The sequence below is a fragment of the Eretmochelys imbricata genome, chromosome 7, assembly GCF_965152235.1.
Source record: "Eretmochelys imbricata isolate rEreImb1 chromosome 7, rEreImb1.hap1, whole genome shotgun sequence".
In the NCBI taxonomy this organism is placed as follows: Eukaryota; Metazoa; Chordata; order Testudines; family Cheloniidae; genus Eretmochelys; species Eretmochelys imbricata.
The window spans coordinates 79,984,071-80,979,359 of record NC_135578.1 but is presented as its reverse complement, the minus strand read 5'-3'; the positions used below and the strand labels follow the sequence as shown (position 1 = coordinate 80,979,359).

At 40.5% G+C, this 995,289-nt stretch overlaps 2 protein-coding genes across 2 annotated transcripts; one reads left to right on the top strand and one right to left on the bottom strand.

Annotated features, from left to right (window-relative positions):
• Positions 1–34,655: 34,655 nt before the first annotated feature.
• Positions 34,656–943,832, top strand: CTNNA3 (catenin alpha 3). Its single transcript, XM_077821324.1, has 18 exons — positions 34,656–34,680; positions 43,080–43,186; positions 54,212–54,404; positions 85,429–85,595; positions 100,880–100,999; positions 234,517–234,780; positions 251,621–251,824; positions 524,543–524,623; positions 530,807–530,959; positions 621,154–621,246; positions 700,036–700,192; positions 742,984–743,184; positions 782,785–782,936; positions 850,273–850,365; positions 868,695–868,876; positions 917,111–917,216; positions 925,798–925,932; positions 943,545–943,832. Exons 1-18 carry the CDS (start codon positions 34,656–34,658, stop codon positions 943,830–943,832), a joined length of 2,721 nt encoding a protein of 906 aa, XP_077677450.1.
• Positions 296,591–455,845, bottom strand: LRRTM3 (leucine rich repeat transmembrane neuronal 3). The gene is made up of 3 exons (XM_077821364.1): positions 455,755–455,845; positions 415,801–417,332; positions 296,591–296,800 (listed from the first exon to the last, which is right to left on the bottom strand). Exons 1-3 carry the CDS (start codon positions 455,843–455,845, stop codon positions 296,591–296,593), a joined length of 1,833 nt encoding a protein of 610 aa, XP_077677490.1.
• Positions 943,833–995,289: the final 51,457 nt, after the last annotated feature.

Sequence of the window (995,289 nt, the reverse complement as noted above, 5' to 3'; positions counted from 1 at the left end):
AGCCACACCCCACAGCCCCTCTCCTTTAGCCCATCTACAGCCCCCAGACTACACCTGTCACAGCCCCTTTGCCTCAGCATAGCCACACCCCACAGCCCCTCTCCCTTAGCCCATCTACAGCCCCCAGCACTACACCTGTCACAGCCCCTTTGCCTCAGGGCAGCCACACCCCACAGCCCCTCTCCCTTAGCCCATCTACAGCCCCCAGCACTACACCTGTCACAGCCCCTTTGCCTCAGGGCAGCCACACCCCACAGCCCCTCTCCCTTAGCCCATCTACAGCCCCCAGCACTACACCTGTCACAGCTCCTCTCCCTCAACACTAACCCCACACACTGCTACACCCTTACAGTTCCTTTGCCTCAGCACAACTACACCCCACAACACTACATCTATCACAGACCATGTTCCCCAACATAACTACACCCCCATAGCCTCTCTCCCACAGCATAGCTCACCCCCACAGCTTCTAGCACTGCTACACCTATCACAGCTCCCTCTCCCACCAACACAACTACACCCATCATAGCCTCTTGTCCCCTAGGAACACTTAACAACCTTCATACAACTACATCCCCCACACGGTCTTGACACCCCCCATCAACTTCTTCACGCTACCCTTTCCGACTACAAAATTACTGCTCCCCAGAGCCACCATTCTCACAACTCCCAACCCCCATACAACCACAACTGCCTCCCACAACCATAGGCCCACACACAGGACCAGGGCAGCACATCCTCCTCACATATACATTTGCTCCCTAATACAGAACCACAACAGTCCCTTACCCAGACCTTTCTCCTTCCCTGACACCTTTCTCACACCACAGCTATATACTGCTGCACTTCTCTACCATACAGATCCCCATCTTTACTAGGTAAATCCCCTTACTACTACACCTTCTGCTGTCATGACAACTACAACACTCACAGCATCCCCTCCCACAACTATACTTTCCTCACCACAACCACCTGCAACCTAAATATACTGACCTTCGGAAATTGCTTTGAGTTGTACTGATGAAAGGCCCTTTATAAGAGGTAGCTAGGTATTATGATTATTATTTATTATTATTTTATTTTATTTTATTATTGCAGCATTCCTAAGACTACATCACAGTTACTAAACTGCACTCCTTGCTACAATGAACATCGTGCGTCACAAAACCCCTGCCATAACTATAGTACACCATCACAGATAACAATTTGCGCCCACCCACCACAATTGTTGTTTAACTACCCACCCACAATCACACAACATCTTACATAGGTGACAGCCAAAATGAAGTTTATTTCTCATTTTCTTTTTGACCATGTAGTAATTGTAAATCAGGATGTGTCTAATGGGTTTTGTGAAAATATTTTTTTTGTTTTGTTTTTATTTTCATTAAAATGTTCAATTAGCACAAGAATCATTCCCAGTACTGTCTGTCAATAGACATCCAGGCAACAAAGTAAAGAATCTTGTGATTTAAATACTTATTTCACTACATGTAAAACAGGATTTGTATTTTATGCTATGGTATTCTGTGTTTATAGGTCTACATGTTTTAACTATTGAAAATATAAATGGCACAGGTAACGCTGTTCCCTTGCATAGTAACCCAAGTAAATTTTGTCTGAATATTAGAGTTTTAGCCAATTTAAGAATAATAAGCGCTTATTTCTAAGTGGATTTATCAAGGTTAAGACATGGCAAGTAATAGATCCAAATATATAAGCTACACGTCTGTTTGGAGATGTACTCATTTTTGCAATGGCTCTGCCTTAATTATTTTCTGATTCTTAATTTTTTTCTAGCAATAAAATCATCTCAGCTATTACATGACTACTAAATGTGAATTAACACACTCTTGACATTTTTAGATCCATGAATATTGATTTAATCCCTTTTATAATACAGTTGATATGATAAATTTACTTGGCCTTGTACATACCTTGCAGTGGGTAATAAATTTTTTTTTGCTTTCACCTTGTCTGGCATGTTTGTATTTACTATGAGATATATACTATGAGATGGTGGAATTTAATCTTATCTTCCTTCCCAGTTGTTCCTATACATTTTTCCTGCTTCTTCAACTGCCACTAAAGTAGTGCTGTTAAGTTATCTTTTTTTCTCATTCCTAAGAACTATCTGTCAAGAAGTCTTTTGAATGATCTCACACTCTCCTCAGCAACAAAAATATTAGTGGATTAATAAAGCCATTAAAGTATCCTAATAAACATAGTCTTTAAGAAGGTTCTCTGGAACCTTGAATGGAGGGAAAAAATGAACTAAAAAGGAAGAGAGACATTAAAATGCACATATCCTTTTAATATAATTTAAACTATTACAATTAAAATTCATTTTAAGGTATTTCAGAAATGAAATATTTATTAAGCTTTTGTTTTTGACATTTTTTATTTTAAATTGTCAAATAACATGTTTAGAGTAATTATTCTGATGTCCCTCAATCATTAGTGTGAGTAAGGCAGTTGGAGTATGTTTTTGAATCTATGTTATGCCCTTAGAATCCAATCCTGCATTATTGAAGTAAATGTGAGTTTTGTCATTTATTTAAGTGGGAGCAGGATTGGGCCCTAAATGGGTCACTAAGGGCTTGTCTACACTTACTGCACGATTAAGACATGGCGATGGATGCATTGGCAGTCTATTTAGCAGGTCTAGCGAACACCTGCTAAATCGACCACAGATCTCTCTCCCGTTGACTCCTGTACTCCACCTGAACGAGAAGCACAAGGGGAGTCAATGCGAGAGTGCCTCCAGTCGACATAGCATAGTGTGGACCCTGTGGTAAGTAGATTTAAGTACATCGACTTCAGCTACGTTATTCACGTAGTTGAAGTTGTGTAACTTAGATTGCTCTCCCCCAATAGTGTAGACAAGGCCTAACTTTTTGAAAAATGGCTATGGACTCTTAATTGCATGGGACATCATGTGGCAGATAAAACTTCAGTTATCTCCTTAGAGCAGTGATATGAGGGACTGGGAATGATGTGGACAATTATTGTATGTGTCTGGTTATTTTTCCCCAGATGTATTAGCAATTTATGGGGTTGGATCTCATTTTTCCTTCTGCCCATGTTTCTTCTCTCTCTACAGTATGTCCTTTCGTCTTATTTTGTTGTCTTCATTGGTATTCACAATTTCTTCCAATTTAGTATTTTTTGAAGAATTCATTACTGTGCTGTTTACTCTCAGTTGTGGATAATTAATGAAGATATTTCATAAGAATGGACTTAATAGAGGTCTTTGGCAGTACTCCGCTAGGAATTTCATCCAGCTTGATACTTTGCCATTTATCATAGTCTTTGTTTAGTTCTTCAGCCAGTTTTTCCTTCCATGTGCACATGCTCATATCCAAGGTGCTTGAGATTACCTTTACTAAAATCCATATTTACTACAGCTTCTGCTTTCTGGGTATCTTTGTAAGTCTGTCATAATAATGTGTCTGGCAGGATTCTTTATAAATCCACATTATTCATTGCTAATTGTTTTACATATATTAGAAAAAGGGAAAAATTATTATTATATCAAATTCTTATGTGAGGGTTTGTATCTACAACATGCTCAACCTGGCAAAGACGGAGCAGAAACCCTGCATGAGGAACAAGTTAGAGAACCAGCCCCATCCTGAAAAAAACTGCCTGGAGTTACCAAGGCCATCCAGATGGAGCTTGTTAAGGAAGAGGGATACACACAGTTAGACCACATCTGCTAATGAGAAAATAAATAACTTCTCAGCTATGAACAGGAAAAGGACTTGGTTTCTACAGCTAGGATCCAAGAAGAACTATTTACTCTCTGAAGTAAGGAACCAACTTTGTTTAATTTTTCTAAGAACATGGAGCTAAGCTGTTTGCTTCCTCATGTAAGGGATCTGCTTTTAAGTTTATTTTCTCTGAAGAGAAGAAACTTATTGTTTAAAACCCACAGGCATAAAAGACTTTCTATTAGATACCTTAAAACAAAGCGCTGATTTTATTATTCAAAGCAAGAAGAACCTGTGTTGTGTGGCTAGGAATTAAAGCTCTGGCCCATGTAATAACATCCTAAACCCAAAAGGCAATGGAGGGTCTGCTGATAAAGCAAACTCTCTTGGCAATTGAGATTACTTAATGACTTGTAGGTTTGTGCAACACAGAGTTATCCAAATTATGTGGCCATCTGATGATTCTTGCATGTTATTTGTAAGAATTCATTTTAATTGAAAAATATAACTGATAAGATTAAAAAAACTTCGTATTTTGCCAACTATAGAAGATTGTGTGCGAAGAAAAGTCCTTTTTCATCCACATGAAGTATATAAAGTTTGCTTTCCCTTTCATCAATATGGTCTACACTGTTCTCTTGATTCCATGCTCTTGTTCCCATTGAAAAAAAAAGGCAGAACTCCCATTTACTTCACTGGGATTCAGATTGTGTCTTCAGCGTAATTAGATGTTTCATGTATCCATACCTTTTAAAATCCTACTAAATTATTTCATTTAATAGTTTAAATCAAATGGTCGTATTTTTTGGATGTGAAAACAAATATTTTTGTGCATTTTTACTATGATTAAAGAAGCACTCAAATACTACAAAGCTAGACATGGTGGAGAAATCTAGATAGAATTTTCTTACAATATTTTATGACAGGAAAGATCATATTTTAATATAGGTTTGTCTTGGTGTACAAAGTGCTTTTTAGAATGCTTGTCTAAGGCATGGTCATTTCCCTAGTAATGAGATGTACAGTAGCTTACCTCAAGTTTAATATCTAAGCTGTCTAAAGATATTAAAAGTGATTAACCATTCTGTAGATTGCTACATTTTATTCTTCTAATGCGAGAGCTTTTTTAAAAAAAGCTGTATAAGGAACAAATGCAAGAAATTATCAGAAACCACTACATTTTCTTACTATTTTTACTTGGCTTTCATTACAAATGAAAATTATTCTGATTATATAATTCGACAGTAGAACCTCAGAGTTATGAACACCAGCGTTATGAACTGACCAGTCAACCACACATCTCATTTGGAATCAGAAGTTCGCAATCAGGCAGCAGCAGAGACCAAATTAAAAAAAAAAAAAAAGGGGGCACTTAGAGTACGGTGTTAAACATAAACTACTAAAAAAATTAAGGGAAAGTTTAAAAAACAAGATTTGACAAGATAAGGAAACTGTTTCTGTGCTTGTTTCATTTAAATTAAGATGGTTAAAAGCAGCATTTTTCTTCTGTGTAGTAAAGTTTCAAAGCTGTATTAAGTCAATGTTCAGTTGTCAACTTTTGAAAGAACAACCATAACATCTTGTTCAGAGTTATGAACATTTTAGAGTTATGAACAGCCTCCATTCCCGAGGTGTTCATAACTCTGAGCTTCTACTGTAGTTCCGAATAGACAAATACCCAGATCACCAAAGCACTGCACGCTATTTGGTCTCTGCTCTAGGGAGAGCCCACATTGGAATAGCAGGGTTCATGCAGTTCAAGAATGAAGTTAATTGCCATCATTACCACATTATAAAACCATGTTTTGGGTCTTATATTTTATATTTGATCTCTGTGCCAAGACACATGTTTCAAATCTTTTGAACATTTATATTACAAAAAAGTCACATTCAGGAACCATTGGAAGTGTAGACAACATCAAACAACATTCAGAACAAGATAGTTACAATATGGTCTCAATCAGAAATTATTTTCATTTATGTGGACGGAAGAGAGGGTTGAGAATGAGATGTCACAGACCTGGCTGAGACCCGTGGTGGATAGTCACCAGCTTGTGTTAATCAGACCCAACTTTTTGATCCCATGTGGTTCCAAGCCAGCTGGGTCTGGGCAGAGTTCAGACATTGTCTAGCTCTGGGCCCCTAAGGCACATTCTTGTGGTGCAGACTCTCAGTCTGAAACCAGTCCTTGGAACATGGGACCCTGAAGTCCAACTTTCCTAGACCCCAAGGAAAGTGCAGAGACTTCCCAAGACTCTCCAGTTGCTTTTCGCATTCCCTTGCAGTTTAACTCCTCAGGAACCATGTGAACATAGGCTTTTCGAACAAACTTCTTATGCACACACATGCTTTATTCTTAGACAATACAGAAGAGTTACAGACCTATGCAAAACAATAAATGCATGAATGATCCCCACCTCAGAATCCTCACCACTGCTGAGAGTCCCTGGGTTTTGGTCAGTATCGTTGTGGGAAGACAAAGCCCCGTTTGCCCTCACTCCTCCAGCAGTATCTTCTATATATGGTGATGGCTGGCACACTTGTTTAGAGAGCATATCACTTTTAAAAGCAGGTTCTGACACCTTTTCCGTTCCTCTTCTTCTTGTAGGGATTTTTCATGCTCCAATCTCCCTGCTGGTTGCTGGGCAGAGAGTCATTATGAATCAATGGTTCTTGTAAGAGCAACTCCATTGTCTCACCAGTGTTGATGGCCTCTTGATGGCCATGTTTCAGCCACCCAGAGATAGGCTGTTTCTGCTACAAAAGGGAAGTTCTAATCCTCATTGAAGGTTACAATCATAAATGCTATTCATAAAACAAAAAGAAATTCATAAGTTGACACAGACGTTCCCCAAACTGTCACAAAAGTCAACTTGATTGAGGGGGAAAATAAAGTAAGTTGTGGGGGCTATCTGTTCCTTCTGGCATTCCCTGCCTGTAAAAACTCTGCCTGAAGTGGTTACTGTGGCCTACTACTTCTATTTGTATTCAACAAAACTGGTTTATTTTCAACCAGAGCAGGGCTGCACATACACACTAATTACCATAAACCTTCGGAACAGGAAGACAAGTAACATGTGGTATTGAGTTGGATGTTTCCAGGTAGATCAATTGACTAAACTACAAAAATGAAGCAAATCCTGAGGTACAACATATATGCACTAACCATGATTGGTCATTCTTTCCTCTTTTGTGGCAGTACTAAAACCCAAGGAGTGCAAAAGTATTATATTTCATTCTGCATATCAGATAAAATTAATATCCAAGAACCTAAACTTGAGTCTAGAAGCGTGGATGGTAATTCAGTACACAGCAGACATGATAGTAGGGCAGCCCAGGAAGATCTAAATTATATGGTTGAAATATTAAATAAATAATATTGAATATATTTTTAATTAAATATTTAAGTTGGTGCTTGTCTTGCCCATGAGTAGCTGGAAACTAGAAGAGTCTCAATGTTACATAATTTTGACAATGTATAAAGATTCACCTTTAGATTTGAATTTAGGGAACTTTCATTCTTTAGCAGGATTCCTTACAAACTATAGCAGAGAAAAGTAACATCCAGATTAACATTTTATACTCTGGGAGGCTTTTAAATGTGCTGAAACAGATGTTTCAGAAGAGCAAACAAAACTTGATAAAAAAAACCCCACCTATTTCAAGTCCAGTTAACAAATAAGCTGCTTTTATGTCAATAGCATTTTTATACCACATCATGTTCCAGTTTGCAGTATTGGATGACAATAACCCCAATGGATGACATCAGATCGTACATGTAATGAGAACCTGGCCTAAGATATGTGAGAAACTCAGTCAAATTACAAAGGATGAATATAAACAAACAACACAGTATGTAGGGACAAAATTAGAAAAGCCAAGGCCAAAACAAGATCAAACTAGCTAGGGACATAAAAGGAAACAAGAAAACATTCTACAAATACATTAGAAGCAAGAGGAAGAACAAGGACAGAGTAGGACTGTTAATGAGTGGGGAAAGACAATATCAGAAAATGTGGAAATGATAGAGGTGCTTAATGACTTCTTTGTTTCGGTTTTCACCAAGAAGGTTGGTGGCGATTGGATGTCTAACATAGTGAATGCCAATGAAAATGAGGTAGGATCAGAGTCTAAAATAGAGAAAGAACAAGTCAAAAATTACTTAGGGTACATGTTCACTACCCGCTGGATCGGCGGGCAGCGATCAATCCAGGGGGACAGTCGACGGGGGAGCTGCAGCAGTCAACTCACTGCAGTGAAGACACCACTGTAAGTCAATCTAAGTACGTCGACTTCAGCTACATTATTCACGTAGCTGAAGTTGCGTAACTTAGATCGATCCCCTCCACAGTGTAGACCAGGCCTTAGACAAATTAGATGTCTTCAAATCACCAGGGCCGGATGAAATGCATCCTGGAATACTCAAGGAGCTGACTAAGGAGATATCTGAGCAATCAGCGATTATCTTTGAAAAGTCATGGAAGACAGGAGAGATTCCAGAAAACTGGAAAAGAGCAAATATAGTGCCCATCTATAAAAAGGGAAATAAGGACAACCTGGGGAATTACAGACCAGTCAGCTTAACTTCTGTACCCGGAAAGATAATGAAGCAAATAATTAAGCAATCAATTTGCAAACACCTAGACGATAATAAGTAAGGCTTTTGATACTGTCTCGCATGAACTTCTCATAAACAAACTATGGAAATACAACCTAGATGGAGCTATTATAAGGTGGCTGCATAACTAGTTGGAAAAATCATTCCCAGAGAGTAGTTATCAGTGGTTCACAGTCATGCTAGAAGGACATAACATGTGGGGTCCCGCAGAGATCGGTTCTGGGTCCAGTTCTGTTCAATATCTTCATCAATGATCTAGATAATGGCATAGAGAGTACAATTATAAAGTTTGCAGACAATACCAAGCTGGGAGGGGTTGCAAGTGCTTTGGAGGATAGGATTAAAATTCAAAAAGATTGTGGACAAACTGGAGAAATGGTCTGAAGTAAATAGGATGAAATTCAATAAGGACAAATGAAAAGTACTCCATTTAGGAAGGCACAATCAGTTGCACACACACAAAATGGGAAATGACTGCCTAGGAAGGTGTACTGTGGAAAGGGATCTGGGGGTCATAGTGGATCACATGCTAAATATGAGTCAACAGTGTAACGCTATTGCAAAAAAAGCAAACATCATTCTGGGATGTATTAGCAGGAGTATTGTAAGCAAGATGTCAAGGTTCCTCCCCCACTCTGAACTCTAGGGTACAGATGTGGGGACCTGCATGAAAACCTCCTAAGCTTTCTTTTACCAGCTTAGGTTAAAACTTCCCCAAGGTACAAATTAATTTTATCCTTTGTCCTTGGAATGACCACTGCCACCACCAAACTCTAACTGGGTTTATTGGGAAATGTAGTTTGAACACGTCTTTCCACCCAAAATCCTCCCAACCCTTGCACCCCACTTCCTGGGAAAGGTTTGGTAAAAATCCTCACCAATTTGCATAGGTGACCACAGACCCAAACCCTTGGATCTGAGAACAATGAAAAAGCATTCAGTTTTCTTACAAGAAGACTTTTAATAGAAATAGAAGTAAATAGGAGTAAAGGAATCACCCCTGTAAAATCAGGATGGTAGGTATCTTACAGGGTAATTAGATTCAAAACATAGAGAATCCCTCTAGGCAAAACCTTAAGTTACAAAAAAGACACACAGACAGAAATAGTCATTCTATTCAGCACAATTCTTTTTTCAGCCATTTAAACAAATCATAATCTAACACATACCTAGCTAGATTACTTACTAAAAGTTCTAAGACTCCATTACTGTTCTATCCCTAGCAAAGCAGCATACCAACAGGCACACAGACCCCTTATTTCTCTCCCTCCTCCCAGTTTTTGAAAGTATCTTGTCTCCTCATTGGTCATTTTGGTCAGGTGCCAGCGAGGTTACCTTTAGCTTCTTAACCCTTTACAGGTGAGAGGATTTTTCCTCTGGCCAGGAGGGATTTTAAAGGGGTTTACCCTTTCCTTTATATTTATGACACAAGACATGAGAAGTAATTCTTCCGCTCTACTCCGCACTTATTAGGCCTCAACTGGAGTATTGAGTCTGGTTCTGGGTGCCACATTTTTCAAGAAAGATGTGGACAAATTGGAGAAAGTCCAGAGAAGAGCAACAAAAATGATTAAAGGTCTAGAAAACATGACCTATGGAGGAAGATCAAAAAATTGGGTTTGTTTAGTCTGGAGAAGAGAAGACTGAGAGGGGACATGATAACAGTTTCCAAGTACATAAAAGGTTATTTCAAGGAAGAGGGAGAAAAAGTGTTCTTCTGAACCTCTGAGGTTAGGACAAGAAGAAATGGGCTTAAATTGCAGCAAGGGTGGTTGTAGCGGGGCAGTTGCCTAGCTCCTGAAAAAGGTGGGCTGATTGGGTGTCACTGCAGCTGTGGCCGCGTTGCCAATTAGGCCACAGTGGGCCCTGATAAAAGGGCTGAGGGCGGAGCTGGGTCAGAGTCTCTCTCTCTCTCTCTCTCTCTCTCTCTCTCTCTCTCTCTCTCTCTGAAAATTCCCTAGCTGCCTGAAGGAGCAAGGGTACCTAAGACTGAGCAGTGCTCGGGAAGGGCAATGGAGCTGCAGCCTGGCAACTTCCCAGGTTAAGGCCTAAGAAGGTACTGGGGCTGCAGAGGGGCAGCCTGGGGATAGGTAGAGGCAGCTGGTCCAACCCTCTTGCCAACGATGAGTGGCCATTATGGACTGAAGTTTGCCCCTGTGAGAGGGGACTAGATGATGACTGGCAGCAGCCACTGAGGCATGGTGGGGATAGAGGATTGGGGGTTCCCCTGGAGGGGAGACCCAGCGTGTGGGAGTCCTGCAGGGGGCAGAACCCTAGGGTAAGGGGCACATGAGTGACATGGGGGCCCGGAGGGTACAGGAGGGACACGGGGACCCTAAGGCAGGTAAGACAGCAGCCAGCAGAGGGCGCTCTGGGCTGCACAGGAGCTAATTCCCAAAATGACCAGCAGGAGGTGCCGTGCCATTGAGTCTTGACTCCGCTACAGTAGTTTAGGTTGGACATTAGGAAAAACTTCCTAACTGTCAGAGTGGTTAAGCACTGAAATAAATTGCCTAGGGAGGTTGTGGAATCTCCATCATTGGGGATTTTTAAGAGCAGGTAGGACAAACACCTGTCAGGGATAGTCTAGATAATACTGAGTGCAGGGGACTGGACTAGATGACCTCTCGAGGTCCCTTCCAGTTCTATGATTCTAAAACAGAATGATGATTCTAAGACAGAAACACCAACCAACCTTTTGAATCTTTTTTTGGAAATGAGACCCAGGGAGTTCATAACACAGATTCCAAAGAAGTACATTACTATTTTTTTGTAAAAATAAATGTTTACAAAATGTAAAACCAATACAATAGAAAGATTTCTATAATATTTTTAATTTCAATGGAACCCATGCCTTTAAAACAAAACTTTTCATCCAGTGTTTGCAACCCAAATATTGCTACCTAACTATTGTTCCACTGGAAACGTGAAAGTGAAATGGGCTATAAACAAAAGTGAAACTGATTTAACTGATTGTTCAAGCTGTGAGAAATGCAACAAATAAATACTACATAGTGAAGAGCATATTGGAGTTTTAAAAGTGCTCAGATTAGCCAAACTAGTATTAGTAGCAAAAGTAATAAAACTTGTTTATAATATGCAGTTCTTATAGGTGACAGTGTCCATCTGTATCTTACCCCCCCGTCTACAAAAGTCATTGTTGGAATGAGTCTCCTGTAAAGAGCAGAGTAAGCAGTATTAACAACCCCAAGCATTCAAAAATCATGAGTCAGATGTCCACAAATTGTTTTAAAAATGAAATCAAAACCCCAACCCCAACATTTTGGGTTCTTTTTAATTATATTCTGGTTTTTGATCCTTTAGGGAGCACTTGATTTATGTTTTCAAGGTTATCTACACAACACAGAGAGCTAGAAATTTTCTTTTTTTTAAATGAAAGCTGAAATTATCATGAATTCACATGAATCCAGGAGCTGGGGCTTTAAGACACACACCAAATATTGTTAAATCTTGTGGCAAAAATCATGGGAATTGGCAACACTGTCACAAACTGTCTCATTTCACCAGTAATAAACAAGTTATGTGTAGTAGGATTGCCTGCATTGCCAGGGAACAGAAAGCCCTGGCCTAAGGAGAGGTCCAGCAGGCACATGCTGGGAGTCAGCTGATCTAGCTAAGCAGCAGCTAATGACTGGCTCTGTTTCCCTGCTGGAAGATGTAAAGGAGCTCCCAGGCATATGGGCGGGGGAGAGGAGAGAGAAAGGAAGGATCTCTCACAGAGCAGGTAGGTCTTGTGATACTACTGAGGTAGTGGGAAGGCTGTGACCCTACTGGGGGATAGAGGACCCTATGGTATCAGTCCAATTTAGGACTATAACTTTTTTTGTCACTTTTCCATTTTATTTTTTTGCCCATTTTTGTGGGAGAACAATATAAGAACCAGTGTAGAAGAGTAAATCAGAGTTGGGCATGGCTGGCTGTTTTTTCCCCAAGTTGGTAAACAGGGCTACCAGACCACATTATGTTTTTAAAATCAGCCTAGGATATGTAGCTCAAACAAATTCAATTATTTGTACAATGCTTGAGAGCCCTCTAGTGTGTCTTCATAAAATTGTAGATAAAACATGGCATGGGAGGAAGTATTACATTGCAAAAAGTACAGTACTAAGCCCTTATTTCACACAGTGATCTTTGTGGATATGGAGCCAGCATTCTGGGATAGTAAGAGGAGTAGGGAGGAGTAATATTATCTACAGAATACTATTGAAGTCTAGTATGTGGCTGTGCTGCTCCTACATTGCTAAGAAAAAAACCTGCTACCTAACTGCGGCATAACATTCAATTAAAACCTTCTAATAAAAGTCTCAGCTAAAAATGTGCAGTGATGTCACATTCTGCTGTTGAGTAGTTGCCTTGCTAGCAGCTAAGGAACTCTTCAATGACCTCTAAAAATCATTTAACGCCTCTAATACTAGCCTTAATTAAAACTCTGCTGGCGCATACACAGCTTAAAACCTATTAGTGTATTTCTGATGACTATCAGAGAGTGAGTTTTACAGGTGAGGGCCCTTGAATGAATATATCCTTCCATCTGCCCTAGAATTTACTTGTGCTGTAAAATCTTAAAGTTAATCTAGCTAATCTTTGGTGTCGAGATGATGCATGGGGGAGGGAGGTTGCAAAAAATCTGGTCCAAGGCAGTTTGGGATTTTTAGAGGCTAACTAGTAGTCTGAATTTCACTAGTGTTACATATTCACTTCAGTATGATGACAGTATTTGTTGGTCAGTTTATTAACAGCACTTAATGCACTTAACACAGCACCATGAAAATTGTCTGTAATTTTAATATCCTTTATCTTGTTTTTGCCACTACAACATCTGGGTTTTGGTTGTCTTTTTAACTGGGAATAAAGATGACAGCTGGCAGCCTTTAGGTAGGATCATGAGACACTTAAAAAGTTTCAGATGCTGAAGTCAAGAGCTGCAAATGCTTTTTTAATATATTTGTTTTAGAAATGTAATAGTTTTTTCAGGGTAGCACAAATGAGGAAGAGAAGTTTGGAGTAGTTCAATGGATTATAACTAGAATCAACAGGATGAAAATGAGCAAAGGACAATTTAGGCTGAATATGGGGAATAATTTTCCAATGGGTAAGTCTACCTGAATTTCGAATAGTCTCCCAAGGAAAATGCTAATGTTCTATTCCTTGATTTATTTATAACCAAACAGAACTGGGCACTGGACTAATATTGGAGAGAGAAATCCTGTGTAAGCAGGAGAGTTGAATAAATAATGGCTAGCTAATAGATTTTTTTCCATTTCCATTTATTATTTCCTAACTTATGCAAGTAAGGAGAAAATGTAATTTCAATGTCCTTGCTGGAATGCCTCTGTGAGATGATTAATTATAGCCAACCATTATGAAAGATACATTTTCATTCTAATTATTATGTTTGTGTATGCTTTAGCACTAATGATACAATTCTCAGGGCCTAAGATTGTGCAGGCAAAATTTCCTTAGACTTCAGTAAGAATTTTGCCCGATTGAGAAACACAGAATTGGGCCCTATTGTGATAACACTTCCTATTGTCTTGTGTCTCATCTTTGGATTTGAAGCTAAAGATTAATTTGCTATGCCTATCCCACCCAGCTCACAAGTACACACCATGCCCTTTATTGCAATTCAGACATCTCTGACCATTTTAATAATGAAATAGTTGCAGCCTTATTCCTCTCTGAATGTTTGGTTTTCATAAAGACACCATTATTAACAACAGTTATTAATACATCAAACCTTTATAATATTTGCAATAAACAATTTTGTCTGCTAAATTAACAAGTATTTACAGTGATGCTGGTGGAACAAATAATGCTGCACTGATATGGAACTTTGAGTATTCAGTACTAAATTCCACATCTCCCTTGAAGAGTGTAAGGGCTGAATGAGGAATTAATGAACCTCACACACATTGCAATGGACTATTGCTGTACCATGCTAGACCTTGATTTACAGTTTATTGGTGGAAAGATAATGTATAAAATCATTGAATGCTTTAAATGTTTCTGTAAGAACATTCCACCTGCCATTTCTGTGGCTCATGTAGTGGTGTTTTTTGTTTTGCTTTGGCCAACACTTTCAAACGGGGGTGCTTAAAATAGGGCACCTAAATTCAGACTTTAGGGACTTTGAAATAAAAGTGGCTTGATTTCAGCAGTGCTGTATGATTACGGAGTAACCTGCCCATATGGGAAGCTTCTTCATAATCTCCATCTGTTAGTAGTTTGTACCTTGCTGAGCAAGCCTGAAAATTAGGCCATGTTTATTTAAGTGTGTAAATATGGAGTTAGTTGTCAGCAATATGCATCCATATTTGAAAATGTTGGCTTCAATGTATTCTAAATACAGTATAGGGAGTTACCACACAGAGATATCTGAGATACCACAAGTAACTATTGGCAAATGGAAAGGAGTACTTGTGGCACCTTAGAGACTAACCAATTTACCTAACAGACCATTTGTTGCTTTCATCAATCATGGCACTTGAGATTTGAGGAGGTGTAACTATTCAGTGACCCTTATAACCTTGATAGGATGGCAGGCAGATCTCTGCTGAAGGCCTGCAGTTTTTCCTCCTTCTCAAAAGAGAAGAGTTTTCATCTGTCACATTCTGAGGAAGACTAAAGATATATTCATTTCATTTTTATTTTGTCTAGAGGTGATGGGGATTATTTATGGCTAAGGGTGCTGGGTTAGAAGTGCCTTGCTTTGGGGTGCAATGTTTTTGTTTGCTACATTGTATACTTTTCTCTTTCAAGGGTTTATCTTTCAATAATCTTTATTTTTAGGGGTTTTTTATTAAGGCATTTAGGGGCCATGAGTTATGATTGCCTAATAAAATGAAAGGCTATTATTCTTCATTTATAATCTTCTTGGCATATGTGCAATGTGCCTCAGGTGGCAAATGACCAGGATTCATCACTGAACTTGGTCCGCTGTTTGGATCGTTAGCTTCCCTGGCTTGGGCCAGGTACTGAGGGGGAGTGCGACGTGAACGCTTGTTGACTGTGGAAGTTACTAATTTAGCATGAAAAACTCCATGAGAATGCTTCATGATTAAGTAGCCAACAGAAATACAAATGTTTTGTATTTCATCATACTGTACTTTGGAATGGTCCAAAATTTCTTTTTTTAAAAAATGTTCTATATATTCTTTAAAAAAAAAAAATTTCTCCACTCCGCTGCAGTGTTTCCTTGCACTGTTCACCAGTAGGCATGTTCTGGCACTTCCCGTAATTTAACTTGTTGTGTTTTGTGGCTCCTATCTAGTCCTTTGCTAAACAGGATACCATGCTGCCCTAATTCCCTTTGCCCTTGCTAAAAAGCACTCATACTAAAATTCCAGATCAAGGGTTTCCAAAGGTGAGGAATGTTTTTATTTGTTCAGATTTATTTACTGGACTCTGCATTTAGAACATCAAGTGCTATTACTAAAAATGTGCCTGTAATGGTATTTGTAGTAGATAAAACCCCAGAGAATGTTTTTGGATCAATTTAATCAACCAAAGCACTTAAAACATGACATGAATTGATCTAATTGTGCAGTGATACTAGAAATGTTAAAGTGGAATCTCAATATATTAGACCAAAAAGCCATTTAATGAATTTTTATAGATGTTTTATAGGGGCAAAGGAAGAGAGATTGATTTTTTTGGGGGGGTGGGGGAGAGGCAGGGGATAACACTTCTAGATATTTTAATGTCTTTATTACTCAATCTCAGGTCTCTGCTCTGGCATCTTCCTCCCTCCCTCCCTCTGCCTCTCTCTCTCTTCCTCTCCCCACCCCCATTCAGAAATGAAGAGAGAATACCAATAGGTTCTCAAAGCTACATTTCTAATTAAACCTGTTCATCCTTGACATAATATCTCTTGGGATGTAAACTTTTTGTGATGTTCTTTCTCTAAGGTGGATAGCTGCAATTTTTGTGAATATTTTATGTTTATCCTGGGCATCAACCAAAACCATACGATGCCAAGAAGTGTAGGATAAGGTGGCTCAGGGATTTCAGTGACATATGGAGCCTTTCACAAGTTTAAATTATTGCATTTGGATGGTTGCTGGGCAGCTTCTGTGAAATGAGTTGGTGCCTCAGTTCAGTTTCTAGTAAACAGGGATTCACCATTTAAAAAGACCTCATCATCATGAATGCCAACTGAACTTTTGCAAGAAGTCTCGAGAAAAGCCAAAAACTGAGAGAGCGTGTAGACTAAATTACTCTTTACCTCGAGAGTTGGTCCCTGGTGTTCAAAGATTTGGTTTCTTGGTAGGCTAGTGTGTATAAAGCTTCTGATGCTATGGACTGACTGTCGTATGTATTCTTCGACTGCACTGGAGGCTGAAGCCATCTGTATATGCAATCTGGCACTGTTAACAAACACTAAATTAACATAGTTAAGTCTTAGGGCAAAATTTTAAAACAAGGACGCCTGACTTTTGTGGACAAAAATGTACGAGTAGCTGGGTACCAGTTGTTTTGTGCTGCTAAATGACTGTTTAGGTGCTGAAATATCCATTTGTGCATGCAGTCATGGGACCTGCACACACAAACAGAGGGATGCGTTGTATATTGTATTGTGATTTGCTATTTGAAAATATGGCCCATAATGTGTTAATAAAGGACCTTTCTTTAAAACATGTATGTATTTCTATTTGGAAAAGTTAATTTCAAAGCACACATTCTTTGAGGGGAAAAAACAGACTTTAGTTCTATTATCAGTTTCTTGGAACCAGCATATTAAAGTGTATTCCTGAATTAATATAGGCATAATATAGGATAGTTTTATCCACTACAATCCATAAAAAAACACTTAACACATGCTTAACTTTAAGCAAATGAATAGACCCACTAAATTTTAGTTATGTTTAAGTGCTTTGCTGGATTAAGGCCTTGCCTCCTAAATAATGGGTGTTTGTTCAATTTTACCAGTTTCTGCCAACTTCTCAAAAAGTGGCCTCTAAATTTACACTTGTAGCTGTTTATACACATACTTACTGAAATTTTTATGCCTTCATGGGAATTTAAAAGCACAAATTAGGTAACTGATTATGCAAATACCTATGTTGTATGCTAGTAGATGGGCATGCAAAATCTAAAACTTGAGTGTGTGAATTAGAGGCCAAATGAAAATGGAAGTGCCAGAGAAATAGCTCATGCTAGGGACATCAGTTAGACCTAGGTTCCACTGTATATCTGCTGCACTGAAATATAGATTAAGGCATAATACTTACCATATAGAAGAAAATAAAATATATGCCCAAGAAGCATATACATTGAATTTCTGATTTTGTTATTGTCCCCATCCTGTAAAAGGATCTTTGTGGGCCAATACTTCCATGTATGCAGAGTCCCTTTGGTTTTTCTTTATTTGGGGTGGGGTGTCAGAGCCTTTTGTGTCCTTAAAATGCCAACCATAAAATTGCATTGATCCTGTTCTTTTTTTCTTAGGAAAAGACACAGAACCAGAATTTTCAGAAAATCTGGCAGCCACACATAATACAATACTGCAAACATTTGCATTTGAGATTTCTTCAGCATCACACTTCTCCATTCTGATAGAAATTTGCTAGAGTTTGTGGAATAATGCAGAACCTATTACCTACTTAACAGTTTAATAACTTGCATTTCACCAAATGGATGCTTTTGTTGGCTACAGTATTCTTGTCAGCAAGTTAAGGAAGTATGGGCTGGATGAATGCACTATAGGGTGGGTAGAAAGCTGGCTAGATTGTCGGGCTCAACGGGTAGTGATCAATGGCTCCATGTCTAGTTGGCAGCCGGTGTCAAGTGGAGTGCCCCAGGGGTCGGTCCTGGGGCCGGTTTTGTTCAATATCTTCATAAATGATCTGGAGGATGGTGTGGATTGCACTCTCAGCAAATTTGCGGACGATACTAAACTGGGAGGAGTGGTAGATACGCTGGAGGGGAGGGATAGGATACAGAAGGACCTAGACAAATTGGAGGATTGGGCCAAAAGAAATCTGATGAGGTTCAATAAGGATAAGTGCAGGGTCCTGCACTTAGGACGGAAGAATCCAATGCACCGCTACAGACTAGGGACCGAATGGCTAGGCAGCAGTTCTGCGGAAAAGGACCTAGGGGTGACAGTGGACGAGAAGCTGGATATGAGTCAGCAGTGTGCCCTTGTTGCCAAGAAGGCCAAGGGCATTTTGGGATGTATAAGTAGGGGCATAGCGAGCAGATCGAGGGATGTGATCGTCCCCCTCTATTCGACATTGGTGAGGCCTCATCTGGAGTACTGTGTCCAGTTTTGGGCCCCACACTACAAGAAGGATATGGATAAATTGGAGAGAGTCCAGCGAAGGGCAACAAAAATGATTAGGGGTCTGGAACACATGACTTATGAGGAGAGGCTGAGGGAGCTGGGATTGTTTAGCCTGCAGAAGAGAAGAATGAGGGGGGATTTGATAGCTGCTTTCAACTACCTGAAAGGGGGTTGCAAAGAGGATGGCTCTAGACTGTTCTCAATGGTAGCAGATGACAGAACGAGGAGTAATGGTCTCAAGTTGCAGTGGGGGAGGTTTAGGTTGGATATTAGGAAAAACTTTTTCACTAAGAGGGTGGTGAAACACTGGAATGCGTTGCCTAGGGAGGTGGTGGAATCTCCTTCCTTGGAAGTTTTTAAGGTCAGGCTTGACAAAGCCCTGGCTGGGATGATTTAACTGGGAATTGGTCCTGCTTCGAGCAGGGGGTTGGACTAGATGACCTTCAGGGGTCCCTTCCAACCCTGATATTCTATGATTCTATGATTCTATTTTGACAACTACTATCAACACAGGAACATCGGAATTGTTACACTGGATCAGACGAGTGGTCCATCTAGTCCGTGGAAGACGGGTCCAGCAAAGAAGCCTGGCCCATGGGAAGAATGGGGTCATGAGACACCCAAACTGTAATTTCTATGAGATACCACAGCATCATAGGCAAGTAAAGAAATAAATAATGCCACCTAGCTCCTACATTGAGATCTACAATAGGTCTCTCTGGGCCAAATTTCACTTAGTCTCGAACCCAGCTTTTGTACCCACAAAACTTGTCTACACACAAATTGTGCAAAGTTTGTGTGTGCGCAAATCAGGCAACTGGGCATTTACTGCTGCCAGTGTGCGGATTTTTATTTTGTGCTATTTTTTTGTAGTTTTTGTGTTTGCTAATTGATGCAGACAATTAGAGGCCATAGCTAATGAAACAAGGTGATCTACCCCTTTAAGGGCCAGACCCTGAGGCTAGCCAGCCTTGGTCAGTTATCAGACCCAGCTGGGAAGGGAGAAGTAGTTATAAAAGCCAGTATGTGGCACAATTGAGGGGGCTGGGGAGAACTGCAGGGAGAAGCTTAGGAAGGGATAGTTTTCTGCAGTAGTCTCTAAGTAAGACATCCTCTATCCCTGCATGTAGGAAGACCTGAAAAATAGTGGCTGGAAGTTTTGGTTTGTTTTTGTGAATGTGTGGTCATTTGGACAGTAAATGGGGATCAGAACCAAGGGCTAATGACTAATTTGATGTGGTTGATAATTCCCTGGGCTGCTGAGGAACCCAGCATCCCATGTATGGGGAAGAGGAGGATGCAGGCTCCAGTACAACAGGAGAGATTGGTCAGTTGTTGTCTTAAAAGGGGAAACTGAGACATGATGCAGCACAACCTTCCTAGGCTATGAAAGGGCAAGGGACAACTATTCCTATGCTATGAGCTAGGGGTGTGATTCTTAGTTTGCGTATACATACTTGCACTAGCTTGATGAGTGCTAACAAGTACAAATAGTATAATTGTGATAGTAAGGGCAGCAGCAGCATAGCTTAGCCATTTGAGTACAAACATGCACGAACCCCATGGATATGCTGCCTGTGTTACGATGGCTACGCTATTATTTATACTTGTGCTAGCTTTCAAAAGCTGCCATAAGCATACGTACGTAAACTGGGAATCACACCTGTGGCTCATAATCTAGGCCTAGCCACAGTTATGCTAAATGTTTGTATTTACAAGGCTACATTGCTGATGTTTGACTTTTCACTTTGGATTAGATATATATAGCAGATTTGGAGGAATATGGTAGTGCAGGAATGGATCTTTCTTTGAATACTTTGTTCCTCTTGGAGGCAGGGAAATCTTCATGAATTTTTACATCTCTGCTCTGAGAGATCATGGGTCATGTCTAGCTATAAATTCCACTTTCTTTTAAAGAAAAATATTCTAGATGAAAATTCTAAAGAGTGCAATGTCTTGGACCTGAACAATCCAGCCTGAGTTCCAGAGAGGGAAAGATGTCCGCTCTTGAAGTTTGTGTCTTCTCTTTGCTTGGAGCCATGTGTAGTTGACTTTCTGTAAGACAAGCTCATTTTGGGGGGAAAAAAGCGGCTCAGAAATTGCAATTCTTGGCACTATGTTTATAAGATTAGACAATTCCTTTCAGATTTCAAAGCATCTGTGCTTCTGCTTTGTTATTAGTCTCGTTAGATGTTCGGCTGAGTGTATGTGTGCTCTCTGTGCTGTCCCAGCCCTGTGAAGACAGTTGGCACAGCAGACCTCAAGTAAACTGCCCAATGACCTCAAAATCTGTTAAGGTATGAAGGCACCCAGCCAGGTTTATTGTCAACAAAGCACGGTAATAGCACCTGGCTGACTCTATGAGGATACTAAGACATGTATGCCCCTGACAGTGGATGCAGCTCAGTCAGTGGCAACTGCCCCCTAAGCTGGCCAAAGACCCTCCCTCTGAGACTCCATTTTATACATCAAGTTACATATTATACAACAAGTTACATATTGCTTCTCTGACCTGGTTAGTTGACACCCTTTGACGTAGCTGGTTACCACCCATCACCTTCTACATTTCTATTCATCACACTGTCATCCTGACCTTAGCCTTAGGAGGGGTCAGTGTGTGTTCCTGTTATCTTTGGGGAATGTTTTTGTACCATCCTTGATATAAGGATGTTCTAGTACCACTCTTCTGGAATGTGTTTGTGTGAGTACTCTGTGCCTAGCACTTAGTAATGTGTGTTTTTTGCAATATCAGCCCTGTTCTTGCCAGATGCTGTGAATTTGCAAGCAGGCAGAGCCTGATGTTTGCTCACAGCCTGGCTCTTGCTAACTTTGCTTTATATCTGCAAAGCCTGCCCACTACTTTAGCTCAGGCTTCATATCAGGCCTCTGATACAAGGGCTTATATGTTAGAATCTCTTTCTACTACAATCCCCCACTTATTGTCTTTTTATGGCAAGGATGTTTACCATCGTCCCGGAAAAGCATAATGCATGGACTGGAGAGGACCCAGTGGGCTAAACGCTGTTATTTGGCCACCTCACTTTTCCATGCATACATTCACGCCCCATCTGTCCCTTAGTCTGCACATTCCCTCGTATGACTGATGGACAGACTTTATTTTCCAATTGTCGTTATTCCCTTATGGTGGGCTTGGGAACGTTAGGCCTGGGACTTTGAGGAATGTAGTTTTATGATTGAGCCTTGGGGGCATTCCCAGATAATCCATACATATGAATATGAGATATATATTCTACACTACACTATATATATTTGTAGTGTAAATGGTTATATCTGTATGTACATACAACACCACCTTATATTCAAGTGTAATAATCCTTTTCCAGTTTGGTGTTATAGTTTGGCCCTTTTACTTTAGTGTTGCAGATAGCGACACATTCCTATTAGGACAATTACAGTTGCCACCTGTATTATTATCGGTAGAAGGCTGAGAGTTTTGAAATACTGGGATAGGCATTATTATAAGTGCCTCCCACAGTGCTAGGTATACGAGAAGTAAAACAGAAATTTGGAGTATTGACATTAGAAATGAGGCCTTTATATATAAATGTTTTGTAATTAGTTATTACCCAATATTATCCATCCATATGATAGGTTACCCTTAATGCTGGTTGTCACCCTCTGGTAAGCTTTGCTGGATAGGAAAAAGGAATGGCTAGCTTCTCTCTTCCATTGGTTGCATTGCTCTGTGATACACCAGTAGTTGACATAGATTCATTGTTTCTGATGGATGAGGTCTTCCAGATAACTTACTGAATGGACAGTAACCAATTTATTAAATATTGTTGTGTTAGCATTTAGTGTTGGTACTTAGACACTGGACAAGATTGTTTTAAATAACACGTGCCTCACTTAGCATACAGTGTCCCTGACTCAAAGTCTTGAAGTCTTTAAACCACGATTTGAGGACTTCAATAGCTCAGACATAGGTGAGAGGTTTTTCGCAGGAGTGGGTGGGTGAGATTCTGTGGCCTGCATTGTGCAGGAGGTCAGACTAGATGATCATAATGGTCCCTTCTGACCTTAATATCTATGAATCTATGAAATTATGACTGATGCTAACAGGGAATTTGTTTACCCAATCTGTAACTACTGTGTAACAATTTTTTCCCCTACTTTCCCTTGCCTTCATGTTGTTTGCTACCATTCATTTGTTGGTGTGGTTGTGGTGGTTTTTTTTTTTTTAACATCTGTTGGTTAAACCATTTAGCAATGTTACGCACATTGTAAATGAGGTACAGCAATCATACAACAGTACAGCAATGATACAGTTGCTTTTAAATAGTAGCTAAGTTTAAATTAACTGATAGTAGTTTTTAGCTGATTGCCAGGTTAATTGTCCGTATATAGTAGGTTTGAGATGTATTTGACCATTCCCTTATGAATAAAGGACTTCATTTTTGTCTGTTTTATTGATGCATGTGGGTTCCTTCACTGTATACTGATGTTTTAGTGGTGTGATATTTTCTGGTGTATTTGGTCCGTAGGATGCAACCTTAAACAGCTAGTTAGTTAACATAATAAAGTTTTTTTACATTTCTTTTTGCTTTCAGTAACCCTGATTTAATACATAGATTAAATTAATGTGTTTACAATGTAATAGGGACCAAGTCTTTTATAACACAAGCTATACTTTTGCTATTGTTATATAGACATTTATTTTTATTGAGGTGCATTACTAATATTTTATATTAAATATAATGTTTACCTGCTAAAATAGATTATGATAATCTTCTATGAGAAGGTGTATTGCTTTCCCTTGCTGAACCCTGTTTTAGCAAAAAGAGTAACATCATCATTACAAAGCTTTGTAGAGTTAATTTGCTTGTGATACCAATTCCACTTAACTGTTTAGAAGCTGAGATATTAACAACCACTGCTTCCCTTCAATATAACATAAATGTATAAAATTAAACCAAATAAATTTTAAATGCAAGTCCATGCAAACACTTTGAGTCTATTAAATTTTTATGACACTTTGTTGTGTTTAGGAGCCAACGGTGGAAATCTGCTGAAATTGTTTGGTTAGCTTTATGCACACATGGTTGGTTTTCAACATTGGACTTTAAAAGCCACCATAAATAAATAAATTTTAACCTACTTCCGTACTAAATATGGGAGGTGGGTGGGGAAATAACCCAAAATGAATGGCTAGAGAACTGATAAGATAACTAAAAATATCCTGCAACTGTTACAGACAAGGAGCAGAGTATTCAAGAATCAGTTTTGGAACCAGTATGTGTTTCACTGCACATGAAGACTTTAAAAGAGAGTCTAAAGATAGTAGTACTTCTGCACGCAACTCTTTGGCAGGATAGTATCCAGGGTTTCTAAGGGTCCTATCCTGCCAGTAGCTTGTGTGCAGAAGTGTCTCTAAAGTCAATGAGAATTATCCCAAAAGCTGATGGAAGAAAATGCCAGTATGGCCAGCCCCAAATTTTCAAAAAAATTTGAGTTAAGCCCCAACTCCCCATATCATGCTACTGGTTAAAACTCATGAGATTAAGTGTGTGTGTATGTATATGTGTGTATATATATATATTCACTTCTTTCTATCTTCCCATTGGAGCTTTTTGGTCTTATATTTTCAAGCTTTTCTTCACAACTATGAGTGCTAGAAGAAACTTACAATTTTTAAAAAGAAAGTTGAAATTTTCACATAATTCCAGGAGCTGTCAGAAAAATACCAACTATTGTAAGTCAATAAATTTGCAAGGATTGTCAATGCTGAAATTTGGATTTCTTTTGGATAGCACCAAATTGGATTGACCAGTAAATAATGTAGCGAAAACACTCAAATCCATCCAGAGAGATGTACAAGAGAGAGGTTTGGAGCATGAGTCATGAGTTTAAATTTAGAGAAGTTTAAAGTCATGAGATAAGGGGTTAAAAATAGTGAATAGAGAATATACATTAAGTAGGATTGGCCAAGGTGACAGGAAGGCTGTCATGAAAATTTGGAAGGTTGTCACGGTGAAAAAGTACAATAGTTCACATTAGTCCATAGAGTTTTAAAAAGCTTTTAGGACATTAATTGTACAGCATGTTTTCATGATAACTGAGAGAACTGACAAATTTCTGAGTTTGTGTTGCTATCTTGTAATTACCCGTGAAACTTTGGATGTTCATATCATCTGTCAACCAGCCACTTTAGGGGAAGATCTTCTTATTAAATACTTCATGGTTTGAATTACTAAGATATTTTTTTTTCATTCCCCGGATTAGACTATTCAGACAACAGAAAAAAGCATACAAAAAGGCGTGCGTTCTCCCTCCTGTGTCGTCCCCCTCCCCCCTCAAATGCTGTGTGCACATTAAAGTCATGGGGTCATCTTGTAAGCTGTAGTAATTTTTTTCAAAAATAGCTATGAAACAACTTTAAAGATTTGTAGTTTTTATTTCTTTAGTTTTAAAGAAAGGAGTGCTTAGACAGGGGCTGCGGAGCACCATTTCAAGTGTGTGGAAGCATATTTTTGCCATACATCCCTGCCTAACATGCCTCTTCTCCTCTCAGGCACTCTTCCCTTCCTCAGCAGCCTGACCACTCCCTCTCCCCTGCCTATAAATTCTACACCAGCCCACCCCCCCCAATTTTGAATGAGTAATCAGTTTGGTATGCAGGGTCATAGCGCCACTTAGGTTTGGCCCTGCCATAAAGAGATCAGGCCATGGCTCCCCTGGCTCAGTGGCCTGTGGATTCAGGGACGTTGTGCGTGCCAGCCTTGAAGATTTAGTGTGCAGGAAAACAGACTGCATTTTCTTTGCTTCTTACTTAAAAACTGTCTTTGAAGTCATTAATAAAACTGCGCATTGAAAGTAAGACACTTAAACAATTAACAAATTAACAGAATTTAGTATGAAATCACACAGCAAGGAACTAATATAGTACTACGCTAACAAAACGTTTCAAGGCCCAGAAATTTTCTGCATGGAGAAGCATCATTTGTGCCATTTCCTCAAGAGCTAGACGAGAGTGAAAAACAAACATTATTTATCTCTCAGCCCTGAGCCTCACCAATTCTGAGAGGAATGAGTTATGAATAAAATCATAATCTAATGAATCATCAGCTTTGCTTTCTCTCAGTAAATTAGTTCATCCACAAAAATATGATAAGTTCCTATAAATACTACTTGAAGTTTTTCGGGAGAAATCACTGCAGATATCCTTTCAATATGCAAAGTCATTTTTTGGCTCTCAAATCTTTTCCTCATGTGGTGCATCAAACAAACTAAGGCCCTGATCTTGCAATGAACTCCAGGAAGATAGATCCCTGGTGGTCACATAGGTCCACCCTTGTTGAGTTCATTGAGTTCATTCACCAGTAAGTAAGATTTCATATGTAAATAGTTCAATTTCTGATCACAAAAAACCCCCAACTCCTTCACTCTCCATCATGGAATAAAATTACAAGTGTTTTATCATGAAAACAAATTCCCATTGGTTGATTGTTTCCTGAGGGAATGACACTAAGGCTAGCTCTAGCCTTATATCACTAAGAGTTGATTTGTATATGTAAGACTCATTAAGGGATAAATGTTGAGCATATCAGCAAAACATAAGGCCTGCTCCATTGAAATCAATGGGAACTTAACTAATTAGAATTCTGCTGAATTTCAGATTCTTTGCAATTAGGCTCAGTGTCCTACAATTACAACTATCATGCAATGCCATAAATGGGAAATGTTTTGAATTGCATTACAAAGATACCTCTCTCATGCTGTGTGAGTGCTCATCTGTGACTGGATCAGAACTCAGTAAAAGGTTTTATCTATGTGCTTACACTGAACAAACCATTCCTCCATGGCCAGAGAATCTCCAAGACTGGCCTAGAATTAAACATTCTTCTTGAATGACAACAGTTCCTATCTAATTTGAAGATGGAGATTTCCGAAGTCCCAACTCTAATGTGCCAGTAACCCAGGGAGCTGCAGTATGGGCTTAACAACGCAACTTCAGAATTGTCTTAATCAGAAGTGCATTTTAAGTGGATCAGACTGTGCCTTACCTATAATAGAATAGCTGTTAAATAATCACACTGCATCCAAATGTACTTACCATTAAAGCACATGAAGTGGGAAGGCTAATATTGAAAAAGTAGGATCTTTGACTCCTGGAGTGACTACGTGCTGCTGTTTCATATTCTCAAGGGGATAGATAGATAAATGGGGTGGAAAGAAAGAGGAAGGAATCCAGCAAGAAAGAGAATAGGACCAAGAAGGTGAAGAAGTTGCAGGAGGGAACAGAAAGGTGGATTACAAGAGGAAGGCACAGAATCAGAGGGGCAAAACAGGGAAAACAAAAAAAATTAATAAACTGAAATTTGGTTGTATAAACAAAATTTAATAAAGCAAATTAAACTTTTATAATTTAATTCCTAACAGCCCTTCTGTGTACATCTCCCACTTTGGAGTGTGTCATCGTATGTAGGTATTATTGGAGTTGTCTGGCATGTGGACGATATATATTACAGGGCCTGAGCTGGATGAAATTTTAGTCTGCACATTGCTGCAATATGTGACATGAGTTTCAATTACAATGTCTGTTATGGGTCTCCTACCTATCACTTTTGCTCTTTTTCTTTGATCTCTCATGCTATGTGGTTCCTGTGACTTTAATTTGTGTATTTATGTGCAGATCAGCTGTTTGAAAATAGAAGAGGGAAAACTGATTCTAAGGATCTTCCTTAAAGCCCCAATCCAAACCCCACTAACATCAATGGGAGTTTTTCCATTGACTTCAGTGGGCTTTGAATGAGACTGTAAAAGCACTGTATTTTCCACTGCATGCATCCGATGAAGTGAGCTGTAGCTCACGAAAGCTTATGCTCAAATAAATTTGTTAGTTTCTAAGGTGCCACAAGTACTCCTTTTCTTTTTGCGGATACAGACTAACACGGCCACTACTCTAAAAGCTTATCGACAGTGTTCGCAGGTTTTACAGGAACTAGCCTGGGCTTTTTCAAAGAGGTATTTTCAGTAACAAGTTGTCAGTGAAGTCAGTAACTCTCAGTACAGAAGGCGGTACCAGATGGATACGACCCTCCCCTTTCCTATATTTTTCCATTGTTCTCCCCTTCTATTTCCTTTCCTAATCTTTGTGATTGACAGGCAACCAAAGAAGCTAGTCCTTTTCAGTGGATCTGGAATCAGAACTCTGCAAGAAGACTTTGTCAGAGAGTAGTTTCCTGGAACTCTTAGTCATCTTGTTAGAGTTGGCTTCTTGATTTGAAAGGTAAGACTGAAGTAGAGTGAAGGGAATTTTGTTTATACTGAAAGTATATTGAGTTGTGAATTGAATTACAGGTGCTTAATTGAATAGTCTCCCCTCAAATGTCAGTGGAAAAATAAGATGAATTTTTTTCAAACTTCCTAAAAAGTATGTTTCTTACTTGTAAACATGCATTTTCATGCTGGTTCCATAGATACAAGAAATCACCATAATCTTGTCACTTGAAGCCATTAGCCAGGGTTGTGCAATGCAGTCATATATTTTCCAGCTATAAAAAGCATATCACAATATTGTACAAGGGAAGATAAGATATTGTATGAATGCTGTTCTTTAGTAAGGCTGCCCTTATTGATACTTTGCTGGAAGTTGCTTCCAGCACAGAGGAGGCTTATGTAAATGTAAATTAGTGAGTTTAAAATAGGATTTAAAATATTGAATCATTGCACAAGGTAGTTTTTATAAGATAATTTATACTTTAGATATTTAAATATAGAAGGCGCTGTTTCCAAAATAGTAATAAGAGCAGACTATTAAAAGCCAATCTGCACACTTCAGAAAACACCTGCATTATTTGTACACATTAAGAAAGTTCTCTAGAATGGATTCTAGTTCAAGTGTTGTGTGCACTGGAATATTTTTCTTATTCTATTTTGGGTATTTTTTAAAAGATTGGAGTGCCAAATTCGCCCTTGGTGTAAGCCACAAACTCTTACAACAGTGAAGAATTGTGCCTGTAGATGCCCCTTTAGGGAAGGAAAAATCTCTGAAGGGATTGGGCACTTTGGATATTCTTAATTTATTTAGATTTTTAGAGGAAGAAGTGTGAAATGGCAGATCTGAATGCTCCTTTTGTCACCCAATTAATTAGTGAGGGCCCAATCCAACTCCTATGGAAAGCAACAATGATCAGCAATCATTTATTTAAATATATGTGGCAGGATTTGGAAGTGGTGATTTACGTTGACTGCATACAAACAGAAGCTAGATAAAAACATAAAATACTCTTTCTGTAAGGTAATGCTCTTTTATTTCTTAGACTCCAGGACCAAAAAGATAGAGAGACAAAGCAGAGAGTTCCCTAAAGCAGTTAGGCAACTCAATCCACCCTTACTTCAGACTGGGTCTTTGCGGACTGACTGCTGAAGACCCAGATCACACACTCCCTGCAGAACCCACTAGCCTGCAAGCAGGACCAGAAAAACACTTATAATGTAAAGTGATAGCTTGTTATTTTGATAACATTTTCAATATAGCACAGTGATCATGTTAATTCAACAAAGAGAAGAAACAAGAAGTGCTATTGTATCTAAAGAAAACACAACGTGGCTCAAAACAGGAAGGCTTTTTGAAGCCATTGCCTGGGTTGAAAGAGGAGCTGAAGGGCCATGCTGCACTAGGAGCCCTAGGGAGAATTCTGCCAGACCCAGCCAGAACTTGTCTTGGAGGATCCTGAAATCACAAGCGCACTGCCACCCTTTCCAGGGGTTCAGCATGCACCCTTCCCATTTCACCCAATTAGTTGTGCTGATTGGTTATTGTGGATTATGGCTCAGCTTTTACTCTGCCCCTCCCCTTCTCATTTTAGGTAGCTATCACCCTGGGAGCACTTGCCAGGGGAAGTGCCCATGTCTTTTAAGAGAACCGTGCCCAATTTCTGTGAAGGGTGCAAATGGGTGAGGTGTATTGAAACCACTTCCTCCTCCTCCTCCTCCTCCTGTACAGCCCAGTCAAAAATTTAAAATTAACAAGTGCTCACCTAGAACTCCTTGGTTTTGGTTTAGTGTGTGTGCAGTGGGAATGTTTAATAGTTAAATTACTTGGAACTCTGGTAAATGCAGTGGTCAAAGTGTAAACCTTTAAAGACTAGATCAATCTGATGCTAGATCATGCAAAACTGGCACTTGACAAAGAAATAGCCTACTGTAGCCCATGAATGTGAAACACAAGGAAATCTATTGTGAAGAATAGCAGCTGTACAAGGAGAATGAAAAACGTGATTTTTAAATTCATTACAATGTATTACGATGAAGATATGTTTACTAAACTGGGAATAACATCACAGTGTAAAAACTAGCAACCATAATAAAAAGATGTGTGGTGATAATTTCATAAAAAGAATGTTTAAAGACTCCTTCCTCCTCTGAGTTTCAAGTTAATGTTACATCGTATGTTACTGTAGCAAACACATGTCATGTGATTTTTGTTGAGGTAAAGAATAAGCTATGTTTAGTACAAGGTCAACTTGAACTTCCTTTAAGCATTCTCTCTAGTCCTTGTTAAAGATCAGAACACTTATCTTTAAAAAATAAAAATAAAAAGGGAGGCTTGGATGCAAACATCCTCTGCCTACTGTTACCAGCACAGTGCAACCAGCCATCCAAAAACCACCTAGCACCCAAGAAAGTGTGGAGCATTTGATCAGTACCCAAACCTAATACATGTAGTGAAAAATAACAGGCCGGTTCATTTCAATGAGAGTCTTTGAAAGTGAAAGACTTCATGAGTACAAAAGGAGCCAATGCATACCGCTTCTTGAATGCGTATTGTCCCCATGTCACACCATACTTCTTTCTTTGAGGCAAATGTTACTTAAACAGCTCAAATATTGCTACTGAAAAGTAGAGCTGGGTGAACTTATTTTAGACAAATATCTTATTTGCCAAAAATTACAATTTTGGACTGACAATTTGAAATAGTTTTGGCTTTAAAAAAGAAAAAACAAAATTTTAAAATTGAACCATTTTGTTTTGATGTTTAATTTCAAAATGTTTCATTTCAAAGTTTAGTTAGATTTATTTAAAAAAACAATCAAAGGATTTGAAAAAAAATCCAGGAATAAAACCATCAACTTTTTTTTTTTCGATTAAGCAATGTTTTGTTTGACTCAAAATAATTTTGTTTTGTTTGAGGGGGAAAAACTGAAATTTTGGTTTTGGATTGACACAAAACACATTTTTTGGGGATTTTTTTTTTTTTTTTTTGGTTTGGCCACTGAATTGAAAAATCAGTTATTTGCTCAGTTCTGGTTTAAAAAGTTCCTAGACCGTAATCTGTGTGTCTGGGGAAAACATTATGAACACAACTATTAAAGCATCTCTTAGATACATTGGTATGTATCCAGCATAACTCTATTGACTTCAATGCAGTTATACTTGTAATATCAGTGTAACTGTGGCAGAACCAAGACCACAGATTCTTATGGTTATACTTCAGGGGAAGGCTTGCCTGAGTAAGGATTCCAGCATCAGGATCATAATGTACTCTTTGGGCTCATTGGGAATGCTCTTGGTTGCTGCTCAGAAACTGATAGACAAGCTCAAAGCCAAAAACTCTGTAACTGGGTAGACTGTAGGATTATCATCGTGTAGTAATAAATACAACACAGACTGGATTTCACAACTCAGTGTTAATTCCTGCATCTTGACATGCAATGTATTGACACAGTGTACCTAAGGGAGAAGGTGACATTAGCTTACTTTATTAGAAATGATGTAATAGAGAAGCTTTGAAATAGGTATAGGAGTATGTGAAAGTTAAACCCGAAGTTGAACATACTACTTGGATGCTTGCAGAAGAATGTATATTGAAATGAAAGGTGGGGCTTCATTCTCCTTGAAATGCTTATTACCATCAGAAGTCAGCAATACTTGGCTAAAGGTCAGAAATGAGAATACATTGATGTCCACAACATGAAAACTTAAAAATAGGTAATATATTTTTGTGGCTTGCAGACTCACCCTTCACCATAATTCCCAACTGAGGGAGCTGCTACTAGGCTACAAGACTGTAACTCAATGAAATTTGATAGCTCAATAAACCAAGGAATATGATGATTTCAAATTGAGTTCTTGTGAACATTTCTCTTTGATCAACTCAGTAAAATTTGGGACATTACAGGCTGAGTAAGGAAGATTCCATAGAACTATATAACAAATAGAAGAAAGGGGAAGTTGATAGTAATTTAATATTAAATCAGAAATTATGATTTATAGAAAATTGATAAGGGAAGCAAAGGGACACAAGGTGAAATCTGTGGCCAACAGTGATAAGGACCATAAGGAGTTTTAAAATGTATTAGGAACCAGAAGAATCCTGACAATGATATCGATCCACTACTAGATGGAAATGGTAGAATTATCAATAATGCAGAAAAGGCAGAAGTGTTCAATAAATATTTGGTTTTTTTGGAGGGGGGGAAATAATTATATAGTCTCATCTCATTATGGTAGTAACACTCTTTCCATTCTGCTAGTGTCTCTGAAGGATGTTAAACAACAGCTACTAAAGTTAGACATTTTAAAATTAGCAGGTTGACAACTTGCATCCAAGAGTTCTAAAAGAGCTGGCTGAGGAACTTGCTTGACTATTAATGTTTGTTTTTTTTCCCCCTCCAGTAAGTTTTGCAGTAGAGGGGAAGTTCCAGAAGACTGGAAGAAAACTAATATGCCAATTTTTAGAAATGGTAAACAGGATGAACCAGGTAATTATAGGCTTGATATCTATCCTGGGCAAGATAATGGAGAGGCTGATATGGGACTCAATTAATGAAGAATTAGAAGATAATATAATTAGTACAAATCAATATGGGCTTATGGAAAACTGATCCTGTTTAACTTATAGTTTTCTGAGTTTATAAATTTGGTTGATGAATGTAATAGTACTGACATAATAAATTTAGACTTTTTTCTAGAATGATATAAAATTAACATGGCACACATTAAATGGATTAAAAACAGGCTCACTGATAGGTCTCAAATATAATTGTAAACAGGGAATTTTTACCGAGTAGATGTGTTTCCAGCGGAATCCTTCAGGGATCAGTTTTGTGCCCTAGATTATTTAACATTTTTATCAGTGACCTGAAAGAAAACATAACATCATCACGGATGACCCCAAAATTGGGGGAGTGTTGAATAATGAAGAGGACAGGTCACTGATACAGAGTGAGCTGATAAGCTTGGTAAATTGAGTGCAAGGAACGAATATGACTTTCAATGTGGGTAAATGTCCACCTCTGGGAACAAAGAATGTAGCCCATATTTGCAGAGTGGGGGATCCTATCCTGGGAAGTGGGCAGTCTGAAAAAGATTTGGGGATCATGGTGAATAATCAGATGAAAATAAACTCCCAAATTTATGCTGTGGCCAAAAGAGCTAATCTATTCCTGCATACATAAATAGGCAAATTTTGAGTAGGAATAGAGAGGTTATTTTACTTCTGTATTTTGCACTGGTTCAACCACTGCTGGAATACTGTCTGCCAACAATTCAAGAAGGATGTTGATAAATTAGAGAGTTTTTAGAGAAGAGTCACAAGAATTATTAAAGGATTAGAAAACATACCTTATAGTGATAGTTTAAGCCAAATATCCTCAAGGAGCTTAACAATGAGAAAGTTAAGGGATGACTTGATTAGTCTAAGTGCCTATGCGGGGAACAAATATTTAATAATGGGCTTTTCAATGTAGCAGAGAAAGGTCTAACACCATCCAATGGCTAGAAGTTGAAGATAGAGAAATGCAGACTGGAAAAAAGGCATAATTTTTTTGCCAGTGAGGGCAATTTACTAAGATGGATTCTTCATCACTAACCATTTTAAAATCATGATTGTTTTTTTCTAAAAGATATGCTTGAGGAATTATTTTGGGGGGTTCTCTGGCATGTGTTATACAGGAGGACAGCCTAGACTATCATAATTGTCTCTTCAGGCCTTGGAATCTATGAATAGTTAAGGCAGTTGAATTAAATTCTCCGGGGTAGCATTCTATTCCTGTCTCTGTCCCAGAGTTCCTGTATGATGCATCTAAACCCCATTTTTCATAGCTGGCCACTAATTATGTGATTCTCATTTTCTGGGTACCCGTATAAGACATCTAGGACTACATTTGCAGGGGTGCTGAGTACTCACAACTGCAACTGAAGTCAGCTGGAGCTGTTCTTTGAACATGTAAAATGCTAGTAAGCAAAAATTTCACTGACTGACTTCAGTGGAGCCAGGATTTCACCCTTTGTGTAGATACCTTATTTCGCCCCGCCCCTTAGTTTTGTTAGGTTTTTTACTTTTTTTGGTATGCGATTTGTATCTTGTTATGGTGCAATGTACAGTAACCGTGGGTGCATCACTGCAAGCTTGTTGGTAGGGTTGGTGGAACTTTTAAAATACTATCATTCCATTAACGGTGTGATTATACACTATTAGATTTTGACATAAGACAATATTTTTTTTATTAACTGGTATCTGCATTGAGACCTTCCTCAAGCCTCTGACACACATTTTGTTGTGCTCTCTTTGAGATAGCCCATCTGACTAGAAGGCAACTCTTGCTAATGACAAGGAGTAACCAAATGTAATGCTTTTTGGATGTAATACTTTTTATGTATGGCATTGAATAATTGAATAAGTTTGAAAGTCTGAGTCATGGCATTGAGACAGAGGTGGTCATATAACCAGACTGTATGGAAAAAGAAAGAATAGTGATTCAGGATATACACCAGAAGTCATGGCAAAAATATATTCCATATCCTTTCATTGTTCAAAATAAATTAGAAAGGCACTGTTCTGTTTTTAATTATATCTGACATATTTCTACATTAGTATGTAGCTTTAAGGATGCCCTACCCCCACCAGCAGCCACTGTGCCCTGTCAGTCATCCTGAAATACACTAGAGCACTTGTCAGGCCATCAGCTTGCAGATGCACGATGAGCCATGATAGTTGTACTGAAGTTCTAAGCAATTTTTCTGGTGTTTAGACAGTTGCTTTAGTGCCTGAATGTGGACTGTTTGTTTTGGAATAGGTGAGTTATGTTATTGTCTTGTAAGTACAATTAGTGATTTTAGCAGTAAACAAAATTCTAATGATTATATATTAGAAAGGTTAGCTGTATTTTTGGAGCCACTTTCTGTCATTATTTTATTTAATTTAGAGTACCCATTGTACTTAGAGCTTGTTTAACAATTATAATTTTTATAGTTGAATTTTACTTCAGGCTGCAGAAAACTTTCTTACTTTTCTTTATTTACAACCCCCCCCCATTCTTTTATTCACTGAAATGCTGAACGTTGTCAGTTTAGACATAGTTCGTAATAAAAAGACACAACAAAAATTAGCACTTAGCTTAAAGTATACCGTTGTGTATGAGTGCAGGTTATTGTTTTTTGTTCCATTGAGGCTGAAATACTCTATCTCCATGACACCTGAAAGTCCTGTCTAGTGTTCTAAGATATTGCAATACACTGGTGAAATTGACTTCTGTATAGATTAATATATCTAAGTTCCAAACTATAGCAGCCTTGCATCAAAGTATCTTATAACCTAGAGCCTTACTGTGTCCAAAGGGCATGCTATACTAGAGTAGATATTTTGTTTTTATTAAACAATGGGCTGTGATCCCAGTGTTTCTCAAGAAATTCACACCTGGGAAAGTTGTTTGATTAGCAAAGAGGCAATATAGCTCCAGCTACAAGCACAGACGGTTCTCCTGAAGTTACAAATATCAGAAATATCTTAAGTATTTTCCCTGATTGCTTCTATACTTTCCTCTTTATTGCCTTGATATGTTTCTAATCCACAAGAATACTGATAATTAATAACATAAAAATGATAGCGAAAACATAGAATGTTATGAATGCTTCTGTGGGTCACCCCAGCTGAGGATTCAAAATAGCTTGTAAGTAATACTGTGAAAACTGTACTAACTAGGGTTGCCAAGCCTCCAGGATTGCCCTGGAGTCTCCAGGAATTAAAAATTAATTTTTTATTAAAGATTGTCATGTGATGAAACCTCCAGGAACATGTCCAGCCTAAATTGGCAACCCTAGTTCTAACTTGTTAAGATTTTGCAGTTATCGAAGTCACCTTTAGGGGAATTCCTTCTTGTAAGAAAGAGGCATGCTACAAAATACTACTTTCCAGAAATGTCAAAGTGTTCAGTTGTTTTATTGTAGTTTAGAATATATGATTGAGATTTTCAGAGCAGTGCTGGGGATTTTGCCACACATTTCCCACTAATTTTAACAATATAAAGTCCAGACCTAGAGCTTGCTGAAGGCAGTGGGAGAACTACTATTGCCTTAATAGGGATTTGATCTGACTCTAAGCAGTCAATAAGTATGTCTGTTTATTAGACAAACTGGTAGTAGCAAGGGGTTGCAACAACAAATAGAGATGGTTCTCAGCTTCAAAACTTGAGTCTGGTTTGTAACATACCCTAAGAAGACTGTTCAGAACCAAGGTTTTGGATCAAACTGATCTTCAAGAAGATGAGAACAAGTGGTGGGATAATAAAATTAGGATGTTTACAACAGTCTCCAACCTGTCAAGGAATATGCAAAATATGAAGAAGTCATCTTTCACTTTGGGTATTTGTTATAGGAGAGTAAATGTGAAGGGGGCTGCAGCATGCTGTCAAACAGGCAAGGAGTGAGTGCTTTTTATTTTTGTATTTTTTGAGTTAAGGAGTGTTGTCACATTTTGACTGAGTTAAGGTGACTCCACTAGGAACAACTTAAATCATGAGTATGTCTAAAGAGAAAAGAAACCAAAAAATCTTCCAGTGATTTCTTCAAACTGACAATAGAAGCATGAGGTGCTTCCCCTTGCAACTGATATGCAGACTTCCAAATGGACAGTGTTAATTTTATTCTGAATTCTTTCTTGGCAACAGCTGTGGTGGTCTTCAAGTTGGACTTCCAATTTTGGGAAAGTAACCTTGGAACTAAATTCAAAGCTGCAAAGCAAAACCCAGGGGCATTGTGCATAATAAGTGGACTGGGTCATTTAATTTAAAATGAAAATGCAGTTGACATTTTGGCTAGATACTTCAGAAAGCCAGGTCAATGACGTACCCCCTGCCATCCCCCCTAAAAAAATAAAAAGGTGAATTTCAGTAGGTTGAAGAAAACAGGCCTTTTAAGGGTGTGAAATTGTTACTATTCTGTGATGCTAAAACAGCAGAAGAATCTGGTTTTCTCAGACAGTGGAAAGAACCCATTGACTTCAATGGTCAGGCTGGACCAAGGGCTCCACTTCTATACAAAGCCAATCTTGTTTGTTTATCATGGAGTGGCAGCTTAAGAAGCATTAAACAGGTATCAAAAGTAGGTTCAGATGTGGAATCTAATTCAGAAGTGGACATGCATGGCTGGCTAGCTGATAATACGTTTCTGGAAACCATAAACTCATTGATATTAGAATTAGCTTTCATACCAATATGTCAAAAAGGACCTTGCATTAATATTTAGAGCTTGCATGAGATGTCCTAATGCAAAATGGATGTGTGACTGTCTGAATGGAAATATATTTTTCCAGGTTACTGTTAGATTTCTTGCAAATGTTGACAGAAATAACCCTAATTTAGCAGCAGTGTGTAACTTACATGCATGCTAGGCAAGTTTTGAAGTTTTGTATTTCTTATTTATATTGTGATGGGGGAACCTTTTCTGAGCATTAGTGCCCCAAAATAAAGTGACAGGTTGACAGCCAGCACCTTTGTGGATGCCTGTTGTATCTGTACTTCCTTCCACCTTGGCTTGTGATAGCCCCATCTTTAACATTGGACATCCACTCTGGGGTCAGAGCATTATGCACTTGGGTTTTTTTTTTTTCAATACATGAAGAGCATACAGATTTTTGCAGTCAGTGGGACCTCTTATTATAGATTTAACAGCAGCAGAACAAGAAAGAACAAAAGTGAAGTCAGTGAGGGTGTACATAGTAGGTATCTCCTCTGGTAGTCTAAACTGAACTCTGAAAAGTCTCTCTGATGTCTGTACAGAGAGAGTGCTTAAAAATATAAAGGTTCACTACAAAATTGAAAGGCATCTTGATTTCATAGCTACATAACTGCAGGTATATCAGTCCCTCCCAGACTATGGAAGTCTATTTGGGGATGTGCCACCAGAACAGGAATCATGCTATTTCAAGCATTCATGACTTAGGTTCAGCACCATTGTACTAAACCATCATGTTCCCTTGCTACCTCCATTGGACAGAAGATGCAGAGAGTCTACTTTGTCACAGTGAAGACTAGAAAATGCCTAGAATATGAGAATAGGGGAGAAGCTTATAGATAACTTCTTTCCTGCTGAATTGTTCTTGGTTTAGAAGAAAAAATAGTTTTTTCAATATTTTCTCAGTGTTAAGTTAACTGACAGTGAAGAACTATGCAAAAAAATGAGGATCATCTAAATGACCTTGTTTTTCAGCATATACAGTATAGCCAATTTCAGGTTTATGGAGATGGAAAAAACTGAGATGAAAATGGGATAAGAAAACTTTACAAAAGCTGGGAGGATGGATGAAATAAATTGTTTGCTCTTTGTGCAGCTTTTGTAGTCTTTGAAAGTTGTCATTCATTCTCATAAATTTTCAAATAGCAGATATGAACCAAAAATTTGGGGGGCCAATGTAACTTTAATGGAACAACAAGAGTTGCACCAGAACAGAAGAATATCCTGATTCTACTACAAATTATTTTAACAAAGGGCCTCCAGCAATGGTTGTTGCCTATTGTTCTGTATTGAATTGATCCATCTTTTCAATGGCATAAATTTTGATAATGATAAGGATGCAAATAAAGAAATAGATTTAATAGTTTTTTTTAACACAGACACTGGGTAAAGTGGTGTCCTCGGGACAATGTTAATGTGAAATCCTGGCTTTTGCGATTCTTACGGCTGTCATGCCGAAGCCAGTTTTGTTTCTAATTTAAAGTCCAGGGCTGAAATCCTGGCCCCATTTGACTCTGTGGTAAAACTTTCATTTATATCCAGGACCTATTTAAAGTCAATCTAGATGTAGATTCACATGAGCTTTTGTTGAGTTAATAAAGATGAAAGATGAGTGTTTTATTCTGTCCTACTGGAGAGCAATACCTTTTTAGATGTGGCTGGTTTTGATATTTGTTCCCTATAGGGTTGCCAGAAGATTTTAGGTAGCACAATCTTTCATGCTTCGATTATATGCTGTATGGAGTGGGGACAATATTTTTTTGTTCCATGTTTGTACAGCGCCTAGCACTCTAGGGTCATGGTCCAAGACTAGTGGTCCCAATTGCTATGTGAATATAAATAATAAAATAATATGGGAATGGGGAAGGGAGACAGCTGATGTTTTAATGCTCATGATCATGTCAACAGATGTCTTGACAGGTATTAACTCCCACAAGAAGTAGCCTTCTCCATTTTATAGTGGGGACTAATGTCCTCCCCAGTTTCTCTTAGAGGCAACTTTAACCTATATAACATGGGCTTTGGCACAGTTATTACCTCCTGTTTTAGGATACTCAGGGAGGGCACTTAAAGATGTATTTGGTTTTAAGCATGTGCTTAAGTCTCACTAAAATCAATGGGATTTAAACATATGCTTAAAGTTAAGCATGTGCTCAAATGGTTTCCTGAACTGGGGCCTGACAGCAGACCTTAAGTGTGGTGGTAATCCTATACGATGCATACTGTGTTGTATCTTTACATATAATGGGGTTGCAACATTCAAATCAAATAACCCAATTTTCTTGTTTTAAGGCTGCCTCAGGATTTTTTGGGCAATACCAAAATACTTAAATTTATTTCATAGTCTATAATTCTTGCTATAAGTGCTAGACAAAAAAGTAGGAAGTTTTCTTTAGTCAGGAATAGTATTGTAAAGACTTCTACTCCTATACAATTGAATATACTAGAACCCACGACTAGCTGCAAATGTGATAGACTAGTAATTAAGCAGTAAACTTGCTACTTATGTAACCTTTACTGAGAATGGTGCAACCATAAAGTGCCTCTAACCTTAACTCTTCAATCATCATTATCAACACAACTTAAGATAATATTTTCTTCATTACACGGGGAGGGAAATATGAGCAACTAACATGTTATAGGCAACTTAAACACATTTTTTCACTAGAAACCCTGAGTCTACTGTCTTACATTAAATCAGTGCTAGGTTCACCACAAGGAGATGCATTGTCACCCTAGACTGCATAACCACAGTATTTTACTATTGAAATATACAGCAGTTATAATAAGTCCTGTTTATAAAAGATCATCATCGGTTATTTCTGTATTAGAAGTCTTTACTGGTTAAATATACCTTGCAAAGGTGTGTTTAATGTATCTTCTAGGTCAGTGGTTCCCAAACTTTAACAACCTGTGAACCCCTTTCACTAAATTGTGAAATCTCATGAACCCCCTTGTAAAAATGAGTATTTCCAGGGATTTAAGTTTAAATTTCCTCAGTGCGATGGATGTGCTTGCTTTGCTCTGCATAGCACTTAGAAGTCCAGAACCACTGGAGAAAGATAAAGTCTAAGGTTTGGTTCGGCATCAAGTCTGTTTCTGTATTTGGTTTTCAGGTATGCATACGAGGAAAATGCTTTCTTGCATAAGTATGTTGTTGAAAATAGGAACAAAGCTGTAGTAGCTTTTTCTGCCAGAAGGGGGTACTCGTTTCTTAAACTCAGCCAAAAGTTGATTAATGACAGATTTCTGAAACTCCTTTTCAGTTTGTAATCACAGGAGCTCTCAATCAATTTCTCTTTTTCCTCAGTGTTCAATATCTGTGTTGAGAAAGTGGTATTATCAAAAGGGTTGCGAATCCAGTCATTATTGCCTGACATAGCTGGAAAGTATTCCCTGAAGTTGTGCAAAGTCCTTTTAGGTGTGCAATTATATTAGTTTTAGTGCACTGATCCAACTGAAGTTTGTGTTCTTCATGACTTTCTGGCAGATTACTGAAACACTCAGTTTGACTATTTTCCAAACAACTTTCCCAGAACTTCAACTTCTTTATCATGGATTCAGCTTGCTCTTGCACATTGAAAACTGTTATATTGAGACCTTGAAGAGCTTAATGTAGGTCATTAATTCTTGAGAAAATATCTGCTAAATAAGCTAGGCTCTGGAGCCAGACATTATTTTCTATACAGCTGGCAAGGTGGAAAGAGTGGCTGTTGGGGGAAAAAAACCCCTAGGATTTCCATTCTAAGCTCAATCAAGCGCACAGGGATTTTGCCCCATGAAAGCCATCTAACTTTGGTATGGGTCAACAGACAATTGTGTATACTACCCATTTCTTCACAAAGTACGTGAAATATTCTGGAATTTGTTTGCTGTGATTTTATGAAATTTACCATTTTCACTGCATTGTCCAGCACTTCCTTAAGTCCCTCAGGCATGCGTTTTGTTGCGAGGGCTTGTCTATGGATACTGCAATGAGTCCAAGAGACTTTTGATGGAACCTTTTTTGTTTGCGCTACAAATCCAGTATGCTTCCCTGTCATTGATATGGCCCCATCAGTGCAAATGCCTAGGCAACGAGACCAATCTATTTCCTTTACTTGAAAATATGCATTAGTCAGATTGAAGATATCTTTTCCAGTTGTACGTTCTTCCAGTGGTTGGCAAAACATGTCGTTTTTGACCATACCTTCATTCACATAATGTACAAACAGTAGCAAAACAGCTAGATTAGCTACATCAGTTGATTCATCCAACTGTATAGCATAATATGGACTATTTTTCACTGTGTACAATTGTAGTCTCTACATTATTTGACATGTCATTAATTCTTCGTGACAAGGTATTATTGGACAAAGGTATCATGTCAATCCTTTTTGCAGCCTTTTCTCCAAGTATGCAATGAACTACGTCTTTTTTTTTTTTTTTAATACATGGACCAATCAAGCTCTCTGCTATGGTACGGGCTTTTGATGCTTTCTCACGTGGTATGATGCTTCAAATGCATTTTCATTATCAGTACTTGCTTTGGATATAAAACTGGTAATGTCACTTTTCCTCTCAGCTAATTTTCTCTTGAAAAAATCAACAGGCTAGTTGAGTTGTGCAGGATGCCTAATTTCTAAATGGCGCTGAAGTAGAGAAGGTTTGGGGATGCTGTTTGCTAGAACATCACCACAAATTATGCATGGTGATTTTGGATGTTCTTGATCACCAATGCATGTAAAGCCATATTTTATATAATCATTGTCATATTTTCTTTTCTTTGTAAGTGATTTCACAGGACCATCATGATCATTAGACTAAGATTTTCCACAGTGTGGACTTGAGGAAACACTAGCTGATTCTTGCATCTTTACACTTTCCTTTTTCAGCCACTTATCCTTTTGAAGTTGTGTACAAAAATTGTAATAAAAATAACCCAGAGAATGCTAACAACCAACAAATTAGAAAATGAGAAGATTCACTCACGTCTCACTGAAGCAAAACAGCACTCCAGAGAGAATGACTTAGTATCGAATTACTGAGGCACCTTAACACTGCTACATTGGCTACAATGTCGTTCCAGCTGGTTTGGCGTGCAAACGCCTTTTCTTCCGCCACCAGAGCCGTCCCAAGGGGGGTGCCCCACGATTTTTAGCCTGGACCACCCCCCTATGTACAGCATGGCCCCTGCTCAATCTGCCCTTCATGCCGCCAAACTTTCCCTCTCTGCCAAGGACAGGGGTCCAAGCTGCCACCTGCATGCCTGGGGTCCTAGCTGTAGCCTTGCCCACCACAGAGTTCAGGCTGCTGGCCCGCACCGGGGTCTGGGCTTCCGGCTCTGCACTCTGCAGGGCTCGGGCTGCTGGACCCCGTTGACTGTGGCTCGGGCTGCCCGCTCAGCGCTCCACTGAGCTCGGGCTGCCGGTCCCCGCTGACTGCCAGGGCTTGGGCTCCAGCCCCAACTGCCCAGCTCCGTGGGGCCTGGGCTGCCAACCCGATGCTGACCACTAGGGCTCAGGCTACTGGCCCCTCACTGACAGGGGCAGGGCTCGGGCTGCCTGCCCCCAACTGCCGCGGGCTCAGGCTGCCTGCCCCAACTGCTGCGGGTTTGGGCTGCCGGCCCCCTCACTGACTGGGGCTTGGCTGCCTGCTCAGTGCTCCTGGGTTTGGGCTGTCTGCCCTGCAACTGGGTCCCACCTGCTGCCTCCCATGCCCAGGTTCCTCTGGCTGCCATTAGGGAAATTTTTCTGGCAACTCCCCTGTAACATTGTGCAAACCCCACTTTGGGAACCACTTTTCTAGGTGCTAAACAGTTAACATTCTTTCTACAATTTGTTAAGAATTTTATGTTGACACACGTGTCGTAGTAGCCTAGGCCCTGATCCTCATTCCACATATCCAAGTACCTCGGTCCATACCAGCATGAGTCTTGCTGTCCCAATTATTGTTATTTACTGTTGTATCTTTGTTTTGTATACAGGTGACATGTCAGCAGCAGTGCCAAGTGTTACATTGAAAATTGATCCTCAGGATCTTCAGATCCAGACATTTACAGTGGAGAAGCTGTTGGAACCATTGATAATTCAGGTATTTTAGCACTGCAAAAATATCATGGACGTTCATAAGAGGAGAGAAACAAGGGAAGGATTCATTTTACTCCTACCTTATGGTGGGAAAACTGTATTTCAGTCTTCTGTACCTGTGTATATGCAATACTGGCTCAGGAATAGTCCAATTCACTTAGCCTCCTCTATTCTCACAAATGCAGGACACTTTATTGTACCTAATATAATCTGTTCCACTGAAACCCTTATTCAGCATTACCCAATGAATGTGTAAATATAGAAGGGAGAGAGTGATCACAAGTAGAGCTCCAGTGTATAAAATGTCACATGGAAGGAAGGAATTGAGCCTGTTGCAGTTGATGGACAGAGGAGAAAGGAAGGATCTTGAGATCTGTAGATAAGTCTAGTTATCTGAACCTAAAAGATTTTACATTCTGTGCCACGTTCTGTTTGTTTGACCGTCCCTAATATCCCTGCCATTTCATTATTGTATATTGTACAATCATTATTTTAAATTGATAGGGTTTTTTTTTTTTGACAACAGAAACATAGACCCAATGGTTAAACAAAACTCCAGCAAATCTATAAATTGAGCCTGTTAAGTATAAGCAGAGTCACACTCTAAAATCTAGGGTTATTCCAAAAGTGTTCACCACTTAAAGAGAAAATCTTTATCACATACAGCTGAGTTTACACGTAAACAAGAAACTTCTTTTTCTATTTTACACCTATGCGATAGAAAACACCTTGTTGAAAAAAACCTAGACAGAATTCCAATAGAATGATTTTGTATGTGACTACTTTTTTTTTTTTTAAAGGCACTTGTACTATCTTTATAAGGCTAGGAATAGGAAATACATCCTCTTTCCTTTTTTCTTGATGCACAGCTGTAGCGGCACTTGCTTTTTGTAACAAGGTAGCTTGCCCCTTTGAGGGCTAAGGCCAGCCAACCCTAGTTACTAAGGGGACATACCTGAGCAGGGATCAGCTGATTCCCTTATGAAGAGCAGCAGTCAGGTACATAGAGGGGGGATTCCTAGGGAGATTACAATGAGTACAGAGGTTGCTGGGAGTGAGTAGGCTCCAGAAGAGGAAACCTGGGACTTGAGGAGTGAGACTATAGGCAGGAAAGGCCTCAGAGTGACCTGATGATGAGGTAGATGGATGGATTTGACATCTTGAATGTTTAATTTAATAAACCAGAACCTGAAAAGGGGTGTGAAAGGACAACAGGGTTGAGAGTTATCGAAGAAACGCCGTGAAGGGGGAAACTGAGGCAGGGCTGCCCTGAGGGGGTGTGCAAGAGGCGGTTACCTGATGATACATCTAGTCAGTTATATGTAGCACAGCCATATTTGTCACTTTCAAAAATTGTCACTACTGCAGAGCAAACTTCTTGTCACAGCGCTATACTGTTCACTTGTTGTTCTGCTCCTGCTGACTGTTAGAACATGATCCTTCCTTAGGGCCTGATCTATAGCCTGTTGAATTCAATAAAAGACCCTCCCCTCCCCCATTGACTTCAACAGGCAGAGATGACCTGTGCCTGTCGATAGTGAGGGCAGCAGCATCAGCAGATGTTACTGAGCATGCTCAGTAAAAGCCAAGCAGTGAATCTGAGGGGTGGGGACAGGACGGACACACGTGACCCGGTGTGCTCCTCCATGTGTGGCCTCTGTGAACAGGCTTTGGATCAGGCCCTCAGACTCTCGTCAAATAGAATTATTTTCAGGGGTTGGCACCACCATGTTCTGTGACGGATACTTGACAAAGTTACCATACTTAGTGATGGACATTGTGTGTGTGGGGGGTTATGTCATTCAATGTTTCTTGAAAAATTACCACGGACCTCAACATTTTTACCATGGACACATTGCTGACCCCTGATTATTTTACACTGGTACTTAAAAATGTTTGTGTTACAGCCCTTTGAGGAGTCACTTGTCTTCAAAGGCAGTTGAGGTTGCTCAGTCTCTTGGAGGATCCAAACCTTTGTCCCTGGAAGTAAAAATGCTCTAGTGTTGATTGAAATAGAAACAACCTGTTGAATTTCTTTGTGCAGATCTTATGTAGTGACTTCACTTGTGGTGGATGTGTGTATCTGAATAAAGGTAAAGGTTATGAGGGAGGTAGAAGGTGGGTCCTGAGCAGAACAGAAACATATTTTTTTTTCTCGATGACTCTACAATAGTTTCCTTTGGCAGTTCCTCTAAAAGTAGTTTCTGAGGGCAATGCAGAGTATGACCACAAGGTGACCAGGCTTATTCAAAACAATGCTAATTTATTCTTGGTCACCAATAACGAATAAATAAAATAAACATTCTAAGGCTTTGATTCTGTCTGAAGTTAGTATCTTCCATTACAGATTACAGATCAACATCAATCTTAAAAGGAAGTTATGAACAATCATCATTATTTCACTATAGCGAATATTTGTTAATCTCTCTGAATTTATTCCTTAGTATAGCTTCCATTGTGTTGTTATATTCCTTCAAGTGTTGAGTGCAGAATGTTCCAGGTTACTTATTGCCTTTACATATAATAGGTGCACTAACAGACAGCGACATAAGTCACTATCAGACTTCCAGATTCATTTGTTCATAAATCTTTAGCCTGTTCTTTTAATAGTTTCCTTATTCTTCACTTTAAGCCTTGATTTCTCTTTAATCTAAAACTTTTCCCCCAGCATGTAGGTAAATCAGGAGGTAATTGTGCATGGATGCCAAGTCTGATACATTTTAGTCATCCAATTCCATTTACTGTGTGTGATAGATGCAACTGTGAAAGTTATCTGCAATAAATTCCTCCAAAGGATTAGACAATCTTTTCCCCAGCAATTACATTTGTATTATTGTAACTATATGCATGTGCACTTAATCACTTTAAAAAGTCCGCACTGGGCACAAGAGGTGATACATGGGTGGTGGGGGGAAATGCAGGGTCATGCTCCTCCCAGATTTGCTGCTTGGATTGTACTGAGCATGTACAGTAATATTGATGAAGCTGGCTGTCCTCACTTCCCCTGCCCCCATCTCTGCTTGGCAATGTTACGGGTGAGTGGGGGGGGAGGGAATGACACTTAGTTTTATGCAGAGTTGCATTTTTTTTTTTACTTCTCTTTATTGCGTAATCTGTAAAAGATGGGCCACAATGCTAGATGCAGTCTGTGAAAGTGGTCCAATCTAGATCATATCTGCACCTTTGTGTCTTTTTATAGGTAAAAGCTCAGTTGATGAGTGTTGCATTTTTTGCCTAATTCACAAGCACTGTACTGTCAGATTGAATAGGCTGATGGCCTACAAGAAATATTTTTTGTAGGCTTTTTAGGTTATAAAGATTACTGAATCATAAAGCTGGGATGCACTCTGTGACATGCCATTTGTGAACTACCCAAGTAGGCTTCATAATAAACTTTGTTGAATAATATATGTAGCACCAAAGGCAACATTGATTTCAGGTAGTTGCTGACCTAAATGGTCAGCAATCAGACTGAACCAGTATTGTACTCTTATTATTTTGCTTATAGGCATGTGAGGATTGAGAGTGTACAATCCACTTAAAATACTGGGCTCTGGGGGTTTGGAGGGGATGTTTGCCAAATTCATCTATTTTTTTTCTTTTACTGTAGCCTTTCTTTAAAGAGATCCCATCAACATGTAAACTGTCTTCATCTGAAAGTGTTGTACCTATTATTGTTTCAAGATTTGTTGTATTTAAGATTACTGTGACTGCAGGAGTTTAATGGAAAAAATCTCTTCTTTCAGTTTGTTCTTTTGACAACATTAGGTGCATAACCAGTTTTGTTGTTTTGTTGAAGCTCAGTTGAGTTTTCTCTCTTGTGCATTTATCTAAAGGCATCTCTCCAGCTGGGCCCAGGAAAGAGCTTGCCCATGGCACCCCCACAGGAGAGTGCTCAACAGACAGAGAACAGCAGTCTCACTACAACTAAAGAGGCAGCAGATTGGGGATGTGCATGGAGGGAAAAAGAATAGGTGGGTAGGGCACAGGGAAGGGTCAAGTATATTTGGTGTTGTGGTTCTCAGGCCTGCTTATTCTTTTCCTGAAAGACACTTGGACCGTTCTCCTCTGGTATGTCAACTCTGAAGGCATGAAACCAGCACCACCGTTATCAGCTCCCTTTGGCACACATGCTCTGCACTGTTTGCACACCAGACATCTGCTTGGGATAAAAATAAAGTGTACTTACCATTTTATCTTTGTTTTGTTTTTTTTAATTAAGGGGAAGCACAAGTTGCACAGAAAATAAATATAAAGATGCAACATCAGGCTTAAGTTTTCATATTTCTAATAAGTCACTTACTGTCTTTCCTAGCATACCCCCCAGCTATAGGAGGCATTCAGCATTCACAGACAGCCTGCCATTTTGAGACTGTCCCCTAAGTTCTGGCTAAACTTCAGTTCCAAGCCTGCTTTTAAAAGACTTATTTTTTTTTTCTTTGTCCCTGGTGACTTGTGGTTAGTCAAAGTGGGAAATTCCCCCCAACTTGGAAGCTGGGATCTTCTTTTCAATGTCAAATTATCTCAGTGTCTTTCCATTAATGTCTCTTCCTGGGCTGGACAATGGGGATAGTTACCTGAAGCCAGTTGGATGTGAACAGCTGGCTTGGTAGGTGCCCCTTCCTGCTTGACTGCTCACCACCCTGCTGTGAGGTGTAGCTGAAGTTGTAGCACAGCTTGAGCAGTTTTCTAAATACACAAAATGTAAAATGACAATCTGTATACATATGTCATAATGGTCAAGTTCAGAGCATTACAAGCTTGCACAAAAGACCTCACTTGATATATTTGTTAGTACAATAACATTGTATGCAGTCAGTTGGTTTAACTGCTTTTTTTTGGGGGGGTTAAACCTTCTGTTCTCCCCTTGGGGTGTCTGGCCTCTGATTGTCACAACACATTTGTAGCTTAGGGTCCCTCCTTTTGGATGGAAGGGCCAATGGAAGTCTATTAGTAATAGGGGAGTTGTCTTTAGTTCTGTGTAGAATAAGTGCACTCTAAGGGCAGGTCTACACTTAAACGGCATTGGCACAGTTCGCACTGATGCGGCTATAGTGCTTTAATGGAGATGTTCTATGCTGACAGGAGTGCTCTCCCGTTGGAGTTAATCCACCTCCACAAGAGGCAGTAGATATGTCAGTGAGAGTAACTCTCCTGCTGACATAATGCTGCCTACACCAGTGCTTACATCAGTATAACTACATTGCTCGGGGTATGGATTTTTCATATCCCTGAGCAACATGGTTATACCGAAGTAATTCTGTAGTGCAGACCTGTCCTAAGAGAGGCACAACACTATTAACCACTACTTATATGGGCAATACTTCTTTGTTTTTTCCAGACATCTGAATTACAGAAAGGACTGTTAATGTTTGAAAGAATAGGCAAGCTGTATGACCCTTTCCGCTAGGCAGCTCAAAACAAATGCTTTATTCTTTTGAACACTAACAGGCTCCCCAGTTCCTACTGGCCCACTCTGCAGATGCAGTTTGATATGTTGATTTGGCTTCTGAGGTCCGTATTAACTCATTCAGAGCCCATGCTGGGCACACACAGACCCTTAAATCAAGAAAGGCCAGCCTCTGGCCTAACCCAGAATCTTTTAGATTAAATCTGGAAATGAAAAGCAAAGACCACTTGCTTGACATTTGTAGCCTGGAGGTACATAGCATGAGAATCTCAGGAATGAAGTTTGAATCTGTAGTATAATTCTGGTTTCAGAGTAGCAGCCGTGTTAGTCTGTATTCGCAAAAAGAAAAGGAGTACTTGTGGCACCTTAGAGACTAACCAATTTATTTGAGCATAAGCTTTCGTGAGCTACAGCTAGTATATAGCTAGATGCAAGTATAATTCTGTTTCTCTAGATATACTGAATGCCTTTTGAAAACCAGGGTTTTCACTAAGTGTTGGAAAACATGCTTGGTGTGCATTGCCACTGGGGTGCAGGAGGATGTGACTTTGTTTAATTAACTGGGAGTTTTGATTAAGCATGAACTGGGTAAATGGGATCATACTTTTATCTGATAGCAAGTGCTATTACGCTAGCATTTTGTCTGGGTACTGTACCTTTCCACTGACAGCTGTATTAATGTTGTAGCAAAAGGGGCAAACCTAGTATGATGTCACTTCACAGTTCAGTTATCCCTGTGCAAGTTGCACCCTCATTCAGCATCTTCATTACACCTCTTTCAATATTATTTTTGTATTTCCTAACCTATGTGAGCCAAGAGCTTTTTTTCAAATTGTGATGGGTATTTTAGGTCAGAGTCTGCCTCAATGAAATAATATTGAGCCCATTTCTATGGAAATGAATGCATTATGTTTTAGCTTCTGATGTTCCTAGCAGAGATCCTGAAGATGCAGGGTCCTGCAGGTATAAGCTTCCTTCTACTGGAATGACTATTGAATTTGTATTATTTCTGTTTGACTTTTTTTAATTGTACAAAACACATTATAAACAACTATCACGTGTGTAAAGGTTTATTACACACATCTGAATGCAGTGAAAATTAAAATAAACAATGTACTAGTAATAAATTTCTGAGAATGGCAAGTAACCATATTTCTTTAATTCCATCCTGCTTTTCATAACATTCAAGGATTTCTAAAGTAAGTTATTTATACTGTTACTTTCAATGCATATTCCACCAGCTGGCTGGTTTACATGAAGTAAATTGGTTTCTTTCTATTGCAGTTTGAACTGAGGCTGTGCTCATAAGTCAAAAGAAAACTCTTTTTAATAATCTAGGCTTGAGGTATTTGCATGACATGTCTCCTGCATGACTTTCCAAAACAGCTGAGGTCAGGTGGCGGCTTGTCTTTGTTCTCTGTCCCAAAATTCCATGTGAATGAGGCAGGGGGCCAAGACTTCCTTGTTTCAAGGACTGGCTATGGAAATGCTTTCCTGAGGATCTGTTAAAGTCCCTCTGTTAGGCACTTATCCAGCAGGGCACGAAACCATGTGAACTTCTGTATAAAAGCTTGTATACCACCAGATGAGGGTCTTCATCAGGATATGCAGTTGAAGGGAAACAAATTCATTCCTATGTCTATGTGGCAGGTTGGAATTTTGTTAGCTTAACTATGGGAAGGAGATACCTCTGCCCTGCCTCCCCCAACTCTCTCATACTAGGCATTTGAGTGGATCAGTAAAGTGGGTTCACAGAATCATAGAACATCAGGGTTGGAAGGGACCTTAGGAGGTCATCTAGTCCAACCCCCTGCTCAAAGCAGGACCAATCCCTAACTAAATTATTCCAGCCAGGCAGGGCCGTCCCTAGCAATTCTGGGCCCCCCTCCGGGTGTGTGTGGGGCCCCAGGCCTCCGTGGGGCGGGGGGAGGGGGGCTGGGGCTGGCTTGGGGGCAGGAGGAAACCACCCCCCAGCACTCACCGGCGGCATGGCTGAGGCCGGGTCCCTGCACTCCCACAACTGGTGAGTGCAGGCCCAGCCCAGCTGCAGGGCTCAGGGGAGTGGGGGCGGGGCTGGGCCTGCACTCATTGGCAGTGGGAGTGCAGCAACCCGGCTTCAGCCATGCCGCTGGTGAGTCCTGGGGGAGGCGGGTGGGCAGAGCAGGGGCAGGGCTGGAGCCACTAGTTCCTGGTGCCCTACGCAGCTGCATGCTTTGCGTATGGGTAAGGACAGCCCTGCAACCAGGGCTTTATATTGAAGACTCCTACCATATAACCCATAACTGTGAGTAGACCCTCCCTGGCCTACCTCTAGAATTCAGTTCATTCTTCTGAATAGTTTCATTCTCCTTCCTGCATGGGGAACAAAGGGTACCAGAGCTCTGTGAAGATGTCAGGACTCCCTTCCTCCCATAGGCATAAGGCCCACTAGTGAAATACCAGGTCTCTCTTTACCTCTGGGCATGACCTTTATCCACACTGAACACTGGCCTCAAGCTATGACAAGTTTCAGAGTAGCAGCCGTGTTAGTCTGTATTCGCAAAAAGAAAAGGAGTACTTGTGGCACCTTAGAAACTAACAAATAAATTGGTTAGTCTCTAAGCTATGACAAGCTAAACAATCCCACGAGTTACTAATGGTATTTTAAAGTCTTATTCCTCATCGTGGAGCTGTGCCTCATAGATGCTGCCAGGAAGGTGACAAAACACAGTAGGCCTCTGCAAGTTTGGCCCTAATGGGAAAAAGTCCTTCCTGACCCCAAATAAGCAATCAGTCAGACACACAGCATCCTGAAAACACAGCTCCTATACTGCAAAGGGAGGGGGGGCATCAGCAATGGAAGTTCCATGGGTGCTGGAACAATTTGTATTGTGGAGGTGTGGAAAGCAACTGAACCAAACTGTAACCCCTGTATATAATGGAAACCACTTCAAGCCAGGGGGTGCAGCAGCACCTTCAGCACTCCTAGTTTCAGCACTTATGAATGGAACAAGAGGCTCCAAAGACCTGGGAAATTGTTTAAATTACTGAAGGGGGAGGCAGGGCTGGGTCTAGGATTTTTGCTGTCCCAAGCAAAAAACATTTTTTGGCTGCCCCTGCTTTTTTTCATGCCCCCTGCCCCTGGCTCCGCCCCAACTCCGCCCGTTCCCCAAATCCCTGGCCCTGCCTCCTCCCCCCTGCAACATTGCCGCATTTCCCCCCAGTGCCGCATTTCCCCCCATTGCTTCCTGTGGCTCCTCCCCCCTGCAACCTCCTGCCCTAGCTCACCTCTGCTCCCCTGAACATGCTGCCGCTCCGCTTCTCCCCCCTCCCTCTCGGGGAGGGGGGAGAGGCAGCGCGTTCAGGGGAGCAGGCTGAGCGAGGGTGGGGGTGGAGCGTAGGAAGTAACGGGGGGGTAGAGGAACCGCTCCCTGCCCCAGCTCACCTCCGCTCCACCACCGCTGCTCAGCTTCTCCTCCCTCCCTCCCAGGCTTGCCCCGCAAAACAGCTGTTTCATGCGTGGCAAACCTGGGAGGGAGTGGGGAGAAGCAGAGTGGGGGCGGCGCGCTCCGGGGAGCAGGCGGAGGCGGAGCGGAGGTGAGCTGGGGCGGCGGGGGCACATTTCTAGGGGCAGCATGGCCGGCACCATGGCCGGCGCCGGAATGCCGCCTCTAGAAATGTGCTGCCCCAAGCACCTGCTTGTTTTGCTGGTGCCTAGAGCCGGCCCTGGGGGGAGGAGCTAAGGGCCAATCAGCTTCCATCTCCCCTTGCCTGCCTAGTCGGAGGCACAGAACCTATGCAGAAGGAGGGGCCAGTACCTACTTCCTGGGGATGTACTCTCCCCACCCTGCATCCGCCTTCCATACAGCTGTCCAATCAAGTTTCCTGTCCAGTGAGGCGGCTGGGTGGTGTTATCTTTATTATGCACCCTTTGACATATTTCATCATATCAAACAACAAGCACTATAGCGGCCTGAATTCCATGGCAAATGAGGAGTACTTGTGGCACCTTAGAAACTAACAAATTTATTTGGGCATAAGCTTTCGTGCCCACTTCATCAGATGCTAAAGCCCACTTCATCAGATGCATGAAGTGGAAAATACAGTAGGCAGATATATATCCACTGCATGCATCTGATGAAGTGGGCTTTAGCCCACGAAAGCTTATGCTCAAATAAATTTGTTAGTCTCTAAGGTGCCACAAGTACTCGTTCTTTTTGCTGATACAGACTAACACGGCTACCACTCTAAAACCTGAATTCCATGAGTTTGCCTGTTGGAATAGGATATGTGTATGCTCCTTTTGCTCTACTTGTGCAATCATGTTGCCAATTCCCCAATGCACAAAGAAACAAGGTGACTGCAGGTGACTGGAATGCCATTTATTAAACATGAAGTAATTCTATACATATAAAATGTACTCCTTTAACTCAGAGATTAGAGTTGAACTTGAATTTTAAACTATACTAAAGACCTGCTGGCACAGCATAACAAACTAGAAGAATAATAAAGAATTCAAAACATCATTAATGAAAATTTCTTTTGATATTTGTTAAATCGACAATGCTTCCCAGGGCCGGCTCCAGGCACCAGCGTTCCAAGCAGGCGTTTGGGGCGGCAATCTGCAAGGGGCAGAGTCCGTGCGCCGTTAGGGCGTTTCCGCAGCAGCGGCAATTCTGCGGCAGCCTCTCCCTTCAGCTGCCTTAGGCAGCAAATCGGCGACAGCTTCTACCTCTTCCGCCGCTCAGGCAGTGGCGGCAATTCGGCGTGCTGCTTGGGGGGTGGGCAAAAAGGGTAGAGCTGGCCCTGATACTTCCCCTTTAAAAAAAAAATCTCTTTAAAATGCACTATTAATGTGACAGCCTTTGCAATGCATCAGGAAATACTTTGTTAGAAAAATGTATGATGGAGTGTGGAGGTTGTGTTCAATAGATGAGGAATGTAGAGTGGGAAGCTACATAAAAATAGCTTGCTTATGCTCGTTAAAATGCATGATTTGAAAACAGTTTGGATGATTATGCTTTAACCTAGATTCCAAACAAACATTCTGCACATCTTAAATGATTTGCAAAAACATTGAATTCTTCTGCGCTAAATTTTGTCCCCTGATTCTGCCCCACATTAGGGGAAGAATTTGGAGAGATGGGTCTGCACCCATTGCATACTGGGGACACTCCTTCTGTCCCTGCTTGTGAGATGGTAGGGGGAGTAGCCAAAAGGGATTGTGGGAGCAATGGAAGTGAAACTGAGAGTTATGCTGTTACTGAGGATTTTGTAAATACACTTTTTAAATGTTTGTCATTATGACATTTTATAGGAAACAGCGTAAGAATTTTAGAGCAATGGTAATATGATGGGTGAGAGTGGCAACAATGGGATTCTACCTGCTTTGTTTTCAACCCTATGAAATGAAGGTAATATATCTGGGAGAATTTCAAAAGTCAGACACTGAGATGATAAAAAATTGTCCAGTCTGACAATATCTCGTTGGGTGTGGCTCTGTTTTTGAAGTACCTGCAATTTTATTGCTCACTCCTAGGGGTGTCCATTATTTTATTGTTAATTTTAAATAACTAAAAGCAATATTAGTCTATTGGCTGCAGAATTTAAGACACTCATTTATTTATTTTTAAATTTTAGGTTACCACATTAGTGAATTGTCCACAAACCCCTTCTAATAAGAAAAAAGGATGTTCCAAAAGAGCCCGTGTCCTCCTAGCTTCTGTGGAAAAAGCCACTTGGAATCTACTGGAGAAAGGGGAGAAAATTGCAAAGGAAGCCATTGTATTTAAAGAGGAACTTAATGCAGCACTTAATGATGTTCGTAAAGAGAGTAAGTACAGTACCCACTGTGAATAAACCAGGTGCCTTAAGGAATTCATTTATACATATAATTTTTGTTAGTGTGTCTATCTCTAAAATACATTCACTGAAGTTTATTTAAAATACAAAGTATATCATTGTGGTGAAATAATGTCCTTGCTTCTTTGGTTTTGTCGTTCTGAGATGAGTTTAGCACTCACCAGATTGAAGATTATCCAGTAGATGCTGTTTGTAGATACTGCAGAATTGAAGACGTCAATTTAAAAAAAAATCTAATCTTGTATAAAAGGATGAACGATTTCTACAAATTCTGTACTCAAAAACATGTTATATAGTTTAATAGAGATTCTGTAGTCTTAATGTGATGCCATTAGTCTTTAATACACTTAAGGTGAGAAGGGACCATTGTGATCCTCTAGTCTGACCTCCTGCACGTTGCAGGCTACAGAATCTCACCCACTCCTGAAATAGATTCCTTACTTCTGGCTGAGTCACTGAAGACCTCAAATAATGATTTAGAGGTTTCAAGTTACAGAGAATTCACCATTCATACTAATTTAAACCTGCAAGTGACTTGTGCCCTATACTGCGAACCATGAGAAGCTTACCATGAGGCGAACTGAGGTGGCCACCTCAGGTGCCAGATTGTAGGGGGGGCGCCATTAGGACCCAAAGTGTAGAAAATTGTGTCTGCTACTGGTGCATATGTATTCTCTCTGCTCTAGATGCACAGAGATGGTGGAGTGCTGTGCTGGAGGAAGGAGGGCACAAGAGACATAGCAGGTAGGCAGGAGAAAAGGTGAGAGAGAATAATAAGAGAAAGCCGCAGGAGCTGCAGGGAGAGAGAGGAGGAAGAGCCTCTTGTGTACCTCTCTAGCACCCTTAGGAGCCTGGACTGATTAATACCAGCTTCTCAGGGAGCTTCCTGTTTCTTGTTGCTTCCCGTAACCCACTTGAGGAGAACAGGCAGTCAACTGAAGTAGTAGTAGCCAGTTAGGCAGTTAAGAGGCTGATATCTTCCCTCACTCAGGCCCTGCTACCAGCCTGCTTATTTGTCCCCTTCAATTGAGTGTTGAGAGCCCCTATAGCTGGCACAGAACAGCAGTCACGAGTGAAAGAAGAAAACGCCCCTCTGGGGCAGCATTCAGAAAAAGAAAGAAAGTAAAGGAAGCTTTTCTATCTAAGCAGGATGGAGCTCTCCTGAGATACATAGACACAAATGTTCAGGGTGAGCTTTCCGGCCCCCGTGAGGATGTGAGTGGTGAGGAGATGGCTGATCTTCCAGTTCGTCAGAGTGCAGGTGACCTTGCAGCTACTGCAGCATCCATATCTCCATCTCAAATGGATGTAACCATGCACATTCCTGAAGAAAAGTGTAGATCAGAGAAGAGTGTGGTGGAAGAGCAAGAAACAGCTGCTGCTGAATTTAGTTCTTTAAGCCTAGATGATCTAGGTCTGTAGACCCACTTGAGCAGTAGCCTGAGGGACTTCCTTGTATTGAATGGGCCACAGCAAGTGAAAAACTTCATGTTCCCCCAAGACAATGCAAATAGAAGTTTCCATCCAGCACATTACTGGCGTGAAATCCCCAGTGGTGACAAAGTGGAGAGGCCATGGCTTATGTACTAAAAAACCCCAGAATGCTGCACACTGTTTTTGTTGCAAACTTTTCCAGTGTAAAGTTCCAGCTACATTGGGTTCTTCAGGAACAAAGGACTGGAAAAATGTGGCTAGAAATCTGGCATGCCATGAGAAGGCAGCAAATCACCAGAGAGCATTCCATAGGTGGAAAGAACTTGAGATGACACTAAGGTTAAAGGCCATCATAGATGATCAGCATCAAGAGAAGATTGCATTAGAGTCTCTTTACTGGTAAAACGTTCTGAAAAGGCTCACTGCCATTGTGAGAATGCTTGCTACCCAAAACCTAGCACTGTGTGGCACTTCAGGTCAGCTGTATGTGCCAAACAATGGGAACTTCCTTAAAATTGTGGTGGTGATGGCTGAGTTTGATGCTGTACTCCAGGATCATCTAAGAAGAGTCACCACCCAAGAAGCGTACACACACCACTACCTTGGAAAAACAATTCAAAATGAGATAATACAGTTACTGGCAACAAAATTCAAACAGAAGATTGTGGCAGATCTGAAGTCAGAAAGATATTACTCTATTATTCTGGACTGCACGCCTGACATCAGCTGTATGGAACAAATGACTTTAAATGGTGCATTTTGTAACAACAACAGAGCTTAATGAAAATGTCCCTGCAATAATGACTGTCAGAGCATTTTCTAGGATTTATTGACATTGATGATACTACAGGAGCTGGCATGACAAATGTGCTTCTTAAAAAGCTGGAAGATATGGGAATTGCGATAGCTGATATGAGAGGTCAATAATGGTGCCAACATGAGAGGAAAGAACAGAGGAGTGCAGACACTGATGCGAGAGTTAAACCCTCGAGCTTTTTTTTGTCCCAGGCAGTTCTCATTCATTGAACTTGGTGGTCAGTGATGCAGCATCAGCTTCTAGTGAGGCTGCTGAATTTTTTAATATAATTCAAAGCATCTATGTATTTTTCTTTGCATCAACTCATCGATGGCAAATTTTGAAGCAACATCAGGGAACATCCTCTCTGGCACTGAAACCACTGAGTGCCACATGGTGGGAAAGTCGAGTGGAGGCAATAAACCCTATCAAACACCAAATTGGGAAGATAGATGATGCCATAGTTGCCATTATGGAGGATAATGCTATGACAGGAACTGTTCATGGGAGAACAGTGGCAAAGGAAAATGGAATCACCAGAAACATACATAACTTCAAATTTCTGTGTGGCTTATGTTGTGGCATGACATGCTGTTTGAAATAAATGTTGTACGCAAGAGTCTCCAAGGTGTTGACCTTGATCTATCTGGAGCAATGGAACAACTAGACAAAGCTATTTTCCCACCCGTTCAAGAATACAAGAGTCACCGAAGAAGAAGACATTTTGATTACGAGGCACGGGATAATCCCATAAGAGACCCCAAACAACAATTCAAAGTTGAATTCTTTAACCCGGTGCTAGATTGTGCAATACAGTCAGTTGAAGAATGTTTCATGCAGCTCAAGGAACACAGAAGTATATTTGGGATGTTGTATGATGTTCCAAAACTCCTCACTATACCTGAAGAAGACCTACACCAGCAATGCAGGGCACTAGAGACAGTGTTGAGACATGATGACATGCGCAATATTGATGCGAATGATTTAGGTGATGAACTGAAAGCCCTTTCAAGATACATTTCAGCAGGATCAACTCCAAAGGCTGTTCTGGAATATATGTGCACAAATAAGATGACCACCCTCTTTCCAAATGCTTTTGTTGCTTTGCGCATACTTCTAACACTTCCTGTAACAACTTCAGCTTGGAGAAGCTGCGTTCTCCACTGGCAACTAATAAAAACACATCTATGCTCCACAATGACACAGGAGAGGCTGGTTGGCCTTGCAACCATCTCACTAGAGCAGGATCTGGCCCAGACTGTGGACCTTCAGGAAGCAGTTCAAACTTTTGCAACCAAGAAGGCATGGAAAACACCACTTTGATTATTCAAACAGATAAAAATGCCAGTGTGTACTGTGCAGACAAGAAAAGTTACATTTGCTGTTCAGGTATTTGAAAGTTAAGTGTTACTTAAAATTTTTGAACAAGGCATTTTAAGTTATTAGTTCTCCTTTATTGGGGTAGGTAGCAGAGCAGTACCATGAGAGGAGTAGAACAGGAAGAAGGCAGAATTGAGACCTTTCAAAGTTTTGGCCCAAGCGATGGGGCATAGGGGCGTCATTTGAGCTCCCCGCCTCAGGTGCCAAAATGTTGTGGGCTGGTCCTGCTGCAGAGGAAGGCAAAACTCACCCATGGTCTCTGCCAATGTGACCCAGGGGAAAATTCCTTCCCAACCCCAAATATGGCAATCCGTTAGACCCTGCTGTTAGACCCATGTGGGCAAGACCCACCAGGCAGATACTACAGAGAATTCTTTTCCAGGTAGCTTGGAGCCCTCTCCATCTAGTGTCCCGTCTCTGGCCATTGGTGATTTTTGCTACTGGCAGTCACCGATGGGCCACATGCCATTGTAGGCAATTTCATCCATAACTTATCAAGCTGAGTCTTTAAGCCAGGTTTTTTTTTTTTGGCCCCCCACTGCTCCCCTTGGAAGGCTGTTCCAGAATTTCACTCCTCTGATGGTTAGAAACCTTCACCTAGTTTCGAGCTTAACTTAAATTTTATTTGCTCAAAACCAGTAATGTTGCCCCTTTTATTGACCACAGTCAGTTTGGGGCCTTAGGTGTATTCCAGATGGGAGCAGAAATTGGTGATAGCCAGGTATTTCTTTGATGCAGTTTTGTTTATTTACAAAGAATGTATGAAGTTCTGTGTCTCTGAATTAAAAGGGATCAAATAGCAAGTAACAGATTCTTTTGCTTGCAGCATCAAGGGCATATTTTTCAGCCTACACCTCTGACTCTAAAACCTCTCCACAGGTTTCTTCCAGGGTGAACACCATGCATTCAGCTGCTCCTTCCAGCTGTCTAGGTGTAGACTAGGCCAGAAGCACAGACAGACTATTCGGTTGGTATTCATGCCCCTGAGCAATGCAGTTAAATCAACATAATCCCGGATGTAGACAGTGCTATGTCGACGGGAGAATTCTCCATTGGCGTAGGTAGTGTCTTCATTGAAGGGCTACAGAGGCACAGCTGCGCTGTTTTAGTGGTTTTATGTGTAGACGTACCCTCAGTTTCTTCCAGATTTTTGTCTGTTCTGCATTCCTAGGCACCTGTATCTACACCCACCCACAACAATACTCAGCAAAAGCTTCAGGGCAGATTCTCATACTCCTTTTTGTTTCAGATAGGGGCTTATCCTTATAGTTACATTAACTGAAGAGTGAGTTCGCACCTATATTAACTCAACCCATAACAAGGTTTTACCCAACTGACACCATTCATTCATTCATTTTGTTGGTTGGGATTTTCAAAGGCACAGAGGGAATTGTGTGCCTAACAGCCATTTGTGCCTTGGAAAATCTCCTCTGCTATTTTTGTCACTAAGTGTTATACAACAAAACAATACTTGTTTAACTTGTGTCGCCTCTGTGAAAGTCATGCATATTCCACCTGTGGAGAATCCATCTATATAAATCTCTCAGGAACCAGTTGCACCTTTTTGTTTCGAAGGATCTGTTTCCTGTATTTGCTGTGCTGTCAGTCGTCTCTCCTCTCATTACCTTTCTTGGTTCTGTAATTAATTGAAATGAACATGTGATCTTACAGCTTGCTTAAAATAATGTAAGAGATGGTCATGCTTTGATCAGACTGAATCTGGTTAAATTAACAGAGATGAATGTAAGGAACCAATTTCTCATTATCTTATTTGGAAGAAAATAATTATATGGCTCACTCTGATGTTTGTGTATTCTTTTCTCTTGCTGCTAAAGAATGAGGATGTTTGCTTGGTGGGTTTGGGGTGGAAGGACTTCCCAGTCCCTTTCATGAGCCAGTATAGAAAAGCCTGACCAGTCAAACATTCCCTGAAAAGTTCAGGACTGGAAAGGGGGCTCTCGCTGCAGTCTTCTTCCCATTGGCTCTTCTGAGGTTTAGGATTCTGGTTTTTTTCTCTCTCTACCTGCTGAGGCTAGGGGAAGAGGTGTTAAGGGAAAATTATAGATTTAAGTGGATCCCATACAAAAATTGTCGGGTTTGCATAGTTTCTGACATAAAACCAAGTAAATCTTGACTGTTTCAGCTGGGGTGTTTTTAGTTTTTGCATTCATGTGCACTGAACCTCATGTCAATGCACTGTTGAGTTTAGCACCTCTCTAGTCACATACATCTGATTTTGTGTAATATTTAGGGTTGCTCACATTTAATTGGAAAATGGGTTATTTTTATGGTAAATAGATGAACAGAGTTCACTGAGGTCTGCGTACTCAGATATTAGTTTTAGGTTGCATTGTGGAGTGAGACCAAGAAGAGTGATACAGAGCAGTCAGGAGCTCAACCATAACACTGAACATGTACATAAGACCAGACTGATAGACTCTCAGTGCAGTAGAGTTTTAACTCCCTAAAGGGTCATGTAGGTCCCACTAATGTGAAAAAAGATGGGCCAAATTCTATTCACTTGCAGAGGGGCAACTTAGTGATGTTATGTGTAAATAAAAGTAGTATTTGGCACATTTTTAAAAAGTAATTTGGAAGTCAGACAGTAACTTAGCATTGACCTCTTTAGAGAGAAAAATAAAAAGTTGTCATACAAGCTAATATTCTATCCTTTGCTACATACTGAATAAAATTCTTCTGTGGGTTATCTCTCAGATAACCCCCACTAAATTCTATAAGGTTGCATAGAGTATAAGTCATGGCAGAATTAGGTACATTATTGATTGCAGCAATTCTCTAGCTCTACAGCATGTTTGGTTTTTTTTTTGTTTTAGTGTGCATGAATTTCTTAAAAGCCACTTTGATACCAGTTTTCAGAGTAACAGCCGTGTTAGTCTGTATTCGCAAAAAGAAAAGGAGTACTTGTGGCACCTTACACCTCACGAAAGCTCATGCTCAAATAAATTGGTTAGTCTCTAAGGTGCCACAAGTACTCCTTTTCTTTTTGATACCAGTGTCTCTCCATTCCAGTTAGCTGTTCTGCTAATTTGCGTATTTAATTTTTAGAGAGAACATTTCACAAGCTATTCTATTCCACTTTACATATTTTTCAAATATATGTTAAAGGTAATTTATATAGCCATTGAACTTATGATCTAAACAGTCCTGTAGACAGACATAATTACCAAACGTATCAGTGGCACACCACGCTTATTGCAATAGCCATACAGCTGGCAATATACAAACAAGCTATATAAAAGCAGAAAGAAATAGGTCTAGTTAAAACAGTCTTAACATACCCTAAGACATTCCCCTCCAGGATATGTCTACACTGCAGTCCAACGTGTGACTGTAGCATCAGTAGATGTACCTATCTTAGCTTCACCCAATGCTATCATGGCTAAAAATAGCAGTGTAGAAGTGGTGGCATGAGCTTCGGAACAGGCTGTGCAGATATTCTGAGAACGCTAAGTACACATGCACCTTGGTGGCCCATGCCAAAACCTCGGCTGCTGCATCTACACTGCTAGTTTTAGTCATGCTAGCATGGGTGAAGCTAGAGTAGGCATGTCTACCTGTGCTGCAATCACTCCTCGGACTGCAGTGTGGACATACCCTGAATGTGCTAAGCTTCAAGCTTTGGGATACTTTACCTCTGGAATAACAATTTTTTATTCCCAAAAAGTCATCTTTGACCTTTTCTGAGGAGCCATGGGCTCCAATTCAGAAAAGCTCATAAACACCCTAGGTGAAATCCTGACTTGTTGAAATTAAGGGGAGTTTTGCCATTGATTTCAACAAAGCCCGGGTTTCACCCATTGAGTTCAGTGGGACTTAAGTGTATGCTGAACTATAAGCATGTGCTTAAGTGTTTGCCCTTGAATAGGAATGCTTTCCTGAATCAGGGCCTAAGTCTTTTAGATGAAAATTTAAAAATCAGTCTTATCTGCTCTTTGTGGACATGAAAGACTAGGAATAGGGGATTTGCCTTGTTATGCTTGGCCAATACTTTCCAAGCCTCCACTATGCAGAGTAGCGGTCACTGGTTACTTGCCTCCTTCTACTCGAGGAATGGCTGCATTTCAGAACTTGTGAGGAATGTTTATGAACTTTTGGCATGAAAGGATGAATGTCAGATATTATTAACTGTCACACATACTCAGCTGAGGCCCCTCCCCCTTTTTAAATCACTCATTATGGAGCACTCTTAAAATTTTAGTCCATCAAGTCCAGTCATGTGACACAAGATAAGAAAACATAGTTTTATTGACTTTTATACAAAGATAATATAGAAATATTTCAGACTTTGAATTTATTTATTGACTCTGAGCCAAGACCAGAGATGACTACAAGATAAATACATAAAGTAGATTACCTCATACATTTTAAAAGAAAGTTAATTCAATGTTATCGTCTATCATTATACAATGGCAAATTAAGTGCTCACAGGCAATTTTCCTCCATGGATTTGTTGAACTGTTCAAGTTAATATTAAGGAGCCGAACTACAGTACAATATGTGCCAGTTTGTTAACATTGCAAACATTTTTAGTTCTTTGCAGCTGTATATTGGGTTTAACTTGTAGTATGCCACTTAGATCATAACTTCATTGCCTATTATTCATGTCACATTCTGCTGCTGTTAGATGTCTTATGTTATTTACTTTAGTGACTTTGGAAGATGTACATCATAAATCCTGATAAGCTGTGTAGGTGGGGGCACATCATGTATGTCACAGCATACAGTTTTTAATTTTCTCTGGGCATCATTTTTTTATGGTAACAGCCAAGTAATTTATTTGTGTGCCTTTTCATAAATTATAAGGTGTCTGCAACTAGCTTCAGTTTCTATTTGGTGATCGTACTGGAATTTTAAAATTATCTGGATAACTTGGATTTGGACTGAGCTAATTTATCTGTCCCTTGTTTGTAGACCAACAGCAAGAAGGTACAAATACAGTCTCTCATCTGCTTGCATTTCAGCTGATGTCACTCAATAAGGTTCTGTAAGTGCTGAGGAATTTGTGAATTGTGACACATGAGTCTGATCCTGGTTTCTTTTGACTGACGAAGACCAGCATAGAGGTGCTGGACTCACCTTTGGAGTTCATTAATGCTTCAAGGGTCATTCTTAGAGAAGTGATAGGCTTATTCTCAAGATGATGCTTGCTCCTGTTACTGCCCTGTCTCTAGTCTTCCTTTCTTGGGGAGTGAGAAGATTTGGAAGGTTGTATTTCTATTTTACCTGATTCATCTGGTGCTACTCAATGACTAACCTAGTATCTATAGAGGCTGAGGCGCGATGTGTTCTTGCTGATTGGTCCCATTGAAATGATGATCAATTGCATTTTGCCATTTATTTCAAGGGAGCAAGGGTATTACTTTTTATTTTTGGAGTGGAAGAAACCATCAGAAGAAAGGGCACAGATTATAAAATCTCTTTATTGAGGGACTATCTCTGCAATTTGTTACTCACCTTCTTTGGCTACCTGGACAGTAGAAACAGATAATGGCTACTGCTTTTGGCCACAATGAAACTGCATGAATAGGTTTAAGATTAAGCTTGAGATTTATGGACCTGTAGTTGATCACTTCACCAAGACATTCTCCAACTTTCATGAGTAAACTGCTTTTTGAGAGAGTTGCTTCTAAAGAACAACATTTTCCCCAAAATACCCCACATTTCCTACTTTTGGATTTCAAATGTTTTGTTTTATGAATCACAAGAAATGGTTTAGTAGGCTAGTAGTGGTCTATGGACTGGTCTGAGTTCCCCCTGGTTTAACAGCTGCCATAAAGAACTGCAGTGTTGTTATTTTTTGGAGGAAGTCTGTTAAAAGACACTCCTGTAAAATACATTTTAAAATAATGTGTATCTCCTATAGCCAAATGCAAACACTTTAAACATGAGCCTCATCACAAGATTTCAAATATTCCACATTACAAACAGCATCTTCTGACTCATACAGGATTTTGTGAGTCTATTATTGTTCAAGAAAAAAACTGACTTGCATACGTTGAACTACTCCTTTTTTTTCTTTAACAATTTAGATTGTAAGTATCAAACTACAGTTTGCATTTAAACTTGGTTTGAGCTGATATTTAATTATTTTTAAAATAGAATTATCACTAGGATAATGACTCTTGTGGATATGTGATAATTTTTTTCCGAACAGAGCTGTTCAGCCTTAGCTAAAATGTTTGGTATTTCTTGCTATTACTTACAGACTATATATGGTCTGAAAGACAACAGCTGTTGCCTACGTTATTTCCATCTATTGCCATGTTGATGACGCATGCGTTTAGCTGCTATCATGTCACAAGTGGGTTCTTAGATAAGCTTTGTCATAAATAACATAATCGCTTAGAAATAACTATAGCATACTTCTGTTACTGTTTGAAAAGAAATGAGAAAATCTGGATCTGACATTTTGAATTTTCCTACACAATGTGTCTTATCAAAGAAAATACACAAGGAAACAATTTCACTGTACTTAAAAAGAAAAGGAGTACTTGTTGCACCTTAGAGACTAACAAATTTATTTGAGCATAAGCTTTCGTGAGCTACAGCTCACTTGAGCTGTAGCTCACGAAAGCTTATGCTCAAATAAATTTGTTAGTCTCTAAGGTGCAACAAGTACTTCTTTTCTTTTTGCGAATACAGACTAACATGGCTGCTACTCTGAAACCTGTCATTATGCAAGGCACTGAATTTAGCCGTATGGAGTGGAAAGTCCACTGAATGCATCCGATGAAGTGAGCTGTAACTCACAAAAGCATATGCTCAAATAAATTTGTTAGTCTCTAAGGTGCCACAAGTACTCCTTTTCTTTTTGCGAATACAGACTAACACGGCTGCTACTCTGAAGGCATTTCAAAGAAATTACTCATTGTTATAGGAAATACTGGAGATGGTATCATAAAGAAATTTGCTTAAAGGAATGGGACAGTGGCTTATGATTTATACTATACTCTTATTCCCCCCAAACCCTCCAAAATAAGACAGAGCTTAGGCCCCCTGCTCCTGCAATGGGATCTGCACTAGTGGACCCTGAACTCATATGAAGCCCCACTCAGGTCAGAATTCACAGGGCATAAATGTAGCTTAAAGCCACCTCTGTTCTTCCCTCCTTTCATACAGCCAAGGTCTGATCCAAAGTCCATAGGAGTCAATGGAAAAAAAGATGCCAGTGACTCTAGTGGACATTGGATCAGGTAAGTAATGAAGAACTTGGCTCAGGAGGTGTCAATAGGGTATAAGTGACTGTTCTGATTACACATTAGGCAACCAGCAGTTTGCAGAGTGGAGGTGGAGATTTCTAGTGTGAAGGATTTAAATAATTGCCATGCAACAGAACAAGCAGGTGTCTGAACAGGGCTGGAAAGCATGAGTGGCAGCAGACATTTGGTGTATACATCCTTTTAACCTCTACATGTAGCTGCTGTGGGAAACTAAGACACCATGGTATCAAATGCCAGTAATATGCAGAGGAGCCCCATCTTTTTCCCTTTGCACCATTTTCTAACTGGCTGAACCTGAAATGTGGGCAAGTAGAACATGTTTGTGGGAAGAGAAAACACTTTGTAGATCTAGCAACTAGTATCTCACCCTCCATCAAAGGCCTTAGATTGTCACACTGGAGTGGAGCATAGGTGTATTGTTAGACACCTTGCTGCTGTTGGACACACAGAATGAGAATAGCGAACTTGCTTCCCTCCATCCAAAATTAGCCAGAAGACTATATCAGATATGGAACTGCCCACAGTGATGCCTTTGTAATCTCTAGGTTGGACTACCACACTTCACTATGCCTACAGATGTAAAAATATAAAATAAAATAGCTTCATTTAGTACAGATGGCAGCAATCCGCCTACCTGAAAGACCAGCTGTAAAAAGCCCATCAGCCAGATGCTTTGCTCATTACACTGTCTTCTCAGGGAATACCAGGACAAATTCAAGATCTTGGTGCTAATCTTCAAAGACTTCCATGTAACTGGCCCCGCTTACCTCAGCGGGCAACTCTCTCATTGAGATGATGAGGTCCTTTGACAACTATGTTCCCCAAGAACTATAAAGCTGTCAACATCAAGTACGAAATTCATGAGTGGGTGACAGTACTTCCTTGGCAACCGGACCAAAGGTTTGGAACTCCTTGTGGGTGGAGAGAAGAATAACTACAGATTCACTGCCTTCAACTTCGCTTCCCCACAACTGCACCTAAAAATAGGATGTGACCCAAAGAAAAGAGAAAGCAAAAGGGGTGTGTTATGGGGTGACTGGCCCTTAAGTGAGAGTTGATGCCATTACACCTGACCTTAATTACCTGTTTGATTAAAAGGAGGGCACTGGAGCTTGATCAGGGGCTGAAGGCCTTCTAGAAAGCTGCGTAGCTCCTAAAAGAAGCAGTTTAGTAAACCTTCAAGGAGCCAGCCTGAAAGTTAGGGAGGAAAAGGGTTCTGAGTATCCTTTTGGCTCTAAAGGGACGATGGATGAGGCTTATGTTTTGGTTCTGGACAATTTAAGATACCAGAGGGAAGAGGGACTGTGGTTGCCTGGAGAGAGACTGTGTCTGTCCCACTGGGAAGATGGGAACAGACAGTTTTATAATTACTATGTGCTAATAAACTAGTCCTGAGAAGGGGTTTATTATGTGACTCTGTCCCTGGTTGTATGTTAAAATGCCTGGGGAGAAAGGAAACAGAGGATAGGTGCTGCTGAGCTAACAAGGACCGGTTGGGGGTGCTGCAGAGCAGACCTATACATCTACAGGAAGAGAGAGGAGAGAAATAGTAGGAACAGATGGAGGAGAAAGAGAAGGAAATAGGTTAAAACAACTAAGAAAACCCCCTCTAGTCTTGACTGACTTGCCTGAAGCAGGAAGGAGTATTAGATCACTACCCTAATGTGATCTCTTGGGAAGCAGTCAGACATTGTTGTGCACTGTTATAGGAAGACAGACAGACAGAGTGCTGCTTGCCATTGGCTAACAGCCAGCCCGTGGCAAGCGGATCTGTCAGTTATCTGTGAATTGCAAAATGTGGTAGACTCATGTTGCTTTGTTTCCTGGGGCATTCCATGTTGCTCTTCTGATATCCTTACTCGAGGGTAGGGACTAGTAAGGGTGCTGCTACTACTACTTGTGAATGGACTGTGTTTTTACCACTAGTTGTTCTGTTACTGACCCATGTAATGTAAGTTCACACATACGTGTACACGCAGCTTGGTATTGTCATCCTTCTCTCTGTGCTGGCAACCATTCCACTGTTTCTCATTGTTGGTGACAATTGGAAGCAGTGAGAAATGACAGCTGCTCCATCTTTATGGCATATTATGGTGAAGCAGGAGGGAGGTGATATTGTGTGGTGCTGTTGGCTGCTTGTTGCATTTTAGGACAGTTTTTAACACCGTGTGTGTGTGTGTGTGTGTGTGGTGTTCTTCCTACCACTTGTATTACTTGCTCATATCTCCCTTCTTTGCCTCACATACCTTCTTTTTCTGGCTCCTTTTCCATTCTATACCCATTCCTCTTGGCCCTCCCAATCTAGTTCTAGTAACTCTCCCTTTGAACTATTCCTGGATGCCTCTAGGATGCTGGTTACACCACTTAAGCTATTGTAACATATTTTAGGTGCGTTTGAACTTGCCTGCACTCATACATTCACTGTCAAGTCAGTGGTTTGATTCAATATGAATAAAAGTCCATGTGGCTTGTGATGCTGGCAGACCAGGTGCCAGTTCTTGCCCAGGCTGTAAGCATCAGCTGAGCACTGACAAATTCATAGCTGGAAACCAAACCAGTTCACCTGTGTTAGTATTGTTCAAGATAGGTGTTAGATTCGCACAGATGTGTTAAAGTGATTAGTCTCTATAAAATGCTTGTCAGTTGCTGCATGCATTAATCTTATTTGTAACGGCTGTATCCTTGCTATAAGGTAATATGTAAGGTTTACTTTATAACTGTAAAAATGCCTGTTCTGAAACTGTCAGCCCTGGCTGAAAGAATGCTTCCCCCATCCATCAAGAAAGATTATCAAAATTAAGTGGGCCATCATGAAACAATATGATACAAAGATAGGGTAACCAGATGAAACCAACAAAATATTGGGACACATGGGGGAAGCAAAAAAAAAAAAAAAGAAGTGGCCGGAGCCAAGTTGCTGGAGCAAAAACAAAACCAAACCTTCTCGAGTGGCCAAAGCCACAATATTGGGACAAATGGCGTCCCAACTGTGCATTGGTCGGGACGTGGGACAAAGAACTAAAAATCGGGACCGTCCCCATTTTGTCGGGACGTCTGGTCATCCTATACAAAGATTGTGTTGATGGTCCTCTTACACCAGGGGCGGGCAAACTTTTTGGCCTGAGGGCCACATCAGGTTTTGTAAATTTGTATGGAGGGCCGGTTAGGGGAGGCTGTGCCTACCCAAACAGCCAGGCGTGGCCTGGTCCTCACCCCCATCCCCCGCTTCTCGCCCCCTGAGGCCCTCCCTGGGACTCCTGCCCCATCCAACCCCTCCCACTCCCTGTCCCCTGACTGCCCCAGAACCCCTGCCCCTGACTTCCCCCTGCTGCCCCATCCAACCCTTCCTCTCATTCCTGACTCCCACCCCTCCCTCCCGCCCCCCACCGGGAGCCCTGCCACATCCAACCACCCCTTCTCCCTATGTCAGCTCATTCAGACACTGACAACTCCATAACTCATTCCCTGACCCACTCAGTCACCACTTACCGCCACTCAGTCATTAATCCACTGACTCACCATTCCTCCTTGGCTAATCATACATCCGCTTCCACCAAACACAATTATTTCCCCCGTTCCAACCAATTATTTTCTCTCTCTCTCCCACTTTCTTCCCTACATCAATTTTTTTCTCTCCCCTTTATCTTTTCCCTAAATTCTGTTGTGCTCCACCAAACCTATTAGCTCTCAATAACAGCTTTTCAAAGAGGTGTGGGAGACGCATGTCACTGCCTGGTGTGGGAGGTGTAAGTCACTGCAAAACCAGACCCAATGTACTGACTTCCCTCTCCTTTATATCAGTGTAATATTTAACAGAGCATTTATACATTACTTAAATATAATGGGCCAGATTCACAGCTACTCTTCGGCTGCTTTGGTAACATAAAGCAGCTGTAAACCTAATTTAACCCACGAGTTAAGCTGAGTTTATGGCTGCTTTGTCTTGCTAGAGTGGCACAAAGCATATCGGTGAATCTGGTCCATTGCCATCCTCACAACTAAATGTATAACAAGTAATTATACAGCATACTATTTTTCCCCATGACATAAACACTTCAAACATTTTTTTTTAAAGTCCCTGAATGTATGTTCATTTCTGTTAGTAGTTTGCACCCACACTTGGGGATGAATCCTTGGAGACCCAGGTGGGTAGCTGTTTAAAATTCAAACTTTATATTTTAATTGGACCATAAATCTGTATTGTTATACTTTACAATTGTATTAAAATGCTGCATGTACTAGTTTCCTGCATTTGTGCAAATGTGTTAAACTATGACTGTTGTAATGGCATGAATTAACATAGTGTACACATTATGAACACATAAAGGTGTAATGTTAACTTGTATTTTACCTCCTGAAAGAGATAATGTCAAACTTAATATATTCAACATCAGTAATTGGCAAGGTGAATGGGCAGCAGTTAAATCGAATGAAAATAAAATGGAGACAGTATGTCAGATTATTCATTTAAACTATTCATTCTCAGAATTTCAAAAGGTTTTTTCTATCTGAAATCATAAGAGAAATGAAATGAGAAGGGTTTAGTTTACAGTGCACTTGGATTTTAATGCATAGTATTTCCTTATGAATTCACCTTGAGTTTCTAGAGTTATTGTACTAAAACATCATAAAAAAACTAATTAGGGTTTAACTATTATCATCCACATTTTGCAGCAATCAGTTCTAATGAATGTATCTATAAATGTGTATGTGAACAGGTTTTCTGCCTCTTCCTTTTTTCTGATCATTGGTTAAGATCTGATGCTTGGAAACAATTACCAGTCCAGAAAGCATTACTACTGGTCTGGAGAGGTGTTTCTATCGCTTACAGATTATGAGAAGCAGACATTTAAAAATCAGTCAGTCATTCTGACTTTTATTCCCACGTGATTTTCTGACTTGATTTGCACAGCTGTGATACAGTATTTCACCAACTGGTAGAAGTACAGATTTACAGTAGAACCTTAGTTGCGAACACCTTGGGAAAGGAGGTTGTTCATAACTCTGAACAAAACATTATGGTTGTTCTTTCAAAAGTTTACACTGAACATTGACTTGATACAGCTTTGAAGTATATGTATATTGTATCACATTTAAAATAGGCAGAGTTAACACAGAAACCACTGACATGTGATACACACATTCAGAGAAGAGAAAAACAGTGTTTGTGAATCAGGTTTTGGTATATTTACTGGTATTTTTACTAATGCAGAAGAAAAATGCTGCTTTCCCTTTATATATTTTTTTCATAGTTTAGGTTTAACACAGTACTGTACTGTATTTGCTCTTTTTTTGTTTGTTTCTGCTGCTGCCTGATTGCATACTTCCAGTTCCAAATGAGGTGTGTGGTTAACTGGTTAGTTCATAACTCTGATGTTTGTAACTCTGAGGCTCTACTGTAATTCTTTATACCATCTGAAAATACGGTACCCCTGGATGTTTTGCTCTAGTAATTCTTGAGGTTGCAGATACCAAAACCACATCAGAAATTAGTGTGATTTTTTAAAAAATTTGAATAAGTATGTTAAATATGTAACTGGAGAACAGTGAGAACACATTTTTAAAATGAGACAAATTTCTATACAGATAGAAAGATTTTAGTTCAGTACATAGGGCTGAATTTCATGCTGAACTGAATTTCACGCTAGAATTAAAATTTCACTAAACTGAATTAACTGTAAATAGGGCCCTATCAAATTCACAGCCATGAAAAATGCATCACAGACTGTGGAAATCGGGTCTCCAACCATGAAATCTGGTCTTGTGTGCTTTTCATAGACTGTTAGGGTTGGAAGAGACCTCAGGAGGTCATCTTGTCCAATCCCCTACTCAAAGCAGGACCAACACCCACTAAGCCATCCTACACTACACTGATTTCATGGGGGAGACTAGTGTTTCTCAAATTCGGGGTCCTGACCCAAAAGGGAATTACAGGGGGGTTGCAAGGTTATTTTAGGGGGCTCATGGTATTGCCACCCTTACTTCTGCTCTGCCTTCAGAGCTGGGTGGCTGGAGAGTGGTGGTGGTTGGCTGAGCGCCCAGCTCTGAAGGGAATACCCCACCAGCAGGCTGGCAATACCATCCTTTCTTCTGCACTGCTGCTGGTGGTGGCTCTACCTTTAGAGCTGGGCTCCCGGCCTGCAGCCACTGCTGACCAGCTACCCAGCTCTAAAGGCAGCCTCCTCCTGCAGCAGTGCCAGGGCCAGACATTGGGGGGGGCGGGGGAAGCCCTAGGACCCAGAGTGTAGAAAATTGTGTCTGCTGCTGGTGCATATGTATTCTCTCTGCTCTAGATGCACAGAGATGGTGGAGTGCTGTGCTGGAGGAAGGAGGGCACAAGAGACATAGCAGGCAGGCAGGAGAAAAGGTGAGAGAGAATAAGAGAAAGCCGCAGGAGCTGCAGGGAGAGAGAGGAGGAAGAGCCTCTTGTGTACCTCTCTAGCACCCTTAGGAGCCTGGACTGATTAATACCAGCTTCTCAGGGAGCTTCCTGTTTCCTGCTGCTTCCCTGAACCCACTTGAGGAGAACAGGCAGTCAACTGAAGTAGCAGTAGCCAGTTAGGCCCTTAAGAGGCTGATATCTTCCCTCACTCAGGCCCTGCTACCAGCCTGCTTATTTGTCCCCTTCAATTGAGTGTTGAGAGCCCCTATAGCTGGCACAGAACAGCAGTCACGAGTGAAAGAAGAAAACGCCCCTCTGGGGCAGCATTCAGAAAAAGAAAGAAAGTAAAGGAAGCTTTTCTATCTAAGCAGGATGGAGCTCTCCTGAGATACATAGACACAAATGTTCAGGGTGAGCTTTCCGGCCCCCGTGAGGATGTGAGTGGTGAGGAGATGGCTGATCTTCCAGTTCGTCAGAGTGCAGGTGACCTTGCAGCTACTGCAGCATCCATATCTCCATCTCAAATGAATGTAACCATGCACATTCCTGAAGAAAAGTGTAGATCAGAGAAGAGTGTGGTGGAAGAGCAAGAAACAGCTGCTGCTGAATTTAGTTCCTAAAGCCTAGATGATCCAGGTCTGTGGACCCACTTGAGCAGTAGCCTGAGGGACTTCCTTGTATTGCATGGGCCACAGCAAGTGAAAAACTTCATGTTCCCCCAAGACACTGCAAATAGAAGTTTCCATCCAGCACATTACTGGCGTGAAATCCCCAGTGGTGACAAAGTGGAGAGGCCATGGCTTACGTACTAAAAAACCCCAGAATGCTGCACACTGTTTTTGTTGCAAACTTTTCCAGTGTAATGTTCCAGCTACATTGGGTTCTACAGGAACAAAGGACTGGAAAAATGTGGCTAGAAATCTGGCATGCCTTGAGAAGGCAGCAAATCACCAGAGAGCATTCCATAGGTGGAAAGAACTTGAGATGACACTAAGGTTAAAGGCCACCATAGATGATCAGCATCAAGAGAAGATTGCATCAGAGTCTCTTTACTGGTAAAACGTTCTGAAAAGGCTCATTGCCATGGTGAGAATGCTTGCTACCCAAAACCTAGCACTGTGTGGCCCTTAGATCAGCTGTATGTGCCAAACAATGGGAACTTCCTTAAAATTGTGGTGGTGATGGCTGAGTTTGATGCTGTACTCCAGGATCATCTAAGAAGAGTCACCACCCAAGAAATGTACATACACCACTACCTTGGAAAAACAATTCAAAATGAGATAATACAGTTACTGACATGAGCCATATGGAATAAATGACTTTAATGGTGCATTTTGTAACAACAACAGAACCTAGTGAAAATGTCCCTTCAGTGGTGACTGTCAGAGAGCATTCTCTAGAATTTATTGACATTGATGATACCTCAGGAGCTGGTATGACAAATGTGCTTCTTAAAAAGCTGGAAGATACGGGAATTGCGATAGCTGACATGAGAGGTCAGGGCTACAATAATGGTGCCAACATGAGAGGAAAGAACAGAGGAGTGCAGACACGGATCTGAGAGTTAAACCCTCAATATTTTTTTGTCCCAGGTAGTTCTCATTCATTGAACTTGGTGGTCAGTGATGCAGCATCTGCTTTTAGTGAGGCTGCTGAACTTTTAAACGTAATTCAAAGCATCTGTGTATTTTTTCTCTGCATCAACTCATCGATGGCAAATTTTGAAGCAACATCTGGGAACACCCTCTCTGACACTGAAACCACTGAGTGCCACACTGTGGAAAAGTCGAGTGGAGGTGATAAAGCCTATCAAACACGAAATTGGGAAGATAGATGATGCCATAGTTGCCATTATGGAGGATAATGCTATGACAGGAACTGTTCGTCGGAGAACAGTGACAGAGGGAAATGGAATCACCAGAAACATGCATAACTTCAAATTTCTGTGTGGCTAATGTTGTGGCATGACATGCTGTTTGAAATAAATGTTGTAATGAAGAGACTTCAAGGTGTTGACCTTGATATATCTGGAGGAATGGAACAATGGGAGAAAGCAAAGTCATACCTGCAGTCTTACTGGTCAGATGAGGGATTTCAAAATGTTCTGAAGAGTGCACAGAAATTGGCAGGGGAACTTCACACTGAAGCTATTTTCCCACCCATTCAAGAATACAAGAGTCACTGAAGAAGAAGACATTTTGATTATGAGGCATGGGGTAATCCCATAAGAGACCCCAAACAACAATTCAAAGTTGAATTCTTTAACCCGGTGCTAGATTGTGCAATACAGTCAGTTGAAGAATGTTTCATACAGCTCAAGGAACACAGCAGTATATTTGGGATGTTGTATGATATTCCAAAACTGCTCACTATACCTGAAGAAGACCTACACCAGCAATGCAGGGCACTAGAGACAGTGTTGAGACATGATGACATGCTAAATATTGATGCGAGTGATTTAGGTGATGAACTGAAAGCCCTTTCAAGATACATTTCAGCAGGATCAACTCCAAAGGCTGTTCTGGAATATATGTGCACAAATAAGATGACCACCCTCTTTCCAAATGCTTTTGTTGCTCTGCGCATACTTCTAACACTTCCTGTAACAACTTCAGCTTGGAGAAGCTGCGTTCTCCACTGGCAACTAATAAAAACACATCTATGCTCCACAATGACACAGGAGAGGCTGGTTGGCCTTGCAACCATCTCACTAGAGCAGGAGCTGGTCCAGACTGTGGACCTTCAGGAAGCAGTTCAAACTTTTGCAACCAAGAAGGCATGGAAAACACCACTTTGATTATTCAAACAGATAAAAATGCCAGTGTGTACTGTGCAGACAAGAAAAGTTACATTTGCTGTTCAGGTATTTGAAAGTTAAGTGTTACTTAAAATTTTTGAATAAGGCATTTTAAGTTATTAGTTCTCCTTTATTGGGGTAGGTAGCAGAGCAGTACCATGAGAGGAGTAGAACAGGAAGAAGGCAGAATTGAGACCTTTCAACGTTTTGGCCCAAGCAAAGGGGCATGGGAATGTAATTTGAGCTCCCCACCTGAGGTGCCAAAATGTTGTGGGCTGGCCCTGAGCAGCACAAAAGTAAGAGTAGCAGTACTGCAACCCCTCCTACAATAACCTTGTGGACCCCCCCCCCCCCAACTCCAGGACCCCTACAATCACAAGACTGGGAAATTTCAGATTTAAAAAGCTGAATTCATGAAATATATGATTTTTAAAATCCTGTGATTGTGAAATTGACCAAACTGGAGCCTGAATTTGGTAGGGCCCTAACTGTAAGCAGGCTTCACTTTCTGTTTATAGTATACAACTTTAATGAACACTTGTTCTCTACAGAACTGGTGCGTAAGTGAAGAATTTTTTTGCCTATTTTTAAATGCTAAAGGGTTTCATTTTAATGATAGTAGTTAAAGAAGAGATGGCAAATTCTGTGTAATGTCATATGTATTATTTTCAAGGTATTTCTAACTGGAAAAGATATTTTGAAGCTAAGATTATTATTGAATAATATATTGAAATATGAATTGTCTTAAAATATCAGCTTATAAAGTACAGAAATAAAGGGAGAGAAATGATTCCTAGTGACTTTTCTCTTTACATATACGCCAAGGAAATTCTGACCCTTTAATCCAAGAGCAAAATAGTATAATTCAAGAGCACAGTATAGTGTGTGATTTTCAAAGATGCTGAGTACCTACCTATACCTCCTATTGGCTAGATGCTGAACACTTCTGAAAATCAGTCCAGTACCTTTTTAAGTGCTGGCATGGAGCATGTTAGCACATATTTGATTCATTTCTGTAGCTCTTGCTCAGGCCCTACCCAGGTGAAACTTCTAGTGAAGTCAACAGCAGTTTTGTCCTCTTGTAGAATTGCATCCCATATGGACTTAGTCCTGTAAATCCTCACTCACATAAGTAGTGCTTACTCAAACCATTAATTCTGATGATAGGAGAAAGGACTATTCATTTATGTAAGAGATTGGAGGAACACAGCCTGTATTTCTATAAATATGCTGTAGTTCTTTATTATATGCACTCATGAGCCCCCATTGCATGTGTCATGTTTTGGGGTGTGCTCCAGACCAGTTGTTACTGGCTGCCCTGTAACTCTGAGTGCCTCAAAATACTCTGCTGCAGCTCTTGTGTCGGGACTATACAAGCATGTACTGCGTGCCTGTGTATTAAGCAACTCTGACTCAGCAATCCTGATTCCAACAGCCTGCTTGTTACACTATTGCCACACTCTGGCCCCTTAGTTACACCTGGCAAGATGACCCCAACATACCCCAGTCCTGAATTTTCCCAAAACCATGTGTTCTGCAATGTTCAGCCCTCTCCTGGACTTATCAGAGAGATATTAAGGTTCATTTGTTCTGTTAAAGGTACATTACTCAGCAGCTTGCCACATTGACTGAGTTAACATTTACTTTAAATCAAACACAGCACTGGATTGGTTTAGATCAAAAGTAAAACAAGTTTACTGACTAAAGGAGATAAGCTCTGAAGTGAGTTTTAGTATAGCAGATAGAGTTAGAAATGGTTACAAGCACATAAAGTGAAAAACGCTTTCTAGAGACTAAGGCCTGGTCTACAGTACGTGGTTATTTCAGAATTAGCTGAGTTAATTCAAAATAAAACTGATTCTGTCCACACGACCAAACTGGTTTTTTCGATTTAAAGGGTTCTTTAATCCTATTTCTGTACTCCACCTCGGCAAGTGGAGTAGCACTAAAATCGAGATCGCAGTTCCAGGTTACAGATACTGTGGACGCAATTCAACGTTATTGGCCTCCGGGAGCTATCCCAGAATGCTCCCTTGTAACCGCTCTGAACAACACTCTCAACTCTGCTGCACTAGCCAGGTAGGCAGTAAAAGCCCCAGGAACTTTTGAATTTCATTTCCTGTTTGGTCACCATAAGCACAGGTGACCATCAGCACAGTCTACCATCACAGGTGACCATCAGCACAGTCTACCATCACAAGAGACCACGCAGTCCCGGATTCATAGACGAGCTCCAGCATGGTCTGAACAGGAGGTACTGGATCTCATCGCATGTTGGGGAGATGAATCTGTTATGGCAGAACTATGTTCCAAAAAAAGAAACGCAAATACATATGCTAAAGTCTCCAGGGCCATGATGGAAAGAGGCTACTCCAGGGGCACAGAGCAGTGTTGTACAAAAATCAAGGAGCTCAGGCAAGCATACCAAAAAGCCAGGGAGCCGAATGGGCACTCTGGGTCACAGCGCCATACATGCTGCTTCTACCGTGAGCTGCATGCAATTATGGGGGGTGACGCCACCACTACTCCACCACTGTCCGTAGACACCTGCAAGGGGGGAGTTGCACAGAGTGAGGAGGATGAGGAAGAGGAGGAGGAGGAGGACAGTGCACAGGCGGCAAGTGGGGAATCCATTTCCACCCCTAGCCAGGAACTAGTCTTAACGCTGGAGGCAACAGCCTCCCCCCACTCCCAAGGTGGGCTCCCGGACCATGACACTGGAGAAGGCACTGCTGGTGAGTGAGAGCCTGATCGGAGCCATGTGGTGGGGTGTGGGAGGAAACCCAGCTGCGCTGGGCTGTTCGTGTTTAGTTTAAAGGGCTCATCCCTGCTCAGAGACTCATCGGACCCATGTGGTGGGTGTGGGGTGGGGTGGGGGGGCGGTGTTGTATGAAGCGATCATCCCAGAGAGCCTGCAGGCCCTCCTTTTATATGGCAAACCCCCAGGCATTGCTTGCTATGGGAAAGGGGGCCCTGCAGTTTGAAAGCATTGAAATGAATATGGAAGAAGCAGAACCCCGCATGCCCCTAGGGTTTACCATGGCTGCCTGCAAGCTGAATTCTGTTGCCCGGCTGCATGTGATGGCTTACTCACACCAAAGTGGAAGGCACTTCAGTATAAGAGGCAAAATGCAACCTTGTACAGAAAGAACATGTGCGGTGTACTATGAATTGCCTGTTTCACTGAGAAAGAGTGTCCCCTTTGTTCTCTAAAATGTATCTTTAAAAATACTACCCTCCATTTTTTCTCCTCCTGCAGGTGCAAATGTTTCAACGTGGCCCCTATCTACTCCGTCCCAGAGGCTGGTCCAGATTAGAAGGTGGAAAAAACGAACTCGCGACGACATGTTCGCCGAGCTAATACAGTCCTTCCACACTGATAGGGCCAGCTGAATGTGTGGAGGCAAACAATTGCGGAGTCCCATAAAGCATTAAATGAACACAAAGAGAGGAGGGACACACGCAATGAGAGCATGCAGGATGCTATGGTCAAGCTCATGGGGAAGCAAACTGACATGCTCCGCTGTATGGTGGATCTATGCAGGAAAGGCAGCAAGACCACAGACTGCTTCTGCAGCCCCTATATAATTGCCCTCCCTCCTCCCCAAGTTCCATAGCCTCCTCACCCAGAGGCCCAAGAACATGGGGGGGGGGAGAGGGTGGGTCGCTACGGGGACCCACACACTAAACCCCAGAGGACTGCACAAGCAGAAGAAAGCTGGCATATCTGAAATTTTGATTTGGTTTCTGGACTTCTTCTTCCCTCCTCCTCCAGCCCCCTAACCCAATTACCCCCCCGCCCCGGTCTACCTTCTGATTTCTCTCAATGTGTTGTGCAACAAATAATAAAGAACAGTTTTTAAACAATTGTGACTTTATTTCCTTTCATATACATAGGGGGTGGGTAACTTCAAGAGAAACAAACACAACTGTCACACCGTACCCTGGCCAGTCATGCAACTGGCTTTCAAGGCTTCTATGATGCGCAGCACGCCCTCTTCTAATAGCACTCTTCTAATAGCCCTGTTGTCTGGCTGTGCGAAATTGGCTGCCAGGCGAGTTGCCTCAACCTCCCACCCCACCATAAACGTCTCCCCCTTACTCTCGCAGATATTGTGGAGCACACAACAAGCAGCAGTTACAATTGGAATATTGGTTGTGCTGAAATCTAACCGAGCCAGTAAACTGCACCACCACACTTTCAGACATCTAAAAGCACATCCTACCACTATTCTGCACTTGCTCAGCCTATAGTTGAACTGTTCCTTACTACTGTCCAGGGTGTCTGTGTACGGCTTCATGAGCTATGGTGTTAATGGGTAGGCTGGGTTCCTGAGGATAACTATAGTCATTTTAACATCCCCAACAGTAATTTTCTGGTCTTGAAAGTAAGTCCCTTCCTGCAGCTGTTCAAACAGACCAGAGTTCCTGAAGATGCGAGTGTCATGCACCTTTCCCGTCCATCCCACATTGATGTCGGTGAAACATCCCTTGTGATCCACCAGTGCTTGCAGCACCATGGGAAAGTACCCCTTGTGGTTTACGTACTGGCTGCCCTGATGTTCCAGGGCCAAGATAGGGATGTGTTCTGTCTATCGCCTCGCTGCAGTTAGGGAACCCCAGCACATTAAAGCCATCCACAATGGTCTGCATATTTCCCAAAGTCACTACCCTTGATAGCAGCTGGTCAATGATTGCGTTGGCTACTTGCAGCACAGCAGCCCCCACAGTAGATTTGCCCACTCCAAACTGATTCGCGACTGACTGGTAGCTGTCGGGCATTGCAAGCTTCCACAGGGCTATGGCCACTTGCTTCTCAACTGTGAGGGCTGCTCTCATTTTGATGTCTTTGCGCTTCAGGGCAGGGGACAGCAAGTCACAAAGTTCCATGAAAGTGGCCCTACGCATACGAAAGTTTCGTAGCCACTGGGGAATCATCCCATACCCGCAACACTATGCGGTCCCACCAGTCTGTGCTTGTTTCCCGGGCCCAGAATCGGTGTTCCACGGCATGAACCTGGCCCAACGCCATCATGATCTCCCAATTGCCACATGCCGCGCTTCTAGGAACGTCTGTGTCCATGTCCTCTTCAGTATAGTAATCGCGCTATCGTCACTTCCTTGCCCAGTTTTGCAGGTCCTGCACATACCACTGGATAATGCGTGAGGTATTTACAATGGTCAAAACTGCAGCGGAGCTCTGAGCGGGCTCCATGCTTTCCGCGCTATGGCGCCTGCACGGGTAATCCTGGAAAAAGGGCACGAAATGTAGGAGAGCAGAGTGGCAGGGGAAGAGGTGCTGTTCGGTTCACGATAGCCGAAAAAAGGTAGGAAATGGTTGTCTTCTGTAGCTTTCAAGGTGGCAGGAGCCCAGGACAGACAACATGAAGAAGCTTGGTAGCATGGCAAGAGCGGGAGAGCAGAGTTGGTGGCGGAAGCTGTGCTGCTTGGTTCACAATGGCCGAGCAGAGTTGGCAGCAGAAGCAGTCGATGAGGAAGAGAAAGAGTAGATACGTATAGAGATTACATAGAAAGATGAGAGGAAATGTGAGGTGGATTCATAGTACCCGGAGAGAAGCGGTGCACCATACTGCACTGTCTGCTGAAAGCAGTATGGCGTCTGCACGCCAAAAAGGCGGAAACGATTGTCTGCCGTAGTTTTAACAGAGGGAGGAGTGACTGATGACACACACCCAGAAATACCCGCTAGAATGTTTTTGCCCCATCATGCACTGGGAGCTTAACCCAGAATTCGAATGGGCGGCGGGGACTGCGGGAACTGTGGGATAGCTGCCCACAGTGCATCACTCCGACATTCGATGCTAGCCTTGGTACTGTGGACACACTCCGCTGAATTCACGTGCTTTAGTGGGGGCACACAAGACCGAATGTATAAAATTGCTTCCAAAAATTCGAATAGAATAATTTTGAAATAATTTTGTACTGTAGATGTACCCTAAGACTTAACAAAACTACACTCTTGGTTCAAGGTAAGATTCTCATCATGCTACCTTCTGGCAAGAACGCTGACCAACCCCTCTGGTCAGGATCTCCATAAACTGTTTGGTTCCTTTGTCTTCTGAGGTGAAAGATAACTGGGGGTCTTCATCCTTTCTTTTATAGTCCACTGAATCTTTCAAATGGATTCTTTTGAAGATTACCCCTTCCCCCGAGTAAATTTCATTCAAGTGTGGGGAAAGCGACATAGTCTACTGGTTTCTTTGCCTGCTGGTGTTTGCTAAAATGCATATTCATCTGTTTCCTGCAATTTCCTCCCTTTGCTGGGATGCTGAGTGGTTATTTCCTCCCCTTGTTGACTTGATGGTCTTGTTTACTTTCTCTGTAAATTGTATTCCTATTATCTCAATGTATCTTGGAAATACCTTCCATGTGGCAGAACCAAATTCCTTGTCTAGGATGGGGTAACTTTAGCCCTGACTGGAATATGCACTTTGATCATTTCCAATAGGTTTATAATTTTGAATTTGTCCTCTGTATTTACACCACACAATAACAATGATGTCTGTTTATTGGTTTTCTGTTAATTTACATAACACCTTTTTAGATACAGGTAATGACATTAGTGAGTTGGGATACACTGAACTAGTAGACCAGCTGAATCTTCCTACCAGATATCAGTGAGCCTCTTGCATAAGGAAAGAAGGCAGTACATAACTCTAAACACTAGGAATCTCAAAAATTCTCCTCTACCTAGGATTCCAAATGGCAGTAGGGAACAGACACTGATTCTTGTATTCTCATTGTTAAACGAATATTATTAGCACTCTTGGCATATTATAGAACAAGATCATAGATATTTAAAGTTAACAGCTTGTTTACACTTAAGACTAGCCAGTATTTCTAAAGGCATCTTTAAAAAAACAGTCATTTGACACATCAAGAATTTCCTTCAAGTATTTGTAGTCTCTGAATAGGCTACACTTATCTTTAATGGTATCATTTGATTTTTAGCTAGCAAAACTATTAATTCTGGGTTTCAGATCTGGCTTTAGCATCTGCTGACGTAGAGCATTTTAGTGGGCAGAATGTTGTAACCCTTTGACCTTGCACAGCAAGGATTTTCCAGTTCAGCTACAGTGTGTGAGATTAGATGTTTCTATGTTGGTATTTTTCTTAAATTCTCCAAGAGCTGCACTACTACTAAAATAACTTGTGATAGCAAAGGTGGAAGCGCTAGTGTAAACTGATGGATGGAACTTTTGCCACTATGCTATCAAATCTGCTCAGAATGGGTATGGATGACAGTGATAAAGCTGTATCGGACTTATTTTTTAGTGCTTTTATTGTTGCTCCCACTGGTGGAGCTACATTAATGGCAGTGGAAATTGGGAGAAATTTAAGAAAAATGCCATTGTAGATGAGATCATAGTGTCTGAGTCTGAAAGGCTGGAGAGCATAAGCACTATGCTTTCCTATGTTCTTGCAATGCTAGCCTTCCTCAAGGGAACAGGGAGTGAGGGTAAGGCCATGAACCCATCCACTAGCTATGATTAGGGATGGTGGGAGACATATGCTTTACCCTGCAAAGAGGTGGCAAACGCTCTCTGCAATATGCCAAGTTGCCTGAAATTTATGCTGGGACTCTCACAGCAACTTGGTCCCTGCCTCATCATCCTATCACAGGGTTGTGCATTAAATGCACAAGGTAGCTCCTACTGCCTTAATATTGAGCAGAGGAAGCATTAAACTTCCATTGTCTGATGTAATAACACACTCCAGTCCGATATTTTCCTGTATCCTGGGATTTTATTCCTTGAAGCTGCACTGTTCAGTTTGTATGCACAGTAGCTCATAAGTGTGTTGTTTTAGTAGTATAGTAAAACCCCAATTTCTTTTTTTTCTTGAAAGGTTTCATATATGTCCAAAAGCTTAAGCAAAACAAGTTTTTACATGAGCAGGATGTCCTAGCATTCTGCCCCAGAATAAGCCCCATGTGCACAGAAGCAATTCCCAGGACTGTGTTCCCTTGTGACTGGATGTGGACCTGCTGGATCTTTCCCTTGGTCACCTCCTTCTATTGGTCACCTCCATCTGGGTCTTCTGGAGGGCCAGGCCACATAAAAGTTCAGTCCCCTCCCAGGGTACACAACGTCCCAAAATAAACACCACCTTCAACAATAGTTCCAAGTTCATTCTTATAGAATCACCAGAAGGTCCCTGAGAGGTCATTTGGTCCAGCCCCCTTCAGTGTTGCAGGACTAAGTATATCTAGACCATCCCTAACAGGTGTCTGTCCAACCTATTCTTAAAAAACTCCAATGAGGGGGATTCCACAACTTTACTTGGAAGAGTATTCCAGAGCTTTATTATCTTTATAGGTAGATATTAGGAAAAACTCTAACTTAAATCTCCCTTGCTGTATATTAAGCCCATTACTTCTCATCCTATCTTCAGTGGACATGGAGAACTATTGATCACGTCCTCTTTATAACAGTCCTTAACGTTTTTGAAGACTGTTATTAGGTCCTCCCTCAGTTTTCTTTTCTCAATACTAAAACATGCCCAGGTTTTTAACCTTTTTTTTCATAGGTCAGGTTTTCTAAACCGTTTATCACTTTTGTTGCTCTTCTCTGGACTCTGTCTCCAATTTGTTCATGTCTTTCCTAAAGCATGGTGCCAAAAAACTGGACCAAAGACCCCAGGTGAGGACTCACCAGTGTTGAGTAGAGTGGAAAAATTACGTCTCATGTCTTACTTACAACACTCCTGCTAATACATCCCATAATGATGTTTAGGGTTTTTTTTTTGCAACAATATTATATTGCTGACCCTCATTTAGTTTGGAGCAGTTTTGGGAGCAGGGATTGAGTGGTGTCTGCTACCGGAAGTAACCAGCAGCCAGCCTCCTCCCTGTGAAGGAGCAGTTTCCTCCTCCCCTGGTGGAACTACTGTAGTCCTTTCCAGATGGATTTCTTCCTCAACCTTGGAGATCTCCATATGCATATTTTCAGTTAATTCCTCATGTGCATGGATGCTCCTCACCCTAGCCACCTCTTCCTGTAGCTCTCTCACCTGCTTCCTGAGTGATTCTACCAGACGGAACCTTTCCCACTGGATGCAACAGGGAAATGAAGGCCACAGTCTCTGCAAATCCACAGCAGGGCCTGGGAAAAGGCATCCATGGTTGGGTTCCCTGTCTGGACATAGGCACAGGAAGTGGAGCAAGGAGCAGTGTTGTCACTGGCTATGTGGCCTTTTTGAACCATGCTGAGTTTTATACTTTCTCTCTCCTAAAGCCTCCCTCTCAAACTCTTGTTTGCTAGCTCCCCTTGGTTGCTTAGTGCCTGTGTATTAAGCCCTTCTTTCTTGGGTCAGCCCTGCCCCCTCGTTAACACACAGGGGAAGGGTGATCAAAGTGCAGGAGGCTAAAGCCTTGTTAGTGCCCATTCAGCTGCCAGCTAGGAGGCCTCTGGATCCCATTTCCACACAGTCGCCAAACACACACAACCATACTCTAAATTTTAAGTAAGCTAAAAGAAAAACCACACAGAAACAAGCGTGCCCGCTCACCCTAAGAATTAATGCTCGCTTCTTCTTTCCTCTGACTTCCCTGTGTGCTATCCCCCTGTTCATCCTCCACCTCCTCCTGATTTGGTGGTCTATAGTAGACCCCTACTGTGATATCATCTTTGTCCCCTCCCTGTACCACACACCTCCTACTTTCACCCATAGACTGGCATCTGGTTTGCCTTTTTTTTCTGGACCTCAGAACAAGTGTATATATTCTTGATGTACAATGCAACATCAACTTCCTTTCCCCACTTCCTGTTCTTCCTGAACTAAACAAGCTATTCCTTCTATACCAATATTCCAACCAGGAGACTTATCTCACCAAGTCTCAGTGATGCCATTTAAGTAATAATTTAGGTTGTATACTAATACTTCCAGTTCTTGCTTTTATACCTCATACTCCTTGGATATGTGTATAGACATCTAAAAGGTTGAACAGATTCTCCTCACTCTTAACGGGGGGGGGGTTATGACTGGCATTAGGTTAGATGATAGTTTTCGTTATCTAGATGATATAGTTTGTAGTTTGCACACATTTGATTTGATTGATGCATGTGTCAATTTAAAATAACAGTTGTTTAAGAAGAAAACTAGAAAAACAAAAATTCCACCATTTGCAAACATAAAAGATGTGTTTGATAGTGGGATTTTAAGTCTGGATCTTCAAATTCTCTGCACAGATCTTTCCCACTTAAACTAAAGGTGTCTCATCCTCTGTGGACCAGCTCCTAGAGGAGAATGTGACCCACACTTTACCCGTGGATTATACAATAACTTTCTATAGAGCAGAAAAATGTTGGCCTTCCAGATTCCTGCATTCTGTTCCTGCTATTTGGAGGGGAGTGTGGTCTAATGGCAAAAGCAGTGGTTACAATAAATAGATCTGGCACATTCTGTCTGAGAGGAGTGTATGAAAATTCAGTCTGTCATAATTAAGACGTGGGTTCGATTTCTAGATCTGTTAGAATCTTTCCATTAATTTATGGGTGATATGATACTTTCTTCCCCCCGATGATCAGGGTATGAGCCATTGATCAGCAGTAAGGATTTCAAAGTACACAAATGTGAACAGCAGTGAGTAGAAGAGATGAACTTAGAACTCATGGCCTTCTGGTTTCCAGTGCTCTTTCCCTTAGATTACAATGGTGTTCTGTGAGGGATCCTCATTTCATACATATATAAAATATCTCCATGGAACATCTCTTCCACAGCACTGCAAAGCCAGGTAAGTGTCACCCATCATACAGAACACCTGTCCATGATCTGGGTTAGCTGAGAGAATGGTCTATGGTCCTCTTTGTAAGGCATTAATAACATGCCAGTTCAACTGACAACATTTTCAATATGCCAAAGAATTGATGCAGTTAAATTATGTTGCTTAACATTTGTAGCTTTGGAATGTACCCTAAGAGAATTTGTGGATTTATTTTGCAGGTGAAGCTTTAAGAGTATCAGCAAGGGAATTTACCAGTGATCCCTGTTATCTGCCTAAAAGGAAATCTGTTGTTCAAGCAGCACGCTTCCTTCTGGCTGCTGTCACTAGACTTCTGATTCTGGCAGACATGATTGACGTGGCATACTTATTGCAACATTTAACAGTGGTAAGTAGAATCTGCACTAATTCAGTATGAGTGGTCAGAGAAGTGACTGCAAATGGCACCTTCTGATGCAACACACTTTTTCATGTGTGTATCAGGTCAATTATGTTTAATTTCTTCACAAAAAAGTTTGTAATCACTTTTTACTCCTCCTACCATTGAGAGCCAATACAATGACTGGTGTGGGAGAGTGATCTGGCTTCTCCTCTTAATCATACATCACCAACGGAATTTGCAACCCAATTACAATGGAAAAGTCTCTTATTGGTAAAAGTACATGAGACCAAACACAATGCAGATAGTAGGTGAAGTTGGCAGTTAGGAAAAAAAACATCCTGTAAACTGAACAAATCTGATATGGAGCCACTGAGAGGAAATAAATATAGACCCCCCCTCTGGTGACATTTTAAATTGAATTATTTTATATTCCCTAGTTGATTATGTGAAACGTTATAAGTTACTATAAAACTGCCATTGCTTCCAGTATATTGATTACTGCTAAATAGGAAAAAATTCTTCTTCTAGAATATCTTGAGATTATTTCCCTGAATTTATTTGTTGAAATGTATTCAATTAATACGTTACTGGTGTTCTTTTTGAACCATAGGTTGGTGGTATACATTTGAAATCAGAGCTGTTTTGATAATTATGATGGTCAGATAGGAACAAAAATATGTAACTTATCTGGATGAGTCCAGGTGCAATTTAAACATGCATTTTTCAGGTAGCAAGGAATGAGGTTGGGCAAAGGTGCCCACTTATACACACACGCCCTATTATGGGGTTGTTTGGCTGTGTCACAAGTTAGAGATGCCTCAGGGCTGCTCTAATGATCACCCAGCTTAAACAGCTCCCAAGGGACCATTCCAGCAGCCAGATATTACCAGAATGCACTTGTGCTCTGACCGTACCTCCTCTACTGCAGCCGTGCACTTTGCCAAGGCCAGAAGAGATTAGTAGTACAGAGCTGGCTTTATAGCATTCGTAGCTTCCTCTACAGTGGGGAATCCCCAGCTGGCTGGATAAGCCACCTTTTCCCTTTTCTTTCACTGTTGGTACCAGGCCTTGCCTTCAGTTCTTGTGACTAGTCACACATGTGACTTTGAAATTCACTTTCCTTGATATTTGTGGCAGTAAAACTGAACACCTTGTTTGCTGAGTTAGCATGTGCCAATATGTTAGCTAACTCAAGCTGACTGGCAATCAAGTAACTCAAGATTTAAAAAAAAAACCACCTCTACAATTTAGACCATCCTTCAAGGCTGAACAGTGGAAAAAGTGCTTAATAACTTTCCTTTTTAAACAAGTGAATAAGGTACTTCAGTAATACTCATCATCAGATGATGAGTTTTGGAGGGGGCCTCTTGTATCATCATTTTTTGCCCCCTGCATCAAGGTTAAAGAAACTTATTCTGTTTTCTTATGTTTAACATCTGCTTAAAGATGCTTAGTAATGTGCTATTATTGCCTCATTAGGCAAATTGTTCCACACTTTTGTTGATCTTAATGTCAAGATGCTGTCCTATTAGTTAAGCTAGATTCATTCTTTCAATTAATTCCATTACTACCTGTTTTAATACTAGTATCTTGTGTAAAGAGCTTTTCTCCCAGTTTTTGCATTGTGACTTCCAATACTTAAACAGTTACCAATATCATGTTGCTTAAATATATTTTGTAGGCTAATTACATATAGTTCTTTCAGATTCTTTTCCTGGAGCTTTTTTTTTTTTTTCTTTCTTCCCCCTGGCTCAGTGCGTGTCTTTTGGTAGCTCACGTTTAGGACTCCGTGTCTATCATGGAGGTCGCAGAAGTCATGGGTTCAATAACTTTCCACGACCTCAGTGACTTCTGCAGCGGTGGGTGTGACTGACCTCAAGGCCACCCATACAGTGTCACACCTTACTCCACAGGTAGACCCATTGACTTCAGTGGGACTACATGTGGAGTAAGGTACTACTCAGTGGGAGCAAGAGAATCAGAATCTGGCCTCAAATGAGACCAGGAAGGAATGTCTCTCCAGACTATAGTATTTCACTGTGAAAGGCATCATGGAGATTTTAATGTTTCCTTTGAAGCATCCAGCATTGGCAGTTGTTGGAGACATTCTAGCTGGACCATTGGCTTGATCTGGTATAGAAAAGTCAATGATCCTACAGCATATAGTATATGTGTGTGAAGTTTGCCAGTTTAGAGTGTTGAAAGTGGTCTTAATAATACTATTTTTTAAAATTTTTCTTGTCTTGATACTTTTCATCAATAGTCTTTGTACCCAGGTGCCATCCCAGGTGCAGCCTTGTGACCTAAGGTGGCACTGTTTCAGTTTCCCTTTGAGGTTCCAAAAATAACTTATACACACCTGAATCTTTTTTTGGGGTCTTATGTATTTAATACCACCTGGCTCTCCAAAGATCCTCTTTTGGCTTCCCCCCCTACTAATGTTAGGGTTTCTCAGCACTCCTTCTAGGACCTGTGCTTCAAATCCTGGTCTTCTTGGCCTGTAAAGTCTCCTGTCAGGTTTAGGGGTTTCAAAGCCCTCCTTGCTGAGTTTTTCCTCCTACACATCTCCTCCTTGAACTGGGCTTGGAGTCTCCTTTTGAGTCCCCTACCTAGTTCCTAATAGTCTCTTGATCTTCTCCAGGTGGATCTAATAATCCCAAGCACTTGTCTGCACTATCTGGGAGAGAGGGGAGCCTTGCCCCACCCACTCAGCAAAGCTCCTGGGGTCTTTAAAGTATATGGTATGGTATGGCCATGTACATTCCCTCTCCCACACACTGATTGCTCCCAGGGACCATCTTCCTCTCATCCAATTATTGTCTTTGTTTGCCTCCCTGGACATGTGGAATGGGATAAATGGCCTCTCTGACGAACCCCTCTGGTCTTAGAGGGCCAGTATCCTGCTGCTCCCCTAAACTTTTATGTAAGAAAATGTTTTCATAATCTTAAAGGCACCCTTCCTAAACACTTTTAGTGCTCTTAAGACAAGTAATAACTAAAATCTGGTGGTATTCTTGGGTATAGATTTTTTTTTTAAACAACTCTGAGTCACGATATGATTTTCACTGGGGAGAAAAAACTAACAATGACTGAAAAATCATAAAATGACTCAAAGAATTTTTTGGAAAAACTGAATCTGTACAAAAAAGTAAATTGTCATCTTTTCCCCTTATTTAAATGTAGTTTTCATGAAAGCTGCCAAATTGATAGAGGAATTCAGTTTTCAGCATTATTAACTCACAGAACAAAGTAAATTGCAATCCAAATTTCCCACAATGCCTAACTAATATTCCTTGGCTTTGTCCTGGGAGATAGTATATTGTCTGTCTGCTGAGTCAGCCAACAAGGGTACCAGTTATAATGGTATCTTTTTGTATTGACACTTATTCATTAGGAAATGGGCTAAGACTACCAAGAAGTATGCCATTGATTAGCCATCAAGTGACAACAGCTTTTGGTTGTCACCAACCTGGAACAGGTTCATATACAATAATAATAATAAAAAAACATTAATGAGTCCTGACTTTGAAAAAAAAAGTATTTAATTATTATATGTTAGAACTGCTTTAGAAAAGTCAAATTTTATTCAGTGTGGACCTGGTCCAGCAAAACACATTTAGTTTCCACAAGGTTTCTGCAGCATGCAAAGCAAACTTTGTCTTTGCTGGATCATCTTAAATATTCCAAGTGCATATCTCTTAGAAATACAATAATTTTTAAATATGCCTTGAGAAGTTTTTCTTTGAACCTGTTCTAAAACAGATAGCTCTAACACACTGTCCTATTTCTTCATGAGGGTCGGAGCTGTATAACTGTCATTAATCATTTGAGAGGAGATGAAAAAGTTCTTTGCCTTTCATTTCCATGGCTCTGAGCTTTTTAATTTTACGTAGAATAAAATCAAGGAGTTTGATCACTGAACCAAAATTAATTTTAAAGGTTATATCATTCAGTACAGAATGAACGAAATGAAAATGCTGACCCAGGAAAAGATTTGTTGTATGTATAAAAATGAAAGAAAATAGGCCAGCATCATCAAAGGGAGTTGGCATAGTATTTATCTGTTCCCAGTTACATATTTATTGTATTATATGAATTATGCTGCATGGAATCCATATATTCTTATGGATTATTTGTAAAATGCCTACATTGAAGAGATGTTGAAAGTTAATTGTATCGCTCACTCAGTAGAACTCCACACTATTTGATGGAACATTTCAATGCCAGTTTCTCTCTGCTAAAAGTGGGATGCTGCAAGCAGTGTCTTTCCACTCATTGTACGACAGAAAAGCAATCTAGATTGTTAAAATTCAATTTTATTAGAAAATTATGGCACACAAAAGAGAAAAACAATAGCAATATGATTCATTGCCAGAGAAATCCTCTCATAGTCTCACATGTCATTCAGAGCTTAGCTGGAATAAGCAATACATGTGTACTGCATAACAAGGTATCGAGTTTGCAGTATAGTATTATGAGTAAGCAGGCGACAAAAGAATAATAGATTTTAGTGAGATCAGCTTTATTGGAACTGCATATGTAAAATGCAAGGGAAGGAAATTTCATTTCTCTTCTCTGGTTGCATAGAAAACTCCATCCAAGAAAGCTCTCAACACTACAACATCAGCACAAACTCTGTGACTGATTGTATTCTGATGGCATGATACTACTTTCAGCTGATTGTGGAAGCGGCAGCCTTATGACATTCAGTGATGCCACATACGCTGTCTAGACCAAATTCATTACCCAAAACAAAGTGATAGGAGAAAGAAAAGTACATCACATTTATGTCTCCATAAACAGCACAGTCCGGACTTGATTCTCCCCCCTCCTTAAGGCAGGGGAGAGAGCAGGTTGAGCGATGTTGACATATTCTCTGCCTCTAAGACCCTCCACTGTATTGACCTGTCCCTTGTATCTGAGTGTTAGATATGGCTGTGTCAAGAGCCACAATCTGTTCTTTTAGGGACTGATCCAACTCAACTTGAAGTCAAAGGAACGATTCAGTGAGATTTGAATTGGAGCCCTTGGGTTTTAGGAGAGTCACTGAAAATGTTGCTTACTCTACTAGTCCACAGATACCATGCAATAATCTTTATGGAAGCAGCTGGTTTAAAAATCAAGTACTATTTTCATTGACCAAGTGAGCAAATAAAGTAGATATCAAATCTATAAATACAAACAAAAAATCAGAGCAAAAATTTTGCAATTATCAAAATGCATGCTAGGTTTCATCACACTCTCTCTTTGTTTTTTGTAGTATCTCTGCATCCCTTCCCTTTCCCCTTGTCGTTGGTATCTGTTTATCTTGCAAGCTTTTGGAGGCTAGCACCATGGAGCAGTGTAAACAATAAGGATACACATGCAAAAGAAATGGAGCATTCTTGAAGCTGGAGGGATTGTTTATATTGGTTTCACATAAAAGCCATCCATTAAAGTTACTCAGTATGATAATGAATGACTACAAAATCAGATATTGAAACACAAGAAAGATTACTTCATTGGCTGAGCAGTGATGAGGGAAGGACTGTATTATTTACCAACTTTAGAGAACTGTTTCTCTAAAGTAAACCTTCTATGGGTGTCTCACACAGAGCAAATGAAACATGAATAAGCTTTACCAGTGAAGCAATTGGTGATATTTTTTCACTTTAGTTTCTTCATTTATTTAATTGATCAACAATAGTAAGGGAATCCATGTTTACCAAAATGTCTCTTTTCTGACCTACCACCCAAACATTATTTCCCTTATTTCAGCATTCAAAATCTCCTACCCTTCTATATAACTTCTTAATTATTGTGAACAATATGGTCAGACTAAAGTCAATCCCATGCATCTAGTCCTTTGATTCAACAGTCCATTTTCAGCCTCATTCACTTTAGAAGTGATGCTCAATATGTTTAATTAAGTGAATGAATAGACTGGTGGAATGACTTTGAACTTATTGATCAGAGGAGAAAAGCAAGAAGGTAAGAAAACTTTTATTCAAAGAGCCCACCAGCATATCTTTCCTCTAATATATTTCAGATCCTGCTGATCCAACATATTTTCTTTCTTCTCCTTGACCTGTTTGTTTGTAGATTTACTATTTAAATTTACATATCTTTCACACATTCCTCAGTAGACTCAGTAATATATAAAGCACTGACTTAGAGTGATTTAAAACTATACGAGAAAAAGGAAGAAAAGTGGTAGGAAATGAGAAGCTACATGCGAAGCTAGGCTTCTTTGGGAAGATCATTATCTGCTGCTCCTCCTCCCTGCAAAGCCTCCTTAAAAGTGTTCTGAGCAGTGTAAAAATGATTTGGTTACCCAAGGGAGAATATTTGAGTAACCTCAGCTGACTTGTGCTTCATGCTTTTTGGTATTAATTTTTTTTATTTGCGCCAGTCCTGATCGGAGTAGAATGTGATGGTATGCTTCAACAGGCACTTAGTCATCCCATTCTATTCTGGTGTATTGTCCTAGTGATGTGTGCTTACAGTTTTGATGCCCTGTTATGATGCAATGTAACATAAAAAATTAAATGTGAATGTAGGTAAGCATAGTCTTGATCCAAATCACATCAAACACTATTGTAGACTTTCCACTGAGTTCCACAAGTTTTGGGTCAAGCCCATAATGAGGGATGGCTCTTAAAAAATTGTGGGTCGTTTTAGAGAGATGCACAGGAGTAGCTGAGAGAGGCTTTAGTTCCTTGGTTGCTTTACTGTAGTCGATCTGGACTTGCATATCTTTATTTACAGATCAGCCAACAGAAAAAATTCTTGCTACTACTTCTGAAGTTTGTGCATGCCACAGAGGGGACAGATATGGGTTATTTGTATTTCTAGCATCAGTATTTATAGGTCTATGTATTTTTCCACTCTACAATTTGTGGCAGAATTACTGCAACATAAATGACACACATAATGCACATACTAAACAACTACTTAGGAATAGGGCTTTGTGAAACAACCACCTTTTATTGCAGCAAAATAATGGATACACTACTACTCCTTCAGTGTCACCTAGAGACAATGAGAGATGCCCCAACCCCCAGCAAGGTGACTTTACAAACCATGGGGATTCCCGAGGAAGTGTGAAATGATTTAATGATTCTTTTATTCTAATAAGCTATTGCTAGGGAACAAGTTTCCCTTAGTACCACAATAGGGATTATGAAGTATCTCTGTCCCAGCCCATAATATGAGAGTCACTAAAGAAAGAGCATCTTACTACTTCTGTTTCCCAGTGTTCCATTCCCAGCTCTGATGCTGCAGAGCCTTTACCGCATGTCCCCCTTCTGAGCTCTGACACTACAGAGCCTTTATCCAATGTCCCTGGTTCCCCATTCCCACCTCCCATTCCTCCTCCTTAGCAGGCCCAAATATACCTTCAGTACACTCCCCTAGTTGCACCACTTACAACTTTGGTCATGTTCTGTTTGGTAGGGTTGTGAGTTGGGTTCTTCATCCCACCTTTTTTGTATCCCATGGGAGGGGCAAGGAGTGAGGTTGTACTCCAGTCAGGGGCAGGTATTTCTCTGGTCTTTTAGTGTTTTACCTCCCCTCCCCCTCACAATCCTCTCTCGCCCCTCCCAACTGGTTGCTTGACCTTGCCTTGAGATAAGGAATTGAGGCAGTCTTCAAGTGTGTGCTTATACATTCCCACCATGCCCAGTTACACTTTAGCTGTATCCCTTATTTTTTCCCATTGTACTAAAAGCCCAGTCTGGTTGTGGGAAATGCAACACACAGTCTCTTTGTTCATTGTTTTTTACATATATTAGTATAAGATATAAGAGTATTAAAATGTCAAACCCAAAATTCTATCTCAGGCTGGCAAACAAGCCTATATACTAATAAAAACCTTTATGAGAAGTGGAGGAAGCAGCATAATAGGCTGCACTCAAGAAGACCCTGCTGGGAGGGTGCACCCCATTAACTCCTTATGGGGAAGGAGGAGGGGAGGCCTGGGCCAAGGAGCCCAGTGGAAGGGGGTGCACTGGTTTCGTTCGTGTGTGTGTGTGTGTGTGTGTGTGTGAGAGAGTGAGAGAGAGAGAGAGAAAATGAACCACATCCATCTCAGATTCGTATGTGTGAAGTTCTATGCAAGCTGTTTACACAGCCCAGATATATACAAAAGGGGTGAAGGAACTGGTCTTACTCTAAATAGGAAAGAAGAGATTTTGGAAGTGACTTAACAAAACTTTAAATTAAAGATTTATAAAACTAATGGAAGTATATTTGTCTTAATGGTAAAGGATTAAAAAATGAGAATTTCTGAACTAAAAAAAGATAATGAGGAGCTTAGAGAGAACTATTTGATGCAAAGGGTAATAGGTATATGGAATAAGTTGCTGTTTAATATATTAGAAGTAAAGAGTATAATTGAGTTGGAGAAACTAGTGTTATTTCTAAAGATGGAGGGGATAGAAAGGAACTTGAGAAACCTGAAGATGGGATTAAGGTAAATAAAAATGGGCAGGTATTTTCACCAAATTATTATTTATTTATTATTGTTGAAGTGCCTAGCAGCCCCAGTCAGGTACTGGGACTCCATTGTGTCAGACTGCACAAACACAGCACAAAACGTGTTCCTAAATGCCTTGTTGTTAAATGATTTAACCACTGTTAAATGGTCATTACTGTGTTTCTACAACCTTTTAATTCACCGCTACAGCAACATTCAAACTGAAGTAAATCTAAAGCATCATATTCAGGGGATAAATGACAATAACGTGAAAGTCATTCTCTGTGGAATATTTTCTGAATTCTAATCTCAGGTGGCAAATTTTAGTTTGGTAAAATGGCCTTGGAAATTCATTTTGTTCTAGTAGATTATTAGTTGCTAGTATAACAATGAAGTCAGTATTATTTCATCTGCTCAACAGTTATTTGTAACTCAGGCATGCACAGATCATTCTGATCCAGACAAATTTCATTTAATAACTCACCTTTGCTTTGGGAAGCAGAAATGAATAAATGCTCACAAAACATATTGCGTACTCTTTATAATCAAATGCATGTCTTCAATCCATTGAGCGCAAGATCATCTGATGTTTCCTGGATTGAGGGTACTATGTGACCTATTCTCCATAAAAGTCTATAGAGGCAGGTCCAAGTCCATTCCATTACAGCAAAATATCATGAGAGCAATAGTTTTTTCATAAGTGTGTATTCAGTAATTGGAATTTGAGAGTGCTTTTTAATGGTTCTCCCAAACCTGTCCCATAGTGATTTAAAATAGTACATTTAGTATAATTTAGTCTTTTAAAGCAGCAGTGCATATTAAAACATTAAGGCACTTTTGAATGAATTGCCTTCTTTTTTCAAAATGGAGATTAAATTTGCTTCTTTTCCTTAATTCAACTCATATTCAGCCATATATTTTGAAAAGTATTTAACAAGGTAAAATAAAATAGATCAGTGCTGTATTTTCTGCCTTGCATAATGAAGGGTGATAATATTGATATTCAGAACAGGCTCTCAGGTTTTTTCCTTCCTTAGACAAACTGGAAAAGAACCATTACTCCATATTCTGCAGTGGCAGACTATTTGTTCTACTTCTGTTGTAGAGTTGGCCCTGAATCTGAATGAGGAATGTAAAATTACAACAGATTAAGGGCCTCTTATAGCCTAATTGAAAGTGTCACTGTTATGACTCAGCTTGATTTTCAGACATATGCCAGAAAAACTCTGACTAGTCAAATATCATTCACAAATTGAAATAGAAATGCTTGCTGTCATCTGGGGAAGTCTGCACTTCCATTTCTACCTGTATGGACATCAGCATACTGTTACCAATTATAAGACTTTGCAATACATGTTAAATGATGCTTTCTTCCATCTACCTAGTCCAGTTTGTGTTGAAGATGTTGAAACTATGAATTTGACACTGCATTGATATGTAGTCCTGGAAAACTTAATACTGCAGATTACTTCTCAGACATCTTCCTTTTAATAGAGAGCAGGTTTAAAAAAACAAAAGGAAGTATTTCTTCACACAACACACAGTCAACCTGTGGAACTCTTTGCCAGAGGATGTTGTGAAGACCAAGACTATAACAGGGTTAAAAAAAGAACTAGATAAATTCATGGAGGATAGGTCCATCAATGACTATTAGCCAGGTTGGGGAGGGATGGTGTCCCTAGCCTCAGTTTGCCAGAAGCTGGGAATGGGCAACAGGGGATGGATCACTTGATTATCTATTCTGTTCATTCCCTCTGGAGCACCTGGCATAGGCCAGTGTCGGAAGACATGATACTGGGCTAGATGGACCTTTGGTCTGACCCAGTATGGCCGTTGTTATGTTCATACAGTCTGCATGTGCTACCTATACAACAACTGAAGGTGCTGAAGCAAATGTGCATTTCATTCTCTCTTGGGACATTGGGATTTATAAAGACAAATCAGCTACTTCAGTAAAAATTGTGATTCCCAGCCAAAGCTATCATAATAGTCTGGAATACTGCATCAAATCATGTCTGTTCTAGATGCAGCATTGGAAAACACTGTGCCCCTTTGTTTAAACTGTCTGATCTATCTTTGTTAGAAGTCTTCTTGGATTTTGGTGACCTCCTGCTGCTGCTGATTCTGATTTCTCATACTGTGATTGCCATCTTTGCTAAGGGAGTCCTGCTAAATCTGGACAGAGAATTGTGTATGATATTCATAAAACTCCATTCTTCAGCAATATGGACTGTGCCAAGGTTTATGCCAGAATACCTCAGGTTCACATTAGAGATGGGCATTAACCAAAACCTGAGATTTGAACAACCTTGAACTTCACCAGAGGTAAAATAGACTGTTTTATGAGGATTCTGGAAAAGTTGCTATTGATGGTAGCTGGAACAAAACATTACATAAAAGAAGAATTAAACTGTTTCTTAAGAAACTACAGAGAAACTCCCCATTGTATGACTGATATTCTGCCAGTGCCAATATTATGAATTAATTTTCTTGCAACAGCCAAACCAAGCTCCCATGATAGTCAACGAAACAGAGACTTTAACAGAAAATGCAGAGGCAAGCTGAAATACATAGAGGCTTTTGACCGTCATTATTAAAGGCTGGGGGTAAAGAACTTGAACCACAGAATAAATTCTCCATTCCCTAACTTTAAATCAAGTTTTCAGATAAATGGAACCATAATCACAGTCCAAGATCACTTAGAAATATCTTCCATTTTCAGATAATGCCCACACTATGCTAGATTTCCAACGTCCTGCATATGAAGAGACAGTATTGATAACACTGTCCTACTAATTAGCTCACCACCTAGACCATCATCTGTTCCAGAATCACATTTGATGTTCCAATTGCTTAATGTTATCCAAAATGGGATTCTGAAAATTGTCCCGTTCATTCTAAGGCCCATGTTACAAGTTCATCCACCTTGTTTCCTACTTGGGAGACATTCAGTGTTCATTTGTTACTATCTTGACAATGGATGCTTGGTTCTTAGATGATGTGATACCCACTTTTTGTGTGTTATTACCAAAACAGTTGTTTCCTCTTACTCTGGCTCAAGTTTTATGAACGTTGATTTTGGTTTTTATTACAAAAGGAGTGTAGTACTGTTCATGGACCCAATCAGAAGGGAAGCCTGTGTATTTTGAAAAGTGCTATACAGTTATTTATGGTAACCTGATAGACAGTAAAACCTGATAGGCAGTAAGACCCTCATTGTCATGATACCCTCCCAATCCAGCTTGCTTCATAAGAAGTGTCATCAAACCAGACAATGGTTCAGGAGTGTTACAGGTGCCACATGGACCCAGGGGAGTTTCTTCCTCAGCTCAGGGAAACAGAGAATGCTCAGCTGGATGCTATTGAACCTAACTCCTTTAAGACAGCTGCATCTTGTATGTAATCAAGAGGCTTAAAAAGAAATAGCAAGTTTCCTTTCAGAGAGAAAAGAGACAGGGAAGTCTTTAGGTAAAGGAAACTATGAAGGTACTTCTCCTGAACTTCTAGGGACTGGGATGTGTCTATCTTGGTGAAGTAATGAGGAAAGTGAGCATCTAAAAACTGTTTTATTTCTGCTTACCTCTGATGATTTAAATAGTTAACAGAAAGTGTGGGGAGTGGGGGCTGGACTCTTTTCCCCTCCCCCATCTCAGAACAATACATGTGAAAGTTTCTTGGAAGAAGAAAGACTGGGGCCAGACCATGATAGCTTGAGAGATGTAGGCAGATTGTATGTGCCTTGTAGATTTAAAAATTATTATGATAACCTTTGTCACAGCCAGTTCACTGCATCCTTCTGAGAACAGGACAGACTTATGTTAATTTGCTTATAGTTAGCTTATTTGTATATTTTTATTCTGAGGGAAAACACTGTTTTTTCTTCCACTCTCCTCTTGAGAAAGATGTCTCTTCCACTTTCGTGGAATATCGCTGCCAACTTTATAGCCTCTTGGGGCTATTTCTTGGATATTTAGCCTCCTGAGGAGAGCTATCAGTTATACATGTGGTTTTTCCTCCACTAGCAGTGATTCACTGATCCCTGCAGTCTCATTACCAGACACAGGAGGCTCCTAATATGATGATCTGGAGTGAGAGGTTTTTGGCTTTTAGCATTATTAATCTGTGGGGCCACTGCATGATGTAAGATATAGTGCACGGGCTTGCAGGGATAGTGGTATGACAGGAGACCTCCCCATTTAGGGTGACCAGATGTCCTGATTTTATAGGGACAGTTCAGATATTCAGGGTTTTTGTATTATATAGGCGCCTATTGTCCCACATTCTGTTGTTGCATGAAATGATTTGTTGCTTTGCTTGTATTTTTGTGGTCTAGTGCCTTGACACCATTTTAGATAACTGTTTCTTTGCTCCATACGAAGACTACACCTTATGGTCATTTCATTAGTGTATTCCAGACTCTTGAAAGACCTCTCCCCATACTATTCAGCTTTGCTACTGTCAGTGGAAGCTTTTGGGAAACGTCCATATGTGGAGCACTATGTTGTGGTTTGGTGTTCAGGTACCTGTTGAACTGGTGCAGCTGCAATACTCATGGCTTCTTAGCTGTACATAGGAAAAATCATTGTAGATAGTCTTGTTCAGCCTGACCTGAGCTAAAGTTCTGCTCTAATGCTTATAGTCTGAATTAATGAATGCAAAGTGTTGCAAGTTCAAGGAATTCTAGGCCAGAGGTGAGGCACCCAATTGCAGTTTTTACAATGGATGTGAGATAGAAAAGTATCAAGGGAACAGGGTACATCTCACTCCCTGTCTTCTCTCAATCATATACAGATACCCTGAGGTACCTGTTGTGAGTGTTGTCACAGAGATCAAGCCAGTAGAGGGAACTTCTCCCTAAACACTATTTAACAAAACAATAAAAAACAAACTCCTCTCGCCCCCAAAAAACCAACCTGCAAGTGGCAATTTCTTACTTTGAGCTATTTAAATACAGTGCTTCATTCTCCAGTGCTGCAGATTGTGTAGATGTTACAAGCACTGTATTCACTTACATACAAGAAATGAAACAAATAAAACTTGTAGCATGCAATGAATCTTTAAGGCTGCTTGCTGCAGAATACAGAGCTGCTTTGGGTTTATTAAAGGGGTGTACATTTGATCACTGATACTGCTACTCCTTTGATACAAACTAGTAACTATTTATAGGCTCTCCTGTGGTGTTCATCACCATAATAACGGAATGTTTCAGTATATTTACAGATGGTGAACTGCCGAAGAAAGAGGTGAAGTGACTTGCGGAAAATTACAAGAAGGCTGTGGCAGAGCCAGGAATCTAACACACGTCTTGTAGTCTACAGTCCGCTGCCTTAATGGCAAGACTGTCCATCCTCAAATCTTGTGTACATCCTAGAGCAAATTTCAGCTCCAGGGTTGTGAGGGGAATATTTTCCCCTATGTACAACATTAAATAACTGGTGCAGTGGGCTATGAAAGGTTTTTACTTTCCTCTGAGGTATCAGCCATTGTTGGGACTGGATATGGGTCTTGATAGGCTACTTATCTACAATGTATGATCTACAAGATGGACCAATGAGCTTCCCTGATCTTGTAGGCTATGTAACCATTTGCTCCTCAAAACCCACCCCTACTGTGACAGAAAAATCTAAATACTTCCTGTGTAGGCTTGGTCAAGTCACTTCACCTCTCTGTCCCTCAGTTCTCCCACCTGAAGCAAAGGGAATGACACTTTGTGCTTAGAAATCAATAAATGAAAAATGCTATGTGTAATTTCAGAATTTTAAATAATGAATAAAAAAAATGTATACTAGAATGTGTCCCCTCCATCTTCTACACCCTTAGCCAAAAAGTTTATCTAAAACTGTAAGCTGTTCATAGACAGACCATGTCTTTCTTTGTTTGTACAGCGGCTAGCACACAGGGTTCTGCTCCCAATTAGGGTCTGTGGTTACTGCTTTACTATACACATTAATAAATTGTACAGGAAAACTTATTTTAAAGTTGGAAGTAATACAGTGTACACCAAATTGAGCAAGGAGACTTATTTTTTGTGTGAAGTCCCCACACCCCCATGTTCTCCTCTTAGTCATACCAGGTATGTCTCTCTAGTATTTTGTAAGCTCTGGAGTCAGAGTCTGTATCTTTAGTCTCTGTGACAGGTCATACATGTCTACTGTGATATACAATCGTTAATCATCTGCATAGGAAAGAAGTGGTCAGTATACTTACACAGTAAATCAAGAACTAGGTTCAATCCCGAACTCCTGTAGTTTTCCCATAGTATGTGACCTTATGCAAGTGGCTTAAACTTCAGTCCTGCAAACTGCACCACGTGAGTGGATTCAATCAGCACCATCTTACAAGATAATAAGAGGTGTTTTTTCATCCTTACCACACTACTATGTGTTAGAGATGAGTATTCTCCAAGAGTCTTCTGGGAGAGTGCTGAGGAAGAAACTGCTTATATTTGGTGGGTTGGGGGAATTCATGATCTATGAGGAAACACGTATGTGCTCTTTTTATTTAAAAAGGAGAAAAAAATTCCAACCCTGGATCTGAACACCACCCAGTTTTTGGGGGTAGTTTAGGTGAGGATCAGAACTTTAGGACTGGGGACAATGTCTAATTGTGTCTTAAGAAATTCCAAACTATAAACTTCAAATCCAGGACTCTACATATTTCCCTATATCCAAGTGCTCAAAGCATAGACTTTTTAAGAGTGTGGCAATGTATTCTTACATATCTGAGAGTATAACAGAGCCCGTAAAGTTAGTATGTTTTTTAAAAAAACCTAACTAATGGAGCTATATAGACAGTATTTATCTGAATGATGACATTGTTTCTTGTACCATCACAGTTTCAAAGAACATATGAGTCTCTACGAAACGTGTCTAGTAAATCTGAACTACAGAAAACCTACCAGAAGCTTGGGAAAGATCTCGAAAATCTAGATTATTTGGCCTACAGACGTCAACAGGTAAGAATATGGAAACTTAGTGGTAGGGCACAGAATCTCTGGGTAGAATGGGTAGCAGATCACGTGCGCCATCATTCAGGGAGACAAATTGATATGTTCTCTGTTTTATATTAAATACGAGTGACCTTGCATTAGGTGGCTTTGGATTTCGATTTAGCAGGGGCATCAAGCATCCAAAGGGTGCAAGGTGCCACTATAACACAGTAAGTATTGCATATAGATTAATGGGTCATAAGGGTAGTTTGGTAAAGTCACTGTGACTACTCATGAAAACAAGGTTCTGACAGGGAAGCTACGGAAAACTCCAGGGTTCCACGGAACACCTCAGAGCCTTCTGCAGTTATTCCATCACAAAGTCATCTTATATACCACCTGCCATACAAAAGAAACAATTGTTTGCTAAGACAGAACAATAATTTGTTATCATATGGAAAACATGAATGCTGTATACTGGATAGTAAAGTTTGTGTTTGATAATAAAGTGATTTAAGTTCTGACCTGCACCCGTAGAAGTTAATGGTGTCAAATCTTTATGTACATGACTGCTCCACATAAACAGTTAATGTATTTTAAATTCAAAATCCCAAATTAATTTAAAAAAGTAATTTTCAAGATTAGATCCCGTATGACGTAAATTGGACTACTCACATGCTTTATATCAATCATGCGCAAGTGATTGCAGGATCAAGGTCAAAGACAATTGTTAAAATGTTTATAGAGCTATTTTCACCCTTTGCATGACTGATTTAGAAACTTTAGTTTTCATATTAGCTTCTGTAGTTTTGTTCATATTTTTGCAGCCTTTTAAAATCTTTATTTTTCTGATCTTTGTATATTTGGTAATATATTGAGGGAGCGGGATCATGGTTTTATTTTAGTTCTGATCTTTTAATGTTACCATTAGGTGTCAGTGTTGTCAAATTTACTTCCTGACTTGTCTCAGGGAAAATCAGTTACAGCAGGCGTTTAAATAAGAAAATTGATTGATTAGATTGTTTGTTTAAATTTAGGAAAAGGTTCAGAGGCTATTGTTTCTGAAAACATGAATAACTTGTTCTTGTGTTAAGCAAGGCAAGGAACAAGTTGCCTGGGTGTGTTTCACTATGATGATAGATGGTGTTTTCCTGATTTGACAAAACAGAAATTTTCACAAAATTGTATTGATTTTGATAATTTTCCATGAAAGAGACATTTCAAAACAAACTGTGTGTTGGGAAAAATTTGCCTTTGGAATTCTGAAATTTTGTTTCAAATTTAAGTTTTTTCATTTTTATATTTGACATTTTATGACATGGCAGTAGTAGTATTGTCGAACTGTTCCATTTCACAACAAACAGAACACACTTGATCTAGAAAAGATGTTCATTCAGTACCTGCCACCTTTAATGAATTTAAAAATAAAAATAAATAGAAATATTTCAGCTACTACTGACATGTCATAATGACATAAAATAGTAGTAGTGCATAAAATGCACAACTGACAAGTCATGAAATAATGTAAAAATATAAAAAGTGAGAACACAATCCACAACACAATTTGTCCAAAATAAAATTTTGATTTTTTTTTCTAATTGAGAATGAAAACAAAACTTTAAAATGTCAGAATCTCACATGAGATGGAAACCCTGAGTTTTGACCAGCTCTAGTGAGATGGGACACAGATTTTGTGCCCTTTGATATAAAGCCACTCAATAGCTAGAAGGTGCTGTTTCTAGTAATGAATAATGTCTTTTTCTGCTTCTAATGGGTTTCTTATCTGATCTCATAATTTACGTTGAGCATAATAAATGTCATCTGTAAGGGCTCAGGGAGCATATCTGAGTGAGATGGTGCTAATTCTATAGTCACTCTTCAGAGTAGAACTGCACTTTAATCGCAATTATCTCTTTACTCTGAATTCTCACTCTTTGCCTTGCAAAGTTCCATTTAATGTCACATAATAAATCCCTCATTCCCTAGCAGACTCTTTAGTTGCACATTTCATTTCTTCTTGGGTTGGCATTTGGTTTCTCTGCTTCTCTCCTATTCACAGACCCTGGTTTACTCTTGCATTTCCTGGAACCTACCCCCCACCCCCGTCTCTGGTCTCACTAGTCTGTATTTCCAAAACATTTTGAGACTATCTTGTTACGCTTGCCTCCCTGTCTGGGTCACAAACATCTCCTCAATATCCTTTCCTGCTATCTTTCATCTCTACATTAAATTGCCTTCTCCAAAACCACTTCTCTTATTAAAGATATTAGTCATAAAATGTGTTCTTCCTTTCAATCGAAGAAGACATTGCATAAAGGGTGAGGATGTACATTGCTTCCCTTTACCCAGCACATCAAAGATTTTGTCCATATTTGTACATTTGAGTTCTGTTTTTTGCTTGTGCTACTGCTGAACCTGTTTCTATCAGCCAATATAACATAATTCTTGGTAGGATTTACAGGAGAACCTGCAGGGTGAGAGCTGTCTAATCTCCTACCCACAGGATACACTTTGATTGCTTTTTGCCTGGAAAATAGAATAGTGTATTTGGGAAGAGGCTGCCATTAGAAATCAGACCAAACCCCACAAGTTCAGACCTGATCAGAATCTGAACTTCTTCACATTTAAGTGATATTTGAATCTGGTTTTCCAGTTCAGGCCCACTTCTAATAGCTAACAGTTTATATATCACTCTCAGTGCTGTAAAACAACCAGTCCTGTTGGTAAGATACTGATTCACTGCCATCTATTGGGGGAACGAACCAGAAGTTCTCTACAATATGGAAATTAATCTGCATGAGGTACAATAACACAGAAGAACTTTCATAGTCAGAGTGATGAATCTTTCTTTTAAATTTGCTATTTTTTTTGTCTGCTTCTGTCCTTATTTCTTAGGAGTGAGAAAACTAGAGAAGACCTGAAATTGCAGTACAGAAATGGAAACAATGATTTTGAAGTTTTTAGGACAGATACTAAAAAAACAACTTGTTTTAAGAGCACATTTGTAATGTCATTATGACTTTTTTTTTTTAAACTGCTGTTGACCAAACTACTAATGGTCACAAGGGTAGATAAAGATCAGGCTGGTAAGGTCACTAAGTGACATTTTCTTCAGAATCAGTCAGAATGTCTTCCACTTCAGGGTAGCCCTCTCTAAAGAGTCCTTGATTACCTCTGTCAGCAGTAGACCTGGGAATTCCTCTTTGTCTTTCAATAACTAAGACAGACAAAACTTTTGGCATGTGCTAGCTCAGCCTTCCCTCAGTGCTTTCAGAATCTCCAATTTTGCAGTCAGGGCTGAGCTTTGTCAAGGGAGCTGGTATGTGTGTAATTTTCTTCTCTGACACGATAGTGGCCAGATAATCTACCTTCTTTGATCATTTCAGTGAAGGAGGATGAGGTTGCTTTTTGCAGCAGAGACATTTGGGTTTGAGACTGCAGGAAGGCAGTTCAGGTTCATTAGCTGCCTTCCTACAGTGTAGCCTGACGAGAAGGAATGGTCTCCCAAATGCTGTGTTAAATGTGGAATAAGCGTGAATGTCTCAGGAAAATTTTTGTAAGCATTCACCCTTTCTCTTTTATGGGACCCTGTTCCTACCAATGGTGCACTGGCCAATAATAGTGCAAGATCATTTTGTCACATGCGAATACAAATGAATATTATGTATTAAATTCAGTGGTACCTAGTATTTGTCAGATTGAAATATTATTGCTGCAGTTGATGTTCTTAAAATTAGTAATGCCTTTACCATGCCTGTAGCACTGTTGGCTCAAATTCAAAGGAAGTTTTGTTTCTGATCTTACATCTTCAGTAATACTGTAACATAACAGCTGACAACAGAATTTTAAAACATGTTTTTAAAAAAATAAAATAAAATCACACCACTCTGATATAGTTGTTAAGTTACTTGTTGGATTTTTCATTGTATGCCCTCAGGCTAATATGCCAGGAAAGAGCTTTTAATTTATATGTAGTGAAAGATTTAATTTATGATGAATTATTTAAATATGCAATTTTTATTCTTCATATCATGTGCTGACTATTCATATGCAAAGAAAGGTTTAAAAAAAGTTTCAGATAAAACTTGAAGCATTAATTATTACAGGAGATAATTTATAGCACACAGTAAATTACTTTGTGGGAAATAATACTTCCAGAAAATGGAGCAACGCTGTCAAATTGTTCTTCATTTTTGTCCTGGTTCCAGAGAAGTGCATGTTGTGCAGCGCTATATATGATTTTATGTGCAAACAGGTGAATTTACTTTTTAAAATACTTAATTTTAGACTGAAGGTATGATGCAAAACTCAAACAATAGGAACAGTTTACCTTAGTCTTGAGATCCAGTATTTATTTGTTTAAAGGGAATAAACAGACATTTTTCACTCTGCTTTTTCCAGATGCATTCAGGTGAGGGGCAGATATCAAAAGATTCTTCACCTAGAACTGGGACCAAATTTTCAAAAGAACTCAGCCCCCAACTGCTTTATATATGGCTTTGGTGATAGTATTATTGTGCATTTCTGGGGTCAACACTCTAAAGAGGATATTGAAAAATTGGAGATGATTCAAAGCAGAGATACAAAAATAATTTGTCACCAGGAAAACAGGCATTACAATAAGATTTAAGGAGATCAATCTCTTCAGCTTCTTGAAAGAAGGTTAAGACTTAAACGTATCTATTAAGGGAAGTACATACCTGATATTAAGGGACTCTTTAATCTAGCAGACAAAGGCATAACAAGATCAAATGGTTAGGAGTTGGAAGTCCAAAAAGTTCAAACTGGAAATTGTAGTAAGTAGTACCTTAAATCAAGACTGGATGTCTTTCTAAAAGTTATGTACTAATACAAACACAAGTTAATTGGCTAGATGCTGGAATCACTGTATGAAATTCTGTGGCCAATGTATTCAAGAACCTGAAATGGAGTCCCGCCACTGCATAATTGTGGTGCCCTAAACACACTCTTGGGGAGCAGACCTTCTATCTGGCACCGCCTACTGTGGCCTGGAACCTGCTGACCAGCTGTCTAGTTCCTGGGGGTGCAATGTCAAGCCTTCAGACACCCCTGAACTTAAACATACCCTCTCCCCAATCTCTGACAGGTGTGAAGCTTTCAGCTCTCTCCAGCGGCATGCAGTATTTGTGAAGTATATAACACACAGACACTATGCACAAATCTAACACACTGTTGCTCTTTTAATCATAGAAAATATAAAACAGCAAACCCTATATGTGTTCACCTTCCCTTGGGAGTCCTGGGGGGGGTGGGGGTGGGACATCTGAGTCTAGGCAGACAGGCAGGGTGTCCTTTATCTCACACAGGCAGTTACATGCTGGATGCCTTCTGTCATTGAGTCGCCCAGCTTCTGTGACCTCTCTCTCGCTCTCTCTCTCATCTGATTCCCCTGTTCCTGTGTGTTGCTTTATTAAAACACCTCCTGATCACCTGGCTGTATTTGTTCTGTCCCTGGGAAATTTACACTGCTCTTACCTTCTCCCCTCCTTCCAGAGGCTAAGATGAAACTGTGTTTCCAAAGATGCAGCTGCTTTTTAGCACGCTATTGTGATCAAAGGACCATCGTTAATCTGAGGTACATTCTCTTTGTCCTGTTCTAGGACATGACACCAGCCTGCTGACCCGTGATGGATACACAGACAAGCATTGCTGATACAGCAGTTTTTCAGAGTAATATTTTACAGTAACTCCATTATATCAACCAATATTCATAAATTGTACAGACAGATTTCCAAATTGTCACACCTGGTACCTGACTCCCTTTTACTCCTTTGAAAATCCCAGTCTTTGTTTCTGTCTAATATTTCTGGCATATAGAACCTAGCTTATATAAAGAAAACATAGCCTGAGTTATAAAAATTTTGTATTTCCATGGATCTAACTTCTCATGATCCCTTCTTGGTATAGTATTAGCTCTCCATAGTTCATATATAATGTTCCATCTGCAATAAGTTTTTTAAAAAAGTCCAAGTTTGAAAGTCAATGGCAGTCAGGCACCTCACTGCCCTTTATGCCTTTGAAAATCTCCACTAAGCAAGTGATAATTTTGTATCTGAGAAATTGAGCAAAATTCTGCCCTCCCTTTGAGCCACCAGCATGACTAAAGAAGGAGGTTTTAAGAAATAAAGATCACATTTTTTCATATAGTTGTACCTAAGGAACATAAATGTTAGTACAAGCTTTCAAGAAAGGACAGAAATGAGTCATTGTTAGAAGAAATCATGGAAAAAATATTTTTTTTGCCTCAGATTTGCAAAAGAAATATGGAGAAGAAATGTGAAACGGGTTATTTGCTGGGTTGGAGAGAAGCTGTAGTGCTGAAATTGGGGTTGAGAGAGAGACACACACAGTTACACTAAACCCCTTCTCACAGCTGCTATTTGATAGAAGGAAAATGACTTGGGAGGGAGTTGCGGGGTACGACAATGAACTGAGAGAAAGGATTTTGGTGTAGTTTTGCAAAAGCTCAATTGGGGTTTGTTTCTGAACCATTGACATTTATGGGGTTTATAAATGGTTCCAGTTTAGGCCCATTTCTAAACAGCTACATTTAAAATCGCTGGAAGGTAGGGATGGATAATACATTTAAAGAAAGTATTTAGGAAAGCTAAATGAAACTAAACTTGATTAAAACAGCAGAAAGGAAATGAGATCCTCAGTTAGGCATTCAACAACAACAACGGATGAACAAGTAATATTAAAATGGCATGATTTACAAAAGTGGAAAACCTCTTCAAGTATCATAGGACAGACTGATGAATGCTACTTTTTCTGATATTGTGCTGCATATATATCTTATTTCAATTTTTAAAACATAATGTTTACCTGTATTGCAATAATGCCTAAAAAGGCCAGAAAAAAATTTGTTTTGTGAAATTAAGATTTCAAAATCTGTTTTAGTTTTGATGTGGACTGAAAAAGATGTTTTGAGATATATTTAAAAAAGCCAATAGCTTGGTGGTTAGGCAGTCACCTGCGATGTGAGATGCAAGTTTAATTCCCTGCTCTGATTTGAAGTAGGCAGTTGATGCTGGTTCTCCCAGTTTCCAAGAGAGCTATTTTGGGGTGAGCATCTCACCCTCAAAATTCCATGATGAACCTGAGGCGAAACCCTCCTAGCTCGGAAGTTTGTCAAAACCTATATATTTCTGTGGAATGCTCCAGTTTTGACAAAACAGTATTTTTCAATGGGAAAAAAGCATAAAGTCAATTTTTTTCAACTAGTGCTACACACTATGCCTGGGACTGTACAAATGTGTAGTAAAACAGTCATCCTTGCACACAGAATTTACAACCTTGGTTAATGACAAAGCAGAGCAAATGGATGAAACAAACAGGTGAGGAGAAGGGATGAGCATGTTTTTGCACAGACAAACTGTGTATACAGTATAGTTCATTTCCTGCCTAGCTGTCAACAAAAGGCAGTGTTTCTTAGGCAGAGGTAATTTTTTAAGGAAAGATTTGAAAGAGGATAAATAATATTGATTTATGGATTTTTTTTGAGGGGGAAAAAGGGCAGTTTGTTCCACACACAAGTGGCAGAAAGCACACCAGTGTTTTAATGCCTAGTGAGAGCTGGCATCATTGGCAGAACTGAGGTTGATAACAGGCTAACATGAAATAGAGATTACTAGCTACACGCTGGACTTTCCTTCCAATATCTAAAACACAATCAGCAATTACACTGAACTACTAAAATTCAATATGCCACCCACACCATCATAACTCATTCCCATCCCATAACTCCATTATATTGCAGTTAACAAATCCCCCTCATCCTGTCTCCTTCCCCTATGCTTGCAGATAAAGACTAGTGGGGATGTATGTGGCAGTGTTGAGGCCTCATGGAGAATGCTGTAATGAGGAAGCTCCGGTTCAGTTGCTTCCACTGATTGCAACTGTGGCAGCATGGAACAAGGAAAGAGGCAGTCTCTCGCTGCCCAAACCAGTCTAGGCTTTTAAGTTTATATGTAAAAACCTACATCTTGAATTCCAACGTGAATCCCAGAGGCCCCAGGGCATCCTGTGCCCAGTCAAAAAGGTGGAGCTTCACAGATGGGCTGCCACATTTTGGACATTCAGCTTTTTGAATAACACCCAAGATGTAACCCCTGGTAGAGAGCACCACCGTTTTCTAATTCTGTGCCTTTGTCTGCACAGAAAAGCATAGAAAGAACCCCATTTGAAACCAGATGTTGCAATTCCAGTACCAGTTGCAGATGGAAAATACCCTCTTCACCACATTTTGCTGTCCTTGCGTCCAACAGCAGCCCACGATATGGAAAATTGATGAAGTCAGTGAGTACCCTGTGGGGTTGAGTTGCACATGGGGTAAAGAGGTATCTTGGTAACTGAAAGTAGAGAGCAGTTGCAGCAGTAAAAGATGGACAGATGTGACTAGTAGAGAGCCAGTTCCACAATGATCAGTATTAGAATTAATTTGTTTTCTTGACATGAAACAAAGGGAGACGTGGTGCAATTTTTTCAGATGATACGAACATTGAAAGAAGGAAATATTCAGTACAAAGGAGGGAGGCAATAGAATTTAGAATGCCTTTGGTAAAGCAGGACTCTCATGTCCATTCCTGCAGCTGTGCTAAGGGAAAATTGTTGTTGACTTCAAAAGGCTATTGAGTTTTCCAGAGTAGGAACAATGAGATCAGGCTCTCTGTCAGAGGGATTAGGGGACCTAAACAAAAGTATTGTGATTTGTGAGATTCTGGAGATGTTGTAATGAGGCCAGCTAGACTTAATCATAAGTAATGAGACCCCAAGCTTAGATTGGTTTGGCAAAGTGACTACTTGATCTTCTTACTATTTTAATTTTCCAGCCATAACTGTCTGCAAAAGTATGGAACCAAGTGCATGGTAAATCTTAAGTGAACTTAGTATATAGGAATAATGGGGTGCTGGTGGTGGTGAGACATGTAAATGCTTGGAAGTGGATTATGTGATTTTAATTTACAGAAAGGTGAAATAATGAGTCTTGAATGGAAAAAAAATGCAGAATAAACTGGTACTGCCCTACAATGCTTAGCATGTCTAAAACAGTGGTTGTTAAAAGGTCTGCTTTTGGTACAGCTACAGAAAGGAAAAGTCAAGCTGAGATGCCAGACTAGTGGCATTATTGCATTATGACTAATCCCCAAATAGTGATTATTCTATTTCATGAAAACTTTTATTTATCTGAAAAATAATTAAAAAGATGCACAGAGGCCACTCAATCTGCCACCCTAGGCAAAACTTCAGTGTACTTTCCCTGTCCTAGAACAGAGGTGCTTAACTGGGAGGGGAGGGGTGGGTGGGGCGGGGTATGGTGAGCCTTCATATATTTTGGTCATTATGGTAGAAGTTGGGGGGCCCAAATGTAAGGTGGCAGCATAGCTTGCTCAGGTTTGGCCCAGCTGCCCCTCCATCATTCCAGGATGAGCAGGGGATGGGTAGGAATAGGGTGGCTGGGCCAAATTTGCATCTGCCTAGTTTGCTTATAGTTGTAACCCTTCTACCTGTCTGAGTTGGCAGCAACAAGGGCCGGGTTCAATATCTAGGGGATCCATTCCAATAACACAATGCAAACCGGCTCGAGCCCCCACCCAGTGACCTGGGACAAATATATACCACCCCCGCTGGGCGCCTCCAAGAGGCAATACTTCCCCTCTCGCAAGCACATAGTCTGAGTGTAGCAAAAGCCTTTTAATAACAGAGAGAAACAATGTGGCATTATGTTGGGGAAACACCACCAACAGGATTCATAACACAACCCATGAGCAAAAAAACCCACCCCAAGCAAATTGGGGCATGCCCTTTTCCCTTTGGTTCTTAAGTCCAGCAACCCCAAATCACCCAAAGTCCCAAAAGTCCAATGCCCCAAAAGTCTCTGTCCCTGGTCAGGGCAGCCCCAGAGTTCGAAAGTTTATCTGCGGAGCTTTACCTCCCAACCTGGGTGGAAATGGGACAGGGGTAAGAGGCACCTTACATGATCTGAAGCTGACCGCCCCATAGCTCCATAGCAGTGCTCCGCTCCGCCAGCCACCCCACGAACTCCTTCTCTCAGCTGTGCTTCGCTCTGCCAGCCGCCCCACGAACTCCTTCGCTCAGCTGCGCTCCGCTCTGCCAGCCGCCCCACAAACTCCTTCGCTCAGCTCCACGGCCCACAAGCAGCTCCTGCCATCCACAAACTTCTCCACGTTGAACTGCTTCACCAGCCGGTCCGCAAGGCACTCCAGCCATCCCGCAAACTGCTCCACAATATATCTTCAGGCTCCCCCACTACTTAACACAACACTCAGTGATTTCAGCTCTTAGGTGAATTCAGCTTGTAGTAGGGGAGCCCCAGTGCTGGTGCACTGTCAGCCCAAAATGAGCTCAGCAGCCTATAACTAGACTTCTAATGAAATCAAAATTAGCTCTGATATTCCACAGTGGAGAGAGGAGGAAGTGCAATTAGCATGTAAGGCCCTCACCAAGGGGCCCATACCACCAAGTATTAATACTTGTCCCCAGCCTCTCTCCAGTCACACAGTTTTGGAACCCATGACTCTTGCCTAGCGAGTGCTACTTAGTTGATGGTGAATCCCTCCATCATAACAAAAGGCCACGTACAGTTCCAAGCACAGTTTTCATAATCAGGGTAATAACAATTTATTCTTCCCGCCCCAATAACAGAGACACTGGGGATCCCACAGCAGCCAAAGTGACCATTTGGGCAGCTATGGTCTCATTCTAGGCGTGGTGGGTGTGCCTATGCAAATGAGATCGGCCCCTGAAGTTCTTTTCCACAACTTGCCACACCTCACCACCAGATGTCAGGGTGGAGCTCATCCTGACACTGCTTACATAGTTAAGCAGCCCCTGAAGAGTCTATCCAATGCTTTAGGCACTCTACACCATTAGGAGTAATGTAAAGTAAAAAACCATTTAATGAGCTTAACTTCTAAGCATATGAAGTATTCCACTGTTCATTAAGTGTTCATAGGAACAGGGTGCAGCAGAATTGACTCACCAGTCACTGCTCCCTTGTGGCCAGGCCTGGCATCACAGTTCTCTTGCTGGTCTAGTGGACCCTGCCAACAGTTGCTCTGGCACTGTGGCAGTTTCTCTGCCTGGTAATCCAGCCCCTCAGTTGGGTCACCATCTTTAGTTCACCCCAAACTAAAAGTCCAAAAATGTCTTTAACAGAAACAAAAATCTTTCCACCTTCTTGAGGGCTCTTCCTCAGCCAGTCTTTATCTCATCCTGCTGCCCCCATTCTGGGCTTGACAACCTTTACCGTGGGCTTATATGCCCTCTTTCTTGGGGCTGGTATGGCAACCCACTCCTACCCTTGACTCTGAGTTCCAGCCCAGAGACCTGTATTGAACAGCTAGGGTCTGCTCTTTTACCTTTGCTGTGGTTTTCCCTGGGTCACTTCCTACTGTTTTTTTCAAGTTCCCTTCTGGGTCTCCCAGTCACTTCCTGGTTAGTCAGGGTCTCTCCTAGGCCACCCTGTCTGGAGCACTTTTTGCTCTTCCCCTGTTTAAGTCAGGGTCCCTATGGGTATGTATGGGACACTGGCTTGTGGACTCGGTCTCTCTAAGCCCCAGCTTGATCATTCACATTGAATTGTGAAGCTTGCTTACAGTTGCTGGACCCAGGTTTCACAGCCATGCTAACAGTCCATACTGCACTATGCAAACCTTCTGACTCTGGTCTGCAACTTGAGCTGCAGCCATGCTGCAAAATGCCAGGGGTGAGATCAGAGTCTCTGATCCAGCTCCCTAGCAGGGTCCTCAAGCCAGGGTCATGAGTGCTTGCCGACCCAAGTCAGACTGAATTGTGTGTGGACAGAAGTGGGGCTTGGTCTCAAATCTGAGTCAGAATCCAGGCTTAATGTGCAGTCCCAGACCTCCCTGCCTGGAGAGCTTTCTTTAGTCTCTCCTGCATGGCACTCCCACTGCAACTTCTCTGAGCATCCTGCCTAACTCTCCCCTTTACTGTAGCCACCTTCAGTTCTTTACTGTGAATTTCCTTATTCATCTCAGATGTGTAGCTCATAGGGCTAGCTTGCCTTTATCGTGTTCAGCTGTAACAAAAGGAATCTACAGGCCAGTATCCTGTAACACATTAGCTTACATAAATTAGCATAAGTGTAGTTAAGTATCGTAGGCCTGTGACCTTTGGCACAGATAGATGGCCTAACGGTTACCTTTAGATTTTTCAGAACGTGGACTAGCTTGCTGAATGGCAGGAGTTGGAACTTAATGGTAAGTGGCAAATGCAGGAATATGGAAGTGATAACCATAAACTGGCTTAAACAAGAAGTGATGGGTATGATAGTGAGTTAAAATGGCATTAATATGTTAACATATAGAATAAGTACACCTCAATATTATGTGGGTGAGGAAGTTAGATTTGATCATGGAAGGCTGAGCATTAGCATGAATATTCATAATTGTGCTCAGGCCCTATAATAAGGCAAACCATTGTGAAGAGGGAGATTTTGGCTTTTCTGTTATTAGCTTTCCACCATTTTGACCCTTCAGCTCTATTGTTGGGCAGTGAGGAACCTGGACCATCAGACTCATTTGGCATGCCAGAGGCAGGGCTGGTCCTTTGTCTCTTACCACCAGGTCCTCAGGGAGGCATGTGAGTATGCAAATCTAAGAGCTTATGCAAAGAATACCACAGATATTGCCAATACTGTATTATTCCTAGCTCTTTGTGGCTTGGAGCATTTCTGGCTTTATTCCTTATTTTAATAAAGATCTCTAAGGCTTTACTTTGTTCTCAGTGTGAGTGTCCTTGCCATAGGTCCCGAGGGTCCCTGCAAGATATTGAACTTACTGGGTTTAGTTCTGTGCAGCTTGATTCTGGGACAAGAACCTTCTGATCAATTGGCAATTAATACAAATACTATTAACCTTTTAAAAGAGATCAGGCGACAGATGGGGCTTATTCTGAATCAGGTTGGCTTAGCCCCAGGCTCTCCAGCTCCTGGGGAAAACCACCCTGTTACACCTGGCTTTAGACTGAAAGCTCACTTGAGTAGGAACTGCATCTTTCTAGGCCTTCTGTGAAATGCCTAGCCCACTTCCGGGTTCTATTAATTATATAAAAGTTTAACAAGACACTCTTGAGACAAAACAATGCGTTCAAAAACTTCATGTATGGCTTACTTCTAGTAATACCAAAATGTTATTAAAAATGAGAGTTTTAAATATATTACCCAAATTGAATGAAATTGAAAAGTAAACTAGATGGTTAGTTTCACTTTTATTAACAGCCACATTTGCTTTTTGTTGTTTGGGCTCACAGCATCGCATATGGCTGTTTAAACTCATCCTATTTCCATTGAATTTATTGTAAAAATTTCCATTTATATTGGCTTTTTAACCCATTGCCACTTTTGTTCTTAAACCTAAATTCTGGTCTTAAACTGAGTTGATAGTAGTTGTTTAAAGAAAGAAGATTTATAAAGAAAAGACATTTCATTCAAGCAGGCGAAATGTCGATTGGAATAGAAAAGATAGCCTTGCAGTTACTTGTTTTCTTCATGAGAAGAGGGAACATTCTGAGCTAAGAAAGAGCCAGGTGCTAAAGGCATTGTACTCAGAAAAAGAGTAGCTAATGCAGAGAATGTTACCAAAGAGAACAATGGGAGCAGCTGGTATAACTAGCTTAAAAAAAGAGTTGGATGTTGTACTCTGCATTATTTCCATCTATTGTGTAGATCTATACAGGAGTGGATTGAGATGCTCTTCTTGGCTTATTTTCCTAATAGGGTCTTGGTTTCCCATCTCTACCAAATGGGTACACAGGCACTGTTGCAAAATGATGGGTGCTCAGCTTTTTGTAGCCAGAGGTAGAAGGCGCTCTTCTAACTTGAAACAACTCCTTTGGCTTCAGCTTCTTATCTCTCTCACTTTGATTGGAAACAGTTAAGTGAAGCTGAAAATGTCTGTTTCCAAGCAGAGATTAACACCTGCCCATGGTAGGGAACAAAGTTTAATAAAACAAATAAGAAACCAACTTCATAATAAAAGCTGACAGCAACCACTCCATTCATTTCTGCCCCTCACACTCACAAAAGTATATTTTTATAGGAAGAGTTCATAGGTCAGTGGCAATTTGCGTGCACTTACCCCACTACTCTTGAAGAAGCAGCTCCTCTATTCATTCATCTATGGAAGAAGTGTAGTTCAAGGTGATATATAATCAGGCCTGCCGTTGCCCTGCCTGATGGCAGTGGAAAGTGGCCACTTGTAGTAAAACAAAGATACAGAGAATGGAGGTTGTTCATAACTCTGAAATGTTAATCAATCTGAACAAAAAGTTATGATTGTTCTTTCAAAAAATTTACAACTGAACATTGACTTCATACAGTTTTGGAACTTAACTATGCAGAAGAAAAATGCTGCTTTTAACCATCTTAATTTAAATGAAACAAACATAGAAATGGTTTCCTTACCTTGTGAAATCTTTTTAAAACTTTCCCTTTATATTTTTAGTAGTTTGTTTAACACAGTACTATATTTGCACTTTTTTTTGTTTCTGCAGCTGTCTGATTGCATACTTGCGGTTCCAAATTAGATGTATGGTTAACCAGTCAGTTTGTAACTCTGGTGTTTATAACTCTGAGATTCTATTGTACATATTTTTGTTTGGCAGCCTTTCCACCAAAGAAACCCATGTTCCTGAAGGAAAAAATGTACTATAATAGCTAAGTCTCCCAAGGCCACCTAGACCCTTAACTTTAAGTTCTTGGCCTTTTGCAGTTGAGAAACAAATTCTGTACTGAACTAAAATGGGAAAAATTGCTGCGCAAACAAATTAAAAGTGAACAAGAAATTAGTAACTGTGTAGCTCAGTTATGAATGTTTTTCTAGTTACCTTCAGTGCCATCTTCTAGATCCTCTAGTATTTGCTGATATAGAAACTGGACTTTGGCCACCTCATTCTCAAATGGCCTATCAGCTCTTCACCTAGGATACCTTGCACTGTTCCATAAAGTTTGGTGAGGGCTGTGTTGCACAGGACTTATTCCAGTATCGTGCACAGCTTTTTCTCCTGTTGATGGTGCTGCACCATGTGTGATGGGTCTTATGTCCCTCAGGTCTGATCAGTTTCCTGATCAAAGCTGAAGGATGCCTGGAACTATGCTATGGGTGCAGTTGTCCAAAGGCATTATCACTACATTTTGATGCTTGACTATTTTTTATAGTATTTAGCACTTAACGCTTATGGAAGAAAAGAGAAAATAGTCTTGGGTTTAAAACCCTTATCCTTCCCCACAAACCCTCAACGATAAAAAAAAATGCAAATAGGCAAAGATATTTAAGAAAACAAAATGCTTAGACGAGAATTTTCAAACTTGAGTATCTAAAAGCTCCTAAATCCCTATGATAACAGGGTACACTCACGTCTCATGAGTGTCCCCTAGGCACTCTCTCTCACTCACTCATTCTCATATTGTCCTTGCTCTGGGATAGAGCAGAGCCCCAGGGCTCCCTCCCTGGAGACAATGTCTTTGCCCTCTTGGGCTTCTCAGCGACAGCCCTACGGTTAAGTTGTCCCTCTGGGGTGCCTCAGTGCCCAGGGCACTTCCCCTATTGGCTTGGATGACCCTCTCCACTGCCTTTTTGGGGTGTGGGGTGTGGCAGGGCCATGAGGCCTCCAACAGGAGCCTCTCAGGGATTGGTATACCCCATCACAGATGGATTTAAACACAAAAAAGTCATGATTTTCAAGGTGCTGAGCATCTGTAGCTCCCAGCCTATAGGTAGAATTCTAAATAGAAATAACCTTGTAGAATAACAGGTGCTCCTGCTCCCACTTCTGCTGCTGGATTGCAGTGTGGTGAAGGAATTTCTGTGGCTGGGAGAAAGGACTATATTCAATGAGACTTCAAACTCTGACTGCTGTTGTATTTTTATGTAGGGACCTCCAGTCCTGTCCATTTCTCTTACTGACATGGTTCCATGCCTCTGTTCCCCAGCTGACCTCTGAGTGGAGCTGACAGGTAGAGAGAATGCAGTAAGACTGTGATGCAGCTTCGGGACTTTTATTCTGCTTATGAAATCACACAAATCCGATCTAGTGGGAATTAATAAACTTTTTTTTAAACCACCCTGTACAGAATCCAGATGATTGTTCAGACCTGTTTTTTTAATTGTTAAACTATGTATTTACGCTATGGATTAGAATTATTTTGAAGAGCCTGTAGTTATCTGAGTAAATATGTATTTATTAGAGAGGGGTCATTCTGATCTCCAAGGTATGTGATAAGTTCTTTAAGGGAGATATTTAAGTATGCTTCAGGAAAAGGTGAAGAACAAGAGGTTTGAAAACTTGGAAGGTAAACCTAAAAATGTAGGCCTGTTTGATCAGATGATCCTTTCAGATTTGAAAAATATCTTCTGTTCTTACAGCCTTCTGTAAATTATGTTTTTAATTTCGTATTTTTATTGATTTTGCAAAAGCAAAACATGTTCTACTAAAAGTAATGATACACAAGGGTACATAAAAATAAAATAAGAAACACAAAGGACTAAAATTAGGAATAAAACATAATTATAATGAACAGTCCTAGACAGTATGAAAATAAGTGTCCCATAAGTTGAGGATAATGAACCAGACCATGGGTCTAGTTCATGAACAATTAAAGTAGGAATTACCATAGAATTTGGTGTGCTGAATATATTTGAGATTCCTGAGATCTAGGATTGGGTGCAAATCCCCTTTCTTCTTCAGTATGAGTAAATAAGGAGAATAGAAACCTTTCCTGATAAACCTCTGAGGTAATAACATAGGCACCAACTTCCTGAGTTCCTCTGAGTTGCTTTACCCCTGCTCCACCCCAAGGCCTGCCCCAACTCCACTTCCTTCTCCCACCCCATGCCGCCTCTTTCCACCCTTGCCCTGCCTCTTTCAGCTCCCACTCCGTCTGTACCCTGCCTCTTTCTGTCCTGTTCTGCCCCCTCCCCCACCTCTTCCTATCCCTGCTCCTCCCCCTCTTCTTCAGTGCCTCCTGCACGCCGCTGAACAGCTGATTGCATCAGCTGGGAGGTGCTGGGGAGGAGGGAGAGGAGCTGATCGGTGGGATTGCCAGTAGGAGGTGCTGGAGGGGGAGGGGGAGGAGCTGATCTGCTGATCTGGTGGGTGCTGAGCAATCACTACTTTTTTTTTCTCTGCATGCTCCAACCCCGGAGCATCCATAGAATCGGCGCCTATGGGTAGTAACTCTGTTGCTTCCAACTTGTTTAAGTTATTTATCTGCTGAGAATGGTCCCCGAAGAAGAAGTGGGAAGATGGGAAGGGTGGGAGTCAGGGATTGAAATCAAATGGCATAACTGTCCCTGGTGACCTGAGAGACCCATCGTTCTGTATAGACTGCCACCCAAACCTCCTGGAAATAAGGGAAGAATCATAGAATCATAGAATATCAGGGTTGGAAGGGACCTCAGGAGGTCATCTAGTCCAACCCCCTGCTCAAAGCAGGATCAATCTCCAACTAAATCATCCCAGCCAGGGCTTTGTCAAGCCTGACCTTGAAAATATCTAAGGAAGGAGATTCCACCACCTCCCTAGGTAACACATTCCAGTGTTTCACCACCCCCCTAGTGAAAAAGTTTTTCCTAATATCCAACCTAAACCTCCCCCACTGCAACTTGAGACCATTACTCCTTGTTCTGTCATCAGCTACCACTGAGAATAGTCTAGATCCATCCTCTTTGGAACCCCCTTTCAGGTAGTTGAAAGCAGCTATCAACCCCTCCCACCCCCCATCATTCTTCTCTTCTGCAAACTAAACAATCCCAGTTCCCTCAGCCTCTCCTCATAAGTCATATGTTCCAGTCCCCTAATCATTTTGGTTGCCCTCCGCTGGACTCTTTCCAGTTTTTCCACATCCTTCTTGTAGTGTGGGGCCCAAAACTGGACACAGTACTCCAGATGAGGCCTCACCAATGTCGAATAGAGGGGAACGATCACGTCCCTCGATCTGCTGGCAATGTCCCTACTTATACATCCCAAAATGCCATTGGCCTTCTTGGCAACAAGGGCACACTGTTGACTCATATCCAGCTTCTCGTCCACTATAACCCCTAGGTCCTTTTCTGCACAACTGCTGCCGAGCCGTTCGGTCCCTAGTCTGTAGCGGTGCGTTGGATTCTTCCGTCCTAAGTTCAGGACTCTGCACTTGTCCTTGTTGAACCTCATCAGATTTCTTTTGGCCCAGTCCTCTAATTTGTCTAGGTCTCTCTGTATCCTCTCCCTACCCTCCAGCGTATCTACCTCTCCTCCCAGTATAGTGTCATCTGCAAACTTGCTGAGGGTGCAATCCACACCATCCTCCAGATCATTAATGAAGATATTGAACAAAACCAGCCCCAGGACTGACCCTTGGGGCACTCCACTTGATACCAGCTGCCAGCTAGACATGGAGCCATTGATCACTACCCGTTGAGCCCGACAATCTAGCCAACTATCTATCCACCTTATAGTCCATTCATCCAGCCCATACGTCTTTAATTTGCTGGCAAGAATACTGTGGGAGACCGTGTCAAAAGCTTTACTAAAATAAAGGAACAACACATCCACCGCTTTCCCCTCATCCACAGAGCCAGTTATCTCGTCGTAGAAGGCATTTAGATTAGTCAGGTATGACTTGCCCTTGGTGAATCCATGCTGACTTTTCCCGATCACTTTCCTCTCCTCTAAGTGCTTCAGAATTGATTCTTTGAGGACCTGTTCCATGATTTTTCCAGGGACTGAGGTGAGGCTGACTGGCCTGTAGTTCCCAGGATCCTCCTTCTTCCCTTTTTTAAAGATGGGCACTACATTAGCCTTTTTCCAGTCTTCCGGGACTTCCCCGGATCGCCATGAGTTTTCAAAGATAATGGCCAATGGCTCTGCAATCACATCCGCCAGTTCCTGTAGCACTCTCGGATGCAGCGGATGCAGCGCATGGACTTGTGCTTGTTCAGCTTTTCTAAATAGTCCCGAACCACTTCTTTCTCCACAGAGGGCTGGTCACCTCCTCCCCATGCTGTGCTGCCCACTGCAGTAGTCTGGGAGCTGACCTTGTTCATGAAGACAGAGGCAAAAAAAGCATTGAGTACATTAGCTTTTTCCACATCCTCTGTCACAAGGTTGCCTCCCTCCTTCAGTAAGGGGCCCACACTTTCCTTGACTTTCTTCTTGTTGCTAACATACCTGAAGAAACCCTTCTTGTTACTCTTAACATCTCTTGCTAACTGCAACTCCAGGTGTGATTTGGCCTTCCTGATTTCACTCCTGCATCCCCGAGCAATATTTTTATACTCTTCCCTGGTCATTTGTCCAGTCTTCCACTTCTTGTAAGCTTCTTTTTTGTGTTCAAGATCAGGAAGGATTTCACTGTTAAGCCAAGCTGGTCGCCTGCCATATTTACTATTCTTTCTACACATCGGGATGGTTTGTCCCTGTAACCTCAATAAGGATTCTTTAAAATACAGCCAGCTCTCCTGGACTCCTTTCCCCCTCATGTTATTCTCCCAGGGGATCCTGCCCATCAGTTCCCTGAGGTTGTCAAAGTCTGCTTTTCTGAAGTCCAGGGTCCGTATTCTGCTGTTCTCCTTTCTTCCCTGTGTCAGGATCCTCGACCGTCTCATGTGTGAACTCGACCATCTCATGGTCACTGCCTCCCAGGTTCCCATCCACTTTAGCTACCCCTACTAATTCTTCCCGTGAGCAGCAGGTCAGGAAGAGCTCTGCCCCTAGTTGGTTCCTCCAGCACTTTCACCAGGAAATTGTCCCCTACCCTTTCCAAAAACTTCCTGGATTTTGCACCGCTGTATTGCTCTCCCAGCAGATATCAGGGTGATTGAAGTCTCCCATGAGAACCAGGGCCTGCGATCTAGTAACTTCCGTGAGTTGCCGGAAGAAAGCCTCATCCACCTTATCCCTCTGGTCCGGTGGTCTATAGCAGACTCCCACCACGACATCACCCTTGTTGCTCACACTTCTAAACTTAATCCAGAGACACTCAGGTTTTTCTGCAGTTTCATACTTGAGCTCTGACCAGTCATACTGCTCCCTTAAATACAGTGCAACTCCCCCACCTTTTCTGCCCTGCCTGTCCTTCCTGAACAGTTTATATCCATCCATGACAGTACTCCAGTCATGTGAGTTATCCCACCAAGTCTCTGTTATTCCAATCACATCATAATTCCTTGACTGTGCCAGAACTTCCAGTTCTCCCTGCTTGTTTCCAGGCTTCTTGCATTTGTGTATAGGCACTTGAGATAACTCGCTGATAGTCCCTCTTTCTCAGTATGAGGCAGGAGTCCTGCCCTCTCTCATGCTCCTGCTCGTGCTTCCTCCCGGTATCCTACTTCCCCACTTACCTCAGGGCTTTGGTCTCCTTCCCCCAGTGAACCTAGTTTAAATCCCTCCTCACTAGGTTAGCCAGCCTGCTTGCGAAGATGCTCTTCCCTCTCTTCGTTAGGTGGCGCCTGTCTCTGCCTAGCACTCCTCCTTCTTGGAACACCATCCCATGGTCAAAGAATCCAAAGCCTTCTCTCCGACACCACCTGCATAGCCATTTGTTGACTTCCATGATTCAACGGTCTCTACCCAGGCCTTTTCCTTCTATGGGGAGGATGGACAAGAAGACCACTTCCGCCTCAAACTCCTTTATCCTTCTTCCCAGAGCCACGTAGTCCTCAGTGATCCACTCAAGGTCATTCTTGGCAGTATCATTGGTGCCCACATAGAGAAGCAGGAAGGGGTAGCGATCCGAGGGCTTGATGAGTCTCAGCAGTCTCTCCGTCACTTCGTGAATCCTAGCTCCTGGCAAGCAGCAGACTTCTTGGTTTTCCCGGTCGGGGCGGCAGATAGATGACTCAGTCCCCCTGAGGAGGGAGTCCCCGACCACCACCACCCACCTCCTTCTCGTGGGAGCGGTGGTCATGGAACCCTCAACCCTAGGACAGACCCTCTCATGCCTTCCAATCAGTGGAGTCTCCTTCTGTGCCCTTCCCTCAGATGTATCATCTAGTCCACTCTCCACATTAGTACCTGTGGAGAGAACATGAAAACGGTTGCTTACCTTTATCTGCGTTGCTGGTACATGGACGCTCCCCTTTCTTCTTCTGGAGGTCACGTGCTGCCAAATTTCTTCACCGTCCTCCTGTCCCCGCTGCGCAGCCTGCTCTGAATCTTCAGAACATTGTGCCTGTAGAAGCATATCCTGATGTCTGTCCAGGAAATCTTCAGTTTCTCTTATGCAACGCAGGGTTGATACCTGTTGCTCCAGACCTTGAACCTTCTCTTCCAATATGGAGACCAGCTTGCACTTTGTACAAACAAAGTCGCTTCTATCCTGTGGAAGAAATACAAACATGGCACATCCAGTGCAGGTCACAACAGCTGAACAGCCCCCATCTATATTACCTTCCTTCTATGAGTTCACTCAGGAGTTGTAGTAACTACTCAGAGAAGCCGGCAAGATGTAAGCCTCAGCAGGCTCTCCCCAGGTAAATCTATACCTATTTACTCTATCCTGTAGATTAATCCAAGATCCTCAACCATCCTGCCAAATTTGATGTCTCTGAGTCTGACCCGACTATGTAGTTACAGAAGAGGGCAGGGAACTGACTTATTTTTCTTATATCTAGATTTCTGAATTGCTCAGAAGGTCTCTGGTGATGAGAGGATGAAGAAGAGGAAGATTGATCTATATCTAGAGAATAAAGATTGAGGACAAAATTTGTGTCTTCCTGATTGTAGGAGTACATAAACCCAACGATCTGAGCACGGATCTCTAACCTTTCAGTGAATGTAGAGACTCATAAGTCTTAGTACTAAAATTTTGATTGTCAAATAAGCCTTCAGCGGTTGTCCATCTTTCTCTCTCTAAATCTGATGCTGATAACAATGATGAGTATCTCCTTAATACCTGTAGCCATTGAATGAAAATCTGAATCAGCAGCATCTAATGCAGTTTGAAGTGAGGTTTTAGCAGTTGGTTGTCCTTTCCGCCTTCTTCACAGATTTATTTAGACTTATCTCTAAACTCTGAGGGTAACTTGTTCTTAAAAATCTGACAGTCTAGCCCATTGCTGTAATTATATGTAGACAGCATGGCCTGATAATTCACTATCCTGACCTATAAAGGGACTGATGATTAGATGTGCTTCTCAAAAAGATAGTCATTTGGGTTCTTCCTCTTTGGGAGTTGATTTCCCTGAGTGTTTAGATTTTTTGCTATATTATATTATTAAAGTGCTGCAGCGGTGCAGCTACACCGATGCAGTGTTTTAAGTGTAGACCTGCCCTCTGAGTTAGTTTCCCAGATCTGAAGAAGAGCTCTGTGTGAGCTCTAAAGCTCGTCTCTCTCAACAACAGAAATTGGTCCAATAAAAGATATTACCTCACCCACCTTATCTCTCTAGATTTCTCACCGGCAGCAGTAAGAACCAACAAAGGTGGAGCTGGGTAAATATAAAAATACTCAAAACCTTTGGAGGGTAGTTGGTATTTATGATCAGCGCATTTTGAAGTAAGTAAAATTGAGGGAAGGGTAGTCCCTTTTAGCTGGATACCATATCCCTTCATTAATAGGAAGTGCAACTCTGCTTTAGGATGTTGGCTGCAGAATATCAAACAGCTTATACACTTTTTTTCCTGGCCTGTCTCCCATTGATTTTTCCAGTGGTTTTTCTTTTTTTGCCATGTGCTTCAATAATTCTGAAAGGTTATTAAATCATCAGCTGATGTCACTGTAACATGTGAACTAATTTTGTCAGTCAAGGAAGAACAAAGTGGAGGATCAGAAGGATTCTCCTGATGAACAGGTATTTCTCCATCTCTTGAGATTTATTTTTCCTCTCACTCTTGAACTTGATGAGGAGAATGATAAGATCAATGAGAATTTGTAACAGGTGATTTGCAAATAGATCCTCCATATTGTGGGAGAACTTGTCCTTGATTTCATGGGTATTGTGACCATGAGGAACAATGTGACCATGGTTGCAGACTATATGGAAAGGAGACATTTGAGGTACTTTCCCATATCCCTCCCTAGTCATGTTTTATTTCCAAGATACAATTTTCTTTCTGGTAAAGGACTTGTCAGATTCTGAAGAAGAATCTGAGTCTTTGGATGAGAAAACCTCCCATGAGGGAACCATAATAACAGATTGAAGGATTTGAGTGGGACTCACTGACTCAGAGAAATTTTCATCTCAGGAACCCTTCCTTCTTCCTGTGGAGGAGATCTAGATGGCACCAAAATTGGAGAAACTTGCCGAATTGGTGAGTTGGGTTCTGGAGTGACCCTGAGGACTGGTGAGGATGCAAAAAAACCTCTTGGTGCTGAAAAATTATTATGAAGAGAGATCTGTGCTGAGGATGCTGCAGGTGTCTCCCTGTGCATTTGAAGATTCCTCAGAGGCTGAAAATGCCAGGGAAGAGCACGGTTTTATTAATGTTGACTGTACCTACAAAGAGGTGCTGGAGTAGACCATCCTGAGTACTCTGTTGCTGAGGTGGAATGAGAGAGATGCTCCTTTGAGCCTTAGGTCCTTGAGCTCTTCTTGGTGAAGAAAATGATCTCTATACCCCTTCTTGCTATGGTGTTGCACTGAGAATTACAGTACCACTTTTTCCTCCATTGGCTCCTTTGATGGACTCCTCCTCATGCCCAGCTTGGAGACAGGGCTCAGTGCCATGGAACTGAATTAGAGTGAGGGTCTCTGTCCTCAGACAGCAGGGGTCCCTGACTGCTCTGATAGATATACATTTATTTTCGTATATCTCGGTTTAATTACATTTGATCTTGATGTCCTGTCTCTGGTGACAGGAGTGCTTGAAGGATGAATAAGGAATGAAGAAGTCTCTGTACCAGCTCTGTGGTTAAGAGGCCAACATGTCCCCCCTGGGTTTATTTTCCCCTGAGTAAAAGCTTCAGTCTGGTCTCTTGTCTTTTTGTATGCACTTCAAAGACTTGCAAATAGGACTCAGATGATTATGCTCTTCAGCCCAACAGTAAAGGCATCTGTTGTGGATGTCAGTGAGAGGAATACCTCCCACCACCAAACAGGAGGGGCATGACTTGAAGCTAGGTAGGAGATCTAGGCTGGTCTACACTTAAAATGCTGCATTGGCATAGCTGCATCAGTTTGTAGCAAATGTGGAGGAGGGAGGAAGAGGGCATGGCTGGATTGTGCTGTGCTGAGTATTTATAGATGTCCATGACCTCTGGGGACCATAGGTAACCTAAGCATAAATCAGAGCAGTGATGGGGCTTCTCAAATATACCAGGGACCAGATAGACTCCCTAGTTACTGCAAGGATACAGGGAGAGTATAGGTTTCAGAGTGGTAGCCATGTTAGTCTGTATCAGGAAAAAAAATGAGGAGTACTTGTGGCACCTTAGAGACGAACAAATTTATTTGGGCATAAGCTTTCGTGGGCTAAAACCCACTTCATTGGAGGCATGCAGTGGAAAATACAGTAGGAAGATGTATATACACAGAGAACATGAAAAAATGGGTGTTGCCATACCAACTGTAACGAGACCAATTAATTAAGGTGGGCTACTATCAGCAGGAGAGAGAAAAAACAAAAACAAACCTTTTGTAGTGATATTCAGGAGGGCCCATTTCAAACAGTTGACAAGAAGGTGTGAGTAACAGTAGTGGGGAAAAAATTAGCATGGGGAAATAGTTTGTACTTTGTGTAATGACCCAGTCTGGGAGTTGACCTGATGTGTCCTTGTGTGTACAAAAGCAGCCTGAAACAATAGTTCTGAAAAAGGGAAAACAGCCATATTTGTCTCTATATAGTGCTTATTTTGAAGCTTAACAGCGATACTATAAATGACAACATTGTTATTTATTTCACTGCCCATCATTTTGATTGATTGATCTGGGATTGTGGGTGGAGTATGGGGTTGTGAATGGCGCCTGAGTACTGCTTATTCTATGCTCACTCCATTGCATAAGAGAAAAATGAACAGATAAAATTGCCTTTTGTTTCTTCAAGCTTTTAATTGAAATTATTAAAATAGATGCCTCTGTAGTTTCTGAACCATGGAAATGTCCTGGATTCCTTAAAATAGGAGGCTGAGAAAGGAGACTCTTCTCTCTCTGTTGGCCTCAGAATGAATCCTCTGCTGTCCTCTACCCAAGGGTAAAATCTAACTTCAAATAGTCAGGCTCTTGAGAACTGCTTTGCAGAGCTGTACTCACCATCACCAGTACGGATAGAGGATCATGTTCTCACCAATGTAGAAACATTCACATACAGTACTTCGGCAGCATCATCAGCCAGGATGGTGGAACAAGCCAGGATACCTGGAACAGAATCAGTAAAGCCAAGAACACCTTCAGGAGCTTAAATACAGTCTGGAAATCATCAAAATACAGCACCAAAACCAAACTCAAGATTTATCAGAGCTGTGTACTTTCAACACTACTTATTAGTGCAAAATGCTGGGCAATAAGAAAGTATGACATGTCCAAACTGTCTTCATTCCGTACAACTTGCCTCAGAAAAATCTACCGTATCTTTTGGCCCAATCTCAAAGCAAGACCTATTCACACAGTGCAGCCAGAAAGATATGAGCACCATCATTACCAGGAGGCACTGGAGATGGATCGGTCATGTCCTTTGGATGGAAACTGATTCCATCACCAGAATAACATTGAGATGGACACTTGAAGGCAAGTGAAAATGAGGCGGCCCAAAACCAACATGGCAAAGAGCTGTGGAAGCCGAGCTGAAAAACCTGGGGCACAGATGGGGAACCATTGAAAGACTTGCCAGAAACAGACAGGAGTGGAGGAGGCGTAATGGGAAAATGATGATGGTGATGACTGATCAGAACAAGTCCCTTGAGATTGTAATGTTGATGAGGGCAGTTATTTCCTAGCTGCTAAATTTTTATTCAGGTAGGAGAGAAATAAAATAAAATGAAAAAAATGGCTGTAGCGCAAATATAATATTTTTCCTAGCAGTGAGCTCCATTCTGGATGTTGGCCATGGAGAGCTGTGGAAGGAGGGATCCAATACAGTATAACCAATTTATCCTATTTCAATTGCTTTACCACTTGTCTATTGTACTGTTTGCCATTTTACAATGTCATCATTTGGCCAACAGTTACTTGAAGAAGATAAAAGAAAAGGAGTACTTGTGGCACCTTAGAGACTAACCAATTTATTTGAGCATGAGCTTTCGTGAGCTACAGCTCACTTCATCAGATGCATACCGTGGAAACTGCAGCAGACTTTATATATACACAGAGAATATGAAACAATACCTCCTCCCACCCCACTGTCCTGCTGGTAATAGCTTATCTAAAGTAATCATCAGGTTAGGCCATTTCCAGCACAAATCCAGGTTTTCTCACCCTCCACCCCCCCCACACAAATTCACTCTCCTGCTGGTGATAGCCCATCCAAAGTGACAACTCTTTACACAATGTGCATGATAATCAAGTTAGGCCATTTCCTGCACAAATCCAGGTTCTCTCACTCCCTCACCCCCCTCCAAAAACCCACCCCCATACACACACAAACTCACTCTCCTGCTGGGGGTGGGTTTTTGGAGGGGGGTGAGGGAGTGAGAGAACCTGGATTTGTGCAGGAAATGGCCTAACTTGATTATCATGCACATTGTGTAAAGAGTTGTCACTTTGGATGGGCTATCACCAGCAGGAGAGTGAATTTGTGTGGGGGGGGTGGAGGGTGAGAAAACCTGGATTTGTGCTGGAAATGGCCTAACCTGATGATTACTTTAGATAAGCTATTACCAGCAGGACAGTGGGGTGGGAGGAGGTATTGTTTCATATTCTCTGTGTATATATAAAGTCTGCTGCAGTTTCCACGGTATGCATCTGATGAAGTGAGCTGTAGCTCACGAAAGCTCATGCTCAAATAAATTGGTTAGTCGCTAAGGTGCCACAAGTACTCCTTTTCTTTTTGCGAATACAGACTAACACGGCTGTTACTCTGAAACTTGAAGAAGATAACGTTTCTCCCCTGTGTTTAGAGTTAATGGCTGCAATTTAGCTTTGAATGTTGACTTCATAATGACAGGTTTCAGAGTAACAGCCGTGTTAGTCTGTATTCGCAAAAAGAAAAGGAGGACTTGTGGCACCTTAGAGACTAACCAATTTATTTGAGCATGAGCTTTCGTGAGCTACAGCTCACTTCATCAGATGCATACCGTGGAAACTGCAGCAGACTTTATATATACACAGAGAATATGAAACAATACCTCCTCCCACCCCACTGTCCTGCTGGTAATAGCTTATCTAAAGTAATCTTCAGGTTAGGCCATTTCCAGCACAAATCCAGGTTTTCTCACCCTCCACCCCCCAACACAAATTCACTCTCCTGCTGGTGATAGCCCATCCAAAGTGACAACTCTTTACACAATGTGCATGATAATGAAGTTAGGCCATTTCCTGCACAAATCCAGGTTCTCTCACTCCCTCACCCCCCTCCAAAAGCCCACCCCCATACACACACAGACTCACTCTCCTGCTGGTAATAGCTCATCCAAACTGACCACTCTCCAAGTTTAAAACCAAGTTAAACCAGAACATCTGGGGGGGTGGGGGTAGGAAAAAACAAGAGGAAATAGGCTACCTTGCATAATGACTTAGCCACTCCCAGTCTCTATTTAAGCCTAAATTAATAGTATCCAATTTGCAAATGAATTCCAATTCAGCAGTTTCTCGCTGGAGTCTGGATTTGAAGTTTCTTTGTTTTAAGATAGCGACCTTCATGTCTGTGATTGCGTGACCAGAGAGATTGAAGTGTTCTCCGACTGGTTTATGAATGTTATAATTCTTGACATCTGATTTGTGTCCATTTATTCTTTTACGTAGAGACTTCATAATGGTAAGTGATTTTTTAAAAAAATGTAATATACTTTTTTTAGTTTCTTTAAAACCATGGTTATATCTTTTTCTAACTTTAGTTGCCATAGAACATAGTTGCATCTACACTCAGGAGAAAAGCAAACAGTTTTTAAAAGGAAACTAGATACTGCTTTCCCCTCTATGGTATAATTGAGAAAAATGGCACCGTGTACATGAGCTGAGTAAATGCATGTTGGCAAAAACAAATGACAGTGCATTTTTAGTATGTATTTAATTATGAAGATGAGTGTAATTAAGTCAATTCTCTTTTAAATGCAGTTTTAAAATACTTTATACAAGCCCACAGATTAGGAGGTACAAAGGAATATGATGAGTGGATAACTAGGCAATGAAATTCAAGACAGATCAAGAGTCCAGAAGTGCAAATAACAAATTGGACACAGTCTGTTTGGCGGTAGATGGAATGTTGTCTGACAGCTTTTTTTTTTATGTAACAGAAATAAAGTGTAGCTACACAGATGGTTATTTTAGTATTTGAGACAGATTTTTAAAGTAGCGAGAATATCTAGTAAAGTAAAGATGAATGCACGGGTTCAGAAGTCTGTGGTGGTAAATTTCAATGCAGGATTGTAGATGTAGTTTTATCTTTAAGCAGTAGCCCCCACTTTTGGATACCTACTTGTAAGATACTTCATATTGCAGTTAGGTACGTTGTAATGTCATAAATTGTAGGCAACATCACATAATGGCTTCAAGACTAATTATTCCATGATCAGTTCATGCAATGAAAGTCATTTGCTCCAGAATATGCTGTTTTCCTTTGGTTTTAGCATTTTAACAATGTGCTGTTCAGATATCAGAAGTAGATGACCCCAAATCTAGCTTCCTTTCCTGTCTGCTTGCTTTCTGAGGAAAGGGCTCTGGAGCATTTGCTCCCATTTGTTTGGGAAGATTTCTGGGCTGTGTTACTGCATGTTTAAGGCAGTCAGTGTTGCACTGACTCATTCATCATCTAGGCTAAGCAGCAGCAAGATTGTTAAGACCATTTTTTTTGTTAATATCACCCATGTAGAGGGGTTGTAAACAAAAGAAAACTTGGGCAGCTGTAGAGCAAAGGGCTGGCCTATTTCTGATGCCTCCACAGATGCCTGTCTTTCCTGTCCCTGTGCTGAGTTGGATTTGAAGTTTGGGTTGGATTTGATGGACTCTAATGTGATTGGTACAGGTGGATTTGGATTTCTACTTGAACCATTTGTCCAGCCCTATTTAATAGCAATGAGTTAATGGGCTGTAATATTGGAAATGAAAAGTTTTAAAAATACAACCCACTCCCACTCTGCTGAATTTGTTGGACGCTCCATCATGCTCCTAATGTTTCTTAGAGGGCACTGACTAGTTTAAATTTAAAATGTAAATCTGTCCTCTGCTCTAAATACATAGGATAAGAAGGGTTTGTTTTTTAAAGTTGTTTTCTTTTTCTGCCACTGAGCCAGATCAATTTCAAAGATGTCTACGCTCAGATTGGTAGCAGCAGATTTACTTGGAGATTTAAATTCAGACAGCAGGATTTTAGGAAACACTGTTTCAAGGGGCTGCAGCAGCAAGAGAAAGCAGGATTGGGTGGGGATGGACAAACTCAGACACCATAGTGATGGGGATGGTCTAAGAACCTAGAAAGGACAGACAACAGAAATGGTCTGGACTCCTAGCTGAAAGCAGCATCTTAACTTTAGAAAAACCCAGAGAACCAAATAGCTTTTTGTCATTTAGTAGTAGTCACAGAGTAAACAAATCTGCCATCTCAAATTGGTTTTTATATTCAAATACAAAAAATTAACCTGTTCAAAAAGGCTAATAAAATAGGGTAAGTTTCAGGGCTAATGTTTTTATATAATGGCTGAAGGGCCATGAAAAACCTTGCTTAGTTAAAGCTAAATACATCAATGAAACAATATTTTCTGTCATCAAAAGGTCAGTCTCCTCCCTTCCCGCCCAATCAATAGGGTTTACTGCATTTTTGTGGCTTCTGGCATACATATCTGTGAAGTGAAAAGTATAATGCACATTTGCTTTTCACTTGTGTCAGCCTACTCTAGGTTGAGCCTTGTTACCATAATTGGTTTATAGTATGACATGGCCCAGGTGACATGTCAAACCTACAAAGTAAGTTTGATGTTCTCTTCACTTCACTGGCATGCAAGCCACAAAATGTTACAACCTTTTTTCACATTTTGGACAAGTCATTCAGATTCTGTTACGCATACTGTGATCAAATAGTTAAAGGAAAACTGTACCCATTTTTTTCACCCCCAAAATACAAGGTTTCAAAACATGACACCAAAGTGATATAAATATTATGTAGAAAAACCATGTTGAGAGCATTCAGACTGCTGGTTAAGTACTCAGGCAAAGAAATGCCAGAATTGAGATTATCTGTATTGCAGGTATGTCTTCTAATCCATTTGGTTTATCAGAATTTTCCTGTTATGTTTTCTGTCTTAAATTGTAAGCTCCTTGGGGCACAAACTGTTTTGTACAGAATCTGACGCATGTACTTCAGTAATTTTTGTATGTAATTTACTACAGTAAAAAGAAAATTACTTAGGCTGCAAAGTCAAGCACTCAAATATTGAGGAATCTAGATCTATGGTTATCATTGTTGCTTAATTCTGCTCTTTTGTGAATCTAGTGTATTCACTGAATGAGGTAGAGGTCCTGTGTTTTGTGTGTTGGTTTTTCTTCTTCTCTATCTTAGAGCCTGTTCCTACACCACTGAGATTAATGGGAGTTTGTCAATGACTTCAGTGGGGGGAAGGATCAGGTCCTTAGGTCATAAGCCCTTCAGCACAGGGAACAGGTCTTACCCTTTCTTGTAAAGTGCTGTGTGACTTTATTGTACTATATGTGGATAAAACCTCCATTACCTAAATGGCTTAGTGGAGAGTTATAACATTTTGAAAACTGGTATTTCAGAAGATTAGAATTGTGATTTTAGTGAGACACTTCTTAATTTAAGTAATCTGTATTCTGGATAAGCAAGGCTTGCCTGTATGTGACTCTTAGTAACAGAGTATTGCAGGTGGAGAACACAGTGTTTTAAGAAAACAATCAAGGATAACAGATGCAGCACTGATTCTCCAGCTGTTCACGTTTGGGCCACTTTGTAAGAGACTGTCATGTGTACCATTTTCTTTTTCATTGGATGTTCCTGTAAATCCACCTCAAGAGATCTGTAGACCGCTGGTGGTCCATGGGAGTATAGTTATGAGAATTGCTATGATAAGGAGAACTCATTTCACCTTCTTTTTGATTTTGCTGACTGAATAGCTGGATGCTCTGCACCAGATGCTGATCTCACTTATGCTGGTGTAAATCTGGAGCAGTTTCAGTGAAGTTAATGTTATGATTTTATACCAGTGTAACTAAAGGGATAAATTCTGACCATCTATTGAATCATAAATGAGCCATTTCAGTGAATGAAATGTTTAAAAACTAAATTGCTTACATCTTACTTTTAGTGCTGGTTTTGTTCACCACCAGCACACAGTTATATGAAGTGTCATTAAAATGACAGGATTATTACTTTTGAATAATTTACAATGGGGCTATAGGAAACTTTTGAATTGTCTTCCCTTGGTTGTATTAGTAGACTTCTAGCACAGTTATCTTCTGTTGTAAGAACAGTCAGGTTTCCTTTGGTTTGCTTTAATATCTTTAGCTGTAACTGCACTTTACCCCCTGAACAGTATTCTGCTCTGGTGAAATAGAAAACCGTCTATCTTTGAGGAAAGTCTAAAAGAATAACTCAGCCAAGAAGGTTCCAAAGCAATTCCTCCTCCCTCAGTGTCCCCAGTAACAATAAAAATTCTTTAAAACTCTCAACCACCCTGGAAAGAAAAACAATAAAAACGTAATATAAAGCCATCTTCTTTATTTATGCTGTTTTCCTATTGCAGAAATAATCTATATCTCTTGAAACCCTCTGTAGTAATTTTCATTAATTGCAGTTAGTCCTATTGCTGAGGAATAATTTATTAGCGACAGGCTTCTCTTGGTCTATATTTAACCAATAGACTGCCATGGGCACCTGACATCTTCTCACTTTGCAGATCAATGGGAACTTATCAAATGTGCCCTTGTCTTTTGATGTAAATGACAACCTTTTTGAGTCCAGACTAAAATGATTATTCTGTGTTCAGGAGTGCTTGAGAATGATCTTAGTTCTCAGAAATAAATCAGCTGAAAGGAGATGAGTCTAAGCCATTGTATCTGTCCTGTTTGCCATTTTTTTCCTTCTTGACAAACACTCAGAACAAAAGAATATATGGAACTACATATTTATAAATGCCTTTCCATTCTAAATTAGGTCAACAGAACAAATTCTTGTAGTGTATGGGGATGGGGGAAGAAACAAAGAACACCTGTTGAACTGGCATGGACTGTTGGGGGAAAGCAGGGTATTGAAGAAGAGATTCAGTGAGTGAGGAGAGGGGTGAGAGTCATGAAGGAAATAGTAAACAGAGAGCAAGAAACAGCACAGAGGAGAAGACAAAAGCAGCAGGGTTGGATTATCTCCTACTGAACCTGGATGAGGCGTCTTATTCACACACGCTCCTTTCTCATAATACTGCTCCTTCTGCCCCTGCAAGAAAGGGATGGTTAGAATGTATCCCATGCCACATTATCGTGCTTCAGTCTTATAGGAGTAGGTGGCCCTGATCATTAGACATTAGGGCTCAGGCTGGAGTCTGGGCTCTGGGACCTTGCAAGGGGAGACAGTCTCAGGATTTTTCAGTTCTCCGGCAATTCTAAAAAATTGAAAAAAAAACATTTTGGGCTGAACCTAAACAGAAGTTTTCTGATTAATTAAAAAAAAATTAGAGTTGGGTTGAAACAAAAAATGCTTTGTTTCAACCTGACCCCAGTTTTTCCATTTTGATTTTGGGCATTTTTGACAAAAGTGAAGGTGAAATAGATTCACAAAATGCTAGGGGTGGAAAGGAAGATAACAAGGATGATGGCTTCCCTTATAATCTTTAGTCCAGTGGTTAAGGTCCTCTCCTGGGATGTGGAAGACCCAGATTAGACTTGAAGTTCCTGAAACCCCACAATCGGAGAGAGAGCCCACAAATGTGGGTGGCTGTGACTGAAGTTGGGAGGGTAGACAGTCTCGTTTTTCCTTCCCTTTCAGTTTGTTTTTATAATGATGTACACATTTTGCAAATGCCATTTCCCATTTTTATTAAAGCAACGAAAGCTTACACTAATGTTCACTGTATCTTTGAATATTTTCTCTTCCTTGCTAAACTGTAGCATTCCATGATAGCATAATATATTTTCTGAGTTTTCTTTTTAGGGAATATATAGCTTCTAGTTGTGAATTGAGTGCTGTCTGACTGTCTTCTGGAACTAGCGGAGCAAGGTCAAAACCCTCTGTGTTTAGTAGCCATCAATAGGGTTAATCATAAACAAGGGTTTTTGCAACTCCAACTAAATCTTGGGAACCAGTTGATGTCTCTTAAAATGAAAGGAGAGGTCATTGGGGAGCGTTTAAAAGAGTATAGCTTGGGGAGGCAGGTCATCTTTTATGACACTGATTCTACCTGATAAAGAAACAAAGTATTCCAGCAATGGAAATTTTATATGATATATGTAACAACCAAAGGGTATTCTGTTTTAAATAGTCAGCGTGTGTTGGAGAAAATGTTTATTGTCCGTGTCAAGATATCTCTAACCTATCCCAGGGCAATCTTAAATTTTAAATGAGATTGAAAATAATAGGGTGTTCATTCCAGTTCAGATAAGTATTATTTTTAAAGAAAGAAAGGTACAGAAATTAAAGCAACAAAGTATGTTGAAATACTCTGATTTAAATTAACAGAAACACTACACAACTCTGTATTACGAGTAAGATAAGCTTGTTGTAAAAGGTATGGTGTGTTTATCACAATACTGTCTCAATATCTTTCAGATTATTTTTTCCTCTCTTCAGTTTGCTTCGTCTATCATATATGAGATTTCAGCTTTCAGAGACAAACCAGTTGCAATCATTAATGGGATTCTGCTGTAACTGACTTCTTCTCTGGGCTTTTATCCCCCTCCAAAATAGAAGTAGTTCAGGATTTGTCAAATTCTGAATGTTGGGAATAGATAAGAAATTACATAGGGGCTATTGCCAACAAATAATAGCGCAAAGCTCATCTCCATAGACTTAGGCCTTTTGTATTTGTGCCAGACATCTTTGGATATGTCTACACAGCATTTTGGAGTGACCTTTCCAGCCTGGGGTTGACAGACGTGGTCTAGCAGGACTCTCACTAGCACTCTCAAATAGCTGTGTAGACAGTGCTTTGAAGTTGAAGCTCAGGCTGGACCCTGGGCTCTGAAGCCTGCCCTGATCCGTAAACTTCAGATCCCAAGCTCCAGCCCAAGCCACAAATTCGAAGTGCTGTCTATACAGCTATTTGAGAGTGCTAGTGTGAGCCCTGCTATCCTGAGCCTATTGACCCGGATGGGAGGCTTGCTTCACAGGCCTGTATAGACATACCATTTGAGGCTGGATTCCTGCCAGCAGACAGGCTCCCTGCAGTCAGTGGCTTTCTGTCTTCCTTTTAGATAAGATCCTCTGGGCAGGCACCAGGACTGATTTTGTGCTATACACAATGCCAAAAGCACCTAAAATAATCTAATTTTTCAACATATGTAACACTTAGCACATTGGTCGGAGTCACCTTCTGCAGGGCCTCTGAGTTTGATGTCACCAGGCCTCACACCTGTCAGTTGTTTGGGCTGTCCCAAACCCACCCTGACTTCAGTTAGTTTTTTCACAGCACCTTTGAGGGATGGGACTTGCAGCTCCCTTGTCTTTGATTGTCCCAGCTGAAATATTCCCTCACACTTGTTTCTGCCTCCCTTAAAATCAGCAATCTGCATCCTTCAGGCACCCAGTAGTGATTGTGCCCTTACTGATAATCTATACCACCATCCCAGGTACCTTCAATATAAGTTTGTTATAAGGTAGAAAATTAATATTCGTTTTGTTTGGGATGTAAATGTAGCTAGACTTGAAACTTAGTAGCAGATTTCACTGATTAAGCAAGAGGAAGAGCTGAAAAATGTGTTGTCTTGGTCAGCTGCTGCCAACTTGTTTTATGGTGTAACCTCTGGCCAAGCTGTGTCTCTTTGCTCTTATGTCCTTGAGGGTCAGAGTTACAAAAAGTGTCTGTTTTTTCTATGTTAGTTTGTGTGAGGGTTGGGTCACTCAGGAGTCCACTAGAATGCTGGCATTCACTAACCCAGTCCAAACCATTGAATCCTAAACTCATTTGAATCCAGCTGGTGTGGTTTTCTCCCCAAGACATTCAGAGAAACAATACAGTGTACTAAGTCAGTGGTTCTCAACCAGGGATGTGTGTACTCCTTAGGGTACACAAAGTTCTTCCAGTGGGTACATCAGCTCATCTAGATATTTGCCTAGTTTTACAAAGGGCTATGTAAAAACCACTAGCGAAGTCAGTACGAACTAACATTTCATACAGACAATAGTTTGTTTATACTGCTCTATATACTATACATTGAAATGTAAGTACAATATTTTTATTCCAATTGATTTATTTTATAACTATATGGTAAAATGAGAAAGTAAGTAATTTTTGAGTAATAACATGCTGAGACACTTCTGTATTTTTAGGTCTGATTGTGTAAGCAAGTAGTTTTTAAGTGAAGTGAAACTTGGGGTACACAAGACAAATCAGACTTCTGAAAGGGGTACAGTAGTATGGAAAGATTGAGAGCCACTGTACTAAGTGATATTCCCTTAAGTTTTCACTTGCAGTCCTGCATATCTTATTATGATTCTCATTTGAGATGGGCCTTTATTTCCTGTAGCTATTCCAAATTTCCACTGGTAGAGGTACATATTTAGGCATGTTCACTAGATCACTGTTAGGTACTGTTGGCCCAAGTACAGAAATACCATTTACTCATAAAAATAACTGAAGCCTCAGGAGTTAATACACAACAATAAATCAGATATTTGGCAATAACTACCCATCACAATAAGAACAGCTGGAGTAGCTGTAGGTGTGTGTTTTTAAAGTATTTTTCCATTCTTCTCTGATAAATTCAGGTGGCAGTAGTGGAACTAAAATACAAAATACTCATGAGTTGTGATATCTTGCTTGAGAACAGTTAGTTAGGCAAAGGTACTGATAAACAGATGAGCAAAGTTAATTGAGAGCTATAACGTTAAACAATGGGCTACATGGGAAGCTGAGAGGGAGCAGGGTATCAGTACTGAGGCAAATGACTCCATCACTTATAAAAGACAGTTTAAAAAAATCCTTTGTTGAGCTTGGCAGGGTTTGCAAAGATCAATTCTGGCAGGTCAATTCATAGGTTCAAAATGATTCACTGTTACGAGAGTACATGTACTTTCACCATCTGTGATGAAAATGGAAAACAAAAGGTGACGTTACACACAGAACACTGCCTGTTACTGCTGATTTTTTAATTTTATTTTATCTTATCATGACTTTTGCTCTGATCACTCTAACTAGTCTAAAAAATATTGCAGCAAAATCAGATCTATTCATGAGCACAGGTTCCCGGCTTTCAGAGACCAAACACAGAAAGACTGTTGCCTGTGGTAGAATTTCACTGTCAGTCTGTGATTGCCAAAGCTTCAGGGCCACAACAGAGAAAATTGCAAAAACAAAAGAAGTCACTAAGCTGCAAGTCTTTCTACCCTTGTCCTGGTTCCCAGCTATTACAGATTGCTTTTTCAAGTCTCCTAACACGTCCTCCTCAAAAAATGCTGTGGAATCTAAATTGCATAATTAATAGTTTCAAAGTGCTGTATTCAAATTCGGATTAGAATTTCTCCAAATCTGAGTATTCAGACATTCAAGATAGAAGGAAGCTGAATTATGACAATGCACTAATGGAGTACTGGGGGATGGGTGGAAGGGTCAGCAACTGTAGTACTCAACACATGGTAGAGGAAACCATAGGGCTAAATTCTGTCGCTGTCTTTGGTCACTTTATTTACTGGTGGTGTAAATGAAATGGAAACAGCCACCAGAAGATATCCGCAGCACAAGAGGCTCAGTGATGCCCCCCTGCACAAAACCTGGTATAGGACTGTAAGGGATATGGTGGGGATATAAAGAGAATGGCCAGAGTGCTCTGTGCGCCTGCTGTGAGTTGTGGAGTAGACTATTAGAGGATATGGATGAGCTGCTGTAATTTTCATTGGAGGACTATGCCGGTAATCTGGGATGCATATGTGCTTTAAAACTACCTTTGCATCCTTCTCTTCTGCACTACTCCGTCCGTGCTGTGCTTCCTGTGCGCTCAGCAGTGACAATAGCTATCGTTGAAGAGAATGTTTCATGAATTTCCCCCAGTACCATGCTCCAGTACTAGCTGTTGGGCAACAGAGCATGGTAGGCCCCTGCACATGCCCTTTATTCAACCAGGCGTGCTCTTTTGGGGCTTTGCAGTGCTATTGGGAGCTCTAGCAGACCCCGCATGTTTGCCCTATGGAGTGAAAATTGGTGTATTAAGGCTGCCTGCTGCATGGATGTGCTTGTGGGGAAAAGGAACGCTCTGTGTGCTCACTTCCTCTTTCGCCTCATGCTGGTGAGCACCTTAATGGAATGGGGCATACAAGTTGTTCTCCTTTCAAACTAGAAAACAAATACAAATCTTCATGAACTTAAACCAAACAAACTATTCAAATAGATTGGAAATCAAGAGATTTAAGTTTTCCCAGCAGCAATGTTCTGAGCTGCCAGTCTTTCAATGGGAAAGCTCACCACACGGAGATTAAATTAAAAATATCAAGTCTTGGAGATTTCATATTTTAGTCTCTTGTTTTCAACTGAATTTAACAGAAATGCATGTTACTGGCAGGTGGTGGTAGGAGAGGGAGTGCACTGCAGGGTGTAGGAATGAGGTTGCAGGAATAGATTAGTACAGAATGCAGACAGGTTGTTTTTGATTTTTTTCCACAGTGGTTAGCCTAAGAGAGAGATACAGTAACAGGGAATAAAACAGTAATAGCACCTCCTGCAGGATGATTCATTTTGGGGAGGTATTGTGAGATAACACCTGGTGGAAAACAGCTGCTATGTTGGAAGCTTAGAGGACTGCAGACTAGCCAAAGGTAGAAATAATAAGAATTAATAAAAGAGCAGTGTTGCCAGGTTCTTGAAGAGAGTTACTGTACACAATTGTCCAGTGTATATTCTCTCTACTGGAGTGCTGAACCCTTACATCCTAAACCATTTAATTCATTTAGATTTATGACACATCTCATAGAATCATAGAATAACAGAGTTGGAAGGGACCTCTGGAGGCCATCTAGTCTAACCCCCTGCCCAGAGCAGGACCAATCCCAACTAAATCATCCCAGCCAGGGCTTTGTAAAGCCTGACCTTAAAAACTTCTAAGGAAGGAGATTCCACCACCTCCCTAGGTAACGCATTCCAGTGTTTCACCACCCTCCTAGTGAAAAAAAGTTTTTCCTAATATCCAACCTAAACCTCCCCCACTGCAACTTGAGACCATTACTCCTTGTCCTGTCATCTCCTATCACTGAGAATAGTCTAGATCCATCCTCTTTGGATCCACCTTTCAGGTAGTTAAAAGCAGCTATCAAATCCCCCCTCATTCTTCTCTTCCGTAGACTAAACAATCCCAGTTCCCTCAGCCTCTCCTCATAACTCATGTGTTCCAGTCCCCTAATCATTTTCGTTGCCCTTCGCTGGACTCTCTCCAATTTCTCCACATCCTTCTTGTAGTGTGGGGCCCAAAACTGGACACTCCAGATGAGGCCTCACCAATGTCGAATAGAGGGGAACGATCACGTCCCTCGATCTGCTGGCAATGCCCCTACTTATACATCCCAAAATGCCATTGGCTTTCTTGGCAACAAGGGCACACTGTTGACTCTTATCCAGCTTCTCGTCCACTGTCACCCCTAGGTCCTTTTCTGCAGAACTGCTGCCTAGCCATTCGGTCCCTAATTTGTAGCGGTGCATTGGATTCTTCTGTCCTAAGTGCAGGACTCTGCACTTGTCCTTGTTGAACCTCATCAGATTTCTTTTGGCTCAATCCTCCAATTTGTCTAGGTCCCTCTGTATCCTATCCCTACCCGCCAGCATATCTACCACTTCTTCCAGTTTATGTCATCCACAAACTTGCTGAGGGTGCAATCCACACCATCCTCCAGATCATTAATGAAGATATTGAACAAAACCGGCCCCAGGACCGACCCTAGGGGCACTCCGCTAGATACCGGCTGCCAACTAGACATGGAGCCATTGATCACTACCCGTTGAGCCCAACAATCTAGCCAACTTTCTACCCACCTTGTAGTGCATCCATCCAGCCCATACTTCTTTAACTTGCTGACAAGAATATTGTGGGAGACTGTGTCAAAAGCTTTGCTAAAGTCGAGGAATAACACGTCCACTGCTTTCCCTTCATCCACAGAACCAGTTATCTCATCATAGAAGGCAATTAGATTACTCAGGCATGACTTTCCCTTGATGAATCCATGCTGACTGTTCCCGATCACTTTCCTCTCGTCTAAGTGCTTCAGAATTGATTCCTTGAGGACATGCTCCATGATTTTTCTGGGGACTGAGGTGAGGCTGACCAGCCTGTAGTTCCCAGGATCATCCTTCTTCCCTTTTTTAAAGATGGGCACTACATTAGCCTTTTTCCAATCTTCCGGGACTTCCCCCGATCGCCATGAGTTTTCAAAGATAATGGCCAATGGCTCTGCAATCACATCTGCCAATTCCTTTAGCACTCTCGGATGCAACGCATCCGGCCCCATGGACTTGTGCACGTCCAGTTTTTCTAAATAGTCCCAAACCACTTCTTCCTTCACAGAGGGGTGGTCACCTCCTCCCCATGCTGTGCTGCCCCGTGCAGTAGTCTGGGAGCTGACCTTGTTCGTGAAGACAGAGGCAAAAAAAGCATTGAGTACATTAGCTTTTTCCACATCCTCTGTCACTAGGTTGCCTCCCTCATTTAGTAAGGGGCCCACACTTTCCTTGGCTTTCTTCTTATTGCCAACATACCTGAAGAAACCCTTCTTGTTACTCTTAACATCCCTCGCTAGCTGTTACTCCAGGTATGATTTAGCCTTCCTGATTCCATTCCTACATGCCCGAGCAATATTTATATACTCATCCCTGGTCATTTGTCCAATCTTCCACTTCTTGTAAGCCTCTTTTTTGTGTTTAACATCAGGAAGGATTTCACTGTTAAGCCAAGCTGGTCGCCTGCCATAATTACTATTCTTTCTACACATCAGGATGGTTTGTCCCTGTAACCCCAATAAGGATTCTTTAAAATACAGCCAGCTCTCCTGGACTCCCTTCCCCCTCATGTTATTCTCCCAGGGGATCTTGCCCATCAGTTCCCTGAGGGAGTCAAAGTCTGCTTTTCTGAAGTCCAGGGTCTGTATTCTGCTGCTTTCCTTTCTTCCTTGTGTCAGGATCCCGAACTCGACCATCTCATGGTCACTGCCTCCCAGGCTCCCATCCACTTTTGCTTCCCCTACTAATTCTTCCCAGTTTGTGAGCAGCAGGTCAAGAAGAGCTCCGCCCCTAGTTGGTTCCTCCAGCACTTTCACCAGGAAATTGTCCCCTACAGTTTCCAAAAACTTCCTGGATTGTCTGTGCACCGCTGTGTTGCTCTCCCAGCAGATATCAGGATGATTGAAGTCGCCCATGAGAACCAGGGCGTGTGATCTAGGAGCTCTTTATGAACATCTCTGTATGTTCTCATCCTGTGCTCTAGGCTCCCTCCAATAATTACACAAAAGGAAAAGCGTGGCACGTGTATAAAAATATCCACCAAACCCCTTTAATCCTCATCCCATTCTCTCTCCGAAAGGCTGGAAAAGAGCATGCTCTTTGCAGTATGCTCTCAATGCTAGCAAATCTGAGCTCTGGCAGAACATCGGGGAGTGAGTCCCAATGTCAAGCATCGCTCATGGAAAAAGCTCTGCTTGCAGCACACTCTAATATAAATGAGGAGACTCCAGCTTGAACACCTCTACTGGTCTTGACTGTGTCAGAAGGATATAGGAAGAGGTGACCTGTCAGGTAGCCAGGTCCCAAACCATTTAGCACTCCTGAATTCGCCCTGGAAGCGAAATCCTTATAGTTTTACTGCGTGATGGCAGAGGAGCCCACTTGTATGTGGAGCTTCTCTCTCAACCTTATTCTCTGCTCTTCGTCAGTTGCTGTTGGCTTAGCTTCTCAGGTAGCTTTTCTTTCCCAACATCAGCTCTGCTAATCACAGCAACTGCTTCTCACTCTCCCCTTTGGCATCTCCCAAGCTAGCTACCTTGTCATGGCTGTCTTCTCATTTGGCTTCAGCCTTTCTCTGTTGGGCCAGCTCATGTCCACTCCCGTGAGCCCTACGGGGCTGCTCCTGATGATCCTAACTCTCCCAGACTCTTACAAACACACATCATGCCATTTTGCCCATCATGTCCTGCATATGGCTTCTATCTGATCACACATGGTCCTTGTTCTGACAAGCCTTGTGATTCCCAGTATTCTCTGGTTGTGTCACTTCCTTTCCATTATCAGTAGAGGTTATCACATTAAGTCCTTTACTGGCTAGGTGCTGCTCTTCATAAGAAGACCCATAGCCCAGCCCTTTCTCTTCAGGCCATGCTGGAGAGGGCAACCCAATAATGGGATAGCGAGTTCACAACAGCATCACTGTCCTGCATATTTAGCATGCACCAGCAGATTCACTGAGTGGTCCAATGAGTGGCTTTGTGCTGACCATCTTTGAGGGTTTTGGCTCATGTGTACATGTGTGTAACCTTTCCCAAGAACTGCTGTTCAAGGTTTTGGTGTGTGGCATATGTAAGGAGAGCAATATCTATATATGGCCAAGGTAATTTGCCTTCTGTACCATTTGTGCTACCGATGAGAATTTTGGCTGAAGGCTTAAGCAATAAGCTTTATAATGGTACTGATACATGGAATCAAACTCATCCCTGATTTACACCATCATTCAATATGGCCCATGATCTACACCTCACCCATGTATGAATAACTGAAACAGCTCCTTGCGGTAAGAACTGTAATGGTATAGCAAAACCACATTGCTTTACAACACTTAACATGCTGCATTTGATATACTACAGTAACATGCCTGAGCATTTGTAAATGCTGGTATTTAACAACATTGAACTTGCTTTTCTCAGTTTCCTCTATGCTAAGATGTTGGTTTATAACCAAGTAATTATGTGGATAAAGCTACATCTCTGACAGCATAACAATTTCCGAAATTCAGTACTTGACAATCTTTTAAACATCTTTTCACTATCTGGGGCAATTTGTTTCAGCAACTTATAGTTTATTACATTAGCAAATGAATGGATGTTTTTCTTGGAGCTCTGACAACTCCTCCAACTCCTTTTGTCCAACAGAAGTGAATACAGAACCTGTAGGGTTTGCCTTCTTCAACGCTACCCCAACCAACATCATTTTAATCATAGTCCATCCTATTTCATGTGCACCATCCATTACTTTCTGTTTGTTCTTTGTTGGTGTTTGGATTCATTCAGCCACAATAGCAGTACCAGTGGCAGCATATTCCTTTCATAATGCCTCATTTTCAGGGTCATGGCGTTTTTTTCTGAACTGGGTGGCACAGGACTGTTACTTCTGCTTGGAGCAGAAGTACTATCTTTTCCAGAATATGAATGCTGCGCATCATGATGAAGACTGGAGTGTGATAAACTTAAAATTATCCTGGTCTTTTCTAAATGTCAGACATGGTGTAGAGAATGTGAGCTTTCCTCGCCAATATGTTCTGGCTGACTTCACATCTTATTTCATTCTATTTTTGTTCATGTGGAATGTGAATGTTTAGTAGCACACGTGTTTAAAAAAAACACAAATTGCCCTGTGTACTGGACCAGGGCATGCTGAGTTGGACCTGATATGCACGAAACCCTGAAATATAGACACCTTCTGTGTTGGAGAAAGGCAGACAACTGGAACATTACACCCTTCCCAAAAGTTCTGGAGGGGAAATTTGCCTCTGTTGTTGGCCAAAGTCAAACCTTGCTTTGAAAAATGGCGTGGGATCTGTATTGTCCATGTTGAACAAGATCAGTTTTTCAGGTCTCAGCAGAAAGATTCCCATGCAATAAAGTACATTGCATGATTTCAAATATGTTGAAAGGATTTTTCATGAAATCGCGAAAACCACTGGGGACCACTTGAGATCACCTCATGTCTTTGGACTTGGCCAGGGGATGGCAAAATTTATGGACCTCCTGCACTGCTCCAAACAAGCACCTTATCACTGACCCAACAAGCTGCCCTCCTGGTTTTGACTTGCCATGCAGACTTTGGACCACGCTGAACCCCATTTGAAAAAAACATGGAAGATGTGGCTACTTGCTGCACAAGTGGAAAATCAAAGACTTCTCTTTGTGTGACTGCGGTGGGAACATCTGAACATTTATAATACAGTGCCCCACATATGAATTCAAAGGTGAAATGTACGATAGCTACAACATCACAGAGGAGGCCTTGAAATGGCTTATTGACCTACAGTTGCAGCTAAAGAATATTGCTCTGCAAGAGAGAGGGAGAGAGAGGATGGAAAGTTGTCAGCGTTGCAGGGATTTAAACTTGTGGTTCTAGAAAGGACAGGTATTTCAAAGTCACTGCTCTAATGCACTCTAAACCATTCTCTCCATTCAGATTTTATGTAAAACTGACTACTTATAATTATTGAAGAACCCATGGCCCTCTTTGCACAAAATGAGGTGTTAACTTTGGTATCCTTGCCAGAATCAAATTTGGGTTCTGCCTTAAACTGTCACATAGAACTGTATCCTACTGCCAAGTGCTACATTCCAATGAAAAGTTCTTGTGTGCATTGTTATTTATAAAGTACTTTTCAATTCTTCTGAACAAACGTTACTATTTAAATTTGAATCATTTCATGATGAGTGAATGGGCACATGCCTTTTGACTTGTGTGGATGAATTAATTAGTGAGGAAGAAAGCTCGTGCTTGTGTGTTTTTAGACTATGCTAACTACCAAAGGAAGGTGGCAAAACAGGATTAATTTTTTTTCACAATACATAATAATGTAATGGAGAAAGAAGTCCAGTTAAATATCAAAACATTAACATAAAACTTTTACTGCAGCCATCCACTTAAAGGATAAGTTCTGGAACAAATGCACGTTTTTTCAGTTTTACAAGAATTTGGAGAACTCCACTGATTTTTTTTTTCTTGATGAAACTAACTTTAGTAGTTAGATGAACATCTGAAGATATGAAACTACTTGTAACAAATAGCGTAATCTTCATATTTACCTTACCAGCAGTTAAAATGGCAATATGCCTGGGCCCTGGGAATAGATGACTGAAAAGTTTCAGAAGTAGTCTGAATGTTCATAAATGGAATCCTGAAATCTATTCACTTGATGTTTTGCTTATGTGCATTTTCTGTATTTGTTAATGATGTCATTGTGACAGGCCTACTCAGTGAGGGGGGAAAAACAATAACAGGAAATATGGAAATGGCAGAGGTGCTTAATGACTTTGTTTTGATTTTCACCAAGAGATTGGTGATGATTGGATGTCTAACATAGTGAATGCCAGTGAAAATGAGGTAGGATCAGAGGCTAAAATAGGGAAACAAGTCAAAATTACTTAGACAAATTAGATGTCTTCAAGTCACTAGGGCCTGATGAAATGCATCCTAGACTACTCAAGGAGCGAACTGAGGAGATATCTGAGCCATGAGCGATTATCTTTGAAAAGCCATGGAAAACGGGAGAGATTCCAGAAGACTGGACATAAGGACAACCTGGGGAATTACAGACCAGTCAGCTTAATTTCTGTACCCCGAAAGATAATGAAGCAAATAATTAAGCAGTCAATAATTGATAATAAGAAGATAATAAGGTGATAATGTAACAGTCAGCATGGATTTGTCAAGAACAAATTGTATCAAACCAACCTGATAGATTTCTTTGACAGGGTAACAAGCCTTGTGGATAGGGAGGAAGTAGTAGACATGGCATATCTTGACTTTTCTAAAGCTTTTGATACTGTCTCTCATGACATTCTCATAAACACACTAGGAAAATGCACCCTAGATGAAGTTACTATAAGGTGGGTGCAAAACTGGTTGGAAGTCCATTCCCAGAGAGTAGTCATCAGTGGGCCCCAGTCATGCTGGAAGGGCATAACGAGTGGGGTCCTGCAAGGATTAGGTTTGGTCTGGTTCTGTTCAATATCTTCATCAATGATTTAGTTTATGGCATAGAGAGTACACTGATAAAGTTTGCAGACGATATCAAGCTGGGAGAGTTGCAACTGCTGTGGAGGATAGGATTAAAATTCAAAATGATCTGGACAAATTGGAGAAATGGTCTGAAGAAAATAGGAGGAAATTCAATAAGGACAAGTGCAAAGTGCTCCATTTAGGAAGGAACAATCACTTGCACACATACAAAATGGGAAATGACTGCTTAGGAAGGAGTACTGTGGAAAGAGATCTGGGGATCATAGTGGACCACAAGCTAAATATGAATTAACAGTGTAACACTGTTGCAAAAAAAAGTGAACATCATTCTGGGAGGTATTAGCAGGAGTGTTGTAAGCAAGACATGAGAAGTAATTCATCCGCTCTACTCTGTGCTGATTAGGCCTCAATTGAAGTATTGTGTCCAGTTCTGGTGCCACATTTCAGGAAAGATGTGGACAAATTGGAGAAAGTCCAGAGAAGAGCAACAAAAATGATTAAAGGTCTAGAAAACATGACCTATGAGGGAAGATTGAAAAAAAAATTGTGTTTGTTTAGTCTGGAAAAGAGAAGACTGAGAGGGGACATAAGTTTTCAAGTACATAAAAGGTTGACACAAGGAGGTGGGAGAAGAATTGTTCTTAACCTCTGAGGATAGGACAAGAAGCAATGGGCTTAAATTGCAGCAAGGGGGGTTTAGGAAAAACTTCCTAACTGTCAGGGTGGTTAAACACTGGAATAAATTGCCTAGGGGGGTTGTGGAATTTCCATCATTGGAGATTTTTAAGAGGAGGTTAGACAAACACCTGTCTGGAATGGTCTAGATAATCTTAGCCCTGCCATGAGTGCAGGGGACTGGACTAGATGACCTCTCGAGGTCCCTTTCAGTCCAATGATTCTATGATTTATAGATTCTAAGGCCATAATGGACCATTGTGATAATCTACTCTGACCTCCTTTATAACACTGACTATAGGACTTATCTGAACTATTTCCTGTTAGAACTAGAGCATATCTCTAATAAAATATACCATCTTAGTTTAAAAATTGCCAGTGGTTGAGAGTTCTCCACAACCCTTTGTAAATTGTAGCAGAAATTAATTACCCTTATAGTTAAAATTTTGCACCTTGTTTCTAGTCTGAATTTGTCTAGCTTTCAGCTTCCAGCCAGTGGATCTTGTTATACCTTTGTTCACTAGACTGAAGAGCCCATTATCAAAGTTTTGTTCTTCATGTAGATTGTCTCTCTTTCAAGCTAAATAGATTGAGCTTCTGGCACCTTTCACTCATGTAGGCATGTTTTCCTATTCTGTATTCATTCTCATGGCTCTTCTCTGAACCCTCTTCAATTTATCAACATCCTTATTAATTGTGGATACATAATTACAAATTGCACATTATTAAAATATAACAAAGCTTTTAATTTTACCATTTCACAGTCCTTCATTTTATGTTTCAATGTTATAAGTCATTATATGTGTGTTATCCTGTGCTACCCTTTTAATCTATTAGAGATTATAGAAAACATGATGATTCTTTAATGTCAGTATTTCTTTAAACATGGGTTTTTCATTCACAATCTAGCTTTGTTTGTAAATAATTACAAAGAAATTTCATTAGAAGTTTTCCTGCAAATACATTTTGAGGAGGTGTCTCAATTTTAGGGCCTTCATATTCAGTTGCTTTTGCTGGTACTCCAACACATTAAAGTAGGCTTTGGTTTTATTTCGGCAGCAGGAATGTTTGTGTTTCTGAAACAAAATATTCTAAATTTCACTTCCACGATTTTTTTTGGAGATTCTGGCTTTTTGTCCTGATTAGGGATGATTTTTCCCCCCTAAACAGGAAAACTTTTGCAGAAATGAAATTAACTTTGCTGGCCAGCTCCAATCCCATGCCACTTTTTTGGGGGGTGGGGGAGAAAGGGATAATGCTGGTCTCTCTGGTAATATACAGTCTCTTATTGTGAGAGAATGAAACATCCAAGGCTATAAGACAGCTGTTGAAAATGTGTGCTACTTAGTTTCCTTTGCAAAGTGCTTTGCTGTCTGTGGATGAAAAACATTATATAAGAAGTAAGCATTATAGGAGTTGCATATGCCTGCAGATTCACTGCACTACTAGTAGACAGAAAAGTGCTGTGAGAGATACCTTAAGTATGAAAAATACTATATAAAACCAAAATGGATTGTCTTCTTAACAGGTTTAAATAATAAGTTGGGTGAGCTAGAGTGCCTCATATTAAATGATGTTGAAATAACTTGGTGGAATGAGGATAATCAATGGGACACAGTAATATCAGGGTACAAAATATATCGAAGGATAGAACAGGTTGTGCTGGTGGGGTTCAAAAAAGCAAACAATGTTGGGAATCATTAAGAAAGGGGTAGATAGTAAGACAGAAAAGATCATATTGCCTCTATATAAATCCATGATACGCCCACATCTTCAATATTGCATGCAGATGTGGTCACCCCATCTCAAAAATATATATATTGGAATTGGAAAAGGATCAGTAAAGGGCAACAAAAATGATTAAGGGTATGGAATGGTGGCCATATGAGGAGAGATTAATAAGACTGGGACTTTTCAGCTTGGAAAAGAGATGACTAAGGGGAGATATGATAAAGATCTATAAAATCATGACTGGTGTGGAGAAAGTAAATAAGGCAGTGTTACTTACTCCTTCTCATAACACAGGAAGTAGGGGGTCACCAAATAAAATTAATAGGCAGTAGGGTTAAAACAAACAAAAGGAAGTGTTTTTTACACATAAGGCACAGTCAACTTGTGGAACTCCTTGCTAGAGGATGTTGTGAAGGCCAAGGCTATAACAGGGTTCAAAAAAGAACTCGATAAGTTCATGGAGGATAGGTCCATCAATGGCTATTAGCTAGGATGGGCAGCGATGGTGTCCCTAGCCTCTCTTTGCCAGAAGCTGGGAATGGGTGACAGTGGATGGATCACTTGCTGATTACCTCTTCTGTTCATTCCCTTTGGGGAACCTGGCATTGGCCAGTGTCAGAAGACAGGATATGGGGCTAGATGGACCTTTGGTTTGACCCAGTATGGCTGTTCTTAGGTGTTCCCTAATGATAGTGCAGTTTGATATACTCATATGTCAGGATTCCAGTAAATTTATGGAAAATATTACAAACTTCCCTAAAATTATATGTTCCTGATAATAGTTTTTGACATAGTTTCTATTGTTGTCAGACTCCATTGGTGTGGTGCTCTGCTCTGTTCACTGTTGATAACAGTTGGCTGCAAGCGCGTGTTCCCTCTGTATGCTGTCCCGGCTCTGCAGATTGCTGGCACAGCAGACTCCGAGAGAACCCCCAATGACCACAGGCTTTGATAAGGTACGAAGGCACCCAGACAGATATATTGTCAAATGAAACACAGTCTCTAGCTCCCCAGATCAGATGTCTGCAGTTTTGCTAGTACATATGTGCTCCCTCATAATGGACCGGCTCAGTCAGTGGCGGGATTTGCTACTGCCCCCTAGGCCAGACAAAGACATCCACTCAGGGATGCATTCTTATACACAGGTACAAACAGGTTACGCATCACTCCTGATGCATTGAGGTACAGCCCCTCTACGCATTAGGGTGCTGCCTCTCCCCTGGTACAGGTTGGTTCAAACAAACAAGTCTATCCATCATATTTCCTTTTGACCCTGTCTTTAGAATGGGTCTGTTTGTTCCTTGTTATCTCTGTGGGATGTGTTTGTACCGGGATGTTCTGGTGCCATCCTGGCACACATTCATCTTATTAGTGCTTATATGTGTATACGTGCTTTTAGCAGCCTTCTTCTTGCCAACTTCTGTGAGCAGGGCCTGCCTCTGGCTCACAGCATAACTTTTGCTTTATGTTAGCAAGGTCTTGACCATTACTTTAGTTCAGGGCGCAGGCCTCATACTGGGCCTCTGATACAAGGGTTTATGTTTCAGGGACTCATCTTACTACATTCCCCCACTTTTTGTCTTTTTATGGGGAGGATGTTTACCCATCGTCCTGGAAAAGCATAATGCATGGACGGAAGATAACCCAGTGGGCTGGTCACCTCACTTTACCATCCACACACTCAAGCCCCATCTGTCCTTAGTCTGCACATTCCCTCATACAACTGGTAGACAGATTTTATTATCTAATTCTTTTAAGTCCCTTATAGTGGGCTGGGAATGTTAGGCCCGGGAACGTAACTAGAGGTGCGGGGTCTGTGCGAGTATTCTGTTGACTTTACTGAATGATATGAGACGGCCTGTCTGATATTTTACACTGAGGGCTTTGTTAGGGTGAAACAGATGTCCAAAGTATATAGATATTTGAATATATCGATATAAGTAAATGAATATATGCATGTGTATATATGTATGTATATCTAGGTATGTTTGTTGATAAATGAATATATATGATGGTTATTAAGGGATGAATATATGTTGTACATACTGACAAATACATGCCTCAACGCCTTACTCCTTAAAATGATTATTGGGTTGTACTACAGCAGTGTTGATCACCATTTCCATCCCCTTCTTTACTCGATACTGTAGCTTATCTTTCTTAGTTTGATGTACCAAGTAATAATAGCACATTCCCATGAGAACAACAACTGTTAGGGCCTGGATTCCCATTAGGATTATGCTCAGGGTTCGGACCACTGGATGTAAAGTCACATCCTCTAGAATTGCCCACCAGGGTGTTTCCACCTCTCTTTGTACATTGTCTATTTCATTCATTTGCTGCTGGATCAATTGAGTTATTGGTATTAGGGATTCTTTAGTTCTTGCCACCAACTCATCTATATCCAACTGCAAGAGTTTTACTGGGGGGAACAAGTCAATTAGTAAATCTTGTAAGCGTTCATGTGGAATGATTGTTTCCATGATAGAATTACCTGTGCTTGTTGGCCAGAAGGCACGGGCTCCTATCTGAATGATGCTCGTAACAGGCACACAGAACCCAGCATCACTTGTGGGGCAAATATTGCCATTTATAGAAAAATTATGATAACCTATAGCATAGGCTGTGTCCTGAATTCGTACTACCTCATTAACCGATTCCTTTTGTACCAGTCGAGCCCAGCCTTTCCTTGTGGCATTAATGTCAATTGTGGCATAGCACTTAAACAGCCACCATCCATTAAGTATTGCACAACAGGCTTGATTAATTTCCGAGCCAGTTTCAGTTACTAGGCGCACAGTCGGGTAATGTTGTACATATGTCTTGTTTACAAGCGTCCCCACACTATTTGCGTAATGTACCTTAACTGGCTCTTGCACCCATCTAGAGACCACCATCATGAGGTACATGCTTTTACCGTCCTCTTGGTCCAGTCTTGGAACCCTATCAAATTAGCAAATTGTAAAAAGATAGGCACCATATGGTTTATGCCCTGTTGTTGTATTTGGTTTAAGATGGCTGTGGAGTCTAATATCCGTGGCCAATTCTGAAGTTGCAACTGCAGCAAACTTTGCTGTACTATCTCAATTATTCTACTGCTATAGGCCGTCCCAATGAAACATCATTATTTTGTATGCTGTTGATGAGGGACAGAATGGTAGCATTCAGGTGACTAAACCCTTGAGCACTCAAATGCATATTATCAATAGTGATCGCATGCTGGTCCAGTAATAGACTGTTAATATCTCCTCCTGTTTTAACTGCTTTGCCTATTCCACTCACCCTGGTGTTTATTTTTAAGTTAAGATTTTCAATGTCTGCAGAGTTCCATATGGACATGCCAAGGCTGGAGCCTCCCAATGCTGTTACCACTAAGTCCCCTGTCCTCTTATAGGCTTTTATTTTAACCATCCGAATCCTCTGACACCGCCCTGCCAATAGAAAAGGAGTACTTGTGGCACTTTAGAGACTAACCAATTTATTTGAGCATGAGCTTTCGTGAGCTACAGCTCACTTCATTGGATGCATACCGTGGAAACTGCAGCAGACTTTATATACACACAGAGATCATGAAACAATACCTCCTCCCACCCCACTGTCCTGCTGGTAATAGCTTATCTAAAGTGATCATCAAGTTGGGCCATTTCCAGCACAAATCCAGGTTTTCTCACCCTCCACCCCCCCCACACAAACTCACTCTCCTGCTGGTAATAGCCCATCCAAAGTGACAACTCTCTACACAATGTGCATGATAATCAAGGTGGGCCATTTCCTGCACAAATCCAGGTTCTCTCACCCCCTCACCCCCCTCCAAAAACCACACACACAAACTCACTATCCTGCTGGTAATAGCTCATCCAAAGTGACCACTCTCCCTACAATGTGCATGATAATCAAGGTGGGCCATTTCCAGCACAAATCCAGGTTTTCTCACCCCCCCACCCCCATACACACAATTGCTCTATTTGCTACCATAAGGTCTTGTGTTTAATTTCGGATCCGTCAGTTCCTGTACAGCCTACACTATTCCACCATGGTAGGTAGATGGTGGTTCCTTTGTAAACATAAGCTGAATCTGTTCCTATTATTAGGTCAGTTTGCTTGTCCTTCATTCTAGCTAAAACTTGTAAGACCGCTGACACTTCTGCAGACTGCGTTTCTCCTTTGCTCAATTTGTACTGGAAGAAATTAACTCTTCGGAGGTTTTCAGTTAAACAGACTCCTGCGAAGCCAGTGACTCATTTTCCTTCGGTGTAATACCAACTACCGTCTACAAACCAAATGTTTTTTCCAATCATCTGTTCAATTGGGGTTGCTTTAAAAACAGGGTGTGCTCTAGATTCCTGTTGGGGTTCTCAAACATGTTCTCGACCATTTATAGTCAGTCTCTGTACGGATATTTCAGGTTCTTTTAGTGGGACTAATTGAACATTCTCAGACATGAGAGCAAAGACCCATTGAATGGTTTTATCTACTCTCACATGTGCTTTGGACAGATTTTCCTGACTTAGTAATTTTCCCAGCGCATGGTGACTCTTTACAATCACCTTGCTTGCTCTGATAATTGCCTAAGCTTTTTGGAGTGTCCAGTAGGCTGCAAGAGCAGTTTGCTCACAAATTCCCATTTTGCTTTCTGGACCTGTTAATGCTCTGCTATAATAAGCAACGAGTCTCTCCCCAGCACCAGTATCCTGTGTAAGCATGCTAACAATACAGAAATTCTTAACACTGGGGTACAATATGAAGGGGAATTCGTTGTTAGGGGTGGCCAAGGTAGGTGCCTCCATTAACCCTTTTTTCAGGCTTTCCCATGCACTAGTTGCCTCCTTTGTCCAGGTCCACTGTGGTCTTTTAAGTACCTCATACAGGGGACCTGCCTTCTCTGCATAGCCAACCATAAATTCTCTGCAGAAGTTTGTGAGCCCCAAAGAAGACTGCAAAGTTTAGTATCTACTGACATAAGGAGGTTAAAGATACATTTCACCCTTTCCTTATCCACAGACCTTTCCCCTGTACTGAGCTGAATTCCAAGATATTGCACTTCTCTCTGTTTAATCTGGGATTTAGAGGGATTAAGTTTCAAGAGGTATGCTTAGCAGCTAATCAGAAACTGCCGCATTAACACTTCGTGTTCCTTCTCTGTCTCACTGACTATTAAAATGTCATCAACATATTGGACTATTCTTCCTGTTTGTAACAGCCCCTCCTTCTCTAACATATTTCTCACTACAGTATGAAATATTGTGGGTGCATCACAGTACCCCATAGGCAAAACATTCCAGCAGTATTGCATACCCTGGAATACAAAGGATGTTCTGAATTGAGACTCTGGGTTCAACGGTAAACTCCAAAAGCCATTTGCCACATCGAGGACCGAGAACCACTTCATGTCAGGGGTTACTACCTCCAACAATTCTGGGTAAGTAGCCACTACTGGTGCTCCCCGTTTGGCAGTTCTGTTTAACCCCTGATAGTCTACAGTTAATCTCCATGTTCCATCAGATTTTTGACTGGCCAGATTGATGCCGCATTAGGTGCTGAACACCTCATTAATTTATTGGTTGATGCCAACAGCTAGTTGAGTGGGGAATGACAGTTTATCACAGCAGAATGAAACACACAATTCCCTAAAATTTTTAGATTTATTTTAGGAAACGAACTTAAATAATAAAATGCATCTTACATAGTTTAGGAAATAAAACCTGATTTACACGGATGCATACAAAGCATACTAAAGGGGGCAGAAAGCGAGGGATGAGGCGGGGGGGGGTAGGAGGGAAATGGGGAGAGTAGAGAGTAAAGCATTGGGGCTGCCATGCGCTCAGGCTAGCACTGTCTAGCACAGCGTGTGATAGTGGGAGTTAAGGGCCAGGGCACAGGTGGATAACAAGCTCAGTCCGGTCCAGGCCACATCTGCTCACGGAGTTAACCCAGTGGGACCCGGAATCCCAGGGAAGTTTCTCTTGTTTGCTCCTGTTAGCAGACCTTCAATTTCAGCCCCTGCCCAGAGACACCCCTCCTCCCTTGAGGGCTGTAAATAGCAAATGCCTCCACCGGGTGTGTGCCCCAGCCACCTCTCTGTCCTGCATGATCATGTTTGTCTCTGCCCTCCTGCTCTTTTGCCCCTGCCCTGCCAGTTCTCTGCATCAGTTTGTCCCACTCTCTACCTGGTCTGTCCTTCGGTCTCAGCTGGTACTTGGATTGTCCCTTTCTCCATCCCTCTCCCCCTTACTTGTTCCTTAAGACAAAGGGAGCTAAGGGGGATGGGGACTCAATTGGGGAATGAGAGGGCTGGGGGCTCAGCATGGGGGCTAGGGAGATTCAAATGGCTTCAGATGGGGGCTCAGTCACCAACATAAACAGCTTGCACTGGAGCTGCCCTGTTGCCACTTGGATGCACACTACAGCCATCACGTCCAGGGTCCCTGCCTAGGGGGACGTCTCTGGACTCCCTGCTGGCAGGGGGCTGCAGCTGGTGCTGGGGAGAATCCCCACATGTCAGCAATGGCTCTAGGGCCCAGAGCAGCCCAGCCAGAATGGCTGCTCCTTCATCCCTGTCTCCACAGCTGGAGCCAGGTCCACCACCAAGTTTTCCATCCATAGACTTCAAGTACCAGCACCAAAGACTCTGTTGCCGCTTCTCCTCAGGGCTCCTGGATGCAGCAGCCTCTCCCCACTGGGAGTATGTGAACTGCCCCACATGCGCTGCTGCTTTAACTAAAATAGGATGAAGCAGCCAGGAGACTGCAGGCAGCACAAACTCCAGGGCAGGCACTGAGCAACTGCAGTGTGCAGGCACATCCCGTGTGCACCAGTTGCTGACAGGCGGCGGAAACAGCAAGAGGAGCAGTAGCGGAGGGCACAACCGGGAGGGAAGCAGCGGCCTGAGCATGGCTGCTGCAGTAGTATCCAAAAGGCATTCCAGCATATTGTGGCTCCCTTCGGGGGAGGGATAGCTCAGTGGTTTGAGCATTGGCCTGCTAAACCCAGGGTTGTGAGTTCAACCCTGGAGGGGGCCATTTGGGATCTGGGGCAAAAACTGGGGATTGGTCCTGCCTTGAGCAGGGGGTTGGACTAGATGACCTCCTGAGGTCCCTTCCAACCCTGATATTCTATGATTTCTATGACTCCACTACTGAGGTAGAGCCTTCCCAGTCTACCCCATGGACTCAGCTCAGATATAAAACCTCTGCCTCCTCACCTCAGGGCAGGAGGTGGAATGACAAGGCTGGGGAGGAGCCTCAGTTCACTAAGACTTTAGCTCTTACCCCGATGAGTGCAAGGCCTACAGGCACAAGCCTGGGTTTAGTTTAAATAGGCAAGTGGGGGGGAAACCCGGCAGCCAGTCAAATGGCCCTTTGCCCAGCTGATAGCTAAGCACAGAACCAAAGCGTGGGCAGCCCCCCATCCCCGTCACACACACATTTGGGCTTTTCTCATTCCCTGCATTCCCTCTAAAGGCGGTAAGACAGTATTGGGCCAAATCTTACAGTCCTTACTCAGCAGAAATCCCCTTTAAAGTCTGTGGGAGTTTAAACCCATCCCATCTGTCTGCCATTCACCTGCTTTCTCTGATCAATAGGATTTAATGACTGATCTAAATTGGCATTGTTATCAGAACAATAGGCCATTTCTTATTTGTAGTTCTTTTTCCAGTCAAAGGTTACATATACAACAATGGTGAAATTCATTTTACTTTTTACTCATGTTTAACTCTGTAGGGTGTGAGGGGGTGTTCACCTCATACTTGCTTGGAAAGAGTTAATGCAGAGTGAGGGGGGCTAATTAACCCAGCAAGGCACAGCTGAAGGGAATCAGGTGGCCACCTAATCCCTGATTGAATGAGAGAGCCCACCTGAGGAGGAAGGGACTGGGAGTATAAAGACAGGAAATTGGAAGCAGAAGGGGGTAGCTGGGAAAGTCTGCAGCTGGTCCCTGGGATGAGTGCTTGGAGGTGACAGTTATTCTCTGGGAGGGGGGGTAGCAAGGAGGGAAGCAAGCCCTAGAGAGGGAGGAGTGCTAGATGGTAGGAGAAGGCTCAGGGAAAGGCAGTAAGGTCTAAAAGGGGACAGACTTTGACTGCTGGCTAGAGGGTTCCTGAGCCAAAATCCAAAGTAGAAGGCGAGCCTGGGTTCCCCTGCTAGCCACTGAGGGAGAGTGGCACTAGAAGGCGGTGAATGGGAAGACTGCCAGGATTGTTGAAGGAGACTTTGGTATGCTGGAAAGTGAAAATATGTACAGTGAAGTGGCTGGAGGGCTGGGTCATGAAGAGGAGGTAGCAGCTGCTTGTGAAGTGATAGAGGGGCTGCAGATGGAGAGTGGCAAAGGATAGCATGCAACTGTGGGAAGGGGGGATATTGACCTTGTGAGTTATTCCCCAGAATGACCAAGAGGAGGTGCTATTCTAGCAGTGAGTGGAACACCCTATTGCCTAGGGTTATAATCAGAGAATGCTGGGAATGACTTGGTGTTAGACAGGGACTACCTGTGAGTGAGTGATTTATCAGAGGGACTGAGCTGCTGTGTGCTGAATGAGTATTTTATGCAGTTGTGCTTGGTTTAGTTAAAAACCATGAAAGCTGAAAGAAAGAGAAATAAACATTTCAGTTGATAATTTTACAAGGTTAAAGCATCCACACACAAAAAATTCAGCAAGAGATGGACTTGAGTATAGAAAGTGTGGCTGCAGAACCACAAGATCACAATATAAAAGTGGGTAACCTTTAAGGAAAGGAAACCATTCCACTGAAGTATCAGAGGGGTACCTGTGTTAGTCTGGATCCATAAAAGCAGCAAAGAGTCCTGTGGCACCTTATAGACTAATAGACATATTGGAGCATAAACTTTTGTGGGTGAATACATGCATCTGACGAAGTGGGTATTCACCCACGAAAGCTTATGCTCCAATACGTCTGTTAGTCTATAAAGTGCCAGAGGACTCTTTGCCGCCGTTCCACTGAAAGCACTTTTAAGCGTAGTCTCCTTGTCGTTTTGGAGGCTTGAGATGCACAGCTCCCAGTAATTCAGGCAGACAGAGCAGCCCAGAAGCAAAGGGTGGGGAACTGAACTGGTCTACCTAGCTTGCACATGAGACTCAGCCTAGCACTGACTAGTGGGAAAGAGAATTGTTGTGGGGCCAAAAGGCATGATTGATATGCCAGGTAACCAACTACAGGTAGGAAGGAGTGTTGGAACAATTTGTATAGTGGGGGTGCTGAGAGCCCCTGAACCAAACTATAAACCCTGTAGATGATGGAAACCACATCAAGCCAGGGGGTGCAGCAGCCCCTCACCCCTATCCCACACTCCTAGCTCCAGCACCTATGACTGCAGGTCCTGATAGCATATGCCTTGAACACGGACAGACAGTACCCCGTAGAAGAGAGTTGGCTGCCAGATGTAGGCTTCTAAAAGCAGAAGGAGATGCAGCTTCTACATTGCTCCCTTCTGAGTAGAAAACTCCTGTTTTTCCTCTCTTAGTCCGAGGAGCCCAGCTGACCAGAAGCATTGAGCTCCACAGAGGGTGTTCCCCTTAGCCAGCTTTCCCTGAAACAGTTTGGCTAGTGAAAGCATCAGCCAAGAGAGGAGCCAGTCCCTCCCCTTAAGCAGTCACTTGCCACAAGCTAGACCCAAAGGATGAGCTGGAGCTCCCGGTTTCCATATGCAGAGGGAGAGGGCCATCTGTTGCCATGCCTATTGTGTTCTTTGCTCTGGAAGCTAAGGGAAGTCAGGTGGGGTTAACCATGGAAGAGTGGAATCTCCAATTATAAACCCGCAATGAGTGTTCTGGAAGAAGTAAGCCACTTTCTTAGAAACCCCTTTCTGAGGTTAGCAGTAAGGAGAATAGATATTCTGGACTTCTAGTAGTCACTGGCCCCTAGTAGTCATAGGAGTCCAGTTTGATGAAAGCAGGCAGTGAATAAACCCAGGATTTCAGAAGCCCAGGACTTTGCATTTAAAAAATAATCCTGAAGGGGATCATTTCAGAAGAATTAGGTTGCTTATTTGGCTGTGAATTACCATGATAGAAAATGGAGTCAGTTAAGTGACAGTAGGGATTGCTGTATCTTTAAATATCTCTGTTTCCCCTTGTTTTAGGCATCTGTTTAATCCTGATGTGTATGTGTGCCATAAATAATGTCAAGTAGCAGCTCAAAGCCAGAGGCAGATCATTTTTCTTATGCTGCATGATCCAAATGTTATTGCTGTCTATCAGGGTCAGATACATTTTGTACACTGGTATGTTTCAGAGCCATCTACTCCCGAGTGATGGTGATATGCAGGTTGTGTGGATTTTATGCTTTAGCTGTTTACCTTTCATTTGCTGCAATATTTATTTACACTGTGGTTAGAAATACCTATGCAGCTGGGGAGGGAGGGTATACTACTGGTTTGAAGGCAAAGGAAGAGAATGAAATAATTACTGTAGCCTCAGATTGTAACTATACAAATGGGTGCTGTATTTTACATATTAGTGTTGCCTGATGTAAAATATATGCTTTACTGGCTATCAGGAATTTAGAAACAGTACGAATGCTACAAAACATTATCGAACATTATACAATTCACCTTTTATCCCTTTACTGTCAATGTTCTGTGGGTCACATTTTTCTCATTATTGATTGGTTTGTTTCCTCTACGTAAAGAGATGAAGAGGGTGCACAGCTGATGTACAGTACTTATGGTTTCAGAGTAGCAGCCGTGTTAGTCTGTATCCGCAAAAAGAAAAGGAGGACTTGTGGCACCTTAGAGACTAACAAATTTATTTGAGCATAAGCTTTTGTGAGCTTTCGTGTTCCTGCTTGTTATTTCATGCCTGACACATTACAGGTAAACACTGTAGTTTGCTATATATACCTGCTGCAGCTATACTAGCAAAATCTGAAAAATTCCTGTTTCAATATGTAAATAGAACAGTCTACATGTAACATCTCCTCTAGCTTCCTAAGTGATCATCTGTTTATAGACAGAAATAACATGTGCTAGCAGTGAACTACTTGCCATCTGTCTCTTGCCAAGGGAACTGGCAAAAAATGTATTTTCCCCAGTTTGATTGACCAGAACATTTTATAGCAGCATTTTTGCAAGACAAGGGCCTGAACCCAAAATTCTTAATTCAAAATCCCTGGAACTTCACAATTATATCTGACCCCAGATCGGAAATTTGGGGCCGAGACCCATATCTCCATTTTAAATTATGTACGTGAAATATATTAGGTGACAGTATTTTCACTTTGCATTCCTTCATCACTTTTTCATTTCACTTTTTACAGTAATTAATATTTCATTTAACTATCACTTATGCTTACAAATTTATTCTGTATTCTCCACTACTTATATTAATAATAGAAAGCTAGGCACAGTCTGAGGGCCTGATGCAACTGCCACTGAAGTCAGTGGAAAGACTGTTTAGAACAGAAGTGGACTACACTTCATCTTATGAGAGACTGAGAAATTGAACTACACTGTCATGGTATTTATCATGGATGTTGAGAGGAGAACGATTAGAACAAGTTAAAGAACAAGGCTAGGATTGGGACGTTGATAGCGTAAGAGTGAACACTACTAGCCTGAAAAGCTTAGAGTATGTGAAACTTACGTTAGCTATATTGACAGCAAGAACCAAATTTCCTTCAGAGCAAGTGCCTTGTTAGCAGTAGTTAGGCAGTATGAGATCCCAAGGATGTAATTGAAACCAAACAAAAGAAAATGTCTGATACAGATTCAAGACAGCAAACAAGAAATTCCAATCATGGAAGATAACAATTATGAACTTTAAAAACACATTCATGCAAAATCTAATATGAGACAATAATCTCCGGAGTCTGTGAAATTTCATCTTCAGTCTGACACTGATTCTGTGGCCTTAGGACAAGTCAGTTAACCTATTTGAGCCAGCCATGCAAGTGAATGAGGACAGACGCAGGGTTGGACTTTTGCAACTTTTTATTAAAATTTGACATTGGAGAGGGGCACGCTTCTGGCTCACTCAGCTGCGGTCCCTGGCAGCCAAGCCTGGGCAGGGAGCGGAAGCCAGGTTCTCTTAGGCAGCTGCCGGTCTGCAGAGCAGCAAGTGGCAAGGGGCAGCATTAGAAGCAGCTCCCTCCCACCAGGGAGAGCAGCTGAACATGCCAACAGGGCCAGATGCAGTGGGAGGACAGAGTGCTCCCCTGCAGGTAATGTGCGGTGGGGAAAGTGCTGTGGCCTGGACTGGGCACAGAGGGTTGGCGGGGGAACAACATGTGACCAGTCATGTGATCTCCCCTTTAGATCGTGCCTCCCCCTTTATGGGGAGGCACCAGTGGTCTATGGTGGGGCACACTTGGGGAAGGGGGTAGAATGGGGGGAGGGGAAGAGGCAGGGCAGGGATGAGGCCTTGGGAAGGGGTGGGGCCGGGACCTGGGACAGAGTGGGGGTGGAGCTCCCCCCAGGAAATCAGAAAGTCGGTGCCTATGGCATCAGTAGACAGGCATTCAGTTAGCCCGAGAAGACTTTTGTAGGGGATGGAATTAGAAAGCACATCTTTCTTTTGGACAACCCTTTACTGTGAGACAGGCAAAGAAGCCTGACACAGGCAAAGGTCCTTTGGGATGAAACAACATTCCTACCTTGGTTCCTTCTTCCAGTGGTGCAAGTAGAAATAATTTCTTGCTGGTACTGCACTCATGGGATGGACACAAGGGGGGCACACAAGACTTCCCCACATGACCCTCCATGTGACTCCTCCCAGCCCAGGGTCCGCCACGCTCTCCCTGTCCCCTCCGACGCCCAGCTTAACTGTCTTAAAATTTTACAACTGCATCTGTTGAACAGATGCATTTGTAAAATGATGCTTTGGGCCCCTGGTGCCACCTGTACTTCCAGGTGTCATTGAGGATCCAGCAACACCCAAAATTGAAAACTTCTTAAATAAAAGGATAGGAAGCACAGTCACCCCACTTTCCCTTAACACACTATCAGTGCCTCCCTTATGTCCAAACTAAGCTTCTGCCAGCTTGCCTTTATCTAAGTCTTGCTCTCCACCAGGCACTAGGAAAGCAAAGTTGCTGCGCCATCTGGGTTTGAAGGAAAAGAGGCACAGAACTGTGGGTGCCATGTACATCTTGACAGAACTACAGCCCAAACTGTTTTATTATTTTCCTCAACATGACATACAGGGGGCAATCAAAACCAACCTGGCAGAACATGCATGAGAACTGTCTCTGGACAGTTAAGCAATTGATCAAAATCACAATCTCTGATCTCATGGGGCCAAATCCTGTTCCCATTGAAATCAAAAGGAGTTTTGCTATTGAGTTCAATGGCAACAGGCTTTGATATTTGCAGAGGAAAGAACAAAACCACTCAAGCAAGGGCTATGTTGCTTATACCACAGGTGTCAAAGGCTGCTGATTCATGTGAGAAAGTCAGCAGACATCTGATCTTTGTCCATTGCAAGGGAGAAATCAGCAATCAATGAGGCTAGAATAGTCTCTGTACCATATCCAACTCATAAGTCCATCTGCAAATAATCAAGGAAATATGAAGGTTCCAGATTACCTTAAAGTCCTCAGTCCCTTGGTTAGAATGCTCCCATTTGTATATGTTCATAGTCCAGAGGCTGGAGCAGGAAAGAGGCAAAATGGAGATGTTTCCGGGCCAGGGCCTTTTAGTTTCTGCCAAGTGCCAAGTAAAGGGAAATCTGTTCTCACTGTGAAAGATGGTGTTTGGAGTCCTATGAGCAAGTTACATGTCCATCACCCCCACCCATATTCTAGTTAGAACGTTCACAAAAAGTCCATTAAGTGTAGACAGGCATTTCCCAGGGTCCATTGTGAGCTAAATGTTCCTTAATGGGCTATCTTGACTTGTCCCTTCGTGTGCTGGCTAAATACCTTGTGGGCATTACCACAGGAGCAAACATGTAGTAAACATAGCTAATATTCATAACTTCAGATACCAAGATGAATATACATGCATAGAAATAGCATAATTATAAGTACCAGCTATTTCATGTACATGCCTATTCCCAAAAGAGATTCTGAAAAATCACACCACATACCTGAGACCCTATCTGCCAGCACCATGCCCCACTGGAGTTTTGTTATCTGTTATGTACAACAGAGATGGAGCCAGTGACATGACTCCATTTAGCCTAAAAGGGCAAGGTTAATTTTTAGATATTCAGGTGTGACTGCACCTTGAGGACATACTGGCTGGGAAACATTCAGGTTAATGGGTTTCAGTGTTCCTTTGCAGTTAACTTTTTAATGTTCATAAACCTGGTATGGAGGTGGTTTAAAGCATAACACAGGTTTTTAGGCTTTCAAATCTGTGAACCTCTGCCTCTTTGAGATTTTATTATTATTATTTATTTTTTTTTGCTGGTCATAATGTGGGAGGGTATCCTCTCCACCCCCTGCTAATGAGGTAATGTATGTGTCTTGTAACACTCTTTTGAACACCAGTTGGAAGGATTTTTTTTTCAGTAAGTGTGGACTGATTCTTTTCTCTTAGAAGGCATGTAATTTTTTCAGGTACACACTGATTAACACAGAAAATAATTGGGGCTGTTAAACTTTCTTCAAATTCCATAGAAAATTAAGTTCAGCCATATTTTCCAGTACAGTGATGAAATGGATGTTTGTATACATAAACATCAAAATGCTTAACTACTCACTTTCCCCCCAAATATGTAGTATTTCAGTCTGTTTATATGGAATATGAGAGTTGGGTGAGGAGCCATTTCAGCATGTGTATGACTTATTGAAAGACAAATTTTAAGTAGAACTGTATCCCAAACTGCACTATGGTGTTGTGTCCAAACATTACATTTCATGGGAGATTCAGCTTCCTTTATAGGAACAGAACAGACTCCTGAAACTCTTACCACAAAAGTGGTCCATAGTCATGCAAATAGTCCCATTGTCTTCAATGGGATTGATCAAATGATTAAGGGATTACAGGATTAGGCTCCAAGTTTGTAAATTGTTCTGGATGAAACTGACAGTGCCTGAGCCATCAGATCAGAAGGAGCTTCATTCGAATAAAGGTGGGCAGATGTGTGATAAGTCTTAGCTCTGTTGCTAAGGTGGGGAACATATTTTCAGCAAAGTTCTTGGCAGACTCCTGAGGCAGCTGGCTTAAGGCCGTCAGTGTCCAGCATTATAATCTTCATTTATAGTTCTCTCACCCACAAAGCTGGAAAATGAGGCATTTGTTTTCTTTGTTTTGCTGCTCCAGTTCCAGTTAACTAAATGTCCGTTAGACTAGTTTGGCTGCAAAGAAGAAGTCTATGTTTAATTACAGTGGGGACAATGCCTGACTCCTGTCAGCCCAGTTCTGCAGCCTGACATCAGAATCCAAATATCCTCTGGTCAGTACAAACAGAGGCATTCCCCTAATGATTTGGACTTGATGTGATGCAGTATGAATGCCATGGATAATTCAGACAATGGGGAGAAACAGAATCAAAAACACTGTTTAAACACCTTCCGTCCCTCCCACCTCTCTCCTCTTGAGGACTCCTGAACAAAGGCTCTGTTTAAGTTTGTTAGCATATGTATTGTGCTGTTAAAGCCATATAAAGAATGAATGCCCTCCCTAGCTGGGTTCTTCGCCTTTAAAAATCTCTTGCTGGTACTGTGTATTACAGGGTACCGCCCTACTTGCACTCCTGCCTTCTTCCCCCAAATAGGAAACAGGAGTTGTGGGGAGGGATTTTATATGATGACCCTAGGTCCCTTCATTCCTAAGTTAAATTTGAGGGTTGTGGGGTGGTGTTTTTTTTTTAATTCAGGGAATTGGATTTGCCAAGCAGTCCCGATTTCTGGAAAATACAGCCACCCCTTACAGGCTGTACTGTTCATGAAGCCTGTAATGGGTGGCTATATTTTGTGGGGGGGAATAGCTCAGTGGTTTGAGCATTGGCCTGCTAAACCCAGGGTTGTGAACTCAATCCTTGAGGGGGCCATTTAGGGATCTGGGGCAAAAATTGGGGATTGGTCCTGCTTTGAGCAGGGGGTTGGACTAGATGACCTCCTGAGGTCCCTTCCAACCCTGATATTCTGTGAAAAGTAAGCTTGTTTGAGCCCCAGAGACAAATAAAACAAAGGATACTCAAGTAAATAAAAATGGCCTTGTCTTCACAAATAAAAATCATTTTGGTTAATAAAACACAAAGTCCACGTCCACAAAGCAACTTCTAATCATATTGGGACCCACTTTTTACTGCCATGTTTGGCTCTAAACATACTTTGTGTCTATAAGGCACATGGCAGCTGGAAGTGTTTTGCCCCTGCCTGGGCTGTTACAGTTATCTTGTAATCAGTGCTGTACGTCTTTTGCAGTGTAAAAAGGCTCCTCCAGTGAGGGTTGTGGAAATCGTCCTCCTTTCAAGGTCTCTGTGCAGTTCAGTGTCTCAGTTTGCATTGCCCCGTGTGCTGCTGCTGATATAGCTTTGTGTGCATGTCCTTTGGGCACTCTATCTTTTGCTGAGGCGCCATAGGAGAAAGGCCCAGATTTTTCCAAAGTGCACTAATACAAAGAGTGGATTATACTAGCAGAAAACCATGTTACTTGTAACCAGGTATGGTACCTTTAAGGCCCCTCTGGTACTAGGGAATTTTACAAACATTGTCTACTAGTGCTAACTGCTGATGATCACCCTAGGGTAGATGAAAGGCTCCAGAAGCTTACATTCCTTTTGCTGAAAGGTGCTTAAATGAAGTAGTGGGGAAAAATAGATCTGGCCACAGAAACCTTATATGTGCTAGATGTTGTGTCCTAACTGGTTAGGAGCTTCTGGAATGAATCACGTAGATGCTATATATAGCTTTAAAGTCAGATTCCACAGGCCACTTGTTCAACCTTGCAACTCACAGGACACAGCACCCTGCTTCTCCATAGCTAAACAGCACTCTCTCTAGTCAAAACCCAAACCTGGAATGGATTAATGTGACCTGGCTGCTGTACTTGTACTCTAAAAGACTAGCATGGATCATAGAATGGATTCTCCCCAAGCACTACACTAGGGCTTCCACTGTTGCTGCCGATATGGGTTCAGCTGAGCCAGTGGTAGCATTAATGGGAAGGATTTTTGTAAAGTTTCCTAGCATAGACAAGGTTTATGTGCTTTGAATTTCTAAGTTAAAAGCCCTGATGTCCACAGGGCCCATGGCAGGCTTACCCTTCAATGTGAGATGTGCTTAATTATGATCCCTAGTCCTACCTAAATTCTTTTTTTAAAAAGTAGCATATGCCATTAGCTAGTAATAAAATACAACCAGTTAAAGTTTAAAAAAAACAGATGCTCTAAATTATAAACTTTTTACCAAGTTTATAAACTTATAATTTGTATACATTCTAAAGATATAAAGTCTGAACAATAGTTTGGGGTGCATAATTTCCAAACTTTAAAACACACCGCAACCTTGCTTAAATACATGGCAACTATTTTGCTGGAAAATGCTTTTAAACATCATAACAAAAATAAAACTTTTTCAGCTTTCAAAATCTCCATTTTCTACAAGTGCTCTTAAATTTCTTTTTCAAAAATCACCTTGCCTCTGGTCCTACAAACACTAACTTCAATGTGATAACTCACATGCATGAAGTTAAGCATGTATGTTTTTGCAGATTTGGATCTTTTACTTTATTTTTTCACATACATTGTACAGAGACTATCATTTCCCCCTAAAAAGAGAAAGACATTAAAGGAGAATATAAAACTATTGCATAATTACTTTACTGGTAAAGGGAGCCAAATACTTGGATAGAATATGTCTTGTTTATGATAGTTTCAAGTGATCTGGAGGAGGGAAATGAAAAATATAGTAAGAGCTTTCTTACGTATGAAAAAACTTCCCCTTGAGCCTTGTACATTCATTCCTTTTATATTGTGCAACACCAGCAGATCAAATGCTTTAAAATTCAATAGCTTGGTAGAATCAGTGATCAGTTAGACATATTGTTATCTTGTGTGGAAGCAGCTTTAATCTTATTTAACAGTTGTTTTGCAGTTGTCCAAGAAGATGAATACTTTTCCAATATGTCTAACACAGAGTTTTGCTGAGTATGGGAGAGTTGTTTCCGTACCAAACTCTGCAAAAGCTTGTTTGATTGGAAAGAAATATTTTCTCCTGGCCTGAGTTTTGGGCTTTCTGAAAGGAAGAAATAACTAGGAAGCTTACCCTTCATTGGGGAGTGCTTTGAGAGCCATGCATGAAAACTGTTATATAAGAGCATATTATATTATATAATAAACATTTGTTTTCTATTTATTTGTCATAGAAGGTATTCTGATACCATGGTGTCAAGGTTCCTCCCCCACTCTGAACTCTAGGGTACAGATGTGGGGACCTGCATGAAAAACCTCCTAAGCTTATCTTTACCAGCTTAGGTCAAAACTTCCCCAAGGTACAAAGTATTCCACCCGTGGTCCTTGGAATGGCCGCTACCACCACCAAACTAATACTGGTTACTGGGGAAGAGCTGTTTGGACGCGTCTTTCCCCCCAAAATACTTCCCAAAACCCTGCACCCCACTTCCTGGACAAGGTTTGGTAAAAAGCCTCACCAATTTGCCTAGGTGACTACAGACCCAGACCCTTGGATCTTAAGAACAATGAACAATCCTCCCAACACTTGCACCCCCCCCTTTCCTGGGAAATGTTGGATAAAAAGCCTCACCAATTTGCATAGGTGACCACAGACCCAAACCCTTGGATCTGAGAACAATGAAAAAACATTCAGTTTTTTACAAGAAGACTTTTAATAGAAAATAGAAGTAAATAGAAATGAAGAAATCCCCCCTGTAAAATCAGGATGGTAGATATCTTACAGGGTAATTAGATTAAAAAACATAGAGAACCCCTCTAGGCAAAACCTTAAGTTACAAAAAAGATACACAGACAGAAATAGTTATTCTATTCAGCACAATTCTTTTCTCAGCCATTTAAAGAAATCATAATCTAACACATACCTAGCTAGATTACTTACTAAAAGTTCTAAGACTCCATTCCTGGTCTATCCCTGGCCAAGCACAGCATACAGACAGACACAGACCCTTTGTTTCTCTCCCTCCTCCCAGCTTTTGAAAGTATCTTGTCCCCTCATTGGTCATTTTGGTCAGGTGCCAGTGAGGTTACCTTTAGCTTCTTAACCCTTTACAGGTGAGAGGAGCTTTCCCCTGGCCAGGAGGGATTTCAAAGGGGTTTACCCTTCCCTTTATATTTATGACACATGGTGAATGGCATTCTTATGAAAAGTTAGAGTTTTGGCTACTACTAAAATTCCGTGTCTGCCCCTCAATCCAGAGGTGAAGAGTTACAGTTCTTGCATTTGCATCAGTAAAAGTCTTACTAAACTTTGTAGTAGGAATTCTGTAGTCTCTTTCAATGTAAATCTGATCCTCCTAGTTGTTCAGCTGGAAGAACCTGAGAATCTACACCTGTGCACTGAAATGGGCTCGGGGAGGACAGACTCTTGTTCCCTCCAGAAACCCAGTGAGCCATACATTAGCAACAAATTGCTAGTTTTCTACCATTGCCAAGCAGAATAGCATGTTGTGGCATTGTTTATTTTTACTACTGGAAGTTTTAAACTTAAAATCTAGCTGAGACTCTGCATCTCTACGTTACTCTCTCTGATGCTCATCATTTTTCTCAATCTGACCTGAGCAGTTAGTATAACCTGGCATTCATTGTTGCCATTGAAGTATGGATGCTAGTTTTTTCAGAAATTGTTCTGAACGAGTAGGATGGTATCTGGACAGCAAGCCCAATGGCCTACATTTGGAGACCTAGAAAATACGGTCCTACAACTGAGTTTTTCCAGCTGGGATCTAACCATGAAAAGTCTAGCTGATTGCTTATTTGTTTGCTGTTGATGTGTCCATCTAAGGGACTAGATACCTACTTAATGTCAACTTTACTTTAAAAAGTCATAATTTTACATTGTCTAATTCAAGTCCTGCTCACTTCAGTCTGCAACTGATGGAAAACTGTGATCTGATTTATGCTTTCATGACCGTGATTATTGCAACTCATCATGGGAAAAAGTTCCTACTGGTACAATACAGATTATATCACCCCTGTGGCTGTCTAGTTGCACTGTTTCCTTTGTTCAGTTAGACATATTGTTATCTTGTGTGAAGCAGCTTTAATCTTATTTAACAGTTGTTTTGCTGTTGTCCAAGAAGATGAATACTTTTCCAAAATGTCTAACCTACAGTTTTGCTGAGTATGGGAGAGTTGTTTCCACACCAAAGTTGGCAGAAGCTTGTCATCTTTGTTGAATTCAGAGTATAATTCAAGATCCCTGTCCTGATAGTCAAAGCCCTACATGCGATTGGCCATAACTACCTGGGAGATCACTTTTCCATGTGACCATGAGCTCCAATGACAGCTGTTGATCAGTGTAGTAAAGCTTGTGAGGGCAAGAAACTCAGAACATTCACCGGAGTTGGACCTAGACTATGTAACTTACTCCCACAATGGATAAGAATGACCAGAGAACTAGCAACTTTCAGACCTAAATGTAGAACTAATTTCTTTGACTGAACATTTGCCTAATAATTACTACACACGACAGGCTCACACAAGTCAATAAAAAACATACCAATCAAGGTATTTCTCCTATTGGCTAGAAAGGAAAAGAAATAGACTCTTGTATATTTACTTGAGAGCTATCTAGATAGTTATTAATATCTATTAAATGTACTATAATTTATCTTACAAAAGTAATGCAGTTTTCATGATTCATCAGAGAGACTTTATATTTAATAATATATCTTCTCTAAGAGGTGGGGAGAGACTTTGAAATGTTTGGTTTCAGAGGAGCAGCCGTGTTAGTCTGTATCTGCAAAAAGAAAAGGAGGACTTGTGGCACCTTAGAGACTAACAAATTTATTTGAGCATAAGCTTTCGTGAGCTACAGCTCACTTCATCGGATGCATTCAGTGGAAAATACAGTGGGGAGATTTATATACACAGAGAACATGAAACAATGGGTGTTACCATACACACTGTAATGAGAGTGATCAGGTAAGATGAGCTATTACCAGCAGGAGAGCGGGGGGGGGGGGAGGTGGGGGGAGGAGAAGGGGAACCTTTTGTGGTGATAATCAAGGTGAGCCATTTCCAGCAGTTGACAAGAACATCTGAGGAACAGTGTGTGTGTGGGGGGGGGAATAAACATGGGGAAATAGTTTTATTTCATGCAATGACCCATCCGCTCCCAGTCTCTATTCAAGCCTTAGTTAATTGTATCCAGTTTGCAAATTAATTCCAATTCAGCAGTCTCTCGTTGCAGGCTGTTTTTGAAGTTTTTTTGTTGAAGAATTGCCACTTTTAGATCATTACACAAAGTAAAACTATTTCCCCATGTTTATTCCCCCCTCCCCACTCCACTGTTCCTCAGACGTTCTTGTCAACTGCTGGAAATGGCCCACCTTGATTATCACTACAAAAGGTTTCCCCCGTCCCCGCTATCCTGCTGGTAATAGCTCATCTTACCTGATCACTCTCCTTACAGCGTGTATGGTAACACCCATCGTTTCATGTTCTCTGTGTATATAAATCTTCCCCACTGTATTTTCCACTGAATGCATCCGATGAAGTGAGCTGTAGCTCACGAAAGCTTATGTTCAAATAAATTTGTTAGTCTCTAAGGTGCCACAAGTCCTCCTTTTCTTTTTGAAATGTTTGTGAATGAACACAAACACAGGGTTCTATGCTACGGAGTAATTGATTATGACATAGCTGACAATTTTTCCATGCTGTGGAGAAAACCTTAATTTCCTAATTTAAAACATAAAAAATAGTTTCGTAGCATGCTCATTCTGCGTAATCCTGTTATAAGGTGAGAAAATGAGTGCTGCTACCGCATTAGTAACAGAAAAATGAATCATGAAGGCATCCCATCATCTGCTTTGGGGAATCATTTACAGTAAGGGTTTTATATAGTTTCCACAAGCAAGGAGATGGAATAGGAATCTTGGGCTAAACAGGTTTTTCAGCAAAATTTTAAATCTAGCAAATTGTGGAAATGATGTTGCAGCTTATTTTAAGGCCTGGTCTAAGCTTACATTTTACTGGCATAGCTGTGTCAGTTATGTCACAATTACGGGGCGAGCTGCATTTTAGGCTCCTTTTAGTCTTCCTTGTGTGCACCCCTAAGATGACAGGCCTGGCTTCCTGCATCTCTCTGTGGGTGGAACCCTGCCGTCCAGCCACTCTAAAATGGGATCTCTAGGTTGCAGCCCTCCCCCTCCCCTACCCTTCCCAACTGTGTTACCCTGACAGGCCCAACTGAGGTTGGCATCTGTAAGCTTCTTCTTCCAGGAGCCTGTGACAGTAATGGATTAAAGCGACTCAAAAACAGCTTCTTGAAAACAAAGTGTCACAGTTCTGGGATTAACTGCACCTCTGACCTCTTCATGGCCCTTCTTAGGTCTGTACCCATTGTCTCTCCATGAGTGGGAATCTATAGTCCCTCCCTCTGGACTGAGGATTTAGGCTGCAATTCTTTTTTAATTCACTGTTCCTATCCCAGCAGGGCTGACTTTAGTTCAGCACTTGCAGTCGTGCTATCTCCCAGGGGCTATGACCGCTTTTGCCAGTGAGCAGCCAGCTTTCACAAAGCACAGTACATTTATTTAGAATAAAACATTACAGAGAAAGCATATAATAAGCAGGCTATACATATATTAAGCTTTTTAGATTTCTCCTGTCTTCCATGTGGCAACCGTGGTAAGTTACCCAGTCCTTCAAACTCTGCCAGCAGAGTTCTGCCCTCTTGATTAAAGTCTTATGCCAGTTCAAGGACTGAGTGAGTGTCTCTCTGAGTCAGTTAAGGCTGATTCTTTATACTATTCTTGCTAAATTGGTTGCTGGGCCTCTTGAACCCAGTTAGAACTAGTATATGTAACTTACCGGGGGGTGGGGTGGGGTGGGTATTATCCAGAGCTGTTTAGCTGCCCAGGGACTTGCAATAATTTCCTCCCCAAGGATTTTATTTCTGGCAGGAAGCTTTGTAACCCTCTCTCATGGAGCCAGAATACAATCCCTAGCTTGCAGATACATTTAAAATGTGTACAGTTGATACCAATAATCACAAAGATATTGCATATGTCTGTAATGTGGCATAACTCGATATTGTAATTTTGTTTGAAGTGTTCATGCTTCAGAGGTTTCACATCTGTTGCACAAAGCATTATTTATTCCTTCACATAAAGGTATATATAGTGTGCAGAGCAAACAATAAAAATAATAAAAGCTTAATACATATTTCCCCTTACATATACTTTAATCTTTCCTTGCCAGCTTTAGTATGTTCCATTCAGCCTAATTACCTCCATCTCTGGGTTGGAAGAAGCAGACTGCAGTACTACAGCATGCAGTGTGTGCATGTCTCTGTTAGAGACTCATTTCCAGCCACTTCTGACAGCTGGCCCAACCTCCACTCCCATTCCTGCAGAGGCTAGACTTTTTAAGGTTTTAACATACCTTTTGTTTCTAGGTTCAGCCTGGGAACAATAAACTCTGCCAGCCAATAAATATGAGATGTAACTCAGTTTACCTGTGTGACATTATCCTGCCTGATGTATAGAGTTAAATCAAAGGAGGCCGTAAAGGGGAATTGGACAGGAAATAAAACAGTGGCAGAGAAAGCCCAGGGTCCTTGGGGAGTCAAGTGGGGAGCTATTAAGTGGGAAATACCCATGGACCCTTGGCTTTCTCTGCCATTGTTTTATTTCCTGTCCAATTCCCCTTTACGGCCTCCTTTGATTTAACTCTATACGTCAGGCAGGTCACACAGGTAAACTGAGTTGCATCTCATATTTATTGAACTAATATCAATATTTATCTCATTCTCCACAGGATAGGAGTGTGAAGAAAATCACAACCTTAACTGACATAGCTATGCCAGCAAAAGCCGTACTGTAGATGCAGTTGTCCTGGCAAAAAAGTCCTTTTGCCAGTATAGCTTATTTTGTTTGGGGAACTAATATAAACTATATTGGCAAAAGAACTCCTTTGCCAGTATAAGGCCTGGTCTACAATTAAAAGTTTTACCACCAATAGCTACGTAGCTTAGGTGTGTGAATTAAAAACAAAACAAAAAACTAATATAGCTAGGCCCTGTAAAAGCCCTAGTGTAGATATACCATTATAAGTGTGCTTATTCTGGTGTATCTTCTTCCAGTTGGAGGGAACCTGCATAAGCTGTACTGGTACAAGCATATTTATACTTTAACAGGAGCTGAAAGTCCATGCTGTCACACAGGTGCAATTTGTAAACTCATGGAAAAGCCAAAAATGGCTGAGAACTTAAAAATTGGATGGTAACACACTGCAAATGCTAGTAGTGATTTAACATGGTGATATTCTAAAGAAAAAAACCCATGCTTGTAGATATTTCTATTGCTTCACATGGACTGAAGAAGACATTTTAGGCTTCAGAGTGATATTTGGGGATGTATTATGATCTTTCTGTGTAGGTGGTCATGTTGATTTGTAAATGGGTTGTGCTGTGCCGGGAGAGTTGTATGGATTTGTGTGGGTGGCAAATGAGAGGTGTGCAGTGAGGAGCTATGTGTATTTTGGCTTTATTGTGTATACTGATTGCATTGATTTGTGTCTGGGAGGGAATTGTACTGGGAGATTTGTGTTGATTTTTGCAGGTAGAAGTTTGAGTACGTGGTTATGGCAGTTTAGTCCAAGTAATCCATCATCTGAGCAGTCTTCCACATACAGCCAATGAAATTGCATTCAAACCAGCTGTAGGAAAAGGGCCTGATCCTTTTCTATCTTGAGCTTATGTTGTCAGTTATTCTAGTGTTGAATGAATATAAAACACTACCATGATTTAGTGGCATATTATACCCTGGCTCTGGGCGGGGCCAGGGATGAGGGGTTTGGGGAGCAGGAGGGGCCTTCGGGCTGGGAGGTGGGGGTGAGGGGTTCAGAGTGTGGGAAGGGGCTCTGGGCTGAGGCAGGGGTTGGGGTGTGGGAGGGGGTATGGGCTTGGGGTGCGGGCTCTGGGGTGGGGCTGGGGATGAGGGGTTTAGGGTGCAGGAGGAGGCTTGTGGCTGGGGCCAAGGGGTTTGGTGTGTGGGAGGGGGCTCTGGACTGAGGCAGGGGGTTGGGGTGTGAGAGGGGGTACTGGCTCCCGGCTGTGGATACAGGCTCTGGGGTGGGGTCAGAAATGAGGGGTTCAGGGTGCAGGAGGGAGATCCATACTATGTAAGATGAAAAGAAAAGGAGTACTTGTGGCACCTTAGAGACTAACCAATTTATTTGAGCATAAGCTTTCATGAGCTACAGCTCACTTCATATCCGATGAAGTGAGCTGTAGCTCATGAAAGCTTATGCTCAAATAAATTGGTTAGTCTCTAAGGTGCCACAAGTACTCCTTTTCTTTTTGTGAATACAGACTAACACGGCTGTTACTCTGAAAACTATGTAAGGTGTAAACTATGTAAGATCAAAGTAGTGGAGAATCAAGCACTTTACTTAATGACTTGACTTTGAATGTCCAGTTAAGCTAATTTAAGGAATGACTTTTTAGGTGATAAGATCAGCATGAAGATGTAATTCCTTCTTTGCCATTCAGTGTACTGGCATCAAGAATCATATTGGAACATCTTTGGATGCTACCATAATATAAACGTTTATTATTACTAAATTTAATATTCTCCATTATCTGTAGATTTACTTACTTAATTATGGATCAGTTTTACTCTCTGATATGAAAGTTATTAGTTGTGAATTAATCAGTTCATACTGAAATATTTACTAATGCAAGATTACTATAGCTTTTATTATTGCCTCTTCCCCTATGAAATGCTTTATATACATTTAAATCTGAGTCCTCAGATTTAAACCTTGGGGGAACAGGAATATGCCTATAAATATGTCATCCTTTGTTGCATGCCTGATGCTCACTACTTCATGCAATGCCTATTAAATTTGATTCTTGTACAATTCTTTGAGTTACTGCATCTAATCAAACTCTCTTGTTTCTTCCCTAATTCTTTTCTGTTTCTCCTTGGTGTAATCTTGAAAGACCTGCTATTTCAAATGATTTACTTTGGAAGACTTTAACTTCATCCTATGAATCATAGGCTGTGATTATAGGCTTAGATCTTTGTATTCCCCTCCGAAGACCTATTTTCTTATAGTGGATAACCCCTTATCTAACTGAAACCTGTCTTCGAGGTTATCTGGCTTTTTCCAAGACTGTTTGTCTTCTCTTCCTGATTAGAGTCCACACCCTCTTGATTCACAAGAAAAAGCCACCAATTAAAACATAATTTCCCAAAACTTTAATGCCAATTCACTACCGTGCCTAAAATCCAGTTTATATATTAAAAAGTTGTAGCCTCTCTTTTCAGAAACAGTGAATAAGGGAGGATGTACATCAAATCATGGAACTTGATGTGCTTGGGCATATAGATCAAAATATTACAGAATGATTTGATTTATATTATGATAGTTTTTCAGTTGATCGGCTCTTTTCTGCCTATTATATTCCTTTTAAAGAACGAAAGAGACTTCCAGATATGCAATAATAATAAAAGCCACTTACAACAAACTTTTGTCAGGTACACTTTCATTCTTTTTGTGGGAATAAGACTCTACTAGAAGTATAACAGTACAGCACACACACTTATTTTCTAGCATGAGCTTGTATATGTAGATTTAGTAGTATACTGTAGGATCTTTTAAGAAAAATAATGATCCTATAAAAATAATGAGATAGTAGAAACAAGTGTTTTCTTAGCACAAAAGTAATATCACTTTAAAATAAAACAAAAGTACTCTTTTATAAAAGGAAAATACCTTTCCGTTCTTCCTATGCCCACTCCAACCTTAATTTCTAAATTAGGACTCAAGCAAGTATGAGTCAGAGTGGCAAAAAGTTCTAAGGGTCACAGGCTGACATAGGTTCATTTCTCCTGTGCAACAGGCAAATGCACAGGACACACAGATCAGACAACTGACAGGAGGCTGCCAACTGGCGCTATTTTGACACTCCCTGTTTTTAAACCACAATTATCATTCTCATATGTGCTTCTTGGGTGTTCAGCCCTGCTACAACTATTCATGTTAGTTAGTCCCATTGATTTAATTAGGGCTACTCATGTTAATAAGGATTTTTGGGATGGGGAATGTTATTTGCGCAATGTCAGCTGCTTCTAATTAAAACAGTAAAGTGTACCCAGATACCATGGTGACCAGCACTCAATAATAAACTATAATAATGAAAAGCTAGGCTTGCAAATACTTACAGGTAAGTAGTCTCACTGACTTTAATGGTACTACTTACCAGGGTTTGCAGATCAGGCCTGAAGACACTTTCTATCAATGGACTGTCTTTTCAGGGTAGCCTAATGTACTTTGCAAGTCTAAGCTAATGACACTATGTTGCTGTAGGGAACACCTCCTTTTCTTACTTTGCATTCAGCCAGGCCTACCACAGTATCCTCAATGTACTGAGCAAGAATTGGATGCAAGGTAGGAATGGTGAAAAGTTTTACATTTTCTGGAGAGCCTAGGCCACATTTGATTTTTCCACACTTGCTTGAGGGTGTGTAGATATGCTTGCATTTGGCTAATATTTGTGTTAGGATCTAAAAATTAGTCGAAACATCTGACTACAGTATGTATTCTTAGGTACATAGTCCCTTTGTTATTTTGACCTTGCCTACTATAGCTATGGGACACTTGTGGAAATTACAAGGTCTCTCCTGTTGGGGGAGAGAGAGTATCCATTGTGCTGCATGTTCTCTCTCTAAAGACATGTTAGCAATAATATTTGTATAAGTTTGGTATTTAGTTCACTTATTGCCACATTCTGTACATGTTGGCTATTGGATTTAATGTAACGTATATCACTATGCTGCTAAAATGTTTGAAATAAATACATTTGGTTCCTTGAGTTTCTATTACAAACCTTTGATTGTTAAATTAGATATTTTAGCTTTTTGGTTCTATTGCTTTTTCTTAAGATCATCTTCTCTTTTTTTCCATGATGAATTCTGGAAAAACGTTTTATCTTAATAAGGGCTTTGGAGCGGAGCCTGGAGCTGGAGCGCGGAGCAGCTCTGGAGCAGTGGAGCTGCAGGTTTTTGTGTGGAGCTGGAGCGGAGCCGGAGCACAGCTCCAAAGCCCTGATCTTAACAGCTATCCACTGAAAAATACTTCAGCTTTAACCTGTGTTTTAAGGCAGCTTTCAGTTATTGAAGCTTTTCCATATGGGACACTCACGGTTTTTATCTGGAATAGCATGAACAAGGAAGTCTCTGGTCAAGTGACTTTGTGTCTAGGGTTTCTAACTTTCTAATTTCACAAAACCAAACATCCTTCCCCTGCCCGCTTCCCTACCCCTTCTCTGAGGCTCCACCCTTGCTCACTCCACCCTCCTGTCACTTGCTTTCCCCCACACTCACTCACTTGCTCATTTGCAGGGGGTTGGGGTGTGGGTGTTTGAGGGTGTTGGCTGGGGGATGCGGGCTCTTGGGTGGGGCCAGGGATGAGGGGTTTGGGGAGCAAGAGGGGGCTTCGGGCTGGGAGGTGGGGGTGAGGGGTTCAGAGTGTGGGAAGGGACTTTGGGCTGAGGAGGGGGTTGGGGTATGGGGGGTATGGCTCTGGGCTTGGAGTGCAGGCTTTGGGGTGGGGCTGGGGATGAGGGGTTTAGGGTGCAGGAGGAAGCTCGTGGCTGGGGCTGAGGGGTTTGGTGTGTGGGAGGGGGCTCTGGACTGAGGCAGGGGGTTGGGGTGCGTCAGAGGTACTGGCTCTGGGCTGTGGATGCAGGCTCTGGGATGGGGTCAGAAATGAGGGGTTCAGGGTGCAGGAGGGAGATCGGGGTTGGGGTGCGGGGGGTGAGGGAACTGGCTGGGGGTGTGGGCTCTGGGTGGGGCTTGGAAGTTTGAGGTACAGGAGGGGCTCTGGGCTGTGGCTGAGGGGTTCAGAGCGTAGGAGGAGGTTTCCAGCTGGGGCAGGGGGTTGGCACGCAGGAGGGTGTTCAGGGTGCAGGCTCCAGGAGGGAGTTTGGATGCAGGAGGGGGCTAAAGGGTGGGGGTTGGGGTGTGGGAGGGGGTTTGGGGTGTTGGCTCTGGGAGGGAGTTTTTGTGTGGGGAAGCTTGGGGTTGGGATGCGGGGGGGGTGGGTCCAGGTACAGGAGGGAGTTTTGGTGTGGGAGAAGGCTCAGGACTGGGGTAGGGGGTTGGGGTGTGGGAAGGGTTTTGGGTGCGGGCCCTGGGTGGCGCTTACCTTGGGCATCTCCCCACAAGTGGTGACATGTCCCTCGGCTCTTAGGCGGAGACATGGCCAGGTGGCTCCACGCGCTGCCTCCACCTGCAGGTGTCTACCCAGCAGCTCCCATTGGCCGTGGTTCCTGGCCAATGGGAGCTGCAGAGCCGGCACTTGGGGTGGGGCCAGGGCAGTAGACAGAGCTCCCTGGGAGCTGAAGGACATGTTGCCACTTCTGTGGAGCTGCCTGGAGCCAGGTAGGGAGCCTGCCAGCCCCACGCCAACCAGACTTTTAACGGTCCAGTCAGCAGTGCTGACCGAAGCCGCTAGGGTCCCATTTTGACTAGGCATTCCAGTTGAAAAATGGACACCTGGTAACCCTATTTGTGTTCCATTTTATTTATTATAATTCTGGTAATGTCCAACAGAGTTTGGTTTGAATATTAAGCAGGTAATAAACATCCTGTAAGCAATTTTTAAAAAAACTTTTAGAGGATATTTTTCAAGTTTCAGTGGATATAATACGGTGAATTGGCATCACAATTGTTATTTCAGGAAACCTCCATGGAAAGGGACACAAAACTCCATAGCATTTATTCTTTTCATTTGCGCAGTAAGTTGTTTCAATGAAACCCTAATTCCCCAAAGTCCTGTGCTGATCACTGAGAAGAGCAGGCGGTCTTGGGGACAAACTGAGAACGCTTTTGAGTCACCATAAACCTTAAAATAAACATACAATCACTTTTCTATGCCCGCTACTTTTTCATTAGCTGGCATTGTAAATATTTTTAAAGGAATCATGGGGGAAATCAAAATGTGAAGGAATATTGCATTTTGAAGGCAAATTATAAGTAGGTGCTCTGGGCAGCAGGAGTTGAGCATAAGGCACTCAGCAGGTGTACAGAGCAGCAGGAAGGTTGTGCAAATCAATATTTGTCTTCATTCTGCAAAATTCATTAGTAAAACTGAAAGAAATGTATTATTCTTTTATAATAGGGATCTTGTTAATACTGAATTACAATGCATCGGGGAGATGTGTATAAGAGTAAATCAGATTTGTCAAGTTGAACAATTTACAGAAATTTAAATGATATACATTTATATATAATAGAAATCACAGAATAATTTAACAAAATAGGAAGGACTTTCTTTTCTCCTAAATTTGTGGAATGCTACAGGTTGTTACTGGTTTGTTCATGCAGCCATTGCTCACATAAGTAATCAACTGGGGCTCTGTTTTAGCCAGCTTAGTATTACAAAAAGACCCACTTCAACCTTGTTTTCCTTCAGTTGTAAAGTTACCTTAGCATTCTCTGAAATCCTTCCATCTGCAGGGTCAATTAGACAGGCAGGACTGCAGGGTCTCCATGTGTGGATGAGACAATGGTGCTTGGAGGAGGGATTTAGGTTTATTAGGAACTGAGGAACCTTGAGAAAGGAGGTGCCTATACAGGAAAGATGGGCTCCACCTAAACCAAAATGGAACCAGATTGCCGGCATGTAAAATTGAAAAGGTCATAGAGGAGTTTTTTAGATAAAGGGCTGGGGGAAAGCCGACAGGTATGGAGGAGCACAGGGTTCAGACAGAGATACCCTTTAAGGAGGGATTTATTAAAGGGATACTCCATATCCTAGTAAAGAGGAGAGGATAAGTTGATAAAGTACAGGTGGGAACTGAAGAGAAACAGCCAAACAAAAAAGAGTCCCATACAATTTACATCATTTTATAAGTGTTTGTGTACAAATACTAGATGTCTAAATATAAATACTAAGATGGGTGAACTTTAGTGACTGGTATTAAATGAGGAGATTGATATAACAGGAAGATCACAGGAACTTGGTGCAACAATGATAATCCAATGGACCATTGTCATTCCTATATATTTTGTACCCTGGTATCCATAAAGATTCTATGGTATAGTTTGATTCAAGATTTTTACTATATTTGACTCTGTGCTTTCACATATAGTACCACTCCCCCATTTGGTTATGCTGGCTGGTGGGGGAGTGGCACTATATGTGAAAGCATAGAGTCAAATATAGTAAAAATCTTGAATCAAACTGTACCATAGAATCTTTATGGATAGAAATTCCATGCTTGAATAACAAAAGTATAGCAGTAGGAATATACTGCTGACCAAGATGGTGATGGTGATTGTGAAATGCTCAAGGAGATAGGAGAGGCTACAAAAACAGAAAACCAAAAAATGGGGATTTCAGCTCTCCCCATATTGACTGGGTTTGTGTCACCTCAGGATGGAATGCAGAGAAAATATCTAGACAACATTAATGACTATTTTGTTGAGTAGCTAGACCTGGAATCCACAAGGGGAGAGGCAATTCTTGGTTTAGTCCTAAGTGGCGCACAGAATCTTGTCTAAGAGATAAATATAGCTGAACTGCTCAGTAATAGCAACCATAATGTAATTAAATATAACATCCTTGTAAGGGGCAAAATGCCAAAGAAACCCACCACAGTAGCTTTAAACTTCAGAAAAGGGAACTATATAAAAATGAGGAAGCTAGTTAAATGAAGATTAAAAAGAACAGTCTCAAGAATGAAATGCCTGCAAGCTGCATGGAAATTTTTAAAAAACACCACACTAGAGGCTCAAGCTAAATATATAGCCCAAATAATAAAAAAAAAAAAACCAGCAAGAAAACCAAAAATGACACCATGAATGAACAACAGAGTAAAAGAGCAAAAAACAACGAGGAGTCCTTGTGGCACCTTAGAGACTAACACATTTATTTGGTCATAAGCTTTTGTGGGCTAAAACCCACTTCATCAGATGCATGGAGTGCAAAATACAGTAAGCAGTATATATAATACAGCACATGAAAAGATCGGAGTTGCCTTACCAAGTGGGGGGTCAGTGCTAACGAGGCAAATTCAATCAAGGTGGACATCTCCCATTTCCAACAGTTGACAAGGTGCGAGTATCAGCAGAGGGAAAATTACTTTTTGTAGTGACCCATCCACTCCCAGTCTTTATTCAGGCTTAATTTGATGGTGTGCAGTTTGCAAATTAATTCCAGTTCTGCAGTTTCTCGTTGGAGTCTGTTTTTGAAGATTTTTTTGTTGAAGAATTGCCACTTTATTCTGTTATTGAGTGTCCAGGGAGATTGAAGTGCTCTCCTACTGGTTTCTGAATGTTACAATTCTTGATGTCTGATTTGTGTCCATTTATTCTTTTGCGTAGAGACTGTCTGGTTTAGCCCATGTACGTGGCAGAAGGACATTGCTGGCACATGATGGCATATATCACATTAGTAGATGTGCAGGTGAACGAGCCCCTGATGGTGTGGCTGGTGTGGTTAGGACAGAGTTGGCAACAGGGTTTGTTGCAGGGATTGGTTCCTTGGTTAGTGTTTTTGTTGTGTGGTTGCTGGTGAGTATTTGCTTCAGGTTGGGGGGCTGTCTGTAAGCGAGGACTGGCCTGTCTCCCAAGGTCTGTGAGAGTGAGGGATCACCCTTCAGAGGTCATTAGGGACAAAAAGGCATCCTTCAAAAATAGAAAGAAGTGTATCTCTGATAAGTCAAATGTAAAAGTTTAATTAGGCAGGCCAAAAAAGAATTTGACGAGCAACTAGCAAAAGACATAGAAACTAACATCGGAACATGTTTTTAAGTACATCAGAAGCAGGAAGCCTGTCAAACAATCAGTGGGGCCACTGGATGATCCAAGTGCTAAAGGAGCATTCAAGGAAGAAAAGACCATTGTAAAGAAGCAAAAAATTCATTTAGCATCAGTTTTCAATGCAGAGGATGTGAGGGAGATTCCTACACCAGAGCCATTCTTTTTAGGTGTCAGATCTGAGGAACTGTCCCAGACTGAGGAGTCAATAGGGGAGATTTTGGAACAAATTGATAAATTAAACAGTAATAAGTGACCAGAATCAAATTATATTCAGCCAAGAGTTCTGAAGGAACTCCAAAATGAAATTGGAGAACTGCTACCTGTGGAATGTAACCTATTCCTTAAATCAGCTTCTGTACCATATGATTGGAGGATAACTAATATTATGCTGATTTAAAAAAAAAAAGCTCTAGCGCTTGGTAAGCCTGACTTCAGTACTAGGCAAATTTATAGAAACTATAGTAAAAAACCAGAATTATTGGACACACAGATGAGCACAATATGTTGAGGAAGAGTCAGACAGAGATAGACAGCAATCTGTGAGATTTCCTTGAGGGTGTCAACAAGGACAAGGGTGACAGTGGACATAGTCTCCTTGGACTTTCAGAAAGACTTTGACAAGGACCCTTATCAAAAGCTCGTGAGCAATCACGGGATAAGAGAGAAGGTTCTCACCTGAATCAGTAACTGGTTAAAGCATAGGAAACGGTAGGAATAAATGGTCAGTTTTCACAGTGGAGAGCGGTAAATAGAAGGGTCCCCCAGTGCTTTGTACTGTTTAACATATTCATAAATGATCTGGAAAAAGGGGTAAACAATGAGGTGGCAAAGTTAGCAGATGATACAAAATTATTCATGATAATTAAGTCAAAAGCTGACTGTGAAGGGATACAAAAGGATCTCCTAAAATTGGGTGACTGGGCAACAAAATCATAGGACTGGAAGGGACCTCAATAGATCATCTGATCCAATCCCCTGTGCTCATGGCAGGACTAAGTATTATGTAGACCATTCCTGACAGGTGTTTGTCTAACCTCCTCTTTAAAAATCTCCAGTGATGGAGATTACACCACCTCCCGAAGCAATTTATTTCAGTGCTTAACCACCCTGACAGTTAGGAAGTTTTTCCTAATGTCCAACCTAAACATCCCTTGCTGCAATTTAAGCCTATTGCTTCTTGTCCTATCTTCAGAGGTTAAGAAGAACAATTGTTCTCCCTCCTCCTTGTAACAACCTTTTGTGTACTTGAAAACTGTTATCATATCCCCTCTCAGTCTTTTCTTTTCCAGGCTAAACAAACCCAGTTCTTTCAATCTTCCCTAATAGGTGATGTTTTCTAGATCTTTAATCGTTTTGGTGGTTCTTCTCTGGACTTTCTCTAATTTGTCCACATTGTTCCTGAAATGTGGCACCCAGAACTGGACACAGTACTCCAGCTGAGGCCTAATCAGCATGGAGTAGAGTGGAAGAATTACTTCTTGTGTCTTGCTTACAACATTTGTGCTAATACATCCCAGAATGATGTTTGCTTTTTTTGCAAGAGTGTTACACTGTTGACTCATATTTTGCTTATGGTCCACTGACCCCCAGATCTCTTTCTGCAGTACTCCTTCCTAGGCAGTCATTTCCCATATTGTATGTGTGCAACTGATTGTTCCTTCCTAAATGGAATATTTTGTATTTGTTCTTATTGAATTTCATTCCATTTACTTCAGACCATTTCTCCAGTTTGTCCAGATCATTTTGAATTTTAATCCTATCCTACAAAGCACTTGCAAATGGCAGAGGAGTTGAGAAGTAGAGAAGTGCAAAGTAATGCACATTAGAAAACATAATCCCAACTATACATACAAAATGATGGAGTCTAAATTAGCTGTTACCACTGAAGAAAGAGTCATTGTGGGTAATTTTCTGAAAATATCTGCTCAAAGTACAGCAGGAGTCAAAAGAGCTAACAATATTAGGAGCCATTAGGAAAGGGATAGGTAATAGGACAGAATTTCATAATGCCACTATATCAATCCATGGTATACCCACACCGTGCATAGTGTGTACAGCTTTGGTCATGCCATCTCAGAAAAGCTGTATTAGAGTGGCAAAAAATACAGAGAAGAGCAACCAAAATGATGGGGTTATGGAACAGCTTCTGTGTGAGGAAAGATTAAAAAGACGGGAACTGCTGAGATTAGAAAAAAGATGACTGGATGGGGGTGGGGATATGATCGAGGTCTTTAAAATCATGAATGGTGGGGAGAAAGTGAACAAAGAAGTGTTATTTACTCCTTCACATGACACAAGAACCAGGGGTCACTAAATAGAATTAATGGGCAGCAGGTTTAAAACAAACATAAGGAATTACTGCTTCTACAATGTACAGTCAACCTGTGGAACTTATTGCCAGGAGATGTTGTGAAGGCCAAAAGTATAACTAGGTTCAAAAAAGAATTAGATAATATCATGGAGAATAGGTCCATCAGTGGCTATTAGCCAAGATGGTTAGAGAGACAACCCCATGCTCTGGGTGTCCCTAAGCCTCTGACTGCCAGAAGCTGTGACTGGATGACAGGGGGATGGATCACTCAATAATTCAACCGTTCTTTTCATTTCCTCTGAAGTATCTGGCACCGGCCACTGTTGGAAGACAGAATACTGCGCTAGAAGGACCATTTGTCTGAATCAGTATGTCCATTCTTATGTTCTTACTTTGGGGTTCTGCAGGTATGTTGTCTCAAAGGTTTATGTATCAGATGTTCTTTGAGTACAAGTAAAAAAGAGTTTTCCCCATCACCACCAACATGCCTCCAGACTCCTACTGATCTCAGTGAAACTTGGTTCTTTCCCCTTTTATGCATCACCAATAATGAAAAATGATCTGCCACACTGTGGCAGAACTTTTATCTGTGCATATTTGATACCAAGTAGAATTAATGTTAAGGAATGATAAAATCTGTCTTTAAAAACAAACTTGTTTCAATTTGACACCTTCAATTAAGACCATTAACTTGCATAAAATGGTGGTATTTAGGATGGGACAAAGGGCAGAAAACCTTTGGAAGGGGTGCCTACATGTAAATAAAAATTGGAATTATTCAGGGAGTCAATATTTTGTGTATATGCCTCTCAAGTTGTATAGGGAAACCATTGTTTATGAAAAGCAGTGAGTACAACCCTGAAGGGATTTTGGGGACACATTTGGCATTTCACAAGAAACTGTCATCTCTTCCTCAGAGGATACATATAGGTCACAGGGGGTGGATCAAAGTAACTCTGGAAGGTATAAGTGAGGGACAATGACTCCAGACACTGGAACCTAAAGCCGATCACTGACAGGATGGCCTATTAGAAGGTTAGAGGAGAGAACAAAGATGTCTTCTAGAAATGTAAATTTTTTTAAATTCATTGAGTGTCCCTTGACTGCTGACTTCCAAAGGAGATCAACAGTGAATAGGGTAGCTCGGTGCACACCTTCTTTGTTGGTAATTTCAGGTTTGGGCGAGTGTGGAGGTTGTGGTGGAGAGGCTGTCTGCATATGATGAATGCTCTGCAAACTATCTTAAGCTTTTCCCTTTCATCGCTTTACTCTTTGGAGCAGATATGAACCCAGAACACATTGGAGGTTCTGGGTGTACACATGCATTACTATTTGTATTGTTCATGTGCTGACAGTTAAAAGGCAAATAACTTTTTGTTGGCTGTCTTTGTTTTTGGTATCTTTGGGACTAAAGATCAGAAATTCTAGGCAGATTAGGGGAATGTGCCAGGGAAGAAACTGCATTTTTTGGTGCTCAGATGGTAATGAGAGTATTTGTTTTTATCTTAGTGAAAGTTCAGGAATCTTAAATTTACGCCATTAATAGTGCGATTCCGCACAGTTCTGAAGAGAATATTGCTTTTAGTGTATTTGTACTGAACAACATTTTTAAAGCTCGACATTCTGCGAAGGTCCCTTATCTACCAGGGCAATAACATTATCAAAGAACTCTAGCAGATTAACCATGACCTCCTCTTCCTGAATCCATGCTAGCTGTACTTAATGAAACACTTTTCCAGGTGTGTCCTCTAGATATCCTAGAATGGATTCTTCCCCAAAACTGATGTTAAGTCAGTGAGTGTATAGTATCTATAGTATAGTAAGTCTTCTTTGTTTCTTGATAATTTCCTAAACATGGTTGTGTTTGCTGCTTTCCAATCTTCAGCGCAGTCTCCTTAATCTTACTGGTGACAAAAGGCTAGTAAGTGCATACAGGTAAATAGTGGGGTGGGTTAAGAAAAAAAACCCTATTCTAAACTTGTTGAATACAGACGGGCATAATATTATGAGGTCTAGTAGCAGGAAGAGTTGCTTATCAAGTACAAGTAAGTGAAGCATTAGTGAAGGAACCTCTTTAACACAACAAAAACCACAAACTACAGTATATTTTGAGGGATAAATGTAATAGCTGTGCAAATCTATTTAAAATTCATCATTTTTATGAACATGTTCTTTTTGTTCCATAAGATGTATTTGACAAATACATTCTATCCTCACAATTATCTTTCTTTTTACACAACTTTATTGCAAAGCTGCTCTAGCAGTTGTATTTCAGATATACTGATTGTTATTATAAATCAAGACAAACTGATTTTTTTTGTCTGTGGTCCTATACTAGGTATCAATGGTAATACCTACCCCCCCGCCCCAAATCATTATTGCAGCTTTCTGCCCTCTCTTCCCCCATACCCTCAAATCCAGTCTCTTCCTGCTGTGGATTCCTAACAGAGCGCTTACTACATTGTCAGACAGTACAAAGGGCTTCTCATAGGCAGTCAATACTGCTACTCAGGAATATCTTAAAGAATAATACAATAGCACCTTTCAGCATATATAGTAAGCTAAATAACTGGGGTGAAATCTGAGCCCCAATGAAGTCAGTGGGAAAACTCCTGTTGACTCCAGTGGAGGCAGGATTTCACCCCTGGTCTCTGACAACTGACAGGATCCAGAATTGCTCCTAAAGATAGGTTATTCCCATATTTGGGTTTCTCCTCTCTTGGATGACACTCCTGCTGATTTCAGTGGGATTTGTGCCCAGTAAGGAGTGTTTGATAGTTCAGTACAATGCTCAACACTAAAGGCTCTACTCATCTGCTAGCAAGACATTTGTGTAATATTGAGAGTGTGGTTCTCAAAGTGGATGAGGTAACAGTGGAATCTGTCTTTTTTGGTTGGTCAGTTGACGTAACTATACAAACTTGGCCAAATACTTATAACAGAGGTCTTATTTGATGTCATTATCTTACATATGACTAACGCTTGGTCCAATTTTTTTGTGCTGTATTAGATGCCTTGACTGAAGGCAACAGACTTAAAGAAAAGTTTCCCATATCAGAACTTAATTTGCCTTTTTCATCAAAGAGGTAATTTTGTCTAATTCTTGGTTATGTAACATTTTATAAACATCAGAGATTCTTCATAATAATTTGAAAGATTCCTTTTAACACGATGGAACTCCATTAATCTGGTCTCTTTATAACTTTACAGTACCTCTTTGAAAGCTGGTATTGGAATGATGGAGAGCGTGTACTTATTTCTAATGTAATTTTGTATGAGTTTCTTCTGATTCCTGTTAATATGCATGCCACTGCTTGTATTCAGTTCCATCTTCCAGATCCAATGCTGTAATGCTTCATAAGCAGCACTTACTTGTTGAATTTTAATTAGATTGTAGAGTAAATCCATGAGATATTGCTATAGAGGGGTTTCTTCATTCCAGAGCTTGTATGTCTGCAGCAAATAAAGAGTTCTAGTGTCACTTCTACTTTGGCAAAAATAAATGTGTGCTATTTCTAGTGGTGCTCCATTTTGTATTAAATTAGAAATAAGTTAATTCAGGTCGCAAAATACACAGCTCAAAAGTCAAGTTGGATATTTGCAAAGATGTTGGAGATACAATAATATATAAAAATACAAGGCAACTTTGGTTTTACAGTCATGCAGAGAAAATGTACTGGACTTCAGCCAAAAATATCAGCATCTCCCATTGACTTCCAGTGGAGCCGTGCTTACTAAGTAGCTCTGACGATCAGTCTACTTTTATTTAGATGTCTAAATAGGTACCTAGCATCAGTCACCTAAATACCTCTGTTTTGAAGCTTTGGGCCTTACTGTGTATGAATCTAGGAAAAGCATAAACCTCTATATAACTCAGAATCAATTCTGTTTATTTAAAAGTCACGATGAACAATTCTATATAGAGCCTGTGTCGAACATTTATAAATTTCTTTATACATTTTTTCTTTGCAAAATACTTCAAATGCCATGGTTAGAACTATTCAGAGGAGACAAGAAAAAAAATCCAGACTAGTTAGTTGTGCTTCTAATAACCATGTTTAAGGGTTACTACACAATCAGTTTAGAGGCTCTCTGTGTTTAATGCTGACTTCAGTGAGATTTATATCCTGGAGTTAAAACCAGTTATTAACCCTTGTATCCTATCTGGAGAGCTAGGCGGCAGCCTTGCAAAGCCTAGCAGTACAGCTGCTTCATCACAAACACACTGTATTTCAGAGACGTTAACATTCAGTAACTGGATTTCTTGTTGTGTGTACTGCTGCTGTTAATTATAGCACTTACCGCACTTGAAGAGCATCTGTTATATAAATCTGTTAAAAACTAGACCTATTAAAGTCTTAGGGTATGTCATAAATATAAAGGGAAGGGTAAACCCCTTTAAAATCCCTCCTGGCCAGAGGAAAAATCCTTTCACCTGTAAAGGGTTAAGAAGCTAAAGGTAACCTCGCTGGCACCTGACCAAAATGACCAATGAGGAGACAAGATACTTTCAAAAGCTGGGAGGAGGGAGAGAAACAAAGGGTCTGTGTCTGTCTATATGCTGCTTTTGCCGGGGATAGACCAGGAATGGAGTCTTAGAACTTTAGTAAGTAATCTAGCTAGGTATGTGTTAGATTATGATTTCTTTAAATGGCTGAGAAAAGAATTGTGCTGAATAGAATGACTATTTCTGTCTGTGTGTCTTTTTTGTAACTTAAGGTTTTGCCTAGAGGGATTCTCTATGTTTTGAATCTAATTACCCTGTAAGGTATCTACCATCCTGATTTTACAGAGGTGATTCCTTTACCTCTATTTACTTCTATTTCTATTAAAAGTCTTCTTGTAAGAAAACTGAATGCTTTTTCATTGTTCTCAGATCCAAGGGTTTGGGTCTGTGGTCACCTATGCAAATTGGTGAGGATTCTTACCAAACCTTTCCCAGGAAGAGGGGTGCAAGGTTTGGGAGGATTTTGGGGGGAAAGACGTGTCCATACTATGTTTCCCAGTAAACCCAGTTAGAGTTTGGTGGTGGCAGTGGATATTCCAAGGACAAAGGATAAAATTAATTTGTACCTTGGGGAAGTTTTAACCTAAGCTGGTAAAAGTAAGCTTAGGAGGTTTTCATGCAGGTCCCCACATCTGTACCTAGAGTTCAGAGTGGGGGAGGAACCTTGACAGGGTATGTCTACACTGCAGCTGGGAGTGAGCCTTCCAGCCCTTGTACACAGACTCAAGCTAGTGTGCTAAAAATAGCAGCATGGACATTATGGCTCAAGCTCTTAAGCCCACCCAACCGTCTAGGCTTGAGAAAAGAAACTAAAAAGGAAAAGGAGCTGCTCTTTATTTCTATAAATTTTAGTTTCAGCTTCTCTGTCCTACCCAGATTCTCTAGCCATCTGTCCTATTACTCTGTGTTCACGGTCACCTAAGGTAGCTTGGCTCTCTGTCATGCTCCTCTCTGGGAGATGAGGAAGAGAGGTCTGTCCTCCTCTCCAGGCTGGGGCCTTCTGAACAGAGTCCCCTTTTATTTTATTTTTAGGGCTCCTCCAAGGCATGGCTTGCAGATGTGGTGGGGAAGGACTTCCTGAGCCCAAGCCTGCTCTTTTTAACCCCTTTTTTGCTGCGGGGTTTGCAGAGTCTGCCATAGAGACCTTGCAGGAAAACTAGGGTGCTGCAAGAGGTGATGAGTCAGTAGATAGTTTTCTTACCTTTATGTGCAGGGATTGTTCCAGGATGGTGCTGAGCAGCTTAGTGGTCAGAACTGCGCTCAACTTAATAATTCTGGATGGTCCTGTTAAACATCATCTTTAGTTTTTCTGCTTTCACTCCCCCAGAAAGGTAACTGAATTCCGTCCTCCATGGCCACTATGTACACGACTGAGCTTAGGAGTTCTGGCAGGTTAGAGGGAATCTTAGCAGGACCCATATATTAAACTGACTACATTTATATGAAAGAGATGACAATATCTATGGCAGGCACAATGCCTTCAAGAACACTGGGGACACTGGCCCTGCACTACCTTATAATTGGATGCAGCATGCACTTCCCTTTCCCTCTACAGCATGGGGCCACAGCTGGTTTGCTTCCATTCCCCTTCTTGCCAAGTTTGGGGAGTGTAGAGTTGCTGGTGGTACCAAGCTTGTGCAGTCATTGTGTCCTATCTTTGCTGAGGAACACAAAGTTATAAAAATACACATTAGATTTAACTTTGACCTTTGATCTGTTGAAAACTATACCCTGTATTTGAGAGAGAGACACACTCAGACCAGAAAGCATATTTTTGTAAACTGATAACCTTCGGGGAGTAGGAACAAATGAAGTACTGAATTTGTTTGCTTAGCAGTATTTCCCCTAACTGCAGCACAGATGTCAGAATTTAGAGTACTCATACAATTATGATGGCTGCATTTGTGAAGTAACCTAAAGCAATCAATCAAGGTGAATTAATAAACACTTTATTCCTAATATTAAATATATATTTAAGAATAAAAATAAGATACTGAATTCAACAATGAATACACAAATATACTAAACTTCAGATATACGTTTCCCAAGGTGAACAAAGAAAACATGTTTTTTTTTTTCTCCATGTCCACACAGGCAGTTAAAGTCATATTCAGAATGAACTGTTGTTTATTAAAATTCTCCTAAGCAATACAGACTAAAAGCATGCCCAGCATGTTGTGACAGCATGAATCCTGCTCTAGTGAATGCTTGCAAATTGTCATATCTGATGTTCTGTAATGTTTCAGTGATAAATTGTTTTGATTGTTGTTTGAGCTCCTACAAACTGTAGTAACTTCCTCTTCTTAACTGGAATCTTTGATCAGTAACTTTAAATTATTGGTAGACAGACTGAGTCTGAGCACAGGGACTAGGAACTCCTGAATTTTAGTTCAGCTCTCATGGCCTTTGGTAAGTCACTTTACATCTCAGTGTCTATTTTTTCCTGTTTGTTAAATGGGAATAAAAATATTACTTGCCTACTTCATGTGGATATTGTGAAGATGCTGTGAGTTAATGTAAAGTGCTTTATTGTCAAAAGCAGGCCTGGATTAGGGTATAGGTACTGTAGGCCTCTGCCTTGTTCCCCAGCTCTTGGAGTCATGTGATTGTCAGACTAGTGGTTATTTAAAAAAAATCTCTAGCTCTCATGGATGCAATAGAAAAGCTTGAAAATGTAAATCAAGCATTACAGATGTAATGATGTCTTAAAGAATAGCTTTGGAGTGATCTGCCTCATTCATCTCAGTGAGGTGTTGCTGACTCTAAGGGCATGTCTACACTGCAGAGTGCACATGAATGTGCACACATGCTTGCCAAATGCACCTTTGAGCATCCATGCTGCAGAGCTGCACACACTTCAGACCTGTATACCTATGGGTGCTGTAGTTACATGTGTTTGGCACTAAGATATCTGGGGACATATCCCAGAGTTCTTAGCATCTTGCTAACTTGAGCCACACTAGGAATTTGTTAATGATATATTGTGGGAGAAGATGTCTGTTGTTTCTGGGCCCTTGTGCAGAAATGTCTTAGCCAGACAATACATTTAGTTGAAGCACATCTCACTCTGCAAGCTGCACATTCCTGTCTGATCCAGCTGCTGCCAGTCAGTGGATCCAGTACGGCTGGATCAGCTGTTCTTGCTTGTGACTGAACTGTTTATTGCAGCAGGATACTGAGAGAAGGTTGTGGGTGGCATTTAAGCAGCAGTTTCTGACCGGAAGGTGGCAATGGGGCCTTGGATGGGAATTAATCGATGGTAGCCTGGAGACAACTCTTGCATACTATGTTCCCTGTGGATTTGCCACATGTAGGCTGGTGCTTCTTATGCAAGACAACTTGGACAGATGGTGGAATCACATTGTCATGCAGACTTAGGGTGACCAGCAATGCCTCCAGAACTTCCATGGAGCACACCTTCATGGAACTATATCAAGAGCTTGCCCTAACCCTTCAGCTCCAGGACACTCAAATGAGGGAGGCCACGCCAGTCCAGAAACAGCGTCCTATTGCTATCTGGAAGTTTTCTACCCCAGGCTGCCGTAGGACTGTGGCTAAATGGTTTGTTGTTGGCAAGCCAACTGTCAATGCTGTGGAGGATGTGAGGCAAATAATACTGTGATTTACATAAGAGCTGTGAGGATGTGAGGCAAATAATACTGTGGACATAAGAGCTGACTTTGAGAGAATGGGATTCCCAGATTTTGCTGGGGCCATTGACAGTGCTCATGTGCATTCTTGTAGTTTTCTGGCTGAAGGAGCACATGAATATACCAACTGGAAAGGATACTTGATTGTCCTGAAGACTCTGGTTGACCACAAAGGCAGATTCATGAACACCAACATAGGCTGTATCAACAAGGTACATGATGACAGGGTGCTGAGGAGATCTGATCAGTTTGGATGAGCAGGGAACTTATTCCCTCCAGATTACATGGTTATCAATAGGGTATCCCTGCCCACTGCTACTTTAAGGGATCACGCTATTCTCTTCTGCAGTGGATCTTATTGTATTCTGACCACAGAGCACCTGGCAGAAGGTTTAATTAAACATTTTAGCAGTTGCAGGATGCTGGTGGAGTATGAATTTGACAGGCTGAAGACCTGTAAGGATAAGGGTGAGCATTTTGCTTAGAGTGGGCTGAAGACAGGGCTGCCAAAAAAAACCCCCAACAACGTAGAAAGTGCACCTATCATCACTGGGTCTGGGTCTGAATCCAGGAGAGCAAGGAAAATAAAGAATGCCTTGTGTGGTGGACAAGGAAATGTAAAGCTATGATGGGGGATTGTACAGTTGGCTTTTTGTTGACATTTTGTTTATTTGCTGATGGTTTCATCTGAATATAAAAGTTTGATTCTTTACTGAAAACTTTGGATATAACTTCCTGACTCTGTTTTCCCCAAGCATTCACATGCCAAAGTATTGTACAATCAAACCAATTTATTAACAAGTATTAAAATAACAAAATATTTTCCTAGGTGCCTGTCTACAAATAACTGTTTATAAAGGTGAACAGTGAAATATAGTGCAAACTGATAATCAGGTGCCAAGAGGGGTTTTCCAGTCACTAGGTGTTAGATCCATCAAAAAAATTTAGGCCATGGAGGTGTGCACCTACATTTTATGTATTTTAAATCTGAACTCACTGTTATACCTTTCACAACTTATTAATACATTCATAGATTTTATATTGTGACTGGACATCAGTCTATCTTGGTCTTTCAGGTTGAATGCCCTCTAAAATACTCACTACAGGTGACCGAATGATTCCAGGGCTAGATGCCTCATTAGGAAGGCAGTGTAATTCATAAGTGCCATCATCTATTAGACTTAAGGCCAGAAGGGACTATCATGATCATCCAGTCTGACCTCCTGCACATTGCAGGCCACAGAATCTCTCCCACCCAGTCCAGTAATAGACCCATAACTCTGGCTGAGCTACTGATGTCCTCAAATCATGATTTAAAGACTTCAAGTTACAGAGAATCCACTATTTACTCAAGTTTAAACCTGCAAGTGGCCTATGCCCTATGCTGCAAAGGAAGGTGAAAACCCCCTGGGGTCTCTGCCAGTCCTCTGCCAGCTGAAAATTCATTCCTGATCCCAAATATGCAGAACACACAATCATCACTCTGAGAGCTGGAACCATGCTGGAGAGGACCCTGAAGGATGCCATCTGCTGCCAGTACATGGAAAATCTGAAACAGAAGCCGGACCAGGCCAAGACGTTTGAGTGACATGCAAATGGGATGGCAGAAATCACTTCCTCCCTGCGGGGGAAGCTTCACCCGATTTGCCAGCTGGAGGTTCATCCACAGGGCCTGGCTCAACTGCAATCGGGACAAATGATGCAGGGAGTGCAGCTATGCCAATGAGACACTACCCCATGTCCTGTGTAGCTGCAAGCCCCATTCCAGAGCCTGGCATCTGCGACACAACGCGATCCAAAAGCATTAGCCAGGTCGAACCATGCTATGGCACATTGCTTCCATGCCCTGAGCATTTGGCAAGACTCAACAGCCAGACACTGGGAAAGAATTCTCTGTAGTAATTCAGAACCCTCCCCATCTAATATCCCATCACCAACTCTTGGGGATATTTGCTACTAAGAGTTGCAGATTGGTTACATGCTGTTGTAGCCAGTCTCACCATACCACCCCTCAATAAACTTATCAAGCTCAGTCTTAAAGCCAGTTAGGTTTTTGCCCCCGCTGTTCCCCTTGGAAGGCATTTCCAGAACTTCACTCCTCTGATAGTTAGAAACCTTTGTCTAATTTCAAGCCTAAACTTGTTGATGGCCAGTTTGTATCCATTTGTTCTTGTGTCCACGTTGATGCTTAACTTAAATAACTCCTCCCCCTCTCTGGTGTTTGTCCCTCTTATATATTTATAGAGAGCAATCATATCTCCCCTTGGCCTTTGTTAGCTTAGGCTAAATAAGCCAAGCTCCTTCAGTCTCCACTTGTAAGGTAGATTTACCATTCCTCTCATCATCCTAATAGTCCTTCTCTGCATCTGTTCCAGTTTGAATTAATCTTTCTTTAAACATGAGAGACCAGAATTGTACACAGTATTCCTTCCAGTGCCTTGTATAATGGTACTACCTATCTCTGCTGGAAATACCTCGCCTGATGTATCCTAAGATTGCATTAGCCTTTTTCACAGTCACATCACATTGGTAGCTCATAGTAACCCAGTGACCAATATGCCCAGGACTTTCTACTCCTCTGTCGCTTTCAACTGATAAGCCCCAGTTTATAGCAAAAATTCTTGTTGTTAGTCTCTAAGTGCATGGTCTTGCAGTTTGCACTATTAAATTTCATTCCATTTTATTACTCCAGTTTTCAAGGTCATCCAGATCTTCTTGTATGATATTCTGGTCTTCCTAGATATTGACAATACCTCCCAACTTCATGTCATACACAGATTTTATTAGCACACACTCTCTTTTTTGCCAAAGTCATTAATTTTAAATATGATTGCTCCCAAGACTGATCCCTGAAGAACTCCACTACTAATCTCCCTTCAGTGACTGTTCACCTTTCAGTATGACCCTTGTAGTATGACCCCTGTAACCACTTCCTTTTCATACTCATATTAATCTCCATCTTCTCCAACAAGACTAATAATTTCCCATGTGGGACTGTAGCAAATACCTTACTGGAATCCCAGATAGATCAGATCTACTGCATTTCCTATGTCTAACAAATCAGTTATCTTCTCAAAGAAAAGATCAGGTTGGTCTTCTTTTTGTAAAACAATGTTTTATTTTATCCCAGTTGCTGTTTGCCTCTATGTCCTTAACTACTTTCGCTTTCAAAATTTGTTCCAAGACTTTGCATACAATTCAGGACAAACAAACTGCAGGTTCCCAGATCACTTTTTCTCCTTTCTTAAAAATAGATACTATATTAGCAATTCTCCGGTCACAGAGTATGACCCCCTGAGTTTAGAGATTCATTTAAAATCCTTGTTTTGGGCTTGCAATTTCATGTGCCAGTTTCTTTAATATTCTTGGATGGAGATCATCTCAACACCCTGATTTGATCCCATTAATCTGTTTGAGTTTGACTTCCATATTGGATGTGGTAATTTCTGCTTCTGTATCCTCACTTCCACTAGCTACCCTGTCACTACCCCAAGCTCCTTGTTACACTTATTTAAAAATGAACACAAAGTATTTGGTCTTGGGCCATGCCTAGATAATCTTTAATCTCCACCCCATCCTTAGTGCATAGTGATCCCACTTCTTCTTTCCTTCTTTTCTTTTTATTTATATGGCTATAGAACCTTTTTACTACTGATTTTAACTTCCTTTGCAAGGTCCAACTCTGCTTCGCTTTTGGCAGTTCTCACTTTTCCCATACACTGTCTGACCTCCAAGGTTAGCTTTCCTTGCGGATCAATCCCATCTTCCATTCCTTTTGGGCTTTCTGCTCTCTCTTAACCACCTGATTCAGATACTTACTCATCCAGCTTGGTCTGCAGTCCTTCCCTATGAATTTTCCCCCTTGCTTGCGATGCTTAGACTATTTTGACTTAAAGTAATTCCAAGCTTCCTCTGCATTCAGATCCCTGAGTTCTTTAGTTCAGTCCACTTCCCTAATTCCCTTAATTTTTTTAAGTTTTGCCCTTTTGAAATCAGTTTTTGTATTCTCTTCCATTTAGTTTAAACTGAATTAGCTCATGATGACTCGAATCAAGGTTGTCCCCTATAGCCAGTTTTTCTATAAGGTCCTCACTACTCACCAATACCAAATCTAAAATGGCATTTCACCTTGTTGGTTCAGTGACTATTGGTGAAGAAATCTATCAGCTATCACATCCAGGAAAATCTGGGCTCTACGTTATTAGTAACACTTGCACTCCAATCTATATCTGCAAAGTTAAAGTCTCCCATAATTACACAATTCCCAGTAATATTTATTTCATTAAGACATTAGAGGTCTCTATGCATATCCAAAGAGGATCATCGGGGTCTGTAGCATATCCCAAACACTGTCCTAGGGGAGCCTCTGGCAGCTTTCTTCCCCAAAGTGATTTAGATCCAGCCAGACTGTTTTATCCACTCCATCACTTCTAGTTTCTTTCCTCCTTATTAAAATACAATGTTACTTCATTACCTTTACCTTTATTTCTGTCTTTCCTGAACTGCACATACCCTTCAGTTCCTGTATTTCAGTCATGACTACTAGCCCTTTATGGTAAATCATAATATAAATTTTCAGCACTCCAATTTCTTAAAGTTCCTGAATATATATATTGAATATTTTTCCTTTCTTCAGTGGATTTTTTTATATTATTCTCTTAGTTTATAAAACTATCTGAATTGATAAATACGTTTGCTGAATAATTTACTCCATGAACTTCATGATTTTTTCCAAATAAAATATTTGAATATTTTTTCCTATTTACTGACTTCTATTTAATATATATTGGGAAGATAACATTGTCAAAAAGGAGAAGATATTTTAAGTACACTCCAACAATTCTGACGTATAGTAAACTTTTTCAGCTTTCTTTAGTGAGTCTCTTGAGAGGCCAGACAGTATGCCCAAAGTGAGTGTTTCTCTGAGGACTTCACATTCCCAGCACACGTTAGGTCAGATGCTTGACTATTTGTCACTCTTTGTATGTTTTAGTTAAGTTACTGACATGCTGGTCAATATATAGGAACAGTCCCCTATATATATTTCAGCGATTATGTTTTGACAAAAGCCATGCAGGTGATCATTGTTTCACTCTTCCTAAAAGCTGCAAGAATTACTACCTTCCTTCCTTGAATGTGGAGGGATAGCTCATACATGGTAAATTCTTTTCTACAACCTAGGCGGAATAAAAATAATCTTTGTCTTTTTTTCAAGTAAGAAATCCTGGAGACCACAAGGCATTTTGTCTTTATAATTCTCTTCTGTCAGCTAGAACAGAGAATGAAATCCTGGCTTCATTGAAGTCAATGACAAAACTCCAATTGGCTTCAGTGGGGCCAGATTTTCACCCAGAGTCTCTTAATGTTGTTTCTACAACACTTTTTGGTCCAATATTTTGGAATTGCATTAATTATAACTGACCAATTCTGCTCAGCAGCAGCTAGTGTTTAGGGGACATATGGAGATGCAGTCAGGAGCTTTATTCTTTTTAACTGTGTAAATCATGAAAATAGTGTTTCTGGAGTAATACTCTTCACCCTTCAGTTTTGCTTGGCTGGTTTTTTGGTTTCAAGATTTTTCACTGGTTTTTGATTAGTAAGGATAGTGGATAGAGCAGAATGCAAGTAAGGTGAAAGTGTTAAAACACTACAACCAAAGCCCTTCTCTTCATTTAAAAATAGCAACTTTCAGCAACTGACAGGCTTTGACTTGAACAGACTACTCTGTGATGTTGATCACCTGGATCTGTCTGAGTCAACATAGCACAGAGTGATTTGCATCAACAATAAATATTGTATGAAAAGGAGGGCTGAAGTACAAAACGGTTGTTTTAATCAAGGCTAGATTTGTTGGTTTCGGTTGCCTCAGAATGTGCTTTCATATACACAAACTTCTTGTCATGTTTTTGCATGTCCTGAAAGTGGAGCAGATAGAGTTGAAAATTTATGATGAAACCTGAGCAGGGACTGTCCATGCCTATTCAAAAAAAATTATGTGTTGGCCCCGGTTTTGACAGACTATGAAGACAGCCTTCAGACTAATGAATACTGACCGTGATATGAGACCTTGAGGTTGGAAGATTCGTACAAAGTAACTGACATGTACCTGAGGGTGGGAGTTTGTTTTATCTGTATGTTTTTCTTTTGGACACAAGACAAGTTTGATATTTAGCACAGAATTCATAAATAGTTCTGATTCATAATACATACAAGAAAAGCATTTAATTCTTAGCTAGTTATTTGTGTAGAAGGCTTTACTTCTTCACTGAGCAGAATTCTGGATAAATCCTTAATCTAAAAATATATCCCCAGCTTCCAATAAACAGACATTGTGAAGGATAATACATTAGCTAATAAATATAAAGGTCTGCACACAAATAAACCAACACAAACACTGCATTACTCCTCTGTACATACCTCCTTTTGGAAAGTCAGTTACTTTTATATTGTCACTAGGACTTGTTGAAACTTTTAGAAGACAAATATATTGGTTAAATGTTTTCACTTCACTACCCTTATTTCCTTCCTCATATCACAGCAGTCATGTGAAGTTCTGAGATAGACAGAAGGCGTGTTAGGATATAGATATTCAGGCCTGTCTGTAAAGGCCTATTCTCTAAGAATTTAGGTATATTCTTATTACTTGGCTAGTTTTAGAGGTATAAAAGAAAGAATCAAAATCACTTTCTGCCGGTGTAAGAGCCTTCTCTTACTGTGAGAGTCTGAGGCCCTGTTCTTAGGCTAAGACCTTTGGCTAAGCAACAGAGGCAGCCATAAACTGGGAAGGGAACGGTCACATCCTCACATTCCAAACTAGTCACATTGAAATAAGGTGTTATTGGGCTGTTAGGAATACAATCCTGTCCTGATAATGCCTATTGCCTCCAGAGAAAGGGAAGTGCCTAGAAAATGTAAAAGGAAACTTAGTTTGATTGCATCCTGTCTGGCAAGAACTCACTTATCAATAGCTGGGATGTGAAATCCTCACTTCTGTATTGTTTTGTCATTATAGTTCCCACTTTGCTATTGTTTGTCTGTATAATCTCTGTCTGGTTCTGTGATTGTTCCTGTCTGCTGTATAATTAATTTTGCTGGGTGTAAACTAGTTAAGGTGGTGGGATATAACTGGTTACATAATCATGTTACTATATGTTAGGATAGGTTAGTTAAATTTCAGGGAGATGATTGGTTAAGGTATAGCTAAGCAGAACTCAAGTTTTACTATATAGTTTGCAGTCAATCAGGAAGTGGGTGGGTGGGGAAAATGGGAATGGGGGTGGGGAAATTGGAATCATGTTTGGCTAAGGGCAGGAATGGGAACAGAGACACAGGTGTAAGGCTCTGTGGTGTCAGAGCTGGGAAAGGGGACACTAAGGAAGGAAACTGGAATCATGCTTGCTGGAAGTTCATCCCAATAAACATTGAATTGTTTGCACCTTTGGACTTCGGGTATTGTTGCTCTCTGTTCATGTGAGAGGGACCAGGGAAATAAGTGGGTGAAGGAATAAGCCCTCTAACAAGGTGCAATACAACTTTGTGGTAGATATGAGACTCAGGAAGCATAACATTCTTTCAGGATAAATAGACAGAAATCAGACGTCAAGACTTGTAACATTCAAAAACCAGTCAGAGAACACTTCAGTCTCTCTGGTCCCTCGATTACAGACCTAAAAGTGGCAATACTTCAACAAAAACACTTCAAAAACAGACTCCAACGAGAGACTGCTAAATTGGAATTAATTTGCAAACTGGACACCATTAAATCAGGCTTGAATAAAGACTGGGAGTGGATGTGTCATTACACAAAGTAAAACTATTTCCCAATGTTTATTCCCCCCCTCACCCCCACTGTTCCTCACACATTCTTGTCAACTGCTGGAAATGGCCCACCTTGATTATCACTACAAAAGGTTTTTTTTTCTTTCTTTTTCTTTTTCTCCCTCTCCTGCTGGTAATAGCTCACCTTACCTGATCACTCTCATTACAGTGTGTATGGTAACACCCATTATTTCATGTTCTCTGTGTATAGAAAATCTCCCTACTCTATTTTCCACTGCATGCATCTGATGAAGTGAGCTGTAGCTCACGAAAGCTTATGCTCAAATACATTGTTAGTCTCTAAGGTGCCACAAGTCCTCCTGTTCTTTTTGCGGATATAGACTAACACGGCTGCTACTCTGAAACCTTTCAGCATGATGTACCCTTTAAAGTGTCACATGCTATGTCTGAAGAATACACACAACTTTCCTATTGGACCTAAGATAGACACAGTTAAATTACTTAAAGTAGAGAGCCTAGTGCTAGAGCATCCCCATGCATTAGAACATGAGTGGGAGGAGCTGAACCAGTGGATTCCTCTTGCGGGAGGGGAGGGAAAACAAAAGAGAGAGTTGTAGTTCCATTTCAAAACTTCCATGCTGAAGTTCCATGGTAATCTTCCTTCCACATGGTCTGGGCACCACGAAAGGGAGGACCTTGAGACCAGTCTCTCTTCAAGATATTGCTCCTGGTGGACTCTGCTGATATGGTGTTTGAGGGGTCTGCAGTATCAGCATAGAATTTCCTAGTGCATCAACTCTTAGTCTATGGATATTTCTGCAGGAGGGGCAATCTAGATTTAGAGTACTTGTACTGACTGGCTAAATTTTAAGCCATTTAATGTGATTTAAATGTCCAGTGCAGAGAGAGATTTCCAAGCAATTACTGGCTTGGCCTATTTAAAAAGAAAAAGACCTACGAAACCAATAACAGCTGTATGTAAATGGTAATTGTTACATGCTTGCAAGAAGAGAATAACAAGGCTTTGAAAACATGACATTTAGGAAAAATTGAAGTGTTCTTTTAATAATTGCCAGCTCCCTCACAAGGAGAAGCAAGCAACCAGATAAAGAGCTCTTAAATGAGGAAATTAAAATGGAGGAAGACAAGATGGAGGGAAAGGCAAAATCTTATTTTAATCAGGGAAAACTACTGTTAGATGGGATTCCTGTTGAGTTCTATAAAACCTTTAAGATTTATTAATTAATGTTTATGTTGATGAATGAATGTAAATCCTTGCATATGGTTAGTCATTGCCAGGAAGTGGTTCTCTACCACTTTCACTCAGGGTAGCATTAATTTCAGAGTTCTTGCAATTTATAAGGATCCTATAGATAGTACAGACTCTGACAGAATATGGATATGAATTTTCTCTCTAAAACTCTAGTTGAAGATACATAACTATAAAACTAATACTCAATGACCTGTCAGGATTCATGAGTGGCTGTACACTAGTCTAATGGGCTAATGTGGAATATTATCAATTTAATTTTCTTATTTTATAGTGTATAATACAAACCCTCAACAACACTTTTATCTTATATTTAACCAGGCAAAAGGTGTAGCACCTTTTGATTACATCAGCTCTATGAGCTAAGTGAGATCAGGCTAGGTCTGTATGTAGCTAGAACTGGAGACCACCAAGGAAGATCTAGTGTTTGACATGCTTCTTCCTGGATCTGTATTGAATTGATGTCCTAGCAACGTGTTAGGGGACACTATGTTGCTAAAAGGGCATCTTTTGGATAAGATGTAGGACTGAGGTCCCAGCTACTTGTGGTTATGAATGATCCTGTAGGACTTTTTCAGGGTGGGTAACTGTGGTGACCCCATACATTTTAAATTGTCATTATATTGTGACAAAATATCCCCTGTAGTTTTATTTGCATAAGTCAGTCATCACTTGCTGGCCTAAACTGCTCTATATTGTTACACTGTGTTAAACAGAAGCTGCATTGGATACATCTCTGTGATGGATGGATTGCTTCTTGTGTATAGTTGGTAAAATACTTGAGGTTCTGTCTGGCTGAAAGATGCTTTGCAAATGTAAGATTTTAATATTTTATTGTTTATTATAATTTATTTAGTTTAATACAATTATTAGTTGACTTGCTTTTAGTACATATCTACCTTTGAGTCCTTTCTTGTGCATTAGCGTCACCATTCACTATGACAATGCTCAGTTCATTCAGTATATCATCATCATCATCACCACCCATAGGGAACTACATTCATATATAGACATGGTAGGGAACTATGTAATGATGCTTTGTGTTTGTCTAAGTGGTGTGATAAAACTTAAGACTCTGAGTTTTGTGAGTGCATTGAGCATCTCTCTGAAGTCAATTTAAAGATTAACAAGTGAGCTGCAGAGGCGAATACTGCTGAACTCTACTGGGTTACATAGAAGAAATTCTAAGACCAAAAAGGAATTAAAACCCACGCTAGACTTTCATAGTACATTCGAAGCCTACTTACCCCTTGGCAATAAGAAGTTGAGAATCTGTGTTATGTTATATGACACTTTTTTCTTTTTAGAGTCCTACATTCAATAACAAAAACTAGACAAGCCATTTACAACACACACTTTGCTTCTCTACAAAAGAAAAAGGACACTAAACTATCTAAACTACTACATGCCACAAGGGGCCACAACAGTGGTTCCCTTAACCCACCCAGCAATATTGTTCATCTATCCAACTATACACTTAGCCCAGCAGAAAAATCTGTCCTATCTCGGGGCCTCTCCTTCTGCCCCACCACCCACACGAACATGATACAGTACTGTGATGACCTAGAATCCTATTTTCGATGTCTCCGACTCAAGGAATATTTCCAACACACCTCTGAACAACTTACTAACCCACAGAGACCTTCCTACCAACACTACAAAAAGAAGGATTCTGGGTGGACTCCTCTTGAAGGTCGAAACAACAGACTGGACTTCTACATAGAGTGCTTCCGCTGACATGCATGGGTTGAAATTGTGAAAAAGCAGCACCACTTGCCCCATAACCTCAGCCGTGCAGAACACAATGCCATCCACGTCTCAGAAATAACTCTGACATCATAATCAAAAAGGTTGACAAAGGAGGTGCTGTCGTCACCATGAATAGGTCGGAATATGAACAAGAGGCTGCTAGGCAGCTCTCCAACACCACTTTCTACAAGCCATTACCTTCTGATCCCACTGAGGGTTACCAAAAGAAACTACACCATTTGCTCAAGAAACTCCCTGAAAAAGCACAATAACAAATCTGCACAGACACACCCCTGGAATCCCGACCAGGGGTATTCTATCTGCTATCCAAGATCCATAAACCTGGAAATCCTGGACACCCCATCATCTCAGGCATTGGCACCCTGACAGCAGGGTTGTCTGGCCATGTAGATTCCCTCCTCAGGCCCTACACTCCCAGCACTCCCAGCTATCTTCGAGACACCACTGACTTCCTGAGGAAACTACAATCCATCGGTGATCTTTCTGAAAACACCATCCTGGCCACTATGGATGTAGAAGCCCTCTACCCCAACATTCCACACAAAGATGGACTACAAGCCATCAGGAACAGTATCCCCGATGATGTCACGGCAAACCTGGTGGCTGAACTTTGTGACTTTGTCCTCACCCATAACTATTTCACATTTGGGGATAATGTATACCTTCAAATCAGCGGCACTGCTATGGGTACCCGCATGGCCCCACAGTATGCCAACATTTTTATGGCTGACTTAGAACAACACTTCCTCAGCTCTCGTTCCCTAATGCCCCTACTCTATTTGCGCTACATTGATGACATCTTCATCATCTGGATCCATGGAAAAGAAGCCCTTGAAGAATTCCACTATGATTTCAAACAATTTCCACCCCACCATCAACCTCAGCCTGGACCAGTCCACACAAGAGATCCACTTGCTGGACACTATGGTGCTAATAAGCGATGGTCGCATAAACACCAACCTATACCGGAAACCTACTGACTGCTATTGCTACCTACATGCCTCCAGCTTTCATCCAGACCACACCACACGATCCATTGTCTACAGCCAAGCTCTACAATACAACCGCATTTGCTCCAACCCCTCAGACAGAGACAAACACCTACAAGATCTCTATCAAGCGTTCTTACAACTACATTACCCCCTGCTGAAGTGAAGAAACAAATTGAAAGAGCCAGAAGAGTACCCAGAAGTTACCTACTACAGGACAGGCCCAACAAAGAAAATAACAGAACGCCACTAGCCATCACCTTCAGCCCCCAACTAAAACCTCTCCAAAGCATCATCAAGGATCTACAACCTATCCTGAAGGACAACCCATCGCCCTCACAGATCTTGGGAGACAGGCCAGTCCTTGCTTACAGATAGCTTCCCCCAACCTGAAGCAAATACTCACCAGCAACCACACAACAGAACCACTAACCCAGGAACCTGTCCTTGCAACAAAGCCCATTGCCAACTGTGTCCACACATCTATGCAGGGGACACCATCATAGGGCCTAATCACATCAGCCACACTATCAGAGGCTCGTTCACCTGCACATCTACCAATGTGATATATGCCATCATGTGCCAGCAGTGCCCCTCTGCCATGTACATTGGCCAAACTGGACAGTCTCTACGTAAAAGAATCAATGGACACAAATCAGACGTCAAGAATTATAACATTCAAAAACCAGCTGGAGAACACTTCAGTCTCTTTGGTCACTCGATTACAGACCTAAAAGTGGCAATTCTTCAACAAAAAAACTTCAAAAACAGACTCCAACGAGAGACTGCTGAATTGAAATTAATTTGCAAACTGGATACAATTAACTTAGACTTGAATAGAGATTGGGAGTGGATGGATCATTACACAAAGTAAAACTATTTCCCCATGTTTATTCCCCCCCTCCCAACTTTTCCTCAGATGTTCTTGTCAACTGCTGGAAATGGCCCACCTTGATTATCACCTCAAAAGGTTCCCCCCCCCCCTCCTGCTGGTAATAGCTCACCTTACCTGATCACTCTCGTTACAGTGTGTATGGTAACACGCATTATTTCATGTTCTCTGTGTATATAAATTTCCCCACCGTATTTTCCAGTGAATGCATCTGATGAAGTAAGCTGTAGCTCACAAAAGCTTATGCTCAAATAAATTTGTTAGTCTCTAAGGTGCCACAAGTCCTCCTTTTCTTTTTGCGGATACAGTCTAACACGGCTGTTACTCTGAAACCTACATTCAATATGTAACCCACCATCTAGCTGTCAAACAAATTTTGCATTATTATTGAATTTATTTTCTTTCTAACATTTAATTAGTTACTTATGAAAGGTGCTGGCTGGAAATTCCTTGAACTTAAATCTGTTTAGTTACAGGGTAGGAGCAGCATAAAAATTGGCAGTGCCATTATGCCTGTACTTTTATGTCAATCACCATACTGCCCGGAGTCTATATTTGACATGAAATCTTTGTCCATTTAGGCTAGTGGAGCCATATTGTGGTCCATCTTGCAGGCTCATTCGGTGTAGTAAGGAATCTATGCTACCTCTCCTGTGCAGGTGGCTGAGGAGTTGCTCAGATGGAGTTAGAGGGTAAAATTTACAAATTATCTAACTGAGTTATGTTCAATGGGACTTTGGTACTTCTAAGAATTTTATTTGATGTATTCGCTATGCCTCTCCAAGAGCAGTGGGGAAACAAGGAGCCAGATTGTGACTTTGGGTCATAATTTGCTTCCCAGCTGCTCCTGGGCTAGCACAACAATGCACTGTCCCATACATAGGGCTTGTGGCAAAGCTATAATTTAGTCCTTTATTCGTATAACTAAAGTGTGGATGTATTCATTTTCAAAGATAACCTATTCTTTTAAAAAAATATGCCTCCTGATTCTACTTACGCCTTTGAGATGAGGTGATCCGGTGAGGGAAAATTTATCTCTAGCACCAAAAGTTCAAATTCCACTCCATCATATAAAGATTCTTTACATTTCAGTCACCAACAATTATTTTTCATGAAGCACCTCATTGCACAGACACGTTACGTAGAAGAGGCACTCCTCTCCTCAAATATGTCTACCCTGTCTCCGTTTCAGTCTGATAGTCTGATTAAAGCTCCAGAGCAATAATTTTTGTAGAAACAATTTGGCAAATTTTGATTATTCAATCTGAATATTGTGATCTGATCATGCAGTTCATGAATTAAAGAGGCAAAATTTGTTTGTATAAATTTTGTTCTGAGTTAGTTCTCCAGGTCTAGTTTTTAACATCACCTCTATAGAAGTACCTCTGGACGCTGGATTTCTTTGCTTGAAATTTAAAACTGCTCAGTAGGGCATTATGAATTGATGGTGCATAGAATTTCATAAAAATACACTGGAATGATGTGAGTAGCAATAGCATATTTATTTTTTCAGCAATGATCTTTAAAATAATTAAAGAGCAAATGAAGAACAGCAGCACTCTTTGAACCACAGCCACAGGATTTAGAGAATTGGAGATGGTGTATACACAAACTAGTGCTCTCCATAGTAGTTTCACTAATCAGTACCCCCAAAACAAATTCTCAATTTCATCCACTAGTGGGTAAGGTGGGGGAAAGTTTTATGTAGTTTTATTAACTTGAAATATTAGAGAGTTAGTTGTAGTCATTAGACTGTGTGCATATAGAGCCATGCAAATGTGCAGATACCCACTTTATATCCACGGATCATTTTTGCGGATCAGATGCAGATACAAATTTTGTATCTGCGCAGGGCTCCAGCTATATATTGTGTTGTGAGTCTAAGGCTGTTTTTGACATTCTAGCAATTAGAGTCTGGATCCGGTAAGGTGCCGAGCATCTTCTCTAAGATATTGAATAGAGCTGTGTGAATAATGGGATTTTTGCTTTGCTGTCAATTCTGAAAAGTCCAAAAAACTTAGTTTTGGATAGAACAAAATGTGTTGGTTTGATTTTAAGCTTTTAAACTATTTTAAATCCTTTAAAAATAAGGGTAATTTTGAAACAAAAAGTTGTTTTGAACTGTAAAATTGGAATGTCTGATTTCCAAAACATTAAAATGAAACATTTTTAATTCTGGGGGGGATTTTTAAGTGTACCAAAACAATTTGGCAAAAATGACACAAATTCCCAACGCATTTTGATGTCACCCAATCTGCTTTTTTGCTGAAAAAGGTTTTCACTAAATTTTCACCCAGCTCTAGTGCTGAGTGTCCTCAGCTCCCATTGATTTCAGTGAGAATTTAGGATCCTGAGCACCTCGCTAGACTGAGCACTAGAAAGGCAAGGCATTAAATTGTTACCTGTGCTCACAGGAGATATTCTGGCGAGTGGTGCTGTGCAGTTTTTGCATCTGAAAGCTCCAGTATCAGATTAAAAGCTAAATTTTAAATAGGTTCTAAAGTAAGTTTAATATTAACCTAGCAAATTTTGCTAACTGTACTCATTTTAAGTGGTGGAATTAATTCATTACTGAACAGGAAGACTTGCTAGGACCTAAGATTTTTAAGATATACTATTTGAGATACTATATGACTTGGGGAAGTTATAAGAGTGTATAGAGCCTTCATTTCAAGACTGCAGGCTAAAATTTGAAACACATTGTTAATGATCAGAGTTATTAACATCTGACAGCTCCTAACTGTCCAATGGGAAATAATATGTCTGTTTCTTAATGGACAAGAGTCCATACCACAATTTTTACTAATTGACATTATCAGCATTGAGGGTAAGTATTAAAATCTTGGGCTTGTGATTAGTCCCATTGAAGTCAATGGCATTACTCATGCGTAAAGTTAGATATATGCTTAAGTACTTTGTTGAATCAGGGCCTGGGTGCGATGCTGACTTCCATGGAGGTTGTATACGCAGCACCTCACAGGTTGGGTCCCTATATTGTCATGGAAACTTGGCTACCTTATCACTAGAGCAATTACATGTAGAAGGAGTCATATTAATGGCTCAGGGTAACAATAGTTTTCCCAATAGTTATGCCATTCGTGTGGATAGAGGACTTGTGTTTCTCAGGTTAGTTATCTAGTTCCATTCACAAAACAATCACATAAAAAGTTGTTATAAGAATTAACTAGTTTCCCAGTAAGTGAAAGATAAAGCTTACTAAAACTGGAAACAATATAAATTGTCTCTGCATGTCTAAAAAAAATACTTGGTGGGCATCATTAGAATTTTACAGTGGATTTTCAGTTTAACATGGAATGTGAATAAGCTTCTTTCATAAGTGGCTAATTCAGTACTGATACAAGGGACTTGGATTTTAAAATTTACTTTTCTCTAATATGTTCAGTAATGCTGAACTGTCAGAGTAGAAGCTGATCAAACAATATCTTTTGGAGAGTGGCATTAGAATTGTCTTTAAAGTAATTTTCCTGCATCTCTTGGTTGATATGTAAGTTAGTGGTGCCATGGACTTTTCAAAAGAGAGAAATATGAAAAAAGGTGGGTAGGTGGTGGTGAGGGAAAACCCTACAGAATGCTATTGTTGGCATTTTCCTTATTCAGTTACTTTTAATGATAATTTAATTACCAATTGCTGTACTTCCTTGTAGGTGTTTTAAAATTGACTGTATCAGAGTTGTACATGAAGTTGTAACTAAATATTTTATGGCTGTATATAATGTAAATAAAGGTTGAACAACATTGTTATCTTTCAGGATATATGGATCTCAACTTTTTTTTTTTTTTTTTAACTAATGCAAAAGATTCTGACTCTGTGGCATATGCACTAAAAATGTCAGGAGATACCTTAAATAAAAAAATTTACCATCCTATAATTTTGCTAGAGTGGTTTGCTTTTGCTGTGATTTGTGAGGCTTTAGTTCAATATTTTTGAATCATGTTATCAAGCAGCCATGTTTGCTTGGTTGTTTATAGAAGCTATGAAGTTAATAATGAGGAAAATGGATTGGATATCTTAGCGAGGCTTTCTGTACTGCAGGCAGGGGAAGGAGCAAACACTCAGGAAATATCTTTCATCCTAAGAATTCAATTTCTTTAATCCTTGTTAGCTAGGTGTTATAATCCATGTATGAGAATTTCTACACATTCATACAGAAGAGTGGTCATTTTTAAGTTCTACCAGTTGGAAAGATTCCGTCAGTTCTTTCCTTCATTTAAAATGTGGAATTCGAAGACAGCTGGATTTATAGAGGACCCTGTGTAAATGGTGGTTTACATCTATTTGCTCATGTAACTGGATTATCCTATAAATAGATTATTTTGACACACAGCTGTCTGGATACAGTCTGTCATCAGCAGTACTGATTTTTAGGAATTTTTAAGGCACACATCACCATAGTACTGGGCGTATACTGCATATGGCACATTAAATACTTGCTTAACAATGGGACAAATCCAAGTGGTGGTCATCCAGAATATTGAGATTCTCTTTGGAGAAGGGCTGAAAAAAAGAGGATTGTTCAACATATCCTATAAATGGTAACATTTGTGTTCAGTTTTTCAGAAGGAACATGTTTCTCACATAGGTTGCATCTTGCGGGCTAAAAGAGGAAGCATCTTCTCCAGTTTCCCCAGGATTGGTTGATAAAAGAATAAATGGACACAAATCAGACGTCAAGAATTATAACTTCAAAAACCAGTCAGAGAACACTTCAATCTCTTTGGTCAATCGATTACAGACCTAAAAGTGGCAATACTTCAACAAAAAAACTTCAGAAACAGACTCCAATGAGAGACTGCTGAATTGGAATTAAATTGCAAACTGGATACAATTAATTTAGGCTTGAATAAAGACTGGGAGTGGATGGGTCATTACACAAAGTAAAACTATTTCCCCATGTTTATTCCCCCCACCCCACCCCACTGTTCCTCAGACGTGCTTGTCAACTGCTGGAAATGGTTCACCTTGATTATCACCTCAAAAGGTCCCGCCCCGCCCCCTCGGCTCTCCTGCTGGTAATAGCTCACCTTACCTGATCATCATCGTTACAGTGTGTATGGTAACACCCAATGTTTCATGTTCTCTGTGTATATAAATCTCCCCACTGTATTTTCCACTGAATGCATCTGATGAAGTGAGCTGTAGCTCATGAAAGCTTATGCTCAAATAAATTTGTTAGTCTCTAAGGTGCCACAAGTACTCCATCTCCTTGGTGTATACAAGCCTGAATGTAAGGAATCTTGTATACTGGAGAAAGTCAGGTTAGTCCATCATTGCTTTCTTGATTCATTCTCTCTCTCTCTCTTTCAGGAAGTAATAGTCTGTTTATCAAGATTGTTATTGAATAGCTTTCCTTCAGTAAGGGTTAGACCATTGTGTCTTTAGGATTTTTGGAAGTTTCTTTTTCTCACTTTTGGCATTAAAAATCTGCAGCAGCAGTGAACTCAGGCACTATTTAATGACTTTCACCACTCAGTCTGAATCTTTTGTGTGAGTTTAACAAAATTTCAAAACTTTTGAGTTTCAGACACTATTCTGTGCTCAGATAATTCATCAGTGACTCTGTTTTAAAACACAGAACTTGGCATCCCATTAATCCTTAGTGAGGACAAATTGCTTTGTCTACGTCAGACAGTTTATAAAGGATGAAAAAGCTGGTGATAGTGATCAACCAGAAGATGCCACATGTCTGTCAGGGGTTTGAATAATTGCACAGAATGAGGGATATCTGCATGATACTGAAAATCATTAAAATAAATCTTTTGATGTGCATACAGCTGCAAAATGAGGACAGACACATATGTGGAATTAAGTGGCAGGCCCCAACTTTCATTAAACTTTTAACCCAAGTAAGGAGCACTACCTGCCCATCACTCACTCTCCAATACTAGGCATTTAATTGATTCCAGTGTAGGGGTTACAGGCTCCTTACCATATAACCCATAACTTGGGGTAGGCTCTCCTCAGCCTGCACACCAGAACATAGCTATCTCTGAGTCCTACCACCCTTCTAACACAAGGGGGACAGAGGGTACAACAGGATGGGGACCTCAGCCTGCCAGGTCCAGAAGGTCTGACCTAGGCCCACAAAGGCCACAAGATCTCACCCTATCATATGAGCTCAAGGCCCATCACCAAAATCCCAGGTCTTTTACCTCTGGGAACAGTTCATTTTATTCTCTTAACCGCACTGGAAACCAGCTGCATGTTAAAACACATAAACACTATGCCACTATCTCAGTTAGGTACCATGTGCATTCCTACTTAACCCACTGTGGCTTTCAGGTGCTGTGAGGAAGGCAAAAAAAGCTCCCTCCAGGGCCCATGGGAGAAAAAATTCCTTCCTGACCCCCTAAAAAGGAAGTTGCCTAGACCTACCGCATCTGTCAGGCCAGGTTCCCATTTCTAGTTCAGGTGGGTAGGGTAGGCTGTGGGAACAGAGCTGAAAGAGGCTCCATGTGGCCCCCAGTGCTGGGCTAAATCCTGGAAGCTGGGGAATCCTGGCCAATTGGTACCAGAGACTCGGGGAGGAGCTACCTATTGTCCCAAGGTGAGTGTCTCCCCCCTTGCCACTGGGACTGTTCCCCTTTCACTGCCAGCCCATCAATTTCCCTCACCCACTGAGGGAATGGCTTCACTGACATTCCATGGCCACCAGTGCAGCAGGTGGGCTGAAAAATCCCATGTGACTTCTGTGCCTTCCCACTCTTTCTCCAAGGGTAATGACTGGTTAGTTGGATCCACTAATGCCCCTGCTGCTCTTCTGGCTTAACGCCCCAAAGATGTGTGCTGGGGTGTGCCCCTTTGAGCTGTTCTCCATAGCAAGTAAGTCCAGTCTTCCTCCTCCGTCCACTACCAGTGGTACCATTGCACTTTTTATGAAGACCCTCTTTTCCTAGGGAAGGAGGAAAAATGTAATGGGACAGGATTTGCTTTTTAGATTAGTTGATGCTGAATGTTTCCTTTAATTTACCAGTGGCAAGTATAATTTCCATGTGCTACTCTCCTCACTTACAAATAGCCTTTAAAATTGCTTTTTTTATTGTATAACACTAAATTAGTGTCATTAGGTTAATATCTTACACATCTCAAGATCTCACACAAAATATCAAAAGTATTTGCTATTTTATCTTGCAGAAATGAACACCTCCTGCTTCCTTCTTCCCTCTTCTTTTCCTTCTCTTTCTAGCTAGTTAATTCCCTTTAAGCGTGTCCATAGTGAAATGATTTTAAAGAACAAAACAAAAGCAAAAAAAGGTTGTGGAACTAACATGATATTTAGAGTCATTGCATTGTTCACTTTGCTGTTATATCACTTTCTCCTACCATTGCCTCCTTGTCTAGATTGTAAACTTTCTGGAGGGGGGATTCTCTCTCTGATGTTTGTACAGCACAATGCAGCTCTGTTCTTAGTTGGCCCTTAGGCATACCTGTAATAAAATAATAAGATTTCAACATCAGGAAAAGAATGAAGTACTGTTGTTGCTATTCTTAAGACAAAATTAATATTGCATGTGGATAGTTTGCACATGACAATTGAAAGAAAACCAAGTTTTGAACAATTTGAATACTGTCCCTTGCAAATTGCAAGCATATCCCATGTTTGTTTGACAAGAAATAGATGTTTATGTTAGAAACTGCAAGTGGTTTCTTTTTTCTGATCAGGAACACCTTTTTTTCACACGGTTTAAAATTCTGCTGGTTCAACAAAGCACAAAAGATTTGTTCCTCTTTCAAAAAACTGTTTATGCCTTTTAGCTTTGAAGATGAGGTCTCTGAAGGATTACAATTTTGAAAAATTTGGTTCATTTTGCAAAAGTGATATTCAAATGTTAAACTAAGAAGTAAATTGATTAGATAGTCATCCAGTGTGATTTATCATTTTAATAGTGAGGTATTATCCCATGACAAAAACTTTTGTGTTATATCAGATATATGACAGGAGCAATCCAGAAGACATGAAAGATTATTTTCATGCAGATAAACTTTTCCAATGCAAAAAATCTTCTCTTCTCCATCTTTTGGAAATGTTATTTAAAAGCCTGCAAATTATAAAGCATGCTGATGGCGGGGCAGCTTAGTCTGAACAAAGAATACAATTTACAGTATTTTTTTGACTTCTTCTAGTCTCAGCAAGCAGGCAAACTACATTACTCACTCAGAAGTGTAAATAAAAAGCCCTCATACTTTGATATCATCGAGTTGGTGAATATGCTTCAAAAGGAAATTGAAGGACTTGCATAGGTGCTGGAAGTGGTGAAGCTTGGGGTGCTGCCGCAACCACTGGCTTGAAGTGGTTTCCATTATATACAAGGTTTACAGTTTGCTACATTTAAATGACTTAGACAATACATAACCCACCAATGAGAGAAATGCCAAAATAGATATTTGCTTAAAAATAAGGTTAAATACTGGAATGTAAAAGAAGGCTGTTTTTAATGTTAAGCTGATCACAATATTTGGCATATAGGGCCTGATCCAGAGACCTACCTCTATGGGAGTCTTTCCCTTAACTTCAGTGGCCTGTGGATCAAACCCTTATTTAGTGTTCATGATTACTAACTGAAACTATGACCATGTGCTTTCATTGATGTGTTCAAGCCTGCAGGCTTGTGTGGAAAATGGAAGTGAAAAATACACAGAGAGGAAAGGGATAATGCTGTACTTTACTAAGCACCTGTAAAGAGAAGCTTCTGCATAATAAGAGTAATTGTGGATTTTTATATACACATGCCACATACATGGAGTTGACATTTATTTGATAAATTGCAGGGTCATGTGATAAACACATTTCATGCTCCTTTTGACCGATTCATGTGTCCTCCTCCTACTAATCCCTCTGCCTGGGACTAAATCTAAAATACAGTTTGACTCATGGTTACTAATGCATATGGATTTACACATGGAAGAATATGAAAAATAGTCTGATGAACATTTTAAACACTCTAAAACTTTCCTAAAATACCTGTCTCAAAAACTGATGGACTTTAAGGTCAAAAGGGACCATTATGATTGTCTAGTCTGACCTCCTGCAGAATGCAGGCCACAGAATCTCACCCACCCATTCTGTAATAAACCCCTAACCTATGCCTGAGCTATTCAAGTCCTCAAATCATGGTTAAAGACTTCAGGGTGCAGCGAATCCTCCAGCAAGTGACCCGTGCCCCACACTGCAGAGGAAGATGAAAAACCCCCAGTGCCTCTGCCAATCTGCCCTGGAGGAAAATTCCTTCCTGACCCCACATATGGCGATGAGTTAAACCCTGAGCATGTGGGCAAGACTCACCAGCCAGACACCCAGGAAAGAATTCTCTGTAGTAACTCAGATCCCACCCCATCTAACATCCCATCATAGGGATGGGACATATTTACTGCTAATAGTCAAAGATCAATTAATTGCCAAAAGAAAAGGAGTACTTGTGGCACCTTAAAGACTAACCAATTTATTTGAGCATGAGCTTTTGTGAGCTACAGCTCACTTCATCGGATGCATACCGTGGAAACTGCAGTAGACATTATATACACACAGAGACCATAATTGGTTAGTCTCTAAGGTGCCACAAGTACTCCTTTTCTTTTTGCAAAGACAGACTAACACGGCTGTTACTCTGAAACTTAATTGCCAAAATTAGGCTATCCCATCATACCATCCCCTCCATAAATTATCAAGCTTAGTCTTGAAGCCAGATATGTCTTTTTCCCCCACTGCTCCCCTTGGAAGGCTGTTGCAGAACTTCACTCCTTTGATGGTTAGAAACCTTCGTCTAATTTCAAGTCTAAACTTCCTGATGGCCAGTTTATATCCATGTGTTCTTGTGTCCACATTGGTACTGAGCTTAAATAATTCCTCTTCCTTCCTAGTATTTATCCCTCTGATATATTTATAGAGAGCAATCATATCTCCCCTCAGCCTTCTTTTGGTTAGCTACAACAAACCAAGCTCTTTTGAGTCTCCTTTCACAAGACAGGTTTCAGAGTAACAGCCGTGTTAGTCTGTATTCGCAAAAAGAAAAGGAGTACTTGTGGCACCTTGGAGACTAACCAATTTATCTGAGCATGAGCTTTCGTGAGCTACAGCTCACTTCATCGGATGTCACAAGACAGGTTTTCCATTCCTCGGCTCATCCTAGTAGCCCTTCCCTGTACCTGTTCCAGTTTGAATTCATTCTTCTTAAACATGGGAAACCAGAACTGCAGACAGTATTCCCGATGAGGTCTCACCAGTGCCTTGTATAATGGGTCTAACACCTCCTTATCTCTACTGGAAATACCTTGCCTGATGCATCCCAAGACCGCATTAGCTTTTTTTCATGGGCATATCACATTGGCGTTTCATAGTCATTCTGTGATCAACCAATACTCCGAGGTCCTTCTCCTCCTGTGTTACTTCCAACTGATGAGTCACCATCTTATAACAAAAATTCTTGTCATTAATCCCTAAATGCATGACCTTGCAGTTTTCACTATTAAATTTCATCCTATTACTATTACTCCAGTTTACAAGGTTATCCAGATCTTCCTGTATGATATCCTGGTACTTCTCTGTATTGGCAATACCTTCTAGCTTCGTGTCATCTGCAAACCTTATTAACACACTCCCACTTTTTGTGCCAAGGTGAATAATAAAAAGATTAAATAAGACTGGTCCCAAACCCGATCCCTGAGGAACTCCACTAGTAACCTCTCTCCAGCCTGACAGTTCACCTTTAAGTATGACCCGTTGTAGTCTCCCCTTTAACTAGTTCCTTATCCACCTTTCAATTTTCATATTGATCTCCATCTTTTCCAATTTAACTAATAATTCCCCATGTGGAACTGTATCAAATGCCTTACTGAAATGGAGGTAAATTAGATCCACTGCGTTTCCTTTGTCTAAAAAATCCGTTACCTTCTGAAAGAAGGAGATCAGGTTGGTTTGGCATGATATACCTTTTGTAAAACCATATTGTATTTTGTCCCAATTACCACTGACCTCAACGTCCTTACTACTTTCTCCTTCAAAATTTTTTCCAAGACCTTGCACACTACAGATGTCAAACTAACAGGCCTGTAGTTACCTGGATCACTTTTTTCCCCTTTCTTAAAAATAGGAACTATGTTAACAATTCTCCAGTCATACGGTACAATCCCTGAGTTTACAGATTCATTAAAAATTCTTGCTAATGGGCTTGCAATTTCATGTGCCAGTTCCTTTAATATTCTTGGATGAAGATTATCTGGGTTCCCCGATTTAGTCCCATATCTTGTAATGTGATACACAGGACTCAATCCCACAATGTATTGAGCCAAGGAGTTTTAAGTTTCAGAGTAGCAGCCGTGTTAGTTTGTATCCGCAAAAAGAAAAGGAGTACTTGTGGCACCTTAGAGACTAACAAATTTATTTGAGCATCAGCTTTTGATGCTCAGATAAATTTGTTAGTCTCTAAGGTGCCACATATACTCCTTTTCTTTTTAAGGAGTTTTAAGTGACTTGTCCAGCATCTCTTATGATCTTTGTGTGAGATGCAGAAATAGAATCTAATTGTATGAGATTGCATTCAGCTGCCTTAACCACCAAACCTTCCTTTCTCTTCCTCTAATTGACTGCCTCATTCACTGTACACCTTCCAACTTCTGCAACAAAGTACAGACTCATTCACTACAGAACATTGATTCATTCCCTGAGTGCTGTCTATTCTGTGCAGTGAAAAAGGAAGGAGTCCTGTGGAAACAGTGGCCTGGTCATGGGATGGGGAGCTTGAAGAACACATGAGAGAGTTACCCTGCTCTCCATTCTGGTGCCTGATGTCATAGTTTTCCCTGGTACTGGAAACATTAGTTGCAGGAAAAGTCCTATTAAGTTCCTGCAGCCCTGGGGTGGGGCATGTTCCATCTGATCAACCTATAGGAGCTATGTGGGTGCAGTGCTGATGGAATTTTCAGAGAATACTACTACTAGCCTCTAACAGGTCTTTATGGGGCATATATAAATTGCAGTTTTCAGCAGCTTGATAACTTGGCTAAATTAGGGTGAATTTTCACGAGGATGGCAAAAGGCACATTTCCGACACTGCTAAATGTTACACCCCTGTCCAAAGTATGGAAGTGCTAGAACTTCACAATGAAATAGCTGTAAGAAATATTTAACATATTTCTCCCTTGTCTTGTTCTTGGAAATGGCTGAACTATTTTTGCTGAAATTTTAAAAATAAATTAGCCTGAAGCAGATACCTGGGAGGGAAAAATTTCAGCCTGAACAGTTAGGTTGTCAAAGTTTTATAAGCAACTGAAAACAACACTAACAGTGGAAAATGTTAGGCAACCTAACAACCTGTTAGTATACAATATTATGGTCACACAGTGGCAAGGCCATAGTTAAGGTTGTGTCAGAATTTTCTGTTTTATAGAGGAGGCTTGAGCAAAAAAAAGCCACTAAAAGTGGCAAGCAACTAGAACTCAGGTAGCATTCTGGATCTTTCCTGAGGCAGTGAGCAAATTGTAGGTAGCAAAAAGATAATCCAGAGGTGTTTGATTCTTGCTAAGACTGTGACTAGCCCAAAGCTAATAATATCTTAATGGACTGAGACTGGGAGGAGTAAAGGGTAAAACCTTCATGGATTCAGTTGTGTCCCGGTGGCTTTACAAACTGTTAGACTGGCTTCCATGACTGAGTTAATAAAGAATCACATTTGTGTAATGGATAGCATTTTTACTGAGCACAGCTATCCTTGAGGGGTTGCCTGCCGTATCCCCTGACGTAAGATTTAGGATTATATTAAATCCAGTGAATCATAGCAGCTACTGCAATATGAGGCAGTGATGGTGACAGTCTCACTTTTTGGTGTTACAGAATGATATGGACAACTCGCATAAACACTATTTGATAATGGAATAAAGCTAAATTCTAGAGGTTGTTGGGAATTTTCATTGGAATTATTTTCTGACGTAATGTGTGGCTTCTGGAAAAATTACATGTTCTGTGGGAAATCTCAATTTCCCCACAACATTTTTGATTTTCAGTCAGAAAAATTGAAATGAAATATTTTGTTTTAAGTTGGCTTGACCTGAAGTGAAATTTTTCATTTCATTGAAATAACCTGAAACATTGCATTTCTTATCCATTAAACCCCAAAACACTAAACCAGAGGTGGGCAAACTACGGCCCGCTGGCCACATCCTGCCCATGGGACTGTCCTGTCCAGCCCCTGAGCTCCTGGCCAGGGAGGCTAGCCCCCAGCCCCTTCCCCACTATCTGCCTCCCCCACAGCCACGCCAGAAGCGCGGCTTGCGCCTGCCCACCTCCCAGGTTTTCCAACAGGCCTGTCCAGCCGCTCTGAGTGGCATGGTAAGGGGGTCGGGAGAGAGGGGGCAGGAAGTCCTGGGCGGCAGTCAGGGGACGGGGGTGGTCGGATGGGTGGAGGTTTGGGAGGGGTGCGATCAGGAGACAGGGAGCAGGGGGGGTTGGAGAGGGGGTGGGGTCCTGGGGGGGCAGTTAGGGACAGGGGTCCCAAGAGGGTACGGTCAGGGGACAAGAAGAGGGGGTGTGTGGATGGGTCAGGGGTCCCGGGGGGCCTGTCAGGGGGTAGGGGTGTGGATAGGGGTCGGGGTGGTCAGGGGAGAAGGAGCAGGGGTGTTGGATGGGTGGGGAATTCTGAGGGGGGCAGTCAGAGGGTGGGAAGTGGGAGGGGGCGGATAGAGGGCAGGGGCCAGGCTGTTTGGGGAGGCACAGCCTTCCCTACCCGGCCCTCCATACCGTTTCACAACCCCGATGTGGCTCTCGGGCCAAAAAGTTTGCCCACCCCTGCACTAAACGGCATTCCCCTAGTGCATTGACCTGTGGGAGTAATAATTTGTGCCCCCATTGTCTCCTATGAGGACTACATACTACAGTCCTGGAGGACTACATCTCCCACAATGCAATGTGGACCCAGCTGCAAATGCAGTTTAATGTTTAACAAAACAAAATTAAACATTCTGGTATGTCAGAATGTTTCATTTTGATCAAAAATGTTGAAACTAGAGGTTTTGATTTTTCTGAATAGAGATGGGGTTTTAGAATTTCAGTTCTGCAATAAAATTGGAAAATTTCAACTTTTTGTCCAATTTCAGGCCAAAACCAAATATTGAAATATTAGCATTTCCTATGGGATGGAAATTCCAAATTTTGTTCACCTCTGCTAAGTTCCATTGACTGAGGTTTACACAAGGAAGTCATATTGAACGATTGAATGGACATCTAGCTTTAGAACCCTCACCTTCATTTATTAGAAGCTACCTCACTCATGTAAAATTAATGAAATTCCTTCACTTCTTTTGTGTATTGGTGCACAGATGTAGCCCATTCTTAATTATTGGCAACATTATAGATTTCTGCAGTCTATTGGCTCAAACTTTCATGCTGCTCGTATTATCTATGTATTCTTTAGAGCCAGAATCCTCTCAAACTTTAAGCAATGTCAGATCTGGGTAAAAAATGTGTGCCTTGTGCCTGTCTCTTGTACTAATGGGTGGGGAAGAGTTTTGAGAGAAATCCAAAGTTCCAAACCTCTGCCTTCCTGTTACCTTAAATATCTCCTTTCTGTATGCATCTCTGTGTTATGCAAGTCATTTGATCAGAGTGCTTTGTTTTTCAGACGTTATTAGAGCATATCCATGGTAATGCATAATAAATCAGAATTAATTAACTTTAAACATTTTTTCATTTGTTTATTAAAACAATCTTGCTATTTATGCTTTTTGGATTTCACTTGAAATGATAAAAATTAAAGAGGCTGATACATTTTAAGTGGCAATCTGCAAGATGAATAAATGTGCTTATCTAATAGGTTCTTTGCAAGGATAATATCTAATTTTTGCAGGAATGTGTAGTCTAAAAACCAAGAAATCAACTCCTTTATTTGCAGTTTTTCTTGAGAAATACTAATGCTGTAAATTATACAGCTGTTCTTCCCCTGTATGGATTTTGTAGTACTCAGAGCGATTTATAGGTCCAGAGTGCAGCTGCTCAAAGTCATTTATTCTCAGTTCTGTATTAAATCTATCATATACAAATCCATTAACATTCAGTACAGAGCTCAAGGGCTTAAGACCTTTTTTTCCCCCTGAGTTGCTATCCTGAAAATGTTCGCAAGGTTTTCAGAAAACATTTTTAAAAAGATTAAACTGATATATTAAAAAAGGGAGCCATTCTTAGTGTTTCTCTTTGGTGAATATTTGAAACCAGCTCATTTTGCAATATGGGCTGAACAGCCAAGACAAAAATCTTCTGTGAACATTAACAAATTGGGAATGCTAGTAAGCTTGTTTTGATGAATTACAATTTCAGTTTAGTTTGCTTGTGTGCCACCTTTAAGGTATGTCATCTGTGTACATATGTTCATGTTTCATAAATTTAATATCTCCTGTAACTTTTTTAGGATCATGTGTCTATCCTTGAAAGAGAGAGTGCAGCTTTGATTCAGTTTATTTAACCATACTGAAGTTTTTAATATAAAAATGGGACCTATGCTTATACGAAATATTTGGGAAGTATAAAAAATGTGTATGTCAAGTTACATACATTGTAGTTATAATAGTAATTATGATGTGACAAGAAAACCAGAGGCAAGGGGGCACAGCTATTTCTCAGATCAGGGGTGTCCCTCGGAGGGCGCGGGGCCTGGGACAAATCAGCCTCCCCGCTAGTGTCCTTGCCGTCCGCCCAGTACACCCGCCCACCTGGCCTCCGCTTGCTGCCTCCTCCCCTGCTCGCTTCCCTCCCGCCTGCCTGCCCACCATTCTCCTCCTCACCGTCTGCCCGCCCACCTGCCTCCACCCGCCTCTCGAATGCCTGCCTGCCGCTCACCTCCCCGTTCACCTCCTCATCCCGCTCGCCTACCCACCTTCTGCCTCACCTCCCTGCCCTCCTCCTCACCTGAATATCGGAACAAATGGCATCCCAATTGTACATCGGTTGGGATGTGGGACAAAGAGCTAAATATTGGGACAGACCCGATATTATTGAAGCGCGGGGCCCCCACAAAGCATGGGGCCCATGGCAGTCACTCCAGTTTGCCCTACCCAAGGGATGGCTCTGTCTCAAATATGTATTTTCTAACAGAATAGCTCTTGAAATGGCTGCCTGATACCTATGTAGCTCTTTATCCTTGATGATTTCACATTGTTGAAGCCAAGCTATCTAAAAAACTTGAATGGATCTGTGTCCAGGACCATGAGAAACTGATAGCTGGGTGAGTCTGACCCGATTTATTATAGAAAGAAGATGCTAAGCTCTTGTTGTAGATCGGATATAACACAAAGTGTATGCAATGAAAAGAAAGATAAGATGCAACTGTGCTAAAACAAAAGGCCGATCAGAGTGGCATCTGACAACTTGGAAATTAATGGAAACCATTGAGGATCTCTCATATCATCGTGTATCGGTATTCATGACTATATATTTCAGGTGTTTCTAATGGCTTATCACCATGGGTATGAAATAGTTTTCCCATTCAGTGAGAATTTTTGAGATCTCTAAAATTTTCCTATCTTGAATTGGGACAAAAAGGTGAATCTTAAATTTTTGTGAACTGAAAATCTGGGGAGAAAAATATCAGCTGAAGTGAGTTGAAATGTTTTTGTTTTGATGTTGACTTTTTTTTATTTTTTAGGCTTTTTAATTGTAAATTAATTAAAACTTCTAAATAAAGTCATTTTGACCTGAAAAACTGAATGTTTTTGTTTAGACAATGTGTAACCTGGACATTTTGACAATTTAAAAACTGTTTTCAATTTTTTCCCAACCACAAATGTGTCTAAACCAACGCTTTCTCATAAATTATTTTGGTTTTGATGAATCAGCATTTTCTGATAAGTTTTGTTGAAAAATTCCCAAACAGCTATAATCACTGGTATCCAAGTGCCCACTTATATCATATTTACTGATGGTATTTTGTGCTTTTCATACCTATGACATACCTAAAAATGAAAGGCACTGTATAAAATCCAATTCTAAATATTATAGTTTTGTGTTTTTATAAGACTTTGACATACAGAATTTTCCCAATCCTACATTCCTTTCAGACCTCAAATTCCCATTTGAATCAACAGAAGTTGGTCCTACTTTATCATATCTTCCTCTCGCCTTTCTTGGCTCTGCCACAGAGTTGGAGTATAAACCTAGGTATGCTATTTAAACTGTCTGTGCCTCAGTTTCCCCATTTGTATAATCTCAGAAGTGCTATGAAGTTTTGAGATCTTTATCATAGAAATATAGGGCTGGAAGGGACCTCAAAGTCATCAAATCCAGCCCTCTGTGCTGTGGCAGGACCAGGTAAATCTAGAGCAGCCCTGTCAGGTGTTTGTCCAACCTGAGTTTAAAAACTTCCAGTGATGGGGATTCCACAACCTCCCTTAGAACCTTATTCCAGATCTTAATTACCCTTATAGTTAGAAAGCTTTTTCTAATATCTGACTTTAAATCTCTCCTGCTGCAGATTAAGTCCATTACTACTTGTCTTACCTTCAGTGGCCATGAAGAACAATTGATCACAGTCCTGTTTATAATAGCCCTTAATATATGTGAAAACTATTTTCTTTTCTCCAGACTAAACATGCCCAGTTTTTGTAACTTTCCTCTTTGGTTGGATTTTCTAAAGCTTGTATAATTTTTGTTGCTCTCCTCTGGACTCTCTCCAATTTGTCCACATCTTTCCTATAGTGTGGTGCCCAGACCTGGACACACTACCCCAGTTGCGGCCTCACCAGTGCTGAATAGAGTGGGACAGTTACCTCCAATCTCTTACATACAACGCTCATGTTAATACAGCCCATAATGATATTGGCCTTTTTCGCAGCTGCATCACTTTGTTGACTCATATTCAGTTTGTGATCCACTATAACCTCAGATCCTTTTCAGCAGTTCTACCATCAGTTATTCCCCATTTTATAGTTTTGCATTTGATTTTTTTTCCTTCATAAGTGAAGTACTCTTCCCTGGACTTTATTGAATTTCATCTTATCTAATTCAGACTAATTCTCTAGTTTGTCAAGGTCATTTGGAATTCTAATGCTGTTATCCAAAGTGCTAGCAACCCCTCCCCTCTTGGTGTCATCTGAAAATTTTGTAAGCATACTCTCCACTCCATTATCCAAGTCATTAATGAAAATATGAATAGTATCGGATCCAGGACTGACCCTTGCAGGACCCCAATAAATATGTCCTACCAGTTTAACAGCAAACAATTGAGTACGGAGTTTCAATCAGTTGTGCACGCACCCACCTTATAGTAACTCCATCTGGACTACATTTCCCTAGTTTGCTTATGAGAATGTCATGTGGGACAGCATGAAAAGCCTTACTAATCTCAATAGATTTCACATCTATTGCTCCCCTCACCCCCATCCACGAGGCCAGTAACCCTGTCAAAGAAGGAAATTAGATTGGTTTGCCATGACAAATCCATGCTGGCTATTCCTTATAACCCTGTTACCCTCCAGGTGCTTATAAATTGTTTAATAATTTGTTTCAGTATCTTTCCAGGTATTGAAGTTAGGCTGACTGGTCTATAATTCTCTGTCTCCTCTTTGTTCCACTTTTTAAAGATAGGTACTATGTTTGCCTGTCTGCAGTCATGTGGGACTTCACCCACCCTCCATGAGTTCTTGAAGATAATTGCTAATGGTTCCTAGATTTCCTCAGCTAGTTCCTTAAGTATCCAAGGATGAATTTCATCAGGCCCTGACAACTTGAATACATCTAGTTTATCTAAATATTCCTTTGCCTGTTCTTTCCCTAATTTGGCTTTCATTCCTTCCCCTTTTTGTTAATATTAATTGAGTTGAGTATCTGTTCTTCATTAACCTTTTTAGTGAAGACTAAAGCAAAATAGCCTTTAAACGCGACAGCTTTCTATGATGCTAGCCAAGTATAGAGTGCCATTACTGTTGTTAAATTTGTTCTTAGAGATGCTTTGTTGTCCTGCGTGGCCCTTACCTTTCCCTTTGTCCATCCACTTTTTTCCCCTCTCCATTTGTTTGTTTTAATGTTTTGCTCGGTTGGCTTATTCTCTTGCATACCATACCATACCAGCTGTGCAAATAACTGATTTTTTTGATTCATTAGACATTTGGAAAAATATTAAGTGTTTTGGGTTGATTCAAAGAGGAAATTTTTGAAGACTTTTGGTGAATCAAAAAGTTAGAAAAATTAATTTGGGGTGAACAATATGAGTAAATATTAAATATTAAAAATAAAGTGGAAGGAAAAATTGAAACAAAGTTGTTTTGAATTAAGAAAAGTCAAAACAAAACATTTCATTTTTGGGGGGATTTTTTTAACCCCTCCCTTTTTTTTAATGGAAAAAATTGGTGAAATTGATATGAATTTGCAAAATGTTTTGATCCAGCTGAATGTGCATTTCTTATCAAAATAGGGTTTTGGTTGAAAAATTTCACCAAGTCTAATGTACAGTTAATCTCCAGGTTGTCTTGATATGGAACAGAAAAATTATTCTTTACATGCCTGTATGTATGTGTTCTAAACAGTTCCTGTTCTAGCCAATTGTTCTTCTGTTTTATATTTATTTGGAAATAGCACCAGATTTCAGAAGCCTCAGACTTTGTCTTTGTATTTTTCAAGGTCCAGGGTGTTAGATCACTACTTTGTGAGGCTGCTAGTGGCAGCTATTATTTTACCCAATGTAGAAAACGCTCCTCACTCATAACTTTCAGCAGTTGAATTATGAATCATTCTAACTGACTACGAAAATGCTTTTTAATGGTTGTGGTAGTGACTCATTAAAATGTTAGAAAAAAATAATACTGGTACAGCTATTTCTACAGGACGGATCTTGTTGGCTGATATGGGCTATTGCTCTGACATCAAGCACTGAAAATAAGGCCCTGTACAGGCAAAGACTTGTATACTAGGAGTAGGCCATTGACTACAATGGTACTACTCACAGGATGAAATTTTGGTCATATTACAGTCAATAGATGTGTCACCATTGATTTCAATGGGACAAGATTGGATCCAGGCCTTTATTCGTGATAACACTGAATTTGGAAAATCATGATAATACTTGAGATATGCAATTTATACATTTGTCTTCAAAATGTAACAAACTGACAACAGAAGGCTACCAGTAAATCTAATCTTTTTGAAATTGTGCATACACTTACATTTTTGTATAAGCTAGCAAACAGGCTGCTTGAATTTTAGAGTTCCAATCACTTTTTAATCATTATCATGTGTCTTAAGTTTATATGTTTCTATTATACCGCATTCCTGGAGCAGTATGGGAACTTTCCAGGAGCCAAAATAATTGAAATATTTTGATGATTAAGATAAGATAAGTCAGTTTTTGAAATGGACTCAGTGAGAAAAGATATGGTGTAAATTAGAGATGAAATCTTTTGACTCAGGATCCTGATTTAGAACACTTTAAACTTTGGGATTGTTTGGATCTGTGGTCTGGTTTTGGCTTCATATAATTATGGGGGTCACTTGCAATGTTTGGATCCAAATATACGTACACACAAGCCCAAAGTTCAGAGGAGCTTGGATGTTATTTTTATTTTGGTCCATTTCAATCAAAAATACAATCACAACAGAAGGTTAATGCAATAACTTAGAAATAGAAAACAAATCTATCCACGAGATTAAAGTCCACAGGAAATTTATTGGTAGTGTTTGGCCACTGAAGAGACTGGGTCCTTGAAGTTGCTGTAGATGCACCAAAAATAGAGCTTTCCCCCACTCCTCTGCAAAGTCCACAAGCTCCTGTCCAGTGGAACAGTTGCATTAGTTGACAATTTGATAAATCCAGCTCAGAAACAAAGGCAGACATTTCTTGTTGTGGGTTATTTTATTCATTTCATGGATGAAATGAACTGGATTTGAACCAGGTTTCCTGTGTCTGTGGTGGTGGGTCTGTGCCTAGAGGGGACAAATGTAAAGACTACTGTCTCTGGATTTAGATCAATATAATTTACAGAAGTTCTAGAGGTGTCAGGGGAAGTTTGGCTTCTGATCTGTGGAAAAATTCTCTTGATCTCTTTGAGATCCTTCATATCCAACAGAGATCCATTCCTCACAATCTTTCTATATCTCATCCCTTGAGATTTTCCCGTTCCCCCACCTGTTCTTTCTATTCCCTATCTCCTCACAGAGATTATCCACTTTGTCATCTTTCTTCCCCTCCTTTAAAAATGAATTGTGTGATACAGTTCTTAAGTTTTTGTATCTTAAAATGTGCTGTTGAACGTTTATTTAAGTGAATCCTTTCATTCTGGATTAACATATTAGCTGGTTGCTTCTGCTGAAGTGATACCAGTGAAACAGTTAAAAAAGTTAACATTTAAACTGCCATCATTGGAATTTCTTCCAGATTCTTCCCTCAGGAGGTGTCAGGGTGAAGTTTTCCCTCCTGCTATGGAGGCCAAACCTCCTACTTCCACCAAAGAGGCTACAAAGTGCCTTATTACAGGCCATCTTCATGGAGTCCTCAGGTCTGATCTGTACCGTCTTTGGTCCCCTGCTATTCTTCTGTGACTGACTCTGCTCTTTAAAGAGGGGCTCTCTTGGTGAAGTGGGGCTACAGGGAAGCCTCAAGCTGTACAAACTTTTGCAAGTATTCACTGGGAGCTAAAGGAAGAAGGAGGGAACAGTGTGCACCGAGACCCTGTACCTGGTAAATCCCTTCTCAGCCAGCCCTGTTGTTGTTTGGTGTGCCTAGGAATACCTTCTACAAGATGCTATGAGGGGGACAGTGACATAGAGGCCTGTAAAGGACCCTCTGTATGGATCTCAGAAGGATGATTAGATCATAGAGAAATAATAAATTGTTGTAAAAGCATTAAAATAACAGTTGGTGTTAAAAACTTCCTCGTCTGGCACCTACACTGCTGGTGTTTCTGTATGAGTGTAGCCATTTGTCATTCATTTTTTCAAGGACCAATCGTATACTTCCACGTTCTGCTGTGACTGATGCAGCTTTGCTTTCCATCACTCTGTGAGGTGTACACACAAGTGTTCCCGTTTCTGTCAAACTGTTGCCATGATTGGTTGTTTTCATATTTAGTCTTACAATGGATTCTAAACAGTCTTGGTCACCACACAATTATGTCAAGTTCAGACCTCTTTACTTTCAATGGTGGACATTAACTTGACAGTTCTGACATATCAATGATTAATATATGAGTGATTTCTGACAATGAAGACTGGATTCTCTTTTTTACTGAAACAAATGCTATATTTGGCTTAAAAGATAACATGGTGTTTAAATTACACATGTCAACTTGTATACAGTGTTGTAGCTGTATTGGTCCCAGGATATTAGAGAGACAAGGTGGGTGAGGTAACATCTTTTATTGGCCCAACTTCTGTTGGAGAGAGACATGGACTGAATAGAGACACTGGATTTATTTATTACAACAATTTATAACCCACGAAACCCCACTATTCTAGCTTTTTCCCCCTTTACCCCCGATGAATGGAGAGGCATTCATGGGCCACTTTACCTTGAATGGTCCCTTGAAATATGTGTTAACTACTTGTGCTAAACAATCTGCTCCACCTTGTATTTAGCTGTGACACTCTGGGTACATTTGCCAGACCTGAAGAAGAGTTCTGTGTAAACTTGCCAGCTTCTCTCTCTCATCAACAGAAGTTGGTGCAATAAAATATTATTACCTACGAGTCTCTCTAGTACAGTGGTTCTCAAACTATTGTACTGGTGACCCCTTTCACATAGCAAGCCTTTGAGCGTGACCCCCCTTATAAATGAAAAACACTTGTTTATATATTTAACACCATTATAAATGCTGGAGGCAAAGCGGGGCTTGGGGTGGAGGTTGACAGCTCGCGACACCCCATGTAATAACCTCGCGACCCCCTGAGGGGTCCCGACCCCCAGTTTGAGAACCCCTGCTCGAGTATGTAAACTTAACACTGAAAGGTCCAAATGCAGAGCTGACTACAGATTCTGAGCAACTCGTTACTAATTCCAGCCCTTCAGTGTCCCAGAAATCCAAACCGAGTTAAGATTTAAACACTGAAATGTTGACAAAAGTAGATAGGGCTAACAATATAATGTCACAAAATGCCCGGCCTTTTATAAAACTTAGAAATGTCTTAGTGCAACAATGTGGAAATTTGGGCAGTAGGTTCTGCATTGATTGTGCCAAGATGTTAAAAAGGAAGCCCTGGGCAGTGCATTAGTTAGGGAAGGGTAGAAAGGGTTTGGAGGCGCTAGGACCCTGGATAAGGATGCAGATCATCCTGATATCAGGAGCTGCATGTGGGTGCACATTAATAATGAATTATTGATGAGTCTTAAAAGCAGACAGAGTCAGTTAGTTGCAGTCAGAATATAAAAGGAGTGGGAGCCTTGTTTAATATCTCTTTTTATTTCTAAGGCTCCTAACACTTGTATTTGAGTATCATTATTTTTATTATTCATTCCTCTTGTTCTTGCCATTTTTCTCTTGAAGTTTCACACCATCTTAAAAGAGAAAATTGTATTAATTTGAATACCTAGCCTTTATACAGCACGTTTTATCAGTAGATTTGAAAGCACTTTCATCCACATTTTTCAGATGGGAACATGAGTTACAGAGAGGTGAAGTGACTTACCCAAGATCACCTATCAAGCTGTTGAACTCTAGGGTACAGATGTGGGGACCTGCATGAAAACCGCCTAAGCTTATTTTTACCAGCTTAGGTTAAAACTTCCCCAAGGTACAAACTATTTTACCTTTTGCCCTTGGACTTTATTGCTGCCACCACCAAGCGTCTAACAGATATATAACTGGGAAACAGCCCACGTGGAAAATATCTTGTCTCCTCATTGGTCATTTTGGTCAGGTGCCAGCGAGGTTATCCTAGCTTCTTAACCCTTTACAGGTGAAAGGGTTTTTCCTCTGGCCAGGAAGGATTTTAAAGGTGTTTCCCCTTCCCTTTATATTTATGACATCACCAACAAGTAATAGCAGAACTGAGACTAAAGCCCATGTCTCTTTAGTCCAAGTCCAGTGCGCTGTCTACCAGATCTCACTGCCTCACCCTTTATTCTGCTTTTCTTCCTTTTGATGAATTCATCTAGTTTGTCTGTGTATCTCAGTCTACCCCCTTCCCTCCCTCCCACATTGCTTCAGCGCTCTTTCCTTTGCTCCTGATCTTCAACCAATGACAATTTCTTCTGCAGCTGCTCAAGGTCACAATGGGTTTTTGAGTTTAAGGACCTTCCTTCTGCTGGGTGAAGCAGGGGTTTTGTGATTCCTTGTGATACACCTGCTCCCTCTGTAACTGTGTTGGTATATGACAGTATGTCTACAGTAGGAAAAAAGGTTGTGTTTTTAACATGTTAGGTAGCATGTTAACTAGTGTGTGTTCAAATTCTAGGGTACAAAATGCAAGTTGTAGTTTTAACACATATAAGCTGGTTAACATAAACCCTCATTTCACCCTGGCTAATGTGTGTTAAAACTACACTTGCCTTTTAATACATTTTAGTTAACATAAATTAGCTGACTAAACACATTTAAAATACTTTCCCCCCTTCTCCTAGTGAAGACAAGCCTTGAGAGGGTGCCTAAGGTGTGGAATTTTGCTGCAAGCTGGCTCAGTTTGAGCACCAGTGATGTTATGCTGCTTTGATGCATTTGCTATGGATAAAAATCCAGATGTGGCATCTAATTTCCTTTTATATCCTAATCTGATAATTGACTGAATTAAACTTCCAGAATATTTAATATTCTGCATTTTTCTATTTTAGTGGGAGATAAATTAAATGAAAACACTTGGAGGTTTGCCAAAGTAATCTTTAAGATACCTGATTACTAACTTTCAACTACGTTTATAAACTGCTTTAAGATCTGAAAAGATACAGAGAGACTTCTGTGAGCTAACTATTTCATTCCCACTTAGTCAGATGTGGGGAAAGCAGGAGCGCCCCTCCTTGTTGCTTTAAATTTTAAAATTCTAGCTTCCTGCCATACGGCACTATCGGAGAAGACAGCTAGTCTCTATGATAAAAGTGTTGGCTTCACGTCACAGGAAATGCCCTTCTGCTGTCATTCAGTGACAATGAAGTCCAGAGGCTCTCTTCTCCTGTCAAAAAAGAGAGGAAAATAATTAAGTGAGAAAATCCTGTTTGATCTCCTAAATATTTTTGCTCTTCATTTTGTAAAGGCTTCAAACAGTATTTTTAACTGTTTTTAAACCAAGGGAATCTCTCTCACTTCCTTTACCCAACCCCATGTTGCCCTGTCCACACTAGGAGCAGGAATGGTGTGTTGCCAAGCAGGGCTCACCCAAAAACTACGATGTAAAGTTTCCTAATGCAATTCTGCTTAGCATGAGTTTAACCCTGTTTCACTGACCAGTGTGGACAGGAAGGCTTTTGAAAAAACAGCCACACGGAAACAGTATTGAGAAAGTAGGGATAGGGATGGATTTTTTTAAAGATGATTTAGGTACCTAAAGAGGCATGTAAGTGCTTATTGAGATTATTAAAAGTGTATCAGCAGGGGAAAACAATGGGATTTAGATGTCTAACCTGTGTCTGAAAGTCTTTGAAGATTTGGTCTTACCTCTAGTTTCTGAATATAGTTGGGTTATTGGTTCTGTTACTGCAAACAGATCTGCTAAAATTTTGTTTGACTTCATTGGGATTCTTCATAGTAGTAAAGATTTACTTAAGTGGGTTTGTTTTCAGTATCAGGGTTATAGTCCATTTGTAAAAGCAAACAATGTCATAGCCATATCTTTGTTTGAACATTGTTTCTCGCACTTTTACAACTGCTTGTGTGGATGTGGCCTCTCTATATTGGATGGGTTTAAATGTGTGGTTGGTACTTGGGTATAATATCTGCACCTTATTCTAGAAGTCAATGAAGAACTTGTGAGAGAGGAGAGATTCTTCATAGTAGGTAGGTTAAGTCTTAAGTATGCAAAATCATCAGGAAAAACATTGTGTTCCAAAAGTAGAGCAGCAAATGTCCCCTGAAACCTGAAAAAATTTAAGGAGTGGGATGCTGACAAGGAACAGGTAGGTTTTGTAATGGTTTGTATTTTAATTGAAAGGCTCTATCTTCCAGACTCTAAAGGTCATGTTGTAATCTGGTCTTGCCTAGTTCAGAGAGATGTGAGTATTCAGTGATTCTTTAAAGATAGCTGCAGGTGACTTTGGAATAAGCTATTAAAAATGTTGACTTTTAAAACAGTATCCAAATTCATTTGCAAATATTACTACTTTATTTATATGATGATTTTACAAGTTACACATCTCTTTCCATGTCACTAAAATCCAACCCATCAGTTTGGCCCAGTTCCCTAACTCCTTGTTCTGTTCATACTAGCATTCCATGAAGGTACTTCCCTAGGTTGTACTAAGACACGGAATGAAAGTGTCTTGATTTTGACAAGTTTCCTGTCTGCTTGTGCCAAATGCTTACTTCCATAAATGTAAGGTGTCATGGGTTACTTAACATAAGTGAACAGGATTATGGTAATAGGCCAGTTTAGGCTATATCATTGTTACCATATTTGTGCTTAATGTTATTGATGCTTAATGAGTGTGTGTGTGTGTGTGTGTGTGTGCACGCACGCACTTGCTAACCAGCATATATTAGTCAACAAAAGAAAACCAACTATGTGCCTATGTACCATTTTGGGGGCACCTAAGACCTGTGTTTAGGTATCACTGTGATCCATAAAACTCTCGCTCATCTGCGTCCTAACCTGTAGGTGCCTAAACTCTGTCAGCTTCTGGCCATGTGGGTGCCCAGGGACATATCTCCTTCCTGAGCATGTGCACTATTGCTCATGATTGGTGTCTTGATGCCTAAGCCTCAGAGCAATTCACGTTTGGCGGCCTAAGTCATGTGTGTATGGGGTTGATTCCAGTATGTGGCCCCTGAGCATGCCTACTGAATTGAACTGCTCAGGCAAGTTCACACAAAATCATCAGAGGGAGAAGGACCTCTCTTATAACCTTTATGCTCAGTCAGGATGTGGGAGACCCCTATTTCAAGTCCCCCTCTCATCCAGGGGAGAAGGGATTTGAATGGGGATCTGCAACCTCTCAGGTGAGTGCCATGGCTACTAGGCTATGGAATATTCTGACATGGGGCTCTTTCAATCTCCTCTATTGAAGTTTTTCCACTTTAATTAAACAATGAGATACTTACATATTAATTGGGCCAGAGAAAGAGAATGATTCAATAGTCTAATGTTTAGGGCACTCACCTGACATGTAGCAGATCCCTCTTCAGATCTTTTGGGGGGACTTGAATTGGGGTCTTCCACATTCTGGGTGAGTACCTTATCTAATACGCTAAAGGTTTAAGGAAGGTCCCACAGTTGGTTTGTTTCAGATCTTGCATGCAACTTAGGCAGCTGAGCACTGATCTTCCCCCAGTTTGTGGATCACTAGCAGAGCAAGGTGCTTTCATGTAGCCCAGACTTAGGTATCTATATCTGAGAGAGGAATAGAGTTTACAGTACACTCATTCTGGTCAGTGTCTCCTATTGGCTAGCTTAGGCTTCCACTCCTAGTCTGTGGCTTTGTGGACTGTATTCGTATGCATCTGTCTCTCCCCTTTCATTGCATCAGGAGACTACAAACCTAACTCAGGCTTTGTGGATCAGTGTTTTCCTGAGATTTTCTAGGTGCCACAAAACTGAGCATTGCAATGCCCAGGTCCCTGCATGCATCCCACCTATGGAGAGTGGATGTTGAGAAGACATTTTTAGTTCAGAGAATAATTGGGATATGGAACAGGCTGATAGAGGCTATAACTGAAGATCAAATAATTTAATTGTGGAATGGATGAATATCTAGAAACTTGGAGCATTTCTGAATAAACCTGCATATAGGTTGCTGTGATAACACAGCTCATTAGAAACCCTAAAAATATCTGTACTATCCACAGAGCTTCATGTTCTTGGATGTTTAGTTTCAAAAGGTGGAGCTTCCTCAGAGAGCTGGTGTACTGCCCCTGAGTCAAATATAAGGTGCCTGCTTACTGAGTTTGACATGAAAAGTAGAGGGGCTATATGTATTTATATAACATGCCAAGTGTTGAGCTTATTGTTAAGCATGATTGCCTTTTTATGGTTTTTGATTTCACTTGTCATACCTACTTAAATCCTGGAGTCCTTACGAGGCACAAATCTTGAATTTTGCCATGAGAAGGACTTAAGGATTTGGCTTGATACAAGGGCATGATTCAATTCACCCAAAGTGAGAAATACTTAGGAGTAGTAAAAATCCAGCTAACTGGAGTGTTGGATTGACTTAACATTGACTCCAGGCTCTCTGACCCTCTATAGCATAAATCAAGAGAATTCTGTAATGACATACAATTTTGGGCATGTGGTTATAGGGAAACATAAAATCATGAACTATTTGAACTTAGACCTTGTCTACACCACAGGGGAAATTTGATCTAAGCTATGCAATTTGAGTTATGTGAATAGCGTAACTCAAATTGACGTAGCTTAGACCTACTTACCACGGGGTCCACACTACACGATGTTGACAGGAGATGCTCTCCCGTCAACTCCCCCTACTCTTCTTGATCAGGTGGGAGAGCGATTCCACGGTCGATTTAGCAGGTCTTCGCTAGACCTGCTAAATTGAACGCCGATGCATCAATCACCTCTCATCGATCCCCCAGTAAGTGTAGACAAGCCATTAGTAACTTTATTGGATACCTACAGAGTCAGAGCCTTTGCTTTCCAATCCTTTTCATAATGATTGTTTTATTTATTTGTATATAAAAAAATTAAATAACATTCTTGGCTGCATAGTCACTAGACACCTTGCTAAGACCACAACAAGGTGCAGCGCAATGTGAGGGTGGGATTATGTTGTATGAAAGAACCCAGCTCTGTAATGTGGGATTTCATTTATACAACAGCTTATTGATGATTAAAAAGACATATTACGCAATAGTTCAATTTATCCTAAGCAAATGATCAATGAGGGAAGCAGTGATCTGCTTCTGTTTAAGGCTCCCTCTGTGTTGCTTTGCCCCGAGTCTTCCAAATTATCCTGAGGAAGCAAGATCTGGTTTGCTGGTCCCCCAGTCCTCCACAAAAATATGGGCTGGAAGAAGGGCCCTGTTTATTCAGTATTGAAAGTGCCATTTTCCAGCCATCAGCTGATGGCGAAAGAAGTGGCTACTGCATTTTTTTTATAATGTGTTTAGATTCAATGCCAATGGAAGGGCTTCTCCTCAGCTTGCCAAGGACTCACTGCTGCCCCCACAGTCTTTTGTAAGCAGTTTTATTGTCCAAACTTAAACAGTTCCTCAGCTCTCGTTTTACATCTCAGGCTTTTGCTGCCTCCCCTCCCAGAGGAGTCTGAGGGTCCTGCTTTTTTTGTGTTCTGTGGGTTTGTCTCTCACTCGGTCTCTCTTTGACCCTTTATAGCTCCAGGTGCAGCCCCGTCCCCTAAATTAGCCCAACTGGGAGCACTTGTTCTGGCACAGGGACACTGGACCTCCTTCAGTTATGGGGCCAGCCACCCTGTGACAGGTCCTTATTGACTTCAATTGACTTTCAGGCTGTCAGCAACTCCCTTCTCATTTTCACACTCATTCTTGTGCCTTTCACTTCACTCTTCTGCCCACAGTTTGAAGGAACCGAGGCTGGAAGCAGGGGCTTCAACTATTCTAAAAATCCCATTCTCCCCCCCCGCCCCGTTCCTCTTCCTTTCCCTCAATTTAATTTCTGCTTTCATCTAAGTTATTTTAAAAATAAGTAATAAAGTGCTGCAAAAGAAAGCTATAGTAAATCAATCTTTGTTGAAATTTAAGTCACTGTTTCCTTTAGCAAATATAGTGCAGAATGGAATAATTTGGTTCTACATTACTTGTCAATTTTAGTGTGCTTTAAAAACTGTTCTTTTGCTGGCAGGATTTGAAATCTAGCAATCAACGAGATGAAATTGCAGCAGCACGTGCTTCTCTGAAGGAAAATTCGTCTCTTCTACATTCAATTTGTTCAGCTTGTTTGGAACATTCAGATGTTGCATCCCTTATAGCCAGCAAGGACTCAATTTGCGATGAAATACAGAGCGCTCTCAATGTCATTTCTAATGCTTCTCAAGGAATTAGAAATCAAAAGGTTCATCCTACGACTCATTCAGCTATGCTAGGAAGTGCACTTGATGAGCTTGAGGTAGGTAAATATGTAAACATGTACCAATGCAATGTACACATTTATTTTAAATGAAGGTAGTGATTGCTAAAGTGACACTGAAAGCTTTAGAAACTGAAGTTCAGTTTATTCAGTGTGGACAGTATTAATACAAGCTTTCTCATAAGGTGCATCAACCCTGACCTTGGTGGGACCTCTTCCTCCAGATGAGGTGGTGGTTAGGTCTCCAAGCCTGTTCAGTTTTTGGATTCTCTAATATTGCCAAAAAGGGTGCTAATTAGTTCTTATTGAGTTGCTGATGGAAGGGGTGCACACATAGGACAGAAACTGGAATAAGCCTGTCAGGGTTCCCTCCTGACTCTGAACTCTGGGGTACAGATGTGAGGACCTGCATGAAAGACCTCCTAAGCTTATTTCTACCAGCTTAGGTTAAAAAATTCCCCAAGGCACAAATCCTTCCCTTGTCCTTGGACGGTATTGGTGCCACCACCAAGTGAGTTAGACAAAGATTCAGGAAAAGGACCACTTGGAGTTCTTATTTCCCCAAAATATCTCCCCAAGTCCCTTCACCACCTGGGGAGGCTTGAGAATAATATACCAACCAATAGGTTAACAAGGTGAGCGCAGACCAGACCCTTGGGTTTTGGACACTAAAAACCAATCAGGTTCGTAAAAGAAGAACTTTATTATAAAAAAAAAAGTAAAAGAAGCACCTCTGTAAAATCAGGATGGAAGGTAATTTTACAGGGTAATAAAAAGATTTAAAACACAGAGGATCCACCTCTAGGCTCAACTTCAAAGTTACAAAAACATGAATAAACCTCCCTCTTGGCATAGGGAAAATTCACAAGCTAAAACAAAAGATAATCAAATGCATTTCCTTGCTATTACTTACAATTTCTGTAATTTTAGATGTATCATTTCAGTAGGAGCTGGATTACCTGCTTGGTCTCTCTCTTTGTCTCTTGGTCTCTCTCAAATCCCCCCAGATTTGAAAGTATCTCCTTTCCCCATTGGTCCTTCTGGTCAGGGGCCAACTAGGTTAATTGATCTGATTAACCCCTTACAGGTAAGTGATTCTGTACCTCTGGCCAAGAGGGATTTTATATTACTACATACTACATACATAAAGGTTGTTACCCTTCCCTTTATATTTATGACAAAGCCCATTTTATAAATGCCACTAACCATTTATCAGGTGAAAACAATTTTGGTGATCACTGGCCTGGGCTGGATTTCAGTTGGTGTGTTGGAATAAAAGATTCTGCCCTAATGCTGTCATATATGAGTCACATAATTGAAGTTTAGAATTTGAATTATGCTCTTTTTCTGTCATTTTCATTTAATGAACAAAGTGGTTAAATTAATATCTTTTAACTTCTGTTGGTGAAAGAGACATGCTTTTGAGCTACACAGAGCTCTTCTTCAGATCATCCTGGGACCAACACAGCTACAACAACACTGCAAACTGTTTAATGAACAGACATAATGTGACTCATATGATCAGACAAAAAATGTGTTTCTGTTTTCAGCAGTTAAGAATATGTTTGAGGAAAGTCACGTCTTTCTCTTCTCCCAAACAAGTCTTAATCATCAGAGTGAGGTTTTCCCTTTGCACGTCTGTCTCTGACCTGATCTATTTGACGCCTTAGGTGACCAGAGTTCTAGTTCCAGCTCGGCCACTGGTCTGCTGCTTGACACTGGACAAGTCACTTCTCCTCTTTGTGCCTCAGTATACCCAAATTGGGCATGATGATACTGACCTCCTTTGTAAAGTGCTTTGAGATCTACGGATGAAAATGCTATATAAGAGCTAGTTATAATAGTAATAATGTTGTTAGTATTCCTTCTGGTGCTTGAATTTACTCTCTGCACACGCTTTCCCTCTAGTAAAGAGTCACTAGTTCTGCATTATGGGCCTGATCCTGCAAGGTGCCCTCAATTCCAATAATGTTAGCAGGAGTGCTCCACCTTGCACAGTTTGGCTCTAACTCTGCTGCCAGAATGACAAGAACACTGTTCTGTGTTATTTTGTTATCAGGAGATAGGTATGACTGCTGAATGGGTGACAGACCCTTCCTGTCTAACACTGAAGTATCCCAGCACCACTGTACGTCTGAGTTCTGCTGGTCTGGTGAGCACACATTAGACAGATGCTGCATAATATAAGAGAATGGCTTTAACAGTAGGGGCAATAGAATGATCTGGCTAATGATGTCACTGGGTGCCATTGAACTATGCAGTATGTCTTGGAACTAATTGCTCTCCCTTTAGCCTTTTTTATACTGGGGAAATTTAAAAAAATATTCCCACCAGTATTACTATTAAGCTACATCTATACTATGAGCTAGTGATGTGATTCCCCTGCTCGTATACACATACTTGGGGGAGTTCTCATTGAGCTAACACGAGTATACATATATGAGCAATGGAATCACACCCCTAGCTCATCATGTAGATGTAATCTTAGGTGAGCTGCTAATACTAGTGAAAGTCCTAATGTAGATGAGGTTTATTTGGCTGGACCATGCTAAATTAATCTGTTCTTCATTAGGTATAACTGATTTAGTGCTAAAAATACTCGAAATTACCAGTTGTTTGCCTACACTGGGCATCCATTGTTGCTAACACTGATTCAGGAAGACCAGTGTTATATCGTTGATGGTAATGTTTTTCCCCCCTAAAATTCTCTAGTGAAGACAGGCTATACATGCAAATATGAGAGAAATCTGTTGAAGTCCATGGATGCAACTACTAGTGTAGAAATTTACTAACCATTAACAGAAACATCAAATACACCTTCATTGAATTTTTAATTATGTTTTAGCACGTTAACTAATAGATAGAAATTTGCAAGAGGGATGATTTTTTCTGACCTCACACAATCTATATGGACTATGTGAAATCTATATCATTTTTGTCTTTTTCAGTTTTACTGTTACTACATTTGTTGCTTTTTAAAACATAGAGAACAATGGTAATTATTATAAGATCAGAAATCCTCCTTTTTATTGAATTTATTTTTAGTTAGAAATATAAGAACATAGAAGCTCAAACTACTGTTAAATATATTTTTTTCATTTATTTGTATATTTTTTTACTGATCACAAATGGGAGCTGAGGCTGTATGAGCTAGATAAAGCAAAATCTATCGAGAATTTACCATTTTTAAGGATTTTACAAATTTTAGGGTTGAGTATGGCAAGGACCCAAAGTAACCTGTGCTCTGTCTTGCTCTTGCGAATACAGTGCTGTGAAATAAATTGATGTAGTAAATAATCTGTTGAAAGCAAATCTCATTAAATCTTTATCATGTGGAAAAGTATCAAGGAGTTTACTCAACAAGTACTATCCAGGAGTTTTGCAATATCTTTCACCATTACATGCAACTGGCAATCTGAAAGTAAACAGAGATTTAGTTGAGCAAAACACAGGTAGAATTAGAACATTTTACCTCCTAAATCCTTGTGCATCAAGAATTCCACAATAAACTCCATAGAACTCCTATGACATTCATAATTAAACATAGACTAGTAATGTTTGGTTCTTATAATTACTAGGGCTGTCAAGCAATTAAATTCATCGATCAAAAAATGAATCGTGATTAATCACGTGATTAATTATGCTGTTAAACAACAATAGAATACTATTTATTTTAAATATTTTTGGATGTTTACTACATTTTCAAATATATTTATTTCAATTACAACACAGAATACAAAATGTACAATGCTCACTTTATATTTATTTTGATTATAAATATTTGCACTGTAAAAAAACCAAAAAAAGTATTTTTCAGTTCAACTCATACAAGTACTGTAGTGCAATCTCTTTATCATGAAAATTGAACTTCCAAATGTAGAATTATGTACAAAAAGCCCTGCATTTAAAAATAAAACAATGTAAAATTTTAGAGCCTACAAGTCCACTCAGTCCTACATCTTGGTCAGCCAAAAACTCCGACAAACAAGGTTGGTTACAATTTGCAGGAGATAATGCTGCCTGTTTCTTGTTTATAATGTCACCTGAAAGTGAGAATAAGCGTTTGCATGGCACTGTTGTGGCTGGCGTTGCAAGATATTTGCATGCCAGATGCGCTAAAAATTCATATGTCCCTTCATGCTTCAACAACCATTCCAGAGGACATGCGTCCATGCTGATGACAGGTTCTACTTGATAACGATCCAAAGCAGTGCGGACCAACGCATGTTCATTTTCATTATCTGAGTCAGATGCTACCAGCAGATGATTGATTTTCTTTTTTGGTGGTTCAGGTTCTGTAGTTTCTGCATCAGAGTGTTGCTCTTTTAAGACATCTAAAAGCATGCACCACACCTCGTCCATCTCAGATTTTCGACCACACTTCAGATTCTTAAACCTTGGGTTAAGTGCTATAGCTATTTTTAGAAATCTCACTTTGGTACCTTTGCGTTTTGTCAAATCTGCTGTGAAAGTGTTCTTAAAACGAACATGTGCTGGGTCATCATCTGAGACTGCTATAACATGAAATATATGCAGAATGTGGGTAAAACAGAGCAGGAGACATACACCCCCCCCACAAGGAGTTCAGTCACAAATTTAATTGACACATTCTTTTTTTAATGACCATCATCAGTATGGAAGCATGTCCTCTGGAATTGTGGCTGAAGCATGAAGGGGCATACAAATGTTTAGCATATCTGGCATGTAAATACCTTGCAAAACCGGCTGCAAGAGTGCCATGCGAACACCTATTCTCACTTTCAGGTGACATTGTAAGTAAGAAGCAGTATCTCCTGTCAATGTAAACAATCTTGTATGTCTTAGTGATTGGCAGAATACGAAGTAGGACTGAGTGGACTTGTAGGCTCTAAAGTTTTACATTGTTTTGTTTTTGAGTGCAGTTATGTAACCAAAAAAAAATCTGCATTTGTAAGTTACACTTTCACGATGAAGAGATTGCACTTCAGTACTTGTATGAAGTGAACTGAAAAATACTATTACTTTTGTTTATCATTTTTACAGTGCATATATTTGTAATAAAAATAATATAAAGTGAGCACTGTACATTTTGTATTCTGTGTTGTAATTGATATCAATATTGAAAATGTAGAAGAACATCCAAAAATATTTAATAAATTTAAATTGGTATTCTATTGCTGTAAGTGCAATTAATCGCAATTAATTTTTCTGAGTTAATCGTGAGAGATAACTGTGATTAATTGACATTCCTAATAATTACATGTTGAAAACTGTATTAAAATAACATGCAGGGCCAGATTCTTCGATGCATTCTCAGGGCCTTTGCATCACCAGAGTGTAGGGGAGCTCACAGCTGTTGCAGAGCCACTATGTCTGTTTCCTGAGCCAGCCTTGTCAGCCCCCACTTGGCCTCAGCATGTAGGGTGTGGCCAGAGTGCAGTGCAACTGGCATGAGACCACACCCAGATGGCAAAAATTAGAGAAGCCCAAAGGCAGCTTGAATGTACACCAGGGCTCAGGATGGCACAAATCTGCTCAGAACCTCAGGATGCTGTAGCCAGCTTTCACATTGTGCCAATCTTTCTTTTGCATGGAGCAGAAGCTCAATGAAGCAGGGAATTTGGGCCTAGCCATCCAATTTAAATACTCATTTTCTTTTGAAACTTGTTTTGCTTACTGCTCACTGCATTAATTCAGTAGCAGAAAAAGACATTCAGGCGAGACACATTAGCAAATCTGTACTGTAGCTGCTCAATCTGTCTACTTTTGTAGGTTCTGGTTCATTTATGTTGACTCTTCTACCTTTCACTACCTCTGAATTGATTAAGGAAAAAACAGTCCATTATGTATCCTTTGTCTTACACCTGACTGGGAATATTTCCTGTTCTTTTGAGCCCCTCTACGCTGTTGAAGAGAGCATATATATCTGATTAAATTATTGGAAGAATTAAAACCACAACCAGAATCCCTTTGAGTGAGTCACTTCTTTTGTTTGTTATTGCCCAATGTATAAATTCTTGATTTATAAGTGAATGTTGTAGCCATTCATTCATGTATGATACGGATCATCAGGTCGTTTAGATATCGTTACATAACCGGAACTTAATAGGTCTTCTATGAGAAGGAATCCCTTCTGTTTCCCACATACTTTCAAGTTGCTTCTCTATGAGCATTTGGCCCGATTGGTTTACTCTCTGAGCACGTTGCCAGGCCATTCTGCAGCTTAGCCTCTGTCAGTGCACTGGAGAAAGTAGCAATGGCAGCAGTAGCAATGTTTTCTCTGTGTCAAGCCATCCCAGGTCTGAAGCCCATTTAGGTATCATGATGTTGTAGGAGTTGAGATATTGCAGTTGGCAGGCAAACACCTGGAACCAGTATCTGCACACCACTCCATGGGGTGGTACCGCTCTGGAGCTGTTTAGTTTCAGTGATTGACTTTAATCACCTCCCAGCATGTTTAAGTCCTGTGGGAGCTGTGGTAACCCCTCCTGCATGGAGTAGAACACAATCATACATAAATCATTCACAAGCGTAATACAATATGGTCCCTAAATACATTGTGTGCGATTGTATGATCTGTCACAGTGGGTAACCAACATTCCTTAAAGACAATAGGAGATGTGGGTGCTTATTACTCCTGAAAATCAGGTCACTTTTATTTAAGTGCTTTGTTTTAGGCACTGAAGTTTGAAAAATATTTACAACATTACTTATTATAATTAAGAAAATGATCAAATAGCATTGAGGCAGTATTGTCAGAAGTTCCATGTCATAAACTCTTTATGCAAAGAATTAACTAGACCTCCCTTGACTATATCACACTACCTTTTTTCATAAATACAAAAGTACTTCTCCAGTTTAAACACCTTTGCCTGCTTGAGGCCTATGTGGAATTGTACATTTACATGCACAAACAATATAAGGAAACTGCAGCACTCAATGAGATTAGTTTCTATTTTTGACTTTTTGTCATCTTTTGGCTATTGTGGTGCTGACTGTTATCCATGCTTAGAAGAGCCATAGAAGATTTGCACTTAGCTGAATAAACGCTTTGAATACTTAGGATACTCTACAGCTTCTTTGTTTTGACCACATTTCTGGATTCTGTATTTAAAGGTTAATTTTATACAGTACTTCTTTACAGCTCTTTTGGTAAGCAGTAACTTTTATCAAAAGTTAGTTTAGACTTATTAACTTTCAGGGAAATATGTTTTTGTAAATGTAGAGATTGACATATTAAGTAGACCAATATGCTATAGTATCTCTGAACTGTTATTTCGGTGCTTACTGCACCCAGCTGTGCTACTTTAAAATTACTATATCAAGTTATAGTGATAATATAGTATTTACCTCTCAATAGAGCCAAAGAGCAAAAGGACAGAAACAAAAGAAGAGAACATGAAAAAAGATTTTGGAGAAATTCCTCACCAGCAAGTACTTTCGCCTGCATCCTTCTCCAAATGTATCATAATCTAGTGAACTGGCATATGCTAGTTTTGCAGATAGATCATCATCAACAATTGATTGTGGCTGTATTTATGAGCCAGCACCTGTACATTGGTGGGGATCACAGCAGTTTCATTTCACAGAGAGAAAGTAACAGACTGAAAACTCAGACCAGAACTAGTAAATTATTACTGATTACTCTTATTGACAAGAATAACTCCATCTGACTGGCAAATTGTTAATAGGATTGTGAAGTTTTCTCATCAAAAATAGTACTAGCTAATGTGGGGCAGTCTCCTCTGGCTTCTGAAAAGTAATCATCCTCTGCCCCACATATCCACATATCATATACACTTTTTTAGCCATTTTGACAAAGTTCCTCGTCTGCCTTGGTGGGTCCTGTGCTTATTGGCGAATTTTAATGCCTCAGAGGTTCACGGCAGCCCTCAGTTTGGCCACTTTCGTGGCTCAAATCTGCCGTTCACTCAGTTAGCCTCATCACTGGCCAGCATGGGGAAAGGAAGAAGAACAATCCCCGCAGTCTCTGCTGATCCACCTAGTGGATCGGGGAACAGGCCAGAGACCTTCCCCTCTGTGGAACTCACAGTCCAGGTCAACTCCTCCGGTATCAAGTAGGGAGGTGGGGGATGGAGGGATGGGGGAACCCAGGCCTGCCCTCTACTCCGGGTTCCAGCCCAGGGCCCTGTGGATTGCAGCTGTCTACAGTGGCTCCTGTAACAGCTGTGTGACAGCTACAACTCCTGGGCTACTTTCCCAGGGCCTCCTCCCAATACCTTCTTTATTCTCTCCACAGGACCTTCCTCCTGATGTCTGATAATGCTTGTACTTCTCAGTCTTCCACTAGTACGCCTTCTCACTCTCAGCTGCTTGCTCCCAGCTCCTTGCACACACCACAAACTGAAGTGAGCTCCTTTTTAAAACCCAGGTGTCCTGATTAGCCTGCCTTAATTGATTCTAGCAGCTTCTTGATTGGCTGCAGGTGTTCTAATCAGGCTGTCTGCCTTAATTGTTTCCAGAAAGTTCTTGATTGTTCTGGAACCTTCCCTGTTACCTTACCCAGGGAAAAGGGACCTACTTAACCTGGGGCTAATATATCTGCCTTCTGTCACTCTCCTGTAGCCATCTGGCCTGATCACACCACGTACATGAACATACAGCTTTTGCTAGTTGCAATATATACTATTTTCCATTTGACATGTGACATAATCAACCCCCCAGATTTGACCCAGTTCATGATGGTTAGCAAGAAGTAGAAAGGTTTATGAGTTTCCACTTGCTTAAAGTTCTTTAGTGTTTTCATGGCAAGTAAGGTAGCTATCTGTTCAGAGGACTTAATGATTTATTACAAAATTTGGAACAGTTCGACTGTTCAACATTTAGTTGGAGAGTTCTTGATTTAGTTCTGTTGCAAAATTTTCTAGACAATATCGGAGGCCGTGACTGAAGTCTCAGGGTGAAATTCTGGCTCAATGAAGTCAATGGAAGTTTTTCCATTGATTTTAGTCGAGTCACGATTTCAGCCCCATGTGCTCATTCCATTGTAAAGGTATCGTGGGAAAGAGCAGATGCAGTTTTGAGGAATCTGGGGCATCCACTGAGAATAGTCCAGGAGACTTGACACTATTGTGGAAAAGAAAAATAAAGTGCCAGTGCAATTATTCATATTAGAGAGAATCTAAAATAACAAAAAGGCAGATTAAGTTCACCCTCCAAAAAAGCAATACAGTACATAATACAAACAGAGCTTCACCCATCAAATAACTAGCTTAATAGTTTGCAGGCCAGAAGTCTTCCTATTTGCTTTCTGTATCTGTATGGGAAGAGGGGAAAGCTTTGTTATTTAAAGGCACCCCATTGTCCCAGCCATGCAGTAAGAAAGACAAGACAGAGGGATATGGTTTAATTAGGCTGCAGCTTTATTAACTCAGCTGGGTAATACTAGGTAACAAGTTGTACAGTGCAGGTCTAGGTGTTCCTCAGTTGTTTCCACCTATTTCGGAAGGCTGCCTTCAGCCCTCCCCTTCCAGTTCCAGCCAGTTGCTGGGGTCCCACTGCCCTCCCCTTGTTTGAGGGATAAGGGGAGCTGGGATGGGGGAACTTATCTCCCTGACATAGGGAGCCACAATCATGCTTCCTTAGGGGTTGCAATTCTGGTTTATCAGGGAACCGAATCTTCTGTGGAATGAGTACCTGCACTGGACATCTACCAAAAGAAGGTCCCAACAAGTAGTTTGGCTGACTTGAAGGAGCCACTAAACCTTTTCTTCCCACTGTCCACACAAAGTCCCCTGCATTCAAGGTTGCTTACTCTCCCCCTTACTGTAGATCACTTAATCAATAGTTTGCAGGCCAGAGGTCTTCCTATTTGCTAGCTATACCACCATGGGAAGGGAGAATAGCTTTGTTATTTAAAGGCACCAGACCTTTTTCTCACTTTCACTGTAGGTCACTGTGTTCCAGGGCTAGTCAGTCTTCCTGACTTCTCTAATACTTAACTCACTTAGAAAATAAGAGAGGAGTGTTGGATTCCACAAATCTGCCAAACCCTTGTAGAGGGGAGGTATAGGCTTCTCCTAGTCTCACTTCCTAAGAGGGGCAAAAGCAGTGTTTCCCAACCTGGAAGGAAGGTTCCCAGACTAATGAAGGTAGGGTTCTCTGAATTATTCAAATGGTAGTGCAAATGTTGCCCTAGCAAAATTGTATTTCACAATTGAATGTTTCAGTATATATTAGTTGGAAATCAACTATTTGTTATAAGTGAATTACCTCTATATGTTAATAAATCAGTAAATACTTGAACATTATTTACTAATTGTGTATGCAATTTGCAAAACCCTTATTAGTCTGCTAGTTATTAAAGTATATGTTTTTTCTTTTCTCTCTCATGCTGTGGTAGGCAATGCCTACATAAGCAATCAGAGTAAGATAAGGCAGTGATTAAACATCTGTGATGCAGAAAAACACAGATCTCACTTCTGCTTTTTAAATTTTTCATTCACACGGTCTGTAGTGTAACTGCTGAAAGGTTAGTTTCCTCTGCATTCTAGGGTCCCTCATGACACTTCTTACCATATAAATTCAATTAGTTATAGTACATTTCCTCGATTTTCTCAAAAGTAGAATGATACTTAACTGTTGTCACTGCATTAAATATAGCTGATTTTGGTGAATCATAGAATCATAGGACTGGAAGGGACCTTGAGAGGTCTTCTATTCCAGTCCTCTGCCCTCAAGGCAGGACTAAGCATTATCTAGACCATCCCTGTCAGGTGTTTGTCTAACCTGCTCTTAAAAATCTCCAATAATGGAGATTCCACAACTTCCCTAGGCAATTTATGCCAGTGCTTAACCACCCTGACAGTACGTTTTTCCTGATGTCCAACCTTAACAGCCCTTGCTGCAATTTAAGCCCATTGCTTCTTGTCCTATCCCCAGAGATTAAGGATAACAATTGTTCTCCCTCTTCCTTGTAACAACCTTTTATGTACTTGAAAATTGTTATTATGTCCACCCTCAGTCTTCTCTTCTCCTGACTAAACAAACATATTCTTTTCGAACTTCCCTCACAGGTCATGTTTTCTAGACCTTGAATAATTTTTGTTGTTCTCCTCTGGACTTTCTCCAATTTGTCCACAACTTTCCTGAAATATGGTGCCCAGAACTGGACATGGTACTCCAGTTGAGGCCTAATCAGTGCGGAGTAGAGTGGAAGAATTACTTCTCGTGTCTTGCGTATGCCACTCCTGCTAATACATCCAAGAATTATGTTTCCTTTTTTTTTTTTGCCACAGTGTTACATTGCTGAGTCATATTTTGCTTGTTTTCATCCCCTGTGATCTCCAGATCCCTTTCTGCAGTACTCCTTCCTAAACAGTCATTTCCCATTTTGTATGTATGCTCTTGTTCATGCTATAATTTCTTTCTAAAGCTGAAGGAATTTCCCTTCATAGAATAATGCTGACAACATTAATATTTTATACATATTCCAAACTGTAAACCTCCACTACTACATTGGAGTTGGGAGAGCTTGGCACAAGAGCAAGCAGCAAATTGTTAAAAGCCTAGTGGGAGAAAATGCAGAGAGTAGATCAGAGGTACTGGGCATTCCCATGGATGCGTCAAGCCTCTGCATGTTCCCCAAGATGTATGTTCTTGTGAAATTTTTTTGCAGGGCTCTGTACTTTTCCATAGTTGAAATTTTTGCGACCAAAGCTGGGATTTAAAGAGGTTATTTTCAAGATCAGAATCCTCATGGGTTTTAGCATTCCACTTTGCTGTCTTGGTCTACTGCCAATGTGTTGTGCTGCATTCCCACTTTGGATTGCAGCAAAGATGCTGACTGGCAATTCAGACTGTGTGCTAGAGTGGTCTGGGGCTTTTGTGAAGTTAGGGGAGGTTTTTTGCTCTTGAAGAAGTTTCTGTAGGTTATAAAACTCTTGTGTTCATGCAGGTATGACTGAGTGAGTAAATGGATACAAATGTAGTACTTTGTTCTCTTCCCCCACCTTTGTCTGGTTATGTTGTAGCATTTTCCTGATCTAGTTCCTTTTCACTTTCTTTGGGAATTAAATGAGTTCCAGAGGTGTGGAGTACTGATACCGGGTCATTAGTTGAAATTGCCATAACAATTAGCCAGGATAAGTAGAAACTAATTGTCTTGATTTAACTCTGAAAAACCAGGTGAGGCTTGGTGAGGAAAGTAGAGTCTGGTCCAGTCAGGACAGTGGAAAGGCCATATAAAAACAAAAAGAAAAGGAGGACTTGTGGCACCTTAGAGACTAACCAATTTATTTGAGCATAAGCTTTCGTGAGCATAAGCTTTTCGAAAGCTCATGCTCAAATAAATTGGTTAGTCTCTAAGGTGCCACAAGTCCTCCTTTTCTTTTTGCGAATACAGACTAACACGGCTGTTACTCTGAAACCTATAAAAACAGCTTTCCTGAGTTTGTTAAATCAGGTGGTTCTGAAAGAGTGGGAGCCTTATGTGCTAATAAGGCTGAAGTCTGTGAATTAGAACTGTTAATTTATCAGCTCAAACCAAGATGGTCAGACGGTGAAGTTGAGAACAGCGTGCTAGAATTGTTATCCAGACCATTTAAATGCTGAAAGCTACAGGCACGCTCCATGTGACGCTGGATGAATTAAACCTCGTGTGCTGAGACTGAACCAGGCCAGATACTGAAACTCTCGGTGTGAAACCTGATTTTTTTTAAGGCTTTGGGAATAGCCTTTCCTAGTTCAGGGAAGGATGAATACATTTTTTAAAAATGTAGCCCTCAAGAAAGAAAGCACCTTTAGTTCTGTTTTCTCTTTTAATTAGGAAATAATTAAGGGCTGCAGTGAGGATTAAAATATGAGAAGAAAATTAGCTCATTAGGAATATTTTTGGCCATTGGATACACAACATTGGTTTTCCCTCATCATAGAATATTGCGTCTTATTCCTTACCACATATGTGTATGCGCGTTTCTGACCATATTATGTATGTATGTTTAAACAGAAGGACACTGATTTTAAAAACCAACTAAAGTTACATAGTTGGCACTTTCCAAGTTAACTGAACAGCCTCTATTGGATGCATATAAAACCTACTAAAATCATACCATTCATCATTGTATCCTGTCTCCTACTGAAACAAATTGTTAAATCTAACTTCAGACGTTGTAACTTTCTAGGCCCTATTCTCAGAAACTATACAATATCAGTAACCACTTTTTTGACAGTTTTGAATATGTGGTCTTCACCTTGACTGTTGCAAATATTGATAGTGTAATATTGATAGTCTTTCCAAAAATTAAAATTAACATTCAGAATTTCGATCTCTGTGTGTGTATCTGTGTTTGGGGGATAATGGTTCTCTGAAATTTTTGAAGCTTCTGTGATGATATCATGGGAGGGAGAGGTGAGGAAAAGAGCTCCTCTGTTGCTCAAATATACAAGAGTGCCAGTTAGCTTTGATCTGCCTCTGTGTACACACCCTACTCTGGTCCTGATCTGTGCTACCTAGCACCCTTGAAATGAACAGGACACCAATGAGGATTTGAGGACTTGGGGTGATGTGCTCTCATTTCCAGGTGGCGAGCAGAACATAAACTACATACCACGGCCCTGAAAAGTGCAGCCTGTAGGACTTGCAGAAAGCACTACCTGTTTTATACAAGTTGTTTTATGTATTGAGGTTATAGAGGGGTCATGCTCGGTAAATTTCATATCTGCTAATGAATAGTAAGGATAAAGCTGAATTGGCACAAGTCCATGAGAGTTCTCGAGCAACTTGAGCGTACTAGAGCATGATATTTGAGCTTGAGCTTTAGTGCTTTAAGCATATTTGGAATATTACACTATTTCTGTGCTGTGGGAAATGTCAGGTCCATTGTCACTTTAGTGCAGTGAGAAGCGGAAGACCTAGACTGGTCAGAATTCCAGTTTAGATGAAAAATACATTTGTATTTAAGGAGATCTGCAAAACAGTTTTTAAAAATATTATACTGGTACTCTTTTAAAAGTTGCATAAAGAGGACCTAATGTTGTTTTCTTGCTCTCCTCCCCGCTTATAAATATTTAGAAAATTAAGTCTAGTTTTCCCTGGTTTTGCTAGAGGATCTCCTAGCTTTCTAAAAGTAACTCAGCATTCCTATGTTTTCAATGAATAAGAGAATCGGTATCAGACTTTCTTTCTCTAAATCATTCATTAGTTATTGAAGTTAGGTGTTAATGAGTTTTAAAATGACTGACTAAACACCTGTCTCGTCTCAGTAGTTTACACTTATATCTTCTGATGCCACCGTGTCACTATTTCTCCACTCTTAGAATTCTCCAGTCAAGACAGGACATGAATTTCTAATGTAAAACATAAGCAGAAAAAATGACAATCTTCCATGACTTTGTTAAATACCAAAAGAAGCCCAATTATCTTTCCCTTTTTATAGGCCACCTTTAAAAGTCTGTAAAAAGTGGACTACTCATGTTGGATAAGTACAGGTAATGACTTCCCCTTTCAAACACCAAATTTGATTAAGGAGCTCAAGCTCTTAGTAGGGGTCTGGACTTAATTTCCTTGATTTGGGAGGGAGACCAATTTTACTTACTTTGGCTTCAGCTTCTACTGTACTCTTTTTAGTTTTTTTTATAGTAGTTCTTTTGTTTTAAACATGGTACTCAGTTTAGCCTTAGATGGTAAGAGGCTACCAGCATCCCCAAAAGACTAATGTTGAACAAAAATAAGGAATAATAATACAGGCTAATATTTTGCAGCTTGCCCATTCAGCCTCTTGAAGTGGCAATGCTGCTTTTTTGGCCCCACAGAATCACAGAAATGTAGGGCTGGAATGGACCTTGAGAGGTCCTCTAGTTGACCCCTAGCACCGAGGCAGAACAAGTCTACTAGGCTATCCCTGACAGGTGTTTGTCTAACCTGTTCTTAAAAATATCAAATGAAGGGGATTCTGCGATCAATCTTGGAAGCCCGTTCCAGTGCTTAACTATCTTTATAGTTAGAAAGCTTTTCATAATATCAAACCTAAATCTGCCTTGCCCGTTACTTCTTGTCTTACCTTCATTGGACATGGAGAACAATTGATCACAGTCTTCTTTATAACAGCCCTTAACATATTTGAAGACTTATCTTTTCTCCAGGCTAAACGTGCCAGGTTTTTTAACCTTTCCTCATAAATCAGGTTTTTCTAAATCTGTTATGTATTTCTGTTGCTCTCCTCTGGCCTCTCTCTCCAATTTCTCCACATCTTTCCTAAAGTGTGGTGTCCAGAACTGGACATAGTACTCCAGCCAATGCCTCACCAGGGCTGAGTGGAGCAGGACTACCTCCTGTGTCTTGCATTCAATGTTCCTATTAATATGCCTCAGAGTGATATTACCTTTTTTTGCAACTGCATCATATTTTTTGATTCTCATTCAATTTCTGATCCACTAAAACCCCAAGATCCTTTTCAGCAATACTACTGCCTAGCCGTTTATTCCACATTTTGTAGTTGTGCATTTGACTTTTTTTCCTTCCTAAAAATAGTAGTTTGCTCTTGTCTTTATTGGATTTCATCTTGGTGATTTCAGATCAAATATCCAGTTTGTCAAAGTCATTTTGAATTCTAATACTGTCTTCCAAAGTGCTAGCAAACCCTCCCTGCTTGGTATTATCTGCACATTTTATGAGCATACTCTCTACTCAATTTTCCAAGTCATTAATGAAAATATTGAATAGTATTGAACCCAGACTAACCCCTCAGGACCCCCCAGGCACTCTTCTCCCCTCCCCCCCCCCCTTTGACAGCAAACCATTGGTAACTACTCTTTAAATATGGTCTTTCAACAAGTTGTGAATCCAGCTTATCTAGAACACATTTTCCACTTTGCTTATGTCAAAAGCATTACTAAAATCCAGATACATTACGTCAGTAGTTAGTATTGTGTTCTAATATCAGCAGAACCCATTCACATGATCCAAGATGGCATCTTTCAGCTGTGGGCAAGCTCTGCTGGCTTCTTTTTTATATTCAGAGGAGACCCAGATCTCTGAGAGCTCAGTCGTGGGAGGTTTTGAATAACCCCAGGCTTTGAAATGGAAAAAAAAAATCCACTAATATAAAATCTTGTGCCCAGGCAAAACATATTGTAGAAGGATACTAAGTATTAAATAATAGCATTGTTTTATAGTACTATAAATGTACACAGGCAATTTCTAGCTTTTGAGAGTTTACAATCTAAAGTAGACAAGACAAACACATCATGTGGAGGAACAGTTCAGGAAAGGGGAGGGGAAGGAAGTGGAAGACTTATGGCCCTACTGAAAGGTGTTTCAGGGAAGGAATTGAAGGGAGAGAGGAGTTAGGTAGACAAAGGGTGAAATCCTGCTCCATTTAAGTCAGTGGCAAAACTCCCAGAGGAAGGATGATCTAGTGATTAGGGCTTGGCATGAGACTCAAGAGGCTGGATTCACTACCCTGCTCCACTACAGACTTCTGATGTGGCCTTGGGCAAGTCACTTAGTCTCTCTGTGCCTCAGCTTCCCGTTTGTAAAATGGGGATTTTAGCACTTCCTTACCTCACAGAGGTTTGGATAAAAACGTTAAGTATTGTGTGTGATGTGCTCAAACATCACAGGGATTGGGGTCATATAAGTACCTAGAATAGGGTGAAATGCTATTTGAGGGGAGGAAACAATAGCAGTAATGTAGGAGTGGGAGTGATTTTATGATCCAAAAGGTGAGGATGAAGATCTTGAATTTTGATGTCAATGAAAATATTGAGGGCAAGGTAGGTATAGTTAGAGTGGTGGAAAGGGAAGATGCCTTGAGCATATTATTTTGGATATACTTGAACGGCAAAGAAGTGGTAAGAGGGAAGACTGGAAAATAGAATATTACACTTAGCCAGGCAAGAGAAGACCAAATCATGGACATTTTTTCTAATTTTTTTCTAGAGTTTAATCATATTGGATCCACTTACAATGAATGAAGAAAAAATAAGGCCATCACTAGAGAAACGTTTGGAAGGGATTATCAGTGGGGCAGCACTGTTAGCTGACTCTTCCTGCACGCGTGACTTTCATCGAGAACAAATAATCACAGAGTGCAACGCCATCCGCCAAGCTCTCCAAGATCTTCTGTCTGAATACATGAATAATGTAAGTGACCAGTTCTTTCCTTTTGTTTTTTTGTGTGTGCTTCAAAGCACATTTTCTACATTGCCATGCATTATGTATAACTAGCCTGGTAATCACCGGTGCCTTTTGACCTTTTACTGTAGTTTCAATAATTCAGGCTACTTGTGTATTTATTAAAGTGCCAAAAGTAGTAGTTATCATACACGTACGTGGTACACAAAGCTGGATACATTTTTTTGGATGAATAGTTTATTCATCAAAAAATGCAGTTTCGGGTAGACTGAAACTACTCGTGAAATAGGGTTAGTTCCGTGACTAGTTGGCCTGCACTTCCTCCCCCTTCCCAAATGGATGTTTTCCAAACACAATGTTTGACTTTCCATTTTGAAATGACATTTTGTATAGAAGTTTACCCCTATGCATTTAAAACAAAGGAGAGAGAGAGAGAGTAAAAAAACACTTGACAATGAAACAAAATGAATAAAATAAAACAAAAAAAAATCCTGTTTCGGGTTGTCCTGAAACAATTTTTCCCCCCTGAGATTTTTTTGGTTTAGCCACTGAAATGAAAAATCAGTGTAGCTCAGCTCCATCGGTACGCTAAGGGAAAGCCAACTATTCATCTTCAAAATGAGCAAGATTTATCCTGTCCTAGGCAAACTGTGAAATATCCTATATCACAAACTGAGGGATATGTAAGTTACTTTATCTGTGCGGTAGGTGTCTCAGAGATACTAAGTTTCTTTGAATGCTGGGGACTTTCTTTATAATTTTACTTCCTGATTGTCTCTTAGAATTTGAGGACTGGGATTCTGGGATTTTATACTTATTTCTACAATAAGCAGCAAATTTTATGAAGTCTTGTTTTATATTGTGTTAAAATCTGAGTAATCCATTTCCATGTATTCTTAACATAAACATTCAGGCAGTCATAACTGATCAGTATAAGAACAACAAACTGTACAAGGTGAGATCCTCTAAATGCAAAATTGTAGGGCATGGAATGTTGAGTAAATCCAGAAATCTGATTGCCTGGCATGCTTTATAATGTGTCTGTGATAAATCTTTGAAAAAGTGATAGTTTTTATAACTTTTTTTTAAAAAATGATTTTTAGATCTAAGTAACTAGTTTGACACATAGCTAAGTGCACTGCCAGACACAAAAAATAAAGTTGGTAGGACAGATATCATTAATATGGGGACAGTGTATTAACATCATGGGTTTCTTCTGGAAACATAATCATCATTTTCAGTAGACACACTGATCTTATCTAAGATGATAAGAGATGCATTTGAGGTGATGCATCTGACACAGTCCATTGAGGGGATAATTGTGTAATACAGCTATTTGTTTCTCCTTATGGGAGCTGAAATTCTTTTCTTTTTTGTAGGTACTGCTAGTCGACATATCCAAGGCCATTCTGTAGTGTGTATGTGTGTGTGTTTAAGCTCAGGATAATAAAGTAGAGAACTTTAAGAAAATCTTTGTATTCCCAGGTGTGTATTAGTCTCACAGAGATTATACCTGCTGATCTCTTCCTCTAGTCATTTATTATAGTTAGAGAAAATCTACAGCAATCTTAAATTAATGTCTGTGAACTCAACTTGGTATTTCAGGCTTGAAATCTATAAAGATACTTTTAGTTCTGATTCTTTTCACCGTCAGCATTAATTTGTCTGAATCTACAGTGAATTGTAAGCCTCTCTGGCAATACTTTCTGAACATGAGTAAGAAATAAAATATTTGTTACTTAAGCTCAATTTGAACTGTAATCATTGTTACATGCACAAAAGATTTAAAGTAATCTTAAAACATTTGTGATCCCTCTTAAAACAGCTTAGAGTGCATTTGTGATTTATTGTAGATAATTCTTCAGTGAGTTGTTTAAATATAAAAATATAAGAAAAATTCTGTCAGTGTTTTATTATTCTTTTCAACATTATTGCAGAAATTATGTTGAGACCTGTTGTTGTTACTGGATGTGATGATAGAAGAAGCCTCTTATTCAAATTATTATGGTCCCTTTTGTCTGTTCTCACATAGTAAAATGCAAGTGTGGCAAGGAGCTCTTGGTGAAGAGACTTGTGTGCCTGTGCAGAGCCCCACTGATTCCTGATACTTTGATTTCAGTAGGGTTTTATGGCAGAAGGATCTGTCACTGCAGATATCATTGCTGGATAGGGGCTTATTTCTGTAAAGTTTGCTGCAGAATTGTATTGTAAAAACGACATCTTGTTTAGCATTGTAATCCTACAGAAGTAATGCCTATATTTTTCCACAAGAAGGGAATAATTTTGTACAGTTTAATCACAACTTCAAAAAAAAAAAAAAAGGCAGAGGCAGTTCTGCTGCAGGTGGGGAAATTAATTAACTGATTAGAATGAAAGACACACATCTTTCAATCTATTGTACTTACCTTTATTTCCCAATATTCAAATTGAAATCCCTTTACTTTCTTGCAAGATGTTGTCTTTTTATTTTGATTGCAGAATTTGGAAAGCTGCCTTCATTCGTCTTGTTCTGATGCCATTATATTCCATTTCTTAGAACTAATCCATACTTTGCATCTATCATTGACGCTATTTCACCTTAATTGACTCAGGAATAAAGATGATGCTGTTTAAATTTAGAAATTGAGCCAGCAGCTATCATGGAAATATAGTAAAAAGAGATATTAATTTGTGCCTATATTCTGCTTGGCTGGTGAAGTCCAGAGAGGAAATATTGGTTCCATTTTTGGAGGACTTTTGGGGTAAGGAAAGGGGCAGGTTTCTCCTAAGGAAATGTAAGTCGCTCATTGTGGCACTCTGTCTCCCTCTTGTCATGGCTTGGCCAGAGATAGAGGTTGATAAGTCTGCTGCAGTGGGGTCTGTTAGCCATAGCTATAGCAGGGCCACCACGAAATGGGGACTGAGGGTATGTCTACACAGCTGTTAAACACCCACCACTGCCCTGTGTCAGCTAACTTGGACTTCTGGGGCTTGGGCTGTGGGTCTGTAAAATTGTGGTGTAGACATTTTGGGTCGGGCTGCAGCCTGAACTTTGGGACCCTGGACTCTTGGATCCTCCCAGCCCTGCAACCTGAACCAGATTCAGCTGACCCAGGTAAGCGCTGGGTGTTTAATTGCTGTGTAGACATATCCTGAGTGTCATATGACATCAGTGTGGTTACATAAGCAATTGTTAAGCCTACTTTAAGACTCAATCACTTAATTTATGTTAATGTCAAACTATCAGCCTGTCTCTAATCTCTTTTTGCAATGGAAAGTTATTGACACAACTGTATCAAGAAGCCTAAGATTTCCTTGATCTGTCAGTCTTGTTTTAGCCCCAGTTATGGTACAGAGACAGCACTTGTGCTTTTGGTCAATAGTGATAATAGTGGTGAATGAAGATCAAGCATCCGTGTTGGTTTTAGTGGAGCATTGTGGGTTACACTGTCTTCATTATGAAGGTGACACCCAGGTTTGTGTGTCTCTTCATTAAACTGGGATGGTGCATTTAAGTAATTTTCCCTCAGCCTACCTGAGACAGGCGTTTTGGCTAATACTTTACCTAGGCATGAAGGAAATAATGTTGTGTACAGTAGATTGGAATAAACCACTAGAGGTATAATATCTGATGTCTTGATTAGGGGAGTACACCTAGTTTGCCAAGTTTTGGGTCTTGTTAGCTTCTCAACTCCTTATGCCTGTTGGATTATTGGGCATCTGTTCTTGGTCAGAATATTGTGTGTCTGTCCCTTTGTAATTTTTATTGACTTTTGGAGCATCTTAAAAGGCCTCTCTTTCTTCACAGGTTTTTTCTTGATGTTGAATGCCTGGGTAATTGTGATGGGGAGGTATTGGGTTGCTAGGTAGAGTGATGGGAGCCACTGAGTTGATGGGAAATATCTATATATTTAAAATGATTTCTAAATTTGGAGAGGATTTTTTCCCAAAGCCTAAGTTAATCTGAGGTTTAAATTGCCAATACCAGGACAACCCTTAGGATCATGGGAACATGCAGAGGATCTGAAGCCACCCCAATGTTGCTAACACTTGAGGCGGTGGTGTATCGCAATTCTGGGGGATGCTGTGATCTCTCAAACTGTAGGCAACACAATAAGTTTTGAGTGAGTAGCCTACAGTTCCCCCTCAGCCATTAGAGGTTGGTGTACTGCTTGTGCCATAGGTCTCAGCAGTAGCCGAGTATTCCTGTGCACGCTGAGCAGGGCAGAGCCCTGGAGCAGGCAAGAATAGCAGGGCCAGCCCATCCTGAGCTTGGTGGTAGTAGCCTCATCCCTCCATCACCATCTAGCAAGGAGAGTGTTTAACAGCCCATACAAACAATCTTGCCTGCTCTTTGGAAGCTGGACTCAGTTTCAGGGTTTTAGAAGAGGAGAGTGTGGCTGTTGGTTCCGGCTAGGGGTGGAATAGGGTGTGGGGAGTAGAGGAAGGGGAGTCAAGGAGCAGGCATGCAGTGGAGGGTCTGCAGTGATATGGAGGGCCAGGGTGTGAGAGAATTAGAGTGCGGGTGTGCAGGGGAGTTGGGGCCTGCGTATTTGTGTGCTGGTCTTGTATGTATGTAGGGTTCTGTTTTCAATGTGGGATTGTTGGATACAAACCAGGGCTGGGGAGGTGGAGTTCTAAAACAAAACAGACACGATTTATTTTAAAAGAAAAGTCATGATTTTTAGGCTGATCATGCTTTTGTTGTGTTCTGACTTGTGAATTGGAAGACTCTCCTGAGCTGTGTGGAGCATTCCTCAGCCTTAGCTCAGGAAGTGGCCCTCTATCTCTGCACAGAGGCTACTTTTTGTATTTATATCCATACTTCCAGTGATTGATAACATTTTGTGAGGTATTTTATTGCCACTCTTACCATTAGAGCTGAGGAACATATAGACACTTCAGGTTTCATAATATCTGTGCTTTATGATTTCTTGCTGAAGGAAGTTTTACCACTTCCCTGGGTAGAGAGGAGAGACCATTTTGGATTGTAATCATAGTGGTGCAATGAATCTAATATTTGAGCTTATCTACTATATACACTTGCATCTTTTGGGGGTATTATCCTTTATTAATTCATATGTTATACTTGCTATAGAAATGGGCTGGCTTTACCTTTAAGATAGCTTGAATGTGAAAATGATTGGAACTCTATAAACTCAAAATAAGGAAAAAAAAATTAATCTCTTATGACAGATGTAGTATTGCATGAATCAAATATTAAGCAAACTTAATTAATAATTGTACTAGATATGAAAAAGATCTGTAGCTGTTTTATATCTAGTATAATTCTTCACAATAATGTTTACATCCTGCATCTCTCTAAAGACTCCTTTAATCTTCTTCTGTTTTATGGTTTTACAGCCATATTCTAGAGCACTTTTCCTGGGAGAGGCAGTAACATTAAAATGTGATCAGACAGACTGGTTGGATTCATTAGAATCAAGACTGGCAAGCTCTGGATATTATAGTTTCTCTTCACAACTGTCCGTATTCTGATATCAGGACTTTTCCCCCCTGTAAATTAAAACAGGAAGTATCTGTTTGTGTTATCTTTCCTCCCCACCACACTGGGAGGATTTTAAGACTCAGATGTTATGGAGCAATGCAGTCCAGTATATATTGCTTTGGACTGACACCTGCTAGAATATATGTTCAGCAATTTTCTGAATCGTTTTATTATTCCCCATGTGTACAGCACTAGAATCAGACAGGCTGCTTTTTCCTGCTGTACTGGCTTAAAAGCACACTGAGCAAACACATCAACCCATTCATAGGCTCACACAGAATTTGGGCTATTCAGGAGACGGAACGTTCACCATTCCTTATGCTGCATTGGTTTTGTGGGGGGGGAGGGAGGGTGATTGGTGGTGGTAGGGGAAACAAATGTTCTTGTGTATAAACACTGGTCTTTAATCTGCTCAAATATATTTGGGGTTTATTTTTCCTCAGTGGACAAGTTTTCCTGGGTATTTAACAAACACCCTTTTTATTTCACTGCCTGTACGCAAGTAGTATGCGTTTGTTTTCTCCTCTATGCAAAGCTGCAATGGTGACGTGCATAAAATGTTACCCTTGCAGGAGCTCACTGTCACCACCAACTGGCATCTGAGATATCACAGATGCTCCATTGTTCAAATTTTACTATTGTCTCAGATACAAACGTGTCTTATTGCTGGCAGAGGTTGGTAAATACCACTCACCTGCCTCAACTGGTGGGGGGAACTTGATGGGGCCAGTGGTGAAAAGGGACAGTCCCAGCAGCAAGGGAGGGAGACACTCACTAAGGCAGTACACATACCCCTGGGGGTATGCAGATGTCTTTCAGAAGGTACATCAACTCATCTAGATATTTTACTAGTTTTACAACAGGCTACATAAAAAGAACTAGCAAAGTCAGTACAAACTAAAATTTCATACAGGCAATGACTTGTTTATACTGCTCTATATGCTATACACTGAAATGTAAGTACAATATTTGTATTCCGTTTGATTTATTTTAAAATTATATGGTAAAAATGAGAAAGTAAGCAATTTTTCAGTAATAGTGTGCTGTGACACTTGTATTTTTATGTCAGATTTTGTAAGGAATTAGTTTTTAAATAAAGTGAAACTTGGGGGTACACAAAACAAATCAGACTCCTGAAAGTGGTACAGTAGTTTGGAAGGGTTGAAAGCCACTGTGCTAAGGGACACTAGACAGCTTCTCCCTCCCCCTCCCCCCCCCGGGAGTCTCTGGCACCCATTGACCGGCTGGAGAAGAGGGGTACTGATTCCCCAACTCCCAGGATTTAACCCAGTGCAGGGGCCATGTGGAGCCTAGTTTGGTTCACTTCCAGCAGCCTATGCTACCCCTCCAAACTAGGAATAGGAATCTGGCCTGACAGATGCTGCGGGTCTAGCCAGTTGCCTATTTGGGGGATGGAAAGGAATCTTTTCTCCCATGGGCCAACTGGCAGATGGCCAGAGAGCTTTTCACCTTCCTTGCAACACCTTCAAGCCACAATGGGTTAAGTAGGAATGTGTTTAGTACTTAACTGAGGTACCTGTTTGAGGAGTTTATTTGTCTCAACTTGCAGCCAGTTTCCAATGGGTTAAGAGAATAAAACTAACTGTCCCCAAAGGTAAGAGGCCTGGGATTTTTGTGATGGGCCTTGGGCTCGTGGGTTAGGCTGAGACCCTGTGGCCTTCGTGGACCGTATACGTAGGGGCATAGCGAGCAGATCGAGGGACGTGATCGTCCCCCTCTATTCGACATTGGTGAGGCCTCATCTGGAGTACTGTGTCCAGTTTTGGGCCCCACACTACAAGAAGGATGTGGATAAATTGGAGAGAGTCCAGCGAAGGGCAACAAAAATGATTAGGGGTCTAGAACACATGACTTATGAGGAGAGGCTGAGGGAGCTGGGATTGTTTAGCCTGCAGAAGAGAAGAATGAGGGGGGATTTGATAGCTGCTTTCAACTACCTGAAAGGGGGTTCCAAAGAGGATGGCTCTAGACTGTTCTCAATGGTAGCAGATGACAGAACGAGGAGTAATGGCTTCAAGTTGCAGTGGGGGAGGTTTAGATTGGATATTAGGAAAAACTTTTTCACTAAGAGGGTGGTGAAACACTGGAATGCGTTGCCTAGGGAGGTGGTGGAATCTCCTTCCTTGGAAGTTTTTAAGGTCAGGCTTGACAAAGCCCTGGCTGGGATGATTTAACTGGGAATTGGTCCTGCTTCGAGCAGGGGGTTGGACTAGATGACCTTCAGGGGTCCCTTCCAACCCTGATATTCTATGATTCTATGATTCTATGATTCTATGACCGAGGTCAGACCTTGTGGCATCCCCTATCCTTCTGCTCTCTCTGAGGAGAGCCTACCCTGAGTTACAGGTTATATGGTAAGGAGCCCTGCAACTTCCCCACTGGAACCAATTAAATGTCTGGAATAAGAGAATATGGGTGGTGGGCATGTAGCACACCTCCCCTTAGTTAAAGTTTAATAAAAATTGTGGCCTGCCATTTAATTCCATACATATGTGTGTCCTCATTTCACTGCTGTCTACATTAATTGCTGTTTGTAATATGTGAAGCCCGTGTATCCCTTGCCCATTTTTTTTTCGATCCTGAAACTATTTGCTTAGGGAGCCCAGATCTATTGGTTTTTCTCCAAAATCATGTTTGATTATGACTTCTACTGAAATTATCTATGTAATTGAATGACTCCCAGTCTCTGCATAACTGGTAATTCAGCTGATCAATTAGAGACTCTGAGTGTATTGACAGAGATCTGCACTTTTGTGAATGTCTTTGTGTTGCTGTGTTTAGCATGCTATCAGTGTGGCTTTATTCTAGGGTAAAAAGAAATCTGTATCAGTCACTTACGGTACAATCAAAGATCATTGCAGCTGTATGAAGTTATATATTATGGTGTCCAACTATTTAACTGCTACATTGAGCTATTATATGATATGTATCTCATTGTCAAGTGCGTACGCCAGTGATTACTCCAGTATGAAATAACTAAAAGGTCACAACCTTATTGAATTATAACCAAAGAAAACCAAGATCCAAAAGTCCTAATGACTGTGAAAAGAAGACTGTTTGATTTGTCCTTACTGGCTGCTCCCACTTTCTTTTAAAAATAAATTTGTTGAGGAGATCTGCCTAATTTCCCCAGAGTCAAAGACCATCTGGGCAACGAGCCTAAGCCAAGTATTTCTGGACCGATTCTGGCTCCCAGCATCGCTAATGCAACTTACCCTCATTCGGTGGGACTGGACATCCTGTGGAATCTGATCCTAATTGAAAATTTGGTTGATGCCTATTTCACATAAAGGAACATGTTGTCTTTCTCTCAAGTGCTGCATGTTTGAGAGAATACTCCCACACTCCACCTTTGAATTGTCCTATATGTTAGCTATTTGGAGCCCTACTTCCAGGAGCCACTTGTCTGCTGGTAAATGGCCTGTGGTTAAAATCATGTGAGAAGAAATAAGTTAAGAAATCCACACTGCCATATCAGAAATGGAGAATGAAATATCAAAATCTCTGCCAAAAAGGAAAAGATGATTCCAATAATAAAGAGAAATCACATTGAACCAAATTCGCATTTGTTTTATAAATCAAAGCTTATTGTAGAACAAACCTTCCAGTCATTTTGTTCTAATAATATATGAAATCAACAACTTGCATTTCTGTTATATTTTACAGCCAGCAGTTGAGGATGGTATCCAAAAAGGGAGCAATGCATTTGGCCAGTGCCATTTTTTGTGGGTGTTCGGAAGGGGGGAGAAACATTCTTCCATATTGTCCTAGCTACAGCTGTAGAGCTGTGAACCATTTGTTGATCTTCTAAAATAAGTAAAATGGATTTAAAAAAATTTCAGTTAGGTGATCCTTCAAGCACAATGGCATTATTATGAGATGGTTGACTCAGTAGTAGTGCTTGCACCTTTGACTCTCAGAATTTCTTTATAGTGAAGGATTTATGACTTATATAGTGCAATAGGTATGCATGGCATTTCATAATTTGAATGTAACTTTGTTCCAGCTTTGTCCTTCTCAAAGTTACCCATTTGACGTGAAACCTTTTGGAATATTAAACATTTCAAGCTACTGGTTACAACTCGGGACTTAAACTACTGAGCGACTTCTCTTACTGAATTTAATCCAAGATGATAAAGATTTCTATGTTAGTGTTGTGACAGTCTCATTAGAGGAGAGTCTGCAAACAAAGATTGCAATTGTGGTTTGTGTTCTCATGCTCTAGAAACAGACATGTTATAGTGTAGAAAAGTCAAATTATCTCTTTTGATTTGTGTTCCCTCAACACTGTCTCTCCTCCAAACAAAAGTGTTGTTCCTAGACTCATTCAAGGGTCAGATAAATGGAAGTGTAAGCTATACGACTGTAAGTGTGTGGTGGATGGTGAGAATTAGCTCATGTTTTTATTTATGTTTTTTTGCTTTGTTGCCATGGTATCATAGGTAACTGTCCCCAAAAAACTAGCATCGCTAGATAGCATTTTGTATTAGCATTTATACAGAAGTTGTGTGGTTTTACAGTGGTGTCAGATATTGGTGCAGCGCTATTTGGTTTGACTTTAAATAATCTTGCAGTGGATTGTCTTACATTTCATATACAAAATTAGTGGAACTGAGAATTATTATTGCATTGTCATTTTTATCAGAGATTTAGCTTTAATGTGTATTTTTGTTATGAAATGTTCAGGAAAATAATTTATTTAGTATGTTAAGACAGAAGTTGAACCCTGAAATTCATTAGTAGATTTAGAGTTGAAAAACAAGCTGCAGCTAAATTTACTTGGTTTATTTAGCTTTATAGACTTGCAATAATCTGGGAGCTAAGCACATGAGCTGGAGAAAGATAATTAAAGATTTTCTCTTCTTAAGCCCTGTTCTTCATTTATTAGTTCTGAGCCAACTCACTTCAGCATTAATCGGATGCTTACTTGAGGATCACATTGAAATAATGTAGGGTGATGGGCAGCTCATGGATTTAGAGAAGCTGATTCAGTACAATAGTCAATAATTTGTATCTGGTATACCTAACAGTGCTTGAAATGTATTAGGCAGCTAAACACTATTTTTTTCCAGTAACCCTTCAATGAAGTGGCGTTTTCTGTCTCTGCAAGGTAGAATAAATTCTATGACAACCAAATGTCACAAATAAATATTAGAAGTGTTCCTTGACTAAACATCTAGTTTGCTTTTTAATCCACAAGGATTTTTTCCACGGTTCATACAAAATTAATGTCAATAAATGACATTTAAAAAAAATCTGGAATGTAATGTCAATAGTGCATTCATTTTAATTGATTTTTTCCTATTTCTGTTTTTAAGGACTTCATAGATTGTAGCCAGTTTTCTCATATTAATTTGCCATTTCTAATAACTGCTTGTAAGCTTAACACTGGAGCTTGTATCCTTTTGGGGTTTTTTTTCTTGTCTCCATACCATAGACATACCTTCTGTTTGTGGCTGTCCATCTGTCTGTCTATCTGTCTCTCTCTCTAAATTTCCCTTTCTGTTTCAGGTTAGATAAGATATTTACTGTGTTTAATACTTTTTCACATTTATATATAAAAGTAGAAAGAACACTTATCCCAGGCTTTGGGGACTATTGACAGAAAATTACAACAACTAAAAGCAAACTAAGACCTAAACAACAGTAGAAAATCAACAACTTTTCCCCACACAAAAGAATGAAATGTACAAAACCAAAATATCCCCACATCTGCTCCTGAAAAACCTTAATCCCCAAATAAATATCCATAGCCGCTCTTCACCCTCCTCTCCCACTGCCACCACCTACTTTCCCCAAATACATGCTCAAATAGGTGAGCATTGTAACATCCCTAAAGGTCAACAAAACTGGACGGTTTCAGATCAAGAGTGAGTATGAATTCCACAGCCTAAGGTACCTCATCAAGAATGCCCTACCAGCAGTAGCTCTCTCTTATGTGATGATAAACACATCACTTAGCACGCTACTAGAAACCACTACTGAAAGCCATTTAGGGCATTATTCAATGTAGCAGGTCAGAAACAATATTTGAAACACCTGAAAACGAACAAGTAGCCAATGCAGATTCTGGAGCACTGATGTCAGACTTGTACAGAATCACCATTTTACAAATGGATGCTGCCTTCTGTACCATGTTGAGTGTCTGGATTGTCCTTAAGGTAAAACTGTCAGTTTCAGGGGTAACTGCATCTGTGTTCTCCCTCCAGGGTCCTTGGACACTTAAGATTTCAGACTCCCAGCCAAGGTCTCTTGGGCGGAGACCTGTGTCTCTCCCTCTCCTGACCAGGGTTTTTAAGGCTACAGAGTTCCCTGTCATTAGGGTTGCCAAATTTCTAATAGCACAAAACCAACCATCCTAGCCCCGCCCCTTCTGCGAGGCCCTGCCCCTGCTCACTACATCCCCCCTCCCTTGGTGGCTCGCTCTCCCCCGCCCTCACTCACTTTCACTGGACTGGGGCAGGAGGTTGGGGTGTGGGAGGGGGTGAGGGCTGCAACTAGGGGTGCGGGCTCTGGGGTGGGGCCAGAAATGAGGGGCTCAGGGTATAGGAAGGAGCTCCGGGCTCGGGCATGGAGTTGGGGTGTGGGAAGGTGTGAGGGCTCTGGGGTGGGGGCTGGAGATGAGGGGTTTGGGGTGCAGGAGGGGGCTCCTGCTGGGGTGTGTGGCCAAGGGATTTGGAGTGTGGGAGGGGGTTGTGTATTGAAGCAGGGGTTGGGGTGAAGGAGGGGGTGCGGGGTCTGGGCTGGGGCAGGGGATTGAGGTGTGGGGGGCTGAGGGCTCCAGCTGGGGGTGCACTCTCTGGGGTGGGGCTAGGGATGAGGTTTTGAGGTGCAGGAGGGGGCACCTGAGGTGCAGGTTTGGGGGTGGGGCTCAAGGCTGGGGCAGGAGTTGGGGCATGGGCTTACCTTGGGTGGCTCCTGGTCAGCAGCTAGTCCCTACCTCTCCTGACTCCACACTGCATTCCGGAAGCGGCCAGCAGGTTTGGCTCCTAGGCGGGCTGTGGTTGCTGGCCAATGGGAGTGCGGAGCCGGTGCTTGGGACGTGGGCAATGCGCGGAGCCCCATGGCCTCCCCGCCTAGGAGCTGGACCTTCTGGCCGCTTCCGGGGCACAGCGTGGTGCCAGGACAGGTCGGGACTAGCTTGCCTTAGCCCTGCAGCACTGCTGACCTGACTTTTAATGGCCAGGTTGGCAGTGCTGACCAGAACTGCCAGGGTCCCTTTTCAACGATACACCTGGCAACCCTACCTATCATACACTGATATCCCCAGCAAGCTAATCTGCCTAGAGGACAGCCTCTTCATTGTTTTTTCTCCTGGGACAATAACAGTGTTTTTACAGTGACTACACAGCTCTTCCAAAGCAAAGTATATTATTCTTAGGAAAAAAACATTAAAGAGAAAAAATAAAAATGGGTTTAAATTCACACTATAAATAACAGGTTTAAATTCACATATACTTGAAATTGCCCATCAGTCTTTATGGAGACCAAAGTCTTTCCAGTCTTCCCCCAAGGGTTGGGGTTCCCTTAGGGCCCAAGGTCCTGCTCATTTGTTGAATCAAAAGGAAGACCCTGAATCAGTTCATGCTCTTCTTCTTATACCAAAAGCTCCTTTTTTGTTTCCTGGGTACTTCACTGGAGCTGTTAGAATCTCAAGAACTAAATCACCACCCACTATGTTTAGTTCATGAATGAGCTGTGGTAACCTTCCCACTGGACTTGCATAAATCTTTGGCCTATAATGACACATACAGTATGGTGCCCAGAGATACCGAAGGCAGTTGCAGTAACTGTCATAATATTCTAATATCTGTCATATTGCAATAGTCTGATCTTGCAGTGATAAAGGTAAAGAAAACAGAAGAAAGGTATGCATCCAAGAAACATGCTTTTAGTCTCCTTACCACACTCAGGTAGAAGAAAACAGTATCATAGTCCCTGCTGTCTAATAGCAGTTGGGAATTTCTCATGACTGTAGGTGGGCAAATAACAGGGTTTTTTTTTGTTTTGCTGATTATTTTGAAAAATGCAAAAAAAAAAAAAAGTTTTTTGGAACGAACCAAAACCAGAATTTTTCAAAATTCTGGTGAATTGTGAAGTGTCTTCTTCTTCTTTTTTTTTTTTAATCATTTTGGGTCAAATAAAATGTTTTGGTTTTATTTTGATAATTTTAAAATGTTTTGTTTTCAATACAATTAAAGACAATTTTGAAGGTAATTTTTGAACAAAAAATGAACTTTTTTCTTTCAAATATATTGAAACAAAACATTTCAATATATTGAAACAAAACAACACTTTTTTTTTTAGGTTTTATTTTTCAACTAAATCAATTTTAAATTCAACACAGATCAATAAATGATTTGGTGTGCCAAATCTGCATTTTTCACTGAAAAAAGTTTTGAGCGAAATTTTTTTGCCCAGCTTGAATTATGACAGAAAAACACCTTTTGGGGGGTAGAAATAACCTGTAGCCTCTGACTATATGTCTCAATTTCCCAACTATTCAGTCTTCTCTGAATTGATCCTCAGGCAGCTCACTTATATCCATTTTCCAATCATTGCCATACACTTAAAAAATACTCAGCTGCATCCTCTGGAGATGAAGAAAACTGAATGTAGTCACGATATTGAAAACTCTTCAATGTAGATCTCATCAGGCTACCCCTACCCACATGACGCGGAAGGGGGTGATGGGGTCGAAATATTGAGGAACACTCATGAGTGAGCCGCTGGAGCAGAAAAGCTGTTGCCCAAAACTACCTTCTGGGATTTCTGTGAGATAAGTTTGAAGCCACTTCAAGGCCACACTATTATGTTTGTATTGCAGGTGAGTGAACAGCCCTTTGTTGTAGATGGTATGGGAGGCAGCTAATAGGTCTAAGAGTAACAGCCGTGTTAGTCTGTATTCGCAAAAAGAAAAGGAGTACTTGTGGCACCTTAGAGACTAACCAATTTATTTGAGCATGAGCTTTCGTGAGCTACAGCTCTGATGAAGTGAGCTGTAGCTCACGAAAGCTCATGCTCAAATAAATTGGTTAGTCTCTAAGGTGCCACAAGTACTCCTTTTCTTTTTGCTAATAGGTCTAGTAACATTAGCATGGAAACTTGGAGGCAGATCCTCTGAGGTCAATGTACTATGCCAATTTACACCACCGGAGGATCTACCACCTCATTTTTATCAATGGTCAAGAAGAGATCTACAACCATGCTGGTCTTTGCTATCCTGAAGCTTTTGCACTGCAAGATGCTTGCAAAGAGTGAGAATACTTAATCTGATAGACCAATGGTTAGAAGTGATGTGGTGGAACTCCTACATTTTTCGGTACCATCTTCAAGGAGAAGAACAGTTAGATTATTTAAAAAGAAAAGCAGATACATAAAAATTGATATTTGAGTACTAATTTGATCTCAACATCTTTACAGCAATACCTAACAGCAACAAAAACAGTTTCAGCAACCCATTCAAATACATTGAAGCTGTACTAACTTATATTATTAACTATTAATATTATATTAATAATAACTGTATTAATAGTTATTATAAATGGCCTCTCAAAATGTCATTTTCTGACTATACCAGTTAATGCTGTAAGACGATGGCTTACACTAACAATTATTTGTTCCATTTTACAAATGGTTGGTAAGGTGATCTCTGTGGAGTCGGTCAGTCTGTATGTATGTCTAGAGTTAACGTATGGGTGTCAGAGCTAATTCTTTATCTTGCAAGTACCCATGTTTGAAATAAAAAGGATTCCTGATGAGTAACCAGACAGATTTGCTGTCATAAGTTGAGAAGGCTGAATATGATTGTTCTTGACACATGCTGTCCAATAATTTTAGCTGATAAAGGCCAGTTGGAAACTCTGATACTATCTCCCACTTTCAGCAATAAACAAACATCAGAGTTCTATGTGAAATAGCTTTTGTGGTCATTTCTGATGGATTTTCCACTAGCAAATAGCTATAAGTCATTGTGTGTGTGTTTATACATACTATAGTTTCAGGCTGATTAGTTTTGATGCTTCAGGAATTTTTTTTTTAAATGATGAATTTGTTAGCTACTTGTCTGAGCTGTTTTTTAAGGCTGTGAGGTTGACTTTGAATGTGTTTTATTGGCATCTTCTCTTTTAAAATGTAACTTCATATGGCTCATTAAAATATTTCTATTAACTTACAGAGATAACTTACAAATGAATCACATGATTAAATTAGTTGTGTATTTGAAATATGTTCTGATTAGTGAAATGTGGATAGTAAATTTTCTATTAATTTAGCTAATGAATAATACATGTTCCCAAGAATATATCCTATGCCAAATTATAATATTACAAACAAATAGGTAAAATCTTCTGTTTTTAGAAGCTTTTATGTTTGGTATTCATTTTGTGATTACTTGGGATTTTCTTTGGAAGCTTCCCCTCACTCAAACATATAACTGTATATTTTCTCCAGTCCACAAAATTCTAAAGCTGGGCGTGAACTAAAAACTTGGAGTTCCTATGCCCCAACTGCTGGAGAAACAGTTCCTGATGTGAATTCCAAAGCTCATGGACACTTCTAAGAGCCTTGAAGGACAGAGTGTCTGGATGCATTTCTGGATCATATGCATTTCTGTCATATGTCTCTTTAAAAGAAAACAAACAAACAAACAAAAAAGAATAGCGTAATGAACAAAAACACAGGAGCGTCTCTATCTGTAAACAACATTTGCTGGTTCTCTTTTCTTTCAGCCCTTGCTCCTGTGGTATAATTTCATGTAGTTGTTCCCTGCCTGAAGTGCCAGTCTACTTCCGTTTAACTGTTGTTGACCATTTGGTTCAATCATATAAAATATTATTTTAACCAATGTAGAATTACCAGAGGCAGAAAAACAGGTTTCAGAGCAGCAGCCATGTCAGTCTGTATTCGCAAAAAGAAAAGGAGTACTTGTGGCACCTTAGAGACTAACCAATTTATTTGAGCATAAGCTTTCGTGAGCTATAGCTCACTTCATTTTGTAGCTGATACTGATTTAACAAAACACATAGCAAGAAGATGAGGCTATTCATTCTCAACAATTACTTCCTGTGGTTGTTTCTAACCCTGTGGTGCCAACTGGCACATTTTCTTGCTATGTGTGTGTGAAACAGGGAGTGGGAGAAAACAATGTTTTAACTGACAGCTGGAGACCTTAATGGACTACATTAATTTAAGTAAATCTTTCTAACTATGGATTTACTGAAACAATTCTTGATATTGTAGATTATTCTAATCTTTTTAGCACTCTTGTTTCATTACCAGTAATAAAAAATTAATGCAAATTTATACAAAGATGGAATGAAAGGAGAACCCAGCTACCTAACTATAGGCTGTACCCACTAATACATAATTATATTTTCTGTTATTTAGCAGCTATCTAATTTTTAAAACATAGCTGTTCTGTAAGAATAATTAGCAATTGCATAATGAAGGATATCTGGCAAAGGAACATTTTTTCCATTCTTAGTTCAAAGAAAAGATAAAATTGTGGATTTATAGTATTCAGAGACTTGCATTATTAACAATGCTCAACAGGAAATCTTCAGGTTAACATCCTATTATAGTCAACAAGAGATATACCTGTCATAAATATAAAGGGAAGGGTAAATACCTTTAAAATTCCTCCTGGCCAGAGGAAAAACCCTTTCACCTGTAAGGGGTTAAGAAGCTAGGATAACCTCACTGGCACCTGACCAAAATGACCAATGAGTAGACAAGATATTTTCAAAGCTGGAGGGGGGGAGAAACAAAGGCTCTCTCTGTCTGTGTGATGCCTTTGCTGGGAACAGAACAGGAATGGAGTCTTAGAACTTAGTAAGTAATCTAGCTAGATATGCGTTAGATTCTGTTTTGTTTAAATGGCTGATAAAATAGCTGTGCGGAATGGAATGTATATTCCTGTTTTGGTGTCTTTTTACAACTTATGGTTTTGCCTAGAGGGATTCTCTATGTTTTGAATCTGATTACCCTGTAAGGTATTTACCATCCTGATTTTACAGAGGTGATTCTTTTAGTTTTTTTCTTCAATTAAAATTCTTCTTTTAAGAACCTGATTGCTTTTTCATTGTTCTTAAGATCCAAGGGTTTGGGTCTATGTTCACCTATGCAAATCGGTGAGGATTTTTATCAAGCTTTCCCCAGGAAAGAGAGTGTAGGGTTTGAGAGGATTTTGGGGGGAAAGACATTTCCAAGCGGGCTCTTTCCCTGTTATATATTTGTTAGACGTTTGGTGGTGGCAGCAATAAAGTCCAAGGGCAAAAGGTAAAATAGTTTGTACCTTGGGGAAGTTTTAACCTAAGCTGGTAAAAATAAGGTTTTTCATGCAGGTCCCCACATCTGTACCCTAGAGTTCAGAGTGGGGAAGGAACCTTGACAATACCTAACAGAACATAGTTAGTTTTCACTGATATACTTTATTTCTATAAATATAATTGTTAAGGTTAAGGCTTCCATGTTTTATGTATGATTAATATATTTAATCATAAGTGTAGTGTAGAGTTACCATAAAGTCAAGGTTGCCTCGCACTTTCCATTATAATTCCCTGTTTCCAGTTGCTTATAACTTTGTTAAACCTTAAACATTTGAGATGCAATTTCCCTGACTCAGTCTTTGCTTCAGAAAGAGGTGTGCATGTGTGTGCATGTACGCATGCATGTGTATACACCTGATTGCACCATTTTTGCCCTTTTAAAATATATATAAACAAACTTTTTAAAAAGAGCAAAAATGTTGCAGTCATTTCCAAGAATGGGGTTAATGAAAAAATAGATGTTTTTGCCAGCATTAAAATATTTTGATAACCTTTCATTTTAATAGCTTTATCATAGAATCATAGGAGTGGAAGGGACCTCGAGAGGTCATCTAGTCCAGTCCCCTGCACTCATGGCGGGACTAAGTATTAGCTAGACCATTCCTGCTCTTAAAAATCTCCGATGATGGAGATTCCACAACCTCCCTAGGCAATTTGTTCCAGTGCTTAACCAACCTGACAGGAAGTTTTTCCTTATGTCCGATCTAAACCTCCCTTGCTGCAATTTAAGCCCATTGTTTCTCATCCTATCCTCAGAGGTTAAGAAGAACAATTTTTCTCCCTCCTCCTTGTAACAACCTTTTATGTACTTGAAAACTGTTATCATGTCCCCTTTCAGTCTTCTCTTTTCCAGACTAAACAAACCCATTTTTTTCCATCTTCCTTCATAGGTCATGTTTTCTAGACCTTTTATCATTTTTGTTGCTCTTCTCTGGACTTTCTCCAATTTTTGTCCACATCTTCCCTGAAATGTGGCACCCAGAACTGGACACAATACTCCAGTTGAGGCCTAATCAGCGCAGAATAGAGCAGAATAATTATGTCTTGTGTCTTGCTTACAACACTTTAGAAAATTGTCACGTGCACATGCTTCTGTAGAACTTGTGCTTGCTGCGTCTGGGCCTGACCCTGACCCAAAGCCCATTGATATTCTCATTGGCTTCAATGGACTTTGGATCAGGTTCAATTTTTTAAGGATTCCAGCTGCACTGCATGTGTTTCTAGGAGTTGCTGAGCCTCCTACATTGTATCATATGTCTATGATATGCGCAGAGTTACTGAATGGTTTCTTTGATCCTAACTATCTGGATAAACTTAAAGCTTCAAATGCCAGCCTTTTATACCACTTTATAATTATGAAGTTTTGTGATTTTCTCTTTTTTATTCTTGTGCTTTATACCTGGTACACTTGTAGAGATTTGGGAGCATCATTGGTGTGTGTGTGAGTGTGTGTGTGTATTTTTTTTGAGGGGGGAGATTTGGGACCCTCTAATGGCAGGGATACTCTTAGTACTTGTACAGGTCATTGCAAATGTTTATAAACCAGCCTCACTACCCATTCACTGTACTGACATATCTCTCATTTCTAGATGTATTATTTTTTGCTAAATGACTTTCAGTTCTAGAAATGATATTTTGATGTGGTCTTTGTTACCTAGACAATACAAGAGGTACTCTTGAGTATTGCATCACATGTACATCTCAGCATGAGAACATAAGAAAAAGAAAAGCAGAAGGCAGCGAAAAGAGTTCTTGTGTTTAACATAAGAAGTATACTTGACTGAAAGTCCTTATCAAAGAAATATTCTTGCAGGATAAGTCTCCGTATTTTTGGAAAACCATATTTCCTATCTTTTGGTTGCCCTTCCCTTACCCTTTAGTGTTAAAGTGTATGGTGCCTCATACATTAAATCTAGCTAGCACAAGTAGGTTTTTGTCTTGAAGAATAAAAGGTATTGTGTTGTGGTCAACTATTTATTTTCTGGTGGACATTCTGGAATAAACATTACATAGCTAATATTGATTTTCACCTGACTTAATACCACCACTTTGCCACAATCATAGCAAAGCAGAAATTGGAAAAGTAAACCTTTTATTATTTTTAAATGTTGTTATGGGGCAAGGTTGGTGTGGAGAAAGGAAAGCATGAGTATTTGCCTGAATGCTTCAGTGAACTCTTGAAAAATGTTTGAATTCACGTAAGAACGGTCTGACCCAGTATGGCCAATGGTTCATCTAGCTTAGTATTCTGTCTTCCAACAGTGGCCTGCACCAGATGCTTCAGAGGGAATAAACAGAACAGAATTATCAAGTGATCCATCCCTTGTTGTCCAGTCCGAGCATCTGGCAGTCAGAGGTGTAGGGATACACAGAGCATGGCGTTGTATCCCTGACCATCTTGGCTCATTGCCACTAATGGACCTATTATCCACGAACTTATCTAATTCTTTTTAAAATTTAGTTATACTTTTTTCACAAACAGACAAGGCGTGTTGCGTATGTTTGACTTTTTAAAATCCTGTGCGGAAATCAGAAACAGGATAAAAACTATGGCCACTTGACATAGGACACCATCATTCTTTACTTGATGATGGTTTTATAAATGCTTGATTCTGAAAGGAGCGGAGCGCACCTGTGTTGTGCTGAATGCCCTCTGTTCCCTTTGAAGTCCGTGAGAATTGAGGGTGCTCAGCATCTCACAGAACTGGGTCCAAATTGTGCATGCTTGTTTTCTACAACAAACAATTTCCTGGCAGATAGTATCTAATAGAAATGTAACATCACTTCATCTTGAGTAAAATGTCACACCATAGGCTGTGTGTGCTTTGTCAGCCACTTGAATTTGTCTTAACATTTGCACACAAGGTCAGTTTTTAAAACTATCTTTAGTTGGCTCTTACCAAGCTATGGACTTGGAGATGCATTTTTAAAATTTTGGAACCATGGACCCCTCCTATAGCAAAAATGCTGCCATCAGGTCAGGCTTTTTTATTGTGAGATATTTTTCACAAAAGATCATGGAGTGTCACTTTAACTTGGTTCATCAGGATGCAGAGTGATCATCCATAGACCTACAAAAGTACATCTTCATTAACTATAGTCTACATTGTGTGACACTCAAGCCGTGTCTCTCCAAATTATACATAGTCATCTGGATTGGGGGCTAGACTACACGTGCTCATGATACTTTGGCTGCCTTTTCTGTCTCTGAAAAAAAAAATCTATTGATGTCAAAAGTGTACACTTATATGGCACTAATTTTAGATCTATACAATTTCAATGCATGAAGTTAGGATATTATACATACAACACATTGCAGATAACTTCATTAGGCCAGTGTTCCAATTATATTGTTCTTGTCCTTTCTTATCACCACAATTATTTTTTATAATAGTGCAGAATTAAAAGATTTAAGTTAAGGTTTCATTCATTCAGCAATCACAATGCCCATCACTTGAATTTTGGTGTTACATAACAGTGTAGGCCCATGCATTTTGTTGAAATAAGTTACATACAGATAACTTTTTCTGCACTTTATAAAATGTTGTATATCTCAAGGATTTTGTCAAATATCTGTGGAAGGCCCCATTCAGGAAAAAAGGCAGAGATTCACACAACCTGCTATTTGAATATAATGCTGCAATGTGAGCAAATATAAAAACATAATCCACCAGATTTGTAGCAATCCAGAAGTCTAAATTCCTTCTGTGCATACTGCCCACATGAAACAGCTATCCTTAACAATGATCCAACTATCATATCAGTAGAACATTTTTGGCCAATGGAATGTATAACTTGGTTAGAAAGGTTTATCTGAATGTGTCATTCTTTTAAAATCCAAGTAGGAATATTACATTTTATAATCTCAGGTTTTTAAATTTGGGAAACATGACAACTGAATTTTGCTTGTACAAGGCTATAACTATACTATAATGGCCAATAATTGAATTTGTACAGTACTATAAATATATCTGCTACTATTAGGAGATGCATTTCCCAACCTGCTCTGAAACCAAGTTCACACAATGTGAAGAAATGAACAATATCATAAAGTTCAGTATGACTTAACTGCTACTAGGATTTCTTCACGAGGAATGCTCAGCCCCCGCCCTCCCCGTTCTTTTTTCTCTAGAGAGAACACAACTTCAGATGACTTTATATTTGACGGGAGCAACTAGGGACCTAACCCTTTTAAAGCAGGATGAAACATCTACTAAAAGAGTAGGGTGTTTGAGGCAAACTCTGCCAGCCTATTCCGCCATGTCATTTTTTAAACGTGGTATACAAAATAAGCAGATATATAGGTATGAATGACCACTTAAGGCAGTTTGTGTAACTACTTAGAATTATGTACTCTCTGTGCACTAAATAAGTTTGTCATTCAACAATCTTGTAAGTAGTCGTGTATGAAAGCATACCAAAACAGCCCCAGGTAGGCAGTGTATTTTGGTTGTTGGCTGGGATTGCTAGTGATTGGGGATAATACGTTATGGACTTGGGTGCTGACACTTTAGGAGTGTCACACCGGCAGTGTGGTGTGACTGTGATGCAACCCCTTCAGAAGCTACTCTGCCCTAGACCACATTTGTAATGCATTAGCACAAAGAAACTTCCAGAAGGTCTTATACGATATTGCTCTTTAGATGTCAAAAGTGCAGAATATCAGGCAGATGACACATATTTCAAGCTTTTACAGCACAAGTATGGCCAAATTAGAGACATGTATAAAGCCAGAAGGTCAAAGTATGTTCCTGCACAGCATATATCAATAGAAGATGGTCATAGGTGAGTTTTGACGACTTCCCATACCATTGATGAGATCATCCCACATTGTCCTGTTCTCTGGTTTATAAACCCTGTACATAATAGTTCAAGTAAGCAGAAAAATCTCTTTATATTGGTTGGTTGACCTTTGAGATAATGTATGGAACCCCCCCCCCCCCCGATGTGTATAGTCATTATGGGACTGATTTCCAGCAAAAAGTAAACCATTACAACTCTGTGGCAGCCCCCTCAAAAATATTTTCTGCAGCCTTATTCAAGAATCAGATATTTTTCTCCTGAATCAGGTTGCAGTTTGTTTTCCTTTATTCTGGTTAAATAAGTTTAGTAAAGTTATAATTTTTATATATTTAGTTATTGTTAAAGAGAAATTGCATTATACATCACAAATATTTTTTGATGAACTAGTGAAGCTAAAAAGCCATACTATTAATCAGAATTTTATTATTGAAGAATACAATAAAATATTCTATGGAATGAAGATGATGTATTTCACAGCTTTAAACATGATTTTTTCTAGAGATAAAATTAAAATTGCTTATGCTGCTAAGGAAATAAAAGCGATTGATGGACTGTTTACACTTGACCAGCTGGTAATGGATTCTCATTCAATACATGTTTGCTTTTGCTAAAATGACAGATAAGGCAAGCTAGAAAATAACCTGAAGCTGGTAAAAGTACTGGAAGGAAAAATTTAACTTACTGTGACATGTTTGATTATCAACTGTTCTGTGAACTGTGAATTTTATTTTTCTGGGAAAGATTCAAAAAAATCTTCTCAGAATGAATCATCAAAAAATGAGTTCTGAGGACACTATCAGAACATAAAACTGTACCAGAGCAGTATAATGGTACATCCAGTCTGTCTCTTGACATTGGTCAATTGGTTCCTTCTACATCAGAAGGAAACACTTTCCATCTTGCCAAACAGTATTTGTTATAGGGAATATCTCAGAATATTTCAAATGAATACTTCATTATTTAATTAGCTCAGGTATTTGGAAGTTACGGTAGTGGCCATTGTGCTATCTCTTTCATATTACTGCATAACATACACTTTTTTTACAATGTTGCTGCCTGATCTTGCCATTTTTACTCGGGTCAAATTCCCATTGACTTGAACACTAAAGGTGAAATCATGGCTTCATTGAAGTCAGTGACAAAACTCCCATTGACTTCAGCGTGGTCAGGTTTTCACCTTAAGTTTATTTAAGAAAATGCAGGCTCTGATTCTTAGATACAGTATATGTATGTAGCATCTTGTAAACTTTTGTCAATCTCGTATTATTAATTTCATTGTCATAATGGACAAATATATACCTATTGATTTAAACATTTGTTTCGTAAGATTTGTCCTAAGGTATTGTGTTGGGATTATTTTGTCAGCACCCTTGTAATTTACATTGAACAGGATTTTATTCCCCTCTTGGACACTGATGACACTCAAGAGTAATATATTATTGGAGGTTTCAGAGTAGCAGCCGTGTTAGTCTGTATTCGCAAAAAGAAAAGGAGTACTTGTGGCACCTTAGAGACTAACCAATTTATTTGAGCATAAGCTTTCGTGAGCTACAGCTCACTTCATATCTCACAAACTGTTTCTCTGAGAGATACACTTCAAGATTTGTATAAAGTGTAAAATATAATTTTGATTTCTTGTTTCACTGCTTCTTCTATGTAGAAAGTGTAGCAAAGTTGTATTCTTGATATTCCCCATCTTCAGACTGTCTTCATATAGCTCAGTTATTATTTTCTCCGTGTATTGGAACTCACCATGCAGGACAGAAAATTCTCACTCAAGACAAAAGAAACTTAAACCCATGTTCCAACACCATATAGAAGGAGAAACAGGAATTCTGGTCTGGCCTTCCCTGTTAAAGCCAGTTGGTCCACAAAATCTACTTCATCATCGTTAAATCAGGCATGTCATATACCACAGCTATTGTTTTTATAAGAACTTCAGGAGGAAACTAGTGCATGTTTCCTTTTGGTGCTTTTAGGTGAAGGATGTATCTTTTGGCTTGTTTAGGTTTAAGAGTATTGCCATGAAGTAAAAGACTTTTTTGTCACATCAACAGTATTGTGCCAATTTTGAGATGACCAAAACTGAATGCAAGATGCGGAGGTACCATTAATTCAGATAGTGGTATAATATATTTTGTATTATTACACTACCAATCTGATGTAGTGGAACATCTTATTCACCTCTGCTCACCACTGCAGATGAGCCAGACAGCTCATTAAGCTGTTCACAATGACATCTAGAGCTTTTTCCTGAAGATTACAACTAATTTGGAACCCATCAGCGTGTACGAGTAGCTTAAGTTGTTCCTTCCAGTTTTCATTACTTTCCACTTGTCTGTGTTCAGTTTAATCTGCCATCATAGTGACCAATTATCTAGTTGTGTTAGGTACTTTGGAGTTCTTCACAATCCTTCCTCTTCTTGGCAAATTTAAGTAATTTAATTTTGCTACCCTCTGTCCAGTTGTTTCATTGAACAACACAGGTAGTACTGATCCCTGGGGCATTCCACTATTAACCTGTTTCCACAGCTTCAGAATATTTCTGTTAACTTTTATTTTAGTGCCGTTCTTTGTTTCCTAGCTGTTAACAAGCTTTTAATCCATGATAAAATAGAAAATTCTGCTTCTTAGTTAACAAGTTTCCTTAATAGCCTCATGTGAGGATTTTTTTGAAAGGCTAAATTCACTGGTTTACCATTATACACTGTCTTGTCCATTAACTCTTTGAAATAACTGGTAGGAGAAATTAGCTAAATTTTATTGGGAGTGTACAGACATTCTCTGTTAACAAAAAGGAAATGTCCACAAGAATTCCTGCAACTTAAACTTCAACTTCAATGATTGCAAAAGAGTTGAAAATAAAACTAGGATCAAGTTACGGATCAAGTGATTTTATATTAGAATGTTCCAGGACGTATGCAGACATCCTTTAGCTGTCACCCTTCGTTGCCAACACTCCTGTTAGCAGTCTCAGAAAAGGATCAACCTTTAATTCTCTCTAACCAAAGAAGGACTTAATTCAGCCTATGCTGGGCCAATACCTGTCATGTTCCTGTACCAGATATGGATTGGTTGCAGAGCTTGTTCATACACACCAGATTTGGTCATTTAAGATTCTTTAATGCTCTGCCAGGTGTGGCTGAGGTTTGTTTAAATAAGGTATTTTTACACACATCGCCATCTACTGGCAAAATGGTATAATATAGTTTAGCATTCTATTACAATCCCTATCTTCTTAAGCATTTCCTCGGTTCCTTTTTACAGTCTTAGTCCATCTCTGGATGTAATTCCTACAGCCCCAGGCTCTGTAAGCATTATACTCTGTGTTTTGTATAGATGCCAAGTTCTGTGTGACTCCTCAAGTCTCACTCTGAGCGGAGGCGAGTCAGTGAAGTGCACAAGCTTTTTCTGGTTCTGCCTGACTCTCCATATTCATATCGATCTGTTTATTTCTCTCCTCATTTCTTTTCCCTCTGTCCGACTTGTCTCCTAACTCTTGTTCCCAACTATTATCTCTTGCTCACTTTCTTCCTATTCTTTGCTGCTGTTCCTCTCTGTCCCAATCTTTGCTGTATCCTGGCCCTCTCTCCTCACAGACATGCTGTTACTTTCTGGTCTTGCCTCACCATCCTCATGTTCCTTTCTGTGTCTATCCTTTTTTGTTCCTCTGATTTCCCCCTCATGAGTACATGAGAACAAGATCTCGCTCCTCATGGTTGCTTTGAGAGCAGTGAGGCAGTCGGTTATATTGAAGCTGTGACTATTCAAAATGGAAGACAGGTGAGTAGGCATTCTGCACCTCCTTCCCACTTTCTCTGCGTCTCCTCCTGACTGCATTAGTTTTTGTCCTGGAAGGAGAATTGTAGCAGGAGTAAGGGGCTCAGAAAGAGGAGATAGATAATACTTAAAACAGAGAGTTCCAAGAACTTCCCTTAGCAAGCAGGATTATGATTGGAGGCTAATAACATCTGAAAACAATTAGGCAAAATTGACTCATAAAAGTATGGATACTTGTATTCTTAGTCAGAATATAGGACTGAGAAAAGGACAATACTGTATCAGACGCAAAAAAGCATAGGCAAAAGCCTATGCTGTGCTAACTTGAAGAACTACTGCTGGAATGAATGCTCTCTCCCTGAAGCCTTGCTGATTTTTTAGTATAGCTGAGTTGACTGCAAGGAAAAATGAATTTTATGCCAAAAGAGTGACACTTGGCAAGAGGTGTACACACACAAAATATAATCTGTTTTTTCTGACTGGCTGATGAATAGTCCTTTTACAAGTTCTCTTTCCTAGTTCCTCCAGTATTTGTCTCCTCCAGATGGCACAGAAATGCTGTCTTATTCAGTAATGTTTCAGTAATTTCAAGTAAACTTTTAGACAGAGGGAAAAAAAGCCAATTTAAGGTAACATAACTATATAAAGATGATATTGAAAATATAATCCTCAAACCTGAACCTAGTTAAGAACACTGAGTAACATAATATTTCTCAGATCTTCCACTCCCTCATGGGCTTCACTCTTTCAATCAACATCAGCTTTATAAAATACTTAATATTGATACTAGACCAGAGAAAGAAAAGCTACTGTCCAATGATTAGGGTGCTCATCTGGGAGATGGGGGGTCCTGGGTTCAAGTTCCTGCTCCACATCAGAGTGGGGATTTAAACCAGGGTCTCCCTAATCGTGGGTGAGTGCTCTACCTACTGGCTTATAGGACAGAAGAGACTATCACCACTACCTCTTCCATGAATCCAGTGTGGATGTAGCCCAAAAAAATCAGTGTTTTTGATATTGTTGAAATGGTTCACCTAAACATTTCCAAATCTTTTTTTGCTTCAGCTGAAATATTTCACTGAAGTCAACACAAATTAGCAAAATATTTTGATGGAGCTGAATCTGCATTTTTAGTGGAAAAAAGCATCTGAAAAATTTTACCAGCTCTAGTCCTGACCTAGTTGCCCTCTAGGTACTCCCACAATATGCATCTTAAAAACACTGCATTGGTTATGCTCATTTTCTGTTTTCAAGGTTACCTTCACAACCAGGAGAGAGAGAAACTTTATTTTTAATGCAAGCTTAGATTCTGTAAAATCTGAATGTGCCACGTGGGCCACAAAAATGCAGGAGAGCTGGGTATTTGACAGCTCATGGTTAGTGGCATTGTGTTCCCTCACTGCCTGCAGGGGTGCCGGAACAATTTCTATAGCGTGGTGCTGAGGGCCATTGAACCAAACTATAAACCCTGTATATAATGAAAACCACTTCAAGCCATGGGCTATATTCTTATTTATATTATAACAATCTAGATGCTTTATAGTTCTATAGTGAATGACTTTTCACTTGTGTTTGTCCTGGAGTCTTCGCTCATTCACCTAGAATTCCCAGAACCACTCTTAGCATCTTGAATAGGTATAATATCAGTCACCTTTCAGTCCTCAGTAATAACAACTGTTTTTAATGGTAAGTTACATCATTTGGTTAGTAGCTCAGCTACTTTGGCCTCTCAGAAATCTCTGCAGTCAATTATTAGGACTGTTTAATTTCTACATGTAATGTCAGTTGTTCTATCACTTTTTAAAAAACCTTTATCTCTGATAGTGTGTCATCTTCATTGCTAAATATACATAAGACTGTCTAGACTAGGCAGTACTAGAGACAATGGAATAAACAAGTTTTAAAATCTGAAATAAAATACAGTTATACTCAAAAGAAATGTATATTTAAATATAGAAATTGTATACCAGGAGAAGCCTTTTCTTATGCTTAGATGTTGTTTGCTGTTAAGTCTTTTCCCACCCTAGACTTAAAGATCTTTAATCCTTCTTGTGCCCTATTTCAGTTGGTCTTCTTTCCTTACAGGTCTTCCTGATATATAACCTTAAATGTCTTCTCTTTTAGCTTCAAACCATGGCTTAGAATATAACTTGTCCTTGCAGTTTCAACTGCTTCCATACTGGATGCTAATATGTCCCTCAGGTAGTTGTATAGTATGATTAAATTACTTCTGTCATCTTTTCTTATTCATCAGAGCATTTAAGCCCATGAAGCTTTTGCTTGGAAGATGAATCCTGTATTCACATAATTATGCTTGTTGCACTTCTCTGGATTCTTTCCAGTACTTGGATATTATTTAACAGCTAGCCTACCAGTACTAGTTGTATAGTATCAAAATATATTTATAAATTATATATAATTCTTGGGTTTTTTTATATTCAATTAATGCACATTGAAAGTCATTGCATATATTGCGCCCTGTAATATTGTGCACAGTTTTCAATAATCTTTTAGGCTTTAATGAGCACACATTAATGCAACAAGAGTTGGATATTAATTCAGGATGGGTTTACTATAAATTTGGTGTACATAGCTGGACAAACTGTTAACAGCATCCTTTCCGGTTCTCACTTGTATTCAAGTCAGCGAGGAATTGAAAGCTCATTTATTTAATTTCTTCAGATATGCTTTCCACATCCCATCCTGTCTCTCCAAGGGGCATTAGGATACTTTTACTAAAGTTTGAATTTGCATTCTAAGAGAGAATTCAGATCGTAAATCTGTCTGCACTGTAAGGCTCATAAATTTAACAATTGTTTATATTCTAACACAGAGAGAAACTGTGCGTGAATATTGATTTTATAGTTCTATGAATAAAACAGATTTGTATTAACATGAGAATGGCCATACTGGGTCAGACCAAAGGTCCATCTAGCCCAGTATCCTGTCTTCTGCCAGTGGCCAGTGCCAGGTGCCCTAGAGGAAATGAACAGGATATCATCAAGTGATCCATCCCCTGTCATCCATTTCCAGCTTCTGGCAAACAGAGGCTAGGGATACCATCCCTATCCATCTTGGCTAATAGCCATTGATGGACCTATCCTCCAAGAACTTATCTAGTTCTTATTCTGTTTCAATACAGTTTTTTATGACCCAGGGCTAATCTCTCTAAAAGTTACTTACACCTAAATTTGTAAAACTATCTTTGGAAAAATAATTCAAATACCAATGAATATGGAAATCATTTCAGAATTTTTCCATTAACCTTTTATTAAAATAAGTCTTCAATAAGTTTCAGAGTAGCAGCAGTGTTAGTCTGTATCCACAAAAAGAACAGGAGTACTTGTGGCACCTTAGAGACTAAGTAATTTATTTGGGCATAAACTGTAGCTCCCGAAAGCTTATGCTCAAATAAATTTGATAGTCTCTAAGGTGCCACAAGTACTCCTGTTCTTTCTTTAATAAGTGCAGAGGCAAATTATGAAGGAGACTGAGAAGAAAAGAGAGAACACTAATACAATTGGCCAACATTTGAGGATATGTTTGAGGAATGGAAATCACACCTGACAATCTGTGGGATGTGAAATGTTTTATGTCTAGGTTGCCAGTTTGAATCTAATCCATGGCATGATCCTGGAGTGGGATGCACAGTTAGATCCTTATGCTTGTATAGCAGTCCACTGACTTTAACTGGACTCCGCATGGATGTAAGCATTCAGACATAAATATCTCATTGCAGAGTGTCCAGCTTGAAGTCATGACCACCGGTTTGCGTTTTAATGACCCATGTATAATATGCCAATAGATTAAATTCAGCTTCTAAAAGGAGAACTGTCCACACCACCAAAACACCAGGATATTTGACATTAGTTCAGTTAGTATTTTTACTAGCAGTTCCAGCATGGTCTCCAAAGAAATAATGTGCTAAGTGTCAGAACTGCTTTCCCTCTTACACGTGACCCTTCCAGGCCAAGGTTAAGGCACACCCTTAGACAAATACAGAGACGCTTGTATTGTCACTGCCCATGTTTTTTCCTACTCTTTGGGTAAACAGAGGAACTCACTCTCCAGGGCTGTCAATCTGGCACCTATCACAGATACTAATTCTGGTATTTGCCAAAGTTCAGGTGGGCACAGGGGTCCTGATGCACACTCTCACTGGGCCTCAGCTCAGATTTACAGTTCAGCTTGTTAATCCTCTGAGTCACATTGAGGGCACAGCGAAAACAGCAGGTGAAGCCACTCAGGCACCATTCACTCATTGCTCTATCCACTACACACGCACATGCACGCACGTATGTACATGGCGGGAGAGAGCAAGTGAAAGCAGTCCTGAGATGCAAAGAGACCAAGCAGTTGTTTACAGCCAGAGGAGGGGCAGGTGACTTGCTGGAAGCATAATGGAAGGGAGTGAATCTTGAGTTTTGCGTTTCTAAATACGTGCACGTGGGGGAGGCTGCACCAGTTACTGCAGCCCACCATGAAATGTGTTAGGATAGTATGTCTCAACTTTGCAGAGTGCAGCAGTCTAGTAATAGAAGCCAACCCAATAAGCCATCATACTTTTCTCTGACGAGCAGAGGGTTGACAAGGAGAGAGTGACACACAGGCACTCTCCCAGTCTATGTCAGGGTCACTGCCTAGGCTTACTTCCCACAGGGCTCCTCTAGATCAGTGCTTCTCAAGCTATCTGATGCGGGGGACCGGCAATTTTTTTTTCCAACGTGCGCGCAGACCGGGAGCCGATGGCTTGCGGACCGACACCGGTCCGGCGACCACCACTTTGAGTAGCACTGCTCTAGAGGACTATAGAGACACTCCTTGCATAAGGCAGTTAGAAGACTTTCTAAATGCCATGGTGAAGAGGGCAACTGATTACATAACCTTCCTCATGGGCAGAAGTACAACTGTGGATAACTGGGAAATATTAGTATTTTTAGAAATACTCTATACCCTGAGTGCATCTGGTGATATTATCCTACCTGACTGCATTGTTCAAAACAAGTTGTTAAAGAAACTAGGCAGGACAGGTAAAACAATTGGGCTATATAACGTATGTCCCCTCAAACGTAATAGCAAGGTTTATATCTGTGAAGAGGTATTTCTCAGCTGTCACCTTGGTGACAGGGCTGTTCTCCAAGGCAGAGAATCTGGAGATCAAAGGGCCCTGATCTGTTAAAGGATCTGCTCGACAGAGAGGATGGGGGAAAGTGGTCAGTGTACTGGGAGGCTGACTGAGAATTGGGGGTCTGCAGCAAGCAAACGGTAACTTGGTACCAGGGAGAATGGTGAGGCACCAGGACTATGTCAGGTCTACCAGGAGGCTTGAGGTGAATGATCTGTCTGTGTAAGACAATATGTGTGTAGGTTACTTTAAATGTACTTCTCTAAGTACTGTGTGTCTTCTGGCAAAATAAATCCAACTTTATTTTGGAGAAGCTACTTCTGTGTCACTGCTCATTATTACAGTTCACGAGCCCCCAGAGGAAAACTCTTGCAGGTGCCAAGCCTGTTGGGATCCCACCCCGAAGGAAAATGGAGGCACAGGCCTGCCACTTGAAAAAGGGTGCACTAAGGGGACTGGAAAAGGGTTTCAGGAGGGGCAGCCTACTCAAAGCTGTGACACACACAACTGGAGATAATGCAGGAATTCTGAAATTGCCACTTTCTCTCAGTGCTAGGCATACTAGAAGGCGCTCACATACTCCTACAAACTTCCAGTGCTGCCTGTGGAAACGGGAAGTGACCACACTCAGTGAGCATGGTGAATATGTGTGACCATCTATTGACATATTCCTGGATTTTTCTACAGCTGCAGTGTGTTGCGTCTTTGCTTGTGCTGTCTAAAAGGGGAGTCAAAGTCCAAAGCATTCATGGAGTAGGGAAATCTACTTAACTGAGTCAGCCAGGAGTATTCACATTCATTCCTTTCGCTAGATCTACTCATATCCATCCAAGCAATACTGGCACGTCTTCTGTTTTGTGTGTTCCTTAGGTCTGAATGGATTATTTCTACTGTCCATTGGTAACCAGATCAGAGCTTGAGGCCCAGAGCAATTGAGGAACAGTTTGGCGCAAGTGTGCACAGGAGAAGCTGGATAAAATTTATGACTGTAATAGATGCATTTTTGAAACTCCCAGGGATTGAGCACTCAGCTAAAGTTAGAATCTGAAAGCTGGATGGAATTTTCAGAACTTCTGCAGAGCCCTCTTCACCTTTGAAAAAATTCTCTGATTTCCAAAGTCAGAACTGAGCAACTGGATTTTCTGCTGCATATCCTTATGCTATCCTCTCTTTGATATTTCCCCAGCACATTCATGAAAAGCAACACCACAAATAAAAACACCTTCCACAATTAGCTGTATACTAGGGCTGTCAATTAATTGCAGTTAACTCACACAATAAACTAAAAATAATTAATTGTGATTAAAAACATTAATAGCGATTAATCACAGTTTTAATCGCACTGTTAAACAATAGCATACCAATTGAAATTTACTAAAAATTTTGGATGTTTTTCTACATTTTCATGTATATTGTATTCTGTGTTGTAACTGAAATCAAAAAGTGTACAAAAACAAAACAATGTAAAACTTCAGAGCCTACAAGTCCACTCAGTTGTCCTACTTGTTCAGCCAATTGCTAAGACAAACAAGTTTGTTTACATTTACAGGAGATAATGCTGCCCTCTTCTTAGAATCGTAGAAGATTAGGTTTGGAAGAGACCTCAGGCGGTCATCTAGTTCAATCCCCTGCTCAAAACAGGACCAACCCCAACTAAATCATCCCAGCCAGGGCTTTGTCAAGCTGGGCCTTAAAAACCTCTAAGGATGGAGATTCCACCACCTCCCTAAGTAACCCACTCCAGTGCTTCACCACCCTCCTAGTGAAATAGTTTTTCCTAATATCCAACCCAGACCTCCCCTACTGCAATTTGAGACCATTGCTCCTTGTTCTGTCATCTGCCACTACTGAGAACAGCCTAGCTCCATCCTCTTTGGAGCCCCCCTTCAGGTATTTGAAGGCTGCTATCAAATCCCCCCTCACTCTTCTCTTCTGCAGACTAAATAAGCCCAGTTCCCTCAGCCTCTCCACGTAAGTAATGTGCCCCAAGCCCCCTAATAATTTTCATTGCCCTCTGCTGGACTCTGTCCAATTTGTCCATATCCTTTCTGTAGTGGGGGGCCCAAAACTGGACACAAGACTCCATATGTGGCCTCACCAGTGCCAAATAGAGGGGAATAACCACTTCTCTCGATCTGCTGGCAATGCTTCTAATTTTGTAGCCTGCGTTACAAGGTATTTACGTGCCAGATATGCTAAACATTTGTTTGCCCCTTTGTGCTTCGGCCACCATTCCAGAGGACATGCTTCCATGCTGATGACTCTCACTAAAAAAACGTGTTAATTAAATTTGTGACTGAACTCCTTGGGGGAGAATTGTGTGTCCCCTGCTCTGTTTTGCCCACATTCTGCCATATATTTCATGTTATAGCAGTCTCAGATGATGACCCAGCACATGTGGTTCATTTTAAGAACACTTTCACAGCAGATTTGACAAAACACAAAGAAGGGACCAATGTGAGATTTCTAAAGATAACTACAGCTTTCAACCCAAGATTTAAGAATCTGAAGTGCCTTCCAAAATCTGATCGGGACGGGGTGTAGAGCATGCTTTCAGAAGTCTTAAAAGAGCAACACTGCGATGCAGAGACTACAGAACCTGAACCACTAAAAAAGAAAATCAACCTTCTGCTGGTGGCATCTGTCTCGGATAGCGAAAATGAACATGCATCGGTCAACACTGCTTTGGATTGTTATCGAGTAGAACCCGTTATCAGCATGGGTGCATGTGCCCTGGAATGGTGGTTGAAGCATGAAGGGACATATGAATCTTTAGCACATCTGGCACGTAAATATCTTGCAATGCCGGCTACGACCGTGCCATGAGAACACCTGTTCTCACTTTCAGGTGACATTGTAAACAAGAAGCGGGTAGCATTATCTCCTGCACAAGTAAACAAACTTGTTTGTCAGAGCGATTGGCTGAACACGAGTAGGACTGAGGGGACTTGCAGGCTCTAAAGCTTTACATTGTTTTACTTTTGAATGCAGTTTGTACATAATGCTACATATTTAAGATCAACTTTCATCATAAAGAGATTGCAGTACAGTACTTGTGTTAGGTGAATTGCAAAATACTATTTTTTTTACAGTGCAAGTATTAGTAATCAAAAATAAATATTAAGTGAGCACTGTACACTTTGTATTCTGTGTTGTAATTAAAATCAATATATTTGAAAATGTAGAAAACATCCAAAAATATTTAAATAAATGGTATTCTATTATTGTTTAACAGTGCGATTAATCTTTTGTAATTAAATTTTTTAATCGCACGATTAATCACAATTAATTTTTTTAAATTGCTTGACAGCCCTAAAATATACACATAGGGCAGTGTCAGAAAAACTGATGTGAAAGTTGCTCCCATTCCAGTCATTCTTAGCAGACAGAACTTTCAGAAGCTTCTTTTGAATAAAAGGTACCATTAAACACTGTTATATCAAAAATGTAAAGCCTCACTAGGTTTCACTCACTATATGCTACATTACTTTTTAAACATACAATTTTTAAAGGATTTAAAGGACTTGCAAAGTACTGAATTCGACATCTACGCCAACCTATGAAGAGACCTATCCCACACCTTGCAAAATATCAATATTTCTTGCCTTCCACTCCAAACATCATAAAAGGTTTCCAGTCAATAATTATCTATAACACTTTTGTTAGGCTAGATGTCACATATTGATAAATGTATTTGGCCAGATCCTCAGCTGATGTAAATTCTCCTAGCACTATTTGCTGCAAAGGGGGCCAAGACAATTAGCACCAGCTGGGAATCACCCCGTAGTATTAAAGGCTTTGTGAATAGAAGCGAACAAGGTGTGCGTTACTGTTTGTAGTAGCAGAAAACCAGAAAACTTTGCTTTTTGGTGGTTTTAGAATCATTAAAATGTAAGGCTGGAAGGGACCTTGACTAGTCATCTAGTCCATTTCCTCACTCTGAGGCAGGATTTAAGTATATCTAGACAATCCCTGACAGGTGTTTGTCTCACCTGTTCTTAAAAACCTCAAGTGATAGGGATTCCACAACCTCCCTACGTAGCATCTTCTAGTGCTTAGCTATCCTTTATAGTTAGAAAGTTTATCCTAATATCTAATCTAAATCTCCCTGGCTGCAAACCAACCCAATCACTTCTTGTCCTGTTCTCGGTGGACATGGAGAACAATCAATCAACAATCTCTTTATAACAGCCTTTTACAGATTTTCAGACTTCATCATGTTCCCCTCTCAGCCTTCTCTTCCCTGGACTAAATAAGCACAGTTCTTTCAACCTTTTCTCATACATCATGTTTTCTACCATATCATTTTCTTTCTTATCATTTGTGGTGCTCTTCTCTGGACTTTCTCCAATTTGTTCACTTTCTTCCTGAAAGTGGGGTGCCCCAAAACTGGACCCCTATATATCAGCTGAGGACGCCGCAGTGCTAAGTAGAGCAGGGCAATTACCTCCTGCGTCTTACCTATTATATATTATATGCCTTTTAATACATTCCAGAATTACATTTGCCTTTTTTACAACAGCATCATCTTGTTGACTCACATTCAATTTGTGATCCACTATCACCCCACATTCTTTTCTGCAGTACTACCTGCAGCCTTGCTTGTTAAAAAAAAAAGTACAAAAATTAATAATTTTACTGTTTGTTGTTGTCGGTTGTTTTTTTTTTTTTGTAGATCTCGCAAAGAAATTGTAATCTGGGTCAGATAAACTATAGTGTGCTCACTTGGGAACAAAACTTTTCTGCTTTGGAAATGGACAATTGAAAATCAATTGATATATTTTTCTGGCTGTGTTAACCCAGAGTGAATGTCTCCTCTCCAGCATTCTTAGTTGACAGTGAGACCTGGGAGAAAGAGGCAAGTTTTTTGAAAGTAAAATGAGGAGAAATATAAACCATCTTGATAAAATTAAAGTGATAGACCAGAAAAAAAATCCCGGTATTTTATTTGCACATTTAAAAATGGTTTTTGTTGTATCTGAAAATAACAGCTGTATTTTTGCTTTTCCTGGAAAGAGGAACTGTTTTTAGGGACGCTGCGAATAAGGTTTGTTCTAACTGTGGGAGTTTAAAGACAGGGAGCTTAAATATTTAAAGGAATCAATGTGTTGTTGCACTCACTGTTGCAATGCCTAACTCAGGAGCAGAAGTCTCATTTTCAAAAGGGATTTAGGCACTCAGGGATTTAGGGTCCTAAGTGACTAAATCCCTTTTGAAAATGAGACATCTGTTCCAAAAGGCAGGTATACACTTAAAACAGTGTATCGGTGCAGCTGCACTGCTGTACTGCTTTAATTAAGATGCTTTAAGATGATACCCCTGAACGATGTTGTCATACTAAAGTAATTCTGTAGTGAAGATCGGGGTAAGTCAGTTAAACATTGCAACGGTGAGTGCAGCAATGCATAAATACCTTTAAAAATCTGAGCCTGGTTCTATAAAAATAAAACTATCAATAACAAAATGCAATAGGGCAAAAAGGGGGTTATATTATCATCATTACTAAGGAAATAACTCAGATCATTATCTCTATTGAAAGAACAAGATGGCAACAAAATCTATTCATTGTGAAAGATTCAGTTAATAGCTTTTCATGCCTCATTTATGACATACTTTGGTATAAATCTACTGAAATGACTGAAGTATACAGTGCTGGAGTGACACTTAATTTGTTATTAATGAATATTCTTTCTAATTGAAGAGTTTTTCCTTCTCAAAGGAGCACAGCATCAGTATATCCAAAGTCTTAAACTATTTGACTTTGAAATATATTTCCTTGGTGCAATCATCTTGTGATTAGACTGTAGATTGAGTAGTTGTTGAATTCTATCAACCATAAAGAATTTATTTCTTTTGGAATAAAAAGTGTTTAACTGTTATTAGGTGGATACTGTATAGCTGAAGCTTGGAAAAATCACTTGCATAGGATAACTCAACATCCTGAATTCCTTTGCTGTTTATTGCTGTAATGTAAGTCATACTGAGGTTATTTGACATTAGTAAGGATGTAATGTGTATCCACAGAAATTCCATGGTAATGTAATATTAATTAATTTTCACTTGTAAATTATTACCCTTACATATGTAATATCTAAATTGGTGACACTTGAAAGTGTCCATTATTATGAATGTATTAGGTCTTTAATGTAATAGGACTAGTTATAATTAATTCAATGTTGCAGGCTCATTTACTGGCACACAGCCTGTGCTCCATGGTAGCTAACATCTAAAGAGACAGGTTTTAGAAGTGATTTATTTATCTACAAAATTGATGTTGAGGAAGTAGACTATAAGCACCATTGCATATGGGATTTTGACAGTTGTACTCACTGCGCTTCAGCTTATGTAAAAATTCACAGCAACATTCGAGTAGCAAAACATTAAAGTACAGTAATTCCTTTGGCATTCATTAAAATAACATTAATCATGAACTCTGTTGGTGTTAATGTTGATTTATTCTGAAACTTTAAAATCAATAAGAGTCCATAATTAACCAGAGCAGGAAAAAAGACTTTGACGGAGTTACTTTATATTAACTCTGTCAGTTCAGTTTAGTGTTAGAAACATTTTGAGGCATTTTAACAAGAATCTTCCTTAAATATGGATCAAACAGTCAAGCCTGTAGAGAGAGAGAGAGGAGGTTCTTGCACATTCTGGCATTGGCTAGTATTAAAAATTCCTTTAAAAATGTATGTTAAAAAATATATGGCGGCACTTGATGACAAATGGGATTATTTTCATGTTAATTGGTGCAGTGGGGTTGACAAAACTGATAAGTAAATGCTTTGGTTTTGTGGAGCACTAAAATTTATAAACATCCCAGAAGGGAATTCTCATAGTGTAGTGGTTCAGAGTTTGGATTCAGTTTGGATGAAATCTAAAATTTTGGACTGTGATCCATACCTTATTCAAATTTTCTGAATTTATCAGTCTTCCATGCCCGCAAACGTGGTCTCTTGGTATCAAATATAACAATTAAAAGTAACTTAAATATTGTTCTGCTATAAAATCTGTTCATTTATTTTAAATAAAACACTTTTTCTGAACTAGAATTAGGGACGGAGCCAGCACCACTTAACAAACAAATTTATAGTAAGTGCACTTGCTGGAGATGTACTTTGTTCCTGAAAAATACACAGAGTTTATTGAAAATATATCAGAAATGTTCAGCTTGTGTTGGGAGAAGCATACGTGTGTTTTGAAAGAGAGAAGTCCTTGTAGAGGGGTTCAGGAATATCCTAACCTAGGTACACTTAAAAAATACTTTGCACTTGGGCAATTTGGTGTATGCCAAAGAGAGAACATTTACAAGTCTTTTCAAGACTCCAGAGGCCATTCATATCTGACAAAGATGATTTAGCAAATCTCAGGGAAGAAGTGAACTATATCAATGGCAGAAAGAAAAGCAGTACTTGTGGCACCTTAGAGACTAACCAATTTATTTGAGCATAAGCTTTTGTGAGAAGTGAGCTGTAGCTCACGAAAGCTTATGCTCAAATAAATTGGTTAGTCTCTAAGGTGCCACAACTACTCCTTTTCTTTTTGCGAATACAGACTAACACGGCTGTTACTCTGAAACCTATCAATGGCAGAGAAATCCTTCCTACCTTCACTTAGATTTTGTAACAAAATAATAACAAGGAGCTCTGGAGAACCCCTGAGAGCCACCTTTAGTACATCACTACCTCTAGATTCTTCTGCATATTTATTATCAGTGGCAGAGAAACCTAGAGTCTGGATAGTAGTGTTCTTAGCTGCTAACTCCTTTGGACTGTTTTACATTAATAAGATGTGTACAGTTAGTATGTTGGAATAAATAACACGTACATTGTTCTGTTTATTTAAATATGGTGCATTAAATTAATTTAAGTAACACAAATGAACAGCTAGTAGTTCTTTTGGGGTCAGCCACAGAAAGTCGTATGATGACTGCAATTGTAATGAACATTCAACTCAGTAAAACTTCAGAAATCCAGGACCCCACTCCAGTATTTAAAGGAGCACTAAATTCTACAGTGCTATGGCTTGAGCTGAAGAACTGTTAATTTATAAAATCTATTTTCTCTCGGCAGTCATTATCATGTGCCTGTGCAACATGTGCCAATGCATGAGAGATGCCCCCCTCAAGTTGGTAATTCTTGAGATAACTACATTTTCTTAGGTTACTTTGCCAATGAACTGGCATGACCTGGGTATTTCTTATGTGCCTTGGAAAAGTAAAAATGGCTCTGATAATTGACGTTATTGTCCAAAGGCAGCATTTCCTCTCTCTGGTGAACAGAAGATCTAGTGAGAATTGTTGGGATGGAATTATTGCAGTGAGACCTGGCACACAACAGCGAAACATGCCAAATAAGGGTTTCCTCCCTCCCAGCCTACTGTACCGGGAAGTATGGGAAGATTGTTGGTAAGTATGTAATAATACATTTAGCCATCTAAAGTGCTGTACAGTCAATTTTATATGAAGTGTTACATTTGTTGTACACTGCTGAAACGTGTGGTTAAATGTAGTGAAATACATATTGTACACATACATAAAGTAGGAAGTTTTAAGAACTGGGAAAGCTGTCCAGTCTCACACTTGTGTCTTTAAAGTGTACCATAATGTGACCATCCTGGTTTTTCGTTAGCCTTACCAGTCCCCTTCTCAAACAGCCTAGATATTTTTTCGACTCCTTTTCTCTGAGTCAGTCGCTTTCCTTGTTAATGTATTCAATATGTTTATCACCCTTTGAATGCAGTAGTAGTTCCTGAATTCCTTACTGATTCCTGGATTACTATATTACTACTTTATATACTATAAAGGCCCCTAGCTTTGAATGTCTTACTGGTTTTAAAAAATGTACATTGAGCTTTGTAACAGGGTAGCAGATTTTAGGAATACTGGGGCTGCTCTTCTGAGTTACATTAATACCATATGCTAGAACCCTGCACAGAGGTGCAAAATTATTTTTGTTGATTTACTTTGTCAGATCAGCTGAGAGTCCAATTAGCTTTTACCCAGGAAGAATAAAAGGTTTCAGCCTCTCTCAGGCAGACAGGACCAGGGGTCAAGACAAGAGAGGTCCTTTAGGAAACAAATGTCAGAACAGTTAAGCTCAACAGAATTCTTAGGCTGAGGTTTGTTTTGTTGTTGGTATAGCTAATAATTAAAGTAAACACCAAGAACAGCGTAAGATTGTATGAGATTGCATGTGCTAGGATATAGATATTCAGGCCTGTCTGTAAAGGCCTATACTCTAAGAATTTAGGTGTATTCTTATCACTTGGCTAGTTGTAGAGGTATAAAAGAAAGAATCAAAATAACTGTCTGCCGGTGTAAGAGCCTTCTCTTACTGTGAGAGTCTGAGGCCCTGTTCTTAGGCTAAGGTCTTTGGCTAAGCAACAGAGCTGGGAAGCGAACGGTCACATCCTCACATTCCAAACTAGTCACATTGAAATAAGGTGTTATTGGGCTGTTAGGAATACAATCCTGTCCTGATAATGCCTATTGCCTCCAGAGAAAGGGAAGTGCCTAGAAAATGTAAAAGGAAACTTAGTTTGATAGCATCCTGTCTGGCAAGAACTCACTTATCAATAGCTGGGATGTGAAATCCTCACTTCTGTATTGTTTTGTCATTATAGTTCCCACTTTGCTATTGTTTGTCTGTATAATCTCTGTCTGGTTCTGTGATTGTTCCTGTCTGCTGTATAATTAATTTTGCTGGGTGTAAACTAATTAAGGTGGTGGGATATAATTGGTTACATAATCATGTTACAATATGTTGGGATTAGTTTGTTAAATTTCAGGGAAATGATTGGTTAAGGTATAGCTAAGCAGAACTCAAGTTTTACTATATAGTCTGCAGTCAGTCAGGAAGTGGCTGGGTGTGTGGGGTGAGTGGGGGAAATGGGAACAGGGAATGGGGGTGGGGAAATTGGAATCATGTTTGGCTAAGGGCAGGAATGGGAATAGGGACACAGGTGTAAGGCTCTGTGGTGTCAGAGCTGGGAAGGGGGACACTAAGGAAGGAAACTGGAATCATGCTTGCTGGAAGTTCACCCCAATAAATATCGAATTGTTTGCACCTTTGGACTTTCGGGTATTGTTGCTCTCTGTTCATGCAAGAAGGACCAGGGAAGTAAGTGGGTGAAGGAATAAGCCCCCTAACAGCATGTGTATTAGGAAAAGGGTAGAAATGTCACCATTTACCAACTTCTAAATCCCTTTCAGTAGGGATTTTCAGGTTCCTTCAGTGTTTTTTTTTCTTTAAGTTTAAATCTTTTATCAGGTTTTTGTGTCTTTTCCCCTCATAGTTGGGTTTACTTTAATAACTTTATCTTGTTACTTGCATTTTTAAGAACTGGCATAATCTGTTGAACTGCAGAAATAGTGGGTCATGATTCCATTCCTGAGGGCAGAAGATAAAAGGGCCCAAAATATTTTCTGATCTTAGCTTGTTCCATTCATATGATTTCCCCATTCTTGACATTTGTCCCATTCCTTATTGCTACGATACCATCTGGGCGTAAAAGCATATCAAAGTGCATTAACTAACTGTGAATGTGCATCAACAAGGTCCACATAGACAATTAGAGTTCAGTAGACTAGTTCTGGGTAGATTCACACCCCAATTTGCTATGAACTAAATTTTCACGTATACACACCCTAAATGTGTGATAGGCTCTTCCATGTTTTCTTTTCATATTGTCTCATACTTTGAGAGTCAGAAGCACATCACATCTCTGAACATACAGCAATTTCAAAATGGCATAAGCAAGTCTGAGCCCCACATTTGTTCCATAAAAGTTCAAGGGGAAATGGGCCAGAGGTGGTCACAATGCTCATGGAAGGTAGCAGTAAGGGTAAGAGGGGTTTAGTAACTGAACATCCATTCCCCTCAAAAGATCAGTTCTTATTTTACCCCAACCAGTTAAACCATCCATATTCATCAGAACAAAGCTGGATGTGAAACCTAAAACCACAATGCTGAAGTAATGGGAAGTAATTTGTTTCCACACAAATATAATTTTAATATTTCAGGCCTGCAGCTAAGTTTTTTGTTCCCTTTTATAATTAGCTGAATATATATTTTTCAAACTCTGCATAGTAAAATTCCAAAAATAGAGAATGATGATCAGAAATCCAGGAACTCACCAGGTCAATGCAGTAAAGAAATTAGAAACTGAAAACATATGAAGGTTAAGATGAGTCTTAAACATGACAAATAAAATGTTTTGAATACCAAATAATTTATGCAAAATGTTACAAAATCTGAAGTGCTAAATAAATTGTTGATACAATGTACTCTATTTTGACATTTTGTTTACACTTAAAAGATAGTGAATGTAGAGTCCGTTGTATACAATATTTTAAAGGTATTTTTCCTGTAATAGTTGCTTTATTCTTTTGTACAAACAATTTGAAATGTAATTTTAAATTTAAATCTTATTTTGTGAAGGCACACTAAAATATGTTGGGCGAAACATCCAAAAATAGACTTGTGGTTATGTAATTTCTCTTTATTTTTTAAAAAGTTGCTACTACTGTACAAAATACTTTTTTGTTTTAACCCTTTGAAGGCTCTTGGGTTCCTTTTCTATTTTTCACTGTCAGCATGGCATATTATTTTTCTAAACTATGTAATCTTTCATGATTACCACATGAGTGTATTGTAAGAAATGTTGTCTCAGGATGGTGTTTACAGAAGCCTTGAAGCTTTAAAACAGAAGAATGAGACTGAAGAATTCTTCAATCCATAGATTAAATGGTAGACATATTATGGGCTCATAGAATTATTATAATTTGATTTATCTTTTTGTATTTCAAGTTTTTTTTTCATAACTTGATCTATCAGAACATTGAAGGGCTATTTATCTTTACCTTTTGTTCTAAATTATTTTATCTTTTTAACAAAGTGGATGTTTTCTGCTTTTGAGTTTTTATAATTTTAACCATTAGAAAATGCTAAGAGTAGTATAGCTCTGCACAGAAAGGAAAAATAATGGTGGGCCTGATCCCACTGAGGTCAATGGTAATTGACTTCAATAGCAGTAGGTTTTGGCCCTAATAAACTGGCTTGTCAACTTCTGACTGTGTTTTCAAAATACTATGTGGGAGGCAAGAGGAAAAGTTCTGATTTTTGTGTGTGCGCTCGTCTGCATGGCTCATCCTCAAGACAGTTTTGAAAATGAATCCTAATATGTGGAATGAAACCTTAAAATAAAAATCAGATGCATCTGAGGTGATGGATGATTTCTTTCAGTGCAAATCTTGTAAAGAGACAGCTGACTGTTATGGCTACCCACCCATTTTATCCTGCAGTACAATAAAACTTAACAAAACTGTATCCTTGTCAGTTAACCACGGCATCTTGTAAGTGTATGAAACCTTGTTGCTGTGGTTACTGCCTTTGTCTCCAGTGGTTTTTTTATCCATGGTTCATTTTTTCTTTAATACAGTACTATACAAAGGAATAAAATAATGAGTCATTCAGAAATGTGTTGTTAAAATATCCCTCTTTATCGTTACATTTCACTGCTTTAGAATTAACTTTCACAGGCTGTTAATTCAAGGCAACAGTTAAGTCTGAGAAGAACTGTTAAAAATTCTGTGATTTTTGTTTTCGTTTATAAGAAAAACTTGTCTATGTAATTGAAGAACTTCTTACAAGTTTGAACAATTAAACCCTTCTTTTAGTGAATGTATTATTTCTGGTACAAGTAGATAAAATTCTACACAGTAAGCATGGTAAAAATTGTGCATGTTCTGCACAGCACAGAATCTTAGAGTAAAGTTTTCTGGGCACAAAAGCAGTAACAAAACTGTCCCTACAAAACTGAGTAGCTGAATAACACAAGAAATAATTTTTGTTAATTTAAAACTTTAGAAACTGAAATTTGTAAAGTGAGATGTAATTCAGTTCTGGTACTGTACATACCAGCTGTTCTCAGTAATTGAAACTTTACAGTATGAAAAAATACATTAGATCTGTACAGTTTTTACAGGTAGGTAGGATGAGTTTTGAAAAAAGATTTGCTTTAAGGGTCATACTCTGCTTTATGTCAAAAATACTGCACAACTTAGCTAATTACAAATTGTAGACTTGAAACAATTCATGTCTTCATGTATAACTCTTGGTTCTCTTTTAATTAAACAGGGGTTTCAGAAACCATTTTAGAACATCTTCCTTGTTTTGTCCTTCAAGTTACATAGGTTGGTTGCAGCCCTCTGTTACAAATGAAGTCAGTTAAGCTAGCTGCTGACTGTGTTCACTGATTCTTGCGGCTGTTGTTATTGTGCTGAGATCCAGATCAGTCTCTAGGTGTGTTTCCATTGTTTCTTCCTGTGCATTACATTCATAGGGCTTATGAGCAAGGAGTTCATGATGCACACCACAGTAACTTATTGTGGGTTGGTCATAGGCGAGAAATGTTGACACATTCATAGATAAAGGTATCTGGGGAAAAACGGATATGAAAAATAGGCAGTTAGCAAAAGACATAATTAACTTTTGTGATGTGAATTTGATGGTGATGAAAGTGAATATCTAAAAACATTGGCTAGTGCCAAGAATAGTGCTTCCCATGAGAACTTCCCCTCACACCTTTGCCAATGCTCTTCAAACCTTACTGGTATCATCTTTGATGCCTGGTGCTGGGCCTAGGGATTTGTTTGTGAAATTTTGTGTATGGCAGAGGAGCCACAGAAGTGTCTTAAAGATGCAAATCAAGGCAAATAAACTTTCATAATATATTTAGCAAATGCAAAATGTAAACCACCAAAAATGTATAGGGGACGGGGAAGAGACGTTACCAAATTGGTAAGACATGGAATATTTTAAGTGGGATTTACTTGGCTGCCCAACTGCAAATAAGTGACTGGTGGACATTTCCAGACTGTATCAGATTTTGTAGCAACTTTACAACGTGGATAAATATCTACTACAGGTTACCACTTTATTACTATTTATGACTTAAGGATAGATTTGAATCTAGCAGGTTTCCATAGGTGAAAGGCCTGTTTGAAGAAATAGCTGCATTTCATTATTTTTACCCCTACAGTTGGAGCCTCCCCTCACTTTATTTCATATAAATTAGGATGTCATTTAAATTTTTTTGTGACTATTTTCATGAGGATTTCAAAGAATGTCATATATAGTTATCACAAATATATTTCAGAACCAGAGATGAAGAGAATATAGACCTTAATTATAAACATTTCTACTAGCAATTCTTTCTTGCTAATAATATAAATCTGAAGGATGAAAAATACAAAAAATGATTATAGTAAAACGGTTGATATGAGTAATGCATGTATAGTATTTTTTTTAAAAAGATTTAGTCAGCTATCAACTTGCATTTTATGTATGCTACAGAGAACAGCTTGTAGATTTGTCACTTTTATTGTTCTGTTTCTGCTCCAAAATAAACCTGTTTTGAAGCTTGACTGGAACTTTATAGAACTAAATATAAAGACAATTCCAACACAGAGACTTATATTTAATGATGACTGCTATTGACTGAGTGTGATATTTTTAAATTTTTTTAATTCTAAAAGCATTCCAAATATTAAATGGTTGAAATAATAAAAAGCATGAATGTTTCTCCCTTGCAGTAACAACTTGATGTACTGGGGATGCTGTATTTTAGAATAATTTCAACAAGAGGACAGGGTTCAGAACATGTTAATGTGTCAGAGCAGTAAAATTGACCACTTAAAAATGATTTTTTTTACCAAATTCAAAGAATCAAAATAAAAAGTCTCTTTTTAAGCATAGTTTTAAATCTTATGCAACTCATCTATTATGGCCTGTGGTACATGATTTTTGTCTATCGCTCAAAAGTTTTGGTTGATCCCATACATATTTTTTTTAAGTAGGGCTAAAATAAAATCCTGCAGTCATTAGGCTTTTTATAAGGAGGACCATGAGTCAAAACTTGGCGCTGACTGCAGAATGCAAGCCCCGATTCAGTAAAGTATTTTAAAATATACTTAAGTGCCACTGATTTAGGGTCTAATTCAGCTCCTAGTCTTTTTATTAACTTCCACTTTGGGAATAATGAATTGAGAATGGTCCTTAAATGATTCCTCAACATTTAGATGACATTAGGAAAACATGTAAAATTAGACTAATTTATCAATTTACAGTATTTATTCTCCAGTCAGATGTAATGCTTACTATTGAGGAGAGTGATTTTTCCCTTTTTTTTTATACTCTGTCACTGTCCCGTGCTTGTACTCCTTATGTAGACAAAACTTAATTAATTCAAGCAATTCTGCATATGCTCTGTTCCCTAAAGGACAGGTAACTTAAAGTGCAAAACATAAATATGGAATTGAATCCTAATAGAAATGTCTTCATGGTCTCTTAGATTTTAATGAAAAACATATCCTTCCTGTGTCACTCTTTTTGGTTTTTATTACTAGTGCAGTGCTGTGATACTAATTATCCTATATACCTGTGGATGCCTTCACTGTCGTATATATGTCTAGTCCTTTTTTGTGAACATTGTTAAACTCTTAGCTTAATTGATCCCCTTCCTGTTCTTTAAGGAATGATCAGACTTCTCTGGTTCAGTTAGGTGGAACCCAGCTAAGGGAATTACCTCTATTGCATCTTTGTTTCCTCCCATCACGAGACTACCTCCCTTAACTGGAGGTTCAGAATCACCAATTCTGAGGTGGGCCTTCTCTATAGTATCCCTATATCTGCCACACTAAATAATCTCATCTCTCTCTCTCTGCTGCACTATTTCAGCAACTCTGGTTTTAAGCATCTATGCTTGGGCCCTGGGAGCCACAAACTGCTTCTACCAAGTGTGTACATGTACCATTTGGCCATAAAGTAAATAGCAGTACTTTTTTGCATTGTGCACGGGCTAGTCCTCCCTACCTGATTAATTTGCTATTGGTGTTCTAGTCTAGGTCCATACATAATGTGGGCTTTGTACTCTGCGGTTATGTACTAAGTTTTAGCTTCTAGTTCTTTGAGTGATGGTCCCTATGTGTATACCACTTTGGGGGTGCACATGCACCTAAGACCAGAACATTTTTATTTTCAGTTTTGATGCTGCCTCATGCTCTGAACTAAGGGCATAAAGGAAGGCACAGACCACCTCTCTAAGTCCTTTCTACCACTCGTGGTCTGATACAGAGCCCCTCAGTGTTCACAGCTTCACTAGCATTCCTTAGTGGCCTTCCTGAGTGCTATCACCTCTTTCGGAAGAGTGGGTGAGCCCAAGGCCCGAATGATGGACCCTCCCTTCATGGCCTTTCATAAGGATAAGGTTTCTTTGAGGTTACACCCCAAGTTCATTCAGAAGGTTCCCTCCCAATTCCACATAGTTCATGTCAAACACCTGCCTGTTTTCGAGCCTAACCTCACATTACCATTCTCTGTTGAATCTTAGCTTTCTACCTGCAAAGGACGTGACCCTTCAGTCTCCAAGACTTTGTTTCTATCACTGAATGGATGAGGGGGAAGCAATCTCCTCACAAAGACATTCTAAATGAATTTCAGATTGTGTCTTCCTTCTCTATAAACTCGTGCAGACTCCTTCACCTCAAAGTGTCAGGGTCCACTTGGCCAGACTTTTCTTCAGGGTTTTCCTCGCCTGGAGATCTGTGGAGCAGCACAGTGGGTTCTGTGCATACGTTTGCTAGACTTTACACCTTTGCTAGACTTTACATAGGGGCCTCTTCTGTGGACATAGCCTTCTACAGCAGTCCTGCAGTCTGTGGGGTAGCATTGTTCCTCGCACACTCCACTTGGATGAATACTGTTTGGGTGCAGTGGACCATTGCTCAAAGAAAAATGAAAGGTTACTTCCCTTCAGTAAATGGAGTTCTTTGAGATGTGTGATTCCATAACCCACCCTCCTTTGCTTTGCTTCAGATCTTTTCCTAAGGTGATTTGTGCTAGAGAAGGAACTAGAGGTCTGTGCCTCTCTTTATGCTCTCAGTTTGGCATCAAGGAGGCTCAGGACACAAGCATGGGCCAACAGGTGCTGCTAGTAAAAAAAATATCCAGTGTTAGGTGTATGGAGTGCATGTACACTCCCGCAGTGGAATGCAGGTGGGGAACCACACGTCTTGAAGAACTCCAGTTACTGTAAGGTAAGTAACCTTTCTTTACGTGTTCATTACATTTAATCCAATGAACTTTCTCTACTCCACTAAGAATTTATTAAGCTGTCTACCTGAAGGGCTGAATTGCAACTCAGTCCTAACTCCCCTGTCTTTTCTCTGTGCCTTGCGGTATCAAGGGTGCCCCAGCTAAAGACTATATGCTCACTAATTAAATTTGTGTCTATATCTAACCAGTTCAAAGCATGAGGACTTTACACCCACATGAAAAGAAATCTTTAAAAAAAATTATATGTGTGTAAGCTTTAACATGACATCATTCTTTTAAGGTTCATTTTATTTGTGAAGCTTGGGGCACCCAAGGGACAGCCAAGTGAAGTTACCATGTGAGGACTAGAATAAATCTGTAATGAATCCACAGTGTAAACTCCCACATATCGTAATCTTGAGAGTCAAGTAATCCTTGATGTGGAGAGATCACCCTTTTGGAAAAGTGAGATGTAATTCAATCAAACACTAATTGTGTCAGCAGAGGGTAAATATTTGTTGAATTATTTTGCACTGTAGAAAATTACATTGTCCTGGACCCATGGGCAGGAAGACAAGATGCAAGGCATGTGATTTAATTAGGCCACATCTTGAGTAACTTAATTCATCTGGGAATCATCCAGCAATAACTTGTATAGTGCAAGTCATGATTCCTTCCTTCATCATTTCCACCTGGTAGAGGATTGTTATCGCTCCACTTCCCCAACAGCTGGTCTCCAGCCCGTTGTTGAGATTCCACTGCCCTCACTCATATAAGGGCTAGAGAAAGGGAGTTGTATCTTTCTGACTCCTAATGACTGGAACAGCAATCCCATTCCCCAGCTTCTTTAGAGGATATGTTCCCTTAAACTAGAAGTGGAAATAAACTTATCAGGAAACCGAATGCTCTATGGAATGAATACCTGCATTGGACACCAGTCATAAGGAGGCATCACCAAATATCTTGGCTGCCTCCTCCCAGCCTAGTTCCCAGATAATTAACAATTCCCTCTTTAACATCAGCCAAAAATATATCTGCTTCCTGGTCAGAGAGGTGTACCCCAACATCCCTCAATAACTCAGATACTAAATATAGTTTTGGTAGGGTAATTACTGATCCTCCCCATTCCCAATGATTCACTCATCTGGCCTTGTCAACCTGTGGTGGCCTGGTGGATCCCACCGTTCCCTTTAAAGCAGAATTTCAGATTAGTTTACAGCAATGTCTGGGAAAAGGTCCTGGATCTGCCCTAAATCTTTTGGTTCCCTGATGATTAAGTCATCCCCCTTACAAAATTCACCTTGTCATCAAGGCTCAGCTGTGAACATCCAGGGAAACTGACTGCCCACCTTTTGGCTCAATATTCACAAATCCAAACATCAGTTCTCATGACCTGTTACCCTGTAGTGTGCCCCTCCGTTCATGCCAGTGCAGAGCTATCTCATCAATGATGCCCAGCAGTGAGTTTCCAAGAGGAATTGGCCACTTCCTCTGGACCAAATGCACAATATTATGCTCGCCCATCCAGTCACCATATCTTTTTTACCTGTTCGCTTGATCCCGAAGAAAGGGATAAATAGGAAGAGTTTAACAGATAACCCACTGAATTATCCTCCCCAACAGTGGTCTCTATACCCTTCTATGCATTTGGATGCTATAACTGATAGACAAAATCTGTTGGGCTCCTATTTCAGACAAAGTTGTGGATGTAACCAATCCAGTTCTGAATAAATGGGATCCCATTTCACCAGAGGAACCTCAACAATACATGCTCTTTGACATTGCCATGAACTGACATGTCCTTTTCTGAGGTAACTCCCTTTCCGTATGAAGAAAGAGTGGCCTGGCACCAGTAGCCTTGACACTAGCCCATTCTGTACTGCTTTGACTGGGCATCTCAGACTTCCCACATTTTTGTAGTAGTATGAGTCACCTTGCCTCCCTTTTTGTTTTTTGACAGTCTGAGAGTCAGGAGGTCAAATCTCTGCCCCACATTGCAGATCCCTAAATTTCAACGCCCAGCCTGAATCCTTCGTTGCTTAAAAAGAACAGGAGTACTTGTGCACCTTAGAGACTAACAAATTTATTAGAGCATACGCTTTCGTCAGCTACAGCTCACTTCATCGGATGCACCTTCTTAAATTCCTTATTAGCCCCTTCAATAGCCATGACACCACAGATTATAGCGTCAGATTCTGAAAGGGTTTATCCCCTGCCCTCAACTGGAGTTCAGTACATTCTTTCACACCCCAAATATATACTTGAACGATCAAGGTGCCTAGTTGCTTTGCACTAAGACAAAATTGGTCAAGAACCAAGATTCTATAGCTCTAGAGATATCTGAATGGGCTCCTCTCCGGAGAAGTGCATGTTTTATCCACTAGAAATGGAAAATATCACAGCAGATTTGTTTACTGCTACATAATTGAATGCATTTATTTTGCATATTTTAAACAATAGATTATTGATTTACCTCACAGTTCATGAAGGTTCATCTAGAATAATCTGCTACTGGTTCCATGTGGATGGAGCCCCTCAGTATGGGCAGAGATGCATCCCTCCACCCCACAGATCCAGTTGCAAGATTAAGATCTAGAATTTAGTATAAGGACTTTTTTGTTTTGTTTTATTATTCTACAGTTCTTTTTATAACTCTAAATGTGATTAATATATCCCACTCTGAAGGAAGAAATTTACTGAAATTCAGATCTTTCCAATATCCATCATAATCTGGCAGAATATTTAATTACTGTGTTTGACCTTTTAAATGAATTGCATTTTATCTTTAAAAATCTTAATTTTTCTCTTGATGACACATTAAGATTAGAAAACATTTTCATTTTATAAATTCTCTAACACGTGTTTAAATTTAATCAAGAATTTAATTATTTCCATGTGTTATATGACAGAAGTGAGTTATTCCTTCTGTCATGTAAAATATCAGATAGGCACTAAGTGAATGATTTTAGAAGTGGACCATAATTGTTCAACCATTCCTAATAATACTTTTCAGTATTAAGTGGCATAATGATTAGATTTAGAAAAAAAGTTGTAACTACTTCATGGTTAAAAGGAAGCTGAACATCCCACATACAGATTTTTTTGGAACAAACATATTGGGATTAGGATTAGCAATCAACATTAACAGGAAAACAAGAATGTAAATCATATATGCCTTGTTTGTTCTGTATAGCATAAGCACACCCAAATATTTAGGATACCATTTCTTCTAGAAGATGGGTATATTCAGGAGAAAATGTGATCACACTCTACCAGCTTGAAGGCTAACAGTAAAGCCCGTTACAAAGTTGTATTTTTGTAGATGTATCTTTTTATTTTCTCACTGATTAATTTGAAATACATATTAAGGATGAAGACACCATAGTATATAGTATATGGTTGGTTATTCAGATCTTTTACTCGTAAAAATGCATGAATCACCTCTACTTTCAAACAGCCATCTCCACCTTTTTATTCTTGGTGGAACATTCTATAAAGCTTTTTGTGCTTTTCTTAAAATAATAGAACTGAATTTACCTTGAGAGGCACTGGGGAATTTTGAAGCAAATGCGATGAGCGAAGAAGAGACCCTTGAGTAGCATTTTATAGCCTCTCCATCAAAATTTAGTGTTTGTTCTCAAATTAAAATATTGAGCATTCTCTTTCAAAATTCAAAATCTATTTCCTATAATATTTTCATAGTATCTGGTTTGCAATGTCTAGCCTATCTAACTGAAATTTTCAAGTGTTCATTTCACTTGAACAGTAAACAACCTATTTCTTCTTTTAATCATAAATACTCTAAGGATGGATTATGCCCCATTTTATGTGCCGCTGCAGGGCGAAGGAGGGACAAATGACGCCCCAACACCTCCTTGTGTAGCTTGCTTAAGGACAGCTACAATCACATTCCTCAGAGCAATGGAATAGGGAGTAGGCAAAGTAATGGTTCTTGCCATGGTCTGCTGACCAGCTGTGTGTTCATGGGAGAAGTGTGTTATGCCTCTTTAATAAGTGTAATTTCTCTCCCATCTCAAACAGTGAGCCTGAGAGGTACTGTGCTTACTTTTAAAATACTGTGACCAAAATGTTAATATCCATCAACATTCATCGTCTTCCTCACCAAGTGATTCACTTGGCAAATTGCAGCACTTAGGTCAAGATAACTAGAGCTGTTAATGGGTCCTGGAAGTGGTGAAAATAGCATGGAATTATCAGGGCATTTACAATCCTTAATGAAAGGACTAAACATCAAATCCTGACCACATTCTCCAGAGGTTGGGAACAGTTTCTCAGCACAGCAGAAGAGCTGTGGTTCTGCTGGAAACAGGTAAGGTGCTAGAGGCCGCTGCAGGTTGTGAGGAATATCCATGTGCCATGGATTATAGCTCTACAGGGGCTCCTGGTACAGCATTAAGTAGGGACAGGGCTGGAGGATCTGCCACTTTGTGAAGGGCAGCAGGGGCATAAGGGCTGAGGAAGCCAAATCTCTTTGATGCAGCTGTGGATTGGCTTACTGACAGCCCATGGTTTCAGGGAGAGGATCCCCCCTCACTGTCTGCCCCTGCAGGATCTCTGATTGACTTACTCAGGGCTTGTCTACATAAAAAAATAGCCACCAAGAATAATTATTCCACACTAGCTCGTGATGTGGACACTCTTATTCTGCAGTCAGGGTATGTCTACACAGCAAAAGCTGTACATGGGCTTGAGCTTGAATCCAGCTAGCATAGGTAACAATAGCAGTGAAGACAACACAGTACAGGCTTCAGAGCGGGCCAGCAAGCTGAGTAAGTACCCAGGGTCCATGCTGGGCTTGTACTATCTGCGCTCACTGTTGTTAGCTGGATTCAAGCTAGCATGGGTAGTCCAGCCCATGCACAGCGTTTGCTATGTAGACATACTTTGTGTGCCTTTGTGCTATTTAGCTTTAAGCCACTTTTGGAAATGGATTGTTAAATTACAAAAAAAAACCAAACCCCAACCCCAAAAACACAACCCTCAAAAAAACCACACAAGACAACCCACTCAGTGCAAAATAAATGTCCACAGGGGAGTGTGGAAGATCTATTGTGCTTTAAATTCATGCACCCTAGCTTATTTTGCAGTAGTGGGGGAAAGTTTTGCCCCTAAATTGGCTTCATGTAAACAGAGGCCCAATGGAGTTAACCAATTTATACCATCTGACCCAGACTCTCCCACAGTTTCAGGTAAATGTCAGGGTGCTGAACGGAGAAGACAAGTTGAAAAATAAGTGCTCGGGGGACTACCTATCTTAACATTAACAGGGCCTGTAGGAATTTGTTGAAAATCCCTGTAAGGTTAAACAGGGATGATGCAGAAAAAAGCAGACATCTCAGCCCCACTGCCTCCAGCTGCAGCCTGCTCCCTCCTAACATGCACAGCCCACTCAACAAGGAAAATTAATGGAAAGGCTTCTTTGGGGCCAGGAGGAGGGAGAACCATGTGGCTGTGCTGACGCTCCCTTGTTCTCTGCCCTTTGGGCCTATTTAGTCAGATTTCAGTTGCCTCTTTCTCACAGAAGCAGAAGGTAGCATATGGCCCTCAATTCCTTATGCCTAGCCACACTCCTACCTCCATTTGGAACCCAGACAAAATATTATACAATCTGGCTTCCAATGCAAGATGCACTATTACCCATATTTCAGTTGGAATTGTTAATGCAGAGAAATTTAACAACACATCTGTCAAGACAGATGAAAACTGTGCAGGATAATGCAGTTTATATAATTAAAATCTGTGCCTATATGTTAGAAATAATACTTGAGGCCCAGTGTACATTTTTGAACAGTTTTTTTGCAGTTGGCAAGTGGTACCCTTAACCTGAATAAAGCTGTATATCTTACCCACAGCTGTGAATCTGAATATCTGGCCTGATGCATATTCTGTACTGTTGTTTTATGAAATTTGTCTGATGTATTTAATCAGTTTTATTAAATTGTTTTATTCAATTTTATTTTATTGGTACTAGCAACGTTAGAATGAAAGTGAACACAAAAAGGGGAGAAGAAACATTTTAATTTTCTTTGCCCTGTAATCAGAGGACATGCTGTTTACAATAATGGTGTCACCATCCTTTCCCCACTTATGTCTTCTGAGTGGGGCCCTGGTGGCTTTTATCCCCCTCTCGCAGGTCTTTGTGGGTGGATAGCTGGTCCGATAGCACTGCTCCCCCCTTCCCTGTCTAATGAAAATCTCAGGGTAAGGAGACTTCCAGATCTCTCCATCTCACCCCACAACTCATTTGTACCGGGTCAGGAGAGACCACCATTACTGCTGCTAACTCTGCTTTGTTTGGTAACCTTGGGCTTTTGCAATTTACAGTCCTGGTGCAGAGATGTCAGCTCACACTCCTTGGTTATTAGACACAAGAAATATCTGTCATGATAGCTTTACATATTTTCTTTCCCGTGATTGTTACTTTTTCTAATTCTGTTATGTGTCTAAATATTCTGTTCTCTAAACAACCGGTTTCTTCTACGATATTAATTCAAATAAGAAATACTGCAGCCTTTGTGATGATATATTTCATCCCTTGACAGCAATTCTGAAGTAAAATCCACTGGATTGTTTCATTACTAGTGAAGTGTGAACTTCAAACTCTTTGGAGTTTAGATTCAGATCAAGTAACCATCCAAATGGCAGAGGCTTATCTTAAATTTACAGGACATTTAATTTAAAGAAAAAAGAAAAAAAAATGGGCCATCTTGATTATCACTTCAAAAGTTTTTTTCCCCCCTGCTGATAATAGCTCCTCTTAATTAATTATCCTCTTACAGTTGGTATGGGTACTTCCACCTTTTCATGTTCTCTGTATGTATAAATATCTTCTTACTATATGTTCCATTCTATGCATCCGATGAAGTGGGCTAAAACCCACAAAAGCTTATCCTCAAATAAATTTGTTAGTCTTTAAGGTGCCACAAGTACTCCTGTTCTTTTTGCTTAAATTTACAGTTCTGAAGCCTTAACATTACAATTACAATTTAGGGGAGCTCCTGTCCTGCAGGCTGCATTTCATTGAATAACACTGAGTTCCTGTAAAACAAAACAAAAATATTCTCTTTTCCTGTAAGGAATGTTAAGACCCAGCACTGATCTGAGCTAGAGAATCAGTACATTTTATATTTCCAAGACTAAGATGCAAAATAGACATTCTTTTGAAAATTCAAAACTACTTTGTTCAGTCTTGATCAGAAATATTGTCCAAAGAGCTGTCATTGCAATATTTCTGCACTCAGAGTTTGGATTTCAATGGAGCCTGAAAATACAAAGTTGCCTAAAAATTAAAAACAAAATTACACGTCTGGTCCCTTAATACACCTTAGACCATGCATGAGGAATTATGACCAGAAATCTTTTCTGCTGCTCCTGGCCTAATCCAGATTTTGGGAGTCCATATGCATCCGCAACATGACTAGCTTTCACGGCTATTCACACTGCTTCACAGCTGTTCACCTCACTATACATTTGCTTAGTTAGTACTACGACATAAATTACCCTGTTCTTTCAGCCTACCTATAGAGGAGAGGTAAAAGTAAGAGTGGCTTAAAGGAGGGCAGAAGAGAAACAGAGGTCTCTTCAAAGAGGAGAGGGAAAGAACATACAAGTAACACACACAGGCCCCATAAAGGCCTATGTTGGTGTCTCTCTCTCTTGTGAATGAATATAAATTGTGGTGAGGGCTGAATACAAAGTGTGTGAGAATAGACTAGGGTGAGTGAGTGTGTGTATGCGTACATATGTGTATATGTATTTGGGGAATGAGTATGTTGAAGAAATTATGAGGAGTGGAAAATAAGAACATGGGGTTTGGGAGAGAATGTAATATGTGGAAACAAAGATGACAGGGAAAAAGGTAGAGAGAAGACTTTGAAGTCTTAGAGGAAAAGGTATGTCAAGATATACAATGAAAAAAGAGAGGAAGTGGAGTGAAGGAAGGAAAAGGGAAAGAGAAGAGAGATCAAAAGCAACAGAACCACAACAGTAAAGTGATGAAAATGTAAAAATGCAGGATGAAGGTTTCTAACCATCAGAAGAGGGAAGTTCTGGAACTGCCTTCCAAGGGAGAAGTGGGGGCAAAAAACCCAAATGGCTTCAAGACTGAGCTTTATAAGTTTAAGGAGTTGACGGTATGATAAGATTGCCTACAATGGTATGTAACTGATCTGCGACTGCTAGTAGCAGCAGATATTGGCAGTAGCAAATATCTCCAATGGCCAGTGATGGGACACTAGATCAGGAGGGCTTTGGATTACTACAGAGAATTTTTTCCGTTGTCTGGCTGGTGGGTCTTGCCCACATGCTCAGGTTCTAACTAATTACCATATTTGTGGTCGGGAACAGAGGTGCTGACTCCGTGGGTGCTCTGGGGCTGGAGCACCCGTGGGGAAAAATTAGTGGGTGCTCTGCTCCCACCGGCAGCCAAGCTCCCTTCCCCCCCCCCACCTCCTCCCTCCCTGAGTGTGGTACGTCCCTGCTCCTCCGCCTACCTCCCAGCACTTCCCGCTGCCAAACAGCTGTTTGGCGGCACTTAGGACTTTCCAGGAGGGAGGGGGGAAGAGTGGGGACGTGGCATGCTCAGGGGAGGAGATGGAGAAGAGGCTGGGCAGGGGCGGGGACTTGGGGGAAGGGGGTGGAATGTGGGTGGGAAGGGGGCGGGGACTTTAGGGAAGGGGTAGAATGGGGGCAAGGTGAGGGTGGTACAGGGGCAGGGGTGGGGTCAAGCACCCACTGGGAACAGTGGAAGTCGGCGCCTATGGTTGGGAAGGAATTTTCCCCTTTGTCAGGTTTGCAGCGCCCCTGGGTTTTTTTCACTTTCTTATGCAGCGTGGGGCACGGGTCACTTGCAGGTTTAAACTAATTTAAATAGTGGATTCTCTGTAACTTGAAGTCTTTAAAGCATGATTTGAGGACTTCAGTATCTCAGCCAGAGGTTATGGCTCTACTGCAAGGGTGGGTGGAAGAGGTTCTGTGGCCTGCAATATCCCAGAGGTCAGACTGGATGATAACGATGGTCTCTTCTGGCCTTAAAGACTGCGTCTATGTGACTATTATATAAACAAAAATATAGTGCTCAATCTTCCTTGTATTGAAATCAATAGGAGTTTTGCTATTGACTTCAGTGGGAGAAGGATCAATCCATGAATTGAAATTAAGTGCATTTTTCATGACACTTGTGAGGAATGTTTGTCCCAAGTGAACACCATTAAAGTCTTTATGCTATGCCACCAGCTTTTTAGTTTATGCCATATATTTAACATATTTTAAAAAGGTGCTAGAGAGGTTTTTTTTTAAAAAAATAAGTGGTTTTTTTTCATCTCCTGTCTGTAAAACCAGTCTGCTTTGGTTATCATGACTAAATTGGAACAGGCTTTGGAGAAATAAAGACCTAGGTACCAAACTGATGGGTTTATTAAAAAGGTAAATACTAGATTAGAAAAAGAAGTATAATGAATCCATTTTAGAAACCTCTACAAACCATTTACATTAATGTTTTTCCCATAACATCCTGACTTCAGTCTGTGACCTACTATGTGAAAGACAAATTTTGACTTCCAATGGGAAACCTCTCAAATCCTATCTTTCACTGCTCATTTTTTATCTCCAAGAAACTTCACTCACCTTTCTCCCTTTCACCCTTCACCACCAAAAGCCCTGCCCCTCACAGCAAAGCAACAATCTCGCCAACCACAGTCACCCTCACGTGATTTCTGAATTCTTTGCTTCCTCCCCAATTCCCCTGCTCAACCACACCTTCTATCACCTCTCACATTCCCAGATCTTTAGAGCACTGCAAATCCACAAATATCCACTTTATTCCCACAGATATCCACATCTGCGGATCGTGGATGGCTGCAGATCCAAATTTTATATCTAAAGCCCTGCAAAACTCCACTAGATATTCGCATCGGTGGATGCAGATATCTGTGGACCATTTTTGCGGATCATGGGTGGATGCGAATCCAAATTTTATATCTAAAGCTCTGCATTATATCCACAGATATCAGCATCTGTGGATATAGATATTGGCGAATCATTTCTGCAGATCTTTCCTATTCTTACCACACACTGACCACTCCTACCTATTTCTGTCACTAGTTACCTGTTTTTTCAGCCCTCCCATTCCCCACTAACCTCCCTGTCTGACTCACTCATTCACTCAGCACCTCATATACCCATGTCTCCACCTACATGGACCTTCGTTTTACACCTCTCTCCACCCACTTCATGATCTGTGTCTCTCACTCTCACCTTCCCCCACACACTCTCTCCATCTGCCTCTCAGGGTCCTGCTGGAAACTGTCTGCCCATCTACATCTTGCCACACATTGCCCTCTCTCTCTACTCTTTTCCTCCCCACAACCCACCATCACTGGGTCATAAACTCCTGCCCTGTCCGCTGTATACTGTAGTTACTTCTCACCCCTCATTGTGAACTGTCTTTCCCCAGTCCCCTCCCACTGCACTCTGCCCTTCTGGCCAGGCTTTCTTGCTTAGAATTGTCTCCCAGACCACCCTCTGCCCCCCTAAAGCCTCCTTGCTGTGAAGTACCTCCTCAGACTTCTCCAGTGCTCAGTCCCCCCACTTCACATCTGTAAACAACTGTCCCAACAGCGCCCCCCCATCTTACATCTATCACCCTTCATTGCCTCTTGCTGAGAACTAGCCTCTTCAGATGCCCCACATGCTCTTTGCCCATCCCATTACTGGCATCTGTAACTCTCAGTTTCCACCTTTACTAACCTCTGTCAAGTTTAGACCCCACCCTACCCTCACTGGGATTTGTGCCACTCTGCTGTTCCCTCTTCACTGTCTTCCATAGGTCCATTCTGAGGGGGAATTAGTGTGTGTGTACACAATGCGGCAGCCAGTAGTTTCAGCAGGAAAGGAAGTAGATGATGTTGGTGAGGAGGTCAGTGTGAGAAGGCTTTGTGAACGATGGTTTTTAAGGAAGCATTTAGAGGAAGAGAATAGTTGGCACACAAGGAGGAGGAGGCTGTTCTAAGTGTCAGAGAAGAGGACACAAGCCAAGTGAGAAGGATATTAAGAGACAAGGTAGGAGTGGGATTAGGCTGGAGTGCAACAAGTATCAGAGCTCATGGTGTTTTGAGTGTATGTGATATATACCAGCTTCTTGACCTTCCTGCTATTGACTGCTGTTCAAGTATTCACACATACTATGTTAAATTATACACAAAAAAAGCCCTAAGAGTCAGCACCTTTCTCAAATACAACTACAGTAAAAAGGGCAGTTTTTTGAACGTCAGACTTTTGGAGCTGTCATAAGGCACACAATATTGGGACTGATTTTCAGTTTTCTCAAGTACTTACCTAATGAATAAAACGTGTAATAAAACTTGACTCTAGTTCTGACATTCTACAATGAAATATTTTAAATTTAAATGGTATATTTCTATAATATGTTTATTAAAATTATCTTCAATGAACATTCTCTCTGCCTTCCACAATTTTCCTTGCCATACCTCAATGAGCTTGTTTCAAATTCAAACAGTAGAATTCTAATGAAAAGGAGAAACTAACTTGCTGATATTTTTTCACATTGCTATAAGATAAAAAGAAAACATGTAATAAGAACCTACTCCAGCAGAAAATGAGACTCCTGTGCTGCTGGACTATAAATATTTAGTAAATTCCTGGATTCACTAGTTAGTGGCTACTTTTGTGTCCTGAGGGGGAGAGTTCCTTTTAATAAATACTCCAGTAAAAATCCAAAAGCATTACCTCTTACTGTTTTACTGTGGTTAATTTGGCCTGTAGTATGCTGTTCGGTATGTATACGAAATAACCCTTCTTTTGCAGAACTTTGGATCCAGAATAGGTTAACCTATTGAGGGACTTGATCCTGCATCTGTGTGGGTGCCGGACTTTGCATATGTGGAACTCCTTATAGGGTTAAAGCCTTAATTACAGTTGTAAAGTTCTGCACACATGTAAAATATTAAGACCAGCCAGTGACAGAAGCGGAAATAAAACTCAGACCCTCCTAGCTCCTATGCCTGTCTTGAAACAAAGTTACTTTTGAGCATCTCAGTTTATGGCTATGCAGTATTATACACTGTAAAGGGGTCTGACTTTCAGAGGGTAGGTGGCTCAGCATAAAATCAGGCCCTTGTAATGTGTTAATAATTGAGGTACCCAGAAATCACTGGTCAACTTTGAAAATCTTGGCCTGCGGCTTTTGGAGAATGAACATTGTTTCATGTTACTTTTTAACTACATCTCTATATTTACAACTTTTTAAAGTCAAAATTCCAAAAGGTGGAATAAGTCAAATTACACTGAATCAATTGGAGAACAATTCTGCATCATTGTTAAAAAATGTTTTCATGAATTTCACCCAGCTTTAGTTGTACCTTTAAAAAGAAAAGAGAGGCTGTCATTTATTTTCAGTTTTACAGTGAATTATTTCCAACTGGTTCAAGCAGTTACTAATATCTTTTCAAGAACTTACAAGGTGGGTGAGGTAGTACCTTTAATTGGGCCAACTTCTGTTGGTGACAGAGACAACTTTTGAGCTGTACAGAGATCTTTCTTAGCTTGGTGTAGCTGGAAAGCTTGTCTCTCTTGCCAACAGAAGTTGGTCCAATAAAAGATTTTACTCTGCCCATCTTGTCTCTCTAATATGCTGCAGCTGACATGGCTACAACAACACTAAATTGTCAAGGACTGTAAGTAGCTTCCATCCAATAACAAGAATGATCCTTTAATACACTGTAATTATAGTGCTTGCTGTGAAGAAGAATTGTTATTGTTTTCCGTGCAGAAGGCAAACTTTTCCAATTTGATCTATGGGATTTTGTGTGCACAAACTAGATTGTCACTCAGCTTGGCTTGAGTAAAGGAGTAAAGAGTTTTGAATAGTCTTTTGTGAATGTGTGCTTGTATACTATTTGTTCCCATCATTTTTCTCTTTTATTGGATATATCTATTTATTGCATCCAATTCCAAAGTCTCTCTCTCCCACTGCTCCAAAGACTTTAACGTTGCTCTAATTTTTCTCCCATGCAGTTAACCAGGGCTTTAAAATAGTGTCACTGGGTTGCACATCCTCTGCTAGGGTTTAGTAATTTTTCAACTCCAGCTTATTAGTCTTTGGTTACTGTGCTCTTCTGTCTTAGAATAAGAACAGCATTTGCAGGTACAGTGGCAGATAAGGAAGTAGAAATCAAGCACTCATTTATACTGAGTATATATGGCCCAACTCTCTGCAGTCATGTAAGGCCCATGGGCACTGTAACTGGGGTGGTCCCACTCCACAAGGGCAAGAGAGAGGGCAAATCTAGTAGAGGATAGGTCCTTGTGCCACCTGAGTGCTAAACTGTGCTCCATCTGTGTAAGTGCAAAATGAGATTTTGGGGATATGGCCAGTGACTTTGCAATCACAGTGCAAATCTTCAGGCTGTGGGAGAATTCTTGAACCCCCACAGAATTCCCCTATGCAGAGCTGGGAATATGTGTAGGGACAAGAATTTGTCTCTACGGCAACAGAAATGGCGATATGAGAAGCAGATGAATTTTAAGCTCATACTGAGGGAACTTAATTTCCAATGTCATGCTTTGCGTGCTCTTTCAGTGCCTACTTCTGTCTTCGTGCTTATAGTGATACTGCATAAATTCAGCTTTAGATCTTGCTTGATTAGTTTATAAAGTAGTAACACACAGTATTTTCTCTGCCAGGTCACTGCTTAACATAAATGTTTTGTCTCTTTGTAATGCAGAGAATGTAGTTACCACTGTGTAAGCCTGAAATATAGCTTTTGTATCAACACATGTGGCAGTGTACTCTGATTCTGAGCAATGTATGGTGGGAGATGTTTTCTTTAGAAAGAAGTGTATGCAATTACATTCAAAATTAAAAGTCAACATTTTTGAAATTCAGTGTCTACATTAAGGTATCTAAATCCATATTCAGCCTCCTACATAAGTGCCCTGAATTTTCATAGGTGCTGGATACCTGCAACCACCTTTGACTTCAATGAGCATTGTGACTACCTAGTACTTCGGAAAAAGAGGCCATTTTTCATTGAGGAACTTTTCCCTAATTTTAGGACAATAGGAATTTTCATACTGGTTGAGGCCAATGATCCATCTAATCTAGTATACTCAGTCTTTGACAGTGGTCAGTACCAAATGCAAGAAACCCTGAAGTGGGCAATTATGAAATATAGAGCCCATAGGGGAAGCTTCTTCTGAACCCTCTCAGCTAGAGATTGGCTTGTGCTTTTCAAACTTTTAGGTTCATTTTTAGGCATCCAAGACTGAAAATATTGGTTAATGACTGTTTATCCCAGTATTCATTGGAGAGAATTTTTTAAAAAGACAGCCTATTTCTCATATTGTGAAAATGAAGTGTAAACATTTTAATTACATCATTTTTAGTATAATGGGGCTTTAATGTGATAGTCTGTCTATGGTGAATGTGACTTTCTGTTTTCTTTTTTAAAAAAAGGAAAATTCATTTTCTTTGTGATTCAGTTCAGTGAGAAGTTTATTTTCATAATCACTAAGAAATAATGTTAGCTCTACATTATAGTTCAGGAAATTAAGTATAGCTATCTGCATTAAAACACAACCCCCCAAATTTGAGTCCAGTTATGGTTTTTTTAGAGTCCCTATTCAGTCTTTTTATATCTGAAAAGGTAGCAAATCTGTATGCTGATGACCTTGAATTATGCTTTCAACTATGTAAATTCTTTGCTATCTCAGTGACTCCATCACAGTGTACCTCAGAGAGTTCTACAAGTGTAGCTGGATGTATTGTGCTAAAGTCTGAGAGGTGCTGAGCACCTGAAATTTGAATTTAGGAGAACAGGAGTTGCAGATTCTTGTTACCTCTCAGGATTTGGTGCATGGCTGCTAGACTTTCAATCTTGCATGTTTGCTCCCTTCTCAAAATGTGGAGAGAGGTGGGATTTCCCTAAGATCTTCTGTTTCTCCCATACAGAATTTGGCATTCTTGGGACAGGAACAACTGTTGTCTTTATTTGCCTTGTTTGGATATTTGTCTTTAATTGCTGTCCAGTTTGAAAATGAGTTCATTTTTGTTTTATTTACTATTAATTTCTACCAATGAATAGAGTACTAATCAGTTCTAAAAATATGAGTCAGCCCTGGAGAACTGAGTATTTTCTATGCCTTTTTGAGAATTAGGAGAACCCAAGTTTAATCTCTTCTGTAGATTTTATAAAAGAATTGTTGTGACCTTCTTTCAAAATTGCAATATTTAGGAATAATGTGGAGGAACATACGCAAAATGTCTAAGATATTGTCATGTCAAACACAGTTATACACTAAATAAAGCAATAGTGCTTGTGGCATGCATGTCTAGACACTGAGCTTCTCTTTATTTTTCACTTTGTCAACCTTCAACCTTGAATTTTTAAGATGCCAGCAGCTTTGCTGCAATTTTAACATTAAAACTGCCAACTAGTCACATGAAGTACCAAAACCCCAAAAGAAGCAAGATCAGTTATATGTTTGCTGGTTTACTATATGTACCTAAAAGGAAAAAGCCAAGCATGAATAGAATAAAATAATTTAAAAAGAGTATTCATTAGCTGACAGCACTTTCTCAAACAGGTTATCAGCCATGGGGTGGCAATCCAAAGGCACATCACAGTTGTTTTTGGGACGTGTGAAACTTTTATTAAAAAAGACCCCAACCCTCTAAGCTCACACTAAAAAAATGTTCCTAACCCTTCTGGTTGTGAAGACAACCATCTGAATGCAAATAGCCCCAATCATTAGGTTTACTGAATATATGCTATAGCACTAGGGAATTTATAAGTCATTAAGGGTGAAATTGACCCTAAATGTCAGAAGGCCTGTGCACCACATAAACTCTATTTTGAGGGCTTAATAGGGACTTAAGTGGTGTATAGACCTTGGACTGTCTCTGCATAAGCAATCCAAATGTGTAAATTACACTTTAGTATATTCTTAAAATGTAAAATTGTCAAATTTATATGTATTGGGCCAAATTCTGATATCATTTACTTCTTCTGGGGGAATTCTGCATCACTGCGCAATGCAGAATTTTGCAGAAATTAATGTGCCTGCAGAATTTCCTCCCCCTGCTCCCCCGAAATGGGCTGCAATGCTTCTCACCGCCACTAGGGGCTGCTGGACCCAGCAGAGCCGAGCTCACATATAGAAGACACTGATGGGGGAGGGGGAGGGAGCTAGAGGGTTCCTTACAGCAGTAGTTCCCAGCCCTGGGGGAAGGAGAGGGCAGTGTTCAGAAAACTCTGTACAAGCCTGAGACCAAGCATCAGGCTGTTTCTCTCTCTGGATCCCTGGGCTCGGGGGGGGGGGGGGGAAGAGGAGGGAGGGTGTCTGGGCTGAAGGGAGTCATGGCTGGGCTCTGGGGAGGATGGGGAATGGATATCTGGGCAATGGGGGGCCCACAGATGGGTTCTGGGGGGACAGGATGTGGGTATCTGGGCAAGCGGGGGCTGTGGCTGGGCTCTGGGGGGGGTGCGGATGTATTGGCTGGAGGAGGGCCATGGCTGGGCCCTTGTGGGAGGGGCTGTGGATGTCTGGCCCCTGGTTGGGCTCGGGCGGGCGGGGGAGGCAGAGAAACAGGAACTGGTTTGTCATAGGAGTTTCTTTAAAACTCTACTCTTGGGAGAATTTTTTTGTCTGTATCGTTACAGACATACTTGTTGACAGGTACTTTGAAATAAATTACCACAGTAATTGAAACTGACATGATTATGTAGTTTTATTTTGACAAATAAAATTTGCAGAATTTTGCAGAATTGTAAAATATTTTGCGCAGAATTTTTTGGTGCAGAATTTTAAATTTTTTCGTGCAGAATGCCCACAGGAGTAATTTACATTGGAATAACTCAGCTGACTCAGTTGTGCTATTGTAACTGAGTGGAGGCCTTTGCCCTTTATTTTGGCAAAATAGACTTAGGCTCCACACTTGCACAACTTGCACACATGCAACTTTACTCATCTAAGACATTCCTTTGAAGCCAATGGGTTTAGTCATGTGAGTAAAGTTATGCACATGTATAAGTATTTGCAGCATTCGGATATTGAGCATTTTACAAATGATTGTTTTGCAGATGATAGAATTTTTGTTCTTTTTTAGCTGAAATGGCAGGATTCTTAGAAACAGGGTGATAAGAGGAAGTAGTGAAGGTTTGGAGGTCATGGCTGAAGAAAAAAGGTGTTTCAGGGCCAAGAGGTGAGAAAAAGTTAAAACCCCCTTGTGGCAGAATATTGATTTAAAATATTTCTGTACAAGGAACTATTCTGGTGAGGGGATGAACCTAGTAGATATTTTCTCTCCCTGTCAACTGTGTTTCTCTGAAAACATTAAATAGTGGATTCACATACACAGCTTATTGTATCTGTCCTCATCCTCTTTATAAGGACAGGTTGTGGCTGGACAGGCACAGATGTGCCAAGGAAAGGAGAATGCCTTTCTTCTTGGAGCATAAAGACTGGGAGAGTCCAGTGGTGATCTGATGTGGAGAATGAGTGTGGTGGTGGTGATCTGCATTATTTTTTATGCACTTCAATTCATATGCTTGATATTATCCTGCCTGAGTGCAAGGAATTAAAGGAGGCTATTAGTGGGAAACAAATAGGAAATGAAACAATGGCAGAGATAAGGTACCATCAGAGAAAGTATCAAGACTACTTGAGGAAAGACTGGGGAAGCTATTAATTGGGGAATACTCACCTGCTTGATAACAAGACTAGCAAGGTTTATTTTTCCCAGGCCCGAATCTTGGATCAAAGGGCATACTAAACAATTGAAGTCTCTGGTCTTGGGGGAATGGGGTTGAGAGTCATCTCTAGCTGCTGCTCAGAGACAGAATGCTGCAGGGACTGTGTCACTCCCAGTGCAGGAATGGGGATGTCTGGGCTCAATGGAACATACCCAACACTTCCAAGGAAAGAATAAAGTATACATAAGAACCAGACCAATAGGCCTTTATGCGTTTATCCCTTTTCCCTACTTGCGTCTTTGGGTGAATAAATAATACATTTGTTTTAATGGAACTGTTTTCAGTCTCTTCAGTGAGCTGCTAGTCACACACTCCCAAATAAAAGTTTTCTTGCAGGTGCCATGTACAATTGGGGTGTCATAGTAGGGGAACTGCAACACAGCGATCCAGGCCAAAAATTGGATCGTGGCATTCCATCGCTGAGAGAGGATAAGGAAGCTAAGTCTGTCACCTGAAAAGTGCACTCAAGAGAGAGAAAAAGGGATCTAAAGTGCAACTTGCTCTGTGACTGTGACACTGCCTTCTCAAAGAGAGGTGGGAAGGGGTGAAAGTCAAGCCATGGCCCAGGGGACTGGAGCTTTTGAGGAAGGAAATACGTTTGAACCCCCTCAATGTATGCAATACCCATTGTCTCTAGAGGAATTGTGGCTGAATCTGCCAGAATACCTGAAGATACGCAGACGCTCTATCTGTTCTGGCCGATCTGATGTTAATAAATTTCAATCATCATGATGAAGGGCAGCGTGTTATCTCTGTAGCATGGAGGAAGTAGCAATCTAGATTAAATTTGGGAGTACTCTGATTAGTATAGGGTATGTATGGTTTTTGCTAACAAATTACTCTTAATTTTTTGAATATGTAGTTGAAAATGTAGTAACCAATTAAACAATTTTCCTAAATTATCAAAATTACATCCATATCTCACACGAAATAACTTTTTTAGCCATTTCATTTTTTAGTCATTTGTATACCAGACTCTGACATCTGTTGAAAGCAAATTATGGAAATATGGTTTTAACAAGATAATCATGAACTTTATAGGATTAGAAAAAAATAATCAAACAGAACTAAAACTTTTATGTGATGAATAAATATTAGATTCAGATCAAAGTAACCCTATTCATGACTGGGGCTCCTAAGTGCTGCTGCAATACAAATAATAACGGTGATAATAACAATATATTTACAGTAGTTTTTGTTTAGCCCAATGAGATCTTTTTTGGGCATAGTTCTTCCTCCACCACTGCAATTTTGGGACTCTTAAAACTAAGGCTCATTTTACATTTAAAATAAAAGGCCACCAGCCACCTCTAGCATCCTTTGTTCAGTTGTAGATTGTGCTGGGGTCTGAATATAATTGCTGTTACTTATCATTTTTGCAGGGGACAGTTCTTCAAATGAAAGTCCCTATCCACTGGGAGCTCTTGTGCATATTCTAAGAAATTTCAGGTTATTGTCTATCTTTTTCTCCAATTATTTTCATGTAAAAAACAAAATAGCCTGCAATGTTAATATCACAAGTGCTATAAAGAGCCCTCTCATGGCTTTTTCTTGTACATAGATAGATATGAGATGTCATCTGAGAAATAAAATAGGAGCATAAAAATTCAATAACATTGACTAAACTAAAAGCTTCAGAACTGCCAACCCTAAGCACTCAGAAATCATGAGTCAGGCCCTTGAAAATCAGGAGACTGGCTTCAAAATAGGAGACTTTTAAAATATCACATTTGGGTTTTTTTTCCCCCTTCACTTTCTGGTTTCTGAGCTTTTAAGTTACACTCATCAGATTTTTCAAGCTTTTCTTTGCAACTGTGAGGGCTAGAAACTTACTCTTTTTAAAATGAAAGCTGAGTTTCTTAGGGTTCCAAGAGCTGGCGTTTTAAGGAAAAACACCAAATATCATGAGACTCATGATTAAAATCACGAGAGTTGGCAACACAATTATAAGTATCTTCTCTTGCTTCCACTCCCTTTCAATTTATCCCTTTTTCTTTGTCTCCCAACTATTCTCTTTTTTATTTTGTTTTGTTGTCTTTCCTCTTCCTTTCTTTCAGAAGCCTCTATCATTCTTATTATTTGTCTTATTTTTCCCTGTTTTCTGGCCAGTCTGACTCTTTTCTCTCCCATAATTGTCTGTTCCTCTCCCATAACTGTCCCATAATTCTTGTCTCTCTGTCCCTTTAGCTCTCCCTTACATTCCATTATCTCTCTTCTGTCCGCTTCTCTGCAAGTGACCGCCTGAGGTGCCTCCATGGTCCTATCACTGAAGTTTAACTCGCCCTATCATCTTGGGATGCTTTTGTTGTTGAGCTGGTGCATAAGTTGTGTGTTCCCTTCTTTTATCCCCGATGTTCCCTCCTTTCACCTTTCCTCTGTGTAGTCAGTGTTCTATGGTTAGAGGCATCTGGATTCCCCCATTGGTTCATCCCCCTACCCACTTTGTGTCCCTGAACTATGTTGGTGTTTAGGGTAACTGAGGAGTGGGTCCCCTCTTCCTTTACCATCTTTGTGCTGGATGCCTGTAGCTGACTCATCTCCTCCACTGTCTTTTCTCTTTGTGGCTACACTAAATGGTTTGCAAAGAAACCATATAAAAATCCATCTCCCCAGTCCTAAATTGGTCTGTATTCATCTCCCTGTAGATACCAAAACAAAAGGGATTGACCAAAGCTTGTTTTCTAGGTACCAAAGATTAGCTTCAGGCATCAGTGTCTGAGACCATGGGAACCCCCCCCCCCTTTTCTTTGGTGGTGGGAATTCCTGAGAAAATTTCAGCCATAGTAACCTGTTTTATATTTTGAGAATTAACTTTTAGCATTGATATTTAAAAATGCCAACGGTTGGGTAGATTGTAGATGTTGGCTTCATATCCCAAGGCTGGCTCTGTTAACTGTTTGACACAACCTTGATTATATTGATGGAATGAGGGTGGGAGCAGGGGAATATAACATTAATTTGGTTAATATAGAGTTTGTATAAATGGGAGTGTTTTGGGAGTCTGGGGGCCTTCAGATTTTTAGCTCTTGAGGAGAATAGCTGTGTATGTGTGAGAAAATGTATTACACAGTACTTTCTTAACTCCTGAAAGTTTAAGGATTCCAGTATATAAAGTAAAGGAGTACTTGTGGCACCTTAGAGACTAACCAATTTATTTGAGCATGAGCTTTCGTGAGCTCAAGCTGTAACTCACGAAAGCTCATGCTCAAATAAATTGGTTAGTCTCTAAGGTGCCACAAGTACTCCTTTTCTTTTTGCGAATACAGACTAACATGGCTGTTACTCTGAAACCTGTCAGTATATAAAGTAGTCAGTATAGCAAACTATGAGATCAAGTCAAGCTTTAAAGGTGTCATAAATATAAAGGGAAGGGTAAACCTCTTTAAAATCCCTCCTGGCCAGAGGAAAAATCCTCTTACCTGTAAAGGGTTAAGAAGCTAAAGGTAACCTCGCTGGCACCTGACCAAAATGACCAATGAGGAGACAAGATACTTTCAAAAGCTGGGAGGAGGGAGAAAAACAAAGGGTCTGTGTCTGTCTGTGTGATGCTTTTGCCAGGGACAGAACAGGAATGGAGTCTTAGAACTTAGTAAGTAATCTAGCTAGGTAGGTGTTAGATTATGATTTCTTTAAATGGTTGAGAAAATAGCTGTGCTGAATAGAATGACTATTTCTGTCTGTGTGTCTTTTTTGTAACTTAAGGTTTTGCCTAGAGGGGTTCTCTATGTTTTGAATCTAATTACCCTGTAAGGTATTTACCATCCTGATTTTACAGAGATGATTCTTTTTTACTTCTATTAAAAGTCTTCTTGTAAGGAAACTAAATGCTTTTTCATTGTTCTAAGATCCAAGGGTTTGGGTCTGTGGTCACCTGTGCAAATTGCTGAGGATTTTTACCAAACCTTCCCCAGGAAGTGGGGTGTAAGGGTTGGGAGCATTTTGGGGGGAAAGACGTGTCCAAACTACGTTTTCTAAGGAACCCAGATAAAGTTTGGTGGTGGCAGTGGAAGTCCAGAGGCAAAGGGTAAAATAGTTTGTACCTTGGGGAAGTTTTAACCTAAGCTGGTAAAAGTAAGCTTAGGAGGTTTTCATGCAGGTCCCCACATCTGTACCCTAGAGTTCAGAGTGGGGAAGGAACCTTGACAAAAGGTCTTATTTGATCTTCATATAACTCAGAGTTTGAATTAAATGTGAGCTAAGAAAAATTGAGGCTACACTATAGTTGTCTCCCTTATTTTTTAACTATGTGCTGCTTCCTAGGTGTCCAATCAAAAACAGGCTTCTCAGACATTTCTTAGCTGACATAACAGAACTGAGTGGTTAAGCCAGGTATGATTATAGATTATCAATTCATACCTCGAACCTATTTATCTGGAGCCTCAGATATGTAAGTAAAATTAGGGAATGTCTAAAAAGATGTGATTAAGGTTATTTCTTTTATTTCTTATTGGCTTGTGGATGCCTATATGCTAACCCCAGATGCTTTTGTTTGCTTGTAACCTTTAAGCTGAACCCCCAAGAAAGCTATTTTGGGTGCTTGATTTTTGGAATTGCTCTTTTAAAATCTAGCAAAAACCTAAGTTCCAGATGTATTTATTTTCTTTTTGTTTTTAATAAAATTTACCTTTTTTAAGAACAGGGTTGGATTTTTGGTGTCCTAAGAGATTTGTGAATATGCTGTTTGATTAGCTGGTGGCAACAGCCAATTTCCTTTGTTTTTTTTCTCAGCACTTCCCCGGGCGGTGTGTGTGTGTGAAAGGGCTTAAGGGAGGAATTCCACAGGAAGGAATTCCAAAGTGCTCCTTCTTGGGTCCAAGGGGGTGGCAGTGGGTTTTTTTTGCATTTGGCTGATGGCAGCCTTTACCAAGCCAAGGTCAGAGAAAAGCTGTAACCTTGGGAGTTTAATACAAACCTGGAGTGGCAAGTATTCATTTTTAGAATCCTTGCAGGCCCCACTTTCTGCACTCAGAGTGACAGAGTAGGGATTCAGCCCTGACAATTACTAATTATAATTGGTTTTGTAAGGTGTGTAGTAAATACTTTAAAGAACAGAAATGTTATAATGTGTATAATAAACCAGCCACTGGGGGAGTGGGCAGATAGTCAAACAAGGAATTCCCCTTTCACATTTTGTATAATCTATGTCCATTGAATGTATTCTCTGGTACACAGTGTACTGAAAAAACATGATACTTTTTTTAAGAGTTCCAAGTGACTTTCAAACTTGTATCAGTTTACGGTATCAGTAATATTATTTTAATAACTAATCCAGATATATCTGTCAGATGAAAAACCTACACTGAGATCAGTGTAATCCATTTGCTGGTTTATGGTCCCAAAGTCCCTCAAAATGTACATCTCAAATCCAAACGATGTCCCCAAGTCCTGGGCTTTGCATCTGGATCTTTGAATTAGCTGGAAGATGTGTAAAGTCATATGTAGGCAGACAGTTCCTGGGGGTCTGAACATTTGACAAAGCTCAAGTGGATTGTTTATTCCAGCAAGCCCTGTACTTATACACACTGTATACTACATTGCACACATGCAATGTTCTCCTGGTATGCTAGTTTGAGATATTAGTATCTGTTGCATAGGATTCCACGCACTCCTCCTTGCTTTTAGTCACATTATCACCACTTTCCAGGCTCTTTGAACAAAATTAAAGATCTTAGCAGGAATTGCTGACAGTTTTATAAGGACTGGACAATTTAAACAAAATAAAATAGCTGGTAATGGCTGATTATTTAAATACTATGAAACTTAAACATTAAGGAGATTCACATAAAATACTTGATATGACAGACTTAGTTCTTGGAATTTACCACATAAGCAACATTTTTTATTCATACCTAATGGTATAATTTCATAAAATTCTCCAGAGTTAAGTAATTACAATTACATTAGCACTTGCAGTGAATAAGCTCTACATAATTATTTGTAGTCTTAAAAGGAAAAATCACTGCAGAAAAAAGGAATGGAACCTTAACAGAATACTAATATCCTATGCAGTTTTGAAAGCAAGACATGGGCATCAGAGTTGTGGTATGTAACAGCTTGTAATCATAATAAAATAGTGTTTACACATTTCAAAGCAGAAAGTGATATAGTAGTAAGAGGAGGCACTAATTAAATAGCTTGGTAAGCAGTGCTGTGCTAAGCATATCAGTTTTGACATGCAGGGGTTCAAGCAAATATTTTCCTCCCCTGGTTTATACAGGTTTGCATCATTTTAGTTTTGCTTTGAATTTGTCGCGGATTAGCCAAAAACTTAAAACAAAATGCATAGCCAAATCCACCAAAACTTGCCAGCTTTGTCTTGCTTCCAAAATGAAAACTACAAATCAGACTACTCAGGTTCACTCAGAACTCAGACCACATTTGTCAAAACGCTTATGAAACTCAACCTAGTAGCATTGCTTCTAGGGTGGAAATTAATTAGGAGAATTTTTCTGGTTTGAGTTTAGAGTTCAGATGTCATGAGAAAGATAAGTGAATTTTGAATAGAGACTTAGAGGTTCTGACAAAAGTGTTTCTCACAAGAAGTGAATTCCTAGCATTTAGTGGCTCTATGTAGGATACATATAGCCTGTTTTTGAAAAAAGCAAATCTATCCCTCTTACATCTTTGGGTGCTGCTGGCTCTAATGTAGTTAGAGCTCTGAGACTTTCCATCCCCGTGCATAATTCACTGTATATTGTGAGAGTTCTGCTGAGCAAGCCTTGATCAAGCAGCATTGCACATGTTAATGTAAGCCACTTGTGGTAGGATGCCTTCCTATGTGTTAGAGCAAAATTATGTCCAGAAATTGTTTATGGGAGAAACTTGTACTCAACTGTGCGTGCATGGGAAAATTTCTTTCCTCTTTTTTATTCATCAAAGCAGTTCTTTTGCATCCTTTTAAAAAAAATGTTGTCTTCCCTCCCCTCTTCCGACTCCTTTTCCTTTTAGCCTTGGTTTTTTTTTTAAAGTTGTCAAGGTTCCTCCCCCACTCTGAACTCTAGGGTACAGATGTGGGGACCTGCATGAAAAACCTCCTAAGCTTATTTTTACCAGCTTAGGTCAAAACTTCCCCAAGGTACAAAGTATTTCACCCGTGATCCTTGGAATGGCCGCTACCACCACCAAACTAATACTGGTTACTGGGGAAGAGCTGTTTGGACGCGTCTTTCCCCCCAAAATACTTCCCAAAACCCTGCACCCCACTTCCTGGACAAGGTTTGGTAAAAAGCCTCACCAATTTGCCTAGGTGACTACAGACCCAGACCCTTGGATCTTAAGAACAATGAACAATCCTCCCAACACTTGCACCCCCCCTTTCCTGGGAAATGTTGGATAAAAAGCCTCACCAATTTGCATAGGTGACCACAGACCCAAACCCTTGGATCTGAGAACAATGAAAAAGCATTCAGTCTTTTACAAGAAGACTTTTAATAGAAAATAGAAGTAAATAGAAATGAAGAAATCCCCCCTGTAAAATCAGGATGGTAGATATCTTACAGGGTAATTAGATTAGAAAACATAGAGAACCCCTCTAGGCAAAACCTTAAGTTACAAAAAAGATACACAGACAGAAATAGTTATTCTATTCAGCACAATTCTTTTCTCAGCCATTTAAAGAAATCATAATCTAACACATACCTAGCTAGATTACTTACTAAAAGTTCTAAGACTCCATTCCTGTTCTGTCCCTGGCAAAAGCAGCATACAGACAGACACAGACTCTTTGTTTCTCTCCCTCCTCCCAGCTTTTGAAAGTATCTTGTCTCCTCATTGGTCATTTTGGTCAGGTGCCAGCGAGGTTACCTTTAGCTTCTTAACCCTTTACAGGTGAGAGGAGCTTTCCCCTGGCCAGGAGGGATTTCAAAGGGGTTTACCCTTCCCTTTATATTTATGACAAAAGTAATAGGTCTGCAATACAGCAGCCTCAGTGAAAATGTTTTAGCTAGTTTGAGTGCATGTCTTCCAAAAAGGCAGTGGTTTTTATTAATACCCTTTTATCAAAAAATCAGTTGATGATTCAGTGAGTTTAGGACAACTTGGGAATTATTTATTATATAGTGATTCTAGCATCATAACTACTCAGTCTGTCCATCACATGCTTATCTCCCACAATTCCTGTGCTTCTGATCAAATGGTGCCTGATAAATTCTGACGATCTATAAATTTCAGATTGTCTCTTTAATCAGCAGCACAGGAACCTGTGGAGTGTAACGGAACCAAAACAAAAAGGCACATTTAGAGATGATAAAAATCCTGAAATGCTCATCCGGTCTGATAAATCTGAACTGAGAAAAACAAATACCAGCTCAACCTTTATTCCTCAGAATATTACTAAAGCACAGAGTTACCAAACAAACAAAATAAAGACCAGTTCAACCAATCAAGAACCACATATTGCTAAAAGATATCAAGCACCATGAGGTTGAGGCTATTATTAATGTTGCCCTACACTTCCATTTTAGGACCCTATATTCAGTTGCTCATAACTTTTTAAAGCTTTAACCATTTGAGCTGATATTTTCCATGCTAGGTGTTTACTTCAGTCTGATTATTTTTGGGGAAATTTCAGCCAAAATGGCTCAGCCATTTCCTAAAACAATACTAGGGAACAAATCTTTATATTTCAATGTTAAAAAAAATTCTGCTGACCTTTTCTTTGGAAAAAGAGTCACTAGAGTCGCTATACTTTGGAAGAGAGACTTGAAATTTGGCAGGGGGTGGAATTTGTGTCAGATATTTGCATTTCATCGTCTCTGTGAAAATATGCCCAAATTTGGCTACGTTACAACCCTTTGAAAATTCACAGCTGGCATGTGCTCACTCAGTGAGACTTCTTAGTGCTTAACAGCTAAAATCTCCAAAGATTTCATCCTCACTGAGCATGCTCGAGCCTCTCACAGCTCACCGTGCTGATTAGACTATCCAGGAACCATTCTCACAAAGCAAGTGAGCATACTCCTTCCAGCCCAGGGCTAAAGCTGGACTTTCCTGGTAATGGCTGTCCTGCTGGTAACCAGGCAGCCTGGAGGAGAAAGCTGTTTGATTCAAATGCAGGAGGGTGAAGAATCAAAGAAGGGGTGGGGGAATAGTTTGGGAGCTCAGAACAGGAGCTGGTGAAGGAGTTTGGCACTGGCTGGGCAAGGAGTCTGGGCCTTGAAACCACTGGGATGGGGGAAGGACGTGGAAGGGTGGGAGACATGTCTAACAAGGAGGTAGGGGACAGAGGAAGAACTGGGACTGACTGGGCAAAGAAAGTGGGACAAAGAGGCAGTGGAAGTGAGGCTACAAAGACTGCATAAGGAACCTGTGGTGGGGTAGAGACAGGATTGTGACAGGGACAGGTGGGAGGGGACGTGGAAGAAGGGATCAAGCTTGGAGGGAAAACGCAAAACAGTACATGCTTACTACAAGCACGCTCCCTTCCAAAGCCTGTAATGGAACCCAAGATCCCTTCATTTCTGAATCTCCCCATTTCTCTGCTTTCAGCAAATATCTGTGAAATCCCCTAGTAAAATGTACCATCCCATTCTTGGTGCTAGTCCACATAGCAGAAGTAGGTTGTTATTCTTGATCAGTTATTCAATTAGCTCAAGTGGCAGAGATCTTTGTGGTAGATTGACAGGTTCCAACCTGATGAACCACGTGGGTGTCAATATAATTCTCCATGATGGAATTTGGTTTTCCAGTTTGCTTTTTTTTAAAATGTAGGAAATTACAAACAAAACTTTGTTAAAATAGCATTATCAAGGTCACAAAGTTAAAGTATACAAAAGTTAGGAAATGCCAGAACGAAGGTTGGCTCTGCTAACTTAATTTACCACCCTTGTATCTATGCAATATGATGCAGTCTTGAATTACATGGTCACAGACTTGCATGCTATTTTTTTTTCTACAGAACCCATGCCTTATTCAGTGCACAGGGTGAATGGCGCTCGCTTACTGAGCAGCTAGTCAGTATTTTTCCTTATTGTTTTATTTGTGGCCCATACCTTATTTACTCTATATTACATTACTCTGAAGACCGAACTATTAATTTCCTCATGGGCTTTTCTCTGGTGCTCTTCAGTACAGTTTGACCATGTGTCACAAACTTTAATTAATTTATTTTAACTCTGAGATGAATGGAGTTTTAATATCCCCATGTCACAGATGCCAAACTGAGGCTGCAAGAGATAATGTCAAAAGTATCCACTAATTTTGGGTGCCCAGTTTGGGACACCTAGGATTTTTCAGAGTATGTGATGTTACACTCCATATTCTTCATGGAAATATGGCTATGATATGGATATGACATAACTGAGATGTACTTTATGCAAGATGGCTCATGTAAGATATCATTGGAAAGGTTATGATTTACTGAATGTGATTATCCAATTTGAATGCATGTATTATTTCTGTATCTAAAGTTAGGAATATGGACTATGCAACAATTACAACTGGATGGGTGTTAGGAAGACAGCCACCAGACAATAGGCCATTTGATTTGATGGGCCATTAGGAAGGAACAAGAAGACTGGGAAGATATTAATCTCTCTTTCTCCTGGGATGTAACGGGGACACTACTAAGCCAGGTGGTCTTGTCACCAGATACTAAACATTATCTTGGGCTTCTTATAACTTTCCATTAAAAGGGGAGGGGCATTCAAGTTTGGAAAACAAAGGATTCCCGCCTCATGTAAACCTTATTTAAGGAGGGGGAGGAAGGCAAATGGGACTCTACTCCATGGCCTGTCTGCCCAAGAAGAAAGACTGTAAAAGACACCTGAAGACAGGCAAGGGGAGAGTCCAGGATGAGATGGATCCAGACTGAGAAGAAATATAACTGGAACTCTAAGCTATAGAAACTTTGCAACCTGCCTAAAATAACATTTAGGTTAAGAAATTACATTTTGTAACCTGTTTCTTAAGTATATTGAGCTTAGCTTATGTATTTTGTTTTATTTGCTCAGTATCTGCTTTGTTCTATTTGTAATCTCTTACATTCACTTAACATTCAACTTTTGTAATTAATAAACTTATTTCTTGTTTATAACATAGCCAAGTTTGTGCAATTCATAACTGGGGGTGGGGGGGAGGATTAAGAGGCTGTGCATACCTTCCTCCACATTGAACGAGGAGGCAGATTTCATAATATACCTTTGGGTCTGCACTCCAAGGGAGGTGGACACTTGAGTGCTGGGGCAAGTCCCTTAAGCTGAGTCTTTCCAGAGCTGATCTCAGTATCTGTGTTGTTCTCCAGTTGGGTGTGGCCCTGCCGGTGTGTGTGCTGTAGGAGGCTTAATAGCCTGGCTCAGCAAGACAGGTAAAAAGGGTGCCCAGGCTGGCGGGACAGGCAGGCTCAGTGGTATCTCAGCACATCAGGGGGGGTAGCCTGTCACATATATGGCCTTATATTGCACATTAGATGTTCAAAGCACACCTTCTATTGTCTTCAGTTGCAGTTGTGAGTGCTCAGCACTTCTGAAAATCAGATCCTAGGGCCTCACATTGGGCATCCAGAACTAAGGAATGCACAATTAGTGACCACCTGTGAAATATTTGGTTTCAGTGACTTGCCTATCATCAGACAAATGCGTTTTCAATTATTTTAAATGAAATTTTGTCAAAATAGATTTCCATGGAAAGTTTTGATATGTATTAACTGGCATTTTCAGATGGAAGTGTTCTGTTGAAAAGTTGTTGACTAGCTCTGACTGAGTGCCATGAGAACAGTATTAAGGGGCAGTGTTCAGATTAGGGACAGAATCCTGTGATGTTGATGAGGGCTCTCAAAAAATACTGTCCCACTTTGTTTGAGGAATCCAAGTCAGAAGCAATCCAGCAACAGCAGACTGAGTTACTAGTAGCACTAATGCAGTGCTTAGTGACTGTGCCTAATTAAGGAGTTAAGTAAGTTGTTAGGGAAGAATAAAGATAATCACTTTGTCAGTTCTTCCTTTTTTGTATCCAGCCATATGAGCAAACCAGTACTCAATACACATTCCATTCAAGATCATCACACAGCACTACCTTTTCTACCTACAAATTTTGTAGCCATGTCCGCTTCCCTTTCTTGGGCAATATAGACTGTAATAATAATGGATTTTGAAATGTGCCTCACACAAAGGGCTCAGGTGCCCCTGATTCTTGTGGGGGTGTTTTTTGGATACAGAGTCGGGGTTGACCAACACATTTTTAATTTATGTTGGTTCATATTATTCCAGAGTTATTTTTCATCTAGTTTGAGTAGTTGTTAATAACAAATTTACATAATTCTGGTAAAGTTCCAGTTATAGTATATAGCTACGAATTACCCATAAACATAAAAAGTCAGTTAGTAAATAAATGACATTTATTTGAATTTTAGCTCTTTTTGCATGGAATAATTGAGAGAAGGGTGCTAATCCATTTCTACAAACACACATACGCATACACAAACACTTTATTTTGGGTTCACATTTTCTTACTTTGCTTCTTGCCACTGGAAGGATAGATTTTTCCTCTACTTGATTAGTCACTGTGAATCACTCTTCTGTTTACTATAGTACCTACAGTATGATAGACATTGAATGCCCATATTGCTTCCCTTGATACCTTGGATCCCCTCGGAAAAGTTGCTTTTGGTTTAAAAAACTGTTTATTCGAACTATTCCTTGTGGAGCTTCTAAATGCTCAAAGTAAGATTTATGATTGAGGTTTTCAAAGCAGTCTAAAGGATTTAGAGACACTTTTAGTGTTCCTTTGAAAACATCAACCTATATTCCCAACAGGAACATTTTATCCTATATTGACAGAAATATCATTCACTTTTAATATTTATTTTTACAAATAATGCTGCTAAATATTTTTTGAAAAATTTAACAAATGAGCTGAGAACTTGACAAACACTCACTGGAAATTGTAAGTGTCAGTTTTATAAAAGCAAAGTAAATATGTAGGGTGAACTTAAGAAAATGTTGCTAATTTTATTGAAAAATTGGGATCAAAATGAGATGTTTTATATTACTTTACTACATGGTAGACTTGTGTCCCCCCCACCCCCCGGTCTTCTTTGAGAACTGTTTATTTTTTATTCTTCTACTCAGTTCAATAGTGTGTTCCATACATTAAAGATAAATGAAAAGAGAACCACCCAGCTGAGCTAACCAGAAGCTCATCTGGCTAATATTGAAATCAGTCAGGCTCTCAAAGCCATATGATAGAGTTCCTTTTGAATGACTTTTTGCCATGAAGGTAGAGAAATTGATTGGATAATAGGTTTCTACTTGGGAACTAAACATTTGCTCAGATGTAATTCCTCTAACCTTGTGAATGGTAACGGGACATTTATAAACTCAGTTTTTCCATGAAAAAGTTTCTAAATGTGGCATCCAACAAGCAGTCACTTGTAAAATTCCTCTGTGAATATGTGGCTCAAAATCCACCTGAGGGTGTCAGAGCACTCCCTTCACAAACACTCCTCCTTATGGGAGGCTTTTCCAATTGTGAAATAGCAAAGTCCATCACTAGTAGAGATGTTGAAGAAGCCCAAGACTTATACAGTACTCATGCTGTATGTGCCACTATGACTTTTGGGTCTCTTGGTTTCAAAGGAATCATAGTAATTAGGTTATCTGATACAGATGTTTTGGTCCTTGCTGTTAATTTCTTTCCCAAAACGGAACACAAAGATAACATGTGGATTGAAACTGCCATCATTACTAGCACAACTGACAAGTGTTGCTTCATACCTGGGCATGCAATCTGTGACACACTCCTGATTTCCGCACCATATTTCCTGCAGTACATTCATTAAGAGTATGTGAGTCTGTGTCAACCCTGTTGGTATTGGGGGAAAAAAATCTGTCAAAGCAAAGGGACCTTATGACTTCAGAGATCTTGCCAATTTGGGAGAGAGTGGTGGAAAAGCTGCAATTTCTGCAGCAAGGAAATTAGTGGCAGGGCTGTATGACCATAACAAAAAAAGAAAAGGATACCCACAGAAACCTGAATTATTTGTGTCTCAATCTAGCTATCAAAAGGACAAGTCACTGGCCAAACTCCCACCATGCAAAGACAATTGTTGAAGAGCATGTCAAAAGAGCATCTTACCAAACAAAAGATTTGGATGTCTTCACATATAGGCAAACTAGGTATTGGAGCATCTTACCAAACAAAAGATTTAGATGCCTTCACATATAGGCAAACTAGGTATTAGTGGTGGGCATCTGTCCTCTTTATTCTTCCCTGCCCCTGGAACGATACATGCCACAGCTTTACATCATCTCTTCATTTCCCAGCAGTGAGTATGTAGTCTCGGGACTATAATATTTTTAGTGCACAGAGGAAAAGACTCTGGATTGCTATTTCTGCTGCATTTACTGTACTTCCTTCACTGATACCTTTCAGCAGCTCCCAGGCTCACAACTTAGAAATAAAGTCAAGTTTGGCCATGAAGAAACTTCATGACTGCAAAAAGATCATTAACTCTTGTAGCTTGTTAGGAGAAGTAAATGAAAGTGAGGAAACAGCAGGTTAGCTAAGACAAGTGAAGCGTGCAATGCTGCTAGAACAGGATCATGACTGAAACACACAAAAGTGAATCAGACAGACCTAGGGGGAAAAAGCTAAGTTTGTTCTGCCACCGCTCATCGAGCTGTGAAAAACACAAATTGTTGAGAGGAATACAAATTGTGAGCCTCAGCTTTGGGTTTTCTGACTTTTACAAGTCTTTATCACTACTATAATATGCTAGATTCTAAACTTTGCCTTTTTGTTAATGTCTTCATTGGAAAATGTCCCATTTAGAGAGTCATATATATATATTATCAATCAACAGTTTTTCATAAGTGCTATGTTTTTGAAAAGCTTATTGCAATATATTGATACACCAGTCTTAACACTATTCTCTTTGGTCAAGATGCCCTTCACTTTCCCGCTTTCATATTATACTGGGTTCTGTGCAGCATCCTTTTAGATTTTCAAATAGATGCCTTTTAATTTGCTTGGTAAGGAATCTCTCAGCAGGCCCAAATTCCTCTATATACTTGTGACTCAGCTACAGATGCTGTCAGGCAAGTGCATCTCTTGCTTATAAGATCTCCATTACTTGGATGAAGTTCCATAGAGAGTGCCAGAGCTTTGTCATTATATTTCCTGGGCAGGATTACACCAGTTCTGTGTTGACTACTTACAGCAGTTAAAATACATTCAGTAAAGGTTTCCTCTCCCCAAGTGCCCCCTACCTCTCACTAGCGTATTTGGGAGGAATAGGGTAGAATTTTGTCTCCCATTTTATGCACAATTTTATTCTTGGAACATTAGTAATTTTCATTTTCTTAAATGTTTTCCCTCAATCAGGGCCAACTAAACCTAATGGAACAGTTGGTTGCTTAAAAAGCAAATTGCCTGGTAACAAAACAGTGAGGATACAGCTCCTTATATTAAAAGGCTTTCTTACTGCTCCTGACAGTCCATCTTTTTCATTGCTCTTTGTCCTGCCATTTCAGACAGAATGTGTATTAACGGAAAACAACAACAACCACCTTCCAGTGTTAACCCTATTTCATCCAAATCACCGAAGGTTCTCTTTTTAAGTATGGTGCTAATGTTAGGACTACACTGAACTGAGTAATAATCAACTTCATGTGTTTCAGGGGAAAGCTGTTTTTGTGGCTACTTTTTACCCAAAGAGAACAGAGCATTTCTATTTGCATCTCAAGAGAGGTGTGAGGGTGGGGTAGAGAAAGACACTTAGCAGAACCTGTTCTCCCTTGCAGTGGTAATGCAATGTACTGCTGTAAAGGGAGCCACATTTAGACCCAGAGGTGAGCCCCAGAATAACCGGCTAAATGTGCCTCTAAAAAGTAGCCCCTGAAGGCCCTGGGAGGGGAGGTAGTTCTGGAGGCAGGCAAGCGGGGCTGGCTGTGTGGTGTGTCTTGTTTTTGGCTGGAGGTGTGGGAGTGGGGACATCAAAAATGTTTTGCACTTTGGTTGGCAAAATGGCAAAGGCCACTTCTGGTGCCACTGCCCTCTAGTCAATGTCCTGGCTGTCTCAAAGACTGATACTGTTGGCCTCTGGCCTCCTTTTTTCTTAGACCGGAGCCTGGGTTGAAGAGGAAGGAAAAATAGACTACCAATGGAGCTGAGAGAGAATAAAGCTAATGTTACACAATTTCTTTACGTTTTGCTAATATTACTTTGTCATCTGTTGTTTGAAGATATGTTCAAAACAGCTAGGATACTTACCCTTGACAATTAACTGCCAAAGTGAAACAGTAGCTACTTTTTAGAAGACTTTTAATATAAACCACTATTAACTTTCTGAATGTAGGAGTCAGTGTTACAGAAACTTATGAGGCAAGCAAATGGGCTCCTCTCTCATACAAACAATAATAATACCATCATCATCATTTCATAGCATTTTGATTTCAACTCACATAAACAAGTAAATGTGGCTCACACAGGGTTTAACTCTGCTCCTTTGTGCTTAGACATTGCATAATCTATGCTTATAACTAGTAGTTTAGAAATAATGATTATAAATCTAATGTGCAGCCATACTAAGATACATCATGACCCAAATCAGACAATAGCCAACTGTGATGCCCGGTTTTCAGTATATCATTACCATGTAATGTAAGCCTGAGTTTTGATGGAGGTGTGTTCAAGTTAGAAAAGGAGCACTATCACCTTTGACAGAATATCTGTACAGTAATCCCAATATGATGGGGCGGGGGCAGAGGAGGGGAGCTTGATGCCTTATCATAAAACATTAGATCTCCATTTTCTGGGCTTGGGTGTTTTTGGATTCACCCAGTTATTAACACTATATATAGTCTTTTAGTAGATGCTTGAGAAGGATCCAGTGGTGAGTCTTTGGTAACAACTCTTGTCTTGGTCGCAGGGTTTGAATCAGGCCCCTACACACACACACACAGACACACACACACATGCACCTGTTTTAATTCACACCTTTTGTTTTGGTGCATGTGTGTGTACATTTTTAAATAAATATCCTATTTTGATTTTGTCTGAGTCAGTGAAAAATGAACAGGGGGTTGCAATTTCTTTCCAGGAAACAGGGCGTTAACACCCTTCTTAGACTTCACTTTGAAAACAAGGATTTAACTTTTTTTTTGTTAAGCAGCAAGCCCTAATATTGAATTTTTATTAACAGTGATCTTGTTTGCATTGTGGAATGTAGTTTGTTTGAACTTGATAGTCTTTAGTTAATTTTTACATGTCCTTGTAACTGTCAATGTCTTGTAGTAATTGGAGAAAACTGAGAATACTCTAGCTGCTAAAGTAGTAGCTCTAAATTCACTTGAATGTTTAAGTAGAGACTGTAGCTTAGTGGTGGGCAACCTGCGGCCCATAAGGGTAATCCACTGGCAGGCTGCCAGACAATTTGTTTACATTTGCACGGCTGGCCGCAGCTCCCACTGGCTGCGGTTTGCTGTTCCTGGCCAATGGGAGCTGTGGGAAGAGGTGTGGGCCGCAGGGACGTGCTGGCCACCGCTGCTTCCTGCAGCTCCCATTGGCTGGGAATGGCAAACCGCGGCCACTGGAAGCTGCAGGCGGCTGTGCAAATGTAAACAAACTGTTTGGTGGCCTGCCAGCGGATTACCCTTACGGGCTGCATGCGGCCCATGGGCCGCAGGTTGCCCACGACTGCTGTAGATTAATGCAGTGGCTCTGAAACTAGGCATCATATCTCATCCATGGCAGGACTGACCTTTTAAATACTTGGATTTCTATAGGTGTAGTGATTTGTGTCAGATAATCCTTTAAATGATGAGCATTATGCATCAATCTTGAGCACCAGTGTGTGATACTCTTATGCTGAGTAGTACCTTGCTCCTTGAATAATCCAGTGGATTTCAACTTGGCATCACAATCTGGCTCTATGTAAACACAGGCTAAGTCATTTCTTAGAAATCAAAACTTACTCAAGTGTCACAGCATACTGTACTATATCCAAACTGCATATCTGAAAATTGGAATGGCCTTGCTGAAATCTGCCACTTCTGTATTGTAGCAATGCTTAATATACGGAAAAGGGAAATACGTTATCATATTAAAACAGTGTATGCATAAGACTGAGCGTCTCTTTGCTATAATGGAAAAAATTAGGTACATAATCAGAATTTACATGAACCTGATTTCTAATATGTGGTACTCTGCTATACAGCTTCTGTCTATGCTTGTAATTTTCAACTGGTTATATTTCACTTGGTTGCAGTGTAGGTATAATATTAAATCCACTAACCCTACAGTTTAGGGGTTCATAACAATCTGACTATGAAGCATCTGTTAACTAGTTCCTATCATATGTTAGAATTGTAAGCACCATTTAAAATGATAAAAAGAATATCTGATGTAATAAGATAATAAAAAGAACATCTGATGTTGCTACTTTTCAGGAAGATCACTGAGTAAAGGAGAACAGGGCATTACCTGCCTAGCCAGCTGGTAATAGCAGTTCTTTATCATTTAGAAATGCTAGTCCTGGGCACTAGGAAAGTCTGGTGATAGGATGGTTTGAGTTGTCAACATTCAGGACTTAAGTATGCTGGAAAAGGTGAGAGGTGTCTTCAGAAAAAAGAAACTTTTATAAAGACTTATAGGGTTTTTGTAGCTTGTCAGATGTTCATATTTTTTCATAATTAACTGTGAATTAAGTGCAAGGAAGTACATTAGTGTAACATTATGGCTGATACATTGAACTGAAAGGTCAAATAATTCAAAATTGTGATTCTGTGACAGCAGCTTACCTGAGACACCATCAGGAGCAGCCTCAGACTCAATTTTCCCTCCTTCCTTGTATGTTAATTTGTTTTGGCACTTTGGTCAAATCAACAAAAGGTCATCTGCTGACTTATTCATTGTCCCAATGGAAGCCAAAGGCTTCAAACCACACCTTGTTTCTTATCTTGGGTTACAGAACTCTCTGGAAGGATCTCCAATCTGCATCCTTCTCCAGCTTAAACGAGAATCCATCTGAACAGAAGTCCAAAAGCCACTGGGACAGGTCTAATCCCTCCTGGTCCAGGGCTTCCAAGAAATCTTACCAAGTAAAACTTGTCCCTCTCTAGGGACTTTCTGCTCTCTGCCTCCTGGTCTCCTCGATGGCTCTTCCCAGGCTTCTTTCCATGAAAACACCTCCGTCTCTTTGCCTGGCTAGTCCTAATAGACTTTGCTATTGCTCTCATGTCTCTCCCTGTTCTGGGACAAGACAGCTGCTTACACCATGGCAACTTGTCCACACACTCCTTGCTGTTCCAGCAGCCAATTCTCAGGGATCCCTCTTCGACTGCAAAGAGAAAAATCTAGCACTTGGAACAGGAATGTGCTGGACCAGGCCCTTAAAGAGCAGGTACACTCTGTTACAGTTTCCCACATAATTGTAATTCTGCCCCTTTGTACATGTTCAGCATTTTATGTTACTGTGTATGGTGTCATCTTTCAGACCATAATATAGATGTGCAATATGATAGTTAGTTGTTTTGGGAACCATAATTTCCACTTTTCTGATCTATGTATTTAAGAATCTCAACCAGAATGTTGTATTAACATATATAATTTTTTCATTTATTTTTGAAAAGGATGCATTTCAGGCTCTAGCCTACAGCTACAGCTGGATGAATGTTTCTCTCTGGCACTACAGATGTATACACTTTAAATAAATTTGCTTTGACCATACTCAGTACCCTTTTTGGTTTGGTTTCCACATACACTTGAATTCTCAAGCTTTACTGGCATGGAAGTTGGTGAAACGCAATTTCAAAGCTTCATGCACCAATATTCACAGAAACTGAACTTACTGTTTGTAGAGATGAGCATTCATGTTTGAAATTTGTTTTATATTCATCCTATCAGGGCTCAGAAACAGCACCACCAATGAGACTAATCAATTTAGCTCAAGTAGAGTGCAATACACATCTCTGGAGGGGGCCTGCACAAGGCATATGCACCACTTAAGTGCCACTTAAGCACTACTTAGAGGGCTCTGTTTGCATGTCCCCTATGTTCCTCCCTCCCACTGGTCCTTCTCTCTTTCACACTGTGTGTGTGTGTGTGTGTGTGTGTCTCACACACATACACTGAGTCACACCACATACTTATGAACTGTTCTAAATTAATCTCCGTTTGGATAAAAGTAATGCTTAGAATCTTGTTGTCACCTTTGCTGTATTCGGTGGGATGGGTTTTAATTTATTATAAAGAGCATAAAGAACCATAATTTGGGATAATATTGCTCTCTGCTTTGGTTCGTTATATTTATAACACAGTCTCAGAACATAATTTTATTTTATCTTGTATCAGTAAATATTTAGGAATTAAGATTTAAAGTTTTGTACACTAAAAACCACAAAACTCTGATCCTGAAATTCTTGTTCATTCTGAACTACTGTCAACGTGAAATATTTTGTCATGAATACTATACTTTAGTGTGTTTTCAAAGTAACATTCCATATAATTAGTTATGTTGCAAAGTGATTTATATGACATAAAATTACTGTAAAATAAGTGTGGAAAAAAACTGATGAACAACAGAGGGCACTCTAAATAGGTTAAAGGAGCACAAGAAATCAACAGCAGTGGAAATAATTAAAATTCTACAATGTGTAAAAATAAAATAGCAATAGGAAATGTCGGAATCAGCACACAGTGTTTAGTCACTCTGCTAGGTTAGAAATCTGAAATGGGTGGCTGAAGGCCAATTTTGTCTGAGTATAGTCTATTAGTATATGCTAACAGCTAACTGGACAAGAAATGTGTAGGAAAAGATTGAATATGAAAAAGAACATGTTAGGAAATATAAAATCAAAGCATTTAACATCTGTACTGCAGATGATGGAATATGATGAAAGTTCAAACATTAGCTGTACATACCTGTTTTATATATTTTTAGTTAGAATGGTTTAATATGGTGTGGTGTTTGGCTAGTTCTCACAGAACCTCTTCAAGAATAGCCTTTGCCTCTGAAGCAAAAAAGATCCCGTTTCCACATTTTGAAAATCCTGCCAATGCCATGTGCTCGAGTGTGTGTATCTATGTATGGGAGGGGTGTGGGGGGGAGACCTGTTTCCCTTACAGAACAATCAGGCTGAAACACAGTGATTAGAAATGTGTACTGTGTTTCGTTTCTGGGAAACTTTCTTTACACCTGAAAAACTTAGATTTGGGTCGACTGAATTCATCAAATTCATTTCAATTTCAGTGAATTGTTTCAATTGAAATGAGAATTTTTTTCCAGAAATGTCAAAACAAAACTGCTTTGACATAATGAAATGTCTTGTTTCACATTTTTGGGTTAGATTCATATATCAAAACTGGAGGAATAGGTGGTAGTCCACCCCCAAATTACTTTTAGTCCAGTAGTTAGGGTACTCACCTGAGATATAGGAGACCCATGTTTGAATCCCTGCTCTGGAACAGGGACTTGAATTCAGGTTTCCCCCATTCAAGGTCTTTGTCTCTCCTGTTGAACCTGTTCTACTTTGTTTACATACAGGAATAGTCATTTGGCCAGCAACAGAGTGTGAGAGAATGACTCTATAGCCCAGTGGTTAGGGCACTCCAGGGCGGGGTGGCCAACTGGGGTTCCAGTCCCTGTTAAATAGTTATACAAAGTAGAACTCCAAAAAGGAGAGAATCATAGAATATCAGGGTTGGAAGGGACCTCAGGAGGTCATCTAGTTCAAATCCCTGCTCAAAGCAGGACCAATCCCCAATTTTTGCCCCAGATCCCTAAATAGCCCCCTCAAGGATTGAACTCACAACCCTGGGTTTAACAGGCCAATGCTCAAACCACTGAGCTATCCCTCCCCCCGAGAGACTGATACCCACCTCAGAATACCCAAACAGCCTGGTGGTAGAGCACTCACCTGAGAGAGAGAAGTGTTCAAGTCCCTACTCTGAAGCATGGATTTGATCTTGAGTCTACAATGATAATCACAAATGAGTGTCCTATCCATTAGGCTAAAGGTCATATGGGGGCTATTGCCACCTCAACCACCTCCTCTATGAATGTAACCCTTCATTTTCTTTGTTTTTATTAAAACCTGAAATAACAAAAAATGTTTCATTTTACCTATGACAACTCTTTCTGATTATTTCAGTTCAAACATTCTGAAGAGTGTCGGTTTACTTCAGATTGAATCGAATTTTTTTTTGGGGGGGGGGAACTGCCAATGAACTGAAAAATTAGTTATTGGCTCAGCTTTACCTAATCTTTTGTTCTCGTTGATCACAGGATGACTATGAGCCATCAATGTGATGTGGCTGTGAAAAAGGCTGATGCCGTCCTAGGATGCATCAGGCGAGGTATTTACTGCAGAGACAGGGAAGTGTTAGCACGATTATACAAGGCACTGGTGAGACCTCATCTGGAATACTGTGTGCAGTTCTGGTCTCCATGTTTAAGAGATGAATTCAAACTGGAACTGGTGTAGAGAAGGGTTACTTGGATGATCTGAGGAATGGAAAATCTACCTTATGAGAGGAGATTCAAAGAACTTGGCTTGTTTAGCCTAACCAAATGAAGGCTGAGTGGAGATGTGATTGCTCTCTATAAATACATCAGAAGGATAAATATCATGGAGGGAGAGGAGTTATTTAAGTTAGTTAAGCTCCAATGTGTACACAAGAACAAATGGATATAAACTGACCATCAACAAGTTAAGGCTTGGAATTAGACAAAGGTTCATAACCATCAGGAGGTGCAAAGTTCTGGAATAGCCTTCCAAGGGGAAAGGTGGGGGCAAAATAACCTAACTGGCTTAAAGACTGAGCTTGATAAACTTATTTAGTTTATATGATGAGACTGCCTATAATGGCATGTAATCGCTCCGTGATTGCTAGCTGCAAATATCTCCAATGGCCAGTGATGGGACATTAGATGGGAAGGACTCTGTTTTATTGCAGAGAATTCTTTCCCAGCTATCTGACTGCTAGATCTTCACCACATGCTCAGGGTCTAACACCATATTTGGGTTTGGGAAGGAATTTTCCCCTGGGTCAAGTTGGCAGAGACCCTGGGGTTTTTTTTGCCTTCCTCTGCAGCATGAGGCCTGGGTCATTTTCAGATTTAGTGTAAATGGTGGATTCTCTGTAACTTGAAGTCTTTAAATCATGATTTGAGGACTTCAGTATCTCAGCCAGAGGTTAGGGCTCTCTTCCAGGAGTTGGTGGGTGAGGTTCTGTGGCCAGCAATGTGCAGGAGGTCGGATTAGATTATCATAATGGTCCCTTCTGAACTTAAAGTCTATGATATATCTCAGGGTACTTCACAAATGCACCCTATCAGCCAGAATATTCATATAAGTTGTAGAAATATGCATGTACATACTGTAATACAGAGGGTATTTTCCAATACTTCCAGAGAATTAAGCAGCTATTTAGGTGGTGCTCCTCTATTGAGAAACATTTACTTTGGTTGTGTTCTGTGAGGATTGTGGTGTTGGTTGACCTATGGCAATGAGTTACATTTGCATCTTAATTCTAAGGAATGGTAAGAGGAAAAACAGCAGAATAAAGACAATGGACTTCAAGAAGGCAGGCTTCAGTGAATTCAGAATTTTTAGGTAAGATCCAGTGGAAAACAAGTATAAGGGGAAAAAGAGTTCTTGAGAGATGGCAGTTTTTTAAAGAGACATCATTAATGGCACAAGAGCGAACTATCCCGATACATGGGAAAGATAGAAAGTATGATAAAAAATTCACCCTGGATTAACAACAGGATCTTAAACAACCTGAAACTTAAAAAAAGGTAATATACAAATTGGAAACCAGGTCAAATAACGACAGATGAACATAAAAACCCCCATAAGCATGTAGGGACAAAATTAGAAAGGCCAAGACACAAGATACAACTAGCTAGAAACATAAATAGTAACAAGAAATTTTTTTATAAACATGTTTACAAGTAAGATGACAACACAGGCCCATTACACAATGAGGAGGGAAAGACAATAACTGAAAATGCAGCAATGGCTTTGATGTTAAATGCTTTTTTGTTTCAGTTTTCATCAAAAAGATTAGCAGTGATCAGATGACTAACAATAAACATTAATGTAAATGAGGGTAGGATCTGAGGTAATACAGAAAAAGAACAAGATAAGAATTATGGAGACAAGTTAGTTGTCTTTAAGTCTGCAGGGCCTGATGAAATACATCCTGGAATACTTAAGGAACTGGATGAAGAGATCTGAGCCATTAGCAATTATCTCTGAGAACTGAGGAGGATGGGAGATATCCCAGAGGACTGGAATAGGGCAAATGTAGTACCTAGCTATAAAAAGGTAATAAAGACAACCCAGGGAATTATAGACCTGTCATCTTAACGTCAGTACCTGGAGAGATAACGGAGCAAATAATCAAATTGTAAGCACTTAGAAACTAATAAGGTGATAAATAGCAATTAACATGTATTTGTGAAGAATCAAATCATGTCAAACGAACCTAATATCCTTTGTTGACAGGGTAACAAGCCTTGAAGATGTGTGTGTGTGTGGGGGCGAAAAATCAGTAGATGTGATATATCTTAACTTTAGTAAGGCTTTTGATACTGTCTCACATGACCTTCTTTAGTTAATTTATGAGAAATGTAGCCTAGATGAACCTGCAATAAGAGAGTTTGAAAACCACAGTCAGAGAGAAGTCCTCAATGGTGATGGTCCAGCTGGAAGGGCATATCGAGTGGATCCTGCAGAGATCTGTCCTGGGATCAGTTTTATTCTATATCTTCATAAATGATTTGGATAATGGCACAGAGTACACTTATGAAGTTTGTGGATGATAGCAAGCTGGGAGGGGTTGCAAACATTTTTTAGGACAGGAGTAGAATTTGAAATGGTCTGAAAAAAATAGGATGAAAATTGATAAGAACAAATGCAAAGTATTACACTGAGGAAGGAATAATCAATGGCCCAGATACAAAAGGTGAAATGATTGCCTAGGAAGGAGTACTGCAGAAAAGGATCTGGGCGTTATAGTGGATTACAAACTAAATATGAGTCACCAATGTAAAAGTGTTGGGGGAAAAAAGGGAACATCATTCCAGGATATGTTAGCAGAAGTGTTGTAAGCAAGCCACAAAGTAATTCTTCCATTCTACTCAGCACTGATAAAGCCTCAACTTGCAGTATTGTGTTCAGTTCTGGGCACCACACTTCAGGAAAGATCTGGACAACTTGGAGAAAGTCCAGAGGAGAGCATGTAAAACGATTAAAAATCTAGATAATGTAACTTAAAGCAGGATTGAAAAAAAATTGAGCTTGTTTAGTCTTGAGAAGTGAACACTGAGGGGTGGATATAAGTATGTAAAAGGTTGTTATAAAGAGGAGGGTGATAAATTGTTCTCCTTATCCACTGAGGACAGGACAACAAATAATTGTCTTAAATTGCAGCAAGGAAGATTAAATTAGACATTAAAAAAGAAAAACTTTCTAACTGTAAGGGAGTTAACCCCTGGAACAAATTACTTATGGAGGTTGTGGAATCGCAGTCATTGGCGGTTTTTAAGAACAAGTAGACAAACTCCTGTCTAGAATGGTCTAGATAATACTTAGTCCTGCCTCAGTGATGGGGACTGGATTAGATTTATTTACTGAGGTCTCTTCCAGTCCTACATTTCTGATTCTATGCTTCCAGTACTGGGGTAGAGCTAGTATAGGAACATTATGGAACAGATGAGGCAGCTCACATATAGTACAAGATCTGAATGGTTTGAAGTGATTTTACCCGTGGATTTTAGATGTTAGAAGATTAGACCCTGGCTCAGACCAGTGAGTGGAAAATGCTTTGGCTGTTCTCAGGCCCCCACCCCCAAGCTACATATGTTGTATGTAAGTGCTTTCCTTCCATGTGGTTTTAGTCAAAAGGAGGAATTTCTGTTGGTGTGCAGATTTGTTTTCATTTTTCCAAATCAGTTTGTCCTGTGTTTTTGAAAACACAGTTTGCTAAAATCATAAGTAAGAGGGAAGGCTTTTTTTTTATCTTGGACAACTGGTAATTCAAAAACATTAAATAAGGTAGAATTACAATGTTAGCATCACTGTTACGGCTACATAACACACTAGTGGAAAGCACAGACACATAGTGGTTCTGAATTGCCAGTGGGCACACGGATGTGTGCAATTTCCACCCATGTGTCTGCGGGACATCTGCACCTAAGTAGGAATTGCCCTCATGAGGACAGGTGATAGCGCTACTCTCACCTTCTGCAGGGGAAAGCCAGCTTTAAACTGCTTCAGACGCTACCTAAGGGATTTGCTGAATCAGCAAATCCTGTGGTGCCTCACACACAACTCCTCCCCAGTAGGCTATGTCCAGTTTGTGGGCCTCACCAGTCAATACCTTTCCTACATCAGAGAGGGTAATTTTTATTTGGTTGGGCCACTGCTTCCACTCACTAGGCATCTCCATCCACTAACTTACTTTTGTTTTTGACAGTGGAGTTGGGAATGTGTCAAAAGACCATATACCAAAATGCATTTTTTTGCATCATATCACATTACAGCAGCTATTTTCCTCCCTGCTGTAGTTCTGCATGTTATGTTATCTATGCTGCATCAGGATCAATGTAACCTGCTTTATGATTCTATCCAGAGTTTCTACTAGGATATTAAACACCGGTACTGAATCTTTTAGTTGAAACTGAACTGTTAAAGTCTGTCTCTTGTTTCAGACAGTTTGCTCCAAGGATTGATTGGCTACCCACACATCTCTAGCACGTAACACATTCTAATAGGGCAATTTATAGATAAGTAGTGTGATTTTCTCTAAAATACCTCTATAGGGATTATGCTGACTATAATAGAAAACTTGTGATTCATTTCCAGATTTTCATATAAAATTATCATTATAGTGATGAATTCTTTTTAACTTGGAAGCAATCTTCATTGGAGAGCAGGCTACAGAAAACTTTGTGATTCGTTACATTGTTAACTCCAAACTACTTTAACAGTCTCACAACTTCCCTAAAATAGTTGATCACATTTGACCAGGGGAATAGAAGTTCCACAGGAGGTTATCTGAAGTAATGAAAGGATATTCATATATTAATGGAAATGTATTTTTGGAGGGGTGGGGAGCAGAACTCCACTATTACTGAGTTATAGATAAAATTGAGTTTAAAGGGTCCAATAAGCTAGTTTGAAGTTCAAAGAAACTTGTGCTTCAATTTTGCCTGCCTGGAGTTATTGCATATTAACACCTATAACTGGATCAAAAGAAAAGTAGAAATAGAGTAGTTTCAGAACCCCAGACTAATTAAATCAATCTTTCTTGCTCCACGATGGAATTTAAAAAAAACTGTATGGTCTTCTTGAAAATATTATCCTTCTGAATCAAAGAATGTATCCTCTAGCCATTCCAAAGTAAGTTTTTTACACACACACACACACACACACACACACACACGCACGCCACCAATCCTGGAGTAAAAGAAAGATTGTCTTCCCTGTCACTTAGCTGTTCCAAGAGATGCTGTCTGGAGATGTGTTAGAAATGTTTCTGTTCCCCTTCTTCATCTATAATGTCAATTTCTTTATAAGAAAAAGCTTTGAAATATAAATAAGTATATGTACTGTTTTTTATATCTATTGTGTATTTCTCCAATTTGATTTAACATTGTAAAATACAAACTCTGATATATTGCTGAATAGGTTCTGTTACATGTTTTTAAAAGAAAGGTGGGCTAAGAGCAGAACGGAACAACTACAAGGTATGGCCATGAATACTTATAGCTGACTTTCTACATTTGAATTAATGCTTTTAATGCTTGTCAACTAACTTGATTGAAAATTTGGGGATAGAAAAGTGTAGGTCATGGTTACTTCTAAATGCCATTTTCAGAACTTCTAGCTTCTGAAGGTCTGAATTTGAGGAAACATTAAATTGTGGCAGATATTTAAAAGTATAAACCAGAGGTGAAGATGGATAATGGATATATGAAAAAGGAGAAAAGGAAGGTAATGAGAACTGATCTTTTACAATACAGAGATTATTCACTACAAAAAAAAATTCTCCAGCAATTTTTAACACTAACAAATACGGTATGAAGGAAATTATGCAGTTCAATGCATGGACGATGTACAAAAAAACAAAACAAAAAATCACAGACAAACAGAACCCAGCCTACTGTATGTAGGTCCACATTAAGGAATTGATTATGAAATTAACTTGTGTAGGTAGAACCCTGAGCCTGCATGGAACTCCATTGACTAAAACAGGGCTCTGAACAAGTCCGGGAATCTGCTACTGTGGAGCTCATTGCACTATTGTGGGCCTGAAACACTAAATATAGAAAAGGAGTACTTGTGGCACCTTAGAGACTAACAAATTTATCTGAGCATAAGCTTTCGTGAGCTACAGCTCACTTCATCGAGAGCTGTAGCTCACGAAAGCTTATGCTCAGATAATTTGGTTAGTCTCTAAGGTGCCACAAGTACTCCTTTTCTTTTTGCGAATACAGACTAACACAGCTACCACTCTGAAACTAAATATAGAAATAATTGAAAAACCAGTACCTTCTTCTGCAATGATATTCCTTTCAAAACCTCATAAATACTATTTAATAGTAATTAGCAAAATAATAATGATGATACCCCTTTGAGTAAACCTATTCCAGGCGTGTAATAAGAATATCTTTTTCCCTCCCGTCAAATGTTACTTCAATCCTAGCACTCAATAACAGTTACCAAGGAATTGACTTTTTTTATGGACGGAGGGGAAAAAAGCATTGTAGCTCTTCTTAAGAATGCCTCTAATATTACTACATGTTCAGTAAGATACTAAACTTTCTTAAAAGTTTGCATCTATTTGAGGTGGTATAATTCTTTAATTCCATTAGACTATACAAAATAAGATAAATATGTTCTGTCCCCACTTTTGACAGCTTTTTTAAATTGTCTGGTGGTTTGGGTTTAAAAGATTTGTGGGGAAAGGTGACTTTGATGCAGTCTTAAATGTAGTACTTCTTGACACAGTGGAGTAGAGCAGCAGTATTAGTATTAACACAATTATGTTGTTAAATGCACCAGAGATGAATTACTTAACACAAATTAAACAAGTTACATTCTTATGTCATAAACTGCATTTATTCTCATGCCTGACTGTCTCTATGATAGAGTTACAGCAATATAGGAAAATAAATATGAATGGAAGAGTACCCAAAACCTTCATAAACAAATGTTTTGTGTTCGAACTAAAATTGAGAAAGCTATACTTTAAAAGTCATTCAGGGCAAACAGGTGAGATCCCATATAATTGCTGAGTAAAGTAAATTTATATTTTAATGGTTATTTATTTTGCGGTAGTGCTTCAAAGCCCCAACTGAGATCTAGGCTTCACAGTGCAAGGCACTGTACAGACTCATAGTAAAAGGCAGTCCTTTTCAAAATGTCCATAGTTCAAGTAGGCAAGGTAGAAGAAGGATGAGAGAAACTAGTATTATTACTGTTTTACAGACAACCAATTGTGGCATAGAGAGATCAAGTGTCTTGTTCAAGGTCACACAGGAAGTCTGTGTACAGCTGGGAACTGAGCCCAGAACTCCTAAATCCCAGTCCAGTGCCTTAGATCATTGTTCTATTTTTATGTAAAAAATGGTGGCCAAATAATTTCCAAGTATGAAAACTTATGTAAAGTTAAATGTAAGCAGGTGTGGCCATCCCCCAGTGTCTGCCTCTGAAGGAGGCCACATCTCTTCTCAGTCTGGTCTGCTAGAGTACACTCAAAACAAAGAAAGGGGGAATTAGCGGTACTCAGCGGGCCCCAGCCTTCAAGCAAGGAGGGACTGCAAACAGTCTGAGCTCTGGCCAGCGGTCAAGACAGAGCGGTACTAAGTTATAAGCTCAGCCCTCAATCAGGGCAGGGCAGTAAACGGTCAGGGCTTTGGCCTGCAGTCAGGCAGAGCTGTAGCCCCAAACACCATCTTTGGGGTTCTGGCATGGGTGACTGAGGAGCACAGACCTCCTGAGGACCTAAGGAGGGGGAGTTCTTCCACCCCATGGGTGGAGTGGCAGGGGTAGAGGGTTGCAGACCCAGCCAACTCCACCACATGCGAGCCCAGGGCCCTAACAGTGGCAGAGTGGTGTGCCACGGGTCAGCAGGGAATTCACCCACAACATGCTGACCATGTTTCTGGTGGCACCACAGCCAGACAGTAGTTTGGCTCTCCTGGGCTGCTTCCTATTATCCCCCTCAGGTGTACCCGCATCCAGGGGTCATCCTCTATCTCCCTGAGATATACCACCAAGGGTAGTGGTAGCAGCTTCTCAGCATCAGGAGTGGTAGGGCACTCCGGAAGCTTGGGTTGGTCCTTGAGGCAGCAGCGGTTCTCCTTGGCATCCCGCTCCAGCAGTGGGGAAGAACAGTCTGTCTCCCTCAACAGCTCCCTCCTAACTCGGGTGACCAGATTACAACAACAAAATACCACAGACTCACCCCTCCACCAGGGCCGGCTCTAGGTTTTTTGCCACCCCAAGCAAAAAAACAAACAAAAAAAAAGCTGGAGAGCCGCCGAAGAAAAATATCAGGACAAATGGTGTCCCGACTGTACATCGGTTGGGACGCAGGACAAACAACTAAATATTGGGACAGTTCCGATTTTATCAGGACATCTGGTCACCCTACTCCTAATTGAGCTGCTGGGCTGGCCTTTTATACTTCCTTTTCCTGTCCGGGCCCTCTGCCTCCGGCATGTGATGCATGACCCTCCTGGTTCTGTCCACCAGGTGGCTTGCGGTGTTCTTTCCATGTCTGCCCCTGAGGGAGACCATGCCTCCTCGCTACACAAATCACTGGTTGACTTCAGTGGGAAAAGTATATCATCCAAGTTTTCTACAGATCATCCTTTTCAGAGGAGGGGGTTGCCACCTTCCTGAGGAGAGCAGGTTCCCTGGGATTTCTCTGAGAGAACAATCTATCCATAATTAGCTGATAAAACTAAATGAATTGCAGAGAGATGTACTGTGAAACTATTACTAAGAGGTCCATGAACATTCAGAAATATTATAAATATATTGATCCTGTTTTAAAAATGCCCTTGCCCTTTTCCATATGTGCTGAAATATGAGGCAACCAGGAACATTCAAAGGAAGGGGTTACCAGTTGTCTGATTATTCCTTGTGAAGGAACTCAACAGCAATACTGTAAATTGTCTAGAGCTGCTGGTAGATGCATCCGATGAAGTGAGCTGTAGCTCACAAAAGCTTATGCTTAAATAAATTGGTTAGTCACAAGTACCAAGTACAAGTTAGGTGCCACAAGTACTCCTTTTCTTTTTGCAAATACAGACTAACACGGCTGCTACTCTGAAACCTGGTAGATAACTGTTACATGTGTCATGCAATGAGTAGACAAACATAATTAGCTGAAAATATATGCAGGAAGTGACAATCAATGCACATATCCTTCCAGGGCTTGCACACTTTATTTGAAAACCTACCAGAAAAAAATTTTAAAAATGAAAGCAGTAAGTATACACAGCATTGTAGTGTCTTTATAACATGCTACCTTTTATAAAACTGAACCAAAAAAGGAAATGACAGGCCCAATCCAGCTAAGAAAAGGGTTTTTTTAATGAAAATAAATGATTAAAAATAGATAAATTACTCTTTAATTGTTAAGACAGGACATGAGACCAGGTTAATTGTATAACTATTGATGTTAAAGGTGGAAAAGAGATCCATCATGTTACCCAGGCAATTGCCCTGCCGTTGTAGGAGTATTCCCTATACATACAGGATTATTTGCCAAAAATATTACTAGATGTTTTATTGTATGTGTGTAAATTGCGCTTTTATGTATTTGCCTCTGAATGTTAATATTTCTAATGATAATTAATTAGCTATGGAAAGCAGGTGCTTACTGTAGATAGTAGCACAATATGTTATTTATGGAGCGCTGGCTTCTTATTCATATAAAAATTTGACAATTACCAGAGCTATCTACTAGGAGCCAAATATTAGTAAATTTCCCCCCAACTCCCACCCCTTGTGTGTATGCGCACACGCCCTTATAGCTTGACTCGGAATGGCAAAATAGGGGTTCTGCAGGCATGGAAGGAAAAGAAACTCTTCCCTTTTAATCTCAAGGCTGCAGAGCAGGAGCTTAGTTGCTCTGCAGCCAGTGCTATGACCCTGCTCGTTGTGGGCAATGGTTAGTCTAGCCCAGCTTTACCGTACCTCAACTCCCTTGCACAATGGGGTAGAGGAGCATCTGGGGAATAGATGACTGTCGCTACACAATCCCCTACACAGGGTCTCCAAACTCTGCACAGCAAAACCATTGCTGGTTTCATAGCATTTGGTGCCCTCTGATGACAGGCAGGATTTGGACCGAACATTCTTAAGTGAATTACATAGTAGAACAAATATTTGATTAAAAAATGAAAAAATAAAACAAATACACTGTCCCTTTTGCTTCTAGCCTAGGTCTCTAACTGTCTCCTAGTAAACTTGGCACAGGGCATCTTTTCAGATATAATAGGGAATGGGCCTGATCCCAAGAGGTGGTGCATGTGCAATTCTCATCTCAGTGGGAACTGGAGTACTTAGCATCTCCAAGGTTCTCTGTTTTAGGGCTGTTCTCTACTAGAAAAATTATAACTGTGTCTGTTAGGGGTGCAATTTTTTTCAGGTGTAGTTATATCAGCATAAGCCCTAGTATGGATGGACTTATTATTCAGTTTATTCTACTTCCTGAACTGTACAAACATTTTTATACTGGTATAACTGCATCAACGTGTTGGGGGCAGGGGGAGGAGTTTGCCCTTTTAACTATTCTGGTATAGTTAAAGTGGCAAAGTTTTCTAGTGTAGACTAGCCTTCCCCCCTTCCAAAATTGTGCGGGAGATTACAATTAATTGTAACTGAGATTCCTGAACTTCACAAGAGTGCATGTTAAAGTTCAGTCCAGGGTTAGAAGTATCCCAAAAATTCCAAGGGATGAAATTTTGTTAAAGGAAATGACCACCAAAAAAGGACAGATATGAGATGGACATGGCTCAGTAACTAATATGACCTTAATTTCACTCAAGTTCAGTTGTAGACAGTTCTGATATGTACAGCACTTAAAGCCATCTTGCTCAAAGAACATTTATATCCTTTGTGCAAGATGACAAAGGAGAAATTACTTTTTAGTCTTTTAGTTTTGAAAAAGGTAGAAGTGTTAATTTCTCTTGGCCCGGTCATCTCTCCAACTGTACCAATGGAGCAGACCACAAGCAAGTGCACAGGCAACCTTAATTCTAGCATTTCCTAACTTTTGAAGTTGACTTTCCAACATTAATAATGTTCTTGTAATGTAGTTCTTTTTGTGGGTAATAATACATAGAAAATGCCCCATTTTTATCCATTAAGACAGATCTAAATCCAATACTAATTTTTTTTTTGGCAGCAGATGCAGGATGTAGGCATGGAGGCAAACAGATAGATGGTGTTTTATACATAATTAATTTTCGTCATCTGCTCTGATTCAGTGTTGCTTGAATTTATTTAATGTAATATGTAGATATATTGAAAAGAAAAAGATGTGAAGTGAAAAACTGCTGGAGGCCATAATAATAAATTCTTAAAAGTTTAACTTTATTGCAAATAACTGAAAACAAAATTTTCTCCTCATAGAAACTGGGGAGTTGGGGCTAGGTGTTAAACAAAAGACACAAGACAGTGCATGGGAGATTTTAGTGGCTGTGTGAATGTCTGGTTGTACTTAGTGGGAAATACACGTTCAAGACAACATAGAATACGTCTTTTCAAAAAGACCAATTAATTCAAAATTATTTTTTATAATTAAATTGAGGATTCAGATATAGCTACAGAATATAGAGATACTTTTTATTATAAACCAAAAAAGTCACATTGCGAAAAATTTAGACTCAGTCGCAAAAACAATTCCAGCTTTCAGAACTCCAATTTCAGGTCTTCATTTTGTCAGTAATCACCTTAGGCCAGATTGTGCCCCCATTGATTTGTGCTTGGAGGGCTCTTCCATGGACCCATTGCCATTTAGAAAGAGAATTCAGGAGCCTCCATGGGACTATCCTGTCCAACCTTCCTGACTGGGATGGTGTTTTGTGTGGAGATGGAGCAGGGCTAGGGTAAAACATCATTTGAAAAAGTTAACCCTGCCCTAGTAACTTTTCCACAGATCCCCTGTGTTCTAAAAGAACATGAGGACTGTCGTGGTCAGGGGGTAGAATGGTTCCAATTGCTCCATGTGGGATTAGGGCCCAATCAGTGCATTTTAGTTGATGGTTTAAATCCACCTAACGGCGGACATATTAGGCAGACTCCACAAATACAAGGAAGCCATGAATGCTGGCTCCTGATAGAATCATAGGACTAGAAGGAACCTGAAGAGGTCATCTAGTCCAGTCCCCTGCTCTCATGGCAGGACAAGTATTATCTAGACCATCCCTGACAGGTGTTTGTCTAACCTGCTCTTAAAAATCTCGAATGGTGGAGATTCCACAACCTCCCTAGGCAATTTGTTCCAGTGCTTAGCTACCCTAGTAAGTAGGGTATGTTGGGGAGGTTCAGATATGCATTGCCAAATATAAATTTAAGGTTGGGACTTACAAAGTAGCCTAAGGGAATTAGATTGCCAACTGCCAGTTAGGCGCTCAACTTCCTTAGTCTCTCTTAAAAATTCCTGTCTACATTTTCAGTCTTTGCTTGTACACTTACAAATTGTGTTCTGTCTGTACAGCTTTGTGTGTAGAATGGGATGTATTATTTAAAAATCTTGAATAAAACTTAATTAAAAAGTAGCATAAGAACCTGATTTTATTTTTCAGGCTTCCGCTAGTCCACAGCTGCTAGAATGTGAATTCATTATGACATTAGTAATCCTGTAGCTGAACTGTGCTGGTTTAAATATTGTGAAACCACTGTATGCACATTCACATATGGTATAATTACTAATGCTACAGTACAGTGAATGATTGCATTTTATTCAGCAGTGACAGCTCTTGTTAAGGCATTTAAGGCAAAGAAAAGGTAACCTTTTAATATTTAGAAAAACAATAGCCTCACGTTAGGGGATTTGCCTTTTTTCATTTTTTAAGCTTATTTTAAAAATGCTGTCATTAAGGAGCAAGGAAAACCTTTTTCAGTAAAAAGTCACGCACCATTGACACTGGGATTTTACATATTTTACCTAGAAATTATGTAGGCAATATGTTTGATTAATAAACCTTTTGTCTTTCAGCTGGTGAGTTAGGGCAGTGTAATGCAATTTGCTGAAACAGAATGAGGCAAAAAGTAGGCATGATAAGATAAATTGTCAAAACATTGAGCGAGGATATAGAATTTCACATTAGCTTCACTATTTAGCTTTATTTTTATATAGCACATACTGTGACAAAGTCAGGGCGGGCGGCTGCAGGAGGGTCTGGGAAAATAGGTAGGTTAGCCCTAGAATTCTAAAGGACAACAAGTGGGGAAGGGGTTACTTCAGGTCAATTAGGGACACCTGAGTCCAATTAAGGGCTGCCTGAAACCTGTTAAAATACCTCTCCTGGTGGGGAAGGGAAGACAAACTGCTGCAACGCTGGAGGCAACAGGGAGATCAGCTTCTCCGGTGTGAGAGACTGAGCTCCTCTCCATATGTAAGGGGACTGTTGCCCCCTTACTAACATTCAGTGGGGGTGTTTTCGTTGCTAGTTCCCAGTACTAAAAAGGGGGAAGGATCAATGGGGAATCAGGACCCTTAGACTGATAGTCCCCAGGAACAATGGGGAGAGGCCAATGCTCCAGATCAGTCTGAATGACAGGGTGGGCAGGCTAATCAGGGAGTCAGGAGGCCAGGGAGGTCCCGTCCTCCGTGTGAGCTGGAATTGCCTGGGTCAGACAGAGCGGGGCCGAGCTAAGGAGACAGCAAGGGCCCGAGCTGAGCTGGGGAGCAGAGTCGTGCTAGATCCAGAGAGAGCAGACCCTGTCCTGGGAGTAGCGCTGCAGCCCCAAAGCCAGAGGCACAGCCCAGAGAAAGCAGACTTGCCCTGGGAAGAGAGCTGCAGCAACCAGAGCCAGAGGGGTCAGAAAAGCAGCCCAGGAAGCAGGTCAGTGCTGGGAGCAGTCACAGAAGCTGCCTGCAGAGCAGACCTGTCCTGGGAGCAGAGCTATAGCAACCAGAGGCAGAGGGGCCAAAGAAGCAGCCCAGGGAGCTGGAGGCAGAGCAGCAGCAGCAGTGCTGAGGCAGAGTGGTGCAGCTGGGGCTGGAGCAGTCCGGAGCTGGGTGTGGTGAGCAGCTGGGGAGACCGAAGGGGACCCTGGGCAGCGGGCCCAGCACAGGGAGATGCCTCAGCCAAGAGACTCTGCAGGCCAGGTTTGGATCGTAACCCCGACAGGGCGGGGGCGACACTGGGAAGAAGGGTCCTACCACTTAGAGCCTGAGAGCGTCTGGTCACCACCAGAGCAAGTGTCCAACCCACAGCATCCCTGCATCACAGCCAGGGCCTGAGAAGAAGGCCTGGGACTTACAAGGAACAGACTGTGAACTGCCCTGACGTTCCAGAGACGCTGTTTGTGATGTTCCCTGCCACAGAGCGGGTTGATGTGTTTCCTTTAATCTTTCCCATTTTTCCTTATTCTTTTTAAAATTAATTGTTGATTAAATAACTTGCATTTGCTTTAACTTGTATGTAATGGTCAGTAGGTCAGAGAAGTGCCCAGGGCAGAGAGAGTACCCCAGAGCGGGGACACCCTAGCCCCTATCCTAGGTGACCGCAGCAGGGTTGGGGGTCGAGCCCCCCAGGAATCCTGGGCCCAGCTTTGTTGGGGTTACGAGGACTCTGCCAGACAGGAGAGTGGAAGGGGAGTCCTCAAGGACAGGGAGGCCACTGGGTAAAGGAAGTGGGAGCGAGGACTCAGATCCTTTCACTAGCCCATTTCACTGGGGTAGTGCAGAAGCCAGGAAAGTTCCCCACAGTAGCGGGACTATTCCCCACTTACACATAGGGGAGACACCCAAAACCCAGTGCCTGTTTAGAGGAAGGACTGACACCCTGGGGCCAGCGATAGGACAACACCTGTCCCAGTGAGGGGGCCAGGGAAAGGTATTCCCCTTTTGTTTTGGTACAGTATAGACTTTTTCCCTTTGTTTGGCAGAGGAGCACTCCTCAGGCCTGCCCCGAGGCCTACCGGGAAGGCTCTGAGAAACAAATTCCGCAGAGGGAAGACAGACATGCTCCAGAGTGGGGGGCTGATTTACCCTAGTCCTTGTCCCTGCCAGAGGAGGAAGCAGTGCTAAGTTCAGCGAGGCAGAAGGTATGCCTTGCCACAGTACATTTTCAGACTTCTCCCATCACCACATAAACACATACTCTTTGTACCTATAAATTGTGTAATAGACTTCAGTTGGTTAGGAGAACTTCATGTAAATGAAAAGTGGATTATGATTGTTGCAATTAGATGAGAGAGATTGCATGAATAAAAATGGAGAGGTCCCAGCAAAGCTTAACTTGGCTTCCGCTGCAGCAAAATGGACATAATTAAACATTGTTTCATACTTAGGAGACAATTCTGTCTCTGCCTCTGGCTGTAAAAGCTCCTTAAGCAGCAGATCCTGAGTGGGCACACCCTCTGCACTGCATGAAACTGGGCTCTCCAGGGTACTGAAACACTGGAGATCACCCTATCTTCCCCTTGAGAGGGAGGGAGGTGTAGGGAATCCATATAAGGTCTCTACAGCCTGAGGATGGACTGGAGGGATTCCTTCCTCTATCTCCCCTGTGCAGCTGCCCAATGCCCAGATAAAAGTTTTGTTCCATAAGACATTATTTGCTGTATATTGATTTGTTCTTTTGTTCCATTTAAGATCATCAGACCCACTAAGGGGAATTTCTGTTTTCCCATTTTAGCTTATATTTTGAGTTAAAAATCAGGGAACTTAAACAAAACCCATAAATGTGAGCTATGGCAGATATTTGCACCTAGAAAACCATTTCCCTCAACCCCCCATGATATAGAGCCATAGGTGTATTTTTGACTGTCTCAGATCTAGGTACAAATAGAACTACAGCTATGGTGTATTATGTATATTTAAATAATTGCTTTTGAAGCAAAAATTTTTCATATTGCAGAAGACTTCCCCTTTCTAACTACAAACATCTGTCCCCTGCCATCTAATAAAGCCTTATTTTTTGTTATATATTCCACATGACAGCTATATAGTATTTGGTATTCATTTATGTAATTTGCTGTACAGACATACATCATCACATAGCATTACAGCAGTTACATTTCTCTGTTTCTGAATCACGCAAAATCAAGTGTCTAAAGTCTAATCCAAAATAAATAAATAACCAATGCTGAAGTCTTAAAAAAATCACTTAGAAAATAGGAATTGTCTACAAGTAACTATCAAAGGAGTTTGGGGTTTGTCTCTTGAGGGGGAAGTGAGTGCCAACAGTGTCATTTATCACATATTTCTGGGTAATGTGTCTCTCCAAATTCCCATTTATCCTGTGCATTGCTGTAGGCTATTAATCTGAAATGATACTGTCAAACATAATGAAAAAGGTGAAATGGCAAAATAGAAAGTTTGTCCATATCCACTACTATGGGATATACATCGCAGGCTTGACAGGCTCTGAAAGATCAGCGGAACCTAAGCGATTATCTATTGTTATGTTGAGTGTAACTGGGGTGCTATTCAACAAAACACTTGTGAAAGATCAGTCTGATATCATAGGTTTCAGAGTTGCAGCCGTGTTAGTCTGTATCCGCAAAAAGAAAAGGAGTACTTGTGGCACCTTAGAGACTAACAAATTTATTTGAGCATAAGCTTTCGTGAGCTACACCTCACTTCATCGGATATCATAGTTTTCCAACCTGATTTTCTTATCCTGGCAATGAGCAGAGAGTTTACTTCATTTTTTTCATATACCACAAAACAGATTTGGCAAATAAGACTTATAACATAAATAAGAATTAAGTAAAACCTGGCTACTGATGTTTTGTACAAGGCAGTAAGCATTATGATGGATAACTATATCGATATCCTGCAAAAATAATCTTCCAGCTGGCTGGAAAAAGGCAGATTGCTAATAGTCCTGCAGAATCATAGCAGAATCAGGACATCTTGCTCATGTTCAAATTTTGTGAAGAATGATTAGAGAAACCTCTCTCCAAAAAATGCGGTTTTCGTGTACATGACTGTTGATTTATTTAAGATTAGAGATAGGCTTGAACTACAAAATTTAGATCCATATCAGATTTTCGGAGCCCTCAAAGTTGTGGATGAGGGGATGGATTTGTTTCAGAACATTTAAAGTCAGTCACTAAGCTCTGGATGAATTCAGATGAGTTCAGATTTTGAATACCCACAATATTGATTTGGTTTGGTCCAGGCGAATCTCTAATTTTGACGGGTGCAGAGTGAGGGAACTCTTCCATAGCAATAGCATATCAAATTAACTCATTTCTTCTTGCTGCTCTTCTTACCTAGTTAGTATTCTTTGAAAGTTATTTTTTAAATGTTAAGGTGGTAGTGAATGATCAAGGCCTCTGAGTCTGTGCTTGATCAGTTAGCAGCCAATCATGCATGAGTAATTGACTTAGGTGCCAAACAAATCCAATTAAATTTTCACAGTACTATAGCCTTAATAGAACAGCGATGAAATTCTGTTGCTGTTGTCTTGCTGCCATCCCCCAAAACTCAGATTCCCATTGACTGTTATAATGCTATCTACATAGATTAGCTCTGACATCATTCTACCATAGTAAAGTAGTCTCTGTTGTCTTTCATTGCCATTTGTATCACTTTTTCTTAATTTTGTAACAGCACAACCACTGACTTACATTTATATCTGCATTAAACCTTTTTTGATGGGAAAAATTGATTAAATAAAATTAGGATTGTAAAAAAGCATTTTCTATCATGGATATATGGAAAAGTTTTCTGTTGCTGCAGTGGCAATGTGTTGAAAAGAAGATTATTGCAGAAAAGTAACTTCTCTTGTGGCAACATGAAAAATGACCTCCTGTATTTTCTATGTACCTATGTTATCTGGCAAGTATACGTTAATTTAATTACAAAAGGTCTAGAGTGATTTAATCTGTTAAAAAATAGAACAATGTCCCTTCATTCAAATACACCCCGTAAGTGAAGATTTGGAAACCCATGATTAGGTTAAGAATCTTTTATATGATGTAAAGCACAAATATTTTTAAATGTTACTGATGTGGTGTCAAATTTTACTGAAGATACTTACGAAGTGCTGTTTCACAATGTATCTTATTTTTTGCTCTTTATATTTAAAAGAAAATAAAAAATACTGAAATGTTTATACTGCTTAAATACAGTTCACCATAGATGAAATTAATGGCAGGTTAAAATATTTAGGTTCCTTACATTTTGAACGGTGTTACCCACACAGGAGTATTTATATCTCTGGTAATGTGTCATATTACTAAACTAATATTGCCTATGTGCTATGTATATGAGATGGTGCCAAGGTTCAAATTTCTCTCCAGCATATAAAAGCTTTACCTTCCAATGCCAGATTATTTAGTTTCACTTGACACTCATCAATGTGTGGCTGAATGGAAGGTGTGACCTCCTGACTGTTTTCCTAGTGGTTTTACCCAGTTTTCAGAGACTGTGGAAGAGATGGTAGAAATTTTGCCTTATGGGACTTACTTACATACAATCATGACTTGGTTGCAGAACACTGATATACCTATTTAGCTATGGAAGACTTTGGGGAGACTATTGAGGGTAGATTTGTGTTCAAATCTCCCCTGTCTAGTCAAATGTGGGTGTCCTATGTGCTAAAATTATTTGATTCCAATCAGATGTCAGGAGTCCACATTTCACAATTAAATGTGGACAGCGATGTATCTTCCTCTTGGTAAGAGTTGACTGTAGCTCCAGATCCATAAATATTAGAAGTGATACAAAATAGAAACATTCCAGGATAGTGGATAACCTCCATATTCATAGTCCTCAAGTGTTACTATTCTATTCCAAATTGTAAGTATCCTGAACTTTTAAATGTAGTGCTCACCTTTCCCCATGGACTGTCTGAAAGACTTAAAAGGGATTAAAGAAAAACAATTGGCCTAAGCAAAGCCTGCCTGGCAGTCACATACTTTCAAGCTTCTAAAAATTTCTAAGATTCCCCTGGAATGTGTAGTACCACTGGAGAGTAATGGTATTTAGCATCTGCATTGCCTCAAGAGTATTTTTCATTATTAAGAACAGTCATTCTTTCTTAAGATCCCTGACAATAACAAAGATTTTCTACTTAGTTTCTGAAACAATGCAGTCAGAAGAACTCCTGGTGCTCCATATTTCACCTGCAGTACATTTGTTAAGGGCTTTGGGGGTTTGGTAAATGTTTACAATGGATTTTTCTACCCTCTGTCAGTTTAGATTGTCTGGAATTCTCTACAGAAACCAAAACTCTGACCTTAAGCATTCCTGCTCCAAGAGGGAATCCATAACAAATATGTATCAAGAGGTAATGTCTGTACAGCCTGTCATTAGATGAATATAGCGAGACTGCTGGGTTTTCTAGGAGCTCTGCTTGTTCTATAAGCAAGATACTTATTATCTATCACAGGGGCTTCTAGTAGATGCAAGAAAAGGTGTAACTGATTAGAAAGCAGGTGTTTATTTAGCACTGGTTATATGACTAGACTTCATGGTGGTGAAGGAACACACTCTTGAAATCCTGGGACAGATGCCTTAAAGACAGTATGGGGAGTCTCCTTTGTCCACAAAACTAAATGGGTTATAGCATGTGTCAGAAGCTGGAGGTTTCTGATAAACAAGGGCACATACATAGAGGTGCTGCCTCATAATGATATAGTGCCTTACCCAACCATACTAGGTCAGTATGAATACTCAATTTGGCTGTGAAAATCTGGAAGCTATCCCAGAGCATGATATACTGTCAAACACATTCTGGGGAATTGAGATGCCTTGTCCAGGAGCAAAGGTCTGTGGAATGAGGCCTTGCTGGACCCAGACATTTTCTTCAAATTGTGTCTCATAAACAGGGAACCTTGGATCAAGAACTGCTTGCAGCCACTCAGAATCCCCAAACTCTATTGTTCTTGATGGGAGATTCCCTGAAGGCTCCTAGCAGTGGTGTTGGGGAAGGCATGAGTCTCCATTCCATACAGCATGGTCTGTTGGGAATAGTGTGTTTAGGGACTGTGTGGCAGTTGGAGTCGGAGGCCTATTAACTGAGTGTGAACGAGCAAGGTTCTAGCCTCCTGTTCTATGATCCTTGATCATCCTTGTGATCACCCTTCCCCTGTGTGTTAACGAGGTGGCAGGGCTGAGCTAGGAGAGAAGGGCTTAATAGCCAGGCACTAAGCGACCAAGGGGAGCTTGAGAGGGAGGGTGTAGGATGGAGAGAGAACAAAATCAGCATGGTTCGAAAAGGCTGCATACCAGTGACAACACTACTCCTGGCTCCTCCACCTGCACCTGTGTCCGGACAGAGAACCTGACCATGGATCCCTCTACGCATGGACTGTGGCCTTCATTTCCCCATTACAGAAAGCCAAGTTGGGGAGACCATCCAGTGCAAGAGGAGTCTATTGGTAGAATCTCACAGGAAGCAAGTGGGAGAACTACAGGAGGAGGTGGCTAGGGTGAGGAGCATACATGCACATGAGAAATTCATTGAAAATATGTATATGGAGATCTCCAAGTTTGAGGAAGCACTTCAGCTGGAGAGAATTGCAGTAGCACCACCGGGGACGGAGGAAACAGCTCCTTTTCAGGGAGGAAGCTGTTGCTAGTTACTTCCGGCAGCAGGCAGAGCTCAACCCCTACTCCCAACCCACTGTACATAAAGATGATAGAATCATAGAATATCAGGGTTGGAAGGGACCTCAGGAGGTCATCTAGTCCAACCCCCTGCTCAAAAACAGGACCAATCCCCTATTAAATCATCCCAGCCAGGGCTTTGTCAAGCCTGACCTTAAAAACTTCTAAGGAAGGAAATTCCACCACCTCCCTAGGCAACGCATTCCAGTGTTTCACCACCCTCCTAGTGAAAAAGTTTTTCCTAATATCCAACCTAAACCTCCCCCACTGCAACTTGAGACCATTACTCCTTGTTCTGTCATCAGCTACCACTGAGAATAGTCTAGATCCATCCTCTTTGGAACCCCCTTTCAGGTCGTTGAAAGTAGCTATCAAATCCCCCCTCATTCTTCTCTTCTGCAGACTAAACAATCCCAGTTCCCTCAGCCTCTCCTCATAAGTCATGTGTTCCAGACCCCTAATCATTTTTGTTGCCCTTCGCTGGACTCTTTCCAATTTATCCACATCCTTCTTGTAGTGTGGGGCCCAAAACTGGACACAGTACTTCAGATGAGGCCTCACCAATGTCGAATAGAGGGGAACGATCACGTCCCTCGATCTGCTCGCTATGCCCCTACTTATACATCCCAAAATGCCATTGGCCTTCTTGGCAACAAGGGCACACTGCTGACTCATATCCAGCTTCTCGTCCACTGTCACCTCTAGGTCCTTTTCTGCAGAACTGCTGCCTAGCCATTCGGTCCCTAGTCTGTAGCTGTGCATTGGGTTCTTCCGTCCTAAGTGCAGGACCCTGCACTTATCCTTATTGAACCTCATCAGATTTCTTTTGGCCCAATCCTCCAATTTGTCTAGGTCCCTCTGTATCCTATCCCTGCCCTCCAGCGTATCTACCACTCCTCCCAGTTTAGTATCATCTGCAAATTTGCTAAGAGTGCAATCCACACCATCCTCCAGATCATTTATGAAGATATTGAACAAAACCGGCCCCAGGACGACCCCTGGGGCACTCCACTTGACACCGGCTGCCAACTGGACTTGGAGCCATTGATCACTACCCGTTGAGCCCGACAATCTAGCCAACTTTCTACCCACCTTATAGTGCATTCATCCAGCCCGTACTTCTTTAACTTGCTGACAAGAATACTGTGGGAGTCCGTGTCAAAAGCTTTGCTAAAGTCAAGAAACAATACATCCACTGCTTTCCCTTCATCCACAGAACCAGTAATCTCATCATAGAAGGTGATTAGATTAGTCAGGCATGACCTTCCGTTGGTGAATCCATGCTGACTGTTCCTGATCACTTTCCTCTCATGTAAGTGCTTCAGGATTGATTCTTTGAGGACCTGCTCCATGATTTTTCTGGGGACTGAAGTGAGGCTGACTGGCCTGTAGTTCCCAGGATCCTCCTTCTTCCCTTTTTTAAAGATTGGCACTACATTAGCCTTTTTCCAGTCATCCGGGACTTCCCCCGTTCGCCACGAGTTTTCAAAGATAATGGCCAATGGCTCTGCAATCACAGCCGCCAGTTCCTTTAGCACTCTTGGATGCAACTCGTCCGGCCCCATGGACTTGTGCACGTCCAGCTTTTCTAAATAGTCCCTAACCACCTCTTTCTCCACAGAGGGCTGGCCATCTATTCCCCATGTTGTGATGCCCAGCGCAGCAGTCTGGGAGCTGACCTTGTTAGTGAAGACAGAGGCAAAAAAAGCATTGAGTACATTAGCTTTTTCCACATCCTCTGTCACTAGGTTGCCTCCCTCATTCATTAAGGGGCCCACACTTTCCTTGGCTTTCTTCTTGTTGCCAACATACCTGAAGAAACCCTTCTTGTTACTCTTAACATCTCTCGCTAGCTGCAGCTCCAGGTGTGATTTGGCCCTTCTGATTTCATTCCTACATGCTCGAGCAATATTTTTATACTCTTCCCTGGTCATATGTCCAACCTTCCACTTCTTGTAAGCTTCTTTTTTATGTTTAAGATCCGCTAGGATTTCACCGTAAAGCCAAGCTGGTCGCCTGCCATATTTACTATTCTTTCGACACATCGGGATGGTTTGTCCCTGTAACCTCAACAGGGATTCCTTGAAATACAGCCAGCAATCCTGGACTCCTTTCCCCTTCATGTTAGTCCCGCAGGGGATCCTACCCATCCGTTCCCTGAGGGAGTCGAAGTCTGCTTTCCTGAGGTCCAGGGTCCGTATCCTGCTGCTTACCTTTCTTCCCTGTGTCAGGATCCTGAACTCAACCAACTCATGGTCACTGCCTCCCAGATTCCCATCCACTTTTGCTTCCCCTACTAATTCTTCCCGGTTTGTGAGCAGCAGGTCAAGAAAAGCTTCCCCCCAGTTGGCTCCTCTAGCACTTGCACCAGGAAATTGTCCCCTACGCTTTCCAAAAACTTCCTGGATTGTCTATGCACCGCTGTATTGCTCTCCCAGCAGATATCAGGAAAATTAAAGTCACCCATGAAAACCAGGGCGTGCGATCTAGTAGCTTCCGCGAGCTGCCGGAAGAAAGCCTCATCCACCTCATCCCCCTGGTCTGGTGGTCTATAGCAGACTCCCACCACTACATCACTCTTGTTGCTCACACTTTTAAACTTAATCCAGAGACATTCAGGTTTTTCTGCAGTTTCATACCGGAGCTCTGAGCAGTCATACTGCTCCCTTACATACAGTGCTACTCCCCCACCTTTTCTGCCCTGCCTGTCCTTCCTGAACAGTTTATAACCATCCATGACAGTACTCCAGTCGTGTGAGTTATCCCACCAAGTCTCTGTTATTCCAATCACGTCATAATTCCTTGACATCACCAGTATGCTAAAACCAGTATGTTACCCTGGCAATGAGAGATGAGGAATTTCCCCCTCAAAGGTAGTGGAGGAGAAGCCATATGTCCCCATGGCTGGGAGGATCATGGCCATCACTCCCAGGAGGAAATGAAGGGGGATGACAGATGGTTACTTCCTTCTAAGGGGGATGAAGGTAGCCATCTGCCATCCTGAGCTGGCATCCTGGGAGGTGCTGCCTGCCAGGGCTGTATCCGAGACATTATGGAAGGATTGCCGAGTATCCATCCCTCTACTACCCAGTGTTGCTCATCCATGTAGGCACTAATGATCCTGCAGGGTGTGCTCCTGAGCAGGTCAGAAGTGACTACAGGGCTCTGGGAGTGAAGTAGTTGTGGGTTGAAGGTGATGCTCTCATCAGTCCTTCCAGTCAAAGGTAGGGGGCCTGGCAAAGAGAGGGAGACATCTCAGAGATGAATGCATAGTTGTGTGGATGGAATCGCTAGGAGGGCCTTGTCTTGCTTAACCACAGGATGCTGTTCCAAGAAGGACAGCTGAGCACAGATGAGGTTCACCTATGGATGAAGGGGAAGGAAGTATCTTTGGACACAGACTAGCTAACGTATTGAGGCGGGCTTTAAACTAGGTTTGATAGGGGGAGGAGACAAGAGCCCACAGATAAGTCCAAAACATGGAGAGCTGGGTGAAGGGTTGAGAGGAGCAGCAGTTCCCACCTTCCAAAATCTTCTCACTCTAGCAGCACTCAAGCCCACCCCACCCAATAAGTGCACACATGCTCACCTTTTTTGATTAACAACCCACAAAATGGATTAAAATAACTCTGTGACTCTCACAGTCCTTTGCTGCTGCAATTTCTTTTGATATTTTATAGGTTGTGGACCATAAAAGATTGACACAATTTCTGGCCTTAATAGTATTCTGGGATGATCTGCTAGGACTACACCTCTTTCTGTCTGTTCATGGACTCAGCTGGACCCCTCCCTTCTTTACCTTTTTAAGGGAGAGGACAAAAAGCTCACTCCCGATCTTTACTAGCTGCGGGGGCACTTGTTGGGTTTCTTTGTCCTTGAATTTTATCTGAGGTTCATGGCAATATTGTAAGAAGTCATTCTCAGGGTAGTTTGTAACATCTGGTTCTGGCCTTGGTCCTGGATGGAAATTAGAAGTCAACAAAGAACCAGCTCTAAAAATGAATGAAGGTTTTCTTTATAGGAGCAGATTCTTATTTTGTTCAAACTGATATTCTGTTTAGACTGAAAACTGCAAGACTGGATGCTTGCCTTCTCAGTCATCTATAGGGCAGTACAGTGGAATAATATGATATGAGGGTATTTTGTTAATTTAATCTTAGATGGCTGGGTGTACCCATTTAGCATATTCTGAGTCCATTCCTACACGTGTGTAAATGCAGGAGCAGATCTGTTTCAAAGCATGTGGTCAGCTTGGTGACAAAATGAGGCCTGTAATTAAAATCTAAAATATTTCTGCATATAGTGCCATAAACTTTATTGCTTTTACAGCAGAGAAATAATATACTTCAGTTGTGATTAGGATAACAGTATTTAAGAATCTGAAAGCAAATTAGAAAAATAACAGCTGCTTTTATTAAGTGCTAATTTAAAATGAGTTTAATGGGAGCTACATGATCAAACTGTAGGATCTTCTGCCTTATGTAAGAACTCCACATGCCCTGTACTCCTTTAGTAAATTAAAACATTCAACCAATTAAGCACAGGAGAAAAACATTACATTACAAGACCAAACTCTTACTAGCTGATCATGTCCTGAAAGTCTGCTTTCATTTAGGAGCTTTGGCGAGGTGATTAAACATTTCATGGTTATCTCAATATCCCACATCAGTAAGGGCAACAGAAAGCAAATGGTATATCCTGTGCTCTCTGCGGTTTCAGAAAGGAAATGGTGTGGAACAGTTGTTAAGAAAGAAAGCTGGTGCTTATGCTGAGGAACTACAGTAAAGAAAATTAGATCTTAGCAGGGAGGACATGTTCATGGTGTAATCATCCCCAGGGTTCTAAACTGAGGAACTAGTGCTGCATAAATAGCTTTGGTCTCTCCTCCACCTTCTTCTGCTCCCTCTTCAAACAAGACATTTTGAACTTCCTACATCAAATCTGGTCAGCAGATGATTACTGGAAGATGAGCTTAATATTGTTCTTGCCTTAGTTACCTTTTCTGCTTAGTCCATACTCCCTGCTCAGAAACATTTCCTCCACTGGCATAATGCCATTGTCTCTCTATGTCTGAGCCCTACTGCTTTGTGTCTTGTATGAAAGGTGAAATGTGGAAGTAGAGGGAGCATGGAACATGTTGGGAGAGCAGGATGGGAATGAGGGTAGAGTTAGTTTGAAATCACTGTAGTCAAGTATCTTGCCAGGAACCCCACAAGTTCCTATGATTATCCCAGCAAAAACTCTCTGAAATGGGCCAATCTGCAAGGTATAATCACCTAGGGGCAAGTTCCCTGCCAGTATGAATGGGGGGAAACTCCACAGACATGTGGGAAATGGCACTCCTTTAGAAAATCAGAGAATCTGCCCCCTAAGGATTCACTAGTTTCATAAGGGTAAACAATTTATATCTGGATTAGGTTTATCCAAGAGACAGTGTTGCTTCCAAACTGCAGTGTTTTGATTATGATTTATGATACTGTTAAGAGAAAATTCTGTAAAACATGAATTTAAAAAATAATTTTAAAAAATTCTATTGTGAAAAACAGTAATTTAATCTGTTAGCATGAAAAATGACTCTATTGAATTAAAGTTGGCAGAGCGGTGATCAGTACAATGCAGTCCTTGATCTAAAGTAGATACTGCTGATCAGGTGACCTTCAATGACTTTTGATTAACACTGCTATATAGTTTTTTATTATCAGGCAGGGAAAGGTATAGAATAAGCAAGATCAGTTGTAGCAAGCAAAGCTGAGGGACTGGTGCTCTAATTAAGGATGCTTATTAGAGATCCCAAAACAGAACACTGCTAAAAATTTAACATAGTAATAAATTTGGTATCATTGAAGATGTTGCTAATTTTGCACAAAGGCCAGAAAAAGGATGTGCTTTACCCAGTATTTCCTCCAAGGAACCAAAGTTTGTCTTTTTGAATTTACCATCTCTCTGGGCCAGATTATGATCTCTGTTAAATGATGTAATTCTGGAGTATCTCCATGGACTTCAGTTACTCTGAGTTTATTCTAGAGTAAAAAAGACCAGAATATAGCAAATCTACGGTATCTTTTATGGGTTGGAAAGGCTTTTTAGGAGTTTTATTTTGCTTTTTAGGAGTTTTATTTTACTGGTATGATCATTAGCTGTAGAGTGTCATTCCTTGTTCAAAAATCAAGTCTGCAACTGGGAAGTAGAGTTATTGAATTATCTAGGGGATTTAAGAGACTAAGAAGGTCTTTCTGTCAGACTCATCTTTCACTTAATTAAAATGTTTAAAAGATTTTAACATTGAAAACCAGCTTATAGGCCATGCTATGGCTGCATTGTGTTGCTCCCTAGTAGTGCAAATTAGCCGTAAAGCCGGAAGATCCTTCCCCCTTAGGACTCCTTCATAGGGGAATCCTCAGCTGATGTAGAGGCATCATGTGGAAACTATCCAGTTCAGGGGGTGTTTTCTGGAGAAAATGGGTACTACTGGGATGTCCCTACTCTTCATTGTGGTCATCCAGATGTAAATCAGAGTGGCATGCTTTAACTTGCACCAGGGACTGGATCATCATCCTGCTAGCCCTAATTGTGGGTGAGTATCATGATGATTTAAAATGCAGTCTGGCACGACTAGAGGATCTGTCCCAAAATTTCCTTTAATTTCTTTCTTCCTTAATATCTTATTACCCTGAAAAATAACCTGCAGTATACAGAAATCTCATCAGTTCTCATAGCCTTTATTCACAAAGAATTAGACAGTTGAGATTCACTAGTCTCAGGAAACCCACAACAGCAATATCAGAAGTCAGGAGTATTTGCAGAGCTCTGTAGGAAGGTTTGTAAAGGACCTGCTTGGCATTACTCAGTAAAACCAATGTTTCAGTTTCATAAAGACTACATTTCACATTCACATTTCCTATGCACCAAATCTGTGCTTCTAATAGCAAACCATTTTGGTGCTACCTGAAGCTTTCAAATCCACATTTTAAGGTACAATTACTTTAAATGAGTTTGGTACATTTTTTGTGTATTAAATGGTGGTCTGTTTGCAATGATGTATTAAGCTAAGCCTATATTATTCTAAAACTTAGTCATACAATCTTGCTGCAGCTCTTAACAAAACAAAAAATACATTCAGATGGCCTTTTGCATTAATTTTCCTTAAGTAGGCAACAACCCATTTCTATTGAACACTGTATTACATTTTTTTTAACACTTAGGGCCAGATTCACAAAGGTATTTGGGTGTCTAAAGATGCAAACAGATGTCTAGTGTGAGTCACAGAAGCCCCTAAATGAGTTAGGTGAATGGGCAGTTCTGAAAATCCTATCTGCATCTTTAGGTGTCTAAATGCCTTTGTAAATCTGTCCCCTATCCCCATTGAAACTGAAAGTTTTAAGCTGATCTATATTCTTATCCATTGCAGGGGAAAAGAGCACAGTTAATGCAACCTCTCTATAGGTTGTCATGTGTGCTTTAGTGACAGTCAATTCCTGTAGGCCTCTGTCAGAAGAAAAGCTGTACAAATCATGCACATGAATATCCAGACGAACATAGTATACATATGTCCAAATAGCACATGCTGTCAAACATCATGAAAAAGTTCAGATAGTTCACAAAAATCTACTCATGGTTGGAATCAGTGGATTTTAGAAGAGAAAAGTCTGTACTGAGAGGTTTATGAAAGCAAGGTGGAAATTCTTGTCAAAATACTACTACAAAAATGTAGCACACACACAATGGCACTTTCCTGCTTCAGCAAAATACAGATGTAGCTGGAAACAAGACAGCTATAGGTTGTGAGAAAACAGAAGGGGCATAGGAGCAGAAATATGTGTAACAGGGTGGCTTGCCCTGTGGGCTGGAGAGCCTGGGCCTAGCCTACCCTGATTACAGGATGGGCTCCACCTGAAAGGAATCAGGTGATTTCTGTAGGAAGAGACTGCAGCCGTGCCTTCAGAGACAGCAGGGAGCAAGAAGGCTTCTCAGTTAGCAAGGGAAAAAATTCAAAGTGGGTAAGAAAGCTGCAGGCAGGAGAGTGAAGAAGATAAGCCATTCAGGGCGGGAGGCCTGAGAGAGATCCTGACTACCCAAGGAAATGACTGGGAGACTCAGTGGGGAACTTGAGAAGGTAGGTAGGAAGTGGCCCAAGACAAACTGCAGCACAGGTAAAGGAACATATCTAGCTCTTCAAAACAGGGGGTGGGACTAGGTTCCTCTACTGGCCCCTAGGAAGGGTGAGTACAAGTCCCTTGTAAGGGTTGTTGAGCCTAGCAAGGGAGCAGCAGGCTGAGCTGAAGACTGGCTGAGGAAGTGGCACAGAGTGGGCAAAAGGTTTGGAAGACAGTGACCCAGTCAGAATAACCACCAAAAGACTAAGTGGAAGCTAAATAAGCCTTTTATCTTATTTTTCTTGAGGGCAGCCATGCCTATCCACAAGGGGTTGCCTAGTGATGAGTGAATTTAGTTACGATCTAGGGGAGAGAGGCTATTTCTGACTGCCACAATCGGGGCTGAGGTACTGCAGTGGATTATTGAGTTCTGCTGCTGGACTTTGTAACACAGAGGAACATACTGGCACTGAAGTTACTCAGAGCCATAGTCATCACCACTACATTTGGACTGTCAGAAAGGAGAAACTGGCTCTGTTTGTATAGCAGAATAAGAATCAGCAGAGTTAGAGAAGGTATCAGACAGTAGTTTTAACACTCTTTTCAAAGTCATCTGAGACTATGCCTAGGACAAAAGAGCGGAGAGAAAAAGTGTGTCAAGGAATTTAAGAGAGTCTTGAGGAGCTCAATAAGGAGTTGTGAAAAATACACTGGTTTCACTTCACAAAAGATTTCCACAAAAGTTTGTCGTTACAGGATGAAATGCCTGCATTTCTGTATGATGGTTTGAGAATTAAGTGAGCCTCCTCTGTTTGGAATTCTTGGTGGTGTGTGTGCATCCCAATGGTTAGCTCATAGACTTTTGCGCGTGTGCTCGTGCGCTCTCTCTCTCTCTCTCTCTCTCTCTCTCTCTGTCTCTCTCCCCCAATAAAAAAACTGGCACAGGTCAAAGAAAATGCTGATAATTTTAGGTTTGCTCATAATTTTAATGAAGAAGCAAGTAACATTAATAAAGTTTTCCTCAACCACAAGGCCTTTCAGTAGCATTCTCAGCCATCTACAGCCATTTGTTTGGTTTCATTTATTTCTCAGTTTCATATACTACTTCTCTGATGTCATCACTAAAAATACTAAGTTAAAATTAAGGTAAAATTGAAAAATTGTATCAAAGACAGAGCTTCCCACTTTAACTCCCACATCCATGTGCATAACAGAAATGCTTTCAGAAATTATTCTTCCTGATCTTGAGCCTACTGCCATTGTTAAAAATTGGCTTTAGAAGGCTGCTGAAAGAATGAAATCTAAATAAGCCTTTTATCTTTCTTCCGTTTTTATGGTGCATTGTCTCAAGTATATACCATACAATACAAGATTGAGGAAAATTTGAAGTCAAGAATAAAAGAGCCTAAATGTAACAGGATGCTTTTCTCTATGAAAACATGGTTCAGTGGTGTCAAAGATCAAGCTGTTCGATTCCAACTGTATGATGAGTTACGCACCATCATTTCTATCACTCTAGAACTGGCAGAATACTCGTTTCAAAATCTGTTAATAGAGGCCAGTTGTAGGCTGGGAAAGCTTCCATTAGCAAGTTGGTTGGCTTGACACAGCCTTTATATCAGAATGTTTGTCACAAACAAACTGGCCAACTCTGAAGTTCTTAATTGTTAAAAAAATTATTTATTTCAATGAGAGTTTGCATAAGTAAGGACTGAGTAGGTACAGGGGAAAGATTTCAAGATTTTGCCCAGTGCCATATTGAATACTCAGAGTGATGGCAATTTGACTTGCTTAGCTTTTGTGCACATACTTGCATTGTACTTTTTTTTGAAGCAGCTTCTCAAGCTCTGATAAAACTATATGCAAAGTTAAACAGAGATCTTGTAGTATCTGCAACTCTCAAGTCATTCTGCTACTTAAAATACTGCAGTCAGAAATTGGTTTGCAGTCAGTTTTGTGGTGTTGGGTAATATCCATATTTGGTGGCAATTTTTAATGACAACCCCAATCATTCAAAAATCATAAGTCAGGCCTCAAATCATAAAAATATTTTAAAAACATATTTTATTTTGGGGGCTTTATTTGCTTTTTGGTTTTTGAGCCATTAGTACGCAGCAAGGCCATGTTTTCAAGCTTTTATCTGCAACCATGAGGAGTAGGACATTTTTTCTTTTTTAATTCAGAAAAAGCAAAGGGGGAAAAAAAGACTGCTGACTGGCCTATAACTGACATGACTCTAAACACATACTGTGAAACTCATGGTAAAATCATGAGAGCTGACAATAGTGAACTCCAGTTTTAATAAGGTTCCAAGGGACACCTGAAAGTTTCATGAAACGGATGTTTTGGATAACGGATATTTGGGTTCTATATTAATTTTGAAAATGAGAGACAGAAATGAATTCCAGATAACTAAGTTCTGGCTAATTAGACTTTGCAACACTAAAGGTTACCTGCTTCACTGAAATGAACTCTGGTCTTTCCAACCTGACACTTATTTTTCCCACTCTATTTTACTTGATTATATTGCAGATGTAAAAGTCAGTTAATACTTACTGAAATGAAATGTTGTTGTTGTCCTATATGCGGAAACAGTAACAATGAGTTCAGAGAGAGATGTATTCTAGTGGTGTAGATACAGGCCTAGGCACCAAGAGGTCCTATGTTCTAATCCAACATATGAGTCAATGTGCAATTTTTGGGTGCTTTAAACTGAGGGACTGATTTTTCAGAGGTTCTGAGCACCAGTATCTCCAATTCATGTCCCTGGGATCTAAGGGTGGACAAAATTTCTGATAATCAGGACCTACATCTCAAATTGGATTTCCAAAAATAGTGCATATTTTTGAAAATGTTGGCCTAACCTCTGCTTTAGTTTTCCTATGTTGTAATATGGAAAGTGCCATATACTGTCCTTGCTAAATACAGCAGAACCTCAGAGTTACGAACACCACAGGAATGGAGGTTGTCCGTAATTCTGAACAAAATGTTATGGTGGTCCGTTCAAAAGTTTACAACTGAACATTAACTTAATGCAGCTTTGAAACTTTACTATGCAGAAGAAAAATGCTGCTTTCGCTTTCTTTTTTAGTAGTTTACATATAACACAGTACTGTACTGTAATTGTTTTCTTTTTTTGTCTTTGCTGCTGCCTGATTGTGTACTTCAGGTTCCAAATGAGGTGTGTGGTTGACTGTTAAATATGTAACTCTGGTGCTCATAACTCTGAGGTTCTACTGTAGTCCTTGCAAAACAAGACTAGAGAACGTTTCATTTTCACATGGTCAAAACCAAACAGCTGATGCCCTGATAGCGTTGGTTGAAAATGCACATATACTCTTACTGGTTCAGAGTCCCAATTATATCATCAAGTAAGTTACAGATTAGCCATTGGAATGCTACATCCCCCAACTAAGGCTTCTGCCTAAAAAGTTATGGCAGGTTATACCACAGAGCTAAAGTTGATTTAAAGCAGACTGCTTTTTGACTAAGTAGACTTTCTAAACCAGCAGTTTGGCCACGCTGGCTGCTATTGCTTTATATTGCTTAGGATACCCTCCAAATTTAGCTCAAAGGGAATTTGGAGCAAGGAATTTGATAACATAGTCTCATGCCATTGGATAACAGCATACAACTGTTTCTTGCTGAGATCAAGATTTTAGATCTTTTGCAGGTCAGCCTACAATGAGTTAAATTTTAGTTTGGCTCCTCCTTAAAAAACATCCAGCAGTGCTTTAGAATTTGAACAACTCATCATCAACTATTGTGAAGCATCTAAACTCAACTGAAGTCCATGGAACTGTGTTGGTTTACACCAGCTAAGGATCCGGCCGGGAATCCTTTAAAAGCACTAGGGATAGTGCCACTCCTTTTGTACCTGCTTCTAGTTTGTGTATGTTTGTTGATGAATTCCTCTGCCTGATGAGTTGGTGAGCCGCAAACACAGTTTGAATTTCTTGGGTCATTTTACCCAGTTAGACATATTGGCAATGGCAAAATGGGACAAAAAATAACAGATGGATGCATCCGGTTTAGTTGTGTCAAAGATATGGCTGCATCATGTGTCAGCTAGAGATAATCTAATGCTAATGTTCCGATCTCACAAATATTCCTGTAACTCATTTCTGCTAAATATATGCTAGTGTCAATACTAAGCCATTGTGCAAGAACTATATCTTTTAGAGTGGTAGTGACTCGTACAATATCTATCTGCAATTTCCAGTTACTATCAATCTCCTAACTAAGTTGTCTCTCTCTCTCTCAGATTCTATATCTATATATCTATATCTATATCTATCTATATAATATATATGGAGAAAAGAAATTACCCCAAATTTCTGATGATGATGATCCTTACCCTTTTATATAGTGCTTTCTGTCTCCAAGCCAGTCTAAAAATACAAATTAATGTTCATGTTACCCTTCAAAGTTAAGTTTTACCATCCCCATTTTACAAATGAAGTAAAGAGATTACGTAACTTGCCCAATGCTATAAAACGAATCAGCAAGAGCTCCCTGTACTGTGTTCAGACTGCGCCTCAATTACCCTTTTGGGTGCTTCTGTATTTATAACCATTGTCAATGTGATATTGGGTTCTGTGTTGTGTAACTAATGGTGATATTGGGGGGATTTATGCTCAGGATACAACTCCAACTAACTGTGTTTACCTACTGTCAGGTGCTACTTAGAACTTCACTAGCGAATTCATTTATTTGTGAAAAATGTGCCCAAATGATGGTCTCTCTAAATGTGCTTTATCCAAATCAAACTCTCAAATCAGTCACTTAGTTCTTTGGTAATTGCTTAAAAAAAAGTCACTCTGCATATGCCAAAACTGTGTAAGCAATAGTTTGCTTTGTAGGAACCTGGCTCAAGTCCCACTGAATGAAGTGGGGAGTCTCCACTAACGTTAATGGGCTTTGGATCAGGCCTTAAAAGTGCAACTTCTCTGGGTGCAACTTTATTCTTTGGAGTTTCTCTCTTCCTCTCCCCTTCCTTCCACTTTTTTTTGGCATCTCGCTAATAAGAAACAAACAAAGAAAGCTTTTGCTATATTGATCTAAATCAAAGCCCAAATAATGCATTACTTCTACCCACAACTACAGAGTGACTTTTATAAAAGATAAAAGGCAAAAATGATGTTTGCTATACAAATTTTCCAGTGTTTGCAGCAAGTATGAGCTATCAGTATGATACACAAGTTACAACGGCCAACAAACAAGAGATCACTTTATTAACTCCTAACATTTCAACAGGGTTCTGGAATGTTTAAATTGAAGACCCAACTTGAAGTCAAAGGACATCATTCTAACTAATGCAAGGCACTACAGAGGCCACATTTGGATAAATATATGTAGTGTTCTTGTTACCATATAATATGATATAAAATGCAGAAAATATTGAAGAGCATATTCAGGATTATATAGGAATTCAAATATTGTATTCTAATATGATAGACAAATTACAGTAGTTAACCATTCTTTGGAAAAGTGAAGATTTAGAGCCTTATTTTGCCATTGCAGGTGAATCACACATGTAAGATTTTTGAAATTAGTCCGTGTTCTGCACAAAATAAACGTGCATACACTTGAAGGATGTGACTTGCTATGCATCCCATCAAAGTACTTAGAGTGTGAGTAAAAGTGGTTAACTAGGGAAATGAGCAGGTTGAATTTATTGTAATTAGATGAATTTCATATTTGTGAAAGTGAGAAGCAGTGCATTATCAACAGGCAGGCATGGTACAGAAACACACAGTGTAAGCTTGCTGACAGAGTTCTTAGTACATCTCAATCCTGAGCTTGAAAACTCTGCTATTCCAGATTTTGTTCTCTTCTAAGAGACTTCTGACCATATTGAATGAATTAAGTAGTAGTTTGTGATGTGAATAACATTTTAAAATATCTAAATTCTGCAAACTAACACTTTGGTATAATGCCTTTGTCAGGGCATTAACTCTGTTGTTCCAAGTGTTCTGTAGGTGACTGGTGAGATGGAAGGGGAACTGAGAGATTAAAGTTATCTGGGACATATGAGAAAGGGGACCAAAAAAATCAAATATTTTAGCCAGTTATGAAAATGGAGAAAAAGGAAAGTGAGATACAATATTAAGGGGAGGGGAATGTCAAATAGAGTAGACTTTCTGATTTAGAAGAACTAAAAGAATAGCAAGTTTAAAATGTCCATACATTCTCTTCTTCTAGTGTAAATTTAGGGCATTGAAAGTGAAGTTAGATAATCTGGGTTTGAGTCTCGGCTTTGTTGCAATCTGTGCTCAAGTCATTGAACCTCTCTGTGCCTCAGTTTTCCCATTTGCAGACTGGATATGGTACTTTTGTAACTCACAGGGATGCTGTGAGACTAATACTAATTCATCAATGTTTGTAAAGCACTTTATGGAAGACGTTATTGATGTGCAAGATATGATTATCTTGGTTCTCAGTTAATTGCACGTGAGGGCAAGTGTATTAAAATTCTGATTCCTGCGTCTCTACCCTAGAGTGCCAATCCTTCCCCTAACACCTAAAGCCTCCCTCTACCTTTCCACTATAGGAATGACCTGAAACCTGTCTCCTCTTTCCAATCCCCACTTGCCGTTTTCTTCTTCTCTCAGTTTTGGCACATTACTGATTCTTTCCCACTTTATGGACATGTACTCCCAGATGAGCCATCTTTCCTCTGCCAGTTCCCAGCCAAAACAAACATCAGTGTGAGTTAAACAAACAAGAAAAGCTGGAACAGTTGGTTTGATCCCTAAAGTAAGAAAAGTAGCAAAGTACATTTACTTTTCATTTTACAACCACAAAGCTGAATGCATGGTTTTGCACTTAACTAGATATATTTGTTGATTAAAAACTGTGTTACTTCAGCTTCAAGAAAATGACTGCCATTTATCATCACAGTTAGCACAGTTAGTAGTCAATGATTTGCAATCCAAATGTACTCATTTTTAGAACCTGTGATTGATAGAGTGTATCAACTGGTTGCATAGTTTGCAAAGAGGGGAAACAAGTACTTATCAGACTTCAAGGGCTCCTTTTTCAGTGCCTATAAACAACTTTTGTACATTTATTTGGAGCATTAGGCATTATATTGGTTCCAAAAGTAAACTTTTTAATGACAATTAATGACTGTTGCTGTTGGAAGAGGTGGCCAGAAAGCTTTCAGTAAATCACAGTAACATCCTTAAGAGCTCCCTAACTATTTGGGGGAATTTTTCGGAATTAATAGATGCTAAGCTATAACAGGAGCACCAGAAATCCTTCTAAAAATGAAGCATCTGAAGTAAAGTAACATTCTTAACATGAACTTCATTTTGTTTCTTAAAGAATACACGCAGCACAAAACAAACCCCTACCCTTCAAATTTACAGCATCCCGAGAGTAGAGATTTCACTGTTAAGAGCATCCTGGGAGAAGCAATAAGTAAAGGCAACTTTCACACAGCTATTTACTGGAGCTCTTGGGAAAAGTTAAACAAAATATGCTTTAATAAATAAAACAGAGTTAATTAAAATCCACTTGAAAAGCTAGCATAGGGGAAAAGTCAAAGGAAAATTACCCATTACCATGTGGTTAGTGGAAACATAATTCTGTTTGGAATGAGACAGTATCTCATTGAGGGATTGAGTCTGCCATCCTTTCTCATGTCAGATAGTATCTTTTTTTAGCAAGTGATCCCATTAAAATTATTGGAACTATCTGACAGCATGAGTGAGGGGAGCAAAATAGTGCCTGCAGTATGCATCTTGAAGCATCAAGCTGGTAAATCCCTTAAAAATTATGGGGGGTGGTATTGTATAATTATAGGTAGAGAACATTTTAATATTTTTATTCAAGTACTAAGTGTGGTACTATTGAAGAAACATTAATGAAGAGTTGTCTACTATAATTTAAAGTGAAAAATGTATTTTCTAAATCTAGTTTCAACCAGGACAGTCGTGCAGAGAACCAAAATAAACCTAGTACTCTGGGGCTGGATGTCTCAGAAGATAAATAATAGGATATAGAAAAGACCACCTCTTCTTGCCGGTAGAAATCTAGCACTGGTCACTAGTGATTGAAAGAAATTACCATCTGGCTGCTGTATGGTGGCCTCTGACAAATAAGTTTGGTTTGAATCCATTTTGTAGTAGATACTTGACATCATCACAAAAATTACCATAGCAATTGACAGTAGTTGGTACTCTTGTGGCCAGTCTGTGGCACATTGGCAAGATGATGTGGGGAAACCACCACCTACCTGATCTCTGGATATACAAAGATCTTCAGATTCCAAAGCTCTGAATCTGGCACCTTTCACCTGCACTAATATCACGTCAGAGAAAAAAATCTGACCCCATATTTTGCATTGTAGACAAGATCTCTCCTATACTGCTTATTACTATAATGTATATTGCTCAATGGAGAGGAAGGGTTGTAGGTCATGTATCCTCCCCTGCCCTATTGACTTAATGGTTCTGGTTTCTGAACACTTTGCCCATGGATGACGTGAATAATATTGCCTGAATGCATTTTTTACCAGCACAGACATCTGCAATTTGACATGTAAAATTTGGACTCAACCACCATTTTGAGTTCAGATTTATTCATAACTTGGTTAATATATAATGCAATATCAAAGTTGTGAAACAGTGTGAAGACTTTTTAAAATCATGCTTGCTGAGCTTTGTAGAGCACTTTGAGACCTACTGACAGGGGTGAAAGAAACTCCGAAGACTTACTGGTATGGGGGCCGGCTCGGGCCCCTCGAAGGGGTGGGGCCTCGGACAGAAGAGGCGGGGCTGCGGGGGGGGTCAGCATCCCTCAGCCAGCCCTTCCACACGTGTTCCAAATGAAGTGTTGAAGAGTCAAATTTCAAATACTTTATGCATCTTTTCCCTGCAGAAATAAGTAGGCTTCTTATAATTGGTAAAAAACTAATTTATAGGTATCATAGAATATCAGGGTTGGAAGGGACCTCAGGAGGTCATCTAGTCCAACCCCCTGCTCAAAGGAGGACCAATCCCCAATTTTTGCCCCAGATCCCTAAATGGCCCTCTCAAAGATTGAACTCACAACCCTGGGTTTAGCAGGCCAATGCTCAAACCACTGAGCTATCCTTCTCCCCAAACAATTTGGAGATGCCAAGGATTGTACCCGGGACCTCATACATGTAAAGCATGCACTCTACCACTGAGCTACATCCCCTTCTCCACTGAGCTACATCCCTTTCTGGTACTGGGCTTCAATCTTCACCTTTGGTGCATGGGCATGTACTTGTGTGAGTAGGGTCAGCTGTGTTCAGGGATGGATGAACCCTCAAAAGAGGATGGGTTGTATTAGGTCAGCTGCCTTCCCCAGGGGTTTCTAAAAAGAAGGGCCAGCTTTAATTTGCAGATAGAGCTGGACAGAAGCCCTTCAGGTAGAGGCTGTTCAGTGTATGCACATTTTCAAAGTGCAGGGAGCTTGTCAGATCTAGGATTTTGGTTCAGGCCTCTGCTATTTAGTTAGGGTTTCTGCCATTTGTTTTATCTGAAGTGGTTTGCTCATCCCTAGTACCATAAACTACTACAGACAGCCCTAACTGGTTCTTAATCAACTTCCGTTCCCAGAGTAGGAGCCAGCACAAACTTTGTACTGTTCTGTAGGAGGTATTCCTTTGATTGATGCTGTTTCCAGTAGCATTTGGCAGAGTCCCTGTAGCAGCTGAAGTGGTAGTAGCCTACGCCCTCTACTTCGGGTTTAGCTGATAACCCAGAAAAAAACTGTCATGCCTCTGTGGCTGAGAAACATAGGAATGGCCAAGGCCAGTTTTTCATTGTTACATTCTTTTCCTTATTGTACGACAGCTGAGTCTGGTTGCAGCACAGACTATGGCAGTTCAAGATCAGACTTGTAGATAGAGAAAAACAAAGAAGTGTGGAAGGAATTGAAAAGACAATATATTGCTGTAACAACTTTAGCTTTGATATAATGTCTAAGAAGGATACAACGTAGGAATTTCTTGTGATACAGAAAATTAAATTTTCTATTTAAATTTTGTTGTGATACAGCAAAGTATCGGAGAGAGAAAATTGAATTTTCTATCTCGGATACTTTGCTGTATCACAGCAAACTCCAGCCCTGTACCCTCCACAGACAGTATATCGGCACTAATGCTGTAACAGCAATCTTGTCTTTTCAATTCCTTGCACACTTCCTCTCTTTATTCTTTATTTTGAAATCTCATCTCACAGGCCAACTGCCATAGGCTGTGTTGTAACCAAACTCAGCTGTCATGAATGAAATAAATTGTACTTTGCTGTTTAATGGATGTGTGGTTCATCAAAATTCATATGAAGTAGGGGGTGATCTATAGTCATCTCTGTTATATTGCAAAACAATATAAATACAGTTTTTAAAATGAAACTATTTACAGAAAAATAGGTGTTGGTGTCTGGGCCTGGGGAAAGAGGCTTAGGAGGGGTGGGTAGCTCAGGAATTTTCTGTGGGAAACCTGTGTCCTAGTCCTGACCAAACCACTGACTTGCTGTTTGGCCATGAGCCTGCCTGTGCTTTCATTTCCCTATCTCAAAATTATGCATAATACTCACCTCCCTCACAGCGGGGTTATAAGGGATGAATCAGTTAATGGGTCAGATGTGCCCCATGAGTTTGGCTGGTGGAAACTGGCAGAACCCAGTCTGTGGACCCCCAGTGACAGCGAGTCTGCCTGGAGGCTGAAAGGCTGCGACAGCATCAATCGTCCAAACTCTACTCAGTTTGGGAGCTTGGAGCTAGCCATGCAGTACCAACAGCAGGCAGGGCCAGGCATGTAAAATGCACTGATTCACTGGATCTCAGGGAGTCTCATTTGGTAAGGCTTCTATGGATGTCTAACTGGATTTCCCCTTCCCTTTATCTGGTCAGTGGAGTTCCTACATGAAAGGGTAGTGGTGTGCCGTCTGCCCCACACAGGAGTAAATATTTTCCTCCAATGCAGTTGGCCCCCAAAGATTGAGAGAGCTGTTATTTTCACCCACACCTGTACACAGGAGAGTGAAAATGGTCCATCATTTGGAAAATGTTATAACATGTAAGCTTTAAACATGATTGCTTTGACTTTTTTATTTATTCCTTCACTACTTTTCTTTGCAAACACCCAGTTTTTAGCTTTAGGAGATAAAACACTCTTCCCAAACAATCCGCACAGCTCCTGTTCAGTCCAATAAATCAATAAAAATCCCACATCAACACTTATCCAGAATTTCTAAAGCAAAATCTGAGATTTTCAGAGCAGTCTATAGGATTTAGACACACATCCTCCACTGTCCTTAATTTTAATGTGTCCAAATCCCCAAGATTGTTCTGAAAATCTCAACCCTTGTTTTCTTTCCCATTTTTAGAACTATCATATTTTACATCTTATGTACTATTTCCCCCCACCCCTCCACAATCCAGCACCATGGACTGGATGTCCCAGAGAGAGACTGAAGTGGTTGCATGCACAACTGGTATCCACACGTGAGGAGAAGACTTTTGAGACAGATTTCACCATCTTTGTGTGAGCTGTTTGCAAGGGTATTTTAATTGATTTAAATCACTATTCAGGTTATACAACCAGCATCAATAAGTAGGCATAGAGTTATACAAAATGTTCATCTTGAGGTCATGTGAAACCTGGCTTCAGGTTTTGTCCCAAATGCAAAATTCAGTCCAGTTTCATAGAATGATTACAAATCTTTAAAGTAACCTGAGCCAATTTCTGTGTTTACATTTGAACCATGCAAAATTCAACAGGAAATCCAGTAACACTCAGCAGTTTTCATTGTTTTTCCTTGACTTGAGGTTCATTGAAACCCAAAACCTCACAGTGAAATGCAAAGGAGAGAATATACATGGAATATACATGAAGAAAACATATGCAGGACTCCCTGTCAGAGGAAACCAACAAGTTTCTAACTGCGCTAATAGGTTGGTCGCTGTTTTGCAAGTAGTAACATAAGGCTCATCCACCAGTACCTAAATATTTGGATTCACTCAGAGTTTTCCAAAAGTGGTAAAATACAACATAAAAGCTTTTCATAAACTGTTTCACAAAATGCTCTTCTGAGAATCAGTCCCAAGTTACAGAGAGAAGATTACATTGAAATCAAAGGAGCGACTCACTAGTTTGGGGTAAAATGAGGAGGCTTAATTTCAGGCAAATGACTATAAATATAATATTTGGCTGTCTTAAGTGAACCTGTCTCCTCTATGGAAAAGATAGCCATGGAAGACTATTTGGGAACATGTCCTCTAGCCTCAATAGCTTGTCTTGTGGCATGGTGAAAGACTTAAGAAATTATATTTCTGTTTTCTTCAGTGGCTGAGCTAGACCTTTGTGTCTCCTATCTGAAACTTTTCTTTTATGAATTTGTAGAGTACCATTATGTGGAATACCAACTGTTAATCTTTTGTCATGTTGAAAATTAACCAATCCATGATCATACACTAACATCTCAACTCATAACTGTTTAGTTTCCATAATAGCCTATTGTTAGGGACTTTATCAAAGGCTGTTTGAAAGTTCAAATGAATTATATCTATCTGTTTTCTTTTCTATTCTGAAGGAGCTATTTTGGCTTGGTTATGATCTCCCCTGACATCCAGGAACCATGCACAGTTCTGAATAGAAATTGTACTAAGCTACTTTAGCAGTCGGATTCTCCTTCACTGATGTGGTCCACAGAAGGCTTTACATCCATCCAAGGATGCATATTTTCATGTATGTGTGTATTATGACTGGGACGTGGGCAGTCTGACTTAGTGGTCGGGAATCAGGAGGGAGGCTGGGTCTGATACCAGAAGATCAGAGTCTGAGACAGGCCAGAGGGCAAACTCAGGTCAGGAGGCAGGCATTGTCAGGTTATCAGATTGGCAGCAGGCACTAGGAGCAGGTATCTCAGGGGAAGCAGTCCAAAGTAGGGAGAACCCACTTGCATGAACAACTTCCTGTTCCTGTGCTGGTTTTATATAGAAGTTGTGAACCAATCAGGATGCCCAGTATTCTGCCAATCAGATTTCAGGACTGGGGTCCTCTGCTGGAGTTCAGCTCCTATTCTGATGATAGCAGTCACTGGGTGGCAGGTTGCAGCTTATTAGCTCTGAAGTGCCCTGTGGACCAGGTTTCAAGACCCACGGTCCCCTGACAGTAAGGGAGGAGCATTAGGTGACCCCTACCCCACATCAGAAAATAATATAGAGAAAACTGCAAATAGAACCTCAAGAGTTTCCTGCCCTGTACATGGATCTTATCACCTAGGGACACGAGCTGGTTTTGTTGCCTAACTAGCAAGCTGAGGTTCAAGCAGATAATAGCACGTACACAATCTGTTTGGATGCCCAATTCTTTTTGTAGGTAGCTGCAGAATTTTCAAATACGTTTTTTTGTTTACACCTACACATACAGTTTACTTGACCCCTTCATTCAAGATATCAAATTTGTGGCCCTTTTGGCCTCCAGTTTTCAAAGGTAGCCTTGGAATTTGCCACCCACAAATTTGTACAGACAAATGGATGGTCTCATTTTTGGTGGGGGCCAAAAACAGTAGGTAAACAATATCCTTCCTTCCTTTCATGCAACTGCTGTAGTAACCCTTGCATTGACTTTAGGGGGAGTTGGTTCAGACACTTAGGGTATATGTCCACTGCAATAAAACACCCGCACCTGGCCCCTGTCAGCTGACTTGAGCTCATGGGCTGTGGGGCTGTAAAATTGCAATGTACATATTTGGGCTTGGGCTGGAACCTGGATGCTGGGATCCTTCCCCCTTCATGGGGTCTGAGAGCCCAGGCTCCAGCCTGAGCCCAAATAGCTACGCTGCAATTTTATAGCCATGCAGTCCAAGCCCTGCAAGCCTGAGTCAGCTGATATGGGCCAGTTGTGGGTGTTTTATTGCAGTGTAGACCTTAGAGACCATCCGTTACTTAGTCTGAAGTTTAACTGTCCTTTGGTAGGTCTTCACCTGTACTTAGGGCTATATTTCTTCTCCGTCCAAGATTCCTACTGAAGTCAATTAAGTTTAGTGTTCACTTATTGTGCAGTTGTGGGATTTCTGTGTGTTACATCAATTACGTTTGTAATTAACTATGATAAGAAAGTAATGTCTTATTAGGATGGTATATTTGTACTATATAAAATTAATACTATTTTAAAATTACACGAGAACTATTTTTCTTTATACACAAAAGTCTCACTTGCATTAGAAATCCAAAACACATTTGAAGGTTGTCCCCGAGGTGCATTTTGCATGCATTTCTCTTCTGGAGATCAAAGAGAGCTGTGCATGTGGAAACCCTAAGACTCAGACATTTAATAACTAGTGTCCCTGTCCCTGGATTTAGACACAAATGTATATGACTTAGATTTTTCTCTTTTAAAATGAAAAAGTTACAGTTTGAACTCATTTACTTAATAATTGTCAAAATATAGTAACATTCAGTTTTACAGCATAACCAATGAAACCGTGACCATGTCTGCTCCTTTGTATATTCAGCCATTTGCAACAGTATAATCAACTATTGCCTTCCATGGGGTGTATTTAGTCAGCAAAGAGCTCAGATGCTAAACCGTGATATACATTGTACCACAAGCAGCATATTGTTTTCATTCAGTCTTTTTAATACCGTAGTTTTCTCTGGATATGAAGACTCTTTGTCACAGAAGCTCCTTTTTGATGTGGTTCACCTTTGATTGTGCAGAATCAACTGCTTTGAATTATTTTTCTGAATTATGTCCTGTGCACCGTTTTTTTTTTTTTTTTACAGTGTTTACTTGCAAAGTGATTTTCATGCAAAGGAATTTCATAGTGGAAGCAGTTGAATATTCACAGCAGGAAAATGTCTGTTTCCTTAAGTGGGAGGAAATGAACTTTTCACTGCACAACTCATTATTATTACCTCTGTTAACTCAATGATATTTAAAAAGTTATATTTTTCCATTACTGTGCCATTAAGATATTCTTAACTACTGTCTGTCACACTTGGGTGACAAAATGTTGTAGTAGATGTTTAACTATAGTTGCACTGTATGGTAGGTAAGGAAATGGTCTAGTTACCCAACTTAGAGTAAACTAGTGCACTTAGTAAACTGGTAAACTTAAACTATAGCAAATTCAGGTGCATGTTTCAAAAATCCTTCATTTACAAGGTCATACACAATTAAGTAAAGTGAAGAGAATATAATTATTTAGTAGCACCTTCGTTTCTTAAAACAATCTGAGGAACAGAACTTGTTCAGTAATTATAATTTATAGGGTACTGATAGCTTAAAAAGTTCCAAGCACTTGCAGATTTCAAGGAGAACCCATGCAGCTTCAGAAAATTCTGCAGTAGCTGAAAAAAAAAATCCCACTGGCTTCCACCATGGGAATTCAGAGGCATCATCCATCATTTTAGGCGTAGGGAGGTTAACATTTTATAGTACTAATCTTCTGAGGCTCTAATTTGTACTCTACTGTGAAACTAAAAAGAAAAAAGTAGTGGTGGTGGTTAGTAAACCTGCTCTGGGGGAGTTTTTTGTAATTTTCCCTTTTTAGTTCTTTAAACCCATTAATATATTTCTGTCAGCCAAGAAGGAATAACTATAGCGAAAGCTATATTTTTGTCCATTCTCACATGCCATTTTATGGAACAAGCTTCTGCATGCAGCTATTTTTTCCCTCAAGAAAACTGAGGAAGCATGTTTTGGCTGATTGTGAGAGGTGTGATGATTAATTACATTAATCTGTATGCTGCACTGAATTCCACTTGATTTTGCACATTGGAAAATTATCTCATGTGAATGTTATGTTATTTAAAACATGAATTTTCATTTGTATTATGTAACATTAATACTGTTCTGTGTGTTCTGTTGTGCTATGTACTCTACAAACATATAGTAACTGAAAGTCATGAATAGTATGAATTTTTCATGCAGCCTTAATCCAAGGTGTGCTGATATAATTTTAAGTGCAGTCAGTGTTCTTGAAAGGTCCTAGGTGGACGGTAATAGAGTCCATAGTCCTCCCTTGTACAATTATGGCTTAGGCAGCTAATGTGTAAGCTTTGTCAAATTGCCTGTCACCTATGAGGTCTTAGAATTCATCCTTGTGAGGAAAATTTTAAGCGGGAGAAGATGGCTCAGTCTGCATGTCCACTCCATTTTTGGACCTCTGCTTGGATTGATGATGATGGTGCTGGGTTTCATGATGAGGATCAATCACTGGTAGGTTGACTCGAGAGCTGTGAACAGAGATTGTCAAAAGAGAATAGTTGCGGACTCTCTGTTTGAAGGTAGTGGGACTTGGCGAGCGTTTGGTCAGTCTGTCTGCATTGTTTGTTTGACTGTTCTGCAGCTGGACCATGGGACGCTGAGTAAGCAGCCGAGACAGGGCTGTGTGACTCTGACACTTTGATCAGCTCTGTTGTTTCAAGTGTCTGGTTAATTCGAGGGAATTTGGAGAAGAAATGTGAGAGGCTTTCCTTCTAGGTTCAGCTCTACGTGCAATTCCATGATGGCCAGCAATCAAACAGTGGTGGTGACATGCAACTAATGTGCTGGGTTTTCTTTCCTACCTAAAGCTGGAAGGGGCTTCTTGAGCATGGATGCAAATTGGTGGCTGTGCTGGAGGAGTAGATTCTTGCATTGGAGGGGCAAGTAGAGGAACTACTGAGAGTCAGAGGATCTAATTCAGTCTGGCCTTGGAATCTATGATGTTAAGACCCTTGTGGCAGGACAGTCTGCCACTTTAAGAGCCGGGAGGCCTAAGTTAGCCTCACCCTGCCCTGGGTATTGGACTGCAGAAGATAAAAGCCCAGCAGTTAAATCCTGACTGGGGAGGAGAGCAGACCGATGGCTCTTAACCGGGGGGCGGGGCAGGGGTCAAGAAGCCTGGTTAAGGGTCAGGAGTTGTCTGCAGTCTATTGTTTGGTCAGATGCCTTTTTAGGAGGGTAGGTTTGGCTCAGATTGTAGGTTTGATCAAAGCCCAGGTACCTGTTGATGGGTATTGAGACACTGTTGCAGCTGAGGTCAGGCTGTAGGGAAGGGAGTTGGATGCTGAATCAGCCTGGGCTGAAAATTCCTTTGTTTTTTGCTTTTCTTGGACTTTGTCTAAAGGATTCTGTTACCCCCAGAATGGGTTGAACTCTCTAAAGCAGCTTGGCTGGAGGGCCAAGCCATATGTATGACTGGAGTAGGCCAAAGAGCATGGTGGGGAAGCTGAGGCAGAGATGCTGCAATGCCACATTGCAGATTGGGGCATTCCAGGATGGTGAGTTGTGTACAATGCTATAAGTAGCTAATATGATAGAGGTATAAGGTGGGTGAGGTGGTAATTTTTTTATTGGACCAACTTCTGTAGGTGAGAGATACAAGCTTTCAAGCTTACACAGAACTTGTTTCTCTTCTCTCTCTAATATCCTGGGACCGACATGGCTACTACAACAGTGTATACAGATATAAGGTGAAAGACAGAACAATTTTAAGGGAAATGTCTAGTCCAGATGCTTCCAGCTAGTTTCTGTGAGCACCTTGCTGTATTGTCTCTTCAAGTATATCTAACCCCTTCTGATGTCATTATTGTTGTCTAGGACATATACTGTGACACCCATGCACTAAGTAGTGCTTTCAAAAAGGAGCATTTTGCACTAGGTTACAATTTGTTTCCAGTGCTGTTCAAAATGGTGTGTTTGATTTATAAAGCCCTTGTGGTTTGAGTCCTGGTTATCTCTGAGACAGCATCTATTCTTTCATTCCATCCCAAGAGATGAGATTAACTGAGATACACTTGCTGATAGTCCCCAGATCTGAACCATGTAGGGCTGGAGCCAGGGCTTTCTCACTGGGGATCCTCGGTTCTAGAACTTCCTTCCCCATTGACCTTCAGGGCATTTGCAAGGTATCCAGTATATTTCTATGCAGGCCTTTGCCTGAGAGCATATTATGGACAACTGAATTTTTTGTTGCAGTTGGGGAGCTGTGTTTTCTTGAGGTTTTCTTTAGCTTGACCCTTTTTGAGTTAATATCTTGATTTTTTTCAGAAGTGCTGAGCATTAAAACAATGGAACCTGCAGGTGCTCAGAAAGTCTGGAAAATCAGATGTGTTTTAATTGGCATATTTTTTAAATGATGTACATGAAACTAGAGTTTGAAATAGGCACATCTTATAAATTAAAAGGTAAATGTTCAGAAAATTTTATAAAGCTGATGAGAGAAAATACACTGACTTGTTAACGCTATGCTCATGGGATAATCTTGAACAAATACTGGAGTCCCAGATGGTTAGAAAGTTGTGTGATATTTGCTCTGTATAGTGTCTCTCTGTCATTTGTATGGGCCATTCAGTATGTGGGCCATAATGATTTCTGATATCTACTACTCTGTGGTTTTTACTCAGATGAGTGAGTTTTATGCCCATAGAAGTAATCTTGGGAAACTGAAATAGTTCCTTGAAGTGTGTGTTGCAGGGGCGGGGATTCCCACTGAGTGATGCTTCATGGGAAAATAAAATGCTTAATAAATAATACTATCTGCTACTGTATAAAAAACAGATTCTACCCTCAATCTTTATACAAACCTTCCATTGACATAGATACTTCCATTGATTTTAATTAGCTTTGGATCAGGTCCCAGAAGAGTCTGAGATATACAGCCAGATTTTTCAAAGATCATTTTTAAATGCGTATGTTTGTTGCTGTGTCAAAGACTCTTGTTGTTTTATGAGTCATCCACAAATCCCACAAAACCTTGATCTTTTCAAAAAATTTTCACCAGTTTAAAAATAGAAAAAATATACCAAAAGTTAGATGTTGGCATTATTAAAAAACAAAACAAAAACTCAGGAATACAGCAGGAAAGAGTGACTCTCAAATGGCTAAATACATATTAGAGATTAGAGAATTTGTAAAATGCTGTTCCTTGATCTATTCACTCTATTCTGTAACCTTGATAAAAGTCAAAGGTGGTCTCAACACTGGCTTTCTGTGCAGGTTGTGAAATGAAGTACATCACTTATACAAAAGAATACCAGTGACAAATCTATTTGTAGGGAGAATTTTACTTTATTTTTCCATTATTACATCTCCATTTCAGAAACTGGGATTGTTGTCCTTTTGATCTCTTTTTAATTCCCCATACAGATTAACTGTCAAGCCTCCCTCATGGGAATTCCATCTATTTGCATCTGGGCAGGGATGTGGTCTTCCAGCCAGTAGTCATCAGACTTTAAGTTGGAGATATTGGTTTACTGGAACCTTGTGAGGATGCTCTGAGGATAAGTCCAGTAACAGAATAAATCATGTGTAAGGCTTTAGTGCCACAAGGAAACTTTATAGGGAAACCCAGAGTAATGAATACTAATGGGAGCAGTGTTTACAAACTAAAGAGCCAATAAAACAGAAGTGGATATTAAAACGAGGTTGGTAGTCCACCCTGGATTACTTTATTTAAGCTAATGAAATAAGGAATGGAAAATAGAAACATTTAAAAAAATCAAAAACCTTATTTAAACAACTCTTTTTTTGCAAATTGACTAATAAAACCCCATAATCAAATTTTCCTCCAGATACCCCACTGAGTGGTTCCCCCTTGCACCAAGTCTGACTCTTATCACATACTATGCATTAGGTAGAACTACTGAGTGCTTGTTTGCAGCCTCTTAAGGGCACAAAGTTTGGCTGGCTTGTTTGGCTAGATGGTGGTAGGGCCTATTGCTGTGAATAAGCAACTTCAGTAGTAGGAGAAAGAATGTGCTTGCAAGGCAGAAATAAGTGGAGTTTTCTGAGTCTCCGTGTAAGGCTGAGGTTGTGGAGCCTAAATCACGGCAGGAGATGACCCCGATTTGCCTGCTTATGGCGCTACCTGGAATGTGAGAAAGTTCGGTTCAAATCTCTGCTCTGTCTGAGTGAGTGATTTGGGATAAAAATAAAACAAAACCCCTCCCTCTGCTCCCAACCAGGCAGAGCAAGGACTTTAACCCTGGTCTCCCAACACTTCAGGCCACTGCACTAACAATCAGGCTATAGAGAGTGTCCATGGAAATTTTTTTTGAAAGGTCTCATTTTCATTCTAGTGTAGAACAAAAACAAATTTTGAAACATTTAAATGTTTTGCAAAACTGATTTTCTTCTCTGGCCAGCCTTAGTTGCAAGTGGGGATTCTGTTTACATGAACCCAACTAGCTCTGTAGAAAATGATTATCGATGCTCAGAAACAAATGATAACCCCATGAGGTTTACATAGAGGAATCTTTTTTTAAGGGTTCGGAATTTTGTTCTTTTACTCAGAACAAAGTTCTTTTAGTCATGACCAGGACAGGCCAAAAAAAAAAAAAAAAAAAAAAAAAGCACTGATAAGAGCTGGGTGAATTTTTTTTGTTCAAAAATTATTTAAATGAAAATGGCCCTTTTTTCCTCTAAAACTACATGTTTGAAGAAAATTTTGGGGGCTTTTTTTTGGGGAAATCTTGATCAGCTTTTTCTCCCATCTCTGTCTGTTTGTTTTTTCTCTCCTCCCCACCATCACCTCTTTTTCAGTGACAAAATTAAAAAGGAAAAAGTTTGGGTGGGGAGAGGCAGAGAGAAAAGATAAAAGCAAGAGAAAGGATAAAAGCAAGAGAAAGGCAAGAAGACGAGATTAAAAAACAAAATATTACCAGTTTCAAACCCCCAAACATTTCCAAAGTATGGGTTTGTTGGTGAAAGTTTCAAAATGTTTCTCAAAACATTGTTACCATCTTTTAACCAGTTCTAGTACTGGCTTCATTAAATCTCTTATATAACAAGTGAAGCTTGGTGATAACACTTAAATTATTTTCTTTTAACAAAAATGGTGCAATGTATAAGTTTATAGTTAATACATTAAAAAACAGGAAGCATTAAAATGTTAGAATAGTTTAACAAAAATGGAATTAACTTTACATCTTATTACTTAGCATATATCAATGTTTTTATGGTAGCTGACCTTATGGCCAATACCAGAAATCTCCAGATCTCAAAGCGAGTCTATCTTGAGCTAAAGAGCCAGGCCTCTTGACTTGAGTACTAACAAGTCAGAGAAAGGGCTGCATAACGTACGCTGACCAGTAGGTTATACTTTTATTTCTCAGAGATAATATACCACAGAATCAAACAAAGATACAGTTAGAGCTGGTCAAAAATGTTCCATCAAAACTTATTTATTAAACAGAATTTTTCACAGGAAGTGTCTGCTTTCATTGAAGAAAATTTTTTCAGTTGGAAAACCAAAAATTCAGTTTTGTGGTTTTGATTTTTTTGATGAAAAGCCAATTTTTCTACTGAAAATCTTGAATAAATGAACATTATTTTGTTTGTTCCTCTTGGGGAGAGGGAGAGAGATGTTTTGTGACTAGCTCTTGTTTCTATTACAGTAATAGTAATATTAATTCTCTAAGGAATCGTAAATATTAATACCAATAAACTGGATGAGTTCTATAACTCAGGCCCTCATTGTGCAGAGGAAATGCCCAGTGAGTTTAATGGGAGTTTGGCTTGCCTAAAAACTGCTGGATTATGCAATGTATTGGTTAAATGTACGAGCCCAGATTGTGGTGATATCCCTTACACACACTAGTGAGCAGTGACTCAGTGGAACCATTCATGTGATGAATGCTTACCAATTCGAATAAGGAGGTCACAGTCTGACCCTTAAGCATTTTTGCTTTTTTATTTTTTTTTAGTAAACAGCTAAAACCTGTTTAAAGAAGAGCTACATCTGCCCTGGCTAATTGCATATCTGAGCAAATAGTTTTCAATACATCATTTATCCAGTTAATCTAGACTGTTTTTTCTTATCATAGAATATTTACAGGTAGAGCATGATTTCCTCATTTTATTGGAGAGGTTTTTTGTGTGTTTTGTTTTAAACTTTGCTGATGGATTGTGAGTTGTTCACTCTGACAACTTGATGCTCGATATTCAAAATTGGAACAGTATTTTCATTTGGATTAGTCAGATAAGTCATGTGGAAAAACTTGTTTCCAAACTGGATGGGTGTGCATTATTGGTTATATGTATTCTATATACTAAAAATTATAAATGTGATTATGAAGTGCCAGTAAAACCTAATCACTCAAGTTTGTGGGAAGTGAACAATAAAAGGGGAGTGAAAATGGCTGTAGTGAATTTATTTTAAAAAATTATTGTTTTCTGGAAAACTTTTTGCAGAATTTTTCCAACCCTAATTATTGCTTAAAAATGTGGATGTCATCTGGGTGCAAAGCTTGATATTTGGCTAGTTTCTTGGAGCATTACTGTGAGTGGGTTGAGTACCCAGAGTGTCCAAACTCTGCATTTTCCTGGTGTTTGACATTACTGGTAATTCAAAAACAATACAACATACACCTCAGCCTAAACTTCTTCCCCGAGCTTGATTTTTCCCTAGGCTTTCTCTCTACAACCATAGTGGTCTAGTTTCCTTTCCCAAGTGAGCCACTCTCACCTCACTTATTGGTGGAGTTAATAAGAGTCACAGAGTCAGTAGAATTTCAGCAACTTTAGGCAGGATACTTGCTAACATGGTAGATCAAGAGAAGAATGCTGCCACCCATGCAGAGAAAAAGGAAAAGGTAGTTTTACTTTAAAAAGAAAAAAAAAACCTCCTGCAAATAATTTTTCAAAGCATGGAAGATGTACGCATTATCAGCATTCAATCCTGTATCTTGGCTGACTTTTTTTGTTTTGCAGTATCGAATACATAACCATCTTGCCTCTGAGTATTAATGATGTATCAACGAATATTGTATGTTAGCTGAAAGACCACAATACTGATTAACATTAACCAACGCCTACTAGGGCCTTCTTCAAGGTTGAACCTACTTCTATTTCATTTTAGGGTTCCGAATTAAACTGGTTGGAAAACTAGTCAAACTTAGCTTGTATTCTCCACACAGTAGCTGGTCTTATAGCTATCTCCATGGTAGAAAGCTTATGAAATGGGAGTAATGTTCGTCTTTGGGACGTGCATTACCGCAAAAATGTTCAATGTGTTTGGAAGTTATGCTGGCAGATTTTTTGTGTTAATATAGTGAAATAAAAAATAGGGTACAATTGCTAAACCCTAAAATATTTTCCAGATTATGAAGCTTATTCTTTTGTCTCTTTACTGTAGGACAAGAAATATTAGCATGGCCTATTATATTAACTTTTTTTTTTTGGCTAGATCACAGTGGCAAGGCTTAATTAGAGCTTGTTATTTTCAAAGTTGGAATAGATAAAGTACTGAAAGGCTGTAAGATATGCAGCTAATATGTGAACTGCCTTACATGCCTGTGCAAGGGAGAAAAGGGTAAAAGTGCCCCTCTACTTTCTTGCTTGGGGTACTCACATGAGTAGTAGCCCAAGAGGAGTTGGCAGAAGCAGCCTCAGCACTGCTGAGCATCTCTATGGGGAAAGAATGGGCATGGTTGAGGAGTGGGCAGAACACTAGCTCCATCCCCTCCACCAGTAATTCACGAGCAAATACTCACCAGCAACCACACATCACACAACAGAACCACTAACCCAGGAACCTATCCTTGCAACAAAGCCCATTCCCAACTGTGTCCACTTATCTATTCAGGGGACACCATCATAGGGCCTAATCACATCAGACACAGTATCAGAGGCTCATTCACTTGCGCATCTACCAGTGTGATATATGCCATCATGTGCCAGCAATGCCCCTCTGCCACATACATTGGTCAAACTGGACAGTCTCTACGTAAAAGAATAAATGGACACAAATCAGACGTCAAGAATTATAACATTCAAAAACCAGTTGGAGAACACTTCAATCTCTTTGGTCACTCGATTACAGACCTAAAAGTGGCAATTCTCCAACAAAAAAAACCTTCAAAAACAGACTCCAAGGAGAGACTGCTGAATTGGAATTAATTTGCAAACTGGATACAATTAACTTAGGCTTGAATAGAGACTGGGAGTGGATGGGTCATTACACAAAGTAAAACTATTTCCCCATGTTTATTTCGCCCCCTCCACCTTCCACTGTTCCTCAGAGGTTCTTGTTAACTGCTGGAAATGGCCCACCTTGATTATCACTACAAAAGGTCCCCTCCCACGTCTCCTGCTGGTAATAGCTCACCTTAAGTGATCACTCTCGTTACAGTGTGTATGGTAACACCCATTGTTTCATGTTCTCTGTCTTTATAAATCTCCCCACTGTATTTTCCACTGAATGCATCCAATGAAGTGAGCTGTAGCTCATGAAAGCTTATGCTCAAATAAATTTGTTAGTCTCTAAGGTGCCACAAGTACTCCTTTTCTTTTTGCGAATACAGACTAACATGGCTGCTACTCTGAAACCTATATTTTTACAGGAGAGATTTTGGCCCTATATCCTTAATGCATGTTAGTTTAACGTAATTTATGCCTTTTTATTGTAGGAGCCTATTCATCTCATCAGCCTGTTCACTTGTGTGCCTGATTCGTAGGTTGGACAGGATTAGTCAGTCACAGGCACCACAGTTCAGTTTCAATACCCCATTGTTGGTGTAGTCATATACGTTGGGATCAAAATCGGCTGTTTTTTTTTTTTTTTTAATCGCAAACCTAGGCTTTTGGGAACAGTATCTCTGAAGTCTATAATATTGTATCAGATAGGACTAATGCTAGAAACCCAAAAGAGGTATTTTTAATGGAGACTGCAACTGATTTTTAAGTCTAGCATCATAAACATAAAGCTGACACATTAACCCAGAGTCAACATTTCCTAAATCTAAACGTTGATGTAAAAGAAGAACTCTGGACTCAAAGTGGGTGAGGTAATATCTTTTATTGGACCAACTTCAGTAGTAAAAATAAAATATATTACCTCATCCTCTATGTCTCCCCAATATCCCAGGACTGACACAGCTACAACAATGCTGCATACAAATCTACACTCAGTCATTTTAGTAGGAAACTATTTTCGGAAATTTTTCTGAATAAGTCTCCAAAACAGAATTTGCAGTTGTAAAAACAATCATCCATGCATCCACTTCCGGTCTGCAGTCTGCTTTGATATAATAAGTCTTCAGATTAAAGGCTCATCAGTCACAAAGTTGTATAGGGCTTTTAATACTATAATTAGAAACATAGGTTAGTGACACATGCTGGTCATAATTGCTGTATTGGATATTGTGGGAATTTTATTCCATTACTCTAATGAAAAGAATACAGAACAGTCCAAGTCAGTGATGTTCTGCTGACTTGCAGTCAGAACAATATGTTTACTCTGAAACTCTTCAAACCACCTTAATTTGCATCATATTTGACAAGCTATCAAAAAAGCTTTTAGGCCTACAGGCTTTCTGTGGTGATTAGGAACATTGCTTAAAGAAAAGTATTTTATGTGCTGGTGGGCCCCAGATCTTGAAGCAACACTTTTAAAAATACAATTCCCATCACAACATAATCCTAATAACCACAAAATAAAAATAAAACACATGAAAGTATTTCATTATGAATTAAAGGTGGCCAGGCATCCTTATTTCTTCCCCTTCCCATGTCTCCTTGTCTCTACCTTCTTTTCTCAGGTAAAATCAGTTTTGCGTATGGTGTGTGTGTGTGTGTAGATATATTCCCCAGCATAGAAGCAAAAAAACACCCCCCCCCCAAAAAAACCCCAAAACTTTGATTAGTAGAATATTAAGGCTGAAAGTGTTTTTGTTTTTGTGGGGGAGGGGAGTGTCAGATAACACCCCAAAACAATGACAAAGTTCTACATCTTTTAAAAAACCCCAGATGCAAGATGTTTGCAAATGCATAGGAAAATGATCCATCCAGTTCTCTGCAGCTGTGTGATCGCTTTTGACTCACTAGCAACCAGTCTAACTCATGTCGCCCACCCAACTTCAACTTTGTATGCAAAAGACAAGTGGCATGATTTTTTTTGGTACTTTTCAGCAATGTTCTGAGTTAAGGGTGAGTTAGAGTTTTGGGATCTAGGTTTTAAAGAGGGAAATGTGTTTACTGCGTAAGTGGAGACAATAGCCATCTGATAAGATGGAGAAAAATGTGCTTAAGCAGATCTGGTGATGTGGAGAGCCTGAGGCTAAGGTGCTATCTTTAGTATAGTTGAAGGAGCAGGAATTAATTACTGTCTGGGCCTCTTAAGCTTCACCAGAATGGAGCATCGGTTAGAAATTCAGGTGTGCACCTCCCTGGCCTCTTGCAAGTTTGAGCTGTTTCAGCACCTCACACAGCCCCTAACAGAGCAGCTACAGTGTCTTTGCTACTAGAAAATACTTGTACAGATGAGCAGATATTTCACAATCAATTAAAATAACCCAAAACATTCATACCCAGTTGGGAGAGCTCATCCTAAAGCTCACTGAAGAATGAAAGGGATAGCTGAAAGTTCCATTAAGCTGCTGTTGTAGTAATAACTTGTGTAGATCACCACTTAATGTGAAAACATTAACCAGGCACCAGTCATGTGCCCAGGGGAGGAATACTTTGAAATAAAATCATTCTATAACTTTTTTGAATAAAGGAGGCAGCATGTTCCAGTGGGTCATGCTTGAGACTGGAAGTCAGGAGACTTGGTTTCTGGTCCAGCTCTGCCATTGACTCTCAATGAGCAAACCAGTTAACCACATGGTGCCTCTTTTTAGTCTTTTATAAATAATAATTAATTAATTACCCAGCCTGGTGAAGTGCTTTGAAATTCTGTAATGAAAGGTGATACAATGTTTTTGTTGTTAAAATTATTTAGAGGAGTGAAATTGATTTCTAATTACAACAACTTTATTTTATTATGTAGCAAGAGGTGGGGGAGGTTAAATTCTTAATTAAAAAAGTCTAAAAGAATTAATAAATAGCTGACTTCATGAGCTATTACTTTGAATTAGAATTTGCTGGAAAATCAAGTAGCTTTTTTCTTTGATACAGAAACTAATTGTATAAGAATAATAATTACTTGCTGGAGTGACATCTTTTATTTCTTACATCAAGCAAAGCAAAGGAATATGTAGTTTTTTTTTCAGAGTACAATGCAATGCAAAGCAAAGCTGTGTCTTTATGGCCTTATCTACTGCTAAACATTTTTCAAAAGAATATAAGGGAGAGCAGGAGAGAAACAAATCTGGTTTTGACTCAGGGCAGGAGTCACTCAATTTTATTTAAAAAAATGGCTTTCACTGGCTTTCTAGACCATGCAGCAGGGGGTCCATGAAGAATCCAGTAGCCTAAATTCTCCTTATCTTAGCAGTGGCATGGTCAGGGCTGTTCCCTATGTCATAATGTTGCATGTGTCCTTTCCTGACACACATCTGGACTTGCTAGGGTGAGGACAACAATCCAGAGCCTTACAGAAATGAAATGTTCAAGGCTGTCAGCATGAAAACTTCTGAGAGAAGGTGTAAAAACAGTTACCCTCTCCCCTTGTGCTGAACAGTGGTCACCAAACTTATACTTCTCTGGAGGCTTGGGACGCTATGAGGGCATTATCAGCATTTCTTGACCTATAGGTCAACATGGCCTGAGACCTTAAAGCTGCATCTTGTAAGAGGAAAAATAAAGACTCTATCTAGTCATCCTCTTTGCTAAATAGGTTGACCAGCCTTGCATGGTGCAGAAGGCAATCAGTGTATTCTGATCAATCAAGGCATTTTGAGAGGAGCGTATAAAAAGGGACTCCCACTGAGAAATCCTTTTTTCCCTGGAGTGTTATCTTCCTTTACACATTCTATTTACAATCATCATCCATTTTCTACATGCTGGATCACAAGTGACCCAATGAAATTTAATAGAGACGGTATAGAAAGGTTGCTGGTTTAGTCAGTAGGTCTAGTGGTCAGGACCTGCTGCTCCAGTCTGTCTCTTTGCCCAATGTGTCCAGGACCCCTGGATGGAGTTTAGCTGGGTCAGCTTCTTTATCAGGAAGCCTCTAGTCCTGCCCATCCCAAGGCTCAGCATATGGGAATCTGGGGTGGGTAGAGAGACCCAGGCCCTCCCACTCCACCAGGTCCCAGTCCAGTGCCCTGAACATGTAACAGCACAGGCTGGCCTCTGCTTGGCCCACATTTTTTTCACTTTTCCCTGGGCCACTTCTTACCCCACATGATGTTTCAGTATTGGCTCTGGCTGCTGTTTGATTATAGTTCTTTGCTCCAGACCTTCAGAGTTTCAGGGCTGATGCAGGCAACCCTCTGATGCCCCCACCCATGGTTCTCCCTTCCTCTGGAATGAAGTCTCAAAGGTTGGGGGCCAGGGAGGAGAAGACTGGCAGCCATGACCTCCTCAGTAAGAGGTCCTTCTCTTGTCTCAGAATAGTGCTTCTCCCAGAAATGCCTCCTTTCCTTTTTCCCCACCTACTTGAGCTGCTGGAGCTTTTTTTTTTAATACCGCTCTTCTCTCCAGGAGCATGCTCAGCAGTGCCTAAGGGGTGGAACTTTCCTGGCCCAGTACCGCTCCAGCCTTTCCCCTGCCTTTGCCTTAGTGAGTGGTTTGTAAACCCCATCGCTGAGAGGAATTGCCTATGTTTTACCATATTATACTATATTAAGGACCTGGTGCTACTACTGACAGTTAACATCCTCTTTTGAAAATCGCTATGTCCTATGTTCCACTTTTGGTGTGAAACAAGAGCACAGATCACCACAGTTCTGTAAATTTGAGAGTCCTGAGTCCACTGTATTATCCTTGTGGGACTGAAGGAGAGTGTGTGGCCGCAGTTTGTCATGTCAGTTGGTGATCCGGTGAGGCTGCCCGTCAAGGCCTCCCTAAAACTTAAGCCATACATGGAGTCCTCCTCTGATGCTGTGTACTCCCTCACATATGCCTCTAGCATTGGCAGCATTGGCAAAGTTGCCATATTGTCATTTTCAGTCTTCTCCAGTCTCCCATTCACGTGTCCCATCTCCGAAGTGTGTGAAGATCATAGGGGGTGGGGGGCAGTTATTGCTGTTCAGAGCACTGTAACTTATTCTGCAGACTGTACTGAGAGGGGAACATGGTGTACTGAGCATCTGTAACATGAGCCTTACCACATCCCAGTAACCATGCCTCTCTTGCAGTACAGATAGGCTTGCTCATTGCAGCTGTGTCTGGAGGTGTTTCTTTTTTGAGGAAATGGTACTGCTTAGCTACTTTTCCCCACTGCTTGGCTTCTCTGCCCTGAATTTCTGGGAATTTTAACCTCTCAAACTGCATCATAAGACAGTTTTATGTAAAATTAATAAGATAGCACTGTTTCCTTTTCTGAGAGTATTAATTTATGAATATGATGTAGAAGGCTGAACTTTTAGAAACCTATCTTAGCCCTGGTCTACACTGGGGTGGAGGGGGGATCAATCTAAATTATGCAACTTCAGCTACGTGAATAACGTAGCTGAAGTCGACATACTTAGATCGACTTACCGTGGTGTCTTCACTGCGGTGAGTCGACTGCTGCTGCTCCCCTATCGACTCCGCCTGCGCCTCTCGTGGCGGTGGAGTACAGGAGTCGATGGGAGAGCACTCGGGGATTGATTTATTGCATCTAGACTAGACGCAATAAATCGACCCCTGCTGGATCGATCGCTGCCTGCTGATCCGGAAGGTAGTGTAGACATACCCTCAGACTTTGTGGTAAGCATATTTGCAAAAGCACCCATTGTGTGTACAGCACTGGTAAGCTCCAGGCATGTCCATTTTTGGCTTATATGGAACATTTATCCTCTGAAGAACTGTTGGTTAATATTTGCTATCTAATCAAATAACCAGAATGGAATGAATGGTGGAGAATTTCGATTAATGAGTGAGAGATTTTCTAACCTATAACAAGAGTCCCCAAAAATTTCCACAGCATTCATGTTATTGGCCTAAAGGTAAAGAGTTGAATATTGCATTCCAAATCCCCTCCTTAAGCCATCCAGAATGCTAACAAGGAGTTGAAAACCTGAGAGTTTATCAGATAATTGCCTCCGCATCACTGCTTCTCTGGGTCATTTGGAGAATTACTCTACACTGGGCCATGAGAAAAATGTACAATATTTTCATGATAGGAAGCATCTTGTGTAGACAGGTGGCAAGTAAAATGATAAACTGCTTCAAAGATATTAGAAAATATGTTGAATGCCTTAGCATATTTTTTGCCTTTGGCCTGGGGGAGAGAAGTACAGGCTGAGAAAGGATGTGGTCTCTAGAGGTGTCAATTAGCTGCCTGGATTCAAGGATTTCCTTTCATTGCCTCACAAGTCAGAATCCACCACTACAATCCTGTCTTTGCAATTTGAAAACATCACATGTTTGTTTGCTCTAAACTGCATCTTATTGAAGTTCCAACTCCACAGGCTGTAGGCTACAATATTGGAATTAAACTCCCAAACGTTAAAAAGGAAGTAAATAAAGGGAAGATTAATGGTCACTGACATGGCTATTGGCTCCACTCCCTTTGGTTCTGAAAATCTTGATTTCTGGAAAGTTAATGGAATTAGGAAAGCATAAGGCTGTTGCTATTATCTTGTTGTTGCCATATTCGTTATTACTACTGTCAAGGAAAACAGCACTTCATAAAGAACAGCCTGTGTCTGTGCTGGTGGTTAACCTGAGAAAGCTAATGATCCTACTGAAAAACTCAAAGGGCACAAGGTCTTCTCCATTAAAGAAAATGAAAATCATGCTAGAGATAGGGAAAAATGATTCTTCACTGTCCGATTTTTTTCTCTGCTTTCATAAAGGGGACGTAAAGATAATGGATCTACCCCCCTGCTCCCAGTAGAATACCCTTAGTGCATGGGTTTTGCTGAGTAGCACAAGCCACCATCTGACAATCCCCATCATAGGATATGAGCCGAGTGAATCCAGGAAGGAAAAGGAGGGTGTGGCTGGAGCATTGCTGCATTTTAGGTAATCTTAGCAGGTCTTATTGGGCAGCTGAATATAAATTAGGGCAGTTCTGAGGTTTGTCTAACCTACCTATGAGGCCAGCAGACTCCTTGACAGCCTAAGAATATAGGTAGGTCTGAAACCACAGAAAAGAAAATATCTTCATAAAAGGAAAAATTTCAGCTTTATGGATCAGAAAAACTTCTGAATCCTCAGGAGACCTCAGTGCAAAAAATTAAATAAATGGCTTGATTCCAGGCTGAGATGTCCTTTCCAAAACTACACAGGGATCTAAATATCATATTTTACATACAAAGGACTGATCCAAGCCTATTGAAATCAAGATCAGGTCCATGTAGCATCTTTAATCCAAGATCACAAAATGCTTTACAAATATTGAATGAATAAGCTGTACAGGTCTTCTAAAGATTTTACAGATGGCTAAACTGAGAAACAGGAAAGGAAAAGGCTAGATTTTCAATTGTCCACCATTTTTGGATGCCAAATTTGAGACCATTTTATTCTAGACTGTTTCACATCCTATTTCGTCCCCACAGACCTGCAAAGCAAATTCTCATTTAAAAATCTCCTCCATACTTCCTCCATCTGTGTTGGTGCCATACATCACCATGATATATTTGCAAATGCTAAATTAAATGTGAATTTTCACTGCACTTTCAATTCTGCTGCATCTACTGCCTGGAATAGATTTTCTATCAGAATTGCAGCTGTCCCCCTTCTCATCTCTCCTCCCAGACTTGTCTGAATTCTTTCACCAAAAGTATACTTAATGATTTATTCTAAAAACAATTTGTTAGTCCCCTAATATGCTGGTTTTGTTTTGTTTGGGAGGGAGGGTCTCAAGTCACCATTTCCAGTGCTGATACAAAATGGGGTTCACTCATTTCATTGTATTGAAAAGGGGGCACAGCTAAGAGCACAGGTTACAAATATTCAAGGGATTCTTTACCAAAATGACAGGTTTCAGAGTAGCAGCCGTGTTAGTCTGTATTCGCAAAAAGAAAAGGAGTACTTGTGGCACCTTAGAGACGAACAAATTTATTTGAGCATAAGCTTTCGTGAGCTACAGCTGCACTGAATGCATCCGATGAAGTGAGCTGTAGCTCAAAAAAGCTTATGCTCAAATAAATTTGTTCATCTCTAAGGTGCCACAAGTACTCCTTTTCTTTTTGCGAATACAGACTAACGGCTGCTACTCTGAAACCTGTCATTATGCAAGACACTGAATTTAGCCGTATGGAGTGGAAAGTCCACTGAATGCATCCGATGAAGTGAGCTGTAGCTCACGAAAGCTTATGCTCAAATAAATTTGTTAGTCTCTAAGGTGCCACAAGTACTCCTTTTCTTTTTACCAAAATGCTTGTTCTCATTTGGAAATCTTACAGGAAAGGAAGGAATCCCTGTCCCAGAATGTAGGTTATAAATCTTGGATTAAACTGTCTTAAAATAGTCCTATTAAATAGACCCAAAGTGCATTATGGCACTGAGGAAAAAGGAGTCACAGATTATTCAGCTGTAACTCTGAGAGAGCCTGTTATAACCATGCATTTTAATTAACCAGATCAGCTGAAGAAATGTTGTCTATACACTGCAGTATAGCTGTCTGCCTTGTAAAGTACCCTGTCGATAAATAGAGGACTTCTTTTTCCGAGGCTGCCATTCCCCCAAGCCTTTTCAAGTACATAGAAAAAATGGAAGATTTTTTTTAATAATTAAAGTACTATGAAATTAGCCTTAGGCAAATCTGCTGCCTTTTTCCAGTGTAAAGACGTCTTGGCTGTAATATACATGTGGTACCACAATAAATCATTGACATTAACATTACAAATCAATTTGGTTGAAATGTGAGACTGCTACAAAACCCTGACAGTGGCAGCACTATCAAAATACAGAGTGGCTTTAGGAAATCAAATGCTTTCTTCTAAATTAATCAGAATACTGTTAAACTAAGGCCAGTAACTCAGCAATAACCTAGATATTGATTTATAGTTCAGAACTCTTCTTTGAACATTATGATGATGTTTCATGTAAAACTTGTCTGGCTTGCTGGTACAGGTTTCATAACGAAGGTGTGGATTTTGGAAATATTGCTTGATTTTAGCTTTAAGGAAATCCAGTTGTTTCACTATAGCTCACATGTCTCTTATTACAAAATCAGTGTAGTTCTACTTGAGAACCATAAACAAAGGTTTCAACCTTACAACATCAATTCTCCATTTAAAGAAATTACTAAAAAAAACATAGGACTAAATGGTTTTAACCAATATCAATAATATTGGCCTAGAAACAAAAGATATTGCCCAAGACAGAAACCAAAAGGTGCATAACATTGACCTTGTTACCAGTATGATAGTTAATATTAGGAAAGGGGTCATGGAGCAGGGCAGAAACCAGTAATGAAGGAAGTGTGTATATAAATTCTGCCATAATGAGACAACGTACTATATAAATCACTTGCGCACAGAGCTGGGAGCAGAACCCTGGATCTTTTACCTACTAAAGGACAGGCCTCTACCACTTAAGCTAAAGGACAACTCATTTATCTGGGGGAGGTGGCTGTAGGTCCCTTTTCTTCTCTGTGGACCAGATGGCCACATCACCCACGCAGGCACTCAAAGCCAGGGCTTGCCACTACTAACAGATAGTATCTAGAGCCAGGTAGCATGGTGCTTGTGAGGGTACTTATATGTCCTTTTACAGGGAGGATGGATGTAATGATTAGTGATCAATAAATGAAATTAAACATTCTGACTAACTATTCAAGCCATAGTTAACATGAAACAGTTATGCACTTGAGAGTTTGCTTGCTTCTGTGCTTGAATTTGGTTATAGCCAAAGGACCTTTTTTCCAACTTGCATTTCTCAATGAAACTTTTAGATACAGGCAAACTCCTGTGTCCCTTATGAATAAAAATATTCAACTGTGTCACCTTAACTACCATCTGTTAATGTCTGACAGTTAACACAGAAGTTGCTGTGGCCAAATTATAGCTGCCCTAGATGAAGAGAGTTCCCTCTCTTAGCACTCCTAAGACTGCACTCCATGAGCGTGTACTGCAGGGATGTGCATTTTTGCTGGAGCTGTTGTCAGCACTGCGTCCCTCGCAGAGGTTGTGGCTGGGTGAGGTGGTAATGAGGCAGTGGATCTGTGTCCCCAATACTTCATTCTCTCTTTCTTACAGTGCAGCTCCACCGGAAATACAATCGGGTCCTTTGATTTAAGGAGTCTAAGTGGTAAATGGGGGTAAAGAAGTTGCATGCATGCAATGAGGAGCCAACATTTCTTTTTGCCCATCGAGTTTCTTATTTTTTTTCTACCTGGCCACCCTTACCCATTTCTTTTCTAGTTTGGAGAGTCAGAGCAACCTCTATCCTGCCTTTCTGCTTTATCTTTTTCCCATCTCTTTTTTCCCCATGTTCCTTTCTTGTTACCTACTGAAAATTAAAATCTCTATTGCTGGAATACACTTTCCCGTGTAACTCTTGCTCTGGAGGTATAGTCAGATGAGGAATTCTGTCCTTTGCTTCACAATTAACTAACATTTATTTGTGTCTGGGAGCTCCTTTGCAATTGGAAGTGCATTTGTTTGGGAGTAAGGAACTTTGGAGGCAGAAGAATCTTTGCTAGATTAGGGTCTAGGGCTTTCAGAGAAGCTGACATCTATCTGTAGCCTTTGGAGTCTCTCTCATTTCTGAGATATAAAACATTAAAACAGAAAAGAAGATTATGAAGAGGCAGAAAAGCCTGACAAAGTAACAAATGGTAACATTTTACCCTATTGTAAAAATATGCCTGACCTGGGAACAATCTTTGTAGATTCACCTAACCTGGGACTGTGGAATTCTTCCACTGTAACACAGCTCTCTCCACAGGCATGACCGCATTAAAAATCTGTTCGGGGTGGAGAACCAGGGTGAAAATTAATAAGTCCTGTTGCTGACACATTGAAAGGAACAAGATAGTAAACTGTTGGTGGGAACATGACATGTTCCCCTCATGGTTGCACTTATTACTTTTTTCACATCCTTCCATGGATATTATTAATGAACTAACCCAGAGCAGCCTTTCAATATCATAGTGAAAATGCATGAGCTCAAGCATGTTCCACCACTTATCTCTACCGTTACGATGAAGAAGGAAGAATTTTTTTTTTGTCCAGATCTGGTGAGTAGAACTCTTCCCAGCTGCCTTTAAGTCAAATTTTGACAGCATCCTTTGTTCTACTTAAAGCCTCTTCTCCTGTACAAGTTCAAACAACTAAATGTACATAAAGAACCTCATGTTCTTCTGTGGCAGAGTTTTGCTACCTGTGGGTATCTACTAGCATAGCTTCCCATTGGAACCCTTCTGTCTGCTGGCTGCCTGAGGAGTGAGCGTTTCACAAATTTAGCAGCTGTGACTGACTTCAGCTTCAAACAAATGTTTAAATAATGTTGCTTGATGGCAGGCTGCAGTAAGCTCCATGCAGTGGATGTCTGAGTTTTAATCAACGCCACCATACCAGACAGCTAGCAGTCAGACCGAATGCCACATTAGATATTTTGGGAGTCCTGGGGGATAGGGAAAGGCAGCCTCTCTTGGAAAGTGTTTTCTATACATTTAGGGAAGCTTGTATTTTTGTATCTTCTTCCTTTTTTTGATAAACAGGGTATTGCAATGAATATAGACTAATTTCTTAAGCATATGGACTAAATGGAAATGATGAATACTTGTAATGATTTCTCAGTACAGAGTCTGTATCTGGGAGCATTTTCTTTTACCACCTCATTAATGACTTGGAGCCACTAAGGTTATAGTGCTCAATAAGGATTTAAATTTAATTGAAGTCCTCTGTTCTTTACTGACAAAATGTATTTTACACACTAGATGGATGTAATTAGTGTGATGAGGCTTTAAAAGAAATTGGCTTTGTTAAATTTAGTATTTGCCATGTCAGTTTATACATGAAACCAAACCATACAAATCACTAGTTCTATGGGATTGGGGAAAGAAACCAGTGATTTTTATGTAGAGTTTCTGATATGGAGTGGCTTTAATTCAAAATACTATTAAAATCCAAATAAAACATAGTCTCAAGTTTGATTATTCAACCTACTATTAAAATTGTTTTACACTGCCATAAAAAGATTATTCCTATTGTAAATGGACCATCTGATTTATATATTGTAGTAGGTGAAGAAAAGACAGCTTCCATTTTACAACAGAGAGATTTCTGTGATTGTGTTCTTATTAAAACATTCATAAACACATCCCCAACAGAATACTGCTGGTTTATGCTACAGATGATTTAAGGACATGCAGTTCACAGTTACCTTTCTCACTACAAAGTCACCACCTTCTGGTCAACTGGGCAATAGTTTATTATTTAAAAATAACTTCATGTTCACCAATGACATTAGTTATAGAAATTCAGAATGTTGAGAGACTGTATTTGTGTTTAGATTTCCTTAAGCTATAAAATGAATGTTTGGAAAAAGCTTTACTAGAAAATATCAAATGCATACTGCTTCACAGAGCTAACTGCTCCCCTATAGCAGCTCGATTTTTATTTTTGACATTCTGTTGTTGAGAACGTTAAACCAATAATGAAGATTTAGAATTTGTAAAGCCTTAATGTGGGACTCTATTTAAAGGAAACACATATGCTTTTATCATATGTTCTTATAGCTATTCATTACAAAACATATTTTTATGTGGTCATTTTGATTTAGGTAGATAGAAACTTACTATCCAAAATCATAGATGTGTGAAGGGGAAGTGTTTTTTAAACAAGGGCAAATAAACTATGTGGCAATAGCAATGTACAGTATTATTAATACTACCAGGTAGATTTTGCTGCATGCCCAGTATAATGTTGACATTGTAGCTTAGAAATAACTGTCAAGTGTGATCTTGCACTTAATATTGAATCTGAATTCAAATAGAGAAATAACAAAAAATAAGAAACTAGTTAATCACAGCTGTAGAGGCAATTAAGGACTGGCTCCACAGTTCCTACTCAGTACTGTATACTATGAATCTCTCTGGTGTTATGAAATTGGAAGACAGTATATTGCAGTGTGAATCACAGCTGCAATATGTGACCCTAATCTGTGAATGGTGAATTGCTAATATATGGTATGTATTTGTATTCAGTATACTACAGTGTGAATGAGAAGAAGCTGGTTGGTAAAAGGTAATGCAGAATAGAACCTAGTGACTCATATATTACTATATTTCTAGAACACTGTGATGTGGAAGGATATTATACTCTGAGTAACATTCTGTGATTTTCAGTAAAAATCTAATATGCTGGAATATTAAACTGAACTTGATACGCCTTAGAGAGAGGAAAAAACCTGTTCTCAAATAAGCACTAAATGTTTTGGGTGAGTATGATACGATAGCAATTAATAGTGGACTAACTAGCTTGGTTAAAATAAGAACTTCTGAATCTTTGTCAAACACTCAAACCAAGCCCCAATAAAACTTTTTTCTAAGGCTCAAATAAGCTCAGTTACTTTAAATATATAGAGAGAATCATCAGTAGCCACTCTTTATACATCCTATTTTCAACCACTTTCCTCCTCCACCAAAAAGCAACCAATTTTCCTGAAATTTTGCTGCATCTCATCCCAAACTAGAAGACAAGAACCTGGGATAAATAGCCCATTGGTCCGACCCAGTTTGGCCATTCTTATGTTCTTAGAGTTTCTAGGAAGACTAGTAAAAATCAGAAATGCTGGTATAAATAGATTTCAATGGAACTATGATTGTACGGAGATGAGGACCTTGCCATGGTGTCCTGAACATTTACTTGAAATTCATAACTATTTCTGGCTCAGTTTGGGGAAGAATTGGATGCATGGGAAGAGAACACTGGCAGGGCATGGAGGGTGGGATGAAGGAAGTACAGGAACCAGCAGGACATTAATGGAGTGCGAGGGATTGAGTGAAGTTTGGAGGAGTGGTACAAAGAAGTAGGTGAAGGGACAGGGAAAAAGCAGAGGCTCTTATCTACGTTAATTTTTTTTTTTTTTGGAAATGTAATGTTAAGCACTTAATACAGCGAAGACTTCCACTCTGCCATCTATTCCACTGAGATATAACTGTTGTCCCTCACCTATGATATTCTTGCCAAAGCCTTCAGCAAGGTAGCCTTGCTTAGATGGGCCTTATATAGACTGTCAGAGCAAAGAATCCCATCTTGCGGAGGAGCTTAAACACCAACCAAATTCAAACTTTTCTGGGAAGATTTTTAGACACAAAGGGCAGTTAGATGCTCAACTCCAACTGAAAGTCAGTGGGAGATTTACCCAGCATTAATTGTGGCATAGGTGGTTAAGGAAGAATCACAGAAGTACTTCAAAAGCTCTTTTCACGGAGTATCCTTGTCATACCCATACACGGTAGCTGACAGCCTGCCACTTTGACATTAACAGCAGAATTAATACCTCTGAAACTCAGCACTGCTGGGTATATATAATATTATATCCTCACTGATTCATCATAACTAGCAGCATGACATCAATGCAAGAAGTACTAAAAACCATTATGCGGGAGGTAACAAAATAGTCAACGCAAAAAGTTTGAATTGTTCACAGATCAATTCATACCCAGATTTCCATGCAGATACCTGTAACATCTCCAGAAAATAACTCTTATCCACGCTGAAGGCAGAGGTAAGGTAAAAATGGGTAAAAGATTAGTACCAAGGTTTATATATGCCCAGAGCACTAGATGGGAATATTAAAAAAATCTAAATATATAAATATTTTTGGAAATGCACAAATCTTTTTTCTCTGAGTAAGAACTTAAGCACTTTTTACTTAATCTTGCCCCCCTTGTAGCATATGTGTAACCACTGGGGAAATGGGACATGTACCCACAACCCTTTACTATAACTACAGGACTCACACATTCCCACTCTTGAGCACTCCCCTCTTCAACTAATATTACACGGTGGCACCTACACTAGCAGCCATTAAAAATTTACCAACAGTTGCCACACCATGGCATTGACCATACCACAGTTATAACCTATTACAAATATAGGAAATGCTGCCATATGCCAAGAGACATAACTGTTAGAAAATGCTGACTTAATAATGGTGACTGCTGCCTGCTCATTGCTTTAACAAGGTGTGCTAGTTTCTAAGATGTGAAATTTTCTAATTGCACTGTTAGTTAAAATATTGGTCCACAGCTGGTCATCTCTCTGTAGAGCTACTGCCAGAGTATCTTTAATTCATGTATTTCCTGTTTATAAGCCCTTCGGAATAGTCATGTGACGAAACTTTTCTGCACCCTATTGTCCTCATGTCATGCCATTATGCCACCAGTTAGATTGGCTACCGGTTAGCCTGAGGAGAAAATTTAAATCTTTACCCATATAATTTTTTTCTGTGATAACATCAAATCTTGCAAGGTGAGATGGGAGAAAAATCAAGGCATGAAATCACCAATGTAATGGGACACCTGAAGACAAACACCTGAGTACATACTTGTCATCACAGTTTTCTATGTTCCTCCTGAGTCATAGTTAAATGAATATTCAAGTAGATTTAGGGACACTGTACTCTAAAGTTGCCATCTTTCAGATGAGGTGGAAAGTCAAAGTCTGGCAATTAAAGTCTGGCAATTAAAGAGCTTGTAGTATTTTCCAATATAGGTAGTGAGACTGGTGTCCTGGCTAAATTCAACCTCAGATAATTTGTTTCAGAATTCAGTTTACTTACATTCTTCCTGCAGTTTCAATTGGACACACTGGGTGAAAGATTGGGCCACATTGAAGTCAGTGTCAAACCCTTTCATTGACTTCAGTAGGCCACTTGTTTGATCCACTTGTTAAAAAACTACTTCTACTTTTTGGATAGAGTTGCTATGAGTTTTATTAAACAACTGCTGCTCTCCACTCCAGAGATTGCTGCAGTTCAGTGTTGGCTAGGGCTAGTAAGTGTTTGGTTAGGCTAAATAGTTAATGATTTCAAAGCTACTTGATATCCATTGACTGACAAGCAAAGCATTAGTGTAGTGAATAAATCTTAAATCCCTTGGTTAATAGTGTTGTTGTAGACATGTTGGCCCCAGGATTTCAGAGAGACAAGGTGGGTGAGTTAATACTTTCTTTTATTAGACCAACTTCTCTTGATGGAAGAAACAAGCTTTCAAGCCTCACAGAGCTCTAACAAAAGAAAGTATTGCCTCACCCACCTTGTCACTCTCATACCTTTAAGTTAGTTTTTGTGAATTCAATTCAGGTTTATCTTACTGGATGGGTTTTACACTCCTGGTCAGATAATTGGTTTGTTGTGCTTTCTCTAGCATGTACATTTTCCAGGTACTGGGCTTTTTCTAATTTGGCCTCAAGGTGGTTGAATGTCCTCCCCTTTGATATCTGATCAAGTGTTTCAATATTTTAAAATTGCATTTAAAATATTTCTCTTCTTTCTTGATGTTGAATGTACTTCTATGTTTTGAGTTTATTTTATATGATATCTTGATGTTAGTTAATAGTGCTTTATAAATATATAATAATAATAATTTAATTCTTGCCTGCACCTTGTATTTCTTATATTATATGAACCTTTCATTAGCTGCTAGTGATGTAATAACAATTACAGCCCTGCACATTTCTTGCCAGCATTTTTATACTGCTGCCACTTTCTTCATTCACTCACTGAATTAATTTAGATTAAGACTCATGCAGAAATGTGAAATAAATGTGATTGCAGTGCAGTTGAATACTTAGCATAATACAGAGTTGGAAGGGAATTGTATTCTACTATTATGATGTATAGCACAAGACAAATTTAAAGCCAAAAATGAGTGTGAACTGAAATAGAGAGACACCTGTGATTAATCTAATCAGCCACTGGATGTCACTGTGGTTCCACACAAATTCAGCTGAAAGAATATTTATCTAGAGTTGGGTGGCTAACTATTATGCAGACTATTAGAATGTAGTAAACTATGTCAAAATATCCAATTGCCTTTTCAGGAAAGTTATGCAGTACATTTTTTTAAATTACATTTTTATATTGGACTTCACCAGGTCACAGAGCCAGGAAACTGTGTCCGCCTCTCCCTTCCTTTATTACCTTTAGCCCAATGTTTAGAGTCCTTGCCTGGGTTGTGGGAGACCAAGGTTTGAATTCCTGCTCTGGATCGGGCACTTAAACTCATAGCTCCTCCCTCCTAGGTAGGTGACCTAACCACCAGGTGAAAAGCTGTGCTGGGATGAGTTGCTCTCAGTCTCTATTTTTGGAAACTGTTCCACTTCTGAGTATAAAAACTTAAATATTCAGTAGAGCTGGAACTTGAACTCAGATCTCCCTCCTGCCAGGTGAGCATCCTAACTACCAGGCTATAATATAGGCTATTCTGCTCAGTCTCTCCTGTTGAAACTGTTCCACATTGAAAAAAATACTTAAATGTTCAGTGTGCCAAAGAGAGAGAGAATGCCTCTTCAGCCTGATAATTCAGTAACTTATCTAGGAGGTAGGAGATGTGGATTCAAATCACTCCTCTGAATCAGGCAAAGAAAAGATTTGAATCTAAATTCAAGTCTTGCTCCGGACTGGGTGTTCTACATCCCTGGCAAGTGCCTAACCACTGGGCTAAAGGTTGTAAAGGGGGAAATGTGCTCCCACTTTCTCTCTCTTACACTTTGCTGGCCTGAAATAGACTTTTCAAATTTGTGAGAAAATCTAAACGTTTTTGGAACTAAACCAAATATTTTCTCCTGATTTTTTCAGTTTGCTGGCTGAACTGAAAAATCAGTTATTCACCAGCTCTGTTTAGGGTTTCTGGGGTGCTGATTTTGTGCTTGCTTCTGTTCATATCACTTTTTAAAAATATAAAATACAAATACAGATCAAAAGAGAATAAAAAACCAGTAGACAGGGGCCTGGCCTACACTAGGAGATTACTTCATATAGCTACGACTCACGGGTGTGTGAAAAATCCACCCCCGGAAACATAGTTATACTGACCTAAATCCTCATGTAGACAGTGCTAGCTCAGTGGAAGAATTGGGGAAGTGGGGATACCTATGCTGACAGGAGAATCCCTCTTGTTGGCATAAGTAGTGTCTATATAGGTATATAGTGTCTATATACCTACATGCCTGCAGCTTCCATCCAGGACACACCACACGATCCATTGTCTACAGCCACGCTCTAAGATACAACCACATTTGCTCCAATCCCTCAGACAGAGAAAAACACCTACAAGATCTCTATCAAGCATTCTTAAAACTACAATACCCACCTGCTGAAGTGAAAAAACAGATTGAAGTTGACAGAAGAGTACCCAGAAGTCACCAACTACAGGGCAGGCCCAACAAAGAAAATAACAGAACACCACTAGCTGTAACCTTCAGCCCCCAACTAAAACCTCTCCAGTGCATCATGAAAGATTTACAACCTATCCTGAAAAATGATTCCTCACTCTCACAGATCTTGGAAGACAGACCAGTCCTCGCTTACAGACAGCTCTCTAACCTGAAGCAAATACTCTCCAGCAACCACACAACAAAAACACTAACCCAGGAACCTATCCTTGCAACAAAGCTGATGCCAACTCTGTCCACATATTTATTCCAGTGACACCATCATAGGACCTAATAACATTAGCCACGCCATCAGGGGCTCGTTCGCCTGCACATCTACCAATGTGATATATGCCATCATGTGCCAGCAATGCCCCTCTGCCATGCACATTGGCCAAACCGGACAGTCTCTACACAAAGGAATAAATAGACACAAATCTGACATCAGGAATCATAACATTCAAAAACCAGTAGAAGAACACTTCAACCTCTCTGGCCACTCAGTAAAAGATTTAAGGATGGCAATTTTGCAACAGAAAAGCTTCAAAAACGGATTCCAATGAGAACTGCTGAGCTTGAATTAATATGCAAACTAGATACCATTAACTTGGGTTTGAACAGAGACTGGGAGTGGCTCGATCATTACACATTTTGAATCTATTTCCCTATGTTAAGTATCCTCACACCTTCTTGTCAACTGTCTAAATGGGCCATCTTGATTATCACTACAAAAGTTTTTTTTCTCCTGCTGCTAATAGCTCATCTTAACTAATTAGCCTCTAGCAGTTTGTATGGCAACTTCCATATGGCAACTTATCTGTATGTATATATATTTCTTCTTACTATATGTTCCATTGTATGCATCCGATGAAGTGGGCTGTAGCCCACGAAAGTTTATGCTCTAATAAATTTGTTAGTCTCTAAGGTGACACAAGTACTCCTGTTCTTTTTATATTGAAGTGGTGCAGGTGCAGCTGTTCCCCCGTAGTGTTTTAAGTGTAGACATACCCAGGGATATAGCAGATTATATCTGGAATGAGGGCCTCAGGTTCCGATCTGTGACCAAGGAGCAGTCTTTTGGAGGAGGAATAGGAGAAGGCATCACTGGCTTCAAGCCACCTTGGCGCTCCCCTATTTCTGGAGTGTTCTGACACTACTCAAGTCCAAGGTGTAAATTAAGGGTACCTGGAGATCACTGGCACATAAGGTATCCTGTCCACACCCACTTCCTCCAGTCATGCCTATACACTGGCAATCTGGTGGGGTGGCATAAAAGGGACTATGGCTGCTGTACAACACCTGTTGATTTCTCTGCATAACAGAAATTCTCCAGTTGCACGGTTTAAGGTAGCTTTATGACAGAGTGGCACAAAGTTGCCCTACGTAAAGCAAAATCTGGGCCAGGATCAGAGATATTTGCTCATATTTGAGGAAGCATGAGAAGGACCGTATGATCCTGAAAACTTAAAAAACCTCCACCTGTTTTTCAGGAAAGGAGAGTCTTTTTAACCAAAACTTACTGTAGTTCAGTGGAATTTACCCTGTAGGACTGGAAATCAAAACGGTTAGGATTTGCGACACCAGGACTGTGCGGTATAGACAGCCAAAACGAGTGGTTTTAACACAGTTGTTAAATTGTGTAGCTAAATGGTAACACGATTTGGTCAACCTAGGACTCTACCTAGATTCAAACATGGTATTTTTAATCTGTAGATAACATGGTTTGAGGCTTTTTATAACCCGTAGTCACCACAACTGGATTTAATAACCATTATTCAACTCAGCCCTCTTAAGCTGTTCAGTTGGGGATTGTTGGCACAGGCCTTTATGTTCTGCACAGTGAGCCAGCAGTTTCTTTATCAAATAACTGTAGTGATAATTACCCATCCATCTGTGTTTACCACTGAAAATATGTGAAAATGTAAATATAAACTATTAGGCATCTTTCATATAATAATTGATTAAATTGCCTTTCTAATCATGTCTATACTTTAATATAAACATGTTGAATTTTCATTATTATCTTAACCATCTACGCTGAAGAATTTAGTAATAATGGTTTCAGTGGCTGGTATTTGAAGAGACTCCATAGTTGGCCTCAGTTTTGTGCCTGTCTTTCTTTCACACCGACACACACCTGGATTTTAAAAAATGCAGTTTGTTTTTACATGTATTTTCCCCTGGAAGAGATTGTAGATTGTTTTCTATTTAGTATTTTCTTCATATATGGTCAGATTGAGGCATTAAAAAACTTGACACATTTTTAAAGTCAACCTTATAAAATATTTTAAACATATTTAACATCATATTTCACTGAGGACACAAAGTTACTTAGAACATGTACTGAATATTTTTATATAGAAATGATCCTGGATTAGTTTGTATAAAATAGATTTTTCTAAGTATATGAATCACCCCAAAATAGCGTTCTTTATCCTTTCATTTTTTGGTAAATGTATTTTTTTCTGTTTGGCTGCATATAGTGTTAGTCACCATTTCAGGCACTGGTGAAGCCAAAAAGTACATGCCTTTTAATCCTGTCTTTCTGGCAAACCCTAATCCTTCATTTCAGTCATAGGCAAGGTTTGCTTGTAGAAAATATAGTTCTTTAATGGATTTAGATGTGTTCATTTTACTGACATTTTATATATATTTCAAAACTACAAGTTGGAAAAATTACATTATGTTCAGCAGTACAGTTTAAAGTGCACCAAGCACCTGCATTATTAATCATGTTGGAATCGAAGACTCTTTGCACTCAGTAAACATATGGTACCAGAATTACATGGTACATGGTTCAGTTTTTTATGAATAATCCACTCTCTATTATTTTCTGTTTATAGACCTTAAAAAGGAAAATAATTTTACTACACTAAAATGAGCTTAAGTGCATTAGTGCTGTTTAAATGATGCGTTCTGACCTTGTTTCATGATATCCAGCATAGTTCAAGGTGATTTGTTTTGATTATTTTTCCCCAGTAAGCAAAGAATCCACAAGAACACCCTGTTAAAAGATTTTGCTTTTTCTAATCTGCTGCAGTGAAACTGCGCTGTAGAAACATTCCCTCCCAAGTGGTCAAAGACGTGCAATTTAGTAAGCCAAATCAAGTTACAAAATAGAGATAATGAAATTACTGATTAGCTTCTTTAATGATGCTGTTGTATTTGAAAAATGAGAAAGAAGAGAGTTTAAAAGATCCTTTGTCTAATATGTTAGGGTTATAACTTATTTTAATATATGGGTGATGGTATATTTTGCAATCAATACAGTTTTGTCAATGACTTTGAGGGAGAGGGACAGTGATCCAGATTACAAATAGCCATCTGGATTGGTCCAGAAACATACTGATGAATGACTTCACATTAAAAATTAATATCTATGAATTCTTGTAATGTCAGCAGGGTTATGATGATAAAAATCATTTGTCATTTTTTTTAAAGATCATTTAGATGCATTTTTCCTCTGGTTAGAGAATAACTAGTTTTCATTATCAGCTCTTTCCAGTTGCTGTGGTGTTTCTAAAATGTACCCTGATTGGCTTTCTAAATACTTGAAGCTTCATTTAGCTATAACATGGGTGGTATGCAAAGCACATCCAGATACTCTAATGAGCACAGACCACAAATAAAAAAATGAAGAAAATGACAGATTTAATGGTTTGATTAACCACATTAATGTCTTTGACAGTCTTGAAAAGAGAATTTCTAATAAGCACCCAAACAAATGTGTGCAGGAAGTGGTCTTGCATTTGCTACTGCACATTTGAGTTCCTCTAATTACATCAATAAGGAATTTCTGCGCCTGGTTTAATGAATGCCTTTTGACTACTTTCTGAAAGGCAACTGGATGTAAGAAGGGATAAACACTGGCACCTTTTGTATGAAGCCACATGAACAGATTTCTATTAGTAGTTATCAGCCCTAGAAACTCTTTGTATTTTCATATAGTACAGTAAACTGCATTCTACATTCTTTTCTGTTTTCTTTATTAAGCCTGGATTTTTCTCTCCCCTTAGCTTTCTGTGACACACACTGGTCTCCTGAAACTTTTACTTTGCATTGGCTTTTTGATCATGCTTTACATGGTACAAAAATCAAGCATTCTTTCAGGGCTGTTCCTGCACCATCTCTAAGCTCAAGCAACTCCTAGAATTTATATGAAGCTATAGTACCTGGCTCATTCAATGTGTCTTTGATTCATAAAGTGAACTTCAAAACATTTTTCTTTGTATTGTTGTCATTTTTCTCCCCAAACAGAGGCACACTCACTGCAGATGTGGTGGATTAGTTATGAAAGAAGTTTTCTATTTGAAAACAAGTGAGATTTTAATGAAATCAGTAGGTGGTCTGTACAATAGAGCTGAAGGTTCATATTATTTGTGGTATTTAAATTTCAATGAGTTGATTATGTATGAGGGTAAAATGACCGGTATTATGAATGTACCAAAAAAGTGACATGGAAGTGCTGTGCCAAAGGAGTGAAAACCCCCCACGTTCCCTTTATAGTCACTAGAGTTCAATAAAGCACCACTATTTCCCAGCTTTTAAAAGCTTTTTTTATCTCAACGGTTCATACCTCACATTCCCTGGAGCCTGATTTGTTATACGTGCAGGGTCCCGTTCCATTCAGCAACATCTCACTGGTTTCAGTGTTGGTAGGTTTATAATCTACATAAAATTCCTGTGTGGTTGGAGTCATTTGCTTCAGTGACTGTCGTTTTTTTTTCCTGTGCCTTCGCATGAGAGAGTGTTGCTGCAGCTGCTTCATACTGGCTGGGTAACGCTTCCATGACACATAGATTACCAGCAGAATCACAAGCACAGACAAAAAAAGGGCCACACTCCCTGCTATTATTTTATGAAAGGAGATGTGTTCTGTGTCATGCTCGAGTTCTGAGCTGGATTCGGTGGTTCCGATAGTTGGGGGCAGAGGAGGCTTGCTGTCATGTTTAGGCCTGGTGAGTTTTGGTTTAAATGTTGGCTTTGGGGGAGCTCTTGCTAATTCAAACCTCTCTGTAGTACTTTTGCCACAGATGCTGTAGTTTTTCACTGCATCAATAACATTCACCCCTTGCAGCTCTTTGGGGCTGGCACAGATAATTGTATTTTCCCTCAGCCCTTTAAAACTTTTTAGCCAGTTTACCAGAGAGCAAATGTTTCTGCTGCATTCCCATATATTCCCAGCAAGGCTGATATCATTGAGGGATATCCAAGAATCCAAAATTTCTTGACCAATAAATGTGAGCTTGTTTGAATCCAGGTTGAGGCGCTGTAAATTGGGCACACACTGAAAAACACTAGGTCCACTGAAAGCTTCTATTTCATTACCAGATAAATCAAGCCTTTGTAATGAGCTCCAGGTCCAGGACATAGTTTGTCCTATCACACTGATTTTATTCCACTGTAAATAAAGGTTTTGAAGGCTGACTAGTCTTGGAAAAAGTGCCAGGTTGAGCTTAGAAAACTGATTGTGCTCCAGGTGAAGCTCCTTCAGCCTGATCATGCCTGCAAAGACATTCCTTGCTAAACTTCGGATGCGATTGTAACCCAGGTCCAGAAGTTCAAGATTCCTACAATCTTGGAATATTCGAACAGGGATGGTTCTTAGGGAATTGGATCGCAAATGTAAACTCAGCAGCTTCCTTAAGCCCCTGAACTGTTCAGATCCCAGAGACTGCAGCTGATTGTATGACAGATCCAAGTTACGGAGATTTGTCACAGGTCTGAAGGTATTATTAAGAAAAAAGGCGATTCTGTTGGAACTCAGGATCAACTCTTTTAGTCTGCGTATTCCATTGAAAGCATTTTCGTCAATATTGCTGATGTGGTTATGGTCTAGATACAGCCAGGTGAGCTGATTTAGACCTTTAAACTGATTATGTTTTAGTTTTTGGAGGCTGTTATAGCGAAGGGACAAACCTAAACAACCAGCAGATATAGTCAAGGGTATCTCCTGTAATTTCTGAGATTCACAATATACCATTTTTCCTTCACACCTACAGCTCTTAGGGCATCCTCGTTCAGCAGAAGAAAGCATTGTCAGTAATACAGTAGGGGCTAGTACCAGGGATACAGCTGATCCGCTCAGTAGCCTAATTACATTGAAACCTGGAAATAAAAACAACTTAGAAAAGTTATCCCCCCAAAAGATCAGTCATTTTAAAAATCATGCTAAGATTCTTTCTTTTAAAAATCATTTAAAAAATTTCTAGCTTGACAGCTACTTTGCACATTATTTTCTTTTACTCAGATTTAAAAAATGTCTTTATAAATATTGTAAAATAGTTAAAATGTCTATTGATTACATTTATTTAAACTATGATCCTAAATCATATCAAGGTAGGTCTATAGAACAATTAAAACAGGGTCTATGCAGAAGCTACAAACTGTATATTTAAAAAAATGAAAAACATACCCATCCTTTGTGTTGTTCAAAGGTCGTCCTTAGGTCTTTTGTTTTTGGTTAGGGTGCCACAAGCATGACAGTCCCTGTCAGCTGCACTGTTGTGAGTCAGGGCTTGCTGACACCCAGGAAGAAAAATTGGACCCCTTGGGAGATGGACTGATTTTGGAACATTATTCTTTGCCAGCCATGTAGAACACTCCAAGAATGAATAAATCCCAACACACCATTCACAGCAAAATGTCAGATTCTTCCTAGGTAATAGGATCTTCATGGATATTACGGTTTTGCATCTTTACAGTTAGAAACCTGGCTTTTAAAATCTCTCTTTATGTGAAAGCATGATAGATTCCTCAAAGCAACAATTAGCTATCTGAATTCACACCTCCGTATTCCATAGTACAGCAGTTATTGTAGTTAGCTCCCGATCCAGCTATGAAGCTGCTTTGGAGCACAGAATAACAGAATAACACCGTACAATGAACAAGCTCTGTTCACTTCTGCATACTGTCATTCTGAAAGCTCCTCCGACTGTTGCTTTGGTTTCAGTGAATGCAGTCTTATGTATAGCTGCCCCCAGTGGTGAAGAATATTATGGGCATGTGCAGAAATGTCTTTCTTTTATCTTGCAAATGAGTAAACTCTGCTGGGAAATGTGATTGTTCTGGGTAACTAAATGGGAGTGGAGTGGTCAGCTTCAGTGTGAACTAACAAAATATTCCGAAACTTACAAATCCTCTGTCTCTTTTGATTCTGTCAGAGAGTTTTTACACACACAAACACTCGGTTTTCCCAATAACTCACTACTTTTTAACTACATCAACTACTTACTGTGCCTGTAATCCAGCATTTTAACAAGGATAGACTATTTATATCATGACAAATATTTTTAGGCTATCATTTTGCCTTTTGCCTTTTTTTTAAAAAAATCACAGTGGAAAGGAAGTTGGGGATAAAAATATCAGGTTCATTTTATTTCATAACTTGCTATCACAGTATTAACTGATTTTAACTAAATCTAGCTTGTGTTTAAAATATAGTCCTGTGAGCAAACGAGCCAAATAGATTTAACATGGAATCTGGTCCCACTGATTTTGTCATATTAAGTAAAGACATGCTTAGGAAGGTTTTTAATGTGTATTTACTGTAATTAAAGAACTTTTAACATGTATAACTTAATTTAACAAACCCAGGAATAGATTTTTTTTATTTCTGTACAATCTAAAGAACATAAAAATTAAGATATAAGATATAAATACATTTATGTGTGAGACCAAGAATCCTCCATCCCTCCCCTTCCTCACTGCCTGGGATTAAGGAGCCTCTACTCCCTGTGTGACCTGTTGGAACAGAGCCTTCCTCTTTCCCGTTGCATGCTCAGTGCCAGGGTATGATGGAATTATAGCAGAGGGGCTGCTACTGAGATTCTCCCCCTCAATGAAGAATGTGTCTGAAAGGTGGTAGAGAGTAGGTGGAACAATGGCTCAGTCTTCTGCAAGAGGTAGCCAGAGCAAAAGAGTATACCATATCCTTTAATGGGGTGGTGCTGATTGCATTCCCCCAAATGTAGCTGGGGAACTCTGAGCTCTTTGAGGCAGAATACCTTCAGTGATCTACTGGGGTACTGTGGCTCTGCACTTTGTGCCTTACTGTGGGCTGTGGCTTGTGTCACAATGAGGCCTCTTGTGATTTACAATCAGATGAAAGCATACAGCTTCATGTAACACAATTCCTTCTGAAACACACCACATTTTGAAATGTGATCAGTGCACTGGGAATGTTCTAACATTTTACATTGTGGTTCTAAACAGAGCATGAAAACCCTGAGGTAGTTTTCTAACATTCCCCCTTACTAGGCATGGCTTTATCAGTAACTAATAACAAAAACCACTAATACAGCATAAATCCCAACCAGAGCTTTATTCCTGAGCTTGCTGTCCCAAGGATTTTCCTCCAGGATCTGCTCTGTCCTCCTGCCTAGGGACCACTCCCATCTCTCTGGTTGAGCTAAGGAGTAGACTCAGCCACCAAAAGTAAGCAGAACTTCAGTAGCTTTTTTCATGATTCTAACGATTGCCAATAGGGTGAGCAAACAAAAGAGCCCTGCCATCCTGTTATTCTGTTATTTCTACTTTATAAAGTAGAAAATAGTGATGAGGCATTGCTGAACGGAGCAAGTGTGGAACATGATGTTAATTGCTTGTCAAGTTCAATTTTCTTAACTGAATCTTTTTTGAATTATACAAGCAGAAAAAGTGCCAGTATCGGATAACCACTTTTTCTTCACTTGCATTTGTGTCTTCAGACAGCTGAACAGATTTTGTTTAAATTGTGCAACCAAAATCACTTCCACCACAAGACCTTGTATACCAAGTTTCAGCATAACATTTTACAGCCAAATTGTAAACTTTTGAAAATCAGAGGCTTTAACTGAAGTCCTGACTATATCTTAGCTATGAAAGTACCTGAGAATTTGTAATGATTGGCCTGCTTCACATCTCATTGATACTGGTTGTACAACGGTATACGGTGCAACTGATGTCAATGGAGTTACCTCGCAATTTACAGAACCGTGAGAAAAGAATCGGACCCAAACTTTTTGGTTGACTCTTGTTCTACACCCTGGTTTTCTTCACTTTTTATGTATAAACTCCCTTTTGTAATAATGATGACATATATGTTAGAGGGATTATTGCAATTTTGGGGTAGCTGAAGTATAGCAGTGTCTTCATATAAGTACACTAACTCAAAATTTAATAAATTCATTGTGAATTTAATTTTATGTTACTTATACATTAGTATTCCACAACGTTGCTCCTGAATGTTGATATTGTTCATACTGGATTGTAAGTTATTCACTGTATTTTGTCAATCAATCTTCCATTCTGGTCCACTGGGAACAACAGTTCCAAGCAAGAGGAGACTGCAAGTAGCAGAAGCAGGAGACTGCAAGTAGCAGAAATCTTGAGGGCCACACACCAACAGGGTATTGCTGCTCAGAGGGAATGTTTGTCACTTTTCTTTGTCTGATAGGAAGGTGTCTCCTGAGATGTCCCAAAGCCCCTGGAAGTTTCAGTCAGTTTGTTTCTGTGACTTTCTCAGGGATTTCAGGACTTCTGTTTTTGACATAGATTGTGATTCCACAGAAGCTGTGGAGGATGGTATATCTCACTAGTCATGAACTGTGCCTTAACAGCTATGCATCTACTCTTTGAGAGCTAACTTCTTCTTCTAGGCTTTGACTACTTTGGGAAAATGAAGTGTGTGAGCAAATGTGCTAGCACCTTCTTAAACCTGACTTAGCACCTGTAATGGGTTGGGTCACAGAAACCTCTTTGGGACTGCCACCTGATGTGCTGGGACTACCTCTGAGCCTGTTTTCCCTGCTAGCTTGGGACTTCAGTACCTTGCCTTGTTTGAGTCAGACACACTTGCCTGTTACAAACACAGACCCAAGCCTGAACCACATCCCCCACAAGCTGCAGGCTTAACTGAAAACCGCTTAAGAAGTGCCCCTATCTCCAGCACTCAGATACCCAGCTCTCAGTGGTGTCCAAACCCCAAAGAAATCCATTTTACCCTGTATAAAGCTTACACTGAGAGAGAGAGAGATGCACAGCTGTTTGCCCCCAAGGTATTAATACTTACTTACTCTGGGTTAATTAATAAGTAAAAAGTGTTTTTATTAAATATAAAAAGTAGACTTTAAGTGGTTCCAAGTAATAACAGACAGAACAAAGTAAATTACCAAACAAAATAAAATAACACACAGAAGTCTAAGCCTAATACAGTAGGAAACTAAATGCAGGCAAATATCACCCTCAGAGATGTTCCAATAAGCTTCTTTGACAGACTAGCCTCCTTCTAGTCTGGGCCCAATCCTTTCCCCGGTACAGTCTTTGTTCCAGCTCAGAAAAGCTATATAAGGGGGTGGAACAGAACTAGCTAGGGGATTTCTGCAGCCCCCTTTGTTCTGTTCTACTCCCTTATATAGCTTTGGCACAAGGTAGGAATCTTTTGTCTCTTTGGGTCCGCACCCCTCCTTCTAAATGGAAAAGCCCCAGGTTAAGATGGATTCTAATACCGGGTGACATAGTCACATGTCCTGTGAGACCCCAAGCCTTCATTCTTCCCAGCCTGACTCACAGGAAGGCTTGCAAGTAAACAGATCCATCTACGGTTAGTTGTCCCATTTGATGGGAACCATCAAGATTCCGAACCACCATTAATGGCCCACACTTTGCAAAATTACAGTAGGACCTAAGAGTTATATTTCTAGTTTCAGATACAAGAATGATACATTAATACAAATAGGATGACCACACTCAATAGATTATAAGCTTTGTAATACTTTACAAGAGACCTGTTGCATGAAGCATAGTCCAAATACATTATATTCACACTTATTAGCATATTTTCATAAAATTGTATGGAGTGCAACATCACAGCACCTTGTTAAACCTGACTTAGCACCTAGCATAGACAAAGACGGACACATTTTAAAATGTGTTAGGAGTAGAGCTGGGTGAATAATTGATTTTTTTAACTGAACTGCCTCTATTGTTTTGATTCTTTCTCTGAAACAAATCCATGACTTCTAACTTGAGAGCAAAGGTGGTCAAACTGCCATAGAATATGCTCTTTTGTGCTTTTTTTTTTTTTTGCTGGATAATGTAAATGCTGCCATAAAAGATGATGGGGTCTAGATGTGACACAAGGAGATGCAAACTGTAGCCCCCGACATGTCTCTGAGCCAACAGGAATAGATACATTCAGCTCTGGAAATGGACAGATCGAGCATCTCTGCCCTCCCAGACACTTCAACCACTGGATTTTCACTTCCTGCCTGGGCCAGCCCAGGCCACTTTTGGGGCAGCACTGGTTTGCTGCAGCTTCTCAGTGGAGCAAGGTAGGTAGTTACCTTGCATGGCTGCAACACCCCTCAGGGAGGATGTTCCATCACCAGGGGCCCAGCAACTTGGTTTACACTAGCGGAAGCTGGCATAGCCAAGGGGTGAATCAAGTACCTTATATTGTTTTGTGAAACTCAGTATGTGTAACGCCCATAGAGCTGATTTGGAATTGGGGCAGTTTAGGAAGTACAATAAGAGAAGTCCTTGCAATTTTTCAGGCTCATTAAAAATAGCTGGGACATGCAGCAGCTGCCACCATTTTCTGTCAACATTTGGCAATAGAGGTAGGAAGGCAGCACATGGAGTAAATGATTTGTGAGGCCCACAAACGAGGGGAAGAAGGATAAATGAAGATAGTTACAAATATTTCCAGGACTATATCAGCATAGGGAATCAAGTGTTATCGGATTTTGCTCACCGAAATAACAGTAAATATTTGCCTGTGCCATCACGGGCTTCCCATCTTCCACATTCAGTGTTCTCTGTGTAAGAGGTGATCTTTTTTTCTTGACGCATTTGATCAGAATGAGTTTTTGGTAAAAAATGTTTTTACTTCTGTAAGGCTGCTAGGAAGTCTACAGGCTACAGGTTACTTCACCTTCTGAAAAGCCACAATGATCCTTTCCCACTGCACTACCCTCATTTCTTACTGCACAAATCCAATAATGTAGGATTCTGGATTTAGAAGTTTTGTATCCAGAGATACAGTTGCTGTATCTATCACCACTTGCTTGTTTTTTAAACACACATACCTGTTCAGAACTGTGGTTGACAAATATCCTCACATTACTCTCTTTGGATTCATGAAGTGGCTAAATACGTCGTTTATGAGGTGGTGTTTGGCAATAAGGAAGGCAGGAATCAAGAGGGTTAGAAATTGTAGTTTGTTCTAAATTGTATTGTAGTGTGTGATCACTGTTCATTTAAAGGTAGATAAGTCTAATAAGATGTGTTCATCATTTTTGGCAGCACTGATTAAAGGAACCTGCTGTTCTTTGAGGATAAGATTAGAACTGGTTAAGTACACCAAACAGGCTATAAACTCCCAACATAAACATCTGATCATGGGAAAGTGAGAGATACAGACAGGATTTGGCAAGGGCTGAGAGGAAGAGGAAAAGGAATGTAGAGGAGGGTCAGTGGTTTAGGATAGAATATAGGTGAGGCAGAGGGAGGAGGTGAGAAGGTTCAGGGTTCACATGCAGGATGCAGGTGTATGGGGGATTCTACAGAGGATGGTAATGGATGGAGGCATCAAAGTGAGACTTCAGTGCAGTACCTGAACAGAACCTGGGTATTTACATAATGTGGAAACTTAGGTGTTAGGCAAGGGAGGCTCAGTCTCCAAGGAAGAGCTTCCTTTGTATGGCTAATATTCCTTGCCCTCACTGCGGGTTAAATCATCCAGAGGTACAGGCTCTGTGACGAGCTAAGGGAGACCAGAAGCAGGAGGGGAGCCATGCTCTTTCTGTACCAATCACTCTCAGCATTTTGCCTCCTAGGCTTTGAGTGCTTTCAGAGGACACTGGGGACACTACCCACATCAGTCAGTCACGGCCTCTGTATACCCCCAGGATTTCCCCAATTCCATGCAGGGCTACACAAGGCATTGTGTTCTCCATGCACGGTTGCACACAACACCAGCATGATGCAAGGATTTATGCAGTTGCAAACATTCCTTCATTGTGTGCACTATGGATGGAACACAGAGGACTCTGTGGTGCCCTGCTGCACACAAGAATAGGAAGCATACTCGTTCAATGAACGTGATGCCAAGATTGTGCTCATGACATGCAATGACTAGATTTCCAGGATCATACCATGACTCCTACATGCTTGTAGGGGACTGTGATACTCCTCTTGGGTTTCTTATACTATGATACTGAAGTTGCCTTAAGGGTTGGCAGCTTCCCTCAATTGTTACATCTGGTGGTATGTTCACTTGGAGATACAAAATTCCCAGTTGACTTACTCATAATGATGATGGGGAACCTTTTTTTTTTCAGTTGTTTAGTGACGGCACACTTTCTCACTGGTTATGCGGCATCTCAGTTAAAAGAGGGATTTGAACAGCAGAAGTACAGGGCCTCAACAATGAATGCTTGCGACTGTGTCTGCAGCCTCTCTCTTTGTGTGGGTCCACTGTAGTGTTTGCTGGAAAGAGTGCCTGCTGTCTGGTTGCTCATGTAGTGTACACTCTTTGCATTTGTTCTTCAGAACTTAGTGGTAGCCATCTATGAGATCAGTCTTCCCTCCAGTTAGTTCTCTTAGGGGCATACATCTCTAGGCTGCTGTGAGATTTCTGCGGATGAAGTATGTGTATCAGCAGCAGAGCATGGTGGGTAAGAGCTTGTCACACCAGTGCTCTGTAGTCAGTAGGGCACTGGTTTCTGTTTCGTATATGGGTGGGGTTTAAGGTGTTGGTTTTCACATATACAGCCATAAACAATGTGTATGGTATCTCTTGCCATGTGATCAGCACTTTCAGCAGCGGTGCTCTAGAAGCTCCCAGTGTAAAAGGAAAGTGGCTAGTGGAAGGATGTTTTTCATAAGGGGTTCCATGCTCTAGACTGCACACACCACTGCCTTACAAATTGTGTCCTTGATGCTCTTCAGGCCCTGGTGATGAGCATGTTATAAATGCTTAGATGAAAATGCAAACTGCAAGTCTCCACTTTTGCCTGGGGCTTTTCCTGGTGGATGGTTTGATGGATTTGAAATAATTGATTTGGGAAGGCCAGTATTTTATGGTAGGTGGATTCCTGGGGTAGTCCACTCGGAGATGTTGGGGTGCTTTGGGGGGCATGCTATATGATACAATGATTATATTTTAGCCTTGTATGTTAGTGTCTTGTACCAGTACAGAATTTAAGATAGGTGATTTGAAATAAATATTTATATCTATCTATCTCCTTCACATAAGGAAAGTGATATTTAATTGTTTGGGACAGAGTGAAAGGTTTCAGATAAACCAAGGGCTAAATTCTGTGAGCTTTTCTCATTTCTTTACTTCTGTAGGATTTTTGCCTGAGTAAGGACTGATGGACTGGTCCCTAAGTCATAGAATCATAGAATCATAGAATATCAGGGTTGGAAGGGACCCCTGAAGGTCATCTAGTCCAACCCCCTGCTCGAAGCAGGACCAATTCCCAGTTAAATCATCCCAGCCAGGGCTTTGTCAAGCCTGACCTTAAAAACTTCCAAGGAAGGAGATTCCACCACCTCCCTAGGCAACGCATTCCAGTGTTTCACCACCCTCTTAGTGAAAAAGTTTTTCCTAATATCCAATCTAAACCTCCCCCACTGCAACTTGAGGCCATTACTCCTCATTCTGTCATCTGCTACCATTGAGAACAGTCTAGAGCCATCCTCTTTGGAACCCCCTTTCAGGTAGTTGAAAGCAGCTATCAAATCCCCCCTCATTCTTCTCTTCTGCAGGCTAAACAATCCCAGCTCCCTCAGCCTCTCTTCATAAGTCATGTGTTCTAGACCCCTAATCATTTTTGTTGCCCTTCGCTGGACTCTCTCCAATTTATCCACATCCTTCTTGTAGTGTGGGGCCCAAAACTGGACACAGTACTCCAGATGAGGCCTCACCAATGTCGAATAGAGGGGGACATCACGTCCCTCGATCTGCTCGCTATGCCCCTACTTATACATCCCAAAATGCCATTGGCCTTCTTGGCAACAAGGGCACACTGCTGACTCATATCCAGCTTCTCGTCCACTGTCACCCCTAGGTCCTTTTCCGCAGAACTGCTGCCTAGCCATTCGGTCCCTAGTCTGTAGCGGTGCATTGGATTCTTCCGTCCTAAGTGCAGGACCCTGCACTTATCCTTATTGAACCTCATCAGATTTCTTTTGGCCCAATCCTCCAATTTGTCTAGGTCCTTCTGTATCCTATCCCTCCCCTCCAGCGTATCTACCACTCCTCCCAGTTTAGTATCGTCCGCAAATTTGCTGAGAGTGCAATCCACACCATCCTCCAGATCATTTATGAAGATATTGAACAAAACCGGCCCCAGGACAGACCCCTGGGGCACTCCACTTGACACCGGCTGCCAACTAGACATGGAGCCATTGATCACTACCCGTTGAGCCCGACAATCTAGCCAGCTTTCTACCCACCCTATAGTGCATTCATCCAGCCCATACTTCCTTAACTTGCTGACAAGAATACTGTGGGAGACCGTGTCAAAAGCTTTGCTAAAGTCAAGAAACAATACATCCACTGCTTTCCCTTCAAGTCTATTCGTGAGAGGTGTTCTATATCTGAAACTCCCATTGACTTCAATGGGAGTTGTAGGTGCTCAGGACTAATTTGAATTAGCCTCTAAATTAGTAGGTAGAAACAATTATCTTTTCTAGTTTCGAACCACTTGTTTGATCTACAAGGTCTTTTAGTCATTTAATTGCTCTTCAGCATAAACAGACATACAGGTGCAAGCAATTAAAGAGCGCAGTACATCTTGATTTCATTTAGCCTATTAAATATTTTAAAATCAGTTTCAATTTCTCTTTGTATCCATTTATTCCTTAAAAACTACAAAGAGCAAAAACGCTCCAATCTGGTCATATTAAAACCCATACTCATCCTCGAGCTTTGGTACTTTCGAACTGTTAGGTTATGTCATTTACAAAGCCCACAGATGGGCAGAATACTCTGTTACCACAGAAAGTATTAGTAGTATCTTGAACTACACATGACAGTTGTGTAGATTTGCAGTTGAAAGAGAAAAACATGAACACAGTAAAGAGACATATAATTATGTTCATTCACACTGTGTCTAACATTAAAATGATCTGTTCAGATGTTATATTTGCCTTGTTAGTCACCTCCTTCCTTGGCTCCAAACTTATTCTATTTTTTGGCTTTTTCCCGCAGAAAATATTTGTTCTGTCTCATCAAAGTGAATTTTATTGAGTTTCTGTAGTCTTCAATAATTCAACCAAGCCTTTTCCAATTATAATAGTGGTTGCTAGATATTCTAGTTATAGTAGCTGGTGTTTTTTTAATAGGATCTGAGGATCTTAATTATACCAACAGCCATGGTTAGTTAATTAGCTCAACTGTTTTTAACATAGCCTTAGGTGTCACTGTTTTATTAGCCGCTTAGGATATAGAAGAGCATTTTGGTTAAAAAATAGAGACAAGCTGGTGTAGAGCTTTCTTTAGTAGCTATCCAATACTGCCATCCCTTTCTGCCCTTTCCCTGTTAACACACGTGGTAAACAAGCTTTGAAGAAACTAAGTGTGATTTAAATGACTTATAGCTTGTCATCCTTTGAGGTCATGTCTATCCAAGAAAATTATCTAGATTGTTTTTCAACTGTTTAATTCCATGTGATTAAACTAAAGTACAATATAGCTAATTGGCTTATATGAAAACAGACTCCCAGTTTAATTCATTTAAAAATAAAAACTTTAGTCTTTGCAGATTTATTTTGGTCTGTTAAAACTGATGTCATCTCATTTATCCAGTATACAGGGAAACAAGTAAAATACGGAACCCAGTTAAAGGAAACAAGAAGTAACATATGACATTGTCTTGCCATGTTACAATCTAAAATAGTCAAATCTCTGACGTAGTAGTTTTTAATTGGCCGTTTCTATTGGGAGCTTTATAATTATCACTTCCAATTCTTCCTCTCACACTATTAAGAGGATGGACAGAAGAAATTTTTTGAAGTTTTTCATTTTATTCTCACCTTTAATACTTCCATCTTAATGCCAAATTTGTCATATCAGTATAAAGTATTAAAATGTAAATTATAAGTTGCAAAAAAACAAACATAGGGAGGCACATTAAAATTTTCAGATAAATGGGCATAATTTAGTTGGCATAATTAGAAAGGATATCAGGGAAGAATGCTTTGTTCACATAAAGATCAATCACATGTTAATACTGGAATTTGTATAACTTTGTTGCTATAGTCAATTTCAGTAAATGGTGTCATGACCATTATCTGTGGCCTTAACTTTTGAAGCTCTGCCATCACATTTCCTAATCCTTTCTGTTCAGTAACTAAAACAATCTCTCCTTTTTTCCAGTGGCTCTCACACTCCTGTTAGTAGCTGTGGCATAAAGGTGTAGATTCCTTTAAATCCTATAAAAATTGAAGGCAGTTCACGCACAAGTGTTTTTACACAACATGTGGAACTCATTGCCACAAAATATCATTGACACCAAGAGCCAAGTTTACACAGGTATTTAGCAGCTTAAAGATGTAGATAGGTGCCTACTGGGATTCACAATATCAACTTTGTGAGTTAGGTGTCTAACTCCCATCAACTTTCATATAACATAATGTAATCTCATGTCATAGTAATAAATACAGTAGCAATCTGTGTACTGTCAGGAGCACAAAAACTGTTTATTCCTCTTCTCTCTGAGAAACAAGGTGCCAAAAAGGGGGTCAAGTTGAGTGGAGAATAAGGCAGGATGACTGTTTCTCTCCCTGCCACCTTTGCATTGGCCTGAAGATCAGGGCGTATATGGGAGAACAATTTGCTCCATCCTAATTGATGTAACAGATTTTTCACTCCTCGTCACTGAGTGTGAGTGTTCCCCTTCTGAGATGATGTGATTAAAAGCCTCAATCTAGCCCTAGATGTATAAGGAGTTATTTAGATAAGGTAACAAAAGTTAAAGCATATGACTTGTGCTTCAGAGAATATCTGTTGGGCATTAGAAAAAAAAATCCTATGGGCATGTCAGTGCATTATTTTCCACTACCAGTTGTTTTTTTTTGTTTTTGTGTTTGTTGTTTTGGGGTTTTTTTTGAAGGGTGTGTTGTGGGTTTTTTGTTCGTTTGTTTTTGTTTTTTGAATTTCCCCCTGAAATATCTGGTACTGGCTGGTCTAATAGGCAAATGGAAGAGATGGACCAGTGATCTGATCTGATATGGCAATTTCAATGTACGTCTGTTCCTACATAATTTAAAGTCAAGTGAGCATATGTTAACTCAACAGATACATCCATGCATGAAGGAAGACTCTTGGAAGTTATTTTATAGATCATCCTTAAAGGGAAATTATATGGATGTTCTTGAACAAACTTGGATAGCATAAATATTGTGTTATTTGTCATTCAGCATTGGATGCTCAAAAGTGTTAGTTTCATTAAATTTATTGTAGAAGTGTTTATTCAAAGACCAGATACTTTATACTCCACCGCACTGTGCAGGCAGTAACGTGAAAGAGATGTGGTAGAGACTGATTTAATCTACAACCATTCTTTATTGTAGAAGGCATTAATTTCAAAGGACACCATAACTTCTTTTGCATATTTGGGGGAAACAAAATGTATCCAGTTTTGGGAAAAGTCACCAGTAAGAGCTGTTGCTCAGGGTATTTACTTTTTGTCACAAAATTTGAATTTGGTTGTGGCCTCCTCAGTTGAGTGTCAATTCCAGAGCTCTGCAAATAACTGATTTTTTTTCGGTTCACCGGCCATACCAAAAAATCGAGGGGGAACATTTTTTTCAAGTTAACCCCAAAAATTTTTTTTCTAAATTTTTGGGGAGTCAAAAAGTTGAATAAAATTTTTATCTGTTACAAAACTTTTTGCTTCTTTGTTGGGCTTCTAAAGTTCAATTGAAGTAAGCTTCAAAATGAAAAGTTGTTTTGAATGAAGAATCAAAATGTTAAAAAAAAAATTTTTTTGGGCAAAATAATGTGATGAACTTGATACAAATTTATAAAATGTTTTTGTTGGACCAAATTTGCATTCTTGGTGGGGGAAAAAAGTTTCAGCTAAAAAATTTTACCCCACTCTAGTTGATTCACATCTGTGATTTTATTTGTAGAAAGCATTTTACTGGCCTGCATGCCTGGTCATCAATCACTGACTCAACAGGAAGATCTTTAGTGCCTCAGGTGATGCAGTGGTTCCTTGGTGGTCCAGCTGGACTCTAAACATATGTAGCACCATGTGTTTGTGAAAATGAACTTATTGCTGGTAAACTTCAAACACTGATCTTGTAGCAAAAATGCTGCCCTGAGAGAGAGAGAGAGAGAGAGAGAGAGAGAGGGAAAAGACAGAAAGGGGAAAATTCATACCAAACTTTTTTTCATGTATATATTTAGTACAATTTTTTACAGCCAAGCACTATAATACAAATTATCGTGCAGTAAATCATTTTTTTTTTTTTTTTTTAGAATTTCATTTTGGAGGTGGACTCTTCATTGGCAAGTTTGTCTGTTTTCTTTTTTTCAAAAATCCCTTATTTTAGTCTCTGCCTAAATTAATAGCACAAATTGACTCAGTGGCATAAAAAGGACTTCAATGATCCAACAGTGACAGCAGCACTAGCCTCTAAATCATTAATCCTAGTGGATGTGCAAGGTGAAACCAACAGCATTTGCTTCTGTTTTTATTATTTTTCACAATGGTTGATGGGGGTGGAGGAGACGGAGGTACTTAATCTATTTTTTTTTTAATCCTGTTTTTACTGGCCTTACTACCTCTTTGCTCTGAAAGTCAGGCTTGGATGTGGTGCATCCCATTGCCACCCAGGCAGTGTTTTTTTCTTTAGGCCAGTTTCCAGAAAAAACAACAACAAAAAATGTATCAGCAATAGAAAGGCCAGCACTTCCCCTTTCATGTAGATTATGGTTCAGGGAGGGAAATATCTTTAGTATTTACAGCCTCTGCCATCATTTGGGTTTGTCATCATCTGCTTGGTGCCACGGGCATTGCTTCTTGTCACTGACTGATAGGAACTATTGTATGTGACAGTCTCAGTGGCCTTTTTTACTCATCATAATCTGGTATGAAAGATGGACCCTAATCATCAGCAGTAACGGTCCACTTGTCTGAACTAAACACGTTAAAAAGTAACTTGCTTTGCTGCAGTTCTTTTCCTTTTCCATTATTATTTTGCAGCAAAAGTGATAACTATTAATTAAACCAATATGAACTGAAGTTTCCCATGTTCCAGGGTCAGACTAACATGAATTAGAGCATGTTAGTTTGTGTGCAGAGATGTGTGGTAGCAATATGTCAAATAGACTACCTGGTGAGGAGAGTATTCTGGAGCATTTAAGAAAATGCCCCTGTAAATTCTATATACTCTGATTTTGCTTGGCACACTTTTCCATTGATGCTGATTAACCTAGTGGGCTGGCACCAGGCAATTAATAGATTGTGAGAATTTAGGCAGATGAGTGATCTTTTTTTAAGTATGACTTCTGATTATTGGTTTTTACTGCAAGGACCTTGAATAACAGTCTCCTTGCTTATAGTATAGAATATCTGCATTTAAAGCTAAAGAGTTACCCTGTATTACTCTAGCTTCAGCTCACATCTTAATTAACTTTGAAATAAAACACAGTTTGACAACATGAGGTGAGCTTTTGTGTCCAATTAATCATGATTAGTGTTCCACAGGGATGGAGAAAGAGATAATAAAATTTTCACCACTTACTGACTCTTCATGAAAGAACCCTCAGTGGTTAATATATATATATATATATATATATTTTTTTTTAAAGGATGCATTTCTGCTAAATAGTTTGCAGTACAAGCCCTCATGATTCACCATCCTCAACTTCTTTTTTAGGCCTACAATTTTGCCCTCTCATATATCCATGCAAATTGAAGTGAGCAGTGTGAGCAATCCTGTGTATATCAGAAGGCAAGAGCAGTCTATAAGTATAGAAGTAAAGTATCAACACCCTGATTCATCACAGCTTTGTAACAGTGGTGTCCGTCATTATTGGGGAAAGTTTTCTAGTGCAATGTTGTACTCTATCTAATCTATATATTAGAATCATAGGGTGAGAAGGCATTGCAAGGGTCATCTAGTCTACCCTCCTGCAAGATGTCCAATTTGTTGGGTCTAGAACATCCAAGACAGATGGCTATCCAGCCTCCTTTTGAAAACTTCCAGCGAAGGAGTTTCCACCACCTCCCTAGGGGGTCTGTTCCATTGGCCTACTCTTCTTACAGTTAGGAAAGTTTTCCTGAAATGTAGGGTACACTAGAGAGTTTACAGCATTGATGCAGCTGCGCCACTGTAAGCTCTCTAATATCCCCACTGTAAGCTAAGGGGAGAGAGCTCTCCCATTGGCCTAACTAGTCCAGCCCCCACGAGCTGCAGTAGCTATGTTGGTGGGAGAAGCTCTCCTGCCGCTATAATGCTTTCCACACTGGCACTTATGTCTGTGTAACTTACGTTGCTCAGGGATGATTTATTTACACCCCTGAGCAACATAAATTATGCCGACAAAAGCTGTAGTGTAGATATAGCCTTAATCTAAATCTGCTATGCTGTAGTTTGAACCCATTGCTTCTTGTCCTGCCCTCTCAGGCAAGAGAGCACAGCTTTTCTTCATCTTTTTTTATGACAGCCTTTCAAGTATTTTGAAGATGGCTATCCTGTCTTCCCTCAATCTCCTCTTCGAAATTGAACATACCCAGTTCTTTTAGCCTTTGCTCATACAGCTTGCATTCCATCCCTTTGATCATCTTTGTCACTTGCCTTCGGATCCTTACCTGTTTCTCCATATCTTTTCTATACATTGGTGACCGAAATTGGACACACTGCTCCAACTGCGTACTCCAGCTAGTTAAATCATTTTAAGGGTTTTCTAATGTATCTATGGGTTTAATATCTGTATCTAGGAGTCTTTGTTGTAGAAAGCAAGAGGTGTCTCTTGTGATTTCCTGACTATTATTGTACAAAAAAAAAAATATTGCACTAGGGGATATAGAGGCACTTACAGAATGGGAAACTAGATAATATTGTAATCTTTTTTGCTGAATACGTGGTCCCACTTAAGCATAAGTGAAACAATAATAAATGCTGCCAAAGAAATTTAATGTTCAGAGCCTTTCATCAGATAGTTCAAACACAATGTACACATCATCAGCTCTTTGTGACTTTTGTTTTGAATGTATTCAATTCCCATTTTAGGTTAAACACTCCTAAAAACTGCAAACCTCCTATTCACATAGCTGAAAAGGAATTCAGTGTGTTATGAAAACGTGCATTGTGTTTGGAAAACTAGCACTTACCATTTTTCAAGATGCTTTAAAATGTGTGAAAATTGGATGCACTGTTCAACATAATGTATTTTCTGTGACTCAGACCCTTGTTTCAATAGCCGGGAGTTAAGCATGATCCAGGCGAAGGAGTGAAGCTTCGTATTATGCCTACAAATTGAATGGCTTTCTCTCATTTTATTAAAAGAAATGAGCGCACGATATAAAATGTTGCCTGCAAGTTTAGTTAGATATGTAATCAGAAATATGCTATATGAAGTGAGGAGACTATTTAGGAAACTTCCTTTTTTAATATTTTGTTTTTAACTTGCTGAACTTCCCAAATCAGAAGCCAAAAAAATAAAAATAAATGTGCCATCATGATTTCAGGAAGACCTAAAAATAAGCTCCTACCAATCTGTTCATAACTGTTTTTCAGTCCCAGAAAACACAAATGTAAGTAAGGAACGATGCAGCATCCTACTCCCACATGAGTAACTCTCTGGCAGGATGAATTTGATTAAAACCATTCTAATCAGTGAGGAGCAGCACCAGTCCTGAAGTCTCCCTGGAAAACATTACTTGAAAAATTCTGTGAATTTGTAGCTGGGCAACTTGCCACCTCTGTTCACTCTCTATGTGGGATCCTTAACAGAATAGTTAGATGAATTTTTAATTCTCCCACCAAGATGGCAATGTTCAGTTCCACTTCCAGAATATTCACTTATTGCAAGTTAGCTTATCCTACTGCTATCTCCTTTGAAATTTCCTTTTTATCTCAGCTTGTAACATGGCCGGACTCCTCATAATGAGGAGAGTGCTGTGGTTTTGTGTGTCGATGAAAAGGATGCTTTCCCTGAAAGGAGGGCAGGGTATCTTTTAAGGTCTTATAAAATAACAAGCTTTAAAACCCTTGCCATAAAGATGGGTATCATGTCCACCAGTCGGGAAAACTCTGTGCTTCCAACTCCTTTTATCCTTAAAACTGGCCCAGTAAGTATTTTTAATTTTTCTCTTCCTACTACAAGCTTAGCAGGGAATTTTATTCTTTTGCCACCAGAGAGAGAAAAAGAGTCATCCAGTCTCATGCTTTCTGAAAGTGGTTCTCTCAGCTTCCTTTGGGAAGTTCAGGGGAAAGGATGAATCATTTTGCCTTTTGAGACTATGAGACACATTTCTTCTGTCTTGTGGGCCCCCCTCCCTTGTGTCACAGGATTCTTTCATAGAGTCTCTGGATCTCTCTCCTCTCTCCTGTCTTTGCTGATCTCTCTGGGAATGGCCAGGGCCTCACGCACCCTGGGGGACTCTAGCACTAGACTCAGAAAGTGCAAAGATAGCAGTTGTGTCCAGGTCCCTGGACACAAGTACAATGAGAGTGTGTATACAAGGGGGGGAGGTGTGGGGAGCAGGCTTCTTGCTCTCTTTCTCATTTATCTTGGGCACCTGTGTAGGTCTTGTCATAATTGAGCTCTAAATTAACAGTAATTATTTTGAAAAAATAAACCAGCAAAAAACACATGAAAGTCATCAGCTAAGATGATCAACTGCCAGTGGGAAAATGTCCTTCCACAAGAGCAGCATTCCCCTCCTTGCATTTACATACCTCTCTCCCAACACCCTCTTACACCAACTCACCATGCCTTTTTTGAAAGTTCTTTATCCAAAAGAGGACCAGACTGTAAAACTCTTTTCATGAGTACTCCTAGACTGCTTGCATGAGTGTTGAATGCTCACACAAATAGAGATTAAAGAATTGCTCCCTGAGTTTATAAGCTTCTGGGGCAGGGACCTCATCTATTTAGCTGCTTGCTAAATCCGTATCCCTCTCCATTGATTTCAATGGAGCAATGGATTTCTATTAGCTGAGAACATGATCCATTACTAATAATGTTAGGCGAATCTCTTCTTCCTCCTAACAGAAATCAAGTGTTTTAATATCTAGGAGTTCCTATGTAACATCCTATTTTCTATTTTGTTTATTAGAGCTAGGTGGACAACCATTTTTGTGTCCTGTGAAAATTGTGGTGTGTGTGTGTGTGTGTGTGTACACACACATATATATAGTATATATGTGTGTGTGTGTGTATGTATATATATAAATTCCCATCATGTAGCAGGATAAAAAGTCGAAAATCTCAAACTTTCATGGACAATCAAAAAAATTTTTGGTTTGGGCTGGTAAAATGTTTTGATAATTCTGAAACATTTCATTTCAACTTTGACTATATATATATATATATATATATATATATATATATATATATATATATATAAACAATAATTAGCTTAATTTAAAATGAGAAGTTGTTTGTACTGGAAAATTGTAATTGTAATAGAAAATGTCAGTGTTCATGTTAAATTTTTTTCCAAAAAATTTTCAAGTAAAAAAATTGTTTCCCACAAAAGTTTTATTGTTGATTAAAAAAATGGGCCTTTTCCAATGAAAACCCTTAAGCTGAGAAATTCCTAGCCAGCTCTAGTATGATTAAATATCTCACTGAAACTCAGCAAACATATGCCAAGATGGTAGCAATCTTCTAATGATAACCTGTTGTGGTTTGTTGCAATTTTGTAGGGTTGGGCTACTCACCTCAGCGGTTTCAGGGGATTATTGCTCTTGGAGATTGGCTGAGGGAAAACTGCTTTGTGTATGTACTATAATTCAATACTGTAATTTATTTTTGTTTATCTTGCACTTGTGGGAAGCTGAATTCTCTATTTTATTAGATATCTTGTTTCATATCAGTTACTGAATGTATGCATAATACAAACTGACAAGATTTATTATCGAGAGAACAGAAACTCAGAAATAAAGTTAAGGTCTTTTTTCTTTCTAGTAAACTGACATCTCGTGGCTCATTTTTGGGCAAGATGGATTCTTATGTCTGTTGTTTACACTTCAGTTTGGGGTTGAGTGTGTGAGATGATTTACTGTGTCACATCCTGTCATAAATATAAAGGGAAGGGTAAACCCCTTTAAAATCCCTCCTGGCCAGAGGAAAACTCCTCTCACCTGTAAAGGGTTAAGAAGCTAAAGGTAACCTCGCTGGCACCTGACCAAAATGACCAATGAGGAGACAAGATACTTTCAAAAGCTGGGAGGAGGGAGAGAAATAAAGGGTCTCTGTCTGTCTATATGCTGCTTTTGTCGGGGACAGAACAGGAATGGAGTCTTAGAACTTTTAGTAAGTAATCTAGCTAGGTATGCGTTAGATTATGATTTCTTTAAATGGCTGAGAAAAGAATTGTGCTGAATAGAATAACTATTTCTGTCTGTAAAAAAGAAAAGGAGTACTTGTGGCACCTTAGAGACTAACCAATTTATTTGAGCATGAGCTTTCGTGAGCTACAGCTCACTTCATCAGATGCATCTGATGAAGTGAGCTGTAGCTCACGAAAGCTCATGCTCAAATAAATTGGTTAGTCTCTTAAGGTGCCACAAGTACTCCTTTTCTTTTTGCGAATACAGACTAACACGGCTGTTACTCTGAAACCTGTCATTTCTGTCTGTGTATCTTTTTTGTAACTTAAGGTTTTGCCTAGAGGGATTCTCTATGTTTTGAATCTAATTACCCTGTAAGGTATCTACCATCCTGATTTTACAGAGGGGATTTCTTTACTTCTATTTACTCCTATTTCTATTAAAAGTCTTCTTATAAGAAAACTGAATGCTTTTTCATTGTTCTCAGATCCAAGGGTTTGGGTCTGTGGTCACCTATGCAAATTGGTGCAAATTGGTCACCTATGCAAACCTTGTCCAGGAAGTGGGGTGCAAGGTTTTGGGAAGTATTTGGGGGGAAAGACGTTTCCAAACAGCTCTTCCCCAGTAACCAGTATTTGTTTGGTGGTGGTAGCGGCCAATCCAAGGACAAAGGGTGGAATATTTTGTTCCTTGGGGAAGTTTTGACCTAAGCTGGTAAAGATAAGCTTAGGAGGTTTTCATGCGGGTCCCCTCATCTGTACCCTAGCGTTCAGAGTGGGCGAGGAACTTTGACACATCCTATGGGCATTAACATGATTGCCTTAGCCAGGCCTAAATAAGGAAATAATGAGTGGAAAATTTGTGGTATTTAAGTATATATGTGTACAAGTCATATTTGGGGTTATCAGAGTTTCATATATACACACAAAGGTATTTTTAAGGGAAGTTTGTGCTATACTATGCTATGCTGAGCTACAAAGTGTCTGTTTATTTTTCTAGCTGGCTAATCCAATCCGTGAGCTGATCAACTTTTTATTTAGAGTTTTAAGAGAGATTATATTTTGCCTGATTTAGAAAGCATACATGCTGCAAAAGGCTAGCATTCTGCTTGCATGGCAGTTTGTGGCCAAATTAGATGCAACATGGGGCATAGGCATACAGTAAAGAAAAAGCCAAAATATATTTAGGTTCTTGAGGAGCTCAGCTATCATGAACTCAATGGTATCTGCTGCCAAACTCCACCTCTCTGTAAGTCTTCTCATAAAGCTTCTGCACAGCTTCACACCAGGATAAGATTTCACAAAACAGAATATAAAGAATATTATATTTGCTAATGGACACTGGTGAGTGTCATGGAAGGCTGAAGTCTAGTTACTTAGTCCAAGATGTTCATAAAGTAAGAAGAATTCTGGTGTGCTGTAGTGTGTGAGAGTATATGGGGATATTTGTTTATTTAGTCAATGGTAAAATTGATTTAAAAAAAGTTCTCCTTTTGAAAATTCATTATGTCTATAGATTTGCCAAAAAGTGAATCTGATGAGTGACCTCATAAATTCGGAATTTTGGATTGAATTATGCCAACAGTTGCAGTACTACTCCAAAATGTATCTGAACATACCTGAGTCTTTTAATATTTCATGTTCCTTTCTCTTTCCCATTCTGTTTCCTTGTCAAAACCCCATTATTTTCTTTCCCTTGGTCACCTTTTCTCTTGTCCTGGCCCTTACAGGTTACATATTTCCCCTCAGCAGGGTTTCCTGGTTCCAACTTTCTTCTCAGCTAGAGGTTTTGACCGTCATTTCTCCCACACATTCTCAGGATCCGGACACTTTAATAAACACACTTTCCATTACCATTTTATAATATCTAATTCTATTTTTGTCTTTATTTTGCATGATTCTTTCTCTCACCCTCCCTGAGCGTCTAGACAATTTAAAGGGCTAGTCCCCACGTTGCTGGCTATCAGATCCTCCTACTGTCACTTGCCCTCTCAAGTCCATGTCCTCCTACAACAGCGGCCTTCACAGTAATGTGAAGTGCATCTTGCTGATGACAAATAAGAGGGTAAAAGGAGAAGAAAAGAAATGCCCCCCCACCATAATTTACCCCCTCCAACACCATCCTTTCTCATTTGTGCCCATTTAAGGACCATCATGCAAATCTTCTGAACTCAGATGCCAAGCTCTCTGGATCTGGAGAACTCAGACACCAGCAACTTCCAAGTATCTGGAACCCAATTACTCCATACCTTCCAAAATCGCCACTATGACTGGGTTGAGGAGACATCTTCCAAGAACATCACTAGGATACTTCCTAAAGTTGGGGGTTGATTGGTAACCTCATGAAACAGAGGAGAATAAAACAGCCTGAAGCTCCTGTGCTGAATACAAGGTAAGTCATCAAAACAAAACAAAAAAACCCTGCACTATCCATGATCTCTCTTTTCATGAAGCATCTGGTTTTGCGTGCATGACTGAGACATATTTTAATACCACTCCTACCCTATCCAAGCAAAGCCAGTCCCCACCGAATGGTAAAAGTCACAAGCCAAGATAGACTCCAGTTTGCACTTGGAAAAAGAAGGTAGGAGTTGAATAGCAGTCCCATTCTCCTCCATCTTTAAATGCAGAAGATGTTCCAGTATAGAAATAATAACATTAGAGCACATCCATTCGACCCAGGAGGTGGGAAGGGCAAGAAGAACCCAGGTCTTGTGGTATACAGGTCTACAGATGGAAACCATAACTTCTGGGAGGAACTTACAGAGCTGTTCCCTACCATGATATTGGAATCCAGATTTCTTGTCCTTGATGAATTCAGCTTGCACATAGACAGTCTCAGTGATACACTATCACTTGATCTTAAGATCTACATGGAAACCAGGATATTCTCACAGTCTCTGGACCTGTACATCCAGCTGGACACACATGACCCTATTTTCTGCCTAGGACTAGATAATAGAGATGTCACCAACATACCACTCTCCTGTCTGATCACCACTTCATCCATGGAGGCAGCAATCAAAGCTTTTCCTCCTTCGAGCCAGCTTTGCTGGTAGATTTGTGAAGACTTCTGAACTCCCTAGGTTTTCAGCTAGCCTTAGAAGAAGAAGCCATCCAGATACAACACCATGATGCCTTAGTCTCACACACTGACTAAGAAGATTGGCCTGGTTCATAGATGAACTATGACAGATAAAGCACACAGGCAGAAGGTTATAATGCCAGTGGTGCAAAAAACATTCTGAATCCCTTTGCCATCAGCACCACACCACTGCAGCAAAGAGGGGAAAACAAGTCTTAAGCTTGAGGCAGCAGAGCTAGTTTGTGTATTGAACGAGCTAAATCTAGACTGCAAAACACAGACCCAAGCATCAATCACTGTGAACAGCGGTCAACTTCACTGATAAAAATCAACAGAATATGTATGGAACTAACTCTAATACCCCGGCATGAGTTGGGACCAATCACACATCCCAAAGCTCAAGATGTCCTAAAAGTATTAGTCACAACCTGAAACAGATCCAGTCCCCTCCTGGCTAATAAAAGCCAGTGAAGAACAGCTATCCCCACCATTAATGTAAATCGTCGATCAGTCCTTCAGAGAAGCACATTTACCAAACTTCTTCAAAATGCAATAGTTGACCCAGTCCTCAAGAAACGACCACTTGACCTTGAAGACCTCTCCAGCTACTCTCTGGTGTACTGAAATAGTAGTAATCACCAACCTTCAACAACCTGTGACATCAGACAACATCCTGGATGCTTCACAATCAAAGTTCAGACCAGGGCACGGCACAGAGACTGCTCTAGTAGCACTAAAAGATCACCTCCCCAGGGCCATGGTGACAGATAAGATCTCCATGCTCACACTGCTAGGCCTCTCTTCAGCCTTTGACACAGTGGGTCACAAGTTACTGTTAACCCCTTCATGACGTTGCAGGAGTAGATGGCCCAGCACTATAGTGGCAGTTGTCATTTCTCTACAACTGAACTCGGAGAGTGTAGGTGATAACTGTTCCTCCTCTCCAAAGACTTCATGCATGGGGTTCAGTATGAATCCATGTTATCCTCTCTTCTCTTCAACATCTACATCAGACCACTAGGAGAGATAGTGAGATGCCATGGCCTTAGACGATAAGTATGGTGATGCCACTCAGCTATGTCTCATTCTCAACTGATGCAAGAATCACAGGTACTAAAATGTCAGAATGCCTACAGGAAATTAATTCTTTGATGAAGAGCAGATGGCTTATGCTGAACCCAGGCAAGACTGAAGCAATGCTGGTTGGAAAGGGGAAATGTTTTGAAGAACTGGCCAAGACCTGGTCTCCACTAAGTTATACAGTCCCCAAAGTGGGTTGGGAGCCTCGGGGTCCCGTTTGACTCCTCACTAAGCTTGATGACCAGATAGCCTTGGTTTCCAAAAATGACTTCTCTCACTCTAACTTGCTAGGAAACGTCATCTTTTCCTTTTAGACAAGGACCTGGTTACAGTAATCCATGCATTTGTCACCTCAGTCTTGATTACTGTATCTCACTGTGTCTGACGCTGAATGTGAAGACAATGCACAGGCTCCAGCTGGCATAGAACACAGCTGCCCACTTTCTGCATGGCTCAGGCTGTCATGAGCACATCAGACCTATGCTCAAGTACCTCCATTGGCTTCCAGGCTGCTTCCAATGCCAGTTTAAATCCTTTGACCTAACTTTCAAATAAATTAATGGATAAAGCCATAGCTACCTCAAAGACTGAACTTCAACCTAAGAACCACTGCAACAGCTGTGCTCCTCTAGAACAATGAAGACCACTAAGCCCAGGAGAAAGAACTTGAGAACTAGGGACAGAGCATTCACTGTTGAGGGATATGGCTATGGAATAATCTTTCAGAGGAGATCAGGTGAATCCAGAGAGTGATGAACTTCAGGAACTGTTACAAAACCTTCCTTTTTGAGAACACCTTTTCACCGTAAGTGACACTTGCGGTTCAAACTTCCCTTTTATTCTCTCTCCCCATCTCCCAAAAAAATTAAATTTAAAAAATCCTACCCCAAGGATTATTTTGACCCCCATAAATGGTGAAATTACAGACACTCCCTGAAGTGTACTGGAGACTTTTGCTGTTGCTACCAATTTTATGTGGAAGGTGCTCAGATGCTATGGTGATGAATAACGGTATAAAATCTAAAATAGATTAATTATGAAGGATTCTAGGGCATTTCCATATATTGTACTAATGAGAGCTGCTGTTGTTTGAGTGCATTCCAAATCCTAACTGCTATGAACTCTGCTTTCAGTCTCAATAGGAGTCATTTAAACAAGTCAAAAATTGCTAAGAGATTATTTTATATTTTACATACTGGGAGCTCTAATAACCACCTCTAATCCGTATTACTAGTAGTTACTGAGATGGATGTTTGTTTGGTATTCTCAAATACTCACTGACTGCTGCTTGAGGCTTTTTGCATAACATGAGGCTCTTCCTTCACAGTAAAATAGGGTTTGTTGGACTATTCCTGTTGTGACATAACTTATTCTCTCAGTTAAGTAGAACCCTTGTGGTATACTTTACAAAAAAAAAGTTTATTACTGAAGTTTGGATTGGAACAGCATCGAAACAGTCTGGTATCATGCTTTTTTTTTTTTTTTTTTTGAAGTTGAAGTCTCTGGTTTAATCCTGCAACCAGATAGATGTCAAGTGTTAGACCAGTCATCATGATTTAGCATTGTGATGGAAAGTCAAGTGTTCTCATGTCAAATAGCAGCTTGCTCTCTGAGTTGAGGACCATTGATCAGGAAGCATTCAAAGAAGAAATGGTTCTGGACTGTCAGTCTGCAACACTTGCTAAATCATTTTAAATTAAAATACATATTTTCTTTGACCCTTTATTTAATAAGCTATTGGTTAGATTGGCTGCAATATATGTTATACAATTACATAAGACAGTACCATCCCTGCCCCCAAAGAGTTAATAATTTAGTTTGAGACAAGATGTGGCAAGTGAATATGGCAAACAAAAGGAATAATAGTGATACACATAGGCGCTGGCTCTGTGGGTGCTCCGGGGCTGGAGCACTCATGGGGAAAAATGTAGTGGGTGTCCAGCACCCACCGGCAGCCCCGTGGATCAGCTCCTCCCTCTGCCTCCCAACGCCTCCCACCCACAGCGGATTAGCTGTTCAGCAGTATGCAGGAGGCACTGGGGAAAAGGGATAGAATGGGGCAGGAAGAAGTGGGGCAGTGATAAAGTGGGGACAGGAAGAGGCAGGGCAGGGTTGGGGCCTTGGGGAAGGGGTGGAGTGGGGGCAGGGTCTGAGGCATCAAGCACCCCCCAGAAAATCACAAAGTTGGTGCTTATAGTGATACATTCATACCTTACATAGAATATATGTACAACTTGATGGTTTAAAAGTACTGCGTCTGGGGTCTTTTTAGTTGTGGATGATTGTCATCCTTGGTTAGATGATGTCCTATCAGTATCACAACAGAAAGATGCATCAAAGCACAGCAGTTTCACCAACACTAATAATAATAATAATAATAATGGCTTGCATTGATATTAGAACTTTTTGTTTTCAAAGTGATTAACACACTCAACTGGTGATCTGGTATCATTAACCAGCTTTTACAGTTGGGGAAACAAAGGCATGAAGAGGAGAAATTATTTGCCAAATGTCAAAGAGGGAGATGCTAGTAAAGTTCAGAACAGAACAGATGGTGTCCTGGTTTTCAGTCATGTGTTCAGTATCGTAGACCAAGCTGCCTCCTTATGAAAATTAAATCTACAGTTGACATTCTTTGACTAGAAATTATCCAAGATTGTTCTTATGATCAGTCAAATATTTAGCAGAATGGCTATTGCTAAGGGTATGTCTACACTACGGAATAAGGTCGAATTTATAGAAGTCGGTTTTCTAGAAATCGGTTTTATATATTCGAGTGTGTGTGTCCCCACAGAAAATGCTCTAAGTGCATTAACTCGGCGGAGTGCTTCCACAGTACCGAGGCTAGAGTCGACTTCCGGAGCGTTGCACTGTGGGTAGCTATCCCACAGTTCCCGCAGTCTCCGCTGCCCATTGGAATTCTGGGTTGAGATCCCAATGCCTGATGGGGCTAAAACATTGTCGCGGGTGGTTCTGTGTACATATCATCAGGCCCCCGTTCCCTCCCTCCCTCCGTGAAAGCAAGGGCAGACAATTGTTTCACGCCTTTTTTCCTGAGTTACCTGTGCAGACGCCATACCACGGCAAGCATAGAGCCTACTCAGGTAACCGTCACTGTATGTCTCCTGAATGCTGGCAGATGTGGTACGGCATTGCTACACAGTAGCAGCAACCCATTGCCTTCTGGCAGCAGACGGTGCAATACGACTGGTAGCTGTCATCATCGTGTCCAAGGTGCTCCTGGCCACGTCAGCTGGGAGCGCCTGGACAGACATGGGCGCAGGGACTAAATTTGGAGTGACTTGACCAGCTCATTCTCTTTAGTCCTGCAGTCAGTCCTATTGAACCGTCTTATGGTGAGCAGGCAGGCGATACGGATTGCTAGCAGTCGTACTGTACCATCTTCTGCCCGGCAGGCAAGAGATGAGGATGGCTAGCAGTTGTACTGTACCATCTTCTGCCGAGCAGCCATGAGATGTGGATGGCATGCAGTCCTTCTGCACCGTCTGCTGCCAGCCAAAGATGTAAAAGATAGATGGAGTGGATCAAAACAAGAAATAGACCAGATTTGTTTTGGACTCATTTGCTTCCCCCCCTCCCCTGTCTAGGGGACTCATTCCTCTAGGTCACACTGTAGTCACTCACAAAGAAGGTGCATCAAGGTAAATCTAGCCATGTATCAATCAGAGGCCAGACTAACCTCCTTGTTCCAATAAGAACAATAACATAGGTGCACCATTTCTTATTGGAACCCTCCATGAAGTCCTGCCTGAAATACTCCTTCATGTAAAGCCACCCCCTTTGTTGATTTTAGCTCCCTGAAGCTAACCCTGTAAGCCATGTTGTCAGTCGCCCCTCCCTCCGTCAGAGCAACGGCAGACAATCATTCCGCGCCTTTTTTCTGTGCGGACGCCATACCAAGGCAAGCATGGAGGCCGCTCAGCTCACTTTGGCAATTAGGAGCATATTCAACACCACACGCATTATCCAGCAGCATATGCAGCACCAGAACCTGGCAAAGCGATACCGGGCGAGGAGGCGACGTCAGCGCGGTCACGTGAGTGATCAGGACATGGACACAGATTTCTCTGAAAGCATGGGCCCTGCCAATGCATGCATCATGATGCTAATGGGGCAGGCTCATGCTGTGGAACGCCGATTCTGGGCTTGGGAAACAAGCACAGACTGGTGGGACCGCATAGTGTTGCAGGTCTGGGACGATTCCCAGTGGCTGCGAAACTTTCGCATGCGTAAGGGCACTTTCATGGAACTTTGTGACTTGCTTTCCCCTGCCCTGAAGCGCATGAATACCAAGATGAGAGCAGCCCTCACAGATGAGAAGCGAGTGGCGGTAGCCCTGTGGAAGCTTGCAATGCCAGACAGCTACTGGTCAGTAGGGAATCAATTTGGAGTGGGCAAATCTACTGTTGGGGCTGCTGTGATGCAAGTAGCCCACGCAATCAAAGATCTGCTGATATCCAGGGTAGTGACCCTGGGAAATGTGCAGGTCAGAGTGGATGGCTTTGCTGCAATGGGATTCCCTAACTGTGGTGGGGCCATAGACGGAACCCATATCCCTATCTTGGCACTGGAGCACCAAGCCGCCGAGTACATAAACCGCAAGGGGTACTTTTCGATAGTGCTGCAAGCTCTGGTGGATCACAGGGGACGTTTCACCAACATCAACGTGGGATGGCCGGGAAAGGTACATGATGCTCGCATCTTCAGGAACTCTGGTCTGTTTCAAAAGCTGCAGGAAGGGACTTTATTCCCAGACCAGAAAATACCTGTTGGGGATGTTGAAATGCCTATATGTATCCTTGGGGACCCATCCTACCCCTTAATGCCATGGCTCATGAAGCCGTACACAGGCAGCCTGGACAGTAGTCAGGAGCTGTTCAACTACAGGCTGAGCAAGTGCAGAATGGTGGTAGAATGTGCATTTGGACGTTTAAAGGCACACTGGTGCAGTTTACTGACTTGCTTAGACCTCAGCAAAACCAATATTCCCACTGTTATTACTGCTTGCTGTGTGCTCCACAATATCTGTGAGAGTAAGGGGGAGACATTTATGGCGGGGTGGGAGGTTGAGGCAAATCGCCTGGCTGCTGGTTACGCGTAGCCAGACACCAGGGCGGTTAGAAGAGCACAGGAGGGCGCGGTACGCATCAGAAAAGCTTTGAAAACCAGTTTCATGACTGGCCAGGCTACGGTGTGAAAGTTCTGTTTGTTTCTTCTTGATGAAACCCCCCGCCCCTTGGTTCACTCTACTTCCCTGTAAGCTAACCACTCTCCCCTCCTCCCTTCGATCACCGCTTGCAGAGGCAATAAAGTCATTGTTGCTTCACATTCATGTATTCTTTATTCATTCATCACACAAATAGGGGGATGACTACCAAGGTAGCCCAGGAGGGGTGGTGGAGGAGGGAAGGAAAATGCCACACAGCACTTTAAAAATTTACAACTTTAAAATTTATTGAATGCCAGCCTTCTTTTTTTTGGGCAATCCTCTGTGACGGAGTGACTGGTTGGCCGGTGGCCCCCCCACCGCGTTCTTGGGCGTCTGGGTGTGGAGGCTATGGAACTTGGGGAGGGGAGGGCAGTTGGTTACACAGGGGCTGTAGTGGCAGTCTGTGCTCCAGCTGCCTTTGCTGCAGCTCAGCCATACACTGGAGCATGCTGGTTTGGTCCTCCAGCAGCCTCAGCATTGAATCCTGCCTCCTCTCATCATGCTGCTGCCACATTTGAGCTTCAGCCCTGTTTTCAGCCCACCACTTACTCTCTTCAGCCCACCACCTCTCCTCCCGGTCATTTTGTGCTTTCCTGCACTCTGACATTATTTGCCTCCACGCATTCGTCTGTGCTCTGTCAGTGTGGGAGGACAGCATGAGCTCGGAGAACATTTCATTTCGAGTGCGTTTTTTTTTCTTTCTAATCTTCACTAGCCTCTGGGAAGGAGAAGATCCTGTGATCATTGAAACACATGCAACTGGTGGAGAAAAGAAAAGGGACAGCGGTATTTAAAAAGACACATTTTATAAAACAGTGGCTACACTCTTTCAGGGTAAACCTTGCTGTTAACATTACATACATAGCACATGTGCTTTCGTTACAAGGTCGCATTTTGCCTCCCCCCACCGCATGGCTACCCGCTCAAGCCTCCCCCCTCCCCGTCGCTAACAGCGGGGAACATTTCTGTTTAGCCACAGGCAAACAGACCAGCAGGAACGGACTCCTCGGAGTGTCCCCTGAAGAAAAGCACTCTGTTTCAACCAGGTGACCATGAATTATATCTCACTCTCCTGAGGATAACACAGAAAGATAAAGAATGGATGTTGTTTGAACGCCAGCAAACATACACTGCAATGCTTTGTTGTACAATGATTCCCGAGTACGTGTTACTGGGCTGGAGTGGTAAAGTGTCCTACCATGAAGGACGCAATAAGGCTGCCCTCCCCAGAAACCTTTTGCAAAGGCTTTGGGAGTACATCCAGGAGAGCCGCGAATGCCAGGGCAAAGTAATCCTTTCACATGCTTGCTTTTAAACCATGTATAGTATTTTAAAAGGTACACTCACCGGAGGTCCCTTCTCCGCCTGCCGGGTCCAGGAAGCAGCCTTGGGTGAGTTCAGGGGGTACTGGCTCCAGGTCCAAGGTGAGAAACAGTTCCTGGCTGTCGGGAAAACCGGTTTCTCTGCTTGCTTGCTGTGAGCTATCTACAACCTCCTCATCATCATCATCTTCTTCGTCCCCAAAACCTGCTTCCGTATTGCCTCTATCTCCATTGAAGGAGTCAAATAACACGGCTGGGGTAGTGGTGGCTGAACCCCCTAAAATGGCATGCAGCTCATCATAGAAGCGGCATATTTGGGGCTCTGACCCGGAGCGGCCGTTTGCCTCTCTGGTTTTCTGGTAGGCTTGCCTCAGCTCCTTAAGTTTCACGCGGCACTACTTCGGGTCCCTGTTATGGCCTCTGTCCTTCATGCCCTGGGAGATTTTGACAAAGGTTTTGGCATTTCGAAAACTGGAACGGAGTTCTGATAGCACGGATTCCTCTCCCCAAACAGCGATCAGATCCCGTACCCCCCGTTCGGTCCATGCTGGAGCTCTTTTGCAATTCTGGGACTCCATCATGGTCACCTCTGCTGATGAGCTCTCCATGGTCACCTGCAGCTTGCCACACTGGCCAAACAGGAAATGAGATTCAAAAGTTCGTGGTTCTTTTCCTGTCTACCTGGCCAGTGCATCTGAGTTGAGAGTGCTGTCCAGAGTGGTCACAATGGAGCACTCTGGGATAGCTCCCGGAGGCCAATACCGTCGAATTGTGTCCACAGTACCCCAAATTCGAGCCGGCAAGGCCGATTTAAGTGCTAATCCACTTGTCAGGGTTGGAGTAAGGAAATCGATTTTTAGAGCCCTTTAAGTCGAAATAAAGGGCTTCATTGTGTGGACGGGTGCAGGTTTACATCGATTTAACGCTGCTAAATTCGACCTAAAGTCCTAGTGTAGACCAGGGCTAACTCTCTATTCACAGATCCAGCTATCCAGGGAGTATGGAGTTCCCAAACCCTATTATTTATTACTTCCTTATATATGGTTATTTGATGCTGTTGGATAGTTGAGTTAATCTGTTATTGGTACATGAGTATCTAATGCTGCTGGGTGCTCATGATTAAGCTGTATGTTTTTATGGTATCTAGAGCTTTTTGTATAGGTGGTTTTATTCTTTAAATGCAAGCAAATGATAAAATATAATAAAATAAACATATTTAATCACCACATCCCTCTCCTCCTGCTCACTCTTCCCCGTGCCTCAGGTTCATCCTACCCCTTCTGTCTTAAGCTCATATCCCATTCCATCCCCACCATCAGGCTGGTGGACCAGACTCAGTCCTCTTTCTGATTCATTAACTTGAGGATGAAATTGCAACATTATCTGTGTGCATGTCAGGACAGGCGGAGGAGAGAGAAAACATCGTCACACTGTAGGTTAGAGGATTTTATGTCTGTGAATGACAGTGTCTAAATGTAAAACACACAGAAGGAAGAGAATAAACACTGGGTTGGGCAAGATATGTTGTAGAGATGAAATTTAACATAGTCAAGTAAGAAATAATGGACTTTATATGGAATAATTTAATAATATTAAACCAGAGTTTTGGAGCTTTAAAATTCTACCTGTTCTGCAGAAAGGAAAGGCCTCTCTCTCGTTAAAGGATTTCAAGATTATCTAATGAAATACATTCTGCAGGGTAAGGAATCCCCTGTAGGCTAGATAGAATTTTAAGGCTTCAGAGCTGTGCCCAAGAGGTAAGTCACAATGGACACAACACCTTGTAAAATGGCATTGTTTTGAAGAGTGTGTGACAATTATTTCTTTCAACACTTGTAGTGGTAAGAATCTCAGACCTTAAGCAAATTTTCTCTCACAGTAGATATTTCTTGAAGTGAAAATAATTAGAAATTTTTTTGGAGAAAGCTGCAACTCACAAACCTAGCAAAAAGATTATTCTTTGCTTGGAGCTACAAGAGGCTCTAATGTTAAAATCAACATGTGATGCTGGGTTTAACTAAAACTTAATTAAAATAATAAAATATGTTTGTCATATAGCATAGTTTATTTGTTATACTTATGGCATGAAAACTGAAATGACATTGAATTGTAAATCTCATAATGTATGAATAAATACATCCTCTGAGATTGCAAGAAACTCAATGTTACTACAAAGTATTGTTAACAACCCACAAAAGAAATCAGTCAATAGTTGTCTTGTTTGGATTCTGCAACTCAAAGAGGAGGAATGAGATAGAAATGTTCAGTATCACCATGTATTTTATAAGCAAGTATCCTCATTTTCCTCACATATAACCCAATTTGTGAGAGATTCAAATGTGTTGATTCTGAAGCAGGATAAACAAACAAACAAAACTAAACTAAACTAACTCTTGGCCTTCTAGTCAGCCTGTGGGTGCTATTGTGCTACTTTATTGTACCAGTTCTGATAAGGGCACACTATCAAAAGGTTTATTTCTTGTTTCAGTAAAAAAGAACAGAAAATGTCACCAGTGCCATGAAACCCAAATACCTACTGGTGGCTAAGGGACCTGAACTTAACTCACAGTCATCACCCCTGGCATGTTCATGGCTCTTATTTAAGTGACACGTTGCAATCAGTGGAGAAGTATAATTTGTACTCTACAATGTATCTGTGTGCACATGGAAATACTCTTTCCTGAAGGTATGCTGCATTTCCAGGGCATTTAAAAGGCTAATTAAGGAGGTTTAAGCTTCACATTTCCATCATGTATTTGGCACAACTTCATATTAATGTTTCAGGATTTCTATTCTGAACTGTATCTTTCTATAATATACAGAGGTCAGTTTGGAAGGAACAGTAGAGCTGATGTTGAGCTGCTTTTCCTATTAAGTTAATGTTTTGTTGTGATTATTGCTGTTAAATATAAATTCAAGTGAAAACTCAAATGTTTATAGCTTTTCTGCTCTTGGTAGAGATTTATGTTGAGTTAATGCTTTGTTACCGTAGATCAAATAAGTACATTTTTCAATTTGCATTAACTGTTGGAGATATGTAGGTTTGCATATTATTGACACTCCTTCACATAAAGTCAGGTTATCTGAACAGTCCGTGTGGTTTTGATGAGATGCTTTCCTTAAATCTTTGTGGGCCACTGGATGTTAATTGTGGTTGTCTGCTTAGTCATCCCACTTTCAGCACTCCACTTTCGTCATTTTCAGGGGGCTGAATTTGAATCTCTTCCTTCATCTGTTTGTGGTATTTCATTGTTATTCTTCTCTTCCTAGCCAAAGCACTGACTGGAAACTTCATTAGAAAAAAGTCTTAAATGTGCTATAGTGATGGTAGGAAATTCCATGCTTGCATGCTGTCTATAGAAAGGCAGTTATGTTTTACAAAAATGTAATTTATGAAAAAAATTGGCCTCATTGTTTAGTATTATGTTTGAGGGCCAGATTGAGGTCTGTGCCTGCATAAGTGTATGCAAGATGGGAAAGTTAAAAAAAAGAATAAAAATAAAAAACCAAACCATTTTTTCCCATTGCGCACAGGCATTAGCTACATCTGCAGTCCATGTTTTCTGAGTAGGACTACTTCCTGCTAGCATGCCTTACCATGCTAGCCTCCCCAGAAATTGGGAGGTGGAGAGGAGGTGAAATCAGGGCTTGCCATGCAGGTGAGTGTCTGATGTCTTTTTCAAATGATTCCTGCAGCTCTTCATCATCCATTTTAAAGTGTGAACACCAGAGCTGGACATAGAGATAATATCATTTGCTAAATCCTGATTGATACTCCCCTTTTTATAGAGCTAAGGGACCTAACGCTTTTCATATCACTGGGAATCTCATATTCAGTTGATCCTTTACTATGACTTGTACATTTTTTTCAGCTCCAGTAGGTTTCACCTCCAGTAAGTAGTCTCCATAGCAGCAGAGTATTTATCTGGGCCTAAGCTGTGGTTGATTTTGTTAAATTGTGCACAGGTTTTGTGGTGGTAGTGTGATGAGGCTTTTGGTCCAATATGGAATTAGCTGAGTTTGCAAAACTTACTTGTGTCCTCTACTTGCCTTATACTTGTTGCCAGAGATGCATAGCAAGGGTGCAGGCACCACATCCTTAAATAAGAAATAAAATTTACAGGGATTTTACTAGCAGTTGATCTGAGATGCAGAAATTTAGAAATTTAGTCTGCAGCAAATGTGCAATGTATTCTTGTTAAGAATGTTTACATCATTGCATTTCATAAAATAATTACACCTTGCAATTATTTGATTACATGTATTTACCCTAACTACATAATAAGGTATAATTATGAAAGTATTTGTGCATGTGATCACGAAAATTAGTTTTAAAGAAAATTCTCACACAAAAAAAATAATTAGTGAAGCATCACAGTTGTGTGGTAGAACAATTAAAGCTATTAAATTCATACCTCTGGATGCCTAAAGTGGGCAGAAGACAATTCATCCTTAACTCTGAATTTCTATCCCATTGTCAGTTTGTCTCAATATCCAAGTATTGTTTCATCCTAGTGTGTTTGGTGGGGCAAATAACATCTTTCTATAAGAACTGTATTAATATTCTGTGTTTGAAAGAGCTACATTCTTAATATACATTGGTAGCCACGAGGAGACAACTGTGGTAAATATAGCTACCACTGTGTGGTAACTGTTAGTGATAACCAGTAAAAGTCAGAAGTTACCGTGACATTATTTTAATGCACCTTTATCTTTATCGTAATCTCTGGAAATGAAAGGCATATGAATATTCATGCATTTATGCAAAATTAAGGTCTATTTCTTTACTAGGCCTCCCAGTAGGTGCGCATGCCAAATTTACATACACATCCATTTACATGTGCAAAAACTATGTTTGCGTTTTCAAAATGCATATATGTATATATAATTAGGCATTCAGTTAGCCAATTTGCACATGAAAAATATAGATTTTTGATGCACAAATGTTGCTCTCACATTTTTGCACTGAAACGAATTGGAAACCAAATGCAAATTTCAGCTACAGCATGTATGACATAATGTGATTATTCTGGTGACAAAATGGATCAGGGCTGTGGTGTTTTGAAGTCAGGACTTGCTTACAGCGTAAGGGACTGCAGAATTCAGATATTTTAAAGAGGATGTATGTCACTAGGGTTGCTAGACATGAAGTTTTTGACAGGAACACCCAGTCGAAAAGGGACCCTGGCGGCTCCAGTCAGCACTGCTGACCAGGCCATTTAAAAGTCAGGTTGGTGGTGCAGTGGGGCTAAGGCAGGCTCCCTGCCTGCTCTGGCTCTGTGTGGCTCCTGGAAGTGGCCAGCATGTCCCTCCATCTCCTAGGTGCAGCGGTGGCCATGGGGGCTCTGCAGGCTGCCCCTGCCCTGAGCGCTGGCTCTGCAGCTCCCGTTGCCAGGAACCACGGCCAATGGGAGCTGCAGGAGAAGCACCGGCAGGCAGGGGCAGCATGCAAAGCCCCCATGGGCACCCCTGCACTTAGGAGCCAGAGGGTAATGCTGGCTGCTTCTGGGAGCCATCTGAGGTAAGCGCCGCCCCCAGCCCTGAGCTCCCTCCCACACCCAAGTCCCGCCCGGAGCCCACACCCCTGCCCCAGCCCAGAGCCTCCCCCTGCACCCAAACTACCCTCCAGAGCCCACACCTCAACCCTCTGCCCTAGCCCTGAGCACCCTCCTTTACTCTGAACCCCTCTGCCCCAGCACGGAGTCCCCTCCCACAACCAAACTCCTTCCTGGAGCCTACACCCCAACATTCTGCTCCAGCTCTCAGCCCCCTCCTGCACCCAGAGCCCACACCCCCAACCAGAGCCCTCCCACATCCCAACCCCCTGTCCCAGCCTGGTGAAAATGAATGAGTGAGTGACGGTTGGGGAGAGCAAGCAATGGAGAAGGGAATGAACAGGGGTGGGGCCTCAGAAGAGGCAGGGCCATGGGGCAGGGGGGTGGGGCAAGGGTGTTCGGTTTTCTGCAGATTCAAACTTGGGAACTAGGGCTGTAAAGCGATTAAAAAATTAATTGCATAATTAATTCTGCTGTTAAACAATAATTTTCAAATACATTGATTTCAATTACAACGCAGAATACAAAGTGTACAGTACTCACTTTATTATTTTTCATTCCAAATATTTGCACTGTAAAAGTGATAAAGAAAATAGTATATTTCAATTCACCTAATACAAGTCCTGTAGTGCAATTGGTTTATAATGAAAGTTCAACTTAAACGTAAAATTATAACGTAAAATTATAGACAAAAATAACTGCATTCAAAAATAAAACAATGTAAAACTTAGTCTACAAGTCCACTCAGTCCTACTTCTTGTTCAGCTAATTGCTCAGACAAAACAAGTTCGGTTACAGTTTGCAGGAGATAATGCTGCCCACTTCCTGTTTACAGTGTCATCTGAAAGTGAGAACAGGTGTTTGCATGGCACTGTTGTAGCCGACATCACAAATATTTGTGTGCCAGATGCACTAAAGATTCATATGTCCCTTCATGCTTCAATCACCATTCCAGAGAAAATGCGTCCATGCTTGTGATGGGTTCTGCTCAATAATGATCCAAAGCAGAGCAGACTGATGCATGTTTTCTTTTCATATTTTTGTAAAACAGTAACATACAGCATCTTCTTTGAGTGCTTGCTCATGTCGATTCCATTTTAGGTGAGCTCCCATATCTGGCTGTTACAGGAGGAATGACAAGGCCAAAGGGCCTAACAAATGCTACTTGTCCACCTCTCACTCATCTGCACAGCCTGACCCTCCCAAGAGTCAGGGGGCCAGAAACAATCAGCTTGAGGGTGCGCTCAAGGACGGCGCCACAGCCAATGCACTGGATCCACCCTTCCTTTTCGTTGATCGCCTCCACCCTTTGCAGTCAGCCTGATCCTGGGTTGGGTACTAGACACGGTCTCTTCAGGCTACACCCTATAGTTTGCAGTCGACCGTCCCTCCCACCCCTTCTTCTCCACCCCTCTTCAGGGACCCCTCTCATGGCTCCTCAGGGCTCCTCATTCAGGAAGTTGAAAACCACCTACACCTGCGGGCAGTGGAAACAGTCCTGCGAAACATGGAAGGCAGAGGATTTTACTTCTGCTACACTAATTCCAAAGGCAAAAGGGGGCCTCAGATCTATTTTAAACCTACATCACTTCAACAAGTCTCTCAAGAAGTTGAAGTTCCGCATGGTCTCCCTAGCCTCCATCATTCCCTACCTGAATCTGGGAGACTGGTATGCTGCCCTTGATTTGAAGGACGCATACTTCCATGTCTCCCTCTTCCCGGGGCACCAGCGCTTCCTCCATTTTACGTTGGGCGGGTGCCATTTCCAGTTTCCAGTTATGCCCTTCGGTCTCTCATCAGCCCCAAAAGTATTCACAAAATGCATAGCACCAGTGGCTGCATATCTGAGACATCAAGGGGTCCAGATATACCCATATCCGCAGGTGGGGAACTCCCCAGGTGGACCTGTTTGCATCCTGGCAGAACAGGAAATGCCATGTCTTCTGCTCAGTTGGGGGGTATGGACAGAGGATCCCTGTTGGATACCCGTCTGCTCCCATGGTCAGGGGCCCTGATGGATGCCTTCCCTCCTCTGCCGTTGTTACCCAGGGTCCTCGCAAACATCAAACAGGATAGGGCAAGAATCATCCTCATAGCTCCAGGATGGTTGCGCCAGCAACGGTTGGCATTTTGCTGGACCTCTCGGTGGCGTCACTGTTCCAGCTACCATTCAGATTGGACCTGTTGTCCCAAAACCACAGCAGTCTGCTGCACCCAAACCTAGTGATGCTACATCTGATGGCCTGGCTGCTGCATGGCTGAATGCTCAGGAACAGCAGTGCTCAGCTGATGTCCAGTGTGTCCTGCTGGGAAGTAGGAAGCCCTCCACCAGAGCAACTTACTTGGCAAAGTGGAAGCAGTTCAACTGCTGGATCACAGACAAGGATGTACGTCCTGAGTGGGCTTCTCTGCAGCTTATTCTCGACTACTTCCTGCATCTCAAGCTCCAGGGCTTGTTCCTTTCATCAGTCAGGTACATCTAGGGCCCATCTTTGCCTTCCACCCACCATTGGAGGGCAAGTTGGCTTTCGCTCAGGATATCATGGCCAGATTCCTTAAGGGACTAGAGCATCTCTACCCACAGGTAAGGGATCCAGTTCCGCTGTGGGAGTTGAATCTGGTACTGTTGCAGCTCACGGGTCCCCCCCTTCGAACCTATGGGCTTCACGCCCTCTCCTCCTCCTTTCTTGGAAGGTCATGTTCCTGGTTGCAGTGATGTCAGCCTGCCAAGTACTCGAGATTCGGGCATTCACCTCTGAACCGCTGTACACGGTCTTCTACAAGGACAAGGTCCAACTCAGACTGCACCCGGCATTTCTTGCCAAGGTCATCTCTCAGTTTCATTTGAGTCAGGACATTTACCTACCGGTCTTCTTCCCGAAGCCTCATAAATTAGAGGTGGAGCATAGGCTACATGCCTTGGATGTCCAGAAGGCTTTGGCCGCCTTCACTGACAAAACCAGGTCGTTCCATAAGTCAACTGAATTATTCATTGCAGCGGCCGACAGGATGAAAGGTTGCCCCGTATCCACTCAAATAATTTCTTCTTGGATCACGGCCTGCATTCACTTCTGCTATGACCAAGTGAAAGTGCCGCCTCCGGCGATCATCACTGCCCACTGTACCAGGGCATAGGCCTCCTCGGCAGCTTTTCTGGCCCATGTGCCTATTCAGGACATCTGCAGAGCAACCACCTGGTCGTCTGTCCATACCTTTACGTCCCACTATGCACTGACACAGCAGGACTGGGACGATGCTGGCTTTGGCAGGGTAGTACTGCAAGCTGCTAAGCTGTGAACTCCGAGCCCACCTCCGTGGATACTGCTTGTGAGTCACCTAAAATGGAATTGACACAAACAAGCACTCGAAGGGGAAAAACCGATTACCTGTGTGGCTCATGTCCATTCCATTTCCTGCTCTCCTACCCCGCTGTCAGAGTTGCTGGCAAGAAGAAACTGAGAGGGCGCAGAGCTGGCGGAATCTGATATACTGCCACCTGGGAGCACCACTACAGAGGGCATCACAGCTGTCCCTATGGATACTACCAAGGCAGAAATCTCCGGCAACTGTGCACGTGGGCACGCACACACCTAAAATGGAATGGACAGGAGCAACACATCTCGATGAACAACAGATATGAAAGGCAGGTAACCGTTTTTTCTCATTAGAGACCTCCTTAGACATATCTACTCCTAGTACCCATTAAAAGTGCAATAAATGTACTTAACAGGAATGATAAACTTTTCTTGCAAAGCAGTAGAGACTTTGTTCTTTGGCATTAACATTAAAGAAGGAAAAAGGGAAAAAATCAGCAATAGTACAGTATAATTCTGATATTTTAAAACCATATACACATTTATCTGTATTTTATAATAATTTTTTATTGCTCATAGTAACTTAAAAAGTATTTCCCTGTACCACGTTTTAGATTTTGTAGCCTATCCTTTTGCATTATATTGTTAACACAAAACATGATACAATTGTTGAGCAACATAAAAACTCATTTTACTTTTCATACCATCAATAGCAAAACCCTTTAAAGAAGTCCCTCTTTACCAACATTAATGTTTTATTCCCTCTAGAAAATAAAAATGTATACATGTACTAGTTTAGATACCAAAACAAATACTGTATGTAGATGATTTTGATGAAAAAAAATTTCTATGTGCAAAAGTGATAACCTCTTCAAAACAAGAATTTTGTAAGCATCAATAAAGGAAGTACAGGAACAGACATAGGCTCCAAACTAGCAAAATATTTGAATACTTGTTTAAATTTAAGTATATAAATTGTCTCATTGACTTCAGTGGAACCCATCCCATGCTTAAAGTTAAACATGTGCTCAAGTGTTTTTATGGATTGGGGCTTTTGCTAACTTCCCTATTTCCTGGATAATTTTTGCTTTTTAATCAATATGGTTATCTACATTTTTGTTCCTTTATCCTGTGCATTTTTTAAGAGGGACAAATGATCCATCCTTCAAAACACTACATGCTTTCCCTTCCATCTGGAGTTTTGAACTACCCACAATGGTTTATACAATTTCCCTGAAGCCCTTTCATATCAGACTTTGTGTAATGTATTAAATATGTGATACAATAGGTTAAATAAAACCAGAAAATAATTCAAGTGAGTTATGTAAGCATCACTGTTGTTACATTATTGTTCAATGTGAGTCTGGGATTAGCATATAGCATTGATACCTTCCAAGGATATGTAAAAAAAAAAAAACCCACTGTTTGTTGTTCAAGGTCTTCATCATCCCTGTTGTTATGATGAATTGGGTTGTCTTTAATAAGTAATAAATCATTGTACGTTAATTTTAACAATGTCGTCATGTTCTTAGTATTACAGTCAACCTAATTATAATCAATGTACAAATTCAGATTTGAGAGCATACTTCAACTGGAAGAATGTGGTTTTTTTTTCTATTGCTAGGTACAAAAAGTATCTTGTAGTACTTTAAATAAAAGAGGCAATAGTGAGAGGCAATAGAAAAAGGAGAAATAAAGTAAACAATAATTGTCAGACAAAGGAGTCTAAGGTACACTAAAACATTTATCTCCAGGTAGTGCTGGAGTGATAAACACTTTGGGAAAGGGTCATCTTTTCTTGTGTCTGTATCTGTACAGTGCCTAGCACAATGGGGTCCCAAACCCTCACTGGGGTTTCTAGGCAGTTACTGTAATACAAATAAATGATGGTAAGAGACAGAGGTCATTTTGGGATGCGTGCAGAGACCATGCTGCACTAGGTGTATTCAGTTATAAGTTCTGTGGTGGGGTCCCCGTAGGAGCACACAGTGGAGCAATAGCTCTGCCTGTTGGGATTTTAGCAGAGGACAAGGGCTTGCTCTTCACAGCACCTGTCGAAGGGTGAGAAGGGGTGCAGGGGAATCTACGTAGCCATGCAGGGGTCAACTGGAAGCAGCACGAGAGAGGTTGCGCTAGAGGCAATCAGGCACTGATTCCATTTAGAAAGTGCCACAATTGGCAATATTATTGGGATTGGGTACCTAGAACATTTGTATCCAAAGAAAGAATACAGCTGTTATGAGATTATTTTTCTGGGATGTGCCATTTTGTTTTTACACTGCGAGTAGTGAAATGATAGGTAGCGTCTTTGAAACCCATCAGTGTAAAATGTATTCAGACTTTCCCCATCTTTACAGCCCTTCTAGATAAATGTGTACCCCCTCCTCTAACATGTTCAAGTGAGGGGTTGTACATGAGTGACTTGTCATACTCAGCATTTGCTCTGAATTATATTCAAAATTAGCTTAATAGTGCAGAGAAATGTGGTGTTTTACTAATTTGGAATGAATTGAGGCAGGTCTTTGCGGAAAATGTACTGAGAGTCTTATTGTTTGATACAAAGAGATTTGCATACCAAGCACCAGATCCTCTCCACTGTTAGGACAGTTTTGTGCCACTCCGCTGGCACAAAGCATCCTAAATCTGCATTATCCAGTTAGGATAGGCTATTCTCTGAGCGGAAGATTGTCATGTAACACAGAGCTTTCATAATGGTTCCCCATCCTCCATGCAGCTGATTCAGGGGACATAGTTGGTGGAAATGGAGTGTGGTGGGATCATCATTGAATGACTTGGGATCAGTGGGGAAGGTGCCATAAAGGTGGCTTAAAGTTACATTTGCAAAAACCCCTCCTGAACTGTATCACTCTTTGACTGGAACTGATGACTGAGCTCCAACAGCTGAATTTTCAGGGCAGGCAATGAAATATTCTACACAAAAGGTTTTGAAACTTAGAGCATGTTTATTGCAGTAGGTGAACTCAATTGGCGTAATTTTGAGCCCATTTGCAAAATATGCGTTGAAAGTGCAATCAAAGTATAAAAGTTTTAGGTTTTCCTGAACAGAATACAAACTAACAAAGGAGCTGAGAGATGAAAAATAGAAGTGTGTGTACACCATATACAGTTTATTATATATATTTGTGCTAGTCTAGCCTATAAAGCCTAGTTTACACTAGAACACTAGTGTAGTTACACTAGTGTAGACATAGCTTATACCTTCAAAAAAGTACTTTTGTTGGTATAGCTTATACCAGTTCTCCAAACTAAATAAGCTATAGCAGCAAAATAATTTTTCCTGGTTTCACTGTGTCTACACTAAGGCTTCTGATGGCATAAAAATGTCATAAAATCACACCCCTAATCAACATTATTATACTGGCAAAAGTTTCTGGTATAGAGCTGGCCTATTACATTGAACAGGTTCTCTTTATCTAGAAATGCTGGCCCTAAAACTAATCAAAGGATGTAGGAAGAGGGTTAATATCATGGTTTTATAGTGTTGACTAAAAGTCCACAAATTTGGAGCCAGTTTTATGAACCCAAAACACAGTTTTGAGAGGTATAAAAAGCATCAAACTGCATGCAGTTTGCCCATCCCTGCTCCTTATTGAAACCAAAAATTTTCCTGGGAAAACATCAATTCCAAAAAGTATGTTAATTTATCTTTTGAAAATGCTGAATTGAAAATTTTAGTTTGCAATTGACATTTCTATGTGAAATCTGGAATTTACAAGTGAGAGAAATTCTGGCATTTCAACTTTGTTTTTGTCCTGAAATGGGATGAAAGGGTGACATTTCTTACCAGCTTGGGTTAAAACTTCGCCAAGGCACAGATTTCTTTCTTGCCTTCGGAACCAGCTTAGGTTAAAAACCTGATAGGTTGCCACCACCAAGCGATTTAAACAAAGAACAGGGAAAGAGACCACTTGGAGACGTCTTCCCTCAAAATATCCCCCCAAGCCCTACACCCCCTTTCCTGGGGAAGGCTTGATAATAATATCTTCACCAACTGGTACAGGTGAACACAGACCCAAACCCTTGGATCTTAAGAACAATGAAAAATCAATCCGGTTCTTAAAAGAAGAATTTTATTTAAAGAAAAGGTAAAACAAACCCTTCTGTAAAATCAGGATGGTAAATACCTTTCAGGGTAATCAGATTCAAAACATAGAGAATCCCTCTGGGCAAAACTTTAAGTTACAAAAAGACACAAAAACAGGAATACACATTCCCTCCAGCACAGCGAATTTCACAAGCCAAAAAAAAAACCAAAAGAAAATCTAATGCATTTTCTAGCTAGGTTACTTACTAACTTTACAGGAGTTGGGAGGCTTGCATCCTTGATCTGTTCCTGGCAAAGGTCCACATAGATAGACAGCCAAAAGATTCCCCCCCCTCCAGATTTGAAAGAATCTTGTCCCCTCATTGGCCATTTTGGGCACGTGCCAGTGAGGTTACCTTAGCTTCTTAACCCTTTACAGGTGAAAGGATTTTGCCTCTGGCCAGGAGGGATTTTATAGCACTGTATACAGAAAGGTGGTTACACTTCCCTTTATATTTATGACAATTCCTGAATTCAAGATGTTTTATTTTGTTGAATTGACCTGAAATGCAGTTCTGTTGGGGATACTGGCCCATGGGAGAGAATTGAGGTATCAGGCTCTCTGCTTGTCCTACATCTTTCTTGATGCACTGACTGTTGTTAGACTTTGCTGATTCAGAATGTAGCTTGGTAAGCATTCTATTGTTGGATATATTGTTCTCCAGGGAACCCAGCCATAAAAGACAATGTGGGCCTCAACTATATTTCCAATAAGGTAACGTGCTCATAAAGGAAATGCAATTTAATATTTTTTAACTGATTCGAAACAAAACTTTTCAGATTAGTTAAATAAAACAAAATGTTCCAGGTCCGAATGCTTGCATTGACCTAGAAAATTTTTTTTTAAGTCTAAACAAAATGAAAATTGTTTTGTTTGGAAATACGAATTTGAAACAAATGTTTTCATTTTAAATTGGCTCAAGACTTTCTGTGGGAAAACGGAAAAATTTCACCTGAAAAATTTCTATCAAAGATATCTTAAGGTAAGGGTTTCTGATTATCTCTTTTAATCAGTTGGTTCCTATTTCTGCTACCATTTAAGTCAATGGTAATATTACCATTGACTTCAGTAAGTGCAGGATTGTGCTCTTACATTGTTTTCCACTCACTATTTGGACCCACTTTTAGTATATCTTACCCATTTCTACAGTCAAGACTTAACCTGAGTCTACTGATGTCCAAAAGTGAACAGCCCTACTAAGTTAGAGGCAAGGGACTCTCCCTCCCTAACTAAACTTGTAGGAGTTGTGCTAAGCTTATTTCATCTAGAAGACACATTTTCCATGATTTTACAAAGAGAGCGTAGGGAAACTATTCAAATTATTTTGTCTATAATTCTAAACAAATTTAAACAGCTAAAACAGTTCCATGAATACCCTAGCAGCATTGGAGGCTCTCTGTGGCCACCACTGCAGCACATGGCCAGTTGATCACAAACCTGTAAGTGTTCTCAGAAGGGAAGTGTTCTTAGAAGATAGAATATATGAAGTTGAAAAAAGATTCTTGATACTTAAAGACAAAATTCTGCTAAAAGGCTAAATTCTGCTGTCAACTATGCTGGCAAAATCTTGACTAACTCTAGTAGAGTGAATAGCAGAATGTGGCTCATTAATTTGCAAATGAGACCAAACTGACTCGAGGGATTTCTTTCAGTGGTGTCAGGCTATATGTCTTTCTCCGTCATTTGAGTTTACACACCTTCACAGATCCATAGATCAATCTGTTATTAAACAAGACTGTCTTTAAAAACAACAAGAAAAGGATACTTCACAGTTATTTAGATAATTTAACTTAATATTGCTAATTAATATTGTTGGAAAACAATACACTTAAGCAAAAGTATAAAAGAATAGATTGAGGTAGAATTTGGCAAGGATGTGTCTGTCCTGTAAATCAGTAACATTAGAAATAGCAAACCATGAATCCCTGCACAGATACTTCCTTTCTTCTATCAATTCTTTAATTACAAATAAAAACAAAAAATAAATCCTGAAATGTCACCAGCTGGCTGGAAACTAGATACAAGTTGTTTGAAAGTATCCAAAAACAAATCAGAAATTCTGAATGTAATATTATACCTCCATCTAGAGTGCAATGGTTGGATGTAGAAAGTTTATTTAGTCTAGCTTTATTCTCCATTCTAACTATGGGAAATATCTCTCAAGCCAGTAGAATTTTTTAGAAGGGAATGAACTTTCTAAGTGCTACCACTGTACCCAATTAACTAAGCCTACAAGCATAAATCCCAGTGCTGTACAAATCATTTAACAAAGCAGAAGGAAAACAAATGGATCTGACCTTCTCAATGGTCAGATGCATAATTGGGGGGGAGGGGGCGGAAACTGCAAAGGCTCATCTCCTTCATCCAAATTGGCGTAGTTATAAGCACAAGTCAAAATACACTGTGTATTAAAATTAATACCAGAGGCCGAATTGGAACAAATATAAGAAATAAATAAGCACAAATGGAACACTGTAAGATCTGTGGCCTAGAAGCTGAGAAAGTTGGCTGTAATAAAGACACTGTATCATAGTGAAGTGTAACACACTTGTTGTTATATCCCTTTTGCTGAAACAATTAAAAAATCTTTAAAAAGGGATTCAAAAAACCCTTCCAACTTTGCAAGCAGACCCCACAAATATTTCCCATTGCACGTAACACACATTAGGCCAAATTCACTGCTGACATACCATCCAGTGCAGTCTCATCAGTTGTATGTTACTGCTGAATTAGGCCCTGTGCTTTCCAGTAGACACTCTGAACAAGCTGAAGTGCCATAATTTATATTTTATTTAGGTATTTCTGAGAATCCATCACCTTTCCCTGGAACCGTCTTCTCTTGCACACTCATGCAAGAGCCAGTCACAATCTGGCCCAAAGACTTCTTTGTAATCACCAGATATTTGTGTTAGTACTTTAAGCAAAATATGAATTGTGTCATGGGTATGCCTTTCGTATGATATGAAATGCTATATTATATAATTGTTCTATTTAGGTATTAACAAAGGCTGGGATAGTCATAAACATTTCAGAACTGCAAACATTTGCTGTACAAACTGGATATTAAATATTTTAGTACATCATGTTTATCAAACATAAATGCTCAAGAGGATGGTCTATTTATCTCCATTATTAGTGCACATAGGGGAAAATCTGTTCCTTAGGGCTCTGTGTGAGTAGCTAAACCAGGGACATTTGGAGGAGAAAATGAATAATTCCTGGTAGGCCACAGAGCAGCACTGGAGGCTCTCTGTGGCCACCACTGCAACCCCGATGCAACAGTAGCCTATATAGCATCAACATGCACCTCCTCAGGAAAGGACAGGATGATTTTCTGGCCCCATCCCCAGCCTACACATGCCCTGCCCTCTTTTTCTGGTATGCAGGGAGCCACGATGGAGCTGAACTCCAGTCTACATAGGGTATGCATACTCCCTGCTCAGCTCCCAACTCCTGCCTTCCCCAAACAGTAAAACTGCACCAGCTTTAAAACAGACAACACAGGGCTAAAAGAAAGTTTTGTCTGCTGGGGTACTGGGTGTTAGTTAGTAATAGGACTGATAGGACTTTTCACCTCTGCGTCACTGGTTCAGATCTTGTTTGGGTCATCAAGTTGATAGTGATCAAAAGTTACTAGACTTTGACGACTTTATATCTGCCCATGTGAATTGTTGATCATAGTCAGGACTATGCAAAAAGGTTAGAAGAGAACCCTGAATATACCATATATCTTGGATAGGTTTGGAGTTTTAGAAGCTCAGTGAACATCAGCTTAGATCCACAAGAGTTCAGTGGACCATCTGTCTGCTCCCTGACTCCAGCTGAACTCTTTCTCCCAGGCCTTAGAGATCCCTTCCATTCTACCATTCTCTTTCAGTTTCCCTATAACCTGACCTTCACTATCTCTTGGGCCTGGAATCTCCTCTGTAAGTATTTGAGGTGCCTTTCCATCCCTTGATATTCTCCCCATCTTGTATGTTTGGTGGGGTGTATTTACTCCTGTATTGTCCAAGCAGCATGACCCTCAGATGTTGCTGCTGGTAGTGTATGGAGCAGCAACCCTGAAAAGCTACGAATAAAGACAGATACCTTCATAAAGACTGTAGGTCAAGCAGGCTCAAAATTAATTGTGCCAAAACAAGCACCCTTGAAACAGGGATGGATTAACCTTTTGTGGGCCCAGCACCAAACAGATTTGTGGGCTGCCATGGAGGCAATAGAGCGTGGCGCAGGGAGGTCAGTCCCCGGAACAAGGGGCCAGCCAGAGGCAATGGGGCATGGCATGGCAGGGGCAGCCCTGCTCAGCCCAATGCGAGGGCACAATTTACATAACGGTAGTTGCCAGACGCACAGTGGCCTACCCACCCCTGGGCTGCCAGCATGTCCCTTCCTCTCGGGGGTGGGCCTATGCCACACCACACAGCCCCCACCCTCCCTGCCAACGCTCTATGGCTAGAGCCCCCCCAGACCCACCCACAAATGCACAGTGCCCTGCACAACACCACCCCTGTCCACAGCCCCACCACAAGTGTCCAGCATGACACACAGAATCCCCACTCCCTAGTGCCCCAACACACACAGATCCTCCCCGCCCCTTCACAGCCCAGTACCCCCCCCATATTCACCACAGACCCACTCCCCCAAGCCCTGCCTCCCGGTTGCACTCACTGGCCCTGCTGGGAAGCGACTGTGTCTGCCAGGCTGAGCTGTCAGTGCAGCCAGGGCTGGTCCCAGGGCCAGGAATCGCTCCGTCCCCTTGGGAGTGGCGTGATCAGCCAGGCCAGGACCTGCCTCGGCTGGGGTCCCTCAAGATGCACTTGCCTGGAGGGGCCCAGCCAAGCCCTCCACACTGTCTCTCTACCCCCCACCCCCCACACCTGGATGAGATTGGCCAGGCTTCTGCACCTGTCCCAGGCGGCTCAGCTCCGGGGAGACAGGCGGTGCCCTACAGGTGGTAGGAAGCAGAGACTGCCCAGAGCCGGAGGTGCACTAGGGTCTGGCCAGGGGGCAGAGAGGAGCAGGAGGTGGGGCCAGGGGGCAGAGAGGAGCAGGGGGTGGGGCCATGGGGTAGAGAGGAGCCCTCGGCCAGCTGGCGGGCAGGCCGAGAGGAGCAAGTGGTGGGCGCAGGGATTCAGCAGGGTCTTGGGGCACACTGCAAGCAGAACAGGCTGGAGCCCCTTCTAAGCATGGGCCCAGCTCCATGGAGCCACTGGAGCCATTGTAAACCCGATACTGCCTTAAAACCCAGATGCCAAGCAGTAACCTCATATTAGAAGGCAAAAACATCAAGAAAGTAGCACAGTTCATTTACCTGAACAGCACCATACTAGCCAAGAAGTGACATTAAGGGTAGGAAAGGTATCCACAACATTCACTAAACTCAGCAGCATATGGAAATCAAAGAACCAAAACAAAATGGAGAATTTTCCGCTGAAATGTGTAACATATGGCTGTGAAAACTGGAGATGAATTAAAATATGAGATTGAAAAGTAGATGCCTTTGAAAATACGTGCCCATGAAAGATTCTGGGCATTGGCTGGTGAGACACTATTACCCATGAAGAGATCTGAAAAATTAACCAGTAGATCATCTCCATTAGAATTAGAAGAAAGTGGAGGATACATTTGGGGCATGTAAGCCAGATGCCAACACTCAGATTCCCAAATGAACTCTGTCACATGTCACAACCCCTCAAACCCAACGGGTGTGGGGAAACAAGGATGCCCAATAGAAACCTTAAGAAGAACCCTTAGCAAGAGGGCAGAACAGTCGATCTCAACACCATGGAGCAAATGGAAGAGCAGTTAATGACAAAGGGGGATGGAAGAGACTAGTTTCTGTCCTGTGTGCCAGCACTGGTGCTTGAAGGGTATAATAATAATAATAATAATGAACCTCTGCAAGTTGTTTTGGTGAGCAAACCCCTTGGCCTCAAGCAATGAGCCTTTCTGTGCCACAGTTATACTGTCCTGACTTTTCAGTTTGATAATCACCATAAACTATGCAAAAAGCCAGTGGCTGTATCCTTGAAACCACATTAATGCACCCAGGGAGTATGAGAGGGTTGTTCTGATCTGTATCCTAGCTAGGTTTCATGACTCCCTGAGAGCAACACTGAAAATGTGTGGGTTAGGTTCCCTCCCTGTCATGCTTTTCAGGAGCTGGACAGAGGGTAGCTGAGGTTTACCCATGATTCAGCAAGTCAGACCCATTGAACTATAAAACAGATTCTTCACCCCTGAGAAACAGGGGGAAGGGAATGGTTTTGAGAATAAGAAGTGGCTGTGTGATCAGAAAGCCACTGAAGTTCAGAGATAGTAATTACTAACATATTCAATAAAATATGCTGTGTTGGTCCCAGGATATTAGAGAGACAAGGTGGGTAAGGTAACATCTTTTATTGGTCCAACTTCTGTTGGGGAGAGATACAAGCTTTTGAGCTTCCACACAACTCATCTGAGAGTTTCTAAGAGTTCCATGGAAGCTTGAAAGCTTGTTTCTCTCACCAACAGAAGTTGGACCAACAAAATATATTACTTCACCCACCTTGTCTCTCGTATATATCCAATATGACAGAATCATTCTCCTGTGTTTTGGGGGATTCAGGTTGTCTACCTGAGTCTCCATCCTAGATCTTTCAGTTTGTCTGTTTTATTATCTGTCTGTGTTTAATCTGTAATTTGGTATTTTTTGTTTGTTTGCGTTTTTAAAGCACCATGAAACGTTGTGACTGATGTCATTGGATGTTGACTCATGATGTCTGATGAAGTATTATTGTTTTCAAATACTAACTAGAGGCAGAACACAGTAGCGCTATCTGCAGTAACTTCTCATGTTATCAGCAAAGGTTTACCTCGCTATATCTTGTTAGACAATCATGAGTATCTCTTCTTCCAGCATAGGCTGGATGGTTTTCTGTGTACGTGAGCTTATTTTCCTGTTTGTAATGTTCAGCTCACAGCTGAAATACTCTTCCTTATACTTAGAACCAGACCCCTCACATTTATTTCATTCTTGCCTGTGTAATGTGAAGTGGTCTGACAGTTATGTAGCAAGAGACTGCCACCCCTTTTGTGTCAGGTGGTTTCACATCTGAAAAGAGAGAGTTCCTACTTAGGAATTAGGCTCAAGAGAGTGGCCTTTAATTGCTTGTGTTCAGTTCCGTGTGAGTGGTGATCACCAGCTTCAAAATGAGGGTATTTCAGGTAACCTGGTTGATATCTGTTGAATATCAAAGTGCTCAGGGTTGTTGGTTTTTTTAGTCACTCTCACCAACAAAACTTGATCCAATAGAAGATATTACCTCACCCACCTTGTCTCTCTAGTGTCCTGGGACTAACATGGCTACGACACGTCATACAGTTTTTTTCTGTTTAATCTATTGCTCTTTCTTTTACAATAATGATTCAAAATTACAAAAAAGTGCTCTTTTGAAAAGTAACACCATGTTCAACATAATGTGGAGGTTGTTTTAGCAATGTATAAGAATCCATGAGAATGCTAGCTGAGTTTTTTTCTGAATGGGGGCTTTGGGGTTTTTTGTTTTTGCTTTGTTTGCACTTAAATTCTCAACTATAATATAACTTTGAATATTGACTCTGTGTGTGTGTGTGTGTGTGTATATATATATATAGAGAGAGAGAGAGAAGTGTTTTACAGTAGGACTATATATAGATATATCTATGAGAGAGAGATGTTTACCAAAAGTATTCTGGTGTTGTTTGTAAAATGGACTCAGATTCAGCAAAGCGCTTACACATGGGTTTAAATTTAATCCCATGAATAATCCCATCTCTATTCAATAAAGCGCCTATGTTTTGAAAGACCACGGAAAGGATCCCATGGACTTCAGTGGGGTTTGGTTCAGGCCCTTAAGCACGTAGTTAGCAAATAGTTAATGATTAGCCAACACACTGGATATAGTTGTTTAGTAATTAATTTAACCATAATTTTCTTAAATTTTGCTGTTTATCTTCGAAGATATATAAGACAGACGTATTTTAGGGAATCACTCAAGTAACCACAACATACAGTCTAACAGCTGTCATTGATGTTCTTTAGACTATATAAGATATATAGACTGTATGTTGTGGTTACTTGAGTGACTCCCTAAAATACGTCTATCTATTGGATAAGGAGATAATTAAGGACTCAAAAGAATCTTCTGATTTCTAGTGGGGTAAAATGGTCTATATATAATTTACAAATTATTATTTTATCTATCCACTTCATGTGTTATGGTATTTCTAAGGAACCTCTCCCCGCTACTCCTTTGGTATCTAGTATAGCTTATGTCCCAAGGGGTAACTCAAACCTCCTTGCCTGGTCCTTGCTACTTGTAGTACTTCTCCCTTCTCCTTGCATGGGTTGGAATCTAGGCTATTTTTTGTGAAGCTTGGTGCCCTCACTCCTGGTGACTTCTCACCAGGACACAGGGGTGCTGTTTTGGGAAAATAAATAATGCTACACCGCTGGAAAGGAGTATAAAACCTGGTGTCATAAATATAAAGGGAAGGGTAAACCCCTTTGAAATCCCTCCTGGCCAGGGGAAAGCTCCTCTCACCTGTAAAGGGTTAAGAAGCTAAAGGTAACCTCGCTGGCACCTGATCAAAATGACCAATGAGGAGACAAGATACTTTCAAAAGCTGGGAGGAGGGAGAGAAACAAAGGGTCTGTGTCTGTCTGTAGTCGTCTTGGCCGGGGATAGACCAGGAATGGAGTCTTAGAACTTTTAGTAAGTAATCTAGCTAGGTATGTGTTAGATTATGATTTCTTTAAATGGCTGAGAAAAGAATTGTGCTGAATAGAATAACTATTTCTGTCTGTGTATCTTCTTTGTAACTTAAGGTTTTGCCTAGAGGGGTTCTCTATGTTTTTGAATCTAATTACCCTGTAAGATATCTACCATCCTGATTTTACAGGGGGGATTTCTTTATTTCGATTTACTTCTATTTTTTATTAAAAGTCTTCTTGTAAAAAACTGAATGCTTTTTCATTGTTCTCAGATCCAAGGGTTTGGGTCTGTGGTCACCTATGCAAATTGGTGAGGCTTTTTATCCAACATTTCCCAGGAAAGTGGGGGTGCAAGTGTTGGGAGGATTGTTCATTGTTCTTAAGATCCAAGGGTCTGGGTCTGTAGTCACCTAGGCAAATTGGTGAGGCTTTTTACCAAACCTTGTCCAGGAAGTGGGGTGCAGGGTTTTGGGAAGTATTTTGGGGGGAAAGACGCGTCCAAACAGCTCTTCCCCAGTAACCAGTATTAGTTTGGTGGTGGTAGCGGCCAGTCCAAGGACAACGGGGGGAATATTTTGTACCTTGGGGAAGTTTTGACCTAAGCTGGTAAAGATAAGCTTAGGAGGTTTTTCATGCAGGTCCCCACATCTGTACCCTAGAGTTCAGAGTGGGGGAGGAACCTTGACATGGTGGCATAGTGGTGGGATTAACCTGAAATCATTTTGAGATCCAGTTGAGATTTTTTGAACTAGAAATACAGATTTTAAAAAGGATTTTTTTTTTCCTGTGGAAAGGAAGTCCAAAAGCAGCTTTGAAACTGGAAGCAGCTTGGCTTTTCTCTGCTTTGTGGCCAAGCAGAGACAAAAGGGGATTATCTTTGTGAATTGCAGGTTTTCTTTGCCTGGAGGCAGGGTACTTAACTCCTGCAGGGAAATTCACAGTCTTCCTACCCAGAGTTTTTTTTTTCTTTTCTTCCTAAAAGTAAATAGGGGGGGTGTGCTCTACCCATTTGCCTGGAGACAAAAGTGGCAGGGTTTTTTTTTTAGGATTTTGATTTTGTTGTTTTACAAGGAGCACAGGTTTGAAAAGGAATTTTTTTTTCTTTGGGCTGGGTAAGCAGGTTTCCAAGTAGTTGGAGGTTTTTTGCTTTAATTTGGGCCTAGAGCAGAGACAAGGGAATTGTCTTTTTCTGTAGGCTGACAATCACTATCAGAGAATAGGTATTCTATTCCAGCACAGCAAAATTTTACAGCCGAGTTTTGTTTGTTTATTTCTAAACCTCGGGTGTAAAGTTAGTTAAAAACAGAGAGGTTAGAATGGCAAAATCCGCGGCTCGACTACAGCTCGAATTAGCCAAATTTCAGGCTGAGGAAAGACAAAGGGAACATGAAAGACAGATAGAACTCATGAGGCTGAAGAAGGAACAAGAAAGGAAGGCAGAACAACACCAAGCGGCTGCTCACAGGAGAGCTATGGAAGCGAGGGACAAAGAACTGGAGGAGAAGGAAAAAGAGAGGAAGTATGTGGAGGAGATGGAGAAGATAAAGGCTCAGCAGAATATCCCAACAAACCCTAGTAATCCTTCTCCAAGTACCACTTCCCATCCCAGAAAGTTCCCCACCTACAAGGCAGGCGATGATACTGAGGCCTTCCTAGAAAACTTCGAAAGGGCCTGCCTTGGGTACAACATCTCTACTGACCAATACATGGTAGAGCTGAGGCCGCAGCTCAGTGGACCCTTAGCTGAGGTGGCAGCTGAAATGCCTAAAGAACACATGAACAAGTATGAACTGTTTAAATCCAAGGCGAGAGTCAGAATGGGGATAACACCCGAGCAGTCTCGTCAGAGGTTCAGAGCCCTAAGGTGGAAACCAGACATGTCATTTACCCGACATGCCTACCACATTGTGAAACATTGGGATGCCTGGATATCAGGAGCAAGTGTTGAATCTCCAGTAAATTTGCCCTTCCTAATGCAAATGGAACAATTCTTAGATGGTGTTCCTGAGGAAATAGAAAGATACATCCTAGATGGGAAACCCAAAACTGTAATTGAGGCAGGAGAGATTGGAGCCAGATGGGTGGAGGTGGCAGAGAAGAAGAAAACTGGTCGCAGTTGGAGCGGAGACCAGAAGGGACCACCCCAGACCACACCCTATTACCGGGGGCCGCCCAAAGCCCCACCTACCTCCCAAAGAACCCTCCAGACCCCTTATCGTCCCACCACCCCGTTCTCCAGCAACCCTCCTCGCCCCAGTGACCCGTCAGCTGGACGATGTTTTAAGTGTAACGAGCTGGGGCATGTAAAGGCCAACTGCCCAAGAACCCCAACAGATTACAGTTCATTGCACCGGAATCACATCAGAGGTCCACAGGCCCAGATACCTCCCAGATACCCTTGGAGCGGAGGGAAACTGTGAGTGTGGGCGGGAAGAAGGTCACCGCGTGGAGGGACACCGGAGCACAAGTGTCAGCTATCCATGCTTCCTTAGTGGACCCCAATTTAATCAACCCAGAGATCCAAGTGACGATTCAACCCTTCAAGTCCAACTCTTTCAATTTGCCTACAGCCAAGTTGCCTGTCCAGTACAAGGGCTGGTCAGGAATGTGGACTTTTGCAGTCTATGATGATTATCCCATCCCCATGCTGTTGGGGGAAGACTTGGCCAATCATGTGAAGCAGGCCAAGAGGGTGGGAACGGTCACCCGCAGCCAGGCTAAACAAGCCGTGAGGCCTAGCTCTGTTCCAGAAACTTCTATCAGGACCCAGTCAGAGGTGATGGACCCGGACCCCAAGCCAATGTCTGCAACAGCAGTAGTGGATCCAGTCCCAGAGACCCAGACAGAACCAGTCCCAGAACCGGAACCAGCCAAACAACCAACACCAGACCCCGTGCCAGCACTGAATCCAGTACTTGCAACCTCAACACCAGACGGCCCCACTGAACCTGAACTGGCAGCAGCCAATAACCCTACACAAGAGGCTCAGCCGGAGCCTGAATCCCAACATAGTGCACCAGCGGAGAGCGGTTCACAGTCAACAGAAACAGCTCCATCCCCTATATCGCTTCCAGAGGGACCAAGCCTAGGTCCACAATCCAATGAGGGACTGATGTCTCCAGCATCAAGGGAACAGTTCCAGACCGAACAGGAAGCAGATGAAAGCCTCCAGAGAGCTTGGACGGCGGCACGGAGCAACCCACCGCCTCTCAGCTCTTCTAATCGATCCAGGTTTGTTGTAGAAAGAGGACTTTTATACAAGGAAACTCTTTCTGGTGGACACCAGGAAGACTGGCATCCTCAGAGACAGTTGGTAGTTCCAACTAAATACCGGGTCAAGCTCTTGAGCTTAGCCCACGATCACCCTAGTGGCCATGCTGGGGTGAACAGGACCAAAGACTGTTTGGGGGGGTCATTCCACTGGGAGGGAATAGGCAAGGATGTTTCTACCTATGTCCAATCTTGTGAGGTATGCCAAAGAGTGGGAAAACCCCAAGACCAGGTCAAAGCCCCTCTCCAGCCACTCCCCATCATTGAAGTTCCATTTCAGCGAGTAGCTGTGGATATTCTGGGTCCTTTTCCGAAAAAGACACCCAGAGGAAAGCAGTACATACTGACTTTCATGGATTTTGCCACCCGATGGCCGGAAGCAGTAGCTCTAAGCAACACCAGGGCTAAAAGTGTGTGCCAGGCACTAGCAGACATTTTTGCCAGGGTAGGTTGGCCCTCTGACATCCTCACAGATGCAGGGACTAATTTCCTGGCAGGAACTATGAAAAACCTTTGGGAAGCTCATGGGGTAAATCACTTGGTTGCCACTCCTTACCACCATCAAACAAATGGCATGGTGGAGAAGTTTAATGGAACTTTGGGGGCCATGATACGTAAATTTGTAAATGAACACTCCAATGATTGGGACCTAGTGTTGCAGCAGTTGCTCTTTGCCTACAGAGCTGTACCACATCCCAGTTTAGGGTTTTCCCCATTTGAACTTGTATATGGCCGTGAGGTTAAGGGGCCATTGCAGTTGGTGAAGCAGCAATGGGAGGGATTTACACCTTCTCCAGGAACTAACATTCTGGACTTTGTAACCAACCTACAAAACACCCTCCGAACCTCTTTAGCCCTTGCTAGAGAAAACTTACAGGATGCTCAAAAAGAGCAAAAAGCCTGGTATGATAAACATGCCAGAGAGTGTTCCTTCAAAGTAGGAGACCAGGTCATGGTCTTAAGGGCGCTCCAGGCCCATAAAATGGAAGCATCGTGGGAAGGGCCATTCACGGTCCAGGAGCGCCTGGGAGCTGTTAATTATCTCATAGCATTCCCCACCTCCAACCGGAAGCCTAAGGTGTACCATATTAATTCTCTAAAGCCCTTTTATTCCAGAGCATTAAAGGTTTGTCAGTTTACAGCCCAGGGAGGAGACGACGCTGAGTGGCCTGAAGGTGTCTACTATGAAGGGAAAAGTGCTGGTGGTGTGGAAGAGGTGAACCTCTCCATGACCCTTGAGCGTATGCAGCGACAGCAGATCCAGGAGCTGTGCACTAGCTACGCGCCAACATTCTCAGCCACCCCAGGACTGACTGAACGGGCATACCACTCCATTGACACAGGTAATGCTCACCCAATTAGGGTCCAACCTTACTGGGTGTCTCCTCAAGCTAAAACTGCTATAGAACGGGAGATCCAGGATATGTTACAGATGGGTGTAATCCGCCCCTCTGAAAGTGCATGGGCATCTCCAGTGGTTCTAGTTCCCAAACCAGATGGGGAAATACGTTTTTGCGTGGACTACCGTAAGCTAAATGCTGTAACTCACCCAGACAACTATCCAATGCCCCGCACAGATGAACTATTAGAGAAACTGGGACGGGCCCAGTTCATCTCTACCTTGGACTTAACCAAGGGGTACTGGCAGGTACCGCTAGATGAATCTGCCAAGGAAAGGTCAGCCTTCATCACACATCTCGGGCTGTATGAATTTAATGTACTCCCTTTCGGGCTGCGAAATGCACCCGCCACTTTCCAAAGACTTGTAGATGGTCTCCTAGCGGGATTAGGAGAATATGCAGTCGCTTACCTTGATGACGTGGCCATATTTTCGGATTCCTGGGCAGACCACCTGGAACATCTACAAAAAGTCCTTGAGCGCATAAGGGAGGCAGGACTAACTGTTAAGGCTAAGAAGTGTCAAATAGGCCTAAACAGAGTGACTTACCTTGGACACCAGGTGGGTCAAGGAACTATCAGCCCTCTACAGGCCAAAGTGGATGCTATCCAAAAGTGGCCTGTCCCAAAGTCAAAGAAACAGGTTCAATCCTTCTTAGGCTTGGCCGGTTATTACAGACGATTTGTACCGCACTACAGCCAAATCGCTGCCCCACTGACAGACCTAACCAAAAAGAAACAGCCAAATGCTGTTCAGTGGACCGAAAAGTGTCAGAAGGCCTTTAACAAGCTTAAAGCGACACTCATGTCTGACCCTGTACTAAGGGCCCCAGACTTTGACAAACCGTTCCTAGTAACCACAGATGCGTCCGAGCGTGGTGTGGGAGCAGTTTTAATGCAGAAAGGACCTGATCAAGAATTCCACCCTGTAGTGTTTTTCAGCAAAAAACTGTCTGAGAGGGAAAGCAACTGGTCAGTCACTGAAAAAGAATGTTACGCCATTGTCTATGCTCTGGAAAAGCTACGCCCATATGTTTGGGGATGGCGTTTCCACCTGCAAACCGACCATGCTGTACTGAAGTGGCTTCACACCGTCAAGGAAACTAACAAAAAACTTCTTCGGTGGAGTTTAGCTCTCCAAGATTTTGATTTCGACATCCAACACATCTCAGGAGCTTCTAACAAAGTAGCTGATGCACTCTCCCGTGAAATTTTCCCAGAATCAACTGGTTAAAATCGTCCTTGAGATGTGGAAAATATTGTTAGTCTTTATGTACTTGGTAGTATATTTAGAGATGCATATGTCTTATTAACTCTGTTTTTCCTAGACCTCCAGGAAGAAATCCCAGCCAGTGTTTCACCCTAGCTGAGATTTGGGGGGCGTGTCATAAATATAAAGGGAAGGGTAAACCCCTTTGAAATCCCTCCTGGCCAGGGGAAAGCTCCTCTCACCTGTAAAGGGTTAAGAAGCTAAAGGTAACCTCGCTGGCACCTGATCAAAATGACCAATGAGGAGACAAGATACTTTCAAAAGCTGGGAGGAGGGAGAGAAACAAAGGGTCTGTGTCTGTCTGTAGTCGTCTTGGCCGGGGATAGACCAGGAATGGAGTCTTAGAACTTTTAGTAAATAATCTAGCTAGGTATGTGTTAGATTATGATTTCTTTAAATGGCTGAGAAAAGAATTGTGCTGAATAGAATAACTATTTCTGTCTGTGTATCTTCTTTGTAACTTAAGGTTTGCCTAGAGGGGTTCTCTATGTTTTTGAATCTAATTACCCTGTAAGATATCTACCATCCTGATTTTACAGGGGGGATTTCTTTATTTCGATTTACTTCTATTTTTTATTAAAAGTCTTCTTGTAAAAAACTGAATGCTTTTTCATTGTTCTCAGATCCAAGGGTTTGGGTCTGTGGTCACCTATACAAATTGGTGAGGCTTTTTATCCAACATTTCCCAGGAAAGGGGGGGTGCAAGTGTAGGGAGGATTGTTCATTGTTCTTAAGATCCAAGGGTCTGGGTCTGTAGTCACCTAGGCAAATTGGTGAGGCTTTTTACCAAACCTTGTCCAGGAAGTGGGGTGCAGGGTTTTGGGAAGTATTTTGGGGGGAAAGACGCGTCCAAACAGCTCTTCCCCAGTAACCAGTATTAGTTTGGTGGTGGTAGCGGCCAGTCCAAGGACAACGGGGGGAATATTTTGTACCTTGGGGAAGTTTTGACCTAAGCTGGTAAAGATAAGCTTAGGAGGTTTTTCATGCAGGTCCCCACATCTGTACCCTAGAGTTCAGAGTGGGGGAGGAACCTTGACACCTGGTATACAAGAAACTAAAAAATATGTTAACACAAACCCCAACAAAGAAATGAGGAGTGGGAGTTAATCCCAGAGACTGTTCTATTTCTCTGTCAGCTCCCAAACTCAATGCTCAGAACTGCAACTAAAATTAGTCTTTGTCTCTGAGTCAGGCTGTCTCTTCCCACTTAGGGGCTGAGCAGCCCTGCCTTATCATTGGTGCAACAAACTTCTTGTCCATATTAACCCATTCAGAAGCCTCCCCACTGGCCTCAACAGGAGTCTCTAGTCCATTCTGTCGCAGTCCCTGACTCTAAGAATGCTGGGGAATGGTCAGGTATCAGATGGTGCTGGTAACTGCTGTTGTTGTAGGCTAGATGGTAGGACCTCCCAAGTTGTGCCTACAGACAATGGAAGCAAGCCTCCCAGTCCCAGTCAACAGACTCAGGGGAGCAGGCCTTGTACTCTAAAATAGCTGTGTAGACAGTGCTTTTGTCTGGCAAGATAAAAGTAATACTGTAGATTAAAAACAAGAGAAACAGAAAAGGGGAATAAAAAATGAGAAAAAGAGGAACCATATTTCAAACAGCTGCAATGTTGTGAAAGCCACTGTGCTCTGGCTGACAGGCCACATTTGATTTGACCAGTCCTGCCCTGGGCTTAAGGTCATAGGACAGGGATCTTCTGTACACCCCTCAGGGTCCCTGTTTGGGCACAAATTCTGTTTCCTGATCTATGATTCTGTATTAATTCACAGTTAGCATTCAGTGGTTTGGCAGGGTTCTGCCTCATGATCAGACCCAGAAATATTAGTTATTAGGAGGATCCTGGTGTGCATGAAAGAGACAATTATGCTTAAGAACATAATTTGTCTTTGTAATATTTTTATTAGTATAGTTAACAAAATCACAAATGCTCCATCCCAACAAAGTAGATATATGAGACGATCAAAATGTCCTGAGTCTTTGATCTTCCTTTCAGAAAAAAAAAACGGTGTTAGTCATCCTCCTTGTCCTCATCCCCACCACCACGATTGGTCATCATCTTGGCATCACCCAAGGCATGCAAGCCATGATACAGCTTTTATAATGTGTTGCACTGATGCCCACTATGCCAAATGTACGTTCAGCAGGGGTTTCATTCCCCTTTCCTGATACGTAATTCCTCACCCTATTAAAGTTGGAGTGCCCTTCTCCCATAGGTTACTAGGCTTTTTACCTCACACCCATTAGCAAATATGTCAGTTAGTTACCATGACATTCTTGTAGTTGGACACCTGATGATGTTCCTAACTTAAAATATCTAAAGCTCATATCACAAAATGGAATGCTGTAATGAACAAGTATAACTAGACTTCTGACAGGTAACTACAAGATGCTGATTGATATCTTATGATTAAGGGTTACTCCTGGTTAGCTGCTTACATTAAGGCCCTATCTACACTAGTACTTTTATTGGGAAAACTTGTGTCAATCGGTGGTGTGACAGACATAAGTTTCACTGACAAAAGGGCCAGTGTGAACAGCTCTCCCACCGACATAGCTACCACTGCTCGTTGTGGGTGGTTTAATTATGCCAATGGGAGAGCTCTCTTCCACCAGCATAGAATAGCTACATGGGAGACCTTAAAGCGGCACAGCTGCAGAGGTATAGCTGCATCGCTAAGGTCCATAGTGTAGACATTGCCTAAGGCCTTTTGGGCCATTATGCTTTGATTAATTTACTAAGCTCTTGTTTTACAGGCCTTGAAGCTTATAGGCTTGTTGTGTTACTGTCCTAATTTATACTTGTGCCTTACCTATCTATACCTATGGGCTACACTTTTAAGCTGTGGCTTGAGCTGGAGCTGGTGCTCTGAAGCCTACAGATTGGGGTGGTCTTTAGCTCCTGCCTCAGTCACAACTTCAAAGTGCTATCTGCAAAGCTATTTTTAGAGCACTACTGTAAGCCCTGCTACCCCAAATCTGTTGACCGTTGCTGAGAGGCTTGCTTTCGTGGTTTGTCTAGACATACCCCTGGAGACTCAGTCCATAATTCCAGTAGCTGGCAAACTCCAAAAGGCGGGGGTTACACTAGTGAGCACTATACATAAGAGAGTGCATAAAAAGCTATACACCTGGGATATGGAAGAAATGCATACACATGCCAAGTATGTGTGTCACAGGTCTATTTGCTCTTTTTTTCTGGGGAGTAGGAGAGGGCGGCTATTTCAAGTCATTTTTCATTAGAATTATTTCTATTATAAATTCCAGTTTAGAGGTAAGGGTGGGGTGTCAAAATTCTGAGATCAAAATCTGACTTTGTAAAGGAAATTTTTGGAGCATCACTTAACAGATGATAGAGATTAATCTTGCCTTTCTTGTGGTTGTACTATTTGCTATTTACATGAAATGTCTGTCCTGCAAAGAACTAGACGGCTATTGTTTAAATTAAACTCTTTTATATATCAGAAACTGGATATTCAGGAGAATTTATCTAATAATGAGCATAATATCAAAGTGGTTGCACATGAACTCATATGTATGAAGTTTGAGGTGATCAGAACATGAGACCATGCTTCCAGTGAGTGATTAAAAAAAAGACACAAAATGGGAAGCTGATGATTTTCTTGGATATTTTCACATTTCTAACTTGGTTCTTCAACTCTGGCTGAAATTGATAGTAATTATGTGATCTAAACGGGTGAATGTTTGGTGACCCTTGTGACTGTGACATGAGTTTGTCACTGTCCAGCTTCTAGTAGACAAATACTTTGCATCACAAAAGCACTCCACCAGTTAAGACGGTTGGCAGTTTCAACAAACAAGCCAAGAGGTAAACAGGTATTGACAGAGATTGAATTACTCCTTCACCCCTAGACATGGTGGCTCTTCATACACAGATGCTGGCATGGCAATGTTAGAAAGATTGCATTTCCACTTGGCTATGTTTTCTGACTAAATAAAAGACTTTGTGTACAACACCATCCGTCTTGCACAAGCACTGGATTTACGTAACGTTTTCTAAAAAAAGCTAATAATCACCTACTTTGCCCTTTCCCTGTTCCTTTCTTACAAACCTGGACATTTAGAGGTCATTGACATTTTTATCTTGCAGAATTGCTAGCGATTCTGTGGAGACAGAGGTATAGGATCTATCTTTAACCCTGAGAGCCTTACAATTCTAGCTTCTTTGCTGTTTTGAATGATCATGGAAGAGTTAGCTATACATACTTTTTTATGGGACATTTGGACTCTAGTCTAGATGGACAGTATTGCTGAAAAATTTTATTCCTTTGAGGTTCACTGCCTTTCATTTCACTTCTTTATATGGAGGGTGACTTTATATTTTTCAGTAGTTGTGTGCACTGAGAATTTCAAAGCATTTGTTTTCCATTCACTTCTGTTCACCTATTCAGCTCCCACCTGTAGGTTTCTTAACTTTTATACCCCTGTTTCTAATGCTGTACTACTAATGTTGTAGCCTGACTGTCAAACGTACTCTAACTGCCTTCCCACAATAATGTACAGAGGCCAACAGCTCCTCAATAGATACTAATAATTAAACAGAAAATATCAAATATGATAAAAATTGATTGGCGAAACTCATGTTCTGGAGATTCAGAAAGTATCTAAGAGTGATTAGTAATTTTGGTTGCTTCAGTTTTTGGGTGTGCAATTTGGGACTAAGAATGGCCATATTGGGTCAGACTAATGGTCCATCTAGCCCAGTGCCCTGTCTTCTGACGGTGTTCAGTGCCGGGTGTTTCAGAGGGAATGAACAGAACAGGACAATTATTGAGTGATCCATCCCCTGTCAAGACCCTAAAGGGTTTTGATTTTTTAGAGGGGATGCTCAGCACTTTCTGAAAATCATAATGTTGGGCACTCAAAAATTGAGGCACCTAAAATCCCTAGTCACTTTTGAAAATGCTTATTCAACCCTTGATGGCTTGAAAGTGATGGTTTCATTGTGGAGAAATTGTACAGTTGAATATCATCCACATGCTGTATCTATGGCATGAGGCCCATGAGTTGTCATTATTTCTCCAAGTAGTCTCTTTTGAGGTTAAGGAGAGGAAGAGAGATTACATGAGCCTTGTTGAAGACCAGGAATTATGGGATGGGGTGATGAGGAACAATTGTCCACTAGAAGCCTCTGGGCTCTGTTTGATAGAAATTATTAGATCCAGTATAGCACTGCCCCATTGATTCCTGCAAGATCTATCCAGGTCACTGGTGCCATAAATTCAACAGCAACAAAAGTGAGAGAGAGGTCTAGAAGAATTAGCAAAAATACTAGCAGGGCTGTTTCTGTGCTGTGTCCAAGTTGGAATCATCTTCTTATTAGGTGTTGATGTAAAGAGCTGTACAAAAGAAGTCATTAAACTCAGGAAGCTTTTTATTGAGCGTACAAGACTCAGCAACAGTTGTGCATGTTCTTGAGCACCACCCACTGCTACCTTACCTATTCCCTAATTATTTACATATATATGGACACTGGTATTTTATAGAGCACTCTTTTAACATCTCTCTTCCATCTAACATCTATAAGGGAAACTGAATAGTTTCAATTAGCTGTATAGTCTTTGAAATGCCTAGGCAACTTTACTGCTCTTCCACTTTGTGTAATTTTATTTTAAGTCCTTTCCTTCTCTTGCTCTTTGCACTCAGGAGGTTTCTGTGCTGCTAGAGTGCTGAGTACAACTGGTGAGAGATTTCTCACCGGAATAATTTTCCAGTGAGAAATGCCCATATGCAAAATAAAAATTTTCCACAAGAAATTTTTTACAGTTTCCTGGAAATTTTTGATTTTCCATTGGGAAAATCGCAATGACAGCTTCCTGACTGCCTACCTAGAAAGCAGAAAGTGAAACTGACAGACCTTTTTTCTAGGAGAGCCACCAAGGCTGATCACTCTGTCTCTCTGCTTTCGTGGCTCTCAGCCTTCCTGGGAGGTAAAGAATCCTGGCACTCAGTCTCCCCACCTTGTCCCCCACAGGTATGGGCCTATCAAGCTTTCTAGCATGTAATACAAGTTAAATAACAAGTAAATGTTTTCTCTAAGCACTTGCATAAAGATAACCCAAACATTATCCTGTGATGTACTTTTTACAATAGAATTATGTGGAAATATTATTACAATGATGTTGGTATAAAAACATCTCAAAGTAGGGTGACCAGACAGCAAGTTTGAAAAATTGGGGTGGGAGTGGTGGGTAATAGGCACCTATATAAATAAGACTAAGCCCCAAATACCAGGACTATCCCTATAAAATCGGGACATCTGGTCACCCTATCTCAAAGTAATCCTAGCATTTATAGTGTCTCTTTTGATAACTGAATTGTTAATGTATTTGATATTTTATGTAAGAAGTGCTTTTCAAAAGGTCTTAAAATAGCAAGCTTGTCTGCCAGGTCCCAAGTATCTAGCCTTCATCCTCTCCTGACCAGATAATTGCTGCTCCCATTTTACCCAGAACTGAAGGGGAACACTACGGGAAAACTAACAACATGGAACAGCTTAACTAAGGAGCAACAAAGGTGGGTGTGAACAGATTGCTCCACTGCTCCATGACCTCCACTCTTGTTGTTAAGTATTGCCCTTACTACTACTGTTTCCAGAAATGCCCACAAAGTGTTGGGTCCTGTTCAGACATATAAGAACCAGTCCCTGCCCTCAAAAGTTTACAATTTAAGATTAGCAAACAAAGCATATAGGAACAACATAGTAAAGTGCCAGGATGATGGATGGTCATATTTTGATAACAGTGCTGCTTTTAATTAGTTATATAAACTATCCTCATTTACCCTTCAACCTTGATAATATTCACTGGTAATTCATATAGGTGTCCTGATAGAATTGGATTTTCAGGAGAGATTGGAATACAGAGAGGATACTGGCCTTGCAGACCAGATCAATAAGATAGTTTAACCAGAAGTGGTGATTTTATTTACTCCCCAGTGCAAACTTCCTGCTGCATTCCCTACTTGCCTCAACTTCTATTCGCTGACTTCTTGGTTCCTTCCCTTCACTCTAGTCTCGTGTTGCTGCAGTGCCTTGTGTACTTTACAAATCCTTGGTTAGAAGTGCTTTTATAATGTTCATTTGGGCTGCAATTTTATCATTTCTACTTATAAATTATTTAACAATCCCCTATCAGGTAGAAATAGAAAGAAGTATATTTGCATACACCTATAATGTACTGTTGTCAGTACAAACACAACACACTTCCACATAATGCATTTGTATAGCCCAGATAAACAACCTCTGAAGCACTCAAAAAGCTCCTAGAGCTGTCTCTCTTCTGTAAAGGATGAGAAAGAAGATAAAGTATTGTTTGTGCTGATGAATCCATGAGTATGGCTCTCCAAGTTGATGTGATACCTTGGTTCTAATTTCCAGTTGGGCCTTTACTTCATAAATCACTCTCACTCCATATATTAGTCAGAAAGAGCCTTCTCTGCAGCTTTACCCACCACAATCTCTTCCTGAAGAGATTGAATTTTAGCACCAATCCAGCAAACGCTTGTGCAAGTGAGTTAAATGGGATTACTTAGGTAGGTGAAGTTACTTGTGATTCTGTGTGTTTGTAAAATTAAGGGCCCATTGGTATTTAATGTGGTTATAATCTGAAGTTATTCTTATTTATTGTGTATTGTGATTGCACCTAGGAGCCCCAGTCACGGGCCAAACACACAACCTAGCTCTCTTCTTATCCCAACAGTCCATGTGTGCATTTGCAGTAGCTTTCTGTCTCTCTGTCAGTGAGCTAGACACCTCTGGCTTTATGTCTCTGGGATAACTTCTCTTGTCCTTCCTTCTTTGTTTTGAAAACCGACATAAATATTTTACATTTCCACCTACTAATATGTGAACTGCCATATCTTTCCATAGTTTTAAAATGCTTCAATCTAACAATAACATTGCAAAATTTAGTAACATTAGCTGTTCTCCCAGTACATATAGCTGAACCATCTATCTTAAGAGGAGAAAGGTATAGTTTAAATGCAGTCAGTGTATAAAGCTAATGGAGTTTCTGGATTTCTCTCACCAATTCAAAACAGGCTACATGGGTTTTTGTAATTTTAGCTATAGCAAAATTCTGCTGTGTGTGTGTTTCAGGGCCAGCCCACAACATTTTGGCACCTGAGGCGGGGAGCTCAAATGATGCCCCCATACCCCCTCGCTTGGGCCAAAACATTGAAAGGTCTCAATTCTGCCTTCTTCCTATTCTACTCCTCTCATGGTACTGCTCTGCTGTCTACTCCAATAAAGGAAAACTAAGAACTTAAAATGCCTTGTTCAAAAATTTTAAGTAACACTTAACTTTCAAACACCTGAACAGCAAATGTAACTTTTCTTGTCTGCAATAGTAAACACTGGCATTTTTATCAGTTTGAATAATCAAAGTGGTGCTTTCCATGCCTTCTTGGTTGCAAAGATTTGAACTGCTTCCTGAAGATCCACAGTCTGGGCCAGCTCCTGCTCTAGTGAGATGGTTGCAAGGCCAACCAGCCTCTTCTGTGTCATTGTGGAGTGTAAATGTGTTTATTAACTTCAGCTTGGAGAAGCTGCGTTCTCCACTGGCAGCTGTTACAGGAAGTGTTAGAAGTATGCGCAGAGCAACAAAAGCATTTGGAAAGAGGGTGGTCATGTATTCCAGAACAGCCTTTGGTGTTGATCCTGCTGAAATGTATCTTGAAAGGGCTTTCAGTTCATCACCTAAATCACTCACATCAATATTGCGCATGTCATCATGTGTCAACACTGTCTCTAGTGCCCTGCATTGCTGGTGTAGGTCTTCTTCAGGTATAGTGAGGAGTTTTGGAATATCATACAACATCCCAAATATACTGTTGTGTTCCTTGAGCTGCATGAAACATTCTTCAACTGACTGTATTGCACAATCTAGCACCTGGTTAAAGAATTCAACTTTGAATTGTTTGCGGTCTCTTATGGGATTATCCCATGCCTCATAATCAAAATGTCGTCTTCTTCGGTGACTCTTGTATTCTTGAATGGGTGGGAAAATAGCTTCCATGTGAAGTTCCTCTGCCAATTTCTGTGCACTCTTCAGAACCTTTTTGAAATCCCTCATCTGACCGATTAAGACTGTAGATATGACTTTGCTTTGTCCAGTTGTTCCATTGCTCCAGATATATATACCTTGGAGTCTCTTGCTTACAACATTTATTTCAAACAGCATGTCATGCCACAACACTAAGCCACACAGAAATTTGAAGTTATGTATGTTTCTGGTGGTTCCACTTCCCTCTGCCACTGTTCTCCCACGAACAGTTCCTGTCCTAGCATTATCCTCCATAATGGCAACTATGGCATCATCTATCTTCCCAATTTGGTGTTTGATAGGCTTTATCGCCTCCACTCGACTTTCCCATCATGTGGCACTCAGTGGTTTCAGTGTCAGAGAAGATGTTCCCAGATGTTGCTTCAAAATTTGCCATCGATGAGTTGATGCAGAGAAAAATACATAGATGCTTTGAATTACATTAAAAAATTCAGCAGCCTCACTAGAAGCTGATGCTGCATCACTGACCACCAAGTTCAATGAATGAGAACTGCATGGGACAAAAAAAGCTCGAGGGTTTAATTCTCGGATCCGTGTCTGCAGTCCTATGTTCTTTCCTCTCTCATGTTGGCATCATTATTGTAGCCCTGACCTCTCATGTCAGCTATTACAATACCCATCTCTTCCAGCTTTTTAAGAAGCACATTTGTCATACCAGCTCCTGTAGTATCATCTATGTCAATACATTCTAGAAAATGCTCTCTGACAGTCACCATTGCAGGGACATTTTCACTAGGTTCTGTTGTTGTTACAAAACACACAATTAAAGTAATTTGTTCCATACGGCTGATGTCAGGTGTGCAGTCTAGAATAATAGAGTAATATCTTGCTGACTTCAGATCTGCCGCAATCTTCTGTTGGACTTCTGTTGCCAGTGACTGTAGGATCTCATTTTGAATTGTTTTTCTAAGGTAGTGGTGGGTGTACATTTCTTGGGTGGTGACTCTTCTTAGATGATCCTGGAGTACAGCATCAAACTCAGCCATCAACTCCACAATTTTAAGGAAGTTTCCATTGTTTGGCACATACACCTGATCTGAAGTGCCACGCACCACGCAGTGCTAGGTTTTGGGTAGCAAGCATTCTCACAATGGCAATGAGCCTTTTCCGAACGTTTTGCCAGTAAAGAGACTGATGCAATCTTTTCTTGATGCTGATCATCTATGGTGGCCTTTAGCCTTAGTGTCATCTCAAATTCTTTCCACCTGTGGAATGCTCTCTGGTGATTTGCTGCCTTCTCATGGCATGCCAGATTTCTATCCAGTTTTTTCCAGTCCTTTGTTCCTGTAGAACCCAATGTGGCTGAAACATTACATTGGAAGAGTTTGCAACAAAAACAGTATGCAGCATTCTGGGTTTTTGAGTACATAAGCCATGGCCTCTCCACTTTATCACCACTGGAGATTTCATGCCAGTAATGTGTTGGATGGAAACTTCTATTTTCATTGTCTTGAGGGAACATGAAGTTTTTTACTTGCTGTGGCCCATGCAGTACAAGGAAGTCGCTCAGTCTACTGCTCAAGTGGGTCCACAGTCCTGGATCATCTAGACTTAAGGAACTAAACTCAGCAGCAGCTGTTTCTTGCACCTCCACCACACTCTTCTCTGATCTACATTTTTCTTCCGGAATGTGCATGGTTACATCCATTTGAGATGGAGATATGGATGCTGCAGTAACTGCCAAGTCACCTGCACTCTGACAAACTGGAAGATCAGGCATCTCCTCACCACTGACATCCTCACGGGGGCCGGAAGGCTCATCGTGAACATTTGTGTCTATGTATCTCAGGAGAGCTCCTTCCTGCTTAGATAGAAAAGCAAAGGAAGCTTTTCTTCTTTTTCTGAATGCTGCCCCAGAGGGGCATTTTGTTCTTTCACTCATGACTGCTGTTCTGTGCCAGCTATAGTGGCTCTCAATACTCAATTGAAGGGGACAAACAAGCAGGCTGGTAGCAGGGGCTGAGTGAGGGAAGATATCAGCCTCTTAAGGGCCTAACTGGCTCCTACTACTTCAGTTGACTGCCTGTTCTCCTCAAGTGGGTTCAGGGAAGCAGCAGGACACAGGAAGCTCCCTGAGAAGCTGGTGTTAATTAGTCCAGGCTCCTGGGGGTGCTAGAGAGGTACATAAGAGGCTCCTCGTCCTCTCTCTCCCTGCAGCTCCTGATGCTTTCTGTTATTCCCTCTCACCTTTTCTCCTGCTTGCCTGTTATGTCTCTTGTGCCCTCCTTCCTCTAGCTCAGCACTCCACCATCTCTGTGCATCTAGAGCAGAGAGATACATATGCACCGGCAGCAGACACAATTTTCTACACTCTGGGTCCTAGCAGTGCCCCCCCCCCCCAGTCTGGCACCTGAGGTGGCCACCTCAGTTCGCCTCATGGTAAGGCTAACCCTGGTGTGTGTTAATGTAAAATCTTCCAGAAGCTCGTTGTTGAAGGAGTCTCCTCTCAGGAAGCTCCTCTTGAAGTGATAGTAACTTACAGGTAGATAATTTGTCAAAACAGGCAGCAGGTTATGTCACAGTCTAATTCCCTTCCCTGCTGTAGTAACAAACAGGGTTACTACATAAGTGAATCTAGCAACCCAGTGGGAGGGTCTACTAATTGTTCATCATGTTTATTACAGCAGTGCCTAAGGACCAACCAAGAATATGGCTCCATGGTGCTAGGTACTGCACAAAAAAGGAAGAGATTGTTGGCAAGATAGCACATGTCAAGCCCCAAGCAGAGAGAGTTTGGAACATACCCCACACATACCCCAGAAAGATTCCTGCTGAAAACACTGGAGATTGAAACAGGCATTCTCTCTTTCCCTAAAGACATCTACAGGAGATAGGAAGAACATACTAAGGGATGGGCATTGTTTGGGGCAGAGGAAAGCAGAGGCTCAAAACTATGGTATGTCTTGAGAATTCTTTATAGTAATCTATCTAGGAATTATAACTAGTATTATGACAAGGCCAAAGAAACAGATGAGTGCCACAGTACTGAATAGACATGTTGTGAGATACATGATAGAGATTCTTGATAACTTTTTGAATGAAGTAGCTCAGCTTTCATAGGCTTTAGATTTTTCATAAATGCACAAAGGAATGAGAGGAATGGACTCTTATAACTTACCTTTTGATCCTGTAGCAGAGTTTAATAAAATTTACAGGATTTTTAATCTGCCCACTGGAAAGTGGCAGATTGGATTTTTGAAAGTTTCCAAGCAGGTCTAAATTCTCATGGCATAACATTTTTATAGTCATTAGGCAGAAAGGGAAGTTAACTGCAGGCTGCTGACAGGAAACATATTTTACAAAACTCCCTGATCTTGAATGGCAATTGAATCAACCCATAGTCATTGAGCTTTAGGTGAATGAGTTCTTCTAGTTCACAAAATTGAATAGGAAATGCTTTAATTTTGTTTTGGCATACATCCAAAAACCAAAGAGAATTTTTTAGGGTGGAATTAAAGCTATGCTGAATGACTCAAACTGACTGCTATGTAGGTTAAGGTCTTGACGAGGTCACTGATGATTGCTGGCATCCTTTATATGAATGCCTCTCAAGTTTTTAGAGTTTAAGCCTGAGCATTCTATGCTTACATGCAATACTTTGCAACACATGTCCTAACGAGAATTTATTTTAGAGGATAAATTGTTTTTGATACAATAATTTAATAGATTTCATTTTCTTTAAAAAGAACTTGGTATAGTTGGTTGTGTGCTTCAGAATCAATGCTTACATAAGCAGAAATTGAATATTCTAAACAGATGGCATTTTCCATGCTAAGGTATGAATGTATCACATGCTGAAATCTGGCTTTCCTCCTAAGAAAGAATTGGCTCAGTAGTCTTTTCTAATTTACAATTTGACTCCCCAACTTTTTTTTTTAGTGCCGATCATTGCACATACAAGCGAACAATGACCAAAGGTCTGATTCAGCACCAGTGAAATCAACGGGAGCAGAGTTGGACCCACAGTCAGTAGAAGATTTGCCCTAGTCTCCCAAAGTCATAATGGGCTAAATTATCCCTTTATGTAACATCAGAGATAAATTTGGACCAATAGGTTTTGTGCCTGTGCCTCAATTCCTCTTCTGATAGTTTGGCAGTATCTGATCAATAAAGCTCTGCAACATCATCTCGTGAGCATGTCAACAGTAAACCTGCTTAAAACTGAAAATTCTCTTTGTTGTTCTTCTGGGCTTCCCAAAAAATGTTTCTGCCCTCTGTCTTGTTGATTCTCACCTCTCAGTCTTCCATTTCTACATTAATTCCTGAAGCAGAAAGGTGTTCATTTTCTGTCTGAGTCTCCAGAAAAGGCTGGTACCTTCACTTTTTGGCTATATCTGTTCTTGCCATGTTTTATGTGGATGATGTTACTGGTTCCTAAGTAATGAAGTTCTTTAATTCAATATTTTATAATTTCTGGGACATTATTGGTATTAAGCCCGCCCATGGAAAAGTCTTGGATATATTTAAAATATTAGCAAGAACTGATAATTGCTGTAGTTTCTGTACTCTGTGTTGAGCATTTTTTATTAAACCACAGACTCCAGTAGCCTAGTTTTTATTTCTTTCCTTGTTCTCATCATATATCGTTTATTGCCTCTGATTATTTTAGTCTTTGGTATTTCAATTACATATGAAAATGAAAGCAAAGTGCTTGCTTTGTGCTACTTAGAAACTTAGTCTCATTTACCATTTTAGCTTTATCGACAAAGAGTTTCCTACGATATATTTAACTTTCGTAGCCCGTTTTGAAGGTGCATTGTAATGGAGCTTTCAGTTTTGTCGTCTTGTTCTTATTTGAACTTGATTTCCAGGAGGAATATACATGTATTTATCTTCCAAAGGAGATATTTGAATACCATTATATAGGATGATTCTTCAGTAGGTAGATTTTGTTAAAAGCTTAATGCTCATATGTTGCCCATGCTTGAGAACATCTTGGTTTCTAACAAAATATAATGTAAAACCTATATTAAAAGAGCAGTGTTTCCCTATAAATACCGCAAGGGACATCAAGAGTGGTAAAATACTGTTGCGGCTCTGATCCATGAAGAAATGTTTTGGATTTCAAGAGTGCATACTTTCTGTACTGGTGGAGAAATGGTTCAGTATATTCCTTTCTAGCCTGTTTTGATTTATACTTCGCACATAGTTCCCATTATTGCTTGAATAATTATGGTTATCAGCAGCAAAAAGCAACAAATTGAACACAGCTGTGGCATCACCTTTTGAATTTCAACAAAACAGGTTTGTGCTCATGTTCCCAGCCAAACTGCATTCTGTCTCTCTTAACTCTTCCACAAACAAAGCCTTTTTAAGAACACGAATCGGAGGTATTGATAAAAACCCTGGACAAGACACCTACCCTTTCCGGAAAGCTCAATGTAAAGATCCAGTTCTGTGCTGCCTACAATAAATCTAGTTGCTTTGTATTTAAAACAAACAAACAACCCCACAGTTTGTTTCCTTTTCTCTAATCTCTGTCTACCTGGGATTGATTTGACCAGACCTTGTCTAAGGCTGAATTTGACATCCTGAACTCTGGACCTGTTATATTTAGTCCATGTGACCACTGGAGCAAAGGAGTCCACTAGTATCTCAAGCCATAAATGCAAGTTCATGTCCTTAACAGAAGTCTTAGCATATTATTCAGGAGGCAGCACGTGATCTAAATCAGATGTAGTTATATCCTTGGTCAAGTTGCTGGGAAGGTCTATAATGGTGAAAACATCACCTTCCTTGCACAACAGGTTCAGGACACTAACAGGGCATGGAAGGAGCAGATGCATTCCAGCAGGGATCAGTGTTTCCAATTGTAGCAGGATCAGTCAATATCTGTGGGAATAGATTGCCCTTCTGCTACAGTTTTAGCTGAGTAGCATGATATACCTTATCAGTATTTCACTTGACCAGAACACAAATCTTATGCACAGAGGAGCTAAGCTTTATTGATAGTACAATAGGATCATAGCCATCAGTGACACAGACTATGCTCTGGGGCTGCTCACAGTAGGAGCATAACCAGATCATCAACTTTCCAATTACTTTCCTCCTGTCTCTGATCAAAGTAGGTTTTAAACTTTCTTCTGGCCTTTCCCAGTTTAACCGCCACATACCAATGTAAATCTTGCAAGGGAGCATGCAGAGATTGCATATAGGTGTCCAATTCGGTTCCTTCTAATTGAGAATCACTGGTTTGCCAGTTCACATGCTCAGGCAATCTCATTTCTCATCTTGCCTTCACTTCAAAGGGTGATTAATCAGTCAAGGATGCAGGAATAGCTCAGAGGGCCATTATCATTGTGGGCATCAGGCCATCCTAGCTTTTACCTTTAGCATCTACCAGTTTCCTTAGCAATAATGTAATGGTTTGACTGGTTCTTTCCACTATCTCTGATGATTGTGGATGGTAAGGAATGTGCAATTTTTGTTGAATCCCTAACAATTTCAAACATTCTTGGAAAACCCAACCAGTAAAATGGGTGCCTCAATCAGATTCTATCTTTCCTGGGAGCCCCATTAGCTGTGGCAGAATCAGTATTTACCTTAAAAGGAAACGCCTCCACCCACTTGGAAAAGCCACAACAACAGAAGTTTGTTCCCTTTCCTAGGGAAGTGGTCCAACAAAATCTCTTTGGAGAGCAGACAGTGGTTCTGCATACCATTGTGGCCTGAGGCGTGCACTAAGTTTCCTGGAGGGTGGATTGTCATGGGCACAGACCAATCAATTTCCACAATGCCGTTGAACATCCTCCTTAGTAGTTGGCCAACCAACTGAAATTAGAAACACTATGGCAGATTTTCTCCGTTCCCCGATGTCCCCCAGAAGGAACCTCATGATTTCCCTCTAAATTTGATGTGGTACTACCCATAAGGGTAAGTCCTGCCCAATACACATTAACATACCTTTCACCATCTTCAGCTTAAATTCAAAAGCCTTAAACAATGAATCAATGGATAACCATTTATCTATATTTTCTTTTGAGCCTTTTTCTATTTCTCTGGGAATTTCTGATTGTCCAATTGCTCTTGTATAGGCTAATCTTCTCTTTGTAAAGCCTGAATATCAAGGGGTAAATTTTCCTGACTTCCTTTAACAGAGGACACTGTGGGTGGGTGATTGGCTGTGCCACAAACGTGTGGTGTAGGTCCAAACCACGCCTCCGTGAGCACCTTTCTTGGCTAACAGGTTTGCTGTTTGATTTTCAGAATGAAAAGCATCTCATTTACAATGAGCTTTCACCTTGCAAATATAGGGAGGCTCAGCAAAGCAAGAGGCCAATTTATTAATGTATGACAACAAAGTGGCATGCTTGAGAGGTGACTGACCATCTCTAGAAGATGGTATGTGTTAGTGTGGTCTGCGGTAGCTAACACTGGGGCATTATCTGTCATTACAGATACAGTGGCATTACTTAAGGGTTGCCACTGCCTCAGTGTATTCTGCCCATTCCCATTGGACCCTGTCAGGGTTCCCTCCCCACTCTGAACTCTAGGGTACAGAGTTGGGATCGGCATGAAAGACCCCCTAAGCTTATTTCTACCAGCTTAGGGTAAAACTTCCCCAAGGCACAAACTCTTTGCCCTTGGAGGGTACGCTGCCACCACCAAGTGATTTAACAAAGAATTAGGGAAAGGACCAGTTGGAGTTCATATTCCCCCAAAATATCCCCCAAGCCCTTACACCCCCTTTCCTGGGGAGGCTTGAGAATAGTTTCTTAACCAATTGTGATCGCAGACCCAAACCCCTGGGTCTTAGGACCATAGAGAAATCACTCAGGCTCTTAAAAGAAACAGAACTTTATTAGAAAGAAAAAAGGTAAAAGAAGCACTTCTGTGAAATTAGAAGTGAAGCTAATCTCACAGGGCAATCAGATTTAAAACACAGAGGATTTCCCTCTGGGCAAAAACTTTAAAGTTACAAAAAGAAAACCAGGAATACACCTTCTTCTCGGCACAGAGAATATCACAAGCCAAAACAAAAGTAAACTAATGCATTTCCTTGCTAGCACTGACTAATTCTAATGGAGTTGGATTGCTTTCTTTCTTGATCTCTCTCCAGCAAGCACACACAACAGACAGACAAAAGCCTCCCCCCACCCAGATTTGAAAGTATCTTGTCCCCTTATTGGTCATTTTGGGTCAGGTGCCAGCGAGGTTACCTTAGCTTCTTAACCCTATACAGGAAGGTTGTTACCCTTCCCTTTATATTTATGACAGACCCCTTGCTTTAAAAGCTGGTACAGGGGGGCAGCTACTCAAGGCATGTTCAGGAATGCAATCTCTATGGTATCAATGAGCCCCAGAAAGATCTATGGGTGACAATTCTTGCTGGCAATAGCAATCTCTGTCAGCTCTATCTTTTGCTGTGCTGGTATCTGGCTTTCACTTGACAGAGTGATTCCAAGGAAGGAAACTTTCTACATTAATAGTTGTGCCTTGGCTAGGTTGAACTTGAGTCTTGTCCCTGGAACAGCTGTAAGAAATCAGCCAGTTTCACAAGATGTTTCTCTTGAGTGGCAATAGCAAGACAAATGTCATCAACATACTGAAACAAAGCAGAAGGGTTAGAAAAGATAGACAACTTCTGTTTCATTTGCCTGTGGAATATGAGAGACTTTTGCGGAATCATGGTGGGAACCTGTTCCACATTAATTGTTGCCCTTTGAATGTAAATGCAAATTTATATTGGGGTTTCTCCCCTAAGGGCAGACTCCAAAATCCGTTTGAAATATCAAGGGTAGAGAACAATTTTCAATCTGGGCTAAATGATTTAAGGAAATCTGGCATTCTTGCAACGGCGGCTACACATGGTGGGGCACCTTGGTTAAGTTATTGATAATTAGTAGCTAGATGCCACAAACCATCTGATTTCTTGACTGGCCAGCTTGGGGAATTGTTCACTGAGGTGCATTCCTGAACTATTATTTGTTCTAAAAGGGAGATGATTAGCTGCAAAATAGGGCTTTTCTTCACTGGGGAATGGGTACTGTTTTTGTGGGGGGAGGATCATTCCCTTCAGTGCAAATTGCAGTATCCATTTACTGCAGTCACACTTTTATGTTTAGTAAATGCTGCTACGTTTGCTTACACTAGAGGCCTTAGGTCCTCTTTAGAAGGGTGGTTCCTGTATAAGACAGACATATCGTAAATAGCTGGTTTCTTCAGCACTGCAACACCATATGAGTCCAGGATAATCACGGGTCTGTCACCTTAAAATCTTTGTGGGAGTAACACACAAGTGGTTAGTTAAATCAAGTATACAGTCACTAGAACCAAGAAGTCTGAGCCCAGTAAATTTTGTTTTTAGGTAAGTTTACCATTGCAAAGCTATGAATTTCATGGATGTCCCCAATTTCTATTGGCACTAGTTAAGATACGGTAGATGTCACAGGGTTACTTGCCGATGTCTCTAGAGCAAGTGGTTTCCCTGATGACGAAAATTATGTCTTTGGGTCTGGATCATGAATGATACTGACAGCAGCTCCTATGTCAACTAAAAAACTTAAGGTGGTGGCCGCTTACCAATGCTGACACAGTGGAAAGACTGCTTTTTAGCTGTGTTCAGTGAACACAGTACATGGTATGGAGCTTTAACCGTCATTTCCTGATCCTCTTCTGAGTCTTCAGGGTATTCATCCTCCTCTTCAATCTCAAAGGCTAAGGCCATGTCTTGGTAGTTTAATGTTGCGATATGAGTCTTCCTATGAGTAATCAGTAGGAGCTATGGCTGCTATGCTGGGACTGTCTAGAGTTCACTTCACTGCTTCTGCTTTACTCCTTTTTTAGTTGACTTCTTCCTGATGAAGGCGGTTGGAGGTCAAAGCATCTAGCTATTCTCCGATTTGGCACAAGTCTTGTTGTAGGGCCAGGAACTCATTAAAGGAATGACTTTGGCTGCTGAGTTGCTGCTGCTGCTGTTCAGACACAAGTACGTATTCTCTCCTAGGAGCACCATAGTCTCTCTGAGGTGGTTGTTTGGGGTGATATACTACAACTTCTCCTCTGTAGGCCACGTCCAGGAAACCTTTCCTTAGTTTGGTTTGAATAGATCCTTTCTTGCTGCTGCTCTCTCTCTCCTTTTGGGCCTTCTACCAGAATAGTGGCTTATGCTGCAGCTGCAATAGGTCTTCACTTACCTCATTTCTCCTGGTTCAGCTCAGCCCTCCTGGCACTGAGCCTTTGCTAAAGCATTGGTCAAAGTCAATACTTTGGAGTCTGGTTTCACAAACATTTCTACGCTGTTCCGGATTGTCGGAACAGGAGAGTTGCTGACAAGCAAGCTAACAAACTGATGAGGCTGGTCAGGTGGCATACCATTACTATCCCAAGTAAATCCTAGTTTTTCATTAAAGGTGTGGGGAGATTCCCCCTCCTACTGTTTTTGGTTTGCAAGCAGAGAAATGCAGCCTGTCCAGGGTGCATTATTTGTTACACTTGTTTCACTTTTCCCTTAAAATTGTGTGCTCCAACCTTATATTCAAGGAGTAGAGCACCTCACAGTCCGTCCACAGTCATATACAGTGCTCACACCCAGTCTTGAGGGGGAAAACCCAACATTTGGACCATTTGTGCTACCCAGAGAGTATGTAAAGATATCAACTCTCTTTTCTGAATATTTTGATCTTGGTGGTGGTGATGACCCTTCTGCAAAGTCTGGGTGTAGTTATGGCATGCCACGACTACTCTGAATCTAGCCCATATTGTCTGTATTACCTGCTGGTGGAGCCCCATCCTGGCATCCCTCTGTGAAGGAAGTTCCTCCGGTGATTAACAGAGAAGTCCAGAGTGATTGAGTTAACCTTCTTCTCAGGGTCTAGATTTTGTCAGTGCCTGTAAGAGGGTTTGAGCTTATTGGACCTTATCATACCTATCCTATCCTGTAAAGGGACAGCACTCTCCAGAGGGTTGTCCAACCGTTCCCTATCCTGATGCCCAAAATCCTGGAGGGCATACTTTGATAAGAGCTTGTTCTTACAACACTTCTCTTAAATTTTCCCAGCTTGTTTCTGTGCTTAACTATTTGGTCTTTACTGAGGTTTAGTGTCCTGAGCTCCACCAACTCTGCTTCCTTCAATCTCTTAGTCAATGCAGGATCTGAGTCTGGGCTGCAACTATTACTATCCGTATCCTCATTATCAGTATCTATGCTTCCAACTGCTCCCTGGGTCTGGTTGGCTCCTTGTGTTGTTTAACCACCTGCATCCCTGCATGGTGTCTGCTCACTCCTGATTACAGGACTCTCCTGAGGTGTGAGGTAATGTGTAGGGCCACATGATTTCTTCTGAACCTGAGGGTTTATCCTTATCTTGGCTTCTCGCCTACACTATGGCTATTGGGATTTTTTCCCCTTCTGAGAGTACATGCACCTTTTCAACCCCCTTTCCCCACTGGGGAAGAAGTGACTAGCTTCTCCATGGGCTGATTGGTGCTAGGCTGAGACACCAGCTCAGTTAGTGCTCTAGAAGCCGGAGTGGGAACACTCTTGTCTCTGGTGTGAACATGCATTTCACTAGGAGAACGTGAACTGTGAACGTGAACTGAAGCACTCAGCCAGTCTGGAGGTATGGAGGAAAAGCTGAAGCACTGTCAGAGTCCCACTTTGCTTCCCATTCCTCTCTCGTCATGCAATACATATCCTGCTCCCTTGAGGAATTCTGCCACACTGGAAGCAAGGATTATGTAAAATTAACAATGTTACATTTACAATGAAGATTTTTTTTTGTCTATTTTGTTTCACTATTAAATGATTCAGTTTTAGTTTTTGAACGGAGTCCATTTTAGAGCTGAGCAAACAATGAATTTCTCCGAATGAAATTCTGGTTTTGAAACAATTTTTTTTTTAAATTTGTTTTCAATGAATCAAAAAATGTTGGTTTTAATTGACCAAAACATTTTGACTTGAGTTGAAACAAATGTTTTTTTTTGTTTGTTTGTGTGTTTCAACTCAATTGAAACATTTATGGTTGAGTCTAAACTAATTTTGTTTTGAGTTTCATTTTGATTCAGCCTTTTGAGTGTTCCCCCCCACACTTTTTTTAAATTGGCCAAATATGAAATAAAAATATGGGTTTGAATTGAAAAGTCAAAATGAAATGTTTCAAAATGAAAAAGTCTAAACAAAATGTTTTCACTTTTGAATATTTTTTACATTTCAAATTTGACAAATAATTTTCCAAAAGAGTATTTCTGGATGCAAAAACAATTTCAACCATCTCTATTCCATTTTTTTTGTTTGGAATCAGCTAGTATGAAAATTTTGTCAATAAACTTTTTTGATGAAAAATGGGAAAAAGTTGTGAAAGAAAACTTACCAAAAATATTTTTGTTTTTTCAACCACCTGTACTTGTAATTCAATGTTGGGCATTTTCTTTTGTTTTATATGTATCTTTAAACTGCTGCAGAAGTAAGATGTGCTCATCTAGTAATCATCACCTTGTCCCATATTTCAAAATCTCATTCTCAGTTTTACACTGTGAATTGTACCAAGACAGGATGCTTAGATACACATCTGCTTTTAATTTGCAAAACTTGAACATATGGCTCTCAAATATGGTATTTTGTCAGAAGGTTAGTCCATCACTTTTATGCACTTCCTATTTTCAAATTTCCATCTGAGATAGCATTCAGCATTGTTGTTTTTTCAGTGTAAGGTATCCTATATAGACAGATAATTCAGTCTGTGTATTATATAATTTATCTGATGTGTGCTCTAATATATACAAATCCCTACAATAAATTAATATTAAGGTTGCAAAATCTAGCATTCAAAATTTAGGCAATGCTAGAATTAAGGTTGTTGCCTATGGAATATTAATCCAGCTCCCTTGTGTGTATGCCTTATGAGACAGTCTTTAATTCTATGATTTCAGTTTACATTTTCCCCGCACCCTGTTTCAGTCAGTGAACTGAAGAAAGGGTGGCTGAAGAAGGGCAGTGAATTAAAGTTGCATGGGCAACTGTGTCATGTGGCATTTCCTAAATTGTGAATGTTTTTCACTTTGTAACCTGAATAATATTCTTTTAATGTCATGTGTGGGGGGATAAGGTGGGGGGTAAAATATGTATGTATATGTATAACTTCTATCCACTTGACTTTTTATATTAATTTTCTGAAAACAATGTGTGTTTACATCTTTAACATCTTTTAAAAACTTAAAAAAACTATTCAACAATACACATATTTACAGAATGAATTGATTGGAAACAGTCTGTGCAAAAATCACTGAATATGAGCAAATGAGTGGAAAACTTCAAAAGGAAACCTTCACCTCCATTGATGTCAATGGCCTTACACCAGTGCTGCTTATGATGGCAAGACGTTTTCTTAGCCATCTACATTCAGCTGTTTCTTGTCCATCTCACCACTTGAAGCAGTGTACCAACATATATCTGAAAGCATCAAGTGGGCCAAGAATGCAAGAAAGGTTGTGGTGCCCTAACATGACACTGCCTGAGCTACAGTACGGTCCTCTCTTCAAGCCAGCATCTGTTGTTCAAGGATGATTCTCACATTATTCTCAGTCTAATTTCTGGGATGTTACAAAGAAACCTTTAAAATATATTATCCCTCAATAAAACTTAGTCTGAAATTATCTATTTTTTGTCAGGTTTCAGAGTAACAGCCGTGTTAGTCTGTATTCGCAAAAAGAAAAGGAGTACTTGTGGCACCTTAGAGACTAACCAATTTATTTGAGCATGAGCTTTCGTGAGCTATTGAAATAATCTAAAGCTAACAGACACACCATTAAGTTTCCCTTTCTTTGTATACAGTCAAGTCAAGTCAAGTGGTATCACTACAAAGTCCTTTTAGAAAATTACCATTCAGTTTAACTTGTGTGTTAGTGAGCATTTATGTTAGCTCTTCTTTTGCTGGTCATGTCTACCTGGAGATCTTGCCTCTGTGTTCCTTAAATTTGCTAGGCCCAGTACACTTTACAGGCCATCCCCCCTCCGTTTGCTCTCTAAAGCCTTCCAGTCAAGCACCTACCACCTGGTGCAGATCAGGTCTGGACTATATGGCATTGCCTAAATCAACTCCACGCTGGAGTTGGCTGGTTTAGAGACATGATGATCAAGTAGGGCTACATTGTTGGTCCCAATGCCAGCTACTTGAGTACAAATGCTCTTCGGTGACCTGGGAAAGTGCAATGATCATGCAGTCGTGTACAGTATGAGGACACAACATGAAGAAGACCTTCTTAAGTCCTCAGAAGTCTTACCAGGAGAGTAACCACAATCCTTCCAAGCATCTATAAGATGCTTTCCTTCTTTCTATATATAGATAGTCTTTCCTGAGCTTTATACTAATACCAAGAACTCTTCCTCTATTTATTATCTTTTTATTTGATCCCTTCTGCTGCTTATCTGTTAAAGACTTACTTTTTGACTACTAATGATGCATTAACATGAGAATTGTACCATGCACATTTTCCTTTTAAGCCCTTTGCTGAATATTTCTTTTGTTCCTAGCTTTCTATAGTGCAACTCTTAACTTGTTTTGAATTGCTGACCCATCTTTTTAATTGAACTCTATTAGGCAATTCTCTTCTCCTGTTTTACGCCCTCCTCCTAATCAGTTGTTATATGCTGGCTTAGGTTAATTGCTAGCAGGTGAGTCTATTGATTAATTAGGAATGTAAACATCTCAGTAGAAATGAAACACAAAACTTTTAAATCTTACCCGATAAAATAGTCTTTTTAAAGCTATAATTTAAAATTCTACAGAAAGGGAACTTCCATTGAAAAATCTGGCCCTTCCACGCAAGTCCCCAAAGAATGCTGTCTACTGAGTTACTGATCAGTTTGAATTTTTGTCATAGATATTTTTTTCTCTTATGAAAACAAATAGATGAAAAACGCAGAGAATTCCTGCAAGGTGCTGCAGAGGACAATGCTCTGAAAAGCAGACTTTTTTGATCCTTTGCAGAATTCTGCAAATCCCTATCCTGTAGGGGACATTGTAATTTTAGTTGTCTTCACTGCAGGCCATCACATACAACCTCCCTTGCTCTGTTGGTTAGGACAATTTGTTAAATGTAGCAGCTATCTTTTTCTTTTTCTTTTTTTTTCTTTTAGCAGCAGAGACGCTCGGGTTCTTCAGACTCATACTGAGAGTGTAAGCCAACATCCAGACTAATGCTAAGGTTTCACCCTGTCCAAATCAATCTGTACAGCCTGTTAAAACAAATGGTTATGTGACAGCCTCTTCTCTGGCAATCACTGTGTAAGGATCATTCAAGTCTTCTTTTATCAATCTCCTTTTTTCCCACATAAATGCTACTAGCAGAAACTATCAGTAGTGAAACAGATTCCTTCTAGTTAACAGCAGTTAATTTTTAATTACATGTGGGTATTGAAAGCAGTTAGCCACTGGTTTCATAAAATAACACCTTGGACTCCTTCAACAAACTACACTTGTGGTGTCTAAGAATATCAATATTTTCTTCAGGAATTTCTGGAAATGTTTCATTCACATGGCAAAGTGTTATTATTTACTTTGAGAAATTCTGAAAAAAAATAGATTACAGTCCCATGCCTTTTAGCCTCCATATGGACAGTGCATATAAAGAGAAAATAAACGAGAACCTGAATTTGGTATATATATGAGCCTCTGAGTGCCCAGTTGGAAGAGCATGTGGCTTAGACACTGAGGTCTGAATATTTAAAAACCTGTATTTGGATGCCTGAGTGTATTTTAAGTGACTCATGGGAACTTAGATGCACAAATCGTATTCCAATATGGTGTTACTCTGTGTGAACAGCATTGTGTAACCTTTTCAATACTTTATGCAGATAAATATACAGAACTGTGCAAAGATCTGGTTCACTTGAGTTTGTGGAAAACATTAGCTGGCCTCAACTGCATCCTGACTTTCCTGTCCATTCCTGAATGCTTTCCCCCTTCTCCTCCCCCGACCCCGTTGCAAGGGAGCCCTTAATGGGGCAGTGTCCCTTTTCTTCCAGCTAGATGGACAAAGATCCATTTGCATAAAGGTTTTAATGGGTACATTGACTGGTTCTTTTTGCTCTGTTGTCTCTGCAGACCAAGAATTCACTGTAGATAAGACACAAACCAATTTTCTGATTCTTTTTACAGCCTTTGAAATCTGTGTTAACAAGACACATAGAGAAAGCAGAAAAGTTCCCTTTTACATTTTCTTATAACATATATCTGCTTCTCTAACATTATTTAATAATATTTATCTAACAAATTTTGTTATACTTTTCTTTACCCCAGCATGTGGGTCTTAGAGGAAAATGTTTCCTGGAATGAAGATTGAATTAGAAATGTTATATTTGCATATGTGAGCAATATTCCTTTAATCACACAATATAATTTTAAAAAGTTAACTGATTTTATATTATTTAGATGATAATATTGTATAGATACAGTTTATATTCATGGGGCTATAAATTACATATAAGAATTCATTCACCTGGTGCATATATCCATTAAACTACCCATAACTCAGGCTACAATGGGGATTCTTCTGTTTTCTTGAAAAAATACACAAATACATGTTTGTGTTGCTGCAGAAAATACTTTTGGAAGTTATACCAGGCTATTGTGTCCTTAGCCAGTGGAAGAGTTATGGTAACTTAGTTCTGGACAATCTTGCCTGTTTACAATTCCATTTTGATTTAGCTTATTGATAAAACTCTCGATCAGTCTGTATGGGAAGCAGTTTCTTGCTAAATCATATTGCAAACTGTAGTATTTTAATGTTTTGTTTTAATTTTTCCTCACTCTGGTTTACCCTATAAACATATAGTCTTGAAGCCATTTATATGATAGTTCATCACAGGAAAATCTTATGCTGCTGTGTTTTTAGGATGAGCTTTCTTCCAACCAGCTGCCTATTTTATTGGTGTGAAAGCGCCAAAATTATTCTGGTGAATGTAGATATTCAATTCAAAACTTTCATACTAGGAAGTTAGAAATTTGGCTCTAAGTAAGTAAAAATCAGGTACTATGCTTGCTTTTGACAGTTTAATGTTATGGATATTTTTCTATAACATTTCTTGTTATGTTTTTTTCTTCATGTCATCAGTGGGTAGGACTGTAGCATCTTTCTGCTGGTCCCTCAGATAATTTTAGAGTTGAATTACAAAGCAAATTGAAAATGTTATTGCCCTTTATGGTTCCTCTGTGAGGCATAAAGGCTGTCTCAACTTTTTTCAAAGAAGTTATTATGGCTTCAGTTTTTACATTAAAAATATGAGGCAATCACTTTCCTCTCTTTGCTATAGAACACCACAACCTTCTTGGAGGACTTACTTTGTGTGACCTCACTATTTAAGTAACCTTGGCTACATATTTCCCTCCCGCAAACTGAACATGGAAGAGGATGTTGATTTTTAGACTGCTTCAGAATCTGCCTGAAATATTCCACATAATATAAAAGTGGGGGGCAGAATGGGGGAGAGAGGAAAGCAGAAGGAAACATTTTAATGAAAAAAACCCTATAATTTGAAGGCATCTTTATATATAAAAAATAAGAAATAAAAATGGCATTCTCAAACTGAAGCAAACAGGGAAATATATAATGAAAAATGTTCTACATGGAAGTGTCCTTATTTACTCAATTGGGCATGAATTTCCTCTCCATGGGCTATGTGTGTGTGTGTGTGTGTGTGTGAATATACTCACCTGTTCTTCACAGAAATTGCCTTTCAAAGTCTTTCTTGCATCAGGTCTGTTTTTAGAAAGTCTTTCTTGAATCAGGTCTGTGTTTGTTAAGCTTTGCTAGAGTGAGGTCTGAGTCTGCATTATAATGGATAAAAATGAAGGAGTTTGATTTACTTATGATTTATTCCCCTTTTGCTGTAGCTATGTCAACCAAATTAAATAAGAAAATAATTAAAGGATACTTTTAGGTGAGTTTAGTTTTGCAGGCTTTTGATGTACAAAAAACCGACATTTTTGTGAAGGGATCCTAGAAAAAAAAAAAAAAGGATGTACATTTGGAGCTTTCTCAGTCCTTTCTTAAAAGGGTTAGGTTGCCTAAAGACCCTAATTCTGGAAAAAATTACATATGTGAGTAACTTTATGCATCTGAGTAGTCCCACTGAGTTCAATGGGATTGCTCACTTGTGAAATTACTCATGTGCATACATGTTTCTAGGATGGGGGCCAGAGACAGTTTTTCTTTCACATGTTTTAGTTAAAAAGGTAAGAAGTAAACAAAAATTAAACAAATTTAAAACAACCAGAGAATTGTAAATACTCTGAATTAAATTTCTTTCCATCTGGACCCGATCTGAATCCCATTTAAGTGGTTGGGACCATGTCCTTTTAGTTCAGTGGGCTTTGGATCAGGCCCTGCTTCTAATGCCTTATTTTTTTTCATGCCATAAACCTTCTAGTTCTGCAGTTGTCCATAGAGTCTTCCAGAGTAGGCATGACCTGAATTTCTAATTTAAAAAACCAAGATGCTAAGAATGACTTTAAAATAACAATGTTAGGCTTCACCAAGAATCAGAAAAGGGGTCAAGTTCAGGTTTACTTGTTTAATTTTGCAGTTCACCTTTAACAAGAGACACCTGATTTACCTTCATGACTATAGAAGTTGTCTATAACATTGTGAGATGTAAAAGGGGCAGTCTGAAAAGGTAAAATGTGTTCCTTGTTTCTGCATTCACAGTGAAAAAAATCTCCATCACAGCAGGGAGGGCTTTGCAGCATTACATGGAAGGAAAATGCTTCCTACAAGGTTGTGAATAATGAATGAAAATCACTTCATATTCTTTTACTTTTGCTTGTGTGTCAAACGGTTTTGAAAAGCCTTGTTTCTTCCGTTGGGACACGGATGAAACTGAGGAATTACTCAGCTGAACGCAAGACAAAAAAGACAACAAGGAGAAACAGCTACTGAAGGAGACTCTTCCTCCTTTGAGGTGAGGGAGCCAGCTGGATTGGGAGGTGAAGAGGTAGATGGTGGACTTTGTTAGCGAAGAGCTGGAGGAGACACGCTTGGATCTAACAGTCTCATAAAAATTAAATAAAAACCCTGCAACAGAAATAGGGGTCTCAGAGGGGGAACAGCAAGGGATAATGTAGAAAGCATCTGTGTGCAGTACCAATACTGCCCCTGGTAGTGACACTGCAGAGAACAAGGAGGTGGGAGCATGCTCGCGTGGAACATGGCAGGCAGTCTGAACAGGGAGCAAGTAACATTAGTTACAGGGATTTTCATTTCCTATATTGAAAGGATATTAACAATGGATTCAGCTGTTGGTCAAGAAAAGGTATCAGAGGTGAGGAAGGTATCCTCATGGAAACAGCTGCTCTGAGAACTCATTTGGACAATAGCCAGGAAATGGCATGGGAGAAACATTTGCACAGTGGGCAGCAGAACACCATCATTACTAAAGCAGGGAGGAGGGCAGAGATGTTAGAAGTGAAAGCTGCAATATATCACAGATGGTGCACATCAGCAGACATACTGTTGAGTGACATAAACTCTATTATCCTTTGCCAGTTGCACTCGCCAGCCCCTGTTGTGTTGTAGAATTTGTTATAAATGAAGTTATTGTGGCTGATAATGCTATTGACATTATCATAGAACTTGGCTGTGACGTTAGGCACAGCTCTGAGCAAGAGATGGGATGTGAACTGTACCATTCCAGGAGTAGCCATGAGAGGCAGCGTGACTCACTTCTGAGTCGCCATTTTCCCCCTGCTTCCCCCTTGCTGCTACAGGGTAGTAATTTGTTCCTGGCTTATTTCAGAAGCCAGCTCTGGGAGACGTGAGGCAGGCAAGATAGGAAGTGGTGGTTTAGAAAGGACATTTGATGGTTGGTTTCGCTGGGTGTGTTGGTGTGGAGGGAAGCAGTATCCTGTCCTTCTCATCCACCATTTAACTTTCCTGTTGCCCCAGTGTGCGTTTCCTCAGGAGCATCCCTATCCCTCCTGTGCTCTTTGTTCGACTTGACTGGCAATTCTCACAGGACACCTCCTAACCAGACATGCCAAACCTATGAAAAAAATGCAGAAATTGGGCTTGTTTTTGGCTTGTTGCTCCTTTTTTTTTTTTATCAGATCCTGGCAAGCGGGGAGAGAACCAGGGGTGCACAGCGGGCCCACCACCGTTCCAGATAGCACACCGGGGGATCCAGTCACCTAGAGTGTTGGGGTTCTTAGGGATTGGCTTGTTTTGGCCTTGTTTTGAAATGGGATTAGCTTGATTTTTGACTTAATGTGAAATTTGGGGTGCTTATTTACCACATGAAAGTTGGCAACTGTGCTCCTAACCCTACTTGCTGCTTAATGTTGCTTCTCCCCTCCCAAATGCTGCTAACCTTTACTGGGGCTTCTTTTGGGCCCTGAACTGCTTCCCTCTAATCTCCCATCCTCCATTATACTCTTCCCGTCTGAAGGCTTCCTCTAGGGCCCCCTTGCCCTCCTGGCTTCTGCTGCTGCCCCAAACTGGGGGATTCCTCCAGGTGATTTCCACCCAGCCACTTCATGCTGCCCTTTATGTGAGCTTTCTCTGGGGCTCTCCTTCTTGTCAGTTTATACTTTCTTGACTGTGGGCTTCTCAGGGCCTCATTGGCTGCCAGCAGTTCATGCTGCCTACTGCTTCCTTTCCTTGTTCCAGCATCCTCCTCCTCTGCAGGATTCAGACTGACATGTATTCAGTGTTCCTAAACCCCAGTCAATCCTAATTCATAGAAGCTTTATGTTATAACTATAAAACCACATAAATTATGAAGATGGGAGGTGTAAAAGTGATTAGACAGTGGTGCCCCAGTCAAGTAGGTCTGCAGGGAGCCCTGCCAATGAGCTATGGGCCCATGGGTGAGTTTGTCTTCAACAGAGAGATGGCTTGCACTATCTCTCTTGCCAGCCACATGGAACTAGGTACCTTCTAGCCAAAAATGTGCATCTGCTGTGCACATCTTTTTCTTTGTACAAGTATTCTGAAATTACATTTAGATTTTCAGACCATTGTGGAGCTGCTTATTATTGTTCTGAGATCAGAAAGATATCACTATTATAAAACATGATAACATTGTCATAAAATGGCTGCCAACCCATAGTTGTATGCAGTGTTGTAGCCGTGTTGGTCCCAGGATATTAGAGAGACATGGTGGGTGAGGTAAAATGGCCCATTAACACCCCTCTAGTCATAGGACAAAAAAGGAAGATTAGTAGGTTACAGATTGGATGATGGCTTATTACAATAGTGTTTTTATTATGACCATGATTCTTTGTGTCTAGCAAAGTTATGAATTTAAGTCCCTAAGCTCATCTATTGAAAATGTTGTGCAAATTTTGTTTGAGGATGAGGACTGAGAGGTCAGAATATGGAGTGATAATTTTATGAAAAGTATTCACCTACAGGTGATACAGTTTCTTTGTCTTTTATCATTTTCATGTGTGAGTGTATGGTTTCACCCACTTGGTGGTTGGTGGGGCATTTCATGCACTGCATGAGGTATGCTCCATGTTGTGATTGGTATGTGTAGTACTCATGGATATTGAAAGGTGTGCTGTGGGGAGTGTTGATCTTTGTAGCAGTGGAGATAGGCCTGCAGGTTTTTCATCTGTTCTGACAGAGTCTGGTGCTGCTTTGAGTTGGTGTCTCCTGGTCTGTGTGGAGCTTGCTTCTGATGATGAGGATGGGGGATTGTTGAAGGCCAGAAAGATTTCTTTCAGGGTGGGGTCCCACTGAGTATGAATTGTAGTTGTTTGATGATACCCCATATGGGTTCCAGTGTGGGGTGGTAAGTGACAACTAGGGGTATGTGGTTAGAGGGGGTTTTATTTCTATATTGAAGCAGGTTCTCTTGGAGTATTTGGGTGGCCTGTTCTATGATGCAGTCTACTTCTCTGGAGTGTCCTCATTTGGTAAAGGCAGTTTTGAGTGTGTTAAGGTATATATCCTCGGAGGTACATTCTAAGCCCTGGTCTACACTAGGACTTTAGGTCGAATTTAGCAGCATTAAATCGATGTAAACCTGCACCCGTCCACACGATGAAGCTCTTTATTTCGACTTAAAGGGCTCTTAAAATCGATTTCCTTACTCCACCCCTGACAAGTGGATTAGCGCTTAAATTGGCCTTGCCGGATCGAATTTGGGGTACTGTGGACACAATTCGATGGTATTGGCCTCCACGAGCTATCCCAGAGTGCTCCATTGTGACCACTCTGGACAGCACTCTCAACTCAGATGCACTGGCCAGGTAGACAGGAAAAGAACCGCGAACTTTTGAATCTCATTTCCTGTTTGGCCAGTGTGGCAAGCTGCAGGTGACCATGCAGAGCTCATCAGCAGAGGTGACCATAATGGAGTCCCAGAATCGTAAAAGAGCTCCAGCATGGACCAAACGGGAGGTACGGGATCTGATCGCTGTTTGGGGAGAGGAATCCGTGCTATCAGAACTCCGTTCCAGTTTTCGAAATGCCAAAACCTTTGTCAAAATCTCCCAGGGCATGAAGGACAGAGGCCATAACAGGGACCCGAAGCAGTGCCATGTGAAACTGAAGGAGCTGAGGCAAGGCTACCAGAAAACCAAAGGGCGAACGGCCGCTCCGGGTCAGAGCCCCAAACATGCCGCTTCTATGATGAGCTGCATGCCATTTTTAGGGGGTTCAGCCACCACTATCCCAGCCGTGTTGTTTGACTCCTTCAATGGAGATGGAGGCAATACGGAAGCAGGTTTTGGGGACGAAGAAGATGATGATGATGATGAGGTTGTAGATAGCTCACAGCAAGCAAGCGGAGAAACCGGTTTTCCCGACAGCCAGGAACTGTTTCTCATCCTGGACCTGGAGCCAGTACCCCCCGAACCCACCCAAGGCTGCCTCCTGGACCCAGCAGGCGGAGAAGGGACCTCCGGTGAGTGTACCTTTTAAAATACTATACATGGTTTAAAAGCAAGCATGTGAAAGGATTACTTTGCCCTGGCATTCGCGGTTCTCCTGGATGTACTCCCAAAGCCTTTGCAAAAGGTTTCTGGGGAGGGCAGCCTTATTGCGTCCTTCATGGTAGGACACTTTACCACTCCAGCCCAGTAACACGTACTCGGGAATCATTGTACAACAAAGCATTGCAGTGTATGTTTGCTGGCATTCAAAGAACATCCGTTCTTTATCTCTCTGTGTTATCCTCAGGAGAGTGAGAATATAATTCATGGTCACCTGGTTGAAATAGAGTGCTTTTCTTCAGGGGACACTCAGAGGAGCCCATTCCTGCTGGGCTGTTTGCCTGTGGCTAAACAGAAATGTTCCCCGCTGTTAGCCACAGGGAGGGGGGAAGGTTGAGGGGGTAGCCACGCGGTGGGGGGAGGCAAAATGCGACCTTGTAATGAAAGCACATTTGCTATGTATGTAATGTTAACAGCAAGGTTTACCCTGAAAGAGTGTAGACACTGTTTTATAAAATGTGTCTTTTTAAATACCGCTGTCCCTTTTTTTTTTGTCCACCAGCTGCATGTGTTTCAGTGATCACAGGATCTTCTCCTTCCCAGAGGCTAGTGAAGCTTAGAAAGAAAAAAAAAACGCACTCGAGATGAAATGTTCTCCGAGCTCATGCTGTCCTCCCACACTGACAGAGCACAGACGAATGCGTGGAGGCAAATAATGTCAGAGTGCAGGAAAGCACAAAATGACCGGGAGGAGAGGTGGCGGGCTGAAGAGAGTAAGTGGTGGGCTGAAGACAGGGCTGAAGCTCAAATGTGGCGGCAGCATGATGAGAGGAGGCAGGATTCAATGCTGAGGCTGCTGGAGGACCAAACCAGTATGCTCCAGTGTATGGTTGAGCTGCAGCAAAGGCAGCTGGAGCACAGACTGCCACTACAGCCCCTGTGTAACCAACCACCCTCCTCCCAAAGTTCCCTAGCCTCCACACCCACCGCCCAAGAATGCGGTGCGGGGGCCTCCGGCCAACCAGCCACTCCACCACAGAGGATTGCCCAAAAAAAAAAGAAGGCTGTCATTCAATAAATTTTAAAGTTGTAAACTTTTAAAGTGCTTTGTGGCATTTTCCTTCCCTCCTCCACCACTCCTCCTGGGCTACCTTGGTAGTCATCCCCCTATTTGTGTGATGAATGAATAAAGAATGCATGAATGTGAAGCAACAATGACTTTATTGCCTCTGCAAGCGGTGATTGAAGGGAGGAGGGGAAGGTGGTTAGCTTACAGGGAAGTAGAGTGAACCAAGGGGCGGGGTGTTTCATCAAGGAGAAACAAACAGATCTTTCACACCGTAGCCTGGCCAGTCATGAAACTAGTTTTCAAAGCTTCTCTGATGCGTACTGCGCCCTCCTGTGCTCTTCTAACCGCCCTGGTGTCTGGCTGCGCGTAACCAGCAGCCAGGTGATTTGCCTCAACCTCCCACCGGCCATAAACGTCTCCCCCTTACTCTCACAGATATTGTTGAGCACACAGCAAGCAGTAATAACAGTGGGAATATTGGTTTCGCTGAGGTCTAAGTGAGTCAGTAAACTGCGCCAGCACACCTTTAAACGTCCAAATGCACATTCTACCACCATTCTGCACTTGCTCAGCCTGTAGTTGAACAGCTCCTGACTACTGTCCAGGCTGCCTGTGTACGGTTTCATGAGCCATGGCATTAAGGGGTAGGCTGGGTCCCCAAGGATACATATAGGCATTTCAACATCCCCAACAGGTATTTTCTGGTCTGGGAATAAAGTCCCTTCCTGCAGCTTTTGAAACAGACCAGAGTTCCTGAAGATGCGAGCGTCATGTACCTTTCCCGGCCATCCCACGTTGATGTTGGTGAAACGTCCCTTGTGATCCACCAGAGCTTGCAGCACTATTGAAAAGTACCCCTTGCGGTTTATGTACTCGGCGGCTTGGTGCTCCAGTGCCAAGATAGGGATATGGGTTCCGTCTATGGCCCCACCACAGTTAGGGAATCCCATTGCAGCAAAGCCATCCACTCTGAACTGCACATTTCCCAGGGTCGCTATCCTTGATATCAGCAGATCTTTGATTGCGTGGGCTACTTGCATCACAGCAGCCCCAACAGTAGATTTGCCCACTCCAAATTGATTCCCAACTGACCGGTAGCTATCTGTCACTGCAAGCTTCCACAGGGCTATCGCCACTCGCTTCTCAACTGTGGGGGCTGCTCTCATCTTGGTATTCGTGCGCTTCAGGGCAGGGGAAAGCAAATCACAAAGTTCCATGAAAGTGCCCTTACGCATGCGAAAGTTTCGCAGCCACTGGGAATCGTCCCAGACCTGCAACACTATGCGGTCCCACCAGTCTGTGCTTGTTTCCCGAGCCCAGAATTGGCGTTCCACAGCATGAACCTGCCCCATTAGCACCATGATGCATGCATTGGCAGGGCCCATGCTTTCAGAGAAATCTGTGTCCATGTCCTGATCATTCACGTGACCGCGCTGACGTCGCCTCCTCGCCTGGTATCGCTTTGCCAGGTTCTGGTGCTGCATATACTGCTGGATAATGCGTGTGGTGTTGAATGTGCTCCTAATTGCCAAAGTGAGCTGAGCGGCCTCCATGCTTGCCTTGGTATGGCGTCCATACAGAAAAAAGTCGCAGAACGATTGTCTGCCGTTGCTCTGATGGAGGGAGGGGCGACTGACAACATGGCTTACAGGGTTGGCTTCAGGGAGCTAAAATCAACAAAGGGGGTGTCTTTACATCAAGGAGTATTTCAGGCAGGACTTCACGGAGGGTTCCAATAAGAAATGGTGCACCTAAGTTATTGTTCTTATTGGTACAAGGAGGTTAGCCTGGCCTCTGATTGATACATGGCTAGATTTACCTCGCTGCACCTTCTCTGTGAGTGACTGCAGTGTGACATAGAGGAATGGGTCCCCTAGACAGGGGAGGAGGCAAATGAGTACAAAACAGATCTGGTCTATTTCTTGTTTTGATCTACTCCATCTATCTTTTACATCTTTGGCTGGCAGCAGATGGTGCAGAAGGACTGCATGCCATCCACATCTCATGGCTGCTCGGCAGAAGATGGTACAGTACGACTGCTAGCCATCCTCATCTCTTGCCTGCCCGGCAGAAGATGGTACAGTACGACTGCTAGCAATCCGTATCGCCTGCCTGCTCGCCATAAGACGATTCAATAGGACTGACTGCAGGACTAAAGAGAATGAGCTGGTCAAGTCATTCCAAATTTAGTCCCTGCGCCCATGTCTGCCCAGGCACTCCCAGCCAACGTGGCCAGGAGCACCTCGGATACGACGAGGACGGCTACCAGTCGTACTGTACCGTCTGCTGCCAGAAGGCAATGGGTTGCTGCTACTGTGTAGCAATGCCGTACCACGTCTGCCAGCACCCAGGAGACATAGGGTGACAGTTACCTGAGTGGGCTCCATGCTTGTCGTGGTATGGCGTCTGCACAGGTAACTCAGGAAAAAAGAAGCGAAACGATTGTCTGCCCTTGCTTTCACGGAGGGAGGGAGGGAACGGGGGCCTGACGATATGTACACAGAACCACCCGCGACAATGTTTTAGCCCCATCAGGCATTGGGATCTCAACCCAGGATTCCAATGAGCAGCAGAGACTGCGGGAACTGTGGGATAGCTATCCACAGTGTAATGCTCTGGAAGTCGACTCTAGCCTCGATACTGTGGAAGCACTCCGCCGAGTTAATGCACTTAATGCCCTTAGAGCATTTTCTGTGGGGACACACACACTCGAATATATAAAACCAATTTCTAAAAAACTGACTTCTATAAATTCGACCTTATTCCGTAGTGTAGACATACCCTAAGGTATCTGAGTGTCTGGCTGTAAATAGCAGATTTCTTGGTGTGTTTGATGTGGTTACTGGATCTCTGAAGATAGGTGTGATCCATGGGTTTCTTGTATATGGTTGTCTGTGGGGTTCCATTATTGAAGCTGATCATGGTATCCAGGAAGTTGATGCTAGTATGGGAGTGTTCCAGACAGAGTTTAGTGGACAGATGCTGGTTATTGAAGTTGTGGTGGAAATCTGAGGGAGTTTAATTCATCTGTCCAGAGGATGAAGATATAATTGATGTATCTCAGGTATATCCTTAGTTTTGTGGTGCATATGTCCAGAAATTCTTCTTTAAGGTGACCCATCAAGAGTTTAGCATATTGTAGAGCCATTGTAGTACCCATGGCTGTTCCCACGGTTTGAACAAAGTGTTTGTTGAATGTAAGTTTGTTATGGTGTGGATGAAATGGATGTGTTTGCGGAGGATATCTGATGGCTGTCCATTATGTTGCAAATATTTGTGGCAACCCATAGGACTGCAGTATGGGTGTATATGGACTCTGACCCTGATCCAGCAAAGCATTTCAAGTCCTATCAGAACAGCAACTTTGATACGGGCAAACCATAGCACCTGAGTTGATGAATCTGTTGTCCATCCCTATTACACCAAATATTTCATTATATAGAAAGATTAAAAACAACAGTGTGTGATAGGCAAACTCCGCCCCCACGTCAAAGTAGATGTTTCTTAGTTGAGGCACTGCAGTTTATCATCATCTTTGCTTTTGTGCATTACTTTCAACCAACAGTGCTCCCATAAACCAAATATGAAAGTAAATCCATCTTTTTCTTTTAGTCTTTGTACAATAAATTTATGTATGGAAGTTTCCCAATTATCTTCATAATTATCAGAACTTGGAAAATCTCTTTAAATTTAGTGACCTTGCATAAAATTTTACACTAGTGGCAGTTGTTTTCACACACTTCTTTTATAATTCGATATGAAAACTGTAACTTTTTACCAGTTCTGCCTTTGGATAAAGTTTTATCAAGAAATAAATGATAATAGATCTTTGTTTCAAGCTAAATTGTAAGAAAGGATAGGAAGTATTTTTTTAGCCATTTTTACAAGGACTGTGATGTCAGTTTTATTGTGTTTCTTGGTTCTTGCTCAGTCAATGATCTGTTATCTGTGGAGGTCCTATGATTGGTGAAAATAATATTGCCAGTTTGATTACTTCCTTGAACTAATGTCAATTATTTAATTATAGTGTGTATATCTATTAACATATCACAGTTAATATTTTGATTGGTGTTCATATTTTTACTTGAGATTTTTTAAGGTAGTTTTCTTTCCATAGAGAACTGATCTAATGAAATATAGCTTCTATTTACAGTGGGGTTTGTTTGCTTTAGTTTTGTCTTTTGAAACTATAAACAAAGCAAAAGACATTTATCATATAGTCATACTGTAGCTGGTAGGGAGGGAAAATTTTCACTCCAGTCATTTGCTCATAAAGTCTCTCACAAGCTCTGCAATTAATGTTCAGTATCAGTACAGTCCCCGAAAAATCAAATTTATGTGCTCAATATCTAGCCTCAGCTTTTAAAAAATTGGAATGTAGGTCTCCATGCCATGTTAAGAGAAAGCTTTGGGTACAACTTGACCTTGATTTAGCAAGGTGCTTAAGCACATCCCTAATCTTGTGAATAATCTCATTAAATTTAGGACTGTTTTTAAATATTTCACTGAATTAAGGTCTGTCTGCATTTTGCTTGGATGAATTGAAGTCAGGAAAAATAGGGTGGTCTTGCTTTCACGTGGAATGCCACCTCTTGCTCAGGCCATCGATGGAATCTATTCCCGGTTGCTTGTGCATCTGACATAGTACTGACAGCAAGCAGAAGCACAGGACTTGCCTACTCCCTTATGGAGGGAGTCAGAGGAAATGATCTGAGAAGTTCCTTTCAGTTTTCCTTTTTCTAACCCATTTCAGGAGTTTTCCGGGTGTGTGTGTGTGGGGGTGGGGGGCGGGGGTGAAGAGAGAGTATTCTGGGCCTACATTAAGCTGAGAGATTTATGGGGGTTGAAACTATAGTGATCTGCCTCTCCCTTAGCCACGGGACATTGCAAGATCAATACACTAAAGCTTTGTCTACATTGGCAGTGATGCATAGGATATGCGTAGCTCCCTACCGTGTAGAAACGCTCCTCTGTGGTGGGGAAAATCTCCAGTAGCGGGGAGCTGCCAGAACCTTTCCCTGCTGCTGCCCTCCCTTCCCATCAGTGGGGAAAGTTTCCAGCAGCAGGGACATTGCACTGCTAAAAATAGCAGTGTAGATGTGGGAAGTACTGCTTGGGCATGTAGAGAGCCATGCAGGGTATATACCATAATGTTTGGCATATCTTTGCTCCGTTAAGAAGTGCTCACTATCTACATTGCTATTTACACCTGGGCTACAGGGGTGTGCAGTGTGCGTACCCTACATGGTGCCCTAAGTGTAGACGTAGCTTAGGTTAACAAATGTTAGGCTAACATAGAAACATTAGACTGGGCAAAGATGACCCTGAACCAAAACCCCATTTCTGAACATCCTCACACATCAGGATTTTCCTAAATACGAACCCAGATCTGAAGTTCATAAGTGACTGTTATTTTTACAGTAGGTTGAACTAAAACTAATTCTGACCACCTCTGGTATTTGAAACCTGGATCCTAATCCAAACGTTGTAGCTTGGGGCCATGTCAAATGGCGAGGGTGGAATTTCACAGACAGGTTATTGCTATACTAATGCATGGAATACATTTGTTGTAGGAGTCAGTTAGGCAAAACCCAAAATATTTTAGTCTTGTATTTAAAGTGAATAGCCTCCAGTTCTACCAGTCAGAACATTCTGGGTTTCAACTCCCATGTTCTGAAACAAATTGAGTTTGCTCCCTTGTCCTCTGCAGGCTATTAACCAAATCATTTCTGATCATGTCTTATCTAATTTGTTCTTGAATATGTGAGATTCATTGTGAAAAAGAATGGTTGTATATTTGTGAACATATATATTTCTCAGTGAAGATGAACCATTTTCAGTTGTATTTGAAATAGACAATGTATTCTGTATCCGTATGTTTGAAAATTGAACAACACTGCACATCTAAACCCTCTGGTTCCATGTGATTTGGCCAGTAGAGCTATTTCATTTATTATAGGTCCATTAGAGAGAGCACTTCTCAACTCTGTGGTGCAACTGAATTCCTGATCACAGCGTAAAGGGGTATTGTTTATTGATTAGCATGGTGAATATTAATTACAGCCATGTGCACTGTTATGATATTTGTGGATAATTGTATCCTTATTATAGAGTTATCAGATATCTATTAACCTCAACACTTGAAAAGGCTGTATCATTGCTTTTCTAAAACAACTCAAGCTAAATCTTCTTTTTACTCTCCTAAAGAGCAAAACACACCAGTGCTCAGAAGAAAGGCAGAAGGCAGATTAGTGTGACTGTTGTAATACTTCAGAAATATCAGCAAAACTAAATTAAAAGCCTCATCTCAAAAAACAGTTTGCTTTTGTCAAGGTTCCTCCCCCACTCTGAACTCTAGGGTACAGATGTGGGGACCTGCATGAAAAACCTCCTAAGCTTATCTTTACCAGCTTAGGTCAAAACTTCCCCAAGGTACAAAATATTCCACCCGTCGTCCTTGGCTTGGCCGCTACCACCACCAAACTAATACTGGTTACTGGGGAAGAGCTGTTTGGATGCGTCTTTCCCCCAAAAATACTTCCCAAAACCTTGCACCCCACTTCCTGGACAAGGTTTGGTAAAAAGCCTCACCAATTTGCCTAGGTGATTACAGACCCAGACCCTTGGATCTTAAGAACAATGAACAATCCTCCCAACACTTGCACCCCCCCCCTTTCCAGGGAAATGTTGGATAAAAAGCCTCACCAATTTGCATAGGTGACCACAGACCCAAACCCTTGGATCTGAGAACAATGAAAAAGCATTCAGTTTCTTACAAGAAGACTTTTAATAAAAATAGAAGTAAATAGAAATGAAGAAATCCCCCCTGTAAAATCAGGATGGTAGATATCTTACAGGGTAATTAGATTCAAAAACATAGAGAACCCCTCTAGGCAAAACCTTAAGTTACAAAAAAGATACACAGACAGAAATAGTTATTCTATTCAGCACAATTCTTTCCTCAGCCATTTAAAGAAATCATAATCTAACACATACCTAGCTAGATTACTTACTAAAAGTTCTAAGACTCCATTCCTGGGCTATCCCCGGCAGAAACCAGCATATAGGCAGACACACAGACCCTTTGTTTCTCTCCCTCCTCCCAGCTTTTGAAAGTATCTTGTCTCCTCATTGGTCATTTTGGTCAGGTGCCAGCGAGGTTACCTTTAGCTTCTTAACCCTTTACAGGTGAGAGGAGCTTTCCCCTGGCCAGGAGGGATTTCAAAGGGGTTTACCCTTCCCTTTATATTTATGACAGCTTTGTTTAAATTCTCTTTAACTTAATGCAGTATTAATCTTGTAGAATTGCTGCTATCACTAACACTGTTCATAATACAGTAATAATAATGTAGAAAAACAACATAGAAATACCTTAATAATCACCCTCCACTCATGGTACCTTCTTGGCATTTAGCCACTGAAGAATCCAGGGGAGTGCTGTGCTTGGGTCTTTCCAGATTTTATATCAAATATATATTTTACCACAATTGAGTACAGAAGGAGCATTTATGCTTATTCAAGGCTAAATCCTCAGCAGGTATAAACTGTCATAACTCCACTGAAATCATAGAGGTTATGCCAGTTTACATCATCTGAGGAGCTGGCCTTTATTGTGAATTATAATATTATAGGTGGGGCTGGTAGCATCATCTATTATTAAGGTTGACCTACACTTCCCATTAGCAGCCGCATTTTCAGGTGCCACAAGTGTTGCCAAACTAACCATTTAGGCAGATTTTTTTAATGTTCGGTATCTGCTTGTGAAAAATTTCAGGCAAAATGTTTCAGCCATTTCTGAGAATAAGGCTAGGGGAAAATATGTTGTTTTGCTCATGTTAAAAAAAAATTCTGGTGATTTTCTCTTTGATAAGCTCAAATGCCCCATGTCTTTTGCCAACCTACTATTGCTATCAGTTGTTCCATTAGGAGAGAATATTAATTCTATGTAACCTTAATTCAGCCTCCTTGTTATACATTATGACACAGCCTTTAATTACATGCTTACATATTATGTTTTATACAGGAACCCTTTCTCATTCAGTACACAGGGATGAATCAGGACTGGGGAGTAAAAGAGTCTATTGTCTCTAGGACTGCTGCCTCATTTCTTGCAGAAGTTGGAAGGTGTTCAGGGAATGAGCCAGGGGATTGCAGGGAGAGAAAAGATGCTACTCTACCCCATCCCTGCTTCTGCCACATAGTTCTTATGTGATACTAAGTCAAAATGCTTAAATAAAACTTTTTATGGATGGGAAAACTGGGAAAACCTAAATTTTGCAATGTAATGTCCATTTTCTGTCCCCTGCTTCTGCATGAGCAGTAACATTGTGATGACAGAGAGAACCACTCATCACTCCTTCTCCTCCAGTTCCTTTGCATACTTGAAAAGAAAAGGAGGACTTGTGGCACCTTAGAGACAAACAAATTTATTTGAGCATAAGCTTTTGTGAGCTACAGCTCACTTCATTGGATACATACAGTGGAAAATACAGTGAGGAGATTTTATATACACAGAGAACATGAAACAATGGGTGTTACCATACAGACTGTAACAAGAGTGATCAGGAAAGGTGAGCTATTACCAGCAGGAGAGCGGGGGACGGGGAGGGGAGACACCTTTTGTAGTGTTAATCAAGGTGGGCCATTTCCAGCAGTTGACAAGAACAGTAGGGGGGGAAATAAACAAGGGGAAATAGTTTTACTTTGTGTAATGACACATCCGCTCCCGGTCTTTATTCAAGCCTAAGTTAATTGTATCCAGTTCGCAAATTAATTCCAATCCAGCCGTCTCTCCTTGGAGTCTGTTTTTTGAAGGTTTTTTTGTGGAAGAATTGCCACTTTTAGGTCTGTAATCGAGTGACCAAAGAGAATGAAGTGTTCTCCGACTGGTTTTTGAATGTTATAGTTCTTGACATCTGATTTGTGTCCATTTATTCTTTTACGTAGAGACTGTCCAGTTTGGCCAATGTACATGGCAGAGGGGCATTGCTGGCACTATGATGGCATATATCACATTGGTAGATGTGCAGGTGAACGAGCCTCTGATAGTGTGGCTGATGCGACTAGGCCCTATGATGGTGTCCCCTGAATAGATATGTGGACACAGTTGACAACAAGCTTTGTTGCAAGGATAGGTTCCTGGGTTAGTGGTTCTGTTGTGTGGTGTGTGGTTGCTGGTGAGTATTTGCTTCAGGTTGGGGGGCTGTCTGTAAGCAAGGACTGGCCTGTCTCCCAAGATCTGTGAGAGTGATGGATCATCCTTCAGGATAGGTTGATGATGCGTTGGTACTCCTTTTCTTTTTGTGGATACAGACTAACACGGCTGCTACTCTGAAACCTGTCATTATGCAAGGCACTGAATTTAGCCATATGGAGTGGAAATCTATCAACTTCATGAAAAAATTCGTACAGATACAGGAATCATCATCTTCCTTTCCAAATGCAAGCAGATGGACACCATACCAAAAGGACTGAAGGTAAAAAATCCATTACAATCTACATACCACACAGACTATGCTGACAGCTTGTGCCACAAACTCTCAAAGAAACTGCAGAACTACCTGATCAACATCCTCTACAGCAAACAGGGAAAGATTAATAATGAGCTCTCAAAACTGGATACTCTCATAAAAAAACAAGTTTCCACACAAACTTCCTCATGGCTGGACTTTACAAAAACTAGACAAGCCATTTACAACACACACTTTGCTTCTCTACAAAAGAAAAAGGACATTAAACTATCTAAACTACTACATGCCACAAGGGGCCACAACAGTGGTTCCCTTAACCCACCCAGCAATATTGTTAATCTATCCAACTATACTCTTAGCCCAGCAGAAGAATCTTTCCGATCTCGGGGCCTCTCCTTCTTCCCCTCCACCCCCACAAACATGATACAGTTCTGTGGTGACGTAGAATCCTATTTTCGATGTCTCCGACTTAAGGAATATTTCCAACACCCCTCTGAACAACATACTAACCCACAGAGACCTTCCTACCAACACTACAAAAAGAAGGATTCTGGGTGGACTCCTCCTGAAGGTCGAAACAACAGACTGGACTTCTACATAGAGTGCTTCCACCGAATTGCACGGGCTGAAATTGTGGAAAAGCAACATCACTTGCCCCATAACCTCAGCCATGCAGAACACAATGCCATCCACAGCCTCAGAAACAACTCTGACATCATAATCGAAAAGGCTGACAAAGGAGGTGCTGTCGTCGTCATGAATAGGTCAGAATATGAACAAGAGGCTGCTAGGCAGCTCTCCAACACCACTTTCTACAAGCCATTATCCTCTGATCCCACTGAGGGTTACCAAAAGAAACTACACCACTGCTCAAGAAACTCTCTGGAAAAGCACAAGAACAAATCTGCACAGACACACCCCTGGAACCCCGACCCGGGGTATTCTATCTGCTACCCAAGATCCATAAACCTGGAAATCCTGGACACCCCATCATCTCAGGCATTGGCACCCTGACAGCAGGATTGTCTGGCCATATAGACTCCCTCCTCAGGCCCTACGCTACCAGCACTCCCAGCTATCTTCGAGACACCACTGACTTCCTGAGGAAACTACAATCCATCAGTGAACTTCCTGAAAACACCATCCTGGCCACTATGGATGTAGAAGCTCTCTACACCAACATTCCACACAAAGATGGACTACAAGCCATCAGGAACAGTATCCCCGATGATGTCACGGCAAACCTGGTGGCTGAACTTTGTGACTTTGTCCTCACCCATAACTATTTCACATTTGGGGACAACGTATACCTTCAAATCAGCGGCACTGCTATGGGTACCCGCATGCCCCACAGTATGCCAACATTTTTATGGCTGACTTAGAACAACACTTCCTCAGCTCTCCTCCCTTAATGCCCCACTCTACTTGTGCTACATTGATGATACCTTTGTCATCTGGACCCATGGAAAAGAAGCCCTTGAAGAATTCCACCATGATTTCAACAGTTTCCATCCCACCATCAACCTCAGCCTGGACCAGTCCACACAAGAGATCCACTTGCTGGACACTATGGTTCTAATAAGTGATGGTGACATAAACACCACCCTATACCGGAAACCTACTGACCGCTATACTTACCTACATGCCTCCAGCTTTCATCCAGACCACACCATATGATCCATTGTCTACAGCCAAGCTCTACAATACAACCACATTTGCTCCAACCCCTCAGACAGAGACAAACACCTACAAGATCTCTATCAAGCGTACTTACAACTACAATACCCACCTGCTGAAGTGAAGAAACAGATTGACAGAGCCAGGAGAATACTACAGGACAGGCCCAACAAAGAAAATAACAGAACGCCATTAGCCATCACCTTCAGCCCCCAACTAAAACCTCTCCAACGCATCATCAAGGATCTACAACCTATCCTGAAGGATGACCCATCACTCTCACAGATCTTGGGAGACAGGCCAGTCCTTGCTTATAGACAGCCCCCCAACCTGAAGCAAATACTCACCAGCAACCACACACCACACAACAGAACCACTAACCCAGGAACCTATCCTTGCAACAAAGCTTGTTGTCAACTGTGTCCACATATCTATTCGGGGACACCATCATAGGGCCTAGTCACATCAGCCACACTATCAGAGGCTCGTTCACCTGCACATCTACCAATGTGATATATGCCATCATGTGCCAGCATGGCTTCTGACTTTGTACTGTGGTAACTTACACCATTTCTTTGCTAAAGGTAATCGTTAGTTTTCTTTTTTAAAAAAGGGTTACATGAAAATTCCAGCTCATTTTCAATTATATTTGTTTGTTTGCTTCTTACAAAGTTGAGGCTATGGCTTTGTGAATATTTACCTTTTCAAAAAAGCAAGGAATTATAGCTGAATTATAGCTCAATTTTCTGTTACACAGTTTCAAAAAAGTCATTTCCAGTTTACAGTAAAACTGAAGTTTCATTAAACATGTTTTGTTTGACTACACTATAATTTAAATATTTTCAATACATTGGTCAACATGGCATTGAGTTGTAAAATACGGAGCTTCACAAAGATAACAATGGCAATAAAATGTACTTTGAAGACAACATTGATCTGTAAACAGCACTATGATGGTGTACCAGGCATTTGCTGCCCCATCAGAGACGACACTGCCTTGTTGCACCTCGCCCCGCCCCGCCCCCAGGAAGGTATCCTGCTAGAAGGAAAAAGCAGCAAGTTCAGACTTTAAGTATTGCCTCCTGAGGCCTCCCGTGATCAGCTGCAGGCAGAACCTGCAAGAACTGGTCCTCCAGCACCTAGAAAGGCCAGAAGCAGACAGAGACCAATCCAGACAGAGACCAGCAGGCCAGATAAAAATGGCTAGCTGCTTCTATCAGGGGCAAATTTTGAGTGAAGCTAGGATAGGGAATGAAGCCTTTATTGCACTAATCAAGTTATCTGGCCTGGTCAGGGGCCTAACCTTGAAAATATTTGCTTTCAATCTCTGTAAAGAACTATTGCTTATATTAAGAACTTTAATGCCCAGTAGCTACTTTGAGTTCAGTGTTAATTTGTTATTTTGTAAACCTCTGGTGAACCTGCTCCATGTTGCACCATGCTCAGGTGAGCTCTTGCCAAGCACCTAAGGGAAAAAAATTCTGCCTATTAAAAAACAAAAAAACCCTAAGGAAATTCACCAGCAAAAACTTCATTTAATGTTAGTTAAGGCTGCTCTCATCAGTAAACTAAGACATACAAAATTAGGAAATACAAAGTTAACTATTAAAAAGGACTTCAGTAATTGAGTGGAGAGTATGCTTGTAAATTTTGTTGCTGACAGCAAGCTGGGAGGGATTGCAAGCACTTTAGAGGACAGGATTAGAATTCAAAAGGAAGAATTATTCAGAAATCAATAAGATGAAATCAAGAAAGACTTATACTTAGTAATGAAAAATCAGATGCACAAATGCATAATGGGGAATAACTGGCTAGGCAGCAGTACTTCAGAAAAGGAACTGGTAGATATAGTGGGTCACAGATTTAATATAAATCAATAACATGATTCAGTTGCAGAAAAGGCTAGTATTTTGGAGTTTATTAACAGGAGTGTCACAGATAAGACACAAGAGAGAATTGTTCCACTCTACTTGGCACTGGTGATATCTCAGCTAGAGTATTGTGTCCAGTTTTAGGTAAGAAATTTTAAGAAACGTTGTTAAATGGGGGGAAGCAAAAAAAAAAAGTAGAAAACATGATTTCTGAAGAAAAGTTAAAAAATTTGGGTATGATTAGGTTTGAGAAAAGAAGAGTGAGGGGGTACCTGATAAGTGTTCACTGTCCTCTTTATAACAGCCCTTAATATATTTGATCAGTTGTTCTCCATGTCCACTGAAGGTAGGGCAAGAAGCACTCAATTCAGTCTTTAGAAAGATTAGGTTAGATATTAGAAAGTTTTTCCTAACTATAGGGATAGTTATGTACTTGAACAAGTTACCAAGGGAGAGTGTGGAATTCCTGTCTTCAACAACGATTTAGACAAACATTTGTCAGGGATGGTCTAAGTATCCTTGGTCTTGCATAGGTGAGAGGCAATGGACTAGATGACTCCTCGAGGTCTCTTCCTGCCCTACATTTTTATGGTTCTGTGAAGTCAAGTACTTTCAACTAAGAAAATGTCAGAATGAACATCGCCCATACAATGTTTGGTTAGCTTTGGTGGTTTTGTACACATGCATTATGATACAGCCTTTAATTACCTGATCCTTTTTTTTTACATAGGACCTCTGGTTCATTTAGTGCCTAGGAAGTGCCTACTCTGGGGATGAATTGGGGTTGCTAAAGGGCAGTCGTCATTGTAGAAGGGCCCTTATGTTTAAGGCTTTTCCTACGCTCACCTTTGTGTCTCCCACATACTGTAATAGTATTAGCACCCAGTTTTGAAATACTGTGTAAGGTGAGAAGTCACACTTTTAAATAAAGGATTTATCCTAGCAGTAATAGAATTTTCTTCTACTGGAGAAAGATGATTTATTAGTTTGAACATATCCATGCATGTTACCTAAATAAAGTTAATCAGAAGCTGCATTTTATAATTTGTTTAGCCTTGCAGTAAGCAAGGTGAAGAGTAATTTATGTAGAGTTATCTTAGCTTAACAGACATTGCCCATGACAGTAAATTCACAAATAAAGGACTTTCTTTAGATGTACTGTTTTTATGCCATCTCTTCGATGGAGGAGGATATTTAGCTGTAGCTGCATCAGAGAACTAGGTGATCGTAGGAGCCAGTTTACATCATTACTCACCACCTCTGACATTACATCCTACTGGAAAAGTTCAGAAATCCCAATACTTGACATTGATTCTGTCTCCTTAAAAAAAATCACCTCTCTATATAAATCTTTAAAGGATGTGGTCATGTGCTATTGCACCCTTTAGTTGGCAAATGCATAGCTATGTGCTGAGTTAAATACCATTCAAAATGTTTTTATTGGTTCTTTTTAACTAGCAGTTAGGAAAGGATTAATTTTGCTGCCAGGGCTGATTGTGGCATTGCTAAATGCAGTACAGGAATCATTATTTTCTTTGTACCTACACAGGTATTGATATGAGCATCTAGTTACATTACTTCTATGGCATTGTAGCTACCTTTGATCATTCACTCTTTATGAAGATTGTAGACTCTGATTGTGAGGCTGCTGCAATAGCTCGAAATAATGAAAAATGTCAAAGACAGCCCTAATATAGATTATTTATACTGGAAAGAGAAAGAATTGTTCCTTTCAATCAGTGGAGAATATGACCGTTATTTCAAGGCATTTGTCACATCCAGTGACAACATTTAAAGTAGTAGGACTTGATCCTAATAGGCTTCCCTAAACTTTCTTCCTCTCATTTCCATTCTTCTGTACCAAACTGATTAAGCATTGTGCTTTTTTTCTATTGGCAGATCTTCTTTTGTAATAGAAAATGTATCTATTTGTATGTATATACACTGTTGGATTATCATATATATCATATACAGCGGTATATGTGTATTTATAATCAGGTTATATAAATATAGAGAAACAAACTTCTTTTTAAGAAAGTTTAATGAAAATGCTTCGTACCATTTTTCAAAGTGAGATAGTTTCAACTAGGTCCACATAAAATGGAGTTGCTAATGTGCTAACACTATGGTTCAGAATCTCAGCTGGTATACATTGGTGTAGCTCCACTGACATCAATCAGAGTCTGTCCCTGTATCTTGAAATATTTCACATATGGTAGGAAACCTGTATTCATGATGTTTTAAGGTTTCAGAGTAGCAGCCGTGTCTGTATCTGCAAAAAGAAAAGGAGGACTTGGAGCACCTTAGAACCAATTTATTAGAGCACAAGCTTTCGTGAGCTACAGCTCACTTTAAGTAACTGAGTAGGGAAAATACATGTGTGTCTTTCTTTTGGACTAGAACAATACAACTTTGATTGGTAAACTACGTCAAATTCCTTTAGAGAAATAAATTTCATAAGACTACTTGCAACCTTACATACTGTATCTGTTGTCTTAAATATATAATATGACATAATTGTTAGACAAAATAAACTAGGAGTAAAATTATATAGAGTAACTGTTGGCTAAGACAGTAAAAATATCAACTACTAATTTCAGACGTTAATAATAACCCAACCATTTTGCATTAGCAGCAATAGTTTGAAGAACAAAAACGAGAATACCGCTATACTAAAAGTGTGAAGCTGACACACACAGTACCCTCTAAAGTATCGCAAGGCTTTTTCCATATCTTCTATGTTCCGATGATTTTTTCATTATGTGCTGTCAGATGAAAGGTGTTTCTAATTTGCACAGATTACATAAATGGAATTTACACTGCACATCTTTTACATTTAACAACTCACCAGTGCAGTTCTATAGAATTATTAAAAATACTGTAGATTAAAACAACTTAAAAGCTATCAAACTGTATCATGTGTGCCTGGCCCTTTTAAACTGCTTGCTATGAGAGAACAAAATGTTTACATAGGTGTGGTGATAATGAAGTGGACATTCGGTGCTGTGCTTCTAATGTCATGTGGAATGTATCGCAACATTGAAAAAGCAATAGTACAACAGTTCAAAGTATAAAAAATATGATATCTATGTAATCTTTTTTCCACTTAATATAAGCAAAGTGTGTATTCATCATATTGAATGCTATATGACACTAGCCGTTGATGCTTGAAAATGTAAGCTGGTGGTTTGCACACATGCAAACCCATCTCTATTCAGCAAAACACTTAAGCACATGTTTAAGTCCCATTGACCTTAATCGCATTTAAGCACATAGTTAGTTATCCATGTGCTTAGGTGCATTTCTGGATTGGGGTCACAGAGAGAGAGAAATTGTTAAAAGATGTTAAATAGTCACTGTATACGTAACAGTTTTGTTTTCTATAATGTTTGTTTCAGGCTGACAAGAAAGAGAGGAGTAATGCCCTGAATATTGCAATAGATAATATGTGCAAGAAGACAAGAAACCTTCGCAGACAGGTAAAGAACTTGGGGACAAAATGATGGGAAAGCATATTTATCTAAATACAATTTTTCCTGCTTTTGATATCCTGCTTTTGATATTATAATTTTAAAAAGAGAGAGGAATTCTCATCCAGAGCATTTATAATGTTGTTAGAAATATGTAACCCCCCAAAGGTCCAAGACTATGAATAAGGCCCCAGAAGTGGATCTGGGTGCATATATATATATATATGCATATAAATGTATAATTTTTACAGAAATTTGCTTCTTATGGCATTTGGAAATTTGGAGTGATTTTATGAAATTTTGTACAGGATTGATGAAATTTCACATATCTTATTCTCATCTGTCTGAATTTACCCTCAAAACAAATCTTGAAAAGCCATTTTTGCTTGAATATTAATACTTATGAGTTGCATAAGAACTGCTTGAGGAGGAGGTTCATGGTGCTGTCTACCTTGTGACCACACTGTGTGGAGGAATAAGGCTGGAGCTGGAAGGCATGAAATCTTGAGTTCTATTCCTACCTCTGCTAATGTGTGGCTTTAATAATTTTTTTCAATTATAGCACTTGACAAACATTAATTATGGCTCACAATGCTCCTACGAAGTGGATAAAAATAATTACTTTCTGGTTTGTTTCTGTAGTTTTCATAAGATATTTCAGGGTCTACAAGACCAAATGAAATATGGAATTAGGACTTCTCCAGTAGCTGGTTTTCGGTCCACATGACTCAACTGGCAAGATCAGGGCCATAGTGTACTCTGTCCCATGAGTAATGAAATATTCTAGTGTTCTACAGCTTCCATCATTTTGGTGCTTCAACTTCACACAAAATTTTATGAAGGCAACACAGTGAAGTTATGTTTGAAACTAGCTTTAATGAGGTGATGTAGAGTACAGCACACATGTCCATCATAGACACATTGGTCCAGTCACCAGTTAGCTGGTAGGACATCATGAGCCATCCCACAAGCCCAACTTCAGTGAAAAAACAAAATAGGGAAGGACGGATTCAAAAGTGGGTATCTCTCATTTTGGAATTGTATATTCCAGGAATTTCTAAACATGTTAAAATATTTTAATATATTTCCTGTGGCTTTTATTTATTATTATTTGTAAATGTGTATGGTGCCATAGATGTTCATGGCACTTTCATAATTTAGTTATTTGTGTGCAGTGTACCCTAGATCAGTGCTTCCCTCACTAGCAGAGCTGTATACGTTTTAAAGGAAGGGATGATGGCATACTGATTCCTATGTATCTTGAAATATTGCCAGTGTTAATACTCCCATCCCAGCTCTTTCCCATTGTACTTGTGGATGATCTGTTATGCTTTGCCCAGATGTTTTGCCTACGGTTATTGTTTAGTTATTTTCTGGAAGGGATCTTAGGGCAGATGTTCCCATGTCTGTGCCCTTCTCTTATCTACTGATAGCTTTTCTGCACACAGTGCAGATTTAATTGCCAATGTCCTTTTGAAACAGGGAAAAGAGATTTCCTCACTAATAATTACTCTGTTTATTTCAGGTCTTTTGCCAACATTGCATGTGAGAAAGCAGTTTTCCATACTCATCACAACATTGGTTCTAACAGCATCACACACACATGCTGAGATTCCTTCTTTACCTTCTGAGGACAGTATACCCACAGATTTTATAAAGTATACTTTTCTATATCTTAATTTTTGCCTCCTGTGACGCTTCGGTCACCAAATACTTCATAAGGGGGAAAACCTTACACCGTAAACAACAGCAATAAAAAAGTTTGCCAAAAGTCACCCCTCCGCCTCCTGCTTATAGCGTCTGCCACATCTTTCCTTTTCACTATATAATATGATACATTTACTGTCCCAGTAACAATCACCACCATGATTGTGCCTGTTCTTCTTTGTCTGTCTGCTTGCCTTTCTGCCAATATTATAATGTAGTTCATGGGATTCTGCCTCATAGGTGGTAAGAGTTAGAAACAGACCCCTTAAGGTATAGAAAAAATTGCTTGCTATGATCATGTTGAAGAGAAATTGATACTGCTTTAGACACCACAAAATAATTTTCTGGACTTTGCCTTTCGGTCTTTTCCCCTTCCCTTCTCTTCACCTTTTTATCCCTTTCCTTGTTTTTCCATTATTTTGTTTCCTTTCTTTCTGCGTTGCTATAAGAACTATGTTTCTAAAATCCAAGCACCATACATAACTCAGCAAAAGTAAAGCACAGCAACAATATTTCATAGTTTTATACACCACAACAAAAGGCATGGCAGTGGCTCTGTTCTCTTAAAAGTAACTGCTTCATTTTGCTGAATTTCAGGATAGAGAGTTCCTCAGAATCAAAATATAGCAAGAACTAAAATCTCCATATATGAAAGATTAATTAAGCCAATCAATCAATAAACAGCTAAAGAGAAGAATTATGCAACAGGAGATAAAATAAAGTGTTGATTAGAAAGCTGGCTTTAACTTTCTGGATGCTACAGATATGTTATGCATTGACGGGGTTATTATAGTACCTGTTTCTAAAATGGAACTGTGGTGAAACTCTGTACAGATGCAGGTATCTGTGTTATGCAGGACTGGGGCCTTAGTATGCAATTTGGCATTTATGGTATTCTTGTGCAGCATCACATGGTAGAATGAACTGTGCATCTATTAAAATATTATCTGACAAGCTCCAAAGGGCCTGCTGTAAAGGGCCTGCTCCTGTTGAAATCAGTGGGAGTTTTGTCTTTGACTTGAATAGGTGCAGAATCAGGTTGTCCTGTGAATACATTAGTTCAATGCAAGTGAAATGCAGTAAAATGAGTGGAAATTTAAGTAATACACACATTTTTAGATGGCATTTCCTGATTTGGCTGTTACCTGAGCCAAAACAAATCTGTCAGAGAAAATGAAACAGCATCCATGGGTACAGTGCTGCTGTGTCTTTTTTATGTTAGTATTGTAATGAAATTTGGCAAGTTCAGGACCTCTCCCTTCATAAAGAAAATAATGAAGTAGATTGGTGTGTATTTAATTGGAATAGCAATATCTTAGACCCTAATCCTACAAAGACATACAGACATGCTTAATTTTAAAGAGATGACTTCACTGACTTCAATGGCACTAGCCACATGACTAAAGTCAAGCATGTGTTTTTGCAGGATAGGGGTCTACATGTATTTTGCTCTTGTTGTTGAAACTCTTACTCTCCCTTTCTGAGTTGTTAAACTGGAATATAAACCAATGTAGGTAGGTGCTGAATGTGCAAATGGAGACTCTAATACCGCATTGGGATCTGCTAAGCTGGACCCCTATGTGTATGTTGACACTGCACATCAAGGCTACCTCTACATGACACACTGATTGTGGTGGCGTGTAGCGTGTGTGTGTGAAGCTACACATTGAAGTGAAAAGCAGGCTGCATCCACGCTGTGGTATGTGTCAGTGAAAGGCTCTGATGGGGGGAAGCAGTAGGGAAAGTTTTCAGAAGCTCCCTGCTACAAGATTCTTTCTGGGGAAAGCCACCAGAAACCTTTCCCGTTTCCGGACTCTTTTCAAATAGCAGAAGGCAGCTCTGGCAATGGGGAGACAGTGTAGGGTGACCAGATGTCTTGATTTTATAGGGACAGTCCTGACATTCGGGACTTTGTCTTATATAGGGGCTTATTACCTCCCATCCCCATCCTGATCCTTTGGACATGTTTTTACTCGCCTAAGCTGTGTTATGCCAGCTACACTGCTATTTGTACGCATGCTGGGGGGTAACCCGAGTATGTACATTACATGCCACCAAAAGAAGTACGCAGAGTAGATGTATCGTACATCAGGGGTCTGTAGAACTTGGGTTTGTGGACTCAGTGTTTCCAAGCACATGCTTGAGCAGCTCCACTGCATTGTAAACCTGTGTGTACAATTTCTAGACCCAGGATTCACAGCCATGCTAACGTGCCCATGCTGCACTAGGCAGTCCTTCTGACTGGGGTCTGTTGCTTGATCTGCATTCAAGCTGCAGAATGACAGGGTGTCAAGGTTCCTTCCCCACTCTGAACTCTAGGGTATAGATGTGGGGACCTGCATGAAAGACCCCCTAAGCTTGTTCTTACCAGCTTAGGTTAAAAACTTCCCCAAGGTCAAACTTTGCCTTGTCTTGAACAGTATGCTGCTACCACCAAGTGTTTTAAACAAAGAACAGGGAAAAAGACCACTTGGAGACGGTCTTCCCTCAAAATATCCCCACAAGCCCTACACTGCCTTTCCTGGGGAAGGCTTGATAATAATATCCTCACCAATTTGTACAGGTGAACACAGACCCAAACCCTTGGATCTTAAGAACAATGAAAAAGCAATCAGGTTCTTAAAAGAAGAATTTTAATTAAAGAAAAGGTAAAAGAATCACCTCTGTAAAATCAGGATGGTAAATACCTCACAGGGTAATCAGATTCAAAACATAGAGAGTCCCTCTAGGCAAAACCTTAAGTTACAAAAAGACACAAAAACAGGAATATACATTCCCTCCAGCACAGCTTATTTTACAAGCCATTAAACAAAAGGAAATCTAACGCATTTTCTAGCTAGATTACTTACTAACTTAACAGGAGTTGTAAGGCTTACATTCCTGATCTGTTCCCGGCAAAAGCACACACAGACAGACTAAACCCTTTGTTCCCCCCCACCTCCAGATTTGAAAGAATTTTGTCACCTCATTGGCCATTTTGGGTCAGGTGCCAGCAGGGTTACCTTAGCTTCTTAACCCTTTACAGGTGAAAGGATTTTGCCTCTGGCCAGAAGGGATTTTATGGCGCTGTATACAGAAAGGTGGTTACCCTTCCCTTTATATTTATGACACAGGGCTTAGCCAAGTCACAGCAGGACTTGGGGTCTGATCCTCCCCCGTAGCTGGGTCCTAGGACCCGAGTCATGAGTGCTTCCTGACCTGGATCAGACTGATTTGTGTGTGGAAGGAAGAGGGGCTTGGGCTAAAACCTGAATGAGAACCAGAGCTTAGTGTGCAGTGTAGACATTATGTCTGTGTAGCATCCCATTGATCTGGGATCTTATAATGTATATTATGTGATAAGCTAGTTTAAAATAGATTTGCAAAAAGTTCCAAAAATGGCTTGAACAATGTTTTTCAGGAATGTCAGAGTCTGACTCAATGCCTATTGAAGTCAATTGGATGCTTTTCTTTGACTTTAGGTATCTGATGAGGACTTTAGATTGGAAAATACTTATCTAAGTAGTAGAATCTGTATCCAAAGCTTGCCTTGCAAGCACAGATTTCCCCATATAAAGGGAGAGTAACATCAGAAAGGCTTTGTTTTTTCATATCTGCCTAACCGTAGGAGTGCTTACCTGCACTGAGCTTTTTCACAGAGGGACATTGGAACTAAAATGATATGTAAAAATATTTTCCTTTGGGAGCAAACCAATTAGTGCCTTTTCACTTCAATATTACTTTTAAGATGCTTTTATTTTCTGTTACAATCAGCGTCTTCTAGATTAGTATCAGCATTTTTATATGTACTGATAAATGGGCTAGAACAAATAAGTACATATTTTGCACTGGGGAACTTAATACAATTGATAATGTTAATTATATTCCATGTAATGCTTTGATTTGTGTACTTCCTAGAGTGTATGATTACAATGAACTCATTTAGATTTAGAACCTAGAAAATATCCTCTGAGTAATTTCCCAAAGGTCAGTTATAAGATTATAGGAAATCTAATTTAAGAGAACTAATTTGTACTGGAATGCTACACTTGTTTAATAATTTAAGATGGAAGTTGAAGAACAATTCATGCAAATGGAGAAAATTGGACATCAGATTTGTTTATTATTCTCCTTGCTGTATTAATCTATTATCAGATGTTCTTATCAGTGATCTCATTGGTATAATTACCATGCCACATACAATTTAGCTAATCAAAATATATTTTTTGACCTGAAACAAGGTAGAAAACATCTGGGTAATTTTACGGTTATGAAAATATATGATGTAGAAGATATGGACATGTAGCTTCAATAATTTCCATTTGTATACTGCCCTTTTTATAGGATACAAAGAAATTCATAGAAGTACTGATAATTTATAGTTCAGATTGCAATTACTGTATATTGATCTTATTCAACTATGATCGTTTTTATAATTACTGTAGTGGTCTATAATACAGAGTATAATATAATCTGCTGAGAGGAAGATGATGCTTTATTTTTCAGCTTCGGAAAGCTATTATAGATCATGTCTCAGACTCCTTCTTGGATACCACTGTTCCACTTCTAGTTCTCATTGAGGCTGCTAAAAATGGAAGAGAAAAGGAAATAAAGGAATATGCTGCTATATTTCAAGAACACACCAGCAGGCTTGTGGAGGTAGGTTTCATGGATCTGCAGCTGGACTGAATATATGTGATAAGTGACTTCATACAGCACTACATTTTTTTACCTGATTTGATAACATAGTTACGCACAGTAACTCAGCAAAATGCATCAGTGACTAAATTCAGTAACAACATATGCTTTCTTTGTTCACTACCTGCATAGCTCTAAGATCTGGATTTATGTGATCTTGGCCTCATATAAGATTTCATGACAATGGAAACTAGTGGGTTATTTTCTTCCCTCTTTAAATCAACGGGAGGCTTCCCAAAGAGTAGTTCAGAAGGAGTAGGATCAGATGCTAATAGGATAAGAAACAATAACTTGAAATATTTTGGAACTCTACTACCTGGACTGTTGGAAGCCACAAGTCAGTGTTAGTTATTTGCGAACTGTTTCACCCTTAATGTGTCTAACATGCAGGATAATGTGAAATGTATAATCAAGCTTCCTGATCAAGGACTTGTTACTTGACCCACAGTTTAAAGCCATGTTCCTGGAAAACCGATCCATGGTGGGTAGATGGTTGTGTGGAGCCTGGGGCAGATATAAGAATCTGTCTGTGTGTACTAATTTACAGGATTTGGTCCTAAAAATATACTCAAATAGATGCAAAAATAATTTTAATTTTATTCAGAGTGGAATAATTTTATATATAAAAGGTAAGAACATTGTCTTCTATTACTTGGTAAATGTGCTGAATAGAATTGTTTGGTACCTTGAGACCCAATCCTGTAAACACTATGCACATGAGTAACTATACTCAAAGGGACTATTCACATGGATAAAGTTACTTGTGGGTATGCAGCACTGGGGCTTTAAACACTAAAAACACTAGAAATGCCCAAATTGGGGTTCTCAAAGCAATATAATCTCAGATACATGTTATAGGTAAGCTGCTGCTTTTTCCTTTTCTATCCAATGTCAATGATGTAAAACTTGGGGAAAAAAATCAATGATTTTTCTGTGTGGCTAAAAATTATTCAGTAAAACTGTTTGTCTCAGAACCAAATCATTAGTCGTGGCTGATCTGCAGATAATTAAAAAGAAGACATGGCTAAAGAGGAATTGGGATATTTTATTTATATCTCTTTTCATGTACTCCTGTAATTAGGAAGTAAAGCTAGATGTACCATTCTCTAATTCACTAGACTGTCTTCTTTACATCCGATGAAGTGAGTTGTAGCTCACGAAAGCTTATATTCAAATAAATTTGTTCATCTCTAAGGTGCCACAAGTACTCCTTTTCTTTTTGCGAATACAGACTAACACGGCTGCTACTCTGAAACCTTCTTTACATATGTTACAAAATAAAATTAAAAGCTAGAGATTGTAGCCTAGTGGGCTAGTTTGCCTTTGTTATATCCCCTGCTACTGTAGCTCAGTGGGCTAGCTTGCCTTTATTATATTTATTGCTTTGCATTATGTTCACCAGTAATGCAAGAAACCTACAGGCCTGTATCCAGTAAAACTATTAGCTTCAGCAAGTTAGCATAAAGCTTGAGGGCAATGCACTTTGAACAGATAAACTTTGCACAGATAAACGGTCCAACGGAAAACCCCAAGTATTTGGGGAGCTGAAAATAGAGTTTAAGGTGAAGTTCTGACCACAGGTACATGAGTCAACCACAGAAGTGTCCTGGCAATGAACTGATGTACATAACAGGTACATGAGATACATCTAAGGTTAACCTGTTTGTTTGCCTATATAGATCTTTTCTTATAAGTTTCTTATTTTCTTATGGGCTTGATTATTTGTTTTATTATAATAGGTTATATTAGAGTATATGTTGGCAGTAACACAAGAGACCTGCAGGCCACATCCTGTATGTTGAGCTAAGGCAAGGTTAGCATACATACGTTTGGGACCTTTCAGCTAGATAGATGGTGATAAGGTCCATATATGGTTGTGACCTTCAACATAGAGGATGCATTAAAGCAGGTTGGCATAGGGGATTTCATAAGTTCATACCCTTTTAAACTTAATAGGTACACCACAACTTGGAAAGAACTGAAATAACCAGTTAGGATAGAAATAACAAATATGATACCTAATCACAAAAGGGCCATGGTAACGAATTGCTATATATGATAATAAGTTAAGATCATTGATATACTAACCTATAGGAAAAAGCCACTCCAACATTTAGTAAGGTGAGGAAATACAAATAAGGGAAAGGGGAAAAATCCCCTACTGAATATGCATCTAGCATAGCAGTGTCAGCATAACATATTATAAAAGTGGCATCCCAGCCTAGGGGCAGGAGGAGAAAGAGATGTAGTCCTTAGGAAGTGCCAGAATGATGGCGACTGATGATGATGGGGAAGGTGATGGTGATGAGAAAGACAATGGCTAACACTTCAGGTAGTTCTACAAGGAATGGTGTGAGTATATGGATGTGCAAATGTACATTCTGTAGTATCTCCGTCTACCTTACTGAGTTGGGGTGTTTGTGACTGTGCTAAATGTTTTAAGAAACTATATTTGTAAATATAAAAGAGTTCCTATAGAGTGAGTGTTGCAACTGTGCACATCGGGGTTCCCAACTATATAATAATTTGAATAATACTGGGCCTGATCCTGGGGCAAGAACCTGTCAACCCTCAAAGTCATAAATAGGGATTCTTAAGTAATCAATATAATTGATACATAATCTAAAGATCAGACAACAAGATTAACCTAAATTTTCAAAGGTAACTAGTGACGTTAGGTTCTTTAATTTTTGGGTACTCAACTAGAGAACTTGGAGTGGCCTGGTTTTCAGAAAATGCACTCAGCCTCTGAAAATCAGGCCCCCCTTTAAGGTGTCTGGAGCTGGGCACGCAAGGGTTGAGACAGCCAAAATCCCTAGTAAGTTTTGAAAATATAGGCCTACAAATCAAATAGTGCTTTCCTTTTGGCAGTTTTATATTTTCTTTCTCCAGGTAAGGAGGAGAGGGTCTCGCGGTCGGCAGGGGTGTGGCCGCTGGGTCCATGACTGTACAGATTAACTGACTACAAAAATCCCTTGGAAATGGAGTGCCAGTAGAGCCAATGGACTATAGTAGTGACCAGGAAGGAGCGGTTCTTGTGCTCTGCAGCTTGTGTAAAAAGCATTCTGGCTTTTGCAGGGATGGCTTCTGCACAAAGCCCAATTATGTGGTCCCTGAAGAGTTATTTTTGTTTGCATCAGTTTTCAAATCCTCGTTTAAAATCACGCGTTCTCACACATGTGAAGATGCACCTGCCTGCAAAATCCAGCAAGTACATAATTTATGAGAACACTGTCAAGGCTTGCAAAGCTAAAGCATAAATGGTGCTTTTTCTTATGGCTTTGAAAAGTAAATGAAATTCTCTTTTTTAATTGTCTTTTTCCCCCTTTCTTTCAAATGTAATTTTATTTAAAAATAATCAGTGCCAAAATCCTAACTCTCATGCTTGTTGCCAGGGAAAATTATTGGCAAAGATCACATCATCTATGATTCCAGCACGCCTGTAATGTTTTGAGTGGTAAAAAAATCCAAGTCCCTTCTTCAAGTGCTTGCTCATGTCCATGCCATGCTAGGTGCATGTTTGTGCCACATGCACAGTTGCTGGAGATTTTCCCCTTAGTGGTGTCCATAGGGCCGGTTCTAGGCCCCTCTGGAGCTGCATGTGCATGCGCTGGTCTGAGGAGTGCCTCTGGCTCTGCACCCTCTCAGTTCCTTCCTATTGCCTGTAACGGTTGCTTGGACCAATCCTGCTTGCTCTTTGAAGGCTTCTTTCCCAGTGGTTTGGACTCTGTAGTATGTTGTATAGTTACTGTAGTTAGTGTATGTAGTTCTTAGTTAGTGTATATAGTGTGAATAGTGGTCCCTGTCATTGAGGGACTTTCAACCAGGGGTTGGGCATGCCCTGGTCCCTGGGCTTCAAGCAGTGTGCCTCCTGTGGCAAGCCCATGCCTGTGACTGACCTGCACTCTAGCTGTCTACAGTGTCTCCAGGAAACTCACTTTAAAGAGAAGTGTCAAATCTGCAGGTGCTTCAGACCACACAATCAAAAAGATACAGACATGCGTCTGAAGGCCTTGCTCATGGAGGCAGCTCTCAGACCAGCCTCAGAGCTGAGCTGCTCTGAATTGGTGCCAAGCACTTGTGTTTCTGTGTGAAACAGTCCACCAACACCATGCTCTTCTCAGCACTGTTCTTCATCCCTAGTGCTGAGGAAGAAGCATAAGAAACAGCATACCAAGAGAGGGTGCTCTCCAGTGCAGAAGAGGGACAAGTGGGGAGTGGCTGGGCCACTTGTCCTCCCCAGAGCCACTGTTGGTCTGGCAACTCCACCTAGAGCACTGTGTGTGGTCCAGGACCCACCTCCGATTTCTGGGAGCAGGCTCCTTCAACTCCAGAGGCTTTCGAGGGCATGATGTTCAGGCAAAGGACATGATGTCCCTTCTGATCCCCCCACCCCCAAGACCCTCTGTTTGCCAAGGCTACCGGGTATAGACGGGATCAAGGGGCGGTGAACTCCATCACAGCACCATCCAGAGGAAACTGCTCCATGGTCTCATTACAGCAGTCTCTGACCCGTCATCAGTCACCGGTTCCCCAGAATTGCCTGGAGGTGGAAGCAGGTACTTCATCGCCATGGTCTGTGAGGGAAGCATCCTTCTTAGAGTCTGAGCCAGAATCCTTCGCCCTGCCGAAGAAGTACTGGTACCTGACCTAAGCATTGGACTTTCGGTACCAGCTCCCCAGCCGGTGCTTGGTCACTGGGCTACAGGCCAATAGAGTGGCAGTATTTGAACCCGTGGGGATTTCCCCTGGTACCGACACCCCCTTTACATAGCTGAGACTTGGTGGTGTCTGAGAGGCAAGCCACTGCTTTGTCCCACCCGGCACCAGACCCTAACTCCAGTACTGACCTCGTTACTGAGGTCCCAGAAGTGGTCCAGGAAGAGGAGGCAGTCCCTCTTCCGGTACTGTCCTCTTCCTCATTATCCCTGGATAAGGTGGTTGCAGGCCTCACTAACCCATTGGGTGACTTCAGGGCCCATCAAGAGCTCCTGAAACGCAAACTTGGGGCTGGAAGCTGGAGAGCTGAAGGAGTCTGCACACAGCCTAATTGACATCCTGGCTGCAGTGGCTCTCTCCAGATTGACTCTGCCAGTTAATGAGGCAGTATTGGGACCTATCAGGGCACTGGGCACACCCCTTTGTCTCTGCCCCCCACCTCAAAAAGGGTTGAGAAGTAGTACTGTGTACAGGCCAGTGGGTTTGAGTACCTGTACTCACATTCCCCCTTCCCCCCACCAGTCCCTGGTGGTGTCAGTTACAAATGAATGGGACAGATGGGGCAGTCAAATGCTACCCCCAAAAATAAAGAGGCTAAGAGATTGGACCTGTTTGGATGAAAAGTTTATTTGATGGGCAGCCTCCAGTTACATATCTCTAACCAGCAGGCTCTGCTGAGGAGGTATGATTTCAATGGCCAAATTTAAGGACTCGCTGCCACAGGAGTCAAGGCAGGAGTTCATGACCATTCTGGAGGATGGTGGCCAGAATCTCCCTCCAGGCAACTCTGGATGTGGCCGGCTCAGCAGCCAGAATGATGGCATCAGGGGTGACCACGAGGCGCTGTTCATGGCTCCAGTCATTGAGCCTCTTTCACAAAGTGAAGCAGTCTGTCCAGGACCTCCCCTTCGAGGGTACCTCCCTGTTCTCCGAACAAACGGACTCCAAGCTGCGCGGCCTCAAAGATTTGAGGGTCAGATGTCACACCCTGGGCATTAACATACCCCAGCCTCCAGGAAGCATTTTAGGCCTCAGCAGTCTCCCAGATTCCCAGCACCTGCCAGGCAGGAGCCCTACAAAAGAAAGGGAAAGGGCTATAAACATTGTAAGCCTCGGCTTCCCAGTGAGGCTTATGAATAAACCCTGATGGGCCCAGGCAGGCCTTTTGAAGGTATGCCCGAAGACAGCATACCAATCTGGACTCTGGATCCATCCCCCTTTTGATTTTGGACTACCTGTCACCCTTCCGCCCAGTGTGGTCTTACAAAACATTGGAACGTTGGATGCTCAGCACTGTAATAGTCGGCCCCACCCTCCAGTTTTTTCCACCCCTCCCTCCCAACCCCCTTTTCCATCCCTCTTCAGGGATCCTTCTCAAGAGCAGCTTCTCATCCAGGAAGTGCAAGCCCTCCTATGTGTGGGGGCCGTGGAGGAGGTTCCTCAAGGCTTGAGTGGGAAGAGGTTTTACTACCAATATTTCCTAATCCTGAAGGTCTAGGGCCCATCATGGATCTGCGTAGCCTCAAAAATATCTACAAAAACTGAGAATCTACGTGGTCTCCCTGGCCTCCATCAGGAGCCACACTTGATTTGAAGGATGCTTATTTCCACATCTCCATCTTCCATGGACACAGGAGATTCCTCAGTTTTGTGGTGGGTCAGTGCCACTACCATTTCACTGTGCTTCCCTTTGGCCTATCAGCAACCCCACGGGTTTTCATGAAGTGTATGGCAACGGTTGCACCCTTCCTCAGACGTCAAGGCATACAAGTCTTTCCATACCTTGACAACTGTCTGATCAAAGACCACTCACAGCTTCAAGTCCAGCACAGCACTGGCATTGTATGGGCCACCTTTCAGGTGCTGGGCCTGTTAATAAACGAGAAAATGTCAACTTTTGTCCCAGTTCAGAGAATAGAGTTCATCGGGACAGTGCTCAACCCCACCCAGGCCAAGGCCTATTTACTGGAGGCCAGACTCCAAACTATGTTGGACCTGATCTCCCAGGTCACAACCCACCCTCTTACAACCGTCCGGGTTTGCCTCAAACCGTTGGTTCACATGGCAGCATGTACCTATGTGGTGCAGTATGCATGGCTACAACTCAGACACCTACAGATGTGACTGATGTCAGTCTACTCCCTGGGTAGATGCCACTTGGACTCAAGATTCTGCCACCTGACCTAGTTTTGATGATTTGGTGGAGAGATCTAGGCTCTGTAATGAAAGGGATACCCTTTGCCCCCCTATATCCATTGGTAATGTTGGTTTTGGATGCATCAGACCTGGGGTGGGGAGCCTATCTTTACAGTCTCAGCACTCAGGGCCACTGGTCCCAGGAAGAACTCTCCCTGCATATCAATGTCAGGGATCTTAGGGCAGTACACTTGGCTTGCCAGGTGTTCCTTCGACAAAGTGGTACCAGTGTCGGACAATACGTTCCTTCCCCAAAGTGGTACAAAGTGATGGACAATAAGCCTCAATGTTTCATATCAACAAACAGGGAGGAGCTCGATCTTCGGCCTTGTGCCAAGAGGCCTCGGCTGTGGGGCTCCTGCATGAAACACGCCATTCAGCTTGGGGCATCACATCTCCCGAGAGCCCAGACCATACTGTTGGGTCACCTCAGCAGGTCCTTATCCTCTCACCACATATGGTCTCTTCACCCAGAGGTCACAAATGTCATCTTCCAGGAGCGGGGGGGGGGGCCTCTGTTTGCCACCAGACAGAACAGGAAATGCCATCAATTCTGTTCACTGCACAAGCTCAGCAGGGACTACCTTGCTGATGCCTTCCTGCTCTCATGGGCAGACCACCTACTGTATGCCTGCCCATCACTCCCCTTGGTTCACAAGGTCCTCCTAAAGATCAAGCGGGACAAGGTGAGGGTTATCCTGATGGCTCTGGCTTGGCCACGCCAGCATTCGTTCAACATACTTCTGGATCTCTCAGTGGCATCTCCACTCATGCTCCCACATCGTCTGAACTTGATTTCACAAGACCACTGCCAGTTGCTTCACCCAAACTTCACCTCCCTGCACTTGACAGCATAGTTTTTGCTTTGTAATTCAGCTCCTGAATAATAATATGAGATACTGTTGCTGTAGTTTGGCAGAAGATACAGATAATGTGGTAGATTCAGCCCTTGGTAACCCTATCTTCTACCAGCATACTTCCAGTTGGAGGGACCTCAGTGGTGAAAAGTCTGTCTGGGGAGGGGGTTGCAGAGGAACAAGGTACGCACAATCCCTGCTCAGGCATAGGGCCTGCACAAAGCCAAGAAGAACCAAAACTGGGCAGCAAAGTCCAGCTAAGGGGACAGGATAGTCAGGAGATAGGATCTCAGCCAGTGGAGGTTGCTTCAGCAATGTACCCATGAAGCCTATGTCCCAACCACAGATTGATTGATTGTTTATTTACCTTGAAGCTTCACTTCCCTAATGAAACCCCAGAAGGAAGGTAGCTGTCCAGACATCACTTGCACACTCTTGGGGGTTGCATCTCCACTTGGACACAGACACCTATAATTTACACCTTGCTGTAGTAAAGGACTTTGTCAAAACTAGTACGTCTAAATCTCTGAAGCCTCTAGCTGAGCTGGTACAAGATATTGATGGCATGCAGTGTATCCAGAAGCCCTTTGAATGTAATAACCTGTTTCTAACTGGGTAACTAGCATCATTCTGTCACCAGCAGAAGAACCTTCATTTTCTTCTTTGTCTTTCTTTACTTTGTTCTTCTTATTTACAATTCATTGTTTACAAAAGCAAGCAAACAAATACCTCTTATGGATTAGAAGTCATGAAGGGTAGTTACTCATGTCTGTCTTTGCAGGATCAGGCCCTTACAGTGGCCTCTCACTGGAGAAAATAGTATATCCTGGTTTGTTCCCTTGAATCTGCATATGAAGAAATACAAATAAAATTTGTGGTATTTTAGAACGTGATCATATGAAATACAGCAACAAAGGGGAACACTGACCAATTTATTTTATGACTGGTGCATGATTGGGCTATGAAATCGTAACTAAAGTAATAGTTCCATATAAATAATATATTGTTTGGAAGGTAAGCAGTTAAAAAGAACATTTTATGTTTAATATGTAATAAAACAGTAGCCATATTACAGAAAGATTGTATGATACTCTGGACAACATTCCAATAACTGAGTATAGGTTTATTGGTCATATTGCTATTACATAATTATCACGTAAATATGAACCGAACACTAAAAGAAGTATTTTAAGAGGTTCCTTAAATTGACCACTGATTTTTATGGAGAAAATTTTAAGTGATAAACTAAAAATTAGGTATGATGGTTACACTTCAAACATCAGATATATTCCACGTCTTTGGCCTATTTAGCATAAAAGTGTACCAATAAAGTGTCTAGTGCTTGAGATCTGACTGCATACACCCTATGAAGTGGTTAAATCTGGCAATTTTAAAGCATTCATGGAAGTGAAATTCATCTGTCAAAACTGCATTGAATCAACCCTGGGGATTTGGATATCTTTTTGGAGTAAAAAAAAAGATTTTTTGTTAAAATTGTGCTGAGTGAAATATTTTCATTTTAATATGGTTGCACCCTTGACTATCTCCACCACACCAAAACCTGTGTAGTGGCACTAGGCATGGTGCAACACAACAAAAAACCTATTCCACGCTGAAGAATAAACTCCACTTTCCACTTTCTGTGAGATGTTGTTCCACCCTCATTGGTCCCAGCATAGTAGTCTCTGAATCACTGAGGGTAAGTCTATGCTGCAATAAAAACCCCACAGTACCGAATCTCAGAGCCCAAGTCAATTGACTCAGGCTCACAAGGCTTCGTCTGTGGGGCTAAAAATGTAATGTAGATGTTTGGGCTTGCGCTAGAGCCCAGGCTCTGAGGCCCTCCCGCTTTGTAGGCGCTCAGAGCCCGGGCTCCAGTACAAGCCTGGTCATGTACACTGCAATTTTTAGCCCTGCAGCCCAAGCCCTGCAAGCCAGAGTCAGCTGAACGGGGCCTGCCACACACCTTTTATTGCTGTGTAGATGTACCCTGAGGGACTATATGATTGTAGTTTGCCTAGGATAGGATTTGGTTATAGATTGTGTGGCGGGCAAATGAGGGAGTTATATGTATCGTTTGTTATAAATATCAGGTGCACCTCACTTTACCTGTGTGATCCTATCTTGCCTGACCGCAAGAAGTTAAATCCAGAGTCACAGTTAAGGTCTGTGAAGTAAACTGGAAGTGAAAGAATGGCAAAAATAAGACTCCTTAAAGGAGCCAGGGAGGGAGCATTAGTTGGGGAATACCCCTATGTGGCTTCCACCAGGCTAGCAAGGTTTACTCTTCCCAAGGCAGAAAGAGCAACAGGGATCTTCAACCTTAAAGATGTTGGCTCTGGGAAGAAGGGAGCTGAGCGGGATGTCATTAGCAGTTTGTTGAGATGAGACTCTGGCAGACTGACTGACACAGGAACTGCAGCAAGTGGGTTGGCTTTCGCAGCCCAGAAATGGGAATAAGTTGGACCTACCTGAGTTATGTATAGAGAGGTTCAGTTTAGGCAAGGAAATATGTGTTTTGGTTTCTTTGTGGCTTTAACCCATTTTCCTAGATGCTATGTTCCTTTAGGCAATTCAATGCTATTTTGTTTTGAAATTGCTGTCATACATCCCTGGAGGTAAAGGGCTTACAGGTGTCAAATAGTGTCAGATTTACATGGTTGGTAATCAGGGGAGCTGTGACCCAGAGATCCAGTCTAGGAGTGATAGGCCTGGATGGCTCATTCAGAGGGGAGTGTGTCAGGGTCAGGGTCTGCAGCAGAGCCACTCTCTGGGCAACCTGAGGAGGATAGTCCATAGTAGTCTGTCTGTCTGGCTACACTGCCTGATTGATGAGAAGAGTCAGCAGGCCAGCTCTTAAGTCCAACAGTTTGATGGCTACTCAAAGCATTTGTCTACATCTACAATAACTCTGCGCCTGCCTTGTTCCTGCCCATGCCATGCTTCACTCCAGGTAACTCCTGGCTTTGACCCTTGGCTGTAGTTCCTGGCTTCTGACTTTGACTTAGATGCTTGGTTCTGTTATCAGGCCTCTGACTCTGCCTCGAATCCTGGGCTCCTATTTCTGGCTACCAACTCCTGCTCCAACCAATAGGCATGACTCCTGACTCCAACCACTAGGCTTGACCACCCACATCCCAGTTTCTGACTGGGGGGATGGTAGGGAAGCCTGTCTCCAAAGGAGTGCACTTGAGAGGGCCAAAAAGAGATGTAAGGGGTGGCTCACCCAGTAACTGTGAGAGATGGCTCTGAACCAAACTCATGTCTGTAATAATGGGCAAAAACAAAACTCCAGATCTGAACTGTTCATAATGTGAGGGTTTGAAATCCAGATCCTAATTTAAACCTTTCCCAAACTTGGGGTGTTCATATCAGCCCATTCTATAAGTAGCTTTTAGCTGCCAGCTTGAGTCTTGGGTTTGGTTTGTGACTAGAGCTGGGTGAGAAAGAGTTTCCTCATCCTGCAAAAATGCTCGCAATTTAAAAAGCTTTTCCCATTGTGCATAGTGATGAAACAGAGACCTTTCTGAAGTTTTTCATGAAAACCAGATGAGACCCCATGTACAGCCAATGGCATGGTGTATAGAGCAGTCACCTGAGGGAGGACCCAGATTCAAGTCTTTACTCTGAATCAGGCCAAAAATAGCTGGGTGGTTAGGGCACTCACCTAGGAGTGGGGAGACCAACATTCAAGTCTCTGCTCTGCCTAATTTAGGTCTCCCACATCTCAGGCAAATACCCTAACCACCAGGCTATTAACTATTCTGGGGTGGGGCACTCTCTCTTCCTCTGACTAGAAATTCTCTTATGGATCCCTTCCTGATGAAAGCTTTGTCAAAAATGAGAGTGTTTTTTGGAAGTCTGAGGCTATAGGAGGCACTAGCAGCATCTGGAAGATGTGGTAAATTGGAAAACATTAGGGAAACTAATGTTTTATTGATGTTTCAATCAGTGTAGAAAATGTTGAGAGAATGTTCAGCCTAGAGGAAGAACCACCCTATGTTACACTCCTTCCATCCCAGATTTGCTCCCTCCTAGTCTTCCCTTATGTCAGGGCTTGTGACAACGGGCAGAGCATGGCTGCTTAGGCATAGACATTATGCTGTTCCTGAACCAGGGAATTTCCTTTGGCTAGTTGTGTCACCTCTATGTCCCCTCTATGCAGTCACAGCAGTGTGCAGTGCCCAGAACCATGGGGAGACTCTTTCCTGTAGTCTCTGAGGCTTAGTCAGCTGAAAACTTCAGCAGTAGAAGCCATAATCTTACGTAGTTCTGGGTTAATAAAGGGAAAGAATGCTATTAAAAGTTGCAACACATATTCACTAAAGTTAAATGGGGAAAATGTTGAGTAAAAAAGGGTATTGAGATGAGCAGGAGGCATAGTCCAAGCTAAAGAAATGAGATGACAGAGGAATAAGATAAAAGGGAGAAAAGACCCACCGGATTGCATGAGTAAGAATATAATAAAATATATCATGGGGAAGAAAGTACATAGAGGGAAAGAGACTGATCTACTAAGGAACAGTGAGAGAAATGTAATAACACAAGAAGAGTTTTTAGCTGGAAAAAGTAAGTTCTTTCAGTGTTCAGAAAGAGCATGCAAAATGCCAGAAATGGAAATCCAGGGCATAATTTTAAAAACTTCAGTGGGATGTGCTGTGTGCTCAGCACTTTTGAAAATAGGCCACTTATTTAGATACATAAATATGGAGTTGGAAGCCTGGCATAAGGTGCTTGACTTTAAAGGTTTTGACTACAACTATTAGAATCAGGTAATTATTAATTACATCAGAACAAGTTTGATTTAAGTTGACATAACTGAAGCTGAGAAAACTCCAGGGCTATACTGGCCTTGGAATTCAGTGAAAAGTGGCAGAAAATTTCATTAATTCAAAAAGGAGGGTTTTTTTCTTATGTCAATCCCCTCTACTTTAGCGCAAGCCTATTTGTGTATCTCCAACAAGGCGGTGACTGTGTAACCAAATCCTGAGAGCTATGCTCTTCTCAATCACTCCCACACTTCCTCGTGGATACATTATTCCTGCCTTTGCCAAATTTCAATAATTTTCTGCACAGAAAGAGTGAGCTAGAGCAATGACATCCACATTTGGGTGCTGATAAAAATTTACGCTTCAAATATGTGTGTGTTGCCAGTGTGTCAATTTGACCCCCCACCCACCGCCCATGTACAGTACTGGGTGCCCTCAATCGGCTGTCCACAGCTGAAACTGGGCTGAAATTCTGAGTAACTGTCAATATTGTAATGCTTATTTCTTCCTTCCTCCTTAAAAATACAAGACACAGGAGGCAAAAAGAATCTGTTTTGTTGCTTTTTAAAAATAATTTGTATGGTCTTTTCACTAACAAAATGGCAACCATCAAAATATGTTGCTATTTTAACTACACACATTTTGACTGCCAAAGTTTTGGGATAGATTCTGACTTGGGACACAGCCCTGGTCAATGGGTGGTATGTAAGTGGCACCTCTCCAGGAGTAACACCAGGAGACATTGTAATTCAGAGACACCCCACTGGGTCATAATTACTCTTGTGCTTCCTGCTTGCTTGGGTTGCGGTGGAATAGCAATTTGCTGCTCGCCTATACCAATAGCAGATTACGATCCTCACCCTATGTTGCTTCAGCTACTCTGAACATTGGCTACCTATTCCCCTCCCTACCTACCTGCTGTGAGGAAAGGGTAAGCAGGTGAGTAGCCCCACTTATACCTGCATGACTGGACCCAAGATTTGGGTAGCCTGTAAAGAAAGGCTGTAAGGAGAAGAGCTCTTATTCGACCCTACTACTTTGCACATAGTCCAAATACAGTCTAGCCCTTGCTTTGCAATGGAAAAGTGTAGTATTCTCTACTAGAGCCTAACTAGAGCCAGTGAAACTTTTTGATAAATAGCTTATCAATGAGCAATGCAGTTTCTGTCAACCTGAAATTATTTCTGAATTTGACATGAGTAGTTTTGGCTATTCTGAAAATGGCCAGAAGAAGAGGAGATGGTTGTGGTACTGCTGCTGCCCTCCCATCCCCAAGTTCAAATCTCCACTCTGGAATAGATCCAAAATGGACTTTTTCAATTCACTAAAAACCTTCAGATTTGATTCAGTTCAAACCATTTTTTTGTTTATGGTTTGGAATGGCCCTCTGTCAAGGTTCCTTCCCCACTCTGAACTCTAAGGTACAGATGTGGGGACCTGCATGAAAGACCACCTAAGTTTATTCTTACCAGCTTAGGTTAAAAACTTCCCTAAGGTACAAACTTTGCCTTGTCCTTGAACCCTATGCTACCATCACCAAGCATATTAAACAAAGAACAGGGAAAGAGCCCACTTGGAGATGTCTTCCCCCACAAAATATCCACCCAAGCCCTACACTCCCTTTTCTGGGGAAGGCTTGATAAAAATCCTCACCAATTTGTACAGGTGAACACAGACCCAAACCCTTGGATCTTAAGAACATAAAAAGCAACCACGTTCTTAAAAGAAGAATTTTAATTAAAGAAAAAGTAAAAGAATCACCTCTGTAAAATCAGGATGGTAAATACCTTACAGGGTAATCCGATTCAAAACATAGAGAATCCCTCTAGGCAAAACCTTAAGTTACAAAAAGACACAAAAACAGGAATATACATTCCATTCAGCACAACCCATTTTACCAGCCATTAAACAAAAGGAAATCTAACGCATTTCTAGCTAGATAATTTACTAACTTAACAGAAGTTTGAGGAGTTATGAAGAGCATTCCTGATCTGTTCCCGGCAAAAGCATCACACAGACAGACCCTTTGTTCCCCCCCTCCAGCTTTGAAAGTATCTTGTCTCCTCATTGGTCATTTTGGTCAGGTGCCAGCGAGGTTATCTTAGCTTCTTAACCCTTTACAGGTGAAGGGGTTTTGCCTCTGGCCATGAGGCATTTTAAAGTGCTGTATACAGAAAAGTGGTTACCCTTCCCTTTATATTTATGACACCCCCGAACTGAAAAATCAGTTATTCGCCCTGTTCGAACAGTCTCCAAGTGTGGGAAATGATGCATTGTGAGCATGCAGACTCTGTAAATCTCTTCTGCAAGCCAAGTGCTGAGGCTGACTGTGTGCCATTTCCCTGTCTGGCTTCAGAATGGTTCTGCTGAGCTGGTGTATAATGAGGACTGCACATCCCTTGATGAGATATAATAATGATATGTACATTATATGTCTATGACATGACTCCATTGTGAGTACGATAGACCACTTATATTTGCAGGGTCTCCAATTTAGAGCTTGGTGATACAGGTTAAATATATATATATATATATCTATATATATATCTCCCCCAGCCTTGATCCATCTGTAAAGCGGTTTTTTTTTTTTCCTGAGCAGAAGAAACTCAGTGGCCTGCTAGCCTCCCTCATGGGGATGTTCAGGCTGTGGCCTAAGTATTTGATTCAGTAAGTAGACTTCCTACTACAGCTATTTGAGGCACTAGCAATTTGACTTGCTCCTTCACTCAGCTGAAATTTGGAGGATTGGGGCCTCTTTTCCCCCCTCCTATGAAACAACAAGACAGAAACACGATACTGGATTCCACTGCTGCTAGCGCTTTAACAATTATACCACTGTGAGGGACAAAGATATTAATGTATAGACAAGTGGTTCTCAGGTACCTTGGTTAAATTCTTTTGCTCTTGGATTTATTGGTCCATGTGGCAATGTGAATGAATAAACCAGTTCTGTGGCGTGTATATTTTTTAATAAAAAGAATAAGCAAACAAATATAAAATTAAACAAATATGTCACTGAAGCTAACCTACCATAATTTTACTAAATTAATTAACAACGAACAATGCAATAATGAAATCAAGCTCACAAGTGTGATTGAATCAATAGAGCAATGGGTTAACAATGTTGTTGTTTTTGATCATTAAATTAATACAGCAGGTAATCAAATCAAATCCATGAGGTTGAACTGGATTTCTTTTTGTTAATCCTGCTTTATGAGATTACAGGAGGAACTTTTTTCAAAACCCCAGATAATGTTCCAGCCACAACAATAGCTTCAACCTAGCTGATGAAAGACATGAATGTCCATTCAGGTTTTGGACCCTGGACTAAGGGAGACCACCCAGGACAGGTGGTGAAATCAGCTTGGTGAGTCTTAATGAAATACAGGGACTGGAGTAGTTTCTTTATAGATCCACTTTAACACTTCCTGATATCTCTCAGCTGTTGCCATAGCTATTGTTTGTTTTATTCTTCTTACTCTTCCCCTCCTTGCCCCCACAACACACAACAGCACAGAATTTACAAAGACTTAAAAACAGAGATGATTACTGGAGAATTCACAACAACAGTTTTTGATTAACACCATTTTAACCTCAATAGAATTTACTTAGATGACAGACTTGGGGATGGCGGATTTATTTTTAGGGAAGTATTAATGGTGCTGTTTCCCCACAAACATACATACACACACCCTCCATATATGCACACACTGCATAAAGAGGTGTCCCTCCCATGAGGCAAAACTAAAAGAAAGCATTTACACTTCTGCTTTGTTTCCTTGGGATCCATGGAGCAGCATGAGGTTTGCATTACTAAATAAAGGAAATATCGAGTTTGCAATAGAAGTTTGTTTAACTCACTTTATTAAAAGAGGACAAATATAGTCCTGGTACAAAATTACTCATTAAAATGATATTCAGCAGCTATATTGTATTTTTTTTAAGTGTAGCCCCTCCAAAATTAAAAAAATAAAAAAGTCTATGCCCCTAGCCTTTCAGCTCTTTTTTAACTCTAGATGGCCTGCCCAGGAAAGACAGGCCTTTGCTTTAGATCTTGATGAACTGAGCGAGCACACACATAGCCTTGGTCTTTAAAGAGGAGAATTCCCACTTTCTTTGCCTCAGGGACCCCATCTTTGTAGCTTCAGGACAAATTAGATGGTCCATAGCTCTGGATAAATTTAATGTGGTTCAAACCTTTTGTACTGGGCAGACTTTTAGGCCTTATGTCACTATGTAAAGTCACACTGTTGCCTTGCAAAATCTGCTGTTGTAAGTGAAAGCCATGTGTGTTAAATATAAAAATATATATAAAATATAAAATGCATGGGATAAACAGAAGATGACTTCATGGAAGGTGTCTCAGGTGTCCCCTCATTTGGGGTAGTGGTTGAGTTTTCAGATGGCTCTAAGTTTGTTAGGCCTTGATATGTTCATGGATGTGTTAAATGGCCCAAAAAACTGTAATTGACCCTTGCTCACATATACTACTTCCACATTCTCTCAGCATTTCTTAAAATAAGTTTTTGGGCCTCTTTGCAACCATCATGTCTCATTGCCCCTTAACTGTTTAGTAATTTGGGGAACTAACTGTTATGGATTAACTGGGTGAAGGCTCACCTTGCTCTCAGCCACTTTAACCCAGAGATAGAGCTGCCTTAGCGCCTGTTAATATAAATCCCACTTAAGAAAAAAAGAAAATTAAAATGTATAAACACCAAACTGCACTCCTTATTTCCCTCACAACACCCATGAATACATGAGGTATTCAGAAAAGTCCTGATTTTCTGTGGGCTCAAGGTTTTCCTGATACAGTAGCCAGTTCCATTCTGAGATGAACTAGATGCTCTTCAAGGCTTTTTCCAACAAGGAAAGCAAAAATGAAGGGTCCCTCCCCCCCCAATTCCCTTCTGACTGGGCTATAACACCACACTTTGGTCTCAAGGAGGAAAGAAAGTTAAGCACTCCTGTCAAGGTTCCTTCCCCACTCTGAACTCTAGGGTACAGATGTGGGGACCTGCATGAAAACCTCCTAAGCTTACTTTTACCAGCTTAGGTTAAAACTTCCCCAGGGTACAAACTATTTTACCCTTTGCCCTTGGACTTCCACTGCCACCACCAAACGTTTATCTGGGTTTATTTTTATTAGGAAAGCGTTGTTTGGAAACGTCTTTCCCCACAAAATCCTCCCAACCCTTGCACCCCACTTCCTGGAGAAGGTTTGGTAAAAATCCTCACCAATTTGCACAGGTGACCACAGAGCCAAACCCTTGGATCTTAAGAACAGTGAAAAAGCATTCAGTTTCTGAAAAGAAGGATTTTAATAGAAGTAAAAAGTAAAAAAGAATCACCTCTGTAAAATCAGGATGGTAAATCCCTTTAGGCAAAACCTTAAATTACAAAAAGACACACAGACAGGAATATCCATTCTATTCAGCACAGCTTAATTTCTCAGCCATTTAAAGAAATCATAATCTAACGCATATCTAGCTAGATTATTTACTAAGTTGTAAGACTCCATTCCTGTTCTGTCCCCGGCAAAAGCATCACACAGACAGACACAGACCCTTTGTTTTTCTCCCTCCTCCCAGCTTTTGAAAGTATCTTGTCTCCTCATTGGTCATTTTGGTCAGGTGCCAGCGAGGTTATCCTAGCTTCTTAACCCTTCACAGGTGAAAGGATTTTTCCTCTGGCCAGGAGGGATTTTAAAGGTGTTTACCCTTCCCTTTATATTTATGACAACTCCATACTTTGGATATCCAGTTGTTGGGTAATCAGTCTAAGTATGTCACTTCAGGAATTCTCAGTTAATTCTTAAAATTCTTTATTATGATAGTTCAACACTCTTTTCCATTTCAGACAGGCATAGAATTTGTCGGGGTCCATCAAGTCTAATACCTTGTCTCCGAACAAATGAAGATACTTCACAGAAAGTGCAAAGATCTGCCCCTTCCCAAAAGGAAAGCTTCTTCCTGACTCCTATCAGATACTGATTGATTTAAACTGTGAAGAACAAGGGCTTAGATCCCTTCTAACAAGTTGTTTGAGTTGTTAAAATTATGTCCTGCCTAATGGCATATGCATCCGATGAAGTGGGCTGTGGGCCACGGAAGCTTATGCTCAAATAAATTTGTTCGTCTCTAAGGTGCCACAAGTACTCCTGTTCTTTTTGTTGACACAGACTAACATGGCTGCTACTCTGAAACTGGTCATTGTAAATAGGAGCTCCCACTTTACTTTCTCTGTTCCATTCATTATTTTGTATGCCTCTATCTTTTGTCTCTTATTCTCTAAACTAAACAGTCCCAGTTTTTTTCAATCTCATCTCAAATGGAAGTTTCTTCATTCCTGTAATTACTTTCATCCCTCATCTCTGAACCTCTTATTTGTTTGATATTTCTTTTTCTGGAGAGGCAGAACTGGAATATAATATCTTTGGTGAGGGAGTACCTTCTGTTTATTTAGTAGAAATATAATATTTTCAGTAATATTTTCTATCCCATCCTTTTATATAGCCTAGCATTTTGTTTCGTTATTTGACCACTGCTGCACACAGAGCAGATGTTTTCGTTGAGGTTTCCATAAAGATTTCCACCTTGCAAAGGGCACAAGAACATTTTTATGAGCCCTACGAGTTTTCAGTTACACAGAATGTAATCCATCTGAAGCACACAGTGTACGGATTCTCGTGTAAATGGACTGGAATGATCTGCATAAATTACTTCTCCTGGTGCAACAACAGTGAGACACAGCAGCAACTATTTTTATATCCCCTTTAGTTTCAATGAAACTATATTAGGAAAGGGGTCTTCTTTTATTATTACTATTAGCGCCAATACCTAAATTTCACAGAAAGCAATTTTCTGTTCTTTTCTCATTGTTCATTGAAAGAAAATGCACACTTTACCAATCACGTGCCCAGCCTTACAAACCTTTGCTCACACGAGTAGTCCTTATTTATGTGAGTACTTCTATTAAAGTCAAGTGAAAGGCTACTTATATGAACAATGGTATGCAAGACTGGGCTTATTTGTCAGAAGCTTTGCAAGATAAAGATTATGAAAAACATTTAGCTAGATTCTGCCCTATGCTATGGACCCCTATACCCTCCTCTGGTGGTGTGAAGGAGCCACATAGGTAATAGAACTGGCTCCTGCAGAACCTGAGGTGCCATTTGGGCTGTGGGTTCTTCACCTGGCTTAGATCAAATGTAACAGCCATACATTCACTCCAGTCACAATAAAGGAGAACAGAAAGATCTGGTCTCAATCTTTAATCATTTATTCAATCCCTGAGTGATGAGTGTTTTAGTTTTTTGAAGAACATCTGATATCTTATAATTTTTTCTCTTCCATATCTGTAGTTTAATTAAAGCATCTCCTACTCTTCAGTGCATCTTAGTGCTTCTCTTGTCAAGAGACTGAAGAGTTCTGAATAGTAGATATAATTGCATGTATAAATACAATAGACAGAGATTTGGACTTGTGAAGGTGAAGGTTCCTGCTGTGTACACAGTTACCCAGCAGCAAATTTGAGATGGAAATTAGAAGAGATAATTAAAATATCAATGGATGTTTTCACATGGTTTCCATTTTAGTCTGAGCATGGACGTTCCTCTTAAATATGAACAATAGGATTTTAGAACGAGAGTGTTCAGTTGAGTTTGCTTTGAATATAGAATGTTAATTGAGCTAAGTCAAATTGTCTGCTATATTGACTCATTAGTGATATTGTAAATTAAGGAATGCATTAACTTCTTATAGGCCAATGACCTTTCTAATTCAACTTGGAGATTCAATCTCTGATGATCAGAGGCATACCTAGATTCAGCATTAAGAAGCTCTTTCTTTCCTTTAAAAATAGACATAAGAAATGTAAATTATAATTGAACAATTTCAGGAAACCTATAATATCAGTTTGTGATGTGATTTTCCTTTCGCAGGAAATGTCAAAAGGCTTTGTTCTGATTTGGAACAAATGAAAACAAATTTTGAAATGAGGACATATCTTCCTCCCCCCCTACCCCCACCCCACCCCACCAATGGTAATGGATCCTGCACAGCTCCATGCTAAACACACTTGGGGATCAACCCTGCTTTCAGGGAAGTCAACGGCAGAACTTAAATTCACTTCAGTGGCAGCACTTATTCTTTTCCTCTCAGTAGACTAAAATATAGTAGGCCAGATCCTCAGCTGATATTGTAAAATGTCATCATTTCAGTGGCTTCAGCTGAGCAATCCAATTTACATAATTTGAGTATCTGGTCAAGTGTCTGCTTCTTGGATTCCTCCCCTTACTGTTCGAGTCCTGACTGTGTTTCAGTATTTTTATCCGATCAGTTTTTATGAAAAATAAGGCTCATATCTTGATTCAGTGTTGTCAAAGCCAAGACAGCTATCAATTCTTTTTTGTGAAGTGAATTTTCCTTCAACAATTTATCCTTTCTTAACCAATTTGGAAGACATAAAGAAAAATATTCTCTAAGTTATAAAAATGAACACAGAAATAGTTATATTTTGTCACTTCCTAGAACAACAAGAAACAGGATACATAAAAGAAACTCTGACAGAATCTGAAAGTAGTTTTATTTCATGAAAATGTATAAAGATCTTTCAGAGTAGAAGCTGTGTTAGTCTGTATCCGCAAAAAGAACAAGAGTACTTGTGGCACCTTAGAGACTAACAAATTTATTAGAGCATAAGTGGGCTGTAGTCTCTAAGGTGCCACGTGTACTCCTGTTCTTTTTATAAAGATCTTGTGACTGATCCTTAGTTGGTCCCTTATTTTTAAAGTTTGAGTGAATTTCTTATTATTATTAACAAAATAATTCATGCAACAGAATTATGAACTAGAGGTGTTTGAACTTCATCCCACAACCTGTGCTTTGGATCCATGGCCAGTGGAGAAGTACTGGATCCCTTACTTGTGGAGCTTGTCAATGGCTCTCTTAGAGAGGGCTGGCTATCTATTGCTTTGAAGGAAGCAATCATGTGGTCTTTTTACAAGAAGCCATCACTGGATGCTCACAGTTTTGCTAATTATCCACCAGTATCTCATCTTCCCTTTTTGGGTAAGATTGTGGAGGCAGTTGTGGTGAGACAATTCTCTCAGTATCTAGATACTTCTGTTTGTCTAGACAATTGTCAGTCTGAGTATAGACCTGGTTATATCACAGAGACTGCATTAGTCAATGATCTCTCCCTTGTAATGGATCAAGACCAGTTGTCCCTGCTGGTTGATTTATCAGTCACCTTTGAGAGATCTATCAGTTGCCTTTGAAACTGATGATCATGAGATGTTGCTGACTCACCTACAGACCCTGGCTGGAGTGCATGAGGCTGTTCTTCAGTGGCTTAATTCTTTTCTCTCAGAGATCTCAGTGGGCAATTGCTATTTTCCCAAAACCCTCTCAAATGCAGGGTGCTACAGGATGCCATTCTGTCACTCTTCTGGTTCAATGTTTATATAGGGCCCTTAGGAGGCTTAGTAATGAGACCTAGGATTTAGTGTTGTCAATATGTTGATGACACCCAACTGTGTATGTCTGTCATCTGATTCAGATGATACAGTTCAGCTGATGTCTGAGATTGGGGCCTGGAAGAAAGCAAGCTGACTAAGGCTCAACCCAGGTAAGCGTGAGGTGACAGGGATGGGGGAAACAGTTGGAGGACATAATTCCTTTAAGAGGGTTTGTCTTCATTAACCACCATTGGTTAATAGTGTTTGTAATTTATTAAGGGGCATTTTTAGATCCCCAGATATTGTTGGATGATCATATTGCAGCAATGACCCAGTGAGCTTTTGATCCACTGTGTGGCTAGGACGTTGTGACTTTGTCTTTCAGGTCCTTTCAGGACCTTGCCACTGTTATCCGTGTTTTCATCATATCAGGATTAGATTATTGCAATGCACTCTATGTGGGGCTACACATTAAACAATTCAGAGGTTGAATCTGGTGCATAATGCAACAGCTCACTTACCAAACAGGGCCTCCCTTGGGGCACACGTGACACTGATGCTCTGGGATCTACACTGGCTGCCCATTGGTCTCCGGGTGGAGTTTAAGCCTTAAATTAAGCCCTAGATGAGTGGGACCAGGCAGCCTGAGGGATTGCCTCTCTCCCTGTGCCATACTGCCACAGCTGTTGTCAGCAGGGGTGCTCGAGCAGGCTCTCCCTCATTATAAAAGAGATGCGTGTTCTCTGTGAGGACTCTGAGACTCTGGAGCTTGCTCTTTCCCTTCGTCTGAAACAGCCTGATTTTGGTGACTTTTCAGACATGGTGCAAAAGACATCTGTTAGGTGGGTTTCTGAAGAAGGCTGAGAGTATGCTTTCTAGATGATAAAGGAGGTAGGTGGCTGGTTGGCCAACCAGACAAGTTGAAGTTGAAGCTGCTGAAGTTTAATTTAATTGTATTTGTTGCATGATTAATTCTGTTAGGTGACCTAGAATCTTGCATAGGCATCTTTATTATTTTAAATCTAAAGAAATGAATATACACTATGAAAAACTGCTACCCTGGTACGTTCCTACACAGTACTAACAGCCACAACCAGGGATTATGGATAACTAAAGTGGGCCAAATGCTAAAGAGTGCTGAGCATTCATGAATCACAATGAATTAAAGGAGAGTTGTTGTCTGTCTGTATTATGGTCAGGGCCGGCTCCAGGCACCAGCTTTCCAAGCAGGTGCTTGAGGTGGCACTGAGAATGGGGCGGCCGCCCGTGTCTCGCGGATGCAATTCAGCGGCGACTGCTTGGGGCGGCAAACTTGGTACAGCCGCCCCTGATTATGGTAGCACTTATAGGCTCCAGCTGAGAGCAAGACCCTCTTGTGCTATCTAAAGAGGCAAGACAGATTAACGATGGGCGGTTAAAACAGAGGCACAGAGAAGTGAAGTGACTTTTCCAGGGTTACATAGTAGATCAAGGGCAGGATTAAAACAGAGGTAACTGAATTAAGCTAAATCAAAATTAGCTACTCTTAAACTGTTTTAAGAGTGTTCATATAAGGGGTTGCACTACACTGATTTAGAAACCAGTTTCATTAAATCACTGCAATTTCTGTAGACAGGCTGGTCCTTACTATAGTGTTGCTTTAAGAGGCATAGGAATATCTGTTATGCTTCAGTGAAGATTAATGCTAATGCAGCTAAAAGCTCCATAATACAGTTTTGGCAAAGAATACAGAAACTACAAATGAAGTTTTTCTAGCTTAATGTATTTATCAAAATGTTTGCAAATCCCCAGGAAGGTGAAATAATAATACAGAGCAAAGCAATTGAATCTGTGTTCAGTACATTGTATTAAATAATATTGAAAAATGAACAAATACAACACACACACACACACACACACACCCTACCTGTGCAGCAAACAGTCCGGATAGATTATTGCAATAACTTTATGGATCTCAGAAAAGGGTTTTAGTAAAATCTTTTACTGTCCTCCCCAAAGACATGATAAAAAGACAAAAGAACGCTAACCCTGTCAAGCACAAGTTCTTAGTTCCTAACTGCTCAGTGGTTGTGAGGAACTTCCTCCTTAGGCATGAGATGTGAGACTGGGGCTTTTTGAGTCGTTGTTGGTACTTTCATTGTTGCTAGTCTTCTGTTTTACATGTGATATATTTTGAGTCAGAGAGACAAGGTGGGTGAGGTAATATCTTTTACTGGACTAATTTCTGTTGGTGACAGAGACAAGCCTTTGAGCCACAAAAGAGTTCTTCAGTTGTCATTCTTGCATAATTACCTCCATAGGTATGCAGTAGATACTGTCAGTGGTTTCTTGGCTTAATATTACCTGGTTTGTCCTATTTTTTGAATCATAGTTTTGTTTTTATTATTTTACTTATTTATTTGTATTACCATAGCCCCTAGGACTTGGAGCCCTAGTCATGGACCAGGACATCATTGTGCTAGGCGCTGTACAATCACAGAACAACAAGATGGCCTCTTCTCCAGAAACCTTACAATCCTACATATAAAACAAGAAACAGGTGGATGCAGACTGATGGGGGGTTTACAAAAAAAACCAGTGAGACCATATCAGACAGCATGATAGGCAGCGGTCTCAGCCAGTGCTTAATTTGTGCCAGGGCTGAGCCATGGTACCTCTAGAATTGACAGTTCATAGCCCCAGCACCTCTGGGCTTGCTGCATCAGTTATGCATGTAAAAAAATTGCCTGAGCCCTGCAACTTAATCGCTTGAGCACAGCATCTCTTTCATTACAAATTAATCAGTGGTCTTGGCCCACCAGCAGCCTTCCCTTTGTCAAGATTTTGTAGGTATCACAAGAAAGGGGAGTTCTAAGGAATAGGAATTAAAGAGGATAATGAGGTAGCTTTGCAGATGTTTAAAAGCATGAGGGACAGCATGGGAGACAGCATGAAGGTGCTTGTTTGAAAATTTAATAACCTGGGTGATGGAGGCTGACATCATGGGCTGATCGGCTGTGGGAGTCAAAAACTTGATAGTGAATGAGAGATGATAGGTTTTGAAGTGCCTTGAAAATGAAAATCAGTATCTTATTTTTGATGTGATAGAGAAGGGGGAGCCAGTACAAGGGTACAAAAAGAAGGGTCACATAATCAAAGCAACAGGCTAGGAAAATAAATCTTTGCAGCAGCATTCTGGATGGATACGAGAGGACAAGACTGCATTTGTCTAAGAGAAAACGATGTTGCAGTAATCAAGAAATGATGGTTGAGACCACAATTTTCATGTGTTGCTTCCAGGAAGATTATGCACCTGCATCAGGATTTTTAGCAGGAAAGTGGTGCTAAAGATTAAAAGACAAAATAGTTCCTATGAGTTATAAATATATGTCCAGATTTATAGAATATTTATGGACATGAATGACTTTATGCATACTTCCACTGGAAAAATTGAGATTATTTTTGTAATTGCAGAGTATGAAGATGACAATGCTTTTCTGAAACAATGAGATATTAGTGAACAATAAAAACATTTCTGAGTTCTTCTCTCACACTGAATCTATTAGTATGTCCAAATAACAGACAGCTGCAGCAGCACAGGAGCCAGCAAACAGAGCTGTAAACAGGGGAGTTTGAGTGGGAGTTTGAAAGGAGAGTTTGTCTTGCGGTGCTTGTGTTGGGTTTGGTTTTGCTGTGGGTGGTGGTGTTTTGGTGTGGTTTGTGTTTCCCAGAGTAACAGGATTTAGGTGGGAAGGATATGACAGATACAGAGGTGGCAGTGGGAGTGACCCATGTAGCAGAAGACACAATGAAGATGACTGGATGTGGAAGCTGTGGTATGTACATGATCCTGGAGGGGGCACCTGGTAAGAGTTTTGTCTGCATGAAGTGCCGTCTGATAGAGCTGATGGAGGAAAAGATCCGAGGTTTGGAGATGCAGGTGGAAAGTCTGGTAGAGTTTAGGAAGGGGTTTGAGCAGATTATGGAGCAAAGACATGAGGTATCTGAAGGGAAAAGCTCAGACTTGCAGATGGAAGCAGGACTAGGGAATTCTGAGGGGAGACTGGGTGAGGAAAGTGGTCAGTGGAAGCATGTGACTAAAAGAACTAGGCAGAGGAAAAGACGGGCTAGTGAAGGAGAAATAGAGCTTAAGAATAGGTTTGCAGAGTTGGAAAATGAGGAAGGGGCTCAGCAGGTAGTCACTGAAGGTGACAGGGCAAGGAAGAAGAGAAGAGAGGTTAGTCCTATAGGAAAAGGGGAGGAGTTAATGGAGATTACACCAAATATGAGCCCCAGGAGGATACAGGATGGGTTAAAAAGGATTACAAGGGAGAATGGGAATGGAAAGAACTTGCAGCCAGAGGGAACAGGGGATAGACTGGAGAATAGCACAGTCACTAGGAAAAGGCAGGTCTATGTGATTGGGGACTCTTTACTGAGAAGAATAGATAGGCCTGTAACCAGAGCTGATCCAGAAAATAGGAGGGTGTGCTGTCTTCCGGGTGCTAAGATACGGGATGTAGACCTGAGGTTGAAAATGATTCTAAAGGGAGCGGGAAAGAATCCCCTAATTATCCTTCATGTGGGAACAAATGATACGGCTAGATTCTCGCTGGAAAGTATTAAGGGAGACTATGCTAGGCTGGGGAGGACGCTTAAGGAAATTGAGGCTCAGGTGATCTTTAGTGGGATTCTGCCTGTTCCTAGAGAAGGGCAACAAAGGTGTGACAAGATTATGACTATCAATAGATGGCTTAGGCAGTGGTGCTATAAGGAGGGCTTTGGGATGTATGGCCATTGGGAGGCATTCATGGATAGAGGACAGTTCTCTCGGGATGGACTTCATCTGAGTAGGGAAGGAAATAGACTTCTAGGATGGAGGCTGGCACAACTGATTAAGAGAGCTTTAAACTAGGAATTTGGGGGAGATGGTTGGGAGATGTCCAGGTAATCTCCACGCCAGAATTAAGCATAGAGTGGAAAGAAAATGAAGTAAGAGTGGATACAGCTGTAGGTAGGAGGAAGGGCAGTGTAGATACAAGTCTAATAGGTTATACTGGTAGTAAAATAACCGTGCCTAATAGGGTACAGAATGTGAGTGAGGCTAAACAGCAAAAATTAAGATGTTTGTACACTAATGCAAGGAGCCTAGGTAACAAAATGGAGGAACTAGAGTTACTGGTGCAGGAAGTGAAACCAGATATTATAGGTATAACAGAGACCTGGTGGAATAGTAGTCATGACTGGGCTACAGGTATTGAAGGGTATGTGCTGTTTAGGAAAGACCGAAATAAAGGTAAAGGTGGTGGAGTAGCACTGTATATCAATGATGAGATAGAATGTAAAGAAATAAGAAGCGATGAAATGGATATGACTGAGTCTGTCTGGGCAAAAATTAAATTGGGGAAGAAAACTATTAGAGCCTCCCCTGGGATAGTGCTTGGGGTGTGCTATAGACCGCCGGGATCTAATTTGGATATGGATAGAGCCCTTTTTAATGTTTTTAATAAAGTAAATACTAATGGAAACTGTGTGATCATGGGAGACTTTAACTTCCCAGATATAGACTGGAGGACGAGTGCTAGTAATAATAATAAGGCTCAGATTTTCCTAGATGCGATAGCTGATGGATTCCTTCAGCAAGTAGTTGCTGAACCGACTAGAGGGGATGCTATTTTAGATTTGGTCTTGGTGAGTAATGAGGACCTCATAGAGGAAATGGTTGTAGGGGATAATCTTGGCTCAAGTGATCATGAGCTAATTCAGTTCAAACTGAATGGAAGGATTAACAAAAATAAATCTGCAACTAAGGTTTTTGATTTCAAAAGGGCTGACTTTCAAAAATTAAGGAAATTAGTTAGGGAAGTGGATTGGACTGAAGAATTTATGGGTTTAAAGGTAGAGGAGGCCTGGGATTATTTTAAATTAAAGCTGCAGAAGCTATCGGAAGCCTGCATCCCAAGAAAGGGGAAAAAATTCATAGGCAGGAGTTGTAGACCAAGCTGGATGAGCAAGCATCTTAGAGAGGTAATTAAGAAAAAGCAGAAAGCATATAGGGAGTGGAAGAAGGGAGGGATCAGTAAGACAAACTACCTTATTGAGGTCAGAATATGTAGGGATAAAGTGAGACAGGCTAAAAGTCAAGTAGAGTTGGACCTTGCAAAGGGAATTAAAACCAATAGTAAAAGGTTCTATAGTCATATAAATAGGAAGAAAACAAAGAAAGAAGAAGTGGGACCGCTAAAAACTGAGGATGGAGTGGAGGTCAAGGATAATCTAGGCATGGCCCAATATCTAAACAAATACTTTGCCTCAGTCTTTAATAAGACTAAAGAGGATCTTAGGGATAATGGTAGCATGATAAATGGGAATGAGGATATGGAGGTAGACATCACCATATCTGAGGTAGAAGCGAAACTCAAACAGCTTAATGGGACTAAATCGGGGGGCCCAGATAATCTTCATCCAAGAATATTAAAAGAATTGGCACAAGAAATTGCAAGCCCATTAGCAAGAATTTTTAATGAATCTGTAAACTCAGGGGTTGTACCGTATGATTGGAGGATTGCTAACATAGTTCCTATTTTTAAGAAAGGGAAAAAAGGTGATCCAAGTAATTATAGGCCTGTTAGTTTGACATCTGTAGTATGCAAGGTCTTGGAAAAAATTTTGAAGGAGAAGGTAGTTAAGGACATTGAAGTCAATGGTAATTGGGACAAAATACAACATGGTTTTACAAAAGGTAGATCGTGCCAAACCAACCTGATCTCCTTCTTTGAGAAAGTAACAGATTTTTTAGATAAAGGAAACGCAGTGGATCTAATTTACTTAGATTTTAGTAAGGCGTTTGATACGGTGCCACATGGGGAATTATTAGTTAAATTGGATAAGATGGGCATCAATAGGAATATTGAAAGGTGGATAGGGAATTGGTTAAAGGGGAGACTACAACGGGTCCTACTGAAAGGTGAACTGTCAAGTTGGAGGGAGGTTACCAGTGGAGTTCCTCAGGGATCGGTTTTGGGACCAATCTTATTTAATCTTTTTATTACTGACCTGGGCACAAAAAGTGGGAGTGTGCTAATAAAGTTTGCAGATGATACAAAGCTGGGAGGTATTGCTAATTTAGAGAAGGACAGGGATACCCTACAGGAGGATCTGGATGACCTTGTAAACTGGAGTAATAGGAATAGGATGAAATTTAATAGTGAGAAGTGTAAGGTCATGCATTTAGGGATTAATAACAAGAATTTTAGTTATAAGCTAGGGACGCATCAACTAGAAGTAACGGAGGAGGAAAAGGACCTTGGAGTATTGGTTGATCATAGGATGACTATGAGCTGCCAATGTGATATGGCTGTGAAAAAAGCTAATGTCGTCTTGGGATGCATCAGGAGAGGTATTTCCAGTAGGGATAAGGAGGTTTTAGTACCGTTATATAAGGCACTGGTGAGACCTCACCTGGAGTACTGTGTGCAGTTCTGGTCTCCAATGTTTAAGAAGGATGAATTCAAACTGGAACAGGTACAGAGAAGGGCTACTAGGATGATCCGAGGAATGGAAAACTTGTCTTATGAAAGGAGACTCAGGGAGCTTGGCTTGTTTAGCCTAACTAAAAGAAGGCTGAGGGGAGATATGATTGCTCTCTATAAATATATCAGAGGGATAAATACCAGAGAGGGAGAGGAATTATTTAAACTCAGTACCAATGTGGACACAAGAACAAATGGATATAAACTGGCCACTAGGAAATTTAGATTAGAAATTAGACGAAGGTTTCTAACCATCAGAGGAGTGAAGTTTTGGAATAGCCTTCCGAGGGAAGTAGTGGGGGCAAAAGATCTATCTTGCTTTAAGATTAAACTCGATAAGTTTATGGAGGAGATGGTATGATGGGATAACATGGTTTTGGTAATTAAATATTCATGGTAAATAGGCCCAATGGCCTGTGATGGGTTTTAGATGGGGTAAGATCCAAGTTACCTGGGAAAGAATTTTCTGTAGTATCTGGCTGATGAATCTTGCCCATATGCTCAGGGTTTAGCTGATCGCCATATTTGGGGTCGGGAAGGAATTTTCCTCCAGGGCAGATTGGAAGAGGCCCTGGAGGTTTTTCGCCTTCCTCTGTAGCATGGGGCACGGGTCACTTGCTGGAGGATTCTCTGCTCCTTGAGGTCTTTAAACTACAATTTGAGGACTTCAATAGCACAGATATAGGTGTGAGGTTTTTTTTGTAAGAGTGGTGGGTGAAATTCTGTGGCCTGCGTTGTGCAGGAGGTCAGACTAGATGATCATAATGGTCCCTTCTGACCTAAATATCTATGAATCTATGAATCTATAATTGTGATATACAACATATGACTGCTTATTTCTTATATGAGCATTTTTTAAGTATTCTACTTTAGAACTCATGAACTGCCTTGAAACTGTAAACAAGGTATTTGTCCATCCATATGTGTAACTCTGGAAAGTGCCTGCATGTTTTATTTATATCCTGCCGACAGGCTACTTAGAAAAGGCTGAAACCTGCAAGGATGCTTATCAGCCTGGTCTCAGGCCAGCAAAACACTTAAGCATATGCATAATTTTGAGCACATGAGAAATCCCACTGAACTCAAAAGGACTACACAGGTGCTTAAAATTAAGTACAGGATTTGCTGCATTAGGACTCAAGTGCAGAGTATTTTGCAGGATTGAGCCCCAAATGCAAATTTTGTCCCCTTGATGTCATTCATCAAACAAAGCCTAATTCTTCTATTACTGAATTGAGCTTCAAGCTATAAATGGTGACATTTTCATTAATCTCCTTAATCACTGTCTTTATTGCATAAGTGCATTGCAAAGGAACAAAAGATAAACAACTAAAAGATTTGCCAGACTCAGTATGTCTGAGGGATATATTTCAACATCTAGAAATGTCAGACACCAGATAGGACATGTTCTATGTTGTTCAATCTCAGAAAGGCAAACTGTCTTGGTTGAACATTGATTCTTCATCTTTGTACGATTTGTTAATATTGTCATATGATGATAATATAAGGGTGTTTGACATAGAAATTACTGCTATATGTTCACTTATATTTATATGTTTCCTGTGATACTGGAGAAATAAAGTATCAGGACAAGACCAATTGTCATAATGAACAGGCTTTAATGTATTTTAGAGGGTGAGTTTCTTCTTTCCCCAATTTGCCATGCTTTATTATTAGAGAAATGTGATGATAAGGATGACTCTAAAGATAATGGGCCAGATGGTTGGATCCATCCGTTTATGCACCTGGCATGGTTAAGAAGCGATTTGTGCTGGGACTGACCTTCAGACCAATATATGTCAGAGCAACCTTGAAGAAGCAAGAAAACCACAACTCATCAAAGCAAATGTATTAAGGCTTATGCCTCTCAAAAATATCTATTTATAAAATATCGTATGTATCATACGTAGGTTTGTTTATAAAATAGCGTATTCATTTGCCTGATGTTTTTCCCCTAAAGGATATTTTTAAGAGACCATCTTTTTAAACTAACACAAAATATTGGGCTTTCACAGCTTCACTTAGGAGACTATTCCACAGTCTAACAGAATTTACAATTAGGATCTTTTTCTGATATTCAGCCAATGCTTTTGTTTGCATAATGAAATTCTATTATTACTAGTAATCCTCCTTTGAGGATGACCTCCTGAGGTCTCTTCCAACCCTAAACTTCTATGATTTTCTAATTGCTAAACAATTGTTGTTCTAATGTTTTCCCCATTAAGTGTGGTGCTCTTTTAAAGGCATACATCTAATGGTATGAATTCTTTGAATACATTGAAATTGCTGAGACATATTCATGCTGCTGTTCATCTCTGCACAGATATTCACAGAAGGATATCTCTTACTGTCAGTACAGAGCTAGCAAAATGGACCCTCAATAGTGATTTGTGATCTGTGGGTATTACTGTAATACAAAGCATAAATAAAATAATAATAAAGTAGCAGGTGAAGTGTCCTGAAAAACACATCATGGGGAAGAGTGTCCTAGAATTCCTCATTGTGAGGAAGTGCCAACTAATTACTGAATAATGGGAGATGTCTGAAGTTTTTCTCCCGGAGAACTGTTGGTGGCTGAGAGGGAAGGAATATACATTTAAGTGTTTCCTTTCTTTTAAAAAGTGATTTTCTCTTTCAAGAGGCTTTATTATAAAATATATATGACAAGAATTTAAACATGAAAACTGTTCTCTGGGAGATTAAATTTCAAACTTTGATTTTGAAGATCATCATGTTAGTGTAACAAATGTTATCCCCGTATTCAAAATGCCGAACAAACAGTACAGTTTCTAAAATTTTGCACTAATGGAAGCTGTAGGCAGGAATTGCTAAATAATTAGGTGTGATTAATGTTTGCAATATAACTGCTCTGTTTAACAGAATTCAAAATGAGAAGATTGGGTTGAATTACATTTATATGGTTAGATATTGTATATGCAAAAAATTGTTGCTTTTTGTAAGCTAACCTCAGTTATGAAATAATCAACTCTCCTTTACTCACCCAGCTCTGACAATGGTATATTCATAACAAAGTCTCATTTCTAAAGCAATGGCTGAGGATAATACATCACCAAGCAAAAGTTTCAATTAATCATTTAGAGCTGAATCCACACACATACAAATCCTCTCATTTTGTTGTTCACAACCATTTATGAACTGTTGATCTACTACTATGAGGCCAGACTTAAATTCCATTTAAAATGAATTAACAATCCATACAGCTCATAGCCAGTTGTTAATGATTACATACATAGAATGGATTAAACTGCTGTACTTATAGGCTGAGAGCATCCCTTCTGCTATGTAAACTGTCCCAGTTTACAAGTAGACTCGCATATAGTGGTACTTTCCATGCCACTTGATGGACCTACAACATTTCAGTATTTAATCTTGCAAGGTGCTGAGTGCTTGGGCCCCGATCCAGCATATCACTTAAACAAGTGCCTTAACTTTAAGGATATGAGTAGCCCTATTGATTCACATCCTTAAAGTTAAGCACTTGCTTAAGTGTTTTTCAAGGTTAGGGCCAGGAGCCAGTGGATGAAATTTGGGCTCCTCTGAAGTCAGTGTGGCTAGGATTTCACCCTTTGATGATTTACATGCTTAAATTAAGCACCTGCTTAATTGATTTGCTGAGTTAGTGTCCGAGTGCTCAACATATTGCATGTTGGAGCCCTGAATGAATTTTATATGTCAGTTTTGTTTGCAGTGGTTATAAATGGTTTTAGTGTATTCCTTTATGGCCATTTTTACCCTTCCTAGTGCAGTGATTACATTATACATAATAAGTGAGTGGAAGAGCCCTTATCAAAATATTTTATGAACCTTTAAACTAAATTAAGATTAAATATTGACTTCCTGAGACAGTTACATATTTTATATTTTATTTCATATAATTTATGCTCACTTTGAAAAAAAATTCTGCAACTGCTACTCACTCTCTCTCTGTCTCTTCCATGGTATCTGCAGGAAGTAGATAACCCTTATCTTCTATGTCTTCAACCAAAAAACAGCAGGAAGAATTAATAAAGTTCAAGGAGAAACTGCTAACGCTTTATCTTAAAGGCTGCAGTGCTACATTTTTAGGGGTAGCTTAGAAATAATAACCATAATAATACCTAGCTCTTATATAGAGCTTGTCATCAGCAGAGTTCAAGGTGCTTTACAAAGGAGAATCAGTATCATTATCCCCATTTTACAAATGGGGAAACTGAAGCACAGGGAGATGAAGTGATTAAGAGATTGAAGTGACTTGTCCAAGGTCACCCACCTTGTTAGTGGCAGAGCCGGGAATAGCACTCAGCTCTCCTGAATCCCAGTCCAAAGCTCTGTACACTGAGAGTATTAATTAGATATTTACAAAATATTCTACAGATAGGATACAGTAAATGGATGAATAAATACTGTAATTTGCAATGTATCAGCAGAACAGAACAATTAAACATTTTACCATTATGCATTATAAATAGTTTAAATAGTCTTACATCCATATCTGCATGTAATTCATTATCATGAATTATGGATCAGTTACAACGCTACAAATGCATTTATTTTAAGGGTTGAACATGTTGTTATAAATGGCTTACTGAACATGTCTACAGCTTTAAAAAAAGATACCAGTAAGAAACAACTTATTTAAAAAAAAACAGTAAATAAATAGACCTTTTGGATCTACTGATCTGTTAAGCCTTTTCAGCGCTAATGCTTTTCACCTTGTGTTTACATTGGTAGCACAGTTTGAAAACGATGCATAATGCAGAATAATGTTTCAAGTGGAGGAGGGGGAGCACATGTTCAACTAACATGGCTTAGCGCATCTGACTAATTCATGGAGAAACAGTGTGGATGCTCTAAATCAATCTCAGACTTGGTTGATCATTTACAGTACTGCTGTAGTATTTTTCCCCTGGGTAACAAGGTATTGATTCCTCTTATTACACTAGCTCAAAAGCACCCTCTTTCCAAGTTTCTGTTATAAGCTCTTCTCTCCTCTGACCAGCAAGTGCTTTTCTGAGGGTCTGATTGACTTAGAAAGACTATGCTGTACCTTGTGGCATGGAGGACCAAATCCTAGACATAAAAAAAAAAAAAAATCACTGATTTTGGTTACTCTCTTTTGTAGTTTTCTTTGGTAAGAGATATTGTTTCCTTTTCCAGGCAGTAGGCTCTGTTTGGTGCTTCAAGACAGAATTTGTTCAGAGTACCAGCTAGAAAACCACTCTAATTGCAAAGAAACTGTGTGAGATAAGGCAATGTAATAAATATTCTTTTGGTTCCTTTTTTCAAAAACTTTTTTTCTACTCTTCTCCCTTGTAACCTTTTGATCCCTTCATGTTAAAATGTTTCCAATTAATATTAAATTCTTAAAGATAAGGGTGCAATAAAACCCAACTTAGTTTCCAAGTTTGAGCCTCTAGGTTGATTACAAAAAAAATTATTTAGTAGAGGACTGCTAGATTACACTTTGAATGATAAAACCAAACTTTATTTAAAAGGGAAATGATTAGTTAAGCAAAGAGGCATGCAATTACCGCTTGCACAATATTACAATTATACTTGCACTTAAAGATGAAATAGGGTATCAGTGGGTGACCAATCCACTGACAACTGAGTGAAGTACAGCCTAATAGTCCTGGAACCTAACAGTACCCCTTTGATGTTAATTGGAGCTCTCCTGCTATTTAGCAAGGCTACTCATTTTACAATCAGTTACAATATTAATTAACATTAAGCTGCGATTTACCATAATTATATTTCTGCTACCTCCTCATTGGCTCTTTACATTATTTAAATTCATATCTGCACCAAAGCCCATACTATCCATATAGATATCTTTTAAACAAAATATTCACAATTCTTAAAAATGCTCATTACAAATCTTGTTCAAACCGGTTATAACCAAAACATAATGGTAACACAACCCTGGGTCATGTCCTTGCTAACTCTTACTTTCCCAAAACAGTCAGTCTCCAACTTATCTCTAACTTTCTAGTGAGCTGTAGCTCACGAAAGCTTATGCTCAGATAAATTGGTTGGTCTCTAAGGTGCCACTATTACTCCTTTTCTTTTTGCGAATACAGACTAACATGGCTGCTACTCTGAAATTTCTCACACTAGCAACTTAAATTTCCCTGTACATTTAGGCCCCAAATTCAATTTATTTCTTCACCTAAGCCATCCTATAGCTTATATTCTGCTCCAACTGTTACCATCTTAGATTTATTTTCCTAAAGATCAGATTGTGAATCACATTGGTGAATCCTTTAGGGATGCTCATGAGTAACTGCTTGACCACAATCTGGCCCCAAATAATTAATAGTTGATACCTTAAATTTGTATATTCGTTGATAAAACAACTTTTTTCCTTTTGGATAATGTCATTTTCCTTGAGTTGTACAGTAATCTGAAACACCATCAGTGTGAGGCACAGGTAAAACAGAACAGAGATTGAATCCGAAGTTCTGATCACACTAGGTCCATGATTAATTGTTCTGTAAATTAATATTTCTGGATAGAACCACTCTATTAATTTAAATGGAATAAATGGGGCAAAGGTGTTAACATAACCCAGTCACTATCCAGTATTAAACAAGGGCTGCGGTTTTGTACTCAGTCTGCTTAGTACCATGGTGCAAACTTAATTAAAAATCCTTTTAACTTTTCATTTGAGATAAAGAAAAGAAGGAAAATTAGGTAAAATATCTGAAATGTAAATTATTAAATAAGGCTTTCATTTTAACAACATCTCTTCTTCTCTTTCCCTTTCACTGGGAGAGAGTTTTTAGAAGGACCGTTCTTCCCCACGCCTGGCTTGACAGTCTCTTAGATGGTAATAAAGAGGGTAATGTGTGTCCTTTTTGGGAAAAAAAGTTAGTTGAGATGGAAGGAGCTGTTTTTGCTGCCACTGCTGTTAAAGTCCAATTCTGTTTTATCCTAGGTAGTACTTGGGATTCAACGGGACCCAATAGAGATGGGGATATCAACTGCATCCCTCTCTTTGGCTCTGTCTAGTCAGGTCATCTCTCAGGATCACAAAGGCCAAGCATCCCAGGAGATGGTGTGGGGGTAGCAGCCATAATGGTGAAGGCTGCTCCAGTAGACAGTTCTGCTGCTACTTCTTTTTCAAGTGATTGCACATGTCCATTCCACAGTAGGTCTGCACGTACCTCATGTACAGTTGTTGGATAACTTTTTCCCTCAGTGGTACCCATCAGGGCAGCTTGAGTGTTCTCTACCACCATGTGTCACTGCATGCCAGTATAAAGAGGGTGGAGCAACCCCTATCTCCCTCAGTTTGTTCTTATTGCTAGTGACAAATGTTGGAGCACATCCAGTCTTGCTATCACAACTTTATTTCTCTCACTCCTTGTATATAGTCTGTTTCTTGTTTAGTACTTAGTAGTTAGTTAGATATTGTATATTGTTAATGTTCCTCACCTATCTGAGTTGACTTCCTCGAGGATACACCGAGATCATCGGCACCTCAGACCATGTTCTCAGACACCTGGTACCGGTACAGGTATCGAGCAACTGGAAGTTGCTGAGACAGCTCCTCCTTTGCAAGAGGCAGACCATCGATTGCCTCAGCATCCTGGTATATCGTTTTCCTCATCATCAGATGAGGCTGTAGAGTTGGTAAGCGGATTCTGAGGCTCACGAAGAAAGGCTTAAAAGGGTTTGGTTTTAGACATTCAAGTTGAATAGGTCTATGAGAAATCCCACAAGCTAGTGGACATTTTAGCTTTTGTGGTGCTTCTGATTAATGAAGCAATCCTAGAACTGGTTACAACACTTTGGCAGACCCTGTCTTCCCTCCTGCCTATGGCAAAATGGGCAGACAGGAGATATTGTGTTCCTTCTGAAGGCTTCAAACACCTCTACTCTCACCTGCACCCAGGCTCTTTGGTGGTGGCAGCAGCTGATGAGCAGGAGATGCATCCAGAATTTGCCATTTGCAGGCTTGTTCGTCTTTTCAGAAAAGATGGACGAGAGGCTTCAAAGCATAAAATATTACAGGGCAACACTGAAGTCCCTTGGAATTTACATGCTGGCAGTGATGAGGAGCCAATTCCAGCCCCAGAAGGCTCACAGATATCAGAGCTTTATACCTCAGTCCCTAGACCTGCCAAGAAATAGGGAGAGGATTTATAGGATGCAACCACTACCCCCCAACCAGTGGCCCAGTCTAAACATGCATTTTGATGGGCTTGTCAAGGGCAGTGTACCAGCACTTTTGGACAAATCTGTTCCTACCCATACATTTGCCAATCATCTATCCCACATCAGATCGATGGGTCCTAAAGATGGTAGATCTGAGATATTCCTTTCAATTTATTTCTATCCTTCCTTCTTCATCCCTCTTAAGGGACCATTTGCATGAGACCATTCTTCAATGGGGGTCAATCTCTCCTTCTAGTGAGAGCAATAGAAGAAGTTCCCATATTCTTCAAGGGGAAAGGTTTTTATTCCAGTTATTTCCTTATTCCCAAAGCAAAAGGTGATCTCAGGCTATTTTTAGATCTAACAAAGTTAAACAAATACCTGAAGAAAATGAAATTCTGCATTGTTACCCTAACTTCCATCATTTCTTTCCTGGAACAGGGCAACTGGTGTGCTGCCCTTGGCTTAAAGGATCCATCCAGAGCAGTTGGGCACAAATTCCTCAGGTTTATAGCAAATGGAACACATTGCCAATTCATAGTACTTCCATTTGCCTTATCAGCAGCCCCTCTCGTTTTCACAAAGTGCATGGCACTGGTAGCTGCACATCTGAGAAGACTGGCAATCCATGTGTTCCCCTACCTGGATGACTGGTTGGTGGCCGTGCTCTCAAGTGCTGTCCAGCATGGTTGGCTTTCAGTCTACTGGGTCTATCGCTCAGTCGAGGCAAATCAATTCTAAAACCTGTGCAAGGAATTGAGTTTGTCAGAGCACTTCTGGATGCGGTCAACCTTGCATCAACCTTGCGTCAGTCAAGGTTCCAGATGCTCTGAGACTTGATACTGGATCTAAAAACACACCCCATTACTACAGTGCATGCTTGCATAAGACTTCTGGGGCATATAGCAGCATGAACCTACATGGTGTAACATGACATATGACACTTTAGGAGGCTTCAAGGATGGCTAGCATCAGTGTATGCCCCATGTCATCTTTGTCTAGACAGAGTGATTCACATTCCAGAGGTAATGTTTTCCTCTTTGGGCTGGTGGACAGACCGTCAGAAGTTTGTGTGAGAATTCCCTTCATTTCTCTGCTATCAACACTCATGTTAATCATAGATGTCTCATTCCTTGGTTGGGGAGGCACACATCAGAACCCTACAACTCAAAGGTTGTGGTCCTCACAGGATCTGAGGACTAATATAAACAGCAGGGAACTATGCTCTATCCATCTAGCTTACCCAGCCTTCACATATTCTGGGGAAAAGTCTGCTAGTGGGTATGGACAGTACGGCAACTATGGTTTATGTAAACAGACAGGGAATGACATGTTCATCCCAACTGTGGCAGGAGTTCTGTATATCCAACTGCCTTTACCTCAAAGCTGCCTACCTCCCAGGAGAGCCGAACACGTTGGCAGATCACCTAAACAGGTCTTTCTCCCCTCACTAAGAATGGTCATTATATCTGGATGTGGTGAGGCCCATCTTCCAGCTCTGGGGAACTCCCGAGTGGTCCTGTTTGCAACAAAGGCCAACAGAAAATACCATCAGTTCTGCTCACAACTGGGTTGCCGACCTGGGACTTTGATGGACACTTTCTGCTATCATGGACAAACTCCCTGCTGTATGCCTGTCCTCCAACCCCATTACTACCCAGAGTCCTATTCAAGGCCAGACTGGATCATGTTTGCATCATACTAATAGAACCAGCATTGCCTTGACAGCACTGGTTCACATCCCCGGTATCATTATTGAGGCCTCCTCTGCCTCTCCCATTAGATTCAAGTGTGATTTCTTGGGACTGTGGCTGTCTGCTACGTTCCATCCTACACACCCTTCACTTGACATGCTTCATGGCTTCATGGATGCTTCATGGCTGCATCACTAGAAGTTGTTCAAAAAACCTTCAGGAGATGTTTCTGAATTGCAGAAAGCCTTCAGCTAGGCATGCTTACCCAGCCAAACAGAAATGTTTTTTATCTGGTCTCAGAAAAGTGTTTTTCCAGTGCAGGCTTCTATTAACCGTGCTTGGATTCTGTTGCACCTAAAAGAGTAAGGCCTGATTGTTACATTAAGTACATTTGGCAGTGATTTCAGCATATCACCCTCCAGTGGGTAGTAGATCATTACTTTCCACACTTAACTATTACATTTCTACATTTCTGGATTATATCTTCCAGTACAAGAACCTGTTCCTCCAAGGGATCTCAGCTTTGTGATAACAAAGTTAATGGGGCCTCCCTTTGAACCTCTTGTGTCTTGCTCCCTATTCCACCTGTCTGTGAAAGTGGTATTTCTGGTTGTGCAAGGAGAGGGTCAATTGAGAGCTTTGGTTTCAGAACTCTCTTCATACAGTTTTCCATAAGGATAAATTTACCTACCCCCACACCCAAAATTCTTGACAAAGGTGGTTTCCAATTTCTACATAAATCAGGCAATATCCCCCGAATCCTCACATGCATATGGATGAACAGACATTTCATTTGTTGGATGTGAGGAGAGTATTAGTCTTATACTTGGACCACACCAGACCCTTTAGATCCTCAATGTACTTATTTGTCACTATTGTGGACAGGGAGAAAGATAAATCACATGAGCACCATGTAGTGGAGGCTGGGGGAGGCTAACCCTCCCCAAACCTCGCACTCCTGGGGGATTTGGGGTGGATTTGGGGCCCCTGAGAAAATCTCCCCCTACCATGGCCCCAGCACTGGGGGAGCTCTCGCCCCCACCATGGTCCCAGAGCAGTGGTGGGAGCACAGAGATTTTCGGGTCTTGGGGCTGCAGTGGGGCGGGGGGAGAGGTGGAGTGGGGGCACAATGGGGTGGGACAAGGGTGGGGTTGTGAGAGCAGGGATGGATTGGGGTGACATCATGGGCAGGGCTGCGGGTGGAAGGGGTGGAATAGGGGAGTGGATCTGGTCTCAGAGCTCCAGCCAGGGCCAAGAGCTCCACTGTGGTCCTGGCCAGGGCTGAGAGCTCGAGCTCTCAGTCGCTGAACCGAGCTCTCAGCCCCCTCTGCCCCAGGCGGGCCATGGCGGGGAGTGGGGATTGAGAGCAGAGAGTGGGGGCATGGTCTTTGATGGAAGAGGCAGGGCAGGGGGCTAGCCTCCCAAAGGGGAAGCTTCGCTCACCGCCTATGACAAACCAGTTACCGGTCAGAGGATTTCCTCCTGGATTTCCTCTTGCATCCGTTTATGCTAATAGTTAGCTAACCCCCACTGCCCCCAAGACAATTGGCTCATTCGACTAGAGAACAAGCAGTTTCAGCAGATTTCCTAGCTCAAGTACCTATTTGAGACATTTGCAAAGCAGCAACATGATCATCAGTGCACTCTTTTGCTGCTAATTATGCCATTTCCCATTAGTCCAGGGATGATGCCAGTTTTGGAAGGGTTGTTCTACAGTCCCTGTTCAGGTAGGCTCCCTGTCTGCCTCCATGTTAATCTGCTTGTGAGTCACCTACAGCGGAATGGACATGCGCAATCACTCAAAGAAGAAAAAATGGCTACCTGCCTTTCTGTAACTGTTGTCTTACAAACTGTGTTGCATATGTCCATTTCACAGCTCACCTTCCTTCCCCTCTCTGTCAAAGTCTAGGAAGGAATTGGGGAGGGTCAGAGAGCAGCTCTGCCCGTTTATCCTGGCACTCAGTAGCACATGGCAGTAGAGGGTGCTCAAGCTGCCCCAACAGGTACCACTGACAGAAGTAGTTCTCTGACAACTGTATGCAAGGCATTTACTCCCCCACAGTAGAATGGACATGTGCAAAACATCTTGAAGAACAATAGTTATGGAAAGGTAGATAACTCTTTTGTCTTGCAAAGCCTCTTTCTTTAAGGACCCACAAAGGAAATGGTGTTTCAAATAGCACACCCCCTCATTATTGTGGCCACCAATTAGACCTGGTTTCTGACACACCAATTTTGGTTCACTGATTTCTGGTTCCATAGTTTCCTTGTTTACCAAACATGATCTTAAGACAGTCCTTGAATTATATCCGTAGGCCTTTTTGTTTGGACTAATTCAGTTTTTGTTTCCCTTTCATACATTTTCCCATCAGTCCTTTGTTGTTAATGGTTATGTGACATCTTATGACTCTTATGTACTTCTTACAGTGAAACTCACCATTAGGTAAATTTGGAGGCTCAATTATCACAACAGAATTCCTCAGAGCAATTGCTGAAAATAGGTCACCCTGTGAGAAGCAAGAAAGGTTCAGCAGCATTGGTGTTGTCTCTTGTCCTCAGAGACATCTCATTCTGTGTCCACTATCAATGCCCTATCATTTTTTTTAAAATGCTCACTTTATTCAGTTAATTCTGATGAGCACAGTATAAAAACTTAGAGATACAAATTTCACCGTATAGACATAAAGGTAGAACATCTATATTCTCTGCAGGACTGGAGTTGCTGTTGTAAGTTTTGGTCCTTCCAGTTGCAAAAACCTTCAGATGTCCTGCAGTTAAAATTGCTGGATGTTTGAGTTGTCACAGAACAAAGCAAGAACAGATTAAAGGTCTTTACAATAGAACTGAAAACTCTGAGACATATTTCACCTGGTGTGAATCCATAATAATTAATGTATGTTCTATTGATTCTTTGCAAAAGATTTTTTTAGTGTAGTCTGAAAAGAGTATGCATATATGTTGTAATGATCATCTCTGTGTCTATAAAAAGGGCTTAATTTAGCTAAAGACAGCTGGCACTTCCAATAATTGTATATGAAAGGTAATATCACACCTCATAGTAATGATCAATGTTCTGTTCCCCAGGGAGTTGTTCTGAATAAGTTTCCTTTTTTTAATTTCCAGAATAGCACTCATAGATTTTGAGAACTGATGAAAAAGTGAAATAAAGAATTTGCTTGTGGCAAATAACCTTGATTGTTATGATTTGCAATTTATTTTAAAAAAGAAAAAAATAAATTGCCATGTCTTGATCCTTGCACTGCTAGGAATCCATAAGGTTAGCACTTATGTTAGCACTACTGTGTGCAAAGAGATGGCTGAGAGTCAGGGTGAGGCCTGAGTATTGGTGCATACTGTGCCCTACTTAATGGTGCTGTGCAGTTACTCAGTGGCTGTGCTTTACAGGACCTCTCAGGAGAACAATGCCACCCAAAGCTGCTCCCTCCAGAATGGTAAAGCTCCTCACTATTGTTGGTGTAGGGCTGTGGCTAAGTGCAGTGATTTAACAGTCTGTACAATATGCTTCATATTAAAGGTGATCTGCTAAGAAGTGCCAAATTCCAGAAACTTGACTGAGATGGGCTGAATGCTCCCCTCCTTAAAAAAACCGATTGAAATGACATAAAATGTTGATGACATTTTTAATACAAATGAAATGTTGGGGAAAAAATTCCAATGTTTAAAAAGGTGAGTTAATCCACAATAACTGATGTGCTGTATGCTCCCAGTCCTCGTTATTGAGGGCATTCAGTATACATTGTTAAAGCTTTGGGTACTTTGCCTTTGTATGTCACCTTTAATGGAAACACTAAACTCTTTTTTTTCCATCCTAAATTGCCTTTAATACATTTAAAATAATTTAAATTTACCTCTTGGAATTTTAACTTATTTTTAAATGTTTCTTCTTACCTCCTTCCCTCATGTAACTGTCATCTCCTTTTCCTGCATTGTCCTGCTTCCTGTCTTTTACCCCCACTGTCTCTTACAGTTTTCCTCACTGTTTATAGATTTGTCGAGATTAGGGCAGAGGCTGCTAGATATCACCAGTCAGTTGTCATCTTTCTACTAGGCAGATATCAGAGCTGACTCATACAGTTTGTCTCACATATAGAATAATTTACACTCACAAAACTGCTACATTTTATGTTGTAATATTTGAACAACGCGCAGCAGGTTTTGATAAAACCCAAACCTCCAATTTTATCGGAAGCCGCAGCACTAATTAGTGAGTGCAGATGTCGATCGGGATTCCAGTTGCTGTAGCATCCATTTTGGAACACCTCCTGATGTTATGGATATTCAGTTTAATATGTAGACTCACATACACCTTGCTCTCATTTCCTGATGATATGGGTGTATCTAAAGTCAAGATTGTATGTGAAGTTTTTGGAAAAAGGAATACAATTTCCTTCCTTCAAATGAAACTTAAATCCAGTTCTCTTTGAGCCTCAGTCTTACACCACCCTGTTTATTACTTGAACAGGATATGTGCTGAGTAAAGATATAACAATCTACAGGCTGATTTGGTAATTCAAATGTCTCTCTTAAAATCCAGTTTGGTATATATTTTCCTCCCAATTTCAACTACAATCTTGAAAACAGTTGAGAATATTAGAGCAGTTGCCTGTGCCCTGGACCTCTCCCAATTTGTCTTCATTGCTTTATTTGACTTCCATGACCTTTTATATGTGACATGATTAATTTACACTATCTGTGTGCCAGCTGCTCCCTTCTCCTGCATAGTGCTGAAGGCAGGAAATAAATGGGAGTTTGGGCACAAAAGGCAAACACGTGAAGGAGGGGAGCAGGAGTTATAGACAACATGCTCCTGAGAAGCATCTAGTAAGAATGAATAGTGTGAAAATGAAGCTCCATAGCTTTTAGATTGGAGGCATATTGGGGAGGAGAAGCACAACCACTCTCTAGGTTATGTTCCCCTGAAAATTCAGCAGACAGGCAGGAGAAATCAGTGTGGCAGCTTAAAGCTGCTTATTTAGTATTTACTCTCCCTCCAAGACTACTAATCCTAGTGCTCCATTCACTATTGTCTGGCAACTTGTCTGGTCATTTACACCAGTGCAAAGTGGGTGTAAAAAAACCTACCATTCTGATTTGGTGGCATTTAATGCCCACATTGCACTGATAGGCAGCAGTGAATCAGTCCATCATGTGTAGCTGCAGAAGAAGCAGCAAATTGCAACACAGCTCCTGAGTGAGTCATATGTACTTGTAGGAAGAGGTCAGATTTGGACAGCTGTCCTCTTCCTACCCATGGTAAAAGTCCCTCTCTCGAGGGGCAAAGTGAACCTTGCAAAGGTGGTGGTAGGAGGGTTGAGCACCTTTCTCCTTCCCTGGGTTTTTCTGAGTAAGGGCAACATTTAAGTGTGCTGCAGCTATCTCTCAGAGAAGTGCCTTCTACTTTCAAGTGTCTCTGTTCTATTTCTAGAGAACCTTTCTCAGGATTAGCAACATTACCAACTACAGCCATGTCTAATCCTTCCTATCTGTTAGAAAAACAAGCAGCAGTTCAACTGCTACACCCTCTCACATGTGCCCACACTTTTCTCCTGCCCATTTGTTTATTTTTTTACTTTGAATTTTCACACTAATACTGATTAGATTGAACCATTTTGAAATATCTGTTAGCAAATATTGCCTTTGTTAGCATTATATTGTCCTTGTATCATTAGACATTAGTTGGAGCCTGGATCCCTACGTACAATCTTGAATGCAATTTCAGTATCTGTTTTACAATATTGATTTGGTTCAATGTGATCTTAGTTGCATTATGATCCATGCACTGACAGTGGATCAGAATCTGACCTTAGTTACACCTGTAGGCATAAAGCCTAATTGAAATCAGTGACATTACTTTGGATTTACATTGATGCACTTGAAATGAGAATCTGATCCCATAACCGGACGCGACCAGCCTCTTCCTTATCTCTCAGTTGTCTGTTTTTAGATCTATTATCATTCAATTTTTGTTAGACAGTACATGTCTCATATTTTCTTACATTTTGCAGTGAGTTACAGGGTTGCAGTAAGTACAGATGTAAGACAGTTTTCCAGCCTAAGCCTGATTTTAACAACACCAATAAAACAAATGATTTTGCATATTTTTTTCCATTGAGTGTTTGTGTATAGATACACTTATCAATTTAGAGTCTATAAGAGGGGAGAGTTTCAAACAAGAATAAATAGGCATGAGGTGCCCAATTTCCATTAACTTTCAATAGGGTCTGAGTGCTTACCTGCTCTTTGTGCTTTTGTAAAATCTCCCCACAAATCTTTAGGGCCAAACTGTGCCCTTGTAGCACAGGCTTGTTTTGAAGCCAGAGCGGTGCTGCACCACTTCACCATGACAAGGAGGGATTGTTCCCTATGAAAGTTGTGACAAGAAGGGGCAGCGCAATTACCATCCCTTAGGAATGCATGGTGTGTGCTTCCCTCCCTTGGATGGGCTACAGATTGTGAATAGCAGCTGCATGAGGAAAGCAAGATTCCTGGTGTCCTCCCTCCACCTGACCCTTAATTATTAGGTTGTTGTGTTAGAAGAAATTTTAATAACTCTGCGTGGAGTCTGCAGACCTCAGTGAGCTCTGAGGGAGGCATTGTAATCTGTAGGAGCTCTGATGTGAGTGTTGGAGTTTCTCCTGGCACGACTTGCAGACAGTATAATCTGTAAGATCCTCTCATATAGGAACTAACCCATGGGAGAGGCTTCAATGCATTTACCACAGGGGGCCATGCTGCAGACTTTTAAAGTCCTGCATGAGTCAGAGGGCCAGATTAACCTTTCCCCTGCATTAGTGTACATCAGGTGCACCTCTTTACTCAGTGGAGCAGCACTGGTGTAAACCCCATAAAGCCAAATCCTGAGGAGGGTATAACCACTTTGTGCTGCACCAGAAGCAGATTCTAGTGTCGCTGTTCAGGGGAGGATGGCCTCAGTTCAAAGGTGGTAATCTGGTGGCACAGAGCCAACATATATGTTCCTACATATACTTGTGTGAGTGGAATTGGAGGAATAATTAGAGAAAAGGGAGTATGTCTGTGCTGTTTCCTAGCTGTTGTTGTGACAAGAAAATCAGATATTTAAAGATTAAGATCTATCAGATTCTGTATAGTATGTTCTATGGCATCTTGTCCTGTTGTTTTTAGTGTCCCAAGCAATGATACTTCCATCATTTTCCTGATACTGATTCCTATATGTCAAGGTTCCTTCCCCACTCTGAACTCTAGGGTACAAATGTGGGGACCTCCATGAAAGACCCTCTAAGCTTTTTCTTACCAGCTTAGGTTAAAAATTTCCCCAAGGTACAAATTTTGCCTTGTCCTTGAACCCTATGCTGCCACCATCAAGCATGTTAAACAAAGAACAGGGAAAGAGCCGACTTGGAGACATCTTCCCCCAAATATCCCCCCAAGCCCTACACCCTTTTCCTGGCTTGATAAAAATCCTCACCAATTTGTACAGGTGAACACAGACCCAAACCCTTGGATCTTAAGAACAATGAAAAATCAATCAAGTTCTTAAAAGAGGAATTTTAATTAAAGAAAAGGTAAAAGAATCACCTCCGTAAAATCAGGATGGTAAATACCTTACAGGGTAATCCGATTCAAAACATAGAAAATCCCTCTAGGCAAAACCTTAAGTTACAAAAAGACACAAAAACAGGAATATACATTCCATTCAGCACAACGTATTTTACCAGCCATTAAACAAAAGGAAATCTAACGCATTACTAGCTAGATTACTTACTAACTTTACAGAAATTCTGAGTCTGCATTCCTGATCTGTTCCCAGCAAAAGCATCCCACAGACAGACAGACAGACAGACCCTTTGTTTCTCCCTCCACCCCCCAACTTTGAAAGTATCTTGTCTCCTCATTGGTCATTTTGGTCAGGTGCCAGCGAGGTTATCTTAGCTTCTTAACCCTTTACAGGTGAAGGGCTTTGGCCTCTGGCCATGAGGGATTTTATAGCACTGTATACAGAAAGGTGGTTACCCTTCCCTTTATTTTTATGACACCATAGTACCTCAATAGACAACTATCCTTCAATATGGTACATTAGCTTTTATTATCCATCTTTCTGTCTCTTTACCTTATAGCTTCTCATTTTATACTGTCAGCCATCACTGCAGAATCAGAGCACCTTCTATGCAAAATAAGTCACAACTTGTACGTGATCCATCAGCCACTTTTCAATACAATGACACTGTCCCTATCAAAACCAAAAATGGGATTAGGATTGGAATGCAACCTTAACTAAAGAAGGGAGTTATTGGGTGTAGTGCAGAAATTACTATTCAGATACCCAGGTGTTTGAAAAATGTTTAAAGCCAAACACTGCAAGAACACATACTAAAAAAAGTGGCATATATAAGACTGAGAAAAAATATATATGATTGAGAACAGTTTACTCATATTTTAAAGAAAAAACCAATCTTCATTTTCACTGGACTCCTTTATTAAGTGTTAAAAAGTTCAGTGCAGTAGAAAACATGGGCCAAATTCTGGTCTGTCTTTCAGAGATGGTTTTGGCTGAGTTGTGAGAGTGACATTGATTGAAGCAGTCGAATAACTGAGCAGAAATTAACTTCAGCCATTTATCTTCTCCTCTGCTCTTTTCTCCAGGGCAGGCCAGTTCCAGATAAAAAAAGTCACCTTTAAAACACTTTTTCACGTTCATTTTCAATAAATCTTTCCAGCAATCAAACATTTTAAGATTCTGTTTCCAATGTTCGTTAATTTCTAACTACTTTTATTGAGTAAGAATTAAATTCACCACTGTGTAGAGGGTCTGCACAAAGTGTATGCAGCAGTGAATTCTGTCAGGACTGAAGTGGGACATGAATGGTGCATAGTCCTTGTGCTGGCCTGTTGCGCAGGAGTGAATTTCACCCTATGTGAAATAATTTTCAACAACCTTACTTTGTATTGTATTTTTTAAAATTGCATTATAGTGATATCAGATAATTTGAACAATATCTCAAATTGTTATTGATTTTTTGTAAGGTGAAGTTTGCTAACAGGAAACATCTCTGGCAGGTATGAGCCATTGGCAAGCAGACAATGTTATCTTGAATTAATGGTGAATCTGTTTTTTTTTTAAACTTGGTTATGAAAGTTAACAAATCATTGGGTTCATTAAGTACACTAAGTACTAAGCACATTTAATAACTATTCAGGTGAATGACCTATGAGGATTTTATAAACCATAAGAGAGGATCTCAGTCAGTGGAAGGAAATAGGACACTGGAAGAATCTTTCTAGATTTTACATGGCCATTAGGTTGTGATGTAATGTTTGTAGTATGTTCAGTATAACTCAAAAGTTGCAAACTCTGAAGTTCTACTGGGATATTAAAGATTAAAATACTCTCTTTATTAACAGTAACTATGTATTTTGGGTTATTCATCTTCCCTACTTTGTTAAACTTTTCTAACAAGATTTTTCATCAAGGAAAGTACTTTCCCCAAAAGTCCATCTTAATCTTATGTGAGAACTTATTACATTAACAGAGCTGTGCATATACTTTAAAAGTTTTATGCATTTGTTTCACTGAATTTAACAATGAATTCACTTCAGCCATGGTCTTGCCCCTTTTGTATTTACCATTATTTGAGCAATCAAGTTTCACTCTCATGAATGTTGCTGTTTATTATTTCTATTACGGTAGCGTCTAGAGGGGCTGATTGGGGATCAGGGCCCGTTGTGTTAAGCATTGTAAATGCATCAAAAGACCATCTCAGCCACAGAAAGCTGACACTCTATGCAGGTAACTAGACAGCAACAGGTGGAGAAAACAAACAAATTGGAGAAGGGGCAGGAGGGACAATGACAAAGGTAGGCAGTGGAATAATTCTGATTAGCTTAATACAGGGGTTCTCAACTTGGCGATCAGATGGGATGGAAGCCCTTTGTATGGGAAAGGATTCAACTATTGGTTCAATAAGTCAAAAGTTATTTTTCAGCCCTAACAGTCAAGTATTTGCATCAGAAGTGTTATATTTTATATCGGATGGACTGCTTGGCACAGCAGGATTCCCCAAACTCTTAAAAATAGCAGTGAGACACAGGCAACTAAATCATCCAGATGAGGATCAGAGTGTACCCTTTGCAACTGAGGACCAAATATCCATCCATAAATCTTAGTTGCTTGATTTTCTTTTAGGAATTACACCTCATACATGGCCTGTGTAGCCTAGAAAGGGAAAAGGTTTAAAATTTTCTACATCTGTTTATCAGCAGTCTAGCTCTAGTGTCAGGTTCTAGGACCCTGTGCAGATGTCCAGAGCTATTCCGCTTGCTGAACTTGTCAGCCCAAACCATAGAGGGTCTTATGAGAAACAAAAAAAGTATGATATACTTCTGGATTCATCACAATGCAGCAGTGATGAAAATTGCTTTCTTCCCTGTTTGTCTAGAAAGAAAAATAAAATCTTTCTCCTTGTGAGGGCCTAACCACCATGATTCACTCCCAACACATTTTTGCAGTGCTCTTTCCCTGAAGATGAAATTACAGGTCATAGAGGAGCTCCACCTGGTGCAGTATGCAGCAGCCAACTTCTTTATAGTGTGACGAAGTTCCTCCTCTGCCTTGGTGGGTCCTGCACTTTTTGGCAGATTTGCTCGCCTCAGAGGTTCCCGGCAGCCCTCAGTTTGGCCACTTCTGCTACAGGCTCAAACCTGCTGTTCACTCAGCAAACCTCATCACTGGCCAGCATGGGGGAAACGGAGAACAATCCCTGCAGTCTCTGTGTCCCACCTAGTGGGTCAGGGACAGCCCAGATCCTTTTCCAAATTAGACCTTTCCTTCTGGTGTTGCTCACAGAGCAGGTCAACTCCACCTGTATCCGATCAGGAGTTGGGGGATGGGGGGATGGCCCATCCTCTACACCAGGTTCCAGCCTAGGGCCCTGTGGTTAGCAGATGTCTACAATGTCCCTTGTATCAGCTGCATGACAGCTACAACTCCCTGGGCTACTTCCCCATCGCCTTCCCCCAGCACCTTCTTTATCCTCACTGTAGGATCTTCCTCCTGAAGTCTGATCACACTTGTACTCTTCAGTCCTCCAGCAGCATGCCTTCTCGTTCCTTGTGCACCCCACCACTAACTGATCTGAGGTCCTTTTTAAACCAGGTGTCCTGATTAGCCTGCCTGTCATAATTGATTCTAGTAAGTTCTTAATTGGTTCCAGGTGTCTTAATTGACTTGCTTGTCTTAATTGGTTCTAACAGGTTCCTGATTGCTCTAGGGTAGCCACTGCTCTAGTCACTCAGGGAACAGAAAACTATCCATCCAGTGGCCAGTATATTTGCCTTCTACCAGATTCCTGTACCCCACTAGTCTGGGTCTGTCACAATAGGTACTGTAGTAAAGACAGAAGAGAGCATAAAAACTGAAGAAAGTGCTCCATTGGCTTCTCATTTAATTCCAGATGCAATACATAGACTCATAGAAGTGTAGGACTGGAGCGTCGTCAGTAGGTCATGTAGGTTAGTCTCCTGCACCCAAGACAGGGCTATGTAATAACTAGACCATCCCTGACAGGTGTAACCTGTTCTTCAAAACCTCCAGTGACGGAGATTCCACAACCTACCAAGGCAATTTGTTCCAGTACTTAACTACCCTGATGGGAAGTTTTCCCTAATTTCTAAACTTCCCTATCTTCAGAGGTTAAGAAGAACAATTTTTCATCCTCTTCTTTGTAACAACCTTTTATGCACTTGAAAAGTATTATCATGTCCTGCTACAGTCTTCTCTTCTCCAGACTAAACAAATCCAATTTTTTCAATCTTTCCTCATAGGTCATGTTTTCTAGACCTTTAATCATTTATGTTGTTCTTCTCTGGATTTTCTCCAATTTGTCCACGTCTTTCCCAAAATGTGGTACCCAGAACTGGACACAGTACACCAGTTGAGGCCCAGTCAGCATGGTGTGGAAAGGAAGAATTACTTCTCATGTTTTGCTTACAACATTCCTGCTAATACATCCCAGATGTATTTGCTTTTTTTGCAACAGTGTTACACTATTGATTCATATTTAGCTTGTGATCCATTATGACCTGTCGATCTCTTTCTGCAGTACTCATTCCTAAGCAGTCATTTCCCTTTTTGTATGTGTACAACTGATTTGTTCTTTCCTAAGTGGAGTACTTTGCCTTTATTGAATTGCATCCTACTTACTTCAGACCATTTCTCCAATTTGTCCAGATCATTTTGAATTTTAATCCTATCCTTCAAAGCACTTGTAACCTCCTCCCAGCTTGGTATCATCCACAAACTTTATAAGTGTACTGTCTGTGGCATTATCTCAATCACTGATGAAAATATTGAACAGAACCAGAACTGATCCTGTGGGACCCCACTCGTTTTGCCCTTCCAGCTTGACTGTGAACCACTGAAAACTATTCTCTGGGAATGGTTTTCCAAGCAGTTATGCACCCACCTAACAGTAACACCATCTAGGCTGTATTTCCCTAGTTTGTTTATGAGAAGGTCATGCGAGACTGTATCAAAAGCCTAACTAAAGTCAAGATAAACCACATCCACTGCTTCCCCCCATCCACAAGGCTAGTTATCCTGTCAAGAAAGTTATCCATTTGGTTTGACATGATTTGTTCTTGACAAATCCATTCTGACTGTTACTTATCTTATTATCTTCTAGGTGTTTGCAAATTGAGTGCTTGATTAATTGAAGCTCATTTTATTCATCTTAGAAATCCTTAGTAGGCTGAGACCCGGATAGCGTAGGAAACACCTTTTCTTCCAAGGCTGTTCTTGTCAGCTGATCAGAAGGTCCTAGAAGATGAGGATAAGCCCAAACCTGACTGCCTTTTGGACATGAGGCAAGAGCTACCTTTGAGTGAAAACCTTCTTTTAGTGATGTAGCAGAGACAGTCCCAGAATATATCCCATGGACCCAATAATTTAAAAAATATTTGCAAAAATAAAAAATAATTACTGAACTGTGAAACATGGAGCTGTGTCTCCATTATGGATAATTTTGCCTTTATTTAACTTTGCAACTTGGCTAGATTTGGTCAGAAAAATTCTGATGGAAACTTACTTGTTGTCTGAATTTGCTGATTTGTTAAAATGGAACTGTTTCACAGCAATGTTCCAGTTTCTATGAGCTTCTTGTGGAACTTGTCCAACAGGCTGTTAACTTGACAACAAGAATCTGGTTAGTTTCATGGCGCTATTCAGTGGTGAGCAGCCATGAGAATAATAAGACTCATATTATTTTCATTCAGCAGCTATATCAGGTTTTCCAGGGTCATGGGCTCTGCTGGGACATACCAGATGGGCAGCTGGGGACATGAAAGACCATATTTTATTTTGGAAAAAAACACCTATTGGTGTTTTCAAAATAAACTTGAGGGATTTAAGTGCTATGAAACTTTCAATGTTTTTGACTTTTCAACCTAATTTGGGACATTTTTTTTCCAAAATTGTCATAATTTTCACAAAATTGAAATCGTTTCCCAATGAGCTCTAAGTTGGAGTCTAGGCATGGACAAAATAAATTATTTGCTGAGTAAGTGGGCGAGTAGAACTTTCCAGGGCTGGTGTAGGTAGGTAGATGAAAAGATACTGTTAAGGCTGTTGGATCCCAATTTTGCCTTTCTCATTTCAACAGCCATAGGTTGTTGTTCAAAGCTTGTTTGTATATTTAAAGAATCAGTGCCAACAATCTATACTCTTGAGCAATTCTACAAATGAATATATTTGGATGGGTGATGGAAAGAAAAACTGTCTGTATGGAAACAGATACAGTTTCAGTTTTAAGCTTCCAGGAAGTTCATATACATAGCCAAAAGAAGAGGGACAGAGAGTATGCATCCGATGAAGTGAGCTGTAGCTCACGAATGTATGCTCAAATAAATTGGTTAGTCTCTAAGGTGCCACAAGTACTCCTTTTCTTTTTGCGAATACAGACTAACACGGCTGTTACTCTGAAACCAGAGAGAACATGGCATTTATACTCTGAAGGAGATGGCACACAGTGTCCAGTAGGGGGCCTGGCTTACATTTTACCTTGCTTCTGCTGCCCTCAAAGGTAAAAAATAAACTTAAGTGCTAAGGGAGTTCCACCAGTCTCATCTAAGGAAACCAATTCTATAAGATGAAAATTATAGTATGTTCAAAGAAGCAGAATCCCAAGGTAAGTAATTGTTCCTTTTTTGTTGCTCGTACTATAAATACATTCCTTTTGGCAGAGTCGTACACATATAGTCAATTTTCATCAAAACCTGGCTCAGCATATTTTAAAGAAAAGTGAAAATGCTGCTTAGCTACCCTAGAGAACAAAAAGCATCTTACAATAAAAGTTTTTTCCCCTTCTCTCTTTCCAACTCCCCCCTTCTCTCCCCCCCCCCCCAAAAAAAACAAAAAAACCCAACAAACAAACAAAAAAGCCAAAACCAGGACTCAAGTTTTAGTAAGTCCTTCAGCCTTTCTGGTCTTACTGGAAAACATTGGATCATATTTAGGATACTTAGTTAACACACTTAATTAAATGTACTATACATTTCCCCTGTACTGAATCTTTTAGAAGCTAAAGTCTGGTGCTAGTGTAAAAGTAATGATGATACAAAAACTCTAAGTAACTGATGTGGATCAAAATAATCAGTTGTTTTATTTGTGTCGGAACTTTAATGATGAATTTAATGTGCATCTCTGAATACCTTTATGCTTCTATCACCCTTTTTTGTTTGTTTTCACCTGTAGAAAACAAAACAAGATTTTTCAAATGAATTTTACTTTGTTTGATAAATAAGAATTGATTTAGATGTGTGCATTAACATTCCACATGGCCACATAATTATATTGTACTCACTCTCATCTAACCCTTCCCTGTGTTGTCTCCGCCCATTGTTCTCATCTTAATTTAGACTGTAAACTCTTCTAAAGTGCCATGTACATCTGTGGTTCTGTATGAGTGATACATAGTAATGATGATTTGTGATAGACCAGAATTTAAATATCTGGTCCCCATCAGACAGCCATGAATTTGAGTCAGCCAAGCTGTGACATATTTTCTAAAAATCCTACCAACTTTAATGCAGGCAGGACACAGCACCACTGGAGCTGGAGACAGACAGCACCACCCACCACAAGAACACTTGAGTTCAATTCCCATTCCCCAGCCTTTCTCTCTCAAATGTCACCAGCCTGCAAACCCAGCCAGTGTGTGTGGGAAGAGCCATTACAATATGTTTGGGCAGTACCTAAGACATAGTAGGGATTAGTGCAATATCAATAATTATTATAGTAAGGAATAGGGTCTTACTGTATATGATTTTGGGCCTAATCCAACAAACATTGCTGTGAGTAGTGCTTACCACCTTGAGCAGCATGTAATCAATGAGTCTGCTCACAGTAGTAAGCAGTACAGTCAGTAGCCAGTATTTGCGGGATCAGTTCCTTGGAATGGTGAATGGAGAGTACTTTTCATATATTTAAATGGCCTCCATATAATCATTTATAACTTGTTGGTTGGAAATGTTCTGACAAAAAAACAAGTTTCATTGGAAAATACTGCATTGTTGAACCCCAAATGTTTTTCAAAAACACTTCAGGTTTGATGAAATTTTCACCAAATCACAGGCAGGTTCTGACTGAACCTCGTCTGCCATGCAGGCTTCCATTTGAAACCAGGAGCTTGCCTGGTTCTCTGTCAGATTGTCTAACAGGTTGTTGGAGAGCCAGGACTTCCAGAGATTCAACTGCAGAGCCAACTGCTCGACCATGCAGTCTGTCCCAGGGCTCCCAAGTCTTCCAGGCCTCCTGCTGCTGGAACCGGAAGCATGGCAGCCCAGGAAGCCTTGGTCTCAACCCATGGCTCTCAGGTTTCTAGGCTTCTGGCACTGCAGCAGGAAGCCTAGAATCCCTGAGAGCCCCAACGTGAGCTAAAGCTCTCAGGGCTTTCAGACTCCTTGCCACTGAGCCGGACATCCTGGCCATCTGGCTACCTGGGCTGCCCAGTTCCTGGGGTAGTTGGTTTCGCAGGCCACAGGAGTGATGCTGATATGAATTATGTCAATCTCACTGAGCAGCTGCCAAGGATATTGGGATATTTGTTCCGGAAATCCTGTGAATTTTTTCAGAATCCCCAGTTTGTGGAAAATTTCAAAATGCTGATATTTCACATGAACCAGAAATTCCAAATTTCAGCCAGCTCTAGTTTCTAGTACTGCTCAGAATGTGCAATATTCTGTACATACATACAGGAAGGCACAGTCCCTCCCTCAGAGAACTTATTGTTTAAGGACTTGTCTACATGGCAAGTTAGTATGCAGCAAGCCCTGGTGAGAATGTACAGCTCACTAGCCTGAGAGGCACTAGCTGACTGTGTGAATGCTGCTACCACACACTAAATATTCCATAGCATACTCCCTAGTGCTGTAGCAGGGACCGTGTAGCAAGTTAGTGCACGGCAGGTGAGCGCACTATGCATTCACATCCCAGCCTGTCACACACTAATTAGCATGTCCAAAATAGTAAGAATATTATTAATAATAGTTAATTGTGTTCTTCTTGTTTCAAATAATTTAAAATCTGCTATTCTTACCAGTAGGCACAACTTAAACTCAAATAACGCTTTTAGAATGAGAAATTTGGATAAAATTTGACATAACTTCAAAAATGCAGTTAGGAAAAAAACATCTTACTTTATATATCACAACTGTTCTTTGGTTTCAGTAAGCAGAATTCTTCTGAGATAAGTAAACTCATGTATCTAGTGGTTGTGAATGTTAATATTTATAGCTGATGCGCTTTGCAAAAGACTGACAAACCAAATGGGATTTTTGTTTGTTTTAACCATAGTGTGTTTATCTGATGCTGTTAAGACCTCATTATAGTTCCTTTTCTCGAACAATTCTCATGGGTCAGTTGAAATGAAAAGGTGGTGTCAAGCACCTTATATATCCATTTAAACTGAAAGGTCTTACACTTCGCAGCATTATAAATCTCAGTCTTTGCCTTTTTTAGCACTGCCTATATTAATTACCAGTTTGCCCAATGTCAAAATGATAAAACTATACTTTTTTCCAATTATATTAAAGTTACCAGAAGATTATTGAGAGGGTATTATTTTAGCATAGATACAAACATTTATTTTAAAGTCTCTTACTTTTAAAATGCAAAAACACATTGAAGCAAACTAACACTATTATTCTTTTTTCCAAATGGTAGGTTTAGTATTGTGATGTTGTTCATGATAAATGTAAACTTACTAAAATGTTTTGTATATTATTATTTATTTGTATGATGATAGCACTTAGAAGAGAGTTGAGGACCCTGCTGTACTTAAGCACTGTAGTAAGAGACATTCCTTGCCCTGACCAGATTTCAATATAAATAGACAAGACAGATAAAAAATGAGAGGAGAGAGGAAAAGGCATAGAGATGTGACGTGACTTGCCCAAGGTGTCACAGCCATTCAGGGGCAGAGCTGAGGATTAAACCTAGGTCTCCTGAATCTTGATGTAGTACCCTTATCTATTAGATCATGCATCCTCTCTAATGGTTGTAGAAAGCAAATGCCTCATTAACTTTGACTTACATTAGTGATTTGATCCTACCTTCCCATAAGGGCATGCATTGGTAAGAATATGGATGTGTTCTGTGTAACAGAGGGGGAATTAAGGTCTAAGTACTGTATAAACAGAATTGACCTCGTCTGATAATCTGGCCCCATATGATTAAAATGATCTCTTTCAAAATATCCATACTCCTGTCATACTCATTTACATTAAAATTAGTATAATCTAAGAATAAATATTCTGTAGTACCCTAATATTTATTTTGGAAAAATATCAGCCATTATCCTGCCAAGAGTAACAATAAACTATTTGCCTCCATTTCTATGTGAAAAATCAGAGAGCTGCTCTAAAGGAAGCTGCTATTGTGTAGTGGTGATGATGATGTTTGCTGATTGAAAACTTTCTGGCAGAAGTTTCCTATTGGAAAATGTTCATTTGATGAATTTTGCAGGAATGTATTGGTGTTGTCAAAATTTCTACCGGAATGAGTCATTTCAACTTTATAATTTTGACTTTGTTACATATGTTAAGATATAAACGTTGAAATGCTAAAGTGAAAATGAAAATTTTCAACCTCCTCAATATGAAGTGTTTCAAAATAGTCATTTAAATGTTTCTGAAATAAAATATTCCCAAAATTTCATTTTCTGGTAAATTTTGAAATTTCAGCTCTTTGTTCTGATTTGAGTTGAAAGGAAATTTTGACATGTTGGCATGTCCCACACAATGGAAATTCCATTTCCCAACCAGCTGTACTCCTATCTGATAATTACTAACTACAGACCTTGTGCCTTCCACTTTACATCTTAGAGGAAATGTTCAGCACCTTGCAATATTATGCTCTGAATCAAGAAAGCTGGGTTACAGACAAGAGAAATAAGGAGGACTGTCCATGATTCTTAGAACAACTGGTATCCAGTACTTTATGGTTTGGCAAAAAAGCCCACTCCTAATACATATAGTAAATTGTGTATTGCAGTCATGCTGTGTTTGGTTTAATAGAAATGCAGAAAATCTGTAAAACAGAGATCTAGGGTGTGTCATAATGTACAGCAAAATATACAAATAATAAAGTAGATATAAATGAAGATTTATTGATACATGTGTAGTGTTTCCTGCCTTTGCTGTCAGAAGTTAGGCAGTTAAAAAAGGAAGATTATTTTTGACAATCAAACTATTGTTAGATTTTTAAAAAGGACTTGAATGCTTGATTATTTTAATAGTTATTAGTTATGTGTGTAGGATTTGTTTCTTTATTGTTAGATGCAAGATGATAAATTAGCAATTAAATAACAGTGAGAAAAGGAATTTGCCAACAAGACAAGATAAATATTTACAAGATGGATATTTGGAGGATTTCTATTGCAACATCTAAGGAGATATTAGAAACGCTGTAGAGTGAAAAATTTCAAACATATTGATTAATATGAGATGACAATACCTTTTAATTATATCTGGAAGATGCTTGGTGACAAATTTGGTCCTGGAATAAATTAGCATAGTTTTCACTGAAGTTAATAAGAGTTCTGCCAGTTTAAACCAGGGCTCAATTTTACCGATTTGCTCCATTTTGAGCACACAGTAATCTAATCTATTTTTTCCCTATAAATTTCATAAGTGACAAATGTTTATTAAATTATACTAAGGATAGATATATAAAGTGTTTCCTCTGCCCACTGATTCAGTTGAAACAATGAACTACATTTCTAATGCATGGCTTCTTTATTCTGTTGTCGATCCTGGCTATGAGTTTTCACTTTTCTTTCTCTTGCAAGTATTTTAATTAATGATCTTATTCTAAACATAAAATAAAGTTTCTGTTGTGGTCATAGATTATTGCTATCCTATTTATTGTGTTAAAAGTTAAACTCTGAGATAAAGAATCAAACAATCAGTTGTTCATTTTATATTGATGGAATGGGATGTTCCCTCATTCATTTTGAAAGCCATGTTTCTTCTTTGAGTGCTTGCAAATGTCCATTCCACTGTAGGTGTCTGCCTGCCAGTGCACCAGAGCTGGAGAACTTTTTCCATAGCAGTACCTGTCAGGGCATCAGATGCGCCCTCACACACTCATGCTGCTCGCTGAGAGTATAAAGGGGTGGAGCCACCTGCCCCTCCTCAGTTCCATCTCCCCACCAATGGTCTGTAGTTTGAGCACATGTGAGATTATCACTGTCATAAATATAAAGGGAAGGGTAAACCCCTTTAAAATCCCTCCTGGCCAGAGAAAAAAATCCTCTCACCTGTAAAGGGTTAAGAAGCTAAAGGTAACCTCACTGGCACCTGACCAAAATGACCAATGAGGAGACAAGATACTTTCAAAAGCTGGGAGGAGGGAGAGAAACAAAGGGTCTGTGTGTCTGTCTATATGCTGGTTTCTGCCGGGGATAGCCCAGGAATGGAGTCTTAGAACTTTTAGTAAGTAATCTAGCTAGGTATGTGTTAGATTATGATTTCTTTAAATAGCTGAGAAAAGAATTGTGCTGAATAGAATAACTATTTCTGTCTGTGTATCTTTTCTGTAACTTAAGGTTTTGCCTAGAGGGGTTCTCTATGTTTTGAATCTAATTACCCTGTAAGGTATCTACCATCCTGATTTTACAGGGGGGATTTCTTTATTTCTATTTACTTCCATTTCTATTAAAAGTCTTCTTGTAAGAAAACTGAATGCTTTTTCATTGTTCTCAGATCCAAGGGTTTGGGTCTGTGGTCACCTATGCAAATTGGTGAGGCTTTTTATCCAACATTTCCCTGGAAAGGGGAGGTGCAAGTGTTGGGAGGATTGTTCATTGTTCTTAAGATCCAAGGGTCTGGGTCTGTAGTCACCCAGGCAAATTGGTGAGGCTTTTTATCAAACCTTGTCCAGAAAGTGGGGTGCAAGGTTTTGGGAAGTATTTTGGGGGGAAAGACATGTCCAAACAGCTCTTCCCCAGTAACCAGTATTTGTTTGGTGGTGGTAGCGGCCAATCGAAGGGCGACGGGTGGAATATTTTGTACCTTGGGGAAGTTTTGAGCTAAGCTGGTAAAGATAAGCTTAGGAGGTTTTTCATGCAGGTCCCCACATCTGTACCCTAGAGTTCAGAGTGGGGAAGGAACCTTGACAATCACTGTTGCATATTTCTCTTTATAAATCTTCTCTAGAGATCTTTATTGTAAGTAGCTAGTTTCGAATAGTTATAGATGTGGCATTGATAGTGGTATTTGTTTTTGGAGCAGTGGTTCCCAAACTTGTTCTGCCACTTCGGCCGGTCCGCCAGGGGTTTTCCCTGCACATTTGTTTGCCTGCCGCGTCTGCAGGTTCAGCCGATTGCAGCTCCCAGTGGCCGTGGTTCGCTGCTCCAGGCCAATGGGAACTGCTGGAAGTGGTGGCCAGTATGTCCATCGGTCCGCGCCACTTCCAGCAGCTCCCTTTGGCCTGGAACAGTGAAGCGTGGCCAGTGGGAGCCGCGATCAGCCGAACCTGCGGGTGCGGCAGGTTAACAAACCGGCCGGCCCGCCAGGGGCTTTCCTTGCACAAGCAGTGGAGCAAGTTTGGGAACCACTGTTTTAGAGAATTTATTTTCTTTTTGCTTTGCTTTTTTTCAAGCTGTTGGCTCAGTAGCGGGGCATACCTAAATCCCCAGGATTCAAGCATTGTTCTGGGTGTAACAAATCTGACAGTCAGTGATCCTCACTGTTTATAGGGTTTGGGAGAACAACATGTCAGGCATAAGTTCCCCATTTGTAGGGAGGAGGGTTAAAACCAGAAGTAAGAAGTTGAGGGAAGTTCAACTTAGAGACATACAGGTGGAAGCAGCTTTGTGCCCCTAGTTGGTACCCAGCCACCCAAGGAGATTCAGACTCAACTCCTTCCCTGAGTGCACTGCTGTACTTAGCAGATTCCATTTCCTTAATGGAGCTCTAGAGACGACACCATTCTCCTTCAAATGTCTTTTGCATATTCCTCCTCATGGGACACTCCAACTGGTGCAGGCTGAATAGTAGAATTCTAGCTAGTAGTAGCTGCTGGAGCACCCATACACCTTCCCCACTCCTCTCTTGAATAAATGTCAGGCATTGCAGGAATAATCGAAGGGATATGACACTTCAGCTGCAACCAGCTGAATCGTTTAGAAGGTTGCTACAGGTTTCTTCCAGATCCGTGTTAAGAAGTTAGTTACTAGCATTTGTTAGCAGTGTGTATTACTGTTTTCTAAGTTAGTTACAGTAGTTACTTAAGATGTTAGAACGAAAAGCTAAAAAGCCTGGATTTAAGTTGCATCTCATGTCATGTGTCAGAGGCATGTGTCAGGTGCTTGACATGTTTAGAAGAGGGACGGTCTTCCTCAAAATGCTCTGGTTGCTCAACTTTTACAATATGAGCAAAGAAGAAAAGATAGAACAGACTTCAGGCAATTGTACTGCAGAACGTGCTGACAATGAAACTACCTGGGAAGGAAAGCTCATCTGGATCTCAAAGTTCTGCTTTGGTGCCAAACAATTCAGCCAAGATGAAGGATAGATCCTCCTTAGTGCCCAGTACTACAGGATTTGAGAAAAGTTCGGGTTCAACAAAGAAGATCACACCGGTGGAGGTCTGTTTCCAGAGCCAGCTTGATTCAAAAGGATTCAGCTATGGTGCCGAGCAGCTCTGGTCTGTGTCAGCCTCTTTGAAAAGAGCCAATCTGTGAGATGAATCTGTCTCATCTAGACACATGCTCTTTAAGGAAGTTGGTTTGGATACAGGTCCTCGAGATAGGATCATGAGACATTCCTCTTTGGATCCTGTTGTGCTGGATCCAGATGAATCAATTTCAACCAATGAATCAAGAGCTAAGGAGCTGACAATGAAGGAAATTGATTAAGATTCGGTAACTGACACCAGCACAGTAGTATAACATATAAGGGAATTTAAGGGAATGGTCCACTGATTGTGTTCCTCTCTGTTTCCATCAGTAGCTGAGACAGGTTTTTCTTTTGAGTAGATATAAGATGTTTTGGTACAGCTAATTCAGCTAACTGCTTCCCCAAGAGTCAGCAGATGGCAGGAAGAAGTCTGGATTTCTGCTCCATTTCTACCCCCCAAAACCCCTTCTGGATCAAAAAAGTGGAAAAATTATACAATTGCCTCAGGAAGAGCTTGCTATGTTTCATACCTGTCCATCTTCTAATTGGCTGGTTGCTGAGGCATCACTTCAAAGACTGAAAAATGCCAAAATCCATTCTATTGCCTCTGATAAAGAGAGGTAGAGACTGGATGTATTTGGAAGAAAAATATTTTCTTCAGCTATATTAGTCATGCACATATCTAATTATAAAGTTGTCGTGGTTAGATGCCAGTGTCATCTATGGGGAAAAAATGTCTTTGTTTCTTAATGACCTACCAGAGGAACATAAAAGACTAGTGAATGCTACTTTGACAGAATGTTGCTTAGCAGCAGTTGAGAGCAGCATTTGACTCTTCAGATGTTTCATTTAGGGCACTAGTTTCAGTTCTCACACTAAAAATATGTGTAGTTCAATTCAGTAGGACTTCCTCACGAGACAAAGGTGAGGACTGAATATCTTCCTTTTAAAGGAGAGGGTCTGTTTAGCGTACAGACTAATGAGGTGTAGATAAAATGAAAAAATGTAAGATCTACAACTAGATCTTTAGGTTTCTTTAATATAGCAAAGAGGTCATATTCAGCTCCTCTGTTTAGATAGCAAAGGCAATACCCACCTTCTTAATTGATTCTTTATAATTATCAAAGAAGCACTATTATTACTATCCTCAACATCTCACCCCGCAACTTCAACAACAACAAAAGAGGTCATTTAAATCTCATAATAATAAAGGGAAAGCTTCCACTTCTTTGTCTTCTGTGATTCCTGCAAGATTTGACCTGAGGACATGGAGCTACAAACCAGTCCAGTTGGACATTGTTTAGCCACACATGGGGACCATTTGTCCTGTTTTTATCAGCAATGGGAGCTAATAACATCAAACAGGTGGATCCTGGAAGTTATGGCATGCATTCAACAATTCAGTTCAGGACCCTTCCTCACTATCAATCTACTTCTTTCAACCCTGGTCACAGGTTGTCAGGGATCCAGTTGACCTTGAATTGTTAAGGAAAGGGGTTCTCTTTCTGGTGCAGTCAGGCAATAGAAATAGTACTGCGAAATCAGAGAGGGAGGAGTTTTTACTCATGTTATTTTCTAATTTCAAAAAACGATGATAACCTTTGCCATGTTTTGGATTTAAGGAAATTAAATAAGTATATAAAGTGTGATACATCAGGGCTAGGGAGCAGTGGGAGAGTGGTAGAGGGGAGATATATAAGCCCTAGGCTAATTAAGGTGTGGTTCCCTGTAGACTAGGGAGGGTTGCTACAGGTTAATTGGAGCACCTGTAGTCAATGAAGACCCTCTCAGGAACCTAATAAAACCTCCTGCTTCAGGCAGACAGTGTATGCGAGGAAGGAGAGAGGACTGGAGTTTGGAGGTGTGCTGAGACTTGAAAAACCAGAGAACGGAAAGAAGGAAGACCCTGTCCCAGCGTCAAGGACTGAGGGTAACCCTACCCAAGGGGGAAGAAGGTAAGAAACCTGCAGGGGTTGAGAGGCGCTAGTGGCTCACTAGCGGGGCCCTTGGCTGAGGCAGGGGCAAGGGGTGGCATCTTAATCCCCCACCAAGGAAAACGCAGGACCCACCATACCAACATCGGCCATTTTGCCACAAAAGGAATTGGATTTCTGCATGTTATTTCTAACTTCTATAATCCCTTCTGTTTCCCTTCAGAATTGGTTTGCAGCTCTTGATTTAAAAGACACATATTTCAATAAGACCGTGTCATTGGAAATATCTACATTTCATGGTAGGAGAGGACCATTTTTAGTAGCAGGTTCTCCCTTTTGGATTGTCCACAGCACACAGCGTGTGTACAAAATGCCTGCCTGAGTGGCAGAATACCTAACAAGGCAAGGGATGTATGTGTACCCATACCTAGATGACTGGTTAATAAAAGCACTGTCCAGGGAAGGCATTATATTACATGTAAAACAAATATATTCTTTATTTGCCATTCTGGGATTACAAATAAATTTGAAAAAGTCATTCTTAAACTCAACTCACAGGATCCTTTCTATAGGGGCTGAATTCAAATCAAGAGTGGCAAGAGCTTTTCTCCCAGAGGAGAGGTTTAGAAAAATAAAAACAGCTATATATCTCCTTCTCCAGTCCCCACTACACCAATTCTCTTTTTTTTCCTCCACCTGCTGACCTTCTGGCATCAAGCAAGTCCATAACACCACATGCTCAGCTTCAGACAAGAGATGTTTAACACTGGTTAAAGATAAATTACAAACCAGGTTTGGTCAGGATGTATTGCAAAACAGTAATCCCACAGCAGGTATTAACATCACTACGGTGATGAACAAATGCTCAAAATGTAATGAGGGGTACACTTTTCAATTTCCATCTGCTATCAGTAATACTTATTTCTGATACATCTACCCTGGGATGGGGAGCCCATCTGAACAACAATTTGTTACTCAGAGCTCATTGGTCACCAAAAGAAAAGAACCTAAATAACAATATAGTAGAGCTGAGAGCAGTCAGACTGGGTCTAAAGTAGCTTCTGCCTTGAGCAAACAGGGTAGTTCCAGTGGTAACAGACAATATGACAGTGCTAAATTATCTGAATAAGCAAGGGTGACTTATTTCTTTCAATTACGTATGGAGGCAAAGATCCTTTGGAGTGGTGCATGGCTCACAATGCTCACCCAATAGCAATCCAGGTAAACGAGGAACAAAGCACTTGCAGATCATCTAGGCAGGTCGAAATGTCAGGAGTGGTCTCTGAAGGACAAGTAGTAACATACCTCTTCAGTTTATGGAGGAATCCAGTAATACATCTTTTTGCATCTAGCAGCAACAAGAAGTGTCAGAAATTTTACTTGAGACCAGGCACAGATGGGCAGTCAGTATAGGATGCCTTTCTAATACAATGCGCTCAGAGCTTAACGAATGAATCTCCCTTATTCAGAGAGTGGTAAACAAAGTAAGACCGGACAAGGCTAGGGTAGTTTTAATAGTGGCAGCATTGGTATCTGGACTTAATTCACCTGTCAAGGACTAATGGAGCCTTTGCCACTGGGACCAGACAGTTACCAAATGTAACAGCAGGGGAATAGGAAGGTTAGGTTAGGAAGGTTAGAAAAAAAGTTGTTTGTTAGAGGTGCAGAAAGTACTGTTACATTTGAGGAAAGAATCCACATGGAAGTGTTATAGTCATAAATGGAAAATATTTTCATTATGGATTTCTATGTATGATATAGCTCCATATACAGCACCAAACTAACTATATATTAGAATATTTGTTGTATCTTAAGAAAGCAGCTCATTTACTACTTTTTTCACTATATTCAGTGAAGATTAATCTCCCAACCATATCAGCATACCGTGTACCTGTGAAGGGCAAACCTAGTTTTTGCTAATGATATAGTTAAGAGGTTCTTAAAGGCCTTAATAACGTATACCCTCCAGTGAGATGCCTTATACTGTCTTGGGATCTGAATTTAGTGCTATCATAATTGGTGAAACTTCCTTTTGAACCTTTGGGGAGTTGTTCTCTATTTCATCTGTCTATATAGACAGCATGTTTGATAGCACTCACTTCTGCAAGGTATATAAGTGATGCATGCATTAATGGCCTGCTCACCATTCACTGTTTTTCATAAAGGCAAAGTAGTTCTTCGTATATGTTGTGTATTTGATTGTCGTGGTAATGGAATCTTGTGTTGCTATGGTAACTGAGTTAGATTATTAGGGGATAGCCCAGCGAGTTTTGGCTGGTTTTTGGTTAGTTCAGTGTGTGGCAATAAATGGCTGCTTTCAGGGTTTAGAGCTCTCTGTGTCTCCGGTGATTTCTTCCTAAAACCGTTGCCCCCAAGGATATAACAACGTGGTGACGAGGATGGGATGTCTGTGCTGACCCAGCAACAGAAGGAAGTAGAAGTTAAGGCACAACCCCCCCACACACCTTTTTGCTGCTGGAAGGGGGTGAGAATTGGCTTGTTTGCACTGACTGTGAAAACTGAAACTAAAATCATGGCTACACTTACAAGGCCACTGGAACCTTTTGAGGAGACTATAGTGCAATGGCATGTATATACTGAGCGTTTTGAAATTTTTGTTATTGTAAATGTCATTACAGAAGAGAAGAAAGTGCCAGTATTCTTAAGTGTCTCCATGGAACTGGCTTCAAAGGAGGTGCAATACATTGGTGCATCCCCTAAGGTGCATAAAGTGTCACAAGAACCTACCCACAAAACTGCAGAGTCAGGAATCTTACCGCTGTGGTAAGCCGAGTCACCATGCATCAGAATGCTGGTGTAAGGACCTGGTGTGTTAACACTGTGCCAAAAAGGGACATGTTGAGTGTGCCTGTAAACAAAAGAAAAAGAGGCTTGTGGTCTGGCCGACCAAAAAGGGAAATCTGCATACCCAGGGTATATACAGGATGACCAAGGAGACACCTCATCACAAGAAGAAGTGCCACTCCACGTTTTGTCTTTTGCAGTGAGCTCACATGAATGCTGGCTAACTCCGTTATTGGAGGGCAAACCTATACGCATGGAACTGGACACCAGTGCAGCCGTCTCACTGGTCTCTGAGACTGTGTATAAAGAAAAGCGACAGCATCTTCCACTTAAAGCAACAAAAACAGTTCTGAAGACATATACGGGAGAAGCTGTGCCCATGTTGGGCACTACTGTTGTGAAGGTGGAGCTCAATGGACAGGCTGCTAAATTGCTACTGTTTGTGGTGAGAGGTAATTACCCAGCCTTAATGGGTAGGTCTTGGCTTAGGAAGATCCAGCTGGACTGGGCAGAAGTGCACCGAATGTCTAAAGAAGAAACCAGTCTGCCCGCTATACTAAGGAAACATGTTGCTGTTTTTGGAGAGGATCTGGGAGGTACGAAGGGAATCACTGTGACATTGAACATTAAACCTGACAGTCAACCAAAATATCTGAAAGCCAGAACTGTGCCATATGCCATCTGGCTGAAGGTTGAAGTGGACCTGGAGCGCCGGGTCACAAATGGAGTCCTAATACCAGTTACCCATAGCCCATGAACAACTCCTATTGTTCGAATAGTGAAGAAAGATGGCTCCCTCTGGATTTGTGGTGATTTTAAAGTCACTGTCAACCCAGTGTTGTGTGCAGAGCAATACCCGCTTCCCCGCCTTGATGACCTCTTCACGGGCCTGGCTGGGGGACAAAAATTCAGTAAGATTGATCTTAGTCAAGCGTATTGACAGATGCATGTCGATGAAAAGTTCCAAGAGCTGTTGACTATTGTGATGCATAAGGGGCTTTATCGATACAATCGCCTACCCTTGGGAATGACGTCTGCTCCCACCCTGTTCCAGAGGGCTATGGACCAGATCTTGTGTGGCTTGCCAGGAGTCCAGTGCTATCTGGATGACATCCTGGTCACTGGAAGGAATGAGGAGGATCACCTAAAGGATTTAGAGGCTACCCTACAAAGACTGGAAGAGTATGGCCTACGAGTCTGCAAAGGGTATGGCCTAGAGTCTGGATGAATTCTTCCAGCCCTCTGTTGAATATTTGGGACACATCATTGATGCTACCGGCCCCTGCAAAAGTTAAGGCTATTGTGGAGGCTTCCCCTCCTCAAAATGTTAGCCAGGTTCTCTCATTTCTAGGACAATTGAGCTATTATGGAAAGTTCATCTCACAGTTAGCCACACTTCTAAAACCACTTCACAAACTCCTTGGAAAGAACAAGGCCTGGAAATGGACTGAGACCTGTGATGTTGCATTTAACAAAGCTAAGGATGCATTGCTAAATTCTAAAGTTCTGACGCACTTTGATCCATCCTTACCCCTACAGTTGGCCTGCAATGCATCTCCTTATGGAGTGGGAGCAGTCGTGTCCCACATTATGCCTTCAGGATAAGAGAGACATATTGCTTTTGCTTCACGCACTCTAAGAAAAGCAGAAACTAACTATGCCCAAATCAAACATGAGGCATTGGGAATCGTTTTTGGAATTCGGAAGTTTCATCAGTACCTGTTTGGATGGAAGTTTATTCTTCTCACAGACCATCAACCCCTGACTTCAATTTTTGGACCCCACACAGGCATTCCCCCATTAGCTGCTAGTCGGGCATTGTTGCTTTCCGCGCACACACATGAAATCAAATATCAGAAATCCACTCTGCATGGCAATGTGGATGGTCTCTCAAGGCTGCCTTTGCCAGTCAAATGTCAAGATATTGCCCAGAAGGAAATCTTTTACTTTGAACAGGTAGAGAATACACCCATTACCGCTACTCAGGTAAAGAAGGCAACTCGAGTTGACCCAGTATTGTCCCAAGTTATGGACCTGGTGATGCTTGACAAACCTCTCCAGTCTCACCCGACCTTGTTACCTACGTGTCCAGGAGGACGGAGTTATTGATCCAATGTGGTTGTTTGTTGTGGGGGAGATGTGTCGTTATCCCACCACCACTGAAATCACAGATGTTAGAACAGCTACATTCCGGTCACTGTGGAATAGTGTGCATGCAGGAAATTGCATGAAGCTATTTTTGGTGGCCTGGATTGGACAGTGCTATTGAAGAGAAGGTAAGAGCTTGTATGTCATGTGAGGGTGTGAGGAATGCACCCCAGTGGGCACCCATGGGACTGGCCTGAAAACCCATGGCAACGTATTCATGTTGACTTCACTGGCCCCCTTGATGGAAGCTTGTTCTTGGTGGTGATAGATGCCCATTCTAAATGGCCAGAAGTCTCTGTAACGCAGTCCACTACTGCAGTGAGTACTATCCAAAACCTACGAGGACTCTTTAGTCATTTCAGTCTGCCAGAACAACTTGTGAGCAACAATGGACCGCAGTTAGTCTCTCAGGAGTTTCAAAATTTTATGAAGGCAAATGGGATACACCACATCACTTCAGCACCATTTCATCCATCCACCAATGGACTGGCTGAAAGATTTGTGCAGACAATGAAACAAGCTTTGAAATTGGCAAGGGGACAATTATCCATTCAAAAGCGTCTGGACACCTTCTTACTGTCCTCTAGAAACACACCTCATGCTATGACCAAGGCATCCCCGGCCTTTCTAATAATGGGCCGACAACTGCGCACTTGCTTTGATCTGCTGAAACCTTCTGAACCCTGACAAATTGTGCAATGTCAGCAGCAAGATCAAGTCATCAGGCGTGCACCCAGAGCAAAAGACTGAGGCTTTAGCCTGGGACAGCCGGTTTGGGATCAAAATTCTACTTCTGGAGCTAAATGGGTCCCTGCCACTGTTGTCACTGTGTAGAAACAGGACTACACAGTCTGGACTGCAGAGGATCTCACCTGGCGGTGACGTGTAGATCAGCTGCTGCCAGGTCATACCAGTCCTCAGGACACATCTTCAGTTGAGTTGCCTGATTTCACTACTTCCAGCGAGACACCGAATCAAGAGTCACCTGTTCCTGACTTTTCCCCTCCATTACTGCCGGTGGCAGAGATACCCCTCTGCCCTGCACGAGCTGATACCACATCCTCACCAATTCGCCCTATGAACCTTGAGCCCATTGTCAGGCCCACGCCCAAGAAACTTTAGGGTGCAACAACACCAGAAGTCCGCTGTAATCCACCTAGAGACAGGAGGCCGCCTCAATGGCTGGATCTTTAGCTAGGGCGAACCCACTGTTACGGAGCAAAATAATCCCCAGGGTTTAGCTGGGAATAGAGGCAGTCTACCCTCCTTCTCTAGTTTAGTGTTTGTTTTATTTAGGGGATGTTCTTATTAAGGGGGGAGGAATACGTAGTGTATTTGGTTGTCGTGGTGATAGAATCTTGTGTTGCTATGGTAACTGTGTTAGATTATTAGGGGATAGCCCAGCCAGTTTTGGCTGGTTTTTGGTTAGTTCAGTGTGTGGCAATAAATGGCTGCTTTCAAGGTTTACAGCTCCAGAGATTTCTTCCTAAAACTGTTGCCCCCAAGAATATAACAGTACACACCTTAGGTTTTTTCCAAAAAATGGTCTCTGATTTTTATATAAACCAGTCTATAATTTTACTGGCATTCTTTCCCAAATATCGTACTCAGAATGGAGAAGCTAAATTACATATGTTGGATGTCAGAAGAAGGTTAGCCCATTATTTAGACAGGACTAAACAATGTAGACAGTCCCCAAAATTGTTTGGTGCTTATGAAAGGAAGAACAAGGGAAAAGCTGTTTCTGTGCAAATGCTTTCAAGATGCAGTCTATCACGTATTAATGAAGCTTAATAATTGAAAGGGTTGTTCCTTCCTCAAGGAATTATAACACATTCTACTAGATTGAAGGCAGCCTCTATGGCTTTTTCTAGACACATTCCTCAAACACAGATATGTAGAGCAGCAACATGAAGGTCTGTTCATACCTTTACTAAACACTGTTCCTTAGATTTAGAATTTAGATCTGTTTTAAGATTTGGAAAAGCAGTCCTTATTTAATTAAGACTCCATGGTTCCATCATCCTGGGTCAGAGTACAGTTTATTAATCTATATCAAGCATGGGAATATGCAGAGGACACTCAGGAAAGATGAAGGTTACTTACCTGTAACAGAGGTTTTTTCAGGATGGACTGTGTATATTCATACTCCCGGCCTGCCTTTTCCTCACTACCCTTGGAGTCTTACTTACCAATGGGCTCGCAGGAGGAGGAACTGATGTGGCTGGAATGCCATATCCCTTGTATAGCCTCTCCCTGGAATGCTCAACGTTCACTGAGGGGAGTTGTGGCAGAGCTGTGCAAGCACTCCAAAGGCTACTACTAGCTAGAGATCTACAATTCAAGCTGCACCAGTCAGAGCATCCCATGAGTGGGAATATGGAGAGTCCACCTTGAAGAAGTTCAGTTAAAGGTAAATAACCTTCATTTCTCTGGTACTGTGCAAGCACCAGAATTCCAGCACCTCAACTTTTTCTGGCCAGAAGAAGTCCTCTTCTTCAAGGTCTAGTCCTCTTCTTCTAGGTGTCCATTAGCTTCTCACCAGATGAAGACAGTACTGAGATTAGAGCAACGCCTGTGAGGCGCTTTCTGGTACTGCATTCTAGCAATGTAGAGTGGTCAAATCTGGTGCACATATGGTACTGTCAAGACCGAGCTCCATTGCCTGGACCTTTAATGACATTAACTTTCTCTGCATCACATGCTACATTATCAGCCTCAAGGATGCCTGAGGTGTATGAAGCCACCAGAAATCTTTTGTGCCTGTTGGTATTGGACTCATCACTGATGCAAGATAAGGCCCTATTCAGTCTTTGCCTTGGTACCTGTTCATGTGATGACATTGGGGACTGACTGTTTGTACCATCCGAGTCTGGTGATACTTCCATACAAGCTTATCATCCCTTTAGCAGGAAAGCCTTGGATGATTCCTCCTGTACCATCTACCTCTTGCCAGTCCAGGTTCTGGTGTGTGGCTTCTCCACCTGGTACTAGACCACCTTGGCATTCAAATGCTGAGTCATCTTCTCAATCAGGAGTGGGGTCCTACTGGTAGGAATCCTATTATAGGCAGTCCTGTGCATCTCCTTAATACTTGTCATGCAAATTGAGAAACTGCTTCCACTACTTCTTTAGGAGCAGATCTAGAGAGAGATTGCTGTGGGGCTTGGTTCTGGTACTGCACTAAGTTCAGCAATGGCCTTTTTGGAACCCATGGCCGGTTCCTCTATATCCAGGGCTTCTGCCCCTGGGCACTGCACTATTATATCTCTGTCAATGTGCTATTTTCTGTCCATTACTGTTCTCAGTAGTGACACCAGGACCCAGCAACCAATACAGTTGGTCCCACCTGATTCTGGTTTTCCTGCTTTGGAGGTTCAACAGGCACCAAAGCAGATAGCACTCTACTACCTCTACTCTACTCAACACTTCCTCATCTTTGCCAAATGAAGCTACTGTGTTGGAATTGTCTTCCCCTCTTTTGGGTGACTACAAAAAGTACCAGGATCCAATGAAAAGGGTTGCAACCTCCCTGAGTCCCCAAATTGAACTGGTCCAGGATAATCCACACATAGTGGTGAATATTGTTCATTCTACTGTACCTGCTAGGTTGACTCTGCTAATTAATGAGGCTAAGAGCCCACCATAATTCTTTGGCAGACTCCTTCTCATATCTATTGCATAAAGAACAGAGAAGAGGTACTAGGTTCCTTCTCAGGGACACGAATATTTTTATTCACCTCCAGCCTTAGATTCTTTGGTGGCAACAGCTGTGAATGAGAAGGTGAGGCAAGGGTGCTTTAAATCTACTCCCAAAGAAAAAGTCACAGCAATCTGGATTTATTTAGGAGAGAGGTTTATTCATCAGGTTTACGGTTTAGGATTGCAAACCATCAGGCTCTGTTAGCTCACTATGATTATTCTAACAGGGACACAAATGTCTAAATTTGCAGTCAAGAAGAATTCAGGGCCCTTATAAATGAAGGCTATCTAGTTGCATGTTCATCTTTACAGGCAACACTGGATGAGGCAGATTCAACTGCTCGAATGATGATAGCAGTGACTCTTAGTTGTGCTTCTTGGCCTGCGTTATTAGGCATGCCTTCCGAAAACCAACAGACAATTGAGGACTTGGTGTTTGGGGGCCCTAATTTATTTTCAGGCAAGATAAGCAAAGCTCTGCATTCTTTTAAAAATTCTAGAGAAACCCTGAAATCATTGGACATTTATACCCCAGGTCCTAAGAGAGCAGTTTTACCCTCAGGTTCAGCTGAGGTATCCTTTTATATAATAACAGCAGGACCAGTCCAGGAGACACCATTGGTCTCAGAAGAAGAGATCTCCTCCTCCTCCTCCACCTTCTGCCACCTCCAAGCATTCTTCAACATCAAAACAGTCTATTTGACTCCTTAGCTGAGGCCAGTAAACCACTCTCTTCAATTTGCCCTCTTTTTGACATCTGGTTGTCCGACTTCTGAAGGGTATGGACCCACATTACAACAGTCTGGTATGTTCTAATAATGGTGGAACTGGGATATACACTGCATTTCAATTCGATCCTCCTTTTCCACTCCTCCTCTTCCCTATCCCTTTTCTGAGACCACTCACCCGAGACTGTACTGATTCAACAAGTTCAGTCTTTGTTACAGTTCAGGGCTCTAAAGGAGCTACCTACTTAACATTAGGGAAAGGAATTCTATTCCTGCTCTTTTCTCATTACAAAGTCCAAGGGAGGCCTTGTACCAATTGAGAAACATCAATACAGGCATAAAAAAGATAGATGTGAGAGTAACCATACACAACTATTATTCCTTCCCTACATTCCAATGGTTGGTTGGCTGCCCTCATCTGAAAGGGTGCAGGTTTGTCACAGCAGATGTCCATTCTCAGTTTATGGTCCTCCCTTTTGGCCTGTCATTAGCTACCTGAGTTTTCATGAAGTGGATGGTAGTGGTGCTGGCACATATCAGGAAGGCAGGGATCCAAGTGTATCCAAATCTGAGTGATTGATTGGTTCGATATCAGTCCAGAGAGCAAGCAGAGGAATCCACTGAGAAGATGCAGTCCCTTTATTCATTCAATGGGCCTCTTGATCAACAAGGACAAGTCAGTTCTTCCCCATGTAAAGAAGATCGAATTTATAGGAGCAGTTCTTGACTCAACTTTGGTGAGGGCATATTTATCTCAGGTCAGCTTTAAAGTGGTATTTGACCTGTGCAAAGATTTCAAGACTTATCCTCTTACAACAGTGAGGAATTGACTGAAACTTCTAGGTCACATGACAGTTTGTACGTATGTGACTCAGTATGCCAGACTTCATCTCAGAGTCAATCAGAGGTGGATGAACTCTGTCCATCAACCCTGTTGTCATGTGATGGATATGATGACTCATGTACTTGCAAGTGTTTTGTTTTCCCTGGACTGGTGGAGGGATACTGCCAATATATGCAATTCAGTTCCATTTCCTCCTACTCTTCCCTCTGTGACCCAAGTCATAGATGCTTCTTGTCTTGGGTGGAGAGCTCATTTAGGGGACTTTCAAACTCAGAGTCTCTGGTCAGATTAGGAGCCCTCCCGCCCCTCAATGTCAGAGAGCTCCAAACTAGCCACATGTGCTGTCATGTGTTTCTTCTCCAGACTCAAGGTTGTTCTGTGCAAGTGATGAGAATACTGCTGCAATGTTCTGTCTAAACAAACAGGGAAATGCCTGGTTGACCCTTTTTTGCCAAAAAGAAACAAATGTCTGGTCTGTTTGCATGAGGAATGAGATTATGTTTAAAGGATCTCACATTCCTGGTTCTCAGAAATGTGTAGCAGGTCATCTCAACAGATCATTCAGCACAGATTGCGATGCTCCCTCAGAAACATAGAAACTTCTATTTTTCAGATCTGGGGAATACCAGAAGTGAAGCTGTTCATCACCCGACAGAACAGAAAGTGTCGTCATTTCTGTTCAAGGGGTCCAGGGTCTGTGTCAGACACCTTTCTATGAACCTATAACGAGAAACTTCTTTATGCTCCTCCCCTCCCTCCACCACCCTGCAATTGCTTTGGTGCCAGCAGTGTTGAGCAAACTTAAAAAAGATCAAGGTCTTCTAATTGTGATAGCACCATACTGGTCTCATCAGAATTGGTTCTCAGACCTGTTGAATCTTTTCATTCAAGATCCTATAACTCTTCCTCAGATCCTGGACATAATTTCACAGGACCATGGCCGGACTCTGCATCCCAATACTTTCAGCCCGCCCCAACAGCTTGGATTCTCTGTGGTTAACACCTCAGTAGTCTATCTGTTCTAGTGGAGTGCAAACCATTCTTTTGAAATAGCAACAAGCCCTCAGCCAGGCGTACTTGACCCATGAAATAGAAGTTCTCTAGGTGGTCACACCAGACAAATACCTCCCCTTCAGTCTCCCATTCAGTGTATTCTGGATTACCTGCTTCACCTAAAAAAGAGAGCTCATTCTGGCTTTTCCCTGAGGACTTACATGGCCATTATCTCTGCATTCCACTGTCTTATAGATGGAAGGTCTGTTTTCTCCAACCCTATGACTATTAGGTTTTTGAGGGTTTCAACATTCTTATGGTGTATTTTGCATTCCGACTTCATTTTTATTGTAGATTCATGCCCATGTTTTCAACAGTTTCCACCAGGTTTGATTGTCCAATTTGAGGAGACAACTTTGGTCTCATTTTCAGAGGTGCTGAGCACCCACAGCTCAAAATAAAGTCAAAAGAAGCTGCAGAAGCTGACATAAGTGGAGTCAGTCTAGATTTATACTGATGTAGCAAAGATCAGAATCTGACCCCTGGTATTCAAGTAATCTTTATTAATTAAGTGCCTGATTCAACTCTTCAGCATCCTTGACAAATAAAATTACAGTTAACATTTCAAGGTTACATAACACCCTCAGGAGTTTAACCATGTTAACAAGATGGATACAGCTGAACAGGGACAAAAGTAAACCTCCACAAGGTAAGGCAGCATTAATCATATTAATAATGAACATGATGTTAATAGCATACGGAATAACTAATATCATCCTGCAAAAAGAGAGAGAACTTGATCTTCTCCATCAGGAAAATATAAAGGGGAAGCAAAGGGACAGGGTGAGGATCTTGCAAGGATGGGGAGATATCCAATACTTCTCAAGAGTTAAAATAATTTTTCAGCCTTAAAAACACCCTGGAAGAGTCAATTGCAGAAATGATGGTGTTGGCTTATTCTGAGCAAGGACGTGAAACAAAGAATGAATTTACAGTAGTCTTGTCACCTTGTAAATATGTAAAAAATGTAATTAGCAGAAAAGAGCTGGTTGGTTAGCAAGCAATGTGTGATAGCTTGCAGCTTTGACCTAGCATGTAGTGCAGTGCTTGAACAGCTCATGATCTAGATGGGGATTGGTTACAAAAATCAGTTGACAATCATCAAGTGTGTGATACGATGTATTAACCAATAATATAAAGTGTAAAATTTGTGTAAGCTGATTAATGATTATGTAGGTTGGTGATATGCCCTATGTCCACCTATGCTTGAGCCTGATCAGCTCAAGTGTAGTTTGACTGCATGCCAATAAAGAAACCTCAGAGTCCGGAGTTGAATTGATTTCTTGGATTCCAGAGACCTGGATAAAGTGTTCCCCCAGAACTGGATGAGGTGCATTTGATAAGCCAACTGGAAAAGGTCTCGGAGGGAATCCCAACAGATGGCAGAAACCAAAGTTTTAGAGAGAGAGGGTAAATATCTGTGTTCAATATCTTTTGAATAATTTTTTTCTAACCTCAGGCTTATGAAAATAACAAATTATAATACAAATTGCAATGATATTATAACTTTCAGGCTTACAGATCCTAAAGTATTTTACCAGCTATATACAGAAATAACTGTGTGAGCTTTGGCAATGGCTTAAAAATGGCTCAGTACTTTATATATATATAAAATCTTGGATGAAGTTGAGTTTTACTGTGAAAATGAGTTGAAAAACAAGCAACATTGTAATATTATTTCATTGCCCACTGGAGGTCAGTTTTTTCAATCCAAGGGAATATAGTTTTCCACTATAAACCAAATATTCCTGTCTACATAAATTTTATTAAGCCCTGTAAAAATGCACATAGTATTCATAAATACACATAACGCATTGATGAATAGCAGTTTTGTATACATCAATGCAGCCTTTTCCTTTTAAAAAAAAAAGAGAGAGAGAAAAAGAAAAAGAAAAAAAAATGGAGAATTATTATTTATTAGTAACTTTCCTGGTTCCCCTGACCTTTTAATATATGAATAAAATGTATCATCACATATTGTCTTTACAAAAATCCTTATGTATATAAAAGTTGTTTAAGAATAGAAGCAAAAAGAACATGATGAACATATTATAGAAGACACATGCATCATCGATAAGCTGTACAAAAAAACAGAATCAAAGACTATGCAGAGACTAACTTTATTGTTTTTCAAATTACTGCATGTAGTGTACCAATTTGGAGCCCTGGGAATGAAAACCCGCATTTACAGTAGATAAAACCATACACTCTACACAGCATGTTTTGTGTATATGATTTATAGCCATAGCTGTGATGATCACTGCAGTTAAGATTGAAAAGCAAATTATAAGCCCCTTTTGTCCCTTTTTCAGCTGTTCGTAACTCTTCTGGACAAAATTCCTTTTGGACTACAGTTTCTCATGATTAATCTCTTCCTTCATGAATTGTTTTGGCTTGTTTGTGTAGAATATAGTCAGGCTGTTTTGAGTTCTGTATTTGTTTTTGGGTGCAGAGTATTGCTAAAAATCAGGTCACATATGTTGGTGCCTAACTTTAGACAACCAAATCTGAAAATCTTGGCCCAAGTAATAGGCCAATGCCTAATTCACAGTACCCTTCAGTCAACTTGCTTTGCCTCTCTCTGTTTGCCCATCAATAACACAAGGATAATATTGACTAACCTCACAGGGATACCCAGCATGTGGCCCACTGCCTTCATTTATGCAGATTTGAAAAATGTGCCTATCTTCTAGGTGTATGAAAAATACAGTAATTACAAATATTAAAAAAAATAAATTAGTCTCTTAATTCTTCCATCAAAACTGTCCAGGCCAGTCATGAGAATCTTTCAGTTTACTGTCACTTTAATTTGTTGACTTGGGAAGATGTGTAAGAAATATAGTTCAATTCATAACCAACAAATATACAAATCAGTTGTCAGAGCATTAATTCTACATCAGTGTGAGCATCAGCTGTATCAGTTTTCTGCAAATAAATTTTGACAGGCAGCGGGAAGAATAGTAAGGCAGATGCATCCATCTGGATGTCACACTGTGCAGGCTTCACAGATTCCATATAGCATGTAATCTGTTGCACAAGCTTTGGGAGATGATAGATAAGTGGTAACAAGCTTATCACTCACTATTGGGTTTGTACTGATTGTAGTCTAGAATTGTCATTAGAGAACTAAATGCAGAAATCCAGTTACTAGGTTTGGGAGCATAGTCGTCTTTATCAGGTGTAGACACAGGAGAACTAGATTTGAATCCTGGGTCTAGCACAGATGTGATGTGTGGCCTGTAAATCTACAGTGAATGCAATGGGAGTTCCTCAACCGACAGTCAGAGGGAGTGGCTGAACTAGCCGTGAAACTGCAGCAGCAAAGGTTGGCAGCATGAGTTAGGTGCTTTGTACATACTGAAAGTCCCAGCTGTGCTTATACTTGAGCAGCTAGACCAAGCTGCCACTTGTGCTGCCATAGCTTCACTGCTATTTTTATCTAGTTAGCTCGATCAAAGCTACGTGGTGTAGGGTTACATGTGCTGAAACCTCACTCCCCAGTTGCAGTGTACTCTTACAGTACTCTTAAAGGCTTTTGTATTACAGAAGCACATGGAGGTCCCAAATGAAATCAGAGCCCTATTATATCAGGTACTGTACATACATGTAATAAGAGAGAGTCTCTGCTACAAATAATTTATGATCAAAATCAAAAAAGCAGATGAACGATGGGAGAAAGGGTATTAATATCTCCATTTTACAGATAGGGAACAGATCCACTAGAGCTAATAAATGATTTGTCTAAGGTTACACAAAGTCCATGTCAGCACCAGCAATCCAGATCTCCTGAGTCCGAGTCTTGTGCATTAATCACAAACCATCCCTCATACCTGTGGCATTGCAAGAAACAAAGTAATACTTTGCTGCTGTATTTACCCTCCCCTATTTGAGCAGCCCAAGCTGTCCTCATGCACAGTTGATGCAGGAAACTCACCAGAAAGTCTGCCACTTACTGACTCTCCTGCAGCCATCTGACCCCCGTGAGCCAGAGCCCACAGTTTGAGAATGTGTGGCCAAGATAATTGACTACAGTTCCCTTTCAACCCAAATGATTTGGTGCTGCAATGCCAGCCATATTAAACAATGGTATTTCACTGTACAGATGTATTTGGGCTTTGAAGTCAGTCTCTGTTGGCCATCACAGAAAACAGAGCCTGAGGAATTGTGAGCTCTTCAAGTCATGGGCCATCTTTTACTCTTTGTACAGCACATAGAACAGTAATGCCCTGACCCTGAGAGGAGCTGTCTTGCTCCCTCCCAAGCCACAGTCATCGAGTTAGTGGTTTGTTAAATTAACAAAATATGATGTTAGTGACAGTATATCCAGCATATTGTGTTTTCAGGATGTATATACAGGACAGACTTCATGATATTAGGTTTTAAAAATTCAGGTAGGTTTGTTTATCATATACATTTTAAGAAATGACTGACCGGAAGTCAAATTAATAGAATTTGAAAATATTTCTTTTAAACACCATGCTTGAATGTCTGTGGTACACAATAGTAAGTAGCTTATACTGTAGTTATAGTACACTGAGCAACAGTGATAGGTTAAGTGCATTGTAACAAATTGAAAAGAGGGAGGTTTGCCAAATACCAAACTTTCTGGCAGGGTTTCAAATACAGCTGCATTTGATGACACACCCGGCTTCTGTCAATCGATGTGCAGTGTAATTTTCTGATTGATTTTCTTGTGAAAAAAACACAGTGACGTTTCCGAAAGGTGGGAGCCTAATATTTATGTGCAGGAAAATGCTACTTTCCTATAGCAATCATACTGGGCTATATTAGGAGTTTGTGCCAACAATATCTAACAAATAGAATGTGAGTGTTGGTCTCAAAGTAAAATTTAAAATACATGTTTTTTTTTTAACTTTTATCAGATATGTTTATCTACTTATTACCAAAATGTACATACTTTGTAAATTCACTTTATAGCCTCAAATGGCTCCTGCCTCTGAGTAGGGAAACATAATCTTACTAATATTAAACTTATTCTCTGAGACCAGCATTGTTGATTTTTGTGGCTCCAGTCAAAATTGATATATCATCTGGTCTGCTGTAGGTTTTCTCTGTTTATTGAATAACTACAAGGAGTGAAAAACCTGCTCCTTAGAAGTAATAATATCCCTAGCTTATATCTTAAAACATTTTCATCTCTGGAGCAATAATGCAGAATATTGCTGTTTTGCCAGACACCTTTACATCTGCTAGAGCACATCACATTTTCTTACCTCCTTTCTCCCACCTAGAAATACAGTGTATTGTTTTTGTTTTCATTATAAGGGTAAAAATAACAGTTTAGTGAATTTACATCAGGCAAATTTTAATACAATTGATAACAAGTTGTCTAGAGTTTTTATTTAAAAAAAAGTCATGATGATCTCTGTTCGAGTTAGTCAGCAGAGTTATTCTGTGTGGCTTTGGCACAGAATAAATAGTTCACCTTAATAGTTTATCTTGGAAATTATGTTATGGCAGCTCGATCTTAAATCATTCTGTTTTTGAAGAAAACACAGTAAATAAGTTTGCTGCTGACTGATGTGATCTTTTATTTGAGAGCATATTTAAATTTCAAACTTGACATTCTCTGCAAGCCAGACACTCCTGTCATAAATATAAAGGGAAGGGTAAACCCCTTTGAAATCCCTCCTGGCCAGGGGAAAGCTCCTCTCACCTGTAAAGGGTTAAGAAGCTAAAGGTAACCTCGCTGGCACCTGACCAAAATGACCAATGAGGAGACAAGATACTTTCAAAAGCTGGGAGGAGGGAGAGAAACAAAGGGTCTGTGTGTCTGTCTATAGTCTGTCTTTGTCGGGGATAGCCCAGGAATGGAGTCTTAGAACTTTCAGTAAGTAATCTAGCTAGGTATGTGTTAGATTATGATTTCTTTAAATGGCTGAGAAAAGAATTGTGCTGAATAGAATAACTATTTCTGTCTGTGTATCTTTTTTGTAACTTAAGGTTTTGCCTAGAGGGGTTCTCTATGTTTTTGAATCTAATTACCCTGTAAGATATCTACCATCCTGATTTTACAGGGGGGATTTCTTCATTTCTATTTACTTCTATTTTTATTAAAAGTCTTCTTGTAAGAAACTGAATGCTTTTTCATTGTTCTCAGATCCAAGGGTTTGGGTCTGTGGTCACCTATGCAAATTGGTGAGGCTTTTTATCCAACATTTCCCAGGAAAGGGGGGGTGCAAGTGTTGGGAGGATTGTTCATTGTTCTTAAGATCCAAGGGTCTGGGTCTGTAGTCACCTAGGCAAACTGGTGAGGCTTTTTACCAAACCTTGTCCAGGAAGTGGGGTGCAAGGTTTTGGGAAGTATTTTGGGGGGAAGGACGCGTCCAAACAGCTCTTCCCCAGTAACCAGTATTAGTTTGGTGGTGGTAGCGGCCAGTCCAAGGACAACGGGTGGAATATTTTGTACCCTGGGGGAAGTTTTGAGCTAAGCTGGTAAAGATAAGCTTAGGAGGTTTTTCATGCAGGTCCCCACATCTGTACCCTAAAGTTCAGAGTGGGGGAGGAACCTTGACAACTCTTCTTTGCTGCATAGTTCAGTGATGGACAAAAAGAAGTAAAAATGGTATAGAGGGCTCAACATTAGCAGAAAGGGGGAAATGACACCTTTCCATCTCTTTGAAGTCACACAAGCCCTTCTAGATGAATGCTATGCTTAGGGGTCTCCAAGGGTTTAGTGCAGGTGTTTGGTGAAGTGGGGACAAAAATGGCAGACGCATACCGGATGTTGGCATGGTTCCCAGCAGTTTTAGGCACATGGTAAACAGGCACACCATAAGCAGATGAATCAAATAGAATATTGTCTCTCTCTGTAGCTTCCCTGCCCTGTGGAGAGAGGTCTTGTATTTCCACAATACAGACAAAATGGCAGCATGAATTTTAAGCATTTATGTGTTCTCAGAGGAAAGGTAGAGGCTGGAGCATGTTAACAATATGAGAGCTCACTGCAACTTTCTGAAATTAAGGGCCAGATTCCCATCTCGTGTATACTCCATTGACACCGTGGTACACACTAGTAGCATAGCTCCATTGATGTCAATGGAGCTATGCTGATTTACATCAGATGAAGATCTAGCCCTTGATCTTTGCTGAGAGATGACCTTCTTTTATGTATGAAGTATGGGTATGAGGAGTAGTGAAGAATTGTTCTACTGCAAAATGGCACAGACCAGAAGCACATTTATTTCAAAATATAATAAATTTCAAAGATTTCTGTGTGGTTTCAACTTCTCTTTGATGATAGTGGGCATGTGGAATATTTGGAACATTTGACCATATTCAGATCTGCCTATTTGGATGACATGCAGCATAGGACATGAAAGCATGAAAGGAATTAGTTAGTTATCTGATTTGCAGTACCACTGATGATTGGTGGTGAAAAATCATGGAGAATTGGGAAGTACAGGAATGATAGAAAAAAGCAAACAGTAGTGCTTGAGGTGTGTGGGGGGGAGGGAAATAAAAGTGACGGTGACAGTCAACATCCTGTAAGTCTAATTTGTTTCTCTAAACAAATGGAAGAAATATTTACAGAAAAAATAACTAAATATCTAGAGGATAATGGAACCATGAGATATAAGCAGAATGGATTTATTAACAATAAATCTTTCCAGACAAACCTGTTTGCTTTTTTGATAGAATTACAAAATTAATGGATGAAGGGAGTACAGTAGATGCAGTATATATGGATTTTACTAAAACACTTGATGCTATCTCATCAAACCATACTTGGAAACTTAATTAAAGTCTCCTTGGATAGGAATAATGAAATGTGGACTGAAAATTGGCCAGAGGACCATAAACAAAGGGTTATGATAAGCAACAATGATATCAAGTTGGAAGGTAAGTGTATTTGGGGCTACAGCTGGTTGAAAATGTTTTAACAGTTTTCTGCTGGAAAATACCATTCTGTCAAAATTAAAATGCTTTATGGGAACTTGTCAGTTTCAATAAGTCAAAGTCAAAATGACTTCTTGTTTCATTTCAATTGTTCGAACAACACTTGATCCCTTGAATGTTCGTGGAAAGCAAACACAAAAGTATCAAAGCAAATTAATTAAACATTGAGTTAATTTTTATGGAAAATACTTTGCTTCTTTTGCCTTGTTCTTGGTTTCAAATAAACAAAAAATTATCAGAATTATCAGATTCTCTTACTGTATGTGGAAAGTTTAAAAGTGGCAAGTATAGTTTGTCTGAGAGACAACTGAGGACTTGATAACCTCCTTCAATTATCTGCAGAATCTTAACTGTAAGGAGGGAAAGGAATTATGTGGGGCTAAATCCTGGTGTTATTGAAGTAATTTGCAAAACTCCCTTTTAATATAATAATAGCTCAGATGAGAGCTAGTATGAGAATGTCTACTTGAGCTAGGAATCACATCCCTAACTCATAGTGTAGACATACACAAAGAGAGTTACTGCATCATTAGGATTGTCATAATTCATGCTCCCAGCACAGGTTTAGTGGCAGAGAGCCAAAAAAACCCACCTTACAATGGGGGCTCCTTAAGGGACTTGGAGCATATTTACATAAGCTGTCCATTGTTTCAAGCAGTACTGTTTCTGCCTGCTGTGCAATGACTAAGTTTGATTTTTCCCTGCCCTTGAGCATGAGGTGGACTTTCTTATGATATGCTAGTCCAGTGTGAAGTCAATATAAGCAGCCTTCTGGAGCTTCTGTACCTGACAAGGTAAAAGCCTGACTTTCCATTGAATTCAATGGCAAAACTCTCATTGACTTCACTGGAGCCAGAATTTTATCCAGAGTCTTATATGGGCTGGATAGGGGCAATGTGTGATTACATACCATTCCCGCTCTGTATGGCGAGTCTGAATTACTTTGGGGTGAATAAGTATAAAGCGTTAAATCAAAAGACAAGGGGAAACACTGTTTCCCCCTTTTTTCATGATATAGTTAATGAATCTGTAGTCACAGATATTAGGATTACGATATATTTATGATTTTGATTGTGATTTTTTTCCATCTTTCAGTCAGTCATAGTATAATATATAGTGATTTTTGTTCTTAAGAGCAATCCACTTTGTACAAAACAATACAAACATTTTATTATTGTTTACTGTTGTTTATTCAGGTTTCAGAGTAGCAGCCGTGTTAGTCTGTATCCGCAAAAAGAAAAGGAGTACTTGTGGCACTTTAGAGACTAACGAATTTATTTGAGCATAAGCTTTTGTGAGCTACAGCTCACTTCATCGAATGCATCCGATGAAGTGAGCTGTAGCTCACGAAAGCTTATGCTCAAATAAATTTGTTAGTCTCTAAGGTGCCACAAGTACTCCTTTTCTTTTAATTGTTTATTCAGTACGTTTCATTGTTCTGCTTAAACTATTGATTTCTTTATTACATTTTATATAGTTGATAGCACATAAAACAGCAAGAACGGCATTATTCTGATTAAAATCATATCCACCATGTCCACTCTGTTTTTGTTTTAGTTTGTTTTTTATAGATTAGCTATTGCAAAGAGAACAATTTGAAAATATGTGTTTTACACTTGTAGTTTAATTACGTATTAGTTAGAGGGTGAGTCAAGGGTGGGGGGTGATGGGATTGCAGTCTCAGAGCTTGGTGTTTAAAAAAGCTGAACTGGGAACAGTTCAAGAGCTCTCAAATCAGCAATTTAAGTGAACGTAAAACTTGAAAACTGCCAGCTACCCACCAAGCCTTGCTGAGCTTGGTGACCACACTGGTGAAGGAAGTAGCATTGACTTTAAAGTTCAGTCATCTGCAAACTAATGTGGCAGATGAACATCACAGAACCGTGTCATGTTTCTTTTCCTGCTTATCCATTGTAGACATGCATGCTCAGTCACAGGCTCATTTTGTTGTTTGTGTGTGTGTGTGTGACTTTTTCACACTCACACTGTAAGATTGCTTCACATTGACTGGCATATATTTTAAACAGATAGCTCTTTCTGCTCCTTTTTGAACCATTTCTAGCATGGAGAAATTGGTGGCTCATTGAATTATAAAGTGACAAAAAAGCAGGAAATATAGAAGTTTGGTTTTAAATCAGTGGTGCATATGAAACAGCAGATTCAAGTGCACATAAGGAGCTTCATTTCAGGTAGCAAATATAAAACAAATATGTATTAATGCATCATTTTGTTCACAGAGACTGAACATTGAAGAATATTGTTTTTTAGTTCCTTTGTTTTCTAAAAATCAATCAGATTTAAGGAGCGGGTTATACCTATGGGTAATACTGCACTATTCTATTCTGTTTGTGTGTTTATACTACCCACATCACCTTAGTATCTGAATGCCTCCAGCAGAGCATGAAGTGATATGACTAATATCTGTCATGTATGATTAATTCTCTCTCTTCTTCTCTTGAAGAAGTTACCGAACTCAGGGAAAGCAGGCATTTATTGGCGGGTATAGTAGGAGCGGATCCATGCTGTTTGAGAAACCTTCATGCTTGTGTATGGAAAGGAAGATGATAGTTCTTCACAATGCTTGGTGCATAGTTCTTCTGTGAGCTATAGGCATTCAGGATGGATGAAATAGTTCACCCCCTGCTTAGCTTCTTGGAGCAAAATTTAACAGCATCAACAGAGGCTGATTAGAAGGTTTTCCTGACCTGTATTACAGCCTCACCATAGGCTTGGATAAATTCTTGGTACTTCCATCTGCCTGTTTTCTACCAGCCTTTGTTTTCTACCATTGGCTTAGGAGTCTGTCTCTTCATGTGGCATGGGGTGTCACAAAAGAACAAGGAGATCTCTGTGGACAAAGGGCAGGGAGGGATGGACTCTCTGGGGGCCAGTGTGTCAATGTTTAAGGCTAGTATACAATGATGAAGATTCACCAGATCCTTGACTCCTTGTCTCGTAGGGTGGAGTGCTGCTGTTAATCTAGTCACATTCAATAGAAACTGGCAAGCTGTAGTGTGACAGTTTTACTTGTTTGTACAGACTGAAGTTGTGCTATCCTAGCATGAGTCATAGATATTTCTACCCATTTTGCTAAAAAGAAATGTAATAGATTTCTTAGTGTTAGTCAAAATGAATGATGAAATGCAAAATTCACCTTTGGTATGGCTCCATTGACAGGAATCACAATTACCCAGCAGAAAAGTTGTAAAGCAATAAAATAGTTGATCTCTGAAGGAACACAACTATTTTCTCTAGTACTTGATTGTTTTTAAATACCTTTGGCTGTGAAACCCTCTTAAACTCTTACAAAATATGTTCTTGTCCTGTGAATTTTATCCTTTTCCACATGCGAAACAGTCATATTTTTCTGTTCCTAGTGGAACACAAGCCTATATAGTTCCTTGTGGTTTATTTCCTTATTTATGCTTTATCATCGTTATGGAAGATGTCATGAATTTGCCCAATTCAAGGGAAATGTTTGTTGTGACTGAAGAGCCAACAGAGGAAGCACATGACCATAAAATATTCTGTGTCAAATATGATGTTAAAATGTGTTGGTACCTGAATTCCAGATAAATGAGAATCTTTCTGGCTCTCGAGGTCATTCTCAAACCAAATTATAAGAATGTTTATCAGCATCCTTGGGCCCAGAGGAAGCACAGAGACATCTACAGGAAAGCCAGACATTCCTTTCTGGCCTTTTGCATAGTGAGATGAGTATGGCCATGGTGACATGTGCTTGAATGATTCTTAGCTGCTGTTATGGTCCATAGTAGCTGCTGCCCACTGGCACAGATTGAGTCAGCTTTCAGGCTGATCAAATTTATGCCTGGACATCAGTGACCCCCCACAAATTGGGGAACGGGGCAAAAACTTACTTGAAGATACTTTTGCACCTCCCATCTGCCATCCAGACTCGCATTGTGCAGTCCTTGGCTGTATCAGGGAATTGAGGCTTGCAGCTTTAAAAGCTGTGAAGATTTCCCCACCAGACATGTGATCATGATGGATCCTATATTGAACATAGTTTTCTTAACTTTCCTGTAGACTATGAAATGAAACTGGAAACACGTAGGACCATGTAGCAGAGTGGAAATGATGCTAAGATGATTTATTTTAATTTGAAGGAAAATCTCATTGGTTTTTTATTGTATTTTTTTATTGCTTTACGAAAAGATCTAAAATTTTTGCACTTAACCTTTTTGAATGTTTCTTTACATGTGATGGTATATTAATGCAGAGCAAGTGAATGTAATGTACTTGAAAAGTGGTTACATTACCCACATAGGCAGTTCAATGTGCGTGGCAAACAAAAAGTCAATTATTTTTAAAAACAGTATATAATTACACTTATTAGTTGTCAAACATGACTGCAAAGGAATCCTGACTTCAAACCAACAAGGGAAAATAACTTTTTGAAGTGAGCCCTTTTTTAGAATTAATGAAGTATCTACTAATTTTTATGATGCTACCTATACCTAAGAACATAAGAATGGTGACAGTGAGTCAGACCAATGGTTCATCAGGCCCAGTACCTTGTTTTCTGGCAGTGGCTTGGGCCAAATGCTTCAGATGGAATGAACAAAACAGGGCAATCCATCCCCCATTGTCCAGTCCCAGTTTCTGGCAATCAGAGGTTTACGGACACTCAGTGTATAATGTTGCTTCCCTGACCATCTTGGCTAATAGCCATGGATGGACCTATCCTCCATGAACTTATCTAGTTCTTTTTTTAACCCAAAAAGAAAAGGAGTACTTGTGGAAGCTTAGAGACTAACAAATTTATTTGAGCATAAGCTTTCGTGAGCTACAGCTCACTTCACTGGATGCATTCAGTGGAAAAACCCAGTTATACTATTGGCCTTTACAATTTCCACTGACAACAAGTTCCACAGGTTATGCAACATGTGAAGAAGTACTTCCTGTTGTTTGTTTTAAATCTGCTGCCTATTAATTTAATTGGGTGACCCCTGGCTTTTTTGTTATGTCAAGGGGTAAATAACACTTCCTTATGCACTGTCTTCTCATGATTCATTATTTTGTAGACTGCTATCATATCCCCCATTAGTCATCTCTTTTTCTGAGATGAACAGTTCCAGTTTTTTTAATCTCTCCTCATATGGAAGCTGTTTCATATGTTAAACATTTCTGTTGCCCGTCTCTGTACTTTTTCCAGTTGAAATATATCTTTTTTGAGTTTGGGCAACCATAACTGCTTGCAGTATTCAAGGTATGGGCATACTGTGGATTTATATAGTGGCATTATGATATTTTCTGTTTTATTATCTATCTCTTTCCTAATGGTTCCTAACATTCTGTTAGCTTTTTTGACTCTAGCTGCACATTGAGCAGATGTGTTTAAAGAACTATCCATGATGTTTTCATAGAACCTTTTTAGCAATTGTGTATTATGTACACAATATTTTAGCTAAATGGAAGCCCTGTATAGTACACTGAGGATGAGACTGGAATGCAGGAATTGCAACTCCAGTTACGACATTAACTCTTAGCGTTGTCGCCAACTCCTGTGATTTGCAGGTCTTGTGATTTTGGGTGTTTTTCTTAATGTCTCAGCTTTCATTTTGTAAAATATTAAGTTTCTAGATCTCATTGTGGAAGGAAGCTTGAAAACATGATCCTTAAAAACTCAGAAACCCAAAGGCAAATGAAAAGAACCCAACAATTATTATGTTTAAAAAATCATGATTTTTAAACCAATCTCATTATTCTGGAAGCCTTACTGATGATTTTTGAATGCTTAGACTGACAAGGCTGTTTATGTGACCTTGGACAAATTAATTAACTTTTGTTTAATTTTTTCTAATTGTAAAATTAGGATAATAATAGCCTAATAGATTAACAGTATTTCCTGTTACAAGATCAAGGGATCTGTTCTTCTCTCAGGTTTCAGAGTAGCCGGTGGCAATAGAACATGATTAATTTACTCATCTTCTATAGAAATAATATCCCAGGAAGTTGGTAAATGAAGATGAAATTAATATTTTTACATCATTTGCAATATGTAAAGCACTGTGTAAATGTTAAATATTACTATATATCGGGGTGGCCAACCTGAGCCTGAGAAGGAGCCAGAATGTACCAATGTACATTGCCAAAGAGCCACAGTAATACGTCAGCAGCCCCAATCCACTCCCCCCTGCTCCCAGCGCCCCCCACCCACTGGCAGCCCCACTGATCAGCACCTCCTGCTCCCTCCCTGCACCTTGCACTCAGCTATTTCATGGCAAGCAGGAGGCTCAGGGGAGGGGGCGGGAAGGGGTGGAGTGGGGGCAGAGCCAGGGGCTGAGCAGTGAGCACCCCCCCGGCACCTTGGAAAGTTGGAGCCTGTAGCTCCAGCCCTGGAGTCGGTGCCTAGACAAGGAGCCGCATAGTAACCTCTGAAGAGCCACATGTGGCTCCGGAGCCACAGGTTGGCCACCCCTGCTCTATACTAAAGGGTCATATTTATTACGGGTATTTAAAGCATTGCATAGGCCACATTTCATAGCCCAGGCCCTGGCCCCAGTAGCCAGGGTGGACGTTGGACAGATGCATATGAAACAAAGCCATTTTGTGGAGATAACTGCAGCCTAATGGGTGAAAGAGCTGATGTGGGGAGCTTTTGTGACGTCTAGAGGCTGGGGATGGGAGGATCCATGCTGTTGCAGATCCCGCAGCTCCATCTGTCCCCATGCCTAGCCTCCACTTACCACTTTTGTGTGCTGCCATGCACAGCAGGAGGGGTGTGCCCCTTCTTCTCTCACATCCAACCACACCTCTTGGGCAGTCAAACCTCTGGAGAACCACCCATGGAAGAGGGGGCTGCATTTGCCCTATGCCAAATAGTAAAATAAACAAACTATACTGGTATAAGGCACCTTTATACTGATATAACCATGTCTGCACTAGGAATTACTGGTGTAACTATTCTGGTAAAAATTAGTGCTTCCCCACACTGAAGTAGTTATATTAATACAAAAACTGTGTGTAGACAGAACTTAGTCCACTGTGTCTGTCAAACAGACTACTCCATCTATTCACACCATGCCAGATCAAGAGTAATGTTGTTTAATGTTTAGGAATCTGCAAGCAGGAAAAAATGGGACGGCAACATAAACAGAAGCGTCTAAGAAATAATAAAACTAAAACCTCATGCAATTTCAAGCTTCCCAATGGCACTGGGGACAAATGTTCTCACAGGCACTCATTCTAGAGAAAAATCCAGTACTCCGTTGCCAGTGTGCATCAGACTCTAATCAGGAAAGGTTCATAAGATTTCTTCTTGTTTCTACTTACTTTTTCCCCCCACCCCTTTTCTCCCATAGTCACAGTGTCATTGTTCCAGAATGTTCTTTGCCAAATTAACTTATCAAAGTAAGGCTTCTTGCATGGATTTCTTTCAGTTTAGCAACACAATATTTATTTCTGTGCAATTTATTTTTATGAAAATGAATGCATACTTAAAATACTTTTTTCTTTAAGGTGGCTAATCTTGCTTGTTCACTATCAACTAATGAAGATGGAATTAAAATTGTCCAAATGGCAGCTAATCACATAGAGACTTTGTGCCCACAGGTATGACTTTTTCAATTAATTCCCATCACAAGGCATTGTGTGTAACCCATATCTAGCATAAACTCAATGTATAGGCTCATTCACTCCTAAAAATTCAGGCTAAAACAGTAATTCAAAGGGAAACTATTCCATTATTCTCTTTTTACTGTTTGTAAGAGATTGAAACTAAAGAGTAGCTAATAAACTGTATAGACTGACAGCATTAAATAATTTGGAAAAGCATACTTTGCTAGAGATATTGCTAAGAATATTCATGTAAAGGACCAAACATGCGTTTAGTATATTTGAAGGATTCAGTTTGAGTATATTATCCTGTTGAAGTAAACTGAAAGTAAAATTGAGAAATTATATTTCCTCTATTAAAAGAACTATACAGGTTTCTATGTATGGGATAGAAGTGCATCAGCCTTGAGTCTGTTAATTCAAGAAGGTTAGATCTTTAAAGAATAGTACAGCTGATGCAACACCTTTAAGGTTCTTCTCTTTTAACATGTTTGAAAGATTACTGTAGTTGAAATGGGCCACTAAAGACCAAAGATTAACAGTATTTCCTGTTACAAGATCAAGAGATCTGTTCTTCTCTCAGGTTTCAGAGTAGCAGCTGTGTTAGTTTGTATCCGCAAAAAGAAAAGGAGTACTTGTGGCACCTTAGAGACTAACAAATTTATTTGAGCATGAGCTTTCGTGAGCTACAGCTGACTTCATCGGATGCATGTAGTGGAAAATACGGTGGGGAAATTTTATATGCACAGAGGACATGAACAATGGGTGTTACCATACACACTGTAACAAGAGGGATCAGGTAAGGTGAGCTATTACCAGCAGGAGAGCTGAGGGGCGGGGTGGGGGGGGGCTTTAGTAGTGATAATCAAGGTGGGCCATTTCCAGCAGTTGACAAGAACGTGTGAGGAACAGTAGCAGGCGAGGAATAAACATGGGGAAATAGTTTTACTTTGTGTAATGGCACATCCACTCCCAGTCTTTATTCAAGCCTAAATTAATTGTATCCAGTTTGCAAATTAATTCCAATTCAGCAGTCTCTCATTGGAGTCTGTTTTTGAAGACTTTTTGTTGAAGAATTGCCACTTTTAGGTCTGTTATTGAGTGACAAAAGAGATCTATCCTTGCAACAAAGCCTGTTGCCAACTGTGTCCACATATCTATTCAGGGGACACCATCATAGGGCCTAATCACATCAGCCACGCTATCAGAGGCTCGTTCACCTGCACATCTACCAGTGTGATATATGCCATCATGTGCCAGCAATGCCCCTCTGCCATGTACATTGGCCAAACTGGACAGTCTCTACGTAAAAGAATAAATGGACACAAATCAGAGATCAAGAATTATAATGTTCAAAAACCAGTCGGAGAACACTTCAATCTCTTTGGTCACTTGATGTTTTGAGTATGAATTATTAATGATTGTGGAGCACTTCCAATTAAAACAACAACATAAAATAAAATAAAACAGATGTACATTTGCCAAATACTAATTATTAATAATTTATTAATACTGCAGAATTTATTCTTCTCTTACTAAAGCAACATTCCTAGTGAAAGCAATGGATATTTTACCTGAGTAAGGACTAAGAGCAGCACAATTAGGTCCATGGGCTTTAATAATGGCCCAGATCATTTGTTATCAGAAAAAACCCTCCGAAGGGGGGAAGAATGCTCTGAGAATCCCTGCAGCCTCCATGGAACCTGGAGGGAGGAGATCTGCATGCAGCATGTCCCCTATACCCTCAAATCCCTGTGGGGGACAAAATTAGCTGTGGATTGTTTTTACCATTATGCCATGTAGGCATTTTTTTGTGTAAGCTAAATTGTTTGATGGGAACCATGGTAGTTTAATTGAAATCTGAAAAGGTTGAATTAAAAAAATCCTTGTGGCCCCAGAATGCTGCAGGTTTGAACAGTAACATTATACTGTGGAAAAATAGATATAGAATTTTCCACCCTCAGAGGAAAAATATTCATATCATTAGAATTCATAGAAATAGACTCATATTACATAGGCTGTCCTGCACTGCAGCTACAATGAGTAGGAGTGATTCTGAACTGTGGTAGCAATGCGGTTACTCAAATGGAGACTATAAGCATATGTCTTGATATTGCTCACATATAAAAAATACATTGTGGATCTACACCAGAACAGATAGATAGCATTGCTGTTTACATAATTACAGTAGTTCCTGAATTATGTGCCTTCCATACACTTAATGTGGGGGATCTCTTTGAAGAACGTTTAATGTAGATAAATGTCATCACTAAGATAGCAAATAATTAAATAGTAGCTGCAAATAAAAAAGAGATACTTTTCTTGTTACTAGTTGTTTTGTTTTGTACTAAATAATTCTTTTACAGACGCTTTGCAGGCTCAGTAAAAATCCAATATTGATGAAGCTTCTACATAGCAATCACATGTAACTTTTCTTGTATATAGTGAAAAACATGACATTGGCACACGTGGGAAATACTCCCCTTTTATGTTGCAGAGATAGAAATTTGGCAGAAAATTTCCTAATCCATTTCCTAATCCATCTATTTTACACTGTGTGTACAGTGATTCTCACTACAAAGGTTCTTGGGTTTCTCTACAGGTGTTGCTCTAGGACAGACTGGGACCCTCTTACAGATGGCAACTAAACTATTCAGAAACGGGGGAAATGTAGAAGTTAAAAGATTGGGATTTCCCAGAGAAAACAGTACTATATGCAGTACTAAGCTGTTGGAGTGGGTGGGGTTGAAAAGGTTGGGTTCCTTTGCTTCTAGGTTCTTGAGGTTTCTTATTGCTCTCCCCTTCCCTGCCCCTGCCCCGCGGGTAGATGAAACAAGGGATCTGGTCTGCATAATTGTCCATTAAGAGGAGTTGGACAGGAAAAATCACGAGAATTTAGGAGAACGAAGAACCAGCCTGTCTTCTATGGGAGAGTCAAATCCTCTTCTCTAAGGCCTTTGTGGTTCTTCCGCCTTTTCTTCTTGTTGCTCTCAGGGTTTGTCTACACTGCAATTAAAAACCCACAGCTGGCCCATGCCAGCTGACTCAGGCTAAAGGGCTGTTCACCTGTGGTGTAGATGTTCAGGCTTGGACTCTAGGATCCAACTTGGGCTGCAGCTGGAGCCAGAATGTCTACACCACAATTAAACAGCCCCTTAGCCCAAGCTCTGTGATCCCAAGTCAGCAGGCATGGGTTAGCTATGGGTGTCTAACTGTAGTGTAGACATACACTCAGCGGTCTGATCTACTGATAGAGCCCAAGAGCAGGGCTGCTGGCTCCAATTAAATCCCCATTCTTTCCCTTCTGACTCCTGCTTCTTCATCCATATTCTCAGTCTCTGCCCATGTGCAAAAAGTGAAAAACTGGAAGAAAGTTTGAATTCATATTTTTTCCTAACATTTTGTTTTTCATGGCAATATGGTTAATATAGTTATGACTTTTACCATGGTTGATGCTCTGTTAAACATCCCCATCAGAGCACAGCTTCTTAATTCCAACGCCCCAATCTGGAGTAGAGAGAGACTTGACATTTTGTTCACATGCGTGTAAATATAGCTTCTGTAAATTTATTCTTTTAGTCAGCTTATCCTTTCTCTGGATATGTGGTGATAAATTGAGAAAAGCTGTATTAGGAGGATATATAAGGAGTTCACCTCTTTTGAGTGTGAAGTTATCTTTAACAGTTTAAATACTAATAATTAAATAATAATCATGGAACACCTTCCTGGTAAAACAAAAACAAGTTTATATCCCTTGACTTGCCAGAAATGTATATAAGCTATTACTACCAGTCCATTCTTTCTTTGACTTGAACCCGATGACAGGATATTTCTAGAACAGGTTTATGAACTAATGCAGAAAGTTTGCAGAAAACACATTTACAGCAAAACAAAATTTCCTTTTCCAGAGATTGGTCTTATCTGTGTAATATAGATAACATGGAAAGAAAAATGATTATCTTAGAAAAAGTGAAAAACAATATTAAATGGGGCAGGACACAAAAACTGCTATTTGTATTCATGCCTGATTTTGGGTCAGAGCCAGTGTTCACGTTCAAATATGAATATTGGCTCTAAAGGCTGAGCATATTGAGAACAGTTTATCATTCCAAGAGAAATATTGTTTGTTTGTATTGGGCTGCACTGGGCAATTCTGTGCATGCAAAAATTAGAGCCAGGGACAATTATGTAAGAGATGAATGGTGAAATCCTAGTTTTCTATGAAGGACCTATGCAAGGGTGAACGTGTGGAGCAGGATTATACATATTTGTTACAAGAGCCCCCTTGCCCAAAGAGGCCTGAATGGATTGAGGGAAGAGAGACTTATGGGGCAGGATATGCTGCAGGGGTTACCTTACTGCTCACTTTTGAAAAAGAACAACTACACGCCCGACTAAGCACGTGCACACACACAACCAGCAAACATGCTGCAGATTTCAGTGTACGGGGTAGCTGGCTGAGAACCAAGATATGTGCCCTAGCTGCCACTGATGCTATGTTACCTGATATGGAAGCTGGCTTCCTCTTAGTCTCCTGACACTCTCCTGAGTCCTAGCTAGGGATTCTACTGCTTGTGAGAAGCATTCAGACCTCCATTCTCCTTTCTAACATCACAGCCACATATTACATGCTGGGCTTTGCCTCTAGGTATTTATAAAGCAAAGGATAAATGGGGATTTTCAAAGGCACAAATTATGGTTAGGCACTTAGCTCCCATTGACTTTCAATTATTCCTATTACTGTCAATGGTAGTTACACAAGTAACTGATATTTGTGAAATCACCCCTGAGGTCTATGGATTTATTAATTTGTTTGGTTGGGTGTAGTTGGAGTGGTCAGCAGGCTTAGGATGAGCTAAGGAAAGAATGATTTATTCCCTTTGCCTTAGAAGCTGTTGTGGTCAAATGTGATACTTTTCTTGAAAATACAGAAGGCATAGAGCACTTGATACAGACACAGCGGCGAAATGAGGACAGACACATGGATGTATTTAAGCGGCAGGCCACAATTTTATTAAACTTTAACACAGGGAGAGGCCTGCTCCCCACCCATTGTCCATACTTTGCTATACCAGGCATTTAATAATAGGTTCCAGTGTGAGTGTAAGAGGGCTCCTCCCCTGTAACCTGTAATTCTGAGTAGACTCTGCTCAGCCTACCCCCCAGAACTCACCTAACTCTAAGTCCTAGCACCCTCCTCCCCAAAAGAGGGACAAAGGGTACAGAAGGGTAGAAACCTTGGCCTGCGAGGGCCACAAAGTCTGATCTCAGGGTATGTCTACACTGCAATGTAAACCTGAGCTCTGATTCAGGCTCAAGCCTAACCCCACTTCTGTCCACATACAAATCACGCTAACCCAAGGCACGCTAACACAGGGTCCCAGGACCATGTGTGGCTGCAGGGTCTGAGCCCAGGTCAGGCATTCTCCCAAGGTTCAAGCCCCATTGCTTTGCAATATAGGTGCAACCCACTTGATTCAGGTCCTGGAAGTCCTCCAAAAAGTATCCCACAATCCCATCTGTCAACTTCCTTTGTCCTCTTTATCCTAAGAATCTTGAACCTACTGTATTGAAAATGAAAGCAACCACCCTTGGTATACTGCAGCAGCTTAGTAAGTCAATATTAACTCATCTGTTGTCTTCTGACCACTGAGCTGCAAACACACCATCAGAGAACCTTCTGTGTTTGCAATGGAAACTGAAGACGATTAATGGGAGTACAGCCTGATTTTGGAAAAGCTCTGGTGCAAGGCCAGCAAAAATGTGGACTTTAGTAAGAGTATCAGGAATGACCACGCATGCTAGCAAATAGTGAACAAGCTGTCAGCTTTGCAAATTTACTGTGCTCGTGACCAGTGCAGGCAGCAGATTAAGCCACTCAAGAGTGAGTACTGGAGAACCAGGAACCAGAACTGCACCACTGGCAACTTGCAAAAAATCATGCCTGTTTTATGAGGAGTTTGACCAGTGCTGGGCACTGCACCCAGCACGGAGCCAAGGATGACCTGGTCAGTTGGGATGGTGCCCTGCTGGCCCAAGAATCTAGCATGGGGGCTTATGACAGCCAGCAGCAGGCACCGAGTGGGGACAGTGAAGTTACTCTGTTGCTGAAACTGGTTCCAGAGCAGTTTTTGTGGCAGGAGCAGCACATTCTGGGTCCATACTCAGAGGAGCTGATGCACCCTCCAAGGAAGAGCCCACTGTGGAGCCTTCAGCAAACAAATACCAGATTGAAGCTGCCCCTAAGCCTGGTAAGTTTCTGGATCCGTATTAATGTTCATTAATACTGTAATGGAAGGGATTTCAGCTCTATGAACCAATGCAAAAGTTATGAGAAGCTCCAGCTAGCAGTGTGTATCTGCTAATGGCAAATTGTATGCCAGTGGCGTGGCTCCCTTCCAACTCTCCTCCCCCTTCCCCCTCCCCTGTCCCCGATGTGGAGTTCAAAATGTGGATTGGGACATGCAAACAGTAAAGAACACCTTTAATGTATATTTTTACTGGAAAGGCAAATATTTTTGCTAGGGCCATTCCTGTTTCTTAAAAATAATAACCTTACATGGGCATGCCTCAGATAGATACTAAGCACATTCCTTCTTAAAACACTGTGGCTTGAAGGCAAAAAACTCCCTGGGCCTATGGGAGGAAAAAGTTTCTTCCTGCCCACCCCCCCCCCCCGCCCTCATCCCCACCCCAATGAGCGATTGGTTAGACCTGCAGCATCTGTCAGGCCAGATTTCCATTCCTAGTTCCAAATCAGTAGTGCGGTGCTGCCAGAACAGAGCTGAGAGGCTCCACATGGCCCCCATTCCAGATTATATCCCTAGATCTGGGGAATAAAACCTAGCACTCCTCTTGGGGAGCCAGTTTTGAATAGAGCTGCGGAAATCTGACAAATGAGCACCCCTCCCTCTGAAACTGGCCAAGAATCTATCCGGTATCCCTCTCAAGAAATGTCTCCTAATTAGTTCCTCACTGTCTGCTGGGACTATCCCCTTTCACAACCAGTCCTATCGAGTTTCCCCACCTATTGAGGCAGGTGGGTGGCATTTCTATGACTATAAACTTAATGGCTTATTTCAGATGGAACCAACAAAGTGAAGGTTTGAGGTGTGTAGAACAGGTTTAATAGAAATCATAATGACTCCCAGCTGAAGTAAAATGCTACATGAAGCACTGAGATCACATTTTGGCTTCACGTTTATGGGGGAAAAGTGTGTTGGGGTTGATTGTCTAATGTGCTGTCAGTGTCTGTAATGTCTTTTTTTGTCTAGTCTCGCAAGTACTCCATAGTAGAATGTCCATTGAGTTCAATGGGAGTTTTGTACCTGGACTACTTACAGTGTCAGACCTTTTGATTGCATGTTAGGAGGAATTAAATACTGGCAGTATATTTCTATTTGCACTAAGCTTTAAACTATTTTTATTGATACAGTAAAATTGAACAATGTCCGTAAGTGCACCCTTTTTCTCCACAGTCTTCACACTAACCTGCCCCATCTATTGATTTTATTAATATTCAATATATGGATAACTCAGTATATTGAATATAATTTCTGTCTTACTTCTCCATAGCAGCTCTCTCTACTAGATAGACTTTTACAATACATTTCAAGTATGTCCAAGCAGAATTAGATGTGGGCAAAGAGAATCTTATTTAATAAGAGCCACCATGAGTCTTCAGTAAGCCCTTTGACCTAAACATTTTTTCAGGTTCAGAACAACTGGGTTGACTATTTTTCCCCTTTTTTTGTGGGCCTCTGCATTTCTTGATTCCAATTCTAGTCCTGGCCAGAAGCCTTGAAATCCTGTGAGATAAACTATTCTGTCTTAATTGGAAATGGGAGATACATGAAATCTCTTTGTTAATCCTCTTCCTGTGACATTTCCAACCAAGGCTCAGAAAAAGGTTTGGATAAGCATCCAAAGTTTTCAAAGATTATCTGAATCGACTCAGAAACCTGTACATCCATCAGAAGGAGAAGTAAGAAAGGCAGATGGGAGGTGTTTGGATCATGGCAGCTTGATCAATAGAGGGGAAAGATGGGTCCTGGCTAGAGCTGGGCAATTTTTTTTTTGACAGATTTTTTGTGTGTGAAAAAAATTTGACAACACTGAAATATTTCAGAAAGTGTGCGAACAAGTGCAAACAGTGAAACCATGTACACGAGAGAAACCCCCTATTGTGGCACGTCACCTTTCCATCCTTTTCTCTTCTCTCCCCAATTACCAGGTTCTTGGCACTTTAGAAGGAGGGTGGAGGCATCCACAGAGGAGAGGGGTCAATATGTAGGGCTGCAGGGGGTGAGGTTGTCTCCCCACTCCTGGGGCACAATTATATTTGCTACCCAGCCATGGAGTCTTCCAAGCTGCTTCTGGACTGCAGCACAGGGTAGCATACAGAGGAGTCAGGCCGTGTGAGTGATGCAGCAGGAGCTGCTATCTTGTGGTCATTCGTGATATGAGCTGCTCAAACAGCTGTTTCTGCTGAGCTCAGTCCTCCTCCCTTAGCTCCCATTCATGTTTCAGGAACTGCAAAGCAAGTGCCTACTCCTGTGCTGAAACCCTGTGGTCAAGCTGTGCAGCCAGTTTGAGCCTTTCCTCCTACTTCGGGATACCTTTCCTCTAGCCACAAGTCCTTCTGTCTTTGTTACTCAAATCTGCTTGTTGGCGCTCTCCAGAAACTGAGCTATAAGTTAATCAGGGAAATGCTTCCTCTTTGAACAGTCCATGGAGGTATTTTGGCCTAAGCTCCTGCTGCAGTGTGAGCAAGCTGAGGAGGTACTGCAGCTGGTAGAGGTTGAGGGGCCTGGAACAGGACAAGACACAGAGGGTTATTGTTTCAAATAGTTCAGTGCAGGAACACAGAAAAAATCCTTGTGGAATTCAGAGGACATAAAATGACAGTTTTACAAACTGAACTGAAATGAATGGTAGAGGGTTGCTTCAGACCACAGAAGATTCTTGGACAGAGCCTCGTTAATCACAGCAAAAGAAGCGCAGGCACAAGAGTAAGTTAAAACCGCAAAGCTGCTTTTTGATTTTAGAAAATTGCAAAACTACTTGGGTTTGGCAGTGGAGTGGGGCCAGGGTGTTAATATCGTCAGCGGCTGTGCTACAAAAGCTCTTTCTATGGTTTCAAGCCATTTTTTGGATGACATAATTCTTGTGGTACCTGACTGGGAAAGGAAGATGCTATTGAATACTGTCTCTGAATTTAAGGCCATAACTCTTCTAAAACAAGTTTAATTCTATAATAGTCAATATTAAAATGCAGTCAGTAGTGAGACCCTTAGTATTTGGCTCCAGGTTGTGTAAACAATATTGTGGATAAGCACATTGACAGTTACGTCTGTTCCTATTTTTATATACGCCATTCCTTTTTTCACCTTTTGATATTAATGAAAATAGCAGAATAAGTGGCATGTTCCTGGACAATATAATTATCATTCCTTAATGTCATTCTCTTTTTGTGTTTGTGAACCTTGTATGCTTTAACTATCGTTGACATTAGTCCCTCACTTTAGTTGACTATTAAAACACCAAAGAGCATGCTTTGTATAAGCTGAATCTTCTGACTCTGTAAATTTGTTAATCCTTTTAGTTGCCAGAGTGGCATAAAGGAGCCTTAGTGTAACCAAGAATCAGAACCATAGTAGCTAAGGCTTTACAAGCAGTGAGGGTATATATATGTCACATAACCTTTCTAAAAAATCTCATTAAACTATTTGAAAAACTGTCTTTCTCTAATGTATGTGTCATATGGGACTGTATCATGGTGTTGTATGATATAAACATTTTATGGTGTTACATCTTGATTTTAATAAGGTTTTGGATGCAATCCCATGTGACATTCTCTCATAAGAAAACTAAGGAAATATGGCCTAGATTAAATTAATATAAAATGGATGCACAACTGGTTGAAAGATGGTATACAGTATAGTTATCAATGGTTCACTGTCAAACTGGTGGAACATATATACTGGAGTCCTGCAGGGACTGTTCTGCATCCAGTGCTAGACAAATATTTTCATTAATGACTTGGATAATGGTGAAGAGATTATGCTCATAAAATTTGCAGATGACACCCAAGCTGGGGGAGGGCTGCAAGCACTTTGAAGGGCAGCATTAGAATTCAAAATGATCTTGAGAAATTGGAGACTTGGCCTGAAATCAGTAAGATGAAATTCAGTAAAGACAAGTACAAAGTACTGATGTTGAAAGGAAAAATTAAATGCACAAATACAAAATTGGGAATAACTGGCTAGGCAGTATTACTGCTGAAAAGGAACTGAGAGTTATAATGGATCACAAATTGAAATGAAACAACAACATGATACAGTTGTGAAAAAGACAATTATCACTCTAGGATCTAGTAACCAGAGTGTAGTATGTAAGACAGGAGGTAATTGTCCTGCTCTACTCAGCACTGGCAAAGCATCAGCTGGAGTACTGTATTCAGTTTTGGGTCCCTCACTTTAGGAAAGAGAGAGATGAATTGTAGAGAGTCCAAAGGAGAACTAAAATTATCAAAGGTTTAGAAAAACTAACATATGAGGAAAGGTTTAAAAAACTGTGTGTTTAGTCTTGAGAAAATAAGACTGGGGGGGGTGGGAATCTGATAAGTCTTCAAATACATTAAGAGCTATTATAAAGTGGACACTAATGAGTTGTTCTGTCCACTGAAGATAGGACAAGAAGTGATCAGCTTAAGCTTCAGCAAGGGAGATTTAGGTTAGGTATTATTTCTAACTTTAAAAATAGTTAAGCTTTGGAATAGTCTTCCAAGGAAGGTTGTGGAATCCCCACCATTGGAGGTATTTAAGAACAGGGATGGTCTAGGTATTCTTTGTCCTGCTTCAGTGGAGAATGCTGGACTAGATGACCTTTTGAGGGCCCTTCCAGCCCTGTATTTCTAAGACTTTGTGATTCTGTTGCACTCATTTGGGATGACCAGCATAATTTAGTTGTGGCTTTGTCACTAAAATGATCATCCAAAATGCATGCTGATAATATCTTTATGCCACAGCACGCCCTCTCTATATAACATGTAGATGTGTCCACAGTGTGGGAGAATGGCAGGAACTGCCAGTGATTTTGGGGCAGGTTTTATATCATGAGGATTCTGCCCTCCTGCAGCCCTCCCTTCTTCTGAACACTAAGACCTTGTCTACGGTAGCAGTGGTATGTAGGGTACATGTAGCTACAAATGGTAGTAAAAGGCTCTTGTGCAGGGAGGCAGCAGGAAAAGGGTCTGGCAGTTCTGATTTGCCTGAGCCTTTCACAGCAGCAAAGAAAGATTTCAGCAGGGGAGTGCCGCTAGAGTCTTTCCCCACTGCCTCACCTCCTTCCAGAGCCTTTCCCCATTGCTGGAGCCTTTCGCTGCAGTGGGAAAGGCTCTGGCAGCAGGACAGTGCAATGCTGCAAATAGCAATATAGACATGGGAGGTACTGCTTGGGTATGTAGAGAGCCATGTAGAGTATATAGCCTTGGCTCACCATTTACACTGCTATTTATACATGTGCTAGTTGGGTGTACAGGTGTAGCTCTATCCTAGTAACACGGGCTTCATTGCATTTGCCTTTTTTGTTATTATCTTTCTCACATTCATCCCTAAATCTGTGATGTGAGTATGGCAGGTACAGGTGGAAGGACACAATAGGTAGCAATGGAGTGAGCTAGGAGCCTGTGGCAACAAGACAGATGAGATGTGGTTGGGAAAGGGGGTATTAAAAAAGAATCCAAAACAAAAATTCTGAACCTAGTAAGATGGCTGCCAAACTCCATCCAGGCATTTATTGATGTATTTTATTCCATCCCACATCCTTTGTCTGTTTGGATTGTAAACTCTGAAGGCAGGGATCATGTATTCTCTATAGCAGTGATGGGCAACCTGCGGCCTGTGGGCTGCACGCGGCCCGTCAGGGTAATCTGGTGGCAGGCCATGAGACAGTTTGTTTGCATTGACCGTCCAGAGGCACGGCTGCCCGCAGCTCCCAGTGGCCGCAGTTCCGCATTCCTGGCCAATGGGAGCTGCAGGAAACGGCAGCCAATACGTCCCTGCAGCCCACACCTCTTCTCGCAGCTCCCATTGGCCAGGAACGGTGAACCGCGGCCACTGGGAGCTGCAGGCAGTTGTGCCAGCAGACGGTCAATGTAAACAAACTTTCTTGTGGCCCACTAGCGGATTATCAGGTTGCCCACCACTGCTCTATAGTCTTATAAATAGTATGGCCATCCCAAATGAAAATCATTATACTATTGCAGTCTAGTAGATGTTCTCTATATACATCACTCAGGGTTTACAAGTAAATACTGTATAAATATTCCTTTTCAAAGATTGTTGATTAAAAGGTTCTTTTTTTCCTATTAACTTCCTGTTCTTGATTTTTATCTTTTCTTTATTCCTTGCCCTGACTTTACTTTGAATTGTTTTTCCTTCTTTGGTTTTACATATATTAATTTCATGTGTATTTTGTTTATAAAAGCATGCTATATATTTAAAGAAATTGCATAATACTCCTTTACAAAAAAAAAAGAATACTCAAGTCAGCTAATAAATTTACAAAATCGTTCCCTTAATATATTGCATTTTTCAGATAACAGAGAGTTTAAAAATCTTTTATGCTGCTATGGATTTTTGCAGCTAACAAAATCTCAATTTCCTATGTATTATATTTACTTTCATATCACAGAAAGTCACCCGTTTTGTTCTCTTCCCTCATACATAAAATGGGTGGGGGATGGAGGGAGTATTTTATTAGACAATCATAAAAACTGTTCACCAATGTCATCTTAATAATCACAATTGTTTCATCATCTTGGCTGAAGTGTCTGGTATCACACCTTTTTTTGTGTGTGTGCCTAATACAATTTTCTCCACATAGCACAGTCTTTTACAAGGGCAGAAGTAATAGAGGGGAAAATGGGGAATAAGTGATTTCCCAACCATCTGCTTTAAAAGAGATAAAACAGATGTTAGTATCTCTAACAATATCAACATTCTTCTTCAGTATTGTCTCCAGACTTTCAACAGACAAATTAATTAAAAGTACATACCATGACCTCAATGATAATAATAATAATACTTCTAAAATGGAAAGGATGACATTTTGGTATAAGAAAACCAAATATGTTTGTGTACAGCTTTTTAGCATGTTATCAAGACACGCTCATGCTACTGATGAAGTCAATGAGAATTTTGCCATTAACTTCATGAGGTGCAGTAGCCTGAAGGAATTTTACAACTCCTGGTTACTTCTGTTAGCCTTATTCTTACAAATGTTAAAATAAATATAGTTGACAGTGCAATGATGGCTGTGCCAAAGAGTTGTGTTTTGGGAGGTTACCATCAGAGTCATTAATGAGATGATTTCCTTTGCTAGTACTGCAGCAATCTGCAGACTGCTAGTTCCCCTATTACATTTCCAGAAACACCACTATGTAAAAACAACATGCAACTCCAGAGTGATGGCTGTTGTCTGCTTTCCATTTCCTGCCTTTGGGCTCCCAGACTGTCTTTTGTGACTGCTCTCTCCAGGCCTGCTGGGCTATTCAGTCACTGAGCCAATATAAAGCCAAAAGGGGGTATTTCCCCCAGGAGGCAACTCTTTAATACCAATTTTGACATTGTACATCTGCCTAAACCTACCTCACTACCTCAGACCTAACCACAACATATAACTATTGAGCTCATGAGAATAACTATCAAGGGATGCTCCACATCCATGACTTTGCTTATAAATTATGGCAAATAACTTAGGTCTAAATTATGGTTGGTTCCTGTGATGGTGGTCATGGGAATCTTCCTCATCTCTTGCAGCCCATCCTTTATGTGGGAGACAGTCACAAATACAGTCTGTGATCTTGTGAGCTGAGCAGGGGGGATCTGGAGTGAAGCACTGCTGCCTCTGTGTACCAACCAGCAGAACTGGCCAGTTGTGTCAGAGGAATGTATCCTGCACACCCGCTCAGAGACTCCTGATAGACATTCTCTCTGCTCCCTGAGGCACAACGATGCCTGCTGTTCCCACTGGGATGGCGTGACTCTGAACTGTAGCAAAAAGTTACAACAGAGCTTAAAACATCCTATTGTTATTGTCGTTGTTAGTTCTTCTGTCCTCCTCCCTCTGCCCAGAGCAGAACTTGGGTTTTTTTAGCTACCCATTACATCTTGTCTTTTAGATTTTAAGCTCTTTGGAGCAGTTCTTTATTATATGTTTGTACATTGCCTAGCACAATAGTGGCTTGACTTATCTGAGGCCTCTAGGCACTATGCAATAAAGATAATTACAAGACTAATTTAATATAATTTTGTGTGATAACTGAAATATAATTTATAATTAATATAATGAATGTCATATAATTTATCATTTAATATAAGTACATAGTGCTGCAAGGAACAGATCCTACACAAAAGGAGAGAACATTAGCAGTAGATGCAACATCCAAATCCCATGCTCTTGAGAGAATGATCAGTAGTGCCAGACAGGGAGATTAATGTTGGGATAACTCATTCTTTGAATTTGGCACACAACATGACTAAGTATAAAATGGAAACAGGTCTATGTACTTTTGTTTGTTTTATTAGTTTTTATTGTGTTCATTATCATAGCATTTACCGGGCTTAAATTAAAAAAGAAGATTTAAAACCCACAACTAGTCCCATTGTGATAGCACTGAACAGAGAAGTAGGACAAAAGACAGTCCCTGCCCCAGAGAGTTTACAGTCTAGGTGTCTGACAGGACATGAAAATAAGTTGAAGTAGACAAATGGTGTTGGTGTGGGATGGGAGGATGAGGAAACAATCGAATGAAAGTTTATCAGAAAAACAGAAGACTCAGCTCGGAGCTTTATTCTAAAATCTGATAGCAAAAATATGCCAGTTAATCCCACCTGTCAGGAGAGTTTTACAGGGTGAAAAGTGGTCTCTCGGGTAATTGGGTCCTATATTATTCAGTGTTTGAACTGCACGTGTAAGTAAAAAGGAATCAAATGTTGAGATTGAAGCACTCATGTTACAGGCTCATTGTAGGCTACTTTATCCAGGAGGCATGTAGCTTCCTTTTTTTGCCAGCTATAATTTCTGAGTGCTCTTCAGGTGTATTCTTAATAAGACATATTATAGTACTCTAACCTGGTGATGACAAAAGCATGGATAGCATTGCAAGGTCTATATAAGAGAGGAGTGGTTGAACCCTTGTGATCAGTTACAGATAAGAAACTAAGTATCCATCACTGCTTCCACATCTAGGGTTCCAAGAGCAGTAATAAATCCAATGTAATCATCTAATGGGGACCCTCTGAGACCGTATATAGGATTGCAAGATTCTCCTATTGAATCGTCCTTGGCTCTGGTACTAAAACTAAGAATGATGGGAAATTATTACGGCCTTACCAAATTCACAGCCCATTTTGGTCAAATTCACAGCCACAGGATTTTTTAAAATAGTCAGTTTCATGCTTTCACATGTTTACATCTGAAATTTCACTGTGTTTTAACCATGGGCATCCCAACCCAAAAGGGAGTCTTGGCGGGATCACAGAGTGTTGTAGCAGGGTCGCGAGATTGGCACACTCACTTCTGCACTGCCTTAAGGGCTGGGCTGTTTCTGTGGGCTAGAGAGAGCAATGTCAGAGGAGATATAGGAGGTAAACCCAAGAAACAGCCAAGCTTAGAGGAGAAGCTTGGGTTGAGGTTTATGTTGTATTACTCTTTCTGAATTACCAATAAAGCCACACCCAAGAAAGGGAATGATATTGAACACTCTAAGAATGTGGTGGGGGGCTCAGCTCATTCACAGACCCTGAGAGAAGCATTTTGGCACAAGGCAGCACATGTCTCCTAATTGGTGCAGAAATTGCTCTCCTTCTCTAGAATCATTCACTATATCAAAAAGCATCACTCCCATCTTGTCAGGGTTGAGGTGTCAGCTAGCTCACCTTGATCCCTAGCACATCAGTCATTGCTAAAACAAAGAAATTCATGAATCTGGGTTCAGGAAAAAGGCAAGAGAGCTGAGCATTTTGTCTGTCTTATCTGCCCTGCACACACATCCGTAGTATCCGAGTTTCACATCTTCAAAGGCATTTAGGTGCCTAACTTCCTTGGAAATCATTTGGAGTTAGGCACCTAAATACCTTTGAGGATACAGGCTGCAGGGCCTTACGTAAGTCGCATAAATTCAGCAAAATGCATATAAAAAATGTTGATTTTGTTCTCTCCTTCCCATCCATGAGCATGCACGGAAACAATCTTCTTTATCATCCTTTTCATCTAGCATAATCTGTTGACTTAGTATAGTAGGCTTTTGTCTGGCCCCCTGGAAAAAGAGATGAATTTTACATTTTGTTCTAAAGGTGGTAAGATTGCAACAATTATGATCTGTTGTGGCAGGGTGTTCTATCGCCCTGGGACGTTGAAACATATCCGGAGGCCTTTGAACTTATGAATTTATGACTCTGATAGACTTGATAACTCAAAAGTCTTTTCTTATTTATTTGACTGCTTACGTTTGCCTTAGATTTTCAGTAAAGTATAAAAAGTATGAAGTAGAATTCTTACCTAAAACTGCTTAACCTTGGAATCCCCAAAAAACCTCTTGAGAACTGTTTATCTGTTTCATGACAGTTTTAGAAGACAGAGAATAATTAACAATAAAAATGTCTTGAGGTTTTCTTTCTTAACTTTCATCTTTCAGGGTCTGTCATGTTAGAAAAGAATCCTCAATAAATTTCAAATTTAGAATATTAAATTAAAAAAAAACCCTGAATAATATATATGTTGGTGCATTTATTTTCTGCAGCACGGCTATGGCTGCTCCACTTTAGCTTCTCTTTTGCTTACCCCACCTGCAACTAGTGCAGGTGTTGACAAGATATACTGTAAGAAATGACTGACCACCTTAAAAAAGATAATAGCCACTCAAGTTTTGAGTTCATACACTACAGTTGTATATTGCATAGAGCTATTACTGTTACATGCCCAGACCAGGGACAGTTTAAAACTTAAATTTTATTAAACTTGATATTAAAAAAAACCCACTGCTTGAACAGGCCCCATTGCTGCTCAGTACTTTCTAAGCGCATACCCCTCTGTTGCTGCAACCAGAATTATCCCTTTTGCCTCCCTCAGCAAACCTTCAATCCTTAAAGGGAGAGGGCACAGGTAAATCTAACCCTGACATTCTCTGTCAGTGCTACACTTCCAGCTCATAAAAGTAATGTCATCTCAGCATTTCTATTAACAATATGCAGCATACAGTCCATTCATTTTATTTATTAACAGTAGTCTACAAATTCTGTAAACTTATAACTGTCCTTCTCAATTGAATCTTTAGGTATCTCCACTTTCACAAGTCCTGGTGCTGTTGGTGAAAACTGCATCTCTCCAGTTTATTTCACATTAAGCAGAATGTTTCTGCGGCAAGTGTGGTTCTACTATCCAACAGAATAGCCATCTTAAATTCCCAAAGATATTCCTACATTATTAAATTAGTTACCGTATAATAAAGGGTTGTGACAAAGTTCCTCCTCTGCCTTGGTGGGTGCTGCACTTTTTGGCGGATTTGCTCACCTCAGAGGTTCACGGCAGCCCTCACTTTGGCCGCTTGTGCTAGATGCTCAAACCCGCCATTCACTCAGCTAACCTCATCACTGACTAGCATGGGGGGAAACGGAGAACAATCTCCACAGTCTCTGTTGTCCCACCTAGTGGGTTGGGGACAGGTCAGATCCCTTTCCAAAATTAGACCTTCCCTTCTGGTGTTGCTCACAGACCAGGTCAACACCTCCCGTGTCCAATCAGGAGGTGGGGGGATGGGGAGAACCTGGGCCCGCCCTCTACACTGGGTTCCAGCCCAGGGCCCTGTGGATAGCAGCTGTCTACGTCTCCTGTATCAGCTGCGTGACAGCTATAACTCCCTGGGCTACTTACCCATGGCATCCCCCCAGCACCTTCTTTATCTTCACTGCAGGATCTTCCTCCTGAAGCCTGATTATGCTTGTACTCCTCAGTACTCCAGCAGCACGTCTTCTCACTCCCTGCTCCTTGCACACACACCACTAACTGATGGGAGGTCCTTTTTAAACCAGCAATTCTGTAGGTAGCTGCCTGGGAAGAATCTGTAACTGTGACAAGAATAATTTTTTTTTTTGCAGTGTTGTAACTGTGTTGGTCCCAGGATATGAGAGAGAGACAAGGAAGGTGAAGTAATATCTTTTATTGAACCAACTTCTGTTGGTGGAAGACACACATTTTAGAACTACACAGAGCTCTTCTTCAGGTCTGAGAGAGAAAGGAGAGTGTTCTTGCTAAAATCAAGTTGGGGCAGTTTGTTAAGCGGAAGAGGTAACATGTTGGAGGCAGTTGTGGGTTAGATGGTTATTCATAAAGGGTTTGAAGTGGGCAATTAAGGATAGCAGGCAGTGTGATGTGTTACAAATTGTTGTAATGAGCCATGGTTTTTGAGGTCAAGCAGAGTTATGAATTTAAATTCCCAACTTCACCTTTTGAAGGTGTTGTGCAGGTTTCCTTTGAGGACAAGTATTGAAAGATCAGATATGGAGTGATTACTTTGTGAACAGTGTTTGGTCATGGGTGATATGGTGTTCTTATAATTTTTCTGTATGAGTTCATTTGAGAGTAATAGTGATTATCTGTTTTCACCCACATAGCTGTTATTGGGACATTTGATAAACTGGATGAAGTATGCCACATGTGATAAGCATGTATAGGACCCATGAATTTTCAGAAGTGTATTGTGGGGGGTGTTGATCATCATAGGAGTGAAGATATGTCTGCAGATTTTGCAATTCTCATAATTAATTAGGCTACAATCATTCTCTTCCATATAATAAATAGAAATGTGAGACCCCTGTAACCTCATTTTGTGTACAGTATAGACATAATTATTTTACTAAGAAACTCCTTCCAGTTGTGTTGGGGTTTTTTGGGGGGGGGGCAAGGGGGGTTGTTATTTTGGCAAGGTTCTCAGCATAGCCAGCAGAGTTTGGTTCAGCCTTTCTACTTTCCCACTGTCCTGTGGGTGGTATGGGATTGTGCATGATGTTTCAATTTTACAGTAGTGCTGTAACCTTCTGAATAAATTATTTTCAAACTCTGCCCCTTAGTCATGATGAACACTTCTTATCTTAGCAGGTTTCTCATCTGTATTCTGTTGCAGAGACTTCAATCCCCCAGTGGTTGAAGGATCTGTCTTTCTCAGATTTCAAGAGCTCTGGCCTCTTATGTCTATCTAGTGATGGATGCCAAAGGTGGCTTCTCTCCTTGCTTATATCTTCTAGAGTTCAATGAATTTGTTCAAGAGGCAGGATAACCTCATGCTCTTCTTCCCTTCCTGTGGGCATCCTATCTTTCTACATAATTTCTATGTCAACAGGGTTTCCATTGTTTCTGATTCCACTGTGCTTAATTTACATAGAATCATAGAATATCAGGGTTGGAAGGGACCTCAGGAGGTCATCAAGTTCAACCCCCTGCTCAAAGCAGGACCAATCCCCAAATAAATCATCCCAGCCAGGGCTTTGTCAAGCCTGACCTTAAAAACCTCAAAGGGAGGAGATTCCACCACCTCCCTAGGTAACGCATTCCAGTGCTTCACCACCATCCTAGTGAAAAAGTTTTTCCTAATATCCAACCTAAACCTCCCCCACTGCAGCTTGAGACCATTACTCCTTGTTCTGTCATCTACTACCACTGAGAACAGTCTAGATTCATCCTCTTTGGAACCCCCTTTCAGGTAGTTGAAAGCAGCTATCATATCCCCCCTCATTGTTCTCTTCTGCAGATTAAACAATCCCAATTCCCTCAGCCTCTCATCATAAGTCATGTGTTCCAGTCCCCTAATCATTTTTGTTGCCCTTCACTGGACGCTTTCCAGTTTTTCCACATCGTTCTTGTAGTGTGGGGCCCAAAACTGGACACAGTACTCCAGATGAAGCCTCACCAATGTCGAATAGAGGGGAAAGATCACATCCCTAGATCTGCTGGAAGATAGTTGATAGATAGCTGTGACATTCCCTCCTGTCTGGGCAAACTGTACAGCCTAAAATCAATGAGTATCCATAATTCCTCATTTAGTGTTCAATATCATTGTGAAATGTATATATTATCACCAGTGTGTCATTAGCTTTCATAAAGGACCTCACTCAGTACACTTTCATAATACAGTAATACTGTATACAATCAGTTCATAGAATCATAGAATCATAGAATATCAGGGTTGGAAGGGACCCCTGAAGGTCATCTAGTCCAACCCCCTGCTCGAAGCAGGACCAATTCCCAGTTAAATCATCCCAGGGCTTTGTCAAGCCTGACCTTAAAAACTTCCAAGGAAGGAGATTCCACCACCTCCCTAGGCAACGCATTCCAGTGTTTCACCACCCTCTTAGTGAAAAAGTTTTTCCTAATATCCAATCTAAACCTCCCCCACTGCAACTTGAGGCCATTACTCCTCGTTCTGTCATCTGCTACCATTGAGAACAGTCTAGAGCCATCCTCTTTGGAACCCCCTTTCAGGTAGTTGAAAGCAGCTATCAAATCCCCCCTCATTCTTCTCTTCTGCAGGCTAAACAATCCCAGCTCCCTCAGCCTCTCCTCATAAGTCATGTGTTCTAGACCCCTAATCATTTTTGTTGCCCTTCGCTGGACTCTCTCCAATTTATCCACATCCTTCTTGTAGTGTGGGGCCCAAAACTGGACACAGTACTCCAGATGAGGCCTCACCAGTGTCGAATAGTGGGGGACGATCACGTCCCTCGATCTGCTCGCTATGCCCCTACTTATACATCCCAAAATGCCATTGGCCGCCTTGGCAACAAGGGCACACTGCTGACTCATATCCAGCTTCTCGTCCACTGTCACCCCTAGGTCCTTTTCCGCAGAACTGCTGCCTAGCCATTCGGTCCCTAGTCTGTAGCGGTGCATTGGATTCTTCCGTCCTAAGTGCAGGACCCTGCACTTGTCCTTGTTGAACATCATCAGATTTCTTTTGGCCCAATCCTCCAATTTGTCTAGTTCCTTCTGTATCCTATCCCTCCCCTCCAGCGTATCTACCACTCCTCCCAGTTTAGTATCGTCCGCAAATTTGCTGAGAGTGCAATCCACACCATCCTCCAGATCATTTATGAAGATATTGAACAAAACCGGCCCCAGGACTGACCCCTGGGGCACTCCACTTGACACCGGCTGCCAACTAGACATGGAGCCATTGATCACTACCCGTTGAGCCCGACAATCTAGCCAGCTTTCTACCCACCCTATAGTGCATTCATCCAGCCCATACTTCCTTAACTTGCTGAGAAGAATACTGTGGGAGACCGTGTCAAAAGCTTTGCTAAAGTCAAGAAACAATACATCCACTGCTTTCCCTTCATCCACAGAACCAGTAATCTCATGATAAAAGGCGATTAGATTAGTCAGGCATGACCTTCCCTTGGTGAATCCATGCTGGCTGTTCCTGATCACTTTCCTCTCATGCAAGTACTTCAAGATTGATTCTTTGAGGACCTGCTCCATGATTTTTCCAGGGACTGAGGTGAGGCTGACTGGCCTGTAGTTCCCAGGATCCTCCTTCTTCCCTTTTTTAAAGATTGGCACTACATTAGCCTTTTTCCAGTCATCCAGGACTTCCCCGGTTCGCCACGAGTTTTCAAAGATAATGGCCAATGGCTCTGCAATCACAGCCGCCAATTCCTTCAGCACTCTCGGATGCAACTCGTCCGGCCCCATGGACTTGTGCACGTCCAGCTTTTCTAAATAGTCCCGAACCACCTCTATCTCCACAGAGGGCTGGCCATCTCTTCCCCATTTTGTGATGCCCAGCGTAGCAGTCTGGGAGCTGACCTTGTTAGTGAAGACAGAGGCAAAAAAAGCATTGAGTACATTAGCTTTTTCCACATCCTCTGTCACTAGGTTGCCTCCCTCATTCAGTAAGGGGCCCACACTTTCCTTGGCTTTCTTCTTGTTGCCAACATACCTGAAGAAACCCTTCTTGTTACTCTTGACATCTCTCGCTAGCTGCAGCTCCAGGTGCGATTTGGCCCTCCTGATTTCATTCCTACATGCCCGAGCAATATTTTTATACTTTTCCCTGGTCATATGTCCAACCTTCCACTTCTTGTAAGCTTCTTTTTTATGTTTAAGATCCGCTAGGATTTCACCGTTAAGCCAAGCTGGTCGCCTGCCATATTTACTATTCTTTCGACTCATTGGGATGGTTTGTCCCTGTAACCTCAACAGGGATTCCTTGAAATACAGCCAGCTCTCCTGGACTCCTTTCCCCTTCAAGTTAGTCCCCCAGGGGATCCTGGCCATCCGTTCCCTGAGGGAGTCGAAGTCTGCTTTCCTGAAGTCCAGGGTCCGTATCCTGCTGCTTACCTTTCTTCCCTGCGTCAGGATCCTGAACTCAACCAACTCATGGTCACTGCCTCCCAGATTCCCATCCACTTTTGCTTCCCCCACTAATTCTACCCGCTTTGTGAGCAGCAGGTCAAGAAAAGCGCCCCCCCTAGTTGGCTCCTCTAGCACTTGCACCAGGAAATTGTCCCCTACGCTTTCCAAAAACTTCCTGGATTGTCTATGCACCGCAGTATTGCTTTCCCAGCAGATATCAGGAAAATTAAAGTCACCCATGAGAATCAGGGCATGCGATCTAGTAGCTTCCGTGAGCTGCCGGAAGAAAGCCTCATCTACCTCATCCCCCTGGTCCGGTGGTCTATAGCAGACTCCCACCACTACATCACTCTTGTTGCACACACTTCTAAACTTAATCCAGAGACACTCAGGTTTTTCTACAGTTTCGTACTGGAGCTCTGAGCAGTCATACTGCTCCCTTACATACAGTGCTAATCCCCCACCTTTTCTGCCCTGCCTGTCCTTCCTGAACAGTTTATAACCATCCATGACAGTACTCCAGTCATGTGAGTTATCCCACCAAGTCTCTGTGATTCCAATCACATCATAGTTCCTTGACATCACCAGGACCTCCAGTTCTCCCTGCTTGTTTCCAAGGCTTTGTGCATTCGTATATAAGCACTTGAGATAACCTGTTGATCGCCCCTCATTCCCAGTATGAGGCAGGAGCCCTCCCCTCACAGACATTTCTGCCTGTGCTTCCTCCCGGTATCCCTCTTTCCCACTTACCTCAGGGCTTTGGTCTCCTTCCCCCGGTGAACCTAGTTTAAAGCCCTCCTCACTAGGTTAGCCAGCCTGCTGGCAAAGATGCTCTTCCCTCTCTTTGTAAGATGGAGCCCGTCTCTGCCCAGCACTCCTCCTTCATGGAACACCATCCCATGGTCAAAGAATCCAAAGCCTTCTCTCCGACACCACCTGCGTAGCCATTCGTTGACTTCCACGATTCGACGGTCCCTACCCAGGCCTTTTCCTTCCACGGGGAGGATGGACGAGAACACCACTTGCACCTCAAACTCCTTTATCCTTCTTCCCAGAGCCACGTAGTCCGCAGTGATCCGCTCAAGGTCATTCTTGGCTGTATCATTGGTGCCCACGTGGAGAAGCAGGAAGGGGTAGCGATCCAAGGGCTTGATGAGTCTCGGCAGTCTCTCCGTCACATCGCGAATCTTAGCCCCCGGCAAGCAGCAGACTTCTCGGTTTTCCCGGTCAGGGTGGCAGATAGATGACTCAGTCCCCCGGAGGAGAGAGTCCCCGACCACCACCACCCGCCTTCTCCTCTTGGGAGTGGTGGTCGTGGAACCCCCAACCTCAGGACATCGCATCTCATGCCTTCCAACCAGCGGAGTCTCCTTCTGCTTTCTCACCCCAGACATATCATCTGGTCCAGTCTCCGCAACGGTACCTGCGGAGAGAACATGAAAGCGGTTAGTTACCTGTGTCTGTGTTACTGGAACCCGGACATTCCGCTTACCTCTTCTGGAGGTCACATGTTGCCAAGCTTCTTCACTGGCCTCTTGGCTCCTCTGTGCAACCTGTTCTATATCTTTAGAGCTTTGTGCCCCTAGAAGCCTATCCTGAGTTTTGTCTAGAAAATCCTCAGTTTCTCGTATGCAACGCAGGGTCGTTATCTGTTGCTCCAGACCTTCAATCTTCTCTTCCAATATGGAGACCAGCTTGCACTTTGTACAGACAAAGTCGCTTCTGTCCTGTGGAAGAAAGACAAACATGGCACATCCAGTGCAGGTCACAACAGCTGAACCCCGCCCTTCCATATCACCTTCCTACTACGAGCTTCCTCAGAGCAGTTTGCAAGACCTAAGCCTCACTGGGCTCACTCCAGGCGAACTCCCATATGAATAAACAAACTCCTGCTGTGAGCTGCTCTGCTGTCCCTGCTGCTCAGCTGGTTCGCCGCCGCTCAGCTGGTTCGCGAAGCTCTGGCTATTTTTAAACAGCCAGGCTTCCCTGACACAAACAAACAGACACCCTAATGCCCGCCCCCTGCAGGCTAGCAGCCAATCAGACACTCACTCAGGCTCTCACACTGCCCTCCCAGCAAACACACGCTCGGATACTTCCTCAGCAAGCAAACAAACACACAGTTGATTCAGTTGCTTGTCACTTGAGGTTCAAACCCACCCCAACCCCAGTGTTTATAGACCAGTAAATCTATTTAATAGATTCTTCTTAGAAGTATAACCTAGACCAAGCTTCTCTTTCCTATTTGATTTAGATGTATGCTGTCTTCTCCCACACTTGTTAGTATGAGGTTTGCCTCCATCCCATGTTAATTGGTGGGTCTGTTTATTGCTTCTAGGTAAAGTGAGTTAAACACACATTTGTTTAGGATAAACCTGTTTAACAAACACCCTGTCCTCCTCCCCCAATATGCCTGGCTTGAACACATTTTCATTATAATTGCGGCATATATTCATAACTCTCAATAACCACTGCATAGGTACACATGCAAGAATATTAATAATCAATGAGTTATTAGTTTTCAGATGATACCTCACAAAGCATATTTTATACAAAGGTTATTAGTGTGTAGAAAGTGAATACAGATGTGCTTAGGGTCACACATGTAAGGACTCTAATGACAAAATATTTGATGTTCCACTTCATCTGTGGCCAGTAAAATCAATGTCTTGCAAGACTGATTAGTCACTCTGCTCCTGAATGTCCCAGCTCTTCATAGAGTTCTTGATATACCTGCCTTCAGTGGTTTTTTAAAGGTTTTCTGATAACGTATTCCACCTGTATCGAAACGCAATCGATGCTGCTAACCAAGGTTCCTTGCCCTTTCTTTGTACATCCAAGGACTATAAGCCCTGGTCTACACTAGGAGTTGAGGTCAAATTTAGCAGCGTTAAATCGATTTAACCCTGCACCCGTCCACACAACGAAGCCCTTTTTTCGACTTAAAGTTAAAGTCAGCTAATTCTGCAACTCACCTATGTGCTGTGGCATTCAGCCTGGCAGAAGTGAATACATAGGTTAGAGGGTTGTTATCACTGTAAACTGTAAAGAGATGTGCATAGTCAAGATAGTCACAAAAACCATCAGTTATTGCCCATTTCAAAACTAGAGACTCCAGCTTTCCTGAGTGAAGGTACAACCAATTCTGCTTCAACTGAATTGTCCCCTTTGGCCCCCTCAGCAGACCTTCAATCCATAAAGTGGGAGTACACAGGGATACCTAACCGTGACATTCCCTTATGAGTGATATATTATTAGTGCCATTTAAGCTTCTTCCTTCTCTTCTTTTGTGACAGAAACTTTGAAAGCTTTTCTGCTGGAAGCGTAAATCTTTATCTTTTCTTCTCCCTTTTCAAGCAATTAATTATCATCCCATTTCTAAATTTACCACTTTCACGGAAAATTTTTTTTTTATTTGTGGACAGTTCTGGAGCAGAGTGCTAGAAAGGGAAAATAACACAGCATAACATAATTATTAAGAGACTTGTAATACAAAAACTGCTCAGTTGACAGTGGAAGATGGCCATACAATAGGAAAGTTTGGAACAGGGCATGACAACAAAATGATAGAAAGACTCCTGTGAGATTTATTTTTGTATGGCTTTCAAAAGAGGAAAGATGGGCAGGAGTAAAAAGCCGAGAATGGGTGTAGCAATTACACTGAAAGGAATTTAAATAGTGTATATTGACGGGAAGCGTGTTCTACTAGATAAAGCAAGAGACGGACTCCCGCACTACTAAAATATGAGCCCATCTTTGCTGCCTGGTCTTGGGCAGGTCACTCATGCTAACATTTTCAAAAGTGGTCTCTTAATTTGAGGCCTCAATTTTGGAGTCCCCATTGACTTCAGCTGGAGTTGTAGGTGCTCATCACTTCTGAAAATTAGGCATAGTGGGTAAAATTCTGACCCCACTGAAGCTGATGGCAAAACTCCCATTAACTTCAGTGGGGTCAGGATATCACACTGTATGTCTTAACCTCGGGCACCCAAACATGGAGGCATCCAAAATCAGAGGCTGCTTTTGACAATGTTTACCTTAACTTTTATGTTTTAGTTTCCTTATCTGTAACACTAACAATTTACCTACCTCATGTGGGTTTGTGAGATTAGTTAGTTAGGGGCAAAATGTAGCTGGCTCTTGTGCGGATATGCAGAGCAGGAAAGGTACAAGAAGCCTTTCTCTCCTCCTGCACTCCTCTGGCACAGGGACCAACCACAGTGTCTGGAAATGAGCCTCCCAGCACGGTTAGGCATATTTATGTTACTGGGGCTTTTAGCATGCTAAAAGTAGCTGTGTAAATGTTTCTTTGATGCTGAGGGTCTCAAGCTCCACTCTGTCTCAAGGCCTGAGAGCCCGAGTTCCAGCCTGAGCCACAGCATCTACATAGCTACTTTTAGAGCACTAGTGTGAGCTCGGGTTACACGAGTTTGACTGCCCAGGCTGAGAGGCTCACTCCCAGATGCAGTCTAGACCTACTGAGTGAGTATGGGGGCATAGAATGTATTGCTTCAAGGTGTGTGGGTGAGCTAGCTGATCTGGCCAGCTGCAGAGGCCCCTCAAAGGAATAGTGTAGTGGCTATGTCAGTGTGCGCTACCCAGGCAACTCGAAGATGGAATTAATCTGATTTACACAGAATTGTTACTGGGGGCTCTGGTTGCAGTGCAGCCCTTCCCACGCTATCTAGAAAAGCAGAAGGCACCTTGGGCACTGTCTAAATTTAATACATTGTTTTTAAAATGTAAAGGATAGCTGTAAACTAAGTGTATAACTGTAAACTATATAGCAATACGTGTTGTATTACTTAAAGCTGGAACTGAACCAAAATCCTGGATCTAGGTTGAGACAAGTTTTCTACTTCGATCTGCCTCTGTATTATTACAAACGCTGGATCCATTAAAAACAGTCCTTTAAAATTAAATTGTCCATTTACTGTGGTTGACTGGGCATGTGTATCCTCACCCTACATGTGCAGTTTATATGCTCAGTAGCATGTCTGGAAGTGAAAGAGGTGTGAAATGAGAGAGAATAATGCCAGAGTTTTCTGCAGCAGATGTGAAATAAAATTTGAAAGTATGTAGGAAATCATCCCTAGTTAAAGCTCATAATTAGAATATTTCAGAGTTTCTGTTGGACTGACTTAATCATTTAGTGCCAGATTTGAAAAAAGCGTCTGACCTGTGCCCACAAAAAATGAACATACCCGGATGAACACACATTTATGTGCACAATACCCACATTTACACACATACAATTCAGGTGATTAGGCATACAAGTGCATATGATATTTATATATGCATATGTGCATACAAAAATATGTGTATATGTTTTGTTTTGCAGGCATGTCCACCTCCAGTTTTCAAAACTGGGCCTTAAGATGATTGCCGTAAAAGTGCATCATATTCATGGCTGCAGATGATTACCCTTGCTGTGTTTTCATGCTTTCTTATTGGAAAGGTTACTCTAAAACTTCATAAGAGACATATGAGGAATAATGACATCTGAAAGCAGCTTCTATAACATTACATTATAGTATTTGTACAGTGATTAAACATATTACATGGCTCACAGAGTATAGTGGGCAATCTTCCTGTCTTGTCCATTCTGCCATACTAAGTTCCAAACCAAATGTCAGGAACAATGTAGCATTGTGTACAAAAGATCTCAAAATAACAATGTTGCTATCAAACAGAAGGTGCAATTGCAACACCAGTTTGGAGTGTGCCCTATCCCTGTATCTATTAGACAATTGGGCATTAACATTGATCAGTAGGATCTTGGAACACTATACTTATTCTGTACAAACTAAAAAAGCTTGATCCAACTTCTAAACATTATTTAAGCAAAGCATTATTTCAAGCAGATTTTCATTTCCTTGGAATTTGATGTGCAATGCTATATTCTTGAGAGATGTTCTGAATCTGATGAAAATGCATATTTATATTGATGCTCAAAAATAGTATGGCAGAATGAGTTATCACTTCCAGCCATTACCTTATTGGCAATTTAGCTAGCTAATCTTTTTATTTGCCATGCTCCAGCCATTTATAATTTGAACGTCACTGCTAATAATTCAGGTATATTTCTTATGATGCCACTTATCTTAGTCCTCTCCCACTTTGGCTAGGAAAATGCAAAGTGAATTTTAAACTAAAGTGTGAGATTACTGTAGTCACGCTAAGTTGGCATTAGCCTCTGTAACCAGTCAGATGTTTAAAAAGGGAAGAATATATGTGCTGCCAGCAAGGCTTGATCCATGTCTCAAGGGCAGAATTATCACCCAGGCAGACTCAGATTGCTGGGAGGGATGTTCTCATAAAGAATTAGGTTCTGGATAGTGTTATGCATACATCTGACATTCAGATTCATGTTCAGGGGTCTGATATTCAGATTTATTCCATATAAATCATAAGGTATATATATAATTGTCACCATTTCAAAAATCATTCTCTCTTTTGTATTCATCATTTTTATGACATTGTTCTGAATATTCTGCTAGAGGTACACAACCTTGTACTGGAGTCCATGTCATCTTTGTCTCTATATCCTATATGTAATTCTATATTTATAAATATATGAAACATGGTGCAGAATGCTCTGCTGGGATATCAGTGAGTCCAAAAAATACTAATGAAGTTGAAATAAAAACAATTTTACCAGCAATAACATACCATGCTAATGTGCCATTATCAGTCTGACTGCAGATAAATATACAGTATGGATTGAATTGGCCTTTTCTCTTTAATTCAGAATGTGCATTATGTGTGTACATGATCTATATGTGCATCAGTGGACAAGTCTGTACAGTGGGTTTCAGGGAAGATCCTTCAATATATGAGTAACAGATTCTTTTTACTAGTTCTGCCAGACAATGTATTTCCCCTTACTTTAACACTATCCAAGTGGACTCAATTCATGTTTTTAGTGCTATTTACAGAAGGAAGTGCAAGTGTTGAAAGTGTTTGACTTTGTAAAAAATACTTGAATAGTCATTGGAACTAGAGGACTAGAACTCAGGCTTATTTTGTTCCCTTGTTCTTATACAGAATGAGAGAGTAAATAGGAGCACCCACCTGCACTTCTCTATATCACTCATTATTGTATATGTCACATATCTTTTCTCCTGCTTTCTAAACTATACAGTCCTACTTTTTATTAATCTCTCTTCAATGACATTCTTTCCAGGCCTCTGACCATTTTCACTGCTCATCATCTGACCTTTTAAAATTTCGCTATATCCTGTTATGAGATGTGCTGACCAGAATTAGAACATAGTATTCCAGTTGACGGAATACTAGTGGTTTATATAATGGCATTATAATACTTTCAGTGTTATTCTTAATCTCTTTCTTACTGCAACCTAACATCTGTTTTTAAACCACCTATGTGCATTCAGAGGATGTTTCCACTGAGCTTGTCCAATCTGATTCCTAAATCTTTTTCCAGAGAGATAACAATTGATATTGAAAGCATGAGTAATTCTCCAACCTCTGTCTCACATATTTGTATATATTTTCCCCACCCCTTCATTCTGTGACATTAAAACTGAATCTGATGCATAGCACATTACTTAGTCCAAACCTCAGCTGCTGCTGCTAAGTTATTTCCTCATATTTTAAACATTCAATCCAGCCTCTTTCTGATGTCAAGTAATTGGCATTGCCCCTGGGTAATGTGTTGGTATAGTCACCAAATATCTGTGCTAATCAGGTATTTTAGCCCCGATTCCCGTGTCTGACCCTCAAAGGATGTGCTATAGAGTATATTATGCTTGTTGAAGTAAATTGTGCATCAATGTTTTATGAAGCCATGTTATCCCATGTATTTATGAAACCAAATATAATTGTAGCATTAGTGATAAAACTAATTTGTATCAATTATTTAACTGTTAGATCTTATAGTTTGCCCATAAGTGTTGTTAGTTACAAGCAGAACCCTCTCCATCTCCTTTCCTGTTAATAGTTGGAGGCAGATGCTTTACCTAAAGCTATATTCTGTAGTCAGCCCTGGTAGTCAATCATCATTTATATTATGGCCAAATTATGCCCTTGACATTTGCTTTATTCAGGACTAATGCATATAATTAGGGAATTTTACTGTGATTGCATTTTTATTTTATGTGCTTCTATTTGCCTGAAATGAAAACAAACATAACAGTTGTTTCCCAGAGATGTGAAAATATTCTAAACAAATGGGAAGAATTAAGCAATTTATGCCATTTAGAGGAAGAGCCTTTGCATATACAGTTAAGACGGGCACTAGTTCACCTGAGGACATAATTTACATGTTGTTTTTGAATGGGGTGTGTGTCAAGCAGGCTTTTCGTATACAAGAAGCAATGATCCACTCATTCATTTAATGTCCTCGTACAGAAGTTATATGTTTCTGAGTAGTGGACTTGTGATTATGGTGTATGTACCCTGACACCAGCCAGGAGAGGAAAGAGTTAATAAGCTTCCTTGGAAAGGAGGGAAAGTACCTGCCAAACCCAAGTTGTTAATCCCATGGAAGGGGCTGACATATGGCCTTTGTTAAGGAGATAGTCCCTTAAAAGGAAGGGTTTGGGCAATGGGAGAAGCCTTTGCTCCCAGGGAGGAAAGTACTCTGGTTGATCTTAGACAATTCTACTTACAGGGCTCAGGAATTTACTTGCATTTTATCATTTGTTAGTGAGCCCAACTCATCCCCTGCAGAGCCAAAGGGACATATAAATGCAATACCTCTTGTAATAGTGAATCCAAGATCAAAAATGTCCCTCAAAATGGCAGCACTGTGTTTGACTCTAAACTGCTATAACAATGAGAACTCACCTCTTTAGAATATAACTAGGTCTCACCAAGAGACCTTTTTCAACCAGGCCAAAGCCAATGACTTTTGCCAAAGGGAAGGAGGAGAAAAGGGATGTTGAGAGGCAGCATTGAAGTTTGGGAAAGAGACAGGGAGGAGAACAAAGGGCACAAACAGAGCTCTTGGCTCATCTTGCAAGCCCCATTTTCTGCTGCTGACCCAAAGTACTAAGGGCCCTGAGCACTGCCTTTTAGGACTTCAGGGAAAATGACAGGCCAAGAAAAGAGAGATTCATCTCAGGACAAGAGAACTGCTGGTTTCTGCCCACCGCCAAGTCCCAGCCCAGCCAGAAGGACAGAAACTGTGTGTGTTTGGGTACCCACTACAGACTCTTTAGAATCAAATTGACAGCTTCCTTCTTCTACAGAGAGTCAAAAGTGCCTTCGAGACCTCTGCTCCATTGTTGCTTTTTGCACCCTCCTACATCATTTTTGGAGCCCCCCTTCTGAGGTAATGAGACCCACTGTCTATAAGCCAGCATGTATTTGTGCCCATTAGACTCAGGGTCTTGTTAAATGAGCACTAGATGACACTAATGTCTGACGGAAGTTAGTTCTTGAGTAAGGGAAATTAATTCATTCTGATATTGGGCAAGGCAGGATGGTAAGGTGCTACATCAGTGCAGCTGCACCGATGCACTTGTACCACAGTAGCACATCCAGTGAAGATGTGCTAAGCTGATGGGAGAGCACTCTTTCCTCCGCATAATTACTCCACCTCTGCGAGAGGCAGAAGCTGTGTCGGTGGGACATCGTCTCCTGCCAGCCAAGCACCGGTGTGGACAGTGCTTAGGTCGCTATAACTTACATCACTCAGGGGTATGTCTTTTTCACACTCTTGAGTGATGTAAGTTACATCGACTTAAGCAGTAGTGTAGACCAGCCCTAAGAAACACTGCACATTTTTTAATCTACTAAAACATTCTGGCCAGCCCGAAGACTGCTGCCTAGAAACTGATACCTTTGTCTACAGGCAAATGGGTAGCATCTCTCTGAGAAAGATGTTGCATTGAATTTGGCCCATAATTCCCAGATTCCTATGAATTCCTAGATTCCATCATAATCCTTTATACTTAGAATCACGGTGGTGTGGGCCCTTTACTCCTCAACCACCCTAGACTTTGACTTCTGATATGGAAAATGAAGTGATTCTGGTGTTGACCATCTTCCCAACTGACAGTGTCACCTTCAGGTCAAAGGTTTAGACTGGGCATTGAAATTCTTCATAACTGCCTCAGGACTTATTAATTTGGAACAAATTTGAGAGTGCCCGTCAATCCCATGCGCTCACCATACTGTTCAGTGAAGTGTAGGCTTTTGTCCTGTAGCCCTTCTTATGCCACTTTCGAATCCATAGAAGTCAGAAGGCAGGCAGACAGGGGGAAGAAGTAGTGGGAATAAAGCTCCACCCACAATACCATAATACTTGGATGTTTCTGATAAACAGCATCAACTATTCCACTGCTGTTCAATTTAATAATGTATCTGTTATCATTAGGGTTCAGAATCACATTGATAAAAAAAATCACACTTAGTACCTCTTAATACCAAATTCATGCCTCTTTGTACCAAATTCTGAACTCGCTATGCAAATCTTGGGTAAATAGGACTTTGAATGGAATATCTAAGAAGAATGGTGAGAGAAGGGATGCAGACAATTTTCCTCTCCCCACTGCCAGCCCAGTATCTGGGCATGGAACAGATATGTAGCCACTCCTCCTAACACCACCAAATTGTTACATGTGGAAAGCCTGGCTGATTTGTCTGCTTTGAAGAGTGGGAAATATTGGGAGTACTAGCACTTACCTTTAGTGCTTTTGTTTCATCCTCCCTATCTGAGGACTCAGCACTGCATCAGTTCTCATTTGTAACAGTATGTTTGTCGTGTTCTGTGGTGATTCAGACCAGAGTAACCCTGGGTGCCTTAAATGCTGTGCTTCTGAGGCTCACAGCCTGGACACCAACAACTAGCAGACAAACATACAGTCCTTTGAGTGTCTGAGTGCTCTGGTTCAGCATTCAGACAACAGCAGCCTGCCTACAACAGGTCGTCATCCCTATTTTAGTCTCTATTACCTAGTTACCTACCTTATGCAGGAGTGATCCCAAGCCTACTCCTAGTCCTGAATTTCCCTAAACCCATCTGCCCTGACATGTCCAGCCCTATACTGGTACACTTGGAAAAGATATTACGTTCACTAGTCCCTTTAAAGTAATAATACATCAATAGCTTATCACCTTCTGGAGTTAACAAACACTATTTTAATCAAAGGACTGGATTATAGTAAAAAGTAAAAGAAGTTTATTAAACAAAAGTAATAGGTTAACTGATACCAAGCAGAAGGAATAAAGGATAGAAACGGTTATGGTTTCTGACCTATAATCAATTTCCAGAGACTTCAGTCCCCTTGGTGGAAGGGCCCATCTTTCTGCAATCTCAAGAGCTCTGGCCTCTTTAGTCCTTCAAGTGATGCATGCCAAAAAAAGCTTTTGATCTCTCCTTATATATTCCCAAAAGTACTGTTTTTGTTCTCAGGCTGACCTCCTGTTCTTCTCTCCCTGTGGACTTCCCATCCCTTTGCTGATTCATATGTAAATAGGACTTCCATTGGTTTTGGTCACAGCTTGCTTAATTTAATTGGAGACATCTAGATAGATGCCTTCCCTCCTGTCTGGGAGAAATCCTGTTTATCTCTGTGTTTGGACACAGATTTTAAAGCATAATTTCATTGAATAAACATATTTCCTCATATAGTATTAATACATACATTTCACAATTATATTAAGCACCAGTGTCTTATTAGCTTTTAGAGAAGGCCTTACTTGATACTTTTATAATACAGTATTATTGTCTAAAACCAGTTGATTCAATTATTCTGCCTCTTGTGGGGGGTCCAAACCTCAAACAGTATCTCCCTCACTCTCTAGATTGATGGGTTTGTTTAACTTCTATATAAATGTTCCTTCATTGTCTCTGCCTGATGACAAGCAAACACACATTTCTTTCCAGAGTGGCCTTTACATTGCTTTCCAAATACATTTTAAGAAGATAATTTTAACACATATTCAGAACTCTCTGTGCACACTCTGTCCATACACTTACAAGAATATTAATGATCAATAAGTTATTAGTTTTCCAATGATACCCTATAAGTTATCTTTTAGATACAGATTGTGACAACAGTGTGTCAGGACTGACAAGAGCTGCTGACACAGACTATTGAACCATGAAAGCTTATGCTCCAATAAATTTGTTAGTCTCTAAGTTGCCACAAGTACTCCTTTTCTTTTTTTAAATGGGCCTCTGTGTCACAATCTTCATAACTATAAGGGCTACCAACATTAAAAAAAACCCCAAACCTTAAATTCTGCTGAAACCAATGGGGGTATCCAGAGAAGTACTAATATGAGTATGATCCAAGGCAAACTCTGTATGCACATGTTACGCACTGCTTCAATATTTATACAAAAATGCCTTGTGAGGTATCACATGAAAGCTAATGACTCACTGGTTATTAATATAGTTGTAAAATGCATATGTTAATTTTATAGGTGAAGTTATTAATTCCCTCTGTATGTTGTTGCTAGAATATGTTTAAGACCAGAAAGCCTAGGCTAGGCAACGGTGATAAACAGGTGTGTCCTAGAAAAAGGAATGTGGATTTACCTCAATGTACATATTAACAGTAAACAAAGCTATCAAGCTAAATGAGTGGAAGTTATTTTGTTCCTGAACTTGAGAGAGAGAGAGAGAGGTTCTCATGCACCCCAGAGAAACACTAGCAGCTGAATCCCCAGGAGACCTTCTTGACTTGTAAGACAAAGCAATCTCTTTGGTGACATAAGGAACAGAGAGAGAGAGAGAAATTTGATTTTATCCTTCACCTTAGGAGACAAAGGCACCAAGTGATTTGATCTCTGTGATGGGTCCTGGCCAGGCTGACTAGTAAAAAGCTGGAAAAGGAGATTGTGGTAAAAGAAATAATCTTGAACAAAGACTGTATCTTGCTAGATTTAAGTTTTATAAAAAGAACAGGAGTACTTGTGGCACCTTAGACACTAACAAATTTATTAGAGCATAAGCTTTCGTGTGCTACAGCTCACTTCATTGGATGCACAGAATGGAACATATAGTAAGAAGATATATATATATATAGAGAGAGAGAGATACTGTGACAAAGTTCCTCCTCTGCCTTGGTGGGTCCTGTGCTTATTCGCGGATTTGCTCGCCTCAGAGGTTCACGGTAGCCCTCAGTTCGGCCACTTTCGTGGCTCAAATCTGCCGTTCACTCAGTTAGCCTCATCACTGGCCAGCATGGGGAAAAGGAAGAAGAACAATCCCCGCAGTCTCTGCTGATCCACCTAGTGGATCGGGGAACAGGCCAGAGACCTTCCCCTCTGGTGGAACCCACAGTCCAGGTCAACTCCTCCAGTATCAAGTAGGGAGTTGGCGGGATGGGGGGAACCTGGGCCCGCCCTCTACTCCAGGTTCCAGCCCAGGGCCCTGTGGATTGCAGCTGTCTACAGTGACTCCTGTAACAGCTGCATGACAGCTACAACTCCCTGGACTACTTCCCCATGGCCTCCTCCCAACACCTTCTTTATTCTCACCACAGGACCTCCTAATGTCTGATAATGCTTGTACTTCTCAGTCTTCTAGTTGTACGCCTTCTCACTCTCAGCTTCTTGCTCCCAGCTCCTCGCACACACATCACAAACTGAAGTGAGCTCCTTTTTAAACCCAGGTGCCCTGATTAGCCTGCTTGTCTTAATTGATTCTGGCATCTTCTTGATTGGCTGCAGGTGTTCTAATCAGCCTGTCTGCCTTAATTGTTTCCAGAAAGTTCCCGATTGTTCTGGAACCTTCCCTGTTACCTTACCCAGGGGAAAGGGACCTACTTAAACTGGGGCTAATATATCTGCCTTCTATCACGCTCCTGTAGCCATCTGGCCTGACCCTGTCACAATACATACAGAGAAGGTGGAAGTTGCCATACAAATTGTAAGAGGCTAATTAATTAAGTTGAGCTATTATCAGCAGGAGGAAAAAAACTTTTGTAGTGATAATCAAGATGGCCCATTTAGACAGTTGACAAGAAGATGTGAGGATACTTAACATAGGGAAATAGATTCAATATGTGTAATGACCCAGCCACTCCCAGTCCCTATTCAAACCCAAGATAATGGTATCTAGTTTGCATATTAATTCAAGCTCAGCAGTTTCTCGTTGGAGTCTGTTTTTGAAGCTTTTCTGTTGCAAAATTGCCACCCTTAAATCTTTTACTGAGTGGCCAGAGAGGTTGAAGTGTTCTCCTACCAGTTTTTGAATGTTATGATTCCTGATGTCAGATTTGGGTCCATTTATTCTTTTGCGCAGAGACTGTCCGGTTTAGCCAATGTACATGGCAGAGGGGCATTGCTGGCACATGTTGGTATGTATCTCATTGGTAAATGTGCAGGTGAACAAGCCCCTGATGGAGTGGCTAATGTGATTAGGTCCTATGATGGTGTCACTTGAATAAATGTGTGGACAGAGTTGGCATTGAGCTTCGTTGCAAGGACAGGTTCCTGGGTTAGTGGTTTTGTTGTGTGGTTGCTGGTGAGTATTTGCTTCAGGTTGGGGGGCTGTCTGTAAGTGAGGACTGGTCTGTCTCCCAAGATCTGTGAGAGTGATGGGTCATTTTTCAGGATAGTTTGTAAATCTTTCATGATGTGCTGGAGAGGTTTTAGTTGGGGGCTGAAGGTGACAGCTAGTGGCTTTCTGTTATTTTCTTTGTTGGGCCTGTCCTGTAGTAAGTGACTTCTGGGTACTCTTCTGGCTCTGTCAATCTGTTTCTTCACTTCAGCAGGTGGGTATTGTAGTTTTAAGAATGCTTGAGAGAGATCTTGTAGGTGTTTGTCTCTGTCTGAGGGATTGGAGCAAATGTGGTTGTATCTTAGAGCTTGGCTGTAGACATGGATCGTGTGGTGTGTCCTGGATGGAAGCTGGAGACATGTAGGTAAGTATAGTGGTCCATAGGTTTCCGGTATAGGGTGGTGGTTATGACCATCGCTTATTAGCACAGTAGTGTCCAGGAAATGGACTGCTTGTGTGGATTGGTCTAGGCTGAGGTTGATGGTGGGATGGAAATTGTTGAAATCACGGTGGAATTCCTCAAGGGCTTCTTTTCCATGGGTCCAGATGATGAAGATGTCATCAGTGTAGCGCAAGTAGAGTAAGGGCGTTAGGGGATGAGAGCTGAGGAAGCGTTGTTCTAAGTCAGCCATAAAAATGTTGGCATACTGTGGGGCCATGCGGGTACCCATAGCAGTGCCACTGACTTGAAGGTATATATTGTTCCCAAATGTGAAATAGTTGTGGGTGAAGACAAAGTCACAAAGGTCAGCCACCAGGTTTGCCATGACATTATTATTTATAGTTTTAGATGTGTGTTTTCACTTTTATTTGCTTGTAACGCTCTCAACCTTTATCTCTCTTTCTTATCACTTAATCTGTGGTCTTTTGTTAGTAAACTTGTTTTATTTTTACTATAATCAAGTCAATGCTGTATTTGAAGTGAAGTGTGTATTTAACTCTGTTAAATTAATAAACTCTGAGGTCCTGATTCTATAAAAGAGTAACAAAGTTAATATCTTCTGTGAATGCACAGTGGTAGAGGCTGCGCATTGTAGAGGAACATTTCTGGGGAGCCCAGGGACTGGAGTTCACTGACTGTTACATGCTAGGTGAGGTCTGGGCCAGGAGAGCCTTGAGAAGTTTGCTGGTGAGAAAAAAATTACTGATCTGGCAGTAAGCTGACACACCATCTAATCACCAGCAACTTTCACTTTTACTGAGGCAGAGAGGTAACATGGTGGTTCACAGCTCTAGGTATCCCCAACAGCATGTTACAATGACAATCTTGACAAACTGGCTTGGTTGGAACTCTAGGCACTGTTGTATTAATTTAGATGGACTACAGGGGCCCAAAGATATCAGCGTAACCCATTTACTGTTCAACAAGGTTCCTGCACACAGAGATCTCAGATTGCTTAGTATTATCGCAAGCATACCATTACAATCTTTTACATCTTTTTATTAAAGGTTCAGAAAAACAGTAAAGCATTTTTAAATGTAAAGTATTAAATAAGGTTTACATTTTAACAACATCCTTTGTTCCCCTTCTCTTTAGCTGGAGAAAGTTTTGAGAAGGAATACCCCCTTGTCTGATAGTCTTGTAGATGTTACAAAAGATGGTAATACAGTCTTTTGCCGGGGGGAGGGGGGGGAATGGTAAAAGAAGTTAGTTGAAATGGGCTGGAGCTATTGTTGCTGCTGTTAATGCTAAAGTGCAATCCCATTACCTACAAAGACTCAACAAGACAGACACACAATAGGGGAGAGAAAAGAACAGCAAAGATAGAAAATGCAACTTTTGTCTCTGGCATCGACTCTCACTTCAACCTCACTGCTGGAAAAACACAGCACATTGTTATATCAGCCACTCCAAGTCCTGGCAAACTTGTACCAGCACCAGGCTGTTCAGAACATTGCTTTTAGCTACCTCTTATATTTGGACCCAGCAGAGAACGAGATGGACACAGAGGGAACTGATTTAAGCACAGCTCTCTGCCATGGAGACTTTATTGTTCTGGCAGCAAAACTGAAACAAAACCAAAGTGAGGCTTTTCACTGGGAGGGGGCAGTACAGAGCAACCAAACATTTAAAGTGACAGGACATCACATTCCTCCATCCTCCTTTAAAATACTTTCCAAACATATATACATTATCATTAAATGGCTAACATAAAACAGTATATAATCCAACTAAATGTTGTAGGTTGACTACAGCAAACTCATAAATTGCAAGACTCATAAATATTGCCCTGGAATAGCAACTCACTAAACAATTTACCAGTTCAGGCCAACCACTGGCTTTTGCCTCTATTGGAATAATGTGGTGATGATGGTGAGGCAGTGTCCTCCACAACAGGAAAAACCACTGATAAGGAATCAACTGGATCTGATACCCACATTTCTACCACCAAGTAATCAAAATTAGGAGTTGTAACAGAATGAGGTTCGATTAGAGGAACAGAAAATCCTACTGGAACATCCCTGGACTGCAGTACTTGTCAAGGCTGCAACCGATACATATGCCATTTCCATAAAGTACCGTTGGATAGTTTCACCATGAATAAAACCGCCGCCATGTATTTTACAAGTTCTCCAGGTACCCGTTTTACTCTACAACTGTAGTTACAAGTCCACACGAAGTCTTCTACTTGAAAAGAATAATGACAGGTTCCATGTCAATCAAATTACATAGTTTGGAATTTGGCTACCTGTGAGGCAACATCAGAATGTAGCAGACCCAGCAGATATGCAAAGATTGCTTCAAGAAAAGAGTTGCAGGTGAAAGTAGCATGTGGTTTATTCCTGTAGACCAAAAAGGAACTTTCCAAATTCTACTGATGACTCAAAATAGATTGGTTAGCTCTTAAGACCTATTTAAGTGTCTGTACAAAGTCTGTTTGTAGCAGGATGGTATGGAGCAGAGAATATGATATGAATTCCATTGAAGCTAGAAACATCTGAAATCCTACTGAATAGAACTGAGATCCATTGACACTCACCAATTATAATGGAAAACCAAATTGGCTAAACGAGGTACAAAGATGTCAAGTAGTCTTGGTAGCTGTAGTAGAAGTCATTCTAAAAACTTCTGGCCATTTGAATGGGCATTGACTATGACCAAAATATACACCTTCTAATGGTATGGCAAATATACAACTTGGATATATGTCCAAGGAGTTAGAGGCCATAACCAAACATGTAGATGAGCCGGGCCGGGATCATGCTGAATTTGCTGACACATAGTACAGCACTTTGCCGTCCTCTCAATGTCTTTGTTCAACCCCAGCTACCAGACATGACTTGAGGTGGCCTTCATCTGTATAGTGCCAAAAATACCTTCATGAAGAGCATCCAAAACCAGAGGTTGAAGTGATTTGGAATGATGACTTGCATTCCCCATAAGCTGCAACCTTGAGCCACAGATAATTCACATTAATGTGACATGAACTATATGAACTGGGGATTCTTATGATCCAACATTATACAACATAGTACCTGTCCCAACACAAGAGAAAGACATCATCCTTAGAAGTTCCTTCATTGATATATGTGCTGGTGATGGGTATCCATCAAATTGAGATAACACTTTGGGTTAATGGGAGCTTGGGCATGGCAGGAGTGACAGTCCATCAGCATTGCAGTGTTGAGTCCCTTTATGGAATTGAGTAGTACAGGAATGCCCATTATCGCATCCAAGCAGCAGCTAATGTTGAAACTCCATGTTTCAGTCCAAAACCTAAAATTAATGGGTGATGATCCATCAACAAGGTAAGATGTCTACCATACAGATAGGTTTGGAACTTCCGAATTCTGAATATAATGCTGAGAGCTTCTTGCTCTATTTATATATAGTTCAACTCAGTGGTGATGAGTGTTTTTAAAATGAAGGTAATTGGTTTCTCTCTGCCATCAGGAAAAATGTCAGAAAGAACTGCATCCACTTCCTATAGTGAAACATCACAAGTCAAAAAAGTTGCGATCATAGTGAGGTATCAAATTGTTGACTGAGGTCAGTAGGGTTTTTTTGCTTCCCCAAATGCACATTCACACTGTTTAGTCCATTTCCATTTTTACTTTGCTTGTAACAGTTAATGTAAATGTGCCAATACTGTTGCCATATTGGTTTGAAATTTACCATAGTGGTAAAGTAGCGCTAAGAATGAATGTAGCTATGAAATGTTCTTTGATGAAGATGCTTGACAAACTGCCTTCTCTTTCCCTTGCAATTTCTGTAAGCCTGTGGCATCAATTACTTGTCCAAGGCATTCAACTGAAGGCATGAAAAACCCATATTTGTCTCAAAGTACTCTGTCCAAGGGCTTCCAAACATTGCAAGACAGCGTCCAAATTTCAAAAATGATTCTCTTGATCCTTTCCTGTAAAAAGAATGTTGTCCAAATAGTTCTGAACTCCGTTCAGTCCCTTCAGAATTTCATCCATGGATTTCTGGAACACAGCAGGGTGCCAATGTGATACTGAAAGGCAACCTGTTGTAGCAAAATAAGTCTTTTTGCATACTGATTGTGAGATGCCAGCTCAATCTCCATTTGTAGGTATAAACTGAGCAAATTCAATTTACTGAAACACTGTCCTCCACTAAGAGTTGCAAACAAATTTTCAGTACTAGGTAGTGAATCTGCACATATAACTGGATTCAGTGTCACTTTGAAATTTCCACAAATTTGGATGGAGCCATCCTTCTTGATCACTGGTATGATGGGTATAGCCCATGATCTGTTCGAAACCTGTGACAAGATTCAAATGTTTACTAAATGGTCTAAATAAGCTTCCACCAGAGGCTTCTGAGCATAAAGCACAACTCTGTGCTTGCAATATTTCAGCTGGCTGTCAGACTTAACAGAGAGTTTCACTGACATGTTGCTCATCTGTCCAAGTTATTTTTCAAAATCTTTGGAGTGTCTGTCCAGTGTTTCTTGAAGGTTTTGAGGTGCTGTCTTGATTCACTTGCTCTTGGTCCAATTCACCTTGAGCTTCTCAAGCCAAGTTCTGCCAAATAATGGTGCATACATTTTAACTTTGTATATGATTGAAAGAACGTATGTCCATCCAGTTGAACTTTCATCTGGAGTGTCCCTTTTGGGACTAACGTTTCTCCAGTACAAGTCTTCAAACCCTTGGAGGTTTCTTCCAGATGAACTTGTGATAAAGTGTGGTGGTAGGTAGATGCAGAAATCAGTGAAATGGCAGCTTCAGTATAAAGTTTCATTCTTCTATGAACTACCTCAATCAAGGGTGTGACCTAGATGCCATCTCTGGCTTCAGCTTCTGATAACACATGCAGTACTAGGTCTTGATCAGTCTCACTAGAGCTGTTGTCTTTTTGACATTATGAATTCCCCGTGTCTGTCATTTCTTAGCATCTGTCTTTACAGGTGTCTTCTTGGATGGATGGTTATTGCGTGGTGGGTCGTTGAACTGTGTGACAAGTCACAGCAATGTGTCCTTTCTCCCGGCACTTCCTCCGAATAACCTAGTATGCCCAGCAATCCTTCCCAGCATGTGTGGTCTGTGCACAATGGCTGCACAGAAGTTCCTTATGTTCCCGTGATCCTCTGTGTCACTGATTCAAGAGGTGAACTTCTTGGTCCACTCTACATTGCAGAGAATTCTTCAATAGCTATTTCAGTAGCCTTACTGAATGTAAGCACTGATACAGTCCATAAATTCTTTCCTATCTGGTCATTGAATAGTCCAGAGACAAACCGGTCATGCAAGGTATCACTTAATATTTGTCCCAACTGACAATGCTCTGACAACTTCCTTACAGGAGCAGTGAACTGTATTACCAACTCTCCACTTCCATGTGTCACTGATGGAGCTGATATCGTTCTGATATCCTCAATGGGGTAGGAGAAAATACCTCTTATCCTGAAGTTGCTCCAGTAACTGCAGGATACGAGGTATTCCAGGCACAGTTAGAGATAATAGGTCATGAAATAGTCCATATGGCTTTGGACCTAACATGGTCAGCAAGGTTTGTCCCTCTGGAATGGAATTGCAAGCTACAAATTGCTCAAAATGTTTCAGGAAAACCACCAAGATTTGTTGTTTTCATCAAATTCACCAATATTGCCCACAAAAGTTGCCATTTAACTTCTCTCCTGTTAACTTTGTCCCCTCCTGAATATTTTCTCTTCCACAAAGAAGCTTTATTTTTTAACTGTGCAATATTTGTGCTTGATCTCCTTCTGCTAGCTCTGTGTTTACATTGCAGACTGCAGAATCTTCCCTCTCCTTGGGCTTCCTCTGCTGTTGGTAGACCCTGAGTACAGGTTATAGACCGTCTGCCTATCTTGCTTGAGAAAAATAGCTGTTCTCCCCTCACTGCTCTGTTTGCAGTACAGCAGCCTCTTTCTTCATTACATTTTTAGTTAACTCCCTCCCCTCTTTTGCTGGCTGGCTCTTACTATCCTTTACAGCAAAAACAGCAGTCTGCCATCTTGTGCCACTAGGTGAACTTTTTTCCTTTTTATAAAAAAAAAGTAAGCAAATAATATTTCTTCTTTGTTCAAGCAGCGGAAGCACAGGATACATGTGGAGTATAAATTCCTCATCACCAATATGTTATGTTTGGACACAACAGAGAATGATATACACACAGCGGGAAGTGATTTAAGCACAGCATCTCTGCTGTGGAGATTTTATTGTTCTGGTAGTAAAACTAAAACCAAAACTAAACTGAGTCTTTTCACTGGCATAGGGGTAGCACAGAGTGACCAAACATTTGAAGGAACAGGACACCATAATGCCTCTTCCTAATCACAGGCTCACAGCAATGTTGCAAAATATGCAATCTTGGTCAGACAGCATTAAACAGAAGAAAAAAATCGGGGAGAGGGAGGATAGAGGAGAAATAAGTTAGGAAAGAAAAAAGGTACATTAGGGTGGGGGGAAGAGACAAAGTCTCACATCCTTGGTAGTATGCAGGATTTAGCTGGAGCTGGTTGAGGTGGCAGTGTCATCGGGTCAGAACGTCTCTCAGGATTCAGACAAAGATAGTCTGGGGTCAAAGGAAATGGTGGGAGTGTCAGCCGTGATGGTGAGGCTCATTCCAGTCAATATTTTTTCTCCCCAAAATCTCTTTTTGAGGAGGACTGATGGGTGAAATAGACCTTCCCCTCAATATTTTGTTCAACAATTAGGCCTAATTTCCAACACACCAGTTTTGGTTAATTAATTTCCAGTTCCACACTCGTCTTGTTTACCAGGCATGATCTCAACATAGTCCTGGAATTATATCAGTAGGCCATTTTGTTTGTATTAATGCAGTTTTTCTGTCTCACTTTTGCACCATTTCCCATCAACATTTGTTGCTATAGGTAATTGTGACATCTCATGAATTTATATTCACTTTTTACAGTTGAACTCACAATTAGAGTAAATTTGTAGGCCCAATTATCACAACCGCGCCTCCACTGGAAAGCACACTGCACAGTCTAGTGCACTGGAATAATTGACTCCTCAGGCACATTTATTTTGGAAGATCAAAATGCAACGTTGTAATCTGGTCCAAGTGCTGCACAGAATTGGAATAAAGATGAATGTATTTCAGTTGGATTTTATATACTAATTTTTCTGACAAGTGACCTAAATGGTAGATTTACCACTGGCAGCTGGCTCCTTCCTACCCTATGGGATTGTATTCCATAAAATGAGTGCTCCTGATGAAGTGGGTTCTAGCCCATGAAAGCTTATGCCCAGATAAATTTGTTAGCCTCTAAGGTGCCACAAGGACTCCTCGTTGTTTTTGCTGGTACAGACTAACATAGCTACCACTCTGAAACCTGGCCCCATTCTGTTTTCCAGATGCTTTTACTAATGATGATCTTGCAGCTCCACTCTCGCACCCCTCCTAAATCTCCTTAATCTTCCTGGATGTCCATTTAGTGACTAGTCCTTTTCTCAGCAGTCTGACAGCTCGTTGTTATCTTCACTTCTTGATATTTTTCCTCATAGAATACTCCATAAGTGTGCACATAAAGCACTTAGAAAAGTATAATGATGATATTCAAATCAGCAATGAGCACAATCTTAAGGGATATGGCATCACTGGGGAATTATCAAAAGGTGAAGACAGTCTGCCAGTTTTATAGCTGTAAGCCCCATTGACAAACATATGAGGAAACGGCTAGATTTAGATATCTTTACTGGAAAAACTAATCTTGCATAACAGTACTACATTATACTTACAGTATTCTAGCCCCCCAAGGTATACTGTATTTGTTTCTAGCACATTTGCCTGAATTTTGTTTGAGCATTTTATTGCTGGTCTAGTTTAAGATCTAAATTAAACTAGATCTCTCTTTGCTTTTAGATTATACCTTATTCAGGGATTGTAACTGCACTATAGTTACAATGCAATTAAAACATAGCTATACTGTGGTGAGTTTTTAGTACCTGTAATTGTCACTACTCAGGATGGATTGATTTAAATCAAGGTGATTGAAATAACCAATTTTAATCATGATTTAATCCAGGAAGCAGGAAACCTGGATTTAAATAATAAATTTGAATCTTATTTTGCACTTGTAATTTTTAGTTATTTTCTTAAAGAAAAGTTGATTCTCATAGATAAGTAACCATTAAAACATGTTGATTTGCAGCTATATATAGCTTTTATACTGAATTTGGTACTTATTTTTGCTAACCAGGATGGTACACTATATACAAATATATTTAACCAATTATGTAGCTAAATATACATTTATTCATATTTCAATAGAAAGTGGTGAATGATGTATTATTTACTAAGTGATTAATTTTTTATTTGTGATTTATCTAGCTCCATTGGGATAGAAATTGAATTCAATTAAAATATGCAAAAACATCTTTATTAGTTAAGTTTCAGAATAATAGCCGTGTTAGTCTGTATTTGCAAAAAGAAAAGGAGTACTTGTGGCACCTTAGAGACTAACCAATTTATTTGAGCATGAGCTTTCGTGAGCTACAGCTCACTTCATTGGATGCATACTGTGGAAAGCTGTAGCTCACGAAAGCTCATGCTCAAATAAATTGGTTAGTCTCTAAGGTGCCACAAGTACTCCTTTTCTTTTTATTAGTTAAATAAAACTATCTTAAATGTGAAGGATATATAAGGGGAAAAGTATCAAAACATGTTTTGCATTTAAAGTAACTTATTAAACAAAGGAAGTATTATCAGTAGATAGTAAATTGAACTGATTGTTTTTGGTAACCTTGTTCTTCAAGTTTTTAGAACTAGTAGATCTCATCCTTTCACACTTAGTTTCTATTTATAAATTGGAAGAGGAAAACAAGCATTCCTACTTTTTTAACTCCAAATTCGTTTCTTAAGTTTGAATGAACTAATCATTGACTAAAGTAGCTGAATAAATGGAAATGGAATAAATGGAAAGAAAATATTCTCTCTGCACCTGCAGAAGAAGCTACTGCTGTCAAAAGCTGGTTTAGCACTTAACAAATTGGTTCCAGGTGCATAGCTAGTGACTTCCACCAGCTTAGTGGTTTGATTACTTTTTAAAACTTCAGTAATAAACATGTACTGCTTAATATTAATATTTGTATTTAATGTGAATGATTGTAATAAATTACATTAAGTTTAGGTCTCATCATATATTGCCATAGTTTCAAATTTAATTTTAAATAGATTTATTTAAAAAACAAAGTATTTAATTTAGATTTTAAAAAATTGAATAAAACCTGATTTTTTTTAAAAAAAATCCATCCTCTTACTATTCATATGACTGGATGGTTAACTGCATGAATGAATAGTTTTAGCATTAGTATCATTAGTAAAAAGAAAAGGAGTACTTGTGGCACCTTAGAGACTAACCAAATTATTTGAGCATGAGCTTTCGTGAGCTACAGCTCACTTCATCGGATGCATACCGTGGAAACTGCAGAAGACATTATATACACACAGAGACCATGAAACAATACCTCCTCCCACCCCGCTGTCCTGCTGGTAATAGCTTATCTAAAGTGATCATCAAGTTGGGCCATTTCCAGCACAAATCCAGGTTTTCTCACCCTCCGCCCCCACACACACAAACTCACTCTCCTGCTGGTAATAGCTTATCTAAAGTGATCATCAAATTGGGCCATTTCCAGCACAAATCCAGGTTTTCTCACCCTCCGCCCCCCCCCCACAAACTCACTCTCCTGCTTGTAATAGCCCATCCAAAGTGACCACTCTCTTCACAATGTGTATGATAATCAAGGTGGGCCATTTCCTGCACAAATCCAGGTTCTCTCACTTCCTCACCCCCCTCCAAAAACCCACACACACAAACTCACTCTCCTGCTGGTAATAGCTTATCCAAAGTGACCACTCTCCCTACAATGTGCATGATAATCAAGGTGGGCCGTTTCCAGCACAAATCCAGGTTTTCTCACCCCCCCCCCCACCCCCATACACACACAAACTCACTCTCCTGCTGGTAATAGCTTATCTAAAGTGATCATCAAGTTGGGCCATTTCCAGCACAAATCCAGGTTTTCTCACCCTCCGCCCCCCCACCCCAAACTCACTCTCCTGCTTGTAATAGCCCATCCAAAGTGACCACTCTCTTCACAATGTGTATGATAATCAAGGTGGGCCATTTCCTGCACAAATCCAGGTTCTCTCACCCCCTCACCCCCCTCCAAAAACCACACACACAAACTCACTCTCCTGCTGGTAATAGCTTATCCAAAGTGACCACTCTCCCTACAATGCGAATACAGACTAACATGGCTGTTACTCTGAAAAGTATCATTAGTATTAGTACCTCTCAGTTTTATACATCATATACATAATACACTGTAATTAGACTGAGGTTATACTTGGATACAAGTAACTAGAAAAAATTCCTGTCGACAGAAGGTTAAGTTACATGCATCTGTTACACACTGTAATTTCAGTATACTAATACTTTAACTGACATAAAGGGGGCTCCATGCAGGCAATGGGGAATGCCTATACTGAACTTTCAAGATCAGGACCTGAGATTGTAAATTCCTTCAGACAGGAATTGTCTTTTAGGCTTACTCTAAACCTAGAAGTTTGCAAGTATAACAATACTGGCAAAACACACCTAATAATTTTATTAAGATAATGTTGAAATAAAAAGAAAACGGTACAGAGTTTAGGCATAGAAGTTTCTGGTTATCAGGGAATAAGGTACAGATTATCAAGGGGTGTGAAATTCGGTTTAGGAGCTGGTGGAGTAAGGATTACATAATCTGCAGTCTCCCCGATTGGGGGTAAAAGTTTAATGGGTCAAAGTACAGACATTGAGTTATGGGGGTAAGTTATGCATATAATGGCTATGTTCAGGTGTGGAGTATAATGAGTGGATATGATGATGGGGATGGATCTATCCTCATTTGGTGGGATTTAATTTTCAGTGAGTTTATGGTTCCAGTTCCTACGGTCCAATGGGAAAAGTCTCTCAGTCCCTTTCCCATAGTTGATGCACGATGTCGTACCGGCTCACACTTCCTGGTACTGTCGGTGGCCGGTGATGTGTTCGATGTAGATGTCCCTGGACCATTGGATGGTGTCCGAGAGCAGGAGGTGCCGCATGAGCCGTGTGTAGCTAATGGTTCAGAGATAAGTATATAGGAATTGCTTCACGCACTTTTGAAATGCAGTGGAATTTCTCTGCTGTTTAGCTGTACATAAGAGTTCAGGGCAAAAAATGAAGACTATTGCATGCAAATAAAAACATTAATAAAATTAAAAAGGAAACGGTCAATGTGATATTTTAAAAAATAGGGACTGGGAGTGGCTGGCTCATTACAGAAGCAGCTTTGCCTCTCCTGGAATTGACACCTCCTCATCTGTTACTGGGAGTGGACTGCATCCACCCTGATCGAATTGGCCCTGTCAACACTGGTTCTGCACTTGTGAGGTAACTTCCTTCTCTTCATGTGTCAGTAAATTTATGACTGCATCTGTAATTTTCACTCCATGCATCTGAGGAAGAGGGTATTTTACCCACGAAAGCTTATGCTCAAATAAATCTGTTAGTCTTTAAGGTGCCACCGGACTCCTTGTTGTTTCAATAAAAGCAGCAACTGCTCCTCAAAATGGCCCCTGTCTTTCCCCTCTTGCATGGAGCTGCTGAAGCTTCCTTTTTACTAGTCTTTTCCCCAGGAACCTGCTCAGTGGTGCCTGAGTGGCAGGGCTTTCCAGACTCAATACTGCTCAAGCCCTTCTCCTCAGCCTTAGTGTGGCCAAGTGTGTTACACCCAATTAAACATAAATTAATTTTCTCACCCTTGCTCTGACCTCCTATTACACTGGATTTGTGGTATTTTGTATTGTAGCTGCAAAAAAGATTGCCTAGAATAAACAATGGTGAAAGGGGAAAACCTTGCCTTGTGTCTCCCATGAATTTAAACTGATTTGCAATATTAGAATATGGGAATATGGATGCTAGTGTGTTAAGGTAGAGTATGGATCATTTTAATAAAATACACACAAACTTTTTCCCACTCATAAATAAAAATGTATTTCCACTCATCACCATCAATACTTTCTAGGCATTAAGAGATAAAGCCATGCATGGCTTCAGTTCATTTCTAGGCGGAAGGATCAGATCAATAAAATTTCTAATATTGTTGGCTTTTAAAAAAAAACTCATTTGTTTTTGAGTGATTATTATGCCTATATATTTGTCATTTGTTTGCAAGCCTCTTGCACAATATCTTGCAATCACATTAAGAAGTGAAAATCTGCCTATAACTGGGTGTATTAAGAGGGTCTTTGTTGGATTTTGCAATAGGTTTATATATATCACGTTCATATACTCTGGTAATTGACCTTTCATCAAAACGTAATTAAAGGTGACTAGTAAGAGCAAAGCCAGCAAATCTATATTTAATTTTTTTTAAACCTCACATAGCAGCTTCTGAAGTTCTTATTTGAGGGAAATTCTTCAATCACTTTGTTTATTTAATCTATATTTACTGGAGTCTCTAACTCAATTTTACTTTTTTTCTTTTAAAAGATATTTTCACAGAAGTGTCATGAAATTGATCTCAAACAGCACCTTCAGATCTGGATATTGTTCCATAATATCTTTTAACTGTTTTATTTACTATTTTAGGATCACTGTATCATCATTTCTGTTTTATTGCTGGAATTTCTGATTGGGCTTACATTTTCTTCAATGAATGTGTCAAGAATTTTTACATTTTTTTAATGGAAAACTTTAATTATGACCGCATAACACCCTTCATCCTTATCCTGTGCATGTAGTTAGGCATGAATATTTTCTAATGTTGCTGAGATTAAAGTTTTTCATTTATAATATGAGGGAGATTACTATGTTGTGTGTAGTGTGTCCCTCCGTCAAAGGTGTTGGAGGCATTAGTGTATTGGTTAAAAGGTGTCCCAAAACTTGTCATTTCCTTGCAGCTAAAGATTTGCATTGGGGTAGATTTCACTGTTAAACAGCCTTGATACTTTTAAAATTAAGTTTTGTTAAGCATAGAATCATAGAAAAATAAGGATAGAAGGGACCTTGAGACCGTTCCAGCCCCCATGCACTAAAGTAGGACCAACTAAACCTTCACCGTCCCTGACAGACGTTTTTCTAACCTGATCTTTAAAACTTCCAAAGACAGGGATTCCACTGCTTTCCTTGGTAAACTATTCCAGTGCTTAACTATCCTTAGAGTTACAAATTTTTTTCTAATATCAGATCTAGTTCTTCCTTACTGCTTTTCTGCCTTCAGTGGACATGGAGAACAATTGATTACCATCGTCTTTATAACAGCTATTAACTTATTTAAAGACTGTTATCAGATTCCGCCCTTAGTCGTCTTTTCTCAAGACTAAAACATGCCCAGTTTTTTTTTTAAAGCTTTTCTCATAGGTCATGTTTTCTAAATCTTTTACAATTTTTGTGGCTCTCCTCTGGATGCTCTCCAATTTGTCCACATATTTTGTAAAGTGTGTGGTACCCTGAACTGGACACACAACTCCAGCTGAGGCCTCAACAGTGCTGAGTAGAGCAGGACAATTACTTCCCATGAGTGGGTATATTCAACAGTCCTGTTAATACACCCCAGAATGATATTAGGTTTTTTTGGCAACTCCATCACTTGTTGGCTCATATGCAATTTGTCATCCACTTAAACCCTCAGATCCTTTTCTCAGTACTACTGCATAGACAGTTAATTCCCTATTTTGTATTTGCACATTTAATTTTTCTTTCTTAAATGTAATACTTTGCAATTGTCTTTATTGAATTGCATCTTGTTGATTTCAGACCAATTCTCCAAATTATCAAGGTACTTTTGAATTCTAATCCTGTTCTTCAAAGTGTTTGCAAACCCTTCCCGCTTGGTGTCATCTGCAGATTTTTTACTCTTCACTCCATTATCCAAGACATTTGATGAAAATATCAATAGCACCAGACCCAGGACAGACCCCTGCAAATCCCCACTATATACGTCACCCCACTTGTACTGTGAACTATTAATAACTAATCTTTGAGTATGGTTTTTCAACTAGTTGAGCTCCCACTTTATAGTAATTTCATGTAGGTTACATTTCCCCAGTTTTCTTTTGAGAATGTCATGTGGGACTGTGTCAAAATCCTTACTAAAATCAAGATTATCATGTCTACTGCTTCCACACTAGGCCAGTCACCCTGTCAAAGAAGAAAATTAGGTTGGTCTGGCATGATTTGTTCTTGAGAAATCTATGTTGGCTCTTGCTTTTCACCCTATTAGCCTCTAGGTGCTTCCATTTGATTTCTTTAGTATTTTTTTTCAATATCTTTCCAGGTATCGAACTTAGGCTGACCGGTCTATAATTCCCCAGGTCTATTTTGTTTCCCATTTTAAAGATCGGTACTACATTTGCCCTTCTGTTGTCCTCACCCATTCTCCATGAGTTGTCAAAGACAGTTGGCAATGTTGCCAAGATTGCTAATGGTTCAGAGATAAGTATATAGGAATTGCTTCACGCACTTTTGAAATGCAGTGGAATTTCACTGCTGTTTAGCTGTACATAAGAGTTCAGGGCAAAAAATGAAGACTATTGCATGCAAATAAAAACATTAATAAAATTAAAAAGGAAACGGTCAATGTGATATTTTAAAAAACTGATTAATTACAAAAATAGATTTTTGCTTAAAGCCCCCTTTAAATAGAATGTCCTGATTTTTTTTTTAAAGTTTCTTTAAAAATCATAAGGATTTTTCTGCACTTCTGCTGTTGTTTAGAAGGTTTGCTAGGGTCAGAGGGCAGAGCAACAGCACCAAATATTCCCACTTATCCTCCTATTTACCATCTGTTACCTTTCCCATTTCAGTTTCAGCTTTGTTGCTGCTTTTACTGGTAAATATTTTCTTGCAGAGCCTAGGGAAGAACATACATGTGAGCTTCCCAGTGCAGCGTGTGGGTTATGTCATCGTCCTAATAAATAAGATGGAAAGTTCAAGTGAGCATAAACAAAATTTTGCAGAAAGTGCTGGCAAAGTGAACACTGAAAAAATGCTTACTCTTTCAGTGGTATTCTTCAATAGTTATTTGTAACACCAGGAGGTACCCAATCTTCAGATAAAAATATGATTTCAAGTTGATGGTGTCCCTTTATCAAGACTTAGTATTTATATAATAACTTTTCTTTTTCAAAGCACTTTACAAACATTATCTAGTTAATCTTCACAACAGTACTGGGGAGTAGATAAGTGAGAGGATCAGATAAGATTTTACAAATGCGGAAAGTGAGGTAGAGAGAGGAAGTGACTTGTCCAAGGTCACAGAAGGGGTCTGTGTTGGAGTTAATATTTAAGTAGATGGAACGTAATTAGTTATGGTGAGATGTGGCCAGAAGAGTTTGGTTAATGCCTCTACTATTAAGAAATAGACCACAAGTGGTTTGGACTTCGATTTTATATCTCGTTGAGAAAGTATTGTCCCAAGCAGTACAGTTCCTTTCCTTAAACCGTACTGGTTTATTAGTTTAATACTGATTTTGTCTACACATGAAAATTAATCTAGATTAAAATAGGGTGTGACTTGAAAGCAGAATAAGAGTATCCACACATGGATAGTTAATCCCACACACATGGGAGTTAATCAGGAATAGCTACTCCAGAATAATTCTCCATGTTCACAATGTGAAGAAAGCCATCTTCTGAATGGTCAGCATCACTTTGTGTAGGATTTAGGTCTCCCCTCTAAGGACTGACCTCGACAAACCCTGTTTGTAGTGAGATCCAAGAAAAAACAAAACCCAGAATGGGCTTTAGTCACATTATGTGAATAAACTGGGGCTAATATAAAATCAACACATTTATTTCGACTTTAAGAAAATATTTGCACCATGGACTCCAGAGGTAAAAAGATCACACACTAAAACCTCCTGCGTCATGCATGTTAATTATTAAGGAATGACAGGTATGACTTTCTAATAAAATCTCTTATCTATATATACAAGTTAAGTATACAAAGCTAATCATAATTTAATAAGGGGAAAAATGGTTGGTAGAATTGTTGGGGTCCGTATTTTCCTATTATGTATTAAAGATTTTAGATGTGCTAGCTCAGCACATAAATTAGACTGCCAGATTTGCTGGCATTTACACACTTTAAGAACTGAAGCAGTCTTTTTAAATTGCTACATCTCCGGCTATTATGTCTGCCAACTGCTGATGTGCAGAGTCCCCATTTGGTAACTGAACTTGCTGTGCGTGCATCCCGCACATTGCTGCAACATAAACTTGAACTGGGATCATTGTGTCTGTAGAAAGCAGTAGGAGCAGCTCTGCCAGGTGAGCCAAAAAGGAGTGTCCCTTGGCTGAGCTGCTGCTAAGCCTGGTTCAAATATAAGTTACTGTTTGCTATCTATTTATCTATCTATCTTAGTATTAGATAGGTAGGTCTTTTTGTATGATTATTTACGCTTCCTTCAAAAGACACCCCAGCTTTGCACACATGATGGCAGTAACTGAATTGCATATCTTTTTCTGCGGACTGGTCTACATAGTGTCAAGTATCAGAGGGGTAGCCGTGTTAGTCTGTATCCACAAAAACAATGAGGAGTTTGGTGGCACCATAAAGACTAACAGATTGATTTGGGCATAAGCTTTTGTGGGTAAAAACCCACTTCTTCAGATGCATGGAGTGAAAATTACAGATACAGGCATAAATATACTGTCACATGAAGAGGAGGGAGTTACCTTACAAGTGGAGAACCAGTGATCACAAGGCCAATTCAGTCAGGGTGGATGTGGTCCACTCCCAATAATTGATGAGGAGGTGACAATACCAAGAGAGGGGAAATTGCTTTTGTAGTGAGCCAGCCACTCCCAGTTCCTGTTCAATCCCAAATTAATGGTGTTAAATTTGCAAATGAACTGTAGCTCTGAAGTTTCTCTTTGAAGTCTGTTTATGAAGTTTTTTTTTTGAAGGATGGCTACTTTTAAATCTGTTATTAAATGTCCAGGGAGACTGAAGTGTTCTCCTATTGGCTTTTGTGTTTTACCATTCCTGATGCCTAATTTGTGTCGATTTATTCTTTTACATAGAGACTGTCCAGTTTGGCCAATGTACATGGCAGAGGGGTATTGCTGGCACATGATGGCATATATCACTTTAGTAGATGTGCAGGTGACTGAGCTCCGTATGGTGTGGCTGATGTGGTTGGGCCCTCTGATGGTGTCACTAGAGTAGATATGGGGACAGAGTAGGCAACGGGGTTTGTTACAGGGATTGGTCCCTGGGTTAGTGTTTCTGTGGTGTGGTGTGTAGTTGCTGGTGAGTATTTGCTTCAGGTTGCGGGGGCTGTCTGTAAGCGAGGACTGGCCTGCCTCCCAAGGTCTGTGAGAGTGAGGGATTGTTTTCCAGGATAGGTTGAAGATCATTGATGATATGCCAGAGAGTTTTTATCTGGGGGCTGTACATGATGGCCAGTGGTGGTGTGTTGTTTTCCTTGTCGGGCCTGTCCTGTAGTAGGTGACTTGTGGGTACCCATCTCGCTCTGTCAGTCTGTTTCCTCACTTCCCCAGGTGGGTATTGTAGTTTTAAGAATGCTTGATAAAGATCTTGTAAGTGTTTGTCTCTGTCTGGGGGAATGGAGCAAATGAGGTTGTATCTTAGGGCTTGACTGTAGACAATGGATCGTGTGATGTGTCCTGGATGGAATCTGGAGGCATGTAGGTAAGAATAGCGGTCAGCAGATTTCCTGTGTAGGGTGGTGTTTATGTGACCGCCACTTATTTGCACTGTAGTGTCCAGGAAGTGGATCTCTTGTGTGGACTGGTCCAGGCTGAGGTTGATGGTGGGATGGAAATTGTTGAAATCCAGGTGGAATTCTTCAAGGGCCTCCTTCCCATGGGTCCACATAATGAAGATGTCATCAATGTAGCACAAGTAGAGGAGAGGTTCTAGGGGCTGAGGAAGCATTGTTCTAAGTTTGAACAAGAGCTGAGGAAGCATTGTTCTAAGTTTGCCATAAAAATGTGGGCATACTGTGGGGCCATGCAAGTACCCATAGCTGTGCTGCTGACTTGTGGGTGAGGACAAAATTACCAAGCTCAGCCACCAGGTGTGCTGTGGCCTCATCAGGGATACTGTTCCTGAACGCTTGTAGTCCATCCTCATGTGGAATATTGGTGTAAAGAGCTTCTACATCCATTGTGGCCAGGATGGTGTTTTCAGGAAGATCACCAATGCATTGTAGTTTCCTCAGGAAGTCGGTGGTGTCCCGAAGACAGCTAGGAGTGCTGATAGCATAGGGTCTGAGGAGAGAGTCCAAATAGCCAGATAATCTTGCTGTAAGAGTGCCAATGCCTGAGATGATGGGGCGTCCAGGTTTATGGATGTTGGGTAGCAGATAGAATACCCCTGGTCAAGGCTCTAGGGGTGTGTCTGTGTAGATTTGTTCCCGTGTAGTAGCAGGGAGTTTGTTGAGTAGATAGTGTAGTTTCTTTTTATACTCCTCAGTGGCATCGGAGGATAGTGGAATGTAGAATGTGGCATTGGAGAGTTAACTGGCAGCCTCCTGTTCATAATATGACCTGTTCATGATGACTACAACACCTTCTTTGTTAGCCCCTTTGACTATAATGTCAGAGTTGTTTCTGAGGCTGTGAATGGCTTTGTGTTCTGTACAGCTGAGGTTATGGGGCAAGTGATGCTGTTTGTTCACAATTTCAGCCTGTGCACGTCTACATAAGCACTCTGTATAGAAGTCCAGTCTGTCATTTTGACCATCGGGAGGAGTCCATGCAGAATTCTTCTTCTTGTAGTGTTAGTAGGAGGGTTCCTGTGGGTCAGTGTACTGTTAAGTGGTGTGTTGAAAATATTCCTTGAGTTGGACATGGTGAAAGTAGGCTTCCAGATCACCACAGAACTGTATCATGTGCATGGGGGTGGGGGAGCAGAAAGAGAGTCCCCAAGATAGGACAGACTCCTCTGCCTAGCTAAGTGTGTGGTTGGATAGATTAACACTATTGTTGGGTGAGTTAAGGCAACTTTTGTAGCCTCCTGTGGCATATAGGAGTTTAGATAGTTTACTGTGCTTTTTCCTCTGTACCATCCTTTTCCCACTTGTAAGGTAACTCCCTCCTCTTCATGTGACAGTATATCTATGCCTGTATCTGTAATTTTCACTCAGTGCAACTGAAGAAGTGGGTTTTTTACCCATGAAAGCTTATGCCCAAATAAATCTGTTAGTCTTCAAGGTGCCACCGGACTACTCATTGTTTTGTCTACATAGGTACTTCAGGGGGAATTCTATGCCAAAAAATTAAAAATTTTGCATATTTTATTTGTCAAAATAACACAATATAATCACACTAGTTTCAATTATTTTTTGACATTTATGTCAAAATACCTCTTAGCAAGTATGTCTGTAACAATACAGATAACAAAAAAGATTCAGGAAATGTTTTTTGACAAATAGATTCCTTACTAGTCATATTAATACAGAATTCTGAGTAATAATTCATTTAAACTACAATACAAAACTGTATTTCCCGCGCCCCTCTGAATCAGTGTAAAGTTTTGGGGGAGTCAGAGGTAACAGAGGAGTTAAGGGGGAGGGATTTAATTTGCTGGGAAGGCGCCTGGGTGTGAACTTAGAGGGTTGTTAGGTATGGGTAGGAAAAGTATGGAACAGGTCTTTTGGGGGGAGCAGGAAGGGATTATTAGGGAGCTTTCCCCATGCAGACCCTGGCTGACCCCTAGCCTCTCTGTTCAGTCAGGCACATCTGTCTCTGTCCCCATGTGTCCCTGCACCCCCATGTGTCCTTGCACCCCCTGTCCATGTGTCCCTCCACCCCCCTCAGACACCCACTCCCCTCATCCCCATATGGCTGTGCACCCCTCCTGCTGTCCCCATGTGGCTCTGTACCTCCTCCCAGACACTCCCCTTTTTTCATGTGTCTCTGTGCCCCCACCAGCCTCTCCCCTGTGCCTATGTGTCCCTGTACTCCCTTCCTGTGCCCCCACCCAGCCACTCCCCTGTCCCTATGTAACTCTGCACCTCCTCCCCCATCACCATGTGGCCCTGCAACTCCCTCCCCCCTGTGGCCCTGTATCTCCACTACCATTCAGCTCCTCTGGGGCTACTCCTACGAAAGTTCAATTTATGCCATATATGGCAGTTGGAGTGAGATGGAGAGGACAAAGGCTGGTAGTCTCAGCCCAGCCAGGCCTGTGGCTCTAAGAGTCTGATATCTAGCCATGTAGTTTTCAGTTTAATGCAAATATACAAAGTCACTAAGTAATAATTTTTGCACCAATTTTTTTTTAGGGGATTTTTTTTTTAAAAAAGTTACCTCCATTTATTTGCATGATCATATATCTATTTACTTTTCTGATTGCACATTTAAATATGCCAGTGTCCCATGATGATCAGAATTTTTAAAAAATACATGCAGGTGTATCTAATTAAATATGTGATTTTTACATTCTTCAGTATATGTGCTGTGACAAAGTTCCTCCTCTGCCTCGGTGGATCCTGCATTATTTGCGGATTTGCTCACCTCAGAGATTCACGGCAGCCCTCAGTTTGGCCACTTTTGCAAGTGGCTCAAACCTGCCATTCACTCAGCTAACCTCATCACTGGCCAGCATGGGAAAAGTGAGGAGAACAATCCCCACACTCTCTGCTGACCCACCTAGTGGGTTGGGGGATAGGTCAGGGACCTTCCCCTCTGGTGGGACCCACAGTCCAAGTCACCTCCTCTTGTCTCAAATGCGGAGTTGAGGGGGATGGGGGGAACCCGGGCCCACCCTCTACTCCAGGTTCTAGCCCAGGGCCCCGTGGATTGCAACTGTCTACAGTGTCTCTTGTAACAGCTGCATGACAGCTACAACTCTGTGGGCTACTTCCCCATGGCCTTCTTGCAACACCTTCTTTATCCTCACCACAGGACCTTCCCCCGATTCTGGTAATGCTTGTACTTTGCAGTCCTCCAGCAGTACGCCTACTCACTCTCAGCTTCTTGCGCCTCTTGCTCCCAGCTCCTCACTAACTGAAGTGAGGTCCTTTTTAAAACCAGATGCCCTGATTAGCCTGCCTGTCCTAATTGATTGTGGTAGCTTCTTAATTGGCTCCAGGTGTCCTAATTAGCCTGCCTTAATTGGTTCCAGAAACTTCCTGATTGTTCTCGAACAGCCCATTATCTTACTCAGGGAAAACGGACCTGCTTAATCTGCAGCTAATATATCTACCTTCTATCACTCTCCTGTAGCCAACTGGCCTGACCCTGTCATAGTGCTTACTTGTGTATATGTGGATATCCTACCCATTTATGAATTGTGTTAAGCTTCAGAATATTAATGTACCATACATGTGTCTCATCGTATTTTCAAAATCCTTTAACTGTATTCGCAAAAAGAAAAGGAATACTTGTGGCACCTTAGAGACTAACCAATTTATTTGAGCATAAGCTTTCGTGAGCTACAGCTCACTTCATCGGATGCATTCAGTGGAAAATACAGTGAGGAGGTTTATATACACAGAGAACGTGAAACAATGGGTGTTACCATACACACTGTAATGAGGGGGATCACTTATGGTGAGCTATTACCAGTAGGAGAGTGGGGGAAAAGACCTTTTGTAGTCACTACAAAAGGTTCCCCTCCCCCCGGCTCTGCTGCTGGTAATAGCTCACCTTACCTGATCCCTCTCCTTACAGTGTGTATGGTAACACCCATTGTTTCATGTTCTCTATGTATATAAATCTCCCCACTGTATTTTCCACTGAATGTGCACAACACAGCAACTGTCACTGTGAATGACACTAAATAGTTCCTTTTGTTGACAATCTTAGTGGAGAGGCCAAGACTTGAATGACCATGGAATTAAAACTACTAACACATCCATGCAAAGGACCTTGCTGGATCTCTGCTGCTAATTTATCTTGGATAGTGAGACAGTTTGAGGGCTAATGTCTAGTCAACATTTTAAAAGTGTAAACAGGATGATGTGTGTAATTTATGGGCCTGTTAGCTTGACATAGTTCCCAGGGAAAATAATGTAATGGCTGATATTAGACTCAACCAATCAACAGCTCAACGGTGGCAATTTCATTAATGGCAATCAACATTATTATATGGAAAATAGATCTTGTCAAACAAACTTGTTGAAACTAGACAAATTCAAACTGGAAGTAAGGCTCATATTTTTAATGGCAAGTGTAACTAACCATTTGAATAATTTTCCCTGGGGGATGTAGTGAATTCTCCATCACCTGAAAACTTTAAATCAAGATTGTATGTCTCTTTGAAAGATGTGACCTAGTGCAATGTCAAGTAATTACGCTTCATGAAAGAATTACTGGGTGAAATTCTATGGCTTGTGTTATTCAGAAGCTCAGACTATGTGATCATAATGGTCCCATTTGGCCTAAAAATCTGTGCCTTTGCATCTATCATAGTGATCCCTGGAGAGAGTTGAGACAAAAATGTGGGGCAGCGATGGGAAAGCCAGCCCTCCTGCTGCCTGGGCTGTACCTTTTCTTTAGTGAAGATCTGAGGACTTCATCCTTCAGGGATGTGAACCTGGTGTCTGTCTTGAGTCCTAAATTCACTTGTTAAATAAAATTATAACGACATAGCTTAACAAATTTTGATCAAACTTTCCAAACCAATTCACATTTTTATTATATTTGATTTGCTAGAAATTTCACTTTATCACTATATATTGAGACATGTTGTGGTAGGTCCAGTCATTATTTCTGACAGAGCCTGTCAGACTCTGGTGAAGAAATCTACCAAACAAGGAAGGCACAAAGGGGAAAAAAGGACAGCAAGAGGAAAAGGCCCTCCTGGACACAAATGGAAATAGAATTTGACTCTCAGAATAATAATTTATTGGAGGCTTGGACAGAAGTATTTGCACTGAAGTGACATTTACAGTGTTTCCCTCTTGACAGACACATTTTATAACTTAAGTGGTTGGTCAGCATAGTGAATGAAAACTTTATCAATGTAACCTAAGAATTATTGAGATGGAGCACTGAGTTCCTGGCTTGGAAAATTGATCACATGATACTGACTTAAGCATGACAAATGATGAGTGCTGCTAAATCTTAACTTACGGAGGCTCAATGGAAAAGGGAGTTGGGGGAGAGAAAAAACTACTGTATAATTAGTATATGAAAGGAAATGGAGCAATAATATTTCCATTATCCTGAAGATGTTGATATCTTGTGTCCTTGGTATTTATTAACACATCAGGGAGTAACTGGAAACTAGTGAGCACCTCTGGTATATGCAGTGCAGAATGCCAGTCTGTGATCTGACCACTGTAGACATTATTTGGTCCTATGGAAATTACAACATGCACTGTAAGTAAGAAATTCTAAAATTGCTTAGTAAACGGACTTGTTTCTGTTCCCCTCCCTCTTCTGCTTCTTCAAAATGAACAACCTATCCGATGCTAAAAGATCAAATGCTGAACAGGAATATGGAGTTTATCATGTAATGTCCATATCTATGTTACTTTCCTAAGCATTCTCTGCTCTTAGGAATACATCGTGTCCCTCCTGGTCTAAGGTTCACCCATTGTAGAATGAATGCATTACTGCCCTGATGGTGGGGAGCAGGATTTGCAGACCTTGCAAATCCACAGCGCTCAGCTGCATGGGGACTTTCTGTGCACCCTTGCACCGTAGGAATTTATAGTCAGAGCCCAATGTCAGGATTTCTGGATATGTTACTATACAGACTAAACACGCTTATACAGAACAAACACACTTATCCCCCTTCAATGCCAGAGAAGCTATTCTAGCCCTGAAGCTAGAGTAGCAACAGCAGAATAGATTTGCTGCATCTGTGTTGCCTAAAGAGGATTATTCCTTCATCTTAACCGCCAAAGGTCTCCTGATCAGACATTCTGGCAGCAAGATTTAGACTTAATTTCAACAGTGGCAGGAAGTACAAATCTCTTATGGGATGGGGGGAGGGGGGGAAGAGGGGTGGGGGAAGGGAGATCTTCCAGCATGTACAGAGATTGCCTGGGAATTTTCTTCAGTTTCTTGGTTAAGTTTTTTAGGACTCATAGTGTAACTTTATATCCATTCATGCTAATTTCTGGGCTCCATCTTCCTAAAAAAAACCCTAGTTTTTGAGACTTATATGCTAGACTCACTGATTATTTTTCTTTCAAAACAATTTGACTGATGTGATTTTTGATATTCATGGGTGCCATTGCCAGTGATAATTTTGAAATTCAGTTAGAATATAACTGTCATAAATATAAAGGGAAGGGTAAACCCCTTTGAAATCCCTCCTGGCCAGGGGAAAGCTCCTCTCACCTGTAAAGGGTTAAGAAGCTAAAGGTAACCTCGCTGGCACCTGACCAAAATGACCAATGAGGAGACAAGATACTTTCAAAAGCTGGGAGGAGGGAGAGAAACAAAGGGTCTGTGTGTCTGTCTATAGTCTGTCTTTGTCGGGGATAGCCCAGGAATGGAGTCTTAGAACTTTTAGTAAGTAATCTAGCTAGGTATGTGTTAGATTATGATTTCTTTAAATGGCTGAGAAAAGAATTGTGCTGAATAGAATAACTATTTCTGTCTGTGTATCTTTTTTGTAACTTAAGGTTTTGCCTAGAGGGGTTCTCTATGTTTTTGAATCTAATTACCCTGTAAAATATCTACCATCCTGATTTTACAGGGGGGATTTCTTTATTTCTATTTACTTCTATTTTTATTAAAAGTCTTCTTGTAAGAAACTGAATGCTTTTTCATTGTTCTCAGATCCAAGGGTTTGGGTCTGTGGTCACCTATGCAAATTGGTGAGGCTTTTTATCCAACATTTCCCAGGAAAGGGGAGGGGGTGCAAGTGTTGGGAGGATTGTTCATTGTTCTTAAGATCCAAGGGTCTGGGTCTGTAGTCACCCAGGCAAATTGGTGAGGCTTTTTACCAAACCTTGTCCAGGAAGTGGGGTGCAAGGTTTTGGGAAGTATTTTGGGGGGAAAGACGCATCCAAACAGCTCTTCCCCAGTAACCAGTATTAGTTTGGTGGTGGTAGCGGCCAATCCAAGGACGACGGGTGGAATATTTTGTACCTTGGGGAAGTTTTGACCTAAGCTGGTAAAGATAAGCTTAGGAGGTTTTTCATGCAGGTCCCCACATCTGTACCCTAGAGTTCAGAGTGGGGGAGGAACCTTGACACAATTTTGAAATTCAGTTAGAATATAACCATAAGAGGAAATTCACATGTGATCAATGTGTAGTATGCTTAAGATTTTTAGAACATAACTCTTCCAAATGCACCAAATCAGCACTTAAAAAGAAGAAGAAACTATTGCCCAGCATTTAGTAATTAAATGGAGAAGACACAATAGAATGTTTTTCCTACTTGGCACCATAGATTGGCAAATTCTTTTTGCTTAATGACAAGCTCACTTGAACATTGTGTATTGATTTAAATATTTTAAATATTATTAGGAGAGACTGTGGGCTAGGGGAATGAAGGATAGAGAGAAAAAACAAGGGAAAGTAAATAGAAAAATGGGTTGGAGACTGGGCAGTGTTGGGAAAAGATATAGAGAACCAGTACAAAGAAAACAGAAAGAGGAGAGAGAGAGAACTCAAATGAAAAAATAAATGCAATGGGCAAAATTATATGGTGGAGATATGGAAAAGTAAGAATTGAGCTCAGGCAGATTTTCCTCTGGTGCTTCCCCAGGTGTGGAGCATTTTAGCCCTGCGCTCAGTTGAAGGACTTCCATTAAAAGAAATGCTGAGCCCTTTAAGTTTATCAATTTACACTCACTTTGCACCTCACACCTTGCCTTTATTGGCACAAATTAGATAACTTTCATGACTTACAGTTCTTTTCTTGTCATGTTGTACTTGACAAGTGACTTTTACAACCCATGTAAGTCATTGCAGAATTTTGCCAAGTGTGTATAGGGAAGCCATTTGTATCAGTCTTGTTTTATGGGGTGTTTCTTTTCTCCTTAACACATAGCAGGGGCTTCCCTCTACTTAGAAATTGTTTGCTCGGTTAGTTTTTGAATGGAATCATCCTTTGTGGGGAAAAATTTACTTAAACTGAAAAGGAAAAAAATAGTTTGAAAACTCCAGCTAGTTTGTGAACCTCTCTAAAAATTGTTTGAAAGGTTTGCACAAGGATCGCCCATCTCTAGTGGCCTCTAAACTTAGTTTAAGAGCTGTACATCTCTAGACTGTGCAAGGAGTTCTGCTGTGACTGAGTCCCTGGTGATCCATAGCTGGTCCTTCTGGAGAACAAAAGCAGGGAACCACTGCTTTTCCCTCTTTTAATCTTATTTTAACTGCAAATCTCAACATGGCTTTAACTATTGTATAGAATTTAGCAATGCCTCCATAATTATTCCAGGAATTCTTTCCAAGTTTCTGAAAGTGGAAGTGGGCAAAAATACAAACTAAAGCACTCTAAAATGGTCTCTCTCTTGCTAGTTGTTGCAATATTTAAAACCAATGGAGCAAAAAATTAGCAACTCTTCCTCATTAAGTTACACATTTTCCATTTTTTTGGACTGATCATCCTTCTGATCTGCATCCCTCTGCACATAGCTTTGACATGGTGCTGCTTCGTCTGTCTGAGAGAACCCTATAGCTGCAGGATTCAAATGTAAGGAAAAAGCAGGCCTAGGGCAAGATAGGAATGACTGGGCAGACATGTATCATTCCCTTCCAAGCCCAGTGTGGACCTGTGCATATAAGGTAATACAGCCCAGTGCTCCCTACATGCTTGCAAATTACAATTTGCTGGAGGTTCTGGTAAATGACACTGGATCATGAGACCCTGGCAGTTGCCTACAAGCAAGGATGTGCTAGAGCAGCTGCCAAGACACAAGGGGTCCTGTTGATCTCTAGTATCCAGAGGAATTGAAGGTAGAACCCCTATACGTTCTGCAGGAGCCAAACCACATAGAATGATTTTATGGAAATGCTATCGGGGGATCCTGGAGAAATTTCCTTTCCATGCTGATTTCTGTGGGAGGCAGAAATCCAGGCCATTGTTTTGGTGAGGTGGAAAAGGGCAAAGTTTGTTGTAACAACTCTATGTCAAGCCCAGAGTGGCAATGGTAATGTGTATTGTATTCATATACCTCCCCCTAACTGATGGCTATCTCTTATGTGGTTGCATTTCATGTGTCCCATATTCTATAACTTGATCATTGTACAAGTCTGTGGATATCCTGGGTAGCAGTATGTTTGGATATGCTAAAGTTGTTGTATATGTACACAATATTAAAGCTATATAAGATGGGCTGTACATCCTGTGTAGACTTGTTTCCGTTATTGCATCACTTTAGGTGTGTCATTTAGAAAAACATTCCCTTTTGTTCGTCAAAAGGAAAAACAAAGAATCCACAACTGTAGAATTGAAAGAGACAACATGAAAGAATGCATTAAAAGTTAGGTATTATATTTAAAATATTTGTGTCATAAATGTAAGAAGCAGAACTAACTCAATTTGTAGATTAGATTTGAGGTTCAACTGCTGCCAAAAACAAAGGAAAGACAGCTACAAATTGGAAGAGTGAAGACAGTATTATTATTATTACTTATTATTATTACTTATTATAAAAGCTGAAGATGCATTGTTTTGGTCATAGACAAAAATAAAATATACTGACAATGTCAGCAGAGGTTGGTCCAGATGCCAAAATGACAGCAGCCATGTCCTCTCCTCACTGTGCATCCAAGGCCAAAATACCCATTAAGGTACTGGACATGCCTCCAGGGATGCAGCTGTGGAATTCCTTTTCCAAGAGCATAATCAGACAACCTTAGAGTCAACTCCTAGGCTAAGTAGTTGTGCCACTGTCCAAATTGCACACGTAGTTTCTGAACAGGATTTTCAGAGGAATGAAGCAGGATTGCTCAAGGCAGATTGTATGACAGATATTAGGTGAATAATATAGCCTGTTCTTTCACTTTGTTTTCTTATGGGTCACTGAATTGTGTGCTAAAGGAAAATCAAATGTTAAAGTCTTATTGTATGAGCTGCTTCTAGTCCTTGGCAGTCTGGCACTTCAAAAGCTGTTTCATGGATCAAGAGTGGAAATAGTTTAGAAAGAAACTAAATCTGTTAAGGGAAGAGTCCAGTATTTTTGCTTCAGATATTTTGTATACTTTTAGTTCTGTGACAAATTCTCTGGGTCAATGTGCAGTATGATTTATTTGTAGGCACTGCACAACTAGAGACTTAAACATAAGTTTCCCTCATCCAGTGTACTATACAGGGATTGTGCTTTCCAATACAGCTCCTGTCACAATAGAACTCTCATCCTGATTGGGGGGTCTTTGAATGCTGCCATTTTTAATATAAATGTTAAATATATGCAAAAACAAAACAAACATGACCTATGTTAAAAGAACATTATTAACGTTACAAAGTCAAGCACTCAAAAGTTACGAAATGTCAGAATAAAGGTGGCCCATATCATCTTTATTGTCACCCTTGTGTGTTTGCAGTATGATACAATCTTTATTACATGACCACATACTGGTTTTCCCACAGGATCATTCAGTGCCTAGGATGATGGATGGTTCCTACTTAATGAGAAGCTATTCAATATTTTGTTTTTTCCTCATTGTTCAGTGTGTGGCCCTAAGCCATGCAGACTACTCAATCCCTTCTCTGAGGGCAAGCGTATTAATTTCCTCATGGGCTTTTGAATGGTGCTCATCACTGTAGTATATGAGAGTTCACAAACATTAATGAATTAATCTTCACAACACCCCAGTAAGATGTGGGGTGGTATTATCCTCATTTCATAGATGGGGAACAGAGGCACAGAGATTAAGATCAACATTATCCACTAATTTTGGATGCTGAATGCCTAGGAAATGGATTTTCAAAGAACTTGGCAACATATAGCACCAAAGAACAGCTCCCATTAACTTCAGCTGAAGGTGTGTGTGTTCAGCACTTCTTCAAATCAGAACTCAGGGTCTCACAACAAGCACCCAGAAAATGAGGAACACACCATTGGTGAACCCTATGAAAAGTTTGGTTTAAGTGACTTGCTCAATATCACGTAGGAACTCTCTGGCACCAACAGGGAAAGAATTCAGTTGTCCAGGGCAGCATTCAACTGCTTTAACCAAAAGCCCATCCTTTATTTTTCTGTAATCCCCTGCCCCATTCAATACACAGCTTCCAACTTCTGTAACAAATGAGGTAGGGATCCTACATACAACAGCCTTTTGAACTCCACCACCCTGATTCATCCCCAGAGCAGGTCCATCCTGTGCTCTGAATGAAAACATAATGTCTTACCTGTGTTTAAAGGGGAAAATAGTGATCTGGGCAATTACAGACCTGTTAGTCTGACCTAAGTAGTAGGCGAGGCTTTTGAAAAAATTGCAAATAAATAAATAAATAAAAGTATTAAATTCACAGAGGTAAATGCTAAAGAGGATGTAATACATCATGGGTTTACCAAAGTTAAAATCAACCTGATTTCCATCTCTGAGAAAATAACTCATTTTTTAGATAAGGGCGATGCATGAGATCTTATAAATTTGGACTTCAGTAAAGTATTTAATACACTACCACACTGAAAATTAATAGTTAAATTAGGGAAGATGGGATCAGTACAAGAATTGCAAGGTGGATAAGGAACTGGCTAAGGGGGGAAGGCAAAGGGTTGTGCTGAAAGGTGAATTATTAGACTGGAGGGAGGTTACCAGTGGAGTTACTCAAAGATTGGTCTTTGGACTAATCTTATCAAATATTTTTATTAATGACCTTGGCGCAAAAAGTAGGAGTATGCTGATGAAATTTGGCGATGATACAAAGTTGGGAAGTGTTATCAATACAGAAGAGAGTTGGAATATTATAAAGAAAGATCTGGATGACCTTCAAGACTGGAGTGACAAAATGGGATGAAATTCAATTGTACATAGTGCAATGTCTAATAAGAATTTCTGCTGCAACCTGGGCGCTCATCAGCTGGAAGCAGCAGAGGAGAAGAGACTAGGGTGTATGGATTGACTCCAGGATGACTATGAGCCATAATGTGGTGAAAAAGACAAATGTCCTAGGATGTGTCAAGCGAGGCATTTCCATTAGAGATAGAGAAATATTAATACCTCAGTATGAGGCACTGGTACGGCATCATTTGGAATACTGTGTATAATTCTGGTCATACATGTTCAAGAAAGATTAATTCAAACTGGAACAGATGCAGAGAAGAGCATCTAGGGTTATCAGGGGAATGGAGGGCATATGAGAGGAGACTGGAAGAGCTTGGCTTGTTTAGTTTAGCAAAAAGAAGGCTAAGGCTGGTGGGGGAGAGAGGGGTAAACACCAGGAAAGATGACAAGCTATTTAAAATAGAAGACAATGTTAGTACAAGAACAAATGGATATAAACTGGCCATGAACAAATTCATGCTGGAAATAAGGTGATTTCTAAGCATTAGAAGAGTGAGGTTCTGGAACAACCTCTGAGTAGAAGTTGTGCGGGCAAACAATTTAATTAATTTTAAGAAAGAGCTGCACAAATTTATGAGTGCAATTGTATGACAAGTTGCTTATGACTGGGTGGATCTCAGCAGCTCTACAGCTCACTGCTGGTTTATGTCTTATGTTCTTGAAAGCTCATGCTTCAGGATTTCAGGTGGTCACCACCAGGAATCAGGAAAGGATCTTCCTCCATGAATTCTGGGTTGTTTTTTTTTGTTGTTGTTGTTGTTGTTTTTTTTGGTCTCCTTCCTCTGAAGCATCAGGGAAGGCCACATCTGGAGATGGGACTTTAGGTGGGGTTGGGCCAGGGCTCTGAGGTGGCACTAAGCATTGTCTCTCAGATGCCTGGCTGGCTGGTTCTTGTTCACATGCTCAGGGTCTAATTGATCACCATTGTGTGGTCGGGAGGACAGTGACCTTGCAGATTATCTGGATATATTTTATTTAATTATTTCCCTATCATTGTGTGGGGCCTTCGGCATTGGTGTGTCAGTCCCTCCTATTCTCTCTCTGTGGCACACGATAGTCCAGTCTCCTGTGCGGTGTAATACTTTAGTCTAATTTCAGTTGTTGGGTTAGTGTGGAGGTGCTGGGGGCATGTGATGTGCAGGGATCAGATTAGATTATCTGGTAGTCCCTTGCAGCCTTAAACTCTATGACTCTATAGTATGTGATTATGTAATTAAACAACTGTATCATAATGCAAAGACACAAGGGGGCTGAATTAATTTACACAGGCAACCTTAATTTCAGCACTGCCTGACTTTTGAGCGCTTGGCTATGCAACCTTAATAATAGGTTTTATGTAGTTTTGTACATGTAATTTAATAGATTATTAAAAGAATAATCTGAAAAAAAACCCCAGAAATTCCATCTTGTGGCATCATAACACCCACATTGGTCAGCAGCAAGATTGGTGCCTTTGATGCCACTACACTGACCTCTGCCACTTGAGCTAATTGAATAACTGATAGCAATAGCAGTGGTCATCATCTGTATGGTCTAGCACAAGAGGACACTTTGCCAGTGGATTTCACAAATATTTGGTAATAGCAGAGGGATGGAGACACTCAGAAATCTTGGGTCCCATCGGAGAGGAGTGCACACTAGCATAAACAGACTCTATTGCTCATTCCCCACAAGCATAGCCCCTTCTGCCCTGTCTGTTCCCCACTCCTGGCTCTTTGTCCCAGTCCCATTCTCTTCACGTATCCAGTGCCAATCTCCACTCATCAGGCAATTCATCCCAGCCCCAGTCTCCTATCTCCTCATCCGAGTCTATCACTCACTAGTGCCACTTTGTCACCTTCCCCAGCCATTTTCAGTTCCCTCCCACTGCCCAGCTCCTTGGCCAGTTGTTCCCAGTTCCCTCCCAGCTTCTCATACAACTATCCATCCCCCACCCTGGCCTCCTGTCACCTCCTTGTTCACATTCCCCATCCCCACTGGCTCCAGGTCTTCTTCCTTTGGCTCATCGTTTAATTTCAGTATGTCCTCCACAGCTCCTTCTCCCAGTCTATTTTCCCAGCCAGTCCCAGTTCTCCTACACCACAGCTACTCATCAGTTCTGCCTCCCCTTCTCTCCATCCTACTCATTCTTCTTCTCACTCCTCTTCCAGTCTCAGGCTTCCCCAACCTACTAGCCCCTTCCTTCCATTTCCCTCACCGGCTCCCTGTCTGAGTCTCCTAGCTTAATCTCCCCCACCACCCACAACTATGAGTCTGTTCCCCGCCCCCCAGACTCCTTGTCCTAATTGTCCCCCAGGCTCATCCTAATTGAATTCCCTTGCTTCCCTTAGCTCTGACTCTTATCCCCTGTGCATTTGAATCATGCAGCTTTCTGCACCACATTCCCTGAGGCCAGGTCACTGAGAGTGCTGGAGAGAAAATTTCCCTGCTCTCAGTTCAGGTACTCAGACCTAGACCAGCCCACAGCAGCACAGAAATCCAGTTGCAGGGGAAATCCTGCATAACCCCAAGCTGGAGCATGCCCAATAAGGTGCAGTCTTTGGGGCAATTTAGCTCCTAAAACCTGAAGTCTCTATTGAGCAAGTAGAAACTGACTTGTCAGAGGCTTAGAACTTGGCCACGTTTGGGTAGATTTCCACAGGGTCGCAAAAAGGCATATCTCTGACAGAAGGCCCATCCGACTACCAAATTTCAAGTCCCTGCTCAAAAGCATGGAGTACTAAATAAACTTTTTTAATGTGGCCAACATGTATTTTCCCTAGCCTTGCTCTCAAAAACAACTGAATTGTTTTGATTGAAATTTTCACCCCAGAGATCAACCCGAGGCAGACCTCTGGCATGGAAAATTGCAGCACAAAAAATGAAAGTTTGTCAACATTAATAGCAACTGAAAACAGGGTCTTCTTATGGGAAGTGTTGGGCAACATTAAAAATAGCTAAGGCTATGTTTTAGTCACGAGTATTTTTAGTAAAAGTCATGGACAGGTCACAGGCCGTAAACAAAAATTCATGGGCCCGTGACCTGTCCATGACTTTTACTAAAAATACCACCCTGACTAAAACTTGGGCAGGGGCCATGGGTGCTCGGGGTGGGGGGGAGCGGTCCAGGGGTGCCGTGGGTGCTGGGGGAGGTGACCTGGGACCCCAGCTGGTACTGGGGGCTAGGGGGTTGGCAGGGCTGGCAGGGGCTTCCTACCCAGCTCTGTGTCCCTACAGCTCCTAGGCAGTGGAGGCAGAGGCCAGGGCAGGGACTCCAATGCTCCCACCACAAGTGCCGGCTGCCTCAGCCAATGGGAGCTGCGGGGGCAGGGCCTGCGGGCCCAGGAAGTGCGCGGCACGGAGACTCTCTTCCCCTCTGTTGCCTAAGAGCTGCAGGGGGCCATGCCAGTGGGATCTGGGTATCCTCCAACAGCATGCTAAGCGCCCCCACCCTGCAATCCCCAACCTCCTGCCCCTAACCCTGAGCCCCCTCCCACACACCCAAACTGCTGCTGCTGCTGACCCAGGGGCTGCCCGGCTCAGGTAGCTCCTGAGCCAGCACCAGATGCTGCAGAAGTCACGGAGGTCATGGAAAGTCGTGGAATCCGTGACCTCCGTGACAGACTTGCAGCCTTAATAATAGCATGTGCTACTATAGCCCTGCCTATAATAAGTGTGACATACACAAGTGCTAGTAAGGGGCTGGTATTTATTTGGAAATGCCAAAGGTAACATTCCCACTGTACACAGGAACATTTATTGGTGTATTATATTACTTTATTCTCTTGTGGTTTTCTTTAGTACCCAGTATTCTAGTATCACCATGCTTCCCAAATAAATCTGGTCTGTATGGTGAGCTCCCTCACAGACTTTGTCAGTCTTTTGCTCTTCGCTCTTCTCCCTTCTCAGGTGGAAGAGGCTCTGCTTGTGATATATATGTCTCTGGGGTTGATTGGGCACTTTTCTTCATTTGCCACTCCCCTCCACACTTTTCAATTCTCTTCCAGTCCCCCATTGTTTTGGCTATACTGATATTATCCTTTCGTTGTCCAAATTGTACAGTTTCTTTATATAATCTTGGCAATCTTATAGGGATTCAATATAAAATGGCTCATAATATGTACTATTCCTCGTTTTTATTTTCTTGCTTGGGATTTTTACTGAATGTCTTTGATCCTTATCATAATGCATTATGTACTAATGAAAAGTTTGCCTAGGGTTCAGTAGGATGAATCATATAAGCAATGATACCCATCATTATGGACTGCACAAATGAAATAATAGACTGTGACATTAATCTTGTTCCAACCCCATAATGAGGGTACATAACAGAAAACAATGTTCAGTTTTTTATAAGATTTAAAAATACATTTTAATATATCAGGTTTTCCCTTGGTAAATTCTCGGTTCTATGGAGACAGAGATGGGCAAGATCATATGTACAGCCTCTGCAGCCAGATGGGTTAAGTCAGAGGCTGAATAACCTTAGATATACAAGTTTAGTGTGTGGAAATCCTTCCCAATTCCATTGCAGGGGAAGAGGGGGACGGGGGGCAAATGTTGGCATTTTCCTGTCCCTGTTAAGAAGTAACCTGTGTAAAAGAACTGTCTGCCTCTAAGACACATGCTATAGTCATAGACTATGGGTTGTGATCTATAACTTTAAAGTAAGGTGTTCTTTTTCAAATAACTGTGCTTTATTCTGACTGCTGAAGTAACTCCAAACAAGCATATATACTTAGTAAACAAGTCTTTTGACACAGATGCTGAGAGATGTTCTAATAAAATAATTGAAAATGTCATATGGGCCAGAGTACCCATGCTACATCTAAGAGACTTTATTCTCTGAGAGCACTTTTAGTAGATCTTAAGCCTTAAAAAATACATAACATTAGGTATCAAGAGGAATCAGTCTGCTTCTCCTAAGGAAGAGTAATCTTTTAATCATAATAAAGATACAGGCAAGGGAACATATTTAATTTCCTGCGGAAATAGAAGATGGTTAAGGCTGGTGTTAGGATAATGTGCTATTCTGTGTCTGTCATGTCTACCATGAAGTATTTACTTAAAGTGCATGTTTAGTGCCAAAGGTAATACAATAACTGATGGAAATGCTGAGCACTTATCTTTATAAAAATGAATCCTAATAACCATAAATGTTCCACCTTAACTGTGGGGGGCGGGGAATGGCTGTGGTGCAGTGCCTTCACTAGAGCCTGTGCATCATAATGGAGACTTAAATGTTTTGCGACCTGAATACCCATGAACTCATTTAAGAAGACTTAGTAGCAATGGAATATCAAAATACTAATAAAGGATGAGACCCTACATTAACTAAAATCTGATGTTGCAAATTAAAACTGTATGCAGGGATGACAGTATATACTTGAGTGTTGTGATGGTCGTGGGCTTATAGAATCATAGAAATGTTGGGTTGGAAGGGATCATGAGAAGTGTTATAGTCCATCGTCCCCAAGCTGACGCAGGGCCAAGTACAAGACCATCCCTGACAAGTGTTTGTTCCTAAAAACCTTCAATGATGGGGATTTCATAACCTCCCTTGGAAGCCTATTCGAGTACTTCATTTTCCTTAAAGTTAAAAAAAAATCCTAATATTTAACCTAAATCTCCTTTGCTGCTGATTAAGCTGATTACTTCTTGTCCTGCCTTTAGTGGATATGGAGAACAATTGATCAGAGTCCTCTTTATAACAGCCCTTAACATTTTTAAAGATGTTATCACATCCCCTCTCAGGATTCTTTTCTCAAGACTAACCATGCCCAATTTTTTAACCTTTCATTATAGGTCAGGTTTTCTAAACCTTCTATCATTTCTTTGCTCTCTTCCAGGCTCTCTCCAGTTGTCCATATCTTTCTTAAAGTGTGGTGCCCAAAACTGGACAAGTTACTTCAGCTGAGACCTTCTCAGTGCCGAGTAGAACAGGACAAGTCCCTCCCGGGTCTGACATACAATGCACCTGTTAATACGCTCCAGAATTATGTTAGCCTCTTTTTTTTTTTTTTTGGCAACTGCATCACATTGTTGACACACATTCAGTCTGTGATCCACTACAACCCCCACATCCTTTTCAGCAATACTACTAATTCCCCGTTTTTATTTGTGCATTTGATTTTTTGTTCCTAAATATATTTTACATTTCTCTTTATTGAATTTCTTCTTGTTGATTTCATTCAGTTTCTCCAATTTGTCAAGATTGTTTTGAATTGTAATCTTGTTCTTCAAAGCGCTAGCAAGCTCATCTTGGTATCATCTGCAGTTTGGTGTAATCTGCAGATTTTATAAGCATGCTCTCTACTCCATTATGCAGGACATTAAACAAAATATTTTGAATAGTTCTAGACTCAGGACAGACCCCTATGGGACCTTTCTAAACATGTCCTGGTTTGACAGCGAACCATTGGTTACTACTCCTTAAGTATGGTCTTTCAACCAGTTTTGTATCCATGTTATAGTAATTTAATTTAGACTGCGTTTCCCTAGTTTGCTTATGAGAATGTCATGGAGGACTGTATCAAAAGACTTATTAAAAGCAGGATATATAATCTCTACTGCTTTCCCCCATTCAGTTCAGTAACCCTGTATGACAGGGTCAGGCCAGACGGCTACAGGAGAGTAATAGAAGGCAGATATATTAGCCCCAGGCTAAGTAGGTCCCTTTTTCCTGGGTAAGGTAACAGGGAAGGTTCCAGAACAATCAGGAACCTTCTGGAGACAATTAAGACAGGCTGATTAGAACACCTGCAGCCAATCAAGAAGCTGCTAGAATCAATTAAGGCAGGCTGCTCGCTTCAGTTTGTGGTGCATATGTGAGGAGATGGGAGCAAGAGGCACTAGGAGCTGAGAGTGAGAATGTATACTGTTGGAGGATTGAGGAGTACAAGCATTATCAGACACCAGGAGGAAGGTCCTATGGCGAGGATAAAGAAGGTGTTGGGAGGAGGCCAGGGGGAAGTAGCCCAGGGAGTTGTAGCTGTCGCACAGCTGTTCCAGGAGGCACTCTAGACAGCTGCATTCCACAGGGCCCTGGGCTGGAACCCAGAGTAGAGGGCGGGCCCGGGTTCCCCCCATATCCTCACAACTTCTGGTCAGACACAGGAGGAGTCGACCTGGACTGTGAATTCAGAAAAAACGGCCAAGCTGAGGGCTGCTGTGACGCTCCAAGGAGAGCAAATCCGCCAATAAGCGTAAGACCCACCAAGGTAGAGCAGGAACTTTGTCACACCTGTCAAAGAAGGAAATTAGGTTGGTTTGGCATGATTTTTCTTGAAAAATCTATGGTGGCTATCGTTTATCACCATGTTATATTTTAGGTGCTTACAAATTGGTTAATACTTTGTTCCAGTATTTTTCCAGGTATCAAAGTGAGGCTGACTGATCTATAATTCCCCAGGTCCTCTTTGTTCCTCTTTTTAAAGGCAGGTACTATGTTTATCTTTCTTCAGCCTTCTGGGACCTTCCCTGTCACCATGATTTTTTGAAGATAATCACTAATGATTCTGAGATATCTTCAGCTAATTCTTTTAAGTACCATAGGTTGAATTTCATCAGGCTCTTGCTCCTTGAATACATGTAAATTATCTAAATATTCTTTAACCTGTTCTTTCCCTATTCTGTCTTATATTCCTTCCACTTTGTTGTTAATATAAATTATGTAAGCATCTAGTCACAACTGACTTTTTAAATGAAGACTGAGGTAAAGTAAGCATTAAACACTTTAGCCTTGGTGTTGGTCCATAATTAGCTCTCCTTCCCCACTAAATAGTGAACCTTTCTCTTGTTCTTAATGTATTTAAAGAACCTCTTCTTTATTGCCTTTTATATCTCTAATTAGATGTAACTCATTTATGTGCCTTAGCCCTTCTAATTTTGTCCCTAACTGCTTGTGCTATTATTTTGTACTTATCCTAAGCAATTTGTCTGTTTCCACTTTTTGTAGGATTCCTTTTTTATTTTTGTCATTATGCGTGGAGATTGGCATTATGTTGGCTGTGAATGTGACTGATGATTTACTTCTTTTTTTAGTGTTTGCAATTATGTGAAAAGATGCATTAGAGCAACCTTTAATCTAAATTACCAATGTTATTTCTGTGACATTATTATATTCTAAATATTAAATGTGGATAATTTTATAGCTAGCTTACTCACTTTCCCCTCTAGCACTGTTCTAGGAGTTAGCTAGTGCTAAAAAAATGGTGCTTCACCTTTTCAATACTGAGAAGCCCTCCCTCCTAAATGTGATGAGATCTTGCAAGGTGTCCCCCTTCCCATTTGGGCATATGAGAAGGGCAAGGTGGTCATGAACCCAGATTTTGAGAATGTCTGCTCTAATATATATAATATATAACAACACCACAAAAAGACTTCATTAACTTAGAATTAAATGAAATGCATTTCCTCACAATAATACAGATAGTAAAATGAGGGTTGGGAGCTGGGTTTGGGGTTCTCACAATTCAAATGTGAATGACATGTAAAAAATCTGCCCTGTTTTATGGATAGGATCATGTTAGTAGAAATAGTAGCCATTGTCAGTCCCTTAAACACATAATCTCTTTACCTCTAGATTCTGGGGATCAGCAGTGTGGATCAAATGAGCATATAACTCACTGTGAAGAGTATTTTTTGTAATGATATGTTAAATATGGAAAGAGATTAGATGTGTCTTTACTGCAAAATTAATTAATAGTCAAAAAGGGAAAAGCTTAAGTCAACTAAGGACCCAGCTGGACCTGGCTTGGGCAGTCCTTGTTTGGCATCAGAGAAGGTTGTGACAACAACCTATCATTTCTAAAGTCAATGTTTTTGTTTAAAGAAAGTTGCATGAAATCAAGAGTTTTCTTTACATGCTGAATGACTAATCTGTACAGCACTACATGCAAGGAAACTACATTTTTTGTAATTATTTCAAGGGCTGCTTTAATAATAAAATCACCAGGTTTAGCTTCAGTAAAGTATTTTTTTTTCTGTGAAGAGTCCATGTCATCTTAACTGGAAATCAAGCAATTAATTATTGGCAGATATTTTTTGTTGAAAACATAGGGCATGATGCTTTTAAACAAAAACATTCAGATCTGAAGACTTTTGTACTGTAACTGCTCAGGTTTTTGGCATTCTTTCCCTTAGTACATTGTTCTTACATTTCATCAGAGTTAAATCAGTTGCCCTTTTAAAAATTGTATAACTATGTTTCTCTAAATTCGAAAAGTTTAATAAACACGTATTGTTTGTTAGCTGTTGATGGTGCTACACTGATATATAGAAAGGCAAATGTCCCTGTGTGAACGAGCTTAAAATATAATGTAAACAGGTAATATAATTGTGGAATTAGTAAGCCAAAAACCAAGGGGAGAGGGTGAATTCACATTAATAAGAGTCCCTTTTTTATATTCAGCAATTTTTGGTAGAATTTAACTTACACTAGTGAAAAGTCAAGGTAGGGAGATTTTTATTGGAAATCTACAGAATGGTTCAGTAGTAATTTGAATAGCATGGAAACCTCTTGATTGCTTTTCCTTCATGTACAATGAAACAGGTCTTTTAACATATTTATTCATTTATTGGGTATTATTTAAGATTGCCTCCCTAATGTACAATGTAGCACTGCTATACTGTAGGTTAGTACAGTAGGTCATATATATTAGTAATAAAGTTGTTCATAGTTCATCTATTATAGCATAGTTTTCTATTTTATTCCTTAACCAATGTATTCCTTGTCACATGCTGGCTGGTCCATCAAGGGAAGTCAGGCTCAGCTTTGCCTGTGATGAAGCAGCTATCCTCCAGCTGGTCCTGATTCAGTAACTTAATTGAAGTTATTGGATACGGTGTGAACGGGTCAGGATATGGTATAAAAGAGGGAGAGCTCATCTGGGAAGGGGGAGACCTAGAACAGAAGAGGTTGGGAGTTTATGTTCTCATGGAAGGGCCTGTTAGGAGTCAGGTGGAAGGAGAACTGAGGAGAGCCATGGATGAGGGAGACCTGTGGTGAGCATCCATGTGGGGGAGCTGGTTGGGAGGGGGCAGTGGGGAGCCCTGTAGGGGATGTTCTGCTTTAGCCATATGAAATGTTGAGAGGTATGGCTAGCCTGCTAAGAACAGTAATGCAGCTGTGGTAGCATAGGCAATGGTGAGTGGTGGCACAGGCTAGCTGCCCTGAGTACAAACATGCCTGGACCCCACGGATATGTACTCGGGGCAGCTAGTCCCTGCCACTGCCGCCTGTGCGACCATGGCTACGTTACGATTTTTAGCTCAGATGAAAGCTAACATACGTGTTTCTGTGAAGCTAGGAACCACATGCCTATCTCACAACAGACAAAGCCTTTAATTGACATGGCTGGAGGGCTGAGAGACAACAAGAAGCAAACCATTGCAGGGCTGCTAGATGAGGAAAGCCTGCTATGCCTCACGCAGCCATGACAGGAAATGCTGGCCGGTGAGATACTCTTCTACACTCCATCTGAAATTCACGTACATGTGAAATGAGAAACTTTTTGTTTGCCAGGAACTAAGTTCAGGATTCTGTGTGTTTTTTCCCTCCTCCTGCAAAAGTTGATGATGATATACATTTACTATGTATTTTTAATTTAAATTTTATATGCTTTTTGTGTCTAGGGAAGAAATATTTTAAAACACTTAAAACAGGGAAAGAGTCTATCAGCTTTAGTGCAATTTTTCTTTATTACTCCCCTGGGTACACTCCAGCATAAGGTCAAGAGGCTTCCTTAAGATCATATAATGAGAAGGCATTTCAGCTGAATTTAGAACCAGGAACTGCTCGGCTATAACCACTCGATCACAGTGGAGCAGAGTTGTGAATTCTTTCTAATTTGTATGTTTTTCTCCTAATCTACCTTGCCAGCACTAGATATTACACTGAGATGTAGGATATGATTAATTATTTTGTTGTTTAATTCTTCAAGTGTCTTTTGTTTGGTGTTCTGTTTTTTTTTTCTTCATTTGTTGAATACATAGCAGGGATAATATGATATCTTGTACTGGTATACACCTCCCTATACCATGTCTATGCTTGAAAGCTTTAGGGTGTTAAAGTATCCCTTCAGTGAAAGTAATTTACAGTATGATAGGTGCTACTCTTAAGGGTTTATAAACCCCAAACTGCAGTGACCTTATACATCTTTCTAATTATGTATTACGTAGTAAAAGCGTATTCGTACCTAATAAAGTGGGATTGTACATAAAAATATTTTGAAACTATTTTATACTGACAAAAATAGATTTCATGTTACTAAACAGAATTGTTTATGTCGTGAATTCTCCAATTAAAGAATATTTTGTAGTCCTATTCAATTAAAATTACAACTGAACTCTAATTCAGTTAACAGGAAGGTTAACATGTACAATATTTTACAAGTATTCCTCCTTTGAATATAATGAAAGGATGAATATCTTCAATGCTCAGAAAACAGAAATACTGCCTTAGAATCTGTTATGCATTTTAGTTATTTCAGATGAAGTCAAGAATATAATTTTATTTTCTGCAGGTTATTAACGCAGCTTTAGCTCTTGCTGCCAGACCAAAAAGCCAGGTGGTAAAAAACAGCATGGAAATATATAAGAGCACATGGGAGAATCGCATACATGTTCTTACTGAAGCTGTGGATGACATTACAAGCATTGACGATTTTCTTGCTGTATCAGGTATATTATTTTTCAGAATCTGATTTTTTTATTTTAACTTCCCTGTTCTTCATTTTAAAAAAATGGAATTAAGTATATTCTCACTTCCCTAGAATCCAACAGGAAACCAGTGGGAGATTAGTCTGAGTAAGGATTATAATTAATATTCTTAATAGCTAATGTAGTGCCTATCTTCAAAAAAGGGAAGAAGGAGGATCCTGGGAACTACAGGCCAGTCAGCCTCACCTCAGTCCCTGGAAAAATCATGGAGCAGGTTCTCAAGGAATCAATTCTGAAGCACTTAGAGGAGAGGAAAGTGATCAGGAAGAGTCAGCATGGATTCACCAAGGGCAAGTCATGCCCGACTAATCTAATTGCCTTCTATGACTAGATAACTGGCTCTGTGGATGAGGGGAAAGCAGTGGATGTGTTGTTCCTTGACTTTAGCAAAGCTTTTGACACGGTCTGCCACAGTATTCTTGTCAGCAAGTTAAAGAAGTATGGGCTGGATGAATGGACTATAAGGTGGATAGAAAGTTGGCTAGATTGTCGGGCTCAACAGGTAGTGATCAATGGCTCCATGGCTAGTTGGCAGCCGGTATCAAGTGGAGTGCCCCAAGGGTCAGTCCTGGGGCCGGTTTTGTTCAATATCTTCATAAATGATCTGGAGGATGGTGTGGATTGCACCCTCAGCAAGTTTGCAGACGACACTAAACTGGGAGGAGAGGTAGATACGCTGGAGGGTAGGGATAGGATACAGAGGGCCCTAGACAAATTGGAGGATTGGGCCAAAAGAAATCTGATGATTTTCAACAAGGACAAGTGCAGAGTCCTGCACTTAGGACGGAAGAATCCAAGGCACCTCTACAGACTAGGGGCCGAATGGCTAGGCAGCAGTTCTGCAGAAAAGGACCTAGGGGTTACAGTGGACGAGAAGCTGGATATGAGTCAGCAGTGTGCCCTTGTTGCCAAGAAGGCCAATGGCATTTTGGGCTGTATAAGTAGGGGCATTGCCAGCAGATCGAGGGACATGATCGTTCCCCTCTATTCGACATTGGTGAGGCCTCATCTGGAGTACTGTGTCCAGTTTTGGGCCCCACACTACAAGAAGGATGTGGAAAAATTGGAAAGAGTCCAGCGGAGGGCAACCAAAATGATTAGGGGACTGGAACACATGACTTGTGAGGAGAGGCTGAGGGAACTGGGATTGTTTAGTCTGTGGAAGAGAAGAATGAGGGGGGATATGATAGCTGCTTTCAACTACCTGAAAGGGGGTTCCAAAGAGGATGGATCTAGACTGTTCTCAGTGGTAGCAGATGACAGAACGAGGAGTAATGGTCTCAAGTTGCAGTGGGGGAGGTTTAGGTTGGATATTAGGAAAACTTTTTTCACTAGGAGGGTGGTGAAACACTGGAATGCGTTACCTAGGGAGGTGGTGGAATCTCCTTCCTTAGAAGTTTTTAAGGTCAGGCTTGACAAAGCCCTGGCTGTGATGATTTAGTTGGGGATTGGTCCTGCTTTGAACAGGGGGTTTGTCAAGGTTCCTCCCCCACTCTGAACTCTAAGGTACAGATGTGGGGACCTGCATGAAAACCTCCTAAGCCTACTTTTACCAGCTTAGGTTAAAACTTCCCCAAGGTACAAATTAATTTTATCCTTTGTCCTTGGAATATCCACTGCCACCATCAAACTCTAACTGGGTTTACTGGGAAACGTAGTTTGGACACGTCTTTCCCCCAAAAATCCTCCCAACCCTTGCACCCCACTTACTGGGAAAGGTTTGGTAAAAATCCTCACCAATTTGCACAGGTGACCACAGACCCAAACCTTTGGATCTGAGAACAATGAAAAAGCATTCAGTTTTCTTACAAGAAGACTTTTAATAGAAATAGAAGTAAATTGAAGTAAAGAAATCACCTCTGTAAAATCAGGATGGTAGATACCTTACAGGGTAATTAGATTCAAAAAAAGAGAATCCTTCTAGGCAAAACCTTAAGTTACAAAAAAGACACACAGACAGAAATAGTCATTCTATTCAGCACAATTCTTTTCTCAGCCATTTAAAGAAATCATAATCTAACACATACCTAGCTAGATTACTTACTAAAAAGTTCTAAGACTCCATTCCTGGTCTATCTCTGGCAAAAGCAGCATACCGACAGACAGAGACCCTTTGTTTCTCTCCCTCCTCCCAGCTTTTGAAAGTGTCTTGTCTCCTCATTGGTCATTTTGGTCAGGTGCCAGCGAGGTTATCTTTAGCTTCTTAACCCTTTACAGGTGAGAGGATTTTTCCTCTGGCCATGAGGGATTTTAAAGGGGTTTACCCTTCCCTTTATATTTATGACGGGGTTGGACTAGATGACCTCCTGAGGTCCCTTCCAACCCTGATATTCTATGATTCTATAGCCTTCATGTATTATGTCTCAACACAGCACCCTTCTTCTCATTCCACACTTGGGCAAGATGCAATATGGCATTTGAAGTGTAATCTTCTAGGTTTTGTGACTATAAAGACATTTTCTTATTGGAATTCAGAAACATTTTCAGATAGGCTCAGGATGTCTTACGCGTTTTTAAAAACAAATTGCTGATTAGTGCACAGTCTGTTCTTAAATACAATTATTTTTGTGGGTGTTTAAAAAGCCAACGGAAAATGGATGTCGAAATACTTTACTCAGCTAACAAGCCCTTTCCTTGCCCTCACTAAAATAAATAAATAAATAAATAAATAAAAATGTAGTGTACCTCAGAAGGGTCTAAATGTAGTACTTACACAAAACCAAAGCCACAGCAAGGTATAAAGAATGTATATCGTAATGCCAGTGTACTCATGACTGTTACTAGAGCCAAATCCTTGTTTTGGCAACCAGTTTCTCAGTGAGGTGTGTTTAAGGAATTTGCCAGTCTTTTCGGGCATGCGCTTAGTCACTTGTTGGATTTTTGTATAAAACAAGTAGCCACAAGTTTCCAGTTGGTGATAAATTCTTTTAATTACAGCTGGGTAAATTTGAGCCTACCATCCTGATGTCAGATTTACAAAATACTATTAGGAAGATTTGATATACTGTGTTCATGAAAGTTAACTGGTTGTTCTCATTACTTAAATAAAAATTACCAGGCCTAAGCGTTTCCTTTATAGAGAACTGTATTGGTTCATGTTATCAATTTGTCCAATAATTTCAATATAGAGCAGTGTTTGAGTTACTTTATCTTACATGGGATGCCAAAAGCCCAGCTAAGTTGTTCTAGCAGCCAGGCACAGGGATTCTAGCACCCAGACAGTGTAGCCACAACCCCTATGCTAGGGGAGAAGGAAGTGGAATAGCTATTCCTACATCTCTGTGTCACCGGAAAATTCCCTTTTGGAAAGAGAATTTTCCCATGGGTGTTTAGCCAGATTTGATTTTTGCTTTGTGATGCCTGAGCACTGCTGGGTCTGATTTATCATTGCCATGTACCTTGTGTAATCATGCACACCAGAACAAGGTCAGTGCAAAGCTACCTGATGGGAGTGGAATTGTTTTGACCTCATTTGCACTGATGTAAATGACTACACAAGGTGTAAAGAAACAATGAATTGGGCCCCCAAATTTGAGTTCCCTTATCAAAATGTGTAAATTAGGCTGCAGACCTGTTTGGTCAAAGAAACAAATACAAAGAAAACAGCTACTAAAATAATATGCTTCCCCAGACTGTTTGTATAGCTTTTTCACTCTTTTTCACTCTTCACATTCATGCTAAGATATATTTCAAATGCTTCCTAAATGACTAGAGGTACTGTACTAGTTCCACATTTCCATTTTGTATCTCCAGGATAGAAATATCTGGTCATGAAAAATGTACTTTTAAAATAGTATTCACTAAAGACATATTCAATATTAATAAACTGTATTTATTGCATTAATAGGAGTATTCAGCATCTAAACAGAGGATACAAACTAGTTATCTCATTTCTGACATATTATGGGCCATATTCTTCCACCTCTGACACCTCTGCAGCTCCATTTAAGTCAACAGAGTTGCTAGAGCATAAAGGCATAATTTGACCCAGTATGTCTGAGCAAAATGTAACTATTTTCTTACTGTTAGTGCACATTGTGCCAAGCCTAAAACTGTTTTGGTGAGTGCAGCCACAGTTCCCCATGCCAGTCATTGGGACCAATTTGGATCATGCAGCAGTGTAAAGCAGGAGGAGTTTCACTGTTGTCAATGGAATTACAGTAGTTTGAAATCATTGTAAGTGGTTATTTATTGAATGGGTAGATCCACTCTGTTATAAAGAGAATTAGCTTGGATAACCACTGCCTTAAAAAGGTTCCTAATCCCTTTGGGAACAACACATTCACTATAGAAATTGTAACCTGCTGGAAGTAGAATTCTCATGAGTAAACCGCACTCTTCTTGGCACTAGGACATTGATGGAGCCGACCTAATTTTGTGCTTGGAGACAGAAAGTTCCCCACTCTCCTGGCAAAATAATTTTATTGAGAGAATTTTTACCTGTGTTGCTTCTCTTTGGGGATAGGGTATTTTTTAAGGATGTCACCAGGGGCATTTCCCCACCAAGCAATAGTAAATTTGTAGGACAGTTCAGGAATGGTGCTCTATCTCCAGCTTTTGTAATCTTCACCTTGAAATCACCAGCAGCAGCATCTGTTCACATTGTATTTCTATTGTGCCATGGAAGAGAATCATGGAGATGGCCCTATTTCAGAAATTCTATGACACTTCTACTTTACAAATACATTATTTTAAGTATTAGCTAATTTTTTAATCAACATAGCACTCTATTGGCACATAGTGGCTCATCAAGTGGCATTACGGAGTTTAATTTAGAAAAGGGATAAAATATGAATTGTCTTAAAGTTCTTGGGTCTGTAACATGAAGTTCCACATGCCTTGACAGTATCCTGTTTGAATAATTTTTTTTATTAAAAATTATGTTGTATCGATCCTGACAGAAAAGATATTGCACTAGAGTTCAGAGGGTTTTTTTTAAATTTGGGATGCATTAGTTGATCTTGCACAGTATATTTCATGCAGTAAAAATAACATTATCTAACATTTCAACTTTTTAAAACTATATTTGTGTGTATTATTCTATACGAAACAAAAGTTATGGACTGGCCCCAAGGTAAGAAAAATGATATACTGGTAAATCCACAGCAGCTAGGGAAACATTGATATATTGGGTTCCTACAACAGCTATACTTGAGACTATCTAGAAGATTAACTCTCGCATATGCCTAGAATCAACAACCCATCATCATTCATGATAATATTTAAACACATCCCTAATTTGAAGAAGATGTTTAAGTTCCATTTCAGCACAGGCTTAACTTTAAGCATGTGTCCTGGAATAGGGATGGATTTAAGCATATGCTTAAATGCCCAGCTGAATTAGGGCTGTTGAGCTAAATTCCTTCCCTGAGCTCTGATTCTTTCTGCTGTTGTTTTTTCACCATTTCCTTAAATGGGATATTTAGTCCCAGCCTTGCTTTTCCTGGGTGATGTGATCACTTTCTGCACATATAATGTGTGTACAGTTCCTGTATTTCACATAGAATAAAGTCCATTCTGCAGCTGATTATTCCAAGTTGGTCGTTCCACAAAGAAGTGGCTAGATAGTTAATCCTTATCTGTTCATGAAACCATTTTATTGAGTGTGTGTGTGTGTGTGTGTATTTATAAATTATATAATCCCTCATCATATAGCACATATTACATATCTAGCTGATAATAAAATCTTTCAGATCCATAGATATAAAGGAAACCCAAGCACAGCACAGCACAGCCAGGTGTGACTGTACTGTACAGCATTTCACTTTCAGGCTCCATACATAGCAAATGCATTTACTTCACTGAAAAGGTTGGTCGTTCTGTAATAGTAATGCCTGTTATCCTACGTCCTATCTCTATGCAATGAGAAATACGAATTCCCCAGGATACAGTATATCAGCATTTATGCGATCTAAGAAAAGAACACTTTAGTGAAACTGTATTTTCAGAGTTCCCACAAGTTCTTGGAAAATAACTGTGAGAAATGAAACCCCCTGACACTTTAAATATTTCTAAATAATTGAATATGTTCAGCAAAAAATGAAATACATTCCAGACTTTGATATCTGCAAGCAAATCTTCATGCTGATATGTGCATTTTATGTTTCTATAATAAAGTGCATATAAATTCTGCTCACTGACTTAAATGGAAAATTTAATGGAAGCGAAGCACCTAACCTGCTAAATCTTTTTTTGTGAACTGGGGCCTAAAAATACAGTATCCTAAATTGTGCAAGATGCTTAATGACCATTGCAATTTACTGTGATAATATATTAGGAATTGAAAAAGATGCTGAGGAATAGCTACAGTTTCCAGCTTTTAGGATCAAATCATTAGTCCAACACAGAGTCCAAATAGCTGGGAAGATGCAAAGACAAGCTCTTCCTCCCCAAACCCTCAACCCTGTGGTGCAGTTGCCAAGGTTCTTCATAGAGGTTATTGTAGCCCAAAGGCTGAATACCCTGTAACGTGTCCCTGATAAAGGGTAGAGTTGGAGAGACCAGTTGGATCCATTTAGCAGTGATTAATCTTGCTCTGTTCTCACGTTTCCTTGCCCACCTGTATCCTGCCTTCACCCACCACTTGAGCGCTCCTACACAGGCTCCTGGAGAGCTGAGCTCCATGTCCATGTTCCTGAACAGCTCACACACACTTATGCAAGAGAACTATAACAGCCCCAGTACTAGTAGTTTTGCGGGCTCGATTTGTCCCTTACAGAAGAATATTATTTATAGTTAGTTCATTTAAAACCACTTCAGAACACAAACCTCTTCATTCCTGGGGCTACTTGTCCTCCAGTAGAAATGAACAGAGACCACAGGAAAAAGAAAATGGAATCTGCTAGAATTTCCACTGGTGCTAGATCTAAGTAAGTGTGGTTCCTGAGTTAAGGAAGGGTCATTTAAATGGCTCATGACCTCCTGCAGTTGCTAGACTTAGCCAATGGTAAGCAGTCTCAAGTTTGTGCAGGAGCATGGAGCCAGATCCCTGGCCACATTCTTACTCCACTGGGCCCCTTCATCAACACAAAGGGGTTGGAAAACTAGCATACTTGGTCAGCTGGTGATTCTCCCTGTAGAAAAATCCTTGCATTGTGTAGAAAAAGCTACATGGGGGTCCAAAACTAACCTCTTGTTGCCATGGGGATCAGGGAAGCCAGACCTGAGAATGAAGGCCATGGATTCCAGTGCATGTGTTCTTTCTGTCTTTTTCTTTTTTCTTTCTTTCAAAATTATGTATAATCCTGCCCAAGAAATCCAGCCAGGCTGAGTTAGCCCTCCAGCTCTCTAGGTAAGACCAGTCACCACATGGTCAGCTCTGCTCTGGCTGCTAGTCCAGGGCTACTGCCTGCTGTGTGTGTGTGTGGATACTGGGGTAGGAGAATACAGTTTGGATTTTAGTACTGTATAGTTGTGTAATCTGCACCTTGAACCCTGCACCCATTTGTGGTGAGGGGAAATCCTGGGACTAGAAGCAGCCTGACTCCTGCCTGAAGAGGATCCCTGCCAGCAGAGATCAGCCCCTCTGCAGTGATCGAGGAGTCCAGAGTTATCTCTGAACCTGAGGAGCATTCATAGAGTTTATGAGTGCACCATCTTTTAGTTAGTTAATCAGGGAAATTGTTTTGGGGACCCCCTACTCCCTGAACTGTGTCCTCAAGCCAGGGAGTAAGGGTTTGGGGATTTTATAACCTGCTGCATATTAAACCTGTGGAGGGACTTACCACCTCCTCCTCCCACTTGTGAGTCTTCTGGGTTGTACTGAACCGAGTCAGCCATACTGCTAAAGCACTGCAGAGAAGATATCATGGTCATAGGTCATCAAGGGCCCCAACAAAGTACGTGTACCAACGGGACACTGATCTTACATTTGCCACATCAGTCATGTGACTGGAGGAAGTCATGGGTATTATCAGCGTGGGCCTAAGAATAGTGTTTTACCCTGTTATGTTACATTTGTCTCCTGTTCCATATAATTACTGTGTTGAATATATTGTATGTGTTTTTGTTATTTCTTGGGAGCCTCCAACTATCTGGCAAGTAAGTGGGGATTACCCTGTGGTTAGAATTTTCCTCTCATGCTGCCCTGGTGACCCTGCCAGGAAGGAGCAAGTGTGGGACGGGAGGCACCGCCAAATAAATTCATAGGGAAAAATAAAGAAGTTACACCCTGCTGAGTGGGTGGCAGGATTCAGAAGAACCCAGACCTGCCCATCAAAACCTGTAAGCAGATTGGCATTAAAGAAGGTAACCGGGTGGAGAGGGGGCACTACATTTATAAATACCTGCAATAGTGTTCCTCAATCTATAGGTATATAAACTCCTATGTGGTTTCATTAAAGGTGGAAGGATAGCAGAAATTACTGAGCTGGTGGTTTGTTTCTTTTAAAAAACAGCAACTTTGTGTTGGGTGAAAGGATCTCTCCCACTGATCATTATAGCTGTAGGATGACTGTGAGAGGTGTGTGACCTCTCCTGTATAAAACTACTGAGACTTTCGTGCCTCCACCTCCCTCCTGTTGTTTTGCAGTAGGAGGGGAAATACTTAACCCAATGTTCCTCCCTTCTTCTTCTTTAACTAGCGAGATGATGTTTAACTAGGGCATATGATCTTTTAAAATTTATTGCCACTTCTATCTGACAGGAAGATTTTGTTCAAGAGGTCATAGCATGTGCTAGCATGCTGTGACTTTGCTGCAAGGAAGGAGGACTTTCCTTGTGGAACAGCCTGTATGTCTTTGCATTGCAGCAGACTTCCTAGGCTAACAGGTGCAGAGGGGATTTAGAGCTGGATAGAGCTTATGAAACAATAATATTGGTTTATTAATGCAAGAAAGCTTATTTACCAAAACCCACAATAAATTGACTTAGAAAAATATGAGAGGACATTGCAGTTTTAAGCTGTTAGAGTCACATACTCTTCTGTGCTCTTGCTGTAGTGTTTTTACTCCTTTACAGACATGGAGCAAAACATTTGCAATCTGCATTTGACCACTGAATTATTAATAACTCATTAGCCTATTATCAAATCAAAACTGGGTAAAATTTGTGGGATTTGTTGATGATTGAATTAATGAAATATTACTCATTTTGCAAAATTGTAGTGTGACATTTTGTTTGACTTTACAAAATCACCATAATTTGCAAAAGTTTCATTAAATTACATTTTCTTCTGACTTCTGTAAAATCTTCTCAAAGGTGTTTCTTATTTTTGTAATTTAATAAATCTGGTGAAAAACCAAAAATTACCAGTTTCACTGTATGTGAAAAATGATTTGTATAGTTCTTCTGGGAGGGGAGGGCTTTTCAATGGGAGTCAGGAACCTAACTTAGACACTTTTTAAAACCCCACTAAGCACCTGTCTGTGATCGTTAGGCACCTAAATACCTTTGTAAGTCTGGCTCTGAGGCTTTTGGAACATGGGGAAATGTGCTTCAATGTAAATACCTAGTTATGCTTGGTCAAAGTAGGGTACTGAACAAAGAAGGGTAGCCCTGCTTAGCAGCATGCCAGCACTACTTATCTTGCTCACACAGGTGGCACAATCTCAGCAATTGTTTTAGGACTGGGTCTAGCATAAATAATTGCAGAATAGAGCGTGTAGCTTATTTGATGAACGATTCTCCTCCAAGTTACTTCTCATCTCCCTGGCATAGACATGTACAGCCTGGTATTATTTTGCCCTCTGTAGAAGGTCAGCAATGTTACCTGGATTGATCAGCCTGTTCTGGAACCAGCATCAGAGCCTTTCCATGGCTTACAGAGCTCAGGAATACGTAGGGATTTTCTGCTGAAGTGGTCCCAAAAACTTTATGTCTAGCACTATCCATGTTAATGTGAGGAAAAACGGAGTCCATTTTCTAATGTGTTAAAGTGTTCAACTCTGTATCTCCTGGTGTGAAATCTGCTTTTTAAATTTAAAATTTGCCTTTTGAATTTATTGAACTTTTTTTTGGCCTAATTAGATAGCATTATTCATAATTCTTCACACTAAGTAAAAGCAGATACTGTCGCTTAACTACTAATGATATGTAAGCATAGGCTTGTAAGTAAGTAAACATTTCTCCAGTGACTTTGCAAAAAATCTTATAGTTATGGTAATCAATGTTTAGAGCAGCTTCTTTAGGTACCACTTTCATCAAGGCACTTAGACCCAGATTTGTAAAGGTATTTAGATACCTAACTCCCAGAGGAGTTTATAATCAGGCCCATAAGTACATGTTTATAATCAGGCCCACAAGCACATGCACTTACGTCCCATTGAAGTCAAAGTTAAGCCTGTGCTTCAGTGCTTTGCTGAATAGAGTTCTCTGTCTGACCATATCAGCTGTTTATTTGGGAAGATTCCTATTGTCTTATATATTATTATTAAACTCCATCTTAAATACATAGGGCAAAATATTATGTCATGTGTTTTGTTTTGTTTTTTCTGTGCAAACCAGTTCAAGTGTATCCCTTAAGTACATAAGAGCTGACACCATATTGTTTTCAACAAGGGTGAAAAATTGTAGTTCAAATCTGTTTGTAAGAAAACTTTAGAACATAGAGCATGGGTGTAATCTTGAATTCTAATGCTCAAATATCATTAGCTCATGCAGAGGGAATTGGGCGGAGTTGCTGTGGTGGGTTGAGGGGACCAGGAAAGCTTGGAACAAAAGTGGCATAGGTGAGCTAAAATAAGGATCATCATTGTCACATTTTAATCTGTATTCCTCCGTATCATCATTAAAATTAGATAACTTACTTTGTGTCTTGTCCTTCCATAAGAATCTCAATAATCCAGGTTTCAGAGTAACAGCCGTGTTAGTCTGTCTTTGCAAAAAGAAAAGGAGTACTTGTGGCACCTTAGAGACTAACCAATTTATTTGAGCATGAGCTTTCGTGAGCTACAGCTCACTTCATCGGATGATTTCCTTAGTAAGTATGACTGGAATCCAGCACCTGTGGTTAACCTCTCTCCAAGGGCTATAACCATACACAGCAGTTACCAGCCAGCCTTTACAAAGGAAATTGCAATTATTGTTAAGGTAAAAGCATTACAGGGAAAGCCATATAAAAACAATGAAAGAATCTACATACATACTAAAAGCTTACCAGAGGTCACCCCATGTCCAACCTAGGGCTCTGGTGGGTATCAGTCTTTCCTACCCCAAAACTGGGGTAGTTGAAATGAAACATGACACTTAGAACAAAATTAACGACTTGCTCTCATTCTGAATGTAATCCTTTATTTTTAAAAAAATATGTTGATGTCCACAGAATAAAGAAGGTATCTTGACCTTGTGACAGAGTGAGAAAGGAAACTAGGAAAAGTGAATCAATGTTTTGTACCCACAGGAAATAAAAAAAGAAACTAATTTGGTACTGTTTTATTAAAAAACAATTATAAATATTAGTAAAGCACTAAAGAAGAATAGGATTACTGAATGAGCCATATTTTTCTAAACCCACTAAATATTGGCATTTTTTCTATGACTTTTTTGGACTTTCTTCTTCCGTTTCCTTATGTTCATAAACTTGGAGAATTTTGCTACTTTTTTCTATTTGTCTTGTTTTATTTTTATTACTAAAGTGAATTTACTACGTCAGTGTTAATTCATCTCTAACCCCATTCCCCCCTTAAAAAACAGAAGCTCTTAAAAAATTTAGGAGTTTAATGAACAAGCCAAGAGGACATCCAAATCCAAGTAAATTCAAATAGATACAAGCTATTTGCAAAGTAAAGAATGCAATTAATGAATTATATTTTTAAAAAGTCACTGTGATTATCATATATTATAAATAATTATAACATTGTTCATAGCCCTGGTATAGCTGTAGTTCTCAAATAACAGAGAATCCATTGCAAGCTATTGGTTTCGGTTAGCTAATTTACACAAGGAAAATGTGGGTATTAATCTTTATAACTCAATGACATTAATGTAAAAGAGAGATGCATCTATTTATCATGGTAATGTGAGATTTTTTTTAGAATGAAATCAGTAAATTGAATATACTAAGGCAACTGATGCATATATTCCCAGGAGAGACTAGTTTTAATTGTAGGTTGTAATTTTGTTTTTGTTGGTAGGTTGTAATATTGGTGGGTTTCTTTTTTTGGTAAAGTATACTGTCTTTTTCCTTCTTATTTTACCATTGCTTTCTCTTTTTATGAGCTATATATATTCAAAACTGGGGAGGGTATGGCAGAAACACATCGGGGGGTATTCATTTTCTATTGTTGATTTTTTTTTTAGTTATTTTACATCCTTTAATCAAAGTAGTTGTTGTTAACATTTGAATGTGAGTGAGGGGAAAAAAATTGTCAAAACTTTCTTACATTAATAGTTATATATTCACCTCTCCTGACTCTAAACTGTTATACATATAGAAAATTCAAATTAGAATTCCAGTCATGTAGAAAATAGTCTACCCCGGCTGCTATCTTTTAACAAAAGACAGACAAAAAACATATTTTTAAATGATCTAGTCTATAGCTTAACATAACTTATACCAGTATTTTTAGTAAAACAAGCATTAGCAATGCTGAATGTGTCTAGGATTGGCAGGACCTGTGATTGTTTTTTTGTTGTCTCATTCAGATTTAGACGTGTAGAATGCACACTTCTTGCTCGATATATCTAAACTTGCAGAGGAGATAAGCTGCTTTAAACATTTCTCAAAACCTGTTATTGTCTTTTGGCTTCTGTTGCAGGAACAGAAACTTTTGTTTTGTTTTCTGAGAGTACTGTTTTCACTTCTGAGCAGAAGCCTGTCTCTTAACATCTGTCTCCTTGAAAATGAAGTTTCTTTAATAGGTTGTTCTGTGATATGCCATTTGTGTTAAGGGATGCCTCTCCAAAATCCATCCATTATCCATTCCACTGTAAATATCCTTGCCTAGATCTTCATTAATTTAACTGTTGCAGCCTTCTCCTCTCTGGCCTCCCACATCACATCCCTGGGTTTCAGTCTGTCAAAAATCTACCTTACCTTCCACTGTAGCCGCATCCAGACCCTTTCTAATCCTTTTACTGGCTTCCCCTTGCCAGCAGCATCAAATTCAATTTCTTTATTCTCCACTTCAGAGTCATACACACCATGGCTCCTCTTTATATTTTGGTCCTTGTCGTAGATTGCTACAGGTGGGGATGGAAGGCTAACATCCCTAAAGGGGCAGAGTTAACATTGCAGTGAGTGGTATGTAGTGCAGTGGTTATCAAACAGATTTGATCATGCCCCCCTTCTTTGTGTGTGTGTAGCAGTTTATGCCCCCGCCACATACATACAAATATTGATTAAAAAAATCAACATGCAACTCTAACTAAATATTAAAACAGTAATTCAAACATTCAAATGGAGCCATTTTTTCTGTTGCATGAATGAGCCAACAATCCATTGTTAGAAGAGCAAAACTGCAATTGCGGTCAATGCTTACAATCAAATGTGCACTCTGCATCGTAGCAAATGCAAATGGATTAACGTACATACGGCAATGACTTTGTGTAATTCTATGCAAGCTTAACAGAAATCTGGCAAAATGCACAGTGTCCTCTAGAGTCAATGCAGAGCACCATCTGAAGACCTGATGGGTCTGGAGGAATCAGCTTTGCTAGTTATTCATTTCTGGGGGTAAAATGTGCTCAGTATGTTTCCCTCCGCCAAAGCTTCTCATGCTCCCCACCCCCAGAATACATTCTGTGCCCCCAGCCAGGTTTAGAACCTCTGCTGTAGAGTATGGTAGGTTTGGTGAGAGTCAAGTGTGGGCTTTTGACTGTAGAAGTGAAGGGTGTGTATTGTAAATGGCTTAAATTTTCATTTCTGTGTTTAGGGGCATTTGTCAGAAATGTTATGCATAACTCTACTTCTTTAGGGATGTTAGCTTTCCATCATCACCTGCAGCAAACTACCACCTTGCAAAGGACACACTGCTTTAGCTACCGTCCACAACTAATATTATTATTAGTTTGGTAGAGAGGTTTGTGGACAAGGCTAGATTGAGGGGGCAGAATTAAGGGTGCAGTCTGTGATGGATGATAAATGTATGTGTAACATGAATGTCTAACTCTAAAAATTTTAATTTGTTAAAAAGCAATACCTGTTAAATCTAACACAAAGTGTGTATGTATCGTTATTTTATAGGTAGTCCTTCAATATATGCAGAAGTTGTCTAAGATCCATCGTTCTGATTATCCTGTTAGCACATGGCTCAGTAATATGTTCCCTGTCACCCTCACTAGTGGGTGAAATTGTAGATAGTTATATTTGCATACATCCGCTAAGGTGTGAGTTTATATAAAAGAAGAAAAGAAAAAAAAATCCCATGTGAGTTTCGCTCAGCAATATACATTTGCTTTTCTCCTTAGAACTTCTTATTATTTATGCTTTATTCCCTTTCTTTTAATTTTTCTTTTGTTTGCTAATTAAAACTCCTGCAGCCTAAACCATCTCCACTGCTAAATATAGAGTAACAAGCCTGGAGGTGTGGAAGCTTGTAGACTGATGGACAATATGCTGCTTTCAATATAGTGCGAAAAATAAAGTTTACGTCAACACAACATTTTTTATAGGTGACACTGCAAAAGTCTACACTTAATAGAAATTAGACTGGGAGAGGGTTGAGACTGTTCAGAATGAATAAATGTATTCAGCCTGGACTGTTGAGGAAATTCTGTGGTAGGGCTAACGGACATGCAGACTGTCTCAGGTGTAGGTGGACGGGAATAAACTTTTAACTGAAGAGTTGCCATGAATCAGATAGCACTGCTAAGGGGAGAATGGATGACTCAGCATTGACCTTGCTATAACTGCTGAGTGCTGTATGACTGACTAACAACTGACAAATGAGAATTAGGAAAATGTCAGGTTCCTTTCCCCTTGAATGGAGTTGAGAAGATGCTGAAATGGAAGCAAAGTAAAAGGCTGAACTGCCGACAAAGTGCTAATAGTTTTCTAAAATTCTCCTTTGGAACAGGCTTGAAATTTGTCTCTAGAGCCTACTAATCCTCCATGTAGGCACCTAGCAATATATCCCTTATAATAAAGGTAGATGGTTAGAGGGTTTTTTCCAATCATAATGGAAGTCAGTAGACACAGCAATCTTAGATCAGAAATAGTCTGATATTAGAAACTCATATACCATAAAAACTAGTTTTTAATACATGGAAAGTATTAAGAAAATGGAGAGCAGTAGAAAACAGGATAGCATGAGAGAGCAGCTGGAGGTAACTCAGAAGGCATTTGCTATATTTGCAAAGGGATACAGTGCCCCCCTGGAAAGTAGGAGCGAATGGACCAAATTCTCTGCTGGTGTAAATTTGCAGCTCTCCAGTGACCTCAGTGGGGTTGTCCCAGTTAACATCAGCAAAGAGTTTGGCTCTGTACCTTTTAAAAAACTGTGCTACAGATATAATCCTTGATTATTATTAAGAGCCCACAATCAGAGCAAAGAGGCGTTCTTTAATAGTCCACTGTGGTGTAGGAAGTCAGATAAATATGATTAACATATAAAATACTACATTTAAAACTGCAAAATACTTAGAGGATACACCTGATGATCCTAAAGAAGCAAGGTGTGTTACAGTAATGTGATTGTGTGGCACATAAGTGCCTCTCTTTAGAACTTGCTTCTGTTCTGCCTTTCAGTGATATTTGTCCCCTTCCTAGCACCCATCAAAATTGCATCTGCTTCCTCTCCCACCTTCCAGCAATTGTAGAGCTCACTTGTATCTGTTAGGCACAGCCCTTCTTTGCAAGCAGCCCCATTCTGCCTGAGCTTCCAGGCATGGGGCAGGATGGGGATGGAACATGCTTACTGCACCAACCCTTAGGATGGGTAGTGTGGTCTCCCTTGCATATCCAGACAGATCTGCTTTGTACCTCCAAAGGGGGTGTTGGGAGGGAGCTATAATTATGGCTGACCTTTGCATGGAGGGTGGGTAAGTGGGGGTAGGATCCGTTTTCTCTTCATTCCCAGTCAGATTCTGGCCTTTAATGGGAAGGAAGGAAGAGAGCAACTGATGAATTCTGCAGTATATTCATTAGTTAAATGGGGGACAGATTTTCACAGAATCATAGAAATCAGAGATTAAAACACCTATTAATACATATATCCCAACTCCTTGCCAATGTGGGATTTGTCCTTCCTAATGTATCAATATTAGGGCTATTGATTAATCCCAGTTAATTCACATGATTAACTCAAAGAATAATCATGATTAATCACAGCTTTAATCGCACTGATGAACAATAGAATACCAATTGAAATGTATTAAATATTTGTGGATATTTTTCCACATTTTCAAATATATTGATTTAAATTACAACACAGAATATGAAGTGCACAGTGCTTACTTTATATTATTTTTATTACAAATATTTGCACTGTGAAAATGATAAAAGAAATAGTATTTTTCAGTTCACCTCATACAAATATTGTAGTGCAATCTCTTTATCGTGACAGTGCAACTTACAAATGTAGGTACTATTTTTGTTTCATAACTGCACTCAAAACCAAAACAATGTAAAACTTTAGAGCCTACAAGTCCATTCAGTCCTACTTCTTGTTCAGCTAATTGCTAAGACAAACAAGTTTGTTTACATTTACGGGAGATAATGCTGCCCACTTCTTATTTACAATGTCACCAGAAAGTGAGAACAGGAGTTTGCATCGCACTTTTGTAGATGGTGTTGCAAGGTATATACGTGCCAGATATGCTAAACATTCGTATGCCACTTCATGCTTTGGCCACCATGCCAGAGGACATGCTTCCATGATAATGATGCTCATTAAAAATAATGTATTAATTAACATTTGTGACTGAACTTCTAGGAAGAAAATTGTATGTCTCCTGCTCTATCAATCTTTAGTGCAAACTTGTTTGTCTTAGCGATTGGCTGAACAAGAAGTAGGACTGAGTGGACTTGTAGGCTCTAAAGTTTTACATTGTTTTGGATTTGAGTGCAGTTATGTAACAAAAATAGTATCTACATTTGTAAGTTGCACTTTTACGATAAAGAGATTGCAGTACAATACTTGTATGAGGTGAACTGAAAAATACTATTTCTTTTGTTTATCATTTTTACAGTGCAAATATTTGTAATAAAAAATAAATATAAAGTAAGCACTGTACACTTTGTATTCTGTGTTGTAATTGAAATCAATATATTTGAAAATGTAGAAAACATACAAAAATATTTAAATAAATTGTATTCTGTTATGGTTAACAGCATGATTAATTGTGATTAAATATGGCAGGCGACCAGCTTGGCTTAACAGTGAAATCCTTGCTGATCTTAAACACAAAAAAGAGGCTTACAAGAAGTGGAAGATTGGACAAATGACCAGGGATGAGTATAAAAATATTGCTCGGGCATGTAGGAGTGAAATCAGGAAGTCTAAATCACACCTGGCGTTGCAGCTAGCGAGAGATGTTAAGAGTAACAAGAAGGGTTTCTTCAGGTATGTTGGCAACAAGAAGAAAGCCAAGGAAAGTGTGGGCCCCTTACTGAATGAGGGAGGCAACCTAGTGACAGAGGATGTGGAAAAAGCTACTGTTCTCAATGCTTTTTTTGCCTCTGTCTTCACGAACAAGGTGAGCTCCCAAACTACTGCACTGGGCAGCACAGCATGGGGAGGAGATGGCCAGCCCTCTGTGAAGAAAGAAGTGGTTCGGGACTATTTAGAAAAGCTGGACGTGCACAAGTCCATGGGGCTGGATGCATTGCATCTGAGAGTGCTAAAGGAATTGGCGGATGTGATTGCAGAGCCATTGGTCATTACCTTTGAAAACTCATGGCGATCCAGGGAATCCCGGAAGACTGGAAAAAGGCTAATGTAGTGCCAATCTTTAAAAAAAGGGAAGAAGGAGGATCCTGGGAACTACAGGCCAGTCAGTCTCACCTCAGTCCCCGGAAAAATCATGGAGCAGGTCCCCAAGGAATCAATTCTGAAGCACTTAGAGGAGAGGAAAGTGATCAGGAAGAGTCAGCATCGATTCACCAAGGGCAAGTCATGCCTGACTAATCTAATTGCCTTCTCTGATGAGATAACTGGTTCTGTGGATGAAGGGAAAGCAGTGGACGTGTTATTCCTTGACTTTAGCAAAGCTTTTGACACGGTCTCCCACAGTATTCTTGTCAGCAAGTTAAAGAAGTATGGGCTGGATGGATACACTACAAGGTGGGTAGAAAGTTGGCTAGATTGTCGGGCTCAACGGGTAGTGATCAATGGTTCCATGTCTAGTTGGCAGCCGGTATCTAGCGGAGTGCCCCAAGGGTCAGTCCTGGGACCGGTTTTGTTCAACATCTTCATTAATGATCTGGAGGATGGTGTGGATTGCACCCTCAGCAAGTTTGCGGATGACACTAAACTGGGAGGAGTGGTAGATATGCTGGAGGGTAGGGATAGGATACAGAGGAACCTAGACAAATTAGAGGATTGGGCCAAAAGAAATCTGATGATGTTCAACAAGGACAAGTGCAGAGTCCTGCACTTAGGACGGAAGAATCCAATGCACCACTACAGACTAGGGACCGAATGGCTAGGCAGCAGTTCTGCAGAGAAGGATCTAGGGGTGACAGTGGATGAGAAGCTGGATATGAGTCAACAGTGTGCCCTTGTTGCCAAGAAGGCCAATGGCATTTTGGTCTGTATAAGTAGGGGCATTGCCAGCAGATCGAGGGACGTGATCATTCCCCTCTATTCGACATTGGTGAGGCCTCATCTGGAGTACTGTGTCCAGTTTTGGGCCCCACACTACAAGAAGGATGTGGAAAAATTGGAGAGAGTCCAGCAAAGGGCAACAAAAATGATTAGGGATCTGGAACACATGACTTATGAGTAGAGGCTGGGGGAACTGGGATTGTTTAGTCTACGGAAGAGAAGAATGAGGGGGGATTTGATAGCTGCTTTTAACTACCTGAAAGGTGGATCCAAAGAGGATGGATCTAGACTATTCTCAGTGATAGCAGATGACAGGACAAGGAGTAATGGTCTCAAGTTGCAGTGGGGGAGATTTAGGTTGGATATTAGGAAAAACTTTTTCACTAGGAGGGTGGTGAAACACTGGAATGCGTTACCTAGGGAGGTGGTGGAATCCCCTTCCTTAGAAGTTTTTAAGGTCAGGCTTGACAAAGTCCTGGCTAGGATGATTTAGTTGGGGATTGGTCCTGCTCTGGGCAGGGGATTGAACTAGATGACCTCCAGAGTTCCCTTCCAACTCTGATGTTCTATGATTCTATGAATTTGTTTAATCGCTTGACAGCCCTAATCAATATATATTTTTCTTTGAATAGGCTAGGTCCAAATGTCCCATGTGACAGGGCCTCCACAACTGCTCCTAGGAGACTATTCCACAGTCTAATAGATCTAATGTTTGGAAGGTTTGGAGATATTATTGATTGAGCAAAATCAGGCTTCATGCTCAACTGAATGGCATTTCTCTGTCTGTAATGCAGTAATTTTTGAAGACTATGTACAATCAATTCCAAAGGTTTACGGAATAATTTGGACATGAGTGGGAAGTATCCCATTGATTTTGGTGATGATCAGAAAACCAGAACGCTGGACAAGTCAGATTTCCACACGGGGCCCATTTGGTGCTGCAGGCAGGGGAGTATTGTGGCATCAGAGATAATTCTGCCAGTCATCACTCACTCTCTCCAGTTAATTTGCATACTTCAGCAAATGAAACTGCAGACCAGGACTGCAGTGATTTGACAGAGTTGGAGGGTTCAGGGGTGCAGCAATGAAATATCAGGGGTTCCTTCAGATCAGGTGCAATATTGGCAGTGTAGGATTTAGGATATTTAAGGTCCTCTGCTATCAGGAGTAAAAAGTCTCAATGTTTCTGTCACTAACATAAGCGGCTTTGACTCAGTACACACAGGAATCCAATCTCTTAAGTGAGAAACTGTCATTTCTTTTCAGACCCTTGTTTCTCCATCACCCTGTTCTTATTTTCAAAAATGTCCTTTGAAACATTTAATTCTAGGTTACTCCCTGTAACTGAGCTTCTTAAAAACAATAGCAGTATATAGTGTGTCACCCTCAGACATGGACAGAGTCCCTAATCCTCCTTCATACATCTCCCTCTATTACTTTACTCTCCTTTATCATAAGTGTATCCATTCCCTTCCTCCAGATACTTGCTAGTGCCTTACCCTTTCTGATCCTTGGTTCATCCAGCTCTTTTTTTATAATGCTGTTTCTGTTTTCTCTAGCTCCCTGGTACACACATTGCCTGCAGCATATCTGATTTCTCCTTGTATAGCTCTGATCCATACAAACTAGAGGAAAATGGGAGGTATGGCAGTAACAGTGGTTGAACCAGTTAACTGATCCCCTATTGTTCAATGTATCAATATGCTGACCAAGAGAGGTTGTCAGCTACACACACACACACACACACAATGAATACTTCGTTTCTTGAAACAGTCAATCTGTATCTATGCACTGTCCATCAGACATTTTCTACCCTATCACATACTTTAAAATGAGCTTCTTATAATGTGTCATCTAAGACAGTGGTTCCCAAACTTGTTCTGCCACTTGTGCAGGAAAAGCCCCTGGTGGGCCAGGCCGGTTTGTTTACCTTCCGCGTCCACAGCTTCGGCTGATCAAGGCTCCCGGTGGCCGCGGTTCACTGCTCTAGGCCAATGGGAGTTGCTGGAAGCGGCGGCCAGTACGTCCCTCGGCCCGCGCCTCTTCCAGCAGCTCCCATTGGCTTCGAGCAGCGAACCGCGGCCACTGGTAGCCACAATCGGCCAAACCTGCGGTCGCGGCACATAAACAAACCAGCCTGGCCCGCCAGGGGCTTTCCCTGCACAAGTGGCGGAATAAGTTTGGGAACCGCTGATCTAGGATATTTACTGTGACATTTAATTTTTCACGTAGCTATGGTATATTGTCCAACTCCAATACACTCAAAGTAATTTCTAAATTTAGCTGAGTTTTTTTAGGACACACACTTCAAATGCTGTCCCATCTCTCTTTATATCCCAGATCCTGGAACTCCATCCTTACAGAATCACAATAACCTTGCTACTGTGCTGACCCTTCGTATAACCGTCACAGGTAGAAAACCATAAATATCCATACCAGCTGTGCTTTAAATTGCTGCCAACATATGGAATGCCAAATATAGGGAGATTTGGATATGCTCTGGATTTGAGACCTATCCCATACTCTAGTGTGGAATAATTTAGGCCTGGTCATGATTCTCCTTGATACTGTTGAATATTACCTTACTCAGCAAAGAGTCCCACTGGTAATGTAAATAAAGGTATCAAAAGCTGGCCTTTAATTTTTTGCTTTGGAAAATAATAACATTGTTTTATTTTTATATTTTTTATATTTCTAAAAGAAACTTAAGTTGACAAAGTATAATCAATTGTATAAGTATTTTTGTGTGCGTGCACACACTTTAAATGATTATTCCCTAAGTGAGGAGGTTTTAGACAGTATTTTCTTCATACAACATGAGGGTAGATGTGGCAATCAGATAAAGTACATTTTTCATACAGATTTTGTTTTGCATTAAAGTATTTTTAGAATTTCTACCTGCTCGTGATCCTGCTAGAACTAGATAGTGACCCAAAAATGAATCATGACCCACTGGTTGGGAGCCACTGACTAAAAGAATAAAAGTGATCCAGAGCATCATTCACAATTAGACAGCACTCTCAGGGCATAGATCAGTTTGTTAGATTAGATTGGCTATAAACCACAAATTTGTCATTTCTGCTCAACACAGATCACAAATATGTTTAAAAGCAACAAAAAACATCAGAAAAATAAGTACAGAGCAAGAGAGACTTTCCTGAAGAGATTTTGTTTTAAATTATTTGGTTTATGCATGATACACAGCCACATACAGTTTTTCTAAATATTTTTCTTCATGTCCTTATTTCTTTAATATAAAATTAAACTTAAATGTTGTTTTGAATTATATCATGAATATTTTTTCTGCTGCAATAATTATTTTAAAAATATTGGGCCAAATCCTGTTTAATTACAACAGTGCAATTAACTCCATGGATTTCAACTGAGTTACTTGGGAATGACACTGGAGCAATTCAGAGCCAATTTCCTTTTGTGTGTTCATTACCATGAATCAAAAGCTGTATAGAAAATGATTGAGTTCAAGATTAGACTAATATGTAGTTTACATCATTTGGAAACAAGTAATTTTGATTAGTTCCCTCTAAGCAGTCTGTTGGTATAAATCAATATTTTTGCTCATATGAAATAAGACCAATTATTAAATTATATGTTTAGGTTTGGAATTTTTCATTGTTCACTTCAGCTGTGTCCTGTTTCTTATATACAAACTACAAAGGGGATTTTATGTAACTACTCCCAGATCTAAAACAGCAAATTAATATTATTAAAGTAGCATATTAAAAAAAAGAGAGAGAGAGAGAGGTTGCCGGGCTCTGAGCCACTGAATGATTTTGCTAAGATGATGGTGTTAGCTGGAATCGGGATTTGCTGGATGGATGCCCTTTGGTAATGTAGTAGTTGCTGCATTATATTGAAGGTTATAATTTATATGAGCCAAAATGCATAGCCTTTCCTGTAATTGAAAAGGTTTTCCAAAGGCATTGCATTTGTAATCTTTTACTTAACATTATTTATTAAACTAAAGCAACAAGTGAAAAAAATCATTTTCAATTTTTGTTTCCTTTGTTAGGCTCTGGTAGCACATAGTGACATGGTACAAAATGACAATACAATTAATATTCTTTCATATCCTTTTAAACATTCAAGATTTCAGTTCACCTCAAGAGCCATGAGTGTGGAAGGCTGAAGATTTCTTGGTTACAAGTTGGTATTATGTATATGCAACCGCAGGCAGGTTTGCAGGGCTGCAGCCAGGGCAGGCATGTCCCAGTGCTTTCTTTCCTAGTTGCTGCCTTGCAAATCTGCCTTCCGTTTATCAGTAACTGCTGGATAACAGTAACTTTTTTCTGGCAGCTGAGGGTTGCTAATACGCGTCATCTACTGTACTACTTTGAAATACATTATGCGATGGGGCAAGGCCAGATGGCTATAAGAAAAGTAGTGGGAGATAGATATATTAGCTCCAGGCTAAACAAATCCCTGGTACCAGGATAAATTAAATGGCAGCTGCTCAAGGTCAATTAAGACAGCTGGGGCCATTTAAGAACTTCCCAGAAGGCAGGGAGGACACTAGGTTGATTGGGACACCTGAAGCCAATCAGGGGCTGGCTGAAGCTAGTTGAAAGCCTCCCAGTTAATCAGGTGGGGGTGCATGTCAGGATCTGTGGGAGGAAGTTGTGCTGTTGGAGAGACTGAGCAGCACACACCATATCAGGCACAAGGAAGGAGGCCCTGAGCTAAGGGTGAAGTGGAGCTTGAGGAAGTAGCGGGCTGCTGTGGGGAAGTAGCCCAGAGAATTGTACGTCATGTTTCTAAAAGGTCAGCTACCATAGCTGATACTATTAGGGTCCCTGGGCTAGAGCCTGGAGTAGAGGGTGGACCCAGGCTCCCCCCTTTGCAAACCCCCTCCCCCCCGATTATCACTGAGACTGGGAGACAACAGAGACTGTGCAAGGGAGGATAGCTTCTCCTCACTTTCCCTGCTGGCTTATGATGAAAATGGCTCAGTAGACTGTGACCCTTGTCTCTAGAGAGAGAAGGGTTACGTGGAGGGTCACAGTGAGCCTCTGAGGGTAGCGAAATCCACCAGGAAACGCGGGACCCACGGAGACAAGGACAGAGCTTTGTCACAATTGATATATCGTAGTTTTGTACTAGAGCTTGGCAAACTGGTTCGGGGGGAAAGGTCCCCTCCCTCCCCGGAAACCACCTTTCATTTTTAGACCAAACTCAAATCAAATGTTTTCTAAGGTTCTGAAAAGTTCATATAATTGTTTCTCCTCCCCCTCCCACCCCTGACCATCTTTCCAGAAGGGTCTGGAACTGGAAATACTAAAGTACAACAAGAAAATTAGTTCCTTGTTGTTCCTTGTTAGTTCCAAAAGCAGAAATTCTAGAAACCTTTTAAGAAGTTCCAGACTAAGCAGTTTTGTGAACTTACATAAGCTTTGGATAAGCATGAATTAGATGAACAAGAATTGCAAACTCTGTGTAGAAAAAATAAATTATAAGGTTTGCAAAAAATTGGGAACATTGAAATTTGGATGAATATGGATTGCAAACCTTTGAGGTTCACCCTAAATCATGCTAACCTACCATTCCCACCAAAGTCAGATGGACATTACTCACTCTGGGACCCATCAAGGCCATTCTGTTGGTTAAAATGGGGTTATGTTTGAGGAAATTGAGGTGAACTTTTCTCTCAGGGTCTGTGTGCTGACTCACTTGCATGCCAAAATCTTAGCTCAGGATTGAATTAAGGATCCAAACTGAGCTCCCAATCATAAATGTATTGTTACTAGATCTTCAGGCAGGTCTTGTGGATAGATTTTAATAGAAAACATCCAGCCCACAGAATTACCTCTGTGTCAGAGCCACTTTGTGTCATGCTGATGCTGATTCATTCATTTTCAGTTGTATGGTAAGAGTTTAAAGATTCCATGATATCAAAATGACAGGATTTCAAGAATAAGTTAGTCGTGCACCAAGAACACAATACATGGTAAAAACAAGTTGATTAACCAAAGTTAAAGCTAATATGACAATTTACAATATTTTTCTGGCACTTAATAATGAATAAGTTACTAAATAACCAACTGCCTATTTTTACCTGGTGTGGCTTACATGTTTTGATTACTTCTGAGTAATTGTTGCACCACTAATTAGTTGCCAGAAGATGTAGGCAGCAGGAAGAATTGTTGTTACCCTGTTCACTTGAACTTCTGACAGATTCTGGATAGCAGTCAAATGGGATGTGAATAGGGAGTAGGTAACATGGCTTATGCAGCTCTTTCCATGCCACTTGTTCCTGCCAAAAGAAGGATTCTAATTCTCTAGGTATCATCTGTCCCTCACCACACTAAATCAGTATCTGGAAACAGACTGTACTGCTTAACTGTGTACCATTAATACTAAATGCATCGCTCATTTTAGACCTAAGTTTACCTTTATCCCACACAAACGTTCTGTTTATTGCTGTAAAGTATTGACATCCGAAATGTTGAATTGTCACACTGAGGTTATTGAAAACTTTGTACATTTTGAGTAAATGGATCCTCCATCATTTCCAGTTACATTCTCTGTTGTTTGATTATGTGATCTTTGTTCTAGGTTTTTGATCATCGCATGTTCTAAAGACTGATTATCACATATTTTGTCCAAGGCATAGTAAGAACTATATCTGGAAGGTGCCATTTTTGGGGTGAGCTAAAGTTAAGATCACTGGAATTCTGTTGGGGTGGAGGCAAACAGTAAATTTTTCAAAAGTGCTTAAGTTCTAGTGAATGTCAATGAGACTTAGTTCCCCAAGTCATTTAGGTGCTTTTGAAAGTTTTACCCCAATTCTATAGAACCGGTTTAATCCTCCTTTTCCATGGATTCTACAGAATTTTAGGGCTTGTCTACATGGTACAGCAATACACATTAGAGGGGTATGATTTCTAAAGCACAGGGACATAATTGCTCATTCAGTGCCCCAGGCAGAGCCTGCTGGTGCAAGCTGAAAGTTTCCTACTGTATGTTTGTTAATGTAATGCAATTTCAAAACAGCAGTTTGAAACAGCACTATGTTAATGTGCACTAGGGAACTTCTAGTGCATGCAAGCAGGGTCTACATGGACAAGTTAGTACACAGCATGCTGGTGCACTTTAGAAATCACATCCCTTTAGCGTACATTGCTGTGCCAGGTAGACAAGCCCTTAGATACTCTGGGAAATTCTTTAAGACAAATTAAGTGAACACACAAATGGAATCACTACTCGGTTCTATAATAAATTGTTTCTATCTCTTGTGTAGTTTTAAAATAAAAGCTATATTTGTCCTTAGAAAAAAATCTTTCCCTGATTCTCTGAGAACTTGCATTTCCCAATCAAGATTTTTCACTCCCACCTAGATTTTCCCATATCTCTCCTTCAAAAATTTCTTTTCTAAAGCCACTAGATCTCCCCTTCCCTTCCATCACTGCTATCCTGTATGTAATGGTATGTAATATGGCTTTCAAAGTTTTATAGCCTTGTCTGATTTCTAGGCACAAACATATTAATGAGTGACTCGCAATCAAAAACAATAGAGATTGTTTTTTTTTTCAGTAAGCACTTAATAGTTCTTGTTTTATTAATTACTGTTGCTGTTATTAACATAGCACCTAGGAGCTCTGGTAGTAGACCCAGGACACCAGTATGGTAGGCACTATACAAACAGAACAAAAAAATGGTCTCTACCCCAACAGGCCTTACAAGTCAATTATATGACAAGACACGCCTGATGGTTACAGATAGATGAGAAATTACAAGTAAACAATGAGAAAATATTGGTCAGCATGATAGGCATCAGTCTCTGCATACTAGCAGCCTAACCATTGTCAAGTTTTATGTAGTCATCAAGGCAAAGGTGAGTTTAGCAGAGGGATTTGAAGGTGGATAACAAGGTAACTTTGTGGATATTTACGGGAGGAACACCCTGAGCATGTGGGACAGCATAGGGAAAAGCACAAAGGTGTTTAAAAAAAAATTACAAGTGGGTAGTAGAAGCTAGCACCATGGGCTTGTCTTAGATGAACATCGATAGCGAATGAGATCTGAATAGCCTGGGTATTGACTGTGAAAGGCAATCTGACAGCGCGTGTGGGTGGGAGGACTTATAGCCGATTTTGAAGAGCACATGTGATGATCAGAGAGGGGGAACTCAGCAACAGAGATCAGAGAGCGAGAACAATGCTTAGTTCACTGGTGATTTAGTGAGTGATCATCCTGCTAAACACCAACCCATGTGAGGTTGCATTTACCATGGTCTTAGGTTCAAAATATTTCAGAACAGGTACTTCTGTGACAGCTTTTTTAATGCTCAGAAACACTTCTCTTGCCATTCATCCCAAGTTCATTCTGTACCATGATTAAGCAGCATTAACTGTGACAAATTGGAGATGGCTTTGTGCAGATGTCAACATGCCCACGATTCTCTCTAAGGCATTGTTACTTGGGGGTCTTTCCATCTGTATAATGTGTCTAGTGGTAACAGCTGTCTAAGGTTTTATGATAGGAATAAGGTTGTTTGATGAATGTGGTCCTTAAGATGTATCTGATCAATTTGCATGAAAGCCCGTCCCCTCCTCCTCCAGCTGACTGAATGAATAGTTACTATATCAACTACCTTAATCTGCTGTCATATAACTAGTACATTCTGTAGGTATAATGAGCACTATTAAAATAACAGCTCAATACTCAACACTCTAACGTTACGTGCAGTAACTCGAGTTACTTTTCTTTCTAGTTTCTTGCTCTTTGAAAGAGGAGATAGCAGGGTACTGCATTCCCTGAAGAGCAGCAAATATTACATTTTAATGGTATCAATTTAAAACATCTGTCATAACAATATGAACAATCTCATGTTTGTGCTAAACTGGGTCATTGTGGGTAAACCTGTACCATCTTTAATTTCAGTTAGTAACCACTTACAAGAGACTGTGATGGTATCTATTGAATGAAAGCATAAGAGTATTTAGGGACCTGATGCAAGGCTCACTGAAGTCAGAGAGCGTCTTTCCATTGACTTTCGTGGGCTTTGTATCAGCCCATATAGGAGGATAAAAGTGGACTTGTTACACTGATCCAGTAATAAAGAATGAGGCTTTAAAAGTATAAAATAAGCTTGTGATATGAATGTCAAAATTCTGGTATATTAAATGCAATTTAATTCAATCTTAGTTCAATGTACTATTTTAAATTACTTGATGTGGTCAGATTAGTGTGTGGACGGGACCCTCTGTCCACAGATCTCACTAGCCTGTGCAGAACAGTGTAGGAGTGGAAATAATGGTCTTTACGGCACCGTTCTTTCCTCCCCAGGACACTGCAGAGGTGGAGGACCTGGAAGAATGTGTGCATATTCCACCTGACTTCCTTCGATCCAACACATAATTTGTGTAAAAACATCATGTAGCCCCAGGTTTTATTAGTTTCTGCACAGAACCCAACCATGCAGGGGAATCTCTCTTTGAAGGTGTTTTCCAGAGGAAACTGCTTGTGTAGGAGTCCCAGGCAGTGTGGCACTCTTTAGATATGTTTCCATGAAAAGAGAATCAGTCAGGTGATCCCATGTGGTCTGAGAACCAAAGGATGCAGGAGGCTCTGGAGCCTGTGTAGAGTCATGTGAGCTGGGTGCATCAGCGCCTTCACTGATTGGGGGAATTGAACCCCCTGGTTCTTGGATGAGCAGCAAATCTTATCAGCATATTCTATTTCTCCAGTGGAAGAAACTCATGGATTTTTCCCTCTCTTTAGAGAGCCTTCTTTTTTCTGCAGAAGTGAATTATCTCTTCTAAATCCCATAGTTAAGGGTGTGTTGTTGTCACTGAAGTATTGCACAAACTTCAATCAGGATGTCATATTTTTTTTCTGAAATCAAAGGCTCATCTGCTGGGTTTTTTTGGTGCATGATCTTTGAGTTCAAGACTCTAGGTGGGAAGGTGTCCCCTATTAATATTTACAAAAATATGTATTTTAAATAAAATTCATGTATTAATATAATCTGTTTACTTTCAGATATAGAAAAATTCACATTTAGTCAGGGGTTTAAAGGATCTGAGCTGGCTTGTTTGGAAAGCTCAGATCACCCACCCTTCTTTCTTTAACCTTGTTAAGTAATTGTAGCTTACATTGTATTAAATAACACTTGATTAATAATGTCCATATGCAATAAATCTTAAGGTCAAGTATCAGTCTGTAAGTATCTGTGGCATTAAGTTCTAGTGCATGGTTGGGCTCATGTTTCAAATTAGTTCGGACAGTCGCAAGCATTAAGATAGCAATCAGAACATTTCAAGTAACTTAAAACAAATTGCACAACATATTGTAAGTACTCAGATAATGCCTAACAAGATGAATCAGATTTCTGGCTTGCTTATCTATAAATATCTACATAATTAGTTTTCCCTCCGTGTTCAAAGGTCTGGTTGACATTATTACATTTTCCCCTCAGTCCATATGACAAGTTTTCAAATGATTATGCCACACACAGTGCTGATCATGGGCTCACTTATAGCATAGCTATAGATGGGGGTGAGGGGGAAATCATGTCACCACTCAAAACATATTTTTTTGGCTTGATGATAACTACATTAGAAATATACCATGGCATACTTTCTGACAATACATATATCTAAATTAATAAATCTAAATAGAAGCATATAAAAATAATTGTTTAACTATTTCTGAAGGAACAGTGTTAGAGTGGGAAGGTAAAAAAAACCAAACCATTCAGCTTTACTCTCTTTTACTCTGAGGCCATGTTAGACCGCTGTGACATTTTAAAGGTGCCTTACCGGAAGTGAGAATCAACCCCACTAGGTTACATTTACACAGGGTTTAAATTGTGTGATGCCATTTTGAACTGTAACAGAGTTGCCCCAAAGTGAAAAGTCTGCTGAGGAGATGGAGGAGTTTTCAGTGGCAACTTTCCTTGTGCTGGTGTGCGGTGGAAGGCAAGACAAATAAAAAAGTAGGGACAGTGCTAACCGGGAAAGAGGTGTAGCTAAAGACAGGCTGAGTCCGCCCATCCCCTCAGAACCTATCTGTTGGACTCTCAAGGAGCCCTGCCCATAAACTAGGTCTACATCTGTACTTGGAGCTAGCAAAGTTATTCCCAATTCACATAGCCATACTCGCGCTTGCTCTCCTCTGCACAGCTCTCTTATTTGAGGACCACAGCATTTGGAATTCAGTTCCTCATCAGTCTGATAGAGCCCAGTTCTGGCAGCCTTTAGAGTATGAGGCAAGAGACATTTATTTGATTTAGCTTTGCGTTGTTTTTTTTAATCTCCTAAAAGCTTGGTTGCTGATGTATTTCTAGATGCAGCCATAGCAGTAGTTTTTAATGTTACTGTGGAGCATCTTATAACTTGTTTGATTAGCTTTTGTAATAAGGCCTGCTTACATATATAGGTGCTTTAAAAATTGCTATTTGAATAAATACAGTTAATAGTAACAGAAACCTCTTTTGGTTATTGGTACAAATAATTTCAAAAAAAGTTGGTCCTTTGGTACAGAGTGCAGATTTTCAGGCTCCTATATGCTTTGCTATGGAGCTTGAAGTCTAAGTGGCAGCTGCTTTTGGTGTATTTGCTGTAGTTATCCATTTTCTAGCATACATTTATATAAATGAAACCTAGCCAGCAAGGTGCCAGTATTCACATATGGTTAACTCTTCTTCCTTCCCAACTTGAGCAGACAGCAGATATACAGTATGTGCTAAAGCACATCACTGAATGTAATACTCTGTATTAAGCTCCCTGCTGGTGAACTTAATAACAAGCCACGGGACATTAATGAGATTTTTGTAATTATTATTAAACAGTATACTCTTCAGAATCTTCAGCAGCTGAATAGGACATACAATTATTCTTGACCAAGTTGAGGATCCTTAGTATATTGGAAGAAAACATCCAGGGCAAAATTCATGAACTCAGTGTCCAACCTGAGTTGCAGGCTGTGTGCTGGATAGCTGTATGGGAGGTATAGAAGGTAAAGAATAATTGGAAGGTACTTCAGTCCAACAGCTGCAATATACCTTTGTGATCCCAGTGTGCCCCTACTGCAAGAGGAAGTAGGAATTGGAGGAATGAGTCAACAGTGTGCCATCGTTGCCAAGAAGGCCAAAGGCATTTTGGGATGTATAAGTAGGGGCATTGCCAGCAGATCGAGGGACGTGATCGTTCCCCTCTATTCGACATTGGTGAGGCCTCATCTGGAGTACTGTGTCCAGTTTTGGGCCCCACACTACAAGAAGGATGTGGAAAAATTGGAAAGCGTCCAGCGGAGGGCAACAAAAATTATTTGGGGACTGGAACAAATGAGTTATGAGGAGAGGCTGAGGGAACTGGGATTGTTTAGTCTGCGGAAGAGAAGAATGAGGGGGGATTTGATAGCTGCTTTCAGCTACCTGAAAGGGGGTTCCAAAGTGGATGGCTCTAGACTGTTCTCAGTGGTAGCAGATGACAGAACAAGGTGTAATGGTCTCAAGTTGCAGTGGGGGAGGTTTAGGTTGGATATTAGGAAAAACTTTTTCACTAGGAGGGTGGTGAAACACTGGAATGCGTTACCTCGGGAGGTGGTGGAATCTCCTTCCTTAGAAGTTTTTAAGGTCAGGCTTGACAAAGCCCTGGTTGGGATGATTTAGTTGGGGATTGGTCCTGCTTTGAGCAGGGGGTTGAACTAGATGACCTCCAGAGGTCCCTTCCAACCCTGATATTCTATGATTCTACGAATATCTTGCATAGGTAATCTGTACATAAATTATAATGGGCCAGATCTTCAACTATTGTCAATCTGAGGATCTCAATTTATTTCATTGGAGCTACACCAATTTACATCAGCTGAGGATCAGGCTCCTTGTCTTGATCTGTTTCAGAAGGCATACAACATGTTCATACATGATAACTTTAAATATCTCAAAGTCTGCCATCTCAGGTGACAAATACCACCTCTTTTACAATATATTCATACAAGTCATAGGGCTTATTTACATATGGAAATTGCACCAGTGGAAAGTGCTCCCAGGGTACCACTCTGTTTGCCTACAACACCATTCTGAGCAGGATCCTCCATCATGGGAATTCCTGTGCGCTATTTTGTAGTTCCCATGATACAGGCTGATGTGTGAACTACAAGCCTACCAAACATCTAAGTAGTAGTGTGTCATTATTGGAACCATTTATCTGAACTGCCAGCCTACTCTCTGTGAACTGTTGGTGGAGGGAAGAGGGCAGTTCTGATAAATGGGAACGAGATTTGCATCACCCTTGTTCATTTTGCCATATCATCTTTTTTCATGGTTTTCATAAAAGAAACCAAATAAAGAAGACTGGCTAAGGCTGGCAAACCAAAATCACCGTCTGTTTTGCCATCTGCATAAAAATATGCCAGGATGGTTTGTGAATGTCCCTATTTTATCAATCATATTTTAATAGCAGCTGGAGTTTGAAATACTTTGTAAGTGTTTGCAGATTCCCTCAAAATAATGGAAAGCAAATGAACAGCCCCCATGAAAATTAACATTTACACAGTTGTGAGAATAGCAGCCTACTTTTGTTTGCCTACCAGCACTTTTGCAGTCAGGCTTGTTTGTAGAAAACATCATTATGATCAGCCAGTGTGACTTTGATATACCATATGAAGCTCAGATAATGCTTTATTAGAATCTTAATAGTCAATAATGGCATGAGAAAGAGAGCTCTGTTTGCCTGCAAGCACTTTTTCAGTCTGACTTGTCTGCCCAAATGTTTATTACCAATAAGCTTGGCAAATCTTCTGAATTTAGCTTCATAAAAGTGGTGTTTTGAAAAATCAAAAAAATGAATTTTGTCCCTCTATGATACTCTACCAGCTAAAATAGTGATTGGGTCTGTGGGTCATTTGGAAATTAAAATGCAGCAGAGGAGAAACAAGCACAGAGGTGCCCCCAGCATTGTTTCAGAGAAGTTCTAATAGAATCCGAGTGCATGTAGGGACAGACCCATTGAATTTACTATATTCTTGATTAGAATATAAAAGTGGGAGGGAAGATGCAGTCTTAATGAAAACCTTAATTCCAGGTTAACTACATTTTTTGCCCAACAGTAAGTTTACTTTTTTTATATATAGAAATATATATACTGAAGTAATTGCATGTAAGTGAGCCCTAATCTTCAATTTCCTTACTTTTATGCTTGTAAAATCACAACAATAACTCTTTGATGTTTTCCACATACAGGTCCTTACCAGTTATGGTAAGTGTACTTCACAATCTGTCATCTATATAAATATGTAATATGTGATTGCACAGGGGAGAATCAGGGTCCCAAAGAAATATATACAAAGCAACTGAGAAAGGGGATGACAAAGTCAGGAGTAATAGCATGGGCACCTTTAAAAAAAGTAAACCTTCACTCACTGTCAGACTGTATAAATACTTTGCTGGAGTATGCATTCCTAATATAGGAAGTAATACATTAAAGTCAATTGTGCAGTTCAGGATTTGCTTTCTCCTTTTGTAAATGGAGGCCTAGCACAGCAGATACATCAATCAAAGAGGACCAAGGAGGAAACAAAATGAAAGGGAAAAGAAAGGAAGAAAGAATCTTTTCATTATAGATTGAAACTTATGTATGTGATTGGTATAATTTTACACAGGTACCAATTTGTGAACGTATACTTTATGCATTTTGTTGAATGATAAGCAGCCTGTCCACTCATTCAATCTCTAGGATATGTTGTTAAAATTAAATAAAAGGGAAATATTGATGATGAGATAGATAAAAATGTTGATTTTTAAGTGATTGCCATTCACACCACTGATTCATGTGAAGTATCATGGAACACATCCATAATTTATTTTATTGACTCTTAAGATTAATCAACTAATAGATGCTCTCCATCTACAGTCTGCCTGGTTCTTGTGCTATATTGACTTCTGATCTAAAAAAAATAGACAGTGAAATAAGGATCAGTGAAATTACTATGTTCAGACTAATAAAGATGATTGGAAAAAGCAACAAAACAAAAATTAAAGTAAGACAATATCAGAACAGATGTTGTGAATCTGTTTTTCATGCAGAGATGCTTAAATGCGAAGAATGGCCTTCCAGGCAAGATTGCTGAGATGATAACACTGAATTTGTTCAAGATAGTTTGTGTAGATGGCATGACAGGGGATGTTTAGTACTAAAAGGAGAATAACTTGATGAGCCAGCTGGTCTTTTCTCATTGCTTCAAGATTTCTCTTGCCTTTCTTTAGGAGCTCAAACCAAGTATTAAACAGCCTCTGCTGTGTATGAACATCTGAACTGTTTCTCTGTCTTAGCGACTGCCAACTCTTTGCACACACTTAAAGCCTTTTCGGCTTCATTGTCCTAATTTCAAATATTGTTCTCTTTTAGCTCATTATCTCTTTTTTCCCATATTAGGTGTTTGTTTTTGCTTTATTTTGTTTCTGAATTTCCTGCTATCTTTGGCATTATGGTAACATCTTACTCATTTATGTATTCGTTGCTTTCTGTACAGCATAGCCTTATACTCAGTGAATTTCATATCTGTACTATACAGAGATATTAAGTCCTTGCCACCCTATTGTATTTAACCTTCATATCTTTTATTATCAACCAACCAGTCAGATCACTGGACAGCTGATCCAGAGAATGAGTAATGTACAGATTTTCACTTTGAGTGAAAATATTCATATGTGAAACTTTGAATACATATGTAAATGTTATGCAAGGTGCATGTGTATCAATTCTACCACCAAGAAAAATCATGAGTTAATCACAGGTAAGAGTTTATCGTATTTGTGTGGAGTTTCTGTGAGGTTTCTATCCCAAACCCGCTTTTGCTGATCAAATGACAGTTTTTACCTGCTGTTCAACAAAGGCATAGAGGACAAATTTTACTGCATCAGACAGACTTATCACATTTACGTCTGTTGTTTGGTATAGAAGACATAAAACTGTTCTAATAGAATGTTACCATGGGATGAGCATCTTCACCTGAGCAATTATCTAAGAGCGGCAGATGGCCATTATCCTCTGACAATATTTTATTGACATCTCTAAAATAGCTGGCATTTAACATAATAGGGTATGCACCATTATTAACATTGTAAAAGAGATTTAAAAAATTATATAAAGAAAGCTGCAGTCACAAACTGCTAATGTAGCAGAGGGAAATAGACTTTCCATTTACAAAGTGAATTTGGTATCCCTGGAAGTGCTGAACAGACTGAAGCCCTCTCTTTACCCACAGAAAAAGTATTGCACAAGCAGAAGTGATGCACGCTTCCTAAATACTCTTCAGCCCTGACCTGAAGGACCGAGCAAGTCTTCATTCCCTGGTCTTGCCCCTGAGATTATCAACAAGGGTGTCTGCTGTGTATTGTTTTTAAAATATTAATTAGGAACTGGAGTGAGTCCACTGTTTCCCATAGACAACTGGAAAGCTTGTCAGATTGTAACAGCTTTTTCCTCACCACAGACTTGGACCAGATTTCAACTGATTATGAAACTAAAAGTTCTATACCTCATTATATATCCCTGGCTCCATATCTCATTAATGTCCATTGTCCCACCCATAACTCAGATAAACTATTTTGTAAGAAAACTGATTTTTTTGCATTTTAGACTAAAGAATTAATAAATCCTAAAACTCTCCTAGTTTTTTATAAATATTTTTGTGAACCCAGACAATTTCTTAGCTAGATCTTGTTTTTAGAATACAAAATTAAGTACGTCAACTATAAGCTTTCCATTTCCTAGCTATGGGGAGGGGAGCGGGCAGAAAACAGATTTATTTTGCCTGATCAAGACTAAGTCATTTCTCACCAAAAGCAATAAAATTGCTATCTTCAGACCTTCCTTTATGAAGATCAAGTAGAAAGGAAAATTGAATCCTTACTTTTCTGTCAGTGGGAATGTAACTTGTTAGTTTGTAGACCCTACCTACCTAACTTATTTACCAGCTCTCTAAGCAACTCTGCTCCTCAAAACGCCAAACATGCTGAAAAAGGCCAAGCAATCAACTTGGCTGTTTGATGTATTTAACGTGTGGCACAAGCCTCTCTCCATGCTCTGAAGGACAGCTATTTCTTTTGCACTGTAGAATCCCCGTCCAAACAGCTTTCCAAATAGATTCCTTGTCACAATGCTGGTAAAGCTCATCCGCAGGACATTCACCTGGCTGCTGGGTTTGGATCCTACCATGCTGCACCCATTTGCACTTAATCTTCCCTTGGTCTGGGTTGGCTCCAGGACTGTCTCTTTCTTTGGCCTCTCTGGCACGCTTCCTGGGCACACACTTTATCTGTTACCCTTTCATGGAAATGGGACCTCAGGGCCCAGCTGCCCCATATTGTCACATTGTTCAAAATCTAACGAGCAAATCAAAGAAACAGAAAAGGCAGAATTCTCCTTCTCCAGTTCTGTATGAACTAAGGAAGGAAAATTCCCTATATCTTAGCCAGGGGATTGGGGAGAGAAGAATCAAGAAAGGAGTTTTCCTCCCAAATTCTGTGAGACCATGATGGATATTCTGCCCCAGGAAAAATGAAGAAAAAGACAAGGTCAAAGCATATAAAGGAGCATTTTTTCCAGCTAGCTCCCCTATATTTTTCCAGTTATATGCCAGATGAGATGTCAAACCTGTATGAATACACCATAGGTTTCAGAAGATCAATAATTCTGCATGATCCAGTAGTCAAAGGAAAGTGTCAAAAACTCATATTACCAGATGACTTATAACATGTATATCAGAACCAAAGGTTTATGACCTCCAGAGGAAATCGAAGCACAATTTACTAAGCTAAGTTTGACATCTTGTGCCAAACAACCCTATTCATTTTATGAGGAAATCTGCAAAGCAACTCCCTGTCCAAGGTACACAGACTTCAGTAGGCACTGGAGATTAGATATATCGACCTCAGCAGATATCTCTTGTCGCGAGGGGGTAAAATGCAGTTTATTCCCCATCCTTTGCCCTTATATTAATATCCTTACCTCTGTTGTATATAGTGCCAGGAGAGTATCTTTTTTTCCTTTTTTCTCGCTCCCTTCTCAAGATACTTCTTAAGTGCTGGTACGGTCCTATTTGTGAGGATTAGTGGACATTGACTGTGTTTGAGAATAGGAATCTGGCAATTTCCTTTGTCTGAATGGCCACCTGGCTTTTGTACTAGTCAGTCACTGCCCCCAAAGAAAGCAACATTCCTTTCTCTCATGGTGCTCTTTTGTTCCTTCTGGGGAGGAATTCTTTAGGGTAGAACCCTCATAGGATTATGTTTTAAGTAGCCTGTTAAAGAATAGTGAGTTTGCTATTCAGTGAAGTTCAGTGTTACTTTATGCTCAATATGTTTTTACAGCTTTGGAAGGGATCTGGTGGCAAGCCTTTTCCAAGTTTAGTTCCGAGCAGGGGATAAAATTTGGTTTCTACATTCAGTTGGCTAGGAGATGGAACATCTCTTCCAGGGAATGCACTGCATACAGCCACGAAGAGAGGGGATTATCGTGTGGACACCAATTTCCCATTATGGATTAGTGGTGTCTTACTAAACCAAACAGGGATAATGATGTGGTTAGATTTGGTCTATGTATGAATGCTTTTTCTTTAGCAGCATTTAAAATTGTGGGTCACCTGTTGAAATTGAAGTAATGTAGGAAAATTTACTTAAAAAAGACACAGATAAATATGTCCATTTAAAAAAAAATAAAATAAGGAGCAAAGCAGATCAAATAATGTCATATTAAGGGTGAGAGTAAGCTATAGGGCCGTGCTATAGAGCTTTGTTAATTGAGTATTAATGGGAAGAAAAGATAACATGTTGGTGCAATGCAGGCTGCTGAGAGTTTTATATAACTCATGAATGGACATGTGAGTGTTGTGAGGTACTGTCTGCCTAAGTTGGGTAGATGATAAACTATGAAGCTGAGATCTGAAGCACTAATCTCCCCTTCTTCCACAATTGTGACTGTACGGGCCTGATCCAAAGCCCATTGAAATAATTGGGCATCTTCCCAATGACTTCCGTAGACTTTGGCTCAGGTTCTGACATGATGGACCAGATCTTCAGCAGGTATACACTGGCATAGCTTCAATGGAGCTAAACCGGTTTATACCTGCTGAAGTTCTGGGTCTGAATATCTTAGACTGAAGTTGATTATTTTAACCAGGACAGACAGGATCAAATATTGCTCTCAGTTACATCCATGCAATTCCTTTAACTTCATTGGGAATCCACAGGTGTAAATGAGGGCAAAAAGTTGATGTTCAAACTGCTAACCTCACAGATCCTCCAACATTTATTATAAGTGGTTTAAAATAGGTCCGTCAAGCGATTAAAAAAACTAATCGTGATGATTAATCACTCTATTAAACATAATAGAATACCGTTTATTTAAATATTTTTGATGTTTTCTAAATTTTCAAATATATTGATTTCAATACAACACAGACTACAAAGTGTACAGTGCTCACTTTATATTTTTATTACAAATATTTGCACTGTAAAAAGCAAAAGAAATCGTATTTTTCAGTTCACCTAATACAAGTACTGTAGTGCAATCTCTTTATCATGAAAGTTGAACTTACAAGTGTAGAATTATATACAAAAAACTGCATTCAAAAATAAAACAATGTAAAACTTTAGAGCTTGCAAGTCCACTCGATCCTACTTCTTTTTCAGCCAATTGCTCAGACAAACAAGTTTGTTTACGTTTGCAGAGGATAATGCTGCCCTCTTCTTGTGTACAATGTCACCTGAAAGTGAGAACAGGTGTTCGCATGGCACTGTTGTAGCCAGCATCACAAGATATTTACGTGCCAGATGCACCAAAGATTCATATGTCCCTTATGCTTCAACCACCATTCCAGAGGACATGTGTCCATGCTGATGACGGGTTCTGCTCGATAACAATCCAAAGCAGTGCGTACTGATGCATGTTCATTTTCATCAACTGAGTCAGATGCCACCAGCAGAAGATTGATTTTCTTTTTTGGTGGCTTGGGTTCTGTAATTTCTGCATCAGAGTGTTGCTCTTGTAAGACTTCTGAAAGCATACAGCACACCTCATCCCTCTCAGATTTTGGAAGGCACTTCAGATTCTTAAACCTTGGATTGAGTTCTGTAGCTATCTTTAGAAATCTCACATTGGTATCTTCATTGCTTTTTGTCAAATTTGCAGTGAAAGTGTTCTTAAAACTAACAACATGTGCTAGGTCATCATCCAAGACAGCTAAAACATGAAATATATGGCAGAATGTGGGTAAAAGAGAGCAGGAGACATACAATTCTCCCCACAAGGAGTTCAGTCACAAATTTAATTAATGCATTATTTTTTTAACAAGCATCATCAGCATGGAAGCATGTCCTCTGGAACTATGGCCAAAGCATGAAGAGACGTATGCATCTTTAGCGCATCTGGAACATAAATATCTTGCAATGCCAGCTACAACAGTGCCATACGAATGCCTGTTCTCACTTTCAGGTGACATTATAATTAAGAAGTGGGCAGCATTATCTCCCATAAATGTAAACAAACTTGTTTCTCTTAAGTGATGGCTGAACAAGAAGTTGGACTGAATGGACTTGTAGGCTCTAAAGTTTTACATTGTTTTATTTTTGAGTGCAGTTATGTAACAAAAAAAAATGAATTTGTAAGTTGCACTTTCATGATAAAGAAATTGCACTACAGTACTTGAATGAGGTGAATTAAAACTACTATTTTTTTTGTTTATCATTTTACAGTGCAAATATTTGTAATAAAAATAATATAAAGTGAGCACTGTACACGTCATTCTGTGTTGTAACCAAAATAGATATATTTGAAAATGTAGAAAAACCTCAAAAATATTTAATAAATTTCTATTTGTATTCTATTGTTTAACGGTGCGATTAATCATGATTAATTTTTTTGAGTTAATTGCGTGAGTTAACTGTGATTAATTGACAGTCCTAGTTTAAAATGAATGGGAGCAAATTCCTTCAGTTTTCCCCCAGGGGTTATAAATATCCTAGGAGGCTTAATATTGCTATAAAGCTCTTACCCAGACAGTTGATGATCCATTCTAGTGTAAGCTAAAACCTTCAACCGTCAATTAAACTGATCCCTCCCATCTGCCAAATGTCTAATTAATAGACATTCACTTTCAGAAACATTTTTTTGTTCATTTTTTAGCTTTTGTGTGTGTGTTTTTTAAATGCTGACACCTTGAAACCATTTGCTTGAGAGAGAGAAAATTAATGTCAAGTAGAAGCTGCCAGTCCAATCAATTATTTGTGCATCCTAAGGTAAAACCAAAAGAAATATAAACTTAAATTATTGTTTTCTATGTGCAATGTTGAAATTAATGTCTCAGGCAACAGAATGAACCTTCTGAAAATGTATATCTAAGAAAATATTTGTCCTGTTTAAATTGTTAATGCTTTGTTCTTCAGAAATTATTGTGTTGTAAAATGTAATTGACATTAGTGATTAGTAATCTAATGATCCTGAAGGACAGTTTTTCTAATTGTATTTTTTGTCCTCTATATTTAAGTTTGCTTTCTTTTTTGAATTGACATCCTTTCACATTCCCTGGTCCTCTTTGTGTTTCTGTTCTATTCTATATAAGTACTTATACCTCAGTTATCAACATACTGCATTAAGTGACATGACTGACATCTGTCACGTGTGTGTTCTGTCATCCTTTCCCTGGAGAAGTGTGTGAAGTGGAGTGTCTTCTTTTGGTAGGATGTTTATTATATAGATTTGCTTTTTGTTTATATTAGAGGAGAAGGCAAGGTCAAAGAAATGTGGCTTGCACTTGGAGTGGAATGTGGTGAGGTTTGTGATGGTCCTTAATGTTTGAGGAGTTTCTGCATTGTATTCAGTTAAATGCTTTGTGATTATACACTGGTGGGTTTTGTCTAGTATGTTCTTTTGGGTTTCTAAATGACTATAGACATGATTCCCTTTTTATAATCATGTAATAATACAAGGTTTAAATGAATACTGACATATTCTTTATGTAGTGTTCAACAACATACATCCAGTATTAGCATGTGGGGTGTAGGAACTGGATGGTTTTATTGTGTAGTGTAGGAGACTATCTGTTCTTGATGGCACTCTTAATGGTGTTACCAAAATCTGTTTTCTTCACATCCTCTCTTACTGATGTTATTTTACAATACATCTGAGCGGAGAAACAAGGCTCATTTTAGGTCTGTGTATGAAATGAGGTAATTCAATAACAAGATGTATATGAAAGAAACTTCTAGGGTAGAAGGTCAATAAACATGTTACCTGTGACTTTTCAGAACCGTTTATTTCTAGTAGACATTTTTCCCATCATGAGTAATCATCTATTTCTTCAATGCCCCAATTAAGTACATTAGTTAAGCACACACTTACCGTTATGCACATGAGTATTTCCACTGGAGTCAGTGAGACTACTATCATGCTTAAAGTTAGCCATATGCTTAAGCACCTTGCTGAATCAGTGTCTTAATTGGCAGGTGAGAGCTTTGAGGCCCTTGAATTAAAAAAGAAAAAATCTTACTTTTCAGTATGAAGAGCTTTGCAAGTCACCCCCTTCTCTAATTGTATCATTATTTTTAGATTAGAATCAAAAGTTGTCTATAAAACATAAATATACCTTGGTACAATAAACATAATTAATTATATAAATTGAAACTGTCAAGGAGGGTAGCTGTTTCCCATACTGTAATCAGGTATTAGATTACACATCTGTATAGATAATAATATATCTCTCTATATAATATATACATTTCCAAGAAGCTTGGAATCCATGGCACAAAGAATTAAATACTTAGGGACGGGTTTCTAAAGATAGAGGATACAGTGCAGAAATATACACAGCCCCTTTGAAAGTCAAAAAATTCCTTTGGCATTAAGGTTTGAACCAAATAATGGCTTGGGGGTGAAGACGACCATCCCAGTAAAAGGCTCAAACAAAATAAAAACATACAAAATCAGCATATAACAAAAAGGGTAAGTAGACACAATAAAATAGGATAATCACTCCATAACACTACAAAAATAAGTATACAGCACGGTAATTGCTACCTTTCACATATAGTTGATATTTAACATTCATGAGGACCCATCAACATTTTGTGAAGTGAGTTAAGGAAACATCTGGTAGTTAAAGAAGCATCTGCTAAGTGTCTAACCAAATAAGCATTTCACAGTCTCATCACAGAAGACATGATTATAACCAAGGTGACTCATGATCTTGTTTGAAGACCGAACATATTTAACCTAGCAGGAAATGGAGATGATCAATTGAGATGAGATCTCAGGGACAAACTCATGGAAGTGCAAAAATGGTTTTGTGGTTTTTTTCTTGATAGATTGGATATTTTGTGGAGAATGAAATAGCAAGCTTTGGTACTAGCATGCATGTGGAAGGAGAAGCAGAGGAAGGAATCAAAAATGGACACCTAGGCTATTAGTGGAAGTAGGAAGGGGAAAAAGTTTGGAAGGCAAAATAGGGAGTTCAGTTTTATTATTGTTATATTTGAGCTGCCAGCAAGCAATATAGGAAAATATGGAGAAATAGCCAGATATGCTTAGCCTGCAGAGAATTTTGTAAGTCATCAGCATAGATATTGTTTAAAGCTGATGGTCCTATTTCCATGAACATGGAAAAGATTAATTCAGTTATGGCAATTCTTATAGATACACAATTTATCTCTTTATAAAGCACTTTGCCATAGATGTTCACACAGGACACCTTCATGTTTTTAGACATTTAGGTCCAGACCCTCAATGGTATTTAGATGCTTAACGTCCATTTATTTCGATGGGAGTTAGGCTCCTAAATGCCTTTGAAGATTTGGGCCTTTGTAACTATTCCTGACTCCTTACTGCATTGCTATCTCAGCAAATGGAACCGTATTGCACATACAGCTGAAAGGGGGAATACTACTGGAATGTCAATGAACAGTTTTAACCATATCAAATGAAAAGTATCAGGTGTCACAAGAGAAGGAAAAGCTGGAGTCTTATGCCTAAGTAAGTGTTGTGCACTATCTCCGAATTGGCAAGAAAGTATGAACTCATTGTTGGACTTTGTCTGAGTGGAATCACAGCTAAAGGAATCAAATCTAAAAAGTAGCTATTATTTTGTTCACAGAAGGCCACATTCTGGAGGATGTAAACAAGTGCATCCTTGCACTGAGAGAACAGGCTGCTGATGATTTAGACCGTGCAGCCGGTGCCATCCGAGGGCGTGCTGCAAGGGTGGCTCATGTTGTCTCTGGTGAAATGGATAGTTATGAGTCCGGGGTTTACACTGGAGGAGTGATGAAAAATGTTCAATATCTGACAAATACTGGTAAGTCTGGATTTAAAACCAATTTAATTACTTTTCTGTTATACGCTGTTTGTGCTACTGATTTAAAATAGAATAACTCCATGATCTAATGAGTTAACACCAACTTTGTCTTGGGTTCTGTTATCTCCTCTCTACAAACACAGTATCTTTTTGTGATTACAGCATACAACTCTAAAAATTGAATCTTTATAAAAATATTGTTAGCCTACCAGAAATCCTTTTCACCATTTTTTATATAAATCCAAGTGACACCATTTAGCCAGCTTGTGACGAGTGAAGCAACAATTTTTAGCCGTGTTCTGCCAGCTGCCTCGTATTTCTTAAACATATTCGTGACGAAGTCATTGATATCCCCGGTTTGCTTTTATAATCTGTGTGCAGTATAAATGAAGCCCTTAGTGTTAGCAACAAGTATATTTTTAGTTCTTAGTAATATGAGCTCCCAGTGTAGCAGGAGCACCTTTTAGTTACAGGAAAGTTGAAAGTTTTTCAAAAAGAGAAGAACAATCCCTTTTGTGATCACACGTTGTATCTATGGTTATATGAAATGAAAAGAGAATATTAACTATGGTTAAATATCCACCTCTCCTTTGCTATGCAAAGTCTGATCCCTGTGCATCCAGTGGAGACAATATATTATTAATTCCTTTATATATGGTCCTCAGCTGGGCCTGTCAAAGAATAGAAGATGAAGCCACCGTATTGATAAAAGGATTTAAATTGCTTTGTTGCACAACACTTTCTACAGTATCTACTTTAAAGGCTGATTTAAGATTGATGAAAAACAAATGTACAAAGTATTTTACCCTACATGGTCCTTTGAGGCTTACAAAATTCCATAATTTGTCCGGCCATGCTGGAAGAAAAGCAGGAGGCAATGGATGTGGTTTAATTAGGCTGCAGCTTTATTCACCCAAAATATCTGGGTGTACCTGGCAATATAGTGTACAGTGCAGGTCATCATTATTTCCTTAACCATTCCCACCTGTTTGGGGAGCTGATGCCAGCCCTCTCACTTTCCAACCTGGGCCTATTGCTGGGACTCTGCCGCCCAACACCTCATATAAGGGTTAAGGGGACTGAAATGGAAGTGGGTGGGGGTTGGCTCCACGCTGTCGCAGATACTAGGAGCCCTGAACTCCCTTCCCCATTTTCCTTAATAGATGCTTTCCTCGAAATCCTCTTCTAATCCATTTTATCTGATCACCATATCCCTTCTGTAATGAGTACCTGCACTGGATGTCTGCTACATGTTTTACATTACTGAGTCATTACATTTTAACTTAACCTCTCTGCCCACCCCACCAGGTCCCTGACCCACTGTGGAGAAGATGAAAGAACCTACACTGCCTCAGCCAATCTGGCAGCAAGGGAAAAAAAATCCTTACGAGCCTCCAGGGAAAGAGGGCAATTAGCTTAACATGCACAGCAGATCATAAAGAAGCCCAGTTCTACTCTGATTCCATGGATGTGATGAGGAGTATTGGCAGCCTGATCCCAGTGAGATAGGGCTTCTCTGGAACTGCCTGGGTTATAAATACCCTACCAAAGTCATTGGGAAGGGCAGTGTACCTTCCTACCCCAACCTGGTCCAGCAACTTCCTGTTCCTCCTTGCCCTGCCCAGGTAAATCTTGCCCCTCTGCAATCAATTGCAGAGAGAGCCCTTACAGGGTAACAGCATTTTTTGTCCCAATCAGCCAGACAAAGGGGCCATCACATGTTGTTGTGGTGAGCAAAGTTTCATAAGGGGAAAGTAAATTGAATGTTCAGCCTTTCCTCCTTCCCCCTATTTCTATCATCACTTCATTGGGACACTGTAAGTCTGTTGGATGTAAACTGGATCCTTAATATCTACCTTTTAAATGGAAAAGCCTTTGTCTTCTATAAAAGACACCAAATCAAAAAGGAACTCCCAGGACTTGTGTGTTCTTTGACTAGATTTGATTTCAAGAGCCAACCTCTTACCAAATTGCCCTCATCCAGTTTTCTGGTGAGTGCAGACTGCTTTAGAATATAACCTTTAATTATATAAATGTTGATGTCTAAAGCCTACATCCATCAGCAGAGTTTCCTAAACAAGTCTTCAATGTGTTAAGCTTGACTGACATTCACTTAGTGTACATTCAAGAAATGAGGGGCATTTTTTATGAGCTCATTCTTAGAGTCAGTCAGCTCAAATAGGTCCAAGTTGGAGCTGCATACATTGGGAACAGGAGTAGACTGAGGTCCCAAGAAGTTGCAAAAAGTGGGTATGATGATGTATAGAGCTTGAAATAAACATAGCCTTTGTTTTCCCTCTGACATTTTGATGAGGAGAAAGCCTAAGAAATTGTAGAACAACGCACCTTTCTCATTACCTCTTAAATGAAACAACAAAGACAAATAACCGAATAAATGAGCTATAGAGAAGCACAGCCGTCTGTTTTCTGGTGCAATCTCAGCCCTTCCTCCTTGCGGATGGGTAGTGTTTAAACACTGTGGGAACTGACACTGATTTCTGTTCTGTTGCACTGCAGTGACGGAATATATCCCTAAATTGGTGTATCTAAGACAGACAGGAAGAAAAACAGCCTTTTTTGTTGGAAAATGTGGTTTGTGTCAAGGCACGTTGGGCACAGTGTCATGAGTCTGAATTTCTTTGTAATATATTGAACATCAGAATCCAATATCCCTAAATTATTCAGTAAGAGTGAAAAGAAGGAACATACATTTTTCATTGTTATCATTATTTGTACATTCTTCAGTGAACAAATATGAAATCCTGAGAGGTTGTTTTCCCACTTTGACTTCAGTGGAAATGGCAGGTGCTCAAAATCACTCAGAATTTGCCCCAATAAGCATTGTCATTGTGGGGTCCTTCAAGCAAAAACCAGCCAATAACCAGGTGGGTTTTTACTTAGAGTTATTTGTATTTATGCTGCCATTGGCTGCTAATTTAGTTTGCATAAATTACCCAGGGCAATGTAGTGATCTCTCTGCTTCCTCTATATCTAGTGCAAATGAAGCATGTTTCCGATGGCAGATCACTGTTAGGCCCATCTTTTCCCTGTTATTAATACTGTCTGAATAACTATGAATAATCAGACACAAGAGTAAGGTGAATAGAAATATTTATTACTTTATGCTAACATACTAGGTGTACAAAAAAAAGCAGGAACACTATTTACAGTGTTAGCCAAGGAAACACATTTGTATGTAGGACAATATACAAATTATTGTTATGAGAGTAGATATTCTATTTCACAGTAAAATCCATGGGCTCATTTCACTCCACAGAGGGGGAGGGATAGCTCAGTGGTTTGAGTGTTGGCCTGCTAAACCCAGGGTTTTGAGTTCAATCCCTGAGGGGGCCATTTAGGGATCTGGGGCAAAAATTGGGGATTGATCCTGGTTTGAGCAGGGGGTTGGACTAGATGACCTCCTGAGGTCTCTTCCAACCCTGATATTCTATGGTTCTATGAACTCATTTAAAACCTCTTTGAGTAGATCTACAGAAAGCTTTATAAAATACTAGCAATCCTCTCTCTCTTTTAATTTTGTTCTACTGGATGGAAATCTGGGAGAACATTCCCTCTCTGTAGTCCTTGGAAGGGTTTAGCAACCAGGGAGTCCAATATCCTTCTGTTAGAGGCTGTCAGGAATCTTTACATTCAGTCCTATCACTACCCTTTCTGAGTTGGTGGCAGCACATCCTATCAGAGCAATGTCCAAAACTCAACCAATGTCCACTGTAAGTTGCAAAGAACTCAAAAGATGCTTTGGAATCTACAGTTGACTGTTCATTCCCTTTGGGGCACCTGGCACTGGCCACTGTTGGAAGACAGGATACTGGGCTAGATGGACCTTTGGTCTGACCCAGTAGGGCCATTCTTATGTTCTTAAGACACGTTTTTATTAGAGGCTTCATATTTTCATTGGATAATTAAAAACTTTTAAAATTTAGATTCACACTCCATTTCGTGACTGTATACAGTTTTACAAACATAAAAACACCTAGTTTTGTACAATTCTTAAAACAATTCAAAATCCACAGAGCTTCTTGTACCATCTTTAGTGTGTGTGTTTACTTTTTAAACAATATTTAGTGCTAACAGTTTTAGTATTTTTATAAAGAAGTGCAAATACCTCTCTGGGGCTGTGCAAGTGTCCAAAGTGCTGGTGGAGAGAACTTATCTGAAATACAAAAGTACAAAAACATAGCACGAAGGAGCTGAAGCACTCCAATACACCCTGTACAATCAATCTGTTTGATTTAATGTGATACATTAAGGTAGATGCAGGGATAAATGTTTTAGGCCTTTGGTACTGTATCCATTTTTCCGCAGAATTGTTTGTTATAAAGTTTGCTCTTAAGGCTATGTTTATTTTTCCAAGAGCCCATTCACAGGATTCACAGCAGTAGTCCAAATGACTTCTAAACAGCAACATACCCGTTCTTGTGTTTACTTGTATTTTGCTTTTGTTGTCCTCTCATATTAATCTTTGCTGGCAATTATTTCCATGGAGGCATTTGTGCCTAGGAAAGCCTACAGAGATTCTGCTCTTGATAGTTTGTGGAGAGAGGCCATTTTTATTTGATATTACAAATCTTCATCCATTGTACGTGAGTTGTTTTCTTTCTTAGGCCTGGTACATCAAAACCTTTGAGAAACACAGCATTCTTTCTGTACCAGGGGTTAGACACAGCTACTACTGTGGCCAGGCTTTGTAAATTCTGACCCACATTAAAAAGACTATCCTGGAACTTTTTTCAGCCTTCCGTTCTGGCTGCAGAAAAGTGAAAGTAACTAAATCTAACTGACAATCACTTTTATGTCTATTGGCAGTTAGTCACCATTTGAAGTGTGTTGTGCACAGTGTGTACAGCACAATCAGCATCCCTTACATTTAATCACCCCTTCTGTTTCTCCTCCTCTTGTAGAGAAGTTTCCTTCGCTGAAGGAGTTCCTTCCTAGCAACAAAGCTGGGCTTAGCATGCCACTAATATAATCACTTCATAGGAGGTTGAAGATTTTTTGGGCAGGATTTGAAGAGTATTCTTTGGATTGTTATTTACTGGTGGGTGGATGTTTGAGGCAGACAAGGATTTTATTATACGGTATTTTGACTGTAAAAGTATACTTACTGTAAATGTACTAGGGCCAATTGGCCAAGTATTTACTGCGAATTAGAATTTAAAAAAATATTCACTACTTTTTACTTCAAAATCTATGGAAAGAGCGGACTGAACAGCATGATTACAGGTCTTGGACTATTCACCTACCATTTTGTGGTCCTTCCTGAGAGATGGGGCCAATAACTGTGTATATGCAAATTATATGTAGACTAAGGGTCCATAGGATTAGATTAGCGGGGGAAACCCCTGTAGCTCTCAACCCATCATGCTAAAGGATCCAGATCTGGCCTTTTACTGGCAACTCTTTCAGGGGATGGTGCCAATAGTTTCTTTCCTCTCCAGACACACCTGTCAGAATCATATGTGCATTAGTCCGGTTCTAATTTTCAGTCAGTTTTGTAAAGAAGCTCTGTTAGGATGTTAGCATTCCTAGAGACAGTTATAGATAGACTGATTTAGATAAAATAAAAACAACTTTAGTCTTCAGCTGTCGTCTGGACCAAGTTTGTTTGAAGGTTTCAGAAAATTGGAGAAACCCCCATCTCTGCCAAGAGATGCTTTCCCCACTACCCTTTATTTTAACCCTGACTGTACCCTGCGTAGATCTGGGAAGTTTTGCACAGCACTTGGAAGCAGAAACAATGATTTCCCACCACCACCACCTTTTTCACAAACCTGGTGGAAAAAAATCAATATTCACTTTATGTGCATCAGTGTTCACTGTGCCGAAGATGACAACTGCAAGTCTGTACATAGCAGCACCCCCTTTGTGGTAAGAGTGTTAGTACTGATTTTGTTCACTTTACACCTGACTCTCCTGAAAGAAGGAATATTTTGAGTGATGACAAAATGTTTTGGTTTTGCAAAACTGGGATGGAGAAGCACTGTAAATAGAAAGTGTGATACAGTTAAGAATAACTTGTATAAAGTAGAAATAAGAGAAAATAAATGCCCTACAGTGTGTAACAGAATATAGACAAATATACAGACACTAGAATAAAAAGTAAATAAAAGTGAGAGGAAGAGCTGTGGTTCACAGTACTAGCAAGAAAGGTATCTGGACAGAGTAAAACTCTCAAATCTTTGGCACAGAGCTAAATAGCGGTAATAAAATAAAAGAAAACACTGATATATAACCTGAGGTATAAAATAGAAGACAGAGGAAATTATTTTTGTTCTGTATACAGGATGAGTGAAAGCACATTTGGAAATCTGTACACTTTCCTGCTCATTTTGGAAAAGATATTATGGAAATATTATGTATCAAAAGGCAGCTGACATCACACATCCACTAAAGGATCTTTAAGCATTCAAAAAGCTTAGAGACACTACTCTTTGGAAGATAGTAGCTTAGAAAAAAACTCACCAGTGAATATAAAATTCTGAAGGGAGTTAAAAAGATGCAGATGATGGCAAACCTTCTGCAAAAAGGCTATTTAAATTAGTGCCAAACACAAGAACACAGGAGCCCAAATATGAGGGTAAGAGCTTATTCACTCAAAATTTTAACAGTTTTCAACACAATAGATTAGAAAGTGTTAATGACCTAACCCCTTATATGGCAGAGCTGGAGAAAATGAAGAACGATTTTTTGTTTCATTCCTCTCAAAAAGGACCTAGAGAATGATGAGGGGAAACTAACCCTCACTCACACAGTCTCTCTATCCTGTTCTCCCTTCTCTTCTGTCATCTATGAGAGCACTTAGTGTGGTTGAGATGCCACAATACATTGATGACATCCAGCTTTATATCTACTTTCGAAGTGATGCAACAAGCACCCTCACAAAGATTTCACAAAAGACAGACCAGAGAGATGCTGGTGGGGAGTGGGAAATGTTTCAAGGTGGTCTGCCCCTCATTTGTCACAGTGGTTTGAAGTTCTAAGGTTCTGCTTCTGTCATAAGTAAGCTTGGATGACCATATAGTGACAGTGGCAAGAAATGCCTTCCATCTTCAGCTTGCTAGGAGTTGTCTCCCCTCTCAGTTGAAGATAATCTCAGTGATTCATAGTTCTTTCACGTCCCTACAGCATTTTTGCAGCAACAACACAGAGACTCCCAATTGCGCAGGACAAGTCTGGCTCCTTAGCAAGATGAGCCACTCTGAGCACATCATTCCAATGCTCTCTGCCTTCCATTAGCTCCAAGTAACGTCCAGTGCCAATTCAAGGCTTTTGTCTCAGTCTTAGGAATATCTAAGAGTTTGTTTCCCCGTCTATGACCTACCAAGACATTTGTGCTTCCTTGGGGCAATGCAGTTAACAGGATGAGGCCTTTAAGAATTGGCAATAAGGTTGCTGAGGGAGTTTGACAGTGAAAAACGCTAACAGGTGATTAGAATTAGACAAAGTCTGACCTTCATTAGAATGTGCTTTAAGACCCACCTATCTGCTAAAACTTGCCCACAATAACTTTAGGCAAGATGACCAATAAACTAACCAAATAAAACTGAAGCAGAGCTTCCAAGAATCTTGGAAGAGCACAATCCACTATACAGTCTTCTTTAGATTATCAATTTGCAGATATAATGTTCTTTTTTCCATGTGTGGATACTCCAGCAATGGATGTTACAGAAATTCTGAAGATATGTTGATTATGGCTGGACTGAAAGAGAATAAAAATTTAACTAAAAGTCCTACTGAAATTATAACTCAACAATGGGGTACTGCAGATTTTCTGGGTCTCCTCTAGTGTAAAATGTCTGATTTACAGAAAGTCCTTGTATTATTGTGATTCTACTTTGTAATATTAATTAACCAAGAGGACAATGCTCTATGAAATCAGCAGGGATCCACTTCCATCCCTGCCCTACTTTTAAGCAGGGCAAATCAGAGTCAACCCCAAAGGGAAGGGACAGTTCTCCAGAAACGTTCACAACTCCTTGATTACTGACCTCACTCTACCCTTTTCTTTCTGAACTTCATCTGGTATGTTTTCAAAAAGGTCTTTCTCTGCTACTTATGCCTGCTTAGCATTACTTAACTGATCTATTGGCAGACCTCTCATTGTAACCATTTAGTACTTGTCACTGACCTTGGTCTCTAAAAATGGAAAGTATTTGTTTTATCTTGTGAGCTAATCATTTCTAACAACTACACAGAAATAAAATTTAAAAAACCACAACAACCCATCAACAAATATTGTAAAGCCCATACTCAGTGGTAAACTTGACCTACCCTCTACAGAAGTATGGAATCATAGACATATAGGACTGAAAGGGACCTTGAGAGTCCATCCTTCTGCACCAAGGCAGGACCAAATAAACCTAGACCATCCCTTCTTAGAAACCTTTAAGGATGGGGATTTTACAACATCCCTTGGAAGCCTATTCCAGAACTAAATTACCTTTATAGTTAGTATGTTTTCCCTAATATCTCACCTAAATCTCCCCTGCTGCAGAGTAAGCCCATTAGTTCTTGTCCTACCTTCAGCAGACATGGAGAACAATTGATCACCATCTTCTTTATAACAGGAAGGTCCCCATGTTTCTATAGCACTCTGCCCCCAGCCCAGCAAAGCAACCAAGCACATGCTTAATTCTGAGCAAATTAATAGCTCTCCACTGACTTCAGATGTTCACTTCCTTGCTTCGTAAACACCATTACTATATAGAGCTGCTCATCCACCTCTTCCTTCTGTTCTCCCTCTTTCCTTTGTAGTTTGTCCAGCTATATTGACATTTCAGTTACGAGAAGTTTCTGTTATGCACATTAGTTCTCAATCTTCGTAATGTAGTACTTGATTCAAAGCCTGTGGAAGTCAATGGAATGACTTCACTGTGCTGTGCATCAGATCCTTAAGGAGACTTCTCGTTCCCTTTGCTTAATAAATATTACAAGGTACAGCAATGAACTTTGGGAGATAATATACAGCAACACAGATGGTGTAGAAAATGTACAGAATTGACAAGTAGATATTATATTTAGTGTTACTTGAATCATCTTAAGTTTATACTCAATATTTGGCTGGTGCCATTTGGAAGAGATCTGTTTTGCAGCTGACAGTGATGCGTTTTCACTGGTATTTAAGTATAATTAAGAATTTCAGTGTTTTATTTTGTGTATCACACCGTATTTTTTCTCCTGCTTACCTTTAAATGTCAACAGTCTACCATGAAACATACCTTTCCTTGATGAAATTGTTATTTCAGTTACTGCAAGTTATTTACTGTAATGGACATGGCACTAAAAACTAGAATGACCTTTTTTCCTAATTTAGGTTTTACCAGAGACCATTCAGTCTCTTTATGTTTTTGCCATTTGTAACATGTATCTCATGAAAACAAAGCATCTAATTTTTTCAAAATTAAAGTTGTTTCCGAAGTTTTCCCAGCTTGGGTGGGATCTGTCTTCTGTGGGCTAAATGCATGCTGGGAACATTGGGCAAGAGTATCCCTTCCACTATTTCACTTAGTTTCAGATTTTAAAAGAATCCAGCACCTATAATCAAAACTAGATTTTCAGAATGGCTCAATTTCCATGTAGCAACCAAAATAAGTGGACAGATTTTCCAAAGAGCTCAACATATTGGGTGAAAATCTGTCTGTTACCATCACAATGGGAGCTGTTGGGTACTGAGCACTTTTGAAAATCTGGCCCAATTGTAGGTGCCGAGCATTTGGAACTGTGGCCCTGAGTTCTTTTGAAAATCTGGCCCTGTGATGCTAAGATAGACAGATGCTATGTAGGCACAACTCACCCTCCCCATCTATAACAGAGGAATGCATCTATGGCACCATCTCTGTCCCCATTGCTACCTAATAAATGACTTCCTCTGAGGCTTGACATGGAAGTAGCTTTGCTGGGTTTTGGGGGTGAAGATGAAAGAGTATAGTAGTTGCTAGACAACATTACCATTCCCTGTTCATCCAGTGGATATTCTAGCTGGCATAAATGCTGCTTTTGGTACTTACTCCTGTTAAGTCCTCACCAGATCTGTTACTCAGGCTCAGGGGGAACTGGTCACTGGCATTACAACTCCTGCAGATTCTAAGGGGGTCCCTCATAGTTAGATTTCCAGGCTCCATAAGAGATGTGAGACCTCACCTTAGCCAGCTCCAAGTGAGCAAAAACCTTTTAGGGGACTCTTTTTAGAAGACTGCAAGATTAACTGTATGTTCTGCTCTCTCTGCCCATGTGAACATTTCTGTGCAAGCGGGTGATGTGGCCCTTTATGAAAAGAGGCATATTTATGGGACTGAAAGGGTCATTTAATCTTTGTGCTCACTTATAGCCATCTCCTGTGAGTTTTTCCTATTCCCAACATTTCCTCCAAAGTTTCACTCAGCCTAAACTGTGTTTTGGAACTGAAGGTATATGAAACTGCTGAATCTACTATGGTCTCTACTTGAAACAATAAATCCCTTCCTGGCCCTGTGAAGATGAAGAGGGAGAGAATTAGTCTGAAATTCAGCCTACTTTTACCTAAAAGGATCACAAACATCTTCACAAACTTGGGCATATCCAAGTTTCAGAAGTATGCCTGAGAACAGGTAAATTTCACCTGGGTTCATTACAAAAATGTTCATAGCTGTTGCACCAACATATTTGTAACAGCACATGTGCAACAAGTGTGCATCCTGGAACATTACTGTTTACACAAAACCATGAATATTTCTAATGACAGCTTCTAACTATAATAGAAATGAAACCAAAGAGTATTTTTGGAAAGGATTTGATTAATTATGAATGCAAATTATAGCTGTCAATTTACCATTAAATCTACCAACCTAATTACCTGAGCATTTATTTGCAAGGTGTTGCCTTCCAATGTTCACTGATTATATGCATTATTCCAAATTTTTTCTTCCCTATGCCTATTGGACCTTAAAACCTATGCTTATAAATCAAAAATCTAGCGTATCCAGGATTCCACTCATGATACACTAGAAGTATCCTCTGGCGGTGTCTTTAAACGGAATTAGTTTGACGGTGTCAGATACTTGTCTTAATTTGTTTGCAGGGTCTATTTTTTGGTCTATTTTTGCCCTCAATAGCACAAACTCTACAAATGTCCACTGAGTTGTCTTAGGTAACATTCATTTGTAAGTGGTTGAGTTTTAGTACTCCTATCAGAACTCTAGTAATGATTTTGCTTCTAACGATAATTCTTTTTAATTAAAGGAGTACTATATATATATATTACACACTAAAGGCTAACTAACCCAGATTGAGGTGCCTGTAGTGATGATTTGGAACATCTTGATACATTAAACAGTAATAAGTCACCAAGACCAGATGGTATTCACTCCTCCCCAGCACCCTGACCCAGCCTCCCTCCTAACCCGGCCCCTTGTCCCAGTCTCTGCACAGCCAATCCCAATTCTCTCCACAACCCAGCTCCTGGTCAAATCTGTTTACCTTCTCACTGCTTCCCGTAACGTTGGGTTCCTTGTCCCAGTCTCCTTGTCTGGCCAGTCCGGGTATCCTCAGTCCTGTAATGCCTCAGAAGATTTCACTGTTTCCCTGCCAGCCTCCTGTTTCTCAGCCCCCACCGACTCCCAGCCTCCATTCCCTCGCAGGTCCCAGTTTCCTTGCCCAACCACTCCCGGGCTGGCCCTCGGCGCACCTCCCCCCCATCAGCACACTCCCTCCAGAAGCCCCCCACAGTGGCCCAAGTACACCCCTCGAAGAATTAATCGTGGGTGTTTTTAATATAAGTCATATACAGGTCACGGGCTGCGACTAAATCATCACCTTACCTAAAATCAGGGAAGTAGCTTTCAGTCTTATGCCACTAATTAAAAATTCTTACTTGGCTGAATGATGTTCATTTGGCTAGGGAAATCCCACCTGCATGTTAAAATACTGGAAATGACCAGCTCAGGGAATTGGTCAGTGTCATTTTCAAGATTCCACTTGCCATTCAGGGCTATCAAACAGGACAATAATATGTAATGACTTTCAGCTCGAAAATCAAAGGTTTATGTCAAATGAGCTAAAGGTGCATCCTCTGTAGCTCAGCACCTTGAGGGAATAAATACGTGGCAGACACAAATATACTTTACATAGTCCATCCAGGAATGTACATATGACAACTGATCATACAACACTGAAGTTTAGCAAAAGGAAGAGTTTTGTTGGTTTGTCTCAAAAAAGTTCAAGAAGCTATGGTTTGAAAAGTGTTTCACTAATTCGAGATGATTTTAGTGCATAGTGAGTACAGTGCCAAGAACTTATGCTTAGCTCATATAATGTTGTAAACTTAATATATGGCTTAAATATTGTACAGAGACTATGGGCATATTGCAAATATTACATCTCTTGTTGCCGCAAAGAATGCTGCCTGTTTGAATGGGTGATAAAATACTGTGTGTGTAATTAACCTAAATAGAGATAAACCCATGGTGTTTTGCTGGCCTGTGTAGTAACAATAGTATTTTACTATTTAAGGTATTATATAAAATGCTCAGGGGAAACACGTCTTTTACTATGCGAGATGCAAAGTTTATATTGCATTAGGTGAACAAAATTCACATTTAGTAAGATACAAAATCTTTTAAAATCCATTAAAATAGATCATTAGCACTGCAAAGTTGATATTTTGTAGTTCTCCATAGGCAGACATGAGTAATAAATACCTTATTGTTAGCAGATCTACAGGGTGTGCACAAATCCCTTGAGAGATTTGAATAGAACCTTTTCTTAAGTTTAATTGAGAATATGTACCAAATCTGGAAGCTCTAAAGAGACAGCAAAAGGATATTATATTTTTTCCATATTGTGCTTCATTGTAATTTGATATTTTTAATGCGGCTGAAGCTTCCTGGATGTACAAACACACACTTATATTGATAAGAGTATTGCCATTTCTGGGTTGCTACCTTTAACCTTATACCTGTAGCAGAAGAAAAAAAAATGCAACAAGGATATCTTTATCTGGTATCCTAGCTTGGGTGGTTCTTTCACGGTCTTCAAACAGCTGTAGAAAGTAAACAAACAAACAAACAAACCCTCTAAAACAGATTTATATGTTATTTGTATATTTTTAAAGTTACAGTGGATATCAGCCAGAGTTGGGTTATACCGTATGTATGTTTTTATCCATTGAATAGCATCACCAGCAAGGGAATCAGTGTTCACCAAAACCTGTATATGAAGCAGTTTAAGTAATTTTTAATTCTCATTTTTCATACATCAAAGCAACCACCAATCCAGAAAAAACTAATAGCTCTTGAGAATCAATGTAGCAGATGGAGGGAGAAGTCTGAAGAAATTTGGAGTTGAGTCTCCCCGTGTATGCAGGAAGTGGTTCAGTCCGAATCCCTTTTTGTTGCCTTTGTTACAGAGACAGTTGTAGGCTTTCCTGGCTCTCCCCTGTCGGGAGCCTTTCAGGTATCCCCCTCTCAGCACTAAGTGGTTGATTCTTTCTGTGCTGGGTCTCCTATGCCATAGTTGGTTGGGTTAATGTTAGTTCAGAAAGCTATGCCTTGAGGCACACTAACAGTGATGCTATTTGGACTCATTTTGATTTCCTGTGGGAGTTTGTTCCATGGTTGTGGGGCTATTTTACCTGCAGAATCATTTGAAAAACATTTATTCATATATCAAAGATGTAGTTCCTTTCACAAGATAATCTTGTTGCTGCTCGGGGCAACAACTAAATTCAACAGCCTTGCTCCAGTCACTGGAAGAGTCAACCCTGGAGAACTGTAGTTTTCTCTTATCTTTGGTCAGACACATGTCCACACACCTTTCCAAACTTCCCCATTCTAGCAAGGGAAGGCTTGAAGAACATAGCCATCCTTTACAAACTATGGCATCCTGGGTTCTTTCAGTTGTTGAGAGCATCAGTCTTTAGTCCATGGTGAATCTTTATTTACGAGGATCTCTTGAAGAAAGGACCTGTCCTTCTGGATATTCAACTTAATGGTCTGGAGCTTAAAAGGCTGAGGATAACCTTGAAAGCTAGCTGACCTACTTCTACAATTGAGGAAATATTTTACTTCGAGGGCTCCATCCTCTGGTTTTCCAGAACTGTAGTCAGGCACCTAAAGGTTGGGGTGAAAAAGTAGCTTTATGTCACCTTCCTTTTCCACATCTTCCCTATTTTGGGGACAGCGAGGAGCCAGTTCAGCTCTGAGTCTGATTTAGAGCAATCTCAGGTCTGCTGTAAATTGCACCAACCTGTAACAGTCACCTAAGCCAAGAGGGGTTTTATAGAGTCAATATCTGGCTCTATACTAGGCAAGGATTTCCCACTGCCATTAGGTTGGTGCAGATAAGTATCCAGAATAAGATGGCTGTGCTCCATAGGGCCTCCATCTTTTTCCTGAGCCTTTTGGCACCTTGCTCTGCAAAAGGGAGCAGGATCAAGCATAATCAATATTATGCCACCTATAGCTTCTACAAAGGAATGAATCTGGATATATTTTAACAACAACAACAACAATCAGTTCAGTTATGAATTAGTCCCGGAAAAGATGAAGCCACCTGAAAAGAATCGAGACTCCATTTAAAGTATAGTATTGGCTCCTGTGCCCAGTATGTTTGATGTTTAGGAGAGCAGAGACTCACTGCTTAATAGTGCTGAACAGCGGACCTCATTTCTTGCCATGCTTTGCAAAGAAGTTCAGCCTCCAGTAGGAAACCTTATTTAGGAGAACTTAATGTTTTCCATTTTTGTATTTGCAAAAGATATGCTTCAGGCAGATGTGTCAAAATGAATTCTCTGGGATCCAAATAAAAATGAAAGTCAGGGTTTTTTGCTCCTAAATTCTGGTGCCTTTGTCTTTTATGAACTTCATAAAGAATGTCCTGGTATGCAAATGGTAATCAAGAACATGCCATATTTCCCCTTTGGAAATAAACAATAGTATTAGAAACTGCAAGTACAAATGGATGAATAATGAAAAATGTAAAGCAGGGCCATTTATGGGGGTCTGATGTGTTATGGTAAAGTAAGGCTCTGCATGTTTAAGACCCATTCATGTGCCTTTTGAAAGGAATAGGAGTTTTGCCACTGACTTCACTGGGATTGAGGACTGAAGCCTTACTGTAAAGTAAACTACCTAATTAACTTTGTATTGTGGGATTTTCAAAAGCATTTAGCCTTGGCCTAACTCTGCTCCATGACTTCACTGCCTTTGAAAATGCCACTGTAATAGTCTGGACTAAGCTGTTTAACTTTCACTTACCTTCATATTGGAACATTATTGTTCTCGTGAAATTTGAGGCTATTGAAAGTGGAAAATAAAACTAAAAGCACAAACTCCCCCAACATCTGATCTGTTATCTTGTACTTTCACTACTGTGATTACACAGAAGAGTTATAGTTAATTTTGAGAGAATTAACATGTTTTGTGGGTGGTTTGATAGGTTTCATATAGTGGAATATGTGGACTACTTGTATGAGTGTTTATGTGTTTGGGGATAGATGAAGGCTGAGGTCCAGCTTGAAGAAAACATTTAAGCACATGCCTAACTCCATCCCTATTCAGGAAAACAGTTCAAAGCATGTTCTCAACAGTTTAGCGACGTTTTCCTGAATCGGGGCCAATGGGCAGAAAGGTGCAAAGAGTCTTTTCTAACTTTGTGACTCTACTCAGGGTAGCAGCTGCAATTATAGTACTTGTACTCCCTGGATGCAACACTCCTTGTCTGTGAGTGTTGGGGTATATAGGCTTCACACTTTGACAGGCATGAAAGAGTTAATAGACCGACCAATGACTCCTCCTGCTGCCACAAAGGGTATGTCTACACTGCAACTAGACAACCTGCTCTAGTCTGTGCCAGCTGACTTGGGATCCTGGGGATCATGCTAAGGGGCTGTTTAGTTGCCGTGTAGACATTTGGACTCAAGCTGCAGCCCGAGCTCTGGGACCCTCCCACCTCGCAGGGTCCTAGGACTTGAGCTCCAGCCTAAGCCCAAATGTGTACAGTGCAGTTAAACTGCCCCTTAGCCCGAGCCCCACAAGGCTGAGTTAGCTGATGCGGGCCAACTGCAGTTTCTAATTACAGGGAAGACCTACCCTAAGGGTCCAGTTAGCAACAGCTGGCGTAAAAGACTGAAGCTCAGGCAGAGAAGGGCTGCAGGCGTGGAGGAGTGGCCCTGAGGAAGGTCCTCAATTATGGGCTAAGAAAAAGCCTCACAAGGAGACGGATCTCCAGCTCTGTGGTAGATGCTGACAAACTGGGAAATGGTCAGAGCAGCTCAGGGAACCAGTATGGGAGTATGGGATTGTAAACAATCTCCTTTAGCTGCCAAACATATGGTCCCTGGGCTGAAAGCCAGATGAAAGAGTGGGCCTGTGTCCTTTCCCCTTCCCTAGCAAGAGGGGACAGTACAAGCCTCGGGACCAAAAGAGGGAAAGCCTGAATAGCCCCCGGGGGGCGGAGGCAAAGGCCTGGCATAAAGGCCATTAGGGTTTTCTTTCTTAGACTTTTCTGATATCGCGGGAAGGAGACTGAACTTGAAAACTGACCTGGCTGGAGGGCGAAGCCATGGAAGCTGCAGGCAAGAGGTCTGCTCAGGCCTATTTTTAAAGCCTGACCCCGACCTGAACGAGGCACAGCCAACCCAAACCCGACCTGAGACTGTTGAGTCCTTTTCAGACCCGCTACTTCCCCCGCACTGGTGCTGCAACTGTGGCTTCACTGCTTGGGGTCTCTTCAAATTTAGGGACAGGCCCTTTGAACTTCATGGTGCCACTGCAACCTTTTAGTGCCTAATGGACAATGTCTTGTGACCCCATGCAGAATACATGGCTCCTTAGCTTGACAGCTTTGTAATATTCAGGACTCAATGGGGGAGGTGTGTGATGGACCCCACAGACCACTGAGAACCCACAGTGTGAGAGCCAGGAAAGAGTTAAAAGATGGAGCAATTACTTTTCCAGCTGTGACTAAGCAGCCAATTGGCAACAGCTAGCATAAAAGGCAGCAGCTCAGGCAGAGAAGGTCTGCTGCTAGAGGCTGCGTGGGGCCTGGAGGAAGCGCCTCAGTAGCTGGCTAGAAAGAAGCTGTACAAAGAAACAGAACCCCAGAGTGGGTATAGTGGAGTCCACAGCCCTATGAGAGATGCTGATGAACAAGGATAAGGTAGGAGCAACTCAGGGAAACGGCATGGGATTGTAAGGAGCTGCCCTTAGCTGGCTATCCCAGGTCCCTGGGCTGGAAGCCAGAGGAGAGAGTGGGCCCGGGTTCCTTCCCCAGCAAGAATGGACAGTACAAGCCTCAGGACTGAAAGAGGGAAAGACTGAATAGTCCCAGAGGGGGGCCAGAGGCCTGGCATAAAGGCCATTAGACTTTATTTCTATTTGGCCTTTTCTGTACCTAGAAGGGGAATGAACTTGAAAGGTGATCTGGCAGAAGGACTGGGCCATGGAAGGTGCAGACTGCTACAGAACCAGAACATGCAGTAGGGGTGCTAGAGTAAAAGAACCCATGCAATATGGTGTCCTGGCATGAGGGGTGCTCTCGTGGTGAGTGCCACTTGTTAAACAGTGCCAACCCAAGTACTAGCCATCCTGGGTGGAATGGGGTGAGTACAGATCAGACCACAATGCCGAGTTCATCAGGAATAGCTATATAAATAAATTGGTCTATGTAGGTCTGTAAACACAGGGTCGGGGGAGTGAAGAGTGCAGCCTTTAAAGGATGTAAGAACTACTTGCTTATATTGTGTAAATATCCCAAGAGTCCCAGAAGGAATATCTGGCTGAGTGAGTTTCCACAAGGTGGGCTGTGCATAAAAACCAGAGGTCTTCACACCTACATGTTATACATAAACATAACATAAACCTACATTTTGTTATACATAAAACATAACAGGGACTTTAACTATACAGAATGAAGATTTACTTGTCAACTAACTATTTTCTTTTAATTTACTTATAGTAATGTAAAACTGCTATGGGTTGGTGTGGACAACTTCAGTTGAATCTTATTTGATGACTGAGTGAGGAAAGAGAGATTACAAATACCTTCAGAGTGCTGCAATTTAGCTTATGTTCAAGTTTGTGTTCAGAATGAACAACAGAGCAAAATGTATGAGAGACAGAGTTCTAGCATAACATAGATAATGAGACAGGATTTTTTTCCTGCTAACAAAAGGTGCCCTCTTTTCAAGCTAAATACTACTGTTTTTCAAGCTGCCCTCCTGCTCAAGTACTACCATACCTTTAACCTTCATATCCTTTCTCTGGGCCATTTTAATCTGCCCTACTACATATTTCTTTACATGGCATGACTAAAACTAAATATGAAAGTAGAAAGTACCACTGATCATTATATCTATGTAACACACTCCAGGGCCAGTTCTGGTATGTGCTCTGTCATGTATATGCAGCTTTGGCAACACATAGTGATTTTGCTGGAGCCATCATGGGTCAGGGGAGAGTTCCCCAGTGCAGGAAGAGCATAGGGCCAGCATAATCAACCCTACACTACCCTCCTTGCTGGCCACAGTGTAAGAGATCTGTGAGGAAGGCAGGTCGGAGGAGGCAGTGCCCATGGTGCTCAGAGCTCTGTGGAGCTTCTGGTCTATTACACAGCCATTTCTAGTTTGTTGTAAGTAGCGGCTCTGATTTGTGCCAGAGACTCTCTCATGCAGCAGTCCAAAAGTGAGAGGACACAAAGGTGACTTAAAGTCACCTTGGGGCCTCTGCTCCCCTACCCCTATCTCCTTTCCACCTGGCATGTTGCTTCTGTGTTACGTCTCAGGAGACACAGTGTCACAGAATCTGCCCGTATATATTTTGTTTTTATGATGTTTTCAGATGCGCCCCATCATTCTGTTTATTTGCTTTTCATATTGCTGCTGTATGCTGCCTTCACATCATATTTGAACTATCCATGAAAACTCCTGCATCTTTTTCCTCTACATATCTGAGATGTTTTGACTATATTTGTCAGTACACATGACCTTAAACACAGACAAGTTAAATCTTATTTACCTTTGTGCTGCCCAGTTCCCCAAAGTGTCTAACTCGATCTGATGTTTATTACAATCTCACATTTATTACAATGCTGCCACCACCTCTGTATCTTATTTACCTTTTCTAAAAGGTTCCTATGTTAAGCACAATATTAATTTAAATATCCAGGCATCTTGCTGCTTCTGTGAACAGAAGGATATTTGCACTCATGGATCTAAGCTGAGACGAACAGCTGGGAAGTGGGCATACCACCTCCTTTCAATGCTGAGGTGATTCTTAAATATAAAAGTATCTTTTTAAATAACAGGTTTCACCCTTGCTGATCTCTGGAACACTGCACTCCTTTCTGCTCAGTGGAAATGCTTTTATCTACAAATCTCTTTCCTATCACAATTTTTTAATCCATGACAAACCTTGACCCCTAACCCTGTGGCAACTTATTTTTCTTAATAATCTGTTTTGTTTCCATTCATCTTTTATTAATAGTTTCAGAGACCTGTAGCAGGTTAGAGAGGCACACTTTTCCTTCCATAAACTTAGATCGTTTGACCCTGGAAGGGCGCATTTATCCAAACATCGCAGTTTTGTCTGTTTAATTAGACACTCTCATTTTCAGCTGAACCATAGTGAGTCATGCTGGGTGTAATTCCCTAGATGGCCCATGGCTCGGCTTTTAAAGAAAGGCAACATGTTAGCAATGTTAACGGTAGCTGTTTTTTGAGATCTGTTGCATTGAGTTGCCTGAAAAAGGCATAGACTTATCACAGTGTGACAAATATTATTATAACATGATCCTCTGCAAACATTAAAAATAAAAGGAAAAGAACATATCCATATCTAAACCAACCATTTACTTACATGCTATAAAATTCAGCATGGAAGAGTATGATCCTTGGCCCCAAATAACTGCCATTTACTACACTGGCAAAAACTAATTTCCCCCCAAACAAACATAATGCAAAATGTTTTCCAGTTACCCCCATTGTTGACAGTGTATTTTGTCAAGGCAATTTAATTTAAATCCAGGGAACTAAATCCCCAGCTAGCATAAACTGGGATAGATCTATTGACTTCAGTAAAGTGAGGCTGATGTACACCATCTGAGGATCTAGCCCCAAAATTTTTTCTTAAGTTCTATGTCTTTTTAGAACAAACATTATGATTTAGTATAAATCTGATTAAATGTATCAACACTCTTCGAATCATGAGTCCACTCACAGTGTAAATTGCCACTCATTCTGAATAAGAGTATGAGAATCTGGCCTTAAAATAAAAAAAAAAAAATGTGGAGTGACTTTTCATGAAACAAAATCCAGAGAGTTTTTGTGTTTGTCCACTGATGGTTTTGTTCCTTTTAGGTGTAGATTTTGCTATTAGTTTCACATTTACATTTGTAACTAACCAGCTCCGTCATCCTCTTGTTTTAAAACTAAGCAGAAGCTTGCCATATGTCGCCTACTACAAAATTTCTAAAAATCCAAAGAAATTGAAATATTGGGCTTTTATGAAGGGCCAGATGCTGCTTTCACCTACACTGACAGAAAGCTGGAAAAAGTCAATAGAGCTCCTCTGGAGTGCAACTGATGTAGTCTGAGAGCAGAGTCAGGCCCTAAATAGGAGTTTGTTAGATAGGATAATCTGCAAAGATTTTAGGAAGATCCTTTCTCGGATTATTGCAACCCAATAATCCTCTTTCCTGTTACTCAGAAGAGTTTTTATCATTTGAATCCTTGTAAATACAAATAAAGATCTTGCAATTTTCCAGAACCATCATATATTATGTGCTTCTTTAAAGGTTAAAAATGATAGGGAAAGGCTTTGAATCAAGCCCATCTAAGACTCTAAAAATGTAATCTTTCAAACATAAACTAAAGGAGATAATTGTGCAGGATTTTTTTGCTTTTGTTTACAAATGTTATTACTTTCTCACAACCTCTACATTTTATATCACTGATTCAGAGAATCCCCCAAAATATGTTAATAATAGTGTCTGAGTGTTGGTTCAATCATGGGATGATCTGGCATAACTAAACTAACACCATTTATTATAAAGAAAAGGAGTACTTGTGGCACCTTAGAGACTAACCAATTTATTTGAGCATAAGCTTTCGTGAGCTATAGCTCACTTCATCGGATGCATACTGTGGAAAGTGTAGAAGATCTTTTTATACACACAAAGCATGAAAAAATACCTCTCCCCACCCCACTCTCCTGCTGGTAATAGCTTATCTAAAGTGATCACTCTCCTTACAATGTGTATGATAACCAAGGTGGGCCATTTCCAGCACAAATCCAGGGTTTAACAAGAATGTCTGAGGAAGGGGGGCGGGGGTTGGAAAACAAGGGGAAATAGGTTACCTTGCATAATGACTTAGCCACTCCCAGTCTCTGTTCAAACCTAAGTTACTTGTATCCAATTTGCAAATGAATTCCAATTCAGCAGTCTCTCGCTGGAGTCTGGATTTGAAGTTTTTCTGTTGTAATATCGCTACTTTCATGTCTGTAATCGTGTGACCAGAGAGATTGAAGTGTTCTCCGACTGGTTTATGAATGTTATAATTCTTGACATCTGATTTGTGTCCATTTATTCTTTTGCGTAGAGACTGTCCAGTTTGACCAATGTACATAGCAGAGGGGCATTGCTGGCACATGATCGCATATGGTGTAGAAGCCCTCTACACCAACATTCCACACAAAGATGGACTACAAGTCGTCAGGAACACTATCCCCGATGATGTCACGGCAAACCGGCGGCTGAACTTTGTCCTCACCCATAACTATTTCACATTTGGGGACAATGTATACCTTCAAATCAGCGGCACTGCTATGGGTACCCGCATGGCCCCACAGTATGCCAACATTTTTATGGCTGACTTAGAACAACGCTTCCTCAGCTCTCGTCCCCTAACGCCCCTACTATACTTGCGCTATATTGATGACATCTTCGTCATCTGGACCCATGGAAAAGAAGCCCTTGAGGTATTCCACCATGATTTCAACAATTTCCATCCCACCATCAACCTCAGCCTGGTCCAGTCCACACAAGAGATCCACTTCCTGGACACTACAGTGCTAATAAACGATGGTCACATAAACACCACCCTATACCAGAAACCTACTGACCGCTATTCCTACCTACATGCCTCCACACCACACGATCCATTGTCTACAGCCAAGCTCTGCAATACAACCGCATTTGCTCCAACCCCTCAGACAGAGACAAACACCTACAAGATCTCTATCAAGCATTCTTACAACTACAATACCCACCTGCGGAAGTGAAGAAACAGGTTGATAGAGCCAGAAGAGTTCCCAGAAGTCACCTACTACAGGACAGGCCTAACAAAGAAAATAACAGAACGCCACTAGCCGTCACCTTCAGCCCCCAACTAAAACCCCTCCAACGCATTATTAAGGATCTACAGCCTATCCTGAAGGATGACCCAACACTCTCACAAATCTTGGGAGACAGGCCAGTCCTTGCCTACAGACAGCCCCCCAACCTGCAGCAAATACTCACCAGCAACCACATACCACACAACAGAACCAGTAACCCAGGAACCTATCCTTGCAACAAAGCCCGTTGCCAACTGTGCCCACATATCTATTCAGGAGACACCATCACAGGGCCTAATAACATCAGCCACACTATCAGAGGCTCGTTCACCTGCACATCCACCAATGTGATATATGCCATCATGTGCCAGCAATGCCCCTCTGCCATGTACATTGGTCAAACTGGACAGTCTCTACGCAAAAGAATAAATGGACACAAATCAGATGTCAAGAATTATAACATTCATAAACCAGTCGGAGAACACTTCAATCTCTCTGGTCACACGATTACAGACATGAAAGTAGCGATATTACAACAGAAAAACTTCAAATCCAGACTCCAGCGAGAGACTGCTGAATTGGAATTCATTTGCAAATTGGATACAATTAACTTAGGCTTGAATAGAGATTGGGAGTGGCTAAGTCATTATGCAAGGTAACCTATTTCCCCTTGTTTTCCAAACCACCACTCGTTCCTCAGACGTTCTTGTTAAACCCTGGATCTGTGCTGGAAATGGCCCAACTTGATTATCATACACATTGTAAGGAGAGTGATCACTTTAGATAAGCTATTACCAGCAGGAGAGTGGGGTGGAGGGAGGTATTTTTTTATGCTTTGTGTGTATAAAAAGATCTTCTACACTTTCCACAGTATGCATCCAATGAAGTGAGCTGTAGCTCACGAAAGCTTATGCTCAAATAAATTGGTTAGTCTCTAAGGTGCCACAAGTACTCCTTTTCTTTTTGTAAATACAGACTAACATGGCTGTTACTCTGAAACCATTTATTATGTTACACTATTCATAATTTTTAAAAAATCATTTTTCCCCATAATTTCCCAGCCTTTATTTGCTATGGGATAAACTATTTATGTGTTTGGAATAGTCTAGGGTTGTATGGGTTGGATTGATCCAGGTTTGAATCCTATATTTTTAGCTTTTGACCTTTCTACTTTGATTAAGTTGGAAATAGGTGAGACTGGAACTTTCTGCCGCTATTTTCCTGTTACAGGTTGGAAGGGGAAATACACAGTTATGTTAAATGGCACTATGACTGCACAGATGCTCTTAATGAAATATATTAGAATTTCAGCATCCGGTGATATACGGATTTTATTCAAAGCATCTTTCCATTCACATAAGAACCTCGTCCAAACTTCTAGTACTCAGACTATAAGGTCATACTTAATTTGTACACTCCTTAGGACAAGGACTGTATTTTTGTTTTATTTTCCTATAGTGCCTAGCACAAAGAAAGCCTCATCCCTGACTGCATGCTAAAGCCATTGAACCTATTACATAGAATCATAGAACTGGAAGGGACCTTGAGAAGTCATCTAGTCCAGTCCCCTGCTGGACTACATATGATTATATGTATAATCATATAAATGTGTGTAATGGGTTCAAACTATTTGGAGCAAAAAGATCAAGTCTCTGTGCCCCAAAAGTCCTATCTCAAAAGGTCAGGGTTGGGGCAGTGTAATATCTGACAAATGTCTCTATGGTAGATCAGCCAATCTTCCTGGAGTAACACATGGGCATAAGTGATTCGAGATCCATTCTTTGGTGATGGCAGTGTTCTCTTTTTCCTGTCCTGGTACAAAACCCCTAAACACCAAACAAACCCAGTCTGTACAGTACAGTGCAGGGTGGCAGTAAGTATTCAGGATTCCAGTAAATCTACAACAATCTTGTATTTATAGCATTATTATATTTGACCTCCAAATCAACTTTCACAGCTAGAATAATGCGTGGCACATAAGTCCTTAACATATTTTTTCAGCTTCATTTCTCTGAATATGATTTCAATTTTTTTTTGTTGAAAATGGTCAATTACCATTATATCTGTTTTTAAATAACAAAATGATTCAACTCTCATCAAATCATCTTTATATACTGGCCCTTAAGTGTTCATAGGAATTACCACATTAAACATACAATTAACAATAAACAACATGTGATAATGCGTATAGGAGTTTGGCTGCTTTAGGGATTTTTTTCCACTAGTTAATTCTTAGCTCCCTAGCTTAAGCAAGACATAACACAATATTCATTAGAAACAATCCAGTTTCACAGAGTTTCTTTGGGTTCCAAGCTTGTGCCTTTCCTTTTCTTTTCTCTCTCTTCCCCTCTCCCCCAACATAATGAGAAGCTGTTTTCTTTTCTGTTCACAGATCCTCTCCGTGAATCAGGTGAATCAAATAAAATGGCTGCTCCATAGAAAGACTATTCTTGCAGCTACACAATTTTAAAGTTTAGGGACTGTCCATAAAGTTCAAAGATCCCACTAACAATCATCAGAAGAGTGAAGCCCTTTCCTGGGTTACATAACAATGCATAATCAGTTTAAAGTTACAAAAAGAAAGGTAATTGATTTTAGTTATAATGATTCATGGTACTTACCTGAACTACATATCGCCCATGACAGAATTCTAGGTATGAATGTGTACTAGAGATCTGATTCAGCTCCAATTGATGTCAATGGAAAGTCTTCTATTCACTACAGTGGAGATTGGATCAGTCTTTTGGTGATATAGGTCTGTGCAAATGGCTGCATAATTCTTTCTTTTGTTATCTTCCTGCATAAATCTCTTTTGCTCCTTATAAGTGGCTAGTTATTTGGCTTGGTTCATAGGAGGCTAGAGTAGTCTAAAGAAAATGCTGGCAGCTTGAAGAATAGAATGAAACATAGAACTCAGGTTTAACATTAAGAGTTCCCAGTTGCAGCCCCCTTTCTGGGGACCCTAGATACTCAACTCTCAGGAAACAGATGTTATCATTTCCCCCACCTGGAAAAGTTTTCTTTATTTCTTGAGGGTCTGGGAGGACATTAAAAAGGGAAAAATAAAAAGAAATATCAAGAGGGTTTTATGAACTGAAATGAAAGTGCATACTCTGTGATTCACTTCTCAGCATGTGTATGTCTCAACCATAATAAGGCAGTCATTGTTTAAAATGAAATGCATACAAATCTGTAAGTAAAAACACAAGAATAGAATAATCAAATCTTCAGTGTGCTAACTACTGAGGCTTACCACTGTTTTGCATCAGTCCTTGTGTATCAAAACGCTATCACCAACTTACATGCTTTTTTGGAATGTTGCCAATTACAACATTTTGACCAAACTGATTTGAAAGATGGTGAAGTCGTTGGGCTGAAGTGTAAATCTTACAACATTTTACATTTTGAATTTAATGTCCTGTCTTCTGTGAATTTACTTTCAAAACTATGCGTGATTTTGATGTAACAAATTTGAAAATACAGATTTGGGATAAAAAGAACAAGGAGTACTTGTGGCACCTTAGAGACTAACAAATTTATTTGAGCATAAGCTTCCGTGGGCTAAAACCCACTTCATTGGATGCATGCAGTGGAAAATACAGTAGGAAGATATATTTTTCCACTGCATGCATCCAATAAAGTGGGTTTTATATATATACACAGAGAACATGAAAAAATGGGTGTTGCCATACACACTATAACGAGAGTGATCAATTAAGGTGAGCTATTATCAGCAGAAGAAAAAAAGCTTTTGTAGTGATAATCAGGAGGGCCAGCTATGTCTCTCACCAATCATCATTTCTTCTCATCCCCATCTTCTCTAGGCTTCCTCGTAGTTCTGTAGTTTTCTAATTACTTCCTAATAGGCATAGTAAGAACCTTGGTATTCTCATCACATCTCGACTTTTTAGAATAAATTGTAATTTAAAGTGAAACTAGAGCATAATGGTTTTAGTATGAAGAAAAACTCTCAGAGGTTATGTTAAGAGTGGAAAAAGTTAAAAATAGGGAAGGGAGGGAAGATAAACATTAATAAAACCTGGTGGGAGGAACACTGAGTTGTTTTCCCCTGGGGGCGGGGGCGAACCAGCCCTTTCACAGCCCTGCTGTCAAGAGAACTACCACCATCCACCCCCACAAGCAATTTCTGCTGCCACACATATACTAGGGAATTATGGAATCTTACATCTCCTGCAAATTACAACAGTCTGGGGAGCAGAGGGTTTATAATCTGTGTTGGGCTAGTGTATGTCTGAAAAGGAGAGAAGACGTTTTTGGCAGCAAACAATAGGAAGAGGTGGTACAAAGTGATCTTTCTCTCTGCTGGGTCTTACTGCATAACTATGGGGAACTTGCTGCATAATTTGTCTGCCATACGAAAGAGTACAAGTGACCTTGATTGTTTGTACACAGTTTCACTGTTTCTGTTAGGTTAAGCTTTCCATACACAGAAACTTTAGCATGAGATGCTAAATTAATACAACAAAAATCATTTATAGTTCTTTTTCTTCTACATAATCAAGAATGGGGGAAAAACCCCAACAGGATGTTTTGTGATCTTTTATGTCACACTCTGCTCCATGTTTAAGAATGCAGATGAAGATGAAGCAAAGTATTTTATGCCTTCACAGCTTCAATTAAAAAAAACAAAAAAAGTATTAATCAGCCTTCCTGATGGTAACCGTTACACTTGTTATTACAGAATCTGTGATTAAATATGAACAATAATATTTTAAGACGTAGAAGAGATATCAAAGGCACAAAATGAGAAAACTTCTAGTCCTTACTTATGTAAGTCCTCACAAGCTGTTTGATATCATAGTGTGATAAAATGTTAAGTGACATTTAATTACATAAATATTAGCAAGCTTGAACTTAAGTGTCTGTAAGAAAATTTAGGAACTATTTAATCCTTTTTTATTTATTGTATTGCATGTCCTAGTTACAAAAAAAAACATAGATTAGGGTTTGAAAGTACTGCTGGCACAGGGTTGAACTGAATGGCATAAGACACCATGGTTGTCTTCCTCTGCACTAATTCTATAATTATTTTGGTCTATTTTTAAATGCATCTAATGAAGGTGTATGAACTATTTGGGTTTCCAAAACTGTATGGAGGGCCGGTTAGGGGCGGCTGTGTCTTCCCAAACAGCCAGGTGTGGCCCTGCCCCTGCCTCCTACCCAACCTCACTACTTCTTGCCCCCTGATGGCTCCCCCGGGACTCCTGCCCCATTATAAATAGCCCGCTGCTCAAGTCTGTGCCAGAATACCCCCATTGTATTTCAAATCCAATGAGCTGGCCAATGCCGATTTCTTAGTTTTGGAGGCTATTCTTTTAACATACCATGAGATGATACACAGAATGCATTCATAAAATTCATTTCCCAAAGGATACTAGTAGTGCACAATTACCAGACTTATTTTCTGCCCTGACAAAAGGGAAAACTGTAGCATCTCAGTTATCATTCTATATGTAAAGACTAACAAATGCTGACCTTTTATTTTTTAAATCACAACTAGTGTAATTCTCCAAGGAAAACTAAAATCAAGATTATAAACCAAGAGTAACTAATATTTTTGAAATAAAAATGAACATTTTAATATTTTGGTGGAACTGGAAAGCAGCTAACTTGAAAGGGGGTAATGTAATGGAAAGTGTTATCCAGAATGGAAGTACCACAGTAATGTAGTGCTAGTCAATCTTACTGACGTGCAGAGTGGAGACAGATATTAAAAATACTAATTAAAATTCTATCTTAATATGTACCAAACAAACCCCAAATGCTGATATCAACAGAGAAAAGTGAAAGCACAAAGACAAGAATAATAAAAATTGAGATTCAATTAATAGTAGAGCCCATGGCCAGAAGAAACCATTGTGATTGTCTAGTCCACAGGTGGGCAAACTATGGCCTGTGCGCCACATCCGGCCCGCAGGACCCTCCTGCCCGGCCCCTGAGCTCCTGCCCCAAGAGGCTAGTCCCCGGCCTCTCCCCTGCTGTTCGCTCTCCCCCTCAGCACACCGTGCCACACTCTGGGCAGCCAGGCAGCACAGTTGCAGAGCTGCAACCTGACCCTCTGCTCTGGGTGGCACAGGTGTAGCGCCGCCAGCCACCGGTGCTCCAGACACCGCAGTAAGGGGGCAGAGAGCGGGAGGGTTGTATAGAGGACAGGGAAGTTTGGGGGTGTGGTCAGGGATTGGGGGGTCAGAGGGTGGGGAACAGGGGAGTTGGATGGGGCAGGGTCCCAGGGGAGTCATCAGGGGACAGGGAACAGGGGTGGTGGTTGGGGCAGGAGTCCCGGGGGAGCCATCAGGGGGCAAGAAGTAGTGAGGTTGGGTAGGAGGCGGGGGCAGGGCCACACCTGGCTGTTTGGGAAGACACAGCCACCCCTAACCAGCCCTCCATACAGTTTTGGAAACCCAGTGTGGCCCTCAAGTCAAAAGGTTTGCCCACCTCTGGTCTAATCAGACCTCTTGTATAACACAGGCTGTAGAACTGCCCCAAAATAATTCCTAGAGCTTCCTTTTTGAAAAGCATCCATTTAAAAAAAATGTCAGTGATGGAGAATCCACTAGGACCATTGGTAAAATTTGGTAAAATGTTCCAGTGGTTAATTACTTGCCGTTAAACATTTACACCTTATTTCCAGTCTGAGTTTGTCTAGCTTCAACTTACTTTCAGCCATTGGATCATAGTATACCTTTCTCTGCTACATTGAAGAGTCTATTATTAAATATTTATTCCTCATGTAGATACTTATTACTTAGGCTGTAATCAGGTCACGCCTTAACCTTTGCTAAGTTAAATAGATTGAACTATTTGAAGATTGAGCTCTTTGAGATACCACAAATGATAACAATTAGTCTGGGAGCACAATGTAGTAAAACCTCATTCTGCAGGCAAGTGAGTGATATAAAGATAAGGGTCATGTCATTTGATTTCTAAAATCTCCAGAATCCTAATTTCAGTGATGTCCCCCTCTGCAGTGTGGTGGGCGGACTTGATGCCCTCCCCGGCTCCCAGCTCCAGGTCCACCAGTTGGCGGAAAGTTTGATAATACAATGTCATCACAAATTAACCAAGTTGGGTAGCATTCAAAAGCCCTTTCTCCCCAAGCACAAGAGTATCAAACCCAACAAACCTGGAACGATTATGTAGAAATATTCAAGAAAATGTTTAAAAATAAAACAAAATTAATTATACTTAACATAGAAATGCCTTACTTATATTTAAAAAAAAATTACCTTGGTTAATCCCAGAGAAGTTAGCCTTGATGTGTAAGACTGAAAACATTTATTCATCAAAGCCATCATCAGTGCCATCTCTGTATAGGACTCCATCACTTTGTCATGCTGATCCTGTGTACGCCACGGTCCTATCTCCATACAAGGTAGGTATTTCAGACATAACTGGTGTGAACAGTCCATCCTCCAAGACCCACCTTGAAGGTGCTCAGAATGGCTGAGACAGGCAGTTATGAGGTCAAAGATGCACTGGAGTCATATGCTGAGTTTACCATTTGAAGGCCAACATTAACACTTGCAAAGCTAGGCTGGTTGATGTTTTCCAAAAAGCAAACACAGGAAAAATTGCCACTGACCTGGGGTGCGTTTATACCTGCTATCAAGATCGCAAACTATCAAGCAACGGACTGGCTCTGGGATGATCAAGTATATCCAAAACTACCATCCCCTATCTAGCATGTGTGGATCCTAGAGGATGGACTGATCCTGCCAGCTATATGTGAAATACCATGCACATCCAAATCAGTCCTTCAAGTAAGCAAATGCATGTATGCAAAGAGTTGATTTTTAAACATTTTGTTGGCTTTACCTACATAATTGTTCTAGGTTTGTCTTGTTTAGTATCACTGTGTAAATGGGAGAAAGCGCTTTTGCATGATACCCAACTTGACCCATTTCTGACAGCATTGGTGGAAATTTTGATAATACTATCAGAGGACCTGAAGATAGGAGAAGGGGCAGGCAGTGAATTCCCTTTCCCGCCATGCTGCAGAGTGTGACACCACTGAAGTTATGATTCCATAGTCTTTTACCAATGATATCTCCCTTACCTTTCTAGCCTTAACTTACACATGCTCTCAGAATAAATAGTGCTGCTGCATTTCTGCCTGTCTGGAGCATTTACCTCAGGAGGCGAAGCAGAAGCCTCAGAACCCATGAGACCTGTCTTTCCCCATTACATTGGATTAAATTGAACCCACCCATTACAGTTAGATAAGAACATCTGGAGTGTCTCCTGAAACGCATATCTGGATAGCCAAAAGGCAGAGTCTGAGGGCACTGGTCATCTCTTGGTTGGAACTGAGTGGTTCCTTAGTCTAATACAGATGACAAGGTGGAAAAATAGACTTGTTAATTCCTTCCCTTGCCCCCCTCACACCGCACTATCCTCATCAAATTCTTGAGTTGAGTGAACAATTTGAAAATACTTTATTATCTTCATTTATTATGGGGATAAAGAGTTTTAAAGGGATACATTTTTATTTAAAAACAAAGAGCAATGAGCAGAGACCTCTCTTAAAAATGTAATCTAAGAAATAGTAGCAACAAAGATAGAACCTTGGTATTTGAAGATACAGATTATGGCGTTATAAATAACATGGCATTTAATAAAGCTAATGTTAAAATTATATAATACATAGGTTAAGAAAAGAGTGTCTGTACAGGTGACTATACAACCTCAATCGGAGCCTGATTCAAAGCCCACTGAAATCAGTGTAAGACTTCCAGTGACTTGAGTGGATTTTTGGATCATGTCCTCAAAGGTCAATAAAGGTTTGGAAGGGATAGTGAACGGAGAGTGAGAAATTAGAATCTCATTTTTCAAAATATTTTAAAAAGCAAAAAAATATGGAAAAATTTGAGATTTAAAATCTATTGCTTGGCTCAAAATACCTTGAGTTTTCATTGTAAGGAGAAAGATTCCTGTTATGTAAAATGACTTAATGATCAAGGATCATAATTAAATGTTACAACTGGGTTTAGAAAATTGAACCTTAGATCCCTGATTTTATACAAAACTCAATATTTTGAAACTCATGGCAAATTAGTAACAGAACCTTTAGTACAGTAGATACTGCTGTTAAAATTACACTAGATTAAAATATACTGACAATGCGAAGTTTCTCTCAGCTTGGAAAAGAGAAGAATAACGGGGGGCGGGGGGTGTCTATAAAATCATGACTGGTGTGGAGAAAGTAAATTAGGAAGTGTTTACTCCTCATAACACAAGAACTAAGGGTCACCAAATGAGGTTAATAGGCAGCAGATTTAAAACAAATGAAATGAGGTATTTCTTCACACAACACACAGTCAACCTGTGGAACTCTTTACCAGAGGATGTTGTGAAGGCCAAGACTATAACAGCGTTAAAAAAAGAACTATATAAATTCATGGAGGATAGGTCCATCAATGGCTATTAGCCAGGAGGGGCAGGGATGGTGTCCCTAGCCTCTGTTTGCCAGAAGCTGGGAATGAGCAACAGGGAATGAATCACTTTATGATTACCTGTCTGTTCATTTCCTCTGGGGCAGCTGACATTGGCCACTGTCAGAACACAGGCTACTGGGCTAGATGGACCTTTGGTCTGACCCAGTATGGCTGTTCTTATGTTCTCTCATAGCCACAGCAATTGGATCAATCTCAGTTTTCCATTAGGAAACATGTAGTTAGAAGAGGGTATGCATTGATTTCTCTTGGGCTTCATTCATGTTATGGAAACATTATAGATAGCAAGAATAGTCATACTGAAGTGGTTTTTTTTCCATTAAAAGTAAAACTGATATTCAGAAGATTTAAATATAAGATAAGGAACTCAGCATACCGACATTAATTAGAAATCTGGGACTACAGTTTTTAGAGCCCTTAAAAGAGGAGCTGCCAAAGCTCCCTAAAAGTGGGGAGCCATGGGCTTCCAAACTATGGCCCTACCCCTTCTCCCTGAGCCCCCGGCACCAACTTGCTCCTCTCTGCCTCCCACCCCGTTACTTGCCCTTACAGCCAGTAAAAAGTGATGGAGCCATGGCCCCCTGATCCCTCCCATGTTTCAGTGCCCCTGCATTAAAGAATATTGTTTGATGTATATTCTGTTTATATTCTGTCCTCTTCAAAATGTATGTGGTGCTTTCAGTGTTTTCATTTGAAATTGTATATTCTAAGAACCTTTTCCAATTAGCTTCAACAGCATTTGACTATGGTACCCTCAAATGACTGGCTCTTTAACAGAGAATGAAAGCCATAATTATTTATTAAAGCACAAAAGAGTTCTTTTTAAATTCTCTTTAACTGAAGGTTGCATTTGCACAAGAAATAGATTTTAAATTATCTTGAACATTCTAAATTAAAGAGAGTGCATGAGCCAGGTGGCTGCTTCATCAGTCAGCCTTGAATGGCCAATATAGTACGGCCATTTTATTTTGTATCTCATTTCCATTCCTTTTAACATTATGTGATATCAGAGCTTAAAACACACCCACAGTTTTGTTTGAATCTTTGGGCTCTGATTCTTTTCCTTTCAATATTTATGCCTCTAATAGTAATTTTGTTTGGTAGCTGTGGTGCAGCCCTGTTGGTCCCAGGATATGAGATAGACAAGGTGGGTGGACTTTTACTGGACCAACTTTTCTTGATCCATAACTTTGCAAGACTCTAAAAATTGTGTTCTTAATAGAAATGCAGGTTTTATGGTTCATTACAACAATTTGTTACCTGTTAATTGGCCACGTCATTTTAAGTTGTTTCTTGCAATATGTTAACCCCTCATGCTTAACAATCTGTCCCAACTTGTATTTAACTGTGACACTCTGGTTACTTTTTTGAGGTCCGAAGAAGAGCTCTGTGTGGCTTTAAAGCTTCCTTCTTCAACCAACAGAAGTTGGCCTTGCCCAATAATTAACTTTTTTTCAGTTTATATTTGTGCAGGTCATGTGCTTTATCACATGCCTATGTTATACTCAAAGTTGAATTTAATATTTTTAATCAGAGGCATTAGATGGTAGCCTGAGGGCCTGTAGATGTAATAACACAGTTACTAGTGATAGTAAAGAAATTATTTCCTTTCTCACCATCACACCCCCTCCCAAAAAAATCAGTGATTTTTTTAGAAATTTTTCAGCATTTTGTCAAGTAGAAGGAATTTTTTTTCACTTTGCTGATGAAAACCTGAGCATTTTAAATGAAAATTGATTTTTTTTAAACTAAAGTTTCCTTTTAATGGAAAAGCCATTTTGTATTTGTGGGGGACGACAAACTTTTGGACAGCCACTAATAGAGAAACCTGTTCTGGGACTGTCTTTTAACTCATACAGTACTTTTGTGGCATCCTTTTTATTATAATTTATTTTGATATCTATGCTTGTAATTCTCTCCCTAGCATAGATTAATTTTGTCAACCCACCCTCTAAATGAGTTTACTTCAAGTGCAGTGATTTTACTTATTTCAATATCAGATCATTCTTTAACTGAAACTAGTAGTTCACAATACGCACAATAATGGATGCTTAACCAAAATTTATTTTAAGACATCAGGGAAGCTATCTTTATTTACGCCAAATAAGGGATCATATCCTCTTAAAGATTTGAAACCCCTGGTCCAGTTGATTTTGGAGTGACTATTATAAAGTTCCAGGATTTGTTGTTTGGACTTTGGTTTAAGATGTTTTCTGTATCTCTAGAAGAGAGGGTATTCTTGAGTTCCTGTAATATTGCTTCCATCTCTCTTAATCTTAAAAGGGTAAAGACCCTGAGGAATATGCTTGGTATGGTAGTTTCGTAAATTAGTTTGCATGTCATTAGTGATGCAGAAACGTGATGCTCCAGATACCATTTATCATGTTAATATTTTTTTTCCAGTTATGGCTCCAAAATTCAATATATGGGACATTCTATTGCATTTAACTTACTACGAAATTATTCTCTAGATATTTAGCTTGTTGATGATAAATTACAAAGACTAAGAACCTGGCTTTGTCATTTTCACTCTCTCTTTGGTCATTAAGGGCTTAAACTGTTGAGGCTGTGCTGGGCATACTCACCTTGCACTGAAGTAAGTCCATATATCTGACCAAAATGGTGCTGTTTCCTCAACTGTTATATAATTTGTGAATGCTCCCATCACATTATTATTTAAAGATCTCACAAGGCTCAAATTTATCGGTTATGCTCTAGTGCATAAAGAAATTATTTTGGGGAAGTTCTGTGGCTTGTGTTTATAGACAGAAGGTCAGACTAAATGGTTACAGTCTCCCCTTCTAGCCTTGAAAGCTATAAAGCATATGCTTATAAGATTTATTTTGACAGAAAGGGAGTTATAACACTGCATTAGTTGCTGCTGGGTGTTCAATATTTTTGTAAATCAGCCTGCTTGGGGGTGGGTCTAGCTTTTCCCTCTTATTTTTTTAAAACTTTGTCTCAACTTTAGCTCAGTTCCATCAGTTTTCATCCTAGCTGACTTCAGAGGAACCAATACAATTTTTTGTCTAGAGGTTTCACTTCTCTGGCCCTGTGCTTTAAATTGGGAATTTTGCAACTGGCAATTTTTCAGCCTGAAACCTGTTTAAAATGTAGTTTAACTAACGGTGCATTTTGCTACTATTTCTGGGACATCAGTTGTGTTTGATTGGGTTTCAGGTGCACTATGTCTAAGGAAGTCAAGTGTGAAATACCCATTCGCCCCTTTTTGTTTACTACTGTATTGGCTAAATGGATAAATGAACTTGGCAATTTTTGTCATACACTTCATTCATATCTTATAGTATATTTATAAACTGAAATAGGAAAATCTGTCCCAACATTGGATTTTTAGATTTTAACATTATTGCATGATATAACTTAGCACTTGTTGTTCTTTGTTAGTTCCAGTCTTACTGAAAATACAGAATATTTGGGATTCCATTTTTTAACTGTCACTGGGAACCTCAGCAATTTGGTTTGTTTAGACAGGGAAATCTTTTGCATATTCAGTGAATAGCAGCTAAATGACTGAGTAATTGATGTATGAATTGACATGTTTTTAGACTGCTAAATAAAAAAGGAATGGAGCAGACATTATTACATGGTCCTTGCTCAAATGTATCTGAGATATAGAAAAACAATGAGGAGTCCAGTGGCACGTTAAAGACTAACGGATTTATTTGGGCATAAGCTTTCGTGGGTAAAAACCCCACTTCTTCAGATGCATGGAGCAAAAATTACAGATACAGGCATAAATATACTGGCACATGAAGAGATGGGAGTTACCTTACAAGTAGAGAACTAGTGTTGACAAGGCCAATTCAGTCAGGGTGGATGTGGTCCACTCCCAATAATTGATGAGGAGGTGTCAATACCAAGAGAGGGAAAATTGCTTTTGTAGTGAGTCAGCCACTCCCAGTCCCTATTCAAGCCCAAATTAGTCGTGTTAAATTTGCAAATTAATTGTAGATCTGCAGTTTCTCTTTGAAGTCTGTTTTTGAAGTATTTTTATTGAAGGATGGCTACTTTTAAATCTGTTATTGAATGTCCAGGGAGAAAGAAGTGTTCTCCTGTTGGCTTTTGTATGTTACCATTCCTGACGTCTGATTTGTGTCAATTTATTCTTTTACATAGAGACTCCCGGTTTGGCCAAGGTACATGGCAGAGGGGCATTGCTGGCACATGATGGCATATATATATTTTGATTTAGTTGGGGATTGGTCCTGCTTTGAGCAGGGGGTTGGATTAGATGACCTCCTGCGGTCCCTTCAAACCCTAATCTTCTATGATTCTATGATCACATTAGTAGATGTGCAGGTGAATGAGCTCCTGATGGAGTGGCTGATGATGTTGGGTCCTCTGATGGTGTCGCTAGAGTAGATATGGGGCCAGAGTAGGCAACGGGGTTTGTTACTGAGATTGGTTTCTGTGGTGTGGTGTGTAGTTGCTGGTGAGTACTTGCTTCAGGTTGAGGGGCGTTGCCTGTAAGCGAGGACTGGCCTGCTCCCGAAGGTCTGTGAGCATGGGGGATCATTTTCCAGGATAGGTTGTAGATCATTGATGATGTGCTTGAGCGGTTTTAGCTGCGGGCTGTACGTGATGGCCAGTGGTGTTGTGTTATTTTCCTTTTTGGGCCTGTCCTGTAGTAGGTGACTTCTGGGTACCCATCTCGCTCTGTCAATCTGTTTCCTCACTTTCTCAGGTGGGTACTGTAGTTTTTAAAAATGCTTGCTAAAGATCTTGTAGGTGTTTGTCTCTGTCTGAGGGATTGGAACAAATACAGTTGTATCTTAGGGCTTGGCTTTAGACAATGGATTGTGTGATGTGTCCTGGATGGAAGCTGGAGAAATGTAGGTAAGTTCTTTCTGAAACTGAGCTGTGGGTAGTAGGCAGTTATCAGTCATTGAAAATGCACCAGACAGATGTAAGGGGAATTAAATGACTCCATGGTGCTGCAGTCAAGGAGATACAGATATAGTAACTAAGGGGAATGCTGCCACAGGCAGGCCCCTGAAAACATTGTAGAAATTCCTGGAGCTCTCTGAAACCTTTTACATTACCTTTAGATCGCTCTGTTCTGAGTGACTGAGCTGAGTATTGAACTTCACATAATCAATGTATCTGGTGACTAGTTCAAAACGACCCTACTTCCCATTATTTTATTTACCAACTCATAAGCAGCTTTGTATAACTTTGGCTAACTGAAACTATCAATTTCTGTTCTTAAATTATGACAAGCCATTTAGATTCCTTTTTTAAAAATACAAGTTTGAGGTTGTGTTAAATTAAAGCTTAGCACCCTGTTAACTATTAAATCTGATCACTGGTGAAAACCACCTTCATATCTTGCTGTCAGTTTCAGAGAAAGGTGAGGAGTGGGAAAGGAAAGTTTTTATTTATTTGGAGTGGCATTCCTCTGTATAGAAAGTTTGGTGAAAAGTCAGTTTGACAGGGTTTTTTCATGTGTTTGATTAATATTAAGACTGCCTTTTCTATGAATGGCTGAGTTACCACTGAGTGGTCAGTTTGGATGAGCTATTACCAGCAGGAGAGTGAGTTTGTGTGTGTATGGGGGTGGGGGGGATGTGAGAAAACCTGGATTTGTGCTGGAAATGGCCCACCTTGATTATCATGCACATTGTAGGGAGAGTGGTCACTTTGGATAAGCTATTACCAGCAGGATAGTGAGTTTGTGTGTGTGGTTTTTGGGAGGGGGGTGAGGGGGTGAGAGAACCTGGATTTGTGCAGGAAATGGCCCAACTTGATTATCATGCACATTGTGTAAAGAGTTGTCACTTTGGATGGGCTATCACCAGCAGGAGAGTGAATTTGTGGGGGGGGGTGGAGGGTGAGAAAACCTGGATTTGTGCTGGAAATGGCCCAACCTGATGATCACTTTAGATAAGCTATTACCAGCAGGACAGTGGGGTGGGAGGAGGTATTGTTTCATATTCTCTGTGTATATATAAAGTCTGCTGCAGTTTCCACGGTATGCATCCAATGAAGTGAGCTGTAGCTCACGAAAGCTCATGCTCAAATAAATTGGTTAGTCTCTAAGGTGCCACAAGTACTCCTTTTCTTTTTGTGAATACAGACTAACACGGCTGTTAATCTGAAACCTGAGTTACCACTGTTATCAAGTGGGTCAAACATAAGCTTTTCTTACTATCCTTGACTCTATAGTTAAGTACAGCATGAAATAACAATGTTTTAAAAGCACTCACACAGACTATTATGTGAACCTTGAAAAATTGCATGGAATGCTACACTGATTGACTCACCATTACTATAGCTTGTATAGATTAGGGTTTCTTAAAAAGTTGTATGAGTAATTAACCTGTCTGATCTTTTACTTAAAATTCATTTGAAGAAATTTATGCTTTACACAAAGTCTTCCAGTAGGTTAAAAATAATTCAGGAATAAAAGGTTCTGAACATCCTTGTTTTTAGAAATCATTGGTATTCCCTTATAAAATGTAGACAAAGGACCTGATTTTAAGGTATGGCTAAGCCTTGCAACTCCCACTGACTTTATGTGGAGCTACAGGTGTTCACTACTTCTGAAAATCAGGCCATAAGGAAACAGTTATCATCTTCACTGGGAGCATGATTGATCTCTGAAGCAGCAAGGCTGCTATAATTAAAGTGCAGATTTGAAGATCTGTTTTATAGCTATTAACATATTTTGAAAGCCCCATGAAAAATGAGGGGTTGGGGGTTAGATCATGAAGTCATTACTGAGGCAGAGTAATATACAGTACCAATCAACACGGTATGTCATGACTGATCATATACTTCAGGACTTATATACCTCAAATTATTTAGCAGTTAAAACACAGGCAATGTTGCTCTCAAGTGGTTGCTTTACACACACTGGGGGCTTGTCTATGTTACCTGCAGGATCGACAGGTATTCTAGTCTAGATGCGATAAATTGACCACCAAGCGCTCTCCCGTCAACTCCAGTACTCCCCCGGAGCGAGATGCAAGGCGGAGTCGATGGGGGAGCGTCAGCTGTTGACTACCGCAGTGAAGACACCGCGGTGAGTAGAGCTAAGTACATCGATTTCAGCTACGTTATTCACGTAGCTGAAGTTGCGTAACTTAGATCGATCCCTGCTCCTAGTGTAGACCAGACCCCAGTAACCCAGGTGGACTTTGGCTTTCCATTGATATATATTTTCAGAAAAAGAATAAGCAAAAAACCAGCCAACCAAACGAGTGTTTTGCTCAGATGCCAGAATGAAGAAGGATCAGAAAGTTGGAATGTCTCCCATTCCTTAGGTTATATCTAGAGTTGCTCAGGAATTGTCCATCAAAAATGTGTTTTTGATGGAAAATTGCAGTTTTTGCAAAATTTAAATTTTCTGTGGAGAAAATTCAGTTTTGCCAAAATGTGTTGAGTTTTTCACTGGAAAAATTAAAATGAAATATTATGAAATGAATAGAAATACTTTCAGTTTGTCCAAGCTAATTAAAATGTTTTTCACTTCAAGTCAGTTTGATATTAATTTGTGTTTGCCTGTACTATGTGCTTTGTGCAAAAATGAATATTGGGGTATGGTGTTCTATCTTCTCCTTTCCTATATTTCTGTAGTACCTCCTTCCACCTCCCCTCTCTATCTCCTTTCTCTTCTCTGTCGTCACCCAAACACCAAAGTCACAAATGACAAAAATTGTTTCCATTGATGGTCATTTTATTGTTTTCATGTATTAACTTTATTTTTAAAAGTTTTCATTCCACAAATTGATTCCTTCTTTATTTTTTCATTTATTATAACTTTTTAAATTTTACAGTGATTCCAGAGTTTGATACTCAAGTCAATATTGCACTGGAGGGTTTAAGCAGGAACACAATGCATAAGTTTGATGACAGTCAATTTGTGGACATCTCAAAGAAGGTCTATGATACAATTCATGACATCAGATGTTCAGTCATGATGATTCGGGTAAGTCTCTTCATTCATACCTTGACTGTTCATTAATAACGTTATTGAGGAATTGGGACACCAAGGAACATTCACAAGATTTTAGAGCTAAATAAGGTACTATTGCCACAAAGTTCAGATCCAGATTTGCATAGTTCCAGACTATGCTGGTGCTTTGATTCTGGGTTACTTGAATAGACACGAGTATAATTCTAAAAGGTCAGAACCAGAACCGTGGAAGTGAAGAGATGGTTGTATTAACTCCACTTGTGGTGATGGGGCCAAAGTGGACATTTTTAGGTGAGGTCTGTTGGAAGGTAGCTGTTGCATTAACTTGGATGGAATATATGGGCCAAAAGAGCCAAAGGTGTTACCATTACTCTGAAATTGTCCATCATGAAAGCATTTTAAACGAGGTTTAGAGTCCTCAGCCTGCTTAGTATGATATCAAACACCATTAAAAATCCTTTTCAACCTTTTATTAGAGATACAAAAAACCCAAGGAAAAACAGTTAAGACATTTGAAATGTCAAGTACTAAGTAAAGCTTTCATTTTAACAACCTTGTTCCCTTTCGTTGGAGAGAGTTTTTAGAAGGAAAAAGGCCCTTATGTAATGTCTCTTAAATGATAATAGCTGTCCGTTTTTTGGAGGTGGGGAGAAGATACAATTGAGATGTGCTGGAGTGGCTGTAGTTGCTGTTAAGTCTGATCTTGTTTCCTAAAAGACAAAACAAGACAAAGACACAAAAAAGAAGGCGAGAAAAGAACAATGATAGATAAAGCAGTTTTTGTCTCTGATGTTCACTTAATTGCAACCTCACATGCTGGGCCTGTGTTTTTCCAGCAGTGGTCTTATCAGCCGCTCCAAAACCTGGCAAACTTGAACTGGCATTGGGCTATTTAGGGCATTGCTTGTAGTTGCCTCTCCAGTCAGGGGTGGTGGAACAGTTTTTATAGTGAAGGTGCTAAGAGCCATTGAACCGAACTGTAAAACCTGTTACGATGGGAACCGCTTCAAGCCAAGGGCTACAGCAGCACCCCTAGTTCCAGCACCTAAGTCTCCAGTCACAGGCTCACAGCAGTGTGGCAAAATATCCAGTCTGGGCTGACTAACCTGACTCTTATGAAACAGAAGGCAAAAGGAGAGAGCTAGGAAAGAAATTACATGAGGTGAGGGACGGAAGAAGAGACACTGGGGGTAGGAGGGAGATGAAATCTCACATCTCAGGTAATATTTGGGATTTAGCTGGAGTTGCGGAAGGTGACAGTGTCATTTGTGTCCAGGCCCAGACTGGGCAGGACTACTCTCAAGAGTAGGATGAAGAAGAGAAGAGTAGTCGCAAGAGACCAGGGTGGTAGCAGCCCGGATGGTAAAGCTCACTGCAGGCATTGTTGGCAGACAGCTGCTAATTCGTCACCAACATCTTTTCTTTTTAAGAACACCCGAAGTGTTCGGTAGAATAGTCCATCCTCTCGTTATTTTTGTCTCCTAATCAGTCTAATTTCCAGCACATGAATTCTGATTTCTGGTTCCACACTTTTGTTGTTTACCAAGCATTATCTTAAAACAGTCCCTGAAGTTATATCAGTAGTCCTTTTCGTTTGGAATAATTCGGCCTGTCTCTCTCTCACTAGCATCTTTTCCTATCGATATTTTTTGTTATTCTGACATCTTATGAATTTACTCTCTTTTTAGAGTTGAGCACACAATCAGGGTAAACTTGTAGTCCTTTTATTACAACATCTGTCATTTATAATGAAATTCCTTTTATAACAAAGTGTGTCTGTGAGTTCACATGAAAAATAGACATCACTACCAGTGGACTCAACTGCATTTGAATGGTCACCAGTAAGCAAGCAATAACAAAGTCCTAACAAAAGCTCAGGAGATCAAGAAAAGATTGTCATGAAATAGGACATCTGGACTTTTCGACTTCATGAGCGCATGAGCTCCACCATGCAAAGAGTGATGTGAGAAGCTTTTTAAAGGTTCACTGGAATGACAGCCGACACTTCCCCCTCCCCAAGGAACATTTAGTGGTGTATGCTGCCAAACCAAGAGTAAAGCATGGCATTTATTTTGAGTAAGGATGCATTTGCATTCCTAATGAGAGACAGTCCATTCAATGCCAGGCTTATTTCAGTCTACCTATAAGGAGCTTTAGTAAATCTGACTTATTCAAGCATCTGCAGTAACCATAGCAGCCAACATGAGGAAATTTAGAGTGTTCTATAGCAAACTGTAGGAGCTCATTGATATTGTGCCAAAGAACAACGTGCTTCTGATTACATGGGATTTCAGTACTAAAATGAGGGACAGAATTGTTGATCAAAATATAATTGGAAGATGTAAATGAACAAGGACACCAATTCAGAGTTCTTTTCAACATCAAAGCAGAAGCTCTGCAGATCAGCTCCACAGGAACCATTTCAAGCATGTAATTAGAGAGAGAATATTTTAAAAAGTAGTTCTTATCTGCAAAACCCTGCCAGATCCCATTATTAACTCAGTGTTTCAAAGTTAAAGCTTCACTTCAGATGTGTAAAAACACTCACTCCAGCCGTGCAGGTATAGCCTCAAAAACGCTGGAAAGAAGCTTATTGTCAAATAGTAGTTCAGCAATGCACTATACTATGGGGGGACAGGGTTTGAATCTGGGTCTCCTGTATCTCAGCTGAGTGCTCTAATCATTGGGCTGTTAAGTATTGGGGGATAGAGTATGTGCCAGTAGCACCTCCTCCTCCTCATTTTTATCAATGGGAGCTAAGTCCCCCATACATCTAGCCCAAAAATTTGAAATGTTTTATTTGGAAAATATCAAAATGAACTATTTTAACACTTTTTCCAAGTGTTTTTTCTGACCAAAACAATTAACCAGAAGTGACACAGATTAATGAAATGTTTCAGCCAACCTGAATCTGTTTTCTCAGTCAAAAAAAGTTCACCTGACACTCGTGCTATACTTGATCACTCTAGAAAGGGATCCAGTCTAACAGTCAAAACAGATATTAGTTTGGTGGAGTATGGAAACAGACTTCTAATCATTTCAGTGCTTTCAGGATACAGTACAAAGCCAGAAAAGTGGCCCCTTTATGGCACTATACAGACACGCTGAAAGTTCTGGCATTTGATAATAGGTGGCTAGCTATGATTTATATCTGAAATGTCTGTAAACTATAATAACTAATAATGAATATTAGTAGTTCCAAGACACACAATTATGTTAAAATGGAATTAAGGTTGAGGGCATCAGTAATGTAAGGATAAAAACCATTACGAAGAAGTAAGTTGTAATTACCTCAAAACCCAGGAAATCCAGAGATGAGGTTACGGTTAAAAGAAATCCAAACATGTTATGGTAAAAAAATGCAATTAAGGCACCTATGATTGACGTATTTTAGTGTGAAAAGAAAAGGAGTCCTTGTGGCACCTTAGAGACTAACCAATTTATTTGAGCATGAGCTTTCGTGAGCTACAGCTCACTTCATCAGATACATACCGTGGAAACTGCAGCCACTAATTTTAGTGTGTGTGTGTGGTTTCAGATTAAATTGATGTTTAAAGGTGTAGGGGTTGACATTAAGATTTAGGGCTGGGGTTTTTTTTTTGTTTTGTTTTCCTTTCATGGTGTAACAAGAGGGCAGAGTGAAGTTTGGCTGAGTTGGTAGGCTGCTGGAATGTAACCCTACTCTGTATTTCCTGCTGGCCAACAGAGGCAACTGTAGGCAATTAGGAGAGCATGTTGCACCAGTTTTAGGAGTGGGTCACTGGGTAGTCTCCTGTTTCATGCTTGGGAACTCCAGGAACTCCTCTGGGACACTGCAGCTCCACAACATGTCTAATATGGGCCGGTGCCTAGAGACTAAACTCAGAGGAGGAGATGATAATATCTGGAGATAATTGGTCCAAAGGTGCTCAGATGACCCACAAATGGTGGTTGGTGTCTATAAATGAGGCATAGGTGAGAAATGGGTGTCCATACTAGTCTAGAATGAGCCCTCAAGTGTTATGGTGTCAGGACAAAGTGGCTCATTGTTACATAGTCCATTCATGTGTCATGTGGTCTTTACCACAATTTTTTTTACCTCTTAGACCTTTCAGTGCCACATGGAATGAAACTAAAATAATACAATCAGTCAACTGTAAATGTATTTTATTTGTATTTGCTACTCACCAGCTTTGGCTCTGTTATGTAGATCTGACCATTTAGCTAGTGCATTTGATCAACACTCTCTTAAATCTAAGTATTGTCAAGAAAGGAATTATGAGTAACAAAATATATCTTAGACTGATCTGGCATCATTAAAGGAGTTTGGTAGGGTTACACAGTTGCTCTGCATCTGTTCAGTTGCTGGAAATAAATACTTGTCCACATTGTTCTTTTTGGGTATAACAGCATTGGTTTTGCTGATGCAAATGCTGAAATACATTATTCTAAGGCTATTTTTAGTGTGCCTAAAGCTATTGATTAGACATAATATGGAATTAAGATTTTACTTGAATATGAAGTGGGACATTGGCTCTTCAAAAACAGCATATGGGTTCAAAGTGAAAACGGAGAGTTGAGTTTTGGATCATGGAACTGTTTGTGAATAAGGTGAGCAGATTCTGGCCTGTTATCTGTGCTCCATTTTGTTTGATGTGAAACTCAAAAGATGTAATATTTTGAACATCTACAAAAGTGACATAGATACCATCTGGATGAGAGAATGCTGCCAGGGACTATACTCGAGAATGGAGAGAGGTGATATGAAATACAAAGTCAAAAGTGTGTGGAAAGCACAGAGGAGTAGGACAGACACTGCTGCATGAACAACATAAATAAGAGGTATTCACCAGTACTTTTAAACCAGGGTGCACATGGCTCACTAGCCTTAAGTTACTCTTGTCATTAGTTTATAAGACGTGGTCTAAACTGGCGGGGGGGGGAGGAATCAATCTAAAATACGCAACTTCAGCTACGTGAATAACGTAGCTGAAGTCGACATACTTAGATCTACTTATCGCAGTGTCTTCACTATGGTAGGCCGACTGCTGCTGCTCCCCCGTCGACTCCGCCTATGCTTCTCGCTCCGGTGGAGTACCGGAGTCGATGGGAGAGCACTCGGCAGTCGATTTATCGCGTCTTCACTAGACACGATAAATCGACCCCTGCTGGATCGATTGCTTTGGAAGTAAGTGTAGACATGCTCTAATTCAGTTGACTTAGTGGAGTGACACCAAGGATGTCACCTGAAAGTGAGAACAGCGTTCGCATGGCACTTTTGTAGCTGACGTTGCAAGATATTTACGTGCCAGATATGCTAAACATTTGTATGCCTCTTCATGCTTCGACCACCATTCCAGAGGACATGCTTCCATGCTGATGATGCTTTTTAAAAAAAAATGCTTTAATTACATTTATGGCTGTACTCCTTGGAATATTGTATTGTCTCCTGATCCATGGTTTCTCCTACATTCTGCCACATATTTTGTGTTATTGTAGCTCTGATGACGACCCAGCATATGTTGTTTGATTTAAGAACACTTTCACTGCAGATTTGACAAAACAAAAAAAAAGGTTCCAATATCAGATATCCAAAAATAGCCACAGCACTGAAGACAAGCAGTGCAAATTTAGTAATTGATTCACCACTTTGTCAATGGAAAGTGGATATACACCAGGCTTTGCAAACCTGAGCAACACCCTTACCAAACACTTCAGACCAACTCACTGATAATGATAAACAGTTAAACAAATTTATTGACTACAAAAGATATAATCACTTAAAATCTAAGTGATAGGCAAAAAATCCGAGTTAGTTACCAAAATAAAATGAAATATAAGCATGCATTCTAAACTCTCACCCAGTCTAACAGGGTTAACATCTAGATTAAGCAGTTTTTCTGGATATTGTAGTTTATAGTTGTAATTTATAATATATGGGTTTGTCCCTTAAACCTGGGCCAGTCTCCTCTGTTGGAGTCTTCAGTCTTCTGAGTGTCTTTACTGCTTGCAAGATAGGCGGGGGCAGGAGAAAGGCCCAGCATGTGGCTACTGTGTTCTGTTTTATAACCTTAGTCCATGTGCTTGTAGAACACAAGTCCGGGCATGTCTGGTGGACATTTCTGAGTCCCTAGGCAAGGTTGAGCAATTCCCCTCGTGTGGCCTTCTGCAGGTGAATCATTGAATTGTAACTCCCTTGCTGGACAGTGGCTGGTTATGTCTGTTGAGCACCCACCTGTGTGTTGGTTACCTTCCTTGTCATTGTCTCTGGAGAGCTAGTATCTGGGCACCTCCCAAACCCACAGCATATTTTAGTGACAACCATGCAACACAATTCTCATAATTTCATATGCATTAATGACATACATATTTTGATAGAACAGTGACTTTCAGCAGATCACATGGCCTGCTTTCTATGCAATATCACAATTATGTATAAATGAGAAATATGGGGGTTACAGGACACTCCCCCAAGGTATAGAATGTCACAAATATATTTTATTTGATTTCATTTGGATATTATGGTTCTTCAAGTAATGCTCCTATGGGCGCTCCACTTCAGGTGTGCATGTGCCCCACGTGCCTTTGATCCAAGATTTTCATTAGCAGCTGTCCATTCAGTCTGTGCATGCACTGCTGATATCCTCATGCCCCTCACCAAGGCTATATATCAGGCTGTGGGGCAATGTGCCCTCACAATCATCTTGGCTTTGACAGGGAGCTTAGCTTGTCCGCATTGAACTCAGCCAGCAGTTGAGACGCACACATTCTACTTAGGTTAGTTAGCAGTAATAGTTAATTACTGATGATTGAAAGATTGTGTTATTTCCTTGGTGGAAATCCCCCCTGTGATTTCTAGCCTATCCCAGTCAGTGACACACTGTAAGTATGTTTGCTGCCTGGGAGAGTGGCACGTCCCACAGAAGTGCAACTTCTGTTTAGTCCTCAACTCCAGGTCATGGAAGAACTAGGAAATCAAGCTGTGACTTTTAATGATAGAGCTCTCTCTTTGCCCTGCTTTGGAGCTAGGTTAGGAGAACACCTACTGCTCCCCACGCCCAGTGTATCTGTCCCTGGGGGGGCGGTGCTAGTGCCTTTTTAACTTTAGCGCAACCGTCTCCTAGAAAGGGAGACGTCTTAAACACCGCCTCTAAAGATCATACGAAGAGGACCCCCAATTTGCCTCTTAAGGTACTCACCTCAAAAAGAGCTCACTCCCGCAACCAGGTCAACAGCCTCAAACTTCATCACTGAGGCTCAGTACCATAGAGGCAAAAGGCTCCTTCAGTACCAGATAGACAGGAAAATCTAACAGTACATGTGGCTCTGTTGCTGGAAGGTACCAAGCATCTCTCATTACCAAGAACTACTTGACTCTTTTATACAACTCCAGGACCATCCCCTTCCTTTTTGTTCATAGCTTCCCCCATTAGAGGAAGAAGAGGACAATGGAGGCCTCGTTTCATTATCATCAGTCTCTGTTCAGGGTTTTCCTGTGTATCCATATGTGAATCCCCCTTTCTCGAAGAGACAGGTCGATGTCCAGGGACCTCATCACTCCTGGTGGGAGCAACCCCAAGTGCCACCCACCATGGTCCTCAATGGTCATATTTAGAGCCCTACCAAATTAATGGTCTATTTTGGTCAATTTCACAGTCCTAGAATTTTAAAAATGGTCAATTTCATGGTTTCAGATATTTACATCTGAAAACCCAGTGTTATAACCATAGGCATCCTGACCCAAAAGAGGGTTGTGGGGGAGTCACAAGGCTATTGTAGGGGGGTCATGGTATTGTCTTTCTTACTTCTGTGCTACTGCTAATGGAGGTGCTGCCTGCAGAGCTGGACAGCGCAGAAATGAGGGTTTCATGGTATGGGGGATGGGGGACCATCACTTTATTGGGGTTGCAGGGATGGCCTTGTGCATGGTGACTGCTCAGCATCCCATGATCAGCGGAGTGCTGTGGTCTCCCCTACCACCCGCAGCCAGCTCAAGGCCCCTTTAGTCCCCGAGCGCTGGGCCTGGAGCCAGGGAGGGGCAGCGCTCGGGGCAAGGTCACCAAAACCTTTGTAGAAGGGGGGGCCATTAGTGCCATAACTGGGTGGGATGGGGGCATGCCCCTCCTTTTTAACATGGGTGTAGTTTGGGTGTTGCTGCCTCCAACTGCAAGCCTCAAGCAGGCATGGAGGGGCGCCGACAGGGGCTGCAATCCGTGGCAGCGTTGCCCCCTCACACCAGCATTGTCAGGTGATCGTAGTATTCTTGTACCGCAACATTGTTTGTTCAAAGGTCAGTCATACCTCTAAATGTTGTCTACCACACACAAAGCATTTTCTCTGTTCTTGGACTCTTCAGTCTTCAGTTGAACGTGGGAAAATCCATACAGATTCCCATGTAGAACATATAATTTATAGGGGCATCCCTGGATTCCTTGGCATGCAGGCCCTTCCTTCCCATGGGCAGATTCCTCATGCTATTGGACCTTGTCAGAACTAGTCAAGGGATGCCCAAGACTTCAGTCAAAACTGGATTCAACTTCTAGGTCACCTGGTGGCTTGCCCTTTTGTGAGAGAACATGCAAGCTTATACCTTTGCTGTTTCCTTGGCTAGCTCAGATCAGTTCACTCACCAAACACACAGCCTAGACAAACAGGTGTCAGTTCTTCAACCAGTCAGACAATCACTAGGCCAATGGAAGGTTCATCACAATGTAGGGGTGGATGTCAACTTCCTCCAACCAATGCCAGTGGTAACCATAACCACAGTCGCATCTGTTAGGATGGGGTAGGGGTGCTATGCTCAAATCTCTAGCAGGACAGGGTAGATGGTCATCCCAAGAATCCACCCTCCATGTCATCCTGTTGGAGCTCAGAGCAGTCAGAAATGTCTGCCCTTCATTTTCTGCCTCTCATCAAATGCAGGTCTATTAAAGTCATGACAGACAATGTGGCCTGCATGTTCTATATCAGTTGGCAGAGAGGCACGAGATCCCCTTCCCTCAGCACCAAAGCAATAAAATTATGGAACTGATGTATAAAAGAATTTCAGCAATGTATCCCCTCATGCAGGCAAAATGTCACAGCCAATGCTCTCAGCAGGTGTCTTTCCCCCAAGACTATGAATGGGAGTTAGAGTCCCAGGTTCTCGTCAGCCTATTTCAGATGTGGGGATTTTTAGAAGTGGACCTCTTTGCCACAGCTATGAATAGAAAATGCCATCTATTCTGTTCAAAGGGAAATTTGGTGTCTCAAGGAATTATGACCTTTCTTCCTCACCTGGCCAAAGAAGCTATTTTATTAATTTCCCTTGATGCCTCTGATTCTCAAAGTCATAAACAAAATCAGACAGGATAAGACCAGAGTTATCCTAATAGCCCTGGTGTGATCAAGGCAGGTATAGCTTCCTTACCTGTTTTGCCTGTCTCTTTGTCCAATGATAAATCTTTCAGTAACTCCTCAGCTCCCCTACCAAGGGGCCAGTCAACTGCTGCATTCCAACCTCCAGGCATGGCTTCTCAATTGTTCACAGGGTTAGAGTAGGTCTATTCTGCAGAGGTACAACAGATACTATTAAATGGTAAAAAGATTCTACCAGAAATACTTACCTTCAAAGGTGGAGATGAGTTAGTCAGTGGTGTGAATTCCAGAATGCTGTCCCCTGCCTTGGTTCCTCTTGTTCTGGAATACCTGCTGCAACTAAAGAAAATGGGACTATCACTTAGTTCTCTCAAGGTTCATTTGGCTGCCTTAACAGCTTTTCTTACCACTATTACGGGGTTTTTGCTGTTTGCTCATCATACAACTGTAAGGTTCATGAAATGTCTGGGTAATCTCTTACCAGTGGTAAAAGTCCCCATCCCAGTTTGGGACCTTAATTTGGTTATTAAAAGTCTCATTAAATTTCCTTTTGCACTGATGGCTATCTGCTCCTTACTGAAAACTGCCTTCTTAATGGCTATTAAATCAGCCCACAGAGTTGGAGAGATTCGGATCTTAATGGCAGACCCTCCTTTCTCAGTATTCTACAAGGACAATGTTTCCTTATGACCACACCCCAGGTTTCTTCCTTAAGTGTCTTCTGAATCAGATAACTTACCTACTAGTTTTCTTTCCAAAAACCACATAATTCCAACCTGGAGATCACCTTCCATATTGTAGATGTCAGGAGGGCATTATCAAGATGGAAGGCAAGGACTAAATTATTTTGTAATGCTCCTAGCCTGTTTTGTTTGCAGACAGAACTAAAGGCTCTGCTACTTCTACCCAAAGACTTTCAAAATGGATATTGGGGTATACTAAAGCTCATTATAGTGTTGCCAGCATTCCAGCCCCTGCAGGCATGTCAGCTCACTTGAGAAGGTCAAAATACATTTATGGCTCTACTTAAAAATATACCAGTATCTGAGATCTGCAGAGCTGCTGCATGGTCTTTGATACATACCTTCTCCAGGCACTATTCCTTAGCTGATGCCTCTAGAGTTGATTAGGCTGTTGACAATGCAGTTCTTTCCTCTGTGCTGGACTCAATTCCAAAACTCCCTTCTCCTTACGGGGATACTGCTCGGGGGGAGAGGGAGGAGGGGGAAATCACCTGAAGTGGAGCACGCATAGGGACACTACTTGAAGAAGAGAGAGGTTACTCACCCTCTGCAGTAAATGTAGTTCTTTGAGTTGTGTTCCCCTATTGGTGCTCCACTGCCTTTCTGAAACGCAGTGGAGAAGGAACTGAGGGCATTTGCCTATGCAGCCTGCTATAGCCTTGGTGTAGGGCATGAGGATATCAGCAATGCATGCATAGGCCTAACAGAAGCTGCTTGTTAGAGGGCTTTCCCTTAACCCTCCCCCTTGGTTCTTGTCACACAGAAAGAAAGCAGAAGACCAGAAGTTTGAGGTGTGGACAATGCAATGTTTATTGGCGTTAGTTTCCAGCAACCGTGTTCCATAACTGTGACACCGCAGAGCCTTGTTTTCCAGTGTTCCCACTCCCTCATCCTCAGCAGGAATAATTATACCTGAAATGCACACCCATAGTCCCACCCCTTACAACTTATGGTCATATTCCGTTTTGGGGGACCGTAGGGCTGGGATCTTCATTCCCACCCCTTTTGTACCCCATGGGAGGGGTAAGGAGTGCGGTTTTGCTCCAGTCAGGGGCAGGCATTTCTTTGGTCTTTTAGAGCTTACCTTCCCCCGCCCCCCAATTCCCTCTTGCCCCTCCCAACTGGTTGCTTGACCTTGCCTTAAAATATGGAGTTGAGGCAGTCTTCAAGTGTGCACTCATATATTACACTCCCACCCTGCCCAGTAACACTTTAACACTGATCTATTCTCATTATACTAACAAACCCATCTGGCTTAGGCAAAAGCAACATTTACAGTGTCTGTTTTTGTCCTTAGTAATAATCCCTTTGTTCATACATATTAGTAAAAATGTACATATATCAAAAACCAAACAGGCAAGCAGAACTTGAAGTACTATCTCAGGTGAAACTACAGGCCTGGATCCTACATTGACACTAATACTCTTAACAACTCCTAATGTAAATATCCAGTCACAGGCGCATAGGGCACATGTGCACCAGAAACGGAGCAGCCATAGGGGGACACATCTCTAAGAACTACAGTTACTGCACAGATTGAGTAATCTCTCTTTGTAGTAGCTTTCTCTCTCTCTCTCTCTCTCTCACCAGTATTATCACTCTCTACATTGCTTGCTCGGTGAGTGACATTTATAAATCAAATCCCTGCCATTGGTATTCTCTATTCTAAGCACATTCTTTAATGCTTTCCACTTCTTTAATAACATCAAGTTGTTATGACACATTATTGGACTGGATGATGCCCTGATATGTCGAGATTGAGCCCAGATGGCCAATCCTTAGCTGGTGTAAATTGGTGATGTAAATCCATTGACTTCAATGAAATTATGCCACCTGAGGATCTGCTGAGATTCTATAATTAATTTCAGTACAGTGGAATACTGGCCAGCCTTTACATTATGTAAGCATATAGTCCGGTAATTGGGTAAGAAGTAGGGCTGTTAACTGATTTCAAAAAATTAATTGCGTTGTTAAACAATAATGGAATACCATTTATTTAAATATTTTGGATGTTTTCTACGTTTTCAAATATATTAGTTTCAATTACAATACAGAATACAAAGTGTATAGTGCTCCCTTTATATTTATTTTTATTACAAATATTTGCACTGTAAAAACAAAAGAAATAGTATTTTTCAATTCACCTCATACAAGTACTGTAGTGCAATCTCTTTATCATGAAAGTTGAATTTACAAATGTAGAATTATGTACAAAAAATAACTGCATTGAAAAATAAAACAATGTAAAACTTTAGAGTTTACAAGTACACTCGGTCCTACTTCAGCCAATCACTCAGACAACCAAATTTGGTTACAATTTACAGGAGATAATGCTGCCTGCTTCTTGTTTACAATGTCACCTGAAAGTGAGAACATGAGTTTGCATGGCACCGTTGTAGCCAGCATCACAAATTTATGTGCCAGATGTGCTAAAGATTCATATGTCCCCTCATCTTCAACCACCATTCCATAGGAAATGCATCCATGCTGATGATGGGTTCTGCTCGATAATGATCCAAAGCAGTGCAGACTGATGTATGTTTATTTTCATCATCTGAGTCAGATGCCACCAGCAGAAGGTTGATTTGCTTTTTCGGTGGTTCGGGTTCTATAGTTTCTGCATCTGAGTGTTGCTCTTTTAAGACTTGTGAAAGTATGCTCCGCACATGGTCCCTCTCAGATTTTGGAAGGCACTTCTGATTCTTAAACCTTGGGTTGAGTCCTGTAGCTACTTTTAGAAATCTCATATTGGTATCTTCTTTGCATTTTGTCAGATCTGATGTAAAAGTGTTCTTAAAACGAACATGTGCTGGGTCATCACCTGAGACTGCTATAACATGAAATATATGGCAGAATGCATGTGTAACAGAGCTGAAGACATACAGTTCTCCCGCAAGGAGTTCAGTCACAAATTTAATTAAGGCATTATTTTTTAATGAGCATCATCAGCATGGAAGCATGTGCTCTGGAATGGTGGCTGAAGCATGAAGGGGCATATGAATATTTAGCATATCTGGCACGTAAATATCTTGCAACGCCAGCTACAAAAGTGCCATGCAAATGCTGTTCTCACTTTCAGGTGACATTGTAAATAAGAAGCAGGCAGCAGCATCTCCTTTAAATGTAAGCAAACTTGTTTGTCTTAGAGATTGGCTGAACAAGAAATAGGACTGAGTGGACTTGTAGGCTCTAAAGTTTTACATTGTTTTGTTTTTGAGAGCAGTTATGTAACAAAAAATATGCATTTGTAAGTTACATTATCAGGATAAAAAGATTGCACTACAGTACTTGTATGAGGTTAATTGAAAAATACTATTTCTTTTGTTTATCATTTTTACAGTACAAATATTTGTAATAAAATAATATAAAGTGAGCACTGTACACTTTGTATTCTGTGTTGTAATAGAAATCAATATATTTGAAAACATAGAAAAACATCCCAAAATATTTAATAAATGTCAATTGGTATTCTATTTTTTAACAGTGCGATTAATCGCGATTAATTTTTTCAAGTTAATCACGTGAGTTAACTGCGGGTAATTGACAACTCTAGTAAGAACATTTAAGATGTTTACTTCCCTTGTAAAGCTAAGGATTGCCTGTCAGTTTTTCTCCCTGTTATTTACTTCACTTTGGTCTGATCTAGTATATTGCTGTGTTGTGTATTGCTCACTTAAAACTGTCCCTTTGATGCTTTTGTATGATGGATTGTTCCCAACAAAAAAACACAATGGTTTCATCTCTAGCTGCCACATTTATTCTAGAAACTTCTTCCAGCTGCTGAGCTGGTCTGTCCCTTTACACTTTTCCATTATTTTGAGTCCTTTAAATTTACAGCCAAAGCCTAGAAATAACCTCTGTTTACTTGGTAAAAAGAAAAGGAGTACTTGTGGCACCTTAGAGACTAACAAATGTATTTGAGCATAAGCTTTTGTGAGCTACAGCTCACTTCATCAGATGCATTCAGTGGAAAATACAGTGGGGAGATTTATATACACAGAAAACATGAAACAATGGGTGTTATCATACACACTGTAAGGAGAGCGATCACTTAAGATGAGCTAATACCAGCAGGAGAGCAGGCGGGGGGCGGTGGGGAAGAAAACCTTTTGTAGTGATAATCAATGTGGGCCATTTCCAGCAGTTGACAAGAATGTCTGAGGAACAGTGGGGGTGGGGGGGGCAGAATAAACATGGGGAAATAGTTTTACTTTGTGTAATGACCCATCCACTCCCAGTCTCTATTCAAGCCTAAGTTAATTGTATCCAGTTTGCAAATTAATTCCAATTCAGCAGTCTCCGACTCAAGGAATATTTCCAACACACTTCTGAACAACATACTAATCCACAGAGACATTCCTACCAACACTACAAAAAGAAGGATTCTGGGTGGACTCCTCCTGAAGGTTGAAACAACAGACTGGACTTCTACATAGAATGCTTCCACCGACGTGCACAGGCTGAAATTGTGGAAAAGCAGCATCACTTGCCCCCTTACCTCAGCCGTGCAGAACACAATGCCATCCACAGCCTCAGAAACAACTCTGACATCATAATCAAAAAGGCTGACAAAGGAGGTGCTGTCGTCATCATGAATAGGTTGGAATATGAACAAGAGGCTGCTAGGCAGCTCTCCAACACCACTTTCTACAAGCCATCTGATCCCAAAGAGGGTTACCAAAAGAAACTACACCATTTGCTCAAGAAACTCCCTGAAAAAGCACAAGAACAAATCCGCACAGATACACCCCTGGAACCCCGACCAGGGGTATTCTATCTGCTACACAAGATCCATAAACCTGGAAATCCTGGACGCCCCATCATCTCAGGCATTGGCACCCTGACAGCAGGATTGTCTGGCCATGTAGACTCCCTCCTCAGGCCCTACGCTACCAGCACTCCCAGCTATCTTCGAGACACCACTGACTTCCTGAGGAAACTACAGTCCATCGGTGATCTTCCTGAAAACACCATCCTGGCCACTATGGATGTAGAAGCCCTCTACACCAGCATTCCACACAAAGATGGACTACAAGCCGTCAGGAACAGTATCCCCGATAATGTCACGGCAAACCTGGTGGCTGAACTTTGTGACTTTGTCCTCACCCATAACTATTTCACATATGGGGACAATGTATACCTTCATACCAGCGGCACTGCTATGGGTACCCGCATGGCCCCACAGTATGCCAACATTTTTATGGCTGACTTAGAACAACGCTTCCTCAAGCTCTCGTCCCCTAATGCCCCACTCTACTTGCGCTACATTGATGATATCTTTGTCATCTGGACCCATGGAAAAGAAGCCCTTGAAGAATTCCACCAGGATTTCAACAATTTCCATCCCACCATCAACCTCAGCCTTGACCAGTCCACACAAGAGATCCACTTCCTGGACACTACGGTGCTAATAAGCGATGGTGACATAAACACCACCCTATACTGGAAACCTACTGACCGCTATTCCTACCTACATGCCTCCAGCTTTCACCCAGATCACACCACACGATCCATTGTCTACAGCCAAGCTCTACGATACAACTGCATTTGCTCCAACCCCTCAGACAGAGACAAACACCTACAAGATCTCTATCAAGCATTCTTACAACTACAGTATCCACCTGCTGAAGTGAAGAAACAGATTGACAGAGCCAGAAGAGTACCCGGAAGTCACCTACTACAGGACAGGCCCAACAAAGAAAATAACAGAACGCCACTAGCCATCACCTTCAGCCCCCAACTAAAACTTCTCCAGTGCATCATCAAGGATCTACAACCTATCCTGAAGGACGACCCATCACTCTCACAGATCTTGGGAGACAGGCCAGTCCTTGCTTACAGACAGCCCCCCAACCTGCAGCAAATACTCACCAGCAACCTCATACCACACAACAGAACCACTAACCCAGAAACCTATCCTTGCAACAAAGCCCGTTGCCAACTGTGTCCACATATCTATTCAGGAGACACCATCATAGGGCCTAATCACATCAGCCACACTATCAGAGGCTCGTTCACCTGCACATCTACCAATGTGATATATGCCATCATGTGCCAGCAATGCCCCTCTGCCATGTACATTGGTCAAACTGGACAGTCTCTACGTAAAAGAATAAATGGACACAAATCAGATGTCAAGAATTATAACATTCATAAACCAGTCGGAGAACACTTTAATCTCTCTGTCACTCGATTACAGACCTAAAAGTCACAATATTACAACAAAAAGACTTAAAAACAGACTCCAACGAGAGACTGCTGAATTGGAATTCATTTGCAAACTGGATACAATTAACTTAGGCTTGAATAGAGACTGGGAGTGGATGGGTCATTACACAAAGTAAAACTATTTCCCCATGTATATTCCGCTCCCCTCCCCCGCCGCCACCACCACTGTTCCTCAGACGTTCTTGTCAACTGCTGGAAATGGCCCACATTGATTATCACTACAAAAGGTTCCCACCCCGGTCCCCCGCTCTCCTGCTGGTATTAGCTCATCTTAAGTGATCACTCTCCTTACAGTGTGTATGGTAACACCCATTGTTTCATGTTCTCTGTGTATATAAATCTCCCCACTGTATTTTCCACTGAATGCATCTGATAAAGTGAGCTGTAGCTCACAAAAGCTTATGCTCAAATAAATTTGTTAGTCTCTAAGGTGCCACAAGTACTCCTTTTCTTTTTGTGGATACAGCCTAACACGGCTGCTACTCTGAAATCTGTTTACTTGGAAACTTTTATACTCTGAAAGCTATTAAAGAGAGCTTCCATTCTGTAATTATTATTATAGTACTGGGTTAGCAAGGCATAGAGCTTAAGGTCATTTTTCTGAGCCCCATGTAATACTTCCATTTGTTTTTTTTTCCAGTTAGTGATTAGTGTAAGCTTTTGCATTGCTGGTCTCTCTTTTTCTGTTTCCTTGGCTGCTGTGTTGCTTGGCTTTCTCTCAAAGCCTGAATTCTATCCTCTATGAAAAAAAAACCTCCTATGGAATATATTTGAAACTAACCTTTGCATAGATTTATTTTTGAATAAGCTTACAGAATGCTACATCAGAAATATAATTATTACATTTTATCGGATGTGTAATGTTCTATTTTTCAGTTTTCGGTGTTCTATATTAAATTATATGGGGTAGTTCCTCAGCTGGTATAAATTGTCATATCGCTATTGACTTCAATGGAGCTATGACAATTTACGCCAGCTGACAATCTATCCCATATGTGTTTGGATTATTTGTTTCATCACTGTTTAAATTCTTAGAATGTTCTAAATTGTAGTAGTATTAAGACACAGTGCCTAGCAGGAGAGGTGCAGAGTTTTCTTGCCCGAGCATGAGCTTCTGAAGGTATTGTGCCTTCAGTATGCACAACAGTCTAGATTTTGTGTTGCTCTCTTCTCATTTGGTGATGGAATGAAGTAGTCAGAACACTTTCACCCCATCATGACAGAGGTATTCTGTCAGGGCCATTTAAGCCCTCTTTGTTGTGCTGGAGAAGTGTTAAGGGACCTCATTGTGAGGGGGAATTTAGGTAACTGCCTCCAGGAGTCCTGGTGAAGTCCCACCCTTTCGGGAGAGTAACATCAGTACTAGCAATGCCTCACATATGCTCCTTGTGCTCTCGTCCCTTGTGAACCCATGCAGGGACCAGACACAGCCCGAGTGACTTTGTTTACTTCTGTCTTCAATACCTTCTCCTCTACACATCACAATGAATTCATTTATAGGTTAATGGCTTCTCCTCTGACTGGTCTTCCTTTATGTCTCATGGCTAGTTGTCTCTGTATGTTCTATTATGATGGTGAGGGTGAAGAGAGATTTCATATTATACTACCTCTTATATACTGGACTAAGGCAGTGAGTACCACTTTTACAACAAATGATAGGTGTGATGGATTGGTATGTGTCTATACAAACCTTTATTAAATTGTGTCCTCCACTGGACACTAACTGCCATAGAATCATAAAAATGTGGGGTTGGAATAGATCTCAAGAAGTAATCCAGTTTATTCCTCTGTGTCAAGGTAGGATTGATTATGCATAGACCAAACCTGACAGGTGTTTGTCTAACCTATTCTTAAAACTTCTAACGATGAGAATCCAAAAACCTCCCTTGGAAGTCTATTCCAGTGCTTAAAAAAAAACTTTTTAAGTACAGTATAAGGATAGTTGTGGTTTGTTTTTTTTTAGTTTAACCCGAATCTCCACTGCTTCAGATTAAGTTGATTGTCTTGTCTTTATAACAGCCTTTTACATATTTGAAGACTAATGTCCCCACCCCCCACATCCTTCTCTTCTCTAGAATAAACATGCCCGATTCATTCATCCTTTCTTTGTAAGTCATGTTTCTGAACATCTTATTTTTGTTGTGCTTCTCTAGACTCTTTCCAGTTTGTCCACAGCTTTCCTAAAGCTTGGTGCCCAAAACTGGACACAGTCTCCAGCTTAAGGCCTGACCAATGCCATCTAGAGTGGAGCAGTTACCTCCCTTGTCTTACATACGATACTTCTGCTAATACATCCCAGAATTACGTTTGCCTTTTCTCATGGCAGCATCACTCTGATCACTCATATTTAATTTATAATCCATTATAATCTCCAAATTATTTTCTGCAGTACTGCTGCCTAGTATTTGTACATTTGCCTTTTCCTTCCTACATGTAGTTCTTTGCACTTGTCTTTACTGAATGTCATATTTCAATTCCAGACCAATTCTCTAGTTTATCAAGATAATTCTTAATTCTAATCCTTTCCTCCAAAATGCTTGCAACCCTTCCAAGCTTGGTATCATCCTCAAATTTTATAAGCATACTCTCCACTCCACCATCCAAGTCATTTAATGAAAATCTTGACTAGTATTGGACCGAAGCCAGACCTCTGTCTCATCCTCCAAGTATGACAGTGAACCATTGACAATTACTTTTTGAATGAGTATCGTTTTTTAACCAGCTGTGCACCCACCCTCTTATAATAGTTTCGTCTAGACCATATTTCCCTAGTTTGCTTATGAGAATGTCATGTAGGACTCTGTCAGAAACCTTACTAAAGACTAGATACATCATATCTACTTTTTCCCCATCGACTAGGCCAGTAACCCTCAACGAAAAAAGTTAGATTGGTTTTGCATGATTTGCTCTTGACAAATCCATGTTGTCTATTACTTATCACCTTATCCTCCAGGTTTGAAATTCTTGTTTAATATTTTTTCGACCATCTATTGGGATATCAGACTTAAATTTACTTCCCTGTAATTCCCTAGGTCCCCCTTACCCCTTTTTTAAAGATAGGTACTATGTTTGCCCTTCTCTAATCCTCTGGGAGCTCACCCGTCCTCCATACTGTCTTCTTCATCCTCTTGTGAATTAGCTCTTTTTGTTGGTTTGATTATCTTGTTTGTCTCTGGTTTACAAAGCTTGACCCTGGCAGACTGGTGAATCTACATTCCTTTGTCTAGGACAAACCTGTTTATCTGCTCTACTCAGATTGCTTGGTCTGACCATATTTTAGGAACATATTTCCAGCACACACATGTAACTCTTTACTACCTACTTTATTGAAATGAAACACAACCAAAACAAAATCCCACAGTTTATGATATTTGCAAAATACTAACATTGAAAAAATATTTTCTAGAGAGGCATTTTCTCCAATTTTATATCCAATATTGTATTTATTCTTAAAACACACAATAAAATGTCCCTAAAACCTCTATAAGGAGAATTTCAGATGGGGTGGGGGGATGGGAGGGGAACCCCTTTTAAGATGAATGAGAACTGTGTAGGTTGCAGAACAGTGATATACATTTTCATCATGGCCTAGCTGGGGTATTTGGCATTTTAAATCCCAGTTGAAACAGAGCAAATATTATACAATTGAGAAGAAGAAAAAATCTAATCCTTTCCCATGAAACAGCAGTGGGCAGATATACTGCTTTTAAAGAACAGTTTCTAGCCTGCTTGTTAAAAACCAGTAGCACAATTACAGATAGCCAGAAATATAAATTATTGTTGCTATATCTCCTTACCAGCAAGAGCAGATGTAGGGACCCTTTACTAGAGGGTCCTCTGAACATTATTGGGAGTGTTCTAGGGGAAAAGCCTTGTGTGCAGCAATCTAGCCTCAGAGACTACAACTCCCATGATGCCTTGGGGAAAGAGGGAGAGACTTCCTCATGCAGGGAGAGCAGGTGATGGACTGCACTGGGAAAAGGAGTGTGATTGCTGCTGTGGAGCTCTGCCCAGGCCAGGAGCTGCTGCTAGGAAGCCAGAAGCTGCTGCTGAGAGCCTGCAGGGCTTTGATCGAGGAAGGAGCCTCAGAGGCTGTTGATGGCTTCATTGAAGTCAGAGCATAGACTATTGCTGTGCCTAGAACTGACTGAGGTGAGCCTGCAGTGAGGGAACTGTGAGTAACTCCCACCATTGTTTGGAAAAGTACTTGCAAGGGAAGGGGCACAGCAGAGAGACTGAGTCTGAGGAGAGTTAGTGATCTTCCCAAAGAAGCAGACCTCAGAGCTGCTGGCATTTGGTGGAGCCAACTCCAATTTCAGACGGGTTGTATGGCTTGTTGCCTTGGCTGGACTGGTGCACGCAGCCAACGGAGAGCTGTCTCCAGCTTCAGATCATCAAGCGCACCTATGCAAGCAAGTGTCTAGGCCTCTGAAATCCAGAGGAGTGTACACTGCGGGGTGTGGTGAATGGTGGCAGTGTAAATGCCAGTTGCATAAGTTTAATTTATTACTATATTAGTATATTATGTTTGTTAATTGATTTTATTTAACTGCCCCTGTGGATTTAAATTAGTAGTGACATTTAATCTTAGTCTGTTATACCCGGTTTCTTAAATTGTTAAATAAATGAGTGTTAGCTCTAATTTAAGTATATTGGATGTATATTATTTATAATTGGTATTTGAGTTAGACCCATACCACAGGTTATTATTAGTATTATTACTATCTGAAGGGCCTTATTCCTGGAGGTTCCCAAGGCATGCCACTGAGTGTGTACAAGGGCCAGCCAGGTGAAGGCACCACCAATTTTAACTTCATTTAGGAGTAAAGGGACTGCAGCAGAGGTGTGGATAGAGGATTCCCACCTATCCAACATCACCACTAGGATACTCAGGATCTCCTTTAATGTCAACATCAGGCACACAGGTGAGTGTTGCCTGTTCCTGAGTAACCCAGAGAAGAAAGGGGGGTTACACAGATATATCACAAACATCGACTGAGTCGGATACTGTATGCCTCAAAAGAGAACTCGATCATGAAAAAAGATTTGGTCTAGAAGTTTGAACAAATTGTGAAGTAGCACCCAAAGCTGTTTTCCAGAAGACAATACAATTCTGTTTTAGTAGTTCACATGTGGTATGAACAGCAGATGAAAATTAGGGAGTGCTATAGGAAATTTCCCTGAGAGCAGCCAATGTTGTTAAGCCTCCTGAAGCATAAAGCATATCCTGATCACTGAGCTGTTTTAGCCATACATCTCCTATTAAAGTCAATGAGAGATGTACAGCTAACATCCCTTGTGCTGCTGCACTCTGCCCTACCTAAGAGACAGTGTGTAACAGTGCCAACAGAGAAGCAGGAAAGGAATCATGCTTTAGCAAGACACCTTTCCCTGCTCCCCCAGTTGCTTTAGGAGGTAGTAATCTATAGATTATCATCACTTATATCTTGCAATGTGTCAGTAAACTCCCAGGCCTCAACCTCCTCAGTGGAAGCTTAACAATGTGTACCTGGACCTAGTCCTACTCCCCTCTAAGTCTCTGCATGGTTGTGTGTATCTTAAACCATGATACGTCCCATTATTAATGTCAATGTGTTCTCCTCCCCCCCGTGCTGTAAAAGAGCTGTCAGAATTTATTTATTTTTAATTAGTACAATAATTTTTCCATGTGAATGTAAACCATTTTTACTTTTAATCTTGGGTATTTTGAAGTATTATCAGTTGTAGGTAACAGCTGATGTGAAACTAACCTTTGAAATTTAAAGCTGGGGAAAAATAAAACAAAATGTGAGGAAAAAGTTTGGATAAAGAAAACTTAGAAAAATATTTTAGTATGCCATTGTAGTTTCAGTGATCTGAGGTCTGGTATCAAGGAGAAAAGATTAAGAATACAAATACAGATGTGGAGGGACACATTTTCAAAAGCAGCCTTTCTGTTTGCCTGGTTAAAATGTAATAAGGGTGCTAGCTCACCACAAAGAGATCTCATTTATTTTGTTTAACTTCTATTTTAATTTAAAAATCAATATATTTTTAAAGTCAAAATAATTCAGCAGTTTTCTGTTTTTGATTCGCAGCAAAGTACTAGTCATCCATCATAGGAATATAATGTGAGAAGTTGGTTGTTAAAAGGACAAAAAAATGAATTAAATACAAAAGGTCTTTGTCCTATAGTATTTTGCTGGGAATAGTTGCAATTAGTTCATTAATGTTATTACTATCAGAATGTATTTTTAGTATCCTAGAAATTATGAATAGAAAAGATTTAAGTAATCTAGTGTGTCACATCTGAAGTGCGGAATTGTTCCCTACAGTACTTTTTCTAATGTTCTGCTTAGTCTGGCCTTAAAGGTGACCTGTAAAGGGGGAATAAAAAATTGCTTGACATTTTTGCTTTTTTTTATGATCTTTGAAAAGTTTTTTCCTTTGCTTCTCTTGTGCATTTGGAATTCCACATTCCTTTCAGACACTACAGATAGATAACTAGTGGATCAGGACATCACATGTACCAAGCTAATGAAATTTGATTGAGAGGGGAAGTGATTTTTATTCAGACTGTTTAAAATGATTTTGGTGGGGGATTTTTGTTTGATTTTTGATAATGCATAACAGAAAATCTCTTTTTATTAAAGCTTCAACAACTCTGATCCTTTCAGGGTTAAGAGATCCCATTTCACATTTCTGAGACTCCTAGCTGGTTCTCCAGCAAAAGCAGGTGAAGACCAGACTTTGCATTTCTGGTATTTTTAAAGCAAAAAAAAAAAAAGTTGCCTTTTTAAAATCTGAATCCTCCAGACTTTTATACATAAGGAAGCGAAAAAGGCACTAATCTGTCTTTCCCCTTTTCCGAGTAACTTTTACATTAACTAAATTATGGAATTTTCATCAGTCAATAGTTTTCTCCTGCTTTAATACTGTCCATTTATCTCACCATAGTGTAGTGATTAAATACCTCATCCATTGATTCTGTCTCCACAGAATTTCACAAAAATTTAGAACTTATTTTCACATTTTCCTTGTATTGTAGGAAAGGGCCTAACAAGCTAAATATACATTTGGGTCAATAAGTAGTGTTATCCCTATTTTTATTGCTGCATGAAAACAGCAGAAAGCTATTCAAATATTTCTGTAAATAAACCTTGCTCTTGCTGATATTCACAACCTGTCTTCCAGAACATTTGGATGAGTTATTGTTAATCTCAAGAAAGCACATGTGTTGCAAATACCGTGATGAATAAATATTATTACAGTAGCACATAGGAGCCTCAATCATGGATCAGGACTGCATTGTGCTAAGTGCTATACAAACACAGAACAAAAAGACAATCCTGGACCCAAAGAGCTTACAATGTAAGTAGAAGACACGAGGAAACAGATGGATACAGACAGATGGGAAGTACAAGGAAATAATGCAACAATATTTGTCAGTATGACAGCCAGTGATCTCAGCACATCAGCAGCCTGACCATTGTCATGTTATTTTGTAGACTTCAAAGGAAATAAGAGTTTCAGGTCCTGGAAGATCAGTCCTTTCCCCCTATATATTACCTGACGGTTGGCTTGGAAAAAAGTTGTTGACCTGGTCTTTCACAAAGATTTTTAAGAACTCTTTCAGACTATTTCTTTGGGCTTGTGTCATAAATATAAAGGGAAGGGTAAACCCCTTTGAAATCCCTCCTGGCCAAGGGAAAGCTCCTCTCACCTGTAAAGGGTTAAGAAGCTAAAGGTAACCTCGCTGGCACCTGACCAAAATGACCAATGAGGAGACAAGATACTTTCAAAAGCTGGGAGGAGGGAGAGAAACAAAGGGTCTGTGTCTGTCTGTATGCTGCTTTTGCCAGGGACAGAACAGGAATGGAGTCTTAGAACTTTTAGTAAGTAATCTAGCTAGGTATGTGTTAGATTATGATTTCTTTAAATGGCTGAGAAAAGAATTGTGCTGAATAGAATAACTATTTCTGTCTGTGTATCTTTTTTGTAACTTAAGGTTTTGCCTAGAGGGGTTCTCTATGTTTTTAATCTAATTACCCTGTAAGATATCTACCATCCTGATTTTACAGGGGGGATTTCTTTATTTCTATTTACTTCTATTTTCTATTAAAAGTCTTCTTGTAAGAAAACTGAATGCTTTTTCATTGTTCTCAGATCCAAGGGTTTGGGTCTGTGGTCACCTATGCAAATTGGTGAGGCTTTTTACCAAACCTTGTCCAGGAAGTGGGGTGCAAGGTTTTGGGAAGTATTCTGGGGGGAAAAACGCGTCCAAACAGCTCTTCCCCAGTAACCAGTATTAGTTTGGTGGTGGTAGCGGCCATTCCAAGGACCACGGGTGGAATACTTTGTACCTTGGGGAAGTTTTGACCTAAGCTGGTAAAGATAAGCTTAGGAGGTTTTTCATGCAGGTCCCCACATCTGTACCCTAGAGTTCAGACTGGGGGAGGAACCTTGACAGCTTGTGTTGCTCAGCTTAGAACTCAGTGGCATGTTGTCATTTTTTTCCTATAAAAAGTGAGTAATCTTTAACATGTAGTCTAAGCAGGTCAGGGAGCACCAGGAGCTGACGGGCCTTTGGAGTTGGAATCCATGGGACTTTTATTGCTTGGGGCACATCTGGTATCTCTCCTTCTCTCAAGAATGGTATCTATCTTTTTCTTAAAGAATGCTTTAGTATATGAGAATGTGCTTCATACTCACATTGGGCCAGATTGCAAACCCTTTACTCCCAGTGAAGAGTAACTACTTATATGTCCAGTCCCATTGACTTAATTGGGCCTACTCACATAAATAACTGCTCACCAGTGGGAATAAGTAGTTCACAGTTTGATTCAGAGGTATTTCCAGAATCAGACCCATAGTTTTTGTATGCAGTCACTATTTGTTGTGCTTTCTGTTTATCTCCATTGAATTATTTCCATATTGTTTGGTCTTTCCAACTTTGACTGTGTCAATTTTTGTCCTGGAAATATTACAGCTAACTGAATTTGCTCCATCATTTCCTTAGTCAGTGCTTGCTTTCCATCCTGTGACATGTTCCATTCAGCACAGGGCATTATTTCTATGGAGGCTACATTTTGAGAAACATTTTCCCTTTGCTTTTTTTGTTCTGTTTTTTTTTTAATAATTTCAGGTTGAATTGGTTGAAATAATTTCAGTCTCCATTAAGAGTTCACCAGAGAAGATCCTTTTATGAAATCCTAGTTTTGTAGGTTTTTCCGCCTGAAGTTTGAGGCCCTGATCCTGGAAAAACACATATGCTGAATTTATACACTTTGAGTAGTCTTACTGAAGAGGACTATGTACAGAGCATAACATTGAGCACATGGGTAAATCTTTGCAGAATCAATACATAACTGAATTAAAATATATGCAAATGTCAAATAAAATCTTTACACATGCGTTTGCAAGCACTAAATTTTACTGCATTATTCACAGTGGGCACAGTCCTACAACGTGCTGAGTATCCAGCCCCCACTGAACTCAGTGGGAATATTCTTGTGCTTAAGTGCTTTGTTGGATTGGGGCCAGACTACTCAGCACCTTGCAGGATCAATTCCAGGCATTTCTTATGTCATCTATTCTGACCTCCTGTGAACGCCACTAAAATAGTTCCAGAACATATCTTTTAGAAGAACATCCAGTCATCATTTAAAAGTGGCCAGTGATGAAGAATCCACCATGGTCACTTGGTAAATAGGTCTAATGGTTAATTACCCTCATTGTTAAAAATGTATACCTTTTCTTCCCATCTGAATTTGTCTAGCTCCAATTTCTAGCCATTGGATTGTTATGCTTTTTTTCTGCTGGATTTGAAGAGCCCACTTCCAAATATTTGTTTCCCATATAGATATTTACGAACTGTGATCGTAACCCCTTAACCTTCTCTTTGATAGATTGAGTTCCTTGAGTCTGTCACTATAAAGCATGTTTTCTAATAATTTAATCATGGCTCTTTAAACCCTGTGCAATTTATCAACATCCTTCTTAAACTGTGAACACTAGAACTGGACACAATATTCCAGCAGTGGATCCAAGGACTGCATTAGGCCCTTGGACCATATCATCGCACTGGGAGCTCATGCTCAGCAGATTATCCACCACAGCACGCAAATCACTGTTTCCCAGAATAGAGTGCCCCATGCTGTAAGTATGCCTTTAGTGACTGAGTCACGCTCTGGTTCTTGCCCTTTTTCTGGGCAGTGCAGCTACATGCTACTTTTATTCGGACTGGATTGTAATCATACACTTCTATTCATCAATTCTGTATTCAGTTTACCAAAAAAGAAGACTAAAAACACTCCCCTCCCCCACTTCCAGCCACACTGTCAGACAGCTCACCTGCTGCTTTTACCAGCCTTTAGAGGAGGTTCTCAACTCCATGGCCCTGCCTTGGTTTCCTCATGCTCTACCATGATTTAGTAATGTCCATTGGTTGAAATAGCTGTGCAAGAGCATGGAAGGAAGAGGGCTATGAAGCCACCCGGATTGCAGACTCTTTTTCTCACATGATTTTATATGGATGTACAGATAAGTTATATTCACTGCATTTCACTTTTCCCCTTCTCCACCTACATGATGTTATCTACTGTCCTTCAACTCCTCTCCATTAAGCTTCCTTTCTGATTTTGATTCCTGGCTCTGTCATCCTCTCCTTTATAATGTCACTCACCCCTTAGCTTCACATTTTCTTGCATTGATATCTTCATTTGACATGCAACCCTGGTTCAACTCTCACACTTACCAAAAGGGCTGTTCACATGACTTGGTCTTTGATCATTGCTTTCTGTTGCTGAGTTCTCTCTCTCCAACCATCAACTGGTCTCTTTCACAATCTCTCATCCATCCCCTCCCTCATGCCCTGTCTCTCAACCTTTTTCACTCTAGTCCATCAGCACTGAAGATTTCTCATCTGCTCTCAACTCTCTCCTCCCTGCCTTTCTTCCATTGATATTTTTGTTGAATCTCTCCTCCAGCCTCTACTGTTTCCCCCCTGTCCCCCATCACAAGGACAGACTGCAAGCTCCCAGCCATGGCTCTTCATCATCCTTTTTCTCCACTCTGATCACATGCTGCATAGCAATAATCCTGTGATCAAGCTGACTTCATCTGCTATACATTCATTCTCTTCTCCTTCACTTCTGCAGTCTTCCTAGATCAAACAATTCTTATTCTCCAACTTAACTGAATCCCATGTCCTCAGTCCAGGCCACCTTTTCACGCCTTTGACTCATTCTTCAAACCTTCCTCTCTACCAGCCTCCACTTCTCTTTCTTCATAATAACTCATCTTTTTCATCAAAGGGAAAATTGGACAAAATACAACATGACCTTCCTCCTCCCCTAGGCTTGTGTTCTCTTTCCCTTCTACAATTCTAAACTTTTTCCTAGTGATAGAAGCAGAAGATTATCTTCTCTCTTCCTCTACCCCTTCCACTTGCTTCAGTGACCCTATCCCATCTCCAGATCTCTTTCCTTCCTTCTCTCATTGCCTATCTATCTCTTCTCCTTAATCTCACTCTCCTGTATGTCCTTCTCACAATACAAGCATGCTTTAGTGTCTCCAATACTAAAATAAACTAAACCCGCTTGCTTCTCCAACCACTGCCCCATCTTCCGTCTCACTTTCATCTTTAAACTAATTAACATGCTGTCAACACTCACTATCTGGAGTTCCTCTCCTACAATTCCATCCTAGACCATCTCCAATCCAGCTTCAGCTCCTAACACTCCACTGAAATGGCTGTCACCAAAGTCTCTAATGATTTCTTCCTAGCCAAAGCTCAAAACCAGTACTATGTTCTAATCCTCCTTGGCTTGTCAGATTCCTTTCTTACCATCAGTCATGCTCTTCTGGAAATCTTGTCCTCCCTTGGCTTCCACAACTGTCCTCTTCTGGTTCTCTTCTAATTGCTCCTTCAGCATATCCTTATAAAGATCCTCCTCATCTTCACTCCAACTTTCAAGGATTGGGGAGGGGGGTTTGGGTCTGCAGGCTGCTGTCTTTCATCCCCTTCTCTTCTCCCTGTACATCTTATCTCTGGATAGTCTCATCCACAGACACAAATTTAACTACCATCTCTATCCTGATAATTCATAGATCTGCATCTCTGCTCCAGACCAGTCTCCTTCCATCCAAACTAAAAGCTCAGCTTGTGTTTCTCAGTCACCTCATGGATGTCTAGCCATCAGATTTAAGAGCTCTGTTTCAGCAATGTTGAGCTTGATTCTCCTCTCTCCTGCCTCCAAACACTGCCCTGCCTCCTCTTTTTTCAATCACTGTGGACAATACCACCATCCTGCCTGTCACTTGAGCCTGTAACCTGGGCATCAGCTTAAACTCAGATCTCTCTCTTGAGTCTCACATCCAGGCTGTATCTCAATCTTGCTGATCCTTTTTACATAACTCTCTAAAGATCTGATTTTTCCTATCCATCTATGCAGTTAAAACTCTTGTGCAGTCATCATCTCGTGCCTGAATTTCTGCAACATCCTTGACATGTCTTGACAAATGCAAGCTTGCCCTGCTCATATCCATGCTGAATAGTGCTGCAACAGTCATTCTCCTAGCCTATCACTTTGATCATATCATCCCTCTCTTTGCATCCCTCTACTGGCTCCCCATTGTTCATTGCATCAAACAAGCTATGTGTCTTCACTTTCAAGGCCCTTCACAACCTATCCACACCCTACATATCATGATTCATTATTGAGATTTCATCTCCCACCTCCAATCAGCCCATGGTGCCAGCCTCTAATACCCAATTTTTACATTTTCACACAAGCACCTTCATGATTTCTTCCCTGATGCCCTTCATGCTTGAGTGGAACTCTTTCTATACATATACAGAGTTATCTCATTATCCTCCTTCAGATCCCTTCATAAAACTCTCCTTTTCCATGAGGCCTACAAAAACCTTCATCACAATTAGACAGCTGATGCACTGACATTGCTGTCTATATCATGGTGACCAGTATTGTCTCATTGTTTCCTAATACTCCCCCCATCTGTATATATCTATCCATTGTCTCTGGTTTTATACTTGGAATGTAAGCTCTTTGGAGCAGGGACTATCTGTATGGTCTTTGTCTGTACAGTGCCTAGCACAATGGGGTCCTGGTCCATGGCTAAAGTTCCTACATACTAATGCAATGCCATGTAATGCAAGTAATATGTGCTCTAAACTGGTCTCTCCATCCCATATGACTATGGCAGCTGCTTGCTCCCACACACTCTTGTCTCTGTGTTGGTTTGTGATGGGATCATTTTACTCTTTATTGGACTCATAAGGGAGACTGTATTTATACTGTGCAATGAACAATAATTTAATGTGACAAGCTGCTTACCAAAAATAATCCCAAAGAATAACACAATCAGATTTAGTTTAAAAAAAAAATCAGTGTGCAGATTGTTTTTTATTCAGATTAATAAATATTTATGATTTACATTTGCTTCTTCTGTGTGGTAGGATTGACTACTGCTGAAACCTTCAGAAAAGATGTCCTCTCATATGGGAAAATTAAACATGGGTTAACTAGTTGTCACTACATACACTAGATTTCATGAATGCTAAAAGAAAAGGAAAAATATTCTAAGTGTTTGTATTATTAACACAGTGAAAATAGAATTGTAAGAAGCAATTTGGGAGAATGTCAAGGATAGAACTATAAAATCTACTGATTTCTTTATCACATTTATGTAAGAAGACTATTTCACACAGTGCATACAAATAAAAGACACTATAAATAATACACCCACCTTTGTTTGCTGTTTACACACAGCTGGTTACAACCAGCACAAACTCTGAAATCCATTTTCATTTTTTTTCCTCTGTTCAAAAATGTTATCTTAACTCAGCCTTCTTAGGTTACTAGTTTGGAGAGTCTGTTAATGGGAAACTATTTCTAAAAAGAGCTATATGGATTTGTATAGACAAAAACAGGGAATGACCTCAAATGCTGATACATTGACCAATGCTGAAGTAGTCAACTATGTACTGTATCCATTACAGTATAAAAGGGCAGTTATCCATTCTGGCAACTCTGCATTGTCCCCTGCCCAAGCTATACAGCCTTAGGCATCAGGCAAGGCTGTGAATTAAAGGCTTTGCAACAGCAAATTACTATATGGCTTACCACCAAGTCTCTTAGCTCTGGGGTTACTAGATCAGACAGTTGAACCAACATAATGTATACAGAAAAAGCTGCTCATACACTTTACCATTGTGTACTACTTAAACTTGTACAACTTACTTGGAAATTGGATAATACTGCAGAGTGGGTGAGGGCTCTGGGCTGGGGCTGCGGATGAGGGGTTCAGGGTTTGGGAGCGGGCTCTGGGCTGGGACAGGGGGTTGGGATGCAGGGTGGTTGAAGGCTCTGGACTGGAGGTGCAAGCTCTGGGGTGGGGCCGGGTATGAGGGGTTGTGGTGCAGTGGGCTGCTCTGGGTTTGGAGGGGCTCAGGGCTGGGGTTGGGGCGTGGGCTTATCTTGTGCGGCTCCCGGTCAGCGGCGCAGCGGAGAGGCTAAGGCAGACTGCCAGCCTGTCCTGGAATGACGTTGAGTTCGCCCTGGAAGCGGTCAGCAGGTCCGGGTCCTAGGCGGGGAGGCAAGGAGGCTCCAAGCGCCGCTCTCGCCCACAGGCACCAGTTCCTGGCCAATGGAAGTGCGGAGCTGGCGCTTGGGGTAGGGGCAGCACGTGGCGCCCCGTGGCCCCCCCCCCGCCTAGGAGCCGGACCTGCTGGCTGCTTCCAGGGCACAGAGCAGTGCCAGCCAGGACAGATAGGGACTAGCCTGCCTTAGACCTGCAGCACTGCCGACCAGACTTTCAACGTCCCGGTCGGCAATGCTGGCCAGAGCCGCCAGGGTCCCTTTTCGACTGGGTGTTCTCGTCGAAAACCAGACACCTGGTCATCCTAGTTATCACCCCAACACAAAAGTTCATCCTTCTCAAATACAGGATCATCTTCCCTATTGCCCGTGGTAGCTAAAATTAGCTACCAATTCAGTGATCCTTGACATCTGTCCAAAAGGACCGAGTGAGGATTTTCACCGAAGTGCCATCTGAGCTCCACACTGACTATAATGTGGAAGGCATGTTCTCTGATGCAGACACCATCTGTTTCTTTTCGAAATGTGACTTTTGACAACAGTCATTTAGCTGTATATACTATGGGGCTCTCAGAGCTAACACAGTGGTATGGATAAAGGTCAGTTGTTACTCTTTCTTTAAAAAGGTCCAAACTTTTCAAGAAGAGATCCTAACAAATTTAGGATCCCATGTCTCCATCTCCCCCCATTCCCTAGACATCTGCATCAAAGTTAGTTTATTTATCTTTTATTATTTTAAAATACATCTGTAGGTGCCCATCCAGAGCTCTGGGCACCTATCCCATAAATTAAAAAATACAATATAAATATAGACTGCCTCACTGCATATTTGTTGGGGGATAATTACGTGGGTTAGAGGCCTCTTTATATTGCTTTTAGCACAACTACATTGTAAGATCACATAACAGATTAATGACGCCACGCTTACACAATATACTTCGAAGCTATAATGATATTAGAAAAAGAAATTAACTATGTGATATGATTCTGTGTAGACCTGGAACAACAACATGGTAGTGAGGGGCATTATTTTGATTATACACTGAGAGCAGAATCTGATCCCGATAGCGTAAGGGTCTTCTCTGATCCACCAGCAAAACAAGGAGAAAACAAGAAGGTTTAAATGGATAATTTTTCTAAATGATAGTAGTAGTTTGGATTTCTTTTTATAGAGAGAGACCTTTTAAAAAACTTTAATGCACTGTGTAAGGGTATTTAATTGTTATTTAACAGTTATGGCCACCTATGTACTTTTTTCATGCTATTTACTGATTTGGAAGCTGAATATTTCTTTTGTAAAGGGATCAGCATGGCTCCATCCCTTACTACCTGGGTAACCCTGTTAACCCCATGATGACCACTTTTTACTGCAGTTTCCTTTGAAGCATACTTTTAAGTCACAGAGCAAGTGGGAATATAGAGCAAACAAAGTCAGATCTGAGCATCAAGAAGGATAGGTAATAGCAAGGAAAATGGTTCAAAAGAAAAAGAAACCATGGAAACAAGTCCTTTGGACAATAAAAATATAATCCACAGGATATGATAAAAGGAAGACTGTAATTTTAAGTGCTGGCTACTTGAAATGATTTCTTCAGTGGTTGACAAACCAGTTGCTATCCTTCTAATTAGTTGAATGCCCCTGGAACCGAGAACTGTGTTCTTTAAAAGAGATGCGTCATTATTCTGTATTAATGAAGGCACTATATATCAGCAGTAAAATAAGGTGTGTGTATAGCAAGGGAGTATTATACAACATCTAATGGATTGATTACATTGAAAGTACATCTTTAGAGCACCATTGCTTTGATGTAACTAAGCTATTAGTTTTTTTGAGGCCCTCTTGTTGCTCAGCATAGCAAATACAGTAGTTATTAGGAAATTACAGTAGTCATATTAACATGATATTCTAAATCAGATTCATCAAGTCCACCTAGTCTGTTATCCTGTCTCCAGAAACTAGCCTGTACTTTGACATTATAATGTATCTAACCAATTGTACAATACTCTGAATAAAGGGGGAAAGAATGCTTCCTTATGCCTGGTGGTGATCATTAAAGCCTTGTAATACTGTGTATTAGATTGAATAACTACAAAGAACATACATAGTATTATAGGACAAGGTTTACCCACATAGAGAAAAATATGAAGTCTACTTTCATGTTACCACCCAAAAAACCATATCTCTGTGGCACACTGTAGTTGACAAACAGCCAGCCTTTGTGCTCTAGAATGGGGCTGCAAACATTTAGGATCTTCTGTTATACCACCTCCACAGGCTTAGCCAGTTGTTGTCCACTGTGATCATGTCACTATGCACATAACCAGCAGTAATGTTCTCTGAGGGGCCCCCAATTTTTACTGACTGATTTTAGACAAAAGTCTGAGGATAGGAACCTTTGGCTGCCAGCCTTCTCTGCTGCAGAAGAAGTGGAGCCTGGTTGCTTCTCCTGGTGAACGCATAGTGTTTTCAACACTTCAAAATGTTTCAAAAGATAATCTCTGTCCCTAAGGATAACATTAATACATCTATAGCACATTACAAAGATCAACTCATTAGTTACTTCCACAACATGTTTATGAGGTAGATGAGTAACTGTCAACCCACTGACAAAGACAAGGAAACTAAAGCAGAAAGTGTACTGAACAGGGTCACAGTAATCAATGTCAGATACAGAGCTTGAGTTCTTTGCTCTCACACTCATGTTTATTCCACTAAGCATATTGCCTCTCTCGCTACTGAGCTGTGCTTATGCTCTTTGGGGCAGGGACAGTCTTTCTGTTTGTGATGGGGTGGGAAGACCCCGTCCAGTGCAGGGTGAGTTCACCCCATCCTTCGAGCTGCCCTCTGTCTGTAGACAGTGAGACCTAGGGGCTAAAGTCAATAGAGTTGCCCTGATCCGCAGGGCGGTAGAGTCTCATGACCCATGTCAGTGGGGTAACCCTTCTTTGCAGGACGGTGAGGTCTAGCAGCCAGAGCCCATAGAGATATCCGAGGTTCATAGGGCAGTGGGGCCTAGCAGCCAGTGTCCATAGAGTTACCCTGTTTTGTAAGGCAGTGTGGCCTATCAGTCAGATTCAATAGAAATACCCCGTGTCTGTAGGGTAGGGGGGGTCTAACAGCCCAAGTCAATAGAGTTGTCCTCCAGGGTGGGGCTGTATGGCCTAGCAGCCAGTTGGGGTGTGTAGGCTGCCACAGGGGGAGGGAGAGCAGCCAGGGTAGGGGGACCTGGACCCTCCATGCTCCACTGGCTCCCAGCCCAGTATCCTGTCAGTAACAAGGGGCCTGCCACTGAGTCAGCAGGGATCCATCCACAACACACTGAGTATCATGAGGTCAGCGGCTAATCCCGCCTCCCAGTCTGCTCCCTACCATGATACTCATGGGGGTGGTCTGTGCATCTTTGGGATCTCTGGGTTCCTCAGCTGGTGCAACTCCCTGTAGCTCAGATCTCACTGGGGCATCCACAGGTGCCGGGGCATCCACAGGTGCCTGGACATCCGCTTGGGTCTCAGCGCCTCTGGCTTCTGTGGTCTGGGGTTCCAACTGCTCCTGGGTCAGAGCCGGCAAGGAGTGCTTTCCTCTCCAGCAGTCAGCCCAGATTGAGCTGGACTGCTCCCTCTCATATTGGTGCTACGCCTGGAACATGCCTGGTAGGGACGTGGCGGCTTCTACATCCTGTGCGGGGTGAGTTCACCCCATCACACTGTTCTTTTTGTACAGTACCCAGCACTGGTCCATGAAGAGAGCTCCTAAGCATTAAGGTAATATAAATAATAATAATATAGTCAGGGTGTAAGTTGTTTAATAAGGGACAGATGAACTAAAGACAGATAACCGTGTCCTGGTTGCACATATGGCAGCCTTATCACCATGTGTGGGTCTATCCCCTCTGGCATAGCCTCAAAACAGTCTGGGGATACCACCATAAATCTACAACCCTGTGGCCATAGGCTTCACTAGTGCCAAAGACTTGCTTTGCCAGGTATGAATTAATATCTCTTTACACTAGATTTATGAAAGGATAGCTGTCAGGTTTAACTAACATTTAGTAAACAAAGAGCAGCAATGAAGTCCTGTATGTAATTTCAATCCAGAACAAAACAATAGGAGTCTTTTTTCTAGGACTACAGTAGTTTGTTGTTTAAAATGGTGTCAACTTGTCCCTAAAGCCTTGTCTAGCCTGGGAATAGGCCCCTATCTCCTCAGTCACAGGCCGTCAGGTGCTATAGCTGTGCCAGTGCAAACATCTGTTGTAAACAAGAGAAGCCATAATTTCCATGGGTGGAGCAACACTTTTTCCTTTGCCCACTCCACTGCTTTAATAAGGCCATGCTGCACATCTTGCGTCCTCTCCATCCACAGGGTTGCCTTGTTGTGTTCTTGTTATTCATAGGAAGCCCCACTGAGCGGAATCAAGGTGACTCACCCTTTGGCCTTCCAACTGCTAACAGAAAACAGCCGAATGAAAGAATTGGTTTTCCCTAATAAAAGTATCCTCCTATCAGATGTTGCATTTCTTCATTATGTGTGGAGTTGTTCTGGTGCCTCTATAAAACAGAAAATACTTCCAATCTGTTATGCTGTTGTGTAAGTAGAAAAACTCACACATGGCTCTGCACTGATGTAATTAAAGCTATGTTACATTTTATGCTGTGGTTTATCAACAACAACAAAAAAACTTCTGATATTTTACATTCTAGAAAACGAACAATGAACTGGAAAAATGGGGGAATAGAATGGTTTACTCAGACCGAGCTGTAGGCTTGCCAGTTAGTTCAGTATTTCTGGCAAGTAGTTATTACCTTATTTAATTGGATTTTAGTCTGTGATATTCCTCGTGCTCCTTTTCTATTTATTCTGGGATATGATGAGAACTAAGGGATTTATCTACTGTCCAGAAAAAAAGAATCTTCAGAGCATTAATTGTCAAAAATATCATCCTGCCGAAATGGAAAGGAAAGAGCAAATTGAAGTTGCTATCTAGGGCTGTGCAACCTGTGTAAATCAGAGTTTAGCTTTCAGTGAATAAATATGGTTAGTGTCCTCAGAAGAATAATTAAAATGCTGCATAGGAGCTATAACTGTGTTGTACATGTTGTACAGGTAAATGAAATAAAGAGGGGAGAAGAAACGGGGGAAAAAGGAAAGAGGGAAATGTAAAGAGGGTACAAATGTACACGAGGACTGTACATTTGTACCCTCTGTACCTTTCCCTCTCTCCTTTTTCCCCCTTTTCTTCTCACCTCTTTATTTCATTTACCTTCTCTTTTTAGAGTCACTTTCATATATCTGATTCTTATGTAGCATGAGAATTATTTTCTGTAAAACATAAGGGCTGGGGTTTTCCAAGGAGTTTAAGGTAATGCTTCTTTGAAGATCCTAGCTGATTTTTGTAATACATATGTCTGATTATCATATCAGTTTAAATGGATATTTTTTTTTAAAAAAAGTATATTAAACTATGTAGTTAAAGGGAAGAAGGGGAAGTTTGTTTATATAAGGTAGTAACCCTAGCCTAAATTAGTCTTATTTAGGATTTGGGGTTCAATCATGTAAAATAGACACTAGACCTTTAATAATAACAATGGTATAACAAGTTTCAGAGTAACAGCCGTGTTAGTCTGTATTCGCAAAAAGAAAAGGAGTACTTGTGGCACCTTAGAGACTAACCAATTTATTTGAGCATGAGCTTTCGTGAGCTACAGCTCACTTCATCGGATGCATACCGTGGAAACTGCAGCAGACTTTATATACACACAGAGAATATGAAACAATACTCTTTCAAAGTTTTAGTTACCCCAGGACACAATAATGCAGTAGAGTATAATGTGATGAAAAATATAAGATTGTCACATAGAAGAAAATGCAGCAGTTCCCTTGTTATCTCAATCATGGGATTAAACCAGGCAAAATAGCTTTTGAGGGGACCAGGTGTCTCTGATCTTTTTCTGAGTCTGAGCTGTCTATGCTACGCCAAAAAACTGTAAATATCAAGAGGATTCTTATGGACTCAAATTGCAAATCAGTTCCTGTTTATACAATATATTCATATATGTATTGGAGTGAAGAGATTGTGGTTTGAAATTTTACAACAGAGCAATGGAGGGTAAGTATAATCCTAATTTAAGACAATTTAAAACATCATACAAAGTTCCAAAAATCTATTTGAGAGGAAAATAAGGTTTTTTTTTCCTTGAAAAGGCTTTACATACCTTGTTTTTATACAGGAAAATAGAACAATTACTTTGCAATTGGGGGAGAAAAATATATCTTCAAAGAAATGCGGGAAAATCAACTTTAAGATTTACAGGGAATTCTATCAAATTAAATATTTCTAACCACAGTTTTGGGCAGTAGACCACTGTTAACTGATAAATATAAAATCTATTGGCCACGTGCTCAGCTGGTGCAAATCAGCACTGCTCCATAGAGACAAGCCAGTACACAAGGACTGAGGATCGGGCCCTAAAACTTCATATGACATAAGAGGGCCTAAGGTCTGTCAATAATTTATAGTTCATAGCAAGGAAAAACTGATAAATTTATGCTACCTCTATGACCACTAGTATAAAAACTGGATAAATCCAGCATGATCTGACTCCTATGGCCAGGAACAATGAACATGGAAATCAAAAAGTCAATCACCAGAACTGGTGAGGAGTGGTCTGAGGATGGGAAATCAAAATGGCCTGTGAAATGCAGGACAGGGAGACAGAAAGGTGAGGCAATGAGGGGATAATAGAAGGTTTTTTGGGGGGGGTGAGGGGGAGAGGGAATGTGACATTTATTTCAGATGTTACTCCTAATCAAGGTTTGAGTAACAGCCGTGTTAGTCTGTATTCGCAAAAAGAAAAGGAGTACTTGTGGCACCTTAGAGACTAACCAATTTATTTGAGCATGAGCTTTCGTGAGCTACAGCTCACTTCATCGGATGCATGCCGTGGAAACTGCAGCAGACTTTATATACACACAGAGAATATGAAACAATACCTCCTCCCACCCCACTGTCCTGCTGGTAATAGCTTATCTAAAGTGATCATCAAGTTGGGCCATTTCCAGCACAAATCCAGGTTTTCTCACCCTCCACCCCCCCACACACAAACTCACTCTCCTGCTGGTAATAGCCCATCCAAAGTGACAACTCTCTACACAATGTGCATGATAATCAAGGTGGGCCATTTCCAGCACAAATCCAGGTTTTCTCACCCCCCCACCCCCATACACACACAAACTCACTCTCCTGCTGGTAATAGCTCATCCAAAGTGACCACTCTCCCTACAATGTGCAGGCCCACTTTGATTAGCATGCACATTGTAGGGAAAGTGGTCACTTTGGATGAGCTATTACCAGCAGGATAGTGAGTTTGTGTGTGTGTTTTTTGGAGGGGGGTGAGGGGGTGAGAGAACCTGGATTTGTGCAGGAAATGGCCCACCTTGTTTATCATGCACATTGTGTAGAGAGTTGTCACTTTGGATGGGCTATTACCAGCAGGAGAGTGAGTTTGTGTGTGGGGAGGTGGAGGGTGAGAAAACCTGGATTTGTGCTGGAAATGGCCCAACTTGATGATCACTTTAGATAAGCTATTACCAGCAGGAGAGTGGGGTGGGAGGAGGTATTGTTTTATGATCTCTGTGTGTATATAAAGTCTGCTGCAGTTTCCACGGTATGCATCCGATGAAGTGAGCTGTAGCTCACGAAAGCTCATGCTCAAATAAATTGGTTAGTCTCTAAGGTGCCACAAGTACTCCTTTTCTTTTTACTCCTAATCAAGACTCCTTTGGGGAACTATTGATGTAATCCGTAATTATTGTTATACTTATTGCCACCTGGTGGCCAATATGAGAATAGCTATTTCATTTTAGAAGCTCCAAGGCTATACTGAGCATGCTTCAGCGGGTTGTAAGGTTAGAGTGAGGAATTTTTTCAAGATGGAGGCTGAATAGCTGTCTAGGTGAACCCGTACCAGAATAAAAGATCTTCCTTTTCAGTTCAGATGCATTTTGGATTTAAATATATGTCGTTAGTGATTAGAATAAACTGAAAACAACAACCAACAAGTTGCATACACTGTGAGTAAGTTAAAGCCTTTTTTTAATTGTAAAGAAAAATGGCTACATATGGGAAAATAAGAGCATGATGGAGAAGAGGAGGACTGGATTCAGTACTCAGAGAGACTGAGTATTTCATTGCAAATGATGTAGAGAATGATAACAAGAAATGTGTCATTTTATTGATTGTTTGTGCAGCAAAAACATACCCTTTATTAGTCGTTTGGTGGCACTTGAAAAACCCAGTGCCAAATCCTGGTTAAAGTTGTCATGCACCCTCATAACGTCATGCCATCAGAGATTGCGCTACCTTTTACATTTAAAAATATTTCCCACCAATATGGAATGTCCATGACAGTTTTGTACCAGAAATATTTTGTTTTGGAGTTAAATTAAATGCCATGCAATGGGTTAGACTTGTCTGTGGTATCAGTGATGAAAGAATTTAGATACAACTGTTGGTGAGTCCACTTTAGTTTTTTAAAAACCCTCTGGAAATAGCACAAGACATTGAAATAGCTGCACATGATGCTTTGTATTTACAGGGTAGCACAAAGCAACATGTAGATAGCCAAAGAATACGAGGCACCATACACAAACTGTCCAGCATTCCACACCAAGCAAATAAGGAAGTAAACAGAGGTACCTCCTTAAGAACATAACAGTTGCTTTAAATGGGGGGAGAAGCATGTCTGTATCTCCTGCCCATACAAGGATATGGAGTGCTGAGTTTGCTGGAAGTGAGATCATCTTTCAAATGCATGCTGTAAAGAAACAGACACATGGAAGGGAAAGTGTGAGTCACAAGAAAGAGGCTCACCAGACTTCAGAGGAAGAAAAGCAGCCAGAAGCTGAGGACTCATATACTACATTTAATATTACTAGCAGAAGCCAAAAGGAGAACTGACTGCGAGGGAATGTGGCAATGGACAAAGAATAATAATGGAGTCTCATTCAAGAGCTTCTCTGTCTATAATCAGTGAGGCTACTTATCACCAGTTGTAGCCACAGTTGGCAGTGGCAAAGGTGGTGTTACACAGAGATGCAGGAGAATAAGTTCCAGTGAAAGAGACAGTCAACATGGAGGTGGGATACCAGTACCAGAAGCTATGCTTTATCTTTAGTAGTAGTGAAGGGGAATGGCCCCAGTCTCATGGGGTGAGACTGGTTAAAGCTATTAAAACTTGAGTGGGAAGATATGAACCATGTCTATACACTAAGCATAGAAGCAATTCTTGAAAAACGGAACTGTTCAGGGAAGGTCTTGGTACTCTTAATGGTAAGGAAACTAAGAACTCATGTGGACTCTTTACACCCTGATGAAGCTGATAAAGAGAGGGAAAATCAGGCAGCACAAAAGTTAAATTATGATGTACAGGCATCACCACAAACTTTAGATGTAGGTAATGCAGTATATGATCTTAATTTCCTCACTGGCCCTCACTGGTGATCAAATTGCAATGTAACATATGACCACTTTCTCGGGTTATTGAGTTACCAGATGAGAGGCACATTCATAGACATCGCAATCAGGTTAATCTATAGTACCATGAGGAGTTATCCATAGAGAACTCTCAATTGGCTGTTGATGTAGCAGGTGTTGTGGAGTCATTAGTCCACTCAGTTGCTATATCCAGAAATAGCGGACTTGCTTAGGACCCTGTACCAACTCTGTAGCAGACTTGGAAGTTTAGCTTACAGAGACATTTATCAGAAAAGCTCTTCTGCATCTGCTGCTGATCAAGGGACACAGGTGTTTTCACTGAGCTGTTCCAGAAGATTTCCCAAACTCGAGAGGGCAGAATAATTTTCTGTGACAGCCTGAGGATTAGGGTAGTCTACCCCAACCTCTTAGTTAGGATGTTTTGTTTTGTTGCTATAATCATATTTTTAAGTTAATTATTACCAATAATTTAAAGGGGGAGGAGTGGAATGTTGTAAGTATTTTTGTTATACTTATTGCCTCTTGGTGGCCAATGTGAGGATAGCTGTTTACTGTTAGAAACCCTAAGACTGTCCTGAGCATGCTTCAGTGGGGTGTGGGGTGGGGGAAGAGTGAGGAAGTTCATAGACTCATAGATTGTAAGGGCAGAAGAGGCCACCATGATCATCTAGTCTGACCTCCTGCACATTGCAGGCCACAGAACTTCACTCACCCACTCCTGTAATAGACCCCTAATCTCTGGCTGTGTTACTGAAGTCCTGAAATCATGGTTTAAAGACTTCAAGTTACAGAGAATCAACAATTTACACTAGTTTAAACCTGCAAGTGACCCGTGCCTCATGCTGCAGACGAAGGCGAAAATCCCCAGGCTCTCTGCCAATCTGACCCGGGGGAAAATTCCTTCCCGACCCCAAATATGGTGATCAGTTAGACCGTGAGCATGCAGGCAATATACCTGGGAAAGAATTCTCTGTAGTAACTCAGTTTTTACAGATGGAGGCAGATTATTTGTGTAGGTGAACAGGTACCAGAAAAAAAGATATCCTCTTTTAGTTCAAATCTGTTTTGGGTCTTGATATACTACTTATCCTCACACTGATACACTAATAAACTCTATCACCTGGGACTTGATAAGTAGATAGGGTGAGGGCTAGGGAAGATACAGCAGGGAAAGGCTGTCAGCTTTGATTAGAAAACAATCAGATAATAGAGATGATTTTTAGAGGAGTATAGATTTTCTTTTCTTCTTGGTACCTGATGGGTACCTATCCTACTGGGCTTTGCAGAGCATTCAGATGAAATATCTTATATAAACCATTTCTTTTGTTTAACTGTCATTTTCTTGTTTTTGTTTTTAAGAACAACGGTGAGTTGTTTTGAGTCAACAGTGTGCCCTTGTTGCCAAGAAGGCCAATGGCATTTTGGGATGTATATGTAGGGGCATTGCCAGCAGATTGAGGGACGTGATTTTTCCCCTTTATTTGACATTGGTGAGGCCTCATCTGGAGTACTGTGTCCAGTTTTGGGCCCCACATTACAGGAAGATGTGGAAAAATTGGAAAGAGTCCAGCGGAGGGCAACAAAAATGATTAGGAGACTGGAACACATGAGTTATGAGGAGAGGCTGAGGGAACTGGGATTGTTTAGTCTGCAGAAGAGAGGAATGAGGGGGGATTTGATAGCTGCTTTCAGCTACCTGAAAGGGGGTTCCAAAGAGGATGGATCTAGACTGTTCTCAGTGGTAGCTGATGACAGAACAAGGAGTAATGGTCTCAAGTTGCAGTTGGGGAGGTTTAGGTTGGATATTAGGAAAAACTTTTTCACTAGGAGGGTGGTGAAACACTGGAATGCGTTACCTAGGGAGGTGGTGGAATCTCCTTCCTTAGAAGTTTTTAAGGTCAGGCTTGACAAAGCCCTGGCTGGGATGATTTAGTTGGGGATTGGTCCTGCTTTGAGCAGGGGGTTGGACTAGATGACCTCCTGAGGTCCCTTCCAACCCTGATATTCTGATTCTATTGTAAGAAGATTACTGTTGTATTGAGTTATTTCACACACATTGCCTCAGAAGAGGGAGAGAATCCTTCAGCCTCTAGAGAGGTGCTAAAAGGGTAAGGATTTTGAGGGCCTAACTTCTATGCATGATCTGTCCAATGGACAGAACTGTCCTCTCCCATTAAGGTGTCTTGCAAGTGGCTACAGGACAGGGGAGAAGCCCAAATACCAAGGAGGAGACATGAGTTGGTGCGAGTGCAGGTGACGCTTCATGTTGTCAGAAAACATCTTAGTAATCAAAATACATTATAAATTCTTGGGAAGAAACATACTTTCTTAATGAAATGGAGTCTGATGGGTTGAATCTCAACACTTGCTCCTTCCGTGCCCTTCTGCTCAGATTCACATCTTTTCTTCCCTTTAATGTTTGCTCATGGAAGTCTCACTGCTTCCTTAAATTATGGCTAACCTAAAAATGGTTAAACTAAACGCAGCTTTCCTCCTAACTCCCCTTAACTCTCTCCTTTCTCCATCATCGTTGAGAACTCATTATATAAGCTTCCACCTGAGGCTGTCTTTGACTCTCCCTTTCCTTCAGTCCTTACATCCAGACACTAAGTCTCCATCCTCAATGCCAAAATTCTGGTTCATGCCGTACCTATCTCTCCCTTGAAATACTGTTAATTCCTCCTGCCTCCTCTTCATTGATTTTCCCTTTCTTCTGTCTATTCATGTTTGGCCATTAAGATAATCTTCCTCCCCTTCCACTCTGGTTATGTTCCTTGCCCCTCCATGCACTCTACCCCTTTCACTGGCTCCCTGGAGACTTCTAAATAAAGTTCAAATTTCTCATTATTGTAAAGTTCAGCACACCTCCCATCTTCACCATCTCCATTTGTTCCTCATATTGCCCCATTGTGCTTTGCCCACTCTTCACACACTATTTCTTGTTTCTTCTCCAACCATTTTGACTTTCATGCATTTTTTCATGCTTTTCCCTGCATTTGGAACCAGATCCCTTTTCTAATACAGCGTGCATCCTCACTCTTCTCCCTTAAATCCCTACCCAGAACCACTTTGCTTTTCACTCTAAGTTGACTTCACTTCTGTCCAAGCTGCTCCTCCATGTTTGTCTTGTCTCGGTCTATAGTTAAATTACATTTAGAAAATCCTATATGAAAAGAACATTAAGGTTGCAAAAGTCAAACACTAAAAAGTTAGGAAATGCCAAAATTGAGGTTCCTGTGCAGTCTTTTTTTAGCCCCATTGTGCATATGCATTATCAGAAAGTCTTTAATTAAATGGACATATACTGTTTTTTCCACAGTACCCCTGCTTCATTCAGTGCAGCTTGACCAAGATACTTAAGTTATCCAGGTATCTGTTGTATGTAATTTGCTATAATATATGATTATGTATGACATTAAATAAATACAGAATAAGCTTTTAATAACAATGCTGAATGAATTTGTGTTTTGCATACAGGTAATTCTGTAAAAGTAAGAAAAGATGATTTTCAATCAAATCTATGATTACACCTATTTTACTTAAGGTGCTGCGTGACTGAATTATTTCATACTTTACTGGGTTTCTGATCTGCATTCAAATCTGACAAAAACTCTTTTGCATGAATGCAAATGCTGTTTGCACAATCACTCTTCAAGTTGTCAACAGTGAGGTTACTATATGGATCAGTAATTTATTACCAGTTATTTTTCTATTCTGTTCCCAGCTATAAGAAAGTATGTATTTTTAGTTTACCTAAAGCACTGTAAATCCCATTCTGTAATTTCAAGCAATAATATTTCTGAGAGGAAATTAACAATATGCTACAATAATGAAAAACAAGCATAATGATTATTGCCTGGTTTTGCATCTATTTGACAGGACTTTCGTTATCTAATTAGAATTAAATGTAACTCCTATATAGCTCTAATTTGTATTTAAATTTATGGTCCTAGTAGAAAAAGAACACTTGCATACCTCAAAAGGAAAATGTCATTGAAGTAGTACTCTCAGGCTGATGGCATGTGTTCTCTAGCAATGTGCTACTTGATTTTGTGTAACAATTTATTTTTGCTTTTACAAAGTAATGATAGAGAACAATGCTTACAAAGTCACATAATGTATAATTGCTTCTATTCGAGTTATGTTTAATTGTATTTAAACAACTCAAACAAAATGGTCCATGTCAAGTTTTCAGATGTTTCATGTTATATTCTTCCTTCAACTTGCTATTTCATTGGCTTGAATTATCTCGTTCTTTCTGGTAAGTGCCATTGCATTGACCTATGTCATATATTAAGCTACACAAATATAGGAGATACAATTTTCTATGGAATCAGTACCAGCACTGACCGTTTGATTGACTGAATTACAGATGAGGCTCTCCAGTGTGTCCTTCACAATTCCACATAACTAAAAGTACTGTAAGATGTCTCTCAGACTGTACATAGTTTGATTTAAAATGCAGGTTCACCCAGTTCGTAGCACAAATCCCTGTTGCTGTCCCGCAGAGTGATATTTTCTTAGTTTCAAATTTTAAAAAAAATCAGTGTTCGTGACAGAATTAAAGACTGTGAAGTTCTCTGTTTACACACAGAATAACAATGGCAGTAGGCACAAGCTTCACCCACATTGCCCAATCAGTGTGACTTATGGGAGTCAGAAGGTAGATCAGGTTTCATGCCTGTTTTACCAGAGGAGCATAAGTCATTCTGCCCTCCCACAGGCCGTATTCTAAAGCTGCCTTTGGCGAAAGACTACTGAGATTGTGAGGTCTCAGGGAAGCCCGTGGGACTATTCACCTGCTTAAAATTAGATGCATCCTTAAGTACCTTGCTGAATGAGGACTTCAGTTGGCTTCAGTGGTATGCTACTGACTTTCATGATCTCCTCTATTGAGATATCTTGCCATCATGCTAGAAATTGCATTAGTCAGTCTATGAAGCTTGTGTCCAACTTCTGGTCTTATACTCAGTTGGAAAATTTCCAACCAGCTCTAATCTTGTGGGCACTCTGGTTTACCATTTCAGGGACACATGATAGTGGAGTCAAATAGATATAGATTTTGCAGAAAGATTTCTAAAATAACCACTGTTTACTTTAGATAGTTCAAGAGTTCTTATACAGATCCAGGAAAAATAATAAACACCTGTATACCATTCCCTGCCTCAGTTTCCTCAGCACTCTTGAGCATTCTTTGGGATTTAGATCAGTGTCCTTTCAGGATTTCAATCCAGCTCCCAACTCCATTTCTCCAGCACAGGGACCTTCTCTGACCCCTGCAGTCAGTGTTTGTCAGCTCCAATTGGCCCAGCAGTCAAAAATGTTCTATCTTGCTCAAAAAACCTCTGCCCTTTTTGTCCCTCTCTGAGTCCCTCCTCAGCTTCTCAGTGTGTGTTTTTATGAAACACATACTCTTGTATCTTTGTCCCCTTCTGGGAATTTTCTACTCCTTAAAACCCTACCTCTCTGCAGACTAGCTGAAGAAAACTGGTTTATCTTAGGATGCATCCATCCCATTATTCTCTTCAGGCAAGATCTGTTTAGTTGTTGATAGACTTTAATGACTGTCCTACTCAGAGACAGACTCAGACACCTCTCCTAATCTCCCTACCACAAGGAGTATGAGGGAAGAATACAGTTAAGATAATCATAAGGACTTAAACATACAGACAATTCATACTTTCCAACAGGATTCATTAATTATACATAGATAGATAGATAGATAGATTCCCCAAATTGTCACAATATCCTAGGGATCATGCTTGTCTGCTTACCACACTGCTATTCATTCTTCTATCTTTTTGTCTATTTTTGTCTGCGTGCGCTCTCTCTTTCTCTCTCTCTCCATATAACACTTTTGTGTTTGGTCTCTCTACTCCTCCTCTCACTCACCATCTCAGACTTCCAAAGATGTCTGGCATGGCACTTAGTGAACAATTTTGCAAAGGAGAAAGTACACCCCAGAAGTGAATTACCCAAGCAGATATGTCAGGGAGATGGGAGGGGAAGGGAAGAAACTTTGACATTTCATGTTTCCTGAAATTTCAGGATTTGAAACCATCCAAAATGAGCTTGTGAAAAATTTCACAAATAAAATTGAATCAATTTTCCGAAGTACAGTAATTATAAAAGCAGCAAAGAGTCCTGGGGCACCTTATAGACTAACAGGCGTATTGGAGCATAAGCTTTCGTGGGTGAATACCCACTTCGTCGGATGCTGCGCAGTAATTATAGTAACTTTTGTACATTCTTTTAAGTATAACTAAATTAATATAATTGTAGTACATTATTCTTTCATTATGAAAAAAATGGGAGCTTTATGTGTGCTGGTAAGGCTGAAATTTATGAACTAGAATTGCTACCTTATGAACTAAAATCAGAATAGTCTGACCAGGAAGTTGAGAACAGTATACAGTACTGGAACTGTAAGCAGTTAAACCTCGTGTGCTGTGACTAAACCAGGGAAAAGACTGCATATGGAAACCCCGCCTGTGAAACCTGTTGTGTTTTTTTAAAGACTTTGGTTATATGCTTTCCAGTTTGGGGATGGATGAATAACACTTTTAATTAACAATCAAGCTTTTCTTTGGTTGACTTTGTTTTATTAAAGCTAGATTCACCACTCGAGGTCCCTCTGACATACAGAAATAGCAAAGACTGTAATGGGAAAATTTAAGATTTCATCTGTTTGAAATATTATTTTATGTGGAAAATCTACTCTGATAATAAAAGCTTATCAGTCTCTTATGTCAGAGCCAAGTTACGGATTTGTGACATGAATGTTGGTTTCCCCAGTAATGGGCTTAATGGAGTGTTTAGTTCCACCTGAACTGGCAGCTGACATGGAGTACTCAGTTAAATAATTATTGGTTACAGAATGACAAAGTGGGGGTGGATTCATGTTGAATGACTTGGACCCTCCTGATCATTAAAAATTAGGAGTGAAATATTCCTGTCTATAATTATAAAGTTATAATAAAAGGCTAAGTAATACAGCATTAGCAAATGTTAGTTTGTGTGAAGAACATGTGCTAAAACTGAGAGGTCTGTACCTCAGCAATAGTTAGAAAAAGTTGAGGATAGGATTATGAGGGAAGGATAGCAGTGGGTGTTACCCATGCATGGAAACCTCGTCTTGTTGATAATTTAACTAGATTGTATATAGATGGAACAAAATGTTATAGTTGTGGGGGAGTTCGTGACTGCCTGGCTAATTTTGTCTGCTCTATGTTAAAAAGGATTTATTTAAGAGGCTTGTGGTAAAGAGCCGGTTTGAAGCCCGGAGGCTTGAAACACTGTGCGTTTGTGTGCTGAAATAAGTTCTTCCTTCATGGTGTTGGGACACTTATGTAAAAGTTACAAAATTAGGGTATCAGACTGGTAAATAGCAACCCAGCTGGGAAAATACAATTGAGTTGTCAGACTGTCACAATCGGCGCCCAAAGTACTTTTGGACAGCTGAATGTTCTGCAGGAACTCCTTGAAAGACATGACAGAATCATATGCAAGTTGGTGAGGGAGGCATGAGTCCACAAGCTTTACAAACAAAGTAAGTAACGGAGTAGCCAGCCATTCCCAAGGTGGTAGCAGATTCCATGAGTCTTTGTATCTTGTTCCTGTTTAAGATATCATTGCTTCTAGTGTGAGGCCCACAAACTCACACCTATTTTAAGAATGGTTATTTATTGATGATGTATGCAGGATACACTGGGAATGCAGGAGTAGGCTTATTTTTACAACTTAATTTTTATGTCCGTTTTTTTCTGATTCCTGATGCCTAATGTTGTTTCTGGACCAAATGTTCAGAGATGTTCTGTACAATCATGCTTAAACTTATATGGTTTTAATTTTAATTCAGTTTTAGTGCAGGGTATAATATGATTTGTGTTTTATCTTGCAAACATCAAAATATGCTTAAAATTTGATTAATTAAATGATGAATGTTCCAGAGGTCAAAACTGACTGATTGGCATTTAAATAACATTATACGGGCACTAGTGAAAGACATGTAGGAATCAGTGTGGGGCTAAATTAACCCATGGTGGCAGAAAGAAAGGCACAATATCCACCTCCCGGTGCCAGCTAATCGCCCTGCCTTGGTGGTTTTCTGCCTTGAGAGGGCAGCTTATATTGTGATTGGGGCTACATAGGAGTCAAGGCAACAGAAGTTGCCCTGATCCTTGCCTTGTGTTCTTGGCCATGCCCCCTGCTGGCCAAAACAATCCACTTTTTTGACAGCACTGCATCCCAGCGGACAAGAGAAGCTACTGCTGCTGCTGCATCCTAGTAACAGAAATTCTATTCTTAGATTCCTCTGCTGGTTTAAGCTGAATGCAGCCCATGGTCTGCTACAGTAGTCAAGTAAAAATATATGCTGTATAAAATTCTACTTGTTTTTAAGCATTGCTGCTGATGATGATTATCTCCCCCATGATTTTCAAAATAATTCAGGAATATCCACCAGAAATATGATAGTATTCTCTTTATAGACCCAGACAACATTCAGAGAGCCTAAAACCCTGATTCAGCAAAGCACTTAAGCATGTGTTTAAGGAATTTAAGAATGTGCTTTACTGAACTGGGCCCTAAAATACTGGTTGTGCAAGGGAGTAAATAGTCCCTGAACCTGTTTATGTGTAGCTCACAAAGTATAAACTACTGGAACAATCTCAGCCAGAGCATTTAGTACAGTGTTCTACAGCAGTGGTTCTCAAAGCCGGTCCGCCGCTTGTTCAGGGAAAGCCCCTGGCCCGCCGGACTGGTTTGTTTACCTGCCGCATCCGCAGGTTTGGCTGATTGCAGCTCCCACTGGCCGCAGTTTGCCGCTCCAAGCCAATGGGGGCTGTGGGAAGGGCAGGTAAACAAACCGGTCCAGCACGCCAGGGGCTTTTCCTGAACAAGTGGCAGACCGGCTTTGAGAACCACTGTTCTACAGGCCATTATACCTATAAAGGAACACACCTGTTCTCACAGTTATGGCACTGCGGGTATTAAAGCTAAAATTAAAGGAAATTGCACTCACTAGAAGAAAAGTACATTGTAACAGTTTGTGGGGCACCCAGGACTGTGCCCGGGTTACCCCTGTCTCCACCACAAGGGAGTCTTTCTTGTGGTATCTGGGGTCAGCTCCCTGACACCACCACCCTTTCAGCCACTCAAGCACTCTCCTCTGGGCTATGCCACCCCTAACTTTGATTTGCAAGTGAACTATAGGTGCACCCCAATCCCTGAGTCCCTTTGAATCGTTCCTCTGTGATATCCATCAACTCATACTGGCTAGTCACAGAAATTCCAGATCATCTGAACCCAAATGTGTAGTGTACCCCAATTTATCAGTTTTACCTTAAACCACCACGCCTGTAAACCACACAGCACTTGTGAGCACTTTTAATAAAACAAAAGTAGGTTTATTTAAGAAAGAATAAAGACTTAACTAGAATTGAGAGAAAGTGATGGAAACAACTGGTTACAACACACAACAAAATCATGAAAGGTGAACCTGGGTCTACACTTATCAGTAGTTACCTTTCCTATCTAATAAAATAGGCTTTCACCCCAAAGCCTCAATCTGTTGCAGAACTAGCTGGTTTCACAACGATCAGGATCCAAACGTTCATGAAAGCACCCTAATCCTTAAGGAGTTTACTCAGTGAATGGATATGGAGTGCCTTTCCCTACACTGTTATACTAAAACAGTCTTTTGTCTTTATTCATAGCCAGGGAAATCTCCTTCCTGCTATAACATTCCTTTTCACCTCCAATGGTTTTGATTGTTGACAGTTGTCTTTGATGGTTTTTCATTAACTGCTCTGGGATGTGGCAAGGGTAGACAAAAGAACCTTGAAGAACCTTGCCAACTGACTAGGGAGGGGTGACAACTCCATCTTGCTTGAATGGGTCATCACCCAGACACATTACCTCCTAGTGACTAATTTCTACTCCAACTCCATAAATCACACTTTCATTACAAATACATTATTCCATATATATTAAGCGTACATCCATCTCACAATGATTATGAATCGTGACAAGTTATGAGCTTTCTCTAGACACCTTACATGTTACTCTTTATAGATAAATATCCTGTAAGATGTGTTTTTGGTGTAGAGAGTTTATCAGGCCTTCAGACTGTGGTTTGCTCTTTTTTGATAGGTAGGGGTGAGGGTGAGCACTAAACTTACCTAGAAATTGTGAGTTTGCTGACATATTCCTTCTTGGTAAGAAAGTACAGTAATATGTTTAAAGAGAAACGGACCTGTGCAAAAAGAGATTTCAAATCATGCTCTGGGCTTTGGAAATATCTGGATGGAATCTTGCTTCCTTCACCACCCAGCTCTCCCCATGAAGCATCTGTTTTGTACAGAGAAGGAAGGTATGTCTCAGAGTCCTGATTTACTAGATGAAAAATTTGATTCAGTGCGGATCGTCTTTTTAAATACAGATAACAGAATTGAAGCCGTTTTGGGAAAATGTCAACATACTGAATTTTGAGTAAGATGTAGAGAATACTTTGTCAGAGTTGGAGGAGATTATCACTGTATTAATGAAGGACAATGAATCTATACCAGCTAAAATGGACAACCCAGAATTAAAGCCTAGCAAGGAATTTGAGACTGGTGAGGAAAAATAAAGTCTTTTTGTCAGTGACTGGCCATGCTTCAAAAGACATTTCACTGATGAACCAAACTCGTTTATTTTTGCTAAATAAGCACATTTTAAGAAGGATATTCAGATAAATTTCCCTAATGTGGTCCAAATTACCCTTTCATAAAACACATCACATGAGGAATCAAGATTTTCAACCTGCGTTAGATCATTTGATCACACATAACCCAAAGATATAATTCTTTTGATGCGAGCTTGTAAAAACATATGGGGGGGGAAAGGATTTCTAGAGGCCAAACAATGTTTGCAAAAATTGAGGGTTTTTTTTAATTCTCTGTTTTGCATCTAGCCAAAACATTCCAAATGAATCGCTCTCTATTAATGATTTAAAGGATGCTGAATTGATTGACGTGTGAGAGGAAATAGAAGATGTGGACTGAAAAATCAGGCTGATTTCTTCATTGGGGTGTAGTAATAGGCCTCACCAGTGGTGGAATTTAAAACCTGATCTGATCTCAGGGAAATCATTATGCTAGGAGTGTGCAAGCACATAGTAAGAGATAACAATGCTCTGAAGAACTTACAATTTAAGGGCTTGATTTTCAGTATGATGGGCAACTGCGGCTCCCATTCATTTCCATTGGAATTATGGGTGTTCAGCAATTCTGCCAATCAGGCTTTAAATAAACAAGACAGGGAGGGAGGGGAAAACAGAGGCACAGAGAGGCAAAGTGACTTGTCCAGAGTCACACAGCAGATCAGTGACAAGAGCTGGGAACAGATTCCAGGTCTATTGAGGTCCAGAACAGTGCCTTATTCAATGGACCATTGCCTCTAAGCAATGCAGGATCAGGTACTTAAATATTTTATAAACAAAGAATTCAGTCACAGTTATGATCAAAGCATCAATGCTGCAAGCACACAGGTGCTTAACTGTTACTCATATGAGTAGTTCAATTGAAGTCAATAGTATTACTCATGTGAATAAAATTAAGCACATGCATACACGTTTTGTAGTTTGTATATTTCTCAAGGAGATTTTTTTTTCATGAATTCACATTTTTAATCCACAACTGGGGATCTAATTGGTTGGTACTTGCCTGGTTTCATTTTTTTCAGCAATGATTTGGGAGGAGCAAGTATAAAAAAGAAAATACACTGTAATTTCTGTAGTATTCTCCATTCATGTAATTGCTGGTAAAAATTTAAAAGTCAACTGATTTGGTTTGTCACTATGAGTGTTAAACTTCTAAACAGCATTTTCATTCTGAATCATATTTCTAAATTAGCTTCCCACTTGATGGAGCAAGTGTATGTCAGCCCAGCAAAGAAGACATGCAGTATAGTGTAGATGATGGAGGTGAAACGCTGCAAAGCTGTTCTTTTACAAAATGACACACTGCCTATTTTTTTTCCATTTAATATAAAAAGTGCAGATTAATGCTGTAAAGTTTTTAAACTAATCTGCACCAGATTAGGATAGATTTTCTACCTGTAGCAGAATTAGATCCAGGAGAGGGTTCAAGACTTGAACATAAGGCCATTCTGTGCTCCAGCCTGGCTGTTACCCTCCCTCTTGACCCGTTAACTTTTTCCAGGGAAAAGTGGTGAGCGAAGGCGAATTATTTTGAAAAATGAAAGAGAAAACCACTTAATTATCGAATAATGCAAAGTAAATTGAGATGGGGGAAAATACACTTTTCCTGGTTTTTTTATATACATATACATATATAGTATAGTTGGCCTGTTCAAATGAAGGCCATTGATGAAGAACTGGGGCTTAAAGGTCAAACTTGGGATGGAAATAGTTGTGAATCAGGAGAAGTGCTATGGCTTGCCCTTGAGGAAACTGCTTGTGAAGTGACAGTTCTAAAACTCATGTGCGGATCATGTATAGTAGATTTTTTTCCTCATGGTAAATTGTGTGTCTAAATTATACACAGTGAAAAATGTGGTCAGTGGTATTGCTGAAAACGAGTAAAAATAGCTGGTGTAAGAAAAGGGACTCCTAGGTCCTTTGTAGCATAGAAGGAGGTTCTGAAAGAGTTGCTGGGCACTTTGAATGATGTGTAGGAGAGAGCCACTTCTGATCCAGTTTAGTAGTTCCATAGGAGAGTTCTAAGGCTTAGAGATGTGGATAGCAAAGCTGTAGGCAGCTAGATGCAGTCCCATATTCGCCAGGTGTGTCACTGATACTGACTGACATTCATATATTTGTCCTAATGTCGCTGTTATTTGGGTCAGGAAAGAGGCAGAATTTCCTCCTCAATTCCTTCTCTGAAGGATAGCTCCAACTATCTGCTCAGAGCTCCATCTCTTCTTCTTTCCCTCACACTTTCTTTTAATAAATTCCCTGGGCCCTGCTGTACCCCTCAGTGCAATACAGCTGGAGAAGAAACAGAGACAGCAGGGAGGAAAAGGAGACTTGCACTGAGGGCCAGATCTTTAAAGGTATTCAGGAACTCTAATTTCTATTGGAATCAATCGGAGTCAGGTTCCTTTGAGGAGCTGGGCATGTTTGTCTCTCAGCTGTCATGGTGTGTTGCTGGTAGAAGCAAAGAGGGGGCACAGCAGAGGTACATTATTGATAAGGAATAACTAGGGGTACTTAAAAATGTTCTGTCAACATTTGTTTCAGTGAAAAATGGGGTTTCAATTTAAATAAAAGTTTTCAGAACATCTGTTTCCTTGAACATTTTTCATTTTTTTCATCAGAAAACGAGTAACTTGAAATTTGTTTGTTTTTTAGCAATTTTTGGACAAAAAAGATTGGGTTGCAGACTTTTGGTTTTCAGCAAAAGTCAAAATTTTCAGCAGAAAAAAAAAATTCTACGCGACTCTTGCAATAACCGGAAAGTGACATGTAGAGTTAGTACTACCTCTATGCAGTGGAGGCCCCAACAAGCCCCATGGACAGGAGAAAAATGGAGCAAGGAGGAGGCCTCCAACAAAATCCACGTAGCTTAGAAGAGAGTGGGTGATGGATTGCCTCCAGGCCTTTCTCTCCAGCTGTCACCTCTTGCTTCATTTTGTCAGCCTTGGGGATGTCACTGCTTGGAGGTGTCGTGAAAGGGATTTGATCATCCTCCCTTCTTTATGGCTAAGAAAATTAACTTTTCCTGTTTATAACTGACTTTAACTGTTAATATTTTGCCACTGTGTATCTATCATGACTTTTATCACAGCCACTTTTAATAAATTAGAAGTAGTTCACCAACATTTTATCACTATGTTTTAAAGCAGTTTTAGACAAATATGGTCTATGTGTTTCCTCCTTCTCCCACACCTATGTATAAACACAGTGCTTGGCAGTAAGTATTTATATAATTCAGGTTTAAAATGTGGTGCTGCAAGTCAAGAATGGCTGGTAAGTAATATGTCAAATATGTGTTCCCTACATGATTGTCTAGGGCCAGATTCTGACACCATTAACTCACACTGAACAGTAACTTACTCCAAGAGTAGTTCCGCTGTGGTTAATGGGATCTCTTGTGGAGTGAGATGCTGCATAACATGACTAAATGTGTTAAACTCTGTCCCTTAACCAAATATCCAGAATAGAACAAATAAATTAGTCTCTTTGCATTGGTGTTTTCAAAGTAGAATGTAGTGGACCAGATTCTAATGACATCAGAGTAACTGTGGAGTAAGCCTATTCATTGCAGTGCAGTTACTCCACATTTGCACTGGTTCAATTGGGATCAGAATCTTGCTCAATGATGCCTAATGAGCTGTTACTCTACCATATTTTAACATTTATTTTGAAAAACAATTACTTGTAAAGGAGTGTTTGATTAGCAAAGAGAGCCTGAGCACAGGTTAAGTTGAACAAGTGAAGAAACAGATTGACAGAGCATTTTTTTTTAATACAGCATACCAAGTTTGTAATTTTTTTTTGCTGTGCTAAGCTTTAAGTTTATTCACAAGTAATAGTCCATGTGACTGTGTTGGTTCCAGCCTAACTCCCTGCATTCCCTGTTTTCCTGGTATCCCCTCAATAATAGTCCTTCTGGGAAACACGAGTCCTCTGACTCCAGTTGCAGAAACCAAGAAACCAGAAAAAATTAAACCACACATACAAATTTTAAAAAAGGCTGAAAGTTGAGGGTCATAGCTAAATTCAAAGCTACATATTAGGCTGATATATCTTCCTTCAGTTACACCATTGTGTCTGTCATAAATATAAAGGGAAGGGTAAACCCCTTTGAAATCCCTCCTGGCCAGTGGAAAGCTCCTCTCACCTGTAAAGGGTTAAGAAGCTAAAGGTAACCTCGCTGGCACCTGACCAAAAGGACCAATGAGGAGACAAGATACTTTCAAAAGCTGGGAGGAGGGAGAGAAACAAAGGGTCTGTGTGTCTGTCTATATGCTGGTTTCTGCCGGGGATAGACCAGGAATAGAGTCTTAGAACTTTTAGTAAGTAATCTAGCTAGGTATGTGTTAGATTATGATTTCTTTAAATGGCTGAGAAAAGAATTGTGCTGAATAGAATAACTATTTCTGTCTGTGTATCTTTTTTGTAACTTACGGTTTTGCCTAGAGGGGTTCTCTATGTTTTTGAATCTAATTACCCTGTAAGATATCTACCATCCTGATTTTACAGGGGGGATTTCTTCATTTCTATTTACTTCTATTTTTATTAAAAGTCTTCTTGTAAGAAAACTGAATGCTTGTTCATTGTTCTCAGATCCAAGGGTTTGGGTCTGTGGTCACCTATACAAATTGGTGAGGCTTTTTATCCAACATTTCCCAGGAAAGGGGGGGTGCAAGTGTTGGGAGGATTGTTCATTGTTCTTAAGATCCAAGGGTCTGGGTCTGTAATCACCTAGGCAAATTGGTGAGGCTTTTTACCAAACCTTGTCCAGGAAGTGGAGTGCAAGGTTTTGGGAAGTATTTTGGGGGGAAAGACGCGTCCAAACAGCTCTTCCCCAGTAACCAGTATTAGTTTGGTGGTGGTAGCGGCCAATCCAAGGACAACGGGTGGAATATTTTGTACCTTGGGGAAGTTTTGACCTAAGCTGGTAAAGATAAGCTTAGGAGGTTTTTCATGCAGGTCCCCACATGTGTACCCTAGAGTTCAGAGTGGGGGAGGAACCTTGACAGTGTCTATTTGTTTATACATTATGGCAAATTTAAGACAATGCCTACCTTGAAATTTAACCTTCACTCTAAATTTCCTTGGGGTTTTTTGGTCTTTTATTTTTGGTGGGTTTTTTTTAGTTTTGGCCCCTTATTACAGTTCTGATGGCTTAATAGATGCTTTTGGAAAAAGCTGAATGGACAATTGTTTGGATTTTTTGTGTGTATTAAAATGAATTCCTGAATAACACTGCTAAAAAGCAGCCAAACTCTTCGTTCTGTATTCTTGGATTAAAAACCAAATAAACAAAGTTGCAGATTTATCAGTTTTTTAGAAAGATAACCTGGAAATACTAAAGGTATGCAAATATCTGAATTCTAAAGTCAAACATATTTGTATTCATTATTTTACCTAAGATGCTACTAGTAAATCAAATATAGGGGATATGTCATCAGAAGGGGCCTTTCATTTCATAGAATTGAATCCAAAGCTTAGCTCAGGGTTGCAATTCATCTGGGTGAGGTATGACTGACTTACTGTTGCACCTTAGAGCGAGCATAATGTCAGCAAGTTGTAAAATGCATCAGTACTGGACTTGGCTATGAATATAATAATAATTTATAGCCTTCAGCCTGGGTGAAATGTCTCATGAGGAAAAACAGTGAGAATGCAATGGTAATCTCATTCTACTCAAGTCTGGAAGGGAAAATGCATTCTTATTACTTGTGCAGCACTTCAGCAGTAATACTGTCATAATACTCCTAAATAGACAGGGACATATTTTGGATGCATCTTTGATGGAATAGATGGAAAATTTTAACAGATAAACTGTCAAAATTCAGCAGTTTCTCAATCTGATTGCTGAGGGTAAAATATTATAGGAGAGCTGTACAACTGTAAATGTTTTTTTTTATAATTTACCTAAACCTTCAATTTCTAAACTCCAAAAAGTTAAAGATGGTTGTCAGTGTTCTCTCCCAACTCTGAACTCTAGGGTACAGATGTGGGGACCCGCATGAAAGACTCCCTAAACTTATTTCTACCAGCTTAGGCTAAAAACTTCCCCAAGGCACAAATCTCTATTTGTCCTTGGACTGAGGTATGCTGCCACCAACAAGTGATTTAGACAAAGAATCAGGGAAAGGACCACTTGGAGTTCCTGTTCCAACAAAATATCCCCCAAAGCCTACACCCCCTTTCCTGGGGAGGCTTGAAAAATAAACAAGGTGGGCACAAACCAGACCCTTGGGTTTGTAGGACACTAAAAACCCAATCAGATTCTTAAAAAACAGAACTTTATTATAAAGGCAAAAAGTAAAAGAAGCACCTCTGTAAAATCAGGATGGAAGGTAATTTTACAGGACAATCAGATTCAAAACACAGAGGATTTCCCTCTAGGCAAAACTTAAAAGTTACAAAAACCAGGGATAAACCTCCCTCTAGCACAGGAAAAATTCACAAGCTAAAACAAAAGATAAACTAACACATTTCCTTGCTTTACTTACAATTTTTGTAATCTAGATGCTAAGTTCAAGTAGGGCTCTGGGAGATGTATTTTCCCGTCCTGATTCCTCGCTGACCCGGAGAGAACCAACAAAGAGCACAAAGCAAAAACCTTCCCCCACAGATTTGAAAGTATCTTCTCCCCTTATTGGTCCTTTTGGTCAGGTGCCAACCAAGTTACCTGAGCTTCTTAACCCTTTACGGGTAAGGAGGGATTTTATGATACCCTTAGCTGTATGTTTATGACAATGGTATTACAACTGGTTGAAAAATTTATTATTTTCTGAAACACTGTTTGACTAGCTCAATGTAATAGCAACTTATTCTTTCTATATTGAAAAATATTGGTGTGAACTCAGAAAATACATTTCCTATAAACTGTTCCAAACATTTTGTTCACAGAAAAAAGTAGGAATTCTTAAATTGGAAATAGTGATGCTTATGAATTTCCTTACTCAAGACTATCTCATGTGGCACAGGTGACTCAGAGTGCATGATTAAAGCTGCTCTTAAAACCTATTACTAAAATACTAAAAAATAAACTACTAAAAATACTTGGGCAGAATACTTGCATATGCTCATTGTCATACAACTGCTTGTAATAAAGGCAGTAGTTCTTTTGACACGTGGTACGTGGCTGTGAGCACTGTCTTTTATCTGGACATAAACCCAAGACAGGGAAACTCCAGTTGGAAATCTAGACACCTGGCTGGGGATGGACTTTGTGTCTTGACATAACAAGAGTTTGTGACATAAATCAGAACTGAATACAGAAGGGCAATTTTTCTGCTGTTAACTACATTGATTGACCCCTTATGGGCTTGGGGAAAAAAGAGAAGTTGCTGCTGACTAATGGTGTTGAGTAGAGCTGATGGGAGAACGACAATTCCATTTCGTGGCAACTTTCAAGATTTTGAACATTTGTTTCTGCACTGGAACAAAACTAAAACCTTTTAAACTTTTTGCAAAAATGGAATAGTGTCAAAATGTCCATTTTTGGATTGAAACTTGAGGTTTTTTCAAATTTGGAAAGGCATGTGGGTGTGGCTTGATGGTTAGGGAATTGGTCTGGGAGGTGAACAAGCACATAGGTTCAAGTTCCTGCCCATCTGCCTGATAAACAGTTCATTCCAGATCACTCTGACTCAGCGGAGAAGGGACTTGTACCCAAGTCTCCCCCAGACTAGTGCCCTAACCACAAGCTATTGTGTGTAAAAGAGTCTTTCTCTCTCTCTCTTCCCCAGCCCGCACAAAAACTTTGGCAAAACTGATATATCTCCTTGACATTTTTTGGCTTAGGAAAGAATGCTGTGAAGACATCTCCCATTTCCCTCCCTATGAGAAATCAACACCATCTAAATGGCCTAAACATAACTTCAACTGTTGGAAATTAGGACGTTAATATTGTGTGTTGTTTATTAAACACCATCTCTGTTTTTTGATGTGCCCAAAACATAGAGGAAGACCCGGTCCCTCCTCTGTGTTCCTTACAGTCTAACAAAATAGACAGACAATGTAGTTCAGACACTTGGTCCAATTTTATTACATAGAAATCCAAATGAATACAGTAGAGCAGTGTTTCCCAAACTTGGAACGCCGCTTGTTAAGGGAAAGCCCGAGAGTCGTACCAGCCGCCACTTCCCGTAGCCCCCATTGGCCTGGAGCAGTGAATCGTATCCAGTGGGAGCTGCGATCTGCCGAATGTGCGGACGCAGTAGGTAAACAAACCGGCCCAGCCCGCCAGGGGCTTTCCCTGAACAAGCGGCATCCCAAGTTTGGGAAACACTGCTCTACTGTGTCAGATTATGGTCAGATCTCACATCTTGTAGATATAGATACGTGACTGTATATGCATGTGTGCACACACTGTGTGTTTGTGTGAGTAGGTATGTGTGCATGTATGTTATAGACAAAACATTTGGTGGTGAAACCAATATGAAAAAATTACAAAACCATGTAATAAATTGCATTGGGGTGGGGGCTACCAGACAAATGTTTCCTTCTATTTCTGTCATGTGTAGAGAATTTTGCCCAAAAATCAGAGACTTTTTCTAAGATATTCATCTTATCTAGAGGAAGATATTCATCCCTGGAATAGTGACAAGTTTAAGCTCTGATAACTCACAACCTGCTAGAAACTGAATCACTGATCCTCTGGGACACTGATGCAGCTTGGTCCCCCTCCTACAGTGCAAAGTAGACCTAAACCCATCAGATCTGGACACTGGAGGAACTGGCTTGTGCAGAGGAATAATCTTTGAGTGGCACAGAGCTATTACAGTGTGTCCTTTGGCTATGAAAAAGGGAGCTCGGACCAGTGAATCTTTATGCCCAGCTGATCCCAGCTGTTGGAAGGGCTGCTGGGGTCTGTTGACAGAATAAATTAGATCAGCCTGAAGGCTGATATTTATGCCAGGACAAATATGGTTCCTGGACAAAATCCAGTGCTAGTGGGGTCATCCAGTGTTCCTCAGACACACAAGAGAACCTGAGGCTGGATCCAGTTACAAAGCTTCTATCATTCTATCAGTGACCAAACTGAACGGAAGGATTAACAAAAATAAATCTGCAACTAGGGTTTTTGATTTCAAAAGGGCTGACTTTCAAAAATTAAGGAAATTAGTTAGGGAAGTGGATTGGACTGAAGAATTTATGGATCTAAAGGCAGAGGAGGCCTGGGATTACTTTAAATCAAAGCTGCAGAAGCTATCAGAAGCCTGCATCCCAAGAAAGGGGGAAAAAATCATAGGCAGGAGTTGTAGACCAAGCTGGATGAGCAAGCATCTCAGAGAGGTGATTAAGAAAAAGCAGAAAGCATACAGGGAGTGGAAGATGGGAGGGATCAGCAAGGAAAGCTACCTTGTTGAGGTCAGAACATGTAGGGATAAAGTGAGACAGGCTAAAAGTCAAGTAGAGTTGGACCTTGCAAAGGGAATTAAAACCAATTGTAAAGGTTCTACAGCCATATAAATAAGAAGAAAACAAAGAAAGAAGTGGGACTGCTAAACACTGAGGATGGAGTGGAGGTCAAGGGTAATCTAGGCATGGCCCAATATCTAAACAAATACTTTGCCTCAGTCTTAATAAGGCTAAAGAGGATCTTAGGGATAATGGTAGCATGACAAATGGGAATGAGGATATGGAGGTAGATATTACCATATCTGAGGTAGAAGCGAAACTCAAACAGCTTAATGGGACTAAATCGGGGGGCCCAGATAATCTTCATCCAAGAATATTAAAGGAATTGGCACATGAAATTGCAAGACCATTAGCAAGAATTTTTAATGAATCTGTAAACTCAGCGGTTGTACCGTATGGTTGGAGAATTGCTAACATAATTCCTATTTTTAAGAAAGGAAAAAAAAGTGATCCGGATAACTATCGGTCTTGGAAAAATTTTTGTAGGAGAAAGTAGTTAAGGACATTGAGGTCAATGGTAATTGGGACAAAATACAACATGGTTTTACAAAAGATAGATCTTGCCAAACCAACCTGATCTCCTTCTTTGAGAAAGTAACAGATCTTTTAGACAGAGGAAACGCAGTGGATCTAATTTACCTAGATTTCAGTAAGGCATTTGATACCGTGGCACATGGGGAATTATTAGTTAAATTGGAGAAGATGGGGATCAATATGAAAATTGAAAGGTGGATAAGGAATTGGTTAACAGGGAGACTACAGCGGGTCCTACTGAAAGGTGAACTGTCAGGCTGGAGGGAGGTTACCAGTGGAGTTCCTCAGGGATCAGTTCTGGGACCAATCTTATTTAATCTTTTTATTACTGGCCTCGGCACAAAAAGTGGGAGTGTGCTAATAAAGTTTATGGATGATACAAAGCTGGGAGGTATTGCCAATTTAGAGAAGGACCAGGAAATCATACAGGAAGATTTGGGTGACCTTGTAAACTGGAGTAATAGTAATAGGATGAAATTTAATAGTGAGAAGTGTAAGGTTATGCATTTAGGGATTAATAACAAGAATTTTAGTTATAAGCTGGGGACGCATCAATTAGAAGTAACGGAGGAGGAGAAGGACCTTGGAGTATTGGTTGATCATAGGATGACTATGAGCTGCCAATGTGATATGGCTGTGAAAAAAGCTAATGCGGTCTTGGGAAGCATCAGGCGAGGTATTTCCAGTAGAGATAAGGAAGTTTTAGTACCGTTATACAAGGCACTGGTGAGACCTCACCTGGAATACTGTGTGCAGTCCTGGTCTCCCATGTTTCAGAAGGATGAATTCAAACTGGAAAAGGTACAGAGAAGGGCTACTAGGATGATCCGAGGAATGGAAAACCTGTCTTATGAAAGGAGACTCAAGGAGCTTGGCTTGTTTAGCCGAACTAAAAGAAGGTTGAGGGGAGATGTGATTGCTCTCTATAAATATATCCGAGGGATAAATACCGGAGAGGGAGAGGAATTATTTAAGCTCAATACCAATGTGGACACAAGAACAAATGGATATAAACTGGTCATTGGGACGTTTAGACTTGAAATTAGATGAAGGTTTCTAACCATCAGAGGAGTGAAGTTTTGGAAAGCCTTCCAAGGGAAGAAGTGGGAGCAAAATACCTATCTGGCTTTAAGATTAAACTCAATAAGTTTATGGAGGAGATGGTATGATGGGATAACGTGATTTTGGTAATTAATTGATCTTTAACTATTCATGGTAAATAGGCCCAATGGCCTGTGATGGGATGTTAGATGGGGTGGGATCTGAGTTACTACAGAAAATTCTTTTCCTGGGTATCTGGCTGGTGAATCTTGCCCATATGCTTAGGATTTAGCTGATTGCCATATTTGGTGTTGGGAGGGAATTTTCCTCCAGGGCAGATTGGAAGAGGCCCTGGAGGTTTTTTGCCTTCCTCTGTAGCATGGTCACTTGCTGGAGGATTCTCTGCTCCTTGAAGTCTTTAAACCACAATTTGAAGACTTCAATAGCTCAGACATAGATGAGAGGTTTTTCACAGGAGTGGGTGGGTGAGATTCTGTGGACTGCGTTGTGCAGGAAGTCGGACTAGATGATCATAATGGTCCCTTCTGACCTTAGTATCTATAAATCTATGAAAGCTAGGAATCTTCCCTTCTCCTTTCAGTTATTACAGTCTTTTGCTTCTACGTCCTCATGTGTCCCAAGGTGCTCAATGGATCTGAAGTGTGATATTATAATATATAGAAAACCTTTTTCAGGGTATATTTTATTTAGAGATTTCTTAAATAAATGTCATTTCCTCTACCCTTCACCCTCCAAGGCCTCTACACTTAGGCTTATGATACTAAGTAAGTTTGGTTATAGAAAAAAATGAAAAATAGCACCCATAAAATTTTGAAAAACTCTCTCAAATATTTCTGAAATAGTCTTTCTGTAAAATGTGTGGCATGTAGAGAATACATGATGGTTTGGTGTGTTTTAAAGGCTTTACTAAAAGTCATTTGGGATGATCTAAATAGCTCGCTTGTGAGTAATGAGACCATTTCAAGTTCATGCCAGTAAAACCGTTATACCACACAACCAAGTATTCTGCTATTTCCATATATTTTACAGAAAAACTATTTGGGAAATGTTTGACTTTCAAACATTTTTATAGGTACATTTTTATTTCTTTCACTTATAAAGCCATGCTGCCTTTCTACCATGAGTCCAATTGTACAGTCGTCAGAGGTGGAGAAAAAAAATTAACTAATGTTTAGAAAAATCTCAAAATTATTTACAATAGCTTTCTATACTTAATGTAGTAAATGTAAGGTCCAATATCTTGTGTTTTACTACAAGAAACACAAGTCTCATAATTTTGGAATGGGAGAATTATTTCTAGCCCTGTTTGGTTGTTATGAACCTTAAAACTAGATGAGGACTGACTTGATCTGGATAAAAATTTTTGGCCAAATGTTTTTTTTTTGGCAGAAAATGCAGATTTGGATCCACCATAACATTTTCTGAATTCATGTCCACTTTTTGTCATTGTTATGGTTGGAAAAAAAACCATTAAAAATAAAAAAGCCGTTGTTTGTACATTTTTGAAATGGAAACATTTTAATTTTTCCATTTGAAACTTGTCATTTTGAAATTTCCTTCAGTTTTATTTAAAAAGTTTGTAAAAGCTTGAAATGAAAACGAAACATTTCATTCAATGAAAAACATTATTTTTTTACATTTTGACTCACCAAAGACAAATTAAAAATATAGTTTCAAATCAACTGAAAATGAACTATTTTCAATTTTTCAGAACTTCCAGCAAACCAAAAAATCAGTTATTCATACAGCTCTAGGATTGACTTCTGCCTGTCTTTGTGATCCAGCCAATGTAATTTTGGGGAGCTAAATGGTAGTTTGTTTTTTATGCTCTTCAATTCTTGGCCTCCCTACCTAGACTGCCTACTAGGGTCTCAATTGGTTCTAATTCTAGTGCTGGCGGTTTTTCTTGAACGGAGATATGTCCACTAAGAATCTGACTTAGTTCACACTGTGGGCTGTCAAACAGCTTTTAGATGGTAACAACTTTTAGTTATTATTAACTTATACAGAAGTCTAACCTGTGGCCTAAAGCTAAAAGACTTCACAACATATTACCAATCCTCCGAGCGTTCTGGCTCACTGTAACCATTCATATTTTATTTATTTATTTTACAAATGAAGAGTCTTAAATGCTGTAGGCTTTACAATCATATTTGCCTGTACAGTTGATCATACATAGTAGAGGCTGTGAATATTGTTTAATTATTATATCTGGACACGTTTTCCAAAGCTTGCAATTTACTGGTATCAAACTCTATACTAGATCCAGGTAACTTATCTCCTAGAAACATTATTTTGTATATTGGATGAAATTCATTCCTTTGTGTAGTTCATTTTGGGCATCTGACAAAGATTAAATTTTAGGGTAGTGCTTGATCTATACATACAAAAAATACCAATATTTCTTTCTGACTGAAACTATAGAGTTAGTTCAGGCAAGTACTCTTACAGTTGTATTAATCTCTTCATAATGGATATATCGTCCATAGATGTGGATGTCCCAGATATATGCACATAATGTGCATTGTACCAGAGTCTCTGTTTTTATTAATGTAAATTGGAGTGCACCAACAGAAATCTCTTTTCTATAATTACAGTGCTCTCCAGCTCATTTTCACAGCCAATGTCTAATCCTGTACACTTCACAATCACATGAATTTCATGTTTTTATTTGCTTACACGGTTTCTTTGGACTGGTACCATAAAACAGCAAAACTTATCGTTTGTTTTTTTGTTTTTTAGAGTTTTTCTGCAGCCACATCCATATTGTTTTATTTGCTGGATTATTTGGGGTATAATTCAGGATTTATGCACATGGCCTGAGTTACTTGGGTAGTAAACAAAGGATTGAGTAAAAGGACAAAGGGAGAAAAGAAGGGGTCTTCAGAGCAGGAGACTGAGTGGAGGGAGAGAGAGAGAGCCACAGTGGGAGTTTAAGGGATCTGGGACATATGTAAAATGGCTACTACCATGTGGAGGTGAGCATTGTAATTACTGTTGCTCAGAAACTGATGTGTCCAAATCAGTTCCAAATTTGGGATTTTTACATCACTCTACAAAATGACAGCTCTGAGCAGGAACAATCTGTTTTTGCACTAAAGATGGGCCCAAATCAGAACTCTAGTTCTGAGCATCCCCTATATTTTCAGGGGTGAGGATATTGAGAACACAGGGAGAGAATTTGGGGGGCATTTTGAGAAAGGAGAGAGGGAAGGGAAATCACATTCTTTCCCAGCACATACAACAGCTGTAAACTGCCAGTGGTGCTGGAACAATTTGTATAGTGGGGGTGCTGAGAGCCATTGAACCAAACTGTAAACCCTGTAAAAGATGGAAACCACTTCAAGCCTGGGGTGCAGCAGCAGCATTCCCAGCACCCCTAGTTCCAACACTAGCACAGAAGCAGAGTCACACGGAACAAGAGGAGGATTTCTAGTTCCCTGCTTTGTACAAAAGAGCTTGATGTTTTACAGACAATTTGGGAAGTCTTTGAGGTGACATTTTAAGGAGCCAGGGCAGGGGAGAGTGTGCTTGCATAGTGTACGACTGAGGGGGCAGGGAAGAAGCAATTGTGCAGCCACATAATTCTGCAAGCAAATGCTTTGTTACCCAATAGCCCAGTCTAAACTTACTCTTCACTGCACGTGACTCCTGTGGAACCTGTTTGTTGGTATTACAGAGGGGCTGTGCGTTACTGTCCCATTGAGTGGTTGCTGGCTGAGGGATGAATCTGAATTACCTATATATATTGGTGGGCTCTACAATGAGAGGAAGATTTGTCCAGTGGTTGAGGTGCTAGCCTGCCACTCAGGAGACTTGAGTTCAGTTTCCAGATCTGTTACAGACTTCCTCTGTGACACTTAGCCTGTCTGTGCCCCCAGTTCCCCATCTGTAAAATAGGAATAATCATACTTCCCTACCTCACAGGTGTGTTAAGAGGATAAATAAATTAAAGCTTGCGAGGTACTCAGATATTAGTGCAAGCGTGACCATTAAGAGTGTAACATAGCTAGAATGAACTCTTTTTCACTCAGGAAAAAGACTTGGGTGTGCATTGTGGATATCTCTGCTATAAAAACTGCTTCTCAGGGTCCACCAATAGTTTAAAAAATTATTAAAAGGTAATGTTATTTTTTTATATATATATATATACTCAAAGCTACACTCTTACATGCAATATTCTGTTCAGTTCTGGCCACTCCATCTACAAAAGGATATGGTAGAAATACAGGAGTTCAAATATAGGCAACAAAAATTTTTAGATACATGAAAAGGCTTCCCAGTGAAAAGAAATTTAAAATATTGGGCCTATTTAGACTACAGGTGAGATGAGTAAGAGGGAATCTGTAGCAATATACAAAATGAATCCTCTAGAAATGGCAAATTGAGGTCTCCTATTTGCCCTTTCTCATAATGCAGTAACTAGGAGACATTCAATAAAACTGAAAGACAACAAATTCAAAACTGATAAAAAGAAATGCTCTTTGTCACAGTGCATAATTAACCCATGGCACTTGGTATCTCTGAGGCCAAAAGTTCAATAGGATTCAAAAAGGGGTTGGACATTTAGTTAGATAATGAGAACATTCAGAGTTACATTAGATAGGATAATAACTTTTTTTTAAAGAAAAGTAAATGATACAAACCCTGATGTTTCTGGGCATAAGCCAAGCACTAACTGATGGGGGGGTTAGGAAGAAACTTCCTCTTTGGGCAAGTTATTTCACAATAGTCTACCTTCCTCTTAAGTACCTCATGTGGACACTGTTACTGACAGGTTACTGGGCTAGATGGGCCACTGGTCTGATCCAGTATGGCAATTCCTCTCCTCCTTGTGTAGCAATGGGTGGATGGCATAGATATTTCTTTGAAGTGAAGAGAAATTAAAATTTTTACTTTTTATTAATGAAAATGCTGGCTAAATCTCATCCATCTCTGATCATATAGGGGTTCCCTGTAATATATTCTTTCTAGTAGCAGTAATGCCAGACTAGAATACATGTAAACACAGACAGTTTACTAAATGTCTTCTCCAAAATAGAACCCACGACCATAAAATGGCTATTATGATATAATCCAATTTTTTTCAGACTATTTTTTTTTTGACATTTACTAATAGCACAGCTCTGTTGGTCTTTTAAGTGGACACTTAGGACAGGTTTAATATATTTTTGATGCTTTCTAATATTACAGTTGCTAACTATAAAATGGAATAACATCATTTTTGTCATACTTTTCTCTTAGACGCCAGAGGAATTGGAAGATATATCGGACCTTGAAGAAGACTACGATGCACACAGTCGTACCAGTATTCAAACTGAAGGGAAAACTGACAGGGTATGTATCAGACTAGTTTAATAAAAAGCAGTTTGGAGAAGGTAACAAAAAAACCCTAACCTATTGTACTGCTGTTCCTGCGAAGCAATTTTATGTCAGGAAGTGAATCATCAGAATGTTGTTGCCCTCTTAATACATTTTTGAAAATATGCACGGGACTTAGAACTGAAATATATATGTATTTAAGTGACAAAGACAGACCTGATTAAGTTGTAAATATCCTGTGAAGATTTAAACCAGCCAGGCAACTTCTTACACATAAACACATACCTATGTAGAATTCAACTTGCTAAAGTTTAATAATCTTTGAGTTTGCCTAACCAAGGTTCGGTTAACCATGTATCTTGGCATTCCAGTTTTATTTGTGCTTTAAGTTTGTGATGCACTGTATCCAAAACATGACTTCTATATAGAACAAAAACAGCCCTGCAGCACAAAAAGGACTTGGTTAGAGGCTTAGCTGCACCAATATGTGCATAATGGGATTACTTCCTGAGGAAGGAGTAAGTTCTTCGACAACTAATATAATACTATTATAACAGAAATAATAAATAGATCTAGTAAAAATAGTTATGAAACCTTTCCTTAATTTAAAAATGGATTTCACAAGAAAATTTACATTTTCCAGCAGTGTTTTTATTTTTTGGTTTTTGATAATCAAAAATATTTAGCCTTTTTAGAAACATAAAAAATCAGTGAAAATTTTGAATGAAACAAAAAACAAAACAAAAAATACTGCATTTTCCACAAAATTTTTAATACATTGTTTTTGACCAGCTTTAATTATAAATGAATAATTTTTAAAATAAATTTAAAAAATAAACTTTTGGGGCAGCATGCGGTCAAGTCAAGCTCTTAAACATGATAATTGAGGATTAGATTACTCTCATTCACAAGTAGTCCAACTGTAAGTGTTTCACAATATAGTCATAAAGAGTTAATTATAGTTGTCATACAAATTTACTAGGAATTGTTTGAATTAATTCAGGTATAGTGGATAACTGACTGCAAATCTACCTTTAAAAATTAGAAAACTATTGTTAATCTAGGAAAGTATTTACTAGGCCTGTGGTGAAAAAAGTTAAACTGACACTTTTTAAAAAAGAATTGCAGTGTTATTGGATGTATTTTTTCTTTCTAATTAGAATACCAGTGCCTAATAAATGGTACCATTTTGCCTAGGTCTCATTGAGAGAACTGGGTAAAGTTGGAGAAAAAGCTTTTCAGGAAAATACACATGAAAATTTTGGCCAGTTTGTTCAATGTGATTTTACTCCCCTTGAAATATTGATTTTCATTTTAGTAAAATTTTAAGATCTTGAACCTTTCTTTTTTTCTTTTTTTCTTTTTTTTGGGGGGGTGGGGGGTGAAGCAAGAGAAAACTCATCCCCTTAACACAAATTTTCATAACACTTGAGTAGGCGTTCCATCCGGGCACACCCCCGAGCCATACTTTCTGCCTGGATCTAAAAATCTCTTCAGTTTCTGTTTGGTGCCAAGGCGCTAGGGAGTGATTTCAGCTCCCATCACCAGGGTCTTCAGCCTCAACAATCTCTGCTTTTTAACTGACCAAGGCTAATTTCAGTTTGACCAAATCCTTTATCAGGGCAGCAGCATGCAATATTATGTAGCCCTTGGCAAATCACTACAAGGTGCCCTTCATCTAAATAGTATAGTTTTGCTTGTTTTTTGGAAAGCAACATTGTGGGACCAAAATGGCTTAATTCCCCAGGTTCAGTTACACGATAATTAATTATCAATTGATTCTTAAACCATAGTGTGAGAAATGTAACTACTGTGTGAAAGATTATCTCCTACAAAGTTATTACTCAATAAATACAGTTGGCAAGTAAGATATAACAGCTGCCCTTTTCAATCTAAATTATGCCTAGAAATTTTTACATACTTCCTCCCTATTACAAGCTAAAAAATTCTATTGTAGCTAAGGAAAGCAAGGTCGTTCTCTAAAATACTATCCACATGTTTTGTCTGTTAACAAAACAAACAAACAAAATACCTCAGACCAGTCCCTGAAGGTCGCAGGCTAACATAAATCTTGACATAAGCATTTTTAAATAAATGTTTAAAAAAGTTGTTGTCAATAAGTCACAAATACGAGAAATAGTTGAGGTTTATTGGTTTGGGATGCGTTACTGCACTCAGACCCGACAGAGTCTAGGTGTGAAGTAGGTCTCTTTATAGGGTTAGTCATTAATTTCTGAAAAATTGCCACACTCCTTCCAGCATATCTTTCATTTTTTAAAAAACAAATGCCCCAAATAATGCAAAAGCCATCTCCCATGGAGTGGTATTAAATCAAACTTTATACTATAGTGTGGAACAACAAAGACGGTCACAAAAATTGTGTAGCAAGCTTCAGTTATTCTAAATTAAGGGTGTGGAGAAAAAAATGTGAACTGAGAGGGGAGAAGACCAGTACACAAAATCTTTTGTTTATTGACCCTCCTTACACATGATGTTTACCTTTATAAGAAAGAAGCAACCAAATATCTAATCCTAGCTACAAATCAGAAGGTATGTCTATTGTAGGCTGTGATTGCCACTTGAGTAGACATAGATTAAAGCTAGCTCGGGTCCCAGAGCAGTGAAGCTGCAGCAGCTCACGCTCCAGCCCAGGCTAGGCTCATGAGTAAATTGCCCAGGCGAGCTTTTACAGCTCATGCTAATGCACAGGCTCCTGTGGTTTCACTGCTCTGGGGCCCACCCAAGCAACCTAGCTCAGGTATGTCTACTGGAGCTGCAATCACATCCCATAACTGCAATATAGACCTACCCAGAGACTATTGGCAAACACTGTATCTCTAACCTGTATCTTTAAAAGACAGTTTACAGTGCAGTGATTGCGTTATAAGGACTCCATTACATGAGTTCAGAGTAGCTTTTGCTTACTCTTTGATCTCTTTCTGACTGATATTTCCACATTGAGAATTTGTTTTATATGTACATATTAGTCTCAAAATCAGTTGTCCTTGAGCATAACAGCAGTCCTGACTTGACTTGTGCATTCAAGAGAGCAATGATTTATTTTATGTAAATTCCTCCATGCCAGTCTGTGTGTTTCCACCAGCAAGCAGGCCCCTTTGAAATTACCTGTCTTATTTCACTTCTCTATTAATCATGTTGTATTTAATCAATAGGGTAGGAAAAAATCTGCTATACATCAGCCACTGTGACTGAAGCTGCATATTCACTAGCAAACAGTGCACGATGCAGAGTATTCAGAGTAGGGATAGACATCACTACTGCGAAAAGCTCTAAGGTCAAAATTGTGTCTTTCATTTCTCATCCTTGATAGATATGGAGACCTTATAAATGGTATTAGTTATTATTTGTAACTCTTTCAGAAACCAGGAGGAGAGAGTGGAGTTTAGTGATGAGAGCAGGGGACTGGGTATTGACTTCTGGATTATATTCCTGACTCTGTCACAGACTCGTTATGTGGCCTTTGGAAAGTTATTGCACTCCTCTTTCCCTTCGCTCACCTATCTGTGAAATGAGTGGAGCAATACTCACAAGTACCTCAACAGGTTTTTCTGAGGTTTAATTTAACTTGGTAAAATGTTTTAAGATCTTTGAGAAATTACAGAAAATAATAACCATTAAATGTTTGTAAAAACAATTTTACACCCTTGAATGAAAGACATGGGGCCAGATCCTGAGCTGGTGTAGATTGGTACAGCTTCACTGAAGTCAATGGAACTATGCCAGTCCATTTCACATGAGCATCTGGTCCACCAGGCACAAAGTTGTCTTCTTATAGATCTATGGTTATCTGAATGAAAATTCTCAGTGCCTTGCAGTCATTTTTTTGGAAGAAATGCATGCCATCATGATCAGATACTGAGACTAATTATGTCATATATATATGACGAAGAGAACACTCATATTTAAACATCTGTTATGAAGAAGCTAGGGAAGATAAAAGTACCTAATTTAATTTAAAAATTGTGATTTTATTCACATCAAAAATGCAGTGTTTCAGTGCACACAGAAATCATTTTACAAAAGACTGAAGCAAAAGTTATGCTTTCTCTCAGGTAACTCCATGCCCCCGCTTAGTCTCACAGAGTTTCTTTTACACTGCTTTCTTCTTGAATGCATTCAGATAGGGTGCTCCAGAGTCCACCTGTCTCTCTATATGAATTTGTCCTTTGTTTTGTTTGCACAGCCATTGGGAGCCAATGAAAAGTTAACCCATTGTGTGCAATATTGTGAATGAGAAAATCCATAAACTTTTTATTTGTTAGCTTGTTTCACATGTGAGATCTACATTCAATGTAAAGAATTGTGCCTATTTAAGGTTTACACATTCTTTTTAAATTAAAGTTTGTATTCATCTTTTAAATTACTATTATGTAACTGTAATAAAGGAAAAATAGACAAGCATTTATAAGATTTTTATTCATACAAAAAGCTTAAAAAAATCCAACCTGGACCAGAATTCCATTAAACATTTACCAAATGCAACAGAGATGATGGTGACGACAACAACAGAAAACACTGTGTAATTCAATGACAAAATCTAAAGGTACTTGCATCACGTTTTGACGCACAAAGCAATAGCAACAATAGAAATCAATTTATCATTAAATATGTCAACTATTCATATTCAGGTAACAAAGAATTATCTAAAACATTCTTTATATAAAACATACATTGTTATTTTCATTTAGATGAGCTTTTTTTTTTTTGGCCTAACTGTGTTAATGGGAAGATTTTGGTATCTTCATAAGTAAAAAAAGTCATTAAAAAAACCCAAAAACCTGTCATAAGTTTAATTTTGCCAGAAGCAACACAGAATCTTGAAAGCGTAATGACAAGAATTCAGGGCATAGTGCCAATAACTTTCTTCTGTAATTTTAAGTACTTCTGCTAATAGTGGCTTTAATGTTTAATACAGAGCACAATAATCCCTATCAAGAACAATGATTCATCAGCAGTATCACATTTCCCTGCATAATTCATATGTTCTCATAATTTCAGTAAAGAAAGGGACTGGAGTTATTGGATGGCTCAGGGCATTAGCAATGTGATATGTAGCCTTTCATCTTCGGGTTTAAAATCTCGCCCAGGCTTGGCATTTTTAAAGGGTGCTATTATGTGGTAGCTGTTCAGTTTCCTGTGCAAAATGAGTTTGGTGACCTCAATCTGATTCTTTGTGGCTGGATACCTGCCTACATCATAAATAGTACAAAAGTTGTCACTTACTGGAATCCATCTTGGTGAGCTCAGCAGTTGAAAGAATGGGCAATGGTGGCATGGAAGCTAAACTAACTTCTCACTCCTGAAGTAAGTCCCCTCCAGGATAGGGCTGAATCACATTAGCAGGGCAGTATAAGGGAGATGGCTAAAATTAGATAAACAGAGTGTGCTAAGTTAAAAAGTAATGTGTAAAGTGGTGCAAGAATGGAATCCGTAATCGATGTCATGAACACACAGGGACATGAAGGAGGTTCAGGTTAAAATACTGTGATGGTTACTTATTTTAAACTTTCTGTTATTCTCACATTGGTTGTTTTTCTTTCCCCTCCCCTCATCATTTAAACCAAATTTCAGTGGAATATACTCATTAGGGCTCGTCAAAAAAAATTCAATTTTAAGTTATTTTATTGAGAAACAGTATTTTGTCAATGATGACATTTTTGGCTTTTTCATTTTCTATGAAATTTCAAAATGAAAAATTTTGATTTTTTTTAAAAAGTGGGAAAACTGCTACTTTCTCTCCATTTGTATTCCGTCTACCTCTGCAATGGAAAAAGTGGGGAAAGCTAAAAAGAGACGGGAAAAATACTTCCCCCACCAATTTTTTTAATACTCTAATATTCAGATACTTTTTTACACTCCAGTAATTACCAGCAAAATGAATTCAGAATGTACCAATCTTCATACCCATCTTGTGGGACTGTCAAAATATTCAGTTTTGTTCCAACACACAAAACACTTTTGACACAGAGTTTTAAAGGAAATTAATTATTACATGTTGAGATAGATTCTGTCACTGTAAAAAGACCCCCAAAATAGATATTTAAGATGATATTGCAAGAAGCAGAAAACTCAACATGCTTACAAAGGGGAAATGGTTCAACTTGCCACATTCCTTGTAAAGCTGTCCAAGTGTGGGGCACTTCTTCTTTTCCTGCTCTTGCTGGCTCCCACATTAAATGCATCTTACTATGGATATGGAAGCCTGACCACCTGTCTCCTTTGCTGTAGTCTCACTGGATATAATTCTGGGGGAGTTGTGCCTCTTGTGACTTTCATCCTTTCTCTTGAGGCTTCTGCTGCATGCCACATGTCTAAGCATCTGTCTAATTCAAGATCACCTTCCTGGAACAGCTGCTCCTGTAGGTGGTGATCCTAACTGCTGCAGAGTATCCTCGTCCCAAATTAAGGAGTCTGTCAAGTCCCCAGAATTACAGGTAGCAGTCAGTATGTGTCAGGGGTCTGTCTCCTCCCCTTTGGAGTGGTCTGTAATGAAAACTATGTTTCATTCCATAGTTTTATTCCACTTTGGGAGGCAATAGGTCCCCAGGTCTCCTACGACTGCTGTGAGGATTGAGGCACTGGTGAGGTGGTGCCTTGTTTCCAGTAAAGTAAAAAATACCGTTTTACTTTCCAGCTGTTGTTATTCTCCTGTATGGCCAAGTCTGTGTATAGCTCGAACTCCTCCTTCTACCAGGTCCATTGCTGGGCTAAGACTGTGCCTGCAAAGCCCACTGGGGAGGCTACAGAACAAGTTGCATTGCTCATGCTGTCAGCTCCTGCACTTAAAAGAACTCAAAACTCAGATTCTGCCACCATGTTTCATTAGCAAAGAGTGAAGCTAACTGCACATTATGTTGAACAAGGGGAACTTTATTAAAAGCTGTGTGCTGCTCTGTCCATTTTGCTTCCAGCATAACTACCCATGTTCTGTGTTCCCCTAGTGCCCAGTCAATAACCATCCCTCCCCTCTGACTCTAGTTACAACCGATGAAAATATACTATGTACTCTTTCTTCTATGAATTCTTGAATCTTCAGATTTCTATGTAGTACTTCTTTGTCAAAAAACCTTATGGCTGTACACATACTAGAAAAAATAAGACTTTTAATTAAGAGATAGCGGACAGGACTTTTGTTATCTGTTATAAGAGCAATCCCTTGCCACACTGTGTACTATGCTCAGAAAAATATTCACTAGAGTCTTGCATACAAAACACATATCTGTGTTAGTAACCTTTACCAAATACATACCTGTGTACTTGGTAAGCTGTGCATATCTGAAAAACATACATTTGAATGCAGCCAAATTTATGGTCATACATCTAGGAAGAAAGAATGTAACTTACAATTAGAGCTGGTTAGAACTTCTTTGCCTAAATATTTGGTTTTACTGAAGTGTTTTGTACAGATGAACCACTTTCCACAGAATTTTCATCAGAGAGAGAGAGAGACTGACTCTATTGATGAGAGGCTAGGGTACTGGGCTGGGATATGGGAGATCCTGCTATGAATGATCTAGAATGACCTGGGATAAAAAACTCTGCTCTGAGTCAGGGAGACTAGGGACTTGAATCTCCCACATCCCAGGGCAACACCCTAACGACTAAGCTATGGACACACATGTTTTTGAGAAAACATTTGAAAGGTTTGGGTTTTTTTCCACAGAGGAGTGAAAACAAATTGTGAAACTTCAAAAGTTGCCACAAAATGGAATTGCTGTCCTCTCATCTGCATGAATTAAATTACAGATTACACGCTGTGTCCTGAAAAGCAATGGCTTTGGAAAGTAGTCATACAATGTGTGAATCTATGACACCAAACTGATCTGAAACTTAAAGATGGTCAGATTCAATGAAAACCTAGTTTTATTTGTCATATGCCAGTTTGCCCATCCCTAGTATTATGACTAATGAGGTGGATAACAATAAGGCTAAACCTCTCAGAAGTCAGCAGATAATACCCTCTTTGAAGTTACCCAAATATCACAGAAAAACAGGCTAACCAATATATTTAACTGAGTTTTATTTTAAAAAAATATTTTCTTTTGTAAAAGAACCAAAATGTGAGCAAGATGGTTCCCCATCACCACCCTCAACTTCCTAACACCATTATCTTTTTACTGTAGTGAAGAAGTTTGCAACTATTTGTGCTTGTTATGGAAGTAATAAAAACTTGCTTTCATTTGTTGGGCAAAATAAATCTGCACTTTCATCACAGCAGATTTTCAATTTAAATCGTTATTTCACATTTACCTTTACATTGTATCTCGATGCAAAATCACACCTGTCATAAATATAAAGGAAGGGTAAACCCCTTTAAAATCCCTCCTGGCCAGAGGAAAAATCTCTCACCTGTAAAGGGTTAAGAAGCTTAAGGTAACCTCGCTGGCACCTGACCAAAATGACCAATGAGGAGACAAGATACTTTCAAAAGCTGGGAGGAGGGAGAGAAACAAAGGGTCTGTGTGTCTGTCTATATGCTGCTTTTGCTGGGGATTGACCAGGAATGGAGTCTTAGAACTTTAGTAAGTAATCTAGCTAGGTATGTTTTAGATTATGATTTCTTTAAATGGCTGAGAAAAGAATTGTGCTGAATAGAATGACTATTTCTGTCTGTGTGTCTTTTTTGTAACTTAAGGTTTTGCCTAGAGGGATTCTCTATGTTTTGAATCTAATTACCCTGTAAGGTATCTACCATCCTGATTTTACAGGGGTGATTCCTTTACTTCTATCTACTTCTGTTTCTATTAAAAGTCTTCTTGTAAGAAAACTGAATGCTTTTTCATTGTTCTCAGATCCAAGGTTTGGGTCTGTGGTCACCTATGCAAATTGGTGAGGATTTTTAACAAACCTTTGCCAGGAAGTGGGGTGCAAGGGTTGGGAGGATTTTGGGGGGGTAAGATGTGTCCAAACTATGTTTCCCAGTAAACCCAGCTAGAGTTTGGTGGTGGCAGTGGATATTCCAAGGACAAAGGATAAAATTAATTTGTACCTTGGGGAAGTTTTAACCTAAGCTGGTAAAAGTAAGCTTAGGAGGTTTTCATGCAGGTCCCCACATCTGTACCCTAGAGTTCAGAGTAGGGGAGGAACCTTGACAACGCCACACTTAAAAAGCTGTGGATGTAATTTTGGGTTTGTTGCCACATATGTTTTCAGTGCAGTATCAGAGAGCTTAAAGAAAAATCAAGGTCAGCGGGATAGCATTTTATGATTTTCCTTGGTCACTTCGTTCCAGTGAATAAATTGTCATATTCCACTTGGAAAACGTTACTCTGAATGCACAAGCAAAACATCATACCTCATGGTTCTCCTATTAAAATCTCCTCTTTTTTATGGTTGCTAAACATGGCTCTCCATTGCTAGACTCAAACATTATTAAAACTGTGGGCTGGGAGTGTTAGACCTCTCCATCAGCTGATAGAAGATAAGAAAAAAGATAGTTACATATTTGCTATGTCAAATGGACAGTACTCTCCTGCTTTTGATCCCTTTTCCCTCTTTACCCCTTGCTCTCCTTTCTTTCCATTTAATTTCTTGCATTATTTTCAGTTAGTAGAGCTCCCCAGTCACAAACAAACACCAAGTTCCTCAGTTACAAAGATCTTATCACGATTTTGATCTGCCTGTATATTTGGTCAGTTTCATGCTTTTTTACATTTTAAAACAAACATTGAAAATACTACATAAAATTGTCAGTTACACTTTCTAATTTGGTGCCTGTAATTACACCATGGATATGCTTTATGAAACCTATAATTGCTAGTAATTCATATAACTAGGAAAATTAACTGTGTGACAGAGTAATCACAGTGTAAATAAAATCTACGTCATGTATGTGGATTCCAAAAATACATGAATTACTTATAAAACTAAAAGGATAATATAAGTAATTCAGTCACCTTCTTAACCTTCCAGTTATATGAATTAGTGGTAATTTGTTATAAACAAGAATAACCACAGTGTAATTATATTGTAATTGCAGTGTAACCACAGTTTTGTAATAACTGTCACCATATTAGAAGATAGATCCATTACTTAAATGTGAGTGACTATGCAATAGCTACACCACATCATTCACTTTGAGAGAAGGGAAGGTTAGTAGTGGGATGAAAGGGATCTATGAGCTCAGAACCATGGAGGCCAAAGTTCTGCAAGGATTCTTGGACCTCAGGGTATCTGTGTAGAGTGCCTGTCCTGCTGCTTGCTTTCCAGTAACACCTTCAGGACAATATTCTTTTCTTTTAATTATTTTTTATAATAGTCTAAGAACCACTTGTTTTTTCCACCTGTGATGATATTGAGTTAGATCCTCGGCTGCAGCTGAAGGAGTGCTCGGTACAGTTTAGGAAAGTGATGCAAAATTGGCTTTAAGCCTGCCTTTTGTATCCACAGGCTTTGGGTCATCCTGGCATTAGTCCAGTCACCTAAAGGCTGCTCCAGTTACGCTGACTTCCAATGGTTCTGAGAAACCTTTATGGCAGCCAGAGATCATAACAGGACCAGGCTGGATATGCCCCTCTGTACTGGTCACAGGCACGGGAGGGAGCACGGGAGCATCTATGGTGTGTCTCATCTACCCTTTTAATAGCTGAATTCATGCTTAAAAGTGCTTTGTGCCAGTGGAGCAATGCAGAGTGTCCAGCTCATTGATTTGAGTTTTTGACTGGCTGTGATAATTTCACAGAGAATTTCAGGGTAATTTTTTTCAAGAATCTGATTCCTATGCAAAAACCTTACCCAGAAATAATGTAAAAGAAATTATTTTGTAATGGGTTTGGCATGCAGGCATCCAACACATCATTTTGGTAATGATGTTCTCAGTATGCATGGGACTATTTGGTCCTTCACTGTTTTCAGCTGATTCAGTACAAAAATTATTCACATCAAGGCCAGCCAGCCTGCAGAAGTCATATTGTTCTCTTTAAAATCAGTGTTTGAGTTACTTTAATCCTGAAGGGAAGGGTAACTCATACAACTGTCTTTCCTTATCTTGGAATGGTTTTTATACCTGATAAACATGCATACTGTATCCAATGGCTGGAGTATTTTCCGATTGTGGCTGTGATAATGTAGACCTGGCGTGTTGGGCTGAGTCCATAAACTTATAAAACAATTAAGAAACCAAAGTGTTATAAGTGAGAGCATGGTGAGAGTACCACTTCCCCATCTTTTGGAGATAATCTAATTTCTGGTCTGAATATGGTATATTTTAAAAATGATTTCCAATTGACACTTTGATAATCAATTTATCATTTAAAATACTGGCTCAATTGACAGTACAGAAATTTTTGTTTTGACTTGTAGTTAAGAGTTTCCAATTCTATAGAATAGACATCAGGGAGACTCCCTGAGAGGTCAAGAACTCCAATGCCTGGCTACATTATATGATTTAAATCTTTAAAAAAAGGGAAGAAGGAGGATCCTGGGAACTACAGGCCAGTCAGCCTCACCTCAGGCCCCGGAACAATCATGGAGCAGGTCCTCAAAGAATCAGTGCTGAAGCACTTACATGAGAGGAAAGTGATCAGGAACAGTCAGCATGGATTCACCAAGGGAAGGTCATGCCTGACTAATCTAATTGCCTTCTATGATGAGATTACTGGTTCTGTGGATGAAGGGAAAGCAGTGGATGTATTGTTTCTTGACTTTAGCAAAGCTTTTGACACGGTCTCCCACAGTATTCTTGTCAGCAAGTTAAAGAAGTATGGGCTGGATGAATGCACTATAAGGTGGGTAGAAAGTTGGCTAGATTGTCGGGCTCAACGGGTAGTGATCAATTGCTCCATGTCTAGTTGGCAGCTGGTGTCAAGTGGAGTGCCCCAGGGGTCAGTCCTGGGGCCGGTTTTGTTCAATATCTTCATAAATGATCTGGAGGATGGTGTGGATTGCACCCTCAGCAAATTTGCGGATGATACTAAACTGGGAGGAGTGGTAGATACGCTGGAGGGCAGGGATAGGATACAGAGGAACCTAGACAAACTGGAGGATTGGGCCAAAAGAAATCTGATGAGGTTCAATAAGGATAAGTGCAAGGTCCTGCACTTAGGAAGGAAGAACCCAATGCACAGCTACAGACTAGGGACCGAACGGCTAGGCAGCAGTTCTGCGGAAAAGAACCTAGGGGTGACAGTGGACGAGAAGCTGGATATGAGTCAGCAGTGTGCCCTTGTTGCCACGAAGACCAATGGCATTTTGGGATGTATAAGTAGGGGCATAGCGAGCAGATCGAGGGACGTGATCGTCCCCCTCTATTTGACATTGGTGAGGTCTCATCTGGAGTACTGTGTCCAGTTTTGGGCCCCACACTACAAGAAGGATGTGGATAAATTGGAGAGAGTCCAGTGAAGGGCAACAAAAATGATTAGGGGTCTGGAACACATGACTTATGAGGAGAGGCTGAGGGAACTGGGATTGTTTAGTCTGCAGAAGAGAAGAATGAGGGGGGATTTGATAGCTGCTTTCAACTAACTGAGAGGTGGTTCCAGAGAGGATGGTTCTAGACTCTTCTCAGTGGTAGAAGAGGACAGGACAAGGAGTAATGGTCTCAAGTTGCAGTGGGGGAGGTTTAGGTTGGATATTAGGAAAAACTTTTTCACTAGGAGGGTGGTGAAACACTGGAATGCGTTACCTAGGGAGGTGGTAGAATCTCCTTCCTTAGAAGTTTTTAAGGTCAGGCTTGACAAAGCCCTGGCTGGGATGATTTAATTGGGGATTGGTCCTGCTTTGAGCAGGGGGTTGGACTAGATGACCTCCTGAGGTCCCTTCCAACCCTGATATTCTATGATTCTATGATTTATGAACAGCAAGGATCTATGCTAGTGAGAAAGACCGATAGTAGCTGCCTTCCATATCTATTGCCAGTTTGGGATGTAAGCGTCTGAGTCAGTGGCTTTAAAACTGAGGAACTCTCTAAATGTCTGCATCTGTGGTATCTATTTTGTACTGAATTCAATTTTTTACTGAAGTTGGATAAAACTCACTGAAGTTGGATAGAATAACCAGAATTCAAGATTGGAGGAAGCCTGCTTTCCGTTCCAGCTAAACTAATCTGCACAATTTTAAATAACTTACTCAACATAGCTGTAGATTTCTTTTCAGCTGACTGGTAACTGAACCATGTCTGCATTTGTGTTTCCTTCATTCTGACAGCAGTCGTTAAAATTATTCCTATTTAGTTGATGTAAGTTGTCCTGCATTTTCTGGTGGAAATGAAATGCAGTATTTTCTGATAAGGAAAAAAAAAATCACTTCGTGACGCAATCCATAGCAGTTTATGGGGTTTTCTGGTACTACAAACTTCAGATCTTGCAGCCAATATTCATCATTTATCAGATTAATGACTTTTTATTTAAAATGTATTTTAGAATAATATGTGTGGGGAGCACATTTTCAATATTTTTGTGAGTCCCCCATAAGTAAGGTAACTTTTCACCTTACATATTTTTTAACAAATTCCATAGATGTTAATTTTCAGGTGACACTGGACACATTTGGAATGTTTGCACTGGCTTGAAACCCAGGGGAAGAGTGGGGGGAATAGCACAGTGCCACTACTTCCCCCTCCTTCTGGAGCTGGGAAGTGGACGGGTCCTTGGCTTTACCTCTTCCTAATGCTCCAGCAAGTATTGCTGAGTCAGCAGGGCAGGGGAGGTAATCTACTTCTGATACTGACTCATGGTAGGTTATTTTCCCTGTGAAGCAAGGTGGAACCTGGGGTCACATTGTGACTCTGAGTTACAGTCAGTTCCCTGCTGTGCTCCTGGGCCAGTTCAATTACATGCTGAATGTTACTTGGGGCAGATTGCTAACTGACAATCTTGCTCATAAAGGGGGGGAGGGGGGGTAGCCCTTAAAAGCTTCTAACTGCCAGCACTCTGCGTTACCAGGAGATGTTAAAAATGAAATCAACCAAATACAATCAAATCAAGATCTATTTTAATGAAACAACTATAGGAGTGGCAGTCTTTCTCTCACAGGATATTGGGCAGTTCAAGCAATCTAAGAATCCCTTTTCCAGAGAATTCTCTAAAAGGAGTTTACGCTATATTTCTGGGTGTGGTGATGGCTGTAGGACATACCTTAATATCCCTTCAGGAACAAAAGAAACCTTTAAAGACTTCAGTCACCATTTAAATATATAAAATGCTCAGAATTTTCCATACTGTAAAAGTTAAATACAGGAACATGGGGAATCAACATAGATCCCTTGTGTTCAGACTCAATGGCCCAGATATAAAAACATACCCCGACACCTTCCCCATCCTACAAGATAAACCCTACTGGACTAAAACTGCCAGCTGGGTTCCCTCACAACATTTAGCCCCCTTTTCTGTTTTCAAATTGTCAGCACACAGTAATTTGTACATATTTATTCTCAATTTGTATCTGATTAAATGCTTTGTCTGGAACACTTCTAGCCAATGGATTTAGGGTTGCCAACACTCCAGATTTGTCCAGGAGTCTCCAGGAATTAAAGATTAATCTTTAATTAAAGATGATGTCATGTGATGAAACCTCCAGGAAAACATCCAACAAAAATTGGCAACCCTAAATGGATTGTTTGTGAACTACTCACTCTGGCCCAATCCTGCAATCAAGTATATGATGGTTATTCGTCTGCCCAGCCAGAGCCCCAAGACTGTTCATTTGAGTATGCAATATTTATGATTTGCTGCTCAAGGCATTAATCTGGTTACCTAAGTCACATGCTAGTGTCTGTTTTTTTTTTTTAAATCCTGATCGGATTAATTAATTTTTCTAAATAGGATAAGGGCCTAAATGAATTATTGGATCTCAGTTCTTAAGATGAAGGTGGGGGAGCATTTTAGGGAGAGAGAGAGAGAGAGAGAGAATGAGAGAGAGAAATGGCAGGTGGCAAGCCAGTGTGGAGAATTCTAGGACATTTAAACCTTTTCTTTTACTCTTTTCAACAATAAAGAGGATTACATTTTGCTGTGTATATGTATCCCTTATTTTAAAAGACTGGACTCCTTCATGATTTCGGAAGAAAGACACATAAGTCATATTCACTAGCGGCTTTTTATCCATTTTTTCTCCTGTCACATTCACACTCAGTAATTTGTATGTACTTGCACAATCCTAATTTTGCACGTAGGTGCAGTCAGCTCTCTGTGTGTATTTTTTTATTTGATTGTCTCAATGCCTAAGCTCTCTAGCTACAGAGGTAACATGGGCAACTGCATCCGATGAAGTGAGCTGTAGCTCACGAAAGCTTATGCTCAGATAAATTTGTTGGTCTCTAAGCTGCCACAAGTACTCCTTTTCTTTTTGCGAATACAGACTAACACAGCTGCTACTCTGAAAAATGGGCAACTGTGGTATATTTTCCATCTCTCATACAACATTATTTCATATAAGAATATTGTGACATTCTGAGGGCCTTTGACAGTTGCCCTGAGGTTCATCAGCAGCGATGACTCTAATATTAGCCAGTGCATTCCACTGATCTTTCTATTGGAGAAAAATGTGAACTCTCTGCATGGTATGATCAGGCAAACGACAACAAAGGTCTAGAACTGCCCTCAAAAGTGCTGTGTGTTGCCTCAGATGAATACATATTCAAGGACATTATACTTTTGGCTTTTTTTTGTTCATGGACCCAGGATTTAAAGAGGCCATTGCTGCTTACCTCCTCAGGCAGATAGAGACATTAACAAATGGGAGCATAAGTTTATTGGCTTGATGGCTGTGTGCATTTGCAGGGGCCTGATCCAAACCTGCTACTGTACTTCTCTCGGAGGAGGATGTGGCAGATCAGACTGTGGAGAGTGTTCCTTTTGGAACAGTCTGGAGGACTTTTGGCTTGTCCTCATTGTCTCTAAGCTCCAAGTGGATTCATCCAGTGTTAGGACCACAAAGATAATGGATGAGATAGAGTATGAGTATTGGTCTCAATAGTAGGCAAGTGGTACTAGGGCCAGGCAGCATGTCATAATTATTTCTCTTTACCCACTGTTTTATTGTTCTTGAGCTTAATTATGTTACAATTCTTTTCATCTGCATCTCTGTATGCATGTATAATCGACAAAAGGGGTGGGTGGGAGAATCTCCATTTTCCGATGCATTTCTTCATCCTTCATTTCTTTTGCTGCATGTGGAAAAATTGCTTTGTATTCCCTTGAGCCTCTGTACTTTGCTGTTGAAAAGACCAACATACTTGCCTAAGTTACTAGACCACACTGGGACTGAAGCTAAGCAGAAAAGAGCTCCTGGAGCAACTGGCAGCTATGACTTCCGCTCTCTGTGATGATGATACCTTTCTGCCGCTGGTCTAAGTTTATGAGGGAATCCTGTAATATGGTTTGTGGCTTCTGATTAGTTTGTGTAGCAATGTATGATGAGGATGACAATGCTGTGGTTTCTGCTTTTCTTGCTACTTGCAGGGCTCTAGATTTGAGTTGCTGGGCCTTGCTTTGTATAAAAGGATGTCCCCACATCTTTCAAAAACTAAGGATGGAATCAAAGCCTACAAGAGCAAAAATAGTTAATTTGGTCAGATGAATATTCCTGACCTGTCTTGTCATTGCTTGACTCCAGGGCACAGTACATCCATACGGTAGCATGTGCACACGTTCTCTCTCAGTGAGAAGAAATTCTGGTCGCAGAACCAGTTAAATGGGGGGCGTGGGGAAGAATTGAATAGTAGAGCTTCCTCTTACTCAGTTTTACAGGGCCCTGTCCAGCTTTGAACCACAAATAGCTTTCAAAATAGCTGCAAGTGCATTTCTGGTGTGAATACAATCATAGATATATATTAGTAGCGCCCTATCAAATTCACGGTCCATTTTGGTTAATGTCATGGTCATAGGATTTAAAAAATCATAAATTTCATGATTTCAGCTATTTAAATCGTAAATTTCACAGTGTTGTAGTTGTAGGGATCCTGACCCGAAAAGGAAGTGGGGCGGGGAGTCACAAGGTTATGGGGGGGGCGGGGCTTGCGGTACTGCTACCCTTACTTCTGCGCTGTTGCTGGCGGCAGTGCTGCCTTCAGAGCTGGGCAGGGGAGAGCGGTGGCTGCTGGCTGGAAGCCCAGTTCCGAAGGCAGAGCCACCGCCAGCAATAGTGCAGAAATAAGGATGGCACGGTATGGTGTTGCCACCTTTACTTCTGCGCTGCTGCCTGCAGAGCTGGGCCCTCAGTCAGAAGTCGCCACTCTCTGGCTGTCTAGCTCTGAAGGCAGCAGCAAGGGTGGCATGGCATGGTATTGCCACAGTTACTTCTGTGCTGCTGCTGGCAGGGCGCTGCCTTCCGATCTGGGCACCTGGCCAATAGCCGACACTCTCTGGTCATCCATCTCTCAAGGCACCACAGAAGTAAGGGTGGCAATACCGTGACCCCCCTAAAATAACTTTGCGACCCCTCTGCAACTCCCTTTTGGGTCAGGAACCCCAATTTGAGAAACGCTGGTCTCTTTGCCCCTTCCCCCCCCCGTGAAATCTGTATAGTATAAGGTAAAAGCACAGAAAAGACCAGATTTTATGGGTGGAGACCAGATTTCACAATCTGTGACATGTTTTTCATGGCTGTGAATTTGGCAGGGCGCTATATGTTGGTATTCAGGATGCTTTTGTGTTTGAATATTCTGGTGAAGAAAAAATCATTTGCGTAAAAGTTTGCAGAAAAAATGAGTAAAAAGGGCCACAAACTAGGGCAAAGCAGAATAGTGGGCTTTATTTACAAGAATGATTAGCAATTTGTTTCTGCATTCACCCAGATCACCTTCATATTCAAGAAGACATCAGCATCTTCAGAGTTCTGCATATGTGGGTTTGATGGGGTTTTTTTTACTATTATTCTCATAGGTACAATAATTAATATTTTAGTCCTTTTAGATGTAGCTTGCGCTCAGAGTTTTGTTATTTGAGCTGACTGGCGATTCTGATATGCTTCTCATCATGAATTTCTTAATGGAGATGAGAACTGACCATAGAATGGAGGTTGACTTTTCCCATTGTTAGAATCCCTGCAGAAAAGTTCCAAAGACAATTGATGATTACCATTAAAAAATAAGAGGCGTCATCTTTGGTTAGAAGGTGAGTATTGGAGATGGACTTGAACTTCAAAGCATGAATTTGATTTGGATCTACTCAAAATTCAGGAGTATTACATTTCAGAATTTCACTTCGTATTGTTCTAGAGATAAGGCCCAGTTATGAAATTGAAAGGTGTTCAGATTGGAGGTGTTGGTTCGGGCCCATGTATATTTAAAACATATATTTAGTAATGTCCAGTGATTTTGCCAAAAAGAAATTACTCTTAGAAACAGACATGCATTTTGCAAATCAAATTATCTTATGTTTCAGGCTAAGATGACTCAGCTGCCAGAGGCTGAAAAAGAAAAGATAGCTGAGCAAGTGGCTGACTTCAAGAAAGTCAAAAGGAAGCTTGATGCAGAGATTGAAATATGGGATGACACCAGCAATGACATCATAGTTTTGGCTAAGAGGATGTGTGTGATTATGATGGAGATGACAGACTTCACAAGGTAATTATGCGGAAAATGATCTTCAATATTTATAAGTGTTAGGGGCAGTTGTCACGTTGGTAAAATGAGAAATACTAGGAGTTTACAATGGCAGGTGACAAAATCTTTATAAAATCTTTATAAATCTTTATAATTGGCAAAGCTGATATAACGGAGGTTTAAAGAATTAGATGTGAAAAGCTGAAACACCAGAAGGGATGTTCAAAGTTTTGCACTCTGTTTATCCTTGAAAGAAAAAACATGATGCCTATCTCTGTCCTCATTTTGATTTATTTTTTCCCACATTTCGCTCAGGGATGTTGATCCAGTTGATCCTCTTAGCATTTTAACTTCTTTTCTTTCTTTCTTGCTTTCAGTGAAAGGAATAAACTGACCTAAAGTAATTTAAGTTCTCTAGTCTTTTGCAACGTGTACCATAGCATGCTGTCAAACATACAGTACACAGCAGACATGCATACAACATGTACTGTACATTGCAAATGACAAGGAAGTAGACACTTGGACTGATACATATCTAACTTCACATTTCTTTTGATTACTTACATTGAGTTACCTTAGCTCTTTGCAGTATATGTTATGCTGTATTATATAGTATAAAAACATTCTGCCGTACTGCAGACAGTTTTAAAGGTAGGCATTTCTCTCTGGTGTTGTTAGTAACTGGTCACACTACTACATGAAACAGTCTCTGTTTTAGAATTCTATTCTGTCTTGCATTGACTATATGTGTATTAACGTTCATTAGGCACAATGATATCAAGGGGAGGTTCATTGTTTGTTATGTGTGTTTATTAATAAAATACTTGTGGATATGTCAAATGTTCCACCATTTCTCCTGGGAACTTCATGCCCTATATGGGGTGAATACCATCAGATACCACTGGGTTCCTTTAAAAAAAGACAATTCTTTCCTGTAAGGCAAGGGGAAAATTTAAGGCACCAGGGGCTAGATCCTTACCTGATGTAACTTGATTTAGTTTCATTGGGGTCAACAAAGCTGAACCAATTTACACCAGCTGAGGATCTGGCCCCAAGCTTGTTCCTGTGGAAAGACAGTTTCTATATTTCCTCATGCCAGCAGTTCTCAAATTCTTCATAATTTGGAATTCCTGAAACTCAATGCTTTTTAACTTTATTTTTATGAGCATATCTTGCATAATGATATATTACACTTCTATAAAATAAAAAGATGTACTGTAAAGATGGAGATATGTCATACACTTTCACAATTAAAAACTCTCATGCTGCATCTCTCTCACCAAACTACATGAATTAACGGATTTAGAAATAGGCTCCATTAATCTTGATTGATCTTTTCCCAGTTTCTCTGTGTGGCTCTCATTGATTTCAGTGTGAGCCACACTTGCGTGTCCAACATCATCAGATTTTGCTCTTTTGGTGCTTATTCCCATAAAAACCATTACCACTGAAAATGGGTTGGAGCATAAAACTCAGAAAGATAACATTAAAATCTGAAAGGATGGCAGTTCAGAAACTGGAAACAAAATTTTTAGTGGAAAAAATAGTATTTCTTTACTCTCAGGCCCTACAACTACAGCACCAGATCAGAAATCACTTGTATTCCAGAGACTCTCAGAAATACTAAGAAACATGCTACTCCCCACAATGCACCTCTTATATCCAAAAAGGTCTGAGCACAAGCAAACAAATTAACAGCAATTTAGGTATTTGCAGTTATTGAGCCAGATCCACTACCATCTGGCTCATATGCCCCACTCTGCCAGTGCAAAGCAACTGGAAATCAAGCTTATACAGCTATTTGGGGATTCCCTTTGCATAAGAGGTGCGTCAGTGGGTTTGTGTGTGTGTGTTCTTTCAGTGTTCTGTTCAGCTCTGCACAGATAGCTGGCTTAGCAGACCTTGATAGTACCACCCAGTGTGGTTAAGTGCTGGAAGCTGGAAGGCTGTTGCCTCGGTAATGCTGTAATGCAGTAATGCTCAGTGCTTCTGCTCTTGGAGCACCAATGTTATTAGTAGATAGTGCAGCATGTTAATTCAGCAGGCCTGGATGCTACTCATAAAGAAAGACCACTGGCACGGTTTGGTGACAAAGGCACTTTCCTAGGTTTATTGCCCTCGAGGCACAGTCCTAGCACCCTAGCTCCATGGTTACAGGTACGCTAACACGAGTGCCCCCTGGCAAGGAGTGGCTCAGTCAGCAGTGGTAGTTTCTGGCCACACAAAGGGCTAAGGCAGGGTACCCTGACCTCTATAGACTGACTCAAACAACTGGAATACACAACTGATACACTACCTTATGTATTAGGCATAAATAGGCTTGGATACGTTACTGATTCTATGTCCTATGGCAACTCATTTCTCTTCCAATAAGGAAATAACTCACTTCTTGAGTCCAGACAATTCTGACCATTCCAAAGTTATGACAATTGGTAAGGGACTTTTCAATGCCTTTTTATAATTGTTTTCTTTCACTCTCTTGTCCCCAGATGTAGGGTTGAATTGTACTTTTAAAGCACATACCTGCATTAGGAGAAGTGTGGAGATGTACTCCAGAAGAAACATTTTGTCTACTGGCAGATCCTGACAGTCAGGGGCGGTGAGCCTGTTGCTATGCCCCTTTACAAAATGCAGCATATTACTCACTGGATGGCAGTCTCATGTGTGTGATTGATACACATACACACACACACACAACCAGACATACATCTGGGGAGGACTGGTATAAATGTGAGGAATGAAAAAGTGTAGCAGTGTGTACATGTGATGGCCAGGCTCCACAGAACAGGGATTGAATTAGGGTCCTCTTTAAAAACTTGCATCCTCTGTGGATCGGCATAGAGGGAGACCTATAACACATTCTCGCCAGTGAGTTATACATGCTTCTCCTACGGCAGGCAGAATGTTCCCCCTGGGGAGAGAGTGAGTGTACACAAGGGTGTGGTGTGTGGGTGTACACACACACACACAGCTCCAGAAGTTCTTTTGTTTGTTTCTTTTTCGTACCCTATCATTTTACATGTGTACTAGAACCACTGTAGAGAACCTAGGAATAATATAGCTTTCATTTTTGAGGGGAACATTATTTCATAATTTAGGTCAGTCATTATTGTGCTTTCTTCATTCTATTGGTTGTCTTTCCGTACATAGTAAGAAAATTGGCCTATCTACTGCAATAGTTTTAATAACATTCTGGAAAAAAAATATTCAAATTTCACTTCTGGTTGGCTAAAAAGGCCCCATGAAAAATTACTCTTTTTTTTTATTTATCTTTTCAAAGCTTTAGAGTAAATGAGATCCGTTTTTCCCCCCAGCAGACTTTCAGTCTGGAAGATATTTATCAATGTGTGAAGAGAAGTTTCTTTTTGCTGAAATAAAAGGATATATATTTGACTGAGGTATTGCTACTAGGGAACACTACACTCTGATTTTTAATGAATTCAGATTGGGATAATAGTAAAACAGGGCTCACTTTTTAGGTGGGGAGGGAAGCCCTGCAGGATCAAGGTTAAGATTACTATGGCTAGGGGGACCCAACCCTTAATGTTTAAATCCAGTTTGCCACGTGGAAAGTTCACCCATGAATGAAAGCGACACAGGGGCTCTACATGCAAGAGTTCCACTGCATTAAGGGAGGCCAGCATCTGATTGTGTGCTCAGAGGAATGCTATAAATTATGCATCAAACATAGCCAAAACTCTTTCATAGTCATCTTTGTGACTGTCTTCAATAAAGGTAAAAGGTTTGCTCTGCCTGCTTCCCCATAGCATAAATTAAAGAGGATACCAGTATATCTTCAGTTTCCTTATAAAGTTTTGCAGCAATTCGAAATCTTGCAAAATACTGCTTCTGGTCTGTCCGTTCTGTAGGTCTATCAAAACATTAGTTCTCTGGGGGCATTGAAGAGTGGCATGTTGATGAGATCGATCCTGCAACCTTTGTTGCTTTGTTCCGTCTGTTTGCAACCTTTGCTACTTCTTTCCTTCTGTTTCTGCAACCTGTCATCTCCAAAGGGACTTACAATCACCTTCTACCCCCCCTGCCCCCACAGCTGAAATAATTTGACACAGCCTGGAGAGATTGTGGAATCTCCATCATTGGACATTTTTAAGAGCAGGTTAGGCAAACACCTGTCAGGGATGGGCTAGATAATACTCAGTCCTGTCATGAGTGCAGGGGACCAGACTAGATGGCCTCTTGAGGTCCCTTCTCATCCTATGATTCTATGATTATCCCTAGAGATATTCTGAACTGCATGAGCCAGTTTAACATAGACACGATTATGAAGACAAAAGCTATGTATACAAAGCATACATGTGATCATAAAGTATGTGATCAAAGACCAACACTCTTCTCAGCCTCAGTGTTGCAGTCATGATGAGCCTACTGAAAAAAGTGGAAGAACGCAATGGAATATTTGGTGATATTCAACTTTTGAAAGTAGAGCCAGTATAAATAACCTTCAGAGAGACCACGTTGAACCATATGGTATACATACACTTTGCAGGATTCCTATCCCGTTACTTCATGAAGAGGTACAGGATTAAAGAGAATAGAGAGGATTGGCATAATTGAGAAAATATCTGATCTAATAGCATGGTATGCCCCAGTGAGACCAATTACTAAGAAATATAGAAAAAATACTTATCTGTATGGATCTAAAAGACTTAATGAAGAAGTTGTGAGAGAAAAATGTATCCTCCCAACATTGGATGACTTCCTCCCCAAAGTGAAAGAAGTTACAGTATTCTCCAAGCTGGATACCTTGAGTGCATTTGGAAAATTCCTTTAAAGTGCTAAACTGACTATATTTATCACTATTTGGGAAATTTTGCTTTTGAAGATTACCTTTTGGGATTACCAGTGTACTTGAAATTTTTCAAAGAAAGATGGCAGAGTTGTTAAGAAATACAAATGGAGTTGTAGTTTTCATGGACAATATTTTAACATATGGGTCTTCAATGGAAGAACACAACATCTCCCAGATATGTTAGGGTCAGCTGGGCTATGTATATAAAGAACATTGAGGTAGTGACAAGAGACTACTGTCTGGTAGATGGACAACTAAGAGGATCATGATTAAAGGTGACTGCATCATAATTCTGAAGAAAATGAGAGGAGAAATCCTAAATCTTATCCATGAAGGTCATCAAGGATTAACAGAATGCCCTGAAGAGACCAACCAGCTGTTATCGTGGCCAGGATGAGCAAATACATAAACAATAAAGTATCTGCATGTGAATACTGCAGAGCTAACAGACCAACACAAAGAACCTTTAATAACAACATCTCTATCAGACAGACCTTGGAGAAGACCAACTGCAGATTTATGCCAATTCAGAAGACTTCATTACCTGGTCGTAGTGAACTATTTTTTTGAAGGTATGTAGAAACAATGTACTGGAAAGACATAACATGTCGCAATTTTAACAAGAAACTGAAGTGCACTTTTGCCTATTTTGGTATTCCAGAACAACTGGCGGTAGAAAATTGACCACAAATCACTGCAGCAGAATTTGAGTCATTCTGAATGAAATATGATTTTTGATCATATTACTAGCAGAATCACATTACTTGCAAGCGAATGGAAGGGCTGAGAGAGCTGTACAGACAGCCAAGAAAACCCTACCAGAGGAGATCCATTCCTTGCTCTTCTGAGCTACAGATCAACACCGATAGCAGCTATTGGATATAATCCAGTACAACTCCTGGTGGGAAGACTACTCAGAGCAGCTATTCCAACTTTGGAAAGGAACCTATCTCCAAAGTAGCCACATATGAAGAAAGTAGCCACATCGGATAAAAAAATCAAAAAAAGCTTATGAACACTGTACAACAGACATCACTCCGTTGGAGAACTGCCAGGTCTAGAAACTGGTGACTGTATTTGTGCCAAAGAGGATGGAAAAAAAGGATTGACAGCTTCAGCTGTTGTACATAACAAGAATTTAGTGCCCAGATCATATATGATCGAGACCAACAGTGGAGAGTTCAGCAGAAACCATAGACATCTACAGTTTGTTCCTCAGAAACAACAATCAACAGAGCAAACTCTACAGGTTGCAGATGCAGAAGAAGGAGAAAATTCAAAGATTCCAGACTGATCACAGTGAGTCATTGCAACGAATGGTCAGCCAGATAACCAAGTTATGATGCATTCAGATCATGTAATTAGGAAACCGGTATGATTCAGAGACCCTTAACAGGCTGATCTGTTCTGAAATTCAAAGACCGTGTGATAGTGTATGTTTTGTAAATGGTAGGAATGTAGAGTGTAAAGGGGGAGATGCAATGGAATGCTAAACTGTATTATGAAAAGGAGAACTTGTGGCACCTTAGAGACTAACAAATTTATTTAAGCATAAGCTTTCGTGAGCTACAGCTCACTTCATCGGATGCATGCTGTAGCTCACGAAAGCTTATGCTCAAATAAATTTGTTAGTCTCTAAGGTGCCACAAGTACTCCTTTTCTTTTTGCGGATACAGCCTAACACGGCTGCTACTCTGAAACTGTATTATAGTATTCAGCCACTAGGTGGCGATGTGTAACATACCTTATTTAAACTAACCTCAGCCTTACCTGGCAATACATTAAAGGATCTTATAGAAGACATCTCTGGAGTATCTCTCTGAGAAAGAAGCTCTGTACTCAGTCCATCTCTGATACAGAAGCCTGACCTGATAGTAGCAGACCTGCAGCCTGCCATGTACAAGGTGTATGTGACACTCTCTATGCAGAGCATGTACCCCTAAGAAAGAGGGGTTTGTGGATGGGCCCTAGAGGACCCAATCCAGTAACTGTGAACCTCTGTATGTGGCCTGCATAGGTGCCATGGCAGTTATTCCATGCCAGAGTCTGCAATAGTGTCTGTAGATGGGCTGCAGAGCTGCCCACTTCCCTGCCCTGCCTGAGGGTCAGGAGTGGATTCCATCTTCCACATTGTTCACTGTATGAATCCCATTGATTTAGTTTGGTGAGTATGGTGGGTGAATTTTACCGCATCACAATTTGAATAGATAAAAACTGCATGTATAGGTTTGCTTAAGATATATGTAGGGATTCCTAGTTGAAATAATGTAACAAACAATTTAAAAGGATATATAAATATCTGCAACCTGTCCATATGACCCATCTCACATTTACTCTTGACAATTGAAATTTGTTAATAAAATGCTGTTAATACTGAGGTTGACCCAGTATAAAAGACTGGAAAAAAAGGCAATGCCTGTTGTTTGTTCAAAAGTAAACCTAGGGAGATTGTCTCTTGAAGAATCCTAGTCTTAGACATTACTGCAACTATAGTCCTTAGGGTAACCCTAAATCTAATTCTTACCATGACCACAAACTCTAACTCTAGCCCAAACATTGGCCCAGATGTAAACCTTAATTTTATTCCTAGTCTAATCCGAACCCAAATTCCTAATCCTAGCTCATCTTTATGCCCAATCTTAACCGCAGCCCTAACCTTAATCCAGATGTAGCTGCTTACCTCTAGTCTCATTTCTGTTAAAATCACTTCTGTAAAACCCATCTTATTTGGCAAAAATCTGTAAACATCTAACGCATAAAAGGACTACTTAATGAAATTAATGGGTAAAGGAAAGTGTGTGTGTGAGAGTGTGTGTGTGTGAGAGAGAGAGAGTGTGTGTAATATGCTCTAGAAGAGCATTCGATCCACAATAACAAATTCAAAATATCATACTTGAAAAATAAACTATAATTTGCTTGGGATGAGAGCTGTGCAGACAATACTAAATTGGAAAGGATTGTTAACACTAATGAGAGCAGATAAAGAATAGAAAAGGATTTAACATAATTATAAATATTTGAATAAAATAGCAAAATGTGTTACAGCCTGGAAAATGCAAGGTAATACAGGGGAAAATAATTTAAAACACAGACAGTTGGGGTGCTGAGATATTCAGAAATCTGTAAGGCTGTATACTTATAGCAATGTAGGTGAGTTTGACATGCACAGTGAAGCCAGAATGGTAGGTTTTATGATAGATCTCCATAGACACCATATTATGGAGCACAAGTAGCGTTCTCTCTCTGTAAAGCACTGGCCAGTACCTACTATGAATGCTCTATTATGTTCTGAATGCTTCAGTAATGAAACCCTCATGAGCCAGCACACAGTAATAACCAAAGTGACTGTGTACTCTTATTCTGGTAACCCGAGTTCTGTCTTTTTTCCTACTTTCCCAGTTTTTGTAACCATTGCTTATTATGATCTGTCTCTCTCAGTCTTGTATACAGTATTGTTGTAACCATGTTGGTGCCAGGATATTGGGGAGACAGAGGGGATGAGGTAATATCTTTTATTAGGCCAACTTCTGTTGGTGAGAGAGACAAGTTTTTGAGCTACACAGAGCTCCTCTACCGCACCTGAAGAGCTCAGTCTAGCCTGAAATTTTGTCTCTCTCGTCAACAGAAGGCAGTCTAATGAAAGATATTGCTGCACCTCCCTTGTCTCTCTCAATAAGGAATTGTAAATCAAAATTTCCTCTCGAAATGTGTGAATAGGTAGGTTTGGTCTCAACAGCTAAGCGACACGCCGTAATGTGGAGGTTAGGTGAGAAGGATGATGAATATGATCTCATAAAATGTTTGCCTTTTTGCAGATAAACAAGGCCTGTTAAATGGCCATGCACCAGTAGAGTGAACGGCTGTAGAAAAAGTAATGCAGTCAACCCTATTTTGTTTCCTTAGCAACACTACTATGGATGAATATGACTAATCTATGTATAACTACCATGAGCACATGGATTTAACTCATAAGAGGACTAGTTTACTATTCAAGGATATAATCTCAGTGGTTATATTAGGTTGCATAGGTTACCTGTTGGGGCTTATTATCAGTAAGTTCATTTCTAAAGTTGGCTTTGTTTTGTTTTGAATCTGCGTTTTACGTTCCTCAATCTTTCAATCCCTCATGCTCTTTTGTGTACCTTTCTTATCATCAGTACTGTTTGCTTTAACCAAATTTCATTATTAAACCTTTTTTCTGAAATCCAATTAGTAACCTCTATATTCTGCACTTTTTCTCCATTTTTCCCAGCTACCCAGCCCCTTGTGCTTCCTTGTAAAAATTTTTTGGGAAAAAAAAGACTGCATCATATGAAACAAAACTCTTTTATGGCTGTGGCAATCTCCTCAGTTTCACCAATGGATATCAATTAACTTTTTCATAATTCAGAATATAACAAGAACTCACTGATGTTGGACAAATTCCTCTTCTCTCCCTTCCCTCACTCCTGATCCTTTCTTTGGACTGTTGTGTTCACATCTTTTAGGAAGGAAGATCAAAAATGGATATCTATGGGCTATGTTATGGTTTATTAGCCACATCCCAGAGGATGCAGCACTGGGAATCCTCATATGTATTCTGGCTAACTTAGTGTGAGGAGCTCTGGAGGCCCTGGGAAGCTCATGCTAGAGCAGAGCTATACCACCACAGGATTACACCCTCTCTGCCATTTTCTCTAGTGTAGAACGAGGGGGCAGCCATGAGCCAGACCTTTTGGAGAGTCTAATGCTTCTGTTCTGACAGGTTCCACCACTCCTTGCATTAAGGGAGAACAAGCGTTGGGATTGTGTCTGGCCCCTTTGCAAGGAATCAAGTTGGAGAAAGTTAAATTTCCCTCCTTGAACTTTCCCACTTGGCCCAGCCACAATTTGGATATATGTGTGTGTGTGTGTATGTGTATTTATATAAATAATATGTATTTGTCTGTACATTTTATATACATGTAATATGCATTTAACCTCTCTCCTATTCTTTCTTCTTCCTCTTTGCTCTTGGAAGTGTGGAGAATTCACAGCTATGTTTTTACAATTTTGAAATAAAGAACCTTTCTGTGTATTTGTGCACCTTCCATTTCTTTCCAAATACATAACTGCAAATAAAAATACTACATTTTTAGTTTAGTTTAATGGGTCAAATTTAGTCCCTTGATAAAATAAAACATAATAATCTATGCTTCTGCCAGGTCTTGTCATCCTTCCCATTTAATATTTCTACTCCAGCCTTTATTTTAAAAATTCTTGTTGAAACTCTAGTAAACTATTATACAATATTATTTTGTCAAAAATCCTTAATATTATTCAGTGTTTTCTTTACTATACTAATAGTGATGTTTTTGGGTACTTAGCTCTCCTTTTTACATCCAGCCTGCTTCTTCCCCCTACATGCTGCTCATTTTGTGATGACAATATATAAAAGTGATATAAAAGGTCACTACACTGGGAAACACTGTGATGTCTCTAAATACTGTAATGTGACTAAAGCTAGGTGAAATTTTTCAGATGAATAGTTTATTTACCAAAATATGCAGTTTTGGTCAACCTGAAGCTATTCATGAATTTGACTCCCCTGTATATTTTAGGTCAGGGTCAGAAAACCACATGTGCCTCTTTCCCCCTGTATCTCAGTGGTTCAGGAACTTGCCTGGGGTGCTGGAGACCCAGGTTTGAATCTCCATTTCCACGGTATGTATCTGATGAAGTGAGCTGTAGCTCACGAAAGCTCATGCTCAAATAAACTGGTTAGTCTCTAAGGTGCCACAAGTACTCCTTTTCTTTTTGCGAATACAGACTAACACGGCTGTTACTCTGAAACCTGTCATTCTGAATAGGGTGACCAGACAGCAAGTGTGAGAAATCAGGATGGGATAGGATTGGGGTGGTGGTGGGGGGGTGTTATAGGCGCCTATATAAGAAAAATCCTCAAATTTTGGGACTGTCCCCATAAAATAGGGACATCTGGTCATACTAATTCTGGAGCAGAGGCTTAAACTCAGATCTCCTTTAGCCAGGTGAGCGCCATAGTCACCAGGCTATAGGTTAATTTGGGGTGGGTTGCTCTCAATCTCTCCTTTTGAAGCTGTTTCATGTGGTATAAATATTCATTAGGCAAAAGAGAGAGAAAACAAGAATGACTCTATAGCCTGGTGATTAAGCCGTTCACCTGGGAGGTAGAGGAGATATGGATTCAAATCCCTCTGCTGAATCAGACAGAGAGAAAATATAAATCCACATCTTCTACCACCCAGATGAGTGCCTTAATCACCAGGCTATAAAGTATTTTTCTCTACCTCTCAGAAAGAGTAACCTGTAATAAAGAGGCATATGCAAGCTTCACAGAGGGTGCATTCTTGCAGAGATGTTAGCAAACAATGTCTTAAAAGGAGAGTACTTCAGGTAGGTCTGTTCAAGAGGAGTCATTGGGAGATGGAGTGACAAAGAAAAGGGGGCAAAAAAATCAAATCTTAATTTTTAGACATAAGACTAGAATTTCAGCCTGCCGTCCTTTAGTAGTTATATTTGCACTGATTTCACTGCCAGGGCAAAAATATGGATGTTCTATTGCTCCTGTGAAAATAAGGCCATTGCTAAAAAATTGGTCCAGAATGTTTTTTTTTTCACTTTTAAAATTGTGATGCTTAATTATCCTTTGCACAATGTTGTTGTTGTTGCTAATTTACTGCTGTACTGTGCAAAGCCGCTCGTCAATCCTATTTCTTTTATGAAACAAAATGCCTCTTAGTTGTATAACTTGCGAAACAAAATGTCTCTCATTATTAGTACAGCTGCATATTCCATTTCTGAAAATGTGTTTACACATTTAAGGCCAGGAAAATGTATTCCATTTTATGTAATTACCCCCTTGGAGTTTGCTATTTCCATATATTGTAAGTACACTGCTTATAATGACATGTGTGAGTAATAGTTCGTATACAGGTGAACAAATAGCATACATAAAAAAAAAGAGCAATATATTATGCATGGAAGCACTTTAAAAAGATTTTTTTAAAAGCCTTCCATCTCAGTAAAAGAGCAACCAGTACTTCTTTCAGAATATTTCCTATAGAAAATAACAAACATTTCCTATTTCCACCTCTTTCCTTTTCCTACTCTCTTATTTGTTGAATGTCTGTGACTAAGGGCTTGTTTCTGGGGCAGCAAAGTGCACCAGAGACTGTAATTTGTAAGACTCTGAATCATAGGATATCAGGGTTGAAGGGACCTCAGGAGGTCATCTAGTCCAGCCCCCTTGCTCAAAGCAGGACCAATCCCCAATTTTTCCCCCAGATCCCTAAATGGTCCCCTCAAGGATTGAACTCACAACCCTGGGTTTATCAAAGACTCTCTGATGTGGGGTGCTTTACTTGCCCCATACAGCCCTGTTGGCATGCTCTATAAACTGTGTGTACACTACATACCACTGGTATATCCGTATGTGTACCTACACACTGCAGTGAAAAGCAAGCTGCATCCACGCTGAGGTATGTAGCTATATGTGTTAATGAAAGGCTCTGGCAGAGAGGAGGCAGCAGGGAAAGGCTCCAGCAGCTCCTCCCTGCCAGAGTCTTTCCCTGCTGTGGGGAAAGGCTCCAGCAATGGGGGGCTGGCAGAGCCTTTCTCCACTGCTGGAGTCTTGCGCTGTGGTGGTGGAAGGGCTCCCGCCGTGGGGATGCTAAAAATAGCAGTGTGTAGACAGAGAGGCATGGCCTGGGCAAGAAGAGAAGAGAGCATCCTTTAGGTGGGTCTTTACTTGCCTAAGCCACGCCTCACCGGCTACAGTGCTATTTCTATCCATGCCAGGGGAGTTATACTCAACACACTGCTGAAAGAAGCATGCAGTGTAGCAGGATCCTATGAAGTATCTAGTTTGCAAGGCAGGACTAAGGTTACACAAACTAGGTATCTTTTAGAGCGTGCCAGCAGATTGTATATGGGGAAGGTAGAGCACAGCATGTTAGTGCACTTTAGAAATCACACTAGAGTTGCCAGGCGTCTGGTTTTCTTTAAATATGAATCTAACTTTAATATTAAAGTAGGCCTGCTCTGTAAATCAGATTGCATTATTTCCATTCCTGATGTTGATGATTTGTTATTAACCAACAATAGAGCAAATAGCATATTCATATGTAAAATTCACAGTTTACCATGTGAAATTCACTCGTCTCTTATGGAGCTAAACAATTTAGAATATAAATGCTCATATGAGCATTTATATGAGCATTTGATTACTGGCATTAAAACTTACCTTTTTAAAGAATTCATGCTAGTAAAACTTGAATATTTATGATAAACACAAAAAAGTTTGCAAATATGGTCAACTGGAAATTGTATTTCCAATGTAATGGCTTTACAATAATTTTTGCATAGATTGCTCAGCTTTGTGTAGGCAGATCAGATTAAAAACAGTAGTTTCTTGTGAGAATAACGGCAAAAATATCAAAATGTTTGTCTCTAGTAACATCCCATAGTTGTACTAAATGACCTAATCGTATACTCTACAGATTTAAACTTAGTTTCAATTTTCCTGTCTTCTTGAATTTCAGGAATCATGTAAGACTCTGGGATGCATGTTCTAAAAAAAATTGCCATTTTGATCTGAAAACACTGAGAAAGAAACAATCATTCTGAGTTAGCAGAAAAGAACAGTCTTATGATCTTTATAACTTACACATTTCAAAGAACAAATATACAGCTGCAATACTAGAAAATTTAATTATTGTGCATTTGTAACTTGTACATTGATAGCTAGGCATGTGTAACTTGTGATATCCTCTTTTATGAACTATACTAGAAGATTTTTCAGACACAGAGAGGACGATGCCATGTTCTAACAAAATTAATTTTATGGTTTAGCTTTTTATCTGACAGTTTCCTAAGTTTTAGTACTACTATGAGAGACTATTAATTGTAATAAAATGCATAATTGGATTATAAATTGCCCCAAAACACCAAGAAGTTCACTGGTGGAGTTATCATTTTTTGCTTTCAAGGCCTATTTGCCACTTGAGTTATAAAAGTCTTACTCTTTATTGTTAAATACACACCGACACACACACACAAGTGTTTATTAATACCTACATTGTTATTGGTCTTTGCATCTGTCTGGTTTGTGGATATAATCCCTTGCTTTTTCTAACTGCCGTAGATTCTTTCACCAATGAAAAATGGAATCTACAGTTTGACAACTTTATTTTTAATTCATTATACAGTGTTCTGAGTAATTTACATTTGTAACTGGTCAAAGTGTTTAAAACAAAGAACAACAAAAAAAAAACCTTGATTCTCATTTGTCTTACCCACAATCTAAAATTCTCTGTTGCCACATTCACCTGAGCAGTCCCTTGTATCTTCTTAAGTAGGGTGGCTTATCAAATTTAAGTATATTTCTGCATCATTGAAAACATTAACAAATATGGCAGAAGATATCAGGTTGTAGTAGTCTGCATAGAGAAGCAGTGCTGTTTTGCTGACACATCTTAGTGAGTCAGGTGCAGCAATCTATTACTTATCAGCCTGCCTATTATGTAAGATAGAATGTGAAGAATATTTTACACCAGTGCTGTACCCTGGCTCCATTTCAAGGTCTTGAACCTAATCTTCAAAGGCCTTAATAAGCCATGACCTAACTGTATTAGAGACTACCTCTCTTTGACAGCTCTGACCAGAGAGGCATCATCGTTAATAGGTCCAAGGGTAAAATAGTTAGGGACAGGGCATTCTTTGTGGAATGTCCTTAGCTCTGGAATTCCATGTCTGAGGAAATCAGAATTGGCCTGAACATTGCCACTTTTAGGACACAGTGCCAGACCTATTTTTCATTTTGCTCAAGCCATAATTCATAAGAATGGCCAATCCATACCTCCCACAGAAACAAACTAAAGAAGAGGGAAAATGCTTCCTCTTGTAACTCTTCACTCCAAAGTAAGTTAGCAAAATCCTTGGCCATAAGTTTAAGACCATACCTATTCAGCAAAGCACTTAAGCATATGCTTAGATTACATTGTCCAGGACATGTCAGGAAGAAAAACAAGACACCAGGAATGTGACTTAGCTGACTTTACTAAGTAAAAAGAAAAGGAGTACTTGTGGCACCTTAGAGACTAACCAATTTATTTGAGCATGAGCTTTCGTGAGCTACAGCTCACTTCATTGGATGCATTCCGTGGAAACTGCAGCAGACTATATACACACAGAGAATATGAAACAATACCTCCTCCCACCCCACTGTCCTGCTGGTAATAGCTTATCTAAAGTGATCATCAAGTTGGGCCATTTCCAGCACAAATCCAGGTTTTCTCACCCTCCACTCCCCCCCCACAAATTCACTCTCCTGCTGGTGATAGCCCATCCAAAGTGACAACTCTCTACACAATGTGCATGATAATCAAGTTGGGCCATTTCCTGCACAAATCCAGGTTCTCTCACCCCCCTCCCAGAAGTTCCCAGAAGTTACCTACTACAGGACAGGCCTAACAAAGAAAATAACAGAACGCCACTAGCCGTCACCTTCAGCCCCCAACTAAAACCCCTCCAACGCATTATTAACGATCTACAACCTATCCTAAAGGATGACCCAACACTCTCACAAATCTTGGGAGACAGGCCAGTCCTTGCCTACAGACAGCCCCGCAACCTGAAGCAAATACTCAACAACAACCACATACCACACAACAGAACCACTAACCCAGGAACTTATCCTTGCAACAAAGCCCATTGCCAACTGTGCCCACATATCTATTCAGGGGACCCCATCACAGGGCCTAATAACATCAGCCACACTATCAGAGGCTCGTTCACCTGCACATCCACTAATGTGATATATGCCATCATGTGCCAGCAATGCCCCTCTGCCATTTACATTGGTCAAACTGGACAGTCTCTACGTAAAAGAATAAATGGACATAAATCAGATGTCAAGAATTATAACATTCATAAACCAGTCGGAGAACACTTCAATCTCTCTGGTCACGCAATCACAGACATGAAGGTCGCTATCTTAAAACAAAAAAACTTCAAATCCAGACTCCAGCGAGAAACTGCTGAATTGGAATTCATTTGCAAATTGGATACTATTAATTTAGGCTTAAATAGAGACTGGGAGTGGCTAAGTCATTATGCAAGGTAGCCTATTTCCCCTTGTTTTTTCCTACCCCCCCCCCCAGATGTTCTGGTTTAACTTGGATTTAAACTTGGAGAGTGGTCAGTTTGGATGAGCTATTACCAGCAGGAGAGTGAGTTTGTGTGTGTATGGGGGTGGGGGGGTGAGAAAACCTGGATTTGTGCTGGAAATGGCCCACCTTGATTATCATGCACATTGTAGGGAGAGTGGTCACTTTGGATGAGCTATTACCAGCAGGATAGTGAGTTTGTGTGTGTGGTTTTTGGGAGGGGGGTGAGGGGGTGAGAGAACCTGGATTTGTGCAGGAAATGGCCCAACTTGATTATCATGCACATTGTGTAGAGAGTTGTCACTTTGGGTGGGCTATCACCAGCAGGAGAGTGAATTTGTGTTGGGGGGTGGAGGGTGAGAAAACCTGGATTTGTGCTGGAAATGGCCCAACTTGATGATCACTTTAGATAAGCTATTACCAGCAGGAGAGTGGGGTGGGAGGAGGTATTGTTTTATGATCTCTGTGTGTATATAAAGTCTGCTGCAGTTTCCACGGTATGCATCCGATGAAGTGAGCTGTAGCTCACGAAAGCTCATGCTCAAATAAATTGGTTAGTCTCTAAGGTGCCACAAGTACTCCTTTTCTTTTTGTGAATACAGACTAACACGGCTGTTACTCTGAAACCTGTCATTTACTAAGTAACACATCTGGATACTATCCAGCAATAACGCTTGCAATGCAGTCATCTTTCCTTTGTAGTCTGTACCACCTGGTTGAAGGCTGCCATCCGCCTCTGTCCCCTTCCCCTCTTAACCTGGTCCTAGCACTGTTGCTGGGATCCCTTCACCCTTTCCTCACAAGAGGGTTAAAAGGGTGGGTCAGAGAGGTTATTTCCCCACTGTTCCCAACTTTAGGAGCCCCAACCCCATTCCCCAGGAGATCCTCTCTCCTCATCTGCTTCCAGTTATCAGGGAAGCAGACTCCCCACCTCGCCCCCCACCGGGCACCTGAAAGTAGCAACAAAATGAATTGTACAGCCTCACTTACCCATTGGGTCCCCTGCGCTGCTGAGAGGGAGGCAAAAAAACTGCAGTGCCTGGGCCCAGCTGGCAGCTATGGAAAAAACTCTTCCTAGCACCAAAAATCCCGTCCTCGCACCCGACTAGCATGGTGCCCACAGCAAGGCCACAATATCCAATCCAACTCTAATCTCAAGGGGAAGGGGGACTTTTCTTCCCAACACAGAGTGGCACCCAATTATAAGACCCTTTTAAGGTATCACTGGTTGGGCACCCAAAACTGGGGGAACCAAAATTCCCAGTTGCTTTTGAAAATCCCCCTGTGGACAGAGAAGGCCCCGAATCCAGCAACATAGTACAGTTCCACTCTATGGTTGGGAGAGAGGGGATGTGGGGAGCCTGTGTACAGACAGCTTCAGGGAGGTTCCATGTGCCCCAATGCACCTGAATGGGAAGGATCCAGGCAAAGGAAGAGAATGTAGTTAGTGGGGTTGAGGTTGTGTAGATTCAATGTCAGAAAGAGAGTGCAGTATCTTCAGACATGATCAGATCCTTCAGTTTGACTGGAATAGTCCCACACTGTTTCCCCTTCCTAATGTAACCAGCATTCTCTGTGTTTTAGTGCCGGCCCAAGTTCATGGGGAAATAAATTTAAAACCTTTCCCCTCGTATGCTTTGTCCAAAAACTTGGACAACCCAGAGAGATCACCTCAAACCAAACTAATTTGCTCTATTGTTTATGAGACCACTTAAGTCATGCAAAATATAACTTTTGAATAAATATTTTCTAGCCTCTCCCTTATATCTCTAATATAAATGCTTTTTCCCAGCAACTCCCTGTGATTTTCTGGTGACTCTCACACCCTTTCCAGTTTCTGTCCATTCCCCTGAAACTTCTTGAGCAGTCCTGTGGATCTTCCCACTCCTACTGCAGCTTCCATCTTTTTTCCAGTGACTCCCAATGTTCTTTCTCTTCATTCCTTGAGTGACTCTTTTCACTATATCCTGAGGTCTAAACTAAGAAAACCATTGCCCACTCATTCTGAATTACGTTTCATCTTCCAAACAGTTTTCCTAACTGAAGTCTCAGTCTGGACTTTTCCTAAGTGAATTGTTATTCTGCATATTGGATGAGTTATTTCTCTGATGCAGCATGTGGTTCACCATGAAAGAAGCCTTCTTAATTCAGTGGTTGAGAAGTCTTTTGTATTTGGTGTGTTGTGTAATGGATGGTCCTGTGATATCTGTTAAGTACAACATTGCTGCTGTAAAATCAAATCTCTTGGCTAACCAGAAAATAGATGACATTTTCATGAGTAGTTTGCTTTTTACTCAAACATAAACTGTTTGTTTTCTTGTTTATGCATTTATTAATGCCATATGGACCGTCATCAGTATTACTGCTTCGTTAAGCTGGTCATAGATAACTGATGATAAAAACATGTGTTTTAATACTAATACAGTAAACATTTTCCACATGTACCTACAAATAGGAGTGAATAGGAGTCAGTCATTTTTTTCTTCAGTTTTTCCCTAATGCCAAAGATTCATAGTCTCTCACATTCCCGGGAGGTTTGCAAATGGTTAGTGTACATCAGAGCAAATGATTGCAGTTCTTGGCTTTCAGTTCACTCTGTTTACAGGAGATCCTCTTTAAAGATTTTGTTTTAAAGGTTAGTGAAATTCTAAAGGCCGCATTAGTCTTCTTGTCAGTCTGCCTGGAGTGGCTCACGGCTGTGAGTGCCTACCTCAGGACAGACTGTCAGAAACAGGGCAGACACCCTAAACTGGTGGTATGTTCTATAATTAGATTTCACCAAGCCAGAAACAAATGTGAATTCCTGGATCACTATACCAGTCTTAACACTGAGTCACAGACCAGCCCCTTAGACTCTCCAGTTTATCTTGCCACCTAGGCTAGCTCAACTTAGTGATAAATGGTCACTTACCCCCAAAAATATCAAAATATTCATGGTTGCTTCCAGTCCCAAGAGACAAGTCACTTCCCCCAGATCAGTTGGCACCCTAGGTCTTACACCAAAGACAATGCCTGTTGCCAATCCTGTAATAAACTATCTAAAGTTTTATTAACTAGGAAAAAGGAATGGGAGCTATTTACAGGTTAAAGCAAGCAAACATATACACACAAATGATTTACCATCTATGGTTCCTAAAGATGATAGAGATGTGGTAATCTGTCAGTTCAAAATGTCTTTCAGGCAGATTCCGGGGTAACACCTAGGGATCTCTGCCTTAGTTTAATTTCTCTAGCCCTGTGAGAGATGAACATTTTTTTCAAAATTTTTTTTGTCCTTTTTCCATCATTCAGCCAGATTGGAGGAGGCCTTTTGCAAGGTGAATGGAGCAACTCACAAAGCTTTTGTCTTATGATGGCCCACTTAATTTTTGAGAGTCCTCCTGGATGGGCTGTGGTGGGGGACAATTCCCGGTGCCTGGGTTCACAAGTTCAGAACAACCATTTTCAAAGTTATAAAGCAAAACTTATATTTCCTTATAACATGGAAAACAAACATTACAGGTGAGATTAATTCATGCAGCAATTTACAAGCATTTCATAGAGTCTAGATACTAAATATATTCTTGTAAGACTAATACCTATATTGTACAAAATTAACATACAGGTGAGCTGGTTGGGTTTCTAGCCATGAATTTGTCAGTTTTAGCTAACACCTACAGTCTTGGCCAGAGCTGGCACTTGGTTTATCAGCATCACATCTCTGATTATAGTTAAACCTGGGTGAATAATAGAGAATAAATAATTTTTTGATGAATTTCACTACTTCTGTTCTCATGTGGTCTTCAAATACATTGTAATTTTTTTCCAAAACAATTGTTCAGAACAATTTATCAAATTATTTCTGAGAGTAATTCTTGGCTGGAAACTGGCTGCTCTGTTGCCCACAGCTCTGAAGGGCCAGTGTAGGCCTCTAGGAGGATTGATGAACAAAAGTGGCACCCTTGCCCTACCACACCCTCAGATGAGATCCATCCAAATAAGATCTCCCCAGTGTTTATGGTAGGTGGAGGGTCTCATTAGTTCCATAGACATATATTATCCTAGAAATCTTTAACCACTAATATTCTGTTAGTCAGCACTATTTGAACTAGAGGTCATCAACTTTGTTACACTTGACATTTGAGATCACACCTATCATTTATAGGAATAATCATTGGTCAATGTTTTTTTTCCCTCTGAAACTGGTGAGATAGGCAACATAGAATTAAAGTGTCCTGTGGAAAAAAAAGAAATCCTGTCATTAAAAACCTACCTCACAGATATAAGGTAGTATCTCTTATTGATTAGAAGCCTCAACCAAGACTGGGCCCCCTTATTCTAGGCACTGTACAAACACATAGTAAGAGACAGCCCTTGCCCAGAAGAGTTTACAATTAAATTAGATAAGACAGACAAAGTGTGGGAGAAAGAAAGTACTATTATGCAAATATTACATCTGGGAAGTGGCCAAATCATTTAGTCTTTTTTTGTGCCTCCAAGGTCACGTAGGAAATTTGTAGCAGAGACAGGAATTGAACCAGATGACTTGAGTCCCAGAGCGGTGCTTTTACCATAAGGCCATCCTTCCCGCTTATACATTTGTTCTTACAGAGTCCACCTCCACTGTTTCCATTTCAGAGTCAGCTTGCGCAGTGTTCAGTTGACTAAATCCTTCTGTTGCATTGACAGTCCCAGATGCGGAAGAGTTGCCTTTCAAACCAAGCCTAAACCAAAGCACAGCCCCTACAAATGCTCAGGCTGTGAAGACTTCATTATAAAAATATATGTATCCTTCAGGTATCGCTTAACTGGCATAAAAGCTGTTTTTTTCCTCCTCAATAAAGCGGGGTTATAAATTTGGAAAGAGGGAAATTCTCAAGACCTGGAATAGAACATTGACCTTGATCTAGCAGCCGTAAGGATTTATACAACTTAAATGAACAGCAAGTTATCTGTACTGTATGGCCTGACAAAGCAGTAACTTATTTCTGAAAGTTCCCTTCAATTGTAAGTCCAGCCTGCAGCCAAAGAAACAGACTGCAGCTGTAATTCTAGTGCTGAGAATAAAGTGTAGTTTAGTACTGGTGAAAAATATGTAGAAAAATAGCATATTGCAAGCCCAGCAACTTGCATTTTTTTGCATCTTGTATTTAACAGGAATATTCCCCAAGGATAGCTCTCTAATTCTCAACTCCTAAAGGATAATTTCAAAGTATCTTCTACACCAGAGAGTCAGTGTCAAGCTTCTTTTCTTATTCTCTCATCTCAATATAGCGAAGAGAAACAAATCCAGGTGCTAATGGCAAGTAAGTAACTTTCCCTGTGAAGGGGGCCTTACATACCAGTTTCTGTGGAACCAGCAATTATGGTTGTGAAGAAAACCTTTCAAACATGAAATGAATGTAACTGATTCAGTATTGTCATCCTGAGGCAGCAGGCAGGGAGCCTACAACAATAGATTGTCCTATAAAAGGCCCACATCCTGTACACAATCTCTGCAGCTAAGCAGTGACTGGGTGAGCTCCTGCAGAGATGTACGGGAAGAAATCTTCCACCTGCTGGGCATTCTGCAGCAGAAGAGCCTCTCTCTGGATCCAACTCCTGTTTCAAGATTGGAGAAATCTGTTTCTTGACAGTAGTGAATTCAACAGTGTGAAGACTATAAAATGAGCTAACCAGCTTCATATAAAACAGAAGTCTGTAGATTCTACAAACAACCCCCTAAGCCTTATACAGTTCCACCCAATACCCTCTTTTCAGCATCCAAAGACAGCTGATTTCTAATCAGTAGCCATACTCCGCTTAACAAATAACTAATGATGCCATTCAATTCACCTTTTCCAATAGGTTTCAAGATAATTCTATTATTGTTGCCTAATAAGCACAATAAGAACCTTGATATTTTCATTACTTCTCTTTTAGCTTTTTAGAATATTTAAAGCTTTCACTGCTGCCAGCTCTTGCAGTTCTACTGTGAGTCTTAAAATGTTTCGTGTTCTTCTTAAAGCCTTAGTTCCTGAAATCACATTACTGTGAGAGAATCTTACCTTTGGTTTTAAAAAATAAATAAGTTGTTAGTTTTCATGGCTGTGGATAAAAGCTTGAAAATGTGAATCCTACAGGCTCAAAAACTAGAAGATGAACCCATTTTTTAAAAAAATCTAATGAAGTTAAGGAAATTTCGTGATATTTGAATGCTTGCAGTCAGCAATACTGAGTTTTCATTCACAGACTGAAATTGGAGCCTAATGTTTTTAGTGTTTTAAATTCCCTTCTCAAATATGTGTTATGTTCATATAAATATTTTATAGTTCAGAGTGACATTGAAGTTCACAAAATAAAAACCTGGAGGGGGGATGGGGAATGTGGGTGGAGGGATGTCTGTTTTCCTGTGTGACTTAGACATTGTAAATGACAATATATTTGACTAGATTATTTTTCAAAGCGCTGAAAAGTCAAATACATGTATACAAAATGAGGCAGAAACATTGAGGTAGATACAATTCAGACCTTGTCTAAAACAGTTTTTTTTACATGCTGGTATTATGTATTCTTTTTCCAGTGATCTGAAGTTAGTTTTCTTCTGTTTGTCTAGCATTTTAAAATATTAAACTGTGTAATTTTAAAAGACAGCCATTTAAGTAATGCTACCACTGAGACTTCCTATGGTTAAAATTACTTCTCCTTGACGTATTCATAAGTAAATTTCAGCATATATATATACACACACACACACACACACACAACTTCTCACTGATATTACTCAAAAGATTTGCTGAAGGTCACTGAATATGGCAACACCAGTCTCTCGGCTCTGCAATGGTCTTACTTCAAACTAAAGCAGCTGGATGATTTAGATTGTATTTGGTTTTCAAGACAACACTTTCAGAGAGCCTCAGGTACCTTTAAACTGAGACTGGTGATGCCATATGAGATACTGCAGTTTCCATGCTGACAGTGAACTAGTTCATGTCCCTCAGGCCTAGTCACAGAGTTCAAAAATGGCATAGAGAAGGGGTTCTCAAACTTCATTGCACTGTGACCCCCTTCTGACAATATAAATTACTACACAACCACAGCAGGGAGGCCCAAATCTTGAACCCACCCAAGCCCTTCTGCCCCAGGTGGGGGGACCAAAGCCAAAGCCCAAGCCCCACTGCCTCAGGCCGGGGGACCAAAGCTGAAGCCCAACCTGAGCCTTGCTGCCCAGGACTGAAGTCCTTGGCTTTGGTTTCAGCCCCAGGCCCCAGCAAGTCTAAGCCACATTAAAACAGGGTCCAGACCCACTTTGGGGGCCTGAGCCACAGTTTGAGAACTGCTGGTATAAAGCATCACTATCCAGTGGGCAATGCCAGGAAGTATTCTGGTTCCCTGAACTCCCATGTGAGCTGAGGGAGCAAACCTACTATTATGTCTCTTTATGGGATACGGCAAAATCTCCCTGCTCACCACTCCCACTATGTGGAACAGTGCAGGAGCATGGTTCTGCTTCCTCCTTGCCTCTTTAAAGGACCAGGGAATAGGCAATGAGCAGTCTCTGCACGCAAAATCTGTCTGGTTCTTATGTGAGCCAGGCAGGACAGATGAATTCAGAATTCTATTTTAGGTGTATTTTCAAAATTAGTCAGCTCAGCATCTCAGGAGCATGCTTTTAGTAAATTCAGTTCGGGCAATACTTCTTAATAGATGTATTAATAGCTTAGATGCTGAATACACAAATGAGTTGGTAAAAATGTATCAGTATCTAAGGCCAACAGAAGAGTGGTCTACATCACTACTTATTACACTGCAGATTTGATTGTTGTGTTCTTGTGGTTACTGAGAGAACTGCATGATTTTCATTCTGGACAGTGAGTGTCTTTGTGTTTTTGAATAATAAATGTGCTTATAACATGAATCACGTAGGCATTGACCCTGCAATTGACTCCATGCAGGCACAGAGGTCCACCCGCTAAGAATCAATTGCAAGAGCCGAGTGATGCTGTGCATATTTTATATTTCACTTCATAAAATATTCATGAGTTTGGGGGAGTTATTTACTGGATTTTTTTCCAGTGGTGTTTTCAGAAAAATGATTCCCTCCTCCATTGCCCACCTGGTATGGGAAAATTGTAACATTGATGTCCATCTGCTAACAAATCTGCCAATAATTATATTTATCCTACTGGCTGTACATTAGCAAAAGGAGTGGATGAGTTGGCTTACCCAGGACAAGGATGGTGGGAGTGTACTAGAATTTCTGGATGCAATGGGCTTGATCCACAAAAGGACGTAAGTGCCTAACTGCCACTTTAGGTGCCTAAATCCCAGAATCAGGCCTGACTGAATTAACAAAACCCAAGTTCAGCTGCCCCAGTACTCCGTAGGACAGATACCTAAACTCGCTCTGTGCCTAAATTTTTGCAATAAATATTCCCTAGCTGTCTGTGTTTCTGCCTGTGCACACGTGCACTGCAGCCCCACGCCAGGCATCTGGATACCTAAGCCCCAGACCAATGCATAAACTGGGAGAATTAGGTGTTCCTTCACCTAACTCACCTGTGGGCCCATTTGGTAAGTATGCTCAGATCTTGCCTATAAGATTCGGCCCCATAGACAAGTTTACACGGGGAGAGGGGGAGCACAAGGAGAAGACCTCCTTCATAATTTTTAGTCCATTGGTTAGAATATTCGTTTGTGGTGAGGTAGATCCCTGGTTCTTCTTCAAGTGTTGGTCCCTCTGTATATTCCACTGTGCGTACACATGCGCTCCATGTGCCTGTGATGGAGGATTCTTGCAAGTAGTGTCCATGGGTCGGGTCTGCATCTGCACCCCTGCCCTCCTCGTTCTCCATACTGAGTGAATAAGGAGTGAGGCAGACCAACCACCTCTCCAGTTCCTTCTTACTGTGGATGGCCTAAGTCAGAACCTCCAGTGGCTGGATCGTCTCCATTCTTTTCAGCCTTGTCTTCAACCTGTGAATCTTTCAAAGTTTTATCTATATAGTATACCTAGTATGAATCGTTTGAAGAGTGTAGTTAGTGTTCTCCACCCCAGGGGACCCTCCCCTGTGTACCGATATGGGAATCAGACTACGGCCAGAACACTGAGCTTTAAAAATGATGGTTCCTCTCCCTGCTCCTTCTCCATCAGTAACAACCACCTGCCTTTACTACCTCAGGGAAGTGTATATCTCCACCAGGTGTAGTATTTCTTGCTCCTTCCATAGCTGGATGTGACAGGTGTGGGAGTTGCAACTTAAAAAGCCCCTCCTGGAAAAGGCTATGATGAACCAGGCTGGGGGACACCCTCTGGACACCAGCCAGAAACAGTGAGGAGTTCACTTTTTGCTGCACGGTCTGACTCAAGAAGGAGAGAATTCAGACCCATGGACCTTCTGTCAGGGTCTCACCAGGACAGCAGGGAATGCTCTCATAAATAGTCCCTGGAGATGTGTGTGTGTGTGTGTGTGTAGAATATCTCCTTATGAGACTAATCCATGAAGAAGGATGGGGAAGAGGGTTTTGGGGGTGGGGTAGGAAGAGAAATTCAGTAGTACAGACAGAAGGGAGGGTGGAGACCCATTCTTCACCTGTGTTACTGTTTTTATTCACAAACTAACATTTTGGGTGTTTACACTGACATCAATAATACAATTCCTAGAAAAGAACACATAATTCACAGCTCTTGATATGAAAGATATAAGTTTACATCAATATTCATCTAAGGTTTATGGTGAATCCTGACTAGTATTCATACAGAGTGCTTCCATTTGGCCACATTTAGGATCTACATCAAAGGAGTAGCAGCACAGTTCAGACAAAGCAGTTTCACCATTTTTTAGGCAATTGACTTCTTCTTGGCAGAACATGTCAAGAACAATTTGCATCAACCTTGTTGCTGCTTCATATTCTATTAACCTTAAGAGTCTCTGAATTTGGAAAGTCTATTCTGACACCAATGCAGACTATAAAATTTATAGATGCAACCTTAGACTCCATCAAGGCAAGAGCTTATCTCACAATGGAAAGATTTCACACCATGAGCAACCTGATAGACTTCATCTCTGCTTCCTGCATGCTTGGCAAAGAAGCCAAGCATGAATACTATAGTGACAATTCCCACCAGGTTGAGGGCCTCACTAACTTTTTGGAAAGATTCTGGACAAATCTGTATGTGGGTTCCTTTCCTATCCTCCATATCTGAGAAGAGGATCATTACGAATGTCTCCCCAATAGGCTGGGGAGCCCCCATGGACAGTTACACAGCACAGGGCACTTGGATGCCCTGAGAGACCAGAAAACACATCAATCTTCTAGAATTCTGGGCAGTCTGAGAGACTTGCAAAGCCTCTCTACAACTCATCCAATGCCAGACAATAAAACAACTGTATTCTATGTAAACAAGCAGGGAGGAGCAGGATCCATGCCCCTGTGCATAGAAGTGGTCACCTTGTGAAACTGGTGTATAAAGAACCACATCGGCAGTGTACTTTCCAGGAACCCAGAATTCATAGGCATATAGCCTCAGTAAACATTTCACCATTAATCACAAGTGGGAGTTACACGATTCAGTAGTGAACAGAAGTTTCAATGGGGAACCCCTACTTGGGACCTGTTTGCCTCCCAGACAAAGAAAAAATGCAACATTTACTGCTCCCATGGAGCTCAAAGAAAGCACTCCAGAGGTGATGGTTTTCTACTTCTTTGGTCATAGCTTGAGCTATGCCTTCTCTACTATTCTGCTACTATCTCATGTTTTTTAGAAGATTTGACAGAAGAGGGTACAAGTCATCCCCATGGCCCACAAATGGCCCACACGCTTCTGGTTCCCAAGCTACCTACAAATGTCATTCAGTCCACCAATCACCATGCAGTCCTTTCTGAATCTCTTTACCAAAGAGAATGGCAGAGTCAAGCATCCCAACCTGAGGTGCTTAATCTGACAGTTTAGTATTTGGATGGACATCAAGTCTAGAACCTTCCTGCTCTCAAGCCATGCAAACCATTCTGAAAGCAGAAAGGACCAGAAAATGTTACCTCGCCAAGTGGAAACATCTCTGTGTCTGGGCCAAGCAAAATCATATGTCTCCTGAGACAGTGGATATTCCCACTATTTTAGACTATTGTATCTTCTTACTCTCAAGATGACAGGTCTATCTCTCAGTTCACTGGGGGTTCACCTGGATGCAGTCAGCACGTGTCACCCACCATTGGATGGTTACTCGTGGAGGATAGGTCCATCAATGGCTATTAGCTAAAACAGCCCATGATGCCACCCCATGGTCTGGGTGTCAATAACCTTTGACTGTCAGAAGTTGGGAATGGACTATAGGGGAATGATAACTTGATGATTGCCTCTTCTGTTCATTCTCTCTGAAGCAGCTGATATTGGCCCCTGTTGGAAGACAGGATACAGTATTAGATGGCCCATTGGTCTGGTCCAGAATGACCGTTCTTACAGTCTTTTGTACTCCATCTTTACTTACTCATTAACAGCCAGGTTTTTAAAAGGTTGGATCCGAAACTTTCCAACAGTAAAGAATCCAACACTTCCTAGGACCTTAATTCAATGCTTTCAGCACTCACTAAGTCACCCCTTGAACTGTTAGCCACCTCTTCCATGTCTAACCTTTTGATTATTTGCCTTCTTCATTGCCATCACCTTGGCCAGAAGGATAGGTGAACTTGGGGCCCTGACAACTGATCCACCATACAGAATATTCCATAAGGACAAAGTCTCGCAACAACTACATCTGAAATTCACTCCTAAAATAGTTTCAGAATTCCACATAATACAGTCAATGAATTCATTTGCCTGTGTTTTTTGCCTCACACCTCTGGTGTGGAGAGGAGACTCCATTCCCTCAAAGTGCAATGAGTACTGGAATTTTACCTGCAGAGAATGAAACTGATCAGAAAATTACCAAGACTGTTTGTTGCCATAGCAGAACAAGTCTGAGGTCAAGCTATATCCTCTCAGAGAATCTCTAGGTGGATCTCTGGCAGTACCCTTTTCTGTTATCAGTTGGCACATCTTCCTCCCCTACTTGGGCTAAGGCTCACTCTACAACTACAGAAGGGATCTAAGTGGCATCACTTCAATAAGTACCCCGCTTGACATTTGCAGGTCAGCTACATGTAGTTCTTTCCACACATTCAGAAGACATTATGCGTTGGTCCAAGACTCTTCTTCTGACACATCTACAAGCAGCTATGCCATCTGCATCCTTGCACCCACCTCCTCTCTGAATACTGCTCACCAGTCACCTACAGTGGAATACACATAGGGACTAGCACTCTAAGAATACAGGAAACTTACTTACCTTTTTGTAACTGGAGTTTTTTCACTGTATGTGTGTTCCATGACCCATCCGCCTTCCCATCTGCTTTGAATCATGGCTGGATTCATGGTAGAGAAGGAACTGGAGAGGCAGTCAGTCTACCCCTCCCATTATAATCTTAGTACAGAGCACAAGGAGGGAAGGGGCGCAGACATGAACCAACGGGCACTGCTTAAAAGAATCCTCCAGTCTCAAGTACCTGGAGTACATGCATACCCCTAGTGGAATACAGATATAGACTGCACATCTCAAAGAACCCCTGTTACAAATCAGTCTTCCCTGATGAAGTTGTTCTGCTGTGGACACAGAGTTTTTAAAAAGCCACTGGTATAGCGGGGACTAGATCCTGGGTTTCCCACCTCATAGATGTGTGTACTAACAACCACACTAGAGAATGCTTGCATTCTCTCTGTGGCCAAATAATGCTACGATACAGGTTATCTATTAAACCAAGCTTGCTTCATTGCAAACATTGAAATGATACATTTCTATATTGGTCTTTGAAACATAAAATAGTGCAGAGCCAGGGCATTTTCCCATGGGCAATACATCCGCAAATGAATAATGCTTTTGAAATATTTTGATAATTGTTTTAATCAGACTCATACAGTATTTGGAAGATAAATTACTGAGCCATTGCAACTTAGCAATATGACTAGATACCCATATTAATAAACACCTGTCACAATGAGATAACAGATGTTCTAGGTACATATCTGACACAAAATGTAAATTTTTGTAAGTTCTTGTTCTTCTGCTACAAAATGTGTTAATTACATTACATATCCTGCAATTTGTTTGTTTGATTTTGCTACATTACAATTGCTAAATTCATTTTTATCTAGGAGGAAAGTACACTGATAAATTCCCCTAGTGACTCCACTGACTGAAATTTAAACTCTTTCCGAAAAGTTAATTTTGTTTACTTCCATTTTCCATCTACAGCCGATCACTTGTTTTTCTGTACAGCAGTGGTTTTCAACATTTTCAAAATGTGGGCTGTGTGACAGACCCAGACTAGTGGGGTACAGGAGTCTGGTCGAAGGCAAATATACTGGCCACTGGATGAATAGTTTTCTGTTCCCTGAGTAACCAGAGCAGGGGCTGCCCTAGAGCAATCAGGAAACTGCTAGAACCAATTAAGACAGGCAAGCTAAATAAGACACCTGGAGCCAATTAAGAACTTACTAGAATCAATTATGGCAGGCAGGCTAATCAGGACACCTGGTTTAAAAAGGACCTACCATCAGTTAGTGGGGTGTGCAGGGTGTGAGAAGGCGTGCTGCTGGAGGACTGAAGAGTACAAGTGTGATCAGGCTTCAGGAGGAAGATCCTGCAGTGAGGATAAAGAAGGTGCTGGGGGAAGGCCATGGGGAAGTAGCCCAGGGAGTTGTAGCTGTCACACAGCTGATACAGGGAACATTATAGACAGCTGCTATCCACAGGGCCTTGGGCTGGAACCCAGTGTAGAGGGTGGGCCTGGGTTCCCCCCCATCCCTTCCAACTCCTGGTCAGGCACAGGAGGAGTTGATCTGGTCTGTGAGAAACACCAGAAGGGAAGGTCTAATCTGGAAAGGGATCTGGCCTGTCACTGACCCACTAGGTGGGACACAGAAACTGCAGGGATTGTTCTGTTTCCCCTATGCTGGCCAGTGATGAGATTAGCTGAGTGAATAGCAGGTTTGAGCCTCTAGCAGAAGGGGCCAAACTGAGGGCTGCCGTGAACCTCTGAGGTGAGCAAATCTGCCAAAAAAGTGCAGGACTCACCAAGGCAGAGGAGGAACTTTGTCACAGCTGCCTCTTAAGGTGGCAGCCCCTTATGGACCCCCTTACTTTGCCAACCTCCCAATCCTGCTATTGCATGCCCTCCCTGAGGCAAACAGAGCGCTTCATTACATGGAAAAGTTCTATTAGAAGAATAGAGAATTCACAGTGAAAATATAGTAACTTTAATGTAATAGTTGTAGCTGTTAGGTTACAACTGCCTCCATTTTGTAACTGTTTTTTATTTCTTCTTCCTGGATGTTGGGTTTTACATTTATTAATATATTTTCTTTCCTTGTCTCTTTGCATTTTGATGCTGTCTCTGTGGTGCTTTTCTTAACCAGTTTTGGTGTCTCTGATCACAGTTGAATTGATGGCAAAGAAACATCCAAGAAATGCACATTTTTCTTTATTTCGTGTGTGTGTGTTCTGTTGTTTTGCTATCAGTTGAACTGGTCAGGAAAATAAAACATTGGAAAGCGGTTTTGGAATAATCTACAAGTAGCACCAGTGAATCCTACAGTGATGAGGCAGAGTCAAATTTAATGTCACAATGCTCTGAGAACTACTGGTTCTTGTTGCTGAATTATTTGCAGAGCACTATAAGGAGGCTCTGAGCTGTCATATTTTTGTATTTCTATATCCCATCAGCCTACATACAGCCTTCCAAGTGCCTAGTTACATAACTATTTTTCAGTAAAATCATTTTTATTTCATAGCATTTTTATTTACAAACATGTATACATGAATTACTAGAACTGAGCGGGATGATTTTGAGAGAGTGCAATTACCTTCAAACAAAGAGGGATTTCATGTATTTATTTACAGTTAAAAGTACCTATCAAGGGTTCCCAGAATTTGTATAAATGATTTTCAGTATAAAATTCTGTTATAAAAAGGCTGATGTCCATAGTTGAGGTTCCTTCACAGAAGATGCTCTGTGATTGATTTCTTCTTTGAATCAAAGGGCTTTTAGTTCTAGGACACTTCCTCTTTGCCCCTCCCCCCACTGGTCACAACTACAGCAATAACGTATGAGATGAAAGGCCATTCCTGACGTGCCCAAGTACTAAACTACTTTTGACTTCATGAGTTAGCTCCTTAGCCTATGATGAGTAAAAACTTGCATGCTATGACTCATTCTGGAGTGTATGCTTTGGCTGAGGTAAACACACGTAAATAAGGAGTATTATAATGGAGGTGGGTGAAATATTTATATTATGACTGTAGTTACACTATTTGAAAAAAGAGGAGAGAGAAGCAAGAAATTCATAGGCCCATAAGATCCCCTGTGGTGTAAAAACAAAATAGGAACAAAATAACAGGAAAGCTCCAAGCCCTGTTTCTGGCACAGTTGTAACCCTAGCCCATGAGATCAATACATAGTTTTCCCAATTCTCATTATTTTATCATGTGTCTCACAATATCTGTTTTTTTTCTTCAAGTCCCAGCTTGCGAAGGTATGCGATTAGGTAAGTATCTCAGATTTCATTAAAATAAATAAAGTTGTAACCCTTATGGTTGTAGAGAAAAACAAAAAAATATGACCCTTAGCTACTCTGAGTCTATTCCCAGGGGAATCACAGTTTATGCCTCTTACATCTGCACTGACAGCATTAACTAAATTTCTTATTCTGTGTGGTTTTCTACTTATGGTGCATACAGAACATTCTACATAGTGCAGCTCCACCCCTTATGAATTAGCCTCGCCACTTTTTCTATATCAGATTTTGAATCCAGAAGTGATCATTATGATCTTAGAAATGTGGGGCTGGAAGTGACCTCAAGATGTCATGTAGTTCATCCCCATGTGCTGAGGCAGGACCAAATTTGCATGTACTCTCCCTGACAGGTTTTTGTCTAATTTGGTCTTAAAACTTCCAATAACTGGGATTTCACAACAAACCTTGGAAGTCTCTTTCAGAGTTTAACAATCCTTATAGTTAGAAAGATTTTTTTCCTAATATCTAACCTTAAATCTCTCTGGCTGCAGATTAAGCCAATTACTTCTTGTCCAACCTTCTGTGCAAATGGAGAGCAATTGATCACCATCCTCTGTGCAACAGCCTTTAGCATATTTGAAGACTATTATCATGTCCCGTCCCCTCCTCAGTTGTTTCCTACATTTTCCTCATAGGTCATATTTTCTAAACTTTTTGTTGCTCTCCTCTGGATTCACTCCAGTTTGTCCATATCTTTCTTAAAGTGTGGCTCCCAAAACTGGACACAATACTCTAGCTCAGGTATCACCGGTGCAGAGTAAAGTGGGACAGTTACCTCCCATGTCTTTCATATGACATTTCTGTTAATACACTCCAGAATGATGTTAGACTTTTTCACAACTGCATTTCATTGTTGGCTCATATTCAATTTTTGATCCACTATAACCCCAGATCGTTTTCAGCAGTACTAATGCCTAGCCAGATATCCTGCATTTTAAATTTGTGCATTTGATTTTTTTTCCTTCCTAAGTGCAGTTCTTTTCACTTGTCTGTACTGAATAACATCTTGTTTATTTCAGACAAGTTCTCCAATTTGTCAAGGTCCTTTTGAAATCTAATCTTGCCCTCCAAAGTGCTTGAAATCCCTCACGGCTCAGTGTCATACACAAATTTTATAAGCATTCTCTCCACCCCATTATCCAAGTCATTAATGTAAATATTAAATAGTACCAGACCCAAGTCAGACCCCTATGGGACACCACTACATCCTCCCAGTTTGATGGCAAACCTTTGATAACACTCTTAGTTGTGAACCTACCTATAGTAACTTAATTTAGAACACATTTTCCCTAGTCTTCTTATGAGACTGTGTCAGAAGCTTTACTAAAATCAAGATCTACCATATCTACAGTTTTGCTCCCATCCAATGGCCAGTAACCCTGCCAAAGGATAGGTTTGGATGAGCTATTACCAGCAGAAGAGTGAGTTTGTGTGTGTATGGGGGTGGGGGGGTGAGAAAACCTGGATTTGTGCTGGAAATGGCCCACCTTGATTATCATGCACATTGTAGGGAGTAACACGGCTGTTACTCTGAAACCTGTCATTGTAGGGAGAGTGGTCACTTTGGATAAGCTATTACCAGCAGGAGAGTGAGTTTGTGGGGGGGGGGGCGGGGGGTGAGAAAACCTGGATTTGTGCTGGAAATGGCCCAACTTGATGATCACTTTAGATAAGCTATTACCAGCAGGAGAGTGGGGTGGGAGGAGGTATTGTTTCATGGTCTCTGTGTATATAATGTCTTCTGCAGTTTCCACGGTATGCATCCGATGAAGTGAGCTGTAGCTCACGAAAGCTCATGCTCAAATAAATTGGTTAGTCTCTAAGGTGCCACAAGTACTCCTTTTCTTCCTGCCAAAGGAGTAAGTCACGTGGTTTGGCATGATTTGTTCTTGATGAATCCACATTGACAGTTTCTTATTGGCTTATTATCCTCTAGGCCAGGGGTTGGCAACCTGTGGCGTGCGTGCCGAAGGCGGCACACGAGCAGATTTTCAGTGGCACTCACACTGCTCAGGTCCCGGCCACCGGTCTCGGGGGCTCCGCTGCTGGCCTGGGGTCCTGGCCATCGGCCCAGGGCTCTGCAGCCACCCCCAGCTGTGGCCCACTGGCCCCAGCCTGGGGCAGTGAGGGGTGCAGACAGGGACAAGAGGGGGCACTGCTCAGCACCCCCACCTTAAAAATTTTTCCAGCACCACTGTACTGGGATATTTTTAAGTCCTGATTTTCTGCTTACATCACTATCACGCCACATAGAACAGCACACTGAGTTTGACATTGAGATTAGAATGTACATGCAAGAACTGGAATCAGAATTTTCTGACAGATTTCAAGATTTCAAGCGATTTGGCCCAATGCTTTCTTTTCTAATTAAACCTGAAAAGTTCAATGGAAGCGACTTGGATTTGTCTGTATATCAGTGGATGGGTGTTGAAGATTTCAAAATGCAGCTCATTCAGTTAAAAAGCTCAGAATTGTGGGCATCAAAGTTTGGAGATCTGCGGAGTGCACTCGAAGCTACCGAGAGAGATCCTGGGGCCTCTGTTCTGACCAGCTGGATGTCCCTGCCAGTGAAATTTAACTGAAGAAAATTGCATTGGAATGCTTTCAGCATTTGGATCCACATACCTGTGTGAACAAGTATTTTCACACATGAAATGTGTGTCTGTCCCTCCTGGAGCCGGTTAACAACTGATCACTCAGAAGCCTGTATGCAGCTTAAAGTATCCAAATATGTGCCAGACACTGGAAAACTCAGCAAGGAAAAGCAAGGGCAAGGATCACACTAAACTGATAAGATCTGCATTTTAATTTTAAATGAATCTTCTTAAACATTTGAAAAACCTTATTTACTTTACCTACAATAATAGTTCAGTTATATATTAGACTTCTAGAAAGATACATTTTGACATTTTTAGAAGGTATTACTGGCACGTGAAACCTTAAATTAGAGTGAATAAATGAAGACTCAGCACACCATTTCTGAAAGGTTGCCAGCCTCTGGTCTAAGTGCTTACAAATTGATTGTTTAATAATTTGTTCCAGTATCTCTCCAGGTACTGAAGTTAGACTGTCTGGTCTATAACTCCCTGGGTCCTTTTCATTTCCCCTTTTAAAGTGGCATAGTGTGATGATGATCTAGTCTGATTTCCCTAATAATAAAGACCATGGAATATGACCCATTGGCCTATGGATATTTGCAAAGGTGACAGTGGAGTGGGAAAACTCCACATTGTCACATTTCATATCCATATGGTTTCCCACCCATCACAGTTTTTCATCAGATTTCACTTCCCTACACACTGCACAGTCCGAGTTCCCTCTAAGCTGTGCAGCTGCGCAGCAGGCTATCAAGGGCTGTGCAGGCAGGGAGAGGTGCCTCTCCCCCAGCCCCAGAGCTGCTGTGGTGAGAGAGGACTGGGGGGAATCCTCTCTCCCTGGCACAGACCAGGGGCAGCCTGAACTGCCAGAGCCCTCACCCCCCCTGCACCCCAACCCTCTGCCCTAACCATGAGCCCTGTCCCGCACCCTAAACCCCTCATCCCTGGCCCCACCCCAGAGCCCTCACCCCCCCAACACACATTCCAACCCTCTGCCCCAGCCCATCCCACATTCGGACCCCCTCGGCTCCACCCCCGCCACACATCATCTCCATATTGATGCACTTAACAAAATTCATTCCGCACATGGATGTAAATATTAGAGGGAAAATTGTGCACAGTGGTAAGGGAAGCATAAAAGTCAAGACTGATTGACCACGTAATTAACAGATCAGATATATAATGAGATCAGTTATGTTGTTTTAATTTAGGAGTTGACTGTTTTTCCAATGAAAAGTAGTTACTTGTTGAAGTACAAAATCAAAGTCTTCATCTATGCCCAGGTCAATTTTAGCAGGGATGATCCAGTCGTTCCCCCTTTTTTTGGCTAATGAATTTTAACCCTGATCTAGCTAGACAACCATTTCTTTCATGACAGTTTTTAAGTACAATCAATCACTGGCAAAGGGATCTAATTGTCTGTCTGAAAGGTACCTCTGATTTTATTATATGAACTACGCCACATTTAAAAGCAAACTGAAATCATTAGTGTGACTTTTTTTGCAATTGTTATAATCATCTGATTAGCAAGATTGTGGTTAGTCTCATACAAAATAAATCAAAGTTATGATTTCAGAAATGCTAGATCAGCTGTCTGGCCCATAAATGTAGAATTACAGTTATTTGGGCATATAACTTTATCTGTACTATTTTCATCCACTTAGTGAATCAAGTGGTTAGCCTCATATCACATCTTCTAGTTCATGATTGCCAGTTTCCTCTCTAAGAAGAATTAATCCGTAGAGACCTCTGATCTCAGACTCAGGTTTGTGCGTGTTTCCTTTTGGATTATGAAATTGCCACCTCTTTGGTTTCCCTTATGCCCAAGAATTAGAGGATATGAAATCCATTAGAGGCTATTTCTTTGTCTGATATCTTCTTTATCATTTACATCTTTTTCTTGTTCCCATCACTTTCTGAAGTAGATTTGTCACATTAGTAAATCTAGTTAATATAACCTGAGTTCTTGTTTGGCTGTGGTTCTTTTGGGTTGAAATATAATTAAATTGTTTCTAGTACCTTGTCTTCAAAATGTCTTAATCAAGGCTGAATACTACTTTCTCCAAGTACAGCACATTTGTTGTTTAAAATATTGTTACAGAGTTTAAGGCTGGAAGGGACCACCAGATCATCTGTTCTGACTTCCTGTATATCAAAGGCTGCCACCTCCTCACAGCACCTGTATACGAAGCCCAACAATTGAAATTAGACCAAAGTATTACAGCCCACAGGAGATTAGAATCTGCACTGGCAGCGAATAGGCGGTACCAAGGTGCACCAGTGCTAAGGCTCCCACAGTGACAGGGAAATGATTAAGTGAGAAATACCCAGATAATCCTGTCAAGTGACTCATACCCACACTCTGAGCAGGAAGGTGAAAACCCCCCAAGGTCACTGCCAACCTGACCTGGGGGTGGGAGGGAGGATACTTTCCCAGCCCCACATGTGGCAATCAGCATGTGAGCAAGAACCAGCCATCCAAACATCAGAGAGAGAATGCTCGGTGCCACCTCAGAATATTTTTAAAAAATCAGAAATGGAGAGGAACAAAAACAGAAAGGAGGAGCTCCAGCCTTCAGAGCTTCAGTTCTGTGGACTGGTTGTAAATACAAGTTCTATTTACCTGTTCTAGAACTATTTAGGAAGATACCACTGAAACATAAACATCCCTGACTGATATCACAGGTCTAGGTATCTAAAGTTTGTTGTTCGCTTTACTTAATCTTGTAACATTTGGAGCCAGGTCACACCCAATGCTAAATTATCTTTGTGGCACAAAAGGAGCACCAATCTGTTTTAAAATGTATTTTCTTTTGTAAGGGAATACCACCTGGCTCTTGCCCTTCCTGGCAGAAGAGGAAGTCTAGAGGTGAGAATGATCATGGCCAGTGCACACTGGTTATCCTCACCAGTGTAATAGCTCCTAGGAGGCTCCTATGGTACAGGGCTGGGCTTTACCATCAGGCGAACTAAGGCAGCTGCCTCAGGTGCCGGACTGTGGGGGTGGACGCCACTAGGACCCAAATTATATCTGCTGCTGGTGCATATGTATTCTCTCTGCTCTAGATGCACAGAGATGGTGGAGTACTGGGCTGGAGGAAGGAGGGCACAAGAGACATGGCAGGCAGGAGAAAAGGTGAGAAGAAATAACAGAAAGCAGCAGGAGCTGCAGGGAGAGAGAGGAGGAGGAGCCTCTTATGTACCTCTCTAGCACCCCCCAGGAGCCTGGACTGATTAACAATAGCTTCTCAGGGAGCTTCCTGTGTCCTGCTGCTTCCCTGAACCCACTTGAGAAGAACAGGCAGTCAACTGAGGAATTGGAGCCAGTTAGGCCCTTAAGAGGCTGATATCTTCCCTCACTCAGGCCCTGCTACCAGCCTGCTTGTTTGTCCCCTTCAACTGAGTATTGAGAGCCACTATAGCTGGCACAGAACAGCAGTCATGAGTGAAAGAAGAAAACGCCCCTCTGGGGCAGCATTCAGAAAAAAGAAAGCAAAGGAAGCTTTCCTATCTAAGCAGGAAGGAGCTCTCCTGAGATGCATAGACACGAATGTTCACGGTGAGCCTTCCGGCCCCAAAGAACATGTGAGTAGTGAGGAGATGGCTGATCTTCCAGTTAGTCAGAGTGCAGGTGACCTGGCAGCTACTGCAGCATCCATATCTCCATCTCAAATGGATGTAACCATGCACATTTCTGAAGAAAAGTGTAGATCAGAGAAGAGTGTGGTGGAGGTGCAAGAAACAGCTGCTGCTGAGTTTAGTTCCTTAAGTCTAGATGATCCAGGACTGTGGACTCTCCACAAAGTGGAGAGGCCATGGCTTATGTACTCAAAAACCCAGAATGCTGCATGCTGTTTTCATTGCAGAGTCTTCCAGTCTAATGTTCCAACCACATTGGGTTCCACAGGAACAAAGGACTGGAAAAATCTGGCTAGAAATCTGGCATGAGAAGGCAACAGATCACCAGAGAGCATTCCATAGGTGGAAAGAGCTTGAGATGAGACTAAGGTTAAAGGCCTCCACAGATGATCAGCATCAAGAAGATTGTATCAGAGTCTCTTTACTGGCAAAATGTTCTGAAAAGGCTCATTGCCATTGTGAGAATATTTGCTACCCAAAACCTAGCACTATATGGCGCTTCAGATCAGCTGTATGTGCCAAACAATGGGAACTTCCTTAAAATTGTGGCGCTGATGGCTGAGTTTAATGCTGTACTCTAGGAGCATCTAAGAAGAGTCACCACCCAAGAAATGTACACACACCACTACCTTGGAAAAACAATTCAAAATGAGATCATATGGTCATTGGCAACAAAAGTCAAACAGAAGATTCTAGCAGATCTGAAGTCAGCAAGATATTATTCTGTTCTTCTGGACTGCACACCTGACATCAGCCATATGGAACAAATGACTTTAATTGTGCGTTTTGTAACAACAACAGAACCTAGTGAAAATGTCCCTACAACGGTGAGTGTCAGAGCATTTTCTAGAATTTATTGACATTGATGATACTACAGGAGCTGGTATGACAAATGTGCTTCTTAAAAAGCTGGAAGATATGGGAATTGCCATAGCTGACATGAGAGGTCAGGGTTACGATAATGGTGCCAACATGAGAGGAAAGAACAGAGGAGTGCAGACACTGATGCGAGAGTTATCCCTCGAGGTTTTTTTTTTTGTCCCATGCAGTTCACATTCATTGAACTTGGTGGTCAGTAATGCAGCATCAGCTTCTAGTGAGGCTGCTGAATTTTTTAATATAATTCAAAGCATCTATGTATTTTTCTCGGCATCAACTCATCGATGGCAAATTTTGAAGCAACATCTGGGAACATCCTCTCTAACACTGAAACCACTGAGTGCCACACGATGGGAAAGTCGAGTGGAGGCGATAAACCCTATCGAACACCAAAGGGGGAAGATAGATGATGCCACAGTTGCCATTATGGAGGATAGTGCTAGGACAGGAACTGTTCATGGGAGAACAGTGGCAGAGGGAAATGGAATCACCAGAAACATACATAACTTCACATTTCTATGTGGCTTAGTGTTGTGGCATGACATACTGTTTGAAATAAATGTTGTAAGCAAGAGACTCCAAGGTGTTGACCTTGATATATCTGGAGCAATGGAACAACTGGACAAGGCTATTTTCCCACCCATTCAAGAATACAAGAGTCACTGAAGAAGAAGACATTTTGATTACGAGGCACGGGATAATCCCATAAGAGACCCCAAACAACAATTCAAAGTTGAATTCTTTAACTAGGTGCTAGATTGTGCAATACAGTCAGTTGAACGTTTCATGCAGCTCAAGGAACACAGCAGTATATTTGGGATGTTGTATGATATTCCAAAACTCCTCACTATACCTGAAGAAGACCTACACCAGCAATGCAGAGCACTAGAGATGGCGTTGACATATGGCATGCGCGATATTGATGTGAGTGATTTAGGTGAGAACTGAAAGCGCTTTCAAGATATATTTCAGCAGGATCAACTCCAAAGGCTGTTCTGGAATATATGTGCACAAATAAGATGGCCACCCTCTTTCTAAATGCTTTTGTTGCTTTGTGCATACTTCTAACACTTCCTGTAACAGTTGCCAGTGGAGAATGCAGTTTCTCCAAGCTGAAGTTAATAAAAACACACCTACGCTCCACAATGACACAGGAGTGGCTGGTCAGCCTTGCAACCATCTCAATAGAGCATGAGCTGGCCCAGACTGTGGACCCTCAGGAAGCCGTTCAAATCTTTGCAACCAAGAAGGCACGGAAAGCACCACTTTGATTATTCAAACAGATTAAAATGCTAGTGTTTACTATGCAAACAAGAAAAGTGACATTTGTTATATGAATTTATACTGATTGATAGAGAATAGCACTGATAGGAAAATTGCTTTAACTAAGAGTACGTGGCAATACGCAATCAACTAAACAGTGTTGTATTAAAGGATTTAATTATTGTTATGGATTTTTGTTAAATTGTATTTTATTTTAATATTGTTTTGCCCACAGTCACATTACAGCTGTGTGAAGAATTCTCCACACACAGATAAATAGGTCAATTCGGCTTTTTTTGCCTATTTAGTGTAAAGGGAAAAATCAAAACTCTTACTTGGCTGTTTTTATATGCTGTGTCGGTCCCAGGATATTAAAGAGACTAGGTGGGTGCAGTAATATCTTTTTTTTTTTTTTTTTGGACCACCTTCTGTTGGTGGGAGAGATGAGTTTTCAAGCCACACAGAGCTCTTCTTCAGGTCTGGGAAAGGTATTCCCAGCCTCACAGCTAATGCAAGATGGAAAAGATTGTTTAGCATAAAAGTAGTTAGCATATATTGTAAGGGACCATCCAAGGAAGAGTGGTCCATGAATAGGACAAAAAAGAGGGGGTTAGTGGGTTACAGATTGTTGTAATAAGCCATAAATCCGGTATCTTTGTTCAGTCCATGATTTTTAGTGTCTACCAGAGTAATGAATATAAGCCCCAGGCTTGTCTTTTGAGGCAGTCTTCCTTTGAGGATAAGGACTGAAAGGTCAGATACAGAGTGATCACTTCATGAAAAGCGTTTACCCACTGGTGACAGAATGTTTTTGTCTTTTAGTATTTTCTTGCCTTAAGCTAAACATACTTCTTGGGGGTTTTGGTTGTATTTTTCCCCCAAAAAACATCTCTTAGCTGTACAAATCCCACAAATCTTATAGGATAGATTTGATGAGGTCTCCTAAATGCCTTTTGGAGACTCAGCCTGATTAAAAACACCCTCTGCCCCCAATGGTGTTACTATTATAACAAAATGTAATTTGTTTTGCCTTTTTCAAGAAAGCTTCAAGAAGCCAAAGTGTGTTAGTTAAGGGAAAGGCTCTCTTTGCGTATAAGAGCTGCTATATTAAATGGTATAGATAAAATACCTGGACAATGAATTGCTAACTACAGCTGGTTGAAATATTAGCATGCTGGCCTGCAATGTAAGTGAGCCAGATTCAGGTCTCCTCTCTGTCTGAATTTGAACCAAATTTTTTTCATCCCAGATGACTCTGAATCAAGCAAACAGACTTAAAACTGGATCTCCTACATCCCAGGCCAGTGCCCTCACCACCGGGGTATGGTGTATCAGGTTCACTCTGCCACCTCCTCCAGGTGATGGAAAGCAAATCTGTAACCTCAAAAGAAGCTGCAAAATGGAAGTGTCATCTTCTGGTCAGCTCTATTGCTAACATAGCCTTGAATAATTGTCATGAAAATGTACCAGCCCAGGCATTAAAATCTATTCACCCACTCTTATCCTAAGGATGATGGTAATGAAGACACTAATGATATTTCATTTGTCTGTCAACAAAACTTCTTATATTCCTCAGGAAAGTGGACAAGAAAATTTTTGGAAAGTAGTGTTAAGTCATTGGATGCCTTCTGCTCAGAACTGCCTAAAATACATTTTCATGGCTCCTCTCTGAGTACATTTTATAGGGTTAATATTATCTATTTTCTCATATGTTTCAGGTCAATATCTTTTACATCAGTGATAGCCATAAAAAAGAAATTCAATTTATTTTTAAGAAGCAAAAGTTTCAGCAGAGATCTTCTATATGCCACTTTGTATGGCTCCTTTTCATGCATAATATTGAGTTTGGGATTTGCAGATACAAATATGTAAACTTTTAGATGACATTCCAAAAACTGGAAGAAATAACAAAGGAAACCCAAATCCATATATATCCTATACCCAGAAAGATGTTCAGAGTGAATTATGCTACTTAAGAGAAAACTTCATATTAGTTTTGAAACTTGTATTTGTGTTAACAGTGACTCACCAAATCTACAGCTCCCATGGAAATGTTGTTGGGGACCCAGATCTATTCTTGTCTACACCACATTTTCTCATATATACTAGACATACTTTGAGCAGTCCCACTGAAATCAATGTGTAAATCTCTGCAGGATTAAGGCCTATGAGGGTAATTTCTTCTTTCAACAAACAGTGAACAAGTAGTATACATATTTTTAAAATGAAAAGGAAATGTTAGCCTTTCCATGCCAGGAGTCAGCATAAGACATTCACTGTGTATTGTTGGCTGTGAAGTTGTGGTGTAGTCCTAAACTGCAGCATCTCCCCACCATCTTGGCCCTCTAACCCTGCCCCGACACTGTGAGGCAGGGTGGCCCAGTGGTGTAATGGAACTGGAAGGCTGTGAACAATGAAATCACTAGGAGGAGCAAATTGCAGTGAATGCCATAATAAAGTTGGTAAGGGGAACATTTTGACCTTATTTTGAAGATAATTGAGGATAGAGAAATATGCAAAGGGACCTAGAGAGACTGAAAATAGAAAAATGAGATTGCACGTGGAAAACACCTAGGGGGGAAAAAAGCCTAATCCAAATGCCAGGGAGAAACCTGGAAAACACTAATGTGAGAAGAGACTTAGAGGTGATAGTAGCCAGCAAATTGGACAGGTGACTGTGACATTTTTGGGTTCACCCAGGCCACTGAGGGGTTTGGTCACCATCTGCCTTGTAACCCTGGATGTCTTGTGGCTGTGTAGCTGTGGTCCAGAGCTTTGACCTGAACAGCTTTCCAGCAGCCCACAAGCAGGGCTTTGCCCAACCTGGTTACCTCTTCCAGGCTGACTTTAGGACCTTTCCAGTCCTGAATTCACTGCAAAAATCATCCTACTGCAGGGACCGGTGCCTCCCAGAGAAAGTGTTAGGTTCTCTGCCTTTACAGAGACAGTGAAACACTCCAACCCGTTAGCTTTCTAGAAGCACACACTTTACTGAATTTGCACAGTGCTAGTGATTTATAATCAAAAGGAAACAAATCTATTAACAAAACAGCATGGGTTACGTAATAACAAGTGAAAACAAATAACAATAGAGATTATTACAAGCTTAGTCTAAAACTTAATATAGCAAGATACAGCTTTTATTTGAGATGGTTTCTCTCACCCACAGTCTCCTGGCCAGCTTGGCCAGGACCTATTACAGAGCTTAAATTGCATGGGTTTTTTTTTATTTTCCGTCTCCCAAGGTGAAAGATAAAGATGTTCTCTCTCTCTCTCTCTCTCTGTTCCCCTCTTACAAATCAGGAAGGCCTGCTGAGGACTCAGTGTTCTGTGTGGTGCAGGAGCCATGTTAATTCTCTGTCTCTGGAGGTCAGGTGCAGGATAACCTCTGCTGGCTCAGCTCCATAGCTCTGTTTACTGCTAATGTGTATATTGAGGTAAACTCACATTCTTTTCTGTAGGACAGACCTGTTTATCACCTTTACCTAGGCCAGGGATAGGCAAACTTTTTGGCCTGAGGGACACAGCGGGGTTCCAAAACTATATGGAGGGCCGGGTAGCAAAGGCTGTGACTCCCCAAACAGCCTGGCTCTCGCCCCCTATCTGCCCCCATCGACCCCCACCCATCCAACCCCCCCTGCTCCTTGTTCCCTGACCGCCCCCTCCCAGGAACCCCTGCCCCAACCGCCCCTCCCAGGACCCCACCCCCTATCCAACCCCCCCTGCTCCCTGACTGCCCCGACCCCTATCCACACTCCCAACCCCTGCCAGGCCCCCTGGGACTTCCATGCCTATCCAACCCGCCCCCTCTCTCCCGCCCCGTTCCCCCCTCTCTGTTCCCTGACTTTCCCCCGGAACCTCCTGCCCTTTATCCAACCCCCCTGCTCTCTTACCATGCCCGGCTGGAGCCAGCCATGCCGCCATGCTGCCCGGCAGGAGCTCGCAGCCCCGTCGCCCAGAGTGCTGGTGGCACGGCTAGCTGAGGCTGTGGGGGAGGGAGGACAGCAGGGAGGGGCCGAGGGCTAGCCTCCCAAGCCGAGAACTCAAGGGCCATCCCGCGGGGCCATAGTTTGCCCACCTCTGACCTAGGCTGTCTTGTCTTAAACATATTCCAGTAATGTCATACAGAGGGAATTCATAACCTCATATATAACATTAACTCATTGATTCTACAATATTAATAACTAGCATGGTATTAGCATTCAAATGGTACCTCACAAGGCATATTTTATACAAAAATTGCAATAATATGAAAGGTGATAATACAGAGGTCATATATGTCTATATGATATAGTAACAAAAAAGGAAGAGGAATTTGGATCTGTTTGCACTGTGCAGTGGCCTCATATTGTTACACCACAGGAAGATTACAGTCCCATTATGCACAGATTATGTGTGGGTTACATTTCCACAAACAAGTAGTCCCATTGGCTTTAAAGGGATGTCTCATTTGTGTAAAGTTATGCAAATGCATTAGTGTTTTTGGGAACGAGTTAAATATGTATAGTTGAGCTAAGAGATAAGTAAGAGAAAATATGAGAACAGATTTTTATACTTGAAGTGTGTAAATGCTAAGGATCAGATTCTGCCATCCTTATCACCTTGGATAGTACCTCTCTCCACAAGTAGTCCCACTGAATTCACTAGGTCTACATAAAGTGCATAAGGGTTCCAGAATTTGGCCATAGAAAGGACAAACCTCATTTAAGTTTGTACAAGGGATAAGAAAAGAACTTGGTCTAATGAAATGAAGTTGAGAGAGAAAATGTAGGCTAAATATCAGGTAAAACTTCCTGACAGTGAGATTTATTACCCCGTGGCACAATCTTCTAAGGGAAATGGTTTGTCACCCTTTAAAACTAGACAGACAAAACCCTAGTAAATTCAAAACTTGTTAGAGACCTGCACTTACTGGGGAATGGATTAGATGATTTAAAAGGTCTTTTCCTTCCTAGGTACTGTGATTCACTGGTGTCAAGTAGTTAATTGGTGAGGGTGGCACTGTGAGTCAGTTATTCTGGCATTAGATCATCTTGAGCCCAGTCAAATCAGCACCTGCACAGGTGCATTTATTAAAATGCAGTGTACTGTGCATTGGAGTACATAAAAGGTGGGTGTTTCACCAATCACTATAACACTAAAAAGTTCACCTTAAACCATGATGACCTCATGGATTAGGGGTAACACCTCAAATATTTTTTAAGAGTTTAATGGATGAGATAACAAATGGGCAGAAACTGAGCCCACTATATGTAGTTTTCCCAGTGGAATGAAACCTGATTTTATGTTTTAAAAAGTTTGATTTACCCAAAGATAGAAGATGTAGAATAAACTATTTTTTCCCTATGTAGAAAGCTGCCTGAAGTATTTTGTGCCCTCCCATTACAATTTGCACTGGTTTCTTCTGGCATTGTCACTATTTATTCATGGATTCCATTCCTAAGCATTTGGTTCGCAATCCAGTTGTGGGTCATGGACTATGTCTAACATCCTCCACAATACACAGAAGTGTGACATGTCAGTTCTTAGAGAATGTTGGTACAGAGGAATATCAACACTTGCCACTAGCTACTCAGTGGGACAGTCATCTGCTTCCTTTCCCTTGCTGACTTGTACAGTCAAGGTAAATATCTCTACCACATTTGTAGTAAGAGGATACAGAGAAGTGAGTGAAGGCCTTATTGGGGTGGAACTGCTTTATTCCCAACAGCAAGATGCTAGGAGAGAACAGATGAGAGAGAGAAGGTAATTTCTAATTCATACATCTATGGCTGCCCCTCTCCACACAATCTCCCTTAGGATCAGAGAGGCAGTGGATTTACATTCTGAGCAGTTACCAAAGAAAACTGAGGCTACGTCTACACTATAGAGCTTACAGGGGCACAGCTCTACCGATGCAGCTGCGCCACTGTAAGATCTCTCGTGTAGCTGGTCTATGCTGACGGGAGAGAGCTCTCCCATTGACAAAATTAAACCACCTCCAACAAACAGCAGTAGCTATGTCAGCAGGAGAGGCAGAAGAAGCTCTCCCACTGACATAGCGCTGAGCACACTACCGCTTGAGTGACATAAATTTTGCCGACATAAAGTGGTAACATAGACAAGGCCGAAGAAACAGTCATTGACTACTGTTATCCTCGCTCTCCCTCCTCGCCCACTGTTAGTTACATTCAGTTTTTATCTTTCAGCTTATATTGGCTTGTAAGCTCTTCAGGAGAGACACCATGATTGCCTGTGTTTGTACAGACCCCAGTAACTGGCCCTGATTGTGGCCCCTGCATGTTTCCCTACGATAACTAAAATAATGACGAGCAAACTAAACTTGGGGCGGGGGGGAGAAATAGCCTTTAATGGCCACTTGTGCAAACATGAAACAAAGGGAAAATTCAGGAAAGGCAAATAAAGGTTAAAAGATGAAGGTAAAGTTTAAATTATTGGGACTTTTACATAAGGGATCATATTTGCTTGTTTTCTGTTTTTTCTTTGAATTACAGCATTTTTTCATTTATAACTTAAATCAAATCACTAAATAGTTTTTCCATAATAAAATTGCTTTCTGTACAGCAGTACAATGGAAATAATTCAAAAATCTATGTAATTGTAGCTTTCTTCAGATATTGTCTTGATAGTTTGGAATAATAAGGAATTGTAGTTTGTAAAATACGATTTCTGTTCAAGGATCAATAAGTAGTTCTTTGCCAAACAATGCATTTAATTAACAACACAAGTAAAAGATTAATCATTATATGTCACAGTATATTATCATCACTATTTAGGTATTTTTACTGCATATGATTTTTGCATGAGTATGTTGGAGGCTAAATGAAAAAAATTACTGCAATGGTTTGGCTCATTTGGCTCATTACACTAAAAACTGTGCCTCTAAGCAAAATGGCATATTATTCCCATTATCTGTACTCTGAAGTACAATTATTAAGGTAACTTTTGTCCAGTGTTGCAGACTTTAAAATTTAATGCATTGCCTTTAAGAAGCCTAGCTAGCATTGTACATGTTTAAGTTCTCTATAGATGCTTGATAACAATGAAATTAAATGTCTTTCTATGAAACTGGTAGAAAAGCAAAGTCTGTTTTGATAAGGTGCATTTCACTTAGGTACTCTGTATGGTGTATTTTGATATTTGTGTGAAGAATAAAGAAATAGTACATAAGGTTTATTTTAAATTGAAGAAACATCCATATTTCAATATTAAATATGCTGAGATATAACATAAAGATCAGATATCCTGGTGATGGGTGTCAAATAACTGCTTTAAGTACTACTGCTATTACTAATTTGTCTTTTTTGGACAATTTGCACTTAGGTCACATAGTTTAAAAACGCAACTCACACAACCTTTATAATTACACTTCTCTTCACAGAAAAGTAACCCTCAAAATGTCTGACCAAATAATGTGTAAGAACTAATTTTGGGGCAGGGATTATCTTTTTTCTTCTGTGTTTGTTTAGTACATCATAGAACAAGGTCCTGGTGCTCATAGGCACTATAATAAAATAATAATAATAATAACAAAATGCAGTCTCCTTGCAAATTCCTGTCATGCATCTTAGGAGTCTCAAATTTGAAATCATTCTTCAAATCATCTGTGAGTTTAATTGTCAGTCTGTAGATTATTTTTGAAGTACCAAAAGTATTTGATATCTGAAACTTGATCTGTATTGGTGAGTTTTTACTGGAGCATATTTCATATTATATTGTTTCTGTTTCCTTATTGGATAAGCATAATTCTTAGAATTAAGTTTCTAGAGAAAATGCCCACATTTACTGTTTCAAAATTTACCTAAAATTCAGTGCTTTTGCAACCATTCCACTGAACTCAGTCACTTGAATACTCATGGAAAGTGAATGCAAAAGTGATTTGAACACAGGGAAAGAAAATTCAATTTTTTTATTTTAGAAAATGATCAGGTTTTTTTCACGTACTTGCTCATTTCTAATTCTGAGGTTTCGCTAAATGTCCACACCTTTTGTATGTTTATCTGAAAGTAATCCAACCTCTTTGGGTTGGAAATGTCATATACTCAAGGTTTTAGTTTGGGTGATTTTGTTGGTGAAATTTTCTAATACATTGTGTTTTGACCAGGCCAAAAGTAGTAATATTGTGTGACGCTATTCTAATGCTTCCTCTTCCAGCTGAAGCGATGAAGTACAGGATTGTGGGGCATAAATTAAATCATGTTGATTGAACCTCTAATAAGGTTTGGTTTTAATTCTGAATGAGTTGTTTTATTTAAAGCTTTTTCCCTCCCTATTTTTCACGGGTACTATATTCCTATATGCTATATGATGAAATAAACTTTGTTTCATTTTAAGGGGCAGAGGCCCACTGAAGAATACATCTGATGTGATCAACGCAGCAAAGATGATTTCAGAGTCTGGATCCAGGATGGATGTGCTGGCGCGACAGATTGCCAACCAGGTATTTCATTTAAGGTTTGGTGCAGAGGTGTATTAAGATTAAATCAGCCCCAGATTCAATCCAGCCAACTAAAAGGTCACTTTGCAAAAGTACACCTAGCATGTCTAGATCTGCCTTTCCTATTCTTTCTCCCTCACTCTCTGGCACTGACCACATCTCCCATGGATCTTTGGGTCTCAGATTTTCTAGATCCTTCCTTAATCCCCCCCAAATGTGTGTATTGGTTCTCTAAACCTAAGTGCGACTCCTGTTGCTAAACTAAACAGAATGCAAAGTTTTAGCTGCATGGTAAAACATATTTATGAAGACCCCCCCATTGTCTTCAACAACAATTGAAGTCATATGGGCTTTTATACAAATATTCTACAGTATAGTCAAAGCTTTGCCCTCCGCTAGTCTAAAGAATAGTGCTTAGGGGTTTGGGTACTCGCAGGGAATATATATCATTCTAATTCTAACGAGACAGGGTTCACATCACACTAGGTGAATGTAACATGAATGTTCAGACCAGTGGTTTCTAAGAAATAGAATGTGACTGATGCTCCTCTGTGCTGTCTTCGAGCCTTGCTTCCCTTTCTTTTAGCAATCACCACTATGTGCTGTGGGCTGCCCAGGACAGGTGTCTGTTATGACACCTCTGCAGGGCATAGTGCTGAAAAAGGGGAATTCATGCAGTTTGGACTGGAGTCAATCTACGTGGCAGTCCGGTGGAAAGTTTTAGGGCCAGATCCTAAAATTCAATTACACAGAGCAAATATGTGTAAAAGTGACGGAGAGCTTGCCATTACATTCCCCTGATCCTGGTACTGCTCTGTGCAAGACTGTCCCAAAGTGATGTGTTAGAACAACATGAGGGTTGCTCTAATTTATGATGGATTACAACAGACCCAGATAGTTTAAAAAAGCATCCCAGCATCAGCATAGCTCACAGGTGTCCAGGCCATGTGCCCTTTTTCTTGTTGAGCTGGCAGCATGGAAGGTGAGTAAGCAGAGACCCTACATTAGCTGTGTGCCACCTCTTCATTGAGGTGATCTTCCCCAGTGAAACAGGCTTTAGGACTAGATTGTGCCAATAAGCAATGCAGTGTAATGCAACTGTATCACACAGGAGGATCCAGTCCTTAATCCTTATCTAGCTGGGGCATTCGATTCCCAGTACCGCCCCATCCTGGCCATCAAGCAGCAACTTTCTGGCTGTCTTACATGTCCAAGCAAACATGGCCCAGAGTCTCTGCTCTTCTACTTTCTAACACACTACCCATCTTTCCCTCAGTTTTGAGTATCTTCATGGTGTAGCATGTGGCTCTTATTTATTTATATGCAGCGGCGAAAGTAACTTAAAGGACTTATCGGTATGCAGGACCAGGGTCTTGAGCTGGGGGGGGGGAGGGGTTAGAGGGCTTAACCAGAAGGGGCAGGGCTTCAGGCAGAAGGGGCGGAGCCTTTAAATCCCCCGGCCTTTAAATCGCCACCACTACCCCAGGGTCCCGGCAGTGATTTAAAGGGCCTGGGGCTCTGGCTGTGATAGTGGCAACCAGGAGCCCCAGGCTCTTTAAATCACCACCGGAACCTCATGGTAGCAGTAGCTATAGTGGCAGACGGGAGCCCTAAGGCTCTGATGGAGATTTAAAGGGCCATGGGCTCCGGCTGGGGGCTCAGGGCCCTTTTAAATTGCTGACCTGGGGAAGCTGCCCTCTGCCAGTACCGTACCAGCTTACTTTCACCTCTGATTATACAACATATGTAACAGCAGCAGATTGTTCATCTTTCTTGTCCTATGCCACATTATTCTCAAGACTCCAGTTAAGTAAACACTTCAAAAGGTATACATTATTAGTTTGTGCACTTGTGTTCAGAGAAACAATTAAGTAGGAAGGTAGAGGAGTCATCCCTCTTTCGGGTCTTGACAGAAGTTCTTTCAGCATATACATCCTTTCACCATCTGCACTACGCTAGAGCATGGTTCCTTTTTTCTCTCAAGATTCTCTTTAGCAATTGTACATTGGGGTTTAAGAATGACTGTCACAGATATGTTGCAGAGTAAAATGTGACATCAAATCCAAAGACTATTTTTCAGTCAAGATGTTTAATAACAGAAAACTAAGCTTCAGTGAAATAACTTTCTTTTCCACCATTTTACTACTTGTCTTATAATTTCACCTACAATGTTATCATTTTATATGTAGCTTAAAACTGGATCTTAAATTAGGATTAAATTATGTACTGCAAAACAAAAGGTGTGTATGGAAGGGATTTTTCCTCTGTTGAACCAAAAATAAGCTCTAGATAACATTAAATTGTTTTCCCTATTTTCTTTTCAACAAATCTCTAAATGCTGTCTACTCCTTTGGCACACTAAATAATTGTTGAAAATATTGTTATTAGCATGAATTTGAGCACATATTTCTCCCAACTATGTTTCTATTCACCACATCCTATGCAGTTCAGAAAGCTGCAGCCTGAACTGAGAATAACTAAATCACTTTTATTTGTTATCACATCTATTGTTGTCATTTAGTTAGACCACATCACTTTGCTATTCACAATCCTCCTGTAGCCCAAATATATTAGTCTGACTGCCTTTGCAGTTAAGAGAACAACAGTAATGTAGGATAGTGTTTTCCATATCCAAACCCCCTAGTTTATTTCCTTTATCTAGCTTCAAAAGTGAGAGAGAAGCTGAAATAAGCAATTGCTGTGTAATGAAGAATCAGTGCTGTAGCTCTTTGACCTTTTGCAGTTAATAAAGAACAGTAGTTTCAAATGAATGATTTTGGTTCAGGCTGCATGCAGTTTCAGAGAATCAAAATTGAGAATTGTGAAACTCTTTTAGTTCATGTAGTTTTTCAGCTGGAAAAATTTCCCATGAATTACATTAAGTGAATCTTACAGGTTCTCCATCTGAACAATACCTTTGGTAGAACTGTTCCTCACTTAATACTACACTTTTTCTCTTATTCTTTTTAAATAAATGTGACGGTGCTGTACAATTGGCATAATTGAGTCACATTGCAACCCATTTTTATTATTAAGATGATTCAGGGTTAACAACTCTGAACATACTCAGAGTAACAATGTAAAAACACATTAGTCACAAAGAAATAATTAGCAAACTTAGTTAACATAAGATTGTTCTAAATCAGTTGTCTATAATCACTTGTCTAATTTGTGACCTGAAAGTCATATGGCAACACAGAGTAGCCAGTACATCTCTTTTATATTGAATGTGCTAGAGGTTAAAGTCGTCGTTGAAGATGCCCACAATACTATATAAAATTCAAATTTAAATAATTGTTGTGCTCTAGAAATCAAAGAATTAAGGCCAAACATTATATTAATAGTTAGGAAATCTCCTCATCAAGATACAAATGCCACGCAGTGACAAAATTCCTCTTCTGCCTTAGTGGGTCCTGCACTTTTTGGCAGATTTGCTCACCTCAGAGGTTCACGGCAGCCCTCAGTTTGGCCGCTTCTGCTAGAGGCTCAAACCGGCCATTCACTCAGCAAACCTCATCACTGACCAGCATGGGGGAAACGGAGAACAATCCCCGCAGTCTCTGTGTCCCACCTAGTGGGTCGGGGACAGGCCAGATCCCTTTTCCAAATCAGACCTTCCCTTCTGGTGTTTGTCACAGACCAGGTCAACTCCTCCTGTGTCCAATCAGGAATTGGGGGGATGAGGGGAACTCAGGCCCACCCTCTACGCTGGGTTTCAGCCCAAGGCCCTGTGGATAGCAGCTGTCTACAATGTCCCATGTGTCAGCTGTGTGACAGCTATAACTCATTGGGCTACTTCCCCATCGCCTTCCCCCAGCACCTTCTTTATCCTCACTGCAGGATCTTCCTCCTGAAGCCTGATCACACTTGTACTCTTCAGTCCTCCAGCAGCATCCCCTCCCCCACTAACTGATGGGAGGTCCTTTTTAAACCAGGTGTCCTGATTAGCCTGCCTGCCATAATTGAATCTACTAAGTTCTTAATTGGCTTCAGGTGTCTTAATTGACGTGCCTGTCTTAATTGGTTCTAGCAGGTTCCTGATTGCTCTAGGGCAGCCCCTGCTCTGGTCACTCAGGGAACAGAAAACTATTCATCCAGTGGCCAGTATATTTGCCTTCGACCAGACTCCTGTACCCCACTAGTCTGGGTCTGTCACACATGCATATAAACAAACTGTCCTAAAAATGAGATTAACAACAAATTCTTTAAAATGATTATCTGATAAATAAGAGACAATCAGCAATGTTAAATGTTACATTAAACAAATATTTTGAATGTATGTACATCTACTGAGAACATACTGCAAACTACTACTGTGATACATCGCATTAATCATCACTAAATTCAGTTCAAGTGCAAAGGAAGTCACATTTATTTCTTTGGTAAAGTAGTAAAATCAAAACCCAATAAACTTATGGTCAAAGTTTCCTGCAGAATAACTTTTATTGATCTTTTGTGTTACCGTTCTGCCAGCAGCTAATGGAACTACTTTTTCACCTTGATTTTCAATATAGGTTTCACTGTATTCACAACTAATGCATCCTCAAACCATGTGGAGGATCTTACACAGATATTATTTCTGTAAACCTCCTCCACTCCCTGCCAATCTTCTGGTTGAATTTAGGATTCCATTGACTTGAATAGGTACAGAATCAAACCCTTTTGTTTGCAGTGTTGTTGTAGCCGTGTTGTTCTCAAGATATTAGAGAGACAAGGGGGGTGAAGTAATATATTTTACTCGACCAACTTCTGCTGGTGAAAGAGACAAGCTTTCAAGTTACACAGAGCTGTTATTCTTGTCTCTAATCAACCCATTTGTAATTTGCCACTATATCTAACTGAAACTTATTTCTCAGTGTGAGAAATTAAACTGGTAACTAGTAGTTGTTCTCTGGGATGATAAATGCTAGGAACATAGTAATTACCATACTAGAACAGACCATTGGTCCATCTAGTCTGGTATGTAATAGTGGCCAGTACTAGATACTTCAGAAGGATGTGTAGGAAACCCCTAATGGAATAACCTGCCCAGAAAGGAATTTGCTTTCTAACATGTGTTAATAATAATTGGCTACTTAATCCCTGAGCATGAGGGTTTATATCCCTTGTATCATTTTATCATGTTTATTGTAACTCGGATTACCTACATAAATGTCTCATCATTTTTTGAATGCCATTGAGCTCTTGGTTCAATCATATCATTTAGTAATGAGTTCCACAGGTTTGAGTTGTGGAAAATATTTGTCACTTTTGGATGTGTTGCCTTTGTTTCACTGGCTACTCCATTTTTAATTCTATTATGAGAAAAGGTTAATGGCCTTCTCCATGAAATTCATTATTGTATAGATCTCTACCATACCCATAACTTTTCATCTTCTCACTGAACAGACCTAATGTTTCCAATCTTTCCTTATATGGAAGTTTTCCATGCTTCTCATCATATATGTTGCCTATCTCTGGAACCTTTCTATTTGATATATTGTTTTCAGATGGGGTGAGCAAAGCAGAACACTCAAGGCAAAGTCTTAACAAATAATATAATGGTATTATAATATTCTCAGTAGTATTTTCTAACCTGTTATATGTTATAACCTTTTTTTATTTGACCTCCATGGCACACTTAGCAGAGCTTTCCGCTAAGTTATCCACAGTGATCCAGGCCTTTTTTCAGAGTGGTTACAGTTACTTTAGAACTCAGTAATGTGTATCAGTAATTAAAATTATTCCTTCAAATGTGTATTGGTCAACACTGATATCATGCTATCCATTTTCCTAGCTTTGTTATGTCTCTGGACTTTACAATATACTTGTCTAATTTTACCTATCCTAATAATATGGTGCCATCTGCAAATTTTGCCACTCACTGTTCATCCTATTTAAACATACATTGGATTTTAAATACCATTGCCTCTGCACTGGAGACTTATATGATCAATTTTACTGCTCTTTGAAGTCAATGAGAGATTACACTGAAGTCCTATCTGCCCATGTCTGGGATCTGCCCAAGTGGAAATAAATATCACAGGTCATTTTACAAAAAACTGTAGAGGACTGAATAGATGGTTCCAGTCAAAATATTTCATATCCATACAGTTAGTCCTGATGCTTACAGCTGTTTATGACTGGAAGGACAGATTTTATGGAACTGCAATTAAAGAAATAAACAATGTTTACACAAGCTGGCTACATTGTACTGTGATAGCGGTGTTAAACTCATTAATTACAATGTGCATTGAGGCCAAAAAGCAGTACCAAATTTGCTTTTTCTTTTTTTTCCCCCAGATCTAGGAGGAAGTGCTGAATCTCTCAGGTTTACAAGCCAGTGATTCACTTTTTTAACTTGTGATTGTTCCTGGCTTTCTTTTTCTAAATCTCAAACATGCAGTTTTTTAATTCATAAATAGAATTTTAAATTCTGCTCTGTAATCCTGTGGAGTGAATCCTGGCCTCACTGGGAAAAGTACCAGTGATTTTAGAAGGACCAGGGTTTTCCCCGAGGTATCTCATGAATTAAGCAGTCTGATGCTCCTTCATAGTGTTACCTATTGTGGATTTTATATCAAAGGATCTTTGTGTATAACATGCATCATTGTGGAAGACAACACTGGAGTCATTTCTCTTCAACAGCAGAAACTTGGATGGGCCTTTATGTTCTATTGATACTGACATCACCAGTATTTTCTAACAGTAAGAATACCATGAACAGCAAAAGGTCAGGCCTACCACAATTGGTTGAAGTGTATCTTTTTTAAAAAAAATACTAGTATTGACACACTGTTCCATCAAAGGAAACTGACTATATTTTCATGGTATCTACAGTTAAAAAAAAAACAAACAAAAAAAAACTACAAACAAATCTCTCAAAGATTGTATTGGCCTTTACAGTAAGGCTACTTCATACTGCTCCGGCAGTGTATCGGGATTCAATAACCCCTTCAATACCCCTTTACACTGCCATAGCAGTGAATAGTAGCCTTAGTGTAAATGAGAATCCGATACTATGTTGTCATAAATATAAAGGGAAGGGTAAATACCTTTAAATCTCTCCTGGCCAGAGGAAAAACCCTTTCACCTGTAAAGGGTTAAGAAGCTAGGATAACCTCGCTGGCACCTGACCAAAATGACCAATGAGGAGACAAGATACTTTCAAAGCTGGAGGGGGGAGAAACAAAGGCTCTCTCTGTCTGTGTGATGCTTTTGCCGGGAACAGAAAAGGAATGGAGTCTTAGAACTTAGTAAGTAATCTAGCTAGATATGCGTTAGATTCTGTTTTGTTTAAATGGCTGATAAAATAAGCTGTGCTGAATGGAATGTATACTTCTGTTTTTGTGTCTTTTTGTAACTTAAGGTTTTGTCTAGAGGGATTCTCTATGTTTTGAATCTGATTACCCTATAAGGTATTTACCATCCTGATTTTACAGAGGTGATTCTTTTATTTTTTTTCTTCTATTAAAATTCTTCTTTTAAGAACCTGATTGCTTTTTCATTGTTCTTGAGATCCAAGGGTTTGGGTCTGTGTTCACCTATGCAAATTGGTGAGGATTTTTATCAAGCCTTCCCCAGGAAAGGGGGTGTAGGGTTTGGGAGGATTTAGGGGGGGAAGACGTTTCCAAGCGGGCTCTTTCCCTGTTATATATATTTGTTAGACGCTTGGTGGTGGCAGCAACAAAGTCCAAGGGCAAAAGGTAAAATGGTTTGTCCCTTGGGGAAGTTTTAACCTAAGCTGGTAAAAATAAGCTTAGGGAGTTTTCATGCAGGTCCCCACATCTGTACCCTAGAGTTCAGAGTGGGGAAGGAACCTTGACATATGTGAATAGTCTGTTTCATCAGAGAGAGATTTCCCACAAAGTATACTCCATCACTCCTCTGAAGTCATGAGTAAAGAGAAGATTTCATAGAAAGTATGAGCATCACCATAAAAACCCGAGAATTTACCATGAGATATTGTTCACAACTATGACCTACTCCTTCTCCCAGCAATGTCAATGGGAATTTTGTCATTGCCTTGAGTGGCATCAGGATAAAGCCCATAACCTAGAGTCACTTATAGTATAACCATCTATTAATGTGGGTTTCCATTGTTATTAGTCCATGTAACTTGCACAGTAAATGGTAAGTAATACTGCAAAAATGAATGCAGAGCTTCTTAGGTGCTGAAGGAATAAATAATTTCATGCACTAGTGAAAGCTACTCAGCTAGAACTATGGCTAAGGCAATTCCAGTAGTCTTGAATTAAGGATGGGTGAATGCAATGAAGTTTGGGATTACTGTGCACCTCTTTGTTTGCAGAGTTTAAAAAGGTTCACAAAATTAGCAAATAACCAAACTTTAGAGCAGTGAGAGCAAGACTACATTAGAGAGCAATTACAATGAACATTCCTAAAGGGAACATGAATGTGATAAAAGTCTGGGTCTAAAGTTTGAATGCACGTTTGAAATACATTCACTAGTTTGGACATTAACATGCTGTGCTGGAGAGCTGAAAGTTTAGAAAAGATTAAATCTTAAGCTTTAATAATTGAAAATTGAAGTGATTAAGAATTTGTAGAAAGTGTTTTATTCATTATTCTTTTTCATGTGTAGTGTCCAGACCAATCATGTAAACAAGATGTATTGGCTTACCTGGAACAGATCAAGCTCTATTGTCACCAGCTCAAAATCTGCAGTCAAGTTAAAGCAGAAATTCAGAATCTCGGTGGAGAGTTCATCATGTCTGCTGTAAGTAAAAAGAGTCCAGAAGATACTTTCTGTGCTAGATACAACTATAGATTTTAAATTTTGGAGTGAATTTGTAGCATTTGTGAAATGTAGTCTCATAGTCCTGAGGTCCTTATTTTATTTCCCACTGATTTATATCTTGTGTTGTCATTTATACCCAAGCAAAGTGAGTAAAAGATACTATCAAATCAGAAAGAAAACATTTTACACCCACGTTGTACAACTGTGTAATATCACAGATGATACAAGGCAGTGGAGAATCAGGCCTGGTGTCTTTAAAGATATCAATTGGCCTGATTCTTCATTCTGTTACACTGAAGTAACTAAGTTAACTTAAATAGAGAGACCCTGATCTAAAATTGGTTTAGAAAATCAGACCCATTTTGAGGTAATGTGTGTTCACTCAATGCTGCATCTTTCTCATCCCATGGATATCTCTCTATATATTTTCACTTTTTGATTTGGGAGCTGTTGTTCCCAGCTCATAAGGAATTGGCTGGGGAGGTTCTAGTCAGGCTGTTGCAATGTGAGAGTAAGAGAGTAACAAAACAAAACAAAACCCTGAGAACAAGGGAAGTTGGTGCTTAATTAGATTTCTGGATCTGCATTAGCCTGGGGACATCAGGTTAGGGTAGATAACTACAAATTAGCCATTGCTATGATTTTGAGCACCAATTAGTAGAATTTTCTGTCCTCTTGCAAGAGAGTAACTCACCTAGCAGAATAGTCTGACCCTGAGTATTCAAATTATTCCATCAGTGAAGAAACAACCTTTTTCATTGTGCTATTATTATTTGTGCTGAGGTAGTGCCTAAGAGCAGGAGGGATCTGTCATGGACCTGTGCGCAGTGCTGTACAAACACATAACAAAAGTGGTCCCTGCCCCAAAGAAATGATTAATCTGAGTAATACTTATTCCTTTCTGATATCTCCATGCTCACATATGCTTGAAGGTATATAAACAAATAAATATTAGAACGTAACTACAAAGGTATACAACCAATAATTACTAGAATGCAACAATGATTTTCTCTGTGGTCTTCATGAAAGCACTGGTTAAATTTTCAGGGACTGAAGTATTTTGTTTTTTAAACCTGGACCTCTGAGCTGTTTTTATTTGTTTTATAATTTAACTAGAGGTTACATGAATTCTTGTCTGCTTAGACAAGACTTAAATTGGATCAGTTTTTGTAGTTTATGTTGAAGGTCATATTGGATGAGAATTTGATGACCATATTTCAATCTTTGGAGACTGCAGAAATGTAATCCTGCATGTCGTGGTAGTTTTTTATTTGAAAGCAATGTTGGATTTTAATTAGGTTGTAAATTAATGAAACTGTGTTTTATTTTTCATTCTTTCTTTCTTTTTTAAAAAATGTTGCTTTAAGCCACATCACAATTAATACATAATTTGCAGTTCTGAATACTGCGGTCAGTGATGGATTTGTGACAGTTTGCAAAGCAATACTGTCTTTGAAAGATAGAACTCTGCATTTTTGTTTAATTTTTCTGGTCTTGTCTCCTCTACCCATCATTTCACTGGGTGCTCTCATCGGGAAAGTTCTCCCACCCCCCACAGTTGTAATATAAATATCAAGTGATATTAAGTAATACTATATTTATTGGGTATCCTTCTATTGCCACTTGCTGTTCTTCCTCAACATTCTAAAATGCAAAATAAACAACAAAATTGTATTAAAAACAAACCCAACGTAACTCATGAATCCAAGAGAAAAAAACAGGTTCAATCCTGTTCCTGTTCATTTGAATGCAGCTGTATTACATCCCAGAAGCCCTGGTTCAGCAAAGCACTTAATTACATGCATAAATCTATCCCTAGCCAGTAAGGGCATGTGCCTACCTGCTTTGCTGCAGCAGGGCGAGGGGCAGTGAAATCCTAGCTGCTATTCTACTAAAGGATTAAATCCCTGCAAATACTCATGAAGTATTTTGTTAAACGCAGATGTGTTTGGCTCTGTACAAAAAACAAAGAAAAGCAGCCCTGCCCCTCAGAAATTGACAATATAAAGTCCTGATCCAAAACTCACTGAAGTCAATGGAAAGACTTCCAGTCTTTTCAAGGGCTTATGATCTGGTCCTAAGGGACTATATACTTATCAGTACTTAATGGTTATCGCTAGTCCTTACTGTTGTGAGAGTATAAAAGTACAAAATGCCCTGGCACAGCACAGGTGGTGTGTCAGCTTAAAACTTAATAATTTTTCCCATTGTCATTTCCTCCCCAATTATTATTGTTGGGGTAGAGAGAGCATTTGAAACAGGCTGTGCTCAACTATCATTTTCAAGTAAAAACGGAGCACCAAATCCACTTTGCTGTCTTATTTGAGTAGTTCCAATGTATGTGTAACTGGAGACTCTTTGGATCCAGTGTTTAAAAGTGACTGCAGGGACTCATTTCATCTTGAGGGGAATATGAGAACTTGAAATACATCCGATGGGGAAGGCTCTAAAGCAAGCAGGGCTGTTAATAAATTGAGAGGGAGACAAAATCAATGACTGTTCAAAAATAACTGAGCTACTGCACTGGGGGGTATTTTAATAGTGGTTAAAAAAAATGTAAGCAAATCCTGCCTCTGCAAGTGGGCCTCCTGGTATTAGAATTGCTAGGGTTTTACTGTACAAGGTGGAGGCCAAAGATCTGGGTGGAGAAACATGCAAGGTGGAGCAGGCCCTCAGCAAAGTCCTTCTTCCTTCCAGTAACGGGAATGCCCAAGTTGCATTTGGGAGTATCATAGAGACAAACTGTGGGAATGGGGACAGTAGTTCCACTACTATATGAATCCTCTGCCTCTATGCCCTGCAGTGAAAGCTATAAAGGGTGTGAAGGGCTACCTCAGCCTGTTGGTTGATGTACTCTCTGCAGCCATCTTCCCATTTCTAGCCCAACCACTTAGGCTAGTGGATTTGGCCCTTTTATCTAAAGGTTTTAGAGTGACACCCATCACTATAGTATCTGTGCACCTTCCACATAAAATCATCATCAGTGTCCAAATTCCTAGCAGACTTGATAGAAAGTCTGTCTGTTCTCCGTTTTTGGGGTCAGACCTCTATTTGGAGTGGGGTTATTTATTTTGATTTTTTTTCCATCTGAGAACTAGCTAATCTGTTTAAGAATGAGAGGTGGAAAAGAAGACATGGTCAGCAACACTCCATAATTTATCTAAGGACACCTCAGTTTACCTACCAGACTAACAGTTGGATTATATTAGTTTATGGCAATGCTATGTCTGAGGAGGTGCTGGTGAGCGTGGTGGAGTTCTGGCATCATTCCTTTCATATGTTAGAGTATCATCAATACTTGATTACTTACTTACTCGGGCATCTGAGAACACAGACAGATATACATTACTCTCACTAGCACATCTTACAGCAGAAAAAAAAGAGCAAGTAAGTATTTTGAGGTGGTCTCTCCTATGCCGCGGGCTTCCCCTCCATATCCAACATTCCTGTGGCCATGTCTACACTACAAACTTTGGTTGATGCACTTTACGTCAGCATAAAACCACCACCAAATAGTATATCATTTGTGCATGTGTATACTTGGCTCCTTGCACTGGAGCTGTATATGCTCACCAGGAGTGCTTGTGTCGATGCACAGTGTTGTCCACCATGAGTAGGTATCTGAGTGTGCAACCCACCACCATCCAGTGTGCTGATTTTTGGGAAGTTTTTGGCAATGAATGGTGGGGCAGAAATGAGTGACTCGTGGGTGACTGGGAGCAAGGGCTCAACTTTCCAGCATGCAACTGTCTCCATCCCATAATGTCTTCTATATCCTATCATGTTTGTGCCTTTTTTAGAAATCCCATGAACCCATATGGCACTCCTCACTGTTCACCCAGAAGCATGGAGCCTGCACTGCTCTACACTGTTGTCATACACATTGCAATCAGAGGACGCGCAATCCTCTGGTATTTGGACAGCTGTAAGCAGAACCAAATCCATGTCAACCATGCTGATTTTTTGCACGACAGATTGCTGTGGGACATAGTGAGAACCAATTTAAAGTTGGTGGTGGCATTCACTGAGCAGCTTCAGATGGTGGAGCACCATTTCTGGGCCTGAGACATGAGCACTGACTTGTGGGATTGCATCATAATGCAGGTTTGGGATGATGAGCACTGTCTGTAGAATTTTTGGATGTGCAAGGCCACATTACCAGATCTGTGTGCCAACCTCATCCCAGCCCTCCAGTGCAAGCATAATGCCAACAGATCCCAGTCGTCGGTGGGTGGGATCGAACCTGGGACCTCTGGAGCTTAGTGTATGAGCCTCTACCACAGGAGCTAAAAGCCAGCAGGCTGTTAACTGTAGCGCAGACTGTAGAGCAGACTCATTTTAGCTCTCTTTTTAAGTGGTCTTGGTGCCACTAGATGGGACAGAACACCACACCCAGAAGGTGTGTGGGTTACACAAGGACATTAAAAAGAGCTGCACTTGCGACACCAGGTAGCTACCAGTCAGTGAGAAATCATTCTGGCATTGGAAAATCTGTTCTGGGGGCTGTTATTATGCAAGTGTGCAGCGCCATTAATGGTCTCATGCTGTGCAGAGCTATGACTCTGTGGAGGAGAGAGTGGATGGATTTGCAGCAGCGAGGTTCCTGAACTGCAGTGGAGTGATAGATGGCACCAGATCACCTTTCCACAGAGTACAGCAACAGAAAGGGCTATTTTCTATGGTTATGCAAGCATTAGGGGATCACTGGGAATGCCTCACCAACATCATTGTTGGCTGTTCAGGGAAGGTGCACGATGCTTGCATCTCTAAGAACACAGGACTGTCCAGAAAGCTACAAGCAGGAACTTTCTTTCCTGACCCGTAGTTTGTCATTGGTGATGTTGAAATGCCAATAGTGACCCCTGGAGGACCCAGCCTGCCTCTGGCTCATGAAGTCACACACTGGCCACCTCAACAGCACCAAGGAAAGATTAGCTACCAGGTGCAGAATGACAGTTGGATATGTGTTTGCCAGATTGAAGGAATGCTGGCATTGTTTACTCACAGGATTGGATCTCTGTGGAAAAAATATCCCAATGGTTATGGCTGTCTGCTGTGTCCAGCATAATAGCTGAGAAGCAAAAGGGGAAAAGTTGCTGCTGGGGTGAGCAGCTGTCTGCTGCATTTGAACAGCCAAACACAAAGGCTATTAGAAAAGCTCCCTTAAAGTTTTAAACAATACATGCTCATTGGCATTTCTGCTTGGGATTGCTCATGCATGGTGCCACTCTCAGCACCAGTCATGGTAAATATGGCCCACCAGGGTGAGAGAAATTGTTTGGTACTGAATACTGGCACCATTTTCCACAGGCGATGGTGATCTCTCACTCCTGAGGGTAACAATCGCAGAGAGAGCACAGCTGCTTCCTGAAGGCCTATATGCTTCTAGTCTGCCATGGTGCCTGCTGAAGTTATCATTGACTGGCACTGGAAAGTGTCCTATGGAAGGCTGCCATCCACAGAAACCCTTGGGAGTGGATCGCAGAGCACCTCCTTGCAAGTTTCATTGAGATCTCTCAGAAGGCTTCAAGGGACAGCCCTGGGTACATAAACAAACTGGTCTGCATGCCCCCCACTGCACCTAGTCTAACTCTACAGGGAATGAAAAGCAAATAAAAATGCTAGCTCTTTTAGTTGTATCGCTACTTCTTCTTGCACTGTAATAGGAAATAAATTTACACACTTACCTGAAGATCCATCTCCTGCATTGGGTTCACTCATGCTCGACTGCTGGGACTGACTGGACAGCAATGAAGTCTCAAACAGGTTCTGGCATAGCTTATCCCTGGTTTAATGTCCCCCACGTCACCCTGGTCCTCACTGTTCAGGCCAGGGGCCTGTGGCTTGTGCTTCACTGAAGTATCTGTGGTGGTGTGTGGGGTGCTGGTGGGGTCTCTTAGTAAAAGCAGCAGGTCTGTGGCTCAACACCAGGTTAACTGTTGGCCTCCCTGGCCTTCTGAGATGTCTGACACAGTTCCTTCGCTTTCACATGGCCCTGATGCTGGTCCCTGTTATGCTCCTGCATCTCCCCTGCAATCTGTTCATACCTGCTTCTCCCCACAGCCCAGGAGATCCAATATTCCCTGTCTACTCCAGGCTGGTGTGCATCTGGCATGTGTAGCCTGACTGGTCATCTGGGCAATTGTGCACAACAATGGGGAACTGCTAAATGCGCTCACCAAGCTGGACAATCAGGAAAAGGTATTTCAAAAATTTGCTGGGCTTGAAGAGGTAGGAACTTCCAGGTTCTATGACAAGTCCAATCAGAGCAATCAGTGTTGGGCTGGAGGACAGTTAGGGTTGATATAAGTAACATAGTGTCTACCTGCATGCATGTTGTGTTGACCTCAGTACATCAACTGTGGCTCAATACCGCTTTGGGGTGGTGGTGTTATTGTGCCTCTATAATAGGGCACTTACATTGGCAGGAGAAAAAATTGAGTGTAGACAGATGCACAACTAGATCAATTCCAGGTGGCTTATGTTGACCTAATTTTGCGTCAGCCTACTTTTAGAGAGACACAGTGGGACCAACTTCTGTTGTCTCCCTAATATCCTGGGACCAGCACAGCTACAATACTGTGTTCAGCATATCTTGCAAGGTTCATATGTAAAATAAAATATAAAACCATGCCATAGTGCCAGTGTAGGTTTAATTGATAGGCTTGGCTGAGGGCACTTCTGGAGACTCCAGGTGTCATTCCGTTTTACTGCTGTTCTTGATTTACAGAGTCTTGACTTTAGGCCAGTTTTAAACATGTGCAGCTTCTCAACAGTCTCACTTATGTGGACAGCTTCTGCTTATTCCTCACTTCCTTTCTCTGCTCTGCAGCACTTTTCATTCTACTGTGCAGCCTGCCATAGATGCTTCAGATACCACAGTAATGGCTTTGATAGAAAAACAGATTATAATGTTCTCTTGTACACTTCGATTCTGATTTCATTTATTTAAAGAAACACACTGATTGAGTCAATATTTAGTCCTTCATTTACATCCCTGTAGGATTATGCTCTGAAGCAACTTTTCATTTGAGACAAAGTGGTAATTAAGCATGTAAAATGGGTATTGAAAAATATTAAAGTGGGTGAGCTAATAGCTTTGGTCCAATAGAAGATATCACCTCACCCACCTTGTCTCTCATCCTGTTAGGAATTTGTGCTCAGCCATCACTTGCAGTTTAGGAATCTCTCTTAAATTAAATCAACGAGTGCTCAGACCTCTTTCTGTGGTGGAACCTAGGGTGTGGATCTTGCTCTTCCCTTGACTCTAGTCTCAGTACATCTTTCCCCCACTGGCCAAAAAAAAAAAAAAAGTTTGTTTACCAAGGTGTTGAGTAATATACTGATTGTTGGCTCCATATTTATTGCCTTTCCCTTCAACATATTCCCCGGTCATTGGAGCCCCTCAGCTGAGTTTCTTTGAATAAGTAGCAGATGTCTTTTTTGTCATGCTTTTAAAATGGCTTTATCATGTTTCACACAACCCTGGATACCATTAATAATAATTATGAAAAATTGAGCTTGTCTATTGTTATATATAGGTATTTATACCACAACTCATCACCATAGTATCTGAGTGCCTTCTAGTAGTGCATTATGGGACATGACCACACATCTGTCACATGGTGTTTCCACCCCCCAAGAGGGAAGTTTGTGATGGTCTTTAGTTCTTGTGGGTATTCATTTCAGAGTTTCAGAATGCCCCCAGAGAAAGTTCTGTGTCTCACACAGATCAGATTTACTCTTATTACTGAGAGTTCTTTTGTGCCAGAGGAGCATATTTGTTGACCACAGTCTGCATTCTGGAGCTTTAAATATCCTGGGCCTGGCCCATGCAGCACTTTGACCGTGAACTCAATTCAAAATTCTATGGGAAGCCAACATACAGAGTGGTGGATGGGTTTTATGTGTACTAGCTGGAGTTTCCTAAGTGCTGAAGGTTGCATGGCCAAGTGTACAGCCAAGAGGCGATGCATGACTGAGGCCTGAGTCTTAATGAGGTGGAGTCTCCTAATCAGCTAGGTATGGTAGAAAGTATTATCATGAATCTTGCTATGTAAGACCCCCCCCCCCAACTTCAGCGAGGAATCCAAGAGTACTCCTAAACTATGGACTGAATTGACCATTTGTGGATGTTCACCTTCAATCAAAGGAGACTGCACTGTGGTTGCAAATTCTTCCAAATGCTTGCCTCTGCCTACCGGCATCTCTTCTGTCCTGATCTCTTCCAAGAGCTGGGCTGTTGTGGTTGTATGTGGGGAAGAACAGATAGAGCTGTGTATCGTTTTCATACTGCAGGCATTTGAGTCCATGTCAGCTGACCGGTTCACCTAATGGTTGCATATAAATGTTGAACAGGACCAGATATTATTTCTGTAAACCTCCCCAACTCCCTGCCAATCTTCTCGTTGAATTTAGGATCCCATTGACTTGAACAGGTACAGAATCAACCCCTTTTGTTTGCAGTGTTGTTGTAGCCGTGTTGGTCTCGGGATATTAGAGACAAGGTGGGTGAGGTAATATCTTTTATTGGACCAACTTCTGTTGGTGAGAGAAAGACAAGCTTTTAAGCTACACAGAGCTCTTCTTCAGGTCTTGGAAACATATGGAGAATGTCACAGCTAAATATATGATTGAACCGATAGTTTAGCGTAAGTAGTACTCTAAGGGACAACTCCAGGTGAAGTGGCCCGTTAACATCCTGTAGTTGTAGGACAAAAAAGGGTGGTTAGTGGGTTACAGATTGTGGTAAATATTACCTCACCCACCTTATCTCTTTAAACATAATGCAATCAATGACTTCCTTTGCCACAGTACCCCCAAAGGACAATTGACAACAGCAAACATACATGGACAATTTTTTTTGAAAAGCAAAGCTTAAAGTGAAAGCACAACTTAAATACTTCTTTAGCTTAAGTTTAAAAATAGCCTGGTGCTCAGTGCTGTATATAACAACATAGAATTCATATTACTTCCAAAGTTAGTTATCAAAAAATAATCTCATTAGAATAGTGTGTCACAGCAAAATAGCCTCTGTCAATGTATTCACTGTAACTGAACCAGTGGTTGTATTTTTGTACAATATTAATAGCAATTGACCTTTATTCTGAAAGGTTTTAAATAGTAAGTAAAGAGTAGATTTTTTGATTCACTATTCTTAGTTTCTACCTCTATGAACAAATAGGGTTCCAGTCAAACCACAACAGGAATTCAGAAATCTTATACACTTAAGCTTTGCAGCAAAAATGAGATTTTAGCTGTCTGCAAAATTAGAAGCATATTCCCATTCACAAGGCAAACGAAACCCCAAAATGTATTTTATTAAAGATTAAACAAAATAAAGGTTTCCAATTTGAAGAAGAGGAACATAATCTAGTAATACGTGCACATAATATTTTCAGTGTTCTCTACAGAAAACTATATACAGTTGCCATAAATATAAAGGGAAGGGTAACCACCTTTCTGTATACAGTGGTATAAAATCCCTCCTGGCCAGAGGTAAAGTCCTTTTACCTGTAAAGTGTTAAGAAGCTCAAGTAACCTGGCTGGCACCTGGCCCAAAATTACCAATGAGGAGACAAGATACTTTCAAATCTGGGGGGGGGGGTGTTGTCTGTGTGTGTGATACCTTTGCTGGTATCACAAGCTTGATCACAACAGATCAAGAATGTAAGCTCTCCAACTTCTGTAAAGTTAGTAAGTCATCTAGCTAGTTAAGTTTTCTTTGTTTTTGCTGTGCTGGAGGAAATGTGTATTCCTGGTTTTGTGTCTTTTTGTAAGTTAAGGTTTTGCCTAGAGGGATTCTCTATGTTTTGAATCTGACTGCCTGTAAGATTATCTTCCATTCTGATCTTACAGAGTTCTCTTATCTTTTTTTGTTCTTCTAATAAAGTTCTGTTTTTTTTAAGAATCTGATTGGGTCTTAAAAATCCCAGGCTCGTTTGTGCTCATCTTGCTTATTCTCAAGCCTCGCCTGGGAAAAGGAATGTAAGGGCTTGGGGGGATATTTTGGGGAAATAGGAACTCCAAGTGGTCCTTTCCCTGTTCTTTGTCTAAATCACTTGGTGGTGGCAGCATACTGTTCAAGGAGAAGGCGAAATTTGTGCCTTGGGAAAGTTAACCTAAGCTGGTAAAAATAAGATTAGGGCATCTTTCATGCGGGTCCCCACATCTGTACCCTAAAGTTCAAAGTGGGGAGGGAACCCTAACAGTATTTCTTAGGCCATGGCTAAAGAGGAAGTTACTACATAGCAAGCCAGAGCGTGAATCTACAGCATAGTCCAAATCCTCATGAGGAACTTGGGTGTGTCTGTGTTTGGAGAATGAAATTATAACATGGTGGATAGTTATCAGAACTCCTCAAAATCTTTCCTTACCAAATAAAAATAAATCCCACATGTGTACAAAATAGCACAAACTTGCAAAGGTTTTTGACGTTTACAGCAGATGTCATGTGCTTTTTAGACAAAAGTTCCTGAATTCTTTCCTTGTTGTTAACATAATGTGCATGTGATCATAGATTTAATACGGATTGATACCTGATTGTTGGACTTGAAGTCTGTGCATGAGGGGGGAGTAGTTTCATTTCAGTGAGCTTGAAGTATACTGGTCAGTGGGTCAATGTTGAACAAATTCAGGGGGTATATATGTGTGTCTCATGTGTTACTTTCTACTGGCATCCCTACAAGGGAATATTTCATTTTGTTTGAGCTTTTAAAACCTTTTACAAAAATAAAATATAATCAAACTAAATTTCAAAACAAAGTAATTTCAAACTGAAAAATAAAACATTTAATTTCAAAATTGTTGACATGAAACACTGATGGTTTTTTGTGGGGTGGTGGAGGGCTTTGACTGAAAGAATTTGGTGAAATTGACACAAATATGCGTAATAGTTTGGTCAATCTGAATCTGCATTTTTGGGAGCAAACAAAGGTTTCAGCCAAAAATATTTTCCTAGCTCTAATCCTCAGACCTGGCCCTACTTCACCTAAGTGTTAAGTCCATGCAGAGTCCATGCAGTCAAATAATCATTTTCCTATCTCTAGTCCCAATGTAACCAAAACAAACTACTGATAATTGCTTACCAGGAAAGTAAAGGTTTACACTGTTGACTTCAATATAAACAATGCTCTTCCTAAATCCTTCCATGATTTTTTGTGTATTCTGATTTATACTTTGAGACTGGAATATAAAAATGATACGTGGTGTGTGTTTAATACAGGAATAACAAAACCCAGTATTCAGGTGAAGACTAATTTCAACCTTTGCATATACACACACAAATATATATGTAATTTTTAGAATCCACTTGCAAAAGACTGAAGAGGGTGCAGCTACGTCTCTAAATAAAATGAACTTGAATGCATGATGAATAAATATTTTATCAATTTTCTGTTTATGCCAAGTCTCATTTCATCAGTTTTCCCTGATATGTAATGAGACCTTGAAGACTCTATTTGGGAGAGATAAAAGCATCAAAGTGAAAATGGGTCTTGAGTACATTATAGTACATTCATAGTAGAACAATACATTTACACCAAATTGTATCATGTTCTGGGCACTAAACAATATTTTTTTTAAAAAAAGCTACTGTGTCTATAGACAAACTGCATGAAGTAAAATTTGTGGCCTGACTTTTATTAGATAAAGCCTCCCCTAAAAAAAATCTCTCCATGACATTGAAGTTCAATTGATAAAAATGATTAATTTTGTTTTCAGACTCCATATTTTCCAGATTGGTGTGAGGTGCCTCAGGGAAACTGAGCCAAAGTATTGACACTAGGATGCTGCAAATAACACTGATATCCTAAAGGGACATATTAGTAAACCTGCTAAAATTAAGTTGCCTGTGCTGAGGTGCCAATGGCAGAGTAAATGCAATGGAGATTTCCGTCTCCCTAAGCTGTGACAAATGCACCAAAGCAACTAATTTAAACAGGCTTAATAGTAGTTTAAATATTTAGCTTCTTCCCCAGGGAGGTGCACAGGTTCTGGTATTTGTATTTGTGTACAACATTCTTGAAGCCAATGATGCTGTGCCAATGTACCAGCTGAGGAGTTAACCTGTAATCTTTGGATCCTAGAGTTTACAGTGCAGTGGGATGCATGTCTCTGAGCTGCTGATACAAGCTGTCTGCAGACTCAGGAAGTCACTACTGTATTTTATACTCAGTTTACATTTAAAAGTTTAGCAGGGCTAGAAATCTCAGTTTTGTTTTATTTTAAATATGAAAGTTTAGTTTCTTGAACATCTTCGGGACCTTGAATGGTATCGGTCAGGGCCTGAAACCTCTGTTGCAGGGGGTATATCCTGGCCTGGGTCAAGTCCAATACTGCCCCTATAAACACTATCCTCTGGATGGGGGACAGAGGGGACTTTGCTTCATTTAAAAGGAGACTCAGGTTGATGAAGGTGGCTCTGATAAACTTGACCTGAGCCTCCACTTGATCAGCCAGTCATCGAGGTAAGGAAACGCCTGAACCTGGTGCCTGTGCAGAAACGCAGCGATGACTGCCATGCACTTGGTGAAAACCCGAGGTGCTGCTGACAGGCCGAATGGGAGAACTGTGAATTGGTAGTGGGTGTTGTTCACCATGAACCTGAGGTACTTCCTGTGGGTCTGAGTGATCTGAAAGTATGCATCCTTCAAGTCGAGGGCGGCATACCGGTCTGCTGGATCCAATGGGGGAGGCCAGAGAGACCATGTGGAACTTGAGTTACTTTATAAGCGTGTTGATTTCCCGCAGGTCCAGGGTGGGCCTGAGGCCGCGTTTGACTTTTGGTATTAGGAAATACCAGGAATAAATTCCCCTGGGCTCCTGAGGAACCTCCTACGCTGCCCTTAAAGATAGGGGTGATTGCGCCTCCTGGATAAGGAGTTGCTCGTGAGAAGAGGAATGGGCAAGGGGAGTAGAAGGGCGGGAGGGCACAGAATTGGATGGGGTATGCCCTCTCTACCGAGCGGAGCACCCATCAGTCTGAGGTAATAAGGGACCATGCATGGTAGAAAGGAGAGAGTCAGGATAAGAAGGTAAGGTGGGGTGGATCCATTTCCAGGTGTGGTACACCGTCCTTGACCAGGCCTTCAAAAGGCAGGCTTCGATTGTGCCAAGCTCTGGCCAGAAGGTTGACGTGACCTTCTTCTGCCGTTTCTGTTCTGCCTTCGGTAGCCATCTTGGCGGTTCTGCTGACTGAACCTCTGAGTGGGCTGCGGCCAGAAGTGTCTCCGCTGAGTGGAAGGTGTGTAGAGGCCCAAGGACCTGAAGGGGCTCTGGAGTTCTTCAGGCTGTTTAGCCTTTTGTCTGTCTTTTCTGAAAACAGAGTTTCACCCTTGAAAGGCAGGTCCTGTATGGTCTGTTGGACCTCAAAGGGGAGACCTGGAGCCACAAGCCCCTTCTCATGGCTATACCCATGGCCATGACTCTAGTGGCAGTGTCTGCCCCATCAAGTGCTGCTTGCAGAGATGCCCTGGAGATCACTCTCCGCTCCTTGACCAAAGCCGAGAATTCAGCCCGGAAGTCCGAGGGAAGTAACTCCGTAAACTTAGCCACCACTGAACAGGTATTGTAGGCTTTCCTGCTGATGACAGCCTGGTGGTTGGAAATTTGGAGTTGCAGTCCTCCTGTGGTGTATAGCTTCTGACCGAATAGGTCCAGTTTTTTTGCATCCCTATTCTTGCGGGAAGGGCCCTGGAAACCTTGTCTCTCTCACTGGTTAGCAGCGTCCAACACCGGAGAGTCAGATTGTGGGTGAGTGTATAGATCAGGGGTGGGCCACACTGGGGTTGCAAAACTGTATGGAGGGCTGGAGAGGGAAGGCTGTGCCTCTCCAAACAGCCTGGCCCCCGCCCCATCCATCCCTCCCACTTCCCGCCCCCTGACTGTTCCCCTCAGAACCCTTAAACCATCCAACCCCCCTTGGCCACTGAGCTGGGTTCTGCCATTGAGGGGCCCACTGCATCAGCCGGGACCTCCTATGCTGCCTTGAGTTTGATCTTCTGCTCCTGCTATTGTCAAAGTGGTATGAGTTCGACTTGGAATATGAGGACCAGGGCAGCGCTGCACCTCTCAACGTGGAGCATCGGGAGCCCAGGGACTGACTGTGCTCCCTGGATGGAGGCCCTGGCATCTGTGGTTGCCGAGGCGATGAGCGGCGTGACATCATAGCCGGCTTTGCCTTTAACAGCACAGTGTGGGATGGAGCCTGCAGTGCTGATGCCTTCTCCTGTCTCGGGGCGAGAATGGCACTGTGAGTCTGAGCAGGTCCTGTGCTGCCTCAAACGCTTCAGGAGTGGAAGGAAGCAGCAGGCTCTCCGAAGGGTTTGGCGCTCCAAGTCTCGGAGCCGTGGCCCGACTGTGATGCCACTGATGGCTGGTGTCTGGATCTAGACAAAGGGGATCAGCCCCTTTCGATCCTCTTCTTCTTCTGCACTGGCAATTGGGACCGGTGCCAAAGGATGGAGTGTCCCCGAGATGCTCCATGATGGTGCCTGGAGTCCTTGGGCTGTGTCTTTCTTTGGCACCTGGTCTCTTGAAGAGGGCGCTGGCGTGCTCCGCGCTGAAGAAGACATGCTGATGGTGGGATCCCCGGCACCAGTGTCTGACTGCAGTCACCAGTGTCTGACTGCAGCTACCTCCATGAAGAGAATTTTAAGCCACAGCTCTGTCTCTTTCAGGGTTCTTGTTGGGAGTTCCCAACAGATTTTACAGCGGTCTTTTTGGTGACCCTCACCCAGATACTGTAAACAAGAGCTGTGGGAGGGTCACTTTTTGGCATGCGCTTCGCGCAGTCCTTGCAAGTCTTGAAGCCTGGGAATCGAGGCATACCCCAGAGGCAACAAATAAGGGAGAGAAATGGGGGAAAACCCCTTTAAATGAAACTTACAACTGACTAACTAACTATACTAAACTACACAATCTGAATAAACACGGTGCGGACAACAGAAATCGAACTGCTAAATCACTTGCCGGAGCAAGAGCAAGGGAAGTTCCAGCTACTGTCACTGGAGATAAGAAGGAACTGAGGGGTGGCGGGTCAGCAGGGCTATATATGGGCGCCATGAAGGCACGACTCCAGGGGCACCCAGGCTGATCCTATGGTTGCTGCTCGGGAAAAATCTTCCGGCTAGTGTGCATGTGCAGATACCTGATTGGAACTGACATGAACAAGCATGCGAAGAAAAACTTTTTTTTAAACAGAGAAATCATGAATTAGTGATTATAGGGCTTGCTCAGCTGATTCAGGTGTTCATTCATTTCCCAAATGAACCCAGCCATTATTCAGGTTTGGTTACGAAGCCCTATACACACACACACACACACACACACACTCTCTCTCTCCTCTATAAACGTGGGAGAGAGGGATTGGAGGCTCCTACGTTTATTAAAATCCATGTTGACAAATCTCCAAATTTCAAAAGGACCAAGGAAAGCCTTGCTGCTGAAGGAATTTTAATAGAGCAGCCAGACAGAACTTCAGACCAGAGACCACAGTAAAGGTGAATGTCCCCATGGGTGAGATTTTATTTGGAGTTTGAGAAGGGAGAAAAATGTGTCTGATCAGGAAGAAAGGATGTGCATTCAAGTGTGTCTTCCAAAATTGTATTTTTTTAAATTCTTATATAGACCTTATTAGGTTTTCTCATCACTAACATACGCACAAGAAAAATCTGAAACAAACTCCATCCTATCAACCTCTATCACAATATGTCATGAAGAAAAATATAAAATATTTCCCTTTGCAGCTTGTTATGCATTACTTTCAAACTCAAGCTATTCCCATTTTGGCAATCTGACTAGGACATTGTTAAATGTTCTATTCCTTAAATGTTTCTGCAATAAAGAGTCTGTCACAATATGCCATGCTGCCTCACTAGCAACCAAACTTCAAAAATAATAAGTACGCAGGTAAATTGGAGGGTAAAAAATGAAAGCAAGTTTTACTTTAGGTTATTCAAAATGGAGATGCCGTTCCAAATTGAAATTGTCAGCCTTACAATTAAATATGAACATGGTGGCTCCTTCCTTGAAGATAAAAGCTACTCATTCAAGTCACTGATCTGATTTATACAGTATATGTATCCCCTACCAAGGCGCTGTTTCAATATGACAACAGCAAAGACAGCTTAAGTTGAAGGCAGAAAGAATCTTTAATTCAGGGAAATAAATACTAAAGAATTTTAACACCAGCAAGGGGACCACACTCAAAATGAAATATGGTATTGTCCAGCTGTTAGCTGGCTCTGTTATAAACTATTTCCCATATAAAAAGAAATGAAATTGTAAACATATCACCTAACCAGGTGACACGTCTCCTGGTCCAGTATTTTATGAATGTTGGGACAACTCCTCAAGTGCCCTGATCTGCTATGGAAGGCCCAACCATGGTCACTAGGGAATTCTGCACACCCTGTTTTTCACAGACCTTGGGTCTGTGTTGGCTCTGCAGGGGAAAAGGTAGAGAGCAAGAAACGTGTGTCGTCCCCCCCAGTTTGGCCTGTAACAACTTTCCTGACTTGCAACTGCAATGCAACACAACACAGCCTAGGACTTCTCAGCAACGTACATGTGCTAGTTAGCGCTGACATGATTGTCCTAATTAGCAAATTTTTAATTATTATATTATCGTGCCCTCAAGTATTCATCAAAGATTCCTTTACTTTAAAATTTGCATGAGGATGGCAGAAGTTCTTTAAATACAGGGAGTTAACAACATATGCCAACAAGATAAGGGTTATACTGTACATTCTACCTGTTTTCGCTGGGATTTTCAGAAAGTAATATCAGAATGAAGGGACGAGTCTGCTCATCTAGTCTGACCGCCCGCAGAACAAGGCCATAGAACTTCCCCCAAATAATTCATGTTTGAACTAGAGCATATTTTTTAGACAAACATCCAATCTGGCGCCGAGTTAGAAGAATGAAATGACTTCCCCAAGGACACACTTCATAGCTGGAAATAGAACTTAGGTCTCCTTAGTCCTTTTCTATTTCCTATCCAGACCATGATGCCTTTCTCTCTTAAATAAACCTCATGGAATTAGGCATGCATTTCCCTTTGAATTTCAACGGGAGTTGTGCACCTAACTCCTAGTCTCCTTTGAAAATCCTAAAAAAAATAAAAAAAGATACCATACTCCTGTGGAATACATTTACTTGTCACAATATTCCTACATTTCTCTGGAGCATGCAAGGGAGACATTGAAATACCATGGGAACAACTGGAGAATTTTGTCTAGTGCTGGTTTGTAAGGAACCAACATGTAGCACTTTCATTGGTCTTCTGTAAGGTAGTCTCCTTACCATCAATATTAAATGCAATGATACATTGCAGACAGCCATCATGAATTCATGTTAAAAAAGAAACATTTTTACACAGACATTTATATTCCAGCATCCCAAATTACTTTATAGCTGTTAAATCTGAGTAGTGGAACAACATGAATACAATGATCAAACATTCCTAGCAGAAACAAAGAAATCAGGTTATACTATGTTAGTCTTATTTTTAAAATGTTGTTTATTCCTGTGTAAATTGTGATTAAAGCCAGACTGATTTTCTAGGCTAACAGCAATGTTTCTCATTACAGTTGGATAGCGTCACTTCACTAATTCAGGCTGCCAAAAACTTAATGAATGCTGTGGTGCAGACAGTGAAGATGTCCTATATTGCCTCCACTAAGATCATCAGAATTCAAAGTCCTACTGGCCCACGACATGCTGTTGTGATGTGGAGGATGAAGGCTCCAGAAAAGAAGCCCCTGATTAAAAGAGAGAAGCCAGAGGAAATCTATGCAGCTGTCAGAAAAGGTTCTGCTAAGAAAAGAATCCATCCTGTTCAAGCTATGAGTGAATTTAGAGGAAGAGCAATAATCTAAAATTACTATTCTGCCACTGTACACATTTCATACCTTGCAACTGCTCATATGGCATCTTTATTTTTCCACTTGTTTAATTCTAGAAGTATGCTAATGTTTGGAAATGCTCTTCTTTTTGTATGTTTAACATTAGCGGTAGCGTATTTCATCTTTAAAAACAGATATTTAAAATGCAGATTTGATTAGTTAATAGTATACCATTTAAAATAACCTTTTAAAAATCATCTTATGTTATTGCTCACTCTTTACAATGCCTTTTTTTTGCAGCTGAGCATTTTGAATGATAGGTTAGGATGCTGTGTTATAACAAGAGTTAGCCTTCATGTAATTGAAAGGCAAGGCACAAGTAGTCAACTTCATCACTGGTGTAACTCTCTTGACTACAGTGGGGGTTACACCAAAGATGAATGTGGCCTGACAGTTTTATATTCAGAGCGCTTTATGACATACAGGCTTCTATGGGTAGGATATATTGGGAAATCTCCTTAGCTGGCCTAAATCAAAGGAAATGTACTGAGTTACACCACATAGGGATCTAGCCCATTCACTTATCTAAATTGAAAGACATTTTAAAAGATTTTTCTTCATAAACATTAGGTATAAACAAAAATGGAATAAAAGTTTTAAAATATTTGACAGAACAAAAGGTGGATTGTAACAATGGGGGTTGTAATAATAGAATATAAAATAGAGCTGATTGTAATGAAACTATAGCAATAGTAATAACTCTAAAATTTAAAGAGCTCTTTGAAACTTTTATATTAATCCACATTCTGCTTCCTGGCCTGCTCTATGATTGTCACTCATCTTCGTAAGTCCTTATAAATCAGGTAATAATGAAATTATTTTAGATTATTTTGTTAAAAAAAAGAAAAGAAATAATGGTAAAAATGATACAAAGAAACATATGACTGGTCCTGACATCAAGGAGAGGTGTAAATGTTCAGGAAGTACCCTATAAATATCAGTCTTTGCAAGATAACTGCAGTGGATTAAACTACGTGTCCATGGCACCAAACAGCACAACTAAATTAGTTGTAGCCAGCTTGCTAAATTACTTTATTTCAAAGTATGCCATGAAGCTAAAAATGGTGTTAATTGTTAAAATTATCACCTTATTCCTATAAAACATTCAGTGAAATAAACTATTTTCAAGCAAATGCAAATCTTAGCATATGTTCACAATGAATTTGTGACCATGAGCTGAAGTGAGTCATACAGCTACATAGCCAGGAGCTTCCCTTCCTGCCCAGTCATCCATATGCCTCACCCTATGTCCCAGGCATCAGTACTTAGCTAAAACACCTTTGGCTAAAAGGATTGGTGGTCCACCTCCTCCCGTCACTGTGTGTTAGTGTCTGCCTAGGAATCCCCTCTCATTCCACACCTTCATGATGAATAAGATCGCTGCTTCTTCCTCAAGCAGATTTTTCCGGAAGCCAAACACTATGTCTGCTGCCTATCCACACTTTATTAAAATGTTACAGAGAACAGGATGAGCCAGTTCCTTTCCCCCATAGGGGAGGATGGTCAGGGAAAATATTCCCCCCACCTTCTGAAGCCATCTTGTAACTAAGCTCAGGGTCATGACACATCATAACCCCAAGGGTGTTTGCTAAGCACCTCCATTAGTACTCTAGCAAACAGTTACTAGGGATAATGAGGTTTGTTGTCTCTCAGATTAGTTACTTAGGCCCAGATTCTCAAAGGTATTTAGGTGCCTAACTCACATGAGGGAGGTGGCGAAATATCTTTGAGAATCTGGGCCCAGGTGGCTACAGAGATGAAAGAGGTATGGGGAGGCTGGCACAAGCTTGCCTCTTCACCCCCTCAAAGCATTTAATGGTGTGGAAAGCAGCCCATAGCGCTTAGCAAGGTGAATGGGCACCTGCCATTCCTTGTAGTTCTAGCGAGAAGGGGGTCAGCTGTATTGGACATTCTTTGTGGAGTTTTGCATTTTGGAACTCAAACCTCCAACTGGTATTTCAGGTTCTCTTCCAGCCCCTGAAAGCAGAACTGTACAAGGTTAAGTTTGTGCATCTACCACCGGGGGCGGGAGGTGTCACACAGTCATCCGCATTGTCCTTTCAATAAAGCCTTTAGGCTCTTTGAGGCATGCATTTGTTATGGGTCACTTTGGTATCAGATGTTTGTAATTAATCATGACTTCAGGAATCACATTAATAATAAAAAGCATGCAGCACACCCCAAAGAGGATTTCTCAGCTTTTGTGTGTCCTGATTAAAGTCTCCAGTACTAGTCACATGTAGAACAGATGTTGAGTCACTTTATACATATCGCTCTCACAACTACATACCACACTGAAATTAAAAGCATGGCCTGAGATGGTAGCATGAAAGTGAGTTTACAAAAAAAAAAAGTTCTAATGGGAAACCTGGCAACTTAGCTTCAGATTAAAAACACTCTTATTGTTAGCGAAAACAGATGTTGAAACCTTAGGGCCAGATTGTACCTACAACCCCAGCTCATGTTGGAGGCTCTAGCAGAAGCTCTGCAAGGCACTGTGCCTCAAAAGCCAAAAGGACTGCCACACCACCACCCGTTAGGAAAGTGCACTGTTGCTTCTCCTCCCTCCACCCATTTGCGGTAACTAGAGCCTGCAGAAACACTAGCAGGGATCAGTCCTTGTACTTGAAATGCTGGATGATACCTCTGGGGTGTGGGAAGGGAGACCAAAAAAAAACCCCTCATGTTCTCCCAATTTGCATACCTGCATTGTAGCCATTTACCATCTGGCCCTTTCTATGCTCTTGCAACCCTACCAATCCAAGAATATTTGAAGAAAAGGAGTTTTAAGAAAAGAGTATGTTTTCTCTGCTTATTTTCATCCACCATAGTGTCTAAGTCCATGTTTGCTGGTATGCTTTACTTTTAAAATACAGAGGCAGTGTGTCCACACATGCTTAATAAGAAGAGCATCATGGAGAAAAGATTGGCAGGTATATTTAGAGACTGCAAGTACCAAAAAGAGATGAGTTTTTAATCTATGTGCTTTATTTGATGTAAGTTACAGTTCCACAGAGTGACTATTATTAAACCACCATCTCATTGCTTAACAACTCTGCCTGCATTTGTAGTCTCCATTCTTTTTTAACATCAGTTATCTATATCTGACACCGCTATTATAAAATAACACTGATGGCCTCTGAAAGAAGACATACGATGATAAAACGGACATTGGCTGAATATTTCTGTAAATCATTTGATACAAGTTGAAATCTGTGTGAAAATATAGCAAATTACAGTATATCTGGAACCAAACCACAGCCCAGGGTATTTTGATTCAGATCTTCTGAATCCAAATGTCAAAGCTTACTTTTGGGGCACCCCTGCAGAAATTCAGAAGGCAAGCTCTGACCCATTTAGCTTGCTGTAAATATATTATCTGAATATTACAGGAGGTACCTAGACGGCCCAAACAAGACTTGGGGCCCATTGTGCTAAGCACTGTACACAAACATCTAGCAAGAGTGACACAGCAAGGAACTGAAACCCGGCCTCTCAAATCTCAGGCTACTACTGCATCTTCTTTTCTGTCTCACCAGTGTCAGCAAGGTGCAGTGGAAATCCTTCAGTGAAATAACATATAATACTGACAAGAAGCAACATTAACATATCCCAGCTGTAGTTTACATATTTAAAGATGTACAAATCATCAAAAATTAAATGTATGCTCAGTGCATCCACCAAGATCAGGGGCATGTCCTTCCTCTGCTTACAGAATATTAACCAGCCAAAGAAAAGTTTTATATAAGACCGAGCCCAATAGACATCACTTTCTTCCTAGCTGGAAAATGAGAAGTCAGTCTCAAAGTTTAAAAAAATGTGTGGGATGGGGGGGAATATGGGCAAAGGTTTATCACCTCCAGTCACTGTGAAGGACCGGTACAGTAAGATTCAATTTTTTTTTTTTTTTTAATGTGACAGAAGGCCTCACTCTTAACCAACCAGCAATCAGAAGAAGTGGTGTTTCTCCCACACCCCCACATACATTTGTGACTATTATTTGTTAGCTCAGCGCATCGGTTTTGTCATCACTCAGAACACCCAGCCATTGTGTTTGGATGGCTTTGGTTTTTGTTTGGTGCCACTAAATAGCAGGTCATCATTTCCTTTGAAAGCTGAACTGTCATAGAGCCAACATCTGCAGCTTTCCAGGGCTTGCACAGCTCCGGGTCTCTGATGCTTTCCATCTGACCTGTGCCTATTGTTGAATAAGTAAAGCAGTTAACAAACAAGCTCTGTCATTACTCAAACAGCTTTCTTTTAAAATTCAATGAAATAATTCAGACTATACGACGTAGATGGAATTTTTCATTTTTTAAGCACATAGTACAAAAGGAAGCGTTCATAATCCAGTTCTGTGAATCCAGTGATATTTTTCTTTAACAAATAATTTGCCTGTTTCAGTCTTCATAGGTGTTGTCATGGTTTCCTTCAGTGTTTAATATTTTTAATTAGAAAAAGCCACAGTCTGCCTGCTTAGGCCGCGTAATACTTTACTCTGTAAATTTTCCCAATGATTTCATTCCTCCCTAAGCACAGTGAGCCATTGCTAATAAACACAATTCCTCTGCGTTCTTTGTCTCAAAATCAGTTTTACCTCTACCTCTTTTACTCGTCTTAGGGCCTGGTCTACCCTACAAACTTATGTTGGTGTCACTACATTGCTCACGGATGTGGAAAAGTCAACCCCTGAGCAATGTAGTTATACCGATCTAACCACCAGTGTAGGCAGGAGGGCTTCTCCTATCAACATAGCTACTGCCTCTCAGGGAGGTGGAGTACCTACACTGCTGGGAGACACTCTCCCAACCTAGTGCTGTCTACACCAGGGATTAGTTTGGTATAACTACGTCGCTCAGGGATGTGTAAAATCCACAGTTACACTGCCAAACGTTTGTGGTATAGATCAGGGCATAGGAAGAGCAAAAGAGGTAGAAGTGAAATAGTGATTTCAGAGACAAAAAAATGTAGTTATACCAACATAAGTTTGTAGTATAGGGCTCAAGGTATAACTCGGGTGTGTCACTAATCTGACTCCTGTCCACAAACAAAAAATTCAAGCTGGAAGAAAGTGGTACTTTGAGCTAGGTGGGTGGGTGCGGGAACTGGAATGTTTCTGAACCACCAGCTATTAATGCAAAGGGGATGTGCAGGCGAGTTTCACTACGTATCACTCAAGTGCTGTTTCACAGTGGTGGTCACTTTCATGCAAGCCAGGCTAGCTTGAGTGCAGTAACTTACACTAACTTGCAGTGAAGACAAGCCTGAGTTGGGAAAGGTGCCAATTATTTGTCCCTGTGCTGGTATCCTATGTCAGTTTAAAATTTCTGTAGCTCTTTTAAATGTCGTCTTGTTCTAGCTACTTTGTCTGGGTCCGCTATTGTAGAATTTAAGAAAGGTGTGTTTATCCAACAATGTTTTATGAGGTTTAAATAAGCTTTAGAAATTATTTGAAGTCTTTATCAGCTGTGAACAGTAAAATTCCATGCTGTCACACCTCCTTTCATTGCTGGAGGCTTGTACTTAACCTTGGTGCACAACCTTACAGTTTAAAATATCGTCTTGGCTGTACATATGGTTGTGGGGGGCCAGTAGCTAGATAAATTAAAGTCTAACACTTAGGTTTGTTATCATTTGTTTTGTTTTCTTCATATACAAAAAAACTCACTGGTGCAAAAGGTGAACATTAGTATGACATTAAGACACTGTCTATTGATCAGCCCCGCTCCATCCCATGAGAATGTGTTCTGGTAGCATAGACTTTATATTTATCTGCAATACCTCATCAAAACTAGTTTCCTTAAAGAAAGAGCAACACAAGTACATAATGTTTCATATAACAAAATCCTAATGTCTAATTTTAAAAAAATCTCCTCAGTTCAGGAGCCTAACAGTACTCAGTGGAGACCCTGGAAGAAGAGCTCTGTGTGAGCGGGACACTTGTCTCTCGCCCCAACAGAAACTGATCCACTAAACGATATTTCCTCTCCCACCTTGTCTCTAATATCCTAGAACCCAACATGGCTACAACAACACTGCACACCACACTGTGGTGTCAGGAGTCTCTTTACATCCAGTTTACAGAAAAGCAAGAAAGAATACATGGTTCACCAGAGAATCACGGAAGGATACTGTATCGATCATATTCCCTGTCATTTGAGGTAAATGGTTTGGAACTCCTATTAACTATGCAAAGTTACAGACAGCAAACAAACTATCCTGAGAATAGTATGATCCTTCCTGTCCCCTTTGCAACAGTGACTCCCAGGTTACAGCGTGAAGGAGAAGCGGGATCTCCTGTATATCCTGATCCGACAGTTCTAGTAGTTTTGAAAACCAAATAAACATTATGCCTGCCATAGCTGTACCTGTATTTTAATAAGTTAATGCCTAACTGTATCTGTGAGCTACATGTTCCCTTGGTCCTCTACCAGACTGGAAATAAGGCATACATTTTTGACAGTGAGGGTAATTAACCATTGCACCAATTTACTAAGGCTTGTGGTAGAATCTCCATCACGGACAATTTTTTAATCAAGATGAGATGTTTTTCTAAAAGATCTGCTCTAGGAATTGTTTTGGGGAAGTTCTATGGCCTATGTTACACAGGAGGGCAGACTAGATGTCTTAATGGTCCATGCTGGCCTTGGAATCTATATATAATTTTGCTAAGTATAATCTTCCTAGGTAATAGACACTGCTTAATAGCACCAAGTCCAGACACAGGGGCTGCCAATAAAAAGTTTGCACTTGCCAATAGTGTCCTCACAGTGATATCTGAGATATGGCAATTTAACCTTAAAGCATATAACTCCAATTTTTAGCAAATGTTGATTTTATTTAATGGTTTTTTGGTCAGGTATGAGTTAAACAAGTAAGAGAAAGGGATGGCTGTGGGGAAGCCATAGGGTTAAAATGACTTTTTTTTCCTCCCAAGCCCTCATTGAATAACATCCTATTACAATTACATGGGAAAAAGCCCTTGGGCCCAGATTTTAAAGGTGCTTAGGCGGTGCTGCGTTCGCTGTTGCAACTCCCAATTTAAGAGCCTAAATCCCATGCCTCTTAGCATTCTTCACCCATTAACATGGGAAAGTCACTGTGAATAGATCCAAGTATATATTACGCCCCAATTATGACGACAACAATAGTTTTATTTCTATGCCACCCTTTAGCTCTATAATAGCTGTTACCCATTAAAGCCATCATGGTGCTGCTGTACAATAGAATAAAACTACTATAATAAAAATGTAATCTTCTTCGGAAATTGTCCAATAAAGTGTGATTTAAGAGAACACTGGTAAAGTGATTACATATTAATTAAAAAAATCAAATAGAAAATGTCCAGATGACCTACGTCTTTGTTTCTCCCTTACAGGATATAAAATGGTTCATACTTTGTTTTCATGTCTTATTTTTTAAAGCAAAATTTTATTTGTGAAAGTAACAAAATTTGACTGACTGATGAAGAGTGTGTGGATCTTGGGAGGGGGCTAGAAGAACTGAAGTGAACAGATTTTTGAATACATAAACTTTTGTGATGGGTACAATGCTAATCTTAGCCCCAAGAAGTGTTCTCGTCTAAGTGTACCAAAACATAAACTGACCGAAAATGTATGTATACTTTTGCTATTTAAAAAGTCTCTGAATTTCTACAGCAGAGAAATTAACAGAGGAAAGATGGCCTTGTGGACTGGGCCTCCAAAGATCTGAGTTCTATTCCAGACTCCAGCTTGCTAGAAAATGTTCTTGTAAAGGGCCCTCCCACATTTGCAGGAGACAAATTGCATGACTTGTGCATTTTTTAATAATCTCTAATTTATAGGCTTGGAAATGTCTATTTTTTTTTCTCCATTGGCAAAAATGATTGACTTTAAATAGGTAGGAGATTTCAGAGGTGCCCTCTCATACATGGACCACACCTCTTCTGGAGTCTCATGTACCTCTGTCAATCTGGCCTACATTGTGAGAGGGCATTTGCCTTTTTGGTATCAGTTATGTAACAGAAGGTGAGACATGATTTTACACAGCTGAAAATATCCCTGTGGCTCAGAGTCTGTGGGTAGACTGTGCCTCTCCAGCACAGCCCCGCACTGAGGTAGGGTGGGAAGTGGGTGTGGCACTGCACCACTCAAGTGGCCACACTGAAGGCAGCTTGTCTCAGAGAGGCAAACTGTTACCTGGAAATCCCTGGTGGGGGGAAGTAAACTGCCTCCCCTCTTTCAGAGGTGCAGCATACTCCCCTTTACATAGCTGGCCTGCTCTGCTTGCTGGTGCACAGATGAGGGGACAAAGAAATAGCCATGACTCGGCCTATTCTCTACCCCTCCTCAGCCAATTTGTGGGACCACATGTCTTTCGAGGAAGATTTTCAGTATCAGGTCGACACTCCTCTGACGGCTCTGGAGGGAGTTCTGGGTAGACCTCACACAACTCAGGGAAGCAATGGAAAGAGGAGTTCTTTACTCCCTTTCTTCCCTCACCTGGGAGCCTACATAAGGATTAGCCATAGTGTAACCCTATATTGTCTCTGTCATGAAACAGTTCCTGATTCCAGACCATTCCTCCTAGAGTATAAATTGTCCCTGGAATTTTTACAGCAAGGGTTGAGCTGCACATGCTGGAGACTTCCATAGCACCTTGTAGCCATCTCAAATCAAGTAATATACAGTGTTTTCCATTACCTCTATTAATTTCTATTAGAAGCCCTAAAGGCCTGATCCTGCGTTCTTTGCAGAACTCTCATGGCCATTATTCAGAATTGCCCAAGCAATGCAGGATCAGGCCCCACCTCTGCTGCTGCTAACCTAATTTTTTGTGCTTTTTATACCATGCTTTCATATTCAGTAACAAACTTCACACCATACAATTACATATTTAAAAGCACTTTAAACTAAAGGCATGCCTCCGGGGGTGGGGGGAAGAGAATGAGCGGGAGTGCAGTAGGGCTTGAATATATGATCCAGGCAGTAAATATTCAAATGTTAAGATTCTAGCTGCCACAGCAGGCTGCCTATTTACACAACAGCCGCTGAAGTCCCATACATTTGGAACGTATTCGCTTTCACAACCTCCTACATTTTTAAACACAACTGAATCCCATCAGTCAGTTTGTCCTTTACTGTCAAGAGAGAGACTGGGATTCTAGCTCCAACACTGCAGGCAAAAATTATTACAACATGTGCTAGTCTGTAAACTCCTTTCAGGATTGCCACGAGGCAAAGTGAGGATAATACTTAGTCCTGCCTCAGGGCAGGAGACTGGACTAGGTGACCTATCAAGGTCCCTTCCAGGCCTACATTTCTATGAGTATATGAAGTGATTCGAGGACTGAAATTTTGGTTTGACAAGCAATACTAGGCTATTCCTATAGGGCTAGTTTAGCCCATTCTTCTAACATAATTAAAACACAGCAACAACATTTGATTTGGACCTCAGTAAGATTTCCTCTGCTCAGCTGGGCTCTCCCCTACTGGGCCCTGAACACTTCCAGGGTGGCCCCCTATGAGCCTGTGATCCCCTCCCCACACTACTTTCAGCTTCATTTGCATGTATTGATCATGAACCTCATCTTGTCCAACTCCTTTCCTCCCACCCAAATAGCTTCACTGCATCTCTGCCTCCCTGTCCCTCTCCATTTCTCTTCACTCCATATTTTTTAACCTCTCGTAATCACCCATTTCACTACAGCATGCTCCTCACAAAAAACTCTGGGGCCAGATCATTGGCTGCTGTGAAGCATATACCCCTCTTTGACTTCAGTGGAGTACATATTTAAACCAGCTGATGGTCTGGCCCTATAATTCTAGCCATTAACATATGGAACAATGTCTTTGATAGAAAATGTTATGTACTGTGTATAGCCAAAGCGAATTGCCACCTATTGTAATTGTAGCTCTTCCCCCTCAACGTGTTACTCCCTTAATGTGCTTTGTCTAATTTCAGCTTGTAAGCTGCTCAGGAAAGGGTGTCTTGCTATTTGGTTGGTATAGTACCTCCAAGCCTGCTTTGGACACTGCATTGTAAAACAATCAATATTGCTGTTACGTAAAACCCGGCTCCGGTTTGTGGTGGGAAGGGGCCCAAATCCAAATTCTGATTTGCAAATGCTCCATGGACTTTGAGGAAATTTAAATGTGAAGCAAATTCTTCCTCTCTTCAATTAGATCCCCTAACAAAGCCTCTGCTGCACAAGGTCTCATTTCAAGTCTTTGTATATCTGTCCCTTCTATCTTGGTGTTATGGCTCTGGTTTTGAGAGGGTGCTGGAGGACCACATTCCTCCTGGACGTCATGTGGTAGTTACTGTAGTTCTTCACCAGTGGTAGACCAAATATAGGTATGAATTTGTGGTTTAAGGTCCCACACTCTAGCTGGCTAATACTGATTTGACTCCTTCCTTCCTGTTTGCTAGAGGGTACAAAGAATGCCACTGTAATAGGGATTGCTCCCACCAAAGAAAGTTTTCCCTCCTTTCCCTTTCTTCCGGCTATATTTCAAACAGATTGCCTCAGTTCATGAAAGTCAGCTGTATCCCCCTATGCCTTGCCCATCGCAAGGCCAATGCTAAAATATCAAAACACGAAATATGAAGGCCAGTGATGTGGCTATTCAAAGGAGAAAGTTCCAATTGATTGTATGGTCTACTGAGCCAGGCGGATGGTGATGGCACATCCCCAAATCTGTTATTATCATAATGCCTGGGCTGAAAATACTGTTAATTAATTTTCTACATCACCAACAGCTGAGCACCAAAGCTGAGAGCCAACAACAAATGACACAAAGTACACACACAAATAATTCCTCTCAATGTCTCCTGAAATATCACAGCAATGTGCAGCAAAGTAATGCAGATGATGAAATGTGTTCCCAAGTAAAATAACCCCTCCAACATTCTATCTGGACTATTGAACAGCCCTGAATTTATCTTTACACAAAGAAATGAATTAAAACTGCACCAGCTTCATGCAGAAATGGCAGCCTGGCAATTTGGGTGAGGGAGCAGCTCACAACTGTCACTTTTCCCTCTTCGGCCCATCCTGCACTTGTCTCTCTTCCATCTCCTCCCCACAGAGCACCTTATTATCTCTGTCCTCTCCTTACCAACATCTCCACTCAGCCTGTTACACATAATGGGTAGGGCTGGATTAACCCATCACTGGGCCATAGGCCAACATACACTTCTGGTCCCCTCTTGTGTCCAGCTAAACTAGATGCTCACACATAGAATGCATGCATTCACAGTAACCCTGTTATGGCCTGCACAGCTGCACTAATGATCTATTAATACAAGCACATCCAGATCCTGCTACACCAATATTCTTTAGCTAACCCTCTCCTATCCATACCAATGACTGGCTCCCGCTGCACAGACTCTACCCTATTAACCCCTTCGTGTCTAACTGCCCTCCCAGGGCTCCAAAGAGTGAGCATTTTCCTACAAAAACTAAGATAAATTGAAAGCGAGCTAACCAAGTTTTGCTACAAAGTTCCTATCCATGAGCTTAAAGCTCAAAGGTTATTTTGTCCTGTGTTTGAAGAAAGGAAGCATTTACATTGATAACGTAGAGGTGGGCCTGAACCACCAAGATTGGACCCAGTACAATATGGTTTAATTACAATTTCTCTCTTATGGGCAGAAATCATAGTATGTTTTTATATTACTTACTTTTAAAAATATCATCCAAAAAACTTCATTAACAGCGTTAGTAGATATTAGATTATTATATAAACTGACTGAAACCAGATAACTGTTAGGCAATGTGCAAAACACCAGTACGGTTTTCATGTAATCCAGTCACTGTTCCTGGTTATTAGATTTTCCACTTGGTTTTGCTTCCTATATTTTTAGACAGTTGACTATAGTTTGTCTCTGTAAATATTACAAATCACCCTCACACCAGATGTGTGACACACTATACCATTCAAGTGTTGGTTTATGCTTTGAGGGGAAAATATATTTCTAAATCTTGGCTGAAATAACGAGGATGAGTAAATTTGGGTTTTTTTCATACAATAAAAAAATGGGTTGGTGTCTGAGCCAACAATGATGACCACTTGGTCGGACGCGTGCTAACATCCATTACCTTCCTGAAAAGAATGACATGATGTCTGATGACGAGCTGAAACCATGATTTTCATAGACAAGAACTTTCATGGGTCTGCCTGTGCTGTAATCATTATAGTTAATTAAGCACATATCTAAGCGACTTGCTGAATAGGGATGGATTTAAGGATGCACTTAAAGCAGAGCAAGTGCTTACACACTTTGCTGAATCAGGGCCAGGGTGCTGGAATATTTATATAACAGCCTGTCTCAAGTAACCACTCCCGAGTCTGGCAAAACATGGTTGCCTAGTAGAGATGACGTTCAACTAAAAGTCAATCCAAGCAGAAAACTGCTGGAAGCCTGGAGGCTAAATTAAGTGGTAGTTGCTAAGGTTTCACGATTGGGGATGGTCCTTAGGGCAAGTTTTACAGCATGTAGGAACTCATTTCTTTTACATACTGATTGTGCACGTGCTGCACACCTCATATTGAAACATGTCAGAAAACCTTGATCGACATTTGAACCTCCTTGGATTAGCTGTCATATGTCTTAGGTAAATGTGATATTAATAGAAAAAAATGATGTATTAGTTTGATTTCTGTAGGAAAAACGTAGGGAAAAGCCACTTTAGTATATTTCTAGTACTACTGAAATCACAGAATATAAAGAATTAAAATATAGGCCAATCTTAGTCCGTGATCGAGGTGTAATAACTTTGATTTCCACCTTAGTTTTCTGCTTTTGACATAACCTATCAACTTGGCAAAATAAAGTCTCATTTGCAACCCCTTGCAAAAATGAAAAAAACCCAACACATTACTTATCAACTGCGTTAGAGACAAACTCTAGTCTAAAAAGCCTGTAATTAAAAAAAAAATGTGTACACTACAAGATAAATAAATATTCATATAAAAAGCTTTAAAACCTGGGAAGAGTTTGATTAGGGTATTCATACTTGAAGAGGCCAATGTGAAGTAGTGCACCTTTGTGACTGTCAAGCAGCAGTGTTTCCTAAAAACCTGAGTCAGAAGAAAGCAAAAATTCAAAACAGCTTTTCACTGAACAAGCCAAACAAAGCACTTGAAAAAAATCCTCTAATTCAGTCTTGACTATTATGGAGGCCAAACTGATTTCTGGCTGGTCTCATCTCACATAATAAAAATGATTACATCCCTTTGATTATTCCAATCCCCAGGTTTGGAGCATTTCTTTAAAAACTTGGGTGGAAACTTTGAAGACAACCTTTTTGCCTAGAAGTTTCTGTTTGAACAACTACCTCTATTTTCCTCCTGTTAATCTGTTAATGTTTCATCACCTTTTTAAAGGCTTTTATATTTATACCCGTCCAAAATGCCTATTGTTTATGTAAAACACAAATTAAGTGGAGATATTCTAAAGACTCATGGAAACATTCATAGAATATCAGGGTTGGAAGGGACCTCAGGAGGTCATCTAGTCCAACCCCCTGCTCAAAGCAGGACCAATCCCCAACTAAATCATCCCAGCCAGGGCTTTGTCAAGCCTGACCTTAAAAATATCTAAGTAACTACTACATTAACTACTCCTGTCTATCAAATGGTGTTAATTGTGACCAATTTGAAATGGTCCAACTTTAGGGTCTAGTCTTGCAAAGGTTTAACACAGTGACAAGTCTCATGAAAAGTCAATGGGGTTATTCACTTCAGTAAGCAGAGCACGTGGTAGTAAGTAAACGACTGCAGGATTGAGACGTCCCTGCTGTGGATGAGTTTTTAATATTGATGTTCTGAATTTAAACTGTAATCCATATTGTATTCCCTCAGCACACCAAAACCCTGAGTTAATGCATACTTAATGTACTAAAAACAGATGTGCTAAATAATGGGTGGCCTAGGCCTTATTCACCCAAGAGATTTGTATCAGTTTAACCAAATCAGTTTAGAAACTGATTTAGTTAAATCAGAACAACCCCTTTGTCTGGAGCCCCTTATTATGGACTAAGAGTGCCTTATATCAATGTATCTTAAATCGATAACAGCTGAGGATCTGGTTTCCCCTGTTGTATTATAATGAAAATTACCACCCATATAAATAAAATACTCTGAATGAACAGGGAGTGCTACAGCAGTACCATGCAATTGATTCAGCCGTTCAAACTTAAAGCATTACCAAGTCCACTGCATACTTTTAAACACACCAATCCCACAAAAGTTATGGAACAAACTGTAGTGGAGATAACTAGCTACTGTATCAAAAGATCATCTGCCTGCTTTTAGCATGACTATGCAATACTATATGTAAAATAGCCATTAATGTAACCCTAAAAAAATCTTGTAAATCCATAAAAGCAGACAGGCACATCTTTAATTCACCTCCATAAAGTCTGACTCTCAGAGGAACAGGTGATTGCATACAGTATGACAGTGGACTGGATTGTGCCATTTAGGTACAGCCCTCAGTAGGGTACAGTGTGCAGCTGCACGGACCCTAGGGAAGCTCAGGAAAGGATTGGGACTGTGTGTGTGTGTCTGTCTGTCTCTCTCTTTCTCTCCCTTCTGTTGCCTTCTCATACCTCTTCAAGTGCCAGGGGCAATCTCAATCAGTCTGAAGGCCCCAGCTTCCAATTAATCTATAACCACTGAGATGTAATTTTTGTTTTCTTTTTTTCTTATCTTCAGAGATCTTAAGGACAGAACATAGCATTATGATCATTTAGTGTGACCTGCTGCATAACACAAGACATAGAATTTCACCCAGTAATGCTTACATCAAGCCCATAACTTTGGACTGAGCTAAAGTGTTTATTTAGGATTTGTTAGAAAGACATCATATCTTGAGTCAAAGGCTCCACAGGATGGAGAATTTATCACATCCCTAGGTAAGTTATTCCAGTGGTTGAGAACCCTCACCATTAAAAATTTGCACCTTATTTTCAGTCTGGTTTTGTCTATCTTCATCTTCCAGCTACTGAATATTGTAGATCTTGGTCTGCTAGATTAAAGAGACCTCTAGGTCAGAAATCTTCTCCCTTGTAAGTACTTATAGACTGTGATCATCTCCTCAACCTTTTCTTGGATAAACTAACTAGATTGAGCTTCTTTTCTCTCTCACCAGAAGGCAGGTTTTCTAGACTTCAAATGTTTCTTAGCGTTCAAAATTACAACCTTTTGTTCTACTTTCATACTGACCACTGTTTTAAGCAATATTTCCATCTCTTATGATATAAGAAACCTTGCATTAACAATGTGGTTCATCTGCATAAGTGTTTGCAAGATGGAGGGCTAAGTGTATCCACTCTACCTAAATATATTGTTGCCCCTCTGCCGAGTGATAGCACATCTCTAGGGCATTACGGGGCAGCTTCCCAGTGGAGGAGAACACAGTGATACAGAGTGAGTATAATTCTAAATGTAACTTGTTTTATTTACACATACATACCAGTCCTGGAATAGAGAGAGCCACAAACAGCACGCAGACAATCTTCTTTCAGGAATCTTAGCCCCACACCAATGATCCCTTCCCATGCAATTCTGTCTCAATTAGAGACCAAAGTAGAGAGCAAATTCTCCTGCTGCTCACACAGCTCCCTTTTCCCAGAAGTTAGCATAACCAAAACTGGCAATACCACAGACTATCGCTCCACAACTAAACATTTGCTCGTTATGGATAAGACTCTGAAGACTCTGTGTAATGGTGCCACCTGGTGCCACCTGCCGTAACAATAAGATTTATTTTGACAGGATGTCACTGATACTCCTCTCTCCCTCCCGCCTTCCCACATCACAGCCTGTTAATTAATATGATGTCTGATAAACTCACATTTTCTGATTTGGTAAAAGGGATTTACCTTTTATAGTACATATAATGCAGTTTTGGAGAAGCTGAAACTTGGATAGAGATGAAGAAGCCCAAAGAAGACGCAGATTTAAAAAATATTTTCGTTTGACCCATGATGGGCTGTTTGTTAAATTTAAAATAGTCTTTCATTCCATAGGATCCCAAGAAAACTGACACCCAGTATATCTTAATAAGAATCAAGGTAACTAGATAAATACACTAATTACAATATCTATATTATTAAAATAGATATATTTTAAGGATGCATAATCTGAGTATATGCCTGAGATCAGAGCTCTGAGTTCCATTGTCCAAGCTCTGATATTAGATTACCGAGTTTCTTTAGATAAGTCTCTGAATATTTGTACCGTAGTTTCCCCATCTATAAAAAGGGGATAACAATATTTACCTTTCAGATGTGGTAAGGATAAATTGATTAACATTTGAAAATCACTTTGAGATCCTAGGAGTAATAATGATACAAGTAGTTAAAAATTCTGGTGGGCGAGCTAGCACTGAGGTAAGAATATTTAAAAGTTGAAATACGACTTTAATGTGTGCCTCTGGCACAATGGAACTCTCTACAATAAAGATAAATCTAATCTGTGCAGGTGACAGAACTTTTTCAAGGGCTGCTCCAAGATTGTGGAATTAACTTTTCCAGAACAAAGGACCATGACAAACCTTGCCATCTTCTACTACAAGTGCAAGGCACATTTCTTTGACCTTACTCCTCTAATATAAATACACAGTTACATGCATATTTAAAAACAAACAAAACCCTACCAAACAAGACACTCCACTGCACATGCTTCTCCCAGGAAAGAGGATGAAACAACAAAACACAAATGATGGATGTGCTCAACGGAAGGTACTCATACACTATGGTGATGAGCACTGTATGATAACCTATATGGAATGGAATAGAATAGAACCACACTATGAAAAGATTTTTGTGACAATGCAGTTCTGGTAAGGTGAAGCACTTTGCATTTCTAAAATAAGCCTAACTTCATACACAATATCTGTCCTGGGTGATGAAATGTACAAAGGGCCAGACTTTTAGGGGGGGTTGATTTAAAGAAGTGCTGAGCACCCACAATGCCAATGAATTAGCATGAAATGAAGGTGCTCAGGGTCCCTAAAAACGCTGGTTTCCATTTCTGCACCATATTTACTTGAAATTGCAATTGGTGGTGTTTCGATGTCTAAGTGCTGCTCTCTGACATCAGTTGCACCCCTAGAGAATTGTAATTTGGAGCAAAATGCTTCCTACCATTATTCGCATTCATAAAATTTCAGTCACTAAAAAAGTGAGGTAAGATTAAGGGTTTGTCATTTCATGTGGCTCTTCACTAATCTGAGGCGCAAGCATGACCCCATGGCCTAAGGCAGTATTCAGCCAGGGAAGTCTCCGGAGTTTCCTGGAAACTATGTTAGGAAGGGAATCCTCACAATTCTCACTATGTCGGGGGTGGCCAAACTTACTGACCTGCCGAGCTGAATACAACAAGCTTCAAAAATTCGAGAGCCGGGGCACACCTGCAGGGGCTTGTGTTTCAGCCCTGCTCCTGCTGAAGCCCCAAGCCTGGCAAGCATGCCCCACAGGGCTGAAGTCCCGAGACTCCCTTCCTACTGGGCAGAAGCCCCTACCCCAGCACCCCACTGCAAGGCAGAAGCTCTGAGCGTTCCCCCTACCCAAGTATGGTAGGTGGAGAATGGGAGGGGGGCTCCGTGAGCTGCACTTTAACTGTAAATTAAAGTTATTCCAACATGTTATCTTTTTAATATCTTTGAATATGGGAGTAACATAAGAATTCTGGTAATGAGGATGACATTCCATAAAAACCAAAGTGGTGTGAGAGAGTTTAAAAAAAAAAAAGATGTAGTTTTCTGGTAAAAATAAAAATTACAAGAGGTAATATGGCTATTAATAAGGATATGGAGGGTTCTGATTTGATGAAGATAGGAGAGTATATGAAATGTATAGCAAAATAAGGCTGTTGAGGAAACAAAATCAAAATAGAGTTGTTCTAATGTATTGGTGAATTTCAATTCAGAGCTTTCATGCAGTTAGTGTAAAACACATTTCCAACAGAGATATGAAAGCAATAAAAGAGAGCGCACACACATGAAAAGATGGAAGAGTAAACTCCATGGTGCTTACTTCTTGAGCACTGTCAAAATCTGAGAGGAATTACCTTCAAGTAGAAATAGAATGGGGGTATTTACATTTCATATGTACTGGTTCGTGAACAATATTCACCATGATCAGCAATCACAACCCCCCCACCCTCCCTTTTAAATATACTGGACCAGAATCATCTTTGCCTTGCAGTCCTTTATACCTGTGTAAAGTAGGTGTAAATCTGCTACCAAATCAGAATCCTCCATTCTCTCATGCTGGTGGTAGCACATGTAAATGACTACACAAAGTATAAAGCAGTAAAGAATCAGTCCCCCTTACACCATTATTTCAAAGTTACATACACCACAGCAACAAATACAGACCTGAAGACAGATTCCTAACGTCAGTTACATGGATGGAAATCTGGAGTAATTCCATTGTCACCACTGGAGTCATTCCAGATTTACCCCAAGCAAAATGAAATAATAATCTGGCCTCTCGAGCCCAGAATCAGTTCAAACACTACCAAAGCACCTACAACCGATGAGCATCCTTCTAGAAGTAGGTGGATTAGATTTTTTTCAAAATGTAACAAATCACTGACATTTCTATGCATTACAATTTGGAATGGATCAACAACATATAGATCCTGTGACCAACATCTATATTTGGGGGAAAACAGCCTTTCATAATATATAATGAATAATAAATAATAGTAATAATAAATAATGCTTATCACTTACATAGTTAGAATGTCTTCCAACATGAATTAATTCCTTAAAATTGATATATCTCCAAAATCCCTTCGGAGAGTCGAACTAGTGATCTGCTTTAACCAATATCAGTTCAATATCAGTTCAGATCAGTTCAATATTAGTCAGAACAGGTATAGTAAGCAGTTTTTCAGATGCATTATATGAAAGTCAAGGAGGATATGAACAATTCATCTGTGATATTTTTAGGCTATCATCCTCAGAATAATTCAACTGGCCATTGGATTTTTTCATAGAGTGTTTGAACTTTTATATGACAAAGATTCCCAACTATTAAAGGAAACTGTTTAGATGTAATATTTAGTAGCAAATTGGCACATTCCTAAATGAAATAATACAGGAATAAGCTAAACTATTTCTTGTAGACAGTACTGAAAGTCATCTCTAATAATACTAAACTAGACTAAATAAAACCAGGAAATTGGCCCAAAAAGAAGGCGTGTGCGAAAACTCAAAGGGTTAGTCTGGACGTCCTTCAGAAAGAGCAATGGAGTGGTTCTCAAACTATTAGACTGTGGAACACTTGCTGGTGGTGTGGCAGTGTGTCTCCACTGCATAATTCTGTGCAAAGACTTTCAGATCATTCCTTGTATTTGAGTCAGTTGAATAAGTATGTTGGGAAAATGTGCTTTTAGGATTCTTGTCCACAAGCATGTCTACTATGCTATACTCTTAATATTTAATTATTTTTTCTTGTATTAATGTTGAAATCCTGGAACCAGCCTTGCCAAATTGCTATGAAAGTTTACCAACGCAGACAGAAAGCTATTTATCTGTCCTTTGCCTTCTTAATTGAAGATAATGAAAATGCAAATTATATTTTACTCACCCTAGCCAAGAGGAATTTTAGAACACTGCTAATCACCTAAAACCTGCCATACAGAGAGCTCCCACTAAAACAACGGACAGTCTCCTATGTCCCACATTTCTTTGTGATATACTGGCTTTATTCTGAAGCTTCCTGATCTAAGATGACAGGTTTCTGTCAAACAGCTGTTTTCTTCCTGCATCACTTGTAACTCACATTTTCCAGGCTTCATAATATAGGAAGTGACACCAGACTTCTACCAACATCTTTAAGTAATGGTCAAACCTTAAAAGATTTGGAAGCGCTTTTTAGAAATTCAATATTTAGCTGAGCCCTACCTAGAACTCTTTAGTCAGAATTCTCTCTCCCTCCAATCAAGCCAGATGAGCCTTCGTCCCCCCAACCACATCAGTTTGGTACAAGACTCCTCCTCCCAACAGAACCTCCACCTGTCCCAGTAAATAAATTCCAAATCCACTATCCACTTATGCTTCCACCAGACCTAATTCTCAACATTTTCCTCATTGTCACTGGAATTCAATTTTACCTTCTTTTTACAAATGTGGCCAAGCAGGTCTGTTGAACTCTTTTCTAGGTTCCTGCGTGTTGTACATTATTCCTGCCCCAAAGAGCTCTCAATCCAAAGGGCAGAAAGATGGAATAACAAAAAAATAATCACTAGAGAACAAATACAGAGCATGCGTAATGTTTGCAAGATCAGGATGTTTGATTTTACACAGAGCAAGTTATGATTGCCTAGGTAGCAGATGAATTGCAGTGGCCCATAATAGGATGATTTTTCTAATCTTGATTTTTATTAAACATCATATGATTTATCATCAAAAACAATATTTTCCTGATTATACTTTTTTAAAATTTTTCATCTTTACATTTCTTTGCTGTGGGAGCAGATGGCAAATCACATGTAAAATAAAATAAATTCAGAAAATGAATAGGAAAAATGTGTCATCTCCTTTAGAAATGGAAACTCATAATTAGCCTCCCCAATCGTGAATTATAATACCTCTTAATATGTAAGACAGTCAGCCAAATCTCAGAATAAATTAGGCATCTACTCAGAGCTACAGAAAAAAAGAGGGAAATAACAAGCATCTAAAGCATAATTCACCTCTCATTCCTTTTGGTCTGTACAGCTGCAGACAAGTACCCCTGAAGAACAGCTACATAATATTGGTTCAAATATGCTGTGACAATGAAAGTCTGTCCCATGGTTGGTGGGGAAAGCTGTATATTCTGCCCATTCTGTTGGTAATTGGGGTCATGAAAATAGGGGGAGGAAACATATGGAGTTGTTGAGGGAACAGTTCCATTTCCTCCTTTTCAGTCATCCAGGGAAGTCATTCAAAAGGGGCTATATGACTTAAGGAGTGACTCTAACAGCCATCTGAAAAGGATATGAAGAGGGCCTACCTATCTTACCCCACTAAAATAGTGATGGAAGAAGACAATGCCTCCACAGATCTTCAGAGGCAAACTCCCTACCAGGATTGTGTGTACTTGACTGGATACAAGGAAGTCTTTCCCCTTGTAGACTCAGAATTAGAATTTTACCATGTTTCCCCTGACACAAACAGAACAGGAAGTATTCAGTCCCTTCACCATCAGGCTGCTATGTGGAAAGGTTATTTCAGACAGTAGGGCTTTAAGAAATACCAGAGATTGCCTGAGTTCTTGCAGAGGGAAGGGTATAATGTAAAAGAGTGCCAGACCCGGCACGTGTATTTTTAGCATGCAGGAGGCAGGGAATTTACATAGGTGAGGCTCCTCTCCCCCTTATTAAAAACCCAATCTATCCCTGAGAAGTTCTGCAGCCTTCTGCTGCACAGCTGCATTTTAAAACCTGTCTTTGTGCAGTGGGCCACCAACAATTCCTCTGGATAGACCACCCCACTGGGCAACCAGCATTTGCAGCAATCTTGAGTTTGTGTGTTCCAAAAGAACACCCTGAACAGATCCCACTACAAATGTGAAAGGCATGAAAATTCATTACTAGGAGGATAAAGTATAGTTAATGTCAAGAATTAATGTCATATTAAACCTACTGCAAAAAAGCCAATGCTCCAATATATTCAATTGTAAAAATCAAGACAATTAGTGATGTCCAAGCTGTGGGGCATGTCTGATGTCTGAAATCAGTAGCATTTTCCCTGTACTAAGTTGAGCTGTGATGTATGTTATTCCGACAGAGGAGTTGATCATCATCAGCACCTGGACTAAAAGTATCTATTGCACTGTATGAGTGTAAATTGCTTTGTTCTGGTACGGGTATTTAGTGAATTAGTTTAGTATGTGAGTTTATGTAATGTACAGAGATGGAGAATGAATTTTTCTTCAGTAAATTCTTTTCACACAAGAGTTTAAATTCACCCAGACTAATGCTATCTTCTTCCATAATTTTATTATATTTTATTGAAGAAAACTTGAAATATTTGAAGGGCCAGCTGAATGAATTATTAAATCCAGTTGAACTTTCATTTACCAATTACTGGCTATATTTGAGAGAGTGGATTTTTAAAATGGAACTGGATGTAATGAAATTCATAAAATGAGGAATTGAAATGAATAAAATTGATTTTTCATCTAAAAATATATTTTCCCTTGACATCTCTCTCACTTTTTTCACTCTTTAGTGAGAATCACCAAGTTCCCTGTTCAAGATGTACCTGGCATCAACAAAGCAAAAATTGATTTTCCACTGGCCATCACAGTGCAGAAGCAGAGCTGACATGTTTATTGAACTATCTCCCTAGTTACTGTTTAATATATTTGTATGTATGCACATTTTCAAGTGATTAAAGTGATAGAAGGATCTACATTATTACTTATGTATTGATAATTTTCTATATATTATACACATGTTCCAGGAGTATTTTACTGTTTATAAGAGCTGTGTATTAAGGCTGTTTGTCTCGTGGTTAGAATAGGGTTCAGAATTACTGAAATCCATCCTCAATATTCCAACTAAATGTGTGAAATTGGGAAAGTCATGGAGACTTTGTGTGTCTCAGTATAAAACAACAACACCGACATATCACACGATTGGTTTGTGAAATTTATGTAATTAACTTTGGTAAAGCATTTTGAAATCCTCAGATGAAAAGTGCAACATAACTATGATCATTATTTTTAAACATTTTTTTTTCTGGTGTTTTGGAACCAGATTTTTTACTCAAATATATGTAAATAAATAATCACTTTAAAAAGCAGAATGTATGTGTGTGAATTACTTCTATATAAGAGAGAAAGCTGAATTTTAATTTTTTTCTAAAGCTAGGTAGTGGAATTATTAGGATAACTGGGGCATCTTTAGTGTTGCCTGCCTAACGTCAAGTAAAATGAAAAAAAATACACCTGTTGATAAGTTACAAAAATACATATGCTTCTAGCTCACTTCACAGTAAAAAGAGCTTTTAATCAATACCGAATTCTTTGAAATATAAAAAATAGCAAGAAAAGGTGAACTCATGTATAATTTATTTCCATTTTCAAATATCCTAAGACACTAGTCCTCACAAGATGATACAAAGACAATAATGAGGGGAAAATGAGTGAAATGATGCCTTCACAATGGACGAGAGCAAAAGCAGAGCAACAGAGAGAAGGGATTTTAGTCAGATAGTTTACAAGTCTCTGTTTTGTTTTTTTGTTTTAATTTAGATCTACTTAATGTCAATAACTACTGAACATTTTGGAGAAATTTCCTCTTTGTTAAAATTCAGCATTTTCACCCCTATAATCAAAGTGGGAGAGCTAACAACACAGCCTCTTCGACATTCAGGAAGCCCTCCCCTAGGGAAAACCAGAACTGGGCACAGACTCCGTTCTTTCAAAATCCTTGGCACACCTGTAAGAATGTGTGTGTGAACAAGGGACATAGGGTTTGGGGTGCTCCTTACTCATGCAAAATTCCCAGTGAATCTACTAGAAGTTTTGCTGGAGTAAGGAGTGCTGAAATGGAGTCATGATTTATCTACATGAAGTACTGATTGATTTAGAATGATTTTATGCTGTGGGCATGGATTGACAGGTAATGATTTTGAACAAGGAACTAGTGAAGATAAGGGGCTGATAATAAAAAATGTGGTTGTCTAACCGGTTGTCCCCAGGGCAGAATCATGTTTGGTATTTTTGCCAAGGAAGGGAGCACTGGCTGGTGATGAAGACTTAAGGAGGACAAGCTGAAGGATAATAGGTTGCAGTATAAATGGGATAGAAAATAACACAGAAAATATCAAAGTGGCCTTGTATAAATGATTCTGTCAGTGCTCTGAATCTTGTCTCTAGTTTAGTTTATTGTGTTACTGCATTCTCAGAAGGACATTGCTGAATTCAGAAAAGAGCTACTACAGTAGGAGATTTCTGAAGGCTTATCAAATAAAGGACTAAAAATGACTTGGACTGTTTATTTTAGAGATGTAAACAACAGGTGACATTGTAGAGATATGCAATATCAAGTGGTTTACTAGTTAACTAATGACTATTCTACTTCACTCTGTCCCATAATTTAAGGTCAAGGGACCTCCAAGGTGCAATGTACACTTTCCCTCTTTATCTTTACCCCTAAGGCTTCATATAAGGTTTCAGAAAAGATTTTACTATAGCGGGGATTTCTATAGTAATCCTTAAAGAGCACTTTCCTTTGGTCAGGGGTCTCAGCCTCAGTGGACAAATGCACCGTCATGGAATTTCATCAGCAAATACAAGAAGTTTTTATTCTGGGGGATCACAAAGAATTAGAGAGCACGGAATCTACTGGGAGAGAGTTAATTGGGGTTCAGTATGGGGAGTGATGATTGACTAGGGAAAGACTGGAGAAGAGGAAGGATTTGCTTTGGCTGAGGACAGGGTAAGACAATGATTGGTGTTGCAGAAGCATGGATAAGGCATAGAAAAAAGGAGATGTCAAAACAGTTAAATATCAAAACTATTCAAAGATTAAGCAATTATTCAAATCATTTGACTTTATTTGTCACTAGAAGCTGAGCATAAAACAAAAGTTTGGTGTTTGGAAGTCCCCTGGTTATAATATACCTTGGCTTCTACTTACGGAGAAGAAAGCCATGAACAAATATATACTGCCTAATAATATTTCCGTTTTAGGTGGCACTCTGATTGTATCATAGTGCGATATCTGTGTAAAGACTTGAGCCATCTGTGTTACCCAGGGTTCTTTCAACCCAAAACTCTTGGTAACTTTTACTCTGTGCGAGGTGGTGTCAGGAAATAAATCAGGGGAGACCCAGACGTCAGACTGATGGTTGTCCTGTTTGTGCCAGCCATCTAACACAAGAGAGCTTTCACTTAAAGCTAAACTTTACTTAGTCTCAAGCACTTACACACATCCGCAAAAGGCTAGTAAAACACTCCCAACCCTTGATAATTAACGAAGCTGAGAGTGGCTCTCGAGTGACGCAGCGGCAGGCTTTCAGTAGCCAAATCTTCCGTCTGCCGGTGGGGACTGCAAGAAGTTTCCAGAGGGAGAGTCCAGAAGAGTCCAATTACGTCAAACTTTGCCCTCTTATTTACACATAAGTAATAGAATCACATGTCCCTTAAAGAAAATTTGTTAAGTAAGCAGTTTCAATGGTCAAGCAAGCGGTTCCTTCTGATTATTGATTAACCAGGTGTGGGTTTTTCCAGAGTTTGCAGCCTTGAGGCCTCAATAGGCATTCCTGGGGCACATCCTACTCTTCTAAAATGTATGTATCAGCAATTTCAACACAATTCTTAACAGGAAGGACCCGGAGTCAAGCTGCCCTTTCTGTGGTACCCAAAACTCCCTCCCCTCCTGCCTTGGTCAAGCTGAGACTGCTGAATGGCCAATTTACAGGCTGCTGACTTTGCTGCTTTTAGCAATAAGCCATAGTGGTTACAAGCACTTTACAGGTTTGCTGACATCTCCCCATACATCTGAGGCAACAACCCACAGAATTCATACGGTCAGTCTGTCTCAATCAAATCTGCTAATGTCTCTGAGGTTGCAAGGAAGGAGAGCTAATTACGGACAACATCAAGAAGACTGACATGTTTAATCCCTATATTGCTTGTCTTCAGCAAAAAAAAAAAATTACATCCAGATGCTTAACCCAAGTAACATTAACAACAAAGGAAAAGAAACACAAGCCAGACTAGGGAAAGAACAGGTGAAAAATATTTTGTGAAATGATGTGTATTCAAGTCATAGTCATAGAGTTTAAGGCCAGAAGGGACCACCCAATATATTGACCTCCTGTATATCACAGGCCACCAATACCACCCAGCACCTGTACTATAAATCCAACAACAGAAATTAGATCAAAGTATCACAGCCCACAGGAGATTAGACTATTATGTGCCACAGCAGAGAATAGAAGGGGCCGAATGTTTTATGCTTCGTTGAGTCTGGATCATCTGCAATATAAGGTCTCAGTCTGACACAAGGTGAATTGACAAACTCCAGCTTCATTGTGGATGCTTGCAAAATGCCTTCTTCACCCTATGGCTTCCCAGACACTTATATAAGAGGTGTCCCCTCCAAACAGTTCTCTCCAGGATACAGTATGCTGCTGGAAAGCATCTGCTAGAACTTTCACATTGTTACATTGAGATGCAGCAGAGCCTGAGGACACTGGAATGGGGTGGGGGAGGAGAATGATTAAGTGAGATATACCCAGACAATTATGTCAAGTGACCCACATCCACCTCCTACAGAAAAGGCAAAAAGAACCCAAGGTCACTGACAGTCTGACCTGAGGGAAAATTTCTTTCCTACTCCACATATGGCAATCAGTCTGTGCATGTCAGCTACAACCAGCCAGTCAGGCACGTGTGTGTGTGAGAGAGAAATCTCAGTGCCACTTCGGAGCCCTGGCTCTATCCGCCGAACATCCCATCTCCAGCTATGGCCATCCCTGATGCTCCAGAGGAAGGGGATAAAAAACCCTCCTAGAATACATTGTGTGTGGTGGGGGAAGAGGAATCCCTTCCTGACCCTTCCGGTGGCTGGCTGAAAACCTGAAGCATGAGCTGTTAGTAACATAAAACATAACCTGGAAGTAAGCCCCTGGGCTGCTGAGCCCTGCATCCTACCTCATAAGCAACTCCATCATACAATTACACTCAGAATTTTGTCCAGCTCTCTCTTGAAACTAAGTTGTTTTCCTCCACACCCCCATTGGGAGGTTGTTCCAAAAACTCACCCCGCTGATGCTTAAAAATCTTCTAATTTCCAGACTGAATTTGTTCGTGGCCAGTTTATATACATTTGTTCTTTTGCCAACATTGTCCTAAACAGCTCTTCACCCTCCCTGATATTTCTCCCCCTTCACCCACCAATGTATGTATAGAGAGCAATCATATTCCCTCTCAGCCTTCTTTTTGCTAGACTAAACACAACAAGCTTTTCCAGTCTACTCTCGTAAGGTTCACCCTCCAGTCCCTTGATCATCCGGCTAGCTCTTCTCTGCTCCTGTTCCAGTGTGAATTCATCCTTCTTGAATGTGGATGAGCAGAATTGTAAAAGTATTCCAAATGAGGTCCTAATACTGCCTTGTACAATGGCATTAATACTTCTCTATCTCTACTGGAAATGCCTCACCCAATGCTTCCTACTATTGCAGTTGCCTTCTTCATAGCTGCATCAAATTAGTGGCTTATAGACATCCTGTAATCAACCCACAGATCTAGGTCTCTCTCATCTGATGCTGCCAGCTGATCAGCCCCCAGCTTGTAGCAGAAATTCTTATTATTACAACCTAAATGCATGCCCTTCTATTTCATACTATTGAATTTCATCCCACTGCTGCAATTCCAGTCTTCAGGGTCATCCAGATCTTCCTGAATAATATTCTGATCCTCCTCTGTACTGAAGATGCCTCTCAACTTTGTATCATCGATTTCACTGGCACCCTCCTACTTTTCGTCCCAAGCTTTTAATAAAATATTGAATAAGAATTGTCCCAAGACCGATCCCTGAACAACTCCATTTAGTAGCCTTCCTCCATGTCTCACAAAATTCACTGTAGGGTACTTAAAAACAAGCGGAACCAATCTCTGAACCATTAGCAATTATCTCTGAGAACTGAGTCCTGGAGGACAGGTGAGGTCCCACAGGACTGAAGAAGGGCAAACATAGTACCTATCCTAAAAAGAGGAACAAACTGGACCGAGAAAATTTCAGACCAGCTTCAATACCTGGAACGATACTGGAGCAAATTATTAATCAATCAATTTATAAGAACTTAGAGGATAATAGGGTGGCAAATAATAGTCAACATGGATCTGTCAAGAACAAATATAATTTGTCAATCTAATTAACTTCCTTGACAGGATTACTGGCCTAATGGGTAGTGAGGAAACAGTACGTGTTGAAATAGTCCCACATGACATTCTCATAAGCAAACTAGGAAAATATGGTCTACCCAGCTGGTTGAAAAACCAGACTGAAAGAGTGGTTATCAAAGGTTCACTATCAAAGTTGGAGAGTATATCTACTGGGGTCCTGCAGAGGTGTTTCTTGAGTTTGGTACTATTCAGTATTTTCATTAACGACTTGGACAATAGAGTGGAAAGTACACTGATAAAATGTGCGAATGATGCCAAGCTGGGAGGGGTTGCAAGCACTCTAGAGAACAGGATTAGAATTCAAAACGACCTTGATGAATTGGAGAACTGGTCTGATTTATATCAACAAGATTAAAGTCAATAAAGGTAAGTGAAGAGGACAAAGCACAACCAAAAAATGGGGAATAACTGACTAGGCAGTAGACTGCTGAAAAAGTTATAGTGGACCACAAATTGTATATGAGCGAATAATGTGATGCCGTTGCAAAAAAGGCAAATATTCTGGAGTGTATTAACAAGAATGTCATGCATAAGACAAAGGAAGTAATTGTTCTGTTCTACTTGTCATAAGTAAGGCCTCTGTTGGAGTATTGGGTCCAGTTTTGGGCACCACACTTTAAAAAATCATGTGGACAAATTGAAAAGAATCCAGATGAGAGCAATAAAAATAGTAAAAGGCTTAGAAAACACGACCTATGAGGAAAGTTTAAAAACACTGAGCATGTTATTCTTGAGAAAAGAAGTCTGAGGGGTGGAGGAACCTAATAACAGTCTTCAAATATGTTAAAAGCTTTTTTAAAGAGGTTGTCATCGATTGTTCTTCAGGTAGGAAAAGAAGTAATTGGATTAATCTGCAGCATGGGAGATTCAGGTTAGATATTAAGAAAAGCTCTCTATCTATAAGGTTAGTTAAGCACTGGAAGAGGTGTTGTGGAATCCTCATCACTGGAGGCTTTAAGAAGGGGTTAGACAAACAGGACAGTGATGGCCCAGTTATACTTGGTCCTGTCTCTGTACTGGGGGACAGATTAGATGACTTCTTGAAGTCCCTTCCAGCCCTACATTTCTACAATTTCTTGATTCAATAATCTGGAGAACAGACTGACACATCAGGCCTTATTCTGGTAGATGATGTATCTCAGAATCTGGCTAGTTAGCTGAAATAATCATCACGATGGAGTATATACTGCCTCTAGCCCTTGATATGCATTTTTAAGAGAACTATTGGCCCTCATTCTCCTTTAAATCCAGGCAGAGTGGTGGTGGTCACAAGATATTGACTCCAACTGCCTGGCCCAGGCCCAGGCACTAACTTTTGGTGTTGGCACTGCTGCTGTAAAGTCCCTCAGCCCATCAGAGAGTCAGGCATTGTACAGCTCAGCTCTGCTACCCCTGCTCCCATCACCAATAACCCTCTAGCCCCACCTCTGATATGCCCCATTCTTCCCCTTATGGTGAGTGGGGGTGGGCAGCGGGTGTAGGAGGCAGCTACACTGTGTCCCCTCGCTCAATGCCCATGAAGATTCCACCTCCATGGGGGAATTCTGTGCCGGGAATCCCCAGCTGGTTTAAGCCTACTTCGTACAACATGAAAAAAAAGTGGCCACAGCAGACTGGGGAAGCAAGTCTATTAGGAACATTTTTCCACTGGCAGCATCAAGGCAAGGCAGTAGGAAAAGAATTTGAGACCCCAACTCTATTAATTTGCTTGAACTCTGAAGAAGAGGACCCCACTGCTGAATATGACTAAAGCAGGCTGACTGCAAGAAGGAGAATTAATTTTCTGTAAATGAGCAGGGGAAAGGGGTGGGGGGGACTTGTTTTTCCCGTACGCTCCGGTCCAAAATATGGCTGGCATTGAGAAACAGCCAAAAGCTTTCTAAAAGGGCTCAGTAACATAATCTGTTATTATCTTATGGACAGAGATGTAGAAATTATTATTTTATACATTGACACAGAAATCCAGGAAGTACATCAGAGCAGAAGTTTGGACCACTATATATGAAATCCACAATGTGAGTGGAATAGCCCAACAACAAATTTTCTCCTCTCTTTCAATACCCCTTGCTTTTGTAACTATTGTCTTCTTTTTGAGTCTGCCTGACTTTGTTAAAAAAACCTATGTCACCTTTACAGTATGTAGTCCAAAGAATGGAAAAGTATTGTACGCTTTGTACAAGTTAGCCAGCGTTCAGTCTGCCAGCACAATGTTTGTCATTAAGCTTTGTCTATGCATTGCACCGGTACTTTGCTAATTCAGTGTGACACAGAGTCATTTTCTTCTCTCAGTCAGTCCCCAAACTACAATGAGCTACTGCCTGAACCATCTCCATTTGGACTCCTATGAAGCCATACGGCCTGCAAAGCTCTCTTGCCTGTTTTAATACATTAAGCCGTCTGCCAACAACAGAGCATGAATAACAAGATTCAAAGCATCTCTAATATGAGTGTAATGCTCCTCTGTGTCATTTCTATTCATTTGATTGGATTACCTTGCACTTTTGTTCAGGCTAGAAAAAGGGTTAGATTTTCACTATTCCATATTTTCTGCCAGAAAAAAATGTATACATTATTCATTTTGAAACTCAGCCTAATTTAAACATTTTCTTTTTGATTAACTTTGGATGAGTAGGATAAAGGAAAGGCTGTGCCATCCACTGATGAACAAACTAGAACATGGTACTTATGACTAATTTTTACACATAGCTTCAATCTTTCACTTGAGACGTATAGGCAAAATACTAAATTTAATTGGACAGGAAACCACTTTTGGCTGCCTCAGATCTTAGAGGATGTGCACAATAGCAGTTTGGGTAACATACATACAACAGGAGCTGAATAAACTTCAGGAAGAAAATTTTAATGTGAAGACTGTTATGGGAGGAATAAAGTTTCCATCGAGAAAGACCCGAGAAAAAAACCCAAACTAATTTGAATTAGCTATGCATTGGGCAGAGTGGATTAATCCACTGTAAGATTGAATTATTTTTAATATTAACAGTTTAAATAAGTGGACTTCTGAATTTCCACATGCAGATACAGGGCCCAGAGAAGCAGTAACCAACATGATCTAGCGAGGCATTTCATAGCTCATCCAGATGAGCATAACCTGGCTAAAGTGGGAGAACTAGCAAGATAACACCCAACAGAGTCTGAAGATTAAACAAATAATTATAATGTGAGCAGTGTGACGGTTGGGAACCTCATTAAGAGGGCTGCTGGCAAAGCAGCACTCCTGTGAAATTTACTGGTCAGAATTCTAAGCAACTATAGCCAGATTTTCAGCTGGTATCAATCTGCATGGCTCTGTTGATGTTGATAGCCCTACATGCATTTATACCAGCTGAAGATCAGGCCCCTACTTTCTGCATTCCATGCTGAAACTTACCCTTTGGGGACAAATTCTGCCTTATTTTTACACCTGTGCTTATAATATTCACACTTCTCATGTCTGAGGTTACTTATACATCTATACAACAAAAACAATTCCAGGGCAGCAAGTCTCAGAGCTAGGGTGACCACCCATGCCAAATTGGGTGGAACAGTTCCGAAATGCTGACTTCAAGTCCCGAAACCAGTCTGAACGACTCTGGGACAGCATTTGTCCTGGATTCCCTGCTGGAGGCTCAGGGAAGGCACCAGCCTCTTCCTGATGTGTGTGTCAGGGGGAATGAGGTGGGCCTTAGCCCCTCCCTCTCCATGAGTCTCCACCCCTACTCCTCCTCTTCCTCCCCTCCCCCCTGAGGTCCATGCCAAGGGCAGGAGGCAGCTTTCAGGCACCCTGGCACCCTTCCCAGGGTACGTGGACGGTCCAGGGCTCCCCACAGCAGCCCAGGCTCCTGGGGCAGCTCTTACTATGGCCTGGCTCTGGCCTACGGCCTGGCCAGGGGGCAGGGCCTTGGGAGGATGAGGAGGAGCAGGGGGCAGGGTCATGGAGTGGGGTGGGTCTCTTGGATGTGTCCCGCTTTTGCCTTTTGAAAACGTGGTCACCCTACTCTGAGCCAGTCAAATGACCGAGGCTTGCAGGGCTTGTGCTGCAGAGCCAAAAATACAAGTGTAGATATCTAGGCTCATGCTACAGCCTGGGCTCTAGGACTTGGCAAGAGGGGAGGGTCTAAGAGCCCAGGTTCGAGCCTGAGCCCGAAGTTTACAGTGCTATTTTTAGCCCTGTAGAGCAAGCACCATGGGCCCAAGTCACTTGTCCTTGGCTCTGAGACTTGCTGCCCTGTTTTTTTTGGTTTTTTTTTGCTATGTAAACATACTTCATGACCCCATTCTGGTTTGTATTAGTAAGATTCAGAAATCTTGCTGAAGTCTGAACATTTATTGCAAGATACAGTTCTGAAAGAGAAGATATGGGGTCTGAGTCTCATTTACACTACGGTCACACTACACCACTCTGTCAGTGAATACCCACTTTAAGACTTCTTAGCACAGCCAGGCCAGTTTAAAGGGGACCTAGTATGAATAAGAATCAGAAGTACTGCATCCATTTCTGATACAGATTCTGCTGCCCTGGCTGCTTAGGCACACTGTTTTCACATTCTGCAGCTCGTATGTCAGGACAGTCTTGCATGACTATGGGACACGTTGGTTTCTCCACAGTAAAAAAGAGAAAACTTAATTTTCTGCTTCAGGAAACAGAATTGCTGGTGCAAAAGGTCATCAAATACCAGTTTCCTCTACAGAGTGGAAGCAGTGAGGGAGTGTCCACTAAAGGGAAACACTCTTCTGCAATTGATCCTATTAACCAACTTTTAGTGGAGCACAAAAAACAAACCAGAAAAATATATGAGGCCAGTTTAAGACACCTCCCAACTTTGGTGTGGCGGGGAGAGAGAGAGAGAGAGAGAGAGAGAATGTCAGAGGGCCACATAGAGAACTGGGATTGAGGTCAGACATTTTTTCTTATTTTACTTCAGTAAAATTAATGTTGTTAGGACATCAAACATTCAGACATCCTTGGACAAAAAGAGGAATGGACTCATTCAGAAGTGGAGATGGTTAACCAGTCTCTCTCCTTATTTTACCAACTTCAAGGAGTCAATTTTAAATGTGTAATATTTAATATTTCTAAAATGACACAAGATAGATTAAGTGCTATATCATGAACACAAATTCATAATTAGGAATGAAAATAATTGTATTAACTCATGCCTTTTCCTCATCTGAGCACTCAGTACTAGAAACTGCATACAAGGGATTGAATTGTATTGTAATCACAGCAAATTGTTAGAACTAAAAGAAGTATCATATGTATTACTATACACCAATGACAATATCCATTTAAAGCAATTCTCATTGACATTTCAGTTTTATTTTGAGATTACATTGGGCCAAATTCTCTGTTTCATCAGAGTATATGTGGAGTAATATGACTGAAGTCAAAGAAATGAAGACATTTGAACATAGGAAAATGAAGTTAAGGCATCCAAAGACTACCTAAAAAAAAAAAAATCAAACTTCAACACTACCTTCTCCACCAATAGCAAGTAGCTGGCTCTCACCAGCAACTACAAAAATTCAGAAGACTTACCCCTAATTGTACAAGTGATTGTACACAGTCCAGCTTTCTTAATGGCCATACGCAATCCACAGAAAAATGTCCTTCACAGACTTTTGAGCAGACAAATGGCATATTGAAAGCAATCTTTACTCACTTTTCACAGTGCACCCATACAGGAGAATAACAGGCCATAAGGCACTTCCCGAATTTCCCACTACAGCTACAACACCCTGCTCTGAAAAGGTAGAGGGAAGCAGCCTCTTAGACACTGTTACACCTCGACCCCGATATAACACGACCCAATATAACACAAATCCGGATGTAACGTGGTAAAGCAGCGCTCCGGGGGGGGCAGGGCTGCGCACTCCGGTGGATCAAAGCAAGTTTGTAAGTGGTAAGTGGTAAGATTTTGTCTCCCAAGGGCCAAAAAATCTTACCACGTTATAGGTGAAACCGCATTGTATCGAACTTGCTTTGGCCTCGAGCATTTCTGTTATTAAAGCAGCCCCGCCCCTTAGAGCACTGCTTTACCGCGTTGTATGAGAACCCATGTTATATCGGGTTGCGTTATATCGGGGTACAGGTGTACTTTCTTTCACGTCCAGAAGGGTGGGCATTGGTTGAGTTTTGGGTCTTCTATAATATATACCCCAGCTCAAACAGATGTTACAAGTTTGACAGAAATTACTGGGTGAAGTCCTTTGGCCTATGTTATGCAGGAAGTCAGGCTAGATTATCAAAATGGTCCCTTCTGACCTTAAAAATAAACTAATCTTCCCCTACAACATCCTGGCAAGTAGAACTGGGCCAGTGCAGAGGGAGAAATCAATCTGTTGCTTTTATAGACCAACAGGCACTTCAAGTTTCATGGCTGAATTGTGAGATTCACTCATTTGAACCCCGTCACATACACTCACACCTACCCTCTGAAATCTCACACATCTGGACCAGTGCTGAGGAGCTGGAGTGACCCCCGCTCCCCACAGTGCTGGTCACCTCACTCTGACATCACTCCCCACCCTGCATGTGGCCCAGAAGCACCCCCACACACACTTTGCTCTTCGTTCAGCTGGGCCAGCAGCAGCAGCAATGCAGAGGATGAATCTGGAAACAGCAGACAGACAGCTGCAGCACCTGGTAGTGGTTGCAGCCTGGCCACAGGGAGAAAGGAGCCATCTGGGGCTGTGGAGGGGGCAGGGCTGGCTAGGGAGCAGGGAGGCTAGAGAAGCAGGGGGCAAGACAGGGAAAGCATGGGACTTAGGAGGGGAGATGAAGGAGCGGAGGCTGGAGGACTGGGGATGAGGTGCCTGAAGGCAGAATTTGCTCAGGGATAATGGGGTCCTGGAGTGGAAGGCTTGCACGAGGTATGGAAGGATATTGGATGCGGTGAGCTGAGGGCTTCAAGGCTCTTCCACCCCAATAACTAACCACCCTAACTTGCCCCCTTCACCCACCTCTGAGCATGTTCCTCCCCCATTATGTCCATCCCCCGGCCCTGGAATTAAGTGGGTTTGCTTTTTGATGGGCCAGTCAAACACCATTAGCTCTTGGGGCAGACTCTGTGCCTGAGCTGGTGAGTCTGCGAGCCTGTTCTTGCGAGGTGTAACTGTGTACTGAAGTCCACTGTACTCCCAAGTCTGGGGTAGTCATCTTAGCCTAGATAACTGGCCCCAAAGAGGCACTAGAGTCAGATCTGCCATATGTATTTTTAAACAGCTGGTAGTTTTCTGGAGTTTTTTTTCTTTTAATGATCCCTGAGTTGAAAATTAAGCAAATTGGAGCTTGCCTAGAAAGTAGATTGGGTTTAGCTGCCTCATCTTTAAATATTGTTCAAACAAACAGGAACTAATTTATTGGTCAAGACTTAACGCATCTTGTAGCTGGCTAGTAGTCAGGGCCTGCTGCATATTTAGTTCATTTCTGTGGACTGTGAAATCTTTTTGATTATCTACATTGGTATGTGCTGCTAGAAACTGACCAATACAGCAACATCATTGTTGTTTATTATTCAGATAATAAAAATATTTATTGTATGTGACAAAATATGTTGCCACCTTAGCTTTCTCAAAAATCTGGAATATATTTTCTTCCTTATCTTTCACTTTTGTTTGTTTGTTTTGCTTTTCTGACAATCAGTAGGTTGTAGATGTTTTGCAGTCCTTGTTTTGTGACTTATTAATGGGCGTATTAATAGGTAACCTGTTTTATTTGATGTGATATATTAGTACTGAGAAAAAAATCACTCATTACAACTTTGCAAACTTCAGATTTCTGGATAGTATGCAACTTCCCCCCCGTAGCAACAAGGTAGCCAATAGAGTAAGACAACATTTTTGGATGACTAATTTATTCACTCAAAAAAACAGTTTGGGGCCAACTAAACTTACTCATGAACTTGGATCAAATATGGTGAATAGTTTTGACCAAAGCAGAAAGTCAAAACATTTCAACGTTTTAAAAACAATACGTTTCATCTTTTCTATTTGAAACATTTTGTTTCAACATTTAGATAGCTTTAAAACTGTAAAAAAACAAACAAAACAACAAAAAACCCACAAAAATGGAATGAAAATGTTGGGTGGGTTTTTTTTGCGAGAAAAAATTTAAAATTTCCACTTTGAGTCAGCCCAAAATGATTTTGTTTTCCTGATTTTTTAGTTCAGCCACCAAACCAAACCAAACCAAACCAAACATTATTTGCTCAGCTCTAGTAGCCAGGGAGGGAATTGTGACTTTGAAAGTCCTAAGTCTGGCTCTCAGATGACTTGTAAGTATTTGGAGATATAACTCCACTAGCAGATGAAAGAGCCTCTGTTCTAGGCTTTAGGCAAAATGAATTAAATAAGTAACAATTGGATGGTTATTAGCCCCATTCCTGCCACCATTGACTTTAATTGGATCGTGCTCAGAACACTAAAGCTACAAAATATTAGGGAACAAGCAGAGTTCACTACCCGCCTCCCATTCTTTCTGCAGGGCACCCTGGCGTGGCTGATTTATACTGAACAAAGTAGAAAAGATTAAGTTTGTCATTCTTGCCCCAGTGGAATCAGTTCTCCATTCTCTCTGTATTTCAGCTGAAAATATTTAAAACACTTTCAATCTATAGATTTTAAATGACAACTTTATCATTAAATTATCTTTTCCTAAAAGCTTTAATCCTGATTCTTAATGTGTGGATATTGTACATTATTTTGTAGTTGCTCACTTCAATCAGAAAATTTAGGCAGTAATGTGCTGCTAATTAATTGTAACCAGAGGGTTTCTTCCCAGTTCCCCCATCCCTTATGAATAAACCTTACGTATAATGGGAGTATGTGCTCAAAGAGAGGCAGTGTGAGGGACAGGGCATTTCTCATTTGCTTTCCCATATCCAAGTGGGCAGGCAGTACCCCTCAGAAAAACTTACATGAAGCTGCATTTCACTGGAAAGGGTTTATATTCTGCTCACAAGCAATATACTGAGCATCCTGACAGTACAGCACAGGATACCACTTGCCCCTCCCGTTTCCCTCTGAGTTCCTTTGTTGACTGTGATATTGTCTACACGGAGACTCAGTGCACAGCAAGCCAGGGTGTAAATCTACACTGCACTAGCTGTAACATTAGCACAAAACTGGACCTCCAGCCAGGACACAGACAAAACACATCTTCCTGATCCTCCCATCAAAATACCTGTTTTGTCCTACAGGAAGATGCAGTGAGCTGGAAGCCAGAAGACCATGAGTTCTAGCCTCACTTCTTCCATTGACAGGCATTCACAACTAAATCTAAAATTAATGCACTTTAAGTATTTCCACTGTACACAGAGCTGACTCCTCAGATGTGCAGAGCAGGGCTTGGAATTCCGCGTTTTTGAGTGTGGGCAGCCAGGTGCCAGTTTTGCTTTGGAACAACTTAGGCAACTAGTTTCATTGATCTAAATTTCACTGATTTCATAAATTATACAACCGGAAGAGTCAATTGTGATCATCTAGTCTGACCTCCTTCATAACACAGGCCATAGTACTTCCCTGAATTAAGTCCTGCTTGATCTAGGCAACTTTTTTTTATAAAAACATCCACTCCTGCTTTAAAAATTTCCAGTGAGGAAGCACACACAGCAGCCCTTAGTAAGTTCCACTGGTTAATTACCCTCACAGTTACAAATATGTAACTTAGTTGTACGCTGAATTTGACTCGCTTCAACTTCCAACCATTGGAGCTTGATCGTCCTTCGTCTACTAGATTGAAGAGCACTTTTTCATCAAATTTTTTGTTGCCCAGGTAGGTACTTATAGACTGTGTTCAAACCTTCGCTTTGCTAAGCTAAAGAGATTCAGTCCCTGGAGCCTTTCACTATAAGGCATGTTTTCTAATATTTCAGTCATTCTCGTGTCTCTTCCCAGAATCCTATCCAGTTTATCAACATCCTCCTTGAACAGTGGACACCACAACTGGACACTGTGCTCCAATAGTGGTCACACCACTGCCAAACATAGAGGTTACATAACCTTCCTACATCTTACTCAAGAGTCCCCAATTTACACCATATATCTAAGCAAATCACATATCCAAAGATCACATTAGCCCTTTTGGATGCTGCATCACATTGGGAGCTCATATTCAGCTAATTATCCACCATGACATGCAAATCCTTTTCAGTCATTTCTCCCCAGAACTGATTCTCCAGCCTCTAAATATGGCCCACATCCTTTGTTCCTAGATGTATAACTTTATATTTGCCTGTATTAAAACGCATATTGTTTGCTTCAGCCCAGCTTACCATTGTGATCCAGACCACTCTTTAACAGTGACCTGTCCTCTTCATTATTTACCATTCCCCCAATCTTTGTTTTACCGGCAAAATTTATCTCTAATTGTTTAAGGTTTTCTTTAAGGTAATTGAGAACAATTTTAAATAGTGTAGGGTCAAGCACTGATCCCTGTGTGACCCCACTAGAAACATACCTGGTTGAAGATGATTGCTCCATTTAATTACATTTTGAGACCTATCAGTTAGCCATTTTTAAATCTATTAAATGTGTGCCATGTTAATTTTGTACTGTTCTAGTTCTTAATCAAAATATCAGGTGTTACCAAGTCAAACATCTTACAGAAGTCTAAGTACATTACATCAACACTATTACCTCTATCAACCAAACTTGTAATCTCATAAAAAGATATGGGTCAGTTTTCCATGTTGATTGGCATTAATTATATTACCCTCCTTTAATTCTTTATTAATTGAGTCCTGTATCAATGGTTCCATTATTTTTCCAAGGATAAATGTCAGGCTGACAGGCCTATAATTACCTGGGTCACCCTATTTGCCCTTTTTAAATACTGGCACAAAATTAGCTTTCTTCCAGTCTTCTGGACCTTCCCCAGAGTTCCAAGACTTGCTTAAAATCAAATTAACAGTCCAAACACTCCTTAGCCAGTTCTTTTAAAACTCTTGGATGCAAGTTATAGGGATCGGCTGATTTAAAAATGTCTAGCTTTAGCAGCTGCTGTTACACATCTTCCCAAGTTACTGTTGGAATGAAAAGTGTTTGATCAACATCACAGATCACTACATCTGTTTTTTCCCTCCTCCCCCAAATTCAGAACAAACATGTTTATTAAACCCTTCTGACTTTCCTGTATAATTATAGTCAATTCTACCATTTTCATGGACCCAACACAATTTTTAGGATTCCTTTTGTTCTTAATATACTTTAAAAACTCCTTCATATTGTCCTTAACCACGCTGGTCATAAATTTCGCCTTTTGCTTCCCTCAACAATTTTCTACAATTCCTAGCTTCTGTTTTCTATTAATTACTATACATTTATAATAGCCCTTAAGAGGTTGTTATGCCACGAGGCATTGGGAGATCATAGTACACTGCAGCCACATCTCCTCTGATCCCTGGCATATTCACTACTCACCGCCGAGGGAGGGATGGGTGTGCAGCAGGGACCAAGTGAAGTAGAGCTAATGTAGCCGGCTCGGCTCCCATTAGAGGTTCCTCACACTGGGGAATCCTCAGCTGCCAGTTCTCTTTATGCCACTAGAGTGATGCAATGAGGACTTAGTAAAGCTGAGGTACTTGTTCTAGAAATGGAAAAGTCCTATTAGGACATCCATGTAGTGCATGTCACTACCCGTACAGGATTGCTTCCTGTCATACTATTATTACAATGTCACCCAGTCCAACATCAATTTTAAATGTACCAAGTAGTGAGCCTCTATTTCCTTTTGGAGATATTTCCATAAGTGAATGCATCTCTCCACTAGACTGGTCAAAGTTGTGCGTCAGGACCAGATAGGCACTCAACAGGCCAAGGATCAGGAGGGTACAATGCTGGATGTAAGCTACCTCTCGCCATCTCCAACCCCATCCTTCAGGTGCACAGGGTGAGCAAAGGATAGCTTCAAGAAGCTGACCCTCTGTGTCTCGCTGATTTCCATATAACAAACTCAGCCCCTTCTGGGTAGCACAGCCTGGGGAATATATGAACACATTATAGTCTCATTGCGTCCAAGCTTTCTTGTAACACACCACATGCAAATGTGTTTTGATAAGCTGCTGACATTAATTATCTGTATCAACAAACAGGTGACTTCATTAAGTTTGTCAGCAGATTGCATTTGGGCTCCCAAATTATGATGGTTTGGGCTCTTTTCACATTGTCCCAAATTAACTTTTCAAATATTTAACATTCTTGTTGCACAAAGTACTTATTTCAAATCTGTGTCAGAACAGCAGTCCTCTAGACGTTGAAGGTCCATTTTTAAATTCCCCAGAACTGTATTCAATTAAATACAAGCCCTGCAGTGAAGCTGTTGTTGCTGGGTGTTTGGGGTCGGCACAAACACCACAATACAATTTGACTAACAATCAAAACCAAAGCACAGATATTTTCCTTATGACTTCGTTGTGCATTACGGAACCAATCCATAATTTTAATTTGCACATTTTCTTTAATCCATGTTTAAGCATATCTTTGTGAGAAACCTATTCTGACAATCCTCCTTTGGAAATACTGGGCCTGATTGATCCTCAGTTGGTGTAAACTGGCATACCTGCACTGATGTAACTGAAGTCCAATGAAGTCAGTCAGCTATGTTGATTTATACTTGCTGCGGACCTGGCCCATTGTCTTCAAGAAAGCTAAATACAGTAACCCAAGGTTAATTCTTTTCCCCGTCATTAAAACAGGAAGGGCAGAATGATGAGCAATCTATCCTCCAACACTGTAGCTCTTTATAAATGCAGGTGTTAACCTTGAATTCCTAAACAAATAGCTTACTGTTTCTCAATAGGTTAACTGAATGGATAGGCCTTTCTGGACATATATTCTGCGAACTGATTAACCTGATGTTAAAAGACTTGGTTATAGAAGTGGAACTCGGTGGGAGGGGGAAATCAAGACTTACACTAGATTTAATGATACAAGGACAGCTCCAGAGGGAGCAGCTGAGCAGCTGCCAAAGCAGTAATCAGAGGTAAGCTAACTGGCATAGTGGCAGGGAGAATAAGATGGAAAGAAACTGGGGAAAAAAAGATTAGAACCTGAGGTGTCACAAAACAAAACAAAATCCTACACCCTTGCTGGGCCACTGATTGCAGGAGAAGGAGACTGGATAGGAAACTGAAAAAACAAGAACCATCAGGGGAGGATTCAGAAAACAGAAAGGAGGCAGATCTATTCAGAGAAATTAGCATCTCAAGAGGAGACTACTTTTTAGGAAATTGCAAAAATAAACTAAAGAAGGGAGAGTTTTTGCAGCAGGGGGAACAATTAGTCAAGTGTCTCCCTGAGACACATTGCTAACTTCAACAGCATTCAGCTTACATTTTCCTGAGATGCATAAACATATTTCTATAATGAATCTATGTCTCTCTCCAGTGTCTATCTTTCTTTTCTCTTATTTCTTACTCGGTTTAATTACCTCCAAAGCCTGTTTAAAACACACAGTAGTGCAAAATATCCTAGACTGAATTACTCTATATTGCAGGTACCCATCTGTGTCTTTGGTTGTTGTTCCTTCTTGCTGCCTGTAAGTCATAAATCCTGTTTTCTCCAGTCTTTGTTGCCAACGTCTATAGTTTCTTGCCACTAAGAGCAGAATTGATGGTCAGTTCCTTTTGCTTCAGACCACAGAGAGGCTTAAAAGCAGTAAAAGGAGGAGCAGCAAGTCTACAATACAGTGCTACATCGGCACAGCTGCGCCACTGTAGCATCTCTGGTGAAGACGTCCTATGCCAATGGGGGAGCTCTCTCCCATTGACCTAACTACTCCACCTCAGCAAGAAGCAGGAGCTATGTCAGCGGGAGAGTGTCTCCCGCTAACAGCGCTGATGTGGATAGCATGAAACTTGCATTGCTCAGGGGCGGCAAGTTACATACATTATATCGACTTAGGCTGTAGTATAGACCTGCCCATAGACAGACACATTTTTTCTAATATGCTTTATAGTGCAATATTTATATTTTATTGTAATTTCACATTGCTTTTGTGTTCCCCTTTCCTTTTCTAAACTTTAGGGTGAATTCAATGTGCATTAAAGAGTGCTGGAGTCTGAAGAGCTCTGTTCATCCACAGGTCAAATAGGGCACAAGCGAGAGGTATGAAAGTATCTCTGGTCCTCTTTGCCAGTGTGCCTCAGTTCTGTTGGGAGGGGTTAGCTCTGGGATGAGAAGGTAGTTCAGTCAGATCTATTTAGTTCTTAGTCTTCCTGCTGTGAATGCCACCAACACTGTCAATTAGTGCTGATTGCGATGATAGCTTTTGTCTTAAGGTGAAAGGTACCATATTCCTTTACCAATTCCCTGAGTTATTTAGACCCCCAGACTGAATTTTAATTAAACAACCATATTTCATTAGAATTTCATGAAAAAGTGTTAACCGTTATTTTGGCTTGCTGACAAAAATCCAAATTAATCATTTTGTCGGTCCTAAATGTGCTGCTTAATTGCTCAGAAATCAAATTACATTAACTCTACCATTAGCTATTGAAAACCGGCACAAATACCATTAACAGCTGAGGCATCAATTCAATTAAATGCTTCCTTTTTTTCCTATCAGAATTAGTGCATAGGAAATGGACATGCTCAACTTGAAAGATAATATTTCTTTTTGGGGAGAATGAAAAGTGAAAATGAAGCTTCCATCAATGAGTTATTCCACCAGAATAAGGATTGATATTCATATTTTTTCTTATATGTAATTTTAAAAAGGAAAATAAATATCTGACCTATTTTTTTTAAAAAAAATAAACAAGCACTTTTGAAAAAAATCAGGCCATTGATGTGTGCCCAAAGGCAGATTTAGGTACCTAATTCTAAGTAGCTGCTTTTGACAATTTTACTTACATATATGTTATTATTATTGTAATTATTTATCTTGTGACAGCAAACCAAACATGATTGAGGCCCCATTGTGTGAGGCATAGGTACAGGGAATTGCAATAGCTGCAAAGGTTTTAGTGATCAAGAGCAACCTTTCCAAGTCTGAAAGGAATGTATTTATCTGTATTTAATTGTTCTTTGTTCTCAGTGACACTGAAGGGTTGGCTTCATATTGAAACTACATAAAACAGAAGCTGGGACTCTGTTCCAGAGCACTGCATAGTGCTTTGTCTCACTCCAGGCTTTCAGTAAGGGCTAATATTAGCCGTCAAAAACTGCAGCTCTAAGATTATGTCCCATAATTAGTGAAGTAATAGGCATTTTGCTGCACAGTTATACAGATTATTTTGTCTTTTTCCTTTGGAAAAAAGGATTTAGTTGTATATTAGTTGTAATATAAAGTACCCACTGTACTTAGTCTTAGAAACTCTCAATGGCATATATGTAAACATTAATTACAGATATGTTTTTAGAAACTTTCTGAATGACCTTTTCATAGCTAAGTCTAAAGAGTTCCTCTCTTCACTCGCTTTTCTTGATCTCTATGCTGCCTTTGAAAAAATTAATCACACTTTCTCCTCCTTAGCTTTCTCTGCTCTAAGCTTCTATAAATGGTACTCTCCTATGTGATAACCAAAGGCTAATTAGACAGAGCTGGTCAGACTGGTAGGCTGACTGATGACATCTATCCAGGTCATGTTGCTTATTGAAAAAAATGTGACTTAGTTTATTTTTTTTAAAAAATGAAAAAGATACTAAGAAATGAAATAATGAACACACATCACCAAAGATAAGCAATTATTAATAACGCTAAGACTGAAGCAATACAACAATCAAATCAAAATCAAATCAGGGTCAGATCAATAAATCAACAAGTTAGTTTTTATAGGGTTGGAATTAAATAATCAGTGACTTCAATATCAGATTAACGCTAAGAATAATCAATCTTTATAAATTCTAAAGACGATTTTAAGGAGGTGGCTGTCTGTTTGGTTATAAATCTCAACTAAAGAAGTGCACCAAACTCAATCAAATCTAACCTGGAGTCAGTTAAATATCCTAATAACGAAACCAAATTATTATCTAACATCTCAACCACATTCCCAAACCCAAGCTTCCTTCTTTAAATTAGAATTCTAGTGCAGTGGCTAACCTTGGCCTCTCACTACCTCACCCTCATACCACAGATATTATAACAGACTTTAACAGAAATTGATATACAGAAATTTTACAACATTTGTGACCTTTAAACACAAAACTTATTTAAATGAGTATCTTTATGGAGAAAATGTTTAGTGCTGTTAAAACCGTCATCTCCTGTCAGCTGAACTTTCCCAATCCATCCCACACGGGCTAACTCCCCCATTCTAAGTAGGTTCTTTCCCTTACTCTTTTGTAAAATCACCCTCTCTCCCAGGCTCAGAAATCTTTCCCTTATTTCCTAGCCAACATTCCCACTTCACAGAACCCTCCCTTACTTTGAAGCCCCTGCTATTTCAGCCTGTCTTCTCCCAAGCTCAGAACCGTTCTCCCTCCTTCACAACCCCCCAGAGGAGCTAAACAAATGGTAGCAATACTGGGTAATTATTGAACATTTTCCCTACTTTAGATAAACCCTAAAATTGAATACATTCATCCTCCGACAGATATCCTGCTTTGCACAGAAATATGGGTATTCATTAAAAAAAATTTCCCACACATTTGTGGACTACACACGCCATCCCTGTTCACCAGAGGGAAACAGAGTCAACCTTCACAACATTTTAGAATTTGAGTATATGTTTGTAAATACTGTGTTGCAGTATTCAACATGCTATAATTTATCATTATTTCTGTTTGATAGCTATTTAAAACAATACGAAGATAGAAAATTGATCTTAAGCATTATTTATGTACATTACTTTCTGGTTTTCAAGAGTTTTTGCTAAGCTCAAACTATTAACAGAGGACAGACTTTTAAAAGACATCTGCTCTGAGATTTCTCTACTCCTTGTCATAGCTTAGTGATGTATCTAGGAATGAACTATATGGAAATCCATTTATTATGGGTTGGCTATTTTCACAGAATTTTGTAGTCAATATTTCCATGACACCATTCAGTTGATAAGATATTTATTTTGGAACTGGTGTGGGAGCTTTCTCAGCCTTCACTTGTGAGACAGAAGTGTTGAAACAAAGATTTGCCCCCAGAGATTGTCAAACTTTAAATTTTGATTAAATAGGTGTAAAAAAAAGTTTAAGCAGTGTCACTAACACCCCCTTGATCTCTTATAATTTTTTTCTTTTTCTTTGGTGATGTCATGGCCTCATTACTTCTGCAGAAAACAATCTGGGAAGTCAAGACCTCATTCGTTTGATTTTCAAAAGTGGTGAACTCCTGAAGCTCCCATTGGCTGCAAGGATGTTTGCTGCTACTCAGCACTTCTGAAAATTAGATCATATATTTCTAATGTAAAAATACAAACAAACCCTCCAACTCCTTTCAGGCCTTTTTATCAACATAAAGAAGCCAAAAAGGGCACAGACACGGATTTTTTCTTTTGCAGGATGACCTTGAAAACTAAGAATAAAGGATAATAAGTAAGTATTTGAGCAAAATCAAAAAAGAAATTACAAACGCTTAAGTAGTGTATTGAAGCATTCTTGTCTTGACATGCCAATAAACCAGGTATTTGTAAGTTAAAAATGGTACAAAGTCAATTTTCTTTTTCAGAACTTTGGGAGAAAGTGTACATATGGATGCAAAATGCATTTCTTCTCTAAAGGACATATTTCCATTACACTATCCCTTTAAGTTTATCTGTACATTCAGTTTCTGAAAACCTTATGTTATAAGTACAGTTAGGATACTTCTCTGGTTAAAACAAATGTCCAGCAATGAATGTCAACTGTTAAGTTACATAATCTTGACCTCCTATTTCTCCAATATGTACCTTACTAGAAAGGTATTTGATTATATATTCTGACTCTCAAAGTCAGTATTGCATGAGATTAATTCTGATGACAGTATCCCTGAATAAGGGTAATAAAATATGTTCCTTCGTATCATATTAATACAAGCAACCTACCCGTTTGTGATGTGGGAAGTTCCTGAGGTTCAAATCTGCCAGATAATGTTTTAGTTAGCTGCATCTTATATCAGAGTAAATTATCACAGCCCACAAATCCTCTCTCTCCTTTGACAGAGAGAATATTAAAGACAAAAATAAATCAAGAGAAAATTCATTAGACACTTTTCCAGCAACCCACCAACCAATTCTCAATCCTATGTGTTGTAACATACAATTACTGTCACAAGAACATCATAAATAATATTACCCTTAAAACCTGCAATGTTTTGAGAAATTATGACAAATTAGATTTCACTTACATAAAAATGAAGGAATAGGATGCAAATGTTTGCTTTCTACGTATCTATGAAATAAATAAATAAATAAAACCCCTAGAAATATATATACAAAGACAAATTATAGGAAATAATAAAGCATCATGTTTTTATTTATGAAATTTGAATGTTATTTAGCCCAAGGTTGCCGGGGTTGCTGTGTAAAATATTTGTGAAACCATAAATACAATATTTCCCAGCCCCCCCCGCCCCCCCCCCCGCTTTTTTTTTTTTTTTTTTTGAGTTCCCAGAGCTAATGTGGAAAGGCAATGTACCTTGCAAAATTCTTGTCATGTGAACATGATTCCCCCTGCTTTCCCCGCCCACTGCCTGAATCTCACTGTGAAATTTCCTGGTGCATTTTAAAGTTTCAGGATGGGTTAACTGCATACCATCATGTGATTTAAATCACATGGTAATTCTTCAAAATCCTTGATTGTCAGATTCTGCCTCTTGAGCTCATGAAGGACATAAGCAGACATTTGACTTACGTTCTTAGGCCTGAGTGCTTCTTGTGAGAAAGGAGGAAATATTCTTTATCAATCTATCTGGGGATTGATACTGTGCTCGTAACCCAGGATAATAATATCTGAGCATCTCTAAAAACACCAGTGCGTTGAACAAGCCTGCTATCCATCAGAGACATTGAATAGGGCTAGCAGGCCATCAGTCCTGTGAAACAGCTACATACAAAAACCTAAAGCTGTTTTAATTTTGTTGCTTCCAGAAATTACAGAAACTGGGGGCATAAAGGCAGCATATGCTCACCTGTGCATACCCATTGGAACTGACACCAAGTGCAGCTCAGACAGACCTGAGAAATAGAACCCAAAATCCCTGTCAAGGCACAGTTGGTCCAATTTAGGTGTGCATTTATAGTCAGACTAGAGACAGGCAAAACATGGGGATAGTGTTGGCTTTTCAGAGTAATTCATATACAGGTCCCATTTTATTGGATATGACCCAAAATCACTTGGATTTTGGGCCATATCCAGTTTAAAGTAAATCCAGACAAATTTCAACAGCAAAATTATGTTAGTTCAGGTCAGCCTAACTTGAAAAGATCAGACCTTGTGTCAGAGGGTTTGGAGACTGAACTGTTTTACATAATATTAATTACATGAAATCATCCTGGTATAGTTCACGTGAAGGATAATTTTGCATTAGTGATGCATACTGTATTATGACAGGTTTCAGAGTAACAGCCGTGTTAGTCTGTATTTGCAAAAAGAAAAGGAGTATTTGTGGCACCTTAGAGACTAACCAATTTATTTGAGCATGAGCTTTCGTGAGCTACAGCTCACTGCATCCGATGAAGTGAGCTGTAAAGCTCATGCTCAAATAAATTGGTTAGTCTCTAAGGTGCCACAAGTCCTCCTTTTCTTCATACTGTATTAGTTTCACTACAGTTTAGAGTCTGTCAGTGTTTTCAGTTGTTTATTGCTTGGCAGTAAAAATTTGGACAGATAAAGAGCTTCCAAGTAGGCCATAAATACTTTCATGGTGGACCATAACTGCTACAAAAGAGCCCTGTTTATGGTGGATTGTGTCACTAATTTGCGTACTAAAGAGTCAAGAATGTATGGATTAAAAGTCCTCAGATATATTGTGAAACAATAGACTTCCTGCTCTGAAGGCACTATTACAGTCAATTGTGTCAAAATATGCATAGTTAGAGACCACAATAAGCATTATAAAAATCCCCTAAACATGTATTTATATAATTGGAGCTATTATAGGTTATTATGTCAATTACACACGAAGTGTAGAAAAAAAATCAACTGATTAAAGCAATACTCACTAACAATGTGATGTTGGCAGCTACATGCAATGCAAAGAACCAATTTTCTTTTCAGCAGTGCTGAAGTGATCTTTTTATGCAGTATATATTGCTTATTTTAATTTTTCATCTGAACCAAAATACTAAAGATGAGCTAAAATTAGAACCATGTACCCACCAACCTCCAACTTCCACACCCTACACGCATCTAAAAGGGGACCTTGTTCTATACTACCCTGGCATGAGTTTTGCAAAATCAGAAACTCACCAGTGAGATTTTGCCAAACCAGAGACAATCCCCCGATTTTGTACTTCTCTACAAATAATAGAGGAGAAAAATCAGTATAGGGTATAAAACAGAAATATATCAATATGGTGGGTTATCCTCAAAGAAAAAAAGAAAGATTCAAGGTCAATCATGACATGAAAGAGTCTGTTTCAACGTTTTGTTATTATAGGGATTACATAGAGTAGTTATGTAATTCAGTAATTTCTGGGTCGACTGCAAGATATCAGAATGAGGTCCATGAAACAGGGAAATTAGGATTTGAGCGTCAGTCACTGGGATTTTCTATTTTCGCTCAATAATCTTTACATGTGTGATTAACTGTCATTTCCACACAGTAGTCCAATGATATACAGGTTCCAAAAAAGGAAGAAATTAAAGAGAGATGTAGCCCTAATACTGAGGCCATGTCTGCACTTACAAGGTTACAGTGACACAGCAGTTCTGATACATCTCCCACCAACATAGCGCTGTGCACCCGAGTGCTTATGCTGGCAACATTTATGTCGCTCAAGGGAGTGTTTTTTCACACCCAAGCGACAAAAGTTTTGCCGGCATAAGTGCTGGTGTAGACATGGCCTGAATTAGATTAAAATAACTGTAGATTACTCACTCCCACAATATTTCCAGATGTGGAACTCAAATAAGACTTAACAAGCAAAACAACTAGCCAACAAAACACACAAAAGTTTGACACCAAACTGCAAATGGAATTAATATTTCTAAACAATTTATTAATTTCCTTTAACAGAAGTCACCATAGTAGTAGAACAGTTATGAGACGAATAAAAAGATAATCTCATTACACAAAAAACTGTTAAATGAGCACAGTTTTTTGGAGCAGTATTTTCATATTTTCTACCAATATAAGCCCTGATTCTAAAAGCAGCTCTGTGCAGTCCCATCTCTGCTACTCTGAAAATCCTCATTGACTTCACTGGAACTCTGTGCAGGCTCAGGGGTCCAAACACCTCAAGCTCCTCGGAATAGGAGTTCCATGTTCTCTATTTATAAAATATTAACTGGTAGTTTGTTGGTCTGAATCAATCTTTGTACTAACAAAGTGTCTTTACACCCATGTTTTCATCTCCAAGGTTTCTATTTTTTAAATCAGTGGACAGCATGTATTACCATGTCACCATAAAGGGCTTTATTCTGAAGATGCTGTTTACAAAATAAATAAAATAAGAGTCATTATAAAGTCAATGTTTTTCACTGATGGAACAACATAGTTTCTGCTTCTTGGCCTTGTTGCTTTGTTATCCTGGTCTATGTCAGTGGTTTCTATGAAAGTCCTACCCAATACAAAAAATCCCCAAAGAAACTTTGGGTCCAGAGCAGTACCTAGAGAAATACAACTGTTTCTTAAAAAGAGCTTCTGCAATGTGCTTCAATCCATGACCTAGGAGGGTGATGGTAGTAATAGAACTGAGGGGAAGAAATCACACCAAATCAGACGATGTAAGAGCTTGATGGAGGAAGGGGAGGTTGAGAAAGACCCAAAGAGGAGACGGTAAAGGGTATGGGTTGCAGGTCATAGGGTTAATCCCACCCCACTAAGACAGGCAAGAGAGAAAGAGAGGTCACTCACAGCTGGTGAAGAAGCAGGAAGTTCTCAAAAGGAGAGGAGTGGCAAACAGTATAATATTGTATTTGGATGTCTGAATATTACCCTATCACCATGACCTCTTACAGTGGCCATTATATCATTCATCCCTAGTGATTGATGCATTTCATCTGATTGCAATATTTCAGCAGAGTGTTTCTTCCTTAGCACCACCCACCCTCCAACACTCATTCCAGGGTTCTAGTTGAGATAAAAAGAAAAGGAGTACTTGTGGCACCTTAGAGACTAACCAATTTATTTGAGCATAAGCTTTCGTGAGCTACAGCTCACTTCATCGGATGCATACTGTGGAAAGTATAGAAGATCTTTTTATACACACAAATTATGAAAAAATGGGTGTTTATCACTACAAAACGTTTTCTCTCCCCCCACCCCACTCTCCTGCTGGTAATAGCTTATCTAAAGTGAAGGAGGAGCAAAGGACCATTCAGGAGGCTCTCTTCCTGCTGCAGCAAGGTTTTCCCTCCCTCTGACTAACTCATGTGGTGGGGGACTGGGATTAGACCAAGTAATTAGTTCTTATCCTCAGGAAATTGTATTGGCATTGTTGTTGACTGTTCATTGCATTCTCTTTTCTGTTTGGGTCAAGCTAAAATTGCATTCTGGTTTTCACAGATTCCACTACATTATGCTGCAACTTTGGGGGTGGACGTAATCTTTGTAGGAGGGTAGATTTATTCATCTGTTTTGTCTGGGATGGTAAGTAGGACTGGCTAAATCTCTCTTAGAAATATGGGATTCATGTAAACTGAGACCAAAACACTCACCAGAAGATTATGCCTAGAGTGTGTCCCCATGGTGGCTCTAATCTTCTCTGCAGGGATGGAATGTGATTTGGTTTGAGCTGTGTATCCAGACCTGGGAGGGCTGGATGGTAACTCTGGCTGGGTAGGCATTTTAACCTTAGGGTCTGCCCATGAAAACAATGCTCAGGTTAAGCAGCTACAGCCAGCCTTTACTGCAAAGACAATGTTAAATTTTCATCTTTACATTTGTTTACATTCTTGTTCTTTGTTTGTTTAACGAAATTGCAGCCTTTTGCTTGGGAGGGCTGTACGGGAATTCCCTTGGCAATTACTGTATTATCAGTCAGACAGTGATTCAGAGAATGATAAACCATTATTAACAAGCACTTCATGTAGTGAGTAAAAGTTTGTTTAAAGTTATAGCGATATGATTGTTGAAAAAGGGTCATCACAAATACAACCACTCCCTTTACTCCCTGCAAACCATCTACTGCTAGGATGAAATAATCATGACACAGTTAGTATAATTCCCAAAATATTCATGTTCACTATCTATTTTAACTGGTTAATATAGGAAAAACATGCAAGCTAATAGTTTGTATCTAAAACTGCAAATAGAAAAGTGTTGTGTTTTAATATTTTTTTAAAAGATTCAGATTCCTGTTGCAACTAACCTAGACACACTTTCAGGATTCTATTCATCTCTCTGCTCACACATCTCTCTGAATAGTCTTTCTCATCTTCTCCAATGCTCCAGGTATGTGGTATATACTTTGCCCATTTTTTCTGATACCACAGTTTTAA

Excerpts from the sequence above, each read along its gene's own strand:
- CTNNA3 (XM_077821324.1), top strand. The coding sequence starts at position 34,656 with ATGTGGACTGTTTGTTTTGGAATAG. Across the intron at positions 34,681-43,079 it reads GACTGTTTGTTTTGGAATAG|GTGACATGTCAGCAGCAGTG; the intron begins GTGAGTTATGTT and ends TTTTGTATACAG. Across the intron at positions 530,960-621,153 it reads ACACCAGCAGGCTTGTGGAG|GTGGCTAATCTTGCTTGTTC; the intron begins GTAGGTTTCATG and ends TTTTTCTTTAAG.
- LRRTM3 (XM_077821364.1), bottom strand. The coding sequence starts at position 455,845 with ATGAAACTGAGAGATGACCTTGGCAAGAAATGCCGGGTGCAGTCTGAG. Across the intron at positions 417,333-455,754 it reads CCGTGTACAGCGGTTCAGAG|GTTTCAATGTAATTAGGCTA; the intron begins GTGAATGCCCGA and ends TTTTATTTCCAG. Across the intron at positions 296,801-415,800 it reads CAGGCTCCAGGGAATGTGAG|ATACCTTTATCTATGAATGT; the intron begins GTATGAACCGTT and ends GTTTTTCCCCAG.